The sequence below is a fragment of the Armigeres subalbatus genome, chromosome 2 (genome assembly GCF_024139115.2).
Source record: "Armigeres subalbatus isolate Guangzhou_Male chromosome 2, GZ_Asu_2, whole genome shotgun sequence".
Classification (NCBI taxonomy): domain Eukaryota; kingdom Metazoa; phylum Arthropoda; class Insecta; order Diptera; family Culicidae; genus Armigeres; species Armigeres subalbatus.
Window position 1 is genome coordinate 184,087,904 of NC_085140.1, and position 969,803 is coordinate 185,057,706.

At 40.1% G+C, this 969,803-nt stretch overlaps 11 protein-coding genes, 2 long non-coding RNA genes and 2 other non-coding genes across 17 annotated transcripts; 5 read left to right on the forward strand and 10 right to left on the reverse strand.

Annotated features, from left to right (window-relative positions):
• Positions 1–14,331: 14,331 nt before the first annotated feature.
• LOC134209424 (carboxypeptidase B-like) lies at positions 14,332–16,378 on the reverse strand. Its single transcript, XM_062685412.1, has 5 exons — positions 16,326–16,378; positions 15,476–15,673; positions 15,137–15,412; positions 14,844–15,084; positions 14,332–14,781 (listed from the first exon to the last, which is right to left on the reverse strand). Exons 1-5 carry the CDS (start codon positions 16,376–16,378, stop codon positions 14,332–14,334), a joined length of 1,218 nt encoding a protein of 405 aa, XP_062541396.1.
• Positions 16,379–31,217: 14,839 nt separating this feature from the next.
• Positions 31,218–32,722, reverse strand: LOC134215603 (carboxypeptidase B-like). Its single transcript, XM_062694754.1, has 5 exons — positions 32,627–32,722; positions 32,361–32,558; positions 32,022–32,297; positions 31,730–31,970; positions 31,218–31,667 (listed from the first exon to the last, which is right to left on the reverse strand). Exons 1-5 carry the CDS (start codon positions 32,698–32,700, stop codon positions 31,218–31,220), a joined length of 1,239 nt encoding a protein of 412 aa, XP_062550738.1. The 5' UTR covers positions 32,701–32,722.
• Positions 32,723–172,860: 140,138 nt separating this feature from the next.
• Positions 172,861–885,074, reverse strand: LOC134211362 (uncharacterized). Of its 2 annotated transcripts, XM_062688150.1 has the most exons (5): positions 875,323–875,340; positions 874,475–874,865; positions 672,650–673,393; positions 518,358–518,627; positions 172,861–172,959 (listed from the first exon to the last, which is right to left on the reverse strand). In XM_062688150.1, the coding sequence occupies exons 2-5, from the start codon at positions 874,559–874,561 to the stop codon at positions 172,888–172,890; spliced, it is 1,173 nt and encodes a 390-aa protein (XP_062544134.1). In that variant the 5' UTR covers positions 874,562–874,865; positions 875,323–875,340; the 3' UTR covers positions 172,861–172,887. The 2 variants fall into 2 exon arrangements, with proteins under 2 accessions (XP_062544134.1, XP_062544133.1); XM_062688149.1 differs by lacking the exons at positions 874,475–874,865; positions 875,323–875,340 and adding an exon at positions 884,565–885,074.
• On the forward strand, positions 197,315–197,390 carry Trnat-agu (transfer RNA threonine (anticodon AGU)). The gene has a single exon. It is a non-coding gene; the product is annotated as a tRNA-Thr (tRNA).
• Positions 424,959–425,033, forward strand: Trnaa-ggc (transfer RNA alanine (anticodon GGC)). Its single transcript has one exon. It is a non-coding gene; the product is annotated as a tRNA-Ala (tRNA).
• On the reverse strand, positions 633,120–633,704 carry LOC134215605 (S-phase kinase-associated protein 1-like). Its single transcript, XM_062694756.1, has one exon. The coding sequence runs from the start codon at positions 633,643–633,645 to the stop codon at positions 633,163–633,165; it is 483 nt and encodes a 160-aa protein (XP_062550740.1). The 5' UTR covers positions 633,646–633,704; the 3' UTR covers positions 633,120–633,162.
• LOC134215607 (uncharacterized) lies at positions 804,611–805,273 on the reverse strand. Its single transcript, XR_009980239.1, has 2 exons — positions 805,015–805,273; positions 804,611–804,955 (listed from the first exon to the last, which is right to left on the reverse strand). It is a non-coding gene; the product is annotated as an uncharacterized LOC134215607 (long non-coding RNA).
• Positions 885,075–888,113: 3,039 nt separating the features above from the next.
• On the reverse strand, positions 888,114–902,802 carry LOC134215608 (uncharacterized). The gene is made up of 4 exons (XM_062694757.1): positions 901,809–902,802; positions 889,346–889,537; positions 888,998–889,288; positions 888,114–888,762 (listed from the first exon to the last, which is right to left on the reverse strand). Exons 1-4 carry the CDS (start codon positions 902,633–902,635, stop codon positions 888,330–888,332), a joined length of 1,743 nt encoding a protein of 580 aa, XP_062550741.1. The 5' UTR covers positions 902,636–902,802; the 3' UTR covers positions 888,114–888,329.
• A 576-nt stretch (positions 902,803–903,378) lies between these two features.
• On the forward strand, positions 903,379–905,415 carry LOC134215609 (F-box only protein 28). 2 transcript variants are annotated; one of them, XM_062694758.1, is made up of 3 exons: positions 903,379–903,499; positions 903,569–903,713; positions 903,802–905,415. In XM_062694758.1, exons 2-3 carry the CDS (start codon positions 903,600–903,602, stop codon positions 904,852–904,854), a joined length of 1,167 nt encoding a protein of 388 aa, XP_062550742.1. In that variant the 5' UTR covers positions 903,379–903,499; positions 903,569–903,599; the 3' UTR covers positions 904,855–905,415. The 2 variants fall into 2 exon arrangements, with proteins under 2 accessions (XP_062550742.1, XP_062550743.1); XM_062694759.1 differs by having other exon boundaries at positions 903,486–903,508.
• A 26,051-nt stretch (positions 905,416–931,466) lies between these two features.
• LOC134209425 (uncharacterized) lies at positions 931,467–932,909 on the reverse strand. Its single transcript, XM_062685413.1, has one exon. It carries the CDS (start codon positions 932,907–932,909, stop codon positions 931,467–931,469), a length of 1,443 nt encoding a protein of 480 aa, XP_062541397.1.
• Positions 932,910–933,081: 172 nt separating this feature from the next.
• LOC134209426 (uncharacterized) lies at positions 933,082–934,305 on the reverse strand. The gene has a single exon (XM_062685414.1). It carries the CDS (start codon positions 934,303–934,305, stop codon positions 933,082–933,084), a length of 1,224 nt encoding a protein of 407 aa, XP_062541398.1.
• Positions 934,306–937,768: 3,463 nt separating this feature from the next.
• On the reverse strand, positions 937,769–938,243 carry LOC134215611 (uncharacterized). The gene is made up of 3 exons (XR_009980241.1): positions 938,047–938,243; positions 937,904–937,974; positions 937,769–937,840 (listed from the first exon to the last, which is right to left on the reverse strand). It is a non-coding gene; the product is annotated as an uncharacterized LOC134215611 (long non-coding RNA).
• A 1,029-nt stretch (positions 938,244–939,272) lies between these two features.
• LOC134211364 (uncharacterized) lies at positions 939,273–962,457 on the reverse strand. Its single transcript, XM_062688152.1, has 2 exons — positions 961,911–962,457; positions 939,273–940,471 (listed from the first exon to the last, which is right to left on the reverse strand). Exons 1-2 carry the CDS (start codon positions 962,017–962,019, stop codon positions 940,347–940,349), a joined length of 234 nt encoding a protein of 77 aa, XP_062544136.1. The 5' UTR covers positions 962,020–962,457; the 3' UTR covers positions 939,273–940,346.
• LOC134215612 (uncharacterized) lies at positions 944,870–947,057 on the forward strand. Its single transcript, XM_062694760.1, has 2 exons — positions 944,870–945,920; positions 946,069–947,057. The coding sequence occupies exon 2, from the start codon at positions 946,142–946,144 to the stop codon at positions 946,928–946,930; it is 789 nt and encodes a 262-aa protein (XP_062550744.1). The 5' UTR covers positions 944,870–945,920; positions 946,069–946,141; the 3' UTR covers positions 946,931–947,057.
• A 115-nt stretch (positions 962,458–962,572) lies between the features above and the next one.
• On the forward strand, positions 962,573–964,271 carry LOC134211363 (probable prefoldin subunit 2). The gene is made up of 3 exons (XM_062688151.1): positions 962,573–962,685; positions 962,749–962,991; positions 963,542–964,271. Exons 2-3 carry the CDS (start codon positions 962,822–962,824, stop codon positions 963,855–963,857), a joined length of 486 nt encoding a protein of 161 aa, XP_062544135.1. The 5' UTR covers positions 962,573–962,685; positions 962,749–962,821; the 3' UTR covers positions 963,858–964,271.
• Positions 964,272–969,803: the final 5,532 nt, after the last annotated feature.

A 969,803-nucleotide genomic window follows, 5' to 3' on the forward strand; every position in this document is an offset into this window, starting at 1 on the left:
TATGACCCGAATCGCACTTTTCAATTGTAATAACTTTTTAACGCAACAATGTGAAGGTCTAAAACTTCTTCACTTTTCCTATTTCCCGAAGGGCTCCACAAAAATCACACTTACGGTGTGAGTTGTGTGACCCGGATTTGACTTAGCAATATCTCAAGCATTTCTCAGCCAAATTCACATGTTTATATACCCAAAATAATCGTCAGCTCATATTTTTTTCTGAAACTGACCTCAGATTGATGATCGGCCACACCTGCACCCTGTAATTGTCGGAGGAAGGATCGTCAGTTGGTCACTTGTATATGGACGAACATTGCACTGTTTCAAAGATAACGAATCATGAATGCAGGCAATATTTCTACAGATGTTCTAGGTTCCCCAAACCTTTGACCACCAGGTCAATTACGCAATTACGCGAAACCATGGTGCCCATACAGACCGTTAGAGACTATGCGGATGATTTACGATCTAGATATGTCCAGACCGGACGCTTTAAGTTCAAATTAGTATGGGAAAAACTTTTTTCAATATTTTTGATAAGCCGCCCTCTTATTCGATTCTATTTGATGCCCTGATGCTCTGGACAAAATTTCAGCCAAATCGGTCAACGCTTGGGCGGTGCTAAGCTCGTTGGAAGTTTATATGCAAAAATGTATGCAGAAACATCCTAAAATAGTGAATTGCAGTTGGGCGGCACAACTTACGATTTTGTCCAGAACATAAGGGCATCAGATAGAACCGAATAAGAAGGCGGCCCATCAAAAAAATTGTAAAAGTGTTTTTTGAGCCACCCTAGTGTCCATACATGCCCTTAGAGGTCATGCACATGAACAGGGAATCAATATTCGAGCAACGCCTAACAATATACTCTTTGTCATCAACAGAGTTTGTTACTGACAAACGCACCTAGCGACAAACCTTTATCAGAACCAGAGCACAATATGACAAGAATCATTTGCCTTGCATGCTCTGATATCTCCGAAAATACGCTGCTAATTTTGTAATCATTGTTCGATTCTCGAATATTTCCATAAAAGCAGAAACTATGGTAGCATAAAACCGAAATTTTCACTAGAAATAATGCAAAACAACGGAATGAAAAGTTAGCAACAAGATTGTTTTCTTTTTTGATGCTGACAAAATTTTTCGACTCTTTGTCATTATTATCTCCGACAAAAACAAAGCTTTGTCGTTGGTTCTCTTTTGTCGCTTGTTTCGCAGGCGCATTCCAAAAAAATTGATTCCCTGCACATGAATAACGATCTATATATGTTCAAATCGTATGTTTTAATTTCTCCAAACCATCCTGGAAATCATCTATCATGTCAACTGAGCATAAAACTGAAGACAATACACAAAGAGCTTGACTAATAATTGGTCTACCAAGGCAACATGCCCCGATACAAAGCCAATAGCATCCCGTGGTGTCCACACAGGCCTTTAGAGGTTATGTGCATGATTTACGATTTAGGAAATTAAAAGTTGAAATCGAAAATGTTGACAAACTCCTCATATAAATTGTTCGAAAATTTTGTTGTTGTTCGGTTTTACAGAAAACGCCAGTGCCAGAATCGCGAGAAACACAGTCGACCATGATTTAGTTTAATTTGACGTTTGATCCTAACGTATATTTCTATATGAATCATGATCATCATCGTCATCAAAACAGGAAACATTCAACTAATCAAATGCTGAACACAATGCACAATCGCGTTTCACAGTTATACTTCAATTCAAACGTTGAACACGTGAACGATGTTGAAATGAAAAGCGCTACATCTGTTTGTCTGTGATTTCATGTTCCGTAATGACAAATTTTGGGTCCTTCGGAAGCTTGTTACCTTTGCAATAGGTCACAATCCAAGAACAAGTTTTTTCGTTATGAACTTTTCATTTTTCTTTTTGCCTTTCTCCTACAACAAAATTGTACCGCAGGGCTATATGATCACTCCAAAAACGAATTTTTGATAGGAGTCCCGCAGACTTATAGTATTATATATTGATCGACTCAGATTGACAAACTTATTTCATGTCTGTATGTGTGTGTATGCGTATGTGTGTGTGTGTGTGTGTGTGTGTGTGTGTGTGTGTGTGTGTGTATGCGTATGTGTGTGTGTTAAGTGCGTGAGTACAAATTATGTAAACACACTTTTGGATCTTAGAAATGTCCGAATTACTTACATTCGACGGAGAATCCTGCCCTATTGTTTGCTATTGGAAATTGGGCAGATCGAACTATGAGATCAGAAGTTATGACCAAAATACTATTTTATATTCCCAAAAAATACTCATTTATATTTTTAAACATTTTTTGCACGAATAAAGGCACCAACACTGCTCATGTTTTTTTTGTAAATAATTATGCTTAAATTTTAAAACAGATAAATAAATAAAACTTGATGACCCGGCGAACTCTGTCTTGCAAAATTGATTTATTTTCTGATACAATTTTTGGGTACACAATTTATTAAGAAAACAAATCGGTTATATAGAATGATTCTTCAATTTGTCCAGTTTTAAAATAACATTTTTCCTTGTAACTGTGTGAACTTCGTGTTATATATGCAGATGCTTAATGCTTTGAAATTTGTATGCAAAACTAGCAGACCCGACGAACTTCGTTTCGCCTAAAATTGATTTATTCTCTGATTAGTACCCGAGATATAAAGAAATTAGTGTTTCATTTGTATGGGAGCCCCCCCTTCCAAAGGGGGGGGTCTCGAATCATCTTAAAAACCTTCCCCGGTCCCAAAAAATTATGCATACAAATTTTCACGCCGATCGGTTCAGTAGTTACCGAGTCTATAAGGTTCAGACAGACAGAAATTCATTTTTATGTATATAGGTATACGAAAAAACCATTTCGTCGGAGGGATTAGATTTTATTCTTGAAATTGTTCCAGTTTCATCGTAAATAGAAGAAAATAATGTTAATGAAGAATTAAAAAAAAAAAGAAGAATAAATTAACAAAAATAGGGCTGTCTATTCTTCAGGGATGTGCGGTCGTACAAATGCCATAGGGGCGTTACTGTATTGATCGATTTCTCCTAATCGATTTTATATTTTGTTAATAACTCAATTGTTGGGGGCCCTCCTTAGCCGTGCGGTAAGACGCGCGGCTACAAAGCAAGACCATGCTGAGGGTGGCTGGGTTCGATTCCCGGTGCCGGTCTCGGCAATTTTCGGATTGGAAATTGTCTCGAACTTCCTGGGCATAAAAGTATCATCGTGCTAGCCTCATGATATACGAATGCAAAAATGGTAACCTGGCTTAGAAACCTCGCAGTTAAGAGCCAGTTCGCGAGAAGCGCGACTCATTTTCCAAGTGAAGTTGCATTGATGTTCTCCAATTTGGATGAAATTTTCAGGGTTTGTTCATATATGTAAGAGAAGACATTTTGCAAATTTTAAGATTTTTTCATTAAGAGGAATTGGGATAAAACGGCCCTTCAAAAAAAATTTCCCAAAATCGTCAAAGTCAAAAAATGCAATAACTTTGGCAATGACTGACCGATTTTGTTTAAATTTTGCACGTTTTCTACTCGATTAGTACTTTATACCAAGTGGTTAATAGGGTTATAAAGTTGTTCACTTTAGGAGAAAATTGACTTTTCGATAAAAATTGTCGTTTTCCAAAGGGAATATTTTTCACCAACAGATCTAGGATAAAAACTAAACCCGTAAGGCAATTAAGGAACTAAGAGCTTTCATCTCATATATAATGTAGAAGCGCCAACTCAAGAATTTCTTAGAAAATCGCAATTTTCTGCACCACTGTTTATTCTTAAGAAAGTTCTACCCTACTTATGTTGATGTTTTCCGATCTGGTGAAAACTGTCCAAACTTTTTTGTCTCAGTTGAAATTCAAAATCAGAATTTTCTATTAGGGGAGTGTAGGGTAAAATAGTCCTTTAAAAATAAATGTAAAAAAATACATCATTTTTTTATGTGAGTTCTAGCAGAAAATACAAAAGTTTAAAAAAAACTGTTTCTTTTTCCTTTCAATTAATTTATATTTTTCATCTCAATAGATATGTATATCCTTCGCTGGTCTATATTCGATAGCAAACTATTTGCAGAACAATTGTCAACAGAAGTAAAATAGGACCAAAATAAGTGCCTTAAACATTAGCACGTCTTTTGCAAACTGAAACAAAAATGAACGAATTCGGCGAACGTGCTTGTTGATATTTTTTTTTGAATAAGCTACAATTAATGTGGGTACCGGTAGTGATGTTGCTTTTACATCTATGCGAACAAAAAACAATTATTCTTAACGATAAATGAGCAATTTCGGTAAATTGGGTAAAATAGCCTTGTAAAAATAAAATGTCAAAAATTCATAAATTTTTATATGTGAGCTCAAGCAGAATATATATCAAACTTATTGAAACTTATTTCAGTGCGCCGACTTAAGAATAATCAATCAAATTATGAACTTCTGCATATTGCACTTTTTGTTTACAAGCCAGTTTGTTAGAATCGCAACTCCATTTTATCGATGTTTCAGCATCTGGCTGAAACTCACAAGGTTTATTTCTATATGTAGATGAAACTATTTGGCAAAATATTGGGATGGGGAGGGAGGGGTAAAATAGATCTCCAAATATAAATAATGTTACGAAACAAGATAATCGGAACCACACTTCTTAGATTTGATTATTCCGACCCAACTGGCAACTGATCTAGTGATTTTGCTAGTTAGCTTCGAAATTCTTCCAAGCTTAGTGTTTTTATGGTTTTCTATCTGTCAACAATTAAATCCTTCACAATTTCTCAATCTCAAAAATAACGTGAACTAGTCAACTAGTCATGTCATCTCTATAATATTCCGGCGGAGGTATTGTAAACTTTGCGCCGTCTTAAACTCCCGTTCAAAATTATTGTTCCACCAAAATATATTCCCCCAGTTCCTCCATGGTGACGTCTTAATTGCAAGAACGATGCATGGTTCAAGAACGACGTAAAGCAAAATCCAATGCTTTAGCTAGTTTCCATTATAGACACTATAGGTTCCATAGACGAGCTGAGGCGAAGGCGAGTGTAGCCAAACGAACTGTCAGTTAGTGTAGCCAAACGAGCATGACGTCACGATTGCAATCCAAGCAACGGAGCGTGTGACGTCAAATTCACGTGGTACACTGTGAAAAAGTGGAAAACACACTTAATCGAAATGACCCTGCCGTTCCTCCGCTCGTCTATGGAACCTATAGTGTCTATAGTTTCCATCCATTCGGAAAAACATTTGTTTTGGTACTTTGTTTGTTACATTGGTACTTCAACACGGTAGTCTATTCCTCGGTGAAAAAAGCAATAGATAGATTTCTCAAAAAGTATTGCAAGCTGTTACTACCCAAGTACTACTTCTTACCAAACCACACCTTATGGTTGGTTGGAAATATATTCATATAAGGCTAGCAAAGATTTCAAGAGAAAAAGGCTGATATTTAAGGCATCCTTTTTACAATCAACAACACAGTTTTGTTGAGGTACTCAAGCACTTTCAGGTGGTGTAAATTAAGCTGAGAATAAAACAATTTTGCTTGGTAATCTTTTAATTAATTGATTAAGCGATCTACAATTTACAAACTTTATCTATGAGTGTAGAAACGTGTATCCTAAAATCTGAAGTATTTTCATGAGGGGTGTGTTTTCAAATCGTCAGACAATTGATACTCTATCCTATTCAATAGTATACACATTACCTTGTTTCGCTCTCCTTGTAAAAATCAGCTCGTTGTAGGAAAAAGGTTTCTCCTGTATTGTGCAAAATGAATGAAACTTTGTTAAACTTTGGAGTGTTTTTACACAGTTGTGTAAACATAGAATCGAGGTATTCCATTACCTATGAGATAAAATTGACCAACTCATGAAAATATATACACCCGATTAGAACTGGTATAGTCCATTCAGTCAAACATTTTGTTTAGATTGTATCTCTGTAATATTAGCTAGCAGTTTGAAAGTTAGTAGTTCAAAATATATGAATGCACTATGGTCCAGGATTCAGATTTACGCGGAAAGATGCATTTTACGCCAAAACTATATTTTTTAGAAAAAACTGTTGTTCTACAAAATTGTTCGAAATAGTAAGGCCATCATTATGGTTTTACCAAAAAATAGGGTGGCCCATCATATAAAAAAATTAGAAAATATTTTTTTTATTTCTCAGAATATTGACATGTTATGTTCAACAAAGTTGTAGCGTAGTTTATTCTAATCAATTTTGCTTTTTCTGTAGCTCTTAAGTTAGCTGCTTTAGAGCAATTTTACCTAATTGGATTAGGGTGTACCTAAAAAACAGTATTTTTGATATACTTTTTTTGTTTTAGATTTCTCGAAAAAGTAGTCTTCAGGTGACTTTTAGAGCTCAAAAAAATTCAACTTTGATGGGTAAATATGCTCAATATCTTTTTTCCGATCAAAAGTTATAATCGTTTTTCTGTCAAAATTACATTTTTTTCATAAGTTGATATCTCCGGTTAGGGCAGACCAAAAAAATATATTTACACAGCATTTGAAAGAGAAATTAATATTCTTTATTATGTCAAAAAATTGGGGATATGTTATTTTTTTATCTCAAGTTTTATCAATTTTACTAAAATCATGTTTTTTCAAATAAATTAATATAACTCGACAACGGAAGAAGATACAGACGATATTCTTATAGCAAAACACGCGTTTTGAAAAGCCCCAAAAGTCTTCAGAAGATGACATTCGTGAGAAATGGAAAATAAAAAATCTACAGCTTAAACACTTTTTATAAATTTTATCATTATCATCGTATTGCAAGATTTACGAGAAAAGATGCATTTTCGGTCTGAAGCATACTTTTAAGAAAAAAAAATTTGTTCTACAAAGTTGTTCTGGATACTTGGGCCTTTATTATAAAGTTACTGAAAAATAGGGTAGGCCATTTTAAAAAAATGGGAATTTTTATTTTTTTTATTTTACGGAAAATTGACATAAAATGTTCTACAAAGTTGTAGCGCAGCTTTCCCATCAACTTTGCTATATAAACTTTTATGTAGCTCTCAAGCTCACTTGTTTAGAGTAATTTTACTTACCAGGATTAGGGGTCCCTCAAAAAGAATATTTATGATCTGCTCATTTCATTTTCATTTTCACGGATGTCACCTTCTGAAAACTTTTGAGGCTTTTTAAAACGCGTGTTTTGCTATAAGAATATCGTCTGTATCTTCTTCCGTTGTCGAGTTATATCAATTTATTTGAAAAACATGATTTTAGTAAAATTGGTGAAACTTGAGATAAAAAATAACATATCCTTAATTTTTGGCATAATGAAGAATATTAATTTCTCTTTAGATGCCGTGTAAACATATTTTTGGTCTGCCCCAACCGGAGATATCAACTTTTGAAAAAATGTAATTTTGACAGAAAACGATTATAACTTTTGAACGGAAGAAGAGATTGAGCGTATTTACCCATCAAAAGTTGCATTTTTTGAGCTCTAAAAGTCACCTGAAGACGACTTTTCGAGAAATGTAAAACAAAAAAAGTAGATCAAAATACCGTTTTTTATGGACACCCTAATCAAAGTAGGTAAAGTAGCTCTAAATCAACCAACTTAAGAGCTACAGAAAAGTTTTTAGCAAAATTGATTGGAATAAGCTGCGCTACAACTTGTAGAACATAACATGTCAATATTCTGAGAAATAAAAAATATTTTCTATTTTTTTTATATGATGGGCCACCCTATTTTTTGGTAGAACCATAATGATGGCCTTACTATTTCGAACAATTTTGTAGAACAACAGTTTTTTCTAAAAAATATAGTTTTGGCGTAAAATGCATCTTTCCGCGTAAATCTGAATCCTGGACCATAGTGGAATGGTACACGGTTTGACGTTTTTGCACAATAAACTTGCAGAATTTGGTTTAAATTGATAATGATGGAGGATGAAAGAGAGTTATGAATACCACACTGCCGTAATCTGTAAAAGTGACGTAACAGCCATTTTACAACATGCATGTTTTCCATTTTTCTGTTAAAGAGCTCGATGAGTAGTACTCGTTAACACCATTTTTGCAAAATGGCGTATACGTCACTTTTTCAGATTACGGCAGCACACAATCGTTACAAGCTACAAAAACAAGCCTATGGTAACCTGATGCAAGTAGGTACAAAAGAAAAATATAATCTGAGAAGCAGCTCCACCAACAAGCTATGTTTAAACGTTACGAAATTGTTCATTTGCCGTTAAGAATAATTGTTTTTTTTTCGCATGGCTGTAAAAGCAACATCAGTACCCGTACCCACCCATTCAAAAAAATATCAACAAGCACATTCGCCGAATTCGTTCATTTTTGTTTCAGTTTGCAAAAGACGTGCTAATGTTTAAGGCACTTATTTTGGTCCTATTTTACTTCTGTTGAAAATTGTTCTGCAAATAGTTTGCTATCTAATATAGATCAGCGAAGGATATACGTATCTATTGAGACGAAAAATATAGATGAATTGAAAGGAAGAAATAACAGTTTTTTAAAACTTATGTATTTTCTGTTAGAACTCACATAAAAAAATGATGTATTTTTTTACATTTATTTTTAAAGGACTATTTTACCCTACACTCCCCTAATGAAAAATTCTGATTTTTAATTTCAACTTAGACAAAAAAGTTTGGACAGTTTTCCCCAGATCGGAAAACATCAACATAAGTAAGGTCGAAATTTGTTCAAACTTTCTTTTGAATAAACAGTGTTGCAGAAAATTGCGATTTTCTTAGAAATTCTTGAGTTGGCGCTTCTACATTATATATGCGATGAAAGCTCTTTAGTTCCTTAATTGCCTTACGGGTTTAGTTTTTATCCTAGATCTGTTGGTGAAAAATATTCCCTTTGGAAAAACGACCATTTTTATCGAAAAGTCAATTTTCTCCTGAAGTAAACAACTTTATAACCCTATTAACCACTTGGTATAAAAGTACTAATTGAGTAGAAAAACATGCAAAATTTAAACAAAATCGGTCACTCATTGCCAAAGTTATTGCATTTTTTTGGTTTTGGCGATTTTTGAACAATAATTTTTGAAGGGCCGTTTTACCCCATTTCCCCTCAATGAATAAATCTGAAAATTTGCAAAATGTCTTCTCTTACATATATGAACAAACCCTGAAATTTTCATCCAAATCGGAGAATATCGATACAAGAGGGGGTCGCGCTTCTCGCGAACTGGCTCTTAATAACTGTGGAAGTGCATAATAAACACTAAGCTGCGAGGCGGCTCTGTCCCAGTGTGGGGATGAAATGCCAATAAGAAGAAGAATAACTTAAATGTTTCAAAAGCTACAACCGTGATTATTGATCCTGGTGCAAGATACAATCATCTTTTATCACACCAAACTAAATCATCGACAAACAAGCGCAATTCGGTACAATAATAAAAAGAAAACATCGACGAAATGAAATCGATCAATACAGTTATGCCCCTATGAAACTAAGCGCTCGAATGTAATTGAATCAGAAGTTGGCGTAGGGGGGCTAACTTTTTGACTACCATGTCAAGAGTTGAAAAAAATATGACTACTTTTTGGGATGTTTTTTTTTTTTAACTAATTTTATTTGCTAATTATCTAATACATGCATTCATCTCTTAGACTAGGTGTTCCGTGTTTTCTTAACACTATCATCCTTATTTGCTATGTTACGCTTTTAGTTATTATTAATACATTTCAATTGCCTCTGGCAGTTAGAATTTTTCCTCTGGTTGAATTGAACCATGTAGGAATTACAATGTTTTCAACTTAAACTAAACTTAACCTATTTTATACTAAAGGGTACAAGGAGTTAATCGTTGCAATAGAAGATTGCAACGATTTTTATCTAAAATTGAAATTATTTTGTTGGACATTTGTTGCAATGTCTCAATATTAGAAATTCTATGAAGTTCATTGGTACTATACCACGGAGGCAACTTCAGAATCATTTTCAAAATTTTATTTTGAATCCTCTGGAGTGCCTTCTTTCTGGTATTGCAGCAACTAGCCCATATTGGCACAGCATACAATAAGGCAGGTCTAAAAATTTGTTTGTAAATCAAAGTTTGTTCTTAAGACAACGGTTTGATTTTCTGTGTATAAGTGGATATAGGCAGTTCATATATTTGTTACATTTGGCTTGAAGGCCTTCAATGTGATTTTAAAGTTAATTTTGATCTAGCAGAAGTCCTAAATATTTAGCTTCGCTAGACCAATTAATTGGAACCCCATTCATAGTGACAATATGTCTGCTAGAAGGTTTCAAATAAGAAGCTCTCGGCTTATGTGGGAAAATTATAAGCTGAGTTTTGGAAGCATTCGAGGAAATTTTCCATTTTTGCAAGTAAGTGGAGAAAATATCCAAACTTTTTTGCAATCTACTACAAATGACACGAAGGCTTCGCCCTTTGGCTGAAAGGCCCGTGTCATCTGCAAACAAAGATTTTTGACACCCTGGTGGTAAATCAGATAAGTCAGAAGTAAAAATGTTATACAATATGGGCCCCAGTATGCTGCCAAGGGGAGCACCACCCCTTCCAGGTAATCTATCCGATCAAGAATTCTGATAGTTTACCTGCAGTGAGCGATCTGATAAATAATTTTGGATCAGTTTAATAATGTACAGAGGAAAATTAAAATTCATCAATTTTACAATCAAACCTTCATGCCAAACACTGTCAAATGCTTTCTCTATATCAAGAAGAGCAACTCCAGTCGAATATCCTTCAGATTTGTTGAGCCGAATTAAGTTCGTAACTCTTAATAACTGATGAGTGGTTGAATGCCCATGGCGAAAACCAAATTGCTCATCAGCAAAAATAGAATTGTCATTAATATGAACCATCATTCTATTTAAAATAATCTTTTCAAACAGTTTGCTTATTGAAGAAAGCAAACTGATTGAGCGATAACTAGAAGCCTCAGCTGGATTTTGTCCGGCTTCAAAATTGGAACAACTTTGGCGTTTTCCATTTATCTGGGAAGTATGCCAATTGAAAACATTTGTTAAATAAATTAACCAAAAAGGATAAAGAGCTCTCAGGAAGTTTTTGATAAGTATGTAGAAAATACCATCATCACCCAGGGGCTTTCATATTTTTAAATTTTCTAGTAATAGATCTCACTTCATCCAAATTGGTTCCCAACGAAGGGTCAAAAACATTCTCTTGATTGAGAATGTCTTCGAAGCTCCGTGTAACCTGATCCTCAATTGGACTAGTGAGACCTAGACTAAAATTATGGGCACTCTCGAACTGCTGAGCAAGTTTTTGAGCCTTTTCGCCATTTGTTAATAAAATTTTATTTCCCTCTTTAAGCGCTGGAATTGGCTTTTGAGGTTTTTAAGAATTTTGTTAATTTCCAAAGGGTTTCGTACTGGGATCCCACTTCGAGCCATTATTCTCAAAGTTGATATTTCCCACAATAGCCAAATGTTTTTTTAATTTCATTTTGCCAATCTCGCCAAATAACTTTCCACGCGGGATTGTGAGTTCTTTGGTATTGCCTTCTTCTCACATTTTTAAGACGGATCAGTAGCTGAAGATCGTCGTCAATAATAATGGAGTTGAATTTAACTTCACATTTCAGAATTGCAATGCCTCTGGCTTCGACAATTAAATTTGTCAAAGATACGAGAGCATTATCAATATCACTTTTGGTATCGAGAGGAATATAAACAGCAAAACTCCTATCGATATATGTTATATATAAATCCCAATCAGCTCTATGATAATTAAAAGTAGAGCTGATTGGATTATAAATAACTTCTTGTGAGATTTCAAATGTCACAGGAAGGTGATCAGAGTCAAAGTCAGCATGAGTTACCAATTGGCCACACAGCTGACTTGAATCCGTTAAAACTAAATCAATTGTAGAAGGATTTCGACTGGAAGAAAAACAAGTTGGTCCATTGGGATATTGAATAGTATAATATCCCGCAGAACAATCTTCAAATAAAATTTTACCATTGGAATTGCTTTGAGCATTATTCCATGAACGGTGTTTGGCATTAAAGTCACCAATTACGAAGAATTTTGATTTGTTGCGTGTCAGAATTTGAAGATCAGCTTTCAACAAATTCTTTTGCTGCCCATTGCATTGAAAAGGCAAGTAGGCTGCAATGAAGAAAAATTGTCCAAAATTTGTTTCAACAGAAACTCCCAAGGTTTCAAAAACTTTGGTTTCAAACGAAGAAAATAATTTATGTTTGATACGTCTATTAATGACAATGGCGACCCCACCACAGGCGCTGTCAAGACGATCATTTCTGTAGATAAAATAGTTTGGATCTCTTTTAATGGAGAGTCCTGGTTTTAAATACGTTTCAGTTATAATGGCAATATGCACATTATGAACTGAAAGGAAGTTGAATAATTCATCTTCCTTACCCTTAAGAGAGCAGGCATTCCAATTTAGAACTTTCACACAATTATTTGGATCCATTGAAACGGAGTCCGATAACAATTTTTGTGTGTACTTTATACCAACCTGAACAGCTTCTGGTATGGTATTTGCTTTGAACATTGCATCAATCATGTGATGCAATTGTTCAGTTAAAAATCAAAATCGGAAGCAGTCATGCTACCTGAATCAACAACATGACCGTTATTTTCCGTTGGGACATGGGTATAAACCTCATTTTGAGAAGACAAATTTGGTCTACCAGCAGCGATGTTTGCATACGTAGGTACATTGGAAAAATTGGAATTTACTGAAGTGCTTGCTACCCGTTGACGAGCGGCAAAATTTGTTTGTGAATTGTGGTGGGTATGAATTGCTCGACCGCTAACCGGTTTCGAAATTTGAGCGTTTGAAAAATTTCTACCCGTCGAATCTGGGATCCGATTGGAATTTCCCGTCATCAATTTTGCACGGGAATTCAAAACTTTTTTGCGTGAAGGGCATTCCCAGAAATTGGATTTATGATTGCCCCACAGTTTGCGCACTTAAATTTATTGGAATCTTCTCTCACAGGACATGCGTCCTTGGCGTGAGAGGTTCCACCACAAATCATGCATTTAGCATCCATGTGACAATGTTTGGTTCCATGACCCCACTTTTGGCACTTACGGCACTGGGTAGGGTTTTGGAAATTTCCCCCAGGCCTGCGGAAATGTTCTCATGTAACACGGACATGAGACATAATACAGGCCTTTTCCAAACTTTTCATATTATTTAGTTCACTTTTGTTAAAATGAACTAAATATAATTCTTGAGAAATGCCCCTCTGGGAAGTACCAGAGTGGGATTTCTTTTTCATCTTAATTACTTGGACTGGTGAAAATCCAAGTAATTGAGAAATTTCAATTTTAATCTCATCCAGTGATTTGTCATCACTGGGGAGACCTTTCAAGACGACTTTGAACAATCGCTCAGTTTTGTCGTCGTATGTGAAGAATTTATGGCGCTTCTCAGTTAAATAGTGAAGAAGACGTTTGCGATCGTCAAAGGATCCCGGCAAAACGCGGCAGTCACCCTTCCTAGCAATCTGAAATGAAACCTTGATCCCCTGAAGGTTACTCAAGATTTCATTCCGAAAGCCAGAAAAATCGGCGGAATCCTTTGTTTCTTCGCATGAATCGAATCACCTGGGCTAAAGGTAGATTCGATTTGCTCAATTTCATCATTAATCAAATCGAACTGATTGCTCAGTTCGATAGGAGAAGAAACAATGTCAACATTAGATTTAGAAGGAATATCTAAAGTCTCCAGCTTCCTTCTATTTTTCCGCGCTTGGGCAGGACGGTCTTGAAACTTTGTTTCTTCGAAGGAAGTGGAGAATTCAGAGACTCCCCTTCCTCTTGTTTTTGTTAATACTCATTGCTGAGCGTGGAGACGTGACCTTCTAAGAGGTTTTCCCAGAACGGTGTCCCTGCAGGATTACCACCGCTTGTCGGAATTTTACTTCCGCAAACGGGTCCAACGTAAAACGAAGGCACGGGTCCTTGCAAAGATCGTAACGGGATCAGTGGGTACAAATAGCGCTAAGAAGCACCGTTGAAATTAAAATAGCTTCGGGTAGTATTAAAATCTTCCTTCCGCAAAGAGAGAAAGAACCGCACAGCACGAAAGCACGATGCGGTCTCTTTTTGGGATGTTTAGAACCCACTTCCCCTCTCTGTCACGTTTTTTTGTATACCTCGTACATGTACTGTCACAAAATCTTAGACCCCCTCCTCCCTTAAAACCTGTGACATCATTTTAGAACGATCCCCAACTAGAGCTGCGAGAGAGAATCGGGATATTACTGTTTTAAAATTCTTAGTGGTTCGAATCCTGTTTCGATTTGAAACAAATCAGTCTGTAGCACTGTTGGAAGAAAATTTTATTTTCCTAAATATCACTGGACATTGATCGGAAAATTTGGAAAGTAGCATGCGCAACATTCAGGAGCTCGGATGCAGGCAAATCGAATCCTGTACTTCCACCTCCAGTCAGCTCCAGTGTATAGCCGTACTGGAATCCAGCGCGTCCTACTGCGTAGTCGGTACTTGTACCGTAAGCAGAGTACAAAACATAAGCGCTATTTCCTACGATATAGTTGGGGCCACCAACAGCCAGGACAGCATCCCTTGCCCTTTCGCCAATGGCTGCATGTTCGGCAGCGTTGTCAACAGGAACGAATGGCGATGCATATGCGAATGGGTACAGGATCATATTCCCGTACGTGTGAACTGCTAGATAAAGCACCAAACTGCTTCTATAACGCTCCATGAGTGCTACTAACGCTTGGGTTTCCTTTTCTGATGACGGAATTCTACCTCCATAAGTGATGGAACATCGCTAAAATTACAGTTAGATTGAGTGATTAGTTTGGACAGTCCATAATTTATTAGTACTCCTACATTGGAGCCAAGCCTCCATTGGTATGCGAAATTGCGGTTCAGGTCAACGCCTGTGCACTGGATGGAGGATCGGAACCGATTTTTACGCCACAAACGGTCAGTTAGATGCGAATACTCATAACCATCCGGATTCGCCACAGGAACGATGACCCAGTCGTTCTCAAACATGTCCTCATATTCATAGCTGTGCTCTACCAGTTCGTGGATGAGATATACCACAGACATAACTCCAGCCCATTCACTGAAAATTTCAAATCATATTAAGAAGTATTTTCCCGTAAACGAGTTCTTACCGCGCATGTATTCCACCATCGATGAAGATCACGGGCTTCGTGCCATTGACTTGGCCACTGGTACTTGTAATAGTGATGGACTTGATTTCGCGGTTCTCTTCAGTATGACCAATAACCTCAACCGATACCAAATTTGGATACTCGACTGCCAATTCATCGATATAATCGTAGATCTCTTGGGTATTCCAGAAGTGATCAAAATCAACGGTGCTACGACCAGATGCTAATTTTGCTTTTCTATATTCGTTATTGTAGTTCCGCTCAGCTTCGATGGTTCTGTAAAATAATTCACATACTAGTCTTCTATTGCACTGTTTCATAAAACGAACAACTACTCACGTTTCCACATCGTCGATTATGACCTCATGAGAAATGTGGTTCGACACTAGAAAACTTTCAAAATCTTGCTGCAAATCGGGGTGGATCATTATACGATGCCCCGCACCGTCCCAAAAGTCCACACCATCCTTTTCCTCCCATTGCTTCAGTCCAGCTTGTTCATCTCTGGACGCGAACTCAATTTTATACACTTTGTAACTGAAACAAAACACAACTTTCAGCTTGAACCACAATAAACTTATCTGGAACTAAAGTTCATTTTTTACTTTCTGTAAGAAACTTGATCTGCATTAATCAGCAAGCCCAGAGTAAGCAACACGACCGTTGCTGTTAATTTCATTCTGATGCCACGCACTTTGTAGTTCAAATCGATCAATGGTTACGGTAGCGCGTGACGTCTGCTATTTTATAGCTGTAATCGTGCTTGTCTAGCTGATAAAATTTTGATATGATTCCAATCCAATAAAGATTAGTTTTTTAGGGTCGGTTTTTCTCTCTGGCGACTACGTAATAAATGTTTTATTTGTTTCCTGAAATATGTCTGTCTTCTTCTTATTGGCATTTCATCCCCACACCGGAACAGAGTCGCATCGCAGCTTAGTGTTCATTAAGCACTTCCACAGTTATTAACAGCGAGGTTTCTAAGCCAGGTTACCATTTTTGCATTCGTATATCATGAGGCTAACACGATGATACATTTATGCCCAGGGAAGTCGAGACAATTTCTAATCCAAAAATTGCCTTGACCGCCACCGGGAATCGAACCCAGCCACCCTCAGCATGGTTTTGCTTTGTAGCTGTGCGTCTTACCGCACGGCTAAGGAAGCCCCCAAAATATGTCTGTACCTACCTCAAATATCGTTTCATTGCAGACGTAATACTGGAGAAATTATCATCGACCATCATGACTAATGTACAGACGGAAATCGTATGGCCCTGGGTGTGGCGCTCTTAGTATCGCTCACGTTGTGTATTCCAGACGTGCCTTTCTTGTATATTAAGTATACGGAAAAGCTAAAGGACCGCTCCAAACGCGAGCTTCTGATAGAAGGCTCGGAGACCCATAGTGTTATATATGATGTCTGTACTGCCTATGATCGCATATCAGTCCCATATGAATTTTCGTCGTTTTCGAGTTAGCACCTGTAACGGTCATTTTCATCATAGTATTATCGAATGCAACTGTTAAATAGGAATGTTTGTTCAGGAAAAGTCGAAAAAAATATCAAGCCAGTTTGTCCCAGATGAAAAATGACCGCTAATGGTTCCTTTTTTCTTTGATAATGGGACTCATATGCGGTCATTTTCAAGATGGGACAAGTAGGCTTGATGTTTGTTCCTCATTTTCTCCATTTGATGTTTTTTTTATTTGTCCCATAGACTGATATACCATCATAGGCAGCAGTGTTGGTAAAATCACTCATAAATCTCAATCAACGAGCGCTCCCGTGCGAACGAAATCGTCTGCGATTTTAAAGGAATGCATCACGCTTGAGTTTTTCATGCTTAAACGCATCATTTCACTCATTTTCCAAAAAGTCATTTTGTTTAAAAACGCATTTGAAATCCATTTGGTCTGTGTCTAATATTTTATGCGACAAACGTCAATTCACTGTTTTTAACGAAGGAGATCAAAAGAAAATCTACGATGATTCAACTCATCCATGAGTTTTTAGGAGCTGAGTTGGGTGCGTTTCAACTCACGCTTGATTTGAATCATCCATGAGTTTTGAGATTTTGAGTTTTTACCAACACTGGCTAGACAGTAGGGGAAGGTGGGGAGACTTGATCCCCGGGGAGACTTAATCATCCCCTGTTTCATCGAGAACTAAACTGCCCATAAATGCATAAGAGTCCAACGTGATTTTCAATCAAAATCGAGATAAATCCAAAAAACGGCTATAAATCGCTTCTTCTTTATCAGTGTCATCAAAATAAAAAAAAAGTTCCGCAAATTTAAAAAAAAATCTTGCGCCACCTGTCCCATGTTAAAAAAATGCATAACAGTCTCACAGAAGAATATAGTGATATTTCCTTATTTCGATCACACAGAATAAGACAACGTCAAGGCAAATCATTAACGAAGAACAACGTATATTTTTCGAAGTTTATTTGACCCATTTACTTAAAAGATTTTTGATGGAATTCAATAATTATTCATTTGTTCTCATCGGTATCAGACGTCTCCTTCTCTGTCAGAGTTTTCCAATACACTTTTTTGTCCTATTCAATTACTGAGAGAATTACCTTTAACAATGCTGTTTTACGCTTTGAATCGATCCCTCGCGGAAGCTGATTGAAATGTAAATTTTGAAACAGATCGAAACCTGTAGACGACACCACTTTAAGTTGTTTCTTAGTGAATAGCATAACACTGTCCAACACAGCACCCATGTTCAACGAATCGCCGTACTTCAAAGCGTAGCTTCCTTTCTGGATTACAACCTGCTTCATTTTGTCCATATAAGGCCGAGGATGGATATTCTTGAGTGCGTACTGAGATAGCCGTGTTTCAAAAAAAAATCCGGAGGATGCATTTGGAACACTGTTACATTTTTCTCTGCACATTTCAACACATCCTTGAAATCGTCGATCGTTACCGGTGCTTTAGTTTTCATTTTCTTCTCGACAGCTACATGATAGCTATCAGCAGCCATGAAGGTGTGTCCCGTCTCAAAATATATTAATTTTCAAAAATAGTATTTTTAAAAATAACAAAAAATATAGTAATTTTCTGCACTTCAACTTCCTTACAATTTACCAGAAGAATCAAATGTCAAAACCAGTCCAGTCCAGTTTTTGATTTGTGCCGCGCAGTTATCCATCCAGAAAGTGATCTTCTTCATTTTACTAAAAAGCAAAATTACCTTTTCTAACGTGCTGGTAATGTCATTTGCAGATCGACCCGCGGTATATTCGTCCCATGTACAAACCACAACCGGAAACTTTGTATATTTCCCAGCGGGAGCAAAGGTTTGGTTGAACGCCAGGAGCCGTTGCGAAAATATGATGCTTTTCAGACCTTCGATTCTTGGTAACTGTATGACCTAGTGGTTGGGCAAAATAAAGCTTTTAAGTTCACAGACCGCATCGTGCTTTAGTGCTGTGCGGTTCTTTCTCTCTTTGCGGAAGGAAGTTTTTAATACTACCCGAAGCTATTTTAATTTCAACGGTGCTTCTTAGCGCTATTTGTACCCACTGATCCCGTTACGATCTTTGCAAGGACCCGTGCCTTCGTTTTACGTTGGACCCGTTTGCGGAAGTAAAATTCCGACAAGCGGTGGTAATCCTGCAGGGACACCGTTCTGGGAAAAAACCTCTTAGAAGGTCACGTCTCCACGCTCAGCCATGAGCATTAATAAAAACAAGAGGAAGGGAGAGTCTCTGAATTCTCCACTTCCTTCAAAGAAACAAGGTTTCAAGATCGTCCTGCCAACGCGCGGAAAAATAGAAGGCAGCTGGAGAATTAAGATATTCCTTCTAATTCTAATATCGGAAATAATTCTTCTCCAATCGAACTGAGCAATCAGTTCGATTTGATTAATGATGAAATTGAGCAAATCGAATATACCTATAGCCCAGGTGATTCGATTCATGCGAAAAAGCAACGGGTTCCGCCAATTGTGGTATCTGTTGCCGAGTTTTCTGGCTTCCGGAATGAGATTTTGTGTAACCTTCAGGGGATCAAGGTTTCATTTCAGATTGGAAGGGTGACTGCCGCGTTTTGCCGATATCCTTCGACGATCGCAAACGTTTTCTTCAGTATTTAACTGAGAAGCGCCATAAATTCTTCACATACGACGACAAAACTGAGCGATTGTTCAAAGTCGTCTTGAAAGGTCTCCCCAGTGATGACAAATCACTGGATGAGATTAAAATTGAAATTTCTCAATTACTTGGATTTTCACCAGTCCAAGTAATTAAGATGAAAAGGAAATCCCACTCTGGTACTTCCCAGAGGGACATTTCTCAAGAATTTTATTTAGTTCATTTTAACAAAAGTGAACTAAATAATATGAAAAGTTTGGAAAAGGCCTGTATTATGTCTCATGTCCGTGTTACGTGGGAACATTTCCGCAGGCCTGGGGGGAATTTCCAAAACCCCACCCAGTACCGTAAGTGCCAAAAGTGGGGTCATGGAACCAAACATTGTCACATGGATGCTAAATGCATGATTTGTGGTGGAACCTCTCACGCCAAGGACGCATGTCCTGTGAGAGAAGATTCCAATAAATTTAAGTGCGCAAATTGTGGGGTAATCATAAATCAAATTTCTGGGAATGCCCTTCACGCAAAAAGTTTTGAATTCCCGTGCCAAATTGATGACGGAAATTCCAATCGGATCCCAGATTCGACGGGTAGAAATTTTTCAAACGCTCAAATTTCGAAACCGGTTACCGGTCGAGCAATTCATACCCACCACAATTCACAAACAAATTTTTCCGCTCGTCAACAGGTAGCAAGCACTTCAGTAAATTCCAGTTTTTCGAATGTACCTACGTATGCAAACATCGCTGCTGGTAGACAAAATTTCTCTTCTCAAAATGAGGTTTATACCCATGTCCCAACGGAAAATAATGGTCATGTTGCCGATTCAGGTAGCATGACTGCTTCCGATTTTGATTTTTTAACTGAACAATTGCATCACATGATTGATGCAATGTTCAAAGCAAATACCATACTAGAAGCTGTTCAGGTTGGTATAAAATACACACAAAAAATTGTTATCGGACTCCGTTTTAATGGATCTAAATAATTGTGTGAAAGTTCTAAATTGGAATGCCCGCTCTCTAAAGGGTAAGGAAGATGAATTATTCAACTTCCTTTCAGTTCATAATGTGCATATTGCCATTATAACTGAAACGTATTTAAAACCAGGACTCTCCATTAAAAGAGATCCAAACTATTTTATCTACAGAAATGATCGTCTTGACAGCGCCTGTGGTGGGGTCGCCATTGTCATTAATAGACGTATCAAACATAAATTATTTTCTTCGTTTGAAACCAAAGTTTTTGAAACCTTGGGAGTTTCTGTTGAAACAAATTTTGGTCAATTTTCCTTCCTTGCAGCCTATTTGCCTTTTCAATGCAATGGGCAGCAAAAGAATTTGTTGAAAGCTGATCTTCAAATTCTGACTCACAACAAATCAAAATTCTTCGTAATTGGTGACTTCAATGCCAAACACCGTTCATGGAACAATGCTCAAAGCAATTCTAGACCAACATTTGAAAAGGGCGTAACAGCCAAAATTTATTCCTTCTGATTCTTTGTGCACATATATGGCTTTATATGTGGACGACGAATCAGAAGATATACATTTTGGCTGTTACGCCCTTTTCAAATGTTGGTCTAGAAATCAACAACAAAATTTTATTTGAAGATTGTTCTGCGGGATATTATACTATTCAATATCCCAATGGCCCTACTTGTTTTCTTCCAGTCGAAATCCTTCTACAATTGATTTAGTTTTAACGGATTCAAGTCAGCTGTGTGGCCAATTGGTAACTCATGCTGACTTTGACTTCTGATCACCTTCCTGTGACATTTGAAATCTCACAAGCCATTTATAATCCAATCAGCTCTACTTTTAATTATCATAGAGCTGATTGGGATTCTATATAAAACATATATCGATAGGAATTTTGATGTTAATATTCCTTTGGATACCAAAAGTGATATTGACAATGCGCTCGTATCTTTGACAAATTTAATTGTCGAAGCCAGAGGCATTGCAATTCCTAAATGTGAAATTAAATTCAACTCCATTATTATTGACGACGATCTTCAGCTACTGATCCGTCTTAAAATGTGAGGCGAAGGCAATACCAAAGAACTCGCGATCCCGCGTTGAAAGTTATTTGGCGAGATTTGCAAAATGAAATTAAAAAACGCTTCGCTATTCTGAGAAATACCAACTTTGAGAATAATGTCTCGAAGTTTGATCCCAGTTCGAAACCCTTTTGGAAATTAACAAAAATCCTTAAAAAAACCTCAAAAGCCAATTCCGGCGCTTAAAGAGGGAAATAAAATTTTATTAACAAATGGCGAAAAGGCTCAAAAACTTGCTCAGCAGTTCGAGAGTGCCCATAATTTTAGTCTAGGTCTCACTAGTCCAATTGAGGATCAGGTTACACGGAGCTTCGAAGACATTCTAAACCAAGACAATGTTTTTGACCCTTCGTTGGGAACTAATTTGGATGAAGTGAGATCTATTACTAGAAAATCTAAAAATATGAAAGCCCGGGTGATGATGGTATTTTCTACATACTTATCAAAAAACTTCCTGAGAGCTCTTTATCCTTTTTGGTTAATTTATTTAACAAATGTTTTCAATTGGCATACTTCCCAGATAAATGGAAAAACGCCAAAGTTGTTCCAATTTTAAAGCCGGACAAAAATCCAGCTGAGGCTTCTAGCTAAGCAAACTGTATGAAAAGATTATTTTAAATAGAATGATGGTTCATATTAATGACAATTCTAGTTTTGCTGATGAGCAATTTGGTTTTCGCCATGGGCATTCAACCACTCATCAGTTATTAAGAGTTACGAACTTAATTCGGCTCAACAAATCTGAAGAATATTCGACTGGAGTTGCTCTTCTTGATATAGAGAAAGCATTTGACAGTGTTTGGCATGAAGGTTTGATTGTAAAATTGATGAATTTTAATTTTCCTCTGTACATTATTAAACTGATCCAAAATTATTTATCAGATCGCTCACTGCAGGTAAACTATCAGAATTCTAAATCTGATAGATTACCTGTAAGGGCTGGTGTCCCCCAAGGCAGCATACTGGGACCCATATTGTATAACATTTTTACTTCTGACTTACCTGTTTTACCACCAGGGCACTATAGGATTTCGGGCGGTCATTAATCGAAAATGTCATGTCTTCCGAATTATTTTAAAATATTTTCTCTCCATTGTCAATACTCTAATTAAGAGAAATTCTGAATTTGAAGTCTCTAGGTGCACTAGTTCCAAAGATATAAGGTGGCAAAGTCAGAAATGGGTAAAAAAGTTAGCAAATTTTCTGAAAAAATATTTTATTTTCAACTATTTATTGAAATATTTTTTAAATGTTTTTCTTCAATGTTAATACATCATTACAAAGGTTATTGTATAAGCTTTTAAATGGTGTGCAAAACTAATGGTTACACTGTGAAAAAAATTGAAAAAATGCGGAAGCAATATTTTTTCCAAAACGACGCTATTTTCAACTTTGATAGTGAAGAACTTTTTTCCTCAGGAATCCCCGGGTTCTTTTATGATACACATCAAGGACAAAGCTTCGACTAAAATGTCCCGAAAGAATTTCTTGCCAGTATTTGCAATTAACAGAGTTAAGTCACTCTGATTTTTTTTCATTTGTTTTTTACCGTGTTTTGCCTCTCTCGTACTCCAAGGTTAATGCTCATTCCAAAACGAATGTTTGATAGAAGGCCCGGAGACCCCTAGTGGTATATATCAACTAACTCAGCGCGAAGAATTGAGGTGATGTCTGTATGTGTGTGCATGCGCGTCTGTATGTATGTGCGCAAAAGAACGCAATCGCCATTTAGACACTTATTTGTGTCCGATTTTCTCATAACAAGTTTCATTCGACGGGAAATCTAGTCCCATCGTTTCCCTATTGAAAATGGGTCAGACTGAACTATGCGCTCAAAGGGTATGGTCAAAATACATTTTATTGGTAATAACTTCGACTTTATTTATAACCATTTGAGCTCATTTAATTAACTTTTCAAAGGAGTAAATGAATAAAACCCCAATGCAATGCAGCACAACGGTAACGGAAGGATTTAACAGTTCGCTCATATATTTCCTGTCAAATTTTACCGTTTCCGTCGCCATTCCGCTGAAATGCGTTTGGGGCTTGAGTGGTTTGAGTCATTCTCTAAACCTAATTTTCTGAGCTATTCATTAGCTACTGATGGAGAACTAAATATGAGATTTCATAATATGTAAATATTTATAAATCTCCTGGAATCAATAATTCCCGACATGTTTATTGCAAAGTAAAGACGAACAATATCTTAGTTAGAACGGAGCGTATGAAATTCCTGCTAGTGTTCATGAATGTCTGGCTAATGGTAGGAAATATTTATTCACTCATCTACACTTTGAGGTTCACTGGCTGAACAACCAGCGGAAAGTCAATATAAACAGTTGAAGAAATTTAGAACTCATAATGCAAGAAAATGATCAAGAGAGGCAAATGTTGACATTTTCCTTCGTGCCTTACATGAATCAGATCCATTTTAAGCTCGATTTGGATAACGAGAAAAGATGCATTTTCGGTCTGAAGCATACTTTTAAGAAAAAAAATTTGTTCTACAAAGTTGTTCTGGATACTTGGGCCTTTATTATAAAGTTACTGAAAAATAGGGTGGGCCATATTAAAAAAATGTGAAATTTTATTTTTTTTATTTTACGGAAAATTGACATAAAATGTTCTACAAAGTTGTAGCGCAGCTTTTTCCATTCAACTTTGCTATATAAACTTTTTATGTAGCTCTCAAGCTCACTTGTTTAGAGTAATTTTACTTACAATATGTATGATCTGCTCATTTCATTTTTCATTTTTCACGGATGTCACCTTCTTTTGGGACTTTTTAAAACGCGTGTTTTGCTATAAGAATATCGTCTGTATCTTCTTCCGTTGTCGAGTTATATCAATTTATTTGAAAAAACATGATTTTAGTAAAATTGGTGAAACTTGAGATAAAAAAATAACATATCCTTAATTTTTTGGCATAATGAAGAATATTAATTTCTCTTTTAGATGCCGTGTAAACATATTTTTTTGGTCTGCCCTAACCGGAGATATCAACTTATGAAAAAAATGTAATTTTGACAGAAAAACGATTATAACTTTTGATCGGCAAAAGATATTGAGCGTATTTTTTCATCAAAAGTTGCATTTTTTTTGAGCTCTAAAAGTCACTCGAAGACGACTTTTCCGAAAAATCTAAAACAAAAAGGTAGATCAAAATACTGTTTTTTGAGGTACACCCTAATCCAATTAGGTAAAATTGCTCTAAATCAGCCAACTTAAGAGCTACAGAAAAAGTTTTTTTAGCAAAATTGATTGGAATAAGCTGCTCTACAACTTTGTAGAACATAACATGTCAATATTCTGAGAAATAAAAGAATATTTTCTATTTTTTATATAATGGGCCACCCTATTTTTTGGTAGCACCATAATGATGGCCATACTATTTCGAACAATTTTGTAGAACAACAGTTTTTTCTAAAAAAATATCGTTTTGGCGTAAAATGCATCTTTCCGCGTAAATCTATATCCTGGACCATAGTGGAATGGTACACGGTTTGACGTTTTTGCACAATAAACTTGCAGAATTTGGTTTAAATTGATAATGATGGAGGATGAAAGAGAGTTATGAATACCACACTGCCGTAATCTGTAAAAGTGACGTAACAGCCATTTTACAACATGCATGTTTTCCATTTTTCTGTTAAAGAGCTCGATGAGTAGTACTCGTTAACACCATTTTTGCAAAATGGCGTATACGTCACTTTTTCAGATTACGGCAGCACACAATCGTTACAAGCTACAAAAACAAGCCTATGGTAACCTGATGCAAGTAGGTACAAAAGAAAAATATAATCTGAGAAGCAGCTCCACCAACAAGCTATGTTTAAACGTTACGAAATTGTTCATTTGCCGTTAAGAATAATTGTTTTTTTTTTTCGCATGGCTGTAAAAGCAACATCAGTACCGGTACCCACCCATTCAAAAAAAATATCAACAAGCACTTTCGTCGAATCCGTTCATTTTTGTTTCAGTTTGCGAAAGACGTGCTAATGTTTAAGGCACTTATTTTGGTCCTATTTTACTTCTGTTCAAAATTGTTCTGCAAATAGTTTGCTATCTAATATAGATCAGCGAAGGATATACGTATCTATTGAGACGAAAAATATAGATGAATTGAAAGGAAGAAATAACAGTTTTTTAAAACTTATGTATTTTCTGTTAGAACTCACATAAAAAAATGATGTATTTTTTTACATTTATTTTTAAAGGACTATTTTACCCTACACTCCCTTAATGAAAAATTCTGATTTTTAATTTCAACTTAGACAAACAAGTTTGGACAGTTTTCCCCAGATCGGAAAACATCAACATAAGTAAGGTCGAAATTTGTTCAAACTTTCTTTTGAATAAACAGTGTTGCAGAAAATTGCGATTTTCTTAGAAATTCTTGAGTTGGCGCTTCTACATTATATATGCGATGAAAGCTCTTTAGTTCCTTAATTGCCTTACGGGTTTAGTTTTTTATCCTAGATCTGTTGGTGAAAAATATTCCCTTTGGAAAAACGACCATTTTTTATCGAAAAAGTCAATTTTCTCCTGAAGTAAACAACTTTATAACCCTATTAACCACTTGGTATAAAGTACTAATTGAGTAGAAAAAACATGCAAAATTTAAACAAAATCGGTCACTCATTGCCAAAGTTATTGCATTTTTTGGTTTTGGCGATTTTTGAACAATAATTTTTGAAGGGCCGTTTTACCCCATTTCCCCTCAATGAATAAATCTGAAAATTTGCAAAATGTCTTCTCTTACATATATGAACAAACCCTGAAATTTTCATCCAAATCGGAGAATATCGATACAAGAGGGGGTCGCGCTTCTCGCGAACTGGCTCTTAATAACTGTGGAAGTGCATAATAAACACTAAGCTGCGAGGCGGCTCTGTCCCAGTGTGGGGATGAAATGCCAATAAGAAGAAGAATAACCTAATTGTTTCAAAAGCTACAACCGTGATTATTGATTCTGGTGCAAGATACAATTATCTTTTATCACACCAAACTAAATCATCGATAAACAAGCGCAATTCGGTACAATAAGAAAAAGAAAACATCGACGAAATGAAATCGATCAATACAGTTATGCCCCTATGAAACTAAGCGCTCAAATGTAATTGAATCAGAAGTTGGCGTAGGGAGGCTAACTTTTTGACTACCATGTCAAGAGTTGAAAAAATATGACTACTTTTTGGGATGTTTTTTTTAACTAATTTTATTTGCTAATTATCTAATACATGCATTCATCTCTTAGACTAGGTGTTCCGTGTTTTCTTAACACTATCATCCTTATTTGCTATGTTACGCTTTTAGTTATTATTAATACATTTCAATTGCCTCTGGCAGTTAGAATTTTTTCCTCTGGTTGAATTGAACCATGTAGGAATTACAATGTTTTCAACTTAAACTAAACTTAACCTATTTTATACTAAGGGTACAAGGATTGATTGCAACGATTTTTGTCTAAAATTGGAAATTATTTTGTTGGACATTTGTTGCAATGTCTCAATATTAGAAATTCTATGAAGTTCATTGGTACTATACCACGGAGGCAACTTCAGAATCATTTTCAAAATTTTATTTTGAATCCTCTGGAGTGCCTTCTTTCTGGTATTGCAGCAACTAGCCCATATTGGCACAGCATACAATAAGGCAGGTCTAAAAATTTGTTTGTAAATCAAAAGTTTGTTCTTAAGACAAAGTTTTGATTTTCTGTTTATAAGTGGATATAGGCACTTCATATATTTGTTACATTTGGCTTGAAGGCCTTCAATGTGATTTTTAAAAGTTAATTTTTGATCTAGCAGAAGTCCTAAATATTTAGCTTCGCTAGACCAATTAATTGGAACCCCATTCATAGTGACAATATGTCTGCTAGAAGGTTTCAAATAAGAAGCTCTCGGCTTATGTGGGAAAATTATAAGCTGAGTTTTGGAAGCATTCGGGGAAATTTTCCATTTTGCAAGTAAGTGGAGAAAATATCCAAACTTTTTGCAATCTACTACAAATGACACGAAGGCTTCGCCCTTTGGCTGAAAGGCCCGTGTCATCTGCAAACAAATATTTTTGACACCCTGGTGGTAAATCAGGTAAGTCAGAAGTAAAAATGTTATACAATATGGGCCCCAGTATGCTGCCTTGGGGGACACCAGCCCTTACAGGTAATCTATCAGATTAAGAATTCTGATAGTTTACCTGCAGTGAGCGATCTGATAAATAATTTTGGATCAGTTTAATAATGTACAGAGGAAAATTAAAATTCATCAATTTTACAATCAAACCTTCATGCCAAACACTGTCAAATGCTTTCTCTATATCAAGAAGAGCAACTCCAGTCGAATATCCTTCAGATTTGTTGAGCCGAATTAAGTTCGTAACTCTTAATAACTGATGAGTGGTTGAATGCCCATGGCGAAAACCAAATTGCTCATCAGCAAAAATAGAATTGTCATTAATATGAACCATCATTCTATTTAAAATAATCTTTTCAAACAGTTTGCTTATTGAAGAAAGCAAACTGATTGGGCAATAACTAGAAGCCTCAGCTGGATTTTTGACCGGCTTCAAAATTTGAACAACTTTGTCGTTTTCCATTTATCTGGGAAGTATGCTAATTGAAAACATTTGTTAAATAAATTAACCAAACGGATAAAGAGCTCTCAGGAAGTTTTTTGATAAGTATGTAGAAAATACCATCATCACCCGGGGCTTTCATATTTTTAAATTTTCTAGTAATAGATCTCACTTCATCCAAATTGGTTCCCAACGAAGGGTCAAAAACATTCTCTTGATTGAGAATGTCTTCGAAGCTCCGTGTAACCTGATCCTCAATTGGACTAGTGAGACCTAGACTAAAATTATGGGCACTCTCGAACTGCTGAGCAAGTTTTTGAGCCTTTTCGCCATTTGTTAATAAAATTTTATTTCCCTCTTTAAGCGCTGGAATTGGCTTTTGAGGTTTTTTAAGAATTTTGTTAATTTCAAAGGGTTTCGAACTGGGATCCAACTTCGAGACATTATTCTCAAAGTTGGTATTTCTCAGAATAGCGAAACGTTTTTAATTTCATTTTGCCAATCTCGCCAAATAACTTTCAACGCGGGATCGCGAGTTCTTTAGTATTGCCTTCTTCTCACATTTTTAAGACGGATCAGTAGCTGAAGATCGTCGTCAATAATAATAATGGAGTTGAATTTAACTTCACATTTCGGAATTGCAATGCCTCTGGCTTCGACAATTAAATTTGTCAAAGATACGAGAGCATTATCAATATCACTTTTGGTATCGAGAGGAATATAAACATCAAAATTCCGATCGATATATGTTTATATAAATCCCAATCAGCTCTATGATAATTAAAAGTAGAGCTGATTGGATTATAAATCTTCTTGTGAGATTTCAAATGTCACAGGAAGGTGATCAGAGTCAAAGTCAGCATGAGTTACCAATTGGCCACACAGCTGACTTGAATCCGTTAAAACTAAATCAATTGTAGAAGGATTTCGACTGGAAGAAAAACAAGTTGGTCCATTGGGATATTGAATAGTATAATATCCCGCAGAACAATCTTCAAATAAAATTTTACCATTGGAATTGCTTTGAGCATTATTCCATGAACGGTGTTTGGCATTAAAGTCACCAATTACGAAGAATTTTGATTTGTTGCGTGTCAGAATTTGAAGATCAGCTTTCAACAAATTCTTTTGCTGCCCATTGCATTGAAAAGGCAAGTAGGCTGCAATGAAGGAAAATTGTCCAAAATTTGTTTCAACAGAAACTCCCAAGGTTTCAAAAACTTTGGTTTCAAACGAAGAAAATAATTTATGTTTGATACGTCTATTAATGACAATGGCGACCCCACCACAGGCGCTGTCAAGACGATCATTTCTGTAGATAAAATAGTTTGGATCTCTTTTAATGGAGAGTCCTGGTTTTAAATACGTTTCAGTTATAATGGCAATATGCTGAAAGGGAATTGAATAATTCATCTTCCTTACCCTTTAGAGAGCGGGCATTCCAATTTAGAACTTTCACACAATTATTTGGATCCATTGAAACGGAGTCCGATAACAATTTTTTGTGTGTACTTTATACCAACCTGAACAGCTTCTGGTATGGTATTTGCTTTGAACATTGCATCAATCATGTGATGCAATTGTTCAGTTAAAAATCAAAATCGGAAGCAGTCATGCTACCTGAATCAACAACATGACCGTTATTTTCCGTTGGGACATGGGTATAAACCTCATTTTGAGAAGAGAAATTTGGTCTACCAGCAGCGATGTTTGCATACGTAGGTACATTGGAAAAATTGGAATTTACTGAAGTGCTTGCTACCCGTTGACGAGCAGCAAAATTTGTTTGTGAATTGTGGTGGGTATGAATTGCTCGACCGCTAACCGGTTTCGAAATTTGAGCGTTTGAAAATTTCTACCCGTCGAATCTGCGATCCGATTGAATTTCCCGTCATCAATTTTGCACGGGAATTCAAAACTTTTGCGTGAAGGGCATTCCCAGAAATTGGATTTATGATTGCCCCACAGTTTGCGCACTTAAATTTATTGGAATCTTCTCTCACAGGACATGCGTCCTTGGCGTGAGAGGTTCCACCACAAATCATGCATTTAGCATCCATGTGACAATGTTTGGTTCCATGACCCCACTTTTGGCACTTACGGCACTGGGTAGGGTTTTGAAATTTCCCCAGGCCTGCGGAAATGTTCTCATGTAACACGGACATGAGACATAATACAGGCCTTTTCCAAACTTTTCATATTATTTAGTTCACTTTTGTTAAAATGAACTAAATATAATTCTGAGAAATGCCCTCTGGGAAGTACCAGAGTGGGATTTCTTTTCATCTTAATTACTTGGACTGGTGAAAATCCAAGTAATTGAGAAATTTCAATTTTAATCTCATCCAGTGATTTGTCATCACTGGGAGACCTTCAAGACGACTTTGAACAATCGCTCAGTTTTGTCGTCGTATGTGAAGAATTTATGGCGCTTCTCAGTTAAATAGTGAAGAAGACGTTTGCGATCGACAAAGGATCCCGGCAAAACGCGGCAGTCACCCTTCCTAGCAATCTGAAATGAAACCTTGATCCCCTGAAGGTTACTCAAGATTTCATTCCGAAAGCCAGAAAAATCGGCAACAGATACCACAATTGGCGGAATCCTTTGCTTTTTCGCATGAATCGAATCACCTGGGCTAGAGGTATATTCGATTTGCTCAATTTCATCATTAATCAAATCGAACTGATTGCTCAGTTCGATAGGAGAAGAAACAATGTCAACATTAGATTTAGAAAGAATATCAGAAGTCTCCAGCTTCCTTCTATTTTTTCCGCGCTTGGGCAGGACGGTCTTGAAACCTTGTTTTTCGAAGGAAGTGGAGAATTCAGAGACTCCCCCTTCCTCTTGTTTTGTTAATACTCATTGCTGAGCGTGGAGACGTGACCTTCTAAGAGGTATTTTCCCAGAACGGTGTCCCTGCAGGATTACCACCGCTTGTCGGAATTTTACTTCCGCAAACGGGTCCAACGTAAAACGAAGGCACGGGTCCTTGCAAAGATCGTAACGGGATCAGTGGGTACAAATAGCGCTAAGAAGCACCGTTGAAATTAAAATAGCTTCGGGTAGTATTAAAATCTTCCTTCCGCAAAGAGAGAAAGAACCGCACAGCACGAAAGCACGATGCGGTCTCTTTTGGGATGTTTAGAACCCCTTCCTCTCTGTCACGTTTTTTTGTATACCTTGTACATGTACTGTCACAAAATCTTAGACCCCCTCCCCCTTAAAACCTGTGAGAGAATCGGGATATTACTGTTTTAAAATTCTTAGTGGTTCGAATCCTGTTTCGATTTGAAACAAATCAGTCTGTAGCACTGTTGGAAGAAAATTTTATTTTCCTAAATATCACTGGACATTGATCGGAAAATTTGGAAAGTAGCATGCGCAACATTCAGGAGCTCGGATGCAGGCAAATCGAATCCAGTACTTCCACCTCCAGTCAGCTCCAGTGTATAGCCGTACTGGAATCCAGCGTGTCCTACTGCGTAGTCGGTACTTGTACCGTAAGCAGAGTACAAAACATAAGCGCTATTTCCTACGATATAGTTGGGGCCACCAACAGACAGGACAGCATCCCTTGCCCTTTCGCCAATGGTTGCATGTTCGGCAGCGTTATCAACAGGAACGAATGGCGTTGCATATGCGAATGGGTACAGGATCATATTCCCATACGTGTGAACTGCTAGATAAAGCACCAAACTGCTTCTATAACGCTCCATGAGTGCTACTAGCGCTTGAGTTTCCTTTTCAGATGACGGAATTCTACCTCCATAAGTGATGGAACATCGCTAAAATTACAGTTAGATTGAGTGATTAGTTTGTACAGTCCATAATTTATTAGTACTCCTACATTGGAGCCAAGCCTCCATTGGTATGCGAAATTGCGGTTCAGGTCAACGCCTGTGCACTGGATGGAGGATCGGAACCGATTCTTACGCCACAAACGGTCAGTTAGATGCGAATACTCATAACCATCCGGATTCGCCACAGGAACGATGACCCAGTCGTTCTCAAACATGTCCTCATATTCATAGCTGTGCTCTACCAGTTCGTGGATGAGATATACCACAGACATAACTCCAGCCCATTCGCTGGAAAATTCGTAGCATATTAAGAAGTATTTTCCGTAAACGAGTTCTTACCGCGCATGTATTCCACCATCGATGAAGATCACGGGCTTCGTGCCATTGACTTGGCCACTGGTACTTGTAATAGTGATGGACTTGATTTCGCGGTTCTCTTCAGTATGACCAATAACCTCAACCGATACCAAATTTGGATACTCGACTGCCAATTCATCGATATAATCGTAGATCTCTTGGGTATTCCAGAAGTGATCAAAATCAACGGTGCTACGACCAGATGCTAATTTTGCTTTTCTATATTCGTTATTGTAGTTCCGCTCAGCTTCGATGGTTCTGTAAAATAATTCACATACTAGTCTTCTATTGCACTGTTTCATAAAACGAACAACTACTCACGTTTCCACATCGTCGATTATGACCTCATGAGAAATGTGGTTCGACACTAGAAAACTTTCAAAATCTTGCTGCAAATCGGGGTGGATCATTATACGATGCCCCGCACCGTCCCAAAAGTCCACACCATCCTTTTCCTCCCATTGCTTCAGTCCAGCTTGTTCATCTCTGGACGCGAACTCAATTTTATACACTTTGTAACTGAAACAAAACACAACTTTCAGCTTGAACCACAATAAACTTATCTGGAACTAAAGTTCAATTTTTACTTTCTGTAAGAAACTTGTTCTGCATTAATCAGCAAGCCCAAAGTAAGCAACACGACCGTTGCTGTTAATTTCATTCTGATGCCACGCACTTTGTAGTTCAAATCGATCAATGGTTACGGTAGCGCGTGACGTCTGCTATTTTATAGCTGTAATCGTGCTTGTCTAGCTGATAAAATTTTGATATGATTCCAATCCAATAAAGATTAGTTTTTTTTAGGGTCGGTTTTTCTCTCTGGCGACTACGTAATAAATGTTTTATTTGTTTCCTGAAATATGTCTGTCTTCTTCTTATTGGCATTTCATCCCCACACCGGAACAGAGCCGCATCACAGCTTAGTGTTCATTAAGCACTTCCACAGTTATTAACAGCGAGGTTTCTAAGCCAGGTTACCATTTTTGCATTCGTATATCATGAGGCTAACACGATGATACTTTTATGCCCAGGGAAATCGAGACAATTTCTAATCCAAAAATTGCCTTGACCGGCACCGGGAATCGAACCCAGCCACCCTCAGCATGGTTTTGCTTTGTAGCTGTGCGTCTTACCGCACGGCTAAGGAAGCCCCCAAAATATGTCTGTACCTACCTCAAATATCGTTTCATTGCAGACGTAATACTGGAGAAATTATCATCGACCATCATGACTAATGTACAGACGGAAATCGTATGGCCCTGGGTGTGGCGCTCTTAGTATCGCTCACGTTGTGTATTCCAGACGTGCCTTTCTTGTATATTAAGTATACGGAAAAGCTAAAGGACCGCTCCAAACGCGAGCTTCTGATAGAAGGCTCGGAGACCCATAGTGTTATATATGATGTCTGTACTGCCTATGATCGCATATCAGTCCCATATGAATTTTAGTCGTTTTCGAGTTAGCACCTGTAACGGTCATTTTCATCATAGTATCATCGAATTTAACTGTTAAAAAGGAATGTTTGTTCAGCAAAAGTCGAAAAAAAATATCAAGTTTGTCCCAGATGGAAAATGACCGCATATGAGTCCCTTTTTCTTTGATAATGGGACTCATATGCGGTCATTTTCAAGATGGGACAAGTAGGCTTGATGTTTGTTCCTCATTTTCTCCATTTGATGTTTTTTTTATTTGTCCCATAGACTGATATACCATCATAGGCAGCAGTGTTGGTAAAATCACTCATAAATCTCAATCAACGAGCGCTCCCGTGCGAACGAAATCGTCTGCGATTTTAAAGGAATGCATCACGCTTGAGTATTTCATGCTTGAAAGCATCATTTCACTCATTTGCCAAAAAGTCATTTTGTTTAAAAACGCATTTGAAATCCATTTGGTCTGTGTCTAATATTTTATGCGACAAACGTCAATTCACTGTTTTTAACGAAGGAGATCAAAAGAAAATCTACGATGATTCAACTCATCCATGAGTTTTTAGGAGCTGAGTTGGGTGCGTTTCAACTCACGCTTGATTTGAATTATCCATGAGTTTTGAGATTTTGAGTTTTTACCAACACTGGCTAGGCAGTAGGGGAAGGTGGGAAGACTTGATCCCCGGGGAGACTTAATCATCCCCTGTTTTATCGAGAACTAAACTGCCCATAAATGCATAAGAGTCCCACGTGATTTTCCATCAAAATCGAGATAAATCCAAAAAACGGCCATAAATCGCTTCTTCTTTATCAGTGTCATCAAAATAAAAAAAAGTTCCGCAAATTTAAAAAAATTCTTGCGCGACCTGTCCCATGTTAAAAAAATGCATAACAGTCTCACAGAAGAATATGGTGATATTTCCTTATCTCAATCACACAGAATAAGACAACGTCAAGGCAAATCATTAACGAAGAACAACGTATATTTTTTACAACAACAAGTTTATTTGACCCATTTACTTAAAAGATTTTTGATGGAATTCAATAATTATTCATTTCTTCTCATCGGTATCAGACGTCTCCTTCTCTGTCAGAGTTTTCCAATACTCTTTTTTGTCCTCTTCAATTACTGAGAGAATTACCTTTAACAATGCTGTTTTACGCTTTGAATCGATCCCTCGCGGAAGCTGTTTGAAATGTAAATCTTGAAACAGATCGAAACCTGTAGACGACACCACTTTAAGTTGTTTCTTAGTGAATAGCATAACACTGTCCAACACAGCACCCATGTTCAACGAATCGCCGTACTTCAAAGCGTAGCTTCCTTTCTGGATTACAACCTGCTTCATTTTGTCCATATAAGGCCGAGGATGGATATTCTTGAGAGCGTACTGAGATATCTGTGTTTCAAAAAAATCCTGATGATGCATTTGGAACACTGTTACATTTTCCTCTGCACATTCCAACACATCCTTGAAATCGTCGATCTTTACCGGTGCTTTAGTTTTAATTTTCTTCTCGACAGCTACATGATAGCTATCAGCAGCCATGAAGGTGTGTCCCGTCTCAAAATATATTAATTTTCAAAAATAGTAATTTTCAAAATTACTCAAAATATAGTAATTTTCTGCATTTCAACTTCCTTACAATTTACCAGAAGAATCAAATGTCAAAACAAGTTCCAGTTTTTGATTTGTGCCGCGCAGTTATCCATCCAGAAAGTGATCTTCTTCATTTTACTATAATGAAAAATTACCTTTTCTAACGTGCTGGTAATGTCATTTGCATATCGACCCGCGGTATATTCGTCCCATGTACAAACCACAACCGGAAACTTTGTATATTTCCCAGCGGGAGCAAAGGTTTGGTTGAACGCCAGGAGCCGTTGCGAAAATATGATGCTTTTCAGACCTTCGATTCTTGGTAACTGTATGACCTAGTGGTTGGGCAAAATAAAGCTTTTAAGTTCACAGACCGCATCGTGCTTTAGTGCTGTGCGGTTCTTTCTCTCTTTGCGGAAGGAAGTTTTTAATACTACCCGAAGCTATTTTAATTTCAACGGTGCTTCTTAGCGCTATTTGTACCCACTGATCCTGTTACGATCTTTGCAGGACCCGTGCCTTCGTTTTACGTTGGACCCGTTTGCGGAAGTAAAATTCCGACAAGCGGTGGTAATCCTGCAGGGACACCGTTCTGGGAAAAAACCTCTTAGAAGGTCACGTCTCCACGCTCAGCCATGAGCATTAATAAAACAAGAGGAAGAGTCTCTGAATTCTCCACTTCCTTCAAAGAAACAAGGTTTCAAGACCGTCCTGCCAAAGCGCGGAAAAATAGAAGGAAGCTGGAGAATTCAGATATTCCTTCTAACTCTAATATCGGAAATAATTCTTCTCCAATCGAACTGAGCAATCAGTTCGATTTGATTAATGATGAAATTGAGCAAATCGAATATACCTCTAGCCCAGGTTATTCGATTCATGCGAAAAGCAAAGGGTTCCGCCAATTGTGGTATCTGTTGCCGAGTTTTCTGGCTTCCGGAATGAGATTTTGTGTAACCTTCAGGGGATCAAGGTTTCATTTCAGATTGGAAGGGTGACTGCCGCGTTTTGCCGATATCCTTTGACGATCGCAAACGTTTTCTTCAGTATTTAACTGAGAAGCGCCATAAATTCTTCACATACGACGACAAAACTGAGCGATTGTTCAAAGTCGTCTTGAAAGGTCTCCCCAGTGATGATAAATCACTGGATGAGATTAAAATTGAAATTTCTCAATTACTTGGATTTTCACCAGTCCAAGTAATTAAGATGAAAAGGAAATCCCACTCTGGTACTTCCCAGAGGGGCATTTCTCAAGAATTTTATTTAGTTCATTTTAACAAAAGTGAACTAAATAATATGAAAAGTTTGGAAAAGGCCTGTATTATGTCTCATGTCCGTGTTACATGGGAACATTTCCGCAGGCCTGGGGGGAATTTCCAAAACCCCACCCAGTGCCGTAAGTGCCAAAAGTGGGGTCATGGAACCAAACATTGTCACATGGATGCTAAATGCATGATTTGTGGTGGAACCTCTCACGCCAAGGACGCATGTCCTGTGAGAGAAGATTCCAATAAATTTAAATGTGCAAATTGTGGGGGCAATCATAAATCAAATTTCTGGGAATGCCCTTCACGCAAAAAAGTTTTGAATTCCCGTGCCAAATTGATGACGGGAAATTCCAATCGGATCCCAGATTCGACGGGTAGAAATTTTTCAAACGCTCAAATTTCGAAACCGGTTACCGGTCGAGCAATTCATACCCACCACAATTCACAAACAAATTTTTCCGCTCGTCAACAGGTAGCAAGCACTTCAGTAAATTCCAGTTTTTCGAATGTACCTACGTATGCAAACATCGCTGCTGGTAGACAAAATTTCTCTTCTCAAAATGAGGTTTATACCCATGTCCCAACGGAAAATAATGGTCATGTTGCCGATTCAGGTAGCATGACTGCTTCCGATTTTGATTTTTTAACTGAACAATTGCATCACATGATTGATGCAATGTTCAAATCAAATACCATACCAGAAGCTGTTCAGGTTGGTATAAAGTACACACAAAAAATTGTTATCGGACTCCGTTTTAATGGATCTAAATAATTGTGTGAAAGTTCTAAATTGGAATGCCCGCTCTCTAAAGGGTAAGGAAGATGAATTATTCAACTTCCTTTCAGTTCATAATGTGCATATTGCCATTATAACTGAAACGTATTTAAAACCAGGACTCTCCATTAAAAGAGATCCAAACTATTTTATCTACAGAAATGATCGTCTTGACAGCGCCTGTGGTGGGGTCGCCATTGTCATTAATAGACGTATCAAACATAAATTATTTTCTTCGTTTGAAACCAAAGTTTTTGAAACCTTGGGAGTTTCTGTTGAAACAAATTTTGGTCAATTTTCCTTCCTTGCAGCCTATTTGCCTTTTCAATGCAATGGGCAGCAAAAGAATTTGTTGAAAGCTGATCTTCAAATTCTGACTCACAACAAATCAAAATTCTTCGTAATTGGTGACTTCAATGCCAAACACCGTTCATGGAACAATGCTCAAAGCAATTCTAGACCAACATTTGAAAAGGGCGTAACAGCCAAAATTTATTCCTTCTGATTCTTTGTCCACATATATAGCTTTATATGTAGACGAAGAATCAGAAGAAATACATTTTGGCTGTAACGCCCTTTTCAAATGTTGGTCTAGAATTCCAACGGCAAAATTTTATTTGAAGATTGTTCTGCGGGATATTATACTATTCAATATCCCAATGGCCCTACTTGTTTTTCTTCCAGTCGAAATCCTTCTACAATTGATTTAGTTTTAACGGATTCAAGTCAGCTGTGTGGCCAATTGGTAACTCATGCTGACTTTGACTCTGATCACCTTCCTGTGACATTTGAAATCTCACAAGAAGCCATTTATAATCCAATCAGCTCTACTTTTAATTATCATAGAGCTGATTGGGATTTATATAAAACATATATCGATAGGAATTTTGATGTTAATATTCCTTTGGATACCAATGATATGATATTGACAATGCTCTCGTATCTTTGACAAATTTAATTGTCGAAGCCAGAGGCATTGCAATTCCTAAATGTGAAATAAAATTCAACTCCATTATTATTGACGACGATCTTCAGCTACTGATCCGTCTTAAAAATATGAGGCGAAGGCAATACCAAAGAACTCGCGATCTCGCGTTTAAAGTTATTTGGCGAGATTTGCAAAATGAAATGGAAAAACGTTTCGCTATTCTGAGAAATACCAACTTTGAGAATAATGTCTCGAAGTTGGATCCCAGTTCGAAACCCTTTTGGAAATTAACGAAAATTCTTTTTAAAAAACCTCAAAAGCCAATTCCAGCGCTTATAGATGGAAATAAAATTTTATTAACAAATGGCGCAAAGGCTCAAAAACTTGCTCAGCAGTTCGAGAGTGCCCATAATTTTAGTCTAAATCTCACTAGTCCAATTGAGGATCAGGTTACACGGAGCTTCGAAGACATTCTCAACCAAGACAATTCGTTGGGAACTAATTTGGATGAAGTGATTTCCATTACTAAAAATTTAGAAATATGAAAGCCCCGGGTGATTTTCGTATTTTCTACATACTTATCAAAAAACTTCCAGAGAGATCTTTATCCTTTTTGGTTAATTTATCTAACAAATGTTTTCAATTGGCATACTTCCCAGATAAATGGAAAAACCCCAAAGTTGTTCCAATTTTGAAGCCGGACAAAATCCAGCTAAGGCTTCTAGTTATCGCCCAATCAGTTTGTTTTCTTCAATAAGCAAACTGTTTGAAAAGATTATTTTAAATAGAATGATGGTTCATATTAATGACAATTCTAGTTTTGCTGATGAGCAATTTGGTTTTCGCCATGGGCATTCAACCACTCATCAGTTATTAAGAGTTACGAACTTAATTCGGCTCAACAAATCTGAAGGATATTCGACTGGAGTTGCTCTTCTTGATATAGAGAAAGCATTTGACAGTGTTTGGCATGAAGGTTTGATTGTAAAATTGATGAATTTTAATTTTCCTCTGTACATTATTAAACTGATCCAAAATTATTTATCAGATCGCTCACTGCAGGTAAACTATCAGAATTCTAAATCTGATAGGTTACCTGGCAGGCAAGTACTGGGACCCAAGGCAGCATACTGGGGCCCATTTTGTATAACATTTTTACTTCTGACTTACCTGATTTACCACCACACTATAGGATTTCGGGCGGTCATTAATCGAAAATGTCATGTCTTCCGAATTATTTTAAAATATTTTCTCTCCATTGTCAATACTCTAATTAAGAGAAATTCTGAATTTGAAGTCTCTAGGTGCACTAGTTCCAAAGATATAAGGTGGCAAAGTCAGAAATGGGTAAAAAAGTTAGCAAATTTTCTGAAAAAATATTTTATTTTCAACTATTTATTGAAATATTTTTTAAATGTTTTTCTTCAATGTTAATACATCATTACAAAGGTTATTGTATAAGCTTTTAAATGGTGTGCAAAACTAATGGTTACACTGTGAAAAAAATTGAAAAAATGCGGAAGCAATATTTTTTCCAAAAACGACGCTATTTTCAACTTTGATAGTGAAGAACTTTTTTTCCTCAGGAATCCCCGGGTTCTTTTATGATACACATCAAGGACAAAGCTTCGACTAAAATGTCCCGAAAGAATTTCTTGCCAGTATTTGCAATTAACAGAGTTAAGTCACTCTGATTTTTTTTTTCATTTGTTTTTTACCGTGTTTTGCCTCTCTCGTACTCCAAGGTTAATGCTCATTCCAAAACGAATGTTTTGATAGAAGGCCCGGAGACCCCTAGTGGTATATATCAACTAACTCAGCGCGAAGAATTGAGGTGATGTCTGTATGTGTGTGCATGCGCGTCTGTATGTATGTGCGCAAAAGAACGCAATCGCCATTTAGACACTTATTTGTGTCCGATTTTCTCGCAACAAGTTTCATTCGACGGGAAATCTAGTCCCATCGTTTCCTATTGAAAATGGGTCAGACTGAACTATGCGCTCAAAGGGTATGGTCAAAATACATTTATTGGTAATAACTTCGACTTTATTTATAACCATTTGAGCTCATTTAATTAACTTTTCAAAGGAGTAAATGAATAAAACCCCAATGCAATGCAGCACAACGGTAACGGAAGGATTTTACAGTTCGCTCATATATTTCCTGTCAAATTTTACCGTTTCCGTCGCCATTCCGCTGAAATGCGTTTGGGGCTTGAGTGGTTTGAGTCATTCTCTAAACCTAATTTTCTGAGCTATTCATTAGCTACTGATGGAGAACTAAATATGAGATTTCATAATATGTAAATATTTATAAATCTCCTGGAATCAATAATTCCTGACATGTTTATTGCAAAAGTAAAGACGAACAATATCTTAGTTAGAACGGAGCGTATGAAATTCCTGCTAGTGTTCATGAATGTCTGGCTAATGGTAGGGAAATATTTATTCACTCATCTACACTTTGAGGTTCACTGGCTGAACAACCAGCGGAAAGTCAATATAAACAGTTGAAGAAATTTAGAACTCATAATGCAAGAAAATGATCAAGAGAGGCAAATGTTGACATTTTCCTTCGTGCCTTACATGAATCAGATCCATTTTAAGCTCGATTTGGATAACGAGGAGACGTTGGAAAAAATTTTCACTTAGTTATTCTTATGCCATGCGTAATTTTGTAATATTTGAAGATTTTCAAAAGTTCTTTATCTTCTAATACTTTAGATGAATTTATCTCATCTTCCATCGTTGATGGAATTGAAGAAAATATCATTGAAGACTTAAACCTTGACACAGAAAAAGAATGATGCTGTATATAACTTGTAGAAATCATGAAAACAAATCAAAAGTAATTCAAATAGTGTTGTTATTTAAATTAAAAGAATTTTGCTTTTCGGAAGAATGGAGCATTCTTACATTCCACAATGAATGTCCACATTTTTGAGAATATATTAATCTCATTTTTGAATAACTTGTACACGTAAAAATGTCATGGGATTGCGATTTCTAATTTGCTAATACCCTTTTTCAAAAGTTATTTTCAATTCTGATTATTTGATTAACATTTAATGCTTTATGATCCTTCAGATCCTAGTACTTTGTCAAACAAATTGTTCTAAATACAAATTGTGAGGCATGAGAGTGAGAACAAAAAAATATCACGGAATGTCATGAAATTAATGTCATTTAACATGATCGCCGCCATAATGTCCATAAATTGCTGAACTTAGTTTTGTACAGCCCCTTCCTTCTCCTTAAGAAAACGCACGAAATTTCAACTTCCCAAATAGGTTTGCTTTGTCACGTTAATCGAACCTATGAAAAAATAATTACGTAATTCATAGACGATCCCCAAAGGGGGGTTGAAATTGTATATTCATGCTATTTCGACCATACACAGCTAAAACTAAGTGGAAAATCACTTTAAAAGTCCAATTTTATTTTTGACCGCTCGCTTGTATGGGGATCCCCCATAGTGCAGGGTGTCAAAAATCTTTGTTTGCAGATGACACAGGTCTCTCAGCCAAAGGGCGTAGCCTTCGTGTCATTTGTAGTAGATTGCAAAAAAGTTTGGATATTTTCTCAACTTACTTGCAAAAATGGAAAATTTCCCCGAATGCTTCCAAAACTCAGTTTATAATTTTCCCTCATAAGTCGAGAGCTTCTTATTTGAAACCTTCTAGCAGACATATTGTCACTATGAATGGGGTTCCAATTAATTGGTCTAGCGAAGCTAAATATTTAGGACTTCTGCTAGATCAGAAATTAACCTTTAAAAATCACATTGAAGGCCTTCAAGCCAAATGTAACAAATATATTAAGTGTCTATATCCACTTATAAACAGAAAATCAAAACTTTGTCTTAAGAACAAACTTTTAATTTACAAACAAATTTTTAGACCTGCCATGTTGTATGCTGTGCCAATATGGACTAGTTGCTGCAATACCAGAAAGAAGGCACTCCAGAGGATTCAAAATAAAATTTTGAAAATGATTCTGAAGTTGCCTCCGTGGTATAGTACCAATGAACTTCATAGAATTTCTAATATTGAGACATTGCAACAAATGTCCAACAAAATAATTTCAATTTTAGACAAAAATCGTTGCAATCTTCTATTGCAACGATTAACTCCTTGTACCCTTAGTATAAAATAGGTTAAGATTAGTTTAAGTTGAAAACATTGTTCAAACATTCAACCAGAGGAAAAATTCTAACTGCCAGAGGCAATTGAAATGTATTAATAATAACTAAAAATATAACATAGCAAATAAGGATGATAGTGTTAAGAAAACACAGAACACCTAGTCTAAGAGATAAAAGCATGCATTAGATAATTAGCAAATAAAATTAGTTAAAAAAAATAAAATAAAATAAATAAATAATAAAATACATAGATGCATCACTCAAGGTGAACACCAGGCAACAAAATATTCGCTCAACTAACGGACGTTGGGTGAACTAGTTGTTCCCTGCTCATTTCACGCTAACAAGAAATAAATCAAGAGTATTTTTTTTAATTGAGACTTAAATTCTTAAATTTTTAAATTCGTTTATTCCCAATGCAAACGTAGTTTCACAGCAGCTCCAACATAGCTTCTGTCGTTTTTTATTTACACAAGTTGAACTTAGTTTAGCACTAGTCTAAGCCCCAAAACACGTAGTTTTGCACTGCGTTATTTTACAGTTTTGCACCTGATTCACCAATACAACTGTGTTGGAACTTCCAAAAGCATATGGGTGGAATCAGTACTGGTAGTTTTCGGGACTGTCATGCACAGATAGAAAAAGTTGTTAAAATATACACGAAAGTAATGCACATAAAGGGAATGCCAAAAAGAACGGAATATTTAACGATATTTTCGCTTGGATGTATGCAATTTGTATTGCATTATGCCATTATTTATTCGATTAAGTGACATAATACTATACAAAATGCATACATTTAGGGTGAAATTGATGGAAAAGATTCAGGATTTTGTCTAGAATGGTTTCAAAGTTCATCTGAAATTCGTTCAAAAATTCTTCCATTGATTGTTTTGAGAGTTCTTTGAGGAATTATCTCGTGAATTCTTCAAGAATGCTTCCAGAAAATCTTTCTAAAATTCTTATAGATTTTTTCGTAAATTCTTTTAAGATTTCCTTATAGAATCTTTCATTAAATTTTCTTCGGAAAATTCATCCAGGAGTCTTTTATTGAATTATTCTTTGTATCCTTAATGAATTCTTTCAGGAACTCATTGGGAAATTCTTTCTGGCACAAATTCTTCAATAATAATTCCAGGCTATGATACAAAATGTCATCGGCAAATCACTTGACTTATCTATTCAGAGCTTTTGTAGAAGCCTGATTCACTTCATAATTTTTATGAACCCATAATGCTTGAGTAGCCCAATATTTCTGTACAAAAGTACATGTCTCTGATATTAAATCTGAGGTTGAAGAAAATGTCACGTGTCAATTGACATAATGTAAACCGTCTAAGACGAATTAAGTACTGTCCATTTAATTCCACCAGTTAATTTTCGTTATCTTTGCAGATACGTATTTCGACCACAACTGTGTGGTCGTCTTCAGTGTCTTGTACTTGACTCGACTTAGTCGACTAAGTCGAGTCAAGTACAAGACACTGAAGACGACCACAGTTGTGGTCGAAATACGTATCTGCAAAGATAACGAAAATTAACTGGTGGAATTAAATGGATAGTACTTAATTCGTCTTAGACGGTTTAATACATTCCACTAAACGAGCTTAATATATTTTTCTGACATAATGTAATTTGAATGACATTTTGCCTCGCACCTCAGATTGCAATTTAATTGCTACAAGCTCGTCATATTAGATTATTTGTTGTCTAGCTTTTGAGAAAAAGTTCTCGGAAAATGATACAAATGAATGCCAAAGACATTTTACAACACTCATTCCAGTTATTCATTAAGGAATTCTTCCAGGTTTTCCTTCGGGAATTCTTCCAGGAATTTCTTCCGGAAACTCCTTACATTTCTTCAGGAACTTCTTATAAAATAAGCCAAAAATTCTTCCGGAAATTCTTTCTTGAATATCCGGATGAGTTATGAAGGAATTTCTAGAAGAAAATTTCGGAGGAGATAGTGGAGAAATCGCAAGAGAAATTCTGGGAGTAATTTTCGGGATAATTCATTGGAAGGAATTTTTGGAAGATTTTTCGGAGGAATTTTGGAAGGAATTTGTGGAAGAATTTCCAGAGAAAATTGGGGGATTTTAAGAAGGAATATTTCCAAGTCGAGCTCCAGAGCTTTCAGGAGACCTAGAAGAGTTTCAAAAGAAACTCGTAAAAAACTTTCGAAATCAGTTTCTGGAGGAATTGATGGTTGAATTAAAAAAAATTAGAAATCGCAGATGCGCCTTTTCAAAAAATTATGTAGGAATATCAATTAATAACTTGAGATAGTTAAAAACGTTAAAAACTGGGAAATATAGCATCGATTGAGCGAATGAAAACGAGAAGGGTCAATTGGAATTTCGGTGGAAATCTTAGGTACATTTTGCTGCTTGGAAGCCAAAATACATGTGATAGGCCGTTTGGCCCAAACTCTTAATTGTAACCAAGCAGGATGCCTGAAGACTGCATACATTCTCGAATACAACATGTTGTGAGGAAATCGGATAATGCTCAGTACCCAAAAGTGTGTCTCAATATGTTTCAATATATGGAAATTTTGAACTATTGTACTTTTTACAATATGCGAGTTCTCACATGAAAGCTGATGTGAGTCCTGGAGGGTTGAGTAAATTTTATTTTATTTTGAGTTGCTTTAACTTCAATTTAGGTAGATGGGTTTGACCGTGCACGTGTCAAATGTCAATTTGAATTGTCAAATCAAAATGCGCCCAACCGTTTTGTTTCTGAATGGGCACCCCACTGTGCTTAGTTCACCCAACGATCGATAGATTATTGTTTCCTGTGGATTACAAGCAGGGATGCCCCAGTGAGCAAACTATGTATTAATTATCTAAGACAAAAAGTGTGACATGGAGTGGTTGAAAATGGACAATTTGTGCGTTACGTAATTAATGAATTTTCGCTTATTTGCTTCATACACATTGATTGCTAAGTTCTACCTTAATATAAGTCTAAAAAATTGCTCGCACACACATACAGATTGTTATTTAGAACGACGGGTCCCTTGGCTTCTTATGAAAAAGTTTGTTTTTGAAATGATTCTAAAGAGCTATAACACAATGTGTGCGAGAAAGGCAAACAGAAATAAAAATGAATCAAAACTCCTCGGCTATTAGCGTAATATGTTCCAATGGTTGAACTTTATCGTGCCCATGAAATGCTGAAGCAAATTAATTTATGCACTTTTACCCTGATATGAGAATTAAACCGTCCACTTATTAGTTTCCAGAACAAAATAAGTGCTTCTTCGGATCTAGACACATACTCCACTTGGGTTCCTTCAAAAGCTTGAATCGCTTTAGCACTTCAAGTGGGTTTCTGTGCTTCTGTAATAGGAAACCAACCCAAGTGACGATGACTCTCAGCGTCGGAGGTTATCTCATTCCAATCACCAAGCCTGGAGAAGTAGTCTGCTGGGCTGAGGCGCACTGCAAACAGAACGAGGGAGAGCAAATGACTCAATCCACGAATGAATAAAAAAACATGTGGAACGGATGATGTTAAATGTTTGGAGAATGATTTCGTTAACTTGAACAGCTACTTCTTTTTCTGTGGCTTTACGTACCAAGTGGAACATGAAATGGTTTTCAATGAATTATCATTACCGCTATTAATATATGAAGGTTTCATACCACTTCTTGGATTAGTATTTTGCAAGGCAAGCGCAACTATACACGAAAGTCGACTATCTCATCCGAAAATACCCTATGGCCGGGATTAAGAATTTTGCTCACATGTTTAATTGAGGACCTATTAAAACGGCTTTACTGCTAAAATGGTAACAGTAAAGTCATTGCCAATAAATCAGTAAACGATTGATCCATAAAAATGGTAATTGTCCGAATAACGCATTTGATAGAGATCGGATATGTCGATCTTACAAATCCAATGAAACCATTGAATTTATCACCCAACCTTTCACCAGAAAATAAAACGATCTGAATTATCGAATCGAGCTGATTTGTATCATGACGTAAATTCGTTTTTTTTTTTTCGCAAACTCTACCGATCTTGAATGTGCCAATGCCCGTCTCAAACATGTGGGTATAGTAATGAACATTTATCTCACTTCAGCAATCGATTCGATGCCTGTCATTCCCACTTGACTCGATCGCGATGTTACAGAATGGGCGAAGGAGTGTTTCGTATTTTTTTCTCGCAGCTTTTTTTTGTCAATGAACAGACAACATCTTCATTCATGCCGAGTCAGCCCGACTGTGTAATTATTTGTATTTCCTTTTTACGTATCATTGTGGCAGCGTGGAGAGTTGAGGGGTATTATGCCATACTGAGGTTAGCGGTTTTCTATTGACAACAATATTTACTGCTACATATATTTAATCTCCTTTGTACATAGTTCTTATGTTGCGATTTTTTAAATGTTATTTCATAAACTGAATGGAATCTAATCAAAGATTGCACATAACCAAAACTGGATGGAGGATCATTCACCCTATTCAGTAATCTTTTGGAAAATACGTCGTCTACCCTTTTAATCACAATCTTCTTCTTCTTCAAGGACTTCATCCAGTTGGAACTTGGCCTACTTCAACTTAGTATTCTATTAGCATTTCCTCAGTTATTAATTTATTATCTATGCCTGCCATTGCATGAGTATGTATCTTCTGTGGCAAGTACAACGGATATACTATGCCCAGGGTGTCGAGAAAATTTCCAACCCGAAAACATCTTAGACTGAACCGAGAATCGAACTCGCCATCTCCGAATCGGCAATCATACGCCGTTGCTCGCAAGGCTACTGGAGGCAATCTATGCAATCATTATTGAGAGCAAATTGTGTCGTTTAGCTCACGCTGCCATGTAGCTTTGAATGTCTTTCCAACCAAGAACCCTAAAGAACCGAGAAAACTCTTTATTCTTACAATAAATTACTACTTACAGCCTACTGGCAGGAGAACGTGTCTCTGAATCACCATCGCACCCAACCGGCCAGAGCCAGGTGATCAAACGACCCCCTCTCTGCGCAGCAGCAGACAGTCCACTATTAAAGGGGGCGGATGAGCAAAAAAAACGGTGAATGACTTCCCAAGAATGGGCTTCAACTACGGTGGACCGCTAAAGACCAGCAGCCAGTACCAGTCGCAGCATCAGCCGACTCAAGCCAACGCGTTTAGTCGTCTGCTGCTCAGAACATATGTCGACACGAAGGGCATTAAAACGGTAATTAGAGATTAACTGGACATCGCTTCAATGCAATCACCTACTACCAGTGCAGTGGTAACTGACCTCCCCGCTGAGACAAGTTCGCCAGATGTGTGATGTTGGTATGTGGGAAGGTATGTGATTCAGTGAGGAGTGGAAAGCCTACGATTGCGGCAAAACGGCACTACCAAGAACGTGCAATTACGCGCGCGCCTGATGGCCGGTCGTCAGTTCTAATACCATTGATTATGCCACAAAATTATGCAAATTTTCCGTATCTCCTGATGGAAACGGAGCGGCAAACCAAGACCTCCTCGGGTAGAGATCATGGGAAAGTGGACTTTATTGGTCGACTTTGTTTTGTTTTGTGCAGATCAACCACACGGAACGAAGTTGGGTGCTAGAAGAAGGAGATAGACGGCACACGAAGTCCATGTGGCTGCTTTGTCTTCCCTCGGAGCAATCAACGACCGACATTACCCGCGCAAGAACATTTTCCGCTAGTTGCCTCGAGCAGAAAGTGATTCTGGATATCGGTGGGAATCGACCTCTAGCAGAACAATGGAACTCTGGAGCCTAACATGCCCAGCTTAATGTTGCGGCGGGTGGAGGAGCTTCAAATCGTGTCCCGATTGAATGTTCGCGAATATACATACAATCAATTACTGGTCTGCGTGCTTTGGATGTACCACGGTAAGATTTTGATGGACGCGGAACCATAGCACGTCACTCATAGAATGAAAACATTGCATAACAGGGCTTTCAAAAATTTCCATTGAGTTAACGCACATATCAATTACTCTGCATAGCAAACATCAAGAACCTGTTCAGCAAGAACCTGTATAATGAATGGGAACTGCTTCTTGCGAGATTAAATATTTTCTTCTGCAAAGCTTTGCGATTGCAGTACTGGGTTGCAATTGCTAATGAGCATCCACTGCCATAATCTGAAGAAGTGACGCATATGCCATTTTCCAAAAAGCTAATAGTACTCATCGAACTCTTTAACAGAAAAATTAAAACATGTATATTGTAATTTGGCTTTTTCAGATTAAGGCAGCACGCCAGACAACTGCCTGTTTATGCTAAATATGTAGAACCTGTGGCTAGAGCGAACATGTTGGACATTTCGACTGGGACCCGTAGGAAAATCGCTGTATTTTTCGGATATTTTTACAAAGACTAACTTTTAGCCAAGACCAGGGCTGGTAGCGGTGAGTGCCGTTCAAGATAGTAACTTTAGTGACCAACGATAACGAAAAAGTGACAAGATAGTGACTTTCAATTCCAGAAAAAGTGACCAAATAGTGACTTTTGTATGAAGTTTTGTTTGAAGCATGAGGATTACTGCTACTGGCCACGCCCATCTTCATCGTTGGGAGGGAGAGGATGGAAGCAAGAGGCTAGTGACTGCGAAACTCTCATAAGTACCACGGAGTTGGATATAGAGGATAATATTCATTGGATCAGCCAAAAGCTACCAATCCCAAGTAACATTTCAAGTTTTATTCTGCTCTAGGAGTTGTTTTCAAGATTAAATTATAAGATCGACCAATAAAACCCACTTTTACACGAAAACCTTTTGATGACCACTATAAGAGTAAGATATGGCCAAGTGGCCCTATCAGGACGACCGCGATGAACCTATTATAAGAGTATTTATAAACCCTGTCAAATAGGTTGCTTTGAAAAAAAGAGAAATAAATCTTTGAGTAATAATAACAAAATAAATTGTTGATGAGAATAATGATGAGAGTTGATACAAAATAATATTTTTACAGGATTGTTGTTCATTGTACTTTTATTAAAATGAGGTGCGCTTTCGATTTGATGGTGAAAGCTGATGAAAAAATTAGATTGCTTACCACGCGCTCTCAAAATATTGTAGTTTAGGGCAATAAATTTGAAAAAAATATAACAGCAATATCGTAAATCTTCACTGATTGTATTGATTTTCCACCTCAATATATTTTTAGTGCAAATAAATTACCAAAAAAGGTGATTACGTGCTGAAAAAATTGTCAGGAAGTCATGAATTCCAATGATAAATATCACTGACTGAAAATGCCTTCACTTTTTCAACATGGCCATCATAAATTTCGATTAGAAAATTGCTGTTCTTATTACAAACAACTATACTTATTGCAATGCTAATATTCTTATTGGGGTTATTCATTTTGCAATGCGAATATTCTTATTGGGGTTATTCATTTGACCACATTACGACTAAAAATTATGGCTTCATCCGAGCTTTGAAAATAGGATTTATAACGCTCTCAATCACAACCGTAGAGCTCTGCTCATAAGTTTAATAGGCATTTGACGTTTGAAGCTTTTTCAGCATATTTATGAGAGGTTTATTGATAGCAATAAGAGCGACAATAAAACTGTGCAACTAGCTATGGGGATTGCTATTTTAAATCCATTATAAGAATTGAATAAATCTAAGAAGCATGGAAATTGTTACTTGGGAATGTGACCATGGTACCTCATATTAAAACACACAACGAGAAGGTATCTACCCGGCGTCGTAGGTGGTAGAAGCCTGGACTATAGTATGAAAGTAGAATCACTTTCATCCGTTACCACAGATATTGATTTGGGACTAATCACTATCTCTTAAATGGAAGCAATGCACTCTCCAATAGTCGAAATTGTTAGTGTGGGAGGTTATAACAGTAGGAATCGTTTTGGTATAACGTGAAACACAGATAGAGCTTAATTAGAAATATAAAGTAGGAAAGGGACGAGCCTGGAATTGAACCCACGGCCTCCTGCCACTAGACCACCGAGCTCGTCAATTTAGCCACAATATTCTTTGATATGCAAAAAATGTTTAGGCCAAATGGTGGGCTTCGTGGCCGTGCGGTTAGCGACGTCAAGCGTCTAGACGCATGTGCTGTGTAGTGTGGGTTCGATTCCCACCCCGGTAAGGAGAAAACTTTTCGTAAAGTGAAAAGCTCTTCACTGGTCCACTGGGTGTTGTGTAAATGTCCTGTCCGTTGTCTCAAGCTAGATGTTAAGTGTTCAGTCTGTGCGACCTCTGGTCGAAGACGGTGATTCTGTCTTTTTAAATTTGAGCATAATCAGTTATAGAAAACCCCCTGACAATAATAGAACAAAACCTGCCAAAGCCGTTATTTCCCCTATCCAAATTGGACGCCAGAAACGAGCTTTTTCGCTTATATCGAACCGCTAGAAATAGTCAAGATGTAGGTAGTGGATGGAAGATGGAAACGGTATGAAAACCCATTTCCAGTTCTAGCAATTGCTAGAACATGAGAAATATATGGAAAGATACAAAGTAGAAGAAATGGAACGGGCATAGGATTGAACCCACGATCTTCTGCGCAAGAGGCAGAAGTGGTAGCCATATGACCACCAAGTCCGTTTACAAATTTTATTTGGTTGATTTGGTACAAATGATTTTTATTTTGATTTTTTTACATCAGACAATGCAAAAATAGTGACTTTAGTGACCATTTTCCGAAAACCCAGATTAATCTACCTAGCGGTGAAGGAGCCTTTCTCGTGTGTTAAAAAATTAGTATTTTGGCCATAACTTTTAAGCCCATAGTCGAAAAATTTCAATAGGAAACAATGGGAAAGGATTCCGCGTCGAATGCAATCTGTTGCGAGCAAATCGGCCGAGGATAAATGCCCAAAAAATAAGTGAGAAATTTTTACGCGCCCGTTTCTGGCATGAAAAAAAAAATTCGGCCATAACTTCTGAGCAATGGCAGATTAAGGAACTGGAAATGGAAATGCAGCTGCGAAAGATGGAGAAAGAGATGCAGCGTGCTCTGGAGTGGAAGTAGGCGTAAATAGAGTTGAAGATGGAAAACCAGCACAGTAACCATTGCTCTACGCGGTTTCATGAATCACGAAAACCTGATGAGGCTGCAGGTGAGCGCTCGAGGGTGCCAGCTTTTCCTGCCAGAATCGCTCCCGAGGGTCTTGGAAAAACTGAGTCGGCTGATGGGTGCCGTAGTAGTAGTAGTAGTAGTAGTAGTAGTAGTAGTAGTAGTAGTAGTAGTAGTAGTAGTAGTAGTAGTAGTAGTAGTAGTAGTAGTAGTAGTAGTAGTAGTAGTAGTAGTAGTAGTAGTAGTAGTAGTAGTAGTAGTAGTAGTAGTAGTGGTGGTGGTGGTGGTGGTGGTGAGGTGGTGAGTGGTGGTGGTGGTGGTGGTGGTGGTGGTGGTGGTGGTGGTGGTGAGGTGGTGGTGGTGGTGGTGGTGGTGGTGGTGGTGGTGGTGGTGGTGGTGGTGGTGGTGGTGGTGGTGGTGGTGGTGGTGGTGGTGGTGGTGGTGGTGGTGGTGGTGGTGGTGGTGGTGGTGGTGGTGGTGGTGGTGGTGGTGGTGGTGGTGGTGGTGGTGGATTGGTGGTGGTGGTGGTGGTGGTGGTGGTGGTGGTGGTGGTGGTGGTGGTGATGGTGGTGGTGGTGGTGGTGGTGGTGGTGGTGGTGGTGGTGGTGGTGGTGGTGGTGGTGGTGGTGGTGGTGGTGATGGTGGTGGTGGTGGTGGTGGTGGTGGTGGTGGTGGTGGTGGTGGTGGTGGTGGTGGTGGTGGTGGTGGTGGTGGTGGTGGTGGTGGTGGTGGTGGTGGTGGTGGTTGGTGGTGGTGGTGGTGGTGGTGGTGGTGGTGGTGGTGGTGGTAGTAATAGTAATAGTAATAGTAATAGTAATAGTAATAGTAATAGTAATAGTAATAGTAATAGTAATAGTAGTAATAGTAATAGTAATAGTAATAGTAATAGTAATAGTAATAGTAATAGTAATAGTAATAGTAATAGTAATAGTAATAGGTAGTAATAGTAGTAATAGTAGTAGTAGTAATATTATTAATAGTAATAGTAATAGTAGTAGTAATAGTAATAGTAGTAATAGTGTAGTAATAGTAGTAGTAATAATATTAATATAGTAATAATAAGTAATAATATTAGTAATAATGGTAATAATAGTAGTAATATGTAATAGTAGTAATAGTAGTAGTAATAGTAGTAGTAATAGTAGTAATAAGTAATTAGTAGTAGTAGTAGTAGTAGTAGTAGTAATGTTTTTTTTTTTCTTCCTAAACAATGGAGAATCTGCTCAACAGACATCCTGGGTTGACCAGGAAGTGCTGGGTTAGGGCCACCTCCAATGAGGAGGCAGGACTGCATCCCCGACCCGCTAAACCGTTTCAATTGCCGCCAAGCCCATCGTCCCTTCGGTTCAACCAGAAAGTAATGCTTAAAAGGGGGCCAGTGCGCACCCTCGAGGTTAGCTGAGTGCCCTTGCAGCATCGAACATCGTGACTCGCTTTTTTAGAAGAACACCATTGTATCGTGCCAGCGCATTGCCGGTTTTCCAGGTGGCCTTACCACCTGGTAGTAGTAGTAGTAGTAGTAGTAGTAGTAGTAGTAGTAGTAGTAGTAGTAGTAGTAGTAGTAGTAGTAGTAGTAGTTAATTTAATTCAATATTTTTTCATGTTATTACTTTTCATTTGCTTAAGGTCACTCCTGACGGAATCCAAGTTTAAAAGTGCTCGCGTTTTCGGGGGCACACCACTCGATACGGAAGCAACGCACAACTGTCATTTTTATTATTTCACGCATGCTGCGACGCAGCAAAGCTAAATCAACAAAAATGACAGTTGTGCGCCGCCTCTGAATCGAGTGGTGTGCCCCCAAAAACGCGAGCACTTTGGAACTTGGATTCCGTCAGGAGTGACCTTAAGGGCTCTTACGGTGTCATTCATAATGGCTACCTTCCGGTTCACCAACACAATCTTACAATCTTACCCACCTTGTCACTCCGATTAGCACCAAGCAGTTTATTTCCATTACACTTGATTATCCTTTTACTAGAAAAAGTATCAGAAATAAGTTCGAATCTCAATCTACATGTTGATATATTATCGAATCATTCAGCGATCATTTAGCGCCGATTCAATAAAAACAAAACTAAGTGAAAAAAAATTCCTCCTCCCGCCACGCATGCATTGGTCGGTTGCACGTCGCCAGCAGCGTCGTATGCAAGCAATCATTGATCATTCCCTATCGCAGCAGACAGTGCTGTCAACATAAAATACTGTGAAATCACAGTGAAAACATGTAAATTATCGAAAAAATAATAATTATCCTTCCAACCTGTTATCTACTAATGTCGTAATTATATCATTATTATTCTACTTTGGAACGTCTTGAAAAATGAAAGAAAACGCAGTAAATTTCAATTATGCTATTTGTGTGTTTGAAGAGCTGGCAACAATGTCGCAAGATGTGAGCATAAACAGCTAGCATAATGAAAACATAGCACATAAATATCAATGTAAATCAAAGCAAAACTGTTGATTTTCACACACGATAGTTTATGACATAGTCAGGCCTATGCTAAGAGCTCATGTTTAGCGTAGCCAACACCAACGCCGAGCAACGTACGTCAAATCTAAAAAAGCTTAAAATCATAAAACCACCAAATTCAGCTTTCTTCAATATGCAACTTTAATCGGGAATTTTCATTAAATATGACTAATGAGTTTAATTGATTCAAAACTTATCTACATTATCAATTTTGATTTTACTTACATGCACTGAAAACTCAAACTACCCAAAAGTGGGTTGTTTGCTCTCAAAACCGTAGTTTGAGCCAATAACCGAAATTTGAGTAAAATGACTTTTCTGGCACTAGGTAGTTTGCCTTTAATCCCATGTAAACGATTTACTCATAGCTGGGTTTAATTTATCCAAAGCGGACCTTGATCAACCCTAAATAGAGATTATTGAATTTACTCAAATTTGGGTTATTGGGCTGAGCAACCTCGGTGAGGTGTTTGCATCTTGTTCTAGTTTTGATAGCATTCATGGGAAAGGGAAAACTACCCAAAACTGGATAAATTATTTCTGCGATATTCTCATCAGTGCGTATATTGAACTCAAAGTTTGGGTTGATTTATCTGTCCGTGTGGAGAACAACAATTTGTCTTTTATTTCATCGTAAAAAGCTTGAGCAGAATTTAAAAATAAATCCTGCTCTTTTATTGTTGTGGATATTTTTAATTATCAAGCTGACAGCGGTCTATCGGCCCGGGACATGGTGGCAATTTTTAGGCTAAGGGAGTTAGATAGGGATAGGCTGACCAGATCCTTTCGGTGAAAAAACGGGACAAACGCACTTGCAAAACGGGACATGTCAAAAAACCTTGTGACAAAATTCAAGAGCTGTGGAAATTTTAAAATGTATGGGCTTAATTTTCATTTTCCGTGTAAAAAGTTAGAGATTTTTTTAGAGTGAATCATTCACCACCATAACCTTCTCTTGTATTAAGTTAGTTGTGGAAAAATATAACAAATAATTATCTCGCGGAAAAACACGAAGAAGTTATTTAAATTATTAACGCATTCTTCATTTTTTTAAATTGTGGAATTTTGAAATTTTTAATCTACTCTTAAACATAGATTTTATTAATGATCAATATCAAAAACTTTTCCAATTGTGAACTTGAAAATAATAAAAAAATAGTCGAAGTACCCTGTCAAAAGGCATATGCGAAAAGAGCAACAGGGTAGGATTATAGATTTTTCTTGCGAAAACCCTTTTTCATGAATATAAGTGAGGGAAAATCTACAGACAAGAAAAACAAGAAACGAACATTACTTCTTCTTCTTATTGGCATTACTCACACTGGGACAGAGCCACCTCGCAGCTTAGTGTTCTATCTAAGCACTTCCACAGTTATTACAGTTATTAACAGCACCGGGAATCGAATCTATAGCCACAATCAGCATGGTCTTGTTTCGTAGCCGCGCGTCTTACCGCACGGCTAAGGAGGGCCCCGAAACGAACATTAATTAAATGTAATTTTAATTATTTCCATGAACATGGTTGGCGCATGTGCTTAAATGTAAAAACTAATCAATCCACAGTACTTTTTGGTCGAAATTGATTTAAATGACGCTAAAAAAGAGTGGGACTCATGCAATTTCGTCACCAAAAGTAAAACAAATCCCGGCTTATTTGTAGACTGATTTTCAGCTCGGATTGTATTATGAATCGGGCCGAAATTCTAACTTCCTACAACGAAATCCCATAAATCTTGTCCACACATATGAAAGCGAAACTTGCTGACAAGCTCCTGATCTGTAAACTAGCCTTAAAGTACGTGAGAACCGAAATCCGAACAAACCTTCCCTCGGTTTGAAAATGCCTCAAACTCGATTTGTTCAACTGATTTATATTTTTTTATTGTCGTCGATTTTTTACAGTATATGATTTCGAAATATTAGGAATTATTCAGAAAGACTGAATTATTCCTAATGTTTCGAAAAGAATCAATCGAAAAAAAAAACAGAATTAGGGTAACGGTACTAATAGTGGAGGTATTAGTAGATCGATAGAAGAAAATATTTCTTAAAAATTGATAATTATGGGAAATTTACAGATTGAATATCTTAATCAATAGATAAACTAATAAATTTGCTAACAAAAATGAGATAGATGTCATTTAACATCAACATTTACCAAATATTGCTTGCACCACTATGGGTACACTGTTCCTTTCCTTTAGTGGCGTTAAAAAATTATTTTGGTTCCCATAGTGGTGCTATCCATTGGTTTCTTATGAGACTCGCCACTATTGGTACAGTTGCACCATTATAGGTGCAAGGGAGCCAATTTTGTTAAGGAAAATCATTGTTTTCAATAGTTTTTCACGCGAAATCTTTAGATAAGTTGCATTTCCCAGGATATTTAAAGCACGACGCATCAACTGAAAATATCGAAAAGTGTATAAATATGATAAATCTCATTAAAACCCCATTACCTCCACTGCTATCTATGTGCTATCTCCACTAAGGGTACGGTAACCCTACCTTCGCAAGAAAATCGTAAATTAAATTTAATCTGGAAATTAGAATGTCTGTCCCTGCGCTTCATTTTCTTGACGTTGAGGCCTGACCTGATTTTCAGGATGTACTTGCCTACCAAGTTACCGGTTCCGTTTAATTCATTGATGAAATTGGTCAAATGGCTTCGAAAAAACAGAAAACAGTCATTGAAATGGAACTGTATGAAGAAATTTCCCGTTGTCACCCGTTGACATTAACTGTGAAAAAGCTTAAGAAAGTCAATCCATGCGAAATGCATAATGGCATAAATAGCTTCCTTTGAAAATCAACACAATCTCACACTTTTTTCTATTGGTTTCGTCAACTTTCTTTGCATTTAGTTTGAGATTCCTGCCTAAATATTGATTTTTTTCTTTTGGAAGAATCAATGAAAAACGGGACAATTTGAGGATTTTTTTAGATTACGACGGGACAGCACAATAAGGTCTACAAAACGGGACTGTCCCGTTAAATACGGTACGTATGGTCAGCCTACTATCTATAGCCTGGACATAGTTAAACCGTATTGCGTAATTCTGAGTGCAACTCAGACTGCAATCGATCACATTGATGCTATGTTTACGGTGAACGGATGTTAACAAAAAAGGGTTTATATTTGTCTGCCTCAAGTTTGTCTGTGTCAAGTTTCTCACGACTACTAATATTGAGTTGATGATTTTTATGGTACAACTACAAAGAGATTGGAGTGCCACCGCAAGTCACCTTGAGTTTACGGATTTTGTTGCCCCACGGTAATCGGAGTTACTCTTCAAACGGCAAATTAGCTTGATCACCTGTCCCTTCTGTGTAGATCCAGTGCGCCGATACTCAAACATAAAATGATCTACACAGCACAATTAATTACAGTTAAGGTGATTATACAATCAAGCCATGTGGTGAATTTCAAATTCACCACACGGTTTTCTACTCCTATTATCAAAAGTTCAAATCTAGCGTAATAATGTTCGTACAATGCTGAAATTAAAGTCGATTGTTAAGCATGAGTAAGCAAACGATCTACGGATGTTTCATCCCCATGGGCATTGTGGTTCTCTCAATTCGTGCTCTGGAAAAATCATTAGAAAAAGCACGTGGTTACCAAGATGAGCGATTTGTGGCTTTGTTGTATAACCACCTTAAGCGTTGCTGGATACAAATCAGCTACTCAGAAAAATTGGTTTCTCTGTTGTCTTTTATATCTTCTTCTTCTGTGTGTGTGTGAGTCATCCTCTACCCCTCACCCGGCTGGGGGTGTTGGTCAAGTAGTACTACGAATAATTTGATCATATCTCATGCTCCGTAATGGTGCCCTTTTTGTTATGAAGACTAGTACTACAAAAAGGATTCACTTCTGAAACAAGGCAAGTTTCTTAAGTGAGTGTAGGTAATGGGATGTACTAGTTGGTCATAACAGGTACAGCAAAACTTCACAAGGACGCCCTTATTCGTATTAGCTACTCAGGGAATAGAAGGTCGAGAAGAGCCACCGTTGCTAGCTAAAGCTTGAACCGGATATCTGGGACTCCCACAATATCCGCGGCAATAGAAGCAAACGATGCCCTGTACGTATTTAGTGATCAATTTCAGGATTTTTTTATAATTTATATAACGATTGAAGAAATCAAAGTAAATAATTGGAACGTGCTCACCAGTTTAGTTCTTCAATAGATCCAGGTTTAAAAAGGGCGAAGTAAGTATATCCAATAAGACATCGAAGTTACTTCTCATCCTCCTCAACTTCCATCGAAACTGTGGCCGCAATGCCCAACTGTTGCCATTTTGGGGACTGTGAAGATTCTCGTCTGATTCGCATCTGCGATAGCTGTTAATGGCTGCTGCTCTTGAAGTTTAATTGGTACATCTCTGCAAAAATTCCAGTGCGTTCACGTTGAGTCCGGTATTATTATTTTACTATTTATGGAAATTCACCATATTTTGCAGCGTTCTCTACAATCAAATGAAAATTAAAGCCTATCAGATATTTTAGCTTCTAGCTTCCACTGAAGAAATTTTTGTAATCCCTTTAAATTTTTACGTTTTTGCTTTTCTGAGAAGGTTTTTCGATACATGCTTCTATCTGTTCCTCAATTAAGATCAATTGTTTCTTTAAAACAGATCAAAATAATGAGCATGTTTTCATATCAAATCAGTTGTTATAATTAATTCCCAATATTAAAGTGACTTTGTTTCAAATACCATTCATTTTATTTCATAATTTAAGAGATTTATTGATAGATTGATATACACTATAATGGATTGTGGTCAAATAATTTCCTGTATCGAGGTACGACAAATGTTACAGTGTAAATAAATATCAAAGTTCATATGTTCATAATGTGATAAATTCTGGTCATGATTCTAAAATTGTCCCTAATTTAACGATATAATTTCTATTTTCAAAAGAGAGCTGGATATTTATTGTAGTATATTTTATTAGCATTTAGCAAAACAGGAAGACAGTTTGTTTGAAATACCTTTTGAACAATTTTTTCGTCTTTTTTTCATTTTATAAGATATAAGGAATAATTAAATCAAAATTAGTTATCTTTAATTAAACATTATTTACTTTTTTGTTCAAAACTGTACATCCAAGATATTGTTACTTTTCATATCTGGAGAAGCATATTATTCAACACAATTTCAAAATTAATGATAAAATACTCGAATATAAAATATGAAATACCTAAAATAGTAGGTAGGTACCTAAGGAAAGCAGGTCAAGTTCCAGTTGAAATATAAAGCCATAGAAGAAGAATAGAATCATTGTCAGAAAATAAATCAATCGTTAATCATAAACTTTATCTCAATCAGGGATGAATGATTTATTCATATCGTATTTAATCATTTATTGGAAACCCCAAGCATTACGTTCTGGTTTCGATTAGGTTCCGCTTCTCTCAATTGATGAAGCCAGCAAATTGATAGCAAAGTGATGCACCTAACAAATTTGCGAGATATTTTGAATACGAAATAAAACTAAGTAAATCCAAATAAACCTGTGTAAATTTTTATACGCCTTTTCCACCGAAAATGAAAGATTCCTTTGGTGCTCAACTAGGAAACTTATTTGGTTTGGAGGCATTCGCTTTTGATACTGAGCAAAAAATTTCAAAACTCTACCAAATTTATGCGGATGGACGCAGTTCCACCTTCCGGATGGATGTGCTACGCCAAATTAATGACACAAAAAGTACTGTTCAGAATACACCTAGCTTGGAAAACCCGGAAGGTTTAATTACAAACGAATCATTTCCCAATGAATTAAATTATTTCTTTCTGAATACATACCAAAAACCTCATTTTTTGGCATTGACTTATTTTGATATTGCCGCTTTGTTATTATTATTAGCATCGAGATAATACTTACCAGCTGAGACTTACCAGTAACATCACACTCGCACCCTCAGTAATAATGCCCCAGGTACCTAATGATAATAATCCTTAATTTGTCCGTGTCCAGTATAATATCATTTTGATGCCATCTTGTTGAATCGATTTGACAAGTCGTAGTGTCTTTTATATCTTCTTCTTCTATATACATAAAAATGAATTTCTGTCTGTCTGAATCTTATAGACTCGGAAACTACTGACCCGATCGGCGTGAAAATTTGTATGTAGAGGTTTTCGGGACCGGGGAAGGTTCTTAAGATGGTTCGCGATGCCTCTTTAAAAAACCCCTTTGTTCCCATACAAATGGAACACCAATTCCATCATAACCCGAAAATCAATCATGCAAATGGAACTAAATCTGGCATGTGGAGATGTTGGCATGGAAGATATGTTTCTGGGTTGGTTTGAAACCCCCTTTCAATTCTGGAATGGGGGATCCCATACAAATGAATCAGAAATGTCTGCATAACTCGAAAACTAATCAGAGAATAAATCAATTTTAGACGAAGCGAAGTTCGTCGGGTCTGCTAGTGTAAAATAAAAATAGAAACGAATTTGGTCGTTTGTGTATTCATAATACCGTTGACATTACTTGCCATTTCTAGACCAATATTTGAAAAGGGCGTAACAGCCAAAATTTATTCCTGCTGATTCTTTGCCCACATATATAGCTTTATATGTAGACGAAGAATCAGAAGGAATTAGTTTTGTCTGTTACGCCCGTTTCAAATGTTGGTCTAGATTTGTTCATTTATATCAATTCGGTATTTAGCTGTATATATCATCATTGCTATCAAATCTGAAAATACTGCAGATATATTAAATCATAGTTAGTAGTCACTGAAAGAAATATCAGGTTTTTTTCATTCACACAGCTGACAAGACCACTTAAAATAATTGGCGTTATGAAGCCTCATTTCATATTTTGATTATCTAAATGTTGCAAAAATGTCTTCATTCATGCATATTTCAAAGGCCCATAATTTCCTTTCACTTTTATATATGCAAATCGATACTTTTATTTACCATAATTGATTCCCACAACTTTTCGATAGCTGATTCTCATCTTAGACACATCATTAAGACATCAACATCAATCCGTGCGAAATATGAGTCGGCAGCTGTTTCTAATATATCTCTAATCTACACAAATTTGCATTTTCAGTCAAGTCGAGCCGGACCGAGCTGAGGTCAACGGAACCTGAACAGTTCGGTATGGGCTTGGAATCGGAACCACAAGAAGCTGCTCCGGAATGATTATTGTGCGCACAACAGCTCGATCCAAGTGTTTCGATCAAGCATCGCTCGCTCCACACAAGCCACCTACTTGAGAATTCTGCCTTCGTAGCCATTTCACCGCCGAAAGACAGCAGCAGGTGAATTCCCGATTCGCGGTGCTTGAACATTTATTGTCGAAATTTCGCGCGTGCTTATCGCGCTAGCGATTTGTGATGGCTCAATTCGTGCCTCTGAGACGGTGGAATAGCGGCAATCGCTGAAAGAGCTTTTAATATGAGCATAAGTAACTGCCGGAATGGTATGGGCATTGGGCATATTTGAGGTTGTCAAGCACCTTTTTATGACCATATTATACGAGTGAATAGCTCTTTTAATTTAAATTTGAATGGTAAGTAATGCCTCCACGAAATCAATCTTGTGAGTACAAGCATAAAGAGGAACAATCAACACTATTGTAGGGAACTGAGTGGACCAAGAGCATGTGCCTAATGGTATAATGATAAATCCATCAAAATAACGTCTCCCACATTTTGAAGTTTCAAATGAATTGTAAAATCATCAGGTTCCACCATTTAAGTCAACAATCAAACAGCATTATTGCTTATTTTTATATGTGGTCTAATCGGTTTTTGATTTTGTTATTTTTTTATTTTCATAAAATTATTTAAGAATTGAACATATTCTCATTAAAAATTCTCCATTCTCTCCTATTTCCAAAAAAAAAAACGAAACGATCTTTCACATTTGACCGATGAAGCATCGTCGCAATCGTCTTTATTCTGTTGAATTGCATCGCTTCATTACGTGACGCCCTTTTGGGGCATGGCATTGAAGGGTCTGAACTTTGTTTGTACGAATTTCTCACGATCGCCCAACGGTCGAAAGTAAGACGTTCCGTGGCAGATTCTCGGCTGCGCAGCGCAAACATACAAAGCCTCAAAGGGGTAACGCGTCGTCGGCTGATCTGTGCTGAACTCGAGAGACAGATTTTGAATATTTCTTCTTTTTTTTGGGGCGGCAACTGGTGCGCAGTATGCCCGTTCCGTTGGGAAAAACTGTGCACCTACAAAAAATAAGTGAGGCTCACTTGTTGTGGAGTGCGACTTGCTCATCAATCATTGAAGTGGCGGCGGTCGAAGTCTTCGGGAAGCATCGTCAAGGCTTGTTGAAAGGGAGTACCTACGTGAAGTAATGGTTTTTTTTTCGGCACGTACCATAAAGTGGAAGCAAGTGCACGCCGAGCCAGTGGGCGTGTGATGCAAAAATTTCAACTCGGAGAAAACACGAATGCAAGTGGGACACTGTTGAAATCTTAATCGAGTGTATACTTTAGTGATATAGAGGCCAAAAATATCAAAGGTCGAAAGGTATGAATGGCTTGATTTAACCTGTCTAACGGAGAACTCATGATCAAAAGAATGCGTTGAAAAATTTGTTTCAAAAAAGTAATCTTCTTCTTCTTTGTTGGCAGTACATCTTCCTACTGGGACATTTCCGCCTCGCAGCTTAATGTTCAATAAGCACTTCCACAGTTGTTGATTGTGAGGTTTTTAAGAAAATAACCATTCTTGCATTCATATATCGGGAGGCTAACACGATGATACTTTATGCCCAGTCGAGACGATTTCCAAACTAAAAAAATGCTAAATCGGCACCGCTAGGGAAAGGAGGCAAGGGGGGCAAGGAGGCATGAGTAATATTGTATTTGAATGTTAAAATGACGAATCCTACAGCTTATAGATCATTTTGTCAAATTACAAGCGCTGCAAGGTGTAATGAAATAAAATATTTTATTAGTCAGCAAGCAAAATTTTATGATTTGACATTCGGAATTTAGAAACCAAAATCACATTTTAGTATGAACCAGGAAATGAAAGACAATAGAAGACATTTATTTCAACATATCGAATCAGCCATTTTGCAAGTGCCTGACAAATCCAGGCCTGACACAAAAACATTGTTGTTAAATAAATAACATATTGTGAAACAGGACGCAATCAAAAATAAATTTACTTTGCAACGAATTGCACCAATACAAGTGTGAATCTTCTTCTTCTTGTATGGCTCTACATTCCCACTGGAACCTGGCATTTTTTAAACCTAACATTATATTAGCATTTCTTCAGTTATTATTTGAAAGCTTTTCTATGCCCACCATTGTATGAGTATGCATCTTGTGTGGCAAGTACAATGGATACACTATGCCCAGGGAGTCGAGAATGTTTCCAACCCGAAAACATCCTCAGATTTATCCACCTAGAAGTGGTAGTGTCTTTCTCGTGAATTAGCGAAAATAATCAAAACAATCACATAGAAAAGGCCTAAAAAGCACTTTAGGTACCTGGGTTTCATTTTTGCCTTTCTCGTACAACAAAGTTCTACCGAAAGGCTATACGATTACTCCAAAAAAACAACTTTTGGTAGTAGGCACGGAAGCCCATAGTGTTATATACCGATCGACGAACCAAGGTGATGTATGTATGTGTTTTTTTCCTTAGCAATGGAGGGTAGGGACGTTCCGATACTTCAAAATATCGATATTTGATTCGATATGATAATCGAATCAAAGTATCGATACCACCGATATATTGGAATGAAAATATCGATATATCTGATAATCATATGATATTTCAAAAATGAGAATATTTAGAATATATTTGTTGAAGTAATTCAATTACTGTCGTATTACCATATTACCCTCCGGAGACGAGCCAGCCTCGGGCTAAAAGTCTCCTTAATAAAGACACAAAAAAAAAAAAACCATATTACCCTAATTGCAATAATTATTAAAAATTGAGCATGAGCATGAGCATGAGCATGAGCATGATTGACCGCCCACGGTTGCTACTCCGTTATTGCCAGGTCAGCTGTCATTACACAGGGAACCAACAGACGATGTTTGGGACTAACATCATCCTCAATGTGTAAAAACTGGTGACCCAATATAAAGCAATACCAGCGCCGGCCGTGTCCGAATGCAGGTCAATTAAGGAATGAGTAGGAAAATGTTGACGTAATACTCGCTTTGATGGAAGTCGACGAGTCATCTGCACTTCCACGAGAAATCACTTGGATGGTGGATATATGGGGTAGGGCATGTAGCAGGATTCGTCTTGGTAAACGGTATGCTGTGTATAACGTGTAGTTTGATTATCGTGCACTAATTAGTTCAATTACTGACCGCACTAAGTAGAACAAAAATCCCGTGATCTCGAAACCGTTCTGTTTTAAACAAACACGTTCGATCGCGCACTTGATTATTTGAATAAACTTACCGCACAAAACAGAACAAAAATCCGTGGCCTCGAGATCGTTCTACTTTTAAACGAACACTAATTTGAAAACACTTTTACCTTTATGGTATTGCGACGAAGATAAAACTAACACAATGCAGGTCCGGTGGCTTCTGCATACTGCTTTTACGACCGAACCGACTCGCACTAATGAACTCTATCAACTATTATTTATCACCTGGATTGTCCCAATTTCGCAAAATGTAAGCTCGGTAACTTTTGCATGCCGAAACTTTAATCGAACCGACGCGCGCTTCAACACGATCTTTCAAGCACTATTCCAATTATTACCAGGATTCCAATTACTACCAGGTCAGAAATATTTTCAGACTGAAACAACAAACGAATTCTCCGAAATATGAATCAGTGCGTGCATGTGTCCGAAATTTGGTTCTTAGACAAGCCAATTAATAGCAGTTCTGGATTCTAGAGGCCAAGAAGAAATAATATTAAACCGGGAATCGAATGCTGTGGCCGCAACGCTTCGTATTCAATTGTATTTGAATGAATATGGATAGTAATTTGCGTGTATACCGTTCATTTATCTAAGAAAGTCATAAAGTATTTAAAGTATGCATTTTTACGGTACGTTGAACAGCAAGGGATCTAGACATTTTCATACGTTTTCTCGCACTTTTTCAACTCCATGATAGTTGCATTTGTTAGTAGGTCGCCAATGACTTTGATTTATAGACTTTATCGGAAATCAGAAAAAATGCTGCAAAATTGTGAGTAGATAATTCTAGCAACTTTTTTTTTTCAAATGGGCGTAATTGATTCTGACATTTTTGGAATGGAGATTGTGCTCTTAATTCTAATTAATTGTAACGGAGTATTTCGCAGATTGCATACTGACAGCTGTCATGTAAGTTCTTCAACTTTCTTACCCCAACTGCTTATGGATTACTATTTGGGATTTAATAGTAACCCAATTGGAGGTCTGAAATGATAAAGCTTGAAAGCTACTATTGCCGGCCACGCCCATCTGGGAGTGACAATGCTAAGAAGTTTATTTTATTCCATTGATTCTTTGGGATAGGGCAAAGCCCTGGCTAATTAGCCTTGGTTAAAGTGCCATTGTTCGCTTTTTGAAACGAGAAAGAAATTTTATTAAATTTATTAAATGCCCCTTCCCGCTTTTTGTTTCTCGAGTTAACAAATAATTTTGAATATTAATTGTCATATGTCACTCAATAATATCTAATATTATTTTCGCACATATTTTGAGTGTCGTGTTTATAATGAGGTACCAGTACAATACTAGGTATAACTTATTCAGGTAGAAAGCGGCAACGTATTTGAGCATGCGAATAGAAGGTTAAACAGTAGATCTTTTATCACATTAATTAGAACAGAAAAAATACATTTCATAGTATCTTTTTTAACAATAACCTTAAAACAATATCGATTCTGAGCAAAAACTTTAGATTTAGAATTTTGCCTGTATTGCATGAGACTATCAAAATGCAGTATTTTATGAGACGACATTTAAGGCACAAACCAACAGAAATGTATTTGTTATCCTTATGCCAAATAGGTGCTATATAGCTACGAGTAAACACAACAGATTATTTAAAAGAAGATCGAAAAAAGGAAAACTATTTGAAGCAACTGAAGATCCCAAATATAAATTAATAGAAAACATAAGTTAAATTGATTCGATCTCACCAAAACAGCAGTACTCTTCCCGTGCAGGGTTCATTTTCCGCACTAGAGGGTCAACGTTGAATCCTTATCGACGCATACAACTCTTGAAAGAAACTGTCCTTGGTGAAAATTTCTTCTATTTTTTCGACTGCTTGACACCAAATATTATATAAAACTGGAGGCTTCATTCCTGTTCAGAGGATGACTGACCTTAAAATATTAGGTTTACCAGCCATATCTTAATTTCACCGAATTTATTGAAATTTAGTCACCAAGACAATAGATTTTTCACTAAAAAACAAAAATATCTGCTAGTTAAAACAAGCTCGTTTCCAAGCAATGCTTTTTCTGGGCACTAAAACAGAGTATTCCTGACAATCGCATAGTAAGGAACGGGAATCTTCATCCATTATGCACACTTGACACATAACCATACATCATTCTTTTCTCAGGGTTTCTGACGTATCGCCCTAATTGCAATAATTAATAAAAATTGATGTAAAAAGTTCACGTGATTATTTTAAATGAACTAAGGGGCGATTCAAATATGACGTCCACTACTTTTTGAGATTTCTAGACCCCCCCTCCCCCCTCTGTCACGCTTTTTTGAATACCTAGTATATGTACTGTCACAAATTCTTAGACCTCCTCCCCCCCTAAAACCTGTGACATCATTGTTGAACGACCCCTAAACAAAACTTTTTTTCTATTACTTAATCCAATCTGCTTCTAGAGTGTGCCAGTCCAAGAATCATCGGTGGCGGCATTCGTCGTAGTTTTAACCGGTAGCGGCGGCGTTTTTGGCATGATACTGACATCACTATTTCACTCAAAAAAATCAACTGAAGTTTCGAGACATTTTTTTGTATTTTTCCTCTGGTTATTCTGATTCTTAACAGCAGAAAATTCTCTCTTCCGAATTTTAACGGAAGTTTTTCTGAATTTTCACGATAAAATCCAGTGAAATATTCTTAACTAAAAAAGAAAATTATCTTAAACTTTCACGAGAAATTATGTTTTGTTTCACACAAAGTTCCCTTGACTTTCGGCAGGGAATTCTAATCAAAATTTACGCAAAAACTTCCATCAGAAAAAAAAAATCAAAATTTTCATCAGAAAACTAGCAGAAATATTTTGAATTTCCTATGGAAATTCTTTTTAATTCTTACGGGGCATTTTTTTTAATTTCTAAAGGAAATTTTTATGTTTTCCATTTTTTCTAAATTCCCATTTCCATAAATATCTTCTTGGTTTCTAAAGTTAATTCATCTAATTTATCATAAGAACACGTCAAATATATAATTGAATCCGTGAAAGGATTCAAGGACTAGTGGCATGGCAAATGTTACACAACGGCGCGTCAATGCAAAGTGTCAAGTTGTCAAAACTATTTGTGATGGAAGCGCACACTTCACACCAAATGCTCCGAGAAAAATTATCTGAACCATTAAAAATACGACATTCCAATCCATTTTGAAGTATTTTTTTACAAAATACACTGCAATTATTATTTTTTGTTGCTTTGTTTGGATTCAATATATCGATATCGAAAGCAAAAATATCGATATGACCGATATATTGAAAACAAAATATCGATACAAAAATATCGGATATCGAAACAAAAATATCGATATTCCGATATATCGGAAGTATCGGAACGTCCCTAATGGAGGCGGAATCTGCTCAACAGACATCCTGGGTTGTCCAGGAAGTGTAGGGTTAGGGGCCAGTGCATAACGCACCCTCGAGGTTAGCTGCGTGTCCTTGCAGCATCGAACATCGTGACTCGCTTTTTTAGAAGAACACCATGGAATCGTGCCAGCGCATTGCCGGCTTTCCAGGTGGCCTTACCACGCCCTATGTCCTCGGAAGGTGGGAAGGGTCGACTTCGCGCCTGCTTCCCTCTGCACGACTGGTATCAAGATTAATGATGCCGCGTGCACCCCAAATTAACCTCTCTGCGATAGGGTCTATTCGCCAGCACACAGAGGGACTTGCCGACGCGGTGCCTACGCCTGCCCCAGGATCGAGTTCGACCACAGGGCATGACCACCGGTATGACTCATGAAGCCGACTCCGATCCCTTGGACCACCTCTCATTTGCGCCTGAACTAGCCATCCTTGAGTCCACGCGCCACCTTCTGTGTAGCTCCGAGATGATTTGGGTGATAGCCGATAAAACGGCGTTCCAGCCAACTTCATCTTTACACATCCTCCGGACCAGGTTGTCCGGGGTAGTGTCCAGACCACATGTGGCAAGCATGTAGACACACCTTTTGGAACTTAGCATTACCCGATTTAGGGTCAATTTCTTCACCTCCGCTTTACTGTGCTTACCCATACGTTTAAACCTGGTTTAAGCACTAAGAGGGGGTGAAGAAATCGGCCCTTACTTGCATTTAATCGACGGGTTCCATTGTTTGCTATTGAAAATTGGCCAGATCGGACATTGCATTTCGGAATTATTGAAAAATCATGGAAAAAAAATCAAAACCGATTTTTTAAGAATGGTAGCAATGCGTATTAATTAATGCAAAAACATGCAAAGTAATAGAAAACATGCGATTTATTCCCCTAAAGTGCTTTTATGGCCTTTCTAATGTATTTTTTAAAATAAATTTTATGATGCAGAAACTCAACATCGTCGCTAGGTGGATTAATCTGGAGAAGAGAGAAGAAAAAAAAAGAAAGAAAAAGGCACAAATAAAAAATAAGAAAGAATAAAAAGAAAGCAGGAAGAAGGTATGAGAAAGAAAATATAAATAGAAAGAAGTAGGAACTCACCCTCCCCCTAATAGTCTACTTCTTACTCCCTACTTCCAAATTCAACTTTCAAGACATTAAAAGGGCGAACAGACCAATATGCACCGTTCAGTGATGAACTTTGTCAAACTTAAAAATCATTCTAATAAAGTCAAAAAAAAAACCAATATGCACCCCATACGTTTGTTTTATGTTTTCACCACTATAAACAAACAAACAAACAGTGCATACGATGGGCCTCGCCGGGAAATTAGGAGGAAAAAAATATTTTTATCTTGGAGATAATATTTTAGGAACAAAGTATCTTCAGCAAAGTAATAGCTTATTATTTAAGCTTTAATCCCACTACAATTTGAGACAAAATTTATTACATCTATATTTCTAATTTTAGCATTGTACGATGTTCTAAAAAGTTGTTCCTTTGTCTTGTCTTGTCTTAGCACATGCACAGCCAGTATGATGTTCTAAAAAGTTGTTCCTTTTCGCCAAAACCGAAATTTGTTTTTAAATTTTTACGTGTCCGCAAAGTTTTTTACGGCAGCATTTAGCTAAGTATGAAGAAATAATTTTTCTCTCTCATACAAAAAGTTGCACCAAACGCCATCAATCCCTTCCAAATTCGACATTTTTTATGTAAGGCTCAGAGACCCACAGTCTTATATACAATCAGCTCGACGAACTGCTATTATGAGAGGAAAATTATTTGACACTCATTGTTACAAGACCAAGCAATGCTCTGCATCTCCGTGAGCGTCACGCGAAAGAAATCGTTGGTTAGTTGAAAAGGGAATTCTAGTGAAGCCACTAATTATTTATTGCAAACGAAGTTATTTTGAAAACTCGAAAACGAAAACCGTGTTTCAAATCAATCCAATGCAAAATCAAAGTGAAACATTTAAAATAAATTTAAAAAATAGTTATATGATTCAGTTTAGCGGCGCAGTCAATTTTTTTCGATAATACACAACCGTACGAGGCAGTATGGTTTAAGTTTAAATTTGTTTCGAAATTCCGTTAAATTTCGTTTAAAGCTAGTTTTTTTCTAGCGAAATTTTTGTAATTTTACGAAACGAAATAAAGAAATCAGATTTTGCCATGCTCAATTTCCGCGAAATTCCTACCTGAAGCGAAATTTTCTCGAAATACCGCATATGTTTACGTTAGAGTTATAGTTATTGCGGATCTTTTCAAAATTTTCCGTTTTGCGTATTCCGTAAAGTTCTTCCGCAGCTGTCCTTCAATACACTGAAACAAAAATTTGATATTTGGCGTTATCATTGCAGAAGGCCATGCCAAACACTAGAGAAAAAGTATGAAGTGACAGCTGCGGTAGTTTAAAAATTGAATCGGAAGTGGACATTTTTCTCTGGTATAGCAATATCTTTAACTAGATGACCCGACAGACGTTGTCTAGCACAGTAGGCAGCAGGGACCATGTCCAAGGGCTTGACGACCCCTCCCCAGCTGTCTGTGAGTCAGGGAGAAATGCCTAGGGCGTGGTGGGATTTAGCAGTGGGCTCTGCTAAAATCCCTCCCAAAAAACCACAAGTGCCCGTAATCAGACTCTATCAAAGCGACTGTGTGCCGCTTCAAAAGCACAAGCCCAGGGAGTGCCAATTGGCATGGGGAGTATCCCTACTTCGGTAGGGTAGCGCGTGAGCTGCTTCGGCAGGGAGTGAGTGATCTGGTTGTTTTTTTTTTTTTTTTTTTTATAGAGGGATGAAGGCAAATCTGCATACAGACACCTGAAATTATCACTCAGGGAGTGGGGTTGGCGCGGTTGGCAGAAGGCCAGACCGCCGGACCCACTAAACCCACCCAAGCAACAGAAGGTTACTTGAGTTACCCTCTCTTCTAATGCACAATTCCCCCCGGGACTACCTTTCAGTATTACTTCTGTGGGAGTGATCTGGTTGTGCTGAGGCAGGAGTGTCATAGCGTGTCGCCGCTATTGTCACCTCGAAGCGCAGCAGAAGTCTGAGTATGGACTGCACATGCTGAGGTAGGAGTCGAGGTAGCTATCGACACCTCGAGGCATGGCAGCGGAGTGTTAGAGCGAGCACCCGAAAAAGGGTCACATGGAGCGAATGGTCTTTGGAGAAGCTGCTTCGGCGGCAGGGTAGCAGTGGGTTGTACCCACACACCTACAGTTGTGCACATGTGGTGCATGGGGAGTGTCCCTGCTTCGGCAGGGTAGCGTGTGGTCTGTTTCGGCAGTGGTGTGATTGATCTGCTCGTGCTGAGGCAGGAGTGTCGTAGCGTAATATCTGTATGCCCAGGCAGTTACCGCTATTGACACCTCGAGGCATGGCAGCGGAGCGCCCGGGAGAGCATTGAAGTAAGAATCAAATGGAGTGAATGGTGTGCGAGCACCCAAGTCAGTCTCGCGTGGGACGAGTGCCTGTGTGAGCGATAATGAGCGAGTACGCTTAGTACTGCCGTCCCCCCAGAAGTAGTACTGCGAGGTAGTTCCTGGGGAAACGATGGTGGAGCCAAGGGAGTTTAGTCGGTATTACCGGTATGGTCGAGTCCGACACTCCAGTACACTTCCGTGTGGTAGTTTGGCAACTACAATGCACGTGTACTGGGTTAGTGTGTAAATGCATTCTCCCTTGTAAAAAAAGAAAAAAAAAACAGTAGACGAGAATGAGTGTTGTTCCCATACAAATTCTAATTTAAGTTTTCCATATTTTTATCAATTTTTGTCGTGTTTTTACATAAGAAAATATTCTGTAAAATTATCAGAAATTTTGATGAATAAATTTACTGAAGAAATGTAGAAAATCTATCCAGCCATTTCTTATTTATGCGGGATACAGACCAATTCATTTTTATATATAACAACAAGAAGAAGAAAAAGATATCCATACGGCACTTACGGCAAGCTATGAATAAATATGTGATATTGCAATGCATCTATTAGTTCTTGAGTTATACTTTCCATTACATGATTAAAATTCTGCCCCAGTTTGCCCTTTAGTGGGTAAAGTGATCTAACCGTGCATGCAGTTAATGTCAAAATCTTATTTTTGAACCAAAAATCGCCAATAACTTCTCTAATATTGGAAATGTAGAGAATTTGAAAATCTAAAAAAAATATATTGACGAAAGTATCGTGAAAAATCCGATTTTTGGTGATAGTTCATAAATAACGACCTAGGGTTTCTTACCCCATTCCCGGCCTAACATGCATACGACTGCATTATTTAATTGATATTTATGACAGGAAGCAACTTTTCCTGAATTTCGTGGGCCGTGCAATACCGCAAAGGGGTTCACTTCCACTTAAAAATAGCTTTTCTTGGTAAACATCGTTTGAAAAAGCTTTCATTTGATTTAAATTAACGATGTGCAGCACTTATTTCAGTCATAGCGATTGCATATCCGGCCCACTTCCAAACCAGTTCCCGGCCTAAGCAAAATTTCGCTCAATCTCTCAACATCTTACTCTCATTCTCTCTTGGGACGGTAGAAAATGCGACATATACAAAAATATGCACGTTCAACGCCGACATGATGCCAGATGCTATTATTTATAATCATTTTTATTTGGTTGAAAAGATATATTCACTCATCCAAATTACTTCCAAACGCTTGAAAACTATTTTTTTTTCACTTTTTGTAATCGAGAGAATTATAAATAACATGATAGCGTCAACTAATTAGATAGTTTTCCTATGAATGATGAAGGATTTTTTCATACTAAAAAAGACTCCTGGCCTTCTGGCAGCACGGTGCGGCTAGAAGTTCTTAGGCCGAGGTGAATTTTTGTTCGGTTTGAGGATACATTTTTAAATGTATTCTAATATGTTTATATTAGTTCTAGTGAAACGGACAAATAGAAAAGATTAAAGTGCGTGAGTTTAGAATTATTGTGTGGTGATTAACAGATTGAAGCAATGATTATATCGAGAACTGTGACGATTTTCAGGTAGGTGTTTATATGAAAATACCGTTTTGTAGAAGTGGAAAGATTCACTCCGGCTCAGTGGTGTAGCAACAGAGAGCGAATCTACAATTTAATTTTCTATAATTGGATCAATAAAGAGTGAAATAAATAGTTGGAAAATATTGAGTATTGTGCGAAATAAATGGGAGACTTTTTAAAAATTATCAATCATAAACCTACTGCTTCCAAAGAATATAAATCATTAGTTTTCTGTGCAGTGAGCGGGAAATCGGGTCCATAGGCCCAAGTAGTGATTTACCCTATATCTCGACTTCTATAGCAGATAGAACTAAAGTTTATACAGCAAAATTTTTAGTAGCAACTTTTTCAACAATTTTCTTCAAGACTCCAACGATGTATCTTCATAATTGCAGGAAAGAGAATTTACATCTCACTTTAAGGGTGATAAATCATTTAAAAACTTCCAAAATATGGAGCCTAACATACTGAAACATTTCTCCGAAGTCACTTACCCTAGTAGCACAATTAAGATCGATTTTGTTGCAGCAACTCCAATGTGACTGGATTTGGTTGCATTTGAGTCACAGTAACTGCCACAGTTGAAAATTCTGAAAATTACAAGCTATGAAAATATTTGAACCTATATGTTTATGTTCAATAACCTATGTTTTTACATCAGACTTTTTCTTGTACACAAGCCCTATAGTAACAACAACCTGTATTTTTAAAAAGTGATTGAAAAATGAGTCGAATCGAATGGAGTCTTTTTGTTACATCATATATGCTGTAACGTTTTTATACTGTGTGGTATATGACAAATGTGCTACTAGGGTAGCCTCTAAAATCAACTTTTCAAGGTACGAATTCCTGGGTTAGAAAACACTGTGAATCGCTTCTTTATTTTATTCAAAGCCAACTTTCCCAAAGAACTCATATTTTTTGACGCCTCTAAGCATTTTTAACATTTGGAACAAAAAATCTAAAAAGTGCTGTTTTTAAGCGATTGTTGGGTGATTGTTGTTCAGGCAGGTTGACACGTACAGCACTTTTTCAGTTTTTGTTTTCGATTTTTATAATAGTTAGAGGCTTCAAAAAATATGTGTTTACTACGGGAAAATTGACTTTAAATATGCCAGAGAATCGACTGAGACAATAAAACGAGATACAATTTTTGACGGAAAAGATCAATAGCCATGTCTGTTTGTCTGTTATTAGATAGTATCCTCCACATCTCTGAAATATTTAAGAAAGTTTATAAGCATTGGTCAAGCAGATACGATTTTTTCAGCACTTTGATGCTTTTTCATTACGCAGAAGATTTCTGATTTTAAAATTTTCTTGTTTTAAAAGTGTTGCAAATGTTGTACTTTTGAGTGCTAAAATATTTGATCCGAAAGCAATATGTTTGATATGACCTTTTTTTTCTCAGTGTAAAATTGAGAGTTTTACAATGAGATTTGTAAAATTGGCAAACAAAATTTGTAAAATAATCAAACTAACTTCAATATTTCATATTTCTGGCAATCTTAACAACAAGAAATAATGTAACTGGCAGTCCATGATGAACTGTCAGAAAGCAAATATATAAAAAAAAAACTTTTATCAAAAGTAGAACATCAAGTTTTTTTTTTCTGAGGACGGAAAAAAATTTGGGGAAACATAAGGACCTATCTCATACCCCAGCGGAAAGCAATCATGATCAGCAGAAAGCTCCATCGCGAGAGGACATGATTGAGGACATTTCGCCCTGCAAACATACGGTCGAGATGTTTCGGCTGGTTGCTAATAGCAAAAATTGCGATGACAACCCATCGGAAGATCAATCAGTCTTATGCAACGTACACAACAGTCAAGCAGTTTGACGAGCACTGACTCCGCCCCCAAGAAAACGCTTCGGTTGCTGCTTTGTTTGAACGTGTGTGAAGTTGTTCGAACAACCATTTGACAGTTGGCGGCTGGGTTGGGAAAAATTAAAACGGTTTGATTTTGGTTTGAGTTGTCGGGGGCGGAGTCAAGTTTCGCTGAACATGTTTGAGCATTTGTAGTGAAGTTGCACAAACCCCCATATATTTTTTGATGGTTGGTGCTCAAGTTGGCGCTTCGGTCGTTCGTGTGTGATATTGTTGGTCGAATAAATTGATTGTTCGTGCCACTGTGGGTAAAACTTGGTGGATGTTTGAATAAACGAGAGGTAGAGTTAATGTTGGTCAAACTGCTTGACCGTGTGTACGTTCCATTAAACGATACGTCTGATAAACAACAGCTAAAGGACAACTGATGGGTTATGCATTTATCGACCTGCCCATCAAAAGTGAAGCTCAATTATTTGGTGCAAAGTCTGTGACGCATGCATCCGTAATGCAGCGTACACACCAGTCGAGCAGTTTGACGAACATTGACTCCGCCCCCAAGAAAACGCTTTGATTGCTGCTTTGTTTGAGCGCTGTGTTGGTAATGTTGGTGTTGGTCAATGTTGGTCAAACTGCTTGACCGTGTGTACGTTCCATAAAACTTGACCATTGTATTGTTTAAACCAAGATGAATACACCGCTAGGTGTCACAATCTGCCAAATTTATGGAAGAGAAAAAGGCGGGGTTGAAAAAATCATTTTCAAACGTAAACAAACTCGCAAGCTCTCCCATACTAAAATGCAAGATGACTGAAGCTTGGTTTAAACTAGGAAAACACATTAAGCTCAGATATAAATTTTTAAATCTTCGAAATTCTTATAAATCTGATGACAAATAGCAAGGAAACTTATATTCAAAGAACTCTAGACATCTCTAATTAATAACGAAAACACAAGACTAGCGCTTTCAGCACAAGCCTTCAAAATCAACAGTTCTATCTCGAAGCGGAATAATACATTCAGTTAGAAATGTGCAACAGACTTGACACAAGAATGCACCCCGCTGTCAACGATAACAAATAGTCCGAAGCCATATCCATCCACAAAGGCGCCTGCCACTCGAGAACCGGCTCCTTATTCCCGATCCCCCACACCCGGGAAGGAAAAGAAGCCGTTGTGATCATAGATGTTCGTACACACGTCAAGTGACGTGCAGTCACATCACTTATTTGTTCAAACAATATCCGGCGACATGGCACCGGCATGCAATGTACCGCCCGAAGCGCCCAGGTTGTTCTTGTCTCTGCAAATAGGTCTCGCCCATCGAGCGAGGCGGTGGTGGTCCCGGTGAGTGTTTGTGTAAAGTATCAAAGCCGAGATGAAATTGACCGGATCATAGAACACCTTGGGCAACAGCGCCGGAATAGTGCGACGTGGAACCTCCTTGCTCTGTTTGCGATCGTACTGGGACCCCGCAGACCGACTCGGGGATGCAGAAGAAAAGTGCAACGTCTTCTGCTCGGTAAATAGAATGTTTTTCTTCTTTCCTCGAACGGTGGTCGTTGGAGTGGCAACGCGATCGTTCGCGATCGAACGATTCTTCATCATACACACAGTGCCGGTGCTTGTTACGTTCTAACTGCTGGCGTTGGTTACCACAGTACCATAAGGATTATGTCGAGTTTGCTGCAGATCATGTGTATATTAGGGTGTGTAGAAAAAAAAGGTTGAAATAAATTCACTGCAGGAGAAATTATATTTCTGCAAAAATAAATAGATGCATATGTTAATTTGGTTATTAGTGACCAAAATTAACAGTTCATCCCTATTCCTATATTCTATATATTATAAAGAAGTTGGACATCATTTGCGAAATATTTCTTTAACTGATTGAAATTTGCTACAGTGCGTGATATTTATTTATCTAATAAGTTATAACAGCAAGTTATTTAAGACAAGAAAACAAAAAACTTGCAAAGAATAATAAAATTTTCAATGTTACTAGTTGTGAAAAGCACGACATTCACATCACCTAAACAAACTTTAGAGGAAAATCGTTATACGTTCGTCAAACAAATTCTTGGGCACGCCCTAGTTTGTATGTTTTGCTTGGAGGGGTCGTCGGATCATGTTCAAAATGATGATACGATGCGATGGGGCGGCACCCTGAACGCATCGGGTGAGCATGCTGTAGCAATAGCAACTTTGACGCGATCGCGATCTTCGTTGTGCAGTTGGAGGGGTACTGTGGCAAGGCTCGAGCACAGCCAGCGGTACGATTTAATAGCGAGAACGCACTCGCACAGTTTTTTCCCTGTGATCGATGCCGGCTGCAGCCGGAGGGTGATTACAAGATGGCACCCTTATTTTCCTGCCGCAGGCAAATGTCAGAGTTGTGAGTGATCGGAGATGTTTGGAATGGATTGATTTTACTCGGGAGAGAATCTGAGGTAATTGTAAATGGTATCAAGTATCAAGCTCAAACATAGAATTAAACAATTATATGACTTGATTCCCTGTCTTAAATTGAGATACTCACATGTAGCTCATTAGAAAAATATCTAAAAAGCAAAAATATAAACGACTTATTTTGTTATGTATTTCATTGCTGTTATGTTGTTATGTTCTAAGCTTTTCGGACTTTTCCAAGATGCAAAATTCATCCACAGTAAGTACAAACGACGTTTTTTTTGGGGCGTAGAATCACTGCGTCCATTGAGTTGAACTTTTGTGGTATTACAAACGACGTTACACTATGTTTAGATGAAACGAAGTAGAACGATATTTGAGCGAGATTTTTTTTTCGTAGTTTTTGGTGAGATACGTATTTTACTCAGCGAGTAGATCAATCAGATATTGAGTCCTGATGTTCTTGTTTCGCTTGATCACTAATTCATCTCACTTATTTTAGTGAAAACACTTCAAGTATTTCGTCGATCTCAACAAGTTTTTCGATAAGAATTTGAATGATTTATAAACTTTTTCTATAGTAACGAGTCACGTACAATGGAACGTACAGGGGTTAGACAAAAAGGTTAATTTTGTCGAAGTTCAAATCAGCATAACTTTGCGTAGGAAAATCCTATTTTAATAAAACCGGGACCATCGGATGCGAAAACTCTTCTAGTATGGTCGGCATATTAGTTCTAGTTTATGGGAAAAACATAAAACATGATGAAAGTAAACGTCACCTTAAATGACAAGCAGTACAAAAAATGCATTTTGAACATTCTCTCGAAAAATCCGAAACATCTCCGGTGGCCAAGGGCCAATCTGAGGTTCTGCATAGGGACAGTATACTAGAAGAGTTTCCGCGTCCGATGGTCCCGGTTTTATTGAAATCGGATTTTTCTAGGCAAAGTTATGCTGATTGGAATATCAACCAATTTTTGCCTATCTCAACCTTTTTGTCTAACCCCTGTATCTATTGTGCGGGGCTCTTAAGGCTGGTTATCAAAACATCATTATTAAAATCTCTATGATCAATGACACGTGTACAATGGATCTTGAAATTGTATCTAATTTTTTGGGTCGTATGCAAAAAACGTTTCGGACCCTTTGAATATGTATGTAGTACTATTAAAGCTAATATTGAATTGATAATTTATATAGTAATGATTGATGTTTCTCAGAATATCTCCAATATTGTTTCGATCTTTATGTAATCACCATCTATTTTAGTGCCATCGCATTAAATAGCCGCCATCAAACATAATCCGCGGCTCACACAAATCAACATAAACATGCTGTCTTTGCATTTACCACAAAAACACACATCCAACCAGTCGTCGTTTCATGCAATGTTGTCCCCCCAGGACTTCTGATGCTGCGAATTGTTTACTTTACAGCAGTAATTTACACATTGCTCATACCTCTTGCCATTTCCCTTCGACGCTTCAAACGCCCCATAACTGCCAGCGATCAGTTTCCATCCGGATCACTTACAACGGCTCGACATTTATCCGTTCATAAAAATGTTCCATCTCTCTGCCCGTTATCTAATTGAAAATCAAACAGCATCATCAAAAGCGGCCAACCCACAAAACGGTTGTAAATTTCACTTTCCACCTAACCGCAGTCACTGCAGCAGTCACACGGTCTGGTCTGGCTCGTCCAGTGGATTGATTACACTCATTGAGTCGTTTGTCTACAAGCATTAGGCGGAAAGAGTTGTTCCGTGAACCAGAATTTGTGCCCAAGCTGACTGGACTGAGGCTGCGAGTGAGTGAGTGCTCGTTAAAAAGCGATTTATTCAAGCGCTAGCTTTTCTCATCATCTAAAAGTGCGGGGCCTGCCAATGGCCGTCCGGAATCAGACGACTTCGTTACGGGTGGAAGGTGTGAACGACCAAGACGAACAAACCGACAAAATTATCAGTTATCAAAAACACTAACGCCCGGCAGGAGATTACTGCCGGTGTAATGTCGCAAATTAATTTCATAAAAATTGTGTGTCTTATAATGTAAATGTTGTTGAAGAGAGTTGCTAACCAAGAATTTAATATGATACTATAAACAACAGGAGGAAAACAACGAAAGCTACATAAGACAATAAAGAAAGTAAGCAAGAAAATGTTATGGAAATCGGAAAAAAGACTTGAGAAATATATCTTGGAAAACCCTCAAACACAAATATTTGTTGAATATTATAAACATCAATGTTGGATAAATTTATTCGGTTTGACTCAATCTTGCATATGCATAATGCAAACTTGCTAGATGAAGTTAAGCTAGCAAATATGTATTCTAATTAAAAAAAAAGTGCAAAAGTGTTTACTACACACCGTAAATCGGGAACATATTAATAAGCAGAGTACAGTCTGTCACTTTTGTTACGAAGTTGTCCCTCCGTGCCATTCCCTTAATTTGAAACACAACTTCAATAGAATCTAATAATGATACTAATTTTAATAATTTCTTCTGTGTTTTTTTTTCATCGAAAGGTGAGGAAAAGTAAACTGCACAAGGTGACAGCGAGAGTCCGGTCACGCGTCGATTAGCCGACGAAGGAGAGAAAATCGCAGCAACCGGGATTCCTTCAGCACTCTCGAATATGTGGCACCGGTTTGTTTGGTCCCCATATCAGCTGACATATGTAGGTACATTCTTTCTATCGGACGAGTTCAGAGGAAGTTTATATCACCCAACCGGTGTTTGTTTTTCTAACAATTATGTGTAAGAACCTACCAAAAAAATTGTATGAGAAATGTGTATGAGAATCAAACAATTTCGCATATGCCCTGTATAAGGTTTTGGTAGATTCTTATACAAAATTGTTGGAAAATCTAACAGTCGCTGGTTGGCTGTAAGGTTTGCACTGCGGGAACTACCACGGAGGGACACAACCGATCTACCCCATTACCAGATGTCAGCTGATTAATCTTCAGGCGCTCCGTACCAGACGGGTGAATCAACATCCCTGATCGGCCACATCTCCACCAGAAAACACCGAATCCAACAAAGCATGAATACCAACCAGCTCCCACCTTGAGGGAAGTTAAGGATGCCACCCAACAGCTGAAGACCAATAAAGCAGCTTGTAAGGATGGTATCTGAGCTGAGCTCATCAAGATGCAATATGCTAAAAGAAATTGTAGAAATACTTTTGCGTAATTTTCATTGGACGCTGTATGAGTGCGCTGTTGGTCTTCCCATAGCAACCACATTTTCCCCTTCGAGTGACGACGTCACAAAGTTAGTTTCGTTGTAGCGATTTAAAGCGAGAATTTTGAAAGTCGTTCCTTACCAATCATTTCTAACGTTAGGAGAAGATACCGGCCAGTGTAAAATATCCTCATACCCTGTGAAGAAGCTTGGCCTTCCGGTCAGTTTTCACACTTTTCCGAAGGATGCTACCCTTCGTTGTCAGTGGCTGTCGTTTTGTGGTTATGAAAGATTCGTCAAATTTGTTTTTATGCTCTCAACATTTTTCAAGAAGTGATTACGAAAACTGTTACATGGAAAACAGATATTATTCAAGCACGGCAAGTTCCTAGGTCCAGATTTTTTGAATTTTATCAATAATTCAGTTTATATTTCAGTTATTCCCTCAGTTCGCTCAACGTCTTCGAAAATACCTTCAGCGCGGTCGCAGAGAGCAGCTCGAAAAACTCGAGCGGATTTAGTATCGCAATTGATTCAAAACCATTGTGATGAAAATTCCATTTCAAATCACATTGGTTCAACTGACAGGTCTTGTTATACGGATAATCATCATGGTTCATTGGGTTCATAATGTGTTTTATTTATTTATTTTTTTTTGCTATCTGTGGGTTTATATCACAACTCAATGATTTTCCATTAAACCCGAATCTGCTGTTGATGATTTACAATCAGAAGAAACTACGTCTGTTTTAGAACTCTCTGGTCAGCAAGAGCTTTCGAACCACGTATTGACTGATTTAGATAAACAAGTTAATTCTCAGTTCAATCAAAGTTAATTGCCTATATTCCGGGGATTAAACCACGACTTGGATATAAATTTACAATGTTCTGAAAACTCATATGTGAATATGTACATTTTTCTTCTTCTTCTTATTGGCATTACATCCCCCACTGGGACATTGCCGCCTCACAGCTTTGTACAATTTAACAACAATGTATTGGATCATCCGGTAAATAATAATATTTATGAGTACACTTTTAACTCGGAAGAAAATAATAAACATACAAATTTTCATTTCCCACTCATTTCTCACACACTGATTTGGGCAATGTAGAAAAACAAATTGAGTCCTTTTCAGCTACCGCAAACTGTTTCTTCATTTCACCTTCAGTACCTTCAACCTCTAATGGTCGAGATGGTGAGCACCTTGTTCATGATATTTTTTCCGTGAGCTCACGTCTTACATTTTTTTATTTTATAGTTTCACTCTATATACTCAAGGATTTGAATTTTTTCTCAGATTATTCACTGCCTGTAATCGCATATTTGTCCCATATAAATAGGTAACTTAGCAAGAATCGAAAATCGAACGCTCTGTACTCTGATACGTTTTCTTCTTCTATTGTTCACTAAGCTAATTGGAAACATCGATACACATATAAAAATTTGTTCACATTTTTTTTAAAGAACAAGAAATTATCAAAACCATCATCAAACAAGAAATCAAAACGAAAATTTAAAAGAAACTCTTAAAGATATGGAACAATTGATGAATAACAGATTTTATTTTATCAGCATCCAGAGACGAGACAACACTTCTTTTTGTTTTTCAAGGTTCGTAATAAAAATTTAATTATCAAGCAAATGAAAGCTATTTACACGCAAAAAAAGCGTTCCCAAATTCGTGAACCAGCAAAAATACACCGTGATTTAATTCATGGATTCGGGAACACCAGTCACGTTTTCCAGAACGTTCCAGAAAACGTGATTGTGTTCCCGAATCCGTGGCTGTTGTTCACGAAAAAATACACCGTGAACTTGTTAGTTCACAAATTCATGAACGCTTTTTTTTGCGTGTATCAAAGAAAAATAACAGCGATTTCAACCTGCTAATGTGCTGGTTGGCAAGCGTAAACAGTTCTATTGATTCGTGGCATATTTTCAGAGATTCATACACTGCCGGTACTCGCATATCAGTCCCATTCCGAAAATGAAAGCATTAGGAAAACTAAGTTTGTATTTAATCATATAATATGTTTGATTGTCGCTTCCAACAGCAGTAAAAATCGACGATATCCTTCAGAAACTTTCCTTTACAATATATATTTATCGTCTAAAATTAAAATATTAATAGATAACTTGTTTTTCAATTACCAAAATGAGATAAAACTAAATGGGACTGCTTATACGGGTACTTTATTTAAATGTACCAAACCAAAAGTACTCGCATACTAGTCCTATTATTCGCTTACTTTGATTTTCTATCATGATGACACATTGTATTTTGAAAGCACAAGGTTGACATTCATTACAGATCGTAAAAAATGTCTGCTCTCGATGCAATTAAACTCTACGGTAGTGAACTGAGCAGTGATAATGATAGTTCGGAAGGTGATTTTTATAGGTTCGATTCAAATAATCAGAACGGAAAGTACCTGGAAGTGTCTCGCACGTGGGCGTTATATCTCGATTCTTCATACACGGAGATAGAATCTTTTAGTCGGATTGATGACTTGAATATGACTGATAACCGGTCGGTGGAGGATGTAAGCAGCAGTGAAACTCTAGATTCCGAAGCTTTTCGCAGAGCAGCGCAGAAGAAAACGAAAGCGAACAAAGAAAGAACAACGTAGAGCTGTTGTAGCAATAAAGCGCCGAGTTTCTCATCCACCGAAACTCGCTCCCCGAGCAGCACAAGCCGGTCAAAAATGGTTACCGTAACTTGATTTTGACTGAATCCGGTCACATAAGAGTTGCAGTAACCAATATGGAACTTCTGTGCTGCTAGAGTCTATGCGGTTGCAGAAAAGGTTGCCCCAATAATGTATCGATGGAAGATCGCATCGTTTTTTCGCGAGAGAGTAAACCGAGTATCCGTTAGAACCAGAAGCACCCACCGTCATGATATCAAGGGACCTCGTAAGCAACACTCATATCGGTTTTCACTTGAGATGGTTGACAAACGGGTCATGCGAGTTTGTCGAAAGTTTTTTTTTAACACCGTTGGTTACGGAGAAAATTGCGGGTAAGAGATTTCTGGTATTACAAATGTTTACATGAGATCAAATATAGATTCTTTTACAGAAATATGATTCATCGTTGCCTTGTCTCTGATGAGGACAATTCAGTCAAACCGAAAACGCGTGGCAAATATAAACGGAGCACTGATCGCAGAAATGCTGTAGAAGCACACATCCTCATGTACAATCCTACAATATCCCACTATCGGCGGGAACATGCACCAAACAGACGTTACTTACCATCAGATATTACGCAGAGGAAAATGTATGAGCAGTATCAGGAGACGCATCCTGATTTGAAAGTCAGCTATACCTTTTTCTGTAGAGTTGTAAAAAAGCTCAATATATCTATCGTCAAGCTCGATCATGAGCAATGCGAAACGTGTGTTGCATCAAACATCAACATTCTATGGGACATAAAGATGAAGAATCTCAGTATGGATGCTCATTTGTGATAGGTACAATGACCACAAGCGTCTACAAAATGAATCTCGCGAAGAGTATAGGAAAGATGGTGATCTTGCTGAGACAAACGAAATAGTTCTAGCTGTTTATTTACAAAAGGTAAACATTTCTTCCAATTACCCAAAAGCTAGAACAAAAAAACTCTTTCTTCCTTTAGGTGATTCAGCTAGCTTGTTTGGATGGTTTCAAGACGATCATGTTTCTGCAACGTCTTCTGGCTTTTAATGAGACTTTTGCGCCAGTTGGGGACTACGCCAAATCCAATTCAGTAATAGCTTGCCTATGGCATGAAGCTGTAGTAGGCAGGTCAGCAAGCGACATTATTAGCTGCTTCCATCGGGTTATCGAACACCTTAGAAACTATCGCAAACTAACGTTCTGGCTAGATAATTGTGCGGCCCAAAATTAAAATTGGGGTCTTTTCCTTCACTTGATATTGTTGGTTATTTCTCCAACAATGCAGATGAAGGAAATCACCCTCAAATTTTTTGAATCAGGGCACACCTTTATGGCTGCGGATTCATTTCACGCTGCCGTGGAAAAATTCATACGTCAAAAGCCACCAAAAAAGAATGTTGTTGTGTTGAACATGGAACCTTCTAAATTTATTCAAACTGCCTTCAGCGTTAGGCAGTACACTCTCAATAAGTTACAGAAACGGCCGTACATCAATAAAATTAAAAGAATTGTTGTGGAGAAAGGAAGTTTCGAACTGAAGTACAGTAGCTCTGTACTTCGTGACCAACCAATTAATCGTTGCACATTGTTTTCTAAAAAACAACTCAAGCAAATTACTGCTCCTGGATTCGATTTGGCAAGCACTTTGAAAATACAAGAACACCCTGTTGGATTGGAGATCAATCGCAAAAACACGCTACTGAAAGCTATTTCTCCGCTCATCGGAGAGGATCAAAAGTTATTTTGGCAAAGCTTACCCGTCAACCAAGAGTGTTCTTAATTCTATTGAATTTTTAGGTTAGTTTTTGTATATAATGAAATATACGTTATTTAACAATTCTCGGCTAACTGTAATTTATTTTTCAATATTGTACTGCCATGATTACATTTTAATACCAGTGGAAAATCTTAAAATACGGATTTATAGACAATGGGACTGATATGCGAGTACTTTTAATATGGGACATGCACTGTTTGATATATTTTTTGCACTTCGTCAGAACAAAGTATCAATTTTAACAACTTTTTTTCGTAATTACATGTTAAATATGCACTAATCCTGAGGTTAAGACAAAAATGATAAAAAATGAAATGGGGCTGATATGCGAGTACCGTCAGTACAAGAGTGCGCTAAATCTCTGCACGCATAACTCTCGCAAGCTCATACTTCGCCCAAATTGAATCTTATTCGAACTGTATTTAATCAATTTTTCGCCAATTGGATTCTATAATTAGGAAAGCTTTGATCACCGCGTGACTTTATCGAAATTAATTTATTGGCTTTTTTCGGTGATAATTGATAATAATAGTTAATAATAATTTCAACAATGCTTGTTCTCTAATATGGCGCTCTGCTAATCTTCAGTTTCTATTCATTTCACACTTGCCGCTTGCTTGCGGTGCCAATCGAATCTGTATCTTCATTACTTTCATCTACTCCCTTTCGCTTTGAGTAGTGTAATTATCACCGAAAAAAAGCCAATAAATTAATTTCGAATATTTCATTATGTATATTTATAGTATACTAGTTTATTTGTGGACGCAGAAGCGCCCGTGGCAAGTGTTTTTTTTTCAATCAAAATTTTCAGCGTCTGTTGTCTGTGATTTTTTTTTATCAAATGCTGTGTCTGGTTGTCTAAGGTTATCACTGGTTTTGTTTAGTAGTAAAAGTAAAAAAGAATTGAAGTCCCAAATATTTTATTTTTGTTAGAATTTCCCGCGTGCTGCGTCTGGTTGGCTAGTCACCGGACAGACAAACAGGGCTATTATATATAGTATACTATACTATACTATACTATAGCCAACCAGCCTATTAAATTGTATGATCGGAGTTCACAATTCCCCTTTCGCAAGTGAGCTTCTGGATAAAGGTTTTTTTTGTATTATTGTGTTGTTATTTTACATAATTCAAATCAAAATGTTTCCAGGGAAATTGGTGACGAAACATTTTTTAACGCTTTTAGTCAAGAAAGCTTCGACATTGGAAACACCATTTGCTTCAAATTGTGAAACTGAAAAAAAGTCAATTGAATTCCCTTTTTAAGTTATCCATTAAACACCTCACGGTAACGGGACCTGGCAGTACGTTCGTCTCACTGCTGAACTATTGAGTCACACGACGGTTGTAAATTTCAGGCGACATTTCGGCGAGTACGAAGAGGCACTGCTATTAGCCAAAATTATCGAGATTGTCAATAACTGGTTCGATGTCATGAATTCTTATAAAATTTATCTAAGCATTAGTTCCAAAAAATGTCACTGTCTACCCGCTGCAACTCGTTTACAGGTAAATATGCATAACACATGGGGATGTAATGCCAATAAGAAGGATGCATAGCACATATTTAAAGCTAACTTGTGATGTTTTTAAGCTATATTGATTCAATTGCGTGATTTCTCTTGTTTCGGACAGCAGAGCGATCGCGCGATCGGCTGGAATATTGTGTTCTGCATTGCGCGGCCGGTAATAAGAGTAGCCATCAAACAAGTAAATACAGCGCGTGTATTAGTCGTCGGAAAAGAAATAAAATATCTATCTTATGTTCGGTGGCTCATACGCCTGTCGCGCGCGGGCGAAAAAATCGCGTTCTTCAATAGTTTGCTGTCGCCCTCGAGCAAGTGAGTACATAGTGCTGCGCCTCCCTGCGGGCGTTCAAAACGCGAATCTCCTCAGTTTTCATATGCCACCGGGCGTGCATGTTTTAACTTTATACTCGTATTAGTGTTATTCCCCTTCCTATAGATCGCATCGCTTACCGAAGTGAATCCAGATAAATTATCCTTCGTAACTAAAACGATATCCTATCCGAAGACAATCGTGGAGATGCAAAGGTATACTCGGTCTCTAGTAGCAACGAGAGTCGGACTAACAATCCTTCCCTTCCTATATGACCGTAAGGACGTGGCCGGCGCCGTTATTGACTTCAAATATTTGAGCTCCCGAAACGTGTACATTGAGAATGGGTAGCTAATCCCAAGCCCCATTCATTATGTTCTCTGTACAATTTCGCAAGTTCAGTCAATCACGGAGTAGCAACTACGAATTGTGCGGTCATAATGCTCATGCTCATGCTACATTGTTTCAATTGTTTCAAAAAGCTGTCATTGTATCTATTATATCAGTAAAACCTTTGTATAATGACATAAAAATAAAATATGGCATTTCCTTCATCATGAGATATAAATTAAATCAAGATTTTAAAGAAAACCTTTTCGCCATGATTCGCGTCAATAGTGGGGCTCAAGATCATCCTTCTTCTTCACAAGTTCTTGATCGCTTACGGGTGATCATCCTAGGAAGAGGCGTCACAAAACAGGCGGCCACTGCAGCATCGATTGAAGCTTCAACACCACACTCTTCATCCACCAACGAATGTCCCCCACTTCCTCCCCCTGGTTTCCGTCGTCGGGGACCATGAGCCCCTTCCGGCCGAGGGCAACCCACCGCTCTATACATCGGAGCTGCTAGTTCCGATTTTCACGCAACTGGCAACTCGACGACACGGTTGCAAAGCATGCTTCGACCAGATCTTCACCCTGGGAATGTTCGTCATTGAAAATGTGCTGGTAGGGTGGGTCTGGGCAATTGGAACGCTTGCTCATTTAACCTTCGGGGACGTTTAAAAAGTACAACAGGTTCGAAAAACGTACGCTTCTCGTTCACAAAACAGGCGGGACTGCGTGAGCGGTCCAGGATGAAGCGAGTCCCGGAAGGTTAAGAGCAAAATCATTGAGCTGGCTGGTTTCCTCGACGAGAGAGAGATAAATGTGGCTTCATCACGGAAACGCACCCGAAGCCCGAGGTGAGTGTACATATTCCGGACTTCCGTGTGGTGAGACAAGATCTGTCCAACTCCAGGGGAGGAGGCGTGCCTAACGCACTGAGAAACAATTATCGTCTGCTGCCAAGTCTGCAGCTCAAGGTCATCGAGGCCGTTGGGGTAGAAGTCACCACTGTCGTCGGAGTTATCACCGTCATCGTGGCCTACTGCCCAACTCAAGCCAAGGAGATCGATGGACCTGTACATTAGACATGTTCGCCATTTTCAAAAGTATTCCAAATTCAAAATGCAACACCTGTTAAATAGAGTCTCCTGACCACGACCAGTTTTCAGCCATATCCATGGAGATTTAGAGGTGCATCATACGAGATTTGTGATTTTTCAGACTTTTTCATAGAAAAGTCGTCTGAATGCATCAATTTCACTCCAATTATTAGAAGCATCAGTCGTTAATAGCTTCTTTAGACTATTATCCTAAACCGGTGCCAGCGAAAGTGGTACATGTCACATTCAGTAAATTTTTCAGGAGACGCATTTTCCCAAAAGCAATCAGTAATAGATTAAAATTTTTCAATTTTCTGCAACTCAACTATACCTACATGTTATAACTGATGTATCCAAAGGTAGTAGTGCAAAATATGCGAAGTTACTTGAAAAATTACAAATTTATTGGAACAAAATGCACAATCCACTATTAATGGGAACAAAATGCAACAGAATCCGAAAATCGTTGCCAGTAAAAGTGGCACATGTACATTTATAAAATCATTCTGAATGGCAGCAAACCATCTTGAAATCCAAAATATGGTTAAAACCTGTTGCAGAAACACCCATGTTGTCAAGTTTTCTTTTAAATACAAACTGATTTTAGTTTGTTGAACTGTACATTAGGGCAGTCCACATTTCAAAAATGTTCGAAAATTCCAACTCCCATATGTTTATTAGCATTATTTTGATAATACAGGAGTCCTGGCAAAATTTCAGGCAATTCGGTGGCCATTTAGGAGTGGCGCGAAGTCAATTTATGTTTATATGGAAATTTGTATGGGAAAAACTTAAAATTTATTCAAATCCCCCTACAACTCTTAAATCGTGATGAATTCAAATAAACATCCCCAACCTCCATTTTTGGAATCTATTTGAGCTCAACCAGTGGGTAACTCATAAATTTTGATTTTTATTTCCACTGCTACGTTGAGGCTAATCACACCATTTTAGCCATTTATCCCAAATTCACACTGTCAATAGAACCGTTCAATCCACTCATAACTAATGTGTTATTCGGAGGTCTCATTTATATAGATTTCAAAAAAGGAGGTTGGAGATGTTGATTTGAATTCATCACGATTTGACAGCTGTAGGGAGATTTGAATAAATTTTACGTTTTTCCCATACAAATTTCCATATAAACATAAATTGACTTCGCGCCACCCCTAAATGGCCACCGAATTGCCTGAAATTTTGCCAGGACTCCTGTATTATCAAAATGATGCTAATAAACATATGGGAGTTGGAATTTTCGAACATTTTTGAAATGTGGACTGCCCTAGTACATGTACCACTTTTTCTGGCAACAAAATGACCATTGTGATATATACCAGAAATGTCCATGTCTTCAGAATTAATTGTAAAAAATCACTTTTTCTTTCTTCCCTCACTAAATCTTTGCGAGTAGAAGCCGCTGGTGTAAAAACTCAAAATTGACAATAATGATTTATATATGTACCATTTTTTCTGACAACAGGCCGAAGTTTTTTTTTCTTCAAAATAAAGTGATGTATGGACGAAACTTCTGCAACACTCGGAGAAAATGAAGGGAAAAATTGAATTTGGCCCATATTGAAAATTAATACTACCCCTAAAATTATTTTTCCTGGTTTTAGGCAACTTTTTCAGAATAATCTACTAAAAAGTCATAGAATAAGCACTCTAAATATCCTAGCATCAATAACAAAGTGGTAGATAATAGTATAAAGAAGCTATAACCGACTAATGCTTCCATTATATGGAGTGAAATTGCTGCATTCAGACAACATTTCTATAAAAGTCTGAAAAATCACAAATCTTTTTTGATGCACCTATAAATCTCCATGGATATGGCTGAAAATTGGTCAGGAGACTCCATTTAAGATATTCATTAAAATAGAGGGATGGCACTTTGTATATAAACCGGTGCCAGCGAAAGTGGTACATGTTACATTGAGTAAATTTTTCAGAAGACGCATTTTCCCAAAAACATCGAATAATAAATTCATATTTTCGATTTTTTGCAACCAAACTGTACCAACATGTTAATACTGATGTGCCTGAAGATAGTAGTGAAAAATAAGCGAATTTTATGACAAATTTCAAGTTTATTAGAACAAATTGCACATGTACCACTATTAATGGGAACAAAAGGAAACAGAAACCGAAAATCGTTGACAGTAAAAGTGGTACATGTACAATAGGGTGGCCCAAATTAGTATGGGAAAAACTTTTTTCATTTTTTTTGATGGGCCGCCCTCTTATTCGGTTATATTTGATGCCCTGATGCTCTGGACAAAATTACAACCAAATCGGTCAACGTTTGGACGGTGCTAAACTCGTTGGAAGTTTACATGCAAAAATGTATGCAGAAACATCCAAAAACAGTAAATTGCAGCTGGACTACACAACTTACGATGAAGAACTGTGATACTCATTCAGATTTTGAAGAATTGAATACAGAATGTTATGCAGAAAACCGCGAGAAGATTAGAGTTTGACCGGCTAAGTTATTAGCTTTTCTCTGAAGTGGGGTTTGAGCAAATTTCGTTTCTTTTACCTTTGAAAAGAAATAAATTCACCCCTACAACACTCCAGTAAAATGCTAATATCTTTGCCTAAACAACTCTAATCTTCTCGCGGTTTTCAGCATAACATTCTGTATTTAATTCTACAAGAACTGAATGAGTATCATGGCTCTTGATCGTAAATTGTGCCGTCAAACTGCAAATCACTGTTTTTGGATGTTTCTGCATACATTTTTCCATATAAACTTCCAACGAGTTTAGCACCGCCCAAACGTTGACCGATTTGGCTGGAATTTTGTCCAGCGCATCAGGGCATCAAATAGAACCGAATAAGAGACGGCCCATCAAAAAAATTGTAAAAATGTTTTTTGAGCCACCCTAGTGTACAATTTTAAAATCATTCTAAACGGCAGTAAACTATTTTAAAATTCAAAATAGGATTAAAATCTGTTGTAAAAACTGTCATGTTGCTGAATTTCCTTTTAAATAGGCTGATTTTAGTGAGCAGAACTGTACATGTACCACTTTTTCTGGCAACGAAATGGCCATTGTGATATATACCAGAAAATAAAATGTGCATATCTCGAGATTTAGTTGCCAAAAATCACTTTTTTGTTATTCCCTTACTAGATCTTTGCAAATAGAATCCGTTGGTGTAAAAAACCCAAAATTGACAAAAATGGTTTATGTACCACTTTCGCTTGCATCGGTTCAAGGGGAAAATCAGTTACAAAGTGTACTTTACTATAATACTTTTGAAAATGGTGAACAGATCTACTGCACATAACCAACATGGATGATCACATCTCACAGCCAATCGTGTTCCAGGAGCTCAGCTCAGATCACTATCCGGTGGTTGCCGAAATCGGTTCGTCGATCAACTGTCATCTGTCATCATTCCAGCAATGTGTTGACACCACCATCGACTACGAAATGCGTCCGGAGACGCCAAAAAGTATCGACCGCTGTGCGCCATCGAAGAGGCAATCTCGGTAGCCAGAGAGCAGCATATGTCAGGTAAGCAACGCCCTTACCATTGACACCCTCAACAAAGATCTCATTCGTCTTCGCCACGTGGTATGCAGTGCCAACGTACTGGGCTGCCTGCCTGCCCTCAAAACCCGTTGCAACCGGTTGACAAAAGTCATCCAGGCCAGAATGGTGGACCTCAGAAACAGTGATTTTTCCAATTTGATCCACGCTCTCCCAAACTGTGCTAAGCCGTTCTGGAAGTTGTCCAAAATTCTAAATTCCAAGCCTCGACTTATTCCACCTTTAATCCCATTAGACAGCAATGGCTCTAAGGATCGATTGATAACTCCTGCAGAGAAGTTCGCCGAAATAGGTCGTCAATTTGTCAGCTCGCATAATCTTGGACAGAAAATCATCAGTCCACACGAAGCAGCCGTTTACGAGCATGCTGACTACATTCATATTATTCCTAACAACTTCTCGGAGGAGTTGGAGATCTCAGCTGGCGAATTGACAGCCTCAAACACATGACGAACTCAAACATATGAGGGCTCCGTTTTTGAGCACTTTTCGCTGATTTTTAATAAATGTCTCCAGCTCCAGCTGGAAGTCAGCGAAAGTCATCCCCATCCGTAAGCCTGGGAAGGATCTTTCGTCCCCCGAAAGTTATCGTCCCATCAGCCTTATCTCAGGGATATCCAAGCTATCCGAAAAAGCTATTCATCACCGGTTACTTGAGTCTGTCGAACACCACAACTTCTTGCTTGGCGAACGAACAGTTTGGTTTTCGACGCATTCGATGACCGGAGACCAACTGACCAGAGTTACTAACGTCCTCAGACGGAACAAGAATGTCTCTAAAACATCCGCCATGACCTCGATGTCGAGAAGGCATTTGACAATGTATGGCATGATGGCCTAGTGTACAAACTACAACGCTACAATCTTTCCAGCTACCTGTTGAAAATCATCAACAACTACCTGTCGGCCAGGACATTCCGGGTCTCAATCAGAGGAGCGAATTGCGAGGCCTGGATGCCCTGACAGAGTCTCTCACCAGCTGGAAGATCTGTATCAACTCGGCGAAGACCCAGGTCATCCTTTTCCCTCACTCTAAATATCCTAAACATGTTTCGCCTGGGGACTGTAAAATCATCCTCAATGGCACGACTTTGATCAACCGTCGGTCGTCATTGTGCCTGAAAAATAAGCTTGCTGTCCACAAGCAAATCATCCTTCCTGTGATCTAATATGGCATGCCGGTCTGGGAAATTTGCGCTAAATCTCATCATCTGAAACTCCAACGAGTGCAAGGCATGTTCTTGAGAATGATACTCAGCACTCCTCGCGGGACATCAGCTTCTGAGGTCCACCGTCACATTACAGGAGCGCTTTGGTAAGTGCAAGGAAAGGTTTAGAGTTCGTTGCGCTTTTTCGGACCAACCAGCGATTAGGGCTCGTTCCAATATAGGTTATCAAATTTCTATTGTAAATATTTAGTGTACATAGTAATTAGGCTATAAAATTTTGTAAATTAACCAATGCCTCATAAGGCTATCAAGCTCAACTATATAAACTTTTTTAAATAATATTTCAATAATCATAAAAATCAAACCAAAGTTGAAGGGCCGTGTGGCCAACCACTTAGAATGTTACACTAATGTAATCAACAAAACTCAATAAATACATGAATTTGAGTACAAAAAAGATTGGATACCCTACAGCAATTGTCGACCGAACTGAAATATTCAGCGGCTAATTACTTCAACGAATCGTAAATGTCCCGTAGAAAATGTCAATTTTTTTAGTACAAATCTAGATTGTGGAGAAACAAATTCTTTCTATAGTACTTTCACCACCAGCTGCCAAATCAATATTTTTGATAGTTCAAAATAAAGATGTTCACAAGATATAAGTGGGGAACAATTTGTTCGACTACCTTTAAGGCAGAATTTCCCTTGGGTAAACATTTTCACTCCACCACTTCATACAACTATTCCCCTAATAATAATTTTGTTGATATCGTCGTCAAGCATAGGAGGCACTAGCTTTTCTAATAGATCAATAAATCATAGCACTTTCATATACAGAAATGTAAAATGCATTACTCACATTGCTTTTCTCCAGGCAGTGGTCATCGACCTTTTTGTCAAACCTACAATTTCAAATTACCGAAGAAAGATTTTTTACGACACTAAGTACACCACGCATCATTAAGCTAAATTGTCTATTTGCCTTATGTCATTGACCACAGACAGCAACCATCAAATAAGCATCTAATTCTACAAACTTGTCGTTTGCACGTTCTGCTCTAAGTTCTTGTGTGGGCGCATGGCTTGAACGTGATACAATTCCAGGAGATCCAGACGGCAGGCGGGTTAGTGAACTTTTGCTGTGTGTTTCAAAACTCTAGGAACTGAATTTTATAACCAACTATCAATTCGAGGCGAAGCGAAAGTTTGCCGCCCTGGTTGGACTTTGTTGCTTGTTTTACGACCCGACATCAGCTCCCACGACATGTCTGTCCTTCTGGACGTGCGACGCTCACCTGGAACAAAAGCGGAGAGAAAAGAACGCGATGTTAATCGTTGTGAATTTATGTCATTATCGAGCAATTCTTAAAAACATTGGAGCTCTGAACTTAAGTCATTTTAATTAATGGAATGGTACTTATAGCAGGGAAAGAACGCAGCCTATAAAGTGGGGTGTCATTGGTTTGATGCAATAAAATGTTTTAATGGCGGTATGGAAGGCACGTTGTTGCAATTTTTAAAAGAATTTTTATGGTTGCTCACGAAAAGAAAATTTTCATACCAATATAAGTGAAACTCGAGGTCAAGTGAATTGTAGGACACCAAAAGGCCAATGTTGTCGGATACACAATCAATAAAAAATATTGAACAGCAAGGGCAAATGTCTTCGATCTACAACTATTATTCATGAACCAAGGTTCATAGGCCTCCTACCTTGATAGTTTTCACTGTATATCGTTTCTGTTTGATAAATTACCAATCCATCAATTTCATAATAATCCAAACCGTCGTCGGCTACGCACAAACCATTTTCACTTTCTATCTCCTTTCGGTATCGCGCCCATCCATGCAGGCAATTACCTTCGCTTCCAGGAAACGATTTATTGATTCACTCATATTTTTTTTTTCTTGTGTGGGAAAGCACCTTACCCAGCCAATGCACAACCCCCAGGCCCTGTGTCTGGGCGGAATGTTTCTGGGTCAACAGGTGACCTAATTTTCGCGCCATTAGGTCGGCCCATTGGTCGTGATGTGTCCGAATGATGACGACAGCCCTACATGGTTACTAATTCAGGCGGGGAAACAAAATGCCCGATTTGATATGCACTTCGAGATATGCGACCTACGACTGCGTAAATCACTGCCACCTGCGGCTTTGAGCCTTCAGCAGATGCATGTTTGGATGAATGGAGGAATGGATGGATCCGGATAGGTGATTTATAAAGGGCTTTTTTACCCGGCATGGTCCAACGACGAATTTGAACACGCACTGATATACGGATGTGTGACGTAGAGCGTACCCCAATTGGAATTTTCGAACAACAATCGAATCTAGTTTGGAGGTTTTTAAATTTATTAGTTTCGGGAGGTGATAGACTAGCTTTTGGAAAGTTTGTTGGTGAGTTAATGTCGCGTTCGAGACCGTAAAGAACATGTTATGGAAAAGGACAAATATTTGGTCAAATGCGGAGATTGTGAAGCTTTTTTCGATTGAGAGTATTAAAAGCAGAATAAGTGTAGGGTAAAACGGTATAATATGCCCCCCTAAGGCAATACCTTGATAACTGTTTACTTTTCAACGCAATTTATGCAAACTTCGTGTTATTTGGTAGTCCAGGAAGTCGCAAATGTATTGCTCGTGAGTAGCCATATCAAAATATTACAGATAACACGTAATAAAGCTTTTTTGAAAAGTCGTGAAAAATGGATTTCAAAAACTGCCTGGGCAATACGCCCACCTTAGTCAAAGACGTTTCATAGCCCTTCATTATTATTTTATCAATCCCATAATAAAAAGTTTACAAATATGTATGTGCTTGACATTAAAAAAACAAACATAAGTCCATTTAATCAGGTTTGAAATACATTTCAATAGTTTCCATATAATTTGGAAGCAACTGCTGCAAGCTCGCCGCGCTTGTGTCCAGTTGGTAAGAGCATATCGTCCTGCCTACACTGGGGCGTTTTGACCAGTGAAACATATTTTCGAAAAACGTTACATTTTTGAAGATGGAAGCAATTTTATATCATATTAACCAGTGAGAAAAGTTATTTTGCTTCTTAACTGAGTGTTCCAGTGCAATTTTTGCGGACAGTATGCTGGCGACGCTCCAGAATGTCGAGCAAACAAATATTGAAAGTTAAATCAAAACTGTAACATTTTGTATTTTGCTGTTATTTTCATTATGTAATATAAACATACTTCCACATTCACATAGTATGGTGGTTTTACAAATATTTAAATGTACCGTCATATGGGGGGAAGATGATCATTGAGGCGAAGGTCAAAAGTGCCTAATTTGTTTATGAAACGGTAGTTAACAATATTATCCGTACAAGTAATGTTACCGCTAGATAGAAAATCCGAGTTTTTTTATTATAATCATGAAAATATATTTCGTGGAAGAAAGTGAGAGAGATAGTCATAAATGACGCTATTTTCGTTTCAAATATTAACTTCGTAGGCTTTTTTACGTAATAAATTCAACATTCATACAAATAACTTAGTGTATTGTGACGGCTAGGTCATAATGATTTTAGTAAAGCTGTCTTGATCAACTTCACCCCAAACCAGATTACTCAAAAAATGTGTAATAATTTAATTTATTTTAATAAATGCGAACGCATTTCAGAAAACTAAAGTTGTGGATTATTGCAACGTATAGGTAGTAGTACATACATGTTTTGAAAATATTTGTTTCGATTTAAAATGTAAACACACATTGTTATTGCATGTTTTGTCTTAAAAATGATCATCTTCTCTCCAGAAGACGGTACCAACTGATTTTGATCCTTAGTTAGTTATCCAGTATTTTGCGCTCGAAAATGGCGACCAAGTGAGTGCCTTTTTGACCGGAGGCTCAGAACCCCTGGGAGTTCTTGACGGACACAAATAACGCAGATAGAGGCTAGTTTATGGATTCCGACAAACTTCCCTTAACTACAAACAGTTAACAGACCTTACGGGCATTTATTATCGAATGGAGCGACGAACTTTCTCGAGAGCCACGCAGAATGGTTACATTTGCATAAAAGTATATAGGATTGATTCTGCTTGGTTTTTATAGAGAATATTTTTTTCAATTTTTTTCGCTCAAGTCAAGTCTGTTGAACGGAAACCAAATATATATTTATCTAATGTTTATCGAGGTTCGGACTGTCCGTTAAGACCATTCAGGCCGTCTGAGTATACGTACATACAGTGAGTCCAAAAAGTATTCGTCTAGCTGTGTGTTTCCTAGAAAATGTCAAAGATAGAATCTAGTAAGCTCAAAAAATAAAACTATCGATTACATTGTGTAGCAAATTAATCAATTCATCTTTATTGTTAAAAATCAAACAGAAAAATAAAACAATAACAAAAACAAAGGTAACAAAACATAACAATTCATTAAATACGGGCTCAAAAAGTATTCGTCTATTCAGGTTTTGCTCGCTTTTGAAACGAAAACAGGAGTTGTAGAATGGAATTCAATATTTCGTTGGATTCCCCTGTGTATCTATGACGGGCTGTAGTTCTTGTGGCATGGAACTGACCAAATTAGCCGTAACGGGGGACGGAATATTCTTCCATTCTTCTTTCAACACTAATTTCAATTCGTTGTTGTTGGAAATATGACTTTCACGAATTTCACGAAAAGTTTGTCGTCCAGAACCTTCCAATGGAGTTAAATTGGATTCATATCTGAGGCTCTGAGGAGGCGTTTTGAGTTGATTGGGCTTTTATAGAGTAGCTACAGCTTAGTATTTTGGGCTGTGTGCTCAAGGTAATTATCACCCCGTAAGACGTATGTTCCCTGTAAGCCTAATTTCTCAGCACTGGCGTTTAAATTTTCTTTCAAAATGCGGATGAACATTTTGTGATACATAATTCCTTCAATAATGTGAAATTTTCCCACACCGGTTGCGCTCAAGCACCTCAGACACCATGACGGAGCCCCCACCATGCTTTACTGCTCGAAAGAGATTCTGCGGCTGTATCTCAATATTCCTTTCCGCCATACCATACATCGGCCATTTGATCCAAATATGCTGTACTTGCTTCCGTCAGATAACATGACTTGATTCCGAAAGTCATTCTACTTCCAGCGATATTTTTAGCTGAAATCGAGCTGTTTTTGATAATTTGATGGTTCACTTGAATTTTGTTCCGTGATACTCGCCCATTATACCCATACTTTTCACAGGTATTTCTGTTCGGATTGGTTCATATCTGAGCACGTCTTCTCTCCTACTCACTTGCCTATATGGGTGAACTGGTTTTTAAGGATTTTTTTTTAATTTTCCGCACAATAAATCGCTCATCGTTATCAGTTTACCATCGCTGACGACCACTCTGTTATTTGTTTTGATAGATTTTTGTGGCGCTGATGCGATCAATCACCAATTAAATGGTTGAATTCTTGCTACCCTTGGTCTACCCACATTTCTTGCAAAGTCATAAGTCAATTTGCACTAATTATGCAGGCGTAGAATAAGTTTTTTTTTTCATTGGGACTCATCTTTTTATTTTTCCCACCCATGGTGCTTCTATTTTCCGCGCCAAGTTCAAACAAAACAAAAACATTATTTGATCTGTCATTGAGTATTGACAAAAATGTTGCTAGACATCACTAGAGTGTGCTAGTGTAACAACATGCGAATAAAACTATTATATTCGTGTTTAACTCGATTATTTTCTGAATAGACGAATACTTTTTGAGCGAGCGAAATTGACGAAATTTAGATATTCTCTACATACCAGAGAAAGTAATTGAAATTTCTATTTGTTTTTGAATAATAATCATGATAAGTTGTCTACCAAATCTAGAAGAAAGTTTTTTGATTTCACTTCTATCACGCCTAAGTTTACCATTTTACTAAAAAATACGCAGCTAGACGAATACTTTTTGGACCCACTGTATGTAAATCATGCAAAGCTAAAGTGAATTCCATCACCCAGTAACAGTACCTACAGATACGATTCATGTTTAATTCTCGACTATAAATTGATCATAAATTCTGCGTATTTTTAAGCATGATTTATGTATAAACTTTTTGTAATCAAAACAGAACTCGCAGAAGTGCGAAAATTTTCTGTACAATTCCTCTCTCAGGAACACACATTCCAAGGTCCCAGATTCCAAATATCGACTTCACGATTTTTGCTGGTATCAGTTACGGCGACCCTCTGTAACAAACAAGGAAGACAGATAAAAACGAAGCACTAAATAGTGCTTATTATTGTTATCGGGTTCTCCAGCTGGAAAAACAAAATGCATATTTATTTAAAAACAGAATAGAATTGCAGCAAATGTAAAAAGAACGACCAAAAGGCAATTTTTGACTTATCATAAACAAAATTGTTGATTCAAGGCAGACATGATGAGTGCCAATCACGGCATACAAAAACAAGGCAAACGTATGTAAATATCAATTTTCATTGAAAACAATTGACGTCATCGCTATCGCTGCTCAGGACGAAGCAGGCCAACGCTCTACGATATAATTTGGCCTTCTTTTGCACTCGTTCATACTTCGATAGCAATCACGTCACTTTTGAACTGTCATTTTCTTCACGAGCCTACCTTGATTCTGTATACCGTGAGTGCCAATATTTTTCATATAATCGAAGCCTACATTGATTACAATATGTAAATATTTTCTACCTCTTGAACGTCAGAGAGGCACTCACTTAGCCGCCATTACCGAGCGCAAAATACTGGATAGTTTTCTAGAAATCAAAGTGGGGCGTTTTGGCCAGGTGGAGCGCATTATACCGTCTTACCCTAAAGACAAAAATTGTCAATCTCAACTTATGTTAAAAGTTATTTTGTTGTTCTCTTTCGGTGTTGGACGATTTCATTAACCCTTCAAAGTCAAATTTTCTCCAGTAAAAATATTGAGTTTAGATTAAGAACGTTTTTCTTCTTTCGTTATCTTTCAGCTATTAAAATTTAAAACTGCCTAATCAATGGAATCCACATCTTCAAAATTCGTATTCAAATCAGAGTCAGACTTTGCTTAAAAAAAAACAAAAAGGAAGTGAAAATGGGATCACAGCCATTGCAAAAAGTTTCAGCAGCGATGAAGCGAGTAAAAACAACTAGGAAAATTCTGCGCATTTTTAAGGTAAGTCGTCATTTATATTCGAATGTCTAGATGCCGGCATGACTAATTCCTTCCTTCGGTTTTAGGCACAAAATCTCGCTCCATTCACATGCGACTGTGATTGCGAAATTGGACAACTAACTATGTATCCTGCAGCGGTCACCGAACCTGCAGTGTCAGCCATCAGCATATCTGGAAGGAATGATGGGAAGCTGCAGCTGCATCCTGGGCATCTGTTCCTAGTTAAGTTTTGGACCTGTTCGAATTCTTGAAATAAACTAAAGTAAAGAATTCAAATGATGTAAAATAAAACCAAACAATTAGGGTAACCGTCCCCTTAGGGAGGTTGCACCAATAGTGGAGGATATTTTTCATAACTATGCACTTGATGATAGTTTCAGTTGAATCATTGTAAATGCTTTAAATTTCCTATAATAAACGATTAAAAAAAAAATCTTTTGTGGATCTCCTAAAACCTCCATTATTGATGACTTGAAGAACACTCTTACACCAGATTTCTGAAAAACTATTTAATAACTTTTTAGTTGGGGTTTTGGTTGCGGTAAAAACCACATATCCTGTCTGATCAATTCGATCAGTTGTGGACCTGAGGGAATCATGGCACAGACCGAATAGGAAATTTTGTTGGGCTCAATTTCTGAAGACTTTCTGTGCTTTGTGTGTGAAAACTTGTGCTATCAAAATTTCGGACATTTCGTGCGTATACATCATCAAGGATGGATGAATTCATAAAATGGATGCAGTTTGAAAATGAAGATGAAACATCCAAATTAAAAATTTTCATGCTTGTTAGATTTATTTAATTCTTATAGCGGATTTATAACAGCAGTCACCATGGCTAGTTGCTCAGATTTATTGGCGATCTTATTGCTATCAATAAACCTCTAATAAATCTGCTCGAAAAGCTTCAAACGTCAAATGCCGACTGGTCTTGTTAGCAGCTCTACGGTTGTAATGAAGAGCATAATAATTTTTATTATTTTCAAAGCTTGATCAAAGCCATAATTTTGGGTCGTAATGTGGTCAAATAAATAACCCCAATAAGAATATTTACAATGCAAAAGGTTTTTAACGGTGTTTAATAAGAGTAACATTTTTCTGATCGAAATCTATGATGGCCATATTGGAAATGGAGAACCATCTTCAAGTCAGTGAAATTTATCACTGGAATTTATGCCGCAAATGACACGTTTTTGGTAAAATCTATAAAAAACAAACATATTTGGATGTAATATCAATAAATTTAGTGTAGATTTATGTTATTGATGTCATAATAATTTTAAATTTATTGCCCAAAACTATATTATTTTGCGGGCGCGTAGTGCTAATTTTAATTTTTGCACTAGCTTTCACCATGAAATCGAGCGCGCACCTCATTTCCATGAAAGTACATTTGGAGCTTGAGCTTGATTAACTGCTCGTAGTTGCTACTCCATTATGACCAGATCAGCTGTTCTTGCACAGGGAACCAACAGATGTTAGCTTGGGACTAGCTCACATCTTCAATGTACAAGTACTGGTGATCTCATTTGTTAGGTCATACTGACGCCTGCCACGTCAGAATGCAAGTCAATGTTGGGAAGGGGGAGGAGATGATGATGCAATCACTCGCCCACTGTAAGCCGGATATACCTCTGCACTTGCCACGAGTTCATGCGGAATTTTGTTGGAATTTTTGGGTTAGGTTCGAGAGGCAGAGGTAGATAGGAGAAAGCAACTGATGGAATTTCTAATTAGATGTAGGAAACGAGCTTTATTTCCAATTCTAGTAATTCACTGCTAGAATAGTCAATTCAAAGGTATAGGATAGAAATGGAAACGGTATGGAAAGTTCATTTGCAGTTTTAGCGATTGCTAGAACATGAGAAATATAGAGACATATACAAAGTAGGAGAATGGAACGGACCTGGGATTGACCTGCTGTGTATGAGGCAGAAGCGGTAGCCATATGACTACCTTATTTCCATGAAAGTACATTGGAAAAAAAAACTAGAAAAAGTATTATTTTGTAGTCATACTCATCATGATATTCATTAACACTTTAATTTGTTATTATTTGTTTGCAAGGTTTTGTTTCTCTTTTTCAAAGCAACATTTTTTGACAGCTGCCGCAGCCAAATTCCCTTTTGCGAGCGGCTTGAAACGGATTTTATTATACTCTAAGAGGTTTATAGTGGTAATCTAGAGAGGGCCATTTGGACATATCTTACTCTTATAGTGGTCATCAGAAGGTAATCCTGTAGTAATGGGTTTTATTGTCAGTTCTTGTAATCCGATCTTGGAAACCATTCCTAGAGCGAAATAAAACTTGAAATGTTACTTGGGATGAGATACAAACTTGCATGGGTCAAAAATCATTGCCAAAGGTCCCGGGTTCTTTCCGATTTACTTTTTGAAATAGTTTTGATTGATCATTAATTGAAGCTAAAAAGTTGAGTTTCTCTTCGAGCTTATTATTATATAACTCTTACGACTCTTTGCGGATTTCTTATAATATTTGTTTTTATTGAATATATTGTGCATGGAACTGTTCATGTTTCATTGATTTAATTCTAGTTTCATAGTTTTATATATCTTTTAGCAGTTTTTTCATATCTTTGCAGAAATTTTTATCATATTTTATTTATAAAAATATAATGTCTTCTGGTTCAGCATACTAAAAAATGTCCATCATTTCTGTAGGATGGAATGTTTAAAAAAACATGGTGGCAAAACTCAATTGTCGACCTCATGGTTTGTAGCAGTGTTGTAAAATGTCATTTGCATTCGTTTGTATAATTTTCCCAGAACTTTTTTCAGAAGGTAGCTATCAATTCATGTTGTATGACGAACTTATAGCGGTTAAATGGGCCTACAACTTTGTCTAACGAGACTTTGCTGTAAATATGTAATCTGGGGCGTGGGAGGCAAAATGTCATTCAAATGACATTATGTCAAATGACACGTGACATTTTGGAGAGTTTTCACTCTCCAGCCTTTGATGTTATACTTAGAGCAATGTACCCTTGGACAAAAATATAACCCTACTCAAGCGTTATGAGTACATTCAAAATTATGGAAGAAATTTTGCTTCTAAAGAAAGTTATGAACAAATTAGTCAAATGACATGCAGATGACATTTTACAAGCCTGGTTTGTAGCTGGAAATAATATTCCAACGCCTTTTGAAGGTTTTGAAATACCAAGTTAATTGGTAAATAATTCAAAAATATCTAACCTTCCCTAGGTAACTTTTTGCGCCTCACGGAGATGAGGGGCTTTCTGTGGATCACTCAACCGCACTTAAAAAAAACACCTTCCTGACATTCATTGATATCGTAGATAGGATCATGGTGAAGTAAGATTCTGCTTTTCAAGATAATGGAACGTTTTCGTGTAATATATACTCTTGATGGATCTTAAACGCAGCTATTTGATCCTGGATGGCCACAATTTTTTTGTTTGCCTCTGAATAGAGGCTACCCTGCACGCTCTTCATTGAAGAAACTGACCTAATGACCCGTTCGGCCTAATGACCCTTTCGGTCGAATGACTTTCGACCTAGTGGCATTCGGCCAAGTAGCTTTCGGCCGAATGGGTTTCAGCCAAACGACTCTTTCACAGTCCAGCTTTTGACGGAAATTGACTGAAATTCTTATGAAATAAAAACGGAAATACTATTTTACTCCGCCACTAAGTAGATAAAAGTTAGCGTATAGCGGAGAAACCAATCACAAACGATGTGGTTTGTAGGGAAAGGGTAGGCGTTAGGCCCGAGCAGCACAAGTCAGACTGAAATGGTTGCAGCAACTTGATAGTGACCAAATCCAGTCGCATATCCGTTGCAGTAATCTTTGTGGGACATGTGTGCTGCTTGGGGTGGTACCGGATATTCTAGCGGTGCGGTGACTCGAGGTTGGAGAAAAGGGGAGAAGGGTATCAAAAACTCAAATGTGCAGCTAAATCGCGTTGTACGCAAAAGGCAACTTAGGACTACGTATCAGTATGCAATGGATTTTATTAGTAATAGCAGAACGGACCATGAATTTCTTAGGGTGGGTCGTAAATGTTCGCTTCTTCTTTATTCTTCCTCAATCCAATGACTCTACATTCCATCTGGAACATGGTCGGCTTGTCAACTTAGTATTCTATTAGCAATTTCGTGAGAAAATTCCACCTTCATTATCGGCAGCAATTCGGTTCTTTTCAGGATTATTACATTAAACGGAAGAGAGTTTATTTGAGTTGATGGTCGTCAGTGGTGGTTATAGCAGATAATTTATTCGTCACAATAGCGTCTGTAGCCATTCAGTATTTTCCGAGCTTTTGCTATTCTGAATTTATTTTTAACTCAGTGATTTTCGTCAAAATCAATTAGGTTTCAAAATGGCGTATTTCCAAACATTAATTTCAATAATCACAAAGTCGAAATCTTGTGAAAATATTTCATTTAAGTTCTGCTGACGTTAACGACAGCCACTCGATGAGTTATGCAGAATTGCTACGGACGCCATCCCTACGAATCAGTTTTCTGCAACAAAGCCCCGTCACTTGTTACGGTAACACACTGCGACCGATACAGATGACATTGAATTTTCTGCTGACACCTCGAGATTGTTTTTTGTAGTGTGGAGAAAATTCCTCTCAATTTAACTTTCTTTTGTATGTAAAAGTGGTACTGAAAAGGACCGATTTCTTTCTAATAATGCTGAATTACAGCATAGCAGCAAAATGAGCTAAAATTTAGGGAAAATATTTCACCTGAGCGTCAAATTTAAATACGGCAAATCAAACTTTCTGCTGTGTAAATTTGTAGTCCTGAAAAGGATCGATTTAATTTTATAATGTTCCTTTACAATTACTTACAGCATGTGAGGGAATTTCGCTTGAGTGCTGTCATAATCACCACTTGATGATTTGCCACAAAAGTCACCACTCGAAGATTTTCCACAAAAGTAACCAAAGGCGTCTTCATTGTTTCAATTCAGATTGTGATTCTTCAAAAATATTTTCAGGCTTAATTACTTTCACTTTCTCCTTTTTTCATGCAAAATTTTTGGCCCTGAAAAGAACCGATTTACTTTTAATCATCCATTTTAAAAATCACTAGCTGGCGAGAAATTTCACTTGAGTGATGTTTCTGGCCGACCACATGATGATTTACCGTTGAACTGCAGCAGACGCAATCCTTGTTGTTGAATTTACGCCATCATTGAACCGCCCTCACGACCACCACCGATGCTGATGGTACACCGCTGTGACCGCTTCCGGCGCCTTCGTTGCTACGTTTCTGTGTCCGCTTCCCGCGAAATCTTATTCGCACTGAAGATTGAAGCCGAACCGGCGAATTGTTCGATTTTAATGCTCGGGCTTGCGATGCACAAACGGGATTGGTCGGTTTACCTATTTCAAAACTTATTGACAATTATCGATCATTAATAATTGAAAAATCAATTATTTTGGATGGCTATATAGATGCACATGTTTTGAAATGGAAATGAAAATAGAAATCACACTCAGCTGTGCCAAAGACTTGCTTGACTTAAGCATTTGATGAGTGTGACTGTTCTATGCATGCCGTCGCGTGTTCTCAAACGACTAATGAAGGTGGAAGACCGACACTTGATTACAATTAATTGCAGGTTATTCGGCAGCTCGGCCGTACGAAAATCAGTTTTTTGTTAAATATCTTGGCTGTGCATGTGCACAACACATGTTTCGAAATGACCAATTTGATATGAAATTTGCGAAAAGGAATCCACGTGTCTTGGAGGGACTCGAACCCTCAACCTTCTACTCTCTAGATGGACGTGATAAGCCCTACACAAAAAGACCACTTAAAGGTTAAGTTTGCGGAAAAGCCATCAGAATCTGAGTACCAACCTCTACCGTGGTTAGTTTTTTTTGCAAATTGAATATCTTTCGGATGCTTGATTTGTCCAATATTCACATGTGCTTTGCTGTTGTCAAGCGAGCCCACAAAAAAACATGATTTTCGTACGGCCGAGTTGACGAATAATATGCAATTAATTATATAGAAGCGTTGATTATTCATTGATCGTAAAAAAAATCCATCGAGAAACGGCAGAGATATCAACAGTCGGGAACTCGTACCGTTGTAAAAGTTACAACACCGTCGAAAAAAGTACGCTTGTTATAATCAACACGGGCGAAACTGCGTGCTTAAATCAGGACCATGCGGGTATAGAAGCATTGGCTCTTCCTTGATCGAATGGTCCAAAAAAATATTTAAATCCATCGAGTAACAGCTGATGTTAACCTTCGAAGTCTCTTAAAGTCATATTTCCATGATGCTCAACGATTTTCGTAATCGCTATGTGTACCTCTGTATTGAAAACACAGACGTAGTCCTACGTCAAAAGTGAGAAGAAAGATGTGAGATATCTCATTTTTCATTTCTCTTTCTTCCCTTATGGCTGCTCTCTCCACAGTTCTCACTATGAGAAGAGAGAAATGACAAGTTACAAGCGAGAAGTAAGAAGCAGTGATGGGAAATGTCAAAAAATGCCATGGGATTGCTATTTCTAATTTGCACGAAAGGGTCGTTTGGCCGAAAGGGTCATTTGCCATAATAGGACATTTGGCCGAAAGGGTCGTTTGGCCGAAAGAGTCATTAGGCCGAGAGGGTCTTTAGGCAGAAAGGGGCATTAGGCCGAAAGGGTCATTAGACCGAGAGGGTCATTGGACCGATAGGGTCATTTTGCCGAAAAGGTCATTTTCTCGGAAGGGTCATTTAGAAAAGGTCGTTTGGCCGAAAGGGTCATTTGGCCGAACAGGAGATTTGGCCGAATAGGTCATTTGAAAAGTGAGAAATTAGGAGTGAGAAAAGAGACGTCTTAATTCTCATTCATCATTTCTTACTTCTCACTGTAAAAAATGAAAAGTGTAAAGTGAGTAGTTAGACGTTTCACTACCCACTTCGCACTACTCACTTTTCACAGTAAGAAGTGAGAAATGAGGAGTGCGAAGTGAGACGTCTCACTTCTCACTCCTCATTTTTCATTTCTCACTGTAAAAAATGAGAATTGCGAAGTGAGTAGCGAGACGTCTCACTATTCACTTCACGCTTCTCACTTTCTACAGTAGTAACATTGAAATCATGCCACCAGATGGCTATTTTTGTGTCTAATATTGACGACCAATAATTTTTTACTGTGTCTGAAACTCGATTTTAAGCATATGAACAACTTGTGCTTAGCTTAGCGTGATTGACTCTACAGACCGTAGTTTCTAGTCGTGATTGGCCGAGGAACAACAAATATGCACGCCACAGCTCACCAATTGAATAGTTTTCTCGGGACTAGAAAGCTATTCTCATTGTACATACGACCTCTTCAGGATTTCAAAAGTATCAAAAATTCAACCGGCCAGCCCAGAAACACAATTCTTATGCTATTTATTCAAGAATTTTGTAGAGCAACGACTGACAGTGTTTTTATCCACGAAAACCACTTTAACATGGTCAAAACGTAAACGGACCGAATCGCAGTGTTCACAAGACTTGTTGAGCACACCAAAAGCTTTCGTATAGAGATTGTTGCGGTAGTTTTCGGCGATTATATCTCTGACTAGATATTTTTCAAAATTGAAAATAGCCCAAAAATATTAAATCGACTTGATCCACCTCGAAATTTAATCCGAATTAGCTGAAAATTCGACAGAAGGCTTATTTTAGCATAAGAATTGTAATTCTGGGCTAACCGGTTGAATGTTTGATACTTTTTGAAAACATGAAGAGGTCGGAATTTCTTTAATTCAAGACCAATAACGATGCCGGACACGTCCTCACAGTCACAGGTAACCACTTCCTTCGGTGGGGTTTGATCCCACGAAACCTGTACGCTAGACAGGTGCTTTCCCTACTAAGCTATGAAGGATCCCCATCGTCCTCCGCAGCTAAGCGGGTACTGATGAAACCAAATTCCCAGCACTAGGCACGTAGCCGAACTCTCGCATTCTATTTTTAGTTCGGCCACTTGCCTGGTGCTGGGAATTTGGTTTCAACAATACCGTAATCCGGGGAAAAAATGATCATTTTTATTGTTTTGTAAATATTTCCTCCATAAGTGAAATCATGCCTTTTTTCAAGCAATCATTATTGTCATTTTCTGTTACAGTTTGGGACAATCTCTCCTCCTCCCGAAATTCCTCAGGTTGGAAGTCTTCCAGTAGTTCCTGAAGGCAGTAATAATTTATTGTTTTCAGACGATTTCCTTTAGGTGCTCTCAGAGGATTTCTGGAGTAACTAGGAATATCTGGAGGAATGTTCCTCGATTACCTGCGGGAGTTTCTTTTAGTTGTTCCTCTGGGAGTCCGGCAGATGTTTTCTGTGTGTCCCTTAGGAAATTCTTCCAATTTGTTTTCCACGATATTTTGCCTTTTTCATATAAAAAAGATGTACCAGAAGGCTATTATTTCACTCTATAATTGGGCCCTCCTTAGCCTGCGGTAAGACGCGCGGCTACAAAGCAAGACCATGCTGAGGGTGGCTGGGTTCGATTCCCGGTGCCGGTCTAGGCAATTTTCGGATTGGAAATTGTCTCGACTTCCCTGGGCATAAAAGTATCATCGTGCTAGCCTCATGATATACGAATGCAAAAGGTTACCATGGCTTAGAAACCTCGCAGTTAATAATTGTGGAAGTGTTTAATGAACACTAAGCTGCGAGGCGGCTCTGTCCCAATGTGGGGATGCAATGCCAATAATAAGAAGAAAAACACTTCCGGGAGAATATCTGAAGCAACTACTTACGGACGTCAGGAGAAACACTTTGGAGAATTCCTTAAGGAATTATTGAAAAAAAAGTCGAACTTCTTGCGGAATTTATCGAAGAATTCTCGTACAATTTGTATATGTTTGTGATAGAATTACGTAAAGTTTTTTTTGGTTACGGAATTATTGTAGGTCGTTTAGCTATTTAACACAATTATCCTCCTTAGTATAGACAAAGCTCTCTGTGAACTAGACGCTAGGACCATACCCTAGCATCACAACCTAATTCGATTTTACGGCAACAACTCATCATCTTCTTCTTCTTCTTCTTATTTGCATTACATCCTCCACTGGGACATTGCCGCCTCGCAGCTTAGTGCTCATTTAGCACTTCCACAATTATTAACTGCGAGGTTTCTAAGCCAAGCTACCATTTTTTGCATTCGTATAACCGTATTCGGCACCGGGAATCGAACCCAGATCCTCAGTATGGTCTTGCTTTGTAGCCGCGCGTCTTACCGCTAGGCTAAGGAGGGCCCCAACAACAACTCAACAACTTCATCTCATATATGACCTTAATTATTTGTATACTTTTTTATACAACCTTGTCTACAACATGTATGCTATTCGGGTGTCGGTTGAGATTACAAATGATCAAATACAACATATACGTTTGATAAACAAACCAAGTGCTTGCAAACGTGAATTGCCGAATATCGCAATCGTCTCTATATTCTTCTTCTTCTTCTTCTTATTGGAATTACATCCCCCACTGGGACATTGTCGCCTCGCAGCTTAGTGTTCATTTAGCACTTCCACAGTTATTAACTGCGAGGTTTCTAAGCTAAGGTACAATTTTTGCATTCGTATATCCGTATTCGGCACCGGGAATCGAATCCAGCCACCCTCAGCATGGTCTTGCTTTGTAGCCGCGCGTCGTACCGCACGGCTAAGGAGGGCCCAAGTCTCTATATCATTTATCCTATTTGATCCGGTCAATGCACTTGATCCCATCCATAACTAGAATAGCTCCCATCTTCATCGCATCAGCACACAAAGCCACTTCCCATTTTGCAGATCGTGTACTGTGAATCCTATGATCGGACCCTCGATGATGATTGCCGATTGTTTGTCGATTACACAATCTGATTGAAAGGTCATCCGATTTGAACCCGTTCCTGATGGGTGGATAAAAGGAACGGCTCATCACCTTCAGCCGGTACAAATAGATCGAGTTACCCTCATGGTGGGAACCCAGAACGGTAAGCAATCGATTCGAATCGGGAAACGATCTTCCCACCAGAACGTTCTTTGTTGAACTTTTTTTTGTCTCAACCAGCGGGAACAGCTGGGAAAGATCGTGATCACTTGGAGATGGAAATTGCCGTGCCAAACTCGACCCATGCTCTGCACATACGCTGCATTCACCCTCAAATGTCCAGGCTGCGACTCCATCAAGAACGTGCAGAGGAGCGCAGCAGTTCAAAAGGTTCTCAACTTGAGTTTTATTGCTGCTTTCGTGTGACCTCTCCGTCTCACTTTCATTGCCGCGTCACGTTCTCGCTGGTGATCTCCCCCGATCAAACGAACGATCGCGCGAGATGATTCTGAAGAAGCGGCGAGCATTCACCTTATCCATGTTTCCGCATATGCACTGAGTTGGTTACGATGGGAGAAGCCGAGACCCTCTTACCCGTGTCTTGGCGGGATTATGTTTCTTCTGAGCTAGTCAGAGTAGATGAGAATCGGACTCGAGTCGTTTGATGCTGATCATGCACTAATTGACTTTCATATTTGAATTTCATTGGCGGCTGAATTCGTTGCTGACAGTGACAGGGCGGCCCATGGAGCGATGCGATCCGGAGACATTGGTATGGGACAGTGATTAACACATGTTCTGATGACAATGACAAATCAATCGAAAAGGAAAGTTCGTTTCCGATCCATAGGGGCTCAAATTTTCGTCATTGAATGGAATGGAAGATCGACCGGAAATATTAAATCGTATCTAGAGTGATTAACTGATTATCTTGAGATGGGTCGCATTTCTGACATTATTGAGACAGGTTTGGATCATTAGATCCGGTTAAGGCTGTGGTGTTGATTTTATTTCTTTAATTGAATTCAAATTTATGCGTTTTTAATTACTTTATGATATAAATAGATAGATGAGATGGAGACAATAAACCATTCTCTATAATTGTAATTTAGTGTTGTTTGAAGTTATTAGTTATAGTTATAGATAATTTGAATACATTTCAAATTCAATAGACCTAATTAATGTGGAAACCACAATTATTAAATCAGATTTTGAATAAGAGTCCTGTCTATCCTAATACCAATGCACTTTATTTCAGCATGAAAAAGTCAATTTTGAGAACAAATTAAGCAATTACCGAAGCTCGTAAATTTCTATATTTAGCTTCAGAAGGATTCACTACAGTATTTTATTACAACACAGTAACATCCCACATGTTCAAGCCCAAGCATACTTCCAAGAACTGCTGCTGATACCTTCCTTCCTTACGGATGCAATCATCGCGCAGAACATGATCAAAGAGATTCAAAACCAACCGAAAAGTGACCAAAGACAGAACACCCAGCCGCTCATCATTGGGGGCAATTTAAATCGGTTCAACGACCCCCCGAACATGGCTTTGCCCATTGTACTTTTGCGAGCTTCTGGTATTCGTCTGATTGCTCTGCTCGGAAGGTTGCCCCCACCCTGACAACGCTGAGATTCGATGAGACGTCGATAACGAGGCAACATCATACCCAGCTCGTCCGGAATTCATTCTCAGCAATTGGAAATTCAAAGTTCTTACCGGTGCGTAACAACGGCTCGGGTGCCAATGGAATGCGGGGTTCTCAATTTATGTTTATGACCCGAATTTCGTCTTTGTTCCAACCAATAATGGTTGACCGACGACCGGCAAAGAGATGCTTTGGAATATTCTTTCCGATGAGATTGCAAAAAAGGGCAAACCATAAGAACCGCATCATTCGGCTTCATTTATTGTGGTTCTGAGTACAATTTGGAAGAAATTCTTTGGTGAGGTTTTCATGATATTTGAGGAGAATCGATTCACATGAGCATTTTTTGCAATACTCTCTAGTCCATTGAAGTAATTGAAGAGATCATTCTGTTGAAGTAGTTAGGTTTGGCTTGACAGCTAAATCATTTCAGACGGGGATGGACATTACGAACGAAGTGATTCAGAGACGATGAACTTGACTCGGCATTTTTGTAGTGGGAGGACGTTGGAAACATTTACAAAAGCGACCGAAGCAAATGCAATTTATTGCACTCTCTGCGGGATGCGCTGGACGCTTTTTTGTTCAATAGTGTTTATATTTCTTGGGACATTGATCTCTCTCTTTACTTTTGCGTCGCATCTTACAATTGCCGTCTTGCTTTTTCCTAAATTACGTGATGTTATAGGGAGAGTGAGGGAACAGTCAGACTGTTGCCGTTTGGAGAAATAATTTGACAACATTTATGGTTCAGACGCTCAGCACCAAATTAATTAACTAAAAAATCAAAGCCAAGTTAGTATTGAAGTTATTAGTAACAATTGTTGAAAGTAGTATAATTTAGCAAATCATGCCGTCGAAGCTCATATTGAAGACGGAACTTTTGTTAGGTTGAGTGATTCTCTACATATTACCAGACTTAAATCATACAGAGCCGGGACATGCCTGTGTTTATACAAACATTAAATGTCAAATTTTGATCTTCCATATACACATCAAACGAATCACAAACGACATACATATTATTGAGGAAGTTAAAGCCTTGTATTCCTTTAAAGTGATGATTGTTTCCTATTGTTAGCGGAGCACAATAATTTGCTGTTCTAAGGAATTAATTTACCCAAAATCTTTAAGAAATTTTCTAACCTTCATCCAAGCCTTACCTTGTTACCCCTATCCCACCAGAAATTAAAAAAACATTGAATACATATGGCCATATGAATACAATCCAATGTTTGTCACAAAAAATCACTACGAAATCGTCTTAAGCAATGCGTTCTAAGTGGTTTGGACTTCCGTTAAACAATGTTCCAGAAACTGTTTCACAATTCCAAGATGTTTTCAAAAGATTTTGTTTGAAAAAAAACAAAACTGTTCAAATAACTAATCACGAAAAATGTCTCCCCGTGGATTTTCCCGCAATTCTTCATAAACTCAACATTTTCCAGAAATTCGTAGCATCTCTGATGAAAAAGATATGTCTTTTATGTGAAATACTATTAACTTAACTATTCCAATTTCATCAAGTAACGCCAATTTCATATGTCATTCTTGATCTCACTTCTGATCGATAATGACCTGCAATAGTGATACACTGAAGGCGTATTAAAAATTACTTACATAAAGAAAAAATGAGCTGCAATGTATCGGCAAGTGCCCCATATCTCTCGATGATATTGCTTTGAAGGTGTGCGCTGATCAGAATATCGTGAAGCGAGATATTTGGCATAAAGGCCATTTGGCATAATTTTGAACTGCAACAAAGTGAGGGTCATTTAACATACCGGACATATAGCATATTTTTTTGTGTAGTTTGATTTTTTTAATTAGTGTCTTGACTAGGTGGTGTTAAACCTTTAAAAAATATTATTAAATAATATTAAAAATCGGAAGGGCTATGTTCAAGACACGAATGCTCAACGTAAACCTTTTGGTAAAATGATAATTCTAGCATCATGTAAATATTAGGTTGTTAAACGCTACAGACACTAACCATGCGAATAAACGACGCACGTTTGTGTTTCCGTTACTTACGTCAATATTCTACCGTCGCCAAGCGATTATGTTTTCAAATTTTGAAGAAAATTCGTCTCCGATAAACTTTCACATGTATAATATTGTGGTTCTGAAAAGAACCATTTTATTATGACTAATATGCAATATTCATATTTGTTAAAAATAAGTTGATTTGAGACGAACATAATTCAATTTTTCAGGACCATCATCTGAGTCAATGTTTCTTTTCAAATTTCAAAGCACAATCGCTTGACGATGGCAGATAGTTCGATCGTAACGATGCCGTCGATAGACGAATCCCGAGCATGTCGGAGAGAAGCGTTGCAATAATTTCATTCGCATAGTGTTGGGAAGATTTTCGGGGTCTTTTGAGCCTCACAGAAAGTATAGATTTGCAAAAATATGTATTTTCTCTGACAGCCAAGCGGCACTTAAGTCGCTTAATAACTACACTTGTAACTCAAAGCTAGTGTGGGAATGCATTCTGGCTTTGAAAAACTTATCCATACGCAATCGAGTCTACCTATATTGGATCCCAGGACATACGGGTCTAGAGGGAAACGAGATTGCTGATGAGCTAGCCAGGAATGGATCTAATGAAAGGTTCATTGGCCCTGAGCCCTTCTGCGGGATCTCAGACTGCTCTGTAAAAATGGAACTGAACAAATATATGGTCAGTCAAATCACATCAAACTGGAATGCACTCCCACATACGCGCCAATCCAAAAGGCTCGTAACGCTTAACCCCAAGAAAACCCAACAACTATTAGGTCTCAACAAAAGGGATCTCAACATCTGCACCGGTCTAATAACTGGACACTGCCCTGCAGATACCATCTACAAAAGATCGGAGCAATCCAAACCTCAAATTGCCGCTTCTGTGACGAGGAGAGAGAAACATCAGAACACATCCTCTGCTATTGCAGTGCACTCACCCAACGTAGGTTCAAAGTTCTCAGCAAGCCCTTTTTAGGGCCTGCTGACATATGGATCTTATCCCCCAAGGACGTGGTTGGCTTCATAAAGCTAGTCTCGCCAGAGTGGGGGAGTCACATACTGTAACTCAGGATCTCTATTCATCAATAATAGATGGTCTTGAGTTCAGTCGATACCAAGGTATCTCAGTGACAAACATGTTACTGAGATAACTTGCGTATTTCACAGTAAAAGGGTATATCACAATAGTCCTAAAATCTGGACGCAGTGATCTTCACCCGACAAACGAGGAGAGAGAGAGAGCCTCACACACCTGAGCTTTCTGGTGGAGATATGCTAAAAGCTGAACATATTTTATTAGCATCATTCAAGAAAAAAAACTTTAAATCTACTCACATTGGTCACCCTATTACTACCAATATGTTCTTCCAATGCCTCGCCGTGCGCGTATTAATACAAATCGTAGACCTACATAAGTATCCAAATTTAGTACATATTACTATAATCGAATTCAATACTCACGGATAATGGGATACAAATCCAATTTTACGCAATAAACTACTTCACACTTCCTAAACCTGATTATTGTCCCTCTCATAAGTTCATACACTAACCACCGCGGTGACCGGGTTGCCAAAAATCCATCCCGTTACACCGCCTAGATGGGTTCGGCATTATCCACCGTAACACTTCCCCGACCCGTAAGGCTGGTTCAGCGGCTAAACAGCTACTAATCAGCTTTACCCCCTTCTACATCCAGTCGCGCAATCTTCGCCACCGGTCGCCGCATAAGACCAGCTGTCGTCTGCACTACGGCGTCACGTACTCTTCCAACACGTTCTTCGCTGACCTCCACTACTCTTCCACGTAGCCATCCGTTACGTACCTTCTCTTCAACTACAATCACTAAGTCCCCTACTCCTATCGGATTCACTTCTTCAAACCACTTGGTCCGCCGTGCAAAAGTCGGCAGGTACTCCCGTATCCATCTCTGCCTCTACGACAAATGTAGCTAGCGCCTCTTCCTTCGGGATTTCAGTAGTTTTGATTGCTGTCATCGCCGTTTTAACAGACCTAACCAATCGTTCCCAAGAATCACCCATGTGTGGCGCAGCCGGCGGATTGACCACCCAGCGTGTAGTCGTGTTCGTAAACGTTTCGGCAAGCCGCCCGTTCTTCTCGGACATCTCCTTACGCAGTTCATTATTCGCCCCCACAAAGTTCGTTCCTCTATCGCTGCGGATCTCTACCGGCGAGCCCCTGCGACCGATAAACCGTCGCATTGCTTGCTTGCAAGACCCGGTAGAAAGCGAATGGGCTATCTCCAGATGAACGGCACGCGTGGTGAGGCAAGTAAACAATGCTATCCATCTCTTCATCGTGCTCCTGTTTACCCGAACTGCGATCGGTCCGAAGTAGTCGAGGCCCACGTAAGAAAATGGACGCTCGTACGGTTTTAGTCTCGCCGCAGGAAGTGGAGCCATTCGGGGAACTTCTGGAACCGCCTTCTTCACTTTGCACTCATGACAAGATTTTGCCGCCTTGCGCACCTGAGCACGGAGGGCCGGCACATGGAAGCGTTGTCTCACTTCATTCACTACCGTCTCTCCGTTTGCGTGTAGGAATCTCCGATGATACCATTGTAGTCCCGTAGTCGGGTCACTAAGTGTTCCTTCGGAAGGATGATCGGAAATCTGGTATCATGTGACACGAACGTCGCAGCGGAGATTCTGGATTCCGACCGAAGCACTCCGTCGTCGTGTATGTACGGCGTCAAATTTCGGATCGTACTCGTACGCTCCAAACTTGCTGAACTCGGCATCATTTCGCTCCTTGTTTAAGACGGCTTATTTATTTATTATCAGACTAAGGCCGGAGTGGTCTGTGCTGCACATAAAAGACTTCTCCATTCAGCTCGGTCCATGGCTGCACTTCGCCAACCACGCAGTCTGCGGAGGGTCCGCAAATCGTCCTCCACCTGATCGATCCACCTTGCCCGCTGTGCACCTCGCCTTCTTGTTCCCGTCGGATCGTTGTCGAGATCCATTTTCACCGGATTACTGCCCGACATTCTGGCTACGTGCCCGGCCCACCGCAGTTTTCCGATTTTCGCGACGTGAACGATGGATGGTTCTCCCAACAGCTGATGCAACTCGTGGTTCATTCGCCTCCTCCACGTACCGTCCGCAAAATACTACGTAAGACGGCAACTTCGTCGGAATATTGCTCGCTTTGCACCATGCGGAATATAACCAGCTCCGCTAGCACCAGCTCTTGCTGTGTCATGTCAACGGTCCAGCCGTCGTCGCCTGCTTCTTCACCGTTTTCCGTAGATTTAGGGAAAATCGGAGAGCAAATGCCACAGAACGTAATAAACGTGGAATGTCTTCACTTGTCATAAGACGAGTTTATACAATCCCATTGAATTCCACCACTTAATTGTATCTTGACAGATACGTATTTCGTTCTCAACAGTAAGGCCGTCTTCAGTGTCTCGTACTTGACTCGACTTGACTCGACTAGTACTCGGTGGAATTCAATGGGATTGTATAAACTCGTCTTATGACAAGTGAGGTAATAAACGTGTCCAATTGGAGAAGCGCGCCCAGTCGATCACCAAATCCACAGTCGTGTCCGTATGCACGAGACATGGCCGCAACTCTTCCTTCGTCGTCTGTTTTGACGGCTTCACTTCATTGGGCCATTTGTCTTCCGACAAACACAACGGGTTTTCCTTGGTCGGCACCCATCGCCATTGCTCAACGTCCGACTTAGATAGTATTTCACCCACGCGACATGCGACGAATAGTTCCTATGATCTGCATTTATCCATGCCAGCACAGTCTTGGAGTCACTCCATAAAACAGCTTTGTCGATTTTTAGCGAATGCCCGTTCTGAGTGGATTTCAGAAACCGTACTCCAATCGTTGCAGCCATCAGATCGAATCGTGGGATCGATACTGTATTCAGAGGCGCTACTTTTGATTTCCCTCCAACTAACGCTAGCTCCACTCCACCTGGAAACTCGCCCGGAAATACGCTACGCATGCGTACGCTTCTTCACTGGCATCGACGAAAATGTGCAATTGCAGCTCGATAAGATCTTCGAGCGCATGATGCGGAAAATAACAGCGAGGTACTCGAACTTCTCCGAGGTGTTGAAACAAGTCTGTCCAGCGCGTCCAATTTTCCTTTAGTGCTATCGGTATCTGATGATCCCAATCGGTCTTCGCTCTCCATAGCTTCTGGATTAGAATTTTCCCGTGAACTAGGTAGAAGCATAATAACCCGGCTGGGTCGAACGGACTCATCACGACGCGCAATGCTTGCCGCTTCGTAGGATGCTGCGTTTCAATCGCTAGCTTCGTCGAAAAGGTGAACACATCTTCCTCCGGTTTCCAAAACATGCCTAGCACTCGTTCTGTAGTGCTTCTGCTGTCTAACTGGAGACTTTTTTGAACTGCTGTATCGTTCTCCCCGACCCGTTCAAGAACCTCTTTGGAATTTGACAGCCAGTTTCGCAAGTGGAATCCCCGAGGGAGTGAACATCATCCCCGTAGTGTTTCCGTACTATGGCATCAGCCGCTTTCGGATACTTCAACGAATGCTCCTTGGCATTTCGGTTCTTAACAAACTGTGCCGAACAGGGTGAACATGCCGCTCCGAACGTCGCGACATCCATAAGGTACACGTCCGGCGATTTAGTTGAATCTTCTCTCCATAGCAAACGTTGAGAGTGGCGATCTTCCGGCCGAATCTGAATTTGATGGAACATTTTCTTCAGATCGGCGCAGAGAGCGATTCGTTTTTCTCGAAATCCAAAGAGGACATCCAATAGCGTGTTCAGTAGGTCCGGTCCTTTTAAGAGCATCGTGTTTAGCGAGATGCCGTCTACTTTAGCCGCCGCGTCGCAAAATATTCGAATGCTTTTTAGGATTAATAGCGATTCCTAGCGGTAGATACCACGTCCGCTTCGGATCTGCTCCCTCGAGCTCCCTCGGGGTCGCTTTATGGATGCAACCCTTTGCCTGATATTCGGACCACTGCTGCAGAACACTCTCGCCAACCACTGGGTCTCTACTAATACGTCGCTCCAAACATTTCAGCCGTGGCCTCCCTGCTTGCCACAAGGCAGGCATAGATAACCATGGGATCACTAAAGGCGACTACTCCAGTAGGATTCGGCGGCAGCAGCAAGGGGGACCCATAAGAAATGAGTATTGAACGAAACCTATATTTGGAGTTGGAGGTGACGGACCCCTTTGCCAAAAGGGGCCTAGCGAGGTCCCCTATTAAAGAGGGGCAAGTGGAGTGACGGCTGCTGCTATTGGCAGCACCGAAGAGTCTCCAGCGGTGGTGGGGAGTAGCCCTGCCTGCACGCCTGACGAGCCACTACCCGGGATACGGGTGGTGGCCGAGCAACTCGATGAGATCATCGAGTTCGTAAGCGGCAGGCAGAACACCAACAAGGAGCTTAAGCAGAGCCTGTTGGTGCTCCGGCGAGCTGTTCGTGTCGCAAGACAAGAACAGGTCGCTTATATCAGGCGAGTAGCGGAAGCAGAGAGGGTAGCCAAAGGTACGCAGACCAAGGCCCTCTCCTCCCCTAGCGGTGTTACTGCGGCGAAAGAGGCGACCGCCCTTACGGCCAGTGAGGGCAAGAAAACGCCAAGTAAGAAGCGACCCAAACGCGCTACCATTAAGGCGAAGCGTCGCCTGGATGGTGCACCGGAGCCTGAAGGGCGTATGCCCAAGAAGGCGAAAGGCACTAGACAGGCACAAGTTGCTGAGCCACAAGCTGGCCCCAGCCAGCCATCGGTACCCGCCGAAGGGGATGCGAATCCTTGGCAACTGGTCAGTAGGGGGCGGAAGTCGAACACCCTCGACCAATGAAGAAAGTGAGAGACAGAGGCGAGGCCTTGTTGGTGAAAACCGACAAGGACAAATACGCCGATGTCCTTAAATCGCTGCGAGCGGCCGATAGCCTATCGGCCCTGGGCCAGGACGTGCGCAGCGTTAGACGTACCAAGAACGGTGAAATGATCTTGGTACTGAAGCGTGGCGCGCAATCCAGCGGGGTGGCTTACAAAAAGCTTGCCCAGGAGGTCTTGGGTGACGGCGCTCAGGTTAGGTCGTTGGGTGCGGAAGTGACCCTCCAGTGTAAGCAGCTGGATGAGGTCACGACCGCGGAAGACGTCGTCTCTGCCGCCAAAGAGCAGTGCGGCACAGAGGTTGAGCGGTCCTCTGTACGCCTAAGAGGGGGATTCTTTGGTACGCAGGTAGCCTATCTCAGACTACCGGTGGCTGACGCCAAAAAGGTCATCGAGAAAGGGAAGCTGAAGATCGGCTGGTCAGTATGCCCAGTAAGCGTGCTCCAGCCACCTTCAGTGGACAGGTGCTACCGGTGCCTTGAGTCCGGGCACAAGTCTTATGACTGCAAGGGCCCAGACCGAAGCAAGATGTGTCGTCGCTGCGGCGAGGAGGGACACAAAGCACAGGAATGCGACAAGGCACCTAGGTGCCTTATCTGCGCCAGTAAGAAGCAGGCCCGGAACCATGCTATGGGCGGGCCTGCGTGTCCCTTCGGAGAAGCCAATCGGAAAAAGCCGTGCAAGTAACACAGCTGAATCTGAATCACTGTGCACCTGCTCAGCAACTGCTGTGGCAGGCGGTCTCGGAGTCGAGGACCGATGTCGCTCTCCTGTCCGACCCGTACAACGTCCCTGCCGACAATGGCAACTGGGTGGCGGACGGGTCTAGGTCGGCGGCAATCTGCACAACGGGAAGGTACCCCGTTCAAGAGGTTGTACACTCCTCCGCGGAGGGTGTCGCGATAGCCAAGATCAATGGGGTGTTCTATTGTAGCTGCTACGCCCCACCAAGGTGGCCAATGGAACAGTTCAACCAGATGATCGACAGGCTATCGTCCGACCTAGTAGGTCGGAGCCCGTTCGTTATAGCGGGAGACTTTAATGCTTGGGCAGTGGAATGGGGCAGCCGCTGCACCAATCAGAGGGGACAAGCGTTACTCGAGGCACTTGCAAAACTCGACGCAGTGCTTGTCAATGACGGAGCCAGTAGCACATTCCGTAGGAATGGGGCCGAGTCATGGATAGATGTAACGTTTGTCAGCCCCAGTCTGGTCTCGGACCTGGACTAGAGGATAGACGAGGGCTATCCCCATAGTGATCACCTAGCAATTCGCTTCAAGATCAACTATGGTGTGCAGCGTCCGAAGGCGGGTGATCCCTGTCAGGCCCGTGGGTGAAAGACCAATCACTTCGACAGCGAAGTTTTCACCGCGGCCCTGGGGCTGGCAGCCACACTGACAGTCTACGCAGGGATGCGCTGGTTGCTGTCCTATCACGCGCTTGCGATGCTACTATTCCGAGGAAAGCCCTGCCAAGAAATGGCAGACGCCCGGCATACTGGTGGAGTGCCGAAATTGCAGCCCTACGATCAGCCTGCCTCAAGGCTAGACGTAGGACACAACGAGCCCGCACCGAGGAGGAAAGAGCGGTCCGCTGGGAAGTGTTTCGAGCCGCGAGACTGGCCCTTAACAAGGCCATTAAGAGCAGCAAGAGAGCGTGCTTCGACAACCTGTGCGAGGCTGCCAATGCGAATCCGTGGGGTGACGCCTATGGGATCATGATGGCCAAGACCAAAGGGGGCTCTTCACCCCCCGAACGGTCACCGGACCGGTTGGCGAGGATTATCGAAGTACTCTTCCCGTCCCGAGCCACAAGTCCCTGGCCTCCTCCTGCGCTGCAAGGCGCTGGGAGTGTGGCCGAAATCGTGGATCCGGTGACGGACGAAGAGTTACTCGCAGCGGCTAACACCCTTACGATGAACAAAGCTCCGGGCCCCGATGGAGTTCCAAACAGTGCACTTAAGGCAGCGATCATAGCGAACCCGAACATGTTCAGGCTAGCTATGCAGAGATGCCTGGATGAGTGTTGTTTCCCTGAGAGATGGAAAAGGCAGAAGTTGGTACTGCTGCCGAAGGCCGGGAAGCCTCCGGGTGACCCATCGTCGTACAGACCAATTTGCCTGATCGACACGACGGGTAAACTGCTCGAGAGGATCATCTTCAACAGGCTCACCCCGTACGCAGAGGGTTCGGATGGCCTGTCGAGTAACCAGTTTGGTTTTCGGAAGGGTAAGTCCACGGTGGACGCTATCAATTCAGTCCTCAAGACTGCAGAGGTAGCGATCCAACGGAAAAGGCGAGGAATTCGATACTGTGCGTTGGTGACACTGGACGTGAAGAACGCAGTCAACAGCGCAAGCTGGGATGCCATCGCGCTCTCGTTACACCGGCTTAGCCTGCCGGTGGGACTGTACCGGATCTTGGAATGCTACTTCCAGAACCGTGTGCTGCTATACGAGACCGATGCCGGTCAGAAAAGTGTTCCTATTACCGCAGGAGTCCCGCAAGGGTCAATCCTGGGTCCGGTACTATGGAACCTGATGTATGACGGGGTTCTGAAGCTAAAGTTCCCTCCTGGTGTGAAGATCGTCGGCTTTGCTGACGATGTAACCCTAGAGGTCTACGGGGAGTCAATCCCCGAAGTAGAGCTAACCGCAGAACACGCGATCAGCACTGTGGCGGACTGGATGAGTGCGAGAGGCCTTGAGCTCGCTCAACATAAGACGGAGGTGGTTATCGTCAGCAACCGTAAGTCGGCACAACATGCAGTTGTACACGTGGGAGACGTCGCGATCACTTCAAAGCGGAGTCTGAAGATTCTTGGGGTCATCATAGACGACAAGCTTACCTTCGGTAGCCATGTCGGATATGCGTGCAAGAAGGCTTCGACTGCTGTGGCGGCATTATCGAGGATGATGTCCAACAGCTCCAAGGTGTGCGCCAGTAGACGTAGGCTACTGGCAGGCGTTGCCGCATCTATTCTTAGGTACGGCGGCCCGTCCTGGGCAAAAGCACTGGGGGTAACCAGTTACCTGCAGAAACTGGAGAGCACCTACCGCTTGATGTGTCTCAGGGTGATATTGGCCTACCGCACGGTATCGCGCGACGCATCCTGCGTGATAGCGAGTATGATGCCAGTCGGGCTGGTCATCCGGGAGGACGAGGAGTGTTTTGACCTACGTGGCACCAGAGGAGTGCGCTGGCGTACCAGGGTGACTTCGGTTGCCAGATGGCAGCGCGAGTGGGATAACTCCTCGAAAGGTAGGTGGACCCACCGGCTGATTCCTAACATATCAAGCTGGGTGGGGAGACCCCATGGGGAGGTTCACTTCCATCTGACACAATTCCTGTCAGGCCATGGCTGTTTCCGACAGTACCACCACAGGTTTGGGCACGCGGAGGTCTCCGTCTGCCCTGACTGCCCAGGTGTTGACGAAACTGCAGAGCACATACTGTTCGTATGTCCTCGTTTCGACGTCGAAAGAAGAGCAATGCTAGACGTTTGCGGCCGGGACACAACTCCGGATAATCTTATCCAAAGGATGTGTCAAGCGGTGGAGAAGTGGAACGCAGTCTCGACTGCAACCATTCAGATTGCCTGCAGCTTGCAGAGAATCTGGCGCGCCGAGCAACAATCGACAAGCATGACTAACTTGTGATTGGTAAGTTAGAGCGAAAGTGCCGAACGCGAAGAAGTGTGTGAATGGTCTGCCCATGCAGAGGTAATGGCGCAGCGGGTGGCAACCGAGATCGTCACCTCGAAGCATGGCAGAAGGGTGAATGAATAGGTGTATGTATGGACTGCACACGCCGCGCTGGGAGTAGCGCAGGAATGTTGGTTCCTACGACTACTGATACCCCGCGGCGTGGCAGAGGAGTGTGGGGAGCATCCAAGTCAGTCTCACATGGTACGAAAGGAATGAGTTGAGTCGTGTTGAGCTAGTCTCATATGGCATGAATGAGGTGAGTCAGACTCACATGGTATGTCAGAAGTGGGAACCTAAGCGAAGAGTCCCACAAGGGATGCCAGAGGGAGTGTTAGGTCGAATGACTCGAGTAGTATGTGTCAGCGCGAACTGAATGAAAGAGGTGAGCAGTCTCACATGGTACGATAAAGGTGGGCATAGAATTAGTCCCACACGGCATGAGAAGGGTGGGCACAAAGTTAGTCCCGCACGGCATGAGAAGGGTGGGCACACAAGTCAGACCCATAGGAGCGTTAGCGTGTGTGCAAGCATGGAGTGTATGAGCATGAATCAAGGGTTTGGGTGGGCATACAAGTTAGACCCACATGGCATGAGAAGGGTGGGCACACAAGTTAGACCCGCACGGCATGACAGAGGTGCAACAGAGTATGTAGGGTGTGTTTGAGGGTGCGATAGAGCGAGCACCCAAGTCAGTCTCGCACGGGACGGGTGCCTGTGTGAGCGAGAACGAGCGAGTACGTTTAGTACTGCCATCCCCCAGAAGTAGTACTGAGAGGTAGTTCCTGGGGGAAACGATGGTGGAGCCCAAGGAGTTTAGTCGGTATTACCGGTATGGTCGAGTCCGACACTCCAGTACACTTCCGTGTGGTAGTTTGGCAACTACAATGCACGTGTACTGGGTTAGTGTAAGTGCATTCTCCCTTGTAAAAAAAAAAAAAAACATTTCAGCCGTCGAACCGCCATTGCGTAACTGTCCGGGAGCTCAAAACATTCGTACTTCCAGTCCGGTCTCGAACCGTTGCCCTACTCGATTTGTGGTATTTTCCAGTATCTGCTTCGCTTCAGCTTTTCACCAGTCACTCCCAGCTCCTTCGCGATCTCCTCGTCCACCAAGGTCTTTGCCGATCCGTCGTCCAGAAACGCGTAGGCTATCACAGACCGACCATTGCCGTGCAGCTCCACCGGAATAATACGTTACCCTTCTCTCGGCGTTGCTGCAACTGTTGTGGCTGCTTCGGTTCGCAGTGTAGAGTTACGTCCGTCGCTGCAAATGCCACATAGCCGAAGAGCATGTTAAGCTGAACGATATATAACTGAATTCCTTCGGGCCTAACATAACCTGTTCAACAATCGAAATTTTCAGCCGTATGACCTTTTCGGCCACATAGCTCTCCCATAGGGCTATGTTGAGCTATATTCGGCCACATAGCCCAATTGTTTATGGAAATTTTGCATTATTTGTGGAAATTTTATATTTGTTTGTTGCTAATACCATGATTTCTTTGGCAATTTCCTATTTTGTATGGAAAACTCTAATTCTTCATGGACATTTTATTTTGCTACCCGGCCAAATTACTTTTCGCCTAACGGCGCTTTCCAGTTCCAAAACTCGATTTAGTTCTTTGGATTTCAACGGGAAATCCTTCGGAATCTCTAAGGAAATGTTTTCGTGACTTCCATTGCAAGTTCTTTACAGAGGTGAGCCAGCCTAGGGCTGAAAACCTCTCAAACAAAGACAAAAAAAAGTTCTTTAGAGTTTCTACAAGCAGATGGTCGAAATTTTCAAAGACAATTCTTCCTAATTTTCACGAAAATTTTCTCGGTATTGAATATTTTTGGAATGTCAACTGGAAGTGCTTCTTAGCTATGACAGAAAACTTTTCGAAATTCAAACGGAAAATTGTATGAAGTTTATGGGAAATCATTGTTTTTTTTTCTACGAAAAAATCTTTGGAACTTCAACGGGATGTTTTGGGTATATATTCGGGCAATTCTGTGCACTAAATTATAGATCAATGGCGTGACATATTTCAAACGGCTGATTCATTGATTCAGCCAACTTTTCTTTATTAAGGTAAAACGATGCTTTGCCATTATTCCGAAGGCCATTAGGCCGAAGGCTATTAGGCCGGACGGTCGTTATGCCGAATGGCCATTAGGCCGAATGAGAAGTGGGGAGTGAGAAGTGAGGAAAAAGTAAAACGGAAGAAGAAAGAAGGAAGTAAGAAGAAGAAACAAGAAATAAGCAAGAAGAAAGAAGGGAAAAGGAAAAAGAAAGAAAAGAGAAGATGAAAGAAGGAAGAAGAAATAAGGAATAAGAATGAAGGAAAAAGGAAGAAGAAAAGAGAAGAAAAAAGAATAAAGAAGGAAGAGCAAAAAGAAAGAAGAAAGAAAGGAGACGAAAGAAAGAAAACGAAAGAAGGAAGAAGAAATAATTAAGACGAGAGAAGGAATAAACAATAATTAAGAAGGGAGAAGGAAGAAAAAAGAAGGAAGAGGGAAGAAGAAAGAAGAAGCAAATAGGAAGAAGAAGGAAGAAGGAAGAATAGAGAAGAAGCACGATAGAAAAAAGTAGAAGAAAGAGGCAAAAGAATAGAAAGAGGAGAAAGAAAGAAGATGGAAGAAAGGAAAAGAATAAGGAGAAAGAAAGACAGAAGAAGGAAGAAGAAAACAAGAATAATGAAGAACGAAGAAAGAAGAAGAAAGAAGATAGAAGGAAAATGGAAAATGGAAGAAGGAAGAAAGATAAAGGAAGAAGTAAGAAGGGAGAAGGATGAAGGAAGAAGGAAGAAAGAAGAAGGAAGAAGAAAGAAGAAAGATGGAAAAAGGAAGAATGAAGAATATACAAGATAAAACGACCTATTATGGAGGTGTTAAGCACCGTGTCGAAACAAAACTTATTTCAAAAATTCTTTCAAAAATATCTGTTGGTCTTTTTACACATTGCAGTAGTCGAATAGGATGCTCGTTCACTATAGTTTCGTAAATGTTACGTCAATTGTTCTTATGTTGTTCTGTTTTTATCACAATAAAAACAAACTACTGCAATAATAGGACGCAGTTGCCTATCGTTGCTATATTTTTTTAAGGTCATTCCTATTGTTGTGGCACTGCTTGTCATTCTTATGGAGATCGATACCGCAATAATAGGACTTTAGCAATACCGCAATAATAGGCTCAAAGTATTCAAATTTTTAATGAAAAATGTTGATTTTTCATCATTTTGAACGAAATTTTGTCAAACAAAAGCTGCTCTAGTCGTTAATTCTAAGAGTTTTCAGCGCATTCACAATTGTTTTTTGTGCTATTATATCCAGAATAAACTTTTTTTAACATTACCACAACATTACGACATATCACAACGATAGGACGTTTTACCCTATATGATGTTTTGTATATGTATAAAATCACGCAGAATTCCGTTTTATTTCATTAACGGCTAGACGAAATTAACGAAACGACATCAAATGATCAGATTTTGCCAATCCCTTCTTCTTCTTCTTTTTCTTGGCATTACATCCCCACACTAGGACAGAGCCGCCTCGCAGCTTAGTGTTCATTAAGCACTTCCACAGTTATTATCTGCGAGGTTTCTAAGCCAGGTTACCATTTTTGCATTCGTATATCATGAGGCTAACACGATGATACTTTTATGCCCAAGGAAGTCGAGACAATTTCCAATCCGAAAATTGGCTAGACCGGCACCGGGAATCGAACCCAGCCACCCTCAGCATGGTCTTGCTTTGTAGCCGCGCGTCTTACCGTACGGCTAAGGAGGGCCCTGCCAATCCCTTATGCAGTGGAATTCCGTTTCGAAACATTTGAAAGTTTTTTTTCTCGAAATACCGTTCCTAGAGAACAGTTTCGTGACATCTCTTGAAAAATAGAAACTTTTAGTTCTTTTTAGGAAAACTGATACCAACCAGAGCTCGAAGCTTTCAGAGTTAATAATAATGTCTATGTTATCGTGATGATTCGAAGGCCCATCCTACAGTATGTAATATGCATCCTAATTGGTGGCCAAGCAATCCTTCAGGCAGATGCAAAATTGTCGCCATTAAGGTTAATATTCCGACTGTCAATGTCCGGACAGACTCCAAAACTTCTTCCATCTCACCGATCCACTTTCCTTGCAACGGACCTCTCATAGTATTCAAATCAATCATTTTAAGAACTATTCTACCTGATTGTTGCCAAACATGATGGCTACTTGTCCACCCCATCATTGAATTCCAATTTGCGAGATATCAATTGTAGAAGAGATTGATTGATGATTAATAGACAGTCAAATTTTAAGATTTCAATCACCATTTTATTTTATGATATTTTTGGGAAACAAATTTCGTTTCATTTGTATTTTGTTGTAGTTTTGTTCAACTGACTGCACGCTAATACCAAAAAGTTGAACTGGTAAAAGCCAAACTCCATAAGGTAGCAGATAATCCCAATGTATTTCCATACCACTATGTTGCTCTGAGCCTGCATGATTAACTGTAATCTATTTCATAATTATCGCGACAACTGCTTGTACCAGAAAACCTACTTCCGTGTACTTAACTTTATTGTACTGTCACATCTCACTGCCACTTCTAATCCAACGGCTCACCCAAACGACATTCAAATTAAAAGCCATATCTCCCAATCCCAACAGATTCCGCAAAAGTAGCCCTCGGGCCATGCATACTGCAAGCAGATTGAGCCGTTTGTTGTGCGAATGCATTGTACCGACCGAGCACACTTACCGCCCCTCAATTGAATTATCCCGCGATTTACCGAGCCAGCAAATACTAATTGTTACCTACCCCATAAATTAAGACCCAATCCGAACAAGCGCAGTGACACACGCGGCGATCGCAGCATTTTGAGTGACACTCCTTCGCAAAATCGCAATGCGCCAACACGGGTCCTAAAGTTTCAATTAGGTCTCACAGAACACCCCATGCACACAAAGCCTATTACTTACTATAAGTACGCAGCTCCAGGTCGTACCACCGCCGTAGCCGCACACACACACCCGGGTGTCAACTCCCTCAGGGGCCTTAAACTTTTAATAAATTTGTTCTACACGCGCTCCCTGCCACGATGCCACACCGATCTGGTGGCGGCGGCGGCAAAGGCAGACCAGATCGATCTTACGCGACAACGCGGACCCGAAGATCTTGTGAGTCAGTTGACGCTCGAAGGACTTGCGACGTTCTGGGTGTATTCACCTATGGGGCGACACAAGATGTCTTGGAAATTGACCATTTCCTTACCGCTGCTTGGCTTTGGGGCGGTACTTGATCGTTAAATTAAATATACATATTTTGCGATTTACGTACGTTTCGGTGTTGCGCAATACTAGACCAACATTTGAAAAGGGTGTAACAGCCAAAATTTGTTCCTTCTGATTCTTTGAACACATATATAGCTCTATATGGGGACGAAGAATCAGAAGGAATAAATTTTGGCTGTTACGCCCTTTTCAAATGTTGGTCTAGAATGCATGTAAATGGCAGTCAAAATTCCGAAAAATTTCAAATTGGATTTTGGTGAATAACATAAATACGAAATGTCGGTTAAAAGTGACGAAACTCTACAAGACCTAATAACTGTTTTGTTTCTAATCCTTGACAAAGATGCAATTAAGATGGAAGCGTCGGAAAACAAGGCTTAAATACATTGGTTGAATAACGATTGACGAAACAGAAAATCGAAAGAACTTAACTCTAATTCTAACTTCAGAAAGGTAAATAATTCTCACCATTCGAAACAAGCAGTTGACGGCCCAACTCAGCGCAGGCGTCGAAATCCTAACCAAAGTGGCACACCGCGCAGTTCCTTTTTATGATCTCCATCTCAGCATCTCGTTACAGTTCCTGAAGGGCTAACACGAAATTATGGCAATAATTTATGATGACGACCTTTGGCTAGAATGGTTCGCACACGGGGGGCGAGCTGAGCGACGACGGTGGCGATGGAAACCGTTGGGAAATTTAATTGGTTTCCATTTGTTTTTCAGGCGAGTTGCGGCAAGCGTCGCACTGCCAGATTCAGATCGCTTACGAGATCGCTTGTCATCGAACGGAGGGGTGAGCTGTCAAAATCGCAACGCGCTGTCAAAAATCGATAAACAAACGGTGATTTATGCCGATGTCCGGCGCAAATCGAACGCAGCGAACTGCGCCGGTAATTTATGGGTTCTTTGTGCCGAGCGTTTAGGGAGAATAACTGACTGTACGTGTTTTCGCTGTCTGGTAGAAGCATCATCGTCCCACTTGTGTAGGAGTTGCATATTTTGGTGCTCTGTTTAACAAATAGTCTTGTACCAATGATCACCATCGCCGTTCCGAAAAAGGAGAGAAAGTCATCGATGCGAAACTGAGTTCTGAACGTCAGGGTTTCTCGAATATTTTTACTGTTTTCTTATATTTCCTTTATTCCTATTCATATCTATCACGACTCCAACATCCGCAAAAATATGAAAGAAGGGCAAATGTGAATTTTCCGTTTATATTCAAAGGCAATTCCCAACAGTCGAGATATTGGTAATAATTTTGACGAATTTCGGTAATCGTTACCAAGATCTCGGCAAAAAATCAAAATATTGACAAAATTTCGGTAAACGAATTACCGAATTTCAGAAAAAAATATTACTGAGATCTCGGCTGTTGGAATTTCGGCAAAAATGTTGCCGAGGTCTACAAAATAATTTAAGTACGTTGTAAAAATTTGATATGTATTTTTATCAGGAAATCCAAAAAAATCTTCTAGAAATTCGAAGAAATTTCCGCTGGAAATTTTTCCTTGGAAATTCAAAAGATATTGCAGTGGAAATAGAAACTAAATTTGAACCGTTTGTTTGAGAAACTGCATATGTAACATTTTTGGCCAAAATGAGATTTTTATATATTCTGAATTCTCGTCCTAATATACGTATTCTGGCAAAAAATACAAAAAAAAAATTTGTTCAAGAATGTATGATTTTTTTTTCGTTTGTTTGAGAAACTACATATGTCCACGCACTTTGAAGAGCAATTATGGAGTATTGCTTGTAGTTTTTGCACTGGAAGTGCTCCAGGTTGTTGAGTTTTGACAAAAACAATTGATCTGTATCGAAGAAATCGAAAGATTTGGTGTCAATTCGTTTTAAAACAGTTTGTTGTTTTCTCGAAATGGTGTAAAATGGACTTATGCAGTTTCTCAAACAAATGATTCATTTGAAAAAACATATCCGCCGAAATACGAATGAAATTACCTTGGAAATTTGAATAAACATCCTGTGCAAAATCGAATGAACAAACATCCCTTGAACATCATGTAAAAATTCTAAAAAAATTGGTAAGGGTTTTCAGATATAAGTAATATCCAGCATTTTACGTGTGGTAATTGCCGCCACAATTTTACTCACTTTTTGGTAGGATGCATTCGATTTGACGTTTGGCTTGTGTCGAATGACACAGCAGCGATCATCATCATCATGAATTCATCATTATGATGATGAAAACTTATCGTTTTTGTGTCATACGACACAAGCCAAACTTCAAACTGTTTCCACCCTACCAAAACCTGAGTTGGATTGTGGCGGCCATTAGCGCTCGTAAAATGCTGGATAAGCATAAAAAATTACTGATGTTATACCCTCTTTTACGAACACCCCTCCCCGTACCCGTCCATATCCAGCATTTTACGAGCGCTAATGGCCGCCACAATCCAACTCAGGTTTTGGTAGGGTGGAAACAGTTTGAAGTTTGGCTTGTGTCGTATGACACAAAAACGATAAGTTTTCATCATCATAATGATGAATTCATGATGATGATGATCGCTGCTGTGTCATTCGACACAAGCCAAACGTCAAATCGAATGCATCCTACCAAAAAGTGAGTAAAATTGTGGCGGCAATTACCACACGTAAAATGCTGGATATGGTCAACATTAAGGATTGTATAATGAGAGATATGCGAAAACGGCCATTTTGAGCAGGAATGGGAAAAATCAAATTTTCAAAACATCGAGGATGACCAAAACTCACCCGCGATCTTACTTTTAAATTATCAAATGATAAAAACTCGCCAGTGAATAAGTATCGTTTGAAAATCGCATCTTGATTTGAAGCATTTTCCGTTACATTTTGAACTCTTTTTCCTTACTACCATAAAACCATATCGCGAAATAGAAGATATGAACTGAATCCTAGAATTAAAAAAACACAGTAATAAAGCTTAAACAACCACTAGCAGATTTAGCTGATAGCAGTAAAGATTAATGTGTGAATGAAAATTCTGTGTTTAATGTCGTTTGAGTACAAAATTTGAAAACTCGTCTACTGTTTTAGTGTGAAAAGTTTTCACATAAAAATTGAAAGCATTATCGTCTGATAATGATTCAACACAACACTGATTGTGAGCCAATCAAGCATTGAGCCAAATGAATGTTGTTATTGTTGCAGATTGAGAGGTATTGAGATTGTTATGAAATAGCTTTTAAGAAAAGTTTCATTGTATAAACAATTTGTTTTACTTTCGCGAGTAGAAGTAATCTAGTTTATGTATCGTGTTTTGCTCATTTGTATTGCACTTCTGTTTTAGTGACAATGCTTATTTAAACACTGTTAGTGGACAGAAAAAAACATACTACAAATTGTTATCAAATGCAAAGTCATGTACAAGCTTCAACATTTTGCACTGCGGCAAGTGCTGGAAGCGTTTGCTCTCATTATAGGATCTCTAGTCAACATCAGGTAACGTCCTGAAAAATATTCAATCTTTCTTTCGAATTCTCCCAAAACATCCAATTGGTCAAATATTAAAAAAGTTATAATAATTTCAATTTGGAGTCAGTTTTAAGCACAGACAGAAGGTTAAGAAAAAGAGAGGGTTGAAATGTTTCATATGAAAAAATGGATATCGAGAGATGATTTTTTTAACTAATTTTATTTGCAAATTATGTAATCCATGCATTCATCTGTTAGACTAGGTGTTCCGTGTTTTCTTATCACTACCATCCTTATTTGCTATGTTACATTTTAAGTTATTATTAATACATTTCAATAGCCTCTGGCAGTTAGGATTTTTCCTCTGGTTGAATTGAATCATGTAGGAATTACAATGTTTTCAACTTAAACTAAACTTAACCTAATTTATACTAAGGGTACAAGGAGCTGATCGTTTCAATGGAACGATTTTTGTCTAAAATTGGAAATTATTTTGTTGGACATTTGTTGCAATGTCTTATTTTAGATTTTTGACACCCTGGTGGTAAATCAGGTAAGTCAGAAGTAAAAATGTTATACAATATGGGCCCCAGTATGCTGCCTTGGGGAACACCAGCTCTTACAGGTAATCTGTCAGATTCTGAATTCTGATAGTTTACCTGCAGTGAGCGATCTGATAAATAATTTTGGATCAGTTTAATAATGTACAGAGGAAAATTAAAATTCATCAATTTTACAATCAAACCTTTATGCCAAACACTGTCAAATGCTTTCTCTATATCAAGAAGAGCAGCTCCAGTCGAATATCCTTCAGATTTGTTGAGCCGAATCAAATTTGTAACTCTTAATAAATGATGGGTGGTTGAATGCCCATGGCGAGATTTTTTCAAAAGAATTTTCGTTAATTTCCAAAAGGGTTTCGAACTGGGATCCAACTTCGAGACATTATTCTCAAATTTGGTATTTCTCAGAATAGCGAAACGTTTTTTAATTTCATTTTGCAAATCTCGCCAAATATCTTTCAACGCGGGATCGCGATTTCTTTGGTATTGCCTTCGCCTCACATTTATTAGACGGATCAAAAGCTGAAGATCGTCGTCAATAATAATGGAGTTGAATTTAATTTCACATTTAGGAGTTGCAATGCTTCTGGCTTCTACAATTAAATTTGTCAAAGATATGAGCGCATTGTCAGTATCACTTTTGGTATCAACATCAAAATTCCTATCGATATACGTTTTATATAAAACCCAATCAGCTCTATGATAATTAAAAGTAGAGCTGATTGGATTATAAATGGCTTCTTGTGAGATTTCAAACGAACGGATGAGTGCAATCAACGTTAGCGACAACATCAACGATCTATGGGAGTCGATCCATGGAGCGGTGAGCACAACAGCACGAGAAGTGGTAGGCACTGCGCAGAGGCGACCCAGGACGGGTTGGTTCGATGTGGAGTGTCAGAGAGTGACAGACGAGAAAAACGTTGCCAGAAGTCAGATGTTGGTGTCGGGTACCCGATCGAATAGAGATCGGTACAAGGAAGCAAGAGCAGCCGAAAAACGAACCCACCGCAGAAAGAAGAAAGAATATGAAGAACAAGTAATTAGCGAGGCGCAGGAAAAAATGGAGCAGAACAATATGCGGAGGTTCTATGAGTTTGTCAATGGCATGCGGAGAAAGACAGCGCCATATCCCGTCATGTGCAACGACCAACAAGGGAATTTGCTGACAGATAAAACCGAAGTGGCTGCCAGGTGGAAGCAACACTTCGAGACTTTGTTGAATAGTGGAAGTGACGGTGCATCGGTGAACAGAATAAATATTAGCGACGATGGACAAGCTGTGGAGTCGCCTACACTAGGTGAGGTTAAAAAAGAGCTGTTAAAGAGCTGAAAACAATATGGCTGCGGGGAAAGACCAGCTCCCGGCTGAACTTCCCAAACATGTTAGTAAGCAGCTTTATGAAGTTCTGCACCATATTATGTCGAAAATATGGATAGACGAGGAAATGCCTGCTAGCTGGTTGGTCGGTCTCATTTGCCCTCTATTTAAAAAAAGGCACGACTGGAGTGCGCCAATTACCGAGGAATAACCCTCCTGAATTCGGCGTACAAAATTATGTCCCGCATTCTGTTCAACAGATTGAGGCCGCTTGAAGAGTCCTTCGTCGGCGAATACCAAGCAGGTTTTCGTGAGGGCCGATCAACGACGGATCAAATGTTTACCCTGAGACAAATCCTTGATAAATTTCGGGAGTACAACTTGCAGACACATCATCTGTTTATTGATTTCAAGGCGGCGTACGATTCAGTGAAACGGAATAAATTATGTCAAATTATGCTTGAACATGGTTTTCCGGCGAAACTGATACGGCTGATTCGTATAACGTTGGACGGATCGAAATCAAGTGTAAGGGTTGCGGATAAAATATCAACGTCATTTGTCACCTTAAATAGATTAAAGCAGGGTGATGCACTCCCGAAACTACTGTTCAATATAGCGCTCGAGGGAGCGATTAGGAGAGCTGGTGTGCAAAGAAGCGGTACCGTTATCACAAGATCGCATATGCTCCTGGGATTTGCGGACGATATCGATATTATCGGGATTGATCGCCATGCCCTAGAAGAGGTTTTTGTGCCTTTTAAAAGAGAGACAGCGAGGATTGGACTCACGATCAATACCAGCAAAACGAAGTACATGGTCGCTGGCAATCAACGTGGGTTCATTAGTGTTGGTGGTAGCGAAATGGTACTGGATGGTGAAAAATTTGAAGTGGCAGAAGAATTTGTGTATCTTGAAACCTTAGTGACGTGCGATAATGATGTTACCCGCGAGGTGAAAAGGCGTATTGCAGCTGCAAATAGGGCTTATTACGGACTTCGTACTCAGCTTAAGTCCTGTAGTCTGCAAACGAAAACAATACTCGCGCTGTATACTACTCTGATTCTTCCGGTAGCTTTATACGACCATGAAACATGGACGTTAAAGGAGGCTGATCGGAGAGCTTTCGGAGTATTTGAGCATATGGTGCTGCGCACAATACTCGGCGGTAAACATGAGAACGGTATCTGGCGGCGTCGCATGAATCACGAGTTGTGCCAGGTGTATAAGGAGCTGGATATTATTAAGCTTATTCAACACGGCAGACTACGGTGGGCTGGTCACGTTGTTCGTATGCCTGAAAAACGCCAAGCGAAGATAATATTTAGTAGAGAACCCGGAAGAGGCCGCAGGCTTCGTGGAAGGCCGCGTACACGATGGCTTTTTGCAGTTGAAGAGGACCTGAGGGCGCTCAATGTTCAGGGCGACTGGGAGCGATTGGCCCAGGATCGAGTCCAGTGGAGAAGGACACTTCATTCGGCGTCGGTTCATCGAAGAGCTGTATCCCATCAAGTATCAAGTAAGTATGTATATTAGGGTGGCTCAAATTAGTATGGAAAAAACTTTTTACAATTTTTTAGATGGGCCGCCCTCTGATTCGGTTCTATTTCGTGTCCTGATGCTCTGGACAAAATTTCAGCCAAATTGGTTATTTGAAAAACGCAAAGTTTCAAAGATAATAGCAGTAAAATTATCATTACAGATAAAAAAAAATATACAGAAGCCAGGTCCCACACTATTCGGCTATTTTTGAACATATCTTTACACTACGAAAAAGCCATTAAAAAACAATCAGCTTTTTTCAGCTATTTTGGCAAAATGCCCCTATGTGAGACGTGACGCTTCACTACGGAACATCGCAGGAAACATTGTGCTTGGACGGTCGTTTATTTTTGTGACATTTTTTTTCTAATTTCCAACTGAAGACTTTTTACTTTCCTCATTTTATTGTACGGAACATTATTCAGTATGGCTTATATTCACCAAAGATTAGAATAATATTGGTGTTACTATATGTTGAGCCTTTGCCCGAAATGGAACCCATGCCATCACCTACTTCGCTGAATCAGTTTAATTAATTGGGTTTATTGGTTAACCTTCCGGGACTCGCATCGTTGTAAAAAGTACAACACATTGAGTAAAAATGAGATATCTTTTTAGTCAGTTGACCAATTTGCACCAAACCACCATGTATTCCTCAAAAAATTAGTTCTTTATCAATTGAGAAGGTAATAAAAGTAATTCGATAGAAGGCTCGGGTAAATATAGCTAAATAAAGGGCTCAGGTGCACTGGGAAACATGACCAGTAATGATTAATTTATTTATTTCATTAACAATTCATCCTAAAGTAGCGCGAGTTTTTCTATATTATTTATGTCAATAACCTTGGCGTTAATTCGCAGTTCTCACTCACCTATAACCGTAGGTGGCCATCAGACGGCCTTCCGGATAATCCGAAACGTCCGTACAAATTGTCATTTTAGAAAGTTTATCCTACAACAGCGCATTTTTTTCTAAACCATTTCTGACCGTGATCTTAGAGTTAATACACACTTCTTACTCTGCTATGACCGCAGATGACCACCAAACGGCCTTCCGTATAATCCGAAACGTCCGTAAAAATGATTATTTCGGAAAGTTTCCTAGAGCAGCGCAATTTTTTTTAACCATTTCTAACGGTAATCTTTGAGTTAGTACACAGCACTTACTATGCTATGACCACCAGTGGCCACCAGACGGCTTTCTGGAGAATCCGGAAGATCCGTAAAAATGGTCATTTTGTGAAGTTCGTCCTAGAGTAGCATATGTATTTTTTTCTTAGCCACTTTTTATGGTAGTCTTCTTCTTCTTCTTCTTATTGGCTTTACATCCACCACTGGGACATTGCCAACGAAGCGTTCAGCAGTTCCACAGTTATTAACCGCGAGGTTTCTAAGCCAAGTTATAATTTTTGCCTTTGTATATCATGAGGCTAACACGATGATACTTTTATGCCCTGGGAAGTCGAGATAATTTCCAAACCGAAAATTGCTTATACCGACACCAGGAACCCTGGAACGGCCGCAGGTGGCTACCAGACTTTCCGCAAATCTGGGCCTTTCCAGGGAGTTCGTCAATGCTCTTTACCATCATATCGGCTAGTATGATCAGCTTCACGATAATAATTTCAATAATAATAATAATTTCGGATCAGGCTCCAATGAGGGCGCTAGTTCCAATCTAGGTTAACAATTTTTTTATTTTAAATATTAGTGTACATAGTAGTTAGGTTATCAAATTAAAAAAAAACACACACTAGCGCCTCCTGAAGGCCGTCATGATACATTATATTTTAAAAATTAAGTAACAACATAAAAATAATAATAATAATAATAATTAAAATTGAAGTTGGAGGGCCAAGCCGGCCGATCACTGTACATGTTTAAAAATAATTGTAGAACAAAAAATGTTTAAATAAAGAAGAATTTTACTACTACTATTTCGATAATAATAACGAGTGGTCAATCCCAACAAACATTGAATGCTGTTAAAGGTCTTATTTAGCCAAAAGAAGCTACTTCAGTTAAAAAACTAGATTGTTTGTTGGGATATGATAGGAACGCAAAAGACGGAATTCTAATTGGATATAAGAAACAAGTTTTTCTTGCATTTCCAATTCTAACAGTTACTGCTAGACTAGTCAATTTGAAGGTACAGGATTGAAATGGAAACGGTACGGAAATCCATTTCCTGTTCTAGTGATTACTGGAACATGAGAAATATAGAAAAAGATACAAAGTAGGAGAATGAAATGGACCTGAGATCGATCCCAAGGCCTCCTGCGTATGAAGGTGGTTATACAACAAAGCCACAAATCGGCCATCTTGAAACCACGTGCTTTTTCTAGTGATTTTTCAAAAACACAAATTGAGAGAACCACAATACCCATGGGGATGAAACATTCGTAGATCGTTTCCTTACTCATGCTAAACAATCGACTTTAATTTCAGCATTGTACGACAATTATTACGCTAGGAATGATTATTTGATAATAGGAGTAGAAACTCGTGTGGTGAATTTAAAATTCACCACATGGCTTGATTGTATAATCACCTGAATTAGAAACGATAGCTATATGACTACCAAGCACACTTTTCTGAACACATTGGTTTTCTAATCCCAAATAACTCTAAATGACGGCACTTTGAATCCCACATATGCTAAGATATCTAACAAAACTGTTTGACCCATATATCACCAACCAGCGGATGTTATCCAAACTAAACAGTTTTTAAGAATATTTCATCCTCGAACAGCTGTATAGAAGACGGATACTCTCTAATACCTCTGGGATATATAACCAAGCTGGTGGTCTCACATGCACTAACACTACTGTACGGATAAATGTTATCCAAGTGGGACCTAAAAAAACGCTAGTTCAGCAAAATTGTTATCGCATAATTAGAAAACAGGGTTTTTTCAGGACATTAACCAGGGATACTTCATTATATGCTTACGTTGTTGAAGTGTAGACGTGTTGTAAGCCTTTATTCAGTTACAAAAAATATTGGTAGTTACAGAAAAAAATTTACCTGTGGGCCCCACTTACCCCTTCAAACGGGGCAAGTGGGACCTATTCTGCTTTATACTGTCGAGTAAAACTAATTTGAAGAATGTAGATATAATGTTCATGTTATTTCTGAGTCCTAGTATTTCAGATTATGGATGGAGGTGTATTGCTTTTCAGACTTTTGCTTTTGCAAAAAGAAAGGGATTACAATGTTAGTAGATATAAAAACAAGACAACAGCCGGTTCACTGTATAATTGGCTGTTGCCTGACTTTCCATTAGCTTACTTTCTTACCAAATTTGTTAGATGGAAAGGATAAGCAAATATTTGTTCACTTTTCGAATAAATATTTCTCTGTTTAGAACACAAATTATTACATAAATTAGAACATCAAATGGGACGTTTTTATTCAGGCGATGCGCAGTGTTGTAAGTTTGTAATAGAACGAAATGGCCAGTTTATGTCTTAAGTACTTTATTCATCTGAAAATCTGTAAATCTGATGCGAAGTTTGAAAATAACAAAAAACAAAACGAAACCTGTTGATCTATTGTAGAATAAATAAAATATTTGCACCGCAGACGGAAAATTGTGAATAATTATAACCATTGCTCTTTTCCATGCGGTAGATAATTTTTAGAAACTAAAATACACATTTGGAAAATCAACTGTACACTACTTCTTAACAGCGAAAACAACTATAACGAGCTGCACCTGATTCAGATCCATATGGTATATGAGTGTCGGAGTTATTTTTCACTAGACAACAATCTTAAAACAGTTAAAATGGTTCTACCGAAAATGTTGCTCAAATATGTCCCACTTGCCCCACGTATATTAAAACTCAAGGGTAAGTGAAAACTACAGATTTTGGCTTTAATCAAAACTTTTAAATCGTTTTCGATGTCACACAATTATTTTATTGCTCAAAATATCCACTTTCCACATGAATGATGAATTTAGAAACGACTATTTTGTTGAAAATCCATTGAAATAAAATAAAAGTAATAGCCACTTGTCATAAGACGAGTTTGTTTCCACCACTTAATTGTATCTTGACAGATACGTATTTCGACCTCAACAGTAAGGCCGTCTTCAGTGTCTCGTACTTGACTCGACTTCGACTACGAGACACTGAAGACGGCCTTACTGTTGAGGTCGAAATACGTATCTGTCAAGATACAATTAAGTGGTGGAATTCAATGGGATTGTACAAACTCGTCTTAAGACAAGTGAAGACATTCCATGAAAAGCCCAAAATAATTTTCTTAATAAAAGTAATAGCTTTTGCCGGTACTTTAAATTCATGATTAAGCAATACCATTAGTATGGTGCCGCAAATGGTTTTGATTCCAAATATATATCTTGCTAGAGCATTGTTGCCATTAAAAACGTTCACCGATCAATCGGCAGCCATAGTCTTCTTCTTCTTCTTATTGGTATTACATCCCCACACTGGGACAGAGCCGCCTCGCAGCTTAGTGTTCATTAAGCACTTCCACAGTTATTAACTGCGAGGTTTCTAAGCCAGGTTACCATTTTTGCATTTGTATATTATGAGGCTAGCACGATGATACTTTTATGCCCAGGGAAGTCGAGACAATTTCCTATCCGAAAATTGCCTAGACCGGCACCGGGAATCGAACCCAGCCACCCTCAGCATGGTCATGCTTTGTAGCCGCGCGTCTTACCGCACGACTAAGGAGGGCCTCTTAGTACCCATTAGCCATAGTACCCACCCCGTATTTTAACTTGCACCGGGGTACCTTATATAAGACGGCACCTTTTGAAATCCCACTGATTCCGAGATATCGAACTAAACTAAACTTTCATATACACTAGCGCTGCCTCACGGCTCAATTCTGAACTAAACAGTTTCTCAACATATTGGTTTCCAATGCTCAAACAACTTTATAGAAGATGGCAACTTTTCAAAACCAACATATCCCGAGATATCAAACCAAATTGATCTTTCATATACAGTAGCGCCGACTTGTGGATGAATTCTGTGCTTAACAGTTTCTCAACATAATGGTTTCCAATCCTCTAACAACTTCTGGACGGAAACTTCCTAAATTCCATAGATATCGAACTAAACCGGTATTTTCATATACACTAGCGCCGCTAAGTGAGATAATTCCATTTTTTTACTTTGCATGGAATTAAAGATGGATATACATTTTTCTTCACTGCGCCAGGATTTTTAGAAATCATGTAAGAGACACCGCGCCATTTATTGAGAAAATTTTGTATTTTCACCGATGTTCCGTTGGTTCCGGATCTTCCGTAGAACTAGCAGAAGATCCATTGGACTCTCTTAAAAATGTCCTCAATGAAAATATGAATCCCCTTTATTATTTTCCCAAATATCACGTTGATATCATTTTAATTGGCGTCAATATAACGGATTTTTCTTACTGTAGTACTTCTTACAACATGCGAGTTCTCGTGTTATGAAAGTTGAAGCGAGTTGTGGAAGGATAAGAAGTACTACAAATCGCAAACGTATTTATTCCTCATACACTCTCACTCCACCGATTTTCATCTCCCTACGCATACAAAGTGTCCATTATGATTTTTGCGATATCTAGTTTTTCATGGTGAGCCATTATAAATATTTAAAGAAAATAATGTGTCTCCGAAAGGTCAAGGGGGGGGGGGATAATAAAAAAATAAATATTCAAATTGAAATTAAATCAAAAAGCTCCTCGGATTTGTTAAAGGATTTGTAAAAAAATTGTAGCCCCCTCAAAACATTATTTTTGGCCAAAAAAATGAGGGTGTGGGGAGACATTTTTTTTTTTTTGAATATTTGTATCGGCCTTATTAATAAAAAAAAAATCAGCTTTTGGTGCGGTCGCATTAGTTCTAAGATTTTATAATTTTTACAATGTAGTTTTCTAATAAACAGTCGATGGAGTTATAGACGAATTCATATCTACTACATTTTTTCAAAAAACCTAGTATAAAGATTTTTTTATTTGAAGCCCATATTTACGCAGGCTTTCATCTGTTTTGGAAATGAACAATCCCGAGGAAAACTGTGTAACAGTTAAAATCTCATATGCAGGTGTTTTTGGTTCAATGGTAGCAAATGTGTCAATTTACTGCAGGATATAATCTAATAAATTTAACAACTAGGGTTGTCGCCATACATAAGAACAACTTTTTTTTTAATAAGTAAAAGGCATGTGGGTGGACTTTATATATCAAGCGAAAGGTTTTACTTCCTGCACCTTAGAACAGCTGTAAAAACCACAATAAAATTTGTTATTATCCTCAAAATTGATCAATCCATAATAGGAACGCATGCACCAGTTGTGGCACTATTCTTAATTTTGGTTCCTTATTTGGCAAATCCCATTGTTTTCTTATGGGATTGGCCAAATAGGTACCACTAGTGCGACAACTGGTGCAAAGGACGTCAAAAATTGAGAAAAATCAATTTTTAGGTTTAATCTTATCATATGAACATGCTTTATCGATATGAACTTGGTTTGCGGTGATTTGATTGGCCATTTGGCATATAAAGCACTAGTGCGAAAACTGGTGCTTTAGCCACAACTGGTACATCTAGCCTACTGTTCTATGAAACTAGTAATTATTTTCTTCAAAGTAAACAGTCACTTCTACTTCTGGGCTTCTCAATAAATAATAATCGTTTATCGTTTCTTACTTATATTTTCTTTGTTTTAATTCAACGTTTCATTTGATGCGTGTTATCTTTCTTCTCTTTATATATATAAAACAAAGTTGGCATTTGTACAACCACGCATCACACAGGAATAGACAGCCCATTTTTTGTTAATTTAAACTCGTTTTCTTCTTCTTTTAACGAGGAAAAACGTTATGATGAAATTGGAATGCTTTTAAAATCAAAACTCAATCTTTTCGATGAAATGGTTTTTCGTACAATTTGCATGGAATTTTTAAATTTGATCATCTATATATATTAAACAAAGTTGTGAAAATACGAGAGATCTTTTTGAAGAACCGATTTGTTTTCTAGATAAATTGTGGATGCAAAAAATTGAATCAGTAAATTTACCAATTTTTGGCGAGACAAAGTTCGCCGGGTCAGCTAGTTATGTATAATATTACTTTCCACTTGCTCCACCTCTTCAAGATTCAATATTTAAGGAATCTGTTCCGTTTTCCATCTCACTGAACATATATTCATCTCATCGCAAAACAAAGAAATACAGCACCAATTTCGTCGCTTCTTTTTGCTAACACGCGTGCTCACTGGTGAAAAAAATCACAAAAATAAGAAACAAACCGAATTCCTTTTCATTGCTTTGTTTTTGGTGGGATTGAAATAGGAGCTATGGGATGAAGTGCCGAACCATTCCCCTATATATTTATCTTTTTGTCTGGTCTATCAATGAAGATATTGGTCCAAACTGAAATGTACTCTTTAAAGCCAGGATATTTAACAAATGGTACTTCGGTAAGCTAATTACAATTTATTTATTCTGCAAATTGTACTTGATGTTGGTTATGAACCATTATATGAAACCATCAGGACACCCGATCGAAGCGATATGGATGGGAAGATTGCGTCTGCCAACTTACTACCTATTGCTGACATTTCGTGGGTAAAGGGCGGTTTCTTCTCGTCATCTATTGGGTCAATCTGCGGAACGAGGGCACGATTATGTTATTATTTGTACGGAACTTTCTTCTGGAAGTGAGGGGGGGGGGGTAAGCAAAGTTTGCTTTAATGCCTTAGCTGTAACGATTTTCAAGTATGTATGCCCCTTTTTTGTTAAACAATATATTCGAATCAGTTTTTTTTTTCAACTTGTATACTACCTGTAGTCGCATATCTGTCCTATATGAATAGGAAACCCAACAAAGATGGAACAAATTTGGGGTTACAGGCAGTACAGAGGATGGGGGGATAGTCCCTAGCCAAGCCAAGATTGTTTTAATGTCTTAGCTGTAACGCCTCATGCAACAGTCAAACAATACAGTTAATACTAATTCAGAGCACATATGGGGGGTCATTTCCATTGTCATTTTCTTACTCTTCATACAAACAAAAAATAATTTGTATTGGAAAAGTATTCTTACGTAATTAGTGAACGACCCCTAGGTGACACTATCTTAAAATTGTAGAAAAACACAATCATACTGATAGTATTCACATTTCAAAAAAGTGATGATATTTCGTTGCCGGAAAATTCATTAGCCAAAACGCCTTTTAGCTGGCAGCTCTAAGGGAACAATGCACTATGTGTCGGCGAATTAGAATTCTGGTATAGAAATTCGTGGAGACGCGTAGTGCATTGTAGGTTAGTCCCACTAGGGCGATTTTTACTACCTTCCTATCTATTATTTTGACACTTTTTTCGTCTAACCTGCATAATTTTAAGCCTAATCAGTAACGACCATCTCAAACACTGTAAATATGAGGGAATATTCAAAAGGCGTTTGGCATCGGGGGTGTGCTTTTTCGGGCATCTACCCGAACCCGCGGACGAACCAGTACACACCTTTTATTATTATTGACTTTTCTCTTGTCTTAAACTCGAATTGGTATTACTAAAACTGGGTCTTTTATCTAGCTTTTTATTGAAAACTGTCTAAGTTACCATTTATTTTTTCAGATAACCGCAAATGTAAACAGAAGGTAGATTTTAAAACAAAACATTTTGTTTGACAAAATGTTTTGATAGAAGGGTGAATTTGCATTTAAAAAGGCAAAACGAAATCAATGAAGATCTTTCCAAAAAAAGCAGCAAATTAAGATACTTCAGTCAAAAGCTAAATTCATTATTGGAAACCACTGTCCTCCTCCCTCCAAGAACCGCGACTAGAGCTGAGTCACAAAGGAAATTTGGCCATTTAGCGCACTCCTACTCCATCGTGGAACACCCGCAGCTGGTGTTGTAGTCCCCCGAATCGCCCAGTTCCCATGCAGTGACCACCACCAGCCGGTCCGCGGCGGGAGGCAGGTTCTAATCGAGTTTCGAATGAGCATAAATCACAGCGATAAATTAGCAAATCGCGCTATGTGTGCGCGACGTTCGCTGTCCGCGAAATGAGCCGGTCCCGATGTACGACATGGCTTTTGAGATAAATTAAAACAGCTGTTGAGCGAACGTCACTGCCGTATGCCGCCACCATCACCGCCGGCCGTTGCCGACGACAGCGCGGTGGAGAGGATGGATTACGTGGCGGCGCGCCGCGCTTGCGGTTGGGCAATTCTCGTTCTAGATTGCAACCGACGACTACGACGACGGAGATCAGATGGATGCATGGGAGGAGAGACCTTGACCAACCCGGTGACTGTGTGGAAACGGTGTTCTATTGTGTGTAGAGCATAAAAACGATTGATCCCTTTATGGAACCTTAAGTGGCTGGATGGACGCACTCGCGGAGTGCCTACCATAAAGTCATAAAGAAACCCCTTTTCAGTTTGATGATGGTTGGCGCAACGGTTCCATTTTTGTCTGCTAGTGGTTCCGAGCCGGAACGATCGCTAACGTGAGCTCTGAGGGTAGCATAATTCACCGTTTTAAATGCGTCTGGGGATGTGGCGAGAACAGGCACTTGAAAAAACTTCATCGATGATTCCAACTAGAACTGACATCGCCGGGCGCCATGTGATTGCGTATCGGCCGTCGGAGATTGTGATGGAAAAACTGTAAATGTGGAGATGAATTACTGCTCTTCTTTTTGCGCGTAGCTCATAAATGCGACAAAGGGCGCATCAAATGGTCGTGGTGGTGCACCAACTAGATTATAAAGTCTTATTTGGATGGTAATATCAACGGCGCCGTACAGTGCGTCGTTCGATTGAAGATGGAAAATCGTTTTTTTTACTTCAGCGGGTGATGGAGATTGGTTGTAAATATTTATTGGTCAATTTATTTGTTTTGATTTTAAAAAGATGGTGTTTTAAGTGGATAAGCTGCAGTTCATAGGGCGATGACGAGTTTGTTTTATCACGCATTTATAATTTAGAAGCATTAAAGCTTTATTTGTTTCTTTGCGCAATAATCGCTGTGGACTTTTGGTATTTATTGTGCTGTAGATAAGCAGCAAACATCCATGTAAACGAAGAAATTCTTCGACAATGACACTTCAGGACACAACGTCAACCTTCTCTAAACCATCTCTAGTTTTGTGTGTAAATCTTCTTATTTTCAATATTCATGGAAGTCTGTAGAGTGTAGAATAACACATTTGAGACAGTGATTTATTAATTTGCCTTAAGGCCGTTACAAATATTTAATTAACTTTTTGTCCTACTGGTCTCCGAAAGGTCGCGGGGGGAGGGGGGATAATAAAAAAATAAATATTAAAATGAAAAAAAAAATTAAAAAAAAACTCCTCGGATTTGTTAAAGAATGTTTTGAAAATCCTCAAAATTATCCGAATTTTATTTTGCTGCCCCCTCAAAATATTATTTTTGGCAAAAAAAATCCGAGGGGGGGAGACAAAATAGATTTTAAATATTTGTATCGGCCAAAGCGAAATGGCATAAAGCGTATTTATTCCATTATTGATAACATATTCATATAATGGAAACTTAACGATTTTCTCAACATTAAATTACATCTATAACGTCACAGAATCAACCAATTATAGATATCAATACATGAATACCATACCAACGAGGGGGGTCCCGTAGCGTAGTTGGCTACACGTTCGCCTTACAAGCGATTGGTCATGGCTTCGATTCCCAGCCCCTCCACCAAAACCATCGTCAGTCACCAGATGCGCAGCCTATGCGGTAGCTTTTTGGGATGCGCGCCTTACCGTCACGGCTGCCTGATGACGACTGATAACTTGTTCTTCTCGAAGGCCTTCCTCTAACGTTACCCGGATAAATGGCAACCGAACAATGCAACGATTATTGGATACACGACATGGACAAAACGGACACAGATGGACCAGCAACGACAACAACAATGAATAATGAATAAATCTAAAAATAGCTTCTGTGTGGATTCTGGCTGCAGAATACCATAGTAGATCTCGGCATAGTAGCGGTTAAGTAACACAAAGTGCCTACCAAATAAAGAATGAAAAAAAACCATACCATCGTTAGGATCTTAGCTTTCGATCCACTATGTAATATCCAATCCAAAATAGGTTTGATCAGTCAAAATTATGTCGGGTCGCAAGGTAGATATCAGGGTTGAAATATGTCAAAGTTAAGTTAGTTAAAGCAAGTAAAACATGAATCTCAGTGTTAGTCAATTTGCTGGGTGAATGTGTACATTTATGTGGTGAATTTCATTGGCGTTACTAGCTCCGATTCCCGGGGGGGGGGTGTCGAGTTTCTATAGCCCCTTAATCTATTTTTTTTTTCTATTTTGAGCTTCCTTTAAAAAAATCCCGAACATTTTACCACGTCATTAAGTTATCTTAGTGGTAATGTGATAAATACGATCCAGCCACCACCTATAGTAATTGCGGATCAATCACACTCATCTATATTTGAACCGTTTGTTTGAGAAACTGAATATGTAACATTTTTGGCCAAAATGAGATTTTTATATATTCCGAATCCTCGTCCAAAAATACGTATCCTGGCAAAAAATACGTTCAGGAATGTATGATTTTTTTTTCGTTTGTTTGAGAAACTACATATGTGGAAGTGTCCCACAGTGTTGAGTTTTGCCAAAAACTATTGATCTTTCCCCTGTCATAAGACGAGTTTATACAATCCCATTGAATTCCACCACTTAATTGTATCTTGACAGATACGTATTTCGACCTCAAAAGTCAGGCCGTCTTCAGTGTCTCGTACTTGACTCGACTTGACTTACGAGACACTGAAGACGGCGTTACTTTTGAGGTCGAAATACGTATCTGTCAAGATACAATTAAGTGGTGGAATTCAATGGGATTGTATAAACTCGTCTTATGACAGGTGAAAACATTCCACTAAAAAGCTCAAAATAATTTTCTTATCATATTGATCTTTACCGAAGAAATCGAAAGATTTGGTGCCAATTTGTTCAAAAACAGTTTTTTGTTGTTTTCCCGGAATTTTGTAAAATGGACTTATGCAGTTCTCAAACAAATGATTCATTTACTCTCTTCTCTCAAGCACGTGCTTTTTGTTGTAGCCCACAGTGTTTACCAGCCGATGATTACTATACAACAACTTAAATTGATAGCGTATGACTATTGTCTAAACCGCATGTCTGAATGTAGTAAACCTCGGATTTGTCCAGCACACTCAAAGAACTATATGTGACGGATCGCCGTCAGGTTCCCACCGGTAGGAAGTGGATATTTTTCATATTTCATAAATATTTTATCCATCTCAAATGAAAAAAAAATAACACTCTTCCAAGGATACGATGAGAATCCTTTAGTGAATCCTACGAAAATGTTTAATCTTCTGAGATTTCTGTAGGGATTGAGACGGGTATTGATAATATAAATATAAACAGAATAAGAGGGCATATACATTGGACACGAGTGCCAGATGTGTGAGTGACAGATGAGCGGAGTCAGCTTCAGTTTTGTGATGTATTTCGCGGGAAGAAGTAATGCTTCCGAGCTGCTGCGGATCGAGCAGCAGCTGGAGACGGCTGATTCGGGTGAGGCCGTCTCCTCCGAACACGACAATTTCGACGGGAATCTTCCAAGCATACCGGAGGGATTTTCCATGAATTCCGACGGGAATGTTCCAAGAGTTCCAACGGGAAATTTCCAGAGATTCCGGCGGAAATCCTCCATGAATTGTAATGTGGACGTTTCAGGGATTTCGTAGGCAATGTTCCAGGGATATAGAATCAAATCGTAGAAGGATTCCAAAGAAATCTGTCGAGGGATCCCGAAACAAATCGTCGATAGGAACTTCAAATTAATTCTCTAGGGATTCCGGAGCAAATCGTCGAATGATTCCGAAGCAAATCGTCAGGGGAATTCCGATGGTCGAGGGATTCTGAAGCAAATCATCGATGTATTCTGAAACAATTCGTCAGGGAATTCCGAAGCAGATCTCCGAACGATTCCGAAACACATCTTCGAACAATTCCGGAGGAATTCCAAAGCAAATCAACGAGAGATTCTCAAGCACAAGCACATGGATTTTGAAGATTCCTAGACCAACATTTGAAAAGGTCGTAACAGTCAATATTTGTTCCTTCTGATTCTTCGTCTACATATATAGTTTTATATGGGGAGAAAGAATCAGAAGGAATAAATTTTGGCTGTTACGCCCTTTTCAAATGTTGGTCTAAATTCGCAAGGGTAGCCCCCAACGAAAGGAATCTAGTGTGAATTATTTTGGATTCCAGCTGAAATGCTTCGATGATTCTGAAAGGAATTCTTCAGAGATTCCAATGATAATGCTTCTCGGATTCTGATGGGAATTCCTCTTGGATTGTGATGAGAATCCTTCTCGGATGCTGATGGGAATTGTGGAGATTATCATGCCGCTAGACAAGCGGAAGTCTGCTGGAAAACTGTCACTCTAGTCCGTGATGGATGACCACATGTCTTTGACTACTGGCGAAGTACCACGATTGCTTTGATTGATATTTTGGTGGCTCTCCGTTGTTGATCATATCAAGCTTACTTTGATGCTTTCAAATCAATTAGATTTTTCGCACTGAGAATCATGGGGTCGTAACTATATTGATCGATTTCACTTAATTCATTTTGTATTTTGTTAATAACTCAATTGTTTCAAAAGCTACATGATTGTTGATTCTGGTGCAAAATGGAATAAACCTTTATCACACCAAACAATAAAATCTTCGATAAAATACCGTAATTCGCCACATTAATAAAAAGAAAACATCGACGAAGAGAAATCGATCAATGCTGTTACGCCCCTATGATTCTCAGCGCGAGATATTGCCTTTTCCTAATTAACACCAATTGCAACTTCACTGACACACAGAAATCTTTCGCAGAGATGAGGAACAAGCTTATTTGTCTTTCAGTCATTTCAGTAATTTATTATGCTATATGTTGAAAATTATATCATTGTCAACTTTTCAAAACCTTAAAATGACAAGACGGGTAGAGAACCATTTGGGCAGCACCCCCTATTACCGTCCGCAACGTTCATTACTCGAGCGCATTACAACCGAATAACTTGTTTTTTAGTACATGATTAGTTTATGTCGATATCTAGTGATGTACAAAAAATCAAGCCATTTGGTTTGAATGCGGTGAGTTATTAACGTTGCGGACGGGAATAGGGGGTGCTGCCCAAATGGTCCCGCTCCCTAATTACCCGTGATACAGGCAATTGAAAACATTAAACATCCAGATAGTTTTTCTCTATTTTAACCTTTTACAAAATAGCCCTGCAGACGTTTTTTGAACAAAGTCGTTACTTCTTTCCTATAATACAATATCCTGCTGGAATCAATTAAAGAATTTCTCAACCAAGTGGGGGTTTAGTAATCTCTAGACGGCTACACATTCGCCTTATTAAATTGATTACCTGTTAGATAATCTTAGCCACATTTTCAGTCTGTCATCATTGTCCGACAAATTCCCGGAGCAATAGAAGGCTTTATTCATGTTTCCTATTTACAGAAAAAGTGATCGTCGTGACATTTGTAACTATCGAGGAGGTTCGTCACTCTGTTCGAAACTTGTAGAAGTGTTAGTTAACGAGTCTTTGCTACACCGCTCCATAAACAACATGGATTTATCCCAAAGCGCTCTGTGACACATCGAATCTGGTCGAGTTTACCTCATTTGTACTTCGTAGTATGGATCGAAGAACACAAGTTCATAGACGCAGTTAGTACAGACCTAAAAGCAGAATTTGACTGTCTGAATCACGATATTCTAATAGCAAAACTAAACAAGCTGGGCATAGGTGACGCACTCCTGAATTGGTTTCATACCTACAGGACCACACAAAAGAGATTTTGAACTGAAGAGAAAAATTGTCGCTTCGGTTGTCTTGTTCTGCTGTCCGAAACATGTTTGGACTGTCAAATCGTATGGGTTTTGTCCATTGTCCCTTTCTCAACCAGTAAAATATGTCCCGGACAATCATTTTCTACAGTTTATAAATGATGTCTTTTGACCACGTACTTAAGGTCAAGATTGGCTCATGCTGTTCCTCGCCATTCGTCAGGCGTAATCCAAGGTAGCAATCTTGGACCCACGCTGTTTGCGCGAGAATACCCCACTGCTCCAGGTCGCTGTACGCAGACGATCTTAAGGTATTCAACACTGCTTTGGAAATGCACAACATTTTCAAAAGCTTTTAACCAATATAGAAAACTGGTGTAGCACAACAAAATATCCCTTACCATCAATAATCAGGTTTCTCAAGAGCCAGTTCGCTAGAAGCGCGATCCCCTCTTGGAGTCGTACCCTAATTACGTAAGCACTTATGGGGGAGGGGGGGTCTGCCATTTTCTTGCGTTCCATATAAATAAAAAAAATAATTTGTATGGGAAAAATCTTACTTCGGGGGGCGGGAAGGGTGAGCATGATTGACCGCCCACGGTTGCTACTCCGTTATTGCCAGGTCAGCTGTAATTACACAGAGAACCAACAGATGAAGTTTGGGACTAACAACATCTTCAATGTGTAAGAACTGGTGACCCAAAAATAAGCAATACCAGCGCCGGCCGTGTCCGAATGCAGGTCAATTAAGGAATGGGTAGGAAAATGTTGATATGATACTCGCTTTGATAGAAGCCGACGAGTCATCTGCACTTCCACGAGAAATCATTGGGATGTTGGATATATGGGGTAGGTATTGTGGCAGGGTTCGTTTTGGTAAACGGTATGCCGTGTGTAGCGTGTAGTTTGATCAATTTAAAACATAATCAAACGAACACTAATTATTTTAATTATCGACCGCACTAAGCAGAACAAAATTGTTGATGACCAGCCGATCTCTCTGCTAACCGCACAAAGCAGAACAACATTTTCGATGACCGGCCGATCATTCTGCTTACTGACGCGAACTGAATCTTCACTTTCTAATTAATTTATCCACCCGCACAAAGCAGAACAACCTTTCGATGATCGGGCGATCGTTCTGCTAACCGCACAAAGCAGAACAAATTATGTGATGACCGGCCGATCGTTCTGCCCACTAAATAAATCACGACTGTACGTGACCTCTGAATGCTGAACATTTGTCTTTCTTGTCTTGGGTTCAATCAAAGTTAATTGCCTATTTCCGGGGATTAAACCACCCGACTTGGACGTTAGTTTACAATGTTATGAAAACTCATATGTGAATATGTACGTTATGTGGAAGATATTGATTTGGAAAATGTATTGGAGGTAACCACTTTCCCTTCGATGGGACTCAAACCCATGACCCTACAGTACGCTAGACTGGTGCTTCAACCAACTAAGCTACGAAGGACCTTCGTCGGCCTTCGCAACCTAGCGGCTACTGAACGAGCTCGAGATTTCCAAATTGGACGCATAGTCAAATCACTCGCAATCCATTTCTCAAGCCAATACTTCCACATGTGTATAGTACACGTCCACATTAGAGGAGCGTGAGTATTTAGAATGTCTGGCGGCTGTATTGCCGAATTTGGAGTAGGATATGAGAAATTTAGCTGGAGTCAAATAAGCTCTACTAACACAGTCCAACGCATACCCATCAAAGCGCTCTAAATGACGTCTTCACTCATGTAATAGGAACTTGGTCATACAACTTGAGCACGATCCATTACTGTCCGGTACCTGAATACACTTTTGGGAACCGTGAAAATGCGGCTGCACTTTCAGTATGTTTTAATCTAGGTTTTAATAGAATATTTTTTTTGCCCCTTAGGATTGCTATGATCGGGGTAGGTTTTTGAAAGTTGACAAGTGATTATGCCGGAAGAACTAGTCTACTTTGATCAAATGAACACCGGACTGTGGGAATCAGCAAAAGATATTTTAGTTACTAGATAAAGATTGTCGCTGTCGACATCTTTTGCTGGCGAGGATAGGGGAGCTAAATGTCAAAGAAGGAAAACCCATACGATTTGACAGGTATGTACCACACATGTTTCGGACAGCAGAACAAAGGGAACCGAAGCGACAATCTTTATCTAGTAACTAAAATATCTTTTGAATCAGCTAACATAATCCTCTTGAAAACTTTCAGGAATGTGGTTTTTTCAATCAAGTCAGTCACATAGGACAAAGTCTAGTCAAAATGTAAATTTGAATATGTTAGTATTGTTTGTATGTACGTTAGGCGTAGATTATTTATTGAGTCATTTCTATTATTGTGAGTTGTATAATTAAGGTAAAACACGACTTGTCTTCTATATTTTAAATCTGTTATTGTCACTGTGTTGTTGTTTGTTACGTTTCAACATAAATGTCTTATATAATTTTGTCTTATTAGTGTTTTAGTCATTGTTAGATACAGTATGTATAAAACTCGGAAAAAATTGTTAAGTATTGCCTTACAAATCCTATGTCCTTCCTCTATCTATCAATATCTGCTTTCTCCTTTTTTAGTTTCTTTTTCTCTTTTATAGCTCGATCTCTACTTTTTTTTCTTCTGTCTCTCTTCTATCTCAGAATTTCAATTCAATATTTTTCTATCCAATAAAAGAATAAACTTCTTCCTTGGCTACTCTAAACAATTTCTCAAACACAAATTTGAAAAAATATATTTAAATCTAAATCTAAAATGTTCAATCCTTCTTCTTTTCTTGGCTGATTTCTGGTTTGATATGATGTTAAGACTTATCATTAGAACCAATGCAAAGTTTATGTAAGTGTGTGTGTGTGTGTCCTCTATCCCTCACCCATCTGGGGGTGTTGGTCAAGTAGTAATACGAATAATTTGATCAAATCTCATAGTACCACAGAGACTAGTACCACAAAAAGGATACACATCTGAAGCAAAAAGGTTTCTTCAGGTAGTACGGGGATGGGATGTACTAGTGGTTCATAACAGGTACAGCAAAACTTCACAAGGACGCCCTTATTCGTACTAACTACTCAGGGAGTAGAAGGTCGAGAAGAGCCACCGTTACTAACTAAAGCGTGAACCGGATATCTGGGATTCCCACAATATCCGCGGCAATAGCAGCAAACGATGCCCTGTACGTATTTAGTGTTAAATTTTATGAAATTACAAATTGATGAATCAATGATAGGAATAAGGAAAAAGTACTGGAACGTGCTCACCAATTAAGTTCGTCCAAGCTCTTCATCAAGCTGTCCATTCCTTTAATTTGGAAGGACCAGTGATATCCATAAGAGACCGCATGAGTATTGCAGTTCTTATCCTCCTCCTTTGCTTCTATATGGAACCTTAATTGCAATTCCCAATTGCGGCACATTTGGCAGCCGCGAAAGTATTCGTGGTGTTCACAGCTGTGGAACTTCCGGTAGCTATTAATATCATGGCTGCTACTTTAGCTGATGCAGTCAAATAGATCCAGCTCAGTAAAATGTGTTCACATCAAGGCACTCTTGGGACTATCCTGAACAACGCTCGCTACAAATAAATGAAGATTCATGTTTATCAACGACTGTAAGAAATTTTCTGAATTAATTTTTTTCTACTTTCAAAGTTTACCATACAGTTATGTCGCATAAGGTGCGCCAGAATTCCCAGTTCATTATGAAAATTCGTTTGAAAATTCAAAAATAAATTCTTTTAGGAATAGTTATTATCATCATCTATATCGAAGAGATTTTCAGCCCTATGTTGGCTCATTTCTAATAATAATTGCTTTACACCTAGAATCAGAGATTTTTTTGTGCGAAAGATGCAAATCATAAATATCGCAGGAAAGTTCCCATGCGAATGAGGCCTCTATGACTGTATCTTCCAACAAAAATGCAAATTACTTACATCGGGGGGAAGGGTGGTTGAAAAACTCAGAAAAAACCTTGTATCGATGGCCTGCGCTTTGTCTGAAAATTTCAGAATTTGTTCATATATGGTCGGGATTCTGCCAAAACGCACCAAGCGCCAAAGAAAAATTGCATGACCATGAGCATGAGCATCATGACCGTACAATTCCTAGTTGCTACTGCGTGAAGCTGGTTAAAGCGGATCGTAAACTTCTTTTCAAGAGCTTTGGAAGGATTCTTTCAAAAAGGTTTCGATGCCTCCTTTCAAGATACTCGAAAGCCCCATTTAAAGAGGTTCAGAAGCCACCTTTTAAGAGCCTTAGATGCCTCCTTCCGAATGGTTCAGAGGCCTCCTTCCAAGAGGCTCGAAAGCCTTCTTTTAGGAGTCTCAGAAGTCTTCCTTCAAGAGGCTTGGGAATTTCAAGAAGCTCGGAAGCCTTATTTCAGTAACCCTCTTTTTGAAAAGCTTGGAAGCCTTTTTTCAAGAGAATCGGAAGCCACCGTCCAAGAGCCTTAGAGAACTCCTCCTTTTTTCAAGAGGCTCGGAAACCTCTTTTTAAGAAGCTTGGAAGCCTCCTTCAAAGATATTTAGAAGCCTCCTTTCAAGAGGCTCGAAACTAAAAACCTTCTTCCAAGAGTCTCAGAAGCCTTACTTCAAAAAGCTCGGGTGACACTTTGAAGAAGCTCGGAAGCCTCATTCAAAAGACACCTAAGCCTCTTTTTTAAAGGCTTGGAAGCCTTCTTTAAAGATTAGCAGACTAAGCCTTCTTTCAAGAGAAGCCGGAAGCCTTTTTCTAAGAATCTCAGAAGCCTTCTTTCAAGAGACTCGTAATCCTCTTCTTAAAAGGCTTAGAAGCCTTCTTTCAAGAGGTTCGGAAGCCTCCTTTCAAGAGAATCGGAAACCACTCTCCAAGAACCTTAGAGGCCTCCTTCCAAATCGCAGATCGGTTCCGATTTCTAATGACATTGCTTATCTTTTTGTGGAAAAAAATCAGAGGTACATGAATTTTAGATAATAATCCAGTTTTTTACAGCGTGCGTCAGTAGCATGCGATACTCAATATCATGGGATTTGCCATGATCGCAACTCTTATATTGATAAATTAGAACTAACAAATAAATGTATTGTTGAAAAATTAGAGATTCTTGAATATTGGGGTTGTCGTGACTATCAACCGCTTCTTCGGCCCCTGTTAAACTTGTACTTGTATAAGTTCAGAAGTCCAAACTACCATCGTTCCGCTAGTTATTCGCTGTTATGAAGCCGTATGAATGGAGCCCTCCTTAGCCGTACGGTAAGACGCGCGGCTACAAAGGAAGACCATGCTGAGGGTGGCTGGGTTCGATTCCCGGTGCCGGTCTAGGCAATTTTCGGATTGGAAATTGTTTCGACTTCCCTGGGCATAAAAGTATCATCGTGTTAGCCTCATGATATACGAATGCAAAAATGGTAACCTGGCTTAGAAACCTCGCAGTTAATAACTGTGGAAGTGCTTAATGAACACTAAGCTGCGAGGCGGCTCTGTCCCAGTGTGGGGATGAAATGCCAATAAGAAGAAGAAGAAGAAGCCGTATGTATTCTCTTAGCAGATTCAAGTTGCCACTGGGGTACAACAACAGAGGTAAGCTAATTAGAGTTGGGGTTGTTCCAAATGAAGTGAAGTTCCTAAGCATCAAGTGACGTGGATTCTATTCGAAGGTTCACAAAAAAGCATTTCAATTTCAACGTTCATTCGATTTTGAGATATATGTTCTGCCTTTTTGTTTTTCATCGACCTTAGTTTTAGTAAGAACTAGAAAGTAGATGCTAATGAAGAGAGTTAAAGCTGAATAAAAGCACACATACGTATTAACTGCGAATGCTATTTTTTTTTAAGAATCTCAACAACATCTGTACCAAAAACCTAGAGACATTAAAAAAATATTCAAAAGAGCTTTATTTGCATTAAAATCTAGCAATTCCATTCTATATAAATTCCATAAAGTTCTTGAAAAAGAATATCAAGAAAATCAAGAAGATATTAAAATTACTTTGTTTACTATATTCCGATTATATGGATTATCGGTTCAATAATAGAATAGTTTCAAAAATTCAAAATCAAAACCTCAAGAGGCACCTTAAAAATATTACTCACATGTACCAAAGTGTTTCATTCACCCATCAGCTAAACTGTTGATTGTATAATAACTATTTGCATAAATAAACAGATCGCATCCCACGTTGTGGTGTTGCGTGTTGGGAGACCTCACCGAAACCATTGCACCGCCACAGTCCGAACAACAACATAAACATAACTTCTCGAGTTAGAACTTGCTCACACATACTCCACATTAGCATACAATCCCATCCGACCCGAAGAAAGCTGAAAAGTGGAAAGTGGGTGCAGTCCCGGAGTAAATTGTGTGACTTTCAAATCGCTACAATTACCATATTGATAGCTCCATTCTAACGCACCCAACAAGCAACAACCGCCCAGAACGCCACACACAATTGACCATTGAATGTCGACGACTGCGGTGGCGACCACCAAGTACAGGCGAACAACCGATTGATTTTATAAGAAAAAAATCAAGGAATTTACCTTCTTCTGGAAAATATAAAAAAACCTTCAAAAAAAATTCCGTACCCGGACAAGTAAGGTCAATCAAGTTGTTTTCAGAAATAATTAAGCTTTTAATTCGATAAAAAAAAGTTTTTTCTACAGAAAACTGAATAGTGGAAGAATATAAAATTGAGGGGGTTAGATGCAAAGTAGTGAAATTTTTAGGCTTTTATACATTAGCCATATTTTTACGAATTTCTACGATCGTTGTAGAGCACATGAAACATTATTGAAAAGCTTAAAATAGTTTTCACTGGAATTTTCCAAGTGGCACGCCACTGCACTGTGCGACCCAACATTACTTCCCACTGATGCCCTAAAGGCCACATCAGGAAAAATTCTAACGGGCAGCACCATTTCTACCATTAATCTGTAATTTTATGACCGCACAAATGCGTTTCTTCCGGCACCGCAGCGGCCAGTGCACTTTTGCGCCACCGTCTATGGTCAGTGACTAATTGATAGCTAAATAGAACTCTTTCTCCGAGTTCGGACATCGTCGTCGCATACTCAAATATATTTATTGCGATCAACAGCGGGCCGGGTGGAGGACCCTCCCTGGAAGCGGTGCTACCTCTAACGGAACGCCGTCATCGTTGTCGACGACAACGTCCTCAGATTGTTATATGATCGGCCAATCGGCGCAACCACTCCGACCGGGCTGGCAGAATACCCGGGGTATTCCCTTTCGTCGTCGATCGCAGCCGCCGGCTGCCTCTGCTGGTGGATTCGAAGTGAAAAAGACGCGCTCTCAACAACAAATCGTCATTTGCATATTCCAGAAATTGAATAAATAACACTCTCTATTTGTCTATTTAAGTAATTCAATAACTTTTCCTCCGGTTGCCGTCCGTGGTCGCGTTACTGCTTTGCGCCATCCATATCTTGCGCCGTCTCCTCGGAGTACATATTGGTCTTATGATTCACAGTTTAAACTTATAAACGAATGCACTTTTTACCATTTTGGCATTTTTCTCCTACTGTTTGCTTTTGCGGGGACAGGTATCGCCATCTTCTATGAGGATGCTGAGATGAGATGAGAAAAAAATAAGAACTCTGGAACAATATGAAGCTGATTGTTTCGATACTTTTTCACCGATACTTTTCCTACGACGGAAATTCTAATAGTTTTCCTTTTATGTATTTTGAAATTGGAATTTGATATGATTTTCCTTAATGAACTGTGCTGACGGGGCTCTACCTTAAATAACATTGCCTCGAGAGTTGAAACTAAGCAAAACCATTACCCCAAATACTGCCGAATATTTCCAACTTAAATAGTGAATGGTTCTTGCATTCAAATTTTCTACTTCTTCTTCAAAAGCTCTACATTCCAACTTGAACTTTGTCTGCTTTCCAACTTAAATAGTATTCTATTAGCATTTCTTCAATTATTAATTGATAGCTTTTCTATGTCCGCCATTGCATGAGTATGTATCTTGTTTGGCAAGTACTATGGATACACTATGCCCAGGGAGTCGAGAATGTTTCCCACCCGAAAACATCAAACGATTCTAGGTCCAGTCTAGGATGCATTGGAATGGGAAAGCATCCAAATACTTGGTGTAAAACTACAATGGACCGAGTATGAACAGAACATGTTTAGTCGAAAAATGTAGTCGGATGAAATCGAAACTTAATTTGACTAATAACTCTGAGGCTTGTACAAATTTTACCAATTCTGTGATAACTCCTTTTAGCCTTGCTGTTGATACAAAAGAAAAGTATCTCACAATAGGTGATTCTTTCTATAGAAGCTCGTGATTTTTCTGATATAGGGACAGATATTTTCTTTAATTTAATGATAATTAACATGATCTTTTTAGATAAGGGGGATTTTTTTCTCGGCTTTGCAGTCTATTTGCAGTTAAACAACTACTTATTATCCATTTACCGACGTTTCGATGTTATATTACATCTTCTTCAGGGATTTCCACAAAAAACGAGGCATCATAAATTTAACATACAAATCCTTAAGAGTAGTCTTACAGAAATGTATAGCTGTTATCGTTTGGAAAGCTCTGTATGAACATAATCCGTCTAAAATTCTGAAAAAGTTGGTGCCAACTCCTACAAAAGTATAAACTAATTTCAATAAGCAATTCGTATTAAACATATATAAAACTAGCGGACCCGGCAAACTTTGTCTTGCCCAAAATTGATTAATTGCATGGTTACCAGCATTCACCATTCTACTTTTTACACAATTTTTGATCAAACATTTCCAATTGATAACATATGAAGACGAATTTGGAATTATACGTTACACTTCTCAATATATTTATTTAGTTTCGATTGATACTACATTTTTTTATTACTTAAATTCAGTTTAATTTAATGCCGCTTGATACACTTCATTTTTTGTTTTATTGTCCCCACGCGTACACAAACAACGTTGAAGGTCTGCCTACGCGTGGACATGCCACATACTGTTGCCCATGAGAGAAACATGGGGAATCAAGGTTTAATCCACATACTTCCAATGTTTGGCCTTGCTGGTCATTGCGAACGCTAAGCGAATTGGAAATTGAATACGTTTATATTCAAACGGCAAATCAGTTGGAATTATCGGGATTCTCGGGATTAGCACTTTTTCACCTTTAAATTTTTGTTTGAGCAACTTGCTCACTTGTTGCTTGAATGGCATTATTCTTGAGTTGATTCACGACCAACCTTGTTCCGATGCATATTTTTGGTTGATTCAGATTTCGTAGCACCATTATGATAGATCCAACTTTAAGTTGTAAATTGTACGGTGGTAATCCAGGCAAATTCAAAGAGTTTAAGAACTCCGTTGGATAGTGGGTTGCTTCGTCCAAATTAGTCACAACATCAAAGAAACCACTTCATTATCATCGCTGCAAGAATTGCACGTACATTCAACCAATCGTGGTTTGAAATATTCTGGTCGATGTTAGGAAACACTTTTGAAATAAGCTCAATTTTGTTACATAACGCCACAAATACGAAAGCCTCAGGCAAGCATTGATTTCATCGGCTGCCGTTGACCGGGGAATGACAGGGAGTGTTCGGCGAAAATCACCCGCTAGCAGAATCATTACGCCTCCAGAAGGTCTTGAATTATCACGCAGATCTGTCATTGTGCGATCAAGTGCCTCCAGTGATCGTTTGTGTGCAATAGTGCATTCGTCCCAGATAATAATTTTACATCCTTGTAACACCTTGGCCATCACAGACATTTTTGAAATGTTACACGTCGGTTCTTCAGTCACTTGAAGATTTAACGGTAGCTTAAACGCAGAATAAGCCGTTCGCCCTCCATCTAGCAATGTGGCTGCAATTCCTAAAGACGCAACCGCCAGCGCAATTTCTACTCTTGAACGGACTGAAGCTAACAGTGAAGACATGAGGAACGTTTTGCCAGTTCCTCCAAACGCATCGATGAAGAAAGTATCTCCATTTTGATTTTCGATACCCTTCATCTAGGGTGGTCTAACCGGTAGTACCGAAACCGGTACTACCGGTATTACCGACCAATTTTGGGTACCGAAAATACCGGTATTAGAGACGGGAAACACCGATATTTTCGGTATTTAAAATTTTGCTGTCAGTAAAAAAATCTGACTTTTTTTTCAATGAACATTGTTGATATCGTCCAGATTTTTTCCGCAATGTAAGAAATTGTGAAAACTGTACGCAATGTAAGAAATTATGAAAACTGTACGAACCGTAGTAGTTCTTCTCCGTAGATCATCTGTGAAAAACGATTTTCTGCAAAAATATGTCCGTTCTGAATTCGGAAAATAATTTGAATTAGTGGCTGATGCCAAGGCACGCTGAAATAATTCAAGTCCTGGAACCTATTCAAGCTGTTGTGGAACTACTGCTCTGTGAGTTCTGCACTCTATATGATGCCGACGTGGCGTTTCAATTTACGTTGGAACTATTATCAAATCAAGCCACAGAAATTTCCACCACTATTTCGATCCTTTTATGGAATGAATCCAAGAGAGATCCAAATACTCCGTTCTTTTTGCTTTTTTGAATAGTTCTTCCGTGAAGCAATTAATCAGGAACGATTTTGGTATTTTCTTCAAGGCATCCAGAGCTACTTTAATAAGGCAAGCGTGGGATCTTGAAGCGTCTAATCGTTCCTAATGCGATCGTTGAAACTGAGACCACGACCATACCTAATGATCGGTACGAAGAAAATGCCTCTTAGAATATTTTTCTGGTTTATCGGTTGAAGAACAACTTGTGAAGAGACTGCAGCAAAGCAAAACACTTGCATTGGCAATTACGTTGACGCCAGGATTCTTGCATACAAGCCGTAAGGAATTCCCCTATTATGAACCGGAAGGGATAAAGGACAAGTATTTGACACTGATTTTCGATGGTCTTGCAATTATTCGTCTTACTTTGGTTGAACCAGAGAGGCCATTCTCAGTAGTTGCCAACATTATGTAATATCTACTTAAGTTTCGCTTTGCCCAGCTCAACAAACAATGATTTTAACATTTGAAGTTTGTCAACAATTTTGTTTTTTCATCGAAAGTCCAAATCAAAAGTATTTTATTTAATACCAGAAATTTTCACAAAACCGGTATTTTACCTGTATTACCGGTATTGACTCCACCAAATACCGAATACCGGTATTTGTCAAAAATGGTCAATACCGACCACCCTACCTTCATCAGAGTGTCGTAAATTGTCTTTTGCTGAGGAATCAATAACGGAACATTCGTTTGAACTTCCTGGCTCAAAGCATCTCTGTTTTTTCCATAGTCTTCTCACAACATAAGGTTGAGGTATGTCCGTGTGAGAGCAATTCTATTCGAAATGGTTTAATACATAGATAATAATAAGATGATTATAATCAAAATCTATAGAATAAAAAAAAATCTCGTGCGAAATACATAATAAACCAATTCTTCGATAATGTTTAATTGCGGTTTTAGAAGTTTACCAGTTATATCATAACATTCTTCCTTGTAAAAAGATGAACAAAACGAATATATAACCGTTCGAATCGGTCTACCCATTCCCGATTGATGCGCGGTCGTACAAACACCAACTTTGTTTTATATATATAAAGAATAAGATAGGATTACTTCTGAACATAAAAAAACATTAATCTAGGCTATTATCTGAACTCGGTCATTATCTCTCCCTTTTCGGTTAACGGTCAGTTTGTATCACTAGCTGTGGTGGAAATATTGTGGATGAGGTGTGGATCGTTGTAGGTACAATGGTAGCTTTTTATGGCTATTTGTTTATATGTGTGTTGATTATTGGTTTTATGGTTGTTGGTTAACATGTGTGTTTGTTGGGTTTTGATTTTTGTTTTAAGAGTATGTAATATGCCTAATTGCCTACATACATAGAACTGAGATTGTCAACATCAGATCTCTTATTCACTGTATTCGGAGTGTTGATAATGCATGGAGCAAGCTATGTCGGGTTAACAACAACCTTACAGAAGCAAAGGCTGAACAACCATCGTTCAACAATAAAACAACTTGATAAACTCCGCAACAACAACCATGGTTCGTCGACGACGTACGAGCTCGAAAGATTGAAGGAGAAGACGGCCCTTTTGAAGCATAGCATAGAGGAAGATCACCATTTCGACCTGGAAAAAACAACAATTTTAGATCATCATAGAAGACAATCTGCCTTACCCTTTCTGGAAGTTTGTAGCATTATAAACACTCCGAATACAGTGAATATAATATCTGATGTTGACAATCTCAGTTTTATGTATGTAGGCAATTAGGCATATTACACACTCTTAAAAACAAAAATCAAAACCCAACAAACACACAAGTTAACCAATAACCATAAAACCAATAATCAACATACATATAAACAAATAGCCATTAAAAATCAACCATTGTACCTACAACAATCCACACCTCATCCACAATATTTCCACCACAGCTAGTGATACAAACTGACATTTGACCGAAAAGTGAGAGATAATAACCGAGTTCAGATAATAGCCTAGATTAATGTTTTTTTATGTTCAGAAGTAATCCTATTTTATATATGTTTAATACGAATTGCTAATTGAAATTAGTTTATACTTTTGTAGGAGTTTGCACAAACTTTTTTAGAATTTTAGACGGATTATGTTCATACAGAGCTTTCCAAACGATAACAGCTATACATTTCTGTAAGACTATACTTAAGGATTTGTATGTTAAATTTATGATGTCTCGTTTTTTGTAGAAATCCCTGAAGAAGATGTAATATAACATCGAAACGTCGGTAAATGGATAATAAGTAGTTGTTTAACTGCATAGAGACTGCGAAACCTAGAAAAAATCCCTGTGATTCAGTAACTCAGTCGATAGCTACTCCTTTTTAGGTAAAAATATACCCGCAGCATCTGTTTAAAATTTAAGAAAGTACTTTCCACTCTTTTCCTGAAATGAACAGACACAAACAAGGCACCATCTAGCAAATGCAACATTTTTAAACAAAGCCGCCCTAATAAAAAATCCCAATAGAAAAACAATAGAAATAATTGTAACAGTATGATGAAATGAACGGTAATTATGCCAAACTCTATTGTCACTCACAATAGAATTACATCAAAGAATATTGTTTTCTACCATACAGCCTATTGTAAATGGCAGTTTTACAATGGAAAATACAATGCTTATAAGACCGGTAGTTCTCTACGGACACGAGACCTGGACGATGCTCGTGGAGGACCAACGCGCACTGGGAGTTTTCGAAAGGAAAGTGTTGCGTACCATCTATGGTGGGGTGCAGATGGCGGACGGTACGTGGAGGAGGCGAATGAACCACGAGTTGCATCAGCTGTTGGGAGAACCATCCATCGTTCACACCGCGAAAATCGGAAGACTGCGGTGGGCCGGGCACGTAGCCAGAATGTCGGACAGTAATCCGGTGAAAATGGTTCTCGACAACGATCCGACGGGAACAAGAAGGCGAGGTGCACAGCGGGCAAGGTGGATCGATCAGGTGGAGGACGACTTGCGGACCCTCCGCAGACTGCGTGGTTGGCGAAGTGCAGCCTTGAACCGAGCTGAATGGAGAAGTCTTTTATGTGCAGCACAGGCCACTCCGGCCTTAGTCTGATGATAAATAAAAAAATGTATCTTTACAATAAAAAAATCGATTTTTTTTCGACCAAGATTTTGCCATTAGAATAGAAATTATTGTGATTCTATTGCCCACATTTTGCCGGTAATAGAATCTATTGTACGTCTAATGGAACAACAATATGGCAACTTGATTGTTATAATATAGAAACAGTAGAGTTTATTGTTCATCAATAAAATTCATTGTATGTTTATAATATTTTATTGTAAATCTATTGTATTTTTTATCCGGGCGTGTATTCTTCAGTCTTCTACTTTAAAGCAATCACATTTAATTTTATGTTACCGAAAAGATGCATGAAGTTATAAATAAATTATGTAGTGCACTTGTTGGCAAAATCTCCATTGAGAATTGATGGTGTGATAGTTAAAGTAGAAGGTTGTGAACCTCAATGGCCATTGTTCGATTCCCAGTTGATTTTTAGGTTCTTTTTTTTATGTGGCCGCCAGATGTTGACAATAGATTCTCCACCTTTTGCGCATTTTGTGTTAAATAAAAAGAGTTCCGACCTCTATTTAGTCACAACTCAGTTGTGATTAATCAACTCACTGAGAAACAAGTGGTGCTCCTTGGGAATCCGTTCCGGGTGTCCCGGGATGTTTCCTATGAATCAAAAAAGCGGAAACAATGATAGCCGAACACTAATATTAGTTACATTTTATATTTCACAAAAAATGCCGAAGATTGTTATGGGTCATGATACATTTGAAAGTGTTCGGATATATGTCCCTAGCTAGAGCCCCGAGTCGTTTTCAGGGTACCAAAAACTGGCCATCATGCTTCCAAACTCATTCTGAGCCATCGCAAATAAGTTTTCTCCATAATACGGGCGTGAAAAGACAATGTTTGTGCGAATAACAATACCCCACTAGAATTCCGTATAAATCCAGAACCGTTGAACCGACATATCCAATCGATCATCCCTTAAAACTATGATAATTACCGGTTTGTGTCTGAAAAGAAATCGGTCAAAAATTGAATGAGTTGGAGAAAAAACATCATCAAAATAGGTTGGGGATGCAAAGGCTAACATAGGAAGGAGTTGTTCAACCAGAAGCAAGACGTGTCAGTCTCATTATCAGTTATTGAAGAATGCACTTACAGGACTATTCCTTGAGTGTTAATTCCTTTAAAAAACCACACCTCAAGGCTACCCAAGGATCTAGTGAGAGAACTTTACCGTTAATTTCCTTCGAGTGTTACGGAAGTTTCGTCCATACATCACTTTATTCTGAAAAATAATCTTCGGTATGTAATAATGCAGTTTTTATGAAATACTCAACATTTGAATAGGGTAGTCAAGCAAGACCCTTCCCCCCATGGCAAAACATAGTTGACTATGGTTTTTTAGCAATGTCATCCAGTATGCTCAGCCCACTGGCAACACCAGCAGAGAAATTCGGAGACGCATAGTGGCTGGAAATCGTACGTACTTTGGACTCCGCAAGACGCTCCGATCGAATAAAGTTCGCCGCCGTACCAAACTGACAATCTACAAAACGCTCATTAGACCGGTAGTCCTCTACGGACACGAGACCTGAACGATGCTGGAGTGGAGGACCAATGCGCACTTGGAGTTTTCGAAAGAAAAGTGCTGCGTACCATCTCTGGTGGGGTGCAGATGGCGGACGGTACGTGGAGGAGGCGAATGAAACACTAGTTGCATCAGCTGTTGGGAGAACCATCCATCGTGCACACCGCGAGAATCGGAAAACTGCGATGGGCCGGGCACGTAGCCATAGAAGGTCGGAATGTTACCCAGTGAAAATGGTTCTCGACAACGATCCGACGGGCACAAGAAGGCGAGGTGCGCAGCGGGCAAGGTGGATCGATCAGGTGGAAGATGACTTGCGGACCCTCCGTAGACTGCGTGGTTGGCGACGTGTAGCCATGGACCGAGCCGAATGGAGAAGACTCTTATATACCGCACAGGCCATTTCGGCCTTAGTCTGAATATATAATAAAATAACATTCATTCGGCTGAAATAATGGTTCGGTAGAACAGTAGGTGCATAAGTGGCCGGGGTTCTGCCAATTCGCACCAAGCGCCAACAAAAAACTACCCATTTTTCTACCCTAGCTTTTATTTAGCAGATTTATTTGATCACAAAACGTTTCGGATATCCATCAATCCCATAACTGAGGATATGCTACATCAAATGTACGTATGAATTGATATGAAATGATTTCCGTTTTCTTTTCACGAACAAAACATTACAAGTCACGAACAAAACATTACAAACATTACCGTGGAAAAATTGCGTAGTTTAGCTAGAAATATGGCATGCCGAACGGATGGGAATGTGGACGATCGCCGATACGAGGTACCGGGAAGCAAATAATACAAGGCGTGCTCTCTTGGTTTTCGGCAATAAAAGTGGATAGTTCATAGCTGCACTCCTAAAGAAACAGTTCACTTTTGGGCGAAATCAACACGCGCCCTGTGATCCATCGGCAATCCAGCGAGATCCGCCATCCGTCGACTAGCCGTTAGCCGTCGGCCATAACGACAAGGTCATCCGTCAGCCTTCTACCGGCCACGTTATCGGGCGACCGAACAATCCATTGGCAATCCGACGAGTACTGCCATTTTTTAGTGAATTCAGCATAACGCGTCCTTCATGGCCAATCATACCAATCGGCCAATTCGGTGAAAAGTGTTATCCACCGATCAATCCGGAGAGCTTCAATATACGTTGGCCCGTCCATTCAAGTTACGTGCGTCATGACCCATCGGCAGTCCGTCAAATTCCGCAAGCAGTCGACCCAGGGACGGGACATCCACAAGCAAACCGGAGGGCAGGGTTTGAATTTTGGCGAAGATGACAAAATCTATACTATCTCACGGCTTGCAACACTCTTGATCTGATACACTTACGATAAAATATTTATTCTCTAACTGCATGATCCCCACTTTATCGAATGTCACTTCTATCAGACTTGTATAGCCACGTGATAAATACGTTTTCGTAGAGCTACAAGAATATAGATTCTACCCAAAAATAGCAAATACAAGCATATGGCATTCCAAAATACTCTCACTACTTTTGCCATATGAAAATGAGTATTCACTTATACGCATAAGAGTAGGGATCCTACATAACAGTAGGGGTCCATACATAACAGCAAGTTGGTGTATTTAACTTTGGAAGCAGAACGAAATACCTACATATATTACAAATACTTATCTTTCGCATGAAACCGGTGAGCACGAACGCCCGAACTGCGAGAGAGCAAACAGCAGGTCAAAGCATTGTACACATACACATGCGTTGGTTTGACCATTCGAGTCAACATCAAGCAAGCGCGCGGTACAAGTTTTTTGCATCCGTCTAGAGATGTCGTAAAATCCCGATTAATCGATTAGTTACTAATCGATTACTCTTGATTCTTGTCGATTATTGAATCGATTAATCATTGTATAGTAATCGATTCAAAATTAATCGATTATCACAACGATGAATCGATTAATCGAAATAATCAATTAATTTTCGACATCCTTATGATGTCGTATAATTCTGATTAATCGATTAGTAACTAATCGATTACTCACGATTCCTCTCGATTATTGAATCGATTAATCGTTGGGTATTAATCGATTCAAAATTAATCGATTATCACAACGATGAATCGATTAATCGAAGTAATCGATTAATTTGCGACATCTCTACATCCGTCGCCGGGAGTTAGCTCAGTGGAGATGTTCCAATTTTGAAGTGATGATGAAACGAAGTATGCTCGCTCATTTTGTGTTGGGGATTATTTTTTTGCAAAGCTGTGTAAACAAGTTGAAATGCAAAACAAGTTTATAAAATTTGTGCGAAAAAACAGATCCGGACAGGCAGCCTCCACCGAGAAGTGATAAAAAAACGAATTATTCTCGCTCGTTTTTTATTGGGAACCATATTTTTTCCGAGTTTTGCTATTGGTTATCACGCGCCTCCGCGTTATTCGTCTACCAGTTTCGACCACGGCCTATCTGTCATCCGTCGATCGAACATTCGAACTACATATCTAGCCATGCCAACAGTCGGCTTATTCATCGAACCGAGACCTCTTTCTCATTGGCGATTCATTCACGTTGGCTTTGCCTGCCTTTGTCAACCAGTCCTAAAACCTCCACATTACCAACATCGAAACTAGGATTCTAAGACTAAAAGAGGCCTTCCCAAGTAACATTTCAAGTTTTATTCCGCTCTAGGAAAGGTTTTCAAGATCAAGTTATAAGATCTAACAATAAAACCGAATAATACACGGCAACCTTCTGATGGCCACTATAAGAGTAAGATATTGCTAAGTGGCCCTCTCCAGATAACCACTATGAACCTATCATAAGAGCATTTAGAAACCTTTTTTAAACCACCCGCAAAAAAGGGAATTTGGCTGCGGCAGCTGTCTGTTTTTATAGAAGTCGATTTAAAAGCAAGCGGATGGCAATATTTGTGATGGCACATATCACACGACCTTCCTTCTGCCAAGCTCCCGTATGAAGGGGGAGGGAAGAATATCACTGTGGAGCTTTTGCCAGTGGAGATATGTCAGCTTCCACACTGATATTCTTCCCTCCCCCTTCATACGGGAGCTTGGCAGAAGGAAGGTCGTGTGATATGTGCCATCACAAATATTGCCATCCGCTCGCTTTCAAATCGACTTCTATAAAAACATTCTTCATGCCTGCCGTATCCTAACGGAACTATCAATTCTATACTTTCGCCTCTAATTCTATCATGAACATGTGCGTCTAAGTTTGGAAGATGATATTAGCATTTCCATATCATCATAAATTTCAGTTATATTTTTCACTGACTTCAAAATGCATTTTCATTTTCAATATAGCCATCATGGAATTTGATCAGGAAAAAACCCCGTCATAAACTCTTCGCAATGCAAACATTCTTATGGGGGTAATTCATTTGACCACATTATGACCAAAAATTGGAGCTTTATCCGAGCGTTGAGAATTAGATTTATTACGCTCTTTATCACAACCATAGATCTGTTCATATGGTCAACGGGCATTTGACGTTTGAAGCTTTTTTCAACAGATTTATGAGAGGTTTATTGATCGCGATAAGAGCGCCAATAAAACTGAGCAATTAGCTTGGTGATTGCTGTCATAAGTCTACAATAAGAATTAAATAAATCCAAGAAGCATGGAAATTGTGCCCACCCCATTGGCTACCGTTGGCTGCAGGCCAGAAGTCTGGGGTTTCGGACAGTTTCTCTTCTAGAACCTGCCGATGGGTTTTCGAGGGCAAAAGACCAGATCAGATCAATGTTGGCAGTGAGTAAAATGTGCGAAATGAGATAAATGAAGGCTTTGTGGTACCCACTTGTAGGTACCCTCTCAGTTGTGGGGCCCTGGAACTGGTTTGGCGAAACAAACTATTCGGCCGAAAATGCCGTTTGGCAGCACACGACCTGTAGCAGGAAATATCCTTTCGCATAACAGGTCATTCGGTCAAAAAGGGTACAGTGCAGGCTTGACATTGGTCATGACAGTCATTGGTATGCTTAGTTTTTTATCCTATTGATCGTCGTCACCAACGCAACGTTAGCAACCATATCTCATACCCAAAATCCATAGCATCGCGACCAAGAAACCACTGGTAACCATAATAAGTTTTTTCATTCCGTAACCTTCACTGGCTCTGACCTTTGTTAGTTTGATGGTCGCGACCAATATGTTCTACACCTTTTATCAATCTATTTATAGCTTATGTAAACACTTTTGCTAGAGCTCACACTAGTTCAATTCGTCAAGAAACAATTCAATATAAACTAAAACTAATATATATCAAGATAAGGATCAATTAAAAATTAAAATAATTACATAAAAAAATATTGTTAAAAAATATACTGGAGGATCGATCTCAGAACCTCAAGATCTGCTGGCCTCAACGCTAGCATTTGTGCCAATTCAGATCCGTGAAGGTTGAGCACTATGAAGCTATGATAATATGATATATTATTATGTCAAAAAAAATCACAGGTAACTTTGCCTTCATGTCTATTCACTGCATTGAGTTTCGCGACCGTCCTTTATGTCACGGTGTGTCTATGGGGAAACATTATTTTTCAAAAATCAGTATCTCTGAAACACCCACTACGTGAAAGTAGATGCTCTCCTCTTTCATATAGTGGGTAAACTAAAATGTTCTATCGGGGGATCTAGAACAATTTTTTTTTTCACTATTTTTGGTGCAAATTCCATAGAAATCTCAAATGATAGCCGATTTAACCCCATGTTTGGAAAAATGACCCCCGATAGAACATTTTAAAAATGCACCTACGTGAAAGAGGAAAACCTATACTTTCGTGTAGTAAGTGTTCTAGAGAAACTGATTTTTTGAAAATAAGCCTCTTCGGACAAACACTCCGTGTATGTATCTAGAGAGGGTCATTCTGAAAAACATCGTTCTCGTTATCCATGGTAACGAGACTAGCTCATTCAGCGAAGAGTCTTATCACATATGGATTCGGACGTAACTAAACCAGAGACAAACAAATAATGTTCCCGTCCTGACAACGCGGATTTGTAATTGAAAGAGACTATTGCGATTGAATGATCCTGCAAGTGAAACGATGGTCTTTATTGTTTGACTATGACTATGGACGGTGATCAATGACAAGCCTGGTACAGTGTCGTATAGGTCATTTGGTCGAACGGATTCAACCGAACAGGTAATTGGACCGAAAACGTCGCTTTACCTCTGGTGACAACGACGATAGAGCTCTATGTTTGAGATCTAGTTGTGATGCCACCAGGCCCGAATTATAATACCGCAGGCATCTGTTTATGAACCGCGGTTCGATAATATTCACATCTGGGGGCACCTTACGACGATTTTCATGGCGACTTTGAAGCTCGACGGGGCTTTAGCGTGGTGCTATTCCCGAATGATGATTGAACAAACAAAATGATGAATAGAAGAAAGATAACAATCAATTTTTATTTAATGTAAATTGGTAACTTTATGTTGGATTAGATATTGTTGTGTTAGGAATTTAGTATTACTCCGTCTGTGAACTGGGAACGTAGATTCGAGTCCTAGCTCTGTTTTATCCAACACTAGTCGACCCGGCAGACGTTGTCCTGCATAGTAGGCGAAAATGCGCGTTCTGAACCACTCAAGCGAAATTCCTATACAAATCTTAATTTCAGTTTTCTCATCCGTACTCGTAATTTTCCCATTAGGAAATATCATATAAACCTGTCGGAAACTATAACGAATGTTTCTGCTGAAGAAATGAAAAAAATCCATCCAGCCGTTTTTGAGTTATGCGGATACGAACACAGACCATTTCATTTTTATTATATAGATATGTTAAAAAAAATATCCAAACGCTGTAAACATACACAATGGGCTTCGAAAAATAGCCCACGTTGGATGGAGAGTACCTGTAAAAGTAGGCATTTGATTTACTGTTGAAATGATGTATTTGCACTACACCCGGTTTTTTTTACACGGGGATGCGTGCCGTTTGAAAAAAAATCGTGTAAAAAAAATCGGTGTTATTTCGAGAAACCGTGTAAAAAAAGCCGTGTAAAAATAGTCCGTGTGAAAATAGTCCGTGTAAAAAAAGAATCGGGTGTATTTCGTTATTGTTCTAAACTTGGTACACATTTTTCAACAGACGTGATTTCACTACAAGGTTGGAAGAATATCTCATATAGCGACCATTCCTGCTGATTGAGGCCTCACATAACATGATAAACATGATTCAGTGTGTTTTCTCGGAACAAACCTTGATAAACATTTGCATTATTTTATCCATAGCCGTAGATAACGTAAAAATATAAAACAACTAGTCGACCCGGCAGTTGTCCTGCATAGTAGGCGAAAAAGCGCGTTGTGAACTTCCTTTGCGAAATTCCCATACGAATCTTTGTTTTAGTTATTCATAATTTACTCGACCTTATTCGTGATTTTCGCTTAAGGAAATATCATATAAACCCGTCGGAAACGATAACCATCATACCTGCTGAAGGAATGAAGAAAATCTATCGAGCCGTTTTCGAGGTATGCGGATACGAACACAGACCATTTCATTTTTATTATATAGATTGTTTCAAAACATTATTTTGACATCTCTTAATTCACTTACAAAAATATTAAATTATTTAAAAAAATATATTTTAAGCTTTTAATGGAATGTATTTACTTGTCATAAGGCGAGTTTGTACAATTCCATTTAAGTCGAGTCAAGTACGAGACACTGAAGACGGCCTTACTATTGTGGTCGAAATACGTATCTGTCAAAGGTACAATAAAGTAGTGGAATTAAATGGAATTGTACAAACTCGTCTTATGACAAAGAAAATATATTTGTTGTACTTCGTAACCCTCTCGCTCAAGTATCAATTTTAAATTCTCGGTTTGCTTTTGCTTCTTCAACAATTCCAAAACTCCTTGGAGCCCTCTCGATGTATAATCATAATGATGTATAATGCTTTGGCTTCCTTTCACGTCGATATCAGTCCAACTATTTTGGCGTTTTTTTGTTTTCCATAAATTCTTAACTCGCGGAGATTCATGCTCATGAGGGGCGTTATTCATAATGGAATTTCCATAACATACTGTTCAGACGTTCAAAGTTTGGTATTTTACAAATATTGTAAAATAATCGAATTACGTAGAGGTTCTAGAATACCAAAAATTCCTGCTGTATATAACAGCAACACTGAGAGAGACCAATCCTCTCCGCAGATGATCCGATCCTCGTATTCTTCATGCTTCGCAACTCAACAAACCTCAGCAACTGTTGCTTCTATTGCTGCAATTGAATGTGGAAATATGGAAAGAATCACGATATTTGCACTGTTTTATTTTCATATTCCTCCTCTTTTGCGCCGGCCGATGAATGATGTTGGAGAGCAGCGCCTTTCGTTCAAACTCGACACAATCGTCGGTCATTGCATTGGCTGGATGGTTGTTGGTGCGGCTGCTGGCTGCTCGATTTGGTAGACAGTAAGCGCACTCTTCATCATTGCACATTTGCACAGAGATCAGGAAATATCATAAACCATATCGAGGTGCATTTCATCATGCCAATAATAACAATATCGTATGCACACTTTCGGAAAGCTCGTGGGTATTGTGTGCAACGGTGGTGACCCAACCGGGCGTGCGCGATTATGGCGCACCGCAATGATAGTGTGATTTACAGTTAGTGATGCGGATGGCTTTCTACGATATGCCGAAGCGGGAGAACCGGTGGCTGTTGGAAATTTGTCATTTGGATAAAATATTCCGCAAAACTGGTACTAAACACTTCAACGACGGGCAAGATGACCAAGCAAGATATCCGTTACAGCAGGGTTCTACAGCTTGTTCTTTGGAATGTGCCGGACCTATCGTAAGCTTAAATTTATTGAGATGTACCACATCACAGTCCATGTACAGAAGCCCAGAAAATGTGTATCCACAATTACGTTCAATTGAAGTGGCGAATGATTTAATGATTTCCTCTTCTGCAAATTTGATAACACAATTGAGGATGAAATCGTTCTGAAATCGGCATCATGTCGACACAGCCTTCAGCATATCTAAAGAGATTTAAACAACACATGTTAACATTCCCTGTCGTTGAATTCGCAAATTTTTCAACCGAAAAGCAATTCATATTTTTGTTCTACAAATAATCCCATTAAACATATCTTTCAACTGAGTTCTATCATCTATTTTTCATAATTATACAATTTGCATGCACAGATGTAGGACAAGCTCGTATTCATTCTGTCGCGTCAACCTACCGCCTCAGTAGACCAAACATATTCTCCAGCAAACATCGCCGAGTGCAGCCAACGCTCGCTTACCTGAAAGTAAAAGGAAAACAAAAGTGAGTACACGTTAGTAAACAACAACAAACCGCACATAAAAGAAATACATCATCTGTTTGCTGGAACGATCGAAAAATAGGTCACGTCAAAATGCATTTCCCAACACACGTGTTTCGGACTACGAGAGGACCACAAACGCATTTGTCGGCGTCCGACCGACTGCCCTCGCTGGTGGTCGTCTGGAACCGTTTGGTCGACGACCGCGTTTGGTTTCTCAACGATGCGGTGGCCGCGCGTCCAACCACATTTAAAAGACCGTCTTTGGTCAATAGTTATTCCTACTTTATTTTGCGATTAGGAGCTGTTATTAATGGATAAATATTGCACGCATGTGCGTCCTTCGGTAAAAGATGCATGACCAAACCACTAATCAAGCGAACGCGGTACTTATTCAGAAGTCGATTGCCAAATGCCCCACAGCGACCGCCGCCCGGCGAGGATTAAGTTGTCAGCTAAATCAAATTTGCAGCCATAACAATAACAATTTGCGACAGTTGACTCGCAGATAGTGGCGGTAAGATTGGCTTGCCTCTTCTACAGTTGTTTCGTTCGCCTTCAATGAATGTGCCCTGATTCTTCTGGTGCATTGGGCGGCTAATGTGGTGCACAAGCGTGAAGCTCTCAATCTGCCCCAATGCCATGTTTTGGCTTATTGGAGTAAACAAATCGCAAAGCGGTGATCAGCTGACCGTTTCATGATTGGATGTGGAAGGAACTGATTCAGCAGTTAAAATATGTTGAAAACGAAAATGTTTACTACACTGAACCCTTGCTTGGTTAAGTTAATTATGTATGCGAAAAAATTAGATTAGCTGAATCAGATCAGCTATAAAACGATTTAGACAAGTTTTACTATCGAAGCCGAGGTTAGGACCCTCAGCGAATCCTTTATTGGGCTCCCGTTTCATTCTGAAGAAAACAGAATGTGCAATATTTCACATTAACTTATTTAAACTCGGTGGTTAGGCGAAGCTTGCTAATCATTCTAATGTTCATTTGGATCATTTGGGGTCCTGACATTCCAGGTACCGAGTTTCCAATCATAGCCCTTATCTCGTTGCCGGGTCGGTTGCCAAAAATAACGTTCGCTTTTTTTTCAATTTCTATTTTTCTTGGTAATTGAAAGGCTTCAGTTAGCAACCTTACCGAGGTCGCGTTACCTACACACATCGCGTGGGGCTGCCACTTTAGATATAGAATGATATAGATGATAATAAAAATGTAAAAGAGATGTTTTAGCGTGTTTTGCGTAAGAAAAGTATCTTGGCCATAACTTATGAGCTTGCCGATCTGGCAAATTTTCAATAAGAAACAATGGAACAGGATTCCCTGTCGAATGAAATCTAATCGGCCAATGCTTAGTTCCAAAAAGTGTTCTCTAAAATTTTGTGCGCATACACACATACACACAGACATACATACATACACACAAACAGACATCACCTCAATTCGTCGTGCTGAGTTGATTGGTATATAGCACTATGGGTCTCTGAGCCTTCTATCAAAGGTTCGGTTTTGGAGTAATAATATAGCCTTTACGTGTATGTACTTAGCATACAAAAAATTATTATTTCATTTTATCGTTTATAATTGAAAAGGTTATTCCAAATGTGATAATGAATAGACTGTAATTGCGGAGGGTTTACAAGCAATTCCAGAGTCAAAACCAGGTTAAACTGACCAGAATTCTTCGGATGAATTTAAGAATTACCTTCTGACATTTTTCGTAAGTATCTTCAATAATTCTTTAGGACAGCGGTTCTCAACCTTTTCCTTATGGGGTACCCCTTCAAACCATTACTCGCTTAACTTTTCAAAAGGACCTAAGTAACATTTTTTTCATGAATTAATTTGAATAAGGCAATCAACAGAAAAACATGACAGCTTTTGATTGTAGTACTCAATGAAAAAATGTTACTTATGTCCTTTTAAAAAGTTAAGCGAGATTACATTCATTGAGGTACCCCAATTTTTTTTCACTGTAAATGAAAATAAGCAAAGCTTATGAGATATATGAAAAACGGACTTTCCGGAGGCTTCCTTTTAAAATTGGTTTCCTATGGAAAGGAGGCTTCCGAGCCTCTTAAACGGAGACTTCCGAGCCTCTTGAAAGGAGGCTTCCGAGCCTCTTGAAAGGAGGCTTCCGACATGAGCAAAGTTTGACATCATAATGAGGGCAAATAGAAAACATATTTTGGTATCAACCCAACAAACATTGGAAGCTGATAGAGTGCTTATTCAACCGAAAACAGGCTTTTACAGGTAAAAAACTAGCTTGTTCAGCATGAATTGTTTGTTGGTAAAAAAATGAAATCATAATTTGTTTGAAAAAGTTGGTCTCCTTGATTTAATACTTATCTTGATTTCAGTCTGCTGTTGATTCTTAAATTATATCAACCGATATAAACTGATTATTTATTTCATTATCAAGAACCAACATCAAAATCAATTTTCAATTTGCTCTACATCAGCAATAGTTTACAATTTTATATCACAGTAATTTCTGCTGTTAATTTTGTTGGTTTTAACCCTAATTTTATACCGAGTTCAAAATCATCAATTTCTCAACATCAAAACAAGTTATCGATTTGATCTCAAGATTTGCTCAGGAGCCTCTCAGAAGGAGGCTTCCGAACCTGTTGAAAGAATGTTTCCGAGCCTCTTGAAAGAAGGCTTTGGAACCTCTCGGAAGAAAGTTTGCAAGCTGGAGCCTCATTGCGCATCTCCTTTCGACAGCTTTTTCGTATGACAGTTTGCATGGTTTGCTCGTTCCGAGTCAAGGTGCGCAAGTTTTAAAATAAAAACTTCAACTGTCAAATCTTTATCAATAAGATTATATTTGAATTGTAATACATTCGCCATTACGCATTTCTGTCCGAGGTACCCCCTGGGGCTAACGAAGGTACCACCAGAGGTACATGTACCCCAGGTTGAAGACCGCTGCCTCCAGCATTTTTTTCAGAAAAAATCCAACAATACATCCAGAAATTCCTATAAGAGGATTTTTTACGAAAATTATTTCAGGTATTCCTTCGAATACCATCGGAAATTCCAATCTCGGAAATTTCTTCAGTAATTCCTCCGAAATTTCAAGCATGAATTCTTTCCACAATTCTAGGATACCATTTTAAGAATTTCTTCAGGAGTTTTCTAACGAATTCGTAATAAATTTTCCAAAGAAACTTCTTAGGGCATTTTCTACATTCCTAATTTTCTTTTTTCGTTCTTTCCTCCAGGGAAAAATAATTTGTTCAGCAAATTTTGAAGGAATCTTCAGAGGAATTTCCCGTAGGAATTCTCTAAGAAATCTCTTATGGAATTTCCGAAGAAGTTTTCAAAACGCAAGTATTCCTTATGAGTTTTGTAGGGTTTTCCTATAGGAATTTTTGAAGGAATGTCTTCATCTTGCTCCTGATTGCTTGCTGCTGATGCTCCTGAAGAAATTCTTGAAGGAGATTTTGAAGTAACTTCCGAATGAAATCCTGTAGAAATCTATATGAAATATGAAAATTCCAATGTGGTGTACCAGGCTTTTGAAATTCTTCAATTCCTCGGTTAACCTGAACTTTCACTACATTTTAAAAATTATCTGAATTTTCTTTGATTTTTGTGATTTTTGACGCTAAAGGTCTTATGCGACAAAAACCAACCTTAAAATAATTGAACTCCTTCAGGATAGGTGGTCCCGTAGCGTAGTTGGCTACACGTTCGCCTTACAAGCAAATGGTCATGGGTTCGATTCCCAACCCCTCCACCAAACCCTCGTCAGTCGCTGGATCCGTAGCCCATACGGTGGCGTTTGGGGTACGCACCTTACCGTCACGGCTGTCTAATGACGACTGATAACTTGATCTTCTCGGAGGCATTCCTTCAACGTTACCCGGATAAATGGCAACCGAACAATGTAACGATCATTGGATGCACGACATGGACAAACGGTCACAATGGACTCCCGTTGAGATGGACTGGAAACAACTACAATAATGGAAATCTAAAAATAGATTCTGTGTGGATTCTGTACAGCAGAATACCACAGTAGATCTCGGCACAGTTAAGTAACAGAGAGTGCCTAATAAAAAAATAAAGGAATAAAAAAACTCCTTCGGGAATAATTTATAGAAATCCTCCAGTAGTCCAAATGAAAATTCCTCCAGGAATCTTTCGAAAAACCTCCCTCCTCCACTGGTTACGTCATCACGGTCGTCGGGGATGAGAAGGAATTGATGATGCAGTCACTCGCCCACTGCAAGCCGAGAACACCTCTGCACTCGCCACGAGTTCCTGCGGAATTTTATTGGAATCTTGGGGTTAAGGTTTTATGGCAGAGGTTCGTCTTGGTTAACGGGTTGCCAATGTGATAGTTAGTTTTCGCTCATTTCGAATTCTAACAGTAACCTGCTAGAAATAATCAAGTTGTAAATATAAGGATAGAAGATGGAAACGGTATGAAAGCCCATTTCCAGTTCTAGCGATTGCTAGAACATGAGAAATATATCAAAAGATACAAAGTAGGAGAAATGGAACGGGCCTGGGATTAAACCCACGACCTCCTGCGTATGAGGCAGAAGCGGTAGCCATATGACCACCAAGCCCGTTTTCCTAATTCCTAATTCCTAAAGATTCCTAAAAGAATGGATTTTCTGGAGAGAATGCCTAACAAATGCTCGTAGGAAATTCCGAGGGAATTTCAAAAGAAATCTCCGAAAAGGAATTTCTGATAAAGTTGCTAAAAAAACTCGTAGGAATGAATCAAATAATTTCCAAAAGAATTTTCGAAGGAGTTCTTGAAGATCTAAAGAAATTCCAGTGGAAAATTTCGAAGGAATTCCAAGAATTAGTTCCTACAGTTTCCGAAGGAATTTCTTGAGAAAGTACAGGCAGAATTCTTGAGAAATTCCTAAATCAATTTCCGAAGAAATTCCTAAAGGATTTTCCCAATGTATTCCTAAAGAAATTTCGGAAGGAATTCCTAAACAATTTCCATAGGTATTCCTGAAGGAAATTTCAAAGGGTTTTCTACAACAATTTCTGAAGAAATTGCTAAAGGAAGTCGTTAAGATATATTCCCAATGACTTTCGACATTTTCTTATAATTCATTCTTTGAATTTTCGAAGGAATCCTCCAATTTATTTTTTGAATTCATGTTCGAAAATACTTTAGTTCTTTTTATTTATACCTTAACCTATTCTTCTAGGGATTCGTTCGACAATTCCATTACAAATTATTTGAGGAATTTATTCGGAATTGTTTTTAGAAAGTCCTTTAGAAAATCTTTAGCAATTCTTTTGTAAATTTCATTCAAAGTTTGTTCGGAATTCCTACGGAAAAACCTTTCAGACAATCCTTTAAGAATACCTACGGAAATTGTTTGAAGAAAACCTTCCAAAATTCTTTTGAGAAAATTCTTTTAATAAATTTCTTTATGAATTCCTTTAAAAGTTGCCTTAAGTATTCATGTGGAAATTTAATTATGAGCTCCTTCAATTGTGCATAAGCGCTCATTTCAATAAATATTCTTAAACAAATTCTTCCAGCAACTCCTCAGAAATTCCCTTGCGAAACTCTAGAAAGAAATTCTTGGAATTCCTTTGATGTTCCACTTAGGAATTTCTTCAGAACTTCATCCAGGAATTCTTTCAATAATTCATTCAGGTAGGGACGAGAATTGTTGACATTTCTTTCTTTTTCATTGGCAAAAAAATGTCACAGCGTTGCTCGGTGCATGAAATTCGACTGGATAAAAAGTAAATATTCGCATAATCACAGTGCTTTACTATACATTTTTCAACACTGTTCAGGAATTTCTTCGGACATTCCTCCAAAAATTCAATTACAAATTCCTTAAGGCCTTCGGATATTGCTTTAGACCCAACAAACATTGGAAGCTGATAGAGCTAAATAAAAAAAGTCTTCTTCAGCTAAAAAACTAGCTTATTCAGCGTACATTGTTTGTTGGGGAAATACTTTCAGGAATCATTCGGAAGAGCATTTCATCTGTAAATTCCTTCAATATTTCCATTAGAAACCCTTCCAGAAATTTCTTCAGGATCTTCTTTTTCCTTCTTCAATAAATTTCCGGAAAAAATCTTCCAACAATACAGAATAATTCCAGATTTCTTTTTTATGGTTTCACTAAAAAAAAGTTTCGAAGGAATTTCCGGATGAAAATACTAAGGCCTTTCCGAACGAATCCCTGGATGAATGTCAAAAGAAATTATTCCTGGAGTTAAAATAATTTCTGAAGGATTTTCAGAAGAAATTTTCGAAGAAATTCCTGGAGAAATTTCAGAGTGAATTATCGAAGAAATATTCAAAGGAAAACCTGGAAGATTTTCGAACAGATTTTGCAAAGGAATTTCTGAAAGAATTGTTTATTATAAGAGATTCTTACAGGAATTCACGATGGAATTTTCAATAGAATTTTCGGAGAAATATTTATTAGAATTAGAATCAAGATGTAAGTAGGGAGACGGCTCTAATCGGCCAAATGACCTGTTCGGCCAAGTGTTCTATTAGGCCAAATGAACTTTTCGACCAAACGACCTTTTCGGCCAAATGGTGTTTTCGGTCAAATGACTTATTGGGCCAATTTACTAATTTGGCTATATGGCCCTTTTGGCCAAACAACTTTCTGCCTAGTGGCCTACGGTCAAATGGCATTCGGCCGAACGGTAATCGGACAAACGACCCTTCTCCAATGTAAAGTATGATGGTGTGCGCCGGTTCGAAAATCGGCGGTGGCGTAAATCGGCGTGGAGATTTTTTACGTTCGTTTCTTGAAGATTTTTTTTCTGCATTTTATTAGAATGATTTCAAGACGGGGGGATCTTTCGAAATTCGACGAAAAAATCTCTGAGCTTCTCCAAAATAGTTATTTGAAAATTATTTTCGGATTTTCCATGACAACTACTTTGAAGTTTTGAGAATCCTTTGGAAGTTTCTACAGGAAAATTTACGGAAAATGCACGGAAAGTTTCTGTTGAGTATTCTTTAAATTTCACACAGAAAATTCTTCAGAATTTTCGCGGAAGATTGTTCAAAATATGTACATGAAAAAATGGATTTCAACGCAAATTGTTCGAAATTTTCGTAGGAAACTCATTGGAATTTGAACAGGATTTTTAAATTTTCTATGGAAATTTCTTCGAAATTTTACGCAATTTTAACTAAAATTATTAAGAACTTCCTCGTGATTTTTTAAAATTTTATTAGAAACCGATATTTTAACAAAAACAAATCGGATTTTTGAAGGAATTTCTTTGGATTTCTACAGGAAATTTTTTGTATTGTCCATAAGAAATTCTTCGGAAATTAAACTGATAATTATTCAAAAAAAGGAAGGGTTGTTTGACGAAAGACATTTGGCTGAATAATACGTTAAGTCGAAAATCATAAAGCCGAATTTCATGACCAGTCCGAGGTCACTGTTACTAACAATAAGCCCCGCCTGTTTATGCTACCATTGCATTATCAATTGGATAATGGACCCATAAATAAACTCCAGGATTATACAATCCAGCGCGTATTTTGATATGAACAAGGAAAGCAAACAAATTGAAACAATCTCACCAAATCTGTAGCATTAGTAACCAGCTGAAAACCGGCTTCATAGTGCTGGAAGAGATGCACCCAAGCATGATTAGTTGGCCCCTTCAACTATGATTCCGCGATTCTCATTCAGCAACGCTTCATCCGACCCTTGCCTAGGTGAATTCAACGCTCAATCGGCTTCCTTACGGTCCAGCTTCGGTAGTATGAATCCAACCAGCACGTAGATGGGGCAAGCTTGTGGACCACTTCGCGGTGTTTATTTATGAATTTCACTTTACCTTTCACCACGAATCAAAAAAAACCTTTTTTATAATCAAAACTCACTTCAATTAAATTTAGACAAAAAATCAAAAAAGACATAAAATGTGACTGAAGTTTTTTTTTCGCTTCCATTTCACTCAACAACCAACTTCGATCCACAAACGGCTGAATTGGTAATTTGACCGAAAAGGCACTCTCCCCTAGCACGTCATTTGGCTGAAATGGTCGTTTGAACGAATTGATCATAAGGCCGAAAATGTCGTTCGGCCGAAATGATTGTTTGACAGAAAAGGGCCATTTGGTCGAACTGGTAATATGGTTAGAAATATCCCCTTGTTTGACCAAACGACTTTTTCGGCCAAATGACCAGTATTTTAGCTAAGTAAAATTTCCTACCAGATGAGTTTTGGTCTAATTGTTTGTTTGACCAAATGACACATTTCGGCCTTGTGTCTATCGGCCAAATTACCCTACCAATGGTTTAGCCGAAAGTCTTTTTCCGAAATACCATTTATTCAAATAACAGGTTAGGCCAAAAGTCATCTTGCCAAATTCCATAAGCCGAATAAAACGTTTGTTCGAAACGGTACTAGGTTGAAAATGGTTTGACCGAAAATGACATGTGGCGGAAAGCGACAAACTGCCGATATGCTCATTCGGCCGAATTGGTAATTTGACCGAAAAAGTTGTTTGCCGTAACAGTTTTTTGGCTGAAAATATAATTTGGCCGAAATGGTCGTTTCATGAGCATTGAGCATGAGCATTATGACTGCACAATTCGTAGTTGCCATTCCGTGATTGACTAGAACTTGCGAAATTGTACAGAGAACACAATAAATGGGGCTTGGCACTAGCTACCCATTCTCAATGTACACGTTTCGGGAGCTCAAATATCTAAAGTCAATAATGGCGCCGACCTCGTCCTTACGGTCGTATAGGAAGGGAATGATTGTTAGTCCAACTCTCGTTGCTACTACAGACCGAGTATACCTCTGCATCTCCACGATTGTCTTGGGATAGGATATCGTTTTAGTTACAAAGGATAATTTATCTGGATTCGCTTCGGTAAGTGATGCGATCTATAGGATGAGAAATAACACTAATTCGCTGTCTCGCCACGAGAAAAATGTTAAACCATACACGCCCGGTGGCATACGAAAACGGAGGAGAAACGTTTTGGACGACCGAACGGACGCGCAGTGCTCTGTACTTACTTGCCGATAGCTACTGCAAGCAATTGAAGGTCGCACTTGTCTCGACCAGAGCAAAGCGCAATACATGCGCGTGAGCCACCGAACACGAAATAGATATTTTATTATTTTCCCGACGACTGAAACACGCACTGCACTTACTTGCTCGATGGCTACTGCAAACTCGCTTACTGGAGAAACACGACTGGACAAGGAACAAACTTTCACTTTCTGATTTATTTACTCACCCGCGCAAAGCAGAACAAAATTACGGTGATTAGCCGATCGTTTTGTCTTCCGCACAAAGCAAAACTAAATTTCGTCGACCGGCCAATCCGCTTAGCTTGAGCTTGAGCTTGAGCTTGATTGACTGCTCGTAGTTGCTACTCTATTATGACCAGATCAGCTGTTCTTGCACAGGGAACCAACAGATGTTTGCTTGGGACTAGCACACATCTTCAATGTACAAGTACTGGTGATCTCATTTGTTAGGTCATACTGGCGCCTGCCACGTCAGAATGCAAGTCAATGTAGGGAAGGGGGAGGAAATGATGATGCAATCACTCGCCCACTGCAAGCCGAATATACCTCTGCACTTGCCACGAGTTCATGCGGAATTTGTTGGAATTTATGGGTTAGGTTGGAGAGGCAGAGGTCCGTCTTGGTTAACGAGCTGCCAATGTGATAGATAGGAGAAGGTAACTGATGGAATTTCTAATTGTATGTAGGAAACGAGCTCTATAGTTCATTTCCAATTCTAGCAGATTACTGATAGAATACTCAAGTTGGAGGTATAGGAATAGTAATGGAAACGGTATGGAAGTCCATTTCCAGTTCTAGCGATTGCTAGAACATGAGGAATAAAGAGAAAGATACAAAGTAGGAGAATGGAACGGACCTGGGATTTAACCCACGACCTCCTGCGTATGAGGCAGAAGCAGTAGCCATATGACTACCAAGCCCGCTTCGTCGACCGGCCAATCCGCTTATTGGAGAAACACGACTCCATTTGGCCGAAATGGTCGTTTCGCCGAAAAAGTCATTTGACCTACTAGTCATTTGGCCAAAAATGCCGTTTGGTAGAAATGGTCGTTTGGCAGAAAAAGTCATTCGGTCCGAAAATGACTTTTGTGCAAAACAAACATTTCAACCAAACGGCATTTTCTGCCAAAATGACCTATTCAACAAAACGGCTTTTTAGGCAAAATGGCCAATTCAACCGTACAATATTTGCCAAATGACCAAATTACGAAATGGCCAAATGACTCTTTCGGCCAACTGTTTTTTTCATCGACCAAATGGCATTTTCGGCAAAATAATTTTAGACTAGATGGGCTTCAGCCAAATTTATCTTCTACATGTTCTACAATGTTCTACACACTCAGCTTCTGCAGCTCGGCAAAATCCGCACAGCCGTGTAGCCAGTAAAACTATAACGGATATCTCGGCAAAAAAGGGGTTCGTTAACTGGGTTCCGGCAAATTATTTCCTGTTTTTCAGCAACTTTGACAGAAATCTTAGCAAAAAAACATGTTTGCTGGGGCTCGGCTGTGCGAATCTCGGTAAAAGTGCAATAAATTGCTGAGATTCCGGTAAAAAAAGTAAGTTTGTAGGAATCAATCAGAAAACGAGTATTGGATTCCATGGAAAAATCTGCGGACTTCTTCAATTTGGAATTGAAATGGAAAATTATAGACCATCGGCGTGGCAAACTTTAAACGGTTGCGAGTCGATGCAAAAAATAATGTCGTCGGCGGCCTGGCACGGCGGCGCACACCTCTAATGATATTTTTTTTTCTGAAATGTTGCGGATGCAGGCAATTGTGATATCCGAAGTAATAATGCATAATAAAATCTGCAATTAATTGTAAACTTTGACTTTTCCAGTAGCATTTATCCAATTCAGCAAGCATTGGCATGTTTGCGAAACGTACAAGTCTTGCTAAAAATAAAGCTATTATGCAACTTGTTGCATAAATAACAAGTTTCCACGATTCTAAGTGAAGGAAGAGAATTCTCTTCAGAATTATTAAAAGTTTACGATATTCCTGGATTCTTAACAAAACCACCACTGTTTGTTTTTTTTTTTTAATTTTTGATCCCTTTATTATATTAGAAGTTCTTGGATAAATCTCTAATATCAGACTACCTTTAAGAAAGCCCGAGACTCGACTTGTTTTTAGTATTTGGATGTGCTGTATTTTTTTTGCAATACGTTAGTCGGAGGGCGTTTTTTGTTTCAACAAGATTGAAAAACACGTGACCACTAATCTCGCTCTCTCTACCTTAGCGGATTACCATAAACATTTGAAAAATCTTTCCTTCCTCCCATATATAACCACGTGATTTCTGGATGCCGCTGAAACAAAATTTTTGTCTTTTTTACTTGAACTGTTATGAAAGAGTGAGAATTGTTCTTTTTTTCACAAAGCAATTGAAAAAAAGCTTCGTCGTACAAGAAATCCAAAGGATGTTTGTATCTTGTAGAGCTCTTAATCGAACCTCACAATCTTCTGACCGAAATAAGCATTACTGGTCAACACCAAACGAGAGCCCTACGACTCAATAAAAATGTGCCATGTGAAGTAAATATTTAAGTGTTTCCTTACATAACAACCACAATCAGCATTGTTCATAATACCTTTGTCCAGACTTGAAGATATAATCAAACAAACCCACATAACATCACATCCCAACACATCCGATCTTGATCAAAACTGTCTAGCCATTCCAGCCTAAGCCCCTCGAAGATCATAATCGCTGGAAACAACCTTCACATTCAATAATCGATTACTTAATGCCACTGGCAAGCAGCAAGCCAGCAGCAGTAGCCCCGTCCATTTCACGACCGAATGTATCTAATCTAATGGAGAAGATTCCCGCAAAATACGGGTTTCACCAAATTAGCCCCCGCTTTTTCGCCGAAGACACACGTTCGTTGGCTATCACGTTACCGCATTTAGAAATCCTGGCGATCTCTAATCTTGCGGCGTCGTTTTACAACCTACCTAGTCGGGGCAGCAGCTAAATAACTCTCCGCCGATCGTTGTTTTGGGATGCGGCAGGAGTCGGCATCGCACAAAGCCCGATAGAGGTGCCAAAAAGTCTTGATTCTTTCGCGTTTTATGGACCTCTCCCCGTCTCGGGTCGCCACCAGATTTCAGGGGGAAACTTTCGCTTTCGTGTATGTGAGCTTCTTCCAAATATGAGTGCATGGTGCCGGTTCGCGTTAGTTCGGTCGAGCGAACATATCGAATTGACCCGTAGATCGTGGCGATGCCAGATAGGCCAGCGGATGGCTTTGTGGATAATTTTCTAGCAAATACTGATTTTATTGTATGTAATAAAATCTTGGAAATAATAATTTTGAGAAGAATTACACACTGATTGACTTCAAAATCTTCTATCGATCGCTTTAAATAAATATCTACTCAGAGATAAAAATTAAAATGCAACTCGCAATAATGAAAAAAAAAGTAGAATTTATCCAGGCTACGGCAACTGTGCAACGTGGCCTTCCATGCAGTGCATCCAAATTGGGGGAGGTTTCCCTTTCATTATTTTTTCGCTTCCCCCGTATTTCCATCCGTATCAATATGTAATCAATGAATTAATAACAATCAATGCACGGAGGACGACCACAGCAAGAGGCGGGCAGCGGTAGAGGATGATCCAGCGCGAAACGCTCGGCTTTAGCGAAGATCTATTACCGTGCTAACGGCCGTAAAATGTGTTTGGACCGCGATGTCTAGATGATGATGATGATGATGACGATCGTAGATCATTGACTGGAGAAGCGCAGGCTGCTTCTGCAGGTTGCTGCTTCTTTCAATAAACGCCGCCAACGCAGCCGGCGACCCAACTGCTGGCACATGGGGGCTTTGAAAAAATGTACGCGAAAGTCCAACCTCGACCAAGGTGTCGGTCGTGACTTTGGATGCCGGTTGCAGGAGAGGTTTCAACTAGAATTATGGATAGCTTGAAATGGACAAATAATTGACCCGATGAGGAAATTAATTTCATAATTCCGGTGAGAAATTTGTAGGGGTCTTGGGTTATTGTTTTGTACTTCTTATATGAATTCTTCATCTTGGCTTTTTGCAACATTATTTGCAATTAGTTTATAGCAGACTACTACTTCTTGTAAAGTGATTCTTAAGGAAACTTTAGAGGAATTTCTGGATGAACTCCTGGAAGAACTTACAGAACAATTCCTTAAGGAACTTATTTGGGGATCACGGAAGACCTCGCAATGTGATGGACTAACAGAAAAATTCCTAGTGAAAGTCCCGAAATTTTTGGAGGATCTCCTAGAGAAGAACACAATAGGAATTTCTTGCTAGAAAAAAAATGTTGCGCTTTTGAAGGTGTACGCTCCCTATTATAGTTTACTCTTTACTGTAAATACATTGCAAAATAAAAATTCGAAAGTGACTCAAACATGCGAAATAACCAACGCCAAATTTGCGATTCTATGGTATCTATTCTTAATATTAGCATCTATTTTAACGTCAAATCAATCGAATAGAGCAGGAAAGGGAAAAATTCCTGACCACTGAAACATCATCGTTTAAAATTGAATCAAACGTCTAGGCAAACTGTACGGAAGATGCAGGGCTACGAAAATGATTTAATCACCTATAAACTGTAAAAGTCGTAAAAAAAACTCATAGCTTTGAGTAACCCCAACTGGGCACGACGGGGTCTCTTCGCATCGCTAACGGTGTTCTAAGTTGCACGCAGGTTTTGATCAAGTCCCGGTTTTGTTTTCCTATAATTGGTACTAATGACTTTCGAACACACTGTTTTTCTTTGTCAAAGTGGAGGGTTTCGATCCCGATGAGACGAACTGATCGGGCTGTAACCTAATTAGAGATTGATTAGGTAGCTTGATTTGCATAATTAGTGAATCTGTTATTGCGGTGCGTACGAGTGTGTGGTCATAAATTTTAGTAATGCCTCAATTAGGTCCCCACCTAAGTCTGGAACAAAGTGTGAGAAAAAATCTTAATGACCGTGACCAATCGTGAAACCGCTTTAGTCCGGACACTAATCGGATGGTTTAACATTGCGGTCCAGCTGTCACTCGTATATGATTAATAAATAATAAATATCGTTTCCTTTGTTCGACCCATCCTGCTACTTTACTAAGAAATGTGTTTTGCTCCAGACGGTAGAACTGCTTTGTCCGTTGCACTGCCATACAGGCAATATTCGATTTCCGTGCCGTGTTTACCGGGAAGCATCTAAACATTAGTTTACCATATGACTTATTTTGTTTGGGTCTGCTGCAGTTCGCTAATTTTGATTTCCGGTGTTCTGCGAATCGATTTTGCAACCAGACCATGTCGACTCGTTGACAAGGCAGATTGCTATCGAGTTCGAGTGCTACAGCCAACTGCTGGCATTTCTTTTCTTTCTTTGTTTTAGGGTAGATGTACCAGTTTTTGCTATAGCACTAGTTGTCGCACTAGTACATTATATAACAAATGGCACTTCACATCACCACTCCAAATCAAACACACCATAATATTAAAAATTATGTCGCCTGTTTTGGTCGTCTTTTGCACCAGTTATCGCACTGACGGTCCCATTATGGCCAATCCCATAAGAAAACAATAATATTGGCCATAATAGGAACCAAAATTAAGAATAGTGCCTCAACTATGCGTTCATATTATGGATTAAGCAATTTTGGGTACTATCACGAATTTTAATGCGGTTTTCACATTTGTTCTAAGGAGCAGGAAGGGAAACCTTCCGCTTGACATATCAAAATCACCCGTCTGCCTTTTATTTATGTTAGTTTTTAAGGGAATTTCTACCGCAGACCACAGCTGACCACAGGGGATAACTATTTTCGGATCTCAAGACGACTGAAATAATTGGAATATCGTTACCGAATACTTTTAATGCGATCTTAACGCGAACCAGTCTCTTGCAAGTCCATATGAGTACTGGCAATATAATTTCATATGAGGAATTCTCTGAACAAATTGAAAAATAAAGAAAAGAGAGTAGAGAATAGATTTACTAGGGATGTTCACTTTGCTTTTCTCTCGACATTCGGCCAACCTGACGATCATCCGGCTCGGATGATGCTTTAGCTTCACTAAGGCCTTCGATTGCTTCGACGCCCGCACTTGGTACCAACATTGCATCCTCGATCTCGTCGTCATCGCCAGGAACGAACCGCTTCATATACTCCGCGCATGTTGAGGTTCGGCTTGGACCCTCGTGTAGACCAACTTTTTCGACATCGTAGCGGTCGTTTCGTTTCTGCTTCATAACACGATAAGGGCCAAGGAATTTCTTGGCAATTTTCAAGTTGCACCCGAATTGAGTTCTGCTAATGGCCACCAAATCACCAACTTCGTAAACGTTCGCTTCCTTACGCTTTCGATCAAACTGTCGCTTCGAATTGATTTGTTCTTCTGCTATTTTCAACCGCGCTTCAACACGCTCCGTTTCCCTTCCGTCGTCGAACAACCGCACATTTTCTTGCAAAATTATTTACGCCAAACGTGTATCTTCAGGACTTCTCATATTGACCCCGAACAGCAAATGAAATGGGCTCCGGTCAATCGAACGTTGGTAGGAATTGTTTAGATAACGTTGTAAGCAAGCTACGTGACGATACCAGTTATCTGGATTATCTATTGACAATTTTGCCAATGCAGGGACGATCCTCTCAACTTGCCCATTACCTCGAGGAACTCCATTTGTTAAAAAGTGTTGAATCCCTTCACGTTCACAGTATTCCTGGAACATAGTGGATGTAAATGCTGCTCCTCGATCGGAAATTATTCGCATCGGATTACCGAAGCAAGTTTTTTGAGTTTCCAATTTTTTGAGAACTTCTTCAGCGGTCGTTGATTTCACCGGGTAGATCCAGACGAATTTGGTGAAAGCGTCTACGACGGTGAATATGTAACGATAGTTCTTCTTAGATGCTGTTAGGGGACCGAGGTGATCAACGTGGTATGTCGACAGTGGAAGATCATCCTTGGGGATTGGATGCAGCAGTCCTTCCTTTTTCCCGGCCTTCCTAGCTGCCAGAATGCATGGGATGCAGTTCTCTATGAAACGTTCTAGTTTTGCTTGTAGACCTTCGATCCAATACTCACGCTGGATGAGTTCTTTCATCTTATTTGCCTTGAAATGTCCTTGCTCGTGGGCTTGCCGAATTACCGAATACTGCATCATACACGGTACCACCAGAAGTTTACCACCGGCGTGATACTTGTAGAGCACCCCATGGTCCACATAGAAATCGTCGAAATTCCCTTGCTCCAGAACTTTCATTATAGCTCGCAGTCTTTGGTCGTTACATTGGTTTGCTTTCACTTGCTCGATCACGTTATTTTGCAGAATATGCACCGCTGGATAGCGGCTTAAAGCATCAACATGCTTCATGCGAATCCCTGGGCGATGCTCTATTGTGTAGTCATATTTTTCCAATAGAAGAGCTCATCCTGCGATTCTCGGAGCAATGTCCTTCTTTTCCATCGTCATTTTGAACGCGGAGCAATCGGTCACGATCTTGAATGATACTCCGAGCAGGTACACCCTAAACTTTTTCAATGCTGACACGATTGCTAAAACTTCGAGTTCGTAGCTTGGGTAGTTAGCTTCCACCGCTGAAGTTTTTCTGTATTGAACTGGATGGAAGTTATTATCTACCGCATCTTGCTGCAACAAAACAGCTCCATAGCCGTCCCTGCTGGCATCCGTGTGCAGCTCCGTCACCGCTTGCTGATGATACAACGCCAAAGTTGGTCTTCTAGAAAGGGCATCCTTTAATTGCTCCACGGATCTTTTCTGCGCAGGACCAAACAAGAATACAGCGTCGTTTCTCAGCAAATCTGTCAACGGTTTTGCGATGGTTGAATAATTGGGTATAAACTTCCTGAAGTATCCAGTCAACCCCAAGAATCGCTGAATCTCCTTGAACGTTTTAGGCTCCGGGAAATTTTGAACTGCTGTTGTTTTGTTTGATGTTGGCTTTATTGATCCATCCTCAACTTCGTAACCAAGGTATTCTATTTTCCGCATCAGGAACTGACACTTCGACCATTTTATTCTCAACCCGTGCCAATATCATGGTCAACTTTTCTAACGCCTCTTGCTCATCTTTCGCCGGAATGAGAAGGTCGTCAATGTAGACGACTACGACCTTCTTTTTTATCAAATCCCGAAATATGTGGTTTATGTATCGCTGAAAAACGGTCGGGATGTGCTAAGACCAAATGGTGTGACAAGAAACTCGTACTGGCCAAATGGGGTTACAAACGACGTATATTTACGACTGCTGTCGGCTACCGGAACATGAAAAAAGCCATTTTCGAGGTCCAAAGTCGAAAACACCCGCGCGTCTTGTAAGTCGTCCAGTATATCCTCGATTAACGGTAGGGGAAAATGATCGCGGACCAAAACTTTGTTCAACCGCCGATAGTCCACACAAAGCCTTCTAGTACCATCTCTTTTGTGAGCCAGCACGATTGGACTGCTGAACTCCGATGTACTCGGTTGAATGATTCCTTCTTTCAGCCATTGATCCACCTGCTTCTGAGCGATTTCCTTCTCTAATGGAGCCAGTCGACGGGGAAGCTGTTGAATTGGCGTCTCATCTTTCAATACGATCTTCAATTCGACGTCCGATGATCGTGACTGATACCTTTTTTCTGGTACGGCTACTCTTAGCCCTCGAGGAATCTTCTACGATACCCAGAAGAGGAATCGGTTAAACCCTCAGACTGCTGGTCTGACCAACGGCAATCAACGAGGTGGGCTCAAAAGGCCTCGTTTGGTCCTCGAGTCCCAGGGTCGTTTTTCGAGGATGTGTGGGGGGGGTTTTCGGACCTTGTTAAGTATGGATTGGGGGTTAGTTTTAGAACATTTAATTTACTCACTTGCAGTGTTTTACAGAAGCTCGTGTCGAACAAGAATGGTCGCAGTCGTCACTGCGGGGATGCGAGCTGCCGAGCGTTTAACGAGGGCAGCGGGGTGGTTCATGGACGGGTACGGAGCAGGCAAAATGTTGGCGGGGAATGCGGCACGGTGCACAGCGAACAGGCGATGAAGACGTACAGCTTACCAGTATCGGGCGATCGAACAGCTTGGCGGCGGGGCTTTCAATGGCTTCGGCTTGATCGAGCAAACGTTCAGTGGCGTAGCCGCTGTCGAGAATATACGGGAGAAATACAGGTTCGACGACCACGCCGGAGTGGCGTGGTGGCGCAAAAAGTAAGATGGCTTCGCTTTGCTGGTAGCGGACTCACGACGGTCAAACCGCGAGTGGTTGTTGCACACGGTAAAGCGGCGGGGTGGAACTGACTCCAAGATGGCTATGATTTGCTGGTGACGGACTCACGACGGTCAAACCGCGAGTGGTTGTGGCACCTGTTAGAATGGCAGAGTTGAACTCACTCCAAGATGGCTTCGCTTCGGTGGTGGGGACGGTTGTGCGGCGGCAACTCCGTGATAGAGGGAGGCACGAGAAGAACACACCGACTTACGTAGTTCACTATACCTCGGCGTGGTTGCGTTGGGTCCAAGGGTTCCGGATCCCGAAATCTCACCAAAAATCCACTTTAGTCCTTCTTGGGGAATAACTCCCTACGGCTATCAACTTGTCGATGTGCCGAAATACAGCGATCACTCGAAATTCCGATTAGTTTTAAAACTTTCGATCTTTCTCGTTCGGCGGTTGGGATCCAAGTCCCTACACATTTTTTCTGTTCCCATCCCCGAGGTTCGCTCCTTTCATTCTGCCCCACTTTCCGGGTGGACCTTGGAAAGGCATATCCGCTTTTCTTTCCGCTGACGTTCTGTCACACCACGGTTATCACCACCGTATAACAGAAAGTTGCGACCTAACAACATTTCCATGTTAAGGTGTTCCATTGACATGACACTGAATTTCAGCGGCATTACTGTATCAGCGATCCGTATCTGTAGCACTGCCGTTCCCAAGGTCCACACAGGGTCACTGAGTGTGTACAACTCCTGCTTTTCTTCTTCGTTCAACGGTAGGTTCAGCCTGTTATGCACGTCTTCACGAATAAGGGAAACGGAAGCCCCGCAGTCGAAGAACACTTGTTTAACGTCTGCACCGACAATAACCGACAGGAATGTCCCACTATCAACCACAGATCTTTGATTGTACAATTTTACTGATCGCTTATCCTTCGGGCATTCTCGCATAATATGTCCAGGCTCCTGGCACTTATAACAGACTGGACGTCTAACTTCTGCAGTCCCACTTTTGGTCGATATGCACTATCGCGATATCCGACTCGGCTTTGGTTTCGACCCGATGTTTGCATAGATATGGAAATATCTTTACTATTTTTTATGTTTTGATAAATGCGTTGCTTCTCCTTGAAATCGGGGATCGTTTTTGCCCCATACAGCACTGTTTTGTCTGCACTATTATCCACTATGCCGTTCACTGTGTATGATATAATCGCCTCCGCTTCCAGGTCAGCTTTCGCACCTAACTCTCTCATCACTAAATAGTACTCGAACACTGTTCCATGGGAACTTCTTCTCCTTTTTCGTAGTTGATCGTGGATTACTATTTTCTCGACAGTGAAACTCTGCCACAAGGAAGTCCTTCAATGCGTTCCAATTTGTAACATGACGCACTGTGTTTAATGAAGATTTCGCTAGTCCTACTAGTTTTCTTTTTGCCACAACGTACTTCCTTAATTCCGATAACCCAATCGACTCGGCCATTTCCTCGAAATCTTGAATCCACTTCAGTACTGGATAAAAGTCAGTACCGGAGAACTCGTTGAACGCTGATTCAACTTCCGAAACTGTCAAATTGCCGGTGGCGATTGTATTCGATTCAAAACGGGCGTTTGCTGTATCACCACGATTAACACGACTATTCACTGATCCATGTTCGCTATTGTCATCGAAAATATCATCTTCATCACCACACCGGTTGCCACGTTGTCCATCACCGTGTGGGACATTACGATGTCCAATCTGCGTAATCGCACCGCGTTCACTATTACTCTCCAGAGTGTTCACTTTCAACATTTCGATAGTCACGTAATCCATCTCCTCGCATAGGAGCATTTTGCTGTGGTGTGCTGGATACGTGTGGACGAGCTCGAAGCTCGCCAATTGCACTATGTAATCTGTAGTTTTCTGCTCGCAACATGTTCATTTCACCTCGCACTTCTTCTAACTGGGTAGTAACGTTCGCCAGCGTCATATTTGAAAAATTGAGCTGATCTACCAGTCGTGCGAAAGTGTTATCATTTGGGTTCGCATACTGTGGGTGCCCATAAAGGGGAGGAGGAGGAGGAGGATTGTTGTAGGGATTCATTCTTTAGCAATAGGCAGAACGACGTTACTGGTCTGAAATCCTCTCTTATTTTTTCCAGTGGTATTAGTTCCGCACAATATTAGGAACGATTAACGAAGACGAACAATTGATTCTTCTGTTGCACAGAATTTTTGGTTTTGTGCACAGAACCACGTTTTTCTTTGCTCACTCGACTCAACTCAACCCCACACGGATATTATAGATAAATGACACTATATCACTAATTTAGTAGGTGGTATTATCACTACGGCTATGAACGACTTTATCACTAGCCTGCAAGCTACGATGATAAATGTTAAACACACGCTGAACCACTTCAGTTACATACGGGTCATGTGCGTCGCGTGATATCCCGGTTGAGCCCCCAATTCTGTTAGTTTTTAAGGGAATTTCTACCGCAGACCACAGGGAATAACTATTTTCGGATCTCAAGACGACTGAAATATATCGTTACCGAATACTTTTAATGCAATCTTAACGCGAACCAGTCTCTTGCAAGTCTATATGAGCACTGGCAATATAATTTCATATGAGGAATTCTCTGAACAAATTGAAAAATAAAGAAAAGAGAGTAGTGAAAAGATTTACTAGGGATGTTCACTTTGCTTTTCTCTCGACATTTATATTTAAAAAAAAACAGTTGTTCTTAGCAATGACGACGTACACCCACCCTTATCCAAATTATTGCTAAATTTAATCATAAAATAATAAATGCAACACATCCTTACAATGTTTATTTTACTTGACATTGAGAAGCTCCAGCATCGTAAGGCAAATCTTCGGGTTCTAATTGTGAAGTTTTTGCACGTCACGTGAAGTAATTATTCTTCAAAGTCTCTACATTCCAGCTGGAACATGGCTTGCTTTTCAACTTTCTACATCTCGATGTTCTATAACTCGATATCTCTCCCTATGTAGGGTGATCATATGAAATATTTCCAAAGGGTATACCATGCGATGCGTTCAAGAGGGAATTGGGTCCTAAAGCCCTACCTCGTTTATAGTTGCAAACGATAGTGCATCGGTCAAGAATACTTGAACCGATGTTATAAAAAATCTGGTAAAATTCTAAATCAGTAAAAATAATATTTTTATGATTAATACATTTTGAGACAAATATTGGCCTGTGCAACATTTCAGAACGAATCAACCATCAGCCCAAAACGTCAGGCCCATATATTAACTGTCAAAGTTTGAGTCAAGTGCCCTGTGGTGTTTTGCTAGTGCGTTTGAATCCTTACGTCAAACAAGACCGAAAATGTCGAGGAAGCATTTTTCATCTATTTTCAAATTTCAAATTAAACTATGTTCCTTTCAATTTTGAGTCAAAAGAAAAACTGACGCGTTCAGGATGATTACCTTCATCGTTCCCTGAAATAAAATCGAATATCGGTTCTTCATTTTAGGACCCAATTCGAAGTAAAACCCATCTTTGAAGTATTTGAATTTTTTTCCCAATCTTTTCCTCATAGTTCCGATTCTTTTTTATATCTTCGACACATGTATTACTGTAACTCACGGATTTATTGTTCGATATTTACATTGAATTTATTCTAAAACTTGAAGGGAAATATTTCGTATTAGAAAGCAAAAAAGCACAAACTTGCGAGGAAAGGTGTGCAACGTTTAATTTGCAAATGGATCTCTGTTGTAGTATTGTTTTTAATTTTGATAATATTAAATAATAATATTAAACGATAATTTTTTCAGAAAAGGTTATTCACGTTATTTTTTTATTGTCTAAAAGGGAGAACATTTCAGTGCAAAAGGAGGACACTTGATTTTTTATGAAAAAGGAGGACATGCCTCCATATGGTCACTCTATCCCTATATGTCGATGGTTTGCTTGGTTTCCTCAATCTACATACATTTTTGCTTTTTTTTTTGCTGTCGAAATCAAAATGTGTTTTCTAAATGCTCTCATTATGTTTTCAGGCTCGGTTCAATAACAAACACATCAAAAACAAGGAATGACATTTGTTTTGCTGTTGTTTTTCATAGCAATGAGCTTTTTACGATCTAGTATTTGCACTAGTATCTACACATTTCAGTTTTGCTTCTATTCCTCGATCTTTCCTTATCTCGATGGTCCCTTCAATATGAAGATCTGAATAGGCGACTGTAAGTGCATCCGAGTGCAGCTCATCAAGAAAGACAAGAAAATCACCACCTTCGTACCCTGCGATAGTCCCTGAACTACATTGAGGGAAACGACGAGGTCCTGGTTGCCGGTTTCGATCATAAGGGTCACGCCGTCGGTGACATTCCCGGCGTTCGCTTCAAGGAAGAACAGGCGGCCCAGTACAAGGAGAAGAAGGAACGTCCCCGATCGTAAAAGAAGAAAAAACAAATCCGCTGAAGAAACTCTTGGATTCGCTGTGGATTATATAACTTTAAAATATAATGTTTTGAGGTTGCATGGAAGTAATGTGTCTGTAAACAAGTGAAGGAAAATCCAAATCCAGGCGTATGTGATCGTTGGAATTAAAGGAAAAAAGAGACTCAAAAGCCTCATTCCAAAAGCCTCCTTTCAAAATGCTCGGAGACCTCCTTTTAATGGTTTCGAAGCCTCCTTTCAAGAGTCTCCGGTTTTAAGGTTTTGCTTTTTTTCGTCCTACTACAAAGTTTCAAAAGGCATTAAGAAAAAAAGAATATAGGATCCTCCCTTGAAACAAAATTTCAAAAACGATTTTTTTTTTGCAAGAATGGTGACAATGCATAGTAATTAATGCAAAAGCATGCAAAATGATGCAATCTATTCTCCTACAGTGCTTTTTTGACCTTTCTTATATGATTTTTTTCGATACATTTCACGATGCATAAGAAAGGCATCCTTTCAAAAGGCTAAAAACGTCCTTTTAAGACGCTAAAAGGCTCGGAAGCCTCCTATCAATGCTCGGAGGCCTTCCTCCAGGAAGCTCAGAATTCGTCTTTCAAGAGGCTTCGAAGTCTCTTTTCAAGAGGCTGAAAAGCATCCTTACAAGACGCTCAGAAGCTTAATTTCAAGATGTTCGGAAGCCTCATTGCAAAAGGCTTAGAAGCCTTCTATCAAGACTCCCAGAAGCCTTCTTCTAAGAGGCTCGGAATCCTTCTCTTAAGAGGATCGGATGCCTCCCTTTAAGAGGTTCAGGAGCCTCCTTTAAGAGGCTGAGAAGCGTCATTCTAGAGGCTGAAATGCGTCTTTTCAAGAGGCTCAGAAGCTTCGTTTCAGGATCGAAACTCTCTTCCCAAGAGGCTCGAAATTCGCTTAGAAGCGACATTTCAAGACACTAAAAAGTGCCCTTTCAAGACTCTTAAAACACGCCACTCAACAGGCAAGGATGTCTCCTTTCAAGAGGCTTGGAAGCCTTCTCTTAAGGCCACTCCTAATGGAATCCCGATTTAGAAGTGCTCGCGTTTTCAACGGCACACCACTCAATACGAAACCAACGCACAACTGTCATTTTTATTTTTTCTGCTTTGCTGCGTCGCAGCATGCGTGAAATTATAAAAATTACAGTTGTGTGTTGCTTCCGTATTGAGTGGTGTGCCGTTGAAAACGCGAGCACTTCTAAATCTGGATTCCGTGAGGAGTGACCTTAAGAGGATCATAAGACTCCCTCAAATCCACATACAGAAGCCATATAATGAGGAACTCACTGAAATAAACAACGAAAATCGACCACTGTGCAATGCAATAATGTGTTTTATTACAGAATGAATCTGTTTTAACCATCTAGTGCCCAAGACCGCCTTTAGACGGTGTACTATGATTTTTTTTTGTATTGAAGCTTACACAACCTCACTTGATCAGTACAGTTGCTGATGAAGAATGTGTATAGCCGCCAGACATTCTAAATACTCGCGCTCCTCTAATGTGGACGTGTACTATACACATGTGGAAGTATTGGCTTGAGAAATGGATTGCGAGTGATTTGACTATGCGTCCAATTTGGGAATCTCGAGCTCGTTCAGTAGCCGCTAGGTTGCGAAGGCCGACGGAGGTCCTTCGTAGCTTAGTTGGTTAAAGCACCAGTCTAGTGTACTGTAGGGTCATGGGTTCGAGTCCCATCGAAGGGAAAGTGGTTACCTCCAATACATTTTCCAAATCAATATCTTCCACATAACGTACAGATTGAATCCATGGTTAAATGTGGTTTAAATTCAATTTTCAAAGTTCTGCATATTTATAAGAAAATATTGAAAATTGAGTAATATTTTGTTCCTTCGTGTCTTCGCCCGAATACCTTTGAAGAGTAAAATATGTGTAGTTTAGTTTTTTTCTACAACTAACCGTATTTAATAAAAGGTTATAGTGGTTAATGTTACACTCTAAAATATTTGTCCAACTTGTTACACGGAAAAAAAAGCCCTGAAAATTTTAAAATTGCAATAAGTAAGCATTTGATAGGAATTTTCAAACTTCAAATATGTTGAACAATCAAAAAAGATTTATCGATTCAAGAAATTATTTGATTGGATAAAAAACTTAAAAAACAAAATTCTAAAAAATCAAAATGTGAAATTGATAAAATCGCGAATTAAAAATTGTTAATGCCCAAACCGTGTTTAGATCGATTTTAGAAAGCAAAATAGTGATTTTGAGCGAAAACAAAAATTTGGGTTGTAGAGGGTTAATTATAATTTTCCCCCTTTGCCTTTTAGAGACATCTAGAATTAACCTAATCTATCCAATTCGTTCATGGTTAATTCTGAAATGTCTTCGAGTTTCGAGCTGTCTGGAGCTGATATGTTGTATCAGAAAGCCTCAATACTGCATTCAAGCTACTCTCTCAAATTTTATTTATCATTTTGCACCCGTTTGCTGAGACGTTTGTCGGAGAATATCAAAGCGACAAATCTTGCTCAGCGGAACGAACTGTGGTATATAATACTAGAGCATGGATTTCCGGCAAAGCTTATAAGGGTGATTCGTGCGACATTGGATGAGTTCAAATCGAGCGTCAGAATATCTGGTATGATATTCGATTCTTTCGTGACGTTAGATGGATTGAAGCAGAGAACGAGCAAACTGCAAGTAGGACTTGACCAGCTCAAATCTCGCAGCTTACAGACACGGACAAAACTAGTTCTGTACCCATCGTTTATTCGTCCAGTCACCCTGTACGACCATGACGAGGCATGGATATTAAAAATTGTAGATCATTGAATTCTCGGACTGTTTGAGCCGAAAATCTTCTTCTTCTTCATCAATGGCTCTACACACTTATTTTTTTTACCGGGATCTCAGCAAAATGTTGAACTTTTACCGAGAATCGCACAGCCGTGCCCCAGTAAACATGTTTTTTGCCGAGATTTCTGTCAAAATTGCTGATAATCAGCAAATAATTTGCCGAAGATCAGCTACCAAACGTCATTATTGCCGGAGTATCACTTATCTATTGTGCTGTCGCACGGCTATGCGGATTCTTGCAGAGTTGCAGAAATAAAAACTAAGTGTGTATATTCCAACTGCAACTAGACCTGCTTTTCAACTTAGTATTCTATTAGCATTTCCTCAGTTATTAATTGAAAGCTTTTCTTGAGCCGAAAATACTGCGTGCAATACTTGGCGGCTTGGTGGAAAATGGTGAATTGCGCAGACGCATCAATCACGAGTTATACCAACTAAAAATGCAGACATAGGCCGAATGATAAAATGAGTAACAATGACATGTAGTGCGTATGCCGTAAAGACCAATAAAAGTGGTGTGTAGCAGAGAACTTCGAAGAAGATGTCAGCTTCAGGGTAGACCCCGCACTCGCTGACTGTGTGTTATCGAGGAAGATGCGTGTGCGGCCGGTGTGCAGGGAGACTGGCGATTGGCGGACCAAGAACGAGCTTTCGGAATTTCTAAGGAAAATCTTTGGATTTCAACAAGAAATTTCCACTGGTAACTCTTCTTAGTTTTCTGTGTCCATTATACCGAACCAATTAGGGTGCCCGCAACCAAAATTCGGGTGAAAACTCATATGACAATTGTTATTAAATCTCAAAATACGCATTGGAACCTACTTTTTCAATAAAATAACTTATCACTTTTATCACCCTGAGAAAGGTTAAAAATAAATTTGGTGATAATTTTACGTATAAAAATTAGTTCGAGCGTTGTTTAAATTAGAAGTATCTATCTGGATTGGTATTTAACACAAAACATCGTGTAAATATAGCAAACAAATGACAGTTGTTAAAATGACAGCATTTGATTTTTGTCAAAAGATATGTGGTGGTGCCTACAACCGAAAAACTTCCTCTTTATTTTCGATTGGCAAATTGACTCCACAAACCTAGCGTTAATTAAATTAAGATTCTAAGACAAGTGTTGCGTCTATCGGCTGATTGGATCAATTATAATGAACAAAAAAACGAGATGTTTCGCTCTTATCGCCGTGCTCATAGGAAAATCCCAATTTGCATACAGCCATCGCTCTTAATGGCGCTTCTGTTTTGGCGGCGAATTCAGATAATCATCTCCTGTTTGTTTTCTATATTAGCTGATCATTATAATTACAGACCGGAGGTGCAATTATAAATAATTACTTCACACCCAATCACCTATGACGACTGCTCGCACCTCGCCGCCGCTATCATCGCTACCATTGCATTGTACAGGTGCCATCCCGAGCTTCTCCTACAGTTTTTGATCAGTCAGCCAGCAAGAGCCACACAGGCAGGTGAGGTGGAATAGAAGAAAGCAAACCAGACAAAAGAAGTAAAAGCATGAAATTTGATGATTTTTTTTCCATAAATGCGTTTCACTTTCGTTCGAATATCGCAGCCTCCGTTCCGCCACTTGCACTCTTCCGTTTGCGGCTTTTCGGGGGGCTAAAAGGTGGTCAAGACGTAATCTTTGCGAGTAGTGTGTCCATCAAAAAATAAATTCAAGAAGTGATAGACAAGTTTTATTCCAGCAACGATGGGGGTGGTGGCGGCCTGGCATTACCTCCCGCATCGGGTAAGGTCAGTAACAGTTGGGTGAGAAAAATCGGAAGCGAAACTTAGACCAGCTGATCTCTGTTCCATTCCGTGAAACTTGTCCGAGACTTCTGTTGCTAAATAATTCATTACCAAACTCGTTGTCTGATTGGTTGCGTGCGTGCCGCAGAGAACTAAAATGCAAGCCGGTCGTTGAACTCGCAGCAAGGTGATACAACATCAATAAATTTATCGAAAGTGAAACCTAATAAACGTATTTATGAAGTTTAAACGATTGTTCAGATCTAGGAATGGCCTACCAACGAGACTATCACTCCCATATTAGAAACCAATAAATTCATTGTCAATTGGATGAGATTAGACGGCACGTCGCATAACCTTGCCACAAAATCATTTAACTTTCCCCAGAAAACTGTCACCTAATTTCCATCGAACTTGTTGAACAATGCATTGCACTCAATCCCCAACTTGCATCTCATTAGTGGTCGCCCTGCATCATATGTGGATAGCTTCCTACACCTCCAATAGCGCAGCCGGCGCCAATTGACTCGAATGGGCGGTCGTAAATCACTAAACACCAGGCGAGAAACACTCACCCATCATAAAAATAAGTCCAAAACAAACCAAGTATCTGTCTGTTCATAGGGCTGATGAATCACTTCCGCACACCATTCGGATGGGACGGTCCTTCGGTGACTATCGGTGACTGTCTTAATGTTTATGGTTCAATCAGAAACATATGCGTGCCCCAACTCTACAAAGGTAGCTCTGAATTGGAAGAGCAATTTGGATCGGTCCCTCGCGTATCTTTATGCAAGCTGCAACATTTAGTGACATTTTCAGCAGCAGCAGCCCTACAAGACAATCCACTTTTCCTAGATCGTGGTTTATTACTGCTAACACGGGTTATAGCTTTTAGTTGTTTTAACAAAACTTTTATGAAGAAAGGTCGAGTGACAAAGGCATCTTATATTCATTTCACTTTCATTCGGGGCAGTTGAGTCATCTCGGTTTGTTGGTCTGCATAATAATTCCTATCTCAGTGTTAATTGATTTGATTATTTTTCATAGGAATTTTTTAGTTTTTTTAGTAAATCTCTTTAATAAAGAATAAAAAAAAATCTGGGCAAATTTTGAATGTTGGTACTCATAAAAAAAACTGTCGTCTTTCCGGTTAAATTTTCAAACTACCGCAGCTGTCAATTTCACTACCATTTTTTCTTTGCTGCTTGGCGTGGCATTCTTCATTGACAAGGTATTAGGTTTTCTTTCAGTGTGTTGTAGATTTTCAGGCTTCAGTAGAACTTGGACAGCTGCGGAAGAACTTTGCGGAAATCGCAGAATGGAAAATTTTGAAAAGAAACGCACTACATTTAGCTAGCGCGGCTGGAAATTCCTAATAAACCCTAATTATCCCAGTAAGAAAATGTAATGCCATTGAATAAGAAAATAGACGTCTATGATTCAAAGCTTTCGATTAATTGCTGCTTCAAGCTCCACAGTAAAGCATTTAAGTGCTTGCAAGCGTGCATACGAGATTTTAAATTGCAAGCAGGAATAAAGAGATCGTCATTCAAGATATGTGCAATTGGAGCTGCTTAACATACCCAAACAGATAACTGAATGAAATGCTACTCGCAAACATCAAAACCACCAAATACAAACAACACACCAACTATCGTATCGTACATCATCGCGCTTGCACCAGCTCGACGCCCGCCACAACGTCGTCGTCGTTTCTCATTTCTCATGCAGTTCTTTTTTTTGCGGAAACTATCTCTTCACCTGCCTCTGAGTTATGACAGCCGAACATGCAAACAATTTAGCAATAATTTTAGCCCCGAAAGATATAAATAATCTAAATGGCTCCTCCAACCATGCCGCGCGGTGCTTTCGCCCAATGCTCCGCAAAGTTTACTGCCGCCACATTCTAACCCCAACCCTGATGGCACACCACTGCTGCTGCTATGCGGCAAGGCAGGCAGCGCCAGAGTTGACGCAAACCTTCCCAGGACCCTACACACGGTGGACTGCCGTGAGCACGTGAGTTTCCATTTGCATTTACGATTGGTATAAATAGTGAAGGCGCGTAGCGTGAAAACGCCCTGTTACGGATCACGCGCCAAAGGCGGGCAGGTTTCTAAACACCAAATAAAGCGATGAACACTGAAGTGATGGTAAAACAGCTCGGCCGGCGAAACATCGTAATCGGAGACCTGAATAGCGGAAACACCAATCTAATAAATGCCTGTAGATTGGCTACTGATAAATACATAATCGGAGGACGGCTAGCGAGTAATAAAATGAATTGTAGATATTTAACAATATCCTTAGTGTCGAGTAAGGGTGTTCCATATGAATTTTGGACTTTCGTCTAGAATCTTGCATTTTTATCGATTTTACCTAAGAAGACACAGACGCTGGTAATATTCGGCTAGACAAATGGGATTTGTTCCACGAAAAGTAAAGTTGGAAAGTAGTTATTACACGTGGATTCGGTGTCACTCGCTCCATTTTGCCCCAATTTACCAAGCAACTTTAATGTTTATTGTGTTTTACTATGAACCTATAGGCCACGAAAAGAATCGAACAGTTTTGACGAGAAATTCCTTCATTTTAATTTCGACAGCAAACCCTTTTCAATTTCATCTAGAAATTTCTTAACATTTCCAATTTTCGCAGGAAGTTTCTTTACTTTCTACAGGGATTTCCAAAGAAAATTTTATTTTAATTTATGTGGAAGTTCAGCTAGTACTAATAAATGGTCAAATATCGAATTTACTTAACTATGTGATGCAGCTTTGTATTTCACCCTTAAGTTTAAAATAGGTGAAGGAATTTTCTGTTCTTGTTGGTATTACATTAAAATGACTAGATTTTTCTTGGGCCAATCCTGGACACCTTATGCATTATACCTATATTAAAAAATATCAGAAGAGTTATGTACAAGACACGACCGCACGATGTAAACCACCTAAAAAAGGTTCAGTGCATTCATATTTGAAGTACCTTCAGTCAATTACAAACTTCGGCTCCGAAAAGTTACACGCTAACTTTCACTTAATCAGTGACTGAGTAAAATTGTATTGCCCTCTCTTTTCTTCCCACGGAATTTTTACTCAAAACTATGAGTATTCCTGCTTTTGACGGAAATTGAGTAAACGGCAATACAATTTTACTCAGAAAAGAGACGGCAATTCACTGAGTGAATGAAAGTTAGAGTGTATTGCGTTAATGGTTGATATATGAAATGTATTGCGATTGGCATTGTAAAAGTTCATACTGTTTTCAATGTTTTGCCATTAGAATGTCAAAAGATGTAAAAAATGCTTCTTCTTCATTGAAATAACATCCTCCACTGTGGCATTGTCGCCTCGCAGCTTAGTAAGCTCTTTCACAGTTATTAAATGCGTGGTTTCTTAACCAACGTGGTAACTTAACGTGGTATTTGTATATCATATCACCTTTTCGGCTCAGTTTTTCCAAATGATCATATGCTGACCGATTTTGTAATTCGATCTTATGTTTTTATGCTCGAGGTTTATTGTTCGCTATAAGTTGTCGTAGCAAATTACGATAGGATGTCCGAAAAAAAACCATCCGGTTGAAATTTTGTGAAGTATTCACTCAGGAATCCGACTGGAATTCTGAACAGAATCCGTTTGGGATTGCAATTATAATTATAATTATATTATTAACCTTACAATTATAATATGAACTTGTTCGTGATTCTGAACAGAATTCCGGTCGAGATTCGGAGAAGAATCCTTTTGGAATTCGTTTGAAATTTTGAAAATAATCCGTTCATGATTCTGATTGAGATTCTGAACTGAATCTGTTTGTAGGTTCTGATCAAAATCTGTTTGCGATTCTGAAAAAATATACGAATGGAGTTCTGAACAAAATCCACAGTTGCTAGTCCACGTATTTTCTGGAGGTAATATTCCAGTAAAATTTCAGTTCAATTTCGCCATACCAAACTTATTTTAATAAATCAAGTATTCTTATCATGGAGATTATTATGATGGAGCAGTATATGACAACTGTATTTCAACCTTTAGTTTCTTTAAATCTGTGATTAAAAACATATTGGCTATTATCATAACCCGGGGCGATAACATCGAAGTTTATTTGCTGTCGGCCTACATAACATCCATGTATGAAGTTATGAATTTCTTGAATCATAATGATAAAATTATTCACGATAAAATAATTAGTGCTTCAACATCATAATGATGTGAGCTTGACAGATTTCCGAGTACACCAAAATATTGGGAATGTTTAAAAGCTTTTCCGGTCATATAATGCTAATCAATGGGCCACTTGTAGTGTATTCTCAGAAATCCCTCGCGGGACGCACTTTGGGGATCACTGCTCTATAGTATTTCAGTAGTTTTTGTCGAGCGGTCGTGTCCTGCAGAGTAAAGTGGAACAATAAGAGTGCGCGTGGGGTAAGATAAACTAGCAGCACTGCATCAGTTCGACAGGTATTCTGACCTATTATTGTCATGTGTAAATGTATTGTAAATGTAGGATTGCCAATCCGGAGATGGCGTGTTCTATTCTTGGTCCATTCTAGGATGTTTTCGGGTTGAAAACTTTCTCGACACCCTGGGTCAGGGCCGGATTTAGCCGGAAGGGGGCCCCGGGGCCGACGGTATGTGGGGCCCCAAAATGTACAAAAAAGGTTGGTTTTGGTACATAAGATTTGTGGGGGTCCGGGGCCACGCCCCCTCGGCCCCCCCATAAATCCGGCCCTGCCCTGGGTGTATCCATTGTACTTGACAAACAAGATACATAGGCATAGAAAAGCTTTCAATTAATAACTGAGGAAATGCTAATAGAATAAGGCTTGATCGCAACAAAATCTGAACACATAACTTTAAGAATAAAAATAAACTGCTGTTGGTTTATTTCGGTACGTTTTTCACTTCAAATGGCTTCATTCCTTATCAATGCTTCGATGTATGCACGAAACTTGGTGACATTTGAATTTTCTCAGAAATAATACGTGGCAAAAGATCTGGCATCCTCACTAGAATTTGTTTTGAGCACGTATCCTTATGGCGGCTTATAAAATACGTTTTTGTTCCACTCTCTGACGTTTTAGATATTGTCAAACAAGTATCGACAAATTTTAAAACGCTTTGAGCAGTGTTCACATGAAAACAAAATGTTTTAGTCAGTTTATGGATCGAGAGACCCGAATTTCAATTGCGACTGCACACAATTCTTTCCGAACCTGCAATTCCTTCGACGCCATTATTCACTACGTACTTGTAACTAGAGGTGTGCGCCGCCGCGCCACGCCGCCGCCGCCGACATTTTTGCATCGGCGCGCCGCCGTTTAAAATTTGTCACGCCACTGATCTATAATTTTCACGCCGATTCAAATTTGAAGAAGTCCACAAAATTTTCAGTAGAAATTCCGAAGATTCAGTGGAACTTCCGTATAATTTCCTGATAGATCTTTACAACATCACGTTGAAACTGAGAATGTTTCGTGAAGATACCAATGATTTCCATGAAAATTCCATACAATTTCTTGTTCAGATTTTGAAAAGCTCTCCGTAAAAACTAAGCAAAGCTTCGTGTGAAAAATTGCGAAGGATTTCTCGTTGAAATTTAAAAAAAATCTCATTGAAATTAAATGTCTGAATGGCAAAGAGTCGTTCGGCAGAAATCCATTGGCCGAATATGTTGTTCAAACGAAAAGACTTTTTTGTAGAAGTCTACCCGAAAAAAAATCGTTTGACCGAATATGGATCATTTGACCAAAAGTGCCAGAATTGTCATTTGGCAGAAAAAGCCGTTTGGCCCAAGAATGCCCTTTCAGCAATCTTACTTCCTTCTTTAAAAAGTGTCGTTCGGCTCAATTGATCATTTTTTCAAAAAGACGATCATCCGAATAGGTCATTTGACGACAATTCCATTTGGCCGGAAGGGTTGTTTTGCAGAAAAGACATTTTCGGTCCATATGACCATTCCTACCAAACAGCATTTTCGGTTAAATGATCTCTAAGCGATTTTTTTCGGCCAAATTAACATTTCGGCTGAATGTCCATTTTGTCTGTATGTCGCTTTCGGTCATACTACATTTTTGATCAAATTATTTTCGACCATAACAGTTTTGGATAAACGTTCAATTCGGCTTAATGGGATTTGGGTAAATAACTTTTGACTCAAAAACCAGTATCGACTTGAAAAATAAAGGTTACTTAATTTCGTTCGAAGTCGTTTGATAAAAAGGCCTTTTCAACGTAAATGTCATTAGGCCAAACGGATAGATATTTTTGACTAATTTACTAAATAATTTTTTAAATTTTGTCCAACGTTTCGTTGCTCTTTGTTAAGTATGATGGGTGCTCAACAACTGCAAATTACCCGTTTGTATATTTTATGCTATTTTGAAGAAAATAAACATTTTTCAACATTTTTAATTTTTTTTCTCTATGCAATTAATTTGTTACGCGTAACAATATTCCGAAAGACACCCACCCCCCATATTGTGCATAATAAATTGTAACAAAAATTAAACAAACCCCACCCCCTATTGCGTTACATTATATTTGAACAGACCCTTATTGCCATTTGGCCGTATAACCTGTAGCCCCAAATGATATTTTTGGCCAAATGACCAATTCTGTCAAACGACCATTTCGCCCAAACGGCATTTTTGGGCTGATGACATATTCGGCCAAACGACCTGTTAGGGCAAACAACTTTTTCGGCCAATTTACCAGTTCGGCCGTATGTCGCTTTTCGCCAATGGAATTTCCCAAGAATTTCTTTTGGACAATACGCGCGACTACAAAGCAAGACCATGCTGAGGGTGGCTGGGTTCGATTCCCGGTGTCGGTCTGGGCAATTTTTGGATTGGAAATTGTCTCGACTTCCCTGGGCATAAAAGTATCATCGTGTTAGCCTCATGATATACAAATGCAAAAATGGTAACTTGGCTTAGAAACCTCGCAGTTAATAACTGTGGAAGTGCTTAATGAACACTAAGCTGCGAGGCGGCTCTGTCCCAGTGTGGGGATGTAATGCCAATAAGAAGAAGAAGATGTTTTCGTTTCAGTTAGCGAATGCCGTTCGATAACCGCGATGCATTCTTGTCGTCAAACAATTGTCTGGCGACGTCCGACGCATTAGAAGTGCACCTGATTGTACAGCGCAATTCAGATTATAGACTTTTACATCGTTTTGAAGTTCAGCTGTCTGTTAACTGCAACCGATGTAACTATTGAATTGCAGTTGAAAGCATTGCAGTTAAATTACCTTCGGTTATCGAACGTCTACTGTAGAAAGAATTTTTAATAGAAATCCAATAATTTCGAACAATTTTCCGTTGAAATCCAAAGATTTTTTTTATTGAAATCTACATTTTGAACAATCCTCCGTAGAAAATTCTTAAGAAGTTTATATAGGGAGAATTTCTCGTGAAAATTCCAGAAAATTTTCCTTAGAGCCTCTCGTGAAAATTCTTAAGAATTTGCTGTTTTATCGTTGGCCATGCCAAACTAGCCGTCCTAATTATTCTAGACTGAGATAGTCAACCTGAAAACAACCATTCTACCAGCCACACTCTCCTGCAATTATGAAGCTTTTTATGCAAATTTCGAACAATACTCAACAGAAACTTTACGTGAATTTCCAAAGAATTTCCTGTAGTCTCCTGAAGTTTCCCATTTTATGGTTAAATTCCAAATAATTTTATTCAGAAACTTCAAATATTTCTTGAAACTTTAAAGTAGTTCCCATGGAAATTTTGGGAAAGCTTATAGAATTTTCTGGAGCAGTTCATTAGATTTTTCATGCGAAATTCAAAAGATTCTTCCTTTAATGTCTTGAAAATATCCCAAAAAAATGCAAAAAAAAATTTAAGAAACGTAATAAAAAAAATCGTCACGCCGATTCACGCCGCCGCCGTCGCCGCCGGCTTATATGGCTTTCCGCGTGACGCCTGAAACGCCGCCGCCGACGACGAATATCGGACCGGCGCACACCTCTACTTGTAACACTTATAAGAAATATATTTTCAGAAAGTACAGACATACATTCATCAATCTACGAAATATTTCACTCGTTATACGTGTTTGAAGGTGTCCAGATTTTGTCGCGTACAAGCCTTACTAGAAATGTAAGCGATTTGAATAAATAACAAGGAAAATATGTAGTTAGCTAATTTTCTGATTGTTTTGCTAAAAATAATTGCAGGGTGACCACTTAACTTTCATTTTAAATTTTCCGCATATTTCCCGACATTAACCCGATATTTTTGTTAACTCCCGATATAATTTTGAAGATTTCAAATAAACAAGTCCTTTTAATTGACGATTCCTGTCATACGTTTATTCAGTTTCATTGTCTAAGTCAATTCTTTGACTAATTTAAGGTAAGTAGGGATTTGAGTCCCTCTAAAACACGTAGATTCTTTTCCGCAAATTCCATATCAATTTGTCCATTTCTAAACATGTGATGTGAATAGACATTTTTGCGTCTGGCAATATTTTGAAAACCAAGCCCAACTCCTTCAAATTTCAAAGATGAGAGAGCCTACAGCTGAAAATCTTTGTTATCTTTATTATAGAGATTTGCAGCACTAAACTGGCTCCTCTCTAAAACTGCAAATGATTTTAATAAAAATAATAATAATAATAACCTTCGTATTTTTCATTGCTTGTAACCTTTCTCTATTTTTTTCCGCAATCTATTTTCAGTTCTTGAGACTTATTTTACTCTGACCAGTGATGTATTATTGATTTGTTTATTTCTACTACTATTACTACATTGCAGATCTTATGATGGCACCATACTTTATTTTTTATGCCAGTCCTTCCCTCATCCTTATGCTGGTATATGATCAAACACTGATCTTTGATATAAAGTGCTTCTCCTGTATAGCGTTACCATGTGATAAAATTAAGATATTGACGACGAATGATCAGATATTGTTGAGATGTGTGCCTAGAATTGAACATGATTGGATATACTCGACTACTGTTGACAAGTCTGCAGACAAAACTCGAATCACTTTCAAGCAAATATCGATCAAGCATCTTTTTCAGGAATCCACAAGCTGCAACGAAATGATAATTAGCTTTTTCGTAGACTCTCGGAGATATTCTTGGTCTTAGAAACCTGCCGAAGCATAGGTGGCATGTTGCTTTCCATCATCATTACCGAGAAGAGCTCTTGACTCGGCAATTCTGGTTTCATTTTCATTATAGATTTGACAAAGCAGATAGTTCCTCAAATAGTATCAAGCGTTACGTGGAAAAACATATACATTTAAATAATAAACAATGTTTCTCTTGGGGAAGGGTCGTTTGGCCGAAACCCATCCGGCCGAAACAAACCATTAAGCCGAAAGTTATTTGGCCGAAAGACGTCCCACTTCTCATGCCTCACTTATTACTTATCGCTGTAAAAAGTAAGAAGCGTAAAGTGAGTAGTGAGACGTCTCACTACTCACTTTACGCTCTTTATTTTCTACAGTGAAAAGTGACTAATGAGGAGTGAGAAGTGAGTCGTCTCGCTTCTCATTCCTCATTTATCACTCCTTGCTGTAAAAAGTGAGAAGCACGAAGTGAGTAGTGGAACGTCTCACCATTCACTTCGCACTCCACATTTGTGACTTAGGACTTACGTCTTTCTTTACTATTCAGGGTGTCATTTAGATTTTTGGAAATCGAGAGCGTTACGCTGAAAGAAAAGACTTTGAACGTTACTAGCGCCTTATCGACTCGCACATTTTGCCAAAGTCTGAAATTTTATTAATAGTATTTCTAAACTTTAATTACTATCATCAATAAGATATCTATAAGTGCGAGAGAAAATAAGGACTTAATAGTTAGAAACAAAGCAATTCTAATTATGTATTTAAATATAAGTTTTATTTCCAGAAGTTTTGAATAAACAAATCGCTAATAATTCTACACTGCATGGAAGTTGTCGTTTCCAATATCTATACCTATAATCAAACTCCATAGAACCAAAAGTTAAAAGTTAAACGTAAATACGTTACGTTTATACAAGCCTACGTCTACTTGCGGTTATGTTAAAAACATTTCTCGTAGCTCGTTTTTACAGTGAGAAGTGAGAAATGAGGAATGAGAACTGAGGAGTCTCTCTTCTTACTCCAAATTTATCACTTTTCAAATGACCTATTCGGCCAAATGTCCTTTTGGCCAAATTACCTTTTCGGCCAAACGACCCTTTCGGCCAAACGACCCTTTCTGCCAAATGACCCATTCGGCCAATTAATCCTTTCAGCCAATTGACCCTTTCAGCATAATGACCCTTTCGGCCAAATGACGCTTTCGGCTAAATGACGCTTTCGGCAAAATGACCCTTTCGGAAAAACGACCCTTTCGGCCAAATGGTATATTCGTCCAAACAACTTTCGGCCTAGTGGCATTCGGCCAAATAGGTTTCGGCCAAATAACCGTTCCCCGTTTTTTTTTTCATGTTTTACACTTGAATAGTTATACATGATGACTTTTTCCCGATTTTTGTATAATTTCAAGAAATTCCTGACTTTTCCTCGCATTTCCCGCATAGGCTTTCAAATCCCGCATATTTCCCCCATTTTCCGACTCACGATTTTTCGATAAAATATTGTATAAAGTACTTTCTGCTTCATCTTCTTATTGGCATTACATCCCCACACTAGGACAGAGCCGCCTCGCAGCTTAGTGTTCTTTAAGCACTTCCACAGTTATTAACTACGATGTTTCTAAGCCAAGTTACCATTTTTGCATTCGTATATCATGAGGCTAACACGATGATACTTTCATGTGCAGGGAAGTCGAGACAATTTCCATTCCGAAAATTGTCTAGACCGGCATCGGGAATCGAACCCAGTCACCCTCAGCATGGTCTTGCTTTGTAGCCGCGCATCTTACCGCACCTAAACCATTGACTGAATAAATTTAGAGCTGTGGGGTAATCTTGGTAATAAAAACTAAAACGCAATAGGGGAAGATCCATTAATTACGTGATGGAACGCCATGCTTAACTTTCACAAAATCATCATTTTATTGAAGTAGTATAGTTTACTCAAATTTTGAAAGGCATAATCACCGCTAGCTTGAGCTTGAGCTTGATTGACTGCTCGTAGTTGCTACTCCATTATGACCAGATCAGCTGTTCTTGCACAGGGAACCAACAGATGTTTGCTTGGGACTAGCACACATCTTCAATGTACAAGTACTGGTGATCTCATTTGTTAGGTCATACTGGCGCCTGCCACGTCAGAATGCAAGTCAATGTAGGGAAGGGGGAGGAAATGATGATGCAATCACTCGCCCACTGCAAGCCGAATATACCTCTGCACTTGCCACGAGTTCATGCGGAATTTGTTGGAATTTTCGGATTAGGTTCGAGAGGCAGAAGTCCGTCTTGGTTAACGAGCTGCCAATGTGATAGATAGGAGAAGGTAACTGATCGAATTTCTAACTGGATGTAGGAAACGAGCTTCATAAGTTCATTTCCGATTCTAGCAGATTACTGTTAGAATACTCAAGTTGAAGGTATAGGAATAGTAATGTAAACGGTATGGAAGTCCATTTCCAGTTCTAGCGATTGTTAGAACATGAGAAATAAAGAGAAAGATACAAAGTAGGAGAATGGAACGGACCTGGGATTTAACCCACGACCTCCTGCGTATGAGGCAGAAGCAGTAGCCATATGACTACCAAGCCCGCTATTGAAAGGCATAATCACCGCTAGGTGGATTAATTAGGGTTTTTTTTTAAAGGGATGAAAAACTCTGCAAGGTATCTTCCTCAGGAAGTTCCTCCAAAAATTCCTCAGGAAGTTCCTTCTTGAATTCCTCTGGATATTAATCCGGGAATATCTTCTCAAATTCCTCTGGGAATTCCTTCTTAAGTTCCTCCAAGAATTCCTCCGGAAGTTCCACTAGGAATTCCTTCGGAGAAGCTTCTCCAGCAATTTCTTAGAAAGTTTCTTCAAGATTTCCTCCGGAAGCTGCCCCACGAGTTCTTCCAAAAGCTATTCCAAGAATTCCTCCGGATCACTTCCAGGAAATCTTCTATGAATTCCTCAGGAAGCTTCTCGACGAGTTTCTTTGGAGGTATCTCCAGGAGATCCTCAGGAAGCTCCTCCAGGATTTTTTTTTAAATTCCTCCTGGGATTCCTCCGAAGCTCCTCCGGATGTTCCTCTAGGATTTCCTCCGAAAGTTTTCCAGGAATTTCTTCGGAAGTTTCTCCAGATTTCTCCCGGAAGTTCATCCAAGAATTTCTCCAAAAAATCCTCCAGGTATTCCTTAGCAAGCTTCTCCACAAGTTCATTTGGAAGTTTCTCCAGGAATTCCTTAAACAGCTTCCCCACGAGTTCCTCTGGAAGTTCGTCCAGGAATTCATCCGAAGGTTCCCTCAAGAATTAAGTCGGAAGATCCTCCAGGAATTCTTCCGCAAGTTTTTTCAGGAATCTATCTGGAAGTCCTTACAGGCAATTAACCGGAAAATTATTCAGCAATTCCTCCGGAAATTTCTCCCCCGGAAGTTCCTCCACAAATTTAACGGGGAATTCCTTTTAAAAAATCATGTCTACGTCCTTAGAAATCACTCAAAAAAAATCATGGGAATCCTTACCGAAACTATCGCTGAAATTTCTTCAGAAATTCCTCCAATACCTCTTCATAAATTATTACGACAGCTATACACAAATTACTTCAAGAAATCTCCAGAGTATTCCTCTGAATCCTTTTCGAAATTCACATGAAGTTCCCGTAAACACGCATCGCACCCACTCTTCGAGAATTCTTTCGGGTAATCTTGCGCACCAGAAAATCGTTTAAGAGTTATCGATCCACAAAGTTCCAGAAAAAATCTTTTTAAATTTTCTGAAAACTCTTCCAGAAAACATACCAGAATCCGAAAATATATGTGGAAATAATTAAAGAAATTCTTCTCGCTATACCCATGAAAATTTCTCCAGCTATATTTGCAGAAAGTTGGTTGAAAATTTCTCCCGGTATTTCACCAAAATTTTGCCCAGAAAACCCGTAACAGTTTTCCTTATGGCATATTGGTATAAAATAACCCTGGACATTCTCTCAGAAAATCTCTTGCAGAAGTTACCTTGGAAAGATATCTTCCAGAAATTCTAAAATGACTTCTTTTCCCAAAAGGAATTCACGATGGATTTTTTTGTGGAAATATCCGAAGAAGTTCAGTTCAGATTTCATGACTCAATTCCGGGAAGATTTCTTGAAGACGACAGAAGAAATTCCTGGTTTGAATTCTTGAAAAGGTAGGATTTTCCGAAGGACTTCCAGTGAATATTTATGAAGGAATTCCAAAAAGAGTTTCTGAATACATTCAAAAAAAAATTCTAGAAGTTAAAACATTTTCTAAGAAAGTCCACATTTGTTTTAATTACACAATCGAAAAAAAATTCTAATCAGCCCAAAATACTAAAGGAATTCTGGGAATTTCCGCAGTGTTCTAGGAGCAATTTCTTAATTTCCTGAAAAACAATCCTCACGCCTTCTAAAAGATTGAATGTCAAGTGAATTTCTTAGAAAAAATATGTTCAGTTTGACCGAGAATACGTTGTGTAGTAAGTATAGTCCTTCAAATGCCAAAATCCAATCCAATACGTACAGAAAATCAAAAATCTACGATTTTTTTAGGAAAAACATTCAAAAAATCAAAGAGCACCTTTCTATATTTTTTATCAAGCCAAGTTTAAATAAAAGCCAAAGGAATAAATTCCCCTCGAACATTTTAAAATTCGATATTCGAAAATAATCTAAAAAATTTATAATAATAACAACAACAATATGCAGACTATCACACGTTAGTAAAGTTATGTTTCTCAGAGACTGTGTGCAAAAACCGCAAAACAATATTTCTGTTTTGTCGCTTTACATCGGAGATGAGAAAAGGGATCAACTCTCCTCAGTCTGCCCTATTGGGAAATTAATTTTCCCCACATGTGTTATCACTGACGTCCCTAGTTTCTTCAACCAGCATAGTTTTTATAAAACAGAGCAAATTTTTAAGTTTTTAGTTTCCATCTGAGTGAAGTTGTCCACCCGTCGCGACCAAATTACATATCCGAGGAAGGGGCTCACTGAATGCAACTTTTTGCGAGCAAATTAGTTCAAGGCAAGTGCCTGAAAACCTTTACATTTTGCATACGCTTTGAGTATGAAAATAGTATTTTGGCCATAACTTTTGAGCCCATAGTTCATAGATTTATTTTGCCTTTTTCATTAGGAATAACTAAATTATTATTGCGGGCCCTTCTTAACCGTGCGGTAAGATGCACGGCTTCAAAGCAAGACCATGCTGAGGGTGGCTGGGTTCGATTCCCAGTGCCAGTCTAGGAAATTTTCGGATTGGAAATTTTCTCGACTTGCCTGCGCATAAAAGTATCATCGTGTTAGCCTCACGATAAACGAATGAAAAAATGGTAATTTGGCTTAGAAACTTTGAAGTTATTAACTGTGGAAGTGCTTTATGAACACTTAGCTGCGAACCGGCAATATCTCAGTGGTGTATGTAATGCCAATGAAAAAGAAGAAGAAAGTATCATTGATATAAATGAAGATTTTAAATTTGCTGTCTGTGAAGTGCAACTCACCTACCAATGTGACCTGTTACAAAACCTTTCAATCTCCATCTTGGCAAAATCTACCCTACAAGCATCTTTTGTTATTCCTCCATCCCGCTTGGGTAGGTTGCGATTTAAATGGAAAAGCTTATCTGCCGCGCTTTGTCACTGCCAACATTTTCCGCACCAGATAAGCGTAAAGCAAAACAACGACAAAAACATGGCTACCGAGCAGATTTTCCGTCGCCTCTGTATTGTTGTTTTCTGGCGCGCGGGGACGTGACGTAGTGTCCCGGCTCTTCGGACCAACCGACCGACCCATCGGACCAGATGATCAGTACCCGAACACCACACCGGGAAGAATCGTGACAATTGGTGGGTCCTCCTGAGTTCGAATTCAAACAACACCGCAGCAAGAAAAAAACAGTGCTTTTGCTTTCGGTTAACTTCTTGAAGAGCTCTTCGAGGCAGCCAGCCAGCGGTGGCGGCAAGCTCAAAACAATAAGAATTTCGCTTTCAAAGGTCTCCCCGGTTGGGCCAAAGTTGCTGGCGAAAACTTTCCCATAGAACTCGATCGATTACATCACAGCTGGTGGCGACCGCCAGTCTCCCTTCCAGCTGACTTCTGAATCACGCAGTTGACTTTTGTTCGCGATTGCCGCCGCTGCAGGTCCTGCCTGAGCCTTACATTCAGGAAGCATTCCAGCAACGATTGGCTGGCTGGATGGAATGGCGAGAAAGGTTAAAACGATTCAATGGAGCGAGCGTGGGTGCGGGTGGGAAGCCCTATTCCAAAATTTGCATAAAAACCTGCAACTAATCTAGTTTTTTTTTTCGTAGATTGCTCAAGCTTAATGGATGCTGATGCTGATGTTGTTGAGTGGTTTCAGCTGGGCTGGAGAAATTTAACAGTTCGGTTGGTGCAATATAACGAAACTCAGTCACCACGAATTATGCTAATTTTCGGCTGATGTCGATAGCCGCTGGGGACTGTTGTTTCTTCTTTTGAGCGCCGCACAATTGCCGACACTATGTCATGACTGTTGCAAAATAGCCAATTCTCAGGAAATTAATCTACAAAGGAATCAAACATGGAATCAATTCAACTTAAAGCTTTATGATGTAATAAGAATGGAACCATAGAATAAGATATACATTGCAGTATTATACCAATGAAAATGCAAAAAGTTAATGTACAAATTGAGTGTAAATATATCTTCTTGATTCATTGTGTTAAAACTAGCTTTTTGGTATTTATTAAGAAGATATCTTTGACGTGTTAAAGAGGTTTTCTTGCAGGATATCTATTGTCAAATTCTTCTCAACACAGCAGCTTCTCGACAGACTCGAATATTTTTTTAAAGAGTCTTTAATAAAAAAAATGAATAAACACAGCAGTTTGAAGTTTGAAATGTTCTAAGAAGGACTATGATTTTCAAACGACCTTATTATCTTTAAGTGACTTCTAAGCTTAGTATTAAATCTTCCATGATGAAACAGAAACAAGTAACAGGCTGTTCTACCGTGTACCTTCGGCTACGACTATGCTTCATTGCTTTAAATCATAGCCAAAACCAATTCATTCTACAAGAGAAAAAACGAAAACTCCTCAGGAGAGCCATAGATCACTCGGTCTAAAGCGAGTCCAACAAACGACGTTTTACTTAGGCAGGCCGGGCTTCGGAGGTTTTTGTTTTGTTTTATGGTAGCATACATGCTGAGGCTCCCGCCAGCTGAACGGCCACCACCACCGTCGACCGGAACCGGGTGATTCTCTCCGCTCAGCTGACTCCCGTGGCTGTGCTGTCAAAGCAGCCTCGCAACCGATAGTCATGAATCAAGACAAGACCCCTTTGCGGGCGAGCTGGCCATCTGTAGAGGCATTTCGCGAAACAAAACTAAAAACTCTGTCTGGCCACACCAGGTCTTAACTGTTGCCGCGGTCGTCTTCAGTAGTCGCTATTTATGGCTAAAGACAATAGGGGAGACCCCATATGGCACCCGGTGCGGCAAGGTTCGCGTAACCCCAACCAACGGCATATTATTGGCTTCGAGGTGGCTTTATGATGGGAAAATATATATTTGCGACAAATAAAAATAATAACGCCACAGATTACAAGATTTTGAAATGGAAAGGAATGTGGCTCGGCTGGTTTCGTATGGCCGTACAGCTCGGAAAAGTATAAATTTCAACAACGACCATGGCGTTGTGGGAGATCATATCACATAGTGGGCACAAAGGAGAAACAGTATTATCCATTATGCGAGATTTTGCTAATAGTACAATTGAAACAGAAAACTATGAACATAAATATTCGTTTTATGAAATTTCCAACTGGAAAATTAAAAAATAGACATACAATTAAAAATAGACGTAAGACGGTTAAATAGATAGCGGCCGATGTCCAATGCTCATGTCCTTTTGACTTCAGGAACACTGAAAGATACATCTCCGAGTGTTTGTTATTACATTAGCGGGCGTATTATTTCTAGTTATACTTGCAATCCTGTCAATATCAACATTTGACAACCGCACGCTGATTGATGGTCCAATTCCCTGTAGGTCTGCTCCAAGAGGCATGTGCCCTCGCCCTAGGAACATTTTGATAAGACTTTCACTTTTCCTCGGCAACATCCTCCCTCCAACAGGCTCAAAACAGCCGAATAATGGCGATGATGACCGCCACAAATTTGACTAAACAAAACACATCTATCAAAGCACGCGATACCTACCCATAACCAAGTCAACTGACAACTGACCGGAGTCGCGTCGCGTAGTCGTCGTCGACCCACCCAGGAGTTTCACTTTCGTTGTCCGAAGCTACCAATTTCGATCGCCTTTATCGGGAACGCGGTTTTTGTCTTACCGGGGGGAAGAGACGGCAGATGCCAGAACTGGACAATGATGCTCACCTGGAAGAGACGCACGAGAGAGAAAGGAAGAAATGGTTCATCAGATAACTAATCAAATTATGGTCCAACAATAGAGAGAGGCTGTATACATAGCGTTGTGATGATTTGACGGCAAATACGCCCACAAAGAAAGCGAAGTTGTCCGAAATCGTTTGTTGACCTACGGCGCATGAGATGCTAGGTATTTGATCTGATTGTTGTCCTGGTGGACGTAAATTTATGAGGATTTGTATCCAACTTCAATTAACGAATTTGACATGATTAGTAAATTCTAGACCAACATTTGAAAAGGGCGTAACAGCCAAAATTTATTCCTTCTGATTCTTTGTCTACATATATAGCTATATATGTGGACAAAGAATCAGAATAATTTTTGGCTGTTATGCCCTTTTCAAATGTTGGTCTAGAATTATTATGAACATTTTCCCGGCGATTTAAGAATCCTGTTGAATTTCGTACCGATATAAATGTACTGTAAGTCACTTTGTGATTGATATAATCATTTGTATGTTGAAGAGTAAAACATTTTTAAATTCAAGGACAGTAACATTTGTTAAGCTGCGGAATCAACATAAAGCCTTTTGTTCTGAGATTTTCTACAAATAATGTTTTTCTTACCGCCAAAGCCATATGTACATATTTTTTCAGCGATGTTGATTTGTCTGATATCCTGAAGAAAGGATCTATTACCATGATAGCCTTCCAGAAGGGCATGTCTATGGTTGTCAAATGGGAGTGCTAGCGGCAAAAGAAGTGCAATGCCACGCAGAGAACCAACTTTTCGAGATCTTGGTATACCATTCCAACATCCGAGATTTTGCTATTTTTTCAACAATTACTGTATTTGTAGATCTATATGAGGCGTACAAAAAAACTAGGAACATTATCCGTCCCTCGTAATCGGGCCAGCTCCGGAGGAAGGGATTTGGCCATTGGTTTTAAAACAACCATTGCCATCTATTGCCGAGCATCTAGTATAAACTTGGAGAACACCGAAATGCAAAACATCAAGCCTGTGTAAGCATACGGAAGAATCAAAACAGTGCAATTCTTCAGCAAGATCTCGAAGTAGAACACTGCAGCATCTTAGGACCGGATTCTCTCACATGGTGAGCAGTTCCGAAGCTTATACAGTACTCGACGTCCTCTTCACCAACATGGACAATAACATTCTCATGCCGACGGTCTATCTATTAGGAACTCAGCTTGAACCAGACGAAGCTATCATGTCATAGTACCAAGTCGGCTACAAGTTTATACACGAGACGTCCGAAACCGATCGTCAGCTCTGCATTTCCTCTTCTTTCAGATAAGTGATATTTTCGCAATGGAGGGGCTTACGCCATCAGCACGGATATGGAAACCAAAGACATATGTTGACTATTCTTGTTCAATGCCGCATCACATATAAAATGAAGCACTGATTTTATGGATGTGATCCAACGGACACCGTGTCTTGGAGCCTTGAAAAGATTGATATTAGAACCACAGCCGTGAATATCGACCATAACCAAGGAATGTAAAATAACAACATTGCCAATGACAACAACATTGTCCTCTCTTGTAAATGTTGGGACAAACTCAACTCGCAATACGCGTTTGTCCTAAACTGCAACAGAATAGGACAATTATCGCCTGCCACGCATTTTGAGAAGTAGTCGGTTTCCGAAGATGACTTTTTTTTAGCTTTTTTGTTTGATGAGAACATGATCCAAATATTGATGATAAAAAGCAAATTAAAGAAAGGCTAGTCCTAACTACGGCACACAATGTTCAAATGTCCTGGCCATTTTAGGCTAGTCTATCGGCAGTATAGTAGGGAGATAGTAGGTACGGGTTCAGCCTTGCCAAACTGAACTACCAGGTAGCTCCAACTGAATACATTAAGAAAAGAGAGACATTCGATACTATTGATCGTCATTTCATCCTGGAAGTCATCTCGCTGGCAAGATAACATTACTAACAGGTGGTCTCATAGGTATGCGACGCCCAAACCATTAATACACTTACTAAAGAGTTGACCCGACTGCGTTACGCCAAATGACGATAATACCAGCCTTCTGATGTGCATTTCTCAGGACTGATTACGATGACTTAACCCATTGAGGTCAAAATATAAGTAGGGTAAGGCGGAGCCCCATCCTACCCTATTTTTAGTGCTTTTTCTGTCAGTTCTTATCCATTCTCGAAGATTACATAATCTGAAATACCAAGCCACATCGTATCAAACCGTTTATCCCACTAGACAACAGAATGATCAACGGATTGCTTGACTACTTCTGCTGAGATAGACCAGCACTTCAAGGGATACGGAACCAAATAAAGTTTGACGGGCTGAGATGGAATTTCTAAAAAAAAAGTTGCTTTGGAGAGACGTTGATTTGGTTCAGAGCACGCTGCTTTATATCTGAACAGCAGGTACCTAAAGATAATTAAATAAAATTTAAAGATTGTAGGCATGAACAATGTTTAAAGGAAAATCAAAAGTAATATAAAGCTAAATATATTAAATTTATTTACAGAATATTCATTTTTACTAAGAATGCGTCTTTGCTCTCCACACGGATACAGAGGAACAGTTCTCAAGTCGAAAAAATGAACGCGTCTCAAAAAATGATAGAATTTTAATAGCTAATAAGTTGCAAATTTTTCAACCGATTTTCAATTTTTTGCCACGGATCGAAATTTTCCTAAAAATCGATATGATCGATTTTCAATAGAAATTTTTTGATATGTCCATTCTATGTACATGAATACTATTTCCACCCATCCAACTATCGCATGTATGATTTCACTTTACCCGATGTCGGAGAAAATGAAGCTTGATAAATATGCCATCAATGCTCATGCATCATCCTCTAATCAGAGTTTTGATACCGCCAACGGTGACAATGGCTGGAGGGTGAGAATGGGTCATCGCTCTCACCGGCAGTCTGGAGGTCGTAGAGCAAAATCGTTCAAAAAGGTCTCTTATATTGTAGTTTTCCTGCCCTCAGATACATTCAATCTATTCTATAAGCATTCTAAGTAGTTGGAACAGTGACCCATTCTCATCCCCATTTGACCCATTGTCACCCCCGACGAAGGAATGATTTTTTTTTTGAATAATATGTTGCATTTTTTCCATAAATAACTAATCTAAATGAAGTATTGACAACTACTCTACGGACAGTCCCCCCCAAACTTAAATTTTTAAATTGTCGTTTGTAGATGTATAATGTAAATATGTCGGATTGGTACCGCTTTTGACGGTTCGATTGGAAACAAGATGGCGTCTTCGCCTGTCTCTTATTCTAGTACACTGAGGTCGCTTTTTACGCAGTTTGTTTTGTTAATTTCTAGCCTTCGAATCTATTAAAACGTTGAGTTGACTTCACGAAAAATCCATAAAAAATCGAAGAAAAATCAATTGACATTTAATAACTATTAAAATCGAGGTTAACTTAAAAATTGATATAATCCATCCGCATAAAAAGTATTTCTAATCGGAATTCTGAGGAGATTAAAGTAGGCTTTGCGCGTGGTACGTTGTGTTGTGTTTTTGACAGCGATTTTTTTATTTGGTTTGGCTGGGGCTACGCCACCTTGAACCAGGGGCCTCATTGCGCATCTATTTCGATAGCTCTTTCGTATAACAGTTTGCATGTTTTGCTCGTTTCGAGTCGAGGTGCGCAACGCCACCCAGGATTATTCGCCACAACGCCACCCGGTCTAATGGGGCTTATTTTAAGTAAAAGTGCTTTGGACTCGTTGTTAGTATCCAGGCAGTCTGAAATGGGTCACTTAAGCTGCAGTAAAGCTAAACCCTTTTTACTCCCGGACCAAATCTGAATAATACAGACAGCGTTCTTTCATTATACCACTACCGGCCAGTGAGGTTAAGATTGAATACGAACAAATTTTGAAAGGAATTTCTGAAATATCTTCATTTCTAAAGAAACTGTTGAAAGAATTTATCGACATTCTCAAATTTCTCCAAGAATTTTTTCGAACATTTCTTTCAAAAATCCTTTAGAATTTACTCCAGAATTAATATAAAAATTCCTTTGAAGAAGGAATTCTAAGATTTTTTTCGGAATTTCTCTCGGGAATTCTTTAAGATCATCTTCCGAGAATTCCTAGAATTCCTAGAATTTCTAGAAAAACTTAAGAGAACACGTCAAATCCTTGAGAAATTCCTTCGGAAATACCTCTGTGACAAACCTTTAAAAAAATCGAGAATGTGTATGGAAAAGCCTTAGGGACATTCCGCGGGAATTTCATTTAGCAGTTCTTCTTCAAATTCCTCTTGATCATCAGTGATTCTTTTAGGAATTCTTTGAAAAATTTCCCAAGAATTTCTATAGAAATCGCTTAAGACATTCCTTCGAGAATACATTCAGAAATTTGTTCAGAAATTTCTTTAGGAATTTCATCAAGATAATTTTCGAGAATTCTTTTAAAAACGAAAACGTTTGGAAATCTCTTCAGCTTCTCTTTTATTTTCCTCCTGGAATACCTTTAAAAAAAATTCCAGGAATAATTTAGAAAATTCCGCAAAAAATGTCTTTGCATACTCATTTAGTGATTCTGCGGAAATTTCTACAGAAATTCCTCCGGAAGTTTCTCCAGGAGTTCCTTTGAAACTTATTTCAAGAAAATCATACATTTTGAAAGGAAGATTTAAAAGAGTTATCAAAGGAATTGGAGGAGGAACTCCAAATGGATTTCTCGAAAAAATACCACATTTCAACAGGAATTCCTTCTATTTTTTTCCGGGAATTCTTTCCAAAATGTTTTTTGCTCATGCATCGGAACAACGATTCAAAAATGTTAAGTTCATTTTCCATTGCTTGATTTTATTAGTACATTTATTCAAATTAACGAAGCATAAAGCCTTCTTGTTTGGATCAATTTCATCTGGTGGTTTTACGCATGATGTATTCATCATTGGGCTTTCAATTGATAAATATAAACAGATCATCTGACGATTTGAGTATTCAAAGAAAGAGATGTCTTCTGAAGCCAAGGTATACAGAAAACAAGGTAGGCTCGTTAGTAAAATGACACTTCGAATGTGACGCATATTTTATCGCCACATGTTGGAGTACAAAAGTAAGCATGCTGCGACCGTATAGCATTGTCTCGGTCCAGCTTGTGCGAAGATAGCAGTGACGTCACATGTTTACATTCAAACTGAATGTTTACATACGTGATGAGCCTGCCTTGTTTTTTTGTATGCCGTGTTCTGAAGCATCTCAAGGATTTATCAAAATTGGTGGAGATTTTCGGAAAAATTGATTTCTCAAAGTCAAACAAAAATATGCGAGAATTAGTGATTAAATGAGTAATAAAATCATTTTTCCGACAAAGTCGAAGATGGTTAACAAGTACAAAATACAAATACAGAATAAGTTTTAGTTTTTTTTTTTCAAAACAATATTGCTGTTTATATATTAAAATTTTGGGCAAAATGTTCAACTTGGTGGATCACATGCCCCAATTTAACTTTGACACAGCCTGGCGGTGTTTTATTTTGATCTGTTATTTATTCAAGAAATATTTATCCGAGGTATAAATCTATTTCCTGATACAGTATGGTCTCGATTTTGTCACTACCCGTATTTGTCTACTTCCGATTTGGCCCGATTTTGTTTTCCCAAAACATTTTGGAAGATTCATTTTCTATTTTATCACCCCAAAATTTTTAATGGGGTGACAAAATCGTGATAATATTGTTTTATGTTTTTACTAGCTGTCCCGGCGAACTTTGTCTCGCCCAAAACTGACCAATTTGGTGATATATTTTTTACGCACACATTTTTTTGTCAAAAAAACCGGCTATCCAAAATAATTTTTCATTTTTTCGATTTTTTTATCATAACACTTTTCTTATTAATTTAGTAGCCAAACCAAAATTAGTACAAATCGATTTTTCCGTTATCTGATGATAATGTCAACTTAGATGACATGATTTGAAAATAGCGTACAAAATTTACAACAAACTATTTCATCGGAGAGATTGGATTTTGATTTGATTTTTTTTTCAACTTCATCGTAAATAGACGAAAAAAGGGAGATAAATTAGCAAAAATTGGGCTGTCTATTCTTGAATGATGCGCGGTCGTACAAATGTCAACTTTGTTTCCTATATATAGAAGATTTTCTCTGTAATTAGGTAACAAAGTATGCTAGAAAGTGATCTGTATTTAAAGAACAAAGATAATCGTTTTTAATTGTGGCGTGCTCTGAAAGGATGATCTTCTTCTTATTGGCAATACATCCCTTATTGGAACATTGCCTCCTCGCAACTTAGTGGTCATTCAGCACTTTCTCAGTTATTTACTGCAAGGTTCCTAAGGCAAGTTTAATTTTTGCATTCGTTTATGATGACGTTGATACTTTGATGCTCAGGGTAGTTCACTTACAGCATGGTTTTGCTTTATAGCCGCGTATCTTATCGCGCGGGTAAGGAAGACCCCAATTAATGATGGAATGATTGAAACCTTGTGACCGGGATCTCTTTAAGGCGTGGCGTCTTCAAATAGTAGAATTCGATTTAAAAAAAAAAAAATTTCGTGTAACTCGAGCATATTGGCTATAGGAGCTACGGTGGGTATGTTCCAATTAATTATACCTAATGCATGTTCGCCATTTTATTATCTCCTTTAGCCGTAAAAAGCTATTTTAGTTTCGAGCGCTTTTTTTAGACAGGTGATAGCCCAATTATAAAAAAAAACAGTTTTAGGGACGTTTGAGTAAGTTACCGTCAGCGTTACATTAACACCTCATTGTGTCAATCGGTGAGTAGCAAGCCATGACTCGACCTCTTCTTGTCAGATCTCCGTAGGCCTCTCTTGTCAGACTCATGAAGGGCTGCTGTCATCACATTTCGCTCCGGCCATTTGGAGCCACACAGACGTGATATGTTCTGTGTAGAAAATTGGATTCATCTAATTGTATATTGTGGCAGAATCTACAATGACCACGTGATTACTTCCATGCTATCTCAAAGACGATTCTTCATAATTTTTGTTTTAGGTCTAGTATTTGCAGACGCACTTTTTGGAACTAAACATTAATCGATTTGCAAACAACAAGTTGAGTTCGTAGAGAAATTCGATCCCGTTATTTGCCACTCAAAATTGATCCAATTGGACATTGCCTCCCGGGGTTATTGAAAAACCATAAATTTCTCCTAGAGGGTCAGTTTCAATGGTGCCCAGAGTCGAGCCACAAAATTAAAATCTCCAAAAAAATGACAATTTTGCAAAATCGTCATTTTTTCTCAAGTCTACGAAATCAAGTCAATTTATTTGCTAATAATAAGGTTATTTATCTATCTTCCATTGATGTCAGTATAATATCAACTAGGATCAAAGTTATGGATCAGTTATAAAATACTGAAAAGCTTCCCCTACTTCTTTATTGCAGAACTGTTTTTATATCTGCCATCCGATAATTGGATGTATCCTTGGGATCGGTAAAGTATTCTATGATGTGGAAACCGCAAATGAGTTACTCCAATTAGTGCTGAACCGAAAATGTATGAAATCTTAGAGAGCTTATCGAGAACCCCCCCCCCCCTTTGAATTTATAATTTACACTTCGGAACAACTTAGTCCTGCATTATCTTTGTTGGCATTATATCCTAATTATAGCTTTATATCACCTCACTGAATACACAATCATTTCGTTTTGTTTCAAAACTGATTAAACCCCGCGTGAGCTTCGTGGCCGTGATGGTGGCGATGTCAATCGTCTGGTCACATGTGCTATGGAGTGTGGGTTCGAATTCCGCCCGATAAAAAGAAATCTTCTCGTGAAACGAAAACTCTTCACTGGGTGTTATGTGACCTGTCCGTTGTCGCATGCTAGGTTCGCATGCTCCTGTTCGAAGACGGTGTTTCTGTCTTTTTTTATTCGAGTTGAAAGTTTATCAAAATTCGTATGTAATTTCAAATGATTAGTTTTCATGCAAACCCTCAGACTGCGCCATTTTTAACCGTTTTGTGCTAATTAAACCTAATTATGCAGCGACATGTGATTCGCTCCGGTTTGTTCAATTTTCCACACGAAAAGCTTTTCAGTTTTATGAACCAGACGAAACGATACCTGTTTGCAAGTGCACTCTTGGCGGGCGCACACTCTACAATGTTTGCAGCCCGGTCCGCGAAAAGCTGCTGCAGGCTCTGGGTGACCGTTTTAGTTCTTCCCATCATCCACGCCACGGATAGTTCGGTTCGACCACCATCAGCCTGCATGGGATTTTTGCGCCTATTTGCTTAGCCCGATGCATTCGTTCGCTGTTGTGGTTGTTTGTTGGTCGGACGGTCGTCGATCCGGTCTTCTTCCTTCGCAGAGCTCAACAGAAAATAGTAAAACCACCGGTATTTGCATTTTGAGAGGGTATTATTACCATGTCTCCGCCAGCCTCCTGGCACGTTTGTTACTTCAGAAGTCTCCAGAGGAGAAGTTTAAACAGGGCGATGAAATAAACAGCCGATTGTCTACGACGTGCTGCGCCGGTATAAACAATTGAGCTGGGCGAAGTGGAACGAAGCAGCAGGAGAACACTCTCTTTAAATAAAGATCACAGGACGGACGACTCTCCGATGGTCACACCTTCGGCTATGGGGCAGAATGGCATGACCGGGTGAAAGAAATGAGTACTTCGTGGTGGTACTAAATAAACAAGGATCGGTGGTCTCCTCCTTCGAGTTTGCCTGGTAGATGTTTAGAAGGTATGGATCCCTGCAGTAAAATGCAACTTTGTTGCTGACGATCGCAGAGAATGCAAATCATGCTGTTCAGACAGAAGAAAGCGCCAGACTTAGAATGAACATTACAGAAAATATCCATAAATTTTCAACAGAATATGGGATGGAAAATTACAAATTGCACAATAGCTAAGACGCTTAGTCGGAATCAATGTGTTCCGAGTGTTTTCGGGTTCTAACCAGAATGATCATGTGTGTGTCGTACAATTAACTACAAATGCTAAATTGCTCTCGATGGAATGTTGTAGATTAAAGCATTTGATCCACCATTTTTATCGACTACAGACAAATATTCTTGCTTAGGTTTCTCTTACCAATAAATCAGATTTTTCCCACGAACACATTCTGAGAACACATTCCAACATGTAAATCAATCTCTCTAAATCACCCGTTTAATGCTTCCACCAGAAAACATCTTCCTCCCTTCGTCATTAGTGCTCATAATTACTACTGTCGTAAGTGAACATTTGATGCAAACACGCACGCAGCTGAACTCGAACACTTTCCATGCGCAACCACGCCGCGACGGACGCAAGAAGTCAAAATAGTTTTTTAGATGCTCTCTTTAAAAGCTTGTCACGAACGATGCGATCATTAACCCATTCGCGCCTGATGTATAAATTAGAATTTTAGCTCTTGCTGAAACAAGAACGCAAGTCACAAAAGAGCTTGCAATGTGGGTGATGCGACTTACGCCTCCAGTTCATCAACAGCTAGAATTTGTAAACTAAGTGCTGCTCCATGGTGTGGGGCAACGAAATTGGCCGGTGCTTGACACTTCTTGTCTGTCGATTGTTAGTCCGCAAGACAGTTGCCGCTGTCTAATCGAATGCAGAGAATGATGGGTTCGTTTATGAACAAGCTGTTGATGGCATGTTCGGAAAATGTTTAGAATGTGGTGATTACACAAACATGCGTGGCTTTGAACAATCATATCACACGATGGGAAGGGAAGCTAGTGTCGCATGAATGGAGGAAAAAGAGAACTGGATGATACTGAGTGCGACGAAAGTTGAGAATACTAATGAGCTGAAGGCAATTAATTAACACATTCAATACGGTGTTGAAAGTGAAAGTTAATAAGCTATGTTCGATTCAAATTTTTCATCCCAGATAACATTACAATATAAAAGGTCCTGAAGTCTTAAGTCTAAGAATCTAACAAATTCATGTTTTCTCTACGAAGTGTATTAATTTTTTTTACCGGGATCTCAGCAAAATGGTAAACTTTTACCGAGATTCGCTCAGCCGAGCCCCAGCAAACATGTTTTTTGCCGAGATTTCTGTCAAAATTGCTGGAAATCTGCAAATAAATTACCGAAAATCAGCTAACAAACATAATTTTTGCCGGAATATCAGTTTATTATTTTGCTGGCGCACGGCTGTGCGGATTTTTGCCGAGTAGCAGAAATAAAAACTAAGTGTGTAGTTTTTTTGCCTTTCTCGTATACTAAGTATACGGTAAAGGCTATATGATCGCTCCAAAAACAAACTTTTTATAGAAGGCCCGGAGACCCATAGTGTTATATACCAATCGACTCAGTTCGACGAATCGAGGTGATGTCTGTGTGTGTGTGTGTGTGTGTGTGTGTGTGTGTGTGTGTGTGTGTGTGTGTGTGTGTGTGTGTGTGTGTGTGTGTGTGTGTGTGTGTGTGTGTGTGTGTGTGTGCAAAACAACACAAAAAATGTCACTCTTTTTCCGGCCACTTATCCTCAACCGATTTGCTCGCAACAAGTTGCATTCGACGCAGAATCCTGTCCCATTGTTTCCTATTTGAAATTGGCCAGATCGAACTATGGGATCAAGAGTTATGGCCAAAATACAAATTCATACGAAAAAATCGCGTAAAAAATGTCACTCATTTTTCGGACACTTATCCTCAACCGATTTGCTCGCAACAAGTTGCATTCGACGCAGAATCCTGTTCCATTGTTTCCTATTTGAAATTGGCCAGATCGGACTATGGGGTCGAAAGTTATGGCCAAAATACAAAATCATACGAAAAAATCGTGTGAAAAATGTCACTCATTTTTCGGGCACTTATACTCAACCGATTTGCTTGCAACAAGTTGCATTCGACGCAGAATCCTGTCCCATTGTTTCCTATTTGAAATTGGCCAGATCGAACTATGGGATCAAAAGTTATGGCCAAAATACAAAATCATACGAAAAAATCGTGTGAAAAATGTCACTCATTTTTCGGGCACTTATCCTCAACCGATTTGCTTGCAACAAGTTGCATTCGACGCAGAATCCTGTCCCATTGTTTCCTATTTGAAATTGGCCAGATCGAACTATGGGATCGAATGTTATGGCCAAATACAAATTCATACAAAAAAAAATCGCGTACAAATGTCACTCATTTTCGGACACTTATCCTCAACCGATTTGCTCGCAACAAGTTGCATTCGACGCAGAATCCTGTCCCATTATTTTCTATTTGAAATTGGCCAGATCGGACTATGGGATCGAGAGTTATGGCCAAAATACAAATTCATACGAAAATATTGCGTAAGAAATGTCACTCATTTTTCAACCGATTTGCTCGCAACAAATTGCATTCGACGCAAAATCCTCTCCCATTGTTTCCTATTGAAAATTGGACAGGTCGGACTATGGGATCGGAAGCTATGACCAAAATACCTTTTTTCATAAAAATCACAAAAAATGTCACCTATTTTTCGGACACCTAACCTTAATCGATTCACACGCAACAAGTTGCATTCGACGCAGAATCCTGTTCCATTGTTTCCTATTGAAAATTGGCTAGATCGGACTATAGGATCGGAAGTTATGGCCGAAACACCATTTTAGCCTTTTTATACGAAAAGGCTGTATGTTCGCTCCAAAAACCAAACTTTTACAGAAGGCCTGGAGACCCATAGTGTTATATACCAATCGATTCAGCTCGACGAACTGAGATGATGTCTCTGTCTCTCCCACTTCATACGGGAGTTTGGCTGAAAGACGGTCATGAGATTTATATCATAACAAATATTGCCCTCCGCTCGCGTGATGGGAATGACATTTTCGTTTTCTTTTTGTGTATTCGGAGCTTCAGTTCAACTAACATCCAAAAGTGATATCCTTAAAATATATGACTGGGTGAAATAAAACAGGGTTATGTACGTCAAAAAGATTGGAAAAGGAAACAAAAATGTCGAAATTCTTATTAGCATATTGTAGATCAAGCTGAAAACCGAACCGAGGTCCCGCGAAATCGCATTTTCTCGCATTTCCGGATGTTGCAACTGCATCGCGAGTAGTGCGCAACTGTGCTATAGTCGGGCACCACTCGCGATGCAGTTGCGACATCCGGAAATGGGACAAAATATGATTTTCGGTTTTCAACTGGATCTACAATATCTTTGCCATAAATAATCTGATTTTCATAGAACGGACAAAGAAATTTGTCTTTTTTACTCCTAGCCACTAGCTCATCTTTTTTCAAGCACACACATTTTACGAAGGTCGAGAAAGGCACCATCACCGCTAGGTGGATTAATCTGGGTTTTTTAACTGGCGTGAGAAATTGAAGATCAGTAGCGTACCAGCTTTCTTTTGAATTACGTCTCGCCGATGTTTGAATATCGTAAGGGAAAATCAATTAAGTACGTGACGTTAAAAATGTAGTTTTTCAAGCCCGTTCCCCTTCATCTGACTTTGTTTGAATCGCCTCGCTTCGTGATCTTTCTTCCCCCAAAAGTGCGACGTACTTTGTGAAGAACTAAATTATACAAATGAATGTCATTGGCATTTCCCGAAAACTTTTTTTTTAAGAAACTAGATATTAATTCACGACGTAGCATGGTAGCACATGAATGTAATGCATGGAGGCAAAATGATATTTAATAATGTCAAATGACACGTGACACTTTTGAAAAAAAAATCCTCTTCAGTCTCAAATGTTATACTTAGAGCAATGTAGCTTCGTCTTATGTCTCTCATCACATGTTTTATTGTCGTTCAGACTTCGAAAACCTTATAAATGAACGTTGCGTTACATTGTAACAATTTCTTAGGTAATGTGATGCACGGAAAGGGAAGCTTCGCCATAACTTCCCAAATCTCATTGTGGATTCAACTATTTGTTACGTTTTATTGACTAACCAGTCTGACGATGCATTTTACAGTTTCTCTTTTTTGTGGTCATCCACATCTTACCAGTAAGAAAAATGACCTTTCTTTCATCTCCCAGACCGAACGTGAAAATGTCTGACCCAGTCCCAGTTTCTTATTGTGACGCTAGCACTGCCGACTGACCAAAATCGATGTTTCCTTAATTAAGTTTAAATGTATTCTACACTTTTAGGTCAGGTCCATACTTTAGGAAGTGCTTAGTTTTGGATCACTTCCAACTTGCAGACCCGACAGGAAACACTTGGACAATTCCCAGAAAATCACGTCCGGATTATTCTTCTTTTGGGGCTGGAATCAATTTGCTAATAAATATATAGATGTTGCCAATTTAATTATTGCCGAACCTAATGGAGTTTGATCCGGTCGGTTCGCAGAAATGTCTGCACACTGGCCGGGTGGATTTGATTGGACTACCAGTCTCTCGCTCCCGCAAACGTCACGGGCGATTAAAAGCGCATAACGCAAATCCGCCCTTTATGACTGTGGCTCGACCCTGCCCGGACTGACCGCGCGTCGGCCGGCCGGTCGGAATGTGAAAGCACTTTGATACACACGAGGATTGCATCGCCACGCCGCCCGGACAGAAACAGCAGTCAGTGAGTGTGGCGCTGGTCGGTGCAAACCAGCAATCATAGTAATTATCTTTTTATTCTATTAAATCTAGATTTTCCGCACATGGATAAATTGTGCGCGGCCGCGACCGCAGACGGTCAGGGACGTACCCGATTCAGGCTAACGCAATCGGGAAATCGGCGGCTTCTTTGTTGCAGGGACGTGCACTGGAGGGGTCGTTTGGAAGAGTTGATATTAAAATGAACCTGTGTTGATATTGGAATAAATGCGTCTCCAATAAGCCTTGCAAGTAAAAACGTAGAATTGCCAATCCGGAAATGTTCGAATCTCGGTTCAGTCTAGAATGTTTTTCGTTACTGCTTACCACACAAGAATCAAGATACATAGATACATAGGGAAGTGTACTGGTTTTGGCCTTCTTAGTGCCTAATTTGGCCAACCCTGAAAAACACACATTTATCCAAAATAATTGATCAGTTAAAAGCAGCGTAGAGATATATCTCTTGCTAGAACTAATAAAACCATAGTGAATTGCTCTATTTTTGGAGTTATTCGAAAATTGGCCAAATTAGGAACATGGCCAAAACCGGTACAGTTCCCCTATTCATGCAACTCCAGGCATAGAAAAGCATTCAATAAATGACTGTGCATATTTAGGTTTAAATCTTGACTTTATAGGCATTGAAGAACATGCAAAAAAAACTGGAACGTGCTCACCAATTTTGTTAGTCAATCTGCTGTAAATACAAATCGAAATTAATTTATTGGCTTTTGTCGGTGATAATTATATTACTCAAAGCGAAAGGGAGTAGATGGAAGTAATGAAGATACAGATTCGATTGACACCGCAAGCGAGCGGCGCTGTTATTCTGCCTAACGTCCACCGAGGAACGGCTTGAATAGTGACGTGGTGATCACTGTACCAAGACAGGCCTGTCCCAAAAAGCCACCGTACAGACTGCGCTTCTGGCGACTGACGAAGGTTTGGTGGAGGGCCGGGAATCGAACCCATGACCATTCGTTTATAAGGTGAACGTGATTGATTCTCTCTGTCTCAGTTTCTTGTCTATTTCGACCATTTGTTTCTTTTCGAACTTTTGTTCTTTTCGACCTTTTGTCAATTTCGACCTTTGGTCACGTCACGTTCGACGTTTTATCCTTTCGACCTTTTTTCCCTTTCGACCTTTTGTTCTTTTCGACCTTTTGTCTCTTTCGACCTTTCGCCACGTTCGACGTTTTGTCCTTTCGACCTTTTGTCCCTTTCGACCATTTGTCCCTTCGACCTTTTGTCGTTCGACTTTTTGTCTTTCGACCTTTTGTCCTTTTGACCATTTGTCTTTCGACCTTTTGTCACTAACCCTGCAGAAGTTACTTCCAAATTATATGGAAACTATTGAAATGTAATTCAAACCTGCTTACGGACTTATTTTGTTTTTTTAATGACAAGCACATAAGGATTTGTAACCTTTTTATTGTGGGATTACGTAATCAATGGATCTTTCCTAAGGTGCGGTTTTCGTTCAGTGAAGTCTCTGGAATGTTCCTTTCAGCTATGTGGGCTCTCGTTGGAATCGAGTAAGCGTGGTGGAACTGGGTCGTTTTTTGAACCACCCTACTAATATTCTTTGTTTTTTATAAATACGACATCAATATATGACAGTTTTTATTGTACCAATACTTTCAAACCTTTGTTTTGGTATTCAACCCACCTTCACCTTAAAACAGAGTAGAAATTAATTTAAGAGTGAAGTAACCCAGAGCTAACATTATAAAATACAATAAATTTGGTTTTGAAATAAAATGCTGGATGAAAAATCAGGACGAAAGACAACGATCATAGTGAAGGTAAACGTCGAAACCAATAAAATCCTTCAGTTGCAGGAGGTCGGCCTATTGAAGACTTGATCAGGTCAAGATATTTAAGATGATTCGGACCAGGCACTGATCTCCGCAGCTATTAAGTTGCCGCCTGAAGCGAAAAGCGATCTTGGAATCCAATTCATTTTTCGACCGGCCAAGGGAATATTTAGTTCGGATAATTTTTGGGAAGATGGGGCTTATCATAATGCCAGCGTGGCATGACTGTCTAGGAAAAAAAACTAACATGTAATCCTATTTTCATATGAAAATGGTAGGCAAAACACAGGAAAGGGTATATTAAAAGATGCTTAGAGTTAGGGAAGGACAACTTTCCTCCACCTGGCTGATCTTGTTGAAATTTGCAATTTGGGAGAGAAAAGGATTCTACGATCAGATCGCCTAGGTGGGTGTCCTTCGGAATATTTTAGTAATTTAGTCAAAAATATCTATCGGTTTGGCCTTATGACATTTACGTTGAAAAGACCTTTTTATCAAACGACTTTGAACGAAATTTCGTAACCTCTACTTTTCAAGTCGATACTGACCTTTAAGTCAAAAGTCGTCTACCCAAATCCGAGTAAGCCGAATTGAACGTTTATCCAAAACTGTTATCAGGTCGAAAATGGTTTGACCAAAAATGTAGTATGACCGAAAGCGGCATACAGCCATGATGGACATTCATCCGAAATGTTAATTTGGCCGAAAACATCGTTTAACCGAATAGATCATTTAACCGAAAATCTGTTGGGTAGGAATGGTCATTTGGACCGAAAATGTCTTTTCTGCAAAACAACCCTTCCGGCCAAATGGAATTTTCTGTCAAATTACCTATTCGGCTGATCGTCTTTTTAGGAGAATGATCAGTTGAGCCAAACGACACTTTTCAAAGAAGTTAGAAAGTAAGATTGCAGAAAGGGTATTCTTGGGCCAAACGGCTTTTTCTGCCAAATGACAATTCTGGCACTTTTGGTCAAATGATCCGTATTCGATCAAACGACTTTTTCAGTCGAACGTCATTTTCAGCTAAATGAAGCGGGCTTGGTAGTCATATATGGCTACTGCTTCTGCCTTATACGCAGGAGGTCGTGGGTTCAATCCCAGGTCCGTTCCATTCTACTACTTTGTATCTTTCTCTATATTTCACATGTTTCCATTACTATTCCTATACCTTCAACTTGAGTATTCTAACAGTAATCTGCTAGAATTGGAAATGAACTATAAAGCTCGTTTCCTACATCCAATTAGAAATTCCATCAGTTGCCTTCTCCTATCTATCACATTGGGAGCTCGTTAACCAAGACGAACCTCTGCCTCTCGGAATCTAACCCAAAAATTCCAATAATTTCCGCATGAATTCGTGGCAAGTGCAGAGGTTGTTGGGCTTGCAATGGGCGAGTGATTGTATCATCATTTCCTCCCCCTTCCCTACATTGACTTGCATTCTGACGTGGCATGCGTCAGTATGACCTAACAAATGAGATCACCAGTTGTACATTGATGATGTGTGCTAGTCCCAAGCAAACATCTGTTGGTTCCCTTGCAAGAACAGCTGATCTGGTCATAATGGAGTAGCAACTGCGAGCAGTCAATCAAGCTCAAGCTCAAGCTCGAACTTCATTTTCAGCTAAATGACATGTTAGGGCAAATGACTTTTCACAAGTTCGACCAAATTTTCTTTTTGATTTCAGCCAAACTACATTTTCGGTCAAACCAGTTTTGACCTGATAACAGTCCCCGTTAAACGTTTAGTTTTGCTAAATGGTACTTGGCTAGATGTCTTTTGGCCTAAGAATATAATCAGCAGTGATTCAAATCGTTCGGGGCTATCAGTTTGAATATGAATCTGAAACATTAATTATCCCAGCAGCTGTTCTAGATTCATTTTTTATACCAGTCAAATGTCAAAGAAATAAAACTGGTATAACGCTCCGTTCTATTTTCTGCAGATTCGAACCACGATTGAATCACGAAATTCAAATATTTTCCAATTGTTTTGGTGTACGAATGCGTCATTTTATCTACGGATCAATCCACTTTGCAATTATGGCGCCTTTCTTGGCGGCAACATAATGATTTCATTTAATTGAAAATTTGAAAAACATGAATGGAACACTGCTGGGGAAACCAGAGAGTTTGTTCTATTTTGCTCCAGATTCAAACTAGAATAGTGGTCGAAAATTTAGAATGAAACTGAATCACTACTGATTTCACTCTAAGGGCCAGTATCGACTCAAAAATAGAGAGGCTACGGAATTATGTTAAATGGTCAATTGACAAAAAGTCTATTTACCCAAACGAGTAATCATTTTTGATCATATTACCCGTTCAGTCCGAGGTTCAGTGTTATTGATATTTGGCCGTATTTAAATACATTTTTTATTACATTTCCGGCCAAATGGACCATTCTGTCAAAAAACCATTTCAGCTAAGCGGCATTTTTGGCCAACGATCATTTCGGCCAGATGACTTACTAGAAAACGGATTTTTCGGCCGAGTTACCAGTTCCGTCTACCGCTTTCGGTCAATGGAATTTCCCAAGAATTTGTAATCGAATATAGAAAGTATTTTCTGAACAAAAAAAAAAAAAATCCTCGAAGCATTTTTCCGTTGATTTAAAGTAGGCTATGTCAAACTAGCCGCCTAGTGATGAACTTCTCTCTGTGAAAAAATCACTTAAGGATTTAAAAAACAAGCCGTCTTAAATAAACTAGATTGACAAAGTCAACGTTAAAGCATCCCTTTCACAAGTCACAATTTTCTGTGTAAATTTCAAAGAATACTCAACAGAAACTCAATTAGAAATTTTCGTGGATATTCCGAATATTTTCCAGCAGAAATTTGGAACAGCGTCCCGTGAAGAGATTCTCATGAAAATTCCAAACAGTTTTCCATGGTAAATCAAATAAGGGCTCCTTTTGATAATTCTAAAGAGTTCTGGAAACTTGATAGTAGTTCTTGTGGAAAATCTGAAAAAAAATCCAAATTAATATTCTGGAAAAACTCGAAAAAAATTCTAAGAAAGTTCATTATTTTTTTTAGATGAAGCACAAAAGATTCTCCCGTTAATGTTTTAGAAATATCCAAAATGACCAATTTAGGCGAATGACACTTTCCACCGAATGTCCATTTCGACCAAAGAGCATATTCGGCTATTATGCTATTCGGCCAACCGATTTTTCAGCCAAAGGAACTATTCGACCAAATGACATTCTCGGCCAAATAACATATTTTGATTTTTGACATTAAATTGATTCAAGATTTGTTTACAAATACCCAAGTAACACCAAGCATTACAATATTGCACATATATCAATCATAAATCGACATGCTAAATGCTAATTGCATTAGATCAGTTTTAACGATGTGAAGTTGCATTTATTTATCAACTGTCAGACAACGATACTCTAAATCAGCATTGCGAATGCAGCGATGCATTACTGATGCTTTATTTCAACATGTCAAAGTAATGAACCATTAATTCGGTCTTATAATTGCCCTTTTCCACTTTAAGTCAACTTTTCGGGCTGTGTTTTTTACAAGCATATATAGCTTCATGGTTACTTGGGTAGTGCTGGAGATTACTAAATTGAATGATATGACATCGAACTGTGTACTTATTTTGTTATCGGAAACCAATATCAAAATTAGTTTTCGATTTGCTCTCATCGACAACGTTTTTTACTTGATTCACAGTAAGATTTTTCTGCTATACGTTTGTTATTTCAACCGTTAAAACGACCAAAAAGATATCAAATTAAGTAAACATAATCGATGATTTCACAACATTAAAACAAGTTATTGATTTACTCTCAAGCTTTGCTCGGGTAGACTTCTATCAAACAGTCTTTTCGTTTGAACAACATATTCGGCCAAACAACATTCAGCCTTGTGGCCTTCAGCCGAATGAATTTCTGCCGAACGACTCTTTGCCATTCAAAAATTTAATTTCAATGAGATTTTTTTTTAAATTTCAACGGAAAATCCTTCGCAATTTTTCACACGAAGTTTTGCTTAGTTTAGTTTAGAGTTTAGAGCTTTTCGAAATTTGAACAAGAAATTGTATGGAATTTTTATGGAAATCATTGGTATCTTCACGAAACATTCTCAGTTTCAACGTGATGTTGTAAAGATCTATCAGGATATTATACGGAAGTTCCACTGAATCTTCGGAATTTCCACTGAAAATTTTGTGGACTTCTTCAAATTTGAATCGGCGGGAAAATTATAGATCAGCGGCGTGACAAATTTTAAACGGCGGCGCGCCGATGCAAAAATGTCGGCGGCGGCGTCGTGCCAAAAACAGTCGGCGGCGGCGGCGTGGCGCGGCGGCGCACACCTCTAATTCCCGGAGGAACTTCCGGAGGAATTCCCGGAGGAACTTCCGGAGGAATTCCCGGAGGAACTTCCGGAGGAATTCCCGGAGGAATTCCCGGAGGAACTTCCGGAGGAATTCGGAGGAACTTCCGGAGGAATTCGGAGGAACTTCCGGAGGAATTCGGAGGAACTTCCGGAGGAATTCGGAGGAACTTCCGGAGGAATTCCCGGAGGAACTTCCGGAGGAATTCCGGAGGAACTTCTGGAGGAATTCGGAGGAACTTCCGGAGGAATTCGGAGGAACTTCCGGAGGAATTCGGAGGAACTTCCGGAGAATTCCGGAGGAACTTCCGGAGGAATTCCCGGAGGAACTTCCGGAGGAATTCCGGAGGAACTTCCGGAGGAATTCCCGGAGGAACTTCGGAGGAATTCGGAGGAACTTCCGGAGGAATTCGGAGGAACTTCCGGAGGAATTCCGGAGGAACTTCCGGAGGAATTCGGAGGAACTTCCGGAGAATTCGGAGGAACTTCCGGAGGAATTCCGGAGGAACTTCCGGAGGAATTCGGAGGAACTTCGGAGGAATTCCAGAGGAACTTCGGAGGAATTGGAGGAACTTCCGGAGGAATTCCGGAGGAACTTCCGGAGGAATTCGGAGGAACTTCCGGAGGAATTCCGGAGGAACTTCGGAGGAATTCCCGGAGGAACTTCCGGAGGAATTCCCGGAGGAACTTCCGGAGGAATTCCGGAGGAACTTCCGGAGGAATTCGGAGGAACTTCCGGAGGAATTCGGAGGAACTTCCGGAGGAATTCCGGAGGAACTTCCGGAGGAATTCAGGAGGAACTTCGGAGGAATTCGGAGGAACTTCGGAGGAATTCCAGGAGGAACTTCCGGAGAAATTCGAGGAACTTCCGGAGAAATTCGGAGGAACTTCCGGAGGAATTCGGAGGAACTTCGGAGGAATTCCGGAGGAACTTCCGGAGGAATTCTGGAGGAATTCCCGGAGGAACTTCCGGAGGAATTCGGAGGAACTTCGGAGGAATTCCCGGAGGAACTTCCGGAGGAATTCCGGAGGAACTTCCGGAGGAATTCTGGAGGAACTTCCGGAGGAATTCCCGGAGGAACTTCCGGAGGAATTCCAGGAGGAACTTCGGAGGAATTCGGAGGAACTTCCGGAGGAATTCGGAGGAACTTCCGGAGGAATTCCCGGAGGAACTTCCGGAGGAATTCCCGGAGGAACTTCGGAGGAATTCCGGAGGAACTTCGGAGGAATTCGGAGGAACTTCGGAGGAATTCCTGAGGAACTTCGGAGGAATTCGGAGGAACTTCCGGAGGAATTCGGAGGAACTTCCGAAGGAATTCCCGGAGGAAATTTCGTAGGAACTTGCGAAGGAATTCCCGGAGGAACTTGCGGAGGAATTCCCGGAGGAATTCCCGGAGGAGCTTCCGGAGGAATTCCCAGAAGAACTTCCGGAGGAACTTTCGGAGGAATCCCGGAGGAATCTTCGGAAGAACTTCCGGAGGAATTCCCGGAAGAACTTCCGGAGGAATTCATGGAGGAACTTCCGGAGGAATTCATGGAGGAAATTCCGGAGGAATCCCTGGAGGAACTTCCGGAGGAACTTCCGGAGGAATTCCTGGAGGAACTTCCGGAGGAATTCCTGGAGGAACTTCCGGAGGAATTCCTGGAGGAACTTCCGGAGGAATTCCTGGAGGAACTTCCGGAGGAATTCCCGAAGGAACTTCGGAGGAATTCGAAGGAACTTCCGGAGGAATTCCCGAAGGAACTTCGGAGGAATTCCCGAAGGAACTTCCGGAGGAATTCCAGAGGAACTTCGGAGGAATTCCCGGAGGAACTTCCGGAGGAATTCGGAGGAACTTCGGAGGAACTTCCGGAGGAACTTCCGGAGGAATTCTCGGAGGAACTTCCGGAGGAATTCTCGGAGGAACTTCCGGAGGAATTCAGGAGGAACTTCGGAGGAATTCGGAGGAACTTCCGGAGGAATTCCGGAGGAACTTCCGGAGAAATTCCCGGAGGAACTTCCGGAGGAATTCCTGGAGGAACTTCCGGTAGAATTCCTGGAGGAACTTCCGGAGGAATTCCGGAGGAACTTCGGAGGAATTCGGAGGAACTTCCGGAGGAATTCCGGAGGAACTTCCGGAGGAATTCCGGAGGAACTTCCGGAGGAATTCGGAGGAACTTCGGAGGAATTCCCGGAGGAACTTCCGGAGGAATTCCCGGAGGAACTTCCGGAGGAATTCCGGAGGAACTTCGGAGGAATTCCCGGAGGAACTTCCGGAGGAATTCCGGAGGAACTTCGGAGGAATTCGGAGGAACTTCCGGAGGAATTCGGAGGAACTTCCGGAGGAATTCCCGGAGGAACTTCCGGAGGAATTCGGAGGAACTTCCGGAGGAATTCCGGAGGAATTCGGAGGAACTTCCGGAGGAATTCCCGGAGGAACTTCGGAGGAATTCCCGGAGGAACTTCGGAGGAATTCGGAGGAACTTCCGGAGGAATTCGGAGGAACTTCGGAGGAATTCCCGGAGGAACTTCGGAGGAATTCAGGAGGAACTTCCGGAGGAATTCGGAGGAACTTCGGAGGAATTCCGGAGGAACTTCCGGAGGAATTCCGGAGGAACTTCCGGAGGAATTCCCGGAGGAACTTCCGAGGAATTCCAGGAGGAACTTCCGGAGGAATTCGGAGGAACTTCCGGAGGAATTCCGGAGGAACTTCGGAGGAATTCCCGGAGGAACTTCCGGAGGAATTCCGGAGGAACTTCGGAGGAATTCGGAGGAACTTCCGGAGGAATTCGGAGGAACTTCGGAGGAATTCAGGAGGAACTTCCGGAGGAATTCCCGGAGGAACTTCGGAGGAATTCGGAGGAACTTCCGGAGGAATTCCCGGAGGAACTTCCGGAGGAATTCGGAGGAACTTCCGGAGGAATTCGGAGGAACTTCGGAGGAATTCGGAGGAACTTCCGGAGGAATTCCGGAGGAACTTCCGGAGGAATTCCCGGAGGAACTTCGGAGGAATTCCCGGAGGAACTTCGGAGGAATTCCCGGAGGAACTTCCGGAGGAATTCCCGGAGGAACTCCGGAGGAATTCCGGAGGAATTCGGAGGAACTTCCGGAGGAATTCCCGGAGGAACTTCGGAGGAATTCCGGAGGAACTTCCGGAGGAATTCCCGGAGGAACTTCCGGAGGAATTCCTGGAGGCACTTCCGGAGGAACTTCCGGAAGAATTCCTGGAGGAACTTCCGGAGGAATTCCTGGAGGAACTTCCGCAGGAATTCCTGGAGGAACTTCCGGAGGAATTCATGGAGGAACTTCTGGAGAAACTCCTGGAGGTACTTTCAGAACAACTCCTTGAGGAACTTCCGGAGAAATTCCTGGAGGAACTTCCGGAGGAATTCCTGGAGGAACTTCCGGAGGAATTCCTGGAGGAACTTCCGGAGGAATTCCTGGAGGAACTTCCGGAGGAATTCCTGGAGGAACTTCCGGAGGAATTCCTGGAGGAACTTCCGGAGGAATTCCTGGAGGAACTTCCGGAGGAATTCCAGGAGGAACTTCCGGAGGAATTCTTGGAGGAACTTCCAGAGGAATTCCTGGAGGAACTTTCAGAGGAATCTTCGAAGGAACTTTCGGAGGAATTCCTGGAGGAACTTCTGAAGGAATTCCTGGAGGAACTTCCGGAGGAACTTCCTGTGGAATTCCTGGAGGAACTTCCGAAGGAGCTCCTAGAGCTTTATGCAAATATTTCGAAAGAAAAGAATGCAATTAAAAATCATAGGTTGTGTGTACAAGACCGCTCGACATATGCAACATTAAAAGCGACGCTACACATCTTTTCACATTTTAGTGGCAAACTACTGAAAATAGTACACCCAATCAGATAGTGTTACATTTTATGACAATCTTGCATTGGGGAATTGATGTTTACCACAGCTTGAAGATTGCACAAAGCAAGACTTATTAGGTTCCCGGTCTCCTGTCACGAGAAACTAGTAACTGATTATGTGTTTATGTCTACATTGAAACTTGTTTTACATTCCTATCGAGAAACGCATCGCTGTATATTTTGATAACCTCATTTGCTAACAACAACACCAGTGACACAATTTTTAGAGAATATTTCATTCGCGTGCCGCTGACGCCACCAACGACAGCTACTTGATGTAGTAGTGGTCCTGAAAAGGCTCGAATTATTTCCCAAATTGCACCTCTCCAAACAGTAACAAAACGAAATTCAGCAATTTGAGAGACAGTCATTTATTCATTTATTTAGTCTACATCTAAACATATAACACTGAATCAACAATTTGACGCCACAATACACGGTTCGAGGCCGCATCTCTCCATCCTCGAATACGCCCCACGCTCGCCAAGTCGTTTTGCACGCTGTGCTCCACGTCGTCTCGTACCTGCCGGATCGGAAGCGAACACCATCTTTCAGGGTTGCTGTCCGGCATTCTTGCAACATGCCCTGCCCATCGTACCCTTCCGGCTTTAGCTACCTTCTGGATACTGGGTTCGCCGTAGAGTTGGGCGAGCTCATGGTTCATTCTTCGCCGCCACACACCGTCTTCTTGCACACCGCCAAAGATGGTCTCTCGAATACTCCGAGTGCTTGCAAGTCCTCCTCGAGCATTGTCCATTAGAGTGATTCAAATTTTGACTTTTTTGCTCCCCTATCCTTAAACGATTGCATTTGCCATTTTAATAATCATCCTAAATTTTTAGCTAATTCGGATGTAATTTGAGCGAGCACGCGCATTTTGAAGTTTGTATGGATATTACTGTGAAAATTGAGCCTTATGTGAGACCGTTTCTTGAGGTGGCCCATGAACTATTTTTATATAATCAACACATTGACTGCATAGAACACTTCCTATGCTGAAAGCCAGTTGTTGTTGCGAAGCGATTTGTCGTTTGGAAGCAAAGTTATGAAGTAAATTAAAATGCTTATTATTGATATTGATGTTATTCTTTTCCGTGATCAATTGAATTTCCAACGATTTAGTATTTCCCTAAAAACTTTTCTGGCAAGCAACAAATCGTTTCGCAACAAAGACGATCTATTTCTTTGTTAAATTTTCTATGTTGCCAATATACTCATATATTACTAGAGCTTAATGGGAAGCGTTGAGGAACGGTTTTTCACAAAAGTTACTGTTTTCATAGTAATTTTCATACAAACTTCAAGCTGCGCGTGCTCACTCAAATTACATCCAAATTAGCTAAAAATTTAGGAAGATTATAAAAAGGGCAAAGCCAATCGATTAAGCATCGAGGTGCAAAAAAGTCAAATTTTGAATCACTCTATTGTCCATGTTTCATGTCCGTAGGGAACAACCGGTCTTATTAGCGTCTTGTACATGACACATTTGGTGCGGTGGCGAATCTTTTTGGCCGCAGTTTCTTCTGGAGCCCGTAGTAGCCCGACTTCCACAGATGATGCGCCTTCGTATTTCACGACTAACGTTGTTGTCAGCCGTTAGCAAGGATCCGAGGTAGGCGAATTCCTCGACCACCTCGAAGGTATCCGCGTCTATCGTAACACTGCTTCCCAGGCGGGCCTTGTCGCGCTCTGTACCGCCCACAAGCATGTACTTTGTCTTTGAGGCATTCACCACCAGTCCAACTTTGGTTGCCTCACGTTTCAGGCGGGTGTACAGTTCTGCCACCTTTGCAAATGTTCGGCCGACAATGTCCATGTCATCCGCGAAACAAATAAATTGACTGGATCTGTTGAAAATCGTACCCCGGCTGTTACACCCGGCTCTCCGCATGACACCTTCTAGCGCAATGTTGAACAACAGGCACGAAAGTCCATCACCTTGTCTTAATCTCCGGCGCGATTCGAACGAACTGGAGTGTTCGCCCGAGATCTTCACACAGTTTTGCACACCATCCACCGTTGCTTTGATCAGTCTGGTAAGCTTCCCAGGGAAGCTGTTCTCGTCCATAATTTTCCATAGCTCTACGCGGTCTATACTGTCGTATGCCGCCTTGAAATCAACGAACAGATGATGCGTTGGGACCTGGTATTCACGGCATTTTTGAAGGATTTGCCGTACAGTAAAGATCTGGTCCGTTGTCGAGCGGCCGTCAACGAAGCCGGCTTGATAACTTCCCACGAACTCATTCACTAATGGTGACAGACGACGGAAGATGATCTGGGATATCACTTTGTAGGAGGCATTAAGGATGGTGATCGCTCGAAAGTTCTCACACTCCAGCTTGTCACCTTTCTTGTAGATGTGGCTTATAACCCCTTCCTTCCACTCCTCCGGTAGCTGTTCAGTTTCCCAGATTCTGACTATCAATTTGTGCAGGCAAGTGGCTAGCTTTTCCGGGCCCATCTTGATGAGACAATTTGAGAGAAAATTTTACTTGAGTGTTGCTGACGCCGACGGCAGCCACTAGATGGTTTCTTACCGAAACGTTGCAGACGCCATAAATGTGAATAAATTTATTTCAGCGCCTCCCTCCGACGCGCGCCTATGATTTCGGCATCGTTACGACGTAGACGTTACACTGGCGTGATGATTCCACTAGTGTTGAATAAACTTTCGCTTGTACAAATGGTGGTACTGAAAATAATCAATTTATTTTCAATAATGCGATAATTTGCCGCTGAAACACTACGGACGCCATCCATGCCAATCAAAAATTTATTACATTTTCTCCAACGCTTGTTTTACTGACGGCAGCTTTCTGCCGTCGTCAAGCAATTATGTTTTGCACTTTGAAGAAAGTTATTCTCGAATCAACTTTATCTTCTAAAAATTGATGGTTGTGAAGCGAACTGAATTAATTTCCAATCATTGTTAACAAAAAAAACAGATTTATCAACCTAGCGGTGATGGAGCCTTTCCCGTGTGTTATAAAAATCGTATTTTGGGCATAACTTCTGAGCTCATAGTCCGTTCTCGTTAATTTCCAACAAGAAACAATGGGACAGGATTCTGCGTCGAATGCAACTTGTTGCGACCAAATCGGTTTAAGATAAGTCTCTAAAAAATGAGAGTGAATTTTTTTTTCTAAAAAAATCTGTTTTGGCCATAATCCCATAGTCCGATTCGACCAATTTTCAATACGAAACAATGAAACAGGAGCCCGCGTCGAATGCAACTTGTTGCGAGCAAATCGGTTAAGGATAAGTGTCTGAAAATGAGTGAGATTAATTTGCGCACACACATAGACATCACACCAATTCGTCGAGCTGAGTCGATCGGTATGTAACACTATCGGTCTCCGGGCCTTTTATAAAAAGTTTGTTTTTGGAGCGAACATATAATCTTTACGTACGTACTTTGTATACGAGAAAGGCAAAAAACCAAAGTAAAAATGTTATAATATCTCACTTTTCGCCGACGACAGCCAAATCGATAGAGACGCTACCTTGGTGAATTTACAAATTGTAGAAAATTTCGAAAAAAAAATTTCTTTTAAAATGTTAAGTGCGAAACCATCGAGTCAATTGTTCATTATGAAAGGGAAATTTACATTGTTGACCCGATTTTGTTTACCAACGATTTTATCTCGTTTTCGACCCGATTTTATCATCTTTTTTACCCAATTTTGTTATCCCAAATAGTTTTTGAAAAAATAGTTGTTTTTTTTATGTCTTAAATACCTAAAACAGCAAACAACAATGACTTTCTAAGCCTCTTCTACAAGAAATAACGAGTACCGTTCACGTAGTTTCCTTTTCCGAGGAACATTTTTAAAATAAATTTAAAATATGAAAGAAAAAAACGATTTTGTCACATTCCATATTTTATCATTCCAAAATTCAATTGATTCTCTTCCCTTATAAACCATTCCTGCACACTACCAGAACAACGCAGCCGCCTCGCAAGTACTATTAAGGCCATGATCACGCGGCATCTGGCGCTTCTTCCTTGCCGTCCCTAGCCATGGATGGGCAGCTCTTTACCGGGAATGATCGTTTTATCAGAAAATTATACATTCCCTCATGAGGGGGACGATATGCGACGACCTCTTAACCAACAGTCCCCCCAAAGCAAGATTGATTATCGAGTTGCTGTTGGTCACCCGTTAGTTCGTATGGGCGACGACCGTATAGATGATGTTCATGACACCCTTTGGATGCGCGAACGCTTCAATGGGTACAAAGTGCATTCTACTTGGAAAAAGCGTGAAATACCCCATTACCGTTGAACAAATGGGCCTGGTTTTGTTACATGACCAGCAGCAGCAGCAGCACCCAAGCGAGGGTGTCATAATCAGATATTAATCCTATAGAGTTCATTAATTTACTTGTTCTCTTTCTGACACTTTAGGAGGCGTGCAACTAGAACCGGCTAGAACAAAGTCAGTGCAGATACATATTGCTTACATGAGGAGGAAGCGTTGCTGGTTGCTGGAAGAAGCCTCGGAACGAAAAACCAACAGAGCCGGGCGCTAGCTGAACCAAAGGGGGAGAGCGCTAGTCGTGCCAATGATATGAATTAATTAACAACTGAATGTCATTAAACGGGACGGCAAGTTCGTGTGGGGAAGCACGCTGGGGTGGGAGTTTTGGAGAAGTCGTCAGCGCAAAGAACTTGCAAGCATGGGCAAAAGCAGGGACCATTTCCACCCAACCAGCAACGGGTCGTCTCGCGGTCATCGGCCTCGTTGGAGAAACATGCTGAGCATTGCTCACGCTGCTGCTCACTGGATGGTTACAGCTTAATTGTCTTGTTTTACAGTTCTAACAGCTTGCTTTTCGTAGAAGATAGAAGTCGTGTGGAGTGAATTCCTAGAGATCAATGAAGTTCTACGTGCTGGGAGTTACAGTAATAAAACTTTGCGGGAATTTGTAAAATGTCGTCTGGTGCATTCAAGCAGTAATTCAAACACTCTTCTATTTTATTAATAATTAATGCATTGTTATTTTTTATAGCGACCATTATGATATATTACCTCTAGTCGAGAACCATTCCCATCCAACGAACGTAATGAGATTCAAATCATCTGTCTCCTGATTAACGATGTTTTTTCCCGAAATGCCAATGATTCCAATGTCTATAATTCCGCTACGCAACATACAGTTAGATCCATTTTACGCAATCCATTAGATATTACGCAATTACGCAATATGTCAAATTGTTAGGCTTTCGTTGGACGACGCGTCATTTAATCACTAAATGAATATTTCCAAAAGCTACACCCGGAACAACCGGTAATCAAGCTCATTTTCATCTCAAACATCGAAAACGACACCACATTACCTAAAACTCGTGGGATCCAATCAGATGTGCGCCACCGATCACAGGAGCGACAACAACGGGAGCAATGAGCATTAAAAGCGCGCCTGTCAATGTCAATGTCGCTGTCAATCATTCAGCAATCGAAGTTCGGTGATCCGAATGAATCGGTTCAGCGATTGTGGTTTAGTACAATTCCCTTAAATGGGCATTAGACTGGCCCAGGAAACAAAAAGTTGTGTAATTCCACGGGGCACCCCCCAGAATTGTGTCTTTGGGTGAGAAAATCAATCTCTGAAAATTTCAGCTCAATCGCTTGTTGCATAAGCTGGCGCATTTGATTTGAAGTTTGTATGGGGATTTCAGCCAAAATGTATAGGAAAATACACCTCTGTCACTCATTCGATCTGGAAATTGGTTCTGATTGCTCGATTGACCTCAGAATTGCAAAAACGGCAGTTGGTATGCTACAGAACAATTTCACAGAACATTGTATGATGATTAAATGAACTTTTATATAGGTTTCGGCTGATGCGATTCGATCAAAAAACCCAAAAATACACAAATCATCTCCTAATAAATCAGCCGAAAATTATATAAAAGTTTATTTAATCATCATGCAATGTTCTGTGAAATTGTTCTGTAGCATACCAACTGCCGTTTTTGCAATTCTGAGGTCAACCGAGCAATCAGAACCAATTTCCAGATCAGATGAGTGACGGAGTGTATTTTCCTATACATTTTGGCTGAAATCCCCATACAAACTTCAAATCAAATGCGCCAGCTTATGCAACAAGCGATTGAGCTGAAATTTTCAGAGATTGATTTTCTCACCCAAAGACACAATTCTGGGGGGTGCCCCGTGGAATTCGTCAACATTTTTTTCTCCTCATACTAATCTGGGCCAGTCTAATGGGCATGTAGTTCGGAGATAAAACTTAATTACCTGCTATTACGCCGCCGATCCAACGTGCGGCTCTTCATGGGATGACCCACAGCTCGCGGGCAAGCAGAAGTGGGGTTTTGAAAGCTGCAACTTGCGCGGTGCATCACCACGGCAAGCGCGAGAAAACAACCCAAAAGTCGTAACCGAAATTAAGGCAAATGTTTGCGTTTTGATTTGTCGGCAAACAATCATTGACATTGTTTTCCTACGAAATTTTCCCCTTAAATTTGGATTTGTTTAGGGCAGAGCGGAACGCTAAGTGGTCCTCGGTTTGGTCGCTCAGGGCTCGGGGAGGAACACCGCCTTGTTCATTGTGGTGCAATAGACAACACGTTGGGCTCGTTCAAACGTCACTTACCGAGAGGGAAAACACAAATATTTTGTGAGTGAAACTTTTGACTTCCCGTGATTTCGGAAGGTGGGCGACGGTGTTGGTTGGATCTGAATGTTTTCGTTTTTATTTTATCTGCCGAATGTATCGATGAGTAAGATGCTGGGGGGGGGGGGCTGCGTTCGGTGCAGCTGCTTATTTGTCGGCATCCACTGGCTGCACTGCATTGGTGTCGGATGACCGGCAAGCCAATTGTGTCTTTGACTTCCTGAGAAGCACTTTGATTGCCTGCGGTCGTTATACATAGCTCGGAAGCTGCACATTGAAATGAAAAGACAGGGGAAGAAACTGTTTGTGTCAAATTTCATGACAGATTTATTGGAAATATTATGACTGAGTAGCGCTGCGGTGAATGTAACTCTGATTAGTCAATGCTCGCTTTGAAAAAGTGTTGAACTATGGACCTCAAGCGTATAACAAAGGTTTCAATTTATGTAAAACGTATTTCATAAATCTGGTTGAAAAAAATAGTAATGACTTATCTGCTTTTGTACAAAGATTCAAACGCCGATTTGACAAATTTTATAGCCACTCCCACGCAAATCAGCACCATAAGACGAGTTCCATTTATTTCCATCACGTTGTAATCAATGTATTTCGACCTCAAATGTAAGGCCGTCCTCAGTGTCCCGCGTAAAGTCCAGTCAAGTACGAAACACAAAAAAGGGCCTAACAGTTGAGGTCGAGATACGTATCCGTGAAGACTACAACGTGACGGAATCAAATTTATTAGTTCTGAAATCCTCATATGACAGGTCCAATCTTTTTCCAATCGAAATAAAATCCAAATCCAATCAAAATTGGATTGGACTTGAATTGCATTTTAGTTGGATTTGGATTGGATGTGGATTGGATTTTGATTGGTTGGATTGGTTTGGATTGGTTTGAATTGGTTTGGATTGGTTTGGATTGAATTTGGATTGGTTGGTTGATTTGGATTGGTTTGGATTGGTTTTGGATTGGTTTTGATTGGTTTGGATTGAATTTGGATTGGTTTGGTTTGATTTGGATTGGTTTGGATTGGTTTGGATTGGTTTTGATTGGTTTGGATTGGTTTGGATTGGTTTGGATTGGTTTGGATTGGTTTGGTTGGTTTGGATTGGTTTGGATTGGTTTGGATTGGTTTGGATTGGTTTGGATTGGTTTGGATTGGTTTGGGATGGTTTGGATTGGATTAGGATTGGTTTTGGATTGGTTTGGATTGGTTTGGATTGGTTTGGTTTGGATTGGTTTGGTTGGTTTGGTTGGTTTGGTTGGTTTGGATTGGTTTGGTTGGTTCGGATTGGTTTGGATTGGTTTGGAATGGTTTGGATTGGTTTGGTTCGATTTGGTTTGATTTGGTTGATTTGGATTGGTTTGATTGGTTTTGATTGGTTTGGATTGGTTTGGTTGGTTTGGATTGGTTTGGATTGGTTGGTTTGGTTTGATTTGGATTGGTTTGGATTGGTTTTGGATTGGTTTGATTGGTTTGGATTGGTTTGGATTGGTTTGGATTGGTTTGGATTGGTTTGGATTGGTTTGGATTGGTTTGGTTTGGTTTGGATTGGATTGGTTTGGATTGGTTTGATTGGTTTTGGATTGGTTTGGTTTGGATTGGTTTGGATTGGTTTGGATTGGTTTGGATTGGTTTGGATTGGTTTGGATTGGTTTGGATTGGTTTGGATTGGTTTGGTTGGTTTGGATTGGTTTGGATTGGTTTGGATTGGTTTGGATTGGTTTGGATTGGTTTGGATTGGTTTGGTTGGTTTGGATTGGTTTGGATTGGTTTGGATTGGTTTGGATTGGTTTGGATTGGTTTGGATTGGTTTGGATTGGTTTGGATTGGTTTGGATTGGTTTTGGATTGGATTGGTTTAGTTGGTTTGGATTGGTTTGGTTGGTTTTGGTTGGATTCGGATTGGTTTGGATTGGTTTGGATTGGTTTGGATTGGTTTGGATTGGTTTGGATTGGTTTGGTTTGGTTTGGATTGGTTTGGTTTGGTTTGGTTTGGTTTGGATTGGTTTGGATTGGTTTGGATTGGATTGGTTTGGATTGGTTTGGATTGGTTTGGATTGGTTTGGTGGATTGGTTTGGATTGGTTTGGATTGGTTTGGATTGGTTTGGTTGGTTTGGATTGGTTTGGATTGGTTTGGTTGGTTTGGTTGGTTGGTTTGGATTGGTTTGGATTGGTTTGGATTGGTTTAGGTTGGTTTGGTTGTGTTTGGATTGGTTTGGTTGGTTTGGATTGGTTTGGATTGGTTTGGTTGGTTTGGATTGGTTTGGTTGGTTTGGATTGGTTTGGATTGGTTTGGATTGGTTTGGATTGGTTTGGATTGGTTTGGATTGGTTTGGATTGGTTTGGTTGGTTTGGATTGGTTTGGATTGGTTTGGATTGGTTTGGATTGCGTTTGGATTGGGTTTGGATTGGTTTGGTTGGTTTGGATTGGTTTGGATTGGATTCAGTTGGTTTGGATTGGTTGGGTTTGATTTGGATTGGTTTGGATTGGTTTTGGTTGGTTTGGATTGGTTTGGTTTGGTTTGGTTGTGTTTGGATTGGTTTGGATTGGTTTGGATTGGTTTGGATTGTGTTTGGTTGGTTTGGTTGGTTTGGATTGGTTTGGTTGGATTGGTTTGGATTGGTTTGGATTGGTTTGGATTGGATTGGGATTGGATTGGATTCTGGTTGGTTTGGATTGGTTTTAATTGGTTTGGATTGGTTTGGATTGGTTTGGTTGGTTTGGATTGGTTTGGATTGGTTTGGATTGGTTTGGTTGGTTTGGATTGGTTTGGATTGGTTTGGTTGGTTTGGATTGGTTTGGTTGGTTTGGATTGGTTTGGTTGGTTTGGATTGGTTTGGATTGGTTTGGATTGGTTTGGATTGGTTTGGTTGGATTTGGATTGGTTTGGTTGGTTTGGATTGGTTTGGTTGGTTTGGATTGGTTTGGTTGGTTTGGATTGGTTTGGATTGGTTTGGATTGGTTTGGATTGGTTTGGTTGGTTTGGATTGGTTTGGTTGGTTTGGTTGGTTTGGATTGGTTTGGATTGGTTTGGATTGGTTTGGTTGGTTTGGATTGGTTTGGATTGGTTTGGATTGGTTTGGTTGGTTTGGATTGGTTTGGATTGGTTTGGATTGGTTTGGATTGGTTTGGATTGGTTTGGATTGGTTTGGATTGGTTTGGATTGGTTTGGATTGGTTTGGATTGGTTTGGTTGGTTTGGATTGGTTTGGATTGGTTTGGTTGGTTTGGATTGGTTTGGATTGGTTTGGATTGGTTTGGATTGGTTTGGATTGGTTTGGATTGGTTTGGTTGGTTTGGATTGGTTTGGTTGGTTTGGATTGGTTTGGATTGGTTTGGATTGGTTTGGATTGGTTTGGATTGGTTTGGATTGGTTTGGTTGGTTTGGATTGGTTTGGATTGGTTTGGGTTGGTTTGGTTGGATTGGTTTGGATTGGTTTGGTTGGTTTGGATTGGTTTGGATTGGTTTGGTTGGTTTGGATTGGTTTGGATTGGTTTGGATTGGTTTGGTTGGTTTGGATTGGTTTGGATTGGTTTGGATTGGTTTGGTTGGTTTGGATTGGTTTGGATTGGTTTGGATTGGTTTGGTTGGTTTGGATTGGTTTGGATTGGTTTGGATTGGTTTGGATTGGTTTGGATTGGTTTGGTTGGTTTGGATTGGTTTGGATTGGTTTGGTTGGTTTGGATTGGTTTGGATTGGTTTGGATTGGTTTGGATTGGTTTGGATTGGTTTGGATTGGTTTGGATTGGTTTGGATTGGTTTGGATTGGTTTGGTTTGGTTTGGATTGGTTTGGTTGGTTTGGATTGGTTTGGATTGGTTTGGATTGGTTTGGATTGGTTTGGATTGGTTTGGTTGGTTTGGATTGGTTTGGATTGGTTTGGATTGGTTTGGATTGGTTTGGATTGGTTTGGATTGGTTTGGTTGGTTTGGTTGGTTTGGATTGGTTTGGTTGGTTTGGTTGGTTTGGATTGCGTTTGGATTGGGTTTGGTTGGTTTGATTGGTTTGGATTGGTTTGGATTGGTTCGAGTTGGTTTGGATTGGTTTGGGTTTGATTTGGATTGGTTGGATTGGTTTGGATTGGTTTGGATTGGTTTGGATTGGTTTGGGTTTGATTTGGATTGGTTGGATTGGTTTTGGATTGGTTTGGATTGGTTTGGTTTGGTTTGGATTGTTTGGATTGGTTTGGATTGGTTTGGATTGGTTTGGATTGTTTGGATTGGTTTGGATTGGTTTGATTGGATTTGGTTGGATTGGTTTGGATTGGTTGGATTGGTTTGATTGGTTTGGATTGGTTTGGATTGGTTCGAATTGGTTTGGATTGGTTTGGGTTTGATTTGGATTGGTTTGGATTGGTTTTGGATTGGTTGGATTGGTTTGGATTGGTTTGGGTTTGATTTGGATTGGTTTGGATTGGTTTTGGATTGGTTTGGATTGGTTTGGTTTGGTTTGGTTGTGTTTGGATTGGTTTGGATTGGTTTGGATTGGTTTGGATTGTTTGGTTGGTTTGGTTGGTTTGATTGGTTTGGTTGGATTGGTTTGGATTGGTTTGGATTGGTTTGGATTGGTTTGGATTGGTTGGATTCTGGTGGTTTGGATTGGTTTTTGGATTGGTTTGGATTGGTTTGGATTGGTTTGGTTGGTTTGGATTGGTTTGGATTGGTTTGGATTGGTTGGTTGGTTGGTTTGGTTGGTTTGGATTGGTTTGGTTGGTTTGGATTGGTTTGGATTGGTTTGGTTGGTTTGGTTGGTTTGGATTGGTTTGGTTGGTTTGGTTGGTTTGGATTGGTTTGGTTGGTTTGGATTGGTTTGGATTGGTTTGGATTGGTTTGGATTGGTTTGGATTGGTTTGGATTGGTTTGGTTGGTTTGGATTGGTTTGGATTGGTTTGGATTGGTTTGGTTGGTTTGGATTGGTTTGGATTGGTTTGGTTGGTTTGGATTGGTTTGGATTGGTTTGGATTGGTTTGGATTGGTTTGGATTGGTTTGGGTTGGTTTGGATTGGTTTGGATTGGTTTGGATTGGTTTGGATTGGTTTGGATTGGTTTGGTTGGTTTGGATTGGTTTGGATTGGTTTGGATTGGTTTGGATTGGTTTGGTTGGTTTGGATTGGTTTGGTTGGTTTGGATTGGTTTGGATTGGTTTGGATTGGTTTGGATTGGTTTGGATTGGTTTGGATTGGTTTGGATTGGTTTGGATTGGTTTGGTTGGTTTGGATTGGTTTGGTTGGTTTGGATTGGTTTGGATTGGTTTGGATTGGTTTGGATTGGTTTGGTTGGTTTGGATTGGTTTGGATTGGTTTGGATTGGTTTGGTTGGTTTGGATTGGTTTGGATTGGTTTGGGATTGGTTTGGTTGGTTTGGTTGGTTTGGATTGGTTTGGATTGGTTTGGTTTGGATTGGTTTGGATTGGTTTGGATTGGATTTGGATTGGTTTGGATTGGTTTGGATTGGTTTGGATTGGTTTGGATTGGTTTGGATTGGTTTGGATTGGTTTGGATTGGTTTGGTTGGTTTGGATTGGTTTGGATTGGTTTGGATTGGTTTGGATTGGTTTGGATTGGTTTGGATTGGTTTGGATTGGTTTGGATTGGTTTGGATTGGTTTGGATTGGTTTGGATTGGTTTGGTTGGATTGGTTTGGATTGGTTTGGTTGGTTGGTTTGGATTGGTTTGGATTGGATTTGGATTGGATTTGGATTGGATTTGGATTGGATTTGGATTGGACTACATACTCAGTTCAGCTCGGCATATTTTGATTCTTTTGCCGAGATCCGCACAGCCGAGCACTCGGTTTGTGACTTTCTGCTGATATCTCAGCTGAAAAATTAGTTTGTTTACTGCGGCACTCAAAGGAGCCACCGTAAACATATGTTCATTCAGCCGATAATTCAGCAAACGAACTTAAACCGAGATTTGCACAGCCGAGATCGGTGGAAAAATTTAAGTGTGTAGGATTGGACTAGGATTGGATTTGGATTGGATTTTTCTGGGATTGGATTCGGATTGGATTTGGATTGGATTTGGATTGGATTTGGATTGGATTTGGATTGGTTTGGATTGGTTTGGATTGGTTTGGTTGGTTTGGATTGGTTTGGATTGGTTTGGATTGGTTTGGATTGGTTTGGGTTGGTTTGGATTGGTTTGGTTGGTTTGGATTGGATTTGGATTGGTTTGGATTGGTTTGGTTGGTTTGGATTGGTTTGGTTGGTTTGGATTGGTTTGGTTGGTTTGGATTGGTTTGGATTGGTTTGGATTGGTTTGGATTGGTTTGGATTGGTTTGGATTGGTTTGGTTGGTTTGGATTGGTTTGGTTGGTTTGGTTGGTTTGGTTTGGTTTGGATTGGTTTGGATTGGTTTGGATTGGTTTGGTTGGTTTGGATTGGTTTGGATTGGTTTGGATTGGTTTGGTTGGTTTGGATTGGTTTGGTTGGTTTGGATTGGTTTGGATTGGTTTGGATTGGTTTGGATTGGTTTGGATTGGTTTGGATTGGTTTGGATTGGTTTGGATTGGTTTGGATTGGTTTGGATTGGTTTGGATTGGTTTGGATTGGTTTGGATTGGTTTGGATTGGTTTGGATTGGTTTGGATTGGTTTGGATTGGTTTGGATTGGTTTGGTTGGTTTGGATTGGTTTGGATTGGTTTGGATTGGTTTGGATTGGTTTGGATTGGATTTGGATTGGATTTGGATTGGATTTGGATTGGATTTGGATTGGATTTGGATTGGATTTGGATTGGATTTGGATTGGATTTGGATTGGATTTGGATTGGATTTGGATTGGATTTGGATTGGATTTGGATTGGTTTTATTCCATTGAATATAATTTGTATGTTCTAGTTTACAAATGGCATAAAATATGTTTTCAATCAACAAAGCCTAAGAATTTCCTTTGCTTTTTACGGCATATTCAAACAAGCGATCATCAATTTCATGAAGGCATACTTTGTTGCGAACGTCAACACGGCTTTCCCAAACAAATGTGGTGACATTCACGCAAATGGTGTTGATTATCTCCATGCACCATTCCAGCGTCAAATGGATCCAATTAGCGTCATGAAGATGAGATGCATCTCTCCAGACAGTCATTTACCTCCCAAAACGAAGCTCAACAGCTAATTCACGAAATGATAAGAAGCACGTCTGCACCCAAGTCACCACGGGCGGAGGTACTGCACCAAACTATGCATTTATAGAGCAGTACAGTGCGCAGACGACCGAGCTACCACCGAGAAAGATAAGCGTCGGTAATTTCACCCGCACTACTTGCCGCCGTCCATTTAGTAGCGAGGCAGGGATAGGTAAATTGCCGTAGTTTAGTTTTCGGATTTGTTCGCTCGCGTGAGTCAACCTTCCGAGCCACGCCAAGCAGCAGTGATAGCGATAGCGAGCTTGACACCTTAGCAGGGTGGGAAATTTTCCGACTGCAGACTTCGGTCGGTGAAACGATGTTAGCGGAAGAGACCAGCATATGGGCAAGAAAACAGTCCTATTCTGTGGTTGTTGTCTGGGGAAGTGGCAGCAAGACCTGATAAGCCATGTTAATTGAATAGTTATGTAGGGATTCGGAGGATTATGTGGCCCGGTGTGGGGATCGAGGTTCATTCATAACTTGGTTGTTAAGCGCAATTAGAGCACAGGAAGGTACACGATGCTGTGGCCTTGTTGTAGCTATTAGTGTGACATGATAACAAGTATTTGCAGCAGAATTCCGTGGGAACCGTTCTGAAAACAAATTTCACTAAATTGTTTCCGTATGATACGGATCACACAATTTTACTTTACTCAAAATTTATGTAGCGATAATTTTTGATGGAACAAACAAGATAGCACCCGAATGTGTAAGTAATTTATGAAAAATTACATCGTCGTCGATTGGTAGGCAGCTTTCACCACCTCAAGAGATCAGAACAATCGACATCAGACAAATTAACTCTGAAACGACAACCATTCCGAGTTATCAGTTTCCAATTTCCGTTAAAATTCCATATCGAGCAAAAGAACCAATTATATTATGAGAATAAATCACGAATTTACACCCGACAAATTCTGTTATTTATTCAATATGAGCTTTAGCATCATGTTACTATTTTAGGGTTGAAAAACTCCGACCAAGTTTCAAGCATATGTTTATTTTCATGTTTTCCACAGCAGTACGAACCGAAAAGAAAGAGTACACCCCAAAACCGCTCATTCCTTAACGATGCCCCGAAAGTCCTCGGACATTATCACCTCCCCAAAGCGTTGGAGTTTAACTTCGCAGATGGCCAGGGCGACTCGACGGTACAATCCCAGCGTCAGGTGAAAGAGCGCTAACCCATCCATCCCTACGGTCAAGTGAAATGATTGAAAGTTAATGAAAAGCTGGCCATCGTCATCTTCAATTGTAGTCCTTCGCGCGTTCGCTTCCCGAAGCCTGACCATGTGGACGGAAGCCGGCAAGACTTTTGGGTCGATCTTAGATAAGATTCCGATCGAATGCAGCAGCGAGCTTTCCTCATTCCGCACATAGGTTATTAATGGCTGCACAATTTATTTTTCGGCCAGTGTTGCTCTGCACTCCGGCAGCCACGGTGGCGGTAGGTGTTTTCCCTTCCAATAATGGGCTCAGTCGGTCGCCCGATCCCGCAGCGGTTGCCGAGAGGAAAACAAAATTTAAATACTGGAGGCGTAGAGTTTAATTAAATTTAATTTATTAATTTCGAGCCAATGTGGGTCAGGCGAGGCACTTGATTCCCATTTTCGATGAACGCAAGTGCTGAACTGCCTATCAGTGCAGTGCAGTGTGCGTATTTCGAGCCCCTACCTGATTTCGTTGAACTTGTGCAATGATCAATCGGCTACCAACCTACCGACATCGTTCGATCGAACCGCTCGGAACGACGACGACGACGTCGGTGGTGGGCTGTGTGGGCAAGCAAATAATTTATCGATACTTGGCGGGCGCGTTGCGTATGCTGCTGCAGCGGCCGTCATGTACCTGGCTGGGTACTTGCCGGATGCCCTCCGGTTGCCCGGAGATGATCGAAAGAATAAGAAACGCGATCGACGCACTGAGCAACGAACGAGCGAGCGGCACATCACCACACGGACTGCGGAGCACATGTAATGCATAATGGCTTGCATCTGGTGGGACCCTTTCCCGAGACCATTGTTCGATTAATAATAATTATGATGCTCGCATCGGGTACAAGCCACCGAGAATGAAATATTTCGCATTTTGAAGGTTTGTTTTTCAGGAGAAATTATGAAAGAGTGGCTTGACGGGCTATGCCGAAAGAAGCGATAATAAATATCGGGACTGCAAGAAAAACAAACAATCAAATTCTGAATTTTCGAATAATTTTTTATGTGCTTTGCTTTTTGTGAGTGTAGGTAGACCGAAAAACTTTTGGACTTATCTAGCCTCGAGATTGAACTTCGTACTAAGCGATGTCATGTTTTGTTGAATCAGATTCTAATCATAAGAATCATGAGTATACGCCTCAAAGTGGATAGTAGTTGATCCAGCTTTCCACGCTCGCCATAATGGCGGCTGCTATAATAAAAGTGACATTAACTGCTTCCCGACACTGAACTGAAATTCCGGTCGAAGCAATCGTTGAATTTTCTGGTAACCAATAACTTCAAATGAGTTGTTTATTCCTCTATCAACAAACAATATGCACCAGAATTGAAATCTAATAATTTATTACTTTTTCTTCTGTTTTTAGCTGGCACTTCTCTATTTCAGCGATTATTGGATGAAAAAACATTGTGACCACAGATTGAATCATGGGATATTCAACGTTCATCGCTGATGTGTAAATTATTATGCAATATTCAACCACATTCAAGGCCGCCGTCTGAATTTATTGCGAAAGGATTCACTTAAAACGAAAGGTGAAGCTTAATGGGCTTTCGAAACGATGAACATCCTTCTGTCCATAAGGAATCCATCCAACAGACTGACCATTCAAAAATTTCCGATACTTGGTAGAAATTCTATAATACTGTTCAATTAGTCATGTCAAAACTACAATTTCCCGGATAGCTGTACGTTGATGCTTATACGCTACCTAGCCCAGACAACCACGGATGAAAGTTCCTAGGTTCTAGGTAGATGATAGCGCAGTATTTGAGTTGTTCGGACTTCTATCAAATCCGGCTGCAATCTATTATAGATTTGATCATCTTATAATCATCTGTTTCGATATTCAAACATTGATGTTTGTATAGTAAACACTGTGAAGTATTTCCTACAAATTTGTTACAGGTTCTGGTACCAAGTACTGTTTTTTTTTTTTTTTCTTCCTAAACAATGGAGGGAGAATCTGCTCAACAGACATCCTGGGTAGACCAGGAAGTGCTGGGTTAGGGGCCACCTCCAATGAGGGAGGCAGGGCTGCATCCCCGACCAGCTAAACCGTTTCCATTGCCGCCAAGCCCATCGTCCCTTCGGTACAACCAGAAAGTAATGCTTCAAAGGGGCCAGTGCATGACGCACCCTCGAGGTTAGCTGCGTGTCCTTGCAGCATTGAACATCGTGACTCGCTTTTTTAGAAGAACACCATGGTATCGTGCCAGCGCATTGCCGGCTTTCCAGGTGGCCTTACCACGCCCTATGTCCTCGGAAGGTGGGCAGGGTCGACTTCGCGCCTGCTTCCCTCTGCACGACTGGTATCAAGAATGATGATGCCGCGTGCACCCCAAATTGACCTTTCTGCGATAGGGCCTATTCGCCAGCACACAGAGGGACTTGCCGACGCGAGGCCTACGCCTGCCCCAGCCTTAACGAGGACCCCTTTCCGTCCTCGGGCTCGGAACCCGCCCGGTTGACCGACGCCGCGAAAGCGACGATACCATGTTGTTCTTCGCGCGGCCACTTGTTCGATAAAGGATCGAGTTCGACCACAGAGCATGACCACCGGTATGACCCATGAAGCCGACTCCGATCCCTTGGACCACCTCTTATTTGCGCCTGAACTAGCCATCCTTGAGTCCACGCGCCACCTTCTGTGTAGCTCCGAGACGATTTGGGCGATAGCCGATAAAACGGCGTTCCAGCCAACTTCGTCTTTACACATCCTCCGAACTAGGTTGTCCGGGGTAGTGTCCAGACCACATGTGGCAAGCATGTGGTCACGCATTGCGCGAAAACGTGAGCACACGAACAACACGTGTTCCGCCGTTTCCTCTAAACCTGCGCACACCAAACACTCGGGTGAAGCCGAGCAAGCCAGCTGCTTTACCTGCACTTTGATTTTGCAGCACGCTTAAACGCCGGGCACATCGAGCCCCCCATGGGGTGCTTGCTGTTCACAGCTTTGCTGGAACAATTCAAACAATTGGGAGGGTTCGTGCAGCATTGTGCCTTATGTCCCTCCAATCCGCAGCGTCGGCAGAGATTGCTTCTGTCAGGGCCTTTGCAGTCCCATTGCTTGTGCCCCGGTTCCAGGCACTTGAAGCAAACTTCGGGTTGCTCGTATATGCGCACAGGGCATACCGACCATCCCACCTTGACGCTCCCTAACTTGACTACCTTGGAGGCGTCCGCTGCAGATAGCCGAACCAATGCTACCTGCGTCCCTGATGGACCTTTCCGTAGCCGAACGGCTGCGGTGGTCGTCTCCACTTCACACTGTCGCCGCAGTGCCGTGACGAGCTCTTCGACTTCAGTGATCTCGTCCAGGTCTTTAACCCTTAGATTCACCTCCGTCGTGAGTGCCCTCACCTTGACTGTCTCGCCTGAGACCTCCTCCGCCAACTTCTTGTAGGCGGCGCCCCTTTGCGAGACGCCCCGCTTCAGCTCGAGTATCATCTCGCCCATCCGGGTACGTCTTATTCGACGTACGTCGGCACCGAGTTCACCGAGCTTGACGTCACTCCTCATCGCCTTCAAAACATCCGAGTACTTAGCCTCGTCCGCCGTGATGACTAGGGCATCGCCCCTGGAGCGATTGGCGCCTACCCTAGACTTCTTGCTACCCTCATTCGCCTGGGCCTTCTTTTCGGCCCTTGACGTCTTCGGTTTCCTCTTGTTCTTGACGGGGGTGCAGGGGGCGTCGTTCGGCTCGATTTCCCGGGGCTGGTGCGGCTGAGAACTTTCAGGCTGCCGTAACCCTTACCACCGTCTTGCCTGAGTGGACGGACCTTTCCAGGTCCTTCCTCCCCCGGTTTTGGAGGTACCTGACCGGGGTTCAGCTTCCCAGCCCCACTACCCTTGTTCGGGGTAGTAACCCTCCGCGTTTTGGAGCGGCCCCCAGGGAGCTCATCCCCTGGAGACTGTCTCCCCCGCTTTTGTGTCTGCTCCGTTGGAGTAGTCACCCCCGACGTACCCGCAAATACTTGAGCCTCAGTCTGGGTAGACTTTGGCACCACCGTCTTAGCTGGCACGCCTTCGGTCGACTCGACCTTGCCCGATTCCGCGAATCCTTGGGCCTCAGTCTGGGTAGACCTCGACTCCACCGATTTCACGGGTTTACACTTGGCCGTCCCGACCGCCCTCTCCAGCTTGGCGTCCAGCATCGACTTTCGAAGTTTCTGCAAGCTCCTCTTGAGGTCCTTGCTGATATTATGCTTCGATGACGCAAAGTCGATGATGGCGTCCAGCTGTTCCGTCGCCACCTCGAAGGCCGAAAGCCCATCGCGTTTGCGGTTCATCGCCTTCACAAGCCATGGGCCGTCAATAACCCCTTCCGGCGTTTTTATAGCCGAGAGGAAGGTTGAGTGACCCACGCTGGCGCTGCGCACTGAGCTGCCGACTATTGCCTTTGGCCTCCTAGGCGGAGACCTGAACAACCCACCTCTTGCGAAGGGGTTGTCGCCTACACTACTACCACTAATTGAAGAATTGACTTGGTTTTCCATTTTGGTCCCACGAGTTGCTCGGGAAAAGAGGTCCACCACGCCAGAGCCCAGCATAACGCGGTAAGGGACAATTACTGTGGAGGGTGCCCAGGTACCCCACAGGCTCCGTTAAAGGCCTAGCTTATTATTTCACCCCCCTGGCCATGCATCCCCTCGGCACGGTTCGCTTGACGCCTTGGGATTAGGGGTTAGGGACGATGGTCCCGGTCTAACTCGCAGTGGCCATGGGGAGGGGTCGTCAAGCCCTTGGACAAAGTCCCTGCTGCCCCTGTACCAAGTACTGTGCAAACTAATGTGGTCGCATGTCTCCTCATACTTACTTGATACTTGATGGGCTACAGCTCTTCGATGAATCTACGCCGAATGGAGTATCCTTCTCCACTGGACTCGATCCTGGGCCAATCGCTTCCAGTCGCCCTGAACATTAAGCGCCCTCAGGTCCTCTTCAACTGCAAAAAGCCATCGTGTACGCGGCCTTCCACGGAGCCTGCGGCCTCTTCCGGGTTCTCTACTAAATTTTATCTTCGCTTAACGTTCTTACGGCATACGCTTCTCAACAAATGATAAATCTATCTGTTGAGAAGCGTATCTGATTGAAGAATGTTTTATTATTAGTATGCCTATGAGATGTCTCCTCCAATCAGATACGCTTCTCAACAGATAGATTTATCATTTTTAAGTTTGATATTTTTCTACGTATAGTTATTCAGATTCTTCTTCTTCTTCTATGGCTCTACATTCTATATCCTCGACCGGACCGAGAATCAAGCTCGCCATCTCCGGCTTGGGAATCGTACGTCTTTGCATGCAAGGCTATCTGGAGCCCATGAATTCAGCTAGTTACCCATATTTTTTACGTACACTGGAACTTTCTTACAAATCTGATTCAGTTAAACTTAAACTCTTATAGGTCTTAAAGTAGGATACGGGAAATTGTATAAAGCAATACATTAATTTATAACCATGTGAAGCCTGCATTCAATATTTCAATTGTGTAGTTAAATAGCGCTAAATATTCGGGAAATCATCGCCAACATTCGCTCAAATAAATGACTCTCATTAATTCTAAGACAACAATAGATTCATTGACTGGCCTCCTTATTCCATACTGATAAACTATAGACAAAAGTCTAACCGGTAATTATGTTGTAGTTAGCAATTTATTAATGATGTATCAACCTATCGATTTTTAACTATACATCAAAATAAGTTTGGTAAGGTGGTAAAGATGCAATCTGATTCACTTTGTGAAGTAAAGTGGCCTGGAAATGGGTCATTTTTTTAAGAATGAAAATAGATCCCAAAAGCAGAGAGAGGACCAAGTTCATGCCATGGAACCAAAGATGATTTAAACCTCCTAGAACGGTATCCAGCTTAGTTGCGGCTGACGAATGTCTTCAATAAATGTCAAATTGTCCCAATAAATTATCTGAAATGGGCGTATATGATAAGTTAATTAGGTTAATTAAGTTAATTGATTGAAAAATATTGTTGCAAACAGAACGATGTTCATCGTTCCAAAAGCCCATGAAGCTGCACTTTTCGCAAGTGAATCATTTCGCAACAAGTTCAGACGGCGGCCTTCAATGTGCTTGAATATTGCATATTAATTTTAACATTAGTTGTTCAACGTTCAAAATCCAATCTGTTGTCATATTGTTTCACTTTTATTCAATAATCGCTGAAATAGAGAAGTGCCAGCTAAAAATAGTGAAAAAGATATTAAACTTTTAAATTGAAATTCTGGTGCATATTATTTGTTGATAGAAGAATAAACAACTCATTTGAAGTTATTGGTTACCTGAAAATTCAAAGATTGCTCAGACCGGAATTTCAATTCAGTGTCTGGAAACAGTTCTTGTCAAAGCTTTCGCCATTATGGTGAACGTGGAAAGCTGGATTGACTGAAATTTGTAAACTATAGCAAATCAAGTGAATTGGGCCATTCATTAAATACACGTTCCGGAAGCTGATATATTTACCGTAAATGACGGTCCGTCGTATCGGAATAGGGATGCCAATTAAAATTTTTATAAATCTGTATCAATCTCAGCCAAATGTTTGTATTTGTCTGTATGGAGGTATGAGGTACAGTGATCGTTCGCTAACTGTTTTTTATTCTAGTTGGGGGTTGGGGGTTCGCCAATTGGGGCGAAACCCAACTAAAAAGTAGCTGAACGTCAGAATGTGACGTCAAAAACGCGTTGACATTTTGTTTTTATGTATGGCGGGATCGATATTGTAAACAACATTGACGCTTGTCAAAACGCTCCAATTAGCAAACGGAATTCGCTAGTTGGAGTAAGATCGTGCCCCAATTAGCGAACGATCACTAGAACTAGAAAATTATTCAAAAGCCCTGCACTTTTGACAACGTTGAATATCGATGTTTCGATAATCAAAAGTCGGTGTAAGACTTAGGCGTGCTTAGGCTATGAACCATTCCACCGATTCGTTTAACTTTAAGTTAAAATTTGACAGTTCAATGCAAGGATGTTAACGATCATTCAGTAATTTGCGTTCGATCATTTAGTAGTTTGTCAATAACACATTCCAGAAGCTGATTTTCAAAATATGTTGTATGGTGGACTTCTAGTGCGAAGGTTTTTCTACAACTCTGCCTAATGGTTCGTTGTTTGAATTCCACTAGTAACGGAGTTATAGCTACAGTTTCAGTAACTTAGACTAAATGATAACAAAATTCCAATCATTTAGTTTAAGTTACTGCAACTAGCGCTCTAACTCCGTTATTAGTTGAATTCTAATAACGAACCATTAGACAAAGTTGTAGAAAATTCTTCGCACTAGAAGTCCACCATACAACATATTTTGAAATTCAGCTTCTGGAATGTGTTATTGATAAACTACTAAATGATCGAACGCAAATTGCTGAATGATCGTTAACATCCTTGGTTCAATGGTTATTTCTTAGTGGATAAAAATAACCCTGCTCCGGAGCATGGTTACAATTGACAGTTCGATAGTTAAACTTTGCTCGCGAGAAAATTGACGCCAAATCCATTTTGCTCCAAATAACTATCAATCTGTCAAAACTCAAATGTCTTCGGGGTAAAATTTTAACCACGATGGGAAAGTAACCATAAAACTGTCAAATTTTAACTAAAAGTTAAACGAATCGGTGGAATGGTTCACAGCCTTAGTCGAGTCAAGTACGAGATACTGAAGACGATCTTACTGTTGAGGTTGAAATACATATTCTCGAAGTTATTGTAACGTTATAAACAAGTGGAGGAATGAACTATCTCGTCTTATGACAAGTGAATATATTACACTAAAAACTCTAAATATTCTTATCAATATGAATGTGGTCACATTAACATTAACATTTTCTAACTGAAAATCCATTGGAAAGTCCTAAAGAGTTCGGTTCGGAGGAGAAGCACAGCAGGAATAAATCCGTTTGGAAACCCAAAAAAACGGAACGGATGTCTTTTGGGTTTACGAACGGGGAACCTTTGGTCTTCCGAACTTCCAAACGAAACTCTTTTTGGACTTTCGAACCAATACCTTTTGCGCTTTCGAACAAAACCCTTTTTGGCTTCCGAACGGAATCTTTTTAGGCTTCAAATGACCGCAAATGGAATTTCAAAAGTATTTCTTTCCAAAATCTAAAAGGACTCCGTTTGAAGGTCCTAAATAATTTCGCTCGGAAGCCTAACACGGTTCCGTTCGAAAATTAAAAAGAATTCTCTTTTTGGAAGCTCAAAATAATTTCGTTCAGAAATACTTTCCAAAATCTCAAATAATTTAGTTCAGAAACCAAAGGAGACTTGTTTTGAGGTAACGAACGCGTGATTTTTGGTTTTCTGGACGGAGCTCTTTTTGGTTTTTGGAGGGAGCTCTTTCTGGATTTTCTAATGATCATTTTTTTTTGACCACCTTTTGCGCTTACAAACAAAATCCTTCCTGAAGAAAAAGATTCCGTTCAGAAGCCCAGGACGCTCCAATCGAATACTAGTATGGTTTTCTTCAGAACCCACCAGAACTTCGTTTGGAAGTCCAGAAGGAGGTAGGAACGCTCCCAGACCGATTGTGTTTGAAAACTCAAAAATGATTCGATTGGAAAGCTCAAACGCATTTTGTATGAAAGCTCAAAGTTTTAGAATACAACAAAAATGTCTGTAAAAGTATGTTACTTCCATCAACAGTCTGTATAATGTATGTAATCTGTATGATGTCCGCATGCAAGACCAAATGTCTGTATAAATACAGACATGTGTGTATGTCTGGCATCCCTGTATCGGAAGAGAAGGATTGTTAGCTCAACTCTTACTTGTCTCTACTGCCGCTAACCGCAAGTCGAACACATCTGTATATGGAGGCCCATATACAGATGTGCTCGACTTGTAGTTAGCGGCAGTCTAGGGACCGCTCCAATACTGAAAATCAATACATAGTTATTGGAAAGATTCCAGAAAGCTAGAGCAGTGGCACGGAAGGTGATCAAACGAGAAAAAAGAGCAATCGTGGGAGAAATTCGTTGCAGTTGCGTTTCTCCGAGTAGTACGACGACCGAACTGTAGCGAACAGTGAACACCCTCCGTGGCAGCTGACAACAACACTTGTAATCAAGCAAGCGGATAGGATCACGGATAACCCAGAAGAAGCAGCGGAGGAACTGGCAGAATAAAACAGCGATAGATCAGCTACCTGCAGGCAGTAGTTGAACGAAAGCTCATAGATCTGTCGCCAAACACCATTCATTTCATTTCATTTCATTTATTTAGTTTACATCCAAACAGATAACACTGAATCAACAATTTGACGCCACAATACACGGTTCGAGGCCGCATCTCTCCATCCTCGAATACGCCCCACGCTCGCCAAGTCGTTTTGCACCTGGTCTGCCCATCTCGCTCGCTGCGCTCCACGCCGTCTCGTACCTGCCGGATCGGAAGTGAACACCATCTTTGCAGGGTTGCTATCCAACATTCTTGCAACATGTCCTACCCATCGTACCTTTCCGGCTTTAGCTAACTTCTGGATACTGGATCGCCGTAGAGCTGGGCGAGCTCCTAGTTCATTCTTCGCCGCCACACACCGTCCTGTTGCACACCGCCATAGATGGTCCTAAGCACCCGTCTCTCGAATACTCGAGTGCTTTTAAGTCCTCCTCGAGCATTGTCCATGTTTCATGTCCGTAGAGGACAACCGGTTTTATAAGCGTCTTGTACATGACACATTTGGTGCGGTGGCGAATCTTTTCGACCACAGTTTTTCTGGTTCCCGTAGTAGGTCCGACTTTCACAAATGATGCGCCTTCGTATTTCACGACTAACGTTGTTGTCAGCCGTTAGCAAGGATCCGAGGTAGACGAATTCCTCGACCACCTCGAAGGTATCCCCGTCTATTGTAACACTGCTTCCCAGGCGGACCCTGTCGCGCTCGGTTCCGCCCACAAGCATGTACTTTGTCTTTGACGCATTCACCACCAGTCAAACTTTTGTTGCTTCACGTTTCAGGCGGATGTACAATTCTGCCACCTTTGGAAATTTTCGGCCGACAATGTCCATGTCATCCGCGAAGCAAATAAATTGACTGGATCTGTTGAAAATCGTACCCCGGCTATAACACCCGGATCTCCGCATGACACCTTCTAGCGCAATGTTGAACAACAGGCACGAAAGCTCATCACCTTGTCTTAGTCCCCGGCGTGATTCAAACGAACTGGAGTGTTCGCCCGAAATCTTCACACAGTTTTGCACACCATCCACGGTTGCTTTGATCAGTCTGGTAAGCGCCAAACACCAATAAAGTGTATAACATCGACATTAGTCTTAACGAACTTCTGTGGGTATTCGATGAAGGGAGAAGCGCCTCGACAGGACCTGATAAGCTAGGATACCCCTTGCCTCAACATCTCCCTTCATCTGTGAAAACGATTCTCCTCGAGATTATCAATAAAATCTGGTGCAATGGCAAATTTCCTACCAGTTGGCGCAATGCCACCATCATCCCCATCCATAAATTGAACTGCTGTGATATCGGACCTGCTGCTTTTCGTTGAATCTCGATCACAAGCTGCATGGCAAGACTACTTGAGCGGATCGTCAACCGTCGACTGATCACCGAGCTTGAATTGAAGAGGCGCCTTGATAATCGTTAACACGCTTTCTGAGCTTATGCTTTGATAGCCCCCTTCGATAGGATCTATCAAAAGCCTACGACACTATATGGAAAAATAGAATTCTGCGTACCTTGAAGTCATGGTGAATTCGTGGCCTCATGATGAACTTGCTGCAAAGCTTCCTCTCGAATAGAACATTCCAAGTATATGTAGGCAGACATATGTCTTGTGTACATCCGTTGGAAAACGGCCTACCACAAGGTTCGTTTCTATCTGTGACGTTATTTTCATTGAAAACGTACTCCCGGGATTGCGAGCTGAGACTGTGGACTGTGGACTCGCACAACTGGGGGAGATGGACGCCGACCATCGTGCGCAGAATCCGGCCTCTTCAGTGAGGAGACGGATCTGTGGAGTTCATCCTGACTGTTGGCAAGCAGGAGCCACTTGGAACGTCTTATCGCACTGTTTGTTCACTGAATGTGACGGGCGACACATTCCCCGATTGCTTTGATTGCTGATGATGTGACTCTAAGTTGTGGTACATATTAGGCCTACTCCGATGGTTTCCAAGCAAGGTTTGAATATATGATTTATGTAGTAAACGGCAAGTACTGTTTCACTGCCACACAGAATCCTGTATTTTTCGGAGATGGCTACGGCGAGCGTAGCGGCTTTGTGTCTCGGCACAGACAGACTCGGCTGATGTTGAGGGTAACAATCCTCAGGTGGCTCGAACGTAAGAGCTGAAAGTCGACTACAGAGTGCCGGCGAAGAGATGATGGGCGATATAGGTCGATTGCAGGCCGTAGAGTAAGCGGCTATCAATGATGGCCTGCCCGATCTTTAACCGGAATCTCCTGTCGCTGGTTCGATGAGGCTTGGACAAGGTGTTCATTAACGAGGTGCGACTCAAACAGCGTCTGTACTGCAGTCCAGTGGCCAACAGTTACCGAAACTTTAATATTGTTTTTATTTACCGGCAACGATTTTGACATAGAAAAACAACGCAACGAAAATTGACAAAGAAAAATCTTCTATTCGTTGTTAAATAAATCATACAAAGATTGTAATCCGAAAGCTGTTTGGCCGAATATGTTATATGACCGAAAATGTCGTTTGGTCTACCTGGCCATTTTGACCGAAAACGCCATGTGGCCGAAATGGAAATTTGGCAGAAAGGGCCATTTGATCGAAAATGTCATTTAGAGGAAAGAGTTATTCAACCGTAAATGTCGTTTGTGAATGTGTCGTAGTGAATATGAAAAGTGTGAATTGATTTATGATATTAAATAAATGAGAATTATAAAATGGGAAGTGAGAATAGAGAAGTGGACATTGAGACGTTTCACTTCTCACTCCTCATTTTTTACTTCGAACTTCTTTCTTTGCATAGTGAGATAATAGAAAATAAGGAGTGAGTAGTGATAAGTGAGACCTCTCACTTTTCTTCTCTTCTAATTGGCATTACATCTCCCATTGGGACATTCTAAGCCAAGTTACCATTTTTGCATTCGAATAACATGAGACTAACAAGATGATACTTTTATATCCAGGGAAGTCGAAAAAATTCCTAGACTGGGCCGGGAATAAAACGCAGCCACCTTCAGCATGGTCTTGCATTGTAGCCGCGCATCTTACCGCGCAGCTAAGGAAGGCCCCCACTTTGAACTTCTTATTTCACTTCTTTCCATTCATTTCTCTCGATATCCTTTCGAAAAAATTACCAATTCGGTTAAACGGCTTTTTCGGCCAAAAAACATGTTCTGCAAAACGACCGTTTCGATGTCAAATGGCCTGGTCGGCTGAACGGCTTTTTCAACTAAACGACCATTCGAAAACATTTACGACCGTATACCCCTTTCGGTTAAATGGCATTTTGAGCAGTATTCCCATTATCATTATGAATGAGCAATTCCATTAGTCAACCTTATGTTTTTCTTAAGACCCGGAGATATGAATCTTAAGGTCATTCCTGATGAAATCCAAGTTCCAAAGTGCTCGCGTTTTCGGGGGCACATCACTCGATTCAGAGGCGGCGCACAACTTTCATTTTTGTTGACTTAGCTTTGCTTCATCGTAGCATGCGTGAAATAATAAAAATGACAGTTGTGCGTTGCTTCCGTATCGAGTGGTGTGCCCCTGAAAACGCGAGCACTTTTAAACTTGGATTCCGTCAGGAGTGACCTTAATAAAACGCATCTTTGTTTATTTATTATCATAACAAAAAATCAATATCGAAATATTAAAAATAATAATATAAAAGAGATAAAGTCAAAGTTGGTTAAAAAACTTTTTTAATATTTAACACATTTAATCCATTCGACGGGGAATCCTGTCCCATTGTTTGCTATTAAAAATTGGTCAGAACGGAATATGGGATCAGAAGTTATGGCCGAAATACCATTTTATAAAAAAAAATTAATATTATTTTATACGCAAAAAATGCTAAAAAATCTTACCCATGAAGAATCTATACCATTTCGTCGAGATACATTTCGTCGAATGACATTTGGTCGAAAGGACCTTACGTCGAATGGACATTTGGTCGAAGGGACATTTAGTCGAACATGAATTTTCAATCCACTAGAGGCGTAGGACATTTGGTCGAAATGACGTTTAGTCGAAATCAGATTTTAGAAAGAAGAATCTTCGTACATTTGTACAGTACGTTTGGTCGAAAGCGGATTTTTGAATTAATAATCTTGGTACATTTAGTTTAATGACGTTCCATCGAATGGATATTTGAAAGAAAGGAACTTTGGCCAATAACAATTAAAAAATAAATGATTTATTGCGGTTTTCCTAAAAGTCATATAATTATTGTTCCATTATTGTCCAAAGAATGACGGGTTCACAAAAAATAATAATACGCAAACGGTGAATATTCCGAGATTATTTCCGACTGGTTATTGACTTCGGCGAACAGCTCTAACCGACTACATTGAATCTATACCACCTGGTCAAAAGAAATGAAGTCTAATGATGGTTCGACATTAGACATGACGTCGAATAGACATTACTGCCCGTTATATGCATAACTGAACCATGTACATCCGAAATCTTAGCAAACATGGGACAAATATGCGTATGACGGCAGATTAGGCCAACAGAAATTGATATGAACTAGCCTTGCATAATACCAAAAAACTTCAGTATCGACGAAAAGAAAACCATTTTCATTCGACCAAATGTTAATCAACGAATTGTTCCAAAGCCGACTAATATGCAGTATTGGCAGAATAACATTAATATCATTGGTTTTTGAGCTTGTGCCGAAAAATAGAATAGAAGTTATTTCACCATCAGTACCTATTTTTTGCTATTTCTGTAGGATTTCAATTTTTATTTAGTCCACAGGGTCTTCCGTTTGCTCAGGTGAAAAATCCTCATTACTTTCGTATACGTTTCTTCCGCTGTTGGTTTCCCTAATCAGTTCATCCATGTATGTTACTGGTTATTTATTATAATTCAAATATAAATCTATTAACGAATCATCCATTTTACTTAATAACCTATTACCGGCTGAAATTCATTTCCAACCTTCGACTAAATTTCCATTCGACTAAATGTCCATTCGCCCAAATCTCCATTCGACCAAACGTCATTCGACGAAATGTTATTCGACGAACTGTCCCAAAGCCATGTATCTTGTGGATTATTTATTAAAATTAAACCAAAAATCTTTCGACTAAATGTCTTTTTGACTAAATGTCATTTCGACTAAATGTTTATTCGACCAAATGTCCATTCGACTGAATGTCCATTCGACTAAATGTGCATTTGACTCAATTTCCATTCGACTGAATGTCCATTCGACTAAATGTCATTCGACTAAACGTCATTCACCAAAATTTCATTCGACGAACTGTTCCAAAGCCGTTATTTTCGTATATCTAATACACCATGCACAAAGACACGAACACCGCAAGCTGGATTATTTAGGTTTTTAACCATTTGTTTTTGAAATTAAAACTGTTTATGTTGAATAAGATTTTTTAAGTATATTCACCGATTTATTAAATTTGGTTGTCACATGCACTGAAGTTCATATGCACGAAATCTTGAAACGTTTGACTGCAAAAGTTAAAAAATAAGCTGTTGAAACACAAAATATTAATGAACTGCAGTTACATGTAAGAATAAACATTCCGATGGCCGCGAAAGTAGTCTGATTGGATATGCGCAACAACTAATTCCGCATTGGGCATCCAAAAGAAATCAATTCACAATAACCCGAGCATGTCATTGCGAACTACAGGGGTCTAGCATTATTAGGCGTCAGCTCGGAAGTTTCCTAAAAATGTCTACGAAAAATGCAAAAATTTCATCTCCATGTTGGGCATGGATTCTTTTCAAAATGGACAGTAGCTACAGTAGTAACTAACCTGATCGAGTTTTCATCCATGTGAATTCGCTCCATGGATGCTAGCAAACCAGCTGATGTGGTACCGTTTTGACTCATATTCAGAACACTTAAGCACATTTTATACTTCGGAGGTTTTTATGGCACATGAATTAAAATCAATTGTTACCATTGGCTAGCGCAGGTATAGAACTTTTATATAAGCGCTTGATAAACATATTTTATTGATTGTAACTATCAATACTTAATAATTTTATTCTGCTAAACTTTGTCTCAAATTCCAAACACTTTGATTCAAATTCTGAACACCACCTTAAATGCACTAAAATGCACTGAAAATCTCATTGTTGGACAATTCTGATGTCCTTAATTGTCCTTAATTTGTTTATTTATGCAATAATAAAGAAATATTAAAGTTATCTCCATTATTGAGTGTTCGTAATATGAGTATGTTCGTGAATTGAGTCAAAACGGTATTCACGGTATCCAAAACGGTAATAATGGATCAGCAACCGACATTTTGATCTAACTACGAAAATGCGATTCCAAGAGCATATAAGCAACTTCGGTTTATCTTCAAGACTTTTTGAGATTTCCGTCTCCTCCAAACAGACACCAGTGTATCTTAATTGGCCTAGGAACACTGGAAAATAGAAGATTCGCAATGCAAGCCGCGTTTATCGGTAAAGTACTGAGAGGTGAGCTCCGGTGCTGAACATATGCATACATCCCGAAAGATCATTGATACAGTGAAATTCCAAGACTACATTGTATGGATAAATAAGAATTGTGAAAATGAAGAAGCTTCCTAAAATTCATCAGAAATCCTGGTGATTTTTTTAAACCGTTCTTAAGATTTCTGTAAAACTTCTCTAACTTATAAAAAGATTGGGACCCTCCTTGGCCTAGCGGTGAGATGCGCGGCTATAAAGCAAGACCATGCTGAGGGTGGCTGGGTTCGATTCCCGGTCTAGGAAATTTTCGGTTTGGAAATTGTCTCGACTTCCCTGGGCATAAAAGTAATGGTAATGGCTTAGAAACCTCGCGGTTAATAACTGTGGAAGTGCTGAATGAACACTAAGCAGCGAGGCGGCAACGTCCCAGTGGGGGATGTAATGCCAATAAGAAGAAGAAGACAAAAAGATTTCCAAAGTTTAGAAAGGAAGTTTACATGCCAGTAAAGATATTTTTCATAGCCTCCGAGTCTATAGCTGCTGTAGGCACAATAATTTACTGCGTTTAAAGTTTGCAAATTCCAGATTTTTCTAAATAGCCAAAATTTTGTCGAGATGACCGAGTATGATACTATCAAAAAGCTCGTTTTCCAGGAAATTGCAGAACAATTTTGCTTTGCAATTCCGCATTCCTTTCCCCAAGTTCGTATTCTTATATTGTCGCAAGAATGTATTTGCCCCATGGGTGCTCCATCTCGCCAGCCCTTTTTCATTCACCTGTGTGTGGTACAGGTCAATCACTTTTGGCACTACACCGACACGGACCCGTAACGCATCCTGAATCCCAACACCAAACGGGGGCCAGTCGGGAGCCGACGAGTCATCGAAAATAATGACAAATGATCGCGTCCCGGTGATTGGCCGGGATCACGATCGATGCCGGCCAGCGCATTCTTCTGTTCCGCTGCATGACATGATCGATGTTGTATGTATTGCTGGACGGTGCGTAGTCAATATTCAGAGCAACGTGCCCGGCAAGCGCCATCAATCAAGCTCGAGATGGAAACGGCTTGCGCCTGGTGCGGCAAGGAAGAAGGTGACCAAATCAGCAAAAAATGCACGATCTGTCAAAGTGATATTGTCTCCCGTACGGGCATTGTACAACAGTCAATCTGTCACGTGGACACGAACGGAGTGCTCTTTGCGATCATGCTGATTCACAGGAACCATTGGGCTAACTGTACTCGTGCGTTGAATTCCTTGTTTTTCGCATCCAGGAATATAGGTTTTAAAAGGAAAATAAATTTTGATTCGAAAGCCAAAGAACGTGTAAGCGTAAAAAAATCTAATAACAGTTATTTCTTTAAATACTTTTACATACGGTGGTATAAGAACGTTTACTTCTCACTACTGAGTACTGAAAACAAAAATCAGAAAAAGAGACCTTCGCGCATGAAGATTGCCTTGACCAAAAGATCCATCTTGGAATCCCATTAGAACAATACCGACATATTGCAGCGCCACCAACCGAACAACCAGTCGTCGATCACATCGTAGTCATCCTGCTAGACTAGACTTCGATGCCTCAGAAGAATGTGGAAAAATAACTGTGCCCCGAGTCTGTGCCGCGATGTATGAAATATTAATTTCTTTCACCCGTTTACAAGATGACCAACACGACATGCATTTAGGGAAAGGGCTATTTGCAGAAAAATTACAACAACGGCAGCACCGACTCGTTGCGATCTGCGAGCCAAGATAAGAAAGGTATTAAAACAAACCGTCCAACAACCCCTAGCAGCATCTTGTCGCCATCGTCATCGTCATACATGATGTTTATTCATGTGGCACTCAGAACACCGTTCTTTTCAACCTCCGCACCGGTCGACGGAGGAGTCCGCTACGTGCCGCTAAGTAGCTTCTGTTCCGAACAAGGAAGCACGTTCAGACCGAAGAGAAAGAGGCTCCCGTCCGCATGGTGGGTGACATGCAATTTGTTTCGCGTGCAACCTCTCACTCTCTGGACGACAAAGCGCTTCAATGAGCTGGTTCTGAACGAACATCGGTGAAGCAGGAGGTGGTTTACCTCGTTTCAAATTGATTTTGATTGCATATTATTGAATAACAGATTAAAAGATACAGAGTATAAACCAACAGTGATGTGATAGTAATTAATATCAGTCTTACACTTAGTCTTTCTCTTAGTTGCAACGAAATGTTGCTAAAACACAGAGAATCGACTTGTTTTTCACAGCTATTAGCTGGTTATATGATAGTTTCTCGCAACGACAGTTGTAGTACAATTGATAACTCGTCCGAGTACTTGAAGGAATAAAGAGGGGTCAATTATCACCAGCGTGGCCAAATATCTACGGGCGGGATTCAATGGAATCTCTGAAGGGATTCGAAGGAATCCCCGACGAGATTCGAATGAATCGGCGGAATTCGAATGAATCCCCGGCGGGATTCGAATGAATCCCCGATGGGATTCGAATGAATCCTCGACGGGATTCGAATGAATCCCCGGCGGGATTCGAATGAATCCCCGGCGGGATTCGAATGAATCCCCGGCGGGATTCGAATGAATCCCCGACGGGATTCGAATGAATCCCCGACGGGATTCGAATGAATCCCCGACGGGACTCGAATGAATCCCCGACGGGATTCGAATGAATCCCCGACGGGATTCGAATGAATCCCCGACGGGATTCGAATGAATCCCCGACGGGATTCGAATGAATCCCCGACGGGATTCGAATGAATCCCCGACGGGATTCGAATGAATCCCCGACGGGATTCGAATGAATCCCCGACGGGATTCGAATGAATCCCCGACGGGATTCGAATGAATCCCCGACGGGATTCCCCGAATACGGAATTCGAATGAATCCCCGACGGGATTCTATTGACTCCCCGACGGGATTCTATTGAATCCCCGAAGAGATTCGAATGAATCCCGAACGGGATTCGAATGAATCTCCGACGGTAGTCCAATGAATCCCCAACGGGATTCAGATGAATCCCCGACGGGATTCAGATGAATCCCCGACGGGATTCAGATGAATCCCCGACGGATTCGAATGAATCCCGACGGATTCGAATGAATCCCCGACGGGATTCGAATGAATCCCGACGGGATTCAGATGAATCCCGACGGGATTCGAATGAATCCCCGACGGATTCGAAATGAATCCCCGACGGGATTCGAATGAATCCCCGACGGGATTCAGATGAATCCCCGACGGGATTCAGATGAATCCCGACAGGATTCGAATAATTCCCCGACGGGATTCGAATGAATCCTCGATGGGATTCAAATGAATCCCCGACGGGATTCGAATGAATCTCCAACGGAATTCGAAGAAATCTTCCACGGGATTCGAATGAATCCCCGACGGGATTCTAATGAATCCCCGACGGGATTCGAAGGAATCCCCGACGGGATTCGAAGGAATTCCCGACGGGATTTGAAGGAATTCCCGACGGGATTCGAAGGAATTCCTGACGGGATTCGAATGAATTCCTGACGGGATTCAAATGAATCCCCGACGGGATTCGAATGAATCTCCAACGGAATTCGAAGAAATCTCTCACGGGATTCGAAGGAATTCCTGACGGGATTCGAATGAATCTCCGACGGGATTTGAATAATTCCCGACGTGATTCGAATGATTCCCTGACGGGCTTCGAAAGAATTCCCGACGGAATTCGAAGAAATCTTCCACGGGATTCAAAGGAATTCCCGAGATTTAAATGAATCCTCGGTGGGATTCGAATGAATCCCCGATGGGACGATTCGAATAAATTCCCAACGGTATTCGAATGAATCTTCGACGGGAATCTAATAATTCCCGACGGGATTCGAAGAAATCTCCAATAGGATTCGAAGGAATCTCCGACGAGATTCTAATGAATCCTCGATGGGATTCAAATGAATCCCCGACGGGATTCGAATGAATCTCCAACGGAATTCGAAGAAATCTTCCACGGGATTCGAATGAATCCCCGACGGGATTCGAATGAATCCCCGACGGGATTCGAATGAATCCCCGACGGGATTCGAAAGAATCCCCGACGCGATTCGAAAGAATCCCCGACGGGATTCGAATGATCCCCGACGGGATTCGAATGAATCCCCGACGGGATTCGAATGAATCCCCGACGGGATTCGAATGAATCCCCGACGGGATTCGAATGAATCCCCGACGGGATTCGAATGAATCCCCGACGGGATTCGAATGAATCCCCGACGGGATTCGAATGAATCCCCGACGGGATTCGAATGAATCCCCGACGGGATTCGAATGAATCCCCGACGGGATTCGAATGAATGAATCCCCGACAAGTTGCCTAGTTTTTGAGTTGTCGACAATATTTTCCCACAGTTATGAAAAAGTTTTATCTTTTCTGTATAGATCGCTTCTTAATTATTTTCTGTGTCGACATCCAGGATCATAATCAATAGTTATTGTTAAGAAGTTTCAACTAATTGTTGGTGAAACTGGCAACACTGAAAGAGGTGAAGTAAAGAATATGTTGGGAAGAAAGGTCCGCTAAAATTCAATACTAGAAAATAAGATTTAAGACGTGAATTCATATGGTGAATAATTGTAAGAATAATATAATAATTAATCTTTAGCTTTGAAGCTCATCAAAACGAGATCTGCTGTCAAATGGTATTTGAAGGTGACTATTCCCAACTGTTATAATTATAGGTTAGTGTTAAATTGCAGCAATTGCATTGACGGTATGAACGAATTTGTGACTAATATTTGTATTAAAAGGGCATTGTTTACATTCGCCACCATCTTGGACACAAAGTGTTCCATAACATGGTTTTTTGGTAACATAAATGTTTCGATAACATTTATAACGTCTTCAATCGTTATAATCGTCGTCAACCCTTATGATTACACCAAATTAATAAAAATCTTGGCATGATAAATGGCCGCCGCTTGCAGAATAAAGGTATGAAGTCTTCGTTCTTCGATGTCGTCTTAACGATTTGGTTGCACGACGAAAGCTAACGTCATCGACACACGATGCGTCGAGTAGCAATGAAGACAACATAATTCGTCACTACTGTGACTTTTCTTGCTGCGACGACGACTATTGTCAGCCCTGTGCCTGATACTTCATAATAAAGTTGGCAAAATAAAAGGTTTTAATTTTGGAATTTTTTTGAAAAACTATAACAGGCAATAAGTACGAATCTCCGTGTTGCATTAAATTGACTTTGTCTAAATGGCCATTGTCTAGTATTTGACCAGGAGTCTAGTTATTGCAAAATATTTTATATCGAGTTGTTTGCGTGGTGAATAAAATATATAAGTTCTTCTTTTTCTCGCAAAAATAGAACGATTCGACTATCACTTCTTTAAAATAATTAGGACTTCCACATAATGATAATACCGTTTTGGTTCAAATTCCGAACATTGCTCATATCCCGAACACTTGCTTTTAAATGGCCATTTTGGCGTTATTTATGTAATTTTCTCCATAGAAGCTTGAATTATTTTGCAATCTTGATCCTCAGTATGGAAAACCAATGAAAACTTTAGTTTAACTATAATTTCGGAATTTGAGCCAAAACGGTAGTGAAATAGAAAACTATTTTGATTGAATCGATGTCTGTTTGATATTATTCTTGCTCATTTGTTCTTTAATCGGATATCTGTCTAATTTTTTATTGTTTGTCCAAGACGACAATAACAAAAACTTCAGTTTTTTACTTACTAAATGATATTGAGATTCCAAGCCAATTGACGCTCACCTGAAAGAGAACAGAGGAAACAATGATTAATGAAAAACAAGACCGATACGCCATACCAGCAGACAGTTCTATCCTGTCAGAAAACTTGTTTTATCACGTTCTTAGAAGTTTAGAGTTTCAATTTATGTGTATTATGCAACTCATAACACTCCGTTCCCCCTTCATTGCATTGCCGCAGGCAGCCTAATCCTCAGGATCTCTTCAAACCATGCGCGTCCAGATGCACCGATCTGCATCGCCCTTCTCGTTCTAAGAACAAAACCGACTCCAAGTCCAACGAACCGGCGGCGTCATGGAAGGTGATAAATCATTTCGGGAATGTTTATTATGAAATGCATGAATGGAAGTAAACCGGCTACGAAGGAGAAACCGGGCAGAAGTATTAGCGACTATAATCCCTCGAATAGTTGCCGTCGCATTACTGACTGGAGCTGAAATTCCAATGAACCCGGCGAAAACGCCTAGCCTAGCACGTCTTTGCAGTTTGCATCGGACATATTCCATACCGAGCGTAAGTGCAGGAGGAAGTAAAATTTGTATTTCCATTGAATTGATGCTGTACAACAACCGGAGGGGAGCCACCAGCCGAGCCCACCGCATTATATCTCTCTCCACTCGGCTTAGGAGGGATAGATCATCGTCATAATAGTTCTTCCCGCTGCTGCTTGGCGAAGATAATATGCTCGAACATAAGGAACTCGGTTCGCTCTGTGCTGTTTACTTTATGCTGCTATATTTATTTCGCACTGGAATTGCTCTCGTTGCGCTGAGTGGCGATATTTCATTACGATTCCTACAATAAATATGCCGCCCCGATCGGTATCCCCGTCTTGTCCTGTTCATGGATTGGTCATGGGTGCAGCTAGGATTTTTGTTTCACCGTGATTCAGCTGCCAATTGCGTGTGACCCACGTGTGATTCGTGAGAGGTACTGGACAAGAAAAAACGATCAATAGAACGCCCGTCATAAAATGATTCCTAAATAAGTTTTTGTAGTTTAATATTGATTTATATTCCCCGCCCATAAGTTTTCTAGCAGTCTAAAAATGACTTGATTTAACTTATGTGGGATTTTTTTTCCTGTTCAGGTGTGCCACTGCGACCAATTATTAGATCTATTGTAGCGTTACCCGTATCCTTAGGTGCCCGCCAGAATAAACGCGACGCGACTCACGTAAAAGAATAACAATCATTATCAACAGGCTGTCAAATTGCACTGTCGCGTCGCATCGCATAGTGTTTAAGTGCATGTCGATTTACTCCAGTGCTATTGAGAAGCAATGCAGTATCGGCTTCGATACAGTTGTTGTTTTGTTTCCTCAAGACCACCATGACAAGGTCCCGCTATTTAGACCTTTCATAGAGAGCAATCCCATTGAAGGCGCGCCCCTTATCAATAGGAAATCAATCCTTTCTTGAGAAAACAGAACAGTAATACTGCTTTTGGCCATGCATCGGAGCCCTAGCAACATTCTTGCCTTGCTTCTAGGATATCACCAGTAAAACTCTTAAAACCCGGGATTTAGCTCTGCCTACAAGACCATTTCAAGCAAGAGAATTTGTTCAGTAATAAGAACTTCCGCGTGTTCCTCTCACTACCATTGTTCACCAGTTCAAGAAGAGTTAGTACGTATTTAAACCCCTAACTCGATTTTTCCAGGAGTCAGTTCAGCCTAGGACCGGGTACCGAGGATTTTTAACTAATTGCTTGAGAAGTTGTTTCCGCTGCATACAGTTTAGCCTCAAACAAGAGGAATTCGAGTCTTTCAACTGTCTGCAAGGTAACATTAATTATGTTTTATTTCTGAGACTGCTGTTGGTAGCGGGGACTAAATACGATGAATCCCTAATTACCACAACTTATTGCCCTAGCTAGAAAATGGATTAAGCTAGGGCTCTGTTTGGTAGATCTTACACCGCAACACACTACGTCAAAGTGATCTACCGTGTTACGGGATTATGTGGGATTGATAAATGTGTTTACAAAAAAAAAATTATTAAAACTACGTGAATCTATCAGGACTTAAAAAAAGTAAAGAACAAAAGAAGCCTAAGGAAAATTAATATTCCAAACAAAAACTGCCAACGAAGAAATTGATTAAAAACGATTACTCAAACTGAAATATTCATAAGAACTAAAATCATTTCATCAGCTGTTTATGGTAATATCCATTATGCTGCGAAATGCGATATTTTTTCCCATTGGAAATAAAAGAAAAATTTGCAAAGGACATACATAATTTCGTTTAGGGAATACAAAATATCAATAAGCATCTTCAGTTTTCATATCATCCATCCATTAGGGCAAATATTGAGGTCCATGTAAATAAATAGCTTGTCCAAGTTATAGGGAAGCGCACGGATTAAAATAAATAAATACATATTATGAATTGAAGTCGTATAAGAAACTCTCAAAATAAGATTGAAATGAGATTATGTAAAAATATTAATAATGATAATTTAAAAGAATCGGAACAAAGATTATTTATTCCAAAAAGGCAGGTACAGGCGAGGATGATGGATGAATACATTTGATTCGCAGTAGGCATAAGGTATTCGAAATAGATGGTGTAATTGAATGGGCATGATAAAAGATTAATGGAGTAGATCAGAGTAGGCGTAGGATATTTGAAAACAGATGGTGTGACTGAACGAGTAGAATTCAAACAATGGAATTCAATCGCAGCAAGCATAGAATATTTGAAAATGAAGCGATGTGATTGAATTCGAAAAATATTGGAATCACAGCAGGCTTAGGAGACTAGCTTCAGTTTGTTGGACGATTTGAAGTGGAATAAACGTGTTTCCATACAAGTGCAAAAAAAAAGTTAATTATTTATCAAGTCCGATTATTAAAAAATACGAGTCACGACAAGAGTGGTCTTCAAAATAGCAAAAATGCTGACCAAACAAGTCACCTCGAACGTTAAACATAAGTCGAGGCTTCATTTCAATGATTTCGCGATTTTTTATCATGTGTTGAAATTGACATTGTTTTATGATCCTAATAGTTAACGGAAGTACACTATCCTTAAACTATTATTGCTTCTACAGCTTCGAAAGCTAGTACTGTATTGTTGCCAAATAAAACTTTTATCCAGAACCTGCCTGAAAACCAACTTCACACAGGTTTCATCGCCCAAGAAATGACATTCTCTGTGCATCATCGAGACCCAATCCAGATTTTAAAAGAAAAGCAGACGTCAACATTTATTCATTTGCGAAACCATCGTTTTTGAATTATATTTTTCGGAACATCTTATTTTGTTAGTACTGCAAATTTCAAGCAACCACTCTTAGGGGCATTGACTTACATATGACCTACACATACTGCCTGTAATCACATATCTGTCCCATATAAATAGGATACCCAGTAAATAAGAGACAAATGTGCGGTTATAGGTAGTATATTTTTTTAAACTCCCACCTTATTTAACATTTCTACTCTATCATTTGAAGAGCCCAACAATGTCTTCACCATAGGGGAAGGGGATGAAGACATTGTTGTGATGATCATAAGGGACCGAAACTCTCTCCAGCGGTTCATCGATCGCTGTCATGTCAGTGTTGTCAGTTCGTTTCGGCATAGATTCCTTTCCTGCAGATACTTCTTGATGATTGCTTGTATAGATGAGCGGATTTTCGTTGTAGATCCTACGTTTCTCCTTCTTCGCTCTGGAGTATCGTTTGCATCCTGTGGTGAAATGCTGCTATTTTATGATAATATGAATGGTTCGATGCATATGTCAAAGTCTCATGATGTTGGTGGACTTCATGTAGATTCTAAGGTTCAATGTTGCATTTGTTCTGTTGATGACCAAACACCCGAAAAATAAATCAATTCTGAATAATTAACATTTCTGAAAATCTGTTAAATCGGCAAGCTTTCATTACAAAAAATGTTAAGTTTTTATTCAGATTCTGTATTGGACTTAATACAGACTAGTCAGATTTTAATATGATGATTATATTATAATAAAATTTGTATGTTCCTAAATTCTATACAGTTTCCAAGGTTTTTATGCAGAACTGTATTATACAGCTGCCGGGGAATGGTTTCATACTCATACTCTAGAACTCCTTAACTAACAACTTGGCCACGGTATGGGTATAGGGGATCGCACTGATGAAACTGATTCATGTAGCTTTGGTAGTCCTTTGATCATTGGTATTTTTACCCGAACCTTATCGATGATCATTGTTTTGTCCTTAAGTCATTAGTTCGGGTAATAGCTCCACTATCAAATCCCTGTATGGTTCTCCGTTGATCTTCGTCGTCATCTGTTCATCGTAGTCCTCTTTATCAATTACCACCACCTCGTTTCTGTTATACGTCTTCATGGAGTAGACCAATTTCGCCTCAAACTCCTTCAAAATCCTCTTCTTCGATGTCCCAAACTGTCCTCCTTTGATGGCGTCTGCTGTTGAGGTGTTTATTTGTTTTCATACTAAGGCCAGAGTGAGCTGTGCAGTGCATAAAAGTCTCCTAAGGTTGATCGATCCACCTTGCCCGCTGCGCACCTCACCTTCTTGTGCCCGTCGGATCGTTGTTGAGAACCATTTTACCTGGTTTCTGTTCGACATTCAGGCTACGTGGCCAGCCCACCGCGGTCTACCGATATTCGCGGTGTGAGCGATGTATGGCTCTTGCAACAGCTGATGCAACTCGTGATTCATTCGCCCCCTCCACGTACCGTGCGCAATCTGCACGTACCATAGATGGTAGCAGCACTTTCCTTTCGAAAACTCCCAGCGCGCGTTGGTCCTCCACGAGCATCGTCCAGGTCTCCTGTCTCGGTCTCGCTGTTTAGGTATGCTGAATGTTTTTACATTCTCTGCGAACTACTGTGTCGAACGGTTGACGACGAATCCTATGATTAATTGTACTATGGGGTTGGCTGCTCCATCTTCAATCAATGGTTTCTTTCGTACTTTGGTCAACTTCTTTTAAACAAAAACCTCCACTTCCTGTCCGCTTCACACTTTTCTGCCTGCTTCACTTTTTTTAGCAATAAATCAAAAGATTTTGGACACCAAGGGGTCGTACACTTATTAGGTCAAGGGTTTTCTAGTGTTTCTAAAACCTCTCCCCCCAAGTAGGATTTTTTTTCAAACAAATGATTTTTTAATCATATGATGCGTAAGAAATCGACAGACCCTCCCACATAAGTCCTTCCGTAATAAATGTACAGCCTACAAGGTCAACCTCTCCAGTTTTGCGTAGTGCCCCATGATTGACGCCTTCATAAATTCCGATTCTGCTTTTTAACCATTTGTTTCCAAGCCAGCGAAGTCAAGAAAATGTCCGACCCAAATATTTCCTAGACGGGACCTGGAATCGAACCCATCCGCCTTCAGTATGGCGCATCATATTGTACGACTAAGAAAGCCCCTAATAGTAGCAGCAGTTTTGAAAATTTGAATTGCTTCTTATTGTACCAAGCAGACTTCTTTTATGAAAAAAACATCACCTCTCCATTTCTTATTTTTATTTGTTAGCATTTTATCCGCCGAATCCGGAAGCCATTTGGCCGAATAACGCGTGTGGCCATACATAATCTAACCACTTACCATCTGGTCGATTGAAACGTTTTTCAAAAACAGTTATCAGGCCAAAAACAAATTTTGATCGGCAGTGTTGAACAGATTATACGGGCAAAAATGTCATTTGGCTTGGGAACAATGCCGCTACGTCGAATGATACCATGATGTCCTCTGTCCGATGTTTCCTGATTCCAATATCCTCTTGGTGAACTCATGGGTGTTTACAACTGATCTGCTGGGGAACGGCTTCGGCATACTCTGGAACTCCTTGACTAACCACTTGGCCATGTTTTGTGTAGGGGATCCCAATGATGAAACTATTTCTCGCATCTCTGTACCTGGCTTATGTATCTTTGGTAGTCCTTTGATCCTTGGTAACACAGCGTTCCAGTGGAGGACGCTCTGAACCTTTTGGAGGATTGCCTACTAGCACAAAGGACAGATACAGCATGGCGAGGAAAGGTAAAGATGTATCTCAAGCTTGCAAGATTAAGCATGAATGAGAACTACTTTACATTCCGTGGAAGCTTCAACGAACAAACGAAGGGTGCACCGGTGGGAAATCCGCTATCACCGTTTATGTGCGAATTATTCATGCCAAATTTGGAGGACAACCTAGAGGAACAAGGAGTAATGCCCGAGAAATGGTGGAGATACGCGGACGACATTTTCAGCATTATCAACCGGAAAGATTTACCCAGGATTTTAGAAGCGATAAACAACGTACAGAAAGACATCAAATTCACCCACGAGGAAGAAAAGGAAAGTAAATTACTTTTCTTCGATCTACTGGTCATCAAGGGAACAAATACAACATTTACTTACTTTACTTATGAATCCTGTACACCTCCGGTGGTGCAAAGGGCCGACTTCAAAGTTCTCCATCCTGAGCGTTGCCCAGCTATCGCTTTAACCTGTTGCCAAGTTAGATTTCGGTCGACTTCTTTTGTTTCTTTATTGAGGCTTCGCCGCCAAGAGCCTCTGGGTCTGCCTCTGCTGCGATGTCCCGCTGGGTTCCAGTCTACTGCTTGTTGACAGATTTCGTTTCCGCTCCTATGCAGAGTGTCGGCCGACCCAACCCCACTTTCGATCCCGAATTTCTGTTGCTATCGGCCTCTGGTGACAACGACGATGGAGCTCGTTGTTTGAGATCCAGTTGTGAGGCCACCAGGCCCGAATTATATACCGCAGGCATCTGTTGATGAACACCTGCAGCCGTTGAGTGTTCTCCACTGATACACACCATGTTTCGCTATCGTATAACAGCGCAGATTTCACGTTAGAGTTGAAAATTCGTATTTCGGTGCGTAAGGTAGCCCTTGCTTTCTTGATCCGTGCGCCCATGTCGATCTTGGTACCGCCGTCTGACGCCATTTGGCTACCAAGATATTGGAAGCTTTCAAAATTCTCCACCGGTTGCTCGGCTACTGTGAAACTGGAAGGAGTCATAGGAGATAACTAAACCAGCCCAAGAGAAGCGCTCGGCAAGGTCGTTGAGCACACTCTGCATATCAGAGCGCCGTTGCGCGAGGAGTGCAACGTCATCAGCCAATTCGAAGTCGTTTAGGTGCTCCATGGTTATAGGCTGCCATAACAGCCCGCGGTTTGGTTCACGGTCAATCGCATCTACCAGAATCTTATCGATTACGATGAGGAACAGTAACGGTGATAGAATACATCCTTGCCTCACATCAGCTACGACCCAGATAGGGTCGGACAGGACCCCATTATGCAGCACTCTACACGAAAAGGCCTCGTACTGTGCTTCGATGAGGCCGATGATTTTCTCAGGAACCCTCTTGCGCCTCAGGGCGCGCCCCACATATTATCGTGATTGAGACGGTCGAAAGCTTTTTCGTAGTCAATTAATACCTAGTAAAGGGACTCTTGTAATTCGTTGACCTGCTCCAGAATGGTACGGAGCGTGACAATATGATCCACACAGGATCTTCCGGCACGGAATCCGACCTGCTGCCGCCGGAGAGTCGCATCGATCTTCTCCTGAATCCGGGCTAATTTTGCACAGAACAGCAACATAATGCCTCGCCAGTTATCGCATACAGTCAGGTCACCCTTTTGAGGCACCTTCACTAAGATACCTTGCATCCAGTCGACTGGGAAAGTTGTGGTGTTCCAGATATTACGAAATAAACGATGCAGTAGTTGAGCGGGCGTCATGGGGTCAGCTTTGAGCATCTCGGCTGATATGTGGTCGACCACTGGGGCTTTATTCGATTTCATGCTATGGATGACTGTTTGAATCTGTAGCAGCGATGGAGCTTCGGTATTGACGCGTGCTATACGTCGGATCTCAGGGAGATCATGCCGAGGTGGTGGTGGCCTGGCTGGCACTTGAAAAAGTTGTTCGAAGTGCTCGAACCAGCGTTTCAGCTGGTCAGTCGGGTCGGTCAATAACTGATCATTCGCGTCTTTCACAGGCATCGTTGCATTCATCTTCGCCCCGCTTAAGCGTCGTGAGATATCGTAGAGGAGGCGAATGTCCCCGGTTGCGGTGGCTCTCTCTCCTTCGTCGGCCAGAGAGTCTGCCCACGCTCGCTTGTCCCGTCGACATGAGCGTTTTACTTCCTTCTCAAGAGCCGAGTATCGTTGACGGGCTAAGACTTTGGCTCCTCTGGTTTTTGATCGCTCTATCGCGGTTTTGGCTCCTCTTCGCTCCTCTATCCTCCAGGTCTCATCGGTGATCCATTGTTTTCTCTGGGTGCGCAGTTCGCCCAGATTGTTCTCGTTGGTGGCGATGAAGGCATTCTTAATGGCGGTCCATTGGTCTTCCACGCTGCCACCTTCCGGAATATCTGCAGCACGCGTCTCCAGTTCTTCAACGAAGGACCGTTTCACCGTGGCATTTTCCAGTCGGCGTGTGTTGAATCGTCGTCCAACTCTTTCCTCCTGCCGACGAATCCGCGCAATGCGCAGGCGTATTTCGCCGATGAGGAGGTGATGATCAGACACGATATCGGCACTACGTTTATTCCGTACATCAAGAAGGCTCCGTTTCCATTTTCGGCTGATGCAGATGTGGTCGATTTGATTTTCTGTAAAGCCGTCACGGCAGACCAACGTGACCTTGTGAATCAGTCGATAAGGGAAGAGCGATCCCCCGATCACCATGTCGTTATTACCACAAAATTCTGCGAACAGCTCTCCGTTTTCGCTCATTTCTCCGAGACCATGGCGTCTTCGCATTGAAGTCGCCCAAACAGATCTTGATATCACCCTTCAGAATTCTATCTACGACGGCATTGAGTTGACTTCGAAGTTCTCTTTGTCTTGCAGTTCAGCAGCATCGGTTGGCGCATAACATTGGATAGTAAGGTTTCGGACCCGTGTTCTAAATCTGGCAACGATTATCCTTTCACTTATAGGTTCCCACTTCATAAGCGCCGAGTATGCCTGAGCGCTTAATAGCATGCCAACTCCGCGATACCGGAAGCGTGTTCACCTCGTAAACCAGAGTATAGCAGAACTTGTCCCGATGGCGTTCTGTGTTCTCCAAAGATTGGCCAACGGACTTCACTCAGTCCCAGGATCACAAGCTTCATGCGGCGTGCCTCATTGGCAAGTTGTGCCAATTTACCCTGCTGGACTAGGGTTAAAACGTTCCATGTTCCTATTCGTGTTCGTTGTTTCGCGCTAAGAGTCGTCGCCGTAAAAACAGTCCGTATTCTTTCATTATCGGATTCTCGAACAAATTGATGTTTCGGGAACAGTAGGTTGTTGGCCCAAGGTTCCCTATCCACCGGGATGGGGCTGCCATCTTAGGTATAGCTTCCGGAGAATAGCATTTCATACTCAGCCGCTGGATGCCAGAACAAACGCTGTTGAAGCCGCACCTTCTTGGTGAAAAAACGCTCGATTAGTCGGGTCAAATTTGTTTAAAGTTCCACCCAACACCAGGACTAGGCTAGTGAGCTTTGAGCGGCACTCGGTCGCTTTGATAGGGCCTGCTTGGGGACACATGCAGCTTTTTATAGAAGTACAACAGAGCCCACTGTCGGCCTTTTCCCGGATGTCAACTCACTATTTCGTAGCCCAAAAAATACCATGAGAGTCATCCCATACACATCAAATCATTCGTATCAGCTCAAAATTGAGAACAATACAAGCAATCATCAACAAGAAGCAGAGGAACCTACGAAGAAACGAACTGACAACACTGACACCGATCGATGAACCGCTGAAGAGGGTATCGGTCCCCTATGATCAACACATCACCCACCAGCTACGCCATCGACTAATCATACAGCCTTTCGGTACAACTTTGTTGTACGAAAAACGCAAAAAGGTTATGAATAAAAGAAGGAAAATAATCAATAATGAAAATAAGGTTGAACACAAATAAATATAAATGTGCGAAACTCGAAAGAAAAGCCTAGGATTAAAAGAAAGAGAAATTCAACAATGACATATTATCGGGTGAAACATACATAAAAATAAATGTGCGAAAGAATGGTTGATTAACACTCGACGCTTTGCCTAACTTTTTCGACCTTCGACCTTTTGACCTTCGAGTTTTTATCTTCGACTTTTTGACCTTCCACCTTCTGTCCTACAACAGTATTTTTCATCTTTGTTCTTTCGACCTTTTGTCCTTTGACGTTTTTACTTCCGACCTTTTGTCCTTTAACCTTTTTTACTTTCGACCTTTTGCCCTTCGACGTTTTTACTTTCGACCTTTTGACTCAGATTTTTTGTTCCGACCTTTTGTCCCTTCGACCATTTGACCTTTTGACCTTTGCACCTTCGGCCTTTTGACCTTCGACCTTTTGACTCAGATTTTTTTTTTCGAACTTTTGTACCTTCGATCTTTTGAACCTTCGACTTTTTGCCCTTTCGACCTTTTGTCCCTTCGACCTTTTGACCCTCCGACGTTTTGTCCTTTCGTCCTTTTGACCTTCGACTTTTTGTCCTTCGATCTTTTGTCCTACACGCCCGTTTCAAATCACTCAGAGACTGAGTGAAATTGTATTGCCGTCTTTTTTTTCTCACGGAAATCTTACTCATTTTTCGTAAAAAGTGGAACTACTCAAATTTTGAGTAGTTCCACTTTTTACGAAAATTGAGTAACATTTCCGTGGGAAAAAAAGAGACAGCAATACAATTTCACTCAGTCTCTGAGTGATTTGTAACGGGTGTGTACAACCACGCGGTTTATAAACTAAAAAAAATGTTTTGTTCTGTTTGTTGTCAAAATCGACTGGCATTGTTGCCAGAATCGAATGCTGTCAAAACTGAATGTTGCTAAAATCAAATGGGGCCTGTGATGTAATTAAATGGAATACACTGGATTCTGTTTTTACACGATTTACATTTTTTCAATTTTGTACTCATCCTGAATGTTTAAAGCATATTAATTATCATGTGATTTTTCTTTGATTTATTCTGGATTTTTTGAAACTTGTTGCGAAGATTTTGGTGGTAAGTTGAAGTCACACGATCAAAAACACGAGCGAAAAAAAATCGTGTAAAAACAAAATCCTGTGTAGTACTAAACTCGCCTAATGACTGCTTACAATAAGCCGCGTCTGTTTATGCTACCATTATCAATTGGATAATGGATCCATAAGTAAACTTCTGGATTTAACAATCCAGCGCGTATTTAGTTTTACTCATTAGTCGTTGATAAATTGTGCGTAATACGTAAGGCAGATTTATTTTTGTCATATGTCACCAGTAATCCACTAACATCCGGTAAAAATACTTTGAGCGCAGCACATTCTTAGTGCATCGCGGTCACCATCCGGAATTTGGATGATTGTTAGGATGCAAATCGGATTAAAAATAATCGTGAAAATAACTCGTCCAGCTCAAACCATTGAGTACACATAAGGGTATAGGGCAAGACCATCATCATCAAATCAGAATCAAAAAATCAAGCAATGACATGCGACATTGATTTTTCTTCTTTGCGAGTATCATCTCTTATCTTGTAAAAATCTCTGGTGGAATCAAAATCTCAGAAAAATGGCGAAAAAAAGGTTAACATACCTCAATCTCAGATGAAATAAAGCTATCAATCAAAAATGTAATAAAATAAATTGTTCATCGATAAAGATTTTGGATAAATTTAAAAATAAAGTTCTGGTACCCGAATAAATTCAAATGAAATATTTTGTAGAAATCTATCTATTACTATCATAAAATATACGAAAATAGAAAAATTATCATCTAAAAAATAATTTTGAGGTAGCCTTTCTTGCCGGATTTTGTTCGTCATGTATTAAAGACGAGCGGGAATTTTGATTTTCTGAACCGAAATCCTGACGACTCCGCCCCATTTTTAAATACATGAGAACATAATCCAAGGACAAGATTCCCAAGATGTGAGGTTAAGTTTATGAAAGAACTCTACAATACAGCAAGGGTTTTAAGCGCATACATTTTTCATAATTCCAGAATCCGCTAATAGGGTCGGTCATTAAATATGTTAAATTTATAAGAAAAAGAAGTAAGAAACAAGATGTAACGTAACTACTGTCCAGAAAGCAGCAAATGATTCCTATTCTTGATCAATTCAAAATTACATTTGCCATAATAACATAAAAGCATAGTTTTCAACCGTCAAGTAAGATCCAACCCCCTGAAATGAGATGTAATTCTTGAAGCCGTCTACCGGTTGGGTGGTACCGCTGCGAGGTTTCTAAGCCAGGTTACCATTTTTGCATTTGTATATCATGAGGCTAGCACGATGATACTTTTATGCCCAGGGAAGTCGAGACAATTTCCAATCCGAAAATTGACTAGACCGGCAACGGGAATCGAACCCAGCCACCCTCAGCATGGTCTTGCTTTGTAGCCGCGCGTCTTATCGCACGGCTAAAGAGGGCCGCGAAAGAAGTATTACGAACCAATAAAAAATGACAACAGTTCGAATGACATAACATTTTCACATGTGAATAATTAATCGACATCCTGAGCGGAAATATTGCGCACACTCTTCCACAATTCTGTTCTGACACCTGCCCAGCTACGCTGCTGCTTGCATCCCTTGCCGCGTGATGTGGATTTGAATCGGTCGGCGCGTGCTCCTGCGGTAAGGCGCACGAAGCCGAAGCTGGGAAGGAGGATATCGCTGTGTGCACTATCGTAATTGTTTGGAATATTTTTATCTCGGAAAACGAACGAGGGGAGGCTGCTTCGAAGAAAGCCATATAATGGAAATTGAAGACAGTCGAGCAGAACAAGGTCATTACGTAATGAATCGTTTTGTTGTAGGAACCGCCGGAGCGAATTGTGTGGGTTCATGGCCTACAACCATAGAAATGTCTAACGCTATACGAATGCTGAGCGGGCCCGCTTCATCCGAGAAAGGCGAGAGACGAGACCGAACGGGTGCTGATCAGGACACTGTTTTACAGAACACGAGCCATTGCATAACAGTGCAACGTGAGGTGACATTTGCATTGAGGTCTGAGCAATCCGATGTTATGGTCACGTGTAACTGCATGTGGCGATTCATCGGTCGTTAACATTTCCATGCGTTAACAACACCCGTATCAAACTGAGCCTCATGACACCCAAACCCGGTTCGATATTCTGACGAATTTCCACACAATTTGTCGAAAATTGATGCAACTCATTACATCGCACAAACACGGAAAAATTGCTTTCGCAAACATCACAACCACCCCCGCCCAGTCAGTCGGTCGACGACGACGTCAGAGTAATGTGATTCCAGCATGCAAATAAAGCAGACCCAAGAAGCCAGACGCCGGCCATCACCGCAACAACCCGGTAAATGGCATCGTTTTCGTCGTTCGATGCCACACAGAAAACTATTCCTCGTCGTGGTCTGGAAAAGTGAGTGTGCATTTCTAAGAAGGAAGCACAATGTGGCAGCGAGCCAAGGCCTTCAGGCGAGTGCTCAAAGCTTCCGTCTGGCCCCGAAAATGATTGTATTCGGTACGGGCTGGGTATGACGACTCGACTGTGGATGTGTTTAGTCTGGTGTGAAGGTGGAAAATAGCGCAAACGTATAGAAATTCTTGAACAGTTTGGCTGTTATGTCGTATGGTAGATGGAAAAGTTTGTCTTATATAGATATATAGAATGCTACCTTGCACCACAAGTGCAGTTTTGAAGGTTTGTCCGACATTCCTGTGATCAATTTTGATTGTCACATAACAGCATGTTTTATGCCATTATCGGAATTAGGAAGTTAAACTTATTTCAACTAGCCATTTGACAGTTCTAGTATTAAAATTTGAATTATAAACATTACGAACTCATTTCACTTGACAGCATATATGAAAGTATTCACTAAATTAAGAAAAAAATATATCTGACATAACATTCGTATTTGCATTAATTACTTTCAAATGTTCTACTTTTAATTTTTTTCACCTGCACTGATTTTAGTACAACCGACACAAAGCAACCATCATTCCATTTGTTAAAGCAAAAATTTTTATTATGTTTATATCATTTTTCTTCTATCATCATATACGAAACTAAGGAAAGCGAAAATCAACATCTATACCTATGAAATTTTTCACGATCATGATAATAGTCAAGCTAATAAAAACTTGATTTACACTATTATACGATAGCAACATCGATAGGCCCCTATTTCACTTCAAATATACAAAATGAACAACATATTTTATTTTGTCTTAGTTCTCCAAATCGCTGAACACATTCAAATTATGGCCATAAAACAGTGCAGCAAAAACTTATCTAACGGAATGTCCGACCAAGTAACAAACGAGCCACTGCCCCAGTAGTGCTACTCAGCTTTAAGAGGAAAACGTCAATAAAATCGAAATGTTTTATTTATTGAGCTGCATCGAACCGGGGCTACCGTGTTCGATTGATTTCGATTCCGAATCGAGTTTTTTTTCATTTGTTTGTGCTTCTGAAACCGAAAACATCACCGCACCGCTTCGGAGGGAGATAGGAAATGGCGGTGTGGTTAGGACGGATACGTATTTGCATAAATATGTACAAAGCGATCAATCGAAGCCACCCGAAAAGAAAAAAATGCAACGTTCGCGAAATTGAGTCAAGTCCAGCTGATCCTAATTTTGATCAATGATTTGAGCGAGTTTGTTTATTTATTGCTGCTGAACCAGCTTTCCGCACCAGTGCGATTGGTTTGGGTGTATTATGTGTGAACGAGCATGTTGCCTATAGGTTCAACTGATTTGATCTCATAAAATAATAAAAGATGGCAAAGCGTCATTTTATTGATGAACTGGGAGACGATAAGGCGATTCAGTTTCAACCAAGTTTTTCATATTAAACTTTGTGTTTTGTTTTTTGTTTTTAAATTCTAAGCATTTTGTGCAAGGATTGCAAATTTCGATTTGAATTTTGATATTTTTTTTAATTTGATATTTTTTGCTCGTATATTTATGTCTCATGTGTTTTGTGAAAAACCCTTCGAAGATGATAAGCAAGAAAACCCAGTTTAGAGGTGTGCGCCTGTCCAAAATTCGTCGGTGGTGGTGTGAATCTGCGTGGGGATTATTTTATTACGTTTGCCTTTGAAAAAGAAAATCTTGAATGTTTTGGGATAGTTCCCAAAATATTCAAAGGGTTTTTTTTTTTCGCGTTTCCAACTCGCAGATCCATATCCAATGTTAGCTCTTTGGAAAAGCCAAGGAGAAATGTTTGGAATTTCTAAGAATTTTTTTTTTAAAGTGGGAAAATTCTTTGGAGCTCCCATGGAAGATTCTTCAGACTTTCCACGGGGAATTGTTCCAAATTCTTAAGGAAAATTATTCAAAGTTTCTATGAGAAGCTCTTCGAAGTTTCCAACGTGTAATATTCAGAAATCCCAAAGAAATTTAAGATTTCTTGGAATTTCCAAGATAAGTCCAAGGGTTTTTCCAAGAAAAATTCTACGAAAATTCCATAGGAAGGATGTTCATGTCAACAAGAAATTTAATAAGACATTCATTGGATTTAAACGTGATTTTTTCAGAAATTGCTTTGGGAAATTTTTCGGAATTTTCACAAAATTTCTATCGCATTTCTACGTGGAATTTTCAATTTTACGAAGAATTGTTCGAATTTTTATCGGATTTTTTTTACCCAAATTTCAAGTAATTTGGACGAAAAGGCGGTTGCCGAAACAGGATGTTTGGTGAGAATGGTCGTTTAGCCGGAAAGGTTATGTGGCCGAAAATACCGCTTGGCCAAATTTGGCTGAAGATACCAAACGACCATTCCAACCAAATGACCAGTTGTCCATTTTGGGTAAATTACATTTTCGATGGGTTTCGGCCTAATAGTTTGTTCGGACATATGACAACTTTCTGTATTGTGGTTTTTGGCCGAATGACTATCGGCCAAACGGTCCTTACCTTCGTTTGACTGAAAGTAAATCGGCCATATGCTAGAATGCCACTTGGCCGAGTAATACTCAAGACGAAAGTCATCTAGCCGAATTCCGAGCTGAACTGATTCGGTTAAAAATGTCATTTGGCTGGAAGCGACATTCAGTCGAAAAAGGCATAGGTCGTATTGGTAATTTGTCGAAAAAAATCTTTTTCGCTAGCAGATAATTTGGCAGAAAACGCCGTTTAGCCGAAAATGTCGTTATGCCGTAAAGGTTCTTTAGCTGATAAAGTATTTTGTTGGATCGTACGATTCGGGTCAAAAATGTCGACTAGATCGACCAAATTCCACTTTCTGCCAAACGAACATTTCGGTCAAACGGCATTTTCGGTCAAACAACTTTGTCGCAAGGGGGTCCCGTAGCGTAGTTGGCTGCACGTTCGCCTTACAAGCGAATGGTCATGGGTTCGATTCCCAGCCCCTCCACCAAACCCTCGTCGGTCGCCGGATGCTCAGCCCATGCGGTAGCGTATTGGGAGACGCGCTTTATCGTCACGGCTGCCTGATGACGACTGACAACTTGTTATTCTCGGAGGCATTACTCCAACGTACCCGGACAAATGGCAACCGAACAATGCAACGATCATTGGATCAGGGATGCCAGATAGAATTTTTATAAGTCTGTATCAATCTCAGCAAAATATCTGTATTTGTCTGTATGGAGTTTAGAAAGTACATGAATTAGAAAATTATTTAAAAATCATACACTTTTGACAACGTCGAATATAGAAGTTTCAATAATCACAAAGTTGGTGTAGGACTTAGTCGAGTCAAGTACGAGATACTAAAGACAAGTAAGGTTGCTGTTGAGGTCGAAATACGTATTTTGGAAGTTACTCTAAAGTTACAATCAAGTGGTGGAATTAAATAGGATAATACTATCTTGTCTTATGTCAAGTGAAGATATTCTACTACAAAGCTCTGAATAATGTTCTTATCAATATGTATGTCGTTACATTAGCATATGTTGATAATATTTACGCAATTATCGGATTTTCACGTTGGGAAGTCTAAAAGAGTTCAGTTCGCAGGAGAGGCACAGAAGGAATAAATCCGTTTGGAAACCCAAAGAACGGAACGAACATCTTTCGGGTATACAAACGGAGAACCTTTGGTCTTTCGAAGTTTTTTGGGCTTCCGAACGGAACTATTTTTGAGCTTTTGAACAAAATCCTTTCTGCTTTTGAACGAAATCTTTTTAGGCTCCGGAATCTCAAAAGGATACCCATTTTACAGAAACAGAAAAAATGCATTCAGAAGCCCAATTGGTTCTACTCAGAATACTAAAAGTATTCCTTTCGAAAGTTTAAAAGCAATTGGTTTGAAAGTAAAGTCCAAAATATTTTCGTTCAGGAGCCCAACAAGGTTTCGTTCGGAAATCCAAAAGAATTCTGTTTTGGAATCCCAAAAGAATTTCGTTCAGAAATATAATAGAACTCCTTCCAGAATCCCTAATTGTTTCCCTCGGAAACCCAGAGAAAGGATTTGTTTTGAGTTTACAAACCGAGATTTTTTGGTTTTCTGTACGGAGCTCTTTTTGGCTTTGGGAAAGAACTCTTCTGGGTTTTCTAATCGATTCCTTTTGCGCTTTCTAACAAAATCCTATTAGAGCTTCGGTAGGAAATCCTATAAATATTCTAATCAGAATCTTTTGTCCAGGAGCAGCAAAAGATTCCGCTCAGTCCAGAACGCTCTAATCGAAAGTCCAAAAGTATTTATTTCGAAGGTCCAAAAGATTCCGTTCGGAAGACCAAAAGTATTCCGTTTGGAATTCTCGAATGATTTCGTTCAGAATCTCATCAGAATTCCGTTTGAATGTCCCAAAGGATTTTTTTTGAAGCCTAGAGCTCAAAAGAATTTCGTTCAGAAAAACGAAGGGACTACGTTAGTAAACTCAAAAGAATTGAGTTCGGAAGTTCACATAATCCTGTACGGCAATCCATATCCATAATCCATAGTGGATATCTTTCATTTTGGATCATTTTGGGCTTCAGAATGGATTAATTTTGGACTTCCTAATGCAACCTTTTTAGGTTTCCGAAAGAAATCAAAGAATCTTTCCGTTTGAAATTCTAAAAAGATTTTGTTTGGAACTCCCTAAAGCCTAAAATGCTCTGCTCGGAATTCAAAAATGATGCCGTTTGGAAACCTCAATGAAATCCGTACGAAATCCCCATAACGATTTTGTTTGAAAACCCAAAATGGTTTAATCAGACAGCCCAACAGGATTCTTATTGACAGCCCAAAGTTTTTGAAAACTGAATGTCTGTAAAAGTCTGTAACTTCAATCAAAAGTCTGTATAATGTCTGTAATCTGTATGATGTCTGTATGCAAGACCAAATGTCTGTATAAATACAGACATGTCTGTATGTCTGGCATCCCTGCATTGGATATACGACATGGACAAACGGGCATAATGGACTAATAATGAGATGGACTGGCAACGACAACAATATGGTAATGGAAATCCAAAAACAGATTCTGTGTGGATTCTGTACAGCAGAATACCACAGTAGATCTCGGCACAGTAGCGGTTAAGTTACACAGAGGGCCTAACAAATAAAGAATGGAATAAAAAAAACTTTGTCGCAAAACGACCAGTTTGACCAAATGACCCTTTCCGTACATTCATTTCGGCAAATGGCTTTTACTGCAAAACGATTATCTCGGTTAAATGATATTTTTGGCCAAATGACCTATTCGGAAAGATTACTTTTACGGTCAAATAACTCATTTGATAGAACGACATTTTTGGCCGAGTGTCCGTTTCGGCGAAATGTCATTTTCTGCCAAATGGCTTTCAGTCAGATGGATTTAGTTCGGCCAAATCCAGCTAAACAACTTTGGGTCGTGTGGCCTACGGCTAAATTACTTTCGGTCAAACAGCCCTTCCTCGTTCGAATATTCTATTTCAACGAGGAATTATTTCGATTTCAATGAGAAATCCTTCGGAATTTCCATTGGAAATTTGTTAGAGATTGCTCAAGAAGTTTTTTCAATTTTTTGGGAAATTTTTTGTGCACTTCAATTCTCCAGAATTTTCTCGGGAATTTTCTCTGCATTATAACGGAGATACTCTCGAAGTCTTGAATTCACTGCTTTATTCAATCCAATATTATTGTTGTTTCAATCCTACACCGCATGATTAAAACAACATTAGCATAGTTCTTTCGATAATCATTTCATAATATAGAAAAACTGCACAAACTAATCAACATAAATCATCCGACCTACACGAAGTGGGTATGGAGCAGTGGTAAGGTGGATGACTCTCACTCCCCGTGTCACTAATTCGATTCTGTTCCTGTCACTTTTTACTCTTGGTGATGTCATCGTATAGTCGATAAAGTAGTTTCGTAGCATTTTCGAAAGTTAAAAAGTACCCATGATTGTATTGTTGTTTTCTGATGTATTATTTGACAGTGACAGCTGAAAAGCATATGGTTGAAACAAATATATACGAGAGTTCGCGTATATACTATCGCGTATGGTTGAATCAACCCTATTTCTGGTTGTATCAACCAAAAATGTTGTTATTTATGAATCAATGCAAAAATATTGTTGATCTGAAACAGAATACGTTTGATTCTACCACATTTTTTCTCCGTGTACAAGATTGAAAACACTATTTCGATTGTTGCACCAAACTACGTGCATATTATTGTTTCAATCTTCAACATTGTTGTTTCAACAATGATTCATTGTTTCCTTCAATTGAACATCATTGTTGTTATTTCAATCCTGCATCGCATGATTGAAACAATAATAATATCGTTGTTCTGAGAACCATTTCGTAACATGAAAAAAAATGCAGAAACTAATCAACGTCAATCATCCTGTCTACAAGAAGTAAGCATGGAGCAGTGGTAAGGTGGATGACTCTTACTCACAAAAGAGTAAATGAGTGAGGCCGTTCTGCCCCATGGGGGCATAATCCACTGTTCTCCCCTACATACTCTGTTGCTACAAGAAGAACGACAAGCAATTAAACCCTTTTTTGTCTTTTTATCTTATTTTTCAAAGATGGCATTATGTTTTTCCTTAACCTAAAAGACGCGATAACAGGAAGACATTATCTCCTTTTTTTTGCTTTATGCCAAGCAAATGCGTTTGCCTTATACAGAACAGATGTGTTGACTGGGAAGAAGCATCATCTATTCTGTTCGCCTTATACCAGGCAAACGCGTTCGTTTATGGAAGTCAACTAAGTATATTGTTCAACTGTTGCTTGAGGTAGAAACACCCATGTAAACTGTTATATCTAAGGCATTAAAGCAACGTATGCTTAGATAGGGCATATTGCCCCTCCTTCCCCTAATGAAGGCATTGTCTCCTCTGTTTGCCTTATACTGGGCTAACGCGTTCATTTATAGAAAGCATTTTGTTTGTCTTATACCGGTCAGATGCGTTGATTTAAAGAACACATCATTTACTCTGTTCGCCTTATACCGGGAAAGCGCATTCATAAGGCCTTTCCTTCCCACAACTTTTCTCAAAGAAGGAAAAATTCAAAAAAAAAGTTTTTTGCCCTAGCCTAAAATGCTGGAAAACGAAAAAAAAATGATTGTGAATCAATAGTTATTTGATTGTTTTCAATAATTTCACTATTTTTACTCAAAACTGACTATATAAGCAGTCTAATGAAACCATAAAGCTTTGCTAAATATTGTTTTTGTTGTTGAAGAAAGTTGAAAACTATCATTGGAAGGAAAGGATTCAATTAGGCATTTTTTCTTCTGTTCATGCTGGACAGATGCATTAATTGCATAAAAGAATTATGTATCTCCTCTCTTACTCAATTTCGTACAATAGCACTTTCCCAGATAATAATGGCGTAGAACGGCAGTCCAAGTTAATTACACAAAAATCAAATATGTTGGATAAACAGAATCTTTATTGCGTTTCTCTGAGTAACTCTAAGTTGTATATTTTTTATGCTTTTCAAATATTTTCCTTCCGGTATCTGTTTCGAAATATTTTCGGGGTAATTGTCTTTCGGGATGGTGTCCCATTCGGGGTAATGGCTATCGGGGTTTTGTCATTTGGGGTAGTGGGGTGGAGCCAATCATTCTTGTAATCAGATGCTCCACACAAAAATTAATTGTCCTTGGGAACATATAATACATTCTGCCTTTCCGGTCACCAACTTCCATTCAGTTTCCAGAATTTTCCTACCGCTTATTTTAAGCTCCGGTGGCAAATCGAAAACACAGTCAACTAGTTATGATACAATGCCTCGTTCTCTCTCATTTTCCATTGGGGATCGTGATTTTCGCACAGTTGAAACGAGATGAAATGCATCATCGATACCGATGTTCCCCGGGGAAAGGCCTATGTAAGCCGTCTTGAATGAATTGGTGACAGAATGTATTCCCCCAAATCCATTCATTATCGTTCACAGCTTGCAAAAAGACTTTAACGATATGTTGCAAGATCGTGAGCACATACAGAGATGATAAGTGAGATATTTTAGTCGTTGCACAACGTCTTACCCGAAGGTCCTTTGTGTCAAATCAGAACTATGTATGTAGGATTTATGTAGTAAACAAGATTTTCATCGCTAATAGTCGCTAATAGCGACTTTATCATTCGATAGATATAAGAGTTTTATATATCAGTCATCTCGGAAACTCTCCACTCATTTGTGAATTACATTGAATTTTTGCCTTTCTCGTATACTAAGTATATTTTGATTACACTGGATTTTGTTTTTACGCGATTTTCATTTTCTCAATTTGTCAAACCCAGTAAAAATTTCAGAACCAACCAATATCGATCATGCATTCTCAAGATGGACATCAGACGATGTAAGTTACAGGCCTTGTGTCGCACCGCTTCATTTTCTCAGAGCATAATATAAGGCCCGTATCTTGCGTGCGCTGAGCAAAGGCGTCGGTAGTGGCGTTTGGCGAGACGGCCAAAAATTCAAATGCGCCTCGGAGGGAGACCGTTGCAGCGGCAAATAATCGATTGGATGACCTTGGCGTCAGTAGCATTGAAGTTAAGTTTTATTTGAAGATTCTGATTTTGTTGCTATTGATAATTGGACAGGTGCATTATTGAAAATAAATCGATTTCTTTCAGAACCGCCATTTTATTTGACATTATGAGCAGTCAAATGAAAATTTCTCACTGATTATTATTTTGTTGCTATTAGTGATTGGAAATGCGCATTATTAAATAAGAAATTATCGTGATGACAATTTGGTGGGCTTCTCTGATGAGCCAGCTTAGGTCTGAAAATCTCTTTAATAAAGACAAAAAAACTTCGCAACTATTGACTGCACTGCCGTGTCAAGCATATCTGTCCCATGTCGAAAAATATGCAACTGAGAAAAATGCGATTGAAGTTGGAAACATATTTTTCAGTTTGTAGCTAAATTGCCCCATGAAATTTTGATTAATAAACGTATATCGATGAAAATAGTGTATTTTTAATGGCTTAGTATGTTTCAAAGGATAAACACTGTTTTTTTAGTGAAATCTTGCTTAACTTTTCAAAAGGTCCTAAGTAACATTTTTTTCATGAATTAATTTGAATAGCGCAATCAACAGAACAACACGAAAGCTTTTGATTGCAGTACTCAAATAATTTCATGAAAAAATGTTACTTAGGACCTTTTGAAAAGTTAAGCGAGAAATTTATGCTGCGAAATTGAAGACAAAATTGATAATTCCAAGCATATTTGTCCCAGTGCTAGAGTATCATCAGATTACTTTGCGCTTAGCAAAAGTTCAGTTGGGTCTGGATAGCCTGGATAACGGATAACCTGATTCAAGTTAGATGCATTAGGTCTTTTAAAAGCATATTGTAGTAAGGGTCCGTACACTAATAACGTAAGCTTTTAGGGGACGGGGCTCTTACGCTCCATAGAAAAAAATGTGCATAAAAAAGCTAACATGGGGACGAGTGTGTCTGATATTATACCTTACATAAGGATAAGGACAGTGAGATTTGGTTCCTATACATAATTTGATCCTGAAGTAAATTCAGGATAATTATGTTTCAGCGCAGATGGATTTTTGGAAGAAGCATCAAAATTAGGTTCCGTGGTAACTCAATATCGCAATACTACGAAGGTGTTTGATGATTCCTATGAAATTTATTTCAGATTAGCATTTGATGTGTCGAGTGGAAAATTCCACCTGCGTGTATGAACATTTAAAAACACATGCTTAGGACCATTTTTTCGTAATAAGTTGCACTCGACGGGAAATTCGGCCCCATTGTTTGCTATTGAAAATCGATTAGTCACTTCGTTCCGAAGCTATTGCAAAAATCTTGTATATATGTAAATGAATTGGGCCTACCTTATAGCCATGCGCTTAGAAGCTTATACGACTACAAAGCGATGATGCTTAGGTGGCTTTGATGAACTCACGGTCAAAGGAATTTTCGTGTGCAATTAGGCATAAAAGTATTATCGTGCTAGCCTCATCATATACGAATGCAAAAATGGAAATGCCAATAAGGAAAGAAGAAAAAGTGTAAATAAAAATGAGAGACTATTCTCACTTAAGTTTTAATATAAATATGCTAAGTATGCTTCAATTATTACTTTACAATTTTCATGATGTACAAGAAAGGCATCAACGATGTTAGGTGGATTAACCTTTTTTACCCATTGAAACTATACCACAACCCATATTCTATCTCTGAATGATTTGATAATAAAAATTGGCCTCTTCGAAGTAATTTAATACATGTGGAATGAAATTTGTTTCAATGGGACAGCTATGCTTGGAAATTCTACAATGGGACAAAATGACCCGATATTTTTTCGCCAAGTTTTCGAACAAACTATATGTATTTATTTGATCACAATAAAATATACATTAATTCAGAACGTTTGGTGCAAAAAAACTCAAAAATGATAAAAATCGACATGGGACAGATATGCTTGGGACGGCAGTGCAGTAGTGCTAAATGAACTTAGCTTTGAAGTGGCAATATCCCAGTGGGGGATGTTAAGCCAAAAAGACAAAGTCCTTGTTAGGTAAAACTTTATGATGTTTTCTGTGGATCACATCAACATATCAACAGTAAGCAATTTTGATTTCTGGCAGTACGAAACCAAATTATGTTCCAAAACGCAATTGTTGCATGAAACACTTTTTTTTACTAATGTTACTTAATGCGATTTTTGCTTAGGATTAATATTTATGGCATTTTATCCGCACATGAACGCCTCTCATATTTCCCTGTTTCATTTGATTTACCAACCGCAATCACACACTTCACATATGTAACCGACAGGTTTTCTCGTAAAGTTCAGAAGCATTGCTTAAGTGCAAAGGTAACGTCTTGGCAAAAAAAAATATTGCTATCCATGGTTTTGAGCCTTCGTCGGGAATACCTGCCGGTTCCCTATTTGCATTTTTTTTTCACCCCATCACCATCAAATTTGATACATCTCCACGCTTCCAAACTTCCTCCTCGACAAATGAGCTTTCCGATTCAGTAACTTTGTTCGCAGCTGGCCAATACTATTCTTCCGTCAGGCAATAAAATCAAGCGAAATTTACCTATCGGTGCAATAAAGTGTTACTTTGTTGGAGCCGATCGATTCGTTCCCTTTCATTTTCATGCTCAATAAAATGTAAGCCGAAGCAGGTTTGCCATTACTTATTCGTGGCTAATTAGCATACGGGCAGCAATGAGCGCACAGCCATTTGTCTGGCTGCTTCCAATAAGCCACATGGCTTACACAAACGATCGATCGATCGACGCAGTGGAAGGGGAACTTCGATTGCAAAAAACTTCTCAACTAATGAAAAAACTAAAACCGTTTGTCAATTGGGTTTGAATAAAATGTTTGTACGCGTCGACGCATGGGGCCAATGTTTGAACTGTGGCACATCGATTCACGGATCGCGCGAAGAATTCATTCACCATATGCTCCGTAATCCAAGATTTAAGTCCTTACCTTAGTACCAGATTCAGTTGGAAACGCAAATATCAGCGAAAAGTTTGCTTCCGAAGAAATATTGACCCGCGCGTACGCAGACAGAAGCCGTCCAACAGTGCCCTTAGGAGGCCAAACAGCGGTTGGAGCTATGGGCTCTCCCGAGCGAAGACGAATGATCCCATTGATATGGATTTAAATTCGCAATTTTTCAAACCATGAACAGCCACCACCGACCGGATGCCATGGTGGTATGCCCCTACAAGGCGAAGCCGCTCACCAGCAGAGTGAGGAAATTGTGAGAATATGGAAATTGCCACGGTCGGGCGGTAGCGGTGGCTTTCCAAAATGCGCGCAAGTGCGCTTGCTCCTGCGCGTTGGACAACCTGAGGAATGCTACGGCCTACTTGGGTTGGAACGACATGTTCGGAGGACGTGGACGTGGCGGTGAACGTGATCAGGCACACAGACGGTAGTTTTCAGGCCTTTGATGTTGTTTATGTTGGCAAGTTGGAAATTAAAACAACTCATATTTTCGCGAGAGACAGGAGGTTTTAAACAGCGTAAGGGAGGTTTGAGAAATAGTCAACCAGAAAACGAATTTTTATATAGATATGCAGTGTCTAATAGTCAAATTAAATGTACACAATTAGGATACTACGCATTTTTATGATATGATGCGAACAGTAGAAAACATGTTTTAAAAATATATCCGTATCGATTGAAATTAGGTTTTAGTGCCACTAATTTTGAAAAAAATATATTTATTCCCAATAATTTGTTTTCTGAATTTTCTTATGAGTACTTACTAAATGATATTACAATTGTATGAAGTTTGCTCCTGATTCAATTTATACAAATGAAGAAGAAAATCTATTCAAATTGCATTGTTTTTGTAAACACATTGCAAACGGGAGTTTGTAGATTCAGCACAAACTTCAGCATCCGGTAAATGAAAATCCCTTCCTGTCAGTGCCGATTATTCCTGGATTTTTTTAGTAGTAATTCCAAAAAAAGATTAAACATCAGAATAAGCCACAATTAAATCAACACAATCCAGACAACCATTTAATTACTTTAACTAGAGACCTTGTATCTAGGCTCAAATTTAAACGAATAAAGCACACCGTTGCTTTCGGTCGCCACATAATAATTATTCCCTTTAACCATATTCCAAATTTAGCAATTATCACACGCCCCTCATCCGAGTTTCAGCACGTCGCGAATTTAGATTGACGGCAACCGGGATGTCAAGGAACCCATCTTCACACGGCTGCCATGGATCCCACAAATTAACCCATTCCAAGGCATCAAATCGCCTACAAATTTCCCAAAATATTTATGACCCCACACAAATCAATGGCGGGCGCGAGCGACGGCACGGAGCGTCAGCGGAAGAATCCAACACTAGAATAGGAAAATAAAAACCCGCAAACCCAACAACCAACAAAAATCGCACAACCATTTAACGGGACTTAATATGATAAATTCCGTAGCCCGGTTTCCTCCCTTTTGGGTGTGCGGCTTTGCGCGGACCCCAGCCCCAGTCAGCAGCGGATGGCGCTCGTATTATTTTTTTGCTTTATTTTGCCTGTTCGCCCGTTTTTTTTTATTTTAATTTCGTGGGAAGGTGGTCAAGCACAGCCAGCCAGTTGCGCCGAACCCCAACCGTGCGCAGAGGTGGTAATTATATGATTATCATATGGGCGCACACGGTTCGTTCCGAGATCCGCAGCGGCAGCCACTTGGAAGAACAGAACCTGGAAGATGGTCATTTTCTGCGTGCGATCTACAAGGCGGGTATCATCCCTTGCTTAGTGGTAAGGTGCGCGACTAAATGGTGGGATAGTGTTAAAACTGACTGGGTTCGAATCACAGGTGGCTTGCATAATTTTCTGACTTTTTCCGCATTTCTAATTCTCTTGTTTAAGCTACAAAATATAAAGGCTAATAAGGCAAGCAGCGAGAAGACAATATCCCAGCTGGAGCAGGCTGGAGCCTAGTAGCTATGCTCGTCAGTAGCAGGGATCAATGTTTAAACCACTCCGCAGGTTGCTTTAAATGTAAGTTGATTCTAGAGATTAAAAGAAGCAACACTACTTGGATGCATAGAGTGGCCACCGTCTCAACCTTGTTTGTTCATGGCAATGTCTATAAGATGCATTTTTAAAATAAATTGCACTCTCAATGGTCATCGCTTCAGAACGTGTACCATTGCAACAATTCTGTGGTAAATCGAGGTGAATTGTGATTGTTGATTGCATCAATGCATGTCTTGCGTGAGAATGAGTCCTGATACTCCGAGTGACGAGTGGTAGAAGTATCCTGTTTTTTTTTATCAGAAACAGGAGTTTAGATACCTACGGAGGAGCAATACGGTTCTCAATAATTTGTTTGGATATTTTGACGTATAAGAGTTAGAGATTCTATCCTTAATCATTACTAGGCATATTTGGAACAAACAGTAACGATATTGTTCTGAATGCTGAATAGTTCACAAAACTTTCAACTCCAATTTTGTGCATGCGTAATGAAGCAATGGAATAAATACATGTACATACCCTCCTTAGCCGAGTGGTAAGACGCGCGGCTACAAAGCAAGACCATGCTGAGGGTGGCTGGGTTCGATTCCCGGTGCCGGTCTCGGCAATTTTCGGATTGGAAATTGTCTCGACTTCCCTGGGCATAAAAGTATCATCGTGCCTCATGATATACGAATGCAAAAATGGTAACCTGGCTTAGAAACCTCGCAGTTAATAACTGTGGAAGTGCTTAATGAACACTAAGCTGCGATGCGGCTCTGTCCCAGTGTGGGGATGTAATGCCAATAAGAAGAAGAAGAAGAAGAAGACATACTTCTTAAATATTAATACGCAACAGTAACGCGTACAATTTGTCACAATTTTTATTCTTTCGTCTCTATATCATAAATTCCCAAAGGAGCCACGAGTCATTCAATAAATAAATTGACGAAATTAAGGAGTAATTTACCTTCTACGATCACTTTTACGTGGAATAGATGGACGGTACGTTTCATCCTGGGAGAGAAAAAAATCCAACGCAGGGAACCTTCATTGCATTTTACGTAACACATTGAATCAATGAAAATGTCAAATTTAAAAGTGAATAATTGACTGACCTGGGAAATTGTTTCGTTATTTGATTTTCTTACTATAGTTACCCGGCACACGTTGTCCTGCATAGTAGGCGAAAACGCGGGTTGTAAACTGGCCGTGCGAAATTTTCATACGAATCTTAATTTTAGTTTTTCACTATTTACTCAACCTAACTTTTGCATGAGGAAATATCATATAAACCCGTCGGAAACATATCTGCTGAAGGGATGAAGAAAATCCATCCAGCCGTTTTCTTGTTATGCAGATACGAACGTAGACCATTCCATTTTTAGAAATACATTATGTTTTTACACGATTTTATTTCGCTCGTAATTTTGATCGTGTGCCTTCAATTTGCCAGTCTTTACAACATGTTTCAAAAATTCCTAAATAATTCAAAGAAAAATCACATGGTAATAAATATGCGTTAAACATTTAGGATGATCCAGTGTATAGACTAGTCTAGCCTGCCCGTTCTTGCTCGGCTTGTGTATTTTGTAGCGTCCCTAGATCGATTTCAGTTCAAGTTTGATGGTTTTCTTCAGAACTCAAGAAACCGTTGTATTTCGACAATTTCCAACTATCCCCGTCAAATTGCTGGATTTTTAGGATTTACAAACCCAGCTGAGCTGATCCCAAGACGAATCATTCAGTGAGGAAATATTGAAAATCGGTCCAACGGTTCGTGAGTAACCATGCTTCCAAGGAAAAGCAAACTCATTTTCATATCCAGCTTTTCACACTCGCCATAATGGTGGCTGAAAAGATATTTTAGTTACTAGATAAAGATTGTCGCTTCGGTTCCCTTTGTTCTGCTGTCCGAAACATGTGTGGTACATACCTGTCAAATCGTATGGATTTTCCTTCTTTGACATTTAGCTCCCCTATCCTCGCCAGCAAAAGATGTTCCGGACAGCGACGACAGCGACAATCTTTATCTAGTAACTAAAATATCTTTTGGTGGCTGCCATAAATAAAATTAACAGTAACTGCTTCCGACGCTAATCTGTTTTCGACGCTGATCGTATCTATGCAACATTTTTTTCACTTTATTTATTTGAAAGTTACGCCTAGAAAACATGGAAATTTTCAATTTTTGAAAATAAACTTCAAGACTTGAAGACGAACACCAAAATTTATAACTAGTTTTTATCTTTTAGGTTGAAGTACAACTTCTATTCCTGCATCGCAAAATATGTCAGTACTTTAGTTTCAGCACTTGGATTCGAGTTTCGATTCCGATACCCAGGCATTTGATTATATTATGATTTGCTGCAAGACGATTTTTAGGAAGTTTACCAATTTTCAATACGAAACAATTGGACACGATTCCGTGTCGAATGCAGCTTGTTGCGAGCAAATCGGTTAAGGATAAGTGCCTGAAAAATTAGTGAGCATTTTCCTTGTAAATAAATGTATTTTGGCCATAACTCATAATCCCATTGTCCGATTGAGCCAATAGGGCACTGCACGGACTGCTTTGTCTTTTTCTCGCTACAAAGAAATTAGAAAACAACAAGGCCAGTAAACGTCAAAATTTATGAAGAACGAAAGAGCAAGAGATGTTTCTGTGCAGTGCCCAAGGGCCTCATACGCCTGTCACTGGCGAACAAAGCTCGTGTACTCTGCATCGAACTTAGAACCGGTGTTAGAGCGCAATCGTTAATGTGAACATTTTTATATTCGGTTTGTTACTGCAAATAAATTATTTTTCGAGTCCCTATAATCAAGCAGGTATCTCAAGCATACCACATCGTTATATTGCTGCATGATTGAGTGTTTAGTTTTGATAAAATATCGAAAACAAAAGTGTGCATAAAAATTGCCTCGCCATAACAAAAAGGTGGTAGAGAATTAACACTGTTGTTTACAGTTAAGAACCAAATCCAGATGTCGCACATGTTGGAGTAGGGATTCAGTGCTCCGCCTTCTCCCCCTGGCAGTGCCCTATAGGTCATTGCGCGCGGCAAACATAACCTCACTATTTTGACAGGTACTGGTCCTGTTGTTTACGTTTCGTACTTAATTTTTTTTTTATCCAAATTAAATCTGCATATTGCACGATGTTGAAGACATTCTGTACATTCCGCATTCGAATATTGGTAATTATAGGATAAGTTTAGGAAATTATCGATCCGAAAATCTAAAGAATCATAGAAGAATCTCAAAATTAAAATAAAGTCGTCTGTAAACAACAGGACCAGTACCTGTCAAAAGTCGTGCGTGACGTCACTGTGCAATGGAGTATAGGGTACTGCACGGAAAAATCTCTTTCTCTTTCGTTCTTCATCAATTTTGACCACGGGGATGACAAGCTACGCCATCTTTGTCACATCTTTTCTGAATCACCAATACGAGTGCACTGCAAATGCAACATAAACAATTGCGAGGGTGAAAATGATATAAAACGAACAAAGGCGTAGACAGTACCTTGTGCAACTAGCATTCTAAATAATTGAGCAAATAAGTTGAACATTCTTAAGTTTGAAGCATGGAATCGAGTGTAAAATTGTTTTAATTGATAATTCGTAAAATTTTTCTCTATTTTCTCATGATTGTACGTGGATTTCCCTATTGGACCCGACCGTTCGTCTGTTCTGTCAAAACTGACTAGTTTGCCACGTGATTTTTGCTGTTTCTCTCGGACTTCTCTTTCTTTTTCCGATGTTTTGACATCTGTTTTGATAGACAAGGAGCAAAAAACAAGGTAATCTACCAAACATTTATTGAGTTTGGCAAACCTTGCTGGAAAAGGGAACGTTTGAAATAGGCAAGTGAACCGACCTTCGAATCCATTGGTCAAGTAAATCCACAATATCATGTTGCATTATTGAGTGGTATGGGCGTTTTGCATCATATTCTCCTGTAAAAACGTCAACATTCAAAATTCACGCACATACTATTGCAAAATGAATCAGTATTTGGGTAATTTGACACTGGGGGATAAATTTATCCCCCAAAAAAGAACGAACAGGCAAACCTGTCAAAATCCATAGTAAAAAAATTGGATGTCGCTCCTCTGATTTTGACGTTAACTGGCCTTGTTGTTTTCTAATTTCTTTGCAGTGAGAAAGCGACAAAGCAGTCCGTGCAGTGCCCTATTTTGAATACGAAACAATGGGATAGGATTCCGCGTCGAATGCAACTTAAAATTCCGAGGGTGAAAATGATATAAAACGAACAGAAGCATAGACAGTACCGTGCGGGACCGAAATCCGTCCACCTCATAAGATATCAATGAATTAAAGGGTGTTAAAGGTAATTAATGTAGAAATAATTTATGTTATCCTGTTCAGATACTTGGCAGTAAGCTTCTAGGGCAAAGAAATGGAAAGAAGGCTTTGAAATTAAAACAGCAAAAATCGAAAACAAATCGTCACCCACCAAACGCGGAGTTTTTGCCGCCATTTTGTTTTCGGGTAGCGCATAATTGCACCAAAAGTAACTGTGTTTTAATTGCTAATTGCGAATCATTACATAAGATAAGCGGAATACGAATCGAAAGGAACGCTACTCAATGTGCGTACCGAACTATTTACAGTGGTAGTTTAGTCAATCAGACTGCTTCAATTTAAATATTTAGTTAAATAATAGCTGTACGGATTTCGATCCTTTGATTCGAAATCCGTCCACGGTGGACGGATTTCGAGTCAGGAGTAGTAGATTTTATCCATTATTTCATCATGTTTTTCGTAGTTTTCAATGAGTAAATGTGTGCTTAAGTGTACGGATTTCGATGCCCCACGGTACCTTGTGCCAGTAGAATTCTGAAGATCTGAGCAAAGTTGAGCATTCTTATGTTTAAACTGATGGAATCAAGTGTGAAATGATTTTAATTTGTAGTTCGTTCATTATTTTTCTCTATTTTCTATTGATTGTATCATGTTGTATTGTTGAGTGGTATGGGCGCTTTGCATCATATTCTCCTGTAAAAAAGTAAACATTCAGAACTCGCGCACATGCACCCAACCGGCGGTTGTTAGTTTTTCAAACAATTCTGTATAAGAATCTACCAAAACCTGTATAAGAATTGGGCATATGCGAAATTGTTAGATTCTTATACATACATTGTATAAGAATCTAACAATTTTGTATTGTTTTCTTACATTTTTTGTATAAGAATCTAACAATTTCGCATCTGCCCAATTCTTATACAGGTTTTGGTAGATTCTTTACAGAATTGTTAGAAAATCTAACAACCGCCGGTTGGGTGTGCTATTGAAAAATAAACAGTTTTTGGCATTTCACCGTCGCCGACATGTTGCGAGCAAATCGGTTAAGGATGCCTGAAAATGAGTAAGTTTTTTTGGCGGGTTCTGCGCACACACATACACACACAGAGTTCACTTCAATTCGACAATTCGACAGAATTTCCCTTTGGAAATTCGAAAGAATTTCCCTTTGGAAATTCGAAAGAATTTCCCTTCGGAAATTCAACAGAATTTCCCTTCGGAAATTCGACAGAATTTCCCTTCGGAAATTCGACAGAATTTCCCTTCGGAAATTCGACATAATTTCCCTTCGGAAATTCGATAGAATTTTCATTCGGAAATTCGACAGAATTTCCCTTCAGAAATTCGAAAGAATTTCCCTTCGGAAATTCGAAAGAATTTCCCTTCGGAGATTCGAAAAAATTTCCCTTCGGAAATTCGACAGAATTTCCCTTCGAAAATTCGACTTCGAATTTCCCTTCGAAAATTCGACTTCGAATTTCCCTTCGAAAATTCGACTTCGAATTTCCCTTCGAAAATTCGACTTCGAATTTCCCTTCGAAAATTCGACTTCGAATTTCCCTTCGAAAATTCGAAAGAATTTCCTTTCGGAAATTCGAAAGAATTTCCCTTCGGAAATTCGAAAGAATTTCCCTTCGGAAATTCGAAAGAATTTCCCTTCGGAAATTGGAAAGAATTACCTTCGAAATTTGAAAGAATTTCCTTCGAAATTGAAAGAATTTCCTTCGAAATTGAAAGAATTTCCTTCGAAATTCGAAAGAATTTCCTTCGAAATTGAAAGAATTTCCTTCGAAATTCGTAAGAATTTCCTTCGAAATTGAAAGAATTTCCTTCGAAATTCGAAAGAATTACCTTTCGGAAATTCGAAAGAATTTCCTTCGAAATTCGAAAGAATTTCCTTCGAAATTGAAAGAATTTCCTTCGAAATTCGAAGAATTTCCTTCGAAATTGAAAGAATTTCCTTAGAAATTCGAAAGAATTTCCTTCGAAATTGAAAGAATTTCCTTCGAAATTCGAAAGAATTTCCTTCGAAATTCGAAAGAATTTCCTTCGAAATTGAAAGAATTTCCTTCGAAATTGAAAGAATTTCCTTCGAAATTCGAAAGAATTTCCTTCGAAATTCGAAAGAATTTCCTTCGAAATTCGAAAGAATTTCCTTCGGAAATTCGAAGAATTTCCTTCGGAAATTCGAAAGAATTTCCTTCGGTAATTCGAAAGAATTTCCTCCGGAGATTCGAAAGAATTTGCCTTCGGAATATCGAAAGAATTTCCTTCGAAGTTCGAAAGAATTGCCTTCGGAATTCGAAAAATATCCCTGCGAAATTCGAAAAGAATTTCCTTCGAAATTTGAAAGAATTTCCTTCGGATATTCGAAAGAATTTGCTTCGAAATTCGAAAGAATTTCCTTCGGAAATTCGAAAGAATTTCCTTCGAAATTGAAAGAATTTCCTTCGAAATTGAAAGAATTTCCTTCGGAAATTGAAAGAATTTCCTTCGAAATTCGAAAGAATTTCCTTCGAAATTGAAAGAATTTCCTTCGGAAATTGAAAGAATTTCCTTCGAAATTGAAAGAATTTCCTTCGAAATTGAAAGAATTTCCTTCGAAATTCGAAAGAATTTCCTTCGAAATTGAAAGAATTTCCTTCGAAATTCGAAAGAATTTCCTTCGAAATTCGAAAGAATTTCCTTCGAAATTGAAAGAATTTCCTTCGAAATTCGAAAGAATTTCCTTCGAAATTGAAAGAATTTCCTTCGAAATTGAAAGAATTTCCTTCGAAATTGAAAGAATTTCCTTCGAAATTCGAAAGAATTTCCTTCGAAATTGAAAGAATTTCCTTCGAAATTCGAAAGAATTTCCTTCGAAATTCGAAAGAATTTCCTTCGAAATTGGAAAGAATTTCCTTCGGAAATTGAAAGAATTTCCTTCGGAAATTGAAAGAATTTCCTTCGAAATTGAAAGAATTTCCTTCGAAATTGAAAGAATTTCCTTCGAAATTCGAAAGAATTTCCTTCGAAATTGGAAAGAATTTCCTTCGGAAATTCGAAAGAATTTCCTTCGAAATTCGAAGAATTTCCTTCGAAATTCGAAAGAATTTTCTTCGAAATTGAAAGAATTTCCTTCGAAATTGAAAGAATTTCCTTCGGAAATTCGAAAGAATTTCCCTTCGGAAATTCGAAAGAATTTCCCTTCGGAAATTCGAAAGAATTTCCCTTCGGAAATTCGAAAGAATTTCCCTTCGAAAAAAGGAATTCCTTCCGGAAATTCAAAGGAATTTCCTTCCGGAAATTGGAAAGAACTTCGTTCCGGAAATTGGAAGGAAATTCCTTCCTAAAATTCGAAAGAATTTCCTTCCGGACATTCGAAGGAATTTCTTTTCGGAAATTCGAAGGAATTTCCCTCCGAAAATTCGAAGGAATTTCCTTCCAAACATTCGAAGGAATTTCCCTTCAGAAATTCGAAAAAAAATCCATTCAGAAATTTGAAGGAATTTCCATTCGGAAATTCGACAGATTTTCCCTTTCGGATATTCTACAGGATTTCGCTTGGTAAATTACAAAAAAAATTCTTTGAAAATTCGAAAGAAATTCCATTGGAAATTCAGAAGAATTTTAATTCGGAAACATGAAAAAAAAATCATCGGAAGTGAAATAATTTTCTTTCGAAAATTCAAAAGAATTTCCCTTCGGAAATTTGAAAAAAAAATTATTTCTCTCCGGTAATTTAAAAGAATTTCCCTTCAAATATTCAAAAAAATCTCTGTTCAGAAACTTGAACCACTTTCCCTTCAGATATTCAAAATAAATTTCTTCCATAAATTAAAAAAAAATTCTTCTGCAATTTGGAACAATTTTCCTATCGAAATTCTTCGAACGAATTTGTGTTCTAAAATTTTAAATAAAAAGTTTTATCTTTCGTAAATATGGAAGAATTTGTCTCGGAAATATGAAAAAAATATATTCGTAAAAAAATGTTTTGAATTTCCGAAAGTACATTTTTTGGACTTCCGAACGGAAATGCGTAAGCTTGCCCGTAGTTGATTAACCATTATGACTAGATTAGCTGTACTTGAACAGAAAACCAATAGATGGTTGCTTGAGATTAGAATTCATCTTCATTGTACAAGTACTGGTGATCCCATTTGTTAGGCCACACTGGCGCCTGCCACGTTAGAATGCAAGTCAATGTAGGAAAGGGAGAGGAGATGAAGTAATCACTGACCCACTGCAAGCCGAATATACCTCTGCACGAGTTGAAGCGGAATTTATTGGCCTTTTTGGGGTTAGGATCGAAAGCAAAGGTTCTTACTGGTTATCAAATTCAGAGCTTAAAATAATCATCTTCATGAAGCAACTTCGGTCCGAATTTTGACAAACATCGCATGAATATTCAAAACATAGAATGACATAGTCAGCCGACTACTCCGCCAAATCATTCATTCGACTGTCACTGAGTGTGTTTACTATGTACAGAAAAAAAGTGTAAAACAATCGATTTTTTTTTTTGTGAAGTCCAGCTCTGGACTGTCAATATTCAGTTGAATATTAATCAATGAATATTTATGCACATTTTACAAATTGATAAATTATCTGAAATCTGAACACGTTTCAAATGAGTAAAGTAATTTATTATATAGAACTGAATCCGATTTTCATCCGCGAGGCACTTTCAACGTAAACATCAACATAAACAATGCTAATTATGTTTTTTTCTGTACATAGTAAACACACTCAGTGACAGTCGAATGAATGATATGGTGGAGTAGTCGGCTGACTATGTCATTCTATGTTTTGAATATTCATGCGATGTTTGTCAAAATTCGGACCGAAGTTGCTTCATGAAGATGAATATTTTAAGCTCTGCCCACAACTCCCTGCATATGAGGCAGGAGGGGTAGCTGAGACTATCAAAACATTTCGAATTCCCGGAAGATCTTCGGAAATTCAATAGAATTTATATTCCGAAATTCAAAAGAGTTTCCTTTCGAAAATTCACAGCATTTTCCTTTCGCAAATTCAAAACATTTTCGCTTCGGAAATTTCAAAAAATAAAATTGGGGAACCCTTTTGGAATTTGGAAAGTTTATTCATAATGAGACAAGTTGATGTGAGAATTTATATAAAACACTCTACGAAAATTTTCCACACGGTGTTTGAAAAGTTGAGGAAATTAAGGTATACCGATAAAATAATAAAATATAATAGAGTATAAAGCTATCAAATTATTATTTAATTTGTTAAGTTAAAAAAAATATCAAAACTTTCTTTATATCCTTTCGAAATAAAAGATATTCAATTTTTTTCCAAAAAACAACTTTTTTGCCAAAATACCAACTTTTTCAAAATGTTAAGCTCATTTTAAGATTTAAGCTTTAACCAATCGCCATTGTTTCATATTAAAAGTGGTCTAAAAGCTATGGCCAAAAAACTATTTCTATAATCCACGAGAAAGGCATAATTATCGCTACGTGGATTAATCAGGGTGTTTGGGATTTTTTACTTCTTGGGAACCCAACTAGAAGCTCTTTATTAATATCCATCATAAATTTCTCCAATTATAAATCATTGAAAATTTCTTCTATTCATGCATCAAGAACTCTTCAAATGTTTCAGTAGTATTTTGATAATTAAAAAAAATCCTCTTCTCAAATTTCATCGGCAATTTTTATTCTATGTTTCTCTAAAATTCATCTTAGGGTAATTGATGATCGATTGTAGGCACCCGAAGTGCAATTATTTGTACGGCAGGATTTTTTTTATTTGGAGATCAACGACAAATTGGCTGTATACTGCGTATAATCGCATATTAGTCTTATGGATTACCACAAGAACTGCAAAGAGAACAAGAACATTTCAAAAGAGACAAATATGTCATAGCCTCATTATAAAAAATAAACTTTATTTGAAACTCTGTTGTATGATTAGCGCATTTTTGCAGTTTAATTTATTCAAATACAAACCAGGATTAATTTCTCGTAAACTGGCACAGAGTCGACGCAGCATCTGGGCGGCGCGCAGTTACTTAACCGAAATTAATGTACATGACACTGATCCGGGACAACCATCGGAACCTTGCATGGACGACATCGATCGCGAAAAAAAATCACGCTGGGCAATGAGAGCGTTCCTTCTTCTGATGCAAAAACACAGCCCGATTTTCGGACCAACCCACCGGCTGGCGCAGCGAGCGGAGGCTGGGTAATGAATCGGTAATGATGTGCCGTTTTTTTCGCCGGTGCTCAACCATCGTTTTGCGCGATTCGCAACGCGGACGACAACGACGGCGATTAAAGCCGAATCCAGGTTAAATGCTGCTGGACAGATCCCGGACCGTTCGGCACGGCAGGCTACAATTAGTTCAGCGTGGATTTATGCTAATTCCAATACATAACTTCTCTCAAAGTGACTCGGCGTCTCTTCTGCACCGGTTCCGTTTCGCTAAAATCAGCACGTGGTAACGGGATGCAGTGGATTGTGTGTTTGGAGTAGCAGCGCAAGATTTTATCGTGGTTAATAGCTGAGAAACAGTTCGGTGGGCAATATTGAACAGATAGCGACGCAATCTCGCAGGAAGTTCTGTAATCGCCCGGATGATGAAAGTTCGCTTAGGGAAGGGAACCAAAGTACACGGAAACAAAGTCGTGTCGTGTCGAGTTCAATCATAATCGAATCACAAATGATTATGCGTAAAACATGGCTGGAGAAAGTACGCAATTGTTGAAAACGCACGGTAATCGAAGTTTGTTAGAGATTTCGGAACACGGCATTCTTGCGAAATGCGGAATTGTTCGAAACAAGCTCTAATGCAGATCTGGCACGGGTTTGCTTTCGTTTTTCGTTCGGATTTTTCCCTTTTCCTGTTGGCCATGATTGAAAACAGACGAATGAGAACTTCACACAACTTTGGTATCCAAAAATGCTCAAATTATGACACGATGATTATTCTTTTCACTTTCGAACTTTGCGATAATTGTGATTGTACATTATTATTGATTTCAGTAGGATTTCAGCAAAACTGACGGTGAAAAGTGATCGATCGATCAGCCGTCGCCGTATCGTGATTTGGGAAATAAACAATAATTGCAACGAAATCTTGATTGGTTTGCATGATATTGTCAGCAGCAAGTGAGTTGTGCACCCCGACAGAGACGTGGGTAAGCATCTAAAAAAAGAAAAATTGTGCAACCAATTTTTGAACGGTAACCGTAACACACTCATCGTTGATGTTGATTGGCCTCGAAAAATGTGCAAAATGTGATTTTGCACATCTTGAAGCTGTCGTTGCTACCAGCACGCACCGAAAGTGGGTTTAATTGATGATTGCTCATTATAAAATTGTGAATTTTGAGTGCGGTCAGTGAACAAAAAATGTACCGCTGCAGATTCATCTACTGGTAAAATGGATAGTTTCGTGACCGGTGGATCGACTACTTCCGGATTATCGCCTCCATAAGATCCACCTGCCGGTCATTAACATCGTTATGGCGCATTTGTTGGCTAATCTGCTCCGAAAAGTTGATTACCAAACTTCGACAATATTTCAACAACTGCAAATCGTGCATCCATTGCAAAACCATCAGCTGTGTCCAATCCTCATTCCAAGAATGTTGAACAGGTTCTAATCTAGATCGCATTACTTCATTCCAATCGCGAACCTCTAGTTGTCTACTTTGCAATCCATTCATCGCTTAATCTGCATTTTTTTTACGACTCTCATAGAACGTGACTATGCATAGCAAGAGCATTCGTCACCGATTCCTCAGACCACCAGCTGGACTGAATCGTTTCCACAAAACTGATGACTATATTCATTCGAAGCGTTGCTAACCTTTACGGCTCAACCCATCGCTTCGTCGAGCCACTCGGAATGACCGCCACCTATCGAGCTTGTTCCCGAACTCCTTGCGAACCATAAACGGTTCTAATCGACTGCCCTAGATCTGTGTGCCGTGACAGAGGCGATATACAATTCAACTGGACTCGACTCAGAGCCCAACCGGTCGTTGTCAAACAACAATACTTTTTGCATACGTGTGAACGATAAATAATAAATACCAAATAGTATCCCTTTGTTTCAACTTATGTTTGCAAGAACTAAACCTGCGTAGGAAGTTTGCGACGGCTGACATGGACATCAGTTTTCCAAAATCAATTGAACATGGTCCCATGGCGCGCCAGGTTCGTGTCAGCAAAACTGACCTTCTCCTCCCAGCTAGTCGGCCAATGACCGCACCGCAGCAGATCTCACTTTCTTTCCTCCGTTCCTGGTACACGCGTTTGATTAGGATCAAGTTCAAGTTTTTGTTTTCGCGCCACGCATCATGACCGCAAGACTGAGGCTCGCCAACCCGACGGCCTGGAACGTGATGTGGCATATTCTTGACGGACGGTAGATCCTCCATTGATATTCGCTGACGCTGCCAAAGGTGGTATTGTTTGTATACTGCGCTGAAATGTGGGGGTTTCGGACTTCGAAAAGAAAGCTAATTTGGTCTACTCATTCCGACACATGTTTGGTTGAAGGCAGAGACATATTTCCTTGGGGTCACTGCGAGATATTCAGGTGGCCAAAATCCGAACAATAACTTTACAGTTTGTGAAATTGTTTGAAGATTGTTGTCTTTGGAAAGATCCGGTAACGTAAAATTAATGCTAAAGTACGATTTTATGAGGCCAATTTTGACATCAAATTGCCCACAGTGCAATTGGCGACATGTGTTGGACCCCGTCCACTGTCAGCACCGGCCAATTTTTGATTATCTTTTGTCTACGAGTCCAAAAGTGAGAGCCTTTCGCAACATGATCAATTCATGTCAACTGACACGTCATGTGAGCTCTTGACTATTCGTCGCCCGTCAATGGACAACAGCTTGCGAATCTGTTTGACTTCCGTTGCTTTCCGCAGGTTCTCAAATCAGTGTGCAAAATAGGTTTACGAAAACCCAAAATGGAATGTGATGATGTCGGACAATAATTCAATTTGATAATAAGCCGATTAAACTTGATTTCTTTTTCGGTAGCTGGCTGATCCCACACAAACTTGTTGTTGCTTCGAAGTTTGAATCACCTGAACAAAGGTAATTTTAGTGCGAATTGTTGAAATTGTAGAAATCTCGAATACTTCCGCATTCAGTTTGATCAATACACATCGAGTCAGTATGCTCCACTTATTTCTTTCGTCCGTATGCTATCACTGAAAGCGATTCCATCAGGTTACTAAAGCCCGCAAAAAAATAAAATTCCTCTTATTTGGAGACTCAGAAGCAGTAACAAAATCCTAATTTGGCCCATCCGAAATCCACTTTCTGGACTCTAGGGCATTGGAGCACGCCGCCGCGCCACCGCTGTTGCAGTCAGTCAGTGTGGCTGTGGGATAGTTTTCTGGTGCCGGATGGCGTGACTCCGTTGCCGTTACGATTTGACGTGGAATCTGCTAATGGCAATTTTCGGCGAAGGTTATTTTCACTTTCCGCCGCTGTTGTGCTGCTGCCGCGGCCTTTTCTGAGATTCGCGTTATTGGTGGGAGTCGTGTTTGAGTAGAAAGGAAATTGTTTCCTGCAATTTTTCTACGTTACTTTGTTGCCTTTGGTAGCGATGAATGGCTCGGATGTACGTTACCGTTTTAATTTTTGGGAAAGGAGAAAACTGACTTGCTAGCGGTTCTAGTTGTTGGTTTTTATTGGCCGATCTTCGCGGCTTGATAGAATGGACATGATAATAATTCATGAGACGTAAGAAAAAAACAGATGCATCCACATAGCGATAATAGTGCCTTTCTATATAGTAGGGGACAGCAAACTTTATTCAAATTTAAATGCGAATGATTCTCTAAGCAAACATTAGGCTTGGTAAACTTCAAAAATAAAACCGTAGTCAAAGAGGGGCTGGAACAGGGATGATTTCAATCATTTAGTCACAGTTTATATCATATATCAGCGGTTCTCTACCTGGGGTACACCTTCTGGGGGTACCTTCGCTGGCCCTAGGGGGTACCTCGGACAAAAATGCGTAATGGCGGACGTATTACAATTCCAATCAAAACTCATTAATATAGTTTTGATAATTGTGTATTTTTATTTCAAAAATTTATATTGTACATAACATGCAATGCGTTCAATAAATCCCAATTGAATTCTGCCTTCCACAACATGCACAATGTATAAAGGGCTGCGGAACAAAAGATCGAACGAGCAAAACGTCGAATGAACAAAATGATTTTTTTTTCACTGATGCTCGGTTGCTTCGTTGTAAGAGGATTAGAAGCATCCTTCTACGCATCTCGGAAGCCTTCTTCCAAGCAGCTTGAAGGCCTTCTTACAAGAGGCTCGGAACCCTCCTGGGCACTTCAGAAGCCTCCTTTCAAGTGATTCGGTTGCCTCCTTTCAAGAGGCTCGTAAGCCTTCTTTTAAGAGGCTTGGTAGCCTCCTTTTAAGAGGCATGGAAACCTCCTTTCAAGAGATGCGGTAGCCTCCTTTCAAGAGGCTCGGAAGCCTTTTCAAGAGGTTCAGAAGCCTCCTTTCAAGTGGCTGAAAAGCCTCTTTCCAAGAAGCTTGGAAGCCTATTTTCAAGAGGATCGGAAGCCTCCTTTCAAGAGGCTCAAAATCCTCCTTTTCTAGAGACTCAAAATCCTCCTTTCAAGAGGATTGGAAGCCTCCTTTTAAGAGGCTCGGAAGCCTCCCTTTCAAGAAGCTCAAAAGACTTCTTTTCTAGAGGCTCAAAAGCCTCCTTTTTTAGAGGCTCAAAAACCTCCTTTCGAGAGGCTCGGAAGCCTCCGTTCAATATCTTTTCAAGAGGCACAGAAGTCTTCTTTCAAGAGGCTCAAAAACCTCCTTCCAAGCTCAGAAGCCTCCTTCCAAGAGGCACGGAAGGCTCCTTTCAAGAGGCTCAAAAGCATCCTTTCAAGAGGCTCAAGAGCCTCCTTCTAAGAGGCTCGGAAGCGTCATTTCAAGAGGCTCGGAAGACTTTTTTCAAGAGGCTCAGAAGCCTTCTTTCAAGAGGCTCAGAAGCCTTCTTTCAAGAGGCTCGTAAGCCTTATAAGAGGCTTGGAAGCCTCATTTCAAGAGGCTCAAAATCCTCCTTTTCTATAGGCTCAAAACCCTCCTTTCAAGAGGCTCGGCCTCCTTTCAAAATCTTTTCAGGAGGCTAGGAACCCTCTTTTGAAGAGGCTCAGAAGCCTACTTTCAAGAGGTTCGGAAGTCTTCTTTCAAGAGGCTCAAAAACCTCCTTGCAGGCTCAGAAGGCTCCTTCCAAAAGGTTTAGAATGCTCCTTTCAAGAGACTCAGAAACCTCATTTCCAAAAGCATCCTTTCAAGAGGCTCAAATACCTCCCTCTAAGAAGCTCTAAAGTGTCCTTTCAAGAGGCTGAGAAGCCTTCTTTCAAGATGCTCAAAAGCCTCCTTCCAAGATGCTCCTATCAAAAGGGCTCGGAAGACTCCTTTCAACATGCTTTTAAGAGGCTGGAAAGCCTTCTTCCAAAAGGCTCGGAATCCTTCTTTCAAAAGGCTCGGAGGCCTTCTTTCAAGAGGCTCAAAAACCTCTTTCCAGGCTCAGAAGCCTCGTTTCAATAGGCTCAAAAGCCTCCTTCCAAGAGGGTAGGAAGCCACATTTCAAGAGACTTAAAAGCATCCCTTCAAGAGGCTCAAAAGCCTCCTTCTAAGAAGCTCATAAGCGTCTTTTCAAGAGGCTCATAAGCGTCTTTTCAAGAGGCTCAGAAGCCTCCTCCTTTCAAGAGGCTCGGAAGGCTCCTTTCAAGAGGCTCGGAAGGCTCCTTTCGAGAGGCTCGGAAGCCTTCTTTCAAGAGGCTCAGAAGTCCCCATTCATGAGGATCAGAATCCTTCTTTCAAGAGACTCAGAAGTCTACTTTCAAGTGTTTCGGCATGCAGTTAGAATATGCCACCCTTTTATTACTATAACACTGACAACCCGTTAACCAGAACCTCTGCCATAGAACCTAATCCCCAGATTCCAATAAAATTCCACATAATGAGGCGTGGCGAGTGCAGGGGTCATCTCGGCTTGTAGTAGGCAAAAGATTGAATCATCAATTTCTTCCCATCCCCGATAGACCGTGAACACAATACTTGAACTATCGGACTATACACATTGAGGTTGGAGAGCAAATCCCATGCTGCCATTCATTGGATCCCTGTACATTTGTGATTGTTTTCTGGTCAATCACGGAGTAAAACTACGAAATGCACGGTCATCATGCTCATAATCTAAACCAGGCTTATGTCGCATCGCCATCGGCCCAAAATTGAGTTGCAGCACTTTTTTATGATTCCAATTTTGAAAATGACAATTTGAATGAAATTACCTAATTTTCAAAGGTGAAATTCATTCATTTTCATTCATAATTCATAAAAACATAATTCAAATTTCTATGCTAAGCCGAATGAAATATTGATTTACTTTCGAGACTTCGAACGAAATGAAATTAAGGCCCAATTTGATCCTAAGTTTTACGAAACGATTTTTTTTTAATTTTTGATGTTGAATGTTGAATGGCATTCAGCACCGTACTCAAGTCGATTTCAGAGCAAGCTTTATGATTTCATCCAAAACTCACCAAATCGTTGAATTCCTTCGATTATCCTACTTTTCAATTATATTTTTCCAAGCTTTCCTACTGCTGATCTCATAACGAATCTGCCAGTGGACAAATTGCAAATCTGACAACCCTTTAGAGAGTTAAATCGTATTAATGAATTTTTATTTACATAAAATGGTAGATTGAAAGTTCGACTGCCTATGTTAACTATTTTCGAGGTTTCGCCATTTTAGTCTGGATATTTCATCATCATCATCATCATCATCATCATCATCAAAATCTTGAATGTGGTTCTACACACTCAGTCACGCTCGGCAATTTTTGATTATTTTGTCGAGATCTGCACATCCGGTTCTTGAATGCTCAGCTGAAAAAGTCATTTGTTTACTTCTGCACTCAAAGGACGTAGACGTAGACGTTAGACGTAGAACCACATTCATGATTTTCCCCCTGATGAAGGTAACAAAACCTTGCCGAAACGTTGGGACAGATCTTGAACGGTTGTTCAAAAAATATTCAGACTGGAAAGTCGAAACTTACAAATAGTTTACATAAATTGGGTAGTGTTTTTCGCGCCGCTCTGTATTCCCAATTTAAATGCATAATCACCATCGGTAAACTAAAGTTTAGAGCACTTTCAAATAAATACAACGTTGAGCGTGTACCCTCGAATGTGATCAATTTTTATCAAACTACGATAGATGCCTCTCACGATGCTAAGTGTATGTATACAGAAATGAAAATTGAGAGATTTACTTTCCTATTCGGATTCGAACTTCGCTTAGACTGCCATGATGTAATGAAGATGTAATGACATCCATCGCAAATTAAAAACATTTCAACCCGCAAACAATTAAATGAGATTTGAATTAGGCAACGATGTCAGCACCAGTTAATGTGTAGTAAGTCAAATTCGCTGAATTTATAAATGGTTGTTACGTCAACTATACAATCACGGGCAGACCACCAATACCAACGTAACACTGGCACTGGGGTCGCTTTTTACGCGGTTTGTTTTTGCTTGTTCCGGGCATTTGGATTTAATAAAACATTGAGTTGACCTCACCGAAAAATCCACAAAAAATCGAAGAAAATTCGGGTGGTATTCGAAAATTTGTCGGAATTAAGGAACATTGACTCCGCCACCAGGAAAATATACCAAAATAGTGTCACATTTGACCCTGTGTACAACTGTTTGACGAACCAAGTTGGCCAACTCTGTTTGTCAGACGATTCTACACATGTTTTTTTTTTTTTTTTACATGTTTAGCGTACCTAGGTACAAAACTCCTACTTTTAACAGATGTTTATGAAGTTTCCAAAGCAACGTCTGAAGAAAATTCTATTTTCCCATCTAATTTCACGAATTTCTTTTTTAAACATGTACAGATTCGGCTTTGGGTAATGTTTTATGTTGAAAGAAATTGCCCTGAGAGTTAACCACAAGGCAGCTTTTTCATTTTGTTTGGATTCGTTGATTTCGAATTGAAGAATATCCTCTAATTTATTTAGTTTGATATGGCAATGTTTTAATATTGTGGACTTCGTCCAACTTGAGATAATCTGGGCAGAAGTGCATTGTTCCATTCTATGCTGATTACTATCCGAAAGTGAGCACTGGTCACAGATGCTATTCTCAATCCTTCCAATGTTATAAGCAACAAGTTTTTCTTTATTTGCTATTAAATTATTCCAAAACGCGAAACATGTAGATTTGTTGTCAGAACAAATAAATTTAAAGCTTAGATTTCTCCAAACAGTCTCCCATTGAATTGTTGGAAGATCAACCTTAACTGCCGGAATTATGTTTTTATTTGAAATTAAATGTCTATAAATAGCAGCTGTTGAATTTAAGTACGATATTGCTCTAATATTACTCGTTTCTTCTATATATTCTTTAAAATTCAGTGGTAAATTTAGAGTTTTTATATCAGCTAAAATGTACTCTTCAGAATAGTTGGTGTAGGCAGTCTGGATCAACTTTTACTTTAACGACAACCGCACAATGGTCAGAAAAAGGAACAGACAAAGTTTCTGAATCTAAAACGGTATTAAGAAAACTGGGAGGACCATAAAAGCGGTCTAAGCGAGATGTCGACCCGGCTCTAAAAAATGTAAATTGATTTTTATTCAATTCCATCATAATGTCCTTCCATTGGAAGGATTCTACTAAACGTCTGAGACCAGCTGAGTCATTGAAGAATCCAGAGCAATCCGAACGGTTGAGAACACAGTTAAAGTCTCCACCAATAACCGAATAACAAATCCCAGATTTACTCAAATGAACAGCCAGTCCATTCAAGAATAAATCTTCCCTATCTTTCTTTTTATTCGTCCCTGAGTGGGCGTATATGTTAATATAGTTGATATTGTTGACAACAACAGAGGATATTCGTCCATTCGGATCAAGAACCACCTTATCAAACTCAAACAATTTCCTCAACAATATACCAGTACCCATACCTTGTTCACCAATATTGACAATAGCAAAATGAGATGGGAGAAATGAGAAATTTTCATAGCATAATTCCTGGACAAAACTAAATCTATATCCTGATTCCAAACGAAGTCGCGTAACAAATTTTGATTCACTGTAGTTTTTGTACTATTTAGATTTACCGTTGCTATCTTCAAAACATGATTCATTTTGACTACTAAAAACTAGATTACTGATAGCCAAATAAATTGAAACTATCCCAAAAAACTAACAGCCTCCAATTGAAGCCTGAGAGGGTATCGAACGTTCTATAACATCTAACAAAATTAGATACTATTATCCCGTTTCTCATTGCCTTCTATCATCATTTTCTTCGACCTGCCTCTAGTAAGAATTTCCTGACTTTTTCCTATGCTGATCATTTTCTCGGTGATCGCCAAAACATTGCTGCATTTGTCTTTTTCTGGCGATGTCTCGGACTCAGATCTACTATCCTTTTTACTCAAAGGACGTCCACGCTTTTTGTTTTTTACTACCACTTGAAAATCATCATCTGCAGTCTGGCTTTCCATGATTGAAGACTGACCACTATCACTGGCGCTTTTCATCGCTCCCGTATCATTACCTGCATCAGCATCCCTCTCTTCTGAAGCTTCAACACATCTTCTATTCTCCGACGCGATCGTACTTCCAGTATTATCACTGAAAGCAGGCAGATCACCGCTCGCCTGAGGTATATTCACCAAACAACGCTCCCCCGTCGCAAGCTTCCCACCGCCAGGCAGTTTGTTCAATACGACCATACCTCCATCATTCTCCGCTATTCTCGATTTTGGTAACGGCCGGGCTAACCAGCGTGCAGCTGTAACGTCGCTGAACGTCGGTACCTTACCAGCTGTGTCATTTGAAGGTGTACCTGTACCAGTTGCTTCCGTAGCTGTGGTGGTCATCCCCAGCCTCTGGTTGATATTTGTTCGCTTGGGACAGTTGACCTTCATGTGCTCTGCACTTCCACAAAGGAAACATTTGTTTTGTAACCCTTCGTAGAAGACGCGTGCTTGAAAATTACGCACGTGTATTGTTGCCGGTATATCGTTTTTGATTTCCATGTGTACGCCTCTCACCGAAGTCCAAATCGGGAATCCCGTCTCTGCCCCGTATCTCTCACGGACCATTCTCTGGATAATTCCGTACTTCGATAGCACTGAAGATATCTCTCTATCATCGATCTCAGGAGGGAGATTGAAAATACGGACGTACCTGAACACTGTAGACGCAGCTGAGAAGGTAACTCTCGTGGACTCGTATTTGCTGTAGTCAAAATCCATAGTGGATGGTAGTCCTAGTAACACCGACTTAAGATGCTCTTCTGTCTTGAACTTAATGTATACGCAGCTCTCCTTTGGGTCTTTGTACATCGAAAGAAGATTTGCCGGACTCAAACTCATCTTCACTTTCATGAAATGGAAAACCTCATGGTCAGTTGGTTCCTTCTTCCCTGGTCCAAAATATATTCTCATGGAATTCGCACGTGCTTCTTCCATTTTTCTGTTCTCTGATTACTTTCCGATTTTGTATATCGCCTATTGTTCGACCGAACAACAGGGAAGTGGGTTTATCAGTAGCCTTGGCTACACACAACACAATCGTATGGAACACTCCGCGTTTTGTACTCACGACCGACTCACTCGAAGTCTAAACATGAACTGTCAATCGTAGTATCAACTTGTCCAACTGTGCCAATGTGTGTAAAATATGCTTGACCGTGTGCGTACAGGGTTATGAAACAAATCACTCACCCTCTTCAAGCAGTCAATGTGGGTGAGGCCACAGTGAAGAAGATTTGTGCAACTAGTTACGAGAAGATTATTTTTTCAGCACGAGTTTTGTAGGACAAATGTGTAAAAAATGCACAGGTGGGGTAACATGCGCCACCACCGTTTTCTCAGTTAATATCCCAAATTTTGTCACAAAATCGAAGGCTTATTAGCTTCAAGCACGAATTTGTAATCTCTCACTTTAGAAAACCAACTTAATTCACCAAGTAGTGATTCTGCCTTTCTCGCATTTAGTCAAGACACCAGCCATATTTGGCGCTTAAATGGTTCGATGTACCATTTTCTTCATAACTTTTAAACGCAACTGTGGATCGTTATCAAATTCAATAATGAATAATGATCAACTAAGCTATGCCCTCTGTAACTTATAAAACTTGTTGTGATTAAGGTTAAGGATTTCTTTATGAAAGTTGTCTAATGTTTTTAAATAATAACCTCTCGGTACAACTTTGTTGTACGAGAAAGGCAAAATCATGGCCAAAATATTTTTATTTGAACATTTTTTTTATATTCTTTATTAAAGTGTTGAAACATTTAAAACTACGGTAAAACGCCCAATAGTGGACCAATAGATATTGATTTCGCATGATATATATTATCAAGTTCTGCATCTCCCCTTCACGAGACATACATAAAACACTCAAATACACAACGTTATTCGTTGTAACATTTAAAAGTGTGACTAAATTTGCCCTGTAGTGGACCCCATAGGAAATTGCTTCGACACTTCAATTGATTTTCATGTTCCATTTCAGGAAGTTCTTCTTCCCTATTATGAAAAGCAAGATGATAAAGCCTATTTTACTGTTTTAGGATTAGATGCAGTAAATTGAGCTTTCTGAACAATTCACAGGTTTTCTTCAAAATGAACAAAAATGCGAGTGTTGCAAATATGCGATCATGAGCAGTATAGCAGTATTTCCCCCCCATTTCATTACATCGAATGTTTGTTTTGCAACGAGTTGCATACACTATTTTTTGTATGAACGAAAAATGGGCATTAATATAATAATTCGGAACCAAAATGGTTCAGTCTGATTTACTTCACATAAATATTTTTGACGAACATTGAAGTTGGTGCAAAAAATCAATTTCCTTGTTGCCCAGCTTTATTCTACAGCTCGACAAACCATGAATCGAGTCATGCCCATCAAAGTTTTACATTTATTACGTAACGACGATGTGGCTTGACAAATGAAATTAAGATTAGAAAACGATCAAACATTACTGTGGCTTCAGAACGCCTATTGATAAATATTTTAAAAAGGATTAAGTATACACTATTTGGACATATAGGGATATGGGAGGAGACCCTCCTTAGCCGTGTGGTAAGACGCGCGGCTACAAAGCAAGATCATGCTGAGGGTGGCTGGGTTCGATTCCCGAAGCAGGTCTAGACAATTTTCGGATTGGAAATTGTCTCGACTTCCCTGGGCATAAAAGTATCATCGTGTTAACCTCATGATATACGAATGCAAAAATGGTAACTTGGCTTAGAGACCTTACAGTTAATAAATTTACTGTGGAAGTGCTCAATGAACACTAAGCTGCGAGGCTCTATCCCAGGCTCTGCCCCAGTGTGGGGATGTAATTCCAATAAAAAGAAGAGAAGAAGAAGAAGAAGAGATATGGGATATGGATAGGGATTTCATGATTTTTGTGCAATTTATTTGAGTGATATCATTGTTATGCAAAAAGCCTTTTTTATTAGTCTATCACGCCTAAAATAGGATGTAGCTAGGGCCGGATTAGGGAGGTCCGGGAGTCCCACAAATCTAGTTTTACAAATTGCTCTAAAGTTTGGGTACATTCAGGTGCCCCCAAAATTGTTTGGTCCTGAGCCCCCACAAACTCTCTAGTCGGTTGCTCTGATGAAGTGGTCGTCAGCTGCAATCGAATTAATTTGGTACAAAATCCTTCAAATATTATGTATCATAACCTCATGTTTTCCTTTCCATTCTATCTATTATTTATCCAAGCGAAGCAAATGAGTAACAGAGAGAAGTTTTTACCCAATAGAATATTACTTTTAGAACAAAAATCACAAACAAAAAATAGAAAAATGTTCAAAATAAACAGTTATGAACTTAAGCCATTGAGAATGTCATAAATAAAATGTCACTGTAATAAAAATGAATTTATGTCTGTCGGACCCTTATAGATGCACAAACTACTGAGCCGATCGGCGTGAAAATTTGTATGCAAGTGTTTTGGGGGCCGGTGAAGGTTCATAACATGCTTTCATACTCCTCGCCCCTCAGGAAGCCATACAAATGAAACACAATTTTTTTCAGAATCGAACTACTCAAGCAAATGGAGCCGAATTTGGCATTTGTAAGTTTTTGAAGACAAGAAATGTCACTATGATGGTTCGTGATCGTTACCCCTCCCCGTTCTAGAAGGGCTGAAGGGCTCCCATACAAATGAAACAGACATTTTTACATAACTCAGGAACCAATCAAGCAAATGGAGCCGAATTTGGCATGTGGAGGGTTTCAAAGACAAGTAATGCATCTATGATGGTCCGAGATCCCTCCCCGCTATAGAAGGGAGGGGCGCTGTCATACAAATGAAACACTGATTTCTGCATAACTCGAGAACTGCTGATGCAAATGGAATTCAATATGGCATGTGAAAAAAAGTTTTGACTTTTTCTCTGCCAAATGAAATCGAATCGCAGAGCAAAAATTAAAACTTACCTAAATTGTGAATACAAAATAATTTTGGGGCGAAACGATGTTCGTCGGGTCTGATACACAAAAATATACTGATACACAAAAAATCACGTTTCTTGCTAAATATCTACATTTCAAACCTGCAAAACGGTCAAACTAACAAACAAACCGCCCTACAGAAAATGAGCCACCGCCGAACATAACTAGCTATCGATTATTCAACCAACTTTTGTCGTACAGTACCAATCCTTTAATTATAGCTTATTTGGAAACAAAATGATCGATTGAGCAGTATTCATTGGCCTAAGAAAATTAAGTGAAATTTTCATGCATTCAACCATTAACCTTTTCTTTAGTTTGAAGAGTTTCATCGCTTTTGATTAAGAGCCTTTTTTTACTCCCAGGTTCGTAAAACCCATATTTACTTTTGCGCTGCAGATTTAAACCCAATTACTTCGTATTTAATTATATTCACATTGTTTTTAAATTTATTTATAGTTATTGTCTTCTGTGAATTAATCAAGCTATCAGCTCGTCAAATTTCAATCTAACACCCTGTAAACTAGCTCTGTGAGCTGTCATTATCGAGCGCAAACATAGTTGATATCGTTACACACATTAACTTCTTCGAACAATACATTTTTATGGTAATACAATTCTAGACCAACGTTTGAAAAAAGCGTAACAGCCAAAATGTATTCCTTCTGATTCTTCATTTACATATATAGCTGCATATGTGGCCGAAGAATCAGAAGGAATAAATTTTTGTTGTTACGCCCTTTTCAAATGTTGGTTTGAATTATCTCAACTTTAATCAATGAGGTTTTTTTTCGTAGACCGGAATAACAATCAGTATAATACTGATAAAATCTTTCATCCAAACATGTATGAAGAAAATCGTTTTTTCGTACCATAATGAGTGGAATGTAAACCGTTCTAATAATGGTTCGCCTATCGTTTTGATTTATGCGGATTGCCGAGTTTAAAATAGTAGTTTGTGCCAGAGTGTAAAATAATCGAAAATTTTTGGTGAAGTCCATTTTTCCTCATTTGTCAGTTCACTTCCGACACATTCATAGTCGGCTCTGGACAGTCAATATTCAGTTGAATATTAGTCATTGAATATTTATGCACATTTTACAAATTGATAAATTATCTGAAATCTGAACACGTTTCAAATGAGTAAAGTGATTTATAACACAGGACTGAATCCGCTTTTCATCCGCGAGGCACTTTCTACGGTAAACATCAACATAAACAATGCTAATTATGTTTTTTTCTGCACATTGTAAACACACTCAGTGACAGTCGAATGAATGAGTTCGTGGAGTAGTCGTCTGACTATGTCATTCTATGTTTTGAATATTCATGCGATGTTTGTCAAAATTCGGACTGAAGTTGCTTCATGAAGATGAATATTTTAAGCTCTGGTTTGTGCAATAAGTTGCATTTCAGCACGAGTTGTACGTTAAACGCTGTAACTACTGTTCTGCTGTTGATATTGGAACCCATTTGAGTTGCACAATATTCATTAAAGCACCCATTTCGTTGGTATGGAAAAGTAGGCCGTTTTATCAAAGACGAACTGTAAACCAGATATTATGATCAGGAATTGCAAAATAGTAGTTGCAAAAAGATGATTTTTCGGCACGAGTTGTACGTCCTGTGGTATTCTAGAATAAGAGTGTAGTTAGAGTTGAGTGGTCGGAGATGAGCGTGCAGAGGCAGGTCGAGGTAGCTGAATAAAGATGTATATTTTAGTGAATAATATAGTGGTTTATTGGAAATAATATATTCTTCAGTAGAATATCACACGTCCAACGAGGCTTGCCGAGTTCGATAAATACTACGAGTACTGAAAAAATAGAGTTTTGCAACGGGTTGCACACGCTACTTTTTGCAATGACGAAAAATGGGTTGTAATATGATAAATCTGTACCAAAATGGTACAATTTTGCCAAAATCTGATCAATCTAGCCAAAATATCATGCTGCTGCAGGAAACAAACATTATCTATGTTATCGTGCCATATTGTATGCTCGACAGACCATAGAGCGACGAATAAACCTGCCCTTGGAAAATTTGATGTCTGCCCATCAAATTATTTCATTTATTATGTGAAACAGAGAATACACTATCTGAACACTCAGTTAAGTTAAATTGAGCTAATTGAGGTCATGTAACTACTGTTCTAATGCTGGTTTTTCATTATAGCTCCCAAATGAGTGCTATAATGGATTTTATGCAACCCATTTGAGTTAAAAGTTAGAAATAGGTTCTAATTTTTTTTTAACATGACAATGTCTAAGAACATATCACCCATTTCGTAGACGAATGGATTCTTTACAATGCACCGCATAATCTCAACCAGGGCTGACAATAGTCATTGTAAGTCATGTTATCGAAACATCTATGTCACAAAGTTCCTATTTTCTTGTTTATTTGAGACGCCGTTATGTTTTTAACCAGTCAGTCTAAAATAATCAATTATGTGAAGAAGTGACGACGGAAATATTTATAACTTTTGGCTGCGTGACTATTTTTGTGGTAGGCATGCGGTGTGAAGAAATCGAATAGGTGTTGCGTCGTGCAATGTTATGACCAAGACAGTATTTTTTCGCTTTCTTCATACGACGAGAACGATTATTGTCAGCCCTGACTCAACACTCCACCATTATTGTCTCCTTATCTTATTCCCATTGGAGTTAAAGGAGGCTGATCGGAGAGCTTTCGAAGTGTTTGAGCGTAAGGTGCTGCGGACAATACTCGGCGGTAAACAGGAGAACGGTATCTGGCGGCGCCGCATGAATCACGAATTGCATCAGGTGTACAAAGGGCTGGATATTATTAAGCTTATACAACACGACAGACTACGGTGGGCTGGTCACGTTGTTCGTATGCCGTAAGAACGTCAAGCGAAGATAGGCATCAAACGAAGACAACCCGGAAGAGGCCGCAGGCTTCGTGGAAGGCCGCGTACACGATGGGTTTTTGCAGTTGAAGAGGACCTGAGGACGCTCAATGTTCAGAGCGATTGGAAGCGATTGGCCCAGGATCGAGTCCAGTGGAGAAGGATACTCCATTCGGCGTAGGTTCATCGAAGAGCTGTAGCCCATCAAGTATCAAGTAAGTATGTACATAAAAATTGATACAATCAATGCCCAATTATTCGAATGATGTTGGTGATGACAGAAAACTTCGGATTACTTAAAACTAGTTTACGGAACATTCTTTGGAGCAATAAGCTCATCCTAGAATACTTTTCTTCCTAGACTTTTTAACGCATTTTATGTCAATTGCTTATTTGTAAAACATAAACAAATATCATCATAGTTTAAGTACAACAATAATATGAGGTTTGATAAAATGCTTTGATGTTGGGGACCATATTTTTTTTTGTACAACTGTGTAAACCAAGTTGAAATGCATCATCAGAACCGGTGCCCCGCAATTGGGGCTTTATAAAAGAAATTTATCAACTGAAAAGGTCCCCCAATCATTTCATTATCGTAACAGCTTCCGAAAACCGTCTCTCACGGTGTGCTACCTATTGAGAGTGCACAGACAAACAGACGTAACACTTGATTCCGTTTTGTCGAATATGAATTACTTTGCGCGATTCTTCCTGGAGAGGCGCTAGCAGTCAACCACTTTAGCATGTGACGCTCGGAATATCAATCACTTAAGGCGACGCTTTATTTAGTATCATAGGATGCGCCTCCCGATGGGATGCAAACATAAACAACCGAATGTAATTTCAACAGTTTTATGTGGAGAACTAAGGCCACGACCAAGCTTCTTTGATTGTGAGACTTCCTTAAACTCCAGAAATGAAGTAGCACAAAGAGTAGGTTAATTAGACATGTTTCAAATCTAGTTTGAAAACCGGTATGGTATTTTAGAGAAATTGTATAATCTGCATTTTAAATAATAGCACTATTTCATTTGATACAGGGAATACTCGGGTGGTTTACAATTGCAATAAATCGAACCGAAACTTCCGGACAGCCTGTCAATCTAATGTTGTTGCTTTTAAACGCCGAAAATTAATCGATGACAATCATGAACACTAACCTCTGATTTTATTTTTTACTCTCTGAAATTTCAATGAAATCAACCTGCCATGAATCTAGATCTACAACATCAATAAGGGGTCCTCAAAACAGCGCTGAGCGTTGATGTAAAAGTGGATGATCTAGTCGTTGAAGCGACACGGTGGACGAAAATGCTGCCATGGCTGCCATTGATTCGAGTAGATTATGCAACAGATGGCGGTAGTGTTTCAATGTTTTACGATGATGACGAGATTTTTAAACTAATTTCCACCAAGAGTTACGTCTGTTTGTCTGTGGAGAGTGTATACAGACATGATAAGTGAGAGATTGTTTCATTCTCCTTAAGATTCAACCCTGGCACCGAAGCTGATGCAGTCACTTCGCAATCAACGCCAATCATTCTGATTCGAGCCATCGTTTTTTATGTACCGAAATTCCGGAAATGTTACGATGAGGAGATGACATTTTTTCCAACCTCTGCGTCTTGGGCGATCAAAAACAATATTTGACAGTCTGCTATTACTTTCGGACTTTATTGGAAATGTCCCCTTCTGTGGGGCTTATTTAAATGAGAGAACGATCATTATTGACAACAAGACTTAAAATATTGCCTTGAAAGGGTGTTCCAGAAATCAAGGAACCATTAACGGTTTCGTTGGCAAATAAACATAAACGGTCTATTTGTCTACAAGGCTACAAGAGCTTGAAAGACGAGTTTTAGCCGAATTTAATTAATAGTAGTAGGTAGTTCCCTACGGTAGAAGGTTCTACAGTCGGGATCTAAGGAGGCAAACAAAACCCACCTTGCACCAAGCCTTTCTTGACTCTGTTTGCTGACGCAATGGAATAGGTTTAGAAATATTTCAAAGAAATTAATCTAACTTCATATATCTTATATAAATAATATAGTTCTCTTCATAATATATCTCTCAAACATGGGACTCTTTTTGTATTCCCTGATTCTTTCTCAGCACTTTGACACATATTCCGCAATACTATTATAAAATTCGGTGGCTAAGATTTTTTCTTGGATTAATAATGTTGTCAATCGTTAATAACCAATCGGACGTGGCTGCAGTAATGTTTTGGGAAAGACCTGATGCTTTCCAAACTTTCACAATGTTTATCGAAACATTTTTTTTAAATCACAGAAGTCCTCAGAATCATAAGAGTTTTCTTCAAGCAATATCATATTTTCAAAAAAAAAACCTCGGGTATCATCCAAATCGAGAATTACAATTTTTAAAACAATCCTATCTCATGGGAATTCAACTTAACACATATCATCCTGCGCAGGAATTGAACACTTTTCAGAATTCCGCCTCTACGGAGACGAGCCAGCCTCGGGCTGAAAGTCTCCTTAATAAAGACACAAAAAAAAAAAAAAAATCCGCCTCTATGATGAGTTATTGGCTGAATACTAAATGATAATGAAATTATAAGTTCAAATCCTGATCCTCATTTCATTTATTTAGTTTACATCTAAACAGATAACACTAAATCAACCATTTGACGCCACAATACACGGTTCGAGGTCGCGTCTCTCTATCCTCGGATACGCCCCACGCTTGCCAAGTCGTTTTGCACCGGGTCTGCCCATCTCGCTCGCTGCGCTCCACGCCGTCTCGTACCTGCCGGATCGGAAGCGAACGCCACTTTGCAGGGTTGCTGTCCAGGATTCTTGCTGTCCTGCCCATCGTACCCTTCCGGCTTTAGCTACCTTCTGGATACTGGGTTCGCCGTAGAGCTGGGCGAGCTCGTGGTTCATTCTTCGCCGCCACACACCGTATTCTTGCATACCGCCAAAGATGGTCCTAAGCACCCATCTCTCGAATAATCCGAGTGCTTGCAAGTCCTCCTCGAGCATTGTCCATGTTTCATGTCCGTAGAGGACAACCGGTCTTATTAGCGTCTTGTACATGACACATTTGGTGCGGTGGCTAATCTTTTTCGACCACAGTTTCTTCTGGAGCCCGTAGTAGGCCCGACTTTCACAGATGATGTGCCTTCGTATTTCACGACTAACGTTGTTGTCAGCCGTTAGCAAGGATCCGAGGTAGACGAATTCCTCGACCACCTCGAAGGTATCCCCGTCTATCGTAACACTGGTTCCCAGGCGGGCCCTGTCGGGCCTTGTCTTTGACGCATTCACCACCAGTCCAACGATCTATAAATAGTACAGATCTTGCAGGGGACTGAAAGTATGGTAAATTCGTCTACCGACCATTCATTCAATATACCAAAAACAGTGAATCAAAATGTTACATAAGTGACGAAAGAGAACCTACGACAAAGCTTTGTTTTTGTCGTTAGAGATTCAAATATGTTTGTAAAAAAAAAATTGCAAACTTTTTATCTCGTCATTTTGCATTATTTCATTAGAAAATTTCAAAGCTCTGGGCATAGTTTATGACAAAGAGTATATTGTTAGGCGTTAAAAACCAAAAACGCTGTGGTGAAAACTGTTGTGAACATTCAGAGAAATTTACCAATATTCTGGGCGCTAATGACAATAACACTACCAATTGCAGAACAGTGCAGGAATTGTTTCATTTTACTAGGATTTCTTCGAGAAAGATGTTTATCGCCGGAAACACGCACCGTTGCATCATGCTAATCCTGAAAGTTGGATAATTTCCCGGATTTTCCTTAAAACCTGATATTTGAATCCTAAGAACCTCCTGATTTTTTTATATCATAACTTGTTTCCAATCGTCGTTTTCCGAATAGAATACAGCAACATTAAGTTTTGGTAACAAATCCATTCGATTTCGGCAACACAAAAAAAAGTCTGTTATTACACGAGAGATACGTATCGCATTATTTATTCAAAAATTGCGTATAAAATCACGTAAATACCGAAAATTGCGTGGAGTAACAGCGTAAATGCTATAATTTATATTAAACAATGATTAAATCCTGAACCGGAATGAACAAAAATCACGTATAAAATTGCGAGAAAAAAACTGAAGAAATATGGAATTTCTTTAAAAAATCTATTTTGGCAACATAAACGCTCCGAATATGTTGCCAAAAATCGATTTTGATTGTCATACAAATAGTCATGTTTGAGCATCGAAACCTTGATTCAAAGCGATCAAATAATATTTTGCGTTAAATGGCACGAGCTTTGATAGTTACATTAAAGCATAAACATTTTCCCAGCCAAAACTGTGCAGTATTCCCGACGAACAAGACAAAACAAACCAACATAGTTATTGCAATGGAAGACATAAGCCAAGTCTATGAAAACACCGAGAGATCATAAACCATCCCGCTGTGACTAAAGACGAGCCTATCGCTCTACCCATTCATGACAACCCAAATAAACCAAACTTCATTCATCAACTGTTTCGTGCGCGTACCAGCTGTTTGTCCGCCCAAAATAAGAACTTCGTTTTCCAATAAACCAGTCCAAATACCTTCGCCCGATATGTGAGACGTTCTCTCTTTCTGCTTATTGAGCTCCACGGGTTCTTCTTTTTATGAAACTACGTTCCACTAGATCTAAGCCTGTCTCCAGAACAGGAATGTTCAAAAAACACAAAACTGAAATGGAATCATTCTATTAATTTATAAACTCATAAAAACTCTTTTAAAATGTAAGGATAGACGACAAAAAACCAATTCACTTTTCCATTAATCCGATTTTTCGCACCAATCTACCAAAGACCCCATTCCTGAACATCCCGAATATAGCTTCCGCAACACCCTCCACACTTTAAATACCATTCCTGTCTCCTGCCTGGTGCGCAAGTGTCTCCCGTTTCCCCCATCAAACTCACGCACATTCATCGTTTTTGAGATGTTTATTTTTAACGCCAATCCATTTATGATGCACCCAAAGTTCCCGCATCGCTCTCCCTCCAAATGCCATAATTGTACAAACCACATCGAGTTCAACAACAGCTCAAAAGAGATGCATCTTCGAGCCCCGGCACCAGCAAAGACGTTAAGGGAGATAAGGTTTCAGAAGAACGCCGAACCGAACGACTCACCTTTTACTGGATGAAGCTGCAACGGCGGTGCATCGGCTGAAGTCGCTGCTCTTTCTCTTTCTGCTTCTTATCGTTCCCCTTTATGGAAGAATCCACTTGAGCAGAGCCAGTCGAGATTAATATCCCTTCTTGCACCACACAATGATCACTATTCAGTGGAACACACGTCGATGGTTAAGTAAATATGAAAGACACTCGAAGGGCACTTGGAAACTTTTCTTATCATGTAACTTATGAACTTATTGGAAGAACACTTTCAATCTTCTTTCGGATGCACCCAATCTTCTATTCATAGGTTTTTAAACTATTCCTCTCAATGAATCAACTTCCCGCGTCTCATGCAACGATGTTTGTATAAACACTCTTTTTTACGACCTTTCAACAGTAGAAGGTTTCACTTTTCACCAAGGTCTGAACCTGTGTAGCTACCACCAACAAACATCCAAGCTGTGTATAATCCCAGGATTTGTTTTTCACACTTGCCTCCAATCAAACACTAGTCAGAGGAATCTCCATAAAACTTCACTCAACACGTTTATTGCATTCGATTTAGACTCAGCTTCCTGCTGTACGACTTCTTCGAGTAGGAATCATCCATAGCACTACACTTAATCACCGTAGATTCAGAATCAACAGGTCAGCTCAGTTAACTGGATGTCGGTTTCAAATTTCACCGAAATGTTCAGAACACAAAGGGAAACATTATCTTGGTGCATCCATAAATCACTCTCTAATCTTCTCCCCCAACAGTTTGGATTTTATTGCACGGTCGTTATAACTGGATCGTTTAATAATCCGTACTTAAACAAATAGTAACCGTTGTTGTCTTCAACTTCAATTTTCAAGAGTGCAGCTCACTCCACTAATCCAAGGCTTACGAAACTCTCGTAACGGCACAGCTAAACAAACGTTTAAAATTCAACACACGAACCGTAATATTCTGCTCCATAAACATTTAAAATTCACCAAATTAGCACAATATCCGCTTCGCTTCAGTGCTCACTCAAAGCTTCCCCAAATCAAAAATCGTACTTCAGTATCCAAATAAAACAATAGGAGAGCAGTCACACTATTCCCCGTTTAAGACCACAGTTCTCACATCTGATTGGTCGGTACGCGCGCGCACGTTCCCGAGCTTCAACGACTTGAAAGGCACACACGTCCACTTTCGGTGACAGTCCGAAACTGAATAGACCCGACGACCCGAGGAGCTGGAGATCAACGCAGCAGCATAAGAAACATGAACGGGCGCCTCCTTGGCCAACAACCCACCGCACCAATGCAACACTGCAGACCAGCCGCGGGTCGACTACGAAAGAGCATAGAATGGGAGTTTACTCGCGGGACTCGCGAGCACAAAGCGAAAATGCCCGTCGTCTGCCGAGAGCAGGAGAGTGAGTAACGCGCATGTTGCACTTCACCGGTGTGAGAAAGCGTGTGTTTGTATCAAAACAAAACAAAATTGCATGACTGGCTCGCGGTGGTCGGTAATAAGGAAACTGTAAACCGGAACGAGAAAACATGCTACGCGACATGCTGCGGTGCTCATTCTCTGGCAGAACGATCAGAACATAAGAGAGCAGTTGACCTAATCTCACGCAACACAAATCGTTTATCCACTTTCGTCCAAGTCAGAGGTTCTCGAAAACCACGTTTCAAGTCTTTATTAAAAATGTATTGTAAGCTCTTATATCAATTAATGAAATATCATAAATAGTAGTCCGCATGAGTGTAACATGAGTTGGGAAATTTTTAAAACTCAGGTACTTCATTTGGCAATAGTCAATTTGTTCAATGCGTTTAATATTCCAAATTATAATAAAATTCAATCTTGCTAAATAGAGTAAACTAGCGCTTTAGTTCCGTATCTCATGGAATATTAACAACAAACAATTCAACAAAATTGTAGGATGCAGTGCTACAGACATATCAAACAATACGTCACAAAATTCGTTGCAAGGTGGTATTCTCGATCGATGCTTAGGTGGTACTATCGTGGATCTGTACGAGAGTGAGGAGGAATAGCCGAGGAAGAGTTTATCGCCGGCGAATACGACAGAGACTTTGGGTTCAACTATTGCTACACGAAATGAAGGTAACAGTGATTCTTGTGAACGTCAACTACTTCTCAAAGTGAACGATGTTGGTTAGAATTTTGAATTGTGTCGAAGTCTTGTAGAAAAAGATGAAAGCTGCCGATAGAGATGCTGCGAACAACGAAAAGTTATCTAAAGTTGCGGACACCCTATGCGGTTGCGTCGCTTCGAGTTTCGCTGCAGCAGAAAGAGATGAGCTGAAGGTGCTGACGAGAAACATCTTTGCAAAGATCGTCCAGCAAGGCAGTGAATGGCACTCAAGATGTAGAAGCGGATTCCACCGAATTACTATCGTTCGTATTGCAATTTCCAGGTATTCTTCCGCGTGACCTTCGGAAACAGAAGCGCTCCCTTTTAATATTTTTGAAAAGTACATCACCGAACCAATCTTGCTAACTTCTTAGACTTCTTCTTAACAGTGCCTCTTTTGATCTGTCCATGGAGCAGGAAGCTCATGGAATGCCAGACTTCTTCGTCTGGAGGACATACCTCCTTTATTTTCAAGCAAAACGGGCCAGTGAGAAGATAAGCTTTTTTACAGATGGGTCAAAAATAGATGACTTCACTGGTTTCGGTGTTTTAAACGTTTTTTATGGAGCCTACTTTAAGCTTAAAGAGCCTAGCTCCGTGTATAGTACTGAGCTAGCAACTATACAATATTATCTCGAGCAAATCGCATCCCTACCCCCTGACTACTTCTTCATCTTCACCGACAGTAGTCTAAGGTCCTTGGAGGTTGTTTGGTCAATGATACCGGTTAAGCACTTAGCGTTTCTTCTGAATAGGATACGGAATGCTTTGAGTTCTTTATCAAAACGGTCTTACACAATCACTATGGCTTATGGGTCCCTTCTGATTGCTCAATCCCGGGGAATAAGAAAGTGAACTCTTTGGCTAAGGAGGGCGCTGTGGAAGGTGATATCTACGATCGGCAAATTACGTTTGATGAATTTTCTCATTAGTTTGTCAGGAAACCTCTTTTTTTACTGTTCGGATGTGCCACTGCGACCAGTTATTAGATCTATTGTAGCGTTATCCGTATCCTTCGTGTATAAGTACATGTTGAATTTCTCCATTAGAGTAGAGTGGGGCAAGAATACGCACTATGTTTTCAATCGATCATGTGGCCCTTATGAAGCAAGCTTCTGCATATCAAATCAGTGTCGATTATTCATATACTCTTCCTTTATGTTATCCAGGTGAAAAAATATTGAAATTATTGAGATTCGTTTTAGTAGAACCCTTAATGCAAGACAAGTGAAAAACGCACTCTTACCCCACCGGTGGGGTAAAAGTGCGCATCGGGTGGGGTAAGAGTACGCATTTATCCAATCATGTGCTTTAAGTATATATAAACACAAATAAGTGTTAATATCATTTATTTGATGTTTAATGAGCATATATTACGGAATGTTTAAAGATTACGTAACTCTTAAAGGGGGAGGGGGTCCTAAAAATGTGCACTTTCATACGAAAAACCATTGTTTTTTATATATACAAAAAAAACTACAGAGGTAAAAATACGTAACGTAAAATTTGGCTATTTCATCACCCTCCCCCCCCCCCTCTCTTACACTGTTTGTATGAATCCTTTGAAAATTGTATGGATCGTCAAATATCTCGCAACCCCTCCCAGCTAAACGTTGCGTAATTTAGGAATGTTTTTTTTTTATTAAATGAAATTATCATTTAGATGAAATTGTGGTTTCGTACTATGTTTAGGTGTACAACAAGTCCTAATACAATTTCATTATTTCGCTTCAGTGCTTTGTTCGCTAAGTCCTTTCTAATACCGAATTACTTCAACTTATCCTAAAAACTTGTGATAATTTCGAATTCTGTCCCTTTTTTCTTATTTGTGGATCTTTACGCTTTGGAAGAAGTCTTATTTCGGCCGGAGATACGGGTTTGACATCATAACTTGAAGATTCATATGCGTACTCTTGCCCCACCGGTTCCTGCGTACTTTTACCCCACAGTCCCAAAAATTATTCAAGTAATGGTTTTGACTTCTTGGAAAACCAACCGAATTGGTGTTCTGTACCATAAAGTACTCTATACAATAGGTTATTGAAATGGTATAATGTTCACCTGATTAAACGTATATATGGTAATGAAATACTATTTGTGGAAATCAAATTATTTTTAGCAAAATGACCAAAAAGTTATCTAACTACATATCTCCCTTGTTGTTTATTCAAATCGTTTACAATTACACATGATAATAGTTGGCCAGAATACCTGTCAAACTGATGCAGTGCTGCTAGTTTTTATTACTTAAAAAAAATCGAAAACGTACTCTTACCCCACGTGCACTCTTGCCCACTCTACTCTACTATTGAGAAGCAATGCATTATCGGTTTTCATTCAGTTCTTGTTTTGTTTTCTCAATAGCATAATGACAAGGTCTCGCTATGTAGACCCTTTACAGAGAGCAATCCCATTGAAGGCGCGTCCCTTGCCAATAGGAAATCAATCTTTTCTTGAGAACCAACAGTTCATGTAAAGGTCACTCCTCACGGAATCCAATACGGAAGCAACACACAACTTTAATTTTTATTTTTTCACGCATGCTGACGCAGCAAAGCTAAATCAACAAAAATTACAGTTGTGCGCCGCCTCCGTATCGAATGGTGTGCCCCCGAAAACGCGAGCACTTTGAAACTTGGATTTCGTGAGGAGTGACCTTAACAGTTCATGAAAAGTAACTCGATTTTTCAGCGATCAGTTCAGCCTAGGATGGACACCAAGGTTTTTCAACTAATTGCTGGAGAGTTGCTTCCACTGCATATAGTTTAGCTTCAAACGGTGGAAATTTGAATCTTTCAGGTTGTTGTAACAGGTTGTTTTTAGTTTTTTTATGCGCTTCCGACCTAAGAGAGAAATATTTTATGTGAGCTGTTTTCCATCTGCCATTTAGATTCGAGCTCGTCGTCGAGATGATGGCTAAGGCAACCATTTCTTTGAAAGGTGTTGAGAAAATGGATATTTCGTTACTGTGTTCTATTAAACCAGCGAATAGTCTTGAAAATTGTACTGGTGGGCTTGCATATCAGCATATTCAACAGATTTACATGAACTATTTTCAACAAGATGAGATATTTATCAATTTGGGCATTATTTTTTCTTTATCGTGTCAAAATAGTGCGATTTTGTTTCGAAGAGAATAAAACCTTTCAAGCCAGGTGACACGGCTTAGTCAACAAAAGCAATAATACAGCAAATTTCCGTAGTCTGACTCCATTTCCGTTACCATTATTTAGAATTGATGGAAGAGAATTCGTCGCGTTGATAAAGTTTATTGGCTTAATGTCGAGCGTCAGTATTTCAAGAATATTGATCGTTTTCGCACATAGATTTTATTGATAAATAATGCAATGCGCGGGGAATTATAATCATGCCACTGTAATTGTATTTCCTTTCTTAGAAGTATCACGATGCCAGCGTTCTCTCCTGTTATTTTCGATGCTGGCTCCATCAATTGTAAGGCAACTTAAGTTTTCAAAGGAGTGTCCAAGCTCCTTTATACAGGTCTTGACAGTTCCCCTCAGGTCTTTTACGGTCATTCCACTCATTGGGATCAAAGCCGTTATTAGCAGATATGCATTCCTTAACAAGTTCTCCGCCCTGGAATAGTTTCATTCGTTTTGCCAAAATCTCACTGACAGCAGAACTAGCCCGTACTTCATTTCCAGGCTATGTGTTTGTCAGAATGAAGAGAGTTTGTTGCTTCGTTTGTTGCACTTTTCCATCAATAAATTTAATTAATAATGCAAATTTAAATTAAATGAGCACCATATCTGTGAAGCACTTTCAACATTTGTTTTCTTGCTGATTCAGTCTGAATTTTGTATTTTGTAAAATGCTTGGTTTCGTAATGATTGTACTCCTTCATCACAACAACACTTTTCGAAGAAAATAGGCATACCAGCTTTCATTAGTTCAACGTGAAAACACGATGTTCCACATCAACTTCTCGTTTCATGAGGTCACTTAGTGACCTACTCTATGCAACCATTTCAAAATATGTAAAATATTATTTTTGTTTTGAATTCAAATGAAAGGATCTATTAGAACACAATAAAAGTAAAGGATTCGGTTAACAGAACTTATTATTTTTAAATAAGTAATATCCTACAGTATCAGGTGATAAATTATAAAAAAGAAGCTTCTCGAGCAACGGGTGTCCCACTATAAAGGAAAATTTAAAAAAAATATATATTTTGCGGAGCACTAACATTACAAAGTTGTGGGGCAGTGTTTTTGTAGCTCTTAAATTTTGCTTAAGTTTACCTACTTAGCAAAACTGTTTTGAATAAGCTGCGCTATAATTTTCTTAAACATTTCAGGTTCATAATCAGAAGAAAAAAAATCTTTATAAAATAGGCCTACTAGGTTTATGACTCCTGCTTGTATTTTGCTTTAAGAATATTGTCTTTACCTTTTGTATTCTAAACAGCATGATACAATTACAACAATTTTGCAAAGAACATGGTTGAATTGTTTCGATTTTTTTTGTAAACTTCACCGAACATTCGACGCGAATCAGTTGAAAGGTTTTTAATTTGTTCCAAGTTTGCATGAAATCTAAAAAAAATGTTTACCAATGAAATATGTTGCTGAAAAGTCACTAAAATTTCACAAAAATTTGCTTGTTATCGCAAGTGTGTTGAAATCATTGAAATGTTAAAAATGTAAGTTGAACCGATTTGATTTTTAGTTGAAAACCTCTGCTTGAATGGAACTCAGAGAGAGTTGTTCTAATCCTCAGTAGACCTAACAAAAAATGCCTTTCGCGGCACTCACTCTCAACACTGCACGCTTCTCCATACGCCTCAACTATAATAATGATTGCACATTTTGCACTGCTCATTCAACATCTAACCACAGTCTGCGCGTTAGCATCCATTCCTTCTCACCTTATTGGCACCGCCAGCCGTCGTCCTATCTTGACGACCTTTTTGGACGAAGCGAAAAGTTAACAGCACGCTTCGGCGAACCCATCCATATTAATGAGGTCTCTTAGCGCTTGGGCTCGGTAGTTCACTGAACTGCGCCAGAACCCACCGTCGTCCGTCGCAACTGCTTACGATCGTCGATCGAATTCTTACACTCACTTCTTGGTGAACCGGAGCCAGGACTCCGAAAACCGGTTCGGCATGCTGAAACAGGTGCCTGCCGCGAAAGGAATCAATCATCCCGAGGTCCAGCAGAACCAGAATTCAAACCCTCCGCGACGGCACTAACGCATTCCCATCACGCGTCACGCCTCGCACTGTTGATCTCTAAGCTTTGGAACAACAATAATGGAGCAAGAGCGAGCGGCGCGACGACTGGAACTGAGTGTTAATCACTTTGATGTTCATTCTTCCATCGTCGTCGTTCGCATCGCGATAGGAATCAAAGATCTAGTTAAGGCCGATCGTTACATCAACAACTTCTTGTAAGAACTGATGTAACAACACGCCCACTCTTGCGTTGCCGGCAATCGCCTTATAAACAGGTACCTGTCTGGACAACCGAAGCGATTGAGCCGGAATTTCTTTGCCTTCGTCCAAGCGCAGCGCTTTCCCTACGATGCGATGGGTGCCACCCTTGCTGTGTGGTGGTTTCTGTTGAATGCCGTTCCCCCGCGCCTAATCGCGCACGATAGTCCTGGATTGTTGTCATAGGGAATTATTAATCAAAACATGACATAGCCGAAAGCGGACCGCGCCACTGCATCTCCGTACATAACCGCCGCCCGCCGTATATGTGAGGCTGAATTCTGCTGCTGGGTCCGCTTCTCTTGGTTTACAGCACGTTGTTGTCGCGTCGGCTGGCCGTCAAACGAAAGATTATTAGTAGCGATTGTGGCACTCGGTGTTTAATATGCTAACAAGAAAGATGCTCGGAAGGTGGAATTGCATTTGGATTAGGTGTGACGTAAAGTTGAACGGAAGGTTGATGCATTACAACAAAACTTGTGAATATAGATATTAATATTTAAATAAATCTTCTTCTTCTTATCTTCTTCTATTTCTTCTTCTTCTTCTTCTTCTTCTATATATAAAAATGAGTTTGCATCTTCTTTGGGGCAATATAACTGACGAACGGATAGGCCAATTTGCAAGATTTTCTCACTAATCGATGCATCTTGAGATCAGCTGTGTTTTTACATACAAAGATTTTATCGAAAATTATAAAATATCAAAGCTTTCCTAATTATACAAAGATTTTGCAAATTTGATGGAGAAAGTCGACAAACTGTAAAAATATAATATTAGGACGAGTTGTGAGGAAACCTAATGCGATCGCACAAGAAAAATAATCTAGAGTGCGGCGCTGGGCTTAACTATTAATAAAATGGTAATGGTACGCTTTTTGTTTCAAGTAGTTTAATTTTTAATATAAAATTAAATATTTTAACAACATCCGGCTCCAAGTTTCTAACAACTTTTGTAACAGAAATTTTGTATAATATAATAACATATGTTGATATTCTGAATGTACATGCTTTAACGTTTTAATAATTCAAGACCAATAACGATGCTGGCCACGACCTTACAGTCAATTTAGGATTAGGAAAGGAAAATTAGTTCGACACTTCCAACAAATATTGCAAGTGGTTATAGCAATTATTCGGCCAAAAATTGTCTTCTCAAACTAGAAGTCTAGCTTATTCAGTCAAAATTGTTAGTTGGAAATTGCTACAAGAGACCGAAGTATCCTCTGCATCTCCATGAACGCCACGGATGAAGAATAGTTGATTAGATTAGAACAGCGGTTGGGGTCCTCCTTAGCCGTGCGGTAAGATGCGCGGCTACAAAGCAAGACCATGCTGAGGGTGGCTGGGTTCGATTCCCGGTGCCGGTCTAGGCAATTTTCGGATTGGAAATTGTCTCGACTTCCCTGGGCATAAAAGTATCATCGTGTTAGCCTCATGATATACGAATGCAAAAATGGTAACTTGGCTTAGAAACCTCGCAGTTAATAACTGTGGAAGTGCTTAATGAACACTAAGCTGCGAGGCGGCTCTGTCCCAGTGTGGGGATGTAACGCCAATAAAAAGAAGAAGAAGAAGAAGAACAGCGGTTCTCAACCTTTTTCTTGCGAGGTACCCCTTCGAACTTTTTGCATATATTGAGTACCCCTTATTTTGTTCGCTATTCAACAGACAGAACTAACTGCTCTCCAAAACAATGTCTGAAATGTTCGTAATTCCGTGAAAGTTTCCACTTTAATTTACGTTTAGACATCATTACAACTTTGATGGCATTTGGAGTCTTCCGAGCCTCTTAAATAAAGGCTTCCGAGCCTCTAAAAAGGAGGCTCAAGATCATTTTGAAGAGAGGCCTTCGAGCATCTTGAAAGAATAGTTTCTAACCTCTTGAAAGAATGTTTCCAAACCTTTCGAAAGGACGCTTCCAAACTTCTTGAAAAGAGGGCTTTCGAAATCCTTGAAAGGAGGCTTCTGAGAGAAGGCTTCTGAGCCTCTTAAAAGGAGGCTTCCGAGCCTCTTGGACGGAGCCTTTGAAAGGAGGCTTCCGAGCCTTTTGAAAGGAGGCTTCCGAGCCTCTTGGAAGGAAGCTTCCGAGCCTTTTAAAAGGAGGCTTCCGAGCCTCTTGAAAGGAGGCTTCCGAGCCTCTTGAAAGGAGACTTCCGAGCCTCTTGAAAGGAGACTTCCGAGCCTTTTGAAAGGAGGCTTCCGAGCCTCTTGAAAGGAGGCTTCCGAGCCTCTTGATAGGAGGCTTCCGAGCCTCTTGAAAGGAGGCTTCCTGAGCCTCTTGAAGGAGGCCTGAGCCTCTTGAAAGGAGGCTTCTGAGCCTATTGAAAGAAGGCTCTGAGCCTCCTGAAAGGAGGCCTCCAGAGCCTCTTGAAAGGAGGCTTCTGAGCTCTTGAAAGGAGGCTTCCAGGCCTCTTGAAAGGAGGCTTCGAGCCTCTTGAAAGGAGGCTTCTGAGCCTCTTGAAAGGAGGCTCTGAGCCTCTTGAAAGGAGGCTCTGAGCCTCTTGAAGGAGGCTTCTGAGCCTCTTGAAAGGAGGCTCTGAGCCTCTTGAAAGGAGGCTCTGAGGCCTCTTGAAAGGAGGCTCTGAGCCTCTTGAAAGGAGGCTTCTGAGCCTCTTGAAAGGAGGCTTGAGCCTCTTGAAAGGAGGCTTCCAGGCCTCTTGAAAGGAGGCTTGAGGAGCCTCTTGAAAGGAGGCTTCCTGAGCCTCTTGAAAGGAGGCTTCTGAGCCTCTTGAAAGGAGGCTTCTGAGCTCTTGAAGGAGGCTCTGAGCCTCTTGAAAGGAGGCTCTGAGCCTCTTGAAAGGAGGCTTCTGAGCCTCTTGAAAGGAGGCTTCTGGAGCCTCTTGAAAGGAGGCTCTGAGCCTCTTGAAGGAGGCTTCCTGAGCTCTTGAAAGGAGGCCTTGAGAGCCTCTTGAAAGGAGGCTTCTGAGCCTCTTGAAAGGAGGCTTGAGCCTCTTGAAAGGAGGCTTCTGAGCCTCTTGAAAGGAGGCTTCCAGCCTTCTTGAAAGGAGGCTTCCTGAGCCTCTTGAAAGGAGGCTTCCTGAGCTTGAAAGGAGGCTTCCGGGAGTTTTCTTGAAAGGAGGCTTCTGAGCCTCTTGAAAGGAGGCTTTGAGCCTCTTGAAGGAGGCTTCTGAGGCCTCTTGAAAGGAGGCTCTGAGCTCTTGAAAGGAGGCTTCTGAGCCTCTTGAAAGGAGGCTTCTGAGCCTCTTGAAAGGAGGCTCTGAGCCTCTTGAAAGGGAGGCTCTGAGGCCTCTTGAAGGAGGCTTCCTGAGCCTCTTGAAAGGAGGCTTGAGCCTCTTGAAAGGAGGCTTCTGAGCCTCTTGAAAGGAGGCTTCCAGAGCCTCTTGAAAGGAGGCTTCGAGCCTCTTGAAAGGAGGCTCTGAGCCTCTTGAAAGGAGGCCTGAGCCTCTTGAAAGGAGGCTTCTGAGCCTCTTGGAAAGGAGGCCTGAGCCTCTTGAAAGGAGGCTTGAGCTTCTTGAAAGGAGGCTTCTGAGCCTCTTGAAAGGAGGCCTGAGCCTCTTGAAAGGAGGCTTCCTGAGCCTCTTGAAAGGAGGCTTCTGGAGCCTCTTGAAAGGAGGCTGAGCCTCTTGAAGGAGGCCTGAGCCTCTTGAAAGGGAGGCTTCTGAGCCTCTTGAAGGAGGCTTCTGAGCCTCTTGAAAGGAGGCTTCTGAGCTCTTGAAAGGAGGCTTCTGAGCCTCTTGAAAGGAGGCTTCTGAGCTCTTGAAGGCTGAGCCTCTTGAAGGAGGCTTCTGAGCCTCTTGAAAGGAGGCTTGAGCCTCTTGAAAGGAGGCTTCCGAGCCTCTTGAAAGGAGGCTTCCAGGCCTCTTGAAAGGAGGCTCTGAGCCTCTTGAAAGGAGGCTTCCTGAGCTCTTGAAAGGAGGCTCTGAGCTTGAAAGGAGGCTTCTGAGCCTCTTGAAGGAGGCCTGAGCCTCTTGAAAGGAGGCTTCTGAGCCTCTTGAAAGGAGGCTCTGAGCCTCTTGAAAGGAGGCTTCTGAGCCTCTTGAAAGGAGGCTTCCAGGCCTCTTGAAGGAGGCTGAGCCTCTTGAAAGGAGGCTTCTGAGCCTCTTGAAAGGAGGCTTTGAGGCTCTTGAAAGGAGGCTTGAGCCTCTTGAAAGGAGGCTTCTGCCTCTTGAAAGGAGGCTCTGAGCCTCTTGAAAGGAGGCCTGAGCTCTTGAAAGGAGGCTTCTGAGCCTCTTGAAAGGAGGCTTCCGAGCCTCTTGAAAGGAGGCTCTGAGCCTTCTTGAAGGAGGCTTCCTGAGCCTCTTGAAAGGAGGCTCTGAGCCTCTTGAAAGGAGGCTCTGAGCCTCTTGAAAGGAGGCTTCCAGGCCTCTTGAAAGGAGGCTTCCGAGCCTCTTGAAAGGAGGCTTCTGAGCCTCTTGAAGGAGGCCTGAGCCTCTTGAAAGGAGGCCTGAGCCTCTTGAAAGGAGGCTTCTGAGCCTCTTGAAAGGAGGCCTGAGCCTCTTGAAAGGAGGCTCTGAGCCTCTTGAAAGGAGGCTTCCTGAGCCTCTTGAAAGGAGGCTTCCTGAGCCTCTTGAAAGGAGGCTTCTGAGCCTCTTGAAAGGAGGCTCTGAGCCTCTTGAAGGAGGCTTCCAGGCCTCTTGAAAGGAGGCTCTGAGCCTCTTGAAAGGAGGCTTCCTGAGCCTCTTGAAAGGAGGCTTCCAGGCCTCTTGAAAGGAGGCTTCTGAGTCTTGAAAGGAGGCTCTGAGCCTCTTGAAAGGAGGCTTCCTGAGCCTCTTGAAAGGAGGCTTCTGAGCCTCTTGAAAGGAGGCTCTGAGCCTCTTGAAAGGAGGCTTCTGAGCCTCTTGAAAGGAGGCTTCCTGAGCCTCTTGAAAGGAGGCTTCTGAGCCTCTTGAAAGGAGGCTGAGCCTCTTGAAAGGAGGCTCTGAGCCTCTTGAAAGGAGGCTTCCGAGCCTCTTGAAAGGAGGCTCTGAGCCTCTTGAAAGGAGGCTCTGAGCCTCTTGAAAGGAGGCTTCTGAGCCTCTTGAAAGGAGGCTTGAGCCTCTTGAAAGGAGGCTTCTGAGCCTCTTGAAGGAGGCTTCTGAGCCTCTTGAAAGGAGGCTTCTGAGGCCTCTTGAAGGAGGCTGAGCCTCTTGAAGGAGGCTTCCAGAGCCTCTTGAAAGGAGGCTCTGAGCCTCTTGAAAGGAGGCTTCCTGAGCCTCTTGAAAGGAGGCTCTGAGCCTCTTGAAAGGAGGCTTCCAGGCCTCTTGAAGGAGGCTTCCGAGCCTCTTGGAAAGGAGGCTTCCTGAGCCTCTTGAAAGGAGGCTTCTGAGCCTCTTGAAAGGAGGCCTGAGCCTCTTGAAAGGAGGCTCTGAGCCTCTTGAAAGGAGGCTCTGAGCCTCTTGAAGGAGGCTTCCGAGCCTCTTGAAAGGAGGCTTCTGAGCCTCTTGAAAGGAGGCTTCTGAGCCTCTTGAAAGGGAGGCTTCCGAGCCTTGAAAGGAGGCTTCTGAGCCTCTTGAAAGGAGGCTTCCTGAGCCTCTTGAAAGGAGGCTTCCAGGCCTCTTGGAAAGGAGGCTTGAGCCTCTTGAAAGGAGGCCTGAGCCTCTTGAAAGGAGGCTTCCTGAGCCTCTTGAAAGGAGGCTTCCAGGCCTCTTGAAAGGAGGCTTCTGAGCCTCTTGAAAGGAGGCTTCCAGAGCCTCTTGAAGGAGGCTTCCAGCCTCTTGAAAGGAGGCTTCCGAGCCTCTTGAAAGGAGGCTTCCGAGGCCTCTTGAAAGGAGGCTTCCTGAGCCTCTTGAAAGGAGGCTGAGCCTCTTGAAAGGAGGCTTGAGCCTCTTGAAGGAGGCTTCTGAGCCTCTTGAAAGGAGGCTTCTGGAGCTCTTGAAAGGAGGCTTCCGGGCCTCTTGAAAGGAGGCTTCCGAGCTCTTGAAAGGAGGCTTCTGAGCTCTTGAAAGGAGGCTTCTGAGCCTCTTGAAAGGAGGCTTGAGCCTCTTGAAGGAGGCTTCCAGGCCTCTTGAAAGGAGGCTTGAGCCTCTTGAAAGGAGGCTTGAGGCCTCTTGAAAGGAGGCTTCCAGGCCTCTTGAAAGGAGGCTTGAGGCCTCTTGAAAGGAGGCTTCTGAGCCTCTTGAAAGGAGGCTTCCTCTTGAAAGGAGGCTTCTGAGCCTCTTGAAAGGAGGCTTCTGAGCCTCTTGAAAGGAGGCCTGAGCCTCTTGAAAGGAGGCTTCCTGAGGCCTCTTGAAAGGAGGCTTCCAGGCCTCTTGAAAGGAGGCTTCTGAGCCTCTTGAAAGGAGGCTTCCAGAGCCTCTTGAAAGGAGGCTTCCTGAGCCTCTTGAAAGGAGGCTTCCAGAGCCTCTTGAAAGGAGGCTTCCTGAGCCTCTTGAAAGGAGGCTCTGAGCCTCTTGAAAGGGAGGCTTCCAGCCTCTTGAAAGGAGGCTTCCAGCCTCTTGAAAGGAGGCTTCCGAGGCCTCTTGAAAGGAGGCTTCCAGGCCTCTTGAAAGGAGGCTTCCAGCCTCTTGAAAGGAGGCTTCCTGAGCCCTCTTGAAAGGAGGCTTCTGAGCCTCTTGAAAGGAGGCCTGAGCCTCTTGAAGGAGGCTTCCTGAGCCTCTTGAAAGGAGGCTTCTGAGCCTCTTGAAAGGAGGCTTCCAGGCCTCTTGAAAGGAGGCTTCCAGGCCTCTTGAAAGGAGGCTCTGAGCCTCTTGAAAGGAGGCTTCCAGCCTCTTGAAAGGAGGCTCTGAGCCTCTTGAAAGGAGGCTTCCTGGAGCCTCTTGAAAGGAGGCTTCCGAGCCTCTTGAAAGGAGGCTTCCGAGCTTCTTGAAAGGAGGCTTCCGAGCCTCTTGAAAGGAGGCTTCCGAGCCTCTTGAAAGGAGGCTTCCGAGCCCCTTGATAGAAGGTTTCCAAGCCTCTTGAAAGGAGACTTCCGATCCTCTTGAAAAAAAGGCTTCCACGCCTCTTGAAAGGAGGCTTCCGAGCCTCTTGAAAGGAGGCTTCCGAGCCTCTTGAAAGGAGGCTTCCGAGCCTCTTGAAAGGAGGCTTCCGAGCCTCTTGAAAGGAGGCTTCCGAGCCTCTTGAAAGGAGGCTTCCGAGCCTCTTGAAAGGAGGCTTGAGCCTCTTGAAAGGAGGCTCTGAGCTCTTGAAAGGAGGCTTCTGAGCCTCTTGAAAGGAGGCTTCCTGAGCCTCTTGAAAGGAGGCTCTGAGCCTCTTGAAAGGAGGCTTCTGAGCCTCTTGAAAGGAGGCTTCTGAGCCTCTTGAAAGGAGGCTTCCAGGCCTCTTGAAAGGAGGCTTGAGCCTTCTTGAAAGGAGGCTTCCTGAGCCTCTTGAAGGAGGCTTCCAGGCCTCTTGAAAGGAGGCTTCTGAGCCTCTTGAAAGGAGGCTTCTGAGCCTCTTGAAAGGAGGCTCTGAGCCTCTTGAAAGGAGGCTTCTGAGCCTCTTGAACGGAGGCTTCTGAGCTCTTGAAAGGAGGCTTGAGCCTCTTGAAAGGAGGCTGAGCCTCTTGAAGGAGGCTTCCTGAGCCTCTTGAAAGGAGGCTTGAGCCTCTTGAAAGGAGGCTTCTGAGCCTCTTGAAAGGAGGCCTGAGCCTCTTGAAAGGAGGCTTCCTGAGCCTCTTGAAAGGAGGCTTCCTGAGCCTCTTGAAAGGAGGCTTCCAGGCCTCTTGAAGGAGGCTCTGAGCCTCTTGAAAGGAGGCTTCCTGAGCCTCTTGAAAGGAGGCTTCCTGGAGCCTCTTGAAAGGAGGCTCTGAGCTTTGAAAGGAGGCTTCCAGCCTCTTGAAAGGAGGCTTCTGAGCCTCTTGAAAGGAGGCTTCCGAGCCCCTTGATAGGTTTCCAAGCCTTTTGACAGGAGACTGCCGGCCCACTTGAAAAAAAGGCTTCCCCGCCGTTTGAAAGGAGGCTTCCGAGCCTCTTGAAAGGAGGCTTCCGAGCCTCTTGAAAGGAGGCTCTGAGCCTCTTGATAGGAGGCCTGAGCCTCTTGAAAGGAGGCTTCTGAGTCTCTTGAAAGGAGGCTTCCTGAGTCTCTTGAAAGGAGGCTTCTGAGCCTCTTGAAAGGAGGCTTCCAGGCCTCTTGAAAGGAGGCTTCCAGGCCTCTTGAAAGGAGGCTTCGAGGCCTCTTGAAAGGAGGCTTCCTGAGCTCTTGAAAGGAGGCTTCTGAGCCTCTTGAAAGGAGGCTCTGGAGCCTCTTGAAAGGAGGCCTGAGCCTCTTGAAAGGAGGCTTCCTGAGCCTCTGAAAGGGAGGCCTGAGCCTCTTGAAAGGAGGCTTCCTGAGCCTCTTGAAAGGAGGCTTCTGAGCCTCTTGAAAGGAGGCTGAGCCTCTTGAAAGGAGGCTGGAGCCTCTTGAAAGGAGGCTCTGAGCCTCTTGAAAGGAGGCTCTGAGCCTCTTGAAAGGAGGCTTCCTGAGCCTCTTGAAAGGAGGCCTGGAGCCTCTGAAAGGGAGGCTCTGAGCTCTTGAAAGGAGGCTTCCTGAGCCTCTTTGAAAGGAGGCTTCTGAGCCTCTTGAAAGGAGGCTTCCTGAGCCTCTTGTAAGGAGGCTTCTGAGCCTCTTGAAAGGAGGCTTCCGAGCCTCTTGAAAGGAGGCTTCCGAGCCTCTTGAAAGGAGGCTTCCGAGCCTCTTGAAAGGAGGCTTCCGAGCCTCTTGAAAGGAGGCTTCCGAGCCTCTTAAAGGGAGGCTTCAGAGCCCCTTGAAGGGAGGCTTCTGAGCCTCTTGAAAGGAGGCTTCCAGGCCTCTTGAAAGGAGGCTTGAGCCTCTTGAAAGGAGGCTTCCGAGCCTCTTGAAAGGAGGCTCTGAGCCTCTTGAAAGGAGGCTTCAGAGTCTATTGAATGGTGGCTTACGTGCCTCTTGAAAGGAGGCTTCCGAGCCTCTTGAAAGGAGGCTTCCTGTGCCTCTTGAAAGGAGGCTCTGAGCCTCTTGAAAGGAGGCTTCCTGAGCTTCTTGAAAGGAGGCCTGAGCCTCTTGAAAGAAGGCTTCGAGCCTCTTGAAAGGAGGCTTCCGAGCCTCTTGAAAGGAGGCTTCCGAGCCTCTTGAAAGGAGACTTCCGATCCTCTTGAAAAAAAGGCTTCCACGCCTCTTGAAAGGAGGCTCTCGAGCCTTTCGAAAGAAGGCTCTCGAGCCTTTCGAAAGGAGGCTTACGAGCTGCTTGGAAGAAAGCTTCCAAGTCTCTTGCAACGAAGCTATTGAGCCTTTCAGAAAAATGCCTTCATGTGTCTCGAATGAAGTCTTTCGAACCTTTAGATTCTATATTACAGATCTGAAACATATTCTTAACATATTATTCAACATTTTGTCTCGAACAGGTGGATTACATTGAAGATTGTCTATTCTACGCTTTGTCCCTTTGTTTATTTTGTCTCACAGCCCTTCATTTAGTGTACTGGTTGGGGTAATCAGGATTCAAAAGTCTTTGATCGATCGCCATTCATGTTATGTACAATGCAAAGTTTTAGAATAAAAAATTATTGAAACTTTACCAACAAGTTTGCATTGAAATTATTATACGTCCGCCATTACGCATCTGTTTTCCGAGGTACCCCCTAGGGCCAGCGAAGGTACCCCCAGGTGTACATGTACCCCAGGTTGAGAACCGCTGGATTAGAAGGTAATCTATAGGAAGTCGCCTTTGTAAGCAACTAAATAATTCTTTTGTACGAGGTTATGTCAAAGTAATTCACACACCCGCACAAAGCAGAACTAAGCATTTCGATGATCGCGCTATCGTTTTGCGTTGGCTAGAAAAGACGAGAAAATCGGCAATGGGAGTGCAATAAAGTATGTCACACAAAAATCGGCGAATTTCAACCCCCCACCCCCCTCATCGTCTCAGTGTATCAATTTTTGTATGAATCGTCACGCTGCTCGGAACTTCCCCTCTTCCCTTAGAGCATGACGTACTTTGTGGATGGCCCCAATGAAGTTTTTACTTTATAATCAACTTACTCACCGTCACAAAGTAGAACCCGAAACACGTTCAATCGCAAACTAATCGATTCACTTTGCGGCCGCACAAAACAGAACTAAACAACCGGATCCGCGTCCGATACGAAACACATTCAATCGCGAACTCAGCTCGCAATAAGTTGCATTTGCAGGGAAAATCTGTCCCATAAAAATTGGCCAAATCGGACTACAGGATCGGAGTTATGGACAAATTTTTTTTTTAAATCAAATTCGCACCAAAAAAGTCTCGCCCACTTGGTTATTACAGTGTTACACCCAACTAGAGTGTGCAAGGTTTTACTACAAATAGCGTATTTGCAGGTACAACTTGACATGAATTGCGACAAATGGACATTATTGCATTGAGTTAATCGCAAGCACATAAAAAATTTAAAATAGTGTTTTTCGATCCATCATAATATGTACACAGTATAAAAATGTTACAGCATATATGATGTACCAAGAAGGCTCCATTCGATTCGACTCATTTTCCATCACATTTTAAATTTACAGGTTGTCATTACTATGGAGCTTGTAATGACCCCCGTGCAATATTGTATACAAGCAAAAGTTGGATGAAAACTTAAATGTTATTGAGCACAAAATTCTGGGTTCAAATATTTCCGTAGCGTGTAAATTTCAGAATTTTTAACTGTGTACTCAAGGACACGTGAGCGCACGTAAGTGCCTGTTAGACCTAATAAGCTTATTGAAGTTCTTGAAAGTGTTCGAGACTGCCAATGACTTCTTGTGCATATGATAATGGACCAATGATTTTGAGCGCTTACGAGTCCCATACTGGCCAATAAGTACATGTGTTTGCCAATATTGCCGTAATCTGAAAAAGTGACGTATTAACCATTTTCTGAAAATGGTGTTAACGAATAGTACTCATAAAACTCTTTAACAGAGAAATGAAAAACACGCATGTTGTAAAATGGCGCATACGTCACTTTTTCAGATTACGGCAGAATAAGTGTCTACTAAAATTAAAACTAGGTACAATTAAATAAATGAATGCAATTTTTTTTCTAAATAATGCAAAACATACATAAACAATAACGAATTTTCCAAGAAACAAACATTAAAATGTTCAAAAGTAAGAATTGGAATTATAAAAGAAGAATTTTACATAAAGAAATCAAAATTTGCCATTGTAAAAAATGCATGTTTCCATGAATAAATTAATTTAGCAATGTACAACTTCAGAGTTTTCCCCAATATAAATATTTGTTTTAAAAAAAATTGTAAAGACCAATAAAAAATATAACAATTTTGCAATTTTCTATTGCTAACATTGATATTTTTTTGAAATTTGTATTTTTCTAATGGAAATTTTATTTCTTTGTCAATCAGTATAGACGAAACTTTGATAAAATTCAAGTTATGTCTGTGTTCTGGTCAAGTTTTCAGCGGAATTATTTCATCAGCAACCCAGATATCGATCCCAAAAGTTTCTCATTGTGAATGTAAAACGGCAAGTAGTCACTTTATTATGTCTGCCACATCAGAATTCAGAACTCACACAGAAATTAGCAGTCATTAGTTGACATTTACGGGTATCTCAGGAACACTTAACATTTACGGAAACTCATTGACATTCGCGAGCAGGTACTGGCACTTATTTATACTCATAGTCATTCACATAGCATTGTGTAGTTACGGTGCACTTCGTAAATTGACCTTATTGACACATAAGGGAAGGATTGTCAACATGCACCCCCTGAGCAAATCTTTTAATTTAATGGTGATTTTCTCCAAAACAATGTAGTTTTGAAGTGTTTATCAATAATCTTACATATCAGTCATTATATGGTTCAAGAATTTCCAAGAAAAACCAGAAAATAGTTTTTTGGAGCTGAAGAAAATGCATTGTTGGCGAGAATAACGGAAATGCATCGTAAAGGGACAAAAAACATTTTTTTTTAATTTGAATAGAAAATTTTTGACTAAGTTTCTTTGTGTAACGTCTTGCAAATGTTTATAAGCTTCAGCCACAGACAAAATTAGAGACAATCATTTTTTTTTTATTCTTCTCTCTTCTTCTTCTTCTTCTTCCTTTGCCCTTCCCTTCTTATTTCTTTCTTCTTTCTTCTCACTCCTTCATACTCACTTCTTCCTTCTTTCTTTTTCTTCTTTCTTCCTTATTTTTCTCTCTTTTATCTCACCTATAACATCTTAAGCTCTTTACATTCTGGACGAGGAGATGTAACAATCTGTGGAAGAGGTAGTAGATGAAGAAGAAGAGGGGAAAAAGTTGAAGAGATGAAAAAATAACAGGACTCAGATAAAATTGTCTTTAAAAATAAAACGGATCAATTGTGGTACGAGCGTAAAGGAATTTTGAATTACACAGAGAAAAAAGAGAAAATGCTGCGGGAATATGCTGAGGAACAACGAAAGAAGAAGGAGGATGATTTGCGAGAACAAGCGAAGTACGCAGCTCGCAAAAAAGCGAGAAAAAATGCATTATAATTTAATAACTTTGTTATTTAATAAGTAAATCGGCTCCGTGGAGTTTTATATAAAACAAATGAGCCTCAAATAAACGCATTTGAAAAAAAAAAGCTCTTTACATTACTTTCTCTTCTTTCTTGTTCATTCTTTCTTTTGCTTTCTTCTTTATTCCTTCTTCCTGCTCACTTTTAAATCATTCTTCTTCCTTATTTTCTCCTTCTTCTTTCTACCACAAGTAGGACATGTCCTACGCATGAATATTCCTGGGTAGGAAAGTCAAGGCGTTGTCCTACCCATGATTATACCATGTAGGTCAATTATTTTGGGTGCAATGCCATCTGGCGGGCTGATTTCTATATCAACAAATATAAACATTTTACAAATGTAGTTTTTGTATGAAGTCATTGTCTGGCTAGACCTGTCTGTTAGGAAAACGAGACAGACATCAATAAACCCGCATGAAATCTGGTTCGCAAGGGGTTTTGAACTCCCCAAATCGTCCTGGTACTGAATCTGTACGAGCCTCAAAAATCTGAAATATTTTTAAAAGTCCAAAAAGATAGTAATAATTAATCATTATTGATTAATTGGCATTTATAGGTGAGTACAACATCTAAAGCTCAAAGTCTTGGTAAGAGTAGTCACCATGCTACTACCCAAGCCGTTCCTGGGTGAACGTTAGGCAGAATAACAGCGATTTCAACAATGCTGTTCTCACAACTGGCCCTCTACTAAAATTTCAATTTCTGTTCGCTTCATACTCGTCGCTCGCTTGTGACACTTATCCATACTGTTCTTCATTGTTGCGCTCCCTCTTACTTTGAGCTTTAGATGTTGTACTCACCGATAAATGCCAATAAATCAATAATGATTGAGTCATGTACGGTGATCAAAAAACTTTCCCAATTAGATAGTAATAATTGCCTGGAACCATTAAAGATCTAGATAAATTTGTGGAATCCGTGACATCTGCTGAAAGCTTGTAAAATTTTTCGAAAATCAGAAGCATTGTAGGGTGGGTTGTGGAACAAAAAGATCGAGGACGAAAAAGCGAGAGGTCAAATGGACAAGTAGATGGAGCAAAAGTTCGAATCGACAAAATTAAAAAATCTTCAATTTTATATACGTATGATGATTCAAACAATATTTCCAACAATAATTTCGAACACATACTTTTAAAGCAAAATCTATGCTTATAATTCCCCAGAATACCTCCCTCTTTATTGGGCAGTTTTCTAAACAATTTAAAGTGATTGTGCTGCAGCCACCAGGCGGGCAATGCGCGGGTTATTTTTCTCTAGTCGCGAGACAGTGAAGATAAACAATTAGTGCCTGACTTGTAGTACGCGTCGTTTGTTTGAAATACGTACGATTCTTTACAAACCACTGGAGTGTGTAGGCTATGTGATGAAATGTGCAATCGCTTATCAGACAAAACACATTGAGTGCACGTTATCAGTTTTTTAATGCACATTGAGAGCGCGATTGAGTTTCGTCAGGTTTCGTTTTCATACCTTGAAGTATCGTCGTTAAGTTATATATTTGATTGCTTTACAATGTTACTTCCTATTGATTATCATCCCTGCTAACCCACTATTCTTTTCCAATGGCAATCATGGAGTTGCAGAGAATTGCTCGGCCTCTTCCCAACAATCAATTTTAGCTAAAGAAGCTTATAACCGCTTTCACTGTGATCACCATTTAATTAAAAGAGCAACTAGCAACTACGAAATGTACAATCATGGTAATTGGAAATGCAATATTTGTCCTGAAATTCAAAGAACATTTAACAAATTATGTGATGATCCTGTCCGGAAGGTCCAGAAGTCCAGATTTTTGATATTTAGAAAAATGTGCATCGGTTTCTCAACACCACCATCGGCATTTCTCCTATTTGTCCTACCCACGACTTGGAACGTGGATGCGCCTCTGGCATAAATCATTTCTCACACATAAAAAACATACATAAAGTGAACATGTTATCCAATGGATTACTAATACAGACCCCATTCAAATTTGGCAAAATTCGATTTTGGCAACAAAACCATTCGCAATTCTTTTTTTGAAATTGTTTATAAACTGTTCAGCGGGCTTGGTAGTCATATGACTACTGCTTCTGCCTCATACGCAGGAGGTCGTGGGATCAATCCCAGGTCCGTTCCATTCTCCTACTTTGTATCTTTCTCTTTATTTCTCATGTTCTAGCAATCGCTAGAACTGGAAATGGACTTCCATACCGTTTCCATTACTATTCCTATACCTTCAACTTGAGTATTCTACCAGTAATCTGCTAGAATTGGAAATGAACTATAGAGCTCGTTTCCTTCATCCAATTAGAAATTCCATCAGTTACCTTCTCCTATCTATCACATTGGCAGCTCGTTAACCAAGACGGACCTCTGCCTCTCCAACCTAACCCAGAAATTCCAACAAATTCCGCATGAACTCGTGGCAAGTGCAGAGGTATATTCGGCTTGCAGTGGGCGAGTGATTGCATCATCATTTCCTCCCCCTTCCCTACATTGACTTGCATTCTGACGTGGCAGGCGCCAGTATGACCTAACAAATGAGATCATCAGTACTTGTACATTGAAGATGTGTGCTAGTCCCAAGCAAACATCTGTTGGTTCCCTGTGCAAGAACAGCTGATCTGGTCATAATGGAGTAGCAACTACGAGCAGTCAATCAAGCTCAAGCTCAAGCTCAATTGTTTATAAACTGTTCATGATCTGCGTAAAAAGCTGGTTAGACCTCTAAAACGACGTAGAAGAATTTTGTATAAACAAGCATACATTTTTTAAAAGTAAAATGCTTGGATTTCAAAATCCGCGTAGAAAAAACTGGTTGAACCCCGGAACCGACGTAAAAAAACCTAAAAAATCGACTAAAAATTTTCAGAAATAAACCGTTTTGTATTCAAAATCCGCATGAATAAATGTGCACACTTAATTTTTTAACCAGGATCTCAGCAATTTGCCAAACTTTCACCGAGATTCGCACAGCCGAGCCCTAGCAAATATATTTTTATGCTGAGTTATACATATGTTAAAGTTTCTGAGAATCAGCATCAAACGTTATTTTTGCCGGAATATCAGTTTTAATGTGTGTGCGACTGTGCGGATTTGTGCCGAGCAGCAGAAATAAAAACTCAGTGTGTGAAGTGTGTGATGTGTCGTATGAGAAAACAAAACATCAACACGTTTGGAACATTCATGTTGCCAAAAACGGTGTATTTTGTATTTTGAATTCAAGATTGTATGCTAAACATCGTTTTTCCTTCGATGTTCATACGATGAAAAAATGATGTTCTTTATGATCCAAAATACCCACATGTCGACTTATTGGTCTATTGGCTATGGCTTCTGCCTAATTAGCTGGAGATCGTAGATTCAAACCTAAGTTGACTTCTTTCACATTTCATATCTCAATATATGCTCTATCTGTATTCCACATTCTCTTCTGCCACTTAAGTTGGGATCGTTTTAATCTGTTAGATGATTTGGAATTCAATGGGATTGTATACAATCCATATTGTTTGTATATACAAATTCGTCTTATGACAAGTGAGATGATTTCAGTTTTTCATCTAAAATATACAAACAACCATAGTTTGAAAAGATCGCAGCAAATACTTGTTGTTCAATTTTATTTTAGATAAAATTTAAGGCAATACTATCTTTGTCCTCTGCAAATAGGAACAAGTGCAACATCAGTATCCTTTTATCAGGGTTTGCAAAAATCGCTCTCAATAGATAACGAATAACGATAAAAGAGAGGCATAACAAGCCATGACTAACAAACAAAACTATCGCACTTGTATACAAGTTGGAAAAAAAAAAACTGATTCGGACAGGCGGCCCCCACCAATTGGGTTTGATAAAACGCTTTGTTCTCGCTCATTTCATGTTGGGGACTATATTTTTTTCGCATAGCTGTTCAAACAAGTTGAGATGCATCATCAGAACCGGTGCCCTCCGCAATTGATGCTTATTAAAAGAAATTTATCATGGGTTGTAGCCCCCAGAATCAGTTCATTATCGTAACAGCTACCGAAAAACGTCTCTCACAGTATGCGACCTATCGAGAGAGACAAACCCTGCTTCTTATGTTCCAATTACAAAGGTAACGAATAATTTACCCATATTAGAATAGCAACAAAGAGTGATCACTAGAGCTGAAGCTCAACCTCAACTATATACGTTGGGTTCTAGGTGGAATATGATGGAAGGCCATTCAATATTTTTTTTTATTTCAGCACAATTGCAACTCTTAGAAAGTCTTTCCACAGCATCATATTGGTTCTGGTGAAATCACACCAGTCCGATAAACTATACAATTATAACAAATATCACGGTTAAGACGAAAAAAAACTCTTCATTGCCCAACGTAAGTCTCACGCTGATTAGATAATATTACATATTCAACCGCTCTCACTCGCTCGTCAAATAAATCTTATTATCCCACCCGGTTTGTCAAATGACTTCACTCAATCTTCGGAAAAGGGCTAACACTCACTTTTACTTGCATTCAACAAAGCGCGAAATGCCAGCCTCGAGGTCATTCCCAGACTTCTCAGACCCACATCGACTGCGTCACACATTGTATCGCCCTGATCGCTGATCCATCTGCCGCTAAGTCTAATAATCGTCCATTAGGCTGAAGCTGTACGCCCTCACACGACACTGTCCAATCCGTTCACGCCCGTTATGTCAGTCTGGCCAGTGTTGTTGTAACTGGCTGGAAGCGCACAAAAGGGTTCAAGTGGTGATCCCCAGCAGGGATTCCTTTCATACGCACGTCTTTGTCAGAGTGACGTGTGATCAAACATTGCGCAACCGTTGACTATGAGTCGATGCTTGCATTTTTTGGGGCAGCCCAAAACCGGAAACTATCTCTTCGTGATGCAGCAAGCATATGTCCACCCACGAATTGCACCTTCGTCAATAAAGCACCCTATAAAGGGGTTTCGAATTACCCAAAAAGTGAGCATCAACCCAGTGCCTTATTGATGCCCTCCGTTTGTGCCTATGGCACATTATCGCTATTCAGCGTCAGTCAGTCCCCGTTTAGTCATCTACGTGTGTTGAGCGCGATAGTTGTATTCCATTGGCCTATCTTCTTCGTCGATCAAGCCACAGTCGCGTGAAGGTGCTTTCCGAGCTTTCCGCAATTATACGTCCCTAGAAGAATTAGCCGTAGTGTGTCGAAGAGTAAGCAGCAGCAATAGAGTGAAATTGACAAGCTTTCACTCCCTGGCGAGCGTGGTTCTGTTCAGTCGAATCGGCGAATTCTCTACCTTCCGTTTCGCACCGGTACGGAATGATACCAGAACGATTTCGCACGTTTCTTTTAGACTGGTCCAGTTTCATGAGGACGAATAACGAAAAATAGCAATCAATGCAGAAGTCCAGAATTAAATTGTGCGAAAAGGCCTTATTTGACCTGTAGCAACATATAATATATTACCGATCTTCAGCATTCACATCAACATACACAAATTTCCAATCTATTATACTAGGATTGCTTTTTTCGCGGATCAATTTTGACCTTCGGACATGAGCAAACAACGCCACAGTAAAAAAAAATCCAAAAAATAAAAAATAAAGGTAATTAGATGGTACTATTCGTCCTAGAAAATGGCAACGGTGCCGACTGGGATCGAACCTTGGCCCAATGGCATGAAAGGCATGCACATCTACCACTCATACACCTGCGCCATCAAATTGATGATATCCACACGCTTAAAATCCCAGTGGAGGAGACCGGGGCTGGTTGGCCGAGTGGCGCTTGTGAAAAGATTTTTGGGATCATGTTTAAACTGCATGTTTTAGTTTTGAGATTCTAAATTTACTCTTCCTCGTAGTGAGCGCATGCTCTTAAAAAATAAAACTAAATGAATATTAACATATCATAAACTCCCCTCACTTCACCAGCTCCTCTTCCTCCCATCAAGGAGTTGTGAATGATACGCTTTTTAATGATATGAATTTATGACGAAGCCTTGGCCATCCTACCCAGCCCTGGGGTTGGTTGGTCAAGTTTTCCCGCCGCATTTGTTAGTTCATAACTTTTTTCCTGATTTTTTCATCGATAAAAAAATTACAAATCTGCTCAAGACATGTAATGTTTATGACAGCGAAACCCGTTTTGCGAAAAGTTTAACAGGAATACAGACATTGCGAAAGCAAAACTAGGCCAGCCAGCCCCGGTCTCCCTATAATTGCTTTCACAATCAAGTGCGTTCAAACCTACAGACAAACGTTTTTTCACTTGAAAACAAATGTTATTCGTAAAATATTTGTCACTATTTTTGTTTTGTTAACCAGCCTAAATCTTCAACATCTCTCCAGACTCACACACCTCATAGCAAATTATAGCATCAATCGACTGACTATACGCGTCCGGAAAGGACTGACGATGGCACCACCGTGAAAGTGATTCCACAGTTGAGCCTTCATCCCAAATACCCTCGGAACGCAAAGGAAAGGGTCGGGCTGCTGCATTTGCTGATTCCAAACGAGGAGGGTCAATTCCCTTTCGTTCGCGCAGTATTTGAAAGATGCGCCTCCAAGATCAATGCAAACAGCAGCCCAACACAATGGGTGCTGTCTGTGCCCAATATGGTCATCTGGCACACGGGGCGACCAATTGACGTAGTTTGCTCGGACGAACCTGAACTGGTAGGAAGGTTCCCCCTAACAACAACGGTCTGACATCGCGATTGACATTTCCATTTCGTTGACCTTCTTTTCCGCGGTAGTTCATCAGGTTGGATCTCACCCGGGATGGTATTGGCGTAGGCGGGACTCATGCAAAAGAGGTGTCAAAGGTTCAAGATTTGCGGGAAGTTTGATTGATTGGTGGGACCACACGCTGTTGAGCAGTTTCTCACTTTTGTTTTTGATTAGAGGCATCAATGCGAGTTTTTTTCATATGATATAGGCCCGCAAACTAGGTAACATTTTATTGATTGCGATGGAGCATATCTCATCGAGGCTTACTGTATTTCAGAGAGAAAGGTAATGACAGCAACCCAGACCGTACTCAAGATAGCTGAGTTCGTGTCGAAAGTCCGGTAACTTCAATTCTTTATTCCGTTACGTCGCGTCGGGTAGATCACTCACCGAACCCTAGCTAAATCCGTTAAGGCAATAAGTTGTGGTAATTAAGAATGTCCTCGCTTCCAAAAGCAGTCTCTGAAACATAACTCACCCAACCGACGGTTGTTAGATTTTCTAACAATTCTGTATAAGAATCTACCAAAACCTGTATAAGAATTGGGCATATGCGAAATTGTTAGATTCTTATACAAAAAATGTAAGAAATCCTTACAAAATTGTTAGATTCTTATACAATACTTGTATAAGAATCTAACAATTTCGCATATGCCCAATTCTTATACAGGTTTTGGTAGATTTTTATACAGAATTGTTTGAAAATCTAACAACCGCCGGTTGGGTGTAAATAAACTTTATCCAGATGGTTGAAAGACTAATTTCAAACTCCGTTTGAGGCCAAACAAGCATTGCTTTTCAAGCAATTAGTACTAACCCTCCATAAACTTGTGAACAATGGTAGTGATGGGAACACGTGGAAATTCTTATTCATGAACAATTTTTTTTGATTCAAATGATTTTGGTGATAGAGCTAAATCCCGGTTTTGGTGCTTTACTGATGATATTCTATACAAGTAAGACAACAATGTGGCTAGGGCTCCGATGCATGTTCAACTAACAGTATTACTGTTCTGTTTTCTTGAGAAAGGATTGATTTCTTATTGATAAGAAATTGCGTCTTACCGCACGGCTAAGGAGGGCCCCTGATGAACGTATAAAATTGTAACTACTGGCGAAGCCAGAGGTGAGGTTGGTCACCACGGTTTTGTTCTTAAAGGCAACGTTCTTACCGCGAGTGACTGCATAACTCGTTTATACTGACCTGAGGAAGAAGAGAAAATAAAAAATATGTTATAATTATGTATAATATAAAGCTTATAGAAATATGAAATTTTTTTCCAGAAATTATTTGTATTTGTATTTGAGATGGTCTCCCTAGTAACATTTTGGCTTTATGCTGGTTTTATAACACTCTTGGATAGTACATTATGGTCTTCAGAACGTTATAAAACATGAAATGTTACTTGGGCTGCCACGATTCGCATAAGAGTCCCATGTCGATTTTTCACGATTTTGCTAGCCTAGCAATAATTTGCACGAAAATTATTGCTAGGGTAGCACATAAGTATACACTTCACGATGATTTCAGTTGATGCGTTGTGCTTTAAATATCCTGTTAAATGCAACTTATCCTTAGATTTCGCCCGAAAAACTATTGAAAACAATGATTTTACTTCATAAAATTATCTCCCTTGCACCTATAGTGGTGAAACTGTACCAATAGTGGCGAGTCTCATAAGAAATCAATGGATAGCACCACTTCGGGGGCAGCAGGGACTATGTCCAAGGGCTTGACGATCCCTCCCCAGGCCATCTGCGAGTTGTGGCGCCTGCATAGGATGTGGTGGGGTTTGACAGTGGGCCCTGTTAAACCTCTATAAAAAGCTGCATGTATCCGCAAGTAGGCTCCGCCAAAGCGACCGTGTGCCGCTCAAAGCGCACAAGCCCAAGTCCTGGTGTTAGGTGGGACGCTAAACAGCCCTGACACGACGGCCCTCCGACGAGACAGGAGGTTTGCGCAGGCCCAATAAGCCGCCTTTAAAACAACTATTACGAACGACATAGAAGATAATACGAATCGATACAATCGGCAACGACCTAGGCGACGAATAAAGGATCACGATTGGAAGCTTGGAACATGGAACTGCAAGTCGCTAGGCTTCGCAGGTTGCGATAGGATAATCTACGATGAATTACATCCCCGCAACTTCGATGTCGTAGCGCTGCAGGAAATCTGCTGGACAGGACAGAAAGTGTGGAAAAGCGGGCATCGAGCGGCTACCTTCTACCAAAGCTGTGGCACCACCAACGAGCTGGGAACCGGCTTCATAGTGCTGGGAAAGATGCGCCAACGCGTGATTGGGTGGCAGCCAATCAACGCAAGGATGTGCAAGCTGAGGATAAAAGGCCGTTTCTTCAACTATAGCATCATCAACGTGCACTGCCCACACGAAGGGAGATCCGACGACGAGAAAGAAGCGTTCTATGCGCAGCTGGAGCAGACATACGATGGATGCCCGCTGCGGGACGTCTAATTCGTCATCGGTGACATGAACGCTCAGGTAGGAAGGGAGGAAATGTATAGACCGGTCATCGGACCGGATAGTCTGCATACCGTATCGAACGACAACGGCCAACGATGCATAAACTTTGCAGCCTCCCGCGGAATGGTAGTCCGAAGCACTTTCTTCCCCCGTAAGAATATCCACAAGGCCACATGGAAATCACCTAATCAAGTAACGGAAAACCAAATCGACCACGTTCTAATCGACGGTAAATTCTTCTCCGACATCACGAACGTCCGCACTTACCGCAGTGCGAATATTGAATCCGACCACTATCTCGTCGCAGTATGTCTGCGCTCAAAACTCTCGACGGTGTACAACACGCGTCGGAGTCGTCCGCCGCGGCTTAACATTGGGCGGCTACAAGACGGTAGACTAGCCCAAGACTACGCGCAGCAGCTGGAAGTGGCACTCCCAACGGAAGAGCAGCTAGGCGCAGCATCTCTTGAAGATGGCTGGAGAGATATTCGATCCGCCATTGGAAGCACCGCAACCGCTGCACTAGGCACGGTGGCTCCGGATCAGAGAAACGACTGGTATGACGGCGAATGTGAGCAGTTAGTTGAGGAGAAGAATGCAGCATGGGCGAGATTGCTGCAACACCGCACGAGGGCGAACGAGGCACGATACAAACGGGCGCGGAACAGACAAAACTCGATTTTCCGGAGGAAAAAGCGTCAGCAGGAAGATCGAGACCGTGAAGAGACGGAGGAACTGTACCGCGCTAATAACACACGAAAGTTCTATGAGAAGTTGAACCGTTCACGTAAGGGCCACGTGCCACAGCCCGATTTGTGTAAGGACATAAACGGGAACCTTCTTACGAACGAGCGTGAGGTGATCCAAAGGTGGCGGCAGCACTACGAAGAGCACCTGAATGGCGATATGGCAGACAACGGTGGCGGTATGGTAATGAACCTAGGAGCACGCGCGCAGGACATGCGACTTCCGGCTCCGAATCTCCAGGAAATCCAGGAGGAGATCGGCCGGCTGAAGGAACAACAAAGCCCCTGGAGTTGACCAACTACCACGAGAGCTGTTTAAACACGGTGGTGAAGCACTGGCTAGAGCGCTGCATTGGGTGATTACCAAGGTTTGGGAGGATGAGGTTCTGCCGCAGGAGTGGATGGAAGGTGTCGTGAATCCCATCTACAAAAGGGCGATAAGCTGGATTGTAGCAACTACCGCGCAATCACATTGCTGAACGCCGCCTACAAGGTACTCTCCCAAATTTTATGCCGTCGACTAACACCAATTGCAAGAGAGTTCGTGGGGCAGTACCAGGCGGGATTTATGGGTGAACGCTCTACCACAGACCAGGTGTTCGCCATACGTCAGGTATTGCAGAAATGCCGCGAATACAACGTGCCCACACATCATCTATTTATCGACTTCAAAGCCGCATATGATACAGTCGATCGGGACCAGCTATGGCAGCTAATGCACGAAAACGGATTTCCGGATAAACTGATACGGTTGATCAAGGCGACGATGGATCGGGTGATGTGCGTAGTTCGAGTTTCAGGGGCATTCTCGAGTCCCTTCGAAACCCGTAGAGGGTTACGGCAAGGTGATGGTCTTTCGTGTCTGCTATTCAACATCGCTTTGGAGGGAGTAATACGAAGGGCAGGGATTGACACGAGTGGTACGATTTTCACGAAGTCCGTCCAGTTATTTGGTTTCGCCGACGACATTGATATCATGGCACGTAACTTTGAGAGGATGGAGGAAGCCTACATCAGACTGAAAAGCGAAGCTAAACGGATTGGACTAGTCATCAACACGTCGAAGACGAAGTACATGATAGGAAGAGGCTCAAGAGAGGTCAATGTGAGCCACCCACCACGAGTTTCTATCGGTGGTGACGAAATCGAGGTGGTTGAAGAATTCGTGTACTTGGGCTCACTGGTGACCGCCGAGAACGATACCAGCAGAGAAATTCGGAGACGCATAGTGGCTGGAAATCGTACGTACTTTGGACTCCGCAAGACGCTTCGATCGAATAGAGTTCGCCGCCGTACCAAACTGACAATCTACAAAACGCGTATTAGACCGGTAGTTCTCTACGGCCACGAGACCTGGTCGATGCTCGTGGACGACTAATGTGCACTGGGAGTTGATGGTGAAGATGGCAGACGGTACGTGGAGGAGGCGAATGAACCACGAGTTGCATCAGCTGATGGGAGAACCATCCATCGATCACACCGCGAAAATCGGAAGACTGCGGTGGGCCGGGCACGTAGCCAGAATGTCGGACAGTAATCCGGTGGAAATAGTTCTCGACAACGATTTGACGGGAAGAAGAAGGCGAGGTGCACAGCGGGCAAGGTGGATCGATCAGGTGGAGGACGACTTGCGGACCCTCCGCAGACTGCGTGTTTGGCGAAGTGCAGCCATGAACCGAGCTGAATGGAGAAGTCTTTTATGTGCAGCACAGGCCACTCCGGCCTTAGTCTGATGATAAATAAATAAAACCACTATGGGAACTGACATTAATTTTTATCTTGACTAAAGGAACAATGTACCTATTAGTGGCGCAAGCAATATTTTGTAGTTGTTGATGTTAAATGACATTATTCTCATTTTTGTTAGCAAATTTATTAGTTTATCTATAGGCTCAGATATTGAAGCTTTTTTTATGATTATTCTTTATTTATCGAGACTTTCAGCCCGAGGCTGGCTCGTCTCGTAATATATTGAAGCTGTAAATTTTCAATAATTATCAATTTTTAAAAAATATTTTCTTTTGTGGATCTACTAATACCTCCACTATTTGTACCGTTACCCTAGTTGGGTAGAGAGAAAAAGTGTGAAATGTTGCCAAAGCAAATTCGATGGATACGGAGAATTTACTGTTATCCCATCGTTATTAGCTGGCTATTGAACAACTTCTCGCAATGGCAGCTGTTGTATAATTGGTAATACGTCCGTGTACTTAATGGAATAATGTGGATTCAAGTCCCACCGGCAGCCGAATCTTTTTTCGCAATATCTTATAAAAATGGCAGAAACACCATAAAAATGTGTATGAAAATCAAAATATCTAAAAAAAAATTAAAGTTAAAGCGGATAATTTTGAGGATTTTGAAAACATTCTTTAACAAATCCGAGAATTTGATTTTTTTATTTATTTATTTTTTTTTTTCATTTTAATATTCATTTTTTCCTATCCGCCCCCCCCCCCCCCTTGACCTTTCGGAACCATTAGGACAAAATGTTAATTAAATATTTGAACCGTTTGTTTGAGAAACTGCGTATGTAACATTTTTGGCCAAAATGAGTTTTTTATATATTCTGAATCCTGGTCCAAAAATACGTATTCTGTCAAAAAACACGAAAAAAAAATTTTTTGTTCAGGAATGTTTGAAAAAAATTTCGTTTGTTTGAGAAACTACATATGTCCACGTACTTTGAAGAGCAATTGTGGAGTACTGTTTACATTTTTTGCACTGAAAGTGCCCCAGGGTGTTGAGTTTTGCCAAAAACTATTGATCTGTATCGAAGAAATCGAAAGATTCGGTGCATTTAAAAAAAAAAACAGTTTTTTGTTGTTTTCTCGAAATAGTGTTAAATGGACTTATGCAGTTTCTCAAACAAATGATTCATTTGTAACGGCCTAAACTCTGTTTTTCACCCGGAAGTCCAAATCTTTAATTTATTTCTGAAATTTTTACAAAAACCGGTATTTTACCGATATTACTGGTATTCCCAAGTAACAATTTCCATGCTTCTTGGATTTATCTAATTCTTATTGCAGACTTATGACAGCAATCACCAAGCTAATTGCTCAGTTTTATTGGCGTTCTTATTGCTATCAATAAACCTCTCATAAATCTGCTTCAAAAAGCTTCATACGTCAAATGCCTATTGACCATATGAACATATCTATGGTTGTGATAAAGAGCGTAATAAATCCAATTTTCAACGCTCGAATAAAGCTCAAATTTTTGGTCATAATGTGGTCAAATGAATAACCCCTATAAGAATGTTTGCATTGCGAAGAGTTTATGACGGTGTTCAATAAAAGCGAAAATTTTCTGATCAAATTCCATGATGGCCATTTTGAAAATGAAGTAGCATTTCGCAGTTAGTGAATTATTTCATTGAAATTCATGATTTAACGAAATTTTCACCGCGTATCATACTTTTTCTGATAACTAATTTTATTTATTAATAATTTAGGCAAAAGTACTAATCGATTTAGTGGACATCCTAGGTTTTGTGGTGATGAATATTTTCGATTAATTTCCCTGGATTACGTTATACTGCCGGCGCGTGGTGTTCAACGTTATTATTTCGCCAGCTTTGACCATAAAGTTAGACGCGCACTTCCTTTCAATTATACTGAATCGAAAAAAAAACAACCTGAAAAAATATTAATTTGTTGTCATCATCATAACTTCCACCAACAATCCATTTTGTTATTATTTTCTGCAAAGTTTTATTTCTCTTTTTTCAGAGCAACATTTTGACAGCTGCCGCAGCCAAATTCCCCTTTTTGCATATGGTTTAAGAAGGGTTTCTAAATGCTCTTATAATAGATTTATAGTGGTTTTCTGGAGAGGGCCACTTGGCAATATCTTACTCTTATAGTGGTCATCAGAAGGTTGCCGTGTATTACTCGGTTTTATTGTTAGATCTTATAAATTGATCTTGAAAACCATTCCTAGAGCGGAATAAAACTTGAAATGTTACTTGGGTTGACTCCATAAAATACCAAATACCTGTATTTGACAAAAATGTCCAATACCGACCACCCTACACCCATTTCATTTGTATGGAAAAGTAGGCCGTTTTATCACTCAAACACGAACTGTAAACCAGGTATTATAAACGGGAATTTATCGCAAAAAAATGATACATTAAAACATACAAAAAACGAGTATTCAATACGAATCTCAGTGGCCACCCTACAATTCCAACTCAGTTGGATTTGTTTCTTCGGCTGGTGATACTGATATTAACCTAACTTTCAAGATCACTGAGATTCGATTTTCAAATTCCCGTTTTTTTCCCGCTTTTCTCGCTAAGTTTGTCAATTTTTTCCGGTTTTAATTTAACTTTATAAGCAGGGTTTTTTTAACTTTAACGAGGTGTTTATTTTCTGACCAAACCGAAGGTCAGTTTTATATCGAAACAACTGTTGAATTATTTTCCTGTCACTCATAGATCTAAATCATCGAGCCCTTCCGTGCGAAAGAAATGCTGAGTTGGGTGCGTTTCAACCAGAGCGTTAATGAATAAAGCTTCCAATGAATGATTAAATTTATTATGATATTATGATTATTATGATTAAATGACTAATGATTATGATTTACGATTTATTAATGTTTGACAATGATTTATGATTATTATCAGCGATTAAATTAATTTTTGACAATGATTAACGATTATGATTGCTGGGAAAACGTTTAGAGTATGATTAACGATTACGGATCGTGATTAAATGTTGACACAATATGTGTATGATTAATGATTAACGATCGATTTGATTAATGATTAATAATTATGATGTTATGAAAACTCATATGTGAATATGTACGTTATGTGGAAGATATTGATTTGGAAAATGTATTGGAGGTAAATACTTTCCCTTCGATGGGACTCGAACCCATGACCCTACAGTACGCTAGACTGGTGCTTTAACCAACTAAGCTACGAAGGACCTCCGTCGGCCTTCGCAACCTAGTGGCTACTGAACGAGCTCGAGATTTCCAAATTGGACGCATAGTCAAATCACTCGCAATCCATTTCTCAAGCCAACACTTTCACATGTGTATTGTATACGTTCACATTAGAGGAGCGTGAGTATTTAGAATATCTGGCGGCTGTACACATTCTTCATCAGCAACTGTACTGATCAAGTGAGGTTGTGTAAGCTATTTGCCAGTCGATCGTCAAGCTCAGACCCGACCGCATTGCGTAGGCAAGAGCACGCAACTCAGGTTCAGTTCAATCAAAGTTAATTGCCTGTTTCAGTAGCCGCTAGGTTGCGAAGGCCGACGGAGGTCCTTCGTAGCTTAGTTGGTTAAAGCACCAGTCTAGCGTACTGTACGGTCATGGGTTCGAGTCCCATTGAAGGGAAAGTGGTTACCTCCAATACATTTTCCAAATCAATATCTTCCACATAACGTACATATTCACATATGAGTTTTCATAACATTGTAAATTAACGTCCAAGTCGGGTGGTTTAATTCCCGGAAATAGGCAATTAACTTTGATTGAACTAATAATTATGAATAATTAAATTGAATGATTTGCATAGTGACCAATAAGCAAGTATCCTTTCTACCAAATTGCGTTATTAAAAGGTAAAAAAATTATATAATTATGATTAAAGATTAATTAATTAAAGCGATCTATGCAATGATTAAAATTGATGATTAATGAATAAACTCAAAACAGTTATGAAAATGATTAGTGATTAATGATTTAATGTAAAAGTCTATGATTAACGATTAGAGATTATTGATTAAATCATGTTTTTTTATGATTCTGATTAATGAATAATGATTAAATAATCAATTATTTATTAATCATAATTAAATCTATGATCAATCACTAAAGCTTTGGTTTTAAGTCACGCTTGATTTGAATAGTTTTGAGATTATGAATTTTAACCAACACTGGTCAAGTGTTGAAATGGGAAGATCCATTAATTACGTAACGCAAAAAATTGTCATTTTCAACCCCCCCACCTTTTTTATGAAGAATTTGAAAATTGTGTATGAATCATCACACTTCCGGCAACCCTCCCCCCTCTCCCGCGTTACGTAATTTATGACTGTTCCTTGAATCTTGTATCTAGAATCTATGATAAAAACGGCAAAACATTCTTTTGCATATAAACAATAAAGAATTATCCATGCAAAAAACAAAAACGAACCGTAAACATCTGAATGATTCATAAAACGCTACCAAAAATCAATAAAATAGTTCAGGAGTATCCATAAAGAATAATTTTAAGATCCATAACTAATCTAAAATTTCGCAATTAATTGGAAAATAAGATTGTACGACAATTCCCCGAAAACCAATTCCCCGAATGCAATTTCCCCGAATGCAATTTCCCCGAATAACAATTCCCCGAATGTAACATTTCCCCGAATGTAACAATTCCCCGAATGAAACAATTCCCCGAATGTAACATTTCCCCGAATGCTTCTCTTCTTTTCGAGTGCGGCACAAAGTGATTGGAGGATTTCTGATCCGGAGGTTGCGAGTTCGATTCTCGGTTCGGAGGGTGTGATCCTTGATTTCAATCTAGGATAAAAAGGCTTCCTGGTGAGAAGAATTTTCGGCTCTTTGAGCACATGTCCATTGCACTTGCCACAAAAGACATTCATGCAACTGGCAGGTTCGGGAAAGCTTTCAATAACCGTGGAAATGCTAGTAGAATACTAAGTTGAAAAACAGCTAAAAGCGAAGCGAAGGGATATTGCTTTCTATAAATGTATTAGTATCCTTGGTCTTTGGTCCTTGGTCTTCCTCAAATGAACACATTTGCCCGGTATAAGGCAAAGAGGATAGATAGTCCCTTCCCTTCTTAAAATGAACTCGTTTGTCTGAAATAAAGTGAATCAATAAGATAGTGCCTTCTTTAAATGATCCCGTCTACCCGATGTAGTGCTAATGGAGGAGATAATGCCTTTTTAAATAAACTCGTCTATCCAGTATAAAGCGTCTCGAGAAAGAACGTCTGTCCATAATAATGCAAGAAGAAGAGATAATTCGTTCACTATAGAAGCGCGCTTGCCAGATAATAATATAATATGTTTCAAATCTGCTGCTATGCTACACTTATCCTCGAAAAAGCCCATTTTTAGAACAATCTGAAAAAAAAGCCTAATGCTATTCTGAGAAAATGAATTCAATACATATTGCTTATATATTTTTTCCTTATTCTGGCCAAATTGGCATCAAAATAAGAGAGTACATCAATCCTTATCATCATTCTCAATTCATTCATATTTGCATTATTTCGAGCTAACGCCTATTTCTGAAGAAATGACCACATCAACCATTGCATTGTCTTACTTCATGGACATTTCTTTTAAAGAATGGATTACATCCATATTATCTTATTTCGGACAGGTACGTGTTATTGAAGATAGATAGAATAATAACAATAATAATCTGGGGAAACACTCCCTAAAGAAGCGACGCATTTACCATTGCATTAGTCCGAGCAAATGCATTATTTTTAAAGAAGGAATCACATTCACCATTGCCTTAGTCCGAGCAAACGCAATATTTTTGTTTAAAAGGATTCACATGAACCATTGCCTTAATCTTCTTAAGAAGGTATTTACAGGACAGGAGTTTAATTTCGAAGATAAAAAAATATTTACCAAAAACGCTTTCAATCGGAATTGCCGTTTACGATTCTGCTTAAAAAAAAAACACCTTGGAAATCATTCTACCCCGATATTTTTATAATTTAAAAACACATCTTGGAGGATCAACAACATCTAATACTACGAAAGGATATTGAGCTGATAAGCGTAGCATAGTTAAAGTGTAATTTGTGAATTGGATACTAGTGTCATATTTTTCTTTTGAAATCCTTATTCAAATTGCTATCAGAAATCAAGGAAGGTGTGATCCTTGATTTCAATCTAGGATAAAAATCACGAAAGCGAAGATAACTACTCCTGGCCACGCCCATCTTCACCAAAGGATATTGCGCTGGCAATGTCCAATAAGACACACTTGAACGTATCTTTAAACGCTGCTTTTTTTTTGGACGCATACAGTCGATTGCGATGTGTTTGTAAGAGGTACTATGTTTTCGGGGAATTGTTCCATTCGGGGAAATGTTACATTCGGGGAATTGTTACATTCGGGGAAATTGCATTCGGGGAATTGTTACATTCGGGGAAATTACATTCGGGGAAATTGCATTCGGGGAATTGGTTTTCGGGGAATTGTCGTACAATCGGAAAATAAAATATGTTCCTTTAAACATGATTGAGAAAAACAAAATTATTCTTGCTATCTTTCCATAAACGTATGACAATTGATCCATAACGAAATGATTAATAAAATACTTTGTTTTGATCTATAAAACTTCAAATTTGCGAAGTTTTTATCGTGGTTATGATCCGTAATTCAAGTCATCCATAGATTTTTGAAAAAAATGTGCCTCAATTAATATAGGTTTATTGGCCTTCTTTCCAAGCGTTATGGATCATAAATTACCAAAATTATGGATCATTTGAACTATGGATCATATTACTGAATTTATGGATCAAATTGTGCAAATTTGTATTTTTATGGATCAAAATATAGTTTTTTATGTATCATTTTCCTAACATGTATGGATCATTTGTCATACGTTTATGGGAAAATAGCAGGAATGATATTGTTTACACGGTACATATTTTCCAATTAAATGCCAAATTTTAGCTTAGTTCTGGATTTAAAAAAAAAATCTTTTTGGATAATCCTGGAATATTTATTGAATTTATGGTTATGTTATTTATGGATCGTTTTTGTACATTTAACGGTACAAAGTACGAGCAGCCGACAAAAACTAAGCCTAAAGAGCCACGCAGAATGGGTACGTTTGCGTACCTTTGCGTCCATGGGAAAACTGTCAAAACGCACGCAAACGTATCCATTGTGTTTGGCCCATAAATCCAAAATTTCATGAATTTTGGTGCACGGGCCGAGCTGTCAACCTGTGAGCTAACTGCCAAGCAGTCAAATTGAGCATGAGCATGAGCATGATTGACCGCCCACGGTTGCTACTCCGTTAATGCCAGGTCAGCTGTAATTGCACAGATAACCAACAGATGAAGTTTGGGACTAACATCATCCTCAATGTGTAAAAACAGGTGACCCAAAATCAAGCAATGCCAGCGCCGGCCGTGTCCGAATGCAGGTCAATTAGGGAATAGGTAGGAAAATGTTGACGTGGTATTCGCTTTAATGGAAGCCGACGAGTCATCTGCACTTCCACGAGAAATCACTACACGCAAAAAAAAGCGTTTCCGAATTCGTGAACCAGCAAAAATACACCGTGATTTAATTCATGGATTCAGGAACACTAGTCACGTTTTCCAGAACGTTCCAGAAAACGTGACTGTATTCCCGAATCCGTGACTGTTGTTCATGAAAAAATACACCGTGAACTCGTTAGTTCACGATTTCATGAACGCTTTTTTTTGCGTGTAGGATGTTGGATATATGGGATAGGAAGTGAAGCAGGGTTCGTTTTGGTAAACGGTTTGCCGTGTGTAGCGTGTAGTTTGATGAAGTTTAAACTAAATCACAATAGATCGCGCACTAATCTATCCAACTTATCGACCGCACTTAGCAGAACAAATTATTTCGATGATCGCGCGATCGCTCTGCGTACTAATATTGTCTGATTTTCTCAAAATTGCACGCGGCGAACCCTTCATGAAAGGTGCCACCGCGCTTTCTGCAGCCCGTTTACTTCATTCTTATGGGTGAATAGCATTGCGGTGTATCGTTTGGCGCGGCCGTACCTTTCGACAGTCATTCGCCGCGTAACGTTTTGTGCAAGTGCGCATTTGGGAACATTACAAACGCCGCGCAGTGTATCATATCAAGAAAATCTGACAATAGAAACACGATAGAACACGCACTAAATTTTTATTTGCTAATTAATTTAATTACCCGCACAACGCAGAGCTAAATATCTCTATGATCGGGCGATCGTTCTGCATTCAGAGGAAACACAATCGAACGCGCACTAATATTTCATTTGCTAATCAATTTATTCACCCACACAAAACAGAACAAAATATTTCGCGGGATCGTTCTATTTATACACGCGACCGTTTACGTAAAGGCAATCAAACTCATCAAATGCTTTAGCCAAGCAAGCCTTTGGCACAGCAGAGTGCGATTGAATTCGCATTCTATACCGTCCCGGCCAGTCCGTTGCTGGGGGGCATGGAGTGCGATCCTCTCGTTCAATAAACAATGTGCACTCGCTTGGCTGTGGATATACAACAGTAAAGCAAATGTGGAGATTGGGCAAATCAAGCATCCGAAAGATATTCAATTTGCAAAAAGAGAGCTAACCGCGGTGGAGGTTGGTACTCGGATTCTGATGGCTTTTCCGCAAACGTGACCTTTAAGTGGTCTTGTTGTGTAGGGGTTATCACGCCTATCTAGAGAGTAGGAGGTTGAGGGTTCGAGTCCCTCCAAGACACGTGGATTCTTTTTCGCAAATTTCATATCAATTTGTCCATTTCGAAACATATGCTGTGCATATGCACAGCCAAGATATTTAACAAAAAATATTTATATTTGTTAATTACAAGAAAAAAAACATTATGGTAATCGTGGAATTGATTTGCGCACAAGAAGTTCCTACTATTACATTGATTGTTGAAAAGAAAAGAAAAAAACTGGCCTGCAATATTTTCAATATATAAACCACAGTGTTTAAAGTGTTAATTTTCTACCAAATGTGTTTTAGTGATTTCGGTTGCTGAAATAAAAATGGAATTTGTTGTAATTTGGTCGGGTAATTAACTCTTTAAAAAAAAATTAGCGTGCAACGAATTTGATAGCGGTGTGATGGACTTTGAGCGAAATGATGGATTTTGAGTGAGATACGAAAGACTTCAACTGTGTAATGTAAGATCAGTTTTGTGACGAATAACGTTGACAGTGGATGTAAAAAAAGCGAAGAAAAAAAAAACTTAATATAAGTTGAAAAGAAGGTTCTTTGTATAGTGTTTAATTATCAAAAGAAAACGCCGACAGCACGGAAAAGTAGTAAGACCCCAGTACATTCTATGTTCAGAATTATTAGCCTACCGTATATTTGACATTGCATGTTCTACTTCTCTCACTGAACAATTTGATATAAAAGGTTAAATAGTGAAAATTGTTTATAGAATCCTAATTAAGAAAGCTAGCATCGAAGTTGCTTTAAATTGTTTCTATATAGGAATCAACTGATCTGATTATTTGTTTTTGCACGGCTTTTTTACACGGTTTCTCGAAATAACACGGAATCGGGTGTATAGGAAATCAGGCTGACCGAGAAGGTATCAAATATTATTCTTAGAGTGCTCATCTTGCCCCATCAAACCCTACTAAAGTAACCCATTCGCGACTCATTCTTCCATTCTCAATATGCTGGAATATGACCCAAATAATGTGAAAAAAAACTTACAGTTAATTCAAATCTGTTGGAAATGAGTGAATCCTCAAAATGTTGACCATTATATCTATTTCAAATCTTGAACAGAGACGGTCTACGCAGGACAAGAGCTTTGTAATAGACCTGTTATTTCTTAAATATAATATATGTGTGGATCCCAGAAGTGTCATTTAAGAGAAACGTCCGGTATTGAGACCAACCGGCCCTAGTACACCTCTACAAAGTTATTTGAATATAATGTTTTCACTAGCCCTCTTCACCGACGCACCGACTGTGCAATCAAATCTGTCGCAAAGAAACCGGCTCTTAATCCCGTGACGAAGAACGCATTTCGGACGATTTTTGTGTCATTTCGTTAATCATATTATGGAACAAACTCACCGAATTGAATTCCGAAATCTGGACTACTCGAAATTAAATACAGAACACCTTTTTCCATTAGCACGATAATACAAAACCTGTATGGTTCCAACTTCGCAATTGCAGTATACGTATTTAGTGTTACCACGCCTCACATTCACTTGAAACATAGCACTTGTTGAATGGTAATCATGTCTGATTAAACATTGAATTTCTCTATTTCTTCAATTCTCTAACTGCCAGGCAGTCAAATTTTCAAAAAAAAACTTTTGAAGCTGATTCTAAATATTTTGCATAACCAACTCATCTGCAGCGTCAAAGTTATTCGAAATGATTGTCAGTGATGTTATTCTTAGCCTATCGAAGAACTACATCTCTACCGATCAGCATGGTTTTATGCCGGGTAGATCAGTCACTATGAACCTGTTCAACTTAACACACACGTGTATTACTGCTATGGAGAACAAGACTCAAGTCGAAGTGCACAGCCTTATGTGCCGACACCTTCCTAAAACAATTTTAAATACTGATGGCAGTGAGATATTGTAAAAACAAGGCCGAACATATTCAATTACTCAACGCAAAGTAATTTAAGCAATCAACATAAATTAAAAACGTTGCATGCAGGAATTGTTGGGTTAATTTACTTTTCATCAATTTAAAAGTTATGTGAAATATCGCATACCCTTATCACGGTTTGGCGAAACCGTCGAAAACAGCTTAGTCAGATTTACTTAACTGGAGCGCGGTGGATTGACATGTTCAAACGTGCTCATATATTGGACAGTGTACGATATAGCGGTGCATAGCTGCGATCGTCATTGATGATGATGCATTGGCGCATATGTATAGGACACTAAGGAAATAATTTGTTTGGGTGAGGAGCGCGGAATAATAACTTAGCCAAAATGATAGAGACAATAAGAGTCTTCATTGAATCTACATACACGTATACAGGTGTATTGATCTAAAGGGGTTTGTTGCCCAGTATGAAAAACAGAGAGAACATGATTTTGTTCTTATCAATATAAACTTGAAAGGAAATATTGATATTGGGGTCTGAGTGGTTCGGAAAAGGAAGAGCCGACCCGAAGGGGTAATGATTCTTTAGGGAAAGGGGAATTTAATTCAAAGCCCAGTTGAAAGAAAGAGATAAATATTGATTGATTGATTTTTAAAAGTATACTTTAAATCAAAGAGTAATACAAGCGGTGGCTGTTAATAGCCCGGCGCTATGGTGCGCTGTTTTACAAAGAACCCATGCTGGGTTCGAATACTGATTTAATTTAAGTGAAGGTTTTCACAACTCCGTTGGTTTAGTAGTATCATGCATTATGAAACATTTGGGACTTGTTGAACATTACTCTGTGAGACAGCAATGTTCAAATTTCGGTGTAAAGAAAGGGGCAGGACTTAGAGATACTCATTTTATACAAAAAATATATGAATTAATACATTAGTAAATTGAAGTAGCCACTTGAATGTGTGCTCGAAATAAAGAGTTTTAGAGAGTGGAAAGAGAACAGAATTTTTTCAAGAGAATTTCAAAGGGGACATCCAAAAAAGGGGGCAAAGTTTCGTAAAGTATGGAAGTCCAATATTAAGGCTGAATTAGCTAATCTATGACAAGAAATTGAATAACTATTGTAAAAATTTGGAATAAAAAGGAAGTTGTTTCGGAATTTATGGATTTTTCAAATAAGCTGATCAAGCATTTCGTGCAAAAGAACTTTAGGGAGCATCCATAAAGAATGCAAAGTTGAGTAATGAATGGAAGCTAAAAATTGAGGATATTTACGAAGTTGAAATTAAAACCACATAGTCTGAATAGATAAATGTTGGTTGAGGAAAATGGTTACGTTATTTAAGGATTCTGGGGTCCAAAGTCCAGTCTGATGCAATTCATGAAATCATTATGAAATTCAGAACTCGGATTGACTATAAATACCGTGCGCTTTTCCAAACTCGGGGTCAGTCCCAAATATTCAGCAGCACCTTTATTGGAATTCGGCGCTTTCTAGGTTTCCCTAGCCGGCCTACCGAAGACTCCAATTGAATCAGGGTTGTCCCTTAGACACCTCGACACTCGTGACTAGTGCACGAATCGAGATCTAAGTTTAAATTAATTAACTTCTTGAAAAAGACAAAAGTGAACAGTTAAATAGTCCGTCGCGGTAAAATCGAAAATCGGTGTTAGAGTCTCAGAATAAGTATCGATAAACAAAGTGTTAGTATATCTGGGAAAGGCATTGTCATACGGGAAATAGTGTAAAAGTTTGTGAAAAGGAAAATATTCGAGTTTATAATTATACGAAAGGTGTTGATTGTAATAATTGTAATAAATAAGTGCTAAAATGTAAAAGAAGTTTATAATTGTACAAACAAGTGATACATAAAAAATAAAGTTTTATTCTAAACGTGATTGAGTGTTTGAACTAAAAACCCGAAAAACCAGTGCCGCGCCGTCGGCTTAGAACGCTTCATACTTCATTGTGCGTGAACAATATATCGTAAAAAAAAAAGTTCGCTTCAGATGTTATCTACACCGATTTGAAGGTGGCTTTCGACAAGATCGACCACAACATCTTTGTTGTCCAAACTATCGCACCTCGGAGCAACGGAGCAACTCACTTCATGGCTTGGTTCTTACCTAACTGGTCGAAAATTCCGTGTAAAAATTGACTCGTGCGTTTCGTCCCCTTTCTGCGTCACTTACCATGCCCCCTTAATCTTACTCCATATCCTTCTCAATGCAGATTGCTCAATCTGGATACCCTCGAAAATTGGCGAAAACTGCAGCAAGCGACATTCGTGGCTAGACTACTTACTGTGCAGAGAAATCGACTCTCCTCGATTAGTCAGGCTACTGGATATTGGTGTCATTCAACGACCTCTTCGACAACGATCACTGCTGCAGGGTCGTTTTCATCGTACGTACTTTGGACACAACGAACCACAACTGCAATGATCAATTATCAGGACATTTACAATGGTTGAGGAGCTTTTTGACTTTTGCGAAGCACCCGAACGTTTTAAAAATAGGGTGAAAAGGTCACTACTATTGTAACCGTTTGTTAAAGTTTCATTCATTAAGACTAAGTTGTCAAATGAATTATAAGTTACAATTATAACTAATTTATAACTAAATAAATAAATAAATAGATAAACATCAAATTTAGGGTCTATGAGTGTGAAAATCAACATGTTTCTCAAAACTAAAAAAAACGGAGGGAGTAAAGCCCTACCCGCCATGTGCGACATCTTGATTTGGTTCTAAAATGTAAACAATAGTGATAATTCTCTACCACCTTTTTGTTATGACGAGGCAATTTTTATACACACTTTTGTTTTCTATATTTCATCAAAACCAATCACTCAATCATGCAGCAATGTAACGACGTGGTATGCTTGATTATAGCGATTCGAAAAAGTATTTATTTGCGGAACTAACCGAATATGAATATGTTCGCATTAACGATTGCGCCCTAATACCGGTTCTAAGCTTCTATGCAGAGCACACGAACTTTGTTCGCCATTGACAGGGGGCCTTAAAAAAACTAATTAAACTTAAAATTGACAGTTGAAAAATTACAAAATCCACCAGTCATAATAATGGCTGGTGCTACCCAGCAATACTAACAAAATACCCATCATTTTTTTTTCGATATCTGTCAAAAGTAATCTTGTTCTGAAAGCAGGGTTAAGTCTGCAATAGTATACAACCGCTCTACACTATTCCGATTTGATTCAATAAACTTGGTGTTATACCAGATACGACTTAGGTATTTGGGAATTTGTCGGTGCCCTATTGCTTCTATGATGAAATTCTGATTCATGTTCCCTCATTTAAACAAGCCAAAGTTTGTATGAAAAACGTCTCATATTACAATCACACCCTTAAGAAAAGTGAAAACGGAGCCGCCCGGTATTGTTCGCCCATAACCACAACAAAACGTTCACCCCTATTGCAAAATAAATGCCTACTGGTTCACATTGTACCGAAAGCACGCTCAGATCCTCCTCCCAAGAAGAGGTTTTCTATTGCATTCATCTTCATCTCCTGCGTCACTGTTCGGTGTCCCTCAATAGACTCCAGCCAGGAGTTCGTTTCCGGCTGATGAAAGCGAACAACATTTCTAAAGGATTGATTTTCTCTCAAGTACTTACCACTTTGTCGTTGCATAATCGCCAACCATTCATCAATATCGAACCCGTAACTCGTGAAAGCCGATCGTGATGACGACTTGCTGAATAAAACTCCCATTGATAAATCGGTATTCTATAACACGTAATTTATTCGAAAACGAAACGTAAGCTGTATCGCACCTAATTAGCGATCAATTGCCGACAACAATCCTCCTGATATTGTACAGATCGAGGTCCTGCTGGGAGTCAAACAGCCAAATGGCGTTGCAAAAACGGCTATTCCCGCGGATAGTGGCAGGCGGCGATGACAGACCTCGTCCGGTTCCATTACACTTTTCAACACTGGTCAGTTGGTCACGATTTACGATGGGAAAAAGTGCGAAACGGGAAGAAAGTTTTTATTTTATTTTGCACAGATTGTATACCATGTGCGACTGATACCGAAAGTTCCGTATCGAGGTGCTTCGCGACACCGACAAGTGGTATGATGGTTTGAGGTGACTACTTGGGTGACTGTCTATTTTCGCTGACCTCCCTCGGCACAACTTAGATAGCGAATTTGCATATTTTTTAAATGTCTTTGAAAGGCAATCTTCGACACCGTTCATTGCTGATGAAAACGAAATAAATATATTTATGAAAAACGGAAATCTACAAAAAGGATTTCAGTCTATCATGAACATACTAAACCGAAGTTGTTTCACACTGCAACCCCGCGTCCGCAGAAGATGCAACTTGTGAAGTGGCAGCAATTGACCATTATTGCGCTAAATTAACACTTAATTTCCAATAATAGAGTTGTAATTGGGTAAGTGGTGGAACTGCCGCTCCGTCAAGATTCATTCCGTGGTCGTCGCACATGGGTGGGAGTCTTACTCGGATGATTGACTCCACCGCCGTGTGCAAATGAATTTGTTGTGAGCATTTTCAATGTTTCCCTTGTTCGGTTTCTAACGGTTCCATAAACTGTACTGAATTTATGCACCTTTGTTACTCCGCTGGCTGGCGCTGCTAAGCTGGACCCATAGTTCGCATAATTGTAATAAATTATATTCAAACACCCGTCTCGATTATGTCATTTGCGGTTCTCCACATGAGACCTCACATACGCGGAGGGCTCAGCAATGAGTCTGGGAGTGTGAGCAATCACACTGACTGGAAGCACTCGAGGATTGCAATCATTGGGGATCGTTTGGGGTTTCGCGAAAGGTTTCATTTTAATTCAATTTCGATGGACAACCAACGACGCCAAAGTGAAATGTGCAACGCGCACGAATGCAGTTGTCATGAGCTTGAAGCTTCGATTGCGCGCGGTAGCCGCATGCAAGCCCAGCAGGAGAGTTCAACCGAGCACGCGGTATTATGAGCAGCATTTAGCTGAATCATTTTATGACAGTTGGCGCTAATAGATCATAATTTTTCGCTTCATTGTTGCTGTTATGGATGGATTGCATGCGGATTTGTTGAAAGCGTTCGTGTTGCTTCGTGAGCAAGAGTGGTTTATTTTTCAACTGCATGAATGAGAAGTTCGTTACATTGTATCACGAGTGGACCTTCGCTTCTTACGAAGAAGGAGTACTAAATAGAACCAAAGCGAGTATCTTTCACATCGATTTAAATTGTCTATGACGAGCCCCATGTCGTCGATACATTCCAATGTTGTTTTTCAATAATTTCGTAATTTCAAAAACCAACTGTCAGCACGCACCAATCAATCAATTTTAGTGATATGCAGCTTGACATCCACTGATAATAAATCGCCTAGAAACATTTCTGGGATCAAGATTTTTTTTTTCATTGAAAATCGTAGTAATTGTCATTGATCACAAAACAAAAATAAAGTAAGATTTTTAACTTATTATCAGCAGTTGGAAGATCGAAAGGATTGCATTCGACCAATATCAGAAATGTTAAATGTTCGTTTAATCTCCGCTATTTATCAAATCGCAATTTTACGCAACCAAGTTCCATCAACATTCATGCCTAGACTATATCAGTTTCATTGGCACCACTACTGCTACCACAATTATAGTTCATTCATAAGCGTGGAGCATCACCCCGCGACTTGTCTGGAGTGGCCAACGCCATTCACGCAATGCGTTTCAAATCGTTTGTTTGCAAATGTGCTTTTAATTATTTTTCTCTCTTGCACTCCAATGGGACATTGAGCATGGCACTTTGAGGTAGGATCGTTAGAGACGATAAAGTTTTCGCACTATCTCAGGTGGTGGCATTATTGTGGATGGTCAGTCCGCAAGGTGTTTATGAATCCATTACAAAAGCCAAGATTTTCAGGTGATTCGGTTGATGGTGAAGCAATCATATTTCGTCGAGAGGATTTTCGTTTGATGAATGATTCGCCATAGCCGGATCAACGTAACGCAGTTCTTTTCGTTGTCATCGTTAATCCGGTCCCCCGCTGCGGGGCCACTGTATGAATATTAATAGTTGACTGTGAAAGGTAACTGGTAACAACGGAGGTGATGATGTTCATCCAGATTTCAAGTCTTAACGAGCTTCTTAGATAAGCAGTTCACGGACCTTAGACATCAAACAATAAAAGCAATTTATTCGAGAGGAAAAGTTATATACAGGTCTAAACTTCCATTTCACCAATCTTGGTAGTTAGATTTTGATGGCAGTGACAGACTGATGTCTGAGTTTGATTTTGGAGTTAGAAAACGGAAGCAGTATGTTTTACCGCAGGGCACTTTTTTGCCCAGTTCAGCGTCCCACGGTGATTAGTTAATTTTGAAAAGTTGTTCAATTGTTGAGGAATGGATGAAATAAATGATAGAGACATCAAGATAGTCAGATGTAAAAAAATACATCGTCAAGTATTTAAAACGCCTGTTCTGTATCGATTACATGTATTGCATAAATGAAATACATTGATCTTACAATGAAACGAAATCTAACATGCTCAATTTTTTCAAAGTAGTTGAATTGAACTGATTTGTTCTATTCCCATGATCATATTAGAAATGCTATTCGAACATCATCTACTATTTAAATAATCTTGCCATAAATGAAGTGCATAACCGAAAGGCTTAAAATTTTACAATTCAATGGAAAATGACTAACAATCTTGACGAAAGGAAAGATTCAAAGCATTCAACCATCAATCTGTGATCGCGCCTTACTGACATATCGATGATTTACTCACTGATGGCGCTAATCGCACATAATCATTCTCGGTCATAATAAAACATAAATGACTCAATCGAACCACAAAGCAGCCCGCTAAGCATTCTCAGCCAGTCGTCGCCTTTGTGACCGCGAGCTAAATTTTGACCATTTCGGACATTCGCAGTAACGGCGCACGGTGTTGCATAATTTTGAGACCCTTCCACAGCCTCAAAGTAGCAGTTACGGGGTGCACCGCGATGGGAATGTGACATTAGACCCGAACGCGATCTCGATCGTTGCGAGAATTGGCACAAAGTCATCAATAACCGCGGTTCGCCTGTTCGGCACGGATCATGCAAATATCCGATACGGCACATTCCCTCGTGTGTCGGGAACCAATAGCTTGGGCTAGGTGGGCAGTTGCCAACCAGCCACGCTCGTCTGTTGGTGTGATGACGCCAGCTAACTAGTCGTGATAGTTCCCATAAGTCTAACCCAGATTTCGCTCTACTGGTAATCAGCAGCGCAGCGTATTCCACTGAGTGAGGGATCATCATCACCACCTCGATTCGAGCAGCGTATTGAGGGAGGAGTGGACGCTTGCTGAGTGTGCGTCTGCATAAACTTGATTGTAGGATCGACATCTATGACCGGCACCACATGTTGCAATTGAGAGGAGCGTCAGGCGCCAGCTCATTTTCTGCATCACTGATTGCTTGGAAGTTGTTTGTTGCTGGTTTACTCATTCACGCATTGGGATGTAATACCTTTCTCACAGATAAATGGCTGTTCCTTCATAGTGCATTGAGGTCAATTTTGGCCCATAGATGATTTGAAAACGTTGTAGCTTTGTAATTGAATGATAAAGGGTGTTGAATTTTCTGACTTTCCTAACTTTTGGAAACGAAAATTTTTGGGTGACGCCACAACAAAAAAAGTGACACATTGTGCAGAGCGGGTCATAAATGACCCTAACTTGTTCATTTTCGAACCGATTCTCAATGTTTTGGAACTAAATTGAATATATGGATTCCGCGGATGTCGTTAAGGACAGATTTTTGCAATTTGGCCTCTCTGGTTTCCTGGAATCGATTTTTAAGGAACACACACACTTTATTTTTTTACGCCAAGATCTCAGCATTTTTGTTTATTTTCCCGAGGTGGGCACCGCAGAGTTTCAGCAAACATGATTTTTACAGAGATCTCAGTAAAAGTGACGTTTCAGTTGCTGTGATACAGCAAACATTTTGCTGTGAATCAGTAATAAAAGAATTTTACTGCTGAACTTTGTTTTCAAATTTACTGAGCTACAGCGGTGCCCAATTTTGCCGAGCTCGAAATACTAAAAGTTAGTGTGTAGATTCTTAGGACAATTTTTGGGATGATTTCTTGCCTTTCGTATGGTGATTTTGGAAATGCTCATAAACTTGCATGTCAAATGGTTATGGTGACCCATTTTGATGGACCTGCGTGGCCATCGGAGGTCTTCCAGAGGATCCGGAACGTCCGTAAAAATGGTCAATTCTTGAAACTTATTATAGAAGAGTGCGGATTTTTCCAAAGCTTTTCATAATCAAACGCTGAGAAACTAATTATTATGGTGACCCATTTTGATGAACCTGGGTAGCCACCAAAGGTCCTCCAGAAGATCCGGAACGTCCGTAAAAGTGGTCAATTCAAAAATCATAAAAGGGTGCGGTTTTTCCAAAGCATTTCATTATCGAACGCTGAGTAACAAATGATTATGGTGGCCCATTGTGATTTACCTAAGTGACCACCGGAAGATCCGGAATATCCGTAGAAGTGGTCAATTCATGGAACCTCACAATAGAATAGCGCGGTTTATTCCAAAGCTTTTCATTTTCGAACGCTGAGTTATAAATGATTATGATGACCCTTTTTGTAGGACCTGGGAGGCCACGGCAGATTTTCCGGAAGATTCGGAACGTCCGTTAAAGTAATCAGTTCATGAAACAAAGCTACTCTGAGTAACAAAAGAGAGTGGTGACCTATTTAAATGTACTTGATGGGCCACCGGAGGTCGTTTCTAAAATCCGGAAAATCGATAGAAATGTTCAATTCATGACACTCACCGTAGAAGAACGTGGCTTTCCAAAGCTTTTCATTAACGTACTCTGAGTTATAGAAAATTATCGTTACCCATTCTTATGGACCAGTGGCCACTAGAGGTCCTTCATGAATAATGCCCGTAATATTCCTAAAAGCTGCAAACTAACGAATCTCGAATCATAGGAGCAAGGTTTTACAAACAATCTATTATCGCAATCTAAGCAAGACATTTTTGTCGTGACCCTCAGTTATGGAGTTGAATAGCCAGTGAAGGCCCTCTCGTGAGGTGATCCATACACATGCCCTCCTAAAGTTCCTCCGGATTGGTCAACACTTGATATTCATCCTACTAGAACACGATATTTTGAAAACTATTTGTAATTCTACATCTTGATCATCTCATGAAGGTTGTTGAGATGCTTTCTGCGGGTCCCTCCTTACCCATACGGTAAGATTCGCGGCTACAAAGCAAGATCGTGCTGAGGGTGGCTGAGTTCGATTCCCGATCCGGTCTAGGAAATTTTTCGATTGGAAATTTTCTTGACTTTTCTGGGCATAAAAGTTTCATCGTGTTAACCTCATAATACAGTATCGACCCGGCTTTTTCACTTCGTAATTTTGTCTACCCTCGATTTTATAACCTTTTCGACCCGATTTTATCTCGTTTTCGACCTGATATTGTCACCCAAAAAATTTTAGAAAGTTTTAGGTGTTCTTTTTATTTTTGTAAACAAAATGTTATGATTTTCATAAAAATAACTTTCATTTCGTAAGCCTTTTCGACAAGAAATTATGGGTTCCGTTCAGGTCTATTGCTTTCCCAAGGCATAAACTGATTTTTGTAAAATATATTGAAATTTTTTAAATAACCCACGGAGTGATAAAATCGTGACATTACTGTATACGAATGCAAAAATGGTAACTTGGCTTTAAAAACTTGCAGTTAATGACTGTGGAAGTGCTTAACCTTCTGTCTGTGCTCAAAAAAACTTACGTTGTCTGTGCTCCCAAATTGAAATTGCTATAACTTTTTTATTGTTTGGCTGATTTTGGATTTTTGGGGCTGTTTCGAAAGATAATTTAATCATCTTTCAGGTAGTAATATTGAAATATTGTAATATTGGTGGGCGGGTACATCTGGAGGAGGGGTTTTATTGAACAAGGGTAAAAAAAACAGAGATTTATCATGAGTATTTTACTTATATCCGAAAAGCCTACCCATTTTGAACTGCACCTTTTCAAAAAGATTATGCAGGAAGGCGTGTGCTTTGGCATGAGGCGTTGATAAGTTTAGAACTTGGCCGCCAGGTGGTGGTATATTTGAATTCATTATTTTAGACTACTCAAGTTATTCCGATATTTAGAATTCTCCTCAGTGTAAATATCCTTATCGCACAAAATTAAAATTTGTTAAAATGGCGTCTTGATCAAAGGTCGTCTAGTGGGATTGGACTGTCTTGTGACGGAAGTAATAATTGGGAATTTTACAAATAGGCGGCAAATTGGCTGATCTTTGGTTACGCATGTAAACCCAAAGGCCTTAACTCCAGGGTTTTCTTGAATGACCTAAAACATATTCTGTGAACACATCCTATTATTTGCAGCATCGCTGGAGCAGATTGAATACAAAGAAAACTGTTGATGAACTCTACCACAACATTCATATTTGCCAAAAATGCTACAAACCAAAATACATCACATCTCACATGGAACAATATACTTAAATATAACAGCTCACTAACGCCGCATCTTGGAAGAAGTGCTCATTATATTGAGCACCGCTTTGTAGTCCTAGACATCCTGAACAATGTTGCCGAATACAACTTGGGTGTAGGTATGAGGGATCTCAAGCTAAAGCAATATTTCAAACATGCAAGAATATTGCAAGTACACTAGCGCCGCCTATTTGTAAATTTCCTAATTATTTATTCCGTCACATGACAGTCCATTCCCACCAGATGAACTTTGTTAAAGACGTCATCTTTACAAATTTCAAATTTGTGCGATAAGGATATTTACAATGAGGAAAATTCCATATATCGAATTACTTGAGTAGTCTAAAATAATGAATTCAAATATACCGCCACCTAGCGACCAAGCTCTAAACTAATCAATGCCTCATATCAAAGCACACGCCTTCCTGCATAACCTTTTTGAAAAGGTGCAGTTCAAAATGGGTAGGATTTTCAGATATAAGTAAAATAAGCACGAAAAATCACTGTTTTTGTACCCTTTTTTACGAAAACCCCTCCCCGCGATGTACCCGTCCTCCTATAGTCAATCTTTGGTAACGACCTGAAAGATGATTAAATTATCTTTCGAAACAGCCCCAAAAATCCAAAATTGGCCAAACATTAAAAAAGTTATAGCAATTTCAATTTGGGGTCAATTTGACCCCGGAGCACAGACAACGTAAGTTTTTTGAAAAAAGTACTCTGTAGCGCATATTTTCGAGATTTTGCAAGCGAATTTGCACCTAGGAGACAGATCTCAGTTTTACCAAACTACCAAAAATTAGGAGAATCGGTTGAAAACTAAAAAAATGACAGCCACTCAAAGTGGCCTGGGGTCATATTGACCCCAGAGCACAGACAAAAGGTTAATGAACACTAAACTGCAAGGCAGCAATGTCCCAGTGGGGGATGTAATGCCAAAGAAAAAGAATAATAATAAGAAGATGCTCTCAGTATTAAATATATCCCATGAACTATTTTTCAAACCATAGTAAATAAATGTGGTTGAACCTATGTCCAACTTGATCATAGTTGAACCTCTTTGCTGCCATTATAGACCACTTGTTAATAAAAATTAAAAATTATAAGATTTGTTCTTCATGATCCATCATCTTGCAAGAAATTTTTGACCAAAAGTTGTCAAAAGATTCAACCAAAATCATTTTTATTTTAGTCAAACTTTCATGAGTCGATGATTTATGACTGAATATCAACTCATTTTGATATTCATTCAATTTGAAAATATTTTCTGGGTTAATGTGATTATCCTTTCAAAAAAAAATAGTGTCGTCTTAATTTTTATGAATTGACTATAATTACAGACTTTTTGAACTTGCGGAGTTTCATTGGTGACTATACACACGTTCCTGAGAATGGGTTACGACGATTATTCATTACTCAGGATAAGAAAATAAGAAAACTATGACAAGTTTCATGGATTGACTTAAAAACCGCGCTCTTCTATTATAAGTTTCAGGAATTGATCATTTTTATGGACGTTCCGGTTCTTCTGGAGCACCTTCGGTGGCCACCTAGGTCCACCAATATGGGTCACCATAACCAACTGTTACTCAAAGTTCGATAATGAAAAGCTGAGCAAGAGCATGAGCATTATGAGCGCACAATTCGTAGTTGCTACTCCGTGATTGACTGAACTTGCGAAATTGTTAGCTACCCATTCTCAATGTACACGTTTCGGGAGCTCAAATATCTAAAGTCAATAACGGCACCGGCCACGTCCTTACGGTCAAATAGGAAGGGAAGGATTGTTAGGCCTCTCCACGATTGTCTTGGGATAGGATATCGTTTTAGTAACAAAGGATAATTTATCTGGATTCACTTTGGTAAGCGATGCGATCTATGGGATGGGAAATAACACTAATACGAGTCAAAAGTTAAAACATGCACGCCCGGTGGCATATGAAAACTGAGGAGATTTGCGTTTTGGACGACCGCACGGAAGCGCAGCACTCTGTACTCACTTGCTCGATGGCTACAGCAAACTACTGAAGAACGCGCTTTTTTCGACCGCGCACGAAATGCGCATGAGCCACCGAAAACAAGATAGACATTTTATTTCTTTCCAGACGACTAAAACACGCACTGCACTTACTTTTTCGATGGCTACCCTTATTACCGGCCGCAATATTTCGGCAGATCGCGCGATCGTTTTGCTATCCGAAGTAAGCAAAAACACGCACCGCGCGATCGTTCTGCTGCCCGAAACAAGCGGGAACAAGCACCGAACTCACAGTTCGATAATGAATAGCTTTGTAAAAAACCGGACCATTTTTACGGATGTTCCGAATCTTCTGGAGGACCTCCGATGGCCACCCAGGTCCATCAAAATGGGTCACCATAATAATTAGTTTTTCAGTTTTTCATTTCGACAGTAGTGATATCGAACCATTTTCGGATATCTGCAGAAGCTGCTTCGGAAATTCCTCCAGTAAATCCATCCGAAAAGTTTTCAAAAATTTCACGGTGAATTTTCTCTTGAAATTCATCCAAACATACTTCAAGGAAGAGATATTTTTACACTTCTATCATGAACCCTTCAAGCAGAATTCATCCCGCAAGTTCTTTCAGAAATTTCTCCTGGCGTTTTTTCTAGAAGTTGTTCAACAAAAGCTTTCAGGAGATCATGAAGGTCTTCTTTTTCTTCCAAGAGCTTCTTCAGAATTCTTCAAGGAATTCCTCCTACAGTTTTCCTAAGAGTTCCTCCAGGTATTCCTCTTTCCCAAGTCTATCCGGAGATTATTTCAGAAAGTCGTTCAGAAATTCCTCAGCAAATTCCTTCAAAATGCCTTCGGAAATTCCATTCGTGAGTTCCTCGTGAAATTATTATTCATGGTATTGCATTTCTTTTATGAATCTTTCACACAAATTCTATTTCAATTAGCAGCACAGTACCTCGCGGAATTTAAGGTTTGCATAAAAAAAATGACTTTTTTTGGATGGTTGCAGCGACTTTCGCTTCCACACATGTATGTTCATGTTCGTCTGGTACTTTTTCACTCCAATCAAAGCTAATTGCCTATTCAGTTCCGGGGATTAAACCACCCGACCTGGACATTAATTTACAATGTGCTGAAAACTCAAATGTGAGTATGTAAAATTGGTATTGGAGGTAACCACTTTTCCTTCGATGGGACTCGAACCCACGACCCTCAATATAGTTTTTGTTGTCTTTATTAGCGAGACTTTCAGTTTCAGCCCTGGGCGACCCTCAATATCTTCCACATAATGTACATATTCACATATGAGTTTTCAGAACTCTTTCACTGTTTGGCCGGTTGCCCCGGACCTCCCAGCCAAGTGCATTCAGGGTCGGCGGCCGTCCGGAACCGGGCTGTTTTTCGATGCTCTGATTGTTGTCTAATAGTGTCAAGATATTGTAGAGGCCAGAACAGGTGTTTCCGGCGGGCACAAAGTGTCGCACAATGTCCGTTTTCGACGCGACGGTGTGCCGTTCTTTGAACGCGCACACTTCTGAACAGAGTTGCTTCACTGTTTTTGCCATGGCTGTGAGAGTTTGACTGATTGAGCTGACACATTTTGTCTGTTGAGTCATGGGTTACTAATGGATGGTTACTAAAAAACGGGAATTTCAATACTTCAATACTTTTCTATGAGAACATTAATGCTTTCAGAGGAATATTTCCTTATGTGAATGGATCCTTAGAATATTCATAAAATTGTTGCCCTTACACTTTCACTCTAACATGTTCAGTTGTTTTAAACATGCCGTCAAAACAGGAAGGATGCGTGCCGCAGTGTACATTTTTTTTTCAAGCGAACAAAGATCTTGGGAAAGTACAAGGAAAACAGTTTTTAACGTGAAATTGTTTCGATTTTTAAGTAGACCGAGCTCCATTGTATCAAAAGGTTATTGGAAGGCAAAAGACACGAAGCAACTCATCAATAGGATCAGACGCATCATCAGGAAATGGCCTCCGTCCAACGATCATGTGATACCTGCAAGATTAAACTACGCCGCACGGTGGACCACAGACCATATGCTATTATTCATTAAATCAAAGTTTAAAAACTAAAAGCAACTCTTCATATAACGTATATCAGATTGAACTGTGCTTCTTTGTAGTTTTCTTCCCGAGCCATTCTTTCCATTCCTGCTATTTAGTGGTCACCCGTTATGATTGTTGCTGCATGGTTAGTTTCGTCAGTGCGGGTGAAGGTAAACCAATGAAAAAATTGCAACTTTTGTCCGTTGTTCATGAGATTCTCCACAGGCTTTTTCGGTGTTCCTATAAAAAATGAGTTCTTGGAGGAATTCCATCTCAAGTTCCTAAAGGAATAACTCCTAGAATGTTTCCAAGAGTTAGTGAAGGGACATTTCAAGAGTTCTTGTTGAAGTTCCTGTAGTTGTTCCAGTTGAAGTTCTTTAACATGTTCCTCATGAAGTTGAATGAGATCTTCTTATAATTTCGCTTTTATCTTATTCTGCAGTTCCTCTCGGATTCTTTCAGAAGTTACTCAAAAAGTAGTTGCTACTAAATTTCTTAAAAGAATTTCTCCAATGAGTCTGTTAGAGATCGTTCAAGAGTTCTTATTGTTTTTCGATGTCAGCGTTCCTCCGTGAATTTCACATGAAGATCTGGGGTTCTGGGAATCTTTCTGGAGTTCTCCTAGAAGCTATTTCTGAATTTATTATAATTGTATTTACTCGAATCATTCTAAGAATTTTCGGAGAAGCTCCTGAAGGAGTTAGAAACTCCTGAATAAACTAATAAAATAAAATCCAGAAGACAATCGCTTATTTACTGTAAACTGTCATTTAATGTATGTAAGTGTCATTCTATCGACAAATAGAATTTATTTTTATTTTCCTCGCATTCGTATATTTGTATAAGAATGCTTACCAATTCTTACCTGTACTGCCGCTAATAGAAAGTCAGACTTATCTTACCATAGACAGATGGGACTGACTTGCGGTTAGCGGCAGTATAGTGTTGGTGAGGTGATGTCTGTAATATTTGCTCACAACAGGTTGTGTTCGATGTGGAACACGCCTTAGTTTGGCGTTATTCAAAATTGGTCATTGCGTTTCGAAAGTTATAAATGGTGAATAATTGTAATTAAATTGTGAATAATTGAATTTTTTGCCAAGGAAAATAAAGAAAAAGAAATTACAGCAATACATTGAACTAACCGCAAATAGATATGAAATTATGGAATAAGTGGAATCTATCTCCCAAAAGTGCCATTTCAATTTCTCTATGTGTTTGTCATATTTTGATAATGGGCGAGAAAGGCACCACCAACACAAGGTGGATTCAAATGTATTTTTATTACTTAAAAATGTAAATGAAAGGTATACAAGAAAAAAACGACGGGAATTAGAAAAACATACTCCATACTCCATATTCATTGATTAAAAGAACCAAGCCAATTTTCGTCTGCTCAACAACTCTATTAGTGTAATAGTTTCTACATTATTTTATTGAAAAATTCCCAAAAAAATATGTACGGAATTCCTGCAGAACTTGCATAAGGAATTTATGGAGAATATTCAAGAAGATGTCCAAAAGAAAGATCAGGAAGTATTCCCGACGAAACTTTAGCGATAACTCCAGAAGGAATTGCTGAAGGAAATGAAAAAAATCATTGAAGAGATACAAGACGAGTTGCACGGAAAAACTATAGAAGGAGTTACTTTAGGAAATCCAATAGAAAATTCCTCAAGTAGCACACGCAACATCTTCCTAAAAGCACCTTGTTTCCAGTCAGTTTCATTAAAGGCATTGGAAAAACATCAAAGCACTAAAAAGTTGCATCAAGATGTCAAAAACGTTCGAATTGTGATCAATGTTTCATTAAAATTGCCATGCAGTACGTGTTCAGAATGAGCATGTGCATGAGCATGATGACCGTGCATTTCGTAGTTGCTACTCCGTGATCGACCAAAACCGACCGTTGGAATTCCAGGATGAGCTTCTGGAGGAATTCCTGGAGGATTTTCTAAGGAATTCTTGGAGGAACTTCTCAAGTCCATTCCTAAGGAGCTTGCGGAGGAATGCTTGGAGGAACTTCCCGAGGAATTCCTTGAGGAACTTCCGAAAGAATCTGAGAAATTCCTGGGGAACTCCTGGAGGGACTGCCGAAGGAATTATTGTAGGAACTTCCATATGAAATTCTGGAAAAAAATCTGAAGGAACTCCTGAAGAGGAGAAACTTACGCAGGAGTACCTGAAATTTCAGGAGGAACTTCCCGTGGAAACCAGGAAGAAAGCTCTGGAGGAATTCCTGGAGAAACTTGCGAAGGAATTCTAGGAAGAACTTCTGGGGGAATTTCTTGAGGAACTTTCTAAAGAAAGAATATGCTTTTATTGGAAGGAATTAAGTACAACACAACGGATAGCTTCCGTAGGAATTTCTGGAAGAATTTTTTGACGAACTTCTGGAGGAACTATTGAAAGAAATTGTGGAGGACCTTTTTGGAGAAATACCTGGAGGAGCTTTCAAATTTGCTTCATTCTTAAGTGTTTTTTAATCGAGAATCCAGAGGAATTTCTAGACGAACTTCTGGACTGATCATGACATCACCTGACATTATCCCTATAGGGATATAACAGCATACTGTTCTGATATACTCAAAGCAGTCAATCCATCAACTAGTATTAATTTGAAATTTTATTTTAATGTCATTGAAATAAAGTTAAATCGTCTCTAAAAATATTTAATTGAAATCTTTTTTTAAAAACTTCAAACGTCAAATAAAACCTGTCCGGCAAAGGCGTTTTGCAACAGCGGCAATGATGCTGATTTTTTTTAGTACAAACCGTCGACATACCACTTGCCGTTCCGTTGCCGCACTCCATTGCGTTTCCCCCTAAAAAAAAGTGTACCAATAAAGCATTCGTATTCGTATACTTTATATTTGTTTTAATTTACCTACTATTTGACAACATTACAATCAAGCATAGCAAATTACTCTAAGTTGAGGCAATTGTATTTATTCTACGTCTCGTATGAGGTGAGGCGTTTTGAATGCAGCGAGAATTGTCGATAAAAAGGTGTCTTATAATTTTGTTTTCATGCCCTCAGATACATTCGATACAGTGACTCATTCTCACCCCCATTTCACCCGTTGTCACCCTCGACGACAGTACTTGAAAGAATAAAATAGATCCTTTTGAGTGGTCCATAACTAATTCCTGCCAAGCAACTTTCATCCTTACATCCTCATGGTGCATGGGAACATTTGTTGATAGAGAAGAGGGGTTCACTAACTCCGGAGGTGCAAATCTGATCGTGCTCATAGCAGCGTCTGTTGGGTCGGTCCTCTTGTTAGGTCGGCTGAACATTTTCCGATTGTCTGCGAAGGACCCTGCAAAACTGTGAACTATGGTTCTTCGAAAAATCAGCCGGTTGGTGTCATACCTTGCTAGCCAGCATCAAAAAACCAAGCAACGAATAATCAAAAGAGAATACGGATCGGAACACAGCGAATATTAGGGTCTAGTGATTGGAAGCTCGATACGTGCAACTGCAAATTCCTCAACTTCAATAAGCGGAAAGCACATTTGCCGATGTACTGAAAGATTTCGGATTCGACATCGTACTGCTGCAAGAGATGTGTTGAAAGGGATCAATTGTGCGAACATTTAAAGGTAATCATACCATTTGTCATAGCTGCGACAACACACAAGCTGGAAGTTTCCATTAGTGATAATTGATATGTAAACGCAGGTCCGATAGGTGTTGAAGCAACGGCATCAAAATCTTCATAACGCACTCAAACTTTCTGGTTGGCCAAGAGGTGGAGCTTTATTGACTGTTGAAAAATCCTGGGCTAACGGTACATGAACAAGGACTGCCTAATTGATATTAGCACTTTCATGGCCAGCACCTAAATTCAACATGGTACCGTACATCTGAAGATCATCACATCCTGAAAAATTAAAATTGCAATGAATCACAATAAAAAAACAAAAGAAGTGTGAAAAACTTGACAAAACGTCACTTTACTTGCGGAATAATGCATCAGTGCATTATTCCGCAAGGCAAGACGTCAATCAGTGTTTTCTTCACTGCAATACGCCTGCTATTGCCGAATTATTCCTATTCCTTTCCAGCTCCGTACTGCTCAAGGAATTTCAGTAGCGGAATCATTCCTTGACCATTCCTTGTCCTATCAATTTGCCCAGTAGTCCATACCACCCTTTACGCGAAAATAAATCATGAAATCATGATTTATATTCCTGGTGTATTTTCATAGCATGAAAACACGACGGATTCATGGAATCATGATTTATTTTCTCATTTCTGGGAATGGATTCGGAAAATCCGGAACATCTCCGGTGGCCGAGGACCAATCTCAGGTTTTGCATGGGAGTAGTATACTACAAGAGTTTCCGCGTCCGATGGTCCCTATTTCGTCAAAATCGGATCATTCTACGAAAAGTTATGCTGACTTGAACTTCGGCCAAATTTTGCCTATCTCAACCTTTTTGTCTAACCCCTGTAGTTTCTACATTATTTTATTGAAAAATTCCCAAAAATTTATCTACGGAATTCCTGCAGAACTTGCATAAGGAATTTATGGAGAATATTCAAGAAGATGTCCAAATGAAAGCTCAGGAAGAATTCCCAAAGAAACTTCAGGAAGTATTGCCGACGAAACTTCAGCGATAACTCCAGAAGGAATTGCTGAAGGAAATGAAAAAAATCATTGAAGAGATACAAGACGAGTTGCACGGAAAAACTATAGAAGGAGTTACTTTAGGAAATCCAGTAGAAAATTCCTCAAGTAGCACACGCAACATCTTCCTGAAAGGACCTTGTTTCCATTCAGTTTCATTAAAGGCATTGGAAAAACATCAAAGCACTGTAGTCTCAACGTTGATTCACTGCTTGTTCCAATCGACTATTGGTGTTGTTTCAATCCTGCATCACATACTTGAATCAATAATAATACATATCGATATTTTGACAAACAGTTCATAATAGGGTGAACAAGTAGTAAACTGATCATCATAAATCTTTCTATTTACATTCAAGAAGCATGGAGTAGATGTAAGGTTAAGGACTCTCAGTCCCGTAGTTCGTAGATCTATTCTGTTTATAGAGTCCCTTCCTCTTTTATCGCTGTCATCGCATTCCCGATAATGAAATTTCTCAGTTGTTTTCGAAAGTAAAAACAACAATACATATTGTTGTTTTCTGGTGTATTATTTGACAGTGACATCTGAAATGCATGGTTGAAACAAATTGGTTTAAGGTTGAATCAACTATCGAGTATTATTATTTGGTTGGTGGTTGAATCAACAATCAATATGGATTAGTGAGAAATGAGAAATGAGGGATGAGAAGTGAGACGTCTGAGACTTCTCACATGCGAAGTGAGCTTCATTTCGTACTTCCTATTTCTCACTTCTCATTCAACATCATAGAAACTGAAGACTTCCGTAGCCTAGATTCCCGTAGTTATTTTTGCGAATGTTCTATGCCTTGGCCAAACCCCTTACGTTAATTTTCACTTAATTCTTTCTTCAAAATAAATATTTTTTCATTTTTGCAACGCGATCTTTATTGATAGAACGGATTTATTCGTTGCCCAACGTTTCGAAACGGGAATTGTGTTATCCTCAAGGGGTAATTGTTTTCATCCTTTCACGTCTAACGTTTCGTATGTAACTGTCTGAACTGTTTTATGTTGGTACAATTTTACGGAACAAATTTTTATATAAATCTTCCCTGATAGCCCTGGAGGATTAGGAGCCATTTACAAATTACGTAACGCTGTAGGGCGAGGGAGTGGGTCAGACCAAGCGTTATGGATTATACAATTAAACTATATCATTCATACAAATGCCCAACAATAACATAAACAGAGATTAGCTACACAAAAATATCTGCTCTTTGATTTTTCACCATTTTAACAATTATGTAAAATATATTCTGTAAATGCAACTAATAGAAGGATGTTTCGGTAAAATAAATTACCGAAACCGTCGGATGCAGAAGGAAACTTGTTTTTGCTGCGTTACAAGATAGCAACAGCCGAAAAACTACACGTTCTTTTTTATTTTATCTGGGAAAATATTTTATTTGGAGTAGCACCTCAGGATTTTATCTCATGGAATGCATTTCAAAACGTTCCCACCCATTCACTACAATCGACTCATTTATTTTTATTGGAACCACATTATTGACACAGATTTTCATCCATTCACGCTAAACGTAATGCCTCACATCGGTGCGTGATTTCACCACATTTACCGAGATAATTGAATCAAGAATGGACCCATAGCTCATGCCATTCCCTTCCTTGGTGATGTGGCAGTCATCGACTCAAGTATCGAGGCTCAGTGGAAACAGATATAAAATGTGAAAAAAGTGGATTCAATTTCCAAACATCTTCTTCACCGCACACGCAGATATTCTCGCCTGGTTGGCCCTAAACTTGGGCGGCTCTCAACTCTTAAAATGCGGGAACATTAAACATTAACATCTTCACTGACGGTTTCTTCCATTCATTGTCCGTTGCGTGAATGCACACAGCTTCGGGAGGAGGAAGACGGGCATGAAGCCTTTATTGAAAACTGAGAAATCAATCGACTCGCTATCGCCATCGATGTTGCATCGCATCGTATGATATATCCTATCAGAGTAAGTGTTGTAAATTTTGGCGTAGTCAGCCAAGGAATCAGATCCATCAAAATATTATAAGCCTAACGAGGATTACCCTTATCTGTGATCTATTTTCATTTAATCCTCAAATGGAATACCGCCAAAGTGTTCTTCAAAAAAAAATCCTGGCTACACTCATGCTGACGAGGAACGTCAAAGAATGATGCAGCACCAAGGAGAGGTACAAAATGCACTTCGTGCTGCGTGTTTTGATTAGGCAATATTACGGTTTTAATTGTGCCTCTACACGGAACAAGAGGGCGGGCCCCCCAAAGTCTGTTGATCCAAAACGTTGACCAATACGAGCGCGTAGGCTTACCCACTTGAGAATTTCAAAGGTGCAAGCAACAGATAGACCTCGCGCTGCGTTGCATCAAGTTTAACCTTTTGAAGCGAGGTTGCGGACGAGGTGCGTTGCAACAACAGAACTCTTAAGGTTATTATAATGAGGAGGTTCTATTCAGAAGTGAAAGTATCACTTGGAAGCTGCCAAGACGGCTGGCTGAATCCGTGGAGACCACCCCGGTGGATGTTGTCGTTTGGGAAGCTAAGTGGTTGTCTATTAGCGATTAATTGGCATGACGGACCAGCAGCGGAGACTAAAATTCTGCGTCCGGACGGCTTATAGCACGCGAATTTTCATGTTTTCGCAACGAGCTGCTGCGGGTAGCGAACTTGGAGCGAGAAATAAAGGAAGCTGCGGTAACAGAGGTTGGATGAGACGGCGGTGTTTTTATTTCTAGAAATGTATATGCAGTGATAAATTTTACAGAGTTATGAACAAGCAACAAGTGTGCTACCCCTCGTTTCTTGCAGATCCTCCGTGGAGATCTTCTCGTGGGCAACGTCTCATATGGAAAGGTAGATAAATTGATTATCGCTATAGTCTTTCGCAAACGACTTCCTTTGCTGCCTGGATAGCTGCGGTTGGCTACCACGGGGAGCTTAAGTACGTGTGGGGGATGCTATTTATCTTTATCACTTAGCTATGATGAAGGAAAAGTTGTTCTACGACGACGATGGACAACAAGAAAAGATAACTTCAATTGTACAGTGACCGGTAACTGACCAAAACATTCAAAATGAAATTTAGAATTTTAACTACACAAAAGCAAATTTCGTCACAAGGATTTTTTAAATTTTTGAATAAAATACATGTTTTGTGACGGTTCAGTAAAATTGGATGAGGGAAAGCTTCAGAAACTTAGCTTTGTAGTAGTGCCACAAAAAATACTGTTTTTCACTGGTCTCCTAATGACGACCAAAGAACTGTTAATTAAGGAACACTAATCAGACTGAATCGTGTTCTCGTGCTGTGCGGTTCAATTTTCTCTCTTTGCTGAAGGAAGTTTTTAATACTACCCGAAGCTATTTTAATTTCAACAATGCTTCTCAGAGCTGCCTTAGTTTTACGTTGGACCCGTTTGCGGAAGTATAATTCCGACAAGCGGTGGTAATCCTGCAGGGACACCGTTCTGGAAAAAAAAACCTCTTAGAAGGTCACATCTTCACGCTCAGCAATGAGCATTAATAAAAACAAGAGGAAGGGGGAGTCTCAGAATTCTCCACTTCCTTCAAAGAAACAAGGTTTCAAGACCGTCCTGCCCAAGCGCGGAAAAATAGAACGAAGCTGGAGACTTCAGATATTCCTTCTAAATCTAACGTTGACATTACTTCTTCTCCTATCAAACTGAGCAATCAGTTCGATTTGATTAATGACGAATTTGAGAAAATCGAATCTACCTCTAGCCCAGGTGATTCGATTTATGCGAAGAAAAAACGGATTCCGCCAATTGTGGTATCTGTTGCCGAATTTTCTGGCTTTCGGAATGAAATCTTGAGTAACCTTCAGGGGATCAAGGTTTCATTTCAGATTGCTAGGAAGGGTGACTGCCGCGTCTTAATTACAATGAAAAAGAAATCTCGCTTTGGTACTTCCCAGAGAAGTATTTCTCAAGAATTTTATTTAGTTCACTTTAACAAAAATAAACTAAATGATATGAAAAGTTTGGAAAAGGCCTGTATTATGTCCCATGTCCGTGTTAATTGGGAACATTTCCACAGGCTGGGGGGAAATATCCAAAACCCCACTCAGTGCCGTAAGTGCCAAAAGTGGGATCACGGAACTAAACATTGCCACATGGATGCTAAATGCATGATTTGTGGTGGAACCTCTCACGCCAAGGACGCCTGTCCTGTGAGAGAAGATTCCAATAAATTTAAATGTGCCAATTATGGGGCAATCATAAATCCGATTTCTGGGAATGCCCATCACGCAAAAAGTTTTGACAAAGTGCAAAATTGATGACGGGAAATTCCAAAAGGAATTCGTCGATACAGACACAGTAGCAAAAACTTGTTCTACTATAAAAGCCTCCACTAGCTGTGGTCCAGATGGTATACCCGCGTTCGTCCTGAAAAAATGTTCCAGTAGTCTGTCCGTCCCTCTGACTAGTCTCTTCAATACTTCGCTTCAAGTTGGACTTTTTCCTGAGCATTGGAAGAAATCCTACATTTTTCCTGTTTTTAAAAAGGGCAACAAGCGTGAAGTTAGTAATTACCGCGGAATAGCCGCTTTATGTGCCACCTCAAAGTTATTTGAACAAGTAGTTTACCAATTTCTGCTCCACAACTGTAAAGATTTTATCTCTGAGCATCAACACGGTTTTATGCCGAGGCGTTCAACAAACACGAATCTGACAATTTACACATCCTTCATCGCGCAATCTCTTCAGAAAAGATGTCAAGTGGACGCAATCTACACTGACTTTTCGGCGGCATTCGATAAAATTAATCACAGGATTACAGTTGCTAAGTTTGAACGCCTAGGATTTTCTGGATCTTTTTTGTGCTGGCTTCAATCCTACCTAACTGGCCGTGAAATGGCCATCAAACTAGGAGATACCATTTCACAATATTTTGACGTTTCCTCAGGTGTACCGCAAGGTAGTCACATAGGGCCATTGATATTCCTAGTTTACCTCAACGATGTGAATTTAATACTTGAATCATTCAAGCTTTCGTTTGCCGACGATTTTAAATTGTACTGGATTATCAACGATACTCAAGATGCACTCTTCCTACAAAGTCAACTGGACGTTTTCGTCAAATGGTGCGAGATAAATCGCATGGCCCTCAATGCTGAAAAATGCTCGATAATTTCCTTTTCCCGTAAACACTCTTTGATCGACTTTAGTTACAAAATTGGACCCACAGTTATTAGAAGAGAATCTGTTGTTAAAGATCTGGGTGTTTTATTAGACACTAAATTAACCTTCAAGGATCACATCGACTTCATTACCTCAAAAGCGTCAAAAACACTTGGATTTATTTTTCGCATAGCAAAACACTTTGATAATATTCAATGTCTTAAATCATTATACTGCGCGTTGGTGAGGTCATTATTGGAATATTCATCTATTGTCTGGGCTCCTTTCTACCGAAACAGCATAATGCGAATTGAAGCAGTACAGCGCAAATTCGTCCGTTTCGCCCTGCGCCGTCTTCCCTGGAATGACCCACCCAGCAAACACAAGATCGTATATCATAGCGAATAAGTGTACAAAGTGGAGGCCATATACGTGCATTTTGCACGCAGTCAAATGGAGGAATGCGCCTATATCGCCTCCACTTTGTACACTTATTCGCTAACATATGCGATTTTGTGTTGGCTGGGCAAATAATTTACCTAGCTCTCTATGAAGCACGCTGTCAGCTTATTAGTTTAGATCTGCTAAGTGATCGTCGAGACGTTTCAAAAGCCCTTTTCATCTCGGATCTATTACAATCAAGAATTGATTGCCCGGCTTTGCTCTCGCAGTTGAACGTTAATATCCCCTTTCGCCAACTTCGATCAACTCCCTTTATTTACTTAAGAGGTGCACGAACGAATTATGCACAAAATGAGCCTTTCGCTAGTATGTGTCGCATATTCAATTCCTGCTCGAGGATATATGACTTTCACCTTTCCCGCAGTACCCTCCGAAAACAGTTTACTTTACAACTCTCTGCTTCCCACAACACACACCAGAATAGGAGTATTTCAATGTAGAGTTATTGATAAGTTATATGTAAGAAAACTATGTATGTATCATTAGGAAACTATGTATTTCTGTTGATATTAAAAGATGAGGAGGTTTTGCGCCCATTTGAGAAAAACCCCAAGGATCCCTGATTCCCCGGGTAAACAGATTTGTTATTGGACTTCGTTTTAATGGATCCAAATAATTCTTTGAAAATTTTAAATTGGAATGCCCGCTCTTTAACCGCTTCCTTCCAGTTCATAATGTGCAGTGTGCACATTGCCATTATAACTGAAACATATTTAAAATCTGGTCTTTTCATCAAAAGAGATCCAAATTATTTTATATACCAACATGATCGTCTTGACAGCGCCTGTGGTGGGGTCGCCATTGTTATTAATAGACGTATCAAACATAAATTATATTCTTCGTTTGAAACCAAAGTTTTCGAAACCTTGGGAGTTTCTGTTGAAACAAATTTTGGACAATTATCTTTTATTGCTGCCTACTTGCCTTTCCAGTGCAATGGGCAGCAAAGGAATTTGTTGAGAGCTGATCTTCCAATTCTGACTCGCAACAAATCCAAATTTTTCATAATTGGTGACTTCAATGCCAAACACCGTTCATGGAATAATGCTTAAGGTGTCAGGCCATTAGGCCGAAGGCCGTCAGGCCGAAGGCCATTTGGCCGAAGATCATTAGGCCGAATGGTCATTAGGCCGAATGGCCATTAGGCCGAATGGCCATTAGGCCGAATTAGCAAAAAGAAGAAAAAGTGAAAAATGAGAAGTTCTTTCTTCACCTTAGGCCTCCTTCCTTCTCCCTTCTTGCACTTTCCTTCTTCTATCTGTCTTCTTCCTTTTTCCTTCTTCCTTCTTCTTTCTTCTTTCTTCCTTCTTCCTTCTTTCTTCTTCCTTCTTCCTCCTTTCCTTTTCCTTCTTCCTTCTTCCTTTTTCCTTCTTCCTTCTTCCTTCTTCCTTCTTCCTTCTTCCTTTTTCCTTCTTCCTTCTTCCTTTTTCTTTCTTCTTTCTTCTTTCTTCCTTCTTCTTTCTTCCTTCTTCCTTCTTCCTTCTTCCTTCTTCTTTCCTCCTTCTTCTTTCTTCCTTCTTCCTTCTTCTTTCTTCTTTCTTCCTTCTTCCCTTTTCCTTCTTCCTTCTTCCTTTTTTCCTTCTTCCTTCTTCTTTCTTCCTTCTTTCTTCTTCCTTCTTTATTCTTCGTTTTCTTCCTTCTTTCTCCCGTCTTCCATCTTCCTTCTTCCTTATTCCTTCTTCTTTCTTCCTTCTTCCTTCTTCCTTCTTCTTTCTTCCTTCTTCTTTCTTCTTTCTTCCTTCTTCCTTCTTCCTTCTTCCTTCTTCCTTTTTCTTTCTTCCTTCTTTCTTCTTCTTTCTTCCTTCTTCCTTCTTCCTTCTTTCTTCTTCCTTCTTTATTCTTCGTTTTCTTCCTTCTTTCTCCCGTCTTCCTTCTTCTTTCTTCCTTCTTCCTTCTTCTTTCTTCCTTCTTCTTTCTTCTTTCTTCCTTCTTCCTTCTTCCTTCTTCCTTCTTCTTTCTTCCTTCTTCTTTCTTCCTTCTTCCTTCTTCCTTCTTCCTTCTTCCTTCTTCCTTCTTCCTTCTTCCTTTTTCCTTCTTTCTTCTTCTTTCTTCCTTCTTTCTTCTTCCTTCTTTCTTCTTCCTTCTTTATTCTTCGTTTTCTTCCTTCTTTCTCCCGTCTTCCTTCTTCCTTCTTCTTTCTTCCTTCTTCCTTCTTCCTTCTTCTTTCTTCCTTCTTCCTTCTTCTTTCTTCTTTCTTCCTTCTTCCTTCTTCCTTCTTCCTTCTTCCTTCTTCCTTCTTCCTTCTTCCTTCTTCCTTCTTCCTTCTTCCTTTTCCTTCTTTCTTCTTCTTTCTTCCTTCTTTCTTCTTCCTTCTTCATTCTTCGTTTTCTTCCTTCTTTCTCCCGTCTTTCTTCTTCCTTCTTCTTTCTTCCTTCTTCCTTCTTCCTTCTTCCTTCTTCCTTCTTCCTTCTTCCTTCTTCCTTCTTCCTTCTTCCTTCTTCCTTCTTACTTCTTCTTTTTTTCGTTCTTACTTCTTCCTTCTTCCTTCTTCCTTCTTCTTCCTTCTTCCTTCTTCCTTCTTCCTTCTTCCTTCTTCCTTCTTCCTTCTTCCTTCTTCCTTCTTCCTTCTTCCTTCTTCCTTCTTCCTTCTTCCTTCTTCCTTCTTCCTTCTTCCTTCTTCCTTCTTCCTTCTTCCTTTTTTCTTTTTCCTTCTTCCTTCTTCTTCTTCCTTCTTCCTTCTTCATTCTTCCTTCTTCTTTCTTCTTTCTTCCTTCGTTCTTCTTCCTTCTACCTTCGTTCTTCTTCCTTCTACCTTCTTCTTTCTTCCTTCTTCCGTTCTACTTCGCACTACTCACTTTTCACTCCCCAGTTTGCATTCGGCCTAATGGCCATTCGGCCTAATGACCGTTCGGCCTAGTGACCATTCGGCCTAACGGCCTTCGGCCTAATGATCTTCGGCCTAACGGCCTTCGGCCTAATGACCCAGCATCAATGCTCAAAGCAATTCAAATGGTAAAATTTTATTTGTAGATTGTTCTGCGGGATATTATACTATTCAATATCCCAATGGACCAACTTGTTTTTCTTCCAGACGAAATCCTTCGACAATTGATTTAGTTTTAACGGATTCAAGTCAGCTGTGTGGAGAATTGGTAACTCATGCTGACTTTGACTCTGATCACCTTCCTGAGACGTTTGAAATCTCATAAGAAACCATTCACAATCCAATCAGTTCTACTTTCAATTATCGTAGAGCTGATTGGGATTTATATAAAACGTATATCGATAGGAATTTTGATGTTGATATTCCTTTGGATACCAAAAGTGATATTGACAATGCGCTCGTATCTTTGATGAATTTAATTGTCGAAGCCAGAGGCATTGCAATTCCTAAATGTGAAATTAAATTCAACTCCATTATTATTGACGATGATCTTCAGCTACTGATCCGTCTTGAAAATGTGAGGCAAAGGCAATACCAAGAAACTCACGATCCTGCGTTAAAAGTTATTTGGCGTGATATGCAAAATGAAATTGTAAAACGTTTCGCCATTCTGAGATATACCAACTTTGAGAATAATGTCTCGAAGTTGGATCCCAGTTCGAAACCCTTTTGGAAATTAACGAAAATTCTTTAAAAATCTCAAAAGCCAATTCCAGCGCTTAAAGAGAGAAATAAAATTTTATTAACAAATGGCGAAAAGGCTAAAAAACTTGCTCAGCAGTTCGAGAGTGCCCATAATTTTAGTCTAGGTCTCACTAGTCCAATTGAGGATCAGGTTACACGGAGCTTCGAAGACATTCTCAATCAAGAGAATGTTTTTGACCCTTCGTTGGGAACTAATTTGGATGAAGTGAGATCTATCACAAAAAAAAAATGTGAAACGGGTGATGATGGTATTTGCTACATACTTATCAAAAAACTTCCTGAAAGCTCTTAATCCATTTTGGTTAATTTATTTAACAAATGTTTTACATTGGCATACTTTCCAGATAAATGGAAAAACGCCAAAGTTGTTCCAATTTTGAAGCCGGACGAAAATCCAGCTGAGGCTTCTAGTTATCGCCCAATAAAATTAAAAAAAGGTACACTAATTTTGACATAGGAATACGTCTGTGTTTTTTTTTCATACAGGGGTAGGAGAAGCGAGAATAAAGTGGATAGGCGGGGTAAAGTGGGTAACGGCTTGTTTATCCCCTGTTTATGGATTTCTTGTATTATTTTCCATGCTACATCATAAATTAAGCATTTCATGCTCTCCGAGCTATTTCAAGTCATGGAATAAAGATTCTGCGCGCTTTCGCAAAATACTAGTTAGATGTAATTTTGGAACTACATATTGCATTTAAGCCATGAAAACTCTGAGTTAGTAGTTCTAAACCAAAATATCATTCACATCGTTCATTTTGCTTGTTATAAAGCTGTTATAATTTTGATCTTCATGGTTGATTACTTATATTGATTAAAGTTTGCAGTAGATATCTGATTTATATGAACTGAAAATAAACTTATTTCGTTATCAAAAGCCAACATCAAAATCAGTTTTCAATTTTCTCTTATCGACAGCAGAAACAGTTCCGTTTTGATGTCACAATTAGATATTTCTTCTATTCCAGCAGTTCTCAATATGGTGTTAATGTACCTCTGGGAGTACCTTCGCTGGCCCCAGGGGGTACAAAAATTCGTAATGGCGGATCTATTGAAATTCGAAAAAATATTGATGAAGTCTTGATAACCTTGTAATGTTTTATTCTAAAAGTATGTATTATACATAATATTCATGGCGAACAATTAATCAAAGCCTATTGACAACTAGTAGGGTATGGAGGGCTATAGCCAAAAGATCAAAAGGACAAAACGTCGAGAGAACATTTTTGAAAAATCTTCAATGTAATCTATCTGACCGCAACAAAATATAGAATAATATGTAAAGAACATGCTTCTCCAGAGTCTAAAGTTCCGAAAGCATCCATTTGAATGCTTGAAGGCATTTTTCCGAAAAGCTCAGCAGCTTTCGGGAGGCTCCTTTCAAAAGGCTCGGCAACCTCCTTTCAAAAGGCTCGGAAGCCTGCATTCAAGTGGCTCGGAAGCATCCTTTCAGTATGTTTGGAAGCCCTCTTTCATGAGCCTCGCAATCCTGCATTCAATAGACAATAGGCTTGGAAGCTTCCTTTTGTGACGTTTGGAAGCCCTCCTTGAGGAGACTCGGAAGCTTCTTTTCTAGAGGCGCGACAGACAACTTTGTGGAGATTCATATGTCCCGTTAATTTTCAGGTCCGTTTTTCATATATCTTATGCTAAATTTACAGCGAAAAAAAAGCAATAAATGTAAAAGTTTGACGGTGTAAGCAACAAGCAACTGTTCCAATATTGCTACAGGCAGTAGCGTGCAGGGATTGAACTTATCATTTCATTATCATTTAGTATTCAGCCAATAACTCATTCCAGGGGCGGAATTCCGAAAAGTGTTGTATGGCGTACTTCTAGCGCTGATTCCCCTCTACAACTTTGTCTAAGGGTACATTGCTCTATGTCTAATATTAACTTCGTGAAATGCTAGGAACACTCAATATACTAAATGATAATAAGTGTTATTATCATTTAGTATATAAAATGATACTAGCGTTTCCCGCGGTGAATATTAGACATAGAGCAATGTACCCTTTGACAAAGTTGTAGAGGGGAATCAGCGCTAGAAGTCCGCCATACAACACTTTTCGGAATTCCGCCTCTGGAATGAGTTATTGGCTGAATACTAAATGATAATGAAATGATAAGTTCAATCCCTGGTAGCGTAGCAATTAAATTTTCTGCAGCAACCACTAACGACGCCGATGCTAAGACCGCTCTCTGATGCCCTTGGACCACTGTCGGCGCAATCTCGAATTGCGTGCGCGGAGAAGCAGCTTTCCTCTAGATCCAATAAAGTAATTGGCTTCGCCCTTGCATTCACCGTTAAGGGTGCACAGAATATTTGCACCCATAACGATTAACAAAGGGGCAGCGAAAATTATTATTTTCTTTTATAGGAACTTCCCAGTCAACACAAAATCGCAAATGATGCAACATAAGATGCCAAAGCGGAAGCGATATACGTACATGTTGTATGGAGAAGCACCTATATCGCCTCCACATTAGCATCTTGTACGACATTTTATAAGATTTTGTGTTGACTGGCTTCTTCATCTGGGGCAGAGCTACCCAACTAGAAAAACATAGCAAAAACTGAACACAACTTTAACATATTGTAATATTTATAACTTATGTTGATAAACCGAATTACCCAGTAGTCAATTAAAATAGATATAGCAAAGTCTCCCAGCCATAGATATTACAACGCTGATATAATTTGAAAAGGTTGCCTAATTTGTAATGTTGTTAGTTTTATGTTCTTGAAAATATTCTGGTTCAGACAAAAAATTCTTATTGTTGACAATCTGGAGACCTATCACGACCTGTAGAAATTTCCAACTGCACTGTAAAAAATATATGTTGTATCTGATTCTGTTATAATTTTCTAGCAAAATATGTTATTTTTATGATAAACAAATTTTTTTTTGTTTCCAGTAATGTAATTTTTGATAGAAATTTAGATAATTTAACAAAATCCTGCACCATGTTTCTAACAAATGTTGTTATAAAAATTTGGTACAGTAATATCCCGATTTTATCACCCTCCATGGGGGTGAAAAAACAAGGTATGTGACAAAATCAGAAAAAAAAATATTTTAAATTTTTTAATTCATTTCACAAATATGAATCATTTTAACTTAGGAAAAGCAGAAGGCGTGAACGGTACCCGATAGGGGTGTTTCAAATATGATGTCCTTTACTATTTGGCATTTCTAGACCATCCCCTTTCCCCTCTGTCACGCTTTTATGTATACCTAGTATATGTACTGTCACAAAATCTTATTTATTGTCGAAAATGCATACAGAATGCTTCCCAGGTACTCAAAAGTCATTTATAATAAACTACAGGCGGTGAAAGATATTTCATGGGAATCAACTTTGTTTTCGGATTTTTTTTACGAAAATAAAAAGAATGACTAAAATTTTCAGAAAATTTTGGGGTAACAAAATTGGATCGAAAACGTGATGAAGTCGGGGGTAGAAAAAATCGGGTATAGACAAAATCGAAGAGTGACAAAATCGGGTCAATACTGTATAACATAACAACATTAGCATTAGCATTAGCATTGAGCAATTCGCACAAATTCGTAGGTGGTGGTACAAGCCAAGACTATTGTATGAGAGTAGCATCACATTCATCCGTTACCACAGATATTGATTTGGGATTAATCACTATCTCTTAGATGGAAGTAATGTACCCTCCAATAGTCGAGATCTGTCCTGGCCACGTCCTTGCGAATGCTGAGGAAGGGGAAGGATGGATAGTTGGACATCTACTTAAGAAAGATGCAGAGAACTCTACGACCTCTCATAGATGCCACGGGAGGTTTTGAGATTGTGAGGAAGGTTATGACAGTAGGAATCGTTTTGGTAGAACGTGAAACACAGAAAGAACAACGATAGAAATTCAAAGTAGGAAAGGGACGAGCCTGGAATTGAACCCACGACCTCCTGCTTATAAGGCAGAAGCGGTAGCCACTAGACCACCGAGCTCGTCTAATACTTTATAACATAATAACATATGGAAAAATTTTGATATGTCCTTCTAGTCAGGTAATGAGCTTACTTTATTTGATAAGGTACACTGGGGGAAGTGGAAAAGGAAAAATCGATAGTACATGTTTGAATTAGTGTAAAACCAGTTTAAATGATCTAAATGCGTTCAATCAAAATGGGCTATCAAAAACAGTCAATTTTGCACCAACTGTGCGGTAGTTCATACCATTTTGGTCGCTTGAAATTTATGGAAATAGATTTTAAAATTATGAGTTGTTTTCCCACTTACACTAGTGGGATGGGGTAAGTGGAAAACCCACGTTACCTTGACCTTCAATTGTGATGAGTAGTTACTTATAACTAAAATCAATACGATAATTGCTCTGAGTATCTTTTGTGGAATAATTTCATTACCTTAAAGGAATAGATCCTCATGGAATTCTCGTAATAGCTAGAGGAGGACTGGTTTTGCCTTCTCGAACACTAAGTTTACGTAAAACCTGTATGTTCGCCCCCAAGATGAACTTTTTAAAGCAAAAATAGGACCTACATGGTTATAAACTTATCAACATAGTTTAACGAATTGAGATGATGTCTGTTAGTGCGTATTTGTATGTATGTGTGTGCGTAAAGCACGTACAAAATTATCAGGTATTCTTAAGCACTTATCCTTAACCAATTTGATCGCAAAAAAAAGCATTCACCTGCGAAACTTGTTATGAATAAAGATTAATGTGAATTATATAATATATTTATCTATCAGGGCTATTTTTAACTTTCTTATACATTTTTTTTATATGTAAAACATGTGAAAGGCATCAATATCGATAGGTGGATTAATCAGGCATTTTCTCATTTATAAACCAATCACCACTGGAATCACAATGATAACGAAGTAGGAACATATTAAGATTCACAGCTATCGAAATAAACCCTGGAAGGAAGAAAAAAAAATGCTTAATTAGAACATTATCCACTTCCCCCGTAGTGTTTGATACCTGGGGTAAGTGTAAAATCTTTGAATTATTTGCTTTCTTGGTACAAACCACTGCCAATTGAATGGGATTAGTTTAATTGTATTATAATGGTCACCTGTGATATAAATTCACTTGAAAAAAGGACAATTGGTGGAAAAAGGAATTGATTTTATGAATGCAAAAATCAATTTTTCGCGAAACCTAAAACTACAGTTCAAGCGTTAACCGTGTTAGTGTATACAAATTTATACAAATTTCAACAAAGTATTAGTGTGAATATCAAAGTATATTCTTGCATAATGTTATGATGTGGTAAAAACTGTAAAGTATGCACAATTCCAATTTTTCGAGTCGACTTTTACACTTACCCCCTGTTTGTACAAACAGCACACAATAAATGTAACATCCCTATACTTCATGTATACACACACAGTACACACATATAGAGACAATAAAAATAGTCTTCCTTGTGCCTCCGCCATGGCAGGACGGTTGGGTAATCAAACGAGTCTAATTAATCATCAAAATCACACAACGTAAACCAAAAGAGTCCTCCCGTGCGCGAACATAGGTAATTGGTGCTGTGACGGGCGTAGAAGTGCGATTGGTTACCTGCGAATATCGATGGATAAGTTGTTGCAGTCTTGTGTTTCTTCAGCATCATCATGATCATCATCAGCACAATAGAGCCACATGATTCACTACCAGCTACGATAGTGTGGCGGCACGGCAAATGCTGGGTAAAGCGTACCATTGGTACTTCGCGTACCTGAAGGAATAAAATAGACCCCATCTCGCGGTCCTTAGCCTCTTACCCAGCAACTCCTATCCCTACCTCCCGCGGTGCTGGCCAGGATACGAGCAACCTTAGGGAAGATCGGGTAACCAACCCCGGTGGGAACTATGGTCGTATGCTGACAGGGAAGGGGGTTTGCTCCTCTCCGGAGGTGCAAATCTTATTGAGCGTCTGTTCTCCATGTCAGGATCGGCTCACAACAGCGTCTGTTCTCCATGTTAGGGGCGGCTGATCATCGTCCGAGTGCCAGCGAGGGACTCTAAGTGAAACTGTGCACCATGGTCCACCGGAAATAAGGAGGAATGGTCCTCCGGAAATTTAGGGGTTTGGTGTCAGGCCCTGCAAGCCAGCCTTTAAAAAACAAAAGCAACGAACAATCAACAAGAGAGTACGGACCGGAACCATCGGCGAAGACCACTGCGACGAAAAGGGACTAGCGATTGGAAACTCGGTTCGTGGAACTGCAAATCTCTACGATAGTGTGGCCCCTCTCGCGGGTAGCTATCTGGCAGAACATCCATGTGTCTAGCTTCCTATACGATACCGCTGCAACCGGCACAGTATTGGTTAGGCAATATGTTCACAAAAATGGTCAGTTCGTTGTTGGATTCTCTTCAAGCTGATAGATCGACGATCGAGAATGGGAAATCACATACTGGCGTTACAATTAAGAACCTATTCCAGCACTAGTTTCCAATTATATTTAACAAGTTGGTGTTTTACAAGTTATGTTTGAAGTGGTGTATTCAAGTTATTTGAAAAAATGTTTGTTATCAATTATGTATGTTTTATTGTATCCATTCAGTAACGTCTAAACTTTTGTATATGAAAACCATTGGCTTTAGCCGGCCGGTATGTTTGTACAAACAGCACACAATAAATGTAACATCCCTATACTTCATGTATACACACACAGTACACACATATAGAGACAATAAAATAGTCTTCCTTGTGCCTCCACCATGGCAGGACGGTTGGGTAATCAACCGAGTCTCATTAATCATCAAAATCACACAACGTAAATCAAAAGGGTCCTCCCGTGCGCGAACACCCCTTTTCCACTTCCCCAGTGTACATTACATGAAAGTTTTGTAGTAAGTGAGTGCGTCGGTTTAATCTCCACTGGCAGTGGTTGCTGCAGAAATTTTGTCGACAGCAACATTAAAGTAGAATTATCTCGACGCAAAATTTGCAAAAAAAAATCTCAGGTCTCTGACTTTGATTGTATGCGCATAATTGAAAATAGTTGATTCAAACACCAAAACAGTGTTCTGATATTGAATGAATTTACTAAATAATCTATTTGCGAGGTTTCGGCTTTTCAGTCTGGATATTTTTAGAACAACCGTTTAAGATCTGTCCCAACGTTTCGGCAAGTTTTTGTTGCCTTCATCAGGGCAACTTGTTCTAAAAATATCCATACTGAAAAGCCGAAACTTCGCAAATAGATTAACATAAGCAGTCGAACTCTCGATTTGAAAATTAATCTCTCCTCATTTATTAAAACTTTACTTTTTGCGCTTCTCCCGAGTTTGTCGTTGCGATTCAATAAACAGACTTATTTTTAATAATTCGCCTTTCCAACCATTAACAACATTCAAATGGCTGAATCTTGCGAGAAAATTTTACTACCGTCTACGGGGGTATCATTGGGCCAAAATGTGGTATGCTCCAAGTAAATGTTACAAAGCTCTAGTAGTTAATATTGGAATCAAGTTGTAATTAGTTAGGTACAAGCTTGAACAATAAATTTACCACTGTGTAGGGAAAAAATAATAGATGAGGGAAATTCTTCAAAGTTATATGTTGTTTAAAATTGGCCCATTCTCACCCCTCACAGGGGGTGACATTGGGCCACATACAAAACGTTCACCGGTGACGATGCAACGATTCAATCGTTCATTAAAAATAATTGCCTACATTACGGCTTTTACCAACTATGTATGGCAAATCAACCAAAGGCTTGGCCCAATCTCACCCCTTTTTAGCATGCATTGCTCGTTGCTACGAAAAAACAAGACCGCTAAATAAATATTCATAAAATTTGATAAAACAACAAACAGATTATCGTAACATGATCACCAGCTATCCATCGATCTGAAATTTAGTTATGTAATAGATTTGTGGGGCATTACTGACACTATTTTAATACGGGTTCATTCGATCAATAGTTTTACATTCAAATTCCAAGCATCATTGTTCGAACACAATTAATCCTTGGAATTTGTTTTGTGATTTCCTAGACGTGAATTTTAATATAATTTCGAACCGTTTGAAGTTTTCATCAAAATTCGTAATAGTTTCTGAGATATTAGAAGTTGAAACATTTTTCGTTTTTGGCCCAATCTTACCCCCTAGGCCTAATGTCACCCCGAACGACGGTACTATTTTATTTATTATATTTTACCACCGTTGAATGGCTTTAGATGCTATTGCGGTGAATAAATTTTCTGTAGCAACCACAGCCGACAGCCATCATTAATACCAGTGAGATCGCTGCTGACGCCTCCATTGCTGCCGACGTCCACACCATGATTTACAGCAACACCGCAACAGACTCCGATACTGAGACAGCCCTCCGACGCTTTGGGACCACTATCTGTGTAATCTCCCAAAATATGACTCACGCGCGACGGAAAGTAGCTTTCTTACATCCAATAAAGCAAGCTCATTAGTTCCGCCCCTTTGTTAACCGTTATGAGTGTCAACATGATGTGTACTAATAACGAATCTTATGTGATCCTATCTATCATGTATAGTTACGTAGTCCTACGTCACCTTTGAGTCCAACCCGATTAGGTTCAGCCTTTGAGTTTTTTTTTTCAAATTGGTTTGTTTATCAGTCTCATACTTTTTTGCGATATATTACCGATCAGGAATTCTTCCAAGTAACACACATTGTACTATAGTCCAGGATACAGATTTACGCGGAAAGATGCATTTTACGCAAAAACTATATGTTTTAGAAATAACTGTTGTTCTAAAAAAATGTTCGAAATAGTAAGGCCATAATTATACCAAAAAATAGGGTGGCCCACCATATAAAAAAATTAGAAAATATTTTTTTTATTTCTCTGAATACTGACATGTTATGTTCTACAAAGCTGTAGCGCAGCTTATTCCAATAAATTTTGCTACAAAAGGTTTTTCTGTAGCTCCTAAGTTGACTGATTCAGAGCATTTTTACCTAATTGGATTAGGGTGTACCTAAAAAAACAGTATTTTTGATCAACTTTGTTTGTTTTAGATTTCTCGAAAAAGTCGTCTATAGGCATGTAGTCGTCTATGGACATGTAAACATTCAAAACCGATGAAGCTTTGAAGAAAAATTGGGACAAATTGTGTAAGGAAGATGGGCAAAGCCTCGCCCAAGATCTCATGAACAGTGTTGTACAGTAGAACAGTAAATGTACGCGCATTCAGTTTGGGGGAGGAAATTTAATAAATAATTTATGTCAAAACATAGCTTATATATAGTTATTTAATCCCTGAAAATTTGAGAAGTATCCGATTAAAAATGAATTTTTGGTGATCATTTTTGTGTGTCTCATTATTTCCGAGTCCAATCTTTATTAGAAAGTAAAATATTATTTTTGTAGTTTTGTTCGACGAAAACACTTTCCAATCTACCTTCGTTCCTTTGAGTTTTATTGGAATTTTTATTAACATCTAAAGATAATGAAATTTCTTTGGATATGTATCTAAACTCTAATTTCTTTCAAATGTCACCAAGCCTCTTGGTAATTCTGCTGCTGAGACATTCAGGACATTTGGATGAGCTTTCATGTGAATATCGGTCACTGTTCGCAGCTTTGAAGTGTTGCCACATATAAAAATAATTTGCTGTTTGCTGATTCTATTGCTCCGAGCAATATAGAAACTTATAAAATGGCAGCATTATTTTACATTTCTTTACAAACACCTATGAGCACGAAAAAAGAATGTTGTTTCTCAAACCAATATGCAAAATGTCATTCACACTAATAAATTGTATGCAAACCAATAATGCGGCTTCCCTTGCTTCGCTTGGATGTGCAACGAAGAATGAACAGTAAGTAAAATGCCTCGCACAATATGAATATTCCACTCAATAGCCTTGTTAACCCTTGATCTCTGTTGAAACGCGAGTCTCCACCAATAACGACCGACCGCCGCGTGGTGCGTGAGTGTCTCCGCGCCGCATCCTGAATGAATCTGTTGAATGGCGTTGACCCAGCCGATTTTCCAAGCGTCATATTCTTGAATTTTATTACACCGTGGCGATGCCGATGATGGGGACCAGATTGTTTCCATTTAATCCGCGTATCTGCCGGACAGCTTTTCATCCAACCAGTGGCCAGCAAATCACCTTGCTGATTGCAGGGAATTTATCTGTCGATTAGCAATCAATACCCTATGGGACCGCGTGTGTGTGCGCTGACGGTGACTGATCGATCACTCTTGATGGGCCGGCTGTGAGTGCACTTCCGAGGCTTTTCAATTGAGGAAGCTGACCACCGATGTCTCCACGGGAACAGTTGGTCTCTCAATCACACTCTGATTGGCTTGTTAACAACTTGACCAGGGTGGCAAAGCTTGCAGAAAGTTTTCGGTTTGGTTTATGGGTGTCAGCAATTACAATAGTATTTTACTACATTTTTTAGAACTCAGATTTTTCAATAAAAATAGTTTTTGAGAAATACAAACATATTAAACAGCCCTTCTTGTATGAGGTTTTAACAAAACTGCAACGTTCAGATGCAGATCTTCGTCGAAAATACCGACAACGACATCGATAATCAAGACCCAATCCGGTTGAAAATGAAATATCATTCCACATTCTCATTATTGACAAATTAAATATTCAAAACATCCATCATTAGACCGACGGCAGTAAACGATCTGGCCAACAGCATACGAGCATCGTCACACCGGAGATGAGCATACAAGCATGAGTGCGCTGAGTAAAACATGTCGAGGAAAGACTATTTGTATGATCATGCATCGGAGACAAGTGCCGCAACGCAATGCACTGCTGTTGATTGCTTGCCAAGGCGACGGAAGGTTTGATTTATTCCCCGGGAAGGTGAACATGACACTTTACGAGAAAGATTAAACAGCATAAGCAATTGTTTCGGTGGAAGTGCAGTCGAAAGTGCGTGTTCGATTAGTAATTGTATGCAAGCGTTTTCTCTGGAAAATCCATCCAGATTTCTAATGATTGAAAGTGGCCTAGAAAATTGATGGAGATATTTGTAAAAGTGAAAATTTCACTCTACGATCTCCTCACGTAACATTAGTATCTCAAGACACGTATAGTATTATTTTCTTAAAATACTTCAAAGTAAAACAAGAAACTGGAAAAAAAAAAATTACGTCTATAAGATGATCATTAAACTCGTAGTTGCTGCCCTGTGATTCCCTTAAAAATCGAGCATACAAAGGGATCGATCAGTTGGGGCTCAATATTAGCTTTCCAACTTCAATGTGCAAAGATTCAGAGCTCGAGACATTGGAGGATAAATGGCCAAGCCCATACGGTCATCTAAGAATATAAGGCACGTAAGAGCGACTTCTGTTATTAAAGAATGCTCAGATCTCCTCTACATTTCCACAGTTGTACCACAGGAGATTTTAAAAACATTTCGTACGAAATTCTACTGACCTTCTTTTTAAATTTCAACATTTTTTTACATGTTTTCCTAGGGAAATTGTTTTGAAATTCCACGAAAAGTTGTAATAGTTGTAATGAATTTCCGTTTTTTGTAAAAAAAACGCTTTAAGGCGCATTCTAGTGAATGTCGACCATGTACGGACGTAATTTAAGGTATTTTTGTGTTTCCGTTAGCACAGGAGCACGTATTTTGCTATTTCAGCGCTAGTGAGTAAATTCAAGTTATTATTATTTATTCAGACTAAGGCCGAAGTGGCATGTGCGGTATATAAGAGTCTTCTCCATTCGGCTCGGTCCATGGCTACACGTCGCCAGCCACGCAGTCTACGGAGGGTCCGCAAGTCATCTTCCACTTGATCGATCCACCTTGCCCGCTGCGCACCTCGCCATCTTGTGCCCGTCGGATCGTTGTCGAAAACCATTCTGTCCGACATTCTGGCTACGTGCCCGGCCCACCGCAGTCGTCCGATTTTCGCGGTGTGAACGATGGATGGTTCTCCGAGCAGTTCATGCAACTCGTGATTCATTCGCCTCCTCCACGTACCGTCCGCCATCTGCACCCCACCATAGATGGTACGCAACACTTTCCTTTCGAAAACTCCAAGTGCGCGTTGGTCCTCCACGAGCATCGTCCAGGTCTCGTGTCCGTAGAGGACTACCGGTCTAATGAGCGTTTTGTAGATTGTCAGTTTGGTACGGCGGCGAACTCTATTCGATCGGAGCGTCTTGCGGAGTCCAAAGTACGTACGATTTCTAGCCACTATGCGTCTCCGAATTTCTCTGCTGGTATCATTTTCGGCAGTCACCAGTGAGCCCAATGTCACCACCGATGCAAACTTGAAGTGGGTGGCTCACATTGTCTTCTCTTGAACCCCTTCCTGTCATGTACTTCGTCTTCGACGTGCTAATGACTAGTCCGATCCGCTTAGCTTCCCACTTCAGTTTGATGTAGGCTTCCTCCATCTTCTCAAAGTTACGTGCCATAATATATATGTCGTCGGCAAAGCCAAATAGCTGGACGGACTTATTGGAAATTGTACCACTCGTGTTAATCCCTGCTCTTCGTATTTCTCTCTCCAAAGCGATGTTGAATAGCAGACACGAAACCGTAACCCTCTGCGCGTTTCGAAGGGGCTCAAAATGCCCCTGAAACTCGAACTACGCACATCATTCAATCAATCATCGCTTTGATCAATTGTGTCAGTTTATCCGGAAATCCGTGTTCGAGCACTAGCTGCCATAGCTGGTCTCGATCGATTGTATCATAAGCGGCTTTGAAGTCGATGTATAGATGATGTGTCGGAACGTAGTATTCGCGGCATTCTGCAGTACTTGGCGAATGGCGAACACCTGGTACTGCCCCACGAACTCCCTTGCAATTGGTGCTAGTCGACGGCATAAAATTTGGGAGAGGCTGTAGGCTGTGTTCAGCAATGTGATTGCGCGGTAGTTACTACAATCCAGCTTATCGCTCTTTTTGTAGATGGGACACACGACACCTTCTATCCACTCCTGCGGCAAAACTTCCTCCTCCCAAATCTTGGTAATGACCCAGTGCAGCGCTCTAGCCAGTGCCTCACCAACGTTTCATTCCACCACGAAATTCATTCTAATTTCCAAAAGAAATGTATGCGTGTTTCCAAGGGAAATTCATCCGAATTTCCAAGGGAAATTCATCCTAATTTCCAAGGGAAATTCATCCGAATTTCCAAGGGAAAATCATTCAAATTTTCGAGGGAGATTCATCCGAATTTCCAAGGGAAATTTATCCGAATTTCAGGAAATTCATCCGAATTTTCAAGGGAAATTCATCCGAATTTTCAAGGGAAATTCATCCGAATTTTCAAGGGAAATTCATCCGAACTTCCAAGGGAAATTCATCCGAATTTCCAAGGGAAATTCATCCGAATTTCAAGGAAATTCATCCGATTTCCAAGGAAATTCATCCGAATTTCAAGGAAATTCATCCGAATTTCAAGGAAATTCATCCGAATTTCCAAGGAAATTCATCCGAATTCAAGGGAAATTCATCCGAATTTCCAAGGAAATTCGTCCAATTTCAAGGAAATTCATCCAATTTCAGGGAGTTCATCCAATTCAAGGGAAATTCATCCGAATTTCAAGGAAATTCATCCGATTTCAAGGAAATTCATCCGAATTCAAGGAAATTCATCCGAATTCAGGAAATTCATCCAATTCAAGGAAATTCATCCGATTTCCAAGGAAATTCATCCGACTTCAAGGAAATTCGTCCAATTCAGGGAAATTCGTCCAATTCAGGAAATTCATCCAATTCAAGGAAATTCATCCGATTCAAGGAAATTCATCCGACTTCAAGGAAATTCATCCAATTCAGGAATTCATCCAATTCAAAATTCATCCAATTCAGGAAATTCATCCGAATTCAAGGAAATTCATCCGAATTCAAGGGAAATTCATCCAATTCAAGGAAATTCATCCGAATTCAGGAAATTCATCCAATTTCAAGGAAATTCGTCCAATTCAAGGAAATTCATCCAATTCAAGGAAATTCATCCGAATTCAAGGAAATTCATCCGAATTCAAGGAAATTCGTCCAATTCAAGGAATTCATCCAATTCAAAATTCTTCCGATTCAAGGGAAATTCTTCCGAATTCAAGGAAATTCTTCCGAATTTCAAGGGAAATTCTTCCAATTCAAGAAATTCTTCCAATTCAAGGAAATTCGTCAATTCAAAATTCATCCGAATTCAATTCTTCAAGGAAATTCTTCCAATTCAAGGAAATTCATCCGAATTCAAGGAAATTCATCCGAATTCCAAGGAAATTCATCCGAATTCAAGGAAATTCATCCGATTTCAAGGAAATTCATCCGAATTTCCAAGGAAATTCATCCGAATTTCCAAGGAAATTCATCCGAATTCCAAGGAAATTCATCCGAATTTCCAAGGAAATTCATCCGATTTCCAAGGAAATTCATCCGAATTTCCAAGGAAAATTCATCCGAATTTCCAAGGAAAATTCATCCGAATTTCCAAGGAAAATTCATCCGAATTTCCAAGGAAAATTCATCCGAATTTCCAAGGAAAATTCATCCGAATTTCCAAGGAAATTCATCCGAATTTCCAAGGAAAATTCATCCGAATTTCCAAGGAAATTCATCCGAATTTCAAAAGGAAATTCATCCGAATTTCCAAGGAAATTCATCCGAATTTCAAGGAAATTCATCCGAATTTCCAAGGAAATTCATCCGAATTTCAAGGAAATTCATCCGAATTTCCAAGGAAATTCATCCGATTTCAAGGAAATTCATCCGAATTCAGGAAATTCATCCGAATTTCCAAGGAAATTCATCCGAATTTCCAAGGGAAATTCATCCGATTCAAGGGAAATTCATCCGAATTCAAGGAAATTCATCCGATTTCCAAGGAAATTCATCCGAATTCAAGGGAAATTCATCCAATTCAAGGAAATTCATCCGAATTCAGGAAATTCATCCAATTCAAGGAAATTCGTCAATTCAAGGAAATTCATCCAATTTCAAGGAAATTCATCCGATTCAAGGAAATTCATCCGATTTCAAGGGAAATTCATCCGAATTCAGGGAAATTCATCCGATTTCAAGGGAAATTCGTCCGATTCCAAGGGAAATTCATCCAATTTCAGGAAATTCGTCCAATTCAAGGAGTTCGTCCAATTCAGGAAATTCGTCCGAATTTCAAGGAGTTCGTCCGATTTCAAGGGAAATTCATCCAATTCAGGGAAATTCTTCGAATTCAAGGAAATTCATCCGATTTCCAAGGAAATTCATCCGAATTTCAAGGAAATTCATCCGAATTCAAGGAAATTCATCCGAATTTCCAAGGGAAATTCATCCGAATTTCCAAGGAAATTCATCCGAATTCAAGGAAATTCATCCGAATTTCAAGGAAATTCATCCGAATTTCAAGGAAATTCATCCGAATTTCCAAGGAAATTCATCCGAATTCAAGGAATTCATCCAATTCAAGGAAATTCATCCGAATTTCAAGGAAATTCATCCGAATTTCAGGGAAATTCATCAGAATTTCCAAGAGAAATTCATCCGAATTTCCAAGGGAAATTCATCCGAATTTCCAAGGGAAATTCATCCGAATTTCCAAGGGAAATTCATCCGAATTTCCAAGGGAAATTTATCCGAGTTTCCAAGGGAAATTCATCCGAAATTCCAAGGGAAATTCATCCGTATTTACAAGGGAAATTCATTCAAATTTTCGAGGGATATTCATCCGAATTTCCAAGGGAAATTCATCCGAATTTCCAAGGGAAATTCATCCGAATTTCCAAGGGAAATTCATCCGAATTTCCAAGGGAAATTCATCCGAATTTCCAAGGGAAATTCATCCGAATTTCCAAGGGAAATTCATCCGATTTCCAAGGAAATTCATCCGATTTCAAGGGAAATTCATCCGATTTCAAGGAAATTCATCCGATTTCAAGGGAAATTCATCCGAATTTCCAAGGAAATTCATCCGAATTTCAAGGAAATTCATCCGAATTTCCAAGGAAATTCATCCAATTCAAGGGAAATTCATCCGAATTCAAGGAAATTCATCCGAATTCAAGGGAAATTCATCCGAATTCAAGGGAAATTCATCCGAATTCAAGGAAAATTCATCCGAATTTCCAAGGGAAATTCATCCGAATTCAAGGAAATTCATCTGAATTTCAAGGAAATTCATCTGAATTCAAGGGAAATTCATCTGAATTCAAGGAAATTCATCCGAATTCAAGGAAATTCATCCAATTTCAAAGGAAATTCATCCGAATTTCCAAGGGAAATTCATCCGAATTTCCAAGGGAAATTCATCCGAATTTCCAAGGGAAATTCATCCGAATTTCCAAGGGAAATTCATCCGAATTTCCAAGGGAAATTCATCCGAATTTCCAAGGGAAATTCATCCGAATTTCCAAGGGAAATTTATCCGAGTTTCCAAGGGAAATTCATCCGAAATTCCAAGGGAAATTCATCCGAATTTCCATGGAAAATTCATCCGAATTTCCAAGGGAAATTCATTCTAATTTTCAAGGGAAATTCATCCGAATTTCCAAGGCAAATTCAACCGAATTTCCAAGGGAAATTTATCCGAGTTTTCAAGGGAAATTCATTCGAAATTTCAAGGGAAATTCATCCGAATTTTCAAGGGAAATTCATCCGAATTTCCAAGGGAAATTCATTCGAATCTCCAAGGGAAATTCATTCGAATCTCCAAGGGAAATTCATCCGAATTTCAAGGGAAATTCATCCGAATTTCAAAAAGAAATTCATCCGAATTTCAAAGAGAAATTCATCCGAATTTCCAAGGGAAATTCATCCGAATTTCCAAGGGAAATTCATCCGAATTTCCAAGGGAAATTCATCCGAATTTCCAAGGGAAATTCATCCGAATTTCCAAGGGAAATTCATCCGAATTTCCAAGGGAAATTCATCCGAATTCCCAAGGAAATTCATCCGAATTTCAAGGAAATTCATCCAATTTCCAAGGAAATTCATCCAATTCAAGGGAAATTCATCCGTTTCAAGGGAAATTCATCCGAATTTCCAAGGGAAATTCATCCGAATTTCCAAGGGAAATTCATCCGAATTTCCAAGGGAAATTCATCCGAATTTCCAAGGGAAATTCATCCGAATTTCCAACTGAAATTTATCCGAGTTTCCAAGGGAAATTCATCCGAAATTCCAAGGGAAATTCATCCGAATTTCCATGGGAAATTCATCCGAATTTCCAAGGGAAATTCATTCTAATTTTCAAGGGAAATTCATCCGAATTTCCAAGGCAAATTCAACCGAATTTCCAAGGGAAATTTATCCGAGTTTTCAAGGAAAATTCATTCGAAATTCCAAGGGAAATTCATCCGAATTTTCAAGGGAAATTCATCCGAATTTCCAAGGGAAATTCATTCGAATCTCCAAGGGAAATTCATTCGAATCTCCAAGGGAAATTCATCCGAATTTCAAGGGAAATTCATCCGAATTTCAAAGAGAAATTCATCCGAATTTCAAAGAGAAATTCATCCGAATTTCCAAGGGAAATTCATCCGAATTTCCAATGGAAATTCATCCGAATTTCCAAGGGAAATTCATCCGAATTTCCAAGGGAAATTCATCCGAATTTCCAAGGGAAATTCATCCGAATTTCCAAGGGAAATTCATCCGAATTACCAAAAGAATTTCATACGATTTTTTTAAGTAAATTCATCTAATATGGACTATTCATACGGATGAATTTCCATTGGATATTAGAATGAATTTTCGTTCTAAATTCGAATGAATCTTCATTGGAAATACGAATGAATTTTCGTTGGAATATCGAATGAATTTTTCTGATTTCTGGATGATGAATTTCCCTTGGAAGCAAACGCACTATCCATATGATCAGTAGATTTGCTGATGAAGAATTTGTGTAGTTGTCACCACTCACGCTTACTCTAACGTGAATGTGTTTTACACATGTGGAAACGTTTTGGTTTCGGAAATGAATTGTGACTGCTTCAACGATGGGTCCAATTTAGGAATCTCGGTAGCATTTTGTAGCCGCTAAGTTGCCAAGGAGGTCCTTCGTAGCTTAGTTGGTTGAAAGCACCAGCTTGGCGAACTGAGGGTCATGGGTTCGAGTCCCATCGAAGGAAAATGGTTACCCCCAAAACGTTTTTCATTTTTTTTTTACAATAATGTACATATTCACATTTGGAGTTTCCCGGAATATAATTCTCACATCCACATAACATAGAACATTGATTATGATGGTCTCTGGATACTTCTTCTCTTATGTAGTAAATTAGTCAAGATATTAGCACGTCAGTCAAAAAGCGTTAAGCTTGATGAAGCACCTAGGTTTTTTTCTCGTGATCGGAGACCAAATGCAATGGCTTGTGATATTGACTGGTTTGTTGGTTTGAGCATCATTCAAATTAAAAAGGTTCAAAATTTAGCACGAGGGTTGGAGAAATAGAATTTCATGAAATGGAATGCACATTCACAACAGAACAGCAAAGAGAGTAACCAGAAACCGGTTTATCTGATGGTCCCAGAGTAACCAGAAGTTCAAATTAAAAAATTAGCACCACTATTATGAATGTGGTACCGTCCAAAATATCGAGCTCCACGGTATCAGAATGTTCCTGACATTGATAGCATTAGTTGAACTGTTTGATTTATTGAGATATTTTCTTTCGAAACGTTGATCATATGTAAATTCATCAATTGTCTTATCAATAGGTCAAATTTACAATTCACATTATTCCATGGATTTTAATTTAGCATTTAGTTTCACCCAGTAGTCACGTCTGTTCCACTTCCCGTGAAACAACCTTCAGACATTAGCCACAATGTTGTATACAGCGTACAAAATGAAAGTAAAATGCTCATTTTCGTGGTTGAACAGAAAAACACGAAGAAAAAATGATTCCTACGAAGAGGCGACAATTGACCATATAATGAGGCTCATTTCAAAGAGATGCAGTTCCGTCGAAAATAGCGCACGCTGCGCTAACGAGCTGTTCCCGCCGCATTTATGGGACAATTTGTGATGCTGGAAGACAACGCGTAAAACGAACGCTCTAATGTGTCGAGATAAACACCAACCGTACGATGGACGGCACACAGTTTGATGATTGGCGTTTTATCACCCAGTTTGTCTTGGACCGGGAAATTTTGTTTTGTTAAACGGCGTAACGACACGGTTGTTCCGAACAGTAGTTGCGCTTTCAAAAGCCATTAGACGGGATTATACGACGATCTTATTTTTTCGTAGAACTTCACAAGCACTTGACTCGAGCGAGATTGGGACCACGGCGAAAGGGAAAGTGTCCGTACCTCGGGTAAATGAAGCGTTCGCGTTGTACTTGAACTTGGAGTCATAATGTCGAGCAAATCTTATCGACAGATGGACCTTATCTGGCAGATATGAGATAGTTCACAATAAAATGACTGTATGAATGATGGTTCAATTAAAATGGAGTGAAACATCATACTGAGCAAATAAGGCAAAAGGCGATAATCCATGTAGTTAGTACAGTGCTGAATATGTTACAACATTTATTCAAAACATGTTTTACCAACTACTCATACAACATTCAAAACGATGCACTTTGATTGCAATAGTTAAAAATTTACAAAGCAACAAATATGAATAAAAATAATGAAATTCAACTTCCAACTTTCTACACTTATGTACCGGGAAGGCAAAATTTTGCCGTTTTGATTTAGGGAGACTTATTCTGAATCATCATATTTTCAGAAAGGACTTATTTTGATAGGAGTTTACTTTCCAAGTATTTGTTTCAAATCAGTTACGTCGAAACTATACCAAGTTCTCTGAAACTCTCAAATGATTCAAGTCAATTCTAATTTACTGTTCAACCGTCTCAATCAAGAACCGTATAGCAAACCATTCTATTCCCAGGGACTCAAAGATCTATATATGTACCGTACCCGTCAGTTGCCTCAGTTCTCGGAAGGGATTGTCTTTTTGCAGTAAATGCAACCATGCACCAATTAATCAGAAATATAAATCTCGCGCCGAATGGTGTCTTGTTATTTGCTTTTTTTTATTAGAACTGGTGTCCTGCGGCTAAGTGTAGCAAAGATGGATTGCAACAAATATCATCTGACAAACAAACATTGCGACAGTGTCGACGGGAGGCCTGATTTGAATGCCACCGGTGAGAACTGACAGGCCGGCGCGCGAACGATCGCAGTTCGTGCAGGTTTCTCAAATTGGATTTTTCACAGCTTCGGAAGTCGGAATGTTAAGAATCTGTTGAATAAGTACTGGATCAACAATAACGATTAATTTTGCTTCTTGTACAGATTAATCCAATTTCCACTGATTTTCTATCGAAAGGTGAGGGATATAATACTTCATGAGCAAGATCTAGCGTATAATGGGCTTCGTAGTTAACGCACTTTAGAGAACAAAAACATATATCTAAAACAAATACTTGTGTATGAACGCTAATAGCACCAGTAGAACAAAGCAAAAGAACGCCAATACTTGTGACGAAAAACGTAAAATTGCGATTTTTCGTCATGGGTGATAGACTTAACCTTTCGATACATAAACCTTATTCATGCACACAGTTTTCAGGCATGCTTTAATGTATGGCTTAATTTTATTATTTTTTTTTGTTTTTTTTGGTTTAACAGTCCTAGACAGTAATCCCTTAATCCTTCCTGTTATACACGACCTTGCATTAATAAGTAAATTCAATAATACCAGATGACGAATGATTGCAAAATATGAGCTTGTACAATATGGTCATTGCAAAAATCCAGCTAAATGTAAAGCTCCTAATCCCATCATTGCAATTGGCAAAATAGAATTAGATCAATGCTTATGGCGCGCTATTCCTTCAGATCTCACAATACACACCTCTACTATAAGGCTCCCTTCCAGAAGTTTGCAGTCACAACAGCCCAAACATCCCACGCTTCTTTTGTCCGTCGACGAACTAGCTGAGATTTGTAATGTGACAGTTTTAGAACGGTTAGCAATATTCAACAACTCGTATATACCGTACAGGATTGGGCATTCACATGTCTCGGTTAGCAGCACCCGGTTGATTGCAATCTTTGTCTGAGTTAATTTTTATTTTTCGCATTAATAGATGGATACTGAAAGGTATTGTGCTAACAACAGAATCGATTTACCAAAAGGCAGCACAAAAACTTCTCCAGAGCAATTCTCTGTGAAATCGAAGGTCGATTGATATTTGCATTTTTTGATTTCCCTGAAATTTTGAATATACATCATTTATTACAGTATCATTAACATTATCTGCATCATTGGTTTGAAATTTTAACTCTGGTGTAACTTTTGACAAGGGCCTAAGCAAACACCTTGAACATTTAAAAAAAAATATAACTTGAAAACGGCTTGCCCGATCATTCTGGTGTCTTTGGCAAAGTTTTAGGTAATCAATGGGGCGAATGGGGTGAAAAAAAATATACACTGTGAAAAAACATATATTCAAACATTGAAAATGAAGCTTAAAAATCGATTTTCTCAAAAACGAATTTTTCAATATTTTTTATTTGTTGATATGTCGTAGCAGACGATATATGTATAATTTTGCACTATGGGTCATGATGGAGAAATGATGACAAAAAAGTTATAATTTTTTTAAATTAGTTGGTTTTTCAAGAATGGTTGAAATATTATTTTTACGTTTTTATCAATTCGATTTTATGAAAGTACGTTAAATTTCCAATGGAAAAGGTGTAAGTCAATTTTTTCTAAGTGCAGCCGTTTCTGAGATACAACGGTTTGAAGATAAAAAAAAACACCATTTGTTTTTATTTCCAGTCTTTTTCGAATATATTTAACATAGAATCAAAATTTACTGCTATCGTCGAAATTTATTGATTAAAATGTAAGTATTGTAGCAGTGGTTGGTCATTTTCATGGTGGCATTATATGTGATAAAAATTACTTTGTAAAAACTAAATATTTTGTTTTTTGAAACACACACTTAGAGTCATATTTTTATGAAAGAATGAGTCAACCATACTTCAATATATGTTATAGCGGAAGATTAATATGAATCTCTGCACAGTGAGTCAAGATGAGCAAAACTGAAAGAAAAATTAAAAAATAGGAAAAGACAGGCAATTCCCGGGAAATTGATTTCTGATAATTGTATGAAATATTCAGACAATGGTTTGAAATTTTTCTTCAAGTCGATTTCATGTAAGCTCGAAATTTGCAATGAAAAGGTATTCAGATAAGAAAATTATTTTGAGCTTTTAGTGGAATGTCTTTACTTGTCATGAAACGAGTTTGTACAATTCCATTTAATTCCACTATTTTATTGTACCTTTGACAGATACGTATCTCAATCTCAACAGTAAGGCCGTCTTCAGTGTCTCGTAAAGTCGAGTCAAGTACGTACACTTACTGTTGAGGTCGTAATACGTATCTGCCAAAGGTCCAATCAAGTAGGGGAATTGAATAAAATTGTGCAAAATGGTCTTATGACAAGTTAGGTATTCAGATAAAATAGTGTCTTCTTCTTCTTCTTTTTGGCATTACATCCCCACAGTGGGACAGAGCCGCCTCGCAGCTTAGTTTTCATTCAGCACTTCCACAGTTATTAATTGCGATGTTTCTAAGCCAAGTTACCATTTTTGCATTCGTATATCATGAGGCTAACACGATGATACTTTTATGCCCAGGGAAGTCGAGACAATTTCAAATCCGAAAATTGCCTAGGCCGGCACCGGGAATCGAACCCAGCCACCCTCAGCATGGTCTTGCTTTGTAGCCGCGCGTCTTACCGCACTACTAAGGAGGGCCCGTAGATAAAATAGTGTAACCATCTTGATTCGTAACCTCCTGGCGACATGTTTTAGATTTCTAAGCTAAAATTAATGCCGCTTCTATTTCCGTCACTGGCTTTCAAAATAAGGAATATTTGCCTTCCAAAATGTTACAATTTTGAGCGAATGATCAACTACGGCACGGTGTAAAAAAATGGATTATTATCGATGTTTCATGTACCTCCAATTTTTTTTCACAGAAGGTTAGGCAAGGTTAATAGAAATGAGGTACGGGATGTTTTAAAATATTTCATCGGCGATTTTTCGGAAAAAGTGATTTTTATTGTTTTCTTCTCCAATATACCATATAAAAATTGAATTGATAACTCAGCAATTGATAAATCATGGTAATTAACCCACAAAATTGAAAATATACACATTTGTAACATTTCTTTATAGAAAACAAATTTTAAAACGTATCAAAAATGTTGAAAAATCATTTATTTCTGTATTTTAAGCGTTTTAGAAGTATTTTTTGGATATATTTATTTTTATTTTTACATGAATCACAATCTTTTTCCAACATCTAATTCCAGCTTTATCAAGTTCTCAGCTCAATTTTATATTTGCATCTTTTTCTTCCTACATTCGTACTAGATAGCCAGCCCATTGTTAGTCTGCCATAATTTATATGATTCATAATATATTCCTCTTGATACACTGTTTCATAGTTTCTGTGATACACATCACATTTTGCTTGAAAACCACAAAACCTTCTCATAATTTTTAGGCTTCATGTTCGAAAATGGCTACCGGATGAACTAAAGTTTTATATGGAGCGAATTTCATTTCTGTATGTATGTTACGGAAGCTAAGCTAAGATTTTTTATCATTTTAGATTCGTTTAAATATTGACTCTCTATACAGAAAAACTACAAATGTGTATTAATCCAATTTTGAGGGTTAATTACTATGATTCATTCATTGCTGAGTTATCAATTGACTTTTTATATTAGAGAAGAAAACAATAAAAATCACTTTTTTCGAAAAATCCACGATGAAATATTTTAAAACACCCCGTGCCTCATTTCTAATAACCTTGCCTAACTTTCTGTGAAAAAAATAGAGGTACATCAAACTTCGATAATAATTCAATTTTTTTACACCGTGGCGGATGCCCATCTCAAATTTCTATTTCATAAGTACGACTTCTATAAATAAGACTATCTATGGAATGGTTTGATTTTCACTTGTGCCAAAAGTGTCATTTGATAGCAGATATTTGTAAGCATTTCCTATAATAGGGATCCTTAATCTAACATTCACCAGACAATGATTTTTTTTTATCTTTATTATAGAGGTTTTCATCCCTTGGCTGGCTATTTATATTAAATTTTCGATTGTTTTTTAATGTTTTCGAGTCTTTTTCACGTAGGTTCAAATTTTTCATGGCATCGTTAAATATTATTGACTAAAATGCTTGTAAAAGTTCGGTGACTGGCTGTTTTGGGCTGTAAAAAAACAGAAAAAAAAAGTGCAATGGGTAATGTCTGAGATAAAATGGACGTTGGATATGAAAATGGATAGTCTTTTAAAGAGATGATATGTCCAAATCTCTCACTAATCTAATTTGGATACATCATCGGTTATATTAGCAGGGGAGGGGGTCTGTCATTTTCTTACGCTCCATATAAATGAAAAATGATTTTTATGGGAAAAATCTTACATGGTGGGAGGGTGGGTGGAAAAACCCAGAAAATTTGCTTACGTAATTAGTGTACGGCCCCATAGATAGATCAAAACGTTATTTACATATTACAATTGTTTTAAACAAGATCAGAATCTTTCTCAAAACCTTCTGGAAAATTCTTGATTATTCTCGTTGAACCCTGAGGAACTTCAGAAGGAATTCCTGGGGGAACTTTCGGAGGAACCCTTGGAAGAACTTCCAGATGTACTCTTGGATGAACTTCCGGAGGTATTCCTGAAGGAACTTTCGAAGAAGTTCCTGGAGGAGCATTCGGATGAATATCTTTAGAACCTTGCGTAACGCAAGTAATACAGCTTGATGAGAGTAGAAAATAAGTCTTTCAAACATAAATGTTGGTTATATTTTGGTTCAATACCTTTACACAAATCGTTGAAATTTTCAATATCATCCAGTCGCAGGAAAGAAATCGTAATAATTATTCACAAGACTAATGTTAAATTCGAAGTAAGTATTCAATAACATTCTCTCAACATGCTTAGATCTATTGAATTTAAAGCAAACTAAAGGTGTTGACAAATATTTCCATTAAAATCAATCATTTACAAAAATGATTAAAAAATACTTGCATGGAATATGTCCCATTTGTGATTCATCGAATCATTATCGGCAAGTCAGGAGAGTTTAGTTCAAAATATTTCAAAATATCTCAAATGATACAAGAGCTTTAGGGTATTTATTTATTTATTTATTTCGTCAACCGTCGTAGACTAGTACATATAAATATACATAATTTTTCATTTCTTAATGCTAATATACATAAATTGTGAAATATTTAACATATATTTATAATAAAAATTAACTAGAGATTAAATAGTACAGATAAAAAATGTTATATCTTTTGTCTTATGTGCTGCGATTTCGAATTCTATTAAAATATGTTTTAAGATTCTGCCGAGACATTGTAAAGTCGATAGCTTCGCAGTGTTGATTGTAATTGTCCATTATTCGATTCAATGATCCAAATTTGGCAAAATTTGTTCGATGATAGTTTGTTATAAATAAGGTACGATTACGAAGTTGCCTTGAAGGAATATAAAAGTTTAATTTTGATAATATTTCAGGTGAATCAACACGTTGCGAAACGATATCATTTACGAAGGAAACCATTGCTATTTCACGCCGCTCTTTCAAAGTCTGTATGTCAATAACCATGCAGCGTGCTTTGTATGATGGGAGTGGAAATGATGTCCAGCCTAATTTACGAAGAGCAAATAGAAAAAATTGCTTTTGTACAGATTCTAATCTCTCTTCGTGCGTGATTGAGAAAGGAGACCATACAATACTGCAATATTCCATTATTGATCTAACATAAGCTACATAAAGTGTTTTAATTGTATATGGGTCATGAAAGTTATAGCAGAAACGCTTTATGAACCCTAGCATGTTATTAGCCCTGTGAATGATTGTGTTGTAGTGGTCTACGAAAGAAAGTTTAGAGTTTAGTTTTCCACATTCTGATTCCCTAATGCGATTGAAATGTTTGGTATTGTTCTTTTTCTGCTAAATGATATTAAGTTGCATTTCTTTACATTCAGTTCTAATAGGCTTTTCTTGCACCATATGTAGAATTTGTCTATTTCATTGCGGAATACATTGATGTCGACTTCATTTCTTATTTCCATAAAGAGCTTCATATCATCGGCATAAATCAACACTTCAATATTTTTCAGGGGCCCTCCTTAGCCGTGTGGTAAGACGCGCGGCTACAAAGCAAGACCATGCTGAGGGTGGCTGGGTTCGATTCCCGGTGCCGGTCTAGGCAATTTTCGGATTGGAAATTGTCTCGACTTCCCTGGGCATAAAAGTATCATCGTGTTAGCCTCATGATATACGAATGCAAAAATGGTAACCTGGCTTAGAAACCTCGCAGTTAATAACTGTGGTAATGCTTAATGAACACTAAGCTGCGAGGCGGCTCTGCCCCAGTGTGGGGATGTAACGCCAATAAGAAGAAGAAGAAGATGTTTTTCAGAATGAAGCAAATGTCGTTTACGTACAAGATAAAAAGAAGAGGGCCCAAATGAGAGCCTTGAGGGACTCCCGAAGTGACTTGAATTGGTTTTGATTTGTGTCCATTAAATTTGATAATTTGTTGGCGGTCAGTTAGGTATGATTCAAGCCAGTGGCGTAGCCAGAAATTTGGTCTGGGGGGTGGGGTTTTCTGAACATTTTTTTCTTCCAAAAAAAAATTTCTTCTAAAAATTTTGTCTCTTGGGGGGGGTTTTATGCCCAACGCCAAACCCCCCCCCCTGGCTACGCCACTGATTCAAGCCATTTCAGGAGTCGTGGTTCAATTTTGTGTAGTTTAAAAAGCAGCATCGGTATATCAATGCAATCGAATGTCTTGCTAAAGTCCGTATATAGATTTTTTACATGGTTGCCGTTATCCATTGCATTCAATTTGTTGAGGTCGAGCGACCTTTAAAAAAAGCCGTGTTGTGTGTCAGTTACTCTGTTTTTGATTTGCAAAAATAGCTTCTCGTTGACAATTGCCTCGAAAAGTTTTGGAATGCAAGTGATAAAGGCTATGCCACGATAATAACGTACGTCTGATTTTCGACCAGATTTAAATATTGGTACTAGAAAAGAGCTTTTCCATATTTTTGGGAAGATTTCAGATTCCAGAGACTTATTGAAAAGCCAATATAGAGGAGTAGTGAGTTCTTTTGCTAATTTTTAAATGAATACTGGTGGAATCGTGTACGGGCCAGGTCCCTTCGAAGCATCCAAGTTCATTAGAGCGTCGAAGCGTCGTCCTGGACTTGAATTCAAGACAAAATTTTCAAAACGACGTATCTGCTTTTGTAAACAAAGATTCAAACGACGATTTGACGAATCTGATAGCTCTCCCACGCAAACCAACACCATCAACAGGTAGCGGAAACATTCAGATTCGTCAAATTGTCGTTTGAATCTTTGTTTACAAAAGCAGATAAGTCGTATTGAAAATTTTGTCTTGAATTTGATTTAAACCAACATCTCTGAAAAATTCTGGATAAAACGCAAAATAATCGCGATCGCGATCTTCTTCCGAAAATGTAGTATAGATGTCTTGGAAAAAAAATGACAAATAAATTACAGTTTTTTCTGAGCTATTGCCAACATTTTCGTCGAGTATTTAGCATTAGCAAAAACCTCTCCACAACTTTCTTCGAACATGTTGTAATTTGTATTTCATCTTTCTAACCGTCATACAACAAGTTTCTTAAGTCCACGTTAAAAAGAAGTTTTTTGGTGTTACTTGGAAAGCTTTTCTGAACGCACGGACGTCCACTTCCCGGATTCCGCTGCTTAGACCCATCATAAAGAGACATTTTAAGGCGATAAACTGTGGCCACAATTGTACCACGATAACAATCTCATTCGGCGTCTTCTTTGCAGCAACAAACTAGTAATCACTTCTTTTGGGTACAATTTTACAAATTTCCCATAACAACTACAATCTCTCGGTGCGACATTCGAAAGTAAACATAAACAAATCTACTTTCCACAGAAATTAGTCACTAGCTACTCGAATTAACAAAATATTAAAGTTTTGACACTTACGCATTATTTTCTGTCGCACCCTGTAGATAGTGGAATAGGGTAAGACGGTATAATATGCCCCCCCTAAGGCAACTCCTTGATATATTTTTACTTTTCAACGCAATTTATGCAAACTTTGTGTTATTTGGTAGTCCAGAAAGTCGCAAATGTATTGCCCGTGAGTAGTCATATAAAAATATTACAAATAACACGTAATAAATCTTTTTTGAAAAGTCGTGAAAAAATGGATTTCAAGAAGTGCCTGGACAATACGCCCCACCTTAACCAAAGACGTTTCATAGGCCTTCATTAGTATTTTATCAATCCCATAATAAAAAGGTTACAAATCCTTATGTGCTTGACATTAAAAAAACAACATAAGTCCATTTAAGCAGGTTGGAATTACATTTCAAAAGTTTCCATATAATTTGGTAGCAACTGTTGCAAGCTCGCCGCGCTTGTGTCCAGTTGGTAAGGGCATATCGTCCTGCCTACACTGGGGCGTTTGGACCAGTGAAACATATTTTTGAAAAACGATACATTTTCGAAGATGGAAGCAATTTTATATCATATTAACCACTGAGAAAAGTTATTTGGTTGCCCAACTGAGTGTCCCAGTGCAAGTTTTGCGGAGTTTTGCAGCATACTAGCGTCGCTCCAGAATGTTGAGCAAACAAACATTGAAAGTTACATCAAAACTGTAACTTTTTGTATTTTTCTATTATTGTTATTACGTAATACAAAAATACTCCCATTTTCACATAGGATGATGGTTTTTACAAATATTTATAGGTACCAACAGATTTTGACCCTTAGTTGGTTATAGTTTTCTAGAAATCAAAGTGGGGCGTTTTGGCCAGGTGGGGCGCATTATACCGTCTTACCCTATATAGATGAGCGAAGATAAATCCTTTGTCTACAAACGAACTGTCAAACGTGTCTTCAAAAGTGCATGACGTCACGAGAATTAATAAGGGGTGTGATGTCATATGCGCCTGATACACGGTCAAAAAAGCGAATCCGAAATTGGTTACAGTATTTCTTTTCCAACTCTTTAAAAAATTCTGGAATAACTGGTAACATGTGGAAAATAGGCTGTAATATATCCTAATAAGGTTAGAAGAACTTAAAAATCTTTCATGTAAAGTGTACCATACAAAAAAAGTTTCGCCTAGGGACTACCATTACATCTTCATATTACCTTCCCAGAAGACATTAGCACCAAATCTTACTGCTCATGGCTGCAAATCCGTGAATCCGATCACTTTTTTTTGACGTAGAACTACGTCTGTCTTTTCAATATTGGGGTACACTTTACGATTGCACAAAATCGAAAAACGTCACGAAAATATGATAGACTTTGATCGTTAATATCTCAGCCGTTTCTCGATGGATTTTTAATTTTCTTGGACCATTCAATCAAGGAAGAGTCAACGCTTCATACCCGATGTACACTGAAGTCGTTTTTTACGCGGTTATCTTTAAACAAATCGCTTTTTATGCGATTTTTTTTCACATGGATTTTGGAAGTTCCGCGGTTTATTCAGATTTATTATGGTGTTTAACCAGTATTTTTACGTTGTTTTAATTCACGCGGCCCATATCCTCCGCGTAAAATCCGACTCCAGTTTGTTACAATATTTATGTAAGATAATATTTACTATTGAAAACTTGCTAACAGTTTAACAATCGGTTTCGGTGAATTAGTTAATCTTCTTCTTCCATAGCACTTCTTCTTCCATAGCACTACATTCCAACTGGAACATGGCCTGCTTTTTAACTTAGTAATCTATTAGAATTTTTTTAGTTATCAATTGAAAGCTTTCTATGTCCACCATTGCATTAGTATGCGTCTTGTGTGGCAAATACAATGAATACACTATGCCAATAATCTTCCTCACCCGAAAACATCCTAGATTAGATCAAGAATCGATCTCGCCATCTCCGGATTGTGCGCCTTTGTTCGCAAGTCTAACTGGAGACCTCAAGTCGTCATAGATGTCAAATAATGCAACCTACAGGATTTTAAGCTGGTGCAGTTCGTTTCTGCTAACTTACACGCGCATTTTCTCTCCAGCTTGGGGGCGTTTGACGGCAGCTTCCGGCTTACGTCTATTGATGTCATTAGAGGGTCTCGTAATCTTCTGCAGTGGATGCGTTCTAGGAAACATTCTTCAGCTCGATCATGCTAATTCCTAGGTGTCGGCCGGAGAAAACGCAAAGCCCGACGCAACTCACGTGAAGGAATAATAATTCTTATGAATAAACTTTCAAATTTCTTTAACGCGTCTACTCTGTCTTCCTCCAAAGGGTGACCATCAAACGCCGTTGGCACTCCAGCTTTCACGATGGGCTTTTCTGTATTGAGCCGCGGGGTGTTTAGACAGACTTATAGTGGCTGGTGCTTAGTCTAAGTATCTGCTCCAGTTTACGTCGATTACGATTGCAGCGGTACACTATAAGCCAGGGTTGTACAGAATCATTCTCATACGATAATTCTTGGAATTATCATTTGATAACTTCTCAGGTGTGATATCTCACGACGCTTAAGCGGGGCGAAGATGAATGCAACGATGCCTGTGAAAGACGCGAATGATCAGTTATTGACCGACCCAACTGACCAGCTGAAACGCTGGTTCGAGCACTTCGAACAACTTTTTCAAGTGCCAGCCAGGCCATCACCACCTCGGCATGGTCTGCCTAGGATCCGACGTATAACACGCGTCAATACCGAAGCTCCATCACTGCTAGAGATTCAAACAGCCATCCAAAGCATGAAATCGAATAAAGCCCCAGGGGTCGACCGCATATCAGCCGAGATGCTCAAAGCTGACCCCATGACATCCGCTCAACTACTGCATCGTTTATTTCATAATATCTGGGACACCGCAACTTTCCCGGTCGACTGGATGCAAGGTATCTTAGTAAAGGTGCCCAAAAAGGGTGACCTGACTGTATGCGATAACTGGCGAGGCATTATGTTGCTGTGTACCGTTCTCAAAGTTCTGTGCAAAATTATCCTAGCCCGGATTCAGGAGAAGATCGATGCGACTCTCCGACGGCAGCAAGCCGGATTCCGTGCCGGAAGATCCTGTGTGGACCATATTGTCACGCTCCGCATCATTCTGGAGCAGGTCAACGAATTCCAAGAGTCCCTTTACTTGGTATTCATTGACTACGAAAAAGCTTTCGACCGTCTCAATCACGAGAATATGTGGGGCGCCCTGAGACGCAAGGGAGTTCCTGAGAAAATCATCGGCCTCATCGAAGCACAGTACGAGGCCTTTTCGTGTGAGTGCTGCACAATGGGGTCCTGTCCGACCCTATCCGGGTCGTAGCTGGTGTGAGGCAAGGATGTATCCTATCACCGTTACTGTTCCTCATCGTAATCGATGAGATTCTGGTAGGTGCGATTGACCGTGAACCAAACCGCGGGCTGTTATGGCAGCCTATAACCATGGAGCATCTAAACGACTTCGAATTGGCTGATGACGTTGCACTCCTCGCGCAACGGCGCTCTGATATGCAGAGTAAGCTCAACGACCTTGCCGAGCGCTCCTCTTCGGCAGGTTTAGTCATCAACGTCAACAAAACCAAATCGTTGGATGTAAACACGGCGACTCCTTCCAGTTTCACAGTAGCCGGGCAACCAGTGGAGAATGTTGAAAGCTTCCAATATCTTGGTAGCCAAATGGCGTCGGACGGCGGTACCAAGATCGACATAGGCGCACGGATCAAGAAAGCAAGGGCTGCCTTTGCGAGTTTAAGAAATATCTGGAAAAACAGGCAGATAAGTGAACGCACCAAAATACGAATTTTCAACTCTAACGTGAAATCTGTGCTGTTATACGCTAGCGAAACATGGTGTGTATCAATGGAGAACACTCAACGGCTGCAGGTGTTCATTAACAGATGCCTGCGGTATATAATTCAGGCCTGGTGGCCTCACAACTGGATCTTAAACAATGAGCTCCATCGTCGTTGTCACCAGAGGCCGATAGCAACAGAAATTCGGGATAGGAAGTGGGGCTGGGTCGGCCACACTCTACGTAGGGGCGGAAACGAAATCTGTAAACAAGCATTAGACTGGAACCCAGCGGGACATCGCAGCAGAGGCAGACTCAGAGGCTCATGGCGGCGAAGCCTCAATAAAGAAATAAAAGAAGTCGACCGAAATCTAACCTGGCAACAGGTTAAAGCGATAGCCGGGCAACGCTCAGGATGGAGATCTTTCAAGTCGGCCCTTTGCACCACCGGAGGTGTACAGGATCCGTAAGTAAGTAAGTAAGTCAGGTGTGAAACGTAGGCAAGTTGTTATCGGCGATAACTTTCCAAATTTTTGAATCGATTCATTTTAATGTAAACTTAACTAACAACAATTCAATGTGAACAATGAAGTTCAATCGGAATCGGACGATTGGCATTGTGTTTTTGTGTTATGTAGGCAAATAAGTTCAAAAGTGGCATATACCAATGCTTCGAATCGAAGTTTTTATCAATAGATAATTTGGATACGTGATACGCTTGAGAGTGTGTCTCATCCTCGATTATTTGAAAATTTTATTTTTATCATCCTTTTCAAATGTTGTTTTTTTCGAAGCGGGCTTGGTAGTCATATGGCTACTGCTTCTGCCTCATACGCAGGAGGTCGTGGGTTCAATCCCAGGACCGTTCCATTCTCCTACTTTGTATCTTTCTCTTTATTTTTCCAGCTCTAGCAATCGCTAGAACTGGAAATGGACTTCCATACCGTTTCCATTACTATTCCTATACCTTCAACTTGAGAATTCTTACAGTAATCTGCCAGAATTGGAAATGAACTATAGAGCTCGTTTCCTACATCCAATTAGAAATTCCATCAGTTTTACCTTCTCCTATCTATCACATTGGCAGCTCGTTAACCAAGACGGACCTCTGCCTCTCCAGCCTAAACCAGAAATTCCAACAAATTCTTCATGAACTCGCGGCAAGTGCAGAGGTATATTCGGATTGCAGTGGGCGAGTGATTGCATCATCATTTCCTCCCCTTCCCTACATTGACTTGCATTCTGACGTGGCAGGCGCCAGTATGACCTAACGAATGAGATCACCAGTACTTGTACATTGAAGATGTGTGCTAGTCCCAAGCAAACATCTGTTGGTTCCTTAATGCAAGAACAGCTGATCTGGTCATAATGGAGTAGCAACTACGAGCAGTCAATCAAGCTCAAGCTCAAGCTCCTTTTCAAATGTTGCTTTAAAACTATATACATCATCAAGGTTCGTAATGCTCACTCAATCTCAGGATAAACAACGAAAAAAGATTCACCCAGGGCTTGAAAAATGCTTGCTTTGATCTCATCGAACGGAAGAGTCGAAAACCTGTACATTACACATAGCTACGTAGTTCAACGTCACCTTTGCGTATAACCCGATTGGGCTGGACCTTGGAGTTTTTTTAAATAGTCAACTGTCATAAGACGAGTTTAGTAAGGTACAGTGGGGCAAGTGGGTAAATGGGGTAAGTGAAAAAATGCAAGTATTTCACTGATGAAGCACAGAATTATTCAATTTCACTGCACAATCATACAAGGCCATTCAAATCAATGCGTTGAATAAGTGAAACATGAAATAATGGACCATTTCAACATGTGATAGTAAAAGTTGATTAACCTTTCAAGTTTTTCTTTTGCGCAAGTTGTTTTGCGTGTCAATAAACACAAATATTTTTTTATGTAGGTTTCCATAACACATTCAATTAGTGCATTGATAAGTTGGTTTTCTTTGTAGTTTTGAATTCCAGCCACAAAAATATTGATATGAACATCAAAAATTTTGAAAAAAATATTTTATTGATTTGCCTGTTTTTTACCATGGGTGGGTCAAGTGAAAATTTTCCGACACTGAATGCAGTTCTCTATTTTTCCAAACACAAATAATTTCTATAAAGCGTATATAAACAAATGATACCAATTCGAAATTATTCGAAGGCTTTTGGTTATTACAGTGATACGTGGTAATACTAAATCAGGAACCCAAAGTGCCAAGCGTGTCAGTGTTTTAAATAATCCATGTTTGATAAATAATTCGTAAAAAAATGTTATTTATATAGCTTAAATACAAGAATCACTACTATTGCACATATATCAACAATTATGATTTATTTAGTTGAAATTTATAAAATTTATTTATTTGTTAATGTAGACTCTTCTACTGAAATCATAAGTGGATTGTTAATGAAACACAATATGATTCCAGGTTTGATGAATATTTCAAAGATAATTTCTCTGCATTATCGCCAAGGTTCATTATCTTACTATAAACCTAAAATAGAAAGTAGTGTTAGACACAAATGGAGATGAGATATTAGATCTAAAAAAATAAGTAAAGAAAACATAAAAACATAAAAATCATTTAATGGAGGCACTCTAGTGCTCTTTGACTTTAATGAGGTGTCAAAATACATCACAACAGATCACAGTTATGCTCTATTCAGTATAATTATCATTTGCATGGAATATATGAACAGAAAATGTGTTCCTATATTGAAAAATTCTCTTTTAAAATCATTTTTTCACTTACCCCACATGTGGGGCAAATGAAAAATTGAAACCGATTTTTTTGTTTTCCAAATATTTTGTATCCTAAAAGTATTTTTCAAAGATCTTGTTCACAGGCATGTAAAGATTGGATAGATAATTCGTTATGTCATAAATATGATCAATTTCAATATTGTATTCAACTTTTATGACTTGATAAACAACGACGGGCCCTCCTTAGCCGTGCGGTAAGACGCGCGGCTACAAAGCAATACCATGCTGAGGGTGGCTGGGTTCGATTCCCGGTTCCGGTCTAGGCAATTTTCGGATTGGAAATTGGCTCGACTTCCCTGAGCATAAAAGTATCTTCGTGCTAGCCTCAAGATATACGAATGCAAAAATGGTAACCTGGCTTAGAAACCTCGCAGTTAATAACTGTGGAAGTGCTTAGAGAACACTAAGCTGCGAGGCGGCTCTGTCCCAGTGTGGGGATGTAATGCCAATAAGAAGAAGAAGACTTGATAAACATGAAATATACGATTCCCTTTACCCACTTGCCCCACTGTACCTTACTTTCCATTAAATTCCACGACGTTTTGTAATCTTTGCAGATACGTGTTACGATCTCAACTGTGAGCCCGTCTCCAGTGTCTTGTACTTGACACGACTTGAAGAAAACAATCGCAGCTTGCACTATTTATACTACGCTAGGCACCTAATCTAATCTAATTAAACAACTTCATTTACTTTACAAACTAATTACCTTATTGCTTAAGTAGAAACCTGAAGAGCTGAGAACTGTCGTTTCCCTGGGCCTTATTCAGCAGCGCTATTTGTACCTGCCAGTAGATTCCAAACTCTCAGCTACATCAAGTTTCCACGGGGAAGAGACATTTCTAAAGATTCTAATATTTGATGCCGTAGCCGAAAATAATCGAAAACCGTTTTTGTGCGAACTGTTCATGGCGAACTTGTTGAACAACCTACAAGAACAAGGAATACTATTAGAGAAATGGTGGAGATACGTCGACGGCAGAGAGCGTGCACGCAGGTGTCCTTTGGCGGGAGACAAGAAGGTAGTGGATAAGGTCAAGTTGAAGGTAGCGTGCTGATAAATCAGTGTCTTAGGTACCATTGTACCATAACTAGTCGGCTTAAAACAGGTGATTATAGCGGGAGAATTCAATCCTGAGCAATCCTGATTAGTCGTCTCACGGACGCTAGGAATGGTCAGAATCAGAATACCAACCTTCACCACGGTTAGCTGTTTGCAGGTACACGCATTCTGATCGATTTTCGGAAACGTGACCTATAAGTAGTCTTATGGTGTAGTGGTTATCACGCCTATCTAGAGAGTAGGAGGTTGAGGGTTCGAGTCCAAATTTCATATCAATTTGTCCATTTCGAAACATGTGCTGTGCACAGCCAAGATATTAAAAAAAATGGTTTTCGTACGACCGAGTTGCCGAATAATATGCAATTAATTAAAAAACGATAGTATTTTCCCTCTGAGGAAGACACAATCCCCGTGTCGAAACGTTGGGTAAATATTATACTCGTTTTTCAAAATTGCGACTGAGTAGCCGTTTTTACTAAAATACAAAAGAAAAACAGTCATCACACAAACAGTATAAAACACAATTGCTGTTTATTTTCAGTGCAATTTAATTTTTAAAAAAATATTTTATTCGATTCTGGTTTACTGGAATGTTTTCAATGAACTTTTTTTTCCAATTTTGACAAGCATTTGCCAACATGTAAAAAAATTCACTTGGCTTCACTATGTATGCCACAGATCAATGGGCCGCTTCTCAAGCGAATGTGTTGCCAATTACGCTTCAAGACTCTCAACAATATCGAGTAATTGTTTCTGTTTTCGGGTTTGGAGAATTTTTCCCTGGGCATAAGAGTATCATTTTGTTAGCCCCATGATGCATAAATCATCAGTGCTATTACAGAGAAAGGCACCTTGAACACTAAGTGGATTATTATGTGTTATGTTTTTCTAATTCAATGCTCTTTATTGAAATTAATTTGCTTCTCGTTTAAGAGACGTGAGGTTTGCGGAAGACTGGGAAAAAATAACAAACCAGATGCAAATTGTATAAAATGAAAAAAAAGGAATCGCGTTTCATGGGAGAACAAACAGAGACAGACAGCCACCAACCAACCAAACAACCAACCAAACAAGCAACCAACAAATCAACCGTTAAGCGACGCGTCGTCATCGGTCGATCGAACCGAAGTGTGTGGTTCTTGTTCTAAACGAGAGTGGATTGAGATTTGATTAATTGAAATTGATTAAATTGTTCGAATGTGGAAATCGAACCGCGGGTATTTGTTTTTCCGTGGGTGGGTGTGTGGCGCACTCATTCGGCGATCAACTATTATTGTTGGCGGTGAATGTTTCTTGCGTATCCGGGAGCGAGAAGATTCGTTTAAATAGTAACGGTTGTAATTTGATGCTTGTTTTGATTTTTGAGAGCACGTTGTTTTGTGAAAACTAATTGGTGTTGTCTTTTCCCGTGAGAATATGTATGCTGATTCATTTTATCTGTAGCTGATTGCCTTCTATTTTTTTTTAAATTTTAAGTTTGAGTTTGAAAATGGGGCCATGCAAGCAAAGGCTTAGGATTGCCAATCTGGAAATGGCGAGTTCTATTCTCAGTCCGGATTAGGGTGTTTTTGAGTGGGAAACATTTTGAACACCCTGGGCATAGTGTATCCATTGTACTTGCCACACAATATACATACTCATGTGCAATGGCGGGTATAGAAAGCTTTCATGTAATAACTGTGAAAATGCTAAGTAATAGAATACTAAGTTAAAAAGCAGACCAAGCCATGGAGGCCATGGAAGAAGAAAAAGATGAGTTTTTAAATTTAGAATTCAACCTTAGTTCACCGTGTAAGGAATAGATAACTTTACCCTTATCGCAATGATTCCGCTTCATTTGAAACTTTCCCTGCCTTTCCACTTCCTTTCCACATTTGTTACTTGATATGATTAGTTGGTTGTATTGTTTTAATATGTGAAGAATTTTACTACCCATGATCGTAAATTTGTAATTCTGCTACAGAAAAACATCTGTAGCAGCTAAATCCGATGTATACTGATCTGCTCTGAGCGCATTATTGAAACGAGTACATACGAAACTGACTGATTACAACTAACATTTTTTGATGACACATCAAATAATTAAGAATGCCATAATCACGTTATATTACAGATAATGCATCTCCTCTTCTGCATCATATAATTGAATTAAATAGTAGTAAAAGTAAACCATCTCGAACAAAGCTGTTTTACACCTCACGAGATTATCTCATCGTTAACTATAAAAGTAGATCTCAAAATGGGTAGTGTCATAGCAGCATTCAAGTGAGCTAACCGGCTGTCTCTCGGATTAGCCGCCCAAGAAACCATTTCGCGCCAATCTACTATGGAACAGTCCAATTGTGGTGATGAAGTTTTCTTCTTGTCATCGCAGTGGACGTTAATGAAGACGACAGTAATGAAATGGTGATCCCCGAACGCTCAAGATCTCAGGTGTAAAACAATGCTTAACCGTAGTATTTTCCACAGACATGCGGAGCGGGTTCGTGGGGATCATGAAAAGGAGGATGGTTTGGTGTAGCACTTACTTTCTGCCACTTGCCACCCCATCAACGCGCAACGGCCGCACATTTGACAGGCTCACTGACCCGCAAACCATCTAGCTTGACCGGCGCGCGGCGCCTCACATCCGACATCTCGGCGCGCTCGTCATATCGTCGCAGTTGAGATCGAGAGTGGAAATCTTTCGCGCTTTCACTTTTATGTGCGGCTTTTTTATCGTTTTTCTTTGTATTTTGATATATTTTTTGGCACAGGTAGGAAGACCTTGAGTTTGGGTGCTGCCGGAATTGGAATGGGGGTCGATGTGAAACAGGTGGAAAGGAAGCTATTGATACACAAAAAAAATGCTCGAATTATCTCAATTTTGTAGTCGATGCGTGCTCGATGGGTGAACGATGAGTTCAATCAGGGATGTTTTCTGAAATTCATACTTTATACTCCCTGGTGTGCGATTGAATATTAAAAGCAAAACGTTGCAGCGCGATATTGTAAAATTTGCTTGAAGAAAAAGTCTTTAAGGCCGAAATCAAAATCCCAAACAAAATTAAACTCGCAGCAATCACATAACCCCTCCGTTATGGTCAAAATGTTCAGCTTCCTTGATTAGCTCATAAGAAGGGTGTAGTAAGATATTAAACTCATGTGGCCAAGGAGCTAGTCGTAGATTTTATCTTTTTTTTATTGTCTTTATTAAGGAGACTTTCAGCCCCAGGCTGGCTAGTCTCCATGCGTAGATTTTATAATTTTTTTTCTATAATTTAAAGTTGTATGAATTTTCAAATTGAAAAAAAAAGTATACTTTTGCAAAAATCTACTGTATACTTTACATTTAATTCTTTAAGCACTTTCCTACGTTCATTAGTTTTGACAGTTTTACTACTTAAATATTACTTCGTCAATCAGTTTTCACTCCAAATCTTTACTCTACCTCACCGAACATAAACAATATAGTTTTTCGATGGCAAATTATTTTCACTCTGATTGATGGCTGTTTTTATATCTTTCTCGTATTTTTTTACAACAGTAGAGAATTTTCGTTTCATGTACCCACCTGATATGGGGAGAGGAATTATCGGAAAATTATTTCCGAATACAGCTTGATCGCCGTCTTGGCCGCAACGGATTTCGATTGCCAATCGAATTGCAGTTGCACGCGCAGACAGAAGTGGGTGCACGCGGAACGAAATTGTGATGACGGCTTCAATTATCGTCTCATATTCGTTCACATTATTGGAAGGTAATTAAATTGTTTGTACCACTGGCAGGCAACAGCAGCTCGGTTAAAGCTGTGCGGAGACAGATCAGTGGAGGAATTTCTGACGGGCAAGATATCATTTAATTTCTCGAATGGAGCGGAATGCAGAACATGTGATTTACGCTTCACATCAACATTCTTTTATTGCGTTGCCTTGAGTGTGTTTTACCTGTAACTGTCACAATTAAGACCAGAGTGTCGCAGATGTTCAAGGAACTTTTTCTACAAGCAAAGTTTAGTAATTAGGAAAGTTTTGATCACCGCGTGACTTTGTCGAAATTAATTTATTGGCTTTTTTCGGTGATAATTATACTACTCAAAGCGAAAGGGAGTAGATGAAAGTAATGAAGATACAGATTCGATTGACACCGCAAGCGAGCGGCAAGTGTGAAATGTCGTGGGCAAAACAAATAGGAAATGTCGATTTGGCGAACAGCTCTGGTATTAGCATTAGCTTAAATCGATTTGCACAAATTAGTGGGTGTTATAAGCCAAGAATTTGGCATAAGAGTAGCATCACTTCCATCCGTTTCCACAGAGAATTTCATCCGTTACAACAGAGGTGCTGCGAACTCTACGACTTCTCATAAGTACCCCGGGAGGTTTCTTTGCTGTTAGTGTGGGAAGTAGGAATCGTTTCGTGACACACAGAACGTACTAAGACATACAGAATAGGAATGGAACGAGCTTGCGATCGAACCCAAGACCTCCTGCTTATAGGCAGAAGCGGTAGTCTCTAGATAGCTGAGTCCGTTTCCGAAATGGAATGCCCCTAAAAGCATAACAGTTACTGTCCCATGTGAGAGAGACAGTGAGATGAGACAGATATGCTTGCGCCAGCAACTTGATCAATTCTAAAGATAATCATGTTATAGCCTTAGCGGCTATTGGGTCTCTCGACCTTGAATCCGTAAACGAGCGGCTTAAGCGCCACCTCAATCAACATTGAGGGCCGCCCGTCTGTTTTTGTGCCCGGCAAGAATCCAAACCTCAGGGCAGGTTTCTTGAAAGAATTCAGTGGATGAGAAACGCACTAGCAAACCCGAACGGTTATGAAGTACTTCCGTTCTTTTTCGGCGAGATGACTGTCCCACGCGTAAATTTACGATGGCTAGAGATCGTCGTTCGGTTAGTCACTGTAGCTCAAGTTATCATCATTGGCAGAACCAACCTTCACAATTCTCCCTTCTCGTTTTAAGAACGGAAAAGGAGGGACTGAGTTTCCCTAGCAGTCCAACTAGGAGTAAAAATCACAAAATACGACAAAAAACACTAACCGAACGACATCAAAAACCTTTAGTACCTAGACATTACAAACTCGTTGTATTTGAATGGAAAAACATTTATTTTTGTAGGGCAAAACGGCTACGATTAACAAGCATGCTTTTATTTGAATTTACAAACTTATTCTAGGATCATTTCACTTTCTCTTTTGCTTTCCTTTCTCTCTACTTTATCTTGTCTGTCTACTTCATGTGTGCGGTATTTATAATTTTAGCTAGCTTTTATGTGTGTGTGTCAATTTATTTACGCATGCGCATTTCTCTCACAGTACCGTGGATGTTTTCTGGTGCTCTGCTTTACCGACCTTTCCTGATGTGGCTCGCTGTCGAAATGGTATTGCGGCAACTCCACCAAGTGACCGATGATGGTTGGTCTTGCTGAGGAACGGTTGCCAACGCGTGTCGTTGGACGCTGCGGATCGCAATGGCGATCGATGGCTGCTACACAATAGCGGACGGATGGCGGGGTTCGGACAATAACGATGGTCGAACAATACAGCGTCTCGTGGAACGCGCCACCGAAGATGGTAACAAAATGGATTCCGAGGGCAGCCGGAATGACTGCTCGGCTACGGACGAAATAATTCGTTTTGAAGGTGGCCGGCGTGGCCAAGACGGACGCAATGGTGACGGTGCGGTCCCCTTCCGGTTCACGGACCAAAAGCCGCAACTCGGAGAGTTTTCAACGAGAGCGCGTGGATCGACGAAAACGGTGGCCGAGAGGGTTGGGCGATGCGGTCGATATCCAGAGGTCGGTAGAGGCGTCGGTTCGAATCTCGTTCTCAAAAACTGGCAATAAGAAGCCGTCAAACGGCTGTTTGACGCGTATAAGCACACACATTTTGGAACACACATATTTTACAAATTACCTTCTATTTCTAGGATACTCGCACAAAAATACTAACGAACCGCACAACACAAAAATACTAACGAACCGCAGAACACAACACTGGACTTTAGCCTAACGGAAAGGAATGAACGTAAAATCTAAAACACCAAAGACTTCTAATGTCGTTTTAACATACCACAACAAATTCACGATACTAGAGACTAAAAATCCAGTGTGGTCCCAAATTGCCTCAGATAGGTCGTGAGGTTGTTCGAATCGTGTCCGGGGTTGTTGAACCTTCCCAAAGGCCATCAACCTTCCCGATCTAAATCTTTAGCCATCATAAACCTACGAATGAAACTGCCATCTCATTCCCTCATAATGTATGGGATCTGAAAGGGTTCTCATCCTTCTGAACCCTCTTAAGTCCCACCCCTTGGTTCAGACGGTCGTGGAAGTTCACGAAGCGACATGTGAAGCTTTGGCGGTTCATCTTAGATGAACTTGAACGTTCATTCTATGAATGAACGTTTACGTGGAACATTTAACATATATGCGTTGAGTGAACTTGTCAGGTGTCGAATTGGTATCTATATTGAATAATTTATACACAAAAAGATCTAATGAACATTGAACCATAACTTGAGTACAAGATTTACATAACAAGAACCAAAACAATTTAAATTAATTAATATCTATTTCATTCATTTACCCTATTATAGTTCTATTTACATATTTACAATAGCCATCATGCTACAAGGTCTTCAAAAGATCTTTACGAACAGAATACTTACATAATTTGAGAAACTTTCTTCGCATGACATACATATTAGAATTTTTACGATTGTCGAATATTTTTACAAGCTTACAAGAAGCCATGGAACACAGAAATTTGTATAAATATTCAAATGGATTCAATCAACATTCAGAAATGGTTATGGATCTACCGATTCAAAGCAAACAAACAAGAAATCGTATGATTGTTTAAGAACCTTTATGGGAGCTTAGAATTCATGACGGAGCAGATCTCTTTGTGGTTCTTCAGTCAAAGCCGTAGCCAGAGGGGGCAAGGGGGGGAGCGTCGAACGGGTACTGAAATGAATTTCCTTAAACATGTGCACTTTACGATCCAATCATATTCAGAAATAGGTGGTTGAAATTCAAAAGAATCCCAAAATCTTATTAGGGTATCCAGGAGCCATAATATATGAAAGTTCAATACAACTCGAAACATTTTGGGCTTAAGAATTCTCCTTGAAATGTTTGAATTCTGTTTGAAATCCCTTTATTTAACCCTTAAAAGGCCGGGACGACAGTCACCTCCTTCAAAAAGCTCGTTCTCAGTAAAGCGTTGACCAAATTTCATGACCCCGGACTTTTCTCAAAGGGGATTAGTAGCGCTTTCTTTTGACATAGGTGCCGCCCCGCTAGACCCCTCCCCGCGTTCATGAGTATCGAAAATGTCTGTGTTTTTTCCTTATTTTTTGCTATGATGGCCAAATTTCTTCAGTAATCAAGTGCAATAAAGTTCTGGCGCCATAAAATAAAGTAGATACATTAAATATTTCAAGTAGAAGTGATTTTGAACGTTTCCAAGTTATCTGATTACTGTAATTACCGATATTGAAAGCCATATCCCTGATCTAAGATTGATGGTCATATTTCTTAAAATCTGATCACGAAATAAACCAAATTGTGCCAGACAGAAAGAAAAAAATATCACAAAAAACTGTAGACTGTAGACCTAATCAGTTTTATGTGTTGAAGATACTATTTTGAAACATTCCAGTTCATCCAAAATATCCGTGAGTTTAGGTCTTGAATTCTACCATAGAAGCGAAAGTCAATGTGCACATAAAAATACTCAGAGAACATCCTACTCAGTACAAAGATATCAAATGACTTATGGGAATTTTTTCTGCGTGCCTCATAATGACATTCTAGAATGCGCGAAATGTTCTGAAGTTCGGCTCGTAAGACCTACGCTACAACGGTCTCGAAAATGTTTTTGGCAGCTATCGAAAACCTTCCCAACAGATCCTTGGATACCTGCCAACAAATGTTATACCGATCTTCCTGCACTTCAGTACACTGCAGGTCATCCAAAACGTTCTTGAGTTCAGGTCGTCAAATCTACAATCAAGTAGGAGCGCAATGCTTGTTTCAAATCAAGCTCAGGTCATCCTGCCCAGTTCAAAGAAATCAAATGAGCTATGGGAAATTTTGCTGCGTGCCCCAGAATGTCATTCTAGAATGCGTGAAATGTTCTGAAGTTCTGCTCGTAAGTCCTACGCAACAACGGCCTAGGATATGTTTTAGGCAGCTATCAAAACCTTCCAACAGCTCCTTGGATACCTGCCAAGAAACGTTATACCGATCTTTCTGCATTTCAATACACTCAAAGCCATCCAAAACGTTCTTGAGTTCAGGTCGTCAGATCTACAATCAAGTAGAAGCGCAATGGTTGTTTCAAATCAAGCTCGTCCGGCACAGTTCAAAGAAATCAAATGACTTATTGAAATATTGTCTGCGTGTCCCAGAATGACATTCTAGGATGCGCAAAATGTTATGAAGTTCGGCTCATAAGACCTACGCTACAACGGCCTCGGAAATCTTTTCGGCAGCTATCAAAACCTTTCCCAACAGATCCTTGGATACCTGCCAAGAAACGTTATACTGATCTTTAGCATTTCAATATACTGGTGGTCATCCAAAATTTTCTTGAGTTTAGGTCGTCAGATCTACAATCAAGTAGAAGCGCAATGCATGTTTCAAATCAAGCTCAGGTCATCCTGCACAGTTCAAAGAAATCAAATGACTTATTGGAAATGTTTCTGCGTGTTCCATAACGACCTGAACTCAAGAACGTTTTTGATGGTCTTCAGTGGTTTGAAATGCAGAAAAATCGGTATAACATTTCTTGGCAGGTATCCAACGATCTGTTGGGAAAGGCTTTTATATGCAGAAGAATGGTACGCCGAATAATATCCAATAATTCATTTGATTTATTTGAACTGAGCAGGCCGACCTGAGCTTGATTTGAAATATGCATTGCGCCTCTACTTGATTGTAGATCTGATGACCTGGACTCAAGAACGTTTTGGATGACCTTGAGTGTATTGAAATGCAGAAAAATCGGTATAACGTTTCTTGGCAGGTATCCAAAGATCTGTTGGGAATGGCTTTGATCAGGCATTGCAATATCATCTGAGCGCAGGATGTCATCTTTGCTTGTGCAAAGATATTATCCCTAATCAAAGAGCACTCTGAAAAGATATTATCATTCGAGCATTTGATGATGATCCTGATAGACAGTGCGGTTCGGGGTTTGTTCACGTTGCGAGGGCGTTGCTACAACAAAAACAGTGAAAAACTTTTCTCCATGGCGAACATTGCACTTTGTTTACTGAGTAGATAGATAACTAAGATCGATATCCCAGCATATCATCAGTATCTTTGCTCAGAAAATCGAATGATGGGATAAATTGCAATGCCTGGTTTTGATACGCAGCAGAATGGTACGCAGGAGAATTTCTAATAATTCATTTGATTTCTTTGAACTGAGCAGGACGACCTGAGATGAATTTCAAACAAGCATTGCGCTTTTATTTGATTGTAGAGCTGACGACCTGGACTCAAGAACATTTTATATGGCCTTCAGTGTATTGAAATGCAGAAAGATCAGTATAACATTTCTTGGCAGGTATCCAAGGATCTGTTGCGAAGGGTTTTGATAGCTGTGGAAAACATTTTGGAGGCCGTTGTTGCGTAGGTCTAACGAGCCGAACTTCAGAACATTTCGCGCATTTTAGAATGTAATTATGGAGCAGGTAGACACATTTTCAATAAGTCATTTGATTTCTTCAAACTGAGCACGATGACCTGAGCTTGATTTGAAACAACCATTGCGCTTCTACTTGATTGTAGATCTGACGACCTGAACTCAAGAACGTTTTGAATGGCCTCCAGTATATTGAAATGCAGAAAGATCGGTATAACGTTTCTTGGCGGGTATCCAAAGATCTGTTGGGAAAGGTTTTGATAGCTGCCGAACACATTTTCGAGGCAGTTGTAACGTAGGTCTAACGACCTGAACTCAAGAACGTTTTAGATGGTTTTGAGTGTATTAAAATGCAGAAAGATCGGTATAACGTTTCTTGGCAGGTATCCAAGGATCTGTTAGGAAGGTTTTTGATAGCTGCCTAAAACATTTTCGAGGCCGTTGTAGCGTAGGTCTTACGAGCTGGACTTCACAACATTTCGCGCATTCTAGAATGTCATTATGAGGCACGCAGCATAATTTCCAATTGATTTGTTTGAACTGTGCCGGATGACTTGAGCTTGATTTGAAACAACCATTGCGCTTCTACTTGAATGTAGATCTGACGACCTGAACTCAAGAACGTTTTGGATGACCTGCAGTGTTCTGAAATGCAGAAATATCGGTATAACGTTTCTTGGCAGGTATCCAAGGAGCTGTTGGGAAGGTTTTGATAGCTGCCGAAAACATTTCCTAGGCCGTTGTTGCGTAGGACTTACGAGCAGAACTTCAGAACATTTCGCGCATTCTAGAATGACATTCTGGGGCACGCAGCAAAATTTCCCATAACTCATTTGATTTCTTTGAACTGGGCAGGATGACCTAAGCTTGATTTGAAACAAGCATTGCGCTTCTACTTGATTGTAGATCTGACGACCTGAACTCAAGAACGTTTTGGATGACCTGCAGTGTACTGAAGTGCAGAAAGATCGGCATAACGTTTCTTGGCAAGGTATCCAATAATCTGTTGGGAAAGGTTTTGATAGCTGCCGAAAACATTTTCGAGGCCGTTGTAATGTAGATCTAACGACCTGAGCTCAAGAACGTTTTAGATGGCTTTGAGTGTATTGAATTGCAGAAAGATTGGTATAACGATTCTTGGCAGGTATCCAAGGATCTGTTGGGAAGGTTTTTGATAGCTGCCTAAAACATTTTCGAGGCCGTTGTAGCGTATGTCTTGCGAGCTGAACTTCAGAACATTTCGCGCATTCTATAATGTCGTTATGAGGCACGCAGCAAAATTTCCAATAATTCATTTGATTTCTTTGAACTGTGCCGGATGACTTAGGCTTGATTTGAAACAACCATTTTGCTTCTACATGATTATAGATCTGACGACCTGAACTCAAGAACGTTTTGGATGACCTGCTGTGTACTGGAGTGCTAAAAGATCGGTATAACGTTTCTTGGTAGGAGCTGTTGGGAAAGTTTTCGAAATCTGCCTAAAACATTTCCGAGGCCGTTGTTGCGTAGGTCATACGAGCCGAACTTCAGAACATTTTGCGCATTCTAGAATGGCATTCTGGGGCACGCAGCAAAACTTCCCATAACTCATTTGATTTCTAAGCTTGACCTAAGCTTGATTTGAAACAAGCATTGCACTTCTACTTGATTGTAGATCTGACGACCTGAACTGAAGAACGTTTTGGATGACCTGCAGTGTTCTGAAGTGCAGAAAGATCGGTATAACGTTTCTTGGCAGGTATTCAATGATCTGTTGGGAAAAGTTTTGATAACTGCCGAAAACATTTTCGAGGTAATTGTAAACTTCAAAACATTTCGCGCATTCTAGAATGTCATTCTGAGGCACGCAGCAAAATTTCCCATAACTCATTTGATTTCTTTGAACTGTGCCGGATGACTTGAGCTTGATTTGAAACAACTATTGCGCTTCTACTTGAATGTAGATCTGACAACCTGAACTCAAGAACGTTTTAGATGGCTTTGAGTGTATTGAAATGCAGAAAGATCGGTATAACGTTTCTTGGCAGGTATCCAAGGATCTGTTGGGAAGGTTTTTGATAGCTGCCTAAAACATTTTCGAGGCCGTTGTGGCGTAGGTCTTACGAACTGAACTTCAGAACATTTCTCGCAATCTAGAATGTCATTATGAGGCACCCAGCATAATTTCTTATATGTCATTTGGTTTCTTTGAACTGTGCCGGATGACTTAAGCTTGATTTGAAACAACCTGTTCCGGTTGAAACTTTTCGGAGTTCCTTGAAGCCACTTCACCAATGTTCCCGGTGTTGAAAGCTCAAAGCTGTAAAGTTTATTGATAACATAATTGCATGATAGAATAACAAATTAATTTACTCACAATTGGTCTCGTACTAGGTACTATTAATCAATTTTAGGAACAAATTTAGAAACAAATTATAGCTGTTTAAGTTTTAATCTGTAAATAGTGTTTTCAATTAGTAATTAAGAATATATTTTTAGGATTTCTAATTCACTTTGCAATGCTGCTTCCACGTCACTAGCAAAACAATGACATACAAATTTCTATTTCTATTTGTTATCTCAATCTCGCTGACAACCAGTTGACCGTTGCGCTTGGTCACTCATTTGCATTCGATACGTTATCAGCTTCGGGGGGCGCGCCAATAGACACACTCGTCGCAACACAACCATTGCGCTTCTACTTGAATGTAGATCTGACGACCTGAACTCAAGAACGTTTTGGATGACCTGCAGTGTTCTGAAATGCAGAAATATCGGTATAACGTTTCTTGGCAGGTATCCAAGGAGCTGTTGGGAAGGTTTTTGATAGCTGCCGAAAACATATCCTAGGCCGTTGTTGCGTAGGACTTACGAGCAGAACTTCAGAACATTTCGCGCATTCTAGAATGACATTCTGGGGCACGCAGCAAAATTTCCCATAACTCATTTGATTTCTTTGAACTGGGCAGGATGACCTGGGCTTGATTTGAAACAAGCATTGCGCTTCTACTTGATTGTAGATCTGACGACCTGAACTCAAGAACGTTTTGGATGGCTTTGAGTGTATTGAAATGCAGAAAGATTGGCATAATGTTTCTTGGCAGGTATCCAAGGATCTGTTGGGAAGGTTTTCGATAGCTGCCGAAAACATTTTCGAGGCCGTTGTAGCGTAGGTCTTACGAGCTGAACTTCAGAACATTTCGCGCACTCTAGAATGTCACTATGAGACACGCAGAAAAATTTCCCATGAGTTATTTGATATCTTTGAACTGAGTAGGATGTACTCTGAGTATTTTTATGTGCACATTACCTTTCGCTTTTATGGTAGAATTCAAGACCTGAACTCACGGATATTTTGGATGAACTGGAATGTTCCAAAATAGTATCTTCAATACATAAAATTGATTACACATATGTCTACAGTTTTTTGTGATATTTTTCCCTCCTGTCTGGTTTATTTCGTGATAAGATTTTAAGAAATATGACCATAAATCTTAGATCAGGGATATGGCTTTCAATATCGGTAATTACAGTAATCAGATAACTTGGAAACGTTCAAAATCACTTCTACTTGATATATTTAATGTATCCACTTTATTTTATGACGCCAGAACTTTATTGCACTTGATTACTGAAGAAATTTGGCCATCATAGCGAAAAATAAGGAAAAAACACAGACATTTTCGAAACTCATGAACACGGGGAGGGGTCTAGCGGGGCGGCACCTATGTCAAAAGAAAGCGCTACTAATCCCCTTTGAGAAAAGCCCGGGGTCATGAAATTTGGTCAACGATTTACCGAGAACGAGCACTTTGAAGGAGTTGACTGTCGTCCCGGCCTTTTGAGGGTTAATTGTGAAACTTAATAATAACTTTGATACTATATTCAGTATTGTGGATTTTTTTAAATTATTACCGGATTCTTTTGAGGGTCTTTATATTTTACATCTTTTCTAGAATGTATAGTTTTTAAAATCATAAACCACTCTTTGGAATATTTTTTTGTGATGCTCCTTCTTTAGTTTTAGATTTTAATAATGTTTCTCTTGAACCTAGTGTTCTCTACCAAACACAATATTTCAATCCTTTTATAAAACCACCCTCAACCATGCTTAGCCAAGATGACTAAGCCAGGGTCTATCAATTATTCCAAGAAGAAAAGACGTTGGTACCGTACGGCCCAGAACCACCCACGACGACTGTCCGTGAAAAGATTGTGAGTTTTTTTTGTGTTGCGGAAAACCCAATAGCTAGCCGACCATAGGATTGCCGGATAGTCTCTTCTGTCCTCAGTTGGTCAAGGCTGGATTACGATAACGCGTTGCGCTGACATCGCGTTGACCCGTTGTTTTAAAAATGGAAATTTCCTTATCGACCAGTTACGCGTTACGCGTTGTTGAACTAAATGCTCTAAATCAACCGCGTTGACACTGACGAAAATCAAGCAAATAACCAAGTAAAATGCCCTCTTCGCCCGTACGGTAAAACGCGTGGCTACAAAGCAAGACCATGCTGAGGGTGGCTGGGTTCAATTCCCGGTGCCCTGGGCATAAAAGTATCATCGGGTTAGCCTCATGATATACGAATGCAAAAATGGTAACTTGGCTTAGAAACCTCGCAGTTAATAACTGTGGGAGTGCTTAATGAACACTAGGCTGCGAGGCGGCTCTGTCCCAATGTGGGGATGTAATGCCAATAAGAAACAAAAGAAGAAGAAGCACCAAGTAAAAATAAATATCGAGATATCGACAACTAGGTTTCCATCGCCAAGATTTTCAAAATTTATTAACAATGGTTCGTTAAGGCCACTCCTCACAGAATCCAAGTTTCAAAGTGCTTACGTTTTCGGGGGCACACCACTCGATGCGGAAGCAACGCACAACTGTCATTTTAATTTTTTCACGCATGCTGCGACGCAGCAAAGCTAAATCAACAAATATAACAGTTGTGCGCCGCCTCCGTATCGAGTGGTGTGCCCCCGAAAGCGCGAGCATTTTGAAACTTGGATTCCGTGAGGAGTGACCTTAAAAAAATTAAAACGAATTTGAAGTGAATCAAAACGTGGTACAGTCAAACCTGCATGAGTCGATGTTCTATGACTCGATATCGACTCATGGAAGTAAATTATACCTTATTAAAAACATTGTCTGGGCTACTGTGATGGTCCCTTCAAACAGCTTCACAGGGATTTTCTATTCCACATCTCGATAATTATATGAATCGATGGTCCCTTCAATATCGACTCATGAAGGTTTCACTGTATTTATCTAGTCATCGGATCTGAAGATCCGTACATAATTTTCAATCCAACCTAATTTTAAATCTCATCTAATGGTTTTCTCTATCATTTCTAGGTGTTCACTAGGAAACTCATAAATCACATTTTAATTATTTTATCTACTTTGTAGTTTCTTCGTTTTCTTCTTGATATTTTTCTTTTCTCTATCCCCTACAAATTCATATCCTTCTAGAAGCTCCCCCGGGAACTTTATAAATTTCTCCGGAACTTCACAAATTCCTCTAAAAATGGTTCGAAAATCCTTCTCATGCAACTACAATTCCTCCAAAAAAATATTTAGAAACCCCTCACTAAATTTGTTTAGGGAATTCCTTTAAGATTTCTTTTCTTCTCTCCAAGTTTTTCTTTTAGACATTTCTTCGGCTATCCTTCCAGAAAATTCTCCGGCATTTCCGGCATTGCATTCGAGAGTTCCTTCAAGAATTCATACGGAATTTCATCCCATAATTCCTCCAGAAGTTTCTTCAGAAATGGTTGACGGAAATCCTCCGACTTGTAAATCTATAAGAAATTCCCTCAAAAATTCTTCTAGGAACTTCTCCGGGAATTCCTCAAGGAACTCTTGCTTTAATACATCCGGGATAACTTCCGGAAATACCTCCATAAATTCAATAGTTAAATTCTCTAGGATTTCATTCTGGAATTATTTTCGCAATTAGAATATCCTTCAAGAATTCCTTTAGAAATTTCTTTAGGCATTCCTCCAGGAATTCGTCCAAGCATTTCCCCGGAAATTCTTCCAGATATTGTTCCGTGAATTCCTTCAGGAATTCCTCCGGGAATTTTTCCGCCGGGAATCGTCCTGGAATTCTTTCCGGACTTCACTCGGAATTTACTCCAGAATTCCGTTCGGAAATTAATTTGATATCTTCCAAGAGTTCTTCCAGAAATTTCTTCAGAACAAACCCCCGGGAATTCATCCGGTAATTTCTTCAACAATTCATCTGGGATTACCTTCAGGGTTTTTGTTAGCAAAATTCTTAGTTTATCTATTGAAAAGATATTAAAGCAGTAAATTTTCCATAATTATCAAATTTAAAAAAATATTTTTTTTGTGGATCTACTAATACCTCCACTATTGGTACCTTTACCCCAACATTTTAATTTTTAAAAATAAAACAAATTTTTTCCGCCGAAATTTCATCAATGCTTCTCAAAGATGATTAAAATTTGGTTCCATTCCACTTTTTATTTCGAAATTTTGTGGGCTCAATTTCGAGAAAAATCAACATATTTTAGCTACATATATTCAAGAAAAATGTGTATCTTAAGGTAATATTTTAGTGGATAAAAAATAATAATTGTTCGTTTCGAACACTTAAGATGCAAGATCTACTCGTAATGTATATACTTAACTAAAAATACCCGAAATCGGATGTAAGATGGCAAAAATACGGCCAAAAACTTTTTCCTATGTTTTTCGAGGGTGAACCCAAACTTATGGCCGAGAGTGTGTAGTGTACTGTAAATGAAATAGGAGCTGAGTACATTTTAAAATCGTTTTTCTGTGCATGGTGTGACGAATCAAAGAAGAAAAATTGTTTTCTGTTGTTGTTTGTCGGCTGGTTTTAGAGATTCGGGCCCCTAAAAGTGTGATGTTGAATTCAGTGATGTTTTCGCTTATTTTGCAATGTAGACAACTTGACAAATGAGCGAAAATGCACATTAAAAAATATTGCATGTAAATATTGCATAGCAATGTTCCATCTAGCAATGTTTCGTCTAAGAAAAACCTACCATACCAACTGGGACATGGCCCCTCCTAGACTGGGCCTCTAGTTACGTCTATGCTTGGAAAAACTCTTTGAAACTCTTTTCGTTCCAACTAATTATAAAAATGTCATGAGTTTCCATAAATAATAATAACTGAATACTTTAATAATCAACATCACAAAAATACACGCACAATCCACATGGCAATGGATGTCATTTTACGACAATGATGAAGCAGTCGCTCCCCTATCGGATCACCACTGCCGACTTTGAGTGACAGAAACTTATGTCATTTAATTGAAATGTAACTCGCTCGATAGATGTTTATGAGAGCTCGATCCAACTGAATGCGATGCCCCCGGTTCATTTGCGTTGATACAGAACGACAAATTGTTTTCGGTAAATGCAAGCCAACACAACGCAGTAGTAGGGTAAGAAAGTGCCTAAGAGCGCTATCAAGCGCAGATTCGAAGTGAAAGACTCGACCGAAAGGCATAAACCATCGAACGAAAAACTTTTTAATTGAAACCATGAAAATTTGATGATGATTGATATTTTGGGAAGCTCCTCGCTGGAGTTAGTGCGTGACTGTTGGTTTTGTTTTATTACGCTTGACTGCATCAATTTGGGCAGTTCATTAAACAGTGAAGGATGTGTGGATGAAGGAAATAAAGTTTTGCTTCATTGCTGTTCAACAACTTCACAGGTTCAGAATGATTTCTACATTTGTCGTTTGTTACACCGATGCATAACACGCTACAGATTATCGAGCTTTGAGTAAAAAATGATAGGAAAGATGGCTTTAAATGTTTTTGGAACCTGTAACGGGTAGATCTCCATGCTACTATTACCTGTCTTTCAGCATCACACTCACGAATCAATGTCAGAAAACGTCACTTACCTGAAAAATAAAGAAAAGCCTTGTTAGCGTGATATGCACACACGAGACCTCCCAATAAGACTACAAAAAATACTCCAACATGTAAAAAATCCAAATTAAACCACCTAGTACTGATACTGCCTTTCTCGCATTTAGCAAAGACACTAACCTATTTGGTTTAGTTCACCATTGTCTTTAAAACGTTTGAACGCAATAACCGATCTTTATCAAATTCAATAGCGATCAATAAGGCTTTACCTTTCGAATGCAACTTGTTGGGTAAGGATTACTATTTGAAAAGTTGGTTAAATTTTTTTCATCTTTTTTGCACACACGCACACACATACACACGGACGGACAGACATTTATTCAGCTTGTCGAGCTGAGTCGATTGGACATTATGGGTCTACGAGTCTTCTATATAAAGTTCAATCTCGGAGTGAACTGATAGCCTTTCGGTACAACTTTGTTGTACGAGAAAGGCAAAAACATAACCCTTGGGACGCATCTTGTTCCCGATATGCCAAAATTACTTAATTTCCATTCTCATGCAATCGTTCCTCGAAATACACGAACCCTATCATGGTAATCACTCAACTTAATCATATGCATTTTAATATTTGCCACAAGTTAACCAGCAATGTCGGTTTCCATGCATCCATGCATTCAGTCAAAATATGCGTTTTCGCACAAACCGATAATTTAGAACGAGAACCCATTTGAAACTAAATAATCGTTAGCATTCGACTCGAAAAAGAAGCGGCAGGCACTTATCGAAATTGTTTAAGGATATGGTGAAGAAAATGATGAATGCGTTTTTTATTTTGTTTTCATATTGCTATAAAGCGATTCCTAATTCTACTTTTCGAACATTGAACGAAATTATATTACATTCATCTTAACATTCAGTCAATTGAATTGCTTTGCAAGTACGTTAAGTAATTATTTGGGTGCACTTTAAAGTTTATTTTCTTGCTGACAAAATATGATAGTTGATTCTTCCGCTTCTGCTTTTGGGTATTGCACTGCACACCTTTTTGATGCTATCGGAGCGACTTTGAATGATTTACGCCATACCCAAAGAAAGAAGTACCGAATAGCTGACTGCAACCGCACCAATGATAAACAGCAGTAATTAATCACGCGGCTGGTTGCTGCAAGTTGAGGATTTGTTGAAATAAGTGCAAACTTGTTAAAGTAAACGCACCCAGTCCCAGTTTGTCGGCTCCGTCGGCCATCGCCAAGCGGGAAGTACGGATTATGCTCTAAAAAAGGGCTGAGAAATGGTCTGCCTTTTGCTTTTGTTTCGTGACGGCGGCATCAGCGTCAGCTTTCGTGAATATTACGCAATATATATTTCATGTTTTGTTCACAAGAATAAATAAATCAACCGATCAAACATGCCCGCTATGAGTTACTAAAGTCCCTTCAATAGTAAAGGAGAAAAAATATATTCACAGCTGCGTATAATCTTCTTTAGTCTTTGGAGTTTACAAATAAAGAGATACACGGGAAAGCCCATCGCGATCGCACCATCGCTCGAGTGTGGGTCGAGATTGCGTCATAAATCAATACCACCGCGATTGTAGTAATAAAATAATTGCCATAACAGTTATTTAATTGAGCCATTTCACACTTGTCGTTTAGATAGTTTGTAATCTGTGGGACTTGACGATGACTTTCCCAATGAGGAACAAATTGTTCCAGCCGCGCTGTTGGATGTTGTTATGGGTATGTGATATTTGAAAAATAGATTACTCGTAGCTCTCCTAAAAGTTTCAGCAGTCCATTGTGCTTCATGATCAGTAAAACACTATTCTTCTGAACATCGCCAGGAGTGGTCAATAAACGGTTTCGGAATGCTACTGTGGAGAACGTCGAAGGTCCTTCGTAGCTTAGTAGGGAAAGCACCTGTCTAGCATACTGGGGTATTGAGATCAAACCCCACCGAAAGAAGTGGTTAGACCCCAATACATTTTGCGAACTTAATTTTTAATATGTTGTGCAATTGCACAAAACGAATTTTCAAAGATAGTTATTAGTTTCCAATCCGGTCAGTCAATAACAATATGATGAATCTGTAAAGTTCGAAGAATCTGTGGAATCCGTAGGAAATGGCATGCTTTTAAAATAAGTAGCAGAACCGTATCAGAAGAAATAGGGGATATGGGTCTAGCGAGTCTACTGCTCTAAGAGTATGAAGGTTTGAATAATTTTAAGAATCTAGACAATTTTGGTAAGTCTCTGAATAACGCAGAAATCTTAGGAATGTGAAGCATTTGAATAAATTAGAAAATATATTAAGCATTCCGATCTCTTCTGAATTCACAATTTACAAACTGTAGGGGTTTTTCTTTTGTTGCACTTTACAATTGTCGCCACGCTGTTTAACTAAAGTCTATGCTTGCTGTCTGACTGACGTTTATGCATCGGGCGATACTGAGGAACTATCTCAATAGGAGAATTCAACTGAAATTAAACTTAAAAGTGACATTTCAATAATTATCGAATAACCCTGCTCGAAGAGCAAGATTACTTTTGACAGATATCGAATTATTTCCCATCGATGTCCTATTGGAATTGCTGGGTAGCACCAGTCATTCCTTTGACCGGGTGATTTTTTAATTTTCGAACTCTCACTTTTAAGTTTAATTCTCCAAATGAGACAGACCCTGAACTCACATCGATAACTGACACTGCGGTGCTGAACTTATTGCACAGTAGTCCCGCAACACCCATATTGATGATGATGACACCGTTCTTGTCACAGACTGCAATTCTCTGATTGTTACGTATCAGTATTTACGTATTTATTTTTCTGTCAAAAAAAAAACACAACCAATAGATAATATGTACCTAGTTAAAACGCATTTTGCGGAGCGAGTTTATCTTAACGCTTATGATCAACGCTCAAATCAAGTTGTATTTGAATTGCTCGCAAAGGAAAAATAGTGTTCACCAAAAAACAATAGGAGCATTCCACACATCGCATACCCCTCGTTAGTTGTCGCCCGTTTCCTGGGGTCTGATCGAGTCGTCCACCATGCACGGGCTTTTGATAAGCACAGGTGAAAACCGTCACGAAGCTTTTTAGATACCTCTGCTAGTCAAGCACTATACGTATGGGGCACAGTTTGATCGATGCTCGTTGTTAGGTCGTTGAAAGCACGCGCTTGAGCCTTTCGGCCAATATTTCATCGCTTTCGCGATCTCCCCGGATGGTTCTGGTCCGTTTGGTAGGCAGGTCTTCCTGCTGCATAAAGCATAGCCCTCTCGCCACAAGATCTGAGACGTCTCTCTTGGAGGACGACACGAGCCGGGCATGTTAAGTACCACACCACGGGGACACGCAACGTGACAACAAGTTGCGATGTTAGATAAGGTCCAATCCGACCAGCATCATCGTCAGCCTCAAGAGCAACAGATTTGCAGTAACCGATGTTTTGAGTGCCAATAAATTAATGATAATTATTATTTGAGTAAGGATCGTTTAATAAATATGATGATATCATGTGGCAAGAGATATTTTGCTTTATGCAAAGACTTACTTAGGGGGTTGTCTTTTCGCTTGGGATACAAGTTGATAGAATTGATGGCTTTGTGCGATTTAGTACCTTGCATGATGACGCCACAAAAAGGAATTCGTCTCCCACCGTGGCAAGGGATATTTGTCATAAACATAGTTGCGGTACTGTGTGCCCGTACTGTTATGGTCTGGATTTCTTTTTTCACTGAAAGTGAACGTTTAAAATGATTACTTTACTCCTGACGAGATAACCATAAATTTTCTTTTTCTAAGTATGAAGATGGCTCGTGTTATAAATGAGACAAAATTATCAACTACAACGTTGCAAAGCAAAAATGGGAACGCAATGCCCGAGGAGCAAATTGTGACAACTCATTTTTGCTTTGTACCGTAATTTCACTGTTTTTATTTATTTATTTTCTCATTAAGCTAAATTTTGAAGCGCATGAAAATTCAACGAATCTTTCCTTGTTGTTCTGATGCATTTGCTGAATGAGAGACCAGCACATTAGTATTTTAACACCATCATACCTATATCGTTTCGCAGGGGGAGATCTGCTTCTTACCGAATTGTTCTGCTGTTGCGAAATATGTAGAATTTTATCGAAATCTGTGCTTTGACGTCAATGAATAAATGCTGTCACATTTCTTTGTCATAAGACGAGTAGGGTTAAAACAGGTTATGGTTAAGTAGGTTGGGCAGGCATTTCCATCTTTTCGTCACAGTCTCGAAAAACAAAAAAAGATATATTTTTATGCCAAATCAAATGCCATCATCCGTACCAAATCGTAAGCTCAGAAGAAACGTTCTACTATAGTGGAGCTCTAGTAAGTGGACGTTGCTTTTGTTGGTTTAAGCCATTACGACGATGGACGTAACTATCTGCCGTGTATTTTATGTATTGTATACGCGACATTCTTTCATTGCCAAAGGGAACGAAACGAGCAATTAGTTTTTACCGTGGTAGAACGTAAAACGTCAAATTCTTATCATATTGATGATAGTTCTCATACTATGTATGTATTGGTAATCAACCAGTTCAACACTTTTGTCAGCGTCTCGCTTCTTTTAGTCCTTTTAGTAGATCACCGGGTGATAAGGTAGGGTTATGCGCTAATTCGTGCATGGCGCTAATTCCCGTCATATCAAATTCTAAATCACTCAATACTCGTGAATGATAATTCAAATCAACAAACTTATCACCTGGCGGGATAGAAAAAAGTGTACACTATGATCTGAGCTCATTGAAATCACATGCCGGTGTTATTTTCTTTGAAAACACTTCAATCAAACTTTGCGATCCAGATTATTTGCTCAATTTCCTACCTTATTCGTGCGACGAAAGGAAATCCAACAGCTTCTTCTCCTAGTAAAGGCACGCAACATCGCCGTCAAAAACTCCGAATTTCACTCACTTGCACTTAGGGTGACCATATGGTATCCTAAAGGAGGACATGTCCTCCTTTTTCATTAAAAATCAAATGTCCTCCTTTTGCGCTAAAATGTCCTCCTTTTTGGAAATTTTGGGAAAACAGTTGCATAAATATCAATTTCTGAAGAAATTCTAGTTTAACAAGAAATAATACAACATAAGTCCATTATGTAACCATTGCACACGTTTGCTTTTCTGGTTTCAATTCCGAAACATTTTCCTTGAAGTTTTGGAATAAAATTAAATATCGAAAATAAAATGCGTGAATTGAAGTTACACAGGTGTCAAAAATATCAGAAAAATCGGAATTTTGAGAAATTGATTAGGAAAAAAGAATGCAAATGCTTCTCAAACATTTTCTACGGGTAAACAGTAGAAGCACTATTGAATCAACTGGGTAAACACCCATCAAATTTCCTTTTAAACGCATTGCACGGTATGTTTCTTGAATAGGACACTGCACGGGTTGCTTTGTGTCTTTCTCACTGCAAAGAAATTAGAAAAACGGTAATGCCACTAAATGACAAAATTGACATTTACTGGCCTTGTCGTTTTCTATCTTTCATAAAGAACGAAAGAGAAAAAGATTCATCCATGCAGTGCTCTATATCAGAGGCAAAGAACAGCCGCCATGCCATGCCAAGAATGGAATAGAAATAAATACCTAATTCTAGAAAAATATATTAGCTCTTTTAGTGGAATGTATTCAACCGTCTAGGACGAATTAAGTACTGTCCATTTAATTCCACCAGTTAATTTTCGTTATCTTTGCAGATCGTATTTCGACCACAACTGTGTGGTCGTCTTCAGTGTTTTCAGTCCTCGAAAGTCGAGTCAAGTACGAGACACTGAAGACGACCACACAGTTGTGGTCGAAATACGTATCTGCAAAGATAACGAAAATTAACTGGTGGAATTAAATGGACAGTACTTAATTCGTCTTAGACGGTTGACCTGATTCTAATCAGTTTAGATTTTTTTCAATTGAGGACTTAGTCACAGACAAACAGACGTAACAGCTTGAACATTTTTCTGAAAAATCCATCGCTCAACTCCTCTACACCCATCTTGCGAGCATGTTACACGAAACGATGTTTCGTGTGACATCGTTACCAGAAGGCGCTGGAGTGAAATGTCAAATCGGAATGATTACGACACTAGCGCCTCTAGTTGTGAATTGCGTAATCAATCCAATTCAAATTGATCGTTGAAGTCATAGTCGATGGTATTTTCTCTAGTGTTACGTCTGTTTGTCTGTGACTTAGTGGTCATACAGTTAACGGTATCATTCTAATTCACATGCCTTAAATTGTGAAAATCCTATTATAAAGATGGTGCTGGTAGTTTATAATTAGAAAGTGCCATTGGCGTAACTACAGGGGGGCTAGGGGGGGCTATAGCCCCACCTAGGATCTGGCTAGCCCCCCCTAGAAAATTTGTTACTTTGTATACTGCCGTCATACGCATATTTGTCCCATGTTTGCTGGGATTCCCTATATACATGGGACAGCTATGCGTATAACGGCAGTATAAGTATTGCACATACCTATCTAGTCCTCTGATTATATACGGGGGTAAATGCAGAGAAAGGATTGTCTTCATTATCCAATCCCTCTCTTCGAAACACTACAGCAAGTTGAATCTCTCCGCTCAAGTTTTTGAACTTCGATGGCAATTGTTATAAGGCTTGTCCACGATAAAATCTGGACCCCTCAAAACACGTTATAACTTATGAAATACCAAAGGAAATACCTCATCATCAAGTGAATTAAAAAATATATTATTTATTAGTATTACAAGTACTTAATGCATAATGGACAATTCCTTGAGATACCGTCATCTGGGGGGGAAGATGATCATTGAGGTGAAGATGATCATTTGATGTGTCAGTCAAAAGTGCCAATTTTTTTATGAAACGGTTGTCAACAATATTCTCCGTTCAAGTAATGTTACCGCTAGGTAGAAATTCGAGTTTTTCGATTATAATCATAAAAATGTATTTTGTGGAAGAAAGAAAGAGATAGTCATAAATGACGCTATTTTCGTTTCAAATATTGACTTCTTAGACTTCTTTACGTAATAAATTCAACATTCATACAGATAACCTAGTGTATTTTGACTACTAGGTCATAATGGTTTTAGTAGAGCTGTCTTGATCAACTTCACCCCAAACCAGATTAATCAAAAAATGTGTGATAATTTAATTTATTTTAATAAATGCGAACGCATTTCAGAAAACTAAAGTAGTTGATTATTGCAACGTATAGCAGTACATGTTTTGAAAATATTTGTTTCGATTTAAAATGTAAACACACATTGTTATTGCATGTTTTGTCTTAAAAATGATCATCTTCCCCCCAGTTGACGGTATTCAAGTTTTTCCAGGTTTTGTGATTATTTGTTATATAAATCGAGCGTATGATCTTAACCTTCCTATCTAATACCAATCCTAAAATCTGCAGCACATTTTAATTGTCACTGTAGGCTTCTTGAGAAAGGTTCGGCAAAACTCTAAGATTTCAAGTAGTGGTAACTAAAAGTTGAATAAAAAAGAACTTTGTATTCTTTCGGATGGATTTTAGAAACTTCGCATACTATTTAATTCTCTAAACTTCTATTGTCGCTGCAGCAATGAAACCAGTGAAAATGTCTCAGTAGGCGTGAAGCAGACATACTGAGAGAAAAAATGTGTTAAATGTTCATATGTGTAAACAAATGCTCCTATAAGTTAATTTGTTGCAATTTTTTTTTAACTAAATTGAAAATTAACGACCAATAAGTTGTATTGCGATGTAAAACTGAATTTTTTAAATCATCCTTGAAGTTATTCTAACAGAGAAGAGAGGTTAGTTTGTTGTGGCCAGATCGCCGTTTGAAAGCTCGTAGGAATTGTCAGGTCACTGAATTGAAAGCTGGCGCAAAGAGTTTAACTAACTAATTTATCCAATATTTAATTTATAAGCAATTCAAAAAATCCTTTAAAAATCAGGATCGTGCTTCACATTCTATTTACGGCGAGCGAAACACCTACACTACTAAAAATCCACACATATTTATTGGCAAAAATCCATAGATTTCTCGCTTAACTTTTCAAAAGGTCCTAAGTAACATTTTTTTCATGAATTAATTTGAATAGCGCAATTAACAGAACAACATGAAAGCTATTGATTGCAGTATTCAAATTAATTCATAAAAAAAATGTTACTTAGGACCTTTTGAAAAGTTAAGCGAGATTTAACTTATGATGTATATCAGCGCACACATAACCATTCTCCACGCGAACTACTAATAAAATATATATCCAAATAAACTTTATGTGTGGTCTCGAATTAGCAATTATTTAATTTATGTGTGATTCTATATCGATTATATTAGGGGGAGCTATTGCAAAAATTTATAACGGCGACACATATATCTTATATAGATATTTTTGGCAGTGTATGGTTTTCTGAACCTATCAAGAATTTTGGGAATCCTACGAGATTTCTAGATCCTTGTAACAGAGCTGAGCGTCGATGAACATCATTTGAAATATTTAAGTCGTCCATTGATATCTGGTAGACCAACAATATAAATCAGTTGAATCGAGCGAAAATGGTAAACTTTCTGTGTTATGAGTGTTAAAAAAGTAAAGTTTAAAAAAGTTAGCCCCCTAGAATTTTTCATTAGTTACGCCAATGGAAAGTGCTTCATGTAGACTATAATAAGAGTCGCAAACGTTCCATCTGGAGTTAATAAAGTAATCTGTTATGTTAATATAGTAGAAGCAAATGTCGTATTTGCCTCGACTTGCAAAAACTTCTTCAAATAGACTTTTAGTGTGCAAAAATCTAACAAATATAATATTCTCATAATAAAAACGAAAAATTGATCGATGGTTTTATGTCCTCCTTTTCATCCAAATGTCCTCCTTTTTCGCTGCGATTCTGGTGAATGTCCTCCTTTGGAAAAATTTCATATGGTCACCCTACTTGCACTACACTTTTCCACACTAGTTTCCCACTACGCACTAAATGTAAGCAATATCTATTGCTCGAGTGAAAAAATATACTACAGAAACTCCCGGAAGGCGCTAAAATAATCTATTTTTTCAAAATTTAAATGTTTTGAATAATTTTTTCTTCGTCGCCTTGTTTACGGTTGAAGAACGCGTTGCCAAACTGACGATTTGAACTGAAATAATCCTATGTAGCACATCTGATTATACATCATACAGTCAATAAAATTCGTTTGTTTAATTAATTTTTGCTAGCATAATAACGGTAACATTTTCTAAATACATTTTTTACATCCAAACTTGTCTTGTATACCAAAAATTTCTACTATTCCGAAACATTACAAAAGGGGAAGAAAAGTCATAGTATAAATTTGACGGCAACACTACCCACGTACATGTGCAGCTCTTGTGTTAGTCGTTTGACAGACTGAGGGATTTTACTGAATGGTAGTGCAGTCAAAACTTTTTTATGCGGTCTAAATGGGATTGTACTTGGATTTTTTTGAACTGGAACCGAAAACAAACTTGTTGAAGACTTTCGAAATTGACTGTTATTATGGATGTGGATACAGATAGCTTGTCCAGTTATTAAAGATTTTTTTATATCCTAGAAAAAAATTGCAAACCAATCCATCTAGTGGAAATTAGTGTCGTTTGCTGTATTATAAAATGTAATAAAAATGCACGAAGCCAAAATAGAACCTTTTGGGAACATGCAAGTGTTCTGATTGTTTATGTTGACTTTTTGTAGATTTGTAGGTCAATATTTCAAGAGGTGGTGTACAAAGCAAAGCGCATATTCTTAGTTTTTTTTTTTACAAATTTGATCTAGACTATCTTTTGAAAAGGGCCAAACTCTTTTTACTGATTTTTTCAAATGGATATAATCGAAAAACGACGCATCCTACAAAAAAGGCTTATATGAGTGACTATCGCAAAATCAGTCAAAATTTCTAATAAAAATATTCGAAAAATTCTAAATTAAGCCATACACTGAAAAAAATCAGTTTTAAAAATTAAAAGTCAATTTGAAAACAGAACGCCCTTTTTGATTTGGACGAAATTTTGTCTCAAGATAGGTGATTATGTTCCCTACCAACCATCCATACATCGCAAGCTGGACACTTTTAAGGAAAAAAAGTTTTTCTAACAAAAACTTTTTCTTGGCGGAATTGATTTTTTTTTCAGTGTCTTTGAGGGGTATCAGTGGATTTATGCAGTATTGCTGTACATTCAAGCAGAGTACAATGTTTTGGTCGTAACTGGTTGCAACTAGACAAGCGAATAAAGGAATATATTTTTTTTTGAAAATATAAACCCTAAATAATACTAAAAATTACTCTTAATTTAAAATAAAACTATATTTAGTTGCTAAATTAGGCAAAATATCATAAAAATTGAGTTGTTTGGGGTTCTGAGATAATTATGACATTCATTGGTTTAGTTTCGGATGAAAATACACTGAAAATAATTTAATAAAAATCATTTGTTACAAAAACTTTTTTCCCTTAAAAGTTTCCAGCTTGCGATGTATGGACGGTTGGTAGGAAACAAAATTACATATCTTGAGCCAAAATTTCGTTCAAATCAAAAAGGGCGTTTTTTTGCAAATCAACTTTTCATTTTTTTAACTGATTTTTTTCAGTGTAGGGCTCAATTTGGATCGCTTCCAATATTTTTTTCAGAAAGTTTGACCGATTTTGCGATAGTCACCCATACAACACTTTTTTGTAGGATGCGTCGTTTTTCGAGTATATCCATTTGAAAAAATCGCTAAAAAAAAGTTCAACCTTTTTCAAATGATGGTCTAGATCAAATTTGAAAAAACTTAATCTGCCATACGCAATACGCATATCTATTAAATGTATCACAATAGGTACATTACATATTCAAAACAGGCCTGTTGATCATCAGTTACACGTGTAAATCTGAAGGCCTTCACTTCAGAGATTTCTTGAACAACCGCGAACATCTTCCATACACATATTCTATTGTATGAACCACAATGGACAAATACATATCTAAAAAAAGGCCAAATGTCTTTGATTGCGCGTGTAGATCTGAAGACCTTTATTTCTGGAAAATCTTGGCTAACCAAGAACAATGTCCATACACATTTTCCAATCTATGTTCTACAATGAACACAAAACATATTCAGAACAGGCAAATATTCTTGTCATTTATGTCATTTTGATTTAACACGGTGCATATATACCGCATAAAAAAATAATTTGGTGTACTTGTTGAAATCGCATACTAATACTACCACGTTTATTTCACGTCAAACCAGCGAATATAGGAATGGACGAATGAAAGCTTTCATGGACGAAAACAGATTTTCGTAGGACAAATATACAAAACTGGAAGGGTATTTTTGATTACCGATTCCTAATAAACCATGATTTGTTCATTGCGCTAATAATGTGCAATGGAAAGCAGGAACTCTAAAATATATGTTACATACAACTTAGTTAGAGTCAGTGGTTGGGCTAGCGTTTAAATTAGATTTGAAAACCAAGTAGTACAAACTACGACGGGAATTAGCTCACTACCCTATTGATTCGAATCTATAATCGGACTGTGTTTAATGTGAGCATTTGTCAAAGATATCTCAACTGTCGATAAGAATGTGATCAGTTTGATTGGCTCTCGATACGATGATCTCCATGAATTAATGATAAGAGAAACAGTTAGACTGATATTGATGGTATTGATAAAAATTGCAGGAAATCTGTTTTCTTTTCAGAATAATTACGACGTAAACTAAAAACAATGGAAATATTCAATTTTTTAAATTACATAGTGCCCCAGATCAACTTCACGAAGAAATAACTACAGTAATGGATCAGCTATAATGAGGAACGATGCGCACCTGGCGCTCGATAGAGTCCGAAATATGCATGGATTTTTAGCGAAAGAAAATTTTACTGTTTTTATTTTGCAAGTTATTCCAAAGGAAGGTCTTCCAGGAATCTCTCAGAAGGTTCCTTTAGTAATTGTTCAGTATGTTCTTCAAGTAGTTCCTTCAGAAAAGCTCACGCAAGTTTATCTTTTCTGTCGTTCATTCAAAAATGATTTGTTTTGGAAATTCATTTTGAATTCCTCCGGGAGCTCCCCAGCAATCTTTGTGTTTTTTTAAGAATTTTTAGCTATTCTCCCAGAATAGTTTAAGGGTTTCTTCCAGATTCTTCCGGGATTTTTTATTGGAATTGTCCTATCATTTTTTGTGGTTTAATTTTAAAACTCTCCGGATTTTTTCGGAAGTTGTAACAATTTTTTTTCTCCGAGACATCCTCCAATGAAAAAAAAACTGTGGAAGCATTCCTGCTGGATTTTGTCAAGAGATTCTTGTGAGAAAACTGGAGGGAATTTCAGGAGGAATTACTTCGACTGCGAGTATAAATCCCCGAAAGGAATTTCCAGGAGGAAGGAAGTTCAGAAGGAATAACGGTGAAAAAATTTACTACGACAGGTCTCCAGCTAGGCTTGTGATCAAAATCGTAGAATTGCCCTCCGTAGATGGCGAGTTCTGTTCCCGATTCGGTCAAGGATGCTTTCGAGTAGGCTCCTTGGGCATAGTTGTCAGTAGTCTCACAAAATACATACGCATGCAATGGCGGGCATAGAAAAGGTTTAAATTAACAAATGATGAAATACTAATAGAATACTACGTTCAGCAGTTAGCCAAGTTCTAGTTGAAATGTAGAGCCATTGAAGCCACGCCCGGTGAGAACTCAATATGTTTACGAAGTCGCTATACCTAAAACAAAAACCACCGGTGGTGGGAAGATGGGGCGGTATCCTAAAATAGCACTCGGGAGGGAGCACTATAATGAGAATAGCGATGAGGACTCCCGTGGAGGTGCTCTAAGGAAATGATGCGCGCGAGATAGTAGCTTTCTTGTATTCAACCTCGTAGGTCCCGCCCTTTTGGCAAACGATATGGGTGAAGATTTTGATTTCACATTTCCTCATTCACTATTAGAGCGGGGCTAATAAAAAGAGCCTTGATTAGCCCGCACGCGTCATTTTCGTTCGAGATTTCAAGGCCGATTGCGGTTCTATCCGCAGCAGGTAACAGCGACATCACTGGCAGTCATCGATGGTCAAATCATTGGATGACGGTCGTGCCAGTCCTCTTTAATGGAAGCCGCTTCTAAGTTAGATTTTTCTCGCTAGATTTAAACTATTAAGAGGTTGATAGTGATTAGGGAAAATAAAATGGTTCTTTTCAGAACCAACATTATATTTGGAAGAAAGTTAAGGACTGAACTGTGACCTAAATTCATAGCCAGTAAAACTGTCTCGCTAGATTCTAAGTTGTAAGCGATTTAAAATGTGTATTGAGATTTACTCGGTCCTTTTCTTGAAGAATTGGACCAAAAGGTTTGAAGAAGTTTACGTCGGACTTGTACACAACGCTTTTGATTTTTCTAATACTTGAGTACAAAAAAAATGTATTTGGAAAAGATAAACATAACTTATGTTCACCTGTCATAAGACGAGTTTATACAATCCCATTGAATTCCACCACTTAATTGTATCTTGACAGATACGTATTTCGACCTCAACGGTAAGGCCGTCTTCAGTGTCTCGTACTTGACTCGAGTCAAGTACGAGACACTGAAGACGGCCTTACCGTTGAGGTCGAAATACGTATCTGTCAAGATACAATTAAGTGGTGGAATTCAATGGGATTGTATAAACTCGTCTTATGACAGGTGAAACCATTCCACTAAAAAGCTCAAAATAATTTTCTTATAACTTATGTTGTTATAACTTTTATAAGGAATTAAACTGGCCAAAACACTTTTTCATCGAAGTATCTAATTAAAAAACACGTTGTTTAAAAGAACAACCATTGATATAATTGAGTTTAAATTTTGATATGTCTTGACGATCGAGTTCTTAGCCGTACAGAAAGATGTGCGGCTACAAAACAAGACCTTGTTAAGGCTGAGTTCAATTTACGTACCGGTCTGTCAAATTTTCGGTAGGAAAATTTTCTTGATTTCACTTGGTATAAGACACATTCCAGCGTAACGCGACACCATGAGAGTCGACTTTCAGTGAGAAATTAGGTCCGCATTCGAAAATTAACTTCGGTGACATATGATTAAACAGGTTTAAAATTATCCTCACTAAATTTCCTTTCTGATGGTATATTATGTAGGGACACGGCAGGTATTTTCGTCTGTTCGTCATAGTCTCGAAAACCAATAAAAGATACGCTTTTTTGTAAAACTCATACGTACCAAATCGTAAACTCAGGAGAAACGTTCTGCTATAGTGGAGTTCTAGCAAATGTACGTTGCTTTCGTTGGTTTTAGCCCCTACGACGATGGACGGAAATACCTGCCGTGTCCCTATATAACGCGCTGCATTTCGTAACGCGACACCATCGCTGAAATGCACTTTTTTGCAATTGGCAATGCAAGTGCGTTTTTTAGCTCTGGTATAAGGTTTGGAATCTCGGTTTATTCCAAGCATTTCTCGTATACATTAATAGAAATGAGGATGTGAATTCAAATTACGGATAAAAACGGATATTATATGAAAAAATGGTGGATTGATTTAAAACCCGCCGCGTTACGCTGATCAACAAACAGTGTTCTGCAAATGGTGTCGCGTTACGCGAACGTGTTTATCGTTGATGGAGTACATAATTTCAGTCGATCTCGATGCGGCATGTTGCATTTTACGTGGAATATTATCACATTATAAATCGTTGAATTTAGTTTGAGTTAGTGGTTGCGATCTGGAGTTTCGGCTATTAAGGTTTTAGGGAATAATCGGCCCGAATCCGGTACTGAACCAAAACCATTCACGTTACATATCCAGTTTTCAAAACGAAATCAATGTTAATGGGTTCACTGATTTTTAAATAAGTCACACCCAGGTATGATCAGGATCGGTTTTTTAATACGCGGTCAGATGATCGATCCCCCTAGAAGTGAGTTGTATTTTTACATTGAAAAGTTCTATGTTGCTTTTTCTGCGTTAACCATTTTGAAAGTTTATGATGACCCAAGCAAATCAGAAATGTTGAAGATGCACCTTTCTGTCGTTTTTTACTCTACGTTTCTACTGGAACGTGGTCTGTTTTCAACTTTCTATTTATTCCCTTTCAAAGACATTGGTGTATGTTTCATGCCTCAACAAATGTTCATTACAAGAGAGTGCACTACTTGCGTGCATTTTAAATCTTTACGCTCTAGAGTCAATACTTTAAGTAAAATGAGAATTGCCGATAGCTCCCATTTATATTACACGGTATGTCACGTGAGACGTGTCAGATTCGACAATTCTCGAGTCATTCAAGACGCATAATTGGCACAATTGTTGTATATTCAAGTTCAAAGTGAAATTCATTCCAATGTCTAATATAATATGTCTTTATTAAGGACATTCCTCAAGGGATCCAAAATTACTCAATGCACTCGCGTTTACAAGGGCACCTCACTCAACAAAAAAGCAACGCACAACTGCCATGTCCGTGAAATGGTAGAAGGAAACCGTGTTCAGGAGCAAATTGTTCGTTACGTATACTCTTATGAGTATCTGATGATGTTGAGTGCGAAGATGTGCGAGAGATGTTTAAAAAAGCCTCACAATTTATTCAAACAAAAAATAATTGAGCCCTAGTTTTACGGGGGTTTATTTATGGACGACCCCTATGAGTTCTACGAAACAACCAAATTTGCAATTTCAATTTTTCGTAACATTTCTTATATGGGAACTCATTTTTTTTAGTATGACGTAAAACGCGACACCATTTCAATGTCACTGTTTTTAAAATATAAATATTTCATGAAAACAAAAATGTTCGAAACAATACAATTGGTACAAAAAAATGTCATTATCAGCTCTACTTTATCATGTATTCAATAATACATTTGATTCCAAATAGGTGTGATGGAGCACATTTGTAAAAAAAATGATTACGAAGTCTTTTTCTCATGCTAAAAGTCAACTACTTTGATTGGCTGTTAAACTATGTTCCCAAACCAATTTTCAGTGGAAAAATGTTTTTCTTATAATTCAATATATATGTTTTCGTGTCCTATTGATACTGGACTCTAATTTTCATTTTGAAATGTTGGTCCTGTGGCGTAGAAGTACGTGGAATGTGTCATAAAAGCAACATCGTTAGCCTCATGATCATACAAATGTAAAAACCAGGTAACAACGGCTTTAGAATCCTCGTAGTTAATAACTGTGGAAGTGCTCAATGAACACTAACCTGCCAGGCGAAGATGTTCTAGTGGGGAATGTAATGCCAATAAGAAGACGTTTGCTCTTAAAAATTCGGACATATTTCTTATATAATCAAACTGGGCTGAAAATATCCGCCTAAACCCATACAACATCTCTCCGTAAGCTTATCTTTGGAAAGATCACACTTTTTGGCTTTCCTTACGACGCTCTTCGGTGATGAAGATGACGATGATGCAAAGGTTCGGTCCAACTCCAACAAACAAGTGCGTCTTCGTTCCTTTCCTTTTCATAAAATTAAGAAAGGTTTACACTCCAACCGTATACATAATTTAGGACCACCGAAAGTAAGATTCAATCGAAATCGAAATTAAATTCCCATGGTTTGTTCTTACGAATACAAGTGCTGTGTGTTGAACGCCAGGCCCATGCCCGATGGCAATCAGCTCCGGTAGTGGAGACTCTTCTGTGAGATCATTGTGTGGTTGGTCAAATGAAATTGAAAATAAAGCAAAGAAAGAATCAAACTGATTGGAGGCTTTCCATTACGAACGTATTCAGTTTTTAGTCTTCTCTGCTAGTGATCAATGCGTGCGATCAGCACGATTGCACAGAGAGCGGAAGATTCTTATCTCACAGAGACGAATTTCCTCGATTTTATGCTGTGGAAATGAAAGTTACTTAATTCAAGGATTTTTCTTTGCACAGTTTATAAATCATGGATGCCTTCCAGTCTCAAGTTCGCCACCAATATTCGCGTGCTCATAAATCTTGTCCTGCTTAAGATTTACTGCCCCTGTTGTTACCTTCAAATGGCACTCTCACTATATTAAGCGGTAATTATCACAGCTTATTTCCAGAGGATGTACTTTTATTGACAGGTCAAAAAATTCAAAATTAGCTCACCTTTGACCGAGCGGTAAACCAATTATCTCAGCATGGAGGGTCTCATGCACCCGATGCTTGCGCGGTAGCAGACAGCTTTTTATCCACTCCACACGAACAGTGCACCAATTTAGGGATGACCAAAAAACTTACCAATGGCATGTTGACATTTTCAATGATGCTTTTTATACCATCCGGCCTAAAATTAATAACATTTGTTCAAATAATTTAATCTTGTTTTAGATATCCTTTTTATGTGTTTAAACCCCATCCAACATATATTTTGTGCGTAACCATAACTGCTACAGCGTCATACCCAAAAAAAACTGATATTGAGATTCCCCACATCTATCATCACGATCACGCTTCATATATCCATTGAAGATCTTAAGTAACTGCACACAGCCGGGTCATCCAGTTTGAAACGGAGATTAACACACGCTACATCCAAGTGCTTGCAATTATAACCAAATGCATTGCCGTGTTTCTGATGCCTACCGTCGACCACCGCCCGGCCCGGTCGGTCGGTGCCCTTCGGAAGATAAAGTCACGAATTTTCAAGACTCGCAGCGGATAGCCATCAAACCGGGCCGGCATTGATCGGCGGGCGCGCGGCGAGCGAGTGAGAAAATTAACGAACAAAAAGGGGTCATTCCCGTCACAGACAGCAGCAGCAGCAGCCGGACTTTGGGATGCGACCGTGTGAGACTGGACCCAGCCGCGCGGGCGCGCGCCGTTGCAAATATGGGTTGCTCGGATTGCCATTTATTTTGGTTTCGTATTCCGTTTGTAATTTATGGCAAACAACGGAGATATTTGTCATCTTCGAACGAACCGGCGCAGCATCTGCTGGCTGGGGCATTAGCTCTTTGGAGCGTCATCCTATTATTCTGAAATTGCATCGCAAGTAAAGACAGCCGAGATTTATTTTCATGGGCATCGAAGTCTTAAGGTCAGATTCGATTGGCCTTGGTGACCTAGAAATGTGTGCGCATCTATGTTATGTGTGGATTTTTATCGTTTGAAAACTGTTGCTTTTTTATTCCTTTTATGTATTAGACCAATTAAAGCATCACCCGTATAGCTCAAATTACAGTGCCTTTGGGAAGCAAAACACTATCGTATAGGGGGAAGGGTCATTTGGCCGAAAGTCATTTGGCCGGCTGCCACTAGGCCGAACAGACCATTAAGCCGAAACCCATCTAGCTGAAAGTCATTTGGCCGAATGGGTCGATTGGCCGAATGGGTTGTTTGGCCGAAAGGGTCGTTTGGCCGAAAAGGTAGTTTGACCGAAATGAACGTTTGGCCGAATGGGTCGTTTGGCCGAAAAGGTAGTTTGACCGAAATGAACGTTTGTCCGAATGGGTCGTTTGGCCGAAAAGGTAGTTTGACCGAAATGAACGTTTGGCCGAATGGGTCGTTTGGCCGAATGGGTCGTTTGGCCGAATGGGTCATTTGGCCGAAAGGGTCGTTTGGCCGAAATGGTCGTTTGGCCGAATGGATCGTTTGGCCGAAAGGATCAGTTAGCCGAAAGGGTCATTCGGCCGAAAGGGTAATTTGGTTGAAAGGGTCGTTCGGCCGAAAGCGTCATTTGGCCGAATAGGACATTTAGCTGAATAGTTCATTTGAAAAGTGAGAATTAGCAATGAAAAGAGAGACGTCTTACTTCTCACTCTTCATTTTTCTTTTCTCACTGTAAAAAGCGAGAAGCGCGAAATGAGTAGTGAGATGTCTCACTACTCACTTTGCGCTTCTCACTTTTAACAGCGTGAAGTGATAAATGGGGAGTTAGAAGTGAGACGTCTCACTTCTCACTCCTCATTTATCACTTCTCGATGTAAAAAGTGAGTAGTGCAAAGTGGGGAGAGAGACGTCTTACTACCCACTTTTTACATCGAGAAGTGATAAGTGAAACGTTCCACTTCTCACTCCTCATTTATAACTTCACGCTGTAAAAAGTGAGAAGCGCGAAGTGATTAGTGAGACGTCTCACTACTCACTTTGCGCTTCTCACTTTTGACAGCGAGAAGTGATAAATGAGAATTGAGAAGTGAGACGTCTCATTCTCACTTCTCGATGTAAAAATGAAATAGTGCAAAGTGGAGTAGAGAGACGTCTCACTACTCACTTGCACTACTTATTCACAGTGAGAAGTGATAAATGAGGAATGAGAAGTGAGATGTCTCACTCCTAATTTCTCGCTTCTCACTGTGAAAAGTAAGTAGTGCGAAGTGGGTAGTGAGACGTCTCACTTCTCACTCCTCATTTCTCGCTTCTCACTAAAAAAGTGAGAAATGAGACGTCTCACTACTCACTTTTCACAATGAAAAGTGAGAAATGAGAAAAGAGAAGTGGGAAGTGAGACGTCTTACTTCTCTTTCTTCATTTTTCTCTTCTCACTGTTAAAAGTGAAAAGTGCGACGTGAGTAGTTAGACGTCTCACTACTCACTTTGTGTTTCTCACTTTTGCATTAGCATTAGCATTAGCATTAGCATTGTTACGGTGTAATTCGTAGATTGGACACTAGTGATACTCATGTTTTACTTTTGAGATCCTTATCTAGAATGCTATCAGAAATCAAGAGTGGTCCACGATTCCAGTCTTAGACAAAAATAACAAAAGCATGAGGATTACTACTCCTGGTCACGCCCATCTTCACCGTAACTAGAGAGGAGAGGAAGTGTTGATGTGGTACTTAACAAGAGGCCACCGACTTAGCGACACCCTCATAAGTACCACGGAATTGGATAATGAGGAAGGTATCGTTGGGTCGGGATTTGCCTGTAGCTGTAACCGTGGTAGATCTTACTCCGTAACACGCCACGTAAAAGTGTCTTCCCAGCATTACGGGTAGACTTTGTGTTTCTCACTTTTGACAGCGAGAAATGATAAATGAGGGGTGAGAAGTGAGACGTCGGCGAAGTTGGTAGTGAGACGTCTCACTACTCATTTCGCGCTTCTCACTTTTTACAGTGTGAAGAGAAATTTCGGCCAAATGACCCATTCGGCTAAATGACCCTTTCGGCCAAATGACCCTTGTGGCCAAACGACCCTTTCGATCAAACGTACATTTTGGCCAAACGACCCTTTCGGCCAAACGACCCATTCGACCAAATGACCCATTCGTCCAAACGACCCATCGGCCAAACAACCCTCTCGGCCAAACGACCCTTTCAGCCAAACGACCCTTTCAGCCAAATGACCCTTTCGGCCAAACGACCCGATTCTATCACAAACGCCCGAATAACACTCGCCCGAATGACAAACGCCCGAATGTAACAGTCGCCCGAATTCCATTCGCCCGAAAAGACCAAACGCCCGAAAAGACCATTCGCCCGAATGGATCACTCGCCCGAATGGACCGTTCGCCCGAATGGACCATTCGCCCGAATAGGTCATATATACCTCCAGATTCTATACCAACATGTTATTAATTCTAATCATATTAAAAGAAAAAATATGCCAATAACCTGGAATATATGAGCGTTCCAGTTTGTCTAGTTTTTCATTCTTTTCTGCTTTTTTAGATATCTTCCTAGCCTAGAGTGGTCGTAGGGTATCAGTGGTCGCATTTCTTTCTTCTAATTGGAACTGTTTTGGAACGCTGTAAAACGTAAGACTTCCTAGTTTCAAAAGCGTATTCCACTTATTGTGCCTCCCTATAATGTTTTTGGAAGTTCGAGGAATACTGTTTAGGGTATTTTCATAGACCGACCATAGTGAAGTGGGTCTCTAGTGATCTTTTTGTGCGTTGATTGGCGACCATTCACATGAGTCCACTACGTTAGGCATAAGTACGTTAGCCATGATGGACGTTACGCATTACGGACGTTAGGGATAATGTACGTTAGGCATAATGGTCGTCTGGCATAATTCTGCCTTCTTTATGTCATAGGCTGTTTTTTGGGTCATTTATGTATAACGTCCATTATGCCTAACGGGTACACCTCATTCACATAATACTTACTTACATAGAGAAAAAAATAACGTTTCTTCGGGCAAGATTTTCGAACCTCCTTGAATGCCTTTGTTATATCTTAACATGAAAACTTTTTATAGGCAAGTTGAAGTCTGTATTTTGTAATCCTTCCCGTATGCCGATTGTAATCCCAATCACTGATGTTTTCTAAAAACAAAACTTTGGTCGATCCCAGCCATCCTAAAATCCAATAGTATATACTCTGGATCTAACGTCTATTAATAAATTTCCTTCCATTAATGAACAAAAGGCTGTATCATACGTTCCCGTATTTTAGCATTAATACCAAGGGAACGAATCGACGGTGTTGACCTTCGCTTACAGTTCCTTGAATTGTGAACATTCGAGCAAATTGTTGTGGAGCAGTTGAGAATGTTCCGTCAATTATCCAAATCTTGGCTTGTTCTGACAACACTGAATGATGTGTTGAAGGAAATAGTAAGATCGTCCCATCATAACCTTGGCGCAAGAAAGGCTCTGCGTCCAATGTTGTCATATAGCATCTGTCGTTATGCACATATATATCGTCACATTCTACATCACATCACGTTGTCACCGGCGTTACATTATACGACGTGGCTCGTTTTTGCTTATCTTAAAAACGAATTTTGCTTGAACCTTAATACTTAGGGAAGAAATCATGTCTTCAATACATTTAGAAAGAACAATGTATAAAGAAAAGAAGGGCGAATTCCTAGTTGCTCTCTTATTTTTAACGATTGGTTTAAATAAATACCCTTGCAACGTTGTTTTTCGCTACAGATCTAATTATTAGATATTGATTCATTTCAGGATGCTTGTGGACCGATATAGGTGACCAGCATACATAAAACATATTTTAATATCTGATTCTCTCAACAATGCTGAGCGATTAAGACTGACATTTTTTTCTATGTGAATGGATTGCAAGACAGTGATGAGTAGATTTTATTTATAATAAATGTTAAATGGTGCTTTACACATCGGGTAAGTTTTCTGCCGGATTTTGGTCCCGGATTTTGGAAAAAAAAATTGCGAGCCAAATTCCCGAGGTGTGAAGCTACATTAAAGGATTTTATGCATACATATATAAAGAAATCAAGTCATTATTTGAATATTATTGAAAAGAAAGTACATAACATCGTTATTTTTCTAATTATTTCACACATAAACGGAACGAATATTTAGATACATGGAGAGATGTTTACAACAAAATATGAGATAAGTAGGAAATCAAATATACTACTTTTCTTAGTCACAAAAATCTTTTCATCAAGTAAAGGTTTATTCGGTTTAAGAGTTTATTCGGGCATATAGTCTATTCGGGCGAATGATCCATTCGAGCAAATGTTCTTTTCGGGCGAGTGGTCCATTCGGGCAAATGATCTTTTCGGGCGTTTGTTCTTTTCAAGCGTCTGGTCTATTCGGGCGTTTGTCATTCGGGCGAATGGAATTCGGGCGAGTGTCATTCGGGCGAGTGTCATTCGGGCGTTTGGGATAGAACCAAACGACCCATATGGCCAAACAACCCATTCGGCCAAATGACCAATATGGCCAAACGACCCATTCGGCCAAACGCCCCATTCGGCCAAACGACCAATATGGCCAAACGACCGATTCGGCTAAATGACCCATTCGGCCAAACGACCCATTCGGCCTAATGACCTTTTCGGCCAAACGACCCAATCGGCCAAATGACTTTCGGCCAAACGGCTCTTTCGGCCAAATGGCCCATTCGGCAAAAGGACTTTCGGCCCAATGGTCTGTTCGGCCTAATGGTTTATTCAGCAAAACAACTTTCGGCCTAGTGGCATTCGGCCAAATGGCTTTCGGCCGAAAGAGTTTCGGCCAAATGACCCTTCCCCATCGGATAGGGACACGGCAGGTATTTTCGTCTGTTCGTCATAGTCTCGAAAACCAATAAAAGAGACGCTTTTTCGTAAAACTCATACGTACCAAACCGTAAGCTCAGGAGAAACGTTCTGCTATAGTGGAGTTCTAGCAAATGCACGTTGCTTTCGTTGGTTTTAGCCCCTACGACGATGGACGGAAATAGATGCCGTGTCCCTACAGTTCTTATTATGTTTTCCACAAGCTCCAGAAGGGTTATTATGACAAGTTTCAGTTATTTTAGATCCTTCACTGAGAGTTATTAATCAGAATTCAACCATTTTTTTCTGAGAAAATCAAAACGGTAATGTACGGTTATGTTACCATGTAATCGAAGCCGTAGTCATATCCTTGTCTAGTTTATAAAACATCCCCAAGACAATTTCAAGCTAGAAAATTGGCTTAGTAACAAGAATTTCCGTACTACCGTCAACGGGGGTGTCATTGGGCCAACATGTGGTATGTTCCAAGTGAATGTTACAAAGCTCTAGTAGTTGACATTGGAATCAAGTTTTAATTAGTTTCGTACAAACTTGAATAATATATTTACCACTGTGTGGAGGAAAAATAATAAATGAGCGAGAATCTTCAAAGTTATATGTTGTTCAAAATTGGCCCATTCTTACCCCTTACAGGGGGTGACATTGGGCCAAATGAAATAAAGTTCTGCGGTGACGATGCCATGATTCAATCGTTCATTGAAAATAATTGCCTACATTAAGACTATTACCAACTATGTAAGGCAAATCAACCAAAGGCTTGGCCCAATCTCACCCCCTTTTAGCGTGCATTGCTCGTTGCTACAAAAACTAGAAACGCTACATAAAATTTCCATTAAATTCGATAAAACAACAACAGATTATCGTAACATGATAACCAGGTATCCATCGATCTAAGAACTAGTTATGTAATAGATTTGTGGGGCATTACTGGAATATTGTAGCATTGTATGGTCGCCTTACTTAACCACACATGAAGAAAGAATAGAATCAGTACAAAAACAATTTCTACTATACGCTCTTCGTAAATTAGGTTGGACGTCATTTCCTCTTCCATCTTATGAATCACGTTGCATGCTTATAGACATAAAAACATTGAAACAGCGTCGAGAGTTTGCAACGGTTTCATTTGTTAACGATATAGTATCTCAACGTGTCGACTCAACTGAAATTTTGTCGAAATTAAATTTTTACATACCTTCTCGGTTACTTCGACATAGGACATTATTTTTGACTAACCATTGCCGAACAAATTGCCAAATTTGGACCTCTTAACCGAATGATGGCTGTTTATAATCAACACTGCGAAGCTATTGACTTACATTGTTAAGTCAATAGCTTCGCAGTGTTGATTTTAAACAGCCATCATTCGGTTAAGAGGTCCAAATTTGGCATAATTTGTTTGGCATAACATTAAACAATATTTTCAAAAAACAAAAGAAATTCAACAATTTAAATTCATAATTACAAAAAATATTTTTTTATGTTTTTATTGTATTTCATAATCTACTATAGCATTACGAAAGAAAAAAAAACATGTATATGTATTTGTACTAGTCTACGTCGGTTGACGAAATAAATAAATAAATAAACTGGCACTATTTTAACACGGGTTCATTCGATCAATAATTTTGCATTCAAGTTCCAAGCATTATGGTACGAGCATAATTAGTTCTTGGAATTTGTTTTGTGATTTCCTAGATGCGAATTTAAATATAATTTCGAACCGTTTGAAGTTTCCATCAAAATTCGTAACAGTTTCTGAGATAATAGGAGTGGAAACATTTTTCGTTTTTGGCCGATTCTTACCCCCTAGGCCCAATGTCACCCCGAACAACGGTACCTTTGATTACAAGTTCATGATCGCTTTTTTCAGCTATCAGCTTAGCCTAGAACGAAAGTCTGGATGGCAATCAAGCGGCTGATTAAATCTAAAATGTAACATAGGCCATTAGAGACGTTTTTCATAAATCGTTATGATATAGAAGTGACTGTACTTTATGATAAATTCCTTTGAAAATTGGGATTGAATCCAAAAGAGATTGAATAAGTCTCTCACTTATCATCTCTGAAAACATATACGATAAGTAGTATATCGTGAGAGACTTTCATGATAAAGAGCTGATTCGGGAAGCTATACCCCAGGATAATTTATTTCTAAAAGGCTCCAAACGCGTGGAGCACTGGTTCTGATGATGCATTTCAACTTGTTCTACACAGCTGTGCGAACCCCAACACTAAATAAACGTGAACAAAGTGAGAATCATCACTTCTTTATGGGGGCTGCCTATCCGATTCTGTTTTTTCGCACTTGTATACCAGTTTGATAAATTTGTTATAATGGCTCGTTATGATTCGGAATAGTTTTTGCCTCTCTTTTATCGTTATTCGTTATCTATTAAGAGTAACTTCTGCAAACACTGACAATGCATGATCACCGTGCATTTCGTAGTTGCTTCGCCATGATTGACAAGAACAATCGCAATTGCACAGAGAACCAATGGATGAAGGCGTGGGATCTGCTTTCCAACCTTAATGTGCAAAGTTAAATCACGGAAATAAAGTTTAAAAATGTGCACAGTCCGAGAGCTCTTGTATTTTGTATGGTTGATAACGTCTATCGGGGACGGGGACGGAACAATCAGTGGCAAACGTCACCACAGCAGCGTGGCCAACTATTGTGGATTTACTCGATATCAAGATTTTCCCGATTACTCGTACGGCTACTCAGAGTAAGCGCAAAAAATCGAGGGGAACGGCAATGTTAATGTCTCATAAAACTTGATTTTAATCATTACAAATATTTAGTCAAATGAAATCAATTGTTCAATATTACAGTCGCAGAACTTTATAAAATAATGTAGCTATTTTTTTCGCGGTTTTTTGGGACAAGTATTTCATATCTCACGACTAGCTAATAAATATCATTTACATCTAACTACCCAACACCTACTCGAGCACGTGCTCATTCTTTTTTCCGCCTGATATGCAAATGTCAAAAGCACGTGGTTACCGATAGACAAATATTCGCTCTTTCACTCAGATTGCTGGTTGGATTTTTTTTTGACGTTTACTTTGTCTCGCTCAAACCAACAGCGAATACTCTAGCGACTACTTTAACGAACACTTGGTGGAACGGCTACTCTAACCGACCGTGTCCACCTAACAAGTAAACGTACAATATGCATGCATGAATGTAAGTGTTCATTTAAATGCCAAAGTAGACATTCATCTTCGATTCGAGTAGATTGTGCAACAGATGGTGCTAGTATGCACCCAGCTGATGGATGTCGAGATTTTTTGTAAGAATTTCCTCTAAGCGTTACGTCTGTTTGTCTGTGGTGATACTGCCTTTCTCGAACTTAGACACGACACCAAACTTTTTGGTTTGGTACACCATTTTCTTCAGCTTTCGAACACAATGGCCGATCGTTATGAAATTCAATATCGATCGACAAGGTTTTATCACCTTTCAAATGCAACTTGTTGCGAAAAAATCGGTTAAGGATTACTATATGAAAAGTCGGTTACATTTTTTCTTACGTGCACGCACACACACACTCACACGTTTGCTCAGTTCGATTGGTGTATACGCCTACGAGCCTTCTTTAAAAAGTTCGTTCTCAGAGCGAAATGATAGCCTTTTGGTACAACTTTGTTGTAAAAGAAAGACAAAACTGAAGTGGTGATGATTAAATAGTCCGTTTTCCGGATGTTTTGTCTTGTCCGAGATTCAGAATGAAAAAAATGGGTTGTTCCGATAAATCCCGAGATACCGTTTTGCCAATCGACTCAGCTAGACGAATAGAGATGATGTCTGTCTGTGTGTATGTTTGTGCGTGTGTGTATGTATGTGCACAAAATGAAACTTACTCATGTTTTAGGAAGTTATCTTGATCAGATTTGCCCAGATCGGACTATGGGCCAATTTATGGCCAAAATACGATTTATATACAAGAAAACAAGCTAAGAAAATCTCACTCAATTTTTTTAGTATATCTAATGTACGAAAAAGGCACAAACACCGCTAGGTGGATCAATCAGGGTTTTTGTAATACATATTAAGAGAAATAAATCCTTTTGAAGGTATTTTTTTACAATTTCGAAAATTTTATAAAGACAATTGAGCAAGCGCCAAACCAAGGGACAGATCCGAAGTGATAGTGTATTTGCCAAAGCTAATGATAAGAGCTACGTGGAATGTTTGGAGACCGTAACGAGTGATCCTGGTCTTGGACTTCCATTAATTTACATATGTTTGCCAGGAAGACAGAGGATTTATCTTCGCTCATCTATATATTCCACTATCTTTAGTCCATCCTAGATACAACAGCATCAAAAACAATTGTGGATCCGCTAAAACTCTTCGAATCAACCTCTATCAACATTTTTCATTAAAAATTTGCGTCATTTGAGCCTATTATTGCGGTTGTGCTAAGGATATATTTTGATGGTATCACCCTCCATAAGAAATACAACCAATACCGCAACAATAGAACTGACCTTCCAAAAATTTCAACGATACGCAACAGCATCCTGTTATTGCGGTAGTTTGTTTTTATTGTGATAAAAACAAATCAACATAAGCTAAGCACAATGAATTATTGGCAGTGAGTTATTTTCTACCCGCCGCTTCCACATCCAGGCGCTATCGTATATGCGCAAATAGCCAACACGAGTTAACCGCCAGAAATTTGTATGGCGAAAGATATCTAACGCGGGTTTTCTCAAATTAGGAACTTTTCATGAAAAACTATTTGGTACCGGTTATGAAGGATGGTGTCCGCTACTATGCCTATCAAATATTTTTTCGATTAAGGTGCTTAATTTTTGAGAAATTAAACCATAGATGCCTTTCGCCATACTCGATTTCAGAAAGTTAACTCCAAGTGTGCTGCTGTAAGCACGCTCAAAGCAGGCGATTCATTGATGTAATATTTACGAAACTAGAGCTAACGAGCATCATATTCGACTACTGCAATGTGAAAAAAGATAAGCAGTTAATTTTTAAAGAATTTTCGAAATCAATTTTGTTTTGATGCGGTCGTTTAACCCTTTAAATTCCCGTGGTCTTCCAAGAATATTTATGAAATTTCAGGAATCTCTATATATGTTTTAGGATTATACTTTGAAGGCTTTCCTAAACATATCATCGTGAATTTGAAGTTCCAGTTTTAGAATTTTCTGGATTCATTACACACATGCAGGTGTGTTTACATTTCCTATGGACCTTGTAGTCATATGGAATGCCTTTCGGACTAAACTACTGTGAAATTAGGTAGGTACCAAAATAACACGAAATGAATTCCGCTCACACTCTGCAGATCCTGTGATGATGTCCTGCTGGACAAAGTAATATGATCTTTTAAGCATTACAGGCTCATCAAAACTCGTGATTTAGGAATGATTTCTGAAAAATGTTATCCACAAATGTTATTTTTCATTCTGAGAACGAGCCTAAACTTACCTTCGACGATTTTTATCATATTGTGATCGATAACTTGTTTTTTTTTATAAAGGCTTTAACGGGACATTGTATGAATATTTTATGATCATTAAATAACAGAAAATTATGCGCATTGCTTGTTAACCTAGTACGCTCGAACAACCTGGTCGAATTCAAACAGTTTTCCATTTGAAAACTTTGGCGGTATCATTACAGCTGTCATTCAGCGATACCGCTTTCAGTGCATTTCTTACTTGCTGGTGCTTAACAGTGATGATCTCACCATTAATAATTGTGTTGACGTAGGACTACATCTGAGTTCTCTATCCAGTTTTCCGCGAGCGATAATGGCCGCCAGCTTTCCTGCGGGTCAGTCTCTGATTTGACGTTTGTGGAGGTTAACTGCACCCACCGCTCCAAGCAGTGTTGCCATATATACAGATTTTTCTGTAATGATGCAGAATTTTGAGTCTTTTTTTGACCAAGAATCTGTAAATACAGATTACAGATTTTTTAGAAAACAACAGATTTTACAGACTTTGAACATTACAGCACAAAATTCATTTCTCACAAAAAAATCTGCCTCTCCAATGACTCTACATTCCAAGTGGAAAATGTCTCATAGAACATCCCATGACAAAAAAAAGCCAGAATTTCCTAATGTATTTAATCCAAACATCCTTAGACCTACATGTCGCGGACCTTGGATACACTATGCCCAATGAATAAGGAATATTTCTCACAATAAAACATCCTAGGACGGACCGAGAATCGAACTCTCCATCCCCGGATTCACAATCCTACATTTTCTAAGCAAATTTATGCATTGGGTTTTTATTTAAACCTCATTCATCAGCAGCTACACTGCCGTAATCTGAAAAAGTGACGTATGCGCCATTTTACAACATGCATGTTTTTCATTTTTCTGTTAAAGAGATCGATGAGTACTACTCGTTAACACCATTTTTGGAAAATGGCTAAAACGTCACTTTTTCAGATTACGGCAGTACAGAGCTCATTTTATACAATAACAATCCTAAACCCAAGGTAGGATTGTTATTGTATATTGTTATTGTAAACCGAGCCGTTTGAATTTTTTTCAAAAACGATACTAAAACCAAATTGTTTGAAAATCAATTACGTCAAACGTGGAAGAGATTGTTTCTTCGTACAACTGAATTAAAAATTATGTGAAAGTATGAACTTTGTGCGAGCACCATAACATAATCGAAGAAAAGATTGTTGCGTTTGTTTGAAATTGCTAGAAATATGAATAAGGTAACGAATACAGAAAATAAACCCATAAAAGTTCAGGGATATTTTTGAGTTTTTGTTAAATTGCATCATACAGATTTCACATACAGATTTTCGAATTATAATACAGATGAATAAGATTTTTTACTTCCAAAATACAGATTTCAATGTGGCAACACTGGCTCCAAGAAATCTGACCAATGTGGCATATAAGAAGGTGCTGATTCAGTGAATTCAAATCTTCTTATATAACACATTGATCAAAATGCTCGAATGGTGGGTGCAATTGACCTCCAGAAACGACAAATCAGAGACTAACCCACAGGCAAGTTGGCGGCCATTACCGCTCGCGGAAAACTGGATATCTGGGTACAATTTGCGATTGCGAAAATCGAAGGGCGTCATAAATGTGATATAATTTGAAAGTTGATATCTCAGCCGTTTCGCGATGGGTTAGGTACACCAATTCCGTTAATGCATCGTAAGCACAGATATCACAATTGAGCCTTACGTACTTGGTTCGAATTCTCAGTAATGAATTATCCATTACAGGGTGAGTAGAGTTGGTTGTCAGTAAAGTAAATGTACATGAAATCGAAACGCAAGCTTTGAAATGACCAAACTTTGATTTTAATCAAAGATTATACATAACAATTTGTAAATTTCAGGCAGGAGTGAACTTTTATTTTTTGTAGCGGAAACACACCCTTAAACTTTTTAAAACAAAAAAAGGAGTTGACACGCACGATGCTAATTTCAAATATTTTTCAACTTAACTTCTATAATTTTAGCGTAAATCATATTTAGAAGTTCAGAGCTTCAGTCTAGCTTCCTTAGCTTTACTTTGAAAGAAAAAAACAGAAATAAACGTAACTTGAGAAAACTAAAAAAGCTCATTGTTTTCAAACACTGACAAGCAACCCTGATCACCCTGTATTTTGCGCTCGATAATGGCGACTGAGTATGTGCTTTTTGACATTAAAGAGGTAGAAAATATTTACAAATTTTATTCAATGTAGGCCTTGATTTGTTGGAAAACATTAATTGCACTCATTCATATAGTATTGTGCCTTGCAGAAAATGACAACTTTCGTGATCATTTTCCAAGGCTCTCATAGATGTGAAAATTAACATAAAAAAAGCATTCACCGACGGAATGTACCACGTGGCGTGAAAAAATATCGAAGTAGCTTTTTTCTGGAGGTATGTTTTTCTTGGGCGACTATCTGGCGTGTATTTTTCGTTGCGACCAAAAATAAGCGGAAGAGTAGATTTTTTATGAGCGATACAGTATTTATTCACAAATAAACAAATGTCAAATATTCTCCAGATTTCCAGAAGAATTCTCTGTAGATTTTTGGAAGAAACTTCGCGTAGGAATCGCTAATGCAATTCAGTGCAATTTATTGTTTTCCTTTCTCGTATAAAGGAAGATCGGTTCATTCCGTGCCGATAGTTCGAACGAGCCAGACGTGTGTGCTGTGTCTCATCGCGGGTTTTGTTCGGTAGTGCGTGTCTATTGTGTGGTGCCTACCTACGGATCCAAGGCGACTACTGTCGGCGAGCGAAGTAGCTGCTTCTGGCGACGCCAGTGAAGCAGGCTATTGTTTCTGCTGCTACCTACAGCAGCAGCGCAGATAAGTGGAAGGCATTGTTTTATTGTTCTCCCATCTCTCTGATACAGAGTGGGATTAATTATAATACATTAAATTAGTTTTTTATATTTTTTCTAATTTGCTATTAGTTCTAAGTTAGTATAAGAATTAAATTAGTCCTTCCACCTTTGCGAAGTGAGAATGGAGGCAGAGACTATGGGGGGCGGTAGTCCTCTGAAAGATGTTCGCACACGATTGTACCATGCGGCTTCGCCTGGGCCTTGGGTTGTTTACTTTCGGCAGAAAGTGAAAAGTCTAGACTTTCTCGGCATTAAGCGAGATTTGACGCGTCGTTTTACGAAGCTTGATTTTAGTCAGATCAACAGGAACAAGCTACGAATCACCGCACCTACATATCAGGTGGCGAACGAAATTGCTAAAGACAAGGCCTACAATGTTGAATATTTGGTTTATGTCTCCTCGCGGGAGGTCGAAATCGAAGGTGTGATCAACGCAGCGAGCCTGACTCTGCAAGGATGTACTTGCGGGAAAAGGCCGCTTAAAGAACGCAATGGAGTCTACTGTGGATATTCTGGATTGCAAGGAATTGCACTCAGCAACCATGGTAGATGGCAAAAGAGTATATTCTAAGTCTGGCTCGCTTCGGGTGACGTTTGCCGGTTCGATTCTCCCAAAATATGTCGATTTAGAGAATATGTTGTTTCCGGTGCGTCTTTTGTACCAAGGGTATTTAATTGTACCAATTGCAAACAACTTGGTCACACTGCCGAGTTTTAGGTCAACAAACCACGTTGTGGTAAATGTTTCTGAAAGACATCGGGAGGAATCCTGCGAGCAACAAGCCACAAAATGTGCTTATTGCGGTATGGCTCCTGCCCATGGTTTGCAAGATTGCCCGGTGTACAGAAAGCGCACCCAAAAAGTGAAGCGCTCGTTGGTACAGCGCTCCAAGCAGACTTATGCGGAAATGGTTAAAGCGCAAGACACATCCGCCGATACCACTGCAAAGGCTGCTATTTCAGCTACCGTTCAAGTAAGTGATTATTATGATTCCATATGCATTGACGAATTGGACTCTGACACAGCTGATATGGATGATTCTACGGAGGTACACGTGCCCGAAAAGAGGAAGCAAACCGTCTTCCCTGGATCGCGCCGTAAGAAATCAAAAAGTCATCCATAAAAGCTTGCCAAAATCTGAAGGCAATGGGGATTATTTAAATCCTGAAGCAACCTGTCTTCACTGCTCCTTTAGATCCTAGTTGCAGCAAGACATTCCTGCCATTGTTAAAAACCGATGTTTCAAAGAAACATCCGATTAGGACTATCAACGAAAAAAGAATGTTACTGCACTTCTAGAAAAAGAATTCCGTTCAAGCGAGGGTTGATCTCCTTTAAGGACCTTGTGGACCGTTTTTGAATTTATTCAATATTCTGATTTCATTGAGGCCAATCATTGACCTGTTTATACCAACAGGGGAGAGTCATCTGAAGCAATTGACTGTTTCATGGTTCTTCTTGCAGGAATTGTATCTTTCGATGGATAATACGGCCAATACCCAAGATACAATCACTGTCCTGCAGTGGAACTGTCATAGTCTTAAAATAAATTAGACGTGTTCAAGTTTTTGATTTGCAATTCCTGATTGCGACATATTTGCACTCTGTGAAACATGGCTTTCTTCTGAAGATGAAATCAACTTCCACGATTTTAACATTATTCGCCAAGATCGGGATGATCATTATGGTGGCGTTCTTTGGGGATCAAAAATGCTACTCCTTCTACAGAATTCCCATTCCGACTGTTCCCGGCTTAGAAATCGTCGCATGCCAAGTAAATGTGAAGAATAAAGACCTTTTGCATAGCTTCAGTGTACATTCCTCCAAATGCCTCTATTAATCGTCGACATTTTTTGGAGCGCAGTCTCCTCCTATCATCTCCAGTATTGATATTGGGGTGATAATGAACGCACATGGTATTGGATGGGGCGAAACGTAAGACGATTATAGAGCGCCTATTTTCTATGATTTGTTTGGCGATTTCAGTGTGACTATTTTGAACACTGGTGAAGTAGCTCCGATCGGACCAAATGGTCAACAGGGCCGTATCGATCTGTCTTTATGTTCAAATTCACTATCGTTAGATTGCACGTGATAGGTTATCCAAGATCCCCACGGTAGTGACCATATGCCGATAGTTACTACAATTAAAAGTAGCTATCATCAATCTGAGCCAGTTAATGTTCCTTTCTGACCTCACGAAGAACATTGACTGGCAAAAATTTGCATCGGCGGTAAATTTTGGTATTAAATCAACTGATGTTCTTCCACTGCTGGATGAATATCGATTCCTTACCGAATTAATTAAAAAGCGCACTAGAAGCCTCAGAAACGACGTGCGTTCCAAGTACAACCGTCATAAGAAGACCAGCCACTCCTGGTTGGGATGATGAATGTACTAAGTTGTATTCTGAGAAATCTGATGCCTTCAAGGCTTTCCGTAAATCAGGAAGGTTCGAGCTTTTCGAAGAGTATTTGAGGCTTGAAAGAAAGCTCAAAAATCTTCTCAAGGCTAAAAAACGTAGCTACTGGCGACGTTTTGTCGAGGGACTATCGCGAGAAACCCTCAATGACAAACACTTTGGAAAACGGCCCGCAACATGCGGAACCGCACTTCCACCAACGAGAGTGAAGAATACTCCAATCGATGGATATTCAACTTCGCAAAAAAGGTCTGTCCAGATTCCGTACCAGCAGAACCGCTATTTCGAGAATCAGTCAATGATCCCGGTTCTTTGGGTGGACCATTCACAATGCTGGAACTTTCTATGTCTCTTCTTTCATCGAATAACTCTGCTCCGGGATGCGATAACATCAAATTCGATCTCAGATATCACAAAAAGACAATTACTTGACCTGTACAACTGTTTCATGGAGTACAACATTGTGCCTCCTGAAAGTAATAGCTATTCAAAAGCCTGTGAAACCAGCGTCTAATTACAATTCATACCGACCGTTTGCCATACTATCATGCATGAGAAAATTATTGGAAAAATGATCCTTTCAAGAGTTGACCATTGGGTCGAGCAAAATGCATTACTGTCAAATACTCAGTTTGGATTTCGTAAAGGTAAAGGAACAAACGATTGTCTAGCGTTGCTTTCTTCAGATATACAACTGGCTTTTGCGCACAAGGAGCAATTGGTTTCAGTATTCTTGGATATTAAGGGCGCTTTTGATTCAGTTTCCATTGAAGTACTGTCAGACAATCTGCACAGTAATGGGCTACCCGTATTTTTAAATAATTTCTTGTACAATTTGTTGTCAGAAAAACAAATGAACTTCACACTCGGCACTCTGACAACTTCCAGAAATAGTTACATGGGCCTTCCCCAAGGTTCATGTTTAAGTCCCTTGCTTTATAGTTTCTATGTCAAAGATATTGACAATTGTTTGGAAGGACAATGCACGCTCCCCGAGCAGCACACATGTTGTAAACAAGTTTATATTACTCATATACGACCAAATTTAGTTATATATGAGTTACCTCAACCAAATCGGCATGAATTGTGTTGCTAGGGTCAGACAACTTGCAGATGATGCCGTGGTCTCTCTAAGAGGTCCATGTGCAGCTGTCTTGCAAGGACCATTGCAAAGTACCCTTAATAATCTGACTGTATGGGCCAAACATTTAGGGATCGAGTTTTCACCGCAAAAACTCAGTTGGTTGTGTTTACTAAGAAGCGGTATCCTGCTCAACTGAAACTCCAAGCTGTTGAATGATGACATCAACCAATCTTTATCTTCTAAATACCTTGGGGTCGTGTTTGATTCCAAATGTACCTGGAAACTCCACATTGAGTATTTGATACAAAATGCCGGAAAAGGATCAATTTTCTACGTTCTACCTCCGGAACATGGTGGGGTGCTCACCCGGAAGACCTCATCAAACTCTATAGAACGACTATTCTCTCTGTTTTAGAGTATGGCTCCTTCTGCTTCCTCTCAGCAGCTGATTGCCACCTGATCAAATTGGAACGAATTCAGTATCGTTGTTTGCGTATTGCCCTTGGCTGCATGCATTCAACGCATAACATAAGCCTGGAGGTGCTTGCTGGAGTCACTCCTTTAAAGCACCGTTACTGGGAGCTCTCACTTAGAATACTCATCAAATGTGGGACAAGTAACACACTTGTCTTACATAACTTCGATAATATGCTTGAACTAACTTGTCGTTCAAGATTCCTGAGAGTTTATCTCAACTACATATCATCAGATCTTTGTCTTCCGTGTTATAATCCACCTCGAGTTCACTTCACCAACGACAGTTCCTCAATTGTATACGATCTGTCCATGAAACATGCTATTCAAGGAATACCAGATCATCTTCGACAAATATCTATTCCCTCACTTTTTTCTGAAAATATGAACATGTCAATTGCAACAACAGATATTTCACTGATGGTTCTCGCATCAACGGATCCACTGGCTTCGGTGTTTCCAATGTGACTTCAACCACCTTCCAAAAACTTCAGGAACCGTGTTCGGTTTATGTTGTTGAGCTGGCAGCAATTAACTTCGCTGTGGGGATAATTTCCAATGAGCCCGTAGACCATTATGTCATCTGCGCGGATAGTCTTAGTTCTATCGAGGCACTCCGGTCGATGAAACCGTTAAGACGCATCTTACTTTCTTACAAACATAAGAGAGCAGATGCGTGTTTTGGTCGAAAGATCATTCAAGATTACCTTTGTTTGGGTCCCTTCTCACTGCTCAATCTACGGCAATGAGAAGGCAGACTCGCTGGCAAAGGTGGGCGCACAGGAAGGTGAGGTTTATGATAGACAATTCTCGAGCAACGAGTTTTTCCCATTAGTCCGTCAGAGTACTCTTCAAAGTTGGCAAAATAATTGGACACACAACGAACTTGGACGGTGGCTATTTTCCATAGTTCCAAAAGTTTCTGGGCGAGCATGGTTCAGAGGTGAGGACTTAAGTCAAGGCTTCATTCGCATGATGTCGAGACTTATGTCTAATCACTATTCACTAAACGCACATCTGTACAGAATAAACCTTGTCGATAGCAACTTATGTAGGTGCGGAGCCGGTTATGATGACATCGATTACGTAGTTTGGTCCTGCTCGGAAAATGACGCCTCCAGAGAGCAATTATTGGATACCCTAGTGGCCCGAGGTAAACAACCCTTCAGAGAAGTTCGAGGTGTTTTGGGAGATCGTGATGTAGTCTATATGCAGGCCATTTATAGTTTTCTTTGTGCTTCTGATATCAAAATCTAATAGTTTTTTTTTTCTTTCTTCAAAGTTTTTTTTTGTGTTTAGTCTCTGCTTTCTGTTCCGTAGAGCACCATAGCTCTGCTATCCGGAAGATGCTCCCAGTCGAACCATTCCTCGAGCACGACGACACGCCACATCGTCCCTGACGCCAAATACCCGGATGAGAAGCTGAAATTCCCTGATCCCAAATCCTTAGCCCTGTCCATCCTTAAACATTGTAAACTAACCTCGAGTCACCACGAGTACGCTGGCTTCTACCCCTCTCTTACTAACTGAAAAATTAAATGATATTGATTGTATATATCACAAAGAACCATGGCTCCGTAAAGTGTTATACACGCCTGAGCCTACCAAATAAACGAACTTGGAAAAAAAAAGGAAGATCGGTTGTCGGCACCCGTTTGTATATTAATTATACTTGAACTGCATTGTTCCTGCAACAGGATCTTTGAGAGAGAGTTTATATGACAGGAATACAGCTGCGTAGCCCTACGTCACCTTTGTGCAACTCGACTGGTCTGCACCTTTTAGTTTTTCAACAAATCATTAATTTCCTTCCCTATTATGGACCCATACAGGACTCAATGATAGGACGTCCTCCTAAGAAATCAATAGAACCACTGCCCGCCGTGCACTGATTACGATTCGTACAAGTTCGTGCAACTTTGTATCTAATAGGTTCGCCAATAAAGTCCCCGGATCTCATTTGTTTTCCATTCTTCTTTCCTAGCTAGCAAATGACGATGCACAGCGGAAAAATGCACCCCTCTCGCGCTGGGAGAATCGCCCCTTTTATGAATGCCCAGAAGAAAAGGGTCGTCAAATCAGTTCATTTACTCGACCGGCTCTTTGTGGCGCGCGGCGCATGCATCGATGATTAATGGCGGGAAAATACGGACAAAACGGTCAAACAGTGTCCTCGGGCCGGGTTCTCATCGGACCTACCGTACATAGTAGTTTAGCGGATGACCGTTTAGCACGGGGTGAACCGCTGGACATCGTGGCGGCAGCCCGTTGCAGTCTTACTCTGCGCTAGGAATGCCTCTCGAAATAAATGGCTAAATTAACACTTGCTGACAGTGAAATAATGTCACCGCTGGTTACAGATAAATTTTGTAGCCGGACGAAAAATCGCGCAGCGTCTTCCGTGCGGGTAACTGCAACCCGTTGCATGTGCAGCACTTATGTTTGTCACCGGTAATGTATGTATGTTTTGCCTATGACTGTAGGGTTCCACCGTATTTACATGGCATTCAGTCACGGTTGCTGCTGCGGTTGGTTGGCGCGTGTCTCTCAATTTCAACAGGTTTCTGGGAAATTAATTGACTTTGTTGCACAGCGTTCGTAAGTAGTTCAAGATGGTTATGTTTACATGACTGGGACAAATCGATGGGATGAAAGTGGCGCTACTTAGGAAATGAGGATCTAATTTCTTCGGTGATTATATTGTGAGCTTTGTCGGTAGTTGGTATAAACTACCATAATTTTTTATAGTTATTGATCAAGCTAAACCATTTTACCCACAGTTTTGTATATTGACATATTATTTGAATCTCTATTAAGCTTTGATTCATTATAAATTGGAGAACGTTCAAATATTACGGCACGCCTAGAGTTAAAATTCTGATAAAGCGAACCTAATAGATTTTTTTTTGATGAATCATTTGACCAATGAAGTCTCACATATTTTTCGCAACCATTACAATACATAAGCTTCCGAAATGACTTTGAAAAATGTACTTCTTAAATTTAATAAAACAATATTTGACGGTGTCCTCTTGTTATTCTAGAAAACTCTTGCTTATCTCAATCAAGTTATAATTTGGAATCTACATTGGTACTGCAGACTACGGTTCAGAATAACACATATCACCGCTCATAGTCCTCCGTGCACCACTGAAAGTCATGATGAAAAAGTTTAACCCCAGCTCAGCCGCACAACCGAGCCATAATGACGCACGCCGCTTCAACGCCCCGCACACGTATGACGCCTTTTAATGCGATAATTCGATCGTTGATAAATGTGATCATTAAGATTAATAGCTGGAACCACGCACCTTACCGCCTTACAATTCAATCGGAGCGGCAGGATCTATCGATTGGATGTCGACGACGATCATGCCCAGATCGTTGTCTTCGTCTCCATCCATGACGATCGATCGTCGTCCCATCCAGTCAGTGGAGCTGGTGGCGGTGGCGTGTTCGAACGTTTCAAGGCAGCGGGAATGTCACCACAAGTTTCGTAATAATCATACCTTGATCGAAGCAGTCAACCAGCTCCACGTGTGGTCCTCCCATCTCACTGAACAAGCTGGGCAGGGAAGCGTTCTTTCTCACCTTTAATCGCCGCATCACGCAGTCTGAAGATCGGGCGCAGTGCACCCACCACCGGCACCCAGGAATGCCGGGTTCTGAAGAATCTTGACGCGGCCAAAGTGCCCAATTAGAGCCTATTTATCTCCGGAGAGCGGACACACACAAGTGATAAATAGAGGAAACAGAATTGGGTCACTGTGCTGGACATTGCATTGGTAAGGGTCGTGGAACTGTTAAAATAGGGGAGAATCGAACTTGCTGGGAATTGATGATTGTTCTCTTGTGCTTTCTGTTGGGTCCACACGTCATCAAGCGCGCGACCGACTATTATACCTTCGAGTGGTTTTGGTTTCCTGTGAGTGGTTTTGAAGATAGCGACGGTTATCCGTGAGTATCTTGATTGGGGCTTTATAGTGCGATAAATCTTTCTATAATTGGGTTTCATCATGAATCTCAGTAACGAAGCAACGGCAATATGGGTTCGGAAATATTTCACCCGCACGATTGAACACGAGTTCTGAAGAATTTATTGATTGGTACGGAGTTCATCATAGCCAAGGTAGTGGGGTATTCTTTGGAATCACAGTACTGTTAGATTTATTCAATTCAGTTATGCTTTATTTTGTACTCCGAGTCCAGAATAGGGTTCACGTCAAAAATGATCTTCGATAGAATGCTCTTGTTCTACATCGAGTTTTTGCTGTCTTATATTTAATCGACTAACTGCTTGGTTTTATTTGTTTAAAAACCCTATTTATCCACCTAGCGAAAATGGTGCCTTTCTCGTATCTGTATAGATAAAAATAAAATGGTCGAATACATCGTATCCGCAAACCTAGCAATTCAGTTCAATAGAAGAAAGGACTAGGAATTGATTACAAGAAATAATGAAGAAAACCCTTAATAAGAGTAGTGGTGCATGATTTGAAATTAAGATGATTTTATTTTTACTTTTTAAAATCATTTAGTTTATTGTCAATTTAGTTTGGGAAACATCGGCTTGGCGGCGTCAGTGTGCATGCGACAGGAAGTTCGGCTACGTATTTCGGAATTTGTGAGATTCTGCAAGTTGTCGTCTTCTACAAAGTTATGTAGAAAATAAATATCATTGACGAGAAGATTAGTTAAGTTCGGATTTCATCTACTTAGTGGCATTAGTTTGCGTTAGACAGCCAGTTGGGTTAAATATTGTGGAATCAATGAGATTTTGCTAGTTATCGTTTTCTACAAGTTGTTAGATCAGTTCTGTTTGAAACACGTCCACTTTTCGGTGTTGGTGGGAATTTGCATGTTGTCGTCTTCTACAAAGTTGTGTAGAAAATCAATATCATAGAGTTGAAGATCAGTTTAGTTTGGAATTCATCTACTTAGTGGCGTTAGTGTGCATGCGACGGCCAATAAGGTCTAAGATTAATCTGTGAGATTTTGAATGTTGTTTTTAAAAACAATGTTGTTCAGTAATTCAATATCATTAATCACAGTTAAATGGGCAGGGTAAATACGGAACCAAAGCTATATTCACAAAACAGATGGACATCATAGAACAAACTGCAAGTTTCAAATTAAAAGATATGTTATGTTTTATAGCTGCAATCGATAAATTCATATCTAACTTGCATTTCATTTGAGGAAATATACGGGTTATCCGATTTTTACGGTTTTCTCATTAAGAGATTCGTCTTGGATCCGTTGTAATTGTATAGGGGAACTGTCCCGATCTCCATCTCACTGAACATATATTCATCTTATCGCGAAACAAATGAATACAGCACCAATTTTGCCGCTTATTATTGTCAACATGCCTGTCAACGCTGAATCACAAAAATAAGAAACAAATCAAATTGCTTTCCTTTGCTTTGTTTTTGATAGGATGAAAATCGAAGCCATGAGATTAATTCCAGGAGCAATTCCCCTACATGGGAAGGCGTTAACATTTGTTTGTGAATTATGTAGGGGAACTGTTCCGATCTCCATCTCACTCACTGAACATACATTCATCTTAACGGGAAGCAAAGAAATACGGCACCAATTTCGTCGCTTCTTTTCAGGCGTACTCCTGCTGAAAAAAATCACAAATCAAATACCTTTCCATTGCTCTGCTTTTAATGGGATGAACATCGGAGCCATGAGATGAAATCCAGGAGCAGTTTCCTTATATATTTAAGTCGTCGAGAAAACTGTTCAAACAGTATTTGCCGATGAGGAGTATAAATATATGTATTTAATCCATACATGCTTTGCCAATTTAACACGAGTAAAACACATTTTTGGTAAAAAATTTACCTTTAACAATTGTCACTGTATGCTATTTAATTGAAATACTTACTTTTAATAGTACTTGCATGCGACGCCGAGGGCAGAAAAAATTTGTTTATGATTTTTTTTATATCTGTCTACGTTGTCATGTTGTCATTATATATAAAACTACCAAGCTTTTAGTTTGACCAAGATAAAACTTGCTAGTCGTAACATGGTCTTGAGAAAGGCCAAGATAAAACCTCTAGTTGTTTGAAATGCCAAGATAGGGCCAGTTCAGGAGTGATGGTTATATAGAGGCATATTTTATACAATCAAAGTTTTATTCGAAAAAATGTCACCGATATATAATGAAAAATAATGATAATGATAATGATAATGTTTCACCTTTTAAACGGTAAAATTGGTCATCCTAATAAGTTTTAAGAATAATGCTTTGATAATATGAGCAAACAAAGTGGTTATTCATTGAAATTATTTCGAAAGTAATAAACTAAGGCAATTAATTAAACTTGAAAAATTCTAAATATTAACAAATTAACGAAGCGCATTCTTAAAATACTGATTATTTATCATGGTTTTACCATGAAAAATTCTGGAATGCCTTCAAACATGCATAGAACACTAAAAGCCAGATATGAACTTTTATTGAACATGGCTGATAATAATTCTTATATTTTTATTGTTGACATGTAATCCATGTATTGCAGGAAGAAAAACATATTTTTATTCAAGTACAAACAATAAACAAATAATCAACCTGAGAGTTGACAGCGGTCTAATTATCGGCTTATTTGTTGTATCATAGTCGTGAAGTGGTTGTATCATGGTTATATAGTGGTTCTCAAAACCACCAAGTCTGGGGGAGGTTTTATGTTGCATGTTTTATGTGAGACTTGGAGTATATTATAAAACCGTTGGTTCTGAGCTGGAACGCATATCAGGTTTTAATGATTGCAATAAAACTGGGCGAACTGACTGTAACATGGTTATATAGAAATCTACAGGAGCTTGTGGAAACTGCGAGGACTGCATGGAAGGTTTTGAGATTAGGTTTTGAAGAACGCTATAAAACTCTGATACAACCTCAATTGTTACCTGGGATTACCTTTGAGGCAATATAACTCACGAACGGATGGACCGATTTGCAAGATTTCCTCATTAATCGATTCGCCGAGGATCAGCTGTGTTTATATACATGAAAAGTTGGAACATTTCGTTGAGAAAGTTGAATAAATTTAAAAATGCTTCGTTTTCATGAGTTCTGAAGAGAACCACCAAGTTTGAGCTGAAATAGATCTAGAGTGCAACGCTGCAATCAACTAAAAGATTGGCAGGTCGAAAAAAAACAAGCCGAGCAAGATCGGGCATGTTCGTCTAGTTTATCTTATATATAAAAATGAAATGGTCTGTGTTCGTATCCGCATAACTCGAAAACGGCTGGATGGATTTTTTTCATTTCTTCAGCAGAAACATTCGTTATAGTTTCCGACGGGTTTATATGATATTTCCTAATGCGAAAATTACGAGTAAAGTTGACCAAATCGTGAAAAACTAAAATTGTGATTTCTATGCGAACTTTGCATGGGCAGTTCAGAATGCGCATTTTCGCCTACTGTGCAGGACAACGTCTGCCGGGTCGACTAGTTATGTATAAATACGAGCGGTGGGTCACAGAAAACAATTGAATGTATGCCTACTATGTGACTGTATAGCATTCCACTTTGTGTTTTGCTAAAAACTAATGGATTTCAGGAAAGTTTAGCAACACTGCCTCTATGTAAACATCATCCAGCTCATAGACGTTTATTCTAATAGAAACAAAAAATGTGTTAAGAAATAAGAAAATTCTCTTAAAATTTCTTATTATTTTCAGATTATATTGAACAAATGTTCCTGGAAGGCCTCCGATATCTATACAAAGATGAATACACTACTATTTATTTATTTAGCAATAATAATTCATAACTACATAAGTAATCTTCTAACGACTTTCAATGTATATGTGGCTATGAGCAACAACTGTGACTATGAGCAACTGTATATATTGATAGCAACGTCTTTTGATCAACACCATTGTACATTTCAATACAGATCTTGATCTTGTTCTTGAAAGCACTTGTCATAAGACGAGTTAATACAATCCCATTGAATTCCACCACTTAATTGTATCTTGACAGATACGTATTTCGACCTCAACAGTAAGGCCGTCTTCAGTGTCTCGTACTTGACTCGACTTGAAGAAAATGATCGCAGCTTACACTATTTATACTATGCGTAGGTATAATAATTTATCTAGGTACATATCTAGTTACATTTACTACGGTGCTTACTTCTACTCGCTTGTTGCGCTTAATGCTTAGGTATAAACTTGAAGAGCCAGGAGCTACCATTTCCTTGGTCTTTATTCGTTTGTGCCTGTCGGTAGATTTCCAAGCTCTCAGCAACATCAAGTTTCCACGGAGAAGCAGTTGAATTTCTTTCATTCCTGCAAATAACTGGCAATTCGTTTCAATATTTGACTGCACGATGATGAAAAGATTCTTTTAAATAATTCGAGCGATACCTAGGGACAGTTAACAGGCAAGTACGGGATGATCGAGTAAATGTAAAAAAGTTGTGGAGGTAAACAGGTGGTCGGCTCAGAATATTGTGTGTTTGAATACAAATTCTTGAAATAAGATGTTTAGTATAACTACATCCTATATACTGATAAGTGGTCAAATTTCCTCAGATTATATACATATCTGGTGACAGCATTGAAAACTAAATTAAGTCTAGGTGTTCCAATGTGCAAAGTTTGTGGAAGAGAGAAGGCGGGGTGGAAAATTCATTTTCAGCGCAAAACGAAATCAAACCGGCTGACTCTCCCACACTAAAATCCAAGATGGCTGAATCGTGAATTTGGCAGATTGGAACACCTAGTGGTGTATTCATCTTGATCTGTACTACATTAACTGTAGTCCAACAGTCCTCGAAGGAGCCCCATCGAGCTCACCCTCTCCCGGCAACGCTGGCTCGAGCATTTAATAGTCGCATTTGAGCTACGTTTTTCATAACAATGATCATTGCGCCATCAAATTTGCTTTAAGCTACCGTCGTATGGGGCTTTTTTAACAAATCGGAGGATACTTTGGACAATTTGAATCTAGAATTATAACTTGAACTACTATCAAATTGCCGTTAGCATAATGTGACCAGCAAGCGTACTGCGAAACGCGGGACGCCTATCTGGATTGCGTCACCGGCTTGAAAATGGATCCTCCAACAGTGCATTTCGCATAGATTATTTCCCAAAAAAAATTGAAAAAATATTTGTAAGGCTAATTGTAATAAATTTGTAAATCGAAGTTGAAAAATGCAGCGTCCCGCGAAATGCTGGTCACATTACGTTAGTACCATTCGGGCGTCTTGTTTGGTTGGTGACAATTTTCTGTTTAAAATTTGATCTTTTTTTGTTAATTTTTTTTTTAGAAAATCAAAACTCCAAAGTAGCCCCCGGAGTCAAAAGATGCCACGCACCACGGTACGTGAATTTCTCGCTACAGTGGGGGAGAGTGGGGAATTTCTTGAGGAACTTCCGTGAAATGTCCTGAATGAATTCTTGGAGGAATATGCGAATGAATTCTTGAAAGTATTTTTGGAACTCTTGAACGAATTTCTGGAGAAGCTCCTGGAGGAATTTGCAAAGGAACTCGTGAACGAATTTTGGGAGAAACTACTGGAAAAATTGCATGAGGATTTTTTAACTCCTGGGGGAATTTCGGGAGAACTCATGGCGAGCTTTCCGTTGGAACTGTCGGAGGGATGTCCGGTAAAACTCCTGAATTAATATCAGAAGAAATTGAAAGAATTTTCGAAAGAACTCCTGGAAATATTTCCGAAGGAACTCTTGTAGGAATTTTCGAAGAAACTCCTGAAGGAATTTCTGGAAGAATTTGCGGAAGTATTTTCAAAGAATTTTTTGAATAATTTCCGGAAGAGTTTTTGAAGGAACTCTTGGCAGACTTTTCGTATGTACTCTTGTAGAAATTTCCGGTGGAACTCCTGGAGGAATTTCGAAGGAAATTTCTCGTGAATTAATTTTCGAAGGATCTCCTTGAGGAATTTCCGGAAGAACTCTTAGAGAAATTTCTAGAGGAACTCCTGTAGGAAATTCAGGACGAACTCCCAACGGAATTTCTGGAAGAACTTCTGGAGGAATATACGAAGAAAATCCTTAAAGTATTTCCGAAGCAGTTTTGTAGTAATTTCCGGAGAAACTCTTGGAGATTTTTTGAAAAAGAACTCTTGGCAGTTCATAGAAGGAGGTATTCCCGAAGGCAGGGCCGGATTTAGCCGGAAGGGGGCTTGTGGGGGCCCCAAAATCTACAAAAAAGGTTGGTTTTGGTACACAAGATTTGTGGGGGCCTAGGGCCACGCCCCCCCGTAAATCCGGGCCTGCAGAGGTATATCTGGAGGAACTCCTGACGGAATGTCCGTAGGGTTTCCTTAAGAAATTTACTTGACGAATTTCGCGCCAACCCTTCTATGGGGCTGGCAGCACCATCTCAGAATCGAATGAAACTTGGTGGGCATAAAGATATGGTATTTCCAAGCCACTCTGCATACTTAGTTTTTCAAAAATTGTCAAGAGTAACATTTGATGAGGGCCTAATTTTTTTTCATGGATTTTTTATAAATCGATGTAACTCTAAAATGACAAGACCTACAAAAAAAGTGTTGTATGGCGGACTGTCGTGAAATTCCCAGAAGTTTTTTGGAAAAATATCCAAAAAATAAAATATCGATTTCTACACTGAAAAAAATTAACTTTAAAAATTAAAATCGATATTACAAAAAAACCTCATCTCAGAAATCGATGAAATTTTTTCTGCAGATAGGTATTTTAATTATCTAACTTTTCTGGGAATAATGTTCCTGTGACATATCTAAGGAAAAAAAGTTTTTCAAACAAAAACTTTTTTCATGTCCATATTGTGTGAAAATTTATCAGCGTGTTTTATGCCTACAGTGCCAAATATAGGTTCAGCAACCTATTATCAACCAACGACACATTTTGGACGTATAAAAATTTGTTTGGGAAGCAATTTAGCATAATCTAACATAATTGTGGATCAACATTTGAAAAGGGTTTATGGTTTATTTGAATTTTTGTATAGAAGTAACTTAAAAACAATTACAAAAAAATAATTACTTTGAAAACGGGCAATGTTGCCGAAACGATATTTAATTGTAATAGTGGAAAAGAAGATGTTGTTTTTCAGCAAAGGCTAACCACTGAACGGTGTAATTTAGAAACCGTTATAAAGCCTGTAGATGATTTTGTATCGTATTTTATTGAAAAAATTGATAAACTTATAACTTATGACATTATTTGCAAACAGCAATACACTTGTACTGTTAGATTTCTCTGAAAATTATTCATTCATTATCCAAAATGCTGCTCAAGGTTGGAATAATTCCCAGGCAACAATACATCCATTCGAAGTTTACTTTAAAAGAAACGGTTAATTAGAAAACGTTAGCTTTATTAATCAGAAGTTAACGACCCATGACACAAAAGCTGTTCACTTATTCATTTCAAAATTAATTGACTTTTTGAAACAGTCGATCGATTTTACAAAAAATACTTTTGTGTCTGGGTGAGCCGCAGCACATTATAAAAATAAAAGGAACTTTGCAAGTCTGTGTAATTTAAATTCAAAACATGGCTTAGAAGCAGAATGGCACTTTTTTACAACATCGCACGGAAAAGGCCCTTGCGAAGCTATTGGTGGCACTCTCAAACAAGCAACTCTTGCCAAAGATTATGGAAATACTATCAAGACTCCTCGGGAGTTGTACGAATGGGCGAATGGGCACGTTTTCAATCAAACAAAAATATCACTGTATTACATTTCTGTTATATCACGAATGAGCAATACCGCCACCGGGGTGGCAATGGGTCTGGGGTGAGAATGGGTCATCGCTCTCACCGCGAGAATGTAGTGGTCGTAGAGCAAAATTGTTCAAATGGTCTCTTATATTTTAGTTCTTGTCCTCAGATACATTCAATCTATTCTACAAGCATTCTAAGTAGTTGAAACAGTGACCCATTCTCACCCCCATTTGACCCATTGTCACCCCCGACGACGGTACACAACAAGAGTTTGATGAATTTTCAAAAAGCAAAAACTATAATTGGCACACAAAAGCTTCATTCTTTTATACCAATCGCTCATAATAAAATGCTGGCTAAAAAATATTCCAATTCAGATGAAGACCCAACGGTCTTTTAATTTTTCGACTAAGTTTGCAAATTAATGAGTATTCAAGCAGAAATAAGAATTAAATGTAGTAACAAATAAAATTGAAGAAAAAATTAAAAAAATGCGGAAAATTTGTTATTCTTTAAATGTGCGTTTACCGTGCGAAATGTGCGAAATTACCTACCGAGCTTCATCGTTTGGAATCAAAATGTTTATCTGATAAAAAAAAATCGACCTCCATTTTTTTTTTGCTAAGCCAATTTTAATCTTTACATTCATTAATTTACTTTCTCGTCCATCAAAATAGTCCATCAAACATCACAATTTTGTGAATCTGGTCATTTGTGTGTAACATTGACATAAGCAAACTAGGAAAGTATACGCCCTTTTCAAATGTTGGTCCACATTAATGTTAGATTATGCTAAATTGCTTCCTAAACAAATTTTTATACTTCCAAAATGTGTCGTAGGCTGCTGAACCTATAATTGGCGCTGTAGGCATAAAACACGCTGATAAATTTTCACTCAATATGGACATGAAAAAAGTTTTTGTTAGAAAAACTTTTTTTCCTTAAATATGTCACAGGAACATTATTCCCAGAAAAGTTAGATAATTAAAATACCTATCTGCAGAAAAAATTTCATCGATTTCTGAGATGAGGTTTTTTTGTAATATCGATTTTAATTTTTAAAACTATTTTTTTTTCAGTGTAGAAATCGGTATTTTATTTTTTGGATATTTTTCCAAAAACTTCTGGGAATTTCACGACAGTCCGCCATACAACACTTTTTTGTAGGTCTTGTCATTTTAGAGTTACATCGATTTATAAAAAATCCATGAAAAAATTAGGCCCTCATCAAATGTTACTCTTGACAATTTTTGAAAAACTAAGTATGCAGAGTGGCTTAGAAATACCATATCTTTATGCCCACCAAGTTTCATTCGATTCTGAGATGGTGCTGCCAACCGCTGGTCGAGTTGGCGCGAAATTCGTCACTTGCTGAATTTCTGTAGGGGTTCCTTGAGTAATTTCCGGATGATGTGCTGGCGGGTTTCCCGGAGGAATTTTCGAAGGAACTTCTGGAGGAGTTTCCTGCAGATCTTCTACAAAAATTACTGGATAAATTGAATTTCAGGATAAATTTCTGGAAGAACTCTTGCCGAACTTTTTCCGGAGGACTTTCGTGAGGAATTTCTGAAGGAACTAATTGCAAAATTTTCGGAAGAACTCCTGGAAAAATTTCGGAAGAAATTACTGGAAGAACTTCAGTCAGTCATATCGCAGAACCTTTTAAATTTATTTCCGGAGGAGCTATTAAATGTGCTTCCGAATGAAATTCCGAAGGAATTTCCGAGGGAATTTCTTGAGAAATTTCCTGAAGAACTCACTGTGGAATTTCTGGAGGAACTCCTAAAGGAACTCCTGGAGCAATTTCCTAACGAACTCTTGTAAGAATTCTTATAGGGATTTCCGGAGAAATTATGAAGTAAATTCCATAAAATTTCCTGTATGTATTTCTTAAGCAGTTTCCAGAGTAATTTCCGGAGAAATTCCTGGAATATTCGAAGGAACACTTGAAGGAATTTTCAGAAGAACTACTTTTCATAGGAATTTCTAGAGGCATTTCCGGAGGAGTTCCTGGAAGTATTTCCACTCGTGGAGGAATTTTGGGAGCAACTGCTGGAAAAATGCATGAGGATATTTTAAAGTAATTCCTGTAGGAGTGGGAGAGAAATTTCCGGAGGAATTCCTCAAAAAAAATCCGAAAGAATTCATCGTTAAAATAATATTGATGAAAAAAGTTTAATGAAAGAAATAAGTCCACACACACCGTTGCTGACGACTGGAAATAATCTATCACGAAGCTGCCGACAATATTGTTATCGGCGCACAGATCTCCTAAACATTCAAAAATCTTGAAATAGCGGGAAAGACAGCTTTGGCAGGTTTTGTTCTATTATTGGCTGGGGCGTTTTTGTCGACCAAATTTTATGAAATTTGGCCACAATATTCTTTGATATGCAAAGAATGTTTAGGCCAAATTTGAGCCTAGTCAGTCATAAAAAAGCCCCTGCCAATAATAGAACAAAACCTGCCAAAGCCGTCATTCCCCCTACTTTTCTTTAAGGTTGAAAAACTGAAAAACCTGAAATTAAAAAAAATTGAAAACCTGTTAACTAAGAAACAAAATATTCTAAATTTGTTCATACTTTTATTACGAACAAAAATTCTTTATTCAAAATACTGTGGGTTGAAACGAAAATCAATAATTTGTTATCGTTGTTATATGTCGTATGTTGTGTATCGATGTTATTCAATTTAATTACATTTTAGTGTTAACGGAAGCCTGAAACAAAATATGATGTACAATTGTATATCAATGTGCCAATTTATGAGAAATAACAATTTATGAGATATATCGCACTATGGGCTCAAAACTTATGGCCAAAATACATTTCTTTTACACGCAAAACCCGTTTTCATTTTTCGGACACTTATCCTTAACCGATTTGCTCGCAACAAGTTGCATTCGACGGGGAATCCTGTCCCGTTGTTTCCTATTGAAAATCGGCCGGATCGCACTATGGGCTCAAAACTTATGGCCAAAATACATGTTTTACACGCAAAACCAGTGCAAAAAGCTCACTCATTTTTCAGGCACTTATCCTTAACCGATTTGCTCGCGACACGTTTCATTCGACGGGGAGTTCTGTGTCCCGTTGTTTCCTATTGAAAATTGACCCTATCGCATAATTCACTTATTTTTTGGGCACTTAAGCTAACCGATTTACTCGAGACAAATTACATTCGATGGAGAATTCTGTCTTATTGTGTCCTATTAAAAATCGGTCCCATTTCTTTAGAAGTTAACGTTTTCCCGAGTTAAGGCAATTGAGGATGTGATCTCTTCTTTAAAAGAAAGCGTTTGCCCAGATTAAGGCAATTATGAATGTGATCTCTTCATTGAAAGTAGGCGTTTTCCTGGATTAAGGCAATGATGGATGTGATTCCTTCTTTAAAAGTAAGAGTTTTTCCAGATCAAGGCAATGGTGGATGTGATCTTTACTTTAAAAGTAGGCATTTGCCCGGAATACGGCATAGGTGGGTGAGATCCGGCCTTTAAAAGTAGGAGTTTTCCCGGAATAAGGTAAATGTACACTACCCGCCAAAAGTATGGAAGCGCAAAAATAAGTATTGCAACACCTACTTTGAATATTGCAACACCCCCAAAAAAGTTTAGCATCACTTCAGAACTCCCATATTCCCATCGGATCTTTTCAATTTAGAATAATGGGACCTTCAACAAAATTGTTCACGACGATAAGTGCATTAGGCCGGACAATTTAGCTCCCTGGTTGCCTTGGCCACCGGGTGGACATCCGGATGCTCCGGATGAAGTCACAATTTAATAAATGCATTCATTCCAGCGAGATGCGGTTTTCATCATCTTTCGTAATCGCAATATGACAGGAAAATCAATGCTGACTGACGTTTGCTTGACCAGTTAGAGGTAGCCTCCCACTGATTCTCCGGGAGTTCCGGAACATCCGGTAAAGTGGTCAATTATTAATATTCGTCCCAGAAAGCTGCGATTTTTTCTAAACGGTTTGTGGAGGCATTGTGAGAGAAAAATCAATGAAAGCATCACTAATTGACCCCAGGTGGTCTCCCAGTATTCCTCCGGAAGATCCAGAATATCCGGTAAAGTGGTCAATTATTTAAATTCGTCCCAAAACGCTGCGATTTTTTCTAAACGGTTTGTGAAAGCATTGTCAGGGAAAAATCAATGAAAGCATAACTAATTGATCCCAGGTGGTCTCCCAGTATTCCTCCGGAAGATCCGGAAACATCCGGTAAAGTGGTCAATTATTTAAATTCGTCCCAGAAAGCTGCGAGTTTTTCTAAACGGTTTGTAGAAGCATTTTCAGAGAAAAATCAATGCAAGCATCACTAATTGAACCCAGGTTGTCTCCCAGTATTCCTCCGGAAGATCCAGAATATTCGGTAAAGTGGTCAATTATTTAAATTCGTCCCAAAACGCTGCGATTTTTTCTAAACGGTTGGTGGAAGCATTGTCAGAGAAAAATCAATCCAAGCATTACTAATTGACCCCAGGTGGTCTCCCAGTATTCCTTCGGAAGATCCGGAACATCCGGTAAAGTGGCCAATTATTTAAATTCGTCCCAGAAAGCTGCGATTTTTTCTAAACGGTTTGTGGAAGCATTGTCAGAGAAAAATCAGAGCAAGCATCACTAATTGACCTTAAGTGGTCTCCCAGTGTTCTTCCGGAAGATCCGGAACATCCGGTAAAGTGGTCAATTTTTAAATTACGTCCCAGCAAGCTGCGAGTTTTTCTAAAACGTCTGTGGTAGCATTGTGAGAGCAAAATCAATGCAAGCACCACTCATTGACCAGTGGATAATCCAGTGAAGTGGTCATATTTAATGGTTTTATAATGCATCCCAGAAAACTGCGATTTTTCCTATACCGTTTGTACAGGCAAACCTCAATGAGTCGATAATGAAGACTCGTTTAAATATCGAGACGTGGAATAGAGAATCATTGAAAATCTGTTTGAAGGGACCATCACAGTAACCCAGAATATTTTTTTCAATATGGCATATTTTGCCTCCATGAGTCGATATCGAGTCATAGAACATCAACTCATAGAGGTTTGACTGTAATAGTAATGCCAGAGTTAAATCAATGCGAGCATCTCCCATTGACGCCTGGTGGCCACCTAGTAATCCTCCGGGAGCTTTAGAATATCCGGAAAAGCGGTAAATTTCTGTAATTCAACTCAGAAAGCTGCAACATTCTGAAAATCGCTTGTTGTAAAAATGTCAGAGCTAATTCAATATTCGGTGAAGTGGTCCATTTTTTTAAATTCATCTTAGTAATCCTCCCTCGTAAGTTAGATGTAGTAATATGAAAGCAACATTTCACCACAGACAAACAGACATAACACATTGAACATTTACTCATCAAATTCATCGTCGTTCAAACACTAACGACATCTGTGGATTTCAGTTAGTTGGGCAAATCACGAACCAGATGGCGGTAGTGAGCAAACGTCAAACTCGAGCAAAAACGATGCGCGCGCCACGAGTGATCGATTGGCCAACTAATGACTATTTGAATTGACCAGTAATTCAATGAACGATGGAAATTTGACGAGTGTTATGTCTGTTTGTCTGTGATTTCACTGAGTGGTCCTCAGGAATAGACCTGTGCGCCGCCACCATCAAAATGAATTGTATGAAAATTTACCACGTCCAAATATTTTTTACAACGCCGATGGCTATTGTAGGCAGTAGGATTATGGATTTCGAACTTTTTTCCAAAAGAGCATTAACAGTAAAGTCAAGTTCAGTTTTCCAGTTTCGTCTAACTCCTGTCAGAAATACATATTTTCCACCATGTTCATATGACATTTTTCCACTTCTAATGATGCAGAATATAATCTCATTTCCGATATAGTTCATAAATCGGAATCACCTAAAATTATTTCAAACAATTTTGTAAAAATTTCTTCAGATTCAAATCAGGAATATCTTCGAGAATTTCTTAAGAACGTTGTTAAAAAAATCCTTCAGGAATTTCGTTATGAATTCTTTTAGGAACTCCTTCAGATATTCGCATAAAAATTCTATCGTAAAATCTTTCTGGAAGGGGAATTTCCCGGAGCTATTCCTGGATTTTTCTTGAGAATACCTTGAGAAATTTTTGGGGGAATTTCGAAACAAATCTATAAAGGGATATCTGGAACAATTCTCCACGTAATTTCCGCAGAAATTCCTGGTCATTTTTTGGCAGAATTCCTTGTGGAATACAAGCCCCTCCTTGTGGAAGAAAAAGTGGGAGCATTTCTGGGAGTATTTTCAGGTTAACTTCTTTATAATATTGCAAGAGTATTTCCTGAAAATAAATCGTGAACGGTTTTCTGGGTGATTTCTGGGAATTCCTGAAAGAACTTATAAAAAATTTCCAAATGGTTTTCTGGCGGAATGCGGAATGCGAAATTTCAGGAAAAAATATCGGAGATCGGAGATAGGTGGGCTTAAAAGAATTCCATGTGTATTTAGAAACGAATTCAGAGGAAATTTCTGTATAGTTCTCAAAGTAATTTATGTAGAGATTTTGGGGGATTTCTGGAGTAGGTCCTAGTGGAATTATCGAACTCCAGTGGTATTTACGGAGGAATTCCTGCAAACAATTTCAAGGGGATTTCTTGGAAGAACGGACGGAAAAACATTTGGAGGAATTCCTGGAGAAACTTCCGGTACACTTCCTGAAAAACTCCCGGAGGTATTCCTGGAGGAAATTCTTAAGTAGTTCATGGAGGAACTTCGTAAGGAATTTTCCGGAGGAATTCGGAGGGACTTCTGGAGGAATTCCTAGAGGAACTTCTTGAGGAATTCCTAGAGAAACTTCTTGAAGGATTCCTGGAGAAACTTTCGGAAGCAGTCCTGGAAGGTGAAGGATCTTCCGGAAAAATTCCTGGAAAGAATTTCTGGAGGAACTTCCGAATGAATTTCTGGAGGAGCTTCCTGAGGAATTTCTGGAAGAGCTTCCGAAGGAATTCCTGGAGGAACTTCCGAAGGAAATCCTGGAGGAACTTCCGAAGGAATTCCTGGAGGAACTTCCGAAGGAATTCCTGGAGGAACTTCCGAAGGAATTCCTGGAGGAACTTCCGAAGAAATTCCTGGAGGAACTTCCGAAGGAATTCCTGGAATTCCTGGGAGGTCTTCCGAAGGAATTCCTGGAAGGTCTTCCGAAGGAATTCCTGGAAAGTCTTTCGCAAGAATTCCTAGAAGGACTTCCGAAGGAATTCCTACAATTTTCCCACAATAGGCTTAGAAAAAGTCGCAGCTTTTTAGGACGAGATTCAAGAATTGGCCACTTCACCGGATGTCCCGGATCTTCCGGAGGAACAATACGAGGCCACTTGGGATCAATTAGTGATGCTTGCATTGATTTTTCTCTGGCAATGCTCCCTCAAACCGTTTAGAAAAAGTCGCAGCTTCCTGGAGCGAATTTTAAAAATTGACCACTTCATCGGATGTTCCGGAATTTGCGGAGGACCACTGGGAGGCCATCTGGGGTCAATGAGTGATGCTTGCATTGATTTTGCTCTGATAATTCTGCCACAATCGGCTTTGAAAAAGTCGCAGCTTTCTGTGACGAATTTCAAAATTTAATCACTTTACCGGATGTTCCGGAACTCCCGGAGGACCACTGGGAGGACGCCAAGGGTCAAGCAATCGTCAATCAGCATTGATTTTTCTGTCATATTGCGATTACGAAAGATGATGAACATTTGGCATGTCGCTAGAATGAATAGATGTATTAAGCGGTGACTTCACACGTGGTTCAGAATCCGGATAATCCGCGGTCTACCTGGTGGCCAGGGCACTCCAAAGAGCTAAATTGTCCTCTTTCGCAATGCACTTATCGCCGTGATAAATTTTGTAGAAGGTTCCACCATTCTAAATGTAAAGGATCCGACGATAAATCTTCACGAATATGTTAGTTCCGGAGTGATGCTAAACTTTTCGGAGTGTTGCAATATTCAAAGCAGGTGTTGCAATACTTATTTTTGCGCTTCCATACTTTTGGCGGGTAGTGTAAATGTAGACGTTAGTTCGTCAACACGCGACGGTTATTGTAATTCCTATTTTGGAAGTTGGCGTTTGCTTGGAATAAGTCAATGATGAATGTGATCCCTTTCTCGGAAACAGATCGGCCGTTGTGTTCGTCCGTCATTCCGAAAAATATCTACCATCAGTTTAAATTTGTTAGAACATATCTTCGACCTGCTTTATCTGTATGAAAGAAATACATCAAATAACCCTTTCTTTTTCACAGTTCCAAATTATGCCAAATGACCTTTATGCCAAAGTGATTTCATGCCAAATTGTTTGCCTAGATTCATTCGCTTGCACTCGGACGATGATCAGCCGCTCCTAACATGAATCAGATTTGCATACCTGGAGAGAAAAAATCCTCTACCGCCTCTCCTTCCCCGTCACATAAGATATAAAAAATGTTCAAACATCTGGGAGACAAAAATAAGGAACTGTTGGAATGTCTTCCAGGACATCCAGGAGGAGATTGGTCGGCTGAAGAACAACAAAGCCCCTGGGGTTGACCAACTACCAGGAGAGCTATTTAAACACGGTGGTGAGGCACTGGCTAGAGCGCTGCACTGGGTCATTACCAAGATTTGGGAGGAGGAAGTTTTGCCGCAGGAGTGGATGGAAGGTGTCGTGTGTCCCATCTACAAAAAGGGCGATAAGCTGGATTGTAGCAACTACCGCGCAATCACATTGCTGAACGCCGCCTACAAGGTACTCTCCCAAATTTTATGCCGTCGACTAGCACCAATTGCAAGGGAGTTCGTGGGGCAGTACCAGGCGGGTTTTATGGACGAACGCTCCACCACGGACCAGGTGTTCGCCATTCGCCAAGTACTGCAGAAGTGCCGCGAATACAACGTGCCCACACATCATCTATTCATCGACTTCAAAGCCGCATATGATACAATCGATCGGGACCAGCTATGGCAGCTAATGCACGAAAACGGATTTCCGGATAAACTGACACGGTTGATCAAAGCGACGATGGATCGGGTGATGTGCGTAGTTCGAGTTTCAGGGGCATTCTCGAGTCCCTTCGAAACCCGCAGAGGGTTACGGCAAGGTGATGGTCTTTCGTGTCTGCTATTCAACATCGCTTTGGAAGGGTAATACGAAGAGCAGGGATTAACACGAGTGGCACAATTTTCAATAAGTCCGTCCAGCTATTTGGCTTCGCCGACGACATAGATATTATGGCACGTAACTTTGAGAAGATGGAGGAAGCCTACATCAGACTGAAGAGGGAAGCCAAGCGGATTGGACTAGTCATCAACACGTCGAAGACGAAGTACATGATAGGAAGAGGTTCAAGAGAAGACAATGTGAGCCACCCACCGCGAGTTGGCATCGGTGGTGATGAAATCGAGGTGGTAGAAGAATTTGTGTACTTGGGCTCACTGGTGACTGCCGAAAATGATACCAGCAGAGAAATTCGGAGGCGTATAGTGGCTGGAAATCGTGCATACTTTGGACTCCGCAAGACGCTTCGATCGAATAGAGTTCGCCGCCGTACCAAACTGACCATCTACAAAACGCTCATTAGACCGGTAGTCCTCTACGGACACGAGACCTGGACGATGCTCGTGGAGGACCAACGCGCACTCGGAGTTTTCGAAAGGAAAGTGCTGCGTACCATCTATGGTGGGTTGCAGATGGCGGACGGTACATGGAGGAGGCGAATGAACCACGAGTTGCATCAGCTGTTGGGAGAACCATCCATCGTTCACACCGCGAAAATCGGACGACTGCGGTGGGCCGGGCACGTAGCCAGAATGTCGGACAATAACCCGGTGAAAATGGTTCTCGACAACGATCCGACGGGCACAAGAAGGCGAGGTGCGCAGCGGGCAAGGTGGATCGATCAGGTGGAAGATGACTTGCGGACCCTCCGTAGACTGCGTGGCTGGCGACGTGTTGCCATGGACCGAGCCGAATGGAGAAGACTCTCATATACCGCACAGGCCACTTCGACCTTAGTCTGAATAAATAATAATAATGGAATGTCTTCCATCCACCAAGGCCAACATTCACACTATTGTCTATCAGCGCCTAGCACTTCTTCTTCTTCTTCTTCATTGGCATTACATCCCCGACTGGGACATTGCCGCCTCGCTTAGTGTTCATAGAAGTCAAGACAATTTCCAATCCGAAAATTGTCTAGACCGACACCTGGGATCGAACCCAGCCACCCCCAGCATGGTCTTACTTTGTATTCGCGCGTCTTACGGCTAACGGCTAAGGAGGGCCCCATACATATTGAAATGTCTATTGAACTATATCAAGAATGAAATAAGAATCAACTGATGAATTCATGACAGAGTTCTCTGGCATTTTTCAATAAAACCAGGAGGACGATGCCTGTTCATAAATCATCTTCAACTTCATAACGAGATTCATCCATTCGAATACCAACCCAGAGCAAACCTGTCGATTTGATTACTGGGTTCATCGACATTCCCTCGTTAAACATCTCCGACATAAACCTGATGTCATTATGTTATCGCATTTGAACCACACAAAAGCCAGCACGACAATGATCATCTCTTCCTTTATCTGCATATTTGTAACAGCCATGTGCACGTCATTCAAGCCCTCCATATCTGAAGACGGAATAAGTAGGAAAATATCACTATGAATCTGATATGCTCCTCAACACTTTTATTTTTTGCTGGACATCATCACTTGTGTACGAACATATTTTCTTTCTAGAGCAAAACAGATTAAGTGCATGAGTGAGATGGTTGACCCCGCGTGCTGCCGGCGCTTTCGGAATACATATTCAAGTACTTGTGTTCTTATCTTTCACCTCCGTTTCTGCGGGAGGGCAGGTGTGATGTACTTTTTTCAACATGATAAATGAATCTTCATTAGGATCATGACAAATGTGGATGAGAGAAAAGTTTGTTCTTGGCGATAAGAAAGATGTGAACATGCTGTATTTTGAGTTATTTGCACTTTGATATGACGGATTGCATGGCTGAAGTTGTTGTTCATAGTTTTCGAGCCATGTAGGTAGGCAGAAGATTGAGAACCTTTTATTATCATCTGAAACTGTCTATACCGCTCAATGCAATTTATTCAACAAATTAGTAGGTACCTTACATAACACAGCTGAATACAAAATAAACATCAAACATAAACATTTGCCTGTGCTGTATGCAGCCATCTATTCTACAGGATCCACAGACTCTATAAACTTCCAACAAATACCACCCAAAAGCGACAACCAAATTGCCCTTGCACCCACTAAACGGACTCACCTGTCCCTGAAGATAGCTGCTCCTCAGTTCACCGACGATCGTTGCCGCCGGACGGAGGAAACCGGCCTCGAACCGTTCCAGGTCGCCGTGGAAGGTGCACACCAGCAGATCCCTCGCCTGTCGGACCAGCACCGGCCGTGTGTGGTCCGCGTAATCGGGATACAGTGGCCCAAAGTGCTGGTCTATCAGCTTCTCAATACCGTTCGATGATAAACTGTTGTTGCCCAGCATGGCGGATGGTGGCGGCGATGGCAGTATGAGGGGTCGAGCCTGGCGTCCCGGTTGCAGGGGGGGTACATGGAACGAAAATGAAGAGCGAAAAAAGGAACATCACCATCGGATAATATAGCAATCATTTATCAAGCGGTTTAAGTTGATGCAAATTTTTGCGTGCTTTACATCGTAATAACTAGCCACTTTTGGCGATGACGTACACGGGAAAGTGCCCAACATGATTTTTTTTAGAAGGCAATAATTTGCACACGCACAACAATTTCATGGCAAAATTTTCCTAAGAAATTCAAAAGAGTTTAATTCGGAAAGAAAATCTGGAGATTTGAAACATGGATTTTTTCCAAGGAAAATCAGAAGAAATTTTCTTGGAAGTTCAGAATTCCTAGGTCATTAAAAAAGATTCCATCTAGAAATTCATAAGAATTTATACTGAAAAAGTGACGTATGCGCAAAATAACAAAATAAAATTTTCCATTTCTGTTCGATGACTACTACTCGTTTACACCATTTTTGATAAATGGTGTAAATATCTTTTTTTTTTAGATGACAGCAATTTAGAAGAATCTCCTCCTTCTTTGAAAACTCAGATGATTTTTTTTTAATTTCAGGTGAATTTACTCTAAACGTACAGAAGAATAGCCTCCACTGGAAATTTGAAGGAATTTCGGACTCACCTCTGGAGAATCAAAGAATCATTCATTCTAATTATTTTCCAAGAAATCTCCAATAGACCCAAGTAATGATTTATCCTACTTCTCTTAAAAAAAATCTCGGGGGCAAAAAATATCAAAAAAATATTAGAGAAATTTACTGATTATGGATCGACTGTACGTTTTAATTATATTTATTGAACGGCTACTCAGTTTTACAACGACTTCACAACGGGTTAATCATATACCCGACGATTCGACAGGGGGATGGTGTCCTTTTTCCTTTGAAAAAGACACAATCCCTTGTCGAAACGTCGGGTAAATAATAAACTCGTTGCAAAAATTGTAAGACTGAGACTGAGTTCAATAAATATAAATATTCTTCTTATTATTGGCATTACATCCCCACACTGGGACAGAGCCGCCTCGCAGCTTAGTGTTCATTGAGCACTTCCACAGTTATTAACTGCGAGGTTTCTAAGCCAGTTTACCATTTTTGCATTCGTATATCATGAGGCTAACACGATGATACTTTTATGCCCAGGGAAGTCGAGACAATTTCCAATCCGAAAATTGCCTATATAAATATAAGAGAAATAAAAATCAATCCCTACATACACCAACGTTTACATAGTCTTCACTAGGGTAGTTCTATCCCTCTGGCCACACGAAAAGAAAAGAGATCACGAAGTCCAAGTGAGCTTTTAACATAAGTAGCTCAACTTGTTTACTCAGCTGCTGCTGCCTTCCATGTCTGTCGATGTCGATCAACTCCGATATCAGCTTCCGCACAGATAGTGCAAATTATGTGAATAACGTGAGCTCCGTCCGAGATGTTTCGCAATTTCCCTCGAAGCGAAATAACTCAACCAAACCAGCAACCAATGTTCTCAAACTTGATGTTTCGTTACACAATTGATGCTCTGTCACATCTTTTTTATTGGGCCAATCAAACCAAGTCATCTCTGTCTGTTAATCGTAATCGGCAGTCTCATTCAATCGCACCGAATGCATCCGGCGCAGAGCACCTTACTTGACATTTTTAATTGATTTGACTTCCAACGACTAGTTGCGTTCGCTGCACTTTACGATCAGTTTCCTGCAGATGCACAAAATCTCTCACTCATACGTGAGAAGATCCAGGATTGGAATCACTAACCAACCTGTCCACGTCTAATTGATGTAGTTTCATTCTGAACTGAAGGGTATGCGATGGTAGGAAAATCGAAAACGATAGTAAGGGAACGAAATGTAAGTTTCCTTCAATCTAAATTCCACAGGGTTGAATTTATTTACTAATAATTCTCAATTATTGAACACGAAATATTAGGAGTTCCAATCATCTCCACACTGAGCAAAAAATATTCTTCTCCGTGGAAAATTCAGAACAAATTTATAGATTAATTGTTGGAATAATCGAAAGATTTTCCGTAGAATTCTTGAAGGAAGCCACAGAGCTGCAGGGGGAAGAAATTTCTAGGAATATTTCCGGGGAATTCTTAGAGGAAATTCCCGACGAATTTCGAGGGGAATTTATTTGGGAAGTTTTGAAAAAAAATTTGGGGCAACCCCTGGACTGGAAAAATTTTCGGAGAAGTTCGTTGGTAAATTTCTTTAGGAATTTATTGGAGAATTTAAGGAAGAAGTCCCGAGGAAATTCCCGATAGAATTCCTGGAGGGAATTTCTGTAGGAATTCCTGAAATTTTCGAAGCAATTTTTGAGATAATTTCCGGAAGAATTTCTGAATGAATTACCGAGCGAGTTTCTTTCAAAATTTCTGAATAAATTTTCATGGGATACACTTGAGGATTTGTCCAACCAATTTTCGGGGGAATTTCTGGAGAGATTTTTGGAAGACTTTCCGAGAGAATCCCTGGAGAAAATACCAGAGTAACTCCTGAGAAAACTTTGGGACGAATTTCTGGATGAATATCTGGAGAAATTCCCGAACTAGTTTTCAGGAAAAATTTTCACAGGAATGCCTGAACTACTTCCTGGAGGAAAAGTGGTCGGGGTTCAGCCAAAACGCAACAAGCGGCTTTTTGACTGACTTGTGATATTTTGTTCGTGCAAGGACAACGGAAATCGTTTCATATCAATTCAAGCGTACATTTGCAATAGGATATCCTTATTTATTGGATTGAGGGATATCCGATACAATTTGCGATCAAATAAATCTGCTAAACGAAAGTTTGGGCAGAAAAATGGGTGATTTTTCGTTGGCGCTTGGTGCGTTTTGGCTGAACCCCGACCAAGTCAGAATCTTGTGAGAAAATTTTCTCTTGAATGCTAATGATGCTAACAACAACGCTGCACACGTCTTCCATGCGAAAAAATTTATGGCAGTCTCTCCCTCTAACGCGTGCTTGTGATTACCGGCAGCAACTTTCTGCCGTCGCCAAAAGATGATGTTTTTCATTTTGAAGAAAATTCGTCTCGACCTTGAATGGTGGTCATGAAAAGAGCCGATTTATTTTCAATAATACGCCTCTCCAATCACTTACAGCAACAAAACTAAAATCAGAATCTTGAAAGAATATTTCAACCAATACTATAAAAGTTTTTTTCTCATAAAATGCTGGTCTTGCAAATGCCTTTCAATGATGCGCCTTTCTACTCACTGCGACCAATTAGTCAGAATCTTGCGTTAAAATTCCACTTGACTGCTGCTACTGTCCGAAGACCATTCGATGATTTTCTGCCACCATTTAGAATGTATTTCCATGATCGCCACTGATGTCGCGGTACCGCAACCGACGCCATTTTAGCAATCAACCCTTTCTTCCTGTTGTTGATCCTGAAAAGAACTGATTGTCTTTTCTCGAGCGCCTTTCTAATCATTAACAGCAACCGAACGATGGTCCGAGCATTGCGTTGAAATTTCACTTGAATGCTACTGCTGTCAGCGGCGGCTACTCGACGATTTACTTTCTGTTGAAAACGCTACTACCGGCATCATCGTTGAGAGAGCTAAGTGCTGCTGTGCTCTCCATAAAGTCTTAATTGAACTGAAGATTAAATTAATTAATATTTAGCGTCTGTTACAAAGATAAATGACTTCACTATTCCATTTATTTCCACTATATTCACTGTGTACAAACACTGAAGAAGTTTTCAAGTAGGAAACGAAATACGTATCTGTTGATACAAAGTGAATATAGTGGACGCGTTAAGGCTCTATAAACCGTAATCAATCCGATGATGACGATGATTTTATTCAAATCCACACTAATACTAATAAAGTTTTGAACTAAATTCAATATTTTGGGGATATTTGCCGACTTACCTTAATCATTGCATATTCATTACATTTTCATATTAATTTTTCACTTATCCAAACTAAGAATTACTGAGGAATTGCTGGAAAAACGCTGAAAACTGCTTTTTTCCTAGACCGACATTCGCATTTTTATCTAACGCATACTAACTCCGAACGTTCGGAGCAAACACATACACACGCACTTGAATTTCACTTGATCTTTTCCCACTGTTTCCTTGATTTAATCACTCCTAAAATATATTCACTAACTGAGTTTCACCTTTTTATTCAATCTTGACTACCGATTAATTGACTTCACGTCCAAAAACTGTCGAAAACTTCTTTTTAAAAATCGAAGTGAGAGACAAATTTGACGACCGTATTGTGAATGCAATAAAATGCGGAAGAATCAAATTCACTAGCGCAATAAGTGAAATGGTGAGAACAAAATCTACGCGATGCAACTTCATTCAATCCGCACAATACAACGTATACGCCAGCCACGTCCACGCCAACACGCAAACAAAGGTGTGCATACACAAGAAAATAATCATCTCTTCACCGTTGCCAGATTTATTTATTGGAAAAAATCATTGCTGTTTGTCGGATTGAACAAATAAACCAAGAATAAATATTTAAACATGTTATATAAGCTTCTGTTACATTCCATGTGGTGTATACACAAATTTTAACCGGTAAAAATCCATATATTTGATACACCGTGAACATGTGTTATGATATAAAATAAACCTTCGTCCAGTCTGGCAACATTATGCATCAGCTGGCATATTTTTAACACCCCATTTCCACCCACCCCAGTTGTAAACAAAATTTTTTTATCGCTGTTGCACTTTTCCGTACCAGCGATACAGTCATTAATTTTCAAAACATTGTGATGGAGTCTTGAGCCTTAAAACAATTGGACGTAACAAGGAGTACCGGTCCAGATGGTGTTCCCCCCGTATTTTTGAAAACTATGGCAGCTGAGCTCACTGCTCCTTTGTTTTGGCTTTTCAATATGTCATTAAAATCTGGAGAATTTCCTAAACCGTGGAAATCTTCCTTTCTGGTGCCGATTTTCAAGTCTGGCAAAAAATCCGACATCCGCAATTACCGCGGAATCGCTCTTCTCTCCACCATTCCAAAATTACTCGAAGCAATTGTCAATGAGAAATAGGATCACTACAAGCCAGCACGGATTCTTTAAAGGTCGGTCGACAGCTACGAACTTACTGGAATTTGTGAATTATTCTCTTGAAGCCATGGACAGAGGAAATCACGTTGAAGTTTTATATACGGATTTTAGTAAAGCGTTCGATAGAGTTGATATACCAATGCTTCTCTTTAAACTGCAAAAATGGGAATCCAGCCTGGACTCCTTAAATGGCTTGAAGCATATCTGACCAGTCGCAATCAAATAGTTAGGTTCAAAGGAAAGCAATCTGTAGCTATTCATACCACATCGGGAGTCCCGCAAGGCTCTCATTTAGGTCCGCTATTGTTTATTTTGTTTGTAAACGACTTGTCCTTCATTCTAAAACATCTAAAAGTATTGATTTACGCTGACGATATGAAACTTTTTATTGAGATCAAAGACGCTGAAGACATGAACACATTCACCCGAGCAGCACAAGTCAGATAAAAATGGTTGCAGCAACTCGAATGTGACTGAATCCGGTCACATATGAGTTGCAGTAACCGTTGTGGAACATGTGTGCTGCTAGGGCAAACACGAGATCCAGATATTTCATAACTGGTGTATAAAAAGTTTGTTACAGCTCAATATAAAGAAATGCAACTTAATTACTATAAGCAGAAAACGAAGTATTCCAAATATGACAATCACTTTAGGTAGCCAAAAGGTAACAAGATGTGATAGAGTTAGGGATCTTGGCATAATTATAGACTCTAAGCTTACGTTCATTGACCATTATAATACTATTATAAACAAAGCTAATAATATGTTAGGATTCATAAAAGGTTTGGCTACAACTTCCACGATCCATACACTATAAAAACATTATATATTGCTTATGTCAGATCGATACTTGAATATTGCAGCATAGTTTGGTCACCTTACACAGTCACGCATGACACAAGAATTGAGTCGGTACAAAAGCAATTTTTATTATATACAACACGCAAGTTAGGGTGGACTCAACTTCCACTCCCGTCTTATACAGCACGATGCATGCTAATTAGTATACAAACATTGAAGGAACGACGGGAATATGCGATGCTATCTTTCATTAATGATGTTATCTCGAACAAGGTTATCAGAGGCAATGTTATCTAAATTAAATTTTTATATCCCACCCACAAAGACCTTTGCGAAATCGAACTTTATTTGCCTGTAGTAGTCATCGTACAAACTATGCGAAATTCGGACCCATAAATCAAATGATGGCTGCTTATAATAAACATTGCAATGCTATTGATTTCACTACATCTAAGACTAAATTGAAACAATACTTGCGTACTCAGTAAATGCTTGGTGTGTATAATTTTCATATCGGATAAAAGTGTTTAGTAATTTTAAGTAACGGAGAACTATATTATAAGACTAAATCTGTATCAAACGGTCTACAAACATGATTGACGACAATAAACAAAACAAAATTGGAATAGTGAAGTCTTTTAACTTTGAAGATTAGAGTTAGAGAGATTAGAGCTTGTAAACGGTTTTGATGTCTGTTCTAGCGATGCACATACGGGATTGGTTAGTTCACCAAAAAAGTGCCTGGCGATTTTTTTCAAAACCTTAACGTCTTTAATCCACTATTTTTATTATTTGGACAAATTCTTGAATAGCTCGTCAATCGATCCAAAATCGAAAAGAAAACGGCCGAATTATTAGCCCATACTTCCTGACCACTTTTCCTGACGGTCTCCAATTTTAATCTGCGAAATATCTTCCAGAAGGACGTAATCCTACGTCAAAAGTAAAAGTGAATTTCAAAAATCATTGTCCGGCCGGATATGTAGGGGGAATGACGGCTTTGGCAGGTTTTGTTCTAATTGTCAGGGTTTTTTTTTATGACTGATTATGCTCAAATTTGGCCTAAACATTCTTTGCATATCAAAGAATATTGTGGCCAAATTTCATAAAATTTGGTCGACAAAAACCCCCCTGCCAATAATAGAACAAAACCTGCCAAAGCCGTCTTTTTCCCTACTTTGGCCGAACAAACCACGTAAGACGCTAAAATGAAAGCGATATACGTACGAGTTGTATTGAAAAGTACGTATTTCGCCACCACTTTAGCATCTTACATGACGTCGTGTCATGAGTTGACTAGGCACTAGGCAACAAAAAGAAAATGTCATTTGAACAAAAGGGTCATACGGCCGAAAATATCGTTTTGTTGAAAAGGTCGTATGGTCGATAACGTCATTTGGCCGAAAATGTCGTTTGGCCGAACAAAAGTGAATGTGAAAAGTGTGAATCCATTAATGATAAATGAGAAGTGAGAAGTAAGAAATGAGAAGTGAGAATCGGAAATAAGAAGTCGCATTTCTAACTTTTCACTGTGAAAAGACCAAATGACATTTTCAGCCATATGATCCGTTCGACCAAATGGCCCTATCTGCTAATCGACCATTTTTACCAAACGGGACTTTCGGCCAAACGACTTTATCTGTCAAATGATCAGTTCGGGGAAAAATGACTTTTCCGATCATATATCCCTTTTGGACAAATGGTAAATGCAAGATTGAACGTGTTCGTATTAGGGCGCAGAAAAGTCACGAGATTCCGGTTTGTGGTGTGTGCGGTCGGTGAGTAAATAAATTAATGCAAGATTGATCGCGGTAGTAGAGTTCAAGATTGAACGTGTTTCGTATCAGGCACGGATCCAGCTTTTTAGTTTCATTTTGTGCGGTCGGAAAAAAGTGCATGCTTGGAAACGTTCGTATCAGGACGCAGAATAATCGCAAGGTCCGGGTTTTGTGCTTCGTGCGGTTGGTGAGTAAATAAAGATGAGCTCGGTGGTCTACAAGCCTTACAAGCAAGAGGCCTTCTGTTCAATCCCAGGCATAGACTACATCATTTTCCTTGGTGAATCCTTGATCAATGCTTCGGTTTATCTACCCTATCCAATTAACATAACTTCCTTTCCGTGGTATTGTGGGGATGCAGAGGCATTCTCGGTCTCCAGAAGCAACAATAGCTACACACTAACATTCTCCTCTTTTCCCAACTGACTGTAAGCACTTGGCTGGCGCCGTTATTGATCAAGATTTGTGAGCTGCTGAAACGTGTACCTCGAGAATAGGTGGTGAATCCCAACCTTTATTCACTATGATCGTAGTGCAATTTACACCGTATCTGATCAATCACGGAGTAGTAACCATTGACATGTACAGTTAGTCTAAGCTAAGCTTACTATCTCTCCGAAGTACTTTATCAGAGGCTGTCTCCTAAAAGTTTGAAGTTACATGTTAAACTAAAATATCAACCATGTGATTTATATGATCTGGCAGGGAAGAAAAAGGCTCCGATCTGGCGTGATGTTCTCGTCTTTTTTGTTTACACTGTTCTACTTTAGATGTTAACTCTATGAAAAATCCTTCCGGGAATACAACTTCCAAACTCATCATCTGTTTGTGGACAAAGCGAGTGTACAACACACGTAAAAACGAATCAAACTGTGGCAGATAATGTTAGACCATGGCTTACCAGCAAAACTGATTAAGCTGTTCCATGCGACGCAGGATGGATCAAAATTGAGCATCATAATATCAAAATCGGTGAAAAAATTTCAAAGTGGTGGAATTAAATTGAATAGTAGGAGAAGGTGGTCGGTTGTCGGCACACTTTTGTTTTTGGTCTATAACTTGCGTCCAATTGCACAATGTGGTGATACTTGCATACCATGCCAATAGGCATAAGCTAATAACTGAGGAGAGATTTGTTTTATTTCATCAATTGAAAAAAATCTCAACAATTTTGTTAAGCGTTGATTTTATGTCATTTCGAAAAAGGTGGTCGGTTGTCGGCACCCTAAAGAAACATTCAAAATGAAAAACTATGAAGTGGAAGCTACTTTTTGTGGTGATTCGCACAAAAATAGAACAATAGAACCAGTGCAGTGACCGCGGTCGAAACAAATGTGTAGTGCAATAAAATTAGATAAAAAAGTGCTACAGCTGCTGAAGACGCGCGCATGTTCGGGCATGCCAGGGCTGATCAATTGTTATCAAGGGCAAGCCTTTGTAAATGCTCAAACATGCTCAGCATCAGAAAAAATGAGGAAAAGAGGTAAGACTTTGATAAACTATAAAATATTTAAACACGCGCCCACGCAAACGCACACACATATACATATACAAAAATACACATATACATTAGGGTGGCTCATATTAGTATGGGAAAAACTTTTTTCAATTTTTTTGATTGGCCGCCCTCTTATTCGGTTCTATTTGCTATGCTCTATGCTCTGATGCTCTGGACAAAATTTCAGCCAAATCGGACAACGTTTGGGCGGTGCTAAACAAGTTGGAAGTTTATATGCAAAAATATATACAGAAACATCCAAAAACAGTAAATTGCAGCAGGACTACACAACTTACGATGAAGAACTATGATACTCATTTAGATCTTGGAGAATTTAATACAGAATGTTATGAAGAAAACCGCGAGAAGATTAGAGTTTGCCCGCCTACGTTATTAGTATTTCTCTGAAGTGGGGTTTGAGCAAATTTCGTTTCTTTTACCTTTGAAAAGAAAAAAAAAACGAGGTTTTATGTTTTCATCCGACGTTTCGGACACATGTATTGTGCCTTTTTCAAGGAGTCTGTGGACAATGAATGTGTTTATGTTGTGTTTATGTTTTTATGCTTAGTGTACTAACTAACTATAATCCGTTTTATTGTCACATTAGCCCTCAGCATAGAACCTATTTGTCACCACAATTCGCTACAACGAGAAAAAAAAACCGTTATCCGGAGCACTCACGGTGTAGGTGGTCATTTTGGATCAATTAAACTTACCGCCCTACCTCACACAAGACAGGGTAAAGACAGTTGGACTGGTGGTGAATGCGTCAAAGACAAAGTACATGCTTGTGGGCGGAACCGAGCGCGACAGGGCTCGCCTGGGAAGCAGTGTTACGATAGACGGGGATACCTTCGAGGTGGTCGAGGAATTCGTCTACCTCGGATCCTTGCTAACGGCTGACAACAACGTTAGTCGTGAAATACGAAGGCGCATCATCTGTGGAAGTCGGGCCTACTACGGGCTCCAGAAGAAACTGCGGTAGAAAAAGATTCGCCACCGCACCAAATGTGTCATGTACAAGACGCTGGTAAGACCGGTTGTCCTCTACGGACATGAAACATGGACAATGCTCGAGGAGGACTTGCAACCACTCGGAGTATTCGAGAGACGGGTGTTTAGGACCATCTTTGACGGTGTGCAAGAAAACGGTGTGTGTCGGCAAAGAATGAGCCACGAGCTCGCCCAGCTCTACGGCGAACCCAGTATCCAGAAGGTAGCTCAAGCCGGAAGGGTACGATGGGCAGGACATGTTGCAAGAATGCCGGACAGCAACCCTGCAAAGATGGTATTTGCTTGCGATCCAGCAGGTACGAGACGACGTGGAGCACAGCGAGCGAGGGGGGCAGACCAGGTGCAAAACGACTTGGCGAGCGTGGGGTGTATTCGAGGATGGAGAGATGCGGCCTCGAGCCGTGTATTGTGGCCGGAGAGCCGTCGTGTCAGGGCTGTTTAGCGTCCCACCTAACACCAGGACTTGGGCTTGTGCGCTTAGAGCGTCACACGGTCGCTTTGGCGGAGCCTACTTGCGGATACATGCAGCTTTTTATAGAGGTTTAACAGGGCCCACTGTCAAACCCCACCACATCCTAGACAGGCGCCACAACTCGCAGATGGCCCGGGGAGGGATCGTCAAGCTCTTGGACATAGTCCCTGCTGGCCCCTGCTAGCCAAGCGGATCGGACTAGTCATCAACACGTCGAAGACGAAGTACATGATAGGAAGAGGTTCAAGAGAAGACAATGTGAGCCACCCACCGCGAGTTTGCATCGGTGGTGATGACATCGAGGTGGTAGAAGAATTTGTGTACTTGGGCTCATTGGTGACTGCCGAAAATGATACCAGCAGAGAAATTCGGAGACGCATAGTGGCTGGAAATCGTACATACTTTGGACTCCGCAAGACGCTCCGATGGAATAGAGTTCGCCGCCGTACCAAACTGACAATCTACAAAACGCTCATTAGACCGGTAGTCCTCTACTGACACGAGACCTTCTCTACGGACACGATGCTCGTGGAGGACCAGCGCGCTCTCGGAGTTATCGAAAGGAAAGTGATGCGTACCATCTATGGTGGAGTGCAGATGGCGGACGGTACGTGGAGGAGGCGAATGAACCACGAGTTGCATCAGCTGTTGGGAGAACCATCCATCGTTCACACCGCGAAAATCGGACGACTGCGGTGGGCCGGGCACGTAGCCAGAATGTCGGACAATAACCCGGTGAAAATAGTTCTCGACAACGATCCGACGGGCACAAGAAGGCGAGGTGCGCAGCGGGCAAGGTGGATCGATCAGGTGGAAGATGACTTGCGGACCCTCCGTAGACTGCGTGGTTGGCGACGTGTAGCCATTGACCGAGCCGAAAGGAGGAGACTCTTATATACCGCACAGGCCACTTCGGCCTTAGTCTGAATAATTAATTAATTAATAAGCTGGTGCATTTGATTTGAAATTTGTATGAGGATTTCATCCAAAATATATAAGAAAATACACCTCCGTCACTCATTCGATTTGGAAATTGGTTCTGATTGCTTGGTTGACCTCAGAATTGCAAAAACGGCAGTTGGTACAGAACAATTGCACAGAACATTGTATGATGATCAAATGAACATTCTCAGAGATTGATTTTCTCAGACCGCATCGTGCTTTCGTGCTGTGCGGTTCTTTCTCTCTTTGCGGAAGGAAGTTTTTAATACTACCCGAAGCTATTTTAATTTCAACGGTGCTTCTTAGCGCTATTTGTACCCACTGATCCCGTTACGATCTTTGCAAGGACCCGTGCCTTCGTTTTACGTTGGACCCGTTTGCGGAAGTAAAATTCCGACAAGCGGTGGTAATCCTGCAGGGACACCGTTCTGGGAAAAACCTCTTAGAAGGTCACGTCTCCACGCTCAGCAATGAGTATTAACAAAAACAAGAGTCTCTGAATTCTCCACTTCCTTCAAAGAAACAAGGTTTCAAGACCGTCCTGCCCAAGCGCGGAAAAAATAGAAGGAAGCTGGAGAATTCAGATATTCCTTCTAACTCTAATATCGGAAATAATTCTTCTCCAATCGAACTGAGCAATCAGTTCGATTTGATTAATGATGAAATTGAGCAAATCGAATCTACCTCTAGCCCAGGTGATTCGATTCATGCGAAAAAGCAAAGGATTCCGCCAATTGTGGTATCTGTTGCCGAATTTTCTGGCTTCCGGAATGAGATTTTGAGTAACCTTCAGGGGATCAAGGTTTCATTTCAGATTGCTAGGAAGGGTGACTGCCGCGTTTTGCCGGGATCCTTTGACGATCGCAAACGTCTTCTTCACTATTTAACTGAGAAGCGCCATAAATTCTTCACATACGACGACAAAACTGAGCGATTGTTCAAAGTCGTCTTAAAGGTCTCCCAGTGATGACAAATCACTGGATGAGATTAAATTGAAATTTCTCAATTACTTGGATTTTCACCAGTCCAAGTAATTAAGATGAAAAGAAATCCCATTCTGGAACTTCCCAGAGGGGCATTTCTCAAGAATTTTATTTAGTTCATTTTAACAAAAGTGAACTAAATAATATGAAAAGTTTGGAAAAGGCCTGTATTATGTCTCATGTCCGTGTTACATGGGAATATTTCCGCAGGCCTGGGGGAAACTTCCAAAATCCTACCCAGTGCCGTAAGTGCCAAAAGTGGGGTCATGGAACCAAACATTGTCACATGGATGCTAAATGCATGATTTGTGGTGGAACCTCTCACGCCAAGGACGCATGTCCTGTGAGAGAAGATTCCAATAAATTTAAGTGCGCAAACTGTGGGGGCAACCATAAATCCAATTTCTGGGAATGCCCTTCACGCAAAAAAGTTTTGACTTCCCGTGCAAAATTGATGACGGGAAATTCCAATAGGATCCCAGATTCGCCGGGTAAACATATTTCAAACACTCAAATTCCGAAACCAGTTACCGGTCGAGCAATTCATACCCACCACAATTCACAAACAAATTTTGCCGCTCGTCAACGGGTAGCAAGCACTTCAGTAAATTCCAATTTTTCGAATGTACCTACGTATGCAAACATCGCTGCTGGTAGACAAAATTTCTCTTCTCAAAATGAGGTTTATACCCATGTCCCAACGGAAAATAATGGTCATGTTGCCGATTCAGGTAGCATGACTGCTTCCGATTTTGATTTTTTAACTGAACAATTGCATCACATGATTGATGCAATGTTCAAAGCAAAAACCATTCCTGAAGCTGTTCAGGTTGGTATAAAGTACACACAAAAAAAATCATAAGGGTTGTGTACAAGACACGACCGCCCGACGTAAACTACGTAAAACAGTTTGGTGAAATGAAGAATCTAGTGACAGTGTAAGAATACATGTTTGCAGCAGCTCTCTACAATACGCGCTCGTTATTCTGCTACGAACGGCAACATAATTCAAGCTCTATCTGGAATAAGGGCGAATGTCGCAAGAGGATTCTCTTCATCGACTTCCTCTTTTTAATAAAGTGACAAGCAGCGGATTTCTTTGTGGTTTACATTTCAGCACGATGGAAAACAATGCAAACTTGCATTCTGAGGTGATAAACTGCAAAGAAATCCGCTGCTTGTCGCTTTTATTTAAAAGAGGGGAAGTCGACGAAGAGAATTCTCTCTTGCGACATTCGCCCTTTTACCAGATAGAGCTTGATCTGCTACGACGTCGTACTTTGAACAAATTCGTCTCGCCTCAATCTTCCTATGTTTAAAATGGTGTCCATGAGAAGAATCGAATAATTCCCAATAATTCATATTTCGAATCACTAACGACCACACGACCCACGCCATTGGCTGGAATAACAAAACCAAATAAGAATCTTGAAAGAATTAAACTTGACTGCCACTGAAGCCATCCATGCGAATACATATTTGTAGCATCTCCCTCCGACGCGACATATTTGTAGCATCTCCCTGCTACGGACGCCAGGCAACTTTATGGCGTCTCCAAGCGGTTAATTTGCCCTTTGAAAATAGCTCGCTTCGCCTCAATCTTCCTTTGTATAGAATGGAAGCCCTGAGAAGAACCGATTTTTCCAATATCCCATATGTATTTGGAATACAATTTGCTCAGCAAGTCCGCCGATGCTTAGAGATGTCGTAAAATCTCGATTAATCGATTAGTAACTAATCGATTACTCTCGATTCTTGACGATTATAGAATCGATTCATGGTAGAGTAGTAATCCAATCAAAATTAATCGATTATCATAACGATGAATCGATTGATTGAAGTAATCGAAATCTAATAGTTGTCGTAAAATCCCGATTTATCGATTACTCTCGATTCTTGTCGATTATTGAATCGATTAATCGTTGGGAAGTAATCGATTTAAAAATTTATCGATTATCACAACAAATAATCGATTAATCGAAGTAATCGATTAATTTGCGAGATCTCTACCGATGCTGGGACCGCTCTCCGCGATATTTCAAATGAAATGCCACGCGCGCGGGGGAAAGCAGTTTTCTTATAATCAATAAAGATGGCCCATTAGTACCGCCTCTTTGTTGTCCGGTATGACTGCAAATATTGTGTACACGTCACACACTTACTAAAGGGGCGTGACTACAGGTTTAACTTTATTGATTACAAGAAAACAGTTCTTCCGCGCGCGCGAGCCATTTCGTTCGAGATGTCGCGAAAAGCAGATCGTAGTCCCACCATCGGCTTCGGCGGAGCTGCTACCGGAAATTTCATTCCCATCGATGGTGTGGTTCATACGGTCGTTCGCGCTCAGATTAAATTTTCTTGTCTGAAGTACTAATGATTGGCTACCATCAGAGAAAGTATCTCTTAAGTCACAACTTGAGGCGAGATGAATTTTGTTCAAAGTAAAACTTAATTGCTTGGTGATGGCAGATTGTTTTCCATCGGTAGCAGAATCACAAGCGCGCGTTGTAAAAAGACGCTGCCAATAATTATTCGCGTGGATAGCAGTAACAGTTAAGTGAAATTTCCCATCAAGATTATAATTCTAGTAGGTAGCCTGCTACTTGTTTAAGGTTTTATTTCCATCTATGCGAATACATATTTGCAGCTTCTTCTTCTGAAGCGCGCTCGGACCGGCACTAATGCTATGATTCCGCTACCGATACCAAACAATTATGCTTTGTTCTATGGAAAAGTTCGTCTTATAACAACTTTCTCAATCACTTATCAATCACTGAATCATTGTTCAAAATTAAATCCACAGCAAGAAGAGTAGTTAATTGCTAGACAAACATCATATAATTGAGCTGAGAATCACGCTAGAATATTTCACTGAAGAATTTTCTAGTTCCTAGCGGTTCCTAGACAAATTATTTCAACTTAACCTTCCTCCCAAACATAATGGTGGTTCTGAAAAGATCCGATTCATTCACAATTATGTGCCTAACAAACAACAACTACGGGACTGCTCGACAGCCATCTGATGATGCGGCTCTACTCACGCCGTTAATGGCCAGAGCCAAAATGTCGGCTGTTAACACGGTTGTAAAGATGTACTGCTGTTGCCACGACCGCCACCACCATCGAACGAAAAATTTTCATCCGCACCACCTCAGCCGTTGTCGCTAGGACCGCTTCTGGACGTCTTGATCCGCTTTCCATGAAATCCAGAATGAAAATGACGCGCGCACGCGAAACACGGGGCTTTTTATACACAGGGAAAACGAAGCAGTGGATCAAAAGGCCCGTTCCTTACTGCAATCTGATGTCCGTGTTGGGGATTTATGAACGGGATTGATTATTTTTGAATTCTTCACCCGGTTTGGAAAGAAATAACATTTTCAATAGTTTGCCGTTGATAATGAATAGTTTTAATACAATTAGGAAATTGGTGGAAAGTTTCCGAATCTATTAATAACAAAATCTCGAAAATCCGTCGAAAGATAAAGTCGCCATTACCGTTTGAAATCTTACATGATTTCGTGACGGTCCCCAATTTGGAAATTTTCATTTTGTTTGCACCCCCTTAGACGTAGTTAACGTCAAAATGCGCGAACAAAAACACGTCCGTACGTGCTGCTGTCTCGAACTGGAATGGGCCACGCACGCGCGGGAGAGCAGTTTTCTTATAATCAATAAAGATGGCTCATTAGTCCCGCCTCTTTGTTGTCCGGTATGACTGAAAATATTGTGTAACCGTCACACACTCACCAAAGGGGCGTGGCTACAGGTTCAACTTTATTGATTACAAGAAAGCAGCTCTTCCGCGCGCGCGAGCCATTTCGTTCGAGATGTCGCGGAGAGAAGACCGTGATACCACCTTCGGCATCGGCGGAGCTCCTACCGGAAATTTTATTCCCGGCGATGGTCGTCGTCATTAATATTAGCAGCGCTAAGTTTAAATTTTCTTGTATAATGTAGGAGGAATGACGGCTTTGGCAGGTTTTGTTCTATCGGTTCCGGGGGGGTTGGCTGTGGTTTGTTGACCAAATTTTATGAAATTTGGCCACAATATTCTTTGATATGCAAAGAATGCTTAGGCCAAATTTGAGCATAATTAGTTACAGAAAACCCCTGACAATAATAGAACAAAACCTGCCAAAGCCGTAATTTCCCCTACTAACGATTGACTACCATCAGAGAAAGTAGCTCTTAAGTCACAACTTGAGGCGAGATGAATTTTGATCAAAGTAGAACTTAATTGCTTGGAGATGGCAGATTGTTTTCCGTCGGTAGTAGAATAACGAGAGCACGATTCAGAGAAAGACTTATAATTTTGGTAGATAGTCATCCATGCGAAAACATTTTTGCAGCTTTTCCGTTTGACGCGCGCTCGTGATTCTACATACACACAGTGATTCTACATACTTACAGAAAACATACGATGATTCAACATATCCATGAGTTTTAGGTGCTGAATTGCCACGCGCGCGGGAGAGCAGTTTTCTTATAATCAATAAAGATGGCTCATTAGTCCCGCCTCTTTGTTGTCCAGTATGACTGCAAATATTGTGTAACCGTCACACAGCCCCTAAAGGGGCGTGGCTACAGGTTCAACTTAATTGATTACAAGAAAGCAGCTCTTCCGCGCGAGCGAGCCATTTCGTTCGAGATGTCGCGGAGAGCAGACCGTGGTACCACCTTCGGCATCGGCGGAGCTCCTACCGGAAATTTTATTCCCGGCGATGGTGTGGGTCGCGCGGTCGTCGTCATTAACATTAGCAGCGCTCAGTTTAAATTTTCTTGTATGATGTTGGAGGAATGACGGCTTCGGCAGGTTTTGTTCTATTATTTTCGGTGGGAGGGGGGGGGGGGGGGGGTTTTTTTGATCAAATTTTATGGCCACAATATTCTTTGATATGCTATGATATGATATGATATTTGATATGAAGTACTAACGATCGGCTACCATCAATGAAAGTGGCTCTTGGGAGCGTCCACAAATTACGTAACGCTTAGAGGGGGGAGGGGGGGTTGGGCGAAGTGTGACGACCCATACATAATCATACTCCCTTAAGGTGACTCGGGGAGGCACTACACACCGTGTTATTTTTCCTATCTTTTGTCTCTTTCTAACATTGTCACCTCGTAATTTTGGAGTGGCGTATTTCGGTTTTCAGTTGTTTGATGTAACTGTAAATGTATCAGCATGTAGATTGGGAGTAAGCACGCGCCGGTGATACTTTTTCAAAATCATATTTTTGTTGGAAAAAAATTAAGCATTAATGATAATCAATAGTATCAATAGAATTGGCGAATTGCTGAAGGGTTTCCGAATCGATTGATAAGCAAATGTCGAAAATAAGATAAAGACGCTATCAGCGTTTGAAATCTATCCTAATTTTTGTGACAGTCTCGAATTTGGAAAGTCCCGTTTTAAACCCTGTATCTGAGTCTTCCCCTTAGACGAAGTTTACGTCAAAACATCAATACTGACGCCATACTATTTTTTTCAGTCATAATGCGAATCAATTGTTTGCATGGTCTCCTTCCGATACTTGCTTGAGATTCAACTACCGACGTTAGCGTTGCGCTTTGAATAAAGTTCATCTCGGAACCGATTTCTTTTTCAATCAACAGGAAAAATACAAAATTAGTCTCGCGGGAAAACATCCAAATCGTTGCAAACGCCACATTAGTGAATAAATTGCTGTAGCAATCTTCCGATGACAGCCTATGCTCGGACCGGCACTAATGCTATGATTCCGCTACCGATGCCAAACAATTATGCTTTGTTCTATGAAGAAAGTTCGTCTAATATCAACATACTCAATCACTAAAATCATACAACTCTGAATTACGCTAGAAAATTTCACCGAAGAATTTTCCAGTTCCTAACGGTTGCACTTTAGGAAAATTATTTCAACTTAACCTTCCTCCCAAATATAATGATGGTCCTGAAAAGAACCAATTAATTGCCACTTATGTGCCTTATCAGCAGCCACTGGGCTGCACGACCGCCATCCGATGATTCGGCTCAACGAACGCCGTCGATTGCCAGATCCGCCGAAGATGGGACACGGATGAAAATGATGTGCTGCTGCTTCCACGACCGCCACCACCACCGACCGAAAAAATTTCATCCGCACCACCACACCGCTGAGACAGCCGTTGTCACTGGGACCGCTTCTGGACGCCCTGGTCCGCTCGCCGTGACATCCAGAATGAAAATGACGCGCGCACGCGAAACACGGGGCTTTTTATACACAGGGAAAACGAAGCAGTGGATCAAAAGGCCCGTACCTTACTGCAATCTGATGTCCGTGTTGGGGATTTATGAACGGAATTGAATTTTTCACCCGGTTTGGAGAGAAACAACATTTTCAATAGTTTAACGTTGATAATCAATAGTATCAATAGAATTGGCAAATTGCTGGAGAGTTTCTGAATCGATTGATAAGCAAATGTCGAAAATCCATCGAAAGATAAAGACGCTATTAGCGTTTGAAATCTATCCTAATTTCGTGACGGTCTCGAATTTGGAAATTTCGGTTTTACACCCTGTATCTGAGTCTTCCCCTTAGACGTAGTTTACGTCAAAATTGTTATCGGACTCCGTTTCAATGGATCCAAATAATTGCGTGAAAGTTCTAAATTGGAATGCCCGCTCTCTAAAGGGTAAGGAAGATGAATTATTCAACTTCCTTTCAGTTCATAATGTGCATATTGCCATTATAACTGAAACGTATTTAAAACCAGGACTCTCCATTAAAAGAGATCCAAACTATTTTATCTACAGAAATGATCGTCTTGACAGCGCCTGTGGTGGGGTCGCCATTGTCATTAATAGACGTATCAAACATAAATTATTTTCTTCGTTTGAAACCAAAGTTTTTGAAACCTTGGGAGTTTCTGTTGAAACAAATTTTGGACAATTTTCCTTCATTGCAGCCTACTTGCCTTTTCAATGCAATGGGCAGCAAAAGAATTTGTTGAAAGCTGATCTTCAAATTCTGACTCGCAACAAATCAAAATTCTTCGTAATTGGTGACTTCAATGCCAAACACCGTTCATGGAATAATGCTCAAAGCAATTCCAATGGTAAAATTTTATTTGAAGATTGTTCTGCGGGATATTATACTATTCAATATCCCAATGGACCAACTTGTTTTTCTTCCAGTCGAAATCCTTCTACAATTGATTTAGTTTTAACGGATTCAAGTCAGCTGTGTGGCCAATTGGTAACTCATGCTGACTTTGACTCTGATCACCTTCCTGTGACATTTGAAATCTCACAAGAAGCCATTTATAATCCAATCAGCTCTACTTTTAATTATCATAGAGCTGATTGGGATTTATATAAAACGTATATCGATAGGAATTTTGATGTTGATATTCCTATCGATACCAAAAGTGATATTGATCAGCTACCTGATGAAAATCATCAACAATTACCTGTCGGCAAGGACATTCCGGGTCTCAATCAGCGGAGCGAGTTCCAATGCGCACAACATCGTCGCAGGCGTTCCCCAGGGCAGTATCCTCGGGCCCCTGCTTTTCAATCTGTTCACCTCCGACATGCCAGAACCTCCAGAAGGCGGCATTCTGTCTCTGTTCGCAGATGACACATCCATCGTCTACAACGGTAGAGTGATCAGAGCGCTAGTGGCAAAACTCCAACGAGGCCTGGATGCCCTGACAGAGTACCTCACCAGCTGGAAGATCTGTATCAACGCGGCGAAGACCCAGGTCATCATTTTCCCCCACTCCAAATCCCCTAAACTTGTTCCGCCTGGGGACTGTAAAATCATCCTCAATGGCACGACCGTGGAATGGGCCAATGAGGCCGGCTACCTTGGTTTGACCCTCGACAGCAAGCTTATTTTCAGGCAACAGGTTGACAAAACGGTGACAAAGTGTAACGTCTTGTTGAAACTACTGTACCCTTTGATCAACCGCCGGTCGTCATTGTCCCTGACAAATAAGCTTGCTGTCTACAAGCAAATCATCCTCCCTGTGATCGAATACGGAATGCCAGTCTGGGAGAGCTGCGCTAAAACCCACCACCTCAAACTTCAACGGGTCCAAAACAAATTCCTGAGGATGATCCTCAACACCCCTCCCAGGACAAGAACATCCGAGGTCCACCGTCTGGCCGGAATAAAAACCTTACATGAACGCTTTGGTGAGTGTAAAGAAAAGTTTAGGGTCCGTTGCTTGCATTCGGATCAGGCTCCAATTAGGGCGCTAGTTCCAATCTAGGTTATCAAATTTCTTATTGTAAATATTAGTGTACATAGTAGTTAGGTTATCAAATTTAAAAAAACACACCAGCGCCTCCTAAAGGCCGTCATGATATATCATATTAACACTTAAATAACAATGTAAACATAAAAATTTAAAATTGAAGTTGGAGGGCCAAGCCGGCCGAGCACTGTACATGTTAAAATAATTGTAGAACAGAAAATGAAACAATAAAGAAGAATTTTACTACTACTACTAAAAAAGTGATATTGATAATGCTCTCGTATCTTTGACAAATTTAATTGTCGAAGCCAGAGGCATTACAATTCCGAAATGTGAAGTTAAATTCAACTCCATTATTATTGACGACGATCTTCAGCTACTGATCCGTCTTAAAAATGTGAGAAGAAGGCAATACCAAAGAACTCGCGATCCCGCGTTGAAAGTTATTTGGCGAGATTTGCAAAATGAAATTAAAAAACGTTTCGCTATTCTGAGAAATACAAACTTTGAGAATAATGTCTCCAAGTTGGATCCCAGTTCGAAACCCTTTGAAATTAACAAAATTCTTAAAAACCTCAAAAGCCAATTCCAGCGCTTAAAGAGGGAAATAAAATTTTATTAACAAATGGCGAAAAGGCTCAAAAACTTGCTCAGCAGTTCGAGAGTGCCCATAATTTTAGTCTAGGTCTCACTAGTCCAATTGAGGATCAGGTTACACGGAGCTTCGAAGACATTCTCAATCAAGAGAATGTTTTGACCCTTCGTTGGGAACCAATTTGGATGAAGTGAGATCTATTACTAAAAAATTTAAAAATATGAAAGCCCCAGGTGATGATGGTATTTTCTACATACTTATCAAAAAACTTCCTGAGAGTTCTTTATCCTTTTTGCTTAATTTATTTAACAAATGTTTTCAATTGGCATACTTTCCAGATAAATGGAAAAACGCCAAAGTTGTTCCAATTTTGAAGCCGGACAAAAATCCAGCTGAGGCTTCTAGTTATCCTTAATCAGTTTGCTTTCTTCAATAAGCAAACTGTTTGAAAAGATTATTTTAAATAGAATGATGGTTCATATTAATGACAATTCTATTTTTGCTGATGAGCAATTTGGTTTTCGCCATGGGCATTCAACCACTCATCAGTTATTAAGAGTTACGAACTTAATTCGGCTCAACAAATCTGAAGGATATTCGACTGGAGTTGCTCTTCTTGATATAGAGAAAGCATTTGACAGTGTTTGGCATGAAGGTTTGATTGTAAAATTGATGAATTTTAATTTTCCTCTGTACATCATTAAACTGATCCAAAATTATTTATCAGATCGCTCGCTGCAGGTAAACTATCAGAATACTAAATCTGATAGATTACCTGTAAGGCTGGTGTCCCCCAAGGCAGCATACTGGGGCCCATATTGTATAACATTTTTACTTCTGACTTACCTGATTTACCACCAGGGTGTCAAAAATCTTTGTTTGCAGATGACACGGGCCTTTCAGCCAAAGGGCGAAGCCTTCGTGTCTTTTGTAGTAGATTGCAAAAAAGTTTGGATATTTTCTCCACTTACTTGCAAAAATGGAAAATTTCCCCGAATGCTTCCAAAACTCAGCTTATAATTTTCCCACATAAGCCGAGAGCTTCTTATTTGAAACCTTCTAGCAGACATATTGTCACTATGAATGGGGTTCCAATTAATTGGTCTAGCGAAGCTAAATATTTAGGACTTCTGCTAGATCAAAAATAAATCACATTGAAGGCCTTCAAGCCAAATGTAACAAATATATTAAGTGCCTATATCCACTTATAAACAGAAAATCAAAACTTTGTCTTAAGAACAAACTTTTGATTTACAAACAAATTTTAGACCTGCCATGTTGTATGCTGTGCCAATATGGGCTAGTTGCTGCAATACCAGAAAGAAGGCACTCCAGAGGATTCAAAATAAAATTTTGAAAATGATTCTGAAGTTGCCTCCGTGGTATAGTACCAATGAACTTCATAGAATTTCTAATATTGAGACATTGCAACAAATGTCCAACAAAATAATTTCAATTTTAGACAAAAATCGTTGCAATCTTCTATTGCAACGATTAACTCCTTGTACCCTTAGTATAAAATAGGTTAAGTTTAGTTTAAGTTGAAAACATTGTAATTCCTACATGGTTCAATTCAACCAGAGGAAAAATTCTAACTGCCAGAGGCAATTGAAATGTATTAATAATAACTAAAAGCGTAACATAGCAAATAAGGATGATAGTGTTAAGAAAACACGGAACACCTAGTCTAAGAGATGAATGCATGTATTAGATAATTAGCAAATAAAATTAGTTAAAAAAAAAAAAAAGAAAAAAAAAAAAAGAGATTGATTTTCTCACTCAAAGACACAATTCTTGGGGGTGCCCCATGGAATTCGACCACATTTTCATCTCTCCATACTAAGCTGGGCCAGTCTATTGTGGCTATGCATATTGCATATAGGTGGTAGAATTTTGTTTAGAAATAAGTGGTTTTGGGTTCAAGTCAAGATTTGGCCATCGTTGTCACGAACAGTCAGTAGGCCTGCTATCTAAATCGCTCAAAAGGGTACCTTATATTACAATTTTACAATTTCCTTGTGCCCAGATACATAAACTCCATTATAAAGACATTTTAAGTCGTTGAAAACATGGCTCAATATGACCCCTATTTGGCCAATTGTTACCCCGATAACGGCACCTACATCACAGTTTTGCTTTGCATAGTACTGGCTTTTCAATTTTAACTAATTTTGTAATTTCGACCTTTTGTCTCTTCGACCTTGTCCTTTCGACCTTTCATCCATTCGACCTTTTCCCTTTCCACCTTTTGTCCTTCGACCATTTGTCATAGATTTCGAATCTGTTAGGTTAGGTTAGGTTCTCCCGGTGGAATTTCAAAAAAATATGGTCATGTCATGCTGTAATAATGTAACTATATCTGGATTGTCTATCTATTGGTCATTTATACCCTACATCAGCGGTTCTCAACCTTTTTCTTGAGAGGTACCCCTTCGAATTTTTGCATTAATTGAGGTACCCCCTATTTTTTAGGACCTGAAAACTAACGGGGTATATGGCTTTCCATAAGTTAGGATGAAATTTTCATTACGTGAAACTTTCCAATTCAAATTAAGTTTATACATCAAGCTTCTGAACATCTAAAAAGTAGGCTTCCGAGCCTCTTGAAGGGAAGATTCCGAGCCCCTTTAAAGGCGGCTTTCCAGCTACTTAAAAGGAACCATCTAAACATTTTGAAAACACGTCTCTGAGCCTCTTTAAAGTAGTCTTCAAAGCATCTTGAAAGAATAATTTCGAGCCATTTGAAGGGAGGTTTCTGAGCCTCTTGAAAGGGCTTCCAAACCTATTAAAAGGAGTCTCCGAATCTCTTGAAACTTGGCTTCTGCGCCTTTTTAATGGCGGCTTTTGATCCACTTAGATGTGAAAGGACTTTTGATCTTCCTAGAATGTGAAAGGACTTAAATGAGAAACTTAAAAATACGCTTCCAATCCTCTTGAAAGAAGAATTCCGAGCTTATGGAAGGGAGGCTTCCCAGCCTCTTGAAAGAAGGCTTCCGGGCCTCTTGAAATGAGGCTTCCGGGTCTCTTGAAAGGAGGCTTTCCAGCCTCTTGAAAGGAGGCTTTCGGGCCTCTTGAAAGGAGGCTTCACGGCCTCTTGAAAGGAGGCTTCCGGGCCTCTTGAAAGGAGGCTTCACGGCCTCTTGAAAGGAGGCTTCCGGGCCTCTTGAAAGGAGGCTTCCGGGCCTCTTGAAAGGAGGCTTCCGGGCCTCTTGAAAGGAGGCTTCCGGGCCTCTTGAAAGGAGGCTTCCGGGCCTCTTGAAAGGAGGCTTCCGGGCCTCTTGAAAGGAGGCTTCCGGGCCTCTTGAAAGGAGGCTTCCGGGCCTCTTGAAAGGAGGCTTCCGGGCCTCTTGAAAGGAGGCTTCCGGGCCTCTTGAAAGGAGGCTTCGGGCCTCTAGAAAGAAGGCTTCGGGCCTCTTGAAAGGAGGCTTCCGGGCCTCTTGAAAGGAGGCTTCCGGGCCTCTTGAAAGGAGGCTTCCGGGCCTCTTGAAAGGAGGCTTCCGGGCCTCTTGAAAGGAGGCTTCCGGGCCTCTTGAAAGGAGGCTTCCGGGCCTCTTGAAACGAGGCTCTTGAAACGAGGCTTTCGAGCCTCTTGAAACGATGCTTCCGGGCCTCTTCAAACGAGGCTTCCGGGCCTCTTGAAACGAGGCTTCCAGCTCTCTTGAAACGAGGCTTCCGGGTCTCTTGAAACGAGGCTTCCGAGCCTCTTGAAAGGAGGCTTTCGGGCCTCTTGAAAGGAGGCTTTCGAGCCTCTTGAAAGGAGGCTTCCGGGCCTCTTGAAAGGATGCTTCCTGGTCTCTTGAAAGGAAGCTTTCGGCCTCTTGATAAAAGGTTTCCGGGCCTCTTAAAAAAAGGCTTGCGGGCCTCTTGGAAAAAGGCTTCCGGGCCTCTTGAAAAAAGGCTTCCGGGCCTCTTGAAAAGAGTCTTCCGAACTTTTTGAAAGAATTCTTCCGAGCCTCTTGAAAAGAGATTTCTGAACCTTTCGTTAAAAGGCTTTAGAGCCTCTTGAAAGAAGGCTTCTGAACCTTTTGAAAATAATTCTCCAAACACTTTGAAAGGAAGTTTCTGAGCTGCTTGGAAGAACATAGCAAATAGTTTTGAAAATTCGACGACATGTGAAATTGCATTCGATATTCAATTAAGTTTGACAGAATTTTACAAGCAAGAACAATTTAAATTTATATTTCTATTTAAAAAAGCAGTAAGGTCGATTTGTTGTTATGCTTATTTGCATGCTCCAAAATGTGCATGAAAATACATTTAAAACCACAACATATTTTTACCTGTGAATGCTTCCGAGCTACTTGGAAGAAGGATGCTTCCAATCCTCTTGCAACGTGGCAACCGAGCTATTCGAAAAAAAATCCTTCATGCCTTTCAAACGGAGGCATATTTTAACATATTTAACATATTTTCATTATGCAACATTTTGTTTCGATCAGGTAGATTCCATTAAAGAGTTTTTTTTTAATTATTTAATTCGAGGTTTTGTCCTTTTGATCTTTTGTACTGCAGCCCTTCATACACTGTGCTGGTTGTTGAAGGCAGGATTTAATTTACATCGCTTTATTGATCGTTATGCATATTATCTACACAAGTATCAAAACTTTTAAAATGGGTTTTGATTGGAATTGTACTACGTCCGCCATTACGGATTTTTGTCCGAGGTACCCCTCGAGGCCAGCGAAGGTACCCCCAGGGGTACATGTACCCCAGGTTGAGAACCGCTGCCCTACATAGACAAAGAACTGTATTGTTGGCTTTCCATTTTGATATGTATTTATAGATTATCCGATTCTGTGAAATATAGTTTCGTATCATCCTCGACGAAATCAGACGAAATACCGCACACCCTGATTCTGATCGGGGCGACAACAAGACTACATCCAGTGCAAATCTTAATCCGGTGAACGTACTAATAAAATGAAAAACTTCCCACTAAACCCTTTCGCAAAGTTTGGTCAGTGAGAGGGACCTAGCCAATGACGACGCGACAGCGGCGGCCGGTCGTCATTTGTTTTGCGGTTCTGAGCTGTCGCTCCAGTCAAGACCACCAACGTTGATCGGCGCGCGCGGTTCTTGGCCCTACGTAGAACCTCTCTGTCACAGCTCAACCACAGCATCAACAGCCTTCCATGGGCAGTAAATTCCGGTGCCCTGTTCTGGGAGGCATGCAGCCAATAACGAATGCTTGACACGTGACACGGTATTGGTTTCAATTGCAGTTTGCTTTTATTCCTTATCTAACGCGAGAAACGCTATGTTCCAGAGGCGCGAAGAAAACGGTTCTAAACGAACCGCGCCGCGGACAAACACTTTTATGTGGGTCTGCAAATTTATGGGTGGCTTTTGTTCTGGCCTAATGGGAGAGGGAGGGCATTGTACTCGAAAGGGAATGAGATGAGATGATCGAAGAACGATCGTGGCTGGGCGGTTATTTTAGATGGTAGAACCTAGCAGAGCACAGCCCCATTAATAGTAGATTTATAAACATCAGTTAACTGTATTTTCTCTTTTGATGGTCTAGAAACATTTACAATTATTTTTTAACATCACACATGACAACAAAAAAACGGCAAATAAACCTTCCAAATAAACGAAAGATAAAAAAAAAATCAAAAACAAAACAAAAAACTTCCAACTTTGATAAATTTAAATGCAATTGATAAATAAAGTTTTATTATTGTCTTATTACTGTTTTATGTATTGTTTAATACTAGCACAAAACCAAATTCGATGGAAAAATAAAATAAATATTTTGAGAACAAAAAAATCAAGATAAGTATAATTCAACATATTCATTCAATTATTTTTGAACATAAATGATTTCTTTTCTAGGTTTTTTTAGACAATTGGGCCTAATTTTACCTTCTTCAAACATAAATATAGATGATAAGTATATATTCATGTACTATTGTTTTTGAATATTGAATTTGAAAAATTACAAAATGAGGCCCAAAATATGCTGATTTGTGAGTCCTTTTATGTACTTCTCTAAATCGACCAATGGAAAAGTTATGTGCAGAATGAAAGAACTGTCTCCTTTTAAGAAATTTGGTGAATGTCGTATCATCCCATGAAATCAATTTTGCAAGAATTTCAAGTTATTTTAATGACTTCGACATTAAGCTTACATGCTCAACCTGCGCATCGAGCCGTGCAATAATGTGTAATCAGAAACATCGGACAAAAATTATCGAACACATTTTAACATGTTCTTTGCCCGAACACAAGCAGTAATTTACGTTTTAATAAAAGAAAATTGAATTAAAATTTATCACCCATTTTCATAAACCTATTACGCTTGAGCCACGATTCCGGGTCTGGACGGCATTGTGACAAACACACTGGAGCAGTGGGCCTTCATGAACCGCGGCAGCCCCGTTATTGTCACTTGGAGTGAGCTCACACATTTCTCCTTTCCCTGGGATCGGTCGGCGTTCTTGTGGGTTCGGGTGCGCGATTATTGAAAATTATGATTGATGTACGAGCTTATGGGTGATCGTAAACATGTTGAACGAAAATTACCTTTCGCCCGCTTGGGCAACTCTAACGACAACAACAGCGCGCATCACTGGCAGCAGCAACAACAACAACATCCCCCATGAAGCATGACAAAGGATCCAAGTTCCAATATTTATTGACCGGAAAAATATCTGCCGGCACTTTCGGGAATCTCTATTAGCGGCGCTGATTGCAAAAGTCTCATCATATAGCTTGCGGCGACAATTCGATGTGGAACGACATGTTTTCGCTTGGAATGGTTGCGAATCGTGGGAAGCATTTGTGGGATAGATTCACCTGAAGGGAATTTTCTTCCAGCATCCAAACCAAACAAACTATTTGTCATAAGGAGCTTATCTTTATACATTCAGAAACCAAAAGGCTCGTAATATTATAAACCAATTACCTCAGCTCGACTAACTCCGATGATGTATGTGTGTTTATCAAATAAGTGAGGCTCATTTTTGGAATTTAAAATTGATTGATTATCGCTTTGGTGTAGATCGGTAAACTTAGCTCGTAGTCCTAATGAGCTGCTGGCTCAATTATTCCAAATTGTCATCAGTTTCTTTGCCTTCTTTTGCCCGTTGCACTGAGGAGTATTTCAGCCCAAATCCTTGCCAAAAATCAAAAACCAAATTTTTAGATATTTTCATATTAATTTTTGTTTTGACGTAAACTACGTCTAAGGGGAAGACTCAGATACAGGGTGTAAAACCGAAATTTCCAAATTCGAGACCGTCACGAAATTAGGATAGATTTCAAACGCTAATAGCGTCTTTATCTTTCGATGGATTTTCGACATTTGCTTATCAATCGATTCAGAAACTCTCCAGCAATTTGCCAATTCTATTGATACTATTGATTATCAACGTTAAACTATTGAAAATGTTGTTTCTCTCCAAACCGGGTGAAAAATTCAATTCCGTTCATAAATCCCCAACACGGACATCAGATTGCAGTAAGGTACGGGCCTTTTGATCCACTGCTTCCACACAGGGAACTGTGTATAAAAAGCCCCGTGTTTCGCGTGCGCGCGTCATTCTCATTCATTTCACGGCGAGCGGACCAGGTCGTCCAGAAGCCGTCCCAGTGACAACGGCTGTCTCAGCGGTGTGGTGGTGCGGATGAAATTTTTTCGGTCGGTGGTGGTGGCGGTCGTGGAAGCAGCAGCACATCATTTTCATCCGTGTCCCATCTTCGGCGGATCTGGCAATCGACGGCTTTCGTTGAGCCGAATCATCGGATGGCGGTCGTGCAGCCCAGTGGCTGCTGATAAGGCACATAAGTGGCAATTAATTGGTTCTTTTCAGGACCATCATTATATTTGGGAGGAAGGTTAAGTTGAAATAATTTTCCTAAAGTGCAACCGTTAGGAACTGGAAAATTCTTCGGTGAAATTTTCTAGCGTAATTCAGAGTTGTATGATTTTAGTGATTGAGTATGTTGATATTAGACGAACTTTCTTCATAGAACAAAGCATAATTGTTTGGCATCGGTAGCGGAATCATAGCATTAGTGCCGGTCCGAGCATAGGCTGTCATCGGAAGATTGCTACAGCAATTTATTTACTAACGTGACGTTTGCAACGATTTGGATGTTGCCCTAATTTTGTATTTTCCCTGTTGATTGAAAAAGAAATCGGTTCCGAGATGAACTTTATTCAAAGCGCAACGCTAACGTCGGTAGTTGAATCTCAAGCAAGTATCGGAAGGAGACCATGCAAACAATTGATTCGCATTATGACTGAAAAAAATAGTATGGCGTCAGTATTGATGTTTTGACGTAAACTTCGTCTAAGGGGAAGACTCAGATACAGGGTTTAAAACGGGACTTTCCAAATTCGAGACTGTCACAAAAATTAGGATAGACTTCAAACGCTAATAGCGTCTTTATCTTATTTTCGACATTTGCTTATCAATCGATTCGGAAACCCTTCAGCAATTTGCCAATTCTATTGATACTATTGATTGTCATTAATGCTTAATTTTTTTTCTCCAACAAATATGATTTTAAAAAAGTATCACCGGCGCAATCTACATGCTGATACATTTACAGTTACATCAAACAACTGAAAACCGAAATACGCCACTCCAAAATTACGAGGTGACAATGTTAGAAAGAGACAAAAGATAGGAAAAATAACACGGTGTGTAGTGCCTCCTCGAGTCACCTTAAGGGAGTATGATTATGTATGGGTCGTCACACTTCGCCCAACCCCCCTCCCCCCTCTAAGCGTTACGTAATTTGTGGACGCTCCCAAGAGCCACTTTCATTGATGGTAGCCGATCGTTAGTACTTCATATCAAATATCATATCATATCATAGCATATCAAAGAATATTGTGGCCATAAAATTTGATCAAGAAACCGCTCCCCCCCCCCTTCCACCGAAAATAATAGAACAAAACCTGCCAAAGCCGTCATTCCTCCAACATCATACAAGAAAATTTAAACTGAGCACTGCTAATGTTGATGTCGACGACCGCGCTACCCACACCATCGCCGGGAATAAAATTTCCGGTAGGAGCTCCGCCGATGCCGAAGGTGGTACCACGGTTTGCTATCCGCCACATCTCCAACGAAATGGCTCGCGCGCGCGGAAGAGCTGCTTTCTTGTAATCAATTAAGTTAAACCTGTAGCCATGCCCCTTTGGGGGTGGTGACGATTACACAATATTTGCTGTCATACCGGACAACAAAGAGGCGGGACTAATGAGCCATCTTTATTGATTATAAGAAAACTGCTCTCCCGCGCGCGCGTGGCAATTCAGCACCTAAAACTCATGGATATGTTGAATCATCGTATGTTTTCTGTAAGTATGTAGAATCACTGTGTGTATGTAGAATCACGAGCGCGCGTCAAACGGAAAAGCTGCAAAATGTTTTCGCATGGATGACTATCTACCAAAATTATAAGTCTTTCTCTGAATCGTGCTCTCGTTATTCTACTACCGACGGAAAACAATCTGCCATCTCCAAGCAATTAAGTTCTACTTTGATCAAAATTCATCTCGCCTCAAGTTGTGACTTAAGAGCTACTTTCTCTGATGGTAGTCAATCGTTAGTAGGGGAAATTACGGCTTTGGCAGGTTTTGTTCTATTATTGTCAGGGGTTTTCTGTAACTAATTATGCTCAAATTTGGCCTAAGCATTCTTTGCATATCAAAGAATATTGTGGCCAAATTTCATAAAATTTGGTCAACAAACCACAGCCAACCCCCCCGAAACCAATAGAACAAAACCTGCCAAAGCCGTCATTCCTCCTACATTATACAAGAAAATTTAAACTGAGCGCTGCTAATATTAATGACGACGACCATCGCCGGGAATAAAATTTCCGGTAGGAGCTCCGCCGATGCCGAAGGTGGTACCACGGTCTGCTATCCGCGACATCTCGAACGAAATGGCTCGCGCGCGCGGAAGAGCTGCTTTCTTGTAATCAATAAAGTTGAACCTGTAGCCACGCCCCTTTGGTGAGTGTGTGACGGTTACACAATATTTGCAGTCATACCGGACAACAAAGAGGCGGGACTAATGAGCCATCTTTTTTGATTATAAGAAAACTGCTCTCCCGCGCGCGCGTGGCCCATTCCAGTTCGAGACAGCAGCACGTACGGACGTGTTTTTTGTTCGCGCATTTTGACGTTAACTACGTCTAAGGGGGTGCAAACAAAATGAAAATTTCCAAATTGGGGACCGTCACGAAATCATGTAAGATTTCAAACGGTAATGGCGACTTTATCTTTCGACGGATTTTCGAGATTTTGTTATTAATAGATTCGGAAACTTTCCACCAATTTCCTAATTGTATTAAAACTATTCATTATCAACGGCAAACTATTGAAAATGTTATTTCTTTCCAAACCGGGTGAAGAATTCAAAATAATTAATCCCGTTCATAAATCCCCAACACGGACATCAGATTGCAGTAAGGAACGGGCCTTTTGATCCACTGCTTCGTTTTCCCTGTGTATAAAAAGCCCCGTGTTTCGCGTGCGCGCGTCATTTTCATTCTGGATTTCATGGAAAGCGGATCAAGGCGTCCAGAAGCGGTCCTAGCGACAACGGCTGAGGTGGTGCGGATGAAAATTTTTCGTTCGATGGTGGTGGCGGTCGTGGCAACAGCAGTACATCTTTACATCCGTGTTACAAGCAGCATTTTTGGATCTGGCAATTAACGGCGTGCGTAGAGCCGAATCATCAGATGGCTGTCGCGCAGTCCAGTAGTTGTTGTTGGTGAGGCACATAATTGGGAATGAATCGGATCTTTTCAGAACCACCATTATGTTTGGGAGGAAGGTTAAGTTGAAATAATTTGTCTAGGAACCGCTAGGAACTAGAAAATTCTTCAGTGAAATATTCTAGCGTGATTCTCAGCTCAATTATATGATGTTTGTCTAGCAATTAACTACTCTTCTTGCTGTGGATTTAATTTTGAACAATGATTCAGTGATTGATAAGTGATTGAGAAAGTTGTTATAAGACGAACTTTTTCCATAGAACAAAGCATAATTGTTTGGTATCGGTAGCGGAATCATAGCATTAGTGCCGGTCCGAGCGCGCTTCAGAAGAAGAAGCTGCAAATATGTATTCGCATAGATGGAAATAAAACCTTAAACAAGTAGCAGGCTACCTACTAGAATTATAATCTTGATGGGAAATTTCACTTAACTGTTACTGCTATCCACGCGAATAATTATTGGCAGCGTCTTTTTACAACGCGCGCTTGTGATTCTGCTACCGATGGAAAACAATCTGCCATCACCAAGCAATTAAGTTTTACTTTGAACAAAATTCATCTCGCCTCAAGTTGTGACTTAAGAGCTACTTTCTCTGATGGTAGCCAATCATTAGTACTTCAGACAAGAAAATTTAATCTGAGCGCGAACGACCGCTGAACCACACCATCGATGGGAATGAAATTTCCGGTAGCAGCTCCGCCGAAGCCGGTGGTGGGACTACGATCTGCTTTTCGCAACATCTCGAACGAAATGGCTCGCGCGCGGAAGAACCGTTTTCTTGTAATCAATAAAGTTAAACCTGTAGTCACGCCCCTTTAGTAAGTGTGTGACGTGTACACAATATTTGCAGTCATACCGGACAACAAAGAGGCGGTACTAATGGGCCATCTTTATTGATTATAAGAAAACTGCTTTTCCCCGCGCGCGTGGCATTTCATTTGAAATATCGCGGAGAGCGGTCCCAGCATCGGTAGAGATCTCGCAAATTAATCGATCACTTCGATTAATCGATTATTTGTTGTGATAATCGATAAATTTTTAAATCGATTACTTCCCAACGATTAATCGATTCAATAATCGACAAGAATCGAGAGTAATCGATAAATCAGATTTTACGACAACTATTAGATTTCGATTACTTCAATCAATCGATTCATCGTTATGATAATCGATTAATTTTGATTGGATTACTACTCTACCATGAATCGATTCTATAATCGTCAAGAATCGAGAGTAATCGATTAGTTACTAATCGATTAATCGAGATTTTACGACATCTCTAAGCATCGGCGGACTTGCTGAGCAAATTGTATTCCAAATACATATGGGATATTGGAAAAATCGGTTCTTCTCAGGGCTTCCATTCTATACAAAGGAAGATTGAGGCGAAGCGAGCTATTTTCAAAGGGCAAATTAACCGCTTGGAGACGCCATAAAGTTGCCTGGCGTCCGTAGCAGGAGATGCTACAAATATGTCGCGTCGGAGGGAGATGCTACAAATATGTATTCACATGGATGGCTTCAGTGGCTGTCAAGTTCAATTCTTTCAAGATTCTTATTTGATTTTGTTATTCCAGCCAATGGCGTGGGTCGTATTGTCGTTAGTGATTCGAAATATGCATTATTGGGAATTAATCGATTCTTCTCATGGACACCATTTTAAACATAGGAAGATTGAGGCGAGACGAATTTGTTCAAAGTACGACGTCGTAGCAGATCAAGCTCTATCTGGTAAATGTCGAATGTCGCAAGAGAGAATTCTTTTTGTCGACTCCCCCTCTTTTAAATAAAAGCGACAAGCAGCGGATTTCTTTGCAGTTTATCACCTCAGAATGCAAGTTTGCATTGTTTTCCATCGTGCTGAAATGATAAACCACAAAGAAATCCGCTGCTTGTCACTGATTAAAAAGAGGAAGTCGATGAAGAGAATCCTCTTGCGACATTCCTCTTATTCCAGATAGAGCTTGAATTATGTTGCCGTTCGTAGCAGAATAACGAGCGCGTATTGTGAGAGCTGCTGCAAACATGTATTCTTACACTGTCACTAGATTTTCATTTCACCAAACTGTTTTACGTAGTTTACGTCGGGCGGTCGTGTCTTGTACACAACCCTTATGATTTTTGAATTCTCAAATAGTGATACTAATTGGCAAGGGATTTTTGAAACAATATTGTTTACTTGTAAGCGATGCCGGCTGTCAAAACTTCACCATAATTCCTAATGTTAGTTTTATCGCAATTGTGCATTGAAAAATGTTCACGTTTTATCATGTTTTTCTTGATTTTTAATGATTTTTAAGATGAAAATCAATATAGGTATCAATAATGAGGGTATTTAAAACCATTTTCAGGTGATTGATAATCATAATATTAATTGCTAGCTTTTCTCTACCTTTTTACAATAATATATTTTACAAAATAAAAGTTTTGATTAGGTTCCAAACCAGTCCAAGCAACAAAATAGTCAGCATTGGAAAGATTTTGGTTTCCCTAATAAGCTCCATAAAAAACATTTCACGAATACTCACGCAATCGTAAGTTATTTTAATTTTAATATCATAATAATAAATATAATATAATAATAAATCAAAAATCAATTTGAGTTCCAAACCTCACATAAATTATGTTTCGCTTCCAAAGAAAAGTGATACTTTGATGAACACGATCCATAAAAGCGTACGCATTTTTCGGATGTTACTATTATTGAGAAACATAGTGGTTTATTTGCATTTCGTATTTATTAGATCTGTTCCATTTGATATTACAAAACATTGTCCAGGGACTTTAACATGATCGGATGACAAATATGTATAGTTGAACTAAACAAACAAAGTACATTTTTTCGGAAAATTTTGTAAGTAATAATCATAGAATTAAGATTAACATAAGGAAGATCATACTCAATGACAGAGCCAGATGTGGGCCCGACTCGTTGCAAGCACGCTGTAGTTCTCAGAGACAGCGTTCTTGCGCCAAGTGGTGCTCTATTAAATAACAATAACTGACGCCGCCAGAGTCATACTTCACTGCTAGCAGAATGTAAACAGCAAAACAAACAAAAAAATATACTTCACTGCTACACTGGATTGCTGACGAGAACCGTCCTCACCGGGTTATTGTCCAACATACTGGATACGTGCTCGGCCCAACGCAGTCGTACGAATTCGTGCTATCTGCCATCTGCACCCCTCCAAGTGCACGATGGTCTCCACGAGCATCGTCCAGGTCTCGTGTCTCTTAGAGGATTATCGGTCTAATGTGTCTCCGAATGTCTCTGCTGGTATCATTTCCGGCGCACACCAGTAAGCTCAAGTACAATACTCGTGGTGGTCTTCAATGTGTTGACTCGTCCAATCTACTTAGATTCCCTCTTCAGTCCGATGCAGACTTCCTCCATCTTCACAAACTAGCGTGCCATAATATCAATGTCGTCGGCGAAACTCGAACGAACGAACTTCAAGAGAACTGCACCACCCTGCCCTTCATATTACTCCCTCCAAAGCGATGTTGAACAGCAGGCACGAAAGACCATAATTCGAAAGAGCTCGAGAATGCCCTTGAAACTTGAACTACGCACATCACCCGATCCATCGACTCCTTGACCAATCATAATAGTTTATCCACAAATCCGTATTTGTGCTTAAGCTGCCGAAGCCGATCGTGATCGGAGTGTTACAATCAATATCACCTAACTCTTGTTTTCTGTTGAATATAGTTTTTTCTGCAATTTTATCTTCCGATATTTGCACTAGATGACTACCCACTAAAGTGCGGTGTATTTTATTAAATTACTTCTTCGTTAAGCTTCCCCCAAATACGCGCGACGCGAAACTATCGCTTGGCTACTGAAATTCTGTCGCCGTTGGTATGGAAGCGTAGATGGGACATTGCCTGCAGCGACCCAACGATAGAATCGTGATGATTTGTCTTCATCGCGTCGATGAAATCACTGCGGTCTGAGGGAGCCTTTGAACATTGATCATAATTCATGCGCCTGCGTCACGCCTTTTTCAGGCCCATTCAGTTGTAAGCAGTACATACCGCTTGAAAAAAAGCTTCCTTGTCTGCCTCATAGTGTTTCATATCTCTAATACTTCACCGGAGGATTTAACTTGACATCGGAGCCGAGGATAGCCTATTCGCTTAGCTTAGCTTAGCTTGATTGACTGTCGTTATTGGCCGAGAAACAACAAATAATGCACAGCTCACCAGTTGAATAGTTTTCTCGGGACTAGAAAGCTATTATCACTGTACATGCTTCGAAGTTTCAAGACCAATAACGATGCCGGCCACGACCTCACAGTCAATTAGGATAAGGGGAGGTAAATTAGAAAAAAGAGACCGAGGAATCCTCTGCATATCCATGAACGCACTGGAAAGGAATAGTATGTTGCCCGCTGTGCACCTCGCCTTCTTGTGCCCGTCGGATCATTGTCGAGAACCGTTTTTACCGGGAGTTACTGCTACCTCAGAATGGGGCTAGCTTAGACCCCAAGCTGTTGGTCTAGAGCCAACGACAGCTCATGGGGTGGGCACAGAAGGCCTCTTTTGCTCCCGGGTCCCAGGGCGTTGAACGGAGGGAAAGTTTTCGAAAGGCAAGGGAAATGGAACAACTACTTACGATTTTTAAACGACTATATTCCAATCAAAAAACACCTTGCCCTCTTCTTGGACAACATCTTGTGGTGGGGGAATCCGGGTAGCCTGAGCCGGTCTCGGGCGACCACACGCGCTCCCGTGTATTTTCATCTCGTGAGCCCCGAGGGGGGGGCGGGGGGATGGTTGCGTGGTTCGTGTGGGTTTTCGTATATACTAGGGCTGACGTTGTGCTGACGAACCAACTGGTGGGACGAACAGGATCAATGCAGACTCTCCGACTTCAGTGGCTCCGCTCGCTGTCGTCCGACTTGGCGGGTCTCGGAGACATTCAATAAAAATCAAAGGCGCCTAATGGGGGATCTTCGATCCCACTGGTATGGTGATTCACTCGACGCTCGCCATGACAGGTATTCTCGACACCAAAAACTACAGGCGGGTACGGTTGCCAGCAATTACGTCCGTACGACGAGAGTATCACTCGTTCACTCTCGAATATTTCATCATCAGCCAGGTTCTTCTTTATTCGGCTTTCCTCGCTTGTTGGTATCCGCCTAGCCATTACGGATAACTTCAGGCTTGCTTTCGGTGTGGTAGCTACCATCACACATGCCCTGCTGTTGGTGCTATCGTTTGTTCATTTAAATTAAACGTTACCGTGATTCGAATAAAAACATCCTTTTTCCGGAACCATAAATCTGCTACAATGTTACCGTTTTGTTTGGTAAGACCATCACCTTGCCGTAACCCTCTGCGAGAAGCGACTCGAGAATGCCCCTAAAACTCGAACTACGCACATCACCCGATCCATCGTCGCTTTGATCAACCGTGTCATTTTATCTGGAAATCCGTGTTCGTGCATTAGCTGGTCCCGATCGATTGTATCATATGCGGCTTTGAAGTCGATGAATAGATGATGTGTGAGCACGTTGTATTCGCGGCATTTCTGCAGTACTTGGCGAATGGCGAACACCTGGTCCGTGATGAAGCGTTCGCCCATAAAACCCGCCTGGTACGGCCTCACGAACTCCCTTGCAATTGGTACTGGTCGACAACATAAAATTTTGGAGAGTATCTTGTAGGCGGCGTTCATCAATGTGATTGCGTGGTAGTTGCTACAATCTAGCTTTTCGCACTTTTTAAGAATGGGACACACGACGCCTTCCATCCACTCCAGAGTGGGGAAAATTCGACCCAAAAAGGTACCTATTTATTGCGGCTACTTGTTGTACCGGAAAAATACCTTTCCTAAAGGGAAAATCCACGACAAATCAAATGGTGCTATTTTCATTCCCCGGAAATTATGGGAACTGGCCGTTTTGCCCCATTTACTCTTAAAAGTCATATGTTTTCTATGACAGCTACAATTTAAAGTCGATTGCGGCTAACTATTTCTATGTTTTCTGATGCTAATTCTGTAGAAAATACGAGTGGTATCTATTCCGACCTTAAACCATGACTGGAAGTGACTGTTTTGCCCCATTTACCCCCGGAATCGCATTTTTTCTATGACAGCTCCGATATAAAATCAATTGCGACTAACTATTTCTATGTTTTCTGATGCTAATTAAGTAGAAAATACGAGTGGTATCTATTCCGACCTTAAACCATGACTGGAAGTGGCTATTTTGCCCCATTTACCCACGAAAATCGTAGTTTTTCTATGACAACTACAATTTAAAATCGATTTCGGCTAACTATTTCTATGTTTTCTGATGCTTAGTCAGTAGAAAATACGAAGGGTATCTATTCCGACCTTATACCATGACTGGAAGTGGCCGTTTTGCCCCAGTTACCCCTGAAATCGTATTTTTCTATGAAAGCTACAATTTAAAATGAATTGCGGCTGACTATTTCCATGTTTTCTGATGCTAATTTAGTAGAAAATACGAATGGTATAAATTCCGGCCTTGGATCATAATTGGAAGTGGCCTTTTTGCCCCATTCACCCACGAAAATCGTAGTTTTTCTATGACAGCTTCAATTTAAAATCAATTTCGACTAACGATTTCTGTGTTTTCTGATGCGTATTTAGTAGAAAATACGAATGGTCTAAATTGTATATAATCCGGCCTTGGACTGTTACTAGCAATGGCTGTTTTGCCCCCTTTACCTCTAAAAGTCAATTTATCATATCGCTAAGACTTAAAATCGATTTTTGCTAATTATTTCTATGATTATTAATGCAAATTCAGTAGGAACTTCTAACCTGGAATCGTGACTAAAAATGACCAATATGCCGCATATTAAAAAAAAAATTGTATGGCCGCCACGATTTAAAATCAATTGCGGCTAGGTATTTCTATGTTTTCTAATGCTAATTTGTAAGAAAAGACGGTTGTTACATATTCTAGCCTTGGATCATGGCTGCATGTGGCGGTTTTGCCCTATTTGCCTCTAAAAATATTTCTTTCTAGCAAAGCTACTATTTGAAATCTATTGCGCCTTACTATTTCCATTTTAATTATTGAGAAGAGCAGTCATAGTAAAAATCGATTTTCGTGGGTAAATGGGGCAAAATAGCCACTTCCAGTCATTTTTCATGGCCGTAATTTATAACATTTGTATTTTCTACTAAACTAGCATCAAACACAAAGAAATAGTCAGCCGAATATGATTTTAAATTGTACTGCCGCTAACCGCAAGTCGAGCACATCTGTATATGGGCCTCCATATACAGATGTGCTCGACTTGCGGTTAGCGGCAGTGTGGCTGTCATAGAAAAATGCGATTCCAGGGGTAAATGGGGTAAAACGGCCACTTCCAGTCATGGTATAAGGCCGGAATAGATACCATTAGTATTTTCTACTTAATTAGCATCAGAAAACATAGAAATAGTTAGCCGCAATCGATTTTAAATTGTAGCTGTCATAGAAAAAATATGATTTTTAGGGGTAAATGGGGCAAAACGGCCAGTTCCCATAATTTCCGGCGAATGAAAATAGCACCATTCGATTTGTCGGGGATTTTCCTTTTAGGAATGGTATTTTTCCGGCGCAGCAAGTAGCCGCAATAAATAGGTACCTTTTTGGGTCGCATTTTCCCCACTGTGCACTCCTGCGACAAAACTTCCTCCTCCCAAATCTTGGTAACGACCCAGTGCAGCGCTATAGCCAGTGCCTCACCACCGTGTTTAAATAGCTCTCCTGGTAGTTGGTCAACCCCAGGGGCTTTGTTCTTCAGCCGGCCAATCTCTTTCTGGATTTCCTGGAGATCCAGAGCCGATAAAATTATGTCCTGCGCGCGTTCTCCCAGGTCCTTCACCATACCGCTACTTCGTCTGCCACATCGCCATTCAGGTGTTCTTCGTAGTGCTGCCGCCACCTTGGGATCACATCACGCTCGTTCGTAAGAAGGTTCTCGTTTATGTTCTTAAACATATCAGGCTGTGGCACGTGACCCTTAAATGAACGGTTCAACTTCTCATAGAACTTTCATGTGTTATTAGCGCGGTGCAGTTGCTCCATCTATTCACTGTCTCGATCTTCCTGTTGGCGCTTTGTTCTCCGGAAAATCGTGTTTTGTCTGTTCCGCGCCCGTTTGTATCGTGCCTCGTTCGCCCTCGTGCGGTGCGGTGTTGCAGCAATCTCGCCCATGCTGCATTCTTCTCTTCCTGCTGCTCCACTAACTGTTCACATTCGCCGTCATACCAGTCGTTTCTCTGATCCGGGGGCACCGTGCCAAGTGCAGCGGTTCCGGTGCTACCAATGGCGGATCGAATATCTCTCCAGCCATCTTCAAAAGATGCTGCGCCTAGCTGCTCTTCTGTTCGGAGTGCCACTTCCAGCTGCTGCTCGTATTCCTGGGCTAGTCTACCGTCTTGTAGCCGCCCAATGTTAAGCCGCGGCGTCCGACTTCGACGCGTGTTGTACATCGTCGAGAGTTTTGAGCGCAGGCATACTGCAACGAGGTACTGGTCAGATTCAATATTCGCACTGCGGTAAGTGCGGATGTTCGTGATGTCGGAGAAGAATCTATCGTCGATTAGAACGTGGTCGATTTGGTTTTCCGTTTCTTGGTTAGATGATCTCCATGTGGATATTTTGCGGGGAAAGAAGGTGCTTCGGACTACCATTCCGCGAAAGGCAGCGAAGTTTATGCATCGTTGGCCATTGTCATTCGTTACGGTTTGCAGACTATCCGGTCCGATGACCGGTCTATACTCCCTTCCTACCTGAGCGTTCATGTCACCGATGACGATTTTGACGTCCCGCAGTGGGCATCCATCGTATGTCTGCTCCAGCTATGCGTAGAACGCTTCTTTCTCGTCGTCGGGTCTCCCTTCGTGTAGGCAGTGCACGTTGATGATGCTATAGTTGAAGAAACGGCCTTTTATCCACAGCTTGCACATCCTTGCGTTGATTGGCTGCCACCCAATCACACGTTGGCGCATCTTACCCAGCACTATGAAGCCGGTTCCCAGCTCGTTGGTGGTGCCACAGCTTTGGTAGAAGGTAGCCGCTCGATGCCCGCTTTTCCACACTTTCTGTCCTGTCCAGCAAATCTCCTGCAGCGCCACGACGTCGAAGTTGCGGGGATGTAATTCATCGTAGATCATCCTGTCGCAACCTGCGAAGCCTAGCGACTTGCAGTTCCATGTTCCAAGCTTCCAATCGTGATCCTTTATTCGTCGCCTAGGTCTTTGCCGATTATATCGAGTCGTATTATATTGTTCGTAATTATTGGTTTTCCAGGCGACTTATTGGGCCTGCGCAAACCTCCTGTCTCGTCGAAGGGCCGTCGTGTCAGGTCTGTTTTGTGTCCCACCTGACACCAGGACTTGGGCTTGTGCGCTTTGAGCGGCACACGGTCGCTTTGGTGGGGCCTACTTGCGGATACATGCAGCTTTTTATAAGGATTTAACAGGGCCCACTGTCAAACCCCACCACATCCTAGGCAAGCCCCACAACTATGGGGCCAGATGGCCTGGGGAGGGATCGTCAAGCCCTTGGACATAGTCCCTGCTGCCCGGCATGACATGCATATTAAGTCGATGGCAAAACATATGACCACACACTTACATTCCGGATAGCCAGTATTCTGCATATTCTGCGTTGTTGAACTTTGAAGTAATGAGAGACTGATACTACTGATATTATTAAGACATGTAGCATAAAACTGAATGAACAAACAAATATAATTTTTAATTTTTGAAGCTCGTCATTTTATTTAATAAATAAAGACAAAAAATCATAAGGGTTGTGTACAAGACACGACCGCCCGACGTAAACTACGTAAAACAGTTTGGTGAAATGAAAAATCTAGTGACAGTGTAAGAATACATGTTTGCAGCAGCTCTCTACAATACGCGCTCGTTATTCTGCTACGAACGGCAACATAATTCAAGCTCTATCTGGAATAAGGGCGAATGTCGCAAGAGAGGATTCTCTTCATCGACTTCCCTCTTTTTAATAAAAGTGACAAGCAGCGGATTTCTTTGTGGTTTACATTTCAGCACGATGGAAAACAATGCAAACTTGCATTCTGAGGTGATAAACTGCAAAGAAATCCGCTGCTTGTCGCTTTTATTTAAAAGAGGGGAAGTCGACGAAGAGAATTCTCTCTTGCGACATTCGCCCTTTTACCAGATAGAGCTTGATCTGCTACGACGTCGTACTTTGAACAAATTCGTCTCGCCTCAATCTTCCTATGTTTAAAATGGTGTCCATGAGAAGAATCGAATAATTCCCAATAATTCATATTTCGAATCACTAACGACAACACGACCCACGCCATTGGCTGGAATAACAAAACCAAATAAGAATCTTGAAAGAATTAAACTTGACTGCCACTGAAGCCATCCATGCGAATACATATTTGTAGCATCTCCTCCGACGCGACATATTTGTAGCATCTCCTGCTACGGACGCCAGGCAACTTTATGGCGTCTCCAAGCGGTTAATTTGCCCTTTGAAAATAGCTCGCTTCGCCTCAATCTTCCTTTGTAAAGAATGGAAGCCCTGAGAAGAACCGATTTTTCCAATATCCCATATGTATGTGGAATACAATTAGCTCAGTAATTCCGCCGATGCTTAGAGATGTCGTAAAATCTCGATTAATCGATTAGTAACTAATCGATTACTCTCGATTCTTGACGATTATTGAATCGATTCATGGTAGAGTAGTAATCCAATCAAAATTAATCGATTATCATAACGATGAATCGATTGATTGAAGTAATCGAAATCTAATAGTTGTCGTAAAATCCCGATTTATCGATTACTCTCGATTCTTGTCGATTTTTGAATCGATTAATCGTTGTGTAGTAATTGATTTAAAATTAATCGATTATCACAACAAATAATCGATTAATCGAAGTGGTCGATTAATTTGCGAGATCTCTACCGATGCTGGGACCGCTCTCCGCGATATTTCAAATGAAATGCCACGCGCCCGGGGAAAGCAGTTTTCTTATAATCAATAAAGATGGCCCATTAGTACCGCCTCTTTGTTATCCGGTATGACTGCAAATATTGTGTACACGTCACACACTTACTAAAGGGGCGTGACTACAGGTTTAACTTTATTGATTACAAGAAAACAGTTCTTCCGCGCGCGCGAGCCATTTCGTTCGAGATATCGCGAAAAGCAGATCGTAGTCCACCACCGGCTTCGGCGGAGCTGCTACCGGAAATTTCATTCCCATCGATGGTGTGGTTCATGCGGTCGTCCGCGCTCAGATTAAATTTTCTTGTCTGAAGTACTAATGATTGGCTACCATCAGAGAAAGTATCTCTTATGTCACAACTTGAGGCGAGATGAATTTTGTTCAAAGTAAAACTTAATTGCTTGGTGATGGCAGATTGTTTTCCATCGGTAGCAGAATCACAAGCGCGCGTTGTAAAAAGACGCTGCCAATAATTATTCGCGTGGATAGCAGTAACAGTTAAGTGAAATTTCCCATCAAGATTATAATTCTAGTAGGTAGCCTGCTACTTGTTTAAGGTTTTATTTCCATCTATGCGAATACATATTTGCAGCTTCTTCTTCTGAAGCGCGCTCGGACCGGCACTAATGCTATGATTCCGCTACCGATACCAAACAATTATGCTTTGTTCTATGGAAAAAGTTCGTCTTATAACAACTTTCTCAATCACTTATCAATCACTGAATCATTGTTCAAAATTAAATCCACAGCAAGAAGAGTAGTTAATTGCTAGACAAACATCATATAACTGAGCTGAGAATCACGCTAGAATACTTCACTGAAAAATTTTCTAGTTCCTAGCGGTTCCTAGACAAATTATTTCAACTTAACCTTCCTCCCAAACATAATGGTGGTTCTGAAAAGATCCGATTCATTCCCAATTATGTGCCTCACCAACAACAACTACTGGACTGCGCGACAGCCATCTGATGATTCGGCTCTACGCACGCCGTTAATTGCCAGATCCAAAAATGCTGCTTGTAACACGGATGTAAAGATGTACTGCTGTTGCCACGACCGCCACCACCATCGAACGAAAAATTTTCATCCGCACCACCTCAGCCGTTGTCGCTAGGACCGCTTCTGGACGCCTTGATCCGCTTTCCATGAAATCCAGAATGAAAATGACGCGCGCACGCAAAACGCGGGGCTTTTTATACACAGGGAAAACGAAGCAGTGGATCAAAAGGCCCGTTCCTTACTGCAATCTGATGTCCGTGTTGGGGATTTATGAACGGGATTGATTATTTTTGAATTCTTCACCCGGTTTGGAAAGAAATAACATTTTCAATAGTTTGCCGTTGATAATGAATAGTTTTAATACAATTAGGAAATTGGTGGAAAGTTTCCGAATCTATTAATAACAAAATCTCGAAAATCCGTCGAAAGATAAAGTCGCCATTACCGTTTGAAATCTTACATGATTTCGTGACGGTCCCCAATTTGAAATTTTCATTTTGTTTGCACCTTAGACGTAGTTAACGTCAAAATGCGCGAACAAAAACACGTCCGTACGTGCTGCTGTCTCGAACTGGAATGGGCCACGCGCGCGCGGAGAGCAGTTTTCTTATAATCAAAAAGATGGCTCATTAGTCCCGCCTCTTTGTTGTCCGGTATGACTGCAAATATTGTGTAACCGTCACACACTCACCAAAGGGGCGTGGCTACAGGTTCAACTTTATTGTTTACAAGAAAGCAGCTCTTCCGCGCGCGAGCCATTTCGTTCGAGATGTCGCAGATAGCAGACCGTGGTACCACCTTCGGCATCGGCGGAGCTCCTACCGGAAATTTTATTCCCGGCGATGGTCGTCGTCATTAATATTAGCAGCGCTAAGTTTAAATTTTCTTGTATAATGTAGGAGGAATGACGGCTTTGGCAGGTTTTGTTCTATTGGTTTCGGGGGTTGGCTGTGGTTTGTTGACCAAATTTTATGAAATTTGGCCACAATATTCTGTGATATGCAAAGAATGCTTAGGCCAAATTTGAGCATAATTAGTTACAGAAAACCCTGACAATAATAGAACAAAACCTGCCAAAGCCGTAATTTCCCTACTAACGATTGACTACCATCAGAGAAAGTAGCTCTTAAGTCACAACTTGAGGCGAGATGAATTTTGATCAAAGTAGAACTTAATTGCTTGGAGATGGCAGATTGTTTTCCGTCGGTAGTAGAATAACGAGAGCACGATTCAGAGAAAGACTTATAATTTTGGTAGATAGTCATCCATGCGAAAACATTTTTGCAGCTTCTCCGTTTGACGCGCGCTCGTGATTCTACATACACACAGTGATTCTACATACTTACAAAAAACATACGATGATTCAACATATCCATGAGTTTTTAGGTGCTGAATTGCCACGCGCGCGCGGGAGAGCAGTTTTCTTATAATCAATAAAGATGGCTCATTAGTCCCGCCTCTTTGTTGTCCGGTATGACAGCAAATATTGTGTAACCGTCACACACCCCCCAAAGGGGCGTGGCTACAGGTTCAACTTAATTGATTACAAGAAAGCAGCTCTTCCGCGCGCGCGAGCCATTTCGTTCGAGATGTCGCGGAGAGCAGACCGTGGTACCACCTTCGGCATCGGCGGAGCTCCTACCGGAAATTTTATTCCCGGCGATGGTGTGGGTCGCGCGGTCGTCGTCATTAACATTAGCAGCGCTCAGTTTAAATTTTCTTGTATGATGTAGGAGGAATGACGGCTTTGGCAGGTTTTGTTCTATTATTTTGGGTGGAAGGGGGGGGGGAGCGGTTTCTTGATCAAATTTTATGGCCACAATATTCTTTGATATGCTATGATATGATATGATATTTGATATCAAGTACTAACGATAGGCTACCATCAATGAAAGTGGCTCTTGGGAGCGTCCACAAATTACGTAACTCTTAGAGGGAGGGGGGGTTGGGCGAAGTGTGACGACCCATACATAATCATACTCCCTTAAGGTGACTCGGGGAGGCACTACACACCGTGTTATTTTTCCTATCTTTTGTCTCTTTCTAACATTGTCACCTCGTAATTTTGGAGTGGCGTATTTCGGTTTTCAGTTGTTTGATGTAACTGTAAATGTATCAGCATGTAGATTGGGAGTAAGCACGCGCCGGTGATACTTTTTCATAATCATATTTTTGTTGGAAAAAAATTAAGCATTAATGATAATCAATAGCATCAATAGAATTGGCGAATTGCTGAAGGGTTTCGAATCGATTGATAAGCAAATGTCGAAAATAAGATAAAGACGCTATCAGCGTTTGAAATCTATCCTAATTTTGTGACAGTCTCGAATTTGGAAAGTCCGTTTTAAACCCTGTATCTGAGTCTTCCCCTTAGACGAAGTTTACGTCAAAACATCAATACTGACGCCATACTATTTTTTCAGTCATAATGCGAATCAATTGTTTGCATGGTCTCCTTCCGATACTTGCTTGAGATTCAACTACCGACGTTAGCGTTGCGCTTTGAATAAAGTTCATCTCGGAACCGATTTCTTTTTCAATCAACAGGGAAAATACAAAATTAGTCTCGCGGGAAAACATCCAAATCGTTGCAAACGCCACATTAGTGAATAAATTGCTGTAGCAATCTTCCGATGACAGCCTATGCTCGGACCGGCACTAATGCTATGATTCCGCTACCGATGCCAAACAATTATGCTTTGTTCTATGAAGAAAGTTCGTCTAATATCAACATACTCAATCACTAAAATCATACAACTCTGAATTACGCTAGAAAATTTCACCGAAGAATTTTCCAGTTCCTAACGGTTGCACTTTAGGAAAATTATTTCAACTTAACCTTCCTCCCAAATATAATGATGGTCCTGAAAAGAACCAATTAATTGCCACTTATGTGCCTTATCAGCAGCCACTGGGCTGCACGACCGCCATCCGATGATTCGGCTCAACGAACGCCGTCGATTGCCAGATCCGCCGAAGATGGGACACGGATGAAAATGATGTGCTGCTGCTTCCACGACCGCCACCACCACCGACCGAAAAAATTTCATCCGCACCACCACACCGCTGAGACAGCCGTTGTCACTGGGACCGCTTCTGGACGCCCTGGTCCGCTCGCCGTGACATCCAGAATGAAAATGACGCGCGCACGCGAAACACGGGGCTTTTTATACACAGGGAAAACGAAGCAGTGGATCAAAAGGCCCGTACCTTACTGCAATCTGATGTCCGTGTTGGGGATTTATGAACGGAATTGAATTTTTCACCCGGTTTGGAGAGAAACAACATTTTCAATAGTTTAACGTTGATAATCAATAGTATCAATAGAATTGGCAAATTGCTGGAGAGTTTCTGAATCGATTGATAAGCAAATGTCGAAAATCCATCGAAAGATAAAGACGCTATTAGCGTTTGAAATCTATCCTAATTTCGTGACGGTCTCGAATTTGGAAATTTCGGTTTTACACCCTGTATCTGAGTCTTCCCCTTAGACGTAGTTTACGTCAAAAATAATGTGGACCCCTAGAGGAAGTGCTTACCGATATTTGCTTATATGCATCAAATGGCACGTGTGATATAGGTGGAAATCACCATTTCATAGATGGAAGTCTCATTTATGAAATAGAAATTTGAAATTGGCATCAAATGTTGATAAATCGCTGAGAATAGTCTCTTCAAAGTAGAATTTCTAATTTACCCTGGTCAATTGAGCTGAAGCAAAATCTTATCTTTCGATTGGCATGCATCAATGAGAATACTCCTGCATTTTAAATTCGCAATTTCGACGAATTTTATAAAGTGCGTTCTGAGATTTTCAGTGATGTATACTTTTAAGCGTAATGCATTGTAACGCTCGCTTTATTTAACAAAATAATTTCCTCGAAATTTCTTCTAAATATCACGATTTTCGCACGGGAAATCAGTGAAACAGAAGCTAAACAATATTGTTTTGCTGAGGCCAATTATCAGCGGAATTGTTTTTAGTTCAGAAATCAAGAAAATGTTGCCAGGAGAGTCCAAACTGTGTAGGGGTCCAAATCAAGTTGGTTACTCTCCTCTACTTCGTCCAGGAATTGTCTCAAAAAGTACAATATACAGCTTTGGGTTCTGAAATTGTGGCTTAGATCGTTCATTTTAGTCAATAATATTTTTTCTGTTAAAAGTTCCATATGTAAAAAAAACACCGTCAATGAAATGTAAATTTAAATCATTGTTTAGTTATACATGATCGTCAATCCGTGTTAATTTGATATCTAACTCATTTTTGCGTTTATTTTTATGCTCCAAATATGTGCTTGAAAATAAACGTAAATTTACTCAAAAATTAATACCAATTGGCGCATCTCTCAATTTTCGCGGAGGTGGTGCCCAATTATATATTCATGCGCATGTCTGAGTTCAACGGATCACTCTACACAGCAAAAAAAAAAATTAATATCACATCAGATTTGATGCACATCATCGCCGTCGTAAATCGCATGTTAAGTTACGTTACGTAATTGGCATTTTTTCGTCAAAATGAAGCTGTGTAAAACGTAATATGGTCGACGTAATGACAAAAACGACGTAATAACCAGCCAGCAGAAACCTTGTTTTCGGCAGCTGGGTTAGGGGTGTTCGGGAATTTTCTTTTATGCTTCAAAAATACAATTCTGAAGAATGTTATATTTTATTTCTCATAATTTTGCACGTTAATATACAATATGATAACAAATTATTAATTTTCGTTATAATTTGCAGCACTTTGATACATCGAGTTATTGTAAACAGTGGCTATGTTTTCGCCAATACTTTGTTTTTTAAGGTTTTTATTCAAAGATTTTCAGTTTTTCAGGCTTAGCGTTTTGGTTTAGTATTTTAAGATTTTTTGATTTTTAGTGGACCTGTGTTCCGATAAAAATTTGTCGCCATGGCATAATAGATCATTCACATTTAGCGTGGACTTATTTTATACATTGAAATTTAATTCCTTCTTCAGAAAATCCTGCAGGAGTTCCTTCGGAAATTTTTTCAACGATTCCTTCGGAAATGCCCCATGAGTTCCTACGGAAAGTCCACCAGAAGATCTTCGAAACATTCCTCCCGAACTTCTTCCAGGAGTTACTCCGGCAAGTACTTCAAAAACTGGCTCGGAAATACCTCCGCTAATTCCTACAAGAATTCCTCAACGAGTTTCTTTAGAAATTCTTCCAGAAACTCCTCCAGGAGTTCATCCAGAAGTTCCTTTGGCAATTCCTCCGAAATTGATACAAGAATTTCTTCGGAAATTCATGCAAGAGTTACTTCGAAAAATCTGGTCGGAGTTCCTCCCGATAGTCCTGCTAACTCCTTGTTCCAGGGGCTTGATTTGAAAATTTCTCAAAAAGTTCCAATGAAAAGTTGCTTCTAAAATACATCCGCAAGTTCCTACGCAAATTCCTCCAGCAGTTCTCTTCATGATTTTTTTTTTCGGAAATTCCTCCTTTAGTTCCTCCAGAAGGTCCTTCAAGAATTATTCCAGGAGTTCCTCCTAACAATCTTCCAGAACGAATTAAGTACTCTCCATTTAATTCCACCAATTATCCTGCCATAATTCGTCTTAAACGGTTGAATACATTCCACTAAAAGAGCTTAATATATTTTTCTGAATCTTCCAGGAGTTTCTTCGGAAACGAGTTTCTCCGGAAGTTGATTCATAAACTTTTTCCGATAAACCTCGGCAAGTAGGAATTCCTCCAGATGTTTCTTCGGAAATTCCTCCAGAAGTTTTTAATGAAATTTCTCCAGGAGTTCATTTGACCATTCCCCCTAGACTTCACCCGAAATCCTCCGAAAAGTTCTTGAGAAGTTTCTACGGAAATTTCTCTAAAAACTCCTTCAGGATTTCCCTTAAGAGGTCTTCCACCATTCTTCCATGGGTTCCTTCAGAAAATTCCTCAGAAACTATCTCTAAGAATTACTTCGAAAATTTCTTCAGAAGCTTCTACGGAATTCCTTCAAGAGTTCCTTCGGAAATTTCTCCAAGAATCATCCACGAGTTTCTCCATAAATTCCTCCAGCAGCTCTTTCGGATATTCCTCCAGAAATACCTGCAGAATATCCTCCGAAAACTCTTCAATATTTTTTTCCGCCAGGAGTTCTTCCAGCAGGTCCTTCAAGAATTATTCCAGGAGTTTCTCTCAAAAATCTTTCTGGAGTTTCTCCTAAAGGGGTTCCTTTGGGTATAGCCCCAGTAGCTCCTCCGAATATTCCAAATTACTCCAAAAATTCCTTCAGTAGCTTCTACGGAGATTTCTTCAAGAGTTCGTTAGTAAATTCCTCCAAGAATTGTGTATGAGTATCGCCGGAAAATTGTGCAGGAACTGCCGTGAAAATTCCGTCAGGAATTCCTCCAGAAATTCCTCTAGGAGCTTTTACGGATATTCTTCCAGAAAAACCTGCAGAAATTCTTCCGGAAACTCTTCAAAAGATTGTTCCGGAAATTCCTCCACTAGTTCCTCCAGAAGGTCCTTCAAGAGTTATTCCCGAAGTTCCTCCTGAAAATCTTCTAAGAGTATCTTCGGAAATTCCTCAACGAGTTCGCCCGGAAGTGACTTCAGCACCTTCTTCCGAAATACCTTGCCAAGTATTTCCAGGAATTCCTCCAGGAGTTTCTTCGGAAATTCCTCCAGAAGTTTTTTAAGAAATTCTTCCAAGAATTCTTCCATTAACTCCTCCAGGAGTTCCTTAGAAATTTCCTCCAGGAGTACATTCGACCATTCTCCCTAGAATTTATCCCGAAATTCCCCCAAAAAATCCTCCGAAAAGATCTTCAGGAGTTCCTACGGAAATTTCTCTGTAAACTTCTTCGGAATTTCCTTATGGAGTTCTTCCACCATTCTTCCACGAGTTCGTTCAGAAATTCCTCCGAAAATACCTCTAAGTATTACTTCAAAATTTCTTTCAGTAGCTCCTACGGAAATTCCTTCAAGAGTTTCTTCGGAAAATTCGACAGGAACTCCTCCGGAAATTCCTGCCGGAACAACAGTTCTTCCAGAAGGTATACAACTATTGATATTTTAATTGTGATTATGAATATTTATATTTTAAATTAAACGAAAAATAAAATAACGAAGAAATAAAATTTTAATTTTAAAGATTGATTTATATGGAATTGGATAATGAAACGTTGCCATCTATTGAATTTAACATTCATATAATTTTACATGCGTCAGTTATACCAAACGTGTAAAATCCAACGATCTTATTTGAATTTAAAAGGCATGCAAATTTGACATCTAACTTAATTTCAGATTTATTTTGATGCTCCAAATATGTGCACAAAAATGAACGTAAATTTACACAAAAAAATCTTACTGGAGCCACACAGTTAGATTTTTTGCACTTTTATATCTTTTTCAATGCACTAAATATGTGAAATGTGCATCGTTGTCGATGAAATTTTCAATCAAATGGTATATTCAATTACTGTAATATTACGTCGGGGTCTGTTTACATGTCGTTTAAATTTATTTTTTTTTCTGTGAACGTCATATAATACTCATGCATTATTTACCAAATCAGTCATTCAAATTTACGTCATCCGCCATGAACGCTGCGGCGACAGTTCTAAATTTCCATCACCATGTTTGCCTTTGTCACGTTTTCCGTTTCGAACCTTCCACAGCAAGACCTCCCCGGTTTCTGCCCGCGCGCGAGTAAATGAATCCGTTGTAACACTAGCGCCACTTCACCCGAGGAGGTGGCACATTGGCCCACAGCACTCGATTTGATCGTCGACGTCGTCACTGCAATCGCCCTCTTATGTGACTCAAATTTTTCCAGTTGATCGGCAAAGATCTGGCCTTAGTAACGGCCAACGATGAAAGACGGTGGGTTCTGCATCTGATTTATTACCAAACGTAGGGCGCTCGATTCGGTTTCATTTCATGGCGCGACGTCGCGACGACGACGGTGCTCTTGCTGAATAAGCAGTCAAAAAAGGCAATGAAAGCGAAACCAGAGCGCGGGTGGCACAAGAACTCAAAACTCGCGTGCCGCCGCGCTGTCTCTTGAGCAAAAGAAAAAAAGCCCGTCATTGGTTATGATTCTTTGGGTTTTTAGTTTCGAAAGTAGGCCATCTTACTGAATCGAGCGCAACAGCCAACAACTAGCATTCCTTTGCAACCAACTAGCGTTACTTTTCAACCAAATCAAGAACCCACGAACTTTGTGCTAATCAGTGGGCTCAACTTCTCTTTATGAGGGGTTCAATCGATGATGGAAAGACCCAGAATTTGTTTCAGAAATTGTTAAATTTCTCAATTCAAATAGTTATGCCCGTCAGCACTTAGACCGCGGGAAAATGAAGACATGACGGCGAGAAAGGAACATGTGGGCGTAATCAGCACACTGGAATTGACCTCGATGTACTTGGCGCAGATCTCACGTGCCATCTCATCAATTAAGTAGGCATCCTGCTACTACTATTGCTTCACTCTATGCACGTTTGGTATGTCCGTGTGCAATTTTCAGTATGCTGATGAGGCAGTGAAATATTGCTGTGAGAGTGGTTGCAGCGTTGTCAGGTGAAGAGATGATCGAAGGGAAGAGAACATGGTACGAAGACTACACAGAGACCGATGATGCTCGCCTAATTAGGTAATTTGATGGATGTCTCGTACGTGACGAGCTGCCATTGCCTGTACGGTATGGGAAAATTGCAAGGAAGATCTCAGGATGGCGGAACATTGTTAAGAGAAAGTATTACAGAGCAATTCTGTTACACACGTAGCTAATTACGGCAAACATTTTATTATGTTTATCAATCCGATATCTTTGAACGTCACAGGCAATGGTGCTTCACGATAAAAATCAAAATAGAAATGATATTACCAATTAAGGATGTCACAAATCTAGAAAAACACAAGGATTGAAAAGACTGCAACATATTTCTTTTTTTCTTCTTCTTTTGATATGTGTGAATTTAAATCATCGAAAAACGGGGTTTTTCGTTGAAACCAATTAGTTCTCCTTTAGTAATTAATTGCATATTATTCGGCAACTCGGCCGTTGTTAAATATCTTGGCTGTACATATGCACAGCATATGTTTCGAAATGGACAAATTGATATGAAATTTGCGAAAAAGAATCCATTCGAACCCTCAACCTGCTACTCTCTTGATATGCGTGATAACCTCTACACAACAAGACCTTTTAAAGGTCACGTTTGCGGAAAAGCCATCAGGATCCGAGTACCAACCTCCACCGCGGTTAGTTTTTTTGTTTGCAAATTGAATAGGGACACGGCAGGTATTTTCGTCTGTTCGTCATAGTCTCGAAAACCAATAAAAGAGACGATTTTTTGTAAAACTCATACGTACCAAATCGTAGGCTCAGGAGAAACGTTCTGCTATAGTGGAGTTCTAGCAAATGTACGTTGCTTTCGTTGGTTTTAGCCCCTACGACGAAGGACGGAAATACCTGCCGTGCCCCTATCTTTCGGATGCTTGATTTTTTTGCCCAATCATCGCATGTGCTTTACTGTTGTATATCCATAGTCAAGCGAGCCCACATTGTTTATTATCGAGAACATCACACTCTACGCTCCCATTAATGGGCTGGGCGGATTTGTATAGAGTGTAAATCAATCACACTCTGCTGTGCCAATGACTTGCTTGGCTAAAGCATTTGATGAGTGTGACTGTTCTACGCATGCGGTCGCGTGTACCCAAAGGACTGATGAAGGTGGTAGACACGTGGATTCTTTTTCACAAATTTCTTATCAATTTGTCCATTTCAAAACATGTGCTGTGCATATGTACAGCCAAAATATTTAACAAAAAAAATGTCCTTTAGTTTCATCCCACTCTTATATTAAATTCCCTGTGTGTTTCAATTTTCACTTCTTCGAAGCATTGATAACATAGATGATTGTATCCTGTTTGGCATAAAGTCGTTTGGCATAATTGTTATTGAAGCTGTGTGATTGATGAATAAGATTAAGCTTTTCAGCTTCGTTGTTTCTACTAAAAATACTAGAATAAGAGATCGGCGAAGACCCCATCTTGTTTCCAATCGAACCGCCAAAAGCGGTTCCAACTCGACTTGTTTACATTTTGCATCCATAAGAAGCAAGCAAAAAGTTCAAGTTATTTTCAAGATTTATTGCATTTTCATACGTTGCCATTTCGACAGGTTTTCACTCCGCTGGACAGTATTAAAATGTTACAGCATATATGATGTAACAAAAAGGCTCCATCTGATTCGACTCATTTTTCAATCACTTTTTAAAATTACAGGTTGTCATTATTATGGGGCTTGTACTCAACATTGCGTACAAAAAAAAAATGGATGTAAAATCAGAGGTTATTGAACATAAAAATATGGGTTCAAATATTTCTACGGCATGTAATATTCAGATTTTTTAACTGTGTAGAGTTGCTACCATGTGAGCAATACATGATAATTCGACGCATGATTGAACGACACAAAAAAAATGAAAAAAGGTTCCTGTAAAAACGGAGATATTTCAAATGTTGATATACCTACTAGCATAAGATAAATCAGCTTTGAATTTATTTGCCATTGATGACTGGTTTTTTGCATGTAAGCGTATGCAAGAAAACCTGCCTATTGTGCATTTACCCCTTTTATTATCAAAAGGATTCTTATTCGCTCATGTGTTATGAAAAGTATTTTTTAAACGAATCTTATATGATCATACATGAAGAGATTACTTCTATTTGTCGAGCTTAGTCACCATAGGCACCATATGCTTCATATCCTACCTAAACCTCAGCCGGGTAAATGCATTCTTCGAAAGAAGGGATCATATCTTTCCTTTCCTTAAACCGAACAAATGCCTGTATTGAAAGAAGGAATCAAAAGGCAAAAGCATTATTTGAAAGAACCCAAGTTGCACAATTTAAAACGATTTGGTTGCAGCATATGACTGAATTTGGTAATTCATGGGTCACAGTAACTCGCTTATGACAAATTTGCTGCTTGGGAAGGGATCGAATCTCCCCTTGCCTTAAGCCGAGCAAATGCCTGAATTTAAAGAATCAGTCATATTATCTCTTGCGTTCTGCCGGGAAAATGCATCCCTCAAAAAAGGGTTCATATCTGCTCTTGCCTTAAACCGAGCAAATGCCCGAATCGAAAGAAGGAGTCATATTCTCTTTTGCCATCTGCCGTCATACATTCCCTTCAATATCAAAATTAGTTTTCGATTTGTTTTCATCGACAGCAGGAATAGATTTTCATTTGGTTTCACAGTAAGATTTTTCTGCTATCCGTTTTGTTATTTTAACCGTTAATTTTAATCGATGATTTAGAACAAGTTATCGATTTGCTCTCAAGCTTTGCGCGGGTAGGCTTTTACCAAATAGTCTTTTCGGTTAAGCGACATATTCGGCCAAACAACTTTCAGTCTTCGGCCAAATGGCTTTTTGCCGAACGACTCTTTTCCGTTCAAAAATTCAATTCCAATGAGATTTTTTTGGATATCAACGGAAAATCCCTCGCAGTTGTCACACGAAGCTTTGCTTAGTTTTTACGGAGAGCCTTTCGAAATTTTAACAAGAAATTGTATGGTAATTGGTATCTTCACAAAAAAGCCTCTGGAGTTTCAACGTAATGTTGTAGAAATCTATCAGTAAATTATACGGAAATTCCACTGAATCTTCGGAATTTCCACTGAAAATTTTGCGAATTTCTTCAAATTTGAATCGGCGTGAAAAATTATAGATCAGCGGCGTGAAAAATTTTAAACGGCGGCGCGCCGTGCCAAAAACTGTCGGCGGCGGCGCTGTGCCAAAAACTGTCGGCGGCGGTGGCGTGGCGCGGCGGCGCACACCTCTACTTGCCTTAGGCCGAACAAATGTCTGAATCGAAAGAAGGAGTCACATCCTCTCTTGCCTTCTGCCGGGCGAAAACATCATTTAAAAGAAGGGATGACATATCCACTTGCCTTAAACCAAGCAAACGCCCGAATTTAATAAAGGAACCACATCTTTTTGCCTTTCTCGTATACTAAGTATACGTAAAGGCTATATGTTCACTCCAAAAACAAACTTTTTATAGAAGGCTCGGAGACCCATAGTGTTATATACCAATCGACTTAGCTCGACGAATTGAGGTGATGTCTGTGTGTGTGTGTATGTGTGTGTATGTGTATGTGCGCACCAAAAGAGCAAAAAGTCTCGCTCACTTTTTTTGTACTTACCCTTACCGATTTCTTCGCAATAGGTTGCATTTGACGCAGTATTCTGCCCTATTGTTTCCTATTGAAAATTGGCCGGATCGGACTATGGGCTTGAGAGTTATGACCAAAATACTTTTTCTCATAAAAAAGCGCGTAAAAAGTCTCGCTCATTTTTTTGTACTTACCCTTGACCGATTTCTTCGCAACAGGTTATGAATTTAAGCCATCGAAAAACGGGGTTTTTCGATGGTTCAAATGCATTTTTGCATTTGACGCAGTATTCTGCCCCATTGTTTCCTATTGAAAATTGGCCGGATCGGACTATGGGCATGGGAGTTATGGCCAAAATACTTTTTCTCATAAAAAAGCGCGTAAAAAAGTCTCGCTCACTTTTTTTGCCTTTCTCGTATACTAAGTATACGTAAAGGCTATATGTTCGCTCCAAAAATGAACTTTTTATAGGAGGCCCGGAGACCCATAGTGTTATATACCAATCAACTCAGCTCGACGAATTGAGGTGACGTCTGTTTTTTTTTTTCCTAAACAATGGAGGGGGAATCTGCTCAACAGACATCCTGGGTTGACCAGGAAGTGCGGGGTTAGGGATCACCGAGGGAGGCAGGACTACATCCCCGACCCGCTAAACCGTTTCCATTGCCGCCAAGCCCATAGTCCCTTCGGTACAACCAGAAAGTAATGCTTCAAAGGGGGGCTAGTGCACAACGCACCCTCGAGGTTAGCTGCGTGTCCTTGCAGCACCGAACATCGTAACTCGCTTTTTAGAAGAACACCATGGTATCGTGCCAGCGCGTTGCCGGCTTTCCAGGTGGCCTTACCACGCCCTATGTCCTCGGAAGGTGGGCAGGGTCGACTTCGCGCCTGCTTCCCTCTGCACGACTGGTATCAAGAATGATGATGCCGCGTGCACCCCAAATTGACCTCTCTGCGATAGGGCCTATTCGCCAGCACACAGAGGGACTTGCCGACGCGGTGCCTACGCCTGCCCCAGCCTTGACGAGGACCCCTTTCCGTCCTCGGGCTCGGAACCCGCCCGGTTGACCGACGCCGCGAAAGCGACGATACCATGTTGTTCTTCGCGCGGCCACTTGTTCGATAAAAGGATCGAGTTCGACCACAGAGCATGACCACCGGTATGACCCATGAAGCCGACTCCGATCCCTTGGACCACCTCTTATTTGCGCCTGAACTAGCCATCCTTGAGTCCACGCGCCACCTTCTGTGTAGCTTCGAGACGATTTGGGCGATAGCCGATAAAACGGCGTTCCAGCCAACTTCGTCTTTACACATCCTCCGAACTAGGTTGTCCGGGGTAGTGTCCAGACCACATGTGGCAAGCATGTGGTCACGCATTGCGCGAAAACGTGAGCACACGAACAACACGTGTTCCGCCGTTTCCTCTAAACCTGCGCACACCAAACACTCGGGCGAGGCCGAGCAAGCCAGCTGCGTTACCTGCACTTTGATTTTGCAGCACGCTTAAACGCCGGGCACATCGAAACCTCCATGGGGTGCTTGCTGTTCATAGCTTTGCTGGAACAAATCAAACAATTGGGAGGGTTCGTGCAGCATTGTGCCTTATGTCCCTCCAATCCGCAGCGTCGGCAGAGATTGCTTCTGTCAGGGCCTTTGCAGTCCCATTGCTTGTGCCCCGGTTCCAGGCACTTGAAGCAAACTTCGGGTTGCTCGTATATGCGCACAGGGCATACCGACCATCCCACCTTGACGCTCCCTAACTTGACTACCTTGGAGACGTCCGCTGCAGATAGCCGAACCAATGCTACCTGCGTCCCTGCCGGACCTTTCCGTAGCCGAACGGCTGCGGTGGTCGTCTCCACTTCACACTGTCGCCGCAGTGCCGTGACCAGCTCTTCGACTTCAGTGATCTCGTCCAGGTCTTTAACCCTTAGATTCACCTCCGTCGTGAGTGCCCTCACCTTGACCGTCTCGCCTAGGACCTCCTCCGCCAACTTCTTGTAGGCGGCGCCCTTTTGCGAGACGCCCCGCTTCAGCTCGAGTATCATCTCGCCCATCCGGGTACGTCTCATTCGACGTACGTCGGCGCCGAGTTCACCGAGCTTGACGTCACTCCTCATCGCCTTCAAAACATCCGAGTACTTAGCCTCGTCCGCCGTGATGACTAGGGCATCGCCCCTGGAGTGATTGGCGCCTACTCTAGACTTCTTGCTACCCTCATTCGCCTGGGCCTTCTTTTCGGCCCTTGACGTCTTCGGTTTCCTCTTGTTCTTGACCAGGGTCCAGGAGGCGTCACCCCCCTCTATTTCCCTGGTCTGGTGCGGCTGAGAACTTTCAGCCTGCCGTAACCCCTTATCACCGTCTTTCCTGAGTGGAAGGACCTTCCCTAGCAGCACAATTAACGTTGATTTGGTAGCAGTAACTCATGTACAACCAAATTTGGTCGTATATGGGTATCAGCAACTGATTTACAACATGTGTGATGCTCGGGTTTCCAGGTCCTTCCTCCCCCGGTTTTGGAGGTACCTGACCGGGGTTCAGCTTCCCAGCCCCACTACCCTTGTTCGGGCTAGTAACCCTCCGCGTTTTGGAGCGGCCCCCAGGGAGCTCATCCCCTGGAGACTGTCTCCCCCGTTTTTGTGTCTGCTCCGTTGGAGCAGTCACCCCCGACGTACCCGCAAATACTTGAGCTTCAGTCTGGGTAGACTTTGGCACCACCGTCTTCACTGGCACGCCTTCGGTCGATTCGACCTTGCCCGAGTCCGCGAATCCTTGGGCCTCAGTCTGGGTAGGCCTCGACTCCACCGATTTCACGGGTTTACACTTGGCCGTCCCGACCGCCCTCTCCAGCTTGGCGTCCAGCATCGACTTTCGAAGTTTCTGCAAGCTCCTCTTGAGGTCCTTGCTGATATTATGCTTCGATGACGCAAAGTCGATGATGGCGTCCAGCTGTTCCGTCGCCACCTCGAAGGCCGAAAGCCCATCGCGTTTGCGGTTCATCGCCTCCACAAGCCATGGGCCGTCAATAACCCCTACCGGCGTTTTATAGCCGAGAGGAAGGTTGAGTGACCCACGCTGGCGCTGCGCACTGAGCTGCCGACTATTGTCTCTGGCCTCCTAGCCGGTCTAACTCGCAGTGGCCGTGGGGAGGGGTTGTCAAGCCCTTGGACAAAGTCCCTGCTGCCCCGGATGTGTGTATGTGTGTGTGTATGTGTGTGTGTGTGCAAAATGACTCAAAAAATGTCACTCATTTTTCGGGCACTTATCCTCAACCGATTTGCTCGCAACAAGTTGCATTCGTCGAAGAATTCAGTCCCATTGTTTCCTATTTGAAATTGGCCAGACTATGGGATCGAAAGTTATGACCAAAATACAAATTCATACGAAAAAATCGCGTAAAAAATGTCACTCATTTTTCGGGCACTTATCTTCAACCGATTTGCTTGCAACAAGTTGCATTCGACGTAGAATCCTGTCCCATTGTTTCCTATTTGAAATTGGTCAGATCGGACTATGGGATCGTTATGGGAAAGTTATGGTCAAAATACAAGTGCCGGTCTAGGCAATTTTCGGATTGAAAATTGTCTCGACTTCCCTGGGCATAAAAGTATCATCGTGTTAGCCTCATGATATACGAATGCAAAAATGGTAACCTGGCTAAGAAACCTCGCAGTTAATAACTGTGGAAGTGCTTAATGAACACTAAGCTGCGAGGCGGCTCTATCCCAGTGTGGGGATGTAATGCCAATAAGAAGAAGAAGAAGAAGAATGTGTGCTTCTCAGGTCGCTCGCAACATATTGCATTCGACGCAGACTCTTGTCCCAGTATTTCCTATAGAAACTTGGCCGGATCGTAATTGGGTCAGAAGTTATGGCGAAAATACTAATTTTAAAACTACAAAATAAAATGCCATTTTTTGCACTTATGCTCATCCGTTTTGTTTGCAACAAGTTGCGTTTGGCGAGAAATTTTGTTATGCCCATAAACAAATATGAAAAATAAGACCAATTTTGGTCACTTGTCATAAGACGAGTTTGTACAATCCCATTTGGTGGAATTAAATGGGATTGTACAAACTCGTCTTATGCCAAGTGAAGACATTCCACTAAAGAGCTCAAAATAATTTTCTTAACACATATTGGTGTTATTTTAAATTTTTCCAAACCTTTTGAACGAACGAGAAAGGCACCATCACCGCTAGGTGGATTAATCTGGGTTTTTTTCTTTCTGCTGAGAAAATACATCCCTCAAAAAAGGGATCATAAAATGGCTACCATTTTTCCAGGGAATCGCCTTCCCGGGAAACGGGAAATAAAATACTAATTTCCCGGGATGTCCCAGAAAAAAAAAATTAAGAAACTAATTGAAAATCGTTACTAACATTTTGTCGGGAAATATTACTTCAAAAAATAGTTTAGGATAAACATTTACACACAATGTTTCCAAATCATTAAAGAGTTCTCGAAAATTCTAAGAAAGTATTCTGTTCAGTTGGAATATCATTCGAAAACTTCTTCTGCGAAACGTTCGCCGTGTCTTAAGTACCAGTTTGCAAAGATGATGTTGATATGCTTTGGCTACTTTCCTTGATATGGAGGCAAAGACGTCTTTGAGAAGTTTCGTTCTATGATTTCCGGAGATTTTCTATCGTCAACCATTCTGAGACACGGCCACATTATTTTTTTTGGTAATAAAAACAATAAACATCTTTGTTCAGCCGCTTTTCAGCACGCATTTGGATTACACCGTGATATTCTGGGGAGCGGGCCATTTGACATAAAGTCATTTGGCATAACGCCATTTGGCATAAGGTCATTTGACGTAAACGCCTTTTAGCATAACGGTCATTTAGCATAACGGACATTTGGCACAATTTCGAGCGTCAAAAGTGAGGGGCATTTGGTATATATTTTTCGTTCGCCAAATGGTGACTAAGGCCCAATTTCTTCACCTCCACTTAAGCGTTAACCAGGTTTAAACATATGGGTTAGCACCGCTTAAGCGTTAAGCGAAGGTGAAGATGGTTCTGAAAAATAATTTTGACAGTTTTGCAAATTTGACATTTTTGGACATTTCAATTTTGTGGTTCGGTTGTGGGCACCCTTGAAAACTCAACTAAAAATAAAGAATCATTAATAGAAACCACCCAGATTTATAGAAAAGGAATAATTTATTCGTTTTAATAGCCAGGAGGCACTAAACAAATCAGATCAATCCACCTAGCAGTGATGATGCCTCCATCGGTGCATTAGGAAGGATATTGAAAAAATCACATAAGAAAAGTATAAAATAGCATTTTAGGTGAATGGGTCTCAATTTTGCATTGATTAACGTTTTATTGATATACCTCACAGTAAAAAAAAATCCTGATTAATCACCATAGCGGTAATTTTGATCCCATAGTCCAATCTGACCAATTTTCAACGGAAAACAGGATTCCCCATTGAATAAAACTTGTTGCAAGCAAATCAGTCAACTATTTGTTCCAAAAAGTGTGGATATAATAACTATAAAAACCCAAATAACAAAAATATGAATTAAACTCATTATTTCAATCAATGATGTCCAAATAATTATAAAAAAGGGATCAAAAAGGTCATTTGAAATAAGTTAGGAGACAACTGAAATGATATTGAATAATTTGTCAATAAAATAAGGGTGCCCATAACCGAATATCGCAGCATTTTTGGAAAATGAAGAAAACAAATTTCGCGCTAAAATTTTAATGGCAATCGTCAATGAATCTCAGAATAGATAAATTTTACTGTATAAATATGCATTGGAACTCACTTTTCGAATTAAATCATTTCAATTTATGACACTTTGAAAGAAGCGAAAAACAAGCTTTCGTGTTGATTTTTTTTTGTTAAAAAAATTGATTTGTTCCTAGTTCAAAGTAGAGATCCCCATCCGGTTTGATATTAAGGTGAAGGTGGGTTGAGTACCAAAACAAAGCTTTGAAAGTATTGGTACAATAAAAACTGTCATATACTGTAGTAGTATTGGTGTCGTATTTATCAAAAACAAAGAATATTAGTAGGGTGGTTCAAAAACGACCCAGCACCACCACGCTCACTCGATTCCGTCCCATGCTCCAAGTGTCCTCCAAAAACCGATTTGAACAAAAACTGGTTGAGCGCAAGCCGGTTCAAGTTTATATGAAAACTAGTATGGGAAACTGAACCTTTTATTACGCTGGCTAAAGTGCCTCCCCTCCAAACGCTGGCTAAAAGAGAACCCGCATAGCTGAAAGCAACATTCCAGAGACTTCACTGAACGAAAACCGCATCGCAGGAAAGATCCATTGATTTCGTAACGCAAAAATAGCATTTTATACCCCACTCACCCCCATGTCACACTTTTTGTTTGAAGCATCTGCCAAGCATCGGACTAGGGATAGTGTAGACTAGACTAGACTAGAAGTATCTGCCCCTGGTGCGATAGATATCACAGACAAATTCTGGGTACATATTTTGTTGAATTGCACGTTTCACTGATGCCTTCTGAGAAGCCCAATTATCATACTAAAGATTCGCAACCTCGATTAAAATGGACTCCCAACTATTGGAACGACCATTCAATATGGATTGTCTATGGAGTTAAAGCTCTTGAATATTTCTTCCAGTCATATTGTCTCCCCTCTCGCCATCGCCCAATGACGGAGTGCCAGAATCAGAATAATGTTAAATTCAAGCTCGCCATATCAACTGTCATACAAACCTGAAACGACCTGTGCACGGTAAGCTTCTATTCAAACCAGCTCAAACCATCGGATGACACCCAAATTATAAATCATATTCGACTGAGCGTGGCGGAGCAAAATTATTTTTTGAACCACCCTAGTTATTAGTTTGCTGCTGCCGGTGCCGTTGTTGACATTCGCTCCGCGATCAGTTTTTAATCGTTTTTTCGGGCAAAAATAGCAGTTTATATTAAGTTTTTGGTTTGAACAAGTGACTGATTTCGAAAAGTGATGTTTAATTTGCATTCCATCAACATTTCGGGCTGCTTATGTGCGGAGAAGTGAGTAAAAACTTGATTTTTTAAGTGCCCTTTGAGAAGAAGTGAAGTGCAGTGATAAACCCACCAAATCGCGAACGGCTAATAAATTGGCACGAAACTGCTGATTTAGAATATTATTCGGGCCGAAATACATAGGAATCATTGGATAAACATGTTCATTATCACGGAAAGTGAATAAATATGCTGTGAACAGGTTAGTAATTAATTAGCCGGGAGGAAGCTATATGGAATGCGTTGAACACAGCATCTCAACAGATTATGTCGAAACTGCAGCGGTGGTGGCGTCTTGAACAAAACCAACGAGTGCAGTAAGGGCACCTGTGATGCAGTGAACACTTTGCTCACCCCGACAACCAACATGTCGCGGGTGGGCTGCGGGGACCTCAGTATGTAGATATAGAGGTCATTGCGGTTCATGCGCGGTGGTTGTTGTCGGGGTGCTCGTCTCCAACGTGAGATTATGATACGGACCGCTAGGTTACTATCATAGCTTGCGATCGACGGGTGGTGAGGTAGCCACCCTTGAAGTCGATGTTGTGTGTATTAACGTCAAGTGCGTTAGCATAGGCGTGAGCGTTCTCAATAGTCCCCCCCTGATGTATTGCTTAATTGCGGGCCGGGGTACGGACTGGCGAAAGGGTTTTGGTTTTAGTGGGTCGGGTAAGAGTTACATGACATACCCATCCCCACACTACCTGAGTCAACCTCCTCAGGTGTCTGGTTGCAGATTTCCGTTTACCCTTGCTCAAGGAAAAAAAAAAAAAATTAAACTTTTGTTCGAAGCTGTTCGATGAATTCGAATGTTGGTGGGAGAGGGATGCAGGAGGTGTGGGGTTGACCCGAAGAAAGTCCGGTGCCATATTGACTGCCATCGTGGTACTCTTCCAACTATGTCCTTAAGCACAAAACACCATGTTACAATAGCAAACTAATAACGGTTGTCAGAATGATAGCATCTGTTATCTGTCAAAAGATACGTAGGGGTGCCCATAATCGAACGGTACCCACAACCGAACCTCCTCCTCTAATGATGGTTATGATCCCATCTTCAAAAGTAGGCGCTTTCCCGGATTATGGTATTGGTAGATGTAGTCCCTTTTTTAAAAGTAGGCACTTGCCCGGGATGAGAAAATGGTGGATATGATCCCTTATTTAAAAGTAGGAGCTAGCCCGGATTATGGCAATGGAGGATATGATCCCTTCTGTAAAAGTAGGCACTTGCCCGATTATGTCAATGGAAGATATGATCCCTTCTTTAAAAGCATCAAAATCCGTACACTTAAACATCCCAGCACCGTTTTGGTCCAAATTTCGAACATGGCTCATATTCCGAACAATCGCTTTTAAATGGCCATTTTGACGTTATTCGTGTAATTCTTTTCATAGGATCTTGAATTCATTTATAATCTTAATCCTCAGAACTGAAAACCGATGAAATTTTTAATTTTAGTGTGCTAAAACGCCAGTGTTCGGAATATGAGGGGTTTTAGTCAAAACGGTATATGAAAAAGTTTCTACAAAATTGGAATCGAATGCAAATGAAACGTTTTTCATTGATACAGATGCACGAATACTTCTAGCTCTGAAGTGTTCAACATTTACACATTAAAAACTACTTAAAACATGATAAAATAATTAATTAAATCAACACCTCCTAAATAGAAAGATTTCTATTGAAAGGATCAAAATCCGTACAGCTATTTTTAAATTAAATATTCAAATTAAAACAGACTGATTGACTAAACCACCACTGTAAATAGTTCAATACGCACCTTGAGAAGCGATCCCTTCGATTTGTATTCCGCTTATATTACTTTATGATTTACAGGTTGCAATTAGAACACAGTTAGGGGAAGTGGGGGTAGCACGCCCATAGGGGTTAAAAAGCGCCACCCCTGAATAAGGTTAAATATCCCCATTTTGATTATTTTCAATAGTCTATACGATAAAGCAATGAAAAATATTACCATTGGATCTAGGGTGGCTCAAAAAACACTTTTTCAAATTTTTTGATGGGCCGCCCTCTCATTCGGTTCTATTTGATGCCCTGATGCTCTGGACAAAATTTCAGCCAAATCGGTCAACGTTTGGGCAGTGCTAAACTCGTTGGAAGTTTATATGAAAAAATGTATGAAACATCCAAAACAGTGATTTGCAGTTGGACGGCACAATTTACGATCAAGAACCATGATACTCATTCAGTTCTTGTAAAATAAAATACAGAATGTTATGCTGAAAACCGCGAGAAGATTAGAGTTTATTACGCAAAGATATTAGCATTTTACTGGAGTGTTGTAGGGGTGAATTTATTTCTTTTCAAAGGTAAAAGAAACGAAATTTGCTCAAACCCTACTGCAGAGAAATGCTATTAACTTAGCCGGGCAAACTCGAATCTTCTCGCGGTTTTCTGCATAACATTCTGTATTAAATTCTCCAAGATCTGAATGAGTATCATATTTCTTCATCGGAAGTTGTGTAGTCCAGCTGCAATTTACTGTTTTTGGATGTTTCTGCATACATTTTTCCAAATAAACTTCCAACGAGTTTAGCACTGGCCAAACGTTGACCGATTTGGCTGAAATTTTGTCCAGAACATCAGGGCGTCAAATAGAACCGAATAAGAGGGCGGCCCATCACAAAAATTGAACAATGTTTTTCCCATACTAATTTGAGCCACCCTATTGGATACATATATTTCATGATTTTTCTCTAGTTATACATGAAAAACTCGAAAAAAAGATTTTTGCGTGTTTTGATGCAATTCTAGCACGGTGGAATTTAGTCTTTCTGTCGCTGTTATACATTGATAAATTAATAATTGAGCCATGAGCCATGCTGCTTACTCGTGTTCTTTATGTTCCACACGAAATCGTCGTCAAAAACGGTTTTAAAACGATTTTATGGGCCTTCAAACTTCTGAGGTCGATGTGGGGCATTACGCCCATGCTCATTTCTTAGTACCGAAACAGCTGAAACATTCGGTTAATTGCCTTAATGTAGGCAATTAAAATGAAAATCAGTACGATAAGCACATACGCGGTTTAACCCATCCACTGGCGCATCTCACCCCGCATGGTTTCAAAATCATTTTTTTCGGGTGCTTTTTAAAAATCAAATTTCTGTGCAATAAAATGGACAATTAGATATCTGTTATCGGTAGTCAGTCGCAGATATGCTGTTCTTCAGTATGCGCTGATGAAAACTGGCTGAAATGGTGGTTTTCATTGATAAAATGGCATTTTCCTTAACGTGGGCGTCCTACCCCAGTTCCCCTACTTTTGGTTGTATATGTTCTACGTGAAACCAAATGGCGCCAGAAACTCCGCGATTGGTGGGTTCGTTTTTGATTAATTTTATTATAATATTATTCACAGCCTACTGTTCATCTCATTAGTTCAAAAGATAACTGTCAAGTATATGAACAGGATTAGATAAATTATTCATAAATAAATTACCCTAAGCCCTCTTCGACTGATTAATATCTCATGGAGTGGACCGACTTCGGTGCTGAACGGTACTGTACGGTGCTGAGCCCTTACAATAAGCCTTTACAATGCATATATAGAGACCGTTAAAATTCAAGATTCTCCCAAGAATTAGTTTCAATTTTGCACAAATCAAAATGCTCGTGCTAAGTAGTTCTTTCATAGAAGAAAAAAAAGTTTTATTCTTATTTGTACTTACTTTGATATCTTCATATGCTATCACAAGTGCTAAGAAGAATTAAGTTTCACAAGTTACCATAATTCAATTAATTTTATGCAATAAATTATTTATTTTGATTTATGTCTCTTTTTTCGCCCGACTCTTCTCATGACATGGAGTTCAACTGATTTCATTGCATTCGAACGATTTAATTTAAAATGGTACAGGTACAGAAGGACACCAGTCCGATTTAATACAATTAGTTCCGCATGTAAATGTCCGCCCCGGAGAAGTGTGGCCCTGATGAACTTTTTGGTCATCGGCTGTTTGCTGACGACGCTGTCAACGGTTCCGTCAAGCGACAACCTGTTGCTGTCAGCACCCATGTCGAACATGCGGTTCCTGCACCCGTAAAAGGAAGCAGTACCACACTGTTTTTGTGCGATGACTCCCCGATGAATTAATGAGTGCAGCCTTCTGATCGCACTTCCCCGCTGACGAGTGAAGCGTGATCCGGTACCGATCGGCTTTTGGATGCATTAAACCACCAAGTTTTTTTTCTGTTGAGGTGGGCCAACCTCCAAAAACAGAAATTTGTTGCGTTGGTGCTGAGGTCTGATCCAGGAAGGGTTAAAGGGATGGGCAGTGTCGAGGAGCGGGTTATGCTTTCGATTTCACTGGCGCTTTAATACCCAGGGCCCTACAGCAGTTGAGGTCCAACCCAACGTGAACCTGTTGCTCCTGTTGGGTAGAGAAGGCTCATTCGGTAAACCGCAGACTGATTTTTATTGTAAAATAATTGACTGTTCGGATAGTTGTTTTTGCTTCGGACCAGACTTTCGATTTTCTTGGAGCATCCTTGTGTGCGATCTTGTTAATTCGATCATTTTTTTTCTTTCGTGTTCGTAGCAGCTTTGCGGTAGGAATAATTTTGGTTTCGAAATAAACGATATAGGTCTGTCGGTGAAGAAAATGGCAGTTTTGTTTCGACAAGCGTGATTCCTTCGCTTGTTTTTCTGGGTTTTATTACTGACGACTTGGTTACATTATTTTATTCCTTTGTAGTCAGTGGAACGTCCCAGGTGGCCAAGGTGTTGGACTGCGGCAGGTCATAAAATTATTTTGAGGTTTTCCTTTTCATCGCTGTGAACTGGGATGCCGGTAATATTGAATCACATTTAATGCGGTTAAGATCTACAGCAGCATTCTCACCATCATATGCAACAAACAACTTGTACAACCCCATCCTGAAGCTTTTGAGTATATTAAAAAAAAACTTCAATAGATTCGAAGTATCCTCGGTAACCAGATATTGGCCAAAAATTGCCTTTCCCGAAAAAAGCTGCTCCCTATGAGAAGCAGATCTGTTTATTGGCATGTTCTTTAATCTCCATACTTTCGAAGCTTTCACATTATCAATGTCAAATGTTCACTGTTGATATCCTTGTCATCCAATATTTATGGAAGAAAACAAAGATCCCACTAAATGAGTCACGTGTCCTTAATTTACCGATTGTTCAACGTGCGACATCTGTCACTGCATCGACGATGCACTTTTAGTCTCGTAATAACGGCTTCGTTCAAGACTAGGGGACGCATCCTTTTTTGCCGTTAACCAACAAGTGTTCTCAAATAAACTGATGCCATTAGGGTACAATTAACAGTTGTTCCCCAGACAGTCCTTTTTCCCAGAAATCGATGCGTGTTTTTTTTTTCAGTTGTAAACATTGTTGTCCTTTTTTATTTATTTCAGCAAACCCTACTGCAACCGAAGCGACATAAATATGATGCGCATGCGGTGATTTGTTATGCCGTATTAGGGTACTAATGCAGTGAAGAGGTTGCCAATTAGAGGAATCATGGGAAAAAATTCTAGTTGAGCATTTATTGCCAACACATTCGGTTCTGAATGGGCACTAACCTCAGAACAATAAATCACGTTTCAACCATATTTCATTCTACATTGATGGTTGTATGGTGCCAACTACCGGTGAAACCGCAACTAGGCAGCCTGTTAGGCACGTGTCGCTCTCTCGGTAGCGCAGAGGTCCATAGTTGGCAAACGAATCTTCAATCACGCGTAAATCGGGGGTGTATACAGTTGCTCCCAAGTAATCTATCGCAATTGGTTTCATTTATGTAAGACCGCTGACCTAAACACGATACCATCCCAGTCATCAAGTAGTTCCCACTGACTTATCATTCTTATTCGTTCCACTCTCTCTTTTGAGCCATGCCAGCGGCTCCCACCTATATAGCTCCGGAAAATAAAAAAAGAATCGGCGAAATTGACTTTTTTATAAAAGTATAACAGAGTCAACTGTCAACCCCACCACCTTCTAGGCAAATCGCACAACTTGCAGTGGCTAGGAGAGGGGTCGTTAAGCCCTTGAGCATAGTCCCTGCTGCCCTCTGAAAAAAATAACAATAAGTAAATTCATGTTTGAGCAGCTTCCTATAGAACATTGATGATAAGTTAATGTGTCGAGCAAACGTCCCGCGAAACGCGGGACGCCTATCTAGATTGCGTCACTGGCAAGAAAATGGATCCTCCAAAAGTACATTTCGCATAGATTTTGGCCAAAAAAATGGAAAAATATTTAAATAAATATTTGTAAAGTTGTTGAAAAACGCAGCGTCCCGCGAAACACGGGACGTCTGGTCACATTATGTAAGTCCAAACATGGCCTCACGCGTAATTATACACATTCCCCAAGTAAAAAAATTTCAACGAAAAACTGTCGAGAATCACTGGTCTAACTATCTACAACGTAAACTCATAACGGCATACTGACTGCCAACATGTGAAGCAAAAGTCTTCCAGTTGGTTCGCTGGTCGTCCTAGAGCAGAAGTTTAATTGAAATGGAAACTAAGTAAGTAAAACCCTTAGCCGTGTGTGTCTTATGTGGAAATACTTCCATACGACGGACGGACACAACCGTTCCCACTCGGCCGGCTACGGGCGTAATTTACGATCTGTGTGGTAGCGCAGGTCATCGCGATCTTCAAAGCTTTCGCGGGCGCTTCTCAATGGCGTAATTAATTTGATTAAAATATATTGCCTCCAATTCATCATATTCCGCAGCGACTGCGCAGAGCTTGTCTAAGTTTCTGCGATGTTCGAAGGGAGCCAACCGATTTGAAGGAGATGATCCCGAAAACTAAGACGGTACTGTAGAAACCACGGGAGGAAATTTCATTCATAAATGGTACGCCCTGTAACTGTCGATGATCCGTCGCGGTTCGTCTGTCAGCTCTGTGTGCTCATTCGAAATTGCAGATTTTGCTTCATTCGTGGCTTATCTCATAGGCATGATCTAGCGATCATCCTATAGCAGCGCGTAGATTTGAGCGAATGCGGGAGCCTTTGCTTTGAGGTTCGAAGGCATCCAGCTAGCAGTTGCTGGTTTCAAATTAATTGCAGTCACACTTAAAATAAATCGCCGAATTCGGTAAATTTTTACCGAAATCTCAACAGCAGAACTGTTCGGTAAACAATTTAACTGATTTTCGGTGATTTTGACAGTTGAGCAATGGAAAAAACTACATAAAATCTGTGTCAGACCGCATCGTGCTTTCGTGCTGTGCGGTTCTTTCTTTCTTTGCGGAAGGAAGTTTTTAATACTACCCGAAGCTATTTTAATTTCAACGGTGCTTCTTAGCGCTATTTGTACCCACTGATCCCGTTACGATCTTTGCAAGGACCCGTGCCTTCGTTTTACGTTGGACCCGTTTGCGGAAGTAAAATTCCGACAAGCGGTGGTAATCCTGCAGGGACACCGGTCTGGGAAAAAACCTCTTAGAAGGTCACGTCTCCACGCTCAGCAATGACTAATGAGCATTAATAAAAACAAGAGGAAGGGGGAGTCTCTGAATTCTCCACTTCCTTCAAAGAAACAAGGTTTCAAGACCGTCCTGCCCAAGCGCGGGAAAATAGAAGGAAGGTGGAGACTTCAGATATTCCTTCTAACTCTAATATCGGTAATAATTCTTCTCATATCGAACTGAACAATCAGTTCGATTTGATTAATGACGAATTTGAGAAAATCGAATCTACCTTTAGCCCAGGTGATTCGATTCATGCGAAAAAGCAAAGGATTCCGCCAATTGTGGTATCTGTTGCCGAGTTTTCTGGCTTCCGGAATGAGATTTTGAGTAACCTTCAGGGGATCAAGGTTTCATTTCAGATTGCTAGGAAGGGTGACTGCCGCGTTTTGCCGGGATCCTTTGACGATCGCAAACGTCTTCTTCACTATTTAACTGAGAAGCGCCATAAATTCTTCACATACGACGACAAAACTGAGCGATTGTTCAAAGTCGTCTTGAAAGGTCTCCCCAGTGATGACAAATCACTGGATGAGATTAAAATTGAAATTTCTCAATTACTTGGATTTTCACCAGTCCAAGTAATTAAGATGAAAAGAAATCCCATTCTGGAACTTTCCAGAGGGCATTTCTCAAGAATTTTATTTAGTTCATTTTAACAAAAGTGAACTAAATAATATGAAAAGTTTGGAAAAGGCCTGTATTATGTCTCATGTCCGTGTTACATGGGAACATTTCCGCAGGCCTGGGGAAACTTCCAAAACCCTACCCAGTGCCGTAAGTGCCAAAAGTGGGGTCATGGAACCAAACATTGTCACATGGATGCTAAATGCATGATTTGTGGTGGAACCTCTCACGCCAAGGACGCATGTCCTGTGAGAGAAGATTCCAATAAATTTAAGTGCGCAAACTGTGGGGCAATCATAAATCCAATTTCTGGGAATGCCCTTCACGCAAAAAGTTTTGAATTCCCGTGCAAAATTGATGACGGGAAATTCCAATCGGATCCCAGATTCGACGGGTAGAAATTTTTCAAACGCTCAAATTTCGAAACCGGTTACCGGTCGAGCAATTCATACCCACCACAATTCACAAACAAATTTTGCCGCTCGTCAACGGGTAGCAAGCACTTCAGTAAATTCCAATTTTTCGAATGTACCTACGTATGCAAACATCGCTGCTGGTAGACAAAATTTCTCTTCTGAAAATGAGGTTTATACCCATGTCCCAACGGAAAATAACGGTCATGTTGCCGATTCAGGTAGCATGACTGCTTCCGATTTTGATTTTTTAACTGAACAATTGCATCACATGATTGATGCAACGTTCAAAGCAAATACCATTCCTGAAGCAGTTCAGGTTGGTATAAAGTACACACAAAAATTGTTATCGGACTCCGTTTCAATGGATCCAAATAATTGTGTGAAAGTTCTAAATTGGAATGCCCGCTCTCTAAAGGGTAAGGAAGATGAATTATTCAACTTCCTTTCAGTTCATAATGTGCATATTGCCATTATAACTGAAACGTATTTAAAACCAGGACTCTCCATTAAAAGAGATCCAAACTATTTTATCTACAGAAATGATCGTCTTGACAGCGCCTGTGGTGGGGTCGCCATTGTCATTAATAGACGTATCAAACATAAATTATTTTCTTCGTTTGAAACCAAAGTTGGGAGTTTCTGTTGAAACAAATTTTGGACAATTTTCCTTCATTGCAGCCTACTTGCCTTTTCAATGCAATGGGCAGCAAAAGAATTTGTTGAAAGCTGATCTTCAAATTCTGACTCGCAACAAATCAAAATTCTTCGTAATTGGTGACTTCAATGCCAAACACCGTTCATGGAATAATGCTCAAAGCAATTCCAATGGTAAAATTTTATTTGAAGATTGTTCTGCGGGATATTATACTATTCAATATCCCAATGGACCAACTTGTTTTTCTTCCAGTCGAAATCCTTCTACAATTGATTTAGTTTTAACGGATTCAAATCAGCTGTGTGGCCAATTGGTAACTCATGCTGACTTTGACTCTGATCACCTTCCTGTGACATTTGAAATCTCACAAGAAGCCATTTATAATCCAATCAGCTCTACTTTTAATTATCATAGAGCTGATTGGGATTTATATAAAACGTATATCGATAGGAATTTTGATGTTGATATTCCTCTCGATACCAAAAGTGATATTGATAATGCTCTCGTATCTTTGACAAATTTAATTGTCGAAGCTAGAGGCATTGCAATTCCGAAATGTGAAGTTAAATTCAACTCCATTATTATTGACGACGATCTTCAGCTACTAATCCGTCTTAAAATGTGAGAAGAAGGCAATACCAAAGAACTCGCGATCCCGCGTTGAAAGTTATTTGGCGAGATTTGCAAAATGAAATTAAAAACGTTTCGCTATTCTGAGAAATACCAACTTTGAGAATAATGTCTCGAAGTTGGATCCCAGTTCGAAACCCTTTTGAAATTAACAAAATTCTTAAAAACCTCAAAAGCCAATTCCAGCGCTTAAAGAGGGAAATAAAATTTTATTAACAAATGGCGAAAAGGCTCAAAAACTTGCACAGCAGTTCGAGAGTGCCCATAATTTTAGTCTAGGTCTCACTAGTCCAATTGAGGATCAGGTTACACGGAGCTTCGAAGACATTCCCAATCAAGAGAATGTTTTGACCCTTCGTTGGGAACCAATTTGGATGAAGTGAGATCTATTACTAGAAAATTTAAAAATATGAAAGCCCCGGGTGATGATGGTATTTTCTACATACTTATCAAAAACTTCCTGAGAGCTCTTTATCCTTTTGGTTAATTTATTTAACAAATGTTTTCAATTGGCATACTTTCCAGATAAATGGAAAAACGCCAAAGTTGTTCCAATTTTGAAGCCGGACAAAATCCAGCTGAGGCTTCTAGTTATCGCCCAATCAGTTTGCTTTCTTCAATAAGCAAACTGTTTGAAAAGATTATTTTAAATAGAATGATGGTTCATATTAATGACAATTCTATTTTTGCTGATGAGCAATTTGGTTTTCGCCATGGGCATTCAACCACTCATCAGTTATTAAGAGTTACGAACTTAATTCGGCTCAACAAATCTGAAGGATATTCGACTGGAGTTGCTCTTCTTGATATAGAGAAAGCATTTGACAGTGTTTGGCATGAAGGTTTGATTGTAAAATTGATGAATTTTAATTTTCCTCTGTACATCATTAAACTGATCCAAAATTATTTATCAGATCGCTCGCTGCAGGTAAACTATCAGAATACTAAATCTGATAGATTACCTGTAAGTAAGGGCTGGTGTCCCCAAGGCAGCATACTGGGGCCCATATTGTATAACATTTTTACTTCTGACTTACCTGATTTACCACCAGGGTGTCAAAAATCTTTGTTTGCAGATGACACGGGCCTTTCAGCCAAAGGGCGAAGCCTTCGTGTCATTTGTAGTAGATTGCAAAAAGTTTGGATATTTTCTCCACTTACTTGCAAAATGGAAAATTTCCCGAATGCTTCCAAAACTCAGCTTATAATTTTCCCACATAAGCCGAGAGCTTCTTATTTGAAACCTTCTAGCAGACATATTGTCACTATGAATGGGGTTCCAATTAATTGGTCTAGCGAAGCTAAATATTTAGGACTTCTGCTAGATCAAAAATTAACTTTTAAAAATCACATTGAAGGCCTTCAAGCAAAATGTAACAAATATATTAAGTGTCTATATCCACTTATAAACAGAAAATCAAAACTTTGTCTTAAGAACAAACTTTTGATTTACAAACAAATTTTTAGACCTGCCATGTTGTATGCTGTGCCAATATGGACTAGTTGCTGCAATACCAGAAAGAAGGCACTTCAGAGGATTCAAAATAAAATTTTGAAAATGATTCTGAAGTTGCCTCCGTGGTATAGTACCAATGAACTTCATAGAATTTCTAATATTGAGACATTGCAACAAATGTCCAACAAAATAATTTCAATTTTAGACAAAAATCGTTGCAATCTTCTATTGCAACGATTAACTCCTTGTACCCTTAGTATAAAATAGGTTAAGTTTAGTTTAAGTTGAAAACATTGTAATTCCTACATGGTTCAATTCAACCAGAGGAAAAATTCTAACTGCCAGAGGCAATTGAAATGTATTAATAATAACTAAAAGCGTAACATAGCAAATAAGGATGATAGTGTTAAGAAAACACGGAACACCTAGTCCAAGAGATGAATGCATGTATTAGATAATTAGCAAATAAAAAAAAAAAAAAAAAAAAAAAAAATAAAAACAAAAATCTGTAAAATAAATTACCGAACAGTTCTGCTGTTGAGATTTCGGTAAAATTTACCGAATATGCTGAAATGAGTTAAGAGGTATTGTACCGCGCATGAAAAAATCTACTCATTCGCTTATTTTTTGTCGCAACCAAAAATAAGCGCCAGAGAGTAGCCTAAGACAAACATACGTGCAGCAAAAAAGCTGCTTTGATGTTTTCTAAAATGAAACCGCCACGTGGTAGTTTGTAGCGGTGAATGCTTTGATAGCACGTGCTGTTTGTACTGCGGATAAATTTTTCAGATCTGTGGAAGCTTCGAAAAATGATCACGAAATTTGTCATTTTATTGCAAGTTACAATATAAGAAGAAATGCATACTTTTGAAACAAGTGGTATCGCTTGTTAGTTAAACATTACTTTTTGGACTTATAGGGTGAGGTCAATCGACTTTATGTCAGGCACATATTCCTTACCACAGAAATACAATATCGCAATATTTTGAATTCTCTAATTATTATAAAAAATTACCATTCGATATCAAAAATTTAAATCCAAAAATTCTGGAACCCTAATACCTTGAAATTCTGAAATCGTAAAATCCAAATTCTGAAATCCAAAACCCATGAAATCCTAATATTTTAAAATCTTTAAATCTTTAAATCCTAAAAACCAAAAATCTTAAAACCCTAAGAGTTTAAAACTCTCAAATCCAAAAAATCCCAAAATCTAAAATCGTTAAATCATCAAAACAGAAGTTCTTTGGAATCTGCACGAGACTTTTTTTTAAATTTCTATGATGAATGCTTCGTGATTGCCACGAGGAATTTTCCAGAATTAGCATAAGCATTAGCATTGAGCAATTTGCACAAACTCGTAGGTAGTACAAGCTTTGACTATTGTATGAGAGTGAGATCACTTTCATTCGTTACCACAGATATTGATTTGGATCTAATAACTATCTCTTATATGGAAGTAATGCACTCTGCAACAGTCAAGATCTGCCCTGGCCACGTTCTTGCAAATGCTGAAGAAGGGGAGGTGGACACACTCCACTAAATTTCTGTTCTGAATTTCAACAAGGAATTTTCCGGAATTTGGGTGAAATTTCTTTGAATTTCTACGGGAAATTGTTTGTATTGTCCATACATTTTTTTTTCGGAAATATCCCGGGAAACTGATCGAAAAGGAGAAAGGGAATTTTTCAGAAAGCCACTTGGCCGAATAACATGTTCTAGCGTAATCTAGCGAAATTCCATATAGCCGAATTAAAACGGTTATTAGGTTTGACCGAAACGGTCATTTGGCGGAATAGGTTATGTGACTGAAAATGCCATTTGGCTAAAATGGTCGTAAAACCGAAAACGTTATTTGCTGAACAGGTAATATGGCCAAAAATGTCTATCCGTTCTGGCAAATGGCCCTCTTCACAAAACAACAATTTCGGTCAAATGAGCAATTCGACTGAACGACTGTTTTGGTAAATGGACCAGTTCAGCCGAACGACATTTTCAGCTAAACGACCACTTTCGTCAAATGACCTATTCGATCAGACGACTTTCGGCATTGTGAATTTCGTCCAAATGGCCCTCCGGTCGTTTGGCCAAAAGTCATTCGTTTGAATGCCACTTGGCCGAATAACACGTTAAGGCGAAAGTCATCTAGCCGAATATCATTAGGCCGCACTGATCGTTTGACCGGAATGATTATCAAGGCGAAAATGGTTTGGCCGAAAATGTCATTTGGCTGAAAGCGACAATCGGCAATTCGGCATTTTGGCCAAATGACCTATTCAGCCAGATGACTTTTTGGCAAAAAGATTCTGTTCGGCCGAACGACATTTTCGGCCAAACAGGTTGCAGCCTAATATTTTTTTTCGACCAAATGACACATTCGGCCAGTTTTGATTTCATTGAGAAATTCTTTGGATTCAATGGGAAAGTCTTGATAGTTTTCACAAGAAATAGTTCGTAATTTTCCCGGTTATTAGCGTAGTAATGGATCTCAATACACCCCTACCTAAAATTCCAAAATACTACAATCCTAAAGTCATGAAATCCTAAAACTCCTCTCCTAAACTCCTCCGAAACTCCTAAAAAGCTAAAATATGAAGCTCCTAAAATCCTCAAATCCAAAAATCCAGACATCCATCATAGCATCACAAAATCACAAAATCCCTAAACCCTTTAATCCTAAACCGTCTAAGACGAATTAAGTACTGTCCATTTAATTCCACCAGTTAATTTTCGTTATCTTTGCAGATACGTATTTCGACCACAACTGTGTGGTCGTCTTCAGTGTCTTGTACTTGACTCGACTCAAGTCAACCAACATCCATCAGATCCGAGGACAGAAAAAACACTTTCATTGCGTTCTAATCTAGGTAACATACAGCACACGCCATAGTGGGCATTGTGTATGTCACAAGGCTCACACCTGCAAGGCCGCACCGAGGTGTTTGATCTGCGATCCTCGGGCTCGGTCATGCAAGTAGCTCAGCTAAATCTCAACCATTGCGAAGTAGCGCAAGCGATGGCTTATTAACCAGTATGGGTTCCGCAAAGGCCGTTCTACCATCGAATCAATTCGGTATTAGGTACTGTGGATTGATTACACTAGATGTAAAGAACGCATTAAAAACACTAGCTGGGCAGTCGACACCAACGCTGGTCAGCAGTCAATTGCAGTGTCACCAGGTGTTCCACAGGGATCGATTCTCGGACCAGTTCTGTGGAATAACATGTATGACGGAGTATTACGCTTAAATCTCCAGGCTGGTGTGAAAATAGAAGGCTTTGCGGATGATTTAACGCTAAAGGTCACAGCCGACACTCTCGACGAAGTTGAACTGAAAGCTTCAGCAGATCAGCCGAGTCGAAGAATGGCTCAACTCAAGGAGGTTGGCGTTAGCACATCACAAGACTGAGGTTGTTGTGGTGCATAACAACCATGGGTTGCAGCAAGCGAGGATAAACGTAGAAACGTAGGGACCTGCACTGCACAGTTAACTCCTTGAGGTCATTAAAGCATCTGGGCGTGATGATCGACGATAAGCTCAATTTTACGAGCCACGTCGATTATGTATGCTCACGGCATACAAAAAACAAGGCAGGCTCATCACGTATGTAAACATTCAGTTTACATGTAAACATGTGACGTCACTGCTATCTTCATACAAGTTGGACTGAGACGATGCTATACGGTCGCAGCATGCTTACTTTTGTACTCCACCATGTGGCGATAACACATGCGTCACATTCGAAGTGTCATTTTTCTAACGAGCCTACCTTGTTTTCTGTATACCGTGATGTAGGCTGTAGTAGACTAGATCACCAGAGTAGGCTACTTGGAATACATCACTCACTTGAAGTGTGCTGACGAAGATAACGGTTGTGTTCCATTTACCGACCACTACATTGGCGAGGAGGATAAATCAATTTTCATTCTTGTCAATTTCAAGTCAAAATGAAGAACAGTAAAGTCTAACGTTGGCTTTCATATATAAAAATATTGAAAAAAAAGTAGAGTAGAGAATAGTGATTATTATGTTGTGGAATTATAAAAAAATCCCGGATAACGAAGAGAAGACGTTTTCTAGTCCGTATACCTGGTAGTTGTGCGCAGGGAATGCTGAATTCCAGTCCGCAGGTCAAACCCAGTAAAACGAAGAGAAGGAGAGCATTATGGTCCATAAAACTGGTAGATAGGCGAAGGGAATGTAGAATTCCAGTCCGCAGAAAACCCAGGAAAACGAAGGGAGTAATTCATTCCGTATACCTGGTAACGTTGCGCAGAGAATACTTAATTCTAGTCCGCAAGTGAAGAGGGAGACGAAGAGGGACCATGTGTAACCCTAAACCGTCAAAAGACCAAATGTAGGAGAACCTTTGTTTCTCAGCCCATTTGGCACCTGAAATTGAATTTTCAAATTTATTAGAAAATTTTCATTGGCTACCATGGTTACAGTGAAAAAAACTGAAACGTCTGAAAAACCTGTGTTGATCGCACACGAATTAAAATATTATTCTATTCTAGCAGTAAACACTCCTGACGGAATCCAAGTTTAAAAGTGCTCGCGTTTTCGGGGGCACACCACTCGATACGGAAGCAACGCACAACTGTCAATTTTATTATTTCACGCATGCTGCGACGCAGCAAAGCTAAATCAACAAAAATGACAGTTGGCCGCCGCTTCTGAATCGAGTGATGTGCCCCCGAAAACGCGAGCACTTTGGAACATGGATTCCGTCAAGAGTGACCTTAATGATTTACCTATTTGTCTTATAATATTCTAAAATCAATATCAACATTTAAGACATCCTCTGCAACTGACTTCAATTATTAGGTCAAGCGTCTTATTTGTAGGAGTGATGGAAATCGTTATGAAGGCAACTGTAGACAACAAGAAATACAACATTTATGTTTAAAGTTCTAGCATCTAGCATGTTCCAATAATATACAACGATGCTCAAATTATATTTAAAACTTCATAGACTGTCCCAAAAGTAAGGGCACATGTTTCTAACACTGCCACATGAATATACATTTTTATTCGGGTAGATGATGTACAATGATGCTCCATCTCATTGTTTACATGCAAACGTCAAACTGAACACAATTCAAAGCAAAGTTACACGCGCATTTCGAGAGATGGGAAAGATTTCCGTTGAAAAACGCCGTGCCATCGTGCACAAATGGTGCAGTATTCCGGGCTTATCTCTACAAAAGTTGGCGAAACTGGAAAATGTTGGTGTGAAAGCGGTACGTATTGCGATCCGGAAGTTTGGGGAGGAGTATTCCCTTGAGGACCTGCCACGAAGTGGACGAAAAAAAGGAGCGATTTGCTCTTGCGGTAAATTTACGAAGCCATACATCGTAAATGGAGTAATGAATGCAGATATTTACGTCAACCAATGCTTGAAAAAATATCTGTTACCGCTGATACGTCAACATGACACTCCAGTAATATTCTGGCCCGACCTTGCTTCGTGTCATTACGCTAAGTTGACCATGGACTGGTACACATCGAAAAATGTGATAATTGTACCGAAACACATGAATCCCCCAAATTGCCCTGAAATTCGTCCCATTGAACAATTCTGGGCTCTGGTCAAAAGATATCTTCGTACACACGTTCAGCCAGCTGACACAGTGGGAAAATTCAAAAGAGATTGGACAAAAGCATCAAAAATCGTAGCAAACCAGTCTGCGCAGAACCTTATGAAGAACGTTAGAGGAAAAGTTCGAAAACTTGCTTATGAATGAAAAAAACATTGAACATATTTCATGAACTGTTGATAAACAATGTTCAGAAACCATATGTAAGAACAAAAGTTAATAAAAATAAAAATACAAATGTTTTTTAATGAACTGGAGTTGTGCCCTTTCTTTCTGGGACGGTCTATAAAACAAAGGAGAGATGTAGTAGACTAGATCACCAGAGTATAGGCAACTTGGAATACATCACTCACTTGAAGTGTACTGACGAAGACAACGGTTGTGATCCATTTACGGACCACTACATATGCCAAAGGGCTTCATTGGCGATAAAATCTTTATCGCGAACGATGTCCAACGGATCGGCGGTGCATAGTCAGGTGCGTATGCTTATAACGGGTGTAGCATTGTCTATTATCCAATACGGGATACCAGCATGATCCAAAGCACTGGAGGCCGGGTGCAATGTTAAGAAATTCGTTGCTCAAATGGCAAAGAGCATGGGACACTGCAGTCAAAGGTCGTTGGACCCACAGACTGATTTCAGAAGTGTCAAACTGGGTGAATAGAAAACATGATCAGGTAAATTTTCACCTAACACAGGTGTTATCTGAGCATGGCTGCTTAAGAAGTTCTTGCATAGATTCGAATTCTCAGACTCCGCGGAGTGTCCGGAATGCATGGGCGTAGAAGAGTCGGCAGAGCATGTGATGTTCGCATGCCCGCGATTCGATGTTGAACGACGTGACATGCTGCGTATCAGCGGCATGGACACAGCCCCAGACAACCTTATTGAGAGGATGTGCCGGCATGAGGTTATTTGGAATTGGAATGGAGTGAACACGGCAGCCAAACAGATTATGACGAAGTACACACTTTGTGATGCTGAGAACACCTCGCTCATCCCGGCAGCAAAAATGTCGCAAGTGAGCTGCGGTTGCCCCATATGTATATACGGAGGACGTTGCAGTTCATGCGCGGTTTGTTGTTGCCCGGGTGGTCGTCTTCAATACGTGAGTAAGTAATAGAGACCGCCCAAGTAACATTTTAAGTTTAATGATTTACTACAAGAGGAGATGCATGCTACATCAATAAAACCTTAGTCAAGGCTTTTGCTTCTTCAGAGCTTACACCAAAACTTCTTGAAGGTTAGTATCTGCCTAGTTGGCCCACTCTTGCAATGGTTTTGAAGGGTAAATGTAAGACGGACTTCAAGATCGGAATATGACCGAACATGGATACGAGCTCGTTCACCAAAACCTTTCGAAAGCTTCTTGCTAACTACTATAAAAGAAAGTTGGCATCATATAAAACCTTTTCAAAGCTACTTAATCTTGATGCCTGCGGAATTCTCTAGATATAACTTTATTCAAGTAATCACATGATTAATAAAATATCTTCAGTCTCAACAAAATTAATTAATGTTTATTGTACATGAAGCCATGAAATGTCATAATCGAATACTCAATTGAAATATTTCTTATTACCGATAAACATAATTAACGCATATTTGATGTATGGTGCGTCAATTTTTAGTGCCGACTGAGATTTACTGTGTCATATGGTGCGATACACAGAATAAACAGATGCGCTCTCGGAAAACCCCGTTTTTACAATTATTTTTCGAAAGAACAAATTTTTCGAAAACACAAAATTAGCACTTTTCTGCTAAATTATTATTATTTGTTTTTCTATTGTTTGTAGCTGACTCGTTTTTAAATATCGTATACCTGTAACCATGAATGTTATGCAGTATAAATATATTTTTGGACTCAAAATCTCAACTGATATATAGCGAAAAAAATATGGCGAGATGACTTTTCAGAATGCATTTGTTCAAATTGTTTTGCTACGATAAAATCAACTATAAAATACTAAATCTTTAAACGTCACATTCATAAAACTGATTTACATGTTAAATTGCTTCTGTACTACATCGACAGGCTGTTACAAATGCCTATTGGCCATTTTTAAACATATATGATGACCATAATCAGAGAGAATTTGACAGTTCATGTTACAAAAAAAACAAACAAAGTGCGTGGATGGGAGTTACGGCTAGAGACTTCAAATTGATACACGTAAGTAAAAAATAAAGTACTTACAATCGCTTGCGATGGCAGTTTGTCGGAAACATAAAAGAACATTTCCGTACCACTGCCAATGAAAAAGTGAAAGGCTCAAGGTGACTAGGGCGAGTCTACGGTGCATGTTATTTCGTCCATATCCATTGCCTATCGTCTCTTTCCAATATGTCACCTCGCAATTTCGGAATTGCAAATTTCGATATCGAGAACATTTACGTAGCTGAATATTTGTCAACACGCATATTGTGAGTAAGCATACAAGATTGTGATATTTCAAATATATTATATTATGTAAGAACAGGATTTTCTGCTCTAATCATTCGTCTTCACTTTCCAACTATTTTTGTTTTGTTCATTTATTCTGCATTTCTGATTGCTATCACAAATGCCTATTGATCTCATGTGAAGCCAATTGTTTTGAAAATAACTTTTACAGTTACAAAACAACTTTAAAAAGGAATTTATCATGACAAATAAATCAAACATCAAAATGCTTTGATGTTATTACCCGGATTGGTTTAATCAAGGCATGCAGAGCCATGATAAATTCTTTTTTAAATTTTCTAGTTTCCGGAATTTATAATCTGCTTCAAAAAGTTTTGACAACAGCCAGAAGGGTAATCATAATGTCTGCTTGGCAAATGCTTTTCCTAAGCTGAAAAGCATGTCTATTGTCGTAATAAAACCACAATAAATAACATCGAATGCCAAAGAGCTGTATGGATGTTACTTGGGCGTTAGGCCTGTAAAACGGCTTGCGATCGACGCACATAGGAGTAAATGAGGTAAATTCCTGGCCAGAATTATTCAGTGCTTTCATTGATGTTATTTACACTTGTATGAAGTTTAACTAATGTTACAAATTGATTCTGACCATTTTTGACGACATTTGATTTTTAGCTTGATTAAGGGTATATGGCATGTATTTAAATTTGACGATATATCTAAAAAAACACCAAACATCAATAGTTTTAACTATAAATGGTTGGATAACTTGTTTTATCATTAGTATATCATCATCTGTCACAATACATAATGGAATAATGGATTTCTTGGCGATTCCTATGAGCTACAAACGAATAACATTGAAAATCTAACCTTCTCTTCAAACTAGTATAACTCTGGAATTCGGACGAGTTCGCATGAGCCCGTAGCAGCAATAGAAGCGTGGAACAGCTATCTTTTATTCTTTTCTGGCTTCATAATTTGAATCTATTTTCTTTACAAATAAAACTTTATTTTAAAATTTAGAAAAAAATATTAGTGTGTCTGAACAAGTGTTTAAAATATGCTTAGAGTGCATATACAACTTAAATCAACTTACATATTATTTCATGATATGATCTAACATACCTCAAACTCAAAAGTCCATGTTGAAAAGTCCTTTAAAATAGTAAATAACGATGCAAAGAACTCATTTTATGAGCATATAGGAATGGAGAAAAACACATTTTTTTTCGAAAGCAACATACTTCTATCGACTATTTTTCAATGTAGACATACTTATTTCGCCCTGAAAACCCCGTATGGTTATTCTACAAACTATATATGTATTATGAAATGGAACTATATTTCTTTGGGTTTATTCAATTTCATATATTTGGTTTATGGCCAGGTATTGACTATAATTACTTGCGACGGTTGGAGAGGCTACCATCCATAAGTCGATGTTGTGTGTTTTATTATGCCTTTTGGCGTGAGCATTCTCGATAGAGCCCCCCCCCCTGAAGTACTGCGGGCTGAGGGGATAAAGAACTAGTGAACTAGTGTTCCGGATCTTCCAGGGGACCACCCAGTGGACACAATGCACAGTGGGGAAAAAGCGACTCAAAAAGGTACCTATTTATTGCGGCTACTTACTGCGGCAGAGAAAAACCCTTCCTTAAGGGAAAATTCACGGCAAATCGAATGGTGCTATTTTCGTTCCCCGGAAATTATGGGAACTTGCCGTTTTGCCCCATTTACCCCTAAAAAACATATTTTGCTATGGCAGCTATACTTAAAAATCGATTGCAGCTAACTACTCGTATGTTTTCTAATGTTAATTTTGTAGAGAACACATCTGGTATATATTCCGCCCCTGTATCGTGACTGGAAGGGGCTATTTTGCCCCATTTTCCTCTAATAAATGCATTTTTTCTATGACAGCTACTCTTCAAAATCAATTGCGGCTTACTACTCCTATGTTTTCTGATGCTAATTTAGTAGAGAATAAGTATGGTATGTATTCCGACCTCAAATTATGACTGCAAGTGGCTGTTTTGCCCCATTTACCCCTAAAAAACATATTTTTCCTATGGCAGCTATACTTAAAAACCGATTGCGGCTAACTACTCGTATGTTTTCTAATGTTAATTTTGTAGAAAATATATCTGGTATATATTCCGGCCCTAGATCGTGACTGGAAGGGGCTGTTTTGCCCCTCTTTCCTCTAAAAATGCATTTTTTTCTATGACAGCCCCTTTTTAAAACCAATTGCGGCCCGGAGACGAGCCAGCCTCGGACTGTAAGTCTCCTTAATAAAGACAAAAAAAACAATTGCGGCTTACTACTCCTATGTTTTCTGTTGCTAATTTAGTAGAGAATAAGTATGGTATGTATTCCGACCCTGAATCGTGACTGGAAGTGGCTGTTTTGCCCCACTTTCCTCTAAAAATGCATATTTTCTATGACAGCTATGATTTAAAAGCGATTGCGTCTAACGAATTCTATTTTGACGTAGGACTTAAGTCTCTCTTTACTATACCGGATGTCATTTTAAAATATTCAAATCGACCGCGTTACGCTGTGTTGAAAGATTTTAAACGTTAATAGCGTTCGTCTCAGTGGACGAATTTCTGCGGTAAGCCCCTCAATCGACAGATTTCAAGTATGCCTTCCATGTCCATGCTTGATAAGACCCGAAAAACTTGTTTCAATAGGCATGAAACTGTTTTCAATGAAAAACATTGAGCTCAAGGGAACCTATAAATATGGGTACCGCATAATTCTTGCATCATTCCATTACCACGTTCTGATTGGTGCAGACACCAGCGAATGAGCAGCCGCTGGGTCTGCCGAGAAGCCATAAAATAGCGCAACGCGATTTTTTCGTTTCATTCTGACCGGGACAAGCGAAGCAACTGCATCATTGATTGAACAGCACTTTTAATAGGGAATGAAGTCTGCACCGACCGCTTTTTCGGCTCGTCACCATCGAAGCGACCATCATCATCCGAAACCTAGCCAGCACATCAGCAGTCCACCCTACAGACCCGACAAAGCAGCAATGCTGAGCAGATACCGGCAGCAGCAGCAGAGTCGAGCCGAGACCGGCCGGCATCGGTGCTGAGCCGAGACAGGCTGAAGAAAAGCCACATGATGCAGCATAGCATGTATTAGCATTTAGCATTTAGCATTTAGCAGTTCGCACAAATTCGTAGGTGGTACAAGCCAAGATTATTGTATGAGAGTAGCATCACTTTCATCCGTTACCACAGATATTGATTTGGGACTAATCACTAACTCTTAGATGGAAGCAATGTACTCTCCAATAGTCGAGATCTGTCCTGGCCACGTCCTTGCGAATGCTGAGGAAAGGGAAGGATGATTTGTTGGACACCTACTTAAGAAAGATGCAGAGAACTCTACGACCTCTCATAGGTGCCACGGGAGGTTTTGGGATTGTGTGGAAGGTTATAACAGTAGGAATCGTTTTGGTATAACGTGAAACACAGAAAGAACTAAGATAGAAATACAAAGTAGGAAAGGGTCGAGCCTGGAATTGAACCCACGACCTCCTGCTTATAAGGCAGAAGCGGTAGCCACTAGACCACTGAGCTCGATGCAGCATAGCATGTATGTCCAAAAACAAACGGTTCTTCAGAGAGCCAATAATAGAGATCAATATCAATGCTTTCAATACCCTTCGGGATAGAAATTGTACTTGGGTGCCAAATCCAATATTCTAGAGATAAAATTTTATGCGTGATTTTCATAAATAGCGTCAAAACTAACAGTAGATAATTTTTCTGATTTAACCGCGAAGTGGACGAAGGACTTCGCTTGACCATGCCTTTAAAGATTCATAAGATGTCCAAATCTCTCACATAATCTTATTTGGATAAAGAAAACACCGATTACAGCTAAAACATTAATAAACTATCAATCGATTTTTCATCAAATGTTGGATTTTTTGGCATTGATCAAGAAATATCTAGATAAACATTGTTTGCTACTGACCGCACTCAAAGCGAACGTGACTGAATGATCGTCCCATGTTACCAATTCTAAATCTTATCACTCGAAATCCCATGTCCGGGTGTTTCCTTCCTTCTACTACTAACAATGTTGTCTCAGAAAAGAACACCCTACTTCCCACCTGAACTGCAATTCTAAGCTCGCTTGCCCGGCTTTTTCGCCTGTATCAAGCGAAAAGTCCTGGTTAGAAATAGACGCCAGCAGCGAGCAACAAGCGTAAAAAAGAAGAAGCCCTTCTCGAACGCGTTGATGATGATGACGCTTTGGCTGACAAAGAAGCGGGATACAAGACACTAGCTGATTGGCCCACCAATTGGGAAGCAGAGAAGATTCAAAATTAAGTAGTATAAAAGAAAAGTGCATTCGCTCGCAGAGCATTCAGTCTTTTGACGTAGGACTTACGTCTCTCTTTACTATACCGGGTGTCATTTCAAAATATTCAAATCGACCGCGTTACGCTGTGTTGAAAGATTTTAAACTTTAATAGCGTTCGTCTCAGTGGACGAATTTCTGCGGTAAGCCCCTCAATCGACAGATTTCAAGTATATCTTCCATGTCCATGCTTGATAAGACCCGAAAAACTTGTTTCAATAGGCATGAAACTGTTTTGAAAAACATTGAGATCAAGGGAACCTATAAATATGGGTACCGCATAATTCTTGCATCATTCCATTACCACGTTCTGATTGGTGCAGACACCAGCGAATGAGCAGCCGCTGGGTCTGCCGAGAAGCCATAAAATAGCGCAACGCGATTTTTTCCTTTCATTCTGACCGGGACAAGCGAAGCAACCGCATCATCGATTGAACAGCACTCACACCTTTTAGCAGGGAATGAAGTCACCGAAGCCACCATCATCAGCCGAAACCTAGCCAGTACAGCAGCAGTCCACCCTACAGACCTGACAAAGCAGCAATGCTGAGCAGATACCGGCAGCAGCAGCAGAGTCGAGCCGAGACCGGCCGGCATCGGTGATGAGCCGAGACAGGGTGAAGAAAAGCCACATGATGCAGCATGTATGTCCAAAAAACAAACGGTTCTTCAGAGAGCCAATGATAGAGATCAATATCAAAGCCTTCAATTCCCTTCGGGATAGAAATTGCAGGGTTGTTAGGGAGATCCTGAAATATTTCCCGCGCCAAATCCGCGCCGACTAATGCCGTTTTCGGTTTTAAACCTGGGTCAGGTCCGACCCCGACTCTGAATAACCGAACGAAAAACGAATCGGGATCGAGTCAGTATGATGGTGTTAGTAAGAACTCAAGCCCTATCATCTGTTTTGTTTTCATTTCGTACTTTTATCAGCTGGCTGAAACAGACTCTGTTGAATTTTATTATTTATAAATGTTATTTTTTTTTCTTGTTTTATGAATTATGAGGGAAATCAGATGTTTCTTCTGTCAATTGTTCAATTTAAATAATGGTTAATCATCCATCAATAAATTTATGTGATTAGGAGCTTGTGATAAATGACGACGGCAATGTGGGTTGCCGTGAAAGAATTTTGGCGCTTCGGAACATTGCCGGTAATTATGCCAATCCGTGTTTTCCGATAATTTTTTATGCTGATTCTTTATGGCTTTTTGGGTAACAGTGATTACGTTACAGTAGATTTGAGTTATCAATTATGTCATTCAAATGGAACAGAACAAGACAATATGGAAACATTTTGTAAAAAATTCCAATACAAAATTTATTGGTTTTTTTTCTATTTTAAAACATAGAATCAAATCGCACAGTTTTAACGGATTTCGATTATTAGATGTAGATAATCGAATTATTTTACCTATAAATAATCAAATTCGAATTTTAGTAACAGCAACGACTATAGTCTATATAGCGTTCTTTTTTGCTATTTTCCCCCAACTCCCCCGACTCTTTGGGATAAACCGTGATTTCGTCAGAAATGAAAAAACCAAATATACAAGAGAGGCAAATAATTTTTCACTACATAATCTAAACTAGAGATTCAACATAATAAATATCAATGGGATAAAATATGTATGTCTATGTCAGTTTTTTAACGAATTACAACTAAAAATCCACTTCCACTCAAAAATTATGCTCAATTTAATTATGTTCCTAAATAGACATTTGAATTAATTTATAAATAATCAGAAAGAACGTATCATTGCGGTACGCATTTTACAATTGAGAGAGCAATTATACCTAAAGTATATCTTCGAATACACAACCAAATAGTGAATAAATAGCAGCTACCTTCTCGTCACTGCATTTTATAAATCACATTTTCAACCAAATTTTCAACCCTCATTTTGTTTATAATGGAGCTACCATCTGAGGTAATCAGCGAAAAATATGTCGATATCTGAATCCGATTCATCAACAGCACAACATTAAAATAATAAATTTTTGCGTGGAAGACAGCAACAAAATTGATAAATTTAACAAATGAAACAAACAAAATCAAATACCCATCCGTGTCTTTTACGTTTTCATTTTCCTTTAGCGTAAACATAAACATCAGTTTGACAGTTTGTGTTCGAATGTATTGGTGAATCTAGGTTGGATCTCGATAAATCGGCAGAGCGAACCTCATTCATTTTGGGTCGGATCTGGTGCGGATCGCGATCCAACCTGAACGAATAACCGAACGTTTTGACAGCTGTTAGAGCGGATCCGGGGCAGAACTAGGTTCGACCCAGCAATAACCGAAAACGACATAAAATCAAATCCACGCCATTTCCGTGCGACATGAAAATCCATTCTGCCCCAAATCCGCGCGATCCAAAACTAAATTCTAAGCAAATTAGCATTAGCATTAGCATTGTTACGGTGTAATTCGTAGATTGGACACTAGTGATACTCATGTTTTACTTTTGAGATCCTTATCTAGAATGCTATCAGAAATCAAGAAGGGGAGTGGTCCTTGATTCCAGTCTTAAACAAAAAATAACAAAAGCATGAGGATTACTACTCCTGGCCACGCCCATCTTCACCGTAACTAGGGAGAGGAAGGAAGTGTTGATGTGGTACTTACTTAACGAGAGGCCACCGACTTAGCGACACCCTCATAAATACCACGGAGTTGGATAATGAGGAAGGTATTCGTTGGATCAGGATTTGCCTGTAGCTGGCAATGTAACCGTGGTAGATCTTACCCCGTAACACACCATGTAAAGGTGTCTACCCAGCGTTACGGGTTAACTAAATTCTAAGCAAATGCACGTTAAATATCAATTCATTGATCAATGCAATATTGTCATTGATAAAAAAATATGTAGAAAAACATTGTTTGATACTGACCGCACACAAAGCGAACGTGACTGAATGATCGTCCCATGTTATGAATTCTAAATCTTATCACCCGAAATCCCATGTCCGGGTGTTTCCTTCCTTCTACTACTAACAATGTTGTCTCAGAAAAGAACACCCTACTTCCCACCTGAACTGCAATTCTAAGCTAGCTTGCCCGGCTTATTGCCCTGTATCAAGCGGAAAGTCCCGTTAAGTAATAGACGCCAGCAGCGAGCAACAAGCGTAAAAAAGAAGAAGCCCTTCTCGAACGCGTTGATGATGATGACGCTTTGGCTGACAAAGAAGCGGGATACAAGACACTAGCTGATTGGCCCACCAATTGGAAAGCAGAGAAGATTCAAAATTAAGTAGTATAAATGAAAAGTGCATTCGCTCGCAGAGCATTCAGTCTTTTTTATACCATCACTAGAAATTCGCGGTTATTTGAAAAGATCGTTTTCTTACTTTTTGCACTTAGCCGAAGCAAACAGCCTTCTTCAAGGCTCTAAGAGTTAAAAATAATGTTCTCCTTCAGTCGCTTCTTCTTCTTCTTCTTCTTCTTCTTATTGGCATTACATCCCCACACTGGGACAGAGCCGCCTCGCTTCAGTCGCTATCGCACGGATTAGAAGGCCCTTCAGTGGAAGGGCTGAGATACAGTCTACATCCTCTGCTGAGCCAACTTGTGGTTTATTTCAGCCAGTCCTTCAGTGGGAAGGTTGCCACTGTCGAGGCTAATATTTCGTGACCGGGCAGATACTTCCTGATGATGATTTTTGATGATTTTTGTTCGAGGTAGATTTGATTTCTGTGTCGGTTTGATGAGAAGATTTTGCCAAGGAATGGTATGCAACGCCGATTATTTATCGAAAATAGTTGATGTGAGAAATTTGGACATATTATGTATCTTTAAGGCATGGTCAAGTCAAGTCCTACGTCCACTTAGCGGTTATGTCACAGACATTACCCACTGTTCGTTTTTTCTTATTATAATTTTGTGAAAAATAAGTATGGTATATATTCCAGCCCTAGATTACGACTGGAAGCAACTGTTTTGCCCCATTTTCCTCTTAAAAATGCATTTATTCTATGACAGCTGCTCTTTAAAACCATTTGCTACTAACTTTTGTTTTTGGTTTCTCATGCTAAATATGTAGAGAATACATATGGTATACGTTCCGGATCTAGATCGAAACTGAAAGTGGCTGTTTTGCCCCTTTTTCCTCTACAAAATGCATTTTTCTATTACAGTAACCATTTAAAACCGATTGCGACTATTTATTTCTATGTTTCCTGATGGTAGTAGAGAATACGTATGGTATATATGCATGCCTTAGAACATGACTGGTTTTCGATGTTTTGCCCCATTCTCCTCTATAGAATCATTTTACTATGACAGCTATGATATTATTTTTTTAAATATTAATATTTTACTCCTATGTTTTCTAATGTTAATTTTGAAGAGAAACCTTATGGTATTTATTCCGGCCCTGGATCCTGACTGAAAGGGGCTGTTTTACCCCATTTTCCCTCTTAAAAATGCATTTTTATTATGACAGCTACTCTTTATGCTATTTTAGTAGAGAATAAGATGTTTTAATTTTGATACACATAGTGTTGTATAATTGGTAATACGTCCGTGTACTAAATGGAATAGTGTGGGTTCAAGTCCCACCGGCAGCCGAATCTTTTTCGCAATATCTCTTAAAACACCCTAAAATGGCAAACTTAACTATGTGTATCAAAATTAAAACATCTTTTCCAAAAAAAAAAGAAAAATCTGACTTCCTCACAAATCATCAATCAAGAAAAAAGAGAAACGATGATACCCTGCAGTATCACACACCGCTGCTGGTCGGACGCTCGGTGGCAAGCGAGCCTCTATTGTCGTTGCAGAAGCAAACCCGCCTCAATACGACAAATAGAAGCACATGTTTGTGATTCAAACGCAACCGACTGTTGTTCAATTCTGATACACATAGTTGGGTAGAGAGAACAGGGTGTGAAATGTTGCCAAAGCAGATTCGATAGATACGGGGAATTGACTGATATCCCATCGTTATTAGCTGGTTATGGAACAACTTCTCGCAAGGGCAGCTGTTGTATAATTGGTAATACGTCCGTGTACTAAATGGAATAGTGTGGGTTCAAGTCCCACCGGCAGCCGAATCTTTTTTCGCAATATCTCTTAAAAACACCCTAAGATGGCAAACTTAACTATGTGTATCAAAATTAAAACATCTTTCCCAAAAAAAGAAAAAATCTGACTTCCCTCACAAGTCATCAATCAAGAAAAGAATAAGTATGGTATGTATTCCGGCCCCAAAACATGACTGCAAGTGGCTGTTTTACCCCATTTACCCCTAATAAACATATTTTTTCTATGGCAGCTATACTTAAAAACCGATTGCGGCTAACTACTCTTATGTTTTCTGATGCTAATTTTGTTGAGAATGCATATGTCATACACTCCTAAACCGCAACTAAAAGGGCCCGTTTTGCCCCATGTGCCTCAGGAAAACTTTTTCTGTTATTTCTTGCTAATTTACAGCAGTGAATAACAATTGATCAACAATAAGGGTTGCAATGTTCAGTTCATGTTCATGGGTACTGAAAACATAGGACTATAGGACATCTGGAACGAAATAAGCACAATATGCATTTTCTTAAAAAATGAATATAAAACTTTATTTTTCTTGGAGTCACATTCACTCAGCCCGGAATATATACCATACATATTTTCTACTTAGTTAGAATCAGAAAATATATAAATAGTTAGCTACAATTGATTTTAAATATTAGCTGTCATAGTAAAATGATTTTATAGAGGAGAATGGGGCAAAACAGCGAAATCCTGTCATGATCTAAGGCATGCATATATACACTGAGGAAACTGGACGCATGATTTCCAATCAAACGCCTTATGAAAATTTGCCACAAGGAATCGGTATGAATTTCAATATGTTGCTTTATGAATGATGATTTACATTTGAAAAAAAGTAAAGTGCAGCAGACTGGGTTCGAACCACGGACGTCGGGATCGGGAGGCCGGTATGTAGACCATACGCCCATTGACGCTTGATGACTTGGGAAGGTAACTGCGTATAAAAAGCACTGTTGGTGTAATATTCAGTCGAAGCTTCATAAGGCGCCAGTTATGAATTTTGCTAGTCCAGTTCGCTGAGTGTACCATACGTATTCTCTACTAAATTACCATCAGTAAACATAGAAATAAATAGTCGCAATCGGTTTTAACTGATTGCAGTCATAGAAAGAGGAAAAGTAGAGGAAAAAGGGGCAAAACAGCCACTTTCAGTTTTGATCTAGATCCGGAACGTATAACATATGTATTCTCTACAAAATTAGCATAAGAAACCAATAACAAAAGTTAGTAGCAAATGGTTTCAAAGAGCAGCTGTCATAGAATAAATACATTTTTTAGAGAAAAATGAGGTAGCACAGTTGCTTCCAGTCGTAATCTAGGGCCGGAATATATACCATACTTATTTTCCACACAATTATCATAAGAAAAAATAGAATTCGTTAGTCGCAATCGCTTTTAAATCATAGCTGTCATAGAAAATATGCATTTTTAAAGGAAAATGGGGCAAAACAGCCACTTCCAGTCACGATTCAGTGTCGGAATACATACCATACTTATTCTCTACTAAATTAGCATTAGAAAACATAGAAGTAGTAAGCCGCAATTGGTTTTAAAGAGTAGCTGTCATAGAAAAACCCAGATTAATCCACCTAGCGGTGATGATGCCTTTCTCGTGCGGCAATAAAATAGTATTTTGGGCATTACTTCTGAGCCCATTGTCCGATCGGGCCAATTTTCAATAAGAAATAATGAGACAAGATTCTGCGTCAGACAACAATGCTACCTGTTGGGAGGAAATCGGTTCAGGGTAAGTGCATTAAAAGTGAGCTAGATTTTTTGACGCGCTTTTTTCTAGAAAAAAGTATTTTAGCCATAACTACCAAGCCCATTGTCCGATCCGTCCAATTTTTAATAGGAAACAATGGGACAGAATACTGCGTCGAATGCAGCCTGTTGTGAGGGAATCCGTTTAGGGTAAGTGCATTAAAAATGAGCTAGACTTTTTTACGCGCTTTTTTATGAGAAAAAGTATTTTGGCCATAACCACCAAGCCCATTGTCTGATCCATCCAATTTTCAATAAGAAACAATGGGGCAGGATACTGCGTCGAATGCAGCCTGTTGTGAGGGAATACGTTTAGGGTAAGTGCATTAAAAGTGAGCTAGACTTTTTTACGCGCTTTTTATGAGAAAAAGTATTTTGGCCATAACTTCCAAGCCCATAGTCCGATCCGGCCAATTTTCAATAGGAAACAATGGGGCAGTATACTGTTGCGAAGAAATCGGTCAAAGGTAAGTACAAAAAAAGTGAGCGAGACTTTTTTACGCGCTTTTTTATGAGAAAAAGTATTTTGGCGATAACTCCCAAGCCCATAGTCCGATCCAGCCAATTTTCAATAGAAAACAATGGGGCAGAATACTGCGTTAAATGCAACCTGTTGGGAAGAAATCGGTCAAGGGTAAGTACAAAAAAAGTGAGCGAGACTTTTTGCTCTTTTGGTGCGCACATACACACACACATACACACACACATACACACACACATACACACAAGGGCGCCGCCTACAAGAAGTTGGCGGAGGAGGTCCTAGGCGAGACGGTCAAGGTGAGGGCACTCACGACGGAGGTGAATCTAAGGGTTAAAGACCTGGACGAGATCACTGAAGTCGAAGAGCTCGTCACGGCACTGCGGCGACAGTGTGAAGTGGAGACGCCCACCGCAGCCGTTCGGCTACGGAAAGGTCCGGCAGGGACGCAGGTAGCATTGGTTCGGCTATCTGCAGCGGACGCCTCCAAGGTAGTCAAGTTAGGGAGCGTCAAGATGGGATGGTCGGTATGCCCTGTGCGCATATACGAGCAACCCGAAGTTTGCTTCAAGTGCCTGGAACCGGGGCACAAGCAATGGGACTGCAAAGGCCCTGACAGAAGCAATCTCTGCCGACGCTGCGGATTGGAGGACATGAGGCACAATGCTGCACGAACCTCCCAATTGTTTGATTTGTTCCAGCAAAGCTGTGAACAGCAAGCACCCCATTGGGGGTTTGATGTGCCCGGCGTTTAAGCGTGCTGCAAAATCAAAGTGCAGGTAAAGCAGCTGGCTTGCTCGGCTTCGCCCGAGTGTTTGGTGTGCGCAGGTTTAGAGGAAACGGCGGAACACGTGTTGTTCGTGTGCTCACGTTTTCGCGCAATGCGTGACCACATGCTTGCCACATGTGGTCTGGACACTACCCCGGACAACCTAGTTCGGAGGATGTGTAAAGACGAAGTTGGCTGGAACGCCGTTTTATCGGCTATCGCCCAAATCGTCTCGAAGCTACACAGAAGGTGGCGCGTGGACTCAAGGATGGCTAGTTCAGGCGCAAATAAGAGGTGGTCCAAGGGATCGGAGTCGGCTTCATGGGTCATACCGGTGGTCATGCTCTGTGGTCGAACTCGATCCTTTTATCGAACAAGTGGCCGCGCGAAGAACAACATGGTATCGTCGCTTTCGCGGCGTCGGTCAACCGGCCGAGTTCCGAGCCCGAGAACGGAAAGGGGTCCCCGTCAAGGCTGGGGCAGGCGTAGGCCTCGCGTCGGCAAGTCCCTCTGTGTGCTGGCGAATAGGCCCTATCGCAGAAAGGTCAGTTTGGGGTGCACGCGGCATCATCATTCTTGATACCAGTCGTGCAGAGGGAAGCAGGCGCGAAGTCAACCCTGCCCACCTTCCGAGGACATATGGCGTGGTAAGGCCACCTGGAAAGCCGGCAATGCGCTGGCACGATACCATGGTGTTCTTCTAAAAAAGCGAGTCACGATGTTCGATGCTGCAAGGACACGCAGCTAACCTCGAGGGTGCGTCATGCACTGGCCCCCCTTTGAAGCATTACATTCTGGTTGTACCGAAGGGACGATGGGCTTGGCGGCAATGGAAACGGTTTAGCTGGTCGGGGATGCAGTCCTGCCTCCCTCATTGGAGGTGGCCCCTAACCCAGCACTTCCTGGTCAACCCAGGATGTCTGTTGAGCAGATTCCCCCTCCATTGTTTAGGAAGAAAAAAAAACACATACACACACACACGCACATACACACAGACATCACCTCAATTCGTCGAGCTGAGTCGATTGGTATATAACACTATGGGTCTCCGAGCCTTCTATAAAAATTTTGTTTTTGGAGTGAACATATAGCCTTTACGTATACTTAGTATACGAGAAAGGCAAAAAGCATTTTTTAGAGGAAAATGGGGCAAAACAGCCCCTTTCAGTCACGATCAAGGGCCGGAATATATACCAGACATATTTTCTACAAAATTAACATTAGAAAACATACGAGTAGTTAGCCGCAATCGGTTTTTAAGTATAGCTGCCATAGAAAAAATATGTTTTTAGGGGTAAATGGGGCAAAACGACCAGTTCCTATAATTTCCGGCGAACGAAAACAGCGCTATTCGATTTGTCGTGAATTTTCTCTTAAGGAAGGGTATTTCTCTGCCGCATCATGTAGCCGCAATAAATTGGTACCTTTTTGGGTCGCTTTTTCCCCACTAATGGTTTGAATGTGGATCAAAACATCAATATCATGCTTAAGGTATGACTACAAACGGTTTCAAACAATCCTGACGCTTCAGGATAAAATTTACGAATTGACCAATTTTACGAATGTTCCGGATCTTCCAGGGGACCACCCAGTGGACACAATGGTGCGCATGTAGGAGAAAGCATCAATTCCATACTCACGGTTCGGCAGAAAATAGTCCTAAAAAAATCCCGTCGCTTCACGATGGAATTTAGGAATTGACAATTTTTACCTCTAAAACACACACCTTCAAAAATACACACATGCACTTGCACAGTTCGTTTATGCAACGAAGAAATCATTAGAGTTTCCAGAAATAAAAAAAAAGTCAAATTTCTAAATGAAAAACCAAAGCATCAAGGTCGATTCTATTGCTAGAGCTATTACCAAAGTGGATGTAGTTAACGTTTTGGAGTTATTTTAGTACTTTCTTTAGTATTAAAGCATCTTAGACCGGGCCGAGAATCGAACTAGCCATCTCCGCATTGGCAATCCAACGCCTTTACACGCAAGGCTACTGGAGACCCTTTATGCATGCACACCCTTTGTCCCAGTGACATACTCATAGATACATATAATCAAACATTCATATAAATATACAGGCCCACTGTTACATGGTTGGGTACCCGGGTACCCTGTCACCCGTTTAAGGGGTATACATAGTTTTCGACCCCTAAGCGCTCTAATCGCAACCTAAACCTGAAACTTTACATTCTACGAGATGTCAGAAAGTTTCATAGTATTTGAACTTACCTGCAACAATTTATTCAAGTTTCAATTTCAGAATGGGTATCTGGGTACCCCGTCACTCAGGGTTAACTTGTTTTACAGAGATGTACAAAAAACTCTTGTCTCCAATAGGAAATAGGCGAGATAGAGGTGATTTATCATATTTTGTTTCGGATGCTTTTCTACAATTTGATTGCACTTATATCAAAATGCAATCAGCTTGTTTTCAGGGCTTGTAACTAGATGTTTGCGTCACCGCTTACAGTCTTCAGCTTCACGCCGCCGTCAACATGTTTGCATCGGCTCGCAGCCTTTTAAAATCTGTCACTCCGCTGATATATAATGTTCCACGCCGATTCGAATTTGTGTAAATCCGCCAAATTTTCCGAGGAAAAGTCCGAAGAATCAGCGGAATTTCCGTAGACTACAGATCAATATCCCTTAAACACCAGAGAATTTTTCGTAAAAATTCTAATGATTTTCTTAAAACTCCGCACAATTTCGAAAAACTTCCCGTAAAACCAAAGAAGATCTTCCAGAAGAAATTTTCGTTGATATTTCGAGTGAATATACGTGAACATTTGAAACAATTTCCCATAGAAATCCTGGAGATTTTAAGTGCACAATACTGCGGATCATTCCCCAAGGAAATTCCGAATAATTCCAAATTGTTATTTAAAAAAAATGCAAATTTCGAACATTTTCTTGTGGAAACTCTGAAGCATCTATCATGGAAGTTCTGAAGAATTTTCCAAGAAAAATTCAAAAATCCAAAATCATTCGGCCACATTGCCGAAAGTTATTTATTCGAATGTAATTTGGCTGAAATGGACAACTGGTCATTTGAACGAAAAAATGGTTCGCGCACACCTCTACTTGTAACGATTGTGATATATTTATGCCTATGTTTTAAATCGTCTTTTCACCATTAATTGATAGCAAATTCTGAAAACCAAATGCATATAACGCTGATGGCTTCACTGAAATCCTCAAGCATGTTAACTTGTCGCCAAAGAAAGAGGACCCAATCGGTTTAAACTTGACACACTGTGCATATTGAATCACTTGTTAACGCGAAAATGCTATGTGGAGGTGGTTCAATCGATGCAAAAACATGTGAACCATCTTGCAACAATGCGCGGTTCCCGGCATGAAACCAATCAATTTCCCTACAGCACATACCAGTGGGTCGCTGATGACTTCGACAACGACATCGATGACACTCAACAATAATGTCGCGCATCTAACGATGCAACATGCTGCATCGCTTGCGTACCTCCCGAAGATATCCGCTTTCTCAGCCCAAAGAGGAATGTCTCCATTCTTGGCGAAATCTGACCTACCACCACCGGCGAACGAGGGATGTCTATCGTCACGTGGATGATGGGTGAGAAAAAGCGTGCATTGCATACGCCCACCGCGCCAATCTGCTGCACCGAGCCAGGCGTTTATCGCATTTATTTAATCACCGTGCCTGTGAATAATGCACTTAATTCGAAGATATTTATTCATGCCATCGATACACAATGCTCTTTTCACACCAGCTGAGCGAGCCAGTTAGACAGAGTGCTTTCGATTATTTGCCTTCCGTTGTCTCGTCGCAGTCGTTGCGTCCCATTGGGACACCATCCGGTGGAAGACCGAGCGGATGATGGTTCCATTCGGTGTCACTTGGCCAGACAGGAGTAGATAGGTACACACTGGAATTGTTGGTACATCGAAGCTCCTCAGTCTACTGCAGTAGGTCAATGGGTTTCGTGAATTTCAAATTGTGTCAATGAAGGTGAGAATCAATGCAAACGAGGTAACGCGTTTGATCCTGATTGGTACGAACGGATTGACCCTCAATGGCAACTGCGCCGGTAAAGTGGCGATAGGGCATTTTGATAATGGCCCACTTTCAAGTAACTGATTGCTTCATAACTGCGTAGGCGCACACCGTGCTAATGATATAGTTTAAAGGTGTCGATCACAAACTCAATAAGAATCTGTTTCAAGGTTTGAAAGTACGCGCGGTCCGGTTTCTTCGTAAGAAGGCCAATCTGTGAGTGGGTGGCAGCCGCATCGCCAAATTTATTATGAACTTCGATTGCATTGACCAGCTCTCGTCTCGACAACTGTTAGCACACCCACCACAACCGAATCTGGAACAGTGCGTCCACTGCATAAGAATAATGCTCTTTCCTAGAAGATCAAGGTCCAAGGAGTCTCGACTTTGGTTAGTCACATCGGATGCTACGGTTTTGATTGACAGCCTGACCAAAAAGTGGCGCGCCGTGGTAATTGGGTTGTTCATGACTCAAGTTATTCCATTTCATGATCATGATTCGATTTGCCACGTTCACTCGAATGCCTTATTATTGGATTACGTAATTGATGCAGCCACTCTTTTTTTTGCGAAGAGTATGAGGTACCAAGCGTTGCGGTATTTAAATTACTTTTTCGCAGCTAAAATTTTATTGGACGCTCCATTCAGCCGTCACAGAGCCCACCCCATTAGCGAGCGAGCTTTTGATGTTTGCATTAACGATAAGAAATTCGCCAATGACGGACATACCGCGCTGCGCCAAGCCATGCAGAAAAAATCGATTAACTCATGAAGTCGGTTGCAAAATCCATGCCAACTTTTGACCAATTATCTGCCCAAATTTCCGGCATTCAATCTCGATAAGACGATCGAAAGGGGCAAAAGTCATCGCCATCAGCGCTCCGTTCGCGTGTGTGTATAGACGGGGATCATTGCGCTTCGCATTCATCGGCAGTAATGGTTATTATCGCTCGACAGTAATGACCCCACCGCATTCGATCTTTGGCTCCGCCGTCGCAATGGAGAAGGCATAATTTTACTCGAGCTTTTCGATTCGTATTACAGCAGCCTATTCAGTGACATCCCAATCGATTAGTTTAGGATACATCTACTAAACGAATACACTTGATCGGTTTTAGTTTTTTAGCTCCTGTCTTCTTCTTCAATGGCTTTACATTCTAACTGGAACTAGGTGTCAAGTAAGTTTCCAGCCCGAAAATATCCTCGACTGGACCGAGAATCGAACTCGTCGTCTCCGGATTGGCAATCCTACGCCTTTGCTTGAAAGGCTACTGGAAACCCCTAGCTCCTGTATATCTCGTATTAATTACACAGTATGTTGATTAACCCAATTAACTGTTCGGATTAGAATTAGAATTAGTGATGCAGATTGAATGGTTGAGGCAACGAGCATATGGCCTATGCACGAATCTTTTGGATACCTCCCTATACCGGGTACTTATCAAAACGAAGCTTGCAGAGACTCCGCCATCATCTTCTGTAGTGCAAAAAGATGCTACATATGTGTGAAAGTTTTTCATTCAAGTCCGTTACAAATATTTAATTAACATTATGTCCTACTAGTCGACCCGGCAGACGTTGTCCTGCATAGTAGGCGAGAATGCGCGTAGTGAACTGCCCATGCAAAGTTCGCATAGGAATCACAATTTTAGTTATTCACGGTTTGCTCAACCTTACTCGTAATTTTCCCATTAGGAAATATCATATAAACCCGTCGGAAACTATAATGAACCTTTCGTTCGAAGGAATGAAAAAAAATCCATCCAGACGCTTTTGAGTTATGCGGATACGAACACAGACCATTTCATTTTTATTATATAGATTAGTCGACCTGACAGACGTTGTCCTGCATAGTAGGCGGACATGCGCGTTGTGAAGTGCCCATGCGAAATTACCATACGAATCTTAATTTTAGTTTTCCACGATTTACTCAACCTAACTCTTGATTTTCGCATGAGCAAATATCATATAAACCCGTCGGAAAGTATAACGAACATATCTGCTGAAGGACTGAAGAAAATCCATCCAGCCGTTTTCGAGTTATGCGGATACGAACACAGACCATTTCATTTTTATTATATAGATTGGTCTCCGGAAGGTCAAGGGAGGCGGGGGATAATAATAAATAAATATTAAAATGAGAAAAATCAAAAAACTCCTCAGATTTGTCAAAGAATGTTTTGAAAACTCTCAAAATTATCCCAATTTTTTTTGTTGCCCCCTCAAAATATAATTTCTGGCAAAAAATCTGAGGGGGTGAGACATAATTGTTTTCAAATATTTGTATCGGCCTAATTTCAGATCCTGAAATTGGAAGCTTTGTTCAAAACTTGATTGAAAAAAATGTTTTTGATTTGTTTGTTCCGCCTTGTGGTGTATTTGAAAGGTCCAACGATATTTATTTTATAATTATGTGAAGATAGCCAATACCAGCTTTATTTTGAATAAAAATCATAATGTGTAAATGTGGTGTGAAAGTATTCTTGTATTGTATTGTTATCCGAGCATATGATTTTCTCTCGTTTCAAACAACAAATTCAGGAACATCAAGTAGTCGATTTTTTTTTAATTTGCGATTATTAGTGGTATCTGCATACATATAATAACGAAGTTTTATTGTTTCTGCATGCAGAACTTTGTTAACAATATTGATTAGTTGGATGTACAAAATCCCAGCATCCAGGGTTTTCTTTCGTGATTGTCAGTCCAAAGTCCATTTACCATTTATCACTTGGTACTTATCCATTCTCAAATGCAAACAACCAGTATTCCACTGAATCGAGGTCATGTTTGCGCTAGAAAACTAAAGCCTTTTTGCCAGCAGCGGCCTTCTGCTGCCCTATACTGTTAGAAAACCCCACGCGTTTTATTTGTTTATTTATTAAAATAATTCAACTGACAATGAATGTCTAAATGAATATTAGTTAATCTAATTGGTTACGGTCGGCGGTACGGAAAAAGTCTAGTAACCGATGACGAAACACGTCAACTGATAAATTAAAGTAAAAAATATCGAAGAACTCGTTGAAGCGGCGACTGATGGATCGAATTGGTTCGTGTATTGCATAGCTGCAAGTTTGTGGTTCTAGAAGCAAAAATAGACGTTGATGAAGAGGTGCATATAGATTTAACTGCGACAGTAGTGCTGGACAATCGATGTGACCCGTGAGCAGCTTCCCAGCAAACGTAGCTTGAGCGGCGATCCGTCTAAACTCTAGTGGTTCGATGCTAATCAACCGGCACCGCTCCTCGTACGGTGGCAAGTTCGTCGGATCACGCCACCTTAGGGATCGAAGAGCGTATCTTAGAAACTTCCGTTGAACGGCTTCGATCCTAGCGATCCATGTGGTCTGGAAAGGGCACCAAACAACAGCGGATGATTCCAGTATTGATCGCACAAGGGAACAGTACAGTGATCTAAAGCATAACGGATCACGGAATTCACCAGCAATTTTGAAAATAAAACCCAATTGACGATTAGCTCGGGCTACAATGTCATCGTAGTGAGGTCTGTAGGTAAGTCCACTATCCAGGATAACGCCAAGATCCTTAATGTGCTGAACGCGAGTGAGCGATCGTCCAGACAGAACATAGTCGAAGATGATTGGTGCGTTTTTCCGGTGATATGAAATGATGTTGCATTTTTCAATACTTAAGTCCATGAGATTTCTTGAGCACCAGTCCGCAAAAATATACAACATATTTTGCAGTTCGTTGCAGTCTGTCAAGTTTTTTATAACGTAATAGATTTTTGAATCGTCTGCGTAGAAGAGGCGGCAGCCTTGTGACAACAGCATGAAAATATCATTAATAAAGATCGAGAACAGTAGCGGGCCCAGATTGCTGCCTTGAGGTACTCCCGATTTGTTTGCGAAAACTTCTGATTCTGACGTGCCAATTTTCACACGCATCGAACGATTCTGCAAATATGACCTAAACCAATCGGTAGCCGTTGATGAGACGCCGAGTAACATCAGCTTAGCAAGCAGAATTTCATGGTTCACAGTATCGAAAGCGGCTTTCAGATCCATATATGCTGCATCAACCTGCCATCCGGAATCCAAACAACGCAGGCAGCTGGACGTAAATTGAACCAAGTTCGTAGTAACCGACCGCTTCGGATAAAAACCGTGTTGATCGAAATCAATGTAGTTTTTAAAACACGCAAATAGAGCGTCATGTTTGATAATTTCAAACAACTTCGAACAGGCAAGCAGAGATGTAATTCCGCGGTAATTGAGAATGTTCCCTTTATCTCTTTTTTGTGCACCGGAAATTTATAAGAATGTTTGCAGTGTGAAGGAAACTCGCTTTGCACTGCCGAAAGTTGGAAAATTCTCGCAAGTGAACGGCAGAGATTTACAGCACAACGTTTCAAAACTGATGATGGAATCCCATCTGGCCCGGTTGTAAAGGTGAGCTTCAGTTTGCGCATTGCGGCCATCACCATGTCTTCAGTAATGCGGGGAATTCAAAATGCAGCACATCACGTGGCGTTCCGTCAATGGCACGTAACACTTGCACCGGCGAGGCAGTGAAATCGTGAAACACTTGCTTGAATTGTCGGGCGAACAGATTACATTTCTCTTTTCGGTATCTGCTGTGTCATTTCCAAGAAACATAGAACAAGGAAGCCCAGATTCCTTCCGTTTGGAATTAACAAACGACCAAAAGTTTTTTGGGTTCTTACGTAGGTTTGCTTCGGTTCGTCTCACGTGTCGATTGTAGAGAAAATGGTTGTACTTGCGGTAACGATTACTTGCGAAATTGAATAGTTGTTTGGAATATGGTGAGCGATAATTGCAGTATTTACGGAGAGCAGCTGAACGCTGTCGTTTCAGTGCACGTAGGCGTGAATTCGACCATGGAGGTTTCTGCGGGGTCGTCTGGTTGGAACAGTGTGGAGAAATGCATCTTCCAGCGCAATACTAAAGAAATCCACTGCATCATTGATACTGTTAGTCGATTCAATAAATTGCCAATCAATTACCGCAAGCGCGTCATTCAGTGCATCATAATCGGCACGTCGAAAGTCAAGAGAGTAACATTCAGATGGCGACGAATGACGAATCGGATCAGATAGTACACAAGTACACAAGTACACAAGTTACACATTTCATCGGCAGAGAAGTGCAAACCACGTGAACATAAACCCAAGTCGGACGGAAATGTGACAGGGTTCGATATCCTGTAGGCCAATTTGTTTGTCTCCAACTCGGCACTATCATCGTCGTCGACCGGGTTCAAGATGCAAAGAGAGCTTCCGCGGTGGTGCATCATATCATCGTTGCAATTGAACTCGTGTTTGCCTGCGTTCTGGCGAAGATGCCAATTTGTTTGCTGGCCCTGTTAGCGCTGCATCGACTGAAAGTAGGTACATCCGAGAGCCAAGCTCGTGTTCACTCTTGTGCATATCGAGGCTTCTGTTGCGTTACAGCAGCAAAGAAGCTGGGAGGTGCAAAATTTGACGGGCTGCATCGATGCGTGCCCCTTCAACGTGTCTTCCTTTGAGCGATGAGATGCAACACTACGGGGTACATTAGATGAGTCTGAAGCAAGCTCGGCAACTTTTTGTGTAATTTGATGCAAGTGTTTTGTTCTGATAACTGACGCCAATTAGGTTATGACAGGAGTGTTGGATGGATATCTCACGCAAGCTTGTCTGAAAGCATGCAAACCACGTATGATAGAGTTAAGTACAGTGTGTGTACGCTTTTTATTTTGTAACGTAAGATTAGATCTTTCGTGCTATTGAAGCATTTTTTATCGAAACCTAATCAGCAGCTACTAGACATTCTATATCACGATTTCTATCTTTTCCATACTAAAATTCTAAAATGACGATTGGGTTGTAATGCAAGTAGATGACCTGTTCCGTTTTCCATCTTACTGCACATATTTTCATCCCATCGCAAAACAAAGAAATACAGCACCAATCTCGTCGTTTTATTTTGCTAACATGCGTGCTCACTGCTGAAAAAATCACAAAATAAGAAACAAATCAAATTCCTTTTCATTGCTTTGTTTTTGATGGGATGAAAATAGGAACTATGAGATAAAGTGCCGAACAGTTCCTCTAGAATTTATTATGTTGTGAACTCCTACTTGCATATGACATGGCATCCAATGATAACTCACCTGAAAATTAAAAAAAAAACAAATTTTAGAGCAATAAATTTCAAATTTGAGAACATGAATGATAACTGGGATAATATGCATCCTTGGTATTTTTAGCGATGTTCCAGAAATATTTTCAAGTATGTTTACTCACTGGATTGGTAGTTCGAGATCCGAACTACATGGGCTGGAGTAAATACTCTGGAAAAACTGCCGAAAATGTACTTAAAAATGCCAAAGGGCCGTTTCCCCTATATGTGGTTATAACGAATTGAGTAATAATTCACAAAAGCTATTGGGGATGATTATTTTGTAATCGAAACATGACTGAAGACTTTCCTTCGTTATGGTATAATGATCAATTTTGATGGCATCGAGAAAAAATAGAACTTGCACTTCATCTGGTCCTGCTGGCATTCCAACATGTATTTTCGAAGAATGCATTAACCTGCTGATTATTCCTCTGCAACACATCTTCAATCTTCTACTGTCTTCCGGTAAATTTCCAGACCAATGGAAAGGCTCAGCCTTTATGTTTTCCGTTCACAAGAAAGGTGACAAACGTGGCGTTTCCAATTATCGTGGGATGTCTCTGTATTCGACTTCACAATTGCTTGAACTGATTATAAATAGATTTATCTTGCAAGGTTCAAGTCCTGCATTAGCGCTGATCAACATGGATTTTTCCTGGTAGATCCAAGATGAATTCAATCAGGTGTTCTAATCTTTTTTAAAAGCTTTATGTCTATGATTTCTATATTTCTACTTCTATTTCTTTGTCTGTTCTATATTGGGGTACAGTTTGCGATTGCGGAAATCGAAGGCCGTTACGAAAATATGTCAGCCTTTTCTCAATGGACTTCCGATTTTTTTTACCTTTCAAGAATGAGTCAACGCTTCTTTGTATTTATCTGAAAATACTGATTTTTAACTATTTATTATCGATAATTGATAAAAAAAAAGTTTAGAAATAGGTAAACCAACCAATCACGTATATGCATCGCAAGCACAGACATCAAAATCAAGAAACTTGCCGGCTTGGATCTAATCCGCAGTTCAAACAAGGCGCATTGGGGAAAGAAAATTGGTTATTCTCAGGACCAGCATTTACTGGAAAGAAATGGTAGATTTGGACTGGAAAATAGACTGTTTCGGTCGGTTTCGTCGGAGGGTGACACGTGCTTATAATTCTGCGACCGAAGATCAACTTTCTGTTTTCGCCAAATGATTAATTTTGCACTTTGAAAAAAATTCTCGGATCTACCATCCCTTGTGTAAAATAATGGTCCAGCAAAGAAGCGATATATTTCCATTAAAACGACTTTTCAATCCCTTACAGCAACAAAACAAAATCGGAACAGAAATCAGAATGAGGAAATTTTATTTTACTGCTACTGATGCCATCCATTCAAACAAACTTATTGCATCATCTCCCTCCAACGCGCGCTTGCGATACTGTTACCGAAGGCAACTTTAAGTCGTCGCTAAATGATTAAGTTTTGCACTTTGAAGAAAATTCATTTCGGATCAACCTTCTTTTGTATAAAATGGTGGACCGCTCATATACAATGACCAAATTGATGAAAACGCCACCTTAGTGGAAGATAACTACAGTAACCACCCATCGGCGACTGTCACTAGGACCGACATATGCCAAGCGATAATATTTTGTAATGTGACATGTAATGTCACATTTCTGTTGTCATTCTTCTCAAAAATAAGTATTTTGATTACCTAACAGCTCATGACCAAATTCAGAATCGGTTCGCTCTCTGTGGAATCCCGATCTCATTAAGTAATCCCATTGGCCACGCCCCTTCATCTATTGTTATGAGTGCACGATTTATTTGCACCCATAACAAATCACAAAAGGTAGGGACTAATGGGCTTACTTTTTTGAATACAAGAAAGAGGTCTTACACCAATTACGTAAGCACTTATGAGGGGAGGAGGGGTCTGCCATTTTCCCGAAAACAACACAACCCAAACCTAGCAACAAAATGGCGTACTTTAACCAATGGCGTATTTTTAATTTCACCCAACCAACTAAAAGCATAAATCGTTTCTTGTCAGGAGTTGGAGTTAGAAGAGAGTTGATTAAAGATGAATTTTCTTCAACACGACAGAAAATTCAATAACAATGATAGCGTAGATAGCGGTGATGGCCGTCAGCGATGGTTGCGGCAGAAAAGTTATTCGCTGCGATAGCTTCTGCAGTCATTTATGAGTAGGAAGTGAAGTTTTCTTACAAGATTTAGTTATTTGGTTGTTATTAATGTTTGGAAAGGCGCATTAAAAATAAGTTTGACCTACAATTAATTACATATTATTCGGCAACTGGGCCTTACGAAAATCATTTTTTTCCACAGTCAAGCGAGCCCACCTTGTTTTTTTATTCGAAAGCATCAAACTCTATGCCGCCAACAACAGGCTGGGTGGTTTTATATAGAGTGTGAATCAATCACACTCTGCTGTGCCAAAGGTTTGCGTGATGCTCGCGAATAATAAACAAGGTGGCTCACTTGACTGTGGATATACAACAGTAAGTGAAGATTGGACAAATTAAGCACCGAAAGATATTCAATTTGAAAAAAAAAAAAAGAGCTAACCGCGGTGGAGGTTGGTACTCGGCTTCTGATGGCTTTTACGCAAACGTAACCTTTACGTGGTCTTGTTGTGTAGGGGCTATCACGCCTATCTAGAGAGTAGGAGGTTACGGGTTCGAGTCCCTCCAAGAAACGTGGATTCTTTTTCGCAAATTTCATATCAATTTGTCCATTTCGAAACATGTGCTGTGCATATGCACAACCAAGATATTTAGCAAATCTGACCTAGTTTATTAGGATCGCCACGACAAACTCGGGAAAGGCGCAAAAAGTAAAATTTTAATTAGCAAGGAAAGAATAATTTTCAAATTTCTGGTATTCTGAATTCATTTTCAATTCAGTGAACCCACTCAAAATCAGATTATTTTTCAGCTGTTCTGGTGTTTGCTAAAATGATTTATTTTCAATAATGCGCATTTCCAATCACAAACGTCAACAAACCCAAAGTCGGAATCTTTTGAGAAAATTTCACTTGATGTTTCAGTCTTTTTCATAGAGAATGTGTAAATCCAATACAAACATATAGAAATCGATTTAAATGATGCGGTCTATATGCAGGCCATTTATAGTTTCATTTGTGATTCTGACATCCAAATCTAATTTTTGTTTTTTTTTTCTGTCAAAGTTTTTTTTTGTACTGTCTCTGTCTCTATGTTCCGTAGATCTCCATTACACAGGCCATCCGGAAGACGCTCCCAGTCGAACCAATCCTCGAGCACAACGACACGCCACATCGTCCCTTACGCCAAATGCCCGGATGAGCAGCCGAAACTCCTTGATCCCGAATCCTAAGCTCCGTCCATCCTTAAATATTGTAAACTAACCTCGAGTCACCACGAGTACGCTGGCTCCTATCCCTCTCTTACTAACTGAAAAAAATGACATTGATTGTATATATCACAAAGAAACATGGCTCCGTAAAGTGTTATACACGCCTGAGCCTACCAAATAAACGAACTTGGAAAAAAAAATCGATTTAAATTCCGCGATGCAAACAATAGACATACCGTAACACTTACTGCCAACCCCTAAGCAATACCTACAGGGTTTGTTCTGCTACTACGTATAAAATCCATTACGTGAGGCTGCGTAGTCCTACGTCACCTTTGCGTACAACCCGATTGGGCTGCACCTTTGAGTTTTTGACGTAGGACTTACGTCTCTCTTTACTATACCGGGTGTCATTTCAAAATATTCAAATCGACCGCGTTACGTTGTGTTGAAAGATTTTAAACGTTAATGGCGTTCGTCTCAGTGGACGAATTTCTGCAGTAAGCTCCTCAATCGACAGATTTCAAGTATGCCTTTCATGTCCATGCTTGATAAGACCCGAAAAACTTGTTTCAATAGGCATGAAACTGTTTTCAATGAAAAACATTAAGATCAAGGGAACCTATAAATATGGGTACCGCATAATTCTTGCATCATTCCATTACCTCGTTCTGATTGGTGCAGACACCAGCGAATGAGCAGCCGCTGGGTCTACTGAGAAGCCATAAAATAGCGCAACGCGATTTTTCCTTTCATTCTGACCGGGACAAGCGAAGCAACCGCATCATCGATTGAACAGCACTCACACCTTTTAGCAGGGAATGAAGTCATCGAAGCCACCATCATCAGCCGAAACCTAGCCAGTACAGCAGCAGTCCACCCTACAGACCCGACAAAGCAGCAATGCTGAGCAGATACCGGCAGCAGCAGCACAGTCGAGCCGAGACCGGCCGGCATCGGTGATGAGCCGAGACAGGCTGAAGAAAAGCCACATGATGCAGCATGTATGTCCAAAAAACAAACGGTTCTTCAGAGAGCCAATGATAGAGATCAATATCAAAGCTTTCAATTCCCTTCGGGATTGCAGGGTTGTTACGGAGATCCTGAAATATTTTCCGCGCCGACTAAAATCAAATCCACGCCATTTCCGCGCGACATGAAAATCCATTCTGCGCCAAATTCGCGTGACCCAAAACTAAATTCTAAGCAAATGCACGTTAAATATCAATGTTAAATATCACGCTGAACATTACAACAATTTAGTGAACGTCTTTTTTCGAGTTCGTTTGTATAATATTACTGATTTTAAGTATATGTTTTAACTTCAACGTTACACATGTTTGTACAAAATTGAAAATAGGATTAAGGAAAAAGCAGTTGATATAACAACCCATCTAGATGGTCCTTCTTGGAATTTCTGAAGAAGTCACTCCAAAATTGTCTGCGGGTGTTTCTCCGAGAACATCTGTGGAAATTTCTCCATTCTTGCAAAAGGTTCCCCGGAAATTTAAGCGGAATTTCATTTTTTCATAATTTTTTTCCGCGAAAACCGTAAAATCCGCGAAAATCGCGAAATCCGCTTAGTCGTAACAACCCTGAAATTGTACTTGGGTGCCAAATCCAATATTCTAGAGATGAAATTTTATGCGTGATTTTCATAAATAGGGTTAAAACTAACAGTGGATAATTTTTCTGACTTAACCGCAAAGTGGACGAAGGACTTCACTTGACCATGCCTTTAAAGATTCATAAGATGTTCAAATCTTTCACATAATCTTATTTGGATTAAAACCACCGATAACAGCTCAAACATTAATAAACTATCAATCGATTTTTCATCAAATGTTGGATTTTTTGGCATTGATAAAAAAATATGTAGAAAAACATTGTTTGATACTGACCGCACACAAAGCGAACGTGACTGAATGATCGTCCCATGTTATGAATTCTAAATCTTATCACCCGAAATCCCATGTCCGGGTGTTTCCTTCCTTCTACTACTAACAATGTTGTCTCAGAAAAGAACACCCTACTTTCCACCTGAACTGCAATTCTAAGCTCGCTTGCCCGGCTTATTGGCCTGTATCAAGTGAAAAGTCCCGTTAAGAAATAGACGCCAGCAGCGAGCAACAAGCGTAAAAAAGAAGAAGCCCTTCTCGAACGCGTTGATGATGATGACGCTTTGGCTGACAAAGAAGCGGGATACAAGACACTAGCTGATTGGTCCACCAATTGGGAAGCAGAGAAGATTCAAAATTAAGTAGTATAAAAGAAAAGTGCATTCGCTCGCAGAGCATTCAGTCTTTTTTATACCATCACTAGAAATTCTCGGTTATTTGAAAAGATCGTTTTCTTACTTTTTGCACTTAGCCGAAGCAAACAGCCTTTTTCAAGGCTCTAAGAGTTAAAAATAATGTTCTCCTTCAGTCGCTATCGTACGGATTAGAAGGCCCTTCAGTGGAAGGGCTGAGATTCAGTCTACATCCCTTGCTGAGCCAACTTGTGGTTTATTTCAGGCAGTCCTTCAGTGGGAAGGTTGCCACTGTCGAGGCTAATATTTCGTGACCGGCCAGATACATCCTGATTTTTTTTTGATGATTTTTGTTCGCGGTAGATTTGATTTCTGTGTCGGTTTGATGAGAAGATTTTGCCAAGGAATGGTATGCAACGCCGATTATTTAACCAAAATAGTTGATGTGAGAAATTTGGACATGTTATGTATCTTAAAGGCATGGTCAAGTCAAGTCCTACGTTCACTTAGCGGTTATGTCACAGACATTACCCACTGTTCGTTTTTATAATTACAATAAGTTTATCGTATTAGGTCCAATCTGTCAACTTTACAGTTCCGCCATCTTAGATTTTTGTATGGGGTAGCCAGCGAGTTTGTTCTCCGCCTCCGCGCTCATCTCTTCTATCTACTGATGATGTGATTGAGCCTTTGTGGGTGATTCAAATATGACGTCCACTACTTTTTGAGATTTTTAGACCCCCTCCCGCCTCTGTCACGCTTTTTTTATACCTTGTACATGTACTGTCACAAAATCTTAGACGCGCTCTCCCCCTAAAGCCGGTGACATCATTATTGAACGACCCCTTGGTGTAAAAACTCAACGCTCGGTTCTATCATAAACGCCTGAATGACATAAACCCGAATTTCATTCGCCCGAATGACAAACGCCTAAATTCCATTCGCCCGAATAGACCAAGTGCCCGAAAAGACCAAACATCCGAAAAGACCATTTTTCCGAGTTTTTTTTATTTTTTATTGTTCATTGTTTATTGTTTATTGTTTATTGTTTATTGTTTATTGTTTATTGTTTATTGTTTATTGTTTATTGTTTATTGTTTATTGTTTATTGTTTATTGTTTATTGTTTATTGTTTATTGTTTATTGTTTATTGTTTATTGTTTATTGTTTATTGTTTATTGTTTATTGTTTATTGTTTATTGTTTATTGTTTATTGTTTATTGTTTATTGTTTATTGTTTATTGTTTATTGTTTATTGTTTATTGTTTATTGTTTATTGTTTATTGTTTATTGTTTATTGTTTATTGTTTATTGTTTATTGTTTATTGTTTATTGTTTATTGTTTATTGTTTATTGTTTATTGTTTATTGTTTATTGTTTATTGTTTATTGTTTATTGTTTATTGTTTATTGTTTATTGTTTATTGTTTATTGTTTATTGTTTATTGTTTATTGTTTATTGTTTATTATTGTTTATTGTTTATTGTTTATTGTTTATTGTTTATTTATTGTTTATTGTTTATTGTTTATTGTTTATTGTTTATTGTTTATTGTTTATTGTTTATTGTTTATTGTTTATTGTTTTATTGTTTATTGTTTATTGTTTATTGTTTATTATGTTTATTGTTTATTATTGTTTATTGTTTATTGTTTATTGTTTATTGTTTATTGTTTATTTTATTTTATTGTTTTATTGTTTATTGTTTATTGATTATTGTTATTTATTGTTTATTGTTTATTTATTGTTTATTGTTTATTGTTTATTGTTTATTGTTTATTGTTGTTTATTGTATTGTTTATTTATTGTTTATTGTTTATTGTTTATTGTTTATTGTTTATTGTTTATTGTTTATTTTTTATTGTTTTTTGTTTATTGTTTTTTGTTTGTTTTTTATGTTTATTGTTTATTGTTTATTGTTTATTGTTTATTGTTTATTGTTTATTGTTTATTGTTTATTGTTTATTGTTTATTGTTTATTGTTTATTGTTTATTGTTTATTGTTTATTGTTTATTGTTTATTGTTTATTGTTTATTGTTTATTGTTTATTGTTTATTGTTTATTGTTTATTGTTTATTGTTTATTGTTTATTGTTTATTGTTTATTGTTTATTGTTTATTGTTTAATTGGAAATGCTAATATCATCTTCCAAACTCAGACGTACATGTTCATGATAGAAATTAGAGGCGAAAGTATAGAATTGATAGTTCCGTCGGTGAAAGCGAGCGGAGGGCAATATTTGTGATGGCACATATCACACGACCTTCCTTCTGCCAAGCTCCCGTATGAAGAGGGAGGGATATGTCTTCTGCCCTCCACTCGCTTTCAAATCGACTTCTATAAAAACATTCTTCATGCCTGCCGTATCCTAACGGAACTATCAATTCTATACTTTCGCCTCTAATTCTATCATGAACATGTACGTCTGAGTTTGGAAGATGATATTAGCTTTTCTATATCATTGTAAATCGTTTAACTTCACATAGAAGTAACACACACAAATTCATTAATTTAGTATTGTTTATTGTTTATTATATTTGCGGGACAGCTCATCAGAATTCTATCGAGTCGAACATGTTTGGCATTACGGTTTTTGTTTCGGTCTTGAAAACGAGTATAGGTACGGTACGAGATAACGAGAAGTTTTGACATTATGGATACTCGATAGCTCACTGGAAATCGAATGAAAAACGCTCGTCACTTTTATAGCTTTCGAATGTTGTTCGAGAGTCATTTGCATTTCTTGCTGAATGAAAGCTTTTAATTATATTTGTTATTATTTCTGTACGTGAAGAGAATAAATGTTTCATCATTGAATCTTGATGGAAAGAATATCATTAGTATACTAAATATCCGAAAATCCGCGTAAGAACGAAAATCGGGATTTTTCAGTATTTCTTGACGATTTCGATAAACCGCGTGAAAAATCCATGCTAGATACCATTCTGACCCAAATATCAATTCGACCAAAGTTTCCTTTTTTTTACTAATTTTATTTACTAATTATCTAATACATGCATTCATCTTTTAGACTAGGTGTTCCATGTTTTCTTAACACTATCATTTTTATTTGCTATGTTACAATTTTAGTTATTTCAATTGCCTCTGGCAGTTAGGATGTTTCCACTGGTTGGATTGATCCTTGTAGGAATTACAATGTTTTCAATTTAAACTAAACTTAACCTAATTTATACTAATGAGCTATAGAGCTATGAGTTGCAATAGAAGATTGCAACGATTTTTGTCTAAAATTGGAAATTATTTTGTTGGACATTTGTTGCAATGTCTCAATACTAGAAATTCTATGAAGCTCATTGGTACTATACCACGAAAGGAACTTCAGAATCATTTTCAAAATTTTATTTTGAATCCTCTGAAGTGCCTTCTTTCTGGTATTGCAGCAACTATATGTCTGTCGTTAATCCCTTTTGTATATCTTCCTCTGTTTGTTGTCTCCCTAGAAAATGATCGTTTGTCCCAATACAGATATGAAACATCGCCAAAAATGTCAACTATGTGAACGTAATTACTTAAGCAAAGCATGTTATGCCTAAAGTATTATACCTTTCAATTTCTGTAACATATTTGCCCTAACTGTTTCGTTAAGGTCAGAAGTCAGAACAACCAAGCATTTTGAAGTTATTCTCTTCTGCTCGGTAACAGACTGATTCAGATTGGTTACTTCAAAATTGAAAATGCAATGTTTCAGAATGATAAACAAATTTTTATTATTCACATAAAACACATTACCTCTCCTCGCACCACTCGTTCTCCTTCCGAATCTGAAGCTCCTCCTCCGGTGTTAGGTCGTTTCTAATGTTGAACGTTTTCCGAATTTGATCCGGTGTTCTCCCCCTGATCATATTGGCAACCATCTTACACGTCACATCCAACAGGTCTTTGATATCCAAATAATTGGCTGCCAGAATAAGCTCGAACAGCACTCCCTGGTCGACCCGTAGAAACTCTCGGTCCCAATCGCAGATGTCGTCGGTACGTTTGTCGGCCTCATCGTTGCAGTCGAGCGAGTCATCTTTGTGATAGTTGGCCCACTCCAGCACTTTGTGCAGGGTGGCGCTGTTCACATTCGGCAGGGGCACCGCTTCGTCCTGGTTCTCGTCCATGCCCAAATCTTCGATCATTGTTTTGATCGTGTTAGAGCATTTGGCCACCCGAATCTCTGCTTCGTATATATCACCATCGGCGGATTGTAATTTGATGGTTGTCATTTCTGTTGATTTAATATTACGATCAAGGCAACACTTGATGATGGTATAACTGTTCTCAAATTGTGATGAAAATCTAGGAAACACACGGCTGTTATATACTACGGTTAGGTATATTTCTACGAAAGTATATTTCGATATTTTGAAAAGATATCTGATCATACCTAAAGTTTTTGAAGCGTGCATGTAAGTTAAAACCATTTCTGAAATCGATTGTTTAGGTAGGTATATAGTTACGTTGTCATGAACGTGATAAAGTTTTTAAAAAATAATTCTAAGTTCGATTCACATTCACTATTTATTCGAGTTCGTTATACACTTGATGTTTTACAAATTTTAATTGTCTACACTTGGACGTGTTGTCCCTATCGAATGCCGCACTGAACTGATCGCCCTGACTGAAGCTACCTAGTTACCTGGCTATGGCCGCCTAACTGGAAACTGCTGCTTCAGCGGAATTCCTGGTTCGTCAATTGGGTCCCGGCTGATGCAACCTCGATGGCCGGATGTTTACTGCAACGTCAGCGTACCTGTGGCTAACCTTTGGTTGGTAACCAAATAGCTGACGTCTCCACGTGCCGGATGCAACGGTGACTTTCTGCTAGCGCGTACTTTGCTGACGTCTGTGCATACGCGATAGAGGCTGTTAGGATGCGTACATAACTTCCCCTTATTAGATTGAACCGTCTCGGTTCAACCCTAGATGCGAAGTATCTGCAACTTTGACTGCTGGAATGCGTATCGTCAGTTTCAGCTTAAGTTTACGAACTTCTCTTATGAGAAAAGTGAAGAAAACTATGACGAGGCATGTGATCAAAACTATGGCTCCAATGTTGAATGCTCTAGTCCTTTCGGTAACGGTTTCTAGATGTTCTAGCTTACGACGATTATGTACGTGTAGTTGTTCCAAATTATCCATGGGTTCTGCTAGTATTTCTGATTCATTGACGTTCACTAAATGAAGTGGGAGTATAACAGGTTTAGTTTCCCTTTGAAAGATTTGCTGTTGAAGTGCTTTCCGTTGAGAGTTACGAGGCAATCCTTGAATGATACGAGAAATGTTCCTGTCAGATTTCTCGGCCAAAACCACAACTGTTCTGTATGAGGGTGGGTTTAACGGAGTTTTTTATCAGTACTCCAAGATTTTCAACTGTTTTGAATTCCGAAATTGTTGGTGACTTTGTAAAGGTACATGTACCTGCGTTTCCTCGTAATATTGGATGAAGACATTTGTCGTTGGAGACGTTAAAGAGGTTTTGTAAATCGCAAATACTGCGTTTCTCGATGTTCGTACATGGATACATTACCAGATACGACTCGTTGTTGCCAATAATAGCACTTGTAGCGTTTAGCGCTATAACTTTGTTATGTATAGGAATAGTTTCCAGCTGAAGTTGTACATAATCTCCTCGTCTAAGCTTAGGAATTTTAATAAGGACTATTATGTCTGAGTTGTTATGAAAAGCTACCGGTTCCAAAAACTCGTAAGTTTGATCAAAGCTTTCAATCGTTATGCCTTGTGATTCCAGTAGTTGCGTTGCAAATTCCAGTTCTGAAGGTTGTAAGAACGTTTTCGATATTATACCCAGTTTCGACAATTGTATGGATTCGAAGATTGTTGCAAGCTGGTGTTGGATCATGTCGATGTTGAAGATGATGCTGTGTATATGTAGAATGTGTTTCCAGTCAATTGGCCGGTCTAAACTCAACCTAGCTTGTTTTATGATACTATCTATTTCTCTAGACTGCCTGTAAGCCTGTTTTGTTAAATTGTTTATTCTGTTTTCAAAAAGCTCATTTATCCTGACCTGTTCATTGTTCTCTGTAACTAAAGCATTATTAGAGTGTTTTAAGGATTCTAATTGATTTTCAATTCTAAGCAAATCTTCGTTATCAAGGTTTCCAGTAATCATTTTTATAGTAGATCCAAGAAAGTTGAGAGATCGTTTTGTTCTTCTTCGTTTTACAGTAAGATTTTCAAGTATAAAGTTGGCTTGACTATGCTTTTGTTTCAAAATGTTGACTATTTCTTCAATATTTGGATTTTCTTCTAGATTTTTAATAATAGATTCGTATTGTTTTAAAATAATTCTGTATGAGTATAAATTGAACTTGTGAAATAATGTGGAAACCTTCTTTCAAGAAAACGGAATTAGTTCTGAAGGCAACTATGCCTGGATTTTGGTTTAGGTCGAGGATTTCCATATATGAGGAACTGGTGAGGTCACACAATAAAATTACAGTGTAACAATAGGTGATTATCATTTTGGGTGTCATCTTTAAGCTGTAAAGAAATATTGAAACAAAAAGAAAATAATGGGGCTATTAGTTTTCGTTAAAGTTAAGTTTTTCTTTTTCGTTTTAGTTTAGTTTTATGGATCTTTCTTCCGCTCTCGTCGATTATATTAGTTTCTCTGTTTTCTGTTACTTTGAGTTTCTGGTATCTCGGTTGATGTTTCAAATTGTTACGTTTCCTTTCGAAAACAGTGTCATTTAAAGAAAAATTCTCAGGTTCTTCTCTGTTTCTGTTGAGTTTTTCTAAATCTTTAAGCTTCTTTTGCGCATGTTGTTCCGAAAAGATCCTGTAAAATTCCTCTTTTGTCTAATTCTTTCATCTAGATCCTCGGGTACGGGGTCTTCATTTTAAAGCCAAAAACAACTCTTTTGGGGTTAATTTCGTTTGGGAATGTATAGAGTCGTTGTAAATAGAGACTGCCAGATTTATTTTAGCCGTTTCTGACAAGTCTTTGGTTGAATCTCTAATACTCAAAATATTGTGCAATTCTCTTATTGTTCTGTGAACAATTTCAACTGTTCCGTTGGAGGAGGACTGCCCAACACTTGTATAATGATATTCGACATCGTTTTCTTCGAGGAAATCTCTGATTGTTGTGGAAGTAAATGAAGCTTCCTGATCCATGACGAGAAGGGAAGGTTTTCCAACATTTGAAAAGAAGTGAGTTATAGCTTTTAGAATGTGTATAGCATTACGTGTTTTCAAAGGAATAGCCATTGTTAATCGTGAAAACTTATCGCATAGTGTTAGATAGTTCTTGTTGTTAATAATGAAAATATCCATATGTACAATTTGCAACGGCTTTGTAGGTGTTGCTGTTAGTTTAAATTGTTGTTTGTATGGTCTTCTTTCGTACTTAGCTGCTTGGCATAACCTGCAAATGTTAATAAATTTAGTAATTTTGGATTTCATGTTCGGGAAAAGTATTTTCGGATATGTGGGTTTTTGTTTCTGTAATTCCTCTGTGATTTGCGTTGTGTTGCCTTTGAATAATTAAGTCTTGCTCAAGTTCATCGGTGACGTCCTCTAGCAGTTGTTGAGTCCAAAATATTTTGAATGATTTCGCTCTGGAAAAATAATTCTTGTATATAGTTTTGCAAATTACACAGTATCCTCTCACTACAATAAATGCCGGTAGTGCACTTATTAGTGGCGTATTCTTTTAAAATATTGATCAATGATGCAGGACCGAAATTTGTCTTTTTAATAATGATTCTATGGTAATTCCTGAATAAAGTGAAAGTCTCTTGGTTATCTTCATTTGCTTCTTCCAGAACGATTTGATTTCTAAAGTCGTTTAGAGGTCTCAATGTTGATGGTATAAAATCGTTGTCGTCAGTATCTGCAGAGTGTTGTGTAATGTCGTCGCTGGAAGATGAATTCACGTTTACTTCTATTTTCTCCTCTGGTCCAGGTTCAATTCGAGAAAGTGCGTCTGCATTTGTGTTCAATGTTCCTTTCTTGTACTTAATTTCAAATTCAAGTTCTTCTAGAGCAAGTTTCCAATGTAATAATCTTCGGTTCAAATCATTTTTTTGTCGGAGCCACACAAGTGGTTTGTGGTCCGTGCGTATTTCGAAGTGAGTGCCATAAATGTAGGGTCTAAAATGTTTTGTTGCCCAGACGATAGCCAACAGTTCTTTTTCAGTAGCAGAATAATTACATTCTGCTTCATTCAAAGTTCTTGACGCGTACGCAATTGGGTGTTCTTTTCCGTCTTCGAATTTTTGAGACAAAACGGCTCCGAGCGCGAAGTCGCTTGCGTCAGTTTCAAGGATAAATTTTCTATTGAAATCAGGGTATTTTAAAATGGGATCAGTTGTCAATAATCGTTTACAATCATTAAAACAACTGGTAAATTCTTCGTTGTGAATAATTTTCGCATCTTTCTTCAAACATTTGGTCAAAGGCTTCGTTAGCTTTGCGAAATCGCGAATGAATTTCCTGTAATATCCCAGTAAACCTAGGAAACCTTTGATTTGGGTAGTTGTCTTTGGAATCGGCCAACTAAGAATTTTTTCAATTTTATTAGGATTGGGTCTAATGCCATCTTGAGTTATGATATGGCCCAAAAATTCACATTCCTTCTGAAGGAATTCACACTTGTCAAGTTGGATTTTTAAATTAGCTTGAGCAAGTCGTTGAAGAACTTTGTTTAAATTGTCAAGATGTTGTTGAAGTGAACTACCAAAATTATTATGTCATCTAGGTAAACTAGACAACATTTTCCAATCAAATTTCCAAGAATATGATTCATTACGCGCTGGAAAGTTGCTGGCGCGTTTTCAATCCAAAAGGCATGCGAATAAATTCGAAATGCCCTTGGTCCGTGCTGAAAGCGGTTTTTGGCCTGTCCTTTGGATGGACTTCAATCTGGTGAAATCCAGATTTTAGGTCCAACGTAGTGAAATATGTACTACGGCCAAGCCTATCAAGAATTTCTTCAATTCGTGGGATAGGAATTTATCATCCACGGTTTTTTCATTTAGTTTGCGGTAATCTATGACAATGCGCCATTTCTTTTTACCGCTCGCATCAATCTTTTTTGGAACGATCCAAATTGGGGATGTCCATGGCGAAATAGAATTCTGTATAATACCGTCTTCCAACATTTCATCTATCTGCTTTTCAACTTCTGCTTTGTGGACTTGAGGATATCTGTAAGTTTTTGTGTGGACTGGAATATCGTCCACTGTTCTGATCCTATGCTGAATTGTAGACGTGCAAGATAGTTTTTCAGAGTCCTTGTGAAGAATCGTAGAATATTTTGCAAGAGTTTTTAATAGTGCGGGTTTTTCTTCTGAATTTAGATGATTAGGAGCATTTCTTCCAAATCAGGGTATGATGTATTAGACGAACGATGAAGATGATTTAAGTTCATATTGTTAATTTCTGCTACCTGTATAGTTTTAGCTGGATGTGTCCAATAAAATGTAACCGCTTTACCAAAATTCCTAATCGGGGCGTTAACAAAGCCTTTTTCTGCGTGGTACAAACCTGATTGAATCACAGCATTATCAATTTTTATATCGTTAGGGAGGTAAACGTTGCCATTATCTTGAGAGACAGGGAGTTTAATTATTCTTGTTGAATTCTCGGTCAGCGTGATCTGCGGTGGGCCTAATTTTCTTATTTGCATATTCACTGTTTTTTGTGGAAAAATTAATTGATGATTGCTCACGTCGATGAGTGCTTCGAAATCAGAAAGTGTTTCGTAACCGAGGATTCCGTCAAAGAATGTATGGAAATTTAAAAGATAGAAGGTGACTTTTTGTTTCAAGCCAAATAGTGTTGTAATAAACTTTTTATCGGTGGAGTTTTGCCCTGAAGTGTTTGAAATTCGAATTGGTTTACATTTTTCCTGTTTTAATTTTGGAATCAGACGCGGGGAGATGAAATTCTTATTTGAACCACTATCTACAAGTAACTTTACGTCTTTGCCGAAGAGTTTAATTATTACGTAGGGTAAACCATTGATTGCATTTAAGTCAGCGTGTTGGAGTGAAGGGGAATTTGAAAATTTACACTAGAATCTTCAGCTTCTAATTCTTCTTCGGTGTCAGTGTTGTTAGTTTCCTCGTTATTATCCTGTTCAGCATCGTGATTGAATATTCTGTTAGAACGTAGCGAAGGATCAACTTCCATGGGAATAAATTTCTGCCTATCAGATGCACTTTTATGTCGCGTTGAGGATTGTGCTTCTGGATGTTTGTTAAATGACTTGTTGAAGGGTTTGGAGTTCCTATTGGAATGGGATTGTTGATCAAATACAGATTGTGTTTGTGTCTTAGTTTTTTCCGCGTTTTGGAACCTACACAAGAATGCATAGGCATCCTCTAAATCACTTGGCTGGGCGGTCTGAGCATAACCAAAGTATGGTTTACTAAGCCCGTTAATGAATGCTGCCAGACATTCTTGTTCTAAAAAGTGGTTTATTGCTTCCCAATGTGCCATGTATGTTTCGTTTTGTTTAGCTAAAGATTTCATGTTCACCATGATTTCTTTTGTGCGTTTGTAGTAAATATGCAAAGATTCGGTCATTTTCAATGACCAGAGCTGGGTCTGGTAAGTCGCAATGTTATTGCGGTCACCATATGCGCTTTGTAGAATTTCCGCTATCTCGTCAAAAGTAGTTGGGTTTCCATTTACGCATATCATATCTCGAGCTTTGCCCTCGACTTTGTTTATAACTGCCTGTTCGTAAACGGAAAATAAGTCCGCTGCTACGTGTGGTCGGCATAAATTAAGAGCTCTCCTGGCTGTGTCTAGCCAGTGACTCAATTGTTTTTATTCCCGTCGAATGATGGGATCATCCGAATGGGGTCGGGAATTCTGAAGAAATCACTACGGCGTTCCTCCACAGCGGGGCTTGCCTTTGTTGTTGTTGCAATTGTTGTTGCTGTTGTTGAAGGTTGATGTTCTCCGATTGAGAGCACCAATTCTTTGCTCCAAACTTTGAATTTGATCAAAGAGGGCTTGAAAGTTAATGTTTTCCATATTTTCAGAGAATTTCAAAGCTCTTACTTTCGGAAAAGGATTAAATTTGGGCATAGAATTACACCAAAAAAATATATAGAAAAGGGAGGATTTACTCACGGTTCTTCGTCCTTGAAGGATTTAAATCCACCGCTTTAGTGCAGGATCCTAAACGGTTGACTCGAATCGCCTTCGTGTCGAGGGATGGCGTGTGTTGATTCTCGATGAATCTTCCTAGCCGGTCAGCCGCCGTTACGTGTTGAACTCTAGTTGGTTGTAAGTCACTGTTTTTCACAAAAAGTTCCACGTGTTGGGTTTTTCTGTTTTCACAGCACACTTTAACTTCACTAGTTAGGGTTTCTTCACTAAACCGTAGGACGAGCCGTACGACTGCGCCAGTTACGTTGTCATGAACGTGATAAAGTTTTTAAAAATAATTCTAAGTTCGATTCACATTCACTATTTATTCGAGTTCGTTATACACTTGATGTTTTACAAATTTTAATTGTCTACACTTGGACGTGTTGTCCCTATCGAATGCCGCACTGAACTGATCGCCCTGACTGAAGCTACCTAGTTACCTGGCTATGGCCGCCTAACTGGAAACTGCTGCTTCAGCGGAATTCCTGGTTCGTCAATTGGGTCCCGGCTGATGCAACCTCGATGGCCGGATGTTTACTGCAACGTCAGCGTACCTGTGGCTAACCTTTGGTTGGTAACCAAATAGCTGACGTCTCCACGTGCCGGATGCAACGGTGACTTTCTGCTAGCGCGTACTTTGCTGACGTCTGTGCATACGCGATAGAGGCTGTTAGGATGCGTACATAACTATATACCTCCAATGGAGGTCCTCCATATTTCGTACAAAGCTAACGAATTAAAAAAAACCCAGATTAATCCACCTAGCGGTGATGATGCCTTTCTCGATCGTCATAAAATATATCGTGAAAAGTTAGAGAAGTCAGAACAGCAATTAATTAGGATAGATCTCATTGTTTCCATCATATCGTGTTTTATATTTATATGATGATTAAAGATAGAAAACGTACTTTTCAAGATTTTTGCTCCTAGCGGCTTCTTGTAATGTAACAAAATAAGCGAATTACTATCTCTGGTTACCCTTCAATACCTTTTCCGAGCTAAATCTATCACATGTTGTGCATTGCATATGCATAAATCGAGTTTCAGACATAGTAATTAATTTCCACTCCGGGTGGCTTAATACCCGAAACATAGGAAATTAACTTTGAATGAATCAAAATAAGCGAAGTTTCCATTCTTTTAAAAAAAATTAGCCCTTTATACCGCTTTATACTGCTTCCCGCATCACGTTTATAGTTTGGGGGCCGTACACTTAAGATTTTTTCCATACAATAGATTTTTTATTTATATGGCGCGTAAGATATTGACAGAACCCCCCTCCCCCCTAAGTGATTACGTAATATGTGTACGGCCCCTTGGTTGGAAATTAGATTGGCAAAAAAAATAATTAAAATTGAGATTTCTATCACTATTCATCATATAAATATAGAAAGCGATGCGGGAAGCTGAGACGCAACCAATCGAGCCCATCTTTTGCAGATTGTGGTCCTAAAACGATTCAGAAAACCTCGCAGTAAGTAATTACGAAAGTCACGAAAATGTGCTAACAGAATGTGTACCAGATCATCATTTTCAATTTCTGTGGTGTAAACGATAAAATCGTTGATATTTCGATTCAGTATGATTTGATTTTTCTTGCGTCTAACGGAAACCTTGTTGTGCGAGCACTTGGCTGCTAAAACAAATCCCATTCCATTTTATGCAAACTGCAGCTGGTGCTTATTTTATTCATATAAACATTAATCAAATAGATATATTCGAATGTTCCAACTTCCAACAAAGTGGCCATTTCATTGCAATAACTTAATCTTTTCAAGCACTTCGACGAGAAATCTGTAATGCATTCAGCATACCTACTGAGTCTCTCAAACATTTTGATGAAGAATAATTGAATCACTAGAATGCTTAATCGTGTAACAGTTGATCGCCTTGCTATCAAGAAGTGAAATTGTCCGAGTGACATAAGCCATAGGCTCTCACTCTGCGGATCTTAGTTCGATTCTTCTCCAGATCTAGTTTTTTTTTTTTCATTTTCCATTAATAATATGAACTTGAAAATTACAGTGTAAATTTAAATTATCCTATAACTTTATGTTGTTTAACACGGAGGTATTACATGTATTACATCTAATTAAACGAAAATTTGCAGTTTCTGGTCGAACTGTGCTAGAAAGGTCGAGTACTCATTTAATATGTTGTATGGCCAGGCTATGGATTCAATTTGAACCGTTTGTTTGAGAAACTGCATATGTAACATTTTTGGCCAAAAATACGTAATCTGGCAAAAAAAAATTTGTTGTGGAATATTTGAAAAAAAAAATCGTTTGTTTGAGAAACTGCATATGTACATGCACTTCGAAGAGCATAATTATGGAGTACTGCTTACAGTTTTCGCACTGGAAGTACCCCACAGTTGTGAGTTTTTCCAAAAACTATTGATATGTATCGAAGAAATCGAAAGATTCGGTACCAATTTGTTCAAAAACAGTTTTATTTGTTTTCTCGAAATTGTGTAAAATGGATATATGCAGTTTCTCAAACAAATTATTAATCTGCTTTCCTTTTCTGAGGAAATCTGATTAAAAAATCTGAGCGCCAATAAAAAATAACCCATTTTTCTACTCAAATTTTCGATTAGCAGATTTAATTTATCACAAATCGTATGGATATCCCTCAACCTCATAACTGTGAATAACCTATACAACAAAATGTACGTAAAAATTTATATGGAATGATGTCCGTTTTATTTTTGCGAACGAAATACCACAAGTCAGTGAAAAAGACGCTTGGTGCGATTTGGCTAAGCCCCGACCACATGTCGTTTAATTACCAATACTTTAGGGTAGACAAAATTCGGAAAAATATTTGCCCTGCCTTACGCCGTATGAATAAAAATAATTCCATTGTTTAATCAGTGATATACTTAAAAGCTTTTTATGACAATTTTTGGACTGGAAAATCATTCAAAAATGAAGTACAAATATGCGATGTACAAATGCAATAAAGCAATTTTCAATATAATATCATAAATATTATTATTTGCTTTTTTGCTAATTCCAAAAGACGAATTCGACTTCGAGAACGTTTTTGTGGTATGGTAGAGTATGCTGTGTGAGTTTTTCTCCTAATCTCCCACAGCATACTCTACCACTAAAACGTCTTTTGGAATCAGCAAAGAGCAAATCATCATAATTTTGTTATTATATAATATAGTCGTTTAATCGTCGTTATTTCAAACTTTAAAATCAAATTTTATTCTTCCATAATAACCTTTTCTATAACTTTGTGAATATTTCCTGAAACTCACAAACTGAATGATTTTACAAGCAGACAACGCAAGAAACATACACCCTCCTATGCTGCTCAAGCACTTCGGCGCCAACAGCTCTTTTTTGTGGTTCTTGTGACAACCGCCAGACGTCAAAATGATCTACCTATGTGCTTTCTTGCCTCATTGGTATTTACTTCTATCAGTGCTAAAAATAGAACAGAAGCTCGGCTTGCTGTACGGGCTGTGCACAATGCGATGCCTGATGCAAGGTGGTTAAGCCGATCGATACACAGTGGCGGAAACTCGTACAAAGCCTCAAGAAAGAATCGTTTTTTTTCGCGAAGCTCATATTATCTCAATTTTACACATATTGTAAATGAGTTAATTCCTTAATTTGTTGATTGTAGATTGCAAATTTTATTTTTGATGACTGATGGCCACTGTGCGACGGCATTCCTTCTTTCATGCGCTTTCGTACGGGAGAGCGTTGAACAAAGCACGATGCTCTTTGAAATTGCTGCATGTGATATAGGGTATTTGTGTTTTTCTTAGCGTATGATAGCAATAAGACATGAGAAAAGTTATGTCTGACGGTTAGCATAAAAGAGGGTTTTCAATTAATGAACGGATATCCTATCGTAAAACGGTCACCCCAAATCGCTTATTTGTAATTTCCATAAGGCATCCGTACCTTGAGTGGAGGTGGTGGGTTCTTATTGATATTTCCCATTATTATACACGTTTGCTTTCGTTAGTTGAAGCGGTATGACGTAATTATGCTATCACACATATATCACATATAATTTTTCTTACAAAATTGACTTCCTCACATCAATGGTGAGCAACTTTTACCTCCATTAAAGCAACAATGTATCCATAGGGTACGAAGCGATTTTGAATAATTGGTTAGATGAAATAAATCTAATTTTAAATTCAATATTTTATCTATTAGTTAATGTAATGAAACTGTATATTTTCAATCATCAACGATAAAAACAAATATTTTCTTTTCTCAATTCATTAATACTTCCAGTATAGGAACATTTACCCTACACGATAAACTCTAATGCTACATAGAGGCAATACACAATCTCCAATTCGATGATTCATATTTGTATGTATCTTCTCACATGTTAAGTATATTGATGGTGCTGTGGTATAGTAAGCGCTTCCCACCCCAGAGATCACGAGTTCGAATCCAAGACAGGGCGTTTTGCTTTTTTTTTGCACGTGAAAACAGTTTTTTCGCCATAACTCCGGAACGCAATGTCCGATCGATCTAATTTTCAATAGCAAACAATGGGATTGAATTCTACGTCGATTGGAACTTGTTGCGAGCACATTGGATAATGCTAAGTACCAAAAAGTGTGTCTCACATTTTTGTACACACACACACACATACATACACACATACAGACATCACCTCAATTCGTCGAACTGAGTCGATTGGTATATAACACTATGGGTCCCCGGGTCTTCTATCAAAAGTTCGGTTTTGGAGTGATCCTATAGCCTTTACGTATACTTTGTATACGAGAAAGGCAAAAATCATGTATTTGGTTGAAGGGTCTCAATAGATAGCTGTAGAAGTGCATTTAGAGCACTAAGTTGAGAACTAGCTAGCTATTTGATTACCATAAACAATAAGCTTACATCAGAAGTCTACAATGTACCTTTTACAAATACGGGTCAAATGGTCATATAAATCTAACCACAAATTAGGATAGCCAAAAACATCATCTCTCAGATAAGTATTCGAAATCCGTCACATAAATATACAACAGAAACCCAACAATCGACAAAATCCCAAACAACCACAGCACAGATACGCGAACAAAAAGGTGTGCTACTACAAGTGCAATATGCAACGTAGTTCCCAAACAGCGACAGGGACTTGCTCATTTGATAGAAGCCAGAAAGCAAAAGTGCAGCTACAAGACAATATCTCGATACTAACGGCAGCGCGAAACCATCAGCAGCCGAAGCCGCCTTATCATTAAAGCGTAATAAAAACCATCGGCAACTGCCACCGCGTGGTCGCGCTTTTCTGACGACACTTCCGAGAGCACAACTTTCCAGAAACATTACCTACTGGCTCATAGTATGCACTTGTTAAATAAAACTAAATTAATCCAATTAGTTGGTTCTATTTTAAAAGGTATATCGTGTATCTAAACCAGTTGAAAACATAATCCTGCACAAATAATTTGAAAACAAAACTAGAATATATTTTCAGTTTTGAAAAGAAGAAAATATTTTGTCCAACAAAACCAATGTTCTACACCCCAGTGCCAAACGATCGCTACGGAAATGGAAGAATTCCACCGTCGAAGTGTCTACTCGAACCTGTGGCGTAGCATAAATTTGGCCAAGTTTTTTTTTCGTGGTTTTCTAACGATGTTGTAACCGCGATCGAAGGTTTTTATGCGATCGCTAAAACATGCTGCAGAATATTGATAATTTCCTGTCTGCACGGTGCAGTGTTTGATAGGGAACGAAAGCACCCAACATCGAGAAGAGCGTGAAGCGATGGGAAAATGGCTCGGTAAAGATCTTTCTCGCTCTGGAGGCGACAGACAGATGGAATCGCGAATGGCAGCAGCGTGAGCTAAGAAAAAGAGAAAAATCTGCCACTGTTCGCGGTTACGACGTTTGAGCAAGAAATTAGTGTCACGTTTATTAATTTAATTTACATATTTCATGACGAGGACTTGAGACTAGGGACTGGACGACGGACGAAAACAAGGAGGCTGAAACTTGTGTTCTTTTTTGTCCCATGGAGAGTTTTCACGAGCTAGTGCAATGTTTGCTGCTATTCGAACAGGAAAAGATAACAAGAGACTTAGGTGTAGGGCAAATATATGATTGGGCAGCAAACCTATTGCAGAATTCGCTCTCGATTGAGATTAAACGACGGTGAACGAAAGGAATCTCTCAACCTCAACAAACCATGAAACAAGTTTATCACAAATGGACACAAAAGAAGCAGCCCCCACCGACAAGCTATGATAAAACTTATTTCTTAAAGCCGTGTAAATCAAGTTCAAATGCATCATCAACACCGGTACCACCCGCAATTGGAGTTTTTTAGAGGAAATTATCATATAGTATAGCTTAGCTTTAGCTTAGCTTTAGCTTAGCTTTAGCTTAGCTTTAGCTTAGCTTTAGCTTAGCTTTAGCTTAGCTTTAGTTTAGCTTTAGCTTAGCTTTAGCTTAGCTTTAGCTTAGCTTTTTTAGCTTTAGCTTAGCTTTAGCGAAGCTTTAAGCTTAGCTTTAGCTAGCTTTTAGCTTAGCTTTTAGCGAAGCTTTAGCTTAGCTTTTTAGTTAAGTTTTAGTTTAGTTAGCTTAGTTAGCTTTTAGTTAGCTGTTAGTTGTTAGCTGAAGCTTCAGCTTACCAAGTGAAGTGAAGTTTAGCGAAGAACCTGTTTTAGCGAAGTTAGCCCAGCCCAGCTCCCACCTGTTCCCACCATCCCAGCTCCACCCAGCCCTGTTCCCAGCCCCACCAGCCCACCCACCCTGTTCCACCACCAGCCCCACCTGTTCCAGCCCAGCTGTTCCTCAGCCCCAGCCCCAGCCCCACCCCAGCTTCCTGTTCCCAGCCCCACCCCAGTTCCCAGCCCCAGCTGCACCCTGTTCCTGTTCCACTCCCACCCCTGTTCCCAGCCTGTTCCTGTTCCCACCCCAGCCCCTGTTCCCACCACCCCAGCTCCCCTCACCAGCCCCAGCCCACCCTGTTCACTCCCACCTGTTCCCTGCACCCACCCTCAGCCCCACCTCCCAGCCCCAGTCTCCCCCACCCCACCCACTGTTCCTGTTCCCAGCCCAGCCCCCACCCACCCCAGTTCCCAGTTCCCCACTCACCCCACCAGCCCCTGCACTCCACCCCACCCAGCCTCCTGTTCCCACCACCCTGTTCCAGCCCCTGTTCCCAGCCCCACCAGCTCCCACCTGTTCCCAGCCTCCACCCCTGTTCACCACCACCTGTTCCCACCCAGCCCCACTCCAGCCCTGTTCACCTGTCCCAGCCTGTTCCCACCTCAGTTCCTGTTCCCCACCTCAGCCCCAGTTCCCCACCTGTCTGTCTCCAGCCCAGCCCCCAGCCCCACCTGTTCCACCCTCCACTCCCACCACCCTGTTCCACCCCAGTTCCCAGCCCCAGCCCACCTGTTCCCACCCCAGCTCCCAGCCCACCTGTTCCCTGTTCTGCCCTGTTCCCCAGCCTCCAGCCCTGTTCCCAGCTCCCAGCCCCACTCACCCCACTCCCACTCTGTCTCCAGCTCACCCTGTTCCTGTTCACCCCACCCCAGCCCCACCCCACCAGCCCACCCCAGCTCCTGTTCTGTTCCACTCACCCCACTCTGTTCCCTGTTTCCACTCTGTTCCAGCTGTTCCTGTTCCTGTTCCAGCCCACCCCACCCTGTTCAGCCCAGCCTCCTGTTAGCCACCTGTTCCACCTGTTCCAGCTCCCAGCTCAGTCTCCCACTCAGTTCACTCAGCTCACCTTAGCTCCCAGCTCCAGCTCCTGTTAGCAGCTTAGCCCCCAGCTTAGCTCCCAGCCCAGCTTGTTCCAGCCTCACTTTAGCTTAGCTTTAGCTTAGCTTTAGCTTAGCTTTAGCTTAGCTTTAGCTTAGCTTTAGCTTAGCTTTAGCTTAGCTTTAGCTTAGCTTTAGCTTAGCTTTAGCTTAGCTTTAGCTTAGCTTTAGCTTAGCCTAAAAGTATCATCTTGTTAGCCTCATGGATATACGAATGCAGAAATAGTAAGTTGGCTAAGAAATCTCGCAGTTGTGGAAGTGGTTAATGAACACTAAGCTACCAGGCGGCAATGTCCCAGTGGGGAAAAAAGTTATTTTTGGCCAAAATTATGAATCCTGCAATAAACAGTGGTATTCATCATAAAACCAGATAGAAAAGAAAAATATTTTTCTGAGCCTTGATGCTGGATAAAATACTAATGGTCATATAAGCTGTATATTCGTGTCACAGACAAATGAACGCAACACAGATTTCCTAAAATGATCAAAAAAGCACTTCACGAGTAGAACTTATTAAACCAACAAAGGAGAGTAGAACAGATTCAATTAGAGTCATATTGTGACATCAACGGAATGGAAATTCATTTATTTGATATTTCATAAGGATTTCTTTCATTATTATAAAAAGGTATTGTGGCAAGGAGTTATTCAACATACTACTCATCCAACACGTTATGGTTAAATCTATAATTCGCTCCTATAATGTAGTAATGTCAAAATAGTAAATTTTGAACATATTCCTTTCTCAATGCGTAACGCTTTTTATATGATAAATGATTTTTTCTTGAATTATGCGCAACGTTAAGACATAACCCTCCCCCTTAGAATGTTATGTAAATTGTGTTTTTCACCAAATTCAATTAAAGTGGCATTATTGAGTAACTCATATTAAAATTGGAAAAAAAAAGTTTACCAACACACCTGATTGATCCCCCTAGCGGTCTCAATTCTTCGAACTGAGTCAATCGACATACAACACTATGAGTGTTTGGGCTTTTTTTATTCCTTTTAAAGCGATAATTTAGCTTCTACTTATACTTAGTACACGAGAAAAGCAAAAATGGGCAATTTTTAAAATTCATGTATCTTACAAAATGGTGAATTTGGCCAGAATTTTATTCATGGTCCTCAAAGCTTAAGAGTTCAATAGTGGAGTGCATGATGTTTTACTGCGGGTATTGCGGGGTACCAAACTGTTTTGTTCGTTAAATATTGCTTAAAATATGATTTTATAAAACTACTAAAAACTAAATTCTGGACAGAGCTATTATTACATTATCAAACCTATTGCATAGATCTATTTAAGAGCTTTGTAACGGTATAAAAATGTTATTTTTGAGACAAAAACATGGCAAAGCTGTCCGTTTTCCAAAAAAACGTTAAAATATCATTTCCAGGTGGGGCTAGCTTGAACGCCCCCCACTCCTCCCTAAAAAATCTAAAAAATTAAAACTGTCCTGATAATAGAAATATAGGTGTTTCGTCCAGGGTGGGACGACCCTACGTTGTGTGATTTTAATGGTGATTCTCCGGGCGACGAATAAAGAAATACTTCTGCTTTGAACTGGACGGTTGATTTATTGCCTCCGAGAGGCAGCGTGCCTGCTCGGAGGTTACTATGAACACTGTACAACAAGCATGATTGAGAGTCGCCTTTTATAAGCGACTCTTAGTACGGAACCAATATTACATTTATTTGGGGACGTGTGCAAAACAATTTAAATTTAAATCTAATTGGACTATCTGCGCGCCAAACGATCAGTGTTGGCGCGCAGGTTGAAACAATAAACAGAACAGAAAATGAACAATACGATGCACGCTGCTCTGTTTGGCGCGTTCTTTTCCATAGCCAGCAGCACAGCACAGCGACGATGACATCGGCACGATGTGTGATCGAACAATAGGTTATAAGCTGTGTATTCATCACATTTTACCCACCCAAATCGAAAATTGGTCTTTCGATAGTTTTGGCCACACTCCTTTATATGGGGCTGTCCTATTGTGCGTCGTCGGGGTGACAATGGGTCAAATGGGGGTGAGAATGGGTCACTGTTTCAACTACTTAGAATGCTTGTAGAATGGATTAAATATATCTGAGGACAAGAAGACTAAAATATAAGAGACCTTTTTGAACGATTTTGCTCTACGACCACCAGGCTGCCGGTGAGAGCGATGACCCATTCTCACCCCCCAGACCCATTGTCACCCCCGATGGCGGTACTGTATATATTATAAGGTTAAGATAAAAACATGACTTTTTAAAACTATACTTTGCCCGATTTCGATCCATCGTCTCTTAATAAAAAATATATTCGAGACATTTTACTGGCCCTGATTAATTGTCGCAATAGTGTTCCACATACCAAAATATGTGTAGGTACTGATTATAGATGGTTTGATCACAGACAAACAGACGTAACAGCTTGAGTATTTTTCTGAAAAAATCCATCGCTCAACTCCTTTAAGGCTACCTTACACCTCGGGAAAGTTTTCCGCCGAATTTTAGTTTCCGTGCATTTTAAATGGGGCCGGAATTTTGATTTTCCCTGCCCAAATCCGAAAACATCGCATGTGTAAAAATACATGGGGAAAAATCCGCGGAGCGAATTCCCGATGTGTGATGCTTTACCATTCGCTTTGACGCAGCCGCGCTGTGTGCGTGAAACCAGTGTTTTTCAACATGGTGAAGTATAGGAAGTATATTTTAAAATGCTTTTAAAATGTTATTAACAGTGATATGTAGAACACTTTTAAATACGTAGGGTTAGAATTTTGAAAAACTACATGTTAGTCTCCTTATCTACACATGTTTTTTTAATCAAAGTAATTCAACTTTCGTGTTAGCTATATAAACGTAAATTAAATTTCTAACCCAAAAAGATGAACAATTTTAGGCTAAAATGTGTTTTAACGCTTTAATAAGCATTTTAAAATTGACGTCCTATATCCCTTGCTGGGTGAAATAAAAAAGCATCAGCCGGCCCCCATTTTGTTTTCTCGCTTTCGTCAGGGCCAATAATGTGACCAGACATGCATTTTTCAACTTCGTTTTACAAATTTATTACAATTCATACAGCCTTACAAATATTTTTCCAATTTTTTTTTGGATTGCAACGCTAGCGCATCTAGTTATGAAACGCACAATCAATCAAATTCGAATTGGTCGTTGAAGTCATGCTCTATGATATTTTCTCTAGTGATACGTCTGTTTGTCTGTGATTTGATCATCAATCAAATTTCATTCAATCAAACTCCCTTTTATTGAAAGTTAACTCACGAAAAAAAAAATTTGTTTGTGAAGATTCACCGCTCACAAATCTTTGTCAAGTATATACGAAGGATGCTAGTGAGGGTTCTTTCGCAAGTTACGTAACACCAAATTTGATGATTTTGGACCCACACCCTCCCCCTCGTATATTTTTGTATGGAAGGTTTTTTTTTGTACGGTATACCCCTCCTTTCCCCTACAGCGTCACGTAATTTGTGAAGGGCCCCTAAGTACATGTAAAGATGGAAGAGAACAGTCCTTTTCAATAAAATGCTTTCTGTGCTCTCTTGGCATAGTGTTCCTTGGGACCGACAGCATTCAAAAGGGCACCAAAACACGCTTCTGGCAAGGCGAGTCGCTCACCTCGACCTTCACGCGTGCCCAACTCCCAATTGACTGCTGCTGCCATGGACAGAAACCAACCAACACGGCTCCATTTGGCGTGATTTTTCGCCATGCATGGTTCAAAGTGTCATCCAGTTTTGTGTAGTTTGTATGTTTTGAAAGGGACTGAACTCGGATGCAATAGCCGAATGGTTATATGGAAGACGTCCGCTTATGTGAAAGAAGGAAACATAATTAACGAAGACATGGTCCACGTGCTTGCAATCAGGCGCTAAGAATCACACGACGATCCTGGTTGAAGCAACCGCATCTTAACTCGTTTGATATTTTGTTTGAGGTCAACGTTGGTGGTTGGTGTGGCTTAAGGGAAACCACCCTACGATGAAATAATGATCACTAAAATGGCACCACTTGTCACTTTTAGGAAGCCACTTAAACAAAAGAGGTTTCATGTAAATCATCTTTGAGGTCGACACTTCATACATGTAATTTGCATAATTTTAAACGGAGACCTTACTATTTATAGTGCATCCTGGTCGAACACGGGCTATTTACATGTCGGGTAAAGACATGCAAACATAAGCAGCTGCCATTATGTCAACTGTAGAGTCGTCATCCATGATGCCGCCGATGAGCCTCCGCTTCGCAAACATTCGCAAGGGAGTTAACTCCCGATGACGCGACGCTATATGGCAATGCGTGCTGTTTTCACTTTCAGCGATTCATCAGGTAACACACGCTCCAAATGATCCGTGAATGTCACAACCGTCGTTCGTCAATCTTTCCCGCTCAGTTTGTCAGTCGGGCGGTCGAAGAAAATATGGTAATACACTAAACAGTCTGTACACGTAAACGTTTCCTTCAAATCTAATCGAATGCTAATCAGCTCCCGCAATCGAATCTCTGGAGATTCACTGCAACCCAAAGTGGCTTACTCCGCGGAGTACAACATATTACAGGCTATCAGCAGTTCGGAATCTTTGCGCGAGTCTCCTTATTGCGTGTGCTGCCGCTGAGAAAGGCGGCCAATCATCGCGTCTGATGCTGCCCACCCCTTCGGGCCTTGTCATCACGCCAATATCCGATACTCTACGTACCAAGCTTTGAAGCTGCTCCACATGCTCCCTCCCCCATTAACCCACACGGAATGGGTGTTAGCTCCTCCAACGAAAGTGAATTTCATCCTCAGACTGAACGGAAAATCTCCCCATCGTCGATCATCACCTCAATCATCGTTCCGGTTTTCCGGCTCTGGAAAAAAGCACGCCAACCGTACAAATCATATAAGGCCATAATGATTTGAATTGCGTTTTGTGTTTGTCATTCCCTCACACCACCGGCAACCGAACTACCTTTAACTGAAATCATGTGATAATCCGTGCGGTAAACAGTGACCGGACACCGCTAGAAATCTCTACGCAAAAAATAACGTTCGAATGGCAATGATGCTTCTATTATAATTGAATTCAATGATTCTAAATAGATCCTATATTTCACATGTTCTTGAGGCATCAAAGACAAATTTTTAATTCAAAAATCTTGAAGAAAAAACTTCGATTTCGAAGAGTGTTTGGTAAACTGCCCTTCTAGCTTCTCAAATTCAATTTTTCTTCAACAACGAAAAACAAAATATGATTTAAACCATTATTTTTGTTGCTGATGCATATGATTCCATACTGATTATTGATCTACTTTTCAAGGTCAAGTTTGGCTGAAATTATTAGCGTACTTCCTCTATATTAAGTTCGTCAGAATATTATCAATTTATCGCAATTGGGCAATTTGGTGAGGGTTTACCTTCTTCGGTACAAAAGTTTGACGTAGAATTTACATCTTTCTTTCTTATTATACCAGGTTTCGTTTTGGAATCAAGAGTGTTACGTTTTGAACGTGAATAGCGTCCATCTGTCTGAACAGATTTCCATGATCGTCCTCTTAATCCAAAGATTATTAGTAGTCTATACGGCCGTTTCACGCCAAATAGGTCTTGCATCAAACTCGACCATCATTGATTTGAAAAAATGCAATGCAAAAACATTCTTTTTCACCTGAAATTTTAAAACATAGCATTGATACTCATTGGCGTAACTAGCCCCGATGCCTAGGAGGGCTATAGCCCCTTCAACTATTTTCTCTATTTTGAGTTTTTTTCCAAAAATTCTCAATTCAAAAAACTACCACCTCATTAAGTTATCTTAGTGGTAATGTGATTAATCCGGTCCATCAATCACACCCATCCATATTCTCCTTTCTCAAGCACGTGTTGTAGACTACAGTATCGATTCAAATTGATAGTGTATGGCTATTGCATCTAAGTGTAGTAGCGCTCGGCTGTGTCCCGCACAACCAAAGGCCAATTTGTGATGGATCACCGTCGGGCTCCCACCGAGGCAGTGAATATATTTGCATTTTTCTATAAATATTTGATCTTAAATGAAAAAAATGCCATATTGCTCCAGGTATTCCGGTGAGAATCCTTCAGTGATATCCACGGAATGTTCCAATGATTTAGACACTTCGACAGGAATCCTCTAAGCATACCGAAAGGGACCTCCAGGGATTCCAACAGAAATGTTTCAGGGAGTTCGAAGGGAATGTTTCAGGGATTCCAAATCCTTCCGGGATGTCGACGGGAATCCTCCAACGGGAATGATCCAGGGATTCCAATAAGAATATTATACATATGTTCCATCCACCAGGAATACCGACGAGGATATTCCAGAAATTCAAACAGGAATGTTCGAGGGATTCTGACGGAAATGCTCCAGGGATGTTCAAAAGAATCCGACGGAAATTTTTCATGGATTCCAATTAGAATGTTCCAAAGATTCTGAATGTAATCCTTCAGAAATTCCGACCGAAATATTCCAGGAACTCCGACAGGATTGTTCCAGAGATTCCGTCGGGAATCAATTCCAACGGGAATGTTCCAGGGATTTCGTGGACAATGTTACAGAAATGTGGAAGCAAATCGTCGAAGGATTCCGAAGCAATCTTGTCGAGGGATCCCAAAGCAAATCGTTGAGGGACTCCAAATAAATACTCCAGGGATGCCGTAAACAATCCTGCAATGAAAAAATGCCATATTCCTCCAGGTATTCCGGTGAGAATCCTTCAGTGATATCCACGGAATGTTCCAATGATTTAGACACTTCGACAGGAATCCTCTAAGCATACCGAAAGGAACCTCCCGGGATTCCGACATAAATGTTCCAGGGAGTCCGAAGGGAATGTTCCAGGGATTCCAAATCCTTCCGGGATGTCGACGGGAATCCTCCAACGGGAATGATCCAGGGATTCCAATAAGAATATTATACATATGTTCCATCCACCAGGAATACCGACGAGGATATTCCAGAAATTCAAACGGGAATGTTCGAGGGATTCTGACGGAAATGCTCCAGGGATGTTCAAAAGAATCCGACGGAAATTTTTCATGGATTCCAATTAGAATGTGCTAATGATTCTGAATGTAATCCTTCAGGAATTCCGACAGAAATATTCCAGGAACTTCGACTGGATTGTTCCAGAGATTCCGTCCAAAGTCCTCCAAGAATTCCAACGGGAATGTTCCAGGGATTTCGTGGACAATGTTACAGAAATGTGGAAGCAAATCGTCGAAGGATTCCGAATTAATCTTGTCGAGGGATCCCAAAGCAAATCGTTGAGGGACTCCAAATTAATCCTCCAGAAATTCCGTAAAGAATCCTTCAATGATTCCAAAGGGAATCCTCCAGGGATGTTGAAGTAAATCGTTGAGGAATTCCGAAGCAAATCATCGAAGGATTTCGAAGCAAATCGTCGAGGGATTCCGAAATAAAACATCGAAGGAGTCTGAACTAAATCGTTGAGGAATTCCGAAGCAAACCATCTAACTATTATGAAACAAATTTTCAAGGAATTCTAAAGCAAATCTTCGAATGATTCTGAAACAAATCTTCGAACGACTCAGGAGGATCTCCGAAGAAAATCAACGCGAGATTCTGAGGCAAATCCTCCATAGATTATGAAGGGTATCCCTCACAGATTCCCAATGGTATCCCTCAACGACACCAAAAGGAATCCAGTGTGAATTTTTGTGGATTCCGGATGGTTTACTCCGATGATTCTGAAACGAATGCTTCAGAGATTCGAATGAGAATTCCTCGCGGACTCTGATGGAAATTCCTTTCGGATTGTGATGAGAATTGTCGAGATTATCATGCTGCTAGGCAAGCGGTAGTCTGCTGATTATCTGTCACTCCAGTTCTTGATGTCTTTGACTGCTGGCGAGTACCACGATTGCTTTGATTGATATTTTGGTGGCTCCCCGTTGTTGTTCATATCAAGCTTACTTTGATGCTTTAAAATCAATTAGATATTGCCCTTTTATAATCAACACCAAGTGCATTTTTAACACCACACAGGAATCTTTCTGAGAAATAAGAAACAAGCTTATTAGTCTTCCACTCATTTCATTATGATAGGGTGAATATGAGAGATAACTCTTTTGTCTTCAAAGTTTTTCTTCTATTCATTATAATATATGTTGAAAATTGATATCACTGCTAACTAACTAGGGGGGGCTAATTTGTTTCTAGGGTGGGCTAAGCCCCAACTACCTCCCCCTTATTTACGACAATGTCGATACTAGATTTAAATAACATTGTTTTTGCGATTTCTTTTCAATGTGATGCATAAAAACTAGAGATAAAACGTTTTATGATCAACTTTGGTGATAAAGACTCGTCTGCTAAAAAAGTTTTTCTAGGAGCCAATTTTTGCTCATTTTTGGGAACTAATTGTTAGAAATTTAATTTTATGACGCACTATGATTATTGAGTTCAATAAGAACAATAATGATCATACTGACTACTCTCCTAAACCAACCGTTTGCGAAGTCTTTCAGTTTTTACGTCATTGCAATGGTTAATGGTTATTATCTGTATGTTTCAGCATAACTTCTGAATGCATTGACCGATTAAAATCAAATTTGAAACACACATTCTTTATCTTAAGGAGCGGTGGAGGAGGCGGTGGGATGATCTTTGCAAAAGGGGGAGAGCGTGGGGGAAGGGTATACTATGGAAAACGAACAATTCAGTTACACTTTTAAACCCCTCGACCAATTTCTACCAAATATGAAACATATATTCTCTTTCCTTAGGTGAGAGTCATTTAAAAAGGAAGAGGGGTGTGGGGGATCAATTCATTGTATATTCTGAACCCCTTGACCGAATTCCCCCTTAGAATTTAGAACACATATTTTCTGGCCTTAGGAGATTATAATGGAGGTGGGAGAGTAACTGGACATTCTCTGTCCAAAAAAGACGGCCATAGTATGGGTGTGAGGATCATTGAAAATGAGAGAGGATGTGGGAGAGGGGTATTGCTGAGTTAACAATCAAGCCAATGTAATTTCTGAACTCCTTTTTGCCTTTCGCGTATACTAAGTACACGTAAAGGCTATAGGATCACTCCAAAACCGAACTTCTGATAGAAGGCTCGGAGACCCATAGTGTTATATACCAATCGACTCAGCTCGGCAAATTGAAGTGATGTCAGTATGTCTGTTTCATATTATAGGGTATTTCTGGGCATATTCTACGACTTTGTGTACAACTCCCCCACTGTCGATTCGCCATCGATCGCTTCAGCTGCCGATGATAACCATGCCTATGCGAGAACCAGATTCGAAGATTTATTTCAAATCTTTTCATCCAGACCTCCTGCCTCCACGCACTGACTGACTGACCGAGCCTTTTCGCTGCAACGATGATCAATCGAAATTGTCCTCCTTTGGGTTCTCCACCACGCGGCTATCAAATCGTGCGAACTTTCGATTTCAATCGCGAACGTGCAACTCAACTCGGTTTTGGTTCCCGGTTCCGATGGTGGCTGATTCCACGGTCGGTGCGTGGTTGTTGGACGCAGGTTGTTGCCGCATCTTTTCAAGAATGGGGTGGGTGTAGAGGGGAGTAGTTGGGGTGGGTAAGGATTATCATTGCAACCCGTACGCAGGTGACAGGAAGGCACTACTTCGATGGAGTAGCGGGAGTAACAAGAAAATTCGATTCAATAAATTAATTTATGTTAGCGATGTATTTATGCCCGTTTATGGTACTTGAATGGACAACACACATGCGCCTGCGGTTCAGTGAGGCTTGTTGATGACTATAATAGCATCAACGATCGACGCAACGAGGGGCTGATGATTTTCATCAGCTCTGAGATAAGACACCTTTCAACGAGTTTTTCGCCGGATTAACCGTGGGTAGCTGGTGGGCTTCCGCAGATAGAAAAGTAACTGAACCGCCAACTAAGGGTGTGATAAATTGTTGCCCAGATGGGCTCATTTAGGAGGAAGAATCATTTAGGGAACTGAATGTCATGATAATGATGATGATGAGTGTCCTACACAGATCGTCTTCTTTCAAATTACTTATCTAAATGGCGTTGTTGTCATTCTAACTTGACTGAATAAGTTAATGCTTTTTGAGATTTTACTACTAAATATAGCATTATCTTCACTCTAAGCTAAATCGAAGATAGTAACTTCATATATGTAAACGAATAGTTAGTCCCAAACATGATACACTGACTGTTACAAAAGCCACTGAAGGAAGACACCTTCGAATCCGAGAATTCCTTACATCGGACCGGGACAGCACCAGCTGTAGTTTTTGCGGAACGATAGTGCGCAAAAAAAATTGTTGTTCTTTACTACAGGTGCATCGTTACCTCGATAGCATGGACATCGTTAACAAAACAACTATATCGTAACGGTCATATCAGTTTGTAAGTACTTTGTAGTGGAAATTATACTTCTTTTAAAAACTATTAATTTGAATGAGAAAATTAGCTTAGTCTGGTAGAAGCATATCAAAACTGTGAAAATTCTCTTCAAAATTCTTCAGGAGTGAACCTGTATTTCTGTCTTTTACAAATTTATTGACAATTGAGCTTTTTTTTTCTGCAACTTAATATTTCTATTGCTTCATCAATTTGTAACAAGAAAATTAAGATACATTACATACGTTTGAAGAAATTGCCGAAACCATTACAGAAATTCACACTGTGTTATTAATTTCCAGTTTCAATGTTTCGCGTAGAATGGTCATTGAAAGTTTTTTATTTTATCGGCAGTTCATATCAGTCACTCAGGAGAACTTCTTATGAAGTTCAATGATATTTCAAATTGTACTTGGGATTTGTTGCCCTTTCCATATTCCATATTAATATTCACGACTTCAGTAGCGTTATACTGTTTATAAATAACTAAAGAAATACATCATCAAAACGAATAACGCCATCATTGGTCGAATATGTTATTTAGCTTACAAAGTCACGTATTACCAGATAAACATTTCCATTTATTCATCAAATAGGGTTTACCCATAGTCTTCACCGCTCACAGTTACTTCACCTACATATTCTGTTGAAAGCCCTCCCTCTCAACGCCCAATGTGTATCAAAATGCCATCGATCCCAAGAAGTGATTTGATTCAGATCAATATGTATAATAATGCACAGATTCGGTTCGTGAATGTGGTGCTAAGACTGGGTGCGAACAAAATATAAATAACTTGGTCATTCGAATTCAATCAGTCTGCCCTACTGTAAACCTCGAGACACCACATACCGGCCATCAGAATCGAAATAAACGATTCGCTGATAGGCACAGTTATATTTTACGACCAACTCGTAAACCTACTCAGATTTCTTTCAGATCCCTTCCAATTCTGTTAACGGAGGAATGCGTTCTCAAATTTCATTCAAACTTAGCAGACCCAATGTATGCCTTTAATGCATATAGGGAAAAGGCGCTATATTTTTATATTTTTAGACTTACTCTCTTTTGCATAGAAGGAACAAAAACAAGTGATTTACCCTAAATTCCTTGGTTGGTGCAACTTCCCAGAATCTAAGCCAAGAAACCGTGAACACTACATCGATCGAAAAAGTTTATCTACTAGAGCGAGCAACAATACACTTCCCTTTGCTTTGGACCTGCAATCAGAACGATCAGCGGAGAAACTGTCGCTGCAATAAACAGTCAAATTAACGGTGTGGAACGATGCTTTGCAGCGGTGCATCGGAGGCGTACAAATCGGTCGTAAAATGTGGGTTGTAAAAGTATGATTTAATCAATTAAAGCGCCATAAATAATGAGCGTTTTAACAAGATTTGATTGTGTTTGATGAGGGAAGACTGATTAGATAAAAGACTACTAAAAAGAATAAAACAGTGTATTAAAAACATGTAAAACAAAATATATCGTGTTCTTCTTCTTATTGGCATTGCATCCCCCACTGGGACATTGCCGCCTCGAGGTTTCACCTATGTTGGTTTGTGTTGGTTTGCGTAGGAGCGGAGCGCTCTCAGATTCGACAAATTGACGTTTGAATCTTTGTTTACAAAAGCAGATAAAGTCGTTTTGAAAATTTGGTATTAATTTATCTTTTGCAGATGAGGAAAAGAATTATCGCTATTCTCGTTTGTTGCTTGTTTTTCGCATTTTTCAGCGACAATTTACACTCCTTGTAAAGGAAGTATTTTTCGACACCGTCAATCCAACCCAAGCTACCACCGAACTATAGGAGAAATAAACGCTCTTCGAGACAAGTGGATATCTTTTACCAGGAGGAAACTGAAGTCCCCTAAGGATCTGTCTTGGCTGTTACGATTTTCCTCGTCGCCATGAACAAGGTTTTTTGTTTCCAACCATCAAACATTCACATTTTTATTCACACCTATGACATTGTGTTGATTGTCGTTTGTCATACTCCCGCAAGAAAGCACATAAAAACCCAATTCCATGTTCGCTAGCAAATGCGTATGTGGACGATGTGTTTGCAGAGAGAAACATCAGCTATCTGGTCCGAGCATACAGTCGGCGGAACATGCCATCCCCATCCGGAAAATAGTTAAGGTGCTCGGAGCCTCCATTTCCCGGGACCTCACTTTCCGGTCGCATTTCCGTGGAGTCAAGGTCACAAAACTAAAGTGAGTCTAAACCGACCCCTGTTTAATCCACACAGGGCCAACAACTGAGCACTCCGACTTTAGATTGTCGCCTGCTCTACGACCTGGTACTCACATGATCATTCCCACCGTGACCGCATCGATACTTTGTCGCTGACCTTCATACAGTACATCAGAACCGCTTCTGGGTTTCTGCCCTCCACATTAACCTACTAAGCGATTGTACGACAATTCCCCGAATGCAATTTCCCCGAATGTAATTTCCCCGAATGTAACAATTCCCCGAATGCAATTTCCCCGAATGTAACAATTCCCCGAATGTAACATTTCCCCGAATGGAACAATTCCCCGAAAACATAGTACCCCTTACAAACACATCTTCGCAATCGACTGTATGCGTCCGAAAAAAATCAGCGTTTCAAGATACGTTCAAGTGTGTCTTATTGGACATTACCAGCGCAATATCCTTTGGTGAAGATGGGCATGGCCAGGAGTAGTAACCCTCGCTTTCGTGATTTTTATCCTAGATTGAACCCACACCTTCCTTGATTTCTGATAGCAATTTGAATAAGGATTTCAAAAGAAAAACATGAGTATCACTAGTGTCCAATCTACAAAGTACACCGTAACTATGCTACACTTATCAGCTCAATATCCTTTGCTAGTATTAGAAATTTTTGATCCTCCAAGATCTGTTTTAAAATTATAAAAATATCAGGGTAGTATGATTTCCAAGGTACTTTTTGATCTATAATAGTCGAACAACGTGTTTTATCAAAAACAGAATCGCAAACGGCAATTCCTGATTGAAAGCGTTTTTTGGTAAATATTTTTATCTTCGAAATTAAACTCCTGTCCTGTAAATACCTTCTTAAGAAGTTTGAGGCAATGTTTGCCTTTTAAATAAAAATGTTGCGTTTGCCCGGACTAAGACAATGGTGAATGTGATGCCTTCTTTAAAAATAATGCATTTGCTCGGACTAATGCAATGGTAAATGCGTCGCTCCTTTAGGGAGTGTTTCCCCAGATTATTATTGCTATTATTCTATCTTTAATAACACGTATCTGCCCGAAATACGATAATATGGATGTAATCCATTCTTTAAAAGAAATCATTTCCACGAAGTAAGGCAATGGTAGATGTGGTCCCTTCTTCAGAAATAGGCGTTAGCTTGAAATAATGCAAATATAAATGAATTGAGAATGATAATAAATATTAAAGTGCTCTCTTATTTTTATACCAATTTGGCCAGAATAAGGTAAAAATATATAAGCAATATGTATTGAATGTATAATTTTTATCGAAACACATTTTGCCGAATTCATTTTCTCAGAATAGCAATAGGCATTTTTTGTTTCAGATTGTTCTTAAATTGGCTTTTCTTGGATAAGTGTAGCATAGCAGCAGTTTTAAACATATAATTGCTCCATATCAATCCTTATCTTGCAGGCGCGCCCTATAGTGAACGAATTATCTGTTCTTGTTGCCTTATTATGGACAGACGTTCTCTCTCGAGACGCTTTATACTGGATAGACGAGCTTATATAAAGAAGGCATTATCTCCTCCATTACCATTACATCGGGTACACGGGATCATTTAAAGAAGGCACTGTTTCATTGATTCACTTTATTTCAGACAAACGAGTTCATTTAAAGAAGGGACTATCTATCCTATTTGCCTTATACCGGGCAAATGTGTTCATTTGAGGAGACATTGACACTTCCTTTTGCTTTAAACTGGGCAGATGAATTCATCATACCAAGGATACTAATACATTTAAAGAAAGCAATATCTCTTCACTTCGCCTTGGGTTGTTTTTCAACTTAGTGTTCTGCTAGCATTTCCACAGTTATTGAAAGGTTTCCCGTGCCTGCCAGTTACATGAATGTCTTGTATGGCAAGTGCAACGGACACACTGTGCTCAAAGAGCCGAAAATGCTTCTCACCCGGAAGCATCCTAAGCCGAACCGAGAATCGAACTCTCAACCTCTGGATCAGAAATCCTCCAATCTCTTTGAGCCGCACTCAAAAAGAAGAGAGAAGCATTCGGGGAAATGTTACATTCGGGGAAATGTTACATTCGGGGAATTGTTTCATTCGGGGTATTGTTTCATTCGGGGAATTGTTTCATTCGGGGAATTGTTTCATTCGGGGAATTGTTACATTCGGGGAAATGTTATTCGGGGAAATTGCATTCGGAGAAATTGCATTCGGGGAATTGGTTTTCGGGGAATTGTCGTACAATCCTACTAAGCCATTGCCGAGACAGGCATCCTCCCATCCACCATAGCGTTTTTTTACAACAGAGAATGCATTTACACACAACCTACAACACGTGCTTAGTAGTTGCCAAAATACCAAATGAGAGTGTGCTAGAGTGTGGGACTCTTCCAATCGGTGACTGGCCATACCGCAAAAGGTTTAGGGTCATTTGGCCAAATGCCGTTTGGCCGAATGTCGTTTGGCCGAATGCCTTTTGGCCGAAAGGGTCATTTGGCCGAACGCCATCTGGCCGAATGCCGAATAAATAATAAACGAATGAAGAATAAACGAAAAAGAAGGAAAGAGAAAGAAGAAAGAACCATAGAGTAAGAAAGAATCAAGGAAGAAGAAAGAATCAAGAAGGAAAAAAGAAAAAACAAAAGAAAGAAGAAGGAAAAAGAAAGAAGGAAGAAGGAAGGAGGAAGAAGGAAGAAAGAAGAAGGAAGAATAAAGAAGAAAGAAGTTAGAAGGAAAAGATAGAAGACGGAAGAAGGCAAAAGGAAGAAAGAAGAAGAAAGAAGGAAGAAGGAAGAAGGAAGAAGGAAGAAGGAAGAAGGAAGAAGGAAGAAGGAAGAAGGAAGAAGGAAGGAGGAAGAAGGAAGGAGGAAGAAGGAAGAAAGAAGAAGAAAGAAAGAAGAAAGAAGAAGGAAGAAGGCAGAAGGAAGAAGGAAGAAAGAAGTAGGAAGAAAGAAGAAGGAAAAAGGAAGAAGGAAAAAAAGAAGGAAGAAGGAAGAAGGAAGAAGGAACAAGGAACAAGGAAGAAAGAAGAAGGAAGAAGGAAGAAGGAAGAAGGGAGAAGGAAGAAGAAATAAGGAAGAAGGAAGAAGGAAGAAGGAAGAAGGAAGAAGGAAGAAGGAAGAAGGAAGAAGGAAGAAGGAAGAATGAAGAAGGAAGAAGGAAGAAGGAAGACGGAAGACGGAAAAAGGAAAAAGGAAAATGGAAGAAGGAAGAAGGAAGAAGGAAGAAAGAAGAAGGAAGAAAGAAGAATAAAGAAGGAAGACGGAAGAAGGGAGATGGAAGATGGAAGAAGGAAGAAGGAAGAAGGAAGAAAGAAGAAGGAAGAAGGAAGAAGGAAGAAGGAAGAAAGAAGAAAGAAGAAAGAAGAAGGAAGAAGGAAGAAGGAAGAAGGAAGAAAGAAGAAGGAAGAAGGAAGAATAAAGAAGGAAGACGGAAGAAGGGAGATGGAAGATGGAAGAAGGAAGAAGGAAGAAGGAAGAAAGAAGAAGGAAGAAGGAAGAAGGAAGGAGGAAGAAGTAAGGAGGAAGAAGGAAGAAGGAAGAAGGAAGAAGGAAGAAGGAAGAAGGAAGAAGGAAGAAGGATGAAAGAAGAAGGAAGATGGAAGAGGGAAGAAGGATGAAGGAAGAAGGAAGATGGAAGAAGGAAGAAGGAAGAAGGAAGAAGGAAGAAGGAAGAAGGAAGAAGGAAGAAGGAAGAAGGAAGAAGGAAGAAGGTAGAAGGATGATGGAAGAAGGAAGAAGGAAGAAGGAAGGAGTAAGAAGGAAGGAGGAAGAAGGAAGAAGGAAGAAGGAAAAAGGAAGAAGGAAGAAGGAAGAAGGAAGAAGGAAGAAGGAAGAAAGAAGAAGGAAGAAAGAAGACAGAAGAAGGAATAAGGAAGAAGGAAGAAGGAATAAGGAAGAAGGAAGAAGGAAAATGGAAGAAGGAAGAAGGAACAAGGGACAAAGAAGAAGGAAGAAGAGAGAAGGAATAGAAATAATGAAGAAGGAAGAAGAAAAAAGGGAGAAGGGGGAAGGAAGAAGGTATTAGAAAGAAGAAAGAAAGGGGAATGAAGAAGGAAAAAAAAGGAAAAAAAAGAAAAAAGAAAGACGGAAGAAAGAAGAAGGAGAAGGGAAAAGGAGGAAGAAGAAGGAAGAAGGAGAAGAAAGAAGAAGGAGAAGAAAGAAGAAGGAGAAGAAAGAAGAAGGAAGAAGTTCTCTGTTCACTTTTCTCTTCCCACTTTTCACATTTCACTTCTCACTTCTTACTTCTCATTACTCACGTTTCATTCCTCAATCTTCGCTACTCGTAATTTGAGGTAAATTTTTTAACTGTTCGGCCAAACGGCATTCGGCCAAACGACCCGTTCGGCCAAACGGCATTCGGCCAAATGGCGTTCGGCCAAACGGCATACGACCAGACGGCATTCGGCCAAATGGCCTGACACCCCGCAAAACTCACCTTGGCCATCATTTACCCACTGGACTGCTTTCCAGCATTACTTCTTGGGGATAGGCTGTACTTAATGATCTCACTTGCACATTGCTATTCGCCGCAAAGCCGCCTTGTGCGCCACAATCGCATCTGGAGATCATAGAAACTCTCTTCTAGTTCAAAGAGACCGAATCCTGCGCATGATGACCGGCCTTGGTCTTCCCCAGATACTGGCACTCCTCTATACAGCCACAATCAATAGCTCCATAGCACAACATTTCCGCAAAGGCAAAGGTACAACTCAGATACGCTTAGAAGGTCGAATATTGGTTTATTATAAAGACATTTGTGTGGAAATATTGGGACAGAAACTGGAGGGCATTACCACCACTTCCGTTTGCACAAGCCTGCCCAGCTTGAGGGACCAGCAGTTATTTTCCCGGTTCGGAACTGGGCATACGCACCTCTCACACAATTGTTCTGAAATCCCCTTTCGGGAACCCTGCGGAGTCTGAGGTGTTCATAACTCAGTTGATCACTATATATGCTAACATGATATGAACTTGCTTGATATAAGAGATAAAAGAAGTAATTGATTACTTCTTACAAGTAGCATAACTTGATCTCCTCATGATATTTTAATGCAAAATATTGAAACTGTCGTCCGATATTTCATGTTCATATCTCATTTAACAACAGTGTTGACGTCCCGATTTTATCACGTTTTCGACCCGATTTTGTCACCCCAAAAAATTTTATCATTCTTTTCATTTTCGTAAATAATACCACAAACAACATTGATTTCCATGAAATAACTTTCACCGCCTGTAGTTTATTACGAACAACTTCTTACCTGGGAAATATTCTGTAAGCAATTTCGACAAGAAATAACGGGGACCGTTCACGCATTTGGCCCTTCCAATGTATAAAATGATTCATATTTGTGGAATGAATTAAAAAATAGGATTTTTTTCAATTTTGTCACATACCCTGTTTTATCACCCAAAAATTCACCCGGGGGGTGATAAAATCGGGATATTATTGTATCTTATCAAGATTTGATATTACTGAGCTTTTTTTGTCTGCTCGGAAACTGTTTCTATGGGACCCCGATTCAAATTTCGAGTGTAAGGCATACAATTCGAGGCGCTCGGGTCTTCCTTGGTTTCATCAAAGGTTGTCACTTTTATATTACGGTCGCGAAAAGAGACAGACTTCTGTCAAACAGACGCACGCTGGATAAAGAAGAATTATTATCAATGTTTCATGTAAGAATCTCGGATTTTTTTACAGGAATCTGTGTAAGGTCATTAGAAATAATGTACGCGTTTTCGTCAGGGATTTAAAAAAAAAGTTATTTTAATTTTTTGTCCAACATATCGAAAAGCTGGTGACTCCGATAACGATACCAGCAGAGAAATTCGGTGACGCATCGTTGCAGGACCCTCCACAGACTGCGTGGTTGGCGACGTGCAACCATGGACCATGGACTGAATAGAGAAGACTTTTGTGTACTGCACTGGCCACTCCGGCATTAGTCTGTCTAAAATGTCTAAAAGCAGTTTATTGATAACTCAGCAATTAATAAATCATGATAATGATAATGAACGATTGTACCCCGTTCAGCGTAATAGCGCTTGGCATAATATCGTTTGGCACAATTGCCGTTTGGAAAGCGGCTGTTTGGCATAATGGCCGTTTGGTAAAACGGCCGTTTGGTATATTGATCTTTTGGCATAATTGTTATTTGAGCTATATGATTAATAATATTGTACCTCGTTTGGCATAAGGTCGTTCGGTACAATGTTCGTTTGGCATAACGGTCGTTTGGCATAATGTCGTTTGGCATAATGTCGTTTGGCATAAGATCATTTAGCATAAATGTTATTTGAACTGTGTGATTAATAAACCCAACCGGCGGTTGTTAGATTTTCTAACAATTCTGTATAAGAATCTACCAAAACTTGTATAAGAACTGGGCATATGCGAAATTGTTAAATGCTAATACAAAAAATGTAAGCTCTCAAACAAATTAAATAAAATTAAAAAATAAAATAATCATATTTTGGCGCTCTCCCAAAGCACTCACACATGCAGACATCTCTTCTCTTTGTCAAGCTGAGTCTATTGGTATACAGTATTATGGAGTTCCAGGCCTTCTATCAGGCCATATGTTTTTGCCTTTCTCGTATACAAAGTATACGTAAAGTCTATAGGATCTCTCCAAAACCGAACTTTTTATAGAAGGCTCGGAGACCCATAGTGTTATATACCAATCGACTCCGTTCGACGAATTGGGATGATGTCTGTTTGTGTGTATGTGTGTGTACAAAAAGGTGAGACACACTTTTTGGTACTTAGCATTATTCGAGTTGCTCGCAACAGGTTGCAATCGACGCGGATTGCGGTCTAGTTGTTTCCTATTGAAAATTGGCCCGATCGGTCATTGCGTTCCAAAGTTATTAAAAAACCTTGTTTTTTGCCAAGGGTCCTTGGGAAAAAAAACAAAAACGAAAAAAAAATGTTTTCATAGATTGCAGCAATGCATTCAAATGATCGCAAATGAATATGAATTGATGGAAAAAGTAAAATGTATCTCCCTAAAGTGCTATTTTGACCTCTCTTATGCGTTTTTATTATTTTTTTTAATGCGCGAGAAAGGCACCACCAACGCTAAGTGGATTGATCTGGGTTTTTCCTAGACAGGACTGTTACATGCTATAAAATAAAGAATCAAAAGAGGAAAAATGCATGATTTTTTAAGAGGAATTTTGAATCATTTTGAACACTGGATTATATTTTCGCATGCCTTAAACGTGGCAAATGCATCCTTTCAAAGAAGGGATCATAACTTCCTTTGCATAGAACTGAGAGAACGCTTGAATTGAAAATAGGAGCCATATCTGCTCTGGCTTCTACTGGGCAAATGCATCATTCGAAAGAAGGGATCATTACTTCCATTTCCTTAAACCGAACAAATGCCCAATTGAAAGAAAGAACCATATCGTCTCACAGTGGCGGGCCCTCATACAAATGCCGGACATAACCTAATATGTTGCTCGAATCTTCCACCAAAGGGTAATTTTGGAACGCTAAATTCATTTTGAGGTTAGAATTGTTATCCAACATATACTATGCTACTCTAGTACTTCTGGAGACCCAAGCCTTAAGGTCTGAAGCATTAACAGCGTCCTCATTCTAACATTGAAGCAGTCAATTTCCAGTTTTGGAGCAGCTAGGAGCAAACCAGCACACCAACCACCGGAAAGTAGACCAAAAATAGGTTTCAATACATGATACCTGATCGTTCCGAAACGTTTCCGAAAAAACTTTAGTCAAATTTTCTTTTTCCATACAAATTTGTTCGGGAGATGCTTTACAGCATTAACTTCAACAAGCCACCAAAAATTAAATTTACAAGCTACAATCATCAAATTTTGGAATCAGTTCATTTAATATATGTGTGAAATTAAAAAATACGAGTTGCGCGAAACGAACGAAAACAAATCGAGGTTTTGTCCGGGTTTCCGCCATAGTGCGGCTCTTGCCATCTGTCGTGCAAAAACATCCTTAGCAAGAAATGATCACATCATATCTTCCCTTGCTCTAAACCAAGAAAATGCCTGAATTGAAAGAAGGACCCATATCCTCTCCTGCGTTCTGCCAGGAAAATGAATTCTTTGAATGTATCTTCTCTTGCCGTCTGCTGAGAAGATACATTTTTCGCAAGAAGGGATCATACATATATTTCCTGGCATTGAACCGAACAAATGCTTGAATTGAAAAAAGGAACTATATCATCTTTCACCTTCTGCTGGACCTTCTGCCATCATTAGAAAGAACTGTCTTTATCTAAGCAAATGTCTGAATTGAAAACAGGAAACATATGGTCTTTTGAGTCTGACGGTTAAATGCATATCTTCTCTTGCGTTAAACCGAGCAATTGCCTTAATTGGTATAATTGTTTCGTCCAGGGTGGGACGACCCTACGTTGTGATTTAACTTTCTCCAGGATTCAGACGACGAGTAACAAGAACTGTTGGCGACTTTACTATTAATTCATTACCTCCGAGAGGCAGCGTGCCAGCTCGGAGGTTACGATAACGAATACTGTACTTTACATGAAGTGTGGAGTCGCCTTTTATAGGCGACTCTTAGTACGGCTAAACAATTATTTTTATATATTACAATTATTGGAGACGTGTGCACAAACATTCAAATTTAAAATCTAATTGGACTTACAGCGCGCCAACTGCTACGCACATAACACGAGCAATTGGCGCGAGAACAGAGAACAACGAAAAATACACATGAATAGCAGCTCACACGCTGCACTGTTGGGCTTCAACAGCAGCTACTACGGTGAGCGCAGTTCGTGATCGAACAAAGTCATATCCTCTCTTGCCTTCGTCCTGGCAAATGCTTTTTTTTTAAAGAAGGAATTATGTCTTCCCTTTCCTTGAACTGAATAAATGCATATATTGAGAATGAAAACCATACAATATATTCTCCCTTGTGTTATGCCGAGCAAATGCATAATTTGAAAAAAAGAATCCTATCTTCGTTTGTCATTTGCCGTGAAAATTTATCCAATACATTGAAAAAGAACGCATATACTTTTTAGACCTATAAACGACAAAGCGTGCTTCTAGAGAGATGATTATATCTCCTGCAGAAATAACAAATTAATAGTTTTCGCCCTTGGGCACGTGCAATTTTGCTATTCGAGTTTCCGTCTTTTGTAGTTTCTCTTAGTCAACGACGACCTTGCTACTGACCAGAGGTAAAAAAAAGTTAAGTGGAAAAGGCCAATAATAAAAATTCCATGAAATTCTTTTTCAAAAAATTGATTTCTGTGCTAGAAAAGTGTATGATGGAGTTAGTGCTTATTCATAGTTACTCGATTGCGTACCCAGCACGTAATGGGTGGGGCTATATAAGTTAACAAATGCGCAAAAATATATTGATTTGCAACGTTCGGTTTCCGCCATTCATGAAGTCTACCAATGTTCCTCCGAGCAGTGGTTTGATACAATCTTTAGATCAAAACAAAACATTATAATTACACCCTCGTTTTTCTACGCTGTTGGAATTCATTAATTTCTCGGTTAACCAGAACTTTCACAGCCTGAATCTCCTTTCCACAGCCTGAACGGCGTTATGCCAAAAGATTTTATGCCTAATGACCTACCACCTGTGGCACTTTTCGCACCTCTGGGCTTGACTTTATTGAAAAAGTGAAGAACTCTCGCGCTTAGGATCATAGGGGCGTAACTGTATTGATCGATTTGTCTTCATTGATGTTTACTCATCAATGTAGATAATTTTGGCAGTTTGGCGCAAGTTTTATGGATCGGGATGATAAATGATAGTTATCTCTTGCTCCAGAAGCATGAATTACGGTAGTAACTTTGAATCTAGTTGCATTATTATCCGAAGGAACAATAGATGAAGAGAAATCGATCAATGCAGTTACCTATGATCCCTATGATCCTAAGCGCGAGAACTGAAAAAAAAAACTTTCCTTATAGTTTCTTTCCTTAAAAAACTTTCCTTATAGCCGTAAGATCGGCTGTACGAACTATGGACGTATGACTACATAGATAAGTAGAACCCGTCACTTCTAAAGATGTACTCAACAACCGCCGAAACGCCAGGGCTCGAAATATGAGTCATGTTCGGGATTTGAATCAAAACGGTAGTCATTTGTTCATTTATCTAACGTTGAAATATTCGTTATTCGCTGAGATTTGCATACGCTGTAAACGATGCAACATTGGAACGAATATCATCCATCAAAGACATTGGTATGGTGTAGTAATGCCAACTAAATGAGCATATCATCACGACAACCACAAAGGCTTTCGCTGTTACTTGGCTTTATTCGTCGCAACTTATACGATGGAAGTCTCTACAAAAACAACGTATATTTCTGCAAACAATGTTCGATTTTGACATAATTAGCAATCGAATAGACTGTCCCGACCCTTTACAGCAGGGGAATACCTTTGTTCCTGCTCGTCGCTTCCATCAGTGTTTCCTGTTTTGGACAGCACGCCATCGTACAGCTCTTGAACAAAACAGCTAGAGAGATGTTCCATACTTCTAAGCGGCGTAGAAGGTTTTGATTTTAGGGATTATTTCAAAAGTTTGATATTAAGACAATTAGATATGTAAGTCATAGCTGAAGACAAAGTGAAATAAATATATAATAGACGAAAAGAAATATTTGTATTGGGGCAATGCTTTTTGTTGTCGACTAAGCATGACTAGTCAGGACGGTAGGACAGCACGCGAACGACCGGGAAGCTCGTTCGAAGGAATCGGGCCCCACCGGAAAATGCCGTCCAAGTCCAAGTCGGATGTGCTACAGGGAGCAAATTTAGTAGAAGAAAATAATCCAGGGCTAAAGGACCCACTACTTACAATTTAGACAGTGTTCAAACGTAACAATCGGATTAAAAAGCATCATTAAAGCATCAGCTTATTTATTAGTTTTTTGTTCATTTCTGCGTGCTCAATCGAGACCAAATTCAGCGATCAGGTTGGTTTAGATGACTCTCCGCCAACGAAACAAGATTTGGTTATACGGCAACGTATCAGCAGTAGCGCAAATAGGACGAATCTGTTGAATTAATCCCAATTATAGTTCAAATCGATCAAAGATTTAATTTGTTCGAACAAAAAATCCGTACGAAAACGATCACACTTGTAGCTTCGAAAACTGAAAAAATGTTACATTACATTATCACATACATTTTTCTTCGATCATAAATTCACACATCTGGACACATAGTTCCATGTGCGCACGTTGTTGAATTTTATGTTTTCAATTGTGGCATTTCACTTTTTCTGAAGCTACAATTACTACAGCCAACTGAATACGGTACAAATTGTGATCTTAAAAATTGCACGCCATGCGCATGGTTTGAGTAACCGTTTTCTTCTAGCTGAGAGCTAAGTCAATCATTTAAAACTGATTCTCTGAATGGACAAAGACAATTCCAAACCGATCGTTTATGACATTGTTCGATATTGAAAACGAAACTCGCTTGTTCTCCACACCAAAGAGATGTTCCCTGAGGCTCAATACGAAACCGAAACACGAAAGATTCCAATCAACGATAGTGAAATTAATCTTCTAAACTCCCTCGCATGCTGACTTTGAATGAATTCAGTATTGCTCATTGCTGGCACTGGTGCTGCCATCGAAAAACGTTTCACGCTATCAATTCTCACCGATCTGGGTTCGTTCTGCCCTTAAACAATCTGCGCCCGGCCGGGCGGCTCGGCTCATAAAGCCAGCAGAAGTGAAACATCGAAAACAGACTTCGACTTACCTCTGATCCCTGCGCAACGGGACCGCCAGCGGCGCCACTTTCATTCACGGAATCTAATGGATCATCATCCTGAAACTCGTGGACCATACTGCTGTGTTCGGTTGGCGTTGTTCCATTCTCATGACCCAATTGCAATCGATGTGGCAGTTGCTGCCTATGCTCCTCATTTTCTAGCTGATGTTCCTTGAGCCTGGCAGAGGCAAACATCGAGTATGGTTCTCGGTTATCTTCCGGTCGGATCTCACACAGTTGATCGTCCAGATACCAGTTGGCCGTGGGGATCTGGATTGTTGTCGACGTCTGCTGTTGCTGCTGCTCTCGCTGGTGTTGAACAACCGCTTCGTGATGTGTGATTGGACATGTGTCCTCGGTGCTCGGTTGGCTTCCGATTAGGGCTTCCTTGCACCTTTTCAAGTAGCTCTTCATCTTGGACCGGCTTTTTCGAATCTCCCCGCGGCTCAACGTACCACAGTTGGAATACGGTTGATGGTGCGAATCACTTTCGCCACTTTCGATCACTAGAATGTCTTCCAATCCCCCGCCACAGCTAACCGCCGAGTTTCCACCGAGGCTTGAGGCGGGGTCAGGATCGGTGTTTGTGTGGTGGCGATCGTGACGGGCCGAAGAAAGTGCTACCGAGGACACGGCGGAAAAGTTCGAGGAGAGATTTAGCGATTCGTCGTCACGTTGCAATTTCCAGGCGTTATCGTCGAAGGATTTGGTGCGACGAGTTGTGGGGGCGATCTGTTGAACAATTAAAGAAAAGAAATAAAATGAAATTGTTATCAGACAAACGAACAAATAATAATTTAAAAAACTGTTGCCAATCAAAATGATACAGAGCTTACAAAACAAGTACATATTCTAGTGTAAAAGGAGAAGTTTTATTTCGGGATCACTTTTTCTCTCATCCTCTCAACGTTTATTTCTCAGCCGTAGCCCTACCCACTAATAATTAGTTATTGATACATTGTTGGTCTCTGTGAATTTTTAGTGATATACATTTGGTTGGAATGCCATTGAGTTAAAAATGCCTAGAAAGGAAAAATGCATGTTACCAAAACCAAACCCTGTCGAATTTTTTTTGATGCAGGATCTCGTCTTTCTTTATGGATCATTCGGGTGTCATTTATAATTTTGGTCAAATGAATGTCTAACAAAAAATGCTGAATCGCTTATAAATTGTTTAATGATAAACGAAATTGGAAAATTTAGGCACCAAATCAAAAACCACATTCTTTAAAAACTTGTTATGGAAAAGATCAATTGTGTTGGACTTGGAAAAACAACCTTGGTGGCACAAGTGTACATTTTGAAACAGAAAACAAGAGAACTGCTAGGACCAACAGCATAAATCATCAAAGGATAAGTTGTTTACCGTGCGATGCAGCGACGACAGCGGAAGTCAAGGTAGGACCATTTATTTATTTATCATCAGACTAAGGCCGGAGTGGCCTGTGCTGCACATAAAAGACTTCTCCATTCAGCTCGGTTCATGGCTGCACTTCGCCAACCACGCAGTCTGCGAAGGGTCCGCAAGTCGTCCTCCACCTGATCGATCCACCTTGCCCGCTGTGCACCTCGCCTTCTTGTTCCCGTCGGATCGTTGTCGAGAACCATTTTCACCGGATTACTGTCCGACATTCTGGCTACGTGCCCGGCCCACCGCAGTCTTCCGATTTTCGCGGTGTGAACGATGGATGGTTCTCCCAACAGCTGATGCAACTCGTGGTTCATTCGCCTCCTCCACGTACCGTCCGCCATCTGCAACCCATCATAGATGGTACGCAACACTTTCCTTTCGAAAACTCCCAGTGCGCGTTGGTCCTCCACGAGCATCGTCCAGGTCTCGTGTCCGTAGAGAACTACCGGTCTTATAAGCGTTTTGTAGATGGTCAGTTTGGTACGGCGGCGAACTCTATTCGATCGGAGCGTCTTGCGGAGTCCAAAGTACGTACGGTTTCCAGCCACTATGCGTCTCCGAATTTCTCTGCTGGTATCGTTATCGGCGGTCACCAGTGAGCCCAAGTACACGAATTCTTCTACCACCTCGATTTCGTCACCACCGATAGAAACTCGTGGTGGGTGGCTCACATTGACCTCTCTTGAGCCTCTTCCTATCATGTACTTCGTCTTCGACGTGTTGATGACTAGTCCAATCCGTTTAGCTTCGCTTTTCAGTCTGATGTAGGCTTCCTCCATCCTCTCAAAGTTACGTGCCATGATATCAATGTCGTCGGCGAAACCAAATAACTGGACGGACTTCGTGAAAATCGTACCACTCGTGTCAATCCCTGCCCTTCGTATTACTCCTTCCAAAGCGATGTTGAATAGCAGACACGAAAGACCATCACCTTGCCGTAACCCTCTACGGGTTTCGAAGGGACTCGAGAATGCCCCTGAAACTCGAACTACGCACATCACCCGATCCATCGTCGCCTTGATCAACCGTATCAATTTATCCGGAAATCCGTTTTCGTGCATTAGCTGCCATAGCTGGTCCCGATCGATTGTATCATATGCGGCTTTGAAGTCGATAAATAGATGATGTGTGGGCACGTTGTATTCGCGGCTTTTCTGCAATACCTGGCGTATGGCGAACACCTGGTCTGTGGTAGAGCGTTCGCCCATAAATCCCGCCTGGTACTGCCCCACGAACTCTCTTGCAATTGGTTTTAGTCGACGGCATAAAATTTGGGAGAGTACCTTGTAGGCGGCGTTCAGCAATGTGATTGCGCGGTAGTTGCTACAATCCAGCTTATCGCCCTTTTTGTAGATGGGACACACGACACCTTCCATCCACTCCTGCGGCAGAACCTCATCCTCCCAAACCTTGGTAATCACCCAATGCAGCGCTCTAGCCAGTGCTTCACCACCGTGTTTAAACAGCTCTCCTGGTAGTTGGTCAACTCCAGGGGCTTTGTTGTTTTTCAGCCGGCCGATGACCTTGTGGATATTCTTACGGGGGAAGAAAGTGCTTCGAACTACCATTCCGCGGGAGGCTGCAAAGTTTATGCATCGTTGGCCGTTGTCGTTCGATACGGTATGCAGACTATCCGGTCCGATGACCGGTCTATACATTTCCTCCCTTCCTACCTGAGCGTTCATGTCACCGATGACGATTTTGACGTCCCGCAGTGGGCATCCATCGTATGTCTGCTCCAGCTGCGCATAGAACGCTTCTTTCTCGTCGTCGGATCTCCCTTCGTGTGGGCAGTGCACGTTGATGATGCTATAGTTGAAGAAACGGCCTTTTATCCTCAGCTTGCACATCCTTTCGTTGATTGGCTGCCACCCAATCACGCGTTGGCGCATCTTTCCCAGCACTATGAAGCCGGTTCCCAGCTCGTTGGTGGTGCCACAGCTTTGGTAGAAGGTAGCCGCTCGATGCCCGCTTTTCCACACTTTCTGTCCTGTCCAGCAGATTTCCTGCAGCGCTACGACATCGAAGTTGCGGGATGTAATTCATCGTAGATTATCCTGTCGCAACCTGCGAAGCCTAGCGACTTACAGTTCCATGTTCCAAGCTTCCAATCCAATCGTTAACCTTTATTCGTCGTCTAGGTCGTTGCCGATTGTATCGAGTCGTATTATCTTCTATGTCGTTCGTAATAGTTGTTTTTACAGGCGGCTTATTGGGCCTGCGCAAACCTCCTGTCTCGTCGGAGGGCCGTCGTGTCAGGGCTGTTTAGCGTCCCACCTAACACCAGGACTTGGGCTTGTGCGCTTTGAGCGGCACACGGTCGCTTTGGCGGAGCCTACTTTCGGATACATGCAGCTTTTTATAGAGGTTTAACAGGGCCCACTGTCAAACCCCACCACATCCTAGGCAGGCGCCACAACTCGCAGATGGCCTGGGGAGGGATCGTCAAGCCCACATAGTCCCTGCTGCCCCAAAGGTAGGACCATACAGGCATTTTAGCACTGGCGGGCTGGGGCACGATGGTTCACGTGACCAGGCATTGAAAAAAATCAGATCATGAGTAAAAATCAGCTAAATTCATGCCAACTTGGTGTTCTCCTGCGGTCTAATCGCCGATGCTTCCTAGATCGTTGAAATTTTGCGTTCGTTGATTCAATGTTTAAAGATCTTCATTGCTCACCAATGGGAGACAACTGAGCGAGGCAAATCACTTGGTAACCTAACAATGAGTGTTGTTACTACACGCTGTTAGAAAAATCTTTTCAGACATTAGGAAAATTAAGTCCGCTATGAGAATGGAACTCGGATACATTGCATGGGAGGCTTCGATACTTTCTCTCCTCCATTCCAGCAACTTGAAAGCAGAGTGAATAAAGCAGAACACCTGATGTGTTTTGGTTTTATTCTAGTTAGAGTAAGCGTAATACAAATGCTCCAGTCGTAGCTTCCCTGGATACCATACCAAGTTTGGCTTGGCGAACCTTGTCGCTCGTTGTTTACGTAGCAACGAACGCTCATAATCGTTGTTTGGTATCCATCTGAGCAAGGCTGTTCAATCAGTGTCATAGGATGCTATGATTGAATTGAATTAGATCAATGATCGTCCGCTTCACTCACGCTTTCAATGCCTGCACGTGACCCACCAAATCGAATCGAATATGATTTCGATCGATTGTTTCATATGCGGCTTTGAAGTCGATTAATAGATGATGTGTGGGTAGATTGTTTTTAAGGAATTGCTATTTAAATTTCCGAAAAAATGTCCAAAGTAATTTTCGAAAGAATTCCTGGATGAAGTTCTGAAGAAACTCATAAAAGTAATTTCGATTAGACCTGTGCGCCGATTGAAAGACAAATTTTCAATTTGTCGGCGGCGTGATAAATCCTGTTCAGCCAGCGGCGGTATGTTGGTTATCGGCGGCGGCGTGTGTCAGTGTGAGCTTATTTCAAGCAATAGATATTTTCTGAAATTGTTTTACAAATTCCTCCGTTAATTGGGTTTTTTAATTTTGAAAAATTGATTTTTTTAATTCATTCGACAGAATACCATTTTCTGAGCTACAACATATTTTGTTCACACCAGTGGTGTAGCCAGAAAATTGGTCTTGGGGGGTGGGGGTTTCTGAACATTTTGTTTTTGAAAAAAAAATTTATTCTAAAAAAATTGTCTCTGGGGGGGGGGGGGGTTTATGTCCAAAACCTGGTTCACTGGTTCACACACATAGACCCTAAATTTGATATTAAAAATCTATTTTAAAAGTTTTTGAACATTTGACTGCTTGGCAGTTAGCTCGGCCCATAGAAAAAGCAAGTTAGGGGTGTTCAAGGCGCGAAATTATTAGGTTTTTCGAAATTGATTTTAAATAGTGCACCAAAATTCATTAAATTTTGGATTTAGGCTCAGCTTTTGTAATAGATTCAAGATATGTAATAATCTTAATACCCCTAAAAACCCAATTCCACCAGGAAGTGCTCGGAAAGCTGCTACAGGAATTTCTCCAGAAGCTCCTCCAGGAGTTCCTCTGGAAGTATCTCCAAGAGTTCCTTCCGAGTTTTCTCCAGAAGTTTCTCCAGAAGTTCCGCCAGAAATTCCTCTGAAAGTTCCTCCAGGAATTTCCTCAAAAGTTCCTCCAGGAGTTTATCCGGTAGTTCTTCCAGGAATTCCTCTTGAAGTTGCTCTAGGAGTTCCTCCGGAAGATCCTCCGAGAGTTCCTCCGGAAGTTCCTCCAGAAGATTCTCTGGAAATTACTCCAGGAGTCCCTTCGGAGGTTCTTTCAGTAGTTCCTCCAAAAATTCCTTCAAAAGTTCCTCCAGGAATTTCTCTGGTAGTTCCTGCAGGAATTCCTCCCAAAGTTCCTCCTGGAATTCGTTCCAAAGTTACTCAAGGAATTTCTCCGGAAGCGCCTCCAGGAGTTCTTCCGGTGATTCCTTAAAAAAAATCCAGAAATATAGGAAGTTCCTATATGAATGCTTCAGGTGGTTGCTCAAGAAATCTCCGAGAAGTCCTGTAACTTCTTAAATAATTACTCATAGAATTTCTCTAGCAATTCTCTCTGGAGTTCCTCCAAAAACTCCTCCAAGCACACTTCATTAATTACTTCGCAAACTCTACAGACATTACCACGTGGGCTCTTTGGATATTTCTTCTGAATTCCTTCTGAAATTCACATTATTTCAGAATTCTTGAAGAACTTCTTATATAAATTGAAGAGCAAAATCTGGATCTAGAAAATCTTACTTGCATTCCTCTGAGAATTCTTCCAGAAATTTCTACCCCAAAATTCCGGAGGGTCGTTTACACATTCTGGAAATTTCATTTAGGAAAACTTCCGAAATTTTTTCCAAGAAATCCTCCACATATTCCACAATTTCATCTAGGGATTTCCTTAGAAAATCCTTTGAAAATTACTTAGGAGATAAATCCAGAAATTCATTTGAAAGTCCCTCCTTCGGAAATTCAAAGAAGGTAAAAAAATAGGAAAATTCATTTGGGAATTCTTTTTGATTTTTTTCAGAAACTGCTCTAGAAAATCCTTCCGAAATTCCTTTAGGAGAAATCCTTCCGAAATTTCTATAGTAATACCTTTGAAAATTCCTTTAGGAATTTCGCCTGAAATTGATTTAGACATTTGTTTGGAAAATATTTTAGGCATTCGGAAACTATGAATATATTTTTGGAATTCCTTAGAAATTTCCCCTCAGGAATTCTTTTAGGAATTCCTTCATTCCTCCGAATTTATTTAGTAACTCTTCCAGAAGTTTCTGTAGACCTTGGGAGATTCCTGTTAAAACTTCCTTGAGGCATTCTTTCGAAAATCTCTCCAATTTTTTTTTTTTTAATCCTACAGAAATTTCAATTTGGGAATTCCTTTGAGAATTCCTTTAGAAATTCCTTCAGGAAATTTGAAAGGAATTTTATATTGTTTACTTTTACTAATAGTTTACTAATAGAATTTCTGGAAAAATAATAAAGGCCTTCCGGTATGTTTTCCGAAACAATCCCTGGAGGAATGTTACAAGCCACTACTGAGGAAATTATTGAAATTATTATATTGGAATATAAATATATTGGAAATATTGGAATTAAGAAATTATTGAAGGAATTCCTGGAAGCATGTTTTCATGAGAAATTTAAAAATGAGTTCTGGAAGGAATTTCCGAAAAACAAAGAAGTGTGAAACGAATCCACGAAAGAATTTGCAATGGAATTTCCAAACCAATACCTATTCGAATTTTCGGGGACGAGTCATTTGGCCGAAATCCATTTGGCCGAATGCCACTAGGCCGAACAGATCATTATGCCGAAACCCATCTGGCCGAAAGGGTCGTTTGGCCGAGATGGTTATTTGGCCGAAAAGGTCGTTCGACCGAATGGGTCATCTGGCCGAAAGGGTCATTTGACCGAGAGGGTCGTTTGGCCGACAGGGTCGTTTGGCCGGAAGAGTCATTTTGCCGAATAGGATATTTGACCGAATAGGTCATTTACCCGAATAGTTCATTCCAAAAGTGAGAAATTAGGAATTAGAAGAGAGACGTCTCACTTTTCACTCTTCATTTTTCTCTTCTCACTCACTTCTCACTCTTCTCGTTTGGCCGAGATGGTCATTTGGCCGAAAAGGTCGTTCGACCGAATCGGTCATCTGGCCGAATGGGTCATCTGGCCGAATGGGTCATCTGGCCGAAAGGGTCATTTGGCCGAAAGCGTCATTTGGCCGAAAGGGTCGTTTGGCCGAAAGGGTCGTTTGGCCGGAAGAGTCATTTTGCCGAATAGGATATTTGGCCGAATAGGTCATTTACCCGAATAGTTCATTCGAAAAGTGAGAAATTAGGAATGAGAAGAGAGACGTCTCACTTCTCACTCTTTATTTTTCTCTTCTCACTGTAAAAAGTGAGAAGCGCGAAATGAGTAGTGAGACGTCTCACTACCCTCTTCGCACTACTCACTTTTCAGAGTGAGAAGTAAGAAATGGGAAGTGAGAAGTGAGACGTCTCTCTTCTCACTCCTGATATCTCACTTCTCGCTGTCAAAGTGAGAAAAGAAAATTGAAGAGTGAGAAGTGAGACGTCTCACTTCTCACTCCTCATTTATCACTTTAGGCCAAACAATGCTTTCGGCCTAATGACCCTTTCGGCCAAATGGCCCTTTCGGCCAAACGACGCTTTCAGCCAAATGACCCTTTGGGTCAAACGACCCTTTCGGCCAAATGACCCATTCGTCCAAATAACTTTCGGCCTAATTATCTGTTCGGCCAAACAACTTTCGGCCTAGTGGCATTCGGTCGAATGGGTTTCGTTCGAATGGGTTTCGGCCAAATGACCCTTCTCCTTCAGGAAAATCGAAAATTCTTTCAGGAATTTTTCCGAGAATGCTTTCGAAAATCTGGACAGTAGTAAAACAAAACCCTGTTTTGAATCTGAATTTAATTGCTTCATACAAAAGAATAACCAAAAATATCGGGATTGCAGTCGATTCGTCATCATTTGTCTTAGGATATTCTAATGAATTCCTTTGGTTTTTACTTCAGGAGTTCCTTCGGAAGTTTCTCCACAAATTTCTTAGAGTATTCATGCAGATGATATTTCATGAATTTATTCAGAAGTTCGTTCGGAAAATTCTTCAGACATTTCTTTAAAAAAAAAACCCTAGGAATTAATTCGATTAGTCATCCAGAAATTCTTTCAGACATACCTTCAAAAATACCTAGCGAGATTCTATTCTAAGTAATCCATTGAAAATTCCTTCAGTAATTCATTACAAAATTCCTCAAGAAATTTCTTTGCAAATGAATATAGAGGAACCATTCATTAAGGAAATGTTTGGAAAATTCCTTCAAAAAAAATTCTAAGAATTCTTTTAGAAACTCCTCCGGAATTTACTTCACGATTTCTTGTAGGAATACTTTCAGAAATTTGTCCAGGTGTTCCATCAGAAATTCCATTTCTTCGGAAATTCTTTTAGAAATTCCTTCAGATATTCCTTTGGAAATTTGGAAATTCAATGGCCTTCTGCTTACGTTTCAACTTTGCTTGCGATAACTTTCAATTCTGTTGTTCTTCGTGCTTTGTAAACATGCTCCCTTCCACTTTGAGCTTAGGTAGCTCGATCTCACCGATAAAAGCCAATGAAAATCAATCAATATGAAAATTTCGTTTGTAATTCGTACGAAAACCCCGAAGAAATGGCTTATATTTGATCCCGGAATTGTGGAAAGAATTCTTGGAGGAAATTCCAAAGGAATTACTAAATAATTATTGAAGATATTTACGAAACATGTTGGAAGTAAATTCCCAAGGTATTCTTAAAAACCATCCGAAGAACTCTGAAAAGTAGTAAAACCCGGTTTTGAATCTGGGATTGCTTGCTAGAAAACTCCATAAAACGTCACGATTACAGTCTATTCATTACCTCTTTTCTGCGGATTTTCCTTGCGGATTCTAAGGTATTCCAAAAATAAGATTTTTTTAGAAAAACATTGCAAAGAATTCCTAGAGACCTTTTTAATATAGGGGAGGAGATTCAGTTGTGGCCACCCTTTTGTCTTTGGTCTATAACTTTGGCCCTAGTTGATCTTATGCCGACATTTGTATACCAATGGAAAGCTAGAAAAATAACCCGAAGTAATTAAAAATAAGCGAAGAAATTATATTGATTTCGACGATTTGGAAAATTTTATTGACAATTTTGCAAATTTGACATTTTTGGACATTTCAATTTTGTGGTTCGGTTGTGAGCACCCTTGAAAACTCGGCAAAAAATAAAGAAGCCAGAATCAAAACCACCTATATTTAAAGAAAAGGAATAATTTGTTTATTATAATAGCTAGGAGGCACTTAAAAAATCAGATCAACCCACCTAGCAGTGATCATGCCTATCTCGTGCATTAGGGAGTATATTGAAAACAATCACATAAGAAAAGATTAAAATTGCGCTTTAGGTAAATGGATTTTATTTTTTCCATTTATTTACGTATATTGCTTTAAAAAAAACCCTAAATAATCACCCTAGCAGTAATGGTGCCTTTCTCGTTCATTATAAATTATATATTCTGGCCATACATTTTAATCACATAGTCCGATTTGACCTAGCAATAGGACACGATTCCCCGTCGAATGCAACTTGTTGCAAGCAAGTCGGTCAACGTTTGGTTCTAAAAAGTATGTGTACAATAACTAGACATGCCCAATAAATAAAAATATTAATTAAACTAACTATTTCTATCAATTATATATAAATAAATATAAAAAATGCATGCAAACGCCGTTAAAAATAAGTTAACGGACAACTACAGCAGCATTGATTGAGTTGTCGTTAAAATGAGGGTGCCCACAACCGAATTTCCCAGCCTTTTTGGAATGTGAAGAAAACCAATTTCACTCTTAAATTTTGATGGCAATCGTTATTGATCCTCAAAATAGATTAAATTTACTATATAAAAACGCATTGGAACTCATTTTTTCAATTGAATCACTTTAAACGTTGGAAAAAGAAAGAAAAAACTTTCGCATTGTTTATCTTGTAAAAAAATGATTTGCTCGTTGTTCAAAGTAGAGATGCCTATTTGGTTTGCTATTGAGCACAAAACAACTTATACTATAGCAAACACTTTTTTTTACACGGATTTTCAAATTTTGAACTGAAAACTTTTTTTGCAAAGAACGCATCCCCCGTGCAAAAAAAAGAATCGGGTGTAGTTATTTTGAAGTTGTTCTAGCGATTGCTAGAACATGAGGTGGAAACGACTTTGAAAGTATGTTTTTGGGTTACTTCATATTGTTTTGGGTCAATTCATATTGAATAATGAGCATCCTCATTCATCCATTTGATCGTCGCTGGCAAATTTTCGTTCATATTCGCAAGTAGAACTTCTTATTGGACTCCCCAAGTACTGTACGATTCTGTCAATATTACTATCTCCTTTCCGAGGAAATCATCCCCACACCATGGAGGATCCACTTTCAAGCTTAGTGGTTGCTTGAATAATTTTTAGCTATAGTCGATCAGCTTCATAAAACGAGGTGTTTGCCATCTACTTGGGATTTCTAGTTCATACTTGCTCTCATATTGGGACGATACTCGTTCAGAACTAATTGGCTGCGAAATATACTTTCATGCAACATCTAGGCTCATTGATATTTGTCTTCATGAGCAAAGGCTTCTACTTTTCGAAGCATCTTTGGAAGCCAACTTCACGAGTACAATTGGGTACAATGTTTCTACTTACGTTCAGGATGAGCACCACTTTTATCATCCCACTAATTAGGATCTGCACATGCTAACCTGTTTGAACACCTGTTCACATTTGTCTTCTATTTTTTTTTATAAATGCACCAGCTTGAATAAATATAACCAAACTAGCTTTATGTACCCGGCCTTGCTCGGAATTGCCAGTTTGATTCGCAGTTTTTTTTTCACAATCGGAAAATGAATAAACCAATTGGTCAACAGGATAATTGCGTTATCTTATCAATACTTCATCATTTGATCAAAGAAGGCAGATTTCATTTGAAAACATTGACTGATTTTGGAAAGGAGCGAACCCATAATCGCCATATTCCGGGCAAACGTCTATTTCTAAAGAAGGACAAACATCCACCGATGCCTTATTCCGAGCAAACGTCTATTTTTAAAGAAGGGATCACATTCACCATCCAGCAGGAAACACATTAATCATTGCTTTTTACGTTGGGCAAACCATGATTTCGATAAATGGTTGAATTGATCGATAACTAAACAATACAATAATGGGTTCAGAAGTTAGGCTGGAGCACACACACAAACATACAAACATTGAGTTTTATATATCTCGGCAACTTTTCAAAACGACGTATGTGATTTTGTAAACAAAGATGCATACGTCGATTTGTCAAATATGATGACACTCCCACGCAAACCAATACAACGAACATGTAGCCGAAACCTCCCCTACCTGTATGTGGCGATAGTTTGCGTGGAGTGCTATCAGATTGCAGAAATCAACGTTTAAATTTTTGTTTACAAAATCACATACGTCACATACGTTGAAAAAGTATCCGAGATATATAGATAGCTAATAGCTATATGTATCCGGCTTTGCTAGGGACTGAAAAGTAAATTATAGAATTAAAATGTCCAATGCTGTAGCACGAAACCCACAGAGGTAGATCTACCGCTCATAGAATTGAACCTTTGTATCAATATATTTTTATATCTTTGTTTGGCCCTACCTTTTCAATAAACATCTTCCAAAATAGAGAATAAGTGTACCAAATCTGGTTGGAATTTATCCTGGGAGTTACACTGAATTGCTCATTTTTTAAAGACAACCCTTCCCCCATAACTTTCCCTTTTCCAAAATGACCTCCCACCTTCTTTGTTATCTTCTCCTTAGAATAGAAAATGTGTGCACCAAATTTGGCTGAAATCGGTCCTGGGGTTGGGTGTTACACTGAATTGCTCTTTTCTAAAGACAACCCTTCCTCTTACCCTCCCCTTTTCCCACTGACCATCCCACCCCTCTGTTATTTTCTCCTTAGGATAGAGAATGTGTACCAAATTTGGATGAAAGCGGTCCAGGGGTTCAAAAGAAACACTGAATTGCCTGTTTTCTGAACAATACCCCTCCCCAGACCCCTCCCTCTTTCCCAATTTACACTTCCATGTGATCGACTTCTCTTAGTGAATATGTGTACAATATTTGGTTGATATGGGTACTGGAAGTTGGGAGTAACACTGAATTGCTCGTTTTATAAAGACAACCCCTCCCCCCCATACCCTCCCTCTTTTTACAATGACCGCCCCACCCCCTTTGTTATCTTTTCTTTAGGGTAGAGAATGTGTGTATCAAATTTGGTTGAAATCGGTGCAGGGGTTCAGAATTTACTCTAAATTACCCGTTTTCTGAACAATACCCTCCCTCCAGACCCTCCCCTTTCCCAAAATCTCTCATATGATTGTTTCCTTATAGTGAATATGTGTACAAAATTTGGTTGAAATCGGTCCTGGGAGATGAAAGTTACACATAATTGTTCGTTTTCTAAACAAAACCCCTCCCCTTTCCTAAATGACCCTCCACCCCTTTGTTAACTTCCCCTGAGGATAGAGAACGTGTGTACCAAATTTGGGTGGATTCGGCCTAGTGGTTCAGAAGTAGTTAGCGAACATACATACATAGATTGGTTTTTATATATATAGATAGATTAAACGCATAGAAATTCTCCAAATGTCGTTCGACTTGATTGCGGTTATCTAACTATAGCCATGCATAATTGCATACTTGCCAATAAAACTAAAAAAGTAAAATAAAATAACTCAGTTTTGCGAAAACATTGACACAGGCACCAGCAATAACAGCGTCAAACAACGTATTCATTACAACAGGAATAAAATTCATGCGCGATTTTAATTATGATCGTAATGGCGTTTATACATCTACGACCTACGTATGTTCCGCCACACAAAAGCGATAAAACGACCCTGTGGTAACGATTTTGCAATCCTGAAAAGGGGATATCGTTTTCTAACACTCCGTTCAGACCACCGCCGCCGCGGTGTAGTCTGTCACCCATTTTCCGAAGGCATCTTCCACGTTCCTGCAACCGGCGATCCAGCAGTCGCCGAGATGACGAGAAACGAGAAACAAACATAATATACGGAGAAATTAAATTACTTATTTTTATGCGATCTGCATTGCTGGGGATCGTATCGTACTATCCGGACCAGGCCATCGCGGCCGACCGCCTCTGGTGACGCGAAGGCTATTTAACGGCCATAACCGATCTCGCGGAACTATACCGCCATCCAACCGTAGCAGAGCAGCAGCAAAGGTCCGCACCCGGGTGGTGGCCTGGGTGATCCGCAATAAAGTAAAACTGCGGTGCGATCGATCGTTGTTGGTTGTCGCGCCGCGCCGCCCGTGCAGAGCCGCAACATCACCGCCGGTTATTATTGTTATTATTATTATTGTCGTTGTTGTGGCTGTCATATTATTGGGTTTGTTCTCACGTGGCTACCGGTCCCAGAGGTGAGCGGCATAGTTTGCGCTATTTGAATAAATGGCTTCCTTTAGGACGTCAATTTTGTCCAATTCAATTACGGAGCTATTTGGGTTGCGGCAGTCCATACGCACACGATCATCGTGAACAGCGACGACGACGTTAGGGACTATTGGATGGTCGGGGATCGTACACTCTCACTGGGTGTACGACTTTAGTTGGGTAGTTGGCACCAGCAATCGACAACAGCACTGCACTGGCCGGCGTGAATGCCAAATTTGGAATAAGGAAATTGGTGGAATTGGTAAATGCGGAAGGCGTCGGTCCGAAGCGTGCGATACTCTTAATTGGACGGAAAAGACCATCGTTCGGAATTATCACTTTCGATTAGATTTGATCAAGTAGTGAACTTTGTTTTTATTGGGTAAATTATCGAGGATTTCCCAGTTTTATATTTTATCTTGCTGATAGATTTTGAACCTTATCAAATTGTAAGCTGCTAACAATTTAACCATGTTCTTCTTCTTATTGGCATTACATCCCCACACTGGGACAGAGCCGCCTCGCAGCTTAGTGTTCCTCGCACTAACTGCGAGGTTTCTAAGCCAAATTACCATTGCATTCGTATATCATGAGGCTAACACGATGATATTTTTATGCCCAGGGAAGTCTAGACAATTTCCAATCCGAAAATTGCCTAGACCGGCACCGGGAATCGAACCCAGCCACCCTCAGCATGGTCTTGCTTTGTAGCCGCGCGTCTTACCGCACGGCTAAGGAGGGCCCTTTAACCATGTAAAATACTCTATTAAAACTACACAAACTAGCCTAGTAAGATGTGCGAACGCGGTAACTTGGTTAAGAAACCTTGAAGTTATTTACTGTGAAAGTGCCTTATAAACACTGCAAGTCGGAAATGTCTCAGTAACGGTGTAGTTCTAGCAAAAAAGAGACAACTACACATTGGTTTAGCTATACAAATACATGGATTTCTTGACTAGTGCCGACTTTTGGCGCTAATTCAATATCTCAACTTGGAATTTCTATGACTCGATGTAGAATAATCTGTTCATCTTGACTATAACGTGTTGTACCAACTGTGCTGAAATCATCTTTTCGGAAGACTTCGAACACCTTACATTAGGTCCAGTTCCATTACCATGAATAATGCATCTTGTCTCCCGACTGGTATTATCATCAATAAGAACTCACAACGTTGTAAAAACATTGGATAACCAATGGATAACTAATAAAAACAAGAAAACAATTGGCGGTGTGAAAAAAAATATAATTCGAATAACACTGACTGGACAACAAAATTTTATCTTTTGCGGGTCCTCGCTGAATCCGAATCTGTCCTCATATATGCTCTAACACGTCCAAATTTTTAGATATAGCTAGATGAATACCGCAAATTTGAAGAAATTGGCATTTTTCGAGTATATAAAGTAGTATATAAACATAATTTTAGGTCAATCAATACCCGGAACGGTATAACCACATCTGATCTAATGATTTTTCATCAGATTTGCACGTTACAATTGTTTTCTATTCGGTTTTCCTTGAATTTAAGTAAACTTAATTTAAAAATGTTCCATGCAAGTCTGATTCAAAAACTTGCATGCAAACGCCACCTCCACCAATTGTAGGCCACCAAAAATTCAACAACATGCGGGCAGAGGAACTGGGATATGAAACTGGAGAATGAAATACAGAGATACTATTTTATGCTCAACATTTCTCCCCCTCTTAAAATGTTATTCTGCTCGATTTCCGATTGTATTTTTTGATCAATCTACTTTTAATGACTACACGTAATCTGTTATCATGTTGCAATCGTGTTATGCTTTGTAGTGTTGAGGAGAAAGTGGATCTTTAGCGACATATTGCAGTTCATCAAACGGAAGGCTTTCAGATACTTGATAGGGTAAAACGTCCTATAGTTGTGATACGTCCTAATGTTGCGGTAGTGTTAAAATAGTCCATTCTGGATATAACAGCAATAAAAAGAATTGTGGATACGCCAAAACTCATCCCATTAACGACTAGAACAGCTTTTTTTTTGACCAAATTCCGTTCAAAATTATGAAAAATCAACATTTTTTATTAAGAATTTGAATCCTTTGAGCCTATTATTCCGGTGGTGTTAAGGTCCTATTGTTGTGGTATCGATTTTCATAAGAATTGCATACAAAACCGCAACAATAGGACTGACCTTGATAAAATGTCGCAACGATAGGCAACTGCGTCCTATTATTGCGGTAGTTTGTTTTTATTGTGATATAAACAAAACAACATAAGTTTAGCACAATTAACGTTTAATTTACGAATCTATAGTTAACGAGCAACCTAATCGACTACTGCTATGTGGAAAAAGACCAACAGGTAATGTTAAAGGAGTTTTTGAAATCAATTTTGTTTTGACACGGTGCTCAACTCCTCCATAATAGGTCGTTTTACCCTAATAGTAGTTTGTGCAACTAGTTGCAAAAAGATGATTTTTTTAGCACGAGTTGTACGTATGTCCAATGAGGTTTTCCGAATTATATAAATACTACGAGTGCTGGAAAATCGAGTTTTGCAACGAGTTCCTCACGCTATAAAAATCTATACCAAAATTGTAAAGTCTAATTTACTCCACATGATCATTTTTGCCAATAAATAATGTAGCTGAAGAGAACAACCAGATTCTATGTTATCGTGCCACATTGCATAGCTCGACAAACCTTGAAGCGATAGATGAACTTGCCTTTGGAAAATTCTGATGTTATGTCCATCAAACTATTTCATTTATTACGCGACGCAGAGAACACACTATTTGAACACTATCCCAAGCTAATTCAGAAAAATGTAGTCATGTAACTACTGTTCCGATGTTGGTTTTTCATTATAGCACCCAAATGAGTAGATGCTTTGTATATTCATCATTTGCCTTCGATAATTGTTCCATTCCAGGTCATCCAAGAATTTCCTGGAGTTCACACGCGTAACTAAGGACCTAAGGTCTACAAACGTAACGAAAGAGCTGTTATCTATTTTTAAAAATGATTCATGCCCTATTTGTTATATTGAACCAAATTTCGTTCCAGGTCATCCAAGAATTCCCTGGAGTATAGGTCTTGAGGTTTACCCGCGTAACCTAAGGGCTGTTATCTCTTCTTTCAAATGGTTCATGTCTTATATGATGGGGCCCTCCTTAGCCGTGCGGTAAGACGCGCGGCTACAAAGCAAGACCATGCTGATTCCCGGTGCCGGTCTAGGCAATTTTCGGATTGGAAATTTTCTCGACTTCCCTGGGCATAAAAGTATCATCGTTACAAATGTATCATCGCAAAAATGGTAACTTGGCTTAGAAACCTCGCAGTTAATAACTGTGGAAGTGCTTAATGAACACTAAGCTGTGAGGCGGCTCTGTCCCAGTGTGGGGATGTAATGCCAATAAGAAGGAAAGATGTCCTATATGATCTATTAAATCAAACTCAATATGCCTTAAGCAGCCGTCCCTTTCCAGGTCATCCAAGAATTCTCTATGCTCCTCAGCCGCGGTTTCATCCCAAATATGTCCTTCGAGTATTTTTCTTTCACTTGCGTCTCTAATCCAGACATATGAGATGTTTTAAGATCCCAAAATTGTTCTGGAGTTTTATTTAAATGGTCTACCGAATCAACAATGGCTTCCATGATGTCCCCAGTCATGGTAACAACCCACTTATGTCCTTCGAGTATTTGTCTTTCGCTTGCGTCTCAAATGGAGGCATAAGAGATGTTCTTAAATCTTCAAATTGTCCTAGAGTTTGAATCAAATGGTGTGCCGAATCAACGAAGGCTTCTATGATGTCCCCAGCCGCGGTGTCAACCTAATTTTGTCTTCTGATTATTAGTCTTCCACTTACGTCTCAAATACAGGCATATGAGATGTTGTAAGATCTCCAAATTATCCTGGAGTTTGAATCAAATGGTCTGCCGAATTAACCAAGGCCTTCATGAAATATAAGCCTTACACGAAATATAAGCCTTACACGTGTAACCAAAAGGCTGTTATCTCTTTAAAAAAAACTTGCTCATACCCGTTTTGATCCATAGGACTAAATTGGATACCTCTTCAACCTACCAGTCTACCACGCATAACCAAAGGGTTGTTATCTTTTTTTCAAAAATACTTCATGCTCTTGGTTGATTCGATAGACCATTTGATTCAAACTCCAGGACAATTTGGAATCGTGGAAGCCTTGGTTGAGTCGGTAGACCATTTGATTCAAACTCCAGGACCATTTGGAGATCTTACAACACATCATATGTCTTGTTTTGAGCCTTGGTTAATTTGGTAGACCATTTGATTCAAACTCCAGGACAATTTGGAGATCTTGAAACAACTCATATGCCTGGATTTGAGACGTAAGTGAAAGACAAATAATCGGAGGATAATTGAGAGATCTTGCAACACCTCATATGTCTTGTTTTGAAACGCGAGTGAAAGACAAATCCTCGGAAAACATAATTGGATTGGTACCACGGCATGGGACATCATGAAGGCTTTGGTTAATTTGATAGACCATTTGATTCAAACTCCAGGACAATTTGGAGACCTTAAAACATCTCACATACCTGGACTTGAGACGCAAGTGAAAGACAAATAATCGAAGGGCATGATTTTGATGATACCGCGGCTGAGAACATCATGGAAGCCTTGGTTGATTCATTAGATCATTTGATTCAAACTCCAGGACAATTTGGAGATCTTAAAACATCTCATATGCCTGGATTTAGAGAGATCTTACAATACCTCATGTAAGACGCAAGTAAATGTATAACTAGGATACTTTTATCCGACGATCAATAAATTAAGTGAAATACTAGAAATTTTAGCAAAAAATCTTTTTACGTCACATTCGGTTTACGTCCCCTCAATAAGTGACGTAAAAAGAGGGTCGAGTGTATTATAGTTTGGGAGCAGTGGACTTTCGACCCGGGTTGGGATGCCCGGGTAGTCTGGTCACTGGGGGTGGAACGACCAGGAAGGTGCATACCTCCGAGGGTGGGACTTACATCCGGGATAGTGTACTAGACAGCAACCCTCCATCTTTGAGGAAGCAGATAAGTGCTCATAGGTTTGCGGTATCGTCAGCCAAGGCATCTCGTACATTCGTCCATATCCCGTAGCTGAATCGAGGAATGTCAAACTTTGGACACATATTCTAGTGAGTTTTTCTATTTCACAAACGATCCGAAAGGGCCTTCCGCAGAAATTATGTGAGAATCCGGTGTGCCCTGTTCGAAGGTGGGAGATGACTTGCTGGTCCTTGAGACTGGAAATAATGTTTATCGATCTTACGTCTCACATGACTCGCCATACGTAAACCGCGCCAACGAGGCATAATTTGAATTGAGCGTCAGTAGGCCATGACTTACAACACGTTTGCAACAGGGATGCCAGATATACAGACATGAATGTAATTATACAGACTTTTGGTCTTGCATACAGACATCATGCAGATTACAGACATTATACAGACTTTTGATTGATGCTACAGACTTTTACAGACATTTGTTATCTTTGGAGAAAACCCAAAGCAGAACAAATCATGAAAACCTTAGAATCTCCGATGATGATACCAGTATAAATTAAAACCTAATGTTGCTTCGAAAACATTACGTAGGGAATCCTGAGAGAACAACTCAAAAGAAAATCGAATGTCACAGACATTGCAGATAGTACAGAAAAGACTCCTGCCGAAATTATGCAAGGGCCGCCTGTGTCCGATTCAGAGCCGGGAGATGGTCTGCTGTTCTTTAAAATAGGGAACATATGTCCACGCCGATGTGATCCCTTTAATTTTCCGGAGGTAAACGGATGTAGTTGTCCAGTATTTCCCAGTTTTCTTTAATGATTTTCCTCATTCAGGTTTTGACATCACCAAACGGGACGGATGTCGTGAAATGTAGGCCCTGATGTCCGACTTCGCCAAGGAGATCTGCCTTGTTGTTGCCAAGGATCCAAGGGAAGGTTGTGTTCGAGAGCATGTTCGCTAAGATGCTTTGGATCCTGTTGTGCTTAGGCTTATCACTCTGGATTGTGGAGATGGCGCTGGCAGAGTCTAAAAGTAGTAGGATGGGTTCCCTGGTCGGGTAGAATACGACGCCGTGGCTGCTTCAGCCGAAAAAATGCAGCACATATCTGGGAGGCGGTCCGAGATAGTGAAACCAGTCACAGTGACCCCAATGCCGACTCCTCCCATCCGTAAAACTGTGTTCATAGTTGTGGAAATATCTGTGGCTCAACCACCGACCTTCTAAGAGCCACAGAATTGTCACCCCTGCGGAAATTGCAAACTATTTATATTCGCCGCAGGCCGTAGTGTGTCGATTCCGGCCCCCTTCAGCTAGAGCTAGGAGAGGGATCTTGTATTCTCCAGCAGTGGCTGCGGCGAACGAGCCGGCTAGCGGCAGATGTCCGCCAGCGCACGGTGGCAAAAAGGCAGAATGGCAGCCTTCGCACAGGCAGACTCGGCTGGTGTTGCGAGTAACAATTCTGAGGCGGCTCGAACGTAGGAATTGAAGGACCTCTTATTCGCTAAAACATTTTGAGCGCGAGTGGTGCTCGCAAAAGTGCTCAATGCGTGTGAAAAATCGCTGAAATATTTTGAGCGCGAGTGGTGCTCGCATAAGTGCTCAGTGCGTATCCAAATCGCTAAAACATTTTGAGCGCGAGTGGTGCTCGCAAAAGTGCTCAGTACGTATCCAAATCGCTAAAACATTTTGAGCGCGAGTGGTGCTCGCAAAAGTGCTCAGTGCGTGTGAAAAATCGCTGAAATATTTTGAGCGCGAGTGGTGCTCGCAAAAGTGCTCAGTGCGTATTCAAATCGCTAAAACATTTTGAGCGCGAGTGGTGCTCGCAAAAGTGCTCAGTGCGTATCCAAATCGCTAAAACATTTTGAGCGCGAGTGGTGCTCGCAAAAGTGCTCAGTGCGTATGAAAAATCGCTAAAATATTTTGAGCGCGAGTGGTGCTCGCATAAGTGCTCAGTGCGTATTCAAAAAGCAAAAACATTTTGAGCGCGAGTGGTGCTCGCAAAAGTGCTCAGTGCGTGTGAAGAATCGCTGAAATATTCTGAGCGTGAATGGTGCTCGCAATAGTGCTCAGTACGTATTCAAATCGCATAAACATTTTAAACGCGAGTGGTACTCGCAAAAGTGCTCAGTGCGCATTCAAATCGCTGAAACATTTTGAGCGCGAGTGGTGCTCGCATAAGTGCTCAGTGCGTATGAAAAATCGCTAAAATATTTCAAGCGCGAAAAGTACTCAGTGCGTATCCAAATCGCTAAAAGATTTTGAGCGCGAGTGGTGCTCGCAGAACTGCTCAATGCGTGTGAAAAATCGCTGAAATATTTTGAGCGCGAGTGGTGCTCGCATAAGTGCTCAGTGCGTATTCAAATCGCTTAAATATTTTGAGCGCGAGTGGTGCTCGCAAAAGTGCTCAGTGCGTATTCAAATCGCTAAAACAAGTCATCTAGACCTCAAGACCTGTACTTCATCGCTAAAACATTTTGAACGCGAGTGGTGCTCGCATAAGTGCTCAGTGCGTATGAAAAATCGCTAAAATATTTTAAGCGCGAGTGGTGCTCGCATAAGTGCTCAGTGGCTATTCAAATCGCTTGAATATTTTAAGCGCGAGTGGTGCTCACAAAAGTGCTCAATGCGTGTGAAGAATCGCTGAAAAATTTTGAGCGTGAGTGGTGCTCGCAAAAGTGCTCAGTGCGTATTCAAATCGCTAAAACATTTTGAGCGCGAGTGGTGCTCGCAAAAGTGCTCAGTGCGTATCCAAATCGCTTAAACATTTTGAGCGCGAGTGGTGCTCGCATAAGTGCTCAGTGCGTGTGAAAAATCGCTAAAATATTTTAAGCGCGAAAAGTACTCAGTGCGTATCCAAATCGCTAAAACATTTTGAGCGCGAGTGGTGCTCGCAGAACTGCGCGGTGCGTGTGCAAAGTCGCTGAAATATTTTGAGCGCGAGTGGTGCTCGCATTAGTGCTCAGTGCGTATTCAAATCGCTTAAATATTTTGAGCGCGAGTGGTGCTCGCAAAAGTGCTCAGTGCGTATTCAAATCGCTAAAACAAGTCATCTAGACCTCAAGACCTGTACTTCATCGCTAAAATATTTTGAGCGCGAGTGGTGCTCGCAAAAGTGCTCAGTGCGTATTAAAATCGCTAAAATATTTTAAGCGCGAGTGGTGCTCGCAAAAGTGCTCAGTACGTATCCAAATCGCTAAAACATTTTGAGCCCGAGTGGTGTTTGCAAAAGTGCTTAGTGCTTGTGAATAAGCGCTAAAACATTTTGAGCGCGAGTGGTACTCGCAAAAGTGCTCAGTACGTATCCAAATCGCTAAAACATTTTGAGCGCGACTGGTGCTCGCATAAGTTCTCAGTGCGTATGAAAAATCGCTAAAATATTTTAAGCGGGAGTTGTGCTCGCAAAAGTGCTCAATGCGTATCCAAATCGCTAAAACATTTTGCTCTGTGCGTATTCAAATCGCACGAGGCCACACACATCCCTGGGGTGGCATTGTGCATCTCGATTCGAACGAAATTCTATCGAGTCGAACATGCTTGGCATTACGGGTTTCGATTCAATCTCTAAAACGAGTCATCGTTCGAGTATGCTCGAGGAGGTACAAGAATAACGAGATGTTTTGGCATTATGGAAACTCGTTAGCACACTGAAAAACGACTCAAGTCGAATGAAATACACTCGTCACCTTTATAGCTTTCGAATGTTGTTCGAGAGTTATTTCTTGCTGAAAGTTTTTAATTTTTGTTATTATTTCTCTACGGGAAGAGAATAAATGTTTTATTATTGTCTCTTGAGGAAAAGAATGTCATTAGTAAACCAACTTTTATAGTTTCCAGACAATATGCAATCTCTAATTATCCAGAAATCCGCGTAAAAACGACTTCAACTAAAATCATATTTTTGACTATTTCGATGAATCGCGTGATAAATCTATGAGGAAAATCTGCGTAAAAACGTGTATATTCCAAAATCTACGTAAAAATTGATGATTTAAATTTAAAAAACGCACATGAGAAGACCCAAGTACATTTAACTAAAATACATGGAAACATCAAAGTAATTTATTATCGAATCCTTTTTTAACTTTAAATTATTTAGCTCAAATTTGGATCTGTGGCATACACTCGAATAAACATAAAATTTATAATTTGTGTCGTAACAATATCTCAATTTACAAAACATGTCGTATCGGCATAATGTTTTAATCGGTTGCAACTGCTCAATAAATAATATTGCTCTTAAAGTCATTTAGCACAATTTGCTTGTTTATAAATTAACTGCCAATTCATGCCCTGAAGGATGCCTTTCCAACAGGCAACATGCTACACGCAGATGCAATTACTCTTATTCTCTCTGTTTACTCACATTCGCCATGCGCTGAAGGTTGTCTCTCCAGCGGGCGGCATACTAAACACGGAGACAGCTATCTCTTATTCTCTCTGTTTATATTTCGTTTGACAGAACATACTCGATTGAACTAGTACAGCACCATTCGAAATCTTGTACTGCGACTGAATGAAGTCGAACGAAATAGATAATGCCGCAATTTTTTCGAAACGAATCCAAAAACTTACGAATCGAGTGATTCGATTCGAGATGCGCAATGTCACCCCCTGTTTCCATGAACGTTCTCCAGCTCCACTCTTGGCTGAACTGCCTGCTCATACTTGTCTGATTTTTCCTTGTGAACGTCATCATAGATTTTTGGGAGCGTTGATACTGAGCACATTCTCTCTAGAAATCTTCCAAAATGTTAAGAGATGGGTATATAAATGTACGCAAACACATTCTACACATTAAATTGCTCTAAAAAAAATTAGCATCGTTGGTGTAGATCTAGACAAAAGAATGTGTCACATAGTTTGGAAAGTCCTACCTAAAAACATCATTGGCAGGACCAAGAATCGAACTAGACATTTACGGATTGGCCCTTGCTCGCAAGACTAATTAAACACACATACAAAAAGTGTGACATAGACGGAAAGTGCTGTAAATATAAATATTTGAATGGGTCTTCTATTATAAGGAATTTTCTGAGTTTGTTACTAAACTAACATCAGATAATCTTCATACACATACCAAATGCCTTATAGTTTATCATTTATTACAGTTAATGAATCTGTGGAAAAGGGGAAATCAACTCGGCTTTTATTGTTCTTATCATCACTGTTTCAAAACCGTTTTACTTCCTAAATGGTAGAAACATTCGATTTCAACCATCGGTACTGGCTGGATGCATTAGGAGGTAAAACTGCATTCAAACAGTGAAACAAAACCGCTTGAACGAAGCACCTTAAGCTAACGATATTATATCCTATAGAGCACTTTCCGAACTACACAGAAAAAAAATACTGAAAACTAATCAGCGCGTAAAAAATAAAAACGCAGATAGTTACACTATTCTGAGCGCCCTAAATGTATGCAGCTTCTAAATCGTATGAATAGTGACATAATGCAATAGAAATACATACATTCAGGCGATAGTATCGTTTAACTTTATGCTGTATTCCTTTATGTGCATTTCTTTCGTGTAAATTTCAACAATTCTTATTATCTGTGTACATATTATGGAACCGCGGACGGTTGAAAGAAAAAGTCCCCAGAGAAGTTTGCAGGCCATAAAGTTTGGCGCACACATTTTCCGGCTGTGCACGATGTGCAATATGAAGGCCGGTTGAATAAAAAAGAAGTATGTTCCATGACTAAGTTCTCTGCGATTTATGCTTATATGTGTCTTGTCTCTATACTCTCGCAAAGCTACAAACCAGAACCAGATCAAATCCTTCTGCCAACCTACTGTTACCGGAGAGACGAACTGAAAGTACCCACCCGTATATGGACATCAACCAGATCATGTCTTTATGGTTTATAATTTCCAGCTTTTCACTATCATCTCTCTATTTTCCATATCAATCTTCGTGCTGGCCAAAGTGAGGGAAGAAGCGTGTATGCTAAGCAGCAAAATTTATACCCCGGAGGCAATAATGCAACGACTCTGGCGAATTCGTTTTCCCATCATCGAACCGTCCACCCAGCACTTGAGGACGTGGATTTCGCTCATGAATTCACGATATGGGTGGCAGGGATTTGGCAGTCAGTTAAAGGTGTGAAAATTATGCATACGGCGGCGCAGCGGCGGACTGGGATCGAATGCATGTTTGTCGCACGGTACCACGATCTTTGCCTTTTGGGCCAAAAATGCCACGGGTTACTGTTTCGGCGATCTTTTCACGGGGTGCATACGATGTTGGAGTGGAACAATTTGCGAAACAGTTTTCCAATAACGGCGGGCCTGAGATTTATTAAAATGAAATTCGTTGAAGCGTGACTAAGTTTGTTTCGCGGTTTGTAACGTTACTAAATAAAAGTGAATTGCCAAACCCGTTGCACAATTTTAATTTTTAGCCAAACTTTTGCCTCAAAAATCGAATCTCTGGAGCAGGGATATTTTTAACCACAAAGACAATTATCATTGAGCTTGAGCTTGATTGACTGCTCGTAGTTGCTACTCCATTATGACCAGATCAGCTGTTCTTGCACAGAGAACCAACAGATGTTTGCTTTGGACTAGCACACATCTTCATTGTGCAAGTACTGGTGATCTCATTTGCTAGGTCACACTGCTGCCTGCCACGTCAGAGTCAATGTAGGGAAGGGGGAGGAAAATGATGATGCAATCACTCGCCCACTGCAAGCCGAATATACCTCTGCACTTGTCACGAGTTTATGCGGAATTTGTTGGAATCTCTGGGTTAGGTTCGAGAGGCAGTGTTCCGTCTTGGTTAACGAGCTGCCAATGTGATAGATAGGAGAATGCAACTGATGGAATTTCAAATTGAATGTAGGAAACGAGCTTTTTAGTTCATTTCCAATTCTAGCAGATTACTGCTAGAATATTCAAGTTGAAGGTATAGGAATAGAAATGGAAACGGTATGGAAGTCCATTTCCAGTTCTAGCGATTGCTAGAACATGAGAAATATACTGCCCATGATCGCATATTTGTAACATTTGCATTTTTGTCGATTTTGAGATAAGCTCATGAATCATCTCCAAATTGCTAGTTCTTCCAGCTGACCAGGTGAAATAAGAAAGTTTGTTCCGAAAAACTTGAAAAAACTACCAAGTTGCTTTGTAACATTAAGCAAAGTGACCGCATAACCGTAACACTGGAAAACTTTGTTGCCGGTACGCCATGCGCTGTGTACAAAAATTTTCGAAAATAGAAGGCATTCAAATACCAAGTAATGGAAATGTTTCTACCGAAGATTCCAACTAGATAAAGTTTTTGTGCAATTTTTGGGAATTTTAAGAAAATCTTTGAGATTTGCATACTTATGCATATTACAAACTTCATCGTTCCATTTCTCCCATGCCTACTTTTGTCGATTGTTACAAATATGCGATCATAGGCAGTATAGAGAAAGATACAAAGTAGGAGAATGGAACGGACCTGGAATTGAACCCACGATCTCCTGCGTATGAGGCAGAAGCAGTAGCCATATGACTACCAAGCCCGGTATGACAATTATCATTGATCTGACAAACCAAAGGCAAACAAGTAATTATAGTTGTGGAAGAGAAACATGTGACCTAAATCACTAAATGACTCTGAGCATTTGTAATATGAAAATACATATGTTTGTTTGCAGTACTTAGGCAAACTATGAAGTAAATCAAAATTTATGAAAATTCCATCCTCCAATAAATTGAATTTCAAATCATCGTGCCACTATTGGTACTATTGGCTGAATTCCACAGTAATACAATCGATGGAAAATATCCTAAACTTTTCCCAAATGTCCAAGAACGAAAAATTATCCACGCGACAATTTCCGTCGTCTCGTTCCACACGGACAAGAATCGAAATCGAAAGTTTCCCAATCCATAAAAGGATCCGGAATAGTGGCACGTTTAGTACAGGGTAGGACTAATTGTTTTCTCGCGAACCGACAGCCCTGGTGTGAATGGCGCGAAGTCTCGCGTATTTTCACGCGCCACCCAGTCATCTGCGCACAGCCACCGTCGCCGCTGAACCAATTCGTGATCAATTTGAAGGCAAACTGGGAAAGAACGCGAAACCGAAACGTGCCAATTCGTGGCACGTTGACAAAATCGGGATCAATTATCAAGTTCTCCGGTTGCAGAGCCCCGCCGACTCAAGCTCCGGGTCATTACCGGAGTCGGCCTGTCACATCTCTAACCAAATATATCGGCCGACGACAAGCCGAGCACAGCTGCATTCCTAAATTGAAACGAGAAAAGCCAAGCGCACCCGTTCCTACATTGAATTAATTTAATTTAATTATTATTCAAAAGTAATAATAAAATAAACAAATCGTTCATTACATTTCTATCACGATTTCCGATCCACGTCACGGCATCGAGCGAGCGGTACGTCGACAGCTAGCAATGGTTATGGTTGTTGGTCGCGGTTTCCTGATAGATTTGCCAGTCACCAGCGCAGATCAGCGGATGGCGGAAAAGGGCACAAGACACAAGCTTGGCAGCACCCAATTTAGATAATCTCTCCCGGTGTTTGCTGGGCGGGGGAGTGTTGCTTCGGGGAAGCAAAAGCAACTGTTTCCTCTTGTTTTATACCAGAAATGGATTACTAACGCCATCGTTAACACCATGGTTCACTGTATATATGCACTGCTACAGACGTGACATATGGAATCACCCGGTCGATTTGTTGGTGTCGATTATGCTGTGACGGTAATAGAATTCAGTATTCTAGGTATCTAATGTCTAGACCAGTGTTCTGTTCATACTATTGCTTACAGCAGAACTCCGAATCAATCCACCGAGTGGAGAAAAGCAAATTATTTAGGTAAGAAAAACACTTTAGGATAAAAGGTAGACCTCATCATCAATAGCTCTTACGGATTTTTTCCACTATTCATGCAGCCTGCCTATGACCGCAATTGAGTCCTAATTGAAAACTCCTAATTAATCCACCTAGTGATGATAATTCCATTTTCGTTCGTTCAAAAGGGTTGAGAAACGTAACGAAAAGTCTTACATAACACTAGTAGATGGATAGGTTTTACTTTAAACACGCACAGAACATACGTTTTCCAGCTCCGGATCTCCAAGAAATCCAGGAGAAGACTGGTCAGCTGAAAAACAACAAATCTCCTGGGGTTGACCAACTACCAGGAGAGCTGTTTAAACACGGTGGGGGGAACTGGTTAGAACACTGTACTGGGTTATCTCCAAGATTTAGGAGGATGGGGAAGTGTCGTGTGTCCCCAAATTGTATGCAGTCGAATAACACCAATTGCTAGAGAGTTAGTGGGGCAGCACCGGACGGTATTTATGGGCGAACACTCTACCACGGACCAAATGTTCGCCGTACGTGTTATCGACGACATTGATTATATGGCACGTAACATTGAGAAGATGGAGGAATCCTGCACCAGGTTTAAAAGCGAAGCTAAGCGGATTAGTCAACAACAGGCTCAAGAGAGGACAGTGTAAGCCACCCACCACGAGTTTGAATCGGTGGTGACGAAATCGAGGTGGTAAAAATAATTCGTGTACTTGGACTCACTGGTGTCCTCCGATTACGATACTAGCAGACAAATTCGGAGACGCATCATGGCAGGAATGCGTGCGAACTTTGGACTCCGCAAACGCTCCGAACGACTTGAGTTCGTCGCCATATCAAACTGGCTACCTACAAAACGCTCATTAGACCGGTAGTCCTCTAGGGACACGGAACCTAGACAATACTTGAGGAGGACCAACCAATCTTTATGGCGGGGTGTAGATTGAAGACGGTTAATGGAGGAGGTGAATGAAACACGAGTTGCATGAGCTGCTGGGAGAACCATCCATCGTTCACACCGCGTCGGGCACGTCGGGTGGGTCGGGCACGTAGCCAGAATGTCGGACAGTAATCCGGTGAAAATGGTTCTCGACGACGATCTGGCGGGCACAAGAAGGCGAGGTAGACAGCGGCCACGGTGGATCGCTCGGGTGGAAGATGACTTGCGGACCCTCCGTAGACTGCGTGGTTGGCGACGTGTAGCCATGGACCGAGCCGAATGGAGAAGACTTTTATGTACTGCACAGGTCACTTCGGCCTTGGTCTGAATAAATAAATAATAAATCGACTTAGCTGGGTACTGGTACTAGAATGCAGCATACAGTTCTTATCACTTGAATTCCAATTAATTTCCGAGAGGAGATCTGATTCCAACTGCATATTCTTGTTTATCCAAAAAAGAAAGTAATCATGCGCCCTCAGCAGTAGCGTATATTGATGCGTCTCTACCTCAAGGAAGCAAGTCTAGTTGCTTAGTGCAAATTTCCGCCTTATTCACCAATGCAGCATACTGAAAAAAGTCACTAAACCATCTACGGAATGCCAAAATTTAAATTATGCCGGAATGCCAAAATAAAAATTAAACCTTAATTCTAGAGTGTTCCACTTCATACAAAGTTAGCTCTGATCGACCAGCTGCAATCAATTTGTGCAAGTCTCAGCTTCTGTCAAAATTATACACCAACTTTATCCCCGTAATCGAGTAACCATATTCTCGTAAAATTATCGAGTTAACTTACGTTAAATTATGGAACTCCGATAAGAATTGAGTAATTCAGATTTATTGTAGCAACCGATAATGTTGACCTCAATAATTTTTATCTGTGATAACGATAAATTAACGGTTACAACACCTGATTGGAAAACCCATCCATTGCACGATTGCCCACGCCGGAAAATTAGGAGGAAAAAAATATTTTCACCTTGAAGATGATATTTTAGGAACAAAGTGTCTTCAGCAAAGTCAAAGCTTATTATTTAAGCTTTATTTTGAAGTGTGTTGCAATAGAACGTACAAAAAGCCATTTTTTAAATGATGAAAAAACCTCAAATTCTTCCCCAGTTCCAAAATATGCAGAGCAATCCTTAGCTCTTCCTCTGTGTAACCCAGGGAGAAATGGATCCCCCCTATTCCCCCATTCAAAAATACAACCATTTGAAAATGGTTTTCTCACGCCATCAAAAATGAATCGGCGTGCCGCTACATGAAAATTTTCCAGGCCGCCGAATATTTTTTGCCACGCCGCCAATAGCTATTGAAGGACTATTAAGCCAGTTTCATATATTGTTGAGCAGTTTTACTAGTAAGTTCAGCACAGAGCGTAAAATATTCGTCTTCATGAGGCTACTTCAGTCCGATTTTTGACAAACATCGCATGATTATTCAAAACATAGAATGACGTAGTCAGATGACATCGACTCATTCATTCGACTGTCACTGGAAATGCTTACTATGTGCAGAAAAAACATAAATAGTATTGTTTCGGTTGACGATTACCTCTGAAATTGCCTCACCATTACCATTACCATTACAATTGAGCAATTCGCACATATTCTTAGGTGGTACAAGCCAGGACTATTGTATGAGTGCAGCATCACTTCCATCTGTTACCACAGAAATTGATTTGGGTCTAACCACTATCTCTTAGATGGAAGCAATGTACCCTCCAATAGTCGAGATCTGTCCTGGCCACGTCCTTGCGAATGCTGAGGAAGGGGAAGGATGGTTAGTTAGACATCTACTTAAGAAAGATGCATAGAACTCTACGACCTCTCATAGATGCCACGGGAGGTTTTGGGATTGTGTGGAAGGTTATGACAGTAGGAATCGTTTTGGTAGAACGTGAAACACAGAAAGAACTAAGATAGAAATTCAAAGTAGGAAAGGGACGAGCCTGGAATTGAACCCACGACCTCCTGCTTTATAAGGCAGAAGCGGTAGCCACTAGACCACCGAGCTCGTATCTACCTCTGAAATTGCCTCACGGACGCAAATCGGACATATTTCTTTGTGATACACAACTTTACTCAATTGAAACGTGTTTAGATTTGATATAATATATAAATTTGTGGAAAGTGCAAAAATATTCAATAACTAAAATTCATCCGAATATTGACAGTCCAGAGCCGACTATGAATGTGTCTGGAAGTGAGCTGACAAGTGAAAAAAGGTGGGCTTCACCAAATAATTTCGATTATTTTGCACTCTGGTTCATCATATCGGGAATACATATTTTCCGTCTAGTTCATATTACATTTATCTACTTTCAAGTATGCAGAAATTATTAGATGGCGACCTAACCACAACTGTAACTAGCATTGTGCTGATTTTAATGTTGCTTTAATGCTCAGGTAAACATAAAAGCAGCTCGGAGGACTCCTTTCAAGAGGTTCAGAGGCCTCCTTTCAAGAGATTAGGAAGCCTCCTTGTAGGAGGCCCGGAATCCTCCTTTTAAGGTTTTATCATTTAGTTTTCTTACTTTCCTCGTTTCTTCTTCTTTTAAAAGACTCGAAAGGCTTTTTTAAGAGGCACGGAATGCTTCTTACTAGAGGCTCGGAAGCCTCCTTTTAAGAAACTTGGACGCCTACTGTCAAGAGGCTCGGAAGCTTCCTTTCAAGAAGCCTGAAAGCCTTATTTCAAGAGGCCCAGATAACTTTTTTTAAAAGGTCCGCAAGGCTTCTTCTAAGCTGTTTCTTTATCCAAATTTTCTTCCAATTTTTATTTCTCCTTCTTTTAAAATGCTTGGAAGGCTTATTTCAAAATGATCGGAAGCCCCCTTCAAAGAGGCTCGGAGGCCTTATTTCAAGAGGTTCGTAAGCCTCCTTTTAAGAGGCTTGCAAACCTCCCATTAAAAGGCTCAAAATTCTTTAACCAAGAGGCTTGGAAGCGTACTTTCAAGAGGCTCAGAAGCGTCATTTCAAGACACTCAGAAGCATTCTTTTAAGTCGCCCAAAAGCCGCCATCAAGAGGCTCGGAAGACTCCTTTCAAGAAGATCGGAAGCCTCCTTTTAAGAGGCTGGGAAGCCTCTTTTCAAGAGGCTCGAAAAACCTGAACACCCCTAGCTTGACTTTACTATGGGCCGAGCTGTCAACCTGTAAACTAATTCAAAAAAACCCAGATTAATCCACCTAGCGGTGATGGTGCCTTTCTCGACCTTCGTAAAATGTGTGTGCTTGAAAATAGATGAGTTAGGAGCTAGGAGTAAAAAAGAAAAAAAATCTTTGTCCGTTCTATGAAAATCGGATTATTTCGGATGTCGCAACTGCATCGCGAGTGCTGCACGACTATGGCATAGATGCGCACCACTCGCGATGCAGTTGCAACATCCGGAAATGCCAGAAAATGCGATTGTCGCGAAACATCGGTTCGGTTTTCGACTTGATCTACAATATGCTAATAAGAATTTCGACAATTTTTATCCTTTTCCAATCTTTTTGACGTACATACCTCTGTTTTATTTATATATACCTCAGTCATATATTTTAAGGATATTACTTTTGGATGTTTGTTAAACTGAAGCTCCGACTACACAAAAAGAAAACGAAAATGTCATTCCCATCAAGCGAGCGGAGGGCAATATTTGTTATGATATAAATATCATGACCGTCCTTCTGCCAAATTCTCGTATGAAGAGGGAGGGAAGTGTATCAGTGTGGAAGCATCCGACAGTTCGTTTTCGGAGAGAAATTATAGCCTTTCGGAACAACTTTGTTTCACAAGAAAGGCAAAAATGGTGGCCAATTTCTAAGGTAATAGTCCAATCTGGCCAATTTTCAATAGAAAATAATAGAACAGGATTCCGCGTCCAATGCAATTTGTTGTGAGTAAATGGATCGAGGGTAAGTGCATTAAAAGTGCACTAGGCTTTTCTACGCGCTTTTTTATAACACAAAGTATTTTGGCCATAATTTCTGTGCCCATAGTCCGATCTTCCAAATTTTCAATAGAAAACAATACGACAGGATCCCGCGTGGAATGGAACTTGTTGCAAGTAAATCGTTTCGGAGGATAAGTACCGAAAAAGTGAGCTAAACTTTTCGCACTTTTGTTGGGCGCATACACACACAGAGACATCATCTCAGTTCGTCGAGCTGAGTCGATTGGTATATAACACTATGGAACTCAAGGCATTCTGTAAAAGTTTGGTTTTGGAGCGAACATATAGCCTTTTTGTATACTTTTTAGGCAAAAGGCAAAATTGTGTTTCGACCATAACTTCCGATCCCATATTTCGATCTGGCCAATGATCAATAGGACACATTGGGACAGGATTATGCGTCGAATGCAACTTGTTGCGAGCAAATAATCTGAAGATAAATGCCTAAAAATGTGTGACATTCTTTAAGCGATTTTTTCGTAAACGTTTGCATCGGAATCTGCGTCGAATGCAACTTGTTGCGTGTAAATCGATCAAGGTTAGGTGTCCGAAAATAGGTGACATTTTTTTGTGATTTTCTATTAAAAAAGTATTTTGGCGATAACTTCTGAGCCCATAGTCCGATCCGGCCAATTTTCAATAAGAAATAATGGGACAGTATCCTGCGTCGAATGCACTTTGTTGCGAGCGGTTGAGGATAAGTGCTTGAAAAATGAGTGACATTTTTTACGCGATTTTTACGAATTAATTTGTATTTTGGCCATAACTTCGAAACCCATAGTCCGACCTGGCCATTTTCCAATAGGAAACAATGGGACAGGATCCTGCGTCGAATGCAATTTGTTGCGAGAAAATCGGTTGAGGATAAGTGCCTAAAAAATGAGTGACATTTTTTACGCGATTTTTACGTATAAATTTGTATTTTGGCCATAACTTCCGATCCCATAGTCCGATCCGGCCAATTTCCAATAGGAAATAATGGAACAGGATCTTGCGTCGAATGCAATTTGTTGCGAGCAAATCAGTTGAGGATAAATGCCTGAAAAAAGAGTGACATTTTTTACGCGATTTTTACGTATAAATTTGTATTTTGGCCTTAACTTCCGATCCCATAGTCCGACCTGGCCAATTTCCAATAGGAAACAATGGGACAGGATCCTGCGTCGAATGCAATTTGTTGCGAGAAAATCGGTTGAGGATAAGTGCCTAAAAAATGAGTGACATTTTTTACGCGATTTTTACGTATAAATTTGTATTTTGGCCATAACTTCCGATCCCATAGTCCGACCAGGTCAATTTTCAATAGGAAACAATGGGACAGGATCCTGCGTCGAATGCAATTTGTTGCGAGCAAATCGGTTGAGGATAAGTGCCTGAAAAATGAGTGACATTTTTACGCGATTTTACGTATTAATTTGTATTTTGGCCATAACTTCCGATCCCATAGTCCGACCTGGCCATTTTCCAATAGGAAACAATGGAACAGGATTCTGCGTCGAATGCAATTTGTTGCGAGCAAATCAGTTGAGGATAAGTGCCTGAAAAATGAGTGACATTTTTTACGCGATTTTTACGTATAAATTTGTATTTTGGCCATAACTTCCGATCCCATAGTCCGACCTGGCCAATTTCCAATAGGAAACAATGGAACAGGATCTTGCGTCGAATGCAATTTGTTGCGAGCAAATCAGTTGAGGATAAGTGCCTGAAAAATGAGTGACATTTTTTACGCGATTTTTACGTATTAATTTGTATTTTGGCCATAGCTTACGATCCCATAGTCCGACCTGGCCATTTTCCAATAGGAAACAATGAGACAGGATCCTGCGTCGAATGCAATTTGTTGCGAGAAAATCGGTTGAGGATAAATGCTTAAAAAATGAGTGACATTCTTTACGCGATTTTTTCGTAAAAGTTTGCATTTTAGCCATAACTTCCGATCCCATAGTCCGACCTGGCCAATTTTCAATAGGAAACAATGGGAAAGGATTCTGCGTCGAATGCAATTTGTTGCGAGCAAATCGGTTGAGGATAAATGCCTGAAAAATGAGTGACATTTTTGCATCGTTTTGTGCGCACACACACACACACATACACACACACACACACACACACACAGAGACATCACCTCAATTCGTCGAACTGAGTCGATTGGTATATAACACTATGGGTCTCCGGGCCTTCTATAAAAAGTTTGTTTTTGGAGCGATCATATAGCCTTTACCGTATACTTAGTATACGAGAAAGGCAAAACTTTTAAGCTTTATATTAACATCAAAGTTAATGGTCTCCGGGTGTAAAAAAAAGGTATTCTTTCGAATGAATAAAAAAAATCAACAGGTTTTTCAAAATTATAAAAAAAATGGGTAGTTTCACGGATTTATGAATCTTTCAGCTAACTTTAGTTACACATATTCTCAATTACAGCAAAAAAAAACATAAGGGATACCTTAATTAATGGAAAAGTTCGAAGGGGTACCTCTCAAGAAAAAGGTTGAGAACCGCTGATCTAAGGAAATCATCCTAGAAAATTTCAAGAAATTCCTATTAGAATTCCTTTGGAGTCTGGGTCTAAAATTATTTCAGAATTTTATTTGAAGGGGCAGCAGGGACTATCTCCAAGGGCTTGACGACCCCTCCCCATGGCCGCTGCGAGTAAGGGGGCGTGTCTAGGATGTGGTGGGGTTTGGCAGTGGGCTCTGGTAAAGCTCTTCAAAAAGCTGCATGTGTCTATCGGCAGGCCCTATAAAACCCAGTCAACATGTGAACGTATGTGGTGTCGTGTAAGGAGCTGAAGTGGAGGCGATAGAGATACTTCTCCTTACAACATGTACATATATATCGTCTCCAGTTTAGCATCTTGTATTTCCACCTGTACGATTTTATGCTGACTGGAAAGCGACCGTGTGCCGCCCAAAGCGCACAAGCCCAACGCAAACCAAGTGCAAACCGGCACATCAGGATCAATACCAGTGAGATCCTGATTACGGTTTGCTGGGGCCTCATTGCGCATCACCTTTCGACAGCTCTTTCATATGAGATTTCCTATGGTTTGCTCGTTTCGAATCGAGGTGCGCAATGGTAATGGCGAGCGACACACATACGCGCACGAAAGTAATACATAATAAATAAGATGTAAAATTCTTATTTAACCGCAAATGGAGATAAAATAAGGGTTGCTGATTGACATCGATGTTTTCAATTTTAATCCCGTTTCTTTTTTACTTTCCTAGAGGCATTATCGGGCATTATCAATAACCACACACTAACATTCCCTCCCTATCCTAACTGACTGTAAGGAATTGGCCGGCGCCGCTATTGATCAACGAGCTGCTGAAACGTGCACTTCGAGAATAGATGGTTGATCCCAACCACTATTCACTTGGATCGTAGCACATCGTAGTGCAATTTGTACCAGTTCTGATCAATCACGGAGTAGCAACCATTGATATGTACAGTCAGTCTAAGCTAAGCTAAGAAATTATTTCAGAATTTCATTTGAAAATTCAATTAATTTAATTTGGAAACTCTGTACGATTTTTTTCTGGAAGCCATCGAGTTTTTTTGGGGAATCTTTAGATGGATATATAAAAGTATTCTTGAAGTAATTTCCGCGGAAACTCCTGAAGGAACTCGAGGGAGAGAAGGTAGGGGAATTTGAAAGAATTTCCAGGGGTGAAATTTGGGAGGCAGTATTAGAAATAACATTTGGGGGACTTTTGGAAGTAATTTCTGTAAAAGTTTCTGCTCTGTTCAATTTCAAATATATAATTATACTAGACGAATCTGCTCGATCTTGCTCGGGCTGTTTCTTTTATACGACACGTCAATCGTTTAATCATTTGCAACGTCGCACGCTAGATCGATTCCAGTTCGAGCTTGATATTTTCTTCAGTACTCATGGGAACGTAGAATTTTAACATTTGTTCAACTTTTCCAGCTAAATGTTCTACCTTTCGATTTATATAACCACAGCTGATCCCAAGACGAGTCGATTTGTGAGGAAATCTTACAAATCGGTCCACGCGTTCGTGAGTTATATTGCCTCAAAGGAAATGCAAACTTATTTTTATATATAGAAAGAAGATAGATTATACATTTATATATCCATCTATAGATTCCCCTAAAAAAATCTCGATGCCTTCCAGAAAAAAATCTTTCACAGATTTAAATAAATTAATTGAATTTTCAAATGAAATTCTTATTAATTATCAGGAAAATTTTCGTGTGATTTTCCACAGGAATTTGTTTAGGAATGTCCAGGGGAAATTCTGAAGGAATTACTGAAGGATTTCATAACGATTTTCCAGGTGATTAGAAAAGAGTTCAGTGGAAATTTCTGCAGCTCTCGAAGTAATTTATGAAGAGTTCTTGGAGGAACTTCTGGAGGGAGAATTTCAGGAAAAATTCGTTGAAGAAAAACAAATGGACACTCTAGGGGACCATCCGAATTTTGCAATAGCTCCTATAGTATTTCTATACTCCAGATAACTTCTCAAAGAGGATTTGGAGGAAATGCTTTAGGAGTTTCCGAAAGAATTCCTGTATGTATCACCGGAGGAATTATCTAAAGGAATTCCGGACGATCTCTGAGGAGCTTCGAAAGGAATTCCTAAAGAAACTAGGTACCCAAGAAATTATTGAAATTATTCCTGGAGAAGCTTCGCGAAAAATTTCTGATGGAGAAAATTCTGGAAGAACTTCCAGTGGAATTCATGGAGCAACTTCTAACGGAAATGATGGAGGAATGTCCGGACGAATTTCTTGACAAACTTCCGTAGGAATTCTGGCAGGAACTTCAGGAGAAGTTCCTGGAAGATCTTCAAGAGGAATCCTTAGAGGAATTCCAGGAGAAGCGTCCGGGGGAATTCCTGAAGGAGTTTTTGGAGAAAATCCTGAAAAAAAAATTCCAGAGGGATTCCTGGAGAAACTTCAGAAGAAATTGTTCTAGAATCTTCTTTGCAGGAAATTTGATAGAACTTTCGTAGGAACTTTGAAAAGATTTCTTGGAGGAGCTTTTCGTCCAAGAAGAACTTTCCAACTAACCCCTGGTAGAAATTCAGAGGAATTTTTGGAGGATCTTCAGGAGGAACTTCCGGGGGAATTCCTGGAGGATTATAATGATTTTTTGCGTGCCGTAAGGCACAGGTCAGTTACGACTGCTGCCAAATCTAAACAACACAAAAATGTTAGGTTTTTAGTACATAAAACATTACTTATGTACCACCGGAGAAATCCCTGGAAAAAATTGCAGAAGGATTTCAGGGGTCGTTCACTAATTACGTAAGCATTTTTTCTTGGTTTTTCGGACTCCCCTCCCTCCCTTGTAAGGTTTTGTAGGAATTTTGGAAAACAATCTTGGATGAGCTTTTCGGGAAATTCCTGGAAGAACTTTTCAATTAACCCCCGGTGAAAATTCAGAGGAACTGCTGGAGAATCTTCCAGAGGAACTCTTGGAGGAATCTCCGAAGGAATTCTCGGAGGAACTTCCGGAAGAATTCCAGGAGAAACTTCTAGAAGAATTTCTGGAGGAACTTAGGAAGGAATTCCTGGAAAAATATCCAGAGGGATTCCTGAAGAAACTTCCGAAGAAATTGTTTTAGAAACTTCCTGACGAATTCCTGAAGGAATTTTGATAGAGTTTCCGTAGGAACTTTGGGAAGATTACTTGGAGGAGCTTTTCAGGGAATTCCTGGAAGAACTTCCCAACTAGCCCCTGGTGGGAATTCAAAGGATTTGCTGGAGGATCTTCCGAAGAAACTCCTGGAGGATCTTCCGGAAGAATTCCTAGAGGAACTTCCGAAGGAATTCCTGAAGGACTGTCCAGAGGAATTTCTTGAAGAACTTCCGAACGAACTCGTGAATAAACTTCCTGAGAAATTCCGGGAAATTTTTGACGCTTAAAATTAATTCCAGTCGCTAGACAAATGATCTATCACGCCACCGCCGCTAAAATTTCAATCGGCGCACAAATCTAATAAAAATCTAGTTGTGATTATCGGCCCACTCTTCAACATAGATGAAACTATAATTATAAAATCAGGGCTAATTAGACAATTTATGAGGTCCCCATGAGGTCCGCATCTGACTATTGTTTGTCAGTTATTTTTTGTAAGGACTAGGAATAGAATCTCAGCCAATATTTTGTTAGTGTAGCTTGCAGTCAAAGCCAGTGTGAAGTATTTAGATAATATCTCCTTTCTATCCCCAATTGTCGCAAGTAAACGGCCATAAAATTTCTCAACTTATGAAGAATGCCTCAACCTTCAGGGAAGTTCGCATAGTCCCGGAACACACACACAGTCCCGCCGATATTATCCACGATAAGCATACTGTTTTTAAATGTGGTGTACTTTTTACAACAGTGCAAGTCCCGGAAGGTTAATTTACATACACAAAAGATATTTTAGTTACAAGATAAACATTGTCGCTGTCGTTGCTGTCAGGAACATCTTTTGCTAGCGAGGATAGGGTGCTAAATGTCAATGATGGAAAAATACTAATGGTCTGAATAATGTTTCGGACAGCAGAACAAAGGGAACCGAAGCGACAATCTTTATCTTGTAACTAAAATATCATATAACATAAATATATATAACATAAATACACACACTTTTTTCATCATTGTACTATAGCAGCATTTCCCCCTGATTGAGCTTTTGTTCTTTTGTCTATTCTTCCGCTGTAGATAATGTTTCGCTTTGAATAGTTTATGAAAACATAAAATCCTTTCATGCTTGATATTCGAATATGCATTTTGACAAACACACAAAACACATCAGTGGCATAGCTACATATTCACCTCATGGGCCAACTGTGAAGAGTGAGAGTAATTTGCGTCGATTTTGTTTCCCCAACTACAACCACACGGTGAAAAAAAACGCAAACGATGGCGACGAATAGAAGGAAAGCATTTCTTCCATAAAATACTCTTCCGCGGGGGTACAAGAAACGGGTAAAAGCCGTATGCCCTAACAACCGGTCGAAAACTGAAGCAAATTTGTTTGCCGCCTAATGGGAGTATTTTTGCGCAACGGCAGCAGCACTATTTGGCGCCCAGAAGGGCGGAAGCTTCAAAACAAAGTTCCCGGGCTTGCGGAACTTAGAGGACCGTGCCGCAGCAGAAGTTTCATTCATTATGAATACAGAGGAAAATCGTGACAAAAATCAATTTTCCGTATCTAATCAAGTTAGAGGAGTTAATGTGTAGTTCTTTCGTGTTTTACTTTATATCGATCGCACGATGCGACGGCGATGTGGCAGGCACAGGCGGCAAGCCGCAGGTAGGCCGTTGTTGGTGTAACGAGACGATTGCTTTGAACTGGCGGATCACGACGATCGCAATCTGGTAAGCTCTGCCTGCCTGCCATGAACGACATGCAGGACGCAACGAGGCTGACATTCCTTCCGAGCTCATGCATGTCCAAAGGCGGTGCGAAATCTTTCGCGCTCCGTGTTACAAGAAAGTTGTGCGCAAATTTATCATTCCGTAATTAACAAGACAATAATGTATGACATAAACTGTGACTAATTAACGACTAATCGGGAGCGGTAAATTTTATCCCCTGTATGCACGTTGCCTGACACCTAAGCTCATTGTCGTGGCAAGGATTTTTCTTTTGGGCTAGGGTTAACCAGAGGAACCAAGTTGCTTTTTAGGATTCAGTTACCTTTATAAAGCTGTGTTCTAGAACAAATTGTAAAATCGGAAAGTAAAAGTATGCACTACACGATAACCTTCTGATTTCATCTCAAAATTCCAACTCCCGTAACATGAATGTGAACGTTTATTTGTTTTAATTAGTAACTCAATGCTGATTACAGATATATTAAATTCGATTTACAAAGTCACTGGTTTCAGGTCGACCATTTTTTGTGGGCTCACAAAGCCGGCTAAAAACTATGCTCCTTATTTTTTTCTGTAATTAGCGTTTCGCACTGCCTTCATGTTTGATATGCATATTCACATACTTCCGGTCCACTATCCATTTCATCGTATTACTCAAACAGATTCCACTGAACTACTCAAATCTCTGAATATTCTAGACGGATTTTCGAACTGCTACCAGCATTGGCCTGTAATTTTAGTTCCTAAAGAAAATAGACAAAATTATGAAATATACAGAAAATATACAAATGTACGAATCATTCGGAGTCAAATTAGGTTCCTCGATGTTTTTATTTGAAGAATATCAAGTAGTTAGATCCCTGCTACATCATTGACCGTATCGCCGAGCGTGATGGAAGCATACCACAGAAGCAAAAAAGAGACCGAATAGAAAGAACCCTCATGATCTTTTGTGCCAAGATTTCTCGGAATTCTTGAAGCTCAAAGAAAGCGAGGAGAATGATCCCCCGAAATCTCACACCAGCAACATCCCCTCGGTTATCCACATGGCTCCAGAACAATACAGAAATGCTTTTTTAAATACAGCCGACGTACTACTTGGCGCCTGGCCTCTCCCGACTGCATTCAACTGACTCGCCAGGTTCAACATCAAAAGAGTGAAAATGAGTTTTTTACCCTTGCCTCTCATTGTTCTGGCCTTATCTTTACAACTGATTTTGCGCAGTTTTGCACCGAGTGGACACGACCCCGCTCCGGTGCATGCTGGAACAAATTCTTGGCCAAGGAGCAACATCAACACCACCGCCGATAAACCGTGCCCGAATGGGACAACACTGATGGACGGACACGGTAGCACAAACGAGGGATCCAGCAAAACGATCGGTTATGAATGAGCTCGGGAGCTAAATATGCAAGCCCGCGCGCATCTCAGCAGCAGCAGCTAGCCCCAAGCGAGTGGGCTGTCGAAGATCTCGTCCAACCAATGATGATCGCTCGCCGTTGCCGAACAACGACGGGAATAGAAGAACCAATCGGGCATCAATATTCAATCACGAAAATTTAATAAATTTTTATGTTTGTTTCACTACCGGCTGGGGTCAAAAAGTGACGCTAGATTCGTTGTATCCGCCTGTCAACAAGTGATCTTTGAACGGGGATGAAGTGTTTCCAGACAGGATGAAAAGATGTCAACTATAGACATTGGTTTAGAAAACTTGAAGTTTATAAAAGAATTCGGAGAGTTTGCACTTCAAATTTTAGTAAATCTATTTGTATAAATTTTCCGCTTCATCATAATTTTGTATAAGTTTTGTAATCCACGTAAATTGTCTACAGTTTATAAATAGTTAACGACTTATAAAACTGGAAATACGATCTTCTGGCACTTCTTGATATTTTTGATCATCTGTGCATGCAATGTTTTCCTAGACTGCTAATGTTCTCAACGTACGATAATTGATTTTTCTAATTTTAAAAACTGACAACCCTGTCACATTCTGAGTCATCAGTAGTCATTACCCAGAGCAGCAGATGCAGTGTTTTGATTTTACTCGCTCCGTAGCCACGCTAAATGCTACCCACTTTGCTTACCGTTTATTGCACTCTGCTGGATGTGATCGGAGAGGAGCCTCCTTCCGCACACCACGACGATACGCTATGAAGATGTACGATCATGACGCGCACGAGGGCAGACTATCAAATTAACATATGTTAATGGGTGTTTTTTCGTTGCACTCTGGTAATATTACATTTCACTAGCCCTCCGCGTCGTTTCATGCCATTCATGATGATGGCCCGTCATTCGCCATCGTCCACCATCATCGCCGTCTGACTATTGTTGTTGTGCCGAGGGAAACCAGCAGAAGTAGCAAATAATCCTCATACCTCCTTCGAAATACCGGAGGAAAAATCTGATCTGATCGCATACATGCGCCACCGTTTAGGCGAAGTTATTGTTGTTATTCAATACCTTGGAGTTATGCAGCGCGATGTGAGGTGCAGTATCGACAGACCACCCATCAGAATCAGAAGAACGGACAGCGCAATGATGTCGTTTGAAAGTGTATTTTCTTAATCTGCCTCGATCGAGACATAGAAAAATACGTTTAAGAATAATGTTATGTCTAAACATAATGCTTATACCGTTTGCGATGTATCTTCATCAAAAAATCGTATGTTTATATTTTATATTTGATTGCCAGGAGATTCTGATATATCTGGGGCAGTTCCATACCAAGTGACAGAACCACTTGCAAGGGATTTACACTGATTCTTATACGGCTCTACAACCCAACTGGAACTTGGCATGCTCTATTCTATTCACACTCGCGAAACGTTTTTGAGCATAACTATTTGGCGACTCATCCATTACTCTGCTTTAATTTTATGTTCTATTTGAGGTATTAGCAAATTAATTTCACTAATCGAGAACCAACTTAATTTACGTCATCGTTTAAAAAAACGTTATATTAAAAGCTATGAAATCTTATTCATTAAAAATTCAGAAAATTTTACAGTGGTAGCATGACAGATCTCAAATTCTCCAACAGCTTGAATATCAATTAGGCGTGAAAAAATCGCTCTCTCAAAAAAAAAATTTTTTTTTGATAAATGTGGTTTATGTACTAATCAGTCATACGTCATGATTGATTGAAGATTCTTACTTGCGATAATTCTACATCACCTATCAGATATGCAGCTAAATTGTGTTTGATTCACAGTGGGGTTGACGAATCTGCAAGCAATTCTTGATTATATACAACTTAATCGGGTCGACCAATCATACTGGAGCCTTCTTTAGAAAAGAACATTTCCCGTATTGCAAAAAATCGATAATTCCACATCAAAAGAGATTATTGCTGGTTTTCCCATAATGAAAATAATTGTATGTGGCCTCAAATGGCCGGAGAAAAATAAAGTGACAGTCAAGGACGGGAATAGTAAAAAACATGTCATTCAATCCGCGAAGCAGTAAAATAAAAACAAAATTCCACCAGCAGCTCTAAAATTTTTAAAAATCTTATTATCAATTAATAAGGCCGTTACAAATATTTAATTAACTTTTTGTCCTACTGGTCTCCGAAAGGTCAAGGGGGGGGGGATAATAAAAAATAAATATTAAAATGAAAAAAATAAATTATCAGATTTGTTAAAGAATGTTTTGAAAATCCTCAAAATTATCCGAATTTTATTTTGTTGCCCCCTCAAAATATTATTTTTTAGAAAAAAAATCCGAGGAGGGGGGAGACAAAATAGATTTTAAATATTTGTATCGGCCTAATACAAAAAAAAAAATTTGAGCGTAACTAATTTTGAGCAATCTAAAAACTAATATCCAAAAAACTAAAATCTAGGAAACAAAATAAACATCTAAAAACTAAGAATTGAAGAACTTTTAAATCTTAACATGTGGAGCACAAAAAATCTGAAAAAACCAAAATATAAAATTCTAAAAAATTTAAATCCAAGAAACAAAACCGCCTAAACCACAAATCAAAAACGCCAAAAATCTGAAAAAAAAACTTGAAATCAAAAATTTTAAATCTGTGTAAATTAAAAATCCAAATATTTACTAAATATTTCAAAATTTAAAAATAAAATAATTTAATATTCAAAATTTTAAGAAATCTAAAGACCCTAAAACTTAAGAACCTTTAAATCTAAAAATCCAAAAATTTCAAAATCTAAAAAAAAAATAAAATCTTTGAATGAAAACTTTGATTAATCCACCTAACGGTGATGGTGCCTTTCTCGTGCATTTTGAAGGAATATGTATTTTAGCCCTAGCTTTTGAGCCCATAGTTCGATCTGACCAAATTTGAATAGGTAACAATGGGACAGAATTCTTCGAATGCAACTTATTGCGAGCAAATCGGTTAAGGATAAGTGCCAAACAAATAACAAATTAGTGAGCTTTTTTGCGCGCATACATACACACGCACATATCGCTCAGTGATGAACTTTTTTTTTAAATTACTTTAATTAGGAAATAAAAAAACACACACATGCATACACACTAGGGTGGCTCTTTTATTCGGTTCTATTTGATGCCCTGATGCTCTGGACAAAATTTCAGCCAAATCGGTCAACGCTTTGGCGGTGCTAAACTCGTTAGCAGTTTATATGCAAAAATGTATGCAGAAACTCACTTCAAATCTTAAAGAATGTAAAACAGAATGTTATGCAGAAAACCACGAGTAGATTAGAGTTTTCCCGGCTAAGTTATTAGCATTTCTTTGAAGTGGGGTTTGAGCAAATTTCGTTTCTTTTACCTTTGAAAAGAAATAAATTCACCCCTATAACACTCCAGTAAAATTCTTATATCTTTGCCTAATAAACTCTAATCTTCTCGCGGTTTTAAGTATAACATTCTGTATTTAATGCTACAAGAACTGAATGAGTATCATGGTTCTTGATCGTAAATTGTGCCGTCGAACTGCAAATCACTGTTTTTTATGTTTCTGCATACATTTTTCCATATAAACTTCCAACGAGTATAGCACCGCTAAAACGTTGACCGATTTGGCTGAAATTTTGTCCAGAGCATCAGGGCATCAAATAGAACCGAATAAGAGGACGACTCATCAAAAATTTTAAAAAGTGTTTTTTGAGCCGCCTTAATACACACAGACAGACATCACCTGAATTCGTCAAACTGAATTGATTGATATATAACAGTCGGCCTTCATAAGAAATTCCTGTTTGGATTGAAAAGGCTATATTTTCGTTAGAAAAACCTAAAAACTATAAATCTGAAAATATTTCAATTTAAAAATCTAAAGCGATGAAAATTAAAAAAAAAAAAAAATCGGAAATCTCTCAAATTTAAAAATCTTAAGATTTAAACATCCAAATATCTTAAAATCTCAAAAATAAAAAATATATAACCCAGAGATATAACAATTTAATAATATATATATATATATATATATATATATATATATATATATTTTAATTTAATTACCTTATTATCTACAAACAGGGCAGCAGGGCAGCAGGGACTATGTCCAAGGGCTTGACGATCCCTCCCCAGGCCATCTGCGAGTTGTGGGGCTTGCCTAGGATGTGGTGGGGTTTGACAGTGGGCCCTGTTAAACCTCTATAAAAAGCTGCATGTATCCGCAAGTAGGCTCCGCCAAAGCGACCGTGTGCCGCTCAAAGCGCACAAGCCCAAGTCCTGGTGTTAGGTGGGACGCTAAACAGCCCTGACACGACGGCCCTCCGACGAGACAGGAGGTTTGCGCAGGCCCAATAAGCCGCCTAGAAAACCAATCATTACGAACAATATAAGAGATAATGCGACTCGATATAATCGGCAAAGACCTAGGCGACGAATACAGGATCACGATTGGAAGCTTGGAACATGGAATTGCAAGTCGCTAGGTTTCGCAGGTTGCGACAGGATGATCTACGATGAATTACATCCCCGCAACTTCGACGTCGTGGCGCTGCAGGAGATTTGCTGCACAGGACAGAAAGTGTGGAAAAGCGGGCATCGAGCGGCTACCTTCTACCAAAGCTGTGGCACCACCAACGAGCTGGGAACCGGCTTCATAGTGCTGGGTAAGATGCGACAACGCGTGATTGGGTGGCAGCCAATCAACGCAAGGATGTGCAAGCTGAGGATTAAAGGCCGTTTCTTCAACTATAGCATCATCAACGTGCACTGCCCACACGAAGGGAGACCCGACGACGAGAAAGAAGCGTTCTACGCTCAGCTGGAGCAGACATACGATGGATGCCCACTGCGGGACGTTAAAATCGTCATCGGTGACATGAACGCACAGGTAGGAAGGGAGGAAATGTATAGACCGGTCATCGGACCGGATGGTCTGCATACCGTATCGAACGACAAAGGCCAACGATGCATAAACTTTGCAGTCTCCCGCGGAATGGTAATCTGAAGCACCTTCTTCCCCGCAAAAATATCCACAAGGCTTCATGGAAATCCCCTAATCGAGAAACGGAAAACCAAATCGACCACGTTCTAATCGACGGTAAATTCTTCTCTGACATCACGAACGTCCGCACTTACCGCAGTGCGAATATTGAATCCGACCACTACCTCGTTGCAGTATGCCTGCGCTCAAAACTCTCAACGGTGTACAACACGCGTCGAAGTCGGACGCCGCGGCTTAACATTGGGCGGCTACAAGACGGTAGACTAGCCCAAGAATACGCGCAGCAGCTGGAAGTGGCACTTCCAACGGAAGAGCAGCTAGGCGCAGCATCTCTTGAAGATGGCTGGAGAGATATTCGATCCGCCATTGGTAGCACCGCAACCGCTGCACTTGGCACGGTGCCCCGGATCAGAGAAACGACTGGTATGACGGCGAATGTGAGCAGTTAGTGGAAGAGAAGAATGCAGCATGGGCGAGATTGCTGCAACACCGCACGAGGGCGAACGAGGCACGATATAAACAGGCGCGGAACAGACAAAACTCGATTTTCCGGAGGAAAAAGCGCCAGCAGGAAGATCGAGACCGTGAAGAAACGGAGCAACTGTACCGCGCTAATAACACACGAAAGTTCTATGAGAAGTTAAACCGATCACGTAAGGGCCACGTGCCACAGCCCGATATGTGTAAGGACATAAACGGGAACCTTCTTACGAACGAGCGTGAGGTGATCCAAAGGTGGCGACAGCACTACGAAGAACACCTGAATGGCGATGTGGCTGACGAAGATGGCGGTATGGTGATGGACCTGGGAGAACGCGCGCAGGACATAATTCTACCGGCTCCGGATCTCCAGGAAATCCAGGAGGAGATTGGCCGGCTCAAGAACAACAAAGCCTCTGGGGTTGACCAACTACCAGGAGAGCTATTTAAACACGGTGGTGAGGCACTGGCTAGAGCGCTGCACTAGGTCATTACCAAGATTTGGGAGGAGGAAGTTTTGCCGCAGGAGTGGATGGAAGGTGTCGTGTGTCCCATCTACAAAAAGGGCGATAAGCTGGATTGTAGCAACTACCGCGCAATCACATTGCTGAACGCCGCCTACAAGGTACTCTCCCAAATTTTATGCCGTCGACTAGCACCAACTGCAAGGGAGTTCGTGGGGCAGTACCAGGCGGGTTTTATGGGCGAACGCTCTACCACGGACCAGGTGTTTGCCATTCGCCAAGTACTGCAGAAATGCCGCGAATACAACGTGCCCACACATCATCTATTCATCGACTTCAAAGCCGCATATGATACAATCGATCGGGACCAGCTATGGCAGCTAATGCACGAACACTGATCTCCGGATAAATTGATACGGTTAGTCAAAGCGACAATGGATCGGGTGATGTGCGTAGTTCGAGTTTCAGGGCATTCTCGAGTCCCTTCGAAACCCGCAGAGGGTTACGGCAAGGTGATGGTCTTTCGTGTTTGCTATTCAACATCGCTTTGGAAGGGTAATACGAAGAGCAGGGATTAACACGAGTGGTACAATTTTCAATAAGTCCGTCCAGCTATTTGGTTTCGCCGACGACATAGATGTTATGGCACGTAACTTTTAGAAGATGGAGGAAGCCTACATCAGACTGAAGAGGGAAGCTAAGCGGATCGGACTAGTCATCAACACGTCGAAGACGAAGTACATGATAGGAAGAGGTTCAAGAGAAGAAAATGTGAGCCACCCACCGCGAGTTTGCATCGGTGGTGACGAAATCGAGGTGGTAGAAGAATTTGTGTACTTGGGCTCACTGGTGACTGCCGAAAATGACACCAGCAGAGAAATTCGGAGACGCATAGTGGCTGGAAATCGTACGTACTTTGGACTCCGCAAGACGCTCCGATCGAATAGAGTTCGCCGCCGTACCAAACTGACTATCTACAAAACGCTAATTAGACCGGTAGTCCTCTACGGACACGAGACCTGGACGATGCTCGTGGAGGACCAACGCGCACTTGGAGTTTTCGAAAGGAAAGTGCTGCGTACCATCTATGGTGGGGTGCAGATGGCGGACGGTACGTGGAGGAGGCGAATGAACCACGAATTGCATCAGCTGTTGGGAGAACCATCCATCGTTCACACCGCGAAAATCGGACGACTGCGATGGGCCGGGCACGTAGCCAGAATGTCGGACAGTAACCCGGTGAAAATGGTTCTCGACAACGATCCGACGGGCACAAGAAGGCGAGGTGCGCAGCGGGCAAGGTGGATCGATCAGGTGGAAGATGACTTGCGGACCCTCCGTAGACTGCGTGGTTGGCGACGTGTAGCCATGGACCGAGCCGAATGGAGAAGACTCTTATATACCGCACAGGCCACTTCGGCCTTAGTCTGATTAAATAATAATAATACTTATGTCGCTGGTTTCGAACAAAACTAGCGTATCTTAAGATATGAAAATTGTTGGATGCGACAATTGTTTAAAAAAATTACTATGAAAACCCAAATTTAGTCCTCAGTGGTAATGATGCCTTTCTTGGATCCGAATTGCCTACATTTGGGTTTTGAAGCATTTGATGAAATATTTCAATAGAAGAAGCCCTAGCATTCTCTTTTCCGTTTGCAACATTTATTATTCAGAAACATTCCAATCATAGGCATATCTTGTTTTTCGTGCATCACTAGAAATCATAAAATGTTAATATTTTGTCCAATTAAATGCGCGCCTGAATCAGAAGGATTTAACTTTGATTCAGGAAGTGTGAATGCACTTAAGATATTTTTATAATACGTGGGTGCATCGGGGGAAGCATCGCGCTTGAGTTTCTCGGCCAGAATCGCATCGCTTCGCTCACTCACCGAAAAATGATTTCGTTCTAATAAGCGTCAAGACGCAATCGAGACGTATGTTTTGTTTATATATAATTATTAGCCATTGTTTTAGACGAAAAATATCATGCAATGATGCAAATTGCGATTCAAATCATGAGCAAATCTCTCGGTCATAATTCTGATGGGATTTGACTCACGCATGGTTTGAATCGCCGATGAGATTTGAGATTTTGAGATTTTACCAACACTGCCAGACAGTAGGGTAGGAGTTGGAATGTAATAACACACACACTATCTTTTCCCGTCCGCAACGTTTACTATTCGCGCGCACCACAACCAAATTAATTGGGTTTTGGTACATGATTGACATTTTATGATTTCTAGTGATGCACGAAAAACAAGATATGCCTATGCTTGGAATGTTTCTGAATAATAAATGTTGCAAACGGAAAAGAGAATGCTTCCCTAGGGCTTTTTTTGAAATATTTCATCAAATGCTTCAAAACCCAAATGTAGGCAATTCGGATCCAAGAAAGGCATCATTACCACTGAGGACTAAATTTGGGTTTTCATAGTAAATTTTTTAAACAATTGTCGTATCCAACAATTTTCATATCTTAAGATACGCTAGTTTTATTCGAAACCAGCGACATATAAGTAATCAGATGAATTTTCTAAAAATATTCATGCATGATGGCACTATAATCCTCAATGAACAAAACTGCCTTACGTAGTTTACGTTGGGCGGTCGTGTATTGTACATAATACTTCTGATTTTTATCCTACCTAACTACTTCTTCTTATTGGCATTACATCCCCATTCTGGGACAGAGCCGCCTCGCAGCTTAGTGTTCATTAAGCACTTCCATAGTTATTAACGGCGAGGTTTCTAAGCCAAGTTACCATTTTTGCATTCGTATATCATGGGGCTAACACGATGATACTTTTATGCCCAGAGAAGTCGAGACAATTTCCAATTCGAAAACTGTTTAGACCGGCACCGGGAATCGGACCCAGCCACCATCAACATGGTCTTGCTTTGTAGCCGCGCGTCTTACCGCACGGCTGAGGAGGGCCCCCAAAAAACTACACTACCACTGAAATTGCCAGGATAGCGCACTGGCGTTTCGTTTATCTGCTCAATCTTCTAGAAGCCGTTCTCGTGGTTTCGGACAGCAGAACGATGGCGCGATCGGCCGGATTATTGTGTTCTGCATTGCGCTGCCGGTAATAAAAATCAGTTCAGTGCGAGATTTCTCTTGTTTCGGACAGCAGAACGATGGCGCGATCGGCCGGATTATTGTGTTCTGCATTGTGCGGCCGGTAATAAAAAATCATGGGGGTTGTGTACAAGACACGACTGCTCGACGTAAACTACGTAAAACCAAATCTATACACATAAGAATGAATTTTTGTGTCTGCCCGTATAGACTAGGAAACTACTGAACCGATCGGCCTGAACATTTGTATGTAGAGGTTTTTGGGAACTATGAAGGCTCTTATGATGGTATTAGACCACTCCCCTTCTGGAAGGGGGACTCCCATACAAATGAAGTACAAATTTCTGCTATAATCGAGAAGTAATCTAAAAAATGGAATCCAAATTTGCAAATTTCGAATACTTAACCGCCTTTTAAATAAATTGCAAATGCAAAAAATATATAATTAATTAATTTTAGGTGAAATGAAGCTCGTCGGTTCTGCTAGTATAGTTAATTAACAAAATATTCCACCTCGTGAGTCTTCATGTACTAAATATAATAGCCCTGTTTGTCTGTCCGGTGACTAGCCAACCAGACGCAGCACGCAGATTTGAGTATGATTCTACCAACACTAAGTCAAGACAAAAATTTCAAAACGACTTATCTGCTTTTGTTAATATAAATTGATTGCATTACTAGCAAGGGCATTGGCATTGATAACAATTGATCGTCTCATGCCTAGAGATGTCAAAAATTAATCGATTACTTCGATTAATCGATTCATCGTTGTGATAATCGATTAATTTTGAATCGATTACTACCCAACGATTAATCGATTCAATAATCGAGAAGAATCGAGTGTAATCGATTTCGATTAATCTAGATTTTACGACATCATAAGGATGTCGCTAATTAATTAATTACTTCGATGAATCGATTAATCGTTGAGATAATCGATTAATTTTGAATCGATTAATATACAACGATTAATCGATTCAATAATCGACAAGAATCGAGAGTAATCGATTAGTTACTAATAGATCAATCGTGATTTTACGACATCTCTACTCATGCCTGCACAAACATGCCCCTTTCTGGATCACTTTTTATACACCATGCACTACATTACGCATTTTCGGAGTTCAGTGCGAGATTTCTCTTGTTTCGGACAGCAGAACGATGGCGCGATCGGCCGGATTATTGTGTTCTGCATTGCGCGGCCGGTAATAAAAATCAGTTCAGTGCGTGATTTCTCTTGTTTCGGACAGCAGAACGATGGCGCGATCGGCCGGATTATTGTGTTCTGCATTGCGCGGCCGGTAATAAAAATCAGTTCAGTGCGTGATTTCTCTTGTTTCGGACAGCAGAACGATGGCGCGATCGGCCGGATTATTGTGTTCTGCATTGCGCTGCCGGTAATAAAAATCAGTTCAGTGCGTGATTTCTCTTGTTTCGGACAGCAGAACGATGGCGCGATCGGCCGGATTATTGTGTTCTGCATTGCGCGGCCGGTAATAAAAATCAGTTCAGTGCGTGATTTCTCTTGTTTCGGACAGCAGAACGATGGCGCGATCGGCCGGATTATTGTGTTCTGCATTGCGCGGCCGGTAATAAAAATCAGTTCAGTGCGTGATTTCTCTTGTTTCGGACAGCAGAACGATGGCGCGATCGGCCGGATGATTATGTTCTGCATTGCGCGGCCGGTAATAAAAATCAGTTCAGTGCGTGATTTCTCTTGTTTCGGACAGCAGAACGATGGCGCGATCGGCCGGATTATTGTGTTCTGCATTGCGCGGCCGGTAATAAAAATCAGTTCAGTGCGTGATTTCTCTTGTTTCGGACAGCAGAACGATGGCGCGATCGGCCGGATTATTGTGTTCTGCATTGCGCGGCCGGTAATAAAAATCAGTTCAGTGCGAGATTTCTCTTGTTTCGGACAGCAGAACGATGGCGCGATCGGCCGGATTATTGTGTTCTGCATTGCGCGGCCGGTAATAAAAATCAGTTCAGTGCGTGATTTCTCTTGTTTCGGACAGCAGAACGATGGCGCGATCGGCCGGATTATTGTGTTCTGCATTGCGCGGCCGGTAATAAAAATCAGTTCAGTGCGTGATTTCTCTTGTTTCGGACAGCAGAACGATGGCGCGATCGGCCGGATTATTGTGTTTTGCATTGCGCGGCCGGTAATAAAAATCAGTTCAGTGCGTGATTTCTCTTGTTTCGGACAGCAGAACGATGGCGCGATCGGCCGGATTATTGTGTTCTGCATTGCGCGGCCGGTAATAAAAATCAGCTCAGTGCGAGATTTCTCTTGTTTCGGACAGCAGAACGATGGCGCGATTGGCCGGATTATTGTGTTCTGCATTGCGCGGCCAGTAATAAAAATCAGTTCAGTGCGTGATTTCTCTTGTTTCGGACAGCAGAACGATGGCGCGATCGGCCGGATTATTGTGTTCTGCATTGCGCGGCCGGTAATAAAAATCAGTTCAGTGCGAGATTTCTCTTGTTTCGGACAGCAGAACGATGGCGCGATCGGCCGGATTTTTGTGTTCTGCATTGCGCGGCCGGTAATAAAAATCAGTTCAGTGCGAGATTTCTCTTGCTTCGGACAGCAGAACGATGGCGCGATCGGCCAGATTATTGTGTTCTGCATTGCGCGGCCGGTAATAAAAATCAGTTCAGTGCGAGATTTCTCTTGATTCAGACAGCAGAACGATCGCGCGATCGGCCGAAATATTGTGTTCTGCTTTGCGCGGCCGGTAAGCAAAATCATTTCAGTGCGCGATTTCTCTTGTTTCGCACAGTAGAACGATCGCGCGATCGGCCGAAATATTGTGTTCTGTATTGCGCGCCCGGTAGGCCGGTAGTTAGTTTGTACTACTTTTCGCGCCCGATTCATGGCTAGGTAAAATCACTGTGTATAATGAATGGCACGGTCGTATCGCTTATCAGAGTGAATCCAGATCCAACGATGCCTACCAATTAACTAATAATCCTTCCTGTGGTTTTTGTGGAGACGCAGAGGTAAACACGGTCTTCAAATAGCAAAAACCACCTACTAATATTCCTTCCTTCTTCCTAACTGACTACAAGGACGTGGCCGGCGCCGTTATTGATCATTTGAATTTTAGAGTTACTGAAACTTGCACACTGAGAATGCTTGAACAATCCCAGTCAATCATTCAGTTGATTCTTTGTGCAATTTCACTGATTCTGGTCAATCACGGAGTAGCAACCATAGATATGTGTAGTCAGTCAAAGCTAAGCTAAGCTAAGCTCAATCTTCTAGAAGCCGTTCTCGATTAAAAACATGCGCAGTGACACGATCTGGTCCATGCGGGTTTTGCAGCTACGCAATCGTGCTACCAGTTGGTTGAACAGGGGAAGCAGTCGTTCCGGAGTGTACGGTGGGGCCGCGTCTTCGGTGGGTACGGACTTTGATTACTTATTCTGTCATAATCCAGGAGGAACAGCTGGCCATGGGTTGACCGGTTGTGATATTTTTGATGTTGTTGTTGTTGTGTGCCGTGGAGGTACGAGGCTAGGAAAGGCTTCTGGTCGTTGATGACCGGGCGTTGTCTTCTCGTAAGATTCTTGGAGCTGGCTTTCTTCCGTATTTCGATGTGTTCCGCTCGTGCGGGACATTCTTTAGCGGTGGCCTCATGTTTTGCCCCGAAATTCGCACACTTGACATCAATTTGCTGCATGTCGGTATTTTTGGCACCTTTCCTTTTGATGCTTATCACCACACTTAACGTAGCGAGGGGCCAAGTGGCAATTTCTCTGGTACCATAGCCGAAACCACAGCAATTCGTGCACTGTGTGACATCACGGTGCACTGGTTTGTACCGCTGCCACTCGACAACGGTACTATCGATCACATTTACTCTACTTAGATCCTTCAGTGTCACAGAGCCTTGACGCAGATGAATCAGGTACAACTGGTCACGATACCGTCTTGATTTGTTGTGTCTGGCCATCTTGAACACGCCGATAACGATCAGTCCACACTCTACCAGCAGTTGTTGCACTTCATCAGTTTTCCTATCATCGAGGCCACGCAGTATCGCCTTAAAAGGCTTGTCGCTGGGGACGTTGTGCGTGAAGTATTCACACACCTGCTTATTCAAAATATTCAGCACCTTCTGGTACTGGCATTTCGATTCAGCCAATAGCTTCAGTCCAGAACACAGCTTGAGTGTGAATTTTAGAGTTCCGTTTGTTATGCATTCGCGTGTCCCCCTTAACAAAAATCGGTGTTCACTTTTCTTTCCGCTCTAATTGACTCTCTTGTTTCTCCAGCTTCTGTCTCTTGTTCACCAGCTTGTCGCTGGCATCATCGCGTGTTCCACATCGATTACGACAACTCATATGTGACTAGATTTAGTCACTGTAAAGTTGCTGCAACCATTTTTCCTGATATGTGCTGCTCGGGATAGTAGTTGCTCAATGGCACTTTCTTCTTCGCACCCCTATTCGCAATAGACACGGCTGCAGCGTCAAGTCAGTTGCGTTTGAATCACAAACATGTGCTTCTATTTGTCATATTGAAGATGGTTTGCTTCTGCAACGAGGCTCGCTTGCTAACGACAATAGAGGCTCGATGTTCAATTCTGATGCACATAGGGTAGTTGGGTAGAGAGAAAGGGTGTGAAATGTTATCAAACCAGATTCGATGGATACGGGGAATTGACTGATATCCCATCGTTATTAGCTAATTATGGAACAACTTCTCGCAAGGGAAGCTGTTGTATCATTGGTAATACGTTCGTGTAATTAATGGAATAGTGTGGGTTCAAGTCCCACCGGCGGCAGCTGAATCTTTTTTTCACAATATCTCATAAAAAACTTTAAAATGGCAAACTTAACTATGTGTATCAAAATTAAATACCTTTTCCAAAAAAAATAACCTAATGATCTGTCACTGAGGGATACGCATCAAGTGCTTTATTTTGCTATATCTACGCCTGTAAATGCTATGCGTCAATTATCAGTTCTCAGTGGGGGAAGTGTCACTGTCATACGCATCAAGTGCTTTATTTTGCTATATCTACGCCTGTAAATGCTATGCGTCAATTATCAGTTCTCAGTGGGGGAAGTGGAAGAAGGCATTCATATCACCCGAAATCCATCCAGAGATTGAAAATTTGCAACTATGGGCCGGACATAAACTGCAACAGATGAAGGGTTATATCTCCTTGCAACAACAGGTTTGGGATGCCACCTCGCTATCGAACCGATTTTCACCGCCTTTCTCACGTTTCTGGTGTCTTTATAGCACACTATATCTTCAACCTGGACGTTGCAGATGGGGATTATTAACTCATACTGTCTCCGACGACATTGTCCTGTACGCGATCCCGACCCGTACAGTCATCAGCCGGAACGCATTTTTTAAGGTTTTCATTATTTAATTTTATTTCATTAAAAAAAGAGTGGCAGAAATTTTCCTGGGACATTGCCTTTGATTTTAAATAATAACATAGCTTATTACCTGAGACCCTATAGTTAATTACTTCTTCCCAATGAATGCTAAATTGTGAGAGGGCAATGACCCAACTGTGAGATGCGATGCTCTGATCCTTATTTATGTTCCCAAACCAGGAATCGATAGCCCAGAAACCTAAATTCATAGTTTGCATATGCAAATATGCAATGAAATTTTACTATTTGAATTCGAATGCACACTAACACTGAAAAGAGGTGTGGTGATGCAACGTGTAGCATCCAGAACCAGCATGACATCGACAGAATTAAATTGTTAAACTTGGTGAACATTTAGTTCCAGAATTCATTGTACTACGGATTGTACGCCAGATAACGACGGCTAGTCGCCAAAAGCACCACACTGGGAAAAGCTGCAACCGCAATCCTCATACGTGCACAAAAGTTTCCATCTCCCGCCCGCCCAATTCTCACCCGTGTTCCCCCAGTAAAAAATGTTAAATTACAGAAAGGCTACGTGTTTTGTTACAGTGACAGGGACCCCAGCAACTGCGCTGATGCACTTCTGCTGGGCTGAGAGTATCAGCAGGCAAAGGACGAGCAGGGCTTCATTTGCATACTCGAACCACGCGCTGTGTTTCAAACTGTAAGTCGTCTAGCCGCACAAAAGCAATTTTGCCCGGGGTGCATAAACGGGACGGCCCACCCTCCGTACGGGCTAGGCGAATAAATCACATAACTATTTTTTTCTGCAGTCGGATCCATCGGTAGTCGGCCACCATGTCCTACCGCACCAGACAGTTTATTGTAGAAGTCTAGCCATGCAGTCTCGCAGGATTTTGACTGTCATCGAATCAGAGTAAAACTGTGAAACAAAGTGAAAATACGGGCTCAACTGACTTAGGCATTGCATGCGATATCTGCGTTTTTCGAAAGGTTTCGTAACAGATAATAATGATAAGTAAAAGACTGTTAGAATTCTGTAAATATGACTGTAAAAAAAACAAGGAAGACGATATGTTTCCTTGCAGCATATATAGCTTCTTTGAGATCAATAATTAAAAAAAAAAAAAAGTCTGCAATCCAGGATCAAGGAAGTCTAAAACACACACAGCCGAATGGTTGCATACAAGTTCGTTAGAAGTCTTGAAAGACCATAACAATTCCTGGTAGTTTGTAGAGAAGCTTGAAAATATGAAAATATTATGGAAATCATTTAAACTTTAAAATTTTATTGAGCATAAGCACCTATTTTTTTTTGAGCAGTAGTTTCTACTCCGTGATGGACCAGAGCAATCGCAATTGCACGAGGAACCAATGGATGGAAGCATGAGATTTGCTCTCCAGCCTCAATGTCCGAGAGCTCTGATTCATGTTGAGTGAAATCGAGGAATTCAGACATGCGGAGTGAAGTGAAGCTGGTATCAATTAATTAGAACCACAAGACACGTGTACAATTCATTGAGATTAACCCATTGGGTGGCACTCAAAATGTCCAGTCCACCTGTTCACTTGAGATAACATTCATTAAAGCACGATGATTTATCATGTTCCACTAATGCTGCGAACGCTAACAAGTTGACAAACAGCGAAAAAGAATAACATCGGATACGTCTTATTAATTTATACTATTCAGCAGAAAGACTTCCAAAACCGTTAATGTTGACATTTAGTATAAATGTTCTTTGAAGACCAATGCTGAAACCGAATTTGTGGTAAATTTGGCAATGTTACCCTACAAGCAATTTGCAATTTATACGAAACTCAAACTGATTCCAATTCAAGACGCAAGCAAATTTGCTCAATTATTAAAGAATCTTTCCTCTGTTCCCCCACCTGTAGGTTTTGCCTTTCTCGTCCAACAACGTTGTACCGAAAGGCTATAGGATTACATCAAAAAAGAACTTTTGATAGAAGGCCAGAAGAGACATAGCTCGACGAACTGAGATGAAGTCCGTATGTGTGCATGTATATGTATTCGTACAAATTTTGTATACATCTTTTTTTGTTTGATCGACTTACACGCAACAAGTTGCATTCGACAAGGAATTCAGTCCCTCATTGTTTTCTATTGAAAATTGGCCTGGTGAGACATTGCGTTTTGGAATTATTGAAAATTCATCAAGGGCCCTCTCTTGGATAAACAATTTTAAAATAAAGAAAAATTAAAATTTTCAGTAACGGTATTGCAAAAATATGCCAAATGATAGAAAAAATGCGATCTGTCTCTTTATACTATGTTCGCACTAGGGCCTTGTAATATGTTATTCGACTATCTTGATAAGCTTTATTTTGTCCATAATTTTAATAACATGTTTTTAGGGTACAGTGCGAGCATAGTATTAAAGTGCTTTTCTGACCTTTTGAAATTTTATGACGCACGAAAAAGGTATCAACACCGCTAGGTGGATTAAACTGAGTTTTTATTTCATCATTCTCGTAGAAAACAGAAAAGCTCACAAAAAGGGGCGCGCTTCCTTTGAATATCTGCGAAGCGATTACGTCACCCTCGCCACTTTTCTCTTTCGTACGTGTTAGATATTTTTTTTTTCTTGACTCCGATTCAGTGTGATTCGACGGTAGTCATTGTATGAACTAATTGATTTTATCGATCAGTGAGAAATACATGAAAATATGCATACTATGTACCTCATTTTTGTATAGCAGTCAGAGTATTTTTTCACCTTCTTCATTCACAATCCTGATTATTTAGCCGGTCGTTTACGTCGTTTGCATGAAAAGCGGCCAACTCATTGGCACCGCTGACTGCACTGACGGGGCACTACTGGACCAGGACTGCATTACTTGCATGTTCACACATTTTATTAACCACAGTCACAGATTAGCGCAAAAAGCATGTCGAGTCCTTGAAAACGGTTTGAAATGCATGTTGAAGTGTTTTTGCTCCGAACGGTGAGCGATGACTTCTAGTGGCCCGCTGCAGTAAAAGTGATTTCGTTTTATTTTTTATATGTTTTAGTTGGTGCAATGCAATGAAGTAATCAATAGAAATGGAAACCGTTGCCTGCCAGTTGCAGTTGCTATCAAGATGTAGGGTAACATATCGTGAGACTCGATTCACTAGCAGCCGAATGATGTAGGTCAGGTTTATAGTTTTGTTTTGTACCCGGCGACAAAATCAAAGATTTGCTTTTTTTTTAAGGAGCTGAAGGATTTACAATAGAATATAATTATCCCATGAACGAATTAATTGTATTTATTAATACATACATAGGTATAATGTTTTCTGTGAGCTGTAAAAATCCTGCCAAAAATCTATGAGTTTCACTATTTAAGCTTGTGAAGTATACCACTCCTGAAGATGATTAGGTTGTAGTCGCGATCAGTCATGCATTATAAAACTATAACTCAATTGTATCAATGGTTGTTATTTACAGAAAGTATATGTTTCCTGAAGGAGAAAAGCGTGATAAATCGATTGCGCGGGATTTCGTGCTGGTCAGACCACTTTGAAACGCCCATTTTGCCTCACTTCTCCTGAAATCACAATATTCCTGCTACGCCTTGAACTGACGCTGATATTTTTTTCAATAATTATAATTTTCCTGAAGGGAAAAAGTGTTATAAATCAATTGCGAGGGGTTTCGCGCTGATCAGACCACTTTGAAGTGCCCATTTTGCCCTAATTATCCTGTAATCACAATATTTCTACTATGCCTCAAACTGACGCTGATATTTCTTCAATAAATATATGTTTCCTGAAGGAAAAAAGCGTGACAAATCGACTACGCGGAGTTTTGTGCTGGTCAGGCCACCTCAAAGTTCCCATTTTGCCCAAATTCCCTTGAAATCACAAAGTTTATGCTGAGCCTCGAACTGACGATGATATTTCTTCAATAATTTTATATTTCTTGAAAGGAAAAAGTACGCTAAATAGATTGCGGGGGGTATTGTGCTGGTCAGATCTCTTGAAAGTTCCAATTTTTCCCAAAATTTCCCTAAATATCAATATTTCTGCTATGCCTTGAACTGACGCTGATATTTCTTCAATCAATATATGTTTCCTGAAGGGAAAAAGTGCGATTATTCGACTGAGTTGGGTTTCGTGATAGTCATACCAGTGCCATGAAGTGCCCATTTTGCACAATTCTCTTGAAAATAACAATATTTTCCCTATACCTTGAACTGACGCTGATATTCCTTCAATAAATATATGTTTCCTGAAGGAAAAAAGCGTGATAAATCTATTGCAAGAGGTTTCGTGCTGGTCAGACCATTTTGAAAAGCTCCCTCACAATCGATTTATCACACTTTTTCTCTTCAGGAAATATATCATTATGCACAGTGTTCGATTTCGTCAATTTCACGATCAAAATTGAGTAACTTCCAAACTCTTGATTTTGGATGTTTGGTGTCTTCTACAAAGCTTCTACATGCAAAGACGCATTTTTTATGTAATGAGCTTGATGATTAATCCACCTAGAAGAGAGATGAATTTTTTTTTTCGCCCAAAACATAAATAGTGAATTGATTTCTTCAGAAAAGGTGTATAGTTCGGTATTACGAGAAATTTTGTAGAACATTCCGAAGCTCTATCTACTAAAGGTATCGAAATATGAGCGTCATCCGAGGATGACCCCCTTTAAAACAGTTTCTTTAATTAAACTTTTCAACAAGATTTTTTACATTTTCGTGATATTCTACAAAGTTATTCGGGTCAACAAAATACGCATTTTGATTACTGTAGAGACCTTTTCTACCTTTTAAACTAAAAAAGTTATTTAAGTTTTTCTATTTTTTTTAGGGTAACTTTTACCTTGAATAACTCCTTCCGGTGCAAAATGGCGCAATTGGTTTAGGTGGTATCTGAAAGTCCTAGCTTTCTGCTATAACCAACATGTGAAACCCCTTGAAGGCAAGAGTGGGTAAGGTATGTTACATTCAGAGGAAGTGTACAATGTATTGGAGTTCGAAACACTCAATTTCACGATTAAAACTGAATTACTTTTAGGGGAGACTGGGTAGACTTGATCCCCTTTTCTGATTTTCGATGTATCACAGCCAAAAATAAATAAACATACCCGATTTCCACACAGACTCTTCAAGAAATATAGTATTTAACATTACTGATGTATGACAGTCCTTAAATTATTGTTGTTATTGATACACAATCGATTTTTTGGATTGCTGTCAAAAATCGACTTTCAAAATATTCGGGGGAAATTGATCCCTCTCCAATAACTTGCTTTGATAAAATTGGAAAGGTGCCCTCAGATTTTTTAAATATTTTTCCTTCAAAATACGAGTGATTTTCGAATTGCTGTGCGTATACACGATTTTTGTTATTGAATTCGGCAGCACATACAATTTTAAAATTTGGGGAGACTTGATCCCCTTTCTACGATATCTACGCAATAAATAATTTTTCCTGCCAATCCTTCATCAAATCTGTCGAATGTACAAAAAAATAGAAGCCTGAGAACAGATTTATATTTTTTTGAATTTTTTCGCCAAATTTTTGTATGGGTGAAAAAGGGGGGATCAAGTGTCCCCATTTTGAGGCAATAACTTCAAATCCAAATATCATAAAACTTTGATGGATTTTTGACATTTTTATCAGTACAGATCATTAAGCATATTTATGGCTTTGTGCTGTGAAAAAATGAAAGCATTTGGTCATTGTTATAAAAAGTTGTTCAAATTTTGCGTGGCCAATAAAAAAATCTTTAGGAAGGTCAAAACATACAAATCGCCCTGCAGAATAAATAAGTTTGTCAATCCAAAAAATAACTCGCCACATAAAGGTCATTTGTTTAGAGGATCTGTACTAAAAAATACGCTAGAACAAAACTACTTTAGTTCTCGATAAAACAGGGGTTGATCAAGTCTCCCCGGGGATCAAGTCTACCCACCTTCCCCTAAACCTTATAATTTGAAGGTTCGGTCTCTTCTAAGAAGGTCTTAGGGATGAAAAGACGCTTCTTTTGAAATACAATTTTTTATGATTAATCCTCCTAGAGGTAAGTTGAAAATTTGATTTCATCAAAAATTAAATACATATGTTCTCAACAGTGTTTTCTGCTACAACTAAACACAAAACAAATATCAATTATTACCACTGACGTGAAAGTGAACTAAGCTCATCGCAATACATAGTTGATATATTCAAATTGAATTGAGGGTTTTAAATTTAAAGAAAAATCAGAAGTGTTATGTACAAGACACAACCACCCAACGTAAACTACGTAAGGCAGTTTTGTTCATTGAGGATTATAGTGCCATCATGCATGAATATTTTTAGAAAATTCATCTGATTACTTATATGTCGCTGGTTTCGAACAAAACTAGCGTATCTTAAGATATGAAAATTGTTGGATACGACAATTGTTTAAAAAATTTACTATGAAAACCCAAATTTAGTCCTCAGTGGTAATGATGCCTTTCTTGGATCCGAATTGCCTACATTTGGGTTTTGAAGCATTTGATGAAATATTTCAAAAAAAGCCCTAGGGAAGCATTCTCTTTTCCGTTTGCAACATTTATTATTCAGAAACATTCCAAGCATAGGCGTATCTTGTTTTCGTGCATCACCAGAAATCATAAAATGTCAATCATGTACCAAAACCCAATTAATTTGGTTGTGGTGCGCGCGAGTAGTAAACGTTGCGGACGGGAAAAGATAGTGTGTGTGTGTTATTACATTCCAACTCCTACCCTACTGTCTGGCAGTGTTGGTAAAATCTCAAAATCTCAAATCTCATCGGCGATTCAAACCATGCGTGAGTCAAATCCCATCAGAATTATGACCGAGAGATTTGCTCATGATTTGAATCGCAATTTGCATCATTGCATGATATTTTTCGTCTAAAACAATGGCTAATAATTATATATAAACAAAACATACGTCTCGATTGCGTCTTGACGCTTATTAGAACGAAATCATTTTTCGGTGAGTGAGCGAAGCGATGCGATTCTGGCCGAGAAACTCAAGCGCGATGCTTCCCCTACAGAATCGCAGGCGTACCGCATTATTGCACCCACGTATTATAAAAATATCTTAAGTGCATTCACACTTCCTGAATCAAAGTTAAATCCTTCTGATTCAGGCGCGCATTTAATTGGACAAAATATTAACATTTTATGATTTCTAGTGATGCACGAAAAACAAGATATGCCTATGATTGGAATGTTTCTGAATAATAAATGTTGCAAACGGAAAAGAGAATGCTAGGGCTTCTTCTATTGAAATATTTCATCAAATGCTTCAAAACCCAAATGTAGGCAATTCGGATCCAAGAAAGGCATCATTACCACTGAGGACTAAATTTGGGTTTTCATAGTAATTTTTTTAAACAATTGTCGCATCCAACAATTTTCATATCTTAAGATACGCTAGTTTTGTTCGAAACCAGCGACATAAGTATTATTATTATTTAATCAGACTAAGGCCGAAGTGGCCTGTGCGGTATATAAGAGTCTTCTCCATTCGGCTCGGTCCATGGCTACACGTCGCCAACCACGCAGTCTACGGAGGGTCCGCAAGTCATCTTCCACCTGATCGATCCACCTTGCCCGCTGCGCACCTCGCCTTCTTGTGCCCGTCGGATCGTTGTCGAGAACCATTTTCACCGGGTTACTGTCCGACATTCTGGCTACGTGCCCGGCCCATCGCAGTCGTCCGATTTTCGCGGTGTGAACGATGGATGGTTCTCCCAACAGCTGATGCAATTCGTGGTTCATTCGCCTCCTCCACGTACCGTCCGCCATCTGCACCCCACCATAGATGGTACGCAGCACTTTCCTTTCGAAAACTCCAAGTGCGCGTTGGTCCTCCACGAGCATCGTCCAGGTCTCGTGTCCGTAGAGGACTACCGGTCTAATTAGCGTTTTGTAGATAGTCAGTTTGGTACGGCGGCGAACTCTATTCGATCGGAGCGTCTTGCGGAGTCCAAAGTACGTACGATTTCCAGCCACTATGCGTCTCCGAATTTCTCTGCTGGTGTCATTTTCGGCAGTCACCAGTGAGCCCAAGTACACAAAATCTTCTACCACCTCGATTTCGTCACCACCGATGCAAACTCGCGGTGGGTGGCTCACATTTTCTTCTCTTGAACCTCTTCCTATCATGTACTTCGTCTTCGACGTGTTGATGACTAGTCCGATCCGCTTAGCTTCCCTCTTCAGTCTGATGTAGGCTTCCTCCATCTTCTCAAAGTTACGTGCCATAATATCTATGTCGTCGGCGAAACCAAATAGCTGGACGGACTTATTGAAAATTGTACCACTCGTGTTAATCCCTGCTCTTCGTATTACCCCTTCCAAAGCGATGTTGAATAGCAAACACGAAAGACCATCACCTTGCCGTAACCCTCTGCGGGTTTCGAAGGGACTCGAGAATGCCCCTGAAACTCGAACTACGCACATCACCCGATCCATCGTCGCTTTGATCAACCGTGTCAGTTTATCCGGAAAACCGTGTTCGTGCATTAGCTGCCATAGCTGGTCCCGATCGATTGTATCATATGCGGCTTTGAAGTCGATGAATAGATGATGTGTGGGCACGTTGTATTCGCGGCATTTCTGCAGTACTTGGCGAATGGCGAACACCTGGTCCGTGGTGGAGCGTTCGCCCATAAAACCCGCCTAGTACTGCCCCACGAACTCCCTTGCAGTTGGTGCTAGTCGACGGCATAAAATTTGGGAGAGTACCTTGTAGGCGGCGTTCAGCAATGTGATTGCGCGGTAGTTGCTACAATCCAGCTTATCTAGATGGGACACACGACACCTTCCATCCACTCCTGCGGCAAAACTTCCTCCTCCCAAATCTTGGTAATGACCCAGTGTAGCGCTCTAGCCAGTGCCTCACCACCGTGTTTAAATAGCTCTCCTGGTAGTTGGTCAACCCCAGGGGCTTTGTTGTTCTTCAGCCGGCCAATCTCCTCCTGGATTTCCTGGAGATCCGGAGCCGGTAGAATTATGTCCTGCGCGCGTTCTCCCAGGTCCATCACCATACCGCCATCTTCGTCAGCCACATCGCCATTCAGGTGTTCTTCGTAGTGCTGCCGCCACCTTTGGATCACCTCACGCTCGTTCGTAAGAAGGTTCCCGTTTATGTCCCTACACATATCAGGCTGTGGCACGTGGCCCTTACGTGAACGGTTTAACTTCTCATAGAACTTTCGTGTGTTATTAGCGCGGTACAGTTGCTCCGTTTCTTCACGGTCTCGATCTTCCTGCTGGCCCTTTTTCCTCCGGAAAATCGAGTTTTGTCTGTTCCGCGCCTGTTTATATCGTGCCTCGTTCGCCCTCGTGCGGTGTTGCAGCAATCTCGCCCATGCTGCATTCTTCTCTTCCACTAACTGCTCACATTCGCCGTCATACCAGTCGTTTCTCTGATCCGGGGGCACCGTGCCAAGTGCAGCGGTTGCGGTGCTACCAATGGCGGATCAAATATCTCTCCAGCCATCTTCAAGAGACGCTGCGCCTAGCTGCTCTTCCGTTGGAAGTGCCACTTCCAGCTGCTGCGCGTATTCTTGGGCTAGTCTACCATCTTGTAGCCGCCCAATGTTAAGCCGCGGCGTCCGACTTCGACGCGTGTTGTACACCGTCGAGAGTTTTGAGCGCAGGCATACTGCAACGAGGTAGTGGTCGGATTCAATATTCGCACTGCGGTAAGTGCGGACGTTCGTGATGTCGGAGAAGAATTTACCGTCGATTAGAACGTGGTCGATTTGGTTTTCCGTTTCTTGGTTAGGTGATCTCCATGTGGCCTTGTGGATATTCTTGCGGGGAAAGAAGGTGCTTCGGACTACCATTCCGCGGGAGGCTGCGAAATTTATGCATCGTTGGCCGTTGTCATTCGATACGGTGTGCAGACTATCCGGTCCGATGACCGGTCTATACATTTCCTCCCTTCCTACCTGTGCGTTCATGTCACCGATGACGATTTTAACGTCCCGCAGTGGGCATCCATCGTATGTCTGCTCCAGCTGTGCGTAGAACGCTTCTTTCTCGTCGTCGGGTCTCCCTTCGTGTGGGCAGTGCACGTTGATGATGCTATAGTTGAAGAAACGGCCTTTAATCCTCAGCTTGCACATCCTTGCGTTGATTGGCTGCCACCCAATCACGCGTTGGCGCATCTTACCCAGCACTATGAAGCCGGTTCCCAGCTCGTTGGTGGTGCCACAGCTTTGGTAGAAGGTAGCCGCTCGATGCCCGCTTTTCCACACCTTCTGTCCTGTCCAGCAAATCTCCTGCAGCGCCACGACGTCGAAGTTGCGGGGATGTAATTCATCGTAGATCATCCTGTCGCAACCTGCGAAACCTAGCGACTTGCAATTCCATGTTCCAAGCTTCCAATCGTGATCCTGTATTCGTCGCCTTGGTCTTTGCCGATTATATCGAGTCGCATTATCTCTTATATTGTTCGTAATGATTGGTTTTCTAGGCGGCTTATTGGGCCAGCGCAAACCTCCTGTCTCGTCGGAGGGCCGTCGTGTCAGGGCTGTTTAGCGTCCCACCTAACACCAGGACTTGGGCTTGTGCGCTTTGAGCGGCACACGGTCGCTTTGGTGGGGCCTACTTGCGGATACATGCAGCTTTTTATAGAGGTTTAACAGGGCCCACTGTCAAACCCCACCACATCCTAGGCAAGCCCCACAACTCGCAGATGGCCTGGGGAGGGATCGTCAAGCCCTTGGACATAGTCCCTGCTGCCCGTAAGCGACATAAGTAATCAGATGAATTTTCTAAAAATATTCATGCATGATGGCACTACAATCCTCAATGAACAAAACTGCCTTACATAGTTTACGTTGGGCGGTTGTGTCTTGTACATAACACTTCTGATTTTTTTTAAAATATGTCTCACCCACATTGTTATTTTGCTCAAAAATAAAAACTTGAGGGGCAACGAAAAAAAAATCCGGTAAATTTTGAGAACTTTCAAAACATTCTTTAACACATCCGAGAAGTTTTTTTTTTATTTTATTTTTTTTTCCATTTTAATATTTATATTTTACTAGCAGACCCGTCGAACTTTGCTTCGCCTAAAATTTATTTATTCTCTGATTAATTCTCGAGTTATGCAGAAATTTTTGGTTCATTTGTATGGGAGCCCCCCTTTCCAGAAGGGGGAAGCGTTGCAAACCACCACAGAAACATGTCTTCTCTTCCAAAACCTCCACATGCCAGATTTGTTTCCATTTGCTTGATCTCGAGTTATGATGAAATTGGTGTTTCATTTGTATATGAGCCAGGTTTCAAAGAGGAAAGGGGTCTCTAACCATCTTAAGAACCTTCCCCGGCCCCAAAAACCTCTGCATTCAAATTTTCATGCCGCTCGATTCAGTAGAAGAAGAAGAAGATTACCTCCTCCCCCTTGACTTTGCGGAGACCATAATTTTTAATAAATATGTGGTGTAACGGCCGTATTGTTATTAGTTTTCAGTTTGCAAAAAAATGCATTTTCCAAGGTCGTTTTTTAATATAAATTGATTGCATTACTAGCAAGGGCATTGGCATTGATAACAATTCTCGCTTAACTTTTCAAATGGACCTAAGTAACATTTTTTTCATGAATTAATTTGAACAGCGCAATCAACAGAACAACATGAAAGCTATTGATTGCAGTATTCAAATTAATTCATAAAAAAATGTTACTTAGGTCCTTTTGAAAAGTTAAGCGAGAATTGATCGTCTCATGCCTGCACAAACATGCCCCTATCTGGATCACTTTTTATACACCATGCACTACATTACGCATTTTTGTTACATTTGTTTCGACCGCGGTCACTGGTCCAGCTTCATTGTTCTACTTTTTGTGCGAAACACCGCACAAAAAGGAGAGTCCAAAAGCCAACCGCACTGAACGGCGACGGCCGAAACGAGACTCTTGCGGACAAGAAAAGAGGGTGCTGCCAAAATGATCCGATACCCTATTTTAACATTCATAACCCAAAGTTTCAATATAATTGACAAATTGGTAGAGAATTTCCGAATCGATTGATATATAAATCTCAAAAATCCATCGGAAGATAAAGGCGCTATTAAAGTTCAAAATCTTACATGATTTCGTGACGGTCTGGAATTTGGAAATTTTCATTTGTCACCCTGTATCCGAGTCTTCCCCTTAGACGTAGTTTACGTCAAAAATAAATAAATTCATTAGTTTTTTAATAATTTTGGAAAGTCTCATTGCACCAAGTTCCAATAAAATATCTTCCGTTAATTTGGCACAAGTTTATATGTAGCAGATTCAATTTATCACGAATAGTATTGGACACCCAATATATTTTTCACATAATTTTATTGGCAAAAATGTAGAAAATAAGTTTATTGCACTTACAACCCTCTGCTTTAAAAAAATATCACATACTTATAGAATTTATAGGAAATATCGATTACGTGTGTTCCTCATGTTTGTTATGTGAACTCAAATAGCTATTATGAGAAAAGTGCTATTGTTGCTATTGCCTAACATAAATGCAATAAATATATTTTTGTCAGTGTTCAATGTGCTCCTGTCATAGTAGGGTGCAACGCTCATTTATATACGGAAATACTAGGTGATCGTTTTCGCTCAAAACGTTGCTTTCGTTGCTTTATTCAGCTGTTTCCAAAAGTAACTTTATTAAAGAAAATACTAGTTTGCTTTCAACATTTTAATTGAATGTTTGTTTCCCAAACTATTTCAAATGATGTTCTAAATATAGTGGAACTTGATAGACGTAATTTGTTCTTACTTTGGAGTAAAAATTTTCAACTAACTTCTAGGAGGATTAACCATTAAAAATTGTATTTCAAAAGAAGCGTCTTTTCATCCCTAAGAACTTCTTAGAAGAGACCGAACCTTCAAATTATAAGGTTTAAAAGTAATTCAGTTTTGATCGTGAAATCGAGTGTTTCGAACTCCAATACATTGGACACTTCCTCTGAATGTAACATACCTTACCCACTCTTGCCTACAAGGGGTTTCACATGTCAGTTGTAGCAGAAAGCCAGGACTTTCAGATGCCATCTGAACCAACTGCGCCATTTTGCGCCGGAAGGAGTTACTTAAGGTAAAACTTAGCCTAAAAATAATGGAAAAACTTGAATAACTTTTAAACTCTCAACAGTAATCAAAATGCGTATTTTGTTAACCCGAATAACTTTGTAGAATATCACGAAATTGTAAAAAATCTTGATTAAAAGTTTAATTTAAAAAACTGTTTTAAGAGGGTCATCCTCGGATAACGCTCATATTTCGATACCTTCAACAGATAGAGCTTCGGAATGTTCTACGAAGTTTTTCGCAATGTCGAACTCTACACCTCTGCTGAAGAAATCAATTATCTATTTATGTTATTGGCGAAAAGAAAAAAAATATCTCACTTGTAGGTGGATTAATCATCAATTTCATTACATCAAAAGATGCGTCTTTTCATGTCTAAAAATCATAAGGGTTGTGTACAAGACACGACCGCCCGACGTGAACTACGTGAAATGAAGAATCTAGTGCCATTATCCATGAGTATTACAAAATTACTCTTTGGATTTCTTATGAAATTTACATTTTAAAAGGAACTAATATATTTATGTAATTAAAACAAATTTATTGAATTCTCGAGTTTTGTATAATATGAGTAGTTTAGTTTTGTTTGTTTAAATTCAATTCATTGTTCTTTTTCGAATGTTCGAAAAATATTCTAAATGAGCTTAACTAAACTTGGGTATTTCTAAATTACAATTTATCAGGTTTAACTGCACTTTTTACTGTATTTAACCATTAAAACTTTAGAAATGAGGATAACTACCGTCAAATCACTGAAGACGCACACATGTTTTTGCAAAGACCACGCGTCAATCGCACTCGTGATTTCGCTACTGACGGCATCATTTCGATTGAACTGTCTCCATCTATATCTTTCGATTGATTGTTGATAATCCGCCTTCCCAATCACAAGCTGCAACAAAATCAAATAAGATCTTGAGAAAATTTCACCTGGCTGCCGCTGATGCCATCGATACGAATTCATTCATTTCATTTATTTAGTTAACATCTAAACAGATAACACTGAATCAACAATTTAACGCCACAATGCACGGTTCGAGGCCGCATCTCTCCATCCTCGGATACGCCCCACGCTCGCCAAGTCGTTCTGCACCTGGTCTGCCCATCTCGCTCGCTGCGCTCCACGCCGTCTCGTACCTGCCGGATCGGAAGCGAACACCATCTTTGCAGGGTTGCTGTCCGGCATTCTTGCAACATGTCCTGCCCATCGTACCCTTCCGGCTTTAGCTAACTTCTGGATACTGGGTTCGCCGTAGAGTTGGGCGAGCTCATGGTTCATTCTTCGCCGCCACACACCGTCTTCTTGCACACCGCCAAAGATGGTCCTAAGCACCCGTCTTTCGAATACTCCGAGTGCTTGCAAGTCCTCCTCGAGCATTGTCCATGTTTCATGTCCGTAGAGGACAACCGGTCTTATTAACGTCTTGTACATGACACATTTGGTGCGGTAGCGAATCTTTTCGACCGCAGTTTCTTCTGGAGCCCGTAGTAGGCCCGACTCCCACAGATGATGCGCCTTCGTATTTCACGACTAACGTTGTTGTCAGCCGTTAGCAAGGATCCGAGGTAGACGAATTCCTCGACCACCTCGAAGGTATCCCCGTCTATCGTAACACTGCTTCCCAGGCGGGCCCTGTCGCGCTCGGTTCCGCCCACAAGCATGTACTTTGTCTTTGACGCATTCACCACCAGTCCAACTTTTGTTGCTTCACGTTTCAGGCGGGTGTACAGTTCTGCCACCTTTGCAAATGTTCGGCCGACAATGTCCATGTCATCCGCGAAGCAAATAAATTGACTGGATCTGTTGAAAATCGTACCCCGGCTGTTACACCCGGCTCTCCGCATGACACCTTCTAGCGCAATGTTGAACAACAGGCACGAAATTCCATCACCTTGTCTTAGTCCCCCCGCGATTCGAACGAACTGGAGTGTTCGCCCGAAATCCTCACACAGTTTTGCACACCATCCACCGTTGCTTTGATCAGTCTGGTAAGCTTCCCAGGGAAGCTGTACTCGTCCATAATTTTTCATAGCTCTACGCGGTCTATACTGTCGTATGCCGCCGAATTCATATTTATAGCATCTTCTCCCACGGCGCACTCGTGATTCTGCTACGGAACGGACGGCAACATTATGGCGTCGCCAAGTGGTTAATTTGCTCTTTGTACAATATTCGCCTCACCTCTTCCTTTGCATAGGATGGTGGCCCTGGGAAGAACCGATTGATTCGTTCAGCAACTCCGCCGATGCTGGGACCGCCGTCCGCGACATTTCTAATGAAATGCCACGCGCGCGGGGGAGAGCAGTTTTCTTATAATTAATAAAGATGGCTCATTAGTCCCGCCTCTTTGTTGTCCGGTATGGCTGCAAATATTGTGTAACCGTCAAACACTCACCAAAGGGGCGTGGCTATAGGTTCAACTTTATTGATTACAAGAAAGCAGCTCTTCCGCGCGCGCGAGCCATTTCGTTCGAGATGTCGCGGAGAGCAGACCGTGGTACCACCTTCGGCATCGGCGGAGCTCCTACCGGAAATTTTATTCCCGGCGATGGTGTGGGTCGCGCGGTCGTCGTCATTAACATTAGCAGCGCTCAGTTTAAATTTTCTTGTATGAAGTAGGGGGAATCGGGGAATGACGGCTTTGGCAGGTTTTGTTCTATTACTGTCTGCGGGGGTTTTTTGTTGACCAAATTTTATGAAATTTGGCCACAACATTCTTTGATATGCATAATTGGTTATAGAAAACCCCCCTGACAATAATTGAACAAAACCTGCCAAAGCCGTAATTTCCCCAACTAACGATTGGCTACCATCAATGAAAGCAGCTCTTAATCTACAACTTGAGGCGAGATTAATATTGATCAAAGTAAAACTTAGTTGCTTGGTGATGACAGATTGTTGTCCGTCGGTAGTAGAATCACGAGATCTTAATTCAGAGAAAGACTTATAATTTTAGTAGATAGTCATCCATGCGAATACATTTTTGCAGCTTCTCCGTTTGACGCGCGCTCGTGAAAACAATACTATGATTCTACTCATCCATGAGTTTTTAGGTGCTGAGTTGGGCTTGATTTGAATCGTCCATGAGTTTTACCACAACAGACCAAACCACAGGCGTTATCGCTGGAACCGCGCTGGTCCGTTCTCCGTGACATCCAGAATGAAAATGACGCGCGCACGTGAAACATGGGGCTTTTCTGGAGAGTTTCCGAATCTATTGATGAGCAAATCTCGAAAATCCATCCATAAAGCCGCTATTAGCGTTTGAAATCTATCCTTATTTCGGTTTCGAATTTGGAAATTTCGGTTTTACACCCTGTATCTGAGTCTTCCCCTTAGACGTAGTTTACGTCAAAAATGTGCGAGCAAAAAACACGTCCGTACGTGCTGCTGTCTTGATTTGGAATGAGGCTGATTGCGCCACGCGCGCGGGGGAGAGCAGTTTTCTTATAACCAATAAAGATGGCTCATTAGTCCCGCCTCTTTGTTGTCCGGTATGACTGCAAATATTGTGTAACCGTCGAACACACACCAAAGGGGCGTGGCTACAGGTTCAACTTTATTGATTACAAGAAAGCAGCTCTTCCACGCGCGCGGGCCATTTCGTTCGAGATGTCGCGGAGACCAGACCATGGTACCACCTTCGGCATCGGCGGAGCTCTTACCGGAAATTTTATTCCCGGCGATGGTGTGGGTCGCGCGGTCGTCGTCGTCAGCATCAATAGCACTCAGATGGAATTTTCTTGCGTGTCTCTACGATGGCGGCTATGGTGGTGTTTATTTCTGCAACGGTTGCGTTTGAAGTGTCATCAGTGAAAGCAGTTAAGCCATAATTTGAGGTTAGACGAATTTTGATCAAAGTACATATTTATTGCTTGGTGATGGCAGATAGTTTCCGTCGGTGGTGGAATCACGACCATGCGTCAGGGACGCTACACAAATTTATTCGCATAGATAGCATCAATACCAGTGAAATTTCTCCTCAAGATTATTATTTTAGCAGATAGACTGCTACTTGTTTCAGGTTTAATTCCCAACCATGCAAATACATCTTTGCAGCTTCTCCTTCTGACGTACGCTCTTCGTTCTCACCGATGGCGTAGGTCGCGCTCGTAACAGGATCGTTGCGACAGAGAATCCAACGATGGCAATCTGTTGCAGTGTAGCAGTAGAACCATAGAGCCAGCATCTGCATTTGAGTGAAATACTCTTGTGATATTCTGACTATCGAATGGTTGTGTTGTGTTGGTGATTAGAAATCCGCATGATCTGAAATATGTCCTTTTCAGGGCATTAAATTTTTCATTGGAGGAATTTGGTTTAACTGAGAGTAAATTCATGAGATTGTTGCAATAAATCGGCAGCAGTAACGCAAAAATTCATAAGATTCAATCCATCATTCGACTTCTACAGAGTAAGTGATTAAAAATGCATCGAAAGATAAAGACGCTATTAGTGTTTGAAATCTATTCTAATTTCGCGACGGTCTTTTCCGTTTTACACGGCACGGCAATTTCCGTTTTACACCCTGTATCTGAGTCTTCCCCTTAGACGTAGTTTACGTCAAAAAATTATTTCAACTTAACCTTCCTCCCAAACATAATAGTGGTCCTGAAAAGAACCGATTCATTTCCACTTATGTGCCTCATCAACAGCACGACGTTGATTGCCAGATTCAACGATGCTGTTGGGAACACGAATGAAAAGATATACTGCTGTTACCACGACCGCCACCACCATCTGACGAAAAATTTCATCCGCATCATCACTCATAAATCTCAATCAACGATCCCTCCCATGCGAACGAGATCGTCCGTTCTCCGTGACTTGCAGAATGAAAATGACGCACGCGAAACACGGGGCTTTTTATACACAGGGGAAACGAAGCAGTGGATCAAAAGGCCCGTACGTTACTGCAATCTGATGTCCGTGTTGGGGATTTATGAACGGGATTGAATTTTTCACCCGGTTCGAAAAAAAAAAACATTTTCAATAGTTTAACGTTGATAATCAATAGTATCAATAGAATTGGCAAATTGCTGGAGAGTTTCCGAATCGATTGATAAGCAAATGTCGAAAATCCATCGAAAGATAAAGACTTTATTACCGTTTGAAATCTTACATGATTTCGTGACGGTCCCCAATTTGGAAATTTTCATTTTGCACCCTGTATCTGAGGCTTCCCCTTAGACGTAGTTTACGTCAAAACTTTGTAGAAGATACCAAACGTCTAAAACCAACGGTTTCAAAGTTATTCAATTTTGATCGTGAAATCGACGAAATCGAACACTGTGTTATGGAACAAATATCAGCGTCAGTTTGAGGCACAGTAGAAAAATTGTGATTTCAGGGCAATTGGGGCAAAATGGGTACTTTGAAGTTCGATTTATCATACTTTTTCCCTCCAGAAAACTTATAATTATTGAAGAAATATCAGCGTCAGTTCGATGCACAGCAGAAATATTTTGATTTCAGGGGAATTGGGGCGAAATGGGCACTTCAAAGTGGCCTAACCTGCACGAAACCCCTCGCAATCGATTTATCGCACTTTTTCCCTTCAGGAAACATATATTTATTAAAGAAATATCAGTATAAAGTAATTTCAGAAAAAATGCATCCTTTGAAAAAAGAATCGCACAAGACAAAGTGTGTTTGAAAAATATGCTTCTACCTCCTGAAGAGTGTTCTTCATTGAATTTTATTGTCTTTATCGTAGCATAATATATAACATTTTTGTTGAGAAAATATCAGCGTCACTTCAAGGTATAGGGAAAATATTGTTATTTTCAAGAGAATTGTGCAAAATGGGCACTTCAAAGTGGTCTGACCATCACGAAACCCCACTCAATCGAATAATCGCACTATTTCCCTTCAGGAAACATATATTTAATGAAGAAATATCAGCGTCAGTTCGAGGCATAGCAGATATTGATTTTTTGGGAAATTTGAGCAAAATGGACACTTTCAAGAGGTCTGACTAGCACGATACCTCCCGCAATCAATTTAGCGTCAGTTTGAGACATAGTAGAAATATTGTGATTTCAGGGGAAGTTGGGCAAATTGGGCACTTCAAAGTGGTCTGACCAGCATGAAACCCCTCGCAATCGATTTATCACACTTTTTCCTCCAGGAAACTTATAGGGTGGGTGTACCAAATGTCGCCATACATAAGAACAACTATTTTTTTATAAATAAGTAAAAGGCATATGGGTGGACTTTATATATCAAGTGAAAGGTTTTACTTCCTGCTCCTTAGAACAGCTGTGAAAACCACAATAAAATTTGTTATAATCATCAAAATTGATTAATCCATAATAGGAACCCAAGCAACACCTTACTAAAGGTCTGACTTATGCACAACGCGTCGTATTTGGAACTCCTTTGTCTAATCTAATCTAATCTAATCGAACACAAACGCAGCCAGTACAAAGAAAGCATCCTGGAAAACTATTGAATTAGATGACGCCCAATAATTTTTCTTGTCAATATTGAGGCTCACAGCATACCAGTGGTATGACATAAACTTCAAAGCGGCCAGGCCCACTGCGTTGTGTTTGCCGCAGAGATGATTCTTCGAGATGTATCGTGTTCAAGTAGTCACTTCAACATGATACATATCACGAATCTACAGGGGTTGAAGGATGCGTGGACATACCGTACCATACGCACCGCGTTCTTTTTAAGTTCTTATTTTGGTAATTGTATATAAATAAATATGTAGTGAAATGAATAACATTATGATAAGAAATTATATCAAATTTTATATATATTTGTAGAGTACAACGTAAACTAGGAGCCGAAGTTGATTCAGGATGTACATCTCTTGTAGAAGATGGAAATTGTAAAGAATTTATTTATTATTTAGAATGTTATTTATCAGATAGCAGTTTATGTGCCAGGAAGTCGTCTACGTAAAGGTTACATGGCAGGTTGTGAAGCTTTCCTTCCTGGGATGTTTTGTAGTGGGCTATGGAAATGTTAAATCAGTATGAAGGTACATAATACAATAATATAAATATATAAAAGCATAAAAATATGTTTTTTTAATATGAAAATAAGAAACATAAAAATATAGTGTAATAATAGAATAAAAATTGCTATATGAAAATTTAAAAAATATGATAACATGAAAATAAAAAATGAAGTTACAAAAATATGAGTACATAAAAACATGAGAATATGATAATATTGCAAATGTTAAAATATAAAATGTGATAAAAAAAAAGTCGAGTCAAGTACAAGACACTGAAGACGACCACACAGTTGTGGTCGAAATACGTATCTGCAAAGATAACGAAAATTAACTGGTGGAATTAAATGGACAGTACTTAATTCGTCTTAGACGGTTTAATACATTCCACTAAACGAGCTTAATATATTTTTCTCATAAAATGTGATATTAAAGTATTAAATTTTGAGAATACGACAATATAAAGATCTGAAAATAAGATAATATAAAATTATTAAAACACAAAAATATAGACGACTAGTCGACCCGGCAGACGTTGTCCTGCATAGTAGGCGAAAATGTGCGTTCCGAACTGCCCATGCAAAGTTCGCATAAGAATCACAATTTTAGTTTTTCACGATTTGCTCAACTTTACTCGTAATTTTCGTATTAGGAAATATCATATAAACCCGTCGGAAACTATAACGAATGTTTCTGCTGAAGAAATGAAAAAAATCCATCCAACCGTTTTCGAGTTATGCGGATACGAACACAGACCATTTCATTTTTATATATAAGATTGAAATATGAAAGTATAAAAAAAAATATAATAAAAATATAGAAATATGTAAATATGCTAATTAAATTATAACAACATGAAAGTATGAAAATATAAGAAAGGCAAAAAATTAAAATATGAAAATTAAATATTTCAAACTACAATATGAAAATATGATATGAAAAATATACAAATATATGAAAATACAATAGTATAAAAATATGAACATATACAAGTATAAAAAATGTGAAAGCATAAAAAAGGCATCATAATGTGTATATAAGTATAAAAATAGAAAAAATATAAGAGTAAGGAAAATATGATAATATAAAAATATTATAACATGAAGGTGTAATAACATGAAATTATATAAATATGAAAATACAAAAATATAAAACATAAAATATCAAATTTGAAAGTGAAATGATAAATTTAAAGAAATATGAAACTTTGATAATATTATAACATGATAATATGAAAATTTTAAGACACAAAAATAATAGAATGTAAAATATGAAATTAAAAAATAATGGAAATTTAAAAAAAAAATGTAAAAAATGAAAAATAAATATAATGAAATATGAAAAATAAGTATAATAAAATATGGAAAATAAATACATTACGAATATATAAAAACACGAAAGCATGGCATTGCTCCGGTATATTTCGTGGACTGGAAACTAGTGATACTCATGTTTCCTTTGAAATCTCTGTTCAGATTGCTATCAGAAATCAAGGTGGGTGTAATCCTTAATTTCAATCTGTGACAAAAATGACAAAAGCATTAGAATTACTATTCCTGGCCACGCTTGTCTGTACCGTTACTAGGGAGAGAAGGAATAAGTATCACGGAGATGGATATTGGGAAGGTATTCGTTGGGTCAGGATGTGCCTGTAGCTGGCAATGTGACCATGGTAGAGCTTACCCCGTAACACACCACGAAGAGGTATCTACCCAGCATTACGGGTACGTCGTATTTGGAACTCCTTTGTGACACAAAAAGCGCAAGAGGTGGAGCCTATTTGCAACATCTTGCGGCTACTATGAAAATAAAAACACAAAAACCAACCGGGAATCGAACCATGGACCTTGAGATTTGCAACCTTCTACTATAACCATCACACCATCAATTCTATTTGGAGATTCTGCTACAAGTGCACTGCATAAACAACAAAGTGATTTGTAACTTCATTGTACCTTATACGGAACATACAGGGGACTGTCAAAAATAAAATGCTGCTCAGCTAAGCTTAAAGTGTTTTGCAACATATCAGAAACATTGTCGTAACAGCAATGAATCGAAGTGTTATTAATTCTGCAACTTATCTGTTTTGTTTCTGATATGAAGCACATCGAATTTTAAAACACCTAAGAAGTCAGATGGGTAGAATATTGTGACGCAACTTAAACGGAAATGAAACATTGTGTTTTTCTGAAACTGGGGAGTGGCTTTTATGTAGCTCGATGTATTCCCAGTGTCTTTAATGCAATTTATTAGGAACAAGAACATATTTGAAAGATGTTGCGCGTGCTGCTTGGGAACGCATGTACCAGTTGTGGCACTATTCTTAATTTTGGTTCCTTATTTGGCAAATCCCATTGTTTTCTTATGGTGCAAATGACGTCAAAAATTAAGTAAAATCAATTACTCCGTAAGCCGATCCGATCGAATAGAGTTCGCCGCCGTACCAAACAGACTATCTACAAAACGCTTATAAGACCGGTAGTTCTCTACGGACACGAGAGCTGGACGATGCTCGTGGAGGACCAACGCGCACTGGGAGTTTTTGAAAGGAAAGTGTTGCGTACCATCTATGGTGGGGTGCAGATGGCGGACGATACGTGGAGGAGGCGAATGAATCACGAGTTGCATGAGCTGCTGGGAGAACCATCCATCGTTCACACCGCGAAAATCGGACGGTGATGGGCCGGTGAAAATGGTTCTCGACAACGATCCGACGGGAACAAGAAGGCGAGGTGCACTCACGTGGCAAGGTGGATCGATCAGGTGGAGGACGATTTGCGGACCCTCCGCAGACTACGTGGTTGGCGAAGTGCAGCCATGGACCGAGCTGAATGGAGAAGACTTTTATGTGCAGCACAGGCCACTCCGGCCTTAGTCTGATAAATAAATAAATAAATAAATAGAGGTTATCGAGATGTAGAGTGCCAAAATGTATGTAGATTGAAGGGACCAAGGAAACCATCAACATAGGGAGAGATATCGAGATAAAGAACATCGAGATGTAGAGAGTCGACTGTAGTTAGAAAATAATAGAACGTGGGGTAAAATGAGCAATATTTAGCTTCTTCAGTCGTTCGGTGAACAAAAATTACTCCACTCGATTCCATGAAAAATTCTAGATCAGACTAATAATATGGGGTTATTAGTAGGCAATTTGAGGAATTTGAGAACGATGGATAAAATCACCAAGATCTCAATTCCCAACATCGTGCAGTAGACAGAGCTCACATGACACGATTTTTGGCAAAAATTGAGGTCAAATGTGTTATGTTTTGTCGATTATTAGTAAATCCAAACTTGACGATTTATGTACATTACGAATAAGGGCCATTGGCGTAAAACGAGGTTATACAGCTTTGTGTAGTGAACTTAACCACCTCGGCACGATTCTCCAGAAAGTTCTACGGTTTGTGTCAAAACACCGAACCAAAATATTGAATTTATTCGCGTTATGGACATTTTTTCCCATTGTGCAACGTGTTTCGTCTCTATTGATTCGTGGCATATTTTCAGAGATTCATACAAGAGTGTGCTACATCTCTTCACGCATATCTCTCACAAGCCCATACTTCGCCCAAATTGAATCTTATTCGAAATGTATTTCATCAATTTTTCGCCAATTGGATACTATAATTAGAATGGTTTTGATCACCGCGTGATTTTATCAAAATTAATTTTTATTAGCTTTTTTAACTGTTCTTGGTCCTATCCAAACCGTTCCTGGGTGGACGTTAGGCAGAATAACAGCGATTTCAACAATGCTTTTCTCACATTTGGTTCTCTGCTAATCACCGGAGTACGAGATTTTCAACTGTTCACGATTCAGGGTGGTTCGAAAAACACAAACTCAAATAATGTTTTTTGATATCTGCCACACGTACCATCCAGAAACAATATGCAGGGTTTGAATTCAAGGGAGCATGAGAAAATCTCTCTTTCATCATGTCTGTATTCACGCTCGATAGGTACACAGCAAATAGTTTTGAATATTCAATTACGTGTAAAATTGCAGCTGAACCCATTGAGCAAATTAACATTCAATATTCAATTAAATTTGACTGTATTTTACTAGCAAGCACCGTTTAAGTTTATTTTGATTTAACAGAACAGTAAGATGAATTGAATATTGCGTTTATTTGCATGCTCCAAATATGTGCATGAAAATACATTTAAAATCGCAACATATTTTTATCTGTGTAGCATACCGTGAGAGACGTTTTTCGGTAGCTGTCACGATAATGAATCTTCTGCCGGTCAGTCCACCACCACCTCGGCATGATCTGCCAAGGATCCAATATTTAACACGCATCAATACTGAACTGAGGCTCCATTGGTGCTAGAGATTCAAACAGTCATCTAAATCATGAAATCGCACAAAGCCCCAGGGGTCAATTGCCTATCAGCCGAGATGCTCAAAGCTGACCCCATGCGTGCAGCTACTCCAGGCTACTGGATGCAGGGTATCTTAGTGGAGGTGCCCAACTGCCCGACTGGCGAGTCGTTATGTTGTTGTGTGCCGTTCTCGAAGCTCATTACAAAGCTATCCTAGCCCAGATTCAGGAGAAGATCGATGCAATCCTCCGGAAGATCCTGTGTGGACCATATTGTCACGCTCCGTATCATTCTGGAGCAGGGCAACGAGTATAAGACTTCCGTTACTTGGTATTCATTGACTACGAAAAAGCGTTCGACCGTCTCAATCACGAGAATATGTGGGGCGTCCTAAGATGCAAGAGTATTCATGAGAAAATCATCGGCCTCATCGAGGCACAGTACGATGCCTTCTCGTGTAGAGTGCTGCACTATGGCACCTAAACGGCTTCGAATTGGCGGATAAAGTTGCACTCCTGGCTCAACGACGCTCTGATATGCAGAGTAGGCTTAATAACCTTGTCGAGTGCTCCTCTTCGGCAGGTTTAGTTATAAACGTCAACAAAACCAAATTGTTGGATGTAAACACGGCGACCCCTTCCAGTTTCATAGTAGCCGGGCAATAAGTGGAGAATTATTATTATTATAAACTTTATTAAAGAGATATTCGGCCCTTGACCGGTTCATCTCGTCATCTCAGTGGAGAATGTTGAAAGATTCCAATAACTTGGAAACCAAATGGCGTCAGACGGTGGTACCAAGATCGACATAGGCGCACAGTTCATGAAACCTATGGCTGACTTTGCGAGTTTACGAAATATCTGGGAAAACAGGCAGATAAGTGAACGCACCCAAAACCAAATGTTTAATTCTAATGTAAAATCTGTGCTGCTATACGCTAGCGAAACATGGTGTGTATCAGTGGAGAACATTCAACGGCTGTAGGTGTTTATCAACAGATGCCTGCGGTATATTATTCGGGCCTGGTGGCCTCACAACTGGATCTCAAACAACGAGCTCCATCGTTGTTGTCACCAGAAGCCGATAGCAACTGAAATTCAGGATCGGAAGTGATACTGTTCGGCCACACCTTACGCAGGGGCAGAAACGAAATCTGTAAAAAGCATTAAAATGGGACCCAGCGGGACATCGCAGCAGAGACAGACAGAGAGGCTCATGGCGGAGCAGCCCCAATAAAGAAATAAAAGAAGTCGACCGAAATGTTGGCTGGCAACAGGTTAAAGCGATAGCTGGACATCGCTAAGGATGGAGATCTTCCAAGTCGGCTCTTTGCACCGCACGTTGTGTACAGGACTAATAAGTAAGTATGTAAGTAAGTGGTAGCCTTCCTAATTTCACAAATTCCGAAATATCTAACTCAATTGGCGGTCTTATGTCAACTAGTATCAATTATAGACAATTCCATTTACGTGTTACTAAGGCTGAGAATCTCATGAATAAGGATATTTTAAAAATGGAATCGAAAAGTATTCACTTACGTTACGTAATATTTGAGCGAACCTCACGTATTTTATAACACACCAGCAATCAAGTCTGTTGCTCCTAGCACGCACAAGCCCTACATTAGTTATGGCTACACATTAGGATTGCTCAGCGGTCGATAGCACCATTTTTGGTTGACTCGGAGGTACATTTTTCTTACTTCCCACCAACAGCATTTTGTTTGTTCTAATTCACACACTCTATTCCTCCCACATACAAACAACGACCTACCTATGCATATTTTATATCCTCGTGAACTCCTAACAGGACCGGATACATTCGCATTTCTGATTGTGTACTGTTGGAAAGTGTTTCGTTTTGTTTACCATTGACACTACCACCATATTCCAATCCAAGCTCGAAACACGATAACTGGAATTTCACTTTTCAACCTTCAAGTGGCAGCAAAAATTCAATCACACTCTTTTCCCGTCCACTGCAATGGTCGCGATTGTTTCCATTTTTTAAACAACGATAATTTCTTGATTGAATTGGTTTTTCACGTAAATGACATCAAGCACAAGAAAGCACTCCCACTCGGCCTTTCAACAAAAACAATGGCTTACGCGAATACTTCCAATTTAAAAGCACTTTTCCTTTTTATTAAAATACCATTCGAAAACATTGAGATGTAACAACATATTCCGTTTAGACTGGTTCACGTTTGCGAATATGTTTCGGTTATGGGGAAAAAGGCTATTTTCACCATCAAATCCACAATTCACTTCATCTATAAATGCACTTTGCCCAAGAAAAAACCCAATAAATTTATATTATTTGAACCAGTTTGAAAGGCCAATTGTTTCGGAGACATGCCCTTTGGACAGTCGCTTGCATTGACACCGACAGTTTCGTTAATGACACTGTTTTGGTGCCAACCCATTCCACTGCTCCAGGATCACATCCGATGACGACAACTAAACTAATGAAGCACGTACCACATGATCAACGCCTCACAGAATCCCGGATACGGTCAAAACGCATTAAATCTGCACGTGCAGAAACCCCTCACACCAACCGCATGCCCTTTCGGGACCCCGACGACGGCACATCAAGGTGCACAATGACACTATCCAGCGTTTAATGTTGATGCCGACACCAGCAGAACCGCGAAACAATGTCGGTACCGACAGCCCAGCTCTCAGTCCTTCAATTAACCTAACGAAAAGAGCGAATCAAAACGCGATTTTCGTTTGCACCACACCTCAAATTCGCTACAAGAGGAAGCGTTCCCTGGAAAGCAATAATGGAACAGCACAGGTTGGAGCAGGACGCCCCAAACAGCCTCTCCCACATGCCGGCAATGCGTGGGCAATGTCTCCTCAAAGGTCGATTCGGGTGAATTCGACGACAACAACAACAACAATACGAATGCCACGCATCGCACGCCGTAGTGGAGAATCCGTGAGTAAAGCGTACCGAACCGCTACCGGTAATCGACTGATGGTTACAGGCGGCGGAACGGTTTACGGTTAGGTTCAAGGAGCGGAGCGGTTTTCGTGTAGGACGATAAAAACTGACAGAAGGAGTTTGGGTTCTGGAGCATGTTTCCCGTTTTTGTGTTTTCTTCGCCAAAAGGTGATACATATTTCGAACGGGAGCTTTTTCCATCTGCTTCTGTTGGAGCACTGGGTGAAAATAGAATGCTTCAATAAATATTCCTTTGGATATCGAAAATCTTTACCATCTTTTGTGACTGTGCATCTTATCCTTTAGATAAATTAGAAGTTAGCTAGAAGTTCATTGAGAACAAAAAATACGGGATTTTCCTACGCAGGGTGTTTCACATTCAAGTCAGTTTTCCTTGTGTAAAGGAAAAGGAGCAACGAACTATCTAGCGGAACTGGATGAAATAATTACTGAAGTACCGTCGTCGGGGGTGACAATGGGTCTCAGGTCAGCGCCTTCACCGACAGTCTGGAGGTCGAATACCAAAATCGTTCAAAAAGGTCTCTTATAATTAAGTTTATATTATAAGGAAGTTCTCTTGTCCTCGGATACATTAAATCTTTTCTACAAGCATTTAGTGTAGTTGAAACAGTGACCATTCTCACTCCCGTTTGACCCATTGTCACCCCCGACGGCAGTAGCAAAAAAGAACAGCACTGTGAAATAGTGACTCTCAACGCCTCGTAGTCGTAGTCGTAAATGACATCGGACTAGAACTATCACTATATCAGCACAACGTGTTGCTGAAAAATGAAACGCCACTTCTTCTTCAATGGTTCTACATTCCAACTGGAATATGGCCTGTTTTTCAACTTGCATTTCCTCAGTTAGTAATATAAATCTTTTCTATGCCTGTCATTGCATGAGTATGTACCTTGTGGGGAAAGTACAATGGATACACTTTACCAGGAAACCGAGAATGTTTCCACCCGAAAACATCCTAGACCGTATCGAGAATCAAACTCGCCGTCTTTGGATTGTTAATCCTAAACCTTCGCTCGCAAAGCTAGGAGACCCAAAAAATGCCACTTGGATGGTGCGAATCTCTTACTGCGCAATACACTACTTCAAAAAGCGAAGATCACAATCTGCCGTAATCTGGAAAAGTGACGTAACAGTCATTCTACAACATTCATGTTTTCCATTTTTCTGTTAAAGAGCTCGATGAGTAGTAGGGGGAGATCCCCCAGTGCCGGACACATAAGCCATTTAACGAAAAACTCTCTAATTATACGGGCTATGTTTACTTGTACACCATATACACAAAATATGATCATTAATGATTCATACAAACTATATTTGTTCATTTGAACACGTTTTTGGACGATGTATTTTAATGCGGAATTTTGGTGAAAATTTTCACAGTTCAAAAAAGTGTCCCCGAGTACCGGACATTTTTGCATCATGTTAAAATATGACCAACTTCCTATTACATAAGTAAAGATATCATTTAGAATAGTAATATGTTTCACCTGATTCAAGTTGTAGATATTAACATGTATTAATAGAGCTTATTTGACTCTCCAGCTCAATTTCTTACATCCTACTCAAAATTCCCTTCAATTCAATGACATCTTCAATTTTTGTTTCTGTTTATTTCTGTGGTTTTCTGATACATCAGCAAAAAGAAACAATTGAATTGAAGTAAGTTTAGCAAAACAGGTGGAAAGAATGGCTATTTGATCACATGAAAAAACTCACTGTCCGGACCCGGGGGACAGCTACCGGATACGGAAATTGATTTCGCACCATAGATACATTATGTATCTAACAAATCATGATCGCTATTTGAAATATGACTAATATTGACCATCTCGACATAATCAGAATGCATTTCATTGGTTTTAATATTGTTGATTCAAACCTTCTAAGATAAGGCGGAACATGAAAATTTCTGACAATTTTGCTCAATTTCAAATTTTGTACAAAGTTTACAACATGAGGATCTGATATTCCGTGCAGGTTATGGACTTTTCAATAGCTTTCTTTTGTATTACATAAAGTGCCGTTTTCAGAATTGTCCGTTATTGGGAGGTGTCCGGCGCTGGGGGATCTCCCCCTACTAGTTAACACCATTTTTGGAAAATGGTGTATACGTCACTTTTTCAGATTACGGCAGACAAGAAATCTAGTGACCTACTTCAACAGGAAATGCTCTTTTATGCAATACGTTAAAAAATAAAGGAACCCGAGCAGGAGCGACGACCTCGATAACAGAAATTGGTATGATTTAGCCTTGCATAAGAGGTAAAATACCAAAAAATAATACCAAAAACTTATATGCAGAATACTTGAGGCATAACATGCTTAGGTATTTCAATACCAAACGAATAATAATTGGTTGTGCTTTAGGTATTGAAATTCAATTTAATAACTGAGTATGCTATGTATTGTGCGTATTAGTTTTTTGGATTATTCCTTTGGTATTTTATCTCTTATGCAGGGCTAGTTCATAACAGAGTATGGTATCAATAACAGAATTAGGTATTATTGAGCCAATTTATCCTGCTCGGGAACACTGCCTACGTCGACTGAACCTGCTAAAAGCAGTCTTCCAACAGAGCAGATTACAAAAATTGTCTCCAAGCTTTTGTACGAAGCAGAGGTGATGAGAAAAAATAATTCCATAAATCTTACGCTCACCTGCAACCAAATCATCCTAATAGTCTTCAGAGTCTTGCAAATAACACCCACTCCCAATGCTCGCGGTATCTGGTTACCTGCCCTTCCAGCATAGTGCAACTTTGGCAGGTTTAGTTCTATTATTGGCAGGGGTTTTCTATAACCAATTATGCTCAAATTTGGCCTAAACATTCTTTGCATATCAAAGAATATTGTGGCCAAATTTAATAAAATTTGGTCAACAAAAATCCCCCTGCCAATAATAAAACAAAACCTGCCAAAGCCGTCATTCCCCCTACTTCACCTATTTGAAAAAAACGTGCTTTATCTTAGAAAACATCCCAAAGAGTGGGACAAACAACGCGAATACGTTACCAAGAAGCGTAAGTCCATGTTGACTAAAAATTGTACATACCTGGAAAAAAGAAAAAAAATACATACATTATACAATAATAAGAATACAAACATTATTTAATAAAATATTGGCTAAATTTTACAAAATATTCCACTATAGCTGAGAATAACTGAGGAAGTCAAACATAAAGGGGTGTAAGTGACAAAAACTAAGTTTTAAGAAAATGGGTACATAGTTTTTTAATGTTCCATTTTCCATCTCACTGAACATATATTCATCTCATCGCAAAACAGAGAAATACAGCACCAATCTTGTCGCTTATTTTTGCTAACAAAAAAATCACAAAAATTAAAAATAAACAAATCAAATTCCTTTTCATTGCTCTGTTTTTGATGAGATGGAAATGGGAGCTATGAGATAAAGTGCCGAACCATTCCCCTATATGCAAATTGACTGGAAGTTCAAAAAATTACTAATTTTCTGGAAATTTTCACATATCAGTATACTGCTGCAAAGCTCTACAAGTTTTTCAAGTAAAAGCTCAAGATAAGCTGGATTTAAAAGCATATTTATCCAGCTTTCCACGCTGACCATAATGGCGGATGCTATAAATTTTTTGACAATAACTGCTTCCCGACATTGAACTGGAATTCCCATCATAGCAAACGTTCATATCCCCGTTACCAACGACATCCATTGGTTTGTTTATTTTCTTATGAACAAAGGGATTTGTGCAAGAATATTTAACTTCCTTTTAAATTATTGAAACATTTTCTAATTTTTATCTTATTTCAGACATTATCTTCGGTTGTCCCAATCAATAAAATAGGAAGTCGCCAAAAAATATGTTAAGTATATGCTCACTTTTTGCCAAAAGGATCTGCGAAGGAAGGACAAAATCACTATTGACATTTTTTTCATTCAACGGTGCTATTGATTCCTAAGAATCTTGAGATATTTGAACTTCTCATTTCAGGATATTACCCGTTTTTTTACATCTTATAATGTCTGACCATACCATAGATCTGTAAACCTCGACGCTCCTCTGTTAAAAAACTAAACTGATTTGACCTCCGGAAAACTTTTTTTTTATTATCTTTATTAATGAGATTTTCGGCCCTGGGCCGGTTCACCTCGTAGGAAAACATTTGTCAAACGCTTCGCAGCATCAAACCAAGTGACGTACTAAAACTATGTTCCACTTTCAAATATCAGAGTGGCTTAGAGTTAGGGGGGTCCCGTAGCGTAGTTGGCTACACGTTCGCCTTACAAGCGAATGGTCATGGGTTCGATTCCCAGCCCCTCCACCAAACCCTCGTCAGTCGCCGGATCCGTAGCCCATACGGTGGCGTTTTGGGGTACGCGCCTTACCGTCACGGCTGCCTGATGACGACTGACAACTTGTTCTTCTCGGAGGCATTCCTCCAACGTTACCCGGATAAATGGCAACCGAACAATGCAACGATCATTGGATACACGACATGGACAAACGGACACAATGAACTCACGCACGATGAGATGGACAGGCAACGGCAACAACAATGATAATGAAAAATCTAAAAATAGATTCTGTGTGGATTCTGGCAGCAGAATGTCACAGTAGATTAGATCTCGGCACAGTAGCGGTTAAGTAACACAGAGTGCCTACCAAATAAAGAAAGAAATAATAAAAAAAATAAGTGGCTTAGAGTCGTCTATAGAAAAGGTTGACATTATGAAGCTTCGAGAATTAACATTAACGAGATAATGTTATAAATTGGATATACCTAATGTTTCAATTAGTTTTATTAATTTTCCCTCTCTCCTCTCTACTAATTTGATAATTGGATATACCAAAGATTTGACGACATCCCCGAACATGATAAGTTTTATACTATACCCGTAAACTGTTATTTGATGGGCATTGCATGAAGAACTCAAATAATATCCAAATCATGACGACGTTCTATAAATTTTACTTTTGATCACCGTTGACCTTACACCCACTTACAGTCTAACGAATGCAGAATCTCAAAATTCTTGGCACCGTTGAAAAAAAAATCAATAGTGATTTTGTTGTCCTCCTTCGCGGATCCTTTTGGCAAAAAGTGCGCACCTTTGAGCATACTTAAAACATATATTAGCGACTTCCTATTTTATTGATTAATTGGGTCCTCCGAAATATAATGTCTGAAATAAGATAAAAATTAGAAAATGTTTCAATAATTTAAAATGAAGTTTAAAATTCTTGCGCAAATCCTTTTGTTGATAAGAAGATAAACAAACCAATGGATGTCATTGGTACCCGAGCAGGAGCGACGACCTCGATAACAGAAATTGGTATGATTTAGCCTTGCATAAGAGGTAAAATACCAAAAAATAATACCAAAAAATTATATGCAGAATACTTGAGGCATACCATGCTTAAGTATTTCAATACCAAACGAATAATAATTGGTTATGCATTTGGTATTAAAATTCAATTTAATAACTGAGTTTGTTATGGCTTAAGTATTGTGCATATTAGTTTTTGGTATTATTCCTCTGGTATTTTACCTCTTATCTAGGGCTAGTTCATAACAGAGTATGGTATCAATACCAGAATTAGGTATTATTGAGCCAATTTCTCCTGCTCGGGTAACGGGTATATTAACGTTTGCTTTGATGGGAATTCCAGTTCAGTGTCGGGAAGCAGTTCTTGTCAAAAAATTTATAGCATCCGCCATTATGGTGAACGTGGAAAGCTGGATAGTACGACGCATCAACTGAAACCATCGTAAAGTGTTTAACTACCAAAAATCTCAATAAAACTCCACTACCTCCACTATTGGTGCTACCTCCACTAAAGGTGCAGTTACCCTAGTAAATTCATGAAAAATACTTATCATTCAATTAATAAACGCAAAAAAATCGAGATTCTTGAGAAATTACTGGTGTCAGATGTAGAGGTGTTCACTGGTCTAAAAATCATCGGCGGCGGCGCACATAGGGGTATTTTGCCAATCTAGCTGGAATAAACTATTTTATTTGTTGAAACCAATCAAATTACTTTGTTTTTTGGATATTGTGATATAAAAACAGTTTTAAGGATAACATGACCTTCATATACACCGAGCACGCTTTTTACGCGGTTGATTTTCATCATTTTTTCGGTCACCTCAAAATCCACGACTTTTTCAACTTCACATTGATTTTTCGTAGATTTTTTTCGAGCTTTATTAGTTCCAAGTGCCAAAAACAACTAAAAACAAATTGCATTAAAAGGGACCTTAGTGCACCGTATAATAAATATATGACTGTATGTAGAATCCGATAAAAATGTTAGTTGATGAGGGTGCAGATTTCCCACGTGCGTGGGTGAGTGAGTAAGTGAGTAATTGAGTGAGTAAGTGAGTAATTGAGTGAATAAGTGAGTAATTGAGTGAGTAAGTGAGTGATTGAGTTAGTGAGTGAGTGAGTGAATAAGTGAGTGAGCAAGTAAGCGAACAAGTGAATGAAAGATTATCGCTCATTAGAGCATTAATAAATGAATAAACGAACGCGATAAACCAATAAATGAAGATATAATCGTATGAGAGAATGAGTGATTGATTAAGTGAGTGAGTGAGTAAGCGAGTGAGTAAATGAGTGAGTGAGTAAGTGAGCGAGTGAGTAAATGAGTGAATGGACATGTAATTAAGAGTAAGTGAGTGAATGAGTAAGTGGGTGAGTAAATATGTGAGTGAGTAAATGAGTGAGTCAGCAAGTGAGCGAGTAAGTTAATGAGTGAGTAAGTAAGTGAGTGTATAAGTGAATAAGTTAGTAAGAGAGTAAATGAGTGAATGAGGTATGTTAGTAATTTAGTCAGTGAATTAGTGAGTGAAGAGTTAATCAGATGATGAGGAAAGCTCGAGAGTAAGAAAAAAAATGAACAAGGGGAACGAGAGATTGGGTGAGTTAGTAAAAGGACTTGTTAATCAATTAGTGAGGAAGTAAGCGTGTCAAGCCGTAAGTGACTGATTGGGTGAGTGAGCAAAAGAAAAAGAGAGTAAGTGATTGATTTAGTGGGAAGTGAGTAAGCGAAAAAAATTGATAATTATTTGAGTAAGAATAAAAAAACGGACGAATTAATCAATAGGTGAGAAAGTGAGTGAGTGAGTATGCGAGATAGTGGATGGGTAGGTGAATAAGTGATTCACTGGGTTAGTAAGCAAATGTAAAAGTATAATAGTGGGTAAGGAAGTTAGCTAATGAGATAACGAGCCAATATGTGTGTAAGCTAGTGACTGAGTGAATGAGTGAGAATGCGATTGAGTGAAACAGTGAAAGAGTTAGAGGTTATATAAGTGAATGCATAAGATAATCAGTTTGTGAGTAGATAAGAGAAAAAATTGAGGGAATATGTGAACGTATGATACTGTGAGTGAGTGAATGTTTAAGATTAGAAAAATAATGAATGAGTTAGTCTTCACTAAACCATTCAAACATCATCGCACTGATTTCAGTATTTATACCAAGGGATCACCATTCTTCGTAATTTGTCTACCAGCTGACCATCATTTAGGTATTTCTTCTAGGAAAAGTTTTGATATTCTCCATGGTGACAAATTGCTCCAACGAAATCATTTTGTTACACTGGAATCGCTTTTTAAGGGACTTACGCATTTTTTACGCGAATTTCCATATAAGTTTTCTTAGTGCGATTTTTTAAAAGGATCGAAACCCACATAAAAACCGTGAAAAATTGATTCTTTATGAAGTCATTTTAACGCGGTTTTTATTTCACGCCGATTTTAGAGTTCTGGCGGTTTTTGGAAATAACGTGGTTTTGATTTACTTAACGTTTAAGTACTTATCTTATCTTAACGTTTAAGTACTTTGTATGATAATTTTGTTTTATCCTATTATTTTATATTCTGGTTTTGGAGTCATTCACAAATCACAACCTTTCTGGACGCCATTTAGGAACTTTCCAAATAATAACAGAAACATTTGTATTGTACTGGATTTATAAAATGAATTTAACATTAGTGAATAATTGACAGTCACAGATACATTCCTTCCAGTCGTTATAAATTATGAGTCGTTTTATCCCATGTAACCCAAACGTAATACGGCAGAAATTAGAAGAGATTGGTGAAAACCCTGAGAAAATAGGATGAAAAGCGACTGAGATAAAGCCAATCGAAAATTTAGTTACAGCGATTTTCTGAACGAATGAATACATTTGCGCAGATAGCATGGGGTCAGCTTTGCGCATCTCTGCTGAAATGCAATCGACCCCGGAGCTTTGTTGGATTTCATGCTTCGGATGGCTGCCTCAATCGCCTGCAATGATGGAGCTTCGGAGTTGACGCGGGTAATGCGTCGCACCCTTGGCGGCTCATGCCGAGATGTTGATGGTTGATCGGGCGTCGAAACTTGAAGAAGTTGTTCGAAATGCTCGAACCAACGTTTCAGCGGATCATTTTGGTCGGTGAGTAAGTCTACTCAGGCGTCGTGAGATATCGTAGAGGAGGCGAAATATCAAAGTTCTGTGCAAAGTCTTCCTAAATCGGATACAGGAGAAAATAGATTCAACTCTCCGGCGGCAATAGGCAGAATTCCGCCCATGAAGATCGTGTGTGGACTATATTGTCACACTCCGAATCATTCTGGAGCAAGTCAACGAATTCCAAGAGTCCCTCTAACTGGCCTAATTGACCATGAAAAAGCATTCGATCGTCTGAACCACGAAAATCTGTGGGGCGCCCTTAGACGCAAGAGAGTTCCGGATAAAATCATCTGCCTCATGGAAGCGCAGGACGAAGCTTTTACGTGCAGAGTTCTGTATAACGGAGCTTTGTCTGACTCCATCCGTGTAGTCGCTGGAGTGAGGCAAGGATGTATTCTATCTCCGCTACTGTTCCTCATCGTAATCGACGAGATCATGGTGGTTGCGATTGGTCATGTACCAAACCGTGGGCTGTTCTGGCAGTCTATTACTATGGAGCATTTAAACAATTTTGATTTGGCTAATAATATTGCTCTACTAGCACAACGGCGCTCTGATATGCAGAGTAAGCTGAACGACCTAGCCGAAAGCTTCTCATCAACGTCAACAAGACCATCGTTAGACGTAAACACAAACAACCCCTTACGGTAGCCAGGAAAACAGTGGATAAGGTCGAAAACATTCAATATCTTAGCAGCCAGTTAGCGTCGGACGGTAGAACCTAGTATAGGATGTGACAATTCAATAGGGCACTGCACGGAAACATCTCTTTCTCTTTCGTTCCTCATTAATTTTGACGTTTACTGGCCTTGTTGTTTTCTAATTTCTTTGCAGCGAGAAAGAGACAAAGCAGTCCGTGCAGTGCCCTATTGCGACTGCCTTGTTGTTTTTTAGACGAGGTGGTCGCCAGTGCAGCCAAATGAATTTGGTACAAAATCTTCCAAATATCGTGTATCAAAACTTGATAAATTTTGTACCAAAAAACTCGAACTCAAACATTCACGTAGGGGGAAAGACGGCTTTGGCAGGTTTTGTTTTACATGGCAGGGGGGTTTTTGTCGACCAAATTTTATGAAATTTGGCCACAATATTCTTTGATATGCAAAGAATGCTTAGGTCAAATTTGAGCCTAGTCAGTCATAAAACACCCCCCTGCCAATAGTAGAACAAAACCTGCCAAAGCCGTCATTCCCCCTATATTGCTTAATATTTACTTTACAAACCAGCAACGCGGCCAAACTAACAACATGCTGCCCTACGAAAAACGCGCCGCCGCCAATCGAAGTAATCGATTGTCATTTCCAACCAATCAGCAACCGGTACGATTGTGACAGAAAATCGGTACTTGACGCATCCTATCCTAGGGTAGAACCAAGATCGACATAGGAGCACGGATCAAGAAGGCTAGGGCTGCTTTTGCGAGTTTACGAAATGTATGGAGATCCAATCAGATTAGTCAACGCACCAAATTTCGAATATTCAACTCAAACGTAAAATCTGTGTTGTTATACGCGAGCGAGACTTGGTGTGTATCAGCAGAGATTACGCAGAAACTGCAAGTATTTATCAACCGATGTCTACGTTTTATAATTTCATTACCTCAAAATATGACCCGATGCAAAGTTTAAGCTCAATCGGACATGATTTAGGGGTGCCTAAAATTCATCAAAGTTTTAAAATTTTTACCTATCGAAAAAAAATCGATTTTTTATCTTAGAACATTTTTGGGACTTTTTTGAGAATGATTGAAAATGATTTTCAAATGATGAAAAACATTTTCATCGAATTTTAACACCGGACGATGCACAAATGTTTTCGTAGCCAAAAATATCCCCCTATGCACAATTTGAGCCAAATCGGAAATGATTTAGAGTTGCTTAAAATTAAACAAAACTTTTTTTTTCTCCCAAGATGGAAATAATTTTTTTGTTTTTGTTGCCAAAGGACTCAAAATGCAGGAAACTTTGAGAATTATTTTTTTGTAAAAATCGATTGTTTTGGGACTTTGAAAAAATGTCTTTCGGAAAAACAATTTTTCATCGAATTTAAAAACCGGACGTTAGGCAACATTTGAGCTTTGAGAGGACATCATTTAGGGGTGCTCAAAATCTTGCCATAAAAATTTTGAATTTTTTGTAACTTTGAAAACTTTTTAAATCAGATTCACCGAGAAAATTATCAGATTGCTAGGCAATGTTTATTACACTGAGGATTATTTTTAGGCGGTTATTATTACGTGGTACTGCATTAATTCAAAACACAACGTGTAAATCAAGAAAACTGAGAATGTATAAACAAGATTCATGTCATTGCGGTATTTTTTCAACGGATTTTTTTATCGGTTTTTTGAAACAACACAATTTTTTAAGTCGGTTTTTTTTTAACAACGCGGTTTTGATTTAGATTGAAAACGATCGAGGTAAAAAAAAACCTTTGTGTATTGATCTTAAGTGAGATTGTGAATTTTGTAATTGTAGTTTGAATGCCTTGCCTAACAAAAGTTTTTGTGAGCAATGTCGTTTTTTTGAAATTCGATGACAATTTATTGGTATGAATGTATGTATGTGCGTGCACAAAAAATAAAAAATAAATCTAACCCATTTTTTATATGGTAATCCTTAACCAATTTCCTCGCAACAAGTTGCATTCGAAAGGTGGTAAAGCCTTGTCGATCTATTAAATTTGATAACAATCGGTAAAACCAAAAACATTGGTGTCTTGGCTAAATGCAAGAAAGGCAGTACCACTACTAGGTGGCTTAATTTGGGTGCTATTATATATGTTATATTTTTTGTTATATTCAACCTAACCAGCTAAAGGGGTTTAATTGCCAAAAAAAATCGGAATTTCTACTCAACATCTTCAAGTTTTTAAACTGTGCACAGCAGATAAATCCACAAGTGGAAAGCTTCTTGTGGAGCGAAAGCTTCCTTAATGTTGTAGAATAGTCCTCCTTTAGAGCTACAACTTGACAAGCACACATACGTGAGATCCTTGACAGCCTGGTCGTTTTCAAAGCGCATGCGCTGGATTCATATGATCATATTTCAAAACAGTATGGTTTTCTCAAGAAACGTGACATTGCATGTTCTTGACTTCTAACGAAAAGGATGCGTGTCAAACAAGCCGTTTGTTTTTTTATGATTACTTTCTCCTGAAAAAAATCGTGCAAATGTTGACCAATGCATGTGTTGGCGCAAGAGCATAATAGCGTTTCATTTATATTTTATGACAGTAGTAAATCCAGTTTCTGTTCCCGGTATTAAGCAAACTGTGATTGAAATAACTTTATGTACATACGACTGCGAATGGTCCAATATTTTTGATGTGCGAAAACAAAAACGATGTGAAGGAAAAACGCTTCAGCACCTGGCAAGACTAGCGCCCTACAAAACGTCATAATTGGATAGGAATATAATTGCCGCTCAGGCTGGAGTGTTTACGAACAGCAGCGCAGTAGCGTGAGATTCAAACCGGAGCCTTCATATGGTACGAACGTTACTGCATAATGATTTACATACTAATTTGGGTTATTACCGGAAATGAAATGATTATCATAAATATGGCAAATAATAGAACTATAAAACTCTTTGCACATTCTTGGAAAAAGTTGGTGTGAGTCAACAAATCACAAAACTGAAACATAGGACACGCATCGAAACGCACCAGAACTCAAATTGCAACACGTTACATGTTCAAACAAACAAGCAAAAAGGCATAAAAGCCTTGGAAACAGCTTCAAAAGATTTGCAATTTCAATTTTATTGTTCAAGCTAGACTAAGCTAGAAAATTGACGGCTAACGCATGATGAGAACGTTATTAGAAAAAGCTAGCAAATTCCTTGCTAATAATGAATGACAATTTTCTTTGAAAAACTATTTTATTATCTTGCTGCAGTTATATCATCATCTAACTGCTCTGCTTGGCATCTATGTTTCTATGTTTCAGAACATTCTACTAAAATAATATTTGAAAATGTTTTAAGGGTCTGTAACGCTAAATCCGAGTTTTTGAACCCCTCCCCCTCGTAACAAAAAGTAACATTTTTGGAACCCCCTCCCTCCCCCATATAACGCGTAACTGAGAAAATTTTAATGCCTTTCTCTGAAGCATGTGGGTTTTGATATTTATTGAACACTGTTATATGGAAGGGCACATGATTGAAACCAAGGATATCAAGAATGCAGCTAGTAAAAACGAAAATAGAATTTGCGATCATATGGCCATTCAAATTTTAGTTTAGCGGGACTGATCTGTCGATTAATAAAAACGATAGACAAATTATTTTTAAATTGAACTGTTTAATGTGGTTGAAGTGGTTGAGCTAAAATGCAATTACTTAGAATGAAAACTCTCTGGATTGCTTTTATTAACTTTGGCTTGGTTTGGGAGATCTAATCATGAAATACAATCAGAGCCGTAGCGTGGTCTTCCATCGCCCTTGGCGAAACCTTTATTGGGAGCCCCTTTCTTTCTAAGGGAATTTAAATTTAGAGAGCAATTTGAATCTTACAAGATGTAGCTCCTATATAGCGCCGAACAGAAAACTCCAAAAATTGCTGAAAGTTTTTTAGTTCGTCTATAACATACATAAATTATACGTTATTGGACATAATTTACTTAATTTCAGACAATAGTGACCATACGCAATACGTATTATACATAGTAACAGGAGTGGGTTAAAAATCACCAATTTTCGCGTGACATTTGCAAAGATTTTTTCATTTATAATTTCTGTACGACCTATATTCAAGCATGATTAGACAGTAAGAGTTGCTAATTAAACTTACTTGATGGGCCACAGCTCATTCTCCTGAAAAATTTAAACAAACTGGAGTGTTTAACCCTCTAAGACCCGGGACGAACGGAATTTTTCAAAAGGCTCGCATTCAGCACCTGATCGTCGGAATTCCTCGCGGTTTCGTTTGTGCTCAATGGGAATAGCTATATTTTTGCTCTGATACATTTTCAAAAAGAAATTTTTGTTCAGGTCCGAGTTATTGCTAAAAATAAGTGTGCGCGGGGGTGTTTTTCCTATAATTCAAACATCTCTTCAATATTCTGGACGTGTTCATGCCCAAAATTTATCAAATCACCCATCAATCCAACCCAAAAAGATATTTGTAAAGATTTTTAGTCGATTCCGATGTTTTCACCATTCGAGTAGGGCAGGATTGACTGAATTCAGGGCCGCATTCAGGGGTTACAATGGTAGAGTATGGGCTAAAAATTCAATTACAATGAAATTTGCATGAGGTAATAAGCATGCGACTGCACAAATTTTACAAATCAGGAGGTTTAAATATTTAATTTTCAAGTGAAATTGACCTTCTGAAATTCTTATCAGGGCCGGATTTAGGGGTCAAAATGGGGGTACCAGGGGCCATATCACCAATTGCAATGAAACTGGGCATGCGACTGCTCAAACTTCATGAAAACACATCAGGAGCTCAAAGAAATCTGTTTCAAATGGAAATTGATCTTCTGGAATTTTGACCAGGGCCGGATTCAGGGGTCCAAATGGGGAGAGCAAGGGCCATATCACCAATAGCAATGAAACTGGGCATGCGACTGCTCAAACATCACGAAAACACATCAGGAGCTCAAAGAAATCTGTTTGAATTTGAAATTGACCTCCTGAAATTTTGACCAGGGGCGGATTCAGGGGTCCAAATGGGGAGAGCAAGGGCCATATCACCAATAGTAATGAAATTGGGCAGTGGGCATGCGACTGCTCAAACTTCATGAAAACACATCAGGATCTCAAAGAACTCTGTTTGAATTTGAAATTGACCTTCTGGAATTTTGACCAGGGCCAGATTCATGGGTGAAAATATGGAGAGCAGGGGCCATATAACCAATAGCAATGAAACTGGGCATGCGACTGCTCAAACATCATGAAAACACTTCAGGAGCTCAAACAGTATTCTGTTTGAACTTGAACTGCTCCTATAAAATTTCAGGAATTTCTCCGGAAATTCCTACAGGAATTCTTCCGAAAGTTCCTCCATGAATTCCTCCAAAAGTTCCTCCAGAAATTCCTTCGGAAGTTCCTCCATAAATTCCTCCGGAAGTTCCTCCAGGAATTCCTCCGGAGGTTCCTCCAGGAATTTCTCCGGAAGTTCTTTCAAGAAATCCTCCAAGAATTTCTGCCGAAGTTCCTCCGGAAGTTCCTCCGGAAGTTCCTCCAGGAATTCCTTCGGAAATTCCTCCAGGAATTCATTCGGAAATTCCTCCAGGAATTCATTCGGAAGTTCCTTCAGGAAATCCTATAGAAGTTCCTCCAGGAATTCATCCGGAAGTTCTTCCAGGAATTCCTCCGGAAGTTCTTTCAGGAAATCCTCCGAGAATTTCTGCCGAAGTTCCTCCGGAAGTTCCTTCAGAAATTCCTTCGGAAATTCCTCCAGGAATTCATTTGGAAGTTCCTCCAAGAAATCCTACGGAAGTTTCTCCAGGAATTCATTTGGAAGTTCCTCCAAGAAATCCTACGGAAGTTTCTCCAGGAATTCCTCCATGAATTCCTCCGGAAGTTCCTCCAGGAATTCCTCCGGAAGTTCCTTTATGAATTCCTCCGGAAGTTCCTTCATGAATTCCTCGGTAAGTTCCGCCATTAATTCTTCCGGTAATTCCTCTAGAAATTCATCCGGATGTTCCTGCAAGAATTTCTCTCGAAGTTCCTTTAGAAATTTCTCCGGAAGTTCCTCCAGGAATTCCTCCGGAAGTTCCTCCAGGAATTCCTCCGGAAGTTCCTCCAGGAATTCCTCCGGAAGTTCCTCCAGGAATTCCTCCGGAAGTTCCTCCACGAATTTCTCCGGAAGTACCTCCAGGAATTCCTCCGGAAAATCCTCCAGGAATTCCTCCGGAAGTTCCTCCAGGAATTCCTCCGGAAGTTCCTCCAGGAATTCCTCCGGAAGTTCCTCCAGGAATTCCTCCGGAAGTTCCTCCAGGAATTCCTCCGGAAGTTCCTCCAGGAATTCCTCCGGAAGTTCCTCCAGGAATTCCTCCGGAAGTTCCTCCAGGAATTCCTCCGGAAGTTCCTCCAGGAATTCCTCCGGAAGTTCCTCCAGGAATTCCTCCGGAAGTTCCTCCAGGAATTCCTCCGGAAGTTCCTCCAGGAATTCCTCCGGAAGTTCCTCCAGGAATTCCTCCGGAAGTTCCTCCAGGTATTCCTCCGGAAGTTCCTCCAGGAATTCCTCCGGAAGTTCCTCCAGGAATTCCTCCGGAAGTTCCTCCAGGAATTCCTCCGGAAGTTCCTCCAGGAATTCCTCCGGAAGTTCCTCCAGGAATTCCTCCGGAAGTTCCTCCAGGAATTCCTCCGGAAGTTCCTCCAGGAATTCCTCCGGAAGTTCCTCCAGGAATTCCTCCGGAAGTTCCTCCAGGAATTCCTCCGGAAGTTCCTCCAGGAATTCCTCCGGAAGTTCCTCCAGGAATTCCTCCGGAAGTTCCTCCAGGAATTCCTCCGGAAGTTCCTCCAGGAATTCCTCCGGAAGTTCCTCCAGGAATTCCTCCGGAAAATCCTCCAGGAATTCCTCCGGAAGTTCCTCCAGGAATTCCTCCGGAAGTTCCTCCAGGAATTCCTCCGGAAGCTCCTTCAGGAATTCTTCCGGAAGTTCCTCCAGGAATACTTCCAGAAGTTTCTCCAGAAGTTTCTCCAGAAGTTCCTCCGGAAGTTCCTCCAAGAATTCTTCGGAAGTTCCACCCGAAATTCCTCGGAAGTTCCACCAGGAATTCCTTCGGAAGTTCGGAAGAGTTCTTTGAGATCCTGAAGTGTTTTCATGAAGTTTGAGCAGTCGCATGCCCACTGCCCAATTTCATTGCTATTGGTGATATGGCTCTTGCTCTCCCCATTTGGACCCCTGAATCCGCCCCTGGTCAAAATTTCAGGAGGTCAATTTCAAATTCAAACAGATTGTTTTGAGATCCTGATGTGTTTTCATGATGTTAGAGCAGTCGCATGCCCAGTTTCATTGCTCTTGGTGATATGGCCCCATTTGGACCCCTGAATCCTGCCCTGGTCAAAATTTCGGAAAGACAATTTGAAGTTCGAGCAGAATTCTTTGAGCTCCTGATGTGTTTTCTTGAAGTTTGAGCAGTCGCATGCCCTGTTTCATTGCAATTGGTGATATGGCCCCTGCCCTCCCCATTTTCACTCCTAAATCCGGCCCTGGTTGAAATTTCAGAAGATCAATTTCCATTTGAAACAGATTTCTTTGAGCTCCTGATGTGTTTTCATGAAGTTTGAGCAGTCGCATGCCCAGTTTCATTGCAATTGGTGATATGGCCCCTGGTCACCCCCATTTCGACCCCTAAATCCGGCCCTGATAAGAATTTCAGAAGGTCAATTTCACTTGAAAATTAAATATTTAAACTTCCTGATTTGTAAAATTTTTGCAGTCGCATGCTTATTACCTCATGCAAATTTCATTGTAATTGAATTTTTAGCCCATACTCTACCATTGTAACCCATGAATGCGGCCCTGAATTCAGTCAATCCTGCCCTACTCGAATGGTGAAAACATCGGAATCGACTAAAAATCTTTACAAATATCTTTTTGGGTTGGATTGATGGGTGATTTGATAAATTTTGGGCATAGCACGTCCAGAATATTGAAGAGATGTTTGAATTATAGGAAAAACACCCCGCGCACACTTATTTTTAGCAATAACTCGGACCTGAACAAAATTTCTTTTGAAAATGTATCAGAGCAAAATATAGCTATTCCCATTGAGCACAAACGAAACCGCGAGGAATTCCGACGATCAGGTGCTGAATGCGAGCCATTTGAAAAAAATCCGTTCGTCCCGGGTCTTAGAGGGTTCGAATGTCTAGTAGATTCAATAAAGTCTACTAAATTAGACAAAAAACGATTTTTTGGGTCATTAAAACCCAACTCTGAAGTCGGTCTAGTCGGTCTTTTCGGATCACGAAAAGTCCCTCTCTGAGAGAGTCTGTCGAAGGTTTGGAGACTCAGTGTAACCCTGCTCTAAAGTTGGTTGATCGATTTTTGAATTCGCTTTCGGACCCAGTCAAAATTTGAGAACAATCCAAAGATATTGTCGCTTGATCGTTGGTTTGAAGGAACAACTGAACTTGATTAGATTAACAAAATCCTACTCTAGGGTGAGTTGTCGATGATCGAAAGGCTATTGAACCTAATCGGATCAAGAAAAACCCTACTTTGGAGTGGGGACCTATTTGAATCGATAAAAATCCAACTCTGGTGATGATTTAAAGGCACTTCTGGATATAGTTGGATGAATTAAATCCAACTTTAAAGTGGATTAGTCGATAGTTGGAGTTGCCATCAGAAGCAGGAGAATCAAGACAAAAAATTCAACAATGAACTAGATGAATATTCACTTTCTCTAATTTGATTGCCCTACCAACAATTTTAACGAAGCAAATATCTAGTTGCCGACAACCTTCAATTATTTTCCCTTCAGAAAAAAACCTTAGTTGAATACCAACATTTGGAAAACGCATCCTCGTTTTAATTCTTGTAGTTGGAATCGGTTCACAGGAAGTTTCTCTGAATAAAACAGGCAAAATGATCTCAAATCTACACAAAATTCATATTACTACTTCGCGGAATCAATCTCTTGGTTATAAGGGCTCTACGGATCTTAAAAACAGGTTGATTATAGATGAATTTAAATGCACTGGGAAGAGCCAAATCTTTTGAAACCATTTTGAGTCTAATTTGTCCTTACTGCTGTTAAGAATAATAGTTCTTAAAGTTTCTACTTTCACTTTAAGGTTTTCAAAAAAAACTAAAGATCAAAACAACCCGCAGTGTTGATAAATTCGTCTCATTCAGTTGAAGGCTGAATAGGGTAAAGTGCCCAATAGTAGACCCACAACCAATAGTGGACCCACAACCAGTAGTAGACCCAGCCATTTTACATTGTAATAGCACAATGCAAACATTTTGCTATGAAATTCTATTGGAAGAAACCACCTTACAGTCCTATGATTTGATTACATGCATTTTTTTTTAACACTCGCATCAATTAATTCGGCAAGGTGACGGTTTTCAGAACGGAGAATTTATTTGATAGACTTTTTTTCGGATTTTCGTGACATTTTGCGTAATCATTCGAGTACGGTTGTGTATTGCGCAGAAGTACCAAAGGCACTGAATAGAAAGAAAGCAACCAGCTGGTGTTTAAACTCGAACAGAAAATCAAAACACCACCCCCGTTGGCTGTGCGCAATCTGTGGAAGACGATTTGCGTGAAAAGTTTATCCTACCTATTGAAGTTTTTCTATTAACATTTCTGTTTTCAATTTTTTTATATTCAGCTTCTATGACAACGCTTACTAATATTTACTCGAAACCCAAAACAAATACTGGTGTTGGTCTCGTTCATCCAGAACAAAAAATAGATGAAATGTACCTTTTTCAAACGGAAAATTGGTGAGAGAATTCCATTGTATATTTTAATGATTCATATGAAACCTATATAATTATGTATATAAAAATCTGAGCACCCGATTGAAGCGATTTGGATAAGAAGAGTGAAATCGTCAACTACCTATTGCTAACATCTCGTGGATAAAGGGGGGCTCTTCTCCCCATCTATTGGGTCAATCTGGGAAACGAGGGCTAGATTATATTATTATATGTACTAACTTTCTTCTGGAAGGAGATTCTCTATTCATCCCGTGGATTCGCATAAGTGTCTCCACCCATTTTTGGCCCTTCATACAGGATTTTGATGAAATACAAACAATAGTATAATCCTGATCAAATTGTTTGTCAGATATGGCCAGTGCTATCGGCAGGTGCCTTGCTACAATAGATGGTAGTATCACCATCATCATCATCATCCATAATAGGGAAGCAGAACAACTCGAAACGGAACAAGGAAATCAAATGAAGTGTCGACTATAGGGTAGCCATATCTTATGGAGTTCTACCATAGGGCAAATTCAGTCAGACTTTAAATTGTAAATTTTAACGTGTATTTGAGTAAATTATGAGGTGATGCGGAACTTGTTATTAGATATCAAGCAGAATGAAAATTTCTACTCCTTTTCACAGGAAGAGCAAAATTTCGCTACTAGGGAGTCCATTTACCCTATCTAGTCTAGTAAATCTAGTCAGTCCTTTTTTTGCTTCTTTCGTATCAATTGATCAGTGCCTCTTTTCAATAGAAAGATTCTATTCTGTCAATTGATATTGGTGGTCGAAAAAATAAGAAATTGCAACAAAAATATATTTTTAATTAGATTGCTCCATAAATTGATGCACGGCAAATTTTCAAACTGGCATGATATGCGCTAAAAGTCATTCGAATGAATGCGTTTGCTGCTGTCAATTGAATAGATCAGAGCTACTCAATTGATATTTCTGTATTCAATTGAGATCTACGTAAGCTAGGTCCACGTTCGGGTCACGGCACGGCCACTATGACATGAAGAAGAGGAATTCTAGATAACTAAAAATATTATTCCTTCCATAACCCTTCGGACTTTATAATAATTTTGTTATCAATTGCGATTTCAACTAATACCAGTGTTTGTAATACCGTATTTCTGGATTTTGGCGCCCCCAATAGGCTGACGCCCTTGGCGGGGGCCAACCTGGCCAACCGCACGCTGCGGCGCTGAATACCAGTCTTCACGAAAACATGAGCGGCGCTGAGCTTGAGTGCAGTTTTTGCCAGTGCATGTTCAGGCTGTGTGCTCATGCAGCATGCTGTATGTTCAGACTGTGTGCTTAGGATGAGAACTGAGGCTGTGAGAATAGGTTTTGGGCCGAGCGCGATGCTTTACGATTATGCGGCACGTTTCGAATTCGCCATAGTTGAGCGGCATAGCAAAAAAAGATGAATCAGAGTTGAGAGATGAAAACAAGTTGTGCTTTCAGCATTTGCGTTTGCGTGGGTCAAAACAGGAAAACAGTCAAAACGTTCGCAAAAGTACCCATTCTGCGTGGCCCTTTAGTATGTGAAAAGCAAGCGTGTTATGTTTTACTGTTGAACATAATTCAAGACGTGAAGCTTAGCTTAGCTTAGACTGACTGTACATATCAATGGTTGCTACTCCGTGATTGATCAGAACTGGTGCAAATTGCACTACGATCCAAGTGAATAGTGGTTGGGATTTACCAACTATTCTCGAAGTGCACGTTTCAGCAGCTCGCAAATGTTGATCAATAACGGCGCCGGCCAAGTCCTTACAGTCAGTTGGGAAAGGGAGGGAATGTGAGTGTGTGGTAATTGTTGCTACTAGAGACCGAGAATACCTCTGCATCTCCACATTTACCACGGGAAAGAAGTAGTGTTAGTTGGGTGGGGTAATCAGTAACATAGATCGGGATTCACCATGGAAAGTGATGTGACCTATGAAACTTCTACACAGCAGTATTAGCATTTCCTTGATTTGTTCAATTGTTCATTCTTCGCGAGAATAAACAATCAATCGCTCAAAGTGAGCGATTGTTCATTTGAATTTCGGATGAGGCGCCCGCGTTATCATTTCATTAACGTAAGAAAAGTAAAAAAGAAACGGGATTTAAATTGAAAATAATTGATAGTAATCGGAAAGCTAATGTTATTCAGCAACCCTTATTTTATCTCTATTTGACGTTAAGTAAGAATGTAAATTTACGTTCATTTTACATGTCGTTTATTTTGCATTACTTTCGCGCGCGTGTGTGTGTCACTTGCATTGACCAGTATACCGTAATCAGGATCTCACTGGTATTAATCCTGATGTGCCGGTTGGCACTCGTAATGGGCTTGTTTGTGCGCTTTGAGCAGGACACGTTCGCTTCCCAGTCTACATAAAATCGCACATGGTGCAATACAAGATGCTAAATTGGAGACGATATACATACATGTTGTGTGGAAAAGTACATCTATCGCCTGCACTCCAGCATCCTACACGACACCATATACGTTCATGTGTTGACTGGGTTTGATAGGGCCTGCTTATGGACACATGCAGCTTTTTGTAGAGGTTTAACAGAGCCCACTGTCAAACCCCACCACATCCTAGGCAGGCCCCTAACTCACAGTGGCCATGGGGAGGGGTCGTCAAGCCCTTGGACATAGTCCCTGCTGCCCCTAACATAATTGAAGACGTTGAACATAATTCAAGACGTGAAGCAAACTAACTTTAACATGTAAATTTAGCGTGTTGGCAAAGATGGTACAGTACATTACAATATTGTTTCTATCCAGCTTCATTAGAAGAATGAAACTCAATTGGGGAAACAAATGAAATATAAAATCTACCTACAAAAAACAAAAACATAAAAAGTGTACAATAAACGTATTAGTTAATTGATTGCCTTTATCATGTTTGGGTCCAGTCTAGAGTGTTTTCGTGAGGGAAAATTTTTCGACGCCCTGGGCATAGTATATTCATTGTGTTTGCTACATAAGATACACAAAACACATGTATACAATGGCAGGCATAGAAAAGCCTCAATTATAACGGTTTGCTTTCAATGCTAATAGGGAACACTTAGTTCAAAACAAGTCAAGTTGCAGTTGAAATGTTGACCCATTGAAGAAGGAAATGTTTCGATATTGTAAACTGTGTGTCAACTTATTTTGTTTTCCACCACCCTCAACAAATCGTGTTGAACATATAGAATTGTTTTTTTTTCTACAGTAGGTAGATACATAGTAAAGTACGTGAGTTAAAATTTATGCATTAGTTGTTCAATAATTCCATTTCACATGGAGGCTTATATAATCGTGAATTGAATACTTCTGATTGTTGATTATTGCATTGCCAATATATGTAGAGGGCGAACGAGGCACGATATAAACAGGCGCGGAACAGACAAAACTCGATTTTCCGGAGGAAAAAGCGTCAGCAGGAAGATCGAGACCGTGAAGAGACGGAGCAATTGTACCGTGCTAATAACACACGAAAGTTCTATGAGAAGTTGAACCGTTCACGTAAGGGCCACGTGCCACAGCCTGATATGTGTAAGGACTTAAACGGGAACCTTCTTACGAACGAGCGTGAGGTGATCCAAAGGTGGCGGCAGCACTACGAAGAGCACCTGAATGGCGATGTGGCAGACGAAGATGGCGGTATGGTGATGGACCTGGGGGAACGCGCGCAGGACATAATTCTACCGGCTCCGGATCTCTAAGAAATCCAGGAGGAGATTGGCCGGCTGAAGAACAACAAAGCTCCTGGGGTTGACCAACTACCAGGAGAGCTATTTAAACACGGTGGTGAGGCACTGGCTAGAGCGCTGCACTGGGTCATTACCAAGATTTGGGAGGAGGAAGTTTTGCCGCAGGAGTGGATGGAAGTTGTCGTGTGTCTCATCTACAAAAGAGGGGGATAAGCTGGATTGTAGCAACTACGCTGCCATCACATTGCTGAACGCCGCCTACAAGGTACTCTCCCAAATGTTATGCCATCAACTAGCACCAATTGCAAGAGAGTTCGCGGGGCAGTACCGGGTTTTATGAGCGAACGCTCCACCACGGACCAGGTGTTCGCCATTCGCCAAGTACTGCAGAAGTGCCGCGAATACAACGTGCCCACACATCATCTATTCATCGACTTCAAAGCCGCATATGGTACAATCGATCGGGACCAGCTATGGCAGCTAATGCACGAAAACGGATTTCCGGATAAACTGACACGGTTGATCAAAGCGACGATGGATCGGGTGATGTGCGTAGTTCGAGTTTCAGGGGCATTCTCGAGTCCCTTCGAAACCCGCAGAGGGTTACGGCAAGGTGATGGTCTTTCGTGTCTGCTATTCAACATCGCTTTGGAAGGGGTAATACGAAGAGCAGGGATTAACACGAGTGGCACAATTTTCAATAAGTCCGTCCAGCTATTTGGTTTCGCCGACGACATAGATATTATGGCACGTAACTTTGAGAAGATGGAGGAAGCCTACATCAGACTGAAGAGGGAAGCCAAGCGGATCGGACTAGTCATCAACACGTCGAAGACGAAGTACATGATAGGAAGAGGTTCAAGAGAAGACAATGTGAGCCACCCACCGCGAGTTGGCATCGGTGGTGATGAAATCGAGGTGGTAGAAGAATTTGTGTACTTGGGCTCACTGGTGACTGCCGAAAATGATACCAGCAGAGAAATTCGGAGACGCATAATGGCTGGAAATCGTGCATACTTTGGACTCCGCAAGACGCTCCGATCGAATAGAGTTCGCCGCCGTACCAAACTGACAATCTACAAAACGCTAATTAGACTGGTAGTCCTCTACGGACACGAGACCTGGACGATGCTCGTGGAGGACCAACGCGCACTTGGAGTTTTCGAAAGGAAAGTGCTGCGTACCATCTATGGTGGGGTGCAGATGGCGGACGGTACGTGGAGGAGGCGAATGAACCACGAGCTGCATCAGCTGCTGGGAGAACCATCCATCGTTCACACCGCGAAAATCGGACGACTGCGGTGGGCCGGGCACGTAGCCAGAATGTCGGACAATAACCCGGTGAAAATGGTTCTCGACAACGATCCGACGGGTACAAGAAGGCGAGGTGCGCAGCGGGCAAGGTGGATCGATCAGGTGGAAGATGACTTGCGGACCCTCCGTAGACTGCGTGGTTGGCGACGTGTAGCCATGGACCGAGCCGAATGGAGAAGACTCTTATATACCGCACAGGCCACTTCGGCCTTAGTCTGAATAAATGAAACAATATATGTACACACATTTCCATCCCAAGTAGAGAGAGATCCCTCAGTGCCGGACAACATAGTCACATTACGTAAAATTCTATAAATTTCGGGTTCTGCGACAGGTACCCTGCGTATACAAAATATACGATCCATATTTGATTATTTGAACATGATTTCCGATGATGTACTTTGATAATGACTGAAGGTAAACAAATCTCGGATTACAAAACCGTCCTCCAATATCGTAAACTTTAGCGGCATTTTAAAATATAACCCCGTTCCAACGCGCTTGAATCAAATACAATGAGGCCGGTCTTTACGAGGGGAATACGTTCCACGTACAACCGCGTAAAAAAACTTTGTAAACAAATTCGCGTAGAAAAACGGCGTAAATGTCGAATTCCGCCTAAAAAATCGCGTGATTCATGAAGTCCATTTAAAAAGCGACCCCAGTATACACATTCATAAGACAATTTTTCACTTGTGTAGAGATAAGTCAGTGCAAGTAGTGCGACTTTTAAAAGAAATTATATAAAACTTAAAGTTCCCACCTTTTTCAAAGTCGAAGAAGTAGCGTAAAGACAATATTTTAAAAAAAAATCTGCACAGGGAAGCAACCGGAAGAATTTTTGAAACTCTTCTCAACAAGTCTAAAGGATATTCAAATAAAAATGGTTAGAAGTACGGGGTTGGACTTTTCTTATGCTTATGTTTTTTGTAGAATGTCCTCTTACTCTGTCATTGAGGATATTTCAAATATCTACGTGCATAATAAGATGATAAATAAGTTCCTTTTCACTTTTACGAACAAAGTATCATTGAACCATTGAAATTCAATTATATTAAAACTAGAGTTTCAACACCAAAATGCTAAGCCAAGCCAACCAAGCAATGTCTGTTGATTGTAACCGATGTTTTGTACCGTGCTCAAAGCGGCGCTCACAGCCGCGCTGAAAACATCAATGTTCGAGCGCCGCTGTGAGCGCGGTGCAAAACATGAGCATCCAGCCTACGCTCGGGTTCATGTTCATTTTTACGAGTGCACGTTCGAGCCCGAAGCGAATGTTCATTCGAGTGCGGCAGCACGGAAAAACATTCGCGCGGGGCTGCACCTTGAAGACTGCTGAATACAATACCAATAAAAGGTTCGAGGTCGTTCTATAAAATAATATCTAGACCAACATTTGAAAAGGGCGTAACAGCCAATTCCTTCTGATTCTTCGTCCACATATATAGCTATGAATGTAGACGAAGAATCAGAAGAAATAAAATTTGGCTGTTACGCCCTTTTCAAATGTTAGTCTGGTTATAACCTGTAGAAATCGTGAATATTCATTGTGAGACAAAAATGCTTCGAAATTTAGCAACAATTATTCGAACAAAACTCACTGTCTTTTCGTATTCCCAAAAAAAAACAAAATAGCTTACTCTGGGATAAAAAGTAAAAAACTACAAATACTAGCATGGGACAATTTTGGGTAGTATGGAAAGGCTGATACGTATTCATCGTCTTGATCAAGACATATTAACAATTACTTCAATCAGTGATTTAAAAAACCCTTTAAAATATTTTTTTATTCGCGTTATGCGTAACATTTGGTAGTATCCACCCCCTCCCCCACCTTTTAGTGTAACAAAGTATAACGCAAGTTGGACCTCCCCCCTCAAAAACGTTACGTAATTTGTGAACAGACCCAAACCCAATAGAATAATGAAAAGTTTATTCAACCTATTGAAGTTTTTCTATTAACATTTCTTTTTTTTTTTCAAAAAGTTTTTGGTATTCAACTTTTATGACTAATTTTAGTACAAAAAGATCAAGACATTTGAATGAAAGCCACTGTGTATTTAATTCCGGTGTTAGGAACAACAGGAGCTGCACAAGTAGATCATTTTCCTCCCTATTTATATGTCTTATCGATAGTGATCGTCATTGCTTTGCAACTTACCCTACACAAAAGCGCTTCTTGAACATGGCTCTTGAATAATTTTTCATCATTAAAAAGATTCAATTTTAAAACGTTAATAAAGTGTCTCTACGATAGAACCGATTTATAATTTGTATATATTCAGATCACAGTGGCAGGAATTTTCAAATACGTGCTAGCATTCATCTACTCAGTCACTAAGTAGATGAAAGTTAGAGTGTGTCACTTTCACTTAGTCACCACTGACACCACTGAAATTCATTCATTTCAATGTCTCATCGCCAGCGTTGCTGATCACTAAGTGTCCCTTCATAATTCCTGTAATTAACTGTAATCTCTTACTAAATTCCTCTAAATAATATAGTTGCATCTTTGCAACATCATAACAGTTTGTAATAGAGCGATTACTCAATAAAGGCAGAAATTGCTGCCGCAGCACGGCAGCTCACATAGGAAGGAAGTACAGCCATTCTTCGCCACCAATAATCCGCATAATAACATTGATTAGTGTGCACTTCAAACCCGCCGATTTAATCCACCATCTCGGCGCAATAATCAGGTACCATCATCATCCACCCAACCGAGACCGACGAACAGGATCAGCGACTCTGCTGCGAGTTGACTGCGGCGCGGCGGTAGATCGATAGGTGATCAATCGACTCCCAGTTGGGAGTCATTACGGGAAATTTGAACCGCGGCAGCAGCAGTTTGATTCACGATCTCTGCCGCCGACTATGGAAACATCTCTTCCTATAAATTTGCACGCGCGCGCATGCTGTTCATCCGAAAGGGGGACTTTATTTGGCAAAAAGTGAGTGCACATTTGCAGCGCAAATCCCGCGCTTCGCATTCATTTAAGGTGTCCTCTCGATTTCATGGACGGATAAGAAGCATGATGACGACGACGACGACGGCAAAGATGGCGAGGGTCACACAGAGTTGATCCCCATTATGCATATACCCGTGGTACCCGCCGCCATGCTCCGAACTGGGCATGACGCGGTAATATAACTTAGTTGCTGCTGTAGCGGTTGCTTCAGCAGATAAATGGATTGGCGTTTGAACCTTTCGGATTGGGTTGTGACGTTCGGGTCCATCGAATGGTGCCCTCCCACCTCGGTCACTGATCCGGGTCCCAGGACGGCTTTATCATACGAATAAGATTGGTTCTCAAATTGGTCAACGTGCATATAACCCTGCCAATACTTGGGGCAATATGAACGTAGTAGATGAACTGTTGTTGCATAAATATAGCCAATAAAATTGTTTTTGTTTTCAAAAAAAAGTTTGGAAACCGCTGGCATCGCGGAATGGATATGGAGGCCTATTATTGAGTTCCGCTATCAATAGAAGGATGATCACAGCATTACGCAAAATGGGTAGTCAATTACTAAATTAGCTTTGAGATTTAAAAAACTGAATTTAGATAAGATCATCGGAAAAGTATAATCTTTCATTTGAATTTTGAATTAATTACTTATCCATGTATCAAAGATTCCGCTTATTCATCGGCGTGAATTTACCACAATCCATTTCCGTCTCTCGAATCCATGGTTCATTGCACCATAAATCATCTGGAAATGGGTATGTAGGTCGTTACCAATGGACCGTGGAAAACCTCCAACGTCGGACTGCAATCGGAAATGTGGGACAAAATATCAATTTTCACAGCTCGTGAAACTCTCCCGCGTTTGCTCCAGCAGCCCCATGTCAACCATTAATCCTTGGAGTAACCCTGGCAAAAGATCCCGCTGCCACTACTGACTGGGAGCTGCCTGTTGCCAATTCGGTGGACCTCATCGGCAGGGTTAACGAGTGCAACACACATTTTACGCCATAGTTTTTCTGCACTCGAGAAGCTGCGCGCCACTTCACAGCCGTAGCTGTTGATCGGGGTGCCTCTCTAGCTCCGATTATCGCAGTCGGTGATATACCTTTCACAGGTATATCGTTTCAGGTCGGTAGTAATTCTACCGCAAGCGCGGACTGCGCACGGTGGGGTCTGTTTGCAGGCAAAGACGATTCGTAGGGTGGCTTCAATCTTTGCTTTTCATATTGATTATCGTATGATCAGCAATGTTCCTTCTTTAGTGAGCAAACAGCTGTGGATGTTGTGAACATGTGTTTCTACGGTGCTCACCATGATCGACAAAACTAACCCACTTGCAAGAAAGTAGCGCGTTCTTCATCAGCCAAGATCTATTCGACCTTGCAAGTGGTGATGGTTACTTGGACATAGAGTTTCCATTTCCCGGCCATTTTCGTTGTCCCGGGATTCGTGATAAACTTGTTCGTATATGCCGGGAAATCCCGGGATTTTTCGATGTTTCCTTATAAAACTTATTTTTTGATTTAAAAACGATTTTATTTAATGTTCAAGGATAAAGTTCATATTTTGGAAAGGCCAGATAATACAGATTTCAAATTGGAACTCAATTCAATTCTAATTTGAATCGGTTCTTTCGAAAAATAATATTCACGTTTTTCTCGGAAGGAAGAGTGCCCTTTTGGAACATATGATCGCCGAGTCCGAGAAGAAGGGTTCGCTGGCGGTTGAAGTCGGCTTGACTGTTTGCATTGTTTTGAATATGCATTGGGTTTAGACAGTTGCTGGGATTGCATTCAATACTCTAGTGACGAAAGATGGAAGATGCGCAGTACAATCGTACTGGGCCCATAACCTATTGGATATATGGAAACGTCCTCACAAAGAAAACACAATACTAGAGTATCCTCTTACCCATGTCAGGCTACTAATTGATACTTTCGCCAAGAGCTGCAGCTCTTCCTAATCTTGAACTTTTATTTATTTATTATCAGACTAAGGCCGGAGTGGCCTGTGCTGCACATAAAAGTCATCTCCATTAACCTCGGTCCATGGCTACACGTCGCCAACCACGCAGTCTGCGGAGGGCCCGCAAATCGTCCTCACCTGATCGATCCACCTTGCCCGATGTGCACCTCGCCTTCTTGTTCCCGTCGGATCGTTGTCAAGAAACATTTTCACCGAGTTACTGTCCGACATTCTGACTACGTGCCCGGCCCAACGCAGTCTTCTAATTTTCGCGGTGTGATCGATGGATGGTTCTCCAAACAGCTGATGCAACTCGTGGTTCATTCGCCTCCTCCACGTACCGTCCGCCTTCTGCACCCCACCATAGATGATACGCAACATTTTCCTTTCAAAAACTCTCAGCGCGCGTTGGTCCTCCACCAGCATCGTCCAGGTCTCGTGTCCGTAGAGAACTACCGGTCTTATAAGCGTTTTGTAGATAGTCAGTTTGGTACGGCGGCGAACTCTATTCGATCGGAACGTCTTACGGAGTCCAAAGTACGTACGATTTCCAGCCACTATGCGCCTCCGAATTTCTCTGCTGGTATCGTTATCGGCGGTCACCAGTGAGCCCAAGTACACGAATTCTTCAACCACCTCGATTTCGTCACCACCGATAGAAACTCGTGATGGGTGGCTTACATTGACCTCTCTTGAGCCTCTTTCTATCATGTACTTCGTCTTCGACGTGTTGATGACTAGTCCAATCCGTTTAGCTTCGCTTTTCAGTCTGATGTAGGCTTCCTCCATCCTCTCAAAGTTACGTGCCATGATATCAATGTCGTCGGCGAAACCAAATAACTGGACGGACTTCGTGAAAATCGTACCACTCGTGTCAATCCCTGCCCTTCGTATTACTCCCTCCAAAGCGATGTTGAATAACAGACACGAAAGACCATCACCTAACCGTAACCATCTACGCGTTTCGAAGGGACTCGAGAATGCCCCTGAAACTCGAACTACGCACATCACCCGATCCATCGTCGCCTTGATCAACCGTATCGGTTTATCCGGAAATCCGTTTTCGTGCATTAGCTGCCATAGCTGGTCCCGATCGATTGAATCATATGCGGCTTTGAAGTCGATAAATAGATGTTGTGTGGGCACGTTGTATTCGCGGCATTTCTGCAATACCTGACGTATGGCGAACACCTGGTCTGTGGTAGAGCATTCACCCATAAATTCCGCCTGGTACTGCCCCACGAACTCTCTTGCAATTGGTGTTAGTCGGCGGCATAAAATTTGGGAGAGTACCTTGTAGGCGGTGTTCAGCAATGTGATTGCGCGGTAGTTGCTACAATCCAGCTTATCAGCTTTTTGTAGATGGGACGCACGACACCTTCCATCCACTCCTGCGGCAGAATCTCATCCTCCCAAACCTTGGTAATCACCCAGTGCAGCGCTCTAGTCAGTGCCTCACCACCGTGTTTAAACAGCTCTCCTGGTAGTTGGTCAACTCCAGGGGCTTTGTTGTTTTTCAGCCGGCCGATCTCCTCCTGGATTTCCTGGAGATTCGGAGCCGGAAGTCCTGCGCGCGTGCTCCTAGGTTCATTACCATACCGCCACCGTTGTCTGCCATATCGCCATTCAGGTGCTCTTCGTAGTGCTGCCGCTACCTTTGGATCACCTCACGCTCGTTTGTAAGAAGGTTCCCGTTTATGTCCTTACACATATCGGGCTGTGGCACGTGGCCCTTACGTGAACGGTTCAACTTCTCATAAAACTTTCGTGCGTTATCAGCGTGGTACAGTTCCTCCGTCTCTTCACGGTCTCGATCTTCCTGCTGGCGCTTTTTCCTCCGGAAAATCTAGTTTTGTCTGTTCCGCGCCCGTTTGTATCGTGCATCGTTCGCCCTCGTGCGGTGTTGCAGCAATCTCGCCCATGCTGCATTCTTCTCCTCAACTAACTGCTCACATTTGCCTTCATACCAGTCGTTTCTCTGATCCGGAGCCACCGTGTCTAGTGCATCTGTTGCGGTGCTTCCAATGGCGGATCGAATATCTCTCCAGCCATCTTCAAGAGATGCTGTACCTAGCTGCTCTTCCGTTGGGAGGGCCACTTCCAGCTGCTGCGCGTTGTCTTTGGCTAGTCTACCGTCTTGCAGCCACCCAATGTTTAGCCGCGGCGGACGACTCCGACGCGTGTTGATCACTGTCGAGAGTTTTGGGCGCAGACATACTGCAACGAGGTAGTGGTCGGATTCAACCCAAGTAGCACACGCAACATCTTCCTAAAAGCACCTTGTTTCTATTCAGTTTCATTAAAGGCATTGGAAAACATCAAAGCACGAAAAAGTAGCTTCAAGATGACAAAAACGTTCGAATTGTGATCAATGTTTCATTAAAATTGCAATGCAGTACGTGTTTGACATTTGGAAACAAACAAACCAAGAATACTGCACTTCATGTTGCAGACACGAAACAAAATCATTAAGTTGCATATTTTCTACCATGTAACTTCAATGCGTCTTTCAAAATTTAATTATTTGTTTAAATTAAGTTGCAGATAAGTTGAATGTGTCTTCATGTTTAATTTAGCATCATTCAACGTTTTGACAACTCCAAATTTTTTCCTGTGATGGTGCAATCAAGTAACAGGAAACCCGAGTATAAAACTTCATAATCATATGGTTTTTATGGTGAGTCAACATGCAGTCCCTTCGAAGTGTTGAATGGTGTTGTGGTAGAGTGAAGGATTATCAATCACAAGATCCATAAATCGAATCCAGTTTGATATTTTTTTTTTTTTTTTTCGCTGTAGTATTTTGCAACATTATTGCAATTTTACTGCAATCGAAGGATGTTTCCGTAGGCTCCACCTCTTGCGCTTTTTGGATCGCAAGAGAGTTATATATGATGGCACATACGGAAAGATTGTTTCTTTCCGAATAGTTGCAACAAAGTGAAATGTTCAGTAGTGAAACAATTTGTGCTGCTTGGGAATATTCGCACTGCGGCAAGTGCGTACGTTCGTGATGTCGGAGAAGAATTTACCGTCGATTAGAACGTGGTCGATTTGGTTTTCCGTTACTTGATTAGGTGATTTCCATGTGGCCTTGTGGATATTCTTGCGGGGGAAGAAAGTGCTTCGGACTACCATTCCGCGGGAGGCTGCAAAGTTTATGCATTTTTGGCCGTTGTCGTTCGATACGGTATGCAGACTATCCGGTCCGATGACCGGTCTATACATTTCCTCCTTTCCTACCTGAGCGTTCATGTCACCGATGACGATTCTGACGTCCCGCAGTGGGCATCCATCGTATGTCTGCTCCAGCTGCGCATAGAACGCTTCTTTCTCGTCGTCGGATCTCCCTTCGTGTGGGCAGTGCACGTTGATGATGCTATAGTTAAAGAAACGGTCTTTTATCCTCAGCTTGCACATCCTTGCGTTGATTGGCTGCCACCCAATCACGCGTTGGCGCATCTTTCCCAGCACTATGAAGCCGGTTCCCAGCTCGTTGGTGGTGCCACAGCCTTGGTAGAAGGTAGCCGCTCGATGCCCGCTTTTCCACACTTTCTGTCCTGTCCAGCAGATTTCCTGCAGCGCTACGACATCGAAGTTGCGGGGATGTAATTCATCGTAGATTATCCTGTCGCAACCTGCGAAGCCTAGCGACTTGCAGTTCCATGTTCCAAGCTTCCAATTGTGATCCTTTATTCGTCGCCTAGGTCGTTGCCGATTGTATCGAGTCGTATTATCTTCTATGTCGTTCGTAATAGTTGTTTTTAAAGGCGGCTTCTTGGGCCTGTGCAAACCTCCTGTCTCGTCGGAGGGCCGTCGTGTCAGGGCTGTTTAGCGTCCCACCTAACACCAGGACTTGGGCTTATGCGCTTTGAGCGGCACACGGTCGCCTTGGCGGAGCCTACTTGCGGATACATGCAGCTTTTTATAGAGGTTTAACAGGGCCCACTATCAAACCCCACCACATCCTAGGCAGGCGCCACAACTCGCAGATTGCCTGGGGAGGGATCGTCAAGCCCTTGGACATAGTCCCTGCTGCCCACAAATACTCGCGACTGCGATTTTTACTCCCGAACAAAATACTGCCCTGCTTTTTGTCTTTGCTCTTCCCGTACTCGCGAACGAAGCAAGCGCCCAGCCAGTAGGTTCGCAAGTGTGGCATTATTGGTAGGCCCATTTACACTCTTTTCTTACTCGTGAAATATTCCCACACGCTGGCCGCCAGCATCGATTTAAGGACTTCAACGTACTTTGCCTTATCAGTTTTCATCAACAAGTTCTATCCTTAGCTCTCTTTGCGGGTCGAGATGCGTTCGACTTCCGCTTTGTCCTACTGACCAGCTGCCAGGGATTTTCGTTCCCTTGTGCCGATGGCACAGGCTGGCTGGTACCCTCTTACGCCCCGGCGACTTGCGCCTGGTTGGTGCCTTTCATTTTTTTTTTTTTTTTAATCTTTATTAAAGTGATTTTAAGATAGTACAAAGTTCATCACTTAGGTGCCTTTCACCTTTTTGGACCGAAAAGTCACCTTCTCGGGTTGACGCCCTTCGGGCTCCTCGGCACCCCGATCTGCTCCGTCCAAACGACGTTTGGCCTTCATGGTCGCACGTCGTTTGGCTTTGCTCTCAGCGCCTTCGCCGGATTGCTGCCTGAGCCATTTCGGGTTAGGCGCAGTCTTTTCTTCCTTGGCCGTCAGGGCGAAATCAATCGCCTCTTGGGCCATTTTGGCTCCTCCAGAGAAGAAAAAGGCATCGGCTTGAGCGATGAGGTCTTCTCTCTTCCCACCACCCGCCTGATAAACGCATCCTGTTCTTGTATTGCGACTCGAACAGCCTGGCGGAGCATCCGAATGTTCTGCCTTGCGTTCACGAACTCGGTGCTATCATCGAGTTGCTAGGCGACCACCCGCATCCCGGGTAGTGGCCCGCCGAGCGTGCTGACAGGGCTATACCCTGTCACTGCTGGATAGACTCCGGTGCTGCTAGTTGCAGCCTCCGGCACTCCGCTCTCCACCTCCCTGGGAGGAGACAAAGGGGTCTACTACCTCCATGCTTAACCCATCGTCAAAAGAAGTATTTTGTTTTGCTTCACTCATTTTAAATGGGTTCCCCTTGTGGCTGCTGTCGAATCCTACTGTAGTAGTCGCCATGATTCCATGGTTATCTTTGCATGCCTTACGGCATGCAGGGAGGCCATGCAAGGGTTGACACTTACGTGTTCAGAGCCAGATCAGCTCATCAGGCATCAGCGACAGCGTGCTACAAGGCCCACCACGGTTTTAGGGGGCGGAAGACAGCCTAGCCAATAGCCCACTTGCCGTTTCGAGTCAGTGTCACCGGCTGTACTAAGAGAGTAGAATGTCAGACTGCCAGCCCTTGCTTTCACAATATTATGATATCCAAGACAAGGTCCGTTAGCACGCGGCCAGAATGCCAAAATCAGGATCTCGCTGGCATTGATCCTGATGTGCCAATTGGCACTCCTTGGGCTTCTGTGCGCTTTGAGTGGCACACGGTCGCTTTGATAGGGCCTGCATGCGGACACATGCAGCTTTTTGTAGAGGTTTAACAGAGCCCGCTGCAAAGACCCTCCTCGTCCTAGGCAGGCTCCCTAACTCGCAGAGGCCGTGGGGAGGAGTCGCTAAGCCCTTGGACATAGTCCCTGCTGCGTATGTGTATGTGTATGTGTGTGTGCGCACGAAAACCGAAAAATATTACCCCCTTTTCATATAGTAATTCTTAATAGATTTTCTCGCAACAAGTTGCATTCAACTTGGGACAAACCCTAGCTGATCGCTATTGAATTTATTCACGATCGGTTATTGCGTTCAAAAATGCGTTCAGAAGTTATGAAGAAAATGGTGTGTTGAGCCATATAAGCTTGGTTGGTTGATTCACTATACAGCGTTTGCAAGATTAAAATGGGCACTTCCCATGCAGTCCATGCATAATAAAGAATGCATGGCGGCTGAATTGGAGCTTGCTGAAAAGTCGTGTGAAAACATGAATTCAATAATCACTATAGTATGTAAAAAATGTAGCAAAACGTTTCATCAGCATCTAATAGAAGCGACGCGAAGATGGAGCACACTTCCACAACAATATTGTTTATGCAACATTGAACTGTGGCTACGGATCGGTGCAAGACTTTTTTCCATGCTTGGTCGTGGAATGATATCGAGAAAAAAAACATTTTACACCGTAGAAAAGGCCATGGACGATAAGCTGACGGCTGTTGGACAGTCAATGCAAATGGCCTTAGAAGAAGAACGATCAATAGCAATTGTAGCAAGTGATTTTCAAGCTGATGGTTTCGCACACATCACAGTAGAACGTATTGGGGGATATTACAAGCAGTCATATAAATCCAAATATGACGCAGCACTGGCATAATCGTGGCTGAATCAACTGTAAAGTTGTAAGGTTAGTTATACGAAGTATTACGTATTACGTATTACGAAGTTATGAATAAAAAATGCTACTTCTGCACGAAAAGTCTACAAACAGGAAAACCAATAATACATAAATGCTATAAGAACTTTGTAGGCCCATCGAGCAGTATGGAGCCTTCAGCAATTGTCAAAAGATTTGCCGAAACGTTTGAGAGCGGAGTAAAAATGTGTAATGTGATGACCGACGGTGATTGTAAAAATTTTAACAAGATAAAGGGTCGTGGGTTCGTGCTCCGTCGAAGGGAAAGTGGTTACCTCCAATACATTTTTCAAATCAATATCTTCCACATAATGTACATATTCACATATGAGTTTTCAGAACATTGTAAATTAATGTCGGGTGGTTTAATCCCCGGAATATAGGCAATTAACTTTGATTCAACCCAGGGGGAGAAGGTGGAGCACTGAATCCCTACCCCAACATGTGCGACATCTGGATTTGGTTCTAAACTGTAAACAACAGTGTTAATTCTCTACCACCTTTTTGTTATGGCGAGGCAATTTTTATGCACATTTTTGTTTTCGATATTTTATCAAAATTAAACACTCAATCATGTAGCAATATAACGATGTGGTATGCTTGAGATACCTGCTTGATTATAGGGACTCGAAAAAGAATTTATTTGCAGTAACTAACCGAATATAAAAATGTTTACATTAACGATTGCGCCCTAACACCGGTTCTAAGCTTCGATGCAGAGTACACGAGCTTTGTTCGCCAGTGACAGGCGTATGAGGCCCTTGATTCAACCAAAATAACTGAACAAAGTAGCTCTAGCTCAGACATCCAAGAGCACCTATGCGCTAATCATGCTGATAAAACGACAGTGAATCGTTTGAAGAATCTACTTAAAGGGAAGGGCAGAAGTGACATCAAGAAAATGCTGAAGCAACATATGGCCCGATTTGCCAAGGGTCTAAGGTGTTCAATCGATCATTGCACAAAGGCCAATGAAAATGCCGAAACATTGCGGAAAGATTTGCAAAATGTTCCATTCTATGTTTTTGGGGAAGCATTCTAGATGCAGTTTTTTGAGATGAGAGTTTTTTTATGTCTTTATTTCAGCCGATGTAGAGAGTATTTCTGTCCGTCAGAAAAACGCACTGATAATCGTTCGGTACAAATACCTTAATTCATGATCAAATTCTCAGCAAAATCAGACGGGAAATTGAAGTGATTGCTTTGAAATCAGAATTGTTGGTCCGAGCGAAAACCAGCAACAGGGCGGAGTGTTTTTTCAGTTCTGGTAAAGTTTATTGCGGGAAAACGAATCTATCTAAGCAGTAGAGGATCGTATTTCCGCCGCTCAAAGATCGCTGTTCTTCTTCACAACGAGGGTTACGAGTTCCATTAATTGGTTTTCGAAAACATTGTGGGAAGGAAGCTTGGAGCACTATTTCAAAAATATGTGAAACTACTAAATAAAGAAAAACATAGAACTGCATCACACGTTAAAAAGAGAACTTTATCTTCAAGCGATAACGCAACTAGCGATTATATGGCCGCCGTTAACGTGAACACACGGATCCCGCTCATTCAGTATCCGCAAAGTTGCGAAGGCCGACGGAGGTCCTTCATAACTTAGTTGATTAAAATCACTAGTCTAGCGTACTGAGGGTCGTGAGTTCGAGTTCCATCGAAGGAAAGTGGTTTCCTCCAATACATTTTTCAAATCAGAATTTTCCACATAATGTTTATATTCACATCTAAGTTTTCCATAAAATTGTTGATAAAATATTGTTACGGAAGTGATCTGATATCAACAAGTTCAATTTTCATATGATGAAGCAAGGATTTTCAAAAGCGGATGTGAATACTATTCCGAAAATCGATGTTTATATGGTGTTGCGTTTTTTAGCGACGAACGAAAAATTCCGAGATGCAAATAAAAGCGGAGAACGGAACGGTTTTCAAAAGAAATACAAATAAGTGCCGCTTCATAATTGTTTCTGTTTGCAGATCATAAAATCCAGATTATTACAAATCCGCGATTGGACGCGACCAATACAAGGTGTTGGCGCGACTGGTATTTCTGATCACCCTATCAAGTTCGTATTGAGAACATGTTGATCTATATGAATGATATAAATATTATTGTATCGAAGCTGATAGTTTAGGACGGAAGAGTGCTGGAAGCAAAATATAAATTGAAAAAGAATCCGTGGTTTGAAACCTATAAGTGAGTGCGAATAAGAACACTGAAGATTGTGAGTAGTTGAAATCGATATTGTATTTGAATTTATATATTAATAAAGCTTTGTAGTTTAAGCTTACCAACAAAAACATCGGGGTTTGTTTGCTCTAAAAATCAGTGTCACCGCAACAAACTTAAAAATCTTCATCCTCTGATCGTGCGACGCAGTAAGATGAAGAAAAATCATTATCCGACACCTGGAGTGCATAATGAAGAAGAGAATAATATTCCACTGGAAAATAATCAGCAGATTACGAACATCTTTTCAAACGAATCGGTAAAGCTTCAGTTGGATCATTTGCAAAGGGAACACGCAATCAGGATAAAAGCGATATCCGACCGTGAAGCTATAGATCTGATCCATGAGCGAAAACGGTACAATTTATTGCGATCGCTTTTAAAGTGGAACAAAGGAAACGAATCCTCGAAGAACCATTGCATCAAAATTCTGATAAGGATGATGACAGGAGCAGATGTAGTAGTGTTTCCTCCCAGTACCTTTGAATACAACCCGTCGTCAATTATTCAACCATCTAGACCAAATGGTGATCAACTGACTTCTGAACAAATACATGCTCGGCAGGTTATACCAACAGATTAGCCTGTTTTCGAAGGGGACCCAGAAGATTGGCCTGTGTTCTATAGTCAATACAGGAATACTACGTTGGCTTGTGGGTATAGTAATTCAGAGAATCTGGTGAGGCTACAGAGGTGTATCAAGGGGAAAGCATTGGAGTATGTGCGCAGTCGTTTGCTCCTACCCGAACTAGTACCAAAAGTCATAGAAACGTTAAAAATGTTATACGGACGTCCAACTATAATAATAAATTCATTGATAAACAAAGTACGCTCTATTCCAGCACCAGAGACAGAGCGACTAGAGACAGTAATCGATTATGGAATGGCAATTCAAAATCTGTTTGACCACCTTACCGCTATGGATCAAACTGCACATCTGCAAAATCCGACCCTGGTGCAGGAGCTAGAAGCAAAACTTCCAGGGGAAATAATGCTACAGTGGATGCGATATAAAAAAAAGCATCAACCATCATCAATTAAAACATTGAATGATTTCATGAACGAGTTGGTAGAAACAGCTTCCGAAGTAACATTCGTAGGATTAGAGTCACGAAACCAACGTCGAATGCAAAGTGGTGGATACAACCCGGAGGAGACATCCCTGGCACAGTACGAAAGTGCAAACAATAGGTACTGTTTCGTTTGTCGGTCCCGGAATCATCGTGTGAAAGATTGCAGCGTATTTCAGTCGTTTGAAATTTGTCGAAGATGGAAAGCAGTAGGAGAACTAAAACTGTGTAGGTGCTGTCTTCATCGTCACACTAGTAAAGCATGCCAGGAAGCGTATGAATGTGGAGAAGATCGATGCCAACTACTACACCATCCACTCTTGCACCAATCGCGGAATCAATAGGGTAATCAGTATGACGCGCTAGAAAAAAAAATGTTGTAAATCTCCATATAATACGTAGAGTTACGGGGGGGACTGTTGGCGCGACTGGTATTTCTGATCACCCTATCAAGTTCGTATTGAGAACATGTTGATCTATATGAATGATATAAATAGTATTGTATCGAAGCTGATAGTTTAGGACGGAAGAGTGCTGGAAGCAAAATATAAATTGAAAAAGAATCCGTGGTTTGAAACCTATAAGTGAGTGCGAATAAGAACACTGAAGATTGTGAGTAGTTGAAATCGATATTGTATTTGAATTTATATATTAATAAAGCTTTGTAGTTTAAGCTTACCAACAAAAACATCGGGGTTTGTTTGCTCTAAAAATCAGTGTCACCGCAACATTGAAGGTACCAAATATTCAGTAAAGGGCAAATAAGAATAAAGTAACGAAAAAGCAGTATACTGTACTTCCGTTATCTGCAAAAGTGACGTATACGCCATTTAAAAAAAATATTAGCGAGTTCTTTAACAAAAAATGGAAAACAGGTAGGTTACAATTTGACGCAAACGTCACCTTTTCAGTTTAGGGCAGTGTAGTGGTGATTATCGATACTGCCAAGCAGCGAAAAGAGTATATAAGCAAGCATGCTGTGGCCTTCCTGTTTTTGTAAGGTTAGTTATACGAAGTATTACGTATTACGTATTACGAAGTTATGAATAAAAATGCTACTTCTGCATGAAAAGTCTACAAACAGGAAAACCAATAATACACAAAGGCTATAAAAACTTTGAAGGCCCATCGAGCATTATGGAGTCTGCAGCAATTGTTAACGTTGTCAACGTTAGAGAGCGGAGTAAAAATGTGTAATGTAATCACCGACGGTGATTGTAAAACTTTAATAAAATAAAAGGTCGTGGGTTCGAGCTCCATTGAAGGGAAGGTGGTTACCTCCAATACATTTTTCAAATCAATATCTTCCATATCTTCCACATATGTATTCACATATGAGTTTTCAGAACATTGTAAATTAATGTCGGGTGGTTTAATCTCCGGAATATAGGCAATTAACTTTGATTGAACCAAAATAACTGATAGTAGATATTGCTCAGACATCCAAGAGCACCTATGCGCTAATCATGCTGTTAAAACGACAGTGAGTCGTTTGAAGAATCTACTTAAAGAAAAGGGCAGAATTGACATCAAGAAAATGCTGAAGCAACATATGGCCCGATTTGCCAAGGGTCTAAGGTGTTCAATCGATCATTGCACAAAGGCCAATGAAAATGCCGAAACATTGCGGAAAGATTTGCAAAATGTTCCATTCTATGTTTTTGGGGAAGCATTCTAGATGCAGTTTTTTTAGATGAGAGTTTTTTTATGTCTTTATTTCAGCCCGATGTAGAGAGTATTTCTGTCCGTCAGAATAACGCACTGATAATCGTTCGTTACAAATACCTTAATTCATGATCAAATTCTCAGCAAAATCAGACGGAAAATTTGAAATCAGAATTTTTGGTCCGAGCGAAAACCATCAACAGGGTGGAGTGTTTTTTCTCAGTTCTGGTAAAGTTTATTGCGGGAAAACGAATCTACCTAAGCAGTAGAGGATCGTATTTCCGCCACTCAAAGATCGCTGTTCTTCTTCACAACGAGGGTTACGAGTTCCATTAATACCAATTCAAAAACATTGTGGGAAGGAAGCTTGGAGCACTATTTCAAAAATATGTAAAACTACTGAATAAGGAAAAACATAGAACTGCATAACACGTTAAAAAGAGAACTTTATCTTCAAGCGATAACGCAACAAGCGGTTATGTGGCCGCCGTTAACGTGGACACACGGATCCCGCACATTCAGTAGTTGCAAAGTTGCGAAGGCCGTCGGAGGTCCTTCATAACTTAGTTGATTAAAATCACCAGTCTAGCGTACTGAGGGTCGTGAGTTCGAGTCCCATCGAAGGAAAGTGGTTTCCTCCAATACATTTTTCAAATCAAAATCTTCCACATAATTTTCATATTCACATCTGAGTTTTCCATAAAATTGTTGATAAAATATTGTTACGGAAGTGATCTAGTTAAATTTTCATATGATGAAGCAAGGATTTTCAAAAGCGGATGTGAATACTATTCCAAAAATCGATTTTTATATGGTGTTGCGTTTTTTAACGACGAACAAGAAATTCCGAGATGCAAATAAAAGCGAAGAACGGAACGGTTTTCAAACGAAATACAAAAAAGTGCCGCTTCATAATTGTTTCTGTTTGCAGATCATAAAATCCAGATTATTACAAATCCGCGATTGGACGCGACCAATACAAGGTTGAAGGTACCAAATATTCAGTAAAGGGCAAATAAGAATAAAGTAACGAAAAAGCAGTATACTGTACTTCCGTTATCTGCAAAAGTGACGTATACGCCATTTAAAAAAAATATTAGCGAGTTCTTTAACAAAAAAATGGAAAATGGGTAGGTTACAATTTGACGCAAACGTCACCTTTTCAGTTTAGGGCAGTGTAGTGGTGATTATCGATACTGCCAAGCAGCGAAAAGAGTATATAAGCAAGCATGCTGTGGCCTTCCTGTTTTCTTGTACGAAAAATACAATATGCCTTCACTAACTGACGTAACGTGTTTATGGAAGGTTCCTCAGATATCAAAAATAAATCAAAATTTGGAAAATTTCGATCTGGCTATATTTGGAAAACCAGGTGTTTTTTTTTCGTTTATTTATTTGGTAGGCACTTTGTGTTCTTGACCGCTACTGTGCCGTGATCTACTGTGGTACTCTACTGTACAGAGTCCACACAGAATCTATTTTTAGATGTCCATAATTCGTTATTGTTGTCGTTGCCAGTCCATATCATCGTGAGTTCATTGTGTTCATTTGTCCATGTGGTGGTGAATCCAGTGATCGTTGCTTTGTTCGATTGCCATTAATCGAAGTACGTTGGAGGAATGCCTCCGAGAAGAACAGATTTGTCAGTCGTCATTAGGCAGCCGTGTCGGTGAGGCGCGTTCCCCAAAACGCCACCGTACGGACTGCGCTTCTGGCGACTGGCAAGGGTTTGGTGGAGGGGCTGGGAATAGAACCCATGATCATTCGCTTATGAGGCGAACGTGTAGCCAACTACGCTACGGGAGCCCCCTGAAAAATCAGGTGTTGCGTCCAATAATATAACGAAATGTTTTCCCATTGGCCGAAGGTTATGTTGGACAACAAGAAAGGCGTGATGTCTATTGAATAAAATGGCGGTAAAAATGAATAACAATGAAGGTAAATAAGTAAGCTTTTTGCCTTTCTCGTATACTAAGTATACGTAAAGGCTATAATTTCACTCCAAAACCAAACTTTTGATAGAAGGCTCGGAGACCCATAGTGTTATATACCAATCGACTCAGCTCGACGAATTGAGGTGATGTCTGTTTGTGTGTATGTATGTATGTGTGTGTGTGTGTATGTGTGTATGTGTACAAATTTTGTAGACACACTTTTTGGAACTTAGCATTACCCGATCTACTCGCAACAAGTCGCATTCGACGGGGAATGCGGTCCCATTGTTTGCTATTGAAAATTGGCCTGATCGGACATTGCATTTCGGAATTATTGAAATTCATTGTTTTTTTCCCAAGGGTCCCCCCTTGGAAAAAAATTTCAAAATCGAAATTTTTTTTTTCAAGAATGGTGGGAATGCATAGTAATTAATGCAAAAACATGCAAAATGATAGAAAATATGCGATCTATCCCCCTAAAGTGCTTTTTTGACCTTTCCTATGTGATTTTTTCAGTACATTTTACGATGCACGAGAAAGGCATCATCGCCGCTAGGTGGATTAATCTGGGTTTTTTTATTTATATTTAACCCAGGCCAAATATAACAAAAATTTCAGACTACAAATAACAAACAGGAAGCATTTCCAGTTGCTCGTAGCGAAAATGGATTTCCTTCCAAACATAGCGAAAGTATTGAAGTTAGGCGAAGGGATACAAATCTCCAACCAAAACTTTGCTGAAACATGGGGTGGCTTAGCTCAAGGACTGAAAAAATCGATTACCGAGTGACAAAAGGCAGAATGTTCATTCGACGAATTAAGGTTTATCAAATAATAAAAACACACTAGCGCCTCCTAAAGGCCGTCATGATATATCATATCTTAAAACTTGAATAACAATATAAACAAAAAAAAATCAAATTGAAATTGGAGGGCCAAGCCGGCCGAGCACTGTACATATAATAAATAATTGTAGAACAGAAAATGAATTAATAAAGAAGAATTTTACTACTTTACTCGACGAATTAAGGTGGTATATACGAGTGGTACAATTTTCACTAGGTGTATAAGTGGAGAACACTCAACGACTGCAAGTGTTCATCAACAGATGCCTGCGGATTATAATTCGAGCCTAGTGGCCTCACAACTGGATCTCAAACAACGAGCTCCACAGTCGTTGTCACCAGAGGCCGATAGCAACAGAAATTCGGTATTCTAAGTTAGGCTGGGTCGGTCACACTCTTCCTAAGGGGGGAAACGAAATCTGTAAACAAGCATTAGACTGGAACCCTGCGGGACATCGCAGCAGAAGCAGACCCAGAGGCTCATAGCGGCGAAGCCTCAATAAAGAAATAAAAGAAGTCGACCAAAATCTAGCATGGCAACAGGCTAAAGCGATAGCTCAGGATGGAGATATTTCAAGTCAGCCTTTGCACCACCGGAGACGTACAGGACCCATAAGTAGTAGGATTTTCACGATTTTCACTAGCGATGTTGATGCCTTTCTCGATACCATCATTTGATTTCGACTTAATGCGATACCAAAAATAATTGCCTACCTTACGGCGTATAAACTATGCTGGATGTAACGCAATGCATCAAACTTGTACGGCTTGAATGCCATTTTCGCCTAGAGATGTCGCAAATAGAGATGTCGTAAAATTCCTAATAATCGATTAGTACACTGAACCAATTATTCCGTTCTATATCGACTGCTTGTTGATTCGATCCCGTTCCTTAACGATTGTCATTCGGATTTTGGATGATTCGCATTCGCTTGCTTTCGGTGCCTGATGACAAACATCCATATGCGTGTCATCCAGAAATCGGATGATTATGAAAACATAAACCGAATGATATTTCATATGGATTACGGATGAGCTGAACACGATGAACGGATGGTAGAAATATTATTTTTATGTTCGAATAAGTCAAGTTTGTAGTGAGTTTTCAATCTAGGAGAATGGAAAATGAGTAAATAACTGGAAAGCTGGCATTTTTAAATTTTTATTCAAACACCATGTTACACATTGTGTTATTTAACGTTATTTGTAATCGGCCATCGACGGCCGCGATATTATGATCAGACACATTTTCTAGCGGAAGTCTTCACGGTGGTCATTATAGGGTTTTTGATAAATGACTGCAAACAATTGACAACTGCTAATGCGGCTCCGTATCTACACCGGCAACATCATTCTGCAGAATGGTAATGAATAATTTTCTTATGTAACGCTTCTATATGTAGGGTTTGGGTACCGGCGATCCCATCTGATGAGCGTTCCCGTGGCCATGTGAGATGATCGGGTCAACTTAGGATTGCGCGAAGCATCTTTTTTTGAGAGAATAAGAAAAAAATAATGTTTAGCGTGAAATTATTGGTCCAGTTTTAAACAATCACTTACCTGGATAAAACAATCCATAATCATAATTTTTCCGTAATAGATTTCAATTGAACTCAACCCAGAATTGTGAAGAAATAATTATAAAAAATAAACGCGAAAGAAATTTGACTTGCACAAAACGCTACAACTTTACAAATGGCGCTTGACCGCACAAACTTCACCACAACGTGTAGCATACCGTTGGTGAATCATCCTGTTTTCGGATGATTTGCGTAAAGGGGCGCGATCGATGAGTTGATCATCCGAATTGAGGATGATTCTTGATTGATGGTGCGTATTGCTGAACACCGGATGATAATTCATTTAATATATGATAAAAAAGTAATTTGTTTTCCGGATGATTTTCGTTATGAATAATCTGAGAATGTCATTCGTCCGAGATTGAAATATACTTGGAGGAGGAGTGAGTTTATGGCAAAGAGGAATGATTTTTCTAACATTTTCAGGAGGGTGTTTGGGTTCAGTGTAACTAATCAATTACTTTCGATTCTTGGCCACAGATAAACAGACGTCGCACTCAACACATGTTCCATCGTTCAACCTTTTAACGGTTGATTCAATTTTCTGTAGGTGGTCAATCGGCCACCGATGGCGCTTCCATCGTTTTTGCTTTTGTTTGACGTTTCGCACTACCGCCATCTGGTTGCCGCTTGGCCAAACACAGTGATTTAGCATTGGGCGACAATGTTTCCGTGACGATGATTTGGATAGCATTTTGTCCTAAGTGAGACGTCTGTTTCTCTGTGTCTTGGCGATTATTGAATCGATTAATCGCTGAGTAGTAATCGATTCAAAATTAATCGATTATCACAACGATGCATCGATTAATCGAAGTAATCAATTAACTTTCGATTCTTGGCGATTATTGAATCGATTAATCGCTGAGTAGTAATCGATTCAAAATTAATCGATTATCACAACGATGAATCGATTAATCGAAGTAATCAAATAACTTTCGATTCTTGGCGATTATCGAATCGATTATTCGTTGAGTAGTAATCGATTCAAAATGATTCGATTATCACAACGATGCATCGATTAATCGAAGTAATCAATTAACTTTCGATTCTTGGCGATTATTGAATCGATTAATCGCTGAGTAGTAATCGATTATCACAACAATGAATCGATTAACTAAAGTAATCGATTAATTTGTGACATCTCTAGTCGCAAATTAATCGATTACTTCGATTAATCGATTCATCGTTGTATTAATCGATTAATTTTTAATCGATTACTACTCAACGATTAATTAATTCAATAACCGGCAAGAGTCGGTAGGTAGTAATCGTTCATTTTCAAATCGATTAATCGGAATTTTACGACCTCTTCAAGTCGCAAATTAATCGATTACTTCTATTAATGGATCTATCGTTGTGATAATCGATACATTTTCAATCACTCTATTTTAGGCACTTACCCTCGCAACAAGTTGCATTCGACGCAAAATCATGTCCCATTGTTTCCTATTGAAAATTGGTCGGATCGGACCATGGAAGCTATGGCCAAAATACTTTTTTTATACCAAAAGTGCGTAGAAATTACTCACTCGAAAAAAACGAGAAAAGCATCATCACCGCTAAATTAATCTGGGTTTTTTTTTACTTGTCTTGGTGTATGAATGCGTTATACTATCTACGGATCAATCTACTTTGCAATTACGGCGCCTTTCTTAGCAGCAACACAATTATTTCATTTTATTGGAAATTTTTAAAACATGAATGGAACACAGCTGGGGAAACCAGCGAGTTTATTCTATTTTGCTCCATATTATAACCACAGACAAACAGACGTAACACTAGAGAAATTTCCATCGACCATGACTTCAACGATCAATTTGAATTTGATTGATTGTGCGTTTCACAACTAGAGGAGCTAGCGTCGTAATCCTTCGAGTTTGACATTTCACTCCAGCGCTTTCTGGTGACAATGCCCTACAAAAGATTGTTTCGTGTAACATGCTCGCAAGATGGTGTTAGAGGAGTTGGACGATGGATTTTTCAGAAAAATGTTCAAGCTGTTACGTCTGTTTGTCTGTGTTATAACTATCACTACTTATTTCATTTCATTTCAGTAACTCATAGTTTGTCCAACGCCGTGGCACAAGTATATATAACGGTAAATATAACCACATCGCGATTCTCCAAAACACTTCTTACTTCCTTAAAGGGTTGCAAAATACAAGAATTTGTGCAGAAAATTTCAAACACGAATAAAAAAAAGTTGCGCTAGGCTAAAACGAATATCTAGCCTAGTTTAGCATTCGCATTCCCCATAGCAAAGTTCCAAATGCATTGCTCGCGTTCCTGAACATGCCACCATTCTTTAAATGTTTATGCGCTTCCTGTCGCTTCTAAGCATCGAATTTACGTTGAAAACGGAATGAAGCTCTTCTCACCGCAGGAAAGTAAAAGCAATCACGACACAAACTTCCCGCACCACCACCTTTTGATAAATGTTCAATATTCATGATAAAAATCACAAAACAATATAAACCGCCGCGCGACGCGGTGCGACTTTCCTGGCAGTCAGTGGGCTCGATTGCGATCGGTTTCAGCGGCTACGGTCCACCGATATAACTATCTGTGGCATTCCATGATGGTCTAATGGCTTCTTGTGGTTGCGGTGCGCTCAACACCGCCGCACGGGTCTCCTGCACCATCCTCGTCCTCGTCAACGATGTCGTGGCTTACATTTTATTATTATGGATGCAAGATGGATCATAAGCGATTCCAATAGAGGTTGACTTACAGGTCGCTACTTGGGAGATCATCACACATATAGGGTATAACCGCGTGACACGACATTTCGCTACAGAGCAGTAGCAGACAGCCGCAACTAGAGCCAGGCAGCAGCATTAAAAATTCTTGGAATAAAATTCACTTTTATTAGGCCGAGCTTTTGCGCCTTTGCCTTCTCCTCTTGTTTTTTTTTTTGTTCAACGCCAACGATGGCGAACACCGGGAAGGGAAACTAACGTTATCATTCCGGCCCACCGTTTGCCTCACGAAAGGAAATATTGAAAACGAATTTTCCGAACCAGTTTCGTCACGCGGGCAAACGAAAGGAAAAAGCGATTGAAATGGAAATTGCCGTGTCCGCCGTTAACACCATGCCAGCGATATGATCTCGATGGCGTCGTCCCTTCGAGCGTTGATGGTCCTGGGAATCTGATTTCAATTCCGGTGACCGCACTGCATCTTTGTGATCTGCACGCAGAAGAATAGGATCGCCCGTTTACCCGTGGCGCAATTGCAGTCACAGCGAGCCAAATCACCGTTCGTGGTGTGACATTTGACTGACGTGGCGCTGACGCACATGTTTCAAGGCCTGTCATGGCAAGGCATGGATTTATGAGTTTGGAGCGTGCTTCCAAATAGCCGATAGGTGAGCGAAACAATCCAGATCTTGGTGGACTTTTGATCCGGACGGAATCAGCTGTAACTTGCCAGCGATATCAGCTCAGAAGCTATGCGCCACCATGTGTGGATGACGGTTGGTCAGTGGAGGGTCTTTGTAATGCTCAGGGCTGATTTCATCAACCTAACTGGCCTACATTAGGTTGACTCCTGTCAAGACAGCCAAGAACCGAGTGATGAATGTGACTCTGAGCAAAGGAGAGCATGTGCCATTAATGGTCTTAAATTTCGAATTTGTTTTCGGTTTATAGCGACCCATACTTGATCGGATTTATATCGACTGTTCCTAATCAAACAATCGGTATTGCTGTGCTTTTAGAAAAGACTAAAATATTAATGTACGAGGCCCTCCTTAGCCGTGCGGTAAGACGCGCGGCTACAAAAGCAAGACCATGCTGAGGGTGGCTGGGTTCGATTCCCGGTGCCGGTCTAGGCAATTTTCGGATTGGAAATTGTCTCGACTTCTCTGGGCATAAAAGTATCATCGTGTTAGCCTCATGATATACGAATGCAAAAATGGTAACTTGGCTTAGAAACCTCGCAGTTAATAACTGTGGAAGTGCTTAATGAACACTAAGCTGCACGGATAAAAATTAAAAAGCTAAAAAGATTAAATTTTAAGCTAAAACCATATTCGGTCTATTCACTCAATGCTTTGCTTAATATGACAAAAAGCTTTGAATGATTAATATAAATTTAATCATTGAAAATGATTATTCCTTTTTTATCTAATAAAGATTAAATGTAATTTATTTGTTCCATAATATTTGTTTTTACAAAACAAAATAAAAATGATTTGACGTTTTCATATTGAAGAAGACAGCACGCTATTTTCAGAATATTTTTATTTATTCAAACAGTTTTTTCATCATTACTCGGACCAGAGATGTCCGTACCGTAAAAAATGGTTACTACTGAGTTATCTCTCTATACCTCCTACCATCAGCACTATACCACTTGCTTCAAACTCGATGAAAATTCTGCTAGCTGCCGGACTACCGATCTATCCTGTACAAAATTCACATAGGGCTGCGACCGCAGATAAATTTATCTCCGGACACCTCTAAAACTGCAAGCTGTAAAGTTTCTCTTTCGAGCGTCGTGGTGTTGGCCATTATTGTTGTTGCCACTGTCGTACCGGACCACGGAATCAAGATCATGATGATTGGGATCTGTGGAAGTGGTAAATTGGTCGTTATATTCGGGAAGAATCAACAGAAAAAAAACTCACCTAAGCCAGCGAAGATAAGCAGGAACAGCTAAAAACTTGCCGATGTTATTTATAATCACAAGTCACGATCACCGTTAGCTTTTCCACGCCACGATTTGTACAAAGTTCAAGTGGGAAAATTTAGGCGGCTGCCATCTTTTTCATGACTTTATTTTTTCCAAAAGTAAAACCGTTGGTGAAAATGCCATTGGAAGATTTTTGTCCAAAAAAGCTTTGAGAAAGCTTAATTAGTAAGCACTGGAATGAATAAAAGTTGGAAAAGATTAAAAAAGAATATATAGTAAGCTAAATAGCTTTCTCATTTTTCTCCGTGTGCAAGGCGGCTCTGTCCCAGTGGGGATGTCATGCCAAGAAGAAGAAAATATTAATGTATCAGTCCTAATCTCCCTAATCTTCTTCTTCTATATAATAAAAATGAGTTGAGTTTTCCTTCCTGACGATTTAACTCGCAAACGGGTTGTCCGATTTGTAAGATTATTTCCCTAATCGATTCGTTTTGGGATCCGCAAAGTTTGTATAATACAAAAAGTTGATGAATTTAACGGGGAAACGTAAAAAAAATCATTAGAATACAATTTTGGGTCAGCTGTTTAGGAAAACAAAACAAAAGCACGGAAATTGATCTAGAGTGCGGTACTACAAATAGTTTAAATGTGACATTTGCAACACCCGGGCAAAGCTGGGTTTCTTTCGCTAGTATTATATAAATCCCCAAGGAAATTGCAAACCTTGCTGAGGAAATTGTAAAAGTTGCTAAAGTACCGCACCCTGGGACAATTGCATACTAGATGCCAGATGCCACTACTTTTTATATTTTATAATTAATTATTTTTAAAGGGACATCCAGCGAGCAGCAACAGCTACCAGAATTTTTGAGAATTACATTTATGTACAAAAATGATTGTCATACAAGTTTGTTATCGTACGAGCTTTTTATCAAAATACATTCTAGGAGTGAACGTCTAGTGTTTTAAAAATCAAAAACAAAATATGAAAAGTGCTGCACATGTGACAACCGGTCTGAAGAATTGGCCTTTTGTTTTATAGTTGACGTAGCACAAAATTAGAGTTCGGAAGTAGAGACTTCCAAACCGAACTTTTTTACGAAGTTTTATCTGTTAAACTAAATGATGCGTTGTTTCTCGCATCTTTATGTGAATCCAGCGCACTACTTCCGATGTTAAGTAATTAGCCCGCATCTAGTGAAAAATCCATCTTCGGTAGACGTTCACTCCTAGAATGTATTTTGATAAAAAGCTCGTACGATAACAAACTTGTATGACAATCATTTTTGTACATAAATCAAACAATTTTGTAATTCTCAAAAATTCTGGTAGCTGTTGCTGCTCGCTGGATGTCCCTTTAAAAATAATTAATTATAAAATATAGAAAGTAGAGGCATCTGGCATCTAGTATGCAATTGTCCCAGGGTGCGGTACTTTAGCAACTTTTACATTTTCCTCAGCAAGGTTTGCAATTTCCTTGGGGATTTATATAGGGGGAAAGACGGCTTTGGCAAGTTTTGTTCTATTATTGGCAGGGGGGTTTTTGTCGACCAAATTTTATGAAATTTGGCCACAATATTCTTTGATATGGAAAGAATGTTTAGGCCAAATTTGAGCCTAGTCAGTCATAAAAAACCCCCCTGCCAATAATAGAACAAAACCTGCCAAAGCCGTCATTCCCCCTAATACTAGCGAAAGAAACCCAGCTTTGCCCGGGTGTTGCAAATGTCACATTTAAACTATTTGTAGCACCGCACTCTAGATCAATTTCCGTGCGTTTGTTTTGTTGTCCTTAACAGTTGACCCAAAAATGTATTCTAATGATGTTTTACATTTCCCCGTTAAATTCACCAACTTTTTGTAAATACAAACCTTGCGGATCCCAAAACGAATGGATTAGGGAAATAATCTTACAAATCGGACAACCCGTTTGCGAGTTAAATCGTCAGGAAGGAAAACTCAACTCATTTTTATTATATAGAAGATTTTATTTTTATTTCCATCTTCGGTAGAAAATATTGTTCAACTTTGTACCGGATAGACAATGATTACAAAAATAGTTAAGAGTCGTGCACAAAAAAAATCGTTGGTAAAACTAAAAGAATCGTTGGTAAACTTAGGGAAACGAGTTAGGGTCGATTTCTTCACTTCCGCTTAGGCATTAAACCAAGTTTAACCGTATGTGTAAGCACCGCTTAAGAATTAAGCAGAGGTGAAGAAATTGGCCCTTGGTGATTTACATGTATTTAAAATTACAGTTTTTCTATATACCTAGTTATTTTTTAAAATGAAAAATTAGAATTATTTTGTATCTAAAAGTGTTTGTTTTTATTTCATTTTCCAATGTTTTTTTGCCTTTCTCGTATAACTAAGTTGTACCGAAAGGCTATCATTTCACTCCGAAGACGAACTTTTTATAGAAGCCTCTGATGCCCATAGTATTATATACCAATCGACTCAGCTCGACGAGCTGAGCACATGTCTGTCTGTCCGTGTGTATGTATGTGTGTATGTGTGTGTATGTGTGTGCACAAAAGCTATAAAAAACATTAGACAACTTTTCGTATAGTAATCCTTAACCGATTTTCTCGCAACAAGTTTCATTCGACAGGGGACAGCCTTGTTGATCACTATTGAATTTTATAACGATCGGTCATTGCGTTTAAAAGTTATGAAGAAAATGGTACATCGGCCCATATAAACCCCATATTAGGTTGGTGTCTTGACTAAATACGAGAAAGGCACCACCAACGCTAGGTGGATTAATCTGGGTTTTTTGCCTTTTTTGCCTTTCTCGTACAACAAAGTTGTACCAGAAGGCTATAATTTCACTCCAAAAGCCAAAATTTGATAAAAGGCTCGGAGACCCATAGTGTTATATACCAATCGACTCAGCTCGAAAAACTGAGTAAATGTCCGTCTGTGTGTATGTGTGGATGTGTGTAGCCCCGGGATTTTTTTAATAAGAAAATTATTTTGAGCTTTTTAGTGGAATGTTTTCACCTGTCATAAGACGAGTTTGTACAATCCCATTGAATTCCACCACTTAATTGTATCTTGACAGATACGTATTTCGACCTAAACAGTAAGGCCGTCTTCAGTGTCTCGTACTTGACTCGACCTTGACCTGAGTCGAGTCAACTACGAGACACTGAAGACGGCCTTACTGTTGAGGTCGAAATACGTATCTTTAATTTTATTTTAAATACGTCTTATGATAGGTGATTTTTTTAATGTTAAACACGTTTCATATAGAAGGACTTGACCGATTCGAGTGCAACTAGTTTCATTCGACGGAGAAACTTTCCTAGTTGGACACTATTGTTTTTGTTTGTTAATAACTCATTCGGTTTGAATAATATTTCTATTTTTCTTTTAACAAATACGCTGTTCACATGCACACTTGAAGTCATTAATCAATTTAGCCGTGACGCAACCCATTACTCTCATAGTTGAGTAATTCTTAAGTAGCGTGATATAATCGCATCAAAGCTTTTAACCGCCAAAATGTAGGCAATTTACGTTGCATTTACCATACTAATTCGAATTCAACACATTGAATCGAGAAAGGCATAATCACCACTGGTGGATAAATTTGGGTTTTTATTTATATATTCCGTGTATAGTAAAAAATCGAAAATTTGTTTTCAATAAAATGAAATACCTGTAGTTATGCGACGTCGCAACTCATTTCTGATTAGTGCGCATGATAGTACATCCATGCGTGCATGATGCGCACTACTAATGAAATATTTCAAATTGTCGCGACTCGCGTCGCAGCGCGAGTGCTCAATCGCGCGGTCCGGTTTGGTGGCGGCCCGACAATACTACTTTATTTGTGGACGCCCGTGGCAAGTGTTTAGATTCTTTTCTGCATTTAAAAAAATCAAAATTTTCAACGTCTGTTGTCTGTGATTTTTTCATCAAATGCTGTGTCTGGTTTTCTAAGGTTGTCCCTGTTTTTGTTTTCTGCATCTGATAGTAAAAAAAATTGAATTGTCAAATATTTAATTTTTTGTTACAATTTCCCCGCGTGCTGCGTCTGGTTGGCTAGTCACCGGATAGACAAACAGGGCTATTATATATATGATGGCTTTTAATAACTTTATCTCAAAATTTTTGGTATTTCTTTACGTTTTCCGTCAATTTGCATTTCGCTTTTGGTACGTTTTTCCGTACTATGGCCATCGTTAACCAGTCATCCATTATGTTTCCCGCCGGTTGATTAGAAGGTGGGCCCCCTTATTTTCTCATAATCGTATTCTGCATACCTTATCGTTTTCTTGTCAAAACTATTTTGTATGATTGTATTAGTGAACACTTTTTGACGTAGAACTACGTCTGTCTTTTCTATATTGGGGTACACTTTACGATTGCAAAAAGTCGGAAAACGTCACGAAAATATGATAGACTTTGATCGCTTATATCTCAGCCGTTTCTCGATAGATTTTCAATTTTCTTGGACCATTCGATCAAGGAAGAGTCAACGCTTTATTCCCGATGTACACTGAAGTCGTTTTTTACGCGGTTTATTTTTACACGAATCGCTTTTTACGCATTTTTTTCACTAGAATTTCGGGATAATCGCGGTTCATTTAGACATATTTTGGAATTTATGCGGTTTATTACATTGTTTTAGTTTACGCGGCCCATATCCTCCGCGTAAAAGCTGACTCCAGGGTGTTACAATATTTATATATGACTATCTACTACTGAACACAATGCAATACTTCGAATTGAGAACAATTATCGAACGATTCTTACTCTCTAACGAGTTTTATCAATTGATAATTTGGATATGTTATCGCTTGAGAGTGTTGATCATGCTCGATTATTTGGAAATTTTATTTTTATCATCCTTTTCAAATGTTGGTCCTAAAATTATATAGATCACCAGGGTTCGTAATGCTCACTCCATCTCAGCAGACAATCACGAAAACTGGCACGTAGTTCTACGTCATCTTTGCGTACAACCCGATTGGGCTGCACCTTTGAGTTTTCTTTCTTTTTTGTGTTGTCTATTTGACGGCTAAGACCGATCACGGTCCAAAACTTTTTCTGTCCGTTTCTTGTCGTCGCCCTGAAAACATCGGAGGTTTTCTCGGCATTCATTTTTTTTTTCAAGTTTTCGATCGTCAATCAACGATGGAATCGGCTGGTCAAAATTATTCTCAGGTACGTAGTTTTTGTTCGCCGTGGAGCTGGGCAAGCTCGTGGTTCATTCTTCGTCGTCTTACACCGGCTTCTTTCATACCGGTCTTATGAGCGTTTTGTACATGACACATTTGGTGCGGGTGTGAATCTTTTTTGACCGCAGCACCCCGTAGAAGGCACGACTTCCACAGATGATTATTCGTTAGCAAGGATTCAAGGTAGAGGAATTCATCGACCGCCTCGAAAGTATCCCCGTCTATCGTAACACTGCTTCCCAGGTGGGCCCTATCGCGTTCGGTTCCACCCATTAGCATGTACTTTGTCTTCCATGCATTTACCACCAGTCCAACTTTTGTTGCTTCACGTTTCATATACAACATACAATATAATAGTTTCTGCCGACAATGTCCATGTCTTCCGCGAAACAAATACATTGAGTGGATCTGTTGAAAATCGTACCCCGACTGTTACACCCGGCTCTCCACATGACACCTTCTAGCGCAATGTTGAACAACAGGCACAGAAGTCCATCGCCTTGCCTTAGTCCCCGGCGCACCATCCACCGTTGCCATCAGGCTACGGTAAGCTTCCCAGAGAAGCTGTTTTCGTCCATAATTTTCCATAGCTCTACGCAATCTATTTGCCGTACGCTGCCTTAAAATCGATAAAAATGGGACATGGTATTCACGGCATTTTTGGTGGTTTTTCCGTACAGTAAAGATCTGGTCCGTTGTCGAGCGGCCGTCAGCGAAAAATGATCTGGGAAATCACTTTGTAAGCGGCATTAAGAATGATGATCGCTCGTCATCCCCTCCGCTGTTTTGACGTAAACTACGTCTAAGGGGAAGACTCGGATACAGGGTGTAAAATGAAAATATCAAAATTGGAAACCGTCACGAAATCATGTAAGATTTGAAATCTTAATAGGTCCTTTACATTTCAATGGATTTTAAAGATTTATATATCAATCAATTCGCAAACTCTCCACCAATTTGCCAGTGGTATTGAAACTTTCGATTATCAACGCTAAACTATTGAAAAATTTAGTTCTTTCATGCATCATGCATCCCCTATACAGTGCGTTCCAATCCTTGGTAATTGCCTACTTTTAGGGTTATTTCTATGATTGCACTGGGGGGTGTATGAATGAGGTGGCCCAGCGGCTAGAAAGTGGGGTCCCTACTCCCTCACAGAGTGGGAGATGCTGCTAAAGCTGGGTAGTGGTGTCGGTGGGATGGTTTCTTCTCTTCTATATAGAGCGGAATAATTGGTTCAGTGTACTATATTTGGTTTTACGTAGTTTACGTCGAGCGGTCGTGTCTTGTATACAACCCCAAATTTTTTTTAATCTCATTGCCTGTACTCTCAGCGCCATTGAGGTGCTTTTCGTAGTGCTGCTTTCACCTTTTCATCACCACACGTTCGTTCGTCAAGATGCGCCCATTCCAGGGTTGTTACGACTACGCGGATTTCGCAAATTGCATATCGGATTTGCATATCGATTTAAGGGTTTCGCGCGGATTTAGTTTTAGGTAAAAATTTAATAAATAAAATTCTAGATCTAAGGACGTTTGTTTGTAAATTAGTTTTAAGTCTTTCTTGATGGGCTTTATTTTCATTAGCCAATGTTGCTGAGAACAAAACTTACGGTTGAAGGCTATTAACATTATTTTTCGGATATGTCCAAGCCCTTATTAAACGCATGTATTATACTCTTAAGCATTCTTTAAACAAATGTTATGAGGAGAGGGACGCCACTTGTTGCCATTTTTAATTGATTCTGAAACAGACCGCATCGTGCTTTCGTGCTGTGCGGTTCTTTCTCTCTTTGCGGAAGGAAGTTTTTAATACTACCCGAAGCTATTTTAATTTCAACGGTGCTTCTTAGCGCTATTTGTACCCACTGATCCCGTTACGATCTTTGCAAGGACCCGTGCCTTCGTTTTACGTTGGACCCGTTTGCGGAAGTAAAATTCCGGCAAGCGGTGGTAATCCTGCAGGGACACCGTTCTGGGAAAAACCTCTTAGAAGGTCACGTCTCCACGCTCAGCCATGAGCATCAATAAAAACAAGAGGAAGGGGGAGTCTCTGAATTCTCCACTTCCTTCAAAGAAACAAGGTTTCAAGACCGTCCTGCCAAAGCGCGGAAAAATAGAAGGAAGCTGGAGAATTCAGATATTCCTTCTAACTCTAATATCGGAAATAATTCTTCTCCAATCGAACTGAGCAATCAGTTCGATTTGATAAATTATGAAATTGAGCAAATCGAATATACCTCTAGCCCAGGTGATTCGATTCATGCGAAAAAGCAAAGGATTCCGCCAATTGTGGTATCTGTTGCCGAGTTTTCTGGCTTCCGGAATGAGATTTTGAGTAACCTTCAGGGGATCAAGGTTTCATTTCAGATTGCTAGGAAGGGTGACTGCCGCGTTTTGCCGGGATCCTTTGACGATCGCAAACGTCTTCTTCAGTATTTAACTGAGAAGCGCCATAAATTCTTCACATACGACGACAAAACTGAGCGATTGTTCAAAGTCGTCTTGAAGGTGATGATAAATCACTGGATGAGATTAAAATTGAAATTTCTCAATTACTTGGATTTTCACCAGCCCAAGCAACTAAGACGAAAAAGAAATCCCACTCCGGTACTTCCCAGAGGGCCATTTCCCAAGAATTTTATTTAGTCCATTTCAACAAACCCGCACTAAACAACATGCAAAGTTTGGAAAGGGCCTGTATTATGGCTCGTGTGCGTGTTACATGGGAACATTTCCGCAGGACTGGGGGAAATTTCCAAAACCCCACCCGGTGCCGTAAGTGCCAAAAGTGGGGTCATGGAACCAAACATTGTCACATGGATGCTAAATGCATGATTTGTGGTGGAACCTCTCACGCCAAGGACGCATGTCCTGTGAGAGAAGATTCCAATAAATTTAAATGTGCTAATTGTGGGGGAATCATAACCAATTTCTGGGAATGCCCTTCACGCAAAAGTTTTGAATTCCGTGCAAAATTGATGACGGGAAATTCAATCGGATCTCAGATTCGACGGGTAGAAATTTTTCAAACGCTCAAATTCCGAAACCGGTTACCGGTCGAGCAATTCATACCCACCACAATTCACAAACAAATTTTGCCGCTCGTCGACGGGTAGCAAGCACTTCAGTAAATTCCAATTTTTCGAATGTACCTACGTATGCAAACATCGCTGCTGGTAGACAAAATTTGTCTTCTCAAAATGAGGTTTATACCCATGTCCCAACGGAAAATAATGGTCATGTTGCCGATTCAGGTAGCATGACTGCTTCCGATTTTGATTTTTTAACTGAACAATTGCATCACATGATTGATGCAATGTTCAAAGCAAATACCATTCCTGAAGCTGTTCAGGTTGGTATAAAGTACACACAAAAAATTGTTATCGGACTCCGTTTCAATGGATCCAAATAATTGTGTGAAAGTTCTAAATTGGAATGCCTGCTCTCTAAAGGGTAAGGAAGATGAATTATTCAACTTCCTAAAAGTTCATAATGTGCATATTGCCATTATAACAGAAACTTATTTAAAACCAGGACTCTCCATTAAAAGAGATCCAAATTATTTTATCTACAGAAATGATCGTCTTGACAGCGCCTGTGGTGGGGTCGCCATTGTCATTAATAGACGTATCAAACATAAATTATTTTCTTCGTTTGAAACCAAAGTTTTGAAACCTTGGGAGTTTCTGTTGAAACAAGTTTTGGACAATTTTCCTTCATTGCAGCCTACTTGCCTTTTCAATGCAATGGGCTGCAAAAGAATTTGTTGAAAGCTGATCTTCAAATTCTGACTCGCAACAAATCAAAATTCTTCGTAATTGGTGACTTCAATGCCAAACACCGTTCATGGAATAATGCTCAAAGCAATTCCAATGGTAAAATTTTATTTGAAGATTGTTCTGCGGGATATTATACTATTCAATATCCCAATGGACCAACTTGTTTTCTTCCAGTCGAAATCCTTCTACAATTGATTTAGTTTTAACGGATTCAAGTCAGCTTTGTGGCCGATTGGTAACTCATGCTGACTTTGACTCTGATCACCTTCCTGTGACATTTGAAATCTCTCAAGAAGCCATTTATAATCCAATCAGCTCTACTTTTAATTATCATAGAGCTGATTGGGATTTATAAAACGTATATCGATAGGAATTTTGATGTTGATATTCCTCTCGATACCAAAAGTGATATTGATAATGCTCTCGTATCTTTGACAAATTTAATTGTCGAAGCCAGAGGCATTGCAATTCCGAAATGTGAAGTTAAATTCAACTCCATTATTATTGACGACGATCTTCAGCTACTGATCCGTCTTAAAAATGTGAGAAGAAGGCAATACCAAAGAACTCGCGATCCCGCGTTGAAAGTTATTTGGCGAGATTTGCAAAATGAAATTAAAAACGTTTCGCTATTCTGAGAAATACCAACTTTGAGAATAATGTCTCGAAGTTGGATCCCAGTTCGAAACCCTTTTGGAAATTAACAAAAATTCTTAAGAAACCTCAAAAGCCAATTCCAGCGCTTAAAGAGGGAAATAAAATTTTATTAACAAATGGCGAAAAGGCTCAAAAACTTGCTCAGCAGTTCGAGAGTGCCCATAATTTTAGTCTAGGTCTCACTAGTCCAATTGAGGATCAGGTTACACGGAGCTTCGAAGACATTCTCAATCAAGAGAATGTTTTCGACCCTTCGTTGGGAACTAATTTGGATGAAGTGAGATCTATTACTAGAAAATTTAAAAATATGAAAGCCCCAGGTGATGATGGTATTTTCTACATACTTATCAAAAAACTTCCTGAGAGCTCTTTATCCTTTTTAGTTAATTTATTCAACAAATGTTTTCAATTGGCATACTTCCCAGATAAATGGAAAAACGCCAAAGTTGTTCCTATTTTGAAGCCGGACAAAAATCCAGCTGAGGCTTCTAGTTATCGCCCAATCAGTTTGCTTTCTTCAATAAGCAAACTGTTTGAAAAGATTATTTTAAATAGAATGATGGTTCATATTAATGACAATTCTATTTTTGCTGATGAGCAATTTGGTTTTCGCCATGGGCATTCAACCACTCATCAGTTATTAAGAGTAACGAACTTAATTCGGCTCAACAAATCTGAAGGATATTCGACTGGAGTTGCTCTTCTTGATATAGAGAAAGCATTTGACAGTGTTTGGCATGAAGGTTTGATTGTAAAATTGATGAATTTTAATTTTCCTCTGTACATCATTAAACTGATCCAAAATTATTTATCAGATCGCTCACTGCAGGTAAACTACCAGAATACTAAATCTGATAGATTATCTGTAAGGGCTGGTGTCCCCCAAGGCAGCATACTGGGGCCCATATTGTATAACATTTTTACTTCTGACTTACCTGATTTACCACCAGGGTGTCAAAAATCTTTGTTTGCAGATGACACGGGCCTTTCAGCCAAAGGGCGAAGCCTTCGTGTCATTGTAGTAGATTGCAAAATTTGGATATTTTCTCCACTTACTTGCAAAAATGGAAAATTTCCCCGAATGCTTCCAAAACTCAGCTTATAATTTTCCCACATAAGCCGAGAGCTTCTTATTTGAAACCTTCTAGCAGACATATTGTCACTATGAATGGGGTTCCAATTAATTGGTCTAGCGAAGCTAAATATTTAGGACTTCTGCTAGATCAAAAATTAACTTTTAAAAATCATATTGAAGGCCTTCAAGCCAAATGTAACAAATATATTAAGTGTCTATATCCACTTATAAACAGAAAATCAAAACTTTGTCTTAAGAACAAACTTTTGATTTACAAACAAATTTTTAGACCTGCCATGTTGTATGCTGTGCCAATATGGACTAGTTGCTGCAATACCAGAAAGAAGGCACTTCAGAGGATTCAAAATAAAATTTTGAAAATGATTCTGAAGTTGCCTCCATGGTATAGCACCAATGAACTTCATAGAATTTCTAATATTGAGACATTGCAACAAATGTCCAACAAAATAATTTCCAATTTTAGACAAAAATCGTTGCAATCTTCTATTGCAACGATTAACTCCTTGTACCCTTAGTATAAAATAGGTTAAGTTTAGTTTAAGTTGAAAACATTGTAATTCCTACATGGTTCAATTCAACCAGAGGAAAAATTCTAACTGCCAGAGGCAATTGAAATGTATTAATAATAACTAAAAAGTAACATAGCAAATAAGGATGATAGTGTTAAGAAAACACGGAACACCTAGTCTAAGAGATGAATGCATGTATTAGATAATTAGCAAATAAAATTAGTTAAAAAAAAAAAAAAAAAAAAAAAAAAAAAAAATTGATTCTGAAACATCACAAAACATGTCTATTGAAGGACATGGACACCCATTTTCACCTTGTCAATTTCTTTGTAATTCCGAGATATTTGTCAGTTTCTGATTGATTTTTTCTTTTACGATGAACCACTTAGCATGATATATCATATCATTTTTCAAAAGTTTTTTCATCAGGCATTCTTCAATAGTGTTGAACCATTTTATATTGCTTTAAAAATATTCACCTTGAACGAATAGGGTAAATGATGTATCTTGGACAAGCGCAGGACATTCATTAGAAAATATATCGAGATTGAATAGTATAAAACAATTGAAAACCACTAGGTTCATCCAAATACATAACCTATGATTAGTCTTGTGTTTCCATTGCCCAATTTTTGAGTAAATTACGTTTACTAGGTGTAAACTGTGATATACTGCGAACTGAAATATTTTCTTTTTGGACATCAAATATATAATTTCGACATGGAAAATGCATATATTTTGGACAGAGTCATTTTCTCCTAATTTGAAAATGGTCACCTACAGATCTCAATGGTATGACTTACCTACACGTATCCACATTCGTTTAAATGCATTTATTTGCTTAACTGACATAGATTAAACCAGAAATTAACATTGTTTCGCAATCTTATCGATATCATTGAAAACAGCCTGAAAGTTGGCAATTAATGGTTCATCCATGTACTATACATGGGGTGACCAATAAATGTCTGATGCATAAAAACATAACTTCATTTTGGTCACTCCTTTTTCACCCGTCTCAAGTTCATGTTAAGCGAGTGGAATATGTTAGTATCTCAATTACAATCAAACTTTGGCCGCAAGACCTCAAGATTGCCTTTTGAACCAATTTAAACGTGTTTCAGGTGCATGTTACGAAGAGTCCTATAATGCATGTTCTCCTGCATACTGGCGTCCATCAGGCACTTTGGTAGAAAGCTTTACATTTTAGGTAATTTTAAAGATAAATAATAGTTGATTTGTGAATTCTCATTAGGAGCCGCTGGAGTTGACGTAAAAGTATGCAATGATTATACTTTCGATAAAAATTTTCTTACACATTAGCTAAAATTGATCGAAGAAGCTCAGGCTTGTTCAAAATATGTACATGTCCAAAACATATCATTTACCCTAGCAATTGAAAACACAAAAATGTTTTTTGATTTAATGAAGGTGCCTCATTTGAATAAGTGCTTCCGCAGAAAGTCGTTCAAAAATTAGAAGATGACTCTCAAAAGTAATTTCTGAAGGTTTTACTAACATCTAGAATGGTTGTAATACTAGCTGCGGGTTACTTAGTATGTAGAGGAAATGCTAATAAAATACTAAGTTTTTTTTTGTCTTTATTAGTGAGACTTTCAGCCCTGAGGGTTTAGAAGTTCTACTAGAAGAATCTACCAGAGCTGCGGATACACACACGAGCTGGGAACAGTTTTCATAATAATGGGCGATATATAAAGACGCGTAATCGGGTCAATGAAAGAATGTGCAAGTTGAGGATGAAGGGCCAGTTCTTCAATTCAGCATTGTCACGATGAGAACCCCTATGCCGTTGGGGACAATGATACAGTTGAGAAGTGAGCGATTATAAAGGCTAGCGGATGACCAGATATAAACAGCCGTGCCAATTTATAATAACTTCATTATTACTAACCATTACAATTTCAATTATCTCATCATTCTGGACAGGGGGTATTCTGGGTCCATAAAGTTTCCATGAATTTTTGTTTTACGTTGAAGTTCAGTGTTAACGTTCGCTGCAAAGTTTATGCTTCGTTAGCTACATATCAATTGAAACTTCAATAATTTAATATCGCTACATTATATGTACATAACCAAGATTTTAAAAATTGTTAGTTTTGCTATAACAACTTGGCTTATAGCCTGAAATTAGGCAATAAACTGATTATTTCCCTTGATAATCACCGGGGTGCCGACAACCGAAACAGGTAACTCTTTTGAAAAGTGAAAATAATATTCTATTTGTGATTCAATTATGAATCACAAAATAGAGTAAATTTGCTTTGTAAATACGTAATGCGCTAACCATTTCGATCGTTTTACTTCGGTTTATAACACTAAGCAAATGACAAAAACTTTGGAGTGGGTTTTCACTTGACAAAAAGTGTTTTCTCTGTAAAACGAAACAAAGACTTCTATATGCTTCGGAAATGGACACAACAAGATCGTGCTTGCATAGCATACGTATGCCAAATGTCAGAATGACCACATATGTTTTCTGTCAAAAGTTACGACGAGGTGCCGACAACCGACAAGTGCCGGCAACCGACCACCTCCCCCTATAGGATTTACAATAATCCTACATGTGCTTTCATGTCAAAAATGAATAATTACTTTCCACATATTATATACGTAAAATATAATCAGTAACAAAATTTATGTTTTGAATCTACAGGTGATCATAAGTAAGGATGGGAGACGCACACAATCACTCATCAGCACAACGGATGTCATTTCTTTTTCGGTAAATAAGAACTGTAACTTTTACAGAAACCAAACATGGTCGTCACAATAAAGTCACTAGATAAATATAAAGTCTGGCGGAGTAAAAGAAAAATCTTGTCAACCTTTGAAAATTTTCTAGCTTTTTTTTTTACTGGAAAAACGATGTACTACACTGCTGAAAATGTTAACACACAAAAGGCTTTAAATCATGCTTTGTTGACTATCAAGTATTCAATTATGACGTCAAAGTACACTTTCATATATATACTTCTCCCCAAAAGAGCATACTTTCAGTTTTGCGTGCAATCATATCAAGGTCATGATTTTTGAAAACTCACTTTATCCAGTTCCGGTCGTTTGAATAGATGAATTTATTTCCGGATACCATGTGGTAGTCTTCAGGGGCAGCAGGGACTATGTCCAAGGGCTTGACGATCCCTCCCCAGGCCATCTGCGAGTTGTGGTGCCTGCCTAAGATGTGGTGGGGTTTGACAGTGGGCCCTGTTAAACCTCTATAAAAAGCTGCATGTATCCGCAAGTAGGCTCCGCCAAAGCGGCCGTGTGCCGCTCAAAGCGCACAAGCCCAAGTCCTGGTGTTAGGTGGGACGCTAAACAGCCCTGACACGACGGCCCTCCGGCGAGACAGGAGGTTTGCGCAGGCCCAATAAGCCGCCTGGAAAACCAATAATTACGAACAATATAAGAGATAATGCGACTCGATATAATCGGCAAAGACCTAGGCGACGAATAAAGGATCACGATTGGAAGCTTGGAACATGGAACTGCAAGTCGCTAGGTTTCGCAGGTTGCGACAGGATGATCTACGATGAATTACATCCCCGCAACTTCGACGTCGTGGTGCTGCAGGAGATTTGCTGGACAGGATAGAAAGTGTGGAAAAGCGGGCATCGGGCGGCTACCTTCTATCAAAGCTGTGGCACCACCAACCAGTTGGGAACCGGCTGGGTAAGATGCGTCAACGTGTGATTAGGTGGCAGCCAATCAACGCAAGGATGTGCAAGCTGAGGATTAAAGGCCGTTTCTTCAACTATAGCATCATCAACGTGCACTGCCCACACGAAGGGAGACCCGACGACAAGAAAGAAGCGTTCTACGCACAGCTGGAGCAGACATACGATGGATGCCCACTGCGGGACGTCAAAATCGTCATCGGTGACATGAACGCGCAGGTAAGAAGGGAGGAAATGTATAGACCGGTCATCGGACCGGATAGTCTGCACACCGTATTGAATGACAGCGGCCAGCGATGCATAAACTTCACAGCCTCCCGTGGAATGGTAGTCCGAAGCACCTTCTTTCCCCGCAAAAATATCCACAAGGCCACATGGAGATCACCTAATCAAGAAACGGAAAACCAAATCGACCACGTTCTAATCGACGGTAAATTCTTCTCCGACATCACGAACGTCCGCACTTACCGCAGTGCGAATATTGAATCCGACCACTACCTCGTTGCAGTATGCCTGCGCTCAAAACTCTCGACGATGTACAACACGCGTCGGAGTCGGACGCCGCGGCTTAACATTGGGCGGCTACAAGACGGTAGACTAGCCCAAGAATACGCGCAGCAGCTGGAAGTGGCACTCCCAACGGAAGAGCAGCTAGGCGCAGCGTCTCTTGAAGATGGCTGGAGAGATATTCGATCCGCCATTGGTAGCACCGCAACCGCTGCACTTGGCACGGTGCCCCCGGATCAGAGAAACGACTGGTATGACGGCGAATGTGAGCAGTTAGTAGAAGAGAAGAATGCAGCATGGGCGAGAATGCTGCAACACCGCACGAGGGCGAACGAGGCACGATATAAACAGGCGCGGAACAGACAAAACTCGATTTTCCGGAGGAAAAAGCGTCAGCAGGATAATCGAGACCGTGAAGGGACGGAGCAACTGTACCGCGCTATTAACACACAAAAGTTCTATGAGAAGTTGAACCGTTCACGTAAGGTCCACGTGCCACAGCCTGATATGTGTAAGGACATAAACGGGAACCTTCTTACGAACGAGCGTGAGGTGATCCAAAGGTGGCGGCAGCACTACGAAGACCACCTGAATGGCGATGTGGCAGACGAAGATGGCGGTATGGTGATGGACCTGGGGGAACGCGCGCAGGACATAATTTTACCGGCTCCGGATCTCCAGGAGGAGATTGGCCGGCTGAAGAACAACAAAGCCCCTGGGGTTGACCAACTACCAGGAGAGCTATTTAAACACGGTGGTGAGGCACTGGCTAGAGCGCTGCACTGGGTCATTACCAAGATTTGGGAGGATGAGGTTCTGCCGTAGGAGTGGATGGAAGGTGTCGTGTGTCCCATCTACAAAAAGGGCGATAAGCTGGATTGTGCCACACATTATCTATTTATCAACTTCAAAGCCGCATATGATACAATCGATCGGGACCACCTATGGCAGGTAATGCACAAAAACGGATTTCCGGATAAACTGATACGGTTGATCAAGGCGACGATGGATCGGGTGATGTGCGTAGTTCGAGGTTTAGGGGCGTTCTCGAGTCCCTTCGAAACCCGCAGAGGGTTACGGCAAGGTGATGGTCTTTCGTGTCTGCTATTCAATATCGCTTTGGAAGGGGCAATACGAAGAGCAGGGATTAACACGAGTGGTACAATTTTCAATAAGTCCGTTCAGCTATTTGGCTTCGCCGACGACATAGATATTATGGCACGTAACTTTGAGAAGATGGAGGAAGCCTACATCAGACTGAAGAGGGAAGCCAAGCGGATCGGACTAGTCATCAACACGTAGAAGACGAAGTACATGATAGGAAGAGGTTCAAGAGAAGACAATGTGAGCCACCCACCGCGAGTTGGCATCGGTGGTGACGAAATCGAGGTGGTGGAAGAATTTGTGTACTTGGGCTCACTGGTGACTGCCGAAAATGATACCAGCAGAGAAATTCGGAGACGCATATTGGCTGGAAATCGTACATACTTTGGACTCTGCAAGACGCTCCGACCGAATAGAGTTCGCCGCCGTACCAAACTGACTATCTACAAAACGCTCATTACACCGGTAGTCCTCTACGGACACGAGACCTGAACGATGCTCGTGTAGGACCAATGCGCACTCGGAGTTTTCGTAAGGAAAGTGCTGCGTATCATCTACGGTGGGGTGCAGATGGCGGACGGTACGTGGAGGAATGAACCACGAGTTGCATCAGCTGCTGGGAGAACCATCCATCGTTCACACCGCGAAAATCGTAAGACTGCGGTTGGCCGGGCACGTAGCCAGAATGTCGGACAATAACCCGGTGAAAATGGTTCTCGACAACGATCCGACAGGCACAAGAAGGCGAGGTGCGCAGCGGGCAAGGTGGATCGATCAGGTGGAAGATGACTTGCGGACCCTCCGTAGACTGCGTGGTTGGCGACGTGTAGCCATGGACCGAGCCGAATGGAGAAGACTCTTATATGCCGCACAGGCCACTTCGGCCTTAAACTGAATAAATAATAATAAAATGCGGTAGTTGTAGTGGATAAGATTGGAATGAGGAGTTAGAAATTGGATTTGATTTGGTTTTGGATTGAATTTAGATTGGATTTGGATTTAGACTGGTTCGGAATTGGATATCAAATGGTTTCGTATCGGATTTAGATTGGATTCGAATTTAGATTGATTGTGAATTGGATTTGGATTAGATTTGGACTGAATTGTGAGTGGATCGTATTTGGTTGGAAATCGGAACAGATTCGGATTGTATTTGTATTAGATTCGGATTGGATTTGGATTGTTCGGTTTGATTTCGGATTGGATTTGGGTTGGATTTAATTCGGTTGGTTTTGAGTAGGATTTAGATTGAAGTTGCATTTAATTTGGAATGGAATTGGCTTTGAATTAGATTTGTATTGAATTTGGATTGGATTTAGATTGGATTTGGTTTGGATTTGGGTTGTTTTTGGACTGGATTTATATTTTGATTGGTTTTGGATTGGATTAAAATTGTTTTTATTGGATTTGGATTGGAGTCGGATTGATTATGAATTTAAATTGAATTTGATGCGAATAAATCCAAATTGAATTTGGATGGGATTTGGATTAAATTTGGATTAGATTTGGATTGAAATTAAATTCAATTTAGATTGTATTTAGATTTGATTTGGATTGGTCTTGGTTTTGAATACAATTTGAATTAGGTTGGGATCATATAGAGTCGTTCGCATATTTTTCTTAATTCTTGAAAAGGGGGTAATTCCATATTGGTTTAAAAGGAATCCATAATAATATTTCCTCAAACTTCATAGGTATTTTAAGCTTCTAATACGTCTCCAGAGTAGAGGAGGGAAAGAATGTAGTGGATAAGATTGGAATGAGGAGTTATTGCAAAATTAAATACCACTGAGATTATTACCTTGTAACGATATGTACTTATTTATTGATTCATTTTGATCAGCGTGTATAGGGTTATCTTATGCTGCATGGTAACGCAAAGGTGTTTTCGGTTTTTCGTTCGTGTTGGAACGAATCGATAACAGAGTTCAGTTTGCTGAGTATTGTTGCGACGAACGGTCGAGCTTAGAAACCTCGTCCGGGTCACGACAGTAGTCTTCATTGAATTGTAGCGGAATCAAGGCACTGGAAAACAGCTGTAGGATCAATTTATTTCGGATTACTAAAGAAAACAGTCGGAAAACAACCACTTCATCGAAATGCTCATAATAGACGGAAAATACTCGCAAGCTCAGTTAACAGTTTATTCAGCCAGTATAAAACTTTTTTTTTTCAATGCAAGTGTTGTCAAATTTTATGAAAATAGCAAATTCGTTTGAGATCCTTCAAACTTTCAATAGAAAAGTGCCAACTTTTCAAATCACTATTTTCGGTTAAAAAAATCGTACTGAGATTGAATGTTATATTTTCAAATTGATTATTTTACTACTCAAAAATAACAAAACTGATCGACTTTCAAATTCAAAGTACAAATCTTTTAAAAACACTTTTTTTTTCTTTTTTTAAAAACCCAGATTAATCCACCTAGCGGTGATGATACCTATCTCGTTCATTATAAAATGTATTGAGAAATGATCATTAGGGAGATCGAAACAGCACAAATAAAAAGCAATTAATGGTTTAACACTGAAAATGCCAGGCCTCGCAGCTTAATGTTCATTGAGCACTTCCACAGTTATTAACTGCGAGGTTTTAAGTTACCATTTTTGCATTCGTATATCATGAGACTAAGACGGCTAAGAAGGGTCCCTTAATAAAATAAAAAAAAAACAAAATAAGTTGTGCAAAAAATAACACTGGTCGACGGTAAATTTGTATTCGCGATGCTCATGTGTTGAAGTTCTCGAAAATTGGAAAAATTCCGAGTTAATTAAGTCGCTTTAACGCTTTAGCTTAGCTTATCTTAGCTTAGCTTGATTGACTATACATATCGTAGTTGCTAGTCGTGATTGGCCGAGAAACAACAAATAATGCACAGTTCACCAATTGAATAGTTTTCTCGGGACTAGAAAGCTATTCTCACTGTACATGCTTCGGAGTTTCTTTAATTCAAGACCAATAACGATGCCGGCCACGTCCTCACAGTCAATTAGGATAAGGGGAGGAAAATTAGTTCGACACTCATTGCTACAAGAGACCAAGGAATCTTCTGTATCTCCATGAGCGCACTGGAAAGGAATAGTTTATTAGTTGGGAAGAAAATCTATTGGAAATCGCCTTGGTAAGCGACGAATTATTTCTTTTGAATCACGCCATATTCATGATGATACAGAAATGGAAAAGCAACGCGTGACTAACGTATTTTCCCAAAGACTGATTCAATATATTAACTACTTCGCTACGACTAAAACTGAAGAAATACGACTGGACAAGAAACAAATTTTCACTTTCTGATCAATTTACTCACCCGCACAAAGCAGAACAAAATTTCGGTGACCGGCCGATCGTTTTGATTTCCGCACAAAACAAAACTAAATTTCTATGACCCTTTAGACGCTTTAACGCTTTATCGACGTTGAAGTCATTATTAGCATGATTGCATGTTCAGATAAGTTAAAATACATTATAGTTAAAATACATATATTACAGTCAAACCTCCATGAGTCGATGTTCTATGGCTCGATGTCGACTCATGGAAGCAAATTATGCCATATTAAATAGTAGTTTGTGCAACAAGTTGAAAAAAGATGATTTTTTCAGCACGAGTTGTACGTTTACGAGTGCTGAAAAAATCGAGTTTTGCAACGAGTTGCACACGCTATTTTTTGCAATGACGAAAAATGGGCTTTAATATGATAAATCTGTAGCAAAACGGTTTTACTTCAAAAACTGATTTACTTCAAAAACACCCAAATAAGTGCTATAATGGATATTATGCAACTCATTTGAGTTGCATAATGGTTATTAAAGCACCCATTTCGTTGGTATGGAAAAGTAGGCCATTTTATCACTCAAAGAAAAACTGTAAACCAGTATGATCAGGGATAGCAAAAAAAAAATTATTGTCTACTCTGATGGTCCCTTCAAACAGCTTCCCAAAGATTTTCTAATCCTTATCTCGATATTTCCATGAGTCGATGATCCCTTAAATATCGGCTCATGGAGGTTTAACTGTACGATAATCAAGGTTATTACTATATCTGAATGTTCTCACGAGTGTTTTTCAGGCAAAGATGGGCCTTCCAGGGGAAACGATTGGTACGGATTTTGAAAATTGCTCAGCAGCATGTAAGCATAAAAGCGTATGGAGACGCATGGTACATTTATGCGATGGTTCATCTTGTGACTAAACTTTTTATGCAAACTTCATCACTTCCGTTATAATAAATAAATGAACAAGAGTGCAAGCATTTGTATGGAACCTGTGTTATGGGAAACCTGAACCTAACTGCATGTTGGGAAGTACATGTTCTTGGTTAACATGTCAAATACTGCGATCAAGAAATAATTAGAATCATGATTTCAAACTGCAGGTTCCCATCAGGCGTCTTCTAAGCGATTATCACATTTTTTAGAGTTTATTGGGCAAATATATTAGCATTTTACTTGAGTGTTGCATGTGTGAGTTTATTTCTTTTCAAAGGTAAAAGAAACTAAATTTGCTCAAACCCCGCTTCATTTGACACTAATAACGCTCACGCGGCTAATTTCAAATTAAGATCTGAAAGACAAAGTTATCATCATCATTATCAGATTTGTAAATATTTTTTAAAGGAAGTTGTCAGCAAATTAGTCCCATGACACCGAAATGACTTTTCCCAACTATTTTTAAAATCGAAACCACAGAAATGAAAAAATGAGCTGATGCATTGTGATTTCCCCTGAAGAGTTGACCTAATGTTTATTAAAAATAAGGCAAATCGTAGGCCAACATTAAATGGAAGCACTTTTTAAATTTCTTTTGCTTCAAATTTTAAAATAATCACGGATATCAAAACATTTACGTTCTTTTGGAAAGCCTCAAATAAGGTAATGATTCGATCAAGCGAATACAAATTTTAAACAGGAAAAGTATACATATTCAATTTTCAATTAAATCTGCTATATTTTTACATGGGGTTCGAACTTTAGATTATTTTTGGTTTAAAAATTACAGCCCGTTCGTTTATTTTGTTTTGTTCTTCATGGCCTAAATACCTATATACACCAACTGAGTTCTCCAGTTGGCCTTGCGAGCAGAGACATAGGATTGCCAATCCGGAGATGGCGATTCTCGGTGGAAAACAATCTCGGCTACCTGTGCATAGTGTATTCGTTGTATTTGCCAAGCATACATACTCATGTAATCGGCGGCTATATAAAAGCTTTTAATTAATAACTGTAGAAATGCTAATAGAACACAAAGTTAAAAAGCCAGGCCAAGTTCCAGTTTTCAGTCCTTGGTATTACTATGCTGCCTTTATATCCAACAAAGCACATCTAGTGTTGCACCTGGTGTTAGGTATTCGAAACACAGAAAGCATGGAAATAACTTCGCCAGTTACTAAGCTTTTTACTAAAAAAGCTTTCCACTCAATAAGCTAAAAATCAGTTACCGAGCTTTTGCTGTACCACCTCCCACTTTCGGAAACCACGAACACGTGGTATGGAGAGCGCCGGTTCTCCGTTCGAACCTCCTGAGGTGAGCGAATCTCACTCGACCAACCGAAAAGCGATATCAAAACAAAACGAATAAATATCCCGTCAACAGCGCGTGGAAGCCCCCCATGTGCCGGCTATGATGGAGTTAGCATAAACAAATATACCGGCCGTGCCAACAACAACGGCAGTCATCGCCATCGTCGGTTGCCAACACCGTCTGTTGGGTTGATTCCGTATAGGTTACTCACCCACCTTTAGAGGAGTCGACAGTTGCGGTAAAAATTTATGAGTACAAAGGTACTTGGTTCCGCTTGGCGAATCTTCAAATAAAAGTGAGACAAGGTGTGTTGCGCGATCCCACGCCTCTACTTGTCGACGTGCGTCGTGCGAATCGCAAAGGTAGTCAAGCTATTAATTAGTACAATAATATCTTCTTCAGTTGGTAGAGGAATTCGTTCAATAAGCTTTCATTAAAAGAAAAACTATTGACTGGATTTTTGGATAGACCATTATGAAATAATTAAAATGAAAAAAAAAATGCAACAGAATTGTGTCATAGCGTAATTACAGTTCATCTACACTTGTCGATTACAATTAGCTGCGTGCTAATATGGTTAACACTGGCATGCTCTATTGGACGCCCAACTCAACAAAAACAGGGTGTATCTATATAGATTTTGCAATGCATGCATACACATATGTCTGCAAGTCATTACTCACACGTTTAATGATTCAGAGCTACTCACGCGGAAAATTATGATTTGATTTACCTATATACGCCCGTTTTGCGACACGAGGCCTTCGGAAAAGTGGATTGGTTCTTCCACATGGAATGAGATCACAGGTTAAGCACCAATGACCTCATTTGATTCTGCTAATATCGGAAAGAATAAATACAGTGAACTCTCCCTAGATGATCTGTAACTAGATGGAACTACGCAATCTCCCGAATCCACTGAAAAACACTCCGTCATTTGCTGGAATTTATCAGCATTCCTCTACACCGAAGCCAGATCCACTATCACGCAGAAAGTCCACCATGCAACACATTTTTAAACTCAACCTCTGTACAGCTATTGACAAACTACTAAATGGTCGAGCCCAAATTACTAAACAATCGAAACTATCCTTGAGTAGCGATACTGCCTGTCACGAATTTAGTTAAGACATCATTCATGGGTGAACCAAAATATTCAATCGGGGGATCTAGAACATTTTTTTTAGTGCAATGTATGGGAACTTTTAGTGCAAATGTATGGGAAATGGAAACATTATCCCCAATACCAAGAACACTTTATTATGTGAAACAGGAAATCCTTTATTTTCGTTTACATAGTAAGTGTTTTAGCGACACCGTTTTTTTTTTAATAATTAGCTTCTTTGGTCGAATAGACGGTGGATCGCCTGCAATAAATTTAAATTCTATTCTGTATCATACTTTCAAAAAATAACCCCTTCTACTTTGGGCTTAAACAGTATCGACCTCGGATAAAACCCTTATGTTTAGCCAATATTCATTACGTTCCCAGGGGTAAGCCTAAAGAAATGGAATTCGTGTTACGTAAATAACATCGTTAGAAAATCAAAGATACGATTTAAAACCAACGTTGAACAATTAATCTGGTTTATCAAATTGTCGAAAAAAATGAAAACGAGAGCGTTGAACTGGCTATGGCGACATCGTTCAGGCAGCCTAGTTTTCACCCATCTCGCTATTCCATCAAACAATCAGTAGAAGGGCTGAAAAACTGTTTACATTTTTCATGAACTAGATTAAGCAGTTTGCCTAATTATTTGCAGATTATACGCCATCGTGCGTCCGGGCGTTGCGTTGATGATGGGGCAGTCTCGTTGATGGGCATTCGAAACCGTTAATCAAAGCCGCAGCTTTGAACCGCGTGAACCTGATAAAAACAGAAACAAACAGCAACCAGCAAACCATCGAACCAGTTACTGTCAGAGTCAGAAAAAGTGAAAAATGTTGAATGAATGAAAATTGCTCCAAACGTGAGAAAATAGGCATGAAGAGTCTAGTAAATAATGAATTATTCAATAAACGTTTAAGATTTGAGCCTTTAGATAAGACATATATTTGGAAGCATCAGAAATTTAATGAATCAATCGAAGTGGCAAAAAAGGAGTCTTCGAATTTTATTTCTCTCCCAAACAATAATGTTCAAAGAATTATATTTCGATTGAACTGAAATGAGCAATCAGTTACAGTTCGTACTTAATAATGACGATTGTGAGCAACAAATCAAATCTACATCTAGCTCAGAAGATTCGATTCAGGGCTACATCCAGCAAATGCTGAGGAGAAGAAGGGTTTTTAGTTGGAACCCCCATTTTCATTAGAATAGTCCTGAATCATTTTCATAGGATAATGAACTATCATTTGATAATTTCTCAGGTGTGAAAAGTTCCCGTCACTATCATCACTACTCAATTGCACCTTTTTTCACTATCGCAGCTTTTGCAACTTGGCTTTTATTTTCTCGCGAATGTTCTGCACTGTGTTATCGCAAAGGTCACTCGAACTTGCGTCTGGCTATGATTCGAGAAGTTGTTTACTACATCATAACTTTATTATTATTATTATTATTATTATTATTGTTTATTGAAATCATGTAACTTAAGACATTTATCTTTTTTAACGTTACAATGTGGTATTAAACGCTGAATTCATTGCCGTATTCCTAAAACTACCTGTTCTCTTTAGGTGAAAATACCCGTCTACTGCAAGCTACGTAGGATATCTCTCTTGAAGTTTGAATTAGAATTGTCTAATTTGTTAGAGTTGGGTAAATTGTTCCAACATCGCCTCTGACGAAAAAGGATTGACTTTACTATGCGGAACAATGCCGTGGCACTCTGAAACTTTTAGTACGGGTTCCTCTCAAAGGTACGAGCTTATCAAAAAGGTAAGTTGGAGATGAATTTTTTATTATTCTGAATAGATGCACGCATGATCTATATTTGTAGAAATTTATGAAAGAACATCCAATCAGATTATTTTGTAAGTGTGAGACATGTGAATAACGAGATAAACTATAAACATAGCGTACGCAAGCATTTAAGGCAAGTCTAAGCTTATCCATTGAACCAACCAACGCATTAGTGTAAATGAAGTCTCCGTAGATGAAGTGAGGAAAAATTAATGTTTTGAAGAGTTTTAGTTTCGTCATAGAATCTAGGTGTCTTGTTGTTATGTTAAGTCTTTTTAAACATGCATATATTTTAGAGCACTGGTTAGAAAACATGTGCGTCCTATTTTAAATTGTTTTTAAATACAACTCCTAGATTATTAGCACGATCTACAAATTGAACCTCTACACCATCTATCATAATTTGTGGGGGTTGCAGGGGATGTCTTAGTTTGGATATCAACATTGCTTTGGTTTTTACTGGATTTATTGGTAGTAGGTTCTCTCTAGACCATTTTATGAGCTTCCTTAGATCATGGTTTACTAAATTACCAATGGCAGATAATCTTGTAGCAGAATCTGCGCAAATATAAATTTGAACATCATCAGCAAAGAAATGAAAACAACAGAAGTCCAGAACACTTGGCAGATCGTTAATAAAGAGCGAGAAGAGAAGAGGTCCTAGAACTGAACCCTGTGGAACGCCCGAGATAACTGGCTTGAAATCAGACAGAACACCATTAGAAATAACAGCCTGATATCGGTTACTTAAATAACTTTCAATTAATCTAGCAGCTGGGGTGGAAAAGTTGTATAAAGAAATTAGTTTATTGATCAGCTTGCTATGTACCACACGATCAAAAGCCTTAGCAAAATCGATCAGCAAAAGAATGGTGACTCCATTTTTATCGATAGATTTTGCTATGTCGTCATGTACTTTCAACAATGCCGTCTCAGTACTATGTTGATTTCTAAAGCCTGACTGTAGAGGATTAAGGTAATTCATTCGACTAATATAATCAGTAATTTGATTTTCAGTATTTTCTCTAAAATTTTAGATAAGGTAGACAATAAACTTATTGGCCTTAGGTTCGAAATTGTATTCACATTTGCTTTTTTATTGATTGCGATGACCTTAGCACGTTTCCATTCTGTAGGGAACTTATTTGTTGTTATTATTGAATTAAAAAGGTGCTCTAATAGAGGCAAGGCATATGGAATAATAACCCTTAAAAATTTGATTGGAATGCTATCAAATCCAACAGCGTTTGACTTGATTCCGAATACGGCATTTACGATTTCGAAATCCATTACTGGACGAAAACGGAAACCACTATTATCTTTTAAAAACAATACTCTCTCGTTATCACTCACCGCGAAATTTGAACAGAAATAGTCATTGATATCATTTGCAGTGTGTTCATACACTTATGGGGAACTATCATTGGTTGATACCCCCAGGTTTTTTACATTCCTCCATAACTGCTTACAAGGGAGATCCACATTCAACTTTAGCTTATCATAAGCAACTTTAGCTTTAGAAACCATTGAATTAACCTTATTCCTCAATCTTTTGAATAGTCTATCGTTTTCGAGTGTTTTACTGTTCTTCCAGTTGCGATACGCCAGATCCCTTTCAATAATTGCCTTCTCTATGTGATGATTAAACCAAGGATTTTTACGAAACTTGCGGAATCGCAAAGGGAAAAAATTATCATGAAGATTATTAAAACTGTTATTCAAAATACTCGTTAAAATATCCGGATCATCAACAGAAAAATAGTCACTCCAATTGATCCTAAAGAAACTTTCGTAGAGCAAAGAATCATTATAGTTGAAGTAATCTCGAGACCAATAACCTGATTCAACTTTTTGAAGAGAAAATGCTAGAGAAGCAAATATGAGATCATGCTTTGAAATACCAGGCATTGATATTTGACTGAATTTTAGCACATAATCAGGAGTATCCGTCAATAACAGGTCTAGGAGTGAACAACCTGACTGATAGAAAAATGTAGGTTCCGAGTTGACAACTTTATATGCAAAAGCAGCAACAACGTCATTGAAAATTAATGACTTCCTAGTTTGCTTGAGTGGATTAGTGTTGAAATCACCAATGAAGAACGTTGACGTATATCTAACTGAAAATTCTTCGAAATGGCATTTGAGCAATTCAGAGCAATCAACATCAGGTGGATTATAGTAAACAGCAAGGAGAATACGAGCAGCACCAATAAGAATTTCCAAAATCAAGTATTCTGTTCTATCAGTTACACTAATGATTGATTTTCTAACCAAGCGATAAGCCAAGCCTTTCCTTATGTAAATGCAAATACCTCCACCATGTCTGTTACGGTCATTTCTGATTAAATTGAAACCTTGGATGTTTAGCATAGAATCACTGATGGAGTTACTCGTCCAAGTTTCGGTGAAACAGGCTACATCAATCTTACTTGCGATTACCAGCTTTTTCAGCTCTTCAAATTTAGTGAATCTGCGCGCACATAAACTTTGCACATTCATGTGTGCAATGTTAAGTTTGTCTTGCATTAGTACAGCGTTTACAACGGCCCTCGATATTACATTTTCATCAAAAGCATTGCTACTGGAAAGCGTAGCACTATCCATTTTCAATTAGCATAACAAAACACTTCAAGGAGACACAACCCACGGAACAAACAACAGAAAGATAACTTACATCTAAAGAGAACTTTTTACTAATTCTAATGATAACGCACATACTATTACGACTTATGATTTTGATTTGATGTAGTTGGTCGCAGCCAAACCAAGTTGAAAGAGAGAAAATAGGTATAAACAATTCCAAGCACACTTTTTAGCAGTATACTACTAGCAAAGGAAACAATTGAACATTCAGCATATTAAACTTCACAATAATCGATTGTACATTATCAAATCTACTGCTAGAAATATTCAGCCTTCATCCAGCATGCAGCACATCTTCACATGACACCATCAACATCAGCAACAGCAATAGTAGCAATCTAAATAGCAGCAACTCTTCGTGTCAACATCAAATCGCCTTTGAGCACCGCGAGCAAAGCAGCAGAGCATCATTCCCGTCTTCGCATGTCCCCATCAACAACAACAGCAGCAGCAGCAGCAGTAGCATTCGAAACAGCAGGAACCCATCACATCAATATCCCGAAGCAGTGACGGAAATGTCATATCAATGTCATGGGACTAACTTGCTAATAACTTTTTTCACAAGTCATTTACAATTATGTTTTCCATATAAACATGTAGCCCTCAAATGACCTGAAAACTTTTTCTAATAGGTAATTTCTCTAAATATGATATTGGCGGCGTGAGAGCCGAATTAGTGTCAGATGACATTAATGTCATGACATTCCGTGACATGTCTCGCTCTCATGGCTCACACTTTGTATTTAGAACAATGATCTGTTCGCCAAGTTCTAGGACCCTTTAAGTACTACATGTTAATCAAAAATCCGAACTGTAAATTACTTTTGGAAAAGTTATTACGAAATTAGTAATAGCAACGCCATGACATTTTTTGACATTTCCATCACTGTCCTGAAGCCATCAACATAGTCCGCATCAGTATCGTTCGTCATTCGTCCAGCAAATCAGCATAACAACAATAACAGCAAGAATTCACATTAGCAGCAGTGTATCGATGAATCGTTTCCGTCAGCAGCAGCAACAAACTTTTAGGAAGGACTGGAATCATGGAACGTTCAGGAAAGGATTCATGGACATACTAGAATAGGAAAATGGTTATTGCAAGGATAAGGTTTTCTTTCTTTTTTTTTGTAACTTTCAGGAACGATGGGTATCAAAGGAAGAAGAAGGACAGGATACAAGGGATGATGGTAGGAAACGAGTTATTTAGAAGGATAGGGTTTTCCTGAGGCCATCTGTTGAAGTGAATAGACCGCCGAAGCATCCTCTGATCCTATGCGTTTAACGTAAACAACACCATTTCGAGTAGTCACATTCTCGAGAAGCCCTTGTTTCTTCAATTTAATAGCCTCGGAGCGAATTTGTCTAGCATTGCTTGAGAGGTTTTCGTTTACATAGATGCGATTGCCACTCTCAAAGCCGATATCTCGAAGACACAGCGAACGTTTAGAAAGGTACTGACGATAGAACTCGTTTCTCACGTTTTGAAGGGCGAACTCACAGAGTATGAGTGGTGAGGTACCCGATGCAATAGGATTTCTAGCCATTCGACACAAATGCACCAGTGGAAGGTTGTTATCGTTGTAGCCAATTGTGAGCGAAATTTTACGGAAAATATCAGCCAGGTCCTCACGAAGGTGGAATGGAATTCCAGACAAGATTAGATCTTTATTTTGTTGAACCGATTAGCAGCAGCAGATGCAGTTTGCAAACACAGCATTCTCCATAATTTAGTTTATTATACATACACCACCATAAAACGATACCTTCTGCTGCGCTGCTGAAGCTCGTGAAATACACTCAAGGTTAGGAAGTCTTTGTGAAGTTTTGGAAAAAGAGAGTCCTGGCTACACCCAATTTCGCACGAAAAGCCAGTTATTCAATTTATTCCTTATTCCTTAGACCGCAACCTATATAAAATCTAATATTTTACATTCAATCGTTCAAAAAAATTCGCGATAAATCTGAACTTCAATCTAATGCGGCGAAGTCTTATTCCCTAATCTGAGGGAACATACTCACCTACGCCCGTACCACATATATCAGTGGAACTATCTAGCATGGTTCACGTCATTATTGTTAGATTTGTAAGAGGCACCGTAGTCCATGATAGGAAGATGTCCAAGAAAAGATAACGTCTGCCACCCTCTACGAGTTTGTATCGTTGATGACGAAATCCAGGTGGTTGGCCGAAAACAATACTAGAAATTGGAGACGCATCGTGGCTGAAAATCGTACATACTTTGAACTCCCTAAGACTCTTCAATCGAATAGAATTTACCGCCGTGCCAAACTGACGATCTACAAACCGGTAGTCCTCTGCGGATACGAGACGATGTTCGTTAAGGACCAGCGCTCACTTGGAGTTCTTAAAAAACAAAAGCTTTACAATGTTATGAAAACTCATATGTGAATATGTACGTTATGTGGAAGATATTGATTTGGAAAATGTATTGGAGGTAACCACTTTCCCTTCGACAAAATGCTGCGTATTATCTATGCATAGAGCGGACGGTACATGAAGAAGGCGAATAAACCACGAGTTATATCAGGAGAACTATCCATCGTTCAAACCGCGAAAATCAGACGGGGCCAGGTATGTAGCAAAAATGTCAGTTAGCTACCCGGTGAAAATGATTCTCAACAACAATTCTCAACGGCCTTAAGAAGGCAAGCTGGATCGATAAGGTAGAAGACGATTTGCGGACCAACTGTGGAGAAGTGCTGAACCTTATTTTTCGAAACGAATAATCGCTGCTGCCCAGGCGCGCTTCAGTTTTGGGACAGAAATTTCTCGACTCAACCACGGAAAAGCATATCACTAATTTTTCAAGCCCTTTTACCGCTGGGTTGACAAAAAAAATCCTGTTCTCCGTATCTGGTGTGGTGTGCAATCCTACCCATTCGTGAAAAAGTAATTTTCGAAGGTGAAAATTTGTTAATATTGAGATTGCACACACAGAAAAAAAATCCATGGTAAAAACTACTATTTTGTAGACTACGCTCTGTTTTTAAAACTACCATAAATTTTCAGTAAATTTTACCATGATTTCAGAGAAATTCACCACTGTTTCAGTTCATGCGACATCGGTGCATATTCTTAAAATAACCCTCGGAATGCTAGTTTCGACTGCAATATTTTTTTGCGTGCACAAGAAGAGAAAAAAATAGATTTATCCACCCAGCGGTGTTGGTGCCTTTCTCATGTAAAAAAATATTTAAAATTTGAGTGAGTGTTTTTTAGCATGTATTGCTCATGAAAAAATAGTATTTTGGCCATAACTTCTGATCTCATATTCCAATCTGGCCAATTTTCAATAGCAAACAATAGGACAAGATTTCCCGTCGAACTTGTTGCGATTGATTCGGTCAATGCTAAGTTCCAAAAAGTGTGTCTACAAAATGTTGTGCACATACATACGGGGAAGAGTCGTTTGGCCGAAACCCATTCGGCCATTTAGCCGAATGCCACTAGGCCGAACAAACCATTAGGCCGAGACCCATCTAGCCGAAAGTCATTTTGCCGAACGGGTCATTCGGCCGAATTGTTCATTTGGCTGAATAGCTCATTTGGCCGAATGGGACATTTGGCCTAACAGGACATTTGGCCAAATACGACATTTGGTCGAATGGGACATTAGGCCGAATAAAACGTCTCACTAGTCACTAAGCGCAAAGAGAGAAGTGAGTAGTGAGACGTCTCACTTCTCACTTCGCACTACTCACTTGTCACAATGAAAAGTGCGTAGCGCGATGTGAGAAGTTATTCGTCTCACTACTCACTTCGCGCTTTTTACTTTTTACAGCGAGCAGTGAGAAATGAAAACTGAGAAGTGAGACGTCTCACTACTCACTTCTCTCTTCGCGCTTCTCGCTTTTTACAGTGAGAAGCGAGTAATGAAACGTTTTATTCGGCCTAATGTCCCATTCGGCTGAAGTCGTATATGGCCAAATGACCTATTCGGCCAAAAGTCCTATTATGCCAAATGTCCTATTAGACCAAATGGCCAATTCGGCCAAATAACCTATTCGACCAAATGTCCTATTCGTTCAAATGTTCTATTCGGCTATTTGACCCTTTCGGCCAAATGACTTTCGGCCTGTTCGGCCAAATGGTATAGTTGGCCATACAATTTGCGGCCTAGTGGCCTTCGACCAAATGGCATTCGGCCAAACAACTTTCGGCCAAACGGCCCTTCCCCCTCCGAGCCTTCTACCAAAAGTTTGATTTGGAACGATCATATAACCACGCAAATTACTAAAAGATCGATGGCACCCTTGCTCCAGTCTCCCCTATTAATCCAAAAATGGCTTTATGTTAATGCTGGTTGGAAGGCCTCATTTGCCCCCTCTTTAAGAAAGGGCACAGATTGGAGTGCGCCAATTATCGAGGAATAACCCTCCATAATTCCGTTTACAAAGTTATATCCCGTATTCTGTTCAACAGATTGAAACAGCTTCAAGATTATTTGGTCGGCGAATGGCAGACTGGATTTCGAGACGCCGATTTACGATAGATCAAATGTTAAACCTTAGTAAAATCTGTATATCTGAAGTAAATCTGTTATCTGAAGTAAAAATGAAGGAAGGAAGCAGCGTGTGTAAAAGAACAGAATTTTGAAAGTTATCGCTAGGTTGCGACAAGTAGATATGAAAATACTTTGAAAAGGTGTTGAAGTATGCAATGAAGTATGAGAATAATAATTATCGTAGCGTCCGCCTTTTCCGTACATTGCGTTGGGGATGGCTCGGCCAGTGAATGGGAGTCACTGTTACCGAGCTTGGCGACTATATTAGGTACTTATGGTGAAATACCCTCTATTTTATTTTTCGGCTTTGGAACATTAGTTGATTGACATTTAGTCGAATGACATTTGGTCAAATGACATTTCCCCGAGAGGACGTTTAGTCGAAGGGACATTTGGTCGATTAGAAATCCTTTTCTTATTCTTTTCATTGATACTCTTTCTTTTACTCAATACAAAAATTAGTTGAGTATAAAATTCACTTCCAACCATTATTCGTTAATTATTGACCGAAAATGTATTTTGGATCAAACAATCATATGACCTAATGTCTATTCCACGTAATGTCCTTCCGACCAGTTTTAATTAGACAAAACACCATTTTTACCAGGTGGTATAGATGATTGTACGACAATTCCCCGAAAACTAATTCCCCGAATGAAACAATTCTCCGAATGCAATTTCCCCGAATGTAACATTTCCCCGAATGGAACTACTCCCCGAAAACATAGTACCGCTTACAAACACATCTTCGCAATCGACTGTATGCGTCCGAAAAAAAAGCAGCGTTTAAAGATACGTTCAAGTGTGTCTTATTGGACATTACCAGCGTAATATCCTTTGGTAAAGATGGGCGTGGCCAGGAATAGTAATCCTCGCTTTCGTGGTTTTTATCCTAGATTGAAATCAAGGATCACACCTTCCTTGATTTCTGATAGCAACTTGAATAAGGATTTCAAAAGAAAAACATGAGTATCACTAGTGTCCAATCTACAAAGTACACCGTAACTATGCTACGCTTATCAGCTCAATATCCTTTCGTGGTATTAGATGCTCTTGATCCTCCAAGATGTGTTTTTAAATTATAAAAATATCAGGGTAGAATGATTTCCAAGGTGCTTTTTGATCAATAATAGTCGAACAACGGCTGTGTGTTTATAAAAAGCAGAATCGCAAACTGCAATTCCGATTGAAAGCGTTTTTGGTAAATATTTTTTTATATTCGAAATTAAACTCCTGTCCTGTAAATACCTTCTTAAGAAGTTTGAGGCAATGCAATGGTTGATGTAAATCCTTTTAAACAAAAATATTGCGTTTGCCCGGACTAAGGCAATGGTGAGTGTGATTCCTTCTTTAAAAATAATGCATTTGCTCGGACTAATGCAATGATAAATGCGTCGCTTCTTTAGGGAGTGTTTCCCCAGATTATTATTGTTATTATTCTATCTTTAATAACACGTATCTACCCGAAATAAGATAATATGGATGTAATCCATTCTTTAAAAGAAATCATTTCCACGAAGTAAGGCAATGGTAGATGTGGTCCCTTCTTCAGAAATAGGCGTTAGCTCGAAATAATGCAAATATGAATGAATTGAGAATGATAATAAGGATTAATGTGCTCTCTTATTTTGATGCCAATTTGGCCAGAATAAGGAAAAAATATATAAGCAATATGTATTGAATGTATAATATTTTATCGAAAAACATTTTGCCGAATTCATTTTCTCAGAATAGCATTAGACTTTTTTTTCAGATTGTTCTAAAAATTGGCTTTTTTTTGGATAAGTGTAGCATAGTAGCAGTTTTGAAACATATAATTGCTCCATATCAATCCTTTATTATATCTGGCAAGCGCACTCCTATAGTGAACGAATTATCTCTTCTTCTTGCCTTATTATGGACAGACGTTCTTTCTCGAGACGCTTTATACTGGATAGACGAGTTTATAAAAAGAAGGCATTATCTCCTTCATTAGCATTACATCGGGTAGACGGGATCATTTAAAGAAGGCACTGTCTCAATGATTCACTTTATATCAGACAAACGAGTTCATTTAAAGAAGGGACTATCTTTCCTCTTTGCCTTATACCGGGCAAATGTGTTCATTTGAGGAAGACATTGTCACTTCGTTTTGCTTTATACCGGGCAGATGAATTCATCATACCGAGGATACTAATACATTTAAAGAAAGAAATATCTCTTCACTTCGCCTTGGGATGATTCTCCACTTACTATCATTTCCACAGTTATTGAAAGCTTTCCCGTGCCTGCCAGTTGCATGAATGTCTTGTGTGGCAAGTGCAATGGACACACTGTGCTCAAAGAGCCGAAAATGCTTCTCACCCGGAAGCATCCTAAGCCGAACCAAAAATCTAACTCGCAACCTCCGGATCAGAAATCCTCCAATCGCTTTGTGCCGCACTCAAAAAGGAGAGAGAAGCATTCGGGGAAATGTTACATTCGGGGAATTGTTTCATTCGGGGAAATTGCATTCGGGAAAATTGCATTCGGGGAATTGTCGTACAATCGGTATAGATTCATTGTAGTCGGTTATAGGGTTCGCCAAAGTCAATATCCTGTCGAAAATATTCTCCGTTTTCCTATTATTCATTCTCTTATGAACCTATCATTCTTTGGACAATATTGGAGCAATTATTAAGCAAGGGGTCGTACACTAATAACGTAAGCACTTTAGGGGGAGGTGGGTTCTGCCATTTCCTTACCCTCCAAATAAATAACAAATGATTTGTATGGAAAACATCTTACATGGCCCATGACTTTTTGGAACACCGCAAAAGTCGTTTATTTTTTAATATATTTTATTTATAATTGGCTAAAGTTCATTTCTTTCAAATACTCATTCGACGGAAAATGTACCAAGTCATTCAAATAAATGTACCAAGATTATGTATTCAAACATCCGCATCTGATCAAATGTTTTTTCGACCAAGTGTCATTTTGATTGGTCAAAACGTCAATCGACCAAAAGTACGTCGATTCTCCATTCTAAAATCTGATTTCGCCTTAATGTCCCTTCGACCAAATGTCTTCCAAATGGTAATCTTTCGACGAAATGGTATAGATTTGTTTGGGAGAGAAGGTTTAATGATTGCCAGCACTGTTCTTGAGTCTTGAGTCTGTAATAAGCCGCTCCAATTATTGGATTATTTTAAAACCAGTCTAACTGACACTATAATTATATGCTTTTACATATATCTGCGGAGCAACTAATGTCCATATGCGATGATTGCCCTGAATAAGTAAAGGCGTGTGCCAAAGACGGGTATTGCTATACATTTCTGTTAATATTGTAACCTATGTTTATGTATTCACATTGTCCATAAACGTATGTATTATTATTCAATATGCGTATAATAAAGTTATAACTGAAAGAGTAAACACTTTTTTATATCTTTATTTACGAGACTTTCCGCACCAGAGGAATATTTTCCCACACTACTGTATACATTTAAATTTCAGGTCACGTAGCCCATCGTTCTCCAATTTAACTCCGCTAATATTAACCCTGAGTGCGCAGTGTCCAGGGGAGAGGTCAAATTTGACCAATACGTCACTTACGCGCCTTCGCTACCTCATTTGAAGTAACACATAATGATCATCACTTCAGACAATTTAACTCATCATAGGAACGCTACACCCATTGGGACAAGTACCATCGCGTGAAATCCGTTCACAATCAGTTCAAAAAGTTCACTTTCGATAGCGTGAAGAAAAAGAAAATCTTTCACTGTTTTGCCCGGTCCGCCATCGGATGGCTTGCTGTAGGAAAGTGCTGTATTTCGGTTCTGCAGCAAATGATAACGTTGCTCGGGTAAGCTCGCGAATCCACCGTACCGCCATTTAGAGTAATTGTGTATAATGCTCATATCTGAACGATCATATGCTACCATGAAACGTACCCCACGTGTAGCAGCAAATGGGAGGACGAAGGAGGGCCGTTAAACAAAAGCACTTCCATTTCATTCAACACCCGGCCGAAAAACGCATGTTTTTTCTTCTCCGCGGTTATCCGGCGTAAGAGAGTGCCATAATTAGCAGATTAATTATCCAATTATACCCCGCGAGCCCGTATTTTGCGGAGGCCTTGAAAATGAGTTCCAGTTGATAGTAGGCATAAATTGGAGCTGTGCAAAAGTGCTTCGCGATATCAGAGCTGCAGTCGGGCAGAAGCATCTGCCAGACATGCTGGGAGACGGGCCTGATGATAGATTTTACACGTGTCTGACTCACGCTAGCTTACATTCATATCGTTGTAAAGTGTGAGCGAGTTTCGTGTCTAATGAGTATTGTACTCTAATGAAGTGAAATGGAAGTTTATGATGATTGCACTAAGTTTTGTAATTATTTCATCTAAATTTCTAATAATCTAATATGTACAAATTGTAATAAACTTGATTTTCCTGTTTATTTTTAATTGGTTTTATTAAAATGTTACCAAAATGTAAAACAATCTTCAATATCATGGAAACTTTGCGTTGCAGTAATTTAAAACATTTAAAAAAGATTTTCAAATAACTATATGTTCAACAAATATGTTTGCGATCCAGATGTGTTGCACTTGTTTCCGAACGCAACCAGCATATACTAAATTGCTAGATACTTATACAAATGTTGTGTAAAACCCTCACTATCCTTCATGCAGTAACAGTGTTTAGTAACAAAAATCAACGCAGGTTCTTCTTTTAGATAAATTTTATATTCTTCTTTTAGGCCGTGTATCCGAAGCAATTGACTTCCCATCCCATTGAAATTATTGTACACCATAAACATCAATAAAATTCATATATGGCTCATGCATGTTGCAATCCTCTGTGTGTATATATTGGGTTTTGCTCTATTATGGGTATTGTTAATCTCAATCGTCGATCTACTAACCACCGGACGGTGTTTGGTAGCTGACCATGGACTACAATGTAGAAAAGAGCCGACAATCGGAAGCGGTCATCGAACACAACTCTGGGCTATAAAATTGATCGAATGTACATTAATTTTCTCGAAGCTGTTTTCCGCTCGTTATCCGATCCGATCGTGTTTTCGTGTTCAATTGGAGTATAACTACTCTAGACGCCTACCAACTGCCGCCAGCGCAACCGACTTTTCGATAGCGATTAGTCATGAGAGAGTTACATAAAAATTACTTTTTTTTGCATTTTTGGTTCGACAATGGGGAAACAGATTCGAATCAGGTGAATGAATTGGAAAGCATTTGAAACAATGGAGATTTTTATGTTCAATCAATGCTTGAGCGATAACACCAATAATAAGAGCAGACCAATCTGAATTGATTTGCAAAAACAAAAAGGATTTTTTTTGATCCAGAAAGACAAAAAAATATGAATGTAATCAAGCATGTTTCAAAAAAGTTAAAAATGCTTTATTTGGAAGCTGATCCTACATCTCTGACGTAGTTGTATGTTGTTATAGATCCTTGGTGAGGTTATTTCTTTGTCGAATTTGGCCACACAACTCAGTACATTCACACTCAATACACATTTTATAGATAACGTAAATCACATTACATTTTCCAATAAACTCATTATTTCACGGAAAATACTACACGGAGCGGATGATCCTTGATAAATTCCGGGAGTACAACTTGCTGGCTCACCATCTGCTCATTGATTTCGAACGATTCAGTGGAAAGAAATGAACTGTGCCAGATAATATCCGAACATGGTTTTCCGGCAAAACTGATCAGACTGATGCATGCAATGCTTGATGACTCGAAATCAAGTGTTCGGATTCCAGACGTCAACCTCGCTGGTGACCTTAGATGATTAAAGCAATTCAACATTGCACTTGAGGGGTGATTAGAAGATCTGACGAGCAGACTCACATATACTCCTGGGCTTTGCGGACGACATCGATCGCAGGGCGGAGGCTTTAGACTTACTGACGAGGGAGACGGCGAGAATAGGATTAACCATTAACTCTACCAAGACAAAGTACATGGTTGCGGGAAGAGACAGAGGAAGACCTAGTGGTGTTGATGCTGAGCTGGGGATGTGTTTGAAGTTGTTGAAGAATTTGTTAACCTTGGAACGCTGGTGTGTAGCGGGAAAATGGGCACGCGTAAGAAAATGGCAGACCTCCCCTCCCTCATAAGTGCTTACGTAATTAGTGTACGACCCCCATTCAGTCTACGATTTTCGAAGGATTAACACCTGGTTCTTGATCAGTATTTTGAAGAGCAATGCAAAAGAATGTATGCTGACCTGGGCAGAAGCCATGAACAGAATAACAAAACCATATCATGTTTGATACTTGATTGATATAAGAGATAAAAGAACAGGCATCAATATCAAAATTTTGCACCGAAATATAATTTGAATATCAAGATATGCTATGGATAAGAACAAACTTATGGCACATGAAATTGATCACTTATTACAAACAGCATAACTTGATAATCTCATGATATTTTATTGCAATTTTTTATGTTTTCGTCTGATCTTTTATCTATTATATCAATTATATCCATATCTCATTTTGCTATCTTATCAACATTTGATATTATTGAGCTATTTTCGTCTACTCGGGGAGCAGTACCACAGAGCGTTCAAAAATCGTATCTGAAAAAAAAAATAATAAAATGCATGCTAATTTTATTGAAATAATCACCCCAATTGCTACAATTTGACTCATCAGTATCGTAAATATAATTTAATTTGGAATGAAACCGATACTTTTACAATGACAATTGTTTCAATTCTCCGTATCTCTGAATGTTTTGATTCAGAACGTCCCGCCATGTAAAACTTGGCCGACAAAAGCGAAGTCGAGAGGATATTAGTCGAGTAGCTGCGCGGATCAGATAAAATGGTTCACGACGTCGAATAATTCGAATCTTGCTACAGGATCGCTGCGAAGATCACCAACAAGACATTGTTGCAAACCTATCCAAAGCTATCGCTCGCGTAGTTTCCTTGCACAGCTCTCCAGAGCATCTCCCTCATATCTCCAGTGATGACCATCGCTGACCGTTGATGACTACGATGATTGGCGATCTCTCGTTTCTTCCTTCATTCCCAATCATTAGCTTGAATCCGGTGCGATAGCAAAAACAATCCTTTGAACAGTATAACAGCACGTAACGATGTCGGGAGTTGTCCAGAGATGTAGTCAAAAGGGATCAAGATTATCTCCGAACTTCCAGATAACTCTTGCCGCCAATGGACACCATCAATTGGTAGCGGCTTCAACCTTCGTGTAGCCACTAATGGCGCCAGTTTACTTCCGAACGTAACAGTGTTGAGTTCGAACGATAAAATCTCCAATAATGCCCTGTCCTCCGGGAAGATACCAAAAAGAATGTTATCGATCATTTAGTAATTAGCGTTCGATCATTTAGTAGTTTGTCAATAACTCATTACAAAAACTGAAATTCAAAATGTGATGTATGGAGGACTTCTTGTGCGAAGGTTTTCTCTGCCTAATGATTCATTGCTTGAATATTACTAGTAACGGAGTTATGAATGATAACAAAATTCCAATCATTTAGTTTAAGTTACTGTAACTAGCGCTATAACTCCGTTACTAGTTGAATTCTTACAACGAACCATTAGGCAGAGTTGCAGAAAAACCTTCGTACTAGAAGTCGTCCATACAACACATTTTGAAATTCAGCTTTTGTAATGAGTTATTGACAAACTACTAAATGATCGAACGCAAATTACTAAATGATCGATAACATCCTTGGATACCAATCTGACCAATTTTTCCACATCCTGCTGTAAGGTACCCCGGGGCAAGTGAGAATACGGGGTAAGTGGGTACTACGACTGCAGATAAATCGGTGAACGTTTTTAATGGTAACAATGTTCTAGGAAGTTGGAGCAGAACTATCAACGAATTCAACCGACACAAAAATATTTGGAATCAGAACCATTTAAAGCACCATACTAATGATATTGCTTGATCATAACTTTTAACTACCGGGAAAATCTATTACTTTTATTTTAGTTCAATGGATTTTAAACTAAATAGCCGTTTCTAAATTTATCATTGATGTGGAATGTGAATATTATGAGCCAATAAATAATTGTGTGACATCGAAAACGATTTAAATTTTTAATTAAAGCCAAAATCTGCAATTTTCATTTACCCTTGACTTTTAACATACACGGGGCAAGTGGGACATATTTGAACAACATTTTCGATAATCTATTTTAATTGTTTTTAGATGGTTGTCTAGTGAAAAATAACTTCGTCATTCATATATCATACGGATCTAAATCAGATGCAGTTTGATTTCGTTGTTAAAAAGTATTGTACAGTTATTTACCAACTGTGTATTTTACGTTCTGAAAATTATCTCCCGCATGAAGAAGAGCAATGGCTATAACTATGCGATATTCTTCCGTTTACAGTGCAAACAGTCTATTTATTCTACAATAGGTCAACAGGATTTGTCTTGTGTTCTGTTATTTCCAAACATCGCATCAAATTTTTAGATAAATAAAGTGCTTAACACACAAATTGGCAATTTTGTTCTGTTACAAATTAAAACACTGCGCATCGCCTGAATAAAAACGTTTCTTCTGCAGTACTGATTTATGTAATAATTTGTGTTCTAAACAGAGAAATATTTATTCATACGAAAAGTAAATAAAGATTTGATCCTTGCCACCTAAAACATTTGATATAAAAGTAAGATAATAGAAAACAAGACAACAGTCAAATAAACAATGAATCGGCTGTTGTCTTGTTTTCATATACGCTAACATTATAATCCCTTTCTTGTTGCAAAAATAAAGTTCGACATGCAAACAATCTCCATCCATGATCTTAAAATACTAATGCTCAGAAATAATATGAACAATATATCTACATTCCTCAAATTAGTTTCGTTCGACAGTAGAAAACAGAATAGGTCCCACTTGCCCCGTTTGAAGGGGTAAGTGGGTCCTGACGGTAAATTTATTTCTAGCACTACCAATATTTTCGTAATTGAATAAATGGCTTCCAACACCTCTGCACTTCAACAATGGATAATAATGATGTATCCATGGTTAATGTTCTGAAATACCTTGTTTTCTAAGTATGCGTTAACAATTTTGCTGAACTAGCGTTTTTTTAGGTCCCACTTGCCCCGGGGTACCTTATTGTGTTCGGAGGATGGTATTCCTTACCAACCTTCTTTCTCTACCCAGGAGACGTCTAACAGTGATATCCCTTAATTGACCTAGTCGTGATACGCCGTCTTCTCTTTTTGGTAATGTAACGGGCTATTTGCCTCATGTTTAATCGTTCGTGCGTACAGAGCTTGGCATTTTGCTTCCTCCGACGAGCACTTGCAAGTTGGCGTATCGACCTCTCCACTTGACCAAAATCGAGCAACCAAGGTGTCCAGCCCTTCTCGCTTTGATACGTTTCAATTGATAAGGGGAGAAGCCTTCATGTTTGCGCAACCACCGCACCGCAAACTACCCAATTGCAAACAGACTCGTTCAGAGTGGGCAGATGATTACACAACGAGAACCTCTGACCTACTAGCCATAATATCGGCGTCAGTATTGTGCTGAATCATTCTCAGACGATAATAATGCATTATTGGCAGTGACTGGTTTTCAACCCGCCGCTGCCAGCATCCAGGCGCTATGGTATATGCGCAAATAGCCAGCATGAATTAACCGCGGGTTTTCTCAAAATTAGAAACATTTTTTGAAAATCTATTTGGTACCAGTTATGTAGGGAGGTGTCCGCTAATACGTCTACCAATTTTTTTTGTTAAAATACTAAGTTATTGCGAGAATTTAAGTTATTTCGATATCTGAATGACCCAATGAATGTTTTTCAGGCAAAAATAGCCCTCCTAGGGGAAACGGTAAGTAGGGATTTTGAAAACTGTTAAGCAGGTTAGATTTATTTGCATATAATAGAAAAGGGCTCTAGGGAAGGGACTTATATGGACTTATATATGCGTAGGTAATCTTGTGAACCAATTGATCTTAACTCCAGAACAATTTGGAGAACCTAGAACATCTGCATCAAACTAGTTTAAACTGCACATAATACGCAAAGAATCAATGACCATGCTGAGTTGATTTCGATTAGATATCAGGCAAAGTTGACCTTGTAGACCGATTGATCTCATAAGAATTAAAATAATTTGGACTGCACATAATACCTAAGGGCTCTAGGGACTTGTACGGACATGCTGGATTGATTTCGATTTGATATTTGGCATTATTGCCCTTGTATACCGATTAATCTGAACTGCAGAACAATTTGAAGAGTCTAGAACATTTGCATTATACTATTCCGATTGGATATCAGGCGTAGATGACCTTGTAGACCAGTTGATCTGAACTCCAGAACAATTTGGAGAACCTAGAACATCTGCATCACATTAATTTGAACTGCATATAATAAGCAAAGACATAAGCATGCATATGCTGGGTTGACTTAGGTTTAATACCAGACGTAGTAGGGGCCCTCCTTAGCCGTGCGGTGAGATGTGCGGCTACAAAGCAAGACCATGCTGAGGGTGACTGGGTTCGATTCCCGGTGCCGGTCTAGACAATTTTCGGATTGGAAATTGTCTCGACATCCCTGGGCATAAAAGTATCATCGTGTTAGCCCCATGATATACGAATGCAGAAATGGTTACTTGGCTTAGAAACCTCGCAGTTAATAACTGTGGAAGTGCTTAATGAATACTAAGCTGCGAGGCGGCAATGTCCCAGTCGGGGATGTAATGCCAATTAAGAAGAAGAAGACCAGGCGTAGTTGACCTTGTAGATCAAATTATCTGAATTTAGAACACTTTGGAGAACCTAGAACATCTGCATCAAACTTCTTTGAAATTCACTAAATACGCAAGGACTCAAGGGACATGTATATGGACATGGTGAGTTAATTCCGATTGGATACCAGGCCTAGTTGACCTTGTAGACCAAATGATCTGAACTCCAGAACAATTTGGAGAACCTATAATATCTGCATAAATCTAATTTGGACTTTTTTTTGGTCAATATCTTGGATGTACATATGCACAGCACATGCTTCGAAATGCACAGCCAAGATATTTAACAAAAAAAAGATTATCGTACGGCCGAGTTTCCGAAAAATAAACAATCAATTTGGACTGCACATAACACGCAAGGGCCATAGGGACTTGATTGGATATGCTGGGTTGATTTAGGTTTGAAACCAGGCATAGTAGACCTGCTAGACCAAATGACCAAAACAATTTGGAGAATCTAGAACATCTGCATCAAACTAATTTGGACTGTACATTGAACGCAATGACTCTTGGGACTCGTATGGACATGCTGGGTTAGTTTCCATTTTGAAATTCTTCTTTTTCGGTCAATTTTACTAATATTGAATTTTGTAAATCGAAATTTTCTACGTTTTGAATAACAGCATTTGAACTCCAGCTAATCTAGCTAAAAAATGGTGTATCCTAGAAACATAACAAACTAGCAAACTACAGGACACTAGATGGGGTGGATGGATGAAGACAACCGTGAAAGAATTGTGAAAATCGCTTTGAAGACGCCCAGGAACCTACTGTTTGATAAATTGTTTTCTAAAAATTTCTTGAATCGCAGTATGTTATTTGTTCATTGAGGATAGAGTGATGCTCTCAAGTCCCATCTGTTGATTCACTGTACAATTCCGCTAGTTCTGGTCAATAACGGAGTAGCAACTACGAACTGTACGGTCATCCCATGCACATGCTCAGAATTGCATACACGAAATTAGTCAAATTTGAGTCATACAACCCCGGTTGTATCATTTATTTTTTACAATATCCAGATGTTGAGTACAATTTTGCGCGATTTTCTCATCTGTAGGTACTTTGTCCGTGTATATTAGCTTTTTTTGGACAATTAGACCCCATCTAATAATTTCTAGTGGCGATTTAGATAAAGGTATGAAACATGTTTTAGGACGGTACTTTCATTGCGCCGAATGTCCTTCAACGAGTGTTTCCGAAAGCACTGGTATACTGTAAGTCTCAAACTAAAAGAGGTTAGAAAAAAAAAGATTGTCGCATCTTTGGCTGGAATAGGGACGAAGAAGAATAAACCATACGATTTTATAGTTCTGTACGTCGACATCTTACCCAAATATTTTCCAGGATACTTTCTTTTTACTGAATGCGATTCAGTAAGACTAGATGAGCTTAGGAGAAGAATTCCCAGGTGTCTTATACCACTTAACCCTTTGATCTGGTTAAATAACAAATCACGAATTGTTCCCATCGAAATTCAATCACGACTGTCGACTCAATACAGCACAAATATGCAAAATAGGGGGATTCAACTGACTACGCCATTTCAGAGCCGATTATCCGTTGATCATCTTCAGCAAACAAACTTGGCAGTTTGCTTGTCGAACACGATTGCTAGCAGCAACAAAAGAAATCACCGTAATGGTGACTGATTCCTGGGTAATAAAACGATTTTACTTACTAAACACAAAATTGAACCAATAAATTCATAAATTTTAACCCGAACGCACAAAGTCGTCGAAAATGCTCAACAAAGAGGAAAAACGAATGGTCAGAGGCAGATATCGAAGTGTCTCGCATGAAGGGAACGTTCATCAATTAACCACCATGCATGTATTTTCGTTTGTCGAGAAGGGTGACGATCCGTACACAATCTACAAAAATATCTGCAAAAAATGTGACATAGCATGGTAGTGTCTAAAATGTACCAACGTGTCGTAATTAATGGATCTCTATTGACAATTTGCCCCGCGCCCAGCAACCATTAGTAAAATTGCATTTTTACTGCCGGATCGACTTCCGCCACCACGTATCTACATGCTAATAGTGGTCTTGTTTTCAGTACAATAAATTATATCAAAAAACCACACATGCATCACTACACGAATGAAGAACCATAAACAACCACAGAGCCACGCCACGGATGGAGGAGAACCGTATTTTGGTAGTTGTTATTTACGAATCACTTCAACGACCCGGAACGTTCATTCACTGATCGTAAGACCACGGGCGGTTGGGGATTTGAATTTGCGTATTCCATTTCACGCGAATTAAAATTGACTATTTGATAGTTCATCGTTTCAGCTCAGCTCATCGTTTCAGCTAAACCAAAATTGTCCAGCTGATGTTGACAGCATCTATGCTATTATACATCAGTCAAGACTACTGGAAACAATGTTCTACTTCACTAAGCATTATGTGCTTCAATCAGAAGTGAAACTTTCATCAAATTTATTTATCATTAACTTATATGACCAAATTAGCATAATGAAACCCGTTGCAGAAAGCCATATTTTATTTGCATGCTTTTCGTTTTGTTTTCGAAATTTTTCATGCATAAATTTTCCTATCCAAAAGCATTTCAAATATGTGTGTGCATGGCCTTTTTACTGCGCATCACACATCTCTTTCCATATAAGCAGCTTTTCTAGTGTGGATCGATAAAAAATTAACAAATGTATGAACAGTGTTTGCAATGGTCGAAATAATCCTGCTAAATTAGAGCTACCAGGTGTGCGATTCGTTCGGTTTGGCAAACTTTTACCGCCAGCACACGCCTGCCTGATTGTATGAAGTGGTCTGGTCGGTCGGTCATCAACGCGAAATAGTGATATGACGTGTGGATGGGTTGGCTTTCTGCTTTGCGTGGAATAGTTAGGTAGGTAGGTGCCCATTTGAATCAGGCGAAAAGAGCCCGCTCGCGAAGCCTCCTAATGATTGTTGCTGTTGAATAATTGTTGTAAAGCGTGTATGACCGAAGTCCCAATTGAAAAAACAACCTTGCCGCAAACCTAAAAAAGGAAAAAGAGAAGAAGCCAAACCAATTTCGATTTTTCACTTTTCCCTTTCTCGATCGGGCGAGTGAATGCGCTGCTACCTTCTGCTCTAATCGGTCCGATAAATGGCACGTCACTTCCAAGCATTTTCATTATTGTATAAATAAATAATCAGTTCAGCTCAAGGTGGCAAATCATCGTTTCAAGAGATGAGCCAGCCAGCTACAAAAACTTAGTTCCATGAAATCAAGAAGCAAATTTCATACTCTATGCAAGATACGATAATCTCAAATTTCATAAAATAAATACGGTTGCTGCTCCTGGACTTCACCTCATAGCTCTTATGTTAATCCCAACAAACCAATGAAGATAAATTTGGTTTGTTTCTCATTTTTTATGTTTTTTAGCATTGTAAACTGCGCATCATAAAGAATGTTCAATGAAATAGAAATGGGAACAGTTTCCCTCCTTTTTTATCAATTTAGAAATTATACCAGTATATTTTCGCAACACTAAATTTAACACAACAATTCTTTCGAAAATTTGAAAATAATCATATTTTAGCTTAAATATTTCCAAAGAGATCCTGTGGGTATAAAAGGAAACAACCTCAGTCCCTACTGTCCACAAGGTCAGAATCTGCCTAACACAAGGGTCAATCAGCGAAACAGGATATTGATGTATATTCAGTTGTCAGTCGGTAAAGCTACGCATAAAAAAATAAAACTCAAACCCTTGCGGCAAGGGGTCGTACACATATTAAATAGGTATTTTTTCTGAGTTTTTCAACCCCCCTCATCCCATGTAAGCTTTTTTTTAACCCAAATGATGTTTTATTTATATGGTGCGTAAGAAAATGAAGGACTCCCCTCCTCCCCTATAAGTGCTAACGTAATATGTGTATGAAAAGAAAGAATCACGGAACTTGGAACTACAATTCTCTTGACGTCGCTGCGACTTCGGCGCCGTGGAAGAGAAGAATGCCGCATGGGCGTGATTTCCGCAACACCGAACGGAGGCGAATAAAACATGATACAAACGATTCCGAAAAAAGTACCCAAAGGAAAATGTGGAAAATACGGTGTGATGAGGTAGGAGTTATGATGCTCTCTAGAAAGTCCAGGAGGAGAGTGACTTAGGAAGTCAACCAACAGAAGAGCTACTAAAATCTTGTATAAGGCACTGACCAGAATACGACAGCCCTTACTTTGCACCGATGCAATGTGGAAAAACGATCTATAAAAAAATGAAAAACGATCCATAAATAACATTTGAATGTTCCATAAAACGCTACCATAAATCCATAAAATAGTTCGGGAGATTCCATAAAGAATAATTTTATAATAAAATTTCAAAATTTTCAATTTTTCAATTTTTATCCTGATGCTAAAAACACGCACGATAAAAAATGCGCAAATGTTTTATGGATCAAAATATAGTTTTCTATGGATCATTTTCCAAAGATGTATGGATCATTTGTCATACGTTCATGGGAAAATAGCAAGAATTGTATTGTTTTTCTTAACCATGTTAATGGAACATATTTTCCTATTAATTGCTAAATTTTAGCTTAGTTATAGATCGAAAAATTATTCTTTATGGAATCTCCTGAACTATTTTATGGATTTATAGTAGCGTTTTACGGAACATTCAGATGTTATTTATGGATCGTTTTTCATTTTTTTATGGACAACACTCGCTGGTTAGACGTCAACTCAGAATTTGCCAAATGCTATGGATCCGTGGCCACCGCACCCATTACGGCCAAAATAATCCATTCAATTCAGTAAATTCGTTTTTAAAAATAGAATTTGGTCAAATAATCAGTCTGGGCAAACTATAAATTGAAGACGTTGTTCATAAAAAAAATTAAAAGTTACTAGACTTTTTACGCAAATTTCAGCTCATCGTTTTACTAAATAAATGAACAAGTGTGCAAACATTTGTATGGAACTTGTATTATGACAATCCTGAACTTAATTGCATGTTGGGAAGTACATGTTCTTGGTTAAAATGTCTATGTAAACAAACTGCGATTCAAGAAATATTTTGATATCATAATATCAAACAGTAGGTTCCCGGGCGTCTTCTAAGCGATTTTCATAATTATTTCACGGTTGTCCTCATCCATCCACCTAATCTATTTTGCTGTAATTTGCTAGTTTGTTATCATAAGACGAGTTTGTACAATTCCATTTAATTCCACTACTTTATTGTAAGGCCGTCTTCAGTGTCTCGTACTTGACTCGAAGTCGGTACAATAAAGTAGGGGATTTAAATGCAATTTGTACAAACTCGTCTTATTGTGGGTGGGCTTCGTGGTCGTGCGGTTAGCGACGTCAATCGTCTAGACGCATGTGCTGTGGAGTGTGGTTTCGATTCCCGCCCCGGTATGGAGAAAACTTTTCATAAAGCGAAAAGTTCTCCACTAGAGCCCTTGCGTATCATGTGCAGTTTAAATTAGTTTCATACAGATATTCTACGTTCTCCAAATTGTTCTTGAGTTTAGATCACAAGATCAACTACGCCTGGTATCCAATCGAAATCAACCCAGCATGTCCATACAAGTCGGAATTCTGATATTCTAGGCTCGGCTCTCCAAATGGTTCTGGAATTCAGATCAATGGGTCTACAAGGTCATCTACGCCTGGTATCCAATCGGAATCAACCCAGCATGTCCATAGAAGTTACTAGAGCCCTTTCATATAATATGCAATTCAACTTAATTTGGCGCAGATTTTCAAGGTTCTCTATTTTGTACTGGAATTCAGCTCAATTAGTCTACAAGGTTCACTACTACTGGTATCAAATCGAAATCAACCCATAAAAGACCCTCGAGTCCTTGTGTATTATGTGTGGTTCAATTTAGTTTAATGCAAATGTTCTAGACTCTCCAAATTGTTCTGCAGCTTAGATGGTCTACAAGGGCAATAACGCCAAATATCAAATCGAAATCAAACCAGCATGTCCATACAATTCCCTAGAGCCCTTAGGTATTATATGCAGTCAAAATTATTTTAATTCAGATGTTCTAGGTTCTCCAAATTGCTTTGGAATTGAGATCAATTGATCTACAAGGTCTACTACGCCTGATATCTAATCGAAATCAACCCAGCATGTTCATTGATTCCTTGCGTATTATGTGCAGTTGAAAATAGTTTGATGCAGATGTTCTAAGCTCCCCAATTCGTTCTGAAGTTCAGATCAATTGATCTACAAGATTACCTACGCATGGTATACAATCGAATTCAGTTCAACATGTCCATATAAGTCCCTAAAGCCCTTGCCTATTATATGCAGGTTAATCTAACCTGCTGAACAGTTTTCAAAATCCCTACCTAATGTTTCCCCTTGGCGGCCCATTTTTGCCTGAAAACACTCATGGGTACATTCAGATATCGTATAATAACTTCTTGTAGTAGTAGTAGTAGTCTTCTTGGGTAGTGGACGCCTATAATGATAACTCGTTAAATCAATTCGATTTCCTAGTGTTATTTCTTTTTACTGCAAGTTTTGCAGTTTATAATGTGATGTGCGGTGAAGTGAATGTGACAAATAGATAAAGACAGGTCCGAACGTCAGGGGCGATTCAAATATGCCGTCCGCTACTTTTTGAGATTTCTAACCCCCTTAATGCTTTCTTGTATGCCTAGAATATGTACTGTCACAAAATAGTAGCCCTCCTCTCCCCATAAAACATGTGGCGTCATTATTAAACGACCCAAACTTGGATTTTTTGTTATTGGTTGTAAGTGATAGTGATAGTGAATAGTGAAACAATCCGTTCAGTACAGATTTGTTCGTGTTTTGTATTGGAGGTAGAACGGATATCGCGTCCAGACGTGTTTTTTCAGTAAGCAGAATGATCGGCCGGTCATCGAAATTTTGTTCTGCTTTGTGCGGTAAGCAGAACGATCGGCCGGTAACCGAAATTTTGTTCTGCTTGGTGCGCGTGAATAAATTAATTAGAAAGTAAAAGTTTAAATCGCGTCTAGACATGTTTCTTCAGTAAGCAGAACGATCGGCCGGTCATCAAAGTTTTGTTCTGCTTTGTGCGGAAAGCAGAACGATCAATAATCACCGAAATTTTGTTCTGCTTTGTGCGGGCTTCAATAAAAAAATAAGTTTCATTTTCATCGATCAAACTACACGCTATACACGGCAGACCGTTTACCAAAACGAACCCTGCCATACTCCCTACCCCATATATCCAACATCCCAGTGATTTCTCGTGGAAGTGCAGATGACTCGTCGGCTTCTATCAAAGCGAGTATCACGTCAACAATTTCCTACCTATTCCTTAATTGACCTGCATTCGGACACGGCCGGCGCTGGTATTGCTTATTTTTGGGTCACCAGTTCTTACACATTGAAGATGATGTTAGTCCCAAACTTCATCTGTTGGTTCTCTATGTAATTACAGCTGACCTGTAACGGAGTAACAACCGTGGGCGGTCAATCATGCTCATGCTCATGCTCATGATGTGCGGTGAAGTGAATGTGAATCAATATGACCGGCATTTGAAGAAGAAATTATGATTTAGTTTGCTTCTATTTTGTGAAGTTTAGTTCATTTTTAGCGCTAATGGCAGTGTTCTGCACATATATAGGAGTGTGTAAACATCATAAAGAATGTTCAATGAAATAGAAATGGGAACAGTTTCCCCCCCCTTTTTTATCGATTTATAAATTATACCAGTATATTTTCGCAACACTAGATTCAACACAACAATTCCTTCAAAAATATTTTAGCTTAAATATTTCCAAAGAGATCCTGTGGGTATAAAAGAAATCAACCTTAGTCCCTACTGTCCACAAGGTCAGAATCTGCCTAACACGAGGGTCAATCAGCGAAACAGGATATTGATGTATGTTCCGTTGTTAGTCGGTAAAGCTACGCTTACGCATAAAAAAAACTCAAACCCTTGCGGCAAGGGGTCGTACACATTATGTAAGCATTTTTTTCTGAGTTTTTCAACCCCCCTCATCCCATGTAAGATTTTTTCTTACACAAATGATATTTTATTTATATGGTGCGTAAGAAAATGACGGACCCCCCTCCTCCCCTATAAGTGCTAACGTAATATGTGTACGAAAAGAAAGAATCACGGAACTTGGAACTACAATTCTCTTGACGTCGCTGCGACTTCGGCGCCGTGGAAGAGAAGAATGCCGCATGGGCGTGATTTCCGCAACACCGAACGGAGGCGAATAAAACATGATACAAACGATTCCGAAAAAAGTACCCAAAGGAAAATGTGGAAAATACGGTGTGATGAGGTAGGAGTTATGATGCTCTCTAGAAAGTCTAGGAGGAGAGTGGCTGTCCGTAAATTAGTTGATCACTTAGGATGTCAACCAACAGAAGAGCTACTAAAATCTTGTATAAGGCACTGACCAGAATACGACAGCCCTTACTTTGCACCGATGCAATGTGCAAAAACGATCTATAAAAAATGAAAAACGATCCGTAAATAACATTTGAATGTTCCATAAAACGCTACCATAAATCCATAAAATAGTTCAGGAGATTCCATAAAGAATAATTTTATAATAAAATTTCAAAATTTTCAATTTTTCAATTTTTATCCTGATGCTAAAAACACGCACGATAAAAAATGCGCAAATGTTTTATGGATCAAAATATAGTTTTTTATGGATCATTTTCCAAAGATGTATGGATCATTTGTCATACGATCATGGGAAATAGCAAGAATTGTATTGTTTTTCTTAACCTTGTTAATGGAACATATTTTCCTACTTATTGTTTAATTTTAACTTAGTTATGGATCGAAAAATTATTCTTTCTGGAATCTCCAGAACTGTTTTATGGATTTATGGTAGCGTTTTATGGAACATTCAGGTGTTATTTACGGATCGTTTTTCATTTTTTATGGATCCGTCTTTATTGTGTATATGCAAAAGTATGTTTTGCCCCAGAATACTGCACTGGATAAAATGGCAAAACATACTTTTGCATATAAACAATAAGTACGGATCCATAAAAAATTGAAAAATGATCCATAAATAACATCTGAATGTTCCGTAAAACGCTAAATCCATAAAATAGTTCAAGAGATTCCATAAAGAATAATTTTTCGATCCATAACTAAGCTAAAATTTAGCAATTAATAGGAAAATATGTTCCATTAACATGGTTAAGAAAACAATACAATTCTTGCTATTTTCCCATGAACGTATGACAAATGATCCATAAAATTTCAAATTTGCGCATTTTTTATCGTGATCATTTTCCAATGGATTTATGGATCATAATATTATTCTTTATGGAATTTCCCGAACTATTTTATGGATTTATGGTAGCGTTTTATGGAACATTCAGATGTTATTTACGGATCGTTTTTCATTTTTTATGAATCGTTTTTGCACATTGAACGGTGCAAAGTAAGGGCTGTCGGATAAAACACAAGATTTTTGAGATTTTTTTTTAATTTTGAAGAATTTTTTGTCGTAAATTCAAAGGATTTCTCTTCAAATTTCGGGGAAAAAAATCCCGTACAAATTCTGGAAAACGTACCATGAAAACTATGAAGAATATGAATGTCGAAAAATTCCGGGTTAAATTATCAATAAATTTCTCGATACAATGCCAAAACATTTCTTGAGTAAATTTAAAACAATTATCCGTGAAAATTCCTAAGAATTTTCTATAAAAACTTCGAATAATACTTGCAAAAAATAAAGAATAACTAGTAGAAATTCCAAAAAAATGTATAAAAAAATCAAGAATAATTTCTCTTCGAAACTCTTAAGAGTTTATCCATAACAATTCAGAAGATTTTCTCTTCAAAACACATAAAACGGGGGATTTATCGAGTAAAATCCGAAGAATTTCCTATGGGAATTCTGAAGAATTACAATGAATTTCCCGTGAAATTCATCGGAAAATCCAGTAAATATTTATTGGTCGATAGTAAAAATTATTTTACTTTACGATAGTAAAAATGTATTCAGACTGCTCATGTGTCCCATTCGTAGTTCATGACCTTGGAAATCAACTGAGGACTGCCAATAGATGATTGGTTGAAAAAAAAAATCCTAAATTATTATGGTCACAAAACAGAGGAGGGTTTGTCGCTTATGAATTTTCCTTGGCGTTGAAATCACTAACGTGTTTGAAGTCCATAGAAGTTAAAATACTTAATTTGAACGATCTGACAATATATGTTTTAATTGCGATAATTGTTTTTCAGAAGAACATAAGCCTCCCAGGCGGCACATTTTTGCATTGGAGCATCAACTTCTTGTGACTAAACATGTTGGTGCATGTTGTCTAAATTCCATCTTAATTGATGCTTGATGGGCTACAGCTCTTCGATGAACCTACGCCGAATGGAGTATCCTCCTCCACTGGACTCGATCCTGGGCCAATCGCTTCCAGTCGCCCTGAACGTTTAGCGCCCTCAGTTCCTCTTCAACTTCAGAAAGCCATCGTGTACACGGCCTTCCACGAAGCCTGCGGCCTCTTCCGGGTTCTCTACTAAATATGAACTCCACTTGACGTTCTTCCGGCATACGAACAACGTGTCCAGCCCACCATAGTCTGCCATGTTGTATAAGCTTAACAATATCCAGCCCTTTATACACCTGGTACAACTCGTGATTCATGCAAAGCCGCCAGATACTAATACTCCTGTTTAACGCCGAGTATTGTCCACAGCACCTTACGCTAAAGCACTCCGAATGCTCTCCAACCAATCTCCTTTGACGTACATGTTTCATAGCCGTATAAGTCCACCGAATGAATCAGAGTAGTATACCGCGCGAATTTTGTCTTCGTTTGCAGAATACGAGACTTAAGCTGGTTACGAAGTCCGTAATAAGCTCTATTTGCAGCTGCAATACGCCTTTTTACCTCGCGAGTAACATCATTATCGCACATCACTAATGTTCCAAGATACCGTGGAGAATCAAATTTCGGACACCCTCAAACTTCGGACGCTTCAATTCGTATGGGAGATTTTCTGAAATATTTCATCGAAATGTTTCGTCAGGCTGGGTAGGAAGGACTAATAGTTTTAGCTTGTTTTAGTATAGTTATATTCTAATAAGACATATTAAAACAATGCAACGAAATGATTAAAAGACAGTCTGTGCTGTGCAGTGAGAATTGTTTTCAATTATTCTTCCCGGTACTGTGTAATCAGGTGTCCGAAGTTTGAATCTTTGTGTCCGAAATATGAATCCAACCCCGCCGGTGTCCGAGGTTTGAATCGAACAGAAGCCGGACATTTTCATAAATTGCAAACATTCTTCACAATATCTTGCACATATTAAATACGTAGTCCAAAGATGAATACTTTACTTGATGATTGCAATGGTGATTTAAATAGTGTGATTGAAAATGTGAGTAAGCAGAATGATTATATATCAGAAAGTGCTTAAGCGTCCGAAGTTTGAGTTTGCACGGTACACACGTTCATCTACCAATTCAAATTGTTCACCATCTAGCGCCATTTCCTCGCTGTCTCCCTCTTAAAAGGCACAAAGGCCTCTTCCACGGCACGGCGATCAATCCCGATAATATCGATATCGTCCGCAAATCCCAGGAACATATGCAATCTTGTGATAATGGTACCGCTCCTTCGCTCACCAGCTCTACTAATCGCTCCCTTGAGCGCTATATTAAATAATAGATTCGAGAGTGCATCACCCTGCTTCAATCCATCTAAGGTAACAAATTATGTCGATATTTCATCCGCAACCCTTACACTTGATTTCGATCCGTCCAACGTTATACAAAACAGCTGTATCAGTTTCGCCAGGAAACCATGTTCTAGCATAATTTGCCATAATTCATTCCGTTTCACTGAATCGTACGCCGCCTTGAAATAAATAAACAGATGATGTGACTGCAAGTTGTACTCCCGGAATTTATCAAGGATTTATCTCAGGGTAAACATTTGTTCCGTCGTTGAACGTCCCTCACGAAAACCTGCCGACGAGGGACTTTTCAAGCGGTATTCGCCGACGAGGGACTTTTCAAGCGGTCTCAATCTGTTAAACAGAATACGGGACATAATTTTGTACTCCAAATTAAGAAGGGTTATTGGCGCACTCCAGTCTGTGCTCTTTCTTAAAAAGAGGGCAAATGAGGCCGTCCAACCAGCTAGCAGGCAATTCTTTGTCTTCCCATATTTTTTAGATAATATGGTGAAGAACTTCATAAAGCTGCTCACTGCAATGTTTGAGAAGCTCAACCGGGAGCTGGCCCTTCCCCGCAGCCTTATTGTTTTACAGCTCTTTAATGGTTATTCTAACCTTATCTAGTGTAGGTGATTCCACAGCTTGTCCATCGTCGCTAATATTTATTCTGTTCACCGAGGCACCGTCACTTCCACTATTCAAAAAAGTCTCGAAGTGTTGCTTCCACCTGGCAGCCATTTTGATCTTATCTGTCAGCAAATTCCCTTCTTGGTCGTTGCACATGACGGGAGACGGCGCTGTCTTTCTCCGCACGCCATTGACAGACTCATAGAACCTCCGCATATCGTTCTGCTCCATTTTTTCCTGCGCCTCACTAATCACATGTTCTTCATATTCTCTTTTCTTTCTGCGGTGGGTTCGTTTTTCGGCTGCTCTTGCTTCCTTGTACCGATCTCTATTCGATCGAGTACCCGACACCAACATCCGGCTTCTGGCAACGTTCTTCTCGTCTGTCACTCTCTGACACTCCACATCGAACCAACCCTGGGTCGCATCTGTGCAGTGCCTACAACTACTCATACTGTTGTGCTCACCGCTCCATGGATCGACTCCCATAGATCGTTGATGTTGTCGCTAACGTTGATTGCACTTATCCGTTCGTCGAGCTTCTGGCGGTACTCAGCCGATACTCCTTCCGCCGACAATCGCTGGATATTGTAACGCATCGTTCGCTGTGATCTTTCGTTCGATACAGTTGACAACCGTGATCGAATTTTACTGACAACGAGGTAGTGATCAGAGTCAATGTTCGGACCTCTGAATGTCCGCACATCGATAACAAATGGCGCCCATCCACCAGAACATGGTCTATCTGGTTGCAAGTTTCACCATTTGGGTGTCTCCAGGTGTGCTTTCGGATATTCTTTCGTGCAAAGTAGGTGCTACTGATGGCCATTCCTCTGGCAGCAGCGAAATTTACTAGCCGTAGGCCATTGTCATTGATAGCGGAGTGAAGGCTCTCCCTACCGATTATGGGACGGAAAAAGTCCTCTCTCCCAACCTGAGCGTTAGCGTCTCCGATAACAATTTTCACGTCATGCTTTGGGCACTCTCCATAGGCTTTATCAAGACATTCATAAAACGTGTCCTTCGCGTCGTCGGATTTATCGTTTGTCGGTGCGTAAGCGTTGATTAGGCTGTAATTGAAGAATTTGTCCTGTATCCTCAACACACAGATTCGTTCGCTAATGGGTTTCCACCGCATCACTCGCTTCATCTACATGCCCATCACTACGAAACCAACTCCATGCTCTGCTTTTCCGCCGCCGCTGTGATAGATGTTAACCTTGAATGCAGTGTTGGTCGTCGGGTCCACGGCTCGGAATTCACGTTCTCCGGATCTAGGCTATCGGACTTCTTGAATAGCGGCCACGTTCACTCCAACCTTCTGCAGTTCATGTGCCAGAAGGATCACTCGTCCAGGTTCATTTAGGGTCCTGACATTCCAGGTACCAAGTTTCCAATCATAATCCTTATTTCGTTGCCGGGTCGGTTGCCAAAAATAACGTTCTCTCCGTTCTGTATTCTCCGCTCCATGGATCGACTCCCATAGATCGCTGATGTTGTCGCTAACGTTGGTCTAATTCCATCACATCTGTTAATTGCATATTATTGTTCAAGTAAGCTAGCTTTTGAAGTGCAATTTATATTAGGGAAAAGTTATTCCATGTTGAGATGAGAAGTACGCGTTTTTAGTTAACATGTCGAATACCGTAATCGGGAAATAATGAGAACAACACCGAAACCGAAAATTACTTATAAGAACTGCAAGGGGAATACAATCTTTGCATAAGAGCTATACAAGCACTGCCAGTCCACTGTATAACGCCGTTCAGTACATGAAAACGTTTTCTTATCCTGAGTGATTTCGTCAAAAAATGAAAAAGTTATACCTTGATGGAAAAAGTTGATTTTTTTCGCTGGGATGAAACGCGCCATCCAGCTATTATACTTGCAGAATCGATTGGATCGAAATGCTTCGATTTACTTCATTTGACCGATACTCGTTTTGAAACTAACTAAAATTAACAAATTTGGGGCTCACTGAACATCTCCGATCGATTTTGTATGTGAACAAGTTGGATGGCGCGTTCCACCCCGGAGGAGGGAATTTATTTGTCCAACTTTTTGTGGAAAGCCAGTGTATATCAGCTTCCACACTGATATTCTTCCCTCCCCCTTCATACGGGAGTTTGGCAAAAGGAAGGTCGTGCGATATATACCATCGTCCATCACAAATATTGCCCTTCGCTCGCTTTCAAATCGACTTCAATAAAACATTCTTCATGCCTGCCGTATCCTAACAGAACTATCAATTCTATACTTTCGCCTCTAATTCTATCATGAACATGTACGTCTCAGTTTGGAAGATGATATTAGCATTTCCATATCATTGTTATGATTTGTTTTTACAGCCACGTGTTTGCTCACCAGGGTTTCCAATGGAATTATGTAAAATTAAGATATATTGAATTTCAATTTCAATAAATTTATCATTTACAACACAGAAACTTTAAATTATGATGTAAAACACATTCTGTTTCAGAGATTTTACATTCAATCATGAATTCCGTCGTGGCTAATTTTCATAATATTTTATTATGTTCCCTGTGCAATTAATATTGTTCTGGTCAATCACGTAATAGCCACTACGAACTGTAAGTGATGAGCTTTATACCAATTTAAAAATCACTACAATAAAGTCATAAAAAAAACTACGAAATGTACTGTCATAAAGCTCAAGCTCAGATGTGATGGAATTTGTCAAGCGAGATATAGTTAAAAGAAGTCGAAGCGCAAATACACAAATGTACCATGCGTCTCCATGTGCTCATACGATGCTGTACCTTTTTAATATCGTTTTTCTTTAGTTTAAAATATTAAAAATAGTTAGGGACACGGATGGTAGTTCCGTCCATCGTCGTAGGGGCTAAAACAGCTAAAACCAACGAAAGCAACGCCCACTTGCTAGAACTTCACTATAGCAGGACGTTTCTTCTGAGCTTACGATTTTGTACGGATGAGTTTAGCAAAAACGTGTCTCTTTTATTGGTTTACGAGGCTATTACAAAAAGACGAAAATGCCTGCTTAAACCCTAGTTTCTTTGAGAAAGTTGACCATGAAAAAATAAAGAATCGATTTTTTTTAAGAGAGCGGTCAATTGTCCCAATCAATCAACCGCCCTAGCAGCACAATTCAGTATAGCATTCCGTATCGGTACACCTAGAGATCATCACTGCAAGAATCACAAATTGACGTCAGGACCCTAATGAATTGACTATTAGGACCAGACACTATTGACGACAGGACCTATCGTGGCGCTAACTTCGGTGATGATTGACAATGGTTAAACTGCGCCCTTGCATTGTAGCAACGCATCTTACCGCAATACCGACAATTGGGTTTTAATTGAACATGCTCTGTTATTAAGTTAAAATACTGTAAAAACACACCTCTTTTTACAGTAGGACAAAAAACCCTAAACACAAAAGAATTCAGTATCTCAGATTGGAGTGGAACAATTTCGAGGGCCAATACATCTTCTCAAGTCGAAATCGCTCTCGATTCGTAAGTAGGGTTCTTGTTACTACAAGAAGAATTAACTGAATGCAGTTAAAACCAATATGGGACATGCTTACGACGGCGACAAATCAACATGTAGAAAATAAGGTGTAACAAAAAAGGCACATCAAAACAATTGGATAGAGTGTTTTTTGAGCCACCTCAATGTCTAGATACAAACAGATTAAATGTATGAGGATGATTATAGCAGCTCCAATTTACAAGATCATTTACCTAGTTACTTGAATAACTGGGGAAAATCTAGATCTAATACATGCTAAATGCGGGGAAACGTCGCGGAATCTGTGCAATTATTAGCCAAACCAATCGTCCTCCGTGACGCTGGACTAGAAATCTGGATAAATTGATTGATCTATGGTCTTACACTGACGATGGATCTTCCAAATATCTGCCCTATCAACTATTGATGGTAGCATAGAGAACTATCATGCTTGCAACAGGTAACGGGGAATCATTGTTCGATTCCGGAGAGGAAGCCTGAAAGATGACTGAAGAACGATTTGGACAAGATATTCGAAAGCAATATTTTCCATTATCTGTTATCGAAGTAGCAATTGGCTGCAACCGTTCCCTTGATACGGAACCTTGTAACACCCTTGGTAACCAGTTTGTTGCAATGAAAAACTTTACAAACTAGATGCTATTTTAAATAAGCTGTTATTAATAATTGAATTCAGATTGAACTGATCGTTCATTTCGTTCTAAAGTACCCGAATCTCAACAATATCATTTTCAACAAGTTTCATTACAAATCCTGCATAGGAGCAGTCCCGACATCACATGGATCCAAATCAAAGTCGTTCTTACCCGTCAATGATTTGCATAATAAAACACTTAACAAAACACCGCACTGGTACCGTTCGCGATTATATTCCGCTTATCGGAAGCTGTTAGCCGGACTGCTTCCAATAGCACTAAAACGCGACGCAATGTTAGGGCTGGTTGGTGCTTTGAAAAAATACCGACACAGAAAACCCGAGATTATTATGCAATGACTTTGACTATTCATTAGAATTGTAGGTACTAGTAGTTTCGTACGGTCAGCGCAAAAGTTCGTGCTTGCTTTATGTAGATCATTTAGCATCATCAGCAGCACGCAACCATTTGGGGGTTTTCGCGTTTTGTTACCGTCTGTCCAGAATGGTCAATTCAAGGATTTCTGCCTGCGACCTTTGATTTATAGTTTCAATGTCAATCTATAGACTGCAGCTACAATTGTATATATTCAATATACTGAAAATACAAAGGAGCTTAGTAAGTTTTTCGATGAAATTCATATTTTTAATACCGTTCAATAGAGATTTAACGAAGCAGATATCCTTATCACCAATCGATCTAATGGAGTATAGACACCAACTCAAGCAATCGTATAATCTTACATTTTGGCTACGATAATGATTTGAATGGTGTCAATTCCCCTTTTGAAATATAAAAGTGCTGAAGGGACCGAAGAAGACAGTTTCGCTTAAGACATAATCATCACTCGTAAATAACTTACTTCATTGCAAAGCAATTACCGCAATTGAAATATTTAAGGAATCCCAATGTTGCATGATAGCTAACGGATTATACTCGAGATGGGAACAAGTTTAAAAAAAATGTGAGAATTTAATTACATTTTCTCTCATAGTGTCCCAAGCAGAGAGAGATTACCCTAAGAAAAGGTAAACCTTCATTTCGCCAATTGTGACTGCGAGACAACGATCATAAGAAAATCTGAAAAATCCACGTTAGACGTACCTAACCTACTCACTGCAAGCTTGAGTGCTGCGGAGATGGAAATGTAAACTGATGGTTACTGACGGGTGATCGTCACGGTCTCATGACCATGAAGATCCGCAAGTCCAAGCATTTTTAAACCGACAAACACATTCGCCTACATTTTTCACTGCAATTCAATAAATTGAGAGAAAAATGAAAAAAGGCACTGAACTGTGTAGTAACCAGATGGAATCGTTACTGGCATATATGTGTCACTTGATGCGATGGTGGAAACATTATGGTTTCCAGTTATCGAGTGCACTAGATATTTTATTATTACTATTCATGGTAGAAAAATAAACATACCCAACATGTTTGCCTTTCTCGTAAAAGGCTATATATTCGCCCCAAAAACAAACTTTTTATTTGAGACCCTGAGACCCATGTTGTTATACACCAATCGACTCAGCTCAGGCACTTGTCTTCTACCGACTTTCTCGCAACAAGTTGCATTCAACCAGGAATCCTGCCCATTGTTTTTTTCTGTGTTATGGCTAAAGTACATTTTTCATTTGGAAACAAACAACCAAAGAATACTTCACTTTATGTTGCAAACACGAAACAAAATCATCAAGTTGCATATTTTTTACCATGGAACATCAATCCGCCTTTAAAAATTTATTTGTTTGTTTAAATTAAGTTGCAGATAAGTTGAGTGTGTCTTCATGTTTAATTCAGCATCGTTCAACGTTTTGACAACTCACATTTTTTTTTTCCTATGATGGTGCAATCAAGTAACAGAAAACCCGAGTACAAAACTTCATAATCGTATGGTTTGTATAGTGAGTTAACATGCAGTCCCTTCGAAGTGTTGGATGGTGCCGTGGTAGAGTGAAGGACTATCAATCACAAGATCCATAAATCGATTCTAGTTTTATATTTTTATTTTATTTTTTTCCGCTGTAGTATTTTGCAACAATATTGCAATTTTACTGCAATTGAAGGATGTTTCCGTAGGCTCCACCTCTTGCGCTTTTTAGATTGCAATAGCGTTATATTTGATGGCACATACACAAAGATTGTTTCTTCCCGAATAGTTGCAACACAGTGAAATGTTCAGTAGTGAAACAATTTATGCTGCTTGGGATTGCAATTCCTGATCATAATACCTGGTTTCACGGTATACAGAAAACAAGGTAGGCTCGTTAGAAAAATGACACTTCGAATGTGACGCATATTTTATCGCCACATGTTGGAGTACAAAAGTAAGCATGCTGCGACCATATAGCATCGTCTCAGTCCAGCTTGTGCGAAGATAGCAGTGACGTCACATGTTTACATTCAAACTGAATGTTTACATACGTGATGAGCCTGCCTTGTTTTTTGTATGCCGTGACCTGGTTTACAGTTGGCATTTGAGTGATAGAATGGCCTACTTTTCCATACCAATGGAATGGGTGCTTTAATGAACATATCGGCAAGCCTCGTTTGATAAACGTACAACTCGTGCTGAAAAAATCATCTTTTTGCAACTAGTTGCACAAACTACTATTTTAAGTGTTTAAAAATTCACTCATTTTTTAGCACGAATCCGAAATCCAATTTTCTCCAAATTTTTGCAATGGGAAATTCCCCATTCAAAATGGGCCAGATCGGACTATGGATTTGAAGGTTATGGCCAGCGCCGTAGCGTGTGGTTGGCCAGGTTGGCCCCCGCCCAGGGGTGCCATTATGCCAGATATATCTGGCACTGCCAGACTTTTTAGCAGCAAAAAGAGAAAAAGAGAAACCACCCAAAATGCCAGACTTTTTAAATTTCAGACAGATTTTTTTTAATTATGACCTGCATGAACATGCTCAAACATTTCTAATGAGTCATTCAGTTATTATTTTTATATTCATTCAATAATTGAAATCTGACCGCAACTTCATCTCGCTTCTAAAAATTCATTTTGGAATCAATTCAATCTTTTATAAATAAAGTGGTATGGTTTCCGCGGGTGTTGTTCCGGATTGCAGTTTGGCCATGCTGGTTTCCAGAAATCGGTTTTGAAGGAATCTTTCAAGGCTAATTTTTGGCGTTATTTCTTGCATTTCGAATCCTGGAAATGCTTACAGCATTCTGTAACAATGATTCCAATAAATGTAATCATTGTCTAATTCCATGACTTATCACATTTCCTGGTTATTCATCAATTTAGCGTCCTTCTGGATGATCCGAAACAACATTAAACTTCTGTTGGTGGACCTTATTGGCCACCGGAGGTCCTACGGAAGATTCGGAGCAAACGTAAAAGTGAAAAGTTCATAAAACTCATCCGTTTCTTAATAACTCTGAGTAACAAAAGTTTATCTTAACCACTTCTAATGGACTTGTTACCATGTAACCATGCTTATCGAAATTCTTTTTGGAATACCTATGGGCTTACGGGTACCGTAGACCATTTTTAATTTTAGCTCCGTTTGTTTGTTAATCGATTAATTTAAAAATGGTTTGAACTTCAATTAGTGTTACCACAGATAACAAATATTTAGGCTAGAACAAATTTTATTGAAAATCCTGTGTAAACTTTTGAATTGCTATACGTTGGCCCACTACTGCCATCTACTCAACTGATTTCAGAAGTACATACTAACGCAGCTGTTTAGCAACCGTTTTTGGCAGCCGTATTTGAGCTGCGTTTTCCATACAAAGATCTTTACGCCATCTCCAAACGATTGCCAAACGCGTTTCCAATGTAAAACAATGCATAACGGTTGCGGATGTTTACACACGTATCGGATGCCAGCCTCAATATCTATTATCGTGGTGTTACTTAGAAATTCAAAATAAAACCGTTATTCTGAATGAAGTCAAGTTTCACCAATAGCTGTTCGGAACTGTTCCAATCTCCATCTCATTGAACATATATTCATCTCATTGCGAAACAAAGAAATACGGCACCAATTTCGTCGCTTCTTTCTGTAAACATGCGGGCTAACTGCTGAAAAAAAAATCACAAAAATAAGAAACAAATCAAATACCTTTCCATTGCTTTGTTATTGATGGGATGAACATCGGAGTCATGAGATGAAGTCCAGGAGCCGTTCCCCTGATTATTTATATTCTTTTTGTAATTTTCAGATATTTCAGAGCTAATCTAAAATCTAACAACAATTCAATCTGAATTTTCTGAATTGTTTAAAATGGTATGGTTTCTAAGAATCTCATTTTTACAAATATCGAATTGTTTAAACGAATATCTTAGGCGGAAAAAGATATTCTTTCCAAGAAAAAAAAAAAAATAATAATAAGCATAGAGCAAAAGCAAAAAGAGGGTCAAAACAAAATTTTCTAATATTGGTAAAAATAATTAGAATTAGATCACATCGCCAGATTTTGCCAGATTTTTAATTTGCAGCATGCCAGACTTTTCCCAAAAAGTAGTGGCAACCCTGCCCCCCGCCAAGGGCGCCAGGCCTTAGGGGGACGCCGAAATCCAGAACTATAAGAAATTCTGACATATCTAATCGAGGTTTTTCACGTGATTGGATACTTGAATTGGACAGGAAATACAATTGAAAAGAATATTGGACCAAGTTTCTGGAGAAGAAGCCTTATATGAGTACTTCAATAAGCCAAAGGCGAAACACAGAGTAGACTGCGAGAAACTACGTATAATTATTGTGTGGCTTTCTCAGTCTAATTTAGTCAAAACGATTCGTTTTGTTTTGTTGTTTTGGGCAAAACAAAACGAATCGTTTTGACTAAATTAGACTGAGAAAGCCACACAATAAAACACCAAATCTTCCAGTCGTATTTCTTTTGTACTACGTATAATTTTTGTTCATGACTAAGACATCTGAACCGTCTTTGAATAGTAGATACTCGGAAATAGAGATAGGGAGTTTGTTTGAATTCGAATTAAATTCTCTCATATTCATGCAGGCAAACTATTTGAGGTTCAAAAAGGAATCATAACGAACGCGTTTGATCCAGTGACACTCTTGATTCCTTTAAACCAGACACTTATATGGTGTTAAAAAAAAACAAGCAAAGCCGAATATTCGATGATATTTTGAATTTGATTTTATTTATGGATCTTACCGAAGAATTAAGCACTTACCGAAAGAATTAAGTAATGATAGCAACTGATCTACTTCAAAGTTGAAATTTATTTGTCAACCAACGCCACCAAACTTCCGATAGACCCATTCCAGGAATTGTTAAAATCTTGATCTGAATAGGTCCGGAGTTCGTTTTTTCTTGATATGACTTGGTCAAATCGCTATTCCTACCTTCTACCAATTCTCTCCAAAGTTAAAGTTTATTTCAAGTCCAGAAGTTCTTTCAAACCACCGACCAAGGTCCAATGGCAATTCCGAGGCGGGTCATTCGATCCACTTAGAAGTAGGATTCCTCTTGATGCGACTACGTCCGATAAATGGGGTTTTCTCTAGCTTGAGTTGGAGTTTGATTAAATGGTACTCCGTTAATAGAAGGCCAAAATTCTCGACTGGTCCACTGGGTGTTATGATTCCTGTCCGTTGTCTCATGCTAGGTATTAAGTGTTCAGTCTGTACGGTCGAAGACGGTGTCCCTGTCTTCTTCTTATTAAAAAAAATAACTTTTAAAAATCACATTCAAGCCAAATGTAACAAATATATTAAGTGTCTTTATCCACTTATAAACAGAAAATCAAAACTTTATCCTAAGAAAAACGGTACATAAAGTGAAACAAATTTACAACATTGCCTTGTTATAAGAGTGTCAGCAAGTTCTGAATTTGAAGACATAGTATAAGAACTTTTGTATGTCTTTATTAGCGAGACTTTCAGCCCAAGGCTGGCTCGTCCCGTGATAAGAACTACTTTCTCCCGACTTTAGATTTAAGTCATGATATGTAGTAGAAATATGTAAGTGATTAATTATTTGCGAGCGTCTTAGGGGAAATGTTACACGGTTAAACGACTATTTTCTTCCTTTTACTTCCACAAATTAATTTATTTTAATTATTTTTTAATTTAAATTTAATTAGTAGAAGTAAAAGAAAGAAAATAGTCGTTTAACCGAATATGTAAGTTCTGCGGTTATGATTATTACAAAATATAATCGGATTATCAAAATATAATCACTCGCTGAAGCGCTAAATGCAAACATTATCATCATAAATAAGAAGCACTTTATAATTTGGAATAATTTATCAGCAATGAAGATGAGATAAGACACGGCAAATGCTGGGTAAAGCGTACCATTGGTACTTCGCGTACCAGAAGGAATAAAATAGACCCCGTCTCGCGGTCCTTAGCCTCTTACCCAGCAACTCCTATCCCTACCTCCCCGTGGTGCTGGCCAGGATACGAGCAACCTTAGGGAAGATCGGGTAACCAATTCCGGTGGGAACTATGGTCGTATGCTGACAGGGAAGGGGGGGGGGGTGTGCTGATCTCCCGAGGTGCAAATCTTACTGAGCGCCTGTTCTCCATGTCAGGATCGGCTCACAACAGTGTCTGTTCTCCATGTTAGTAGGGACGGCTGATCATCGTCCGAGTGCCAGCGAGGGACTCTAAGTGAGACTGTGCACCATGGTCCACCGGTGCACAATAACATACACAACAAACAATCAACAAGAGAGTATGGATCGGAACCATCGGCGAAGACCACCGCGACGAAAAGGGACTAGCGATTGGAAACTCGGTTCGTGGGATTCCACGCATACTCGCCGATGTACTCAAGGACCGTGGATTCGGCATCGTAGCGCTGCAGGAGGTTTGTTGGAAGGGATCAATGGTGCGAACGTTTAGAGGTAATCATATCATCTACCAGAGCTGCGGCAACACACACGAGCTGGGAACAGCTTTCATAGTGATGGGCGATATGCAAAGGCGCGTGATCGGGTGGTGGCAGATCAATGAAAGAATGTGCAGGTAGAGGATCAAAGGCCGGTTCTTCAACTTCAGCATAATGCTGACGAACGAAAACGGCCTACGACTAATTGATTTCGCCGCCTCCAAGAATATGGCCATTCGCAGCACCTACTTCCAACACAGCTTCCTGTATCGGTACACCTGGAGATCACCACTACAGACAGAATCACAAATCGTTCCACGTTCTGATTGATGGACGGCACTTCTCCGACATTATTGACGTCAGGACATATCGTGGCGCTAACATCGACTCTGACCACTATCTGGTGATGGTGAAACTGCACCCAAAACTATCCGTCATCAACAATGTTCGGTACCGACGACCGCCGCGGTACGACCTAGAGCGACTGAAGCAACCTGATGTCGCCACTGCATACGCGCAGTATCTCGAGGCAGCGTTGCCGGAAGAGGGTGAGCTCGATGGGGCTCCTCTTGAGGACTGCCGGAATTCAGCCATCAACGACGCAGCGGAGAACAACGTCGGGTATGTGGGACGAAGTCGACAGAACGATTGGTTCGACGAAGAGTGCAGACAGATTCTGGAGGAGAAAGACGCAGCACGGGCGGTCGCGCTGCAGCACGGTATCCGGCAAAACGTGAAACGTTATAGACGGAAGCGGAGACAGCAGACCCGCCATTTTCCGGAGAAGAAACGCCGCCTGGAAGAAGCGGAGTGCGAGAAGATGGAACAGCTGTGCCGTTCTCAAGAAACACGCAAGTTCTATCAGAAGCTCAATGCATCCCGCAAAGGCTTCGTGGCGCGAGCCGAAATGTGCAGGGATAAGGATGGAAGCATCTTGACGGACGAACGTGTGGTGATCGAAAGGTGGAAGTAGCACTACGAGGAACATTTGAATGGCGCTGAGAGTACAGGCAGTGAAAGTCAAGGCTGCGGAGGAGATGACTACGTCAGTTCAGCGAACGATGGAAGCCAACCAGCCCCCACCTTGAGGGAAGTTAAAGATGCCATCCAACAGCTAAAGACTAATAAACAGCTGGTAATGATGGTATCGGAGCTGAGCTCATAAAGATGGGCCCGAAAAAGCTAGCCACTACCGGAGGAGTGGTTATATGCCCCATCTACAAGAAAGGCGACAAGTTGGAGTGTGAGAACTTTCGGGCGATCACCATCCTTAATGCCGCCTACAAAGTGATATCCCAGATCATCTTCCGACGTCTGTCACCATTAGTGAATGAGTTCGTGGGAAGTTATCAAGCCGGCTTCATTGACGGCCGCTCGACAACGGACCAGATCTTTACTGTACGGCAAATTCTGTGAATACCAGTGAAATACCTGTGAATGCCGTGAATACCAGGTCCCAACGCACCATCTGTTCATTGATTTCAAGGCGGCATACGACAGTATAGACCGCGTAGAGCTATGGAAAATTATGGACGAGAACAGCTTCCCTGGGAAGCTTACCAGACTGATCAAAGCACCGGTGGATGGATGGTGTGCAAAACTGTGTGAAGATTTCGGGCGAACATTCCAGTTCGTTCGAATCGCGCCGAGGACTAAGACCATCACCTTACTTTCGTGCCTGTTATTCAACATTGCGCTAGAAGGTGTCTTGCGGAGAGCCGGGGTACGATTTTTAACATATGCAGTTTATTTATTTGTTTCGCGGATGACATGGACATTGTCGGCCAAACATTTACAAAAGTGGCAGAACTGTACACCCGCCTGAAACGTGAAGCAACAAAAGTTGGACTGGTGGTGAATGCGTCGAATACAAAGTACATGCTTGTGGGCGGAACCGAGCGCGACAGGGCCCGCCTGGGAAGCAGTGTTACGATAGACGGGGATACCTTCGAGGTGGTCGAGGAATTCGTCTACCTTGGATCCTTGCTAACGGCTGATAACAATGCTAGTCGTGAAATACGAAGGCACATCATCTGTGGAAGTCGGGCCTACTACGGGCTCCAGAAGAAACTGCGGTCAAAAAAGATTCGCCACCGCACCAAATGTGTCATGTACAAGACGCTAATAAGACCGGTAGTCCTCTACGGACACGAAACATAGACAATGCTCGAGGAGGACTTGCAAGCACTCGGAGTATTCGAGAGACGGGTGCTTAGGACCTTCTTGGCGGTGTGTGGCAGCGAAGGATGAACCACGAGCTGGCACAGCTCTATAGGCAACCCAGCATCCAGATGGTAGCTAAAGCCGGAAGGGTACGATGGGCAGCACATGTTGCGGCCTCGAACCGTGTATTGTGGCGTCAAATTGTTGATTCAGTGTTATATGTTTAGATGTAAATTAAACAAATGAAAAATGATTAAGATGAGATAAAATGATAAAAGGCAACATTTTGCAAACCTAATGCTACCTAATCAATACAATTTGTTATTTCCATTATTCAATATTTCCTGAAAAAAGAGCGGAGCCAATGTGGTTACAACAGATATGAAGACAAGTGAACTCTGAAAAACAGCAGCAGCACTCAATTCTCGCTTAGTTACCAACCTCTCGCAAGCCTTCTTTGTGAAAACAAATGCGATTGCGAGAAAATGAAGGTTAATAATTCTATGCTGTTTTGCCTAGTTAATGCACAGACAAACAGACGTAACAGCTTGAACATTTTTTTCTGAAAAATCCATCACAATCCATCACCATCGTCGTGATGTTTCGTAAGACATTGTCACCAGAAGGCACTGGAGTGAAATGTCAAACTCGAAGGATTATGACGCTAGCACCTCTCGTTGAGAAACGTGCAATCAATCAAATTCAAATTGATCGTTGAAGTCATGGTCGATGTTAATTTCTCTAGTATTACGTCTATTTGTCTGTGATTCAAGCTTTGTTTGAATGCTAAAATAACTGTTGGCATAGGGTGCTGCAAATAACATCCGTTCAGTTCTCTTTACTGATTCATTTAGGTCCAACACCCACGTAGCGATTTTTCTCAATGCCACGTCTACACAAGAGCGATGCACAAATGAAACAATGAATGAAATTCGAGTGCGTGTGCATAACTTCATAATGAACCTATCTACAAACTCCAATATTTTTTACCATATTCGATACTGTATAATAGTTCTCAATGAACTCATGGATACGCAATTTTCGTTTGTTGTTTGACCCTTTTAATCATATTGTGATATAAGTCATAACTTATCTAAAATCAGACTTACGTCGTCATCCAATCCAGAATTCCGTTGAACTCCAAGGCGAACCTTGGAGTACTGCTTGACCAGCACTCGCCACACAACATAAGCCATCGTAGTGATTTATTCTTTGGTATGTTTGTTACACCCGTTTGTACGTTTTAAAAATCAAGAAGCTCACAACTCTTCCAGTAACCAACACCAGCTTTTCATAGACGGCGAGCCAATCTGCTGAATGACTATTTTCTTTTTGGCGCGTAACTTCTGCAACTTTCCACTACCGACGGTGCTAATTATTTTCCATTGCTTAAAACATACAATCATCGATGAAGCTTGCCACCATTCATGCTACTTTTAGCTTTTTTTTCGTTTCCCCACTGTGCTTCTATTCTTCACTTACTTCTCTCCGAGGTAACAACTAATGGACAGGGTGGACGACGGAGGGGAAATACATTTCCGAATTATCTTCGTCCCACATATATAACCAAGACAAAATGAAAAAAAAATGTTATCGCATGTGCAATTCACAACACTTATAATCAAACCATTGCCTATATTTTCATCAACATCGGCCAAGGGTAATTATCGATTCTGATATATTAATTGTAGAAAGAAACTCGTACAACATTCACAACATATGCTACTACAGGAGCATCCATCAAAAAACACTGATGAAGGCACTTCAGTGATCTTTCATACTTATTTCCACACTTGTTAAGCACATTTCTACCACACTTGTTAAACCAACTCTTTCTTCCTAAATTGGATCATTATCGACGGATTCTCGAGATGCTCGCTTCGCGCTTGTGCAAGCGCGCCATTTCCTTCATCTTAGGACCACGATGCAAAATTGCAAACCATTCGTTTCGACTCACTTTTGTCGGCAATACGTATACGTGATTCGATCAAAGTGTTGCTTAATTTGATAAGCCCTCTTATTATTCATTCAAATTTCGGCACACGCCCCGATCTCAATCCACTTTCCGGTAATCTATCCACGTTTCGCCCAAGGTTTAGCACATTTTTTCGTAGACCACCGTAACAGTAAAATTATTCACTTTGCGATTACTATTTTTTTCGTATGGTTTAACTGTATATTCAACAAGTTAGTAATTATTTTAACTAATCTTGAAAGTAGGTTTTAATTGTTTTTTTTTTCTCAAAGATATCCGTTTGAAAAACTTCTGAACGCACGTTTTCGATTCGTAATTGCTCCGGCAGACATAGGAAGCCTAGCAACGATCCCGCGTTCGCGCGCGTCAATTCAAAACATCAATCAGTTGCAAGCGCACCCACTTGACGAATGTCGGCGATCGATACCGGGCCCGCGCGTTGAAACGCGCTCTGATGTTGCTATTGCTACGGCAGGTTGCACACTGACTGGGGAGGCGAATCCACCCAAGTGGCACCGGTAAACCTCCGGTACCGAGTACGGGCTCTCTGAGCACGTGGCTGTACAGACAGAAGACACAGTTAGGTATCGGACTCTGCAATCATTTTGGTAGACTTTGTTTTGATCCAGCTGTTCGCCCGATAACAATAGAAGCTACCAGCTGGGCGAGGTATTGTAGCGGAATGGTGCATGCTTTTCTTTATTTTAAATTGATGGAAAAGCTACTCGCTTCTGTTTGCTATCAAGAGAGATTGAGTTGGGAGGAAATCAGGTGGGCTAAATTTCATAAAGGCATTGATGGGGCAGTGTGATTCCGTCAGAAGTTTGTTAATATGAAGCACAAAAAAAGGTCAGATACTTTGTACGTTTTAAATGCAAGAACTGGTTTAAGCATCGATTCCCGAACGAACAGGTGCAACAATTGGAAAGTTCTTACTTGTCATAAGGCGAGTAAGTACTTCTTTTTTTTCTTCTATGGCTCTACATTCCAACTGGAATTTGACTTGCTTTTCAAGATGGTATTCTACATTAGCATTTCCTCAGTTATTGATTGAAAGCTTTTCAATGCCCGCCATTGCATGATAACGTAGCTTGTGTGGCAAGCACAATTGATATAACGCGAAAACATCATAGACCGAACCGAGAATCTAGCTCGCCATCTCCGGATTGGCAATCCTACGGCTTGCTCGCAAGGCTAACCAATAAACCAAATGGATGTACCCAGGTTTTTTTACACGGTTGGAATTTATTAATTTCTCGGTGAACCCGAACTTTCACAGCTTTTTAAATACTACCTGAATTTTCTTTAATTTTTTGTGATTTTTTTCGAGTGGTTTATTCATTGTTACATTGACTGTGAAGGTCTTAAACGACTAAAACCAAACCGTGTAAAAAAAACCTGGGTGTAATCGAAAAATGACAAATCCTACAAAAAAGTGTTATACGGGTGACAAAATCACAAAATGTTCGATTGAAAATATTGAGCAAAATCCAAATGAAGTCCCACACTAAAAAAAATCAATTTGCAAAGAATACCCCTTTTGATTAGACGAAATTTTGTCTCAAGATAGGTAACTGTGTTCCCTACCAAGTCCATACAAAGCAAGCTAGGCACTTTTAAGGAAAAAAAAGTTTTTGAACAAAAACTTTTTCTTGTTCAAACTATTTTTTAGTGTATTTTTATCTGAAACTAAACCAGTGAAGCTCATACCCTCCCCTCGAATATGTTATCTTGATGCGATGGGTGTCAAGCAGCCTGCCTGTCACCAGGCTGCTTGACTGCTATAGTACTGCTGGTTTGGTTTAACTGTGTGGTATTTGTAATGAAAACCGTCGTATGTTGGATCTCTGCTTTGTCAGCGAAGAGATAGGCGGACGCAGCCAAGTTCTTCGTGCTCCTGCTCCTCTTGTTAAAATAAGTCGTCAGCACCCAGCGCTTCATATTCTACTCAGCGAATGTCAACCATACGTCTTTGAAGATTTCACTGAAACTCAGACCTACGTCTATTGGAAGACTGATTTTGACGCGATTACCCGCTTCTTGTCTCGTGTCCAATGGAACGAAATACTTGACGACTTTGATGCTAATGCTGCTGCGATGCCTTTGTCAAATGTATTGGCATATGCCATCGATCAGTTCACTCCCAAAAGAATTCATCGTACGCCGACTTTCCCTCCATGATCTAATCGACACCTCAAACGTTTGAAAGCGGCTAAGCGATCGGCTCTCAAGAAATACTCGAAGTTTCGAACTAAAATCGCATTACATCTCTCTGAATAATCGCTACAAACAGTTGAACGAATCCCTTTTTAGTTCTTACCGTCAACGCATCCAGTGCAGCCTAAAAACAATCCTAAACGGTTCTGGAATTACGTGAACGAACAAAAACGCAAATCTGGTATGTCCTCGTCTATATGACGCTCGGTGTTGCAGAGGCTTCTCCTATAAAGGACATCTGTGAACTTTTCCGCATGCAGTTCAGCAGTGTTTTCACCAACGAGACTCTTAAAGAACAACAAGTATCTGCTGCAACACTAAATGTCCACCTTAATTACTGTTGGTACTCACCCTCCCATTGAATCTGAGACTGTATTGAATGCTTTTACGAAACTAAAACGCTCATCAAATCCCGGACCAGATGGAATTTCGTCCTTAATTTTAAAGAAGTGCTGAACTGCTCTATCTCTACCATTATTGGCTGCCATTTTCAACACATCTTTACGCTCCGGAGTTTTTCCAGATTCCAAACTTCTACATTTTTCCAGTCTACAAAAAGGGCGACAAACGCGAAGTTTCAAATTACCGTGGAATCGCTTCTCTCTGCGCAATGGCGAAACTACTCGTAATTATTGTCCTCGCATTCTTAACACACAGCTGCAGTAATTATATAACTGAAACTCAACATGGATTCATCCCTAAAAGGTCTACCACCACAAACCTCGTATCGTACGTTTCGTTTATAGCTCGTTCTCTACAGAATCGACTCCAAGTTGACGTTGTAAACACTGATCTATCAGCTGCCTTTGATAAAATCAATCATCAGATTGCGGTGTTCAAACTGCAGCGACTTGGATTTCATGGAAACATCTTAAATTGGCTCAATTCCTATCTAGTTGATCGGAAAATGTCTGTCAAAATAGGAAACAATATTTCTACATCTTTTAATGTTACATCAGGTGTTCATCAAGGAAGCCATCTCGGGCCATATCTTTTCCTTTTATATTTAAACGACGTAAATTTCTCTATCAAAAGCTTCAAAGTTTCGTGTACAGATGAAATATTGAGATGTGGAATAAAAAAAAGCTGTTTAAAGGGACCATCTCAGTAAGCCAGAAAATATTTTCTAATATGGCATAATTTGCTTCCATGAGTCGATATCGAGTCATAGAACATTGACTCATGGAGGTTTGACTGTAGTCTTAGACTACCTTAACAAAAAAATTACAATGAAATATATTAAAGACACGAACAGTTTTCATTTTTCACAATAAGGCATAACTTATACACTGAGTTTGATAGTATAGTATTTGATGATATATAACGAACAACGATAAAAGAGAGGCAAAAACGCTTAGCCTCTTCGAATCATACAACTGACTCGAATAAGCGGCACCCACAGAGGGGGTTTGATAAAACACGTTTTTCTCGTTCATTTTATGTTGGGGGTCGAATTTTTTTTTTCGCACTGCTTGTATCCACCCGAATCATCATCATTTCATTCCATTTTCGCAAATGTTCCTTGTAAAATGTAAATATTAGTGTTAGGTCTCCTGTCATTTGAGCTTTTTATAAAATGGCTTATAAGCCGCTTGGTGCACTGAAAACCAAAACTACCCAAAAGTGGGTTTTTTTGCACTCAAAACCGTGGTTTGAGCCAATAACCCAAATTTGAGTAAAATTACTTTTGTGACACTAGGTAGTTTGCTTTTAATCCCATGTAAACAATTTACCCAAAGCTGAGTTTAATTTATCCAAAGCGGACCTTAATCAACCCAAAATATAGAATATTGAATTTACTCAAATTTGGGTTATTGGGCTGAGCAAGCTCGGTGAGGTGTTTGCATCTTGCTCTAGTTTTGATAGCAATCATGGGAAAGAAAGGGAAAACTACCCAAATTTGGGTAAATTTTCTCTGTGATATTCTCATGAGTGCGTATATTGAACTCAAAGTTTAGGTTGATTTATCTGTCCGTGTGACTCTTCTGAATGATGATTAAGACCAAATTTTCAAAGCGGCTCTGTTTTTGTGGCCGGAGATGTAGACGTTGATTTGATGAGTATGGTAGCACTTTTACGCGGATCAATATCAATATCAGGGCAGCAGGGACTATGTCCAAGAGCTTTACGACCCGTCCCACGGCCTCTGCGAGTTAGGGGGCCTGTCTAGGACGTGTTCGAGCTTGGCAGTGGGCTCTGTTAAACCTTTACAAAAAGCTGCATGTGTTCGCAAGCAGGCCCTATCAAAGCGACTATGTGGCGCTCAAAGCGCACAGGAGCCCAGGGAGTGCCAATTGGCACATCAGGATCAATACCAGTGAGATCCTGATTATGACATTAACGAACCTTGTCTTGGATATTATAATATTGTGAAAGCGAGGGCTGGCAGTCTGACATTCCACTTTCTTAGTAGAGCCGGGCCTTGTAGCACGCTGTCCAATCCTGCCACCAAGCTTTGCCTGCTGTGTGGGAGTAGGCTCAGATGCCCTTTCCTGACGTGCGCTAATCTGGCGTCAACCGTTGCATGGCCTGCCATGATAGATAGATAGCCATGGGACAGGGATTGAAAGAGAGAGAGAGAGAATGAACAAGTCTCTCACTTATCATCTCTGTATACATATACGATATGTAGCATACCTCGAGAGACTTTTTTCGCCAGCTGTCATGATAGAGAACTGATTCATGAGGCTATACCCCATGATAAATTTCTTTTAGAAAGCTCCAAATGCGGGGATAACTGGCTCTGATGATGCATTTCAACTTGTTCTACACAGCTGTGCAGTAATCAGCACGAAATGAGCGAAAACAAAGCGAGAATCACCATTTTTATGTGGGGGCTGCCTATCCGATTCTGTTTTTTCGCACTTGTATACAAGTTTGATGAATTTAATATCATGACTTGTTATGATTCGAAACAGTTTTTGCCTCTCTTTTATCGTTGTTCGTTATCTCAAGCTCTATCTGGAATAAGGGCGAATGTCGCAAGAGAGGGGAAGTCGATGAAGAGAATCCTCTCTTGCGACATTCGCCCTTTTACCAGATAGAGCTTGATCTATTGAGTGCCATTTCTGCAAACCCTGATCAATGGTATGTTCTATTATTGCTGCTACACCCCAACAAGGTGGCCATTAGAACAGTTCAACCCGATGATCGAAAGGCTCTCGTCCGACCTAGTGGGTTGTAAGCCGGTCATCATAGCAGGAGATTTTAACGCCTGAGCAGTGAAGTGGAGCAGCAAAAATCCAAGTGGTCAAGCGTTACTAGAGGCGCTAGCGAAGCTCGTCAGTCCTGGTCTGGCACCAGCCTTGGACTGGAGGGTGGCCCATGGCCATGGTTACACCCATAGTGATCATCTAGCAATTCGCTTTAAGGTGATTATACAATCAAGCCATGTGGTGAATTTTTAATTCACCACACGGTTTTCTACTCTTATTATAAAAAAATCATATCTAGCATAATAATTTTCGTACAATGCTGACATTAAAGTCGATTGTTTAGCATAAGTGAGCAAACGATCTTCGGATGTTTCATCCCCATGGGCGTTGTGGTTCTCTCAATTTGTGTTCTTGAAAAATTACTAGAAAAAACACGTGGTTTCCAAGATGGCCGATTTGTGGCTTTGTTGTATAATCACCTTAAGATCAACTGTGGTGTGCAACATTCGAAGTCCGTGGATCCCTGACAGGTCCGTGGGTGGATGACCAATAGCTTCGAAATCGAAGTTTTCACCACAGCCCTGGGGTTCGAATCCAACACTGAAGGGCGAAGCCAATTTGACAGCCTGTTGATAATGATTGTTATTATTTTACGTGAGCCACGTCGCGTCGCATCGCTCGTCACGTTTACTCTGGCTTGCCCCGAAGGTCTAAGCGGGGAAGCGTTGGTAGCTGTCCTATAACGCACGTGCGACGCCACCATGCCGAGAAATGGCAGACACCTGGTTTACTAGTGGAGTGCCGAGATTGCGGCCCTTTGATCAACCTGCCTCAAAGCTGGACGAAGGATGCAACGTGCCCGCACCGAGGATGAAAGAGCGGAACGCCGTGAAGTGTTTCGAGCTGCGAAACTGGCCTTCAACAACCTATGCGAAGAAGCCAACGCGAATCCATGGGATGACGCCTACAGGATAGTGATGGCCAAGACCAAAGGGAGCTCTTCATCCTCCGAACGGTCCCGGATAGGTTGGCGAGGATTATCGAGGTCATCTTCCCGTCCAGAGCTACAAGTCCCTGGCCTCCTGCACCGCAAGGCAATATGGGTGCGGCCGAAATGGTGGCTCCGGTGACGAACGAAGAGTTACTCGCGGTGGCCAAATCCCTGGTAACGAACAAAGCACCAGGACCTGATGGAGTTCCGAACAACGCTCTCAAGGCAGCAATCATAGCGAACACGAACATGTTCAGGCTATCTATGCAGAGATGAGTGTAGATTCCCCGAAAGATGGTGGTGTTGTTGTCGAAGGCCGGGAAGCCGCCGGGCGACCCATCGCCGTATAGACCAATCTGTCTTATAGACACGACAGGTAAGTTGCTAGAGATGATCATGCTCAACAGGCTGACCCCGTACTCAGAGAGTACGGACGGTCTGTCAAGCAATCAGTTCGGTTTTCGCAAGGGTAAGTCCACGTTGGACGCTATTACCTCAATAGTAAAGACCGCCGAGCTAGCGATCCTACAGAGGTGTTTGATACTTTGCGTTAGTGACACTTGATGTGAAGAACGCATTTAACAAAAAAAAATGTTGTAGCAACTGCGACTAACAATTGTCACATATGAGTTGCAGTAACCTATATGGAACATGTGTGCTTCTAGGGTAGGTACGGCGGCCCGTCCTGGGCGAGAGATCCGTTATGGTTCTCCGTATTTGCGCCTTTGAAGTTAGGTTTAAAATAAAATAATATGAAGAATATTCATTTATTACATTTGATTCATGAAGAATGGTTGAAAAATAAATGAAAGACACAACTTGGGAGTGACTCGTGACAGCCGGCTGGTATTAGATTAGAATGCAGGTTCCATTTTGAAAAAAAGGAAGTTGTTCGGGATCCCTCGGTAATTTTTTTAAATATCCAGGAAATCTAAAATAATGAGCTATACTGAAAGTTGAAATTTTAGCTTTTTTTTTTTGTGATAATATTGTTCTAAGAGAGACCGTGTAAGAAAACGTATCTTAGAAATTCCGGAGAGTTTTGCTCAAAAGTTCCAGAATTTTTTTTTGAAAAAATGCCGCTGAAATTCTTTTCTCCTCAGGAAATTTCGAAAAATATTGAAAAAAAATTTAAGAGCTTTCCAAAAAAATCTGAAGAGTATCTCGAAACTTTAAGATATTTCCGATAAAATTCTGTAGAAATTCTTTTGAATATTCTAAACAGTTTCCTGAGAAAATTCGGGAAAAAACGCCGCCGCTACATATTGAAAACTGATATCACTGCCATTTTTTTTATTCTAGAGAAGGCTAATTTTTTTCTAGGGAGGGCTAAAGTGTTATTCAGTACAGTATATTTTGCCCACAATTTCAAAACTACATAGCGCTTTCAAGTGCACATAACTCCAAAAGCAAACAACAGGCAAAAGCGAAAAGCAGTTTTTTACCTTTGCTCACTTGCAGCATACACGAAAAAACGTCTATAAATTTTTATTTTTGTTAGCAAAAACGCGAGGTGAGGTTTTATAAAAAGAAAAAAAAATAGATTCTCAAATTTTCCCGATGCTCCTCAAAATTCCCGCACATTTAATCTATATCTTTTACGCTTACTAACCCATGTCTATCTACAAGAAAAGTATCCCTGAGAGGAATGGGCAAGTTTATCAAATTTAGTCGACACATCGCAATATCAAGGATAGGGAAACGAACTGAGCCACACAAAAACTATCCGTATCGCGTTGAAAACACTCTCCGTGGGGAGTCCTTTCATATTACCATTTCACATTGACGGGCGCTGTTATACACTTTTAAGTAAGAACGCTGCTTATGGGCCCGACCGAACGTCCCCTTTCCTATGTACGATTATTCAAACAGGAGATAATAAGCACGCAATCGTCATTTTTTGGCGTTGAAACAACCTATGAAAAATGCGAATGATTTATTGGCCTACGTATCGCGCGACACACCTGTTCTTGATTAATTTAAATACCTATATTGATTTTTAGGAAGTTAGGAAGAAGCAGTACATGCTGATTTGAAAATGAAGTAAAAACAGCGTCGTATGAAAAAACTGACTTGTATTGGATGATAATATTGTATCGATAAATCCACGAATAAATTGAAGGGATAATATCAGCCTCCTACCATTACTGCTAATTTGGTTTAAAACGGTGAAAAGCTTTTTTTGTTTTGGAAAGTCAACTTTTGGGTAATAATTCTTATAAAAGACAAATGTCGTGCTCAAAAAATGTTAAACAACTCTAAATGTATGTTTGCATAAATCTGCATCCAACGACCGTTCCGACAAAAGCAATGTCAAAATCTCAGACGGTCGATGACTTCCGGACGGTTGACATCAACTATGAACAATGCCTTACCTCAGAACTTCCGCCGTGCACCATCGGTTTGTCAGAGACTATTATTTTACAGAATGCAGTTTCTGATTTCGTTTTACCTAACATTTAATCCAATTTACCTAGAGGTACAACCGCTTCGCTTCCACCACGCATATAGATTAAAGTGGCTTTTATTTATTTCTTCCCGCTGCTAGCATTGTAATTTTAATTAGAAAAACAAGCGGCCAAGAGTAATATTCCCTACACAAGAACTGATAAAACCTAAATTGAAAATAATGTTATCACAAACCTTCATCTTTCCATACTATTTTTTCAATTATTCGTAACTATTCATAGCTTCTTCTATTCAAGCTTCTCGGAATATTTTGACAAGTCTAAGTTGGAAGGTATATTTAGAGATGAATAGAAGAAAGTTATCTCATTGAGACTTTTAAATTCCATAATAACGAAAGAGTTAACTGATCATAATTGTTGCATGTGGACTTAGTCCAGTTATCATTGACTTACCTTCCCAATGAAGCGTTGCATCCACTCATGAGTTGTTGTTCTTATCTCACGAAGAGATCTATTGGCATTATCCATAATTTTACCGTAGAACAAGTTCAGATTGTGTAGGAAAATCAAAAAGTTATCCACAAAACTCATCATATTTTTGCAGTTTAAAGTCCCTGGATTCTGACATTGGGGAAGCACTCCACTGCTACTAGATTTGTCTTGGATAATGGAACCGGCGAAATCCACAAGTAACTACGAATTAACATCGAACCATTGAAACACAGTTTTCGTAACCGCGTCGAACGAGAAACAACGTACTACTAACCACAAGGATGTAACTGACCAAAACAAATTCATAACGGGCGCATCATCGACTTCCATCGCATGTTCGAATATTCCACAAACCGCCCAGTCTAGCCAATAGCCATTTTCCAAGCTAGAATTCTCTTTGCACTCTTTCTTTGTTTGCGAAATCTGTGGTAAATTCTAGATATACTAATAGTTCATAGCTTACATTTTCACCTACGCCTAAATACAGGGCTGGTAGCGATAAATGGCGTTCAAAATAGTGACTTAGTGACCAACGATGACGAAAAAAGTGACCAAATAGTGACTTTCAGAAGCAGAAAAAGTGACCAAATAGTGACTATTGTATGAAGCACTAACCAGGTAGTGAGCTGAGTTGCATTCGTATTGTTGCTGAGTAACTCGTAGTAGATCGGAAACTAGGGATATCATGTTTTTTCGAATCCATATTAGAATGCTACAGAAATCAAGAGAAGACAAAAATTTCAAAATCATGAGGATTACTACTGCTGGCCGTGTGCATCTTCATCGTAACTAGGGAGAGGATGGATCTTAGCAGGGGACAACGGACTTGGCGACACCATCATAAATAGCACAGAGTTGGATATTGAGGAAGGTATTCGTTGGGACATCCAGAGGCTAGCAATATGACCATGGTAAACCTTATTCCGTAACACACGGGAGCAGGTAACGAGTTACGAGTTATTACATTAAACCATGCTTATAATTTCAACAAAAATTTTGAATTTTGAAGGTACATAATAAATTTTATCATGAGCTCGAAGTTTTTAATGAAACTGCAGTTTGTGTATGAAAAAGGCAGAATGAAGTATAACAAATTTTGCGCTGTCTTTTACTATCGAACAAAAAATATTGTCTCGTTAAAATATATTCCCAAAAGTTTCACCATATATAGATGATTCAGCTGCAAGACAGTATGAAAAAGTGCTAGAACGATGTTTTGGATTGGGCTTTCGCTAATTTGTATGTAGTTAGACGTGTGAACATTCGTTTTGGCACGTTGAAAAATTAACACGGTTTTTCGGCAAAAAAGAAATAAAATGATCTAATCAATTAGGGGGAATGACGGCTTTGGCAGGTTTTGTTCTATTATTGTCAGGGGGTTTTCTATAACTAATTATGCTCAAATTTGGCCTAAACATTCTATGCATATCAAAGAATATTGTGGCCAAATTTCATAAAATGTGGTCAACAAAAACCCCCCTGACAATAATAGAACAAAACCTGCCAAAGCCGTCATTTCCCCTACTAGACAGAGAATTATTTGGAATCACAAAGCTTATGAATCTTTATAAGGAAAAAATGTAAAAAAAAACTTAAAGAATCCAAAATTATGATGACATTTTTAAAATACGATTTTTAATAATTAAAAATAACATTTTTAATAATTAAAAATAACATTTTTAATTGAAACAAATTTAAATACATATAGAATCCATTTGCCATTTGTTTTTCGAAACCCTCCTGATCTCGGTTTCATTAAACACATTAACTTATATCTAACATGAATTTTACCGAACCTAAGTTTCCCAAGTTTCAAGTTTCGTAAAATGTGTGAAATTGCTTTGGAAAACTATGAATTTTTTTCAGAAATTATAGCGGAAGTTGATTTTCTGTGGAAAACCTAGTGAAAATTCTAGGATTTTTTTCGAAAATTGTGCAGAAAATACTTCAATCCTTGTGAAATCTTTCTCCAGGATTTCGAACGGAAACTCCAACAGAAATCCGATGGCGAATGTCAGCACAAAATATTCCGGAAATTCTGTCATACCATAAATTCAAGGCAGAATATTTTGTAGACATTCCTACTGTCTTTCAGGAATTTCCGCGGAAACTGCACGTCAATTACTATATAAACTTCTCCGCGAATCCCTGAAAAAAAAAATCTCCTTCAAATACAAGCGGATTTTTTCATGAATTCCGATAGAAATCTTTTCGAGAATTCCTGTAGATATTGTTTGGTGAATTCCTAAGAGAAACCTTCCGAAAATTATTTCCCAAATTCAAGGCGAAATATTTACGGAATTTGACATACAGCTTTATGCGGTCATCGCTACAGAAATTACAGTGAAAGTTCCTCTACGAGAAACAAAGTTAGGAAGCTTTTTATAACGAAGGTGAATTTTTCTCTAGATACAGGCAACTTACCCAACTTAGGAAGTAGTGCGCTGGATTCGCCTGAAGATGCGCTAAACAACGCTTCAATTAGTTTGACAGAAGAAAGTTAGGTTCGGAAGTCCCGATGTCCGAATTCTAATGTGGTGCTACGCCGACAATATCATGCTGTGTGGTTCGTCGTAGAGGGGTTTATCAATCAGAAACCAAGAAATATGTCGGAATTATGTCAAAATTGACGTGACAAAAAAATGGATATTCAGAAACGATGAAAAATGACAACAAGTGAAGTTCTTACCCTTATAATGCTTGTTAAACGAGTTCTCAAGAGTATAATGCATTCAATAATGGCTTGGAAATATCCAAAAAATTGGGTAAGCATAGACTTCAAATGTGGAGTTCCTTCTCAACGACATTTTGCTATCGAAAACAAAACCCTACGCTCCTTATTTATTAAATTTCCACCCAAAACTAAATCCGCTCGAAGCCTCAACCGTTATGTAAATCCGCATCAAATCCGCGAGAATAGCAAAAAAACGGGAAAATCGCGAAATCCTCGTAGTTGTAACAATCCTGCGCTTTATATACGGCGTTGCCAAAACGTATGCCCAAGCTTCGCTGTGTGGTATGTCTGTGGGCCTCTCGATCCCGAAGCCCATGGTTCGAAACCACTCTGCCTTTCATAAGACGGCCTTGGAGCAATTTTTCCAACTTTATATATTTTGCTAACAGATTAACATTTGATTTGGTTGATGATAATGGTAGGTACAAATGATTTTTATTTTGAACTTTTTATAAACGGTGGTGCGAAAATAGTGACTTTAGTGACCATTTTCCGAAAAATAGTGACTTTAGTGACTTTTGGATGCAAATAGTGACTTTTTAGTGACTAGGCTCGAAATAGTGACCAAGTCACTAAAAAGTGACTTGCTACCAGCCCTGTAAATAGAACAGAACATAGAACCATCGTCAGGAAGGCAAAAGAAGCCATACCTAAAGAGGCCCTTTCAGGACGTTGTTCATTCACCTACCTATTCGTTGCCCATCAATTATTCTAATTTCACAGAGTTGTGGGTGGCCTCTTTCATGAGTCGTTCTACGTAACAATAAAAGAACGAGTTAGACTATGTATAAATGTAACGTATGTAATAGTGCTTCCACATCTGTCAGACAAATGCTATCTAAAATATTTGTTTTTCTCTGTTATAAATTCAAGACATATAACAAAAAACCTAAATAGTCATGGATCTGAATCGATCAACACAAATATCTATGATATTAAAACTGAATTAATAAACTAAAAGTTTAAAATCGTAACGAAAACTTTACAAAACCTCATTTCCGCTTCCTATTCTGAACTCCGAACCGGAATCCGATGGCTCCTTTCCTAACAAATCCAGCGCTCTCTGCGAGAACTCGTGACATTCTAACGAATGGGCTCCAGCCGAATCGTGCCTTCGAGTCAAACTTATCCCTGCCGTACTTACGAATGGAGTACTCGTGGTCTTGATTGACCAACTCCAGATAGTAGCGGCGACGCATGGTTGAAGATTTCTTCTTCAACGGCGAACACAGCATCAAGTACACACCGATGTACGACTCCGCGCACACACGGTTGGCCTTCACGCGCTCAACATACAGACACCAGGAACGGCCGCTGAAGTCTTTGATTGCGTGAGACTTGATTTGCAACTTAACTGTGGCGTCGTCTTCCGGAAACTGCAACCTCTCCAGAGGAATACGGAAATATCCGACGGAGAATTGCTCCCTGTTTTGAATAATGGAGCAAGAATATTATTAAAGGGGTCGTACACTTATTACGTAAGCAATTTTTCTGGGTTTTTCGACCCCCCCTCCCCCCTTGTAAGATTTTTTTCATACAACAGATTTTTTATTTATATGGAGCGTAAGATAATGATCGACCCCCCCTCCCCCCATAAGTGCTTACGCAATATGTGTACGGCCCCAAAGTTGGTGTGCAGTCAATCAATGTTTGTACTTACGATTCGGCCAGTTTAGACACCACGTCACAATGTTTAGTGTCCAGTTCGAACTTTTGTCGCTTGAGATCTAAATAGTTCAAAGTAAGTGCTTGTCGTTCCACAATTATCGATGTCGGTCTGATCCAGATTGCCATTGAGATCTCATCAGCATTGGATATGTATCCTGATTCTTTTAGTTTGTCCATTTCTATCAACTCGATGTGGCTGTTGGTAGATTGGGTTTCTTGCATAACTCGAATCGTTTTTCGATGGTCAACGTGAAATACTTCTACGTAAAGCTGGAAGGAAAGACTGATAATGTCTAAATTAGAACATTACTTTTACCAGAGGTATATTTGTTTAGCTTACCTATGCTTCAACAGCTGTTTCTGAGAAAAATCCACAGTCAAATGTTTTCCTTTGAACACACGAATGGTCCAAAATGTTTCACTGCTGTCGGACACATCCACACTGTGGATGACGTCATACTTTGGATCTTCCAAATGGAGCGAGATTTTTTCCAAAATAATCGGAACCATCCGACATAAAGGAATCAGCGAACTGGAAATATTCAAGTTCAATTAATGCTCCACAAGCGAAAAAAGTATTTTTTATCATTCATACAAATTAGTAACTATCTTTGGCACGGCAAATGCTGGGTAAAGCGTACCATTGGTACTTCGCGTACCTTAAGGAATAAAATAGACCCCATCTCGTGATCCTTAGCCTCTTACCCAACTACTCCTATCCCTACCTCCCCGTGGTGCTGGCCGGGTTACGAGCAACCTTAGGGAAGATCTGGTAACCAACCCCGGTGGGAACTATGGTCGTATGTTGACAGGAAAGGGGGGTTTGCTAATCTCCGGTGGTGCAAATCTTACTGAGCGTCTGTTCTCCATGTCAGGATCGGCTCACAACAGCGTCTGTTCTGGGCCGGCTGATCATCGTCCGAGTGCCAGCGAGGGACTCGTGAAACTGTGCACCATGGTCCTCCGGGAATAAGGAGGAATGGTCTTGCGGAAATTTGGGGGTTTGGTGTCAGGCCCTGCAAGCCACCCTTGAAAACAACAAAAGCAACGACCAATCAACAAGAGAGTACGGTCCGGAACCATCGGTGAAGACCACTGCGACGAAAAGGGACTAGCGATTGGAAACTCGGTTCGTGGAACTGCAAATCTCTCAACTTCATTGAGAGCACAAGCATACTCGTCGATGTGCTCAAGGACCGTGGATTCGGCATCGTAGCGCTGCAGGAGGTTTGTTGGAAGGGATCAATGGTGCGAACGTTTAGAGGTAATCATACCATCTACCAGAGCTGCGGCAACACACACGAGCTGGGAACAGCTTTCATAGTGATGGGCGACATGCAAAGGCGCGTGATCGGGTGGTGGCCGATCAATGAAAGAATGTGCAGGTTGAGGATCAAAGGCCGGTTCTTAACTGCAGCATAATCAACATCCATAGCCTACACTCTGGAAGCACTGATGATAATAAGGACGCATTCTACGCGCAGCTGGAACGTGAGTACGACAGTTGCCCAAGCCACGACGTCAAAATCATCATAGGAGATTTGAACGCTCAGGTTGGCCAAGAGGAGGAGTTTAGACCGACTATTGGAAAGTTCAGCGCTCACCGGCTGACGAACAAAAACGGCCTACGACTAATTGATTTCGCCGCCTCCAAGAATATGGCCATTCGTAGCACCTACTTCCAACACAGCCTCCCGTATCGGTACACCTGGAGATCACCACTGCAGACAGAATCACAAATCGACCACGTTCTGATTGATGGACGGCACTTCTCCGACATTATCGACGTCAGGACATATCGTGGTGCTAACATCGACTCTGACCACTATTTGGTGATGGTTAAACTGCGACCAAAATTATCCGTCATCAACAATGTTCGGTACCGACGACCGCCGTGGTACGACCTAGAGCGACTAAAGCAACCTGATGTCGAGGCAGCGTTACCGGAAAAGGGTGAGTTGGATGGGGCCCCTCTTGAGGACTGCTGGAATACAGTCAAAGCAGCCATTAACGACGCACAATGGGATCATCCTGAAAATAGACGATCGAAAATGTTTTGACCCCCTAAACGGCATTTTTTCGCCACGGTGTCTTCCTAAGATAGTCTCATATTTTTTCCCTGCATCAGCAGGAATATAAATTTCAAGGGTCAATTTACTTGAATACCCGAGCAAAAAATAAATTTTATGAGACATTTTTTTTTAGAGAATTGATGTCTTCAGCAAAGTTGTAGAGTATGTTATTTTGAACTTCTTTGCTGAATAAACCTTATACTTTGGGCTAACATTTGTGGGAGAAATCGGTTCAATTCGGTAAACTAACCTCAAAATCGGGTTTTTAGGTTTTCCATGTTTTAGATCCGGGGCCCTCCTTGGCCGTGTGGTAAAACGCGCGGCTACAAAGCAAGACCATGCTGAAAGGTCTCAATACACTTTGGGTTTGTTCAAAAACCCTTGGTAAAAGATGGGGCCTAAAACCAAGTATGATCATGTGGATATATAAAACCATTGTCCGTCCCAGGACAACTTACGCCTCCCTTGTCTGGTGGCCTAAAACTAATGAGGCTGCTGCAAGGGCTAAGCTCAACAAAATCCAACGCACCGCTTGCATAGCCATCACTGGTGCAGTTCGTAGTACACCCACTTTGGCCCTAGACGCAATGCTTCACCTACCCCGGTTAGATCAATTCATAAAGCTGGAAGCGGAAAAAAGTGCTCTAAGGTTAAAGAGAACAAAAACACTGCTGTCAGGGAGACCTTACGGGTCACCTCAGCATATTAAATGAATTTGCCATAAATCCCGCAATAGGAATTTGTAGTGACTGGATGGAAACGGTAGTCAATTATGACTTACCTTACGATGTGTTCATTCCTTCCCGCCAGGAGTGGGAAGGAGGTGGACCAACGTTCCAACAGGCTCTATAAATTTCTTCACAGATGGTTTGAAAATGAATAATCTGACAGGATCCGGAATCTATGGCCCTACAACAAAATTTCTGTCCACTTAGGACAGTGGCCCACAGTATTTCGGGCGGAAATATATGCAATATTAGAATGCGTGTTATTATGCCTGAGGAGAAAGTATAGATTTGCAAAAATATGTATTTTCTCTGACAGCCAAGCGGCACTTAAGTCGCTTAATAACTACACTTGTAACTCAAAGCTAGTGTGGGAATGCATTCTGGCTTTGAAAAACTTATCCATACGCAATCGAGTCTACCTATATTGGATCCCAGGACATACGGGTCTAGAGGGAAACGAGATTGCTGATGAGCTAGCCAGGAATGGATCTAATGAAAGGTTCATTGGCCCTGAGCCCTTCTGCGGGATCTCAGACTGCTCTGTAAAAATAAAACTGAACAAATATATGGTCAGTCAAATCACATCAAACTGGAATGCACTTCCCCATACGAGCCAATCCAAAAGGCTCGTAACGATTAACCCCAAGAAAACCCAACAAAGATCGGAGCAATCCAAACCTCAAATTGCCGCTTCTGTGACGAGGAGAGAGAAACATCAGAACCTCTGCTATTGCAGTGCACTCACCCAACGTAGGTTCAAAGTTCTCAGCAAGTCCTTTTTAGGGCCTGCTGACATATGGATCTTATCCCCCAAGGACGTGGTTGGCTTCATAAAGCTAGTCTCGCCAGAATGGGGGAGTCACATACTGTAACTCAGGATCTCTATTCATCAATAATAGATGGTCTTGAGTTCAGTCGATACCAAGGTATCTCAGTGACAAACATGTTACTGAGATAACTTGCGTATTTCACAGCAAAAGGGTATATCACAATAGTCCTAAAATCTGGACGCAGTGATCTTCACCCGACAAAAAAAAAAAAGACCATGCTGAGGGTGGCTGGGTTCGATTCCCGGTGCCGGTCTAGGCAATTTTCGGATTGGAAATTGTCTCGACTTCCCTGGGCATAAAAGTATCATCGTGTTAGCCTCATGATATACGAATGCAAAAATGGTAACCTGGCTTAGAAACCTCGCAGTTAATAACTGTGGAAGTGCTTAATGAACACTAAGCTGCGAGGCGGCTCTGTCCCAGTGTGGGGATGTAATGCCAATAAGAAGAAGAAGATGTTTTAGCTCCAATTAATCAACTCAGTATGTTCTGTGAACTTGTATATAAAAGTAAAATATAGCAATTTAAGGAGACTCCAGCAATATACAATGAGGATATGTGAAGATATAATGATTATTAGGTCAAATAGGTATTATTTTATTCAAAGTTTATTTTTTGAATTGGCACTTCTTGGCACCTAAATTTTTAAAAGTTTGTTAGCCCATTATGTCTAGAATGAAGTAGGGGATAAATAATTATCGGGTCTCATAAGGCACGTTTCATCCAATAGGTATTTTTAAATGTCTTCAAAATTATGGAGAACAAAATGTTTCGTGAACTATCCAAGCAAAATCAAGAAAACCGTAATATGCCATATTTTTTCTTTAAAGAAACATTCTCAAGCTTTTATTTCATAATAATAGATTAAAAATCGGTCTGGTAGTTCAAAAGTTATGGATTTTTGGCGAAAGTAAATTTTTGATAATGGTAATACTTTTTCAAAATTATTCATCCTAATGGCCAAACAATAAAACAACGGATCTATTAATTTTCGTAGAGGAATAATTCAACAATTCAACCAAATTTTGCAAAACTCTGGAAGGTCGTAAATCGGTTTCTCCTGATATTGCTGTAGGTGTACCTGCATTACGATATACCATCTCTATAAAAACGATATTTTCGAATATTTACTTTTGTCAAGAATCCATAACGTTACACTGAAAATAATCCACACGTTCTCACCTAATGTTCGCATTCGATAAATTTATTTGATATTAACATATGATTATGGGAGAAGCCCATATGGCATAATGCCATTTGGCATAATGCCGTTTGGCATAAGGCCGTTTGGCATAATGCCATTTGGCATAACGATTTGAATTTCTAAAGGCCATTTGGCATAAAGACCATTTGGCATAACGACCATTTGGCATAATTTGTTGGGTACCTCGAGGCCATTTGGCATAACGACCGTTTGGCATAATGACCATTTGGCATAATCCTTGATAAATGAATTAAATACAACGGGCCGTTTAGCAAAATTACCACTTGGCACAAAAAAGGTTAATCGTAGGAATATATCGACAATCGACATTGTTGTTTCATAAGGGCGAAAGTCGCGTAAACATTGACTTCTTCTGCTGATTTCAGGAAGATTAAAGACTTTTGGCGATATTTTCCACTTCTGTTTGATAGAAGGCGCGGAGCGCCACCAGTTCCAAGTGATTTTTAGCTGGGAGCGGTCCTTGTTGTTGAGAAACTTGCAGGAAAAGGCATTGTTTACGATTGCGAGTATGCATTTACCCGGGATGAAGCAAAAAAGGTAAATCCTTCTTTAAAAGTACGCATTTGCCCGGAAAAATGCAAAAGAGTAGATGACTCCTTCTTTAAAAGTATGCATTTGCCCGGGATGAAGCAAAAAAGATAACTCCTTCTTTAAAAGTACGCATTTGCCCGGAATAATGCAACAGAGTAGATGACTCCTTCTTTAAAAGTATGCATTTGCCCGGGATTAAGCAAAAAAGAAGATGACTCCTTCTTTAAAAGTACTCATTTGCCCAAATTAGGCAAATGAGTAGATGACTCATTTTTTTTAAAGTACGCTTTTGCCCGGAATAAGGCAAAAGAGTAGATGACTCCTTCTTTAAAAGTATGCATTTCCCCGGGATGGTGCAAAAAAGAAGATGACTCCTTCTTTAAAAGTACGCATTTGTCCAGGATGAACCCAAAGGGTAGATGATTCCTTCTTTCAAAGTACGCATTTTCCTGGAATGAAGCATTAGAGTAGATGACTCTTTCTTTAAAAGTACGCATTTACCAGAAATAAGGCAAAAGAAAGGCAAAAGACTTTAAGAATTGTCACACACACACACACACACTTTCACTCCAACACTGCTCACAACATGCCGTAGAAAAAAAAATACTGCGGCGCACTTTATAAATTTTTCAAGTGAACAAAGATTATGGGAAAAGTACACGGTCGAACATTTTAAACGTGAAAATGTTGTGAAAACTGCCAAAGCATTATTTGATATACTCAGCTCTATCGTATACAAAGGTGATTGTAATGCCAAAGCCAAGAAGCAACTCATAAGCAGGATCATAAGCAGCACGGCGAACCACGGAACATATGCCAATTAATTAGTCTAAGTTTGAAGACTAAGGACAACTCTTTGTATAACATATATCAGATTAAACTGTACTTCTTTGTATTTTTATCCCGAGCCATTTTTTATCCCATTTTTGTACGGCACCCGTTAGGAGAAAAGTAAATCACTCCTTAAAATACGCATATGTCCAGAAAAAGGCAATAATACAGATGTAAATTGAGCTTCTTCCAAGAGTTTTGATAATTCTTTTAATTTTTATGCCAAATGGTCGTTATGCCAAATGGCCCTAAAATCATTATGACTATTTTTCTTTATTATGCCAAACGGTCGTTATGCCAAATGGTATTTATGCCAAATGGCCCCTGGCTATTCAAATCGTTATGCCAAATGGCATTATGCCAAACGGACTTATGCCAAACGGCATTATGCCAAATGGAATTATGCCATTTGGGGTAGCCCCTATGATTATTTATATAGTTTCCCACGTTTTTCGAATGTTTTATGCACATCCTAATGCAATTCACATTAAATTTGTGAATAACTCTATTTTGCCGCCGTTCATGAAAAATCCACCATGAAAGTGAAACTGTAACGAATTTTAACCAAATGTAGCGCCACACTGTTCGAACGTGTTTGACGTTTGAATGCTGCAACAAACTGCAGTCAATTTTTTCTTTCCAGACCAGAATCCGGTTGATGAATCCAGTCAGCTACAGAGTTACAGTGATGAGGTGGAAGGGGTAAATCAAAAGATATTTTAGTTACTAGATAAAGATTGTCGCTGTCCGGAACATCTTTTGCTGGCGAGGATAGGGGAGCTAAATGTCAAAGAAGGAAAATCCATACGATTTGACAGGTATGTACCACACATGTTTCGGACAGCAGAACAAAGGGAACAGTAGCGACAATCTTTATCTAGTAACTAAAATATCTTTTGGTAAATCAAATACTGACGATTTTTTTTAACACAACGGAAAAAAGTTTCTAATGTTAAATGTTTTCAGAAAAAAATCATCGATACCGGTGAATCAACGGTTGAGAGTCCCGTTGACGGCGATCCCTTCATCAAACCAAAGATTGCCAGATGTCGAAAATTCCATCGGATCGTCGGAAGCAAATCGTGTAAGGGTTGCAAAGAAATCCCAGGAAAAGTCAATTCTGGCGCTGCTGTCATCACGATTGCTGAGCTTGAAAGTAGAGGTTTGCGTGTGGTTTTTCATTTTCGGCTCAATTCACATATTCTAATAATTACTACAGATAGCTGATGGACCTGCAACTTAAGAAGGCATGAATCCATCGTCAATGGTAAATAGCTTGGAATTGGAAATCGAAGCCGATGCTGAAGTTAGCAAGGATACTACAATCAGACAAAACAAACCGGATGCTGTAATAAATAAGTTAAATTAAAATGCTAAAACACCAAAATGTTTTTGTGTAAATCATTTCCTGTGTTGTTTGCTAATTGTGGTTGGAAATATGATGGTAGATTTAAAAAAATCACTTTGAATTTCATGACAATTACATTTGAATTTCCAATATGAATGGCTATGACATCTGTCAATTTTAACTATCGATTTCAATTATCAAACACGTTACATCGATATGAGAAGCTTTACCAATCAAACTTGGATCATACACTTTGTATTGACGTGTAAGGCTAGTGGATAACACATGATTGACAAGTAGTGAAGAATCATATGTGAAACACGTGACTTTATGGTTTGAAATCCTTTCAGTGTAGAACTACTGAACCGATTTTCAATCTATTATTGTCGGCGTAGCACCAAGTTAGAATTCGGAAGTCGGGACTTCCGAACCGAACTTTCTTCCGAAGTTTTATTTGTCAAACTAATTGATGCGTTGTTTAGCGCATATTTAGGCGAATCCAGCGCACTACTTCCAAAGTTGGGAAAGTTGCCTGTATCTGGAGAAAAATCCAACTTCGGTATAAAAAGCGGTATAAATTTATTCCGGATAGACAATATTATGAAATGAAAGCTTAAGAATTCTATTTTGAAGAAAAAATACGAGATCTTACAATTTATTGGATTTTGCTTGACTACTTCACGAAACAGTTTGATTTCCTTGATTTTTGCGACATTGAAAAATACCAATTGGATGAAATGTGCCTTATGAGACCCGATAGTTATTTATCCCCTATCTCATTTTAGACATAATGGGCTAACAAATTATTATAAATTTAGGTGTCAAGAAGTGCCAATTGAAAAAATAAACATTTAAAAAAATGGCACATATTTGACCCAATAATCATTATATCATCACTTATTCTCATTGTATATTGCTGGAGTCTCCTTAAATTGCTATATTTTACTTAGATATGCAAGTTCACAGAACATACTGAGTTGATTAATTGAAACTAAAACATGGAAAACCTAAAAACCCGATTTTCAGGATGATCCCATTGTGCGTCTATTTTCAGGATGATCCCACTGTGCGACGCAGCGGAGAACAACGTCGGGTATATGGGACGAAGTCGACGGAACGATTGGAGAAGGACGCAGCGCGGGTGGTCGCGCTGCAGCAAGGTACCCGGCAGAACGTGGAACGTTTTAGACGGAAGCGGAAACAGCAGACCCGCCGTTTTCAGGAGAAGAAACGCCACCTGGAAGAAGCGGAGTGCGAGGGGATGGAACAGCTGTACCGTTCTCAAGAAACACGCAAGTTCTACCAGAAGCTCAACGCATTCCGCGAAGGCTTCGTGCTACGAGCTGATATGTGCTGGGATAAGGATGGAAACATCTTGACGGACGAACGTCTGGTGATCGTAAGGTGGAAGCAACACTACGAGGAACAAATAAATGGCGCTGTGAGTACAGTCAGTGAAAGTCATTGCAGCGGAGGAGATGACTACGTCAGTTCAGCGGACGATGGTAGCTAACCAGCCCCCACCTTAGGGAAGTTAAGAATGCCATCCATCAGCTAAAGACCAATTAAGCAGCTGGTATGGATGATATCGGAGCTGAGCTCATCAAGAAGGGCCCGGAAAAGCTAGCCACTTGCCTGCACAAACTGATAGTCATAATCTGGGAAACTGAACAGCTACCGGAGGAGTGGAAGGAAGGGGTTATATGCACCATCTACAAGACAGGCGACAAGCTGGAGTGTGAGAACTTTCGAGCGATCACCATCCTTAATAAAGCCTACAAAGTGAAATCCCAGATCATCTTCCGTCGTCTGTCACCATTGGTGAAAGAGTTCGTGGGAAGTTATCAAGCCGGCTTCGTTATCGGCCGCTCGACAACGGACCAGATCTTTAATGTACGGAAAATTCTTCAAAAATGCCGTGAATACCAGGTCCCAACGCACCATCTGTTCGTTGATTTCAAGGCGGCATACGACAATATAGACCGCGTAGAGCCATGGAAAATAATGGACGAGAACAGCTTCCCTGGGAAGCTTACCAGACTGATCAAAGCAACGGTGGATGATGTGCAAAACTGTGTGAAGATTTCGGGCGAACACTCCAGTTCGTTCGAATCGCGCCGGGGACTTAGACAAGGTGATGGACTTTCGTGCCTGTTGTTCAGCATTGCGCTAGAAGGTGTCATGCGGAGAGCCGGGGTACGATTTTCAACAGATCCAGTCAATTTATTTGTTTCTCGGATGACATAGACATTGTCGGCCGAACATTTGCAAAGGTGGCAGAATTGTACACCCGCTAGAGGTGTGCGCCGCCGCCGCGCCGATTTAAATTTGAAGTAGTCCGTAGAATTTCTTGAATGATCCCCACATTATCACGTAGGAACCCCAGAGAATTTTTCTTGAAAATACCAATGATTTCCTTGAGAATTACCTTTGAAATTAAAAATTTAGAAAAATTGTGAGTGAAAATTCCGAAGAATTTCTCGCTAAAATAGAATTTTTGTAGTTTGGCAGAAAGTAATTTGGCCGAAAGCCACAAGGACGAAAGTTGTTAGGCCGAATATGTGGTTTGACCAAGCACATCATTTGATCGAAGTCCATCTAGCCTAAAGTTTAGTGGTCGAAAATGTCATTTGTTCCACGACCCTTTCCTGTTTTAAATGTTTTCCAATGTTTGTTAAGCATTCTGGAGAACAATTTCTCATGAAAATTCTTTCAATTCTGAAGAGTTTCTCATGCAAATTTTGAATTATTTTCCCCTGAAATTCTAAACAATTTTCCTTGGGAATTACAAAGAGCTGCAAAGTAGTTCCTGTGGAAAATTCGAAAATAATTTCCACTAATGAATTTTTTGGAATAAAAATTCTGTAAGAGATGCTCCCGTTGATGTCTTGAAAATATCCCGAAAAATGAAAAAACAAAATCTTCGAGAACGTTATAAAAAAAATCACCACGCAGATTCACGCCGGCGCCGGTTAAAATGGCTTCCGGCGTGACGGCGTGGCGTCAAATTGTTGATTCAGTGTTATCTGTTTAGATGTATACTAAAGTACAGTGGGGCAAGTGGGTAAAGGAAATCGTATATTTCTCGCTTAACTTTTCAAAAGGACCTAAGTAACATTTTTTTCATGATTTAATTTGAATAGCGCAATCAACAGAAAAACATGAATCTTTTGATTGCAGTACTCAAATTAATTCATGAAAAAATGTTACTTAGGTCATTTTGAAAAGTTAAGCGAGATTTCATGTTCATCAAGTCATAAAAGTTGAATATAATATTGAAAATGATCATATTTATGACATAACGAATCATCTGTCCAATCTTTATATGCCTGTGAACAAGATCTTTGAAAAATACTTTTAGGATACAAAATATTTGGAAAACAAAAAAATCGGTTTAAATTTTTCACTTGCCCCACATGTGGGGTAAGTGAAAAAATGATTTTAAAAGACGATTTTTCAATATAAGAACACATTTTCTGTTCATATATTTCATGCAAATGATAATTATACTGAATAGAACATAACTGTGATCTGTTGTGATGCTTTTTGACACTTCATGAAAGTCAAAGGGCACTAGAGTGCCTCCATTAAATAATTTTTATGTTTTCTTTACTTGAATTTTTTGAGATCTAATATCTCATCTCCATTTGTGTCTACTTTCTATTTCAGGTTTATAGTAAGATAATGAACCTTGGCGATAATGCAGAGAAATTATCTTTGAAATATTCATCAAACCTGGAATCATATTGTGTTTCATTAACAATGCACTTATGATTTCAGTAGAAGAGTCTACATTAACGAATAAATAAATTTTATAAATTTCAACTAAATAAATCATCGTCATCGTCAACTAAATAAATCATCAATTGTTGATATATTTGCAATAGTAGTGATTCTTGTATTTAAGTTATATAAATAACATTTTTTCACGAATTATTTATCAAACAAGGATTATTTAAAACACTGACACGCTTGGCACTTTGGGTTCCTGATTTAGTATTACCACGTAGGTATCACTGTAATAACCAGAAGCTTTAGAATGAGTTCGAATTCGTATAATTTGTTTATATACGCCCAATAGAAATTATTTGTGTTTAAAAAAAAGAGAAATGCATTCAGTGTCGGAAAATTTTCACTTGTCCCACCCGTGGTAATAATTTAATTTATTTTTATTTTCATATCAATATTTTTGTGGCTGGAACTACAGAGAAAACCAACTTTTCAATGTACTAATTGAACGTGTTATGAAAACCAACATAAAAAATATTTGCATTTATTGACACGCAAAACAACTTATGCAAAAGATAAACTTGAAAGGTTAATAAACTTTTACTCTCGCATGTTGAATGGTTCATTATTTCATGTTTCACTTATTCAACTCATTGATTTGAATGGCCTTGTATGATTGTGAAATGAAATAGAATAGTTTTGTGCTTCATCAGTGAAATACTTGCGTTTTTTCACTTACCCCATTTACCCACTTACCCCACTGTACCTTATATAAATTAAATATTAACTATCTTTAATTACAGGGAATCTGTCAACTGAATTTTCGGAGATGTGTTAGAGTGGTTCTGAGCAAACGACGCTAGGTAAAGCAATTAGCAGCACCCCAAGTTGTTTACCTTTGAGCATAATGGAGTTAATTTATTTATTAAAAAAGTTAAAATGTTTTTTCATGTTTACACTAGAATAATTATACATGAATTAATAAAATCAACACATGGAGACTTTTTTCACGAATAATTCTAGAAATTCGCTACTTTTTCCCCCATTTCCCGAAACGGGCCGCACTGTGTTCTGAGACCACTGTCATTTAGTGCAAAATGTCAGATGAAATGCGAAGACATTGTCATTGTCAAGACAATATTAAAAAATGAACTGGATGGAGACCGGCGACATCGTGGAAGCTAAAACCAAGTTGACTGCGCTCGGTTGAATCGAACCTGGAGACCCTAGACGTTCGGGGAAAATGAAAAAAAAATCGCCCAAGACCGACTATTATGGAGCTTTACAATATGCCAATGCATAAGTGTAACGATAGAAACCAACCAGGTAAAAGACCGCTTACAAATTACGTAACGCCTAAGGGGGAGGGGTCAGATCAAACGTTACGATTCATACTAATAGTTTAAAATTCCATACAAAAGGTGTCCCGAAAAAGGATGACCCCATTCTTGAGTTACGTAATTCGTAAACGAACCCTAACAGGTAGGAACGCAAAATAGTTTTACTTACCATTCGTAATCATGGTAGTCAATCGGCGGCGGAAAAAGAGCCTGTGCATTGGGAACCAAGGCGGCCGCCTCCAGTTCCAGCTCTTCCTTTTTGGCGATGAAATCATGTTTGGCCAGCCCGTTGATTTTGTCCTGCAACTCTCCAAACAATGACATCCGCTTAATTGGCACTTCCTTCCGCAGCCCGCACAGGCGCATTTTCCCCTCCTTCCAACCAGCGGCTTCCGATTTGGCTTTCTCCATCAACTGACCCAGCTCGGTCTGGATGTCCTGCTCGGTTTTTTCAATCAATCCCTCGTTGAACTCGGTTGTTTCGACGACGGATTTAAACTGCTGCAGCACTTCGCCGACCACGTTTAGCTTTCCATTGGTATCGGCCAGCTTCTCCCGATACACCACGTCCAGGTCATCAATCTGATGCCGCTTGTGGTTGGCGGTGTGCAGAAAGCATCCGCTGCAAATCCGTATACCGCAGGTCAGGCAGAATAGATTCAACTCCTGGTCGTGGTCTGGGCAGCTTTCGACCTTTTTCTTCATTTCCGCTACGCAAACCGGGCAGATGGTGCGCGGTGTAAACGAGAGCCAAACATCAAAGCATTTCCAGCAAAATAACTTTTCGCAGCTGCCGCAGGTAACCGGTTTCTCCACCGTTTCCTTGCAAGAACTGCATTCGCCAGGCGGCATCGGGGACGACGAAGGAACTGCCGGCGGAATCTGATCTTTCATCTCGATATCAGTTGGCTTCGGTTCTTTTTTGACTTCGGAGTTCGTTAAAGAAGTTTCCATCTTGGAGCGTTTTACACGACGCTTCTTCGGTTGTTGGGACATTACCTGGAGAAAATCCACTACGTAACGGGAATCCGTGCACTTCACGGTCACACGAGAACGCTAGCGTTTTAAGTTTGAGCAAGAAACTGACGGTCAAACGAATGCTTTGATTCCAAAGTTCCGCTGCAGCTTTGATTTTTCTTCGAAGGTCTGTTTAAAAATTTAACACCACGTTGCCAATTTTCGCCGCGTGTAATATTTAGGTGGTACTAGATTACTTTGAATAGGCCTTCTCACATTTAAAGGCCTTTTCACGAAACGTTTAAAATCAGCTGTTTTCATCGTCAATGGACTAATTAGGGTCTCGCCGACATTTCTCACCAACACGAACGCAGGTTCGTGGTTGCAAACAATCCCATTTGATTTTGCCGTGACAGCTGCTCGTGGTTGCAAACAAACCGAGTAAAAGTGTGAGTGAAACGTGCGTGTACGTACACGATCGCTGAAAGCCTAATGCACTATCCGACAATACTATTGTAGGGAAAGACTTCAAATGACCCTATAGCAGAGCAAGATTACTTTTGACAAATGTTGAATTATTTTTGATGGGTGTTTTATTGGTATTGATGGGTAGCACCAGCCATTATTTCGACCGGGTATTTTAGTAATTTTTGAACTGTCACTTTTAAGTTTAATTTGATTTTAAATCGCGAGTCGGACTAACGCCAAAATTTTAGAGCCAAACGATATGAATGTGTATATTTGGCAACACTTCGCACATTCTAGTACCGTTTTGTAGCTCACTTTTTTCTTGCTTCTTCTGCATTCCTCTTTCGTGGCAACGAAAGCAAACAAGCTGTGTGTCAGCAGTTGACAGGAAAAGTGATTAACGTTTTGTTTTTCTCACGATTGGAACTTCTGTTGGTTGGTTTGGTGATTTGGATAATAATTATTTCCACTGGCTAATTCCACTACAATTTTTATGTTCAACAGCCGAATATCCATAATACATCGGTTTACCGCAATGTCCTCTAGCGATGGAATCTCGCAGGGGATAAATTTCCTGGATCTTCCGGATTGTATGATCGAGCAAGTGTTCGAGTACCTCACCTACGACGAAATAGCCAAGAAGCGAATTGTGAGTCAGATTCTGTTTTTATACATACACTCCTATCTTTGCCATTGACTAATGATTTTCTGTTACGTGGTTTGATGTTCTTCTATAGGTTTGCAGGAAAATTGACCGCGTTTGCCAATCGCTATTGAATCGTGGTTTCATGAAAATGATCAAAAGGCATAATGCAAATCTAAAAGCCATTAAATCGCAGCTTCCACGAAGGGAGTCCGAGCGGAGGAATCACCCACTGGCCAAACACTCAGACATCCTGACCTGCATCGAGACACGTATTTCAATGCTCTCGATGACATACTCCAAGTACATCGATAAGGATTTGTGCTGCTTCATTCCCGGAAAGGTAATTGACGAAGTGTTCAACATCTTGAAGCTCATCGAGAGTACTTCAAAACCACTGCGGGCTCATGAGGTTTTGCAAGAACTGAGGGACATTTCGTCGATGGCGATCGAACACTTCGACGAAAACATTGCTCACAGGCTGAAGCGCATCATGGGGGTTCACCATCCGAGCGGAAGTCACTTGCCCTTTCCCACTCCAGGATTTATTCAAAACGAGGTTGTTCTGCCCTGTGACGTGAATGGGGAAAAGTTGATTCTCCCCACGTTGACTCCGATTTCTCCGCATAAGGCTTCCCCGCAACAACTTTACCAAAGTTCCTCTTCGGCTTGCAGTGCAAGTCGCATAAATAATGCCTCGATTGCTCGAATTACTAACAAATCCCGCAAGATGAGACTCACCATCAACAAGATGGTGACAGGTATGAGAATCTCAAAGAAAGTGATGAAACAAATGCGTTCGCAAATTATGCGCAATTGCGTCGAAATTAAAGATCTCCGCCGTCGGCTGGAGGAATCCGAGGCCAAAAATCGAGAACTGCTGGCCAACATAAATCAGCTCGCGTTCGGTGTTCCATCCAGCTCGGAACAACTTGCGGCATCGTCGGGTCAATCCGAAGCGGCTGTGTCCAAGGCTAGCCGAGCGGCCGTGGTTCGCAATATCAAACCTCGCTCGGCGACCACCATACTCAAACGAGTGCTAGCGAACGCCGAAAACCTCGGGATGCCATCAGCGGTGACTGCTCCGGAGGAATACGATGAACCGATGCCAGGTAGCTCGAAGCGCGCCAAACATAGCCAAGAATAATGCTAGTTCTTACTGAAATCTCTCTCAATAAGGTATCATGGTCGATTCCTCTGTAAAGTCGAGGCAAAGAACACACAAGGAAAGCATTTTTTTCCGTTGTGTTGTTTCTGTTTGTGCTGCTCAATAAATATCTTTGTGGAGTTATTTTTGAGTTTGACATAACATCCCGATTCTCTCATCCTTAATAACAAATTTGAATTCATGAATCTGTGAGACTTTTGAGCGGCATGTTCCTGTCGAATGAAACTTTTCTCTGTTTTTATCAATATGGTGAATAGTTAGCATTGTATACCGCACGAATAGAGTTTACTCGATTACGATTAGATTTAGGAATGTTAGCTTAAGCTTATATCCAATAATACCGATTAACTAATTAAGTTAGAATGTAGAAACTCAACCGATGCATCGGCTAGATGTGCTTATAGTCTAAAAATCTATCAACATATATGAATGCTTAGCAGTTACGGAGTCGACACTCGTATGTCTGAGTTTCATCTTTACTTTTTTTCTTGTCGAACTACTAAATGTTGTTTCAGTAAATAAATCTCAACAAAGTAATAATGGCTCACATGCAGAAAGAAACGGTATTCCATAAAAGCACCTACTCTACCTTCTTCCAATCATTCTTAATGTGGTCTGGATGATTGTACCACGTTTCGCCTAAAGTCGTTTGGTGTGAGACCATTTGGCCTTATGGTTTCTAATACACTAGATTTTGTTTTTACACGATTTACATTTTCTTAATTTTCCACTCATCCTAAATGTTTAACGTATATTAATTATCATGTGATTTTTCTTTGATTTATTCTGGATTTTTTTAAACATGTTGCGAAGAGTTTGGTGGCAAATTGAAGTCACACGATCAAAAATACGAGCGAAAAAAAAATCGTGTAAAAACAAAATCCTGTGTACTGAAAATATTTACTCGCGTGGAAAAAGGCAATCATGTGATTGCGTATTTTATATACAATGTCACAGTAAAACAAAAGGCGTAAAACTAGAATGAACTGCTCATGCTTTCAACAAGGCCTAATATTTTTTGATGTGGAATACTAAGCAGTGTATAATAGTCGATGTTTGCTTGAATAAGGTCGCCGATAAAGCAGTCTTGCCTCGAGTGTGTCGAGGGAGGTCTCTCAACTACAGAATTGATGCGTCAATCTGATATATCACAAATTATCTGATCTCCCAGGGTGCACAGCATCCATCGCCTTCTTGGAAGTCCTGAAGCCACCCGACAGATCATCCTGTCCGCGATTAACAGCCACCCTGGTCTTGTCTCGGTCCTGGAAACGATTGTTCCGATTAGCAATCGAAACTTTTTTTCCTCGAATCTCTACTTGGATTCAGCGAAGAACTCCTCGCTTTTCTCGTGTGCATTGTCAGTCGGTCCATATCTCGGTTACTCATTACTCGTTCAATGCGATGTGGCTAGGGGACCCACTGTCCAAACGGTTGTCAATGCCCAGAATACCAATCCCCAGAATCAGTTCCCCAGAATGGTATTTCCCAGAATTCCATTTCCCAGAACGACCAATTCTCCAGAATGATATTCCCCAGAATGCACCATTTCCCGGAAAAGAAATCCCCAGAATGACCCATTCCCCAGAAAAAAAAATCCCGAATGTCCCATTCCCCAGAAACCAAAAACCCAGAATGACCCGTTCCCCAGAAAAAGGTATCAGTCTAAGAAACTATGTTTTCGCTGTCATTTCTATAAATTAAAAATACTAGATAGGGGAACAGACGGCTTTGGCAGGTTTTGTTCTATTATTGGCAGGGGGGTTTTTGTCGACCGAATTTTATGAAATTTGGCCACAATATTCTTTGATATGCAAAGAATGTCCAGGCCAAATTTGAGCATAATCAGCCATAAAAAAACCCCTGCCATTAATAGAACAAAACCTGCCAAAGCCGTCATTACCCCTACTATATTTCTATGCAAAAATACTTATATTGAAGTACGCATTTGCCCGGAATAAGGCAAAACGAAATATGCTGCCTCATTTTAAAGCACGCATTTGCCCGGAATGGAGCCCATTTGATATGTTCGTTAGGGCTCACATATAATACGAAGGAGCATATAATCCATTATACTCGTTGTTCATATTGGGGGAAGCCCATATGGCATAATGCCGTTCGGCATAAAGCCGTTTGGCATAAAGCCGTTTGGCATAATGACCATTTGGCATAATCGTTGAAAAGAATATGAAATGCAATGGGTCGTAAGAATATATGATTTCCATTTTTAGAAGTATGTATTTACCTGGAATAAGACAAAAGAGTAGATGACTCATTTTTAAAAGTATGTGTTTGCCGGAAAAAGGCAAACGAGTAGATAACTACCCGAGCAAAGCCTGACGTCATAATGAGAGCAGAAAGAAAACATATTTTGATATCGACATCAAATTGAAATCATAAACTTAATCATAAACATAAACATCATATCATAAACATAAACATAAACAATACATCATAAACATAAACTCAATATCAGTTTTCGATTTGCTCTCATCGACAGCAGAAATAGTTTTCAATTTGATGTCACAGTAAGATTTTTCTGCTATACATTTTGTTATTTTAACCGTTAAAACGACCAAAAGGATATCATGCTGAGTTATCAAAATTAGGCGATTTCACAACAACAAAATTAGTTATCGATTTGCTCTCCATCTTTGCTCGGATACTTCTTCAAAAGTATGCATTTGCTCGGAAAAGGTAAAAGAGTAAATCACTCATTTTTTTAAAGTACGCGTTTGCCTGGGATAATGCAAAAGAGTAGATGACTCCTTCTTTAAAAGTACGCATTTGCCCGGGATAATGCAAAATATCAGATGACTTCTTCTTTAAAAGTATGCGTTTGCCCAGAAAAAGGCAAACGAGTATATAACTACTTCTTCAAACGTACGCATTTGCCAGGAAAAAGGCAGAAGAGTAAATGACTCCTTCTTTAAAAGTACGCATTTGCCTGGGATGAAGCAAAAGAGTAGATGACTCCTTCTTTAAAAGTATGCATTTGCCCGGAATAAGGCAAAAGAGTACATGACTCCTTCTTTAAAAATACGCATTTGCCCGGGGTGAAGCAATTACGAAGTATTTAGACTAAGCTAGGAAATGGTGCATTCTGGGGATTAGGACATTCTGGGGAATGTCTTTCGGGAGATGGAGGCATTCTGGGAAATGTCTTTCGGGGGATAGGGGCATTCTGGGGAATGTCTTTCTGGGGATTGTGGTATTCTGGGGAATGGTTTTCTGGGGAGTAGTGCATTCAGGGGAATTCATTTCTGGGGAATCACTTTCTGGGCAATGGGTTTCTGGGGTATGACATACAATCGTCCAAACATCTCTTCCTCTCTTCTGACATAAAATCAATTCTTTCAAACATTTTTTAAATTCCAAATCATCCGACAAACCGGCGTAACATCGAAATGCATAAGCTGTCGTCCTTTTTATGCTGATGAACAAAAAAAACGGAGAATCGAGAACTGTTGTTGTTAATGCAACACGTTATGCAACGTACACACCAGTCAAGCAGTTTGACGAACATTGACTCCGCCCCCAAGAAAACGCTTCGGTTGCTGCTTTGTTTGAGCGTGTGAAGTTGTTTGAACAACCATTTGACAGTTGGCGGCTCGGTTGGAAAAAATTAAAACGGTTTGATTTTGGTTTGAGTTGTCGGGGGTGGAGTCAAGGTTCGCCGAACATGTTTGAGCATTTGTAGTGAAGTTGCACATATATTTTTTGATGGTTGGTGCTCGAGTTGGTGCTTCGGTCGTTCGTGTGTGATATTGTTGGTCGAATAAATTGATTGTTCGTGTCGCTGTTGGTAAAACTTTATGGATGTTTGAATAAACGAGAGGTGGAGTCAATGTTGGTCAAACGGCTTGACCGTGTGTACGTTCCATTACGGAATATAACAGTGCCACCCAAACATTTTTTCCTGTGCTCGTGTCGGAACATGGACAGATTTCCAGCGGAAGCTTACGGAACTCATGGACGGATGGGGATGTGGAATATTGACTCTCATCAGGCCATGGCGAGTTGTGGGGCTTGCCGAGGATATGGTGGGGTTTGACAGTGAGCTCTTTTAAATATTTAGAAAAAAATGTAATGCCAAAGCAGCCTGCGCCAAAGCGACCGTGTGCCACTAAAAGCGCACTAGCTCAAGTCCTGGTGTTTGAAAGGACAGTAATAAGACCTGACACGACGAGACAAGAGGTTTTTTTTATAGAGGGATGAAGGCAAATCTGCAAATTATCACTCAGGGAGTGGGGTTGGCGCGGAAGGCAGAAGGCCAGCCCGCCGGATCCACTAAACCCACCCAAGCAACAAAAGGTTACTTGAGTTACCCTCTCTACTAATACCCTGGTTCCCCAGGAACTGCCTCCCAGCATTGCTTCTGGGAGATAGGCAGTACTTAATGTACTCGCTCATTCACGCTCACACAGGCACTCATCCCGTAAAAGTCTTACTTGGATGCTCAGCCTACCACATGATTTACGCTCTAGCACACAAATCTGAGACTTATTTGGGCTCACTCTAGCACACCCGGCCACGCCTCCTGACACACCATGTGGGACTTACTTAGTTTCTCACTTCTGACATACCATGTGAGTCTGACTTGGGTGCTCACCTCTGACATGTCACGCGAGGCTGACTTGTGTGGGATCTGTCATTTGCTTTGCTGCCGTATCACACAACATGGATGCTCACTCTACTCATCTCTGCCATGCCTCGAGGTGTCGATAGCGATAGCTACCAACAGTTCTACGCTACGAAGATCATACCTCGGCATATGCAGTCCATACTAACACCTATGCGCTCACTATTCTGCCATGCCTCGTGGTGGTGACTGCGGTTACCACCCGCTGCGACACTCTTACCTCGATATGTGCAAACCTCTCATTCACTTCCCCGTGCTCAGCCTGTTTTCGCTCTAACTAACCACAAGTTAGTCATGCTTGTCGATTGCTGCTCGGCGCGCCAGATTCTCTGCAAGCTGCAGGCAATCTGAGTGGTTGCAGTCGAAACTGCGTTCCACTTCTCCACTGCTTGGCACATCCTCTGGATAAGGGTATGGGTGCTCTGCAGTTTCGTCAACACCTGGGCAGTCAGGACAGACGGGGCTCTCCGCGTGTCCAAACCTGTGGAGGTACTGCCGGAAGCAGCCGTGGCCTGACAGGAATTGTGTCAGATGGAAGTGAACTTCCCCATGGGGTCTCTCTACCCAGCTCGATATGGTTTCAGCCGGTGGGTCCACCTACCTTTAGAAGAGTTATCCCAGTTATCCCTGCCATCTGGCAACCGAAGTCACCCTGATGCGTTCACGGGCTCCTCTGGTGGCACGTAGCTCGAAACACTCCTCGTCTTCCCGGATGATCCCGACTGGCATCATGCTCGCAATCACGCAGGCTGCATCGTGTGATATCGTGCGGTAGGCAGATATCACTCTGAGACACATTAAGCGGTACGTGCTCTCCAGCTTCCGCAGGTAACTGGTTACCCCCAGAACGGGCCACCGTACCTAAGAATAGATATGGCAACTCCTGCCAGTAGCCTACTTATACTGTCACACACCTTGAAACTGTTGGACATCATACTCGATAATGCCGCAACAGCATAGCAGTCAAAGCCCTCTTGCACGCATAGTCGTCATGGCTGGCGAAGGTCAGCTTCCCAAGATAAGAAGGGCTATTTTGGCTTAATCAGCTCTCATTTTAAGTAATTTTTTGTATGTAACGGAACTTTAAGTGAACTTTAAAGTTTCGTTAAGGATGCTTGGAACTTGATGTGAACCATAGTGAACCAATTAGTTCGGTTAAGAGTAAATTTAAGTAAAATCTGAACTTCTGGTTGCTTGGGTTGTCGTCTATTACGACCCCAAGGAGCTTCATACTCCGTTTTGATGCGATCGCGACTTCACCCACGTGAATAACTGTATGTTGAACCGACTTGCGGTTGTTGACGATAACCATCTCCGTCTTATGCTGATCGCGTGTGCTGCGGTCAGTTCTACCTCGGGAATTGACTCCCCGTAGACCTCCAAGGTTACGTCATCTCGGGCTACCGACGATCTTAACACCAGGAGGGAACTTTAGCTTCAGAACCCCGTCATTAGGGTGTCCCAAAAAAAATCGATGTTTGAAAAGTCATGGTGCTCAACCCTGAAATGAAAGATATACCTGTCTGGATAATTTTTGTAGAACAAACCGAATTTCTAAAAAATCGTTTAGAGGTCGCGCCAGATCGATTTTTGAAAAATGAGCTTTTTGGTAAAAATCAAATATTGGGTCCTTTCATAATTTTTTCAGGGTCACCCATTCGTTTTATATTTTTTTATTTTTCTGTGGATCTTTGCCCATATCCTCCATGAACTAGTTTTTGGTATTGTGCGTTTTTACAGTCTGCAGAACTTTTTAAATATCAAAAAATTCACATTTTTTTGACGAATTTTCGCAGTTACTTCATCCGAACACAAAAAATAATTTTTTCTCGTTCGAAAAAACTTGGATACTACAAAGAGCTATTTATAACGAGTATTTTCATAAAAAAATATCCAAGAAATGTTGTTCTGGGGCTGAGATATTGCAGTTTTAGTAAATAGTCAAAAAGTGTACAAATTCGATACTTTTTCTTTACATGTTATAATTTCATCAAGATTGCATCAATATTTTAATTTAAATTAAAAAAAATCAAAAGCAAAAGAATGGGAATATTTTCTAGGTAACATAGCTTTCTTTTCGATGGAGTTGGTTACCTGAATTACAGGATTTTGTCGGAGTATATGGATGGAGCCAGTTAAAAAATGATATCACACCCAACAGTTAATATGTAGCTATATACAAGTAATCAGGTTTACTATGATCTCTTTATTAGTTTTGATTGAATCATAGGATGCTTTTCACGGCATACAAAAAACAAGGCAGGCTCAGCACGTATGTAAACATTTAGTTTGAACGTAAACATGTGTCGTGACTACTATCTTCGCACAAGCTGAACTGAGACGATGCTCTACGGTCTCAGCATGCTTACTTTTGTACTCTAACATGTGGCTTTAAAATATGCGTCACTCTTGATGTGTCATTTTTACGTTTTTACTTTACGTTTATTCCGTTTTTTTTTTTTCAATATCTCAAGTGAACTCATGGAAAAGCTGTCGAACTGATACGACGAAACAAATTGTTTGACTGTCATATGACATATCAAAAGCATCACGGTATACCGACAACAAAGTAGGCTTGTATGAAAAGTGACACTTCAAGAGTGACGCAAATTTTAACGCCACATGTTAGAGTACAAAAGTAAGCATGCTGAGACCGTAGAGCATCGTCTCAGTTCAGCTTGTGCAAAGATAGTAGTCACGACACATGTTTACGTTCAAACTAAATGTTTACATACGTGCTGAGCCTGCCTTGTTTTTGTCTGCCGTGAAAAGCATCCTATGATTCAATCAAAACTAATAAAGAGATCATAGTAAACCTGATTACTTGTATATTGCTACATATTAACTGTTGGGTGTGATATCATTTTATAACTGGCTCCATCCATATACTCCGACAAAATCCTGTAATTCAGGTAACCAACTCCATCGGAAAGAAAGATATGTTACCTAGAAATTATTCCCATTTATTTGCTTTTGAATTTTTTTTTAATTTAAATTAAAATATTGGTGCAATCTTGATGAAATTAAAACATGTAGAGAAAAAGTATCGAGTTTGTACACTTTTTTGATATTTACTAAAACTGCAATATCTCAGCCCCAGATCAACATTTCTTGGATATTTTTTTATGAAAATACTCGTTATAAATAGCTCTTTGTAGTATCTAAGTTTTTCCGAACGAGAAAAAATATTTTGTGTTCGGATGAAGTAACTGCGAAAATTCGTAAAAAATGTGTATTTTTCGATATTTAAAAAGTTCTGCAGACTGTAAAAACGCACAATACCAAAAACTAATTCATGGAGGATATGGGCAAAGATCCACAGAAAAATGAAAAAATATAAAACGAATGGGTGACCCTGAAAAAAAAATTGTGAAAGGACCCAATATTTTATTTTTACCTAAAAGCTCATTTTTCAAAATCGATCTGGCGCGACCTCTAAACGATTTTTAGAAATTCGGTTTGTTCTACAAAAATTATACAGACAGGTATATCTTTCATTTCAGGGTTGAGCACCATGACTTTTCGAATATCGATTTTTTTTGGGACACCCTACCCGTCATACATAAGGTTCCATAATACCGGGCCCAGTATTGAACCTTGCGGAACTCCTGCGGTAATAGGTACGCTTCTCTGACTGGTATGCTAATTTGAGCCCACCCACGCAATCCAACACCACTGCTGGTAGCAGCGATTCCTCTTATTCCATTAAATGGCGCTGCATTGCGTGGTTGATTTGGCCAGATAGTTGGATTCAATGGCGTATCTCGATATTTGCGATCCAAATCCGCTTTGAATGAAACATATGACATTGATGTTCTCCATGTTAGGAGCCGCTCACAACAGCGTCTGTTCCATGTTAGGGGCGGCTGATCATCGTCCGAGTGCCAGCAAGGGACTCTTAAACTATACTGTGCACATCATGATGCATCGTGTCAGCATCGAGAAAGCAGCCCCTTTGAACGGTTGAGCCCCTTTACCTGATCCGAAATTCCTTCAATAGCTGCTGAGCGAGGGGCAATCAACCGGGCATCGAAGTTAGAGGTGGAAAGAGGAACGTGCGTTCATGCAGGCGATGGGTTTCTTGTATTGTAGCACAATTTTTCTTCTGAACGTTTCGAAGTGGCACGATAGTTCTCCTTGAATTATCACACAAACACTAAATAATGTACATTTAAACACCTAACTTTATTGAAACAGTTACACTTGCTTTATTTGTTAAAATTACTGGACATACTGGACGAACTTTATTTAAATATAATCTACACTTAATCTATAACACATTAAAAACACTCGACCGTGTGTATGTTGGACGTGATCTGTCCCGGATCGTGATCTAGTTGCGACTGCCGATGTTCTCTTGGGTAGGTACCGGAGAGACCTTCTTCCAACGATGATCGCTTCGGTGGTTCGTCAGATCGGTTTAACTCCGACAACCTGCTCTCTGCTCTCCTTATCACATACGCTGATAACGGACGATGCGATGGGGAGATAACGATGCTCTACCTGAATTCCGTGTCCTATACATACGGTGGCGACTGGTGGTGATTCTGCTGTCGATCGTTATATACCGATGAAGGCAAAAGAGTTTCGACAGCTGCCTTCCTTGCTAGGGGGCAGTCCCTGTATTCGCAAATGCGAACATTCTCACCCACCCAGAAAGTTCCCAAGTTTCTGCTAATAAAGAAAGAAAATCCTCTTCGCGGAACCGGGGAAAGGGAGGCAAGCATTTGTCTTGAACTGTTGGCTCTGACGATTGTAGCTCGCTGCGATCGCTATCCTGTGGCATAGGGAGTATGCAAATTTTCTCCACTGGACGAGTTAGTAGCCCTGATGTGGTTTTTAAAGTGACTACTCTCACTGTCCCATCGGAGCCAGGATGGATCTTGATAATCCGTCCTAATTTCCACCGCATAGGCGGTAAATTATCATCATGAATGCTTGCGAGTACACCAACATCGATAGATACGGGACTACGGGAGGTTTCCACCGTTTTGTGCGACTTTGTAGTTGGCACAAATATTATCTCCTCCAACGTTTCCAAAAATCTTGCAGGCGACGCTGTATCAACTGCAGTATACTGAGTCGGTTAGTTTGTAAGGCAGTGAAATCTTGTTCCGGAAGGGCCTGCAGTGATTCTCCGATTAAAAATGCGCAGGCGTTAACGGCTGGAGTTCATTTGGGTCATCGGCCAGTGGGGTGAGAGGTCGAGCGTTAAGTCTTGCTTCAACTTGTGCTCGCAACGTTCACATTTCTTCCGGGGATACCGGAGTTTCTCTTAGGACCTTCATTAGGTGGTTTTTAGCGGATCGTACTGCGGCCTCCCATAACCCGCCGAAATGTGGTGCGCTCGGGGGATTAAAGTGCCACCGAATCCCTTCCTTCGCCAATTCCTTTGATTCGTGATGCTGGTTGTCCTTCAGCCTTTCGAAAAGGTCGCGAAGTTGATTTCTGGCACCAACAAAGTTGGTGCCGTTATCAGAAAACATATCCGTACAGCGACCTCTTCTGGAGATAAACCGTCGCAGAGCTTGGAGGAATCTGTCCGTTGACAAATCCGAGACAAGCTCCATATGCACCGCCTTTGTGCTCATACAAATAAAAATCGCCACATATGCTTTGACTATTGGCCGCCTTGGAGCTGGTCGAATATATAGTGGTCCGAAATAATCTACGCCTGTTCGTAGAAAAGCGCGTGACACTGTGACACGCGACGAAGGTAAATCTCCCATCATTTGCTGTACGGCTTTTGGTTTCGAGCGAAAACATTTTAGGCACTGACTGGTGAACAATTTGCTTCGCCACACTCCTACCTCCTAGTGGCCAGAATCGCAACCGAACGACGCTCAACATAGTTGTGACCCTGCATGCATTAGACGTTTGTGGTAAGTGACGCTGCAACAGTCGTGTAAAATGATGTCTGGCAGGCAGAGATACCGGATGCTTTGTGTCTTCGGTTTCCATAGATTGCTTCAGCCGGCCACCTATACGAATCAGCTGATCTTCTGCAATGAATGGGTTGAACCACCTTAACGGCGATCTTCTCGGAACAGTTTTTTGCTCAGACAATGCCTTCCATTCCGCTGCGAAAACCTCTTTCTGAACCAAGCGGACCAGAATATTCTCAGCTTCATTCAGTTCCGTCGTCGACAGAAACGTGAATTCTTTTCTTTCTTGCTTTGGAGTTCTCAAAAGCTTCATGAAGCGTAACCAATATGCAGTACGCCGGACAAGATCTTTGTAAGACGAAAGTTTGCCAATGTACTCTTGGTTGAATTCAAAGTTCGCCGTAGTAGTAATAGTAGCGACTGTCGTGCGTCGCATTTCTTCTTCCTCTGCATCTGTTGATGACCCTTCTGGTAAAATGGACATTTGTCTTCTGCTTCTGTGAGCCAATTCGGTCCCTGCCACCAGAGTTTGTTTCCGATAATATCTCCAGGCGAAATCCCCCTAAGATCTGCTGGGTTTTGAACACCTGGAACTTAACTCCAACGGGGATGTTGTGTGATGGACTGTATTTTAGCAGCCCGATTTGCGACCAATGTGGTCCAAGCAGTTGGAATTGCATCAATCCAACGTAGGACACATGATGAATCCGTCCAGAAATAAGACTTCCCTGTGAATCTAATGGACTGTACTACCTTCTCGAATAGTTGCGCCGCCAGAAGCGCCCACACAGCTCTAATCTGGGAATGGTTTGGCATTTCAGAGGTGCCACTCTGGATTTAGACGTTAGTAGACGGATTTGCACCTCCCCTATAGCATTTTGACTTCTCTCGTATAAACATGCTCCGTAGGCCTTTTCGGAGGCGTCTGAGAAGCAGTGGAGCTCAACTGAAGCAACCTTCGGGATATCATCCCGCAACGATCTATATGAACTTCGTTGAGCAACGGAAGTTGCTCGTGAAGTCTTCTCCACGACTCACCCACCGTCGAAGAAAGGGGCTGGTCCCAACCCAGCCGTTGATTGTTTTCATCGCTCAGCGTCCAGAGCAGCTGCATGAAAATCTTCGCCGATGTTATAGCAGCTCCTAACAGACCCAAAGGGTCAAATAACGTGGCGATCACAGAAAGCACTGTCCGTTTAGTAACTGGTATCCCAGGGTCTAGACTGGGAACATTGAACTGGAATTTCAAAGTGTCCGTGCATGGCATCCAAGTTAGACCAAGAGTTTTGATTGAGGGATCTGGATCCAAAATGATCCCTTCGGATGTATGAATAGCCAAATCTTCCTGTTTTACGCCTTGCAACACAGCTGAAGAGTTTGATGCCCATTTGCGTAGCCGAAATCCACCACTTGTTGACATCGCATCCAGCTGCATTCGCATTTCCTTTGCTGTTGCCTCCTCATCCGCACCAGTTATCACGTCATCCATATATGTGTCGTCGAGAGCCGCCTTTGCGGCGAGTGGAAATGTTTTCTCCTCATCCAAGGCCAGTTGCTGCAAGGTCCTAGTCGCCAGGAATGGCGCCGGTTTCGTCCCATATGTTACGGTGTTGAGCTCGTAAGTACGAGCAACTTCATCGGATGAAGTGCGCCACAAAATGCATTGGAGTGGACGATCCCCTGGAGAAATAAGAATCTGGCGAAACATTTTCTCGACATCCGAAACGAGCATTATTTGTCGTGTCCGGCTACGCAATATAATTGACCGGAGATCTTCTTGAACCACTGGCCCTGCCAGAAGTACGTCGTTGAGTGATACACCAGTTGCTGTCTTACACGAGGCGTCAAACACCACCCGTACCTTAGTCGTAGTGCTCGCTTCCTTGACTACGGGTGGTGCGGTAAATAACACCGCTTCACAGCTTCCAATTCTGCTTCCTCCACCAATCGCATGTGCCCAAGCTTGAAGTAGTCTTCCATGAAGTCGTGGTACTGTTTTTGAGCGATGGGTCCCGAGCCAAACGCCGTTCAGTCCCTTGAAGGCGCCGATATGCGATATTCCTAGAATCTCCCAACCGCGAGATGGCTTCTTCCTGCTTCGGTAATGAGACGGTGTACCGACCATCTGAACTTCGTTGAACTGTACGAATGTAGCTGTCTTCACACCTCCTTTCCTCAGGCGAAAGAGCCTTGCCTGACTCCATTTCTTCGCAGGACCAGAATCGAGAAATCAGCATGTCAAGGTCATCCAAAGTTGACGCATTGCAGCTGATTTGTAACGAGCGGTTAGGCGCCGAAATACCACCGCTTACTATCCAGCCGAAAACAGATTCGTTGAGAGAGGGATTCCCTGCACCCAAGGAAATCCTCCGTCCCGTTTGAAAGAAATCAAAGAAGGATTCTATACCGAGTACTAGATCAACTCCTTTGCGTTCGAAGTATGCCGGGTCTGCTAGTGGAAATGGACTAGTGGAAATGACCAGTTATGCTTGTTGGTAGTTGTGGTTGGAAGGTTCACAGTCACCTTTGGAAGAATGAGAAAATCCATCGCACATGAAAACGAAGATAAGCGAGATCGAACCGTTGCATGTATCCTTTGTTTGACCCTTGTACCTGTTTGCCCAATGCCTAGGATGGAGATATCCACTTGATCTCGCGTAGCTTTCATTTGCTGACATAAATTCTCCGTAATAAAATTACTTTCCGACCCGGAATCCAACAGCGCCCGTGCTGGAATACGATTTCCTATATCGTCTTCAATTAACACCACCGCCGTAGCCAGCAAAACTTGATGCGAATGTTGTTGAGCCGTAGCGGACACTACAGACTCTGTAGCCGCCATGTGAGCCACATGTTTGGAAGATGAACTGGATAATTCCGGTTGATTTTCAGGAGTAAAAGGTACGTTGTCCCCAGCAACTACCGTATTCTTGCCAAACTTCTCCTTTGCTGACTTAAAACATACCAAAGTATGGTGCCGTCCCTTGCAGTTTTTGCAGCTGTATTTCGACTGGCAATCCTTCGCCTGATGCCCCGTCCTGAAGCAATTCCGACATAGTCCATTTGATTTCAGGAAATTGTCTCTATCACCAACTGATAATCGCTGGAACTCTTTACAATAGTAAAGAAAGTGGTCAGCTGAGCATAACGGACAACGAACTCTTGACGCTTGAGCTGAACTATAGCTGGTTTTTGTTTGTTGCGGTTTTTGTTTTGACGTCTGTTGCATCTGTGCTGCACCCCTGGTGTCAGTCGACCTCGATGGCAAACAGTCCAGAACTTGAACCCTACGCTGCAAAAATTCCCGTAAATCGTCAAGAGTGTCCTGCAACTTGGTGGATGAGGCCTCCTCCCACCCCTCCGAGTAACTGGATCCAAACGAGTCGTAAGGATGTTCACCAGCAAAAGGTCCTTATAGTCGGTCGGCTGGATGACCTGATCCAGAGTCTGCACAATTCTCTCAAAGCCTTCAAGAAGAATGTGCAAGTCTGCTCCGGATTCCTTGGTAAGAGTAGGCAACTTGAAGAGGGCCTGGACTTGCCGCTTCTTCAGTTGCTTACTGTTATTATACCGCTTCAAAAGCAGATCCCAGGCCACTTGGTAATTGGCCTTTGTTATAGGCAGTGGATCGATCAACCCTCTTGGTTCCCCTTGGAGACATCCTTTTAAATAATGGAACTTCTCCACTTCAGGGAGTTCCGCCTTCCAATGAATGAGCGAGTTAAAAGGTCCCGAAAACTGAACCATTCATCGATGTTCCCGTTGAATGTTTGTAGGGTAATCTGTGGCAGACGCACGTGGTCCATGTTTCCATGCGACGATCCATCACTTCCCCCGACAGAGTTCTCCAATTCCTGTGGTTTCTGCAAATCTTTGAGCTTGTCCATCAAAAATGATTTCAGCTGATAATATCGGTCGCTAAAATCCATCCGCTCCTTTTCGACCGAAGTGCTATCCGGGTTGTATTCTTCGTGGGAAAATATGTCAACCAAAGCCACACTGAAGTTCTCCCAAAGCTCATCCAACTTACTCAAACGGATCTCGATTTCGGTTGTAGTAGTGGTTTCCTTGAATAATTGGACGAACCTATCAATGTCGCTGAATGACAGCTGGATCTCCTTCAATCTCGCAGTCAGAGCCCGCATCGTCGGTTGTTTCTTGGGTTCAGGTTTCATGGTGACCGACAGACAACTGTGATTCCCTTCAATATTCGCAAATAAACAGCCTTACGAAACCAGCAGCGGTGAAATTCACGACGAAATCCGATTCTCTGTAGGGTCCGAATCTGTCCGAATGATTCCACCAATACTCGAAGAATAACACGGACGAAAAGAAGAAAGTGCGGTGTAGTATCCAAAGAATGTCGGCTTCGGCCGGGCATATACTGCGGAAGCTCACCTGGAGAAACCAGCAGTGGTGCAATTCCGACAAAGTCCGATTAGCAGCAGGATCCGAATAAATCCACCAATGATTTAGGGAATCAGCAGTCGTGCGATTCTTAACAAAGCTCAATTACCGAAAGTCCACCAATGACTCGAGCAAGAGGACGGCGAAGAAGAGAATTCGTGATGTAGTAACCAACAAGTTCCGGCTTCGGCCGGGCATATACTGCGGAAGCTCACCTGGAGAAACCTACAGTGGTGCAATTCCCGGCAAAGTCCGATCTTCTGAATGGCCCGAATAATTCCACCAATGATTTTAACTAGAGATACCAGCAGTGGTGCAATTCCCGACGAAGTCCGATTATCCGATTAAGTCAACCAAATTTGTGAATGGATCGCTCAAAAGAGCATTCAGGGCTCAGCAGGAAAATGGCAAGTTGAAGAGGATAGATTTTCATTCAAAATGGTGTATTTATCTGCGTCTAGCTTCGGCAATATACTATTATGTTCACTCACCCGAGAAAACTAATTGTAGCACTCCCTCTTCCTTCCAATCCTAGTCGGCTAACATGCAGCAAAATGGAATCCTAACGCCGATCCCTTTGGTAACTGGTTTAGTAGTGGCCCCGATGAATCATCGCAACTTCGAAACGAGCGTTAATCCAAAAAAACGTCCTTCTTGAATGGCGGTTCCTGATGGTCCTTGACGACGAAAGTTATAAATGTACCGATACCAAATCCAAATTGGCGGAATGCCAATGGTATGTAATGGTTTTCCTTGCCGTAGGTCCGTAGATGATCACAAGTCCAGAGAAGAAGGTCGAAACGTTGGCATTAGTATACTGAAGGAAATGCTTCGGCTGGACATACACTATTCTAACTTAATTACCTGAGAAAGAAAGCGTTGCGCCAGTCCAGCGGTTGAAGAAGCAGATCTGGTTCCGTGAAGGCCTCCAGAATTCCTTCAGTTGTGTAGGCCGAATCCAAATCCGTGTAGTCGCTTCAAAGATCCTAAATCTGAATAAACTGCAAGGCCTCTCTTCAGTTGTAGTAGCATGCAATTCAGTTGAATTCCAGAATCGAAGATGACCATACAATTTCGAGCTTCCCTGTCCAATAGCGATGGCGTGCTAGCCAAGCGACGCCAACAAAGTCAAGCGGCAAGCTTTGTCCCCGAGTGCAATGGTTGCTGTGTTGTTGATCTGCATTGACTCTAGTGCACTGACCTCAGTACACTGACCTCCCTCAAATATGGGTTCACAATGGTGGTTTCTAGCACTAATCCTATCCAATCCAAACGAATGTGTGTCGACCCAGTGCCGACGGTTTGAACAAGTTCCGTAGATGGTCCCAGAATCCGGTTCGTAGGGCCAAAATGAACGGTTGAGCCCCTTTACCTGATCCGAAATTCCTTCAATAGCTGCTGAGCGAGGGGCAATCAACCGGGCATCGAAGTTAGAGGTGGAAAGAGGAACGTGCGTTCATGCAGGCGATGGGTTTCTTGTATTGTAGCACAATTTTTCTTCTGAACGTTTCGAAGTGGCACGATAGTTCTCCTTGAATTATCACACAAGCACTAAATAATGTACATTTAAACACCTAACTTTATTGAAACAGTTACACTTGCTTTATTTGTTAAAATTACTGGACATACTGGACGAACTTTATTTAAATATAATCTACACTTAATCTATAACACATTAAAAACACTCGACCGTGTGTATGTTGGACGTGATCTGTCCCGGATCGTGATCTAGTTGCGACTGCCGATGTTCTCTTGGGTAGGTACCGGAGACCTTCTTCCAACGATGATCGTTTCGGTAGTTCGGCAGATCGGTTTAACTCCGACAATCTACTCTCTGCTCTCCTTATCACATACGCTGATAACGGACGATGCGATGGGGAGATAACGATGCTCTACCTGAATTCCGTGTCCTATACATACGGTGGCGACTGGTGGTGATTCTGCTGTCGATCGTTATATACCGATGAAGGCAAAAGAGTTTCAACAGCTGCCTTCCTTGCTAGGGGGGCAGTCCCTGTATTCGCGGATGCGAACACCCTTCAAGGCGAAAATTGAAGGGGCTGCTTTCGAAAGAAAGTCGGATCTTGGAACGTGAGAACTTTGAATGAACCCGCACATGTAGGGCTCCTGGCTCGTGACCTGCAGAAGGTCGGCGTGAGTGTGGCAGCCATCCAGGAAATACGGTGGCCCAGAACTGGAGAACGTGAATTCCGGGCGGCGGATCCCATAGCGAACACTTCATTCAAGTACCACATTTACTATAGCGGCGGTGACGGAGCAGAACGAGAAGTTGGCTTCATGGTGATCGGGAAGCAGATGAAGCGTGTTATCCGGTGGAAGCCGATAAGCGACCGCATTTGCGTGTTGAGAATGAAGGGCAAATTCTTCAACTATGGCCTGATCAGCATCTATGCCCCAACCAACGATAAGCCTGATGACGTGAAGGATGAGTTCTATGAGAACCAATAAGACCTACGGAGAGTGACCAACACACTATGTAAAGATTGTCATCGGGGATGCAAATGCGCAGATCAGATACCACCGGATCTGGCGACGTCAACATATTGTGGGAAAATATCCACGAAGCTGTGACAACAGCGCAGGAAATGTTAGGCACTGCACAGCGACGCCAACGAAATGGTTGGTTTGATGAGAAGCACCAGCGAGAGACGGACTATAAAAATGTTGCTAGGAGTCGAATGCTAGTGGCTCGTACAAGGGCAGAAGAGAAACGAATCCACCGCAGAAGAAAAAGGCAACACGAAGAGAGTGTGATAGCTGATGCGCAGGAGAACATGGATAGGAACGATATGCGGAGGTTTTACGCAACTGTCGAAGGCGCGCGGCATGAGACTGCGCCAGTGCCCACAATGTACAATGACCTAGAAGGGAATTTGCTGACAGACAAGGCTATAGTGGCAGCCAGGTGGAAGGAGCACTTCGATGATTTGTTGAACGGTGAAAATGAAGGTGTATTAAGAAGCAGGATGGACATATGCGGCGACATTCAAGCTGTGGAACCGCCAACGCTGGACAAGGTTAAGAAGGTTCTAAATTAGCTAAAAAACAGTAAAGCTGCTGGGAAGGACGAGATCCCGGTCGAGCTTCTCAAACACGGAAGTGTTTCCACCACATAATCCAGAAAATATGGGAGGATGAAGAACTGCCTGCCGGCTGGTTGGATGGCCTCATATTTATTTATTTAATTATAATTCATCTGACAGCTTAGTCTTAATGAATGAAACTAAAACTAACGGTTACAATAATAGTGACCTCTTCATCCTATTTTTAAAACGTTCGGGTGCTTCGCAAAAGTCAAAAAGCTCCTCAACCGTTGTAAATGTCCTGATCATTGCAGAGACTGGTTCGTTGTGTCCAAAGAACGTACGATGAAATCGATCCTGCAGCAGTGATCGTTGTCGAAGAGGTCGTTGAATGGCACGAATATCCAGTAGCCCGAGCAAAAGAGGAGAGTTGATTTCTCCGCACAGTAGTCTAGCCACGAATGTCGCTTGCTGCAGCTTTCGGCTTCTTTCGAGGGTGTCCATATTGGGCAATCTGCAACCAGCAGGATATGGAGGAAGATTAAGTGGATCACGCCATGGTAAGTGACGTAGGGCCATTCGAATAAACCTCCGTTGGACACGTTCAATTCTCAAGTTTCCATACAACGTCATTCGGAGTCCAGACAATAGAAGCAGTGTGCATCAGTGAAGTACTTCGCAATTTTCGATATGAAACCCAGCTGCCGGTTTGCCTTGGCAATTATCGACGTATAATGGGCGTTGAACGTCAGTTTTGGATCCAACACAACTCCAAGTTCAGTAACCTCCGTAACTCTTTGAAGTGTGGTTCCATCAATACGATAATCAAACAATGTTTGGGTGTTTTGAACGATGGAATGTCATAACAGAGCACTTTGGAACACTGACAGTCAGTTTGTTCTGATAGCACCAGGTAATGAACACGTTCAACAAACTTTGCAGACGATGACAGTCATCAACTGATCGTGATATTAGATATATTTTCAGGTCATTTATATAGCTAATTCTGCAAAGCAAACCCAATTTCGATGCAAAGTCGTTGAAGTAGAGTGTAAACAGCAGAGGTCCCAACTTGCTTCCTTGTGGCACGCCAGATAAGTTGCAGAAAGGGGACGAATCACACCAGTCAATTTTCACACGGAGTGTTCTGTCAGTTAGGTATTTAAGAACCAAGCCACGAAGTGAGTTTGGTCGTTGATCCGAGGCGCGATAGTTTGGACAACAAGATGTTGTGATCGATCTAGTAGAAAGCATCGGTAGAGATGTAGTTCTTCAATAACGAGTTCGAATAACTTTGATGCTGCATACAAGTTGTTATTCCACGATAGTTCTTGACATCCTTTCTATCACCATTTTTGTAGACCGGAAACATATAGGATTGTTTCCAAATGTCCGGAAAATGCCGTCGTCCAGTGATCGATTAAAAATGGAGGAAAGCGGCTCAGCAAAAACAGCTGCACAACGGCAGAACACAACAGATGGGATGCCATCAGGACCAAAGAAGGACCACTTTTCTGCAGCGGCAATAATCATTCCAGGAGTAACCACGAATGTTGTCAAATTAAGAAAGTCCAGAGGTACATTTAATGATGCAGATTCAACAACGGAGGGTGATGCAAGTCGATAGACAACAGTGGAACGGCTGCTGTGTTGATGTTGGGTTTAAAACTATAAGGAGCAGAAGACTAGATCCAAAATACGATCATGCTGATTACGATGCCAGTTTTCTTGGGTCAAGTTTAAGAAGTTCATTTCATCAATTACAGCCGCACTTGATGACGGAATAGATATATTCCTAGCAAGCACTACGTTACCGTCCGTACGACGTGTCCATTGAAGGCGGGGTTGGTTGTAATCCAGGGGGAGTAAGCCTGTCATCCACGAACAAATCGAGCCTACCTAAGATGATTATCCGGGCCTCGCCGCTTGGAAAAACCGGGCCATTCCGCTTTGCAAGTGTTACATTGTTCGAATTGGAATCTTGTAGGATATTAGCTAACCTACACTACTGCTGACTAACAAAAAAAATTGTGGGATTGTTTATTTAGATTTGATGAGATGATGAGACTACATGCTGAGAAGGCGCGACGCACCGCATATTACCCCCCTGTTGTAATCACTGCAGATTAGGATCCGGTCACCATGAGAATCATTTTCACACAGCTCACGAACGGAAGCCACATGTTCGTCTAATAAAGCCGCATCGTTACTGCGGTCAGGCGGGATGTAAACAGCTCCAATCAGTACATGATGACTATCAATTGTCGCATCAACGAACACCTGTTCCAATCTGAGAGAGAGAAGACAGCTCGCTTTATTTACGTTCATCCTAATGTCACCGCGATCCAGTCACTGCGAACCGAAAAAGTAAACACTGCGATGGAACTTCAAATGGTCGTAACCAAAATTATGTATTTGGCAATTTATGTTCGCAACTTTTCTTATATCTGTTACAGTGAATTGAACCCGTAATTATCCATGTGAATGATCCCGTATTATGAGATATAGGTTTTGTTCTACGTTAGGAAGTTCATAATCATTAAAATCAGCTAATTCGAACAAGTTTTTATTGGAGTGAAAAATGTTGCTTCCGACGTTATGAAATGTTACTTTGATGTCACGGTTTCCACACAAATAAATAAGAAGAAGACATAGTAAATAAACGATCTGTCAGTGAGCTGGCTTCTCTCTCTCAGGTTCCAATCTTTCGCCGCAATGCGTCCTGGAGCGCACACCTGGATGACGTTGATGAACCGCCACCAGCACACCGCCAAAAATAGATTTGTTGCTATTCAAGTTGCTGCGATGGCAACGGAATACATATGTTCAATCTATAAAAAGGGCACAGACTAGAGTGTGTCAATTACAGAGAGATCACCCTTCTGAACTCGGCGTACAAAATCCTGTCGCGTATCCTGTTTAACAGACTGAGACCGCTTGAGGAGTCCTTCGTTGGCGAATACCAGGCAGGTTTTCGTGAGGGTCGATCAACGACGGATCAGATGTTTAGCCTGCGGATGGTCCTTGATAAATTCCGGGAGTAGCAACTTGCAGACTCACCATCTGTTCATCGATTTCAAAGCAGCGTACGATTCAGTGAAAAGAAATGAGCTTTGGCAGATAATGTCCGAACATGGTTTTCTGGCGAAACTAATTAGACTGATACGTGCAACGCTGGATGGCTCGAAATCAAGTATTCGGATTGCATGATGCAGGAGATCTGGGAGATATGGCGTGCAGAGGAACGGCCCTATCATCACACGGTCGCATATGCTCCTGGGCTTTCGGACGACATCCACCTTATTGGAATCGATCGCAGAGCAGTAGTGGAGGCTTTTGTCCCACTGAAGAGAGAGACGGCGAGGATAGGCTTAACCATTAACTCTACCAAGACAAAGTACATATGGTGGCATGTAGATACAGAGGAAGATCTAGTGATGTTGGTGCTAAGATAGTGCTTGATGAGGATGTGTTTGAAGTTGTTGAAGAAGTTGTTTACATTGGAACGCTTGTGACATGTGACAATAACGTTTCCCGTGAAGTGAAAAGACGTATTGCTGCTGCGAACACGGCCTTACACGGATTACGTAACCAGCTTAGGTCCCGCAACATGCAGACGGAAACGAAATTTGCTCTATACGAAGCTCTGATTCTACCAGTGGCCCTTTATGAACATGAAGCATGGGCGTTAAAAGAGGCGGAACGGAGAGAGCTTTCGGGGTTTTCGAGCGAAAATTGCTGCGTACAATACTCGGAGGGAAACTAGAAAGTGGTATGTGGCGCAGACGCATGAGTCATGAGCTATATCAAGTATACAAAGAAAAAACCCAGATTAATCCACCTAGCAGTGACGATCCCTTTCTCGTGCGGTAAAAAAAATAGTATTTTGGGCATTACTTCTGAGCCCATCGTCCGATCCGGCTCAATAGGAAATAATGAGACAAGATTCGGCGTCGAATGCAACCTGTTAGGAGCTGGGACGGGACTTGCAAAGAGGAAAAAATGTAACTTCAGCTGCTGCCAGTCAACTGCTGTCACGAACTGTCAGGTGTAGCCAGCAGCTTTTTGTGTGAAAGTATTGGTATCTCAAATAAAATATTCCGCATGAATTTTGTTTTACGAAGACTTTTTCACTCAAACGAGTATTCCAAATCATCCGTTTAGCTTATTAATAATCAGTTGTTTTGTTCCCGGTATAAAATTCCTTATGAAAATGAATTTACTAATTCGTGAATTGGATACACTTTTATTGTGCTCAGAAGAGTCCACCCGGGGCTTAGGTGAAACAGTCAAGGAAACAGTTGAAACTCGATAATCAACTGTGATAAAAAGAAGAACAAGTGTCAACACAAGGAAAAAGAAGCTGTCTTTGCCGGTCTCGTCTCAGGTTAGGAGGAAATCGGTTGAGGGTTAGTGCATTAAAAGTGAGCTAGACTTTTTAACGCGCTTTATTATGAGAAAAAGTATTTTGGCCATAACTACCAAGCCCATTGTCCGATCCGTCCAATTTTCAATAGGAAACCATGGGACAGTGGAATGCAACCTGTTGCGAAGAAATCGGTCAAGGGTAAATACAAAAAAAGTGAGCGAGACTTTTTTACGAGAAAAAGTATTTAGGCCAGAAGCCCCGATCCGGCCAATTTTCAATAGGGGGCAAAATACTGCGTCGAATGCAACCTGTTGCGAAGAAATCGATCAAGGGTAAGTACAAAAAAAGTGAGCTAGACTTTTTGCTCTTTTAGTGCACACACACACACACACACACACACACACACACACACACACACACACACACACACACACACACACACACACATAGCTGGAATGATGCCGATAGACACACTCCTAGAGGAGGATGTGGAGTGCTACAACGAAAGGGACTCGGTGCAAGTGCGACGTGTCAAGAGAGCAGCTTCGTTGCTCAAATGGCAAAGAGCATGGGACACCGCAGTCAAAGGTCGTTGGACCCACAGACTGATTCCAGATGTGTCCAACTGGGTTGAAAGGAAGCATGGTCAAGTCAACTTCCACCTAACACAGGTGTTGTCTGAACATGGCTGCTTTAAGAAATTCCTACACAGGTTTGGCTTCGCAGATTCTGCGGAGTGTCCTGAATGTGTAGGTGAGGTAGAATCGGCAGAGCATGTGATGTTCGCATGCCCGCGATTCGAGGTAGAACGCAATACCATGCTGCTTATTAGTGGTATGGATACAACCCCGGACAACCTCGTCGAGAGGATGTGCCGGGAAGAAGCTATATGGAATGCGGTGAACACAGCATCTCAACAGATCATGTCGAAACTGCAGCGGTGGTGGCGTCTTGAACAAAACCAACGAGTGCAGTAAGGGCACCTGTGATGCAGTGAACACCTTGCTCACCCCGACAACCAACATGTCGCGGGTGGGCTGCGGGGACCTCAGTATGTAGATATAGAGGTCATTGCGGTTCACGCGCGGTGGTTGTTGTCGGGTGCTCGTCTCAACGTGAGATTATGATACGGACCGTTAGGTTACTATCATAGCTTGCGATCGACAGGTGGTGAGGTAGCCACCCTTGAAGTCGATGTTGTGTGTATTGACGTCAAGTGCGTTAGCATAGGCGTGAGCGTTCTCAATAGTCCCCCCCTGATGTATTGCTTAATTGCGGGCCGGGGGTATGGACTGGCGAAAGGGTTTTGGTTTTAGTGGGTCGGGTAAGAGTTACATGACATACCCATCCCCACACTACCTGAGAATAGCGAAAACAATATTCAACAGAGAACCAGATAGGGGCCGGCGACTTCGTGGAAGGCCACGAACGCGCTGGAATCGGACCTGGGGACTTTGAACGTTCGGGGAAGCTGGAGGAGCATCGCCCATGACCTACGATTATGGAGCTCTACAATACGCCAGGCATAGGTGTATCGACGCTGTAGCCAACCAGGTATCCAGGTAGGTAGGTACTCATTATTGTTTCGTTGCCGGTGGCGGTCCATCTTATCGTGTGTCCATTTGTCCTTGTCGTAAGTCGAAGGGGAAAGGTCATTGCATTGTTCGGTTGCCATTTATCCGGATACGTTGGAGGAATGCCTTCGCGAAGAACAATTTGTCAGTCGTGACGGTAAGGCTCGTTCCCCAAAACGTCACCGTACGGGCTGCGCATCCGGCGACTGATGAGGGTTTGGGGGAGGGGCTAGGAATCGAAACCATGATCATCAACTTGTAAGGTGAACGGTTAGCCAACTACGCTACGGATCGCCAAAAAGCCTTTGATGTTGTTCCACATTGTCAATACAATGAAGCACATGTGCTATCTGGCATGAATCACAGAATGGATCTTCCCTTGCCTAACATCTCTTAGAGCATTTTGTGGTAGTCAACAACCAGAGGCGCCGCCACGTTCCAAGGCGTGGGTAGGAAAACATGATTATCAAATCTATAGAATACTTTTATGGAATTTCAACGACTTTCCGGAAATCCTATCAGGTTTCAAGAGATTGTTTTGGACGAGTGCACAATAGGAAAAAAAGGAGGTATTTTTGGCCAAAATTATGAATCCTGCAATAAATGGTGGTATTAATCATAAAAACATAGATAGAAACGAAAAATATTTTCTGGGGGACCAATTTTTGGCATAGTATCGATTTTAGTCATATTCTACAAAACCAACGGAATTTTGTCACTTAATAAGCAATAAGCCCGCTTGATGCTGGATAAAATACTACTGGTCATATAAAGGGTTTTACTGTATATTCGTGTCACAGACAAATGGACGCAACACAGTTTTCCTAAAATGATCAAAAAAGCACTATTAGCTTCTGGTGTTGAAAATTCACTGAATAAAACTTATTAAACCAGCAAAGGAGAGTAGAACAGATTCAATTAGCGTCATATTGTGGCATCAAGGAAATGGAATTTCATTTATTTGATATTTCCATAAGATTTCTTTCATAAATATAAAAACGTATTGTGACAAGGAGTTATTTAACACACTACTCATCCACCACTTTATGACACGTTATGGTTAAATCTATAATTCGCTTCTATTATGTAGTAATGTCAAAATTGTAAATTTTGAACCCCTTCCCTTCTACTGCGTGACGCTTTTTATGTGTTAGTTGATTTTTTCTTGAATTAGGCGCAACGTTAAGACATAACCCTCCCCCTTCAAATGTTATGTAAATTGTGTTCGTCACCATTTTCAATTGAAGTGGCATTATTGAGTAACTCAGATGAAAATTGAAAAAGAAGAAGTTTACCAAAACACCTGATTAATCCCCCTAGCGGTAATGTTATCTTTCTCGTACATTATAAGAAAGTGTATTTTGGCCATAACTTTTGAGCCCATAGTCCGATCCAGCCTATTTCTAATAGGAAGCAATGGAATAACGTTCTCTGACGAATGAAACTCGTTGCGAGTAAATCGGTTGAGTGTAAGTGCCTAAAAAATAGTTAAGATAATTTTTGCTCACACACATACAGACATTAACATACACGTACACACAGACATCAGCTTAATTCGTCGAACTGAGTCGATCGGTATATAAAACTATGAGTGTTTGGGCGTTCTTTTTAATGCTTTTGGAGCAATCATATAGCTTCTACGTATACTTAGTACACGAGAAAGGCAAAAATAGGCATTTTTAAAAAATAATGTATCTTACAAAGTTGTGAATTTGGGCAGAATTTTATTCATGGTCCTCAAAGCTTAAGCGTTCAATAGTATAGTGCATGATGTTTTACTGCGGGGTATTGCGGGGTACCAAACTGTTTTGTTCGTTAAAAACTGCGTAAAATATGCTTTTACAAAACTACTTAAAATTAAATTCTGGACGGAGCTATTATTACATTATCAAGCCTATTGCATAGATCTGTTTAAGAGCTTTGTAACGATATATAAATAGGTATGTTACTTTTGAGACGAAAATATGGCAAAGCTGGCCGTTTTCCCAAAAAACGTAAAAATATCATTTCTAGGAGGGGCTAGTTTGAACGCCCCCCACCCCTCCCAAAAAAATCTAAAAAATAAAAACCGTCCTGATTATAAAAATATAGGTTATAAGCTGTGTATTCATCACATTTTATTCGCTCAAATCGAAAATTGGCCTTTTGGTAGTTGTTGATCTGCCACCACTCTATTTAGCAACACTGTTTATTTTGTGTGTGTGTGCTTTAAGCTAGAACAATGAGGTCGCTTTTATTGGGTATTCTGTGCCTTTACTTAATGCTACTTACATATTTGGTGACCCATACATGAGCCAAGGATGGCTTTGAATTTAACTGTCCCTGTGTTACAACCGTTCTTTCTATAAATTCAATTCACTATAATTAATGATTTAATAGATGTAAGTCTAATCAACCTCACTTACAAATCGAGAAATATAACGCATTTATATGAACGGTTGAACTTGATTGAACTGTATAGCTGATCGCGTATCTACTGTAAAAGTATAAAAGGTTTCAACTCAGTAAATCCTAGAATACACATTGATCAAGTTGAAAATATATTCACCGTAATTATAGAGATAATTCTCCAAGATTATTTATCGAATTCAATATTTTAGAAACTACTTGCTTTGTTGCTTCAACTTTCATTCGGCCTTTCAATTTAGCTTTATCATGACAGCTGACATTTCATCGATCACTCACTATAGCAGAGTCGGTCGTAGTACTACAGTAGGCAGTGTTGTCGTGACGAGGGGACTTGTCGGCACATACCCCCGCCCGTAAACCTAGCTTAGACTCTGGAACTTCTTGGGTGGGTTTACACTTATCTGAGACGTCCAGAACAGCCAACTTCACTGCTGCTCTACGCATGACTCCTGTCGACGTCCGCACTAAAGCCTGTCGTACTCGACCATCTCGTCCGGGAAATACTTCTTCGATTCGTCCTCTAATCCATTGGTTCTTTATTTTTCCATCTACCACTAGCACCAAGTCTCCTACGGCAATATCCTTTACGTCCTGAAACCATTTACATCTGCGCGTGATGACCGGCAAATACTCCTTGAGCCACCGATTCCAAAAACTGTTGGTGATGTACCTCGCCAGCTTCCAGCTACTGCGGAGGGCTGAACAGACATCAATATCCTCTGTGGGCATAAATTTTCTACCCGATGAGCTTCCCAGTAAAAAATGGTTCGGTGTCAAGGCTTCCTGGTCCGCTGACTCCAATGGGACGTAAGTGAGAGGTCTAGAATTAATCATTGCCTCTGCCTCCAGTAGAACAGTTTCCAGTGTTTCGTCATCGGGTCTGCGTGGAGAATCTGTGATCGTACTAATAGCTACTTTCACTGAGCGTACGAGTCTCTCCCATACTCCCCCCATATGTGGTGCTGCAGGTGGGATGAATTTCCATGTTGTATAGGATGTAGTAAACTTTTCCGCTAAGGCCTTCCTTGTAGCTTCAGAGATCATCTTGAGCTTATTACTCGTGCCCTGGAAACAGGTAGCATTGTCGGTCCAGAACTCTCTTGGTAGGCCTCTACGAGAGACAAATCGTTGAACAGCCATGATACACGACTCCGTACTCAATGAATGCACCGACTCTAAGTGAATTGCTCTAGTAGTAAGACAGGTAAAGAGAGCTACCCACCTTTTAACGTTACTTCGGTTCATTTTCACCAGTATCGGACCGAAATAATCCAACCCGGTGAACGTAAATGGTTGTATGAAAGCTGTCAGACGTACTTCAGGGAGGGGAGCCATTATAGGTGGATTTGGGGCAGCTTTCACTATTCGACACCAGACACAATCGTTCATTACTTTATCCAGTAGTCGTCTCAGTGTCGGGATGTCGAAGCGCTGCCGGATCTCGTTCACGATAGTTTCACGATTGGCATGACGGTAGTAGCGATGGTACCAGTCAACAATCAGAAAAGTTACTGCATGCCGCTTTGGAAGAATCACGGGAAACTTAGCTTCTGTTGTAGTGTACGGTGCAGCTTCGATCCTTCCGCGAGTTCGCAGCACTCCTTCATAATCAAGAAAGGGCCACTTCGAATAGAGATCGCTGGATTTCTCCACCGCATTGTGATGGCGTTCAGGTGAACCTTGCGATGATTTGAGAATGTTCATTTCATTTGGATATGTCTCGAGTTGTGCCGACCTCCATAGCATTTCTTCTGCTCGGCGCAATTCCTCGCTGTTGAGTACGCCCAGCTCTAATCCGTGTCCTTGTTTCTTCCGCCGAACGTTGTTGACAAAACGTAGGACGTATGCTGCTGAACGATGTAATTTGGTCCAGCTGCTAAATCGAGCAAACTAAATGTAAGTGGGCCGGTCGAAGTTCTTCTACTGTCGGAAGGCTCGGTCGCTGCTGTGGCCATTTATCCTCCGAGTCGTGGATGAAAAATGGTCCTTGGAACCAAGTATTGTCCATGGTTAGTTGTGGACCGGTACCCCACTTCGTAGCTAAATCGGCGACATTGAGCTTCGTTGGAACCCATTTCCATTCTGAAGGCACCGTGGACGTCAAGATCTCACCAATTCGGACACCGACGAATTTATGGAATCGTCGGTGATCATCGGAACGAATCCAGGCGAGCACTGTTCCAGAATCACTCCAGCAGTAGCGGCGACAAATTGGGAACTCGTGTTGGTTTTGGATAGTGTTAAGTAGACGAACTCCTAAGACGGCTGCCTTTAGTTCTAGTCTGGGAATCGAAAGCGTTTTCAACGGAGCTACTTTAGTTTTTGCTCCAACAAGTGATACTTGGGTACCCGTGTCTGTCTCCAAGCGAAAATATACAGCGCAAGCATAAGCGGATTCGCTGGCGTCGACGAATAGATGGAGTTGAAGTCCGCTAAAACTTTCCGGGATAGGTGACCGGAAATAGCATCGGGGGATGCGAAGGTTGTCTAGTTGTTGAAAGAGGTTTGACCATTGCTGCCAGCGTGCGTTGATATCATCTGGTATCCTTTGATCCCACTCAATACCTTTTGCCCAAGTATCTTGCAATAGGATTTTGCCATGCACAAGGAAGAAGGCGATGAACCCAAGGTGGTCAAACATACTCATTATTACACGGGCAATCTCTCCTTTTGTGGGAATGTGATCCTTTGCAATTATGTACTCAAGATCTTCTCTGAGTCCAAGCATGTACACAAACACATCGTCACGAGGAATCCACTTTTTGCCAAGCACCGATTCCGACTTGTCACCTCGTTCAAGATCCATGCTTTTCGGTTCTAGCGTTGGAGTTGCACAGATACCCTCCAGAACTTCGGCATCGTTTGATAGGAAGTGCCGGAGAGTGAATCCACCCAGTGAATGTACTAACTTCACTTCGTTAACTACTTCGATGGCTTCCTTGATTGTTCGAAAACTGTCTAGGTAGTCATCTACGTAGTGTTTGTTCTTTATAGCTAGAGCGGCTCGAGGAAACTCCTTGGAGCACTCTTCTGCATTAAGGTTCTTGATATACTGTGCAGAAGCTGGAGAACACGTTGAGCCAAACGTAGCAACTGCCATCACGTACACATTGGGATGCTCGGAGGGATTGTCACGAAATAACAACCTTTGTGACTGACAATCAGGGCTCGAATTTTTATTTGATGAAACATTTCCATCAAATCACCGCATATAGCGACGGAAATTGGCGGAACTGATAGAGAATTTTCGGAAGGGGTGACATCAGGTCAGGGCCCTTGCGAATATTAGAGTTGAAAGAGACGTTGCCAAATTTCGCCGCTGCGTCACAGATTAGCCGCACTTTCCCAGGATTCTTTGGATTATCGATGGCAGGTACCAAACCTGATTAGCACAGACGGAGGTCGATTCTTCCAAATTTGCTTTGTATGCGTATCCTTTACATTCGTACTCCGAAATTTGTTCTCGAACACGTCGCTCTAGCCTCGGTTCCTTCTGAAGCTTTCGCTCTAGAGCCTCCAACCGACGTAACGCCATAGGGTAACTATCAGGGAAGCTCGGACAATCTGTTCTCCATAATAGTCCAGTTTCATACCCCGTTCCATTTGGAATACGCCTTGTCGTGGTTACCAATAGTCGTTTCGCTCGTTGTTCTTCATCCGATTCCGGAACCTCATGTAGGTTTGAAGTTCCTACATTCTCCAGTGTGAAATAGTCGCGTAGTTGCTCGTTTAATTCTCGGTCGGGATCAGATACCGTTCCAACATGAAAGTTGACGATAGCCGTTGGAGAGGAGCGCTTGGGTATACAACCGTAAATGCTCCACCCCAGTCTACATTTAGCACCGATTGGATCTGTTAACCCTCCCTCTCGCAGTTTGAGCGGGGCGCACAGTCTCAAATTGTCCAGACCGATCAGCAATTTAGGTTGAACAAGCTCGTAGTCTTTAAGGGGGAGACCTCGTAGATGGGGGAATTGGTTCGCCAGGTCTCGATAGTTGAGCGATTGAGAGGGCAGTACAAGTCTGCTAACTGTTCGAACATCAATTAACTTGTAACGAGATACACCACCTTCACCTGAGATATCAAGCTGTAAACGCTGTGATTTTGTTTCCTTACGCTTCACATTGCCAGTCCATTGCAGTGTGAGTGGTTCGTGCTGTCCTTTAGCTCCTAATTGATGTGCAACTGATTCTTCTAACAGAGTGTAAGAAGAGCCCTCATCGATGAATGCAAATATTGTTTCAGTGGCACTGTTGCTGAACAGGACTACAGGAACAATGCGGAATAAAGGCCACTTCAAGTCCTTTGAGGTCACGTGACTGGCTGACATACCAACGTTTTCCTGAGAGGGGGAGAATGTGTGGAGAAGGGTATGGTGTTTCTGCCGACATCCTTCAGTTCCACAACCATTCCAGGAGCGACAGGGCCATTTTCCATGACTGTTAAGGCAAGTTCGACACAAGTTTTGTTGTTTGACCAACTTCCACCTTTCATCTAAAGTAGCGCCCTTAAACTGATGACATTCTGCCACTCGATGTCCACTCCGTCCACATGCTACGCATGGCTTTCCTGTTTTCATACTGTTGTTTACAGACGAACCACCAGTTACTGATGAAGGATTCCGTTCAGCAGTGTGTGCATGAACACTCACAGTTTCTTTTGATCTTCGTTTGTCGCTTCTTGCTGACGCGCCTACCTCTGGAAGTTCAAATGAAACTTCGCTCGCTGCCGTTACTAATCCAGACATGAACTCGCCGAAAGTCTCAAGGTTTGCTGGCAGATTTTTGTTTTTGTAAATTGCCCAGTCTAGCCGCATTGATCCAGGTAATCTATATAATAAAAATGAAATGGTCTGTGTTCGTATCCGCATAACTCGAAAACGGCTGGATGGATTTTCTTCATTACTTCAACAGATATGTTCATTATCGTTTCCGACGGCTTTATATGATATTTCCTCTTGCGAAAATTACGAAAGGTTGAGTAAATCGTGAAATACTAAAATTAAGATTTGTATGGAAATTTCGCATGAACATTTACGCCTACTATGCAGGACAACGTCTGCCGGGTCGACTAGTTTCTCTATAAGTTCCTGCATAAGAGCTGGATTTGAGAGATGATCGATTTGCCCTGCCGCTTTAAGATGATCTACGAGGTTTTGCACCGATAGACCGAATTGGATTAGTGTTTCCAATCGATCATGTCTGGGAGCGGGAACCTGATGAATCTTGATCATTTGTGATCGGATGATGAGTTCCGGCCTTCCGTATAGTGTGCGCAGGGTCTTTATGACGTGCGGCACACTTGCTGGTAGCAGAAGACGACTTCGTACAGATTCAAGAGCAACTCCTTTCAAAGACCGTTGGAGCCGGACAAGATTTTCCGCATCGGTGTATCCGCAGGCGACCGTGGATTGCTCGAAGTTGCTTATAAATATTGGCCACTCCTCTGGTTTTCCGCCGAATGCCGGAAGATCCTTTCCTAGTACTTGCCTCGCGGCGATCTGCACTTGAGTGAGCATGTGAGTTGGCACAGCTCTTTGAGGGCTTGGCAAATTTTGCGCTGATTGAGCAACTGGATAGAAAAGTCTGTTGGAGTCTGGCACGATCGAAAGTGCTGCAAGCTTGGGGTCCACGTTTGTTGGGTCCATCGGAACCATTCTGGGGTCATGATCGGCAGATCGTTCCTCATCGTTGCCGTCGCCTTCCAGTTTCTCTATGGATCCTCCAACATTTTTTTTTTGTGAATTCAGCCACTTGTTCACCTTTTCATTCGAGTCTCCGATTGAACTACCTCTGAAACTTGCCGAGGCTGCCTGCCGGATAACCGCCTGCCGTTTCTCAAAGGATTCCTTGCGAATTTGCATCTGCTTTCTTTTTAGTGCTAGTTCTTCTTGCAATTTTCGCTCACGAATGTTGCTCTCCTCTTCTGCGAGTCGTCGTTTTTCTTCCAATCTACGCTCTTCCTCAATTAGCTGCCGTTGTTTAATGTCTTCCTGCTCTTGTAGCTCCAACTCCTTTAACTGCCGTTCCTCTTCGATAAGCCGCAGTTCTTCTTCTAGTAGCTTGGCGCGGATGCTGGAACTGATACTTTTCGGTGGGTCAAGGGGCGTTTTCCCTTTTTTCGATGCTGCTTTGGAGCTCGCCTTCGATCCTTTGGATTTCCGCTTATCTTCAACAGGTACTTGCAGAGCACCTCCGGTTGAGGTTCCCTGGTTGGTAGCACATTGCCTACAGACATACCTGACATTCACATGTTTAATCTCCTCGCCAACGCCCGCACATCCGAAGTGCTCCCACAGCTTACATACGCTGCACTGGACCATCTCGCTTTCTGCCACGTCAGGACGATCGCAGGATTGACAGTTCCGCGGCGCATTGGTAGATTAGAACGCGAGATTTTCCCGATTCTCCATCCTTGATCAACAACAACCACAAATATCTTAAAGTTTGTTGGATCTGCCACCACTCTATTTAGCAACACTGTTTATTTTGTGTGTGTGCTTTAAGCTAGAACAATGAGGTCGCTTTTATTGGGTATTCTGTGCCTTTACTTAATGCTACTTACATATTTGGTGACCCATACATGAGCCAAGGATGGCGTTGAATTTAACTGTCCCTGTGTTACAACCGTTCTTTCTATAAATTCAATTCACTATAATTAATGATTTAATAGATGTAAGTCTAATCAACCTCACTTACAAATCGAGAAATATAACGCATTTATATGAACGGTTGAACTTGATTGAACTGTATAGCTGATCGCGTATCTACTGTAAAAGTATAAAAGGTTTCAACTCAGTAAATCCTAGAATACACATTGATCAAGTTGAAAATATATTCACCGTAATTATAGAGATAATTCTCCAAGATTATTTATCGAATTCAATATTTTAGAAACTACTTGCTTTGTTGCTTCAACTTTCATTCGGCCTTTCAATTTAGCTTTATCATGACAGCTGACATTTCATCGATCACTCACTATAGCAGAGTCGGTCGTAGTACTACAGTAGGCAGTGTTGTCGTGACGAGGGGACTTGTCGGCACAGTAGTTTTGGCCACTCCTTTTTATGGGGCTGTCCTATTGTGGAGTGTAGGGAGTTCAATGATTTGGATTTCAGAATGATTCTACCAACACAGCAATTGGATGGGACGATGCAATTGATCAGATTGATCAATTGATATCTATGAAGTTGGGAAAAAAATCAACTTGAACAATTGGAATGCCGTTCTTTCTTCTTTGGACGTGAATTCAAATGAAGAGGAACAGTAGAAAATAGAAAATGCTTCATTGAGTGAGCTAATAATTCGGATTCCAATGAAAAAAATCGACAATAAACATCCGTTATGAGTCATATTGATCCTGTTACATTACTAAGGTTACTACAAATCTTAATAGACGACTAATAACGCAAGAAAACAACAAATATTTTTACCGTGTACTCTTATTTATTTAGAAGAGCTGACTCCACACCACACAATACTAAAGATAAAACGTTGAACCTACCTCAATACGAATATTTTAGTTTCGATTCTAAAAACAGAGACTGCTTGTCGCCATCAAATAGAGCTTAGCCTTAATTCTTAATAAATCATAATTATCCATTGATAAGAACATGACTCCCATCACACTTAACACCATATACAAGGCAGTAATGGTGAGTAGTCATGGAATTCCTCTGAAATGCTTATCAGTTCGACAAGCTATTGAACGATTTTATTAAAGCTTCATGAACATCGAGTCTTGAGGAACACGATATAAACACCTGTCTATTTTTTAGGGAACGAACAAATTGTGTTCCAATTGGAACATTTCTTCATCACGAAGAATACCTGTAGACAATTTTGATTACAAAGATCCTTTTTTTTATAACTTTCAATCCAAAGTTGGTTTGCCTCAGTGATGATTGAGAAGATGCGACAGCCCCTTATCTGATGTTACGCGAGCAATGCGGTAACGGACTTATCTGCCCTCTCGCAACAGCCACACGTCGTCTGATTGATAACGGCGTCTTCGTCGCCTGCGACGGGAAATGTGATACCCACAACGTGCTTCATCAAATCAATCCGATACTTACTTAGTTCGAGTGAGAGAGCCCATTCGAAACCTACTCACTCGAAATGGTTTATTTGATCATTCGTAACTGGGTGCTGCGGATAGAGCCGCTTTTCTGCGCTCAAGCGAGTAGAGGGATATTTTGAAATCACTCCCATAAACAAAATTATTTTGCAGTTACTTGGCTGTCAAACATTTCCCGCTCTTCGAATTTCTCTTTCCACGCTGCACGAGGGCGCACAAATGCGCTAGACTCTACATGACTTAACGATTGTTTACATACATTCATGCTCCAATCAGCTGTTGAATCTCAAGAAATTTCGTAACGAGTGCTTTTTAGTTGCATTCCTACTAATTTTCCACTCGAAATATAATGTGAGAATATTTATTACAAAGAATACAAAACTCAAACAAAGTTTATTTTTATTTTTTCTCCAAATAATAACAATACTTCTCAATATTAAATCAGAAACGAACATAACCACAATCTTCAATGTTTGGCTCCGGCACAATAGAAATTTTTGGCTTCAGTTTGACAACCAAATCGATTCTATCCGCACCACAGATTCGTAATAATAGTGTTTGTTCGATAGCGTATTATATTTGTATGACGCCGGCTTTTAAATTTCCACACATCAAGCTGAGGCATCGCACTTATCGTCGAGGAATTCCTATTTAACAACATCTATAAAAAAGTGACTGGTTTTTTGGCTGTCTGGTTGCCTACTTCCTCCGGAGGTTTGTGGGATTTTTTGTGCACTCGAAGCATTTTACCCTTAGTCATTTGCTTATTTTTGCGTGTCATCTTTTTTACACAATTTTTCAACTAAGTTCAGATTCACGATAATGATTCTATGTTTCGGTAGTAGTTTCATTTAATTTTTCAATAACTTAACTTAAATTTTCCATTACATTAAAAGAAGAGATTACCAATTGTTTCTGCTCTATGTTTAACTTACTGGTTCTTAGTCGTGCAACAACTTAATGGGCTGGGTAATATTGTTAAACAATTGCTTGAATACTTCTCTTGCAACTCACAGGTAGATTTGTTAGTCGTTGCGACTGCCGTCAAACATTTCGCATCTGGGTCTATGTTTGAAAGGATGCCAGCTGTTGGTCGATCGGTTGTATCCCCAGTATGCTGCCGGTGAACGGGAGAACGACCTTGCAGTTGAAGTACCATTGGAGCATGAACAGTGCGAATAGAAATACGTCTGTGGAGAAATGTAAAATATGAAGATAAATATTTTAGTACCAACATTTTTTTGCGATTGAGGACTGAACAGTGGTATTGTGGATGAGCACATTTATCGTTGTAAATCTTTATATGATGAAGCTCTGACTAAAATTATGCCACTAGACGGCTTGCTTTAAGCATCTTTAGGTTATTACGCCTACAATCATAATAGAACGTCGTCAGTTGCATTCTTGCAAAAAATCTGTTTGAGGCTATTTCAATACATTTAAACAACAGCGAATAGCCTGATAATAATATTTCAATATTTTCATTATCAGTATCATCCATTATTTTCATTATGGTCATTCGCAGCACCTACTTCCAATGCAGCCTTCCGTATAGGTACACCTGGAGATTACCACTGCAGACAGAATCACAAAAACCACGTTCTTGTAGAGAACTGATTTCAAATTAAACTGCCTTGCTAAACTGCCCTTTCTAAATCATCGCCTTCTATTCTTTTCTACTATTTCTACTCTCTCAATCTACTACAATCCTCCCTTACTTTATTGATTTTAATAATGAAAATAATCCTGATATCTCTTAGGCACTTATCTTACTCTCTGATGTCGCTCCGATTCCACTAACTTCTTCCTGTTCACCTCGATAGATTGTTTATTTCTTTTGTCATTATTAGTACAGGTAATGAAAATAGGTCTACTAGGTTTGAAGTATAACGAATTAATGAATGTTTTATTATAACAATTTATCATGGCTATCTATGGTACAATTATTCGACGGTTACTATCTCAACATTCCCCCTTAACCAAGAATCATTGTACAAGTCCAAGGGTCTTCGTTGCTTCAACAAATTTTGAAATAGTTAGCGCCTTTGTGAGCCTTTTGTAATATCATGTACCAGTTTGATCAGCTTTTTTTTCTACATTTTCGCGCACGAAATGATGTCGAATATCAATATGCAGGGATTGAGTCCTAAAGAGAAAGAACAAGTCTCTTACTTATCATCTCTGTATACATATACGATATGTAGCATACCGCGAGCTGTCATGATAGAGGACTGATTCGGGATGTTATATCCCATGATAAATTTCTTTTAGAAAGCTCCAAATGTGGGGAGCACTGGCTCTGATGATGCATTTCAACTTGTTCTACACAGCTGTGCAGTAACCAACACGAAAGGAGCAACAACAAAGCGAAAATCACCATTTTGCTGTGGGGGCTGCCTATCTGATTCCGTTTTTTCGCACTTGTATACAAGTTTGATAAATTTGTTATCATGGCTTGTTATGATTCGGAACAGTTTTTGCCTCTCTTTTATCGTTGTTCGTTATCTATTGAGAGCAATTTCTGCAAACCCTGTCAATATGTTTACTGCGTGGTGAATAGCCAATCTCCTTCTCCGCCAGGTGTATAGCACTCATATTGTCACAACAAATTGTAACCGGCAATCCTCGCCACCATAAAGCTTCTTGAGTAGCAGCGGAGACAGCCATATACTCAGCCTCCATTGTCGACAGCGCTACAGTTGACTGTTTCCTGCAGCTCCAAGATATCGCACCACCAGACTCCAAGTAAACGTAGCCAGTGATGGATCGTCGAGTTTCGGAATCATTCCCCCAATCAGCATCGCTATATCCGATAAAACTTTCAATGTTCTGTTTTGAGTACGTCAGTTTCATCGTTTTGGTCCCCTTTATATATCGCAGAATTCGTTTAGCCGCAATCCAATGAAGTTTCCCTGGGTTGCTGCAGTATTGACTAACCACGTTAACTGCATGACAAATATCCGGTCTTGTAGATAATGCCAAATACTGCAAGCCTCCTACCAGTTCTCGGAATGGTACTGCTTCCATTTCTTTTCGCTCTTGATCGGGTTTCGGACACATCTCTTTAGTCAGCCTCTAATTTGGATCAGCAGGTAATGATACAATGTTACAGTTGGTTGCGCCGAAACGCTGCAGTAATTCGTTGATGCACTGCTCTTGATCCAACATTACCTTGTCATCTTCTTTTGTCACCCGCATTCCAAGTACTTTATTTGCCACACCTAAATCCTTCAGGGGCCCTCCTTAGCCGTGCGGTAAGACGCGCGGCTAGAAAGCAAGACCATGCTGAGGGTGGCTGGGTTCGATTCCCGATGCCGGTCTAGGCAATTTTCGGATTGGAAATTGTCTCGACTTCCCTGGGCATAAAAGTATCATCGTGTTAGCCTCATGATATACGAATGCAAAAATGGTAACCTGGCTTAGAAACCTCGCAGTTAATAACTGTGGAAGTGCTTAATGAACACTAAGCTGCGAGGCGGCTCTGTCTCAGTGTGGGGATGTAATGCCAATGAGAAGAGAAGAAGAGAAATCCTTCATTTGAAATTTCTTCTTCAGCTCTTGTTTCAGCTTGTGGCAACACTGCCTCTTGAAGAGAAAGACCAAAGTAGAGAAGAAAGTCAGTTAGTGCGTGACAGTTAAAGATAACGGACGTATACGTTTTCTGAATAAAAAGTATTCTTTCAATCGGCGCGTTTATTTCATTTTCGTTTCCGTACATCGTGCTCCTCGATCCCGTCGTACGCCTGGCTATAAATTGGTGACCCCGACGTGATTTTTACGGAGAGAAAAGTGATTTAAGATCGCCACGATTTGCGACTCAAAAAGAAAACAAAATGGCGAATCCTGCTGAAAATCCAACACCAGCCGCTGCTGCTGCCGTCGCTGTTAAACTACCCGACTTTTGGAAGTCGGATCCAACTATGTGGTTCGCACAAGCCGAGGCACAATTTGCGTTGGCTGGCGTAACACAAGACGTAACCAAATTCCACCACATCGTCGCGAAAATCGATCAATCGGTGATCTGTCATGTGGCGGATCTGGTGAAAGATCCTCCAGCCGCCGGAAGGTATGCGGAAATCAAAAAACGCCTGATTTCACGATTCGAGCTTACACCGCAGTCGAAACTGGAAAAGCTACTAGGTTTCTGCGATCTGGGCGATTTGCGTCCCACCCATCTACTTTCCAAGATGCAAGAGCTGTCATCCGGACTCAATGTCGATGACGAATTTTTGAAAATGCTGTTTCTTCAAAGGATGCCCGCCAACATTCGCGCTGTTTTGAGCATTAATGACGGTAGTCTTTCAAAACTTGCCGAGATGGGAGACAAGATGATTGACCTTGTACCACACGTCGCTGCCGTGAAAACAATTCCTTTAGAACCATTGCCGGAATCGAACACCCAGGAGAGCCTGGGGGAACAAATAGCCGCGCTAACAGCCGAAATACGTCGCCTAAAATCTGGCCCGGGCAGATCACGAACCCGTTCGGTATCGCGTCATCGTAGTGAAAATGGAGGTGCCATCTGCTGGTATCACCGTAAGTATGGCGGTCAAGCCGAACGATGCCGTAGCCCCTGCAAGTATCACCAACAAAAAAACTGAAAAGTCACCCACCAGAAGCGTGTGAGGTGGGTGAGAAGCAACAAAGCCGTCGATTACTTATCTACGATCGAACATCAAACAAGCGATTCCTAGTGGACACCGGATCCGACGTGTCAATAATACCAGCGACTAGGAATGATAAACAAAGCGGACCATCATCATTTCAACTCCACGCAGCAAATGGATCAACAATTAGAACATACGGTTCTCGATTTGCCACAACCGACCTCGGATTGCGACGCAGATTTTCATGGAATTTTCTTCTTGCGGATGTTACTACAGCTATCATAGGAGCTGACTTCCTAGTAAACTTTGGCATCGTCGTGGACCTTAAAAATCGTCAACTAATTGATGGAAGCACAAAAATGCACTCCGTTGGTGGGTTCATAAACGCTGTTGTTCATAGCATTACAACTCTCGATCAACGTCATCCGTTCCATGATATACTTGCAGACTTTCGAGAAATTACGCTGCCATCGACTATGCGGGAAATTGTGCATCATGAAGTCACTCACCACATTCAAACAAAAGGACCCTCCGTCGCTTGCAAATCGCGTCGAATGGCACCGGACAAAGTCAAAGCGGCAAAGAAAGAGTTCGAAACCATGATGGAGTTGGGAATTTGTCGTCCATCAAAAAGCAGCTGGGCCAGTCCACTACACTGTGTTCCCAAAAAGAATGGCGAGTGGCGCTTCGTGGGAGACTATCGAAGTCTAAACCGAGTCACGATTCCAGACCGGTATCCGGTACCACACATACACGACCTCCTCAATAACTTTCTCGGAAAGCGCATATTCACAACATTGGATATGGTTCGGGCGTATCATCACATACCTGTCGAGGAATCTGATATAGCAAAAACTGCCGTTATAACGCCCTTTGGACTGTTCGAGTTTACACGAATGCAATTTGGATTGTGTTCCAGCGTTCCAGCGTTTTATGAATCGTATTCTTGGAGATCTTGATTTTGTCGTGGTGTTTGTGGACGATATCTGCATTGCATCAGCATCAGAAGAGGAGCATCGAGAACATATACGCGTCGTGTTCGAACGTCTCCAGCAAAATGGACTTGTACTCAACCTATCCAAGTGCAAATTCGGTCTTGCTGAGGTGGATTTTCTGGGTTACCGTGTTTGTAGTGATGGAATCAAACCTGATCCCGAGCGTGTTCGTGCAGTAGAAGAGTACAAATTACCGGACACCGTCAAGGAGCTACGACGATTCTTGGCCTTGGTAAACGGATACAAACGTTTCATACCTCGAGCAGCAGAAACGCAAAAACATCTGCAGGATCTAATCCCCGGAAATCGAAAAAATGACAAACGCAAGCTGAATTGGACACCAGCAGCGGAAAAATCATTCAACCAATGTAAAACCAACCTCGCAAACGCAGCTTTATTACAGTATCCGGACGCTTCTAAGACGTTGGGATTAATGATCGATGCATCTGACGTTGCAGCAGGGGCAGTGTTACAGCAGCTTGTGAGTGGAGCCTGGAGGCCAATTGGATTTTTTTCGATAAAATTTTCGCCTTCACAGAGAAAATATTCGGTTTTCGGACGTGAGCTTACCGCTATGAAGTTAGCCGTCAAGTATTTTCGGCATCTGGTTGAGGGTAGGAACTTCGTCATCTACACCGATCATCGACCTTTAACGTACGCCTTGAACTCTTCATCAAACCATTTGCCACACGAACAACGTTACCTGGAGTACATATCAAGTTTCACCAAAGACATTCGTCACATAAGTGGCAAAAACAACTTTGCAGCAGACGCGCTTTCCAGGGTAAGTGTAGTTACTATGCCATTGGGAATAAATTTTGCAGCAATAGCAGAATCGCAAAATGACGACGAGGAGTTGAAGCAGCTCTTAAATGCTAAGAAAACATCGTTGATTCTCGAATTGAAGCAAATCGAAAGCTTCGACCAGCCCGTCTACTGCGACGTAAGAAACAATCGAATGAGGCCATTCGTATCCAAGCAACATAGGGAGCATGTTTTGAAAATTATACACGGTCTATCACATCCAGGAGTTCGCGGTACGAGAAAGTTAGTATTGAAGAGCTTTGTTTGGCCATCTGTAAATCGTGATGTAGGACATTTCGTTAGATCATGTATTGAATGTCAACGATCAAAAATTCAACGACACACAATATCGCCATTAAAAGAATTCAATCTTCCGAACAGTCGCTTCAAACATGTACATATCGATCTGGTCGGCCCATTGCCAACATCTGGCGGAAACAAATACTTGTTAACGATGATCGACCGGTACAGCCGATGGCCAGAAGCTGTACCATTACCGGATATGCTCGCCGAAACAGTAGCAAAGGCATTTTGCAATGTGTGGGTATCCCGATTTGGTGTACCAGAGATTATATCCACCGACCAAGGGCGACAGTTCGAATCGGAGCTGTTTTTGGAAATGACTCGAGTTTTTGGAACACATCGCGTACGAACGACTGCTTACCACCCCCAAGCCAACGGATTGGTAGAAAGATTCCATCGGACCCTTAAGGCAGCCATCATGTGTGTGGACGCTAAACACTGGTGTGATAAATTGCCATTAATTTTACTGGGTCTGCGATCAGCCGTACGAGAGGATATCAACTGTTCAGTCGCAGAGATGATTTACGGACAGCCAATTCGAATACCGGGAGAATTCTACGACACCGCTTCCAAGGACATAGATCGCACCGAGTTTGTTAAAACGTTGCGGCAGTTGATTCAGCAAGTTGGACCGATCGGAAATAGAAACCATGCTAAACAACACGTGTTCATACCCAATGATTTGAAAACCTGTAAGCATGTTTTTGTACGAGTCGATACCGTCAGGCGCGCATTGCAGCACCCATATGATGGTCCATTCGAAGTCATCGAGCGGAGTGATAAATCCGTGCTAGTTTTCATGAAGGGAAAGAAACAGAGGATCTCGTTGGATCGTGTTAAGCCTGCATACATCTACAACTCGGAAATGGAGAACGATTATGACGATAACAGGAAAATCAAAGTTACCCCAGCAGGTCACAGGGTCCGTTTCATGGTGTAACTGGAGGGGGACTATGTGGCAACACTGCCTCTTGAAGAGAAAGACCAAAGTAGAGAAGAAAGTCAGTTAGTGCGTGACAGTTAAAGATAACGGACGTATACGTTTTCTGAATAAAAAGTATTCTTTCAATCGGCGCGTTTATTTCATTTTCGTTTCCGTACATCGTGCTCCTCGATCCCGTCGTACGCCTGGCTATAAGCTTATCCACCCATTGTTGATTGTTGGAGAACAGCAACAAATCATCGACGTATACGGCAACGATGAGGATCGAGTTACCTTCTGACTTGAAATAGACGCATGTGTCATACGAAGATCGCTTCAGCCCAATTCGCCTCAGCTCAGAATCCAACTTCAAGTTCCAAATTCTGCTAGCTTGCTTTAGTCCGTATAGCGCTTTTCTCAACTTGCAGACTTTCGTGGGATTTGCTGAATCGATAAAACCTTCCGGCTGCTCCATGTATATCTCCTCTTCTCCTAAATCACCTTGCAGAAATGCTGATATTGCATCCATTTGATGAATCTGAAGATCCTTCTTCGCAGCCAATGACATCAGATAACGAATTGTTGTGTACCGGACCACTGGCGAAAATGTTTCGTTGTAATCATTGCCCTTGACCTGCGAATAGCCTTTTATCACCAGACGGGCCTTATACCGCTCGACAGATCCGTCCGCATGTGTTTTCAGCTTATAGACCCACTTACACCGTAACATCTTTCGTCCTCTAGGTAGATCTGCTAAACACCAAGTTTGATTCTCCACCAAAGCATTATATTCGGTTTCCATTGCACGATTCCATTGTTCACTATCATCTTGTAAAATCGCCTGACTATATGATCTTCTCGGGGAAACAATTCTGTGTGGATTGGAAATAATTTTCAGGAAAAACGCTGCTCTTCATTACATAATCTCGATACTTGCCTGAGGGCACGTGCTCCCTCGCACTGCGCCTAACCACCAATTGTGGATCTTCTGATTGTGGAGGGAGCACTAATGGCACTTCCTCCTCAATAACCAATGGATTCACAGCATTATCTATCATTACATCGGGTAGAACTTCGGGGTCAATAGTAGAGCTTGATTCAACCGTGTTACTTGATACGACCATCTCTCCAAAACTTCGATTATTTTTCATCACAGGATCCGTCAATACATCTTTGCGTCTTCCGAGTTTTTCATCCAGAAAAATGACATCACGACTAATGACGACAGTCTTCGTTTTAGAACTATACACCCTGTATGCTTTAGAATTCTCGCTGTATCCGACAAATATACACGGTTCCGACTTCTTGTCCCATTTACGGCGTTTCTCCTTTGGTACATGCGTCATCACCCTAGTTCCAAAAACTCGCAGATACGACAAGTCCTGGCGCTTCCCAGTGAATTTCTCCTCTGGAGTCACCGACAGGCCTTTTGTTGGTGATCGGTTGACCACGTTGATGCAGTTGCAATCGCTTCCGCCCAAAACTCAAAAATCATACTTCTTGCTCTCTCAACGAGTGTACGGTTCATTCTTTATGCTAATCCATTCTGCTCCGGGTTATAGGAGGCGGTCATCTCATGATGAATACCAGAGTTTCTCAAAAACTTTTTCATTTCGTTGTTGATATATTCTCTTCCGTTATCAGTACGAATACGCTTGATCCGCTCTATCACATTTTCCACATACGCTTTGAAATCTTGAAATAATTCAAGCACCTCTGTTTTCGATTTCAGGAAATAAACGACAGTTCTTCGGCTTGCATCGTCAATGAAGGTCAAAAAGTAGTAACTACCGCCAATTGACGCCGTCTCCATCGGACCGCAAAGATCAGAATGTATCAACTACAATATTTGATGTTCTCTATTTCCTCTTGCGTTGAATGGTTGACGATGATGCTTGCCCTCGATACATGGAACACATTGCAAAGAATTTCTCGCATCAAACTCCACTCCAGTTGTTAGCTCTCGTAGTCGTAGAGATGAGTGACGTTTAGCGCTCGCACACTAATGTGCAATTCGTCATGTGTAAATACATGTTTGTTTTCCTTCTGCTCATAACCTCAAAAATGATCGGGTCATCACAATGATTTCAAAAGACTCAAACAATATATGGAAATATACTCATTTTTACCCAATCTTTGCTGAGTTGCACCATCTAGGAGTGTTTGTTTTCCTTTTATCGCCACTCACACATTCGGACGTGAGAATCTCAGTTCTCTATCATGACAGCTTGCGAAAAAAGTCTCTCGCGGTTTGCTACATATCGTATATGTATACAGAGATGCAGAGCCGTAGTGTGGACTTTCGGCGCCCTTGGCGAAATCTTTTTTGGGCGCCCCTCTCTTACTAAAATGTGCAATATTCAACAACCCAATAACATTTTGATTCCCACCTTAATGTTTTATGAATTTTTATTATGGCGGTATGTATGTATATGGCGGTATGGCTGTAAGTTTTAAAATGTTGTGACCTTTTACACTAATTAGCAAAATATGGTGAGATATGTTAGGACTTGGTAGATTATTATTTATTTATTCAGACTGAGGCCCAAGTGCTCTGTGCGGTATATAAGAGTCTTCTCCATTCGGCTCGGTCCATGGCTACACGTCGCCAACCACGCAGTCTACGGAGGGTCCGCAAGTCATCTTCCACCTGATCGATCCACCTTGTCCGCTGCGCACCTCGCCTTCTTGTGCCCGTCGGATCGTTGTCGAGAACCATTTTCACCGGGTTACTGTCCGACATTCTGGCTACGTGCCCGGCCCCCGCAGTCGTCTGATTTCCGCGGTGTGAACGATGGATGGTTCTCCCAGCAGCTGATGCAACTCGTGGTTCATTCGCCGCCTCCGCGTACCGTCCACCATCTACACCCCACCATAGATGGTACGCAGCACTTTCCTTTCGAATACTCCCAGTGCGCGTTGGTCCTCCATGAGCATCGTCCAGGTCTCGTGTCCGTAGAGGACTACCGGTCTAATGAGCGTTTTGTAGATCGTCAGTTTGGTACGGCGGCGAACTCTATTCGATCGGAGCGTCTTGCGGAGTCCAAAGTACGTACGACTTCCAGCCACTATGCGTCTCCAAATTTCTCTGCTGGTATCATTTTCGGCAGTCACCAGTGAGCCCAAGTACACAAATTCTTCTACCACCTCGATTTCGTCACCACCGATGCAAACTCGCGGTGGGTGGCTCACATTGTCTTCTCTTGAGCCTCTTCCTATCATGTACTTTGTCTTCAACGTGTTAATGACTAGTCCGATCCGCTTGGCTTCCCTCTTCAGTCTGATGTAGGCTTCCTCCATCTTCTTAAAGTTACGTTCCATAATATCTATGTCAGGAAATACTATTGCGAGACAATGAGTGATATTATCGCAAAGTTTAGAGTTACTTACCCCTTGAGTTTTTCTGAATGAAATGAGCAAATTTGTCTTAAATCTACACCATCTTTTCCCTTACCCCAACCTGATATAAGTCATTAGCACAAAAGGTCTTTAACAATTTAGGTCAACACTTGTGGCAGTAATTGTGCCAGAAAATGGTAACAATCCGATATACAATTTTCAAATAACTTTTTCTTAGCCCCTTGTAGACGGTTCCGAAAGGCTCAGAGAAACCTAAAGAGAAGTCAAAGTTAGGACCAAAACATTCGACTTGTTTATTTGAGATAGAAGAAAGATTAGATTTCTTGAAATATCTCCGCCATAGACCTTTGGACTTTATGGTCGGTTTGTTATTATTTGGCCATGTAACGAATAAAATTGTTCTGTTTCCCATACCGTAATTTATTGATTCCGGCGCCCTTGGCGGGGGCCAACCCGGCCAACCCCACGCTACGGCGCTGCAGAGATGATAAGTGAGAGACTTGTTCTTTCTCTTTAAGATTCAATCCCTGGTTCAGGGGGATTTGGAGCTGCTACTAATGTACATCCTTTACACAATTTTACAAACTTCTCGCCGTCTTGATCCATTTTTGGTTTTCAAATGACTTTTCATCATATTGATGCCTAGGTGTCCTTAGTGTGCAATTTGTAATACTTTCTCTCGAATGGTTTTAGGCATAACAATTCGATCAACCCTTAGTAATACGGTATCTACAAAACATAATTAATTAACTATCACGCGATATGCCAATGGCAAATCTTGATGATTTTCAGTAAGACTTGAGATATCTCCGAATCCTTTTCACTTTCTTCTTTTATTTGACTCCAATTTAGGGCGTATGTTGAGCTTGCCAGTGTAGCTATTTCGTGAATTACAAGCTCTTCTTCTGGGTCGAATGCAATCGGCGATGAAGTTGCCAATCGGGAGAGGGAATGCGCAATATTTTTATGTCCAGGACGATGCTCGGTTCCGCCCACAAGCATGTACTTTGTCTTTGAAGCATTCACCACCAGTCCAACTTTTGTTGCTTCACGTTTCAGGCGGGTGTACAGTTCTGTCACCTTTGCATATGTTCGGCCAACAATGTCCATGTCATCCGCGAAACAAATAAATTGACTGGATCTGTTGAAAATCGTACCCCGGCTGTTACACCCGGCTCTCCGCGAAAGTCCACCACCTTGTCTTAGTCCCCGGGGCAATTCGAACGAACTGGAGTGTTTGCCCGAAATCTTCACACAGTTTTGCGCACCATCCACCGTTGCTTTGATCAGTCTGGTAAGCTTCCCAGGGAAGCTGTTCTCGTCCATAATTTTCCATAGCTCTACGCGGTCTATACTGTCGTATGACGCCTGGAAATCAACGAACAGATGGTGCGTTGGGACTTGGTATTCACGGCATTTTTGAAGGATTTGCCGTACAGTAAAGATCTGGTCCGTTGTCGAGCGACCGTCAACGAAGCCGGCTTGATAACTTTTCACGAACTCATTCACTAATGGTGACAGTCGACGGAAGATGATCTGGGATATCACTTTGTAGGCGGCATTAAGGATGGTGATCGCTCGAAAGTTCTCACCCTCCAGCTAGTCGCCTTTCTTGTAGATGGGGCATATAACCCCTTCCTTCCACGCCTCCGGTAGCTGTTCAGTTTCCCAGTTTGTACAGACAAATGGCCAGCTTTTCCGGGCCTATCTTGATGAGCTCAGCTCCGATACCATCCTTACCAGCTGCTTTTTGGTCTTTAGCTGTTGGATGGCATCCATAACTTCCCTCAATGTGAGGGCTGGTTGGCTTCCATCGTCCGCTGAACTGACGTAGTCATCTCCTCCAGAATCTGTCTGCACTCTTCGTCGAACCAATCGTTCCGTCAACTTCGTCCCACATACCCGACGTTGATCTACGCTGCGCCGTTAATGGCTGCTTTAACTGTATTCCAGCAGTCCTCAAGAGGGGCCCCATCGAGCTCACCCTCTTCCAGCAACGAGGTGCTGCGCGTATACAGTGGCGACATCAGGTTGCTTCAGTCACTCTAGGTCGTACCGCGGCGGTCGTCGGTACCGAACATTGTTGATGACGGATAGTTTTGGGCGCAGTTTAACCATTACCAGATAGTGGTCAGAGTCGATGTTAGCGCCACGATATGTCCTGACGTCGATAATGTCGGAGAAGTGCCGTCCGTCAATCAGAACGTAGTCGATTTGTAATTCTGTCTGCAGTGGTGATCTCCATGTGTACCGAAACGAAAGACGGTGTTGGAAGTAGGTGCTGCGAATGGCCTTCTTGGAGGCGGCAAAATCAATTAGTCGTAGGCCGTTTTCGTTCGTCAGCCGGTGGGCGCTGAACTTCCCAATGGTCGGTCTAAACTTCTCCTCTTGGCCAACCAGAGCGTTCAAATCTCCTGTGATGATTTTGACGTTGTGGCTTGGGCAGCTGTCGTACTCACGTTCTAGCTGCGCGTAGAATGCGTCCTTATTATCATCAGTGCTTCCAGAGTGTAGGCTATGGATGTTGATTATGCTGCATTTAAGAACCGGCCTTTGATCCTCAACCTGCACATTCTTTCATTGATCGGCCACCACCCGATCACGCCTTTGCATGTCGCCCATCACTATGAAAGCTGTTCCCAGCTCGTGTGTGTTGCCGCAGCTCTGGTAGATGGTATGATTACCTCTAAACGTTCGCACCATTGATCCCTCCCAACAAACCTCCTGCAGCGCTACGATGCCGAATCCACGGTGCTTGAGCACATCGGCGAGTATGCGTGTGCTTCCGATAAATTTGAGAGATTTGCAGTTCCACGAACCGAGTTTCCAATCGCTAGTCCCATTTCGTCGCAGTGGTCTTCACCGATTGTTCCGCTCCGTACTCTCTTGTTGATTATTGGTTGCGTATGTATTTGAAAGGCTGGCTTGCAGGGCCTGACACCAAACCCCCTAAATTTCCGGAGGACCATTCCTCCTTATTTCCGGTGTACCATGATGCACAGTTTCACTTAGAGTGCCTCGCCGACACTCGGACGATGATCAGCCGCCCCTAACATGGAGATCAAACGCTGTTGTGAGCCGCTCCTAACATGGAGAACCGACGCTCAGTAAGATTTGCACCTCCGGAGAGGTGAAATTTATACCACAGCAAGTGGGCGCCTAGATAGACAAACCGCTGTAAAAGAATTATTGCAGCGGTCATTTTCCGTGCCGCTGCAATACAATAAATGATTCCGGATTCTAAATGGACATAGCTTTACATTGTCTTGGTTAATTTATAGGTTGGTTGATTAGTTTGTGAGTTTGAATGAGGCTTTATCTAGTATAATAATACATAAATTGTTAAACTGATCTTTGGAATGCGTTAAGCCAAGGCCTCATTTAGTCGGGCACCTAAACTTGTAGGTGACTCGCAAAACGGGTTTGTTGTGGGGCCTAGATACATAGATTGTAAGGCCCAAAGCGTCCCCATTCTTAAAGGATATGGCATTAGTGCAGGAAAATTATTGCAGTTAAGAAATTTCAAGTCAAGTTGACAATTTTTTTTTTAATTTTTTTAAATCAAAAATATTTCTTTGTTTTAAAATTTGTGGTTGGCTTATAAGGCAAACTGATTTAGGGTCGATTTCTTCACCTCCGCTTAGGGCTTAAACCAGGTTTAAGCGTATGGGTAAGCACCGCTTAAGAGTTAAGCGGAGGTGAAGAAATCGGCCCTTAGCAAAATAATTAAATCCCAACTGTGAATGCTTTACCGATTTTTTTGTTTCGACTCCCTAGTAAGTAATTTATATTTTGAAATCAATTTCTGAATATAACTGAAAAAACCACTTGCTGAGTATCAGCAAAGCAAATATTGCTGAGCAAACATTACGAGCATCAGTTAAAACGCTTCTTATTTTATTTAGTTAAAACGTCAGGTATTTTCAAACATTACGAAAATTTAATTTAATTGTCTTGAAATTATTTGATACTGTATTGTAAAAGCCTTATTGTGAAATTCCTGAAACTTCTGAGAATATTCGAAGAAGTATCGTTCAAACATTCATTTATGAATTTCTTCGAAAAATACTCCAGAAATTAGTTCGGAAATAAATCAATAAAACATATATAATTGATAATTCCTCCAGATATTCCTCCGAAAAGTTTCTTTTAAAAAACCTTAGAAGATTATTTTAGGATTATTTTATTTATTCAGACTAAGGCCGAAGTGGCTTGTGCGGTATATAAGAGTCTTCTCCATTCGGCTCGGTCCATGGCTACACGTCGCCAACCACGCAGTCTACGGAGGGTCCGCAAGTCATCTTCCACCTGATCGATCCACCTTGCCCGCAGCGCACCTCGCTTTCTTGTGCCCGTCGGATCGTTGTCGAGAACCATTTTCACCGCGTTACTGTCCGACATTCTGGCTACGTGCCCGGCCCATCGCAGTCGTCCGATTTTCGCAGTGTGAACGATGGATGGTTCTCCCAACAGCTGATGCAATTCGTGGTTCATTCGCCTCCTCCACGTACCGTCCGCCATCTGCACCCCACCATAGATGGTACGCAGCACTTTCCTTTCGAAAACTCCAAGTGCGCGTTGGTCCTCCACGAGCATCGTCCATGTCTCGTGTCCGTAGAGGACTACCGGTCTAATTAGCGTTTTGTAGATTGTCAGTTTGGTACGGCGGCGAACTCTATTCGATCGGAGCGTCTTGCGGAGTCCAAAGTACGTACGATTTCCAGCCACTATGCGTCTCCGAATTTCTCTGCTGGTGTCATTTTCGGCAGTCACCAGTGAGCCCAAGTACACAAATTCTTCTACCACCTCGATTTCGTCACCACCGATGCAAACTCGTGGTGGGTGGCTCACATTGTCTTCTCTTGAACCTCTTCCTATCATGTACTTCGTCTTCGACGTGTTGATGACTAGTCCGATCCGCTTAGCTTCCCTCTGCAGTCTGATGTAGGCTTCTTCCATCTTCGGAGATTCCTTACAAAATTTCTCCAAAAATTCCTTAAGAATTTTCATTACAGATTTCTTTAGAAAATCCTTTACGAATTTCTTTCGGAAATTGCTAAAGGGATGCTTTCGGATTTTGTTCTACGAATTCCTACAATCTCCTTCGGAGACTCCTTGAGGAATTCCTTCGGATGTGAAAAATCCTCAAGGAATTCCTTAAACAATTCCATTCGTTCTTTTGAGAATTCCTTCGGAATTTTTTTGTGAATTCTTTCGGAAATTCTTCCTTTTGAAATTGTTTCGGCATTTATTTCATGAATCACTGGAAAAAGTTATTCTAGATTTCCATAAGGAATTCATTCAAAATTTGCCTAAGGAATTTCTTCAGAACTTCTTCCAGCAATTCCTTTAAAACATTCTTCGGGAATTCTTCCGGAACTTCCTGCAGGAATTTCTTCGAAAATGTCTTCATTTTTCCTAAAGTATTTGTTTGTTTGTTGCTTATCTTTGGATTTTTTTTTCGAAAATTTAATAAGTAACTACATCGGAAACAGCTTCATTTTTAATAAATTACAAAGGATCTCCTGGAAGATCCACAAAAAAAATCTGTATATAAATAAACTTTTGAAGGGAGAACTTGAATGGATTTTCGAAAATAATTCCTAAAGGAACTTCTAAAAGATTTTTTGAAAGTTAAATACTTTCCTAAGGAATTTCTAGAGGAATCGATAAAGGTATTTTTGAAGGATTTTATGATGGAATTTTCGAAGGAATTCTCAAAGGAAGTTACGAAGAAAATCCTAATAGAATTTCAGAGAAAATGCCTACTGTTTTTTATGTAATTCCTAGGTTTCTTCAAGAATTCCTTTGGAATTTTTCCCAGTAATTTATTCGCAATTTCCTCCAGAGATTCCTTTGAAGATTCGTCCAGGAATTCCTTAGGAAATTGCCTCTACAAAAACTCCTCCGTAAACGAATTCCAGAAAGTTCTTCGGAAATTCTTCCGGATATTCCTTAAAATTTTCCTCAGGGATTACGTCAGAATTTCCTCCACGTATTCCTTTGTTTAAGAAACCCTTAGGAAATTCGTTAAGGTTCGTTCTTTTGGAAATTCCTTTAAAAATTTATTAGGAAATTGCTTCATAAAATCCTTTAGGAATTCTTTCGTAATTCCCTTAGAAATTCTTTCGGATATACCCTCCGAAAATCATACGAAAATTTCTTTTGAAATATCTACGGAAAATATTATAGAATTCCTCTAAAAATTCCTTCAGAAATTCATTTCCTTCGGAGTTTGCTTAGGAATTTCTTCGGAAATTAATACGTAGGATTATTTTAGGAATTCCGTCGGAATTTTTTTTAGACAAAAAAAAACGTTGGAAATTTTATAGAAATTCCTCTAGGGATTCCTTAGCATGTTCTTTGACAACTTTTACTGAAATTCTCATATGAATACTTTCAGAACTACCTTAAACAATTCCTTGAGAATTTCTACGGGTAATCCTTTGAAAATTCTTTGCTTACTTTAGGAAGAAGTTCTTGGACATTTTCCTCAATAATTCCGTCACAACATCCTCCATTGCTTTTGATTATTTTTCGGGAATCTCTTCAGAAATTAATCCAAAGAAATATCTTCGGAAATTGCTTTTGGGAACCATTCGGGAATTTTTCTAGGAATTCCTTAGAACAGAGGTTCCCAAACTTTTGGATATGCGACCCACCTAGCAGAATCCCATATTGCTTGCGACCCACCAGGTACCAAATGCATTGATTTTGTGAAATTAGATAAAAATGAGTTCCCGTTCGATTGGACAAATTTTAATAAATTGCATTAAATCCCATCATTGTATTTGTCAAAAATTTGTCCACATCCAATCCACAATTTATTCAGATTAGGATTTGAATTGGATTTCGATTTGATTAAGATTGGATTTGAATTAGATTTGGATTGGGTTTGAAATAGATTTGGATTGGATATGATTTTTTTTAAATTTCTTCATTAGAGTGATTTTTAAATTATAAATAAAGTTCATCACTAGATTGGATTTTAAATAGATTTGGATTTGATTTAGATACCCCAAAAAATCTGCACGTTGTTTCAACCTGAAAATGTGAGTAGATTTTTTCCACCTGAAATTCATGTAACTTTTACCTGATTTTTCGATAGAATTTTCATTCTACGTGAAATTCAGGTAAGTTCTACCTGAGTTTTGGATAGAATTCACCGAACACAAGTTTCTGAAGCATTTGCAGTTACGTGTGCACGTAAAATTTACCTGAAAATTCAGGTGGAAACAATGTTTAGATTATTTGGAGTGTATGATTCGAATTGAATTAGGATTGGTTTTGGATTGGGTTCATTTGGTTCATTTGAAATGTATAGAACTTCTTTCTACTTGCTCAAATATCGTATAACAAAAAAAGCCGTTGACCTCGTCAGGTTTGTTGTTCTTTAATCATCCAATCATTAGTTAGATCCTAATTCAAAATATGGAATAGATTTGTGGGACAAAATAGTAACAAAGTCATGAATTAAGATTTGTCTTTCGCGACCCACCACTGAACAGCCCACGACCCCCCTGGGGGTCGTGACCCACAGTTTGGGAACCTCTGCCTTAGAACATTTTTTTCGAAATTTACTAAAACGATTCTTTTTGATCTGCGGGAATTCCTTCCTTGTAAACTATTTTTGAAGTCGGTTCTACCGGAAAAATTATAAAATACCTATACATATAATAAGCTGCTAAGCATACCCAAGCCTTTGTTCCTTATGACGAATAAACGAGTCTACATTGAGCAAGGTTTTTTATTTCCTTGGTGTGATTAATAGGAAGTGAGTCGTGGGATCAATAGTGGAGTTGGCCAAGTTCGGAAGAAGTATTTTACAATAAGTTCTTTCGAAAATTCATTTAAAAAATTTGAAACGTCTTTAAAAACTCTTTTCGATATTCTCTCGGAGAGTCCTTTCTGAACCCCTTCGAATATTTTTCAGCAATTTCTTCGGCTATTGTTTTAGGAATTCAATTCTTTCGGAAACTATTTCATTCCCTAATAAATTTCCGAATGAAATCCTGAAAGGATATTCTACGGTTTTACCTGTGGTTTTACTAAAGAAATTTCCCAACGAGAACACTAATGGTTTTTGAAAAAAATGCCTATATGAGCTTCTTACAGGGTTTTACAAAGGAATTTCTAATGAACATTAGGAAAAAAACGTAGTTTCCTCCGAATCCCTTCAGGAACTCCACCAAGAACTTTTTTGGCATATTTTACCAAATTTTGAGGAAAATATTCAATTTGGTTGGTCATCGTGCCCCAGTACTCAGCCATAGCTCATTTTAGTTATGTTGATCATCTATTGGGATTTGTGCATACAAGAACGCGAGATGAGGAGTAAACTGTCCATTGTGGTTGTCTTTAGTGGACTCCATCGTGAATGCCCTTAGAGGATCCAAGGGTCACAGCAGGTGAACGAAGTAGCACTGCAAATTTTCTAAATATACTAGATATGCAGCCGCTCAAACATTACCCAATTGTATATGCAACTCAAAGAATAGTATCACTACAAAAATTCCACACATTTTTATTGGCAAAAATCCATTAATTAAATTCATGATTCTTATTAGTGCACACATAACCACTCTCCACGCGAAGTACAAATATAATCTATAATCAAATAAAATGTATGTGTGGTCTCTAATATGCAGTTATTGAATTTATGTGTGGGTACAAATTGCATATATTTGGGTCGCCAAATTGCAAAAATTTATGTGTGCGACAAATATATTCAATATAAAGAATTTTTTCGGTGTAGATATATTGAGAAATAAATCGACTGGAGTTTATCAAAATCCTGAATTGGGAAAACTTTTGGAAAAAAATATTAACAAATTAGTCCTTAAAGATTTTTGGTCAACTGAACTCCGTTCAGTGGCGTCGCGTAACCTCACTTTTTACCTGTGCACTGACCCAAACAAGATGAATACACTACTAGGTGCTCCGATCTGCCAAGTTTATGGAAGAGAAGAAGGCGGGGGTGAAAAATTCATTTTCATTGCAAAACGAAAACAAACCGGCTGGCTCTCCCATACTAAAATCCAAGATGGCTGAATCGTGAATTTGGCAGATAGACTAACGCAAAATGAACTCCCCCAAGAAATTATGACGTTTGAGCGGGTCGCATAATGAACGCAAAATGAACTTTTGTTCGAGAAGACGACCCGCTCAAATGTCAAAATCCATCGGGTGAGTGAATTCGATGAACCCCTGCATAAGTCTATTGGAACACCTAGTGGTGTATTCATCTTGGACCCAAAAAATGAAAATTCTGATATTTTGACAGCCTAAATGGAAAATAAAATTATCAGAGACATTTAAACTAATCAAAATCTAGTAATTCTATGCATTTCCGCACACCAATTCCTTAAATTTAAAGCCAGTGCACAGGTAGATTGAGGTTAGGGAAACGCCACTGACTCCGTTGTATACAAGGTGTTTGGAAGGCCAAAGATACAAATTACTTTTAACTAAGGGTCGATTTCTTCACCTCGGCTTAGGCCTTAAACCATGTTTAAGCGTATGGGTAAGCAGTTGATTCAAAAGTATAAGATAATGTCAAAAGTATACCGTGCAAACTCAAACTTCGGACGCTTAAGCACTTTCTGATATACAATCATCCTGTTTACTCACATTTCAAATCACACCGTTTAAATCACCATCACAATCACTAAGTATAGTATTCATCTTTGAACAACGTATTTAATGAGTGCATGATATTGCGAAGAATGTCTGCAATTTATGAAAATGTCCGGCTTCTGTTTGATTCAAACCTCGGACACCGGCGGGGTTGGATTCATATTTCGGACACAAAGATTCAAACTTCGGACACCTGATTACACAGTACCGGGAAGAATAATTGAACACAATTCTCACTGCACAGCTCAGACTGTCTTTTAATAATTTCGGCGTATTGTTTTAGCATGTCTTACTAGAATGTAGCTATACTAAAACAAGCTAAAACTATTACTCCTTCCGATTCAGCTTGACGAAACATTTCGATGAAATATTTCAGAAAATTTCCCATACGAATTGAAGCGTCCGAAGTTTGAGGGTGTCCGAAATTTGATTATCCACGGTAAGATAATGTCGATCCTGTTCGCGTGACCAACATCTAGTTTGCTTGAACCTAGCAACCTAGCCAAAGAACCAGTACTAAAAGTGTCAAACCGATGTGGATGACGAAACCCAACATGATGCATAATAAATGGCTAAGTTAAACTTGTTTATTTTGGCAAAATTGTCTTTTCAATATTGAATATGTAAGAACTGTTTAGCCCGTATTTGAAAGATTTCGAAAAACTTTTCAACAACTTGTATTATGCCGAAATATTATCAAATCATATTTTGCCATAGTAGGTTGATATTTTATTTTTAAACTAGCGAAAGAAACCCAGCTTTGCCCGGGTGTCGCAAATGTCACAATGAACTATTTGCAGCACCGCACTCTAGATCAATTTCCGTTTGTTTGTTTTGTTTTCCTCAACAGATGATCCAAAATTGTAATCTAATGATTTTTTACATTTCCCCGTTAAATTAACCAACTTTTTGTATATACAAACCTTGCGGATCCCAAAACGAATCGATTAGGGAAAAAAACATTGCAAATCGGTCAACCCATTCGCGAGTTAAATCGTCAGGAAGGAAATCTCAACTCATGCTGACGAGCTCGGTGGTCTAGTGGCTACCACTTCTGCCTTATAAGCAGGAGGTCGTGGCCGTGGGTTCAATTTCAGGCTCGGCCCTTTCCTACTTTGTATTTCTATCTTAGTTCTTTCTGTGTTTCACGTTCTACCAAAACGATTCCTACTGTTATAACTTTCCACACAATCCCAAAACCTCCCGTGACACCTATGAGAGGTCGTAGAGTTCTCTGCATCTTTCTTAAGTAGGTGTCCTACTAACCATCCTTCCCGTTCCTCAGCATTCGCAAGGACGTGGCCAGGACAGATCTCGACTATTGGAAAGTGCATTGCTTCCATTTAAGGTCACTCCTGACGGAATCCAAGTTTCAAAGTGCTCGCGTTTTCGGGGGCACACCACTCGATACGGAAGCAACGCACAACTGTCATTTATGTTGATTTAGTTTTGCTGCGTCGAGTGGTGTGCCACCAAAAACGCGAGCACTTTTAAACTTGGATTCCGTCAGGAGTGACCTTAAGAGATAGTGATTAGTCCCAAATCAATATCTGTGGCAACGGATGAAAGTGATGCTACTCTCATACAATAGTCCAGGCTTGTACCACCTACGAATTTGTGCGAATTGCTCAATGCTAATGCTAATGCTAAAGGAAGGAAATCTCAACTCATTTTTATTATATAGATTTTTATTATATAGAAGATTTAAGGAAAATTATTTAGAACTAGTCGACCCGGCAGACGTTGTCCTGCATAGTAGGCGAAAATGCGTGTTGTGAACTGCACATGCGAAATTTCTACACGAACCTTAATTTTAGTTTTTCATGATTTACTCAACCCTACTCGTGATTTTCGCATGAGAAAATATCATATAAACCCGTTGGAAACGATAACCGAGATACCTGCCGAAGGAATGAAGAAAATCCATCCAGCCGTTTTCGAGTTGCGGATACGAACACAGACCATTTTTTTTTTATTATATAGAGAAGATAGATGTACTTACGGATCGTCACTCGCTCCCAGCTCTCGACCATGTACAATTCCGTGATCATCAAATATCGGAACCACCAATAGTTGATAAAAGTTAACACCTTGTCCAGCAATCCCATCATGATGGCCTGATGATTTTCTCGAAAAACTAATGAAGAAATTAAGCCGGATCCCCACGTATGAACGTATCAAGTCGTGATAACTGAACGGGAGAATACCGCTATCTATTTTTTCCCTTCTTGATGAGACTCAAAACAGATGACGGGAACACACAGAATACGGTGGGCTATGAGGCGTTGCTCGATTCAACTCCGCGACCGCGATTGATTCCCGAATATATGTACCGCTTCAGAAATAAAGAGCACGAGATAAGGTCGCCGTGATTAATTTATCACTCTCAACGCGACCGCACTATTTCGACTGGGCTGCACAAAAATAATAACTTTATCGCACTTTGTGCTGAGCTCCAAATTGTTTTGATAAGCCGCAAGTTTCGTTTTGTGCCGCTTGGTGCAACATGCAACAGAACACAAGGCGATGGCTCATCGTCTTAACTCTGGTCTGGATGGGTGGTCGCTCGCTCGCTTGTGGGATTTTTTTTATTTTTTCATATTTTTTCCATTACGTCTAGTACTTTGTAAAGTACTAGATTGAAATATCACAATAATCATTTGTTAGCCCCTCGTTTTGGGCCCCATACAAAAAAGAGATGAAAGAACGTCAAAACTTTACTTTGACGTCTCGCCGCATTTTTTTGAAGAACCACACCGAAAACACCACAAGAGGAGGTGCACTTTTGTGATTTTGTAAATTCGTCCTGCTCGGTTGCAGTCAAACATTTCTACCCCCAGGGAAGTGCATCCAACCATTGCCGGCCTATTCCGTGATTATCTGTGATCTACCATAAGAATCCCCACAAGGAGAATGGCCGCCACCACGCAACAGATGACTACCAGCAGTAGCACCAGCGGAGGAAAACCAAAGGACAAAAAATCGCAGGAAGAAATCTACGCCGAGTTCCAGCAGCTGCGAAATCAGCAGCGGAATTTGATCAACAATCTGAACACGCTGGAGTTGGACCTCAAGGAACACAAGTGAGTTTGTCGGAAAATTGCCCGAGTGGTGCTTTTGTTGCCCCGATTTCCAGTTATTGCAGGATTTTCGGGGCATAACCTCAACTGTGGGTTCAGAGTGTTTTGATTCCATTTTTGGGATTGTCAGAAAAGCTAACTAACTCAGACGAAAGATATACAAACCCTGTCCTTGGAATATTCCTTAACTCATATTACAATTAGAGCAAAACAGGGAGAGTTCTCTATATCGATTTTACTTTTGCATGAGAGTGGCCACGGATGAGTCACAGGAAATCAACAAGACGCTTTACGCCCATACAATTCCAGTAAGTGCTGGACTAGCTAATAATTCCAATACTAGTTAAAGGTTTTGAAGATGTTTACGATTTCTCATAACTCTTTTTTCAATCTTTTTTCTGGTAAAATTTTAGGTTTCAGGAAAACCCAGAATGCTTATTTCTTGATAAACATTTATTACATATTTTGAAACCACTTGATGATCTTTCAGTGCGTCAAGAACATTCCTCTTCTTTCAGTATCATTAAATTGACCTTTTTACACTATTTCCCAGAACTGTGATCGACACGCTGAAAACGGTCGAACCCGGCCGAAAGTGCTTCCGACTGATCGGCGGCGTCCTGTGCGATCAAACGGTCGAAATCGTCCTGCCCCAGCTGGTTCAGAACAAGGAACAGCTCGAGAAACTGATCGAAACCGGTAAGGAGCAGATCACGAAGAAGGGTCTGGAGATCAACCAGTTCAAGGATGAGCATAACATAAAAATACGCGGTCAGGATACGGCGCCGGCCGCCAGCAGCGAGAAGGAAACGGCCGAAGACAAATCGGGCCCCGCCGGGACACGGAATGTGCTGGTGGGTAACTTGTAATGGTTAGTTCCGGTTTGCTGTTTGTGTATGTACTAAAGTTCTCCCGACAACTCGGACGCTTCGCCACACTCGTGTCCATGGTGAGCGCTGAGGGCGTAGATTTTCCGATCGGTTGTACAATTTCGGTATTCCGCTAGAGATTGCTTGTTTCGCGTTTTTCCACACGATCTTTGAACATAGATTGTTTCGATTCGCCTTGGGGAATCAGTCAAACATAGATTCCGCGTGATGGAACCCTCAAACTGTTTAACTATTATTTATCATCGTCATCCTTAATCGCGTAGAAAATAAAAAGTATCTTCAGACCGATTGTTAATTCCGGTAAGCACTAACGCAGAATTTAGTTTTTATTGTAATCGATATCATTTCTTTGTTCACCAACTTGTTGCTTGAATAAACAACTTACTAGAGGAAGGCAGGGCCGTTGGACTCTGGAAGAATATCACAGCATTTTACACTAAAAAGTACCTGTCATGACAGGTGAAAACATTCCACTAAAAAGCTCAAAATAATTTTCTTATCACTAAAAAGTAATAATAAGAAAATAGATCAGTATGGAAGGAATGATAGAATGAATGAACTCCCAGGATTGAATCAAACACGAAAACGATGTAATGACAAAACGGAACAGTCGTTTAGGCTCCCATGGATCTTCCCTGTCGGGCCAGGGCATTACGGATTACGGAGCTTCGCTCATAAGCTCGACGAATGAATCGAAGGACCCCCAATTGGAAAAAAATGAACGCATTGTGGCAGCAAGTTTCAAGACGTTCAATACAACAGACATAGATGTAGTTGGTACCGCACAAGAAACTCAGCGGAAGGATTGGTTTTATGTGGAGTGTCAAATGGCGACAGTTGAGAAAAGCAAGCCCAGGAGCTGCATGACATAATAGATATATTATTTATTTTCAGACTAAGTCCGGAGTGCATAAAAGCCGCACACAGGTCGTGCAGTGCTTAAAAGTCTCAGTACTCAGTACATGGCTACACGTCGCCAATCACGCAGTTTGCGGAGAGTCCGCAAGAGGGTTCTCCACTTGATCGACCCACCTTGCTTCCTTATTCCCGTTGGATCCTTGTCGAGAACCATATTTTCATCGGATTACTGTCCGACATTCTGGCTACATGCACCCCACCATAGATCGTACCCAGCTCTTTCCTGAGCTGCTTAAGCGAAAAACGTACCCTTAAAGGAACTTTTGGTTACTTGGGGTTGGCATTGCTGGCAGATTCCTGTGTGCATCGTTGATTACTGTGGGCAACTCTGACGGATTCTTGTGGGCATCGCTAGCGGATTCCTGTGGGCATAGCATTCCTATGGGTATCGTGCGGGCATCGCTGTCAAATTTCTGTCAGCATCATTGGCGGATTCCTGTGAGCAACTCTGACGGATTCTTTTGGGAAACTGATGGATTCCTGAGGGCATCGATGGCAGATTCCTGTGGGCATCGCTGGAGGATTCCTGTGGGCATCGCCGGCGGATTCTTGTTGGAATTAGTTGCGAATTCCTGTGAGCATCGCTGGTTGAGTCCTTTAGGCATCGCTGGCGGCCTGCTGTGGGCTTCGTTGGTGTATTTCTATGGGCATGGCATTCCTATGGGCATCGTGCGGGCATTGCTGGCAGATTCTTGAGGGCATCGCTGGTGAATTTCTGTCGGCATCGCTAGACATTCCCGAAGGAATCTCTCTAGGATTCCCGAAGAAATAACTTCAGGATTCCCGAAGGCATCTTTCCAAGATTCCCGAAGGAATCCCTCCAGGATTCCTTTCAGGATTCTCCAAATCAAACAACCAACCATTAAAGCAAGCTACCAATTAACCAATCAACCAATCGTCCAACCAAAAATTCAAACAACCTATCAATCAACTAATCGGTCAATAAAACAACCTTCTAATCAACTAACCAACCAATAAAGCAACAAATAATCAAACAACCTACCAATCAGTCAAGCATGCTACCAATCGAACAATAAACCTGTCAAGCAATCAACCAATCCATCAAGCAACCCAATCAACCTTTAAGGCAATTAACAAAAAAAGCAACTAATCAATCAACCAACCATTCAAGCTCCAATCAACCAAGCAATCAATAAACCAAGAAACCAACCAGTCCACCATTCAAACAAGCTACCAATCAACCAACCAATCAATCAAGCAACCAATTAACCAGTCAATCAACTAACCAATCAAGCAATCTATTAATCAAAACGAATCAAGCAATCTATCAATCAACAATTGAGCAATCAACCATTCAACCCCACATCCAATCAATCAAGTAACAAATTAACCAATTAAGCAACTAATCAATCAACCAATCATACAGCTACCAATAAAAAAGCAATCAAACCAACTAACTAATTGACCAATCAAGCAACCAACTGATCCACTATTCAAGCAACCAACAAAACAACTAATCACCTAACCAGCCAGGCAACCAATCATTCAAGCAAGCTACCAATAAATCAATCAAGCAACCAAATCACCAATCAACCAACCAAATAACCAACGAATCAAGCAACCAACTAACCAATCGAGCAATCAACCATTCAAGCCCACTTCCAATCAATCAACCAACCCACCAATTAGACAGCCAACAATCAATCAAGCAACAAACCAATCATGCAATCAATTATTTAAGCAAGCTACCAAAGAACTAACCAACCAATAAACCAATTAGGCAACCTACCTATCAAGCAACTAACCAATCAACAAACCATTCAAGCGACTAACCAATCAACCAACCATTCAAGCAAGCTACCATTCAACCAACTATAACAAATCAAGTACCAACCAACCAATCATTCAACCATTCAAGCAAGCTATCAATCAATCAAGCAACCAACAGGGTGTCCATTCAAAATCGATTTTCAGATCCGGTTGGAGGAACTGATACTAAAATATCATAATAACGGATCTAAGCAAGAAATTAGCTATTTTTTATATTTATTTTATTATAGGGAGGACTAAGAAGTTCTAAGACCCATTCAATATGAATCAATACCAGTTTTGTCACATGCGGAATCGAAAGAATGAGAAACCGCAATAATTTCTAGTGGATTCTCATTCTAGAACAGAGAATCTCCAAAGCTGAGCCATCCTAGGGCTGTAAGTCTCGATCAATTAATTCAAGAAATTCCTATACAACTTTTGAAAGAATAAAAAAAGAAGAAACTTTAATTTTTCCTTGAAGTGACTTAGATTATCCTCTCAATTCCTTACGACAGGAATAATCTCGAATAATATTTTAAAAACAACTCTAGAATCTCTCGGAAATCTTTCAGAATTTTATTGATGTTCTTTAACCCTGGAAGACCCATATTTTTGTTCTCACTGCTTAAAAACACTTTCTTAAACCTAGTGCGTTAAAAAATCGAATTTTTAGAATTTTGTTCTGCAATATTTGTTTATTTGATTTATTTTTCATCTGACTCATTTGTGGTCTTAATGAACATTTAAAATTTTGACAAGGAATAACAAAGAAAACGTACTTCAAAAACCCCGATTAATCTACCTAGCGTTGGTGGTGCCTTTCTTGCATTTAGTTAAGACACCAACCTTATATGGGGCTTAAATGGTTCGATGTACCATTTTCTTCATAACTTTTAAACGCAATGACCGATCGTTTTCAAATTCAATAGTGATCAACAAGGCTTTGTCCCCTGTCGAATAAAACTTGTTGCGAGGAAATCGGTTAAGGATTACTATGCGAAAAGTTGTCTAATGTTTTTTCAAGCTTTTGTGCACACACATACACACGGACAGACAGACATGTGCTCAGTTCGTCAAGCTGAGTCGATGGGTATATAACACTATGGGTCTCAGAGGCTTCTATAAAAAATCCGTTTTCGGAGTGAAATGATAGCCTTTCGGTACAACTTTGTTGTACGAGAAAGGCAAAAAGAACAAACATCATCGTCTTGAACAGAGTCGTTATCTAAAGGACTGGGTCGAACTATTAAAATCAAACAGGTAAAAGAATACATTAAAAGTATTGCACATATAGAGGGAATGACGGCTTTGGCAGGTTTTGTTCTATTATTGGCAGGGGGTTTTCTATAACCAATTACACCCGATTCCAAGTCCGATTCTGTTTTTACACGGATTTTTTTTACACGGCCGTGTAAAAAAAATCCCACACAAAATTTTTGCAAAGTTGCCCCATTTTGCATGATTCGTCGAGAAATCATGAAACTTTTTTTACACGGATTTTCAAATTTTGAACTGAAAACTTTTTTTACACGGAACGCATCCCCCGTGTAAAAAAAGAATCGGGTGTATGCTGAAATCTGGCCTAAACATTAGGGTCTCGCCGACATTTCTCACCAACACGAACGCAGGTTCGTGGTTGCAAACAATCCCATTTGATTTTGCCGTGACAGCTGTTCGTGGTTGCAAACAAACCGAGTAAAAGTGTGAGTGAAACGTGCGTGTACGTACACGATCGCTGAAAGCCTAATTCTTTGCATATCAAAGAATGTTGTGGCCAAATTTCATAAAATTTGGTCAACAAAAACCCTCCTGACAATAATAGAACAAAACCTGCCAAAGCCGTCTTTTCCCCTATTTATCTGATAGGATCATGTTGTCCATATTCCATATCCAGGAACACGAAGTTCAAGATGAAGGAAAGCCCGACGTCGTATCACTCTAAATAATCATCACGTCATATTCACGTGAAAAATCACGCAACTGATCTGTCTTGAAAAAAGATATTTTAGTTACTAGATAAAGATTGTCGCTGTCGTCGCTGTCCGGAACATCTTTTGCTGGCGAGGATAGGGGAGCTAAATGTCAAAGAAGGAAAATCCATATACGATTTGACAGGTATGTACCACACATGTTTCGGACAGCAGAACAAAGGGAACCGAAGCGACAATCTTTATCTACCCAAGTAACCACCAAGCATTAATTAATGCATGTAATCGATCACAGATCAGCATATTAAATGCTAATTGCATTAGATCAGTTTTACGGATGTAAAGATGCATTTATTCATCGCCTGTCAAGCAATGTTACACTAGTTCAGCATTACGAATGCAGCGATGCATTACATGTGTTTTATTTCAACATGTCAAAGTAAAAAGGCACTATTTCGGTCGTAAAAGGGCCTTTTTCCACTTTAAGTCAACTTTAATGGCTGTATTATTTGCAAGCATATATAGCTCCATCACAGAGAAACAGACGTCTCACTCAACATATGTTCCATCGTACACCTTTTTAACGGTTTATTTAACTTTTTGTAGGTGGTCTATCGGCCACCGATGGCGTTTTCATCGATTTTGCTTGTTTTTGACGTTTGAACACTACCGCCATCTGGTTGCCGCTTGGCCACTCACCGGGATTTTAGCATTGGGCGACAATGTTTTCGTGACGATGATTTTGATTGCAATTTGTTCTAAGTGAGACGTCTGTTTCTCTGTGGCTCCATGGTTACTTGGGTAGTAACTAAAATATCTTTTGTCTTGAACAAACGACGATTGTTACGTGACGTTAGTAATGTTCATCTGAAATTCACGTAACTTTTACTAAAAATCTTGGTGAATATGTGTCCTATACACCCAGGTTTTTTTTTACACGGTTTGGTTTTGGTCGTTTAAGACCTTCAGCGTCAATGAAGCAATGAGTTAACCCCACCAAAAAATCACAAAAAATCAAAGGAAATTCAGAGGGTATTTAAAAAGTTGTAAAAGTTCAGGTTAACCGAGAAATTAATGAATTCCAACCGCGTAAAAAAAAACCTGGGTGTAGTGTCCCCTCCTGAGCGTAGATGTTGATGTCGGCAAGAATAGTCGGGGCATCAATTTTCTCCTTTCAGCAATTTTGCAACGAATACAGCTTGCGCGTTTGAACCGACCCGGTGACAAGCGCGGTGTCATCATCATCAATAGACATAGACCGCTGTCATCATTGAAACGCAGTATGAAAAAAATTATAGCCCAGGAC

Excerpts from the sequence above, each read along its gene's own strand:
- LOC134209424 (XM_062685412.1), bottom strand. The coding sequence starts at position 16,378 with ATGGTCGATGATAATTTCTCCAGTATTACGTCTGCAATGAAACGATAT. Across the intron at positions 15,674-16,325 it reads GCAATGAAACGATATTTGAG|TTACAAAGTGTATAAAATTG; the intron begins GTAGGTACAGAC and ends GTTTTGTTTCAG. Across the intron at positions 15,085-15,136 it reads GATGGTGGAATACATGCGCG|TGAATGGGCTGGAGTTATGT; the intron begins GTAAGAACTCGT and ends TGAAATTTTCAG.
- LOC134215603 (XM_062694754.1), bottom strand. The coding sequence starts at position 32,700 with ATGAAATTAACAGCAACGGTCGTGTTGCTTACTTTGGGCTTGCTGATT. Across the intron at positions 32,298-32,360 it reads ATAATCGACGATGTGGAAAC|AACCATCGAAGCTGAGCGGA; the intron begins GTGAGTAGTTGT and ends ATTATTTTACAG. Across the intron at positions 31,668-31,729 it reads AATGGAGGCTTGGCTCCAAT|CGATGTTCCATCACTTATGG; the intron begins GTAGGAGTACTA and ends CTGTAATTTTAG.
- LOC134215605 (XM_062694756.1), bottom strand. The coding sequence starts at position 633,645 with ATGACAACCATCAAATTACAATCCGCCGATGGTGATATATACGAAGCA.
- LOC134211362 (XM_062688149.1), bottom strand. The coding sequence starts at position 884,705 with ATGATGAGTTTTGTGGATAACTTTTTGATTTTCCTACACAATCTGAAC. Across the intron at positions 673,394-884,564 it reads TGCAACGCTTCATTGGGAAG|ATCGCCCCCACAACTCGTCG; the intron begins GTAAGTCAATGA and ends ATTGTTCAACAG. Across the intron at positions 518,628-672,649 it reads CCGTTGCGCAGGGATCAGAG|GCTCGACCCCTCATACTGCC; the intron begins GTAAGTCGAAGT and ends CCGGGACGCCAG.
- LOC134215608 (XM_062694757.1), bottom strand. The coding sequence starts at position 902,635 with ATGTCCCAACAACCGAAGAAGCGTCGTGTAAAACGCTCCAAGATGGAA. Across the intron at positions 889,289-889,345 it reads AAACAGCTGTTGAAGCATAG|TCTTTCCTTCCAGCTTTACG; the intron begins GTAAGCTAAACA and ends AGACATTATCAG. Across the intron at positions 888,763-888,997 it reads GTGTCTAAACTGGCCGAATC|GGAGCAATTCTCCGTCGGAT; the intron begins GTAAGTACAAAC and ends TATTCAAAACAG.
- LOC134215609 (XM_062694758.1), top strand. The coding sequence starts at position 903,600 with ATGTCCTCTAGCGATGGAATCTCGCAGGGGATAAATTTCCTGGATCTT. Across the intron at positions 903,714-903,801 it reads AAATAGCCAAGAAGCGAATT|GTTTGCAGGAAAATTGACCG; the intron begins GTGAGTCAGATT and ends GTTCTTCTATAG.
- LOC134209425 (XM_062685413.1), bottom strand. The coding sequence starts at position 932,909 with ATGAACATTCTCAAATCATCGCAAGGTTCACCTGAACGCCATCACAAT.
- LOC134209426 (XM_062685414.1), bottom strand. The coding sequence starts at position 934,305 with ATGGCAGTTGCTACGTTTGGCTCAACGTGTTCTCCAGCTTCTGCACAG.
- LOC134215612 (XM_062694760.1), top strand. The coding sequence starts at position 946,142 with ATGATCGACCGGTACAGCCGATGGCCAGAAGCTGTACCATTACCGGAT.
- LOC134211364 (XM_062688152.1), bottom strand. The coding sequence starts at position 962,019 with ATGATGGGATTGCTGGACAAGGTGTTAACTTTTATCAACTATTGGTGG. Across the intron at positions 940,472-961,910 it reads CTGGGAGCGAGTGACGATCC|ACGTATTTCTATTCGCACTG; the intron begins GTAAGTACATCT and ends ATTTCTCCACAG.
- LOC134211363 (XM_062688151.1), top strand. The coding sequence starts at position 962,822 with ATGGCCGCCACCACGCAACAGATGACTACCAGCAGTAGCACCAGCGGA. Across the intron at positions 962,992-963,541 it reads TTGGACCTCAAGGAACACAA|AACTGTGATCGACACGCTGA; the intron begins GTGAGTTTGTCG and ends ACTATTTCCCAG.